The 1,119,546-nt window shown below is 46.6% G+C and overlaps 8 protein-coding genes, 1 long non-coding RNA gene and 3 pseudogenes across 9 annotated transcripts; all 12 read left to right on the top strand.

Annotated features, from left to right (window-relative positions):
• Positions 1-55,987: 55,987 nt before the first annotated feature.
• LOC136628721 (uncharacterized) lies at positions 55,988-70,856 on the top strand. The gene is made up of 8 exons (XM_066604821.1): positions 55,988-56,216; positions 63,463-63,566; positions 63,831-64,010; positions 64,093-64,216; positions 66,416-66,519; positions 66,855-67,034; positions 67,117-67,240; positions 70,735-70,856. Exons 1-8 carry the CDS (start codon positions 56,168-56,170, stop codon positions 70,854-70,856), a joined length of 987 nt encoding a protein of 328 aa, XP_066460918.1. The 5' UTR covers positions 55,988-56,167.
• Positions 70,857-97,864: 27,008 nt separating this feature from the next.
• LOC136628720 (zinc finger protein 850-like) lies at positions 97,865-100,570 on the top strand (the record flags this gene model as incomplete). Its single annotated transcript, XM_066604820.1, has 1 exon — positions 97,865-100,570. A coding segment is annotated over one exon (2,460 nt), but the record flags the coding sequence as incomplete, so codon positions are not given.
• A 65,888-nt stretch (positions 100,571-166,458) lies between these two features.
• LOC136627320 (zinc finger protein 850-like) lies at positions 166,459-746,951 on the top strand. Its single transcript, XM_066602322.1, has 21 exons — positions 166,459-166,648; positions 174,237-174,340; positions 174,681-174,860; positions 174,943-175,066; positions 177,276-177,379; positions 177,576-177,755; positions 177,838-177,961; positions 240,777-240,880; positions 241,145-241,324; positions 241,407-241,530; positions 242,518-242,601; positions 243,751-243,854; positions 243,982-244,164; positions 244,247-244,370; positions 501,131-501,195; positions 633,111-633,213; positions 638,993-639,808; positions 639,893-640,980; positions 642,020-642,324; positions 670,326-670,330; positions 745,914-746,951. The coding sequence occupies exons 1-21, from the start codon at positions 166,600-166,602 to the stop codon at positions 746,717-746,719; spliced, it is 4,956 nt and encodes a 1,651-aa protein (XP_066458419.1). The 5' UTR covers positions 166,459-166,599; the 3' UTR covers positions 746,720-746,951.
• LOC136627336 (oocyte zinc finger protein XlCOF22-like) lies at positions 408,867-422,630 on the top strand. The gene is made up of 3 exons (XM_066602351.1): positions 408,867-408,941; positions 416,446-416,548; positions 421,277-422,630. Exons 1-3 carry the CDS (start codon positions 408,939-408,941, stop codon positions 422,452-422,454), a joined length of 1,284 nt encoding a protein of 427 aa, XP_066458448.1. The 5' UTR covers positions 408,867-408,938; the 3' UTR covers positions 422,455-422,630.
• On the top strand, positions 494,547-499,565 carry LOC136627340 (oocyte zinc finger protein XlCOF29-like). The gene is made up of 3 exons (XM_066602356.1): positions 494,547-494,618; positions 495,470-495,573; positions 499,241-499,565. Exons 2-3 carry the CDS (start codon positions 495,478-495,480, stop codon positions 499,478-499,480), a joined length of 336 nt encoding a protein of 111 aa, XP_066458453.1. The 5' UTR covers positions 494,547-494,618; positions 495,470-495,477; the 3' UTR covers positions 499,481-499,565.
• LOC136627341 (oocyte zinc finger protein XlCOF29-like) lies at positions 588,379-589,220 on the top strand. The gene is made up of 2 exons (XM_066602357.1): positions 588,379-588,630; positions 588,965-589,220. The coding sequence occupies exons 1-2, from the start codon at positions 588,553-588,555 to the stop codon at positions 589,202-589,204; spliced, it is 318 nt and encodes a 105-aa protein (XP_066458454.1). The 5' UTR covers positions 588,379-588,552; the 3' UTR covers positions 589,205-589,220.
• A 3,502-nt stretch (positions 746,952-750,453) lies between the features above and the next one.
• Positions 750,454-751,572, top strand: LOC136628719 (myosin-9 pseudogene; annotated as a pseudogene).
• Positions 751,573-814,788: 63,216 nt separating this feature from the next.
• LOC136627338 (gastrula zinc finger protein XlCGF66.1-like) lies at positions 814,789-817,262 on the top strand. Its single transcript, XM_066602353.1, has 3 exons — positions 814,789-816,510; positions 816,847-817,026; positions 817,109-817,262. Exons 1-3 carry the CDS (start codon positions 816,433-816,435, stop codon positions 817,247-817,249), a joined length of 399 nt encoding a protein of 132 aa, XP_066458450.1. The 5' UTR covers positions 814,789-816,432; the 3' UTR covers positions 817,250-817,262.
• On the top strand, positions 817,165-983,590 carry LOC136627318 (zinc finger protein 850-like; annotated as a pseudogene).
• Positions 883,947-967,376, top strand: LOC136627342 (uncharacterized). The gene is made up of 3 exons (XR_010792776.1): positions 883,947-884,057; positions 961,444-961,508; positions 967,255-967,376. It is a non-coding gene; the product is annotated as an uncharacterized lncRNA (long non-coding RNA).
• A 41,984-nt stretch (positions 983,591-1,025,574) lies between the features above and the next one.
• LOC136628718 (gastrula zinc finger protein XlCGF66.1-like) lies at positions 1,025,575-1,046,197 on the top strand. The gene is made up of 5 exons (XM_066604819.1): positions 1,025,575-1,025,648; positions 1,044,477-1,044,580; positions 1,044,986-1,045,162; positions 1,045,248-1,045,371; positions 1,046,154-1,046,197. The coding sequence occupies exons 2-5, from the start codon at positions 1,044,503-1,044,505 to the stop codon at positions 1,046,195-1,046,197; spliced, it is 423 nt and encodes a 140-aa protein (XP_066460916.1). The 5' UTR covers positions 1,025,575-1,025,648; positions 1,044,477-1,044,502.
• Positions 1,046,198-1,057,007: 10,810 nt separating this feature from the next.
• On the top strand, positions 1,057,008-1,104,407 carry LOC136627335 (zinc finger protein 271-like; annotated as a pseudogene).
• The last annotated feature ends 15,139 nt before the right edge of the window (positions 1,104,408-1,119,546 follow it).

The following is a 1,119,546-nucleotide window of genomic DNA, read 5'->3' as shown; positions in this document are numbered from 1 at the left end:
CCCACACTGCGTGCCCCAGTCAGACCGGGGTTTTTAATACATAGACACAGGCAAGAACAACTCCCCTAATGTGAAGTCCCTGTAAACCCACAGAATGGATGGCTCCCTGAAACCCACCGGCGGTACATATATAAATCCCATTGCAGTGCCCTGAACAGCAGAGCTAACGTCAGATTAAATACAGGTGGGCTTCGGCCCACACTGCATGGCCCAGTCAGACTGGGTTATTTTATGAGTATACACAGGCAGGTACATCTCCCTAATGTGAAGTCCGTGTGGACCGACAAAATGGGTGGGTCCCAGGATGCCACTGGTGGTACATAAATAAATCCCATTTCATTGCCCTGCACAGCTGAGGTAACGTCAGATAAAATACAGGTGGGCTTTGGCCCACACTGCATACCCCAGTCAGACCAGGGTTTTTAATACATAGACACAGGCAGGTACAACTCCCTAATGTGAAGTCCGTGTGGACCGACAGCATGGGTGGCTCCCTGGAACCCACCGGCGGTACAAAAATATATCCCATTGCAGTGCCCTGGACAGCAGAGCTAACGTCTGATTAAAAACAGGTAGGCTTCCGCCCAAACTGCATGCCCCAGTCAGACTCGATTTTTTTATGAGTATACACAGGCAGGTACATCTCCCTAATGTGAAGTCCGTGTGGACCGACAGCATGGGTGGGCCCCAGGAAGCCACGGGTGGTACATAAATAAATCCCATTGCAGTGCCCTGCACAGCTGTGGTAACGTCAGATAAAATACAGGTGGGCTTTGGCCCACACTGCATGCCCCAGTCAGACTGGGGTTTTTAATACATAGACACAGGCAGGTACAACTCCCTAATGTGAAGTTCGTGTGGACCGACAGCATGGGTGGGTCCCAGGAAGCCACCGGCGGTACATAAATAAATCCCATTGCATTGCCCTGCACAGCTGAGGTAACGTCAGATAAAATACAGGTGGGCTTTGGCCCACACTGCATGCCCCAGTCAGACCAGGGTTTTTAATACATAGACACAGGCAGGTACAACTCCCTAATGTGAAGTCCGTGTGGACCGACAGCATGGGTGGCTCCCTGGAACCCACCGGCGGTACAAAATTATATCCCATTGCAGTGCCCTGGACAGCAGAGCTAATGTCTGATTAAATAAAGGTGGGCTTCGGTCCAAACTGCATGCTCCAGTCAGACTAGAGTTTTTTATGAGTATACACAGGCAGGTACATCTCCCTAATGTGAAGTCCGTGTGGACCGACAAAATGGGTGGGTCCCAGGATGCCACTGGCGGTACAAAATTATATCCCATTGCAGTGCCCTGGACAGCAGAGCTAATGTCTGATTAAATAAAGGTGGGCTTCGGCCCAAACTGCATGCTCCAGTCAGACTAGAGTTTTTTATGAGTATACACAGGCAGGTACATCTCCCTAATGTGAAGTCCGTGTGGACCGACAAATTGGGTGGGTCCCAGGAAGCCACCGGCGGTATATAAATAAATCCCATTGCATTGCCCTGCACAGCTGAGGTAACGTCAGATAAAATACAGGTAGGTTTTGGCCCACACTGCATGCCCCAGTCAGACCCGGGTTTTTAATACATAGCACAGGCAAGTACAACTCCCTAATGTGAAGTCCGTGTGGATCGACAGCATGGGTGGCTCCCTGGAACCCACCGGAGGTACAAAAATATATCCCATTGCATTGCCCTGGACAGCAGAGCTAACGTCTGATTAAATACAGGTGGGCTTCGGCCCAAACTGCATGCCCCAGTCAGACTCGAGTTTTTTTATATGTATACACAGGCAGGTGCAACTCCCTAATGTGAAGTCCGTGTGGACCGACAGCATGGGTGGCTCCCTGGAACCCACCGGCGGTACAAAAATATATCCCATTGCAGTGCCCTGGACAGCAGAGCTAACGTCTGATTAAATACAGGTGGGCTTCGGCCCAAACTGCATGCTCCAGTCAGACTAGAGTTTTTTATGAGTATACACAGGCAGGTACATCTCCCTAATGTGAAGTCCGTGTGGACCGACAAAATGGGTGGGTCCCAGGAAGCCACCGGCGGTACATAAATAAATCCCATTGCATTGCCCTGCATAGCTGAGGTAACGTCAGATAAAATACAGGTGGGCTTCGGCCCACACTGCGTGCCCCAGTCAGACCGGGGTTTTTAATACATAGACACAGGCAAGAACAACTCCCCTAATGTGAAGTCCCTGTAAACCCACAGAATGGATGGCTCCCTGAAACCCACCGGCGGTACATATATAAATCCCATTGCAGTGCCCTGAACAGCAGAGCTAACGTCAGATTAAATACAGGTGGGCTTCGGCCCACACTGCATGGCCCAGTCAGACTGGGTTATTTTATGAGTATACACAGGCAGGTACATCTCCCTAATGTGAAGTCCGTGTGGACCGACAAAATGGGTGGGTCCCAGGATGCCACTGGCGGTACATAAATAAATCCCATTTCATTGCCCTGCACAGCTGAGGTAACGTCAGATAAAATACAGGTGGGCTTTGGCCCACACTGCATACCCCAGTCAGACCAGGGTTTTTAATACATAGACACAGGCAGGTACAACTCCCTAATGTGAAGTCCGTGTGGACCGACAGCATGGGTGGCTCCCTGGAACCCACCGGCGGTACAAAAATATATCCCATTGCAGTGCCCTGGACAGCAGAGCTAACGTCTGATTAAATACAGGTAGGCTTCCGCCCAAACTGCATGCCCCAGTCAGACTCGATTTTTTTATGAGTATACACAGGCAGGTACATCTCCCTAATGTGAAGTCCGTGTGGACCGACAGCATGGGTGGGCCCCAGGAAGCCACGGGTGGTACATAAATAAATCCCATTGCAGTGCCCTGCACAGCTGTGGTAACGTCAGATAAAATACAGGTGGGCTTTGGCCCACACTGCATGCCCCAGTCAGACTGGGGTTTTTAATACATAGACACAGGCAGGTACAACTCCCTAATGTGAAGTTCGTGTGGACCGACAGCATGGGTGGGTCCCAGGAAGCCACCGGCGGTACATAAATAAATCCCATTGCATTGCCCTGCACAGCTGAGGTAACGTCAGATAAAATACAGGTAGGTTTTAGCCCACACTGCATGCCCCAGTCAGACCGGGGTTTTTAATACATAGCACAGGCAAGTACAACTCCCTAATGTGAAGTCCGTGTGGATCGACAGCATGGGTGGCTCCCTGGAACCCACCGGCGGTACAAAAATATATCCCATTACAGTGCCCTGGATAGCAGAGCTAATGTCTGATTAAATACAGGTGGGCTTCGGCCCAAACTGCATGCCCCAGTCAGACTCGAGTTTTTTATGAGTATACACAGGCAGGTACATCTCCCTAATGTGAAGTCCGTGTGGACCGACAGCATGGGTGGGTCCCAGGAAGCCACCGGCGGTACATAAATAAATCCCATTGCAGTGCCCTGCACAACTGAGGTAACGTCAGATAAAATACAGGTGGGCTTTGGCCCACACTGCATGCCCCAGTCAGACCGGGGCTTTTAATACATAGACACAGGCAGGTACAACGCCCTAATGTGAAGTCCGTGTGGACCGACAGCATGGGTGGCTCCCTTGAACCCACTGGCGGTACAAAAATATATCCCATTGCAGTGCCCTGGACAGCAGAGCTAACGTCTGATTAAATACAGGTGGGCTTCGGCCCAAACTGCATGCTCCAGTCAGACTAGAGTTTTTTATGAGTATACACAGGCAGGTACATCTCCCTAATGTGAAGTCCGTGTGGACCGACAAAATGGGTGGGTCCCAGGAAGCCACCGGCGGTACATAAATAAATCCCATTGCATTGCCCTGCATAGCTGAGGTAACGTCAGATAAAATACAGGTGGGCTTCGGCCCACACTGCGTGCCCCAGTCAGACCGGGGTTTTTAATACATAGACACAGGCAAGAACAACTCCCCTAATGTGAAGTCCCTGTAAACCCACAGAATGGATGGCTCCCTGAAACCCACCGGCGGTACATATATAAATCCCATTGCAGTGCCCTGAACAGCAGAGCTAACGTCAGATTAAATACAGGTGGGCTTCGGCCCACACTGCATGGCCCAGTCAGACTGGGTTATTTTATGAGTATACACAGGCAGGTACATCTCCCTAATGTGAAGTCCGTGTGGACCGACAAAATGGGTGGGTCCCAGGATGCCACTGGCGGTACATAAATAAATCCCATTTCATTGCCCTGCACAGCTGAGGTAACGTCAGATAAAATACAGGTGGGCTTTGGCCCACACTGCATACCCCAGTCAGACCAGGGTTTTTAATACATAGACACAGGCAGGTACAACTCCCTAATGTGAAGTCCGTGTGGACCGACAGCATGGGTGGCTCCCTGGAACCCACCGGCGGTACAAAAATATATCCCATTGCAGTGCCCTGGACAGCAGAGCTAACGTCTGATTAAAAACAGGTAGGCTTCCGCCCAAACTGCATGCCCCAGTCAGACTCGATTTTTTTATGAGTATACACAGGCAGGTACATCTCCCTAATGTGAAGTCCGTGTGGACCGACAGCATGGGTGGGCCCCAGGAAGCCACGGGTGGTACATAAATAAATCCCATTGCAGTGCCCTGCACAGCTGTGGTAACGTCAGATAAAATACAGGTGGGCTTTGGCCCACACTGCATGCCCCAGTCAGACTGGGGTTTTTAATACATAGACACAGGCAGGTACAACTCCCTAATGTGAAGTTCGTGTGGACCGACAGCATGGGTGGGTCCCAGGAAGCCACCGGCGGTACATAAATAAATCCCATTGCATTGCCCTGCACAGCTGAGGTAACGTCAGATAAAATACAGGTGGGCTTTGGCCCACACTGCATGCCCCAGTCAGACCAGGGTTTTTAATACATAGACACAGGCAGGTACAACTCCCTAATGTGAAGTCCTTGTGGACCGACAGCATGGGTGGCTCCCTGGAACCCACCGGCGGTCCAAAATTATATCCCATTGCAGTGCCCTGGACAGCAGAGCTAATGTCTGATTAAATAAAGGTGGGCTTCGGTCCAAACTGCATGCTCCAGTCAGACTAGAGTTTTTTATGAGTATACACAGGCAGGTACATCTCCCTAATGTGAAGTCCGTGTGGACCGACAAAATGGGTGGGTCCCAGGATGCCACTGGCGGTACAAAATTATATCCCATTGCAGTGCCCTGGACAGCAGAGCTAATGTCTGATTAAATAAAGGTGGGCTTCGGCCCAAACTGCATGCTCCAGTCAGACTAGAGTTTTTTATGAGTATACACAGGCAGGTACATCTCCCTAATGTGAAGTCCGTGTGGACCGACAAATTGGGTGGGTCCCAGGAAGCCACCGGCGGTATATAAATAAATCCCATTGCATTGCCCTGCACAGCTGAGGTAACGTCAGATAAAATACAGGTAGGTTTTGGCCCACACTGCATGCCCCAGTCAGACCCGGGTTTTTAATACATAGCACAGGCAAGTACAACTCCCTAATGTGAAGTCCGTGTGGATCGACAGCATGGGTGGCTCCCTGGAACCCACCGGAGGTACAAAAATATATCCCATTGCATTGCCCTGGACAGCAGAGCTAACGTCTGATTAAATACAGGTGGGCTTCGGCCCAAACTGCATGCCCCAGTCAGACTCGAGTTTTTTTATATGTATACACAGGCAGGTGCAACTCCCTAATGTGAAGTCCGTGTGGACCGACAGCATGGGTGGCTCCCTGGAACCCACCGGCGGTACAAAAATATATCCCATTGCAGTGCCCTGGACAGCAGAGCTAACGTCTGATTAAATACAGGTGGGCTTCGGCCCAAACTGCATGCTCCAGTCAGACTAGAGTTTTTTATGAGTATACACAGGCAGGTACATCTCCCTAATGTGAAGTCCGTGTGGACCGACAAAATGGGTGGGTCCCAGGAAGCCACCGGCGGTACATAAATAAATCCCATTGCATTGCCCTGCATAGCTGAGGTAACATCAGATAAAATACAGGTGGGCTTCGGCCCACACTGCGTGCCCCAGTCAGACCGGGGTTTTTAATACATAGACACAGGCAAGAACAACTCCCCTAATGTGAAGTCCCTGTAAACCCACAGAATGGATGGCTCCCTGAAACCCACCGGCGGTACATATATAAATCCCATTGCAGTGCCCTGAACAGCAGAGCTAACGTCAGATTAAATACAGGTGGGCTTCGGCCCACACTGCATGGCCCAGTCAGACTGGGTTATTTTATGAGTATACACAGGCAGGTACATCTCCCTAATGTGAAGTCCGTGTGGACCGACAAAATGGGTGGGTCCCAGGATGCCACTGGCGGTACATAAATAAATCCCATTTCATTGCCCTGCACAGCTGAGGTAACGTCAGATAAAATACAGGTGGGCTTTGGCCCACACTGCATACCCCAGTCAGACCAGGGTTTTTAATACATAGACACAGGCAGGTACAACTCCCTAATGTGAAGTCCGTGTGGACCGACAGCATGGGTGGCTCCCTGGAACCCACCGGCGGTACAAAAATATATCCCATTGCAGTGCCCTGGACAGCAGAGCTAACGTCTGATTAAATACAGGTAGGCTTCCGCCCAAACTGCATGCCCCAGTCAGACTCGATTTTTTTATGAGTATACACAGGCAGGTACATCTCCCTAATGTGAAGTCCGTGTGGACCGACAGCATGGGTGGGCCCCAGGAAGCCACGGGTGGTACATAAATAAATCCCATTGCAGTGCCCTGCACAGCTGTGGTAACGTCAGATAAAATACAGGTGGGCTTTGGCCCACACTGCATGCCCCAGTCAGACTGGGGTTTTTAATACATAGACACAGGCAGGTACAACTCCCTAATGTGAAGTTCGTGTGGACCGACAGCATGGGTGGGTCCCAGGAAGCCACCGGCGGTACATAAATAAATCCCATTGCATTGCCCTGCACAGCTGAGGTAACGTCAGATAAAATACAGGTAGGTTTTAGCCCACACTGCATGCCCCAGTCAGACCGGGGTTTTTAATACATAGCACAGGCAAGTACAACTCCCTAATGTGAAGTCCGTGTGGATCGACAGCATGGGTGGCTCCCTGGAACCCACCGGCGGTACAAAAATATATCCCATTACAGTGCCCTGGATAGCAGAGCTAACGTCTGATTAAATACAGGTGGGCTTCGGCCCAAACTGCATGCCCCAGTCAGACTCGAGTTTTTTATGAGTATACACAGGCAGGTACATCTCCCTAATGTGAAGTCCGTGTGGACCGACAGCATGGGTGGGTCCCAGGAAGCCACCGGCGGTACATAAATAAATCCCATTGCAGTGCCCTGCACAACTGAGGTAACGTCAGATAAAATACAGGTGGGCTTTGGCCCACACTGCATGCCCCAGTCAGACCGGGGCTATTAATACATAGACACAGGCAGGTACAACGCCCTAATGTGAAGTCCGTGTGGACCGACAGCATGGGTGGCTCCCTTGAACCCACTGGCGGTACAAAAATATATCCCATTGCAGTGCCCTGGACAGCAGAGCTAACGTCTGATTAAATACAGGTAGGCTTCCGCCCAAACTGCATGCCCCAGTCAGACTCGATTTTTTTTATGAGTATACACAGGCAGGTACATCTCCCTAATGTGAAGTCCGTGTGGACCGACAGCATGGGTGGGTCCCAGGAAGCCACCGGCGGTACATAAATAAATCCCATTGCAGTGCCCTGCACAGCTGAGCTAACGTCACATTAAATGCAGGTGGGCTTCGGCCCACACTGCATGCCCCATTTCGACTGGGGTATTTTATGAGTAGACACAGGCAGGTACATCTCCCTAATGTGAAGTCCGTGTGGACCGACAGCATGGGTGGCTCCCTGGAACCCACCGGCGGTACAAAAATATATCCCATTGCAGTGCCCTGGACAGCAGAGCTAACGTCTGATAAAATACAGGTGGGCTTCGGCCCAAACTGCATGCCCCAGTCGGACTGGGGTTTTTTATAAGTAGACACAGGTAGGTACAACTCCCCTATGTGACGTCCCTGTGGACCCACTGCAGGGGTGGCTCCCTGGAACCCATCGGCGGTACATAAATAAACCCCATTGCAGTGCCCTGGACAGCAGAGCTAACGTCTGAATAAATACAGGTGGGCTTCGGCCCAAACTGCATGCCCCAGTCGGACTCGAGTTTTTTATAAGTATACACAGGCAGGTACAACTCCCTAATGTGAAGTCCGTGTGGACCGACAGCATGGGTGGGCCCCAGGAAGCCACCGGCGGTACATAAGTAAATCCCATTGCATTGCTCTGCACAGCTGAGGTAACGTCAGATAAAATACAGGTGGGTTTTGGCCCACACTGCATGCCCCAGTCAGACCGGGGCTTTTAATACATAGACACAGGCAGGAACAACTCCCTAATGTGAAGTCCCTGTGGACCCACAGCATGGGTACATAAATATATCCCATTGCAGTGCCCTGGACAGCAGAGCTAACGTCTGATTACATACAGGTAGGCTTCGGCCAAGAATGCTTTCATTGTTGGAGGAGGAGGAGGAGGGGGATGTTTTTGAGGCAGTACGTGTCGTGTCCCCGTGTCCGTGGTTATATGCACCTTACCAGTAATTGCGTTGGTGGGATAGTGGTCGCGACTGTGGACCTATTAGCGCGATTTTATTTTGTTGGTTTTCGGAATGTGGCCAGGATTAAGTGGGCTGTGGTGGGGGACTTTCTTATTGTGTAGTTTAAGGTGAAATTCTTGGACTGCCGCCAGACGGACCACTGCGAAAGCATTTGCCAAGAATGTTTTCATTGTTGGAGGAGGAGGAGGGGGATGTTTTTGAGGCAGTACATGTCCTGTCTTCGTGTCCGTGATTATATGCAGCTTACCAGTAACCGCGTTGGTGGGATAGTGGTCGCGACTGTGATCCTATTAGCGCGGTTTTATTTCGTTGTTTTTCGGAATGTGGCCAGGATTAAGTGGGCCATGGTGGGGGCTTTCTTATTGTGTCGTTTAAGGTGAAATTCTTGGACTGCCGCCAGATGGACCACTGCGAAAGCATTTGCCAAGAATGTTTTCATTGTTGGAGGAGGAGGAGGGGGATGTTTTTGAGGCAGTACATGTCCTGTCCCCGTGTCCGTGGTTATATGCACCTTCCCAGTGACCGCGTCGCTGAAAAGTTGTCACGCCTGGGGACCTAGTAGCGCGGCCTCGCCAGCATCATGTCTTTGGGAAGCCTCCGTTTCCACAACTCTGTAACATAGCAGTAGCATTTCAGTGGTAAGAGTATGGAGAGACCTAAGGACTAACTAAGGACTTCTAATTTATTTTTAATCTATATTTTTTCCCACTTGTCACAATATTTGACCTAGTTAAGATTTAACTTGTGCATGTACTTCTTCATTCCTTCAAGGACTTCCTGTCATTGATAACAACAGAGACATTCACAGAAGAATGCCTTACAGTTTGTATTTCCCATTGTTAGTAATTATGTTCTTGACGTTGATTTAAAAGACAAACAACATAAAACAAGCCTTTGGCCACTGAAATATACAGCAGAATCGCAAAAGTTCCTGACCAGAATCAGTGCTTTGCTATATACACGAAGACTTCTTCTTGCCTTTCCGAGTAGGGCCTGTGAACATTGAACACAATCAAGGGTCTTGTCCGAAAACAACCCACACACCAAGGTTCGTCCTTAATGTGTCCAAGAGGTCAGTGCCCATGTATCGGATCTGCCTATCTCAATCACTCACACATTCGCTTCATGCAGTATAAGACAACAATACAAATATTACAATATGTTAGTAGGCGGCCGCCCTCTTTGTATATTCTTAGTTACTCTATAACACAATATCAAAGAAAAAGAAGTAGTAGGAAGATAAGAAGTAAAGTTTCTGGACACCCCTGTGTCCCATGCAGTCATCCACTTTTTTACACGCCGCACAGAGTAATTCTTTCCTGTAGCCTTCTCACAATGGCTATGATCTCACATAGACTACTGCTATTGCCCCTTAACAACCAATTTGTCTATACTTGCCTCATTTATAATACACATTGTAAATTCTACTAACACTAAAGTATACAGAAGAAGAAGAGAGAAGAAAAGTTTAACCATTGCTATACTTACTACACATTATCTGGAAGGCGTCTATATTCTCAGGCTAGTTCGGAAAAATGTCACTGTTTCAGACAGGATGCCCGACTGGCCTCTAATGACGTCTAAGAAAGACAGAGGTCTTTTAATGATAAGAGAGTACTTCAGACCCACCTTTTCACAGCCAGACTGTCCTTTCCCTCTGCAGTGAATTTTTCCCACTCGAAGGACTAAAAATGTAAGGAGAATTTATGTGTTTACCAAGGAAAAGACAATCTCAGATCTCGTGTAGAAGGAAAAGTATCTACCTCCAAGAATAATTACAATACATGATAGGCTACCAGTAAAAATGATTAACATAAGTTACACCTTTTAAGGTGTAACTATAATATACAATGAAGCCGCTATGATTTTAGTGAGAAGGAATGCAAGGGAAGTGGTCTGAGAGACCATCTTATCTTCTGTTTGTCTTATCTCATATTACTCTCTAGTATAGGCCCCCTGCACACGGGCGTAAATTTTGCGGCGGGATTTCCAGCAAAATTTCCTCCCCTGGACGCCTGCATAGGATTGCATTGGAAAACGCAATCCTATGCAGACAGCTGCGATTTGTCCGCGTGAAAATAGACACAGAAAACAAATCGCAGCATGCTCTATTTCTGTGCGGGTGTCGCAGAGGCCCACACAGAAATGTCTCTCCCAGCGCCCTGGCTCCGCTCTGCGCATGCGCCGGCTGGCCGGCAGCCATCACATCAAAGAGCCGGAGCCGCGGGAGAGGTGAGCGCCGCACTGGTCCCTGCAGGGGCTCGGGTCAGGTCCCGCTGCGAGAATTCTCGCAGCAGGATCCGACCCGGCCGTCTGCAGGTGGCCATATAGAAAAAGGTTTTGTTTAACCCCTTCACTACTTATACTAGCAGGATGCTATATCTTCCTAGTCTACAATCTAATAGCAGAACAAGTACCTGATACATTGCTCTACAATTTTCTTAACATTAATCATGGAGGTTTTCAAGACTTTCTTTTAAACCCAGTGGGAATAATGTCTTTAATCTATAAATCCATTACAGCTCACGTTTTTCAAGGTATCACATCTATTTTCCGCATCCACTGGTACCTGTTGCATTGGAGGGACGTATCTTTTCAACAGAGCTTAATGAAAAACTTTATGAATCTTCCAAGAATCCAGTAATGCCAATTCATAAGCCTTAGTATTGACAATTCTGGTAATCGAAAAGGGTCCCACAAATCGCGGAGCCAGTTTCAATGCAGGAACCTTTAATTTCAAATTCTTGGAAGATAAGTAAGCCAACTGACCAACCGAAAAAGAGCCAGAGATAGTGCATCTGTTAACGTTATTCCTTAGCATGACCCTCCGAGAATGCTCCAAGTTACGACGTACCTCACCCCAAATCTCCTTAAGCCTCTTGACCATAGAATCCGCCGAAGGATTCTCGGACGCCGATAACACAGAAAAGGAACACCTGGGATGATAGCCAGCATTGCAGAAAAATAGCAAAGTTCCAGAAGCAGAATTACAATAATTATTAATGGCAAACTCTGCCAACGCCAAAAAATCTGCCCACTGATCCTGACGATCACTGACATATAACCTGAGGTACTGAATAAGTTCTTGGTTCATGCGCTCAGTCTGCCCAATGGATTCCGGGTGAAAAGCCGTGGAAAACGACAACCCAACTCTGATGCTTTTACAATAACCATGCAAAACTGGGCAACAAACTGTACCCTTCGATCCGACACTATATTTTCACGGATGCCATGTAAATGCACTACTTCCTTGATGAAAGTGGAAGCTAATTCGGAAGCTGTAACTTCTTGAGAGGGCCAAAATGTGCCATCTTAGAAAAACAGTCAACTACCACCCATATGACCTAGCGTCCCCGAAAAAACGGAAGATCCGTGACAGAATCCATGGATAAGTGCAACCATGATCTGGATGGCACCAGGAGTGGCAGAATAGGGCCCTCGGGTTATCTCCTGACATTCTTCCCTCGAGCGCAAACTGAACAGGACTCGACAAAACGTCTGACATCCCGGGCCATCTGCGTCCACCAGTAGAGACATCTGCGCAATTCCAACGTGCCACGAATACATGAGTGGCCTGCCAAGATAGATGCATGAGCTTTCTCTAAAACAAGTAAGCGTAAGGCACTGGGTACAAAAAACCTCCCTTGGCGAGGACCACTCGGAGCACCCGATTGAGCAGCAAGAACCTGGTCGGAGATGTTGGACAACAACGCTGCCACCACCATCCCGGGAGATAGAATACTCTCGGGTTGAGCATCCTCTTGTTTAGGCGCCCCAAAACTGCGGGATAAAGCATCTGCCTTGACGTTCTTTGACCCTGGTACATAAGTAACTGCAAAATTAAAATGAGAGAAAAATAAAGCCCACTGAGCTTGTCGAGCGTTTAGGCGCTTGGCAGACTGTAGATAAATCAAATTCTTGTGATCAGTGAATACAGTAATCTAACGTCTGGCCCCCTCCAGGAAGTGTCTCCACTCTTCAAATGCCCATTTGATATTCAGCAATTCTCTATTGCCAATATCATAATTCCGTTACGCCGGACTAAACTTCCTACAGAAAAAGGCACATGGCTGCAGATTGGAGAGAGAGGCACTTCCCTGGGATAGGACAGCACCCACACTATGCTCAGAAGCATCCGCCTCAACAACAAATGAACAATTGAGATTAGGTTGTACGAAAGCCGGGGCAGTAGAAAATGCCTCCTTAAGGTGAGCAAAGGCTTCCTTTGCCTCACGTGACCAGATGTTTATCTCAGCGCCCTTCTTAGTGAGGTCCGTCAAAGGTTTGGCCATAACTGAAAAAATCCTAATGAATTTATGGTAAAAATTTGCAAAACCTAATAAGCGTTGCAACGCTTTTAAATTAGTTGGTTGACACCATTCAGTTATGGCCCGGACCTTGTCTGAATTCATCTGAATAGCAGAAGGCATTATGACATACCCCAAAAAAGAGATCTCTTGGACCCCAAATTGGCATTTCTCCAGCTTAGCGAACAATTGATGCTCTCGAAGACGAGAGAGCACAATACGTAAATGACTCAGATGCGTCTCCCAATCGGAGGAAAAAAAATCAAAATATCATCCAAATACACTACCACAAAAATACCCATAATATCATGAAATATGGCATTCATGAAGCCCTGAAAAACGGCCGGGGCATAAACCAAACGGCATCACTAAACACTCGAAATGCCTGAAAGGAGTATTAAATGCGGTCTTCCATTCATCCCCTTCTCTAATCCTAATTAGGTTGTATGCTCCCCTGAGATCGAGTTTGGAGAACCTTCTGGCACCTATAACCTGATTAAGGAGATCAGGGATCAGTGGAAGTGAGTATTGATTCTTCACAGTAATCTTGTTCAATGCTCGATAATCAGTACAAGACTGGAGACTACCATCCTTCTTTTCCACAAAGAAAAGCCCAGCCCCCGCAGGAGATTCAGAAGGACGAATATGCCCCTTGGCTAAACTCTCAGTTACATACTCCATCGCCTCCAGTTCAGGGACTGTAACATTGTAAATTCCCCCCTCGGGAATCTTACCCCCAGAAACAAGATCGATTTTGCAATCCCATTCACTATGGGGGGGCAAAACTTCTGAAAGTTGCTTAGATAATACATCAGCAAACTCCTCTAAGTACTTAGGCAGGCCAGGAATCTCACAACTGGAAAAATGCAGTTGAACAGATGTTAAATGATCTCCACAGCCCGCTCCCCACTGTATCAACTCAGAGGCTGCCCAATCAATAACGGGGTTGTGAAGACGTAACCATGGTGACACCAACACAATATCGATGGATAAATTCTCCATGGCTAGGAACGTACAGGTCTCTGTACGTAATGCTCCCACAGAGAACGTTAGTTCGGGTGTAATCTTCTTAACTTGCCCCGCAGTCAACGGGGTGGAGTCGATTCCAGAAACCTGTATGGGAGAGCTTAAATTCCGCAATTCAGATGCAAATGGCTTAACAAACTCCAAATGTACAAAATTGGCAGTCGCCCCTGAGTCAATAAATGCATGACCATAATTTAGACAGGAACCAAACAAAATGGAACAAGGAAGAAGCAACTTAGAAATACCCAGAAGTACCTGAGCTCCTAGGCAATCCCTCTGGACATCGCCTAGGAGTGGAAGTTTTCCTGCAGCTGTTTCTTGTTACAGGTGGCGACCCGATTTCCAGGATCCAAGCAGTAGAAGCACAGCCCATTCTTTAGGCGGAATGCTTTTTTACGATCTGAAGGTGACATATACCCCAGGTTGCTGGGTAGAATGGAAGTCTGCTCCTTCAGTGCTGGGGAGGAACTACCAGACCTAGGCTTAAGTCTGGCCCTAAGACGACGGTCAGCCCGAACTGCTAAAGTCATGGCATGCTCAGGATGAGACAACAGCAGATCCTTTACTGCCTCACACAACCCGGTGAGAAATAAATCCTTTAAGGCCCGGTCATTCCACCCAGAATCAACACAGAACTGTCGGAACTGAGAACAAAAATCCTCGGCTGCACTCTCGCCCTGCAGAAGACTTAACAATTTAGACACCCCATAGCCTGATCGGTCTGGTTCATCATATATCTGACCAGAGGCTGCAAAGAAAGCATCCACAGACTGACAAGAGGGTGAATCAGGTGGCAATGAAAAGGCCCAATTTTGTGGATCACCACTTAACCGAGGTATAACAATACCCACCCTCTGGTAATCTGACCCAGAAGAGTGTGGACGCATACTAAAATACAATCTGCATACTTCACGAAACGTGAAAAACGCCTTCCGGTCACCAGAAAAGAAATCTGGGAGTGTTGCTTTGGGTTCACATACTGATGCAGGATCACGGGAAACCATTGCTGGAGCATCAGCTACCACTTGATCTTGGGGCTGAAGGCGGGCTGACAAATCCTGTCCCACCTCGGTCAAACTTTGAACCTTGTTAACCACTGCAGACACAGCCTCCATAGCCGGGAATACTAAAGGCCAGAGAATACAAACTCGAAAAATTGTATGGCCAGTGTTTCTGTCAGAACTAGTTAAGAACCAGGGGGCACGGAAGTCCCTACACCAGCCCTCTCCCCTGTCCCTGCCTATTTGCCCCCCTGGGCTAAACCCCAGGGCAACAACTGGGCGGCGGTTCCTACTCTGCACTAAGGAGAACCCCGTGACAGTAGGGACAGAGAAGACCAACTAACAACAAAAACAACTAACAAACACAAAACCTCAGAGTCAGAAAAAGCCTGGTCAAGCCAAACAGGAAAGTCAAACCGAGGGAGAGACAAGCTCAGAGTCAAGGAATAGCTGAGTCAGACAACTGGAGACAGACAGAAGTAGCTGGTGTTAGCTGGAAGCCGAGCTGAATAGAGGAGTCCCTGCCTACAGTGGCGCGGAGCGTGATGATGCGCCAGCCGGTGATGCTATAACTCCGGCCTCTCTCCAACCACACCTCCTAACAGGAGAACCCCGAGCCCAACCAGCACGGACGTGCGTGCCCACGCAGCGGGACCCGCACCGCCGACGAGCCCGAGCGACAACCAGCACGGGGGAACCCCAAACAGCGACGCCCGCATGACCGCCGACGGCACTGGGACAGCCAGCACGACCATGCTAAGGACCAACACCCCCAGTGGTGAGCCTCCTCCTAACATATGTTTATTGGTTCTTGTACAGAAGCACTGTGTGGGTCACCCTTTATATTGTAATCTGCATAAACATTCTAGCAGATAAATGACATATTTGTTGGAAGACTTGATAAAAGATTTAATTGGAAAAGTCTCATCAGTCTGGTTGCTTCTAAATTCAACCACCTTATTCTTTATATTGCCACAACATTTGCCCTTACCACATTTATAGCAGACTGTTGTGTTGGGAAAAATGGGATTTGCTGATAGGTTGGTTTTAGCCTTCTAAATTTGCTTGGGGCAAAAATATTTTTAAGTGTGCGTGCCCTTCTAAAAGTGATTCTTGGTTTTTGTGGGAAGTTCTAGTGTAGAAGGGGTCTTGGAGTATTAAGCCCCAGTGTTTTTCCAACATTTCTTTTATGAGATACATTATATGTAATAATAAAGCTGTGGTGAACATTATAGAGATCATTATTTCTCTCACCCTACACTGCAGCTGTCATGGGTGAAAAAATATAACTGCAAACCTGCGGTAGAATTTCCATTCCCAGTATAGCTATCACCTAGTTCTCAGCTATCCAGCTTTCAAAGTCTGCTGATATCCAACCCCCTACAGACCCTAGCTGTCTCAAAGAATGTATTGAGAAGGAGCTGACAAGTGTGGTAATATCCCAGCCCTAGCTCACTGGATGATGGTGGCAGAGGCTAATAGTTCCTGACCTAGAGGCTATCTCACTATACAAAATAAATAAAAAGGAGAATATAAATGATAAAAGACCAGCCTCCCTGATGGTGGACAGCTGGCATATCCTGAGTTGCTGAACGCAGTCTCCCTATATAGCTGATCTCAGGTGTAGTCCACAGTGGGTGTGTGTTTTAATTATCCAATAAGTTTTGTACATGTCTTTGGTCTTGTCATCTTTTGCTAGGATATAAAGGTTTTGTGGGCTGTATACACGCCACATAAGTTGCCCATAAGAAAAACATGTTCTTCTAAATGTAGACCTCCTACCTTAAGGGCTCAAGTCCACTGGTGGGTTTAAATTCCAGAATCCGTGTGGGGCACCCGCGTGGATGATCCAGAGTTCAAGCCACCATAGAAAATCATGGGCATCTGTAGCTTAATTAAAACATGCGGATGTTTTGTGGACCTTCTGGTCCAGAAAACAAATCGCAGCATGCTGCGTTTTACCGCGGATCCTGCAGGGATGGCTTCCATTTAAGTCAATGGAAGCCGTCCGATCTGAGGCACACCCGGAACTGTCATTCTGGATGTGCTCCGGGTCCACTGCGCATGTGCAGGGGGCGTTCCGGTGGGTATGGCCCCATGCTGGTGTGCCAACCCACATGCAAGGAGGAGAAGATGGATGGCCCACACACATCCGGACTGGTAAATGATGTCCTCACGTCGCGGGCCAGATGGGCTGCCGTCTACAGAACCCGACCCGCCCGTGGACATCAGGCCTAACTGTTTGCCCTTGAGCCTTATTGCTCGTCATTGCAAGTGCTATTTTTAGAGAGAATAGGAGCCTTTTGAATTGAAAAGGCAAATCCGCTCGTATTATCGAATGCGTGAAATTAAAACACTTTTTGCTTTTGCTATTCCAGTCATAATAATGGCTCTTGGAATATTTCGCTAAGAGTTGCGCTGTGATTGGTTGGTGTTTCTTATACTGCAGAGGTAAAATAAAAGCTGCACTGTGATTGGTTGTTATGGGCAACACACATTTTTTAAAAATCTCAATCCATGTTAATGTGTCTTTCATTCAAGTTTTAATTCCAGGCACCGCTAGCTTGATAATCACATATGTGCGGCAACGGCGTCTGCCCTTATGTGTCTGACTGTTTGGGGAGGCCTAGCATATGATGTGCACCCCCTTACCCTCCGCCTCACCGCACAGCGCTCCCTTTCAGGATAAAACATAGCCTATGGCCTTCCTCAGGATGCAATTTATCTTTCTGCCAAATGTCATCAAAATCGCGTCCGCAGTTTAGCCGTGAAAAGGTAACAAACAGTCAGACAGTTACTTTCCCATTTATAATATTACAGTGTGGATATATAAGTGTGGCTGACTGCCTCATCACCAGTTCTCTAAGGCCTCCCTCACACGGGCGTTTTTTGTACAGCGTTTAGCGCTGCGCTAAACGCTATACAACTCTCCCATTAATTTCAATGGCGCAGCTCACACAAGGCTTAAAACGCAGCGTTTCCAACGCGCTGCATGTTCTATTCTTGACCATTTTCAGCTGTGTGTCTCCCATTGAAATGAATGGGCGTTTTCAGCAACCTGGTTGGATAAAGCTGATGGACTTTTGCTGCCTGTTTCAAGCACCAGGCCTATGTTAGAGAGAGCAAATGCGGTCTGTTAGTTAGTAGTCAGATGGTCAGGGATGTGTCGATATGTACATGTGTACTGTGCCGTATTATGAGGTGCTACCCCATATCTAGGTGAAGGAAAGATGGGGATTCCATGGGCTCAATACCGCCATCACAAAATATATAATCTGTGCATCTCACAAAATATATAATATATATGTGTATAGATGATGTAAGTTATACTGCATAACATATAGCTGAACAGATATATTTTTATACAGGTGGTATCAAGATTATACCGGTGTGAAGACTATGAGCCTAAAACCTATATATATATATATATATAATTATTTATTTTTTTTTGTCTCCTATGAACATCTTTGATATACGCTTCTGAAGGCTATGGGCCTAAAACATGTACATATATATTTCATCCTGTCTCCTATGAACATCTTTGATATTTATGTGTTGTTTGCATGACAAAATTGCATTGTTACAGGAATTAGAAATAGTGAATAGCACTTAGAATATATCTTACATTCTTCCTTATCTTCTGTTGCACTGTTCAAAAGTCAGTGTGCAATAGTGTCCAGTAAAGACAATGCCTTAATGTTTAACTGCTATCTATGTAAAAGCACATGACTGGCTGAAATGTACACATATTGACAATAGACCACTCTCCTTTAAAAATACTATATGCAAAAAGATGTTTTGTAATAAAGGTAGATTGTTTTTAGACACGGTCATGATGTCTGTGTCCATTGCTTTCTCACGGTGGCCGCCATAACCACCTCTAATTTGGAGCCTCGCAGCATATTGATGAAACGATTGAATTTCCCTAACACCAGCATGGTCTATATCACTACCATAGGGTGCGTTCACACGAGCGCATAAACGGCGCGTCTTTGCGCCCAATCGTATAAACGTGACCATCTGAGGCGTTGGTTTCCAATGTATTCGTTCGCACGGGCGATTTTACGGCGCGTAAAAACGGCAACGGCAGCATCCCCACACCGGGGAAGAGGAATCCTGGAGGGTGAAGGACCAGGACCCTCTGACCAGGAGGGGGCAGCATCCTCACACTTAGAAGGAGAAATCCCGAGGGGTAAAGGACCAGGACCCTCGGACCAAGAGGGGGCGGCATCCTCACATAGAGGAAGAGGAATCGTGGGCGTTGAAGAACCAGATGATCTGACGAGGAGGGCGCAGCATCCCCACACAGAGAAAGAGGAATCCTGGGGGGTGAAGGACCAGGACCCTCTGGCCAGGAGAGAGCAACACCTTCACACTGAGAAGGAGAAATCCTGTGGGGTGAATGACTGGAATCCTCTGACCAGGAGGGGGTAGTATCATCACACAGAGGAGAAATCCTGGAGGGTGAAGAACCGGGACCCACCGACCAGTAGGGCGCAGCATCGACACAGAGGAAGAGAAATTCTAGAAGGATGAAGGACTGGGACCCTCTGATCAGAAGAGAGGAGCATACTTACACAGAGGAGGAGAAATCCAGGGGGTTAAGAAACGGGACCCTCCAACCAGGAGGGGGCAGCATCCTCACACAAAGGAAGACGAATCCTGGGCGGTGAAGGACCGGGACCCTCTGACCAGGAGAGGGCAGCATCCTCACACTGAGAAGGAGAAATCCTGTGGTGCGAAAGACCGGAACCCTCTAACCAGAAGGGGGCAGAATCCTCACACAGAGGAAGAGGAATCCTGGGGGTTGACAGACTGGCACCTTATGACAAGGAGAAGGCAGCATCCCCACACAGGGGAAGAGAAATCCTGGGGGGTTATGGACCAGGACCTTCCGACCAGAAGAGGGAAGCATTCTCACACAGAGGGAGGGAAATCCTGTGGGGTGAAGGACCGGGACCCCCTGACCAGGAGAGGGCAGCATCCTCACACAGAGGAAGAGAAATCCAGGGGGTGAAGTACCGGGACCCTCCGATCAGGAGGGGGCAGCATCCCCACACAGAGGAAGAGAAATACTGGGTGGTGAAGGACCAGGACCCTCCGACCAGGAGAGGGCAGTATCCCACCACAGGGGAAGAGAAATCCTGGGGGGTTATGGAACAGGACCTTCCGACCAGGAGGGGGAAGCATTCTCACACAAAGGGAGAGAAATCCTGGGGGACGAAGGACAGGGACGCTCTGACCAGGAGCAGGGAAGCATCCTCACATAGAGGAAGAGAAATCCTGCGGGGTGAAGGACTGGTACCATCTAACGAGGAGGGGGCAATATCCTCACACAGAGGAAGAGAAATCCTGGGGGTGAAGTACCGGGACCCTCCGACCAGTAGGCGGCAGCATCAACACAGAGGAAGAGAAATCCTCGAGGGATGAAGGACCAGAACCCTAAGACCAGGAGGGGGCAGCATCCTCCCACAGAGAAAGAGAAATCCTGGTGGGTGAAGGACTTGGAGCCTGTGACCAGGAGGGGGCAGCATCCTCACACTGAGAAGAAGAGATCCTGTTAGGTGAAGGACCGGGAGCCTCTGACCAGGAGGGGCAGCATCCTCACACAGAGAAAGAGAAATCCTGGTGGGATAAAGGACCTCGACCCTGAGACCAGGAGGGGGCAGCATCCTCACACTGAGAAGGAGAAATCCTGTTGGGTGAAGGACCGGGAAACTCCTACCAGGAGGGGACAGCATCTTCACACAGAGGAAGAGAAATCCTTTGGGGTGACGGACCAGGAGGGGGCAGCATCCCCACTCAGAGGAAGAGAAATCCTGGGGGGTCAAGGACAGGGGCCCTCTGACCAGGAGGGGGCAGCATCCCCACTCAGAGGAAGATAAATCCAGGGGGTCAAGGACAGGGGCCCTCTGACCAGGAGAGGGCAGCATCCGCACACAGAGGAAGAGAAATCCTGGGGGGGGGGGGTGAAGGACCAGGGCACTCTGACCAGGAGAGGGCAGCATCCTCACACTGAGAACGAGAAATCCTTTGGGGTGAAGGACTGGTACTCTCTGACTAGGAGGGGGCAGAATCCTTACATTGAGGAATAGAAATCCTGGGGGAGAAGGACCAGGACCCACTGACCAGGAGAGGGCAGCATCCTCATACTGAGAAGGAGAAATCCTGTGCGGTGGAGGACTGGAACCCTCTGACCAGGAGGGGGCAGCATCCTCACACAGAGGTAGAGAAATCCTGTGGGGTGAAGAAGCGAGACAAACCGACCAGGAGGGGGCAGCATCCTCACACAGAGGAAGAGAAATCTTGGCTGGTAAAGAACCGGGACCCTCTGACTAGGAGGGGGCAGCATCCCCACACAGGGGAAGAGAAATCCTGGGGGGTGAAGGACCGAAATCCTGTGACCAGAAGGGGGCAGCATCCTCACACTGAGAAGGAGAAATCCTGTTGGGTGAAGGACCGGGACCCTCTGACCTGGAGGGGGCAGCATCCTCACACAGAGGTAGAGAAATCCTGTTGGGTGACGGACCAGGACCCTCGGACCAAGAGGGGGCAGCATCCTCACATAGAGGAAGAGGAATCGTGGGCGTTGAAGAACCAGATGATCTGACGAGGAGGGCGCAGCATCCCCACACAGAGAAAGAGGAATCCTGGGGGGTGAAGGACCAGGACCCTCTGACGAGGAGAGAGCAACACCTTCACACTGAGAAGGAGAAATCCTGTAGGGTGAAGGACTGGAATCCTCTGACCAGGAGGGGGTAGTATCATCACACAGAGGAGAAATCCTGGAGGGTGAAGAACCGGGACCCACCGACCAGTAGGGCGCAGCATCGACACAGAGGAAGAGAAATTCTAGAAGGATGAAGGACTGGGACCCTCTGATCAGAAGAGAGGAGCATACTTACACAGAGGAGGAGAAATCCAGGGGGTTAAGAAATGGGACCCTCCGACCAGGAGGCGGCAGCATCCTCACACAAAGGAAGACGAATCCTGGGCGGTGAAGGACCGGGACCCTCTGACCAGGAGAGGGCAGCATCCTCACACTGAGAAGGAGAAATCCTGTGGTGCGAAAGACCGGAACCCTCTAACCAGAAGGAAGCAGAATCCTCACATAGAGGAAGAGGAATCCTGGGGGTTGACAGACTGGCACCTTATGACAAGGAGATGGCAGCATCCCCACACAGGGGAAGAGAAATCCTGGGGGGTTATGGACCAGGACCTTCCGACCAGAAGAGGGAAGCATTCTCTCACAGAGGGAGGGAAATCCTATGGGGTGAAGGACCAGGACCCCCTGACCAGGAGAGGGCAGCATCCTCACACAGAGGAAGATAAATCCAGGGGGTGAAGTACCGGGACCCTCCGATCAGGAGGGGGCAGCATCCCCACACAGAGGAAGAGAAATCCTGGGTGGTGAAGGACCAGGACCCTCCGACCAGGAGAGGGCAGTATCCCACCACAGGGGAAGAGAAATCCTGGGGGGTTATGGAACAGGACCTTCCGACCAGGAGGGGGAAGCATTCTCACACAAAGGGAGAGAAATCCTGGGGGACGAAGGACAGGGACGCTCTGACCAGGAGCGGGCAGCATCCTCACACAGAGGAAGAGAAATCCTGGGGGGTGAAGGACTGGTACCATCTAACGAGGAGGGGGCAATATCCTCACACAGAGGAAGAGAAATCCTGGGGGTGAAGTACCAGGACCCTCCGACCAGTAGGCGGCAGCATCAACACAAAGGAAGAGAAATCCTCGAGGGAAGAAGGACCAGAACCCTAAGACCAGGAGGGGGCAGCATCCTCCCACAGAGAAAGAGAAATCCTGGTGGGTGAAGGACTTGGAGCCTGTGACCAGGAGGGGGCAGCATCCTCACACTGAGAAGAAGAGATCCTGTTAGGTGAAGGACCGGGAGCCTCTGACCAGGAGGGGGCAGCATCCTCACACAGAGAAAGAGAAATCCTGGTGGGATAAAGGACATCGACCCTGTGAGCAGGAGGGGGCAGCATCCTCACACTGAGAAGGAGAAATCCTCGAGGGAAGAAGGACCAGAACCCTAAGACCAGGAAGGGACAGCATCTTCACACAGAGGAAGAGAAATCCTTTGGGGTGACGGACCAGGAGAGGGCAGCATCCCCACTCAGAGGAAGAGAAATCCTGGGGGGTCAAGGACAGGGGCCCTCTGACCAGGAGAGGGCAGCATCCTCACACAGAGGAAGAGAAATCCTGGGAGGTGAAGGATCGGAACCCTCCGACCAGTAGGCGGCAGCATCAACACAGAGGAAGAGAAATCCTCGAGGGATGAAGGACCGGAACCCTAAGACCAGGAGGGGGCAGAATCCTCACACAGAGGAAGAGAAATCATGGGGGGTAAAGAACCGGGATCCTCTGACCAGGAGGGGGCAGCATCCTCACACAGAGGAAGAGAAATCCTGGGTAGTGAAGGACCAGGACCCTCTGACCGGGAGAGGGCAGTATCCCACCACAGGGGAAGAGAAATCCTGGGGGGTTATGGACCAGGACCTTCCGACCAGGATGGGGGAGGCATTCTCACACAGAGGGAGCAAAATGATTGAGGGTGAAAAACCGGGACCCTCTGACCAGGAGGGGGCAGCATCCGCACACAAAGGAAGAGAAATCCTGAAGGACCGGCACGCTCTGACCAGGAGGGGGCAGCATCCTCACATAGAGAAAAAGGAATCCTGGGGGCAACAAGACCGAGTCTTTCTGCATTATTAGTAAACCCCTCCCCTTACAGTCATGTGACCTCAAACCATGTGACTTCCTGTTTTCAGAGCACCCATGAGCCCCTCCATTCCAGCATCTACCCCCAGTGGAGGTACGGGAGGGTTGTGAGACCTTCTGCCATCAGCAGGTTGTATGATGGGTCCTCATGAAGGAGCCGGCGCCCCCTAGTGGATGATGAGAGTCTCTCTCTGAAGTTACCAGCTGTAACTCTTTCACTGCCTGAGAGGTGACATGTGCTCCTCACACAGCAGGGGGGACAATTAGGAGTTTAAGGGTTAATCACTGTAACCCTGCACTAGGCACTGAGTCCTATAGGGGCTCTGAGGAAGGGGCCCACTGAGGGATCTCCAACAGACAGCAGCTCAGGGGCTTTCTGCAGTGACAGGAAGAAGGCGGCACGTTGTCATCTGTAGGTCGGTCTGAGTCTTCCACACAGGGAAGCGCCGTCTATGGAAAGCAGCGCCATTGTTTATTACATTCACTGCAAGTCAGAAGTTGTAGAAGAGGAGAAAAACCTGCGGAACGTCCGGAGCGAACCCAGAAATTGTAGGGAGTAACACGGAGGATCCGCCGGTGAGCGACATAACTCTATCCGCCATCTAGACCATAGAAGAAGTGTCTGATGTCACCGGTCACTATGATGTCACTACCGTCACCACTATCTTATGTCATTGTCCCTATTCTGTCACTACTGTCACCACTATCTGATGTCACCGGTCACTATTCTGTCACTACTGTCACCACTATCTTGTCACCGGTCACTACCGTCACCACTATCTTATGTCACGTGTCACTATTCTGTCACTACCGTCACCACTATCTGATGTCATCGGTCACTATTCTGACACTACTGTCACCCCTATCTGATGTCACCTGTCACTATTCTGTCACTACTGTCTCCACTATCTGATGTCACCTGTCACTATTCTGTCACTACTGTCACCACTATCTGATGTCACCAGTCACTATTCTGTCACTACTGTCACCACTATCTTATGTCACGTGTCACTATTCTGTCACTACTGTCACCACTATCTTATGTCACGTGTCACTATTCTGTCACTACTGTCACCACTATCTGATGTCACCTGTCACTATTCTGACACTACTGTCACCACTATCTGATGTCACGTGTCACTATTCTGTCACTACTATCACCACTATCTGATGTCACCGGTCACTATTCTGACACTACTGTCACCACTATCTGATGTCACCTGTCACTATTCTGTCACTACTGTCTCCACTATCTGATGTCACCTGTCACTATTCTGTCACTACTGTCTCCACTATCTGATGTCACCGGTCACTATTCTGTCACTACTGTCACCACAATCTTATGTCACTTGTCTCTATTCTGTCACTACTGTCACCACTATCTTATGTCACGTGTCACTATTCTGTCACTACTATCACCACTATCTGATGTCACCGGTCACTATTCTGACACTACTGTCACCACTATCTGATGTCACCGGTCACTATTCTGTCACTACTGTCACCACTATCTTATGTCACTTGTCTCTATTCTGTCACTACTGTCACCACTATCTTATGTCACGTGTCACTATTCTGTCACTACTATCACCACTATCTGATGTCACCGGTCACTATTCTGACACTACTATCACCACTATCTGATGTCACCGGTCACTATTCTGTCACTACTGTCACCACTATTTTATGTCACGTGTCACTATTCTGTCACTACTGTCACCACTATCTTATGTCACGTGTCACTATTCTGTCACTACTGTCACCACTATCTTATGTCACTTGTCTTTATTCTGTCACTACTGTCACCACTATCGTATGTCACGTGTCACTATTCTGTCACTACTGTCACCACTATCTGATGTCACCGGTCACTATTCTGACACTACTATCACCACTATCTGATGTCACCGGTCACTATTCTGTCACTACTGTCACCACTATCTTATGTCACGTGTCACTATTCTATCACTACTGTCACCACTATCTTATGTCACGTGTCACTATTCTGTCACTACTGTCACCACTATCTTATGTCACTTGTCTTTATTCTGTCACTACTGTCACCACTATCTTATGTCACGTGTCACTATTCTGTCACTACTCTCACCACTATCTGATGTCACCGGTCACTATTCTGTCACTACTGTCACCACTATCTGATGTCACCGGTCACTATTATGTCACTACTGTCACCCCTATCTGATGTCACCTGTCACTATTCTGTCACTACTGTCTCCACTATCTGATGTCACCTGTCACTATTCTGTCACTACTGTCACCACTATCTGATGTCACCGGTCACTATTCTGTCACTACTGTCACCACTATCTTATGTCACTTGTCACTATTCTGTCACTACTGTCACCACTATCTTAGGTCACGTGTCACTATTCTGTCACTACCGTCACCACTATCTTATGTCACCTGTCACTATTTTGTCACTACCGTCACCACTATCTTATGTCACCTGTCACTATACTGTCACTACCGTCACCACTATCTGATGTCACCTGTCACTATTCTGTCATTACTGTCACTACTATCTGATGTCACCTGTCACTATTTTGTCACTACTGTCATCACTATCTTATGTCACCTGTCACTATTCTGTCACTACTGTCACCACTATCTTATGTCACCGGTCACTATTCTGTCACTACCGTCACTACTATCTGATGTCACCTGTCACTATTCTGTCACTACCGTCACCACTATCTTATGTCACCTGTCACTATTTTGTCACTACCGTCACCACTATCTTATGTCACCTGTCACTATTCTGTCACTACCGTCACCACTATCTGATGTCACCTGTCACTATTCTGTCACTACTGTCACCACTATCTGATGTCACCTGTCACTATTTTGTCACTACTGTCACCACTATCTGATGTCACCGGTCACTATTCTGTGTGAAACATGTAGATGAGGTGGGTGATTCGACGTATTCTGTCTGGAGCTTGTCGTCCGGGAACGAACCCTACTTGGTCCTTACCTATTGTGGGAGGACAGCTTGGTAGCGTGCGGGTTGGCGGCAATCAGAGACGGAAAACCAGCATCTGCAGTCCAAAAGCCGGCGTGACCTGCGTTTATTTTATAATAGAAAACAAAAGCCCAGCCTTAGCTTCAGGCAAACAAAAATTATAGTCCAAACATACAGCTCTCAGGCCGTCCCAGCATGACCAGGTCGCTCTTGGTAAGTGCAGCGCACAGCAGGGCTCCTGACTCCAGCCGGTCACACAGGCTGCCCGGGTTCAGCAGCCATCTTAGTTCCCCCCTGTGTCCGTGCATCTGCTACCTTTTATATGCCCCATTCTGGCTCAGTCTCAGCCCCTGGGCTGATTGACCTCGCCCACACCCTGTAGTGGAGGAGGTGGAATGGATGGCCCCACTACCAACCTGACATCCATTCCAATAAAAAACAGGCCCGGATTTTTAAAGAACAGATCTCCAGCAACTGCTTGCTGGAGACCACATTACACTCCTGGTTTTCCCACGTCCCAATAGCGGGACGTGACCCTCCTCCAGTCCCCTTATGCGTAATACCTGAACCGAGGGGCGACGTTGCGACCATCCACCACTACGCCCCTCAGTACCTCACATACCCTCCCCCTCTGCTCGAACCCATAGGGGCGAACACTTTTACTACTCAAGCAGTGGGTTCGGGACAACGCATCGGCATTTCCTTGTAGCTTGCCAGCCCTGTGCGCTACATCAAATTTAAAAGTAAGGAACCACCTCGTCACCCGAGCGTTTCGCTCTTTGGCCTGACTCATCCAGGTAAGAGGGGAGTGGTCTGTCACCAATCTGAAATGTCGTCCAAGCAGATAGTACCGTAGGGACTCTAAAGCCCACTTTATCACCAGACACTCTTGTTCCACAATGCTATAATTTCTCTTTGCGGGGGTAAGTTTCCTACTAATATAGGTGTCTGGGTGCTCCTCGCCTCTAACCGCTTGGGAAACGACAGCCCCCATACCTACATCAGACGCATCTGTCTGTACTACAAATGTTTTGCTGAAGTCGGGAGTAATTAAGACCGGCTCTCTACACAGGGCTGTCTTTAACTTCCGAAATGCCTGCTCGGGCTCGTTATTCCACTTGATCATGGTGGAACTTTTTCCTTTTGTTAGCTCTGTCAAGGGCGCTGCTATGGTGGCGAAGCTAAGGACGAACTTGCGGTAGTAGCCTACAATCCCTAGAAACCCCTCACCTGTTTCTTGGTCAATGGTTGGGGCCAGTTTTGGATGGCCTCTACCTTATTAATTTGGGGCTTAATAACTCCTCGTCCTATTATGTACCCCAAATAACGTGCTTCTTCCACTCCCAACGTACACTTCTTGGGGTTTGCCATTAACCCTGCATCCCTGAGGGAATTAACTACTAGAGATGAGCGAACGTACTCGTCCGAGCTTGATGCTCGGGCGAATATTAGCGTGTTCGGGATGCTCGTTACTCGTAACGAGGACCACGCAATGTTCGGTTACTTTCACCTCTGAGACGTTAGCGCGCTTTTCTGGCCAATTGAAAGACAGGGAAGGCATTACAACTTCCCCCTGTGATGTTCCAGCCCTATACCACCCCCCTGCTGTGAGTGGCTGGCGAGATCAGGTGTCACCCGAGTATAAAAATCGGCCCCTCCCGCGGCTCGCCACAGTTGCCGTCTGAGATAGCTGAGGGAAAGTGCTATAGTGTTGGAGTTGCTATAGGGAGAGTGTTAGGAGTTAGTGTAGGCTTCAAGAACCCCAACGGTCCTTCTTAGGGCCACATCTATCCGTGTACAGTACTGTGCAGGCTGCTGTTAGCAGTGTTGCACAATTTTTTTTTTTCAAAATCGGCCATGCAGAGCATTGCGCCCTGCATTAATACTAGAGGGACAGAAGTGGTGGTTAGGCAGGGAGAGTGTTAGGAGTGAGTGTAGGCTTCAAGAACCCCAACGGTCCTTCTTAGGGCCACATTTAACCGTGTGCAGTACTGTGCAGGCTGCTGTTAGCAGTGTTGCATTTTTTTTTTTTTTCAAAATCGGCTGTGCAGAGCATTGCGCCCTGCAGTAATACTACAGGGACAGAATTGTGTAGGCAGGGCCACAACACATTTATTATTGATTGAATATACACAGTGGGCCTTTCCTTTAAAAAAAAAGGGAAAAAATTATATTTGGCCTGCCTCTGACAGTCCTCAGCGCTTTGGGTACGTGTGTGCTGCGTGGAGAACGTAAAAAAAATCAGACGCAGCCAGCTACGTTTAACAGCAGGCTTGTGCCAATTTATTTCCTGCCTGGGAAATCCCTGCTCTGCTGTAGTTAATAACTCTGCAACACTGCAGTTCTGTGACACATTTGCAGGGCCACAACACATTTATTATTGATTGAATATACGCAGTGGGCCTTTCCTTTAAAAAAAAAAGGGAAAAAATTATATTTGGCCTGCCTCTGACAGTCCTCAGCGCTCTGGGTACGTGTGTGCTGCGTGGAGAACGTAAAAAAAATCAGACGCAGCCAGCTACGTTTAACAGCAGGCTTGCGCCAATTTATTTCCTGCCTGGGAAATCCCTGCTCTGCTGTAGTTAATAACTCTGCAACACTGCAGTTCTGTGACACATTTGCAGGGCCACAACACATTTATTATTGATTGAATATACGCAGTGGGCCTTTCCTTTAAAAAAAAAAAGGGAAAAAATTATATTTGGCCTGCCTCTGACAGTCCTCAGCGCTCTGGGTACGTGTGTGCTGCGTGGAGAACGTAAAAAAAATCAGACGCAGCCAGCTACGTTTAACAGCAGGCTTGCGCCAATTTATTTCCTGCCTGGGAAATCACTGCTCTGCTGTAGTTAAGATCCAGGTGTATCGCAGCCGACTGCTGCGCGATTAGGAGAGAGGCACGTTTCTGGCGTCCCGACATTCATCGCACAATTCATGGGTCCACGCGGGAGACCTTTATTAGAAAATGAGCAGTGTGAGCAGGTCCTGTCGTGGATGGCAGAAAGTGCTTCGAGCAACCTATCGTCCACCCACAGTTCTGCGCCGTCCACTGCTGCAAATCCGAATCCTCTGTCTGCTGCTCCTCCTTCCTCCCAGCCTCCTCACTCCACTACAATGACACATGCTCAGGAGCGGGAAGACTCCCAGGAACTGTTCTCGGGCCCCTGCTCAGATTGGGCAGCAGTGGTTCCTCTCCCACCAGAGGAGTTTATCGTCACTGATGCCCAACCATTGGAAAGTTGCCGGGGTCCGGGGGATGAGGCTGGGGACTTCCGGCAACTGTCTCAAGACCTTTCAGTGGGTGAGGAGGACGATGACGATGAGACACAGTTGTCTTTCAGTCAGGTAGTAGTGAGGGCAGTAAGTCCGAGGGAGGAGCGCACAGAGGATTCGGAGGAAGAGCAGCAGGACGATGAGGTGACTGACCTCACCTGGTTTGCAACGCCTACTCAGGACAGGTCTTCAGAGGGGGAGGCAAGGGCAGCAGCAGGGCAGGTTGCAAGAGGCAGTGCGGTGGCCAGGGGTAGAGGCAGGGCCAGACCGAATTATCCACCAACTGTTTCCCAAAGCGCACCCTCGCGCCATGCCACCCTGCAGAGGCCGAGGTGCTCTAAGGTCTGGCAGTTTTTCACAGAGACGCCTGACGACCGACGAACAGTGGTATGCAACCTTTGTCGCGCCAAGATCAGCCGGGGAGCCACCACCAACAGCCTCACCACCACCAGCATGCGCAGACATATGATGGCCAAGCACCCCACAAGGTGGGACGAAGGCCGTTCACCGCCTCCAGTTTGCACCGCTGCCTCTCCCCCTGTGCCCCAACCTGCCACTGAGATCCAACCCCCCTCTCAGGACACAGGCACTACCGTCTCCTGGCCTGCACCCACACCCTCACCTCTGCTGTCCTCGGCCCCATCCACCAATGTCTCTCAGCGCACCGTCCAGCCGTCGCTAGCGCAAGTGTTTGAGCGCAAGCGCAAGTACGCCGCCACACACCCGCACGCTCAAGCGTTAACCGTCCACATAGCCAAATTTATCAGCCTTGAGATGCTGCCGTATAGGGTTGTGAAAACGGAGTCCTTCAAAAGTATGATGGCGGCGGCGGCCCCGCGCTACTCAGTTCCCAGTCGCCACTACTTTTCCCGATGTGCCGTCCCAGCCCTGCACGACCACGTCTCCCGCAACATTGTACTCGCCCTCACCAACGCGGTTACTGCCAAGGTCCACTTAACAACGGACACGTGGACAAGCACAGGCGGGCAGGGCCACTACATCTCCCTGACGGCACATTGGGTGAATTTAGTGGAGGCTGGGACCGAGTCAGAGCCTGGGACCGCTCACGTCCTACCCACCCCCAGAATTGCGGGCCCCAGCTCGGTGGTGGTATCTGCGGCGGTGTATGCTTCCTCCACTAAAGCACCCTCCTCCTCCTCCTCCTCCAACGCAACCTCTGTCTCGCAATCAAGATGTGTCAGCAGCACGTCGCCAGCAGTCGTTGTCGCGCGGCGTGGCAGCACAGCGGTGGGCAAGCGTCAGCAGGCCGTGCTGAAACTACTCAGCTTAGGAGATAAGAGGCACACGGCCCACGAACTGCTGCAGGGTCTGACAGAGCAGACCGACCGCTGGCTTGCGCCGCTGAGCCTCCAACCGGGCATGGTCGTGTGTGACAACGGCCGTAACCTGGTGGCGGCTCTGCAGCTCGGCAGCCTCACGCACGTGCCATGCCTGGCCCACGTCTTTAATTTGGTGGTTCAGCGCTTTCTGAAAAGCTACCCACGCTTGTCAGACCTGCTCGTAAAGGTGCGCCGGCTCTGCGCACATTTCCGCAAGTCACACACGGACACTGCCACCCTGCAACATCGCTTTAATCTGCCAGTGCACCGACTGCTGTGCGACGTGCCCACACGGTGGAACTCTACGCTCCACATGTTGGCCAGGCTCTATGAGCAGCGTAGAGCTATAGTGGAATACCAACTCCAACATGGGCGGCGCAGTGGGAGTCAGCCTCCTCAATTATTTTCAGAAGAGTGGGCCTGGTTGGCAGACATCTGCCAGGTCCTTGGAAACTTTGAGCAGTCTACCCAGGTGGTGAGCGTCGATGCTGCAATCATTAGCGTCACCATTCCTCTGCTATGCATCTTGAGAAGTTCCCTGCAAAGCATAAAGGCAGATGCTTTGCGCTCGGAAACGGAGGCGGGGGAAGACAGTATGTCGCTGGATAGTCAGAGCACCCTCCTGTCTATATCTCAGCGTGTTCAGGAGGAGGAGGAGGAGCATGAGGAGGATGAGGAGGAGGGGGAAGAGACAGCTTGGCCCACTGCTGACGGTACCCATGCTGCTTGCCTGTCATCCTTTCAGCATGTATGGCCTGAGGAGGAGGAGGAGGAGGATCCTGAAAGTGATCTTCCTAGTGAAGACAGCCATGTGTTGCGTACAGGTACCCTGGCACACATGGCTGACTTCATGTTAGGATGCCTTTCTCGTGACCCTCGCGTTACACGCATTCTGGCCACTACGGATTACTGGGTGTACACACTGCTTGACCCACGGTATAAGAAGAACCTTTCCACTCTCATTCCCGAAGAGGAAAGGGGTTCGAGAGTGTTGCTATACCACAGGACCCTGGCGGACAAGCTGATGGTAAAATTCCCATCCGACAGCGCTAGTGGAAGAAGGCGCAGTTCCGAGGGCCAGGTAGCAGGGGAGGTGCGGAGATCGAGCAGCATGTACAGCACAGGCAGTGCAACAGTCTTTAAGGGCCTGGACAGCTTTATGGCTCCCCACCAAGACTGTGTCACCGCTCCCCAGTGAAGGCTGAGTCGGCGGGAGCACTGTAAAAGGATGGTGAGGGAGTACGTAGCCGATCGCACCACCGTCCTCCGTGATGCCTCTGCCACCTACAACTACTGGGTGTCGAAGCTGGACACGTGGCCTGAACTAGCGCTGTATGTCCTGGAGGTGCTTGCTTGTCCTGCGGCTAGCGTCTTGTCAGAGAGGGTGTTTAGTGCGCCTGGGGGAATCATCACAGATAAGCTTACCCGCCTGTCAACCGACAGTGCCGACAGGCTAACACTCATCAAGATGAACAAAGCCTGGATTTCCCCAGACTTCTCTTCTCCACCAGCAGACAGCAGCGATACCTAAGCAATACGTAGGCTGCACCCGCGGATGGAAGCTACGTTCTCTCTCACCATCCAAAACGGGGACATTTCTGCTTCATCAATCTGTGTATAATATTCCTCCTCCTCCTGCTCCTCCTCCTGAAACGTCATGTAATCACGCAGAACGAGCAATTTTTCTTAGGGCCACAAGGCTCACTCATATAATTTTTCTAAACAATTTTTATACGTTTCAATGCTCTTAAAAGCGTTGAAACTTTAACTTGAACCAATTTTTCGTTAAACTGGGCTGCCTCCAGGCCTAGTTACCACTTAAGCCACATTAACCAAAGCAATTAATGGGTTTCACCTGCCATCTTGGTTGGGCATGGCCAATTTTTACTGAGGTACATTACTAGTGTTGGTACACCAATTTTTTTGGGCCCTCACCTACAGTGTAATCATAGTAATTTCTATGTTCTTCGCCTGCACTCATGGTACAGCAAGGTGTGTGGGGTTGGCCTACACTTTAGCTACATAAATGTAACTTGGGCCTTGTCTATACTGCAGCTACTGAAATGTGAAAGAGACTGTTATCTCCCTAAACTACTGCAATGGGAATGTTACTGTGGCCTGCCTTGACTGCTACTACTACTGAAATGGAACTAAGACTGCGCTCCCACTATACTGCTGCTTCGGAATTGTTACTGGGGCCTGTCTTGAGTGCTACTATTACTGAAATGGAACGAAGACTGCGCTCCCACTATACTGCTGCTTCGGAATTGTTACTGGGGCCTGTCTAGGCTGCTACTATTACTGAAATGGAACTAAGACTGCGCTCCCACTATACTGCTGCTTCGGAATTGTTACTGGGGCCTGTCTAGGCTGCTACTATTACTGAAATGGAACTAAGACTGTGCTCCTCCTATACTGCTGCTTCGGAATTGTTACTAGGGCCTGTCTTGAGTGCTACTATTACTGAAATGGAACGAAGACTGCGCTCCCACTTTACTGCTGCTTCGGAATTGTTACTGGGGCCTGTCTTGACTGCTACTATTACTGAAATGGAACGAAGACTGCGCTCCCACTATACTGCTGCTTCGGAATTGTTACTGGGGCCTGTCTTGAGTGCTACTATTACTGAAATGGAACTAATACTGTGCTCCCCCTATAATGCTGCTAGTGATATGTTAGTGGGGCCTGTCCTAATGCTACCGCTGAAATGTTACTAATTATGGGCTCTGCCTATACCGCTGCTAATGGTATGTCTCTGGGGTGTGGAAACAGAGGCTTCCCAAAGACATGATGGCGGCGAGGCCATTTCCCACCAACGCTGTTACTGTTAAGGTGCATATAACCACGGACACGTGGAGAGGACACGTAGTGCCTCAAAAACATCCCCCGCCACGGCCCACTTAATCCTGGCCACATTTCGAAAACCAACAAAATAAAACCGCGCTACTAGGTCCACAGTCACCACCACATTACCACCAACGCGGTTACTGTTAAGGTGCATATAACCACGGACACGTGGGGAGGACACGTAGTGCCTCAAAAACATCCCCCGCCACGGCCCACTTAATCCTGGCCACATTTCGAAAACCAACAAAATAAAACCGCGCTACTAGGTCCGCAGTCACCACCACATTACCACCAACACGGTTACTGTTAGGGTGCATATAACCACGGACACGTGGAGAGGACACGTAGTGCCTCAAAAACATCCCCCGCCACGGCCCACTTAATCCTGGCCACATTCCGAAAACCAACAAAATAAAACCGCGCTACTAGGTCCGCAGTCACCACCACATTACCACCAACGCGGTTACTGTTAAGGTACATATTACCAGCCTGACTGGGGCATGCAGTGTGGGCCGAAGCCCACCTGTATTAAGCACGACATTACTACCTCAGCTGTGTTGGGCAATGCAATGGGATATATTTATGTACCGCCGGTGGCTTCCTGGCACCCACCCATGCTGTGGGTCCACAGGGAGTTTAACCTACATCTGCCCACTTGTAAAGAACCCCAGTCAGACTGGGGCATGCAGTGTGGGCCGAAGCCCACCTGCATTAAGCACGACATTACTACCTCAGCTGTGTTGGGCAATGCAATGGGATAATTTTGTGTACCGCCGGTGGGTTCCAGGGAGCCACCCATGCTGTAGGTGCACACGGAGTTTAACCTACATGTGTCCACTTGTAAAGAACCCCAGTCTGACTGGGGCATGCAGTGTGGGCCGAAGCCCACCTGCATTAAGCACAACATTACTACCTCAGCTGTGTTGGGCAATGCAATGGGATATATTTATGTACAGCCGGTGGCTTCCTGGCACCCACCCATGCTGTGGGTCCACAGGGAATTATAAATGCATCTGTTTCCACTTGTAAAGAACCCCAGTCTGACTGGGGCATGCAGTGTGGGCCGAAGCCCACCTGCATTAAGCACGACATTACTACCTCAGCTGTGTTGGGCAATGCAATGGGATATATTTATGTACCGCCGGTGGCTTCCTGGCACCCACCCATGCTGTGGGTCCACAGGGAGTTTAACCTACATGTGTCCACTTGTAAAGAACCACAGTCAGACTGGGGCATGCAGTGTGGGCCGAAGCCCACCTGCATTAGGTACGACATTACTACCTCAGCTGTGTTGGGCAATGCAATGGGATATTTTTGTGTACCGCCGGTGGGTTCTAGGGAGCCACCCATGCTGTAGGTGCACACGGAGTTTAACCTACATGTGTCCACTTGTAAAGAACCCCAGTCTGACTGGGGCATGCAGTGTGGGTCAAAGCCCACCTGCATTAAGCACGACATTAGTACCTCAGCTGTGTTGGGCAATGCAATGGGATATATTTATGTACCGCCGGTGGCTTCCTGGCACCCACCCATGCTGTGGGTCCACAGGGAATTATAAATGCATCTGTTTCCACTTGTAAAGAACCCCAGTCTGACTGGGGCATGCAGTGTGGGCCGAAGCCCACCTGCATTAAGCACGACATTACTACCTCAGCTGTGTTGGGCAATGCAATGGGATATATTTATGTACCGCCGGTGGCTTCGTGGCACCCACCCATGCTGTGGGTCCAGAGGGAATTATAAATGCATCTGTTTCCACTTGTAAAGAACCCCAGTCTGACTGGGGCATGCAGTGTGGGCCGAAGCCCACCTGTATTAAGCATGACATTACTACCTCAGCTGTGTTGGGCAATGCAATGGGATATATTTATGTACCGCCGGTGGGTTCCAGGGAGCCACCCATGCTGTCGGTCCACAGGGACTTCACAATAGGGAGTTGTACCTGCCTGTGTCTATGAATTAAAAAACCCTGTCTGACTGGGGCATGCAGACACCTTGACAGAATGAATAGTGTGTGGCACATAGGTTCCCCATTGCTATGCCCACGTGTGCAGCTCCTGATGGCGGTGGCACAGGATTCTATTTCTCATTGCTTCTGTACAGCATTGTGGGCTATCGCCCCGCCCATTTTAAAAAGGGTCGCTGCCTAGCCCTGCCAACCCTCTGCAGTGTGTGCCTGCGGTTCCTCCTCATGGCAGACGCACTTATAAATAGACATGAGGGTGGTGTGGCATGAGGGCAGCTGAAGGCTGCGCAGGGACAGTTTGGTGTGCGCTGTGGACACTGGGTCGTGCGGGGGGGTTGGGCAGCATGTAACCCAGGAGAAGTGGCAGCGGAGTGTCATGCAGGCAGTGATTGTGCTTTGTTGGAGGTAGTGTGGTGCTTAGCAAAGGTATGCATTGCTAATGAGGGCTTTTCAGAAGTAAAAGTTGTTGGGAGGGGGAGGCCCCACTCTTGCCGCTATTGTGGCTTAATAGTGGGACCTGTGAACTTGAGATGCAGCCCAACATGTAGCCCCTCGCCTGCCCTATCCGTTGCTGTGTCGTTCCCATCACTTTCTTGAATTGCACAGATTTTCACACATGGAAACCTTAGCGAGCATCTGCGAAATACAAAAATGCTCGGGTCGCACATTGACTTCAATGGGGTTCATTATTCGAAACGAACCCTCGAGCATCGCGAAAATTTCGTCCCGAGTAACGAGCACCCGAGCATTTTGGTGCTCGCTCATCTCTATTAACTACCGGTTGTACTTTTGTCAAGTGACTCTCCCAGTCATTGCTAAATATAATGATGTCATCCAGATAGACGGAGGCATACCGACGGTGAGGTCTCAGGATGATATCCATCATTCTTTGGAACGTAGCCGATGCCCCATGTAGCCCAAAATGTAGGCAGACATACTGGAAGAGTCCCTCGGGAGTAGAAAAGGCAGTCTTTTCTTTGGCCTCGTCGGTTAGTGGTACCTGCCAGTACCCTTTAGTTAGGTCTAAGGTAGAGAAGAACCTGGCATGTCCTAGCCTTTCTATTAGCTCATGTACTCATGGCATCGGGTAGGAGTCAAACTTAGAGACTTCGTTCAACTTCCGGAAGTCGTTGCAAAACCTCAAGGTGCCATTGGGCTTAGGAATCAGACCATTCACTTTTTGACACTTCAATGACCCCAAGGTCCAACATCTTCTTTACCTCCTCTGATATAGCCTGTCTACGTGCTTCAGGAATTCTGTAGGGTTTCACCCAGACCCGTATGATGGGTTCCGTGACGATGTCATGTTTGATCACTCACGTACATCCCGGTAGTTCCGAAAACACATCAGTGTTTTGAAGTACCAACTCCTTTGCCTCCTGTTTCTGCACTTTACATAGGGACCCTGAGATAGCTACTTCAGGAGCTTTGTCCATGGACTTCACAAAAACTTGGCTGCTCGGCGCATATACCGCTGCCAGAGACTCTTGTTCTTTCCAGGGTTTAAGCAAATTCACATGGTACACCTGCTCCGGCCTTCTCCTGCTAGGTTGGTACACTTTATAATTGACTTCTATGCGCTCAAGCACCTCATAGGGCCCCTGCCATTTGGCTAAGAACTTGCTCGCTAGGGTAGGCACCAAAACTAACACCCTTTCTCCCGGGTGAATGGTTCTGACTTTGGCCGACCTGTTATAGACTCGACTCTGTGCCACTTGTGCCTGTTCCAAGTGTTCCTTTACGATGGGCATGACAGCTGCTATCCTGTTCTGCATTACTGAAATATGTTCTACCACACTTTTGTAGGGGGTGTGTTCACTTTCCCAAGTTTCTTGGGTGAGGTCGAGGAGACCGCGTGGGTGTCTACCATACAGCAGTTCAAATGGAGAAAAACCTGTGGAGGATTGGGGAACCTCACGTATTGCAAACATCAAGGCTGGCAACAAACAATCCCAATCCTTTCAATCTTGGCTGACCACCCTTTTTAACATACTCTTCAAAGTTTTATTAAACCTCTCGACCAGGCCGTCAGTTTGCGGGTGATATACTGAGGTACGCAGTTGTTTAATCTTTAGAAGTTTGCTCATCTCTCTCATTACTTTTGACATAAACGGAGTTCCTTGATCGGTAAGGATCTCTTTGGGAATACCGGTGCGGAAAAACATCTGGAACAGCTCTCGGCCAATGAATTTGGAGGAGGTGTTTCTCAGGGGAATTGCCTCCGGATACCGCGTGGCATAGTCTAGAATGACCAGTATATACTGATGTCCCCTAGCGGGCTTCACTACTGGGCCGACTAAATCCATGGCAATCCAGTCAAATGGTACCTCGATAACGGGTAAGGGCACCAATGGACTCCTGAAATAAGGTTTAGGGGTCATTAATTGACATATAGGACATGAGGCGCAATACCGCTTAACCTCCTCATGTACCTCGGGCCAATAGAACCGTTGCAACACTCGTTCGCGGGTTTTTTCCGCCCCCAGATGACCTCCAAGCTCATGTTTATGAGCCAGGTCGAGAACTACCTGGCGATAGGGTTGGGTTACCACTAGCTGTTCCAGTTCTTCCCCGCACACCTTATCCACTCGGTACAACATGTCATTGTTAACAGCCATATACGGGTATGCTTCACTCCCACCTAGAGTTTGAGGTACCCCGTTTACCTTTGTTACGGCCTCACGGACCCTGATCAATGTTGGGTCTTTCAGCTGAGCAGACCCGAAATTTTCACGCGACACCTCAAGTTCTGGCATGGCAGGAACGTCTGCCGAGCTTTCAGTGTCGCCAGCCAGTACAGCTAGGGGACAATCGTCATTGTCACTGATGGTCACCCTGACTGCGGGCCCAGGCGTGTCTGGGTCATACGGCTCAGGGTTTACCTCCTGACACAACATTATTAACCACATTTTAATTGTCTAAAGTCCTTTTCCTCCACAAGGCCCAGAACAGTGGAAAGTCCCTTCCGATAATAGCCTCATGCATTAGGGACTTAACCACTCCTACTTCGTGGGTAGTGGTGCCACAAGTGGTGGCTATTGGTACGGTAGCGGTGGGGTATTCCCGAGTGTCCCCGTGGATGCACAGTACACCCACTCGGCCTCCATTGTAGGAGGTTGAGTTCACCAACGAACCATGCACTAGGGTCACAAGGCTCCCGGAGTCCAACAGAGCTTGTACCAGGAATCCCCAATGTTCACCGAACATACCTGCGGCTCCTCCCCGGACAGGTTTTCGGCGGCTAGCGTGGGGCGAGCGTACAGGGAGACCCTCTGCCCGGAGCTGCAGTCCATGGGCTCGGAGCCTAGGGGGCAGTGTGCTGCAGCATGACCCCATTTGTGGCACCGCCAGCACTGTAGGTGTCAGGGGTCCTGCTCTCGAGCGCCCTGGTGTGGGCCAACCACTGGCTCGCCCCCTGAGCCCCCTCCCTTCTTCCACACAGGCCCCCTGGGAGCAGAATATAGTACAGTCTTACCATCTTGACGGGGACCCTTTTCCTCTCTGGCGTGGCCCCGTCTCGTAGAGGCTTGTAACAGTTCCTCCGTGGCGCAATACCTCTCAACCAGGTTCACGAGGTGGTTGGCGTCAGTCGGCCCAGCCTGTCCCACCCAATGCTGTACCGCAGGTGGCAAGGAACGGTGGAAGATATCCAGGATGACCCTCACTACCATTGCGGAGGAGTGCAGTCCTCTGGCTGAAGCCACTTGGAGACAAGGTGTATCAAGTCATCCATTTGGGACCGCAGTGGTAGGCTCTCTGAGTACCTCCAGGCATGTACCTGGCCTGCACGCACTTGTATGGTCACTCCCAGTCGTGCCAGTATTTCAGCCCTCAGTTTGGCGTAGTTACGGGAGTCCAGTTCACTCAGATCGTAATAGGCTTTTTGGGCCTCCCCTGATAGAAAAGGGGCCACGACATCTGCCCATTGGTCCGTGGGCAGCCCTTCTCGCTCCACAATCCTCTCGAAGACGTGCAGGTAGGCTTCCACGTCATCTGCGGCAGTCATCTTTTGCAGCGCAGCTTGCACCGAGGCCCTTGCGGATGGTTGTTTCCCTTGGGCCCCCTGGGGGTGGGTGCTCTGACTTGCTGTGACTGCAGGCTGTTGCATCACCACCGCCTCCCGCAGTGTTGCCATTTGCTCTATTAGGAGGCGATTAGTCTCTTGTTGCATCTGCCTTGCCTCTGCCTGGGCGTTTTGTTGCTGTAAACAAATCTGCACCAGCTGTCGCACCAGGTCCTCCATGGCCGCAGTCTTTTTAGATAGGGCGCCAGCGGCTTTTACCCAGGACATGCAGTGTTATCCGCTGGTGTCAATTCGTTGCCCGCATCCGAAACACCATATGTGGGAGGACAGCTTGGTAGCGTGCGGGTTCGCGGCAATCAGAGACGGAAAACCAGCGTCTGCAGTCCAAAAGCCGGCGTGACCTGCGTTTATTTTATAACAGAAAAAAAAAGTCCAGCCTTAGCTTCAGGCAAACAAAAATTATAGTCCAAATATAAAGCTCTCAGGCCGTCCCGGCCTGACCAGGTCGCTCTTGGTAAGCACAGCGCACGGCAGGCTCCTGACTCCAGCCGGTCACACAGGCTGCCCGGGTTCAGCAGCCATCTTAGTTCCCCCTGTGTCCGTGCATCTGCTACCTTTTATATGCCCCATTCTGGCTCAGTCTCAGCCCCTGGGCTGATTGACCTCGCCCACACCCTGTAGTGGAGGAGGTGGAATGGATGGCCCCACTACCAACCTGACATCCATTCCAAAAAACCAGACCCGGATTTTAAAGAACAGATCTCCAGCAACTGCTTGCTGGAGACCACATTACACTCCTGGTTTTCCTGCATCCCAATAGCGGGACGTGACCCTCCTCCAGCCCCCTTATGCGTAATACCGGAACCGAGGGGTGACGTAGCGACCATCCACCACTACGCCCCTCAGTACCTCACACTATTAATGATGGTAAAGCTGCACTTAAACGAGAGGCCAAAATTTTGGTAAGACGCTTCATATCTACATTATTAAGGATATGGGACGGTAGTTCTGTTGATCCAGCTAATCTCTTTCAGGCTTTGGTATCATGGAGATGGCTGCCAAGAGAGAAGTCTGACCTATTTGCTGTCCATCTCAGACGGCGTTAAAATAATTTGCAAGATGTGTGTGCAGAATGGGGGGAAAATTTTTATAGTAAGAAGAAGAAAAGCCATCCGTTCCCGGCCGTTTATTAATTTTCAATGTTTTTATAGCTTCTGTGACTTCTTCTCCTGGGGTGATTTTTGCAGCCAAGTATTCTAAGAATGAGCTAGGAAGAATGGGAAATGTAATATCGCGAAAGTAAGAGGTTAGCTGTTCAGGGGACGGGTGATTTGACTGGGAGTAAGGTTTATCCAAAATTGTCTGAACTCTGATACTATAGTGCAGTGATGGCGAACCTTTTAGAGACCCAGTGCCCAAACTGCAACCTAAAACCCACTTATATATCGCAAAGTGCCAACACGTCAGGGGGCGGGGCTTATTACGACGTATTTTACCCCCGTCGTTCTTAAAAGGTCAGGGCTGCTTCAAAATAGACAGCGTGCGGATTTTGACTGCTTTTTGGATGCGGAAATACTGTAGAACGTCCTCAGTGGAAATTTCTGTGGAAAATTCTGCAGCATTTCCGCATTCAAAAAGTATACAAAATCTGCACCATGTCTATTTTGAAACAGCCCTGCCCATTTCCGCCACCTGTAAACATACCCCAGCGGTAATAGTAACATCCCCCCCAGCAGCCCCAGCGGTAATAGTGACCCACAGCGCTCCAGCGGTAATAGTGACCCGCCACAGCGATAATAGTGACCCCCACCACACAGCAGCCCCAGCAGTAATAGTGACTCCCACCCCCCAGCGGTAATAGTGACACCCCCCCAGCAGCCCCAGCGATAATAGTGACCCCCACCCAGCAGTAATAGTGACACCCACCCCCCAGGCAATAATAGTGACCCACACATCACAGCGGCCCCAGCGGTAATAGTGACCCCCACAGCAGCCCCAGCTGTGATAGTGACCGCCACCCCACAGCGGCCCCAGAGGTAATAGTGACCTCAACCCCACAGCGGCCCCAGAGATAATAGTGACCCCACCCCCACCCCACAGCGGCCCCAGCGGTAATAGTGACCCCCACCCCCCAGCGGCCCTCAGTGCATTAGGGACACCCCACAGCGGCCCTCGGTGCATTAGGGACACCCCACAGTGGCCCCAGCGGTAATAGTGACCCCCACCCCCCAGCGGCCCCCAGTGCATTAGGGACACCCCCCAGCGGCCCCCAGTGCAGTAGGGACACCCCCAGCATCCCCCAGTGCAGTAGGACACCCCCAAGCAGCCCCCAGTTCAGTAGTGACACGCCCCAGCAGCTGCCCCAGTGCAGTAGTGACACCCCCCAGCGGCCCCCCAGTGCAGTAGTGACACCCCCCAGCGGCCCCCCAGTGCAGTAGTGACACCCCACAGTGCCCCTCCCGAGACCCACATACTTATCTCCTCCTCCTGGAAGCTCAGCTCCTCCTCTAGTCAGCAATGGTCCCAGCATGCATATTAACTTTTTCTTACCCACTTCTGCCTCAATAGGTAATTCCCAGCAACCTGATTGGTTGTTTGGTGAATCAGCCAACCCAAATAACCAATCACGCTGCTGGGAATTGCTGATTGTGGCAGAAGTGAGGAAGAAAGAGTTAAAGGGGTTGTCCCGCGCCGAAACGTTTTTTTTTTTTTTTTTCAATAGCCCCCCCCCCCCCCCCCGTTCGGCGCGAGACAAACCCGATGCAGGGGTTTAAAAAAAAAAAAAAACGGATAGTACTTACCCGAATCCCCGCGCTCCGGTGACTTCTTACTTACCTTGCGAAGATGGCCGCCGGGATCTTCACCCTCGGTGGACCGCAGGTCTTCTGTGCGGTCCATTGCCGATTCCAGCCTCCTGATTGGCTGGAATCGGCACACGTGACAGGGCGGAGCTACGAGGAGCAGCTCTCTGGCACGAGCGGCCCCATTCAGAAGGGAGAAGACCGGACCGCGCAAGCGCGTCTAATCGGGCGATTAGACGCTGAAAATTAGACGGCACCATGGAGACGAGGACGCTAGCAACGGAACAGGTAAGTGAATAACTTCTGTATGGCTCATAATTAATGCACAATGTACATTACAAAGTGCATTAATATGGCCATACAGAAGTGTATACCCCAACTTTGTTTCACGGGACAACCCCTTTAATATGCTCCCGGCACACACTCTGACTTCAGTGTGCTGCCAGACGCCTCCCCCTCCCGGCGGAACCAAGTAGTAGGGGACGTCGGGGCAGGGGGGAGGGGGATTCCATCTGCACACTGAAGTCAGTGTGTTCCGTGATCAGCGCGGCTAGCAGTGCCTTTTGTGAATGCCGGCAGGGAAGCCGCGGTATTCACAACTGGTGAGCGGCCGATGGGGCGCGTGCCAGTAGGGAGGGCTCTGCGTGCCACCTCTGCTATAGTGAGTGGGTTTGCCGTGATTGTATTATGCCTAGTACCGAGCCTGAAAAAGGGCTTATCGTGGGGCTGGCTCATAGCCTGTGAGCTAAGGGAGTAGACGGTTTGTTATTTAACACATAAAAGCGTTGGTGGGACCATCTTAGTTTGCACTCAACGAGTTCTGAAATACATAGGTCTAGTTCTGTCCTAGCCTGAGCGATTAATCTTAAATTCTCCTGAGATGGGTACTTTTTGGCCTTGTCTTCTAATTGTAGAACTTTTTGCTCTAATTCTAGTTGTCGGGATAGGCGCTCTCTTTCGCCGGGCTGAAATTTAGATAAGGGCGCAGCGGAGAACTACCTTATGCGCCTCCCACAGTGAGATGGGCGAGGAGGCGGAGGGGTTTTTATAGCAAAGTATTCTTCTAATTGTGGTGTTATCAGAGACAGTACCTCGGGGAGTGCTAGAAGGGGATCATTAATGGCCCATGTGGTATTAGTGGGCTTTGACATTAAAGAGCTGCATGATATTGATACTGGGCTGTGGTCCGACTAAGGAACGGAGAGAATTTTAGAACAGGTTATTTGCGGCAGGAAGGAGGTGGGTATTAGAATGCAGTCTTTTCCCCTGTATAGAGAATATGGGGTTGAAAAATGCATAAAATCTTTGGTAGTGGGGTTGGTTTCCCTCCAGGAATCGACTAGGTGGTGCTGGCCGAGCAATACTCGAAGGTTATGTGACAGGGATGGCTGGGGTGGTAGCAGAGGTGTCAGAAGAGTTATGTAGTTTCTGTCCAGGCCCGGGTCCAAAATGCAATTTGAGTCTCTGCACAGTATGACCGTCCCATGTTTATTTGCCTCTACCAGTTCAAAAATGTTTTAAGAAAATTGATTTGTCTGGTATTCGGGGTATAGTAAGAGACAATGGTTACCGGGACATCTTGAATTATACCTGTGAGTAATAGATAACGGCCTTCGGGGTCGGAAATAGTTGTTGTGTGGGTAAAGGGGACGGACCGGTTGAAGCATATTGTGACCCCTTTTGTTTTGGATGAAGCGGTTGATGAAAAAAAGTGGGGTAATGGGTGGAGAGATAACGCGGGGAGGAATTAGTGGAGAAATGAGTTTCTTGTAAGCATACAATATCGGCATGCACTCTTTTATAATAGCGGAAAGCTTTGGATCGTTTCTTGGGGGAATTAAAGCCCTGCACATTGTGCGAGATAATTTTTAAAGTCATGGGGGTGATATAAAGAACTGTAAAGATTGCATATCTCGGGGTCCCAGCCCCACGAGAGAAGAACAAGGGAAGTGAGTGAGGGAAAGGGGGGGTGGGAGGGATGTGGAGAAGGTGGCCAACCTGTAAATTCAACATGGAAGACATTTAAGACATTACAAATAACTTGCATGGGAAGAGCTATTTTGGTGGCCACAACAGCAACTATTCGTGGGAACGACACACCGCAACAGTGCCAAAGAGGCGCTCTTAAGCTTTCTACAAAATATAAAGAGGAGGAGATCCAAGTTCATGGGGAGGTGGGGGGATAAAATAAAAAATAAGAGAGAGGAAAGGAAGAAGCAGAGGAAAAGTGAAAATAAAAGTAAGGTAAAAAAGAGAAGGGGGAAAGAATTAGAAAAGGAGAGGTGGTTTGTAGTGTAGGGCGTATAGGCCCCAAGAACTAAACTCTAGAGTCCATTGACCAAAGATAACCGGAATCCCAGTCCATGGGTAGTATCTGGCAGAACCTTCCATTTCCCTCATTCCAGTCCTTATTTTTTTTTCATTCTTTTTTACTTCTATTGGCGGAGGGGCTATTCTATATGCATACATGAAGGTAGTCCGTAAGTGATAGAGGTATCGCTGCCGAGTTGCCCGTGTCAATCATATATTTTTCGTTCACATTAGGAGGCTATAAAGTTCGCCTGTGGAACATAGGAGTTGAGAAGGCTTTGGAGAAAGGAAAGTATACCCATGGGCATAACATGTCCGACAATGTATTTAAGGGTGTTGGAGACTCTTTAGTTGGAGTTGGATATTTTTCTTGGAAAGGCACCCTCAAGGTCAGTCCGACTTGAATGGTGGGAGGGAGCACCTCCCAAAATTATGGCTCGCAGTTGCTCATTGGTCTCCGGGGAGATCTAGAGGGTTGTGATGCATCTGGTGAGCCTGGTTGCTGGGCTGGGAGTTGGAAGCACAGGTCAGTGAAGCAGCGCCAAGCTCCTTCCGGGGACAGGATAGTATAGGTCTTAGTTTGGAAGGGGAATGTCAGTTTAAACAGGAAGCCCCACCTATACTGAATGCGCTTTTGCTGCAGAATTTCCAAATAGGGCTTGAGAGCTCTCTTTTTAGAAGCATTGAAGGGGCCAGGTCAGGGAATAAATAATAATCGTGACCCTGCAAGGAGAGCTTTGAGATGGAGTGAGCCGTATTAAGCAGTTGTTCTTTAGTGCGGTGGTAGTGCATTTTCAGGACAACGTCTCTTGGTGGGCCCTAAGCCTTGCGGGCTCTCAAAGCTCTGTGGACTCTGTCCATCTCCAGCTGTTCTATAGGAATATTGGGGCATAACTCCTGGAAAAGGGCCGTTTTGGTGGATTGAAGATCTTGAATGGATTTTGGGAGGCCCTGTATTCGTAGGTTGTCTCTACGAGCTCTGTTTTCAGCGTCTTCCCACTTTTCATGGAGGATGAGGATTTCCTCGTGTAGCTGCTCCACTTCTTTTTCGTGGGACTCAAGGACTGTAGTTGCATTATCCATGCGGTCTTCCAGTGCAGCTGTTCGGTATCGAAGGTCTCGGATTTCCTTGACGAGTTTGGAGGTTATGTCGTTAGAGATTTGTGATAATTCTTTTTTCAGCATTAGCTGAATTTGGGGTAATAGTGAATCGGAGAGGGAAGCTGCAGTAGCCTCCAACTCCACAGGACATCCTGAAGCACAGTCTAGGGAGGGTATGGGGTCCTCCGTTGATGAGCGGGAAGATTCATCGAAGGTGGTCAGTGTTGTTAGCAGCTTTGATGATCTTTTGGTCGCTGAGTGCGATGGAGTATTTTTTCCCGTTTTCAGCAGACTCATGATGTCGATAGCTACAGCAGTTAGGCAGCAAGCTATAAGGTTGGGGTAGGGATTAGGATCTCCTCTAGTCGGCGACCTCTGTAGGCACTTGGTACTGGTAGGACTACATTAGGGACTTACGTTCACCTATGAGACCAAATGTCGCCCACTGTGTTTTCATGGGCAAGAAAGGAGACATACTAGTGTCAGAGAGCGTGGGGGGTAAATGCCACAGAAAGAATGCGAGGCACTGTCTGCTAGCTGCTGATGTGCTGCTTCTGGAGTGTGATGAGTGAGCACAGTAAGGGGGTCCTGGGCTGCAGCCTCTGGATGTATGTGCCAGTCTCTCTCCTATGATGCTGGCTCTGCTCCTCAGGGGTTTCAGTGGAGTTTTGCAGACCACTAGCAGAGGGGGGAGGGGATCGCTCTTGCTCAGAGCTGGAGCAGCAGGCTTTCTCCTAGTGCTGTGTAATGCTCTGCAGCTGCTGTCGGCCCCTCTCCCTGCTCCGCTGTAACTCATGTCTGTGAAAGAGATGAGCGAGCATACTCGTCCGAGCTTGATGCTCGTTCGAGTATTAGGGTACTCGAGATGCTCGTTACTCGAGACGAGCACCACGCGATGTTCAAGTCACTTTCATTTTCTTCCCTGAGAAATTTGCACACTTTTCTGGCCAATAGAAAGACAGGGAAGGCATTACAACTTCCTCCTGTGACGTTCCAGCCCTATCCCACCCCTCTGCAGTGAGTGGCTGGGGAGATCAGGTGATACCCGAGTATTAAAATCTGTCCCGCCCGCGGCTCGCCACAGGTGCATTCTGACAGAGATCAGGGAAAGTGCTGTCTTGCTGTAGCTGCTATAGGGAGAGTGTTAGGTGTTATATTCATCTTCAAGAACCCCAACGGACCTTCTTAGGGCCACATCTGACTGTGTGCAGTACTGTTGAGGCTGCTGGGAGCAGTGTTGCATAATTTTTTTTTTGTATATCGGGCGTGCAGACCATAGCGTCCTCAGTCTGCAGTTATTTTACAGAGTATAGGGGCAGTACTGGTGAGGCAGGGACAGTGGGAAAGGTGAGAGATATACTGGCTATATAGGCAGTGTGGTTGTTCCCAAAAAGTTTAAAAATATACTATATTTGGTCTGCCTGTCACTGACTTCAGTTTACTGCGTCTCTGCTGGGGGTAGTAGTTGGTGAATTAATACCCAGCCTTGCGCATAATTGTTTCCTGCCTCTGCTGTGCGTTCCGTACGTGAAGTCTGCCTCCAACAGGGAAATCGAAATACAGTGTATATCACAGGCAGTGTGGTTGTTCCCAAAAAGTTTAAAAATATACTATATTTGGCCTGCCTGTCACTGCCTTCAGTTTACTGCGTCTCTGCTGGGGGTAGTAGTTGGTGAATTAATACCCAGCCTTGCGCATAATTGTTTCCTGCCTCTGCTGTGCGTTCCGTACGCAAAGTCAGCCTCCAACAGGCAAATCGAAATACAGTGTATATCACAGGCAGTGTGGTTGTTCCCAAAAAGTTTAAAAATATACTATATTTGGCCTGCCTGTCACTGCCTTCAGTTTACTGCGTCTCTGCTGGGGGTAGTAGTTGGTGAATTAATACCCAGCCTTGCGCATAATTGTTTCCTGCCTCTGCTGTGCGTTCCGTACGCGAAGTCAGCCTCCAACAGGGAAATCGAAATACAGTGTATATCACAGGCAGTGTGGTTGTTCCCAAAAAGTTTAAAAATATACTATATTTTGCCTGCCTGTCACTGCCTTCAGTTTACTGCGTCTTTGCTGGGGGTAGTAGTTGGTGAATTAATACCCAGCCTTGCGCATAATTGTTTCCTGCCTCTGCTGTGCGTTCCGTACGCAAAGTCAGCCTCCAACAGGGAAATCGAAATACAGTGTATATCACAGGCAGTGTGGTTGTTCCCAAAAAGTTTTAAAATATACTATATTTGGCCTGCCTGTCACTGCCTTCAGTTTACTGCGTCTCTGCTGGGGGTAGTAGTTGCTGAATTAATACCCAGCCTTGCGCATAATTGTTTCCTGCCTCTGCTGTGCGTTCCGTACGCGAAGTCAGCCTGCAACCACAGGCCAATAAGCGGCACATTTAATTACAGCGTTCTGTTTCTGCTAATCTCGTAATACACCATGCTGAGGGGTAGGGTTAGGCCTAGAGGACGTGGACGCGGGCGAGGACGCGGAGACCCAAGTCAGGGTGTGGGCACAGGCCGAGCTCCTGATCCAGGTGTATCGCAGCCGACTGCTGCGGGATTAGGAGAGAGACAAGTTTCTGGGGTCCCCAGATTCATCTCACAATTAATGGGTCAACGCGGTAGACCTTTATTAGAAAATGAGCAGTGTGAGCAGGTCCTGTCGTGGATGGCAGAAAGTGCATCCAGCAATCTATCGACCACACAGTCTTCTACACCGTCCACAGCTGCAACTCTGAATCCTCTGGCTGCTGCTCCTCCTTCCTCCCAGCCTCCTCACTCTATGAAAATGACACATTCTGAGGAGCAGGCAGACTCCCAGGAACTGTTCTCGGGCCCCTGCCCAGATTGGGCAGCAATGGTTCCTCTGCCACCGGAGGAGTTTGTCGTGACCGATGCCCAACCTTTGGAAAGTTCCCGGGGTCCGGGGGATGAGGCTGGGGACTTCCGGCAACTGTCTCAAGAGCTTTCAGTGGGTGAGGAGGACGATGACGATGAGACACAGTTGTCTATCAGTGAGGTAGTAGTAAGGGCAGTAAGTCCGAGGGAGGAGCGCACAGAGGATTCGGAGGAAGAGCAGCTGGACGATGAGGTGACTGACCCCACCTGGTTTGCTAAGCCTACTGAGGACAGGCCTTCAGAGGGGCAGGCAAGTGCAGCAGCAGGGCAGGTTGGAAGAGGCAGTGCGGTGGCCAGCGGTAGAGGCAGGGCCAGACCGAATAATCCACCAACTGTTTCCCAAAGCGCCCCCTCGCGCCATGCCACCCTGCAGAGGCCGAGGTGCTCAAAGGTGTGGCAGGTTTTCACTGAGAGTGCAGACGACCGACGAACTGTGGTGTGCAAGGTTTGTCGCGCCAAGATCAGCCGTGGAGCCACCACCACCAGCCTCACCACCACCAGCATGCGCAGGCATATGATGGCCAAGCACCCCACAAGGTGGGACGAAGGCCGTTCACCGCCTCCGGTTTGCACCACTGCCTCTCCCCCTGTGCCCCAACCTGCCACTGAGATCAAACCCCCCTCTCAGGACACAGGTACGACCGTCTCCCGGCCTGCACCCACACCCTCACCTCCGCTGTCCTTGGCCCCATCCAGCAATGTCTCTCAGCGCAGCGTCCAGCCGTCGCTAGCGCAACTGTTTGAGCGCAAGCGCAAGTACGCCGCCACGCACCCGCACGCTCAAGCGTTAAACGGGCACATAGCCAAATTGATCAGCCTGGAGATGCTGCCGTATAGGCTTGTGGAAACGGAGGCTTTCAAAAACATGATGGCGGCGGCGGCCCCGCGCTACTCTGTTCCCAGTCGCCACTACTTTTCCCGATGTGCCGTTCCAGCCCTGCAGGACCACGTCTCCCGCAACATTGTACGTGCCCTCACCAACGCGGTTACTGGCAAGGTCCACTTAACAACGGACACGTGGACAAGCACAGGCGGGCAGGGCCACTATATCTCCCTGATGGCACATTGGGTGAATTTAGTGGAGGCTGGGACCGAGTCAGAGCCTGGGACCGCTCACGTCTTACCCACCCCCAGAATTGCGGGCCCCAGCTCGGTGCTGGTATCTGCGACGGTGTATGCTTCCTCCACTAAACCACCCTCCTCCTCCTCCTACGCAACCTCTGTCTCGCAATCAAGATGTGTCAGCAGCAGCACATCGCCAGCAGTCGGTGTCGCGCGGCGTGGCAGCACAGCGGTGGGCAAGCGTCAGCAGGCCGTGCTGAAACTACTCAGCTTAGGAGAGAAGAGGCACACGGCCCACGAACTGCTGCAGGGTCTGACAGAGCAGACCGACCACTGGCTTTCGCCGCTGAGCCTCCAACCGGGCATGGTCGTGTGTGACAACGGCCGTAACCTGGTGGCGGCTCTGCAGCTCGGCAGCCTCACGCACGTGCCATGCCTGGCCCACGTCTTTAATTTGGTGGTTCAGCGCTTTCTGAAAAGCTACCCACGCTTGTCAGACCTGCTCGGAAAGGTGCGCCGGGTCAGCGCACATTTCCACAAGTCCAACACGGACGCTGCCACCCTGCAGACCCTACAACATCGCTTTAATCTGCCAGTGCACCGACTGCTGTGCGACGTGCCCACACGGTGGAACTCTACACTCCACATGTTGGCCATGCTCTATGAGCAGCGTAGAGCTATAGTGGAATACCAACTCCAACATGGGCAGCGTAGTGGGAGTCAGCCTCCTTAATTCTTTACAGAAGAGTGGGCCTGGTTGGCAGACATCTGCCAGGTCCTTGGAAACTTTGAGGAGTCTACCCAGATGGTGAGCGGCGATGCTGCAATCATTAGCGTCACCATTCCTCTGCTATGCCTCTTGAGAAGTTCCCTGCAAAGCATAAAGGCAGACGCTTTGCGCTCGGAAACGGAGGCGGGGGAAGACAGTATGTCGCTGGATAGTCAGAGCACCCTCATGTCTATATCTCAGCGCGTTGAGGAGGAGGAGCATCAGGAGGATGAGGAGGAGGGGGAAGAGACAGCTTGGCCCACTGCTGAGGGTACCCATGCTGCTTGCCTGTCATCCTTTCAGCGTGTATGGCCTGAGGAGGAGGATCCTGAAAGTGATCTTCCTAGTGAGGACAGCCATGTGTTGCGTACAGGTACCCTGGCACACATGGCTGACTTCATGTTAGGATGCCTTTCTCGTGGCCCTCGCGTTACACGCATTCTGGCCACTACGGATTACTGGGTGTACACACTGCTCGACCCACGGTATAAGGAGAACCTTTCCACTCTCATACCCGAAGAGGAAAGGGGTTCGAGAGTGATGCTATACCACAGGACCCTGGCGGACAAACTGATGGTAAAATTCCCATCCGACAGCGCTAGTGGCAGAAGACGCAGTTCCGAGGGCCAGGTAGCAGGGGAGGCGCGGAGATCAGGCAGCATGTACAGCGCAGGCAGGGGAACACTCTCCAAGGCCTTTGCCAGCTTTATGGCTCCCCAGCAAGACTGTGTCACCGCTCCCCAGTCAAGGCTGAGTCGGAGGGAGCACTGTAAAAGGATGGTGAGGAAGTACGTAGCCGATCGCACGACCGTCCTCCGTGATGCCTCTGCTCCCTACAACTACTGGGTGTCGAAGCTGGACACGTGGCCTGAACTCGTGCTGTATGCCCTGGAGGTGCCTGCTTGTCCTGCGGCTAGCGTCTTGTCAGAGAGGGTGTTTAGTGCGGCTGGGGGAATCATCACGGATAAGCGTACCCGCCTGTCAACCGACAGTGCCGACAGGCTTACACTCATAAAGATGAACAAAGCCTGGATTTCCCCAGACTTCTCTTCTCCACCAGCGGACAGCAGCGGTACCTAAACAATACATAGGCTGCACCCGCGGATGGAAGCATCGTTCTCTATCACCATAAAAAACGGGGACCTTTTAGCTACATCAATCTGTGTATTATATTCATCCTCCTCCTCCTGCTCCTCCTCCTGAAACCTCACGTAATCACGCCGAACGGGCAATTTTTCTTAGGGCCACAAGGCTCAGTCATATTACTTTTGTAAACAATGTTTATACGTTTCAATTCTAATTAAAGCGTTGAAACTTGCACCTGAACCAATTTTTATTTTAACTGGGCTGCCTCCAGGCCTAGTTACAAATTAAGCCACAGTAACCAAAGCGATTAATGGGTTTCACCTGCCCTCTTGGTTGGGCATGGGCAATTTTTCTGAAGGACATTTGTACTGTTGGTACACCAATTTTTTTGGGCCCTCGCCTACAGTGTAATCCTTGTAATTTTTATGGGCTTCGACTGCACTCATGGTACAGCAAGGTGTGTGGGGTTGGCCTACACTTTTGCTACATAAATGTAACTGGGGCCTTGTCTATACAGCAACTACTGAAATGTGAAAGAGACTGTTATCTCCCTAAACTGTTGCAACGGGAATTTTACTGGGGCCTGTCTTGATTGCTACTATTACTGAAATGGAACTAAGACTGCGCTCCTCCTATACTGCTGCTTCGGAATTGTTACTGGGGCCTGTCTTGAGTGCTACTATTACTGAAATGGAACTAAGACTGTGCTCCCCCTATACTGCTGCTTCGGAATTGTTACTGGGGCCTGTCTGGACTGCTACTACTACTGAAATGGAAATAATACTGTGCTCCCCCTATAATGCTGCTACTGATATGTTACTGGGGCCTGTCCCTAATGCTACCGCTGAAATGTTACTAATTCTGGGCTCTGCCTATACCGCTGCTAATGCTATGTCACTGGGGTGTGGAAACGGAGGCTTCCAAAAGACATGATGGCGGCGAGGCCATTTCCCACCAACGCGGTTACTGTTAAGGTGCATATAACCACGGACACGTGGACAGGACACGTAGTGCCTCAAAAACATCCCCCTCCTCCTCCAACAATGAAAACATTCTTGGCAAATACCTTTACATTGGTCCGTCTGGTGGCAGTCCAAGAATTTCACCTTTAACGACACAACAAGAGAGCCCCCCCCGCCACGGCCCACTTAATCCTGGCCACATTCCGAAAACCAACGAAATAAAACCGCGCTACTAAGTCCGCAGTCGCCACCACATTCCCACCAACGCGGTTACTGTTAAGGTACATATTACCAGTCTGACTGGGGCATGCACTGTGGGCCGAAGCCCACCTGTATTGTATGTGACGTTAGCTCTGCTGAGCAGGGCACTGCAATGGGATACATTTATGTACCGCCGATGGGTTCCAGGGAGCCACCCATGCTGTGGGTCCACAGGGACTTCACATTAGGGATTTGTACCTGCCAGTGTCTATGTATTAAAAACCCTGGTCAGACTGGGGCATGCAGTGTGGGCCGAAGCCCACCTGCATTTAATCGAACGTTACCTTAGCTGTGCTGGGCAATGCAATGGGATTTATTTATGTACCGCCGGTGGCTTCCTGGGACCCACCTATGCTGTTGGTCCACACGGAGTTGTAACTGCATGTGTCTACTTATAAAGAACCCCAGTCTGACTGGGGCATGCAGTGTGGGCCGAAGCCCACCTGCATTAAACCTGACGTTACCTCAGCTGTGCTGGGCACTGCAATTGGATTTATTTATGTACCGCCGGTGGGTTCCAGGGAGCCACCCATGCTGTCAGTCCACACGGACTTCACATTAGTGAGTTGTACCTGCCTGTGTCTATGTATTAAAAACCCTGGTCTGACTGGGGAATGCAATGTGGGCCGAAGCCCACCTGCATTTAATTGGACGTTACCTCAGCTGTGCTGGGCAATGCAATGGGATTTATTTATGTACCGCCGGTGGCTTCCTGGGACCCACCTATGCTGTTGGTCCACATGGAGTTGTAACTGCATGTGTCTACTTATAAAGAACCCCAGTCTGACTGGGGCATGCAGTGTGGGCCGAAACCCCACTGCATTAAACCTGATGTTACCTCAGCTGTGCTGGGCACTGCAATGGGATTTATGTACCGCCGGTGGGTTCCAGGGAGCCACCCATGCTGTGGGTCCACAGGGACTTCACATAGGGGATTTGTACCTGCCTGTGTCTATGAATTAAAAACCCCGGTCTGACTGGGGAATGCAGTGTTGGCCGAAGCCCGCCTGCATGTAATCTGACGTTAGCTTTGCTGTCCAGGGCACTGCAATGGGATATATTTATGTACCGCCGGTGGCTTCCTGGGACCCACCCATGCTGTCGGTCCACATGGAGTTGCAACTGCATGTGTCTACTTATAAAGAACCCCAGTCTGACTGGGGCATGCAGTGTGGGCCGAAGCCCACCTGCATTAAATCTGACGTTAGCTCTGCTGTCCAGGGCACTGCAATGGGATACATTTATGTACAGCCGGTGGGTTCCAGGGAGCCACCCATGCTGTGGGTGCACACGGAATTCCCATTGCGGAGTCGTACCTGCCTGTGACTATTTATAAAAAATCCCGGTCTGACTGGGGCATGCAGTGTGGGCCGAAGCCCACCTGTATTTCATCTGACGTTAGCTCTACTATCCAGGGCAGTGCATTGGGACAAACTACAGGAGCAATACAGCGCTAATGAGACGTGCACAGCTATGCTAGCATAGGAGTCCATTGTAGGCCCGCGATTGCTGAGGGTTTGTGCAGAAGCCTATGTCCTGGGTGCAGTGAAAGTCAGCTTCCTGCCTAGGATTGCTGAAGCTGTGGGACGAGGTCTATGTCGTGGGCGCGGTGCAAGTCTGCCATGTTTGGCCGCTCAGATCAATTTTTTGTTCATGTGTTGGGCTTCCTAGGACCCCCTTATGCTGTTGGTGCAAACTTAGTTCCCATCGCGGTGTTTGACCTGTCTGGCACAAAGGCACTGACTGACCCTTGCAGTGTGGATTGAGCTATGCGACACCTTGACAGAATGAATAGTGTATGGCACATGGGTTCCCCATTGCTATGCCCACGTGTGCAGCTCCTGATGGAGGTGGCACAGGATTGGGTTTCTCATTGCTTCTGTACAGCATTGTGGACTATCGCCCCGCCCCTTTTAAAGAGGGTCGCTGCCTGACCCTGCCAACCCTCTGCAGTGTGTGCCTCTGGTTCCTCCTCATGGCAGACGCACTTATAAATAGACATGAGGGTGGTGTGGCTATGAGCCCAGCGTGTGGCATGAGGGCAGCTGAAGGCTGCGCAGGGACACTTTGGTGTGCGCTGTGGACACTGGGTCGTGCGGGGGGGGGGGGGGGGGGTTGGGCAGCATGTAACCCAGGAGAAGAGGCAGCGGAGTGTCATGCAGGCAGTGATTGTGCTTTGTTGGAGGTAGTGTGGTGCTTAGCTAAGGTGTGCCATGCTAATGAGGGTTTTTCAGAAGTAAAAATTGTTGGGAGGGGGGGGCACTCTTGCCGCTATTGTGGCTTAATAGTGGGACCTGGGAACTTGAGATGCAGCCCAACATGTAGCCCCTCGCCTGCCCTATCCGTTTCTGTGTCGTTTCCATCACTTTCTTGAATTTCACAGATTTTCACAAATGAAAACCTTAGCGAGCATCGGCGATATACAAAAATGCTCGGGTCGCCCATTGACTTCAATGGGGTTCGTTACTCGAAACGAACCCTCGAGCATCGCGGAAAGTTCGACTCGAGTAACGAGCACCCGAGCATTTTGGTGCTCGCTCATCTCTAGTCTGTGATACAGCAGCAGCTCTCCCTGTATCTTCAGCCCTGTCAGTGTCCTCTGTGGCTGCAGAGCTCAGCCTCCCCACTATAGCAGTCCCTGGGCTGCAGAGCCCTTATCAGTGTCCCAGATGCAGGGGGGATGGGTGAGTGTTTACACCGAGCCCTGCTCTCTGCACGGACGGCTCAGCGCAGGATAAGGGAGATGTGAGAGGAAGTTTCCACTTCACTGATTGTCAGTGCCGGAGGAATCAGGGAATGTGGCAGGGAATCCCCTCAACTCCGGAGCAGCACCTTCTACAAGCTGGTATGGGGAAGGCTTGGAGCCCTGTCTGGCAGTGGGGGAGGCGTGTAACTTCAGGCCGGAGGCCCCAGGGATTCAATGGGCCGTGGTAGGCTGTAAATCAGAGCCACAGCTCAGCAGAAGACGCAACTCTGAGCTCCCCTGGGTTGTAGAGGGTTATGGTGACCCGATAAGAAGCCTCTAGGAGTCAGGAGAGGAAGGGAAACTTTGTTTTTTCTGGCTGGTAGCAGGAGCAATGGAGTTCAGCAACTTCTCCCTCTGAGTGCCAAGCCACGCCCCCTCCCTGTCACCACTATCTGATGTCACCGGTCACTATTCTGTCACTACTGTCACCACTATCTGATGTCACCTGTCACTATTCTGTCACTACCGTCACCACTATCTGATGTCACCTGTCACTATTCTGTCACAACTGTCACCACTATCTGATGTCACCTGTCACTATTCTGTCACTACTGTCACCACTATCTGATGTCACCTGTCACTATTCTGTCACTACTGTCACCACTATCTGATGTCACCGCTCACTACTGTCACCACTATCTGATGTCACCGGTCACTATTCTGTCACTACCGTCACCACTATCTGATGTCACCGGTCACTCTCTCTCTGGGTATTATAGTCCGCCCATTTCATTTATTACTTTAACTCCACATTTTTTATCGTTTTGCCAGCTATTTTAGGTACATAACATTTCACAGGCCATTTATAGCAATAGTTGTACAATATAGGAGGAAGATGAAAGAATGTGAAGCTCTGAACACGGAGTAATAGCCAATAAGTAGGATAAAAGGAAGCAACAAAATATTTAGAGAAATAAATCATGGTCTCGGCCCACAATGTGATGCTTTGAACTCGTGTCTCACATATGCATGAGGCGAGGGGTATAGGTTCTCTTTAACCCCTTTTAGTTGCCCAGTGTTAAACCAAGGACCGCCTCATGCCTCACATATTTCAAAAACCTAATGACTGCCGTCCTTCAGGGTATTCAACAAGTATTTCCTGAGAATTTGAACCACTCAGCCCGCTTGTCCTTGAACCTTTCCACCTGCCTAGTCTGGATGCAATTATATGCCCCATTAAGCAGATGTGATGAACCACCTGGATATTTCAGTGGTATACTAGTACTTTTCCATTTTTTTGCTACGGAAGATTATAAGAACATCCTCTGAGGAGTCGTCTTCTCTGCCACCGCTGGTCCCCACTGTTCTGTAATGTGTGACATGGAGCACCGTGCAGGTTGGATTTGGTCCCAGAGGTTTTGGAGAGGTTCGCACAAGCACCAAATATGTTGATATCTCAACAAACTCTGTTAAATGCCTTCTCCACATCCAAAGCTGGAAACAAAGAAGGCATACCCCGAGCCCACACCACCACAATAACTGATGTAGCGTTGTACCATCTACTGTTTGCTGTCCCTGAATAAATCCCACTTGGTCCTTATCAACATTTGGTGGAACCCCAGAGAGTCTGTTGGTTAATATTTCACATATGATTTTTATATCTGTATTTAACAGGGATTTTGGTGTAACAGAAGCGGAGGGATCGGGGCTTTTACCAGCCAGAGGCAAGGTGGTAATAAGTGCCTTCAGCATCTCTGGAGGGACTTCACCTTTTGTCATTGTTTCATTGAACACCTTGGCCAGATATAAGGCTAGGGTGATTTTGTGGGCCTTGTCATAATCCCCCATAAGACTGTCTGGTCCCGGGGATTTGCTCATTTGTAGGAAATTAATGATGTTGAGTACTTCAGTCATACTAAATGGTTGTGATGGTGCCCAATACCTCCGGGGTCAGAGAAGGAGGCTTCATCCTGCTCAGAAAACTGGTTATATAGTTTTGTGTAGGTTGGCTTGTGGAATCATTGTTAGTTAGATTATACAATGGTTTATTATTGCCTGCCCATGTATTCACAATTCCTTGAAGGTCAAAAGCCTTGTCCTGGGGGTCATTAATAAATAGAATACGAGATGAGGTTGAACGGGCCTTTACTTGTCGTAGGTTATTTTCAGTATTCTAAAGGCCAGGCTGTGTTCATAAGGACACAATTCTTGGAGCTGTTGGTTTCAGTGGATATTTCTTTAGTTCGTTCTGGTGATTAAGAAAACTCATCAAGTCTGTGCAGTCTAGATCGTAGTGATAATAGTAAGGCATTTCTCTGTTTTTTTGTCACATGAGGCCAGTTTTCGGAAATGATATCCCATAAATGCCTTTTGGGTGCACCATAGAGTAGATTAGTTGAGTTAAAAATATTCTGATAATATTTTTAGTGAATTGGGGGCATACTTTGGGTGTTTTAGAATATAGTTGTAAAGACTCCAAACTTTAATAGTTGGGTGGTTGAATTGTTCCTGAATGAACATAGTTATGGGTGCGTGGTCAGACTACACCATGCTGCCTATAGTGGTAGACATGACCCTACTATTAAGACCCCCATTCACCAGCATAAAATCGATCCTGCTATACATCTTGTGGAGTGTAGAAGATTTCCTTGCCGGTCCTTTTGAGGTCTATCAGTTCCTTGCTGTTGGGTCTTCCTTGGCTTTGTCAGCATAATCCCAGCTTGGATTGAATGTCTAAGGAAGTGTTATGTTGGGGTTATCCTGCCATTCTATGTGTCTGTTTCAAGTATAGTCTGTTTGTTGCTCTCCGGTACCCCAGAACCTCCAGGGCCAGCAACAGCTTAGTACGGTTTTACTGATGTGTTCGAGAAGAAAGAGGCAGAATGTCTGCCACCACATTGTTCCCATGACTGTCCTATTGATCTGGTGCCAGGTTCTGCATATCCTTGAGGGAGGGTATAGCCTCTGTCCCTTTCTGAGTTCCAACCTACTGCAAAATATATCAGATAATCTCGCCATGAGATTCATCTACAAGTCTTCTCTCCTGCTGGAGCATATTCTACTTTGTTAGAAAGAAGGATGGGTCACTCCAGCCTTGCATAGAATATCGGGGCTTGAACGCTATTGCCACAAATATGCGTGACCCTTAATCCATGAACTGTTTGCTTGCACTGAGCTCATATCTTTACGAATCTTGATGTACGTGGAACTTTTAATCTCCTCCACATTCGTGAGGGTGTGTGGTGCAAATATAGTTGCCTATTTGTAGCCCTCCATTTCATATCTTCTTGTAATGGAAGCCTATATAAATGGCTATTTATGATTTTTTTATCCATCCATCTTGTATCTTAAATGTGAAATGCTATGAATACTCATGTGGACTTTAAACCTGTTTGGTGTAGGCTTAGTTATCCAAAACCCACTTCTTTAAAGCCTTATCCAAACTTGTGGTTTTCCAGTTGGCAAAACAGGGTGACGAGTGGAAAACCCTTGGATTGGGCATTATTGAGTATTTGGTTATGCCTTTCTGTCTGGTTAATGCCCCACCCATATTTTAGAAGTTTGTGAATGACGCCTTCAGGGACCTTTTCTATGAGTGTGTTGTCGTGTACCTCGATGATATTCTGATCTTCTCACCAGATATCCACTCACACTGTAGACAATTCCGTGTAGTACTCTAGCAATTACCCACCGCACAGCAACTCAACCCTCAACAAGCCTGGTGGTCCTTATTCTTTGCTCGATTTTATTTTATTTTGCAATTATAGCCCACCAATAGGAATGTCAAAGCGGACACACTGTTAAGATCCTTAGATTCCAGTGATCTTAAGGAGAAGCCACAATATATTGTAGACCCTGCCAGTTTAGTAACCGTGGCTCCTGTTCAAATAAAGAATATTCCTCCTGGAAGGACATATGTACCTAAAAGAAAACTAGTTTTATCCTGGGGACACTGTTCTAAGGTAGGTGGACACCCAGTTCAACTTAAAAATATGGAGGTAATTTGTCGTCATTACCGTTGGTTAGCTATGGTGAAGGATATCCAGATCTTTTGTTTCAAAACAAGTCCTCAAAACAAAAACCTGCTGGTCTTCTTTGCCATCTACCCATTCCAGAGATCCCATGGCAGCACATAGCCACAGAATTTATTACGGATTTGCCCTCATCCAATGAGTGCACGATCATCTGGGTGGTCTTCAATCGTTTTTCCAAGCTGGCTTACTTCATTCCTCTGAAAGTTCATTGACCACATCTTTTGGCTACATGGTTTTCTTCTGCACATGGTGTCTGATAGGAAGGTCCAGTTTACTTCAAGATGTTGGAGGGCTCTTTGTAAGCTTATGGATGCAGCCCTGGACTTCTCCTTACCATCCACAGTCTAATGGGCAGGTTAAACATACCAACCAGATCCTGACCAATTACCTCCGTCACGTTACCAATGTACATCATGCCGATTGGTCCAGCCTGTTTAACTGGGACGAGTTTTCCCATAACCATCATGCCAGTGAGTCCACTAATAAATCTCCCTTTCTCATAGTGTATGGTTATCAACCCAGGATTCCTCTGCCTATTTCTTCCACATCTGAAGTTGCGGCAGCAGTTTCATCACTGGAGAATTTTCCCAGAATCTGTCAGAAGACAAGACTAAACTGGAAAGAGCAACCACCCAGATGTAGAAGTTCACCGATTGCAAGCTTTGATCCCCTCCGCAGTTGGTTTCCAGTGATAAAGTATGGCTTTCCTCCATACTTTATAAATTAGCACCTCGATTTTTGGGCCCATTCGAGATATCCAAAAAGGTGAACCCTATATGCTACAAGTTACGGCTCCCTGCGGATACCTAATTCCTTCCATGTCTCACTTTTCAAACCTCCTGGTTCTCAATAAATGTTCTAAAAAGTCCAAATCTGCTGTGGCCCAAGTTAACTCCAAAAAACGTTTGCGAGTTCAAGAATATTCTAGATATGTAGTAGATCAGGAACAAGAACTATTTTTTGGTGGACTGGAAGAGACACGGTTCTTGGGAGCCTTTAGAAAATATCAGTGCTCCCCTTCTACAAAAATTTTTACTAAGAACTGGCAGGAGGAGAAGGGGTCTGCCTGGGTCTGCCGCCCCCCCCCACCCCTGCTGTTGCGGGCAGCTGCGGGCATCACACTGTCTCTTCTGCATGAACTGCTCTTTTACTTTCTATCAGCACTGCTGAAGTTACTCCTCTGCAGTGCTGTGTGCTTTCCACCAGTATTGCCTGAGTTAACCCTTCTCCATGCTCTCAGCCAAGCTGCAGGGCTATTTAACCTGAGCTGGGAAACTTGCTCCTTGCCAGAAAAGCAGTGGTGTTTGTTTCCTGTTCTCAGCTAGCTATTCTGGTCTTGGGCTACTGTGTACCGACCCTTGAACCTGTTTGCAGGACTTGCCTGCCTTGATCCTTAGACTTGTAACCCGGATTTTGATTATATACCGCCTTCTCCGACATAAGGTCCATATCTAGACTCTGCGCTTTGTCCTGTTTCGTGGTGCGTTTCACCAGTGTCACCGACCAACAGCCAACTGCACCGGGACTACTCCAACCATCGGGTGTTGCAAAGACCAAATATAAAATACAAGGGCAGATTGGGGTTTGGTGGTGGATGTGTCCATAGAAGGCCAGAGAGCTTTGTTACACAACCATATTATTATGTGGTGTAAGGTCCCGATTCCTGCAGAGCTCAAGCGCTTCTTGTTTGTGCATAATTTTAGCACAGTTTTTATTGATAATGAGTTTTACAGAAAAAGGTCTGAATGCCCTCCGACGTAGAAAAGTGGGTGCAGAGGTCAGCAAACAGTAAAATATTGTGAAAGCGATCGGGGACTGTAGGGGATCACCTGGCGACAGACGTTATTTACTCTTTAATGTGATGAACATGGATACGTGTGATGACCTCCCTTGTTGTGGACCTGGGCAGTGATTAAGGCTCAGAAGCCTGTGCGCCCGGTCTATAATGCGATCGTATCTGGTACCTGTAATAGGTCTTATGTTTTACTGGGGTTGTGTTAGAAGGGGTTTCACTGTAATTCTCTGCAGAGTATGGAGTGGCAGGCAGTGAAGGGGTTAATGCTGAGATTTCCTCTCAGCGCTCCCCTTAGCCTTTTCCTCCTCAGCAGCGCCCATTACAGGCTCTGAGAGAGCTGCTGTAGATGGTGGACTGCTGGATGATGATGGCAGCGCAGGGAGGGAATCCTCCAGCAGAGGGGAATCCCTCACAGCCTATAATTCTGTGGCGTTTACTAGAGGAGGCTGTTTCCCTGTCTGCTCTCTGTCTGCCGGCGCCATGTTGGATTTCCCTGCTGGCAGGGAAGAACTTTGTGAGCTTCAGAGGGCTCTTCTTCTTACCTCTGACCATCACAACTGGTGCCTGCGATGTCAGGAGATGTTAGGCAGGTCCTGTTGTGTGAATCCCAGGTTTCCACTGCCTGTAGTGCTGATTACATGCTGTTAGGTCTGGCAGAGAAGAGCTAAGCATCCTCCAACATCAGTCACTGCCCCCCCCCAATTATTACTTTACTTGCCCGTTGTTGAACCCGCTCCAGCTGTGTCATGTCCTTCTTGAGTCAATACTATAGACCATATTCCATGTGTGTATATAGTCTATAGTATTGACTCAAGAAGGACCTGTCAGAGCTTGAGCGACTTGTAAAGAGGAAGAACAATCCTCTCCTCATGTGTCCGTAGACCTATTTTGATGCACCCCATTATCCTATTTGCCTTTACAGCAGCTGCCTGACACTTGTTGCTCTAGTTACGTTTACAGTTATCTAAATTCCCCAAGTCCTTCCCTAAGCCATAAACTTCATGTTTCTTTACAAGTTATTTTGGTGGCTTTTTTATACGGAGATGTTTTTTCAGAAATTTTTTTTTTCAATTGCAGAAATAGACAAGAAAACTCGCATGTACATTGCAGACATCTATATTGTGCTCTAAAACACTGCAGCGCTTCAGAAAAAACACAGTAAAAAGCAGCTCTGAACTTTGAGAAGAGTCAGTGGGGCGGTCGCTGCCGACTTCTCCCTGCCTGGGTCGGCTATCAGTCCAATTGATCCGGGTGAGGAGAACTCTGTCGGGATTTTGTGTTGCCTGTAGTTCATAAAACTCACAAAACAGCTTCTCTTTAATATCATCTTAAAGGTGTTTTCCCATGAATTTCTTCATTACCCCTGTGTCCTTCCTGGTTGCTGCTGACCAGGACATGTGACTGCTGCAGCCAATCACTGGCTACAGCGGAGAGCTTTTATCCAGCTACCAGGAAGGACACGGGTTGTGAATCCATTTTTAAGCAATGGGAAAACACATTTAAATGTTTCCCCTTATTATCACCAGTAAATTTATAATGTTTTTTTTTTACATTGTTTTATATTCTTTCCATTTAGGACCCTACATGACTGATTCATCAAAGATGGAGAAGGACAGAAACAAGATGGCTGAAAGTGTATTAAATCTCACCCTAGAGATACTCTTCCAGCTTACTGGGGAGGTGAGAGATTCTGATGATGTCACAATACATCATTCTTATCTGTGGTAATTACAGATGATGTCACTAGAGGGGGGAGAGATTCTGATGATGTCACATCATTCTTATCTATGGTAATAACAGATGATGTCACTGGGGAGGTGAGAGATACTGATGATGCCAGATTACATCATTCTTATCTATGGTAATAACAGATGATGTCACTGGAGAGGTGATGGACTCTGTAATTGTCTGTAGTGATATTTATTAATGTCTCCCCATATACAGGATTACACAGTAGTGAGGAAGACCTCTAGTGATGGCTGTCGGGCCCCTGCGTGTGATGGATGGGGAAGATCCCTGAGCCCAATTATGGCTCCCCCACCTCACCCCCTGATACATGAGGGCATCAATGTACAGAAGATTCTTGAACTCACCAACAAGATGATTGAGCTGCTGACTGGAGAGGTGACGCTGCAGGGAATGCTGGGACATTATACAGTAACAGCACTGGAGGCTTCTGGGTAATGACTGTATATTGTGTTGTCAGGTTTCTATAAGGTGTCAGGATGTCGCTGTCTATTTCTCCATGGAGGAGTGGGAGTATTTAGAAGGACACAAGGATCTGTACAAGGAGGCCATGATGGAGACCCACCAGCCGCTCCCATCAACAGGTAATGAACATATTTAGCAGGATTGTAGCTGGGGAAAGTGGGGCATGTGCCCCTGGTGTTTGTAGGGAGGAAGGTGCTGGGCAGGCAGGACACTGTGCTAGTTGGATTAGTGAAGCCACTAACTACACAGTAGTTGATTAAAGTCAGTGTATAATCAGTAGGCCTACATATCAGCAATACACTTTTAATCGCTGATATGTAAGCATCCCGGTCCTACAGTGATGCTAGTCAGCGACTACATGGTGGACGGCTGCTGTATCAAGCGGTAGCAAGAGAATGTGGCTACAGAAGATCTCGGCTCCACCAGCCCTACTGCTACAGTAGGTGACGGCGGTGCAGGGCTGGAGAGGTCCCTTGGCCCATGCTGTCCTAGACCCCCAAACTATCACCACCAGCTCTTTCTTTGCATTTAGGAGCAGGGATCCGGCATCACCGGTAAGAGCTGCTAGGTTGTATCTACAGAGTGCAGCATGCCTTCATTGTGAAGCATGTGTAGTGGGGGTAGTGGGACTGTCCAGCGCAGTGAGAGAGAGCTAGGGTGATGACAGGTAGGTGCGGGAAGGAGGGGGGGGGGCAGACAAAGTGAAGCTCTGTCAGGAGTGAGAAGATTGTCCTATAGGAAGATCTTGTGCTTGATTGTCTTTCCTTCCCCCACCCTTTCTTTCAATGAGTAGTACTTCATACTGTACTATTATATTATTACTAATACAGGGGGAAGGAAGGGATTATATTTTCTCTTTTTGGGGCAGGTGCTCCAATTATACATGGTAGTACTGGATGCACCAGGGGGGTCTATTATGCAGTTTTTGGTATAATTACCCTCATTTAGTGCTTGTATTTTTACTCTATAGAACATATTAATAAAATTATGTTTTACTGCAACATTTAGTGATTTACCTGCATTATTATTTGCTGTGACTTACTAAAAAATGTAAGCAACATAGTGAGTTACCATCCATTATCAATTACTAGTGGGAGAGGCTCAGCAAGCAAGGTTCAGATGTGGGGCTGCACAACGCTTTTACCCTGGGTGCAGGAAACCTAGCTACGCCTCTGGTATTTACCATATTTTTAGACTATTAGACACCCCTGACTATAGTATACACCCCGGTCTCAGACAAAAGAAAATAGGAAAAAAATGTTTTATACTAATGTCACTAACTTCTCCAGAGTAGTGTCAGGGTTTGATGTTGTAGGGTAGACAGGGGGTTAATATTTTATTATAATAGTATTATAATCTACAATAATAAAGGTGATGGGAGGGGAACAACAGAACGCCTGTCGGAATGAGCCCTATGTAGTCCTCCAGCACTGATGAAGTGCCCACATAGACCTTCTCTTTGGATGGCGGTCCTATGTTTGTAGCCAGAAGGTCTAATAAATGCTTGTTTTTATCCTCAGTGATGCTGGAGGACCACAAACTGGAATATATCCTCCTGCACATTTGTACGCTCACTCCTGCCATCTCTGTGCACTGGGAGTTCACTGTGACACTGGACACCTGCATTCCTGACCTATTGTAGCAGTGATGTCCTCTGTCTACTTACTCTGCATTCACTTGTACATCATCTCTCAGTGGTAACCCCCTCCCCAGTAATGCTTCAGCTCCAATAACTGCACATTATTACACAGCATGGCCTCCTCCCATGACTTGTATGCTCTGTCTATAAGCTCAGCCTTGTCTCAGTGTCGCAGATTGCCTGTGTGCCGGGGATGGAGACGGGATTCAGCAGACTGAGGAAAGCGGAATAAGAAGGATGGAGTGAAGAGTGCAGGCAGTACCTGCGGGGGCTAGGATCAGTCACTCAAGGGTTACTCAGAGTGACAGCTCTCCGCTGGGGTCTACGAGCAGGGGACAGGTTATCACTGTTCTGCGCTTGGCTGTACGTTGGACAGGGAAGGGGGAGACCATTCAGATTACTTCACAACCCCTGTGTCTTTCCTGGTTGCTGCTTACCAGGACATGTGACTGCTGCAGCCAATCACTGCCCACAGCAGAGACCTTTTATAGCCAGTGATTGGCTGCAGCAGTCACATGTCCTGGTCAGCAGCAACCAGGAAAGACACAGGGGTTGTGAAGCAATTATAAGTAATAAGAAAACACTTTTAAATGTTTCCTCTTATTATCTCAAAAATCAGTTATAATGTCTTTTTTGTGATTTTTTTTTTTTTTCACTGGTTCATATTCTTTCCATTTAGGACCCTACATGACTGATTCATCAAAGATGGAGAAGGACAGAAACAAGATGGCAGAAAGTGTATTAAATCTCACCCTAGAAATACTCTTCCAGCTTACTGGGGAGGTGAGAGATTCTGATGATGTCACAATACATCATTCTTATCTATGGTAATAACAGATGATGTCACTGGAGGGGGGAGAGATTCTGATGATGTCACATCATTCTTATCTATGGTAATAACAGATGATGTCACTGGGGAGGTGAGAGATTCTGATGATGCCAGATTACATCATTCTTATCTATGGTAATAACAGATGATGTCACTGGAGGGGGGAGAGATTCTGATGATGTCACATTACATCATCCTTATCTATGGTAATAACAGATGATGTCACTGGGCAGGTGATGGACTCTGGAAATGTCTGTAGTGATATTTATTAATGTCTCCCCATATACAGAATTACGCAGTAGTGAAGAAGACCTCTAGTGATGGCTGTCAGGCCCCCATGTGTGATAGATGGGGGAGACCCCTGAGCCCAATCATGAGGCCCTCACTTCACCCCCTGATACATGAGGAGATCAATGTACAGAAGATTCTTGAACTCACCAACAAGATGATTGAGCTGCTGACTGGAGAGGTGACGCTGCAGGGAATGTTGGGATATTATACAGTAACAGTACTGGAGGCTTCTGGGTGATGACTGTATATTGTGTTGTCAGGTTCCTATAAGGTGTCAGGATGTCGCTGTCTATTTCTCCATGGAGGAGTGGGAGTATTTAGAAGGACACAAGGATCTGTACAAGGAGGCCATGATGGAGATCCAACAGCCGCTCCCATCACCAGGTAATGAACATATTTAGCAGGATTGTAGCTGGGGAAAGTGGGGCATGTGCCCCTGGTGTTTGTAGGGAAGAAGGTGCTGGGCAGGCAGGACACTGTGCTAGTTGGATTAGTGAAGCCACTAACTACACAGTAGTTGATTAAAGTCAGTGTATAATCAGTAGGCCTACATATCAGCAATACACTTTTAATCGCTGATATGTAAGCATCCCGGTCCTACAGTGATGCTAGTCAGCGACTACACGGTGGACGGCTGCTGTATCAAGCGGTAGCAAGAGAATGTGGCTACAGAAGATCTCGGCTCCACCAGCCCTACTGCTACAGTAGGTGACGGCGGTGCAGGGCTGGAGAGGTCCCTTGGCCCATGCTGTCCTAGACCCCCAAACTATCACCACCAGCTCTTTCTTTGCATTTAGGAGGAGGGATCCGGCATCACCGGCAAGAGCTGCTAGGTTGTATCTACAGAGTGCAGCATGCCTTCATTGTGAAGCATGTGTAGTGGGGGTAGTGGGACTGTCCAGCGCAGTGAGAGAGAGCTAGGGTGATGACAGGTAGGTGCGGGAAGGAGGGGGGGGGGGCAGACAAAGTGAAGCTCTGTCAGGAGTGAGAAGATTGTCCTATAGGAAGATCTTGTGCTTGATTGTCTTTCCTTCCCCCACCCTTTCTTTCAATGAGTAGTACTTCATACTGTACTATTATATTATTACTAATACAGGGGGAAGGAAGGGGGTTATATTTTCTCTTTTTGGGGCAGCTGCTCCAATTATACATGGTAGTACTGGATGCACCAGGGGTGTCTATTATGCAGTTTTTGGTATTATTACCCTCATTTAGTGCTTGTATTTTTACTCTATAGAACATATTAATAAAATTATGTTTTACTGCAACATTTAGTGATTTACCTGCATTATTATTTGCTGTGACTTACTGAAAAATGTAAGCAACATAGTGAGTTACCATCCATTATTAATTACTAGTGGGAGAGGCTCAGCAAGCAAGGTTCAGATGTGGGGCTGCACAACGCTTTTACCCTGGGTGCAGGAAACCCAGCTACGCCTCTGGTATTTACCATATTTTTAGACTATTAGACACACTTGACTATAGTATACACCCCGGTCTCAGACAAAAGAAAATAGGAAAAAAATGTTTTATACTAATGTCACTAACTTCTCCAGAGTAGTGTCAGGCACTGGCGTACATATAGGGGGTGCTGGGGGTGCGGTTGCGACCCGGCCCCTGAGCCCCTGGGGGCCCACGGGGCTTACTTTCCGACACTGACTGACTGCACTTACTTTCACTATGGTCTCTGCGCAGGCAGCCTCTCCTGCACATGGGCGTTTCCTCCCAGGACCTCTGCTCAGACCCCTCCCCCATCTGGTTCTCAAGCACAGAGATCATCAGAGGGGAGGGGTCTGAGCGGAGGTCCTGGGAGGAAACGCCGATGTGCAAGAGAGCCTGCCTGCGCAGAGACCATAGTGAAAGTAAGTGCAGTCAGTGAGAGGGAACGTCCTCGGTATGATTAAGAGGGGGGAGGGGGGGGAGTGAGGGGTGTTCTGTGTGTGATGGTGAGTGGGGGAAACGAGGGGGGTTCTGTGTGATGGGGAGTGGGGGTGAGTGAGGGGGGTTCTGTGTGATGGGGAGTGGGGGTGAGTGAGGGGGGTTCTGTGTGTGATGGGGAGTGGGGGTGAGTGAGGGGGGTTCTGTGTGTGATGGGGAGTGGGGGTGAGTGAGGGGTGTTCTATGTGATGGGGAGTGGGGGGGACGAGGAGTGTTCTGTGTGATGCGGAGTGGGGGGGACGAGGAGTGTTCTGTGTGATGGGGAGTGGGGGGGACGAGGAGTGTTCTGTGTGATGGGGAGTGGGGGGGACGAGGAGTGTTCTGTGTGATGGGGAGTGGGGGGGGGACGAGGGGTGTTCTGTGTGATGGGGAGTGGGGGGGGGGGACGAGGGGTGTTCTGTGTGATGGGGAGTGGGGGGGGACGAGGGGTGTTCTGTGTGATGGGGAGTGGGGGGGGAACGAGGGGTGTTCTGTGTGATGGGGAGTGGCGGGGGGACGAGGGGGGTTCTGTGTGATGGGGAGTGGCGGGGGGACGAGGGGTGTTCTGTGTGATGGGGAGTGGGGGGGGACGAGGGGTGTTCTGTGTGATGGGGAGTGGGGGTGAGTGAGGGGGGTTCTGTGTGATGGGGAGTTGTGGTGAGTGAGGGGGGTTCTGTGTGATGGGGAGTGGGGGTGAGTGAGGGGGGTTCTGTGTGATGGGGAGTTGTGGTGAGTGAGGGGGGTTCTGTGTGATGGGGAGTGGGGGTGAGTGAGGGGGGTTCTGTGTGATGGGGAGTTGTGGTGAGTGAGGGGGGTTCTGTGTGATGGGGAGTGGGGGTGAGTGAGGGGGGTTCTGTGTGATGGGGAGTTGTGGTGAGTGAGGGGGGTTCTGTGTGATGGGGAGTGGGGGTGAGTGAGGGGGGTTCTGTGTGATGGGGAGTGGGGGTGAGTGAGGGGGGTTCTGTGTGATGGGGAGTGGGGGTGAGTGAGGGGGGTTCTGTGTGATGGGGAGTGGGGGTGAGTGAGGGGGGTTCTGCGAGCCGGCACCTGACTTCACTATTAGAGGTATGCTAGAACCGAGCCGCTGTATTGGTGACTAAGGGCTCAATGCCAATGCCACAGCCGTAAGCCTACAACACTGTGGGAGACCACCAGCATGTCACACATTTCCCAGCCATGCACGCTGCCAGCAGGGACCACATATGGCCTTGTGTGGCACTGCACATGCACAGGGGGATTCTTTTTTTAATTCCCCACTCTGTTTAGAGTGACAATGCGTATGGAAACAATGTAATGTGTATGGGCAGTGTATCATACAAGTGTACAGGGCTCACGTTACGTGGTACGCAGAGAAAGAGAGCATGCTGGGATTACCACGTGTGCATAATACGTGGTGAAAACCTGGTCGTGGACATGAGCCCTAACATGTTATAAAAGTTAGCTCATGCTGTCTCCAATGTATGTGTGCCTGTATTATGTATGTGTATATATCATTATTGTTTTCTTTCTTGGGGAAGCAAAGCATGCCTTGAGGCTTGTGTTCTGGATGTTTTAAAAATCTAAAACCCCTGATTACTAATGATCCATTGATGGGTCATTAAAAAAAACAGTAATGTAGCTAAAAGTGATATACAAGGAGTAGCTGTGAAAAGGAGTGGTGGGTGGACGGGTCTGGAAGGGGGCCCCAAGCTAAACTTTTGCACCCGGGCCCATGAGCCTCTAGCTACGCCCCTGGTGTCAGGGTTTGATGTTGTAGGGTAGACAGGGGGTTAATATTTTATTATAATAGTATTATAATCTACAATAATAAAGGTGATGGGAGGGGAACAACAGAACGCCTGTCGGAATGAGCCCTATGTAGTCCTCCAGCACTGATGAAGTGCCCACATAGACCTTCTCTTTGGATGGCGGTCCTATGTTTGTAGCCAGAAGGTCTAATAAATGCTTGTTTTTATCCTCAGTGATGCTGGAGGACCACAAACTGGAATATATCCTCCTGCACATTTGTACGCTCACTCCTGCCATCTCTGTGCACTGGGAGTTCACTGTGACACTGGACACCTGCATTCCTGACCTATTGTAGCTGGGAGGGAGGAAGGTGCTGGGCAGGCAGAAAACTGAGCTAGTTGTATTAGTAGAGCCACTCATTTCACGGTTGTTGAGTAAAGTCAGTGTATAATCAGAAGGCCTACATATCAGCAATACACATTTACTAATAGCTGACATGTAAGCATTCCGGTCATACAGTGATGCTAGTCAGTGACTGCATGGCGGACGGCTGCTGTATCAAGCGGTAGCTAGAGAATGCGGCTGCAGAAGATCTCTGCTCCACAGCCCTACTGCTACAGTATCAGGCTGTCAGGGAAATTCTAAGTACAGCACCAATCAGGCCCACCCCAACTGCCCCGTTGCCGGCGGTAAAGAAGAGACACCACACAGAGGTCTGGTATAGTTCCTCACACGGGGACATGACTGCGCTGCCCTTTATTACAGATTACATGAGATCTTATACCCTTTGGTCTCATCAGTAGAAAATGGGTGATGGGCTCATTGGCTCAATTCACCGCCTAACCATATATGGGAAGTCCGGATTTCCGGCCTGAGATAGTGAAAGTTCAGATGCATAGTTGAACGGTCTTCATCTTGATACAGCGCTTCTGGGAAAACGGCCAGGCACACGGCCTTGTGTCTGGTTCTGTATCTTCTCTGAATTTCTGGAAACATCTCTCTCAGCCTTGCAAACTTTTGGAATATCTGATGTAAGGCGAAGTATTAAGTTTTTCATAGAGTTAGTACATATGAGAATAAAGTTAGCATGCATATAAAAAGAAAGGCACATAACTATATCTATATAAATGTATATATTCCAGTGTTTTCTTTTCTACCTACAAGGATATATATATTTCCTTCTCAAACCCCCCTAAAAACTTAATACGGAGATCAAGCACCAGGCCTCGCACTCTCCCTCGGTCGCCTCTCCCTTGCATCAGGGTTTCTCCACTGCCCCTAAGTCCCTACTCCTAGGAGGGGGGATCCCTACCTCACCTCAGAAGGAGGCCATAGATTCCCTGGGCTCATTTCCGGGCATCCATACCCTCTATCTGTACAAGTTAACACCCCACAGGGTGTGCCCTCGCCGGAACCTAAGGTCTTCTGCACTATCCCTAGGCAAATGGGAATTCCACTGACAATCCATCTTAGAAGATCGGGGCAGGCGCAGTACTAGTACATTTCTCCATTTCTTTGCTAGCGTATGTGGTTGGCATTATCGAAACTGGCTCTTCATCTTTTTCAAACAAGGGAAACGTTGGTGTCACATTGTCCAGTCCCTTACTCATACTCTTTTTGATCAAAGGGATAATACACATACAGGAAATTACATACCCCACCTCTTTCTGCTAAAATCATATCCAGGGCCACTCTATTTTGGAACACCATGGATGCAGTGGGCCCTAACTGGTCAGCTAACCCTTGTAAAGCATCCCTGTTGTAGTTTACAAACCTCTGCTGATTGGATGAATTATATCTATTTCAATCTACATTATTATTAACAGTGATCATAGCAAATAAGGACTCAAAACCTGCTTTAACCTGATCTCTAGAATTAAATTCATCTGGCACCCCCCTTGGCACTCCTATTACATCTATGTATACATGTGGATCAAAGTTACCACCTGGAGCGTCAACTTCTCTCTTAGCACGATGCGGTGTTAGATTCTCACCCTCAGTGTACTCTTCATATTGCACATTTGATTGTATTAATTTGTTCTGAAACAGGGGGCTAGTGTACAGTAGTCAAAGGTGTGTGTTAGAGGAAGTGTACCACATTATAGCATGTAAAGGATATGCAGGATCATGAGTTCTTTCAGTGCGAAGTGTGGATCCAAGTGGGCTTTCCTTCGAGTTTGACTGCAGTTGGGGTGGTGAACAACATCTGGTAGGGACATTCGAACAGGGTTTCTCTCTCAATCTTTTTCACATAGACCCTGTCACCTGGTTTCAGATTGTGACACTCATCTGTAGGACCTGGGAGAAAAGCAGAGACTGCAGAATGCATTATTGACAATTCCTTGGAGAGGCCTATGACAAAATTAACAAGAAAATCATTCTCCAAACTCAGCTACTGTGGCATGAACCCCCCGGAGAAAAAGAAAAAACTAATGAAAGACACTCAATTCAAGATTTGCCCATTTCCTTCATTGCCTTTTGTATCTACTTTCCCACTACTACGCAGATGGTAGGGTGTGTGAAAAGCCTGGAATATACCCAAAACAGACATGATGTGTTGCATTATTTCACTTGTGAAGTGTGTACCTTTGTTGACTCAATCACTTCCGGTGCCCCATATCTGCAGATTACCTCATTCATGAGCTTCTGTGCGATTACCTGCTTATTTACTTTGGTAACAGGGTAGGTCTCCGACCTGAAAAGAAATCAACAACAACAAGCACATATTCATACTTCCCAACAAGTGGGAGCTGAGTGTAGCCAATTTGCAATCCCTGAAATGGGTAGAGTGGCCTAGGCAAGTGTTATGTGGCAAATTTACTTCTGCCCTGTTGCTTTACGGCAAAGATCATGCAAAATTGGACAAGTGATGATGCAGCAGCTACAGAAAGCCCAGGAGCCACCCGTCCTTGTTCAAGCGTCGACTTTATTGCTGCTTTGAGAGGTGCGTCTTTCCGTGCGTCAGCTGGGCCATCATGGGGCACAGGGACCGTGGTGGGCAAGTGCTGTTGACTGTTCGCCATACGCCGTACCTTTTAGTCCATTTTTCCTTTTCTTCCTTGCTGGCTTGTAACTGTAAAGTCTTTAGCATATCAAAGTTCAAAGTTTTTATCAAAGTCCAAAGTTTTTAGTCAAAGTGCAAAGTTATTGTTAAATTCTTCTTCTCTTCTTTCTTCCACGGCTTGAGGGCCGCTGCCTTTGCTGTGTGGTCTGTGATGGCGTTGCCTCTTGCTTCTCTGGTGTAGGAATTGGTGTGAGCTCTCCACTTTGTCAGGTAGAAGTAGGGCCTCCATGAAACTCTGCACCGTTGCATCATTCTTAATTGGCTGTCCTGCTGAGGTAAAAAACTGTCTGGCCTTCCCTGTTGGGCCGTAATCATGAGCTATGCCAAATGCATACCGGGAATCAGTGTAAATGTTTGCCGTCTTACCTTCTGCCACTCTACACGCCTCAGTGAGGGCCCTTTAGTTCCGCTTCTTGTACTACGACATGCGGAGGCATTCTGCTTTTAGGACATCTTGTTGTGTGACCACTGCATATCCAGTGTGGAGTCGTCAATCACCCCTGGTACCATCTATAAAAAACAACTCAAAATATGCATTGTTAACAAGGGCTTTCAGTAACTTTTTAAAACTTAAATTTTCTTGTTGCATCACTGCTAGACAATCATGCTGATATTCTATTTCAAAAAGATCAGAATATTGTTGCCAAAAATTTTTTTTTTTTTTAAATGGCTGATTTGCAATACCTAGATCACCTATGCCTTCTCCTCCCCCCCTTTGAACCAGGGTACTCAATTGTAAGAAGAGTAACCGGGTTTAAGCTAGTACAAAATTGTAAAAAGATTTGATGGATGCAGATAAGGCCTGTAAGATGTTAGCACTAATAACAGAGACATGAGTTACATCGGGGCAGAATAATCTACAAACACCTATTAATATTGGAAATGTGATATCCTTTAAGCAAATTCATTATTAATCTGTTCCTGCCTGCAATGTCTTATCAAATTTGAGAGATAGAAAAAAAAAACAAAAAAAAAAACGTTTACTAGCTGCTCAAGATCCTCACCCCCTCCCTTGTGGACAAGAGTGATGAAACATTACTACGTACTTTTACATCATCTAGCTCCACCCCTTCGATATTGGCTGCTCGCGTCTTTTTTCAGAACTTCATTTCAGCTTTACAGTCCAAGCATCCACATCACAAACAAGTAAAGTCTTATGCATGGGGGGAACGTCATGACGCTGATTACATGATATAACGTGATGACGTCATGACGTAACGCGCATAAGCGCGATTAACAGTATACTCTGTTAACCCTCTCAATTTATCCCTCATCACATGATCGCCGTTGCTAGGGCAACGTATACTCTCCGTTATATGAAGTTTATCCCACGTCATGACGCCGGTCACATGATGAACGCGATGACGTCACAGCGCCGCGCGCGCATGCGCGATTACACTACACCACGGCGATTCTACAACGACTAATCTCTGACCTAAAATGATCCATATGGATCATCAGTCTATGCGGTAAGATCTCACTCCTTTCCCCTTCACCGATACTATCAGTAAATGTTAGAATAGCGGATGCGATAAAGTTTTTTTTTTTTTCATTAATGAACTGGGGCTATCTAGCCCCACCTACTATAACCTATGATTGGCCAACCACTTATACCAACCCCCTTCTGGGAGGACTTTCTGGGTATATTAGCAGCAGAACACTGGGCTTTCAAACAGATTGCCTGAACTCACCATCAGAGTTCTAGGCTCTACCATTTTTTTATTTTGAATGGATGTGTGTGATAGTTAGCTCTCCTAGCTGGGTAGCAAAGATATCGTTCTGCTCCCGCTATTATGCTGTTCATGTTTGACTAACTTTGAATGAATGGGATCCAGTTGCTCTAATAATGGCTGGGATTTATTCCCTTTAGAGGATGACTGTCACTATTTGTTTCTGCTTAATTTATCTAGGCAGTAATAGGTCTTGATCTGAAAACTACTCTACCTCTACATAGAGCTTGGGAATCAATTATCATCTCAATTGGTATCCCTGATGCCAATTTTCATTCATTCTGTCATCTACTATCTCTCACTAGTCCATGGACAATATACACTAAGGTTATATTATCCTTTCTGAACCTGTGTTCCACATTCTACCTGAGAGCTCTTTTATACTATCACACCAACGATAGCTGACAGAGGCTACCTAACTCTGTTGTGTGATAGTTAGCTCTCCTAGCTGGGTAGCAAAGATATCGTTCTGCGCCCGCTATTATGCTGTTCATGTTTGACTAACTTTGAATGAATGGGATCTAGTTGCTCTAATAATGGCTGGGATTTATTCCCTTTAGAGGATGACTGTCACTTAATTTATCTAGGCAGTGATAGGTCTTGATCTGAAAACTACTCTACCTCTACATAGAGCTTGGGAATCAATTATCATCTCAATTGATATCCCTGATGCCAATTTTCATTCATTCTGTCATCTACTATCTCTCACTAGTCCATGGACAATATATACTAAGGTTATATTATCCTTTCTGAACCTGTGTTCTACATTCTACCTGTGAGCTCTTTTATACTATCACACCAACGATAGCTGACAGAGGCTACCTAACTCTGTTGTGTCTCAGATTACCACTGTGGCACTTTTTGAGACTATATTCTCTCTTTTTGCCAAAAGATATCAGTATGGCAAAATATCTTTGATGATACTGTCAACTCTAATTGACTAAAAACTCATTTAACCGCTCCTGATGAACTACTATCTACCCTGGTAGGGAAACGCGTTGAGCGTCAATTAATCCATCTGAGAGGACTACTCTCCTTCTCAAGTGGTTATGAGGTTATGATACCCCCAGAAAACTGAGGAGACACCATTACCTCCCCAGTTAGACGGGTCCTTGAGTTTCTAAAAAATACCTAAAATTTGAGATCTTCATCTACTTTTGGCGTTACTCTTATCATCTAGATATTGGTGTGGGTCGCTTCTTAAATATATGAGATCCTTGGATTTTTCTTTTTACATCTTCAATACTGAAGTCCAGCGCTGCTGACTTTTGAATTTAGTCAGCCTCTGCTGTCATTCGAATTATTGTCAACACCACGCTCTTTGAGGGTAATTTTACCTATGTGGTGAGTGGCTTATGAATTGTTGCTTGGTATCGCACCTAGCCACATAAACCACATACCTCTAATTTTGGAGCTTGAGCTCTGTTGACTACTGAATGAATTTATCCTGTGACACTATCTTAAGTAATCTATACTCCACATGTATGTGTAGCTTACGTATCAATGATTGTTACTGTCACAATCTAAGATCATCTCGCATCATACTAGCGACCACCTAGTCTCAAGTATCTACAAGTTTAGTTTGGGTACTACTACCTTTTTATCTACCCACGCTGACCATCTCTGTTCTCTGTCTCTATGTATGTCTGGTTTGTCTTAGCCCTAATTGTTTTATAAATATTCTTAAATAAAAGTTATATTTTAGTTGTCTTATACTGTGAAGCATGCGTGTGAGGCGAGCCTCAGGTGACCTCCCACACCCATCCTATCTAAATCAGTAAATAGATAGTCCCATGACAGGCTATCCAATGCCTATTCTATATCGAGTGCTAGAAGAAGCAGTGGTGAATTCTGGGATTGTGCGATGTGGACTAGATTCAGAATTATTCTAACATTATCAGGGGTATCGTGCAGGTATAAAACCCACCATGGTCCTTGTGGATCACGGAGGGAAGATATTTATTTATCCAGTTGGCAAAAATACTAGTAAAAATTTATAATCCAGGTTTCAGAGGGAAATGGGGTGGTTATTCTTTGGGGTGCTGTGGTCCTTATTGGGTTTAGGAATTACTATTATATGAGCATCTAAGAACTCCTCAGGTATGTTTTCCTAATAATAGGTCATTGTACAGATGAACCAGGGGGTCGATAAGGGACTCTACAAACTTTTTGTAATAGAGCGCAGTCAGCCCATCAGGCCTTGGGGCTTTGCCTAGCTTTAGGTTTTTTTTATGGTTTCTTCTACCTCCTCCACTCCAATGGTTTGGATTAAATCAATTATTGATTTGGGTCTAGTTGCGGTAGGGAGATCTCGTCCAAGAAGGACTGTGATGCTAGTGGGTGCCTCTGTGGTTTATATTTATAGACAGAGCTATAGAAATCTCGAAATGTCTGTGCAATTGTGTGGGTATTTGAGGTGCAGTTCCCGTTGTTGGATCGGATAGAGTAAATTGTGAGTCTCTTTGCCTAAGCTTTGTGGCTAATAGCTTATCGGGTTTATTAGCCAGTCAGTAGTAACAGGCTTTCGTCCACTGGAGGGCCCTCTCAACCTGGGATGTGTGGAGGAGATTCAACTAAAGCTTAACATCTCTTATTTCTTTAATCAGGGCTAAGCTGGAGAGTTGTTGGTTCGCTCACTCCAGGATGCCCAACCGCGCTCCAGGTTTACTATGTTCCCAGCTCTCTCTAGCTTAATGTGTGACGCGATTTTAATGATCTGTCCCCTCATGTATTCTTTATGTGCTAACCAGACCCAAACTGGTTGTGAGTTGGGGATGACATTCTTATCTAAGTAGGTTTTGAGTTGGTCATTAATTTAGGAATGAGACACAGGATTTTTTAAAAGAGGTTCATTAAGTCTCCATCTTACAGAGTGTGAGTGTGTGAAAGTTGATCCAGGAAGTGCAATATAACTATATCATGGTCCGACCAGACACATGGGATATTTCTGGCCTGAACCAGTGCCGGCAGAATCAAAGGGAATACGAGGATCTAATTTACACGTGAGTAAGGCTTGGGCAGAGAGAAGGAGGTGTAACTCCTTCTTGCTCCATGATTCTCCCTCCACACATCCACTATTGCCAAATCCACCAGTGTGGCCCTCAATGAGACTCGCTGAGCTGGACTTAGTCTATCAAGACCCGAGTAAGAACAATCTATAGAGAGGGACCGCACCATATTGAAATCTCCTATCCAATAAATGTGGGTATCTGGAATGTTTCGGAGTTTATTGGCTACCATGGAAAAGAGTTTATGTGAATTTGTGGTAAAAGCGTAGGAGTTAACTATCGTTACTTTATTATCATAGAGAGCCCTGCAGAATAAGGAATCTGCCCTGTGGATCAGCTTCCATATGGGTAACAATCAGGAGGAGAAAGTTATAATGAGGATAGTAACCCCCTGGTGTTTCTTAGGGGCTGTTGAGGAATATATTTTAGAGTACTGGGGGTGACAAAACTTTGGTGGTGAGGAGAAGAAGTGAATCTCCTGTAGGCAAATAATGTCTGGTTTAAATTTCAAATAGTGGGCCAGAGCTTTGCGTCTTTTTAGAGACACATTAAACCCCTTAACTTTATGAGATAGGATAACTACCATGTTGCTGATTGTTTATTATTATATCTCAGTTCTTGGATGAGAGTCTCCATGGTTTCTACCCGTTCGAGGCCTAGAAGGCCCTGATCTAGGAATTACAGCCCTTCCACAGGGAGCTTGTCTAGAAGATCCTACATATCGGAGCAGATAGACATAGTGCTTACATGTGGATATTACCTTAGATAGGTACTAGAGATGAGCGAACACCAAAATGTTCGGGTGTTCGTTATTCGGAACGAACTTCCCGCGATGTTCGAGGGTTCGTTTCGAACAACGAACCCCATTGAAGTCAATGGGCGACCAGAACATTTTTGTATTTCGCCGATGCTCGCTAAGGTTTTCATGTGTGAAAATCTGGGCAATTCAAGAAAGTGATGGGAACGACACAGCAACGGATAGGGCAGGCGAGGGGCTACATGTTGGGCTGCATCTTAAGTTCACAGATCCCACTATTAAGCCACAATAGCGGCAAGAGTGGGCCCCCCCCCTCCTAACAACTTTTACTTCTGAAAAGCCCTCATTAGTAATGCATACCTTAGCTAAGCACCACACTACCTCCAACAAAGCACAATCACTGCCTGCATGACACTCCACTGCCACTTCTCCTTGGTTACATGCTGCCCAACCCCCCCACCACCACCACCACAGCGCACACCAAAGTGTCCCTGCGCAGCCTTCAGCTGCCCTCATGCCACACCACCCTCATGTCTATTTATAAGTGCGTCTGCCATGAGGAGGAACCGCAGGCACACACTGCAGAGGGTTGGCACGGCTAGGCAGCGACCCTCTTTAAAAGGGGCGGGGCGATAGCCCACAATGCTGTACAGAAGCAATGAGAAATAGAATCCTGTGCCACCGCCATCAGGAGCTGCACACGTGGGCATAGCAATGGGGAACCTATGTGCCACACACTATTCATTCTGTCAAGGTGTCTGCATGCCCCAGTTAGACCGGGCTTTTTAATTCATAGACACAGGCAGGTACAACTCCCTATTGTGAAGTCCCTGTCGACCGACAGCATGGGTGGCTCCCTGGAACCCACCGGCGGTACACAAAAATATCCCATTGCATTGCCCAACACAGCTGAGGTAGTAATGTCGTGCGTAATAGAGGTGGGCTTCGGCCCACACTGCATGCCCCAGTCTGACTGGGGTTCTTTACAAGTGGACACATGTAGGTTACACTCCCTGTGGACCCACTGCCTGGGTGGGTGCCAGGAAGCCACCGGCGGTACATAGAAATATCCCATTGCATTGCCCAACACAGCTGAGGTAGTAATGTCGTGCGTAATACAGGTGGGCTTCGGCCCACACTGCATGCCCCAGTCTGACTCGGGTTCTTTAGAAGTGGACACATGTAGGTTACACTCCCTGTGGACCCACTGCCTGGGTGGGTGCCAGGAAGCCACCGGCGGTACATAGAAATATCCCATTGCATTGCCCAACACAGCTGAGGTAGTAATGTCGTGCGTAATACAGGTGGGCTTCGGCCCACACTGCATGCCCCAGTCAGACTGGGGTTCTTTACAAGTGGACACATGTAGGTTACACTCCGTGTGCACCTACAGCATGGGTGGCTCCCTGGAACCCACCGGCGGTACATAGAAATATCCCATTGCATTGCCCAACACAGCTGAGGTAGTAATGTCGTGCGTAATACAGGTGGGCTTCGGCCCACACTGCATGCCCCAGTCAGACTGGGGTTCTTTACAAGTGGACACATGTAGGTTACACTCCCTGTGGACCCACTGCCTGGGTGGGTGCCAGGAAGCCACCGGCGGTACATAGAAATATCCCATTGCATTGCCCAACACAGCTGAGGTAGTAATGTCGTGCGTAATACAGGTGGGCTTCGGCCCACACTGCATGCCCCAGTCAGACTGGGGTTCTTTACAAGTGGACACATGTAGGTTACACTCCGTGTGCACCTACAGCATGGGTGGCTCCCTGGAACCCACCGGCGGTACATAGAAATATCCCATTGCATTGCCCAACACAGCTGAGGTAGTAATGTCGTACTTAATGCAGGTGGGCTAAAAATTCATTTGATTACACTGTAGGCGAGGGCCCACAAAAATTGCTGTATCAACAGTACTAATGTACATCCCAAAAATTGGCCATGGCCAGCCAAGAGGGCAGGTGAAACCCATTAATTGCTTTGGTTAATGTGGCTTAAGTGGTAACTAGGCCTGGAGGCAGCCCAGTGTAACGAAAAATTGGTTCAAGTTACAGTTCCAACGCTTTTAAGAGCATTGAAACTTTTAAAAATTGTTTAGAAAAATTATTTGAGTGAGCCTTGTGGCCCTAAGAAAAATTGCCCGTTCAGCGTGATTACGTGAGGTTTCAGGAGGAGTAGCAGGAGGAGGAGGAGGAGGAATATTAGACACAGATTGATGAAGCAGAAATGTCCCCGTTTTGGATGGTGAGAGAGAACGTAGCTTCCATCCGCGGGTGCAGCCTACGTATTGCTTACGTATCGCTGCTGTCCGCTGGTGGAGAACAGAAGTCTGGGGAAATCCAGCCTTTGTTCATCTTGATGAGTGTTAGCCTGTCGGCACTGTGGGTTGACAAGCGGCTACGCTTATCTGTGATGATTCCCCCAGCCGCACTAAACACCCTCTCCGACAAGACGCTAGCCGCAGGACAAGCAAGCACCTCCAGGGCATACAGCGCTAGTTCAGGCCACGTGTCCAGCTTCGACACCCAGTAGTTGTAGGGGGCAGAGGCGTCACCGAGGATGGTCGTGCGATCGGCTACGTACTCCCTCACCATCCTTTTACAGTGCTCCCGCCGACTCAGCCTTGACTGGGGAGCGGTGACACAGTCTTGGTGGGGAGCCATAAAGCTGGCCAGGCCCTTAAAGACTGTTGCACTGCCTGGGATGTACATGCTGCTCGATCTCCGCACCTCCCCTGCTACCTTGCCCTCGGTACTGTGCCTTCTGCCACTAGCGCTGTCGGATGGGAATTTTACCATCAGCTTGTCCGCAAGGGTCCTGTGGTATAGCAACACTCTCGAACCCCTTTCCTCTTCGGGAATGAGAGTGGGCAGGTTCTCCTTATAGCGTGGGTCGAGCAGTGTGTACACCCAGTAATCCGTTGTGGCCAGAATGCGTGCAACGCGAGGGTCACGAGAAAGGCATCCTAACATGAAGTCAGCCATGTGTGCCAGGGTACCAGTACGCAACACATGGCTGTCTTCACTAGGAAGATCACTTTCAGGATCCTCCTCCTCCTCCTCCTCCTCAGGCCATACACGCTGAAAGGATGACAGGCAATCAGCCGGTGTACCGTCAGCAGCGGGCCAAGCTGTCTCTTCCCCCTCCTCCTCATCCTCCTCATGCTCCTCCTCCTCCTCCTGTACGCGCTGAGAAATAGACAGGAGGGTGCCCTGACTATCCAGCGGCATACTGTCTTCCCCCGCCCCCGTTTCCGAGCGCAAAGCAGCTGCCTTTATGGTTTGCAGGGAATTTCTCAAGATGCATAGCAGAGGAATGGTGACGCTAATGATTGTAGCATCGCCGCTCACCACCTGGGTAGACTCCTCAAAGTTTCCAAGGACATGGCAGATGTCTGCCAACCAGGCCCACTCTTCTGAAAGGAATTGAGGAGGCTGACTCCCACTGCGCCGCCCATGTTGGAGTTGGTATTCGACTATAGCTCTACGTTGTTCATAGAGCCTGGCCAACATGTGGAGCGTAGAGTTCCACCGTGTGGGCACGTCGCACAGCAGTCGGTGCACTGGCAGCTTAAAGTGATGTTGCAGGGTGCGCAGGGTGGCAGCGTCCATGTGGGACTTGCGGAAATGTGCGTTGAGCCGGCGCGCCTTTACGAGCAGGTCTGACAAGCGTGGGTAGCTTTTCAGAAAGCACTGAACCACCAAATTAAAGACGTGGGCCAGGCATGGCACGTGCGTGAGGCTGCCGAGCTGCCGAGCCGCCACCAGGTTACGGCCGTTGTCACACACGACCATGCCCGGTTGGAGGCTCAGCGGCGCAAGCCAGCGGTCGGTCTGCTGTGTCAGACCCTGCAGCAGTTCATGGGCCGTGTGCCTCTTATCGCCTAAGCTGAGTAGTTTCAGCACGGCCTGCTGACGCTTGCCCACCGCTGTGCTGCCACACCGCGCGACACCGACTGCTGGCGACATGCTGCTGCTAACACATCTTGATTGCGAGACAGAGGAGGAGGAGGAGGAGGGTGCTTTAGTGGAGGAAGCATACACCTCCGCAGATACCAGCACCGAGCTGGGGCCCGCAATTCTGGGGGTGGGTAGGACGTGAGCGGTCCCAGGCTCTGACTCTGTCCCAGCCTCCACTAAATTCACCCAATGTGCCGTCAGGGAGATGTAGTGGCCCTGCCCGCCTGTGCTTGTCCACGTGTCCGTAGTTAAGTGGACCGTGGCAGTAACCGCGTTGGTGAGGGCGCGTACAATGTTGCGGGAGACGTGGTCGTGCAGGGCTGGGACGGCACATCGGGAAAAGTAGTGGCGACTGGGAACTGAGTAGCGCGGGGCCGCCGCCTCCATGATACTTTTGAAGGACTCAGTTTCCACAACCCTATACGGCAGCATCTCAAGGCTGATGAATTTTGCTATGCGGACGGTTAACGTTTGAGCGTGCGGGTGCGTGGCGGCGTACTTGCGCTTGCGCTCGAACACTTGCGCAAGCGACGGCTGGACGGTGCGCTGAACTACACTGCTGGATGGGGCCGAGGACAGCGGAGATGAGGGTGTGGGTGCAGGCCATAAGGCGGTAGTGCCTGTGTCCTGAGAGGGGGGTTGCATCTCAGTGGCAGGTTGGGGCACAGGGGGAGAGGCAGGGGTGCAAACCGGAGGCGCTGAACGGCCTTCGTCCCACCTTGTGGGGTGCTTGGCCATCATATGTCTGCGCATGGTGGTGGTGGTGAGGCTGTTGGTGTTGGCTCCCCGGCTGAGCTTTGCGCAACAAAGGTTGCACACCACTGTTCGTCGGTCGTCAGGCGTCTCTGTGAAAAACTGCCAGACCTTAGAGCACCTCGGCCTCTGCAGGGTGGCATGGCGCGAGGGGGCGCTTTGGGAAACACTTGGTGGATTATTCGGTCTGGCCCTGCCTCTACCCCTGGCCACCGCACTGCCTCTTGCAACGTGCCCTGCTGATGCCCTTGACTCCCCCTCTGAAGACCTGTCCTCCTGAGTAAGCGTTGCACACCAGGTGGGGTCAGTCACCTCATCGTCCTGCTGCTCTTCCTCCGAATCCTCTGTGCGCTGCTCCCTCGGACTTACTGCCCTTACTACTACCTCACTGCAAGACAACTGTGTCTGATCGTCATCGTCCTCCTCACCCACAGAAAGTTGTTGGGACAGTTGGCGGAAGTCCCCAGCCTCTTCCCCCGGACCCCGGGAACTTTCGAATGGTTGGGCATCAGTGACGATAAACTCCTCTGGTGGGAGAGGAACCGCTGCTGCCCAATCTGAGCAGGGGCCCGAGAACAGTTCCTGGGAGTGTTCCCGCTCCTGAGCAGGTGTCATTGTAGTGGAGTGAGGAGGCTGGGAGGAAGGAGGAGCAGCAGACAGAGGATTCGGATTTGCAGCAGTGGACGGCGCAGAACTGCGTGTTGACGATAGGTTGCTCGAAGCACTTTCTGCCATCCAGGACAGGACCTGCTCACACTGCTCATTTTCTAATAACCGTCTCCCGCGTGGACCCATTAATTGGGCGATGAATGTGGGGACGCCAGAAACGTGCCTCTCTCCTAATCGCGCAGCAGTCGGCTGCGACACACCGGGATCAGGAGCTCGGCCTGTGCCCACACCCTGACTTGGCCCTCCGCGTCCTCGGCCGCGTCCACGTCCTCTAGGCCTACCCCTACCCCTCAGCATGCTGTATTACCAGTGATTTGATTTCACAGGCAGGAAATAAATTGGCGCAAGACTGCAGGCCAAATATAATTTTTTCCCTTTTTGGAAAACGAAAGGCCCCACTGCCTCTAGTGAATGAATAATCTAAGTTTAATAACTGTGCTGTGTCCCTGCTAATGTGTCACAGAACGTGAGGGTAGCAGAGTTATTATAACTCTGGCAGAGCAGGTATTTTTTTCCCAATTAAGGAAAGCAAATGGCGAAGCCAGCAGTAAAGCGTAGCTGGGTGTGTCTGATTTTTCAACGTTGTTCACGCAGCTCACACGTGTCCACAGCCCTTAGGACGGACAGAGGCTGGACAAATAGATTTGTTTTCAGTTTTTTTCAACCAAAAGGCAGCACTGCGTATATTCAATGAACATGAGAAGTTTAATAACTGTGCTGTGTCCCTGCTAATGTGTCACAGAACGTGAGGGTAGCAGAGTTATTATAACTCTGGCAGAGCAGGTATTTTTTTCCCAATTAAGGAAAGCAAATGGCGAAGCCAGCAGTAAAGCGTAGCTGGGTGCGTCTGATTTTTTAACGTTGTTCACGCAGCTCACACGTGTCCACAGCCCTTAGGACGGACAGAGGCTGGACAAATAGATTTGTTTTCAGTTGTTTTACAAGCAAAAGGCCGCACTGTGTATATTCAATGAATAATAACTGTGTTGTGGCCCTGCCTATACAATTCTTTCCCTGCAGTATCAATGGAGGGTGCAATGCTCTGCAGAGGCGATTTTGAGAAGAAAAAAAATATGCAGCACAGCTAACAGCAGCCAGCACAGTACTGCACACAGTTAAATATGGCCCTAGAAAGGACCGTTGAGGTTCTTGAAGGCTACACTCACTCCTAACACTCTCCCTGCCTATCCAACACTTCTGTCCCTAATGCCGGGTGCAACGCTCTGCAGAGGCGATTTTGAGAAAAAAAAATAATTGCCACTGCTAACAGCAGCCAACACACAGCTATCAGTGGCCCTAATAAGGACCTTTGGGGGTCTTGAAGCCTACACTAACTACCAATTCTTTCCCTACAGCAGCTCCGGTACAAACAGCACTGTCCCTCATCTAACTCACCAGGCATCTGAGGCGAGCCGCGGGAGGGGCCGACTTTTATATTAGGCGGACACCTGATCTCCCCAGCCACTCACAGCAGGGGGGTGGTATAGGGCTTAAACGTTGCAGGGGGAAGTTGTAATGCCTTCCCTGTCTTTCAATTGGCCAGAAAAGCGCGCAAACGTCTCAGGGAAGGAAGTGAAAGTAACCAGAACACCGCATGGTGTTCGTTACGAATAACGAACATCCCGAACACCCTAATATTCGCACGAATATCAAGCTCGGACGAACGCGTTCGCTCATCTCTAATAGGTACCTTAGATAGGGGTCAGAAATGCTGCCTTTCAATAGGTGGCACTGTGGAGGATTTATTCCATCTCCCTTATTTACCTTAGATAAAAACACATAGCTGGGAAAACTTACAACTAACAGAAACATAACAACAATGTATTGGGCTTGTAAACGCAGAGTGGTCCAGACGTCAGGCGCGTTCCCCATAATATGTGAGACACCCACCAGGTCCAGGGTGGAAAGGGCAACAAATAGCTCCAATCCGTCCTGGAGCTAAAGCTAGCTAGAGAAGAAAGGGTGAAAAAAACAGATCAAAATCACATACTCTAAACATTAACCATATTCATTGATGATCAGACTGTTTGTCTCTCAGGTACCGAGAGCAACCCAACCCAAAAATGCAGGCACACGGGACGTTTTGGAATAGCACTTGAACAGCTAATCGCCCAGGGTGGCCCCCAGTGATAAGAAATGTCTTGAAATGTCTCTTTTGCTTGGGGGGGTCAGAGAGATGCGTTGTAAAGACTTGTAGATGAATAAAGTCCACCATTACAGCCCCCTCCCTGTAATTCCCCACCCCAGGTGATGCTGTGTTACATATGGAAGAGTACCGTATAGTCCCGTAGTTGAATGGAGTTCTACCTCACTGGAAGTGATCTGGATTATGATTTCTCCAGCAGGCTTTTGGGGTATTTTGTCGCTTCCAAATTATATCGTGTGCACACATCGTCACGCAGAATCAGACACAAATGCTGGTCTAAAACCGGGAGAGTCTCCACAATGTGTAGAGGCTCAGGCTTTTTATTATAACACATGACAACCGCCCTTCAATGGGCGTGCAACAGATTACATCAGTAACATATAAGATTCTCATTTGTCGGATCATATAGAATCTCCCACCTCTCTCCCCACCCTCCCTCACGTCCGCCATAGTGTGGACTTTGTCTTCTTTAGCATGCAGACAACCTTAAGCAGTTTCTGTGTATGTGGCAACCCATTGTTTAAATAGATTGTATGAGGAGTGGAAGGGGCTAGGTAAACACTCAGTATTAAACACAGGATATACACGACACTATGGCCCTTTAACTCTTAGAGGCTGGTTGTGTAATTCTATGTACTTAGAGCAAATACTATGATTAGATTGTGTGTGTGTCCTTTAAACTCCTCAGAGCTTAGAGTCATTACAACAGCAAAATACATTTGGGTTATATAAATCGATAGACATTTTATACCAAAATAATCAACATGTCTATCACAATCCCCCCTTAAAATGTCTATCCTCTAATTTTCACAGTTCTCTGCGCATGAGCCTATAACTGGAGCGCGTTGAAGGTTCGTTTTAGAGTCTTCAAGGGGGTGTAGGACTTGTCCACTCCTTCTGGGGATGCATTCAGCAAACTCATGGTGGGGGCGGCTTTTCCAGCATCAGTTTCACAGGTCTCTCTGACACAGGGGATAACACAGCAGACTAGAACAGAAAAGGTAACCATCAGTTCACATACAACAGCGACGCCCGTCTGTGCCAGGATCCTTTACCACCCGCTCATCCATGGCGAGTGCTGGTCCCAAAAGTTAGCTCTTTTTAGTCAGTGCGGTCAGCTTCTTAATGGCAAGTGCGCCTTTACCCGCGGGTCACGTGTCGTCTAGGATGTAGGTACAACAAGTCTCCCCTATCATCTTACAGACACTCCCCTTTTTAGCTAAAGTCATATCTAAGGTCACTCTATTTTTAAAAAAGTCATAGTCGAGGTAGGTCCTATTGGTCGACTAGTCCCTATAAGGCGTCTCTAGTATAATTTATAAACCACTGCTAATTATAATAAACATAATTAATCCAGTCAACATTTATTTACCCTAATGATCAGGAAAATGGACTCGAATCTAGTTTTAACTTGGTCTCTAATTTTTAAAACTTGTCAGGTACCCCCCTTGGTTATCATATGACGTCAATGTACACGTGTAGATCAAAACTACCACCAGGGGTCTCTCTTCTCGCTCTAGTATAATGTTACAATACTAGTAGCGTGCACAGGTACGCACGGCGTGGGACTCCCTAATCTTCACCCTCACCAGTGTCCCTCCTGGAGATAGTCCTAATGGTGAACACGTCCAGGTCGCCTCACCCTTGCGTCAGGGTTTTCCCACTGCCCGTAAGTCCCTACTCCTAGGAGGGGGGGATCCCTACCTCACCTCAGAGGGAGGCCATGGATTCCCTGGTCTCATTTCCGGGCATCCATACCCTCTATCTGTACAAGTTAACACCCAACAGGGTGTGCCCTCGCCGGAACCTAAGGTCTTCTGCACTATCCCTTGGCAAATGGGAATTCCACTGACAATCCATCTTAGGAGATCGGGGCAGGCACAGTACTAGTACATTTCTCCTTTTCTTTGGTAGCGTATGTGGTTGGCATTATCGGAACTGGCTCTTCATCTTTTTTAAACAAGGGAAATATTGGTAAGTTCCCCAAAAATCTCCCTCTACCCTGCCTATTTGCCTGGCAGGTGTAGTTTCCAGGGTAGTCAGTAATACTCTCTCCGGTGCAAAACACTTAAGTAGTTATAGAGTATTCCTTCTGCCATTTCTCACGGACAGTGTAATTAGCGGAAATGTTCGTGAAGAGACTAAGCATCTACAGGGAGATTTAGGGGGACCATCCCCGAGTGTAGTCGGGCACTACCGCACACGCAACAGTTAGACTTGGTGCTCCTGTTAGCATTGTACCTCATCAACTCCAACCAGAGATTCTGGTCAGAGTAGCCAGTCGCTACTGTCAAGGTGTCCTCAAAAGGTAGGGTCGGCTATGATCATCATGTTCGTCAAGGTCTTTATCTTACGGCGGAGGGGGTTAATTATGGGCACGGGACTAAGTGAAGGCTTCCATTCGGCTGCATCTACCATACCCCTTATTTTAAACTTCCCTAAGGGATCTGTCCTCCCATACCGGTATGTCCCCAGACTATAAGTCTCCCCCGTCCCCCGGGCTTGGATCTCCCATGGTTAGTGTAACAACCGCATTAAAACCAAGCAGCATACTAAGTTCAGCCTTCCAATACCTGCTGTCCTTATTACTCTCAAGGAGGGTTATACGACTAATTAGGGATTTCCCGCTCTTATCTTTCTTATTTAAGGCACTTCGCGGTTTATAGGACCAGTCTGTTCCTGCGTTCCATCCCACTAATCCCCAATAACGGCAGTCTTCTCCCCAGACGTTATCAGTGGCGCAAACATATTGTATTCCCCGGGTATGCAAGTCATATAACCAGCTGGACTGAGCTAAATCTGGCCTGCGGTGGGATCTTGCGCCTAGACACGGGACCACAGTACAATAGTCGAAGGAATATGCGGCTACTTGAGCATTGGACGAGTTATACTAGAAGGTAACCATACCCTCATATTCTTCCGACTAAGGATTCCAGTTGCTACCCTCCTCTCTCACTAGCCCTAACCAGAGTAATGTCTTTGGCACAACTAAGACTGGTCTCCCGGATCTGAAGCTTTCTTACAGTATGAAGCATGGATCCATGTAAGTCTTTCGGCTAGTTTCACAGCTGTGGCAGTAGTCAGAAGCACCTGGTAGGGGCTCAGGAGGGTGCTTCCTGGGGAACTTCTTGACGCACACCCAATCCCCAGGCTGCAAGATATGTGTCCCAGTGTCTGCCTCTGAGTCTGGAAGAGAACACCTGTGCATAGGCTTTGGTTAGTTCTTTAACAACGGAAATCACATACTCAGTCAACACATCAGATTGTAATTGTAACCACTGAGGATAGTAACAACCTAGCCTTGGGGCTAGCCCAAACAATCTCGTAGGGAGATAATGTATACTCCCCTCTGGGTTCATATCTAACACTGTATAAGGCTATTGGAGGACAGTCTTTCCAAAGTGGCGTCATTTTTAAGTATCTTACTTTTTAGCGTGCCACTACGTCTCTCCACCTTTCCACTACACTAAAGGTGGTACAGTATGTAAAAGGCCTGGGATACATCCAGAGCAGACATGACATGTTACATTTACCTGCGAAGTTTATACCTCTGTCTGACTCTGAATCACCTCTGGTACCCCATATTCACAGTTTACCTCGTTCATGAGCTTCTTTGCGGTTACCTACTTGTTTGCCTTGGTAACAGGGTCAGCCTCCAACCTGCAAAGACATCAACAACAACAAGCATGTATTCATACTTCCCAACAAGTGGGGAGCTGAACGTAGTCAATTTGCAATCCCTGAAATGGGTAGAGTGGTCCCGGCAAGTGTGATGTGGCAAATTTACTTCTGCCCTGACTCACCTATGGCATAGATCATGCTAAACCGGACAAATGATGCAGCAGCTACAGAGAACCCAGAAGTCGCCCAACCTCTTTCAAGCGTCGTCGTCAGTGCTGCTTTACTAGGTGGGTCTTTCCGTCCATCAGCTGGGCCATCATGGGATACAGGAACTGTGGTGGGCAAGTGCTGTTGACTGTTCACCACACGCTGTCCTGTTTCTGCTGCTCCCATATTAGTCCATTTATTTTTTCTTCCTTGCTGGCTTGTAACTGTAAAAGTCTTTAGCATATCAAAGTCCAAATTTTTGTCAATGTCCAAAGTTTTTTTACCACTGACTCATGCTGTCAGTATCTTTCTTCTTTCTTCCACGGCTTGAGGGCCGCTGCCTTTGCTGCGCTGTCAGCGAGGGTGTCGTCTCTCGCCTCTCCAGTGTAGGAATCGGTGCGAACTCTCAACTTTGTCAAGTAGAAGCAGGGCCTCCATGCGACTCTGTACCGCTGCACCATTCTCAATTGGTTGTCCTGCTAAGGTAAAAACTGTCTGGCCTTCCATATTGGGCCGTAATCATGAGCTATGCCAAATGCATACCAGGAGTCAGTGTAAAGGATTGCCGGTCTTACCTCTCGCCACTCTACATGCCTCAGTGATGGCCTTTAATTCCGCTTCTTGTACTGTGACATGCGGAGGCAGAGCTTCTGCTTCTAGGACATCTTGTTGTGTGACCACTGCATATCCGATGTGGAGTCATCAATCCTCACCCTGGTACCATCTGCAAAAAGCTCAACATATGCATTATCAACAGGGGTTCTGGTAACTGTTTGCATATCTGCAGTTTCTTACTGAATTAGTACTAAATAATCGTGCTGATGTTCTATTTCACATGGCTCGGAATCTTGTAGCACAAAATCATTTATTTTTTTTAAAGGCCCAATAGCTGATCTACAACACCTAGATCATCTATGACCCAGATCACCTATGCCTCCCCCCTTTTGAACCGCAATACTCAATGGAAAAAGAGTCATTGCGTTCAAACTAGTAAACCAAGAGGCACAAAAACAAGCACTTTGTAGGTCAAGGTGACATTGTATGCAGCGAAGTCTGAGCGAAAATCTCCTTACAAAAAAATTTTTTTTTCTTTCAGGTCGCAGTTAGCATTTTTTACCACAAGGGGGCGCCACACAATTCAAATTTTACGTCACCCAGTGTAATAGTATTTCAGGGTATGGCCAGCGTTTAGCTTTTACTCTCCTGTCGAAATATAATTATAGCTTCAGTGTAGACTGACACTAGAATATACAAAAGGCTTAAAGAAAAACTAAAGAATACGGATGAATTAACATCCTACTCTAGGCAATTCAGTCCCTCTTTCTTCACATAAAAAGTAAAATTACTTCACCAAATTGCATGAAAAAGTTTGCTGGGTGACTATAGGGATATTATTTCATCTGTAGGAGCCTTCCATAACATCATCTGTCTGAGCATCCATTGGAGAAGCGGGCAGTGGAAAACAGAGCCCCTGGGAACATGAGAGAGCGTCCCCTGTCATGTATGCCTGGTCTCTGCCCCCCATGCATCAACTCCAATCTTCCATGCACTATAAACCAGCTTAGTCATCTACTATGTCCCAAGCTGCATCTCCACAAAGGTTTGTTTCCCTGAACTTATCACACATCCAAAGTGGCCACATCTTGGAGCGTAACAAAGTCTGGTCAAACAAAACCTTACTTCAGACAATCATGATGTTAGCACTGGATACAGTGGCATTGGGGAATATAGGCCTCCCAAATGCAGCAAAATGGCCGCCAGAGGCAGAAAGGGGCGGGGCTACAGATCTCCCAGGTGAGGCAAAATGGCCGCTGGAGGAATGGGCGGGCCAGGGGCAGCAGCACTTCCAGGTGAGGCAAAATGGCCGCTGGAGTAGGAAGGGGCGGGGCCAGGTCCTGTCCCGGATGGGGAGGGACCGGAAGTAACATCACACACCCTGAAAGTGAGCACATGGGGGGAAGTAACTTCAGGGTGGGGGCAGGCCTCACTACATTTACTGCAGAGTCACACTATGTTGGATTGTAAACATTGCAAGCACGGCCGCCATTACAGGGAGGGGCTGTAGTCAACACAAAGGCATTACATTGTTCATTAGCAATACACATACCCCCCTACATGCTTTCCCCTCTTCAATCTCTTAACTACATTATACCTCCTCCTAGCAATCTAAAAACACCTTTCTTTCTGCTAGGCTTCCTGCTCATCTTCTGAAAACTTTCTACAACCTATCTTACCTGTCCATGACCTAACATTTCATTCTGCAACTTTTCCTGATCATTTCCCATTGTATAACATTTCTACATGTTCAGTAAACTCTGCTCCCTTCAGCAACCAGATCACAAGCTCTATGACCTTTGCCCTTGCTCACTTTGCTCAACTCTATTCTATTCGAAGTTTCTATTCATTCTATTCGAAGACACAGTAGTGTTCCTCTTGTAAAATCTGCTTGCTTCAAATCCTTCCAATATAACCTCTCTTTCCCACTCAGATTACAATGCACATTAATTCTACAAAACACAGGGAACGACAAAGTAAACAGAAAGGGTTAATTGGAAAAAGCTTTCAGTTCACTCTTATCAGCAGCCCTCCCCCAATAATCAACACTGCACATTCTTTCTATAATACCAAACAGACGGGATTACTGGAGAATACCCACAACGGCTCAAGGTATATATCTCATCTACCTTTTTTAACAACCCACCGTCTAGTAATCCCCAAGAGCACTTCTTGTTCTAGACAGGACATTTAGCTATACACAGAGACTGACGATTATTTTCAATGACCAAAACCTCAACAATATTCTGGAGAAATCACACCACGGCTATATTCCCGCGTATATACCTTTTCACATATGAGAACATAACACGCTCAATCATAAAAGGTAAGTATACGTATCATAAATCTTCCTAACCTCACTAGTTTACCTAGGAGTAAGTGTCACTGGCGTGTTCCCTCAGACGTAAACAGCCGAGTCCGCCCTCCCGACACATTAACCCTCACAGAATTTGTCTCTTGGTCTTGCATACACAATTTTTAACCGTCTCAGACACAACAGCATACAAAATACCCCTAGACAGGTAACATGGTGATTTTCCGAGTGGACAGAACTAGAGTTATTACCTGTCTTTCAGTGAAGGTCCAGTCTGGATCAGGAACAGGCAGAAAAGCAGTCAGAACCCAGCTCACATCGGTAGATTTACATAAAGCAATCTTACCGTGTTCTGTAGATTTTCGGGCCCCTGAGTTCTGCGTGCCATCTGCCGATCTCTGTACGTTCCAGGCTGTGACCTCACAGATCCACTCGCGCACCCAGGGACTCCACTGTTCTGGATTATGATTTCTCCAGCAGGCTTTTGGGGTATTTTGTCGCTTCCAAATTATATCGTGTGCACACATCGTCGCGCAGAATCAGACACAAATGCTGGTCTAAAACCGGGAGAGTCTCCACAATGTGTAGAGGCTCAGGCTTTTTATTATAACACATGACAACCGCCCTTCAATGGGCGTGCAACAGATTACATCAGTAACATATAAGATTCTCATTTGTCGGATCATATAGAATCTCCCACCTCTCTCCCCACCCTCCCTCACGTCCGCCATAGTGTGGACTTTGTCTTCTTTAGCATGCAGACAACCTTAAGCAGTTTCTGTGTATGTGGCAACCCATTGTTTAAATAGATTGTATGAGGAGTGGAAGGGGCTAGGTAAACACTCAGTATTAAACACAGGATATACACGACACTATGGCCCTTTAACTCTTAGAGGCTGGTTGTGTAATTCTATGTACTTAGAGCAAATACTATGATTAGATTGTGTGTGTGTCCTTTAAACTCCTCAGAGCTTAGAGTCATTACAACAGCAAAATACATTTGGGTTATATAAATCGATAGACATTTTATACCAAAATAATCAACATGTCTATCACAGAAGGGCCAATCTCGGCGTGGAGATACAGTCATTGACCAGGTTCTCGTTGGCCGCTGTGCTCTGAGTGTCATGACATTCGGAGAATCGAGGGGAATTCTTTCTTCCACCAAAGCACATCTTCCTTCTTCCAGGGTTCAGAAATGATATATTTGCTGGTTGATCTTCACGTTCAATGTGAAGGGGAAATTCCATCTATAATGGATATTAGCTCTTTGTAAAACCTGAGTGAGAGGACTCAGACTTCTTCTTTTAGCCAGAGTGATTGGGGCAATATCCGCATAGATCTGGATAGACCCCGGAAGCCCCAGGAGCACTGTCAGATTTTTTGCAGCTGCTGGTATCTGGTCGCTCATCTCGCCATAATGGAGTTTGAGGACAATGTTTCTTGGCAGATTTGGGTTGTTAAAGGGGTTGTCCCGCGCCGAAACGGGTTTTTCTTTTTTTTCGATAGCCCCCCCGTTCGGCGCGAGACAAACCCGATGCAGGAGTTTAAAAAAAAAACGTACAGTACTTACCCGAATCTCGGCGCTGCTGCGACTTCTTACTTACCTGAGTAAGATGGCCGCCGGGATCTTCACTCCGGGCTCTGTGCGCTCCATTGCCGATTCCAGCCTCCTGATTGGCTGGAATCGGCAAACGTGACGGGGCGTAGCTACGAGGAGCCGCTCTCCGGCACGAGCGGCCCCATTCAGAAGAGAGAAGACCGGACTGCGCAAGCGCGTCTAATCGGGCGATTAGACGCTGAAATTAGACGGCGCCATGGAGACGGGGACGCTAGCAACGGAACAGGTAAGTGAATAACTTCTGTATGGCTCATAATTAATGCACAATGTATATTACAAAGTGCATTAATATGGCCATACAGAAGTATGTAACCCCACTTGCTTTCGCGGGACAACCCCTTTAAGTGTGGCCAGTGCACGGTGGATACGGATGATACGTAAGCTTTCTTAAGAGACTTGTGTTAGCAGCGCAGAGAACAAATTAGTTGCAGCTTCATGGATGTTAGTGATAGCCTCTGGCATACCTCTGATTCGGATATTGGCCCATCTACTTCAGTCTTCCAGATCCTCACATTTCAATTCTAAAGCTTCTATCCGCTCAGAGTAATCTTCGCCCCCAGCTCGTTCCTCATCCAGGGCGTCTACTATGTCATCTGTCTTGTGTTTCAGATCCGTAGTACGTTGTCCTAGATCATGTATCTGGCCGTTGATATCGCATAGTGTAGATTGTAATTCTGCTTTAAAGAGATGTTGAATACAAAGAAAAAGCACCGTAACTAGAGATGAGCGACTATACTCACTAAGGGCAATTGCTCGAGCGAGCATGGCCCTTAGCGAGTATCTCCCCGCTCGAGAGAAAAGGTTCGGGTGTCGACGCGGGGGTGCGGTGAGTTGCGGCAGTCAGCAGGGAGGAGCGGGGGGGAAAGAGAGAGATCTCCCCTCCGTTCCTCCCCGCAGCTCCCTGATCGCCGCCGGCACCCGAACCTAGTCTCTCGAACGGGCAGGTACTCGCTAAGGGCAATGCTCGCTCGAGCAATTGCCCTTAGCGAGTATGCTCGCTCATCACTAGCCATAACGGAGTCTTCTGATGTTGATAGTGGGAGGACAGATTGGTCTCCTAGTGGTGAAGATGTTGGGTTGTCCATATGTGGAGTCTGAACCTGTGACCTCTCCAGTTCGGATGGGCTGGGTCGGGGGCTTGAGAATAGTTCTGGGAGTATGCTCTGGGATGTAAAAGGTCATAATTTATTCTGTTTGCTGTTTTTCTTTGTCTCAATGACGGACTTCAATCCGGCTCTCAATGAAATATCCAGGATGGGGGTGGAGCACAGGTCACGAGTGAAGAAGAAACATCGTGCCCGTGTATGTAGCCTTCCAGCTTAGTGGGGGTCCTAGTGGGTCTGCTGCATATAACTAGAAATAGGAAATTGAATTGGCCAGCAATATGGGGGCCTGAGCAGATTCCGCTGGTTTTGGTTCTTTTCAAAACACTTGATGCAAAAATCGCTGTGCATGAACTGTAGAATATATATGAGGTATAGGAGGGTGTGAGCTGGCCACTAGGTGCCATAAATACAGCACCAGAACCAAGGTCATAACATAATTACAACACCAAAATCAAGCTTGGTGATGTACATACATACAATACCAGAACCAAGCTTGGTATGTAAATACAGGAACCAAGCTGTGTACATGTAAACAGAACCAGGAACTGTATTTCCCCTTTATGACCAGTTTCAGACGAGCGCATTAAGGGCACAGTTTACAGATGTATCGCAGCCTGACAGCAGGTCTACAGAGCAGAGCTTGCCGCATGACCGGGAACTATGAAGTGCATAGGCTGCGAGTAGAAGCAGGGGCATACAAAGAACCCTGGGGGACCTAGAGCAAACCTCAGAACCCCCCTCCCCCCCACACTGGAATAAATTAAAAATTATGTAATATATTATTTTCTTCCTGTTTTCTTGCAGCCAAACTTACTTCTCCTCCCTCTTCCCATTAAGCTGCTGCTGCTGCAACCACTAGTTGACATTTCAGTGCCCCTCCCCCTCCCTTTACATCCAATAATATGCCCATTGTGGTCTTACTTTATGTAATATTGCCCCCTGCTATGGCCTCAATTAGTAATGTGACTCGCTCTAAGGCTTCAATCAATAATGTGACCCCCACTCTGTGGCCTCAGTTAGTATTGTGACCTCCTATGCTCCCAATCAGTGGCATAACTAGAGTCTTATGGGACTCAGAATAAACTTTAAACAGCAAAAGGTATCAGCTCCATCATCCTCCAATGTCCCCCAAACAGACCCCATGTTCCATTGCCCCATTATCCTCCATTGTGCGCTCGCTCTCTCCGGCTCACAACGGGACCTCACTTCTTTCCCCCCTGTGCGGTCAGTCAAACTACAGTGAACGCTGGAGCCGGGGAGGGAGGTCACTCTGTCAGCCTATGAGAGAGCGGGACATGACAGTACCGTGAGTAAGACTGTCAGCACTAGTACTTGCAGGACTCCCCGTACCTTTGAGAGCAGCGGCAAACATGGTGACCGTAAACCTCGGCCTGGAAGAACATGCCTCCCTGCCCCGATCTGATGTGACAGAATATCGCATTATTGAATGCACTAAGCTGTTTTACAGATGAGCAGTTCTATATTTGCTGCACACAATATAGATCCCCTATATTGATGGAAACCAGAATTATCTACTTTTAAGTCCCAATTCACATCTGTAGTTTTTGATGATTTGTTCTTCACTGACAATCACTTGGTCTTTAAGTGAGCTGCAAACCAAGTGACTTCGAAAGTTGAGCGATTCTCACTCACTTTCTCTGTCAGGATCCGTGTTTACATGGGCAGACAGTCATCTATAATGGCTCTCTTCAGTGATAGCTCTAGCAGCTGTCAGCCTGTGTAAAAGCACCCTTAGATGATGATGACCTTTTTCTACATGACTTGTTATTTGTATAGAAATGTTATAAAATATCAGTATCATTTTTAAAGTCTATAGTATTAAAGAATAATCAACTTTATTCTTGGCAGATGACGGTATCGGGAGCTCAGAGAGACATCTGATATCTGCAGATTGTAAAGCAGAGGATTGCGGTATCACACAAGATACATATGAAGAACCTGCCATTATCCCAGATATCTCCTCAGCCCTTCACAGCAAAGATCCATCATCGGATCCTCTTATACAGGTCCCATCTTCTGATTCATCACAGACTGATGAGCAGAATAGATGTCACAGGAGGGGAGAAGATCATGGAACTCACACAGGGGAGAAGACATATTCATGTTCAGAATGTGGGAAATGTTTTGCTCACAAAACACATTTCCTGCGACATCAAGAATTTCACACAGGAGAGAAGCCATTTTCTTGTTCAGAATGTGGGAAATGTTTTACATGGAAATCAAACCTTGTTAGACATCAGAGAACTCACAGAGTAGAGAAGCCATTTTCATGTTCAAAATGTGAGAAATGTTTTGCAGCAAAATCAGCCCTTGTTACACATAAAAGAATTCACACAGGAGAAAAGCCATTTTCTTGTTCAGAATGTGGGAAATGTTTTGCAGAGAAATCAGCCCTTGTTATACATCAGAGAATTCACACAGGAGAAAAGCCATTTTCTTGTCCAGAATGTGGGAAATGTTTTATAAAAAAATCAGCCCTTGTTACACATAAAAGAATTCACACAGGAGAGAAGCCATTTCCTTGTTCAGAATGTGGGAAATGTTTTACAGAGAAATCAGCCGTTGTTACACATAAGAGAATTCACACAGGAGAAAAGCCATTTTCTTGTCCAGAATGTGGGAAATGTTTTATAAAAAAATCAGCCCTTGTTACACATAAAAGAATTCACACAGGAGAGAAGCCATTTTCTTGTTCAGAATGTGGGAAATGTTTTGCAGCGAAATCAGTCCTTGTTACACATAAGAGAATTCACACAGGAGAGAAGCCATTTCCTTGTTCAGAATGTGGGAAATGTTTTGCAGCGAAATCAGTCCTTGTTACACATAAGAGGATTCACACAGGAGAAAAGCCATTTTCTTGTTCAAAATGTGGGAAATGTTTTACAATGAAAAATCACCTGGTTAAACACCAGCGAACTCACACAGTAGAGAAGCCATTTTCTTGTTCAGAATGTGGGAAATGTTTTGCAGAGAAATCACATCTCTTGCAACATCAAAGAATTCACACAGGAGAAAAGCTATTTCCTTGTTCAGAATGTGGGAAATGTTTTACAGAGAAATCACATCTCTTGCAACATCAAAGAATTCACACAGGAGAAAAGCCATTTCCTTGTTCAGAATGTGGGAAATGTTTTGCAATGAAATCAGCCCTTGTTACACATAAAAGAATTCACACAGGAGAAAAGCCATTTGGATGTTCAGAATGTGGGAAATGTTTTGCAATGAAATCAGCCCTTGTTACACATAAAAGAATTCACACAGGAGAAAAGCCATTTTCTTGTTCAGAATGTGGGAAATGTTTTGCAACGCAATCAGCCCTTGTTAAACACCAGCGAACTCATACTGGACAGAAGCCATTTGGATGTTCAAAATGTGGGAAATGTTTTAGAGAGAAATCACATCTCTTGCAACATCAAAGAATTCACACAGGAGAAAAGCCATTTCCTTGTTCAGAATGTGGGAAATGTTTTACAGAGAAATCATATCTCTTGCAACATCAAAGAATTCACACAGGAGAGAAGCCATTTTCTTGTTCAGAATGTGGGAAATGTTTTACAATGAAAAAAGACCTTGTTAAACACCAGCGAACTCATACTGGAGAGAAGCTGTTTGGATGTTCAGAATGTGGGAAATGTTTTAGAGAGAAATTACATTTCTTGCGACATCAAAGAATTCACACAGGAGAAAAGCCATTTCCTTGTTCAGAATGTGGGAAATGTTTTATAGGAAAATCAGCCCTTGTTACACATAAGAGAATTCACACAGGAGAAAAGCCATTTTCTTGTTCAGAATGTGGGAAATGTTTTGCAGTGAAATCAGCCCTTGTTACACATAAAAGAATTCACACAGGAGAAAAGCCATTTTCTTGTTCAGAATGTGGGAAATGTTTTATAGGAAAATCAGCCCTTGTTACACATAAGAGAATTCACACAGGAGAAAAGCCATTTTCTTGTTCAGAATGTGGGAAATGTTTTATAGGAAAATCAGCCCTTGTTACACATAAGAGAATTCACACAGGAGAAAAGCCATTTTTTTGTTCAGAATGTGGGAAATATTTTGCAGCAAAATCAGACCTTGGTAAACACCAGAGAATTCACACAGGAGAGAAGCCATTTTCTTGTTCAGAATGTGGGAAATATTTTGCAGCAAAATCAAACCTTGTTAAACACCAGAGAATTCACATAGGAGAGAAGCCGTTTGGATGTTCAGAATGTGGGAAATGTTTTACTCACAAATCATGTTTACTGCGACATCAAAAAACTCACACAGGAGGGAAGACATCTTTTTAAGCCTGTTTTGTCAAACCATACAAAAAAAGGTAAAAAAAAAAGTAGTCACATGTCATACAAGAAAAGGGGAGTAATTTAGTGATGAATAAGAAATGTATGTATTTACCGATGAAGAGCTGTTAGTCAGAAACAAATATAATCCACCTTTATTATCAGCCGTGTACATAGAATATTTCACACTGATACATATAACTGCGTCTCTAAACTTGTTTCTAACTGTTGATAAAAGTTTACTTGTGTAACTTACATGTTTGTATTTGGGCCGATCTTTCTTCTTCCTTTAGATGATGTTTCCACCAATGAGCCCAGCAAGGGCGTCTCCCCTCCATCTCATCACTATAGGGTCATATACTAGGAAGAGTCGCACACAGTAATATACAGCTGTGATCACATGGGAAAGGTTCTCCAACTTCAGTGTAACATATCAGACTTTATTTATACTGGACTATACAACTTGGGGCGCACAGCCTGATAAAACAAATGATTTAACTAAAACAGGCAGTATTGATGCATTTCAGGGACACAGCCCCTTCCGCCGAAACAGTTGGGTAAAGTACAATAATCAGGATAGGAGAGTAAATAGAGTAAAAGAAATGGGAGAAAGGAAAAGAGATGCACAAAAAAGTACAAATTATCAGTGGAGAGTAAAAGTATCAAAGTATCGAACAGATTATGTGCTCGGGGGTTTGTGAAGAATCGCTGTATCTGTTAGTTTATATAGTTAGTGTGATTTAGTAAGCAGACTAGTATTATGTATGGATCATAAATAGAGGAAGGAGGGTTTGTTAAGAGTAACAGTACGCAACCTAAGTTCACTCTACTCCAATATCATTGATAACTACATAAATAGTCTAGACAATCTGAATACAGAACTGGCTAAAATAATAATAACAATGGCAAGAAAAACGATATAAGTACTGTTATAGAAATTCATCAGATTAGATAGAGTTAAAATAAGAGTCATAGATGACCACACACTTTAGAAGTAACCAGATGAGACTGAGTGTTCTGATTTTGACAAAGGGATATCAGCTCTTTCCATGAACTGCCTCCTTATCATTTTTTATAGATGGGTAAAAGAAAGTGGTACGATATGCATAGACATAGGTTGTCTCACAAGTATGCCAAAATCATGACAAAATGGACCGACAGCATGGGTGGCTCCCTGGAACCCACCGGCGGTATAAAAATATATCCTATTGCAGTGCCCTGCACAGCTGAGCTAACGTCACATTAAATACAGGTGGGCTTTGGCCCACACTGCATGCCCCATTCAGACTGGGGTATTTTATGAGTAGACACAGGCAGGTACAACTCCCTAATGTTAAGTCTGTGTGGACCGACAGCATGGGTGGCTCCCTGAAACCCACCGGCGGTATAAAAATATATCCCATTGCAGTGCCCTGGACAGCAGAGCTAACGTCTGATTAAATACAGGTGGGCTTCGGCCCAAACTGCATGCCCCAGTCAGACTCGAGTTTTTTTTTTTTTAATTAAAGTATTTTTTATTAAACTTTTTCACCTTTTGCATATTTTAAAACATTTTTTTAACAAATCTTTGGTTTCCCCTCCCTCCCCCTCCCCCTCTCACCCACCCCCTTCCCCTCTCCCCCCTCCCTCCCCCACCCCCCCTAAGATCTCTCTCTCAACGTTCCGTTCTTTGGGTAAACTGTCTCTGAATAAACAGAGTGTTGTGTCGTAAACAATAATAACAGTTCTTGTAACGTATATTTGTTTTCTTCTTTGGTCTTCGTGTTGCTTATCTTCTTGCTGTTTTCTTTTATTGATTCAGGGTTAGATTTTTTGTTGCATTCAAGGGGGGGTCATATTTCTTTTGCCCGTTGCCCGGTCTCTCTCTCTCCAATCCCTCCTTTCTTAACTTTTCCCTATTACTCCTTACCACTTTATTTTATTGTATATCGAGTCTGTAATTTGTTCTACATTTCCCAATAAACTTTATATATATCAATTACATACGTTGTTATGTCTTAGTAAATCCCCGGTTTACTGGTGCCTCCCCACACGGCTCACCACTCCCTATGTATTTGGTCCAACATTACTGCTCTGGGCGTGTATCCATCTCAGCCATATGTCCTGATATTTTTGACTGGTCTTACGCTTAGTGTATATACTCCTTTCCCACGGTAAAATTTGGTTGACCTTATTTTTGAATTCTCCCAGCGTGGGTGGTTCTTCGTCCAACCAGCGCTGGGCTATTGTTTTTCTGGCTATATACAATAGTCTGGCTACCGCTAGTTTTTCATGATCATCTAATGTTAGATCCTGTATGTATCCCAGAATGCACACGTATGGTGTAAAGTCCATACGTATGCCAAATGCCGCGTTAATTGCATTTCTTATTCCCATCCAATATCTGTGCAATTTCGGGCAACGCCATAGCATGTGGATTAGGTCCGCCGTGTGGGTTTTGCACCTTACACATATCGGGGAGGTTCTCATTCCTATGTTGTGTAAGAAGGCCGGGGTGCGGTACACTCTGTGTATTAGAAATATTTGTGAGACTCTGTGTGATTCGCTCAGAGATAGCTTGGGTGTCATTTGTAGGATTTCCTCCCAGTGCGACTCCTCAATGGGCCCTATGTCTGCTTCCCATTTTGCTTTTGTTGATAACGGGTTGTGTGCATTGACCGTGTCCTGTATATGGGAATATAGTACAGATATTTTCCCCGCTGTGGTGGTGGCTTTTCCTATTATGTCCGCTACTATATTTATTGCCATTGTTATTTCCGCCGTGTTTTTTTCCGCTTGTATAGCGTGTCTAAGTTGCAGATATTTGTAAAAGTCACTATTGGGGATGTCGTGGTTTTGCCTTAACTGCTCGAAGGTTTTTAGTTCCCCCCCCCTCCAGTATCTGGTCCATTCTCCTAACTCCCCTGTCTTTCCACCCTTGGAATCCTTTTAGCTTGTTGATTTCTGATAGGTGTGGGTTATTCCATATGGGGGTATGTTGCGTGCAGTTTTTTATATCAAGCATGTTTCTGGTCTTCCACCATATTTTATGTATCAATAATAGCGTGGGGGCACTTTGACCGTTTTTTTTAAACGCTCCACGTTCCAGGGTTTCAAACAAATGTGATCCGTTAAAAAGATTTTTAAGGATTCTGAAACTAGCGTCGTGTGTTTCTTCTGTCTCCCATCCCCTGAGATGTTGCAGCTGGGAGGCCATGAAGTACGAGAACGGATTGGGCAAGGCTAAACCTCCCTTTTCTTTTGAATTGTATAGCAGTTCTAATTTTATCCTAGGTGTCTTCCCTCCCCATATGAGTTCTCTAAACAGTCCCTTGGCCTTGTGGAAGAATTTTTGTGTTATCCAGTGTGGGGAGTTGTGTATTAGATATAGTAATTGGGGCATCCATATCATTTTTATAAGATTCACTCTTCCTATGATTGTCATGGGTAGTTTTTTCCATATGTGAAGTTTTTGTTTCCATTTTTCCATAAGTGGTTCCAGGTTTATTTTCCCGTACTCACTGACCTCTTTCGTAATTTTAACTCCCAGATATTTAATTGTTGGGGTGCATTTCAGGGTTAATTCTCTGTTGGCGACTTGCATGTATGGGGTGTCTATTGATAGTATTTCGGATTTGGTCCAATTGATAGCGAGTCCTGAGAAGGCTCCAAATTCTTTTATTGTTTGCATCGTGGTTTCTAAAGATTTTTCCCTGTCCCCTAAAAATAGTAGCATGTCGTCCGCATACAAAGCGATTTTCTCCTCCATGTTTCCTCTTATGAATCCCACTATTTCCTGGTGTGACCGAATTTTGCATGCTAGGGGCTCTATTGCAAGTGCAAACAGGAGTGGCGATAGTGGGCACCCCTGCCTTGTCCCTCTATGTAGTGGGAATGTTTCTGATGACCCCCCGTTGATGGACACATCCGCCTCTGCTCTAGCATATAGGAGTTTTACTCGTCTCACAAATATTGGGCCACAGCCCATTTTTTCTAGTACCTTCCACAGGTATTGCCACTCAACGCTATCAAACGCCTTGGCCGCGTCTAGTGAGCATATGATTCTGTCTCCGGTATTATCTACGGGTATTTGTAGGTTTAGAAATACCCTACGGATATTCGTTGCCGTTGATCTTGCTGGTATAAATCCACTCTGGTCTGGATGCACCAGGGTGGATGCCACTTGTGATAGCCGCTTGGCTAGAACTTTTGCTATAATTTTGACATCCGCGTTTAACAGCGATATCGGCCTATACGAGTCCATCAACAGGGGGTCCTTTTCTGCTTTTAACAGAATTATTATTTTTGCTTTTCGCATTGTTTGTGGTAGTTCCCCTTCCTTTTCCGCCCCCGCCCATGTCTCCAGGAGTTGTGGTAATAAAGTGTCTGCATGTTGTTTGTAAAATTCTATTGGGAAACCATCCTCCCCTGGGGCCTTGTTATTTTGCATATCTTTTACTGCCTCTTGCATCTCCTCCAAGTCTATTGGTGCATCTAGAAACTCTCTCTGTTCCTCCGTCAATTTATGTGTTCTTATATCCGCCAAGTATTCCTCGATTTGTTTTACCGTTTTTTCCAGTTTCGAGGAATACAGAGAGGAGTAAAATTCCCGTGCAATCTCTCTTATGGATGTTGCGTCCCTGACTATCTCGCCTTGTGCGTCTTTTAGTTCAATGATGTATGTGGGGCTAGTTTGTGCTCGGGCTATAACTGCCAGCATATGTCCCGTTTTTTCTCCCTCCTCATAATATGTCTGTTTCCTGAACCCATTTTTAGTGGCCGCCGTTTCTAGAACGTATTTATTAAGGGCCTCTTGGGCCTGTTTCCATAGGTTGAGTGTTGTTATAGTTTTCTCTTTTATGTAATTTTCTTCTGATTCTTTTAGTTTGTCTCGTATTTTTTGCCCTCTTTCTCTATGTCCTTTTTTTGCCTGTGTGATTTGTTGTATGTATACCCCCCTCACATATGCCTTCATGGCCTCCCAGCAAATCGTCATACTTGTGGTATCCTTATTTAATATGAAGTATTCCTCTAGTGTTTTTTTCACTATTTCCTTGTTTAATATGTTTAGCCAGTGCGAGTTCAGATTCCATCTTTTTTGGGAATGACTCACAGTGTTACTGTGCTGTATGTCCAGACGTAGGATGGAGTGGTCAGAAACAACTCTTGGTAGATATTCTATCGAGGTTATATCTCTATATACCTGAATATTCCCTACCGCTAGGTCTATTCTAGATAAGCATTGGTATGTGGATGAGTAGCAGGAGTATTGTTTGTTTGTGGGGTGCCTTGTTCTCCATATGTCTATCAATGATATCTCGTTTATTAGTTTACCTAGTGGTGTCAGGTTCCTTTCTTCGTTTGTGTTTCCTGCCCTTAGTCTGTCCTGTGCAGGGTTAATGACCGAATTAAAGTCGCCTATGATAAGGACTGGGATGTCCGGTTTATCTGCTATGAATCCTATTACTTGCCGCATCATCGTGTTATTATATGGTGGCGGGATATATACTGAAGCTATAATGCATGTATAGTTGTAGATTCTGCAGTGTAGGCATATAAAGCGGCCTTCTGGGTCAATTTTTCGTGAGAGACATTTAAACGGTATATTTCTGTGTATCACTATGCTGACCCCCCTGGAATACCTCGTGTGTGTGGAGTGGAAGCTCTGACCCATCCCCCCTATTTTGAACGTGTCCGTATTTTCTTTTGATAAATGTGTTTCCTGCAAGCATATAATAGCCGGGCCTTGTTCCTTGATGACTTGCAGTACTGCTGATCGTTTTGTCTGGTCACTCATACCTCTCACGTTCCACGATACGACCCTTATCCTACTACCCATTTTCCTTGTTTTTTGTTTTCCGCAGGGTTGTTATTTTCTGGGCGCCTCCACCCCTTTTTGTTTTTATGAGTGAGTCGCACTGGGAGGGTCCCCATCTCTGTATTTGTATCTCGCCCGTGTCGCCCCGTATATGTGTATGTGTACTACTGTTTGTTCTCCGCACAGGGCTTCTCCAGCAACATTTTGGTTTGGTCCCCCACATCCACCAGTACAGACATTTATCCACATTTACTATACATATTTTCGTTATTTGCAACACATTTATCATTTGTACATTTACGTTGACATTTCTTCCCCTTATCCCACCCTGAACCATTTTTCTATCGTTTAACCTTATCCCTTTTAACTGTATCTTATCTAACATTCCCCTAATATGCGAGAGAGAGACCAAGCAACAAACACCCCCAGCATGTAACTCACTGATCCGTTGTCTCATCGGATCGGGGTACCAGTCCTCCATTCTCCTACGCGATGCATCCTGTCGTCCCAGGAGCTCCTTTCAAAAATTTTCGGTTCCCTTTGCATGAACGTTTCTTTAGGTGCAGCCTCTTCATGGTGTCTTGCGCGGCGATCTTCCCCTCTGGATCTGTTCTTCATTTTGATCTATCCAGGCACCTGCATCTTTTGGGTTTTCAAAGAATTGTGTCGTGCCCAGCGCCGCCACTCTCAGTTTAGCCGGGTACAGCATCCCGTAGGGCACTTGTAGGTTTCGCAGTCGTCTTTTTATTTCTACAAATGTTGCTCGCTTCTTTTGTATTTCCGTGGAGAAATCTGGATAGAAGGAGACTTTCACGCCATTATATTGGATTTCACCCTTTTCGCGGGCCTTTTGGAGTATGGTATCTCGGTCTCTGTAATGCAGTACTTTGATGAGTATCGGTCTGGCTGGAGCCCCCGGGGGGAGGGGTCGTGTCGGTACACGGTGGGCTCTTTCGACTGCAAACATTGCAGTTAGAGTGTTTCTTCTGAACAGTTCGGGCAGCCATGTTTCAAAAAATTCTGCTGGGTTTCTTCCTTCCGTCTTTTCTGGGAGGCCCACAATCCGCACGTTGTTCCTTCTTGACCTATTTTCTAGGTCGTCTACCTTGTTCTGTAGATATTGTATGTCATGCAGAGTTTTTTCCACATCTCGTTGCATCGGCTGTATTGCGTCTTCCACGTCGCTTATACGTTGTTCAGTTTCTGTCAGACGCTCTGATATTTTCCTCATATCTTGCCGTAGCAGGTTTACATTACTTTGCATCGCCCCCATCTGCATATTAAGGTTGTTCAGTGATGCGTTGCCTTTAGTGATTTCGCTGAATATTTCTTTCAACGTAGGCTCCCTGGCGCATCTTTCGTCCTCCTGCCTTTGATCTTTTTTGGCGGCATCTTCTGTACTTTGGGAGGTGTCCTGTATTGTGCTTTCTGAGGTGTTTGCGTGATTTGCGCTGTGCGTGCATATGCCTGGGCTGCTTGCATTATTCATGCTGTCACCTGCGTAATGTTCGTCTGGATTGGGACTGTTTGCACCTTTATTTTTGTAGTTGGAATTGTCTGCATGACTTATGACTTCCTGCTTATTTCCAGCATGGTCTTGTACAGCATGTAGATTACTTTGTTTTTCCTTGTCCTTGCTGTGTTTAGCAGGGTCCGTTGTTGTGTTTGCTTTGTCTGCTCTTTCCTTTTTACTTTCACTTTCTGCATGTACTGTGTCTGCAGCTTCTTCCTCCCCTCCTGCTCCCTCCGTTTGTGTGCTTCTCTGTGGGCTCTCCCGCTCTCCCCTCTGTTGTTTAAGGCTTATGGAGTCCTGTTTTCTGCTCCCCTCCTCCCTGGCATATCTTGCCAGTTTACGTGCTGTGTCTGCACTGTTTGTGCTGGGCCGCGGTATGAGCGTTCTCGGCTCCCTCCCGCCGGCTTCTTCTGCCTTCCCCCGCTCCTTGCCTCGCACCATTATCTCTGCTGCTGTCCGTTCTGCCTCCGGAGCTTGCTACTGTGCCTCCGCTGCTTTTTGATTGCCTTTCGGCGTCTCTGGGTCCCGTTATCAGGATGGGAATGTCGGATCTTGCAGGAGCTACACTGAGATGCGACTATCTACATCTCCGGCCAGGCTCCGCCCCCAGACTCGAGTTTTTAATAAGTATACACAGGCAGGTAGATCTCGATAATGTGAAGTCCGTGTGGACCGACAGCATGGGTGGGTCCCAGGAAGCCACCGGCGGTACATAAGTAAATCCCATTGCATTGCCCTGCACAGCTGAGGTAACGTCAGATAAAATACAGGTGGGCTTTGGCCCACACTGCATGCCCCAGTCAGACTGGGGTTTTAATACATAGACACAGGCAGGAACAACTCCCCTAATGTGAAGTCCCTGTAAACCCACAGCATGGGTTGCTCCCTGAAACCCACCAGCGGTACATAAATAAATCCCATTGCAGTGCCCTGAACAGCAGAGCTAACGTCAGATTAAATACAGGTGGGCTTCGGGCCACACTGCATGCCCCAGTCAGACTGGGTTATTTTATGAGTAGACACAGGCAGGTATAACTCCCTAATGTGAAGTCCGTGTGGACCGTAAGCATGGGTGGGTCCCAGGAAGCCACCAGTGGTACATAAATAAATCCCATTGCAGTGCCCTGCACAACTGAGCTAACGTCAGATAAAATACAGGTGAGCTTCGGCCCACACTGCATGCCCCAGTCAGACTGGGGTTTTTTATAAGTAGACACAGGTAGGTACAACTCCCCTATGTGACGTCCCTGTGGACCCACAGCAGGGTTGGCTCCCTGGAACCCACCGGCGGTACATAAATAAATCCCATTGCAGTGCTGGACAGCAGAGCTAACATCAGATAAAATACAGGTGGGCTTCGGCCCACACTGCATGCCCCAGTCAGACTGGGGTTTTTATAAGTAGACACAGGCAGGTACAACTCCCCTATGTGAAGTCCCTGTGGACCCACAGCAGGGGTGGCTCCCTGGAACCCACCGGCGGTACATAAATGAATCCCATTGCAGTGCCCTGGACAGCAGAGCTAACATCAGATATATTGCAGGTGGGCTTCGGCCCACACTGCATGCCCCAGTCAGACTCGAGTTTTTTTTTTTTTTTTTTTAAATTCTTTATTTAACATTTTCATTTTCATTTTGGTTACCATATAAGAAAAAACAATCTGTCAGGATGGTCCTTCTGGGTACAAAATACTTAGATAACTTTAACAGCTATTACTGTAATAACTTGTGATAACATTCTACTATGCTGCGCTGTATGTAACTTCTAAAAATAAACTTGCATTTATTAGAAAAGGAAAAATAGGGTGGAAAGGTTGGGGGGGAAGGGGGGGGGTCAGGTGGGGTACCACTTATGTCTGAGTAAGATCTCAAAGTTGGGCGTACTCATCTGTGTTCTGGAATTCCATCCAGTGATACCAGGTCTTCCTGAAATTGTCTTGCGTACCTCTCAGTGTGGCCGTGAGGTCCTCCATCTCCATTATCCAGTTTACCGCGTTTAACCACATCCTTGTACTAGGGGGTTCCGACCGTCTCCATAGTCTGGGGACACAGGATCTCGCCGCATTAATCAGGTGGCGGACCACTGACTTCTTATATGAGGAGATAGGTACGTCGCAGTGATGCAGGAGGAAGAGAGCTGGGGTTTTGTTTAGGGTGTATGTGGTGAACTTAGATGTGATTCTCCACACCTCCGACCAAAAGCTCGTCAGCACTGGACAGTCCCAGAGGATATGTAGCAATGTCCCCTGTTCTGATCCGCATCTCCAGCATAATGGGGAGACCGATGGGAACATCTTATGTAGTCGGGAGGGCACCCTGTACCAGCGCGATAGGATCTTATATCCTGATTCCTGTATCTGACTTGATATGGAGGTTGTGTGCGTCAGTGTGAATATTCTCTCCCTTTCCTCTGGGGTAAACGTTATGTTAAGGTCTTTCTCCCATTGCTGTATATATCTTGGGGGCGAGTTCTCCTCTTGTGTGGTAATGATATTGTACATCCTGGATAGTGTGTGCCTGGATGTGCCTTCTTCGCTACATGCTATCTCGAATTGTGTCTTGGGGCGTGAGTATAGATTTGGGTGAGGGAGGGATCGGAGGAAATGCCTTAGCTGGATATTTTGCCAGAATGTGAGCCTGGGTTGGTCCGTCTCTTCTTCCGGGTCCCCACTTGTCCACCACTGTCCCTCTCTGAGGAAATGGCTCGCCCTGAATTTCCCTCTCGTGAGCCTTTCTTGGTATATTTTACTCTCATTGCCCGGTGGGAAGTCCGGGTTGCCTAATATCGGGTACATGGGGGAGGGTCTAGGGGATACTCCTGCTTCCTCTGTGATTTTTGTTAAGCTTGTCAGTGTGGGGCCGATGGTTGGGTGATTTGTTAGCTCCGTTGTGGCCTGGTTTTTAATCCATGGGAGTACTACCAGGGGTACCGGTGTTGCCGTCTGCTCTAGTTCAACCCACTGTTTGGCTTCTCTGTGTCTGTGCCAGTCTAGACTCGAGTTTTTTATACGTATACACAGGCAGGTACATCTCCCTAATGTGAAGTCCGTGTGGACTGACAGCATGGGTGGGTCCCAGGAAGCCACAGGCTGTACATAAATAAATCCCATTGCATTGCCCTGCACAGCTATGGTAATGTCAGATAAAATACAGGTGGGCTTCGGCCCACACTGCATGCCCCAGTCAGACCGGGGTTTTTAATACATAGACACAAGCAGGTACAACTCCCTAATGTGAAGTCCGTGTGGACCGACAGCATGGGTGGCTCCCTGGAACCCACCGGCGGTACAAAAATATATCCCGTTGCAGTGCCCTGAACAGCAGACCTAACGTCTGATTAAATACAGGTAGGCTTCGGCCCAAACTGCATGCCCCAGTCAGACTCGATTTTTTCAATGAATTTACACAGGCAGGTTCATCTCCCTAATGTGAAGTCCGTGTGGACCGACAGCATGGGTGGGTCCCAGGAAGCCACCGGTGGTACATAAATAAATCCCATTGCATTGCCCTGCACAGCTGAGGTAACGTCAGATAAAATACAGGTAGGCTTTGGCCCACACTGCATGCCCTAGTCAGACCGGGGTTTTTAACACATAGACACAGGCAGGTACAACTCCCTAATGTGAAGTCCATGTGGACCGACAGCATGGGTGACTCCCTGGAACCTACCGGCGGTACAAAAATATATCCTATTGCAGTGCCCTGCACAGTTGAGCTAACGTCACATTAAATACAGTTGGGCTTTGGCCCACACTGCATGCCCCATTCAGACTGGGGTATTTTATGAGTAGACACAGGCAGGTACAACTCCCTAATGTTAAGTCTGTGTGGACCGACAGCATGGGTGGCTCCCTGGAACCCACCGGCGGTATAAAAATATATCCCATTGCAGTGCCCTGGACAGCAGAGCTAACGTCTGATTAAATACAGGTGGGCTTCGGCCCAAACTGCATGCCCCAGTCAGACTCGAGTTTTTAATAAGTATACACAGGCAGGTAGATCTCGATAATGTGAAGTCCGTGTGGACCGACAGCATGGGTGGGTCCCAGGAAGCCACCGGCGGTACATAAGTAAATCCCATTGCATTGCCCTGCACAGCTGAGGTAACATCAGATAAAATACAGGTGGGCTTTGGCCCACACTACATGCCCCAGTCAGACTGGGCTTTTAATACATAGACACAGGCAGGAACAACTCCCCTAATGTGAAGTCCCTGTAAACCCACAGCATGGGTGGCTCCCTGAAACCCACCAGCGGTACATAAATAAATCCCATTGCAGTGCCCTGAACAGCAGAGCTAACGTCAGATTAAATACAGGTGGGCTTCGGGCCACACTGCATGTCCCAGTCAGACTGGGTTATTTTATGAGTAGACACAGGCAGGTATAACTCCCTAATGTGAAGTCCGTGTGGACCGTAAGCATGGGTGGGTCCCAGGAAGCCACCAGTGGTACATAAATAAATCCCATTGCAGTGCCCTGCACAACTGAGCTAACGTCAGATAAAATACAGGTGAGCTTCGGCCCACACTGCATGCCCCAGTCAGACTGGGTTTTTTTATAAGTAGACACAGGTAGGTACAACTCCCCTATGTGACGTCCCTGTGGACTCACAGCAGGGTTGGCTCCCTGGAACCCACCGGCGGTACATAAATAAATCCCATTGCAGTGCCCTGGACAGCAGAGCTAACATCAGATAAAATATAGGTGGGCTTCGGCCCACACTGCATGCCCCAGTCAGACTGGGGTTTTTTATAAGTAGACACAGGTAGGTACAACTCCCCTATGTGAAGTCCCTGTGGACCCACAGCAGGGTTGGCTCCCTGGAACCCACCGGCGGTACATAAATAAATCCCATTGCAGTGCCCTGGATAGCAGAGCTAACGTCTGATTAAATACAGGTGGGCTTCGGCCCAAACTGCATGCCCCAGTCGGACTCGAGTTTTTTATAAGTATACACAGGCAGGTAGATCTCGATAATGTGAAGTACATGTGGACCGACAGCATGGGTGGGTCCCAGGAAGCCACCGGCGGTACATAAATAAATCTCATTGCATTGCCCTGCACAGCTGAGGTAACGTCAGATAAAATACAGGTGGGCTTTGGCCCACACTGCATGCCCCAGTCATACCGGGGTTTTTAATACATAGACACAGGCAGGTACAACTCCCTAATGTGAAGTCCGTGTGGACCGACAGCATGGGTGGCTCCCTGGAACCCACCGGCGGTACATAAATATATCCCATTGCAGTGCCCTGGACACCAGAGCTAACATCTGATTACATACAGGTGGGCTTCGGCCAAGAATGTTTTCATTGTTGGAGGAGGAGGAGGGGGATGTTTTTGAGGCAGTACGTGTCGTGTCCCCGTGTCCGTGGTTATATGCATCTTACCAGTAATCGCGTTGGTGGGATAGTGCTCGCGACTGTGGACCTATTAGCGCGATTTTATTTTGTTGGTTTTCGGAATGTGGCCAGGATTAAGTGGGCCGTGGTGGGGGGCTTTCTTATTGTGTCGTTTAAGGTGAAATTCTTGGACTGCCGCCAGATGGACCACTGCGAAAGCATTTGCCAAGAATGTTTTCATTGTTGGAGGAGGAGGAGGGGGATGTTTTTGAGACAGTACGTGTCCTGTCCCCATGTCCGTGGTTATATGCACCTTCCCAGTGACCACAACGCTGAAAAGTTGTCGCGCCTGGGGACCTAGTGGTGCGGCCTCGCCACGATCATGTCTTTGGGAAGCCTCCGTTTCCACAACCCTGTAACATAGCAGTAGCAGCAGTATAGGCAGAGCCGAGAATTAGTAACATTTCAGTGGTAAGAGTATGGACAGACCCCTGTAACATTTCATTCGCAGCAGTGAGGACAGACCCCACTAACATTTCATTTGCAGCAGTATACACAGACCCCAGTCACATTTCAGTAGTATAAGTATAGACAGACCCCAGTAACAGTTCAGTAGTATAAGTCTAGGCAGACCCCAGTAACATTTCAGTTCCAGCAGTGTAGACAGACCCCAGTAACATTTCAGTTCCAGCAGTATTAACAGACCCCAGTAACATTTCAGTAGTATCAGTTGCGACATGCCCCAGTCACATTTCAGTTCCAGCAGTGCAGACAGACCCCAGTAACATTAACGTAAAAGCAGTATGGGCAAAGCAGCAGATTCACATTTCCCTTGCAGCAGTGTAGGGAGAGCACAGCATTTGTAACATTTCAGTAGTAGCAGTATAGTCAGACCCCAGTAACAGTTACATAGAAGCAGTATGGGCAAAGCAGCAGATAAACATTTTCCTGGCAGCAGTGTAGGGAGAGCATAGTATTTGTAACATTTCAGTAGTAGCAGTATAGTCAGACTCCAGTCCCTCTTTCCCGGGATCCCTGACACTAGTGCAGCGTAGGGACCGTCGCCCAGTTGTCACCCTGGAGGGCAATTAGGTAGGGATACGGGAGAGGGTTGGCATAGGGAGTCACTGTCCTTCTGCCCTGGCCAACCCTAACACTGACAAATTCAGTGCTGTCATTAATAGCGTTCCCCAGATTCACTAATACTCTGAAAAGAAATGCTATTCCTGTCATTTTGTCCTTACTGAGCAGTCTAGGGAAAAGGGGTGTGGATTTCTTCACCGGCTTGAGATAGAGACCACCTAATGTGGACCCCCCTTTTTTGCAGACTGAACTGGAACCTCTCAGCACACTGTCCCTGCTCTGCCTGTGTTACCTTTTTACAGTGAGATTGGTAAATCTAGGTCTGCCTTTCAGCAATTTTCATTGCAGTAGGAGTGGTCAGGAATACCTGGCAAGGTCCTTCCCACTTGGGAGTCTTCCAGTTCCTTTTCTTTATCACTTTGATAAGGACTAGAGATGAGTGAGCATGCTCAGTAAGGGCAGTTACTCAAGAGAGCAACGCTATTTTCAAGTAACTACATGCTCATCTGAGAAAATTCGGAGGGGCCGCGGGTGGCAGGGGGCGTTAGGGGGGGGGAGAGGGAGAGTGAAATAGATCTCTCTCTCTCTGCCATTCCTCGCTCCCCTCCGCAACCCCCTGCTCACCCCCGCGCACACCCCGTCCTGAATTTTCTCAGACAAGTATGCAGTTATTCCAAAATAGCGTTGCTCTCTCTCTTAACTGCCCTTACCGAGCATGCTCGCTCGTCTCTAATAAGGACCAAATCACCTGGTATTGTTTCCCTTAGTAATGCTTTAGCCACTGTCGGTGCATCTGACTGACCAGTGGGAAACACTTCTATCCACTTGGCTAAAGCATCTATAATAACTAGACAATATTTTTACCTTCACATTAGTTTAATTCAATATAATTCATACAAATATTTAGATACATAGTAGATACTGAGGTGTTGGAAAATACCCCTTTTTAGTAATTTGAGAAGCCATCTGTAGCGAATACCTTAGATACGAGTGCAACCATATCCCTTCTGTTGAGACATGGCAGAGGCCATGGCTCAATACTGCTACATAACTAAATAGTGATCTTTTTACCCTGTGCCCACTTGCAGGCCCCTGTCAGAGCTACCAGTTCTGCTGCCTGTGCAGAGTAGTGCCTTGGCAAGGACCCAGCTATTATGGTCTCTTCTAGCGTAACCACAGCATGCAACGGCATTGGTGCCATCGAAGTTCTTCCTGGACGACCGATCTACAAATAGTGTATACAGCATCTACAAGAGGGATATCCTGTAGATCTGGTCTGGGTAACACCTTATGTGCCATCTCTCCTAGACAGTTGTATGGAGTACCATCTGAAGACATAGGCAGTAAGGTGGATGGATGGCGTGTAGTACATCTCTAATTGTCAGGTGTGGCTGTGAGAGCAGTAGTGTAATGCAGGAGAGATGTCTGGAAGGACTAAGATATGAGTATAATTAACTGCATGCAGTACTTTCAGTGTGAGTGGGGGAACAGCACTATAGTGGCAGAAGGTCTGACTGCTTCAGCTGCCGCTACCGCTTGTACGCAGGGTGGGAATGCTCAGCCCACTGGATCTAGTCTGGAAGAGTAGTATGCCAGCGGTCGGTTTCCCACAGTGTTCCTGAGTTAACATAGAGTTCATATATCCTTCCCTTGAGTCAACAGTTTAAACAAAGGGCTTGTTGTAGTTCGGCAGCCCCCAAGACTGATGTGCCCACCAGAGTCTGTTTTAACCTGACAAAGACTTCCTTAGAGGGCCAATCCCACTAGATCCTGTCAGCTGCAGCCAGAGGTCCATCATAGATGAGTCTGGTAAGAAGCGCTGTCAGAGATGCATAATTTGGGATCCAGGCTCTGCAGAAGTTTGCCATTCCCAAAAAGGACATCATTTGTTTGTGGTTTTGGAACCTCCAGAATTGCTTGCTTCCTAATGTCGTCTAAATGCCTACCTTCATCTAACAGGTTATACCCCAAATATTTAACCATTTGTGGCAGTATTGGAGTTTCTTTCTGTTTGCTTTATAGCCTTGCTCATAGAGAAACCTCAAGAGTGTGATTGTGTTCTCCCTACAATTTTCCTCACTGCCTGCTGCCAGCAGGATGTCATCCACGTACAGTAGTATGTAGACTACCTCTAGGGCAGTGATGGCAAACCTTTTAGAGACCGAGTGCCTAAACTGCAACCCAAAACCCACTTATTTATCGCAAAGTGCCAAGATGTCAGGGGGCGGAGCTTATCACGATGTATGATTTTACTTCCGTCATTCCAAAAAAGACAGGGGCACTTAAAATAGACAGTGTGCAGATTTTGACTGCTTTTTGGATGCGGAAATACTGCAGAATGTCCTCAGCGGAAATTTCTGTGGAAAATTCTGCAGCATTTCCACATCCAAAAAGCTGTCAAAATCTGCACACTGTCTATTTTGAAACAGCCCTGCACATTTCCACCACATGTAAACATGGGGCCGCTGTGGGGTGTCACTATGATGCTGGGGGCCTAGTGGCCCCAGCGGTAATAGTGACCCCCTAGCGGTAATGGTGACACTCCACAGCGGCCCCCCAGTAGTAATGGTGACACTCCACAGTGGCCCCAGTATCATAGTGCCACCCCACAGCGGCCTCCAGTATCACAGTGACATCCCCACAGCGGTACCCAGTATCATAGTGACACCCACAGCAGCCCCCAGTCTAATAGTGACATCCCACAGCCACCCGCAGTATCATAGTGACACCCCACAGCCACCCGCAGTATCATAGTGACATCCCCTCAGCGGCTCCCAGTATAATAGTGACATCCCACAGCTGCCCCCAGTCTAATAGTGACATCCCACAGCGGCCCCCAGTATAACAGTAACATTCCACAGAGACCCTCAGTGTCATAGTGACATTCCACAGCGGCCCCCAGTGTCATAGTGACATCCCACAGTGGCCCCCACTGTGGGATGTCACTTCTGCTCAGCGTTGCTGCTCGGCGATGATCCTGGTGCACACTATGACGTCAGTGTGCTGGTGGACGCTTCTTCCCCTGCTCTCACCGAACCAAGTAGATGTCATGAGAGGAAATTCCCGGCTGCACACTGATGTCACAGTGTGGCTGGTATCAGCGCCGTTAGCAGCGCAGTGAGTGAATACCCAAAGTAGAAGAGTGGAGGAGGTAGCAGCATAAAATGATGCAGAAAATTATGTCATACAAAGGAACATGTTTATTGCGTCCAAGTTAAGATAGGCAACGTTTTGACCTATAATTAGGTCTTTTTCAAGCCAAATAACATAAGGATCAGGATATGCAGTCCATGTTGACGTGTATCCTGTTATCATGTACACACGAGAATAAACAGACCGATTAGATATATAAATTATAGCACTTTATTAGCATGATAAGTGTGTCCTTCTAACAAAGGATGGGTATATTTCCTTATTATACATGGATGGTAACGAATAGATCAATTTAATATGCAAATAAATGTGTAAACAAAGTCATCTATTAGTATGACAAATGTAGTCCATCTTATCACATGACCTCTTATACTGGTCATGTGAGCATCTGGTGAACAACTACCTTACAAATATACCTAGCGCGTCATCATACTGTGCCTTGACGCTTCTGATCCCACGAATGCATGCAACCCGAATCATGTGACGCTACAGAGCGCGGCGATGTCACTACGCAATCAAGCGACACCGCACTCATTCTGTTATACTGTGACTAACTCGCGGTGTCGCCATGACGTTACTAACGTGGTGACGTCATGACGTTGCCCAGCACTACGATACCTAACTTCACCGCGCCCATACTGTTGTCCGGCGGCCGAGGCGTGCTGACGTCACTATGGTACGCCACGTCGTGACGTTGCAGCGGCTCGGCGCAGCCAACGCCTTCCTCCTCACCTATCGGCGGCCTATTTTGCTAGTACAGCCCCTTATGGGAGGCCCAATGGTGATAGCGTACTTTCGACATTTAACATTTAATCCGCGGATCAGGGCCTTTTTAATGAGATTGGTAAGCAATATGGGTAATCCTATGATAGAAGCCACTAGCCTAGAACATACTAATGCTCAATATCTCTCCATAAAGATCGCTATAATACCATGGACAACAAAGAGTCAACCAACCTTCCCCCCTCCCTGAGTTCACATGATTGGCTGAACGGCATGACATACCCACTTAGGGAGGAGCAAAGCTTGCTTTATAAGGACAGACATCAAACCAGTGCACAGATAGCCCTGACCTACCACCAAGGCCAGAGGCGCTGCTACTTTTACTCCAGACTAGGTACTAGGCAGCCTTAGACATAGACAGCCTTGTAAACAGGCAGCCTTAGAAACAGGCAGTCTTAGCAATAGTAACATTAGTGATACCAACACGTATATCATAGTACTGGTTCACTAATTCAAACATGAAAGATCGCAAATAGGGCCTTTCATGACTCTCTAAGTAACTGACCGAGTATACATCTCTATAAAATTTCTAGATTGGTATCCTATAGGATACTGCCTACACATGGCAGGTTATCCTTCATTTGAAGTATACCAGTCTTATGCTAAGAGCGAGCCGATAAAATACTATTGACTGGGGTGATTTGTACATTACTATACCATCTTTGGTTCAAATTGAACTCGGAAATAGTAAATTACATCCAACTGTACTAACTCAACTATCTCCTGATGACCCGCTTTCACTAGTGGAGAAACGCGTTGAGTGAGACTATAAGAGATTACATAGTACTTAGGAAAGAGCGCGATAATGCTCAAACTTTAATCACAAGAAATTACAAAGTACCACATGCTGAGTCTATTGACTGTTATACAGTTTCTAATTGTCTGTGGAAGGAACAGATGTGTGCCCACTGATCACTTTAATGGGCTCATATCCTCCCCTCTTTCCGAATAAAAAATATAAGAGACTATGAGTACTTAGACAGCGGTAATAGAATACGTATCAGTACAACTATACATCGTCTGCTCTTTAATACCTACTCACAGTCTCTCATATACCATTCTCTTTACGACTAAACGGATAAGTGAAATAATCTTCATGTAAGACTTATCCTTATTGTCAAACATACTAAGTGATACAGGATTGAGCTGATTCAGCCTATCGGAATATCCTGACACAAGTTCAAAATTTCTAGTATGGGAATGGGACTTTAAGAAAGGAATTGATCTATCCTTATCCGAGTTCTTATCAATTTTTGACAACTTATACCACTTTGCTCTATAACCTATTGGTATATGTTGTTCCCTCCTGACAACTTTTGAAGAAGAGGGAACTAATATAGAATGCAAGTGGTAATAAGTCTCCAATGAGACTTGGATACCTCTGAGAATTCAGGGTTTTTTGTGTAAGTGCCCTGTGTCTGTTTAACACGTTTTTATGTATAACTAATAAAAAGATATTATTTTAATTTTGTCTAAACTGTGAAGGGCTTCTAGTTTGCAATATTAGACTTTTCTGCCTCTGTGACGACATATTTTTTTATATGGGTGACAGTGTGGGCCTTCTTTGAACCAGGCTTCAGCAGCAGATAATCCGTATTTCTGTTGATCTTTAGCTGATGTTGTCTGTATTTTATCACATAAGTTTTTATAACTAAGGACTTCTAATTTATTTTTAATCTATATTTTTTCCCACTTGTCACAATATTTGACCTAGTTAAGATTTAACTTGTGCATGTACTTCTTCATTCCTTCAAGGACTTCCTGTCATTGATAACAGAGACATTCACAGAAGAATGCCTTACAGTTTGTAATTCCCATTGTTAGTAATTATGTTCTTGACGTTGATTTAAAAGACAAACAACATAAAATGAGCCTTTGGCCACTGAAATATACAGCAGAATCGCAAAAGTTCCTGACCAGAATCAGTGCTTTGCTATATACACGAAGACTCCTTCTTGCCTTTCCGAGTAGGGCCTGTGAACATTGAACACAATCAAGGGTCTTGTCCGAAAACAACCCACACACGAAGGTTCGTCCTTAATGTGTCCAAGAGGTCAGTGCCCATGTATCGGATCTGCCTATCTCAATCGCTCACACATTCGCTTCATGCAGTATAAGACAACAATACAAATATTACAATATGTTAGTAGGCGGCCGCCCTCTTTTTATATTCTTAGTTACTCTATAACACAATATCAACGAAAAAGAAGTAGTAGGAAGATAAGAAGTAAAGTTCCTGGACACCCCTGTGTCCCATGACGTCATCCACTTTTTTACGCGCCGTGCGGAGTAATTCTTTCCTGTAGCCTTCTCACAATGGCTATGGTCTCACATAGACTACTGCTATTGCCCCTTGACAACCAATTTGTCTATACTTGCCTCATTTATAATACACATTGTAAATTCTACTAACACTAAAGTATACAGAAGAAGAAGAGAGAAGAAAAGTTTAACCATTGCTATACTTACTACACATTATCTGGGAGGCTTCTAAATTCTCAGGCTAGTTTGGAAAAATGTCACTATTTCGGACAGGATGCCCGACTGGCCTCTAATAATGTCTAAGCAAGACAGAGGTCTTTTAATGATCAGAGAGTACTTCAGACCCACCTTTTCACAGCCAGACTGTCCTTTCCCTCTGCAGTGAATTTTTCCCGCTCGAAGGACCAAAAATGTAAGGAGAATTTATGTGTTTACCAAGGAAAAGACAATCTCAGATCTCGTGTAGAAGGAAAAGTATCTACCTCCAAGAATAATTACATTACATGATAGGCTACCACTAAAAATGATTAACATAAGTTACACCTTTTAAGGTGTAACTATAATATACAATGAAGCCGCTATGATTTCAGTGAGAAGGAATACAAGGGAAGTGGTCTGAGAGACCATCTTATCTTCTGTTTGTCTTATCTCATATTACTCTCTAGTATAGGCCACCTGCACACGGGCGGAAATTTTGCGGCGGGATTTCCAGCAAAATTTCCTCCCCTGGACGCCTGCATAGGATTGCATTGGAAAACGCAATCCTATGCAGACGGCTGCGATTTGTCCGTGTGAAAATAGACACAGAAAACAAATCGCAGCATGCTCTATTTCTGTGCGGGTGTCGCAGAGGCCCGCACAGAAATGTCTCTCCCAGCGCCCCGGCTCCGCTCTGCGCATGCGCCAGCTGGCCGGCAGCCGTCACATCAAAGAGCCGGAGCCGCGGGAGAGGTGAGCGCCGCACTGGTCCCTGCAGGGGCTCGGGTCAGGTCCCGCTGCGAGAATTCTCGCAGCAGGATCCGACCCGGCCATCAGCAGGTGGCCATATAGAAAATGGTTTTGTTTAACCCCTTCGCTGCTTATACTAGCAGGATGCTATATCTTCCTAGTCTACAATCTAATAGCAGAACAAGTAACTGATACATTGGTCTACAATTTTCTTAACATTAATCATGGAGGTTTTCAAGACTTTCTTTTAAACCCAGTGGGAATAATGTATTTAATCTATAAATCCATTACAGCTCACGTTTTTCAAGGTATCACATCTATTTTCCGCATCCACTGGTACCTGTTGCATTGGAGGGACGTATCTTTTCAGCAGAGCTTTATGAAAAACTTTATGAATCTTCCAAGAATCCAGTAATGCCAATTCATAAGCCTTAGGTTTGACAATTCTGGTAATCGAAAAGGGTCCCACAAATCGCGGAGCCAGTTTCAATGCGGGAACCTTTAATTTCAAATTCTTGCAAGATAAATAAGCCAACTGACCAACCAAAAAAGAGCCAGAGACAGTGTGTCTGTTAACGTTATTCCTTAGAATGACCCCCCGAGAATGCTCCAAGTTACGACGTACCTCACCCCAAATCTCCTTAAGCCTCTTGACCATAGAATCCGCCGAAGGATTCTTGGACGCTGGTGACACAGAAAAGGAACACCTTGGATGATAGCCAGCATTGCAGAAAAAAGGCAAAGTTCCAGAAGCAGAATTACAATAATTATTAATGGCAAACTCTGCCGACGGCAAAAAATCTGCCCACTGATCCTGACGATCGCTGACATATAACCTGAGGTACTGAATAAGTTCTTAGTTCATGCGCTCAGTCTGCCCATTGGATTCCGGGTGAAAAGCCGTGGAAAACGACAACCCAACTCTGATGCTTTTACAAAGACCATGCAAAACTGGGCAACAAACTGTACCCCTCGATCCGACACTATATTTTCACGGATGCCATGTAAATGCACTACTTCCTTGATGAAAGTGGAAGCTAATTCGGAAGCCGATGGTAACTTCTTGAGAGGGCCGAAATGTGCCATCTTAGAAAAACTCAACTACCACCCATATGACCTAGCATCCCCGAGAAACTGGAAGATCCATGACAAAATCCATGGATAAGTGCAACCATGGTCTGGATGGCACCAGGAGTGGCAGAATAGGGCCCTCGGGTCGTCTCCTGACATTCTTCCCTCGAGCGCAAACTGAACAGAACTCGACAAAACGTCTGACATCCCGGGCCATCTGCGTCCACCAGTAGAGACATCTGCGCAATTCCAACGTGCCACGAATACGAGTGGGGCCTGCCAAGATAGATGCATGAGCTTTCTCTAAAACAAGTAAACGTAAGGCACTGGGTACAAACAACCTCCCTTTGGGAAGAACACTCGGAGCACCCGATTGAGCAGCAAGAACATCGTCGGAGATGTTGGACAACAACGCTGCCACCACCACCCCAAGAGATAGAATACTCTCGGGTTGAGCATCCTCTTGTTTAGGCGCCCCAAAACTGCGGGATAAAGCATCTGCCTTGACGTTCTTTGACCCTGGTACATAAGTAACTACAAAATTAAAATGAGAAAAAAATAAAGCCCACTGAGCTTGTTGAGCGTTTAGGCGCTTAACAGACTGTAGATAAAACAAATTCTTGTGATCAGTGAATACAGTAATCTAACGTCTGGCCCCCTCCAGGAAGTGTCTCCACTCTTCAAATGCCCATTTGATATCCAGCAATTCTCTATTGCCAATATCATAATTCCGTTCCACCGGACTAAACTTCCGAAAGAAAAAGGCACATGGCTGCAGATTGCAGAGAGAGGCAGTTCCCTGGGATAGGACAGCACCCATACCATGCTCAGAAGCATCCACCTCCACAACAAATGAACAATTGAGATTAGGTTGTACGAAAGCCGGGGCAGTAGAAAATGCCTCCTTAAGGTGAGCAAATGCTTCCTTTGCCTCAGGTGACCAGATGTTTACCTCAGCGCCCTTCTTAGTGAGGTCCGTCAAAGGTTTGGCCATAACTGAAAAATTCCTAATGAATTTACGGTAAAAATTTGCAAAACCTAAAAAGCGTTGCATCACTTTTAAATTAGTTGGTTGACACCATTCAGTTATGGCCCGGACCTTGTCTGAATTCATCTGAATAGCAGAAGGTGTTATGACATACCCCAAAAAAGAGATCTCTTGGACCCCAAATTGGCATTTCTCCAGCTTAGCGAACAATTGATGCTCTCGAAGACGAGAGAGCACAATACATAAATGACTCAGATGCGTCTCCCAATCAGAGGAAAAAAAAATCAAAATATCATCCAAATACACTACCACAAAAATACCCAGAATATCATGAAAGATGGCATTCATGAAGCCCTGAAAAACGGCCGGGGCATAAACCAAATGGCATCACTAAACACTTGAAATGCCCGAAAGGAGTATTAAATGCGGTCTTCCATTCATCCCCTTCTCTAATCCTAATTAGGTTGTATGCTCCCCTGAGATCGAGTTAGGAGAACCTTCTGGCACCTATAACCTGATTAAGGAGATCGGGGATCAGCGGAAGTGAGTATTGATTCTTCACAGTAATCTTGTTCAATGTTCGATAATCAGTGCAAGGCTGGAGACTACCATCCTTCTTTTCCACAAAGAAGAGCCCAGTCCCCGCAGGAGACTCAGAAGGATGAATATGCCCCTTGGCTAAACTCCCAGTTAAATACTCCTTCATCGCCTCGTTCAGGGACTGTAACATTGTAAGTTCGCCCCTCGGGAATCTTACCCCCGGAAACAAGATTGATTGAATGCAGTTAAACAGATGTTAAATGATCTCCACAGCCCGCTCCCCACTGTATCAACTCAGAGGCTGTCCAATCAATAACAGGGTTGTGAAGACGTAACCATGGTAACCCCAACACAATATCGACGGATAAATTCTCCATGGCTAGGAACGTACAGGCCTCTGTACGTAATGCTCCTATAGAGAACGTTAGTTCGGGTGTAATCTTCTTAACTAGCCCCACAGTCAACGGGGTGGAGTCGATTCCAGAAACCTGTATGGGAGAGCTGAAATCTCGCAATTCAGATGCAAATGGCTTAACAAACTCCAAATTTACAAAATTGGCAGCCGTTCCTGAGTCAATAAATGCATGACCATAATTTAGACAGGAACCAAACAAAATGGAACAAGGAAGAAGCAACTTAGAAATACCCGGAAGTACCTGAGCTCCTAGGCAATCCCTCTGGACATCGCCTAGGAGTGGAAGTTTCCCTGCAGCTGTTTCTTGTTACAGGTGGCGACCCGATGACCAGGATCCAAGCAGTAGAAGCACAGCCCATTCTTTAGGCGGAATGCTTTACGATCTGAAGGTGACATATACTAGAGATGAGCGAACGTACTCGTCCGAGCTCGATGCTCGGGCGAATATTAGGGTGTTCGGGATGCTCGTTACTCCTAACGAGCACCACGCGATGTTCGGGTTACTTTCACTTTCTTCCCTGAGAAATTTGCGCGCTTTTCTGGCCAATAGAAAGACAGGGAAGGCATTACAACTTCCCCCTGCAACGATCAAGCCCTATACCACCCCCCTGCTGTGAGTGGCTGGCGAGATTGGGTGTCACCCGAGTATTGAAATCTGCCCCTCCCGCGGCTCGCTATGGATGCATTCTGACATTAGTTCAGGGAAAGTGCTATTGTGTTGGAGCTGCTATAGGGAGAGTCTTAGGAGTATTTTAGGTTTCAAGAACCCCAACGGTCCTTCTTAAGGCCATAAATCTTCTCTATATGCGCTCAATGGGGCCGGCGGCAGCAGCGCCGACCCCATTGAGAACATATAGAAGACAAATCCTTCTTCTCTGCCACAGCTGTAACAGCTGTGGCAGAGAAGAACGATGTTTGCCCATTGAATTCAATGGAGCCAGCAATACAGCCGACTCCATTGAAAGCAATGGGCTGCCGGCGATCGCAGGATGAATTGTCGGGAAGGGCTTAAATATATAAGCCCTTCCCTACAATTCATCCAGAAATGTGTTACAATAAAAATATATACCGGCGTATAAGGCGACGGGGCGTATAAGACGACCCCCCAACTGTCACCTTATACGCCGGGAATACAGCGGAGCAAAGAATAAAAATCATTACTTACTTCTTCTGACGTTCTGCGGCGCTCCTGCAGGCTGTCACTCCCTCCTGGTGTTCTGCGGTGCTCCTGCAGGCTGTTGCTTCCTCCTGGTTCCCGGCAGCGCATTGATTTCTCTACAAAGGGCTTTAAATCCCTGCCTCTAGAAACCCACGTGCCTTCAGCCAATCACAGCCAATGACAATGATGTCATTGAATGGCTGTGATTGGCTGTGTTTCTGGAGGCGGGGATTTCAAGCCCTGCCTCCAGAAAGCAATACTCTGCCGTGGACCAGGAGGGAGCAACAGCCTGCAGGAGCGCCGCAGAACGTCAGAAGAAGTGAGTAATGATTTTTATTCTTTGCTCCACTGTATTCCCGGCGTATAAGGTGACAGTTGGGGGGTCATCTTATACGCCCCGTCGCCTTATACGCCGGTATATATTTTTATTGTAACACATTTCTGGATGAATTGTCGGGAAGGGCTTATATATTTAAGCCCTTCCCGACAATTCATCCCGCGATCGCCGGCAGCCCATTGCTTTCAATGGAGTCGGCTGTATTGCCGGCTCCATTGAATTCAATGGGTTAACATCGTTCTTCTCTGCCGCAGCTGTTACAGCTGTGGCAGAGGAGAACGATCTTTATGCTGACAGTGGGGGGGGGGCACTCTTGCCGGTATTGTGGCTTAATAGTGGGACCTGGGAACTTGAGATGCAGCCCAACATGTAGCCCCTCGCCTGCCCTATCCGTTGCTGTGTCGTTCCCATCACTTTCTTGAATTGCCAAGATTTTCACACATGGAAACCTTAGCGAGCATCGGCGAAATACAAAAATGCTCCGGTCGCCCATTGACTTCAATGGGGTTCGTTACTCGAAACGAACCCTCGAGCATCGCGAAAATTTCGTCCCGAGTAACGAGCACCCGAGCATTTTGGTGTTCGCTCATCTCTAACATATACCCCAGTTCCATGACTTCAGTATGGTTGCTGGGTAGAATGGAAGCCTGCTCCTTCAGTGCTGGGGAGGAACTACCAGACCTAGGCTTAAGTCTGGCCCTAAGACGACGGTCAGCCCGAACTGCTAAAGTGATGGCATGCTCAGGATGAGACAACAGCAGATCCTTTACTGCCTCACACAACCCGGTGAGAAATAAATCCTTAAGGCCCGGTCATTCCACCCAGAATCAACACAGAACTGTCGGAACTGAGAACAAAAATCCTCGGCTGCACTCTTGCCCTGCAGAAGACTTAACAATTTAGACACCCCATAGCCTGCTCGGTCTGGTTCATCATATATCTGACCTGAGGCAGCATAGAAAGCATCCTCAGACTGACAAGAGGGTGAATCAGATGGCAATGAAAAGGCCTAATTTTGTGGCTCACCACTTAACCGAGGTATAACAATACCCACCCTCTGGTAATCCGACCCAGAAGAGTGTGGACGCAAACTAAAATACAATCTGCATACTTCACGAAACGTGAAAAATGCCTTCCGGTCACCAGAAATCTGGGAGTGTTGCTTTGGGTTCACATACTGATGCAGGATTACGGGAAACCATTTGATCTTGGTGCTGGAGGCGGGCTGACAAATCCTGTCCCACCTCGGTCAAACTTTGAACCTGGTTAACCACTGCAGACACAGCCTCCATAGCCGGGATCACTAAAGGCCAGAGAATACAAACTCGAAAAATTGTATGGCCAGTGTTTCTGTCAGAACTAGTTAAGAACCAGGCGGCACGGAAGTCCCTACACCAGCCCTCTCCCCCGTCCCTGCCTACTTGGCCCCCTGGGCTAAACCCCAGGGTGACAACTGGGCGGCAGTCCCTACTCTGCACTAAGGGGAACCCCGTGACAGAAGGGACAGAGAAGACCAACTAACAACAAAAACAACTAGCAAACACAAAACCTCAGAGTCAGGGAAAAGCCTGGTCAAGCCAAACGGGAAAGTCAAACCGAGGGAGAGACAAGCTCAGAGTCAAGGAATAGTTGAGTCAGGCAACTGGAGACAGACAGAAGTAGCGGGTGTTAGCTGGAAACCAAATCAAACACTGGCACTGGGCTCCAGTGTCAGCCGAGCTGAATAGAGGGGTCCCTGCCTACGGCAGCGCGGAGTGTGATGATGTGCCAGCCGATGATGCTATAACTCCAGCCTCTCTCCAACCACACCTCCTAACAGGAGAACCCCGAGCCCAACCAGCACGGACGCACCTGCTCATACAGTGGGATTCGCACCGCCGACGAGCCCGAGCGCCCACCAGCACGGGGGAACCCCAAGCAGCAATGCCCACATGACCGCCGACGGCACTGGGACAGCCAGCACGCCCATGCCGAGGACCAACGCCCCCAGTGGTGAACCTCCTCCTAACATATGTCTATTGGTTCTTGTACGTAAGCACTGTGTGGGTCGCCCTTTGTATTGTAATCTGCATAAACATTCTAGCAGATAAATGACATATTTGTTGGAAGAATTGATAAAAGATTTAATTGGAAAAGTCTCATCAGTCTGGTTGCTTCTAAATTCAACCACCTTATTCTTTATATTGCCACAACATTTGCCCTTACCACATTTATAGCAGACTGTTGTGTTGGGAAAAATGGGATTTGCTGATAGGTTGGTTTTAGCTTTTTTAAGTTTGCTTAGGGCAAAAATATTTTTAAGTGCGCGTGCCCTTCTAAAAGTGATTCTTGGTTTTTATGGGAAGTTCTAGTGTAGAAGGGGTCTTGGAGTATTAAGCCCCACTGTTTTTCCAACATTTCTTTTATAGCGGAATAAGATGCATTATATGTAATAATAAAGCTGTGGTGAAAATTATAGAGATCATTATTTGTCTCACCCTACACTGCAGCTGCCATGGGTGAAAAAATATAACTGCAAGCCTGCGGTAGAATTTCCATTCCCAGTATAGCTATCACCTAGTTCTCAGCTATCCAGCTTTCAAAGTCTGCTGATATCCAACTCCCTACAGACCCTAGCTGTCTCAAAGAATATATTGAGAAGGAGCTGACAAGTGTGGTAATTTCCCAGCCCTAGCTCACTGGATGATGGTGGCAGAGGCTAATAGTTCCTGACCTAGAGGCTATCTCACTATACAAAATAAATAAAAAGGAGAATATAAATGATAAAAGACCAGCCTCCCTGATGGTGGACAGCTGGCATATCCTGAGTTGCTGAACGCAGTCTCCTTATATAGCTGATCTCAGGTGTAGTCCACATTGGGTGTGTGTTTTAATTATCCAATAAGTTTTGTACGTGTTTTTGGTCTTGTCATCTTTTGCTAGGATATAAAGGTTTTGTGGGCTGTATACACGCCACATAAGTTGCCCATGAGAAAAACATGTTCTTCTAAATGTACACCTCCTACCTTAAGGGCTCAAGTCCACTGGTGGGTTTAAATTCCAAAATGCGTGTGGGGCACCCGCGTGGATGATCCAGAGTTCAAGCCATCCATAGAAAATCATGGGCATCTGTAGCTTAATTAAAACATGCAGATTTGTTTTGTGGAATAGAAGCCGTCCGATCTGCAGCACACCCGGAACTGTCATTCTGGGTGTGCTCCTGGTCCCGTGGGAAAGCAGGAGATTTGAAAAAAAAAAAAAAACTCCACTGCGCATGTGCAGGGGGCAAGCCGGTGGGCATGGCCCCATGCTGGTGTGCCAACCCACATGCAAGGAAGAGAAGATGAATGACCCACACGCATACGGACAGGTAAGTAATGCCCTCATGCCACGGGCATGCCGCCTATGGAACCCGACCCGCCCGTGGACATGAGGCCTAACTGTTTGCCCTTGAGCCTTATTGCTAATCATTGCAAGTGCTATTTTTAGAGAGAATAGGAGCCTTTTGAATTGAAAAGGCAAATCCGCTCGTATTATCGAATGCATGAAATTAAAACACTTTTTGCTTTTGCTATTCCAGTCATAATAATGGCTCTTGGAATATTTTGCTAAAAGTTGCGCTGTGATTGGTTGGTATTTCTTATACTGCAGGAGGTAAAATAAAAGCTGCACTGTGATTGGTTGCTATGGGCAACACACATTTTTTAAAAATCTCAATCCATGTTAATGTGTCTTTCATTCAAGTTTTAATTCCGGGCACCGCTAGCTTGATAATCACATATGTGCGGCAACGACGCCTGCCCATACGTGTCGGACTGTTTGGGGAGGCCTAGCATATGATGTGCACCCCCTTACCCTCCGCCTCACCGCACAGTGCATCACAAAATAAATCTGCCTTGTCACGCTCCCTTTCAGGATAAAACATAGCCTATGTCCTTCCTCAGGATGCAATTTATCTTTCTGCCAAATGTCATCAAAATCGCATCAGCAGTTTAGCCGTGAAAAGGTAACAAACAGTCAGACAGTTACTTTCACATTTATAATATTACAGTGTGGATATATAAGTGTGACTGCCTGCCTCATCACCAGTTCTCTGAGGCCTCCCTCACACGGGCATTTTTTGTACAGCGTTTAGCGCAGCGCTAAACGCTGTACAACGCTCCCATTAATTTCAATGGCGCAGCTCACACAAGGCTTAAAACGCAGCGTTTCCAACGCGCTGCATGTTCTATTCTTGGCCATTTTCAGCTGTGTGTCTCCCATTGAAATGAATGGGCGTTTTCAGCAACCTGGTTGGATAAAGCTGATGGACTTTTGCTCCCTGTTTCAAGCACCAGGCCTATGTTAGAGAGAGCAAATGCGGTCTGTTAGTTAGTAGTCAGATGGTCAGGGATGTGTCGATATGTACATGTGTACTGTGCCGTATTATGAGGTGCTACCCCATATCTAGGTGAAGGAAAGATGGCGATCCCATGGGCTCAATACCGCCATCACAAAATATATAATCTGTGCATCTCACAAAATATATAAGATATATGTGTATAGATGATGTAAGTTATACTGCATAACATATAGCTGAACAGATCAATTTTTATACAGGTGGTATCAAGATTATACCGGTGTGAAGACATGTATATGAGCCTAAAACCTATATATATATATATATATATATATATATATATATATATATATATATTTCATGCTGTCTCCTATGAACATCTTTGATATACGCTTGTACATTTATGTGTTGTTTGCATGACAAGATTGCATTGTTACAGGAATTAGAAATAGAGAATAGCACTTAGAATATATCTTACAATCTTCCTTATCTTCTGTTGCACTGTTCAAAGGTCAGTGTGCAATAGTGTCCAGTAAGGACAATGCCTTAATGTTTAACTGCTATCTATGTAAAAGCACATGACTGGCTGAAATGTACACATATTGACAATAGACCACTCTCCTTTAAAAATACTATATAAAGAAAGATGTTTTGTAATAAAGGTAGATTGTTTTTAGACACGGTCATGATGTTTGTGTCCATTGCTTTCTCACGGCGGCCACCATAACCACCTCTAATTTGGAGCCTCGCAGCATATTGATGAAAATAATGAATTTCCCTAACAGCAGCATGGTCTATATCACTATCATATATACAGAGAGATGTATAACTTATAGCAGCTGTACTTATATAATTATACACAGGATATACCTAGGTTGTACTCCATCTACATATATAAAGACGAAAGCCCTCACTGACTCACTCACTCATTCACTGACTCACTGTCTGACTCGCCACTAAATCTCCAACTTCCCGATGTCGTAGAAACATGAAATTTGGGAAGAGCATAGATTATGTCCAAAATAGCAAAAAGTAAAAAGGTCCCAACTCGATTTAATTCTAGCACAAAAGAATTAGCGTCGAAATTTTACATATATAATCTAAATCTCTCACTTCCCAATGTCATAGAAACTTAAAATTTGGCACAAGCATCGATTATGTCATAAATAGGAAAAGTTAATGGGTCCCAACTCGATTATTCAATTCTAGCGCAAAAGAACTAGCGTCCACATTTTACGTACAGAATCTAATTCTCTCACTTCTTGGTGTAATAGAAAGTTGAAACTTGCCACGAGCATTGATTATGTCATAAATAGAAAAAGCTAATGGGTCCAAACTCAATTATTTAATTGACAGCGCAAAAGAATTAGCGTCCAAATTTTACGTACGGAATGTAATTCTCTCACTTTCCCGTGTTATAGAAACTTGAAATTTGGCACGGGCATTGATTATGTCATAAATAGGAAAAGCTAATGGGTCCCAACTCGATTATTCAATTCTATGTGCAAAAGAATTAGCATCCAAATTTTACGTACGAAATCTAATGCTCTCACTTCTTGGTATAATAGAAACTTGAGATTTGGCACGGGCATTGATAATATCATAAATAGGAAAAACTAATGGGTCCCAACTCGATTATTCAATTCTAAGTGCAAAACAATTAGCGTCCAAATTTTACGTACGGAATCTAATTCTTTCACTTTCCGGTGTCATAGAAACTTGAAATTTGTACAGGCATTGATTATGTCATAAATTGGAAAAGTTAATAGCTCCCAATCTGATTATTAAATTCTATTCGCAAAATAATTAGCGTCCAAATTTTACGTACGTAATCTAATTCTCTCACTTCCTGATGTAATTTTATATAAAAGAAACGTCGCATGGTTACCTCCACGTGGTGTTTCCTGGGTAACGCAGAGAACTATGCAAAATGGTGAACATATTTTTTTTCCGGTATCTCTAAAGTAACCACGACTTCATAAGATTTTCCGTGTGAACACCAGATAAACACCAGTACCAAATTAACTCGGGTGAAGCCGGGTATATCAGCTAGTATTATTATGTACAGGAAATGAAAACCGACAGCCAAGGGGCAACTTAAACACTATGCGATAATACATCAGCGGTCGCTAGACTCCACAGGTAAGGGGGACCGAATCCTTTGGCCCACTAGCACTAGCATTCTTATATAGAAGAAGCTAGACTCCACGGGTCAGGGGTCTGGGTCCTTTGGTCCACTAGAGCTAGCATTCTTATACAGAAGAAGCTAGACTCTACTGGTCAGGGGTCTGGGTCCTTTGGCCCACTAGCGCTTGCATTCTTATGTAGAAGAAGCAAGACTCTACTGGTCAGGAGGACCAGGTCCTTTGGCCCGCTAGAGCTAGCATTCTTATATAGTGGAAGCTAGACTCTACTGGTCAGGGGTCCTGGTACTTTGGTCTACTATAGCTAGCATTCTTATATAGAAGAAGCTAGACCCTACTGGTCAGGGGGATCGGGTCCTATGGCCCACTAGAACTTGCATTCTTATATAGAGGAAGCTAGACTCTACTGATTAGTGGGACATGAGACCGGGTCCTTTGGCCCACTACAGATAGCATTCTTATATAATAAATAATAATAAACTTTATTTGTATAGCGCCAACATATTCCGCAGCACTTACATAGACATGGGGAATACAGAAAGACAAAAATTACACAGCCACAGTTACACAGAAATCAGTTGATGGAAACAATAGGGGTGAGGGTCCTGCTCCAACGAGCTTACATACTACAAATAGTGGGGTGATACAGAAGGTAAAGGGGCTGGAGATGTGCACGGTATGGTCAGGTGGAGAGTGAGGGATGCTATACACATAGACAATGGTCAGACATTTAGCCGCGTGACGGCAGAAATGGTATGACTGCAGGAGCGATTTATGATGACTAGCAGGGATTGCAGTCAATAGGTCAGGGAGCATGGTATCAGGCGGAGTACAGAGGGGTTTGTTTAGGGAATGCGGTATGCCACCCTGAAGAGGTGCGTTTTTAGAGCACACCTGAAGTTCTGTGAGTCCTGGATTGCTTGGCTAGCCTTTGGTAGTGTGTTCCAGAGGACCGATGCTGCTCTGGAGAAGTCTTGGAGGCGGAAATGAGAAGTTCGAATTAAAGAGGCACTCAGTTTGGTTTCGTTAGCAGAGCGGAGAGCCCGGGCTGGGTGATGGATTGAGATGAGGGAGGCGCTGCACTGTGGAGGGCTTTGTGGATGAAGGTAGCGAGTTTAAATTGAATTCTGTATTCTTTGACCAGCACAAGATAGAGGCGTCCGAGTAGCGGCTGGACAGGAAGATGAGCCTGGCTGCCGCATTCAGGAGGGATTGGAGAGGGTAGAGTCTGGTGCAGGGGAGGCCAATCAGCAACGAGGTGCAATAATCGAGCCAGGAGTGGATGAGGGCAACAGTAAGCGTTGTAAATGTCCACTGTGAGAAAAGAGCGGATTCTTGCGATGTTCTTGAGGTGTAGCTGACATGTTCGGGTGAGAGATTGGATGTAGGGGGTAAAAGAGAGATCAGAGACGAATATGACCCCAAGGCAGCGGGCATGTTGTCTAGGAGTTATGGTGGCGCTGCACACTGAGATGGAAATGTCAGGATGAGGTCGGTTAGTGGAGGGTGGAAATACCAGTCAGTTTTAGAGAAGTTTAGTTTTAGGTAGAGAGAGGACATAGTGTTAGAGACAGCGGACAGACAGTCGGTGATGTTTTGGAGGAAAGGTGCATAGATGTCATGGGAAGAGGTGTATAGCTGGGTGTTGTCAGCATACAGGTGGTATTGGAGGCCAAATCTCCTGACGGTTTGTCCAATAGGGGCTATGTAGATAGAGAAAAGAAGGGGGCCGAGGACCGAGCCTTGGGGGACCCCAACAGCAAGTGGAAGAGGAGGGGAGGTAGAGCCAGCAAAGGAGATGCTGAAAGAGCGGTCAGATAGGTAGGAGGAGAACCAGGAGAGAGCAGTGTCCTTTAGGCCAATGAAGCGAAGCTTACTGAGGAGTTTGTGGTCAACAGTGTCAAATGCTGCGGAAAGGTCAAGGAGAATCAGTAGGGAGTAATCGCCCCTCGATTTGGCTGTCAGTAGGTCATTGAATACTCTGGTAACGGCAGTTTCTGTCGAGTGTTGAGGTCGGAAGCCAGCTGGACTCTACTGGTCAGGGGGACCGAGTCCTTTGGCTCACTAGAGCTAGCATTTTTTTCATAAATGTTTTTATTAAACAATTGAGATATACATTCCACATCAGTTAATTTGTCTTTCTTGACATTTCTGGAATCCACGGTCTGGATCAAATTATAATTCTGGAACATATTATGACTGTCTTATTGGCAGATATGTACAGATATAATCTCAATATACATTAATTAAAAATAACACAAAAAAAAAACTCAGACCTGTCAAGACCTCAGAGTTGTATGCCACCTCTCCCTTCTACTCAATATTCTATGGACGTTATGTATATGTTTTCAGGGCCTGTTCCCAGTGCATCCAGGTATCTGATTCATACGGTGAAGAGTTGATAAAATTCTTAAAGCCCCCCCCCCGACGACAATTGGGACATTCTAGAGAGGAGGATGCCCCAATACCATCTGTTCCTGATACCAATACGTGTGCTAGAAACAATCCCTCAGTTTCTTCCTTTTTCTCTGTGTAAGAATTTCCCAGGCCTCAAAAAACGACTGCACTAGAGATGAGCGAGTATACTCGCTAAGGCACATTACTCAAGGGAGTAGTGCCTTAGCCGAGTATCTCCCCACTCGTCTCTAAAGATTCGGGGGCCGGCGCGGGTGACAGGTGAGTTGCGGCGGGGGGGGGAGAGAGGGAGAGAGAGAGATCTCTCCTCCGTTCCTCCCCGCTCTCCCCCGCCGCTCCCCACCCCCTGCATCTTTAGAGACGAGCGGGGAGATACTCAGCTAAGGCACTACTCGCTCGAGTAATGTGCCTTAGCGAGTATGCTCGCTCATCTCTAGACTGCACCACCTTTTCTTTAAACAGCAAAGAGCTAGCATTCTTATATAGAGGAAGCTAGACTCTACTGGTCAGGGAGACCGGGTCCTTTGGTCCACTAGAGCTAGCATTCTAATATAGATGAAACTAAACTCTACTGGTCAGGGAAACTGGGTCCTTTGTCCCACTAGGGCAAGAATTCTTATATAGAGGAAGCTAGGCTGCTGGTCAGGGGGATGGGGTCCTTTGGTCCACTAGAGCTAGCATTCTTATATAGTGGAAGCTAGACTCTACTGGTCAGGTGAAATGGGTCCTTTGGCCCACTAGAGCTAGCATTCTTATGCAAAGGAAGCTAGACTCTACTGATCAGGGGGACCGGGTCCTTTGGTCCACTAGATCTAGCACTCTTATATAGCGGAAGCTAGACTCTACTGGTCAGGGGGTCCGGGTTCATTGGTCCACTAAAGCTAGCATTCTAATACAAAGGAAACTAGACTTCACTGGTCAGGGGGATCGGGTCGTTTGGCTCACTAGAGATAGCATTCTTATATAGAGAAAGCTAGGCCCTACTGGTCAGGAGGACCGGGTACTTTGGCCCACTAGAGTAAGCATTCTTATATAGAGGCAGCTAGACTCTACTGGTCAGGGGGATGGGGTCCTTTGGCTCACTAGAGCTAGCATTCTTATATAGAGTAAGCTAGACTCTACTGGTCAGGGGGAACGGGTTCTTTGGCCCATTAGTGCTAGCATTCTTATATAGAGCAAGCTGTACTCTACTGGTCAGGGGGCCCAGGGCCACCGATCTGGCACATACAGGACCCAAATGGTGCCAAACGGACCCTACTGATTATAATGGAGTCTGTCCAGCATTCTGACTAGCATTTTTCCAGGCAAAGTAGCGCATCTGCTTGGTGTTTTAATGCATTTTCCCAAAGATTTCTCTATTTGAAATAAAATAGAGCTTAAAAATCTGGATGACATTAATGACTTTTACAAGATAAGGGATCCTTCACACTGACGAGGGCAATAGCGGGCCGTGAATGTTGGTGCCACATCACCGTTGCCATCTATGTGTAATTTCTGGATGTGATGTGTTTTCACGTGGAAACAGCCTCGCATCACTGCGGGGATGAAGGAGTTCCCACTGCGGCACAGGATCGCGGAGTTTACCAATCGCTTTCAATGGGGCCGGCACTACTGTTGGCAGCCTCATTAAAAGCAATGAGCGATATCGCAGAAAGTTAGGACATGCTGTGATTTTATTCCTGCACAGCATCACAGTGCATCACCATGCAGGGAAGCATCACTGATGTTACTGACCCCATGCAAAACGACGGTTTCATATTTCTACGAGACACGGGTGTCTCACAATGCACAAATCTTCTAGTCTGAAGGCATCCGGACCAACACCCCACAGAAAAATTTACATGAAGGAAATCTGATGAAACTTGATCTTCGCCTCCCCAATGCCGGTTATAGAAACTGGTAAAACTCATCGCCAGAAGAATCAGAGCCCGAAAATCTCATGGAACTTCTGTAGACTAGGATAAACGACCTTTACTGCAACAGGATCTACACTGAGGACACAGAAGAATCCTGAATCCTGGGGGTGAAGGACCGGGAACCTCCGACCACAGTGGCGCAGCATTCTCACACATAGGAAATGAATCCTGGGGGGGTGAAGGACTGGGACCCTCCGACCAGGAGGGGGCAGCATCCTCACACAGAGGAAAAGAAATCCTGGGGGGGTGAAGGACTGGGACTAATAAAGTCACCACAGAAAACGTTACATGAAGGAAGCCAAAATATGATGAAACGTGATATCCGCCTCTCAGCTGCCGGTTATAGAAACCGGTAAAACTGATCACCAGAAGAATTAAAGCCTGAAAGTCTCATAGAGTTTCTGTAGACTACTGGGGCCTCACACGGGCGGATTAGGGCATGGAAGCACTTTTGCGCCCGTCTGCGCAGTTTACTGTGCATTTTCACATCCTAAGTTAAAGGGCTATTTAGCCTAATGATCCGCAGGTGTGCTCTTTTCCTAGCAGAATTGCAGAGTGTTTCCTGCATTCTCTTGAACATTTGCGCACTTCCCATAGACTTCCATGGAGACCGCCCATGCGAAACCACCCTAAGGCGGCAAAGCATCCCGCAATTTCAAACTCAGCGCTTTGCTGCAACTTTACTTTTGGTTGCAGCTTCCTGTGTCTAATGGCACATTTTAGCACTCCCAATCATTGCGATGGGAGATAATGAGCAGACAGCACTCAATTATGGGTCTGGAAAGCGCTGCCCATCGCTGTGATCAAACGCAGGTCTACGAGGAGCCATTGACTTAATGAATTATAGCGTTATACCGTGATTAACGAGGTCTAAGGGTGATTGTAAACTGAACAATCATTGTTCAAATGAGTGAAAGTGAGCGATAATCATTCAGTGTGACTGCCAGACGACAGAACGGAGAACGAGAAAATTGTTCGCTTTTTGCTCATTTCCTGCAGGTATAAAGGGTTAATCAGCGCTCGGTCGCTCCGTCTCAGTCACTTATACGGCGAATGTAAAAGACGGAACGATTCTAAATTATTTCTGGTTGAACGACCAGCGATGTATCTGCCGGTATAAAAGGCCTTTAGATAAGAGTCCTTTACTGCAGCCGGGTCTACACTGAGGACACAGGAGGATACTAAATCCAGGGGGTGAAGGACCCGGACCCTCCGACCAGGAGGGGGCAGCATCCTCACACAGAGGAAGAGGAATCCTGGGGGGTGAAGGTCCGGGACCCTCCGACCAGGAGGGGGCAGCATCCTCACACAGAGGAAGAGGAATCCTGGGGGGTGAAGGACCAGGACCCTTCGACCAGGAGCAGACAGCAATCTCACACAGAGGAAGAGAATTCCTTGGGGGTGTAGGACAGGGACCCTCTGACCAGTAGCGGGCAGCATCCTCACACAGAGGAGAAATCCTGTGGGATGAAGGAATGGGACACTCTGACCAGGAGGGGGCAGCATCCCCACACCGGGGAAGAGGAATCCTGGAGGGTGAAGGACCGGGACCCTCTGACCAGGAGGGGGCAGCATCCTCACACTGAGAAGGAGAAATCCTGTTGGGTGAAGGACCGGGACCCTCTGACCAGGAGGGGGCAGCATCCTCACACTTAGAAGGAGAAATCCCAAGGGGTGAAGGACCAGGACCCTCGGACCAAGAGGGGGCAGCATCCTCACACAGAAGAAGAGGAATCGTGGGCGTTGAAGAACCAGATGATCTGACAAGGAGGTGGCAGCATCCCCACATAGAGAAAGAGGAATCCTGGGGGGTGAAGGACTGGGACCCTCTGACCAGGAGAGAGCAAAACCTTCACACTGAGAAGGAGAAATCCTGTGGGGTGAAGGACTGGAATCCTCTGACCAGGAGGGGGTAGTATCATCACACAGAGGAGAAATCCTGGAGGGTGAAGAACCGGGACCCACCGACCTGTAGGGCGCAGCATCGACACAGAGGAAGAGAAATTCTAGAAGGATGAAGGACTGGGACCCTCTGATCAGAAGAGAGGAGCATACTCACACAGAGGAGGAGAAATCCAGGGGGTTAAGAAACGGGACCCTCCGACCAGGAGGGGGCAGCATCCTCACACAGAGAAAAGAGAAATCCTGGTGGGTGAAGGACTTGGAGCCTGTGACCAGGAGGGGGCAGCATCCTCACACTGAGAAGAAGAGATCCTATTAGGTGAAGGACCGGGAGCCTCTAACCAGGAGGGGGCAGCATCCTCACACAGAGAAAGAGAAATCCTGGTGGGTGAAGGACCTCGACCCTGTGACCAGGGGGGGGGGGGAGGCATCCTCACACTGAGAAGGAGAAATCCTGTTGGGTGAAGGACCGGGAGACTCCTACCAGGAGGGGACAGCATCTTCACACAGAGGAAGAGGAATCCTGGGAGGTGAAGGATCAGGATCCTCCGACCAGTAGGCGGCAGCATCAACACTGAGGAAGAGAAATCCTCGAGGGATGAAGGACCAGAACCCTAAGACCAGGAGGGGGCAGAATCCTCACACAGAGGAAGAGAAATCATGGGGGGTAAAGAACCGGGACCCTCTGACCAGGAGGGGGCAGCATCCTCACACTGAGAAGGAGAAATCCTGTTGGGTGAAGGACTGGGATCCTCTGACCAGAAGGGGACAGCATCCTCACACAGAGGAAGAGAAATCCTGGGTGATGAAGGACCAGGACCCTCTGACCAGGAGAGGGCAGTATCCCACCACAGGGGAAGAGAAATCCTGGGGGGGGGGGTTATGGACCAGGACCTTCCGACCAGGATGGGGGAGGCATTCTCACACAGAGAGAGCAAAATCATTGAGGGTGAAAAACCGGGACCCTCTGACCAGGAGGGGGCAGCATCCGCACACAGAGGAAGAGAAATCCTGAAGGACCGGCACGCTCTGACCAGGAGGGGGCAGCATCCTCACACAAAGGAAGAGAAATCCTGAAGGACCGGCACGCTCTGACCAGGAGGGGGCAGCATCCTCACACAAAGCAAGACGAATCCTGGGGGGTGAAGAACCAGGACTGTCCGACCAGTAGGGTACAACATCGACACAGAGGTAGAGAAATCCTGGAGGGATGAAGGACCGGAACCCTCTGACCAGGAGAGGGCAGCATTCTCACACTGAGAAGGAGAAATCCTGTGCGGTGGAGGACTGGAACCCTCTGACCAGAAGGGGCAGCATCCTCACACAGAGGAAGAGAAATCCTGTGGGGTGAAGAAGCCAGACAAACCGACCAGGAGCGGGCAGCATAGTCACACAGAGGAGGAATCCTGTTGGGTGAAGGACTGGGATCCTCTGACCAGAAGGGGGCAGCATCCTCACAGAGGAAGAGGAATCGAGGGCGTTTAAGAACCAGATGATCTGACCAGGAGGGGGCAGCATCCTCACACAGAAAAAGAGGAATCCTGGGGAGGTAAAGGACTGGGACCCTTTGACCAGGAGGGGGCAGCATCCTCACACAGAAAAAAAGGAATCCTGGGGGCAACAAGACCAAGTCTTCCTGCATTTTACGCACAGCCCTCCCAGCAGCCTCCTCTTCTCTTCTCCACAGAACGCATTATTAGTAAACCCCTCCCCTTGCAGTCATGTGACCTCAGACCATGTGACTTCCTGTCCTCAGACCTCCTTGGAGCCCCTCCATTCCAGCATCTACCCCGGTGGAGGTACGGTAGGGTTGTGAGACCTTCTGGCATCAGCAGGTTGTATGATGGGTCCTCATGAAGGAGCCGGCGCCCCCTGGTGGATGATGAGAGTCTCTCCCTGAAGTTACCAGCTGTAACCCTTTCACTGCCTGAGAGGTGACATGTGCTCCTCACACAGCAGGGGGGACAATTAGGAGTTTAAGGGTTAATCACTGTAACCCTGTACTGGCCACTGAGACCTATAGGGGCTGTGAGGAAGGGGTCCACTGAGGGATCTCAGACAGACGGCAGCTCAGGGGCTTTCTGCAGTGACAGGAAGAAGGCGGCACGTTGTCATCTGTAGGTCGGTGTGAGTCTCCCACACAGGGAAGCGCCGTCTATGGAGAGCAGCGCCATTGTTTATTACAGTCACTGCAAGTCAGAAGTTGTAGAAGAGAAGAAAAACCTGCGGAACGTCCGGAGCGAACGCAGAAATGGTAGGGAGAAACACGGAGGATCCGTCGGTGAGCGACATAACTCTATCCGCCATCTAGACCATAGAAGACGTGTGTGATGTCACCGGTCACTATTATGTCACTACCGTCACCACTATCTGATGTCACCGGTCACTATTATGTCACTACCGTCACCACTATCTGATGTCACCGGTCACTATTATGTCACTACTGTCACCACTATCTGATGTCACCGGTCACTATTATGTCACTACTGTCACCACTATCTGCTGTCACCGGTCACTATTCTGTCACTACCGTCACCACTATCTGATGTCACCGGTCACTATTCTGTCACTACCGTCACCACTATCTGATGTCACCGGTCACTATTATGTCACTACTGTCCCCACTGTCTGATGTCACCGGTCACTATTCTGTCACTACCGTCACCACTATCTGATGTCACCTGTCACTATTCTGTCACTAGTGTCACCACTATCTGATGTCACCTGTCACTATTCTGTCACTAGTGTCACCACTATCTGATGTCACCGGTCACTATTCTGTCACTACTGTCACCACTATCTGATGTCACCGGTCACTATTCTGTCACTACCGTCACCACTAGCTGATGTCACCGGTCACTATTATGTCACTACTGTCACCACTGTCTGATGTCACCGGTCACTATTATGTCACTACTGTCACCACTATCTGATGTCACCGGTCACTATTCTGTCACTACTGTCACCACTATCTGATGTCACCGGTCACTATTCTGTCACTACCGTCACCACTATCTGATGTCACCGGTCACTATTCTGTCACTACTGTCACCACTATCTGATGTCACCGGTCACTATACTGTCACTACCGTCACCACTATCTGATGTCACCTCTCACTATTCTGTCACTACCGTCACCACTATCTTATGTCACCTGTTACTATTCTGTCACTACTGTCACCACTATCTGATGTCACCGGTCACTATTCTGTCACTACTGTCACCACTATCCTATGTCACCTGTCACTATTCTGTCACTACCGTCACCACTATCTGATGTCACCTGTTACTATTCTGTCACTACCGTCACCACTATCTGATGTCACCGGTCACTATTCTGTCACTACTGTCACCACTATCTGACGTCACCGGTCACTATTCTGTCACTACTGTCACCACTATCTGATGTCACCGGTCACTATTCTGTCACTACCGTCACCACTATCTGATGTCACCGGTCACTATTCTGTCACTACTGTCACCACTATCTGATGTCACCGGTAACTATTCTGTCACTACCGTCACCACTATCTGATGTCACCGGTCACTATTATGTCACTACTGTCACCACTGTCTGATGTCACCGGTCACTATTCTGTCACTACCGTCACCACTGTCTGATGTCACCGGTCACTATTCTGTCACTACCGTCACCACTGTCTGATGTCACCGGTCACTATTATGTCACTACCGTCACCACTATCTGATGTCACCTGTCACTATTCTGTCACTACTGTCACCACTATCTGATGTCACCGGTCACTATTCTGTCACTACTGTCACCACTATCTGATGTCACCTGTCACTATTCTGTCACTACCGTCACCACTATCTGATGTCACCGGTCACTATTCTGTCACTACTGTCACCACTATCTGATGTCACCGGTCACTATTCTGTCACTACCGTCACCACTATCTGATGTCACCGGTCACTATTCTGTCACTACTGTCACCACTATCTGATGTCACCGGTCACTATTCTGTCACTACCGTCACCACTATCTGATGTCACCGGTCACTATTATGTCACTACTGTCACCACTGTCTGATGTCACCGGTCACTATTCTGTCACTACCGTCACCACTGTCTGATGTCACCGGTCACTATTCTGTCACTACCGTCACCACTATCTGATGTCACCGGTCACTATTCTGTCACTACCGTCACCACTATCTGATGTCACCGGTCACTATTCTGTCACTACTGTCACCACTATCTGATGTCACCTGTCACTATTCTGTCACTACCGTCACCACTATCTGATGTCACCGGTCACTATTCTGTCACCACTATCTGATGTCACCGGTCACTATTCTGTCACTACCGTCACCACTATCTGATGTCACCGGTCACTATTCTGTCACTACCGTCACCACTGTCTGATGTCACCGGTCACTATTATGTCACTACCGTCACCACTATCTGATGTCACCTGTCACTATTCTGTCACTACTGTCACCACTATCTGATGTCAACTGTCACTACCGTCACCACTATCTGATGTCACCGGTCACTATTCTGTCACTACTGTCACCACTATCTGATGTCACCGGTCACTATTCTGTCACTACCGTCACCACTATCTGATGTCACCGGTCACTATTATGTCACTACCGTCACCACTTTCTGATGTTACCAGTCACTATTCTGTCACTACCGTCACCACTATCTGATGTCACCGGTCACTATTCTGTCACTACTGTCACCACTATCTGATGTCACCGGTCACTATACTGTCACTACCGTCACCACTATCTGATGTCACCTCTCACTATTCTGTCACTACTGTCCCCACTATCTGATGTCACCTGTCACTATTCTGTCACTACTGTCACCACTATCTGATGTCACCGGTCACTATTCTGTCACTACTGTCACCACTATCTGATGTCACCGGTCACTATTGTGTCACTACTGTCACCACTATATGATGTCACCTGTCACTATTCTGTCACTAGTGTCACCACTATCTGATGTCACCGGTCACTATTCTGTCACTACCGTCACCACTATCTGATGTCACCGGTCACTATTATGTCACTACCGTCACCACTTTCTGATGTTACCAGTCACTATTCTGTCACTACCGTCACCACTATCTGATGTCACCGGTCACTATTCTGTCACTACTGTCACCACTATCTGATGTCACCGGTCACTATACTGTCACTACCGTCACCACTAGCTGATGTCACCGGTCACTATTCCGTCACTACCGTCACCACTATCTGATGTCACCGGTCACTATTATGTCACTACCGTCACCACTTTCTGATGTTACCAGTCACTATTCTGTCACTACCGTCACCACTATCTGATGTCACCGGTCACTATTCTGTCACTACTGTCACCACTATCTGATGTCACCTGTCACTATTCTGTCACTACCGTCACCACTAGCTGATGTCACCGGTCACTATTCTGTCACCACTATCTGATGTCACCGGTCACTATTCTGTCACTACCGTCACCACTATCTGATGTCACCGGTCACTATTCTGTCACTACCGTCACCACTGTCTGATGTCACCGGTCACTATTATGTCACTACCGTCACCACTATCTGATGTCACCTGTCACTATTCTGTCACTACTGTCACCACTATCTGATGTCAACTGTCACTACCGTCACCACTATCTGATGTCACCGGTCACTATTCTGTCACTACTGTCACCACTATCTGATGTCACCGGTCACTATTCTGTCACTACCGTCACCACTATCTGATGTCACCGGTCACTATTATGTCACTACCGTCACCACTTTCTGATGTTACCAGTCACTATTCTGTCACTACCGTCACCACTATCTGATGTCACCGGTCACTATTCTGTCACTACTGTCACCACTATCTGATGTCACCGGTCACTATACTGTCACTACCGTCACCACTATCTGATGTCACCTCTCACTATTCTGTCACTACTGTCCCCACTATCTGATGTCACCTGTCACTATTCTGTCACTACTGTCACCACTATCTGATGTCACCGGTCACTATTGTGTCACTACTGTCACCACTATATGATGTCACCTGTCACTATTCTGTCACTAGTGTCACCACTATCTGATGTCACCGGTCACTATTCTGTCACTACCGTCACCACTATCTGATGTCACCGGTCACTATTATGTCACTACCGTCACCACTTTCTGATGTTACCAGTCACTATTCTGTCACTACCGTCACCACTATCTGATGTCACCGGTCACTATTCTGTCACTACTGTCACCACTATCTGATGTCACCGGTCACTATACTGTCACTACCGTCACCACTAGCTGATGTCACCGGTCACTATTCTGTCACTACCGTCACCACTATCTGATGTCACCGGTCACTATTATGTCACTACCGTCACCACTTTCTGATGTTACCAGTCACTATTCTGTCACTACCGTCACCACTATCTGATGTCACCGGTCACTATTCTGTCACTACTGTCACCACTATCTGATGTCACCTGTCACTATTCTGTCACTACCGTCACCACTAGCTGATGTCACCGGTCACTATTCTGTCACCACTATCTGATGTCACCGGTCACTATTCTGTCACTACCGTCACCACTATCTGATGTCACCGGTCACTATTCTGTCACTACCGTCACCACTGTCTGATGTCACCGGTCACTATTATGTCACTACCGTCACCACTATCTGATGTCACCTGTCACTATTCTGTCACTACTGTCACCACTATCTGATGTCAACTGTCACTACCGTCACCACTATCTGATGTCACCGGTCACTATTCTGTCACTACTGTCACCACTATCTGATGTCACCGGTCACTATTCTGTCACTACCGTCACCACTATCTGATGTCACCGGTCACTATTATGTCACTACCGTCACCACTTTCTGATGTTACCAGTCACTATTCTGTCACTACCGTCACCACTATCTGATGTCACCGGTCACTATTCTGTCACTACTGTCACCACTATCTGATGTCACCGGTCACTATACTGTCACTACCGTCACCACTATCTGATGTCACCTCTCACTATTCTGTCACTACTGTCCCCACTATCTGATGTCACCTGTCACTATTCTGTCACTACTGTCACCACTATCTGATGTCACCGGTCACTATTCTGTCACTACTGTCACCACTATCTGATGTCACCGGTCACTATTGTGTCACTACTGTCACCACTATATGATGTCACCTGTCACTATTCTGTCACTAGTGTCACCACTATCTGATGTCACCGGTCACTATTCTGTCACTACCGTCACCACTATCTGATGTCACCGGTCACTATTATGTCACTACCGTCACCATTTTCTGATGTTACCAGTCACTATTCTGTCACTACCGTCACCACTATCTGATGTCACCGGTCACTATTCTGTCACTACTGTCACCACTATCTGATGTCACCGGTCACTATACTGTCACTACCGTCACCACTATCTGACGTCACCGGTCACTATTCTGTCACTACTGTCCCCACTATCTGATGTCACCTGTCACTATTCTGTCACTACTGTCACCACTATCTGATGTCACCGGTCACTATTGTGTCACTACTGTCACCACTATCTGATGTCACCGGTCACTATTGTGTCACTACTGTCACCACTATATGATGTCACCTGTCACTATTCTGTCACTAGTGTCACCACTATCTGATGTCACCGGTCACTATTCTGTCACTACTGTCACCACTATCTGATGTCACCTGTCACTATTCTGTCACTACCGTCACCACTAGCTGATGTCACCGGTCACTATTCTGTCACCACTATCTGATGTCACCGGTCACTATTCTGTCACTACCGTCACCACTATCTGATGTCACCGGTCACTATTATGTCACTACCATCACCACTTTCTGATGTCACCGGTCACTATTCTGTCACTACTGTCACCACTATCTGATGTCACCGGTCACTATTCTGTCACTACCGTCACCACTATCTGATGTCACCGGTCACTATTCTGTCACTACTGTCACCACTATCTGATGTCACCGGTCACTATACTGTCACTACCGTCACCACTATCTGATGTCACCTCTCACTATTCTGTCACTACTGTCCCCACTATCTGATGTCACCTGTCACTATTCTGTCACTACTGTCACCACTATTCTATGTCACCTGTCACTATTCTGTCACTACCGTCACCACTATCTGAGGTCACCGGTCAGTATTCTGTCACTACTGTCACCACTATCTGATGTCACCGGTCACTATTCTGTCACTACCGTCACCACTATCTGACGTCACCGGTCACTATTCTGTCACTACTGTCACCACTATCTGATGTCACCGTTCACTATTCTGTCACTACCGTCACCACTATCTGATGTCACCGGTCACTATTCTGTCACTACTGTCACCACTATCTGATGTCACCGGTCACTATACTGTCACTACCGTCACCACTATCTGATGTCACCTCTCACTATTTTGTCACTACCGTCACCACTATCTGATGTCACCGGTCACTATTATGTCACTACTGTCACCACTGTCTGATGTCACCGGTCACTATTATGTCACTACCGTCACCACTATCTGATGTCACCGGTCACTATTCTGTCACTACTGTCACCACTATCTGATGTCACCGGTCACTATTCTGTCACTACCGTCACCACTATCTGATGTCACCGGTCACTATTATGTCACTACCGTCACCACTATCTGATGTCACTGGTCACTATTCTGTCACTACTGTCACCACTATATGATGTCACCTGTCACTATTCTGTTACTACTGTCACCACTATCTGATGTCACCGGTCAGTATTCTGTGTGACACATGTGGATGAGGTGGGTGATTCGACGTATGCTGTCTGGAGCTTGTCATCCGGGAACGAACCCTACTTGGTCCTTACCTATTGTGGGAGGACAGCTCAGTAGCGTGCGGGTTGGCGGCAATCAGAGACGGAAAACCAACATCTGTAGTCCAAAATCAGGCGTGACCTGCGTTTATTTTATAACAGAAAACAAAAGTCCAGCCTTAGCTTCAGGCAAACAAAAATTATAGTCCAAACATACAGCTCTCAGGCCGTCCCGGCCTGACCAGGTCGCTCTTGGTAAGTGCAGCACACGGCAGGGCTCCTGACTCCAGCCGGTCACACAGGCTGCCCGGGTTCAGAAGCCATCTTAGTTCCCCCCTGTGTCCGTGCATCTGCTACCTTTTATATGCCCCATTCTGGCTCAGTCTCAGCCCCTGGGCTGATTGACCTCGCCCACACCCTGTAGTGGAGGAGGTGGAATGGATGGCCCCACTACCAACCTGACATCCATTCCAATAAAAAAACAGGCCCGGATTTTTAAAGAACAGATCTCCAGCAACTGCTTGCTGGAGACCACATTACACTCCTGGTTTTCCCACGTCCCAATAGCGGGACGTGACCCTCCTCCAGTCCCCTTATGCGTAATACCTGAACTGAGGGGCGACGTTGCGACCATCCACCACTACGCCCCTCAGTACCTCACATACCCTCCCCCTCTGCTCGAACCTGTAGGGGCGAACACTTTTACTACTCAAGCAGTGGGTTCGGGACAACGCATCGGCATTTCCTTGTAGCTTGCCAGCCCTGTGCGCTACATCAAATTTAAAATTTTGTAAAGCAAGGAACCACCTCGTCACCCGAGCGTTTCGCTCTTTGGCCTGACTCATCCAGGTGAGAGGGGAGTGGTCTGTCACCAATCTGAAATGTCCTCCAAGCAGATAGTACCGTAGGGACTCTAAAGCCCACTTTATCGCCAGACACTCTCGTTCCACAATGCTATAATTTCTCTCTGCGGGGGTAAGTTTCCTACTAAGATAGGTGACTGGGTGCTCCTCGCCTCTAACCACTTGGGAAACGACAGCCCCCACACCTACATCAGACACATCTGTCTGTACTACAAATGTTTTGCTGAAGTCGGGAGTAATTAAGACCGGCTCTCTACACAGGGCTGTCTTTAACTTCCGAAATGCCTGCTCGGGCTCGTTATTCCACTTGATCATGGTGGAACTTTTTCCTTTTGTTAGCTCTGTCAAGGGCGCTGCTATGGTGGCGAAGCTAAGGACGAACCTGCGGTAGTAGCCTACAATCCCTAGAAACCCCTCACCTGTTTCTTGGTCAATGGTTGGGGCCAGTTTTGGATGGCCTCTACCTTATTAATTTGGGGCTTAATAACTCCTCGTCCTATTATGCACCCCAAATAACGCGCTTCTTCCACTCCCAACATACACTTCTTGGGGTTTGCCGTTAACCCTGCATCCCTGAGGGAATTAACTACCGCTTGTACTTTTGCCAAGTGACTCTCCCAGTCGTTGCTAAATATAATGATGTCATCCAGATAGACGGAGGCATACCGACGGTGAGGTCTCAGGATGATATCCATCATTCTTTGGAACGTAGCCGGTGCCCCATGTAGCCCAAAATGTAGGCAGACATACTGGAAGAGTCCCTCGGGAGTAGAAAAGGTCTTTTCTTTGGCCTCGTCGGTTAGTGGTACCTGCCAGTACCCTTTAGTTAGGTCTAAGGTAGAGAAGAACCTGGCATGTCCTAGCCTTTCTATTAGCTCATCTACTCATGGCATCGGGTAGGAGTCAAACTTAGAGACTTCGTTCAACTTCCGGAAGTCGTTGCAAAACCTCAAGGTGCCATTGGGCTTAGGAATCAGGACAATGGGACTAGACCATTCACTTTTTGACTCTTCAATGACCCCAAGGTCCAACATCTTCTTTACCTCCTCTGGTATAGCCTGTCTACGTGCTTCAGGAATTCTGTAGGGTTTCACCCGGACCAGTATGATGGGTTCCGTGACGATGTCATGTTTGATCACTCACGTACATCCCGGTAGTTCCGAAAACACATCAGTGTTTTGAAGTACCAACTCCTTTGCCTCCTGTTTCTGCACTTTACATAGGGACCCTGAGATAGATACTTCAGGAGCTTTGTCCATGGACTTCACAAAAACTTGGCTGCTCGGCGCATATACCGCTGCCAGAGACTCTTGTTCTTTCCAGGGTTTAAGCAAATTCACATGGTGCTCCGGCCTCCTCCTGCTAGGTTGGTACACTTTATAATTGACTTCTATGCGCTCAAGCACCTCATAGGGCCCCTGCCATTTGGCTAAGAACTTGCTCGCTAGGGTAGGCACCAGAACTAACACCCTTTCTCCCGGGTGAAAGGTTCTGACTTTGGCCGACCTGTTATAGACTCGACTCTGTGCCACTTGTGCCTGTTCCAAGTGTTCCTTTACGATGGGCATGACAGCTGCTATCCTGTTCTGCATTACTGAAATATGTTCTACCACACTTTTGTAGGGGGTGTGTTCACTTTCCCAAGTTTCTTGGGCGAGGTCGAGGAGACCGCGTGGGTGTCTACCATACAGCAGTTCAAATGGAGAAAAACCTGTGGAGAATTGGGGAACCTCACGTATTGCGAACATCAAGGCTGGCAACAAACAATCCCAATCCTTCCAATCTTGGCTGACCACCCTTTTTAACATACTCTTCAAAGTTTTATTAAACCTCTCGACCAGGCCGTCAGTTTGCGGGTGATATACTGAGGTACGCAGTTGTTTAATCTTTAGAAGTTTGCTCATCTCTCTCATTACTTTTGACATAAATGGAGTTCCTTGATCGGTAAGGATCTCTTTGGGAATACCGGTGCGGGAAAACATCTGGAACAGCTCTCGGCCAATGAATTTGGAGGAGGTTTTTCTCAGGGGAATTGCCTCCGGATACCGTGTGGCATAGTCTAGAATGACCAGTATATACTGATGTCCCCTAGCGGGCTTCACTACTGGGCCGACTAAATCCATGGCAATCCAGTCAAATGGTACCTCGATAACGGGTAAGGGCACCAATGGACTCCTGAAATAAGGTTTAGGGGTCGTTAATTGACATATAGGACATGAGGCGCAATACCGCTTAACCTCCTCATGTACCTCGGGCCAATAGAACCGTTGCAACACTCGTTCGCGGGTTTTTTCCGCCCCCATATGACCTCCAAGCTCATGTTTATGAGCCAGGTCGAGAACTACCTGGCGATAGGGTTGGGTTACCACTAGCTGTTCCAGTTCTTCCCCGCACACCTTATCCACTCGGTACAACATGTCATTGTTAACAGCCATATACGGGTATGCTTCACTCCCACCTAGAGTTTGAGGTACCCCGTTTACCTTTGTTACGGCCTCACAGGCCCTGATCAATGTTGGGTCTTTCAGCTGAGCAGACCCGAAATTTTCACGCAACACCTCAAGTTCTGGCATGGCAGGAATGTCTGCCGAGCTTTCAGTGTCGCCAGCCAGTACAGCTAGGGGACAATCGTCATTGTCACTGATGGTCACCCCGACTGCGGGCCCAGGCGTGTCTGGGTCATACGGCTCAGGGTTTACCTCCTGACACACAACATTATTAACCACATTTTTATTGTCCAAAGTCCTTTTCCTCCACAAGGCCCAGAACAGTGGAAAGTCCCTTCCGATAATAGCCTCATGCATTAGGGACTTAACCACTCCTACTTCGTGGGTAGTGGTGCCACAAGGGGTGGCTATTGGTACGGTAGCGGTGGGGTATTCCCGAGTGTCCCCGTGGATGCACAGTACACCCACTCTGCCTCCATTGTAGGAGGTTGAGTTCACCAACGAACCATGCACTAGGGTCACAAGGCTCCCGGAGTCCAACAGAGCTTGTACCAGGAATCCCCAATGTTCACCGAACATACCTGCGGCTCCTCCCCGGACAGGTTTTCGGCGGCTAGCGTGGGGCGAGCGTACAGGGAGACCCTCTGCCCGGAGCTGCAGTCCATGGGCTCGGAGCCTAGGGGGCAGTGTGCTGCAACATGACCCCATTTGTGGCACCGCCAGCACTGTAGGTGTCAGGGGTCCTGCTCTCGAGCGCCCTGGTGTGGGCCAACCACTGGCTCGCCCCCTGAGCCCCCTCCCTTCTTCCACATAGGCCCCCTGGGAGCAGAATATAGTACAGTCTTACCATCTTGATGGGGACCCTTTTCCTCTCTGGCGTGGCCCCGTCTCGTAGAGGCTTGTAACAGTTCCTCCGTGGCGCAATACCTCTCAACCAGGTTCATGAGGTGGTTGGCGTCAGTCGGCCCAGCCTGTCCCACCCAACGCTGTACCGCAGGTGGCAAGGAACGGTGGAAGATATTCAGGACGACCCTCACCATCATTTGCGCAGGAGTGCAGTCCTCTGGCTGAAGCCACTTGGAGACAAGGTGTATCAAGTCATCCATTTGGGACCGCAGTGGTAGGCTCTCTGAGTACCTCCAGGCATGTACCCGGCCTGTACGCACTTGTATGGTCACTCCCAGTCTGCCAGTATTTCAGCCCTCAGTTTGGCGTAGTTACGGGAGTCCAGTTCACTCAGATCGTAATAGGCTTTTTGGGCCTCCCCTGATAGAAAAGGGGCCTCGACATCTGCCCATTGGTCCGTGGGCAGCCCTTCTCGCTCCACAATCCTCTCGAAGACGTGCAGGTAGGCTTCCACGTCATCTGCGGCAGTCATCTTTTGCAGCGCAGCTTGCACCGAGGCCCTTGCGGATGGTTGTTTCCCTTGGGCCCCCTGGGGGTGGGTGCTCTGACTTGCTGTGACTGCAGGCTGTTGCATCACCACCGCCTCCCGCAGTGTTGCCATTTGCTCCATTAGGAGGCGATTAGTCTCTTGTTGCATCTGCCGTGCCTCTGCCTGGGCGTTTTGTTGCTGTAAACAAATCTGCACCAGCTGTTGCACCAGGTCCTCCATGGCCGCAGTCTTTTTAGATAGGGCGCCAGCGGCTTTTACCCAGGACATGCAGTGTTATCCGCTGCTGTCAATTCATTGCCCGCATCCGAAACACCATATGTGGGAGGACAGCTTGGTAGCGTGCGGGTTGGCGGCAATCAGAGACGGAAAACCAGCGTCTGCAGTCCAAAAGCAGGCGTGACCTGCGTTTATTTTATAACAGAAAACAAAAGTCCAGCCTTAGCTTCAGGCAAACAAAAATTATAGTCCAAATATACAGCTCTCAGGCCGTCCCGGCCTGACCAGGTCGCTCTTGGTAGGTGCAGCGCAAGGCAGGCTCCTGACTCCAGCCGGTCACACAGGCTGCCCGGGTTCAGCAGCCATCTTAGTTCCCCCTGTGTCCGTGCATCTGCTACCTTTCATATGCCCCATTCTGGCTCAGTCTCAGCCCCTGGGCTGATTGACCTCGCCCACGCCCTGTAGTGGAGGAGGTGGAATGGATGGCCCCACTACCAACCTGACATCCATTCCAAAAAAAACAGCCCCGGATTTTTAAAGAACAGATCTCCAGCAACTGCTTGCTGGAGACCACATTACACTCCTGGTTTTCCTGCATCCCAATAGCGGGACGTGACCCTCCTCCAGCCCCCTTATGTGTAATACCGGAACCGAGGGGCGATGTAGCGACCATCCACCACTACGCCCCTCAGTACCTCACACTATTAATGATGGTAAAGCTGCACTTAAACGAGAGGCCAAAATTTTGGTAAGACGCTTCATGTCTACATTAATTAAGGATATGGGACGGTAGTTCTGTTTATCTAGCAAATCTCTTTCAGACTTTGGTATCATGGAGATGGCTGCCAAGAGAGAAGTCTGACCTATTTGCTGTCCATCTCAGACGGCGTTAAAATAATTTGCAAGATGTGTGTGCAGAATGGGGGGAAAATTTTTATAGTAAGAAGAAGAAAAGCCATCTGGTCCCGGCTGTTTATTAATTTTCAATGTTTTTATAGCTTCTGTGACTTCTTCTCCTGGGGTGATTTTTGCAGCCAAGTATTCTAAGAATGAGCTAGGAAGAATGGGAAATGTAATATCGCGAAAGTAAGAGGTTAGCTGTTCAGGGGACGGGTGATTTGACTGGGAGTAAGGTTTATCCAAAAATTGTCTGAACTCTGATACTATAGTGCAGTGATGGCGAACCTTTTAGAGACCGAGTGCCCAAACTGCAACCTAAAACCCACTTATATATCGCAAAGTGCCAACACGTCAGGGGGCGGGGCTTATTACGACGTATGATTTTACCCCCGTCGTTCTAAAAAGGTCAGGGCCGCTTCAAAATAGACAGCGTGCAGATTTTGACTGCTTTTTGGATGCGGAAATACTGTAGAACGTCCTCAGCGGAAATTTCTGTGGAAAATTCTGCAGCATTTCCGCATCCAAAAAGTAGTCAAAATCTGCACCATGTCTATTTTGAAACAGCCCTGCCCATTTCCGCCACCTGTAAACATACCCCAGCGGTAATAGTAACATCCCCCCAGCAGCCCCAGCGGTAATAGTGACCCACAGCGCTCCAGCGGTAATAGTGACCCGCCACAGCGATAATAGTGACCCCCACCACACAGCAGCCCCAGCGGTAATAGTGACTCCCACCCCCCAGCGGTAATAGTGACACCCCCCCAGCAGCCCCAGCGATAATAGTGACCCCCACCCAGCAGTAATAGTGATACCCACCCCCCAGGCAATAATAGTGACCCCCACATCACAGCGGCCCCAGCGGTAATAGTGAGCCCCACAGCAGCCCCAGCTGTGATAGTGACCGCCACCCCACAGCGGCCCCAGAGGTAATAGTGACCTCCACCCCACAGCGGCCCCAGAGATAATAGTGACCCCACCCCCACCCCACAGCGGCCCTCAGTGCATTAGGGACACCCCACAGTGGCCCCAGCGGTAATAGTGACCCCCACCCCCCAGCGGCCCCCAGTGCATTAGGGACACCCCACAGCGGCCCTCAGTGCATTAGGGACACCCCACAGCGGCCCCAGCGGTAATAGTGACCCCCACCCCCCAGCGGCCCCCAGTGCATTAGGGACACCCCCCAGCGGCCCCCAGTGCAGTAGGGAACCCCCCCCCAGCAGCTCCCAGTGCAGTAGGACACCCCCCAGCAGCCCCGAGTGCAGTAGTGACACCCCCCAGCGCCCCCCCAGTGCAGTAGTGACACCCCCCAGCGCCCTCCCCAGTGCAGTAGTGACGCCCCCCCCAGTGCAGTAGTGACACCCCCCCCCCAGTGCAGTAGTGACAACCCCCAGTGCAGTAGTAACGCCCCCCAGTGCAGTAGTGACACCCCACAGTGCCCCTCCCGAGACCCACATACTTATCTCCTCCTCCTGGAAGCTCAGCTCCTCCTCTAGTCAGCGATGGTCCCAGCATGCATATTAACTTTTTCTTACCCACTTCTGCCTCAATAGGTAATTCCCAGCAACCTGATTGGTTGTTTGGTGAATCAGCCAACCCAAATAACCAATCACGCTGCTGGGAATTGCTGATTGTGGCAGAAGTGAGGAAGAAAGAGTTAAAGGGGTTGTCCCGCGCCGAAACGGGTTTTTTTTTTTTCAATATCCTCCCGGCACACACTCTGACTTCAGTGTGCTGCCAGACGCCTCCCCCTCCCGGCGGAACCAAGTAGTAGCGGACGTCGGGGCAGGGGGGAGGGGGATTCCATCTGCACACTGAAGTCAGTGTGTGCCGGGATCAGCGCGGCTAGCAGTGCCTTTTGTGAATGCCGGCAGGGAAGCCGCGGCTCCTGCTGGTATTCACAACTGGTGAGCGGCCGATGGGGCGCGTGCCAGTAGGGAGGGCTCTGCGTGCCACCTCTGCTATAGTGAGTGGGTTTGCCGTGATTGTATTATGCCTAGTACCGAGCCTGAAAAAGGGCTTATCATGGGGCTGGCTCATAGCCTGCGAGCTAAGTGAGTAGACTGTTTGTTATTTAACACATAAAAGCGTTGGTGGGACCATCTTAGTTTGCACTCAACGAGTTCTGAAATACATAGGTCTAGTTCTGTCCTAGCCTGAGCGATTAATCTTAAATTCTCCTGAGATGGGTACTTTTTGGCCTTGTCTTCTAATTGTAGAACTTTTTGCTCTAATTCTAGTTGTCGGGATAGGCGCTCTCTTTCGCCGGGCTGAAATTTAGATAAGGGCGCAGCAGAGAACTACCTTATGCGCCTCCCACAGTGAGATGGGCGAGGAGGCGGAGGGGTTTTTATAGCAAAGTATTCTTCTAATTGTGGTGTTATCAGAGACAGTACCTCGGGGAGTGCTAGAAGGGGATCATTAATGGCCCATGTGGTATTAGTGGGCTTTGACATTAAAGAGCTGCATGATATTGATACTGGGCTGGGGTCCGACTAAGGAACGGAGAGAATTTTAGAACAGGTTATTTGTGGCAGGAAGGAGGTGGGTATTAGAATGCAGTCTATTCTCCTATATAGAGAATGTGGGGCTGAAAAATGCATAAAATCTTTGGTAGTGGGGTTGGTTTCCCTCCAGGAATCGACTAGGTGGTGCTGGCCGAGCAATACTCGAAGGTTATGTGACAGGGATGGCTGGGGTGGTAGCAGAGGTGTCAGAAAACTTATGTAGTTTCTGTCCAGGCCCGGGTCCAAAATGCAATTTGAGTCTCCGCACAGTATGACCGTCCCATGTTTATTTGCCTCTACCAGTTCAAAAATGTTTTAAGAAAATTGATTTGTCTGGTATTGGGGGTATAGTAAGAGACAATGGTTACCGGGACATCTTGAATTATACCCGTGAGTAATAGATAACGGCCTTCGGGGTCGGAAATAGTTGTTGTGTGGGTAAAGGGGACGGACCGGTTGAAGCATATTGTGACCCCTTTTGTTTTGGATGAAGCGGTTGATGAAAAAAAAGTGGGGTAATGGGTGGAGAGATAACGCGGGGAGGAATTAGTGGAGAAATGAGTTTCTTGTAAGCATACAATATCGGCATGCACTCTTTTATAATAGCGGAAAGCTTTGGATCGTTTCTTGGGGGAATTAAAGCCCTGCACATTGTGCGAGATAATTTTTAAAGTCATGGGGGTGATATAAAGAACTGTAAAGATTGCATATCTGGGGGTCCCAGCCCCACGAGAGAAGAACAAGGGAAGTGAGTGAGGGAAAGGGGGGGTGGGAGGGATGTGGAGAAGGTGGCCAACCTGTAAATTCAACATGGAAGACATTTAAGACATTACAAATAACTTGCATGGGAAGAGCTATTTTGGTGGCCACAACAGCAACTATTCGTGGGAACGACACACCGCAACAGTGCCAAAGAGGCGCTCTTAAGCTTTCTACAAAATATAAAGAGGAGGAGATCCAAGTTCATGGGGAGGTGGGGGGATTAAATAAAAAATAAGAGAGAGGAAAGGAAGAAGCAGAGGAAAAGTGAAAATAAAAGTAAGGTAAAAAAGAGAAGGGGGAAAGAATTAGAAAAGGAGAGGTGGTTTGTAGTGTAGGGCGTATAGGCCCCAAGAACTAAACTCTAGAGTCCATTGACCAAAGATAACCGGAATCCCAGTCCATGGGTAGTATCTGGCAGAACCTTCCATTTCCCTCATTCCAGTCCTTATTTTTTTTTCATCCTTTTTTCTTCTATTGGCGGAGGGGCGATTCTATATGCATACATGAAGGTAGTCCGTAAGTGATAGAGGTATCGCTGCCGAGTTGCCCGCGTCAATCATATATTTTTCGTTCACATTAGGAGACTATAAAGTTCGCCTGTGGAACATAGGAGTTGGGAAGGCTTTGGAGAAAGGAAAGTATACCCATGGGCATAACATGTCCGACAATGTATTTAAGGGTGTTGGAGACTCTTTAGTTGGAGTTGGATATTTTTCTTGGAAAGGCACCCTCAAGGTCAGTCCGACTTGAATGGTGGGAGGGAGCACCTCCCAAAATTATGGCTCGCAGTTGCTCATTGGTCTCCGGGGAGATCTAGAGGGTTGTGATGCATCTGGTGAGCCTGGTTGCTGGGCTGGGAGTTGGAAGCACTGGTCAGTGAAGCAGCGCCAAGCTCCTTCCGGGGACAGGATAGTATAGGTCTTAGTTTGGAAGGGGAATGTCAGTTTAAACGGGAAGCCCCACCTATACTGAATGAGCTTTTGCTGCAGAATTTCCAAATAGGGCTTGAGAGCTCTCCTTTTAGAAGCATTGAAGGGGCCAGGTCAGGGAATAAATAATAATCGTGACCCTGCAAGGAGAGCTTTGAGATGGAGCAAGCCGTATTAAGCAGTTGTTCTTTAGTGCGGTGGTAGTGCATTTTCAGGACAACGTCTCTTGTTGGGCCCTAAGCCTTGCGGGCTCTCAAAGCTCTGTGGACTCTGTCCATCTCCAGCTGTTCTATAGGAATATTGGGGCATAACTCCTGGAAAAGGGCCGTTTTGGTGGATTGAAGATCTTGAATGGATTTTGGGAGGCCCTGTATTCGTAGGTTGTCTCTACGAGCTCTGTTTTCAGCGTCTTCCCACTTTTCATGGAGGATGAGGATTTCCTCGTGTAGCTGCTCCACTTCTTTTTCATGGGACTCAAGGACTGTAGTTGCATTATCCATGTGGTCTTCCAGCGCAGCTGTTCGGTATCGAAGGTCTCGGATTTCCTTGACGAGTTTGGAGGTTATGTCGTTAGAGATTTGTGATAATTCTTTTTTCAGCATTAGCTGAATTTGGGGTAATAGTGAATCGGAGAGGGAAGCTGCAGTAGCCTCCAACTCCACAGGACATCCTGAAGCACAGTCTAGGGAGGGTATGGGGTCCTCCGTTGATGAGCGGGAAGATTCATCGAAGGTGGTCAGCGTCAGTAGCAGCTTTGATGATCTTTTGGTCGCTGAGTGCGATGGAGTATTTTTTCCCGTTTTCAGCAGACTCATGATGTCGATAGCTACAGCAGTTAGGCAGCAAGCTATAAGGTTGGGGTAGGGATTAGGATCTCCTCTAGTCGGCGAGCTCTGTAGGCACTTGGTACTGGTAGGACTACATTAGGGACTTACGTTCACCTATGAGACCAAATGTCGCCCACTGTGTTTTCATGGGCAAGAAAGGAGACATACTAGTGTCAGAGAGCGTGGGGGGTAAATGCCACAGAAAGAATGCGAGGCACTGTCTTCTAGCTGCTGATGTGCTGCTTCTGGAGTGTGATGAGTGAGCACAGTAAGGGGGTCCTGGGCTGCAGCCTCTGAATGTATGTGCCAGTCTCTCTCCTATGATGCTGGCTCTGCTCCTCAGGGGTTTCAGTGGAGTTTTGCAGACCACTAGCAGAGGGGGGAGGGGATCGCTCTTGCTCAGAGCTGGAGCAGCAGGATTTCTCCTAGTGCTGTGTAATGCTCTGCAGCTGCTGTCGGCCCCTCTCCCTGCTCCGCTGTAACTCATGTCTGTGAAAGAGATGAGCGAGCATACTCGTCCGAGCTTGATGCTCGTTCGAGTATTAGGGTACTCGAGATGCTCGTTACTCGAGACGAGCACCACGCGATGTTCAAGTCACTTTCATTTTCTTCCCTGAGAAATTTGCACGCTTTTCTGGCCAATAGAAAGACAGGGAAGGCATTACAACTTCCTCCTGTGACGTTCCAGCCCTATCCCACCCCTCTGCAGTGAGTGGCTGGGGAGATCAGGTGATACCCGAGTATTAAAATCTGCCCCGCCCGCGGCTCGCCACAGGTGCATTCTGACAGAGATCAGGGAAAGTGCTGTCTTGCTGTAGCTGCTATAGGGAGAGTGTTAGGTGTTATATTCATCTTCAAGAACCCCAACGGACCTTCTTAGGGCCACATCTGACCGTGTGCAGTACTGTTGAGGCTGCTGGGAGCAGTGTTGCATAATTTTTTTTTTGTATATCGGGCGTGCAGACCATAGCGTCCTCAGTCTGCAGTCATTTTACAGAGTATAGGGGCAGTACTGGTGAGGCAGGGACAGTGGGAAAGGTGAGAGATATACTGGCTATATAGGCAGTGTGATTGTTCCCAAAAAGTTTAAAAATATACTATATTTGGTCTGCCTGTCACTGACTTCAGTTTACTGCGTCTCTGCTGGGGGTAGTAGTTGGTGAATTAATACCCAGCCTTGCGCATAATTGTCTCCTGCCTCTGCTGTGCGTTCCGTACGCGAAGTCAGCCTCCAACAGGGAAATCGAAATACAGTGTATATCACAGGCAGTGTGGTTGTTCCCAAAAAGTTTAAAAATATACTATATTTGGCCTGCCTGTCACTGACTTCAGTTTACTGCGTCTCTGCTGGGGGTAGTAGTCGGTGAATTAATACCCAGCCTTGCGCATAATTGTTTCCTTCCTCTGCTGTGCGTTGCGTACGCAAAGTCAGCCTCCAACAGGGAAATCGAAATACAGTGTATATCACAGGCAGTGTGGTTGTTCCCAAAAAGTTTAAAAATATACTATATTTGGCCTGCCTGTCACTGCCTTCAGTTTACTGCGTCTCTGCTGGGGGTAGTAGTTGGTGAATTAATACCCAGCCTTGCGCATAATTGTTTCCTGCCTCTGCTGTGCGTTCCGTACGCGAAGTCAGCCTGCAACCACAGGCCAATAAGCGGCACATTTAATTACAGCATTCTGTTTCTGCTAATCTCGTAATACACCATGCTGAGGGGTAGGGTTAGGCCTAGAGGACGTGGACGCGGGCGAGGACGCGGAGACCCAAGTCAGGGTGTGGGCACAGGCCGAGCTCCTGATCCAGGTGTATCGCAGCCGACTGCTGCGGGATTAGGAGAGAGACAAGTTTCTGGGGTCCCCAGATTCATCTCACAATTAATGGGTCAACGCGGTAGACCTTTATTAGAAAATGAGCAGTGTGAGCAGGTCCTGTCGTGGATGGCAGAAAGTGCATCCAGCAATCTATCGACCACACAGTCTTCTACACCGTCCACAGCTGCAACTCTGAATCCTCTGGCTGCTGCTCCTCCTTCCTCCCAGCCTCCTCACTCTATGAAAATGACACATTCTGAGGAGCAGGCAGACTCCCAGGAACTGTTCTCGGGCCCCTGCCCAGATTGGGCAGCAATGGTTCCTCTGCCACCGGAGGAGTTTGTCGTGACCGATGCCCAACCTTTGGAAAGTTCCCGGGGTCCGGGGGATGAGGCTGGGGACTTCCGGCAACTGTCTCAAGAGCTTTCAGTGGGTGAGGAGGACGATGACGATGAGACACAGTTGTCTATCAGTGAGGTAGTAGTAAGGGCAGTAAGTCCGAGGGAGGAGCGCACAGAGGATTCGGAGGAAGAGCAGCTGGACGATGAGGTGACTGACCCCACCTGGTTTGCTAAGCCTACTGAGGACAGGCCTTCAGAGGGGCAGGCAAGTGCAGCAGCAGGGCAGGTTGGAAGAGGCAGTGCGGTGGCCAGCGGTAGAGGCAGGGCCAGACCGAATAATCCACCAAGTGTTTCCCAAAGCGCCCCCTCGCGCCATGCCACCCTGCAGAGGCCGAGGTGCTCAAAGGTGTGGCAGTTTTTCACTGAGAGTGCAGACGACCGACGAACTGTGGTGTGCAAGGTTTGTCGTGCCAAGATCAGCCGTGGAGCCACCACCACCAGCCTCACCACCACCAGCATGCGCAGGCATATGATGGCCAAGCACCCCACAAGGTGGGACGAAGGCCGTTCACTGCCTCCGGTTTGCACCACTGCCTCTCCCCCTGTGCCCCAACCTGCCACTGAGATCAAACCCCCCTCTCAGGACACAGGTACGACCGTCTCCCGGCCTGCACCCACACCCTCACCTCCGCTGTCCTTGGCCCCATCCAGCAATGTCTCTCAGCGCAGCGTCCAGCCGTCGCTAGCGCAACTGTTTGAGCGCAAGCGCAAGTACGACGCCACGCACCCGCACGCTCAAGCGTTAAACGGGCACATAGCCAAATTGATCAGCCTGGAGATGCTGCCGTATAGGCTTGTGGAAACGGAGGCTTTCAAAAACATGATGGCGGCGGCCCCGCGCTACTCTGTTCCCAGTCGCCACTACTTTTCCCGATGTGCCGTTCCAGCCCTGCAGGACCACGTCTCCCGCAACATTGTACGCGCCCTCACCAACGCGGTTACTGGCAAGGTCCACTTAACAACGGACACGTGGACCAGCACAGGCGGGCAGGGCCACTATATCTCCCTGATGGCACATTGGGTAAATTTAGTAGAGGCTGGGACCGAGTCAGAGCCTGGGACCGCTCACGTCCTACCCACCCCCAGAATTGCGGGCCCCAGCTCGGTGCTGGTATCTGCGACGGTGTATGCTTTCTCCACTAAACCACCCTCCTCCTCCTCCTACGCAACCTCTGTCTCGCAATCAAGATGTGTCAGCAGCAGCACATCGCCAGCAGTCGGTGTCGCGCGGCGTGGCAGCACAGCGGTGGGCAAGCGTCAGCAGGCCATGCTGAAACTACTCAGCTTAGGAGAGAAGAGGCACACGGCCAACGAACTGCTGCAGGGTCTGACAGAGCAGACCGACCGCTGGCTTTCGCCGCTGAGCCTCCAACCGGGCATGGTCGTGTGTGACAACGGCCGTAACCTGGTGGCGGCTCTGCAGCTCGGCAGCCTCATGCACGTGCCATGCCTGGCCCACGTCTTTAATTTGGTGGTTCAGCGCTTTCTGAAAAGCTACCCACGCTTGTCAGACCTGCTCGGAAAGGTGCGCCGGGTCAGCGCACATTTCCACAAGTCCAACACGGACGCTACCACCCTGCGGACCCTACAACATTGGTTTAATCTGCCAGTGCACCGACTGCTGTGCGACGTGCCCACACGGTGGAACTCTACACTCCACATGTTGGCCAGGCTCTATGAGCAGCGTAGAGCTATAGTGGAATACCAACTCCAACATGGGCAGCGTAGTGGGAGTCAGCCTCCTTAATTCTTTACAGAAGAGTGGGCCTGGTTGGCAGACATCTGCCAGGTCCTTGGAAACTTTGAGGAGTCTACCCAGATGGTGAGCGGCGATGCTGCAATCATTAGCGTCACCATTCCTCTGCTATGCCTCTTGAGAAGTTCCCTGCAAAGCATAAAGGCAGACGCTTTGCGCTCGGAAACGGAGGCGGGGGAAGACAGTATGTCGCTGGATAGTCAGAGCACCCTCATGTCTATATCTCAGCGCATTGAGGAGGAGGAGCATCAGGAGGATGAGGACGAGGGGGAAGAGACAGCTTGGCCCACTGCTGAGGGTACCCATGCTGCTTGCCTGTCATCCTTTCAGCGTGTATGGCCTGAGGAGGAGGATCCTGAAAGTGATCTTCCTAGTGAGGACAGCCATGTGTTGCGTACAGGTACCCTGGCACACATGGCTGACTTCATGTTAGGATGCCTTTCTCGTGGCCCTCGCGTTACACGCATTCTGGCCACTACGGATTACTGGGTGCACACACTGCTCGACCCACGGTATAAGGAGAACCTTTCCACTCTCATTCCCGAAGAGGAAAGGGGTTCGAGAGTGATGCTATACCACAGGACCCTGGCGGACAAACTGATGGTAAAATTCCCATCCGACAGCGCTAGTGGCAGAAGACGCAGTTCCGAGGGCCAGGTAGCAGGGGAGGCGCGGAGATCAGGCAGCATGTACAGCGCAGGCAGGGGAACACTCTCCAAGGCCTTTGCCAGCTTTATGGCTCCCCAGCAAGACTGTGTCACCGCTCCCCAGTCAAGGCTGAGTCGGAGGGAGCACTGTAAAAGGATGGTGAGGAAGTACGTAGCCGATCGCACGACCGTCCTCCGTGATGCCTCTGCTCCCTACAACTACTGGGTGTCGAAGCTGGACACGTGGCCTGAACTCGCGCTGTATGCCCTGGAGGTGCCTGCTTGTCCTGCGGCTAGCGTCTTGTCAGAGAGGGTGTTTAGTGCGGCTGGGGGAATCATCACGGATAAGCGTACCCGCCTGTCAACCGACAGTGCCGACAGGCTTACACTCATAAAGATGAACAAAGCCTGGATTTCCCCAGACTTCTCTTCTCCACCAGCGGACAGCAGCGGTACCTAAACAATACATAGGCTGCACCCGCGGATGGAAGCATCGTTCTCTATCACCATAAAAAACAGGGGCCTTTTAGCTTCATCAATCTGTGTATTATATTCATCCTCCTCCTCCTGCTCCTCCTCCTGAAACCTCACGTAATCACGCCGAACGGGCAATTTTTCTTAGGCCCACAAGGCTCAGTCATATTACTTTTGTAAACAATGTTTATACGTTTCAATTCTAATTAAAGCGTTGAAACTTGCACCTGAACCAATTTTTATTTTAACTGGGCTGCTTCCAGGCCTAGTTACAAATTAAGCCACAGTAACCAAAGCGATTAATGGGTTTCACCTGCCCTCTTGGTTGGGCATGGGCAATTTTTCTGAGGTACATTTGTACTGTTGGTACACCAATTTTTTTGGGCCCTCGCCTACCGTGTAATCCTTGTAATTTTTATGGGCTTCGACTGCACTCATGGTACAGCAAGGTGTGTGGGGTTGGCCTACACTTTTGCTACATAAATGTAACTGGGGCCTTGTCTATACAGCAACTACTGAAATGTGAAAGAGACTGTTATCTCCCTAAACTGTTGCAACGGGAATTTTACTGGGGCCTGTCTTGATTGCTACTACTACTGAAATGGAACTAAGACTGCGCTCCTCCTATACTGCTGCTTCGGAATTGTTACTGGGGCCTGTCTTGAGTGCTACTATTACTGAAATGGAACTAAGACTGTGCTCCCCCTATACTGCTGCTTCGGAATTGTTACTGGGGCCTGTCTGGACTGCTACTACTACTGAAATGGAACTAATACTGTGCTCCCCCTATAATGCTGCTACTGATATGTTACTGGGGCCTGTCCCTAATGCTACCGCTGAAATGTTACTAATTCTGGGCTCTGCCTATACCGCTGCTAATGCTATGTCACTGGGGTGTGGAAACGGAGGCTTCCAAAAGACATGATGGCGGCGAGGCCATTTCCCACCAACGCGGTTACTGTTAAGGTGCATATAACCACGGACACGTGGACAGGACACGTAGTGCCTCAAAAACATCCCCCTCCTCCTCCAACAATGAAAACATTCTTGGCAAATACCTTTGCATTGGTCCGTCTGGTGGCAGTCCAAGAATTTCACCTTTAACGACACAACAAGAGAGCCCCCCCGCCACGGCCCACTTAATCCTGGCCACATTCCGAAAACCAACGAAATAAAACCGCGCTACTAAGTCCGCAGTCGCCACCACATTCCCACCAACGCGGTTACTGTTAAGGTACATATTACCAGTCTGACTGGGGCATGCACTGTGGGCCGAAGCCCACCTGTATTGTATGTGACGTTAGCTCTGCTGAGCAGGGCACTGCAATGGGATTTATTTATGTACCGCCGATGGGTTCCAGGGAGCCACCCATGCTGTGGGTCCACAGGGACTTCACATTACGGATTTGTACCTGCCAGTGTCTATGTATTAAAAACCCTGGTCAGACTGGGGCATGCAGTGTGGGCCGAAGCCCACCTGCATTTAATCGGACGTTACCTTAGCTGTGCTGGGCAATGCAATGGGATTTATGTATGTACCGCCGGTGGCTTCCTGGGACCCACCTATGCTGTTGGTCCACACGGAGTTGTAACTGCATGTGTCTACTTATAAAGAACCCCAGTCTGACTGGGGCATGCAGTGTGGGCCGAAGCCCACCTGCATTAAACCTGACGTTACCTCAGCTGTGCTGGGCACTGCAATTGGATTTATTTATGTATCGCCGGTGGGTTCCAGGGAGCCACCCATGCTGTCAGTCCACACGGACTTCACATTAGTGAGTTGTACCTGCCTGTGTCTATGTATTAAAAACCCCGGTCTGACTGGGGAATGCAATGTGGGCCGAAGCCCACCTGCATTTAATTGGACGTTACCTCTGCTGTCCAGGGCACTGCAATGGGATACATTTATGTACAGCCGGTGGGTTCCAGGGAGCCACCCATGCTGTGGGTGCACACGGAATTCCCATTGCGGAGTCGTACCTGCCTGTGACTATTTATAAAAAATCCCGGTCTGACTGGGGCATGCAGTGTGGGCCGAAGCCCACCTGTATTTCATCTGACGTTAGCTCTACTATCCAGGGCAGTGCATTGGGACAAACTACAGGAGCAATACAGCGCTAATGAGACGTGCACAGCTATGCTAGCATAGGAGTCCATTGTAGGCCCGCGATTGCTGAGGGTTTGTGCAGAGGCCTATGTCCTGGGTGCAGTGAAAGTCAGCTTCCTGCCTAGGATTGCTGAAGCTGTGGGACGAGGCCTATGTCGTGGGCGCGGTGCAAGTCTGCCATGTTTGGCCGCTCAGATCAATTTTTTGTTCATGTGTTGGGCTTCCTAGGACCCCCTTATGCTGTTGGTGCAAACTTAGTTCCCATCGCGGTGTTTGACCTGTCTGGCACAAAGGCACTGACTGACCCTTGCAGTGTGGATTGAGCTATGCGACACCTTGACAGAATGAATAGTGTGTGGCACATGGGTTCCCCATTGCTATGCCCACGTGTGCAGCTGCTGATGGAGGTGGCACAGGATTGGATTTCTCATTGCTTCTGTACAGCATTGTGGGCTATCGCCCCGCCCCTTTTAAAGAGGGTCGCTGCCTGGCCCTGCCAACCCTCTGCAGTGTGTGCCTCTGGTTCCTCCTCATGGCAGACGCACTTATAAATAGACATGAGGGTGGTGTGGCTATGTGCCCAGCGTGTGGCATGAGGGCAGCTGAAGGTTGCGCAGGGACACTTTGGTGTGCGCTGTGGACACTGGGTCGTGCGGGGGGGGGGGGGGGGTTGGGCAGCATGTAACCCAGGAGAAGAGGCAGCGGAGTGTCATGCAGGCAGTGATTGTGCTTTGTTGGAGGTAGTATGGTGCTTAGCTAAGGTGTGCATTGCTAATGAGGGTTTTTCAGAAGTAAAAATTGTTGGGAGGGGGGGGCACTCTTGCCGCTATTGTGGCTTAATAGTGGGACCTGGGAACTTGAGATGCAGCCCAACATGTAGCCCCTCGCCTGCCCTATCCGTTTCTGTGTCGTTCCCATCACTTTCTTGAATTTCACAGATTTTCACAAATGAAAACCTTAGCGAGCATCGGCGATATACAAAAATGCTCGGGTCGCCCATTGACTTCAATGGGGTTCGTTACTCGAAACGAACCCTCGAGCATCGCGGAAAGTTCGACTCGAGTAACGAGCACCCGAGCATTTTGGTGCTCGCTCATCTCTAGTCTGTGATACAGCAGCAGCTCTCCCTGTATCTTCAGCCCTGTCAGTGTCCTCTGTGGCTGGAGAGCTCAGCCTCCCCACTATAGCAGTCCCTGGGCTGCAGAGCCCTTATCAGTGTCCCAGATGCAGGGGGGATGGGTGAGTGTTTACACCGAGCCCTGCTCTCTGCACGGACGGCTCAGCGCAGGATAAGGGAGATGTGAGAGGAAGTTTCCACTTCACTGATTGTCAGTGCCGGAGGAATCAGGGAATGTGGCAGGGAATCCCCTCAACTCCGGAGCAGCACCTTCTACAAGCTGGTATGGGGAAGGCTTGGAGCCCTGTCTGGCAGTGGGGGAGGCGTGTAACTTCAGGCCGGAGGCCCCAGGGATGCACTGTGCCGCGGTAGGCTGTAAATCAGAGCCACAGCTCAGCAGAAGACGCAGCTCTGAGCTCCCCTGGGTTGTAGAGGGTTATGGGGACCCGATAAGAAGCCTCTAGGAGTCAGGAGAGGAAGGGAAACTTTGTTTTTTCTGGCTGGTAGCAGGAGCAATGGAGTTCAGCAACTTCTCCCTCTGAGTGCCAAGCCACGCCCCCTCCCTGTCACCACTATCTGATGTCACCGGTCACTATTCGGTCACTACTGTCACCACTATCTGATGTCACCGGTCACTATTCTGTCACTACCGTCACCACTATCTGATGTCAGCTGTCACTATTCTGTCACTACCGTCACCACTAACTGATGTCACCGGTCACTATTATGTCACTACTGTCACCACTATCTGATGTCACCGGTCACTATTCTGTCACTACCGTCACCACTAACTGATGTCACCGGTCACTATTCTGTCACTACCGTCGCCACTATCTGATGTCACCTGTCACTATTCTGTCACAACTGTCACCACTATCTGATGTCACCTGTCACTATTCTGTCACTACTGTCACCACTATCTGATGTCACCTGTCACTATTCTGTCACTACTGTCACCACTATCTGATGTCACCGCTCACTACTGTCACCACTATCTGATGTCACCGGTCACTATTCTGTCACTACTGTCACCACTATCTGATGTTACCGGTCACTATTCTGTCACTACTGTCACCACTATGTGATGTCACCGGTCACTATTCTGTCACTACCGTCACCACTATCTGATGTCACCGGTCACTATTCTGTCACTACCGTCACCACTATCTGATGCCACCGGTCACTCTCTCTCTGGGTATTATAGTCCGCCCATTTCATTTATTACTTTAATTCCACATTTTTATCGTTTTGCCAGCTATTTTAGGTACATAACATTTCACAGGCCATTTATAGCAATAGTTGTACAATATAGGAGGAAGATGAAAGAATGTGAAGCTCTGAACACGGAGTAATAGCCAATAAGTAGGATAAAAGGAAACAACAAAATATTTAGAGAAATAAATCATGGTCTCGGCCCACAATGTGATGCTTTGAACTCGTGTCTCACATATGCATGAGGCGAGGGGTATAGGTTCTCTTTAACCCCTTTTAGTTGCCCAGTGTTAAACCAAGGACCGCCTCATGCCTCACATATTTCAAAAACCTAATGACTGCCGTCCTTCAGGGTATTCAACAAGTATTTCCTGAGAATTTGAACCACTCGGCCCGCTTGTCCTTGAACCTTTCCACCTGCCTAGTCTGGATGCAATTATATGCCCCATTAAGCAGATGTGATGAACCACCTGGATATTTCAGTGGTATACTAGTACTTTTCCATTTTTTTGCTACGGAAGATTATAAGAACATCCTCTGAGGAGTCGTCTTCTCTGCCACCGCTGGTCCCCACTGTTCTGTAATGTGTGACATGGAGCACCGTGCAGGTTGGATTTGGTCCCAGAGGTTTTGGAGAGGTTCGCACAAGCACCAAATATGTTGATATCTCAACAAACGCGGTTAAATGCCTTCTCCACATCCAAAGCTGGAAACAAAGAAGGCATACCCCGAGCCCACACCACCACAATAACTGATGTAGCGTTGTACCATCTACTGTCTGCTGTCCCTGAATAAATCCCACTTGGTCCTTATCAACATTTGGTGGAACCCCAGAGAGTCTGTTGGTTAATATTTCACATATAATTTTTATATCTGTATTTAACAGGGATTTTGGTGTAACAGAAGCGGAGGGATCGGGGCTTTTACCAGCCAGAGGCAAGGTGGTAATAAGTGCCTTCAGCATCTCTGGAGGGACTTCACCTTTTGTCATTGTTTCATTGAACACCTTGGCCAGATATAAGGCTAGGGTGATTTTGTGGGCCTTGTAATAATTCCCCATAAGACTGTCTGGTCCCGGGGATTTGCTCATTTGTAGGAAATTAATGATGTTGAGTACTTCAGTCATACTAAATGGTTGTGATGGTGCCCAATACCTCCGGGGTCAGAGAAGGAGGCTTCATCCTGCTCAGAAAACTGGTTATATAGTTTTGTGTAGGTTGGCTTGTGAAATCATTGTTAGTTAGGTTATACAATGGTTTATTATTGCCTGCCCATGTATTCACAATTCCTTGAAGGTCAAAAGCCTTGTCCTGGGGGTCATTAATAAATAGAATACGAGATCAGGTTGAACGGGCCTTTACTTGTCGTAGGTTATTTTCAGTATTCTAAAGGCCAGGCTGTGTTCATAAGGACACAATTCTTGGAGCTGTTGGTTTCAGTGGATATTTCTTTAGTTCGTTCTGGTGATTAAGAAAACTCATCAAGTCTGTGCAGTCTAGATCGTAGTGATAATAGTAAGGCATTTCTCTGTTTTTTTGTCACATGAGGCCAGTTTTAGGAAATGATATCCCATAAATGCCTTTTGGGTGCACCATAGAGTAGATTAGTTGAGTTAAAAATATTCTGATAATATTTTTAGTGAATTGGGGGCATACTTTGGGTGTTTTAGAATATAGTTGTAAAGACTCCAAACTTTAATAGTTGGGTGGTTGAATTGTTCCTGAATGAACATAGTTATGGGTGCGTGGTCAGACTACACCATGCTGCCTATAGTGGTAGACATGACCCTACTATTAAGACCCCCATTCACCAGCATAAAATCGATCCTGCTATACATCTTGTGGAGTGTAGAAGATTTCCTTGCCGGTCCTTTTGAGGTCTATCAGTTCCCTGCTGTTGGGTCTTCCTTGGCTTTGTCAGCATAATCCCAGCTTGGATTGAATGTCTAAGGAAGTGTTATGTTGGGGTTATCCTGCCATTCTATGTGTCTGTTTCAAGTATAGTCTGTTTGTTGCTCTCCGATACCCCAGAACCTCCAGGGCCAGCAACAGCTTAGTACGGTTTTACTGATGTGTTCGAGAAGAAAGAGGCAGAATGTCTGCCACCACATTGTTCCCATGACTGTCCTATTGATCTGGTGCCAGGTTCTGCATATCCTTGAGGGAGGGTATAGCCTCTGTCCCTTTCTGAGTTCCAACCTACTGCAAAATATATCAGATAATCTCGCCATGAGATTCATCTACAAGTCTTCTCTCCTGCTGGAGCATATTCTACTTTGTTAGAAAGAAGGATGGGTCACTCCGGCCTTGCATAGAATATCGGGGCTTGAATGCTATTGCCAAAAATATCCGTGACCCTTAATCCATGAACTGTTTGCTTGCACTGAGCTCGTATCTTTACGAATCATGATGTACGTGGAACTTTTAATCTCCTCCACATTCGTGAGGGTGTGTGGTGCAAATATAGTTGCCTATTTGCAGCCCTCCATTTCATATCTTCTTGTAATGGAAGCCTATATAAATGGATATTTATGATTTTTTTTATCCATCCATTTTGTATCTTAAATGTGAAATGCTATGAATACTCATGTGGACTTTAAACCTGTTTGGTGTAGGCTTAGTTATCCAAAACCCACTTCTTTAAAGCCTTATCCAAACTTGTGGTTTTCCAGTTGGCAAAACAGGGTGACGAGTGGAAAACCCTTGGATTGGACATTATTGAGTATTTGGTTATGCCTTTCTGTCTGGTTAATGCCCCACCCATATTTTAGAAGTTTGTGAATGACGCCTTCAGGGACCTTTTCTATGAGTGTGTTGTCGTGTACCTCGATGATATTCTGATCTTCTCACCAGATATCCACTCACACTGTAGACAATTCCGTGTAGTACTCTAGCAATTACCCACCGCACAGCAACTCAACCCTCAACAAGCCTGGTGGTCCTTATTCTTTGCTCGATTTGATTTTATTTTGCAATTCCAGCCCACCAATAGGAATGTCAAAGCGGACACACCGTTAAGATCCTTAGATTCCAGTGATCTTAAGGAGAAGCCACAATACATCGTAGACCCTGCCAGTTTAGTAACCGTGGCTCCTGTTCAAATAAAGAATATTCCTCCTGGAAAGACATATGTACCTAAAAGAAAACTAGTTTTATCCTGGGGACACTGTTCTAAGGTAGGTGGACACCCAGTTCAACTTAAAAATATGGAGGTAATTTGTCGTCATTACCGTTGGTTAGCTATGGTGAAGGATATCCAGATCTTTTGTTTCAAAACAAGTCCTCAAAACAAAAACCTGCTGGTCTCCTTTGCCCTCTACCCATTCCAGAGATCCCATGGCAGCACATAGCCACAGAATTTATTACGGATTTGCCCTCATCCAATGAGTGCACAATCATCTGGGTGGTCTTCAATCGTTTTTCCAAGCTGGCTTACTTCATCCCTCTGAAAGTTCATTGACCACATCTTTTGGCTACATGGTTTTCTTCTGCACATGGTGTCTGATAGGAAGGTCCAGTTTACTTCAAGATGTTGGAGGGCTCTTTGTAAGCTTATGGATGCATCCCTGGACTTCTCCTTACCATCCACAGTCTAATGGGCAGGTTAAACATACCAACCAGATCCTGACCAATTACCTCCGTCACGTTACCAATGTACATCATGCCGATTGGTCCAGCCTGTTTAACTGGGACGAGTTTTCCCATAACCATCATGCCAGTGAGTCCACTAATAAATCTCCCTTTCTCATAGTGTATGGTTATCAACCCAGGATTCCTCTGCCTACTTCTTCCACATCTGAAGTTGCGGCAGCAGTTTCATCACTGGAGAATTTTCCCAGAATCTGTCAGAAGACAAGACTAAACTAGAAAGAGCAACCAACCAGATGTAGAAGTTCACCGATTGCAAGCTTTGATCCCCTCCGCAGTTGGTTTCCAGTGATAAAGTATGGCCTTCCTCCATACTTTATAAATTAGCACCTCGATTTTTGGGCCCATTCGAGATATCCAAAAAGGTGAACCCTATATGCTACAAGTTACGGCTCCCTGCGGATACCTAATTCCTTCCATGTCTCACTTTTCAAACCTCCTGGTTCTCAATAAATGTTCTAAAAAGTCCAAATCTGCTGTGGCCCAAGTTAACTCCAAAAAACGTTTGCGAGTTCAAGAATATTCTAGATATGTAGTAGATCAGGAACAAGACCTATTTTTTGGTGGACTGGAAGAGACACGGTTCTTGGGAGCCTTTAGAAAATATCAGTGCTCCCCTTCTACAAAATTTTTTACTAAGAACTGGCAGGAGGAGAAGGGGTCTGCCTGGGTCTGCCGCCCCCCCCCCACCCCCCCCTGCTGTTGCGGGCAGATGCGGGCATCACACTGTCTCTTCTGCATGAACTGCTCTTTTACTTTCTATCAGCACTGCTGAAGTTACTCCTCTGCAGTGCTGTGTGCTTTCCACCAGTATTGCCTGAGTTAACCCTTCTCCATGCTCTCAGCCAAGCTGCAGGGCTATTTAACCTGAGCTGGGAAACTTGCTCCTTGCCAGAAAATCAGTGGTGTTTGTTTCCTGTTCTCAGCTAGCTATTCCGATCTTGAGCTACTGTGTACCGACCCTTGAACCTGTTTGCAGGACTTGCCTGCCTTGATCCTTAGACTTGTAACCCGGATTTTGATTATATACCGCCTTCTCCGACATAAGGTCCATATATAGACTCTGCGCTTTGTCCTGTTTCGTGGTGCGTTTCACCAGTGTCGCCGACCAACAGCCAACTACACCGGGACTACTCCAACCATCGGGTGTTGCAAAGACCAAATATAAAATACAAGGGCAGATTGGGGTTTGGTGGTGGATGTGTCCATAGAAGGCCAGAGAGCTTTGTTACACAACCATATTATTATGTGGTGTAAGGTCCCGATTCCTGCAGAGCTCAAGCGCTTCTTGTTTGTGCATAATTTTAGCACAGTTTTTATTGATAATAAGTTTTACAGAAAAAGGTCTGAATGCCCTCCGACGTAGAAAAGTGGGTGCAGAGGTCAGCAAACAGTAAAATATTGTGAAAGCGATCGGGGACTGTAGGGGATCACCTGGCGACAGACGTTATTTACTCTTTAATGTGATGAACATGGATACGTGTGATGACCTCCCTTGTTGTGGACCTGGGCAGTGATTAAGGCTCAGAAGCCTGTGCGCCCGGTCTGTAATGCGATCGTATCTGGTACCTGTAATAGGTCTTATGTTTTACTGGGGTTGTGTTAGAAGGGGTTTCACTGTAATTCTCTGCAGAGTATGGAGTGGCAGGCAGTGAAGGGGTTAACGCTGAGATTTCCTCTCAGCGCTCCCCTCAGCCTTTTCCTGCTCAGCAGCGCCCATTACAGGCTCTGAGAGAGCTGCTGCAGAGGCTGGACTGCTGGATGATGATGGCAGCGCAGGGAGGGAATCCTCCAGCAGAGGGGAATCCCTCACAGCCTACAATTCTGTGGAGTTTACTAGAGGAGGCTGTTTCCCTGTCTGCTCTCTGTCTGCCGGCGCCATGTTGGATTTCCCTGCTGGCAGGGAAGAACTTTGTGAGCTTCAGAGGGCTCTTCTTCTTACCTCTGACCATCACAACTGGTGCCAGCGATGTCAGGAGATGTTAGGCAGGTCCTGTTGTGTGAATCCCAGGTTTCCACTGCCTGTAGTGCTGATTACATGCTGTTAGGTCTGGCAGAGAAGAGCTAAGCATCCTCCAACATCAGTCACTGCCCCCCCCCCCCCCAATTATTACTTTACTTGCCCGTTGTTGAACCCGCTCATGCTCTGTCATGTCCTTCTTGAGTCAATACTATAGACTATATTCCATGTGTGAATATAGTCTATAGTATTGACTCAAGAAGGACCTGTCAGAGCTTGAGCGACTTGTAAAGAAGAACAATCCTCTCCTCATGTGTCCGTAGACCTATTTTGATGCACCCCATTATCCTATTTGCCTTGACAGCAGCTGCCTGACACTTGTTGCTCTAGTTACGTTTACAGTTATCTAAATTCCCCAAGTCCTTCCCTAAGCCATAAACTTCATATGTTTCTTTACAAGTTATTTTGGTGGCTTTTTTATACAGATGTTTTTTCAGAATTTTTTTTTTCAATTGCAGAAATAGACAAGAAAACTCGCATGTACATTGCAGACATCTATATTGTGCTCTAAAACACTGCAGCGCTTCAGAAAAAACACAGTAAAAAGCAGCTCTGAACTTGGAGAAGAGTCAGTGGGGCGGTCGCTGCCGACTTCTCCCTGCCTGGGTCGGCTATCAGTCCAATTGATCCGGGTGAGGAGAACCCTGTCGGGGTTTTGTGTTGTCTGTAGTTCATAAAACTCACAAAACAGCTTCTCTTTAATATCATCTTAAAGGTGTTTTCCCATGAATTGCTTCATTACCCCTGTGTCCTTCCTGGTTGCTGCTGACCAGGACATGTGACTGCTGCAGCCAATCACTGCCCACAGCAGAGACCTTTTATAGCCAGTGATTGGCTGCGGCAGTCACATGTCCTGGTCAGCAGCAACCAGGAAGGACACGGGTTGTGAAGCATTTTTAATCAATGGAAAAAAACACAAATGTTTCCCCTTATTATCACCAGTAAATTTATAATGTTTTTTTTTTACATTGTTTTATATTCTTTCCATTTAGGACCCTACATGACTGATTCATCAAAGATGGAGAAGGACAGAAACAAGATGGCTGAAAGTGTATTAAATCTCACCCTAGAGATACTCTTCCAGCTTACTGGGGAGGTGAGAGATTCTGATGATGTCACAATACATCATTCTTATCTGTGGTAATTACAGATGATGTCACTAGAGGGGGGAGAGATTCTGATGATGTCACATCACATCATTCTTATCTATGGTAATAACAGATGATGTCACTGGGGAGGTGAGAGATTCTGATGATGCCTGATTACATCATTCTTATCTATGGTAATAACAGATGATGTCACTGGAGAGGGGAGAGATTCTGATGATGTCACATTACATCATTCTTATCTATGGTAATAACAGATGATGTCACTGGAGAGGTGATGGACTCTGGAAATGTCTGTAGTGATATTTATTAATGTCTCCCCATTTACAGGATTACACAAGAGTGAAGAAGACCTCTAGTGATGGCTGTCGGGCCCCTGTGTGTGATGGATGGGGAAGATCCCTGAGCCCAATTATGGCTCCCCCACCTCACCCCCCGATACATGAGGAGATCAATGTACAGAAGATTCTAGAACTCACCAACAAGATGTTTGAGCTGCTGACTGGAGAGGTGACGCTGCAGGGAATGCTGGGACATTATACAGTAACAGCACTGGAGGCTTCTGGGTAATGACTGTATATTGTGTTGTCAGGTTCCTATTAGGTGTCAGGATGTCGCTGTCTATTTCTCCATGGAGGAGTGGGAGTATTTAGAAGGACACAAGGATCTGTACAAGGAGGCCATGATGGAGACCCACCAGCCGCTCCCATCACCAGGTAATGGATATATTTAGCAGGATTGTAGCTGGGGGAGTGGGGCATGTGCCCCTGGTGCTTGTAGGGAGGAAGGTGCTGGGCAGGCAGGACACTGTGCTAGTTGGATTAGTGAAGCCACTAACTACACAGTTGTTGATTAAAGTCAGTGTATAATCAGTAGGCCTACATATCAGCAATACACATTTAATCGCTGATATGTAAGCATCCCGGTCCTACAGTGATGCTAGTCAGCGACTACACGGTGGACGGCTGCTGTATCAAGCGGTAGCAAGAGAATGTGGCTACAGAAGATCTCTGCTGCACCAGCCCGACTGCTACAGTAGGTGACGGCGGTGCAGGGCTGGAGAGGTGCCTTGGCCCATGCTGTCCTAGACCCCCAAACTATCACCACCAGCCCTTTCTTTGCATTTAGTGCTTTCAGGCCCGGAGGAGGAGGGATCCGGCATCACCGGTAAGAGCTGCTAGGTTGTATCTACAGAGTGCAGCATGCCTTCATTGTGAAGCATGTGTAGTGGGGGTAGTGGGACTGTCCAGCGCAGTGAGAGAGAGCTAGGGTGATGACAGGTAGGTGCGGGAAGGAGGGGGGGGGGGGAGAAAGTGACGCTGCGTCAGGAGTGAGAAGATTGTCCTATAGGAAGATCTTGTGCTTGATTGTCTTTCCGTCCCCCACCCTTTCTTTCAATGAGCAGTACTTCATACTGTACTATTATATTATTACTAATACAGGGGGAAGGAAGGGGGTTATATTTTCTCTTTTTGGGGCAGCTGCTCCAATTATACATGGTAGTACTGGATGCACCAGGGGGGTCTATTATGCAGTTTTTTGGTATTATTACCCTCATTTAGTGCTTGTATTTTACTCTATAGGGCATATTAATAAAATTATGTTTTACTGCTACATTTAGTGATTTACCTGCATTATTATTTGCTGTAACTTACTGAAAAATGTAAGCAACATAGTGAGTTACCATCCATTATTAATTACTAGTGGGAGAGGCTCAGCAAGCAAGATTCAGATGTGGGGCTGCACAACGCTTTAACCCTGGGTGCAGGAAACCCAGCTACGCCTCTGGTATTTACCATATTTTTAGACTATTAGACACACTTGACTATAGTATACACCCCGGCCTCAGACAAAAGAAAATAGGAAAAAAATGTTTTATACTAATGTCACTAACTTCTCCAGAGTAGTGTCAGGGTTTGGTGTTGTAGGGTAGTCAGGGGGTTAATATTTTATTATAATAGTAATATAATCTACAATAATAAAGGTGATGGGAGGGGAACAACAGAACGCCTGTCGGAATGAGCCCTATGTAGTTCTCCGGCACTGATGAAGTGCCCACATGGACCTTCTCTTTGGATGGCGGTCCTATGTTTGTAGCCAGAAGTTCTAATAAATGCTTGTTTTTATCCTCAGTGATGCTGGAGGACCACAAACTGGTATATATCCTCCTGCACACTTGTACGCTCACTCCTGCCATCTCTGTGCACTGGGAGTTCACTGTGACACTGGACACCTGCATTCCTGACCTATTGTAGCAGTGATGTCCTCTGTCTACTTACTCTGCATTCACTTGTACATCATCTCTCAGTGGTAACCCCCTCCCCAGTAATGCTTCAGCTCCAATAACTGCACATTATTACACAGCATGGCCTCCTCCCATGACTTGTATGCTCTGTCTATAAGGTCAGCCTCGTCTCAGTGTCGCAGATTGCCTGTGTGCCGGGGATGGAGACGGGATTCAGCAGACTGAGGAAAGAGGAATAAGAAGGATGGAGAGAAGAGTGCAGTGCAGGCTAGGATCAGTCACTCAAGGGTTACTCAGAGTGACAGCTCTCCGCTGGGGTCTACGAGGGGGGGACAGGTTATCACTGCTCTGCGCTTGGCTGTACGTTGGACAGGGAAGGGGGAGACCATTCAGGTTACTTCACAACCCCTGTGTCTTTCCTGGTTGCTGCTGACCAGGACATGTGACTGCTGCAGCCAATCACTGGCCACAGCAGAAACCTTTTATAGCCAGTGATTGGCTGCAGCAGTCACATGTCCCGGTCAGCAGCAACCAGAAAAAACACAGGGGTTGTGAAGCAATTATAAGTAATAAGAAAACACTTTTAAATGTTTCCTCTTATTATCTCAAAAGACAGTTATAATGTCTTTTTTGTGATTTTTTTTTTTTTTTTTACATTGGTTCATATTCTTTCCATTTAGGACCCTACATGACTGATTCATCAAAGATGGAGAAGGACAGAAACAAGATGGAAAAAAGTGTATTAAATCTCACCCTAGAGATACTCTTCCAGCTTACTGGGGGGGTGAGAGATTCTGATTATGTCACATTATATCATACTTATCTATGGTAATAACAGATGATGTCACTGGGGAGGTGGGAGATTCTGATGATGTCACATTACATCATTCTTATCTATGGTAATAACATGATGTCACTGGAGAGGTGATGGACTCTGGAAATGTCTGTTGTGATATTTATTAATGTCTCCCCATTTACAGAATTACGCAGTAGTGAAGAAGACCTCTAGTGATAACTATCGGGCCCCTGTGTGTGATGGATGGGGAAGATCCCTGAGCCCAATCACGAGGCCCTCTCTTCACCCCCTGATACATGAGGAGATCAATGTACAGAAGATTCTAGAACTCACCAACAAGATGATTGAGCTGCTGACTGGAGAGGTGACGCTGCAGGGAATGCTGGGACATTATACAGTAACAGCACTGGAGGCTTCTGGGTGATGACTGTATATTGTGTTGTCAGGTTCCTATAAGGTGTCAGGATGCCGCTGTCTATTTCTCCATGGAGGAGTGGAAGTATTTAGAAGGACACAAGGATCTGTACAAGGTCATTATGATGGAGACCCGCCAGCCGCTCCCATCACCAGGTAATGGATGTATTTAGCAGGATTGTAGCTGGGAGGGAGGAAGGTGCTGGGCAGACAGAAAACTGTGCTAGTTGTATTAGTAGAGCCACTCACTTCACAGTTGTTGAGCAAAGTCAGTGTATAATCAGAAGGCCTACAGATCAGCAATACTCAATTACTAATAGCTGACATGTAAGCATTCCGGTCATACAGTGACGCTAGTCAGCGACTACATGGCGGACGGCTGCTGTATCAAGCGTTAGCAAGAGAATGCGGCTGCAGAAGATCTCTGCTCCACCAGCCCTACTGCTACAGTATCAGGCGGCGGCGGTGCAGGGCTGGAGAGGTGCCTTGGCTCATGCTGCCCCCGAACCCCAAACTATCCCCACCAGCCCCTCCTCCACTTTGCATTTACTGCTTGCAGGCCCGGAGGAGGAGGGATCCGGCATCACCGGTAAGAGGTTGTGGCTACAGAGTGCAGCATGCCTTCATTGTGCTGCTATGTGTCAAACGACGGTGCTGGATAATGGGAAAGGAGAACGGAGAGGGACTGTTAGATACTAAGGTCAGGACCTGAGAATGGGATGGTGAGGCAATGGAAAGAAAAAATGAATTTTGTGAAAGTATGGATGTAAAAAGTGTGGCACTGGTGATAATAATGCTTGGTAGGATATTGGTATGGTATTTAGGAGGTGTATGGAATGAATTATGATGTGGTGTTATGATTAGAGATGAGCAAGCACCAAAATGCTCTGGTGCTCGTTACTCAAGTCAAACTTTTTCGTAATGCTCAAGAGCTCGTTTCAAATAACGAACCACATTGAAGTCAATGGGACTCTCGAACATTTTTGAAGGTGACCCATGCTCCTCATGGGGAAGGTTGTGCGAATCGCCTGAAAACATCAGAAAGTGATAGAAACAGAAAAGCATAGGGAACAGCAGGGGCAGCATGTATGGATGCATCTTAGGCTCTCAGGTCACACTATTAAGCCAAATTGTGGGCAAGAGCCTGGCGGTCAACCCCCTAACAATTTAGTTGGGACAGACCATAATCAGCAAGGCACACATGCTGGCACACCTTAGCTAAGCACCACACTAGGTGCAACGAAGGCCAATCACTGCCTGCGGGTGACACCACTGCCTCTTCTCCTGTGTTACATTCTGGCATTGCTGTCCACTCCCCACCAAGACGCAGGCACGAGGATGCGTCCACAGCGTACTGAAAATTTTTCCCAGCGCTGCATCCATCTGTCCACATCCCAGACAGGGTAAGGTGCACCCCTTCGCGTACTTCGCCGACGGGAGCTTCACGACGCCGTAGGACGGTCCAACGCCGCCCCTGCACAGAGCGGCATATGAAAGAGGAGCGGCCCTTTCCTCTCGTCCTGGGGGTTCAGGTCCACCCGCCTTTGTCCAGGAGTACTGGCGGAGAGCTAGTGGTCTTGACCTATTTTCTCAAAGTGCCAAGAAGGAGTGGGGATGCGCACACTGGAGTCAATGCACCGTAGCCGCCCTTCTGACGACTTTCTTTGGGACACAGCCACGGAGTCCCTGGGTCCCCACTCTGCCGATCTGCCCGCGGTAGCTGGCGGGTGGCCGTCCGATGTGGGCACCTCCTCCAAGCGTCTGCCAGTTGAGGAAGTGGTGCAAATAGAAAAAATTATATATCTCCACGAGGGGCTTGTTAACCAGTGCCCCGGGGAAGGACAACATGAACCGTGAAGAAATTAGTGGCCAAAGATGGTTACCGCGCTGGGATACGTTTCCGTACGCCGGGTGACCCTTTTAAAGTTGTGCTCTATAGCTGACAAATCGCAGACAAATTAATGTATAATTGTAAGTGCTATCTCATGCCACCTCCGTCGCAGCATTTCATTAGCCACAACAAACGCCAGCATAGTGGGGACTCAGAGGCCAGTACTTCTACATTGTTTATGAAGAAAGCAACCCATTTTAAAAAGAATTTTTTTTTTACCAACATTGCAGGTGAGAACCTGAAAGATCTGTGGAGCGAGAGTGCAGGGTAATTGTTTACCAGGAGTATAGGTGAACCCCTGAAACATTAGTTTACCAAGAGTATAGGCAAACCCCTGAAACATTTGTTGAGCAAGAGTATAGGCGAACCCCTGAAACATTTGTTGAGCAAGAGTATAGGTGAACCCCTGAATGATTTGTGTACCAAGACTATAGGCAAAGCCCTGAAACATGTCCCAAGACTATAGTCGAACCCCTAAAACATGTGGACCAAGACTATAGGCGAACCCCTGAAACATGTACCAAGACTATAGGCGAACCCCTGAAACAATTGCTTTACCAAGAGTATAGGCGAACCCCTGAAACATTTGTGTACCAAGAGTATAGGCGAACCCCAGAAACAATTGCTTTACCAAGAGTATAGGCGAACCCCTGAAACATCTGTGTACCAAGCGTATAGGCGAACCCCGGAAAAATTTGTGTACCAAGAGTATAGGTGTACCTCTGAAAAAGTTGTTTACCCAGAGTGCAGGTGAAACCCTGAAAATTTTTTTTAAAATAGAGTTCATACTTGCTTAATTTGCTAACTGAGCCTGTAGGCAGCCCTCCGTAAAAAAATAGTTTTTACAGAGCATGCTGACATGCTGGTTTAGCAGGAGGAGGAAGAAAATCAGAAAAGGATAGTTCAAGCTACTTCTTCCCTTTTTTGGAGGAATAGAGGGTGCATGGTTCTCCAGTTCCAGCTTAAAGATACTTTATATTATGCTGCTTTCCACTGGTGGAGAAGAAAGGTCAGGGGAAATCCAGGCTTTGTTCATCCTAATGAGTGTAGACCTGTCGGTGCTGTCAGTTGACAGGCGGCTACGCTTATCCGTGATAATTCCCATGGGTACACTCTGCAGTGTGGGCAGCTTAACATGGAGTCAGCCATGTGTGCCATGTGAGTCCAGTATGCAACACATCGCTTTCTTCAGTAGGAGGATGACTCTCAGTCTCCTTCTCCTCCTTCTCTTCAGCCCATACACGCTGAACAGATGTGAAGGAAGTAGCATGGGTACCCTCTGCAGTGTGGGCAGCAATCTCTTCCCACTTCTCCTCCTCCAATACGTGCTGAGAAACAGATATGCGGGTGGTCTGGCTAGACCACCCTCATATCACCCGATTGAACATGTGCGCCAGGCATGGCACATATGTTAGTCTGCCAAGCTGCACAGCCACCACAAGGTTACGGCCATTATCACACACGACCATGCCTGGTTGGAGGTTCAACGGCAAAAGCCACAGATCTGTCTGCTAGGTCAAACCCTGTAACAGCTCTTGGGAGGTGTGCCTCTTGTCACCAAGCTGAGTAGTTTCAGCACGGCCTGTTGACGCTTCCCCATAGCAGTGCTGCAGCGCCTCGAGCTACCGACCGAAGGAGACGTGCTCACAGATGGTGAAGACGGGTCAGATGGAGAGGTGGAGGAGGAGGAGCAGAGGGGGTATGGAGGAGGTGGCAAAATAAGCCAGAGAAACCATGACCGAGGTAGGACCCGCAATCTTCGGTGTGGGTAGCACGTGAGCGGACCCATCGTCAGACTCGGTCCCAGCCCCCACCAGGTTAACCCAATGTGCCGTCAGGGAGATGTTATGTCTCAGCCCGCCAGCACTTGTCCATGTGTTGGTGGTTAAGTGGTCCTTCCCAGTAACCGCGTTGGTGAGGACACGGTTTATATTCCGTGACAAATGCTGGTGTAGGGCCGGGACGGCGCAGCGGGAAAAATATTGGTAACTGGGGACCGAGTAGCGAGGGACGGCCGCCACCATGAGGTTGCGGAAAGCCTCCGTTTCTACCAGCCTATATGGCAGCATCTCCAGGATCAGTAGTTTGTAGATATACACATTTAGCGATTGTGCATGCGGGTGGGTGGCCGCATATTTCCGCTTGCGCTCTAATGCTTGGGTTATGGACATATGGACAGCTGAACGCTGCGAAGGAACACATTAGTGGAGGCAGCGGAGGACCGTGGAGGTGAAGGGGTGGGTGCAGGCCGGGAGATGCTCTTGCCTGCGTTCTGGGAGGGGGATTGCATCTCTGTGGCAGGATGTAACATAGTGGAAGAGGCCTACAGTGTGACCCGCAGGCGGTGAATGGCCTTCATTCCACCTCATCGGGTGCTTAGCCATTATATGCCTGCGCATGCTGGTGGTGGTCAGGCTGGTAGTGGTGGCTCCCCTGCTGATCTTGGTGCAGCACAGGTTGCCCACCACTGTTCGTCGGTTGTCCGCGCTCTCATTGAAAAAGCTCCAGACCTTCGAACACCTAGCCCTCTGCACGGGAGCTTGCCACGAGGAGGTGTTGTGGGGAACAGTTGGGGGATTACTTGCTGTGGCCCTGCTTCTCCCTCTGGCCGCCCCACTGCCTCTTCCAACCTGTTTTGGTGCTGCACTTGCCTCCCCCTCTGAAGCGCTGTCTTCAGTAGGCTTTCCAACTCAGGTGGGGTCAGTCACTTCATCATCCACAAGCTCTTCCTCTGAATCCTCAGTCTGCTCCTTCCTCAGATTTACTGCCCTAACAACAACCTCACTGACAGACAACTGTGTCTCATCATCATCATCCACAAATAGCTCTTGAGACACTACTTGGGAGTCCCCACCCTCATCATCCTGAGTCTGTGAAGGGTCCAAATTTTGGGCATCGGTCACGACAAACTTCTCAGGTGGCTGATGAACCATCTTTTCCGACTCAGGGCAGGGACCCGAGAACAGTTCCTGGGAGTATGCCTGTTCTGAATCTCTCCTTTTCCCAGAGTAACCAGGTTGGGAGGAAGGAGGATCAGCCTGAGGATTTAGAGATCCAGTCCCTTGGCTAGCGTGAGTGGACTGCATGTAACTAACTGGGTGTTATTACTGGACGCGTTATCCGTTATTTACGTCATGACCTGATCGCACTGTTGTGCTTTTAATAATGATCTACCACGCGGACCTGCAAAATGTTAAATGAAGCATAGATGCGCTCTACTAATCCTTCAGCAGCAGGCACTGTTTCACCCCACCCGGGACCTCGGCCTCTGCCCACACCCTCATTCGAACGCTCACATCCTTGACCTCGCCCCCTAGCCGTAGTCTTTATCATATTGTACAATGCACTTGGTCAAAATGCAACTCAAACTGCGAGTTATTTTTCGTACACGTATAGACCAAAATATACACCGTAAACGGTAATAGCATGCTGTTGTTAGATAGCGTGGATTGACAGGACGCACACAGGGGTATATAGCGTATGCTTAAAGCCCCCCAAAAAATAAAAAAATGATAGGAGTTTTGTTACTTCCTATCTACTCTCTGTACACCACTAGCAGTATACTGGATAAAACCGGTAACAGTATGCAGTATACAACTGGGATGCTTGAGAATACTTTGTGCGCACTGCTGCTCCCAGCCAGCCAAACTGCTGATGCACACAATGAGAGGAGTTGTACTCCTAGAAAGGACTGTTGGGTTCTTGGAGCAAGGATCCCTGCCTAATCACAACCTCTACCCTACGCTATCGTTTTCCCTGAATTCCAGCAGGTCTGTCCCTCAGCTAATGCAGCATGCGTGTTAGGCGAGCCTCAGGTGACCTCCCACACCTATCCTATCTAAATCAGTATATAGATAGTCCCATGACAGGCTATCCAATGCCTATTCTATATCGAGTGCTAGAAGAAGCAGTGGTGAATTTTGGGATTGTGCGATGTGGACAAGGTTCAGAATTATTCTAACATTATCAGGGGCTTGTCGTGCAGGTATAAAACCCACCATGGTCCTTGTGGATCACGGAGGGAAGATATTTATTCATCCAGTTGGCAAAAATACTAGTAAAATTTTATAATCCAGGTTTTAGAGGGAAATGGGGTGGTTATTCTTTGGGGTGGTGTGGTCCTTATTGGGTTTAGGAATTACTATTATATGAGCATCTAAGAACTCCTCAGGTATATGTTTTCCTAATAATAGGTCATTGTACAGATGAACCAGGGGGTCGATAAGGGACTCTGCAAACTTTTTATAGTAGAGGGCAGTCAGCCCATCAGGCCTTGGGGCTTTGCCTAGCTTTAGGTTTTTTTTATGGTTTCTTCTACCTCCTCCACCCCAATGGTTTGGATTAAATCAATTGTTGATTTGGGTCTAGTTGCGGTAGGGAGATCTCGTCCAAGAAGGACTGTGATGCTAGTGGGTGCCTCTGTGGTTTATATTTATAGACGGAGCTATAGAAATCTCGAAATGTCTGTGCAATTGTGTGGGTATTTGAGGTGTAGTTCCCATTGTTGGATCGGATAGAGTAAACTGTGAGTCTCTCTCTTTGCCTAAGCTTTGTGGCTAACAGCTTATCGGGTTTATTAGCCAGTCAGTAGTAACAGGCTTTCGTCCACTGGAGGGCCCTCTCGGCCTGGGATGTGTAGAGGAGATTCAACTAAAGCTTAACATCTCTTATTTCTTTAATCTGGGCTAAGCTGGAGAGCTGTTGGTTCGCTCGCTCCAGGATGCCCAACCGCGCTCCAGGTTTACTATGTTCCCAGCTCTCTCTAGCTTAATGTGTGACGCGATATTAATGATCTGTCCCCTCATGTATTCTTTATGTGCTAACCAGACCCAAACCGGTTGTGAGTTGGGGATGACATTCGTATCTAAGTAGGTTTTGAGTTGGTCATTAATTTAGGAATAAGACACTGGATTTTTTAAAAGAGGTTCATTAAGTCTCCATCTTGCAGAGTGTGAGTGTGTGAAAGTTGATCCAGGAAGTGCAATATAACTATATCATGGTCTGACCAGACACATGGGATATTTCTGGCCTGAACCAGTGCCGGCAGAATCAAAGGGGATACGAGGATCTAATCTATGCGTGAGTAAGGCTTGGGCAGAGAGAAGGTGTAATTCCTTCTTGCTCCATGATACTCCCTCCACACATCCGCTATTGCCAAATCCACCAGTGCGGCCCTCAATGAGACTCGCTGAGCTGGACTTAGTCTATCAAGACCCGAGTAAGAACAATCCATAGAGAGGGACCGCACCATATTGAAATCTCCTATCCAATAAATGTGAGTATCTGGAATGTTTCAGAGTTTATTGGCTGCCATGGAAAAGAGTTTATGTGAATTTGTGGTAGGAGCGTAGGAGTTAACTATTGTTACTTTATTATCATAGAGAGAGCCCTGCAGAATAAGGAATCTGCCCTGTGGATCAGCTTCCATATGGGTGACGATCAGGAGGAGAAAGTTATAATGAGGATAGTAACCCTCTGGTGTTTCTTAGGGGCTGTTGAGAAATATATTTTAGAGTACTGGGGGTGAGGAGGAGAAGTGAGTCTCCTGTAGGCAAATAATGTCTGGTTTAAATTTCAAATATTGGGCCAGAGCTTTGCGTCTTTTTAGAGGCACATTAAACCCCTTAACTTTATGAGATAGGATAACTACCATTTTGCTGATTGTTTATTATTATATCTCAGTTCTTGGATGAGAGTCTCCATGGTTTCTACCCATTCGAGGCCTAGAAGGCCCTGATCTAGGAATTACAGCCCTTCCACAGGGAGCTTGTCTAGAAGATCCTACATATCGGAGGAGATAGACATAGTGCTTACATGTGGATGTTACCTTAGATAAAAACACATAGCTGGGAAAACTTACAACTAACAGAAACATAGCCACAATGTATTGGGCTTGTAAACGCAGAGTGGTCCAGACGTCAGGCGCGTTCCCCATAATATGTGAGACACCCACCACGTCCAGGGACGTTTCAGAATAGCACTTGAACAGCTAATCGCCCAGGGTGGCCCCCAGTGATAAGGAATGTCTTGAAATGTCTCTTGGGGGGTCAGAGAGATGCTTTGTAAAGACTAGTAGATGAATAAAGTCCAAAATTACAGCCCCCTCCATGTAATTCCCCACCCCAGGTGATGCTGTGTTACATATGGAAGAGTACCGTATAGTCCCGTAGTTGAATGGAGCTCCACATCACTGGGAGGGCCGATCTTGGCATGGAGATACAGTCATTGACCAGGTTCTCATTGGCCGCTGGCCTCTGGGTGTCACGACATTCGGAGAATCGAGGGGAATTCTTTCTTCCACCAAAGCACATCTTCCTTCTTCCAGGATTCAGAAATAATATATTTGCTGGAAGATCTTCACGTTCAATGTGAAGGGGAAGTTCCATCTATAATGGATATTCGCTCTTTGTAAAACTTGAGTGAGAGGTCTCAGACTTCTTCTTTTAGCCAGAGTGATTGGGGCAATATCCGCATAGATCTGGACAGACCTCGGAAGCCCCAGGAGCACGGTCAGATTTTTTGCAGCTGCTGGTATCTGGTCGCTCATCGCGCCATAATGGAGTTTGAGGACAATGTCTCTTGGCAGATTTGGGTTGTTAAGTGTGGCCAGGGCACGGTGGATACGGATGATACGTAAGCTTTCTTAAAGGGGTTCTGACATGAAAAAAAAAAAATTGTACTCACCTTGCCTGGCCTGGCCCGATCGCCAGGCATGTCCCCTCCAGCCGGCATCTTCTTCTGTGCCTTTAAAGCAGAGCAGGAGCGATCAAAAAGACCGCTTCCTGCTCTGGTCCATCCGTCAGGCACTTCCGAGGTCAACGGACGGACCGCCACAGCAAGCACGTCACAAGCAGTGCTTGCTGTGGGCGGCCCGTCCGTCCTGGCTGAACTCCAGAGTGCTGAGCATGCGCAGTGGAGACGCGGCCCGTCCTGACTCCTGTCAGAGGGCACCTCTCCACTGCGCATGCGCGCGATCCCGGAGCGGCGCGGCTGCTGGAGGAAGAAGACTGCCTGCCGGGAGGCATACTAGCACTTTCTGCTTAGGTTAAGCAGCGCTGCTGATTAGAGCCACCTGATTGGCTCTTCGGCACCACGTGACTGCACAGCGTGCACCAATCAGGTGGCTCTAGTCAGGCTGCTTAACCTAAGCAGAAAGTGCTAATATGCTGCCGGGAGATGACCCCCCGATGTCAACAACAACAGGAGAACAGGTAAGTATAAGATTTTTATGCTTTAGCAGCCATTAACCCATGGGTTCCCTGGGTCCATTAGGCAGACCAGGGAACAATGGCTGCTAAAGCATAAAAACATTATTCGTGTCTGAACCCCTTTAAGAGACTTGTGTTAGCAGCGCAGAGAACAAATTAGTTGCAACTTCATGGATGTTAGTGATAGCCTCTGGCATACCTCTGATTCGGATATTGGCCCGTCTACTTCAGTCTTCCAGATCCTCACATTTCAATTCTAAAGCTTCTATCCGCTCAGAGTAATCTTCACCCCAGCTCGTTCCTCATCCAGGGCATCTACTATGTCAACTGTCTTGTGTTTCAGATCCGTAGTACGTTGTCCTAGATCATGTATCTGGCCGTTGATATCGCATAGTGTAGATGGTAATTCTGCTTTAAAGAGATGTTGAATACGAAGAAAAAGCGCTGTAACTAGAGATGAGCGAGTATACTCGCTAAGGGCAATTGCTCGAGCGAGCATTGCCCTTAGCGAGTATCTCCCCGCTCGAGAGAAAAGGTTCGGGTGCAGGCGCGGGGGAGCTGTGAGTTGCGGCAGTCAGCGGGGGGGGGGGGAAGGGGGGCGGGGGGGGGGGGGAAAGAGAGATCTCCCCTCCGTTCCTCCCCGCTCTCCCCCGCAGCTCCCTGCTCGCTGCCGGCACCCAAACCTTGTCTCTCGAGCGGACAGGTACTCGCTAAGTGCAATGCTCGCTTGAGCAATTGCCCTTAGCGAGTATGCTCGCTCATCACTAGCCGTAACGGAGTCTTCTGATGTTGATAGTGGGAGGACAGATAGGTCTCCTAGCGGTGGAGATGTTGGGTTGTCCATATGTGGAGTCTGAACCTGTGACCTCTCCAGTTCGGATGGGCTGGGTCGGGGGCTTGAGAATAGTTCTGGGAGTATGCTCTGGGATGTAAAAGGTCATGATTTATTCTGTTTGCTGTTTTTCTTTGTCTTAATGACAGACTTCAATCCGGCTCTCAATGAAATATCCAGGATGGGGGTGGAGCACAGGTCACGAGTGAAGAAGAAACATCGTGCCCGTGTATGTGGCCTTCCAGCTTAGTGGGGGTCCTAGTGGGTCTGCTGCATATAACTAGAAATAGGAAATTGAATTGGCCAGCAGTACGGGGGCCTGAGCAGATTCCGCTGGTTGTGGTTCTTTGCAAAAATCGCTGTGCATGAACTGTAGAATATATATGTACTATCAGAGCCTGCCACTAGGTGGCGGCAGCATCCCGGTAGAAAGGATTTGTGAATGCAGTATCGAGATCTGCCACTAGATGTCATCAGTGCTATGGGGAGATGTTGAATGGAGATGCAGTTTCATGTTTCGCCACTAGATGATAGCAGTATCTTGGAAGGAGATATTGTGATGTGTCTGACAGTCCCCTTGGTCTGGAGCAGGGGACGGGCTGACTGCTTCTGAGGTCAGTTTTTGACCTGCCTCCTTTTTCTTTCCCCCCTTTCCTTCTCTTCAGCTCTTTTCTCCCTATCCTTTTGCTTTATTTCTGTGTTGGGCTTAGGTGGGAGCGGTGGGGAATCGGCAACACTCACCCCCTCAGGCATGGTGATCGAACACTGCAGCTGAGCTCCACCTGTGCTGTGCTGCCCTCTGCTGGTGTGTCTGAGCTTGCCGTTTGTCCGGTGGGCTCACAGGACAAGCCGTGGACACGGCCTCTAGGCTGGTTGACTGGGCAGCAAAAACCCAGGCTGCGGCTTCAGACCCGTCACTAGGCTCCAAGTCCCCTCCGGCCCCCGATCTTCAGGGGAGTGATTGAATTAGGCCTGATGTATCTTCCCATTCAGCTGGAGTATAAACTATATATGGATGACCTGTGATACAGTAATAGGTGATAACACATGATGGGCATTTACGGCACGGACATGAAACACACCTATGTGAGCGGGAACTACTATTCATTATATGATGTCTATACTGATGAGGGAGAAATGGTTTTCCAGCTCCGGTACTAAGGGTCCTTTTACACTGACCAACTCTAGATCTGATGTAACCAGCGCTGATCGGTAGGCAGGTCAGTCGCTGCTGAGTTACTTTTAGTTTTACACTGGCCAAGAATCGCTGCTATGGGAACTAATGATCTTTAGTATGATGGCTGATGCACATAGGCCGGCTGGTCATCTCCTCGGTAATATGGAGGGAGGTAAAGCTGAAAAGCGAGTGTCAATAGTATGTCCGCTCAGGGATGTCTGGGCCATGTAAAAGAGATTTAAGGAACCATTAATTCCTATTAGACTCATCAAGCTGCTGTGTGCTAACACAATACTGAAGATGGAGGCAAAGACCCCGATAACAGAATCCAGAATGTGGAGACATAGACCCAAAGAACAGAGGATTCTTTAGAGGATGTAAGTCTAGTGCTGGAGTGTCAGGGATGTCGCTCACCAGAGACTTGGCAGGAAGACACCGAGGTGCTGATCATCATGAAGATCCCACTCAGACAGCCACTGTTTCCCATCTGACTTCTATCCATCTATTTCATAGACCGCACTTAGATCCTTTATAGCCAATTAGACTATTAACATGAATGTGTTTTTTATATGGTTCACAGCATGTCCTATTCTGGTTTGATTCACGGACCAGAATCAGACATGCAATGTCTACTGCCTGCCAGCATGGGGCAGCACACAGTCCGTATGTGCCCATGTGATGTCCAATGCGAGTTCTCAGCACAACTCTCACTCAGCCATCTGAATATGGCCGACCAGATAAATCATATTTCCGGTGTCACATCTTATCTCTCAGCTGTGAGTGAATGCGGTTTCTTAGAATCCCACTCCCTTACATTGTACTGTAGATTATACAATCCCGCAGTGTGTGATCTCACCGTAATACTCTTCCAGTTGCCATAAATGGGCACAATTGGGAAACAGATTCCGAGTAGTTTCATCCTAATATAACGTCTGGGCCGATTATAAGGGGGTTGGAGATAAAGTAACGGCTTACAGATGTGCTCTCTAATGGCTCCAAAGAGTTAGTTCAGAATCAGGAAGAGTCTAATGGCCGGACCGCCATCAGGGCAGGATAAATGGTTACAGAGGCCCCCGCTGACCGCTGGCTGCTGCCTGCCTGTCAATAAAGATATCAATATGTCCTGAACCAAGTCAGTGATCGCCAAGTCAGTGATTACACATGACTGCTGCATTAGAAGATTCTGCTGCCGACACCCCGTCAATTGATTTCAGGGAAGGGCTTTAAATATAAGCCCTTCCCTAAAGATCCGAATCAAGTGTGACCGCTGCGGTAGAGAATTGAAGAATTCCTCTGCTGCATCTGTCACAGATGTGGACGATGTAGCAGCGGAGAATTATTTTTACTAGAGGGATGAAGGAAAAATCTGCCGCATGCGGCAGATGTGTTCTTCATCCTTGTGGGGGTCACGGCAGCCGCAGATAGGTAGGTATATTTCTTATTTTTTTACACTAAAGGTTTTCTTTTTCAGGGAGGGGCTTATGTGTAAAGCCCTTCCCTGAAAAAGAATGCAGGGGTGCCGGCAGCAGTCACAGCTCCACTGAAAACAATGCACGGACCTGCATTCACGCGTGTTTTTGCACGTACATAGTCACGCACTGATGTGCGCACAAAAACACGCTCGTGTGAAGCAACCCGCAGGGTGGAAACACTCGGTGCAGTTGGCCACACAAAAAACTGGCATAATTACATGGCGACTGGCTGCAGTCGGTGGGCACGGTCTGGTTGTGTGTGACCAGCCACAATGTGTCCTTTCATCCATGTTTATTTTTTTAACAGGAAACAGAGCCCCAGAACCAACCTTAATACATAAATACAATACCAGAACCAAGGTCATAACATAATTACAACACCAAAACCAAGCTTGGTGATGTACATACATACAATACCAGAACCAAGCTTGGTACGTAAATACAGCAGCTGAGCCAAGCTGTGTACATGTAAACAGAACCAGGAACTGTATTTCCCCTTTATGACCAGTTTCAGACGAGCGCATTAAGGGCACAGTTTACAGATGTATCGCAGCCTGACTGCAGGTCTACAGACCCGAACTTGCGGCACGACAGGGAACTATGAAGTGTATAGGCTGCAGGAAGAAGCAGGGGCATACAAAGAACCCTTGGGGACCTAGAGCAAATCTCAGACCCCCCCCTCCCGGAATAAATTAAAAAGTATGTAATATATTATTTCCTTCCTGATTTCTTGCAGCCAAACTTACTTCTCCTCCCTCTTCCCATTAAGCTGCTGCTGCTGCAACCACTAGTTGACATTTCAGTGCCCCTCCCCCTCCCTTTACATCCAATAATATGCCCATTGTGGTCTTACTTTATGTAATATTGCCCCCTGCCACGGCCTCAATTAGTAATGTGACTCGCTCTAAGGCTTCAATCAATAATATGACCCCCACTCTGTGGCCTCAGTTAGTATTGTGACCTCCTATGCTCCCAATCAGTGGCATAACTAGAGTCTTATGGGACTCAGAATAAACTTTAAACACCAAAAGGTATAGGCTCCATCATCCTCCAATGTCCCCCAAACAGACCCCATGTTCCATTGCCCCATTATCCTCCGTTGTGCGCTCGCTCTCTCCGGCTCACAACGTGACCTCACTTCTTTTCCCCCCTGTGCGGTCAGTCAAACTACAGTGAACACTGGAGCCGTGGAGGGAGGTCACTCTGTCAGCCTATGAGAGAGCGGGACATGACAGTACCGTGAGTAAGACTGTCAGCACTAGTACTTGCAGGAGTCCCCGTACCTTTGAGAGCGGCGGCAAACATGGTGACCGTAAACCTTGGCCTGGAAGAACATGCCTCCCTGCCCCGTCCTGCCCCGGTCTGATGTGACAGCATATTGCATTATTGAATGCACTAAGCTGTTTTACAGATGAGCAGTTCTATATTTGCTGCACACCGTGTGTTACTGACATCCGGCTTCATGGGAGATTTCTTTATGGAAAAACAGAAACTGATGTTGGTGCAGAAATGGCCGAACTCCATCTGTATGGAATATACTATTCCTGTAGCTACCGAGGACAGGAGCCCGGGTCTTGTGGAGGACTCTGCAAATTACTCTTCATGATTATCAGATCCCCAGATCCCCTATATTGATGGAAACCAGAATTAGCTACTTTTAAGTCCCAATTCACATCTGTAGTTTTTGATGATTTGTTCTTCACTGACAATCACTTGGTCTTTAAGTGAGCTGCAAACCAAGTGACTTTGAAAGTTGAGCGATTCTCACTCAGTTTCTCTGTCAGGATCCGTGTTTACATGGGCAGACAGTTATCCATAATGGCTCTTCTCAGTGATAGCTCTAGCAGCTGTCAGCCTGTGTAAAAGCACCCATTGATGATGATTACCTTTTTCTACATGACTTGTTATTTGTATAGAAATGTTATAAAATATCAAGATCATTTTTAAAGTCTATAGTATTAAAGAATAATCGGCTTTATTCTTGGCAGATGACGGTACCTGGAGCTCAGAGGGACGTCTGATATCTGCAGATTGTAAAGCAGAGGATTGCGGTATCACACAAGATACATATGAAGAACCTGCCATTATCCCAGATATCTCCTCAGCCCTTCATAGCAAAGATCCATCATCGGATCCTCTTATACAGGTCCCATCTTCTGATTCATCACAGACTGATGAGCAGAATAGATGTCACAGGAGGGGAGAAGATCATGGAGCTAACACAGGGGAGAAGCCGGATTTATATTCAGAATGTGGGAAATGTTTTGCTCACAAAATACATTTCCTGCGACATCAAGAATTTCACACAGAAGGGAAGCCATTTTCTTGTTCAAAATGTGAGAAATGTTTTGCAGCGAAATCAGACCTTGTTAATCATCAGAGAACTCACACAGGAGAGAAGCCATTTTCATGTTCAAAATGTGAGAAATGTTTTGCAGCGAAATCAGCCCTTGATACACACCAGAAAAGTCACACAGGAGAGAAGCCATTTTCTTGTTCAGAATGTGGGAAATGTTTTACACAGAAATCAGGCCTTGTTACACATAAGAGAATTCACACAGGAGAGAAGCCATTTTCTTGTTCAGAATGTGGGAAATGTTTTGCAGCGAAATCAGTCCTTGTTACACACCAGCGAACTCATACTGGAGAGAAGCCGTTTGGATGTTCAGAATGTGGGAAATGTTTTATAGGAAAATCAGCCCTTGTTAAACATAAGAGAATTCACACAGGAGAAAAGCCATTTTCTTGTTCAGAATGTGGGAAATGTTTTACAATGAAAAAAGACCTTGTTACACATAAGAGAATTCACACAGGAGAAAAGCCATTTTCTTGTTCAGAATGTGGGAAATGTTTTACAATGAAAAAATACCTTGTTACACATAAGAGAATTCACACAGGAGAAAAGCCATTTTCTTGTTCAGAATGTGGGAAATGTTTTACACAGAAATCAGACCTTGTTAAACACCAGAAAATTCACACAGGAGAGAAGCCATTTTCTTGTTCAGAATGTGGGAAATGTTTTACAATGAAAAAAGACCTTGTTAAACACCAGCGAACTCATACTGGAGAGAAGCCGTTTGGATGTTCTGAATGCGGGAAATGTTTTACAGGAAAATCATATCTCTTGCAACATCAAATAATTCACACAGGAGAGAAGCCATTTTCTTGTTCAGAATGTGGGAAATGTTTTACAATGAAAAAAAACCTTGTTAAACACCAGCGAACTCATACTGGAGAGAAGACGTTTGGATGTTCAGAATGTGGGAAATATTTTGCAGCAAAATCATATCTCTTGCGACATCAAAGAATTCACACAGGAGAGAAGCCATTTTCTTGTTCAGAATGTGGGAAATGTTTTACAAGGAAATTATGTTTACTGCGACATCAAAAAACTCACATAGGAGGGAAGACATCTTTTTAAACCTGTTTTGTCAAACCATACAAAAAAAAGGTTAAAAAAAAAGTAGTCACATGTCATACAAAAAAAGGGAAGTAATTTAGAGCACTAAGTGATGAATAAGAAATGTATGTATTTACCGATGATGAGCTGTTAGTCAGAAACAAATTAGCATCCAGATAACCCACCTTTATATCAGCTGTGTACATAGAATATTTCACACTGATACATATAACTGCGTCTCTAAACTTGTTTCTAACTGTTGATAAAAGTTTACTTGTATAACTTACATGTTTGTATTTGGGCCGATCTTTCTTCTTCCTTTTAGATGATGTTTCCACCACTGAGCCCAGCAAGGGCGTCTCCCCTCCATCTCATCGCTATAGGGTCATATACTAGGAAGAGTCGCACACAGTAATATACAGCTGTGATCACATGGGAAAGGTTCTACAACTTCAGTGTAACATATCAGACTTTTTTTATACAGGACTATACAACTTGGGGCGCACAGCCCGATAAAGCAAATCCTCCACATGTTTCACACTCAGATGAGCTCTGAACACACCAGATTTCAGGAGAGCCAAGAGTATCATACATAAGTGACAACTTGGGAAATCTGCTGCGACATAATAGTCCATATTAGGGTGCAAACATTTACAAATCTGGTAGATACTGCCAACAGGAATGCATAAGATCTTACTTAGACTTCAGGCATAACAGAACCCGGGCACACATCTCCGTAATCCAGTAAGACTCATGTAGGAAAGGTTTTCTGTGCCAATCACCTCCCTGAGAGGAAGGATTAACCCCTTTAATGTGTCAGGAAACAGAGACATACTGCTAGATTCCAAGCATGCTTATGGTGACAACTTGCAGAAAATTAATATTTGTGGACTTACGGCGTTACTCTTTTCACCAAGAACATTTTTGAAACAACAGAATTACCTTGATTTTTCTTTATTGATTTAACTAAAACAGACAGTAATGATGCATTTCAGGGACACAGCCCCTTCCTCCCAAACAGTTGGGTAAGGTACAATAATTAAGATAGGAGAGTAAATAAAGTAAAAGAAATGGGAGAAAGGAAAAGAGATGCACAAAAAAGTACAAATTATCAGTGGAGAGTAAAAGTATCAAAGTATCGAACAGATTATGTGCTCGGGGGTTCGTGAAGAATCGCTGTATCTGTTAGTTTATATAGTTATTAGCTTACCCGTCGTGCGTTGCTGCGAAGACAGACAGACAGACATACATACATTCATTTTTATATATCTAGAAGCACAGGTGCAGGGGGATCAGTAGGCTTATTACTTGTTTTCACAGACTGAAATCCTTTAATATATTAAAACTTAACTTTTAATTCTCCTTATATAAAATAATATGCAAGAAAAGAGGGCCTTATAAGAGACAAAACAAAATTTCCGTAATAGTTTGTGTCCAGATGATTCATTAACCTTTATGCACTATCGTATGTATGAACAAAAGGTCCGTATAATCACACACAGAACCGAACACACTGTCAGCCTAAGATAAGTATCTTACAGTGAATGCTATCACTGGTGGACGATAGTCGTTATGGCCTGACCAGTGTCAATTCACTTGTCTTGGCTTCATTATACGGTAGTGCATACTAATTCTATAATCCTTGTTGCATGACCACAATAAATTTCAGCAAAAAAACTGATTTCCTATCCAGATTCTTAGATTTATACGATATTCAGCTCAACGCGTTTCTATCGCCTTCGCGATTCCTCAGGAGCCATCACTATATAGATAGAACTGGATATGTACAGGATCAGACAATCAAGTGTAAAATTTTACACGTTGAGTGTGTAAAGGCAGAATACAACTCCAACTCTTGACGTAATCGCCGTGAGTAATTGGGCATCTGCCAAGAGGAGAAATCTGCTCAGTAGAATAATGACCATCTGTTTAGACAAATAGATAAAAAGAAGGGGCTTTAAAGGCTTGCAGACGTTGGTTGATGAAAACGTCTACATGCCAATTGCCCAGATGGTATACTGCCAGATCGTACACAGTACTAGTGAGGGATGAGACACAGATATGTCTCTAATAGTAAAGAATTCTATTTCCTCAACCTGAATAATTTTCTGTACCGTGACTATAGGATCCCTAATTAATATCACACCCCACCAAGTAAAAGGTACTGATAAATGCCCTATACTAATTGTCTAGGCTCAGAATCCTAGTGCTTATCACTGGATTCCGGCTAAAGAGGGTGGTAAGGGAACCAAATAAACAACAAGTCCGGCAGCAGCTCCAGCCTCAAAGGTAGGTATATATCTACATAACAACCAATCACAGCGCAGCTTACATGTTACCTCAGCTTTATAATATATAACACCCAATCACAGCGCAGCTTTCATGTTACCTCAGGAGTATAATATATTGCAACCAATCACAGCACAGCTTTCATGTTACCTCAGCAGTAAGAGAAATAACAGCCAATCACAGCGCAACTTTTATTCTGCCTCAGCAATATAAAAAATAGCAACCAATCACAGCGCAGCATTCATTTTACCTCAGCGGTATAATATATAGCAACCAATCACAGCACAGCTTTCATGTAACCTCAGTAGTATAAGAAGTAGCAACCAATCACAGCACAGCTTTCATGTAACCTGAGTAGTACAAGAAGTATCAACCAATCACAGCACAGCTTTCATGTTACCTCAGCAGTATAAGAAATAGCAACCAATCACAGCACAGCTTTCATTTTACCTCAGCATTCTCAATATCCAGCAATTGTCTTGCGAAACGTTCGGTGGATGCATCATTTTGTAGTTGAACACGCTTTCTTGTAATCCCTTTTGCTTTCATGCTTGAAATGGAACGCAAATGATCTTTGTCTGTGGGGCATAACTGTCGACCATGCTCGCACTCGCGCCACCTATCGTAGGATAGTTGTACTATGCCAGTAATCTTCCCAGGAGTGTACTCAACAACTTCCCAAAGTTTCATGGCGATTGGATGAATGGTGTAGTACTGCATAAAGGACAGACAGACAGACATACATTCATATATATACACTACCGTTCAAAAGTTTGGTGTCACCCAAACAATTTTGTGTTTTCCATGAAAAGTCACACTTATTCCCCACCATGCGTTGTGAAATGAATAGACAATAGAGCCAAGACATTGACAAGGTTAGAAATAATGATTTGTATTTGAAATAACATTGTTTTTACATCAAACTTTGCTTTCGTCAAAGAATCCTCCTTTTGCAGCAATTACAGCATTGCACACCTTTGACATTCTAGCTGTTAATTTGTTGAGGTAAGCTTGAGAAATTGCACCCCACGCTTCTAGAAGCATCTCCCACAAGTTGGATTGGTTGGATGGGCACTTCTGGCGTACCATACGGTCAAGCTGCTCCCACAACAGCTCAATGGGGTTCAGATCTGGTGACTGCGCTGGCCACTCCATTACCGATAGAATACCAGCTGCCTGCTTCTGCTGTAAATAGTTCTTGCACAATTTGGAGGTGTGTTTAGGGTCATTGTCCTGTTGTAGGATGAAATTGGTTCCAATCAAGCGCTGTCCACTGGGTATGGCATGGCGTTGCAAAATGGAGTGATAGCCTTCCTTATTCAGAATCCCTTTTACCCTGTACAAATCTCCCACCTTACCAGCACCAAAGCAACCCCAGACCATCACATTACCTCCACCATGCTTAACAGATGGCGTCAGGCATTCTTCCAGCATCTTTTCATTTGTTCTGCGTCTCACAAACGTTCTTCTTTGTGATCCAAACACCTCAAACTTGGATTCATCCGTCCACAACACTTTTTTCCAGTCTTCCTCTGTCCAATGTCTGTGTTCTTTTGCCCATCTTAATCTTTTTCTTTTATTGGCCAGTCTCAGATATGGCTTTTTCTTTGCCACTCTGCCCTGAAGCCCAAAATCCCGCAGCCGCCTCTTCACTGTAGATGTTGACACTGGTGTTTTGCGGGTACTATTTAATGAAGATGCCAGTTGGGTACCTGTGAGGCGTCTGTTTCTCAAACTAGAGACTCTAATGTGCTTATCTTCTTGCTTAGTTGTGCAACGCGGCCTCCCACTTCTTTTTCTACTCTGGTTAGAGCCTGTTTGTGCTGTCCTCTGAAGGGAGTAGTACACACCGTTGTAGGAAATCTTCAATTTCTTAGCAATTTCTCGCATGGAATAGCCTTCATTTCTAAGAACAAGAATAGACTGTCGAGTTTCAGATGAAAGTTCTCTTTTTCTGGCCATTTTGAGCGTTTAATTGACCCCACAAATGTGATGCTCCAGAAACTCAATCTGCTCACAGGAAGGTCAGTTTTGTAGCTTCTGTAACGAGCTAGACTGTTTTCAGATGTGTGAACATGATTGCACAAGGGTTTTCTAATCATCAATTAGCCTTCTGAGCCAATGAGCAAACACATTGTACCATTAGAACACTGGAGTGATAGTTGCTGGAAATGGGCCTCTATTCACCTTTGTAGATTTTGCACAAAAAACCAGGCATTTGCAGCTAGAATAGTCATTTACCACATTAGCAATGTATAGAGTGCATTTGTTTAAAGTTAGGACTAGTTTAAAGTTATCTTCATTGAAAAGTACAGTGCTTTTCCTTCAAAAATAAGGACATTTCAATGTGACCCCAAACTTTTGAATGGTAGTGTATATATATATATATATATATATATATATATATATATATATAGATGACATCAGGAAGTGAGAGAATTAGATTCCGTACGTAAAATTTGGATGCTAATTCTTTTGCGCTTAGAATTGAATAATCGAGTTGGGACCCATTAGCTTTTCCTATTTATGACATAATCAATGCTTGTGCCAAATTTTAAGTTTTAATGACATTGGGAAGTGAGAGAATTAGATTCCGTACATAAAATTTGGACGCTAATTCTTTTGCGCTTAGAATTGAATAATCGAGTTGGGACTCATTAGCGTTTCCTATTTATGACATAATCAATGCTCGTGCCAAATTTCAAGTTTTTATGACATCGGAAAGTGAGAGAATTAGATTCCGTACGTAAAATTTGGACGCTAATTCTTTGGCGCTTAAAATTGAATAATCGAGTTGGGACGCATTAGCTTTTCCTATTTATGACATAATCAATGCTCGTGCCAAATTTCATGTTTCTACGATATCGGGAAGTGAGAGAATTAGTGGCAATGATGGAAATCAAACGATCTACGTGGGGGGGGCGTAACTGTCGACGATGCACGCGCGCTATTTATCATAGGATAGATCTACTATGTCAGTAATCTTCCCAGGAATGTACTCAACAACTTCCCAAAGTTTCATGGCGATCGGATGAAAGCTGTAGTAGCGCATAAAGGACAAACAGACAGACACACAGACAGATAGACACGCATACATTCAGTTTTATATATATAGATTGTGATTTGGTAAACAGACTAATATTATGTACTAACTGATATACCCGGCTTCGCCCGAGTTTATTTGGTACTGGTGTTTATCTGGTGTTCACACAGAAAATCTTATGAAGTCGTGGGTTACTTTAGAGATACCGAGGAAAAACATATGTTCACCATTTTGCATAGTTCTCTGCGTTACCCAGGAAACACCACGGGCGGTAACCATGCGACGTTTCCTTTATATAAAATGACATCAGGAAGTGAGAGAATTAGATTCCATACGTAAAATTTGGACGCTAATTCTTTTGCACTTAGAATTGAATAATCGAGTTGGGACCCATTAGCTTTTCCTATTTATGACATATTCAATGTTTATGGCAAATTTCATGTTTCTATGACATTGGGAAGTGAGAGATTTAGATTATGTACGTAAAATTTGGACGCTAATTCTTTTGTGCTTAGAATTAAATAATCGAGTTGGGACCCATTAACTATTCATATTTATGACACAATCAATGCCCGTGCCAAGTTTCAAGTTTCTATTACACCAACAAGTGAGAGAATTAGATTTCGTACGTAAAATGTGGACGCTAATTCTTTTGCGATTAGAATTGAACAATCGAGTCGAGACCCATTAACTTTTCCTATTTATGACATAATCAATGCTCATGCCAAATTTTAAGTTTCTCTGACATCGGGAAGTGAGAAAATTAGATTCCGTACATAAAATTTGGACGCTAATTCTTTTGCGCTTAGAATTGAATAATCGAGTTGGGACCCATTAACTTTTCCCTTGTATGACATAATAATCAATGCCCGTGCTAAATTTCAAGTAAGAAAATTAGATTACGTATGTAAAATTTGGACGCTAATTCTTTTGCGCATAGAATTGAATAATCGAGTTGGGACCCATTAACTTTTCCTATTTATGGCATAATCAATGCTCGTGCCAAATTTCACATTTCTATGACACCGGAAAGTGAGAAAATTACATTCTGTACGTAAAATTTGGACGCTAATTCTTTTGCGCATAGAATTGAATAATCAAGTTGGGACCTATTCATTTTTCCTATTTATGACCATATCAATGCTCATGCCAAATTTCATGTTTCTACGATATCGGGAAGTGAGAGAATTAGATCCCGTACGTAAAATTTGGACGCTAATTCTTTTGCGCTAGAATTAAATAATCGAGTTGGGACCCATTAGTTTTTTCTATTTATGACATAATTAATGCTTTTGCCAAATTTCATGTTTCTACGACATCGGAAAGTTGGAGAATTAAATTCTGTATGCAAAATGTGGACGCTAATTCTTTTGCGCTAAGAATTGAATAGTTGAGTTCGGAAACATTAGCTTTTCCCATTTATGACATAATGCTCGTGCCAAATTTCACGTTTCTATGACACTGGAAAGTGAGAAAATTACATTCCGTACGTAAAATTTGACGCTAATTCTTTTGTGCATAGAATTGAATAATCGAGTTGGGACCCATGAACTTTTCCTATTTATGACATATTCAATGCCCGTGCCAAATTTTAAGTTTCTAGGACATTGGGAAGTGAGAGATTTAGATTATGTACGTAAAATGTTGGCGCCAATTCTTTTGCGCTAGAATTGAATAATCGAGTTGGGACCCAATTACTTTTCCTATTTTGGAGATAATCTATGCTTGTGCCAAAATTCATGTTTTTACGACATCGGTAAGTTGGAGAACTTTTGGCGAGTCTGTCAGTCAATCAGTGAGTGAGTCAGTGAGGGCTTTCGTCTTTATATATATATATATATATATATATATATATATATATATATGGATCATAAATAGAGGAGGGAGGATTGTATTGCCTAAAACGTGTCTATCTCCCACATACCATGAATTATAGGCAGGATTTTCTTGTGACAATAACGTACGGAGGCCAAAATATGTCTCTACAATTCCAAGAAGTTGTACTATGTTATAATTAGTTGAGAGTTTTCCAAAGGTCAGCGTGACCCTTCCTGAAGTCTTACAGATATCAGGCCTTCTTAAAGGGACTAGATTTCTCTAACAGTAGCAAAAACAAATGGTATGGACCGATTAAAAATAAACAAATAGACCGATGTAAAATATGCATGATATCTGACCCAAGTTAATTAAAAACAAGGCATAATGAGTGTAATTGTAAACATGGGGAATATCGTGCACAATTGGTTATAACTGTAAATTAGAGGTAGAATTTTTTTTTTTTATTGGAGAAAATACTGCTAGTTTGCTGATTATTATTAGTAAGAGATGTAAAACTATATAACAGCAAGGGGCACAGCGGTGGAGCAGATTAACAGCTGGACAACTAGAAACAGTAAGTGTATAAATGTTTATGCCAGAAGGTAGTACTGCTGAATTGAAGGAGAAAGGTGATTAAAGTGTCAACGGGGAAAAGGCAAGGGAAACATTGCGGATAGATGGTGGGTGCAGCTCTAATTGCTGAAGCAGCTGGAAAGGGAGGGATGTGGGTAGTTCTGCTGGATGAGGCGCTAACAGCTGGAAAGAGTGTTGTGCCAATACCAAGGAAAATAAAATGGGAAAATTAGACTTACCGGAGGCTTCAGGAATGGAGTTCTAGCCACACTGTTAGAAAGAAGAATGATTGGTGTGGACTGGATTGCTGGGGGGAGTGGGGTTATATTGCCAGCAGTGAAGGCGGGAATTTTTTTTTAAAAGAGTGCACATGAACAGTTGGGTGCAAGGAGGCTAACGAGCAATGGTCCTATGGATAGTAAGGATGTATCCAGAGATGTACAAGATGAAGGGCTCTGAATACAGTGAAAGAATGTGGTAATCAGCCGATAGGGTTGGAAGTATGGAAAACATGGTAGCTGGACAGCGGAACCAACAGCAAATTTATGAGTTGGAAATGTACAGCTCAATAAAATACATGTACTTCAAAAATATATTAAATAAAATTAATTTCATAGGTTGTCTGTATATAGTGGATTGTGAGGGCCTTGGTAATAGAATAAAAAAGATATGATAGATTCACTTGTTTATATATTCTTTTTATATATAGTATCAAGAGGGAGAGTGAAATGTGATGCATGAACTGCCTGCATATAATGGGTCATATATACCTCTGTAATGAATAGAAATAATATGATACATTGTGGTTATATTTTCTAGCATAAATCTTTCCCTATAAAAAAATTAAGCCTAATTAACTGTAAGGAAAATTTATGTGTTTACCAAGGAGAAGACAATCTCAGATCTCGTGTAGAAGTCAGGGCCCCTAGAGAAATACAAATCACAACAGCCTGTTGCGGTATCAAATGATTTCTAATTTATTCAAAGGTGTATGTGGTTTATATACCATAAATGACATCACAGGAAAAGTATCTACCTCCAAGAATAATTACAATACATGATAGGCTACCACTAAAAATGATTAACATAAGTTACACCTTTTAAGGTATAATTCTAATATACAATGAAGCCACTATGATTTCAGTGAGAAGGAATGCAAGGGAAGTGGTCTGAGAGACTATCTGATCTTCTGTTTGTCTTATCTCATAATGCTGTCTGGTATATAGAAAAGGTTTAGTTTAACCCCTTGTGGGAGAATGACTATGAGAGGTTCGCCATTTTGTGTATTTTCTGTTGTAAGCTGTGAAGATGTTAAGATGAGGGGAGGGAACATTCCCCACAAGAATTGAAGGAGCAGTATATTGTTTCCAAAACCAGGTCAAACCAGTTTTGACTAGCAGAAGACATCTCCCGGGCTCAAGCTATAGCTGCATGGCCAAAAGGAATGTTTTTGTGTTAAAGGACAGGAAATGGCTGGAGAGAAACAGGAAGTATCTCATTTGGACAAGTCAAGAATGAATAGAGCATGCTCAAGGGAAGCAACTCCCCTGTGAATGATCTCACAGCTACCTCACAAATACCTCCCTATGAGAATGACCTATCAGCACACTCAATGCTGTAACAAGACCCTGAATGACCCAACTTCCTGTCTTTGAAACCTTATATAAACTTTTACCCACCTAAATAAAATTAAAACCTTTTTGGTGCACATGATGTAAGCGTGTGGTCCTTTAAACGGTCTCCAGGCCTGTTCATTATTCCTATTTTATTTATTTTTTTGTAAATACTTTCTTTATTAACATGTTCAAAAAGATTGACATGCATTGAGATGTCATAAAAGGGTAATCAGGATGGTTATTATGTACATACAATGCTAGTAAATCAGTATGGTCACTAACTTTTAAATTTTGATAACCAATAATAGAGATATAAGAGCACTGAGCAATCATGAAGTAAGGATCGTGGAAGAGAAAAAAAAAACCAAAAAAAAACAAAACACAGAAATGGGGAGTAAAAGGTTTTAAAAATAATATGAGTAAGAATAAGAGAAACAATAAACAAAGCAAGGGGGAAGAGGCGGTAGCGGATGGGCGGGGGAAAGGTGGAGGGGGAAGGTGTGGAGAGGAGTAGAATTCGGATCTCTGTTCTGAGAAGGAGATGTTCAAGTGTGAGCAGCAATAACTGTGTGTGGCACTGATAGATCATGATAATCCATCAGAGTCTTCAGTGGACTAGGGGTCCCTAGGTTAATTGTGATTGAGAGAACTTTTTTGACAACCATGGTTTCCAGGTTAATAGGAAGTTGTCGTGTGTTCTTGAGGACTTACTTGTGAGTTCCTCAAATCTGCAAAGTTCGTTTACTTTGGCAAGCCACTGGTTTATTGTAGGAATGTCAGATGTTAGCCATTTTGTAGGTATCAGTGCCTTGGCCGCTGTTATGAGGTGAGTAATTAAGTTAGTCTTACCAGGATTGTAGCTTGAGGATGGTTTGGCTAATATAACATGTTCAGGTAGGAGTTGGAAGGAGTTAGCTATGGTATCTTGGATCTTTAATTCTATTTGGTCCCAAAAGGGTTTTATTACTGGGCAGGTCCACCAAATGTGTAGTAAGGAGCCCACCTGACCGCATCCGCGCCAGCAGAGGTTGGAGTCAGCCAGTTTATAGGCAAAGAGCCACTCAGGAGTCCTGTACCATCTTGTTAATAACTTGAAGTGATTTTCTTGTAGCCTAACACACGTGGAATGACCATGTGAGCTACCCAGCACGACTCTCACGTCCTCGTCTGAAAGATTAATGTTGAGCTCCTTCTCCCAGGAGAGAATGTAAGCTGGTCTGCTGGTAAATTGCGCTGTTATGAATTTCTTTTTGATTCGTGAAAGTTTCCTGCTGGAGTTGCTGCAAGTTGCCATTACTCGTTCCAACTCTGTGTATGAGCGTGAGGATGGGTAGGTCTGGATAAATTTCTCTAGTGTTATGTAGAGATGGTGGTAGGTTAAGGGGTTGAGTGGTGGCAATAAAGTCTGGGAAAGCAAGTTTTCTACGTATTGTTTACCTCTGGGTATTCGAGCCACCCAGAGGTCAGTGATAGTAAGCTTCTCAAAGGCGGACCATAATTTCTCTGTGTGGGGGTCCAATTTTAATCCCAGATAGTCCGGTATCAGAGACAGGGGGGCCACCGGAGAAGGGTGCAGCGCTAGGTCGGTGCGGAGAGTATCCCACATCTTGCATGCGCTTTTCAAAAGCGGATCAAATGTGGTCTTCTTGTAAGTATTTTGTTTGGGGAGCCACATGTCTCTTAAAAACTATTTGCCATAGGTGGCCTGCGCTAAGTTTCTCACTATTCTATTTTTTGAGGGGTTGGTAAGCTCCAGCCATCTGTTTAGTTGGATTGAGTTATAGTAGCGAGACATGTCCGGCAAATTAATTCCCCCAAATTCCCTCTTCTGTGCCAGTAAGTTGTGTGTTAGACGGGGTCTCCTGTTTTTCCATATGAATTTGGAGAATTTTGTTCTGATCTGTTTAAAGAAGGAGTCCGGGAGGTAGATTGGGAGCATTTGCATTTTGTATAAGATCTTAGGGACTATGTATGTTTGTAGGAGGTTTCTTCGGCCGAACCAAGAGATTACTGGTAGGTCATATGTTTGCAAGGAAGATGAGATATTTTCTAAGAGTGGGACAAAATTTCTATCGAAAAGGTGATCTAGATTTTTTGTTATTTTGACACCTAAATATTCGATGGAAGTCTCAGACCAAGTGAAACCTGAGGTTCTTTTTAGTTTTTTGGCGACTTCAGGAGATAGAGATACATTTAGTATTCTTCGACTTAGCTTCATTGACTTTAAAGTTGGAAATGTATCCATAAAGGTCGAGGATGCTTTTTAATACTGGGAGGGCTTGTTCTGGGTTGCTGAGAACGAACAGGATATCGTTGGCAAAGGCTACGGATTTGATTGAAAGGTGTTTTAGGTGAATTCCCTGGATGTCTTCGTTCAGGCGTATCAATTGAAGCAGGATTTCTAGCGAAAGGATACAGAGGGTTGGGGAGAGTGGGCAGCCTTGGCGAGTTCCATTGGAGATAGAAAAAGGTGGAGAAAAGGAGTCGTTTACTTTGATTTTGGCATAAGGGTTTGAATATAGTGTGAAGATCGCTTCAATTAGGCGGGGGGGAAGTTAAATTTAGCCAAGGCTGCACGCAGGAATTCCAATCTACCCTATCGAAAGCCTTTTCGGCATCTATACCTAGGAAAACTAAGGGGATTTTTTGTTTTTTGGCATAGCTAATTATGTGAAGAAGTCTAGACGAATTGTCCTTACCTTCTCTTCCTGTGACAAAACCGGACTGCTCTTCATTTATTAGGTTGGGGATAAATTTGTTTATTCGTTTGGAGAGGATTTTAGCCCATAGTTTGATATCTAGATTTAGAAGAGAAATTGGCCTATAACTACCACATGATAGTGGATCTTTACCTTCCTTGTATATAAGTGTAATACAGGCTTCTTGCGTCTGCCTCGGCAAATGTGAACCCGCTAACAGTGCATTGAAAGATAGAGTTAGGTGGGGTAAGAGTATGTCCTGAAATTTTTTATAATAGATTAAGGGTAATCCATCCGGGCCTGGGCTTTTGTGAAGAGAGAAGCTATTCAATACAGAAGTAGTTTCCTCCAAAGTCACTGGCGCGATTAGGGAGTCTGCTTCTGTTTGTTTTAATTGGGGAAGGTCCAGGGAGGCAAGTAGTTCGTTTAGTTTCCTGTTTTTTGTTTCGTTCGATTGATCTTCTTCTAGGTTCAGGTTATATAGTTGAGAGTAGAATTTTTGGAAAGTTTTTGCTATCTGTGGGGTTTCACTGTGCGTCTTTCCTTCTGAGTCAGTTATTTTATGTATGTGTGTTTTTCGGGCGTATTTGGGTATGGAAGCACTTTTGCGCCCGTCTGCGCACTTTACTGTGCATTTTCACATCCTAAGTTAAAGGGCTATTTAGCCTAATGATCCGCAGGTGTGCTCTTTTCCTAGCAGAATTGCAGAGTGTTTCCTGCATTCTCTTGAACATTTGCGCACTTCCCATAGACTTCCATGGAGACCACCCATGCGAAACCACCCTAAGGTGGCAAAGCATCCCGCAATTTCAAACACAGCGCTTTGCTGCAACTTTACTTTTGGTTGCAGCTTCCTGTGTCTAATGGAACATTTTAGCACTCCCAATCATTGCGATGGGAGATAATGAGCAGACAGCACTCAATTATGGGTCTGGAAAGCGCCGCCCATCGCTGTGATCGAACGCAGGTCTACGAGGAGCCATTGACTTAATGAATTATAGCGTTATACCGTGATTAACGAGGTCTAAGGGTGATTGTAAACGGAACAATCATTGTTCAAATGAGTGAAAGTGAGCGATAATCATTCAGTGTGACTGCCAGACGACAGAACGGAGAACGAGAAAATTGTTCGCTTTTTGCTCATTTCCTGCAGGTATTAAGGGTTAATCAGCGCTCGGTCGCTCCGTCTCAGTCACTTATACGGCGAACGTAAAAGACGGAACGATTCTAAATTATTTCTGGTTGAACGACCAGCGATGTATCTGCCGATATAAAAGGCCTTTAGATAAGAGTCCTTTACTGCAGCCGGGTCTACACTGAGGATACAGGAGGATACTAAATCCAGGGGGTGAAGGACCCGGACCCTCCGACCAGGAGGGGGCAGCATTCTCACACAGAGGAAGAGAAATCCTTGGGGGTGTAGGACAGGGACCCTCTGACCAGGAGCGGGCAGCATCCTCACACAGAGAAGAAATCCTGTGGGATGAAGGACTGGGACCCTCTGACCAGGAGGGGGCAGCATCCCTACACTGGGGAAGAGGAATCCTGGAGGGTGAAGGACCGGGACCCTCTGACAAGAGGGGGCAGCATCCTCACACTTAGAAGGAGAAATCCCGAGGGGTAAAGGACCAGGACCCTCGGACCAAGAGGGGGCAGCATCCTCACATAGAGGAAGAGGAATCGTGGGCGTTGAAGAACCAGATGATCTGACGAGGAGGGCGCAGCATCCCCACACAGAAAAAGAGGAATCCTGGGGGGGTGAAGGACCAGGACCCTCTGACCAGGAGAGAGCAACACCTTCACACTGAGAAGGAGAAATCCTGTGGGGTGAAGGACTGGAATCCTCTGACCAGGAGGGGGTAGTATCATCACACAGAGGAGAAATCCTGGAGGGTGAAGAACCGGGACCCACCGACCAGTAGGGCGCAGCATCGACACAGAGGAAGAGAAATTCTAGAAGGATGAAGGACTGGGACCCTCTGATCAGAAGAGAGGAGCATACTTACACAGAGGAGGAGAAATCCAGGGGGTTAAGAAACGGGACCCTCCGACCAGGAGGCGGCAGCATCCTCACACAAAGGAAGAAGAATCCTGGGCGGTGAAGGACCGGGACCCTCTGACCAGGAGAGGGCAGCATCCTCACACTGAGAAGGAGAAATCCTGTGGTGCGAAAGACCGGAACCCTCTAACCAGAAGGGGGCAGAATCCTCACACAGAGGAAGAGGAATCCTGGGGGTTGACAGACTGGCACCTTATGACAAGGAGATGGCAGCATTCCCACACAGGGGAAGAGAAATCCTGGGGGGTTATGGACCAGGACCTTCCGACCAGAAGAGGGAAGCATTCTCACACAGAGGGAGGGAAATCCTGTGGGGTGAAGGACCGGGACCCCCTGACCAGGAGAGGGCAGCATCCTCACACAGAGGAAGAGAAATCCAGGGGGTGAAGTACCGGGACCCTCCGATCAGGAGGGGGCAGCATCCCCACACAGAGGAAGAGAAATACTGGGTGGTGAAGGACCAGGACCCTCCGACCAGGAGAGGGCAGTATCCCACCACAGGGGAAGAGAAATCCTGGGGGGTTATGGAACAGGACCTTCCGACCAGGAGGGGGAAGCATTCTCACACAAAGGGAGAGAAATCGTGGGGGACGAAGGACAGGGACGCTCTGACCAGGAGCGGGGCAGCATCCTCACACAGAGGAAGAGAAATCCTGCGGGGTGAAGAACTGGTACCATCTAACGAGGAGGGGGCAATATCCTCACACAGAGGAAGAGAAATCCTGGGGGTGAAGTACCGGGACCCTCCAACCAGTAGGCGGCAGCATCAACACGGAGGAAGAGAAATCCTCGAGGGATGAAGGACCAGAACCCTAAGACCAGGAGGGGGCAGCATCCTCTAACAGAGAAAGAGAAATCCTGGTGGGTGAAGGACTTGGAGCCTGTGACCAGGAGGGGGCAGCATCCTCACACTGAGAAGAAGAGATCCTGTTAGGTGAAGGACCGGGAGCCTCTGACCAGGAGGGGCAGCATCCTCACACAGAGAAAGAGAAATCCTGGTGGGATAAAGGACCTCGACCCTGAGACCAGGAGGGGGCAGCATCCTCACACTGAGAAGGAGAAATCCTGTTGGGTGAAGGACCGGGAAACTCCTACCAGGAGGGGACAGCATCTTCACACAGAGGAAGAGAAATCCTTTGGGGTGACGGACCAGGAGGGGGCAGCATCCCCACTCAGAGGAAGAGAAATCCTGGGGGGGTCAAGGACAGGGGCCCTCTGACCAGGAGAGGGCAGCATCCTCACACAGAGGAAGAGAAATCCTGGGGGGTGAAGGATCGGGACCCTCCGACCAGTAGGCGGCAGCATCAACACAGAGGAAGCGAAATCCTCGAGGGATGAAGGACCGGAACCCTAAGACCAGGAGGGGGCAGAATCCTCACACAGAGGAAGAGAAATCATGGGGGGTAAAGAACCGGGACCCTCTGACCAGGAGGGGGCAGCATCCTCACACTGAGAAGGAGAAATCCTGTTGGGTGAAGGACTGGGATCCTCTGACCAGAAGGGGACAGCATCCTCACACAGAGGAAGAGAAATCCTGGGTGGTGAAGGACCAGGACCCTCTGACCAGGAGAGGGCAGTATCCCATCACAGGGGAAGAGAAATCCTGGCGGGTTTTGGACCAGAACCTTCCGACCAGGATGGGGGAGGCATTCTCACACAGAGGGAGCAAAGTCATTGAGGGTGAAAAACCGGGACCCTCTGACCAGGAGGGGGCAGCATCCGCACACAAAGGATGAGAAATCCTGAAGGACCGGCACGCTCTGACCACGAGGGGGCAGCATCCTCACACAGAGCAAGACGAATCCTGGGGGGTGAAGAACCAGGACTGTCCGACCAGTAGGGTGCAGCATCGACACAGAGGTAGAGAAATCCTGGAGGGATGAAGGAACGGAACCCTCTGACCAGGAGAGGGCAGCATCCTCACACTGAGAAGGAGAAATCCTGTGGGGTGAAGGACTAGAACACTCTGACCAGAAGGGGCAGCATCCTCACACAGAGGAAGAGAAATCCTGTGGGGTGAAGAAGTGCGAGAAACTGAACAGGAGAGGGCAGAATCCGCACACAGAGGAAGAGAAATCCTGGGGGGGGGGGGGGGGTGAAGGACCAGGGCACTCTGACCAGGAGAGGGCAGCATCCTCACACTGAGAACGAGAAATCCTTTGGGGTGAAGGACTGGTACTCTCTGACTAGGAGGGGGCAGAATCCTTACATTGAGGAATAGAAATCCTGGGGGAGAAGGACCGGGACCCACTGACCAGGAGAGGGCAGCATCCTCATACTGAGAAGGAGAAATCCTGTGCGGTGGAGGACTGGAACCCTCTGACCAGGAGGGGGCAGCATCCTCACACAGAGGTAGAGAAATCCTGTGGGGTGAAGAAGCGAGACAAACCGACCAGGAGGGGGCAGCATCCTCACACAGAGGAAGAGAAATCCTGGTGGGATAAAGGACCTCGACCCTGAGACCAGGAGGGGGCAGCATCCTCACACTGAGAAGGAGAAATCCTGTTGGGTGAAGGACCGGGAAACTCCTACCAGGAGGGGACAGCATCTTCACACAGAGGAAGAGAAATCCTTTGGGGTGACGGACCAGGAGGGGGCAGCATCCCCACTCAGAGGAAGAGAAATCCTGGGGGGTCAAGGACAGGGGCCCTCTGACCAGGAGAGGGCAGCATCCTCACACAGAGGAAGAGAAATCCTGGGGGGTGAAGGATCGGGACCCTCCGACTAGTAGGTGGCAGCATCAACACAGAGGAAGCGAAATCCTCGAGGGATGAAGGACCGGAACCCTAAGACCAGGAGGGGGCAGAATCCTCACACAGAGGAAGAGAAATCATGGGGGGTAAAGAACCGGGACCCTCTGACCAGGAGGGGGCAGCATCCTCACACTGAGAAGGAGAAATCCTGTTGGGTGAAGGACTGGGATCCTCTGACCAGAAGGGGACAGCATCCTCACACAGAGGAAGAGAAATCCTGGGTGGTGAAGGACCAGGACCCTCTGACCAGGAGAGGGCAGTATCCCATCACAGGGGAAGAGAAATCCTGGGGGGTTTTGGACCAGAACCTTCCGACCAGGATGGGGGAGGCATTCTCACACAGAGGGAGCAAAGTCATTGAGGGTGAAAAACCGGGACCCTCTGACCAGGAGGGGGCAGCATCCGCACACAAAGGAAGAGAAATCCTGAAGGACCGGCACGCTCTGACCACGAGGGGGCAGCATCCTCACACAGAGCAAGACGAATCCTGGGGGGTGAAGAACCAGGACTGTCCGACCAGTAGGGTGCAGCATCGACACAGAGGTAGAGAAATCCTGGAGGGATGAAGGAACGGAACCCTCTGACCAGGAGAGGGCAGCATCCTCACACTGAGAAGGAGAAATCCTGTGGGGTGAAGGACTGGAACACTCTGACCAGAAGGGGCAGCATCCTCACACAGAGGAAGAGAAATCCTGTGGGGTGAAGAAGTGCGAGAAACTGAACAGGAGAGGGCAGAATCCGCACACAGAGGAAGAGAAATCCTGGGGGGCGGGGGGGGGGGGGGGTGAAGGACCAGGGCACTCTGACCAGGAGAGGGCAGCATCCTCACACTGAGAACGAGAAATCCTTTGGGGTGAATGACTGGTACTCTCTGACTAGGAGGGGGCAGAATCCTTACATTGAGGAATAGAAATCCTGGGGGAGAAGGACCGGGACCCACTGACCAGGAGAGGGCAGCATCCTCATACTGAGAAGGAGAAATCCTGTGCGGTGGAGGACTGGAACCCTCTGACCAGGAGGGGGCAGCATCCTCACACAGAGGTAGAGAAATCCTGTGGGGTGAAGAAGCGAGACAAACCGACCAGGAGGGGGCAGCATCCTCACACAGAGGAAGAGAAATCTTGGCTGGTAAAGAACCGGGACCCTCTGACTAGGAGGGGGCAGCATCCCCACACAGGGGAAGAGAAATCCTGGGGGGTGAAGGACCGAAATCCTGTGACCAGAAGGGGGCAGCATCCTCACACTGAGAAGGAGAAATCCTGTTGGGTGAAGGACCGGGACCCTCTGACCTGGAGGGGGCAGCATCCTCACACTGAGAAGGAGAAATCCCGAGGGGTGACGGACCAGGACCCTCGGATCAAGAGGGGGCAGCATCGACACAGAGGAAGAGGAATCGTGGGCGTTTAAGAACCAGATGATCTGACCAGGAGGGGGCAGCATCCTCACACAGAGAAAGAGGAATCCTGAGGGGTGAAGGACTGGGACCCTCTGACCAGGAGGGGGCAGCATCCTCACACAGAGAAAAAGGAATCCTGGGGGCAACAAGACCAAGTCTTCCTGCATTTTACGTACAGCCCTCCCAGCAGCTTCCTCTTCTCCTCTCTCCACCGAACGCATTATTAGTAAACCCCTCCCCTTACAGTCATGTGACCTCCGACCATGTGACTTCCTGTCCTCAGACCTCCTAGGAGCCCCTCCATTCCAGCATCTACCCCGTGGAGGTACGGTAGTGTTGTGAGACCTTCTGGCATCAGCAGGTTGTAAGATGGGTCCTCATGAAGGAGCTGGCACCCCCTGGTGGATGATGGGAGTCGCTGCTGGAAGTTACCAGCTGTAACTCTTTTACTGCCTGAGAGGTGACATGTGCTCCTCACACAGCAGGGGGGGACAATTGGGAGTTTAAGGGTTAATCAGTGTAACCCTGCACTGGGCACTGAGTCCTATAGGAGCTGTGAGGAAGGGGTCCACTGAGGGATCTCAGACAGACGGCAGCTCAGGGGCTTTCTGCAGTGACAGGAAGAAGGCGGCACGTTGTCATCTGTAGGTCGGTGTGAGTCTCCCACACAGGGAAGCGCCGTCTATGGAGAGCAGCTCCATTGTTTATTACATTCACTGCAAGTCAGAAGTTGTAGAAGAGAAGAAAAACCTGCGGCATGTCCGGAGCGAACGCAGAAATTGTAGGGAGCAACACGGAGGATCCGTCGGTGAGCAACATAATTCTATCCGCCATCTAGACCATAGAAGACGTGTGTGATGTCACCGGTCACTATTCTGTCACTACTGTCACCACTATCTGATGTCACCGGTCACTATTCTGTCACTACCGACACCACTATCTTGTCACCGGTCACTACCGTTACCACTATCTGATGTCTCCGGTCACTATTCTGTCACTGCCGTCACCACTATCTGATGTCACCGGTCACTATTCTGACACTACTGTCACCCCTATCTGATGTCACCTGTCACTATTCTGTCACTACTGTCACCACTATCTGATGTCACCTGTCACTATTATGTCACTACCGTCACCACTATCTGATGTCACCTGTCACTATTCTGTCACTACTGTCTCCACTATCTGATGTCACCGGTCACTATTCTGTCACTACTGTCTCCACTATCTGATGTCACCGGTCACTATTCTGTCACTACTGTCACCACTATCTGATGTCACCGGTCACTATTATGTCACTACCGTCACCACTATCTGATGTCACTGGTCACTATTCTGTCACTACTGTCACCACTATCTGATGTCACCGGTCACTATTCTGTCACTACCGTCACCACTATCTTATGTCACCTGTCACTATTCTGTCACTACCGTCACCACTATCTGATGTCACCTGTCACTATTCTGTCACTACTGTCACCACTATCTGATGTCACCGGTCACTATTCTGTCACTACTGTCACCACTATCTTATGTCACCGGTCACTATTCTGTCACTACCGTCACCACTATCTGATGTCACCGGTCACTATTCTGTCACTACCGTCACCACTATCTTATGTCACCTGTCACTATTCTGTCACTACTGTCACCACTATCTGATGTCACCGGTCACTGTTCTGTGTGACACATGTGGATGAGATGGGTGTTTCGACGTATGCTGTCTGGAGCTTGTCATCTGGGAACGAACCCTACTTGGTCCTTACCTATTGTGGGAGGACAGCTTGGTAGCGTGTGGGTTGGCGGCAATCAGAGACGGAAAACCAGCATCTGTAGTCCAAAAGCAGGCGTGACCTGCATTTATTTTATAACAGAAAACAAAAGTCCAGCCTTAGCTTCAGGCAAACAAAAATTATAGTCCAAATATACAGCTCTCAGGCCGTCCCGGCCTGACCAAGTCGCTCTTGGTAAGTGCAGCGCACGGCAGGGCTCCTGACTCCAGCCGGTCACACAGGCTGCCCGGGTTCAGCAGCCATCTTAGTTCCCCCTGTGTCCGTGCATCTGCTACCTTTTATATGCCCCATTCTGGCTCAGTCTCAGCCCCTGGGCTGATTGACCTCGCCCACACCCTGTAGTGGAGGAGGTGGAATGGATGGCCCCACTACCAACCTGACATCCATTCCAAAAAAACCAGGCCCGGATTTTTAAAGAACAGATCTCCACATTACACTCCTGGTTTTCCCACGTCCCAATAGCGGGACGTGACCCTCCTCCAGTCCCCTTATGCGTAATACCGGAACCGAGGGGCGACGTTGCGACCATCCACCACTACGCCCTTCAGTACGTCACATATCCTCCCCCTCTGCTCGAACCCGTAGGGGCGAACACTTTTACTACTCAAGCAGTGGGTTCGGGACAACGCATTCGCATTTCCTTGTAGCTTGCCAGCCCTGTGCGCTACATCAAATTTAAAGTTTTGTAAAGTAAGGAACCACCTCGTCACCCGAGCGTTTCGCTCTTTGGCCTGACTCATCCAGGTGAGAGGGGAGTGGTCTGTCACCAATCTGAAATGTCGTCCAAGCAGATAGTACCGTAGGCACTCTAAAGCCCACTTTATCGCCAGACACTCTCGTTCACAATGCTATAATTTCTATCTGCGGGGGTAAGTTTCCTACTACGATAGGTGACTGGGTGCTCCTCGCCTCTAACCGCTTGGGAAAACGACAGCCCCCACACCTACATCAGACGCATCTGTCTGTACTACAAATGTTTTGCTGAAGTCGGGAGTAATTAAGACCGGCTCTCTACACAGGGCTGTCTTTAACTTCCGAAATGCCTGCTCGGGCTCGTTATTCCACTTGATCATGGTGGAACTTTTTCCTTTTGTTAGCTCTGTCAAGGGCGCTGCTATGGTGGCGAAGCTAGGGACGAACCTGCGGTAGTAGCCTACAATCCCTAGAAACCCCTCACCTGTTTCTTGGTCAATGGTTGGGGCCAGTTTTGGATGGCCTCTACGTTATTAATTTGGGGCTTAGTAACTCCTCGTCCTATTATGTACCCCAAATAACGTGCTTCTTCCACTCCCAACGTACACTTCTTGGGGTTTGCCGTTAACCCTGCATCCCTGAGGGAATTAACTACCGCTTGTACTTTTGCCAAGTGACTCTCCCAGTCGTTGCTAAATATAATGATGTCATCCAGATAGGCAGAGGCATACCGACGGTGAGGTCTCAGGATGATATCCATCATTCTTTGGAGCGTAGCCGGTGCCCCATGTAGCCCAAAAGGTAGGCAGACATACTGGAAGAGTCCCTCGGGAGTAGAAAAGGCAGTCTTTTCTTTGGCCTCGTCGGTAAGTGGTACCTGCCAGTACCCTTTAGTTAGGTCCAAGGTAGAGAAGAACCTGGCATGTCCTAGCCTTTCTATTAGCTCATATACTCGTGGCATCAGGTAAGAGTCAAACTTAGAGACTTCGTTCAACTTCCGGAAGTCGTTGCAAAACCTCAAGGTGCCATTGGGCTTAGAAATCAGGACAATGGGACTAGAGCATTCACTTTTTGACACTTAAATGACCCCAAGGTCCAACATCTTCTTTACCTCCTCTGATATAGCCTGTCTACGTGCTTCAGGAATTCTGTAGGGTTTCATCCGGACCCGTACGTAGGGTTCCATGACGATGTCATGTTTGATCACTGACGTACGTCCCGGTAGTTCCAAAAACACATCAGCGTTTTGAAGTACCAACTCCTTTGCCTCCTGTTTTTGCACCTTAGATAGGGACCCTGAGATAGCTACTTCAGGAGCTTTGTCCATGGACTTCACAAAAACTTCGCTGCTCGGCGCATTTACCGCTGCCAGAGACTCTTGTTCTTTCCAGGGTTTAAGCAAATTCACATGGTACACCTGCTCCGGCCTCCTCCTGCCAGGTTGGTACACTTTATAATTGACTTCTCCTATGCGCTCAAGCACTTCATAGGGCCCCTGGCATTTGGCTAAGAACTTGCTCGCTACGGTAGGCACCAGAACTAACACCCTATCCCCCAGGTGAAAGGTTCTGACTTTGGCCGACCTGTTATAGACTCGACTTTCTGCCACTTGTGCCAGTTCCAAGTGTTCCTTTATGATGGGCATGACAGCTGCTATCCTGTCCAGCATTACTGAAATATGTTCTACCACACTTTTGTAGGGGGTGTGTTCACTTTCCCAAGTTTCTTTGCTGAGGTCGAGGAGACCGCGTGTGTGTCTACCATACAGCAGTTCAAATGGAGAAAAACCTGTGGAGGATTGGGGAACCTCACGTATTGCGAACATCAAGGCTGACAACAAACAATCCCAATCCTTCCAATCTTGGCTGACCACCCTTTTTAACATACTCTTCAAAGTTTTATTAAACCTCTCGACCAGGCCGTCAGTTTGCGAGTAATATACTGAGGTACGCAGTTGTTTAATCTTTAGAAGTTTGCTCATCTCTCTCATTACTTTTGACATAAACGGAGTTCCTTGATCGATAAGGATCTCTTTGGGAATACCGATGCGGGAGAACATCTGGAACAGCTCTCGGCCAATGAGTTTGGAGGAGGTGTTTCTTAGGGGAATTGCCTCCGGATACCACGTGGCATAGTCTAGAATGACCAGTATATACTGATGTCCCCTAGCGGACTTCACTACTGGGCCGACTAAATCCATGGCAATCCAGTCCAATGGTACCTTGATAATGGGTAAGGGCACCAATGGACTCCTGAAATAAGGTTTAGGGGCCGTTAATTGACATATAGGACATGAGGCGCAATACCGCTTAACCTCCTCATGTACCCCGGGCCAATAGAACCGTTGCAACACTTGTTCGCGGGTTTTTTCCGCCCCCAGATGACCTCCAAGCTCATGTTTATGAGCCAGGTCGAGAACTACCTGGCGATAGGGTGGGGGAACCACTAGCTGTTCCAGTTCTTCCCCGCGCACCTTATCCACTCGGTACAACATGTCATTGTTAACAGCTATATACGGGTATGCTTCACTCCCACCTAGAGTTTGAGGTACCCCGTTTACCTTTGTTACGGCCTCACGGGCCCTGATCAATGTTGGGTCTTTCAGCTGAGCAGACCAGAAATTTTCACGCAACACCTCAAGTTCTGGCATGGCAGGAACGTCTGCCGGGCTTTCAGTGTCACCAGCCAATCAGCTAGGGCACAATTGTCATCGTCACGGATGGTCACCCCGCCTGCGGGCCCAGCCGTGTCCGGGTCATACGGCTCAGGGTTTACCTCCTGACACACATTATTAACCACATTTTTATTGTCCAAAGTCCTTTTCCTCCACAAGGCCCAGTGGAAAGTCCCTTCCGATAATAGCCTCATGCATTAAGGACTTAACCACTCCTACTTCGTGGGTAGTGGTGCCGCAAGGGGTGGCTATTGGTACGGTAGCGGTGGGGTATTCCCGAGTGCCCCCGTGGATGCACAGTACACCCACTCGGCCTCCATTGTAGGAGGTTGAGTTCACCAACGAACCATGTACTAGGGTCACAAGGCTCCCGGAGTCCAACAGAGCCTGTATCAGGAAGTCCCCAATGTTCACTGAACATACCTGCGGCTCATCCCCGGACAGGTTTTTGGCGGCGAGCGCGGGGCGTGCGTACAGGGAGACCCTCCGCCCAGAGCTGCAGTCCATGGGCTCGGAGCCTAGGGGGCAGTGTGCTGCAACATGACCCCATTTGTGGCACCGCCAGCACTGTAGGCATCAGGAGTCCCGCTCTCGAGCGCCCTGGTGTGAGCCAACCACTGGCTCGCCCCCTGAGCCCCCTCCCTTTTTCCACATAGGCCCCCTGGGAGCAGAATATGGTACAGTCTTACCATCTCGACGGGGACCCTTTTCCTCTCTGGCGTGGCCCCGTCTTGTAGAGGCTTGTAACAGTTCCTCCGTGGCACAATACCTCTCAACCAGGTTCACGAGGTGGTTGGCGTCAGTCGGCCCAGCCTGTCCCACCCAACGCTGTACAGCAGGTGGCAAGGAACGGTGGAAGATATCCAGGACGACCCTCACTACCATTGCGGAGGAGTGCAGTCCTCTGGCTGAAGCCACTTGGAGACAAGGTGTATCAAGACAAGCATTTGGGACCGCGGTGGTAGGCTCTCCGAGTACCTCCAGGCATGTACCCTGGCCTGCACGCACTTGTATGGTCACTCCCAGTCGTGCCAGTATTTCAGCCCTCAGTTTGGCGTAGTTATGGGAGTCCAGTTCACTCAGATCGTAATAGGCTTTTTGGGCCTCCCCTGACAGAAAAGGGGCCACGACATCTGCCCATTGGTCCGTGGGCAGCCCTTCTCGCTCCACAATCCTCTCGAAGACGTGCAGGTAGGCTTCCATGTCATCTGCGGCAGTCATCTTTTTCAGCGCAGCTTGCACCGAGGCCCTTGCGGATGGTTGTCCCTCTTGGGCCCCCTGGGGGTGGGTGCTCTGACTTGCTGTGACTGCAGGCGGTTGCTTCACCACCACCTCCCGCAGTGTTGCCATTTGCTCCATTAGGAGGCGATTAGTCTCTTGTTGCATCTGCCGTGCCTCTGCCTGGGCGTTTTGTTGCTGTAAACAAATCTGCACCAGCTGTCACACCAGGTCCTCCATGGCCGCAGTCTTTTTAGATAGGGCGCCAGCGGCTTTTACCCAGGACATGCAGTGTTATCCGCTGGTGTCAATTCTTGCCCGCATCCGAAACACCATATGTGGGAGGACAGCTTGGTAGCGTGCGGGTTGGCGGCAATCAGAGACGGAAAACCAGCGTCTGTAGTCCAAAAGCAGGCGTGACCTGCGTTTATTTTATAACAGAAAACAAAAGTCCAGCCTTAGCTTCAGGCAATCAAAAATTATAGTCCAAACATACAGCTCTCAGGCCGTCCCGGCCTGACCAGGTCGCTCTTGGTAAGTGCAGCGCAAGGCAGGCTCCTGACTCCAGCCGGTCACACAGGCTGCCCGGGTTCAGCAGTCATCTTAGTTCCCCCCTGTGTCCGTGCATCTGCTACCTTTTATATGCCCCATTCTGGCTCAGTCTCAGCCCCTGGGCTGATTGACCTCGCCCACACCCTGTAGTGGAGGAGGTGGAATGGATGGCACCACTACCAACTTGACATCCATTCCAAAAAAAACAGCCCCGGATTTTTAAAGAACAGATCTCCAGCAACTGCTTGCTGGAGACCACATTACACTCCAGGTTTTCCCACGTCCCAATAGCGGGACGTGACCCTCCTCCAGCCCCCTTATGCGTAATACCGGAACCCAGGGGTGACGTAGCGACCATCCACCACTACGCCCCTCAGTACCTCACCCTATTAATGATGGTAAAGCTGCACTTAAACGAGAGGCCAAAATTTTGGTAAGACGCTTCATGTCTACATTATTAAGGATATGGGACGGTAGTTCTGTTTATCTAGCAAATCTCTTTCAGACTTTGGTATCATGGAGATGGCTGCCAAGAGAGAAGTCTGACCTATTTGCTGTCCATCTCAGACGGCGTTAAAATAATTTGCAAGATGTGTGTGCAGAATGGGGGGAAAATTTTTATAGTAAGAAGAAGAAAAGCCATCTGGTCCCGGCCGTTTATTAATTTTCAATGTTTTTATAGCTTCTGTGACTTCTTCTCCTGGGGTGATTTTTGCAGCCAAGTATTCTAAGAATGAGCTAGGAAGAATGGGAAATGTAATATCGTGAAAGTAAGAGGTTAGCTGTTCAGGGGACGGGTGATTTGACTGGGAGTAAGGTTTATCCAAAAATTGTCTGAACTCTGATACTATAGTGCAGTGATGTCGAACCTTTTAGAGACCGAGTGCCCAAACTGCAACCTAAAACCCACTTATTTATCGCAAAGTACCAACACATCAGGGGGCGGGGCTTATTACGACGTATGATTTTACCCCCGTCGTTCTAAAAAGGTCAGGGCCGCTTGAAAATAGACAGCGTGCAGATTTTGACTGCTTTTTGGATGCGGAAATAGTGCAGAACGTCCTCAGGGGAAATTTCTGTGGAAAATTCTGCAGCATTTCCGCATCCAAAAAGTAGTCAAAATCTGCACCATGTCTATTTTGAAACAGCCCTGCCCATTTCCGCCACCTGTAAACATACCCCAGCGGTAATAGTAACATCCCCCCCCAGCAGCCCCAGCGGTAATAGTGACCCCCACATCATAGCGGCCCCAGCGGTAATAGTGACCTACAGCGCTCCAGCGGTAATAGTGACCCGCCACAGCGATAATAGTGACCCCCACCACACAGCAGCCCCAGCGGTAATAGTGACCCCCACCCAGCAGTAATAGTGACACCCACCCCCCAGGCAATAATAGTGACCCCCACATCACAGCGGCCCCAGTGGTAATAGTGACCCCCACAGCAGCCACAGCTGTGATAGTGACCACCACCCCACAGCGGCCCCAGAGGTAATAGTGACCTCCACCCCACAGCGGCCCCAGAGATAATAGTGACCCCGCCCCACAGCGGCCCTCAGTGCATTAGGGACACCCCACAGCGACCCCAGCGGTAATAGTGACCCCCACCCCCCAGCGGCCCCCAGTGCATTAGGGACACCCCCCAGCGGCCCCCAGTGCATTAGGGACACCCCCAGCAGCCCCCAGTGCAGTAGGACACCCACCAGCAGCCCCCAGTGCAGTAGTGACACCCCCCAGCGGCCGCCCCATTGCAGTAGTGACACCCCCCAGCGGCCACCCAGTGCAGTAGTGACACCCCCCAGCGGCCCCCCTCAGTGCAGTAGTGACGCCCCCCCCAGTACAGTAGTGACAACCCCCAGTGCAGTAGTGACACCCCCCAGCGGCCCCCAGTGCAGTAGTGACACCCCACAGTGCCCCTCCCGAGACCCACATACTTATCTCCTCCTCCTGGAAGCTCAGCTCCTCCTCTAGTCAGCGATGGTCCCAGCATGCATATTAACTTTTTCTTACCCACTTCTGCCTCAATAGGTAATTCCCAGCAACCTGATTGGTTGTTTGGTGAATCAGCCAACCCAAATAACCAATCACGCTGCTGGGAATTGCTGATTGTGGCAGAAGTGAGGAAGAAAGAGTTAATATGCTCCCGGCACACACTCTGACTTCAGTGTGCTGCCAGACGCCTCCCCCTCCCGGCAGAACCAAGTAGTAGGGGACGTCGGGGCAGGGGGGAGGGGGATTCCATCTGCACACTGAAGTCAGTGTGTGCCGGGATCAGCACGGCTAGCAGTGCCTTTTGTGAATGCCGGCAGGGAAGCCGCGGCTCCTGCTGGTATTCACAAGTGATGAACGGCCGATGGGGCGCGTGCCAGTAGGGAGGGCTCTGCGTGCCACCTCTGCTATAGTGAGTGGGTTTGCCGTGATTGTATTATGCCTAGTACGGAGCCTGAAAAAGGGCTTATCGTGGGGCTGGCTCATAGCCTGCGAGCTAAGGGAGTAGACGGTTTGTTATTTAACACATGAAAGCGTTGGTGGGACCATCTTAGTTTGCACTCAACAAGTTCTGAAATACATAGGTCTAGTTCTGTCCTAGCCTGAGCGATTAATCTTAAATTCTCCCGAGATGGGTGCTTTTTGGCCTTGTCTTCTAATTGTAGAACTTTTTGCTCTAATTCTAGTTGTCGGGATAGGCGCTCTCTTTTGCCGGGCTGAAATTTAGATAAGGGCGCCGCGGAGAACTACCTTATGCGCCTCCCACAGTGAGATGGGCGAGGAGGTGGAGGGGTTTTTATAGCAAAGTATTCTTCTAATTGTGGTGTTATCAGAGACAGTACCTCGGGGAGTGCTAGAAGGGAATCATTAATGGCCCATGTGGTATTAGTGGGCTTTGACATTAAAGAGCTGCATGATATTGATACTGGGCTGGGGTCCGACCAAGGAGCAGAGAGAACTTTAGAACAGGTTATTTGTGGCAGGAAGGAGGTGGGTATTAGAATGCAGTCTTTTCTCCTATATAGAGAGTGTGGGGCTGAAAAATGCATAAAATCTTTGGTAGTGGGGTTGGTTTCCCTCCAGGAATCGACTAGGTGGTGCTGGCCGAGCAATACTCGAAGGTTATGTGACAGGGATGGCTGCGGTGGTAGCAGAGGTGTCAGAAGAGTTATGTAGTTTCTGTCCAGGCCCGGGTCCAAAATGCAATTTGAGTCTCCGCACAGTATGACCGTCCCATGTTTATTTGCCTCTACCAGTTCAAAAATGTTTTAAGAAAATTGATTTGTCTGGTATTCGGGGTATAGTAAGAGACAATGGTTACCGGCACATCTTGAATTATACCCGTGAGTAATAGATAACGGCCTTCGGGGTCGGAAATAGTTGTTGTGTGGGTAAAGGCGACGGACCGGTTGAAGCATATTGTGACCCCTTTTGTTTTGGATGAAGCGGTTGATGAAAAAAAAGTGGGGTAATGGGTGGAGAGATAACGCGGGGAGGAATTAGTGGAGAAATGAGTTTCTTGTAAGCATACAATATCGGCATGCACTCTTTTATAATAGCGGAAAGCTTTGGATCGTTTCTTGGGGGAATTAAAGCCCTGTACATTGTGCGAGATAATTTTTAAAGTCATGAGGGGGATATAAAGAACTGTAAAGATTGCATATCTGGGGGTCTCAGCCCTACGAGAGAAGAGCAGGGGGAGTGAGTGAGGGAAAGGGGGGGTGGGAGGGATGTGGAGAAGGTGGCCAACCTGTAAATTCAACATGGAAGACATTTAAGACATTACAAATAACTTGCATGGGAAGAGCTATTTTGGTGGCCACAACAGCAACTATTCGTGGGAACGACACACCGCAACAGTGCCAAAGAGGCGCTCTTAAGCTTTCTACAAAATATAAAGAGGAGGAGATCCAAGTTCATGGGGAGGTCGGGGGATAAAATAAAAAATAAGAGAGCGGAAAGGAAGAAGCAGAGGAAAAGTGAAAATAAAAGTAAGGTAAAAAAGAGAAGGGGGAAAGAATTAAAAAAGGAGAGGTGGTTTGTAGTGTAGGGCGTATAGGCCCCAAGAACTAAACTCTAGAGTCCATTGACCAAAGATAACCGGAATCCCAGTCCATGGGTAGTATCGGGCAGAACCTTCCATTTCCCTCATTCCAGTCCTTATTTTTTTTTCATTCTTTTTTACTTCTATTGGCGGAGGGGCGATTCTATATGCATACATGAAGGTAGTCCGTAAGTGATAGAGGTATCGCTGCCGAGTTGCCCGCGTCAATCATATATTTTTCGTTCACATTAGGAGGCTATAAAGTTCGCCTGTGGAACATAGGAGTTGGGAGGGCTTTGGAGAAAGGAAAGTATACCCATGGGCATAACATGTCCGACAATGTATTTAAGGGTGTTGGAGACTCTTTAGTTGGAGTTGGATATTTTTCTTGGAAAGGCACCCTCAAGGTCAGTCCGACTTGAATGGTGGGAGGGAGCACCTCCCAAAATTATGGCTCGCAGTTGCTCATTGGTCTCCGGGGAGATCTAGAGGGTTGTGATGCATCTGGTGAGCCTGGTTGCTGGGCTGGGAGTTGGAAGCACTGGTCAGTGAAGCAGCGCCAAGCTCCTTCCGGGGACAGGATAGTATAGGTCTTAGTTTGGAAGGGGAATGTCAGTTTAAACGGGAAGCCCCACCTATACTGAATGAGCTTTTGCTGCAGAATTTCCAAATAGGGCTTGAGAGCTCTCCTTTTAGAAGCATTGAAGGGGCCAGGTCAGGGAATAAATAATAATCGTGACCCTGCAAGGAGAGCTTTGAGATGGAGCAAGCCGTATTAAGCAGTTGTTCTTTAGTGCGGTGGTAGTGCATTTTCAGGACAACGTCTCTTGTTGGGCCCTAAGCCTTGCGGGCTCTCAAAGCTCTGTGGACTCTGTCCATCTCCAGCTGTTCTATAGGAATATTGGGGCATAACTCCTGGAAAAGGGCCGTTTTGGTGGATTGAAGATCTTGAATGGATTTTGGGAGGCCCTGTATTCGTAGGTTGTCTCTACGAGCTCTGTTTTCAGCGTCTTCCCACTTTTCATGGAGGATGAGGATTTCCTCGTGTAGCTGCTCCACTTCTTTTTCATGGGACTCAAGGACTGTAGTTGCATTATCCATGTGGTCTTCCAGCGCAGCTGTTCGGTATCGAAGGTCTCGGATTTCCTTGACGAGTTTGGAGGTTATGTCGTTAGAGATTTGTGATAATTCTTTTTTCAGCATTAGCTGAATTTGGGGTAATAGTGAATCGGAGAGGGAAGCTGCAGTAGCCTCCAACTCCACAGGACATCCTGAAGCACAGTCTAGGGAGGGTATGGGGTCCTCCGTTGATGAGCGGGAAGATTCATCGAAGGTGGTCAGCGTCAGTAGCAGCTTTGATGATCTTTTGGTCGCTGAGTGCGATGGAGTATTTTTTCCCGTTTTCAGCAGACTCATGATGTCGATAGCTACAGCAGTTAGGCAGCAAGCTATAAGGTTGGGGTAGGGATTAGGATCTCCTCTAGTCGGCGAGCTCTGTAGGCACTTGGTACTGGTAGGACTACATTAGGGACTTACGTTCACCTATGAGACCAAATGTCGCCCACTGTGTTTTCATGGGCAAGAAAGGAGACATACTAGTGTCAGAGAGCGTGGGGGGTAAATGCCACAGAAAGAATGCGAGGCACTGTCTTCTAGCTGCTGATGTGCTGCTTCTGGAGTGTGATGAGTGAGCACAGTAAGGGGGTCCTGGGCTGCAGCCTCTGAATGTATGTGCTAGTCTCTCTCCTATGATGCTGGCTCTGCTCCTCAGGGGTTTCAGTGGAGTTTTGCAGACCACTAGCAGAGGGGGGAGGGGATCGCTCTTGCTCAGAGCTGGAGCAGCAGGCTTTCTCCTAGTGCTGTGTAATGCTCTGCAGCTGCTGTCGGCCCCTCTCCCTGCTCCGCTGTAACTCATGTCTGTGAAAGAGATGAGCAAGCATACTCGTCCGAGCTTGATGCTCGTTCGAGTATTAGGGTACTCGAGATGCTCGTTACTCGAGACGAGCACCACGCGATGTTCAAGTCACTTTCATTTTCTTCCCTGAGAAATTTGCACGCTTTTCTGGCCAATAGAAAGACAGGGAAGGCATTACAACTTCCTCCTGTGACGTTCCAGCCCTATCCCACCCCTCTGCAGTGAGTGGCTGGGGAGATCAGGTGATACCCGAGTATTAAAATCTGCCCCGCCCGCGGCTCGCCACAGATGCATTCTGACAGAGATCAGGGAAAGTGCTGTCTTGCTGTAGCTGCTATAGGGAGAGTGTTAGGTGTTATATTCATCTTCAAGAACCCCAACGGACCTTCTTAGGGCCACATCTGACCGTGTGCAGTACTGTTGAGGCTGCTGGGAGCAGTGTTGCATAAATTTTTTTTTTGTATATCGGGCGTGCAGACCATAGCGTCCTCAGTCTGCAGTCATTTTACAGAGTATAGGGGCAGTACTGGTGAGGCAGGGACAGTGGGAAAGGTGAGAGATATACTGGCTATATAGGCTGTGTGGTTGTTCCCAAAAAGTTTAAAAATATACTATATTTGGTCTGCCTGTCACTGCCTTCAGTTTACTGCGTCTCTGCTTGTGGTAGTAGTTGGTGAATTAATACCCAGCCTTGCGCATAATTGTTTCCTGGCTCTGCTGTGCGTTCCGTACGCGAAGTCAGCCTCCAACAGGGAAATCGAAATACAGTGTATATCACAGGCAGTGTGGTTGTTCCCAAAAAGTTTAAAAATATACTATATTTGGCCTGCCTGTCACTGACTTCAGTTTACTGCGTCTCTGCTGGGGGTAGTAGTTGGTGAATTAATACCCAGCCTTGCGCATAATTGTTTCCTGCCTCTGCTGTGCGTTCCGTACGCAAAGTCAGCCTCCAACAGGGAAATCGAAATACAGTGTATATCACAGGCAGTGTGGTTGTTCCCAAAAAGTTTAAAAATATACTATATTTGGCCTGCCTGTCACTGCCTTCAGTTTACTGTGTCTCTGCTGGGGGTAGTAGTTGGTGAATTAATACCCAGCCTTGCGCATAATTGTTTACTGCCTCTGCTGTGCGTTCCGTACGCGAAGTCAGCCTGCAACCACAGGCCAATAAGCGGCACATTTAATTACAGCGTTCTGTTTCTGCTAATCTCGTAATACACCATGCTGAGGGGTAGGGGTAGGCCTAGAGGACGTGGACGCGGGCGAGGACGCGGAGACCCAAGTCAGGGTGTGGGCACAGGCCGAGCTCCTGATCCAGGTGTATCGCAGCCGACTGCTGCGGGATTAGGAGAGAGACAAGTTTCTGGGGTCCCCAGATTCATCTCACAATTAATGGGTCAACGCGGTAGACCTTTATTAGAAAATGAGCAGTGTGAGCAGGTCCTGTCGTGGATGGCAGAAAGTGCATCCAGCAATCTATCGACCACACAGTCTTCTACACCGTCCACAGCTGCAACTCTGAATCCTCTGGCTGCTGCTCCTCCTTCCTCCCAGCCTCCTCACTCTATGAAAATGACACATTCTGAGGAGCAGGCAGACTCCCAGGAACTGTTCTCGGGCCCCTGCCCAGATTGGGCAGCAATGGTTCCTCTGCCACCGGAGGAGTTTGTCGTGACCGATGCCCAACCTTTGGAAAGTTCCCGGGGTCCGGGGGATGAGGCTGGGGACTTCCGGCAACTGTCTCAAGAGCTTTCAGTGGGTGAGGAGGACGATGACGATGAGACACAGTTGTCTATCAGTGAGGTAGTAGTAAGGGCAGTAAGTCCGAGGGAGGAGCGCACAGAGGATTCGGAGGAAGAGCAGCTGGACGATGAGGTGACTGACCCCACCTGGTTTGCTAAGCCTACTGAGGACAGGCCTTCAGAGGGGCAGGCAAGTGCAGCAGCAGGGCAGGTTGGAAGAGGCAGTGCGGTGGCCAGCGGTAGAGGCAGGGCCAGACCGAATAATCCACCAACTGTTTCCCAAAGCGCCCCCTCGCGCCATGCCACCCTGCAGAGGCCGAGGTGCTCAAAGGTGTGGCAGTTTTTCACTGAGAGTGCAGACGACCGACGAACTGTGGTGTGCAAGGTTTGTCGTGCCAAGATCAGCCGTGGAGCCACCACCACCAGCCTCACCACCACCAGCATGCGCAGGCATATGATGGCCAAGCACCCCACAAGGTGGGACGAAGGCCGTTCACTGCCTCCGGTTTGCACCACTGCCTCTCCCCCTGTGCCCCAACCTGCCACTGAGATCAAACCCCCCTCTCAGGACACAGGTACGACCGTACCCACTGCACCCACACCCTTACCTCCGCTGTCCTTGGCCCCATCCAGCAATGTCTCTCAGCGCAGCGTCCAGCCGTCGCTAGCGCAAGTGTTGGAGCGCAAGCGCAAGTACGACGCCACGCACCCGCACGCTCAAGCGTTGAACGGGCACATAGCCAAATTGATCAGCCTGGAGATGCTGCCGTATAGGCTTGTGGAAACGGAGGCTTTCAAAAACATGATGGCGGCGGCCCCGCGCTACTCTGTTCCCAGTCGCCACTACTTTTCCCGATGTGCCGTTCCAGCCCTGCAGGACCACGTCTCCCGCAACATTGTACGCGCCCTCACCAACGCGGTTACTGGCAAGGTCCACTTAACAACGGACACGTGGACAAGCACAGGCGGGCAGGGCCACTATATCTCCCTGATGGCACATTGGGTAAATTTAGTAGAGGCTGGGACCGAGTCAGAGCCTGGGACCGCTCACGTCCTACCCACCCTCAGAATTGCGGGCCCCAGCTCGGTGCTGGTATCTGCGACGGTGTATGCTTCCTCCACTAAACCACCCTCCTCCTACGCAACCTCTGTCTCGCAATCAAGATGTGTCAGCAGCAGCACATCGCCAGCAGTCGGTGTCGCGCGGTGTGGCAGCACAGCGGTGGGCAAGCGTCAGCAGGCCGTGCTGAAACTACTCAGCTTAGGAGAGAAGAGGCACACGGCCAACGAACTGCTGCAGGGTCTGACAGAGCAGACCGACCGCTGGCTTTCGCCGCTGAGCCTCCAACCGGGCATGGTCGTGTGTGACAACGGCCGTAACCTGGTGGCGGCTCTGCAGCTCGGCAGCCTCATGCACGTGCCATGCCTGGCCCACGTCTTTAATTTGGTGGTTCAGCGCTTTCTGAAAAGCTACCCACGCTTGTCAGACCTGCTCGGAAAGGTGCGCCGGGTCAGCGCACATTTCCACAAGTCCAACACGGACACTACCACCCTGCGGACCCTACAACATTGGTTTAATCTGCCAGTGCACCGACTGCTGTGCGACGTGCCCACACGGTGGAACTCTACACTCCACATGTTGGCCAGGCTCTATGAGCAGCGTAGAGCTATAGTGGAATACCAACTCCAACATGGGCAGCGTAGTGGGAGTCAGCCTCCTTAATTCTTTACAGAAGAGTGGGCCTGGTTGGCAGACATCTGCCAGGTCCTTGGAAACTTTGAGGAGTCTACCCAGATGGTGAGCGGCGATGCTGCAATCATTAGCGTCACCATTCCTCTGCTATGCCTCTTGAGAAGTTCCCTGCAAAGCATAAAGGCAGACGCTTTGCGCTCGGAAACGGAGGCGGGGGAAGACAGTATGTCGCTGGATAGTCAGAGCACCCTCATGTCTATATCTCAGCGCGTTGAGGAGGAGGAGCATCAGGAGGATGAGGACGAGGGGGAAGAGACAGCTTGGCCCACTGCTGAGGGTACCCATGCTGCTTGCCTGTCATCCTTTCAGCGTGTATGGCCTGAGGAGGAGGATCCTGAAAGTGATCTTCCTAGTGAGGACAGCCATGTGTTGCGTACAGGTACCCTGGCACACATGGCTGACTTCATGTTAGGATGCCTTTCTCGTGGCCCTCGCGTTACACGCATTCTGGCCACTACGGATTACTGGGTGCACACACTGCTCGACCCACGGTATAAGGAGAACCTTTCCACTCTCATTCCCGAAGAGGAAAGGGGTTCGAGAGTGATGCTATACCACAGGACCCTGGCGGACAAACTGATGGTAAAATTCCCATCCGACAGCGCTAGTGGCAGAAGACGCAGTTCCGAGGGCCAGGTAGCAGGGGAGGCGCGGAGATCAGGCAGCATGTACAGCGCAGGCAGGGGAACACTCTCCAAGGCCTTTGCCAGCTTTATGGCTCCCCAGCAAGACTGTGTCACCGCTCCCCAGTCAAGGCTGAGTCGGAGGGAGCACTGTAAAAGGATGGTGAGGAAGTACGTAGCCGATCGCACGACCGTCCTCCGTGATGCCTCTGCTCCCTACAACTACTGGGTGTCGAAGCTGGACACGTGGCCTGAACTCGCGCTGTATGCCCTGGAGGTGCCTGCTTGTCCTGCGGCTAGCGTCTTGTCAGAGAGGGTGTTTAGTGCGGCTGGGGGAATCATCACGGATAAGCGTACCCGCCTGTCAACCGACAGTGCCGACAGGCTTACACTCATAAAGATGAACAAAGCCTGGATTTCCCCAGACTTCTCTTCTCCACCAGCGGACAGCAGCGGTACCTAAACAATACGTAGGCTGCACCCGCGGATGGAAGCATCGTTCTCTATCACCATAAAAAACAGGGGCCTTTTAGCTTCATCAATCTGTGTATTATATTCATCCTCCTCCTCCTGCTCCTCCTCCTGAAACCTCACGTAATCACGCCGAACGGGCAATTTTTCTTAGGCCCACAAGGCTCAGTCATATTACTTTTGTAAACAATGTTTATACGTTTCAATTCTAATTAAAGCGTTGAAACTTGCACCTGAACCAATTTTTATTTTAACTGGGCTGCCTCCAGGCCTAGTTACAAATTAAGCCACAGTAACCAAAGCGATTAATGGGTTTCACCTGCCCTCTTGGTTGGGCATGGGCAATTTTTCTGAGGTACATTTGTACTGTTGGTACACCAATTTTTTTGGGCCCTCGCCTACCGTGTAATCCTTGTAATTTTTATGGGCTTCGACTGCACTCATTGTACAGCAAGGTGTGTGGGGTTGGCCTACACTTTTGCTACATAAATGTAACTGGGGCCTTGTCTATACAGCAACTACTGAAATGTGAAAGAGACTGTTATCTCCCTAAACTGTTGCAACGGGAATTTTACTGGGGCCTGTCTTGATTGCTACTACTACTGAAATGGAACTAAGACTGTGCTCCTCCTATACTGCTGCTTCGGAATTGTTACTGGGGCCTGTCTTGAGTGCTACTATTACTGAAATGGAACTAAGACTGTGCTCCCCCTATACTGCTGCTTCGGAATTGTTACTGGGGCCTGTCTGGACTGCTACTACTACTGAAATGGAACTAATACTGTGCTCCCCCTATAATGCTGCTACTGATATGTTACTGGGGCCTGTCCCTAATGCTACCGCTGAAATGTTACTAATTCTGGGCTCTGCCTATACCGCTGCTAATGCTATGTCACTGGGGTGTGGAAACGGAGGCTTCCAAAAGACATGATGGCGGCGAGGCCATTTCCCACCAACGCGGTTACTGTTAAGGTGCATATAACCACGGACACGTGTAGAGGACACGTAGTGCCTCAAAAACATCCCCCTCCTCCTCCAACAATGAAAACATTCTTGGCAAATACCTTTGCATTGGTCCGTCTGGTGGCAGTCCAAGAATTTCACCTTTAACGACACAACAAGAGAGCCCCCCCGCCACGGCCCACTTAATCCTGGCCACATTCCGAAAACCAACGAAATAAAACCGCGCTACTAAGTCCGCAGTCGCCACCACATTCCCACCAACGCGGTTACTGTTAAGGTACATATTACCAGTCTGACTGGGGCATGCACTGTGGGCCAAAGCATACCTGTATTGTATGTGACGTTAGCTCTGCTGAGCAGGGCACTGCAATGGGATTTATTTATGTACCGCCGATGGGTTCCAGGGAGCCACCCATGCTGTGGGTCCACAGGGACTTCACATTAGGGATTTGTACCTGCCAGTGTCTATGTATTAAAAACCCTGGTCAGATTGGGGCATGCAGTGTAGGCCGAAGCCCACCTGCATTTAATTGGACGTTACCTTAGCTGTGCTGGGCAATGCAATGGGATTTATTTATGTACCGCCGGTGGCTTCCTGGGACCCACCTATGCTGTTGGTCCACACGGAGTTGTAACTGCATGTGTCTACTTATAAAGAACCCCAGTCTGACTGGGGCATGCAGTGTGGGCCGAAGCCCACCTGCATTAAACCTGACGTTACCTCAGCTGTGCTGGGCACTGCAATTGGATTTATTTATGTACCGCCGGTGGGTTCCAGGGAGCCACCCATGCTGTCAGTCCACACGGACTTCACATTAGTGAGTTGTACCTGCCTGTGTCTATGTATTAAAAACCCCGGTCTGACTGGGGAATGCAATGTGGGCCGAAGCCCACCTGCATTTAATTGGACGTTACCTCAGCTGTGCTGGGCAATGCAATGGGATTTATTTACGTACCGCCGGTGGCTTCCTGGGACCCACCTATGCTGTTGGTCCACACGGAGTTGTAACTGCATGTGTCTACTTATAAAGAACCCCAGTCTGACTGGGGCATGCAGTGTGGGCCGAAACCCACCTGCATTAAACCTGATGTTACCTCAGCTGTGCTGGGCACTGCAATGGGATTTATGTACCGCAGGTGGGTTCCAGGGAGCCACCCATGCTGTGGGTCCACAGGGACTTCACATAGGGGATTTGTACCTGCCTGTGTCTATGAATTAAAAACCCCGGTCTGACTGGGGAATGCAGTGTTGGCCGAAGCCCGCCTGCATGTAATCTGACGTTAGCTTTGCTGTCCAGGGCACTGCAATGGGATATATTTATGTACCGCCGGTGGCTTCCTGGGACCCACCCATGCTGTCGGTCCACATGGAGTTGCAACTGCATGTGTCTACTTATAAAGAACCCCAGTCTGACTGGGGCATGCAGTGTGGGCCGAAGCCCACCTGCATTAAATCTGACGTTAGCTCTGCTGTCCAGGGCACTGCAATGGGATACATTTATGTACAGCCGGTGGGTTCCAGGGAGCCACCCATGCTGTGGGTGCACACGGAATTCCCATTGCGGAGTCGTACCTGCCTGTGACTATTTATAAAAAATCCCGGTCTGACTGGGGCATGCAGTGTGGGCCGAAGCCCACCTGTATTTCATCTGACGTTAGCTCTACTATCCAGGGCAGTGCATTGGGACAAACTACAGGAGCAATACAGCGCTAATGAGACATGCACAGCTATGCTAGCATAGGAGTCCATTGTAGGCCCGCGATTGCTGAGGGTTTGTGCAGAGGCCTATGTCCTGGGTGCAGTGAAAGTCAGCTTCCTGCCTAGGATTGCTGAAGCTGTGGGACGAGGTCTATGTCGTGGGCGCGGTGCAAGTCTGCCATGTTTGGCCGCTCAGATCAATTTTTTGTTCATGTGTTGGGCTTCCTAGGACCCCCTTATGCTGTTGGTGCAAACTTAGTTCCCATCGCGGTGTTTGACCTGTCTGGCACAATAGCACTGACTGACCCTTGCAGTGTGGATTGAGCTATGCGACACCTTGATAGAATGAATAGTGTGTGGCACATGGGTTCCCCATTGCTATGCCCACGTGTGCAGCTCCTGATGGAGGTGGCACAGGATTGGATTTCTCATTGCTTCTGTACAGCATTGTGGGCTATCGCCCCGCCCCTTTTAAAGAGGGTCGCTGCCTGGCCCTGCCAACCCTCTGCAGTGTGTGCCTCTGGTTCCTCCTCATGGCAGACGCACTTATAAATAGACATGAGGGTGGTGTGGCTATGTGCCCAGTGTGTGGCATGAGGGCAGCTGAAGGCCGCGCAGGGACACTTTGGTGTGCGCTGTGGACACTGGGTCGTGCGGGGGGGGGGGGGGGGTTGGGCAGCATGTAACCCAGGAGAAGAGGCAGCGGAGTGTCATGCAGGCAGTGATTGTGCTTTGTTGGAGGTAGTGTGGTGCTTAGCTAAGGTGTGCCTTGCTAATGAGGGTTTTTCAGAAGTAAAAATTGTTGGGAGGGGGGGGCACTCTTGCCGCTATTGTGGCTTAATAGTGGGACCTGGGAACTTGAGATGCAGCCCAACATGTAGCCCCTCGCCTGCCCTATCCGTTTCTGTGTCGTTCCCATCACTTTCTTGAATTTCACAGATTTTCACAAATGAAAACCTTAGCGAGCATCGGCGATATACAAAAATGCTCGGGTCGCCCATTGACTTCAATGGGGTTCGTTACTCGAAACGAACCCTCGAGCATCGCGGAAAGTTCGACTCGAGTAACGAGCACCCGAGCATTTTGGTGCTCGCTCATCTCTAGTCTGTGATACAGCAGCAGCTCTCCCTGTATCTTCAGCCCTGTCAGTGTCCTCTGTGGCTGCAGAGCTCAGCCTCCCCACTATAGCAGTCCCTGGGCTGCAGAGCCCTTATCAGTGTCCCAGATGCAGGGGGGAAGGGCGAGTGTTTACACCGAGCCCTGCTCTCTGCACGGACGGCTCAGCGCAGGATAAGGGAGATGTGAGAGGAAGTTTCCACTTCACTGATTGTCAGTGCCGGAGGAATCAGGGAACGTGGCAGGGAATCCCCTCAACTCCGGAGCAGCACCTTCTACAAGCTGGTATGGGGAAGGCTTGGAGCCCTGTCTGGCAGTGGGGGAGGCGTGTAACTTCAGGCCGGAGGCCCCAGGGATTCAATGGGCCGCGGTAGGCTGTAAATCAGAGCCACAGCTCAGCAGAAGACGCAGCTCTGAGCTCCCCTGGGTTGTAGAGGGTTATGGGGACCCGATAAGAAGCCTCTAGGGGTCAGGAGAGGAAGGGAAACTTTGTTTTTTCTGGCTGGTAGCAGGAGCAATGGAGTTCAGCAACTTCTCCCTCTGAGTGCCAAGCCACGCCCCCTCCCTGTCACCACTATCTGATGTCACCGGTCACTATTCGGTCACTACCGTCACCACTATCTGATGTCACCGGTCACTATTCTGTCACAACTGTCACCACTATCTGATGTCACCTGTCACTATTCTGTCACTACTGTCACCACTATCTGATGTCACCTGTCACTATTCTGTCACTACTGTCACCACTATCTGATGTCACCGCTCACTACTGTCACCACTATCTGATGTCACCGGTCACTATTCTGTCACTACTGTCACCACTATCACCACTATCTGATGTTACCGGTCACTATTCTGTCACTACTGTCACCACTATCTGATGCCACCGGTCACTCTCTCTCTGGGTATTATAGTCCGCCCATTTCATTTATTACTTTAACTCCACATTTTTTATTGTTTTGCCAGCTATTTTAGGTACATAACATTTCACAGGCCATTTATAGCAATAGTTGTACAATATAGGAGGAAGATGAAAGAATGTGAAGCTCTGAACACGGAGTAATAGCCAATAAGTAGGGTAAAAGGAAACAACAAAATATTTAGAGAAATAAATCATGGTCTCGGCCCACAATGTGATGCTTTGAACTCGTGTCTCACATATGCATGAGGCGAGGGGTATAGGTTCTCTTTAACCCCTTTTAGTTGCCCAGTGTTAAACCAAGGACCGCCTCATGCCTCACATATTTCAAAAACCTAATGACTGCCGTCCTTCAGGGTATTCAACAAGTATTTCCTGAGAATTTGAACCACTCGGCCCGCTTGTCCTTGAACCCCTCCGCCTGTCTAGTCTGGATGCCATTATATGCCCCATTAAGCAGATGTGATGAACCACCTGGATATTTCAGTGGTATACTAGTACTTTTCCATTTTTTTGCTACGGAAGATTATAAGAACATCCTCTGAGGAGTCGTCTTCTCTGCCACCGCTGGTCCCCACTGTTCTGTAATGTGTGACATGGAGCACCGTGCAGGTTGGATTTGGTCCCAGAGGTTTTGGAGAGGTTCGCACAAGCACCAAATATGTTGATATCTCAACAAACGCGGTTAAATGCCTTCTCCACATCCAAAGCTGGAAACAAAGAAGGCATACCCCGAGCCCACACCACCACAATAACTGATGTAGCGTTGTACCATCTACTGTCTGCTGTCCCTGAATAAATCCCACTTGGTTAATATTTCACATATAATTTTTATATCTGTATTTAACAGGGATTTTGGTGTAACAGAAGCGGAGGGATCGGGGCTTTTACCAGCCAGAGGCAAGGTGGTAATAAGTGCCTTCAGCATCTCTGGAGGGACTTCACCTTTTGTCATTGTTTCATTGAACACCTTGGCCAGATATAAGGCTAGGGTGATTTTGTGGGCCTTGTAATAATTCCCCATAAGACTGTCTGGTCCCGGGGATTTGCTCATTTGTAGGAAATTAATGATGTTGAGTACTTCAGTCATACTAAATGGTTGTGATGGTGCCCAATACCTCCGGGGTCAGAGAAGGAGGCTTCATCCTGCTCAGAAAACTGCTTATATAGTTTTGTGTAGGTTGGCTTGTGGAATCATTGTTAGTTAGGTTATACAATGGTTTATTATTGCCTGCCCATGTATTCACAATTCCTTGAAGGTCAAAAGCCTTGTCCTGGGGGTCATTAATAAATAGAATACGAGATCAGGTTGAACGGGCCTTTACTTGTCGTAGGTTATTTTCAGTATTCTAAAGGCCAGGCTGTGTTCATAAGGACACAATTCTTGGAGCTGTTGGTTTCAGTGGATATTTCTTTAGTTCGTTCTGGTGATTAAGAAAACTCAAGTCTGTGCAGTCTAGATCGTAGTGATAATAGTAAGGCATTTCTCTGTTTTTTTGTCACATGAGGCCAGTTTTAGGAAATGATATCCCATAAATGCCTTTTGGGTGCACCATAGAGTAGATTAGTTGAGTTAAAAATATTCTGATAATATTTTTAGTGAATTGGGGGCATACTTTGGGTGTTTTAGAATATAGTTGTAAAGACTCCAAACTTTAATAGTTGGGTGGTTGAATTGTTCCTGAATGAACATAGTTATGGGTGCGTGGTCAGACTACACCATGCTGCCTATAGTGGTAGACATGACCCTACTATTAAGACCCCCATTCACCAGCATAAAATCGATCCTGCTATACATCTTGTGGAGTGTAGAAGATTTCCTTGCCGGTCCTTTTGAGGTCTATCAGTTCCCTGCTGTTGGGTCTTCCTTGGCTTTGTCAGCATAATCCCAGCTTGGATTGAATGACTAAGGAAGTGTTATGTTGGGGTTATCCTGCCATTCTATGTGTCTGTTTCAAGTATAGTCTGTTTGTTGCTCTCCGGTACCCCAGAACCTCCAGGGCCAGCAACAGCTTAGTACGGTTTTACTGATGTGTTCGAGAAGAAAGAGGCAGAATGTCTGCCACCACATTGTTCCCATGACTGTCCTATTGATCTGGTGCCAGGTTCTGCATATCCTTGAGGGAGGGTATAGCCTCTGTCCCTTTCTGAGTTCCAACCTACTGCAAAATATATCAGATAATCTCGCCATGAGATTCATCTACAAGTCTTCTCTCCTGCTGGAGCATATTCTACTTTGTTAGAAAGAAGGATGGGTCACTCCGGCCTTGCATAGAATATCGGGGCTTGAATGCTATTGCCAAAAATATCCGTGACCCTTAATCCATGAACTGTTTGTTTGCACTGAGCTCGTATCTTTACGAATCTTGATGTACATGGAACTTTTAATCTCCTCCACATTCGTGAGGGTGTGTGGTGCAAATATAGTTGCCTATTTGTAGCCCTCCATTTCATATCTTCTTGTAATGGAAGCCTATATAAATGGCTATTTATGATTTTTTTATCCATCCATCTTGTATCTTAAATGTGAAATGCTATGAATACTCATGTGGACTTTAAACCTGTTTGGTGTAGGCTTAGTTATCCAAAACCCACTTCTTTAAAGCCTTATCCAAACTTGTGGTTTTCCAGTTGGCAAAACAGGGTGACGAGTGGAAAACCCTTGGATTGGGCATTATTGAGTATTTGGTTATGCCTTTCTGTCTGGTTAATGCCCCACCCATATTTTAGAAGTTTGTGAATGACGCCTTCAGGGACCTTTTCTATGAGTGTGTTGTCGTGTACCTCGATGATATTCTGATCTTCTCACCAGATATCCACTCACACTGTAGACAATTCCGTGTAGTACTCTAGCAATTACCCACCGCACAGCAACTCAACCCTCAACAAGCCTGGTGGTCCTTATTCTTTGCTCGATTTGATTTGATTTTGCAATTCCAGCCCACCAATAGGAATGTCAAAGCGGACACACCGTTAAGATCCTTAGATTCCAGTGATCTTAAGGAGAAGCCACAATACATCGTAGACCCTGCCAGTTTAGTAACCGTGGCTCCTGTTCAAATAAAGAATATTCCTCCTGGAAAGACATATGTACCTAAAAGAAAACTAGTTTTATCCTGGGGACACTGTTCTAAGGTAGGTGGACACCCAGTTCAACTTAAAAATATGGAGGTAATTTGTCGTCATTACCGTTGGTTAGCTATGGTGAAGGATATCCAGATCTTTTGTTTCAAAACAAGTCCTCAAAACAAAAACCTGCTGGTCTTCTTTGCCCTCTACCCATTCCAGAGATCCCATGGCAGCACATAGCCACAGAATTTATTACGGATTTGCCCTCATCCAATGAGTGCACAATCATCTGGGTGGTCTTCAATCGTTTTTCCAAGCTGGCTTACTTCATCCCTCTGAAAGTTCATTGACCACATCTTTTGGCTACATGGTTTTCTTCTGCACATGGTGTCTGATAGGAAGGTCCAGTTTACTTCAAGATGTTGGAGGGCTCTTTGTAAGCTTATGGATGCATCCCTGGACTTCTCCTTACCATCCACAGTCTAATGGGCAGGTTAAACATACCAACCAGATCCTGACCAATTACCTCCGTCACGTTACCAATGTACATCATGCCGATTGGTCCAGCCTGTTTAACTGGGACGAGTTTTCCCATAACCATCATGCCAGTGAGTCCACTAATAAATCTCCCTTTCTCATAGTGTATGGTTATCAACCCAGGATTCCTCTGCTTATTTCTTCCACATCTGAAGTTGCAGCAGCAGTTTCATCACTGGAGAATTTTCCCAGAATCTGTCAGAAGACAAGACTAAACTGGAAAGAGCAACCACCCAGATGAAGAAATTCACCGATTGCAAGCTTTGATCCCCTCCGCAGTTGGTTTCCAGTGATAAAGTATGGCTTTCCTCCATACTTTATAAATTAGCTCCTCGATTTTTAGGCCCATTCGAGATATCCAAAAAGGTGAACCCTATATGCTACAAGTTACAGCTCCCTGCGGATACCTAATTCCTTCCATGTCTCACTTTTCAAACCTCCTGGTTCTCAATAAATGTTCCAAAAAGTCCAAATCTGCTGTGGCCCAAGTTAACTCCCAAAAACGTTTGCGAGTTCAAGAATATTCTAGATATGTAGTAGATCAGGAACAAGACCTATTTTTTGGTGGACTGGAAGAGACACGGTTCTTGGGAGCCTTTAGAAAATATCAGTGCTCCCCTTCTACAAAAATTTTTACTAAGAACTGGCAGGAGGAGAAGGGGTCTGCCTGGGTCTGCCACCCCCCCTCCCCCCTGCTGTTGCGGGCAGATGCGGGTATCACACTGTCTCTTCTGCATGAACTGCTCTTTAACTTTCTATCAGCACTGCTGAAGTTACTCCTCTGCAGTGCTGTGTGCTTTCCACCAGTATTGCCTGAGTTAACCCTTCTCCTTGCTCTCAGCCAAGTTGCAGGGCTATTTAACCTGAGCTGGGAAACTTGCTCCTTGCCAGAAAATCAGTGGTGTTTGTTTCCTGTTCTCAGCTAGCTATTCTGATCTTGGGCTACTGTGTACCTACCCTTGAACCTGTTTGCAGGACTTGCCTGCCTTGATCCTTAGACTTGTAACCCGGATTTTGATTATATACCGCCTACTCCGGTACATAAGGTCCATATCTAGACTCTGCGCTTTGTCCTGTTTCGTGGTGCGTTTCACCAGTGTCACCGACCAACAGCCAACTGCACCGGGACTACTCCAACCATCGGGTGTTGCAAAGGCCAAATATAAAATACAAGGGCAGATTGGGGTTTGGTGGTGGATGTGTCCATAGAAGGCCAGAGAGCTTTGTTACACAACCATATTATTATGTGGTGTAAGGCCCCGATTCCTGCAGAGCTCAAGCGCTTCTTGTTTGTGCATAATTTTAGCACAGTTTTTATTGATAATAAGTTTTACAGAAAAAGGTCTGAATGCCCTCCGACGTAGAAAAGTGGGTGCAGAGGTCAGCAAACAGTAAAATATTGTGAAAGCGATCGGGGACTGTAGGGGATCACCTGGCGACAGACGTTATTTACTCTTTAATGTGATGAACATGGATACGTGTGATGACCTCCCTTGTTGTGGACCTGGGCAGTGATTAAGGCTCAGAAGCCTGTGCGCCCGGTCTGTAATGCGATCGTATCTGGTACCTGTAATAGGTCTTATGTTTTACTGGGGTTGTGTTAGAAGGGGTTTCACTGTAATTCTCTGCAGAGTATGGAGTGGCAGGCAGTGAAGGGGTTAATGCTGAGATTTCCTCTCAGCGCTCCCTCCAGCCTTTTCCTCCTCAGCAGCGCCCATTACAGGCTCTGAGAGAGCTGCTGTAGATGGTGGACTGCTGGATGATGATGGCAGCGCAGGGAGGGAATCCTCCAGCAGAGGGGAATCCCTCACAGCCTACAATTCTGTGGAGTTTACTAGAGGAGGCTGTTTCCCTGTCTGCTCTCTGTCTGCCGGCGCCATGTTGGATTTCTCTGCTGGCAGGGAAGAACTTTGTGAGCTTCAGAGGGCTCTTCTTCTTACCTCTGACCATCACAACTGGTGCCAGCGATGTCAGGAGATGTTAGGCAGGTCCTGTTGTGTGAATCCCAGGTTTCCACTGCCTATAGTGCTGATTACATGCTGTTAGGTCTGGCAGAGAAGAGCTAAGCATCCTCCAACATCAGTCACTGCCCCCCCCCCCCAATTATTATTTTACTTGCCCGTTGTTGAACCCGCTCAAGCTCTGTCATGTCCTTCTTGAGTCAATACTATAGACTATATTCCATGTGTGAATATTATCTATAGTATTGACTCAAGAAGGACATGTCAGAGCTTGAGCGACTTGTAAAGAAGAAGAACAATCCTCTCCTCATGTGTCCGTAGACCTATTTTGATGCACCCCATTATCCTATTTGCCTTGACAGCAGCTGCCTGACACTTGTTGCTCTAGTTACGTTTACAGTTATCTAAATTCCCCAAGTCCTTCCCTAAGCCATAAACTTCAGATGTTTCTTTACAAGTTATTTTGGTGGCTTTTTTATACAGAGATGTTTTTTCTGAATTTTTTTTTTCAATTGCAGAAATAGACAAGAAAACTCGCATGTACATTGCAGACATCTATATTGTGCTCTAAAACACTGCAGCGCTTCAGAAAAAACACAGTAAAAAGCAGCTCTGAACTTGGAGAAGAGTCATTGGGGCGGTCGCTGCCGACTTCTCCCTGCCTGGGTCGGCTATCAGTCCAACTGATCCGGGTGAGGAGAACCCTGTCGGGATTTTGTGTTGCCTGTAGTTCATAAAACTCACAAAACAGCTTCTCTTTAATATCATCTTAAAGGTGTTTTCCCATGAATTGCTTCATTACCCCTGTGTCCTTCCTGGTTGCTGCTGACCAGGACATGTGACTGCTGCAGCCAATCACTGGCTACAGCGGAGAGCTTTTATCCAGCTACCAGGAGGGACACGGGTTGTGAAGCATTTTTAAGCAATGGGAAAACACATTTAAATTTTTCCCCTTATTATCACTAGTAAATTTATAATGTTTTTTTTTTACATTGTTTTATATTCTTACCATTCAGGACCCTACATGACTGATTCATCAAAGATGGAGAAGGACAGAAACAAGATGGCTGAAAGTGTATTAAATCTCACCCTAGAGATACTCTTCCAGCTTACTGGGGAGGTGAGAGATTCTGATGATGTCACATTGCATCATTCTTATCTGTGGTAATTACAGATGATGTCAATAGAGGGGGGAGAGATTCTGATGATGTCACATCATTCTTATCTATGGTAATAACAGATGATGTCACTGGGGAGGTGAGAGATTCTGATGATGCCTGATTACATCATTCTTATCTATGGTAATAACAGATGATGTCATTGGAGAGGTGATGGACTCTGTAATTGTCTGTAGTGATATTTATTAATGTCTCCCCATATATAGGATTACACAGTAGTGAGGAAGACCTCTAGTGATGGCTGTCGGGCCCCTGCGTGTAATGGATTGGGAAGATCCCTGAGCCCAATTATGGCTCCCACACCTCACCCCCCGATACATGAGGACATCAATGTACAGAAGATTCTAGAACTCGCCAACAAGATGGTTGAGCTGCTGACTGGAGAGGTGACGCTGCAGGGAATGCTGGGACATTATACAGTAACAGCACTGGAGGCTTCTGGGTAATGACTGTATATTGTGTTGTCAGGTTCCTATTAGGTGTCAGGATGTCGCTGTCTATTTCTCCATGGAGGAGTGGGAGTATTTAGAAGGACACAAGGATCTGTACAAGGAGGCCATGATGGAGACCCGCCAGCCGCTCCCGTCACCAGGTAATGGACGTATTTAGCTGGATTGTAGCTGGGGGGAGTGGGGCATGTGCCCCTGGTGCTTGTAGGGAGGAAGGTGCTGGGCAGGCAGAAAACTGTGCTAGTTGGATTAGTGAAGCCACTAACTACACAGTTGTTGATTAAAGTCAGTGTATAATCAGTAGGCCTACATATCAGCAATACACATTTAATCGCTGATATGTAAGCATCCCGGTCCTACAGTGATGCTAGTCAGCGACTGCCCGGCGGACGGCTGCTGTATCAAGCAGTAGCAAGAGAATGTGGCTACAGAAGATCTCGGCTCCACCAGCCCGACTGCTACAGTAGGTGACGGCGGTGCAGGGCTGGAGAGGTCCCTTGGCCCATGCTGTCCTAGACCCCCAAACTATCACCACCAGCTCTTTCTTTGCATTTAGTGCTTTCAGGCCCGGAGGAGAAGGGATCCGGCATCACCGGTAAGAGCTGCTAGGTTGTATCTACAGAGTGCAGCATGCCTTCATTGTGAAGCATGTGTAGTGGGGGTAGTGGGACTGTCCAGCGCAGTGAGAGAGAGCTAGGGTGATGACAGGTAGGTGCGGGAAGGAGGGGGGTGGGGAGAAAGTGACGCTGCGTCAGGAGTGAGAAGATTGTCCTATAGGAAGATCTTGTGCTTGATTGTCTTTCCTTCCCCCACCCTTTCTTTCAATGAGCAGTACTTCATACTGTACTATTATATTATTACTAGTACAGGGGAAAGGAAGGGGGTTATATTTTCTCTTTTTGGGGCAGCTGCTCCAATTATACATGGTAGTACTGGATGCACCAGGGGGGTCTATTATGCAGTTTTTGGTATTATTACCCTCATTTAGTGCTTGTATTTTACTCTATAGGGCATATTAATAAAATTATGTTTTACTGCTACATTTAGTGATTTACCAGCATTATTATTTGCTGTGACTTACTGAAAAATGTAAGCAACATAATGAGTTACCATCCATTATTAATTACTAGTGGGAGAGGCTCAGCAAGCAAGATTCAGATGTGGGGCTGCACAACGCTTTTACCCTGGGTGCAGGAAACCCAGCTACGCCTCTGGTATTTACCATATTTTTAGACTATTAGACACACTTGACTATAGTATACACCCCGGTCTCAGACAAAAGAAAATAGGAAAAAATGTTTTATACTAATGACACGAACTTCTCCAGAGTAGTGTCAGGGTTTGGTGTTGTAGGGTAGACAGGGGGTTAATATTTTATTATAATAGTATTATAATCTACAATAATAAAGGTGATGGGAGGGGAACGACAGAACGCCTGTCGGAATGAGCCCCATGTAGTCCTCCAGCACTGATGAAGTGCCCACATGGACCTTCTCTTTGGATGGCGGTCCTATGTTTGTAGCCAGAAGTTCTAATAAATGCTTGTTTTTATCTTCAGTGATGCTGGAGGACCACAAACTGGTATATATCCTCCTGCACACTTGTACGCTCACTCCTGCCATCTCTGTGCACTGGGAGTTCACTGTGACACTGGACACCTGCATTCCTGACCTATTGTAGCAGTGATGTCCTCTGTCTACTTACTCTGCATTCACTTGTACATCATCTCTCAGTGGTAACCCCCTACCCAGTAATGCTTCAGCTCCAATAACTGCACATTATTACACAGCATGGCCTCCTCCCATGACTTGTATGCCCTGTCTATAAGCTCAGCCTCGTCTCAGTATCGCAGATTGCCTGTGTGCCGGGTATGGAGACAGGATTCAGCAGACTGAGGAAAGAGGAATAGGAAGGATGGAGAGACGTGTGCAGGCAGTACCTGCGGGGGGCTAGGATCAGGCACTCAAGGGTTACTCAGAGTGACAGCTCTCCGCTGGGGTCTATGAGGGGGGGGACAAGTTATCACTGTTCTGCGCTTGGCTGTACGTGGGACAGGGAAGGGGGAGACCATTCAGGTTACTTCACAACCCCTGTGTCTTTCCTGGTTGCTGCTTACCCGGACATGTGACTGCTGCAGCCAATCACTGCCCACAGCAGAGACCTTTTATAGCCAGTGATTGGCTGCAGTAGTCATATGTCCTGGTCAGCAGCAACCAGGAAAGACACAGGGGTTGTGAAGCAATTATAAGTAATACGGAAACACTTTTAAATGTTTCCTCTTATTATCTCAAAAGACAGTTATAATGTCTTTTTTGTGATTTTTTTTTTTTTTTTTTACACCGGTTCATTTTCTTTCCATTTAGGACCCTACATGACTGATTCATCAAAGATGGAGAAGGACAGAAACAAGAAGGAAAAAAGTGTATTAAATCTCACCCTAGAGATACTCTTCCAGCTCACTGGGGAGGTGAGAGATTCTGATGATGTCACATTACATCATTCTCATCTATGGTAATAACAGATGATGTCACTGGAGAGGTGATGGACTCTGGAAATGTCTGTAGTGATATTTATTAATGTCTCCCCATATACAGGATTACACAGTAGTGAAGAAGAAGACCTCTAGTGATAACTGTCGGGCCCCTGTGTGTGATAGATGGGGGAGACCCCTGAGCCCAAACATGAGGCCCTCACTTCACCCCCTGATACATGAGGAGATCAATGTACAGAAGATTCTAGAACTCACCAACAAGATGATTGAGCTGCTGACTGGAGAGGTGACGATGCAGGGAATGCTGGGACATTATACAGTAACAGCACTGGAGGCTTCTGGGTGATGACTGTATATTGTGTTGTCAGGTTCCTATAAGGTGTCAAGATGTCGCTGTCTATTTCTCCATGGAGGAGTGGGAGTATTTAGAAGGACACAAGGATCTGTACAAGGACGCCATGATGGAGACCCGCCAGCCGCTCCCATCACCAGGTAATGGATGTATTTAGCAGGATTGTAGCTGGGAGGGAGGAAGGTGCTGGGCAGACAGAAAACTGTGCTAGTTGTATTAGTAGAGCCACTCACTTCACAGTTGTTGAGTAAAGTCAGTGTATAATCAGAAGGCCTACAGATCAGCAATACTCAATTACTAATAGCTGACATGTAAGCATTCCGGTCATACAGTGATGCTAGTCAGCGACTGCACGGCGGACGGCTGCTGTATCAAGCGTTAGCAAGAGAATGCGGCTGCAGAAGATCTCTGCTCCACCAGCCCTACTGCTACAGTATCAGGCGGCGGTGCAGGGCTGGAGAGGTGCCTTGGCTCATGCTGCCCCCGAACCCCAAACTATCCCCACCAGCCCCTCCTCCACTTTGCATTTAGTGTTTGCAGGGAGGGATCCGGCATCACCGGTAAGAGGTTGTGGCTACAGAGTGCAGCATGCCTTCAGTGTGCTGCTATGAGTCAAACAATGAGTACTGCTATGTGTCAAACGAGGGTGCTGGATAATGGGAAAGGAGAACGGAGAGGGACTGTTAGATACTAAGGTCAGGATCTGAGAATGGGATGGTGAGGGAATGGAAAAGAAATTAATTTTGTGAAAGTATGGATGTAAAAAGTGTGGCACTGCTGATAATAATGCTTGGTAGGATATTGGTATGGTATTTAGGAGGTGTATGGAATGAAGTATGATGTGGTGTTATGATTAGAGATGAGCAAGCACCAAAATGCTCGGGTGCTCGTTACTCGAGTCAAACTTTTTCGTAATGCTCAAGGGCTCGTTTCAAATAATGAACCACATTGAAGTCATTGGGACACTCGAACATTTTTGAAGGTGACCCATGCTCCTCATGGGGAAAGCTGTGCGAATCACCTGAAGACATCAGAAAGTGATGGAAACACCACAGAAAGGCATAGGGAACAGCAGGGGCAGCATGTATGGATGCATCTGAGGCTCTCAGGTCGCACTATTAAGCCAAATTGTGGGCAAGAGCCTGGCGGTCAACCCTCTAACAATTTAGTTGGGACAGACCATAATCAGCAAGGCACACATGCTGGCACACCTTAGCTAAGCACCACACTAGGTGCAACGAAGGCCAATCACTGCCTGCGGGTGACACCACTGCCTCTTCTCCTGTGTTACATTCTGGCATTGCTGTCCACTCCCCACCAAGACGAAGGCACGAGCCTGCCTCCACAGTGTACTGAAAATTTTTCTCAGCGCTGCATCCATCTATCCACATCCCAGACAGGGTAAGGTGCACCCCTTCGCGTACTTCGCCGACGGGAGCTTTACAACGCCGTAGGACGATCCGAAGCCGCCCTTGCACGGAGCGGCATGTGAAAGAGGAGCGGCCCTTTCCTCTCGTCCTGGGGGTTCAGGTCCACCCGCCTTTGTCCAGGAGTGGTCTTGACCTATTGTCTCAAAGTGCCGAGAAGGAGTGGGGATGCGCACACTGGAGTCAATGCACCGTAGCCGCCCCTCTGTCGCCTCTCTTTGGGACAGAGCCACGGAGTCCCTGAGTCCCCACTCTGCCGATCCACCCGCGGTAGCTGGCGGGTGACCGTCTGACGTGGGCACCTCCTCCAAGCGTCCAGGCACACAGCGACGCCTCTGCCAGTTGAGGAAGCGTGCAAATAGAAAAAAAAAATATATCTCCACGAGGGGCTTGTTAACCAGTGCCCCGGGGAAGGACAACATGAACCATGAAGAAATTAGTGGCCAAAGATGGTTACCGCGCTGGGATACGTTTCCGTACGCCGGGTGACCCTTTTAAAGTTGTGCTTTATAGCTGACAAATCGCAGACAAATTAATGTATAATTGTAAGTGCTATCTCATGCCACCTCCGTCGCAGCATTTCATTAGCCACAAACGCCAGCATAGTGGGGACTCAGAGGCCAGTACTTCTACATTGTTTATGAAGAAAGCAACCCATTTTAAAAAGAATTTTTTTTTTTACCAACATTGCAGGTGAGAACCTGAAAGATCTGTGGAGCGAGAGTGCAGGGTAATTGTTTACCAGGAGTCTAGGTGAACCTCTGAAACATTAGTTTACCAAGAGTAAAGGCAAACCCCTGAAACATTTGTTGAGCAAGAGTATAGGTGAACCCCTGAATGATTTGTGTACCAAGACTATAGGCAAACCCCTGAAACGTGTCCCAAGACTATAGTCGAACCCCTAAAACATGTGTACCAAGACTATAGGCGAACCCCTGAAATGTGTACCACGACTATAGGCGAACCCCTGAAACATTTGTGTACCAAGAGTATAGGCGAAACCCAGAAACAATTGCTTTACCAAGAGTATAGGCGAACCCCAGAAACAATTGCTTTACTAAGAGTATAGGCGAAAAATTTGTGTACCAAGAATATAGGTGTACCTCTGAAAATTTTTTTTACCCAGAGTGCAGGTGAAACCCTGAAAATTTTTAAAAAAAATAGAGTTCGTACTTGCTTAATTTGCTAACAGAGCCTGTAGGCAGCCCTCCGTAAAAAATTAGATTTAACAGAGAATGCTGACATGCTGGTTTAGGAGGAGGAGGAGGAAAATCAGAGAAGGATAGTTCAAGCTACTTCTTCCCTTTTTTGGAGTGATAGAGGGTGCATGGTTCTCCAGTTCCAGCTTAAAGATACTTTATGTTATGCTGCTTTCCACCGGTGGAGAAGAAAGGTCAGGGGAAATCCAGGCTTTGTTCATCCTAATGAGTGTAGGCCTGTCGGTGCTGTCAGTTGACAGGCGGCTACGCTTATCCGTGATAATTCCCCCAGCAGCACTACACACCCTCTGTGATAAGACGGTAGCGGCAGGGCAGGCCAGCACCTCCAATGCGTACAGTGCAAGTTTGTGCCATGTGTCAAACTTTGACACACAATAGTTGTATGGAACAGAGGGATCACAGAGGACGTTGGTAAGGTCGGCTATGTACTCCCACACCATCTTTTGACAGTGTTCCCTCCTACTCAGCCTAGACTGGGGAATGGTGACACAGTCTGGCTGGGGAGCCATAAAACTGACAAAGGCCTTGGAGAGTGTCCCCCTGCCTGCGCTAGACATGCTGCCTGATTCCTGCATCTTCCCTGCTAGTTGTCCCACTGAACTACATTCTCTACCGCTAGCATTGTCAGATGGGAACTTTAGTATCAGCTTTTCCACCAGGGCCTTGTGGTATTGCATCAATCTCGTACTCCTTTCCTCTTCGGGAATGAGAGTGGAAAGGTTCTCCTTATACCGTGGGTCAAGAAGGGTTAGCACTAATCCGTATTGGCAAGTATGCGTCTAACGCGAGGGTCACGGGAAAGGCAGCTTAACATGGAGTTAGCCATGTGTGCCATGTGAGTCCCAGTATGAAACACATCGCTTTCTTCACTAGGAGGATGACTCTCAGTCTCCTTCTCCTACTCCTCTTCAGCCCATACACGCTGAACAGATGTGAAGGAAGTAGCATGGGTACCCTCTGCAGTGTGGGCAGCAGTCTCTTCCACCTTCTCCTCCTCCAATACATGCTGAGAAACAGATATGCGGGTGGTCTGGCTAGACCACCCTCATATCACCAGATTGAACATGTGCGCCAGGCATGGCACATATGTTAGTCTGCCAAGCTGCACAGCCACCACAAGGTTACGGCCATTATCACACACGACCATGCCTGGTTGGAGGTTCAACGGCGAAAGCCACAGATCTGTCTGCTAGGTCAAACCCTGTAACAGCTCTTGGGAGGTGTGCCTCTTGTCACCAAGCTGAGTAGTTTCAGCACGGCCTGCTGACGCTTCCCCATAGCAGTGCTGCAGCGCCTCCAGCTACCGACTGAAGGAGACATGCTCACAGATGGTGAAGACGGGACAGATGGAGAGGCGGAGGAGGAGGAGCAGAAGGGGTATGGAGGAGGTGGCAAAATAAGCCAGAGAAACCATGACCGAGGTAGGACCCGCAATCTTCGGTGTGGGTAGCACGTGAGCGGACCCATCGTCAGACTTGGTCCCAGCCCCCACCAGGTTAACCCAATGTGCCTTCAGGGAGATGTAATGTCCCAGCCCGCCAGCACTTGTCCATGTGTTGGTGGTTAAGTGGTGCTTCCCAGTAACCGCGTTGGTGAGGACACGGTTTATATTCCGTGACAAATGCTGGTGTAGGGCAGGGACGGCGCAGCGGGAAAAATATTGGTAACTGGGGACCAAGTAGCGAGGGATGGCCGTCACCATGAGGTTGCGGAAAGCCTCCGTTTCTACCAGCCTATATGGCAGCATCTCCAGGCTCAGTAGTTTGGAGATATACACGTTTAGCGATTGTGCATGCGGGTGGGTGGCCACATATTTCCGCTTGCGCTCTAATGCTTGGGTTATGGACATATGGACAGCTGAACGCTGCGAAGGAACACATTAGAGGAGGCAGCGGAGGACTGTGGAGGTGAAGGGGTGGGTGCAGGCCGGGAGACGCTCATGTCTGCGTCCTGGGAGGGGGATTGCATCTCTGTGGCAGGATGTAACATAGGGGAAGAGGCCTACAGTGTGACCTGCAGGCGGTGAATGGCCTTCATTCCACCTCGTCAGGTGCTTAGCCATTATATGCCTGCACATGCTGGTGGTGGTCAGGCTGGTAGTGGTGGCTCCCCTGCTGATCTTGGTGCAGCACAGGTTGCCCACCACTGTTCGTCGGTTGTCTGCGCTCTCATTGAAAAACCTCCTGACCTTCGAACACCTAGCCCTCTGCACGGGAGCTTGCCACAAGGAGGTGTTGTGGGGAACAGTTGGGGGATTACTTGCTGTGGCCCTGCTTCTCCCTCTGGCCACCCCACTGCCTCTTCCAACCTGTTTTGGTGCTGCACTTGCCTCCCCCTCTGAAGCGCTGTCTTCAGTAGGCTTTCCAACTCAGGTGGGGTCAGTCACCTCATCATCCACAAGCTCTTCCTCTGAATCCTCAGTCTGCTCCTTCCTCAGATTTACTGCCCTAACAACAACCTCACTGACAGACAACTGTGTCTCATCATCATCATCCACAAATAGCTCTTGAGACACTACTTGGGAGTCCCCACCCTCATCATCCTGAGTCTATGAAGGGTCCAAATTTTGGGCATCGGTCACGACAAACTCCTCAGGTGGCTGATGAACCATTTTTTCCAACCATTTGTTCTGAATCTCTCCTTTTCCCAGTGTAACCAGGTTGGGAGGAAGGAGGATCAGCCTGAGGATTTAGAGGTCCAGTCTCTTGGCTAGCGTGAGTGGACTGCATGTAACTGGGTTTGGATAAATTACTGGACGCGTTATCCGCTATTTACGTCATGACCTGATCGCACTGTTGTGCTTTTAATAATGGTCTACCACACGGACCTGCAAAATGTGAGATGAAGCATAGATGCGCTCTACTAATCCTTCAGCAGCAGGCACTGTTTCACCCCACCCGGGACCTCGGCCTCTGCCCACACCCTCATTCGAACACTCACATCCTTGACCTCGCCCCCTAGCCCTAGTCTTTATCATGTTGTACAATGCACTTGGTCAAAATGCAACGCAAACTGCGAGTTATTTTGCGTACGCTTATAGACCAAAATATACTCCGTAAACGGTAATAGTATACTGTTGTTAGATAGCGTGGATTGACAGGACGCACACAGGGGTATATAGCGTATGCTTAAAGCCCCCCAAAAATAAACAAATGATAGGAGTTTTGTTACTTCCTATCTACTCTCTGTACACCACTAGCAGTATACTGCATAAAACCGGTAACAGTATACAGCCAGGATGCTTGAGAATACTTTGTGCGCACTACGGCTCCCAGCCAGCCAAACTGCTGATGCACACAATGAGAGGAGTTGTAGTCCCAGAAAGGACTGTTGGGTTCTTGGAGCAAGGATCCCTGCCTAATCGCAACCTCTACCCTACACTATCATTTTCCCTGAATTCCAGCAGGTCTGTCCCTCAGCTAATGCAGCATGCGTGTTAGGCGAGCCTCAGGTGACCTCCCACACCTATCCTATCTAAATCAGTAAATAGATAGTCCCATGACAGGCTATCCAATGCCTATTCTATATCGAGTGCTAGAAGAAGCAGTGGTGAATTCTGGGATTGTGCGATGTGGACTAGGTTCAGAATTATTCTAACATTATCAGGGGCTTGTCGTGCAGGTATAAAACCCACCATGGTCCTTGTGGATCACGGAGGGAAGATATTTATTTATCCAGTTGGCAAAAATACTAGTAAAATTTTATAATCCAGGTTTTAGAGGGAAATGGGGTGGTAATACTTTGGGGTGGTGTGGTCCTTATTGGGTTTAGGAATTACTATTATATGAGCATCTAAGAACTCCTCAGGTATATGTTTTCCTAATAATAGGTCATTGTACAGATGAACCAGGGGGTCGATAAGGGACTCTGCAAACTTTTTATAGTAGAGGGCAGCCAGCCCATCAGGCCTTGGGGCTTTGCTTAGCTTTAGGTTTTTTTATGGTTTCTTCTACCTCCTCCACCCCAATGGTTTGGATTAAATCAATTGTTGATTTGGGTCTAGTTGCGGTAGGGAGATCTCGTCCAAGAAGGACTGTGATGCTAGTGGGTGCCTCTGTGGTTTATATTTATAGACGGAGCTATAGAAATCTCGAAATGTCTGTGCAATTGTGTGGGTATTTGAGGTGTAGTTCCCGTTGTTGGATCGGATAGAGTAAACTGTGAATCTCTCTCTTTGCCTAAGCTTTGTGGCTAACGGCTTATCGGGTTTTTTTTAGCCAGTCAGTAGTAACAGGCTTTCGTCCACTGGAGGGCCCTCTCGGCCTGGGATGTGTAGAGGAGATTCAACTAAAGCTTAACATCTCTTATTTCTTTAATCTGGGCTAAACTGGAGAGCTGTTGGTTCGCTCGCTCCAGGATGCCCAACCGCGCTCCAGGTTTACTATGTTTCCAGCTCTCTCTAGCTTAATGTGTGACGTGATTTTAATGATCTGTCCCCTCATATATTCTTTATGTGCTAACCAGACCCAAACCGGTTGTGAGTTGGGGATGACATTCGTATCTAAGTAGGTTTTGAGTTGGTCATTAATTTAGGAATGAGACACTGGATTTTTGAGAAGAGCTTCATTAAGTCTCCATCTTACAGAGTGTGAGTGTGTGAAAGTTTATCCAGAAAGTGCAACATAACTATATCATGGTCCGACCAGGCACATGGGATATTTCTGGCCTGAACCAGTACCAGCAGAATCAAAGGGGATACAAGGATCCAATTTATGCGCGAGTAAGACTTGGGCAGAGAGAAGGAGGTGTAACCCCTTCTTGCTCCATGATTCTTCCTCCACACATCCGCTATTGCCAAATCCACCAGTGCGACCCTCAATGAGACTCACTGAGCTGGACTTAGTCTATCAAGACCCGAGTAAGAGCAATCCATAGAGGGGGACCGCACCATGTTGAAATCTCCTATCCAATAAATGTGGGTATCTGGAATGTTTCAGAGTTTATTGGCCACCATGGAAAAGAGTTTACGTGGATTTGTGGTAGGAGCGTAGGAGTTAACTATCGTTACTTTATTATCATAGAGAGAGCCCTGCAGAATAAGGAATCTGCCCTGTGGATCAGCTTCCATATGGGTGACGATCAGGAGGAGAAAGTTATAATCAGGATAGTAACCCTCTGGTGTTTCTTAGGGGCTGTTGAGGAATATATTTTAGAGTACTGGGGGTGACAAAACTTTGGTGAGGAGGAGAAGTGAGTCTCCTGTAGGCAAATAATGTCTGGTTTAAGTTTCAAATATTGGGCCAGAGCTTTGCGTCTTTTTAGAGGCACATTAAATCCCTTAACTTTATGAGATAGGATAACTACCATTTTGCTGATTGTTTATTATTAGAGATGAGCGAGCGTACTCGTCCGAACTTGATGCTCGTTCAAGTATTAGGGTACTCGAGATGCTCGTTACTCGAGGCGAGCACCACGCGATGTTCAAGTCAATTCCATTGCCTTCCCTGAAAGTTTTGTGCCATTTACTGGCCAATAGAAACGCAGGGAAGGTATTACAACTTCCTTCTGTGACGTTCTAGCCCTATCCCACCCCCCTGCAGTGAGTGGCTGGCGAGATCAAGTGACCGCCGAGTATTTTAAGTGGGGTTGCCCGCGGCTCGCCACAGTCACACACTGGGAGAGATCAGGGACAGTGCTGGTGCTGCTATAGGGAAAGTGTTAGTGTAGGATCCTGTGTACAAGAACCCCAACGGTCCTTCTTAGGGCCACATCTGACCGTGTGCATTACTGTTGTGGCTGCTGGTAGCAGTTTTGCAAATTTTTTTTTTTTGTATATCGGGCGTGCAGCCCCATTACAGCTATAGCGTTCTCAGGCTGCAGTCTGTACTACATAGTATAGGGACAGCGTTGCTGAGATAGGGAGAGTGGTAGTGTAAGATCCTGTGTACAAGAACCCCAACAGTCCTTCTTAGGGCTACCTGTGACCATGTGCATTTTACAGGTTGTCTGATGGGAGTTGTAGTCCATCACTATTGCACAGCTAAGCCGGTTTGCAGCCTTCCGTATAATTTTTTTCTGGCTAAAGTTAGCGTTACATTACCGCTCTCAGCCTCTAACTGTACGCCAATAATTCCAAAAATTTTTTACACCGCTCTGTGCCTGCCGTTAACTTCACGCACAGCATACGGCGACAGCCCCTGATAGAGGGAAAGTCATATACACGCTATATAGCCAGTATTCTTTTTAAAAAATTTTTTTAAAATAAAAGCTCCTTCTTACGGCTACCTGTGACCATGTGCATTTTACAGGTTGTCTGATGGGAGTTGTAGTCCATCACTATTGCACTTAGGCCTGTTTGCGGCCTTCCTGACTATTTTTTTCTGCCTGGAGTTTGCCTTACTATACCGCTCTAAGCGACAAAGTCTACGCACATAATTCCAAGATTATTTACACCGGCCTGTGTCTGTGTCTGAAGTGAATTAGACACGCACAGCATACAGCCACAGCGGCTGATAGAGGGAAAATGATATACACAGTATATAGCCTGTATTCTTTGACCAAAAAAACAAAAAGCTCCTCAGTTGGGCTACCTTTGACTGTTTAACCCCTTAGTGACGAAGCCTGTTTGCGCCTTAGTGACGGAGCCAAACTTTGGAAATCTGACGTGTCGTTCAACGTAGCATAACTCCGTAAAGGCTTTACATATCCAAGTGATTCTGACATTTTTTTTTTGTCACATGTTGTACTTCATTTTGGTTGTAAAAAGAGACCGATATAATTTGTGTATAATTATTAAAAGCGCCAAAATTGGGAAAATTTTGAAAAAATTTTCATTTTTCACATTTTCAAGTGTAAATGAGTATTTTGACCCCACCGTTTTTTTTCAGGAATTAATTAAATTTAGAGGAGAAGAAATAAATAAAATTTCATATTTTTGCATATGTCATTTTAAAGACATATTTTTTTCCTATAGTGCCCATGAAAATGAGGATGTATACCCCAAAATGGATACCCCTGTTTCTCCCGTGTTCAGAGACATATCCATTGTGGCCCTAATCTTATGTCTGGATGCACAACAGGGTCCAAAACAAAAGGAGTATCCGGTGTCTTTTAGAACATAAATTTTGCTTGAAGGCGTTTTAGGCCCCATAGCACTTTTGTAGAGCTCTTGAGCGGCCAAAACCAAAGGGAACCCCCACAAATGACCCCATTTTGAAAACTAGACCCCTTAACGAATTTATCTAGGGGTGTACTACCCATTTTGACCCCACAGTTTTTGAACGAATTCAAGCAAAGCAAAAGGAAAAAATTGTGATTTTTGTGTTTTTTTGTCAATTCTGTTATTTTAAAAACAGCTTTTTTTGTACAGCACACACATGAGTGAAGCCTTGCACCCCAAAATGGATACCCCTGTTTCTCCCGTGTTCAGAGACATACCCATTGTGGCCCTAATCTTTTGTCTGGATGCACAACGGGGCCCAAAACGAAAGGAGTAGTCGGTGTCTTTCAGAACATAAAGTTTCCTTGAAGGCGTTTTTGGCCACATAGCACACTTGTAGAGCTCTTGAGCGGCCAAAACCAAAGAGAACCCCCACAAATGACCCCATTTTGAAAACTAGACCCCTTAGCAAATTTATCTAGGGGTGTAATGCCCATTTTGACCCCACAGTTTTTGAATGAATTCAAGCAAAGCAAAAGGAAAAATTTGATTTTCGTTTTTTTGGCAATTCTGTTATTTTAAAAACTGCTTTTTTTGTACAGCACACACATGAATGAAGACTTGCACCCCAAAATAGATACCCCTGTTTGTCCTGTGTTCAGAGAGATACCCATTGTGGCCCTAATCTTTTGTCTGGATGCACAACGGGGCCCAGAATGAAAGGAGTAATCGGTGGCTTTCAGAACTGAAATTTAGCATGAAGGTGATTTAGGCCCCATTGCCCACTTGTAGAGACCTTGAGTGGCCAAAACGACAGAGAACGCCCACAAATGACCCCATTTTGAAAACTAGACCCCTTAATGAATTTATCTATGGGTGTACTGTGTATGTTTACACTACACTTTTTGAATAAATCTAAGCAAAGCAGTAGGAAAAAATTACAATTTTCATTTTTTTGGCAGTTGTATCAATTTAAAAACAGGTTTTTTTTGTACAGCACACATAGGGATGAAGACTTTCACCCCAAAATGAATACCCCTGTTTGTCCCGTGTTCAAAACCATACCCCTTGTGGCCCTAATCTACTTAAAGGACACATGGCTAGGCCTATAATAGAAGGAGCACCCGTTGGATTTCAGGACACAACGGAATAAATTCCAGGCCCCATCGCCCACTTATAGAGCCATTGAGCATCCAAAACGATAAAGAACCCCGATAAATGACCCCATTTTACAAACTAGACCCCTTAACGAATTCATCTAGGGGTGCACTGCGTAGTTTGACCCCACAGTATTTGAATAAATCTAAGCAAAGCAGAAGGAAAAAAATACGATTTTCATTTTTTTGGCAATTTCGTCAATTTAAAAATTGGTTTTTTTGTACAGTGTACATAGGAATGAAGGCGTTCACCCCAAAATGGATACCCCGTTTGTTCCGTGTTCAAAAACATACCCATTGTGGCCTTAATCTACTTACAGGACACATGGCAAGGCCTATAATGGAGGGAACACCCGTTGGATTGCAGGGCACAACTGAATAAGTTTCCAGGCCCACTTGTACGGAATAAAAATTGACACCTTAAAAAAATACCCCCCCCCCCCTTCCCCTCCGCACCCTTTTCGGCGTTCCCCAAATCTTAGATAAAAGTAATAATGTGAACTGTGTAGTATTTCCGAAGACAGGGGTAATTATGGAGGCTGGTTGGATGGGTACATGGGGCAATAAAACTGGGTATCCCCCCTCCTCTCATGCTTTTTGGGGGGTATTTTGTGACCTCAGTAGCGGGTATGGGGTGTAAAAAGTGGCGCTCTGTGAGTCTCTGTAATCTTGCTGAGGTGTGGCGGTCTCACACAGAAGGCGCTCAACAAGCTGCTCCTGGAGCTGCATGAAGGCGAACGTTCCCGGGGCTTCTTGTAAATTACGGATTACAGGTAGCGGTCTGAATAACGCCGGGCTCACGCAGCCATAGGTGGAATCCGCTTGCGGAGGCCCGCAGCGAATCCCGGCTGTGAGCCCGGCTGTGACCCTACGTACAGCCATGTAATGTACTGTGCATAACTGCATATTCACACAGGCGGTCATGCGCAGTATATTTTTTTGTTGTTGTTTGCATTTCCCGCACCGTCGCTTAGCGATGACATGGGTACCCGCAGCCCGTATACAATGTAGTTGCGTATGGGCAGCGGGTATATCCGCGACCATGGAGCACAATGGGCTCTATGTTGCGGATATCCGCGGTAAAATAGAACATGCTGCGTTTGCAGGCTTACTGACTATTTTTTTCTGCCTGGAGTTTGCCTTACAATACCGCTCTCAGCGACAAAGTCTACGCACATAATTCCAAGATTATTTACACCGGCCTGTGTCTGCAGTGAATTTGACGCTCAGCGTACGGCCAACACAGGTACTTATAGAGGGAAAGTCATATACACAGTATATAGCCTGTCTTCTTTTTCAAAAAAACCCCAAAAAGCTCCTTCGTTCGGCTACCTCTGACCGTCTGCATTTTACTGGGTGCCTGGTGGGAGTTTTGGTGCATCACTATTGCATTGCTAGGCCTGTTTGAGGCCTTCCTTCCATTTTTTTCTGCCTGTAGTTAGTGTTACGATTCCGCTCTCTGTGTGAAAGTGTACGCATATAATTCTATAATTATTTACAGCGGTCTGTGTCTGCTCTATTCGTAATCCACCATGATGATGGGTAGGGGTAGGGGTCGAGGATGTGGATGCAGGCGAGGATGCGGAGTTCCAAGTGAGGGTGTGGGCACAGGCCGAGTTCCTGGTCCAGGTGTATCCCAGCCGGCTGCTGCGGGATTAGGAGAGAGGTAAGTTTCTGGGGTCCCCTGCTTCATATCACAATTTATGGGTCCACGTGGTAGACCTTTATTGCAAACAGAGCAGTTTGAGCAGGTCCTGTCGTGGATGGCAGAAAATGCATCCAGCAATGTATCGGGCACCCAGTCTTCTACGCAGTCCACTGCTGAAACTCTGAATCCCCTGGCTGCTGCTCCTCCTTCCTCACAGCCTATACTGCTGCTACAAAAATGGTACTGGGGTCTGCATATGCTTCTTCTACATAAATGTTACAGGGGCCTGCTGATACTGCTGCTACAGAAATGTTACAGGGGTCTGCGTATGCTGCTGTTAGAGAAATCTTACTGGGGTCTGCCTATACTTCCACTACAGAAATGGTACTGTGGTCTGCCTATACTGCAGCTACAAAAATGTTACAGGGCTCTGCCTATACTGCTGCTACAGAAATGTTCCTGGGGTCTGTTTATACCTTTGCTATAGGAATGTTACAACGGTCTGTCTATACTATGGGTACACTAAGTCTTCCCATCGTGGTGTTTTACCTATGTGGCACAAATAATACAGTGACTGACTAGGCCAGAATTGCTGGCCGAGGCCAAGTTGCATGGCGGGGCGGAACTCTCCCATGGTTGGGCACTCCGATTTCTTCCTGTGTAATACCATATTTGTGCACTTACAGCATAGGCTAGGCCAAGGAACTCAAAGACTGCCCCTTCCAGTGTTGAGCTATCTATGTTGCGACACATGGATTTCCCGTTGCTGTGTAACTCAGGGCACCTTGGGTCACAAAGGTGGAGGCTTGGAACCGAGCCTGCCCCTGGGCCTGCTAACATGCTTCCCACACAGACTATTGCGGGTCCTGGTCATGGTATCTTGGGCTTGTAATGCCACCTCCTCCTCCTGCTTGGGGTCAGGGGATCAGCACTGGGCATCATGTATTTTCTCCCGTGTTACCACAGTTATCTGAGACACTGGTTTGGGCCAAAGAAGAGGAGCGTTACTGCATTGATGAGACCTTTACAGCTGTACTAGCATCGGAGTCTGCTCTATGCCCACGATTTCTGAGGGTGTGTGCAGAGGCCTATGTACTCGGCACAGTGAAAGTCTGGCATGTTTGGGCACTATCATTTCTTCATGTTTATTACTGTCTTTGGGTTCCTTCGACTCGCCTATGCTGTGGGTGCACACAGACTTCCCATAGCGGTGATTTCCCTGTCCTGCACAAAGTGACTGACTGACTTGGGTAGGGTGCATAGTGCAGATGCCTTTCCCCTTGCAGTGTCGCTACAGCTATCCGACACCTAGACAGAATGAATACTGTGTGGGCACATGGACTGCCCATTGCTATGTCAGTCGCAGCACCTTGGGTCTCAAAAGGTGTTTGCTGGGACCAAGCCTGGCCAAGGGCCCGCTCACATCCTTTCAACACAGGCTACAGCGGGTCCTGGTCATGGTTTCTTGGCCTTGTAAGGCCACCTCCTCCTCCTGCTTGGGGTCAGGTGATCAGCAATGCGAATCATGTATTTTCTCTCGTGTTACCACAGTTATCTGAAAAACTTGTTTGGGCCAAAGGAGAGGAGCGTAACTGCATTAATATTACAGGGGTCTGCCTATACTTCAGCTGCAGAAATGTTACCGGGGGCTGCCTATACTTCAGCTGCAGAAATGTTACAGGGGTCTGCCTATACTGCTGCTACACAAATGTTACAGGGGTCTGCCTATACTGCTGCTACACAAAAGTTACTGGGGTCTGCCTATACTGTTACTACAGAAATGTTACTGGGGTCTGTCTATACTGTTACTACTGAAATGTTACTGGGGTCTCCCTAGACTTCTGCAACATAACTGTTACTGGGGTCAGCTTATACCTTTGCTACAGGAATATTATAGGGGTCTGTACATACTATGGGTGCACTAAGTTTACCCATCGCGGTGTTCTACCTATCTGGCCCCCAAAAAAACACTGACTGACTAGGGCATGAAGTGTGGGCCGAAGCCAACATGTATTTTCTCTCACGTTACCACAGATATCCGGGGCACTGCAATGGGATTTCTTTATGTACCTTCTCTGGGTTCCTGGGACCCACCCATGCTGTGGGTGCACACAGACTTCCCATAGCGGAGTTGTACCTGCCTGGCACTTTAAAAAAAAAAACAGACTGACTATGGCATGGCGTGTGGGCCAAAGCCAACATGCATTTTCTCTCACGTTACCACAGCTATCCGGGGCACTGCATTGGGACAAACAAGAGGAGCGATACAGCGCTAATGAGACGTACACAGCTACGCTAGCATCGGAGTCCGCTCTATGCCCACGATTGCTGAGGGTTTGTGCAGAGGCCTATGTCCTGGGCGCAGTGAAAGTCTGCCATGTTTGGGCACTCTGATTTCTTTATGTTCCTTGGGCCCACCCATGCTGTGGGTGCACACAGAGTTCCCATAGAGGTGTTTTACCTGTCTGTCCTCAAAAGACTGACAGACTCGGGTAGGGTGCAGAGTGCAGATGGTTTACCCCTTGCGTTGTTGATGAGGTATCCGACACCCAAACAGAATAAGTAGTGTGTGGACACATGGACTTTCCATTGCTATGTCAGTCGCGGCACCTTGGGTCCCACAAGGTGTTTGCTGGGACCGAGCCTGGCCAAGGGCCTGCTCACATCCTTTCCACACAGGCTACAGCGGGCCCTGGTCATGGTTTCTTGGCCTTGTAAGGCCACCTCCTCCTCCTGCTTGGGGTCAGGGGATCAGCAATGTGCATCATGGATTCCCCATAGCTATTTAACTCATGCCCACGTTTGCAGCTCCTGACGGAGGTTGACACTTTATTGGAATGAAGATCGAACGTCAATTTCTCATTGATTCTCAACTGCATTGTAGGGTATCGCCCCGCCCCTTTTAAAGAAGGTCGCTACCTGGCCTTGCCAACCCTCTGCAGTGTGTGCCTCCGGTTCCTCCTCATCGCAGACGCACTTATAAATAGACATGAGGGTGGTGTGGCTATGAAGTGAGCGTGTGGCATGAGGACAGCTGAAGGCTGCGCAGGGACACTTTTGTGTGCACTGCGGACGCAAGGTCGTGTGGGGGGGGGGGGGGTGAGGGGTGGGCAGCATGTAACCCAGGAGAAGAGGCAGCGGTGTGTCCTGCAGGCAGTGATTGTGCTTGGCTGGAGGTAGTGTGGTGCTTAGTTAAGGTGTGCTTTACCAATGAGGGTTTTTCCGAAGTAAAAATTGTTAGGGGGGGAGGGCCCACTCTTGCCGCTATTGTGGCTTAATAGTGGGACCTGGGAACCTGAGATGCAGCCCAACATGTTGCCCCTCGCCTGCCCTATCCGTTTCTGTGTCGTTTCAATCACTTTCTTGGGTTTTCCAGATTTTCACAAATGAAAACCTTAGCGGAGCATGGGTCATATACATTTACTTCAATGGGGTTCGTTACTCGAAACGAACTCTCAAGCATCGCAGAAAGTTCGACTCGAGCAACGAGCACCCGAGCATTTTGGTGCTCGCTCATCTCTATTTATTATTATATCTCAGTTCTTGGATGAGAGTCTCCATGGTTTCTACCTGTTCGAGGCCCAGAAGGCCCTGATCTAGGAACTACAGCCCTCCCACAGGGCTAGAAGATCCTACATATCGGAGCAGATAGACATAGTGCTTACATGTGGATATTACCTTAGATAAAAACACATAGCTGGGAAAACTTACAACTAACAGAAACATAACAACAATGTATTGGGCTTGTAAACCCAGAGTGGTCCAGATATTGGGAGCGTTTCCCATAATATGTGAGACACCCACCAGGTCCAGGGCGGAAAGGGCAACAAATAGCTCCAAACCGTCCTGGAGCTAAAGCTAGCTAGAGAAGAAAGGGTGAAAAAAAAACAGATCAAAATCTCATACTCTAAACATTAACCATAGTCATTGATGGTCAGACTGTTTGTTTTGCAGGTACCGAGAGCAACCCAACCCAAAAAGGAAGGCACACTGGACTTTTCAGCACTTGAACAGCTAATCGCCCAGGGTGGCCCCCAGTGATAAGGAATGTCTTGAAATGTCTCTTTTGCTTGGGGGGTCAGAGAGATGCGTTGTAAAGACTTGTAGATGAATAAAGTCCACCATTACAGCCCCCTCCCTGTAATTTCCCACCCCAGGTGATGCTGTGTTACATATGGAAGAGTACCATATAGTCCACTAGTTGAATGGAGCTCCACATCACTGGAAGGGCCAATCTCGGCGTGGAGATACAGTCATTGATCATGTTCTCCTTGGCCGCTGGGCTCTGGGTGTCACGACATTTGGAGAATCGAGGGGAATTCTTTCTTCCACCAAAGCACATCTTCCTTCTTCCAGGGTTCAGAAATGATATATTTGCTGGTTGATCTTCACGTTCAATGTAAAGGGGAAGTTCCATCTATAATGGATATTAGCTCCTTGTAAAGCTTGAGTGAAAGGACTCAGACTTCTTCTTTTAGCCAGAGTGATTGGGGCAATATCCACATAGATCTGGACAGACCTCGGAAGCCCCAGAAGCTCGGTCAGATTTTCTGCGGCTGCTGGTATCTCGTCGCTCATCTCACCATAATGGAGTTTTGCAGAGTCTTGGCAGATTTGGGCTGTTAAGTGTGGCCAGGGCACGGTGGATACAGATGATACGTAAGCTTTCTTGAGAGACTTGTGTTAGCAGCGCAGATAACAAATTAGTTGCAGCTTCATGGATGTTAGTGATAGCCTCTGGCATACCTCTGATTCGGTTATTGGCCCGTCTACTTCTGTCTTCCAGATCCTCACATTTCCATTCTAGAGCTTCTATCCGCTCAGAGTAATCTTCACCCCAGCTCGTTCCTCATCCAGGGCGTCTACTATGTCATCTGTCTTGTGTTTCAGGTCCGTAGTACGTTGTCCTAGATCATGTATCTGGCCGTTGATTCCGCATAGTGTAGATTGCAGTTCTGCTTTAAAGAGATGTTGAATACGAAGAAAAAGTGGCGTATCGGAGGCAGAGTGAGGAGTCTTCTGATGCTGATGGTGGGAGGACAGATTGGTCTCCTAGCAGTGGAGATGTTGGGTTGTCCATATGTGGAGTCTGAACCTGTGACCTCTCCAGTTCGGATGGGCTGGGTTGGGAGCTTGAGAATAGTTCTGGGAGTTTGCTGTGGGATTGATTTAAATATAAGCCCTTCCCTGAAAATCCAGTAAAAGTGGTTTTAAAAACATACTTGCCTTCCTTCAGCTGCCGGGGCTAGCCCCATATTCTCCTCATTGTCCCCGTCTCTCTAGTGCTGAGCTATCAGCAGGTGGGGATTTAAAAGAGCTGTTTGTGATTGTCCGACATGCTCAGCCAATCACAGGCAGCTCTCGCCGAATGAATGATGGGCGCGAGAGAGGGAGGAGTGAGGTCTCTCTGTCAGCCTATGAAAGAGCGGGACACGGTAGTACAGTAAGACTGTCAGCACTAGTAGTGGCAGGAGCCCCCGTACCTTTGAGAGAAGTAGCAAACATGGTGACCGTAAACCCCCGCCTGGAAGGAACATGCCTCCTTGCCCCCAGCCTAGTCCTGGTCTGAGGTGACAGAATATAGAATTACTGTATGCACTAAGCTGTCTTTATACATGAGCAGTTCTATATTTGCTGCACACCGTGTGTTACTGACATCCGGCTTCATGGGAGATTTTATATGAGTTCTTTATGGAAAACCAGAAACTAATGTTGGTGCAGAAATGGCCGAACTCCATCTGTATGGAATATACTCTTTCTGTAGCTTGGGCTCTGATATCTGTTGGGACAGGAACCTTAGGCTTGTGGAGGACTCTGCTGCAAGTTACTCTTCATGTTCCTTTTTTAGAGCCCCCAGGACCCCCATGTTATTGATGGAAACCAGAATTAGTTACTTATAAGTTCTGATTCACATCTGTAGTTTTTGATGATTTTTTTCTGCCCTGACAATCACAAGCGACTTTGAAAGTTGAGCGATTCTCATTCACTTGCTCTGTCAGGATCCGTGTTTACATGGGTAGACATTCATCCATAATGGCTCTCTTCAGTGATTGCGCTAGTGGCTGTCAGCCTGTGTAAAAGCACCCATTGATAATGATTACATTTTGCTACATGACTTGTTATCTGTATAGAAATTTTATAAAATATCAGAATCATTCTTAAAGTCTATAGTATTAAAGAATAATCGGCTTTATTCTTGGCAGGTGACGGTAGCGGGAGCTCAGAGGGAGATCTGATACCGGCAGACACTAAAGCAGAGGATCGTGGTGTCAGACAAGATACATTTGAAAAACCTGCCATTATCTCAGATATCCCCTCGGCCCTTCTCAGCAAAGATACATCATCTGATCCTCTTATACAGGTCCCATCTTCTGATTCATCACAGACTGATGAGCAGAATAGATGTCACAGGAGGGGAGAAGATCAAGGAGCTCACACAGGAGAGAAGCCGTTTGCTTGTTCAGAATGTGGCAAATGTTTTGTAGCGAAATCAGTCCTTGTTACACATCAGAGAATTCACACAGGAGAGAAGCCATTTTCTTGTTCAGAATGTGGAAAAAGTTTTGCAAGAAAAATAACCCTTGTTAGACATCATGGAACTCACACAGAAGAGAAGCCATTTTCTTGCCCAAAATGTGGGAAATGTTTCAGTCGTAAAGCACCCCTGGTTAGCCATCAGAGAATTCACACTGGAGAAATGCCATTTTCTTGTTCACAATGTGGGAAATGTTTCAGATATAAATCAAACCTTGTTACACATCAGGGAATTCACACAGGAGAGAAGCCGTTTTCTTGTTCAGAATGTGGAAAAAGTTTTGCAAGAAAAATAACCCTTGTTAGACATCATGGAACTCACACAGAAGAGAAGCCATTTTCATGTTCACAATGTGGGAAATGTTTTGCTCACAAAACACAATTACTGCGACATCAAGAATTTCACACAGGAGAGAAGCCATTTTCTTGTTCAGAATGTGGAAAAAGTTTTGTAAGAAAAATAAACCTTGTTAAACATCAGAGAACTCACACAGAAGAGAAGCCATTTTCTTGTTCACAATGTGGGAAATGTTTTAGATATAAATCAAAGCTTGTTACGCATCAGGGAATTCACACAGAAGAGAAGCCGTTTTCTTGTTCAGAATGTGGGAAAAGCTTTGCAAGGAAAATAACCCTTGTTGCGCATCAGGGAAATCACACAGCAGAGAAGTCATTTTCATGTTCAGAATGTGGGAAATGTTTTGCATGGAAATCACAGCTTGTTACACATCAGAGAATTCATACAGGAGAGAAGCCATTTTCATGTTCAGAATGTGGGAAATGTTTTTCTCACAAAACAAATTTACTGCGACATCAAGAACTTCACACAGGAGAGAAGCCATTTTCTTGTTCACAATGTGGAAAGTGTTTTAGATATAAATCAAACCTTATTAAACATCAGAAAATTCACACAGGAGAGAAGGCATTTTCATGTTCCGAATGTGGCAAATGTTTTGCATGGAAATCAGACCTCGTTACACATCAGAGAATTCACACAGGAGTGAAGCCATTTTCATGTTCAGAATGTGGGAAATGTTTTGCTCACAAAAAAAATTTACTGCAACATCAAGAATTGCACACAGGAGAGAAGCCATTTTCTTGTTCACAATGTGGGAAATGTTTTAGATATAAATCACACCTTGTTACACATCGGAGAATTCACACAGGAGAGAAGCCGTTTTCTTGTTCAGAATGTGGGAAATGTTTTATTGTGAAATCAGACCTTGTTCAACATCAGAGAATTCACACAGGAGAAAAGCCATTTTCTTGTTCAGAATGTGGGAAATGTTTTACTGTGAAATCAGACCTTCCTAAACATCAGAGAACTCACACAGGAGAAAGGCCATTTTCTTGTTCAGAATGTGGGAAATGTTTTAAAGCACAATCAGCCCTTGTTACACATAAGAGAACTCACACAGGAGAAAAGCCATTTTCTTGTTCAGAATGTGGGAAATGTTTTAGAGCAAAACCAGGCCTTGTTATACATAAGAGAATTCACACAGGAGAGAAGCCATTTTCTTGTTCTGAGTGTGGGAAATGTTTTAGAGCAAAATCAGCCCTTGTTCAACATCAGAGAATTCACACAGGAGAAAAGCCATTTTCTTGTTCAGAATGTGGGAAATGTTTTAGAGCACAATCAGCCCTTGTTATACATAAGAGAAGTCACACAGGAGAAAAGCCATTTTCTTGTTCAGAATGTGGGAAATGTTTTAGAGCACAATCAGCCCTTGTTATACATAAGAGAACTCACACAGGAGAAAGGCCATTTTCTTGTTCAGAATGTGGGAAATGTTTTACTCGCAAATCACAGTTACTGCGACATCAAAAAGCTCACACAGGAGGGAAGATATTTTTTTAAACCTGTTTTGTCAAACCATGCAAAAAAGGTAAAGAAAAAGAAAGGTACAAGAAAAGGGAAGCAATTTAGAGCACTAAGTAATGAATAAGAAATGTATGTATTTACCGATGAAGAGCTGTTAGTCAGAAACAAATTAGCACCCAGATAACCCACCTTTATTATCACCCGTGTACATAGAATATTTCACACTGATACATATAACTGCGTCTCTAAACTTGTTTCTAACTGTTCATAAAAGTTTACTTGTATAACTTTAAGCCAATCTTTATTCTTCCTTTAGATGATGTTTTCACCACTGAGCCCAGCAAGGGCGTCTCCCCTCCATCTCATCACTATGGGGTCATATACTAGGAAGAGTCGCACACAGTAATATACAGCTGTGATCACATGGGGAAGGTTCTACAACTTCAGTGTAACATATCAGACTTTACTTAAACAGGACTATACAACTTGGGGCGCACAGCCCGATAAAACAAACCCCCTACATGTTTCACACTCAGATGAGCTCTGAACACACCAGATTTCAGGAGAGCTAAGAGTTTTATACATAAGTGATAACTTGGGAAAGCTGGTGTGGCATAATAGTCCATATCAGGGTGCAAATGTCACTGAAGGACCACTAATTATAAAATGTAACTTTTATTATAACTTATTAAAAATGGCGTATCCATGTAATAAATCTTTTATGTGACTGTAGTCACACACTAATTAAAAATGTTAGAGGTGATTTTGTAGTTTTTGCCTATTGAGCAGTATACAATTTGTTGATTTAACCTCTCAACTAATATCAAATGATATCAATGTCCTGCTCTACACCTGAGTATAATACATTGGATAGATAATAATATCCCAAAGCAATTATATCATTAACCTATTAGTTCATGTGACATCAATAGGAGCCCATTCAGGAGAAAATCCTATTGGATCCTATATATTTTTTACGGGATCATAACAAAAATAATTATTGATACTTTTGAGACTAATTAGCCTATAATATGAATTAGCTCCTGCGTGGCAGTTCTAGATATAAAACAGCCGCAATAATAAATATTGACATATATAAGTTGTAAATAGAGATGAGTGAACGTACTCGTCCGAGCTTGATGCTCGTTCGAGTATTAGGGTACTCGAGATGCTCGTTACTCGAGACGAGCACCACGCGATGTTCAAGTCACTTTCATTTTCTTCCCTGAGAAATTTGCACGCTTTTCTGGCCAATAGAAAGACAGGGAAGGCATTACAACTTCCCCCTGCGACGTTCAAGCCCTATACCACCCCCCTGCAGTGAGTGGCTGGCGAGATCAGGTGTCACCCGAGTATAAAAATCGGCCCCTCCCGCGGCTCGCCACAGATGCATTCTGACAGAGATCAGGGAAAGTGCTGCTGATGCCGGGGCTGCTATAGGGAGAGTGTTAGGAGTTATTTTAGGCTTCAAGAACCCCAACGGTCCTTCTTAGGGCCACATCTGACCGTGTGCAGTACTGTTGAGGCTGCTTTTAGCAGCGTTGCACTTTTTTTTTTTTTTTGTATATCGGCCGTGCAGACCATTGCGTCCTCAGTCTGCAGTCATTGTACATAGTATAGGGCCAGTACTGGTGAGGCAGGGACAGTGGGAAAGGTGAAAGAGATATACTGTCTATATAGGCAGTGGGCTTTTTCAAACAAATTTTGGGAAAAAAAACTATATTTGGGCTGCCTGTGACCGTCCTCAGTGTACTGCGTGTCTGCTGGGGGTAGTAGTCCTAATTAATGCGCAGCTAAGCGTTACAGCAGGCTTGCGCAAAAGTGTTTCCTGGCTCTGCGGTGCCCGTTACATCACCGTCGTCATCCTGTCCACATTGAAACAGTATACATATATACGCTGCCTACAGTATCTGTCTACTGTCTCAGCTCTGCCGTTCAAAAAATAGAAGCAACATACTTAAAGGGGTTGTCTCGTTAAATCAAGTGGGGTTATACACTTCTGTATGGCCATATTAATGCACTTTGTAATATACATCGTGCATTAAATATGAGCCATACAGAAGTTATTCACTTACCTGCTCCGTTGCTAGCGTCCCCGTCGCCATGGATCCGTCTAATTCTGATGTCTTCCTGCTTTTTTAGACGCGCTTGCGCTGTGCGGTCTTCTCCCCTTCTGCTTGGTCCAGGCACGAGCAGCGTTCTGGCTCCTCCCCCTTCTACGCGTCATCGCATAGCTCCGCCCCGTCACGTGTGCCGATTCCTGCCAATCAGGAGGCTGGAATCGGCAATGGAACGCACAGAGCCCATGGTGCACCATGGGAGAAGACCCGCAGTGCACCATGGGAGAAAACCGCAGTGCATCCCTGGGAAAGGACCGGCGGCCATCTTGAGGAGATCTTTTAAAGTCCTTATTTCGTCGGATCGGTGAGTAGAAAGCAGTTTAAAAACCGCTTTAATTTGCTATTTTATGCCAGGGGGGTGACAGGGGGAATGGGGTAAGGTAAAATTTTGATGCTTTCCGTGAGACAACCCCTTTAAGGCCTACTAGTGGCATCTGGCCACTTGACTGCTTCTGCACTTTGAAGTCCACTATCTCAGTCCTACGCACCTACGTCTCACTACAGGCGTGCGCAAAAGTGTTTCCTGGCTCTGCGGTGCCCATTACATCACCGCCGTCATCCTGTCCACATTGAAACAGTATACATATATACGCTGCGTACAGTATCTGTCTACTGTCTCAGCTCTGCTGTTCAAAAAATAGAAGTAAAATACTTAAGGCCTACTAGTGGCCTTTGGACACTTGACTGCTTCTGCGCTGTGAATTCCACTAGCTCAGTCATACGCACCTAGGTCTCACTACAGGCTTGCGCAAAATTATTTCCTGGCTCTGCTGTGCGTTCCGTAAGCAAAGTCAGCCTCCAACCACAGGCCAATAAGCGGCACATTTAATTACAGCGTTCTGTTTCTGCACTACTAGTAATACACCATGCTGAGGGGTAGGGGTAGGCCTAGAGGACGTGGACACGGGCGAGGACGCGGAGGCCCAAGTCAGGGTGTGGGCACAGGCCGAGCTCCTGATCCAGGTGTATCGCAGCCGACTGCTGCGGGATTAGGAGAGAGACAAGTTTCTGGCGTCTCCAGATTCATCTCACAATTAATGGGTCCACGCGGCAGACCTTTATTAGAAAATGAGCACTGTGAGCAGGTCCTGTCGTGGATGGCAGAAAGTGCATCCAGCAATGTATCGACCACCCATAGTTCTACGCCGTCCACTGCTGCAACTCTGAATCCTCTGGCTGCTGCTGCTCCTTCCTCCCAGCCTCCTCACTCCATTACAATGACACATTCTGAGGAGCAGGCAGACTCCCCGTAACTGTTCTCGGGCCCCTGCCCAGAATGGGCAGCAATGGTTCCTCTCCCACCGGAGGAGTTTGTCGTGACCGATGCCTAACCTTTGGAAAGTTCCCGGGGTCCGGGGGATGAGGCTGGAGACTTCCGGCAACTGTCTCAAGAGCTTTCAGTGGGTGAGGAGGACGATGACGATGAGACACAGTTCTCTATCACTCAGGTAGTAGTAATTGGAGTAAGTCCGAGGGAGGAGCGCACAGAGGATTCGGAGGAAGAGCAGCTGGATGATGAGGTGACTGACCCCACCTGGTTTGCTAAGCCTACTGAGGACAGGTCTTCAGAGGGGGAGGCAAGTGCAGCAGCAGGGCAGGTTGGAAGAGGCAGTGCGGTGGCCAGGGGTAGAGGCAGGGCCAGACCGAATAATCCACCAACTGTTTCCCAAAGCGCCCCCTCGCGCCATGCCACCCTGCAGAGGCCGAGGTGCTCAAAGGTCTGGCAGTTTTTCACTGAGAGTGCAGACGACCGACGAATAGTGGTGTGCAACCTTTGTCGCGCCAAGATCAGCCGGGGAGCCACCACCACCAGCATGCGCAGACATATGATGGCCAAGCACCCCACAAGGTGGGACGAAGGCCGTTCAGCGCCTCCGGTTTGCACCACTGCCTCTCCCCCTGTGCCCCAACCTGCCACTGAGATCCAACCCCCCTCTCAGGACACAGGCACTACCGTCTCCTGGCCTGCACCCACACCCTCACCTTCGCTGTCCTTGGCCCCCATCCACCAATGTCTCTCAGCGCACCGTCCAGCCGTCGCTAGCGCAAGTGTTTGAGCGCAAGTACGCCGCCACGCACCCGCACGCTCAAGCGTTAAACGTGCACATAGCCAAATTTATCAGCCTGGAGATGCTGCCGTATAGGCTTGTGGAAACGGAGGCTTTCAAAAGCATGATGGCGGCGGCGGCCCCACGCTACTCGGTTCCCAGTCGCCACTACTTTTCCCGATGTGCCGTCCCAGCCCTGCACGACCACGTCTCCCGCAACATTGTACGCGCCCTCACCAACGCGGTTACTGCCAAGGTCCACTTAACAACGGACACGTGAACAAGCACAGGCGGGCAGGGCCACTATATCTCCCTGACGGCACATTGGGTGAATTTAGTGGAGGCTGGGACCGAGTCAGAGCCTGGGACCGCTCACGTCCTACCCACCCCCAGAATTGCGGGCCCCAGCTCGGTGCTGGTATCTGCGGCGGTGTATGCTTCCTCCACTAAACCACCCTCCTCCTCCTCCTCCAACGCAACCTTTGTCTCACAATCAAGATGTGTCAGCAACAGCAGCACGTCGCCAGCAGTCGGTGTTGCGCGGCGTGGAAGCACAGCGGTGGGCAAGCGTCAGCAGGCCGTGATGAAACTACTCAGCTTAGGAGAGAAGAGGCACACGGCCCACAAACTGCTGCAGGGTCTGACAGAGCAGACCGACCGCTGGCTTTCGCCGCTGAGCCTCCAACCGGGCATGGTCGTGTGTGACAACGGCCGTAACCTGGTGGCGACTCTGCAGCTCGGCAGCCTCATGCACGTGCCATGCCTGGCCCATGTCTTTAATTTGGTGGTTCAACGCTTTCTGAAAAGCTACCCACGCTTGTCAGACCTGCTCGGAAAGGTGCGCCGGCTCAACGCACATTTCCGCAAGTCCCACACGGATGCTGCCACCCTGCGCACCCTGCAACATCGGTTTAATCTGCCAGTGCACCGACTGCTGTGCGACGTGCCCACACGGTGGAACTCTACGCTCCACATGTTGGCCAGGCTCTATGAGCAGTGTAGAGCTATAGTGGAATACCAACTCCAACATGGGCGGCGTAGTGGGAGTCAGCCTCCTCAATTCTTTACAGAAGAGTGGGCCTGGTTGGCAGACATCTGCCAGGTCCTTGGAAACTTTGAGGAGTCTACCCAGATAGTGAGCGGGGATGCTGCAATCATTAGCGTCACCATTCCTCTGCTATGCCTCTTGAGAAGTTCCCTGCAAAGCATAAAGGCAGACGCTTTGCGCTCGGAAACGGAGACGGGGGAAGACAGTATGTTGCTGGATAGTCAGAGCACCCTCATGTCTATATCTCAGCGCGTTGAGGTGGAGGAGCATGAGGAGGATGAGGAGGAGGGGGAAGAGACAGCTTGGCCCACTGCTGAGGGTACCCATGCTGCTTGCCTGTCATCCTTTCAGCGTGTATGGACTGAGGAGGAGGAGGAGGAGGATCCTGAAAGTGATCTTCCTAGTGAGGACAGCCATGTGTTGCGTACAGGTACCCTGGCACACATGGCTGACTTCATGTTAGGATGCCTTTCTCGTGACCCTCGCGTTACACGCATTCTGGCCACTACGGATTACTGGGTGTACACACTGCTCGACTCACGGTATAAGGAGAAACTTTCCACTCTCATACCCGAAGAGGAAAGGGGTTCGAGAGTGATGCTATACCACAGGACCCTGGCGGACAAGTTGATGGTAAAATTCCCATCCGACAGCGCTAGTGGCAGAAGGCGCAGTTCCGAGGGCCAGGTAGCAAGGGAGGTGCAGAGATCAGGCAGCATGTACAGCACAGGCAGGGGAACACTCTCTAAGGCCTTTGACAGCTTTCTGGCTCCCCAGCAAGACTGTGTCACCGCTCCACAGTCAAGGCTGAGTCGGCGGGAGCACTGTAAAAGGATGGTGAGAGAGTACGTAGCCGATTGCACGACCGTCCTCCATGACGCCTCTGCCCCCTACAACTACTGCGTGTCGAAGCTGGACACGTGGCCTGAACTCGCGCTGTATGCCCTGGAGATGCTTGCTTGTCTTGCGGCTAGCGTCTTGTCAGAGAAGGTGTTTAGTGCGGCTGGGGGAATCATCACAGATAAGCCTACCCGCCTGTCAACCGACAGTGCCGACAGGCTTACACTCATCAAGATGAACAAAGCTTGGATTTCCCCAGTCTTCTCTTCTCCACCAGCGGACATTAACGATACCTAAGCAATACGTAGGCTGCACCCGCGGATGGAAGCATCGTTCTCTATCACCATCAAAAACGGGGACCTTTTAGCTTCCTCAATCTGTGTATTATATTCATCCTCCTCCTCCTGCTCCTCCTCCTGAAACCTCACGTAATCACGCCGAACGGGCAATGTTTCTTAGGCCCACAAGGCTCAGTCATATAATTTTTGTAAACAATTTTTATACGTTTCAATGCTCATTAAAGCGTTGAAACTTGCACCTGAACCAATTTTTATTTTAACTGGGTTGCCTCCAGGCCTAGTTACCAATTAAGCCACATTAACCAAAGCGATTAATGGGTTTCACCTGCCCTCTTGGTTGGGCATGGGCAATTTTTCTGAGGTACGTTAGTACTGTTGGTACACCAATTTTTTTGGGCCCTCGTCTACAGTGTAATCCTATTAATTTTTAGCCCACCTGCATTAAACCTGACATTACCTCAGCTGTGCTGGGCACTGCAATGGGATATATTTATGTACCGCCGGTGGGTTCCAGGGAGCCACCCAGGCTTTCGGTCCACACGGAGTTGTAACTGCATGTGTCCACTTCTAAAGAACCCCAGTCTGACTGGGGCATGCAGTGTGTGCCGAAGCCCACCTGCATTAAACCTGACATTACCTCAGCTGTGCTGGACACTGCAATGGGATATATTTATGTAACGCCGGTGGGTTCCTGGGACCCACCCATGCTGTCGGTCCACACGGAGTTGTAACTGCATGTGTCCACTTCTAAAGAACCCCAGTCTGACTGGGGCATGCAGTGTGGGCCGAAGCCCACCTGCATTAAACCTGACATTAGCTTTGCTGTCCAGGGCACTGCAATGGTATATATTTATGTTCCGCCGGTGGCTTCCTGGGACCCACCCATGCTGTCGGTCCACACGGAGTTGTAACTGCATGTGTCCACTTCTAAAGAACCCCAGTCTGACTGGGGCATGCAGTGTGGGCCCAAGCCCACCTGCATTTAATCTGACATTAGCTCTGCTGTCCAGGGCACTGCAATGGGATACATTTATGTACAGCCGGTTGGTTACAGGGAGCCACCCATGCTGTGGGTGCACACGGAATTCCCATTGCGGAGTTGTACCTGCCTGTGACTATTTATAAAAAAACGCGGTCTGACTGGGGCATGCAGACACCTTGACAGAATGAATAGTGTGTGGCACAAAGGTTCCCCATTGCTATGCCCACGTGTGCAGCTCCTGATGGCGGTGGCACAGGATTATATTTCTCATTGCTTCTGTACAGCATTGTGGGCTATCGCCCCGCCCCTTTTAAAGAGGGTCGCTGTCTAGCCGTGCCAACCCTCTGCAGTGTGTGCCTGTGGTTCCTCCTCATGGCAGACGCACTTATAAATAGACACGAGGGTGGTGTGGCATGAGGGCAGCTGAAGGCTGCGCAGGGACACTTTGGTGTGCGCTGTGGACACTGGGTCGTGCGGGGGGGGGGGGGGCAGCATGTAACCCAGGAGAAGTGGCAGCGGAGTGTCATGCAGGCAGTGATTGTGCTTTGTTGGAGGTAGTGTGGTGCTTAGCTAAGGTATGCATTGCTAATGAGGGCTTTTCAGAAGTAAAAATTGTTGGGAGGGGGGGGCCCACTCTTGCCGCTATTGTGGCTTAATAGTGGGACCTGGGAACTTGAGATGCAGCCCAACATGTAGCCCCTCGCCTGCCCTATCCGTTGCTGTGTCGTTTCCATCACTTTCTTGAATTGCCCAGATTTTCACAAATGGAAACATTAGCGAGCATCTGCGAAATACAAAAATGCTCGAGTCGCCCATTGACTTCAATGGGGTTCGTTACTCGAAACGAACCCTCGAGCATCGCAAAATTTTCGTCCCGAGTAACGAGCAACCGAGCATTTTGGTGCTCGCTCATCTCTAGTTGTAAACCAATACTACAAATTGACTCCACTATGGTAGCTATATTGTTAGAGCAACCCACGTGGAGATGGAGAGTTTACAAAATGTCAATGAGAGTTACTCCTGGTGTCCCAGGGGTTTTTTAATGAAGCAACATGCATATAATTGTGTATGTTAACATAGTAGATGTTATACTCATATAGCCCCCCCAGGACTTATTGGTAAATATGCTGACTGGTGTATCCAAGATCATGAATTCACAGCTAGTTTGCAAGTATATACGTTAGGACATCTGGGTGGGCCTGGAAATATCCAGGTCTTAATGGAGATAGACAGATGGCTAATATTATGTATGATATTTATGATAGTCCAATTTTCAATGTCACTTCAGACCTCTATCTCTAATTGGAATAAGGCATTTATTGATGATTCATCCTACACTGCCAGAGAATAATACAGAGGAGCCAGGTAGATTATTCTAACTCCTTCACCCCCATCTACGCGTTTCCACAACCCAGATAATGTGGTTGTTTCATCAGGATGGAGACCTATGATGCACATATAGACCAGCCCGTATGGCTGTCACATATCAAATGGACAGAGATGGTAAGTATGGTGCGGATCTGGGCTTTTATATTCGTTTTTTCACCTACCTCTTCTTAGGGCTCATCCTGTTTGCTCCAATAAGCATCCGGTAACAAAGCCTCCATAGTAACGAGGTCTCGTGAGTGTTGGGCGAGAGACGCATGCGCACGGGCACACAGGGACAACGCAAGCCACATACATCCGGACACATATGCCCGTGATGTAGGAGCAACACGTCTTAATGGCAACCCGCTGCCGCGATTGCCAGGGCGCCGCATATATACGAATAGCCCGGCATACCAGCAATGCAATGGAGAAGACTGAAACCACAGGATATATACTCTCCCACAGAGCGATAATAATATTATAAAATAGTCCCGTTCATGATAACAATGGAGTAATTGCATAACCCAAACCACTATTTTCACATCTGATTACATTTGAAGTATTTACATTTATTTACTTTTATCCTATGGAGGAACTCCAATTGTAGAGAAAAGACCCAAAGCAAATATTACCAATAGGGATTTATGCACAAATTAGAGTATGTAGTCTAATAATAGTCCAATCATTTATCCAGCAACCTCATTATATTGCATACCGTGCAGGGAGTGAATTGACAAAAAGATTAGCAGAGGTTATATCATAATTGACATAAATCAGTATCCCGATGGTGTCTAACTAACACTTGCTATCAATTATAATTCACTATAACACCAGCCTGTTGCGGTATCAAATGATTTCTAATTTATTCCAAGGTGTATGTGGTTTATATACCATAAATGACATCACAGGAAAGGATCTACCTCCAAGAATAATTACAATACAAGATAGGCTACCACTAAAAATGATTAGACCTTTTAAGGTGTAACTATAAATATACAATGAAGCCTCTATGATTTCAGTGAGAAGAAATGCAAGGGAAGTGGTCTGAGAGACCATCTTATCTTCTGTTTGTCTTATCTCATACTACTCTCTGGTATATAGAAAAGGTTTCATTTAACTCCTTGTGGGAGAATGACTATGAGAGGTTCGCCATTTTGTGTATTTTCTGTTGTAAACTGTGAAGATGTTAAGATGAGGGGAAGGGAACATTCCCCGCAAGAATTGAAGGAGCAGTATATTGTGTCCAAAACCAGGTCAAACCAGATTTGACTAGCAAAAGACATCTTCAGGCCTCAAGTTACAGCTGCATGGCCAAAAGGAATGTCTTTTTGTTTGGACAACAAGTCAAGAATGAATAGAGCATGCTCAAGGGAAGCTCCTACACGGTGAATGATCTCACAGCTACCTCACAAATACCTCCCTATGAGAATGACCTATCAGCTCACACAATGCTGTAACTGGACCCTGAGTGTGTCTGGGTCTACTGTTAATCTGCTGTCCCCAGATATGTGCCCAACTGACCAATGTTTCCCATGCAAAAAAAACACCTACTTTATTTATATAGAAGCCTCTCTGTTAACCAAGCTGTGATTGTGCCATAAGTAATAGGGTTATATTCTATAATATTCTGCTTTTTTCATCATCTATGCAATAACTTACAATTGAAATCTATACATACAAATACTACCATCCAGGTGCTTTGAGCCTCCTGCTCTATTAACACAGTGACACATAATTCTGCATCACTGGTCATCATGCCATCAACTCATCGCGTATGTTTTTACCACACAGCACCCTTTAGTCAAAGTATGACTTTTATGCATAATTTGATATTATTCTATACAATTACTATTACTATTTCCGGACATCCACCCATTTTGGGGAGGGCCAGCAGGGTATATCACCAGCGTTACATTGGGCTTGCAATCATATGCCTTGACTCACCATCAGAGTCACAGGCTCTACTACTTTGTTGCTTTATTTATTTATTGTTTTGGTTTTGGTATCATAGCTCCTTGTTACTATATCAAGGCTAGCACTAAGACAGCTATTTGACCGGTCTGGCTTGAATAGTCTCCGCTATTATGCAGACTTTTTTATAGCTGCAAGTGCTCCTTGATTGATATTCAGGAACTGTTTCGAACCTGTTAATCTGGAGTTCTGCTCCTGTTATTTTCATTTGGCGTGGCGCATTATTAAGAGGATATATTGTCCCTTATGCACGTCTTTTACAAGGTGCTATAATAACCTTGGTGATACCTTACCATTAAGTTGACAGAGGCTCTGCATTGTCTATGCCTGAAATCTTTGTTCTGGCACCTAGTTATTAAATCACTGGCAATTGAGTTAACTAGTACACCAACAAATCAGCCTGCTCCTGATGAACTACTGTTTACATCAGTAGGGAAACGCGTCGAGCCGTACCATCCTGCTATGTTTAAAGCTGTACTATCTACACCTAGAGCATAACAATCTCGAGCTGTAAAATCTTGCAACGTCTAGAGTTTTACTAGAACGTGACAATCTTGCTACATCCAATGCCAGGTTATTTTTGATATCTATCCCTTATTTGAGGTTTAGATATTTAATAATAATCTTTATTTGTATAGCGCCAACATATTCCGCAGCGCTTACATAGACAGGGGGGAATACAGAAAGACAAAAGTACAAACATTACAGAACCACAGTTACATATAGTAATCAGTTGATGGAAACAATAGGGGTGAGGGTCCTGCTCCAACAAGCTTACATACTACAAGTAATGGGGAGATACAGAAGGTAAAGGGGCTGGAGATGTGCACGGTATGGCGAAGTGTGAGCGATGTTATACACAGACAATGGTCAGACATTTGGCCGTATGACGGCAGAAACGGTGTGACTGCAGGAGCGGTTTATGATGGCTAGCAGGGATTGCAGTCGCTAGGGCAGAGAGCATGTTATCAGGTGGCGTACAGAGGGGTTTATTTAGGGAATGCGGTATGCCTCCCTGAAGAGGTGCGTTTTTAGAGCATGCCTGAAGTTCTGCGAGTCCTGGATTGCTCGGGTAGCCTTTGGTAGTGCGTTCCAGAGGACCGGTGCTGCTCTGGAGAAGTCTTGGAGGTGGGAATGAGAAGTTCGAATGAAAGGGGCACTCAGTCTGGTTTCATTAGCAGAGCGGAGAACCCGGGCTGGTTGATGGATTGAAATGAGGGAGGCGATATAGGGTGGCGCTGCACTGTGGAGGGGTTTGTGGATGAAGGTAGCGAGTTTGAATTGAATTCTGTATTTAACGGGCAGCCAGTGCAGTGACCGGCACAGGGCAGAGGCGTCCGAGTAGCGGCTGGACAGGAAGATGAGCCTGGCTGCCGCATTCAGGATGGATTGGAGAGGGTAGAGTCTGGTGCAGGGGAGGCCGATCAGCAACGAGTTGCAATAATCGAGCCGGGAGTGGATGAGGGCGACAGTAAGCGTTTTTAACGTCTCCACAGTGAGAAAAGAGCGGATTCTTGCGATGTTCTTGAGGTGCAGCTGACATGTTCGGGCCAGAGATTGGATGTAGGGGGTAAAAGAGAGATCAGAGTCAAATATGACCCCAAGGCAGCGGGCGTGTTGTCTAGGAGTTATGGTGGCGCCACACACTGAGATGGAGATGTCAGGAGGAGGTCGGTTAGTGGAGGGCGGAAATACCAGTAAGTCAGTTTTAGAGAGGTTTAGTTTTAGGTAGAGAGTTGACATAGTGTTAGAGACAGCGGACAGACAGTCGGTGATGTTTTGGAGGAAGGGTGCAGAGATGTCACGGGCAGAGGTGTATAGCTGGGTGTCATCAGCGTACAGGTGGTATTGGAGGCCAAAACTCCTGATGGTTTGTCCAATAGGGGCTGTGTAGATAGAGAAAAGAAGGGGGCCGAGGACAGAGCCCTGGGGGACCCCAACAGCAAGGGGAAGAGGAGGGGATGTAGAGCCAGCAAAGGAGACACTGAAAGAGCGGTCAGATAGGTAAGAGGAGAACCAGGAGAGGGCAATGTCCTTTAGGCCGATGGAGCGAAGCATACGGAGGAGGATTTTGTGGTCAACAGTGTCAAATGCTGCAGAAAGGTCGAGGAGGATCAGTAGGGAGTAATCGCCCCTCGATTTGGCTGTCAGTAGGTCATTGGATACCCTAGCAAGGGCAGTTTCTGTCGAGTGTTGAGGTCGGAAGCCAGACTAGGGGGTCTAGGAGAGAGTTCTCTGATAAATAGCTTACAAGGCGTTCAGGCGTTCTAGTAGTTTGGAGATGAAGGGGAGGTTTGAGATGGGTCGGTAGTTGGCAGCATTGGTCACGTCCAGAGTCGGCTTCTTTAGCAGTGGGGATATGATGGAGTGTTTGAAAGAAGAGGGAAAGATGCCAGAAGTCAGAGAGAGATTGAATATAGTGGTGAGATAGGAGATGACTACTGGGGAGAAGGATCGGAGGAGGTGTGAGGGGAGGGGGTCGCTAGCGCAGGTGGTGGGGCGATCCATGCTATTATAGACGGCTTTGTCCGTACTTTAATCAGGGTTAGGTCATCTGTTTATTCATTTTCCATCCTCTGACCAACCCTGACCTACATGTTCTCTGTCTTTAAGTTCGTCTTTTGTCTGTTTGTCACCCCCCGTCATAATTTTATAGAGTTATAAATAAAAGTTACATTTTAATTTGTCTATCTCTGTGAAGGGCCTTACTTCTGTTATTTAGACATACTTCTGCCTCTGTGATTTCCTGGTCCCACTACCAGGTAGCGCAAAGCAATTATAATCCCAGGATCGGAGACAAAAGCAGGTGGTATTTGGTCCCTGCCCACAGGCGGAAACAGCAAACTCAATGTATAACATGGATCACTTATCTGTGGGGGGTGTAAGTAGAGTTGAAAAACGTAATCATATATTTTACATTCATCACAGCTTGAACACTTGTCATTAACTTTCATCCATCCGTGTCATCAAGTCTTTCTCTCTTATATAAATATTAATAACCATATAATTCTCTACACACAATGTTTACTGCATAGCATGAAAATTCACACAACTACTACTACTCCAATCATCTGCAGACTCTCTTGGTCCTCCAACCTAAACAACCCCCCCCCCCTCCGGAATTACTCTTATCAAGGAGAGGTGAAGAAGTAAGATAAACAAAGCTTTAAATGTGTGTTAAAGAGTGAGTCACACACTCCCCCTACCTTCTTCTCACTGAACTCTAAAGCTGAAAGGTAGGGGTGAGGGTGAAAGTGAAACTGCAACATTATCAGAGGTTTGCGAGAGTCAAGCAGCCTTTTACCATTTATTCTTTCCCTCATATTCCCCTTCTACAGCTAGCTGGTCATATATTCTATTTTATTTTAAATTACTTGTATAAAGAAATGTCCTAAGAATGTATTCCAGATACCCATGCACCCATAGCAAGCAACCTTTGGTCTTAAAGGAGATGTCCCGCGCCGAAACGGGTTTTTGTTTTTTTTAAACCCCCCCCCCGTTCGGCGCGAGACAACCCCGATGCAGGGGTTAAAAAACCCACCCGCACAGCGCTTACCTGAATCCCGGCGGTCCGGCGTCTTCATACTCACCTGCTGAAGATGGCCGCCGGGATCCTCTGTCTTCATGGACCGCAGGGCTTCTGTGCGGTCCATTGCCGATTCCAGCCTCCTGATTGGCTGGAATCGGCACGTGACGGGGCGGAGCTACACGGAGCCCCATAGAGAAGAGGAGAAGACCCGGACTGCGCAAGCGCGGCTAATTTGGCCATCGGAGGGCGAAAATTAGTCGGCACCATGGAGACGAGGACGCCAGCAACGGAGCAGGTAAGTATAAAACTTTTTATAACTTCTGTATGGCTCATAATTAATGCACAATGTACATTACAAAGTGCATTAATATGGCCATACAGAAGTGTATAGACCCACTTGCTGCCTCGGGACAACCCCTTTAAGTTAGGATTTTGCAGTGTGATCAACAATTGATTACGATCTTTGCCATGCTGCATGGAGAATTTACTGCCTTTATTATTGATAACTTTTTTTTTTTGTGTGCATCTGTCTTGACATTGTATAACCCCAATCCTGGGCTGCCTTGGTCCAAAGGGCCTGAGTCCATCCTTCACAATCAGTCCCAACGGTGATGAAACAGATGTATTTGTCTGCCCAGGTAAGTTTCTTTGCTTCAGTTTGAGCCCCACAGTCCATCATCTGACACATATCTACCAAAATTACGCTCATCACTCCTTCTGTAAAAGTTAAAATCAGAGCTCTACCAGCATCATCCCATCATCAGGGTAAATATGATGATGACCTCTGACTGTTAGAATTGGGGTTACCACAAGGTGTGCGGGGGTCCGGGCTGGCGTCTTTGTCCGGGGTTACCCCTCTCTGGCGGTTGGTCGCGGCGGCTGGCAGTGCGCCCCGCATCGTGTGCGAGTTCACCTGTCTGATGGTCTGCTGCGTGGCACTTTGGTCTGTGCCCGTCGCCGAGGAGAGGTGGGTTCATAATTCTCCATGGCGGTCATGTGACTTCTCCCCACCCTCTGGTCGGAGAGTTCTACATATAGACCTGGTCAGCCTGTCTCTCATTGCCAGTGTTAGGTTTTTATCCGTTCTGCCAACACACGCTATTCTCTGACTTGGACTTCCTGTGTTTGACTACTGCTTGCCCCTGTCTTCATCTCTGATTATCTTTCAGTACTTCGCACGTGCTTTCTGGTTCTGACCCTGCTGGGTTTGACTATTTTCTGGTTGCTGTTTACTCCCTGTTACTTTCAGGTTCGCACCTGTCTGTCTCCCAGTCCCTCTTTCCCGGGATCCCTGACACTAGTGCAGCGTAGGGACCGTCACCCTGGGGCTTAGCCCAGGGGGGCAAGTAGGTAGGGACACGGGAGATGGTTGGCATAGGTAGTCACTGTCCTTCTACCCTGGCCAACCCTAACACTGACAAATTCAGTGCTGTCATCAATAGCGTTCCCCAGATTCACCAATACTCTGAAAAGAAATGCTATTCCTGTCATTTTTTCCTTACTGAGGAGGTCCAGGCAAAAAGGGTGTGGATTTCTTCACTGGGTTGAGATGGAGACCACCTAATGTGGACCCTCCCTTTGTAGCAGACTGGACTGGACCGAATTTTCTCCGACGAGCATGCAGTTATTCAAAAATAGCGTTGTTCTCTCTCGTAACTGCCCTTACTGAGCATGCTCGCTCGTCTCTAATAAGGACCAAATCACCTGGTATTATTTCCCTTAGTAATGCTTTAGCCACTGTCGGTGCATCCGACTGACTTGTGGGAAACACTTCTATCCACTTGGCTAAAGCATCCATGATAACTAGGCAGTATTTTTACCTTCACATTTATTTAATTCAATATAATTCATACAAATATTTAGATACATAGTAGATACTGAGGTGTTGGAAAATGCCCATTTTTAGTCGTATATTCCCTTGTGCATTGTGTGTTAGCACAAAAAATATAGGATAAACCTAATTTTTTTTTTTAAGTAATTTGTGAAGCCATCTGCTGTGAATACCTTAGATACGAGTGCAACCATATCCCTTCTGTTGAGACATGGCAGAGGCCATGGCTCAATACTGCTGCATAACTAAATAGTGAATTTTTTACACTGTGCCCACTGACAGGCCCCAGTCAGAGCTACCAGTTCTTCTGCCTGTGCAGAGTAGTGCCTTGGCAAGGACCCAGCTATTATGGTCTCTTCTAGTGTAACCATAGCATGCAGTGGCATCCGTGCCATTGAAGTTCTTATTGAATGACCCATCTACAAATAGTGTATGCAGCATCTACAAGAGATATATCCTGGTCTGGGTAACACCTTATGTGCTATCTCTTCTAGACAGTTATATGGAGTACCGTCTAAAGAAATAGGCAGTAATGTAGATGGATGGAGTACATCCCTCAGTTGTCTGGTGTGGCTGTGAGAGCAGTAGTGTCATGCAGGAGAGATGTCTGGAAGGACTAAGATATAAGTATAATTAACTGCGTGCGGTACTTTCAGTGTGAGTGACGGAACAGCACTATAGTGGCAGAAGATCTGACTGCTTCAGCTACCGCTACTACAGCTAGTATGCAGGGTGGGAGTCAGAGGCGTAACTTGAAGCTCCTGGGTCCCAATGCAAAACCTGGAATGGGGCCCCCAACTATAATGCTTTATTCATATTACTGGGCTTCCTATATGGAGAAGAGAGGCCTTATGGGCCCCCCAAGGCTCCTGGGCCCAGGTACAACCGCATCCCCTGCATCCTCTGTAGTTACGCCCCTGGTGGGAGTACTCGGCCACTGGATCAAGTCTGGAAGAGTAGTATGCCAATGATCTGTTTCCCACAGTGTTTCTGAGTTAACACAGAGGTCATATATCCTTCCCTTGAGTCAACAGTTAGCACAAATGGCTTGCTGTAGTTCGGCAGCCCCCAAGACTCACGTGCCCACCAGAGTCTGCTTTAACCTGACAAAAGCTTCCTTAGAGGGCCAATCCCACTAGATCCTGTCAGCTGCAGCCAGAGGTTCATTATAGATGAGTCTGGTAAGAAGCGCTGTCAGAGATGCATAATTTGGGATCCAGGCTCTGCAGAAGTTTGTCATTCTCAAAAAAGGAAATCATTTGTTTGTGGCTTTGGGACCTCCAGAATTGCTTGCTTCCTAATTTTTTCTAAATTTCTACCTTCATCTGACAGATTATACCCCAAATATTTAACCGTTTGCTGACAGTATTGGAGTTTCTTTCTGTTTGCTTTATGGCCTTGCTCATAGAGAAACCTCAAGAGCGCAATTGTTTCTCCCCCCTACAATTTTCCTCACTGTCTGCTGATAGCAGGATGTCATCCACATACAATAGTATGTAGACTAGCTCTAGGACAGTGATGGCGAACCTTTTAGAGGCCGAGTGCCCAAACTGCAACCCAAAACCTACTTATCGCAAAGTTCCAACATGTCAGGGGGCGGAGCTTATCACAACATATGATTTTACTTCCGTCATTCTAAAAAGGACAGGGATGCTTAAAAATAGACAATGTGCAGATTTTAACTGGTTTTCGGATGCGGAAATACTGCAGAATGTCCTCAGCGAAAATTTCTGTTGAAAATTCTGCAGCATTTCCACATCCAAAAAGCAGTCAAAATCTGCACCCTGTCTATTTTGAAACAATTTTGCACATTTCCGCCACATGTAAATATGGGGCCGCTGTGGGGTGTCACTATGACACTGGGGGCCGCTGGTGCCCCAGCGATAATAGTGAATATTCAGTGAAAATAGTGACCCCCTCCAGCGGCCCCAGTGGTAATAGTGAACCCCTAGTGGTAATGGTGACACTCCACAGCGGCCCCAGTGGTAATAGTGACCCCCCTAGTGGTAATGGTGACACTCCATAGCGGCCCCCAGTAGTAATGGTGACACTCCACAGCGGTCCCCAGTATCCTAGTGACACTCCACAGCGGTCCTCATTATCATAGTGACACACCACAGCCACCCCCAGTATCATAGTGACATCCCCACAGCAGCCCCCAGTATCATAGTGACACCCCACAGCCACCCCCAGTATCATAGTGACATCCCCACAGCAGCCCCCAGTGTAATAGTGACATCCCACAGCTCCCCCCAGTCAAATAGTGACATCCCACAGCGGCCCCCAGTATAATAGTAACATCCCACAGCGACCCTCAGTGTCATAGTGACATCCCCCAGCGGCCCCCAGTGTCATAGTGACATCCCACAGTGGCCCCCAGTGTAATAGTGGCATCCCACAGTGCCCCCCCCCCCCCCCCATCCTGAGACCCACATACTTACTCCCTCCTCGTGGCAGCTCTGCTCCTCTTCTGCTCAGCGTTGCTGCTCGGCAATGATCCTGGTGCACACTGTGACGTCAGTGTGCTGGTGGACGTCTCGTCCCCTGTTCTCACAGAACCAAGTAGGAGATGTCAGGAGAGGAAATTCCTGGCTGCACACTGATGTCACAGTGTGGCCGGTATCAGCACTGTTAGCAGAGCAGTGAGTGAATACCGGCAGGGGAGCTGTGGCCCCCTGACGATATTCACCAAACTGGTGAGCGCCGACAGTGATGAATGCCAGCAGGGAGGGCTCTTAATGCTGCCTCTGGCACGCGTGCCATAGGTTCACCACCACTGCTCTAGGAGATTGAACTGGGCTACGTTTGGTGAAGGTATACCTAATTTTGTCATAACATCTCATGTCAACAAACTTACTGGACATATTAAAGACAATATAATCTGACATTTCACAGGCTTATTTGTCTCTGGGTCTGTTATAACTGGTTCAGAGAGGGGTTCCCTGTGGGTCTGGCCATTAACCCCCTCTTACCATGATATGACTGTTACTACATTTTTATATTGGGTACATATTGGGATGTATTAATGTCCTGGTGGTTCCTGAGTCCACCAGGAAAGTAATCATCCGCCCAATCACCTGGAGATCTATCTCAGGCAAAGTAGAAATTACCAAGAGATCCTCCAAGTGTTATACATGAATCATTCACCTGACATAGCAATATACTCACATCACAAACACATCATTTGTCATGGAACATAAACTGCAGGAAGAGGCAGTGAAAGACAGAACCAATCCTTAGGAGCCTTCCTTAATCTGTAGGAGTCTTCCTTAATACATCTTCTGTCTTGACATCCACATATGACCGAGTGTCCCCGAGAAACCGGAAGATCCGTGACAAAATCCATGAATAAGTGCAACCATGGTCTGGATGGCATCAGGAGTGCCAGAATAGGGCCCTCGGGTCGTCTCCTGACATTCTTCCCTTGAGCGCAAACTGAACAGGATTTGATAAAATGTTTGACATCCCGGGCCATCTGCGGCAACTAGTAGAGACATCTGCACAATTCCAACGTGCCACGAACACGCGGGTAGCCTGCCAAGACAAAAGAATAAACTTTCTCTAAAACAAGTAAGCGTAAGGCACTGAGTACAAACAACCTACCTTTGCGGAGGACACTCGGAGCACCCGATTGAGCAGCAAGAACCTGGTTGGAGATGTCGGACGACAACTCTGCCACCATCACCCCAGGAGATAGAATACTCTCGGGTTGAGCATCCTCTTGTTCAGGCGCCCCAAAACTGCGGGATAAAGCATCTGCCTTCACATTCTTTGACCCAGGTACATACGTAACTACAAAATTAAAATGAGAGAAAAATAAAGCCCACCGAGCTTGTCGAGCGTTTAGGCACTTGGCAGAATGTTGATAAATCAAATTCTTGTGAATACAGTAATCTGGTGTCTGGCTCCCTCCAGGAAGTGTCTCCACTCTTCAAATTCCCATTTGATAGCCAGCAATTCTCTATTGCCAATATCATAATTCCATTCCGCCGGACTAAACTTCCTACAGAAAAAGGCACATGGCTGCAAACTGGAGAGAGAGGCAGTTCCCTGGGATAGGACAGCACCCACACCATGCTCAGAAGCATCCACCTCCACAACAAATGGACAATTGAGATTAGGTTGTACCAAAACCAGGACAGTAGAAAATGCCTCCTTAAGGTGAGCAAAGGCTTCCTTTGCCTCAGGTGACCAGATGCTTACCTCAGTGCCCTTCTTAGTGACGTCCGTCAAAGGTTTGGCCATAACTGAAAAATTCCTAATGAATTTACGGTAAAAATTAGCAAAAGCTAAAAAGCGTTGCAACACTTCTAAATTATTTGGTTGACACCATTCAGTTATGGCCCGGACCTTGTCTGAATCCATCTGAATAGCAGAAGTCAATATGACATACCCCAAAAAAGAGATCTCTTGGACCCCAAATTGGCATTTCTCCAGCTTAGCGAACAATTGATGCTCTCGAAGACGAGAGAGCACAATATGTAAATGACTCAGATGCGTCTCCCAATCGGAGGAAAAAATAAAAATATCATCTAAATACACTACCACAAAAATACCCAGAATATCATGAAAGATGGCATTCATGCAGCCCTGAAAAATGGCCGAGTGTTGGGAAAATACTAAATGTATGATTATTTAGATATCATTCAGCCATTTTAATTGCAATCTTGAGCCTTTGACCAGCATATATTGAGTAGGTCCCCAAACCAGTTTTATGTGCAAATCAGAAGAGATGTCCCCTCTTTTGATGTGCAGATTCTATTGACTTGGAGACAAGTTGTTAACTCAACATAATGGACATTGAAGATTACATCCTGGTCTAGGAAGAGGAGTAATCATGTTGTTAACTCAACTTGATGGATTACATCCTGGTCTAGGAAGAGGAGTAATCAAGTTGTTATACAGACAATGCGGAGTCAATATTCATGACTTACAGAGCAATATGCGGCTATGTTAATTGTATTTACAATGCATACCAAATATGTTTGGTCTTTGGTATTGGCATAAAAAGGTCCTATCTTCTCAAGTTATTATTATGAAGTAGTAGCTTTTGGAACTAAGAAGTAGTAGCTTTTGGAGTCTAGGAGGAGAAGCTCTTGGAATCTCTGATGGAAAGATGAGAAGCTCTGGGTAGTCCGGACACTTCAGAGACCAGATAAGGAGGTCATCTGCTAAACCCCTAGAAGTGAGGGAACCTCTGGTGATGGTAATATGTGATCTGTAACCTTTTAGGTAATAATGTAACTTGCTATCTTTATACTTTGTGATGTGACATCTGCAACCTTTATGTTTTGTATATAGCTATTATCATTTGTATATAGATCTGATAGTTTACAGACGTAGGACAATTATTCACCACTATGCTCAATTATCATTTTATTTTAATAAATTCTTATTATTAAACCTTTTATAGTGTCTTACTCTCTTTAAGGCGTAATCTGAACTAAGTCTTGCTCCTTGCAGCAATACACCGAGGCATAAACCAAACGGCATCACTAAACACTCGAAATGCCCAAAAGGAGTATTAAATGCGGTCTTCCATTCATCCCCTTCTCTAATCCTAATTAGGTTGTATGCTCCCCTGAGATCGAGTTTGGAGAATCTTCTGGCACCTATAACCTGATTAAGGAGATCGGGGATCAGCGGAAGTGAGTATTGATTCTTCACAGTAATCTTGTTCAATGCTCGATAATCAGTACAAGGCTGGAGACTACCATCCTTCTTTTCCACAAAGAAGAGCCCAGCTGCCGCAGGAGACTCAGAAGGACGAATATGCCCCTTGGCTAAACTCTCAGTTACATACTCCATCGCCTCCAGTCCAGGGACTGTAACATTGTAAATTCCCCCCTCGAGACTCTTACCCTCAGAAACAAGATCGATTTTGCAATCCCATTCACTATGGGGGGGCAAAACTTCTGAAAATTGCTTAGAAAATACATCAGCAAACTCCTCTAAGTACTTAGGCAGGCCAGGAATCTCACAACTAGATGAATGCAGTTGAACAGATGTTAAATGATCTCCACAGCCCACTCCCCACTGTATCAACTCAGAGGCTGCCCAATCAATAACGGGGTTGTAAAGACGTAACCATGGTAACCCCAACACAATATCGATGGATAAATTCTCCATGGCTAGGAACGTACAGGTCTCTGTATGTAATGCTCCTACAGAGAACGTTAGTTCAGGTGTAATCTTCTTAACTAGCCCCGCAGTCAACAGGGTGGAGTCGATTCCAGAAACCTGTATGGGAGGGCTTAAATTCCGCAATTCAGATGCAAATGGCTTAACAAACTCCAAATTTACAAAATTGGCAGCCTCCCCTGAATCAATAAATGCATGACCGTAAATAAGACAGGAACCAAACAAAATGGAACAAGGAAGAAGCAACTGTCGGAACTGAGAACAAAAATCCTCAGCTGCACTCTTGCCCTGCAGAAGACTTAACCATTTAGACACCCCATAGCCTGCTCGGTCTGGTTTATCATATATTTGACCTAAGGCTGCAAAGAAAGCATCCACGGACTGACAAGAGGGTGAATCAGGTGGCAATGAGAAGGCCCAGTTTTGTGGATCACCCCTTAACCGAGGTTTGACAATACCCACCCTCTGGTAATCTGACCCAGAAGAGTGTGAACGCAAACTAAAGTACAACCTGCATCCTTCATGAAACGCGAAAAAATGCCTTCCGGTCACCAGAAAAAAAATCTGGGAGTGTTGCTTTGGGTTCACATACTGATACAGGACCACTGGAAACCATTGCTGGAGCACCAGCTGCCACTTGATCTTGGTGCTGGAGGTGGGCTGACAAATCCTGTACCACCTCGGTCAAACTTTGAACCTGGTTAACCACTGCAGACACAGCCTCCATAGCCGGGAAAACTAAAGGCCAGAGAATACAAATTCGAAAAATTGTATGGCCAGTCTTTCTGTCAGGACTAGTTAAGAACCAGGGGGCACAGAAGTCCCTACACCAGCCCTCTCCCTGCCTACTCACCCCCCTGGGCTATATCCCAGAGCGACAACTGGGCGGCGGTCCCTACTCTGCACTAAGAAGAACCTTGTGATAGAAGGGACAGAGAAGACCAACTAACAACAAAAACAACTAGCAAACACAAAACCTCAGAGCCAGTGAAAAGCCTGGTCAAGCCAAACAGGAAAGTCAAACCGAGGGAGAGACAAGCTCAGAGTCAAGGAATAGCTGAGTCAGACAACTGGAGACAGACAGAAGTAGCGGGTGTTAGCTGGAAACCAAATCAAACACTGGCACTGGGCTCCAGTGTCAGCCGAACTGACTATAGGAGTCCCCGCCTACGGCAGGGCGGAGCATGATGATGCACCAGCCATTGATGATAGAACTCCGCCCTCTCTCCAACCACACCTCCTAACAGGGGAACCCCGAGCCTGGCCAGCATGGAAGCGCCTGCCCACGCAGCGGGACCCACATCGCCGACCAGCCCGAGCGCCCACCAGCACTTTGGAATTTCCAGAACAATCTTGCTCCCCAAACAAAAAAAAGGCCCTGACGGACTCACGATCATATAGACCAATTGCATTACTAAACTGCGATTACAAATTTCTGTCCAAAATACTAGCTGACAGGCTCCAACTTATTCTCCCGTCCATACTTGATCCATCACAAAAGGGCTTCACACAAGGGCGAAGTGCTCTAAAAAACATCAGAGCCGCCACAGCGGTGACGGTCGCAGCACAAAATCCTGAAAGCCCGACAATGATGCTTTTAAGTTTGGACGCCGAAAAAGCCTTCGACAAAATGGCCTGGCCATTCTTAAACATACTATTGGGAAAACGAGGGTTTGGACAGACCTTTGTGAACTATATCAATACAACACAAACAAATGCCACCACAATCCTCACAGTTAATGGCCTCAACACCCCCAACATCGATCTATTTAGAGAGGCTTTGCAGGGCTGCCATCTCACCGCTACTCCTTAACCTGTCAATAGATCCGCTACTTAGAAACCTAACACACACAACACTCTTTACAGGGGCGTGCTATGGAAAGTGTGAGGTACTGAGGGGTGTAGTAGTGGATGGTCCCTACGTCGCCCTTCAGTTCCGGTATTATCCATAAGGGGACTGGAGGAAGGTCACATCCCACTATTGGAGACGTAGGAAACCAGGAGCGTAATGTGGTCTCCAGCAAGTAGTTGCTGGAGATCTGTTCTTTAAAAATATCCGAGCCCTTTTTTTTTGGAATGGATGGCAGGTTGGTAGTGGGGCTGTCCATTCCACCTCCTCCACTCCAGGGTGTGGGTGAGGCCAATCAGCCCAGGTGCTGAGGCTGAGCCAGACTAAGGGTGTATATAAATAGCAGGTGCACGGACACAGAGGGAGCTAAAATGGCTGCTGGACCCTGGCAGCCTGTGTGACCGGCTGGAGAGAGAAGCCTGCGGTACACGGCACCTGCTAAGTGCGACCTGATCAGGCCGGGACGGCCTGATAGCGGGATTGTGGACTATTATTTGTTTGCCTGAAACTAAGGCTTGGACTGTTATGTTGCTGTTTTGCCTAAAGCTAAGGCTGGACTTTATGTTGCTGTTATAAAATAAACGCAGGTCACACCTGCTTTGGACTGCATCCGCTGGTGTTCCATCTCTAAATATCACGAAACCCGCATGTTACCAAGCTATCACCCCACATATGGTGTTTCGGATGCGGGCAGACGAGTAGATACCGGAGACTAACACTGCATGTCCTGGATAAAAGCCGCTAGTACCCGATCTAAAAAGACTGCTGCCATGTAGGACCTGGTGCGACAGATGGTGCAGGCCAATCTACAACAACAAGAAACCAATCGCCTCATAATGGAGCAAATGCAACCCTGTGAGAGGCGGTGGTGATGCAGCGGCCTGCGGTCACGGCAAGTCAGAGCACCCACCACCAGGGGGCGCAGGGAGGACCACTATCCGCAAGGGCCTCGGTGCAAGCTGCGCTGCAGAAAATGACCGCCGATGACGACGTGGAAGCCTACCTTCACGTCTTTGAGAGGGTTGCGGAACATGAAGGGCTGCCCTCAGACCAGTGGGCAGATGTCGTGGCCCCCTTTTTTGTCAGGGGAGGCCCAAAAAGCCTATTACAATTTGAGGGAAAAGGACTCCCGTGACTACGCCAAACTGAGGGCTTAAATCCTGGCATGTCTGGGAGTCACCATACAGGTGCGTGCAGGCCGGGTACATGCCTGGAGGTACTGAGAGAGCCTTCCACAGTGATCCTAGATGAATGATTTGTGCCACCTTGTCTCCAAGTGGCTCTAGCCAGAGGACTGCACTCCTGCGCAGATGGTGGAGAGGGTCGTCGTGGATCTCTTCCACCGTTCCTTGCCTCCGCCGGTACAGCGTTGGGTGGGACAAGCCGGGCCGACTGACGCCAACCACCTGGTGAGCCTAGTGGAGAGGTATTGCACTACGGAGGAGTTATTACAAACCTCTACGAGACGGGGCCGCACCAGAGACGGAAAGGGTCCCCGTCGAGACAGTAAGACGGTGCCATATTCTGCTCCCAGGGGGCCTGTGTGTAAGAAGGGAGGGGGCTCAGGAGGTGAGCCAGCGAATGGCCCACACCCGGGTGCTCGAGAGCGGGACCCCGGATGCCTACAGTGCTGGCGGTGTCACGAGTGGGGTCATGTCGCGGCACATTGCCCCCTAGGCTCCGAGCCCATGGACTGCAGCTCCGGCGGAGGGTCTCCCTCTACGCACGCCCCGCGCTAGCCACCGAACACCTGTCCGAGGATGAGCCACAGGTGTGCTTGGTGAACATTGGGGACTTCCTGGTTCAGGCTCTGTTGGACTCTGGGAGCCTGGTGACCCTGGTGCATGGGTCATTGGTGAACTCGACCTCCTACAATGGCGGTCGAGTGGGTGTACTGTGTATCCATGGGGACACTCGGGAATATCCCACCGCTACCATACCAATAACCACCCCTTGCGGCACCACTACCCACGAGGTAGGAGTGGTCAAGTCCCTAATGCACGAGACTATAATCGGAAGAGACTTTCCACTGTTCTGGGCCTTGAGGAGAAAAAGGACTTCAGTCCATAAAAATGTGATTGATAATGTTGTATGTCAGGAGGTAACCCCTGAGCCGTATGACCCGGACACGGCTAGGCCCGCAGTCGGGGTGACCATCGGGGACGATGCCGATGGCCCCCTAGCTGTATTGGCTGGCGACACTAAAAGCCTGGCAGACGTACCTGCCATGCCGGAACTTGAGGTGTCCCATGAAAATTTTGGGTCTGCTCAGCTGAATGACCCCACGCTGATCAGGGCCCGGGAGGCCTTAACAAAAGTGAACGGGGTGTCTCAAACTCCAGGTGGGAGTGAACCATACCCATATATGGCTGTGAATAATGACATGTTGTACCGAGTGGATAAGGTGCGTGGGGAAGAACTGGAACAGCTAGCGGTACCCCAACCCCATCGTCGGATAATCCTCGACCTGGCACATAAACATGTGCTTGGAGGTCATCTGGGGGCGGAAAAAAACGCGAACGAGTGTTGCCACGGTTCTATTGGCCCGGGGTACATGAGGAGGTTAAGCGGTATTGTGCCTCATGCCCCATATGTCAATTAACGGCCCCTAAACCTCATTTCAGGAGCCCATTGGTACCCTTACCCGTTATCGAGGTACCCTTTGACCGGATTGCCATGGATTTAGTCGGCCCAGTAGCGAAGTCTGCTAGGGGACATCAGTATATACTGGTCATTCTGGACTATGCCACGCGGTACCCGGAGGCCATTCCCTGAGAAACACCTCCTCCAAACTCATTGCCCGAGAGCTGTTCCAGATGTTCTCCCGCACCGGTATTCCCAAAGAGATCCTTACCGATCAAGGAACTCCGTTTATGTCAAAAGTAATGAAAGAGATGTGTAAACTTCTAAGGATTAAGCAACTGCGTACCTCAGTATATCACCCGCAAACTGACGGCCTGGTCGAGAGGTTTAATAAAACTTTGAAGAGTATGTTAAAAAGGGTGGTCAGCCAAGATGGGAAGGATTGGGATTGTTTGCTACCAGCCTTAATGTTCGCAATACGGGAGGTTCCCTAATCCTCCACAGGTTTTTCTCCATTTGAACTGCTGTATGGTAGACACCCACGCGGTCTCCTCGACCTCGCCAAAGAAACTTGGGAAAGTGAACACACCCCTACAAAAGTGTGGTAGAACATATTTCAGTAATGCAGAATAGGATAGCAGCTGTCATGCCCATCATAAAGGAACACTTGGAACAGGCACAGGTGTCCCAGAGTCGAGTCTATAACAGGTCGGCCAAAGTCAGAACCTTTTGCCCGGGAGATAGGGTGTTAGTTTTGGTGCCTACAGTAGAGAGCAAGTTCTTAGCCAAATGGCAGGGGCCCTATGAGGTGCTTGAGCGCATAGGAGAAGTCAATTATAAAGTGTACCAACCTGGCAGGAGGAGGCCGGAGCAAGTGTACCATGTGAATTTGCTCAAACCCTGGAAAGAACAAGAGTCTCTGGCAGTGGTAAGTGCGCCGAGCAGCCAGGTTTTTGTAAAGCCCATGAACAAAGCTCCTGAAGTAGCTATCTCAGGGTCCCTATCTAAGGTATAGAAACAGGAGGCAAAGGAGTTGGTACTTCAAAACACGTATGTGTTTGTGGAACTACCGGGACGTACGTCAGTGATCAAACATGACATCGTCACGGTACCCTACGTAAGGGTCCGCATGAAACCCTATAGAATTCCTGAAGCATGTAGACAGGCCATATCAGAGGAAGTAAAGAAGATGTTGGACCTTGAGGTCATTGAAGTGTCAAAAAGTGAATGGTCTAGTCCCATTGTCCTGATTCCTAAGCCCGATGGCACCCTGAGGTTTTGCAACGACTGCAGGAAATTGAACAAAGTCTCTAAGTTTGACTCCTACCCGATGCCACGAGTAGATGAGCTAATAGAAAGCCTAGGACATGCTCGGTTCTTCTCTACCTTAGACCTGACTAAAAGGTATTGGCAGGTGGCCCTTACCGACGAGGCCAAAGAAAAAACTGCCTTTTCTACTCCCGAGGGACTCTTCCAGTATGTCTGCCTACCTTTTGGGCTACATGGAGCACCAGTTATGTTCCAAAGAATCTCACCGTCGGTATGCCTCCGCCTATCTGAATGACATCATTATATTTAGTACTGACTGGGAGAGTCACTTGGCAAAAGTACAATCGTATCCAAAAGAGAATCCCGCAGCACACCAAGCGATACGCTAACAGCGCAGAGGTATTCAGCAATGTATGCCAAGCCACTGAAGGGACTATGGACCTCCAGTCCCCAAGTCAGACAATAGCAAAGAGGAAGTGGCAGCATCCATTGAGGGTTTTTAAGTTAAAATCAGCAACTTTATTACTCCATATTCAGAGCAGTACAAGTAACGTTTCGACTACAATTAGTCTTTGTCAAGCCAGGCTTGACAAAGACTAATTGTAGTCGAAACGTTGCCTGTACTGCTCTGAATATGGAGTAATAAAGTTGCTGATTTTAACTTAAAAACCCTCAATGGATGCTGCCACTTCCTCTTTGCTGTTGGCAAAAGAACAGGCGGTAGTTGATTCCCTCAGGGATGCAGGGTTAACGGCAAACCCCAAAAAGTGTATGTTGGGAGTGGAAGAAGCACGTTATTTGGGGTACATAATAGGACGAGGAGTTATCAAGCCCCAAAATCATAAGGTAGAAGCCATCCAAAACTGGCCCCAACCATTAACCAAGAAACAGGTGAGGACGTTTCTAGGGATTGTAGGCTACTACCACAGGTTCATCCCTAACTTCGCCACTATAGCAGCACCCTTGACAGAGCTAACAAAGGGAAGAAGTTCTACCATGATCAAGTGGAGTGACAAGGCCGAGCAGGCATTTCGGAAGTTAAAGACAGCCCTGTGTAGAGAGCCGGTCTTAATTACTCCCGACTTCAACAAAACATTTGTAGTACAGACAGATGCGTCTGATGTAGGTGTGGGGGCTGTCGTTTTCCCAAGCGGTTAGAGTCGAGGAGCACCCAGTCACCTATCGTAGTAGGAAACTTACCCCCACAGAGAGAAATTATAGCATTGTGGAACGAGAGTGACTGGCGATAAAGTAGGCTTTAAAGTCCCTGCAGTATTACCTGCTTGGACGACATTTGAAATTGATGACAGACCTCTCCCCGCTCACCTGGATGAGTCAGGCCAAAGAGCGAAACGCTCGGGTGACAAGGTGGTTCCTTTCGCTACAAAACTTTAAATTCAATGTAGAGCACAGGGCTGGCAAGCTACAAGGAAATGCCGATGCGTTGTCCCAAACCCACTGCTTGATTAGTAAAAATGTTCGCCCCTAAAGGTTCGAGCAGAGGGGGAGGGTATGTGAGGTACTGAGGGGTGTAGTAGTGGATGGTCGCTACGTCACCCCTCAGTTCCGGTATTATGCATAAGGGGACTGGAGGAAGGTCACGTCGTTCTATTGGAGACATAGGAAACCAGGAGCGTAATGTGGTCCCCAGCAAGTAGTTGCTGGAGATCTGTTCTTTAAAAATATCTGGGCCTGGTTTTTTTGAAATGGATGGCAGGTTGGTAGTGGGGCCATCCATTCCACCTCCTCCACTCCAGGGTGTGGGCGAGACCAGTCAGCCCAGGTGCTGAGGCTGAGCCAGACTAAGGGTGTATATAAATAGCGGGTGCATGGACACAGAGGGAGCTAAAATGGCTGCTGGACCCTGGAAGCCTGTGTGACCGGCTGGAGAGAGAAGCCTACGGTACACTGCACCTGCTAAGTGCGACCTGATCAGGCCGGGACGGCCTGATAGCGGGATTGTGGACTATTATTCGTTTGCCTGAAACTAAAGCTTGGACTGTTATGTTGCTGTTTTGCCTGAAGCTAAGGTTGGACTTTATGTTGCTGTTATAAAATAAACGCAGGACTGCATCCGCTGGTGTTCCGTCTCTAAATATCACGAAACCCGCATGCTACCAAGATATCACCCCACAAGAGGTAAAGATAAAAGTAGAAGCATTCGCAGACGATCTCTAACTAATAGTCAATAACCCTAGGGAAACACTAACATCCCTACTACAGGAAATTGAGAAAATCGGTAAACTCTCGGGCTATACCCTGAACTTGGACAAAACAGAAGCACTACTACTTGGGGGACCGGCTAAACCTCCATGGGCAACCCAATAGATGGGAAAAACGCTCCATATAGTATTTAGGAATCCAAATCACAAAAAACCCTTCTACACTCTACAACACAAACATTGAACCCTACGTTAAATAATTGGAAATAACCCTAAATGTGTGGAAGAACTTCACGGTCTCTTTCTTGGGGAGAGTTAGTCTCCTAAAGATGATAGCGTTCCCGCGTCTGCTATATATCCTACATTCACTACCCATACTCCTAAAATTAAAAGACACAAAGAAGATCAACTATCTATATAGAAATTTTGTCTGGGGTGGGTGGGTGAGACGGCCTTGTATAGCTCTTAAAATCTTACACAAACACAGAGACAATGGCGGTGCTAATTTACTCAATATACGAGACTACAACCTAGCAGCACAAGCGCGAATCATCCACGACTGGATCTATTCTAAGTCATACTTCACAAACAAACCACTCGAACAGACAATGGCCAACCTAATACGACTACAAAACATACTCCACCATCCATACACAGAATTAATAGAAAAAATCAAGCATAACCACCTGATACTTACAGCCTGGAGGGCATGGAACAAACTACGCCGAGACAGTCAGACTTCACCCCACACATCCCCACATCTGTCATTAATAAATAACCCTAACTTCCAGGACGGTAACCCACATAACATCTTTTTTGAATGGAGGACCCATGGGATAGACTCAATAGACAAATTGTTACATAAAAAGGAAAGACAAATCTTATCTTATGAAGAAATAAAACAAAAATACCCTGAGCTTCCGACCCCACTATTCTCATACCTGCAGGCCAGACACTACATTATGGGACTCATACCACAGTTCCGGGAACTTGATTGGACACAGACAGGCAACACCTAGATCTCTAGGAAAACGGGAACATGGGGAATGATTTCTAAACTATACAGAGCAATAAGAAACATGAGAGAGCAGGATGACACTGACCCGGGAGTTGGAAAATGGTCTCTGGACAACCCAGACCTCACACCCACACTAATTAAGGAATCCTTGTCGTCGGCCCATAAATACCTGCCGTCGGCCAGATTTCTGGAGATGAGGTTACAGATTGTCCACAGGTCATACCTCACCCCAATCCGGGGATTTCACATGGGAATCTACACTACCTCAAACTGCTTCAAATGCCAGGCGCCAAACGCCAACGTATACCACAGTCTGTGGACGTGCCCTTTGATACAAGCTTTCTGGACCCGAATATGCAAATACACCAAATCACACCTGACAAACTTCTGCCCACAGGAGCCAACTTGGGCAATATTTGGGTACCTAGATCCCAAGACATACCACTGCGCAAGGGGAGTCAGAAAGCTATTACACTAGAGAAGAGTGAGTATACTCGCTAAGGGCAATTGTTCAAGCGAGCATTGCCCTTAGCGAGTACCTGCCCGCTCGAGAGAAAAGGTTCAGGTGCCGGCGCGGGGGAGCGGTGAGTAGCGGCAGTCAGCAGGGGGGAGCGGGGGAGAGAGAAGGAGAGATTTCCCCTCCGTTCCTCTCCGCTCTCCCCCGCAGCTCCCTGCCCGCCGCCGGCACCCAAACATTTTCTCTCGAGTTGGCAGGTCCTCGCTAAGGGCAATGCTCGCTCAAGCAATGCCCTTAGCGAGTATGCTCGCTCATCACTATATTACACCTTAACGGGATTAAAAGCCATTCTACAGACATGGGTACAACCAACAGGCCCCCCATTCTGATTGTTCTTGGATAAACTAGCATTCTTGTTTCAAATGGACTGGGCAGAGACATCACTATTTAAGGAAAAAATGGTACAAGCTCTCTTTGAAACATGGGGAAGCTTTATTCAATTATTGCGGCAGAGGGTAAAAGAAAAATTTTAAAAACTGCTTCCACCACACCTACTGGTTCCAGGAACAAGTGGCGGTGGGAGATCTACCTGTCTAGGGTGACTCATTGGTCGTACCGTGGCCATGTGGGGCCTCCACACTTTCTGAAGATCTCCAGCATGAAGCTAAACAGACCAAAAACACACCAACAATCAAAACGAGTCAAGAGTTTGGTTTAATGCACTTGTTTCCCCACCCCTCCCACTTTTCTCCCTTCCCCCCCCCCCCCCGTCCCTTATTGTACGTTCCTGAACCCTGCTCTGATTTTCTTTTTTTTTTTTCTATTAGTTTTTCTTATTATTTTCTTTTTTTTTTCCTAATTCTATTAGATTGTTATGAAAAATTTGAATTAGGATACGGGCTCCCACCCACTGGCGATATTTTCTTTCCTGCGCTGCGAGAGCACGAGAAAAATCTCGCAGCGCAGCGCAAGAAAGAGGCCGGTATAGAACCGGCATATCGCAAGTGCTTTCAATGGGGCTAGCAACAGCAGCACTAGCCCCATTGAAAGCATAGGGAGAATGCCACAGCATGTGACAGCTGTGACAGCTGTGGCAGGAGTTTCCTTTATCCCCGCGGGCACCGCGGTGATGAAGGAATCCTCTGCCACAGCTGTCACAGCTGTGGCAGAAGTCCGCGGCATTCTATTCTATTGCTTTCAATGGGATCGGCACTGCTGCCGATCCCATTGAAATCAATGGTTTCAGCCAAGCCCTGCAGAATGATTATCGGGGAAGGGCTTGAAATATAAGCCCTTCCCTGATAATCATCAATAAGTGTGAATTTTTTTTTTTTTTAAATCATACTCACCTCTCCTGTGCTCAGCCGCGTCCTCCTGCTTGCTCCCCGACACTGCTATGAAGCTCTTTCAGCAGTCGGGGATTTAAAAATCCCTGCCTCCTGAAAGAGCTGTGCAGATTGGCTGAGGGCTCAGCCAATAGCAGCTACTGCTTAGTTATTGGCTGAGCGCTCAGCCAATCACACATAGCTCTTGGCTATTCATTCATGGGAGCCCTAACTCATATATTCATGTTGAAAAATCTGCAAAACCACTGTAACAACAAATGATTATCCTGATTTGACTAATAAAAACAAAGTAAATAAAAATAATAATCACATTCGTGCGGGAACGACATCTGCCTTTACGTGTCGGACTGTTTGGGGAGGCCTAGCATATGATGTGCACCCCCTTACCCTCCGCCTCACCGCACAGCGCTCCCTTTCAGGATAAAACATAGCCTATGGCCTTCCTCAGGATGCAATTTATCTTTCTGCCAAATGTCATCAAAATCGCGTCCGCAGTTTAGCCGTGAAAAGGTAACAAACAGTCAGACAGTTACTTTCACATTTATAATATTACGGTGTGGATATATAAGTGTGACTGACTGCCTCATCACCAGTTCTCTAAGGCCTCCCTCACACGGGCGTCTTTTGTACAGCGTTTAGCGCTGCGCTAAACGCTGTACAACGCTCCCATTAATTTCAATGGCGCTGCTCACACAAGGCTTAAAACGCAGCGTTTCCAACCCGCTCCATGTTCTATTCTTGACCATTTTCAGCTGTGTGTCTCCCATTGAAATGAATGGGCGTTTTCAGCAACCTGGTTGGATAAAGCTGATGGACTTTTGCTCTCTGTTTCAAGCACCAGGCCTATGTTAGAGAGAGCAAATGTGGTCTGTTAGTTAGTAGTCAGATGGTCAGGGATGTGTCGATATGTACATGTGTACTGTGCCGTATTATGAGGTGTTACCCCATATCTAGGTGAAGGAAAGATGGCGATCCCATGGGCTCAATACCGCCATCACAAAATATATAATATATATGTGTATAGATGAAGTAAGTTATACTGTATAACATATAGCTAAACATATATATCTTTATACAGGTGACATCCAGGTTATACCAGCATGGTCTATATCACTACTGTATATACAGGGAGATGTATAACTTATAGCAGCTGTACATATATAATTATACACAGGATATACCCAGGTCGTACTCCATATCATTATATACAGGAAATGAAAGACGACAGCTGAGGGTCAAGCTAAACACTATGTGATAACATATCAGCGGTCGCTAGACTCCACTGGTCAGGCGTCCGGGTCCTTTAACCCACTAGAGCTAGCCTTCTTATGTAGAGGAAGCTAGACTCCACTGGTCAGGGGGAACGGGTCCTTTTGTAAGCCGTGTACCGGGGTGGTCTCCCCAGGATACAGCGAAGTCACAAACAAGAAAAACGACTGACACCAGTTCAGGTGCAAACCAAATTTTACTAAAGCACTGTGGCCCGTGTGACCACAAACAATAGGTAACCCGACAAAACTCCCATACACTCAGCCAGATGGCTGAGGCCCTTGTGCTGTACAGCACTGTACTCCCCAAAGGGCGCTACTCTAATAGACTATGCTTTTACCTAATGGGCAGGCCTAAATAATCCTGCCCCTTGTTACCTATTAATACCGCTACTAAGGAACAAAGGAAAGAGGGAGTGATCTGAGTACCGGCGGTGCAGCACAACAGCTTACAAACTTACCCACACTGACTCTATCCCCCCAGACCAATACAATAAGGGGTATGTATAAAGAACAGCGGCTATATAGCCAGGTGAATGTTCTCCAATAGCTTCTTACTGACAGCTGGATGTGGCCTGCCCGCCACTGTGCCGATCCCACTGAAGTGTGGCCTGACATGGTCCATAACCCTACCTAATCTACAGGCCAAACCGCAGTCCCAAGTAACTTGGCGCCAAAATATGGTGTCTTGCGTGCATGTAGACCGGTCTGCTGTATGATCAGCCAAAGAGTCTAGACGGATGAGGGGCCCCTCCAGAAAAGTGTGCGGTACAGCAGAGAGCCGTTACTCACTTCCTCAGCGGCATCCAGTATTGTCCACACAATATCCCGTCTCGCTCCGGTTGTTCAGCAATATCCCCGGCAGTAAGTCTTCTCCCATCCAGCGGGCATCTGGTCAAAATCTGAATCCGCTGCAGCTCTGGTCCCTTCAGGATACGACCTCCTTCCCTCTTCCGTAGCGCTACTCAGATCTCTCTTTCGACCAACTGACACCGCACAGTGTACGCACGCTTTTGAATTTTCTCTCCTCCCGTGCGCACGCTGTAATCAGGCAACGGGTGCTCCAATCACAGGCTACCATGGTCCTGTCACCTCACAGCTTGACCATCATCTTTTCTGCAGAACAGCGACCTCTTGTGGACAAATAGTAAAACACACAGTAGTGGACTATTTACAGTAACAAGAACAATGTACACATATTGGAGGCTGTCTCACCCTCTCACATGCCACCCCACTAGAGGTTGACGCCCCCGGCAACCTTCCCCAAACAAACTCGTCCTGCGCATAGCGCAGTGGAGGTACGCCAGCGTTGGACCTAGTCGTCCTACGCAGAGTCGTAGAGTCGAGGGAGTTAGGCACAGTCACTGAAGGATGCACTGCTGATTGTGTAGCTCCCTCCCTGGGTGTCAGATTTGTCTCAACTGGAACCTCCGCCGGGATAGGGACTGAGATGACCCAGCGTTCTTCTTCTAAGGGAGGTTCCCTAGTACTCATGGCGGGGGTAGACACCTCCTACTCAGCTGCAGCCTCTTCAAAGTTACAACGTCTCAACATATTACGGTGCAAACTCCGCGAGGGTCCCCCAGTTCCTACTGGCTCTACTTCATAAACTGGTATGTCAGGATCTACCCTTCGCTTCACCATATACGGAACTGCCTCCCACCGCCTATCCAACTTTCCAGATGGCCTCTTGGCCCTGACTAACACTCGGTCACCCAGAGTGAACTCATCTCTCTGCACTGGTCTTGAGTTTGGATGCACCACTTGCCTTAGGCGTTCTCCCACAACCCTGTGCACCGCCCTCAACCGACGGCGGTGTTCCTGTACCCATGCTGTAGTATTCCTCGGGGGTGGCCCCATCAGGTCGGGCATGTGGAGATCCTCAATTTCCTGGCCTGCTCTCCAGAACATCAGCATATGGGGAGAGTAACCTGTGGTGTTGTGTACCCTGTTATTATAAGCCCACATCAGTTCGGGCAAATACTCTGGCCAACGAGCCTTTTGGCTATCCTCCAAAGTTCGCAGCATCTGGATCAAGGTGCGGTTGAAGCGTTCGCATGTCCCATTTCCTTGGGGGTGGTATGGGGTCGTGCGGGAACGTTCAATCCCATAGAGCTGATACAACTTGCCCATCAGAGTACCCTGGAAACAAGCCCCTTGATCAGAATGAATTCTCTGTGGACACCCAAACACCTGTATAAAATGTTTACAAACTGCTTTTGCGGCCGATTCTGCCGTTTGATCTCTGGTGGGTATGGCCACCGCATATTTAGTGAAATGGTCTGTCATGACTAAACAGTAGGAATGTCCTGATGTAGAGTACCCAATCTGCACATAGTCAATCATCAAAATCTCTAGGGGGGGCAGATGTACTGATAGTTTGTATAGGAGCCCGTTGTTCGGGACCCTTACTCAGTCCACAGGGGCGATACTGGAGACAGGCCTCAGTCACCATGTCTCCCAAGTCAGGGCAATACACCAATCGCTGGAGCCATTTGTATGTCTTATCGCTCCCAAAATGGGCACCCCTGTCATGGGCCTCCCGGGCTGCTGCCGGCCCCAGCAACATGGGAATGACAATCTGTTGTCGGTACTGCAACTCTGACTGTAGGTATATGGTCCTGCACAGGACCCCCTGGACAACGCTCAATTTATCCCACTGTCTTAGCAGCCTTTGACCCTCTGGAGTTAAGCTGGCCCGCTCTTCAGGCCGAGGACATATTTTGCTCTGAACCCACTGCTTCACTTTCTTTAGGTCCGGGCAGCTGTTTTGGACTCTCTCCCAATCTGCTAACGTCTTTCCCAACTCATCGGCATTCCCGAAGCCACCCCACTTGAATGTGTTATGTTCTGGAAAGTGGGCGCCCTGCCAAGATCCGGGATTTCGGTGTCCTCTAGTTCCTCATCACCACTCTGGGTCGGCAATCCTACGGGAACTCGGGAAAGCGCATCCGCGTTGCCATTTTCTCTCCTCGACCGGAACCGGATACGATATTGGTACTTGGAGAGGCGAGTCATCCATCTCTGTTCAAGAGCCCCTAGCTTGGCGTTCTCCAAGTGCGCTAACAGGTTATTGTCCGTCATCACAGTCACTTCAGCACCCGTCAGGTACTCCGCAAACTTTTCGGTCATGGCCCACACCAGTGCCAAAAGTTCCAACTTAAAAGAGCTATAGTTGTCGGGATTGCGCTCCGACTCCCTTAAAGACCGGCTGCTATAAGCAATCACTCTTTCACGTCCGTCTTGAATTTGAGACAGCACGGCCCCCAGACCATGGAGGCTTCCGTCAGTGTACAACAAGAATGGGGTGTCAAACCGTGCATAAGCCAGGATCGGGGCACTGGTTAGAACCTTCTTTATCGTCTCGAAAGCTTCTTGTTGCCGTGACCCCCACTCAATGGGGCGATTCTTGGGTCCTCTGGCCGTGCCTCTCAGCAGCTCATTTAGCGGACTAGCCAGATAAGCAAACTTGGGTATGAACCTTCGGTAATACCCGGCCAACCCCAGAAAAGCCTGCACCTCCCGTAGGGTCTTTGGTCGGGGCCACTGTTGGACGGCCTCCACCTTACTGGTAGTCGGCTGCACCCCCTCTGGGGTAACCACATGCCCAAGGTACTCTATCTGCTGCTTGAACAGTTGGCACTTTTTGGGCTTGACTTTAAGCGCATGGTCTCGCAGCCGTCCTAGGACCTGTCGCAGCTTCTGAAGATGGTCTTCAAAGGAGGTCCCAAACACTACCACATCATCCAAGTAGATCAATACTGACTCAAAGTTGAGGTCGCCCAGACAATGCTCCATCAACCGCTGAAATGTCCCCGGGGCATTAGTCAGGCCGAACTGCATCCTGTTAAACTCATAGAGTCCCATGGGTAGGATGAAGGCTGTTTTCGCCTTGTCCTTGTCGGCCATGGGCACTTGCCAATACCCGCTGGCCAGGTCGAGAGTTGAAAAGAACTTGGCATGACCTAGGGAGGACAGCGACTCTTCAATCCGCGGAAGAGGGTAGGCATCCCGAATGGTCTGTGCATTTATCTTCCGGTAGTCTACACAGAACCGAAGACCCCCGTCTTTCTTCCGCACCAGGACCACTGGGGCAGCCCAAGGGCTCTGACTCTCCTGTATCACCCGGGTTTCCAACATGCTGGCCACCATCTCTTTCACTTCCTGGTAAATCTTGGGTGGAATCTGTCTGTACCGCTCCCTGATTGGCGTGGCATCGCCGGTAGGGATTTCGTGTTCGATACCAGAAGCACACCCGAAGTCCTCATCATGCCTCGAGAATGCCTCCTGGAATTCCCACAGAGTCTCCTCCAGAAGCGACTGTTGCCCCGGAGTCAGGGCCCGGAGATCCACCCCCATCAGGGCCATAATCACTCGACCGTTCCACTCTGACGTCGGGGCCTCTTTTTGCTTGACCTCTACTGCAAAGGTCCAGGCTGACCTTCTATCTGGCTGTAGTGTGAAGCCTCTCCGCCGAAGGATGTCCCCCTCAGGCACATAAACTTCGGCCAACAGGGTATTTCCAGGAACAGTCAACTCACTGTCCGAAACATTGATGCAGCGTACTGGTACACATCCATCCTTAACAGTGGCAAGGGCCCGAGCTACCAGGGGACGGGCTGACCTTTCCCCTTGGGGGGGCGGGCTCGATTAAAACCTCCAGCCCATTCAGCTTCCTCCCAGCTCCTACCGGCAGCATCAAGATTTGTTCCCGTCGTGGAGGGATCTTCATCGGGGCCCTCAGTGGTACCTTCACGCACCCAATAGCCTTATCGGACATGGTGCTCTTTTGCAGACTGTAGCTCCTCACCATATGCTGCAAAACCTTCTGAGTCGGCCGATGTGAGGTGGCCCGCTGCCAGTATTTAGGCCCTTCCTTGGCATAAAGATGTTGGTCTAGGTCTCTCAGCACGTTCATTCCCAGCGTTACATCTAACCCTTTCCTCAAGGGGTGATCCACCAGTACGAACCCCTTCCTGCCAATATCCTGCCTAATAGGCGGACCCGCATCCAGACTATGCCTCGTACATCCATCTCTCCGTTATTTGCAGCCGTCAATCTGATGACACTCCCATCTTCCGTCTCGATCATGTGGCCGAAGTGTCTCTCAAAGAACTCCAGAGGCATCAGGGTGCACTCTGACCCAGTATCAACTAGGCAGCGTACTTTCTTGCCTTCCATCTCCGCTTCCATAACAGGGCTGTTAGCATACAGATCTCGATCATCGCGTACAGGACTTAGACCTTGATGAACCGCTGCAGTTCGCCCTGTTACTGCGGCGGTCGGGAGTTTAACGGCGGCTCGGGCTCCACCTGCATCGGGCACTCTCTGGTGATATGGCCATACTGTCGGCAGTACCAGCAGAGGGGTCCTTGCGATCTCCGAACACTAGAAGGACCTCTGTTGGTGGTCCCACGCACCTGGCTTATCCTTGATGGAGCCAGGTGGGGTGGAGGGACCATTTTTGGAGCCTGAGGTGACCCCGCTTTCATCTGGGAGACTTCTACTCGGAGTTCTCTCAACTCTGTCCGCAGGGCCTGGACTGTATCCTTCAGGGACTCCGAGTCTTCTGGACCCGATCGACCTCTGGTCACTCCGGTGCTACTTACTGCTTTCACAGCCACAGGCATGGGCTCCTCTTCCCTTTCTACTGCAGCCAGGTAAACCTGGTAAAACGTCAGTTCAGGCGTCGCCCAGGCTATCTCTTGCATCTTGTCCTGCAAGAACTTATTGGATAACCCTATTATGAAATGGTCGCGTAATAGCCGGTCCACCCCCCGGAAGGCTCCCATAGCCTCTAGGTCACGCCTCTGCACTTCATTCAATATCTCCTGTAGGGCGTTAGAATATTGCATCAAAGTCTCGTCCTCCCGTTGTGACCGATTGAAGAACTGGCTTCGCAATTGTGCTACCTTGGTGCGTCCCCCTTGAGCTCCTTCCAGCAGGGACAATATTTTGTCTAAGGTGTCTCTCTCTGACTCGGGCCGCACCATTACAGTCTGTCTTACGTCACCCTCTAAGGCCCCCAATGCTATTTCCGCACGCACCTCAGGGGTCAGGTTGCACATTTTAACCACGCTTCGCACCCTTTCGGCCCAGTCCTGCAACGTCATGTTTTTCCCGTTGAATTTGGGCAGTTGCTGCATTAATGCCTCAACTGACAAGTATCCTACCTGGGCTAAAGTGACAGGCGCGGGCTGTAATGGCAGTGCTGGGGCACCCTGAGCCGAACCCTGGGCCGGCGCCACTGGATTAATTTCCGCCGCGTTCCCGTCCATAACGGTCGCTGTATTCTGCCAACTACGCCAAGTTGTAAGCCATGTACCGGGGTGGACTGCCCAGGATACAGCGAAGTCACAAACAAGAAAAACGACTGACACCAGTTCAGGTGCAAACCAAATTTTACTAAAGCACTGTGGCCCGTGTGACCACAAACAATAGGTAACCCGACAAAACTCACATACACTCAGCCAGATGGCTGAGGCCCTTGTGCTGTACAGCGCTGTACTCCCCAAAGGGCGCTACTATAATAGACTATGCTTTTACCTAATGGGCAAGCCTAAATAAACCGGCCTCTTGTTACCTAATAATACCGCTACTAAGGAACAAAGGAAAGGGAGAGTGATCTGAGTACCGGCAGTGCAGCACAACAGCTTACAAACTTACCCACACTGACTCTATCCCCCCAGACCAATACAATATGGGACATGTATAAAGAACAGCGGCTATATAGCCAGGTGAATGTTCTCCGGAAGCTTCTTACTGACAGCTGGATGTGGCCTGCCCGCCACTGTGCCGATCCCACTGAAGTGTGGCCTGACACGGTCCATAACCCTACCTAATCTACAGGCCAAACCGCAGTCCCAAGTAACCTGGCGCCAAAATATGGTGTCTTGCGTGCACGTAGACCGGTCTGCTGTATGATCAGCCAAAAAGTCTAGACGGATGAGGGGCCCCTCCAGAACAGTGTGCGGTACAGCAGAGAGCCGTTACTCACTTCCTCAGCGGCATCCAGTATTGTACACACAATATCCCGTCTCGCTCCGGTTGTTCAGCAATATCCCCGGCAGTAAGTCTTCTCCCATCCAGCGGGCATCTGGTGAAAATCTGAATCCGCTGCAGCTCTGGTCCCTTCAGGATACGACCTCCTTCCCTCTTCCGTAGCGCTACTCAGATCTCTCTTTCGACCAACTGACTCCTCACAGTGTACGCACGCTTTTGAATTTTCTCTCCTCCCGTGCGCACGCTGTAATCAGGCAACGGGTGCTCCAATCACAGGCTACCATGGTCCTGTCACCTCATAGCTTGACCATCATCTTTTCTGCAGAACAGCGACCTCTTGTGGACAAATAGTAAAACACACAGTAGTGGACTATTTACAGTAACAAGAACAATGTACACATATTGGAGGCTGTCTCACCCTCTCACACTTTGGCCCACTAGAGCTAGCATTCTTATGTAGAGGAAGCTAGACTCTACTGGTCAGGGGGACTGGATCAAGATATACATTCTACAATACATCAGTTAATTTGTCTTTCTTGACATTTCTGGAATCCACGGTCTGGATCAAATTATAATTCTGGAACATATTATGACTGTCTTATTGGCAGATATGTACAGATATAATCTCAATATACATTAATTAAAAATAACAAAAAAACAAACTCAGACCTGTCAGGACCTCAGAGTTGTATGCCACCTCTCCCTTCTACTCAATATTCTATGGACGTTATGTATCTGTTTTCAGGGCCTGTTCCCAGTGCATCCAGGTATCTGAGACAAGTCCCTGATTCATACGATGAAGAGCTGATAAAAGTCTTAAAGCCCCTCCCCCCCACGGCAGCGGCACCGGCACGACAACTGGGACATTCTAGAGAGGAGGATGCCCCAATACCATCTGTTCCTGATACCAATACGTGTGCTAGAAACAATCCCTCAGTTTCTTCCTTATTCTCTGTGTAAGAATTTTGACAAGCTTTCCCAAGTCTAAGAAAAAAGGACTGCACCATCTTTTCTTTAAACAGCGAAGAGCTAGCATTCTTATATAGAGGAAGCTGGACTCTACTGGTCAGGGGGCCCGGGGCCACCGATCTGGCACATACAGGACCCAAATGGTGCCGAACGGGCTCTACTGATTATAATGGGGTTCGTCCAGCATGCTGACTGGCATTTTTCTAGACAAAGTAGCGCATCTGCTAGTTATTTTAATGCGTTTTTCCAAAGATTTCTCCATTTTAAATAAAATATATAAATCCTGGGGGGGGGGGGGGGGGGAGGAACGGGACCTTGTGACTAGGAACGGGGCAGCATCCTCACACAGAGGAAGAGGAATCCTGGGGGGTGAATGACTCGGACTCTCTGACCGGGAGAGGGCAGTATCCTCACACAGAGGAGGAGAAATCGTGAGGGGGGAGAAGGACTGGGACCCTCCGACCAGGAGGGGGCAGTATCCTTACACAGAGGAAGGGAAATCTTCAGGGGATGAAGAACCGGGCCCCTCTGACCAGGAGGGGGCAGTTTTCTCACACAGAGGAAGTTGAATCCTGGAGAGTGAAAGATCGGGACCCACCGACCAGGAGGGGGCAGTATTCTCACACAGAGGAAGAGAAATCCTGGTGGGTTAAGGACTAGGACCCTTCAACCAGGAGGGGGCAGCATCCTCACACAGAGGAAGAGGAATCCTGGGGGCTGAAAGATCAGGACCCTCCGACCAGGAGGCATATTAACACATTCTGCCGCAGTTCTCCGGCGCGGCCGATTCACCCAATCAGCTTGCTGGAATCGGCACATGTGACTACACAGCGTGCACGCGGATTGCCTGCAGCAGCCGTGTGCACTACACAGTACAGTTAAGCAGCCGTGTACTACACACTACACTTAAGCAGCACGGGGTTAGGGTTTAGGGTTAGGTTTACGGTTAGGTTTAGGGTTAGGTTTACGGTTAGGTTTAGGGTTAGTGTTTAGGGTTAGGGTTAAGCTTTAGGGTTAAGGTTTAGGGTTAGTGTTTAGGGTTAGGTTTAGGGTTAGTGTTTAGGGTTAGGGTTGGGGTTAGGGTTAAGCTTTAGGGTTAAGGTTTAGGGTTAGTGTTTAGGGTTAGGTTTAGGGTTGGGGTTAGGGTTAGGTTTAGTTAACCCTAACCCTAAACCTAACCCTAAACCTAACCCCGTGCTGCTTAAGTGGAGTGTGTAGTACACGGCAGCTTAACTGTACTGTGTAGTGCACACGGCTGCTGCAGGCAATCCGCGTGCACGCTGTGTAGTCACATGTGCTGATTCCAGCCAGCTGATTGGGTGAATCGGCCGCGCTGGAGAACTGCGGCAGAATGTGTCAATATGCGACCAGGAGGGAGCAGTATCCTCACACAGAGGTGGAGAAATCCTCAGGGGATTAAGGACTTGGACCCTCTGACCAGGAAGGGGCGGCATTCTCACATTCCTCTCCCAGAAGAGGAATCCTGGGGGGCAGGAAGACCAAATCTTCCTTCATTCTAGTCATAGCCCTCCCAGCAGCCTCCTCTTCTCTCCGCACAGCATATATTTATATTCCACAACACTTCTGCTCGATTCAACTTAAACAACCAATCAGGTTGTGAATCAAGCAGAAGTGTTGTGGAATATAGATATATCCCTCCCCACAGTACTGCATTATTAGTAAGCCCCTCCTCTTCCAGACCATGTGACCTCAGACCATGTGACTTCCTGTCCTCAGACCTCCTAGGAGCCCTTCCATTCCAGCATCTACCCCGGTGGAGGTACGGGAGGGTTGTGAGACCTTCTGCCATCAGCAGGCCGTATGATGGGACCTCATTAAGGAGCCGGCGCCCCCTGGTGGATGATGGGAGTCTCTGCCTGAAGTTACCAGCTGTAACCCGTTCGCTGCCTGAGAGGTGACATGTGCTCCTCACACAGCAGGGGGGACAATTAGGAGTTTAAGGGTTAATCACTGTAACCCTGCACTGGGCACTGAGTCCTATAGGGGCTGTGAGGAAGGGGCCCACTGAGGGATCTCCGACAGACGGCAGCTCAGGGGCTTTCTGCAGTGACAGGAAGAAGGCGGCACGTTGTCATCTGTAGGTCGGTGTGAGTCTCCCACACAGGGAAGCGCCGTCTATGGAGAGCAGCGCCATTGTTTATTACAGTCACTGCAAGTCAGAAGTTGTAGAAGAGGAGAAAAACCTGCGGCATGTCCGGAGCGAACGCAGAAATTGTAGGGAGCAACACGGAGGATCCGCCGGTGAGCGACATAACTCTATCCGCCATCAGGACCATAGAAGACGTGTGTGATGTCACCGGTCACTATTATGTCACTACTGACACCACTATCTGATGTCACCGGTCACTATTATGTCACTACTGTCACCACTATCTGATGTCACCGGTCACTATTATGTCACTACTGTCACCACTATCTGATGTCACTGGTCACTATTCTGTCACTACCGTCACCACTATCTTATGTCACCGGTCACTATTCTGTCACTACTGTCACCACTATCTGATGTCACCTGTCACTATTATGTCACTACTGTCACCACTATCTGATGTCACCGGTCACTATTCTGTCACTACTGTCACCACTATCTGATGTCACCGGGCACTATTCTGTCACTACTGTCCCCACTATCTGATGTCACCGGTCACTATTATGTCACTACCGTCCCCACTATCTGATGTCACCGGTCACTATTCTATCACTACCGTCACCACTATCTGATGTCACCGGTCACTATTCTGTCACTACTGTCACCACTATCTGATGTCACCGGTCACTATTATGTCACTACTGTCACCACTATCTGATGTCACCTGTCACTATTATGTCACTACCGTCACCACTATCTTATGTCACCGGTCACTATTCTGTCACTACCGTCACCACTATCTTATGTCACCGGTCACTATTCTGTCACTACCGTCACCACTATCTGATGTCACCGGTCACTATTCTGTCACTACTGTCACCACTATCTGATGTCACCGGTCACTATTCTGTCACTACAGTCACCACTATCTGATGTCACCTGTCACTATTCTGTCACTACTGTCACCACTATCTGATGTCACCGGTCACTATTATGTCACTACTGTCACCACTATCTGATGTCACCGGTCACTATTCTGTCACCACTATCTGATGTCACCGGTCACTATTCTGTCACTACTGTCACCACTATCTAATGTCACCTGTCACTATTCTGTCACTACTGTCACCACTATCTGATGTCACCGTTCACTATTCTGTCACTACCGTCACCACTATCTTATGTCACCTGTCACTATTCTGTCACTACCGTCACCACTATCTGATGTCACCGGTCACTATTCTGTCACTATTGTCACCACTATCTAATGTCAGCGGTCACTATTATGTCACTACCGTCACCACTATCTGATGTCACCTGTCACTATTCTGTCACTACTGTCACCACTATCTGATGTCACCTGTCACTATTGTCACCACTATCTTATGTCACCGGTCACTATTCTGTCACTACTGTCACCACTATCTGATGTCACCGGTCACTATTCTGTCACTACTGTCACCACTATCTGATGTCACCGGTCACTATTCTGTCACTACTGTCACCACTATCTGATGTCACCGGTCACTATTCTGTCACTACAGTCACCACTATCTGATGTCACCTGTCACTATTCTGTCACTACTGTCACCACTATCTGATGTCACCGGTCACTATTATGTCACTACTGTCACCACTATCTGATGTCACCGGTCACTATTATGTCACTACTGTCACCACTATCTGATGTCACCGGTCACTTATGTCACTACCGTCACCACTATCTGATGTCACCTGTCACTATTCTGTCACTACTGTCACCACTCTCTGATGTCACCGGTCACTATTATGTCACTACCGTCACCACTATCTGATGTCACCTGTCACTATTATGTCACTACTGTCACCACTATCTTATGTCACCTGTCACTATTCTGTCACTACCGTCACCACTATCTGATGTCACCGGTCACTATTCTGTCACTACCGTCACCACTATCTGATGTCACCGGTCACTATTCTGTCACTACCGTCACCACTATCTGATGTCACCGGTCACTATTCTGTCACTACTGTCACCACTATCTGATGTCACCGGTCACTATTATGTCACTACTGTCACCACTATCTAATGTCACCTGTCACTATTCTGTCACTACTGTCACCACTATCTGATGTCACCGTTCACTATTCTGTCACTACCGTCACCACTATCTGATGTCACCGGTCACTATTCTGTCACTATTGTCACCACTATCTAATGTCAGCGGTCACTATTATGTCACTACTGTCACCACTATCTGATGTCACCTGTCACTATTCTGTCACTACTGTCACCACTATCTGATGTCACCTGTCACTATTGTCACCACTATCTGATGTCACGTGTCACTATTCTGTCACCACTATCTGATGTCATCTGTCACTACTGTCACCACTATCTGATGTCACTGGTCACTATTCTGTCACTACAGTCACCACTATCTTATGTCACCGGTCACTATTCTGTCACTACTGTCACCACTATCTGATGTCACCTGTCACTATTCTGTCACTACAGTCACCACTATCTGATGTCACCGGTCACTAATATGTCACTACTGTCACCACTATCTGATGTCACCGGTCACTATTCTGTCACCACTATCTGATGTCACCTGTCACTATTCTGTCACTACTGTCACCACTCTCTGATGTCACCGGTCACTATTATGTCACTACTGTCACCACTATCTTATGTCACCTGTCACTATTCTGTCACTACTGTCACCACTATCTGATGTCATCGGTCACTATTCTGTCACTACTGTCACCACTATCTGATGTCACCGGTCACTATTCTGTCACTACCGTCACCACTATCTGATGTCACCGGTCACTATTCTGTCACTACCGTCACCACTATCTGATATCACCGGTCACTATTCTGTCGCTACCGTCACCACTATCTGATGTCACCGGTCACTATTCTGTCACTACTGTCACCACTATCTGATGTCACCTGTCACTATTCTGTCACTACTGTCACCACTATCTGATGTCACCTGTCAATATTCTGTCACTACCGTCACCACTATCTGATGTCACCGGTCACTATTCTGTCACTATTGTCACCACTATCTGATGTCACCGGTCACTATTCTGTCACTATTGTCACCACTATCTGATGTCACCGGTCACTATTCTGTCACTACTGTCACCACTATCTTATGTCACCGGTCACTATTCTGTCACTACTGTCACCACTATCTGATGTCACCTGTCACTATTCTGTCACTACTGTCACCACTATCTGATGTCACTGGTCACTATTCTGTCACTACTGTCACCACTATCTGATGTCACTATTCTGTCACTACTGTCACTACCGTCACCAATATCTTATGTCACCTGTCACTATTCTGTCACTACTGTCACCACTATCTGATGTCACCTGTCACTATTCTGTCACTACTGTCACCAATATCTGATGTCACCGGTCACTATTCTGTCACTACTGTCACCACTATCTGATGTCACCTGTCACTATTCTGTCACCACTATCTGATGTCACCGGTCACTATTCTGTCACTACTGTCACCACTATCTGATGTCATCTGTCACTATTCTGTCACTACCGGCACCACTATCTGATGTCACCTGTCACTATTCTGTCACTACCGTCACCACTATCTGATGTCACCTGTCACTATTCTGTCACCACTATCTGATGTCACCTGTCACTATTCTGTCACTACTGTCACCACTATCTGATGTCACCGGTCACTATTCTGTCACTACTGTCACCACTATCTGATGTCACCTGTCACTATTCTGTCACTATTCTGTCACCATTATCTGATGTCACCTGTCACTATTCTGTCACTACTGTCACCACTATCTGATGTCACCTGTCACTATTCTGTCACTACCGTCGTCACTATTATGTCACTACCGTCACCACTATGTGATGTCACCGGTCACTATTCTGTCACCACTATCTGATGTCACCTGTCACTATTCTGTCACTACCGTCACCACTATCTGATGTCACCTGTCACTATTCTGTCACTACCGTCACCACTATCTGATGTCACCTGTCACTATTCTGTCACTACCGTCACCACTATCTTATGTCATCTGTCACTATTCTGTCACTACTGTCACCACTATCTGATGTCACTGGTCACTATTCTGTCACTACAGTCACCACTATCTTATGTCACCGGTCACTATTCTGTCACTACAGTCACCACTATCTGATGTCACCGGTCACTATTCTGTCGCTACCGTCACCACTATCTGATGTCACCTGTCACTATTGTCACCACTATCTTATGTCACCTGTCACTATTCTGTCACCACTATCTGATGTCACCTGTCACTATTCTGTCACTACTGTCACCACTATCTGATGTCACCGGTCACTATTCTGTCACTACTGTCACCACTATCTGATGTCACCGGTCACTATTCTGTCACTACAGTCACCACTATCTTATGTCACCGGTCACTATTCTGTCACTACTGTCACCACTATCTGATGTCACCGGTCACTATTCTGTCACTACTGTCACCACTATCTGATGTCACCGGTCACTATTCTGTCGCTACCGTCACCACTATCTGATGTCACCTGTCACTATTGTCACCACTATCTTATGTCACCTGTCACTATTCTGTCACCACTATCTGATGTCACCTGTCACTATTCTGTCACCACTATCTGATGTCACCGGTCACTATTCTGTCACCACTATCTTATGTCACCTGTCACTATTCTGTCACTACTGTCACCACTATCTGATGTCATCTGTCACTATTCTGTCACTACCGTCACCACTATCTGATGTCACCTGTCACTATTCTGTCACTACCGTCGTCACTATTATGTCACTACCGTCACCACTATGTGATGTCACCGGTCACTATTCTGTCACTACCGTCACCACTATCTGATGTCACCGGTCACTATTCTGTCACTACTGTCACCACTATCTGATGTCACCGGTCACTATTCTGTCACTACCGTCACCACTATCTGATGTCACCTGTCACTATTCTGTCACTACTGTCACCACTATCTGATGTCACCTGTCACTATTCTGTCACTACTGTCACCACTATCTGATGTCACCGGTCACTATTCTGTCACTACTGTCACCACTATCTGATGTCACCTGTCACTATTCTGTCACTACCGTCACCACTATCTTATGTCACCGGTCACTATTCTGTCACTACTGTCACCACTATCTGATGTCACCGGTCACTATTCTGTCACTACTGTCACCACTATCTGATGTCACCTGTCACTATTCTGTCACTACCGTCACCACTATCTTATGTCACCGGTCACTATTCTGTCACTACTGTCACGACTATCTTATGTAACCTGTCACTACTAATGGAGCTGCTACACTTTTAATACTGAGGCCACTGTGGGGGGTCACTATTACTACTGGGGGCCACTGTGAAGGTCACTGTTTCTGCTGAGGCAACTGTTGGGTCACTATTTCTACTAGTGCCACAGTAGGGGTAACAATTTCTACTGGAGCCACTGTGGGGGACAGTATTACTACTGGGGCTGCTTTGGGGGTTATTGTTGCTACTAGGTGTGCCGTGGGGGATCACTATTTCTACTGTGGCCACTGTAATGGTCACTTTTTCTATTGGGGCGACTGTGCGTGACACTATTTCTACTGGGGCCACTGTAGAGGTCACTATTACTGCTGAGGCCACTGTGGGGGTCACTATTACTACTGGGGCTTCTGTGAGGGGACACTATTGCTGCTGGGGCCGCTGTGGGGGAGGGGGGAGCACTGTTGCTCCTGGGGCCGCTGCAGAGGGGGGCACTGTTGCTGCTAGGGCCACTGTGGGGGGCACTGTTGCTGCTGGGGCCGCTATGGGGGGCACTGTTGCTGCTGGGGCCACTTCGGGGGGGCACTGTTGCTGCTGGGGCCGCTGCAGGGGGCACTGTTGCTTCTGGGGGCACTGTTGCTGCTGGGGCCACTGCAGGGGGGAGCACTGTTGTTGCTGGGGCCGCTCTGGAGGGGGGCACTGTTGCTGCTACGGCCGCTGCAGGGGGGGCACTGTTGCTGCTGCGGCTGCTGTGGGGGTGGGGAGCACTGTTGCTGCTGGGGCCGCTGTGGAGGGGGCACTCTTGCTGTTGGGGCCACTGCGGAGGGGGGCACTGTTGCTGCTGCAGCCGCTGCGGTGGGGGTGGCACTGTTGCTGCTGCGGCCGCTGCGGTGGGGGTGGCACTGTTGCTGCTGCGGCCGCTGCGGTGGGGGTGGCACTGTTGCTGCTGCGGCCGCTGCGGTGGGGGTGGCACTGTTGCTGCTGGGGCTGCTGCGGTGGGGGTGGCACTGTTGCTGCTGGGGCCGCTGCGGTGGGGGTGGCACTGTTGCTGCTGGGGCCGCTGCGGTGGGGGTGGCACTGTTGCTGCTGGCGCTGCTGCGGTGGGGGTGGCACTGTTGCTGCTGGGGCCGCTGCGGTGGGGGTGGTACTGTTGCTGCTGGGGCCGCTGCGGGGGGGGGGCACTGTTGCTGCTGGGGCCGCTGCGGGGGGGGGGGCACTGTTGCTGCTGGGGCCGCTGCGGGGGGGGGCACTGTTGCTGCTGGGGCCGCTGCGGGGGGGGGGCACTGTTGCTGCTGGGGCCGCCTGGGGGGGGCACTGTTGCTGCTGGGGCCGCTACGGGGGGGAGGCAGTGTTGCTGCTGGGGCCGCTACGGGGGGGAGGCAGTGTTGCTGCTGGGGCCACTGTGGGTGGGCCTGTTGCTACTGGCGCCACTTTTGGACAAAGGGGCGAAAGTGTGGGGCATGCCTGTAGGCTTTTTTATGTTACATTTGAGCAACATTTACATTTTCCTCATTTTGCATCCTAAGCATCTTTAAGATACGGTCCTGTTGGGCTAAACAATACAACAATTTAGGAGAAGGACACTGGCCCATACGGGGAATGTGAGAAGGGGTGAACACACCAGTCTGGATAACCACATGAGATACTATCATGACAATGACCTCTGTGTACTCAAGGCTCAGGGCATTGAATTGATTAGGCAAAATGGAAGAAGGGGAAATATAGATAAAAAAATAGCTTCAGAAGGAATGTATGTGAATCCACAGACCCCAGACCGCTTCACCAACCGGCCTAAATGAGCAGATCTCCTAAACCTCATTCATCTGAGCCAATTATAAACAGACCAAAACAGTCCAAATAAGGTGGTTTGGGCTCCTTGCTTTTTTTTCTTTCCACTGACCTGAACCCGACAATGGAGCCCGGCAATTCCCTTATTTGAATTATCTTTTCTGGCATTAAAATGCCCGAGCAAAAAGGACCGACCCCGGGTCCATGAGGCCGTGCTTCCATCTCCTCTCTGAACGGAAGCTGGGGATGCTTTACTTTGATCAAACATTGTGATGCACGCATAAGCCTTTCTGCTTCTAATATTACTGACTAAAATTATCCCCCTGTGATATATATCCCCCCCCCCTCCCCCACAATATAGCCATGTACTAATCCTGCTGGGATAGATAAGTGCTCTATCACACATAATGTCCCCAACCACAAGCTGATGCTTTTAACCCCTTAACGACCAGCCCATAGTGTTTTTACGTCCTCCCGAAGTGGGCTCTATTCTCTGAGGACGTAAAAACATGCTTCCTGCAGAGAATAATGCCCCTCGGGCTGTGGACGTGACAGCTCCATGCTGTCGGTGTCCGCAGGTAGCTGACAGCATGGAGCTGTCATCCCGGGCTGTTTGGACCCCCGCCCGGCATTGCGATCGGCGCTATGCAATGGATAGCGCCGATCGCAAAAAAAGTAAATAAAAGTACACAAAAGTTAAAGATTCAGCTGCTCTGATGGATCGGATCCATCGGAGCAGCTGAAATTACTCACCCAGGTCCGGCACGCTGCTCCCCGCTCTCCTGCCGCTCCGGGGCCCGAAGCCGGTGTTCTGCGCATGCGCGCCAGGCGGCATTACGTCAGCCGCATGCGCAGAAGGCCCGGCGGCGCGGGAGATTTAAAATCTCCTGGCTCCCGACTCCTGTAGGTAGCCGGGAGGCAGGAGATGTCAGCGGGGACTGCGGTGAGCGGTCCCCGGTACCGCGATCTCCGTTATCCAATGGTTAGCGGCGATCGCGAAAAAGTTAAAAAAAAGTTTTAAAAAAGTCAGTTTCACCTCCCCTCATGGATCGGATCCATGAGGGGAGGTGAAAATACTCACCCCCCAGTCCTCAGCGGTGTCCCGATGTCCCGGGACCCGAATCCCCGTCTGCGCATGCGCGCCCGATGATTGACATCGGGCGCATGCACAGACGGGCTCGAGCCCCGGGGAATTTAAAATCCCTCTGCTCTTGGCGTGTAGCTAGGAGCAGAGAGATTATACCGGGGACATGATCACTGTCATCCAATGGATGACAGTGATCATGTAAAGTGAGAAAAAAGTGTAAAAAAGTTAAAAAAAAAAAGTTTTTAAAAGTTTAAAAAGCGTACGTTTCATCTCCCCTCATGGATCATATCCGTGAGGGAGGATGAAAGTACGTACCTAAGGCCCCCAGATTTATCCGCGGACCTTACCACAGCTTCTGCACACGCGCCCGTCGCCAAAATGGCGGACGCATGCGCAAAAGCTGTGGATTGCCAGGATAATTTAAATTCTCCCTGCTCCTGGCTACAAAACGTAGCCAAGAGCATGGAGATTTAATGGGGGTCCGCGGTGAGCGGTTCCTGGTCACGTGTTCGCCATTATCCAATAATGCCGATCACGTAAAAGTAAAAAAAAAATTTGAAGTTTCATCTCCCCTCACTGATGCGATCGGTGAGAGGAGATGAATCTTTTTACCGGAGGCCTGCGTATTTGAATCCCGACGCGATCTTCCTCCATGGACCTTCCAGGATTCTGCACATGCGATTGCCGGCAAAAAGCCGGACACATGCGCAGGAGTCAGGGAGCCCAGGAAACTTAAAATCTCCTTACTCCCAGCGACCAACGGTCACCGAGAGCCTGGAGCAGTGACGGGTGGCCTCGTTGAGTGGTCGCCGGTCACGTGATAAAAAGGTAGCGATCTACCTTAGGCCGGTCTCACATGACCGGATAGGAATTACGGATTCCGCATGCGTCTGATCCGCGGTAATACGCAGATCAATCGCATTGGATTACACAATTCCGCTCACATTAGAGGGTCGGAATTACGTAATCCACTGGCAGAAAAGAGAACGCAGCAGGTTCTATTTTACTGCGGATATCGGCAACACAGAGCCCATTGTGCTCCGTGGTCGCGGATATACCCGCAGCCCATACGCAACTACATTGTATACGGGCTGCGGGTACCCGTGTCATCGCTAAGCGATGGTGCGGGAAATACAAACAAAGGTGTACTGTGCATGACCGCCTGTGTGAGTACGCAGTTATGCGCAGTACATTACGCAGCCGTACGCAGGGTCACAGCCAGGCTCACAGATGGGATCCGCTGTGGGCCTCCGCAAGCGAATTCCGCCTGCACCCGCGTGAGCCCGGCGTTATTCAGACCGCTACCTGTGATACGTATTTTACAAGAAGCCCCGGGAACGCTCGCCTTCCTGAAGTTCCAGGAGCACCTTGTTGAGCGCCTTCTGTGTGAGACCGCCGCACCTCATCAAGCTTACGGAGACTCACGGAACGCCACTTTTTACACCCCATACCCGCCACTGAGGTCATGAAATACCCCCAAAAAGCATGAGAGGAGGGGGGGGGGATACCCGGTTTTATTGCCCCATGGGCCCATTCCAACCAGCCTCCGTAATTACCCCTGTCTTCGGAAATACTACACAGTTCACATTTTTACTTTTATCTAAGATTTGCGAACGCCAAAAAGGGCGCGGAGGGGGAGGGGGGGAATTTTTAGGGAGTCAATCTTTATTCTGTACAAATAAGCAATGGGGCCTGGAATTTATTCAGTTGTGCCCTAAAATCCAACAGGTGTTCCGTCCTTTATAGGCCTTGCCATGCGTCCTGTAAGTAGATTAGGGCCACAATGGGTATGTTTCTGAACTCGGGACAAACGGGGGTATCCATTTTGGGGGTGAACGTCTTCATTCTTATGTGCACTGTACAAAAAAAACTGTTTTTAAATTGAAAAAATTGCCAAAAAAATTGAAAATCGTAACTTTTTCCTTCTGCTTTGCTTAGATTCATTCAAATACTGTGGGGTCAAAATACGCAGTACACCCCTAGATGAATTCGTTAAGGGGTCTAGTTTTCAAAATGGGGTCATTTGAGGGGGTTCTTTATAGTTTTGGCCGCTCAATGGCTCTATAAGTGGGCAATGGGGCCTGAAATTTATTCAGTGGTACCCTGAAATCCAACGGGTATTCCTTTCATTGTAGGCCTAGCCATGGGTCCTGTAAGTCTATTAGGGCCACAATGGGTATGTTTCTGAACACGGGACAAACAGGGGTATCCATTTTGGGGTGAAAGCCTTCATTTATATGTGTGCTGTACAAAAAAACCTGTTTTTAAATTGACACAATAGCCCAAAAAATGAAAATCCTATTTTTTCCCTTTTGCTTTGCTTGAATTTATTCAAAAACTGTGGGGTCAAAATATGCAGTACATCCCTAGATAAATTCGTTAAGGGGTCTAGTTTTCAAAATTGGGTCATTTGTGGGGGTTCTATATGGTTTTGGGCGCTCAAGAACTCTACAAGTGGGCAATGGGGCCTAAAAGGACTTCAAGCAAAATCTATGTTCTGAAAGCCACCGATTACTCCTTTTATTTTGGGCCCCGTTGTGCATGCGGACATAAGATTAGGGCCACAATGGGTATATTTCTGAAAACAGCACAAACAGGGGGATCCATTTTGGGGTGTAAGTCTTCCTTCATATGTGTGCTGTACAAAAAAAGCTGTTTTTAAAATGACAGAATTGCCAAAAAAACAAAAATCCAAATTTTTTCCTTTTGCTTTGCTTGAATTTATTCAAAAACTGTGGGGTCAAAATACGCAGTACACCCCTAGATAAATTCGTTAAGAAGTCTAGTTTTCAAAATGGGGTCATTTGTGGGGGTTCTCTATGGTTTTGGGCGCTCAAGAACTCTCCAAGTGGGCAATGGGGCCTAAAAGGACTTCAAGCAAAATTTGTGTTCCGAAAGCCACCGGTCGCTCCTTTCATTTTGGGCCCCGTTGTGCATCCAGACATAAGATTAGGGCCACAATGGGTATGTCTCTGAACACGGGACAAACAGGGGTATTCATTTTTGGGTGCAAGTCTTCCTTCATATGTGTGCTGTACAAAAAAAGCTGTTTTTAAAATGACAGAATTGCCGAAAAAACGAAAATCACAATTTTTTCCTTTTGCTTGGTTTGAATTCATTCAAAAACTGTGGGGTCAAAATATGCAGTACACCCCTAGATAAATTCCTTAAGGGGTCTAGTTTTCAAAATTGGGTCATTTGTGGGGGTTTTCTATGGTTTTGGGCGCTCCAGAACTCTACATGTGTGCTATGGGGCCTAAAAGGACTTCAAGCAAAATTTCTGTTTTGAAAGACACTGACTACTCCTTTCATTTTGGGCCCCGTTGTGGACTCAGATATAACAATAGGGCCACAATGGGTATATTTCTGAACACGGGAGAAATAGGGGTATCCATTTTGGGGTGTAAATCCTGATTTTCATGTAAACTATAGGAAAAAAATATGTCTTTAAAATGACAGATTTGCAAAAATATGAAATTTTACTTTTTCTCCTCTAAATTGAATTAATTCCTGAAAAAAAACTGTGGGGTCAAAATACTCCTGACACCCCTCAGTGAATACATTAAGGCTGGGGTCACACAGGGCGGATTTGCCGCGGTTTTGCCGCAGCAGATCCGCCCGCGGCAAAACCGACCGCGGCCGCTAAGCCCGGGATTAGCCAGCCATGTGGACGAGGTTTCTCAGAAATCTCGTCCACACAGGACGGCTAATCCGCTGCGGTAAATCCGGTTGAAACCGCGGCTGCGGCGGCCGCAGCCGCGGTTTTAAAAGAAGCAGCATGCTCATTCTTTTTTGCATTCCGCTGCGGCCGCGCTCTCCTCTATGGGAGCGCCGGCCGCAATGGAAGAGCAAGCGGCCGGACCGCTTCAAAGCCGCCGCGGCTTAAACCGCGGCAGCTCTGCCGGCGGAGATCTCGCGGTTTTTGCTGCAGCCAAACCGCGAGATTTCCGACGGTAATCCGCCCCGTGTGACCCTAGGCTAAGGGGTGTAGTTTTTAAAATGAGGTCATTTGGGGGGGTATCTATTATTCTGACACTCATGAGCCTTTCCAATCTCGGCTTGGTATAGGAAAACAAAGTGTTCCTCAAAATGCTAAAAAGTAATGTTAAATTTGTACGTCTCCTAAATAGTTAAAAAAAAACGAAAGTTTTTCCAATGTGCGCCCAAAATAAAGTAAACGGGTGGAAATATAAATCTTAGCAAAAATTTCTATATTATGTTTGCACATATTTAAGATATTGCAGTTGGAAATGTGAAAAAATGACGATTTTTTCAAAATGTTCCCAATTTTGGCGCTTTTAATAAATAAACACAATTTCTATCGGTCTATTTTTTCCGCCTAAATGAAGCACAACATGTGGCGAAAAAACAATGTCAGAATCGCTTGGATATGCAAAACCTTTCTGGTGTTTTTCCATGTTAAAGTGACACATGTCAGATTTGCAAAATTTGGCCTGGTCATTATTTAAGATATTGCAGTTGGAAATGTGAAAAAATGACGATTTTTTCAAAATGTTCCCAATTTTGGCGCTTTTAATAAATAAACACAATTTCTATCGGTCTATTTTTTCCGCCTAAATGAAGCACAACATGTGGCGAAAAAACAATGTCAGAATCGCTTGGATATGCAAAACCTTTCTGGTGTTTTTCCATGTTAAAGTGACACATGTCAGATTTGCAAAATTTGGCCTGGTCATTAAGGCGCAAACAGGCTTGGTCACTAAGGGGTTAAACACATTGCAATGCTTTGAGCACAGTGGAGGGAGCTGTCCAGTGCTGACTAAGCACTGAGCTACTGCTGCCTGGGATCGGGAGAGCAGGGAGCTGTCCAGTGCTGAACTACTTCAGCAGAGACTGCTATGCAACACACTATCGCAGTGATGGCGAACCTTTCAGAGACCGAGTGCCCAAACTGCAACCCAAAACCAACTTATGTATCGCAAAGTGCCAACATGTCAGGGGGCGGGGCTTATCACGACATGATTTTACCCCCGTCATTCTAAAAAGGACAGGGCTGCTTAAAAATAGACAGGGTGCAGATTCTGACTGCTTTTTGGATGTGGAAAATTCTGCAGCATTTCTGCATCCAAAAAGCAGTCAAAATCTGCACCCTGTCTATTTTGAAACAGCCCTGCCAGTTTCTGCCACATGTAAACATACCCCAGTGGTAATAGTGGCCCTCCTAGCGATAATAGTGACACCCCCCCACCCCCCCCCAGTGGTAATAGTGACATACCCCAGCGGTCCCCCAGCAGTAATAATGCCCGCTTCCCCCCCAGCGGTTCCCACAGCAGTCATATTACCCCCCCCCCCAGTGGTCCACCAGCAGTCACAATGCCACCCCCAGCTGTCTGCCAGCAATAATGCCCCCCTCCCCTCAAGCGGTTCCCCCAGAAATGATAATGCGCCCCCCTCAGCGGTCCCCTCAGCAGTCATAATGCCTTCCCCCCAGCGGTTCCCCCAGCAGTACTAATGCCTCACCCCCCAACAGTTCCCCCAGCAGTCCTAAAGTCTTCCCCCCCAGCGATTTTCCCAGCAGACAGAATGCCCCCCCTCCCCCCCAGCGATTTTCCCAGCAGTCAGAATGCCCCCCTCCCCCCCCAGCGATTTTCCCAGCAGTCACAATGCCCCCCCAGCGATTTTCCCAGCAGTCAGAATGCCCCCCCCAGCGATTTTCCCAGCAGTCAGAATGCCCCCCCCCCAGCGATTTTCCCAGCAGTCAGAATGCTCCCCCTCCCCCCCAGCGATTTTTCCCAGTCAGAATGCCCCCCCCCAGCGATTTTCCCAGCAGTCAGAATGCCCCCCCCAGCGATTTTCCCAGCAGTCAGAATGCTCCCCCTCCCCCCCCCCCAGCGATTTTCCCAGCAGTCAGAATGCCCCCCCTCCCCCCCCCCAGCGATTCTCCCAGCTGTCAGAATGCCCCCCCTCCCCCCCCTAGCGATTTTCCCAGCAGTCACAATGCCCCCCCAGCGATTTTCCCAGCAGTCAGAATGCCCCCCCCCCAGCGATTTTCCCAGCAGTCAGAATGCCCCCCTCCCCCCCCCCAGCGATTCTCCCAGCAGTCAGAATGCCCCTCCTCCCCTCCCCCCAGCGATTCTCCCAGCAGTCAGAATGCCCCCCCTCCCCTCCCCCCAGCGATTCTCCCAGCTGTCAGAATGCCCCCCCTCCCCTCCCCCCAGCGATTCTCCCAGCTGTCAGAATGCCCCCCCTCCCCCCAGCGATTCTCCCAGCTGTCAGAATGCGCACCCCCTCCCCCACATACGTACCCCTCCTCCTCGCGGGAGCGCCGCTCCTCTCCTGCCTGATCCCAGGTGCATACTGAAGGCAGTGTGCTGCTGTTGGATGCCTTCTCCCCCTGCTCTTGCGGAACCAAAGTAGGAGACGTCGGGGGACGGGGGAGAAGGATCCTAGCTGCACACTGACTCACAGTGTGCGCCGGGATCAGCACAGAAAGCAGCGCTGAGTGAATGTCAGCAGGGGAGCCGCGGCCCCTGCAGGCATTCACTAAGGTGGTGGTGAGTGGCCGATGGCGACGCGTGCCAGCAGGGAGGGCTCTGCGTGCCGCCTCTGGCACGCGTGCCATAGGTTCGCCACCACTGCACTATCGCGAGAGCAGGGAGCTGTCCAGTGCTGAACTACTTCAGCAGAGACTGCTGTGCAACACACTATCGCGAGAGCAGGGAGCTGTCCAGTGCTGAACTACTTCAGCAGAGACTGCTGTGCAACACACTATCGCGAGAGCAGGGAGCTGTCCAGTGCTGAACTACTTCAGCAGAGACTGCTATGCAACACACTATCGCGAGAGAGCAGAGGAAGTGGCTGATTCCCAGCTGGGATCTGGGATTGTTAAAGGGGAAGAGGGAAGAGGAGCTTTTCATATATAGAGCTGCCTGGTTCAGACGCACGACACTCACTATCGGGATGCCACCAGTCATCACGGCCGTTCCCTGTCCTATTCTTACACTATCCTGATGAGGCAGTCCGTGTGTTCACAGATTGCTGAAACGCGTCAATCATACAGAATAAGGGAGCTAGCTATTCCCTCTCAGGCAGGCAGTCAGTGTGAGTGTTAGCCGGCTGCCCGATACCATCTGTCGGGCGGCTACACCGATGCCAGTCTACTTAGCTATATATCACAGTGGCTAGTGCTGTGAGAGGCAGCAGGGATTATTTATGCAACCAGATCATTAACTCTTTAGGGAGGAGGAGAGTGGTTGGGTCACATAGCTTCAGAGACATTTAACAGCAGCTCGAGGTGCTCCTAACTTGATGGGGAACATTAACCCCTGGCACTCTGGTCCTGTCACTGGACATGCGCAATTAATTAGGAGCAAAATTTTAACCCCTTCCCGCTCCTGGACGTACCTGGTACGTCATGGTAGCGGGATACTTCCCGCAACATGACGTACCTGGTACGTCATGTCATTAAAGTGTCGCCGCGGTGACAATCGCGGCGACACAGCAGTGATGTCTGCTGACATAGTCAGCAGATAAGTGCTGCGTCCGGGCCGGGGACCAATCAGAGCGGTCCCTCCCCCACGATCGCTGTGATTGGTCAGGGAAAAACTCCCTGACCAATCACAGCGCAGCAGCAGACTTCGCGCTGTTTACTGTAGGGGCTCCATGTGCAAGCATCCGGTGCTTGTAGATAGAGCACCTACTGTGATAAAAAAGAGCGATTAGTGTGTAGATTAGGCAGGGAGTGCGTGATCAGTGGAGTGGAGTGGAGTGGAGTGGAGTGGAGTGGAGTTAGTGATCAGTGTAGTGGAGAGGAGTTAGTCATCAGTGTGGTGTAGTGGAGTGAGTGTAGTGAGTGATTGATCAGGCAGGCAGTGTAGTGAGTGGAGTGAGTGATTGATCAGGCAGTGTAGTGTAGCAGAGTGAAGTGAGTGATCAGAAGTGCAGTGTAGTGTAGTGAGTGAGGGATCTGTAGTGTGTGATCAGAAGTGTAGTGAGTGAGCTGTAGCGTGCGATCAGCAGTGTAGTGTAGCGCAGCGTGTAGTCAGTGTATCCCTTGGTTAAAAAAAAAGAAAAAAAAAAAAGTTCCTGTTGTTCCCATTTCGTTACCTGTCCCGTCACCCGTCATTAGTTAGTGTAGCGTGTCGTTAGTCCGTCTAGTGTGTAGCGTGTCGTTAGTCCGTGTACTGTCAGTGTATTCGTCTGTGTAAAAAAAAAAAAAAACACTTACGTGAATACACCACATAAGTTTCCGCGTTCTTTCCGACCCCCGTCCCGTGGTCACCCCATCCCGCAGTGTCCCATCTAATAAAACTTTTTCCCCGTGTGCCCCATTTTATATAAATATGGCCCGCAGGAGGTACACTTCAGAGGAACTGTATGCAATCATTGCATCAGACTCGGACTCAGGTAGTGGTGATGACGACCCCACTTTTTTGGCATTCTCCGACTCCTCATCCTCATCCTCATCCAGCGAGTCTGAGCTCCCTGCACCCCCGAGAAGGCGTCCAAGGACCGCCACTGACCCCAATGCATCAGATGCTCACTGGAGTACCCCGGAAGATTACAGACCCCAGATCCCTGATTTTATTGGGAACCCAGGGATTCAATTTGACACGGAAGGGCTCAGAGGGAAGGACTTCTTCAAGTTTTTTTTTTCAGAAGAGTTCATTGCCCATATTGTTACCCAGACGAATTTGTACGCCCAGAATTTTATAGAAGAAAATCCCACCTCCAGCTACGCCAGACCCGATAAGTGGACCCCTGTGGATGCACCAGAGATAAAAAAAATTTGGGGGCTTATACTAACCATGGGGCTAATAAAGAAGCCAACAATCAGGGCGTACTGGTCTACCGATATTTTGTACCACACCCCAATGTTCCGCATGGCGATGTCGAGGACGCGCTTTGAGTGTATTTTAAAATTTCTGCACTACAATGACAACCAGCTGTGCCCCCCCCAGTGATCACCCCAATTACGATCGGTTGTATAAGATCAGGCCCGTAATAGACCATTTTAACGCCAAGTTTGCCCAGGCGTATGCCCCACAGATAAACATTGCAGTAGACGAGTCCCTGGTACACTTCAAGGGGAGGCTAAAATTCCGCCAGTACCTGCCCAGTAAGCGGGCACGGTATGGTGTGAAGTTGTACAAGCTGTGCGAAAGTACATCAGGGTACACCCACAAGTTCCGTATTTACGAGGGGAAGGACACTAAAATTGAGCCCCCAGAATGCCCCCCCCCCCCGTGCTGGGAGTAACAGGGAAAATAGTGTGGGAACTGGTGCACCCACTATTAGACCAGGGTTACCATCTGTACCTGGATAACTTTTATACCAGTGTCCCCCTGTTTCAGTGCCTCGCTTCCAGAGGAACAGTGGCATGTGGCACTGTTCGGAAAAATCAAAAAAGCCTCCCTAAGACGCTGCTTGGGCAACTGCTCAGAAGGGGTGAGAGCCGGGCCCAATGCAGCGACAATGTATTGTGCGTTAAATATAAGGACAAGAGGGATGTCCTTATGTTGACGGCAATACACGGCCACAGCAGTACCCCCTGCCCAGTACGAGGTACCAGTGCAGAGACCCCCAAGCCAGACTGTGTCCTCGACTATAATAAGTACATGGGAGGGGTAGATCTATCAGACCAGATACTGGAGCCCTATAGAGCCATGCGGAAAACACGGGTGTGGTACAAAAAACTGGCCGTGCACCTCGTACAGATGGCACTGTATAATGCCTACGTGCTGTTCCGAGGTGCAGGCCACAGGGGGACATTCCTTGAATTTCAAGAGGAAGTTATCAAGGACCTAATATTTGGGGACCAGGAGGTGGGGGAGAGGCCCAGTACTTCTGGAAGCGAGGCCACAAGAATTGTACCAGGGCAGCACTTTCTCAGTGAAATTCCCTCCACTGCGACGAAGGGAAGGACCCAAAAGAGGTGCAGAGTGTGCTACAAACAGGGGATAAGAAAAGACACCATATACCAGTGTGAAACGTGCCCCACACAACCCGGCCTCTGTATAAATGAGTGTTTTAAGATCTACCACACGTCCCTGAAATTTTAATTTTTTTATTGCCCTGACGTTTTACCCTGATGTACTTAGCACAGCTTGTACATAAAGCCACATGCTAAGTCCTTCCCTTCTGAGCCCTGCGCCCTAAAAACAGTTTAGATTCACATATGGGGCATTTCCCTGTTGGGTAACATCATGGGTTACGTTTTCTCCTTCTGCCCGTGGTAAAAAATAAAAATCTGGGCCTAAACTGAGCATTATTGGAAAAATGTGAATTTTTCGTTCTCAACTCAAATTGTTAAAAAAAATTCCTCAAATACCTGTGGGTTCAAACCGCTCACTACACCCCTTAAAAAATTCCCTGAGGGGTGTAGTTTCCAAAATGGGGTCAGTTGTTGGGGGTCTCAAATGTACTGGTAGCTCAGGGGCTGCAAACACTACATGGGGGCTGAAAATGATTCCAGCAAAATCTGCATTCAAAAAAAGCGCTCCTTTCTTTCTGAGCCCTGCCATGTGCCCATACAACAGTTTACATCCACATATGGGGCATTTCCATGCTCGAGAGTAATTGGGTAATGCATTATGGACTATGTTTTCTCCTTCTGCCCCTGGTGAAAAATGAAAATCTGGGCCTAAAGCTGAACATTATTGGAAAAATGTGAATTTTTCGTTCTCAACTCAAATTGTTAAAAAAATTCCTCAAATACCTGTGGGTTCAAACCGCTCACTACACCCCTTAAAAAATTCCCTGAGGGGTGTAGTTTCCAAAATGGGGTCAGTTGTTGGGGGTTTCAAATGCACTGGTACCTCAGGGGCTGCAAACACTACACGGTGTCTGAAAATTATTCCAGCAAAATCTGCATTCAAAAAGCCAAGAAGCGCTCCTATCCTTCTGAGTCCTGCCATGTGCCCATACAACAGGCTACGTCCACATATGGGGCATTTCCGTGTTCGAGAGCAACTGGGTAACGCATCATGGGGTACGTTTTTTCCTTCTGCCACTGGTAAAAAATATAAATCTGGGCCTAAAGCTGAACATTATGTGAAAAATGTGATTTTTTTTTTGTATTGAACTCAAATTGTTAAGAAAATTCCTCAAACATCTGTGGGTTCAAACCGCTCACTACACCCCTTAGAAAATTCCCTGAGGGGTGTAGCTTCCAAAATGGGGTCAGTTATTGGGGGTTTCAAATGTACTGCTACCTCAGGGGCACTGCAAACACTACATGGGGTCTGAAAATTATTCCTGCCAAATCTGCATTCAAAAAGACAAGAAGCGCTCCTTTCCTTCTGAGACCTACCATGTGCCCATACAACAGGCTACGTCCACATATGGGGCATTTCTAAAAACTGCGGAATCTGGGTAATACATTCCAAGTTTTGTTTCTTTGCTAACTCCTGCTGTTTTATATAAAAAAAAGGTTTTATATTGAAAATCAGTAGAAAAAAGGAACAGTTCTAATTTTTGACGCACTTTCCTTTAATTCCTGTAAAACATCTAAAGGGTTAATAAACTTTCTAAATGCCATTTTGAATACTTTGAAGGGTGCTTATTTTAAAATGGGGCAATTCATGGGGGATTCTGATATACAGGCTCTTAAAATCCACGTCAGAACTGTATTGGTCCTTAAAAAATTTAGATTTTGAAATTTGCTAGTAAATGTGAAAAATTACTGCTAAATTTATATACTTTGTAGAGTCTGCAAAAAGTAAAATAACACTTAAAAATGATTGCTGTGTAAAGTAGGCCTGTGGGAAATGTTAATTAATAACTATGTTGTGGTGTTTGACTTTCTATCTTACAAAGAAAACAATTCAAAGTTTGAAAATTGTGAATTTTTCCAAATTTTCAGTAAATTTGGATTTTTTTTCTAATAAGGACAAAATTTATTGATGCAATTGTTACCCTAACATAAAGTACAATATGTCACGAAAAAACAATCTCAGAATCACATCGATAAGTAAAAGGATTCAAAAGTTATTAGCACAGAAAGTGACAGATGTCAGATTTGAAAAATAAGGCTTGGTCCTTAAGCTCAAAATAGGCCATGTCAGTAAGGGGTTAAAGCATGGAACTTTAATTAGGGACATGGATGTTGCTTGCTGCGGGGTCCATTGCTTTACGAATTAACCCCTTCCTTTCATTATCTAATCTCTCACTTATCTTGGTGAAAGGAGGAGTTCCTTTCCAGAGCCCCGATGCGGTTTCCCACAATCCTCAGCCAGGCAAATAGGATCACTTCCTGGTTATGGGATTCAAGAATTCCGTCTCGACGAAGCCATGGCTGTGATTGGTTTTTCGAGTGCTGCACTGATTGGCTGAGCTGCAGCACTGCAAGAACAAATCATAGCCATGACGTCATGGAGGCAGGATTTATGAATTGGTTGAGTTGCGGCTCAAACAATTCATAAATCCAGCCTCCACCAAGTGATTGCTGTGATTGGCTGAGCAGCGCTCGATAAACCAATGTGATGGCTGTCATTGGTTCTGCAGGTGCTGTTCAGCCAATCACAGCCATTGCTTCATGAAGGCGGGATTTATGAATTCCGTAACTAGAAATTGATCGTGTGTAGCTGGCCGAGGACTGCTGGAACTGCATCAGAGCTCTGGAGAGCAGCGGTAAGGTCCTCTTGCACACCTGTTTTATCAGGCAAAGTTTTTCTCAGGACGTGAGTGGTAGGGAGAGTGAAGATGCTGTATTAACTAGAGATGAGCGAACACCAAAATGTTCGGGTGTTCGTTATTCGTAACGAACTTCCCGTGATGCTCGAGGGTTCGTTTCGAACAACGAACCCCATTGAAGTCAATGGGCGACCAGAACATTTTTGTATTTTGCCGATGCTCGCTAAGGTTTTCATGTGTGAAAATCTGGGCAATTCAGGAAAGTGATGGGAATGACACAGTGACGGATAGGGCAGGCGAGGGGCTACATGTTGGGCTGCATCCTAAGTTCACAGGTCCCACTATTAAGCCACAATAGCGGCAAGAGTGGGCCCCCCCCCCCTCCCAACAACTTTTACTTCTGAAAAGCGCTCATTAGCATGGCATACCTTTGCTAAGCACCACACTACCTCCAACAAAGCACAATCACTGCCTGCATGACACTCCACTGCCACTTCTCCTGAGTTACATGCTGCCCAACCGCACCCCCTCCCCCCCACAGCGCACACCAAAGTGTCCCTGCGCAGCCTTCAGCTGCCCTCATGCCACACCACGCTCATGTCTATTTAGAATTGCGTCTGCCATGACGAGGGACCGCAGGCATACACTGCAGAGGTTGGCACGGCTAGGCAGCGACCCTCTTTAAAAGTGGCGGAGCGATAGCCCACAATGCTGTACAGAAGCAATGAGAAATAGAATCCTGTGCCACCGCCATCTGGAGCTGCACACGTGGGCATAGCAATGGGGAACCTATGTGCCACACACTATTCATTCTGTCAAGGTGTCTGCATGCCCCAGTCAGACCGGGCTTTTTAATTCATAGACACAGGCAGGTACAACTCCCTATTGTGAAGTCCCTGTCGACCCACAGCATGGGTGGCTCCCTGGAACCCACCGGCGGTACACAAAAATATCCCATTGCATTGCCCAACACAGCTGAGGTAGTAATGTCGTGCGTAATACAGGTGGGCTTCGGCCCACACTGCATGCCCCAGTCAGACTGGGATTCTTTACAAGTGGACACATGTAGGTTTAACTCCCTGTGGACCCACTGCCTGGGTGGGTGCCAGGAAGCCACCGGCGGTACATAGAAATATCCCATTGCATTGCCCAACACAGCTGAGGTAGTAATGTCGTGCGTAATACAGGTGTGCTTCGGCCCACACTGCATGCCCCAGTCAGACTGGGATTCTTTACAAGTGGACACATGTAGGTTTAACTCCCTGTGGACCCACTGCCTGGGTGGGTGCCAGGAAGCCACCGGCGGTACATAGAAATATCCCATTGCATTGCCCAACACAGCTGAGGTAGTAATGTCGTGCGTAATACAGGTGGGCTTCGGCCCACACTGCATGCCCCGGTCAGACGGGTTCTTTAGAAGTGTACAGATGTATTAAAAACTCAGTGTGCACCTACAGCATGGGTGGCTCCCTGGAACCCACCGGCGGTACACAAAAATATCCCATTGCATTGCCCAACACAGCTGAGGTAACGTCAGCTGTAATGCAGGTGGGCTAAAAATTAATTTGATTACACTGTAGGCGAGGGCCCACACAAATTGCTGTATCAACAGTACTAATGTACATCCCAAAAATTGGCCATGGCCAGCCAAGAGGGCAGGTGAAACCCATTAATCGCTTTGGTTAATGTGGCTTAAGTGGTAACTAGGCCTGGAGGCAGCCCAGTGTAACGAAAAATTGGTTCAAGTTAAAGTTCCAATGCTTTTAAGCGCATTGAAACTTATAAAAATTGTTCTGAAAAATTATTTGAGTGAGCCTTGTGGCCCTAAGAAAAATTGCCCGTTCAGCGTGATTACGTGAGGTTTCAGGAGGTGGAGCAGGAGGAGGAGGAGGAGGAATATTAGACACAGATTGATGAAGCAGAAATGTCCCCGTTTTGGATGGTGAGAGAGAACGTAGCTTCCATCCGCGGGTGCAGCCTACGTATTGCTTACGTATCGCTGCTGTCCGCTGGTGGAGAACAGAAGTCTGGGGAAATCCAGCCTTTGTTCATCTTGATGAGTGTTAGCCTGTCGGCACTGTCGGTTGACAAGCGGCTACGCTTATCTGTGATGATTCCCCCAGCCGCACTAAACACCCTCTCCGACAACACGCTAGCCGCAGGACAAGCAAGCACCTCAAGGGCATACAGGGCTAGTTCAGGCCACGTGTCCAGCTTCGACACCCAGTAGTTGTAGGGGGCAGAGGCGTCACCAAGGATGGTCGTGCGATCCGCTACGTACTCCCTCACCATCCTTTTGCAGTGCTCCCGCCGACTCAGCCGTGACTGGGGAGCGGTGACACAGTCTTGGTGGGGAGCCATAAAGCTGGCCAGGCCCTTAAAGACTGTTGCACTGCCTGGGATGTACATGCTGCTCGATCTACGCACATCCCCTGCAACATGGCCCTCGGAACTGCGCCTTCTGCCACTAGCGCTGTCGGCTGGGAATTTTACCATCAGCTTGTCCGCAAGGGTCCTGTGGTATAGCAACACTCTCGAACCCCTTTCCTCTTCGGGAATCAGAGTGGGCAGGTTCTCCTTATACCGTGGATCGAGCAGTGTGTACACCCAGTAATCCGTCGTGGCCAGAATGCGTGCAACGCGAGGGTCACGAGAAAGGCATCCTAACATGAAGTCAGCCATGTGTGCCAGGGTACCTGTACGCAACACATGGCTGTCTTCACTAGGAAGATCACTTTCAGGATCCTCCTCCTCCTCCTCCTCCTCCTCAGGCCATACACGCTGAAAGGATGACAGGCAATCAGCCGGTGTACCGTCAGCAGCGGGCCAAGCTGTCTCTTCCCCCTCCTCCTCATCCTCCTCATGCTCCTCCTCCTCCTCCTGTACGCGCTGAGAAATAGACAGGAGGGTGCCCTGACTATCCAGCGGCATACTGTCTTCCCCCGCCCCCGTTTCCGAGCGCAAAGCAGCTGCCTTTATGGTTTGCAGGGAATTTCTCAAGATGCATAGCAGAGGAATGGTGACGCTAATGATTGTAGCATCGCCGCTCACCACCTGGGTAGACTCCTCAAAATTACCAAGGACATGGCAGATGTCTGCCAACCAGGCCCACTCTTCTGAAAGGAATTGAGGAGGCTGACTCCCACTGCGCCGCCCATGTTGGAGTTGGTATTCGACTATAGCTCTCCGTTGTTCATAGAGCCTGGCCAACATGTGGAGCGTAGAGTTCCACCGTGTGGGCACGTCGCACAGCAGTCGGTGCACTGGCAGCTTAAAGTGATGTTGCAGGGTGCGCAGGGTGGCAGCGTCCGTGTGGGACTTGCGGAAATGTGCGCAGAGCCGGCGCGCCTTTACGAGCAGGTCTGACAAGCGTGGGTAGCTTTTCAGAAACCGCTGAACCACCAAATTAAAGACGTGGGCCAGGCATGGCACGTGCGTGAGGCTGCCAAGCTGCAGAGCCGCCACCAGGTTACAGCCGTTGTCACACACGACCATGCCCGGTTGGAGGCTCAGCGGCGCAAGCCAGCGGTCGGTCTGCTGTGTCAGACCCTGCAGCAGTTCGTGGGCCGTGTGCCTCTTATCGCCTAAGCTGAGTAGTTTCAGCACGGCCTGCTGACGCTTGCCCACCGCTGTGCTGCCACACCGCGCGACACCGACTGCTGGCGACATGCTGCTGCTAACACATCTTGATTGTGAGACAGAGGAGGAGGAGGAGGAGGAGGGTGCTTTAGTGGAGGAAGCATACACCTCCGCAGATACCAGCACCGAGCTGGGGCCCGCAATTCTGGGGGTGGGTAGGACGTGAGCGGTCCCAGGCTCTGACTCTGTCCCAGCCTCCACTAAATTCACCCAATGTGCCGTCAGGGAGATGTAGTGGCCCTGCCCGCCTGTGCTTGTCCACGTGTCCGTAGTTAAGTGGACCGTGGCAGTAACCGCGTTGGTGAGGGCGCGCACAATGTTGCGGGAGACGTGGTCGTGCAGGGCTGGGACGGCACATCGGGAAAAGTAGTGGCGACTGGGAACTGAGTAGCGCGGGGCCGCCGCCTCCATGATACTTTTGAAGGACTCCGTTTCCACAACCCTATACGGCAGCATCTCAAGGCTGATGAATTTTGCGATGCGGACGGTTAACGTTTGAGCGTGCGGGTGCGTGGCGGCGTACTTGCGCTTGCGCTCGAACACTTGCGCAAGCGACGGCTGAACGGTGCGCTGAACTACACTGCTGGATGGGGCCGAGGACAGCGGAGATGAGGGTGTGGGTGCAGGCCATGAGGCGGTAGTGCCTGTGTCCTGAGAGGGGGGTTGCATCTCAGTGGCAGGTTGGGGCACAGGGGGAGAGGCAGGGGTGCAAACCGGAGACGGTGAACGGCCTTTGTCCCACCTTGCGGGGTGCTTGGCCATCATATGTCTGCGCATGGTGGTGGTGGTGAGGCTGTTGGTGTTGGCTCCCCGGCTGAGCTTTGCGCGACAAAGGTTGCACACCACTGTTCGTCGGTCGTCAGGCGTCTCTGTGAAAAACTGCCAGACCTTAGAGCACCTCGGCCTACGCAGGGTGGCATGGCGCGAGGGGGCGCTTTGGGAAACACTTGGTGGATTATTCGGTCTGGCCCTGCCTCTACCCCTGGCCACCGCACTGCCTCTTGCAACCTGCCCTGCTGATGCCCTTGACTCCCCCTCTGAAGACCTGTCCTCCTGAGTAAGCGTTGCACACCAGGTGGGGTCAGTCACCTCATCGTCCTGCTGCTCTTCCTCCGAATCCTCTGTGCGCTGCTCCCTGGGACTTACTGCCCTTACTACTACCTCACTGCAAGACAACTGTGTCTGATCGTCATCGTCCTCCTCACCCACAGAAAGTTGTTGAGACAGTTGGCGGAAGTCCCCAGCCTCTTCCCCCGGACCCCGGGAACTTTCGAATGGTTGGGCATCAGTGACGATAAACTCCTCTGGTGGGAGAGGAACCGCTGCTGCCCAATCTAAGCAGGGGCCCGAGAACAGTTCCTGGGAGTGTTCCCGCTCCTGAGCAGGTGTCATTGTAGTGGACTGAGGAGGCTGGGAGGAAGGAGGAGCAGCAGACAGAGGATTCGGATTGGCAGCAGTGGACGGCGCAGAACTGCGGGTAGACGATAGGTTGCTCGAAGCACTTTCTGCCATCCAGGACAGGACCTGCTCACACTGCTCATTTTCTAATAACCGTCTCCCGCGTGGACCCATTAATTGGGCGATGAATGTGGGGACGCCAGAAACGTGCCTCTCTCCTAATCGCGCAGCAGACAGCTGCGACACACCTGGATCAGGAGCTTGGCCTGTGCCCACACCCTCACTTGGCCCTCCGCGTCCTCGGCCACGTCCACGTCCACGTCCTCTAGGCTTACCCCTACCCCTCAGCATGCTGTATTACCAGTGATTAGATTTCCCAGGCAGGAAATAAATTGGCGCAAGACTGCAGGCCAAATATAATTTTTGCCCTTTTTGGAAAACGAAAGGCCCCACTGCCTCTAGTGAATGAATTATCTAAGTTTAATAACTGTGCTGTGTCCCTGCTTATGTGTCACAGAACGTGAGGGTAGCAGAGTTATTATAACTCTTGGAGAGCAGGTATTTTTTTTTCCCAATTAAGGAAAGCAAATGGCGAACCCAGCAGTAAAGCGTAGCTGGCTGCGTATGATTTAGCAATGTTTTTCACGCAGCTCACACGTCTACACAGGCGTAAGGACGGACACAGGCTGGACAAATAGATTTGTTTTCAGTTTTTTCCCACCAACAGGCAGCACTGCGTATATTCAATGAACCTGCGAAGTTTAATAACTGCGCTGTGTCCCTGCTTATGTGTCACAGAACGTGAGGGTAGCAGAGTTATTATAACTCTTGGAGAGCAGGTATTTTTTTTCCCAATTAAGGAAAGCAAATGGCGAACCCAGCAGTAAAGCGTAGCTGGGTGCGTATGATTTAGCAATGTTTTTCACGCAGCTCACACGTCTACACAGGCGTAAGGACGGACACAGGCTGGACAAATAGATTTGTTTTCAGTTTTTTCCCACCAACAGGCAGCACTGCGTATATTCAATGAACCTGCGAAGTTTAATAACTGCGCTGTGTCCCTGCTTATGTGTCACAGAACGTGAGGGTAGCAGAGTTATTATAACTCTTGGAGAGCAGGTATTTTTTTTTCCCAATTAAGGAAAGCAAATGGCGAACCCAGCAGTAAAGCGTAGCTGGGTGCGTATGATTTAGCAATGTTTTTCACGCAGCTCACACGTCTACACAGGCGTAAGGACGGACACAGGCTGGACAAATAGATTTGTTTTCAGTTTTTTCCCACCAACAGGCAGCACTGCGTATATTCAATGAACCTGCGAAGTTTAATAACTGCGCTGTGTCCCTGCTTATGTGTCACAGAACGTGAGGGTAGCAGAGTTATTATAACTCTTGGAGAGCAGGTATTTTTTTTTCCCAATTAAGGAAAGCAAATGGCGAACCCAGCAGTAAAGCGTAGCTGGGTGCGTATGATTTAGCAATGTTTTTCACGCAGCTCACACGTCTACACAGGCGTAAGGACGGACACAGGCTGGACAAATAGATTTGTTTTCAGTTTTTTCCCACCAACAGGCAGCACTGCGTATATTCTATGAATAATAACTGTGTTGTGGCCCTGCCTATACAATTCTTTCCCTGCAGTATCAATGGAGGGTGCAATGCTCTGCAGAGGCGATTTTGAGAAGCCCAAAAAAAATGCAGCACAGCCAACAGCAGCCTGGACAGTACTGCACACGGATAAATATGGCCCTAGAAAGGACCGTTGAGGTTCTTGAAGGCTACACTCACTCCTAACACTCTCCCTGCCTATGCAGCACTTCTGTCCCTAATGCCAGGTGCAACGGTCTGCAGAGGCGATTTTGAGAAAAAAAAAAAAATCCCACTGCTAACAGCAGCCAACACACAGCTATCAGTGGCCCTAATAAGGACCTTTGGGGGGTCTTGAAGCCTACACTAACTACCAATTCTTTCCCTACAGCAGCTCCGGTATAAACAGCACTGTCCCTCATCTAACTCACACCGCATCTGAGGCGAGCCGCGGGAGGGGCCGACTTTTATATTAGGCGAACACCTGATCTCGCCAGCCACTCACAGCAGGGGGGTGGTATAGGGCTTAAACGTTGCAGGGGGAAGTTGTAATGCCTTCCCTGTCTTTCAATTGGCCAGAAAAGCGCGCTAACGTCTCAGGGAAGGAAGTGAAAGTAACCAGAACACCGCATGGTGTTCGTCACGAATAACGAACATCCCGAACACCCTAATATTCGCACGAATATCAAGCTCGGACGAACGCGTTCGCTCATCTCTAGTATTAACCCCTTAAGGACCATGCTGTTTTGTACCTTAAGGACCTGACACTTTTTAGGGATTTTACCCATGTGGTGGTTTTACTGCCCTATTTTGTTTCCTTTAGCTACCAAAATTATTTTTACTGCATTTTTTTCCCGTGACATATAGGGCGATTTTTTAAAAATATCTTTTTCACTGACTTTTTTTCCCCATTTTTTAGTTTTATTGGGGGTAAAATGCTAAATAAAAATGATTTTTTTAACATTTGTAGTTATTTTTTTTAGTTAGTATATTTATGCTAAAATAAAGTACGGGAACTGGTTCCTCTATTTGTTTCGGACGTTTTGTTATATAGTATGTATGGTTTTGGTTTACAGGGCGATGGTTTTCGTTGGCATCGGCCTTGTTTTATTTTCTTTCTAATGTATATATTGTTGTTTTATTATGTAATATTGTTCTACTTATGTACGCAATTATGTTTTTTACCATTTATGTCCCCCATGGCGTCATGTAAGACCTCTGGGGGACATTCATTTTTTTTATTTTTTATTTGACACTTTCCCACTGTAGCTGGGGCATCCATGGGAGCCAAAGTTACAGGGGAAAACATCCCCTGTGGTGTCATTAGTCAATGGCAGACCTGGCCAGGGTCTAGTATGACCCTGCAGCTCTGCTGTAGCAGGGAGCCTCGGCAGTTACATGACCCCCCGGGCTCCCGAAGTGAAAGCTACAGTTCTACTTTCACTTTCTAGTACACAGCGCTCATTGAGCACTGTGTACTCAGGGAAGGAAAGGCAGGAAGGGTTAAAAACCCCTCCTGCCTTCTCCCCTGGGTTATCAGCTGTTACTAACAGCTGATAACCCGTTCCTGCCTCTGATTGATTGCAGAGCAAGAGGCTTAAAATGCCACCGTAATTTTACTATCGGTGGTGCGTTAAGCCCAGGACCAGGTGTCGTATATTTACTGTGCCTGGTCCTCAATGGGTTAATGTTCCCAGATAGTAAATTGAGTAAGAGTGCTTTGTCTCTTCTATCTGATGGTATGGGTTCTAATGGAAGAGTTTCTGTGGTGGTCTTTGTTTCTGATGTAAGATCTGTTGGTCTCGTTTTCCTCTTGGATTTGAGGGCATATAGAGTTTCCTCAATGGGCAAAGTGTTTCTTATATTCTGTGTATTCACAAATTTGGAATCTTTTTGGGGGCCAGTAGGGTGGGCTTTGGGGCTAGCTCCTAATTGAAGGTAAAAGGAATGGGGAATCACAGGGGCAGAACTTTGTCTGACTAAATCAAATTGGAGCCCTTCACAGTGACAGACAGACTAAAATATAACTTTTATTAAAGACTAACATAAAATAATGACTTGGGCTAAGAACAAGACAAACATAAAGACAGAGAATATTACAGATAGGTGGGTAATTGGAGTTATTAGAATCACCCCACCTAGGCTATAGTAAAGACGAGACTGAAGAGCCGCTAGTGATGCATCAGATAGTCCGTAATTTAATGAGTAGAACCACGGGTATCAGATATAAGTCTAAGAACACTTTGGTACTGGAGCAAAATTGCTCAAAAAACCTATGGAGATCGCACTGGTTTAGTCGTCACTTGCGATTAATTAATCCAATGGTCACTAAAGTGGGGCCCCAGTACCTATAAACTATAAGAAAAGTGTCACGCATCAGTATAGCGACCGTCTGTAACAAAGTGGTCACATTCGGATAGGTTGATGATCACAGGATTTGATAGTTACTTAGCCAATAATATGATTTGAGGAAACCATAAAAGTGCCTCAAGTATTTGGCTCAGAGTAGTATCAGTCCATATCATTTGGAAAGAACGGTAAGCTCTCTTTAGTATAAGTATAGCTCAATATACAACTCATAACTCAAGAGAGAAGAATGGATGACCTCTCTTTATGTGAAAGGGTGATTACTACTCAAGAATAATTACTGCTCGTAGAAATATGATTACTTGCTCAGGAATAATTACTGCTCAACGCGTTTCCCTACTAGGATTGTTGGTAGTTCATCAGGAGCAATTGTGTGAGTTATGCCATACGATATGACAGGTTCATTGAGTTGAAAACTCAAGAGAAAGAGAGAGAAAGTACCACAATCGTGTTTTGAGACACGAAGGGTTAAATACTTTGTCAAATTTTGAGAAAGTGCCACAATCTTGTTTTGGGACACAAAGAGTTAAGAGAAAGTGCCACAATCGTGTTTTGGGACACGAAGGGTTAAATACTTTGTCAGATTTTGAGAAAGTACCACAATCGTGTTTTGGGACACGAAGGGTTAATTACTTTCTGCCAGATTTTGAGAAAGTACCACAATCGTGTTTTGGGACATAGAGGGTTATATAATCTCTGTCAGATTTTTGTTGGTGTGGTCATGCAGGCTAGTTAGGAGATGTGCAGCAGATATACTGATTTATAGAGAAATACTGCACATCAACTAACCTCAAAGAATTGAAATGGGATCAGAACTAGAAAGTAGGGGATTATTCAGGACCCATACTTAGTTCATCATCCAATCTTTGAACAAGGTCGCTAAATAGCGAAATAATAGCGGTCTGCAACTTGTTCATGTAATAAGCTCACCATCAGAGCTCCAGGCTCTACCACTTCTGTTATTTTATCTGAATGTGTGTGTGTTGGATGCAGGTCTCATATCTAGGCAGCAAAGACACCGCTCTGCTTATGCTACTATGCGCTGCCTAGAGACCTTGATAGAATGAAAGGGATCTGAAAAAAGCTCTATGTAGCCTAGAACTCTATTTCTTTTTTGATAGACTAGTCCCAGGCTACTATATATCTATAGAGCTCATTATATGAACAAGTTGCAGACCGCTATTATTTAGCTATTTAGCGACCTTGTTCAAAGAGTATTGGATGATGAACTAAGTATGGGTCCTGATTAATCCCTCTATATAACCCTCTATGTCCCAAAACACGATTGTGGTACTTTCTCAAAATCTGGCAGAAAGTAATTAACCCTTCGTGTCCCAAAACACGATTGTGGTACTTTCTCAAAATCTGACAAAGTATTTAACCCTTCGTGTCCCAAAACACGATTGTGGCACTTTCTCTTAACTCTTTGTGTCCCAAAACAAGATTGTGGCACTTTCTCAAAATTTGACAAAGTATTTAACCCTTCGTGTCTCAAAACACGATTGTGGTACTTTCTCTCTCTTTCTCTTGAGTTTTCAACTCAATGAACCTGTCATATCGTATGGCATAACTCACACAATTGCTCCTGATGAACTACCAACAATCCTAGTAGGGAAACGCGTTGAGCAGTAATTATTCCTGAGCAAGTAATCATATTTCTACGAGCAGTAATTATTCTTGAGCAGTAATCACCCTTTCACATAAAGAGAGGTCATCCATTCTTCTCTCTTGAGTTATATGAGTTGTATATTGAGCTATACTTATACTAAAGAGAGCTTACCGTTCTTTCCAAATGATATGGACTGATACTACTCTGAGCCAAATACTTGAGGCACTTTTATGGTTTCCTCAAATCATATTATTGGCTAAGTAACTATCAAATCCTGTGATCATCAACCTATCCGAATGTGACCACTTTGTTACAGACGGTCGCTATACTGATGCGTGACACTTTTCTTATAGTTTATAGGTACTGGGGCCCCACTTTAGTGACCATTGGATTGATTAATCGCAAGTGACGACTAAACCAGTGGGATCTCCATAGGTTTTTTGAGCAATTTTGCTCCAGTACCAAAGTGTTCTTAGACTTATATCTGATACCCGTGGTTCTACTCATTAAATTACGGACTATCTGATGCATCACTAGCGGCTCTTCAGTCTCGTCTTTACTATAGCCTAGGTGGGGTGATTCTAATAACTCCAATTACCCACCTATCTGTAATATTCTCTGTCTTTATGTTTGTCTTGTTCTTAGCCCAAGTCATTATTTTATGTTAGTCTTTAATAAAAGTTATATTTTAGTCTGTCTGTCACTGTGAAGGGCTCTAAAAGGAATGGGAATTCGTACTGTGGTGGGAAAACGGGGGAGGAGGGGTCAATAAGGAAGAGACAGAAGAGTTCTTTAATGGGTTATTAGATCTTCTCTTTACTTCGTTTACAATTGGTGTTGGGCTGGAGTGCTTCCAAAACTTGATATTACTTGTCTCAATCAGTACGATGTCTATGTAGTTTATTTAGCTTTTATGAAGAGTTTCATTTTCAATATTGACTCCTTTATTGAAAAGCATTCCATCTATTAAAATGAGGGTGTATTTTGTATGTAACTGTGTGGTGCGATGCCTCGGCCCCATTCAAAACAATAGGCGCTGTGATGCAAGAGCCCGCAGAAGGATAGAATATGTGCAATGCAGGAAAACATCGTTCATGTGTATGGCCCCTATTAAAAAAAAATGGGGCTCATGTTTGTGCCTCTCACAATGCACAAATCCCACACGATTTTCTTGCCCGTGTGAAAGCCGTCTGATTGCTGTGAGAGAGAAAAAGTAACGCTAGAATGGCTAAAAAACCAATCTAGATGTCCTAAATTCCATAAAACATCCCTAATACAAACTGCAGCTCAGCCGGCAATAATCTCACACAGATCCACCAAAGGGGATGTGAGAAGATCTGGGGCTCAGAATTTGGTGACAGAAAGCAGATTTAAACAAAAAGGGTATTTTTTAACAGTAGTAAAAGAAAACAGCAACTATGGAAACTTGCCATCACCATGTTCACAACAGCGCACTGAATGAGAAGAACGCGTCCATTTACTGCACAGTGATGGCATAAAATATGGCGGAATTACATTTTTTTAAAAATAATTCCAGCAAATGTTTTTAAAAAATTCCTTATTAATTCCTAATAAAGTATTTCTAAGGTTCTCCCACATTAAATGCTGCTTTTAAAAATCCTACTTGTCCCTCACAATACCGGCGCTCATCCAGCTTTATTAGCAGATATAATAGCAATTGTCGTTGGGCGGTGGGGATGAGAAATGGCTGCAGGAAGGGGTTAAAGGGAGGCTGTCCGGAGGATTCTGCTGCCCGATGTCACACATACATCCCAACACGCATGTACATTGCAGACATCTATATTGTGCGCTAAAACACTGCAGCGCTTCAGAGAAAACACTGAAAAAAACAAGCAGCTCTGAGAAGAGTCGTCGGGGCTGTCGCTGACGGCTTCTCCCTGCCTGAGTCAACGATCAGTCTGGTAAGGAGAACCCTGTTGGGATTTTGCGCTGCCTGTAGTTCGAGCTTCATAAAACTCGCAAAACAGGTTTTCTTTAAAATCGGGTTTCCCATGACTTGCTTCACAGCCCCGTGTCCTTCCTGGTTGCTGCTGACCAGGACATGTGACTTCTGCATCCAATCACTGGTTATTACAGGTCACTGCTGTAGCCAGTGATTGGCTGCAGCAGTCACATGTCCTGGTCAGCAGCAACCAGGAAGGACACAGGGGTTGTGAAGCAAGTCATGGGGAAACACTTTAAGGACAAGGCCCATTTATTACAAGTTGTATTTTTCAATGCTGCTATTTAATGTACCCTCTAATGTACTGAAAAACTTTTAAAAAATTCTATTCACAGACTGAACTAACTAAAAATAATCTTTATTTCTTTATATGTTAAAAACACGAGTAGGGTCACTGGAGCGAACACCTAAACACACTTTCCAATAAATTGGATATATCTCAAAAATTGCTGATAACCATGAGATATCCGCTGTGCAATCAGTATATTGAAGCCTTTCTTCTCTGTGTAGGTAGGATGCCGTTGTATATGAAATGCAGAGACCTCATAGCTATCAGTCTCTAAGCAAGGGAAAACTGTCTTCTCAATATGGCATCCTATCAGAGATTGGCAACCATAAGTACTTTAATGGAGGGCCATATGTGCCGAATGACTTGCAATTCAAGTGATCCGAGAAGTTCGTATTTTCCTGGTTCTGAGCTCTTAACAATTATCAAAAAAATGAGAAAAAGAATAATTGTGGATGCTGCATTCAAGAAAAATGTCTGGCAATCCTGAATGTTAAAGGGGTTCTGTCACTAAAAAAGAAAAATGCTATACTTATCTATTTCTCCCCCATCAGTCTACTTACCAGATCTTCACCTCCCTTATCTTCTCCTGTCTCCTGCAGTCCAGGGGCTCACTTCACCTCCAGCTGCCTGATTCCTCTCCTTCCTGTGAGGTTACGTACATTTGGTTGGCAGTCTTCCAATGTACATTACGTCACAGCTCACAGGCCAGCAGGAGGACTGCCTATCTTCTTCAGAGATTGTTCAAGAGAGCTGTCTCTGAAATAGATTACAATTCCTTCCTAGGCAGTGAAGCTACAGCACAGGGATGTGACCTTCACTGACCCAGCAGGAAGGAGTTTGTGATAAAGCAGCCTTCATAACAAGCTGGTCCCCGCCTGCAGTGAGCTGACCTGGGGCACTGGAGAAGCTCAACCAGGAGAAGATGTGATAAGGAGACAGATAGGGAAGGAATAGGTAAGTTTAGATAATTTTTTTTAATGACAAAACCCCTTTAATACTTCATTCAGAACAATATAAAACGCTCCTCATTCAAAAAGGATGTTAAGCGGCCTACGCGTTTCATCTAGAGGCCAGAGATCTTCAGCAACCAAAATAGACCTCAGATGTCAAGGTGGTCTGACAGTTTATCAAAGACTGACCCACAATATGGACCTATTTTTTAAATGCTGGGTTTTCTCAGTAAAAATACAATTCTGCCAATAAGAATCTGCCCATTGGCCCAATAGTATATTTTGGCTTTCTCTTCAGGGTTAGAACACACTTCCGCAGCTAATAAATGCATGAATGCACTGCAGGAGTGGCGTGTTCTTTAAACTCAGCTGTCACTGACACCTATAGCCGGGATAATATCTTTGGAGCAGGAGTCTAGCAATAACAGCAGACCTTCCCTTTACAATAAGTGATTATTTAGATAATTTTATTATAAATATTTTAACTGCTTTATTACTTTTTTAAAAATAATTAGTAAAACTTTATTAAGCTTATTTAACTTTTTCTCTTAGTCCCCGGAGGGGACAGCAACTTGCGGTGCTTTGATCGCTCCTGCAGTATAATATGCCAAAGCCTTACATCATACTGCAATTGGGCAGGGATTCTAGCAAGCCACCCCACAGGCATGGATTGATAGGCACTCTGCCATGACAGCCCTGGGGCCTTTCAAAAGGTCCCAGTTGCCATGACACTCGCACAGCTCCCTGCGATTCCATCAGGCTGTTCAGGACCCCCGAAAATTGGCGGGGGATTAACATGCTGCTGTCAGAATTAACAGCAGCATTTAAAGGGTTAACCACTCTGAAGAGCCACGTGGCTGGACGGAGCTGTTGCCGGTGGGAGTCAGCTGTAAGAAACAGCCAGTTGTATGGAGGAAGATCCCCCAACAATATCCCTTCATACATACCCCGACGCTGCTGGATGTAGTAGTGGTGGCGAACCTTTTAGAGACCAAGTGCCCAAACTGCAACCCAAAGCCCACTTATTTATTGGAAAGTGCCAACAAGTCAGGGGGCGGGACTTATGACGTATGATTTTACCTCCGTCGCTCTAAAAAGGACAGGGCTATTTCAAAATAGACGGGGTGCGGATTTTGACTGCTTTTTGGATGCGGAAATGCTGCAGAATTTGCCACAGAAATTTTTGCTGAAGACATTCTGCAGTATTCTGCCACATGTAAAAATCCCCCCAGCGCCAATAGTGACCCCCCCCCCCCCCCACAGCGGCCTAGCAGGAGTAATGGTAACATCCCACAGCTGCCCCCAGGAGTAATGGTAGCATCCCACAGCCGCCCCCAGGAGTAATGGTGACATCCCACAGCGGCCCCCAGGAGTAATGGTAACATCCCACAGCGGCCCCCAGGAGTAATGGTAACATCCCACAGCCACCCCCAGGAGTAATGGTAACATCCCACAGCCGCCCCCAGGAGAAATGGTGACATTCCACAACGGCCCCAGAGACCAATATACTTACCCCCTCCTGCTCCTCTGCTCAGCACTGCTGCTGGCGCTGATCCTGGTGCACACTGTGACGTCAGTGTGATGCTGGGCGCCTCCTCCCCTGCTCTCACGGAACCAAAGAGGAGACGTCAGGGGAGGGGAGCAGAAGATCCCCCGCTGCACACTGACGTCACAGTGTGCGCCGGGATAAGCGCTACTGAGTGAATACTGGCAGAGGAGCCGCAGCCCCTGCCAGCATTCACTAACGTGGTAAGCAGTCAACAGAAGCGCGTGCCAGCAGGGAGGGCTCTGAGTTAAGGGGTTAAAATGTTTCCTTTTATTATCTCCAGTAAATTTGTTATGTTTTTTATGGCTTTCCATTCAGGTCCTATATGTTTGATTCATCAGAGATGGTGAAGGACAGAAACAGGATGGCACAAAGTGTGTTCAATCTCACCCTAGAGATACTCTTCCAGCTTACTGGAGAGGTGAGAGATTCTGATGATGTCACATTACGTCATTCTTATCTATGGTAATAACAGATGATGTCACTCGAGAGGTGATGGACTCTGGAAATGTCTGTAGTGATATTTATTAATGTCTCCCCATATACAGGATTACACAGTAGTGAAGAAGACCTCTAGTGATGGCTGTCGGGCCCCTGTGTGTGATGGACAGAGTAGACCCCTGAGCCCAACCAAGGGGCCCCCACCTCACCCCCTGAGACGTGAGAACATCAATGTACAGAAGATTCTAGAACTCACCAACAAGATGATTGAGCTGCTGACTGGAGAGGTGACGCTGCAGGGAATGCTGGGACATTATACAGTAACAGCACTGGAGGCTTCTGGGTAATGACTGTATATTGTGTTGTCAGGTTCCTATAAGGTGTCAGGATGTCGCTGTCTATTTCTCCATGGAGGAGTGGGAGTATTTAGAAGGACACAAGAATCTGTACAAGAAGGCCATGATGGAGACCCGCCAGCAGCTCACATCACCAGGTAATGGATGTACTTAGCAGCATTGTAGCTGAATGAGCAGTGGGGAATGTGCCCTTTGCGCTTGTAGGAAGTAAGGCACAAGCCTGGCAGAAAACTGTGCTAGTTGGATTAGTGGATAAGTCGCCCCCCCACTACACAATTGCTGATTAAAGTCAGTGTATAATCAAAAGACACATTTGCTAATCACTGACATGTAAGCATCCCGGTCATACAGTGATGTTAGTCAGCGACTACATAGCGGATGGCTGCTGTATCGTGCATCAGTAAGAGAATGTGTCTACAGAAGATCTCTGCTCCACTAGCCCCACTGCTACAGTAGCCGGCGGCAGTTCAGGGCTCGAGAGGTGCCTTGGCCCATGCTAACCCCGACCCCCAAACTATCACCATCAGCTGCTTCTCCGCTTTGCATTTAGTGCTTGCAGGACAGGAGGAGGGATCGGGCATCACCAGTAGGAAATCCTGCTTGGTGGGACTTGTGAGCGATGGTGGCCAATAAAATATTGTCTGCCTTTATTGTTCTCTTTCATATTGTTTATTCGTAGAACCCCTCTAAATTGGTGAAGGGGTCACCAGTACGGCTATGGCTACATGGAGACTCTGGCGACAATACTCTTCTCATTGGAGTGTAATGGCGGTCAGTACGGTTGTGTTGCAGTTTGCTGTGACCCTACAATTGCATGAAGTCCAGCTACTTTGGGCTTCTTGTGGTTGTTGGGGTGGGGGGCAAACTACAACCCACAATGCATTCCCCTTTGCAGAAGTAGGGGATGAAAGTGGTGTCATGGATATTTTCAGTAAAGTCTTTGGACAGTTTCACATAAAGATCGATCACTGAACTCTTATTTGCTGCAGTCCCTGTGAGGTTCTATAAACCAGGCGGGACTGCAGCTGTAAACTGAGACCAGAACAGAGGAAAGGGATAGAGCACCGTGATGGGACACAACTGGAGGGGGGGAGAGGTAAGTATATGACAGTTGGTTATGTTACTTAATAGGGGAAGGGTTGTCCCCAGATGGTACAGCTAAGTGTTTATTATATAGTTTTTGCTTTCTCGGTCATGTCATTGGGGACACAGCTTGACCATGGATATATAGCAACTGCTGATTGGAAATGGACACTAAGTGAAAAATTAGTTGGCTCCTCCCACTTGCTATATACCCTCTGCTGGCACTCAGCTAATCAGTTTTTAGCTTAGTGTCTGTGGGAGACAGACAAATGAACAGCAGTTCTCCTGGGCCGCTCAAGGAAAGGTCGACAGAGCAGTATTACTCTCTGATCTAACCCGATACAGGAGAGCGAACTGGCAAACCATTCCTGCCTGTTGTCCGCCCTGCCTGACAAGACAAGGTGGCATGGCTGGAGTCCAGCTCATTTGCCCTGCCCGCTATAGGGTCCACCTGGCAGCCTCTCCTCCTCTCCCCTTTGGGGTATGAGGAGTTGGTAGTGACCCTGAAAATCCGGTCTCTCGTTTCATCACGGGATGAAGGATGGTAAGTATGCGCAGCGTTTGTAACTTTCTTCTCTGCTGTCCCCTCATTGTATTTTCCACTGTGGGAGAAAAACCACCGCTGGCCTCGTCGCACAGCTCGCTGAGGTCGCTTCATTCGGGCATGCCCGTTCACTCCCGAGCTTCAGGTGAAGCACTTCCATTGTGCGCCTGGCTCCAGGAACAGTTTGATGACGCAGGCGGCCAGTGTCCAGGAACTAGCGGTGAAGTGAAGAGGGTGGTGAGTAGTCTTTGCAACTCTTCCCCCCACCCCCTCCTCCGCTCACAGCACGCTCTTCGTTTAAAAGGGGGACCTGCAGCTGGGTCCGGAAAAGCGTGCGGTACCTGGGGAAAGCTGCTACTTTGCATTTCTGTGATCAGAGGCTGCAGAGCAGATTCTCCTGGGTGTAGGGATAAACTCTAGGGGAAACTGCCCTCTGAGTAACGGTGCACTGAAAGGATACAATGACTTGGCTTTTCCGGTTATTCTCCCCCCACCCTTGGCGATTGTCAGTAGCGCTGTCTGACACTAAAGAAGCCCTCAGGGGAAGAGCCACCTTTTATGCATGCTGCCGATGCAAGATCAGATTTCCTGGCAGTCAAGCGGAACAGTTTTGTAGGAATTGTATCCAGGCACGGCAGACACCTGATGAGACAGCAGCAGGTTCCTTTTCCGTGTGGCCTTTGCAAGTCAGCATGCCACAGTGGGTGTCCCCCCGTCTCAGGCAGTGGCGGACCTGTTCAGGCCTCCTTAGCATTCCTGGACAAATTGGACCAGTTGGCCATCCTACCACTAAGACAGGTATCCGATTCGAAGGGCTTTCAGTGGCGGGGTACCTCTCTGGGTAGACCACCCAAGAGACGTGAGTGCTCTCTTTCAAGACAGTCTTCGGGCTCAATGGCTTTATCCTCTCTATCAATGCTGGGTGCGCAGCTGCAGGCATTCCTCAGCGGCAGTGCTTTGACAGGGGAGCATTTTCTGGTTCTGCCTCTGACTCGAACTTGGAAGAGGACCAGCCAAGGCATCTTTTGAGGCTTCAGAGTCCTCACCTGTATATGGGTGGGTAAGGCCATGAAGAGATGGGCGAGGATGATGCACAGATCATGATGGTCCAGAGATTCTGCAGAGGAACTTAGTAGTCTTACTTCCCAGATTAGCCAGGCCAGGAAGTTCCTTTTGTGAGGCTTCCCTGGACGGCGCAAGACTATTATAGTAATTTCAGTATCTTCTGTCGCTACACATTGCACTCTCTGGCTGAAATCTGGCCAATGATTTGTCCAAAAAGGCCTTAATTCGCCTGCCTTTTTCTGTATCCAGGCTCTTTGGAGCCAAGCTAGATGAAATCATAGTGGATGCTACCAGGGAGTAAGAGTTCTCATTTTCCCCAGAACAGGCCACAAATTGTTTTTTTGCATCAAGGGTGATTGGTATGTCTCACAAAGCCGAGGCATTTTTTCAGGCAGTTCAAACATTGTCACAGCAAGGCATGATCATTCTTGTAATGGTCCACCAACGTTTTGAGATGTTTTACTCGAACATGTTTATGATCCCCAAAAAGGATGGTTCAGTAAGTCCAGTGTTAGACCTCAAGGGTCTAAATCGACACATAAGAGTCAAACTCTTTTGTATGGAATCACTCAGTGCAATGGTAGTGTCCATGGAATAGGGGGAATTTTTGGCTTCGATAGATGTTAAGTATGCCCACCTCCATATTGCCATTTGTCAGACACATCAGCGCTTCCTCAAGTTTTCAGTGCACAAGCAACATTTCCAGTTTGTGGCACAACCGTTTGGTTTGGTCACGCCCCCTCAGGTCTTCACCAAAGTTCTGGCCTCGGTGATGGCTCTTCTCCACACCAGAGTAGTAGCCATCTCATACTTAGACAATATTCTGATAAAGGCTCCTTCCCACTCAGCCGATTTGGAAAGTCTGTGTATTAACCTAGACACCGTATCCTGCTTCGGGTAGGTAGTCGACTACCGCAAGTTTTTCCCAACACCAGCTGAGAACATTGTTTTTCAGGGACTTTTGTTTGACACAGGCCCGAATTTGTCTTCCATCAATAAAGTTGCATCTTTTTCAGAACTGGTCCCCGCTCCCTGATGACAACCAGGTCTGTGACTCTACGGCATTGTATGAGCTTGCTTGGGCTGATGGTCGCCGCATTTGAGGAGGTGCCCTTCGGCCAATTCCATGCACGGCCGTTACAATGGTTCATCCTTTTCAAATGGACAATAGCTTCCCTGAACCAGCGGATTAGGGTTCCCATTCGGGTTCAAAAGTCTCTTCGGTGGTGGTTGAGGACCTCCAAGACCCAGCTGGGTTGTCCCCTCGGAGCTCTTCTGTGGCAAGTGCGGACAACAGATGCCAGCCTCTCAGGTTGGGGGGTGGGACATGGCAGGGTGTGTTAGTTCAGGGGATGTGGACCGCTCAGGAGTCCTTGCTACCCATAAACATTTTGGAACTGCGAGCTATTCTCTGTTCCCTCCACTATTTGCTATTCAGTTGGAGGGGCGGCCTGTGCGGATTCGGTCAGAAAACACTACAGCGGTGGCTTACATAAACCACCAAGGAGGAACCCGCAGTGCAGGAGTCATTGCAGTAGGGACCAAAAGATCCTCATTTGGGCCAAGGTTCACCTTTTGTGCTTTTGGCAGTTCACATTCCCGGGGTCAACAATTGTGTGGCTGACATCCTTAGTAGGAAATTGATCGACCCAGGGAAAAGGGAGCTACACGCAGAGGTGTTGCAGGGCATATGTGGGAGACCTAATGGTGTCCAGGGTTACCCACAAGCTTCCAGTCTTTGTGGCTCGGTCTCATGGAGAGATTTTCAGTTTCCTTACAGCTTTCCACCCTTTCCCTGATTCCACATCTGCTCAAAAAGATCAAGCTAGAGGGTCCCCAGTCATCCTGGTAGCTCCAGATTGGCCACGACACCTATGGAACTCAGATCTCATTGAGCTTCTGGATGATGCCCCTTGATGCCTTTCACCTCAAATCGACCAACTCTCGCAAGGTCCCCTTTTCCATCCCAATGTACTTTGTCTAAATTTGACGGCCAGGCGTTTGAGACCCTGGTCTTGAAGAGGTGCGGTTTCTCTGAGCAGGTAAGCCACACAATGATAAAGGCTAGGAAACCCTAATCCTCCTGAGTCTATCATTGCATCTGGAGGTATTATTTTAGTTGGTGCAAAGGCCCATAGACTTACTAAAAAATGTAAGGATCAGTTTGAGTTAATTTTGTTATCAGTCACTGGTGGGAGAGGCTCAGTAAGGGGAGAGAATGTTCAGATTGGGAGGATGGGGCTATGCAACTCTTTTGCCCTCGGTGCAGGAAAACCTAGCTCCGCCTCAGTATTTACTGTATTTTTTGGACCATAAGATGTGCCTGACTATCTGGACGCCCCCCGGCCTTAGACAACAGGAAGTAATGACATTAGTATAAAATATTTTTTTCCTAACTTCCCCAGAGTAGTGTCAGGGTTTTGGTGTTGTAGGGTAGACAGGGGGTTAATATTTTATTATAAAAGTATTATAATCTACAATAATAAAGGTGATGGGAGGGGAACAACAGAACGCCCGTCGGAATGAGCCCCATGTAGTCCTCCAGCACTGATGAAGTGCCCACATGGACCTTCTCTTTGGATGGCGGTCCTATGTTTGTAGCCAGAAGTTCTAATAAATGCTTGTTTTTATCCTCGGTGATGCTGGAGGACCACAAACTGGGATATATCCTCCTGCACACTTGTACGCTCACTCCTGCCATCTCTGTGCACTGGGAGTTCACTGTGACACTGGACACCTGCATTCCTGACCTATTGTAGCAGTGATGTCCTCTGTCTACTTACTCTGCATTCACTTGTACATCATCTCTCAGTGGTAGCCCCCTCCCCAGTAATGCTTCAGCTTCAATAACTGCACATTATTACACAGCATGGCTTCCTCCCATGACTTGTATGCTCTGTCTATAAGGTCAGCCTCGTATCAGTGTCGCAGATTGCCTGTGTGCCGGGGATGGAGACGGGATTCAGCAGACTGCGTGAGGACAGAGGGATAAGAAGGAAGGAGAGAGGAGTCCAGGCCGTACCTGCGGGGGGATAGGACCAGTCACTCAAGGGTTACTCAGAGTGACCACTCTCTGCTGGGGTCTACGAGGGGGGAGACGCATTATCACTGCTCTGTGCTTGGCTGTACGGAGGACAGGGAAGGGGGAGACCATCAGATTATAAGGTGCAGGGAGACTTCAGGAAGATGGATGCTTGTAATGATATGTCTTATGGTCAGAAGAATCCAGTAATCATGTCTTATTATCTGTATGTGAAGAATGACTTCAGTGTCCGTCTGTGTTTCCTGCAGTTCCATCCAGTAAGAGAAGCCCACCAGAGAGATGTCCCCGTCCTCTGCTTCCACAGGACCAACAGGTAGATGGAGATGTCTCTCTGATCTGTAGAAGGCTGTGAAGCTCTTGTCTTCAGTCTTATTAGATGTCTTCTTCTTTTGTGATGAGGCCGGTGGAGATGGCAGGATTACCGCTGACCAGAGATATTAGACCAGTTGTGTCAAACTTATTTTCACCGAGGGCCACATCAGCGTTATGGTTGCTCTCAAAGGGCCAGTTGTAAGACTGTATAGTAAAAGTTGCCCCATTAGTAGAAGGATCCCTCACAGTGGCCCCAGCAGTAATAGGGACCCCCCTATTGACCTCTGGCCAGGCAATATCCCTACAGACATTCCACTCACTTAGCCTGCAGCTCTGGTCCACCAGCAGCTGCTTAGTCTATTACAGCTGACCTCTCCCCTGTAATACATGCAGGGAGCATTTGCTAAGCTGAAAGTCATATAATAAAAAAAAAAAGTTTTATTTTTACCTTAAAGCACCACTCTGGGAATAAACACATTCTCCCATCCCTGTACCCCTCCTCTGATTTTCTGCTATGTCCTAAATGTCTCTGGATATCTCCCATGTATGTTGCAGTTACTTCCATGCAGTGCAGTCTACTGTCTGATGCTTACCAGGCACCATGTCAATGTTAAGATTTGTCTTCCACTCTTCTGCACTATCAATCCCATGGTGCATCAGCACAACATTACATGAGCAGCTATTGTCAGTACCATTTCTGCCTGCCTGGAGGTATTATCATTATTTTTTATTTTCACCTAAATCAGCTATAGACCATAAGTACACAGTCATGCCCTTAATTATAACTGTGTGACAGGATCCTCAGCAGTAACTGTGATAAGAGTCTCTGTATCCCCCTCTAAAGAGCTTGTGTGGTATTGTCCATCACTGAAAAACTGACTTTTTGAGAGGAACATAAAGCACAGTAAATCTGAAATGTTCAGAATGAAATCACATAACAAGATAGAAAGGAATTGCTTAACAATGTAACACGAGCCAACTTATCCTATATACCCTATATACTGGGGCAAATTACATTGCAAATTAAAAAAAACATTGCAATTTCTCTTTATCATCATCTGGGCGTTGCTCAATTCTGACAAATTTTTATATTATTTGTGGTATTCTGTTGGCATAAAGCATTTTTGAGTTAGCAGATCATTGTATTTGTGCACTTGTAATGGGAGATGATTAGAGCACGGATTACTGTTAGGCCTCATGTCCATGGGGAAAATCAGGCCCGCTGCGGATTCTTCATGTAGAATCCGTAGTGGGTCCCTCCTGCCCCGCGGACATGAGGCCTAAAAATCAGAATAAACTCACCTGCTCCGGACGATGCGGATCTTCCTTCCTTCAGGGCCGGATCTTCTTTCTTCGGCCCAGCAGATGTGCTCGGCACGCCGGCTGCGTGCCGCGCGCATGCACTGGGCACATCCGCCGGGCCAAAGAAAGAAGATCCGGCCGCGAAGAAGGGAGGAATCACATCGTCTGGAGAGGTGAGTTTAATTCTGGTACGGGTCTCCTGTGGATCCGGACGGCTTCCATAGGCTTCAATAGAAGCCTGCGGGAGACCCACACGAAAATGGAGCATGATCCGCGCCTGACAGGAAAAATGACATCCGCATCCCTATGGGGCGTGGATCCGCGTGTGAGGGGAAAACGCTGTGGATTTTAAGCCCGTGGACATGAGGCCTTAGAGTGCATCCACTATGACCGCCCCCCTCTAATTCTTAGAAATGCTTCAGTCCATTGTCTGGTTGTGCAGTTATTCTTCCAGCTACTTTATCCTCCGGCGACTGAGGATTGGACCTACAACCTTTACCTTCAGCGAGCGAGGTTTAGGGCTCTTTTACATCATAGGGAAACAGCACCAACAGCACTTGGATCCAAACCCAAATTTGGGGAGGCAGATTCTGCACAGCCGGTTGAGAACGAACTCCACTTCTCATGTCACACAGCAAAATAAGAATTGAGCGGCAGCAGAGTAGCTTAGATGTAAAATACTGGCCTTTATTCCATCCTTTAAAATGGTACAAGCAGCGACGTTTCGATCACTCAGTGGACTTTATCAAGCATGCACCCAACTCAAACCCACCACCTTAAATAGTCAAATGCATATGCTTACAAACCAATCAGTCTCCTCATTACTCCTCCTCCTCTTTACCTGCATCACAGAAGGTGGTCCCAATTATAGTAGCATCCAGTTTCCAACTTCCAGTAACTCGATGCGTCCTCCCCACCGGGGTAGCGTCACAGTCTGTTACTGCGCAGGCACCGAGACGCACCCGTGTCACGTCATCCCGTCTCGCGACGTCGCCAACGTAACTGCGTCATCACGTCCGCATCACATGACTCTCCCACCTGGGCAGTATCACAGCCCCTGACTGCGCATGCGCTGGGGTACATCACCTCCGCGTCATCACATCCCGCGTCGTCGACTACGTGCCTGCGTCATCACGCTCCCCTAACCTGACCTCGTAATCCCGCGATACTATTACTGCTATTATAGGGCTCTTTTACATGGCACTCGCCCGACAGGTCATCTCAACGATATTCGCTAGTGGATGGAGGCGAAATCGGCGGCCCTCCTGCCTCCATTCACAGTAAACAGGTAATTATTCATAAGTGATACTGCCTGTTTACACGGGCTGATATGTTCTGTTTTCTGCATGAAGAAACTGAATGACTAATGAGAAGCGAACAAATTCTTGTATGTTGTTCAGGCGGAGCATACAATTACACTGAACAATAATCGTCTAGATTCCTGCTGGATCAATTTTCTTCAACCAATTCATAGGGCTGAACCATTCTTTCATCTGTTCTTTCTCTACTGGTACTGATTTAGAAAGCTCCTTTTGGTTCCATATAATGAATGGCAATATGTGGGTCCAACCACCTGATAGTAGAGAGCACAAAAAAACCTGACATGAACCCAATTTGGATTTCTTCAAGTTTCACTGAGGTTGTAGGGGTTAACAGCACTTAAAAGGGTTCTTTGTATCTTGATTCCAAGCTCTTCCTTGAGTCTTTTTAGGACAACCCAACCACCTGAATGCAAACTATGAAACTCTTGATCTGGAAACAAGGAGATTGCACATTTATGAGTGACAGTTGATATAACTCCTGATATAAGGCACTCACTTGGGAGGTGAGGCCCTCCTTTTTGGCCTGGAATAAGCCTAGGCCTATTACAGCAGCCCTACCAAACAAAACCTTCATAGGGACTCAACTTAGTCTTACAATTAGGCGTGGTTCTAACCGAGTAGAGGAGTAATCAAATGTTTACCTCTATTATTTACTATGACTTCTGGTATACCACATATTCAAAATTACTTTCATAAAATAATTTCTTTAGTCATATTCTTGGTGTTTTAATTTTTTTCTCAAACCCCGCCTCCAACTAAAATGAAAAGAGGTCTATGCAAACCAACAAACTCCAAACACTTACCTTTGGTAGCTGTATGCTATCATTCTGCAGTCACGGAAATGGATAATCAGGCTCGCAACGAGAAGATACCTTGACCAATTGGCCTGGATTATAATGGGCTCATATCATGCATCCCTGTACAAACCATATTGCAGCAGTGTTGAACCCTGGGGAAAGCCAAGCAGAAGACACCATACCACACATTACCTCCTTGGATGAATGGGTTAGCTCATGGCTCAGGTGGGACATCATGGAGTACAGCGTGCAGCGGAGGCACAGGCATTTACCTTTCCGCCAGACCTCGTCAGCGTTCTGTTCACTTCTTCCTTTTGCCACTCCTCCTTTTTCTTCCTTTGAGGCCTGTTCCTGCAATTCATTCCACAGACAGATATCCACACCTGCTTCAGGTGCAACCAGGTTACCAGCCGTTACCTCATTCAAGGGAAGTCAGGCTGCTGCGTCTTCGGCTGCTGCGGTGCCTGCTCTCTGGTTCCTTCCAGCCTCAGTAGTTGTCTCTGTGACATAAGCCTGGACTCTGATGATAAGTCACCTGTGCGGAAGAAGCTAAAACCTGGTACAACAAAAACACTGCTTCTGCATTCTGGATTGGCTTACTCGAGGACCCCATGAAACTTCCACTGTGCCCCAAAAGATGTAAAATTGTGTATGATTCCCAATGTGTCCCTTAAGTCGGTGCAGACATAAACAGTCTTCCCTGCAGCCAGCTTACATGTTTCAGCGAGCGCCATCACCTTTATTTACTGAGTAACTGAGTAAGATTCCCGGGAGGATAAGAGTGTTTTTTGTACAATTACCTCTTTCGGTTGGTTACCACTGCATAGCCTATTTTGCTTGTCCATTTCCACGGTATTTGGAACCATCTATGAAAAAAACTCAAAATCTACCTTAACCATGGCAGTTTCAACATTATTTTTAGGACCCTTAGTTTCTCTTTTCATTAATTTTCCGACAATCATACAATCATGTCCTTGCTATTTTAATGTCATGGTCCGCCCCTGCCGCCCTTCCTCTCAACTTTCCAAATTCAGTAAAAGATATGAAACGGTATTTGGAACTATACCCCACTTGATTGTGATATGTGAGGCTTCTAGCAGGGCAGTCTCATACTTAGGGTGAAGTCACACGAATGTATATCGGCTCGGTTTTCACGCCGAGCCGATATACGTTGTCCTCATCTGCAGGGGGGGGGAGGATGGAAGAGCCAAGTGCAGGAACTGAGCTCCCGCCCCCCTCTCTGCCTCCTCTCCGCCCCTCTGCACTATTTGCAAGGGGAGAGGTGGGACGGGGGCGGGGCTAATTTGCTGACCTAAGCCCCGCCCCCTCCCCGCCTCTTCCCATTACAAACAGTACAGAGGGGCGGAGAGGAGGCGGAGAGGGGGCCGGGAGCTCAGTTCCTGCACTTGGCTCTTCCATCCTCCCCCCCCTGCACACGAGGACAACGTATATCGGCTCGGCTGAAAACCGAGCCGATATACGTTCGTGTGACTTCACCCTTAGTCTGGAAGCTGAAAGATGTTTAGTTTGCACTCTTTGCAGTATTTTATGACCACTTTAGGGAGCGTGATGTTACGGGGCCCCACATCATCTCTGGTACCGGCACAAAAACGTACTGCAAACAGGAGAGGATAAACTGTCATTACAATCGGTAACCATGACAGCTGCACAAATGATGGTTAACTACTGGTTTATTAAGGGACTAGTAACCCTGATACCATTTGGGATATATTCAATTTCTGGCATCAAAAATTTACTTATTTTTCACATGTAACGATCTTCACGTAAAATAGTGTTGTGAATTGAAAATGAGAGACACTCTAAAATAGAACTTTTGTTATTAATTAGACTAAAGTACTTATCAGGCGTGTCAAGTGGACAATTATCTCATTTTAGTATCTTAATTCAATAATATTCAATATAAATACAACTCAATATTTTGAATACTCCACTTACACCTCTTGTGCATGCTTCAAGAACATATTATCTATCTATCTATCTATCTATCTATCTATCTATCTATCTATCTATCTATCTATCTATCTATCTATATATATATATATATATATATATATATATATATATTACACACACTGGCAATCCTGGACTATTATCTCACACAACTATTCTCAGGAATAAAATTAGATGCCCCTCCTTTAGTAACATACATTTGTTCAAGTGAGAGACTTAACATGGAGTCTAAGAGTGACCTTCCCTCTATACATTACCACTATATATATATATATATATATATATATATATATATATATACAAACATCCACTTAAATGGAGATTCCGTTCTCTTCTAGGCTGGTCTGTGTGGAGGGAGGAGCAAAACCACTTCATATTGTTCTTCCCTCCCATCTCCTTACATCGCCTCGCTCCACCCCTGTAGTCTGGCTCAGTGTTTGATCATCTCTTTCTCATTTCATTTCCAGCTATTGAACAGTATACATACCGTATACCACAATATAAGGGTGCGTTCACACGAGCACATAAACGGCGCGTTTTTGTGCCCAATCGTATAAACGTGACCATCTGAGGCAATGGTTTCCAATGTATTCGTTCGCACGGGCGATTTTACGGCGCGTAAAAACGGCAACCCGAAAAAAAAACGGAACATATGCGACCGAAATACGCTCCAACGCATATTCGATGGCCGAAAAGATAGTTTGCAAAGTAGGAACAAACGATAATACGCTTTCTAGCTCTGATCATGATCGCCGAAAAACGTTCTTTCCGGCGATTAAACATTGCGCACGTGCGGACGTAAATACGCCTACGCTCGTGTGACCGCGCCCTAACTCTCATACCGGCCCTCTCCATTCATACACACATTCACACACACTGGGGTTTTATTCACATACGGACTGATAAGTTTATCATGTGAAGTAGAAACTGGGATTGTATTTACTGTACAAAGGACTGCCGACAGCAAACAAAACATATATATAAGAAAAACTCTTATGTACCGCGGTTTTACATGCTTTGTCCGGTATAGGTTATCCAATGACAAACATGCTACCACTTATGCCCATTTCCACCCACATACTTATATTCACCACTTCAGATAGAAACTATTATCACTGTTCATTGTTAAATGTCCTACCTTTCCTTATCTCATTGACTAGCTTTTTTTTCTTTACCCTTTTTGTGTATCTAGCTGTTTTACAAACATCCCTCATTGCATTTCCTTACGAGTTACCCATAACTCGTATTAGATTTTTCCCACACCTCACAACACAGATTAGGCTTATCTCACTAATAAGCATTTACAGTTTCGCCCATGCTTTCTATGTCGTAATTGGAAAATCTTTCATTGAGATTCTCTCCTCCGGCAACTCATGGCACAGATCTCCATTTTTGGCACCACCTTGTAGTCCTCAACAGTCTGTTTGGCCCACCATGATAGGAGGGAATGCTCTATGACAACCTCTACTGTCTGGAATCCATTACTTCAAGCCAATTGCTTTGAGTTGATGTCTGCCAGCATGGCAAATGCTAGCCTTCCATGTGAACCCCTCCCCCACCTAACAAAGGGATACCTCATCAGCCACATGTTGAACAATGGAAACTCTCTCTCACCGCATGGACACACTACTCTGTTTTTAACCAGCAACTTTTGTATATCTTAACCATTGCTACTATAACCCCCATCGAATCTTTCTTGCATGATACTTCCTTTCTACTTTCTTTTAACAAGTTATCCTACACATTCTTTGTTCCATTCCCAAAACCTAACCTGCACAGTCCAAACACCATTCACTACCACAGAGACAATATAAACCCCCCATAGCTCACACCTTTTTAAACTCAGGACATTACTTCACAGACAACATAAAAACCACACAGTATATCTACTTCATAGTTCTTTTGATACAGACTTATCATATTTCAACTCACCCGGACTGGGGCGGATCATAGCTGAGCGGGAGAGATGGTATAGGTATAAGAATAACTTATTACCTTGTTTGAGCTCATCATTTGTCCGCCTCTGCTGCGAAGTCCCCTTGTTTCCGGATAACAATGAAATATCTCTGTGTCTTCATCATCCCAGCGGTGTGTCCAAATTTGTTAGCGCAATTTTCGCTATTCGATATATTGTGGGTGCCATATTAGATAGGAATAATAAACAGGCCCGAAGACCCTTTAAAGGACCACACGTTTACATCATGTGCACCAAAAAGGTTCTAACTTTATTTAGGCGGGTAAAAGTTTATATAAGCTTTTCAAACACAGGAAGTTAGGTAATTCAGGTTGTGTGCTGATAGGCCATTCTCATAGGGAGGTATTTGTGAGGTAGCTGTGAGATCATTCACCTGGGAGGAGCTTCCCTTGAGCATGCTCTATTCATTCTTGACTTGTTGTTTCTCTCCAGCCATTTCCTGTCCTTTAACACAAAGACATTCATTTTTGCCATGAGGCTGTAACTTGAGCCTTGTATAAGTTTTCCACTGCTGGTCAAAACTGGTTTTGACCTGTTTTTGGACACAATACACTGCTCCTTCAATTCTGGTGGGGGACGTTTCCTTCCCCCATCTTAACATCTTCACAGCTTACAACAGAAAATACACAAAGTAGCGAACATCTCATAGTCATTTTCCCACACTATCTTTTTGCATAAAGTGTTAATGGCCATTAACACTTTATCATCTTCATTTAAATGTAAATCGGCCTCCAGGAGCTGTCTGCATAGCTAGTGTTTGATTAATTACACTCCTAACTGTGCACACAGCTGCATTGTTCTTCTCCAGGCTCCAGCACAGGGCCACCCTTATCGAGGCGATTACTCTGCTTGCAGGCAGCACCCCTTCCATCTCCTTACTTACTTAAGGGCCAGTTGCCCTTCTGTAGGTACTTCTGTCTGCTGGGGTCAGCTGACAATTATCCGGTCTGGTTTAAAAGCCAGGCTGGTTGGTTAGTCCAGTGGGTCTACATTCTGTAAATTAGTAACACTTTGTAATCTTTAACATATCGTCTCAATTATTTTTTAAGATATTAGTCAACCATATTATAACCATAACTTAAAAGGTATGCATGGTCTAGCCGGTATTTTATTCTTTCTTTTGGATGGACACACGCATACACGCATGCACCTAATTATCTTTTCGTTCCAGTTTGACTGAAGTAGCAGTCCTCAGCTGGATCTGGTATGGTCCAGCAAATCTTGGTTCTGAACATTTTCCCAATATGTGCTTCTAAGAACAACCCAGTCACCCTAAAACACAACTTTAAGTCTGGATCTGGAATAGAGGAAAACACATTTATGAGTGACCGTTAACTTTTATCATAAAACACTCTCATGAAAAGTGAAATGTAAATGTGACTGTTCTCTGTCAGAGAAATAAAGTGATCTTGTAGATATACCTTTTTAATGGCTAACAGAAAGACCTGATGTTACAGCGAGCTTTCAAACCTACTTCAAGTTCTTCCTCAGGCTGGGGAATAGATCTGAAGATGTGCATATATAAACATATACCCAGTCACATTTTGCAACACTGGGTAACACTGGGCAAAACCTTTTTTGTTTTACCTAATTAGGACTGGAGAAAGTATAGGTTTATGACAGGGGCTCAACCAAACAAAAATTCATAGGGACTCCACTCAGTGTTATGATTAGGCGCAGGTCTGACAGAGTATAGAACTAAGAAAATGCGTACCTCGCTTATTTTCCATTATTTTGCTGCCCCCCTAAATACCACATGAGGTTTGCCATCGGGCCTTTGGTCTATTATCCACTACCCTCTTAAAGGTGATTTGCTTAGAGGTGCTTATTAGAGATGAGCGAGCATACTCGCTAAGGACAATTGCTCGAGCGAGCATTGTCCTTAGCGAGTACCTGCCCGCTCGGAAGAAAAGGTTTGGGTGCCAGCAGAGGCAGGGGGGGGGGGGGGGGGGGGGGGGGGCGGCGGGGGAGAGCAGGGGGAAATGAAGGGGAGATCTCTCTCTCCCTCTCTCCCCCGCTCCCCCCTGCTCACTCCCGCAACTCACCGTTCCCCCGCGCCGGCACCCGAACCTTTTCTTCCGAGCAGGCAGGTACTCGCTAAGGACAATGCTCGCTCGAGCAATTGTCCTTAGCGAGTATGCTCGCTCATCTCTAGTGCTTATGTATGAGAAACCCTCATATGGAAGCATGAACGTGGCAGAGGAGTATATAACCCTGTTACATTTATTGTAAGCCATTTGTATGCCCTATCTCTGTGCATAGATATCTGGGGGCATAACTACAATGGTATTATTCAAGACACTGGAAAAGCATCCCGTGAGTGGGGGCTCGACAAGTCCTTCTAATATGCCCCTCTACTCCACAATTGTAACAAATAAAAAGTCCTACTGCTCTTGCCTCTACGCTTTCCTCCTCTTAGCCATATGTAACAGCTGAGAGGGAACTGCCATACGACATGTCAAATGTCCTGTGATGTGCTCCTCCCTCAATGGCTCCCCAAGTCCGTAAGCTGAAGCAAGCAGACCCTGATCTGAAAGATTATGTTGGTTATACCCCATCGGTAGTCTGGCAAAGAAATTCTCTACTGTCTCGTCTTTCTATGTCATGTCAGTCAGAATGTGTGCCGGACATGTACACTGATAAGGAGGTTAACAGTCCATAAATGATGCTTGCTTGTCCAATACGGTACATTGCTAAAAGGTATTGTCAGCATATGGTCGGGATTCTCTCTGTCACAGTTGTCATTAATACCACATTTCCTGTTTCCTGTTGTATGTCACCCAAATACTTCAGAACAAGGATTTTGTCAGCAGCACGTGATATGTATTTTCTTTGTCCATTCAGTTAATTATATCTGTTACACCTGTGAGTCTTAATATTAGGAACAGTGCCTGTATAAAAACATAACTGAAATTCTTCTCCGATAACCAAGATATCTGGACATAAATCTGGGATAATTGTCAGTAAAGTTAAGGGGAAAAAAAGAAATACACTTAGGCCTCCTTCCCACGAACGGATTTCCGCCGCGTAATTCGCGGCGAAAATCCGCTGCGTTGCCCGCAGCTATTAGGTTCTATTGAACCTAATAGCTCCATACTCACGATGCGTAATTCCACCGCGGAATTACGCACCGCGATTTCTCCCGTCCTCACCCGCAGCATGCTCTATTTTCTGCGGGTGAGGACGGGCTGTACGCACTGACGGCTTCCATTGCAGTCAATGGAAGCCGTCCGTTCACGCTATCTCCCGCTGTAACCAGCGGGAGATAGCGTGAAAAAACGCTTTCCCGCCCACCGCCGCGCGTCATATGACGTCATATGACGCGGCCGGCCGCATCACGTGACACGGCCGGCCGTGCACGTGACACGGCTGGTGACGCGGTGGCGGTTGGCGGTGACGGGCGGTGACGCGGCGGCGGTGGGCGGGGAAGCGATTTCACGCCATCTCCCGCAGGTAAGTATAGGGGCTCTGGGGGGCGCCGTGACGGGCTTCGCAGCGTAATATTACGCGGCGGAGCCCGTCACGCTCGTGGGAAGGAGGCCTTAATCAGGAAGACAAATGCACTTAATTCTGAAATCAAGCGTTTTTTATTCTGCGGTTTCTTTATTGGAAAGGGACGACCTTTATATAATGGAGTAGATTGAAGCACATTATATTCATGTAAAATCAAATACAAACCTTTATAGAATTAAAGGGATTCTGTCACCAACTTCATGGAGTTTGGCTTGGAGTTGAGCTCTGAGTCACGGAGGGGGCCGTGCTGGCTTTTTCCCGCCTGCAGCATACAGAGTGATGGCTCTCCTCCTATACACAGAAGCGGAGAGAACTGTCAGTCTGCCGGATGTGGGAGGGAAAAGACAGCATGACCCCCTCCGTGACTCAGAGCCTAGCTCCAAGCCAAGCCTCATGAACCTGCTGACAGAATCCCTTTAAGAAGCTATTGTAGTCTAAAAACGGCACCCAGAACGGGGACCTACCTATTCATTACGAGGTCCTGGGGACTTTGGGCGCAGATGGGCATGAGGCTCTTTCTCCTGCTTTAGGGTGCCTACCCACTAGCGTTTTTTTTCCCTGCGAAATTCACAGCATTTTTTTCTCTGCAGAGGTCTATGGTACTTGTAATGTTAAAATCGCGATCGCGCAAAATCGCAATTTACCGCGAAATCGCGATTTTGCGCAATCGCGATTTTAACATTACAAGTCCCATAGACCTCTGCAGAGAAAAAAATGCTGCGAATTTCGCAGGGGGAAAAAACGCTAGTGGGTGGGCACCCTTACTCTACTCTTTCTTTCTTTTCCTCCTTTCTTCTTTCCTCCTCTAAGTCTTCCTCCTTTCCCCCTTCTTACCCTTCTCCCCTCGCTTTACCATTTTCCTTTGTTCTCCTTATAGCATTTTTCTAATTTCAATGGGCAATACGTCTCGGGGCTCGTACCCGAAGATGGAATGAATATTGGCTATTGGTTTCAAAAAATCGCTTCGTTGTTGTTTTCTCACAAGATGAGAATTGAGGAAGGATTGTTAGAATTCTAGAGCAACACTTCTAGAGGGCAATATTGATTAAACCAAGAGACTTTTATTGAACAGCTATGATCAGAAGAGAAGTGTATTAGATATTTTTTTCTCCATAGGTCCTGAAGCCCTGCAGATAATGTATCTCAGTTTGCCCTGGAGTTGATGCTGTTATATTGTGTTTATTGCAAAGTCTCTAATAAAAACACATTTTGAACATAAAAACTGCATCCGCTTTGACATGACTGGTAACTGCTGCTGTCAGGTCATTTTTGGTCATCATGATGATTAATGACCTTTTCTGGTCATGTAAAACCTTCCACACGACTTCTCCAACCGTCTGCTGACTTTTACAATATTTGTCTCACAGCTTTTGTATCAGGATGAAGATCTGACCAATATTAATACTAATGAGACAAATGTGAGGGGCGATCAGCGGTGTAAAGAGGGGATTCCTACAGGTAACCGCCCAGGTGAGTAGTAACCACTAAATACAGCAGAGAAGAGTCACAGATTCTCCTAAGGCCTCATGTCCACGGTACATGCAGATTGTTCAGGTGGATTTCCGCAGAGGATGCACTGTGAGTCGTCATTAAATAGATTTTTTGTGCTTGCGGGAGATCGCGGATTGTGTTGTTTTTTTTCCTGTGCACCTTCCTAATAAAATTTTACCTTTAAATCGGCAGTGAATCTGCAGATGTAAATTAATGTATTTGGGGATGCACTGCGGATCGTAAGCTCCCATAGAAGTGAATGGAGCCCCATCTGTGCATCATCTGCGCTGAGCATGCCGTGATTTATTATCCGCGTGTGCCATCCACAAATAAAATAAATTCAAATCCACCTCTTTATTAAATTACGGACGCACAATGCTTCCCTATGTGCACTGTAATACTCTCTTCTAGATGCCATAAATGGGCACAATTGGGAAACAGATTCCGAGTAGTTCCATCCTAATATAACGTCTGGGCCGATTATAAGGGGGTTGGAGATAAAGTAACGGCTTACAGATGGGTTTTCTAATGGCTCCAAAGAGTTTGTTCAGAATCAGCAAGAGTCTAATGGCCGGACCGCCATCAGGGCAGGATAAATGGTTACAGAGGCCCCCGCTGACCGCTGGCTGCTGCCTGCCTGTCAATAAAGATATCAATATGTCCTGAGCTAAGTCAGTGATCGCCAGCACTCTGCACACTAGCAGTAGGAATTATATCTCGGGGGGTTGGATCCCTTTAAGGAGCCCCCCAGTGGTCAGTGACAGGTTACTCTGCTCCCCGCTGGCCGTTCTTCTCACCACATCCGACTAAAGGCTCCAACACCATCCCCCACCCGTCCCCCAGGGCTCTCATGAATTTTATTATATGGGAGCCCAATATATGTCATGGCAGCTTTATGACAAGTTTTAGCCTGGAGCTCAGGAATATAGCACAGGCCCATGAGTAGCGGCCCAACATAAGGATGTGTTCACTTGTAGTGGGTTTTCTGCTGAGGAACAACCACAACTAATCTGTGTCATATTCCGCGCTTCAGTCTTCATGACTGGTTCGTATTTTGATGTGGATCTGCATCAGACTTCAATCCTTTTAATTCAAAGCGTGAAATCAGCTGCAGATATTTGTCAAATCTCCATTTAGTGTGGATTTTCATGCAGATTTGTAGCAAAATCTGCCATCTGTGATCGCACCCTAAGAGTAGAAACACGAGGTGCAGTTGGTCATATAAAATGCTGGCATAATTACATGGCGACTGGCCGCAGTCGGTGGGCACGGTCTGCGTGTGTGTGACCGGCCACAATGTGTCCTTGCATCCTTGTTTATCTATTTAACAGGAAATACAACTCTAGAACCTACCAACCTATGTTCTTCTCTCTGGGCCTTGACTGCCACTAAACTTTCTTCCAGCTTTAACTTACTTCAGCTCTTTCTCCCAATCATGCTACTGCTGCAACTGCTAGTAAGCTTTTAGAATGGCCGAACTCCATCTGTGTGGAACATACTATTCCTGTAGCATGGGCTCGGAGATCTACCGGGGACAGGAACCTTAGGCTTGTGGAGGACTCTGCTGCAAGTTACTCTTCATGACCCTTTTTCAGATCCCCCAGGACCCCCATGTTATTGATGGAAACCAGAATTAGTTACTTGTAAGTCCCGATTCACAGCTGTAGTTTTTGTTGATGTTTTCTACACTGACAATCGCTTGGTCTTTAAGTGAGCTGCAAACCAAGCGCCTTTGGCAATTGACCGATTCTCACTCACTTGCTCTGTCAGAACCTGTGTTGCTCTTTTGAATGATTACTCTGACTGTCAGCCTGTGTAAAAGCACCCTTAGATGATGATTACCTTTTTCTACATAACTTGTTATTTGTATAGAAATGTTATAAAATATCAGGATCATTTTTAAAGTCTATAGTATTAAAGCATAATCGGCTTTATTCTTGGCAGATGACGGTACCGGGAGCTCAGAGGGACGTCTGATATCTGCAGATTGTAAAGAAAAGAATTGTGGCATCACGCAAAATACGCATAAGGAACCTGCCATTATCCCAGATATCCCCTCAGCCCTTCACAGCAAAGACCCATCATCGGATCCTCTTATACAGGTCCCATCTTCTGATTCATCACAGACTGATAAGCAGAATAAATGTCACAGAAGGGGAGAACATCAAAGAGCTCACACAGGGGAGAAGACATATTATTGTTCACAATGTGAGGAATGTTTTACTCAGAAATCAGATTTTCGTAAACATCAAAGACGTCACACAGGAGATAAACCGTTTACTTGTTCAGAATGTGGGAGAGGTTTTATGTACAAATCGGAACTTGTGAGACATGAGAGAAGTCACACAGGGGAGAAGCCATTTTCATGTTCAGAATGTGGGAAATGTTTTGCAGGGAAATCTGACATCATTATACATCGGAGAAGTCACACAGGAGAGAAGCCATTTTCTTGTCCAGAATGTGGGAGATGCTTTGCAGCGAAAAAAGGCCTGGTTATACATCAGAGACTTCACACCGGAGAGAAACCGTTTTTTTGTTCAACATGTGGGAAATGTTTTACTTGGAAAGAAGCCTTTGTTACACATCAGAGAATTCACACCGGAGTGAAGCAGTTTTCATGTTCAGAATGTGGGAAATGTTTTACTCGGAAATCAGGCCTTGTTGATCATCAGAGAATTCACACAGGAGAGAAGCCGTTTTCTTGTTCAGAATGTGGGAAATGTTTCAGAGTGAAATTAAAGTTAGTTCAGCATCTAAGAATTCACACAGGAGAAAAGCCATTTTCTTGTTCACAATGTGGGAAATCTTTTTCAGCTAAATCAAATCTAGTTAATCATCAGAAAATTCATACAGCAAAGAAGCCAAAAAAAAAGAACCACAAGTACAAGGAAACCAATGTGGCTCGACAAGACTGTAAGGGGGGCAATAAACGAAAAAAAGAAAGAGTTTAAACTACTAAAACAAGAAGGCAACGAAAAAGCGCTAAAATCATACAGGGAAAGAAAACAAAATATGTAAAGAAAAGATCAAAATTGCTAAGGAGGAGGCACAAAACTGATCGTCAAAAAGAGCAAAAACAACCCGAAACTATTCTTCAATTATATTAACAGAAAACTGATTTGCACTGAGAGCACTGGCCTTTTAACGAATAAGGCAAATCTATTAAAAGGTTTCTTTTCAAATGTACTCACGAACAAAAAGAAAATGTCACACAAGATGCAGGGGAATAAAATGAACCCCCTGCTAAATATTGCATGCCTAACACAAGAAGAAGTGCAGAGACGGTTAAAGAGAATTAATATCTATAAATCGCGGCGTCCAGATGGAATACACCCAAGGGTTCTAAGTGATGTGATAGCTAGACCACTATTTCTTATATTTATGGACACTATCAAGACCGGGGTTGTACCATTGGATTGGCGCATTATCAACGTGGTTCTAATTTACAAAAACGGGGCCAAATGTGAGCCTGGTAACTACAGGCTGGTAAGTCTCACTTCAATAACTAGAAAAATAATCGAGGGGTTTCTGAGAGATACTGTCCTAGAATACCTCAAGGAGAACAATGGAATAACTCCTCACCAGCATGGGTTCATGAGGGGTCTATCATGCCAGACTAATCAATTCAGCTTCTACGATGAAGTAAGTTCTAGGTGGGACCTGGGAGAGTCTACTGATCTTGTATATGCGGATTTCTCTAAAGCATTTGACACCGTGCTGCATAATAGGTTGATATGTAAAATGAGGCAGCGCGGATCGGGTGAAAACGTGTGTATATGGGTAAAGAACTGGCTCAGAGATAGAAAGCAAAGGATGGTAATAAATGGTTCATACTCTGATTGTGCCACCGTCGCTAGTGGGGTGTCACAGGGTTCAGTATTAGACTCCATTCTGTTCAATATATTTATCAACGACCTGATAGAGGGGCCGCACAGTAAAATATCATTATTTGCAGATGACACAAAATTATATAACACAATTAATACAACGGAGGACAATGTGCGGCTACAAAAGGACCAAATAAGCTGGGGGCTTGGGTAGAAAAATGGCAAATAAAGTTCAATGTGGATAAATGTAAGGTTCTGCACATGGGCAGGAGAAACGGATGTCACCAATATACACTAAATGGGGTACTGCTAGGGAAAAGTGAGATGGAAAAAGACCTGGAGGTACTAGTGGATTGTAGATTTAACTGGAGCAATCAATGCCAGTCAGCTGCTGCAAAAGCTAATAAAGTCTTGGGGTGCATTAAAAGAGGTATAGGGGCGAAGGACGAGAACATTATCCTCCCACTATATAAGGCACTCGTCAGGCCCCACATGGAATACTGCGTACAGTTCTGGACACTGATGCTTAGAAAGGATGTTGTAGTGCTTGAGGGGATTCAAAGAAGAGCAACTAAACTAATACATGAAATGACGGGACTGGAATACCCCCCAAATGGACTAATTGGCTTCTGCCTCTTCGGGTTTTTGCCTTCCTCTGGATCAACTAGGGTGTTAAAACAGGGTGAACTAGATGGACATAGTCTTCATTCAGACTAACATACTATGTTAGGTTTAGAATGTGTGAAATGTTTTGCAGAGAAATCAAATCTAGTTCAGCTTCAGAGAATTCACACAGAAGAGAAGACGTTTTCTAGTTCAGAATGTGGGAAATGTTTTACCCAGAAACATACTATAAAACCGTTGGTGTATAGTGACTTTGCCAACAGCACTCAATAAAGCCCAAAACAATGGTGAAGCGGCTTTGTGCATGCCAGACTAAGGTTGGATCCAACACCCAAAAGTATGCGCATTCAGTAAATATAGAGGTGTCCCAGGTAAAAAGGGTCTCTTTATTCTTCCATAACCCTGCTTGGATAGCGCAACGTTTCGACTCCTCTCACAGGAGTCTTTGTCAGGCTAGTCCATTATACAGACACACCAAGAGTTTTATACTCATATGATAGACATTACAAATTAAGATAGACCAATGAACTTGCTGGACACATTAGCAGTAATGACACACACCTGTATATTGCGATAGTGACCACATGGTGCTCCACAGCTGAACGCCTCCTCCACTGTCATCAAAACGGCGTTTCCCCATGGCTACACCCCATGTCTAGAAGTAATGCGCCATTGTCCGTGAGAAAAACTTCACCCAGTTCTACGCGCATGCGCGGGATCACCAGATCTCGCCAGATTGGTCAAATCCAACCCTACCTCGCATCATTGTCCTGCCTCCTTCTCACAGGAATATCAAAATTGTTGGTGCAATATACAGAGATTGAAAATTGTCCCCACACTTGTCCAGTATCAATCAGATGTCATTCAGGACACTAGAAAAATTGAGCTGTCATCCTCTCCGCCTTGTATCTACTGTGATAATAGATGTAAGATTTCCCCTAAAAGAAGACCTACCCTGAAAATAAGCCCTAGCATGATTTTTCAGTATTTTTGAGGATACTTGAACTATTAGTCCTGCTCCAAAATTAAGCTTAAGTTACAGTTAATAAAAAAAGCCAATTTAAATAATCTCCAGTCAGCTGTACGTGTAAAAAAGTGAAAGCTTTTGGAGCAAAAATTAATATAAGACACTGTCTTATTTTAGGGGAAGCAAGGTATATAGAGATATCAATAAAGCATCTCTCAACTATCTGTAGCCAAAAGCCGTTCAATATACTGGGAAAGCTAAATTTAATGTTCTAATCTCCCCTTTCCCCCTCACATCCAATATGCATTCAGCCATAGGAAATTCATGTCCCAGTGTCAATGCAACTAGCTTTTTGACAGGTAGATACTAATTTGCTCTCCCCAGTTTGTTGGATGTTGCTTTAGAGATATAATTGCGTTACTTCACCTTAGCTGTGATGTAAATATGCCCCATTTCTCTTCTAGCCTCCAGACCCCTATCATCTGCTGAGTCAGAATTTTGAATCATTTGCCTCTAATGAAGTCTCAGGAAGCTCACTTATCTAAAGGTTGAGTTTTCCAGACGATTGGGCACCGTCCGAGGGAGAATTGTTATTAAAGATTCTGGGGCATATGAAGGTCCTAGCCTGATATGAATCATATTTTCAGAATCAGGTGGCCCAGCCAAACCAAATGCATCTGTATGCATTGAGGTCCAAGGCCAAAACACCTGGAACTGTATATCTGCGAAAATATAGATCTGACCATACACATGTGTAGACTCTATGCATAGGTACAGTCATGATTAAAAATATGCCGGACCGATATTCACAATAGGCCGCCCTCTCACCTAGTGATGACTGAAACTAGGGAATTATGATTTTTCAGAGTTCCTACAAATTCAATCCTCCCTTCTCTGTATGACCTCAGAGGAGGCGAGCAGGGGGGGGGGGGGGGGTGTACAGAGGAACTTTTAAAATGTGGCACCTCACTGGTCCAAATGATCCATGGAGCTTTACTTTGGTTTTTTGGGCTGTCCATCTGTTCTGTATCTCCGCTGCCCAGACCCTTTGTGCCGTGTATCCCAAAATCTGGAAACTTTATTTTATTCCTGTGTACTTTTAAATACTTCTGTGTGTGTATTACCTGTATTCCTTATTCTCCCATGCAGCAACTTTTTTTTTGTATATCTTTGTACATTTTATATATGGCACCGCTAGACCTTTTCTAGAATAAATCTACAATTCATCAGTTTAAGCCTTGTCCGTTTTAAAAACGAACCATATACTCTTTTGTATTCATAATTTTTCAGGCCCTCTCCCAATCCTTGTGGAAAGACTCCGACCCAGCTCCGTCTCCCAAGCCTCCACATGTGCAGGGGTATGGCCCTCCGCTTCCCGAGACAGCAACAACTTGTATAGCTTGGATATCCTATGTCTCTCTGACACCGGAGACACATAGATTTGCTCAAACGGTGTGAGGGATCCAGATATGTTCTCCCTGGATTCAGGGACCCCACAAAGCTCCTCAGTTGAAAGTATTGTAGCCACGTGCCGGGCTGGACCTGTCCTTCCCTAGTGATCTCCACCAGAGGCTTCAGGCATAAGTTTGTCATTACATCCCATAAGCGAGGCACTGGAGAGGCAAGAAGCCACAGAACAGGAGATCCCCGCATGGAAGCCTCAAATTGTGGATTGGAGACCAGCCGGGGTGAGGGATTCAGGTACCAATATCAGACCATTGACGGACTCAAATTCCGACCAAGTTTTAGCTAATTGGCTGAGAAAGGGCATGCTGTTAGGTACTGAGTTTATGTGCCTAGGAGGGATACAGAAGGCGCCCCGCATAGACCCTGGGGCCAGAGCATGTTCTGCTTCTACACATAATTTGGAGCCTTCTTGCTTTAGCAAGTCCAGTATGCAGTTGGCAATGCTAGCTTTATAATAGAGGACAAAGGCAGGCCAAGGCCTCCCCTCTCTTTGACCCTCGTGAGGAGGGAAAAGCACATTCGGGGCTTCCTCCATACGAATGCCGTGACCGGGGAACGCAGCCGCTTTAGGTATGTGCTTGGAAGCCTCACCAGGACTGTTTTACACAGGTAAAGAAACTTGGGCAAGGAATCCATTTTGAGGACATTAAGATCTCTTTCTAGGTCATCAATGAATGAATGGTTAAAAATTTAATTTAAATGCTAAAATGAGACGTCGTCAGGTAATTGTATTCCTAAATATTGTATAACAGAAAGCCTCCAGCCAAAGGGAAAGTGGTCCTCGAGTTGTGACACCTTGGCCTGCGGCAAAGACACATTCAAGATTCCCAACTTTTGGGCGTTTACTTTATAGTTACTAACTCTGCTGAAGCGTTTAAATTCTTGCAGAATCATGGGAAGACCAATACGTGGGTTAAATGGAGCAGAGGTAGTCCACGAATACCGCCATTTTGTGCTCTGAATCTCCTATGCGAAAGCCCAAAATCAACCTGTTCTGTTGGATCACGTTAGCAAGAGCCTCCATGATCAGGACATGGAGGAACGGGGATAACGGGCACCCTTGTCTAGTCCCGTTCTGTATCTGGAGGGGGTTTGACAGGGCACAGTTGACTCTTATCCTGGCCGAGGGCTTATGATAAAGAGCCAGAATCCACTCCTGCATTTGCGGACCAACCCCTATTTTGTCCAGTGTAGCAGAGGAAGTTCCAGCTGACCCTGTCAAATGCCTTCTCTGCATCGACTGCCAGGTGACACAGAGTGCTATTTGAGTGTTTGGCATAAGCAATCAGGGATAAGGATTTGACAGTATTGTCTCTTGCATCTCTGCCTGGGACAAAAATCACCTGCTCCCTATGGATCAAATGTGGGATAATGTCTTGGAGATGTGAGGCTATCACTTTTGCAAATTACTTGGGATCTGTTAAGGAAGGAAATTGGTCTGTAATTGCCACACACCGAGGCGTCTTTGTCTGGCTTGGGGGTGACAGTGATGTGTGCCAGTAGGGCCTGGTCTGGGAAAGTACAACCGTGCCTCACCGTGCTAAAGGCTCCCAACATTAGGGAGGAGATCTCCTCTCAAAACATTTTATAGAACCTGGCTGTGAATCCATCAGGTCCCGGACTCTTGCCTAATTACGTTTTTAATGGGTTCAGAAGAGGAGAACTCGGTCTCCAATCCATCCGACTCCTCTGTTGTTATACTTTCTGGAGCATTAGTGGAGAGAAAGTTCTCGGTCTCATCTATAACACTTGTGGCCTGGCTGTGGGTCCCCCTCAATACCATAAAGTTTGGCATAATAACTGTTGAACTCTTCCAATATGTCTGTGTACAGACCCAGCCGACTTGTCTGTATGTTAGAGATATGGGTTAGATGGGCCCTGGGGTGGAGAGCTCTAGCCAGCCATTTGCCGGCTTTATACCATACTCAAAAGGTTCCCCTGAGGATCTTGTCTCTAAAGGCAAAGGAGTGCTGGTCAAGAATTCCCAATATTTGCATGAAAGGAAAACAAGACAAAGACCTACAACAAAATAGGCCAAAGGTAGAAATCTTCATACAATAGACAATGATGGCCGCCTGTGCCGTCACTACCATGCGGAACAGTGAAAGCCGACAGGCAACCGCCTCCACCACCCACACAATGAGACTAATTTCTTCAAACAAATACTGACAACCCCAAACAAGACCAGGACCCCTCTCAGACATACTCTTGCTCAACGAGCCCGATAGAAGTAAGGAAACTGCAGAGTTCTCTCGTGTATGCTCTTTAGGGGGAGACACAGGTGCCCCCAAGATCTTCTGACGTGATGACCGGTGGCATGCTCTATGTCCCACATTCTGCCATTCGTTTCTAGGAGGCAGTGTTGGCAGGGAACAGGTATTTAGCCATTCTGGGAGAGATATGGAGGGGAAATCAAAAGTGCCCAAGAAGTTAGGCAGGTCTCCCAGACCTCTAAACGAAGCTGATTTGCTGTCTTTACTGGCGTGGAGCTGGAATGGGAATCCCCAGCAGTAGATGACCCGCCTTTCATGGAGTGCTGTAAGCAGAGGCTTCAAGGCCTTACACAGCTGAAGGGTGTGGCGGGAGAGATCTGATGGTATCATTATCAGGGAGCCATGGAAGGACAGATCCCCAGTACCTCTGGCACGCTGTAGAATCTGGGCTTTTAGGCCTCCTTCCCACGAGCGTGACGGGCTCCGCCGCGTAATATTACGCAGTGAAGCCCGTCACGGCGCCCCCCAGAGCCCCTATACTTACCTGCGGGAGATAGCGTGAAAACGCTTCCCCGCCCACCGCCGCCGCGTCACCGCCCACCGCCGCCGCGTCACCGGCCGTGTCACGTGCGCGGCCGGCCGTGTCACGTGACGCGGCCGGCCGCATCATACGGCGTCATATGACGCGCGGCGGTGGGCGGGAAAGCGTTTTTTCACGCTATCTCCCGCTGGTTACAGCGGGAGATAGCGTGAACGGACGGCTTCCATTGACTGCAATGGAAGCCGTCAGTGCGTACAGCCCGTCCTCACCCGCAGAAAATAGAGCATGCTGCGGGTGAGGACGGGAGAAATCGCGGTGCGTAATTCCACGGTGGAATTACGCATCGTGAGCATTGTGCTATTAGGTTCAATAGAACCTAATAGCAGGGTGCAACGCAGCGGATTTTTGCCGCGAATTTACGCGGCGTAAATCCGTTCGTGGGAAGGAGGCCTTACATTGTAAAAATAAATTCTACAAACAAGGTCTCTAGATCTGTTGGGATCTGGGGATTTTGGGCCAAGGGATGGGTGGATTCTATTGATCTCGAGAATAGAGTCGGGCAGTGTCTGTAGCAGATTGTTGAAGAACTTGTGGGCCTCCAGTTGGGAAGCACCGATTTCTTCGGAGAGGTCCCTTATCCTCAGATTGTTTCTGCGGTGATGGTCCTCGAGGTGGTCGATAAGTAAGTATAACTCTGAGACCTGTTGGGACTGCTGAATCAGCTCTTGCAAGTGTGAGTCCATGGTTATAATGATCTGCTCCTCTGTATCCTTGATCTCTTCCACTCTTTGGCCTACATAGTGGATGTCATGCTGTAAGGCGGCAGTATCCCTTTTTTGGGAGGATTCCATTTTCTTGAATAAGTTGTTAATTTTACATTTGATATGTAAAGCACAGAGATGCTCCTTCCAGTCCTATTCTCCCTGAAGGAAGGGGGGGGGGGTCAGCTTTGTGGCCCCAGGATGACCCTGCCCGGTTGGAGTTGGTGGCAAGCTGCAGACAGGGGCCACTGGATCTGTTTGAGGGACCCTCTTTGCTGCAGAGCTCAGAGTCCCTATATATGCTGGTTATAACTGAGTGGGACCCACTCCCTTCTTCCTCCAGCCCGTCCACCCAATGGGAAAAGACACTTAAGGCGGTAAGCGAATGCACTCCACCTCTCCCCTGCATTTGCTGTGTGGGGAGCTCCCGGTTTCTTACTGCCCCATTGTGTATACAGCTATATGCGATTTCCTTGTGATTAACATTCGTGAACCTGAGGCACAACTCTTTTCACCAAGAACATTTTTGAAACAATAGAATTAACCCAATTGTTCTTTATTTAACTAAAACAGCCAGTATTGACACATTTCTGGGACGCAGAATAATAATTCTATTCTATTAAGATAGAAGAATAAATGGAGTAAAAGAAATAATGAGCGAAAGGTGAAGAGATGCACAACAAGTACAAATAATCAGTGGAGAGGAAAAATAACAAATTATTGAACAGATTATGCGCTTGTGGTTCGTGAAGAATCGTTGTATCTATTATTTTATATAGTTAGTGTAATTTGGTAGTATATATAGATCATGAGTAGAGGAAGGAGCGTTTGTGAAAAGTGACAATGACATCCTAATAGTGGCTTCACACAAACTGATTCCTATTGTGTAATCCACGGTCTTAGTCCACACAGAGGATTCACAGCTAATTGCACACATTCAAAAGGTATGTACCCTGTCAACCTCGTGCCTTTCTGGGTCTGCACTGGACCCTGGGGCTAGTAGCCCCTCCAGCTCCACTGAGCTGTCTCTCTGGCTCTCTCAGCCAACTTCCCTCTGCTTTATGCACAAACTGACTCTTTTGTAGCTAACTCTTGCTACACCTAGGGTATTAACCCTCTTTTTCCTTCTTGCAGGTATTAGAATGCCTGACTAGCACACTCTGCAGGTCATTCTGTGTAATGCACCACTACATACCCTCCCCTTTTTGATGAAGGCCATAGGCCGTATCACACTTTCTTCTGGCCATCCAGGGTCAAAACTCCAGGCTCGGGGGTCTGTTTTTATTTTTACTACCTCTTGTTACTCAGAGGGCTGCTCAGCCTCCATCTGTAGCTCAACTCTCACTTTCTCAAGTACTTTCACGGTTTTTACTTCCTTTTTAAAATTCTTCATCCGGATTTTCTTTTCTTTTACTTGTCTGAACTGGGCCCTAGACCTCTCTAGTCTCTGAGCCTCCTTTCTAGCAAAACAACTATTTGACTCCATGAGTTTCATCTTTGCGCTTGACTTTTGGGCAACCTTTGGAAACCACACCTTTTCTTTTGACAGCACTTTCCGAGGATGTGTCAAAGGTAGCGATTCAGTATTTTCCTTTTGATCCCTTGCTTCCAATTCTAACTGGGACCATGTTTTAGCCCAACTGGTGACCTTCACTTCCTGCCTTCTCAGATCATCTTGTAGACTTCCTACTAGCTCTCTTTTTAAACCATTCAGCTTCTGTTGATATTTCTTACTCAGGTCAAATAATGAATGGCCCAAGAACCCTTCAATGGCCTTTTCCTCACCTTCCAGGTGTATGTTCAGGAACTCTTGTCGTGTCTCTATTGGGAACTTCAGGTAATGTTCACATTTATTTGTCGAGAGTGACTCTTGCACAACTTCTGTGTTTTCCATCTCCCTCAGGACTGTTTTCTCTACACAGAGATCTGTTCCACTCTGAATGGTCTCCACATATGAGACAGTGAGAGTTGCAAACACTCTCCCGGTTATTTCATTTTCCTCTAGTTGTGTTATACTGGATTCTAACAGTCTCTCTTCTTCCACAAGTAGAGCCTCTTCACTACTGCTACTTGCAATTTCAGCAGGGAGTTTATCTCTTTCTTTTTGCTTTGGTCTTCTGGCACACTCTGCCACTGCAAGCTCTTCCTGCATCCGGGTCATCTCTACTTCCATCTGCTGGTTGGCCACTAACAGGTCTGTTAGTTTTCTGTGTAACCTCTGGACTTCAGCCTCTTTATACTGCATCAAGCCCTGAGACTCGGCAAACCGTTCACTTGCTTGTACCTGTGACAGCTGGAGTTTCACCTGAGCTATGTCTCCTTGTGATGCTTGGATGATCGCACGCTGTCCCTTTTAGTCCTCTGAATTTCTCACAAGCTAACCCTGAAGCCTCTCTTGCTTCTGTTTCTCCCTGTTCAGACTTGAACACAACTGCTTGTTAAGTCTTTCTAACTCAACCTTCACTTTGAAGGCCTCTTCCAGGGTGCGCTGCAAGGAGCTGCTGTTTTTTTTCTCATGAGCCTCTGCTTCCGCACGGTCACGTTCTTCTGCATATTTAACAGAGATGGTTTTCTCCTCACTAAGCAACTGATCAAACTTCTTCTGTTTCTTCTTCAAGTTGGACACAATCTGATGTTGGTGACCCCGATCCACACTGATATCTTTTAATTCTTGCTGAATTCTAGTGTTAGCCTTCTCTAGTTTGTCATAAGCAGCTGCTTTTTTTTTCATACCGTTGCTTTTCAGCTTCTAACTCCTTTTGAACTTTCTTCTTTTGCTCTTCAACAGAATCCAAGCACATGGCACTCTTCATTTTCTTACCCAGAACTAATACCTCAGCCTAAAGGGTTGCAATCTGCTTTGACAGGTCTTTTAGTTTGTGCATCTTCCTCTAACCGCTTGAGAAACACATTTCTCTCGCCTTGCATTGTCTTCAGGTGTGCGCTAAGACCAAGCCTCTGCTGAGTCTCTTCCTGTAGCAACTTCTGGGACTCTTCCCTCTGAGCTTCTAGCTCCACCTGTAGTCTATTCAGCTTCTTAGACAGCTCTATCTGTACTCTGTCACCTTCAGTGATTTGTACTTAAAGCTGGTTCTGTACTGCATCTCTCTGGCATTCAGACACTTGCTTGTCCTTCAATAGCACCTTCACCTTATGAGTCAGCTCAGTACACTCATTTTTGAATATTTTTCACCTTTTCAGTTTGCTCCAACCGCTTGGATATTTCCCCCATAGCTACAGCATGGTTCAGTTCCAGCAACACCCGGTGATCAGCTTCCTCCTTAGCCAATCTCTCAAGGCACTCATTTCCTTTAAGAGAGCTGCATTCTCTGCTCAGCTTCCTGGAGAAGACTTTCCTTTTCTGTTAGCAGAGGAGCAGACAGAAAGAATCCTAACAGCCTTTGCTTTTTGGCCTCTTCTCCAAGCAGATACAAGTTGGCCATTTCTTTTTTCAACTGAGTTTCATATCTTTCATTAGCAGTTTGACATGCTTCCACAAGGAACTTTACGTAAGTTTGCAGCCGTGCAAATCCTTCCTGAATTCTAGGAAAGCCTTTGCCGTCTGTCTCACCCTGGACTTCAGAATTTGCACTGACTACCTCATTTGTTTCACTAGGAGAATCCTTTTTCCTCTTCTTTACACCTTTAGTACTATCTGCACCAGTGCACTACACACTGCACTTAAAGGGGTTGTCCCGCGCCGAAACGTTTTTTGTTTTTTTTCAACTCCCCCCGTTTGGCGCGAGACAACCCCGATGCAGGGACTTAAAAAAAAAACCGCACAGCGCTTACCTGAATCCCCGCGCTCCGGTGACTTCTTACTTACCGGTTGAAGATGGCCGCCGGGATCTTCTCCCTCGGTGGACCGCAGGGCTTCTGTGCGGTCCATTGCCGATTCAAGCCTCCTCATTGGCTGGAATCGGCACGTGACGGGGCGGAGCTACACGGAGCCGGCATCCTGCACGAGCGGCCCCATTGAGAACAGAAGAAGACCTACCTGGACTGCGCAAGCGCGGCTAATTTGGCCATTAGACGCCGAAAATTAGTCGGCTCCATGGAGACGAGGACGCCAGCAACGGAACAGGTAAGTGAAAACCTTCTTATAACTTCTGTATGGCTCAAAATTAATGCACAATGTACATTACAAAGTGCATTAATATGGCCATACAGAAGTGTATAGACCCACTTGCTGCCGCGGGACAACCCCTTTAAGCAGCACGGGGTTAGGGTTAGGTTTAGGGGTTAGGTTTAGGTAACCCTAAACCTAACTCCATGCTGCTTAACTGTAGTGTGTAGTGCACGTCTACTGAAGGCAATCCGCGTGCATGCTGTGTAGTCACATGGTGCCGAAGAGCCAATCAGGTGGCTCTAATCAGCAGCGCTGCTGAACTGCGGCTGAAATCCTAAATATGCAGAGGGGGCAGCATTCTCACACAGAGAAAGAGAAATCCTGGGGGTAACAAGACCAATTATTCCTCCATTTCAGTCACAGCCCTCCCAGCAGCCTCCTCTTCTCTCTCCACAGAACTGGAACTGCATTATTAGTAAGCCCCTCCCCTTCCAGTCATGTGACCTCAGACCATGTGACTTCCTGCCCTCAGACCTCCTAGGAGCCCCTCCATTCCAGCATCTACCCCCGGTGGAGGTACGGGAGGGTTGTGAGACCTTCTGACATCAGCAGGTCGTATGATGGGTCCTCATGAAGGAGCCGGCGCCTCCTGGTGGATGATGGGAGTCGCTGCTGGAAGTTACCAGCTGTAACCCTTTCACTGCCTGAGAGGTGACATGTGCTCCTCACACAGCAGGGGGGACAATTAGGAGTTTAAGGGTTAATCACTGTAACCCTGCACTGGGCACTGAGTCCTATAGGGGCTGTGAGGAAGGGGCCCACTGAGGGATCTCCGACAGACGGCAGCTCAGGGGCTTTCTGCAGTGACAGGAAGAAGGCGGCATGTTGTCATCTGTAGGTCGCTGTGAGTCTCCCACACAGGGAAGCGCCGTCTATGGAGAGCAGCGCCATTGTTTATTACAGTCACTGCAAGTCAGAAGTTGTAGAAGAGGAGAAAAACCTGCGGAACGTCCGGAGCGAACGCAGAAATTGTAGGGAGAAACACGGAGGATCCGTCGGTGAGCGACATAACTCTATCCGCCATCTAGACCATAGAAGACGTGTGTGATGTCACCGGTCACTATTATGTCACTACTGTCACCACTATCTGATGTCACCGGTCACTATTATGTCACTACTGTCACCACTATCTGATGTCACCGGTCACTATTCTGTCACTACTGTCACCACTATCTGATGTCACCGGTTACTATTATGTCACTGCTGTCACCACTATCTGATGTCACCGGTCACTATTATGTCACTACCGTCACCACTATCTGATGTCACCGGTCACTATTATGTCACTACTGTCACCACTATCTGATGTCACCTGTCACTATTCTGTCACTACTGTCACCACTATCCGACGTCACCTGTCACTATTCTGTCACTACTGTCACCACTATCTGATGTCACCTGTCACTATTCTGTCACTACTGTCACCACTATCTGATGTCACCTGTCACTATTCTGTCCCTACCGTCACCACTATCTGATGTCACCGGTCACTATTCTGTCACTACCGTCACCACTATCTGATGTCACCGGTCACTATTCTGTCACTACCGTCACCACTATCTGATGTCACCGGTCACTATTCTGTCACTATCGTCACCACTATCTGATGTCACCGGTCACTATTTTGTCACTACTGTCACCACTATCTGATGTCACCTGTCACTATTCTGTCACTACCGTCACCACTATCTGATGTCACCTGTCACTATTCTGTCATTACTGTCACTACTATCTGATGTCACCGGTCACTATTCTGTCACTACTGTCACCACTATCTGATGTCACCGGTCACTATTATGTCACTACTGTCACCACTATCTGATGTCACCGGTCACTATTATGTCACTACTGTCACCACTATCTGATGTCACCGGTCACTATTATGTCACTACTGTCACCACTATCTGATGTCACCTCTCACTATTCTGTCACCACTATCTGATGTCACCGGTCACTATTATGTCACTACTGTCACCACTATCTGATGTCACCTGTCACTATTCTGTCACTACTGTCACCACTATCTGATGTCACCTCTCACTATTCTGTCACCACTATCTGATGTCACCGGTCACTATTCTGTCACTACTGTCACCACTATCTGATGTCACCTGTCACTATTCTGTCATTACTGTCACTACTATCTGATGTCACCGGTCACTATTCTGTCACTACTGTCACCACTATCTGATGTCACCGGTCACTATTATGTCACTACTGTCACCACTATCTGATGTCACCGGTCACTATTATGTCACTACTGTCACCACTATCTGATGTCACCGGTCACTATTATGTCACTACTGTCACCACTATCTGATGTCACCTCTCACTATTCTGTCACCACTCTCTGATGTCACCGGTCACTATTATGTCACTACTGTCACCACTATCTGATGTCACCTGTCACTATTCTGTCACTACTGTCACCACTATCTGATGTCACCTCTCACTATTCTGTCACCACTATCTGATGTCACCGGTCACTATTATGTCACTACCGTCACCACTATCTGATGTCACCTGTCACTATTCTGTCACTACTGTCACCACTATCTGGTGTCACCGGTCACTATTCTGTCACTACTGTCACCACTCTCTGATGTCACCGGTCACTATTCTGTCACTACCGTCACCACTATCTGATTTCACCTGTCACTATTCTGTCACTACTGTCACCACTATCTGATGTCACCGGTCACTATTATGTCACTACTGTCACCACTATCTGATGTCACCGGTCACTACTGTCACCACTATCTGATGTCACCGGTCACTATTCTGTCACTACTGTCACCACTCTCTGATGTCACCGGTCACTATTATGTCACTACTGTCACCACTATCTCATGTCACCGGTCACTATTCTGTCACTACTGTCACCACTATCTGATGTCACCAGTCACTACTGTCACCACTATCTGATGTCACCGGTCACTATTCTGTCACTACCGTCACCACTCTCTGATGTCACCGGTCACTATTCTGTCACTACTGTCACCACTATCTGATGTCACCGGTCACTATTCTGTCACTACTGTCACCACTATCTGATGTCACCTGTCACTATTCTGTCACTACCGTCACCGCTATCTTATGTCACCTGTCACTATTCTGTCACTACTGTCACCACTATCTAATGTCACCGGTCACTATTCTATCACTGTTCTGTCACCACTATCTGATGTCACCTGTCACTATTCTGTCACTACTGTCACCACTATCTGATGTCACCGGTCACTATTATGTCACTACTGTCACCACTATCTGATGTCACCGGTCACTATTCTGTCACTACTATCTGATGTCACCTGTCACTATTATGTCACTACCGTCACCACTATCTGATGTCACCTGTCACTATTCTGTCACTATTGTCACCACTATCTGATGTCACCGGTCACTATTATGTCACTACTGTCACCACTATCTGATGTCACCGGTCACTATTCTGTCACTACCGTCACCACTATCTGATGTCACCTGTCACTATTCTGTCACTACAGTCACCACTATCTGATGTCACCGGTCACTATTCTGTCACTACTGTCACCACTATCTGATGTCACCGGTCACTATTATGTCACTACTGTCACCACTATCTGATGTCACCTGTCACTATTCTGTCACTACCGTCACCACTAACTGATGTCACCGGTCACTATTCTGTCACTACTGTCACCACTATCTGATGTCACCGGTCACTATTATGTCACTACTGTCACCACTATCTGATGTCACCGGTCACTATTCTGTCACTACCGTCACCACTATCTGATGTCACCTGTCACTATTATGTCACTACAGTCACCACTATCTGATGTCACCGGTCACTATTATGTCACTACAGTCACCACTATCTGATGTCACCGGTCACTATTCTGTCAATACTGTCACCACTATCTGATGTCACCTATCACTATTCTGTCACTACTGTCACCACTATCTGATGTCACCTGTCACTATTCTGTCACTACTATCACCACTATCTGATGTCACCGGTCACTATTCTGTCACTACTGTCACCACTATCTGATGTCACCTGTCACTATTCTGTCACTACTATCACCACTATCTAATGTCACTTGTCACTATTCTGTCACTGTTCTGTCACCATCACCGAAGAAACAAAAGGTTTCAATAAAGACTTATGAAAAACCCTGTGAACCCTACATATAGCTGGCAAGTCCAGTTCATAGGCGAGAGGATTCACTACACGTGTTACGACAAAGGGACGAACGTAACGTGGTGCCAACTTCAAGGACGGGACCTTTAATTTGAGATTTTTAAAAGACAGGTATACCTTCGGCCCCACAGCGTCAGCTGCGGGACAGACAGACGGAGAAGGAATCGCTGTAAGGAAGCGAGGATGCTGATCATTTACACAAAAGAATGGAGATACCCCAGTGGAAGAACAAGTACTTTTGTTTAGCACAAACTCTGCCAACGGCAGGAACTCTGCCCACTGATGAGCCTTCTCGCTAGCAAACAACTGTAAATATTGCACTAAATCCTGGTTCTTCCGCTCAGTCTGACCATTAGTTTGCGGGTGGAATGCTGACGAGAAGGAAAGAGACGTTCCCAGGTTTCTGCAGAAGGCGTGCCAAAACTGCGCAACAAACTGAACACCGCAATCAGATACAATGTTTCGGGAACCCCATGTAGGCGAATGATTTCTTTTACAAAAATCTTGGCAAATTCTATTGCCGAAGGTAGCTTTTTTAACGCCACAAAATGTGCCATCTTAGAGAGGTGATCGACGACCACTAAGATAGTGGTGAACTTCTGAGATTCCGGTAGATCGGTGACAAAATCTACCAATACCTGCGACCACGGACGAGAAGGTAACGTTCTCAGAGACCCCTCCAGAGGACGCTGACGACTTTTATTGCAGCAACAGACAGAGCGTCCCTTAACAAAGTCGCGGATCTCCTGAGACATGCCTGGCCACCAGATGTGTCTAGAACAAAGATCCAAAGTCCCCTGAGCCCCCGTGGGCCTGTGAGATTCTTCAATGACGCTGAGACGTAAGGTCTCTGGTACAAACCATCTGCCCTCCGGCCCCCTGAAGGAGCGTCCTGCTGACAGTTATGTAGTTGAGGGACGAGATTGGATTCTAGAGCTGCCACCACCACCATATGCCTCGACGAAATTAAACCTGGCGAAAAACAACGCCAACCTGGCTTGACGAGCTGTGAGTCTTTTAGCATTGGCAAGATATACCAAGTTTTTGTGATCGGTGTACACGGTAATGGGGTGTCTAGCCCCCTCAAGATGGTGTCGCCACTATTCTAAGTCCCATTTGATTGCAGTAACTCACGGTTACCCACGTCGTAGTTACGTTCTGCCAAACTAAACTTTTGTGAAAAGAACGCACATGGGCACTACCCGGATCTCCCACTGACTTCCTGAGACAATACAGCTCCTGTCCCGACCTCTGACGCATCTACCTCAACGAAAAATGGTCGCCGTGCGTTCAGCTGTACTAACACCAGCACAGTAGTAAAAGCTCTTTTTAGACGACTAAAAGCCTTTAGGGCCTCAGGCGACCAGCTTACCAAGTCGGCCCCCTTCTTAGTATGATTGGTCAAGGTTGAGCAATAACTGAGTAATTCTTAATGAACTTCCGGTAAAAATTAGCGAAGCCCAAAAAATGCTAGAGAGCCTTAAGGTTATCTCGTCTGACCTATTGGGAGATTACTGCTACTTTATCAGACTCCGTCTGAATCTCCGTGGGTGAAATCACATAACCAAGGAAAGATACTTGTTTGGTACCAAATAAACATTTCTCCAACTTGACAAAAAGTTAGTACTCACGCAAACGGGTCAGAACCAACCTCAGGTGCCGCACATGTGTATCCCAGTCAGGAGAATACACCAGAATGTCATCAAGATAGATGACCAGAAATACCGCCAGGAAGTTGTGGAACACCGTGTTCATAAATCTCTGGAACACAGCGGGGGCGTTACAGAGTCCGAAGGGCATGACCAGGCATTCAAAATGTCCGAACAGGGTGTTGAACGCAGTCTTCCGTTCATCTCCTTCTTGAATGTAAATTAAATTGTACGCCCCCCTTAAAGGGGTTGTCCCGCAAAAGCAAGTGGGGTTATACACTTCTGTATGGCCATATTAATGCACTTTGTAATATATATCATGCATTAAATATGAGCCATACAGAAGTTATTCACTTACCTGCTCCGTTGCTGGCGTCCCCGTCTCCATGGTGCCGTCTAATTTCAGCGTCTAATCTCCCGATTAGACGCGCTTGCGCAGTCCGGTCTTCTCCCTTCTGAATGGGGCCGCTCGTGCCAGAGAGCTGCTCCTCGTAGCTCCGCCCCGTCACATGTGCCGATTCCAGCCAATCAGGAGGCTGGAATCGGCAATGGAACGCACAGAGCCCACGGTGCACCATGGGAGAAGACCTGCGGTCCACCGTGGGTGAAGATCCCGGCGGCCATCTTAGCAAGGTAAGTAAGAAGTCGCCACAGCGCGGGGATTCGGGTAAGTACTATCCTTTTTTTTTTTTACCCCTGCATCGGGTTTGTCTCGCGACGAACGGGGGGCCTATTGAAAAAAAAAAAAACCCGTTTCGGCGCGGGACAACCCCTTTAAGTCCAGTTTGGAAAACCAGTGGGCCCCTACTACCAGATTCAACAAGTCCAGAATCAGGGGCAAGGAACACTGTTGCTTCATCTGTAATCTTATTCAAAGCCCTATACTCCACAGAAGTCCTCAATGTCCCATCCCTCTGTACAAAGAAGAGACCTGCCCTGGCAGGGGACCTGGACGGCCGGATATGTCGTTTGGCCAGAGCCTCTGAGATATAGGACTTAAGGGCTTCGTGCTCATGCCCCAACAAATTGTAAATGGCTCCCTTAGGGATGGGACTGTTGGGGATCAAATCAATCCCACTCCTTTTGGGGAGGCAAAGTCTCAGACAGTTTCTTGGAGTATACGTCCTGAAAATCAGACAAATACTCCGGGACAAGCACAGTATCTACTGAGAACATGGCTATAGTAGTTAAGTGATTATGACAGGACGACCCCAAATGTGTCAATACCCGGGTGGACTAATCAAATTGGGGGTTGTGCAGTGGTAACATCCGGCTTTAATCACATGTTGGAGTAAGCAGCTTTGATGAACCACCTGGATAGTTATGGCGGTAAACTAGTACTTTTCCATGTTTTTGCTCTGGATGTGACTGCTGTTAGGGCATGGAAGATCCTTTGAGGAGTTGTCTTCTCTGCCACCGCTGGTCCCCACTGTTCTGTAATGTGTGACATGGAACACCGTGCAGGTTGGATTTGGTCCCAGAAGCTTTGGACAGGCTCGCACAACCACCAGATATGAAGGAATGAACCTACTTGTTTGTGGCATCTCCAGTATAGTTCGGAGATTTGTGTCTTAATTTGGCCAAGTGGGCGAAGTACCATCTGTATATCAGTTCCCTGTTTGGTCTTCAGGTGGTTCACCCAATGAGGAAATTCCAACCCCAGTAGGTATATATGTGACCATTGATCTGCGGTAACATTTTGCTGGAGTTCCTCTTCTCATCTGGTTTTGAAGAGGAGTACATGAGGCTGAGAGCCTCCTAATAATTCTGCATAAGGGCTCCTACCCACTTGTGTTTTTTAACGCAAATGTCAATGGGACTTTCTAAAGTTAAAAACCGATCACAAGTTTGTGCTTTGCGATTTTTGTGTGATGCATTTTTAACATTAGAAAGTTCCATTGATAATCATGTTAAAAAAAAATGCAGCGATATCGCAGCGTTAAAAAAACACTATTGTACGGGGGCCATGAGTCCTAGAGATACCCTTGGTTTGGTTTCTGGTGTTACATATAGGATTTGTAGCTATTAAGGGTTGTTGCGATTGTGGGATTATATGACGTAAAATAGTGTTGTATCTGTAGGTACTTATTACATTCCTTACAGGATATTTGGAACATTTCATGTATTTACATAAATGTCCTCAGTGACGACTTAAGATATATTTTCAATGACTTGCTTCACAACCCCTGTGTCCTTCCTGGTTGCTGCTGACCAGGACATGTGACTTCTGCAGCCAATCACTGGCTATGAAAGGTCACAGATGTGACCAGTGGTTGTAAAGCAATTTTAACTAATCGGAAAACACTTCCTTTTATTATCAGTAAATTTGTTATGTTTTTTGCAGGTTTTTTTATATTGGTTCATATTGTTTCCATTCAGATCCATACAGCATTGATTCATCAGAGATGGAAAAGGACAGAAACAAGATGGCGGAGAGTGTATTAAATCTCACCCTAGAGATAATCTTCTACATTACTGGGCAGGTGAGCGATTCTGATGATGTCACATTACATCATTCATATGTATGGTAATAACAGATGATGTCACTGGAGAGGGGAGAGATTCTGATGATGTCACATTACATCATTCTCATCTATGGTAATAACAGATGATGTCATTGGAGAGGGGAGAGATTCTGATGATGTCACATTACATCATTCTTCTCTTTGGTATTAACAGATGATGTCACTGGAGAGGTGATGGACTCTGGAAATGTCTGTAGTGATATTTATTAATATCTCCCCATATACAGGATTACACAGTAGTGAAGAAGACCTCTAGTGATGGCTGTCGGACCCCTGTGTGTGATGGATGGGGAAGACCCCTGAGCCCAATCATGGGGCCCCCACCTCACCCCTTGATACATGAGGACATCAATGTACAGAAGATTCTAGAACTCACCAACAAGATGGTTGAGCTGCTGACTGGAGAGGTGACGCTGCAGGGAATGCTGGGACATTATACAGTAACAGCACTGGAGGCTTCTGGGTGATGACTGTATATTGTGTTGTCAGGTTCCTATAAGGTGTCAGGATGTCGCTGTCTATTTCTCCATGGAGGAGTGGGAGTATTTAGAAGGACACAAGGATCTGTACAAGGACACCATGATGGAGACCCGCCAGCTGCTCACATCACCAGGTAATGGACGTATAGCTGGGGATCATAGCTGGGGAGTGGGGCATGTGCCCCTGGTGCTTGTAGGAAGTGGGGTGCCAGCAGGCAGAAAACTCTCCTAGTTGAATTAGTGGATAACTTAATCACCCACTACACAATTGTTGATTAAAGTCAGTGTATAATCAGAAGGCCTACATATCACCAATACACAATCACTAATTGCTGATATGTAAGCATCCTGGTCATACAGTGACGCTAGTCAGCAACTACATGGCGGACGGCTGCTGTATCAAACAGTAGCAGGAGAATGTGGCTACAGAAGATCTCGGCTCCACCAGCCCTACTGCTACAGTAGCCGGCGGCGGTGCAGGGCTGGAGAGGTGCCTTGGCCCATGCTGTCCCCGATCCCCAAACTATTACCACCAGCCCATCCTCCGCTTTGCATTTAGTGCCTGCAGGAGCGGAGGAGGAGGGATATGGCATCACCGGTAAGAGCTGCTAGGTTGTATCTACAGAGTGGGAATCCTGCTTGGTGGGACTTGTGAGTGATGGTGGCCAATAAAAATATATTTGTTTGCGTTTATTGTTTTGTTAGTTTCATATTGTTAATTTGTAGAACCCTCTAAATTGGTGAAGGGGTCACCAGTATGGCTATGGCTAAATGCAGCGTAATGGCAGTCAGTATGGTATTGCACTTTGCTGTGACCCTACAATTACATGAGGCCCAGCTAGTTTGGGCTTCTTGTGATTGTCGGGGCGGGGGGCAAACTGCAAGCCACAATGCATTCATCTTCACAGAGGTAATGGATGAAAGTGGTGACGGGGATATCTCAATCACTGAGCTCTTATTGGCTGCAACCCCGTGACATCCCATAAACTGGGCGGGACTACAGTTGTAAACTGAGACCGGAGGAGGGGACTGAGCACCGGCATGGGACACAGCGGGAGGAGGAAGAGGTGAGTATATGACAGTTAGTTATCTTACTCGATAGGGAAGGGTTGTCCCCAGATGGTACAGCAAGGTATTACTATTTAGTTTTTGCTTTCTCGGTCATGTCATTGGGGGACACAGCTTGACCATGGGTCTATAGCAACTGCTGATTAGAGATGGACACTAAGTGAAAAACGAGTTGGCTCCTTCCACTTGCTATATAACCCCTGTAGGCACTCAGCTAATCAGTTATTAGCTTGGTGTCTGTAAGAGATGGCCAAGCGCACAGCGGTCTTCCTGGGCTGCTCAAGGGAAGGTCAACAGAGCAGTATTACTCTCGGATCTACCCCGATACAGGAGAGCGAACGGGCAGACCATTCCTGACTGTTGTCCACCCTGCCTAGGAAGACAAGGTGGCTTGGCTGGAGTCCAGCTCATTGGCCAGCCAGCTATAGGGTCCCCCTGGCAGCCTCCCCTCCTCTCCATTTGGGGGCATGAATGAGGAGTGGGTAGTGGAACCCTGCTGGAAGCAGGAAATGCAGTCTCTCCTTTCGTCATAGGATGAAAGAGGGTAAATATGCGTGAAGTTTGTAGCCCCCTCACCTTCTCTGCAGTCCCCTCTTTGTATTCCTCCCCTGGGGGCAGCCCCTCCATTTTTTCTCCCCAGTGCAGTCCCCACTGGCAGCTGTCTCTGCCCTCTGTTCTTGCAGGCAGTGCGGTCCTACCCAGTCTCGTCAACCACTGGCTGCATTGCTAAGCTCACCAGGGTCACTCCATCTGGGCACACGTGTTAACTTCCGGATGTTGAGTGACACACTTCCGGCACACGCAGCTGCTCCAGAAACAGCTTGATGACGCAGATGGCCCAGTGTCCAGAAATTAGCTGCAAAGTGAATCGGGTGGTGAGTAGTGTTTGCAAAAAACCCTCCACCCCCCTCCTGCGATCGCAGTGCTTCCTCAATTTCAAAGGGGAACCTTTCAGGTGGGACTAAAAAAGTGTGTGTTACCTGCGGAAAGCTGCTGCTTTCCATTTCTGTGGTCAGAGGCTGCAGAGCAGATTCTCCTGGGTGCATGGACAACTTCTTTGGGAAGCTGCCCTCTCAGTACTGGTGCACTGGAAGGCTACGACAACTTGACTCTTCCGGTTATTCTCCACCCGCCTTTGATGATTGTCAGTGTGACACTAGAGTGGCCCCCAGGGGCAAAGCCACCTTTTCTGTGTGCTACCCATGCAAGAACAAATCTGGTGGTCAAGCGGAACAGTCCTGTGGGAACTACATTCCGGCGTGGCTGACACCTGACGAGGCAGCGGTAGGTTCTTTTTCCATGCTGCCTTCGCAGGTCAGCAAGCCAGAGTGGGTGCCCCCCTGTCTCAGGAGTTTGCGGACCTGTACAGGGCCTCCTTAGCATTCCTAGGCAAATTGGACCAGTTGGCCGCCCCGTCAGTCAGACAGATATCAGGCGAGGAGTGCTGTCAGTGGTGGGGTAACTCTTGGTATAGACCCCCCAAGAGACATAGGCACTCTCTTTTAAGATAGTCTTTGGGCTCCCCAGCTTCATCCTCTCAATCTACGCCGGGTGCACAGCCACAAGTGTTCCACAGCAGCAGTAGTTTGGCAGAGGAGCATTTTTCTGGATCTGCCTCTGGTTCTATTTTGGAGGAAGATCGGGTTTCTGGGCTTTCCAATAGGGTGAACAGCCTAGTGAAGGCCATAACAGAGCTGTTGCTTGTGTCCCATCAGGCTCTGGCTGGAGATGGTCCAGACAGGCATCTGTACTTCTCAAGCCAGTTCAATAACTTGTATACCTTTCCAGAGTATCTGGTAAAAAGATGTTCGGTGCCTCTGGTGGTAGATTCCCCGTGTCCCATTTGTTAAAACGCACTTGGTGGACGCGGCAGCGCTAGCTGCCCCATGGGATACAAAAATTGAGTCCCTAGCCAAGGCCTCTTTTGAGGCTGCAGGGTCATTTCTCAAGCTGGTATTCGCCTTTACCTGGGTGGGTAAGGCTATAACGAAATGGTCCAGGATGATGCGCAGTGTCCTCTGGTCTGAAGCTTCTGCGAAAAAACGTAGTAGTCTGGCTTCACAAATTGGCCAGGCCGGGAAGTTCCTTTGTCAGGCTTACCTGGATTATCTGGATTATCGCACTCTCTGGCTGAAATCTATGGAGGTCGATGGTTTGTTCAAAAAGGATGTAATTGGCCCGCCTTTTTCTGCATCCAGGCTCTTTGAAGCTAAGCTAGATGAAATAATAGCGGATGCTACAGGGGATAAGAGTTCTCATTTGCTCCAGAACAGGCCATGGAAATCAAGAATCACACAATGCAGGAGGTCTACTTTTCCCTCTTTCCACTGGCTGAGTCCTTAGGCCTCGGAGGGCAGCTCAGGGGTACAGGACCGCAGACACTTAAGCCACAACCCTCCTGGTGCCCAGGAAATTCATCCCCAAGGCAGCCCAAGCTAGGTCTACTTTTTGATGGGCTGCCCTTGCCTGCTTCTTCCAGGATGGCTTCTGTTCAGGGAGGCCTGTCCAGATTCCTGGGTACAAGAGGTTATTGTGTCTGGGTATTCGATCGAGTTCGTGGCCCAACCCCCGATCGTTTTTTTGCGTCAAAAGTGCCAGGTACGTTTCACAAAGCTGAGGCTTTTTCTCAGGCAGTTTGAACATTGTTTTTGCAAGGAATGATGGTTCCTGTCCCAAACTACCAACATTTTTAGGGGTTTTTCTTGAATATGTTTATGGTCCCTTTCATATGGAATTCCTAAAGGCAATGGTGGCGGGAATTCTTGGCTTCTGTAGACAGACATCAAGGCATCCATTTTCCCATTTGTCAGACGCATCAGCGCTTCCTCGGGTTTGCAGTGTACGCGCAACATTTCCAGTTCATAGAACTCCTGATGGTTTGGCCATGGCTCCTCGGGTCTTCACCAAAGTTCTGGCCTTGGTGATGGCTCTGTTCCATGCCAGAGCAATAGTAGCCATCCCATACTTAGACGATATCCTGATAAAAGCTCCTACCCACTTGGCCAATTTGAAGAGTCTGTGTATTATCCTAGACACCCTATCTATCTTCGGGTAGGTAGTCAACTACCGCAAGTCTTCCCTAACTCCAGCTTAGGACATAATGTTTCTGGGACTCTTGTTCGACACTGGTCAGGCCCGAGTTGTCTTTTGCCAACAAAGTTGCTTCTTCAGAATTGGTCCTGCTACCTGATCACACCCAGTTCCATGCATTGTATGAGCGTGATTTGGCTGATGGTCCCCACATTTGAGGTGGTGCCCTTTGGCCAATTTCATTCACGCCCGTTACAATGGTTTATCATGTTCAAATGGGACATAACCAAAGCTTCCCTGAACCAGCGGAATCAAGTTCCCATTCAGGTTCAAAAGTCTATTTGATGGTTGATGACCTCCCAGACCCAACTGGTCACCCTCTCAGGGCTCTCCTGTGGCAGGTGCTGACAACAGATGCCAGCCTCTCGGGTTGGGGGTGGGGAACATGGCAGGGTGTGTCTGCTCAGGTGACGTAAACCACTCAGGAGTCCTCATTACCCATAAACATTTTGGAACTGCGAGCTATTCTCCGTTTCCTTTGCTCTTCAGTTGGAGAGGTGGCTTACATAAACCACCAAAGAGAAAACCACAGTGCAGGAGTTATGGCAGAGGTATGCAAGATGCTCATCTGGGCCGAGGTTCACCTTTTTGCGCTCTTGGCATTTCACATTCCGGGTCAACAAATGGGTGGCTGACTTTCTCATCTGGAAGTGGATCGACCCAGGGAAATGGAAACTACACATGGAAGTGTTCCAGGGGATATGCCGGAGATGGGGCAGCCCGGATGCAGACCCAATGGCGTCCAGGTCAACCACAAGTTTCCAGTCTTCGTGGCTCAGATTTGAGATCCACTGGCCTGGGCTGTAGATGGCCTCATGATTTCATAAAAAAACTTTTGGTTTCCTTACATCTTTCTGTCCTTTCCTCTGATTCAGTGTCTGCTCAAAAAGATCAAGCTGGAGGGTCCCCAGTCATCCTGGTAGCTCCAGATTGGCCCTGGTGCTCATGGTACTGAGATCTCATCGAGTTGCTGGACGACGCACCTTGCCGCCTTCCACCTCGAGTTGACCTACTCTTGCAGGGTCCCCTTTTCCATCTTAATGTACCTCATTTTTATTTGACTGCCTGGTTGTTAAGACTGTGGTCTTGAAAAGGCATGGTTTCTCCAAGCTGATAATCCACACAATGATAAAGGCTAGAAAGCCCTCATCCACCTGAGTTTATTATCGCATCTGAAGGAGTTATCTTCGTTGGTATGAAGGCCATAGCCTGCACCACTTTGATTTTTTTCTTTGTCTCACCTCCTGTCATTTTTAAAGGAGGGAGTGGACCTGGGCTTGAGCCTTAGCTCATTGAAGGGACAGATGTCTGCCCTATCTATTCTTTTTCAATGTCCATTGGTATCCGAAGTGGACGCATGTACTTTTTTGCAGGGTGTCGCATGTGCTGCCCCACCCTTTCGGTCTCCCATTCTGCCATATCTCGTTGTATTCCGCTGTGAATCCCTCATAAGGCTCATCATTGTCTTTCAGAACGCTGAGCGACAGCATAACGAAAACTGCGTGATGTAAGTGCACTTACACACAACGATTATCGCTCAAAAGACGGCTTTTGAGCGAATTTTGAGCGAAAATCATTGTGTCTAAATGTTTCTTTAGACAACAGAAAATAGGAAAAAAATATTTTCTACTGATGTCACTAACTTCCCCTAAGTAGTGTCAGGTTTTGATGTTGTACTTTAGAAAGGGGGTTAATATTTTATTATAATAGCATTATAATCTACCATAATAAAGGCTGATGGGAGGGGAATAACAGAACGCCTGTCGGAATGAGCCCCATGTAGTCCAGCACTGATGAAGTGCCCACATGGACCTTCTCTTTGGATGGCGGTCCTATGTTTGTAGCCAGAAGTTCTAATAAATGCTTGTTTTTATCTTCAGTGATGCTGGAGGACCACAAACTGGAATATATCCTCCTGCACACTTGTACACTCACTCCTGCCATCTCTGTGCACTGGGAGTTCACTGTGACACTGGACACCTGCATTCCTGACCTATTGTAGCAGTGATGTCCTCTGTCTACTTACTCTGCATTCACTTGTACATCATCTCTCAGTGGTAACCCCCTCCCCAGTAATGCTTCAGCTCCAATAACTGCACATTATTACACAGCATGGCCTCCTCCCATGACTTGTATGCTCTGTCTATAAGTTCAGCCTCGTCTCAGTGTCGCAGATTGCCTGTGTGCCGGGGATGGAGACAGGATTCAGCAGACTGAGGAAAGAGGAATAAGAAGGATGGAGAGAAGAGTGCAGGCAGTACCTGCGGGGGGCTAGGGTCAGTCACTCAAGGGTTACTCAGAGTGACAGCTCTCCGCTGGGGTCTACGAGGGGGGAAGACGCGTTATCACTGCTCTGCGCTTGGCTGTACGTGGGACAGGGAAGGGGAAGACCATCAGATTATAAGGTGCAGGGAGACTACAGGGAGATGGATGCTTGTAATAATATGTCTTATGGTCAGAAGAATCCGGTAATCATGTCTTATTATCTGTATGTGAAGAATGACTTCAGTGTCCGTCTGTGTTCCCTGCAGTTCCATCCAGTAAGAGAAGAACCCCAGAGAGATGTCCCCGTCCTCTTCTTCCACAGGACCATCTGGTAGGTGGAGATGTTCCTCTGATTTGTAGAAGGCTGTGAAGCTCTTGTCTTCAGTCTTATTAGATGTCTTCTACTTGTGTGATGAGGCCGGTGGAGATGGCAGGATTACCGCTGACCAGAGACATTAGATCAGTTGTGTCAAACTCATTGTCATTGAGGGCCACATCAGCGTTATGGTGGCCTTCAAAAGGCCAATTGTAATTGTAAGCCTGTATAGTAAAGTGGCCCCAGCAGTAATAGGGACCCTCCCTTTTGGCTTCTGGCTAGGCAGTATCCCTACAGTCATTTCACTCACCTAGCCCGCAGCTCTGGTCCACCAGCAGCTGTTTAGTCTCTGCACTCACTGGGTTCAGGAGGGTCAGGCAAGAATTCAAGGATAGGTATATGACAATACCATACCTTATTGCAACGCATTTCGGCGTACGACACAAGACCCCTTTTTCAAGCAAAACGATTACATAGAAAAACCAGCACCAACATGTATATAACATGTAATATACTCACTCTGGAAGAACGCGCTGAACAACATGGAAGGGTTAAAAAATTATACCAATAGAGCAAATAATGTCTAAAACTATAGAAGAGCTTAGATGAAAAGAGATGTATTGGATCTTTCGTCTAAACACACTCCTCCCATAAGGTTTAAATGAACAGTTAGAGAAAATGTGATAAATATGTATATTCTTCTGAAGTATTAAACGGGTTGTCCCGCGGCAGCATGTGGGGTTCAGCACTTCTGTATGGCCATATTAATGCACTTTGTAATATACATCGTGCATTAAATATTGGCCATACAGAAGTTATATACTTAGCCCCTCCGGTGCTGGCGTCCCCGTCTCCATGGCGACAATCAAACTTCTTCTCTGGCCGCACGAACAGTCGCGCTTGCGCACAGAGGATTCTTCTCCTGGATGGTCCGGGCTCACGAGCTGCGTCCTGGCTCCTCCCCCTTCTCAGCGTCATCGCGTAGCTCCGCCTCCGTCACGTGGTGCCGATCAGCCAATAAGGTGGCTGTAATCGGCAGTGGAGCGCAGACTGGAGAAGAACATCCACAGTGCACCATAGAAGACCCGCAGTGCACCATGGGAGAAGACCAGCGGTGCACCTTGGGAAATGACGGCGGCCATCTTGGAAGAAGATTTTTATAACTTCATGAAACAGCTTCATGGTGAGTAGAAACGCTCTAAAAAAATGATTTACATGGGTAGTTTGTGATGCTTGCTTAACATGGGGGACTGGGGTGTGAAAATTTTTTCGTTTTGGCCGCGGGACAACCCCTTTAAGATTTTTTTTCATTTTTCTATAGCTCCTATTGTAATATTTATTACTGTTTTTTTTATTGAGGTAGTTATTGGTGTAATTAATTGTAGCAACAGAAATGTATCGTAATGGTAAAAAAAAGTTTTTTTTTCTTGTGGTTATGTTGGTAATTTTTTATAAATGTATAATCTGGTTTTATCTATTTTTATGGAATCGGGGAGCAGTTCCAATTTACAGTGATTAAGTATGATATGCTGTGTTAACCCTTTCCAATCCAATGGCGGGCCTGCCCCGACATCATCATTTTCCTCCACAGCTCCGATGTCGGGGCAGGCCCGACACTGCAGTGCAGGAGTACATCTGCACCGGATCGTCAGACACATCGGGTGCAGATGGACTCCTGCACTGATCGTCATCAAGGACCCCCGAGGAGAAGTTTTTAACCCTTTCTGCCTTCTCCTTTACACATTACATAGCACTCAATTAGCGCTATGTAATGCATAGAGATTCCGGCCGGCCGGCCGGCAATCGAGTGACTGCCAGTGTTACCTGTTACCATTCACATGAACGCCGAGCCGGGAGCCTGCACCGTGGGAGGACCTGCTTACCTGACTGGCGTCTTGCACATTCTCCTTCTGTCTCCCGGCCCGGCGATCATGTGACTGCCAGGTGCCACCTGACCCCAGCGGTCACATGATCGCAGAGCCGGGAGGCAGAAGGAGAATGCGGAAGACGCTGGACAGGTAAGCAGGTCCCTCCCTGCACCCACCTGAACTCTGTTCAGGAGGGTGCGGGGAAAATGTATTTTTTCTCACCCATTCTCCCCAGCTCCAACTTATTTGGAGCTGGGGAGAATGGGTGAGAAAAAATAAATGGATTGGAAAGGGTTAAATATATCCTCAATCAGATGGTCCCTATGTCATTCAGAAAGTTCCTGTGTTTCATGAATAAGTGGTAACCACAAAAGTCTTTTGACATAGGAATGGAATGCACATTTTGCATTCCATGTTACTCAGCATTGGAGCGCACGCCGCGTTCCATGGTGGTCACGTGACTCATTCTCTGTCGTCAATGGACTTTCTTCTCCTCTGATGACACCGCATGCTAATGAAGTTGTTCATCAAGAGTGTATTACATGTTATATGTCAGGATCGACACCGTTTAGGGTCTCTGTGCCCGCATCGCTGGTCCTATCACCCGAGCTGTGGGGATGGCCGCCATAATCCTGGACACTTAGGGAGCGGTCACCATGGTAGCCATGTTGCTGGGGACGCAGTGGGTGCCGTTCCGCGCCACGTCCCAGTTGCTATGACATCGGGCACGCTTGCTCTGTCTCCGCCTGTCTTTAGCAGGCGCCCGGAGGCTGTTTCTCCCAGCATCCTGTGATTAGGCCCTGCTGCTGTCAGACGTCCTGCCCCAATCAGCTGCTGGGGAGGGAGTTCTGACAGCATTTAAACTTCTCAGTTTCCTTCTGACCGTGCCAGTGTATATTTAGTCTCCAGCTACACCCGCGTTACCTTGAATTGATGCCCTGTTTTGACTCGCTTGCCTTGGACCTGACTTTGACTTCGCCTGACCCTTTGTACCGTGTTCTCTCCTGTTTCTGACCCGGATTGCCTGACCTGCTTTTGTGATTGTTTGTCTGAGCCTAGGGACTGTCGCCCAGTTGTCGCCCTAGGGCCTAGCCTAGGGGGGCAAGTAGGTAGGGACAGGGGTTGCGGGTAGGACTAGGAACTTCCACCTGCCCGGACTCCAGCCGTGACATTATATATATGTTGGTGCTGGTTTTTGTATGTAATTGTATTGCTTGAAAAAGGCGTCTTGTGTCGTACGCCGAAACGCGTCGCAATAAAGTATGGTATTTTAACATACCCATCCTTAAATTCTTGCCTGACCCTCCGGAACCCAGTGAGTGCAGAGTTTACTGTTTTTCTTTTGGAATTCTCTGTTTGTGGTGTGGCTCCCCAGTCGGTGAAGCCGTTGTTGGACTCCTAGCAGTGTCTTCAGCTATCTGGCTGGATTGTGGAAAGGGATTTAATATTCTACATGCCAACTTGGATCATAGGTGCAGGTGGGTTTCCCTGTCCTGGGTCTCTCCACCTTGCACCAGGTGAGTGTAATTACACCACATTTTTCAATACATATACTTGTGTATTACAAAAGAAGCATGTGGTGCTATTTCATTATTTGAATTGCAGCTGCTTATTCTATTACAGCTGACCTCTTCCCTCGGCATCTGCGCAGCTTACAGGATGGCACACGCAGACCTGGGGTGGGGGTGAGGCAGCTGCCGCCACCATGCCATGCATACAGGCTAGGTGTGTAAAATGCCTGTTAAGGTGCTGCATGGCCGGTGACCACAAAGACGGGGGTAGCAGGCAGGATTCGGCTTGGGGGAAAAAACGCTTGACATTTGTGCATTAACCCTTTGAGTGGCACACTTGGAAATTTTCCGGGACGAGCTCCACTTCACATAGTGAAGATTTCCGGGCTATGTTTCACTATGGGACCTGCAGAGCACAATGCCATAAGCTGTGGCATTGTGCTCTGCCTGCACAGACTCACAGAGAACAGTGCAGGACTTTAAAAAAAGAAGCAGGAAGAGATTACCGATCTGCCGGCAACTTCCTGCTTCTTTTTTTAAACTCCTGCACTGCTTTGTTTACAGGTTGCCATGGAGACCATCCGCTTGTTAGAAGCCTGCCAATAGTCTCCGTGGCAGGGGGAGCTGGTGATCGGCTGTCAGAGGATAGCCGGAGAACCAGCTCTTGCACAGCAGAGAATGGAGAAAACCTACGATCTCTGCTATGTTAACCCTTTACATGGCGCGGTCTATGCGACCGCAGCATGTAAAGGAATGACAGAGGGAGGGGGCTCCCTCTGTCAGATGATAGCTGGGCACCAGCTCTTACAGCAGAGAATGGAGAAAATCTCTGATCTCTGCTGTTTAACCCCCTTTAAAAAAAATCATAACTCCTTTATTTATTCATCGATGTTGCTGCATGAAGGCTTGTTTTTTGCGAAAGGAGTTGTATTTTTCCATGGTGCTATTTAATGTACCATATAATGTAATGAAAAACTTTTACAAAACTGTAGGTGGAGTAAAAAGAAAAAAAAAGAAAAAAAAAATGACATTCCGCCATCTTTTAGTGCGTTTTGTTCTACGGCACACAAACTGCAACAAAAATAGCATGATAACTTTATTCTACGGGTCAGTACGATTATTACTTGTACTGTTTTTTTCTTTCTTTGCTGTAGTACTTGTATTTTTTTTAAGACCTTTTAATTTTTTTAAATTATTTTCTGCTGCATCTTCTGCACGCAATAACTTTTTTATTTTTCCGTGGACGTAGTTGAGCAAGGGCTCATTTTTTGTGGAATGTCCTGTAGTTTATGTTAGTACCAATTCGGAACACATACAACTTTTTGATTGCTTTTTATTGCATGTTTTCTGGGAGACAGGGTGACTGAAAAAGTGTTTGTTTTTTTCAGACTACGTTCACCATGTGGAGTAAATAATGCGCTACTTTAGATAGATTGGACTTTTACTGACATGGCGATGCCAAATGTGTAAATTTCTTTTAGGATTTAGATTTTTTTATTATAGATATGGCAAAAGGGGGGTGATTTAAACTTTTATTACTTTTTTTTGGGGATAAACAAAACTTTATTGATCTTATTTCTACCTTTTATTTAAGCCCCCCTAGGTAACCACAACTGGCAATGCTTTGATCGCTCCTGCAGTATGACGTAATGCTGTACAATTGCAGTTATTGCCTGCGGGTGTCAGCTATAATAAACAGCTGACGCCTGCGCTGTATGAAGAGAGGTTGCGCCGCGATCTCTCTTCATACATACCCCGACGCTGCAGGACGTGAATGTACGTCCTGGAGTGGAAAAAAGTTAATCTGCAGGGTGCACGGCATAAAAAAAAAATGTGGCAAAAGTAGCTAATTTAGCCTATCTCACAATAAAAAAAACGGAATAGAAAATGATCAAAATTCTGCATGGATAAATGGTACTAATAAAAAGTACAACTCATCCCGCAAAATAAAAATCCCCACACAGCTCCGTTGATAAAAAAAAAAAAAATTCAATGCTAGGGGTCTTTGAATGCAGCGATAAAAATAATATATATATATATATTTTTATTTTTTTATTTTTTTTTAACTGTGAGAAAGTAGCGAAAACAAAAATACGCGATTGGCATAATCGTACCGGCCTGTAGAATGACTTTTATATATTACTAGCGTACCCGTCGCGCGTTGCTGCGAAGACAGACATACATACATTCGTTTTTATATATCTAGATGACGGCAGCAGCGACCACTGAGGTTTTGTAGGCCGCTGCTTCCCCCTTGCAGGCTGAATAAAATAGCCGTTGTGTGGAACATCCAATTTATCCGGCTGCTGTGGCTTCTTGGGAAGATAGCCTAGTACATGTTTGCCCACTTCCAACTCCAATGGAGACTGACTGTAAATGGCTGGCGTGCTCTAGTATTTATGGTTCCAAGCTGTACGTGTCATTGCATACAGTCTATCTATCTATCTATCTATCTATCTATCTATCTATCTATCTATCTATCTATTTATCAGGGTTATTGCATACAGTCTATCTATCTATCTATCTATGACATCAGGAAATGAGAGAATTAGATTCCGTACGTAAAATTTGAACGCTAATTCTTTGGCGCTTTGAATTGAATAATCGAGTTGGGACCCATTAGCTTTTCCCATTTATGACATAATCAATGCTCCCGCTCGCGCATTGCTGCGAAGACAGACATACATACATACATTCGTTTTTATATATCTAGATGACGGCAGCAGCGACCACTGAGGTTTTGTAGGCCGCTGCTTCCCCCTTGCAGGCTGAATAAAATAGCCGTTGTGTGGAACATCCAATTTATCCGGCTGCTGTGGCTTCTTGGGAAGATAGCCTAGTACATGTTTGCCCACTTCCAGCTCCAATGGAGACTGACTGTAAATGGCTGGCGTGCTCTAGTATTTATGGTTTAAAGCTGTACGTGTCATTGCATACAGTCTATCTATCTATCAGGGTTATTGCATACAGTCTATCTATGACATCAGGAAATGAGAGAATTAGATTCCGTACGTAAAATTTGAACGCTAATTCTTTGGCGCTTTGAATTGAATAATCGAGTTAGGACCCATTAGCTTTTCCCATTTATGACATAATCAATGCTCATGCCAAATTTCAAGTTTCTATGACATTGGGAAGTGAGAGAATTAAATTCTGTACATAAAATTTGGACGCTAATTCTTTTGCGCTTAGAATTGAATAATCGAGTTGGGATGAGACATAAGGCCTTGCCCATAAGCATTCCCCAACCTCCAAGAACTGAACCTACCTACCTGAATGAGATTTTGTAGGCCGCTGCTTCCCCCTTGCGGGCTGAATAAAATAGCCGTTGGGTGGAACATACAATTTATCCGGCTGCTGTGGCTTCTTAGGAAGATATCCTAGTACTTGTTTACCCACTTCCAACTCCAATGGTAATTGGCTGGCGTGCTCTAGTGGTTCCAAGCTGTACGTGTCATAATACAGCCTTAATGACATCACAATGCAGCTTTATAGAACATGTTGGGGCATGTTCAAGGGCGTCCGATGTTGATGACATCAGTGATGACATCACAATAGCAGGTGGCTTACTTATTCGATCTACGTGGGGGGGGGGGGCGTAACTTTCGACGACGCTCGCACGCCATTTATCGTAGGATATTTGTACTATGCCTATAATCTTCCCAGGAGTGTACTTAACAACTTCCCAAAGTTTCATGGCGATCGGATGAATGGTGTAGTAGCGCATAAAGGACAAACAGACACGCACGCACGCACGCAGACACGCACGCAGACAGACATACATTCAATTTTATATATATAGACTAGCGTACCCGTCGCGCGTTGCTGCGAAGACAGACATACATACATTCAATTTTATATATATAGATGACGGCAGCAGCGACCACTGAGATTTTGTAGGCCGCTGCTTCCCCCTTGCAGGCTGAATAAAATAGCCGTTGTGTGGAACATCCAATTTATCCGGCTGCTGTGGCTTCTTGGGAAGATAGCCGAGTACATGTTTGCCCACTTCCAACTCCAATGGAGACTGACTGTAAATGGCTGGCGTGCTCTAGTATTTATGGTTCCAAGCTGTACGTGTCATTGCATACAGTCTATCTATCTATCTATCTATCTATCTATCTATCTATCTATCTATCTATCTATCTATCTATCTATCTATCTATCTATCTATCTATCTATCTATCTATCAGGGTTATTGCATACAGTCTATCTATCTATCTATCTATCTATCTATCTATCTATCTATCTGGGTTATTGCATACAGTCTATCTATCTATCTATGACATCAGGAAATGAGAGAATTAGATTCCGTACGTAAAATTTGAACGCTAATTCTTTGGCGCTTTGAATTGAATAATCGAGTTGGGACCCATTAGCTTTTCCCATTTATGACATAATCAATGCTCGTGCCAAATTTCAAGTTTCTATGACATTGGGAAGTGAGAGAATTAAATTCCGTACATAAAATTTGGACGCTGCTTCCGTCGCGCGTTGCTGCGAAGACAGACAGACATACATACATTCGTTTTTATATATCTAGATGACGGCAGCAGCGACCACTGAGGTTTTGTAGGCCGCTGCGTTGTGTGGAACATCCAATTTATCCGGCTGCTGTGGCTTCTTGGGAAGATAGCCTAGTACATGTTTGCCCACTTCCAACTCCAATGGAGACTGACTGTAAATGGCTGGCGTGCTCTAGTATTTATGGTTCCAAGCTGTACGTGTCATTGCATACAGTCTATCTATCTATCTATCTATCTATCTATGACATCAGGAAATGAGAGAATTAGATTCCGTACGTAAAATTTGAACGCTAATTCTTTGGCGCTTTGAATTGAATAATCGAGTTGGGACCCATTAACTTTTCCTATTTATGACATAATCAATGCTCATGCCAAATTTCAAGTTTCTATGACATTGGGAAGTGAGAGAATTAAATTCCGTACATAAAATTTGGACGCTAATTCTTTTGCGCTTAGAATTGAATAATCGAGTTGGGATGAGACATAAGGCCTTGCCCATAAGCATTCCCCAACCTCCAAGAACTGAACCTACCTACCTGAATGAGATTTTGTAGGCCGCTGCTTCCCCCTTGCGGGCTGAATAAAATAGCCGTTGGGTGGAACATACAATTTATCCGGCTGCTGTGGCTTCTTAGGAAGATATCCTAGTACTTGTTTACCCACTTCCAACTCCAATGGTAATTGGCTGGCGTGCTCTAGTGGTTCCAAGCTGTACGTGTCATAATAGAGCCTTAATGACATCACAATGCAGCTTTAGAGAACATGTTGGGGCATGCTCGCGCGTTGCTGCGAAGACAGACATACATACATACTACGTTTTTATATATCTAGATGACGGCAGCAGCGACCACTGAGGTTTACCGCTGGGGTATGTCACTCTTATTACTAATGGGGGGAGTGTCACTATTATTACTGCTGTGGGATGTCACTATTATCGCTGGGGTGAAGGTGTCACTATTACCGCTGGGGTATGTGTACATGTGGCAGAAATGGGCAGGGCTCTTTCAGAATAGACCGGGTGCAGATTTTGACTGCTTTTTAGATGCGGAAATGCTGCAGAATTTTCCACAGAAATCTCCGCTGAGGACATTCTGCAGTATTTCCGCGTCCAAAAAGCAGTCAGAATCTGCACCCGGTCTATTCTGAAACAGCCTTGTCCTTTTTAGAACGACGGGGGTAAAATCATACGTTGTGATAAGCCCCGCCCCCTGACGTGTTGGCACTTTGCGATACATAAGTGGGTTTTGGGTTGTAGTTTGGGCACTCGGTCCCTAAAAGGTTCGCCATCACTGGCCTAGTACATGTTTGCCCACTTCCAACTCCAATGGAGACTGACTGTAAATGGCTGGCGTGCTCTAGTATTTATGGTTTCAAGCTGTACGTGTCATTGCATACAGTCTATCTATCTATCTATCTATCTATCTATCTATCTATCAGGGTTATTGCATACAGTCTATCTATCTATCTATCTATCTATCTATCTATGACATCAGGAAATGAGAGAATTAGATTTTGTAGGCCGCTGCTTCCCCCTTGCGGGCTGAATAAAATAGCCGTTGGGTGGAACATACAATTTATCCGGCTGCTGTGGCTTCTTAGGAAGATATCCTAGTACTTGTTTACCCACTTCCAACTCCAATGGTAATTGGCTGGCGTGCTCTAGTGGTTCCAAGCTGTACGTGTCATAATACAGCCTTAATGACATCACAATGCAGCTTTATAGAACATGTTGGGGCATGTTCAAGGGCGTCCGATGTTGATGACATCAGTGATGACATCACAATAGCAGGTGGCTTACTTATTCGATCTACGTGGGGGGGGGGGGGGGCGTAACTTTCGACGACGCTCGCGCGCCATTTATCGTAGGATATTTGTACTATGCCTATAATCTTCCCAGGAGTGTACTTAACAACTTCCCAAAGTTTCATGGCGATCGGATGAATGGTGTAGTAGCGCATAAAGGACAAACAGACACGCACGCACGCACGCAGACACGCACGCAGACAGACATACATTCAATTTTATATATATAGATTTATACTGCTCAGAGAATGCAGTGAAAAATAAAAAGCATGCCAGAATTACAGATTTTGTGTTAATCTTGCCCTTGGAATAATGGAATAAAAAGCGATCAAAATTTTATATGTTCCCAAAAATTAGATAAATGAAGACTAGAGTTCATCCCGCCAAAAATACGGGCTTCTAGAGTGCTGGCAATGGAAGATAACATTATGGTTCAAAAGTATTTTATTATTATTAGCTGCGTCAGGAAGTACGGTACAGGCATAGAAATGGACATTTTACAGTCATAGTAATCATCTTATCCTTTAGCAAATTCTACAGCTGTCCGGCCCCCCGTGCAGGTTTTTAAAACGAACAAAACATAACATACCAAATCATAAGACATAAATCACATTCCCCTGAAACTTGATCATCAATTGTCCCGTTATTTGGGGAATTTATAAATGAACTTAGGAATATCTGGGCTTTTTGGAAGGTGAAAAAGTAAAGGAAAGGAAAAGGAAACAAGAGTGGATGAGGGGGAAGAGTAAGAGGTAGGGTTAGGGAAGTCTATCCAGTCCGAGCACACCCCGCGGTCCAGTTCCTCCATTAGGTGATGCAAGTTGGCCTTGTTGGTAGGGGTGTCCATGCCGGCTAAGTAGCGGTAGTGCCGTCACGTAACCAGGCCTCTAGGCCGGGTGAGACCCGAAAATGCAACCACACCGCCCAGATGTTATAGAATTTAGAGTAACGCATCTCGTCTTTAGCACACAATTCCTCCATTTGTTTTAAGTTGTCCATAGCTTCCAGCCACATTACTCGTGTTGGGGGCGTCGTGGATTTCCACTTTCTAGGAATGATCTGCCTAACTGCTAATATGAAAAAACGCAGCAGGGAGCTTTTTGTGCCGGACAGTGACCCCGGGAACATAGAAAGCAACGCCAGCTCAGGGGTAAAGCTGGTCGAGCCTTTACAAGTAGCTAGGTATAAAGCCTCCACCTCGTGCCACAGTGGTTGGATGTGTGTGCAAGACCACCATATGTGGACAACGGTCCCCGGTTCGCGGAGACACAGCCAGCAGAGATCCGAGTGTTGGGGGTATATTTTGGCCAGTCCCGCCAGGGTCCTGTACCATCGGGTCAGGATCTTGTAGTTAAGTTCCTGTAGTCTGCTAGAGATGTTCGATTTATGGGTCAGGACATAGGCCTTCTCCCAATCTTGCACTGATAAGTCTGTCCCAAGTTCTTTTTCCCAGATCATTTCTAGCTTCCTGTTTCCTCCTGACGTGTCCCTCTCTAGTAGTAGTTTGTATATTGAGGAAATGGTTGTTGGGGGGTCAGGGTTTGACAGACAAATCTTCTCAAGGGTTGTAGTTGTCCTCCCTAACTGTTGTAAGCTACCCAAGGACCTCACATAGTGACATAGTTGTAAATATTGGTACCATGCTCCGGCCAGGGGGTCCCTCCCATCTAGGATCTCCTGTAGGGTCTTTAGTCTCGTGCCTGTCATAATGTCTCAGATTCTGGGGACCGAGTCTGTCGTTCCCACTATTAAAGAGGAGCCCCCCGAGAACGTTGGTGCACCTGGGTTACCCATCAGTGGAGTGAGCGGGCCCGGAGAGGTGATCAATCCTGATTTGCCAGCAGGGCCGATCCAGGTGCTAAGCAGATTTTCTATGAAAGACGACATGCCCAGGTCTCTGTGGAAGATAACATTAATACGGCTCTTGGAAGGTGTTGACACAAAAGCAGACCTTTTAAGAAAAAAAAAATGTTTTAAATATACAAAAATAGCAAAACATTAAAAACTGTATAAACCTGGTATCGCCGCAATCGTGCTGACTCAGAGAATAATGTTATTTATTATGTGCGCTGAACGCCGTAAAAATGAAATTAAAAAAACAAACAGCAGACTATGCAAAGATGATCCCTCAAAACGGTCACTCAAACCGTTGTTTGAGCAATTATCTTTGAGCGAAGATCGAAGACCTATCAGTGTAAATGGGGTCTTACAGATGAGCTCCACGTTACGGAGGTAGGCTATACTAGCCTCTCCCTCTCCCTGCTTGTAGCATACAGAGTGATGTCTCTCTTCCTGTACACACAAGGGGAGAGAGCTGTCAGATGTACAATGTGGGTGTAGAAAAGCCAGTATGGCCCACCTCCGTGACTCAAAGCTTAGCTCCAAGGCAAACTTCATGAACCTGCTCTCACAGAATCTCTTTTAGGCCTCCTTCACACGGGCGACAAAGTCGCGCGATTTTGTAGCGTTGCTGCGATGCTACAAATCGCATGTATGAGAAGCCCGTGGTTTCCTCTGGGTTCCTTCACACATGAGATATTTTGTAGCATGCTACAAAACGACACACAAACCTCGCAGGTCCGGTGATATGCCCGCGACACGCTAGGTTTTGTAGCCCATGTTTCTCTATGGAGCCTTCCTCTCTGTTGCATCGCATCGCACGAAAACGCGGTTTGCATGCGATGCGATGCAACTTTGACAGTAGCAGATGATACAAAGTCGCGTGATTTTGTAGCGTCACATGCGACTTTGTAGCGCTACAAAATCGTGGTATTGCTGCGAGAAAATCGCAGCGATATCATACGGTGCAGCGATGCGATATTGCTGCTATTTTCTCGCAGCGATGCGGTGTCGCACATGTGAAGGAGGCCTTAAGGAGCAATTATAGCTTAAAAAGGTCACCCACTTTGACATGACTCTGATAACTACTCCTGTCAGGTCATTTTTGGTCATCATGATGATTAATGATCTTTTCTGGTCATGTAAAACCTTCCACACGACTTCTCCAACCGTCTGCTGACTTTAACAATATCTGTCTCACAGCTTTTGTATCCGGATGAAGATCTGACCGATATTAATACTACAGAGACAAATGTGAGGGGCGATCAGCGGTGTAAAGAGGGGATTCCTACAGGTAACCGCCCAGGTGAGTAGTAACTACTAAATACAGCAGAGGAGAGCTGACTATTTCTCCATGGAAGAGTGCAAGTATTTAGAGGGACACTGGGATGTGTACGAGGATGCCATGATGGAGAACCACTAGTCACTCACCTCTCTGGGTACGAGGAGATGTCTCTTGATTATAGAGGAAAGCAAGTATGACAGTTACCTAGATTCACCCATCATCACATATATTATGTACTAACTGATATACCCGGCTTCGCCCAAGTTAATTTGGTGGTGGTGTTTATCTGGTGTTCACACGGAAAATCTTATGAAGTCGTGGTTACTTTAGAGAAACCGAGGAAAAAAATATGTTCACCATTTTGCATGGTTTCTTGCGTTACCCAGGAAACACCACGTGGAGGCAACCATGCGACGTTTCTTTTATATAAAATGACATCAGGAAGTGAGAGAATTAGATTACGTCTGTAAAATTTGAGCGCTAATTCTTTTGCGCTTAGAATTGAATAATTGAGTTGGGACCCATTAACTTTTCCTATTTATGACATAATCAATGCTCGTGCCAAATTTCACGTTTCTATGACATCGGAAAGTGAGAGAATTAGATTATGTACGTAAAATTTGGACGTTAATTGTTTTGCGCTAGAATTGAATATTCGAGTTGGGACCCATTAGCTTTTCCTATTTTGGACATAATCAATGCCAGTGCCAAATTTCATGTTTCTATGACATTGAGAAGTGAGAAAATTAGATTCCGTACGTAAAATTTGAATGCTAATTCTTTTGCACTTAGAATTGAATAATCGAGTTGGGGCCCATTAACTTTTCCTATTTATGACCTAATCAATGCTTGTGCCAAATTTCAAGTTTCTATGACATCGGGAAGTGAGAGAATTAGATTCCGTATATAAAATTTGGATGCTAGTTCTTTTGCGCTTAAATTGAATAATCGAGTTGGGACCTCTTTACTTTTCCTATTTTGGACATAATCTATGCTTGTGCCAAATTTCATGTTTCTACGACACCGGGAAGTTGGAGAATTAGTGGCGAGTCAGTCAGTAAGTGAGTGAGTCAGTGAGTGAGTCAGTGAGGGCTTTCGTCTTTATATATATATATATATATATATATATATATATATATATATATATATATATATATATATATATTCAGTCTCTTGTTATTTCCTATAGATGGATATATAAGATAGTCACCTATATAATGTATTCAGTCTCTGGTTATTTCCTATAGATGGTTGCAGTAGGGGAAACCCACCAGAGAGATGTTCCAGCCATCCATATTCTCAGGACTGCCGAGAGGAAAATGTCCCAGAGAACCAGCAGGTAGATGGTAATAATAATAATCTTTATTTGTATAGCGCCAACTTATTCCGCAGCGCTTTCAAGCATTGAAGAAACACAAACAATACAACAATTACATATGATATACAATCAGTTTTAAACAAACGGGGTGGGGTGGTACATGAGGTACAAAGGGGGAGATGAGTCATGGGGGAACACAGGCAGTATGGGAATTACATGTGAAAATCAGTTATTAGAAAGTAAACTGGGTGGGGGCGGTATGGAGGTGAAGGGGTAGAGGTCGTATGCAATAGGCAGGGTGGAAGGTGTGGGGAGCCATAGGGAGGGGCAGGGGGACTAGGTCAGCAGATTTGGTATGCCTCCCTGAAGAGGTGAGTTTATAAAGCGCATCTGAAATTTTGTGCATCCGGAATTGCAGGGATGCCTTGGGGTAGAGCGTTCCAGAGCATGGGTGCTGTAGGCGACCATGTGAGGTTCTTACTGGAGGGGTGTTTAGCCTGAGTGTTTTCACCTCCAATTCAAAGCAAAAATACAGCGGCACCACGATCAAAATCCCTTCTGGGAGAGCAGTAAAATTGCATACAACTGCGTGCTCGGACCAGTAAGCAGTTACTCGAGAAGAGTGATGCGTGCTCGAGTAACTGCTTTATCCGAGCATGCTCGCTCATCTCTAGTAGGGAGTAGTCGCCTCTTGACTTTGCCGTCATCAGGTAATTTTATACTTTTGTGAGGGCGGTTTTGGTCGAGTGTAGAGAGCGGAAACCAGACTGGAGAGCGTTGTCAGAGAGAAAGCATGTGAGGCAGGAGTAGACCAGGCGTTCTAGTAATTTGGAGATGAAGGGGAGGTTTGAAATGGGTCGGTAGTTGGTGGTATCGGTCGGGTCAAGAGTTGCTTTTTTTAAAGCAGAGGGGATATGATGGAATGTTTAAATGAGGAGGGGAAGGTGCCACAGGTTAGGGAGAGGTTGTAGATGGTGGTGAGGTGAACAATGAGAGCTGGGGAAAGGGATCGGAGGAGGTGAGAAGGGAGAGGGACGCTTGCGCAGGTAGCGGGGCAAGCAATGGAAAGCAGCCTGGAGACTTCTTACTCTGGTTCTAACATCTAAAGTGGGTGGGTGCAGGAGGCAGTGCTGAGGAGACTGGGATCAGGGCTAGCCGGGCAGTTTTTGGATATTTCCTTTCGGGTGTTGTCGATTTCTTCTTTTTTTTTTTTTCCTTTGAAATAGGCTGATCGTTCTCCAGCACTGGGATCCATCACGGGGGCCTGTTCTTTCAGGCTGAGGAGGGAGTGGAAGGTGTCGAAGAGTCGTTTATGGTTGTGGGATAGTGAGCAGACAAGGGAGTGAAACAAACTTGTTTGGTGCGGTGAAGGGCTAGGTGATAAGTTTTTTTGTTTGTTTGTTTTTAAGCATGAATTTGAAGTGGAGGAAGTCTGCGGGTAGCTTTGATTTTCTCCACAGCTGCTCAGCGCACCTAGAGCACTGCCAGATGAAGAGGGCTTGGGACGTGAGCCAAGGTTGCCGTGGTCTGCGGTTGACGGCTTGGGCCATGGGTGGTGCCGCTTCATCCAGGGCATGTCTGAGAATGGTGAGGTAGTGTTTGGCTTCCAGGTTAGGGCAGGGGAGGAGAGAGATAGGGGACAGGGAGTTCTGGATGGTCTTGGTGAAGTGTTGGGTGTGGACTGACTGGAGGTGCGATAGATAGGAGTGTCATGGGAGTTGCTAGGGTGTCTGATGGAGAAAGAGAGGAGGTTGTGATTTAAGAGTGGAAGGGGGGAGTTAGAAAAGTGAAAGGGCAGAGCAGAGACGGAGGAAATTTAAATCGAGAGTGTTGCCGTCTCTGTGAGTGGGGGAGTCTGAGATTTGTGATAGGCCAAGGGAGGAGGTAAGCGTTAAAAGCCGGGAGGCAGAGGAGAAGCTGGGGTCGTTAGTAGGGATGTTGAAATGACCAGGGGGCGAAGTGGTCTAGGAGCAGGTGGGTGGGACCTGGGGTGTGACACGCAGGAACAGTGGGCGAAAGAGTCATGTAGCTTTCTACTAAACTTCTTTACGCTCTTTTTCATATTGATGGCTATGGTATGTTAGGGTTACAAATGATGTCCAGTTTCAAGAAAGATAGTATGGAACTTTCAGCTGTTTGAACATCCAATTGGCAATTGAGATTTAATGTAGAACAAGTTCTGCAGTGTAAATCATCGACTAAATGTATAATTCCAATTAGTTAGTGCTAAAGCTAGCAGCATATTGTCATGTACTAAGGAGGCATTTAGTCACTTGTTATATTCATAAAGTTGCTATCACAATTATTCAACCCCCATTGCAGATTAGGTTTATTTGCCAAACTTGCAAACCTTTTTATTTGCTTGTTTGATTAAAATTAGGGATGAGCGAGTATACTCACTAAAGCACTACTCGCTCGAGTAATGTGCTTTAGACGAGTATCTCCCTGCTCATCCCTGAAGATTCGGGAGCCGCCGCAGCTGACAGGTGAGTTGTGGCGGGGAGCAGGGGAGAGCGGGCGGGAGAGAGAGATCTCCCCTCCGTTCCTCCCCGCTCTCCCCCGCAGCTCCCCGCCCGCCACCGGCCTCCGAATCTTCAGGGACGAGCAGGGAGATACTCGTCTAAAGTACATTACTCGAACGAGTAGTGCCTTAGCGAGTATACTCGCTCATCCTTAATTAAAATATAAAACAATGTAAATAGCTCAACACAACTAAAATCACAGGCGGTCCCCCAAGCTATCCACAAAATGCCACATTTGACTTCTCAGAATTTTTCACTCCCTGAATATTATCCCTCACAACAGCACACATTTGGAAATCAAGGGCTTCTTTAGTTGCATCAGGTGTGCTTGAGAGAAAATATATCAAATACCTGGACTGGTAAGAGCTTTGCTGACTATGGCATTAAGCTTGAATTGCATTAGTTAGTTAGCTAATAGAGATGAGCGAACGTACTCGGTAAGACCGACTTCGCAATCGAGCACCGCGATTTTCGAGTACTTCACTACTCGGGTGAAAAGATTCGGGGGTCGCCGGGGGGTGGGGCGTGGCGTGGTGAAGCGGGGAGTAGCAGCGCGGAACAGGTGGGAGCTCTCTCTCTCTCCCTCCCCCCCACTCCCCTCTGCAAACCCCCGCTCACCCACGGCGCCCCCCGAATCTTTTCACCCGAGTAGTGAAGTACTCGAAAATCGTGGTGCTCGATTGCAAAATCGGCCTTACCGAGTACGTTCGCTCATCTCTATTAGCTAACGCAAATATTGAAAAATCTTCTAATCTAGACAGTCGATAGCTTGCATTAACTAGTCTTTCATCCGTTGTATGATTGGGCAAATAAAATCATCTAGTAGGCCATGCCCATAAATACTACATGAGGCTTACTGTTTGCCCATGGCCAATTATCTGCTGCCCTCCTGGAAAAGTGTGCACTCAGAGCTCCCCATTTATGAAAGACCACTGTAACACAAAATTTAGCATGACTACTACCGTGTGATCAAGGATTCTAGACAACGTGACGTTTAGAAAGGCAGAGCGTAGCTCGACCTGATTTTCTACTACCTTATTGGGTAGCCCATTGTAATTCCCATAGGGGTGTGATTTGGAAATAGAGACACTACATTATTAGTTGGTTCTGCACATGCAGATCTTTTCCAAGAGGGATACCATCTATAGTGACACTTTTTTCTTGCACAATTGACATGGCATGATGATCCCCACTTCATGAAAACTAACCAGCGGTCACTAAGCCATGTATAACCATTTTAGGAGTAGTTGTGCACACAGGAGCCAAGAGAAATAAAACAAAAAAGAGAGAGAAAAAAAAATATATATATATATACACACACACACGAATACATACTATTTTTTGTTTTTTTATTAAACATGACCTGACCTCCTTCATAATGAAGCAATTAGGTGTATACACACAAAAATGTAGGTGGATGATATTATAGGAGCATGACAAACAGTTCTTCAATTTTCTACAAGAAGTACTTCATGTAAGATTTGCTACTCATGTCTGCCATCTTCTTGCGGTCCTGGGCAGCTGTAAGCATCATTCTGCTATTTCTGTGCATATGGACCCTATATGTCTGTTTTCATCCAGCACTGAGAGGGTTAACCAGTCCTCTGCCTCTCATCTCAGCTGTGGCATTAATGGACAATCACTTCCCTATTTAAGCTGAGCTGATGCACTTTCTGGTTGCCTCAGTATTAGTGTTTCCTCTGGTCACCTCACTGCTAGGTCCTCTGTCTCTGGACTGTTAAAGGGGTTGTCCCGAGGCAGCAAGTGGGTCTATACACTTCTGTATGGCCATAATAATGCACTTTGTAATATACATTGTGCATTAATTATGAGCCATACAGAAGTTATAAAAAGTTTTTTACTTACCTGCTCCGTTGCTAGCGTCCTCGTTCCCATGGAGCCCGACTAATTTTCGCCCTCCGATGGCCAAATTAGCCGCGCTTGCGCAGTCCGGGTCTTCTGTAGTCTTCTATGGAGCCGCTCGTGCCAGAGAGCGGCTCCGTGTAGCTCCGCCCCGTCACGTGCCGATTCCAGCCAATCAGGAGGCTGGAATCGGCAGTGGACCACACAGAAGAGCTGCGGTCCACGAAGACAGAGGATCCCGGCGGCCATCTTCAGCGGTAAGTATTGAAGTCACCGGAGCGCGGGGATTAAGGTAAGCGCTCCGGTAAGCTTCCTTTACTTCCCTGCATCGGGGTTGTCTCGCGCCGAACGGGGGGGGGGGTTGAAAAAAAAAAAACCCGTTTCGGCGCGGGACAACCCCTTTAAGTCTTTTTTGACCTTTGTTATGAAAAATTAATCATATTCCAGAAGATTTCACTGATTCCGCTCCAGATTGGTTATAATGAGAAGCTTCATGCATGAATATATGTATTTGAACTCACAGATACTCTCCTTCAGCCCCCATACCCTTCTGGTTTATTGTAAGGAAGTACAATACTGTTATACTGAATATGATGCCCCAATTACATGCTTACCCCTCCCAACATCATAACAACTCATGATTGGTCTAGTGTGTAATGACGCTAATGATTATCATATGTTTACACCCCAGGTGTATGTTGCTATGTGAACATGCAATTCCTATATACCCAAGTAGCATAGACTTTATTAATATTCCAATCTGGACCAAGGAATCCAAGGGAGGAGATAAGGAGCAGCCCCACACCCCTTCCTTATGAGCGGTGGGCATCGCAGGTCTTTCTCATAAGAAACCCATCCCAGGAGCTTGTTAAGTCCTGAGAAACTGTGTGTAGGAGTGTTGGAGATACCGCACAAGAATGCAACACACACAGTGTACAGTATTGAACCAGTTAACCATTTCACTGCTAGCTATTTTCTATGAAGGTGGATATATAAATATATATATGTTTGCATAGCTGATTTAAGAAACACATATTATTATTACTACAATGGTATCTTTCACGATGCGCATTACTCAATTACTTTGGGCTCCTACTATTCTGGAATGATCTATACTCCTATCAAATGAATTTTATGTCATTCCAGAAATGTCCAATAATCCAGAATTTAGAGGCCACACCCATAGACCTTCCAATGGTTTGTGTAAGTGGATCACAACCTCCGTAGGAACTGCAATAGCTTCCATTAAACTTGTCACATACTTCTAGTACCCATGAGATCAAGACAACACGTAAAATAGAATATCAGCAGATAATTTTGTAGACATGTATCGCGCCTGCAATATCTCCCCCTATGCTGATACTGCTTTAAGTTACATCTTTTACATGGAAATGACAGTCTCATCATATACATTAGGCATTACTCAGCTCTGCTATTGTGCACACAATCAAAATGCTGCACAGTTATACAGCCACGATTAATTCAATCTAAAGCCCGGTCTATTCAATCTAAGCAAGCAGCGGTTAATTTTCTAGTAAGACCATTACATCACCAGGTCATTTGCACTCTTCCCCCCTCCCTTCACAGAAGTCTGAGAAGTGATAACTTTTTCTGTTATTTCTCTTGCAAAAGATATTCGAGAAGAGACAGAAAATATAAACCGTTTCAAAAATTCATTATTAGTAATTAAGAGGTACATCTCTGATTATCTAAGTAGCAATATGAATAGAATATGAGAAAACACACATTACACAAAAAGTTATTAATTTAACAGCATAATTGCATGGAATGGTTAACACATAAAGGAAAAGACACTGGGAAAGCTAACAGCTTCTTTAACTCTGCTTGTAAGAGCCCCAGCTTTTCTGTATTTCTTAACTTTTTCTCTCTTCACCACCAAGAAGAGCATCCCGTGAGTGGGGGCTCGAAAGTCCTTCTAATATGCCCCTATACTCCACAATTGTAACAAATAAAAAGTCCTACTGCTCTTGCCTCTACGCTTTCCTCCTTTTAGTCATGTGTAACAATCGGGAGGGAACTGCCATACGACATGTCGGATGTCTTGTGATGTGCTCCTCCCTCAATGGCTCCCCAAGTCCGTAAGCTAAAGAAAGCAGACCCTGATCTGAAAGATTATGTTGGTTATACCCCATCGGTAGTCTGACAAAGAAATGCTCTACAGTCTCGTCTTTCTATGTCATATCAGTCAGAATGTGTGCCAGACATGTACACTGATAAGGAGGTTAACAGTCCATAAATGATGCTTGTTTGCCCAATACAGTACATTGCTAAAAGGTATTGTCAGCATATGGTTGAGATTCTCTCTGTCACAGTTGTCATTAAAACCACATTTCCTGTTTCCTGTTGTATTTCACCCGAATACTTCAGAACAAGGATTTTGCCAGCAGCACGTGATATGTATTTTCTTTGTCCATTCAGATAATTATAACCGTTACACCTGTGAGTCTTAATATTAGGAACAGTGCCTGTATAAAAACATAACTGAATTACTTGTCCGATAACCAAGATATCTGGACATAAATTCGGGAAAATGGTCCGTACAGTTAAGGGGGAAAAAAGAAATACACTTAATCAGGAAGACAAATGCACTTAATTCTGAAAATAAGTGTTTGTTATTCTGCGGTTACTTTATTGGAAAGGGACGGCCTTTATATAATGGAGTAGATTGAAGCACATTATATTCATGTAAAATCAAATACAAACATTTATAGAATTAAAGGGATTCTGTCACCAACTTCATGGAGTTTGGCTTGGAGTTGAGCTCTGAGTCGTGGAGGGGGCCATGCTGGCTTTACCCCGCCTGCAGCATACAGAGTGATGGCTCTCTTCCTATACAAAAAAGGGGAGGGAGCTGTCAGTCTGCAGGATGTGGGAGGGAGAAGCCAGCATGACCCCCTCCGTGACTCAGAGCTCACCTCCAAGCCAAACTTCATGAACCTGCTGACAGAATCCCTTTAAGAAGCAATTGTAGCCTAAAAAGTGCACCCACTTTGACATGACTCTGATAACTACTGCTGTCCGGTCATTTTTGGTCGTCATGATGATTAATGACCTTTTCAGGTCATGTAAAACCTTCCACACGACTTCTCCAACCGTCTGCTGACTTTTACAATATTTGTCTCACAGCTTTTGTATCCGGATGAAGATCTGACCAATATTAATACTACAGAGACAAATGTGAGGGGCGATCAGCGGTGTAAAGAGGGGATTCCTACCGGTAACCGCCCAGGTGAGTAGTAACCACTAAATACAGCAGAGAAGAGTCACAGATTCTCCTAAGGCCTCATGTCCACGGTACATGTAGATATTTCTTGTGGATTTCCGCAGCGGATGCACTGTGAGTCGTCATTAAGTTGATTTTTTTAGTGCTTGCGGGAGATCGCGGATTGTGTTGTTTTTTTTTCCCCACGCAGATGTACTCGTATCTGGATGCACAGTGGATCATCTGCACATAAAAAACCTGCAACCCCACCTCCCAGCCTTTTCCCCACCTTCCTAATAAAATTTCACCTTCAAATCTGCAGGGAATCTGTATATGTAAGTGAATGTATCTGCGGATGCACTGCGGATCGTAAGCTCCCAATAGAAATTAGTGTCTCCTCGTGTGAAATCTGCAGATCAATTTACCCATAGTGAAGCCTTGACCATCAGGGGTTAATTTAACAGCCGCGGATGTGATTTATTTGGATTTGTGGATTGCATGTGCAGGAAAAAAAATCGAGCATGCTCCATTTTAACGCAGATCATGCGCGGATGGGTCCTATTTAGAGATGAGCGAGTATACTCGCTAAGGCACATTACTCGAGCGAGTAGTGCCTTAGCCGAGTATCTCCCCGCTCGTCTCTAAAGATTTCGGGGGCCGGCGCGGGTGACAGGTGAGTTGTGGCGGGGAGCGGGGGGGAGAGAGGGAGAGAGAGATCTCCCCTCCATTCCTCCCCGCTCTCCTCCCGCCGGCCCCCGAATCTTTAGAGACGAGCGGGGAGATACTCGGCTAAGGCACTACTCGCTCGAGTAATGTGCCTTAGCGAGTATACTCGCTCATCTCTAGTCCTATTCATCTCTGTGGCTGTGGGAGAACAGCAGTGCATCCGCAAATACATTTGCAAACACACTGCGGATTTGAAGCTTAAATTCAATTAAAAAGGTGAGGAAAAGGCTGGGAGGTGGGAATTGCATTTTTTTCATGCGTGGATGATCCACAGTGCATCTGTGTGTGAAAATTCCGCGATCTCCTGCAAGCCAAAAAAATACAATAAAAAAAAATATCTGCTGTTGAAATCCGCATCAAATATCCGCGCGGGCCGTATTATGCCCATGGATGTGAGGCCTAAGCTCCTTTTACACTGACCAACTCTTGACCTGATGTAACCAGTGCTGATCGGTAGGCAGGTCAATCACTGCTTATTGTTTTACATGGGCCAAGATCATTCATATGATGGCTGATGCACATAGGCCGGCTGGCCATCTCCTCGGTAATATGGAGGGAGGTAAAGCTGAAAATCATCAATCAGGTGATAAGCGAGTGTCACCAGCATGTCCGCTCAGGGATGTCCCTTTTTCTCATGACCTGATGATCAGGTGTACAAATGTTCGCGTCTGATATCAGGCCATGTGAAAGGGATTTGAGGAACCATTAATTCCTATTAGACTGATGTCAAGCTGCTGTGTGCTAACACAATACCGAAGATGGAGGCAAAGACCCCGATAACAGAATCCAGAATGTGGAGACATAGACCCAAAGAACAGAGGATTCTTTAGAGGATGCAAGTCCAGTGCTATCAGTGTCAGGGATGTCGCTCACCAGAGACTTGGCAGGAAGACACCGAGGTGCTGATCATCATGAAGATCCCACTCAGACAGCCACTGTTTCCCATCTGAGTGCTATTCATGTATTACATAGACCGCACTTAGATCCTTAATAGTTAATTAGGCTGTTAACATGAACATGTTTTTACATGGTTCACCTGAAAAAGCTCCCAGCATGTCCTATTCTGGTTTGATTTACGGACCAGAATCAGACCTGCAATGACTACTGCCTGCCAGCATGGGGCAGCACGCAGTCCGTATGTGCCCATGTGATGTCCAATGCGAGTTCTCAGCACAACTCGCACTCAGCCATCTGAATATGGCCGACCAGATAAATCATATTTCCGGTGTCACATCTTATCTCTCAGCTGTGAGTGAATGCGGTTCCTTAGAATCCCACTCCCTTACATTGTACTGTAGATTATACAATCCCGCAGTGTGTGATCTCACCGTAATACTCTTCCAGTTGCCATAAATGGGCACAATTGGGAAACAGATTCCGAGTAGTTTCATCCTAATATAACGTCTGAGCCGATTATAAGGGGGTTGGAGATAAAGTAACGGCTTACAGATGTGTTCTCTAATGGCTCCAAAGAGTTAGTTCAGAATCAGGAAGAGTCTAATGGCCGGACTGCCATCAGGGCAGGATAAATGGTTACAGAGGCCCCCGCTGACCGCTGGCTGCTGCCTGCCTGTCAATAAAGATATCAATATGTCCTGAGCCAAGTCAGTGATCGCCAGCACTCTGCACACTAGCAGTAGGAATTATATCTCGGGGGGTTGGATCCCTTTAAGGAGCCCCCCAGTGGTCAATGACAGGTTACTCTGCTCTTCGCTGGCTATTCTGCTCCCCACCTCCCACTAAAGACTCCTACACCATCCCCCACCCGTCCCCTGGGGCTCTCATAAATCTCACTATATGGGAGCCCAATATGTCTCCTGGCGGCTCTGTGTAATGGTCAGGGCCCGGCTGGGGGATTTTAGCCTGTGAGGCAGGAATATATCACAGGCCCATGAGTAGCGGCCCGACATAAGGATGTGTTCACACGTAGTGGGTAAAGACCACAACAAATCTGCATCACATTCCGCGCTTCAGTCTTCACCACTGGTTCGTATTTTGATGTGGATCTGCATCAGACTTCACCCTTTCAATTGAAAGGGTGAAATTAGCTGCGAATATTTGTCAAATATCCATATAGTGTGCATTTTCATGCAGATTTGTAGCACAATCTGCCGTGTGTGAACACACTTTAAGGGTGGGAACACACGGTGCAGTTGGCCACACAAAATACTGGCATAATTACATGGCGACTGGCCACAGTCGGTGGGCACGGTCTGCGTGTGTGTGACCGGCCACAATGTGTCCTTGCATCCTTGTTTATCTATTTAACAGGAAATACAACTCTAGAACCAACCTTAGTACATACATACAGCACCAGAGTCAAGCTTAATACATAAATACAGTGCCGGAATCAAGCTCAATCCAACGTACCGCATCCATAACATAATTGCAGCACCATAATCAAGCTCAGAATGTCGCTTTCCCACTGGGGAAAATATAATATTATATTTTCTTCCCTCTGGGCCTTGACTGCCACTAAACTTCTTCCAGCTTTAACTTACTTCAGCTCTTTCTCCCAACCATGCTATTGCTGCAACTGCTAGTGAGCTTTTCAGTGCCCCCCCCCCCCTCCTACAAAATATGCCCACTGTGGTCCAACTAAGTAAGAGAGCCCTGGGTTGTGGTCTCACTTTATGTAATAGTGGCCCCAGTTAGTAATGTGACTCGCCCTTTGGCCCCAATTAATATTGTGACCCCCCCCCCCCACACACACACACACACACTCTGTGGCCTCAATTAGTATTGTGACCTCCTTCTATGCTTCCAATGAGTGGTGTAACTAGAGTCCTATGGGCCCAAGAGCAAACTTTAAACACCAAAAGGTATCTTTCCATATCATTCATGTCCATCCAAGCGCCTCCATCATCCTCCCATGTCCCCCAAGCAACCCCCATCATCCTTCAAGGTCCTGCAAACAATCTCTATCATCCTCCAAATAGCCCCCATCATCCTCCACTGTCCCTCAAACGGCCCCCATCATCATCAGTGCACCCGAACAGCACCGATCATTTTTCATTGCCCCATCATTATCAAGTATCTCTCCACAAGCTCACAACTTAATCTAATTTCTTTTTCACCCCGCTGTCCCCCCAAACAGCCCCCGGCGTCCTCTGCTGTCTGCCAACCACACCCATCAGCCTCCATTGTGCACTGTCTCTTACAGGCTCACAGTGTGACCTCACTTCTTTCCCCAGCGCGGTCACTTGGACTACAGTGAAGGCTGGATCCGGGGAGAGAGTGAGGTCACTCTGTCAGCCTGTGAGAGAGAGAGGGACACGGGAGTACCGTGAGTAAGACTGTCAGTACTAATAGTGGCAGGAGCTGCCTTTTAAGAGCGGGGGCCAACTAGGTGGCCATAAACCCGTGCGGGGGGGCCCGGCCTAAGTGACGCAAGTGTCCCTGACCCCGGTCTAGTCCTGTTATGACGTGTCAGCATATACAATTACTGTATGTACCAAGCTGTCTTATAGATGAGCAGTTCTATATTTGCTGCACACCGTGTGTTACTGACATCCGGCTTCATGGGAGATTTTATATGAGTACTAATGTTGGTGCAGAAATGGCCGAACTCCATCTGTATGGAATATACTATTCCTGTAGCTTGGGCTCTGATATCTGTTGGGATAGGAACCTTAGGCTTATGGAGGACTCTACTGCAAGTTACTTTTTATGACCCTTTTTCAGACCCCCCAGGACCCCCATGTTATTGATGGAAACCAGAATTAGTTACTTGTAAGTCCCGATTCACAGCTGTAGTTTTTGGTGATGTTTTCTGCACTGACAATCCCTTGGTCTTTAAGTGAGCTACAAACCAAGCGCCTTTGGCAATTGACCGATTCTCACTCACTTGCTCTGTCAGGACCTGTGTTGCTCTTTTGAGTGATTACTCTGTCAGCCTGTGTAAAAGCACCCTTAGATGATGATTACCTTTTTCTACATGACTTGTTATTTGTATTGAAATGTTATAAAATATCAGCATAATTTATAAGGTTTATAGTATGAAAGAATAATCGGCTTTATTCTTGGCAGCTGACGGTACCGGGAGCTCAGAGGGACGTCTGATATCTGCAGATGGTAAAGCAGAGGATTGCGGTATCACACAAGATACATATGAAGAACCTGCCATTATCCCAGATATCTCCTCAGCCCTTCACAGCAAAGATCCATCATCGGATCCTCTTATACAGGTCCCATCTTCTGATTCATCACAAACTGATAAGCAGAATAAATGTCACAGAAGGGGAGAAGATCATGGAGCTCAAACAGTGGGGAAGCCATATTCATGTTCAGAATGTGGGAAATGTTTTACTCAGAAATCAGATCTTGTTAAACATCAAAGACGTCACACAGGAGATAAACCGTTGTCTTGTTCAGAATGTGGGAGATGTTTTATGTACAAATCGGAACTTGTTAGACATCAGAGAAGTCACACAGGGGAGAAGCCATTTTCATGTTCAGAATGTGGGAAGTGTTTTGCAGGAAAATCTGACATCATTATACATCAGAGAAGTCACACAGGAGAGAAGCCATTTTCTTGTTTAGAATGTGGGAGATGCTTTGCAGCGAAAAAAGGCCTTGTTATACATCAGAGAACTCATACAGGAGAGAAGCCATATTCATGTCCAGTATGTGGAAAATGTTTCACAGTGAAATCTGCTCTCCTTGCACATCAGAAAATTCACACAGGAGAGAAACTGTATTCATGTTCAGAATGTGGAAAATGTTTTACAGCAAAATCATTTTTTGTTCGGCATCAGAGAAGTCACACAGGGGAGAAGCCATTTTCTTGTTCAACATGTGGGAAATGTTTTACTTGGAAAGCTGCTCTTGTTACACATCAGAGAATTCACACTGGGGTGAAGCCATTTTCATGTTCAGAATGTGGGAAATGTTTTACTCGGAAATCAGGCCTTGCTATACATCAGAGAATTCACACAGGAGAGAAGCCGTTTTCATGCTCAGAATGTGGGAAATCTTTTACAGTGAAATTAAAGTTAGTTCAGCATCTGAGAATTCACACAGGAGAGAAACCATTTTCATGTTCAGAATGTGGGAAATGTTTTACAGTGAAATCAAAGTTAGTTCAGCATTTCAGAATTCACACAGGAGAGAAGCCATTTTCTTGTTCAGAATGTGGGAAATGTTTTACAGTGAAATCAAATCTAGTTCATCATCAGAGAAATCACACAGAAGAAAAGACGTTTTAGGTCTAGAATGTGGGAAATTTTTTGCAGAGAAATCAAATCTAGTTCAGCTTCAGAGAATTCACACAAAAGAGAAGACGTTTTTTAGATCAGAATGTGGGAAATGTTTTACACAGATACATATGTATAAAACTGTTGGTGTATAGTGACTGTGCCAACAACACTCAATAAAACCTAAAACAATGGTGGAGCAGTCTTGTGCATGCCAAACTAAGGTTGGATCCAACACCCAAAAGTATGCGCATTCAGTAAATATTGAGGTGTCCAACAGCATCCGAGGTAAAAAGGGTCTCTTTATTCTTCCATAACCCTGCTTGGATAGCACAGCGTTTCGACTCCTCTCACAGGAGTCTTTGTCAAGCTAGTCCATTATACAGACACACCCAGAGTTTTATACAAATACGATAGACATTACAAATTAAGATAGACCAATTAACTTGCTGGACACATTAGCAGTAATGACACACACCTGTATATTACGATAGTGACCATATGGTGCTCCACAGCTGAACGCCTCCTCCACTGTCATCAAAACGGCGTTTCCCCATGGCTACACCCCATGTCTGGAAGTAATGCGCAGTTGTCAGTGAGAGACACGTCACCCAGTTCTATGCGCATGCGTGGGGTCACCAGATCTCGTGAGGAGACTGGTCACATCCTGCCCTACCTCGCATCATTGTCCCGCCTCCATCTCACAGGAATATAAAAATTGTTGGTGCAATATACAGAGATTGAGAAGTGTCCCCCAACTTGTCCAGTATCAATCAGCTGCCGTTCAGGACACTAGAAAAATTGAGCTGTCATCCTTTCCGCCCTTAAATCTACTGTGATATAAGATATATAGAGATATCAATAAAGCATCCCTCAACTATCTGTAGCCACGTGCCGCTCAATATACTGGGAAAGCTGAATTCAATGTTCTAATCCCCCCTTCCTCCCTCGTATCTGATATGCATTCGTCCATAGGAAATCCTTGTCTCAATGTCAAAGCAACTAGCTTTTTGACAGGTAGATACTAATTTGCTTTCCCAGGTCTGTTGGATATTGCTTTAGAGATATAATTGTGTTACCTCACCTTAGCTGTGATGTAAATAAGCCCCATTCTTTTCCAGCCTCCAGACCCCTATCATCTTCTTAGCTGGAGTTACCATGAGGAAGTTACTTTGGGTATTAGTGTACCTTGACACCACCAGGAAGCTAGGGGTTTGACAGGGCTCCCTATTGGATGACGTATTCAAGGTCGGAGCAGCATGCTGTGTTTTCACTGTTGGCTGCCATGGATTCTTAGGGTTAGGGATGTTTCACCAGTTTTCCTTACATTGTGAATTAAAAATGCTTCCATGAAGTCCACAATTGCTTTTTTTTAATGTCAATCATGCACAGGGGGTCATTAAGTAAGTTGTCTTTAAGTCTCCAGGAAAAGCTTTTGGGGCGATTGCCCCAAATAGTGAGTTTGCAAAGAACTGGTGCATGATCGGACCAAATAAAGTCATCCTAGGAGCATCTCGGGGAGCAATCTAGTAGGCTCCGAGAGACCAGAAGCAAGTCTATTCTACTGTATGAGTTATGAACTGTGGAGTGGAAAGTGTAATCCCTGATCCCTGGGTCCACAAGTCAACTAGATGCAGTGTGTCTAGGGTTTTTTTGAGGGAGCGTAGAGTTGCTCGGAAAATAGAGGTCCTACCTAAAGACATGTCCAGCTGTGGTTTCAGCACCAGGTTAAGGTCTCCCCCCAGGATGATCCTTGATCCTTCTGCGAACTCAGCGAGCGTCTTCAATACTCTGGAGGCACAAGCAGCCTGATCCTGGTTGGGTAGATAAACATTAGCTAGGGTTAATACAGAGCTGGCCATGTCGGCTTTCAGAAAATTGAAACGCCCATCTGGGTCTTTTTTAGAGTCTAGAACCTGGTGCTGAAACTCCCTGTGGAGCGCTATCCACACCCAGCTTTCTTGGAGGGGTGAGGACCATGATACCATGCAGGGTAATATTTAGAGCAACAGGAAGGGACACTGTCCGCTCAGAAGTGAGTTTCCTGGAACATCGTCACCAACACCCTACTTTTGTGAAAATGATAGAGAATCTGTCTCCTTTTCTGTGGGACATTAAGTGCCTTGGCGCTAAGAGTACCAAATGTCAATTCAACCATGGTATCTGCAAGTGTGCAAAGCCCAAGGGCAGGCACCCAGCCAGGACTCCGAGGGAGAGAAGGGGAGGGGGGAAAACACAAAAGGAAAACGAAAGAAAAACATACAACTAAATAGACCAAAGGTAGATATCTTCATATGATAGACAACGATGGCCGCCTGTACCATCACTCCCATGCGGAATAGTGAAAGCCGACAGGCAACCGCCGCCACCACCCACACCATGAGACTAATTTCTTCAAACAAATACTGAAAACCCCAAACAAGTGTGGGACCCCTCTCGGACAAACTCTTACTCATTGAGCCGTATAGAAGAAAGGAAACTGCAGTTATCTCATGTATGCTCTTCGGGGGAAAACACAAGTGTTCCGGAGATCTTCTGACATGTCTCCCAATGGCGCGCTCTATGGCCCACATTCTGCTATTTGTTTCTAGAAGGCAGTGTTGACCGGGAACAGGTATTTAGCCATTCTGGGAGAGATATGGAGGGGAACTCAAAAGTGCCCAAGAAGTTAGGCAGGTCTCCCAGACCTCTAAACGAAGCTGATTTGTTGTCTTTACTGGCGTGGAGCTGGAACGGGAATCTCAAGCGGTAGATGATGCCCCTTTTATGGAGTGCTGTAAGCAGGGGCTTCAAGGCCTTATGCAGCTGAAGGGTGCAGTGGGAGAGATCTGATAGTATCATTATCAGGGAGCTGCGGAAGGACAGATCCCCCGTACCTCTGGGACACTGGAGGATCTAGTCTTTGACCATGTAAAAATGTATTCTACATACAATGTCTCTAGGTCTGTTAGGATCTGAGGATTTTGGGCCTAGGGATTGGTGGATTCTATCGATCTCGAGAATAGAGTCAGGCGGTGTTTGTAGCAGTTTGTTGAAGAACTCCCGGGCCCATGCCTCCAGCTGGGAAGCACCAATTTCTTCGGAGAGACCCTTATCCTCAAATTGCTTTGGCGGTGACAGTTCTTAAGGTCGTTGATAAGTAGATATAACTCTGAGACCTGTTGGGACTGCTGAAGCAGCTCCTGCGAGTGTGAGTTCATGGTATTAATGATCTGCTCCTGTGTATCCTCTATCACACATGTGTCAAACACAAGGCCCGCGGGCCGAATCCGGCCCGCTGCCTTGTGTTATGTGGCCCGCGGCGTGCCGACGGCCGCTCACCACTGTAGTGATTACCAGCTGGGGTGCCGCAGCTCCCCGCTGGTAATCACACTGACAGCGCTGATCCCTTCTCCCCTGAGTCCCCTGCTCTTCAGTTCCGCAGGAGAGGACTCAGGGAGGAAGCGTACCGTGCTGCTCACTGATGTCAGTGCACACCCGGACGCATATGAACTTTTCCCACAAGACTTCTGCACTTGTCAGCAATTCCAGCAATCTGATTGGGGAATCAGCCAACCCAGAGAACCAAACAACCAATCAGGTTGCTGGAATTGCTCAATAGTGCAGAAGTCTTGTGGGAAAAGTTCATATGCCACCCGGGCTCAGCACGATCCGAGGAGGAACGGTGCTGACAGCAAGGAGGAGGTAAGCATATGGCTGGGGAAGGGGAAGTTAATATTGCTGCTGGGGGGTGAGGGTTAATATTGTTGTTGCTGGGAGAAGGTTAATAATGCTGATTGCTGCCGGGGCTGAGGGAGTTAATATTGCTGGTGTGTTGGGGGGGGAGGGGTTTAAATTGTTGCTCGCAGGGGGTTAATATTGCTGCGGGGGTCTGGTGGGGTGGTAATATTGCTGGTGAGGGTTAATATTGCTGCTGGGAGGGGGTTAATATTGTTGCTGGCAGGGGGTTCATATTGCTGCCGGGTTGGGAAGGGGAGGGGGGGGGGTTAATATTGCTGGTGGGTGGGGGTTAATACTGTTGCTGGGAGGGGGTTAATATTGGTGTAGGGGGGAGGGGTTAATATTGCTGGTGGGGGTTAATGTTGCTGTGTGGGGGGGTTAATATTGTTGCTGGGAGTGGGTAATATTGCTGCTGGGAGGGGGTAATATTACTGTAGGGGTCGCTATTACTACTGGGGCCACTGTGGGGATCGTTATTACTAACTGGTCTACTGTGGGGGTCAATATTTTTACTAGAGCAACTATGAGAGTCACTATTATTACTGCGACCACTATAGGGGTCACTATTTTTACTGAGGCCACTATCAGAGTCACTATTACTACTGCGACCACTATGGGGGTCACTATTAGGGCTCGTTCACACGGGCGTAATTGCATTTCGGTCGCACAAATACGCTACGTATTTGCGCAATCGAAAATCGCTTATGCCTGCGTATTTGGGCACGCAGAAAAGAACGCAGATGGGCCCCTGAGATGGTGCGCAAATATGCAGTGAATACATAGGCTTCCTGCGCATTCACCACGTATTTGCGCGGCCCATTCACTTCAATGGCCTATTGGGGTGCGTAGTTTGAAACAATATAGGTCATGCTGTGTGAGAATATACATCATGTGAATGAAATCATTGACATCAATGGCTTCTATTCACTGCATATTATGTACGCAAATACGCTTGTGTGAACAAGCCCTTACTATACTGTCTTACAATCGGCCCTTTGAAGTTCACCAAAAACCTGATGTGGCCCCCGGTGAAAATGAGTTTGACACCCCTGCTCTATCACCTCCACTCTTTGGCCTACATAGCGGATGTCATGCTGTAAGACGGCAATTTTCCAGAAAATAGAATCCTCCCATAGAAGGGTTAAGTTGTCAATTTTACATTAGATAGGTAAAGCATGGAGATGCTCCTTCCAGTCCCATTATTCCTGAAGGGGATAAATATTTGGATGGCGTTCCTGGGAAACCAGATGGTGAAAGGCAAAGTGCAAGGGTGTAAAATATATTGGACTTACCCGGTGAATAGTGGAGCCTGGATGACTCCACTATCACCTCCACATCCAAGTTAGCCTATAGAAATATACGTGAAAGGAGTTCCCACGTGTCCACTGATCCAGAGGGGCTAAGTCCGGAGAGCTGCTGAGGATGTGGGTGCCACTACCAGTGGGACCCACTGAAGAAATAATAGAAATATGCACCAAGGTGCAAAAAGGAAAGAATCCCAGCGCTTCTTATGGAAATAATGGCTCCAGGGAACCGATGTAATACAAACAAGATAAAAGCTTCTTTATTCGTGCAACGCGTTTCGTCGATCTCGACTTTATCAAGCACATAAATCAATTGCATGAATGAATTGTAACATCACCACCCAATATATATATATATATATATAAAAAAGATAACAAGTACCTGCCCATGTCGTTTCCAAAACCTCCTGTGGTAATCGCCATGATGGAAGAGTCACATGGATGAAGAGGGGTCAACGTGATAGGTCACGTGGAAGACAGAGGGTCAGCGTGATGACGATTGTACCACATGACGGGAGCGGCATCCTAATGACATGCCGCTACCTTGATATTCCGGACTATCCCGGAGATGCGCTTAGGGGGGCGTGCCAATCGTAGACCACGTGTCAGCGTGATGACGATTGTATCACGTGACGGGGGCGGTGTCGTAATGACATGCCGCTGCCCTAATGTTCCGGACAAACCCGGAGACACGCTTAGGGGCCGTGCCAATCACAGACCACGTGTGGGAGTTGAGTGACATACGTGTCACGTGACAGCGGCAGTATCGTAGTAGCATGCTGTCGTGCTAATACAGTGGGCAATCCCTAGAGACAGGTTAGGGGGCATGCCTCTAATGGTCTATCAGCCTAAGTAGGAAGAGGACAGTGTGACAGATCATGCCACGGTGTCCCTATAACAGCAAGCACACTGGAACTAAGGGGACGTCATGGCGTATGAGCGCCATGACGTAACAGGATATCATGACATGCCAGTGAATTTTAAGAGTGGACTGTAAGGGAAAATAAAAATAGAGTTAAAGGGGTTGTCCCGTGAAAGCAAGTGGGGTTATACACTTCTGTATGGCCATATTAATGCACTTTGTAATATACATCGTGCATTAAATATGAGCCATACAGAAGTTATACACTTACCCCCTCCATTGCTGGCGTCCCCGTCGCCATGGCGCCGACTAAAGCTGCTTCTTTAGTCGCACGAACAGTCGCGCTTGCGCACCGAAGGATTCCTCTTCTGTCTCCCTCCGGGCTCACGAGCTGCGTCCTGGCTCCTCCCTCTTATCGTAGCTCCGCCTCCGTCACGTGGTGCCGATCAGACAATTAGGTGACTGTAATCGGCAGTGGAACGCAAGACAGGAGAAGATAATCCACGGTGCACCATGGGAGAAGACCCGCAGTGCACCATGGGAGAAAACCGCGGTGCACCTTGGGAAAGGACCGACGGCCATCTTTAAAAGAAGAAGCTGCACGAACGGGGATGCAGGTAAGCGATTTTTTTTTTTTAAATAACAAAGGGATTGTTTTTAACGGGGCACAATGTGGGGGTATGTAGAAAAAAAAATTTTTTTGATTTTGCCTCAGGACAACCCCTTTAACACTGGCCTATATATAAGCCTGGTATTTAAGAAGCAGATATTTGAACAAACTAAATTTACATAGAGTACAAATAAATAAAAGAAGGGGGGGAGGGATGAAAGGTAGGGAAAAGACGTGGGCATGGTACTAATAAGAACGTGAATTAATGATGATATACATTATGAATATAAATATAGACATACATTATGCTTAAAACGGTGGTGTTACTAGTATGACAGATACGCTATAGCCCCTTAGCATAACTGTGCCTACAAGTAAAAGATACATAAGATGGAATATACAGGATAAAGTACATTAAAAAATACACAGTATATATACTTTACAAATAATACGCATAATAAATATAGATACAAATACAAAGAATATATATAAATAGATAAAGAAGCTCCATATGTATAAAAACATATAAACAAACATATACTCCTATATGCAAATTAGTATATAATAAAATGAAATACAATACAGTACAGTGCTATAAATGAGTATGAAGTGAAATACACTAATAAAAACCGAACTAAAACCAATGGAAGGAGCCACTATTTATATGAAACAGGACTGAGATACTCGTAAAATAAGATGAATTACTTAAAAAGGTATATGATATGCAATAAACGCACACATCCTGCAATAACATAGCTACTTACATAAGCAGAAGGCGATAGGGTCTGAAATCTGCATGAAAAAATGACAGAATATATAAGAACAGATTCATAACTTTTCCAACACTCCATTGAGACCGTTGGGTACCAGAGTGTTTATTCTGAAGATGTAATACATCTCCTTTTCCCTAAGTTGTTCAATAGACCTAGAGTAGATATATTCTAATGGGGTAACCCTGAGGCCCTTACTAGTCTTATTATGATGTATGGAATAATGTCTCGATACGCTGTGTTCTTCATAGCCCTTTTTGATGTTGCTTCTATGGTTTTTGGTTCTCTCCCTCAGTGTATTGATGGTTCGGCCAACATACCTCATCCCACATGGACATTCCAGCATATATATAACTGATTTAGTCTCACATGTTAAATGTTGTTTAATACTAAGGGTCTCCCCATTCTGTAGGTCGGTTTCTTTTCTACCCTTAACTATGTTAAAGCAGCATTTGCATTTATTTTTCCACCCCTGCATCCTTATCTGCTTTTTTTCGTGTCCCTTGTTGGTCTTTCTTTTCCTTCTTGGGGCAGGATGGAGCTAGGAGATTCTTCAAGGTTTTATTTCTCCTGAAGATACAACGTGGTTTAGAGGGTATCTGTTTAGACAGGAATGGGTCCTCCTTGAGGATACCCCAATTTTTGCTCAGAATGTTATCAATGATAGTATGTTGCGTGCTGTATTTAGTAATAAAGGCTGTTTTGGGAATCTGATTATCAGTATCTTGTGTGTTGAGATGAACTTCGTTTTTCCTTTGTAATGTCTTATGGTATGCTGCTTCACTTAGTGGGATAGCCTTTGGCAATGAATCTGTTCTTGACAATTTCAGCCTGTTTGACAAAATCAGTTTCCATCGTACAATTCCTCATGATTCGTTGAAACTGTCCATGTGGTATGTTTGTTCTCCATTTTTTAAGGTGACAACTTTTGTAATTCAGGTAACTGTTAGTGTCCACCTGTTACGGTATCCTACCCGATGATACGCCAGCCTGGGTTGCCCTAGAACTTACCCGCAACCCCTGTCCCTGCCTACTTGCCTCCACTCCTGGCTAACCCCAGGTGGGCAACTGGGCGGCAGTCCCTACACTCTCTAGGGACCGAGGAGGGACGCTGGCGTACCAAGATGGAACAGGGTAGGATACCGATAGGAAGGGCATGTGAAGAAAACCAACAGGAAATACAGGCAGACCGAGGCAGATGGATAACCTGGCAGACAAAGCAAAAGCAGAGAACAGGAGCCTGTCAGAGGCAGGAAGCTAGCACACTGAAACAGAAACCAATAACTGGCAGTGAATGGACCTCACTGCCAGCCTTATAAACAGAAGCCTCCGCCCAGGGGCGGAGAGGGGGAGGCGACACCTCCCAGCAGAATTCCATAACAGGGACTCGTACATGGAGCTGCACTCACAGACGCCCGGCACACGCTGCCGCCCAGACCCACGAGCACGCGCACCGCGCCGACCAACCACCCACGGCATGGTAACACCACCTGTTTGAAATGGGTTCGAGTAATGACTCTGTTGCCCTCTGCCTCTAACTCCAAATCAAGATAGACAATTTTGGTATTACTGATATTGTAAGTAAGTACCAGGCTTATATATAGGCCAGTCTTAACTCTATTTTTATTTTCCCTTACAGTCCACTCTTAAGTCACTGGCATGTCATTATATCCTGTTACGTCATGGCGCTCATACGCCATGACGTCCCCTTAGTTCCAGTGTGCCTGCTGTTATAGGGACACCGTGACATGATCTGTCACGCTGTCCTCTTCCTACTTAGGCTGATAGACCGTTAGAGGCATGCTCCCCAACCTGTCTCTAGGGATTGCCCACTATATTAGCACGACAGCATGCTACTATGATACTGCCGCTGTCATGTGACACGTATGTCACTCAACTCCCACACGTGATCTGTGATTGGCACGCCCCCTAAGCGTGTCTCCACATTAGTCTGGAACATTAGGGCAGGGGCATGTCATTATGACACCCCCCCCGTCACGTGATACAATCATCATCACGCTGACATGGGGTCTATGATTGGCACACTCCCCTAAGCGCGTCTCCGGGATAGTCCGGAATATCAAGATAGCGGCATGTCATTATGACGCCGCTCCCGTCATGTGGTACAATCGTCAACGTGGTACAACCTATCACGTTGACCCCTCTTCATCCATGTGACTTTCTGTCATGGCAATTACCACAGGAGGTTTTGGAAACGACATGGGCAGGTACTTGCTATCGTTTATATATATATATATATATATATTGGGTGGTGATGTTACAATTCATTCATGCAATTGATTTATGTGCTTGATAAAGTCGACATCGACGAAACGCGTTGCACGAATAAAGAAGCTTTTATCTTGTTTGTATTACATCGGTTCCCTGGAGCCATTATTTCCATAAGAAGCACTGGGATTTCTTCCTTTTTGCACCTTGGTGCATATTTCTATTATTCCTGAAGGGACACGGTGGGTCAGAGGATGCTGAACTCAGCTTTGTGGCCCCAGGATGATCCTGCCCAGTTGGAGTTGGTGGCGGGCTGCAGACAGAGGGCACTGGATCTGTCTGAGGGACCCCCTTTGCTGCTGAGCTCAGAGTCCCTGGTTTGCTGGGTATGACTGTAGGGGACTCCCCTTCCTTCTTCCTCCAACCCATCCACCCGATGGGAAAAGGCACTGAAGGGGGTCAGCGGATGCACTCCACCTCTCCCCTGCATCTGCAGTGTGGGGAGCTCCTGGTTCCTTACTTGGCTGGCACTCCATCTTGGCCAGCACTCCACGCTGCCCACGTGACCGCCCGTCTCCTCCGACGACGGCACTATCATGGCCGGCACTCCACGCTCTCCTGGATCTCCTGTGCTGCTCAGTCTATGCTTTTGTTTGATGAATCTTCTAGTCCCAGGGGTCGGGATTTTCTGAGCTTTGCACACCAGTTCCAGCTGGTATCGGCAGTGATGCAGAGACACGTCTCACTCGCTCATCGGCAGGCCACAGCCCCCCGTCTGATATTTTATACAAAGCTGTAAATGATTTTCTTGTGATTTAATATTCGTGAACTTAAGTCCCAACTAGAGATGGGCGAGCATGCTCGGTAAGGCGAAGCTCTCTCGAGTAACTACTATACCCTGCACATTATTATATTAATTAATTGTGTCATTTTAGATCGGTTTTTCTATTCTTTTATGTTTTATCAGTCCATACCATTTGTTTTAGATGTGATTGTTCCCAGCAAGAGAAACCACATAATCTTGTAGATATGATACCTTTTAATGGCTAACAAAAATACATGATGTTACAGCAAGCCTGCGAACCTGTTGGGTTCTTCTTCAGGGTTTATAGACATCCCGTCATTTATTTCATGTTTTATATTTGCTTTTTTTTTTAAACATATACAGTAGTAACAGATGGGATCTTTTTGTACCGGATGATGAGTTTGGGGGTTGTGTGATTTTAGGATTGTTATGGATTGGTACTAATATACCTAATGAATATCTGCCCCCTCCCTGATTTAAAGGGGCTGTGCATGCACAGATGAATCACACGCTGACGCACAGTTCAGATGAATGAAACTCCTTTTTTCTAATTAAGCTGCATGGGGTTTTATAGGTAGTGTGCATAGTTAACACATCATGAAGTACGAATCTGTAACTGATTAGTTGTTGCCCTTATATGGGTCTCTTCCTCCAAGAGCTGACGTCCTTATCTTGGTTGATTTCCTGGATGGAGGCGCCGTCTTGAGTTACACGGTGGGAGGGGGAGAGCGAGTTAGTCAGCATTTAAAGAGGCAGCGTGTGCTAGTAGTGAGGAAAAGAAGCACATATTTGCAATAGACATTTTACTTAGTTTATTACAATCCATCATAATCCCCCTTAAAATGGCTATTTTATCTGTCCCTAATCCTGGGCCTATCTCATCTGTCTCTATGCGCCTTGGAACTATTTTTTGCTGTATGTTAGACTAGTCATGGCTATCCCATGACCCCCCTTGCCATGGACTTTGCACACAGAGAGGTCAGTTGCTGTCTCTATGGGTTTAAAGGTATTGTAATTGCTTAGGGGAAAGAGTGCAGGGGGGTGTAGGATTTCTCGTAGTCCTCTGGACTCTCTGTGTTCAGCAGTGTCGGCGCAGCATTGTCAACGGCCTTCTCACAGAGTTTCTTAGGACGCAGCAGACTATGATGGCAAGGATAATCAGAATTACAAGTATGGTTATCCCTACCTGAGCCAGCACTCTCTGCCACCCACTCATCCAAGTAAAGTATTAGTCCCATGGGTCATTTATACCTGAGTTTTTCTTTAGCTCCACTGACAAGTCTTCTAGCTTTTTGTTGGCTAAAGTCACTTTACAGTTTGGTCCTGTGTTGTCGGGGATGTATGTGCAGCAGGTCTCCACTATCTTTTTACATACCCCTCCGTTCTTTGCTAAGATCATATCTAATGCCATTCTATTCTGCATAGTCATGGAGGAGGTCGGTCTTAGCTGGTCCACTAGTCCCTGTATGGCATCTTTGGTATAATTGACAAACCTTTGTTGGTTGTAATCAATATAGTTTATCCAATCTACATTTTTTTAAACAGTGATAATGGGTATGAGTAACTCAAGCCCCACTTTTATTTGGTCCCTGGCCTTGAATTCGTCGGGTACTCCCCCCTTGGAACACCAATGATATCAATGTAAACCTGATAGTCAAAGCTTCCCTTGGGCGCACTACGTTTTCTGCTATATGAGTTGTTTACCGGCTCATCTGGGGGGTCATTGGTGAGGATATGCAAAGGCATAAGAATTTTAGCCAAGGTACACACTCCTGTTAAACTCGCTTCCAATCAGGTTCTCAATTTCATGTCCCCACAAAGCCAATCAATGTCTCCAAGTGATTGGACCTAATACTGTACCACCTCCCAGCTCTTATCACTATATGTAGATTAATACCCATCAGTGAAATTCCCTAGGAATCTCCTTGAACCCTGTCTACTTTTATACCAGGTGTAGTTCCCAGGGTAGATGGTGATCCCTTCTCCTGGGCGGGGAGTTTTGTTATCTATGGGGATACTCCTTTTTCCAGTTTTCACAGGCAGTGTGGATGGTTGAGGTGTTGGTGAAGAGGCTGAGGAAGCAGTCCTCACTTTCTGCTGGGATTTGGAGAGGGATGATACCTAGGCGTGACCTAGCACTTCCACACACATAGCAATTGGACTTATTATATTTCCCTGCATTATATCTCATCTATTCTAGTATGAGAACTCTGTTTCTACTGCCATGGTGTCCTGAAATGCGGGGTCAGCTATGGCCACCATGTTATTTGGTGTCACTATCTTGGGGTTTGATCACTGGTGAGGGACATGGGGACGGTTTCCATTTTAGTGCATTCTTCATGTCCCCTAGTTTGAAATTCCCTAGGGAATAGTCTGAACGTGCCCCTAGATTGGTACCCAACAAATATGTTCCAGCATCCCCAGGACTCAGGTTTTCTATAGTTAAGGTGAGGGGCATGCTGAAGCCAGTTCTTTCCTGGTAGAGGCATCTGCCAGTCTTGAGTAGGGTCATGAGACTAATCAAGGATTTCCCATTTCTGTCTTTCTTGTCCAAGGCACTCTGAGGTCTGTAACCCCAGTCTGTCCCTGTGTTCCACCCCACGGATTTCCAATAGCTACAGTCCTGTCCCCAGTAAGAATCCATGATGCATATGTATATTATGCCCGCATATCCATTACACTGCCATGAAGCATGTGGGCAGGGGGCGAGGTCACAATAATCAAAGGAGAATGTGACTACATGGGTGTTGGATGAATTGTACCAGAACGTAACTATACCCTCGTATGTCATCAACCAGGGGTTCCAGTTCCTATCCTTTTTCTCTTGCGATGGCTACCTGAGATCAGCCCCCCTCCCCAAACAGCCCCAGTAGTAAAAGGATATATAGCATAATTATGTCTGCTCCTCAGGAGGCGGAGTCTTCTTGCAATGGGAGGCATGGATCCAGAAGCTCTTTCCGTCTAACTTACCTGACGTGGCTGTGGTCAGTAGCACTTGGTAGGGACCGTTGTATTTAGGTTTAAGGGAGTGTTTTCTCACAAATCTCTTCACATAGACCCAGTCTCTGGGGAGTAGATCATGGGTGCCAATGTTGGCCTCTGCATCTGCAATAGAAGAAAACACCTGGGCATGTACTTTGGTTAGTTCCTGTGCCAGGGATGTCACATATTTAGTTAGTACATTGGACTGGAGCTGGAGCTGGTGGGTAAAATAGTAGCCTAGTCTGGGGCCTGACCCAAACAGGATCTTGTAGGGGAACAGGGAATGTTCTCAGGGGGTGGCAGGCTCTCAGGCCAAGGCATGCCAGTCTCTTGGGTCATTTTCAACATTCTGTTCTTCAGGGTGCCATTCAGTCTTTCCCACTGCTGTGGGGGTGTTAGGGGGTGTGAAAGGCCAGGTTTACACCCAGGGCTTCCCAAACTTCTTTGGTCACGTTTGCAGTAAAGGCTGGTCACTGTGAATCACTTCCAGGACTCCGAATCTACACACCACTTTGCTGAGTAGTTTCTTTGCTGTGGTCTTCGTGGTCATATTAGTCACTTGGTAGGCCTCTGGCCAATTCGAGAACATGTCCACTATTACCAGTGCATATTTGAACCTGCCGCTCTTTGGCATCTGGATGTGGTCTATTTGAACCTTCTGAAAGAGGTACAGAGGCTTGGCCAAGTGTTTCCGGGGAACCTTTTCTGTGTGTCCAAGATTGTATTCTGCACAGATGGGACACGACTTTCAGAATCTGACACTGAGAGACAAGATGCCTGAGGCCACGTAGTACTTCTGGGTAAGGGCATTCATCAGTGTCTTAGCCAGGTGGGCAGGGCCATGTGCCCATTGTACTACGGCTGGGTATAGGCATCTGGGTAGGCACAGTTTCCTGTTGACTTCATAGAGGCCATGTCTGTTGATTGTGGCCCCTTTCTTCACCCAGAGGTCCTTTTCTTCTTTGTTGAATTTCTCATGTAATTCTTGAAGGTATCTTTTGTCCATAGGGTGGGCTTGCACTGTCATCACTGGTTCTGCCTCCACCTGACTCTCAATTCTTCGTGGTCCTGCAGCTGCTTCCTTAGCTACCATGTCTGCCAAGTGGTTTCCTCGTGCTTCTGCAGAGTTGAGCGTTCCGTGGGCTTTTCTTTTGAGTATGGTCACTTGAGTGGGCAGGAGGCATGCATCAATTAGGTCCCTGATGGCCTCATGATGTTTCACAGGGGTGCCCGCTGCAGTCAAGAATCAGCGTGTCTTCCAGAGGACTCCAAAGTCATGGGCCACTCCAAAGACATACCTGGAGTCAGTTTAAATATTTGCTCTTTTTTCCTCAGAGAGCTTGCAGGCTGAGGTTCAGTGCTTGGACGGACTTTGCGGGGGGCAGCTCTTGAGCTTGGAGGATGGTATCTTCAGTGGTGATCGCATAACCTGTATGGAACCTGCCTTGGTTGTTGGCGTATCTGGAGCCATCAACAAAAATTGTGACGTCTGGGTTCTCCAATGGCGTGTCAAACACAGTGAGGAGGTGTGAGATTTCTTGTTTCATCACCTCGAAACAGTCCTGTTCATCAAGATTTAGGGGATCTGTTTCCCTCTCGGGAATTGCGAGGAGGGTTGAGGGATTCAGGATGGTGCATCTCTGCAGGGTGATGTTATCAGCTATTAGGAGAGAGCACTGAAAGTAGAGGTGCCTGGCCACTGAAAGGTGCTTTGGTTGGGTTTGGTTCAGGATAGCAACAATGTCATAAGTGGCCAGAAGCACCAGTGAATGCCCAAGGATCAACTCCGAAGCTTTGTCCAGGAACTATTGTCGGTTCTGTCCTGTTGCAAGCTTGCTGTGTGGCTGTGTGCCCTGTGCTCTGTTCGGTCCTGTTGCAAGCTTTCTGTGTGATCTGTGTCTTGCTGGTTCATGTCCGTTTGTTCGTTTAAATTCTGTCAGTTTTGTGTAAGCTTGCTGCATGACCTGTTATCTGTGTCCTGTCCTGTTGCAGCATTCTGTGTGAACGGTGTCTGGTTCTGATGGACTCCCGGTTAGTGTAGCGACTAGCGGTATAACCAGGAGTCGTGAAGTTTGGCCTGCTAGCTTCCACATTTTGTACAAAATGTCAACTAATACCTGGTATTTATATTTAGCTTATCATCTGTTACTAGTGTTTGCATTTTGGCTGCTATATGCTGTGTATTCTGGCTCTGTGTGTCCTGTTGTTCAGTCCCTGTCATGTGGCAAGTGAATGCGTCCTGTTCCGGTGCGTGGCTCCTAGGATCAGCTAGGGCCCATATCCGAAGATCGTTGGGCCGCTCTTTATTAGGGCGAATCCCCCGCTTAGGTAGGGCCATGCCATCTTCCCGTGTAGAACAGGGTCAGTTGCCTGAAACCCATGTGAATACAGTGTGCAACCTGTGTGCGTGCATTCCATTCCACATGATCGTAACACCTGGACTATTCTGTACTTGTCTGGATGTAATTTCTAGGTCTTCTTCTTTACAGGAAAGAGGGTTATGTTGGTGGTGACTCGCAGGAGATGAGAGACCCATTCTGGATCAAGGCCTTGACTTGTCCCGCGATTGCTTCTGCCACTACTATCTTGAGAGGATACTGAGGTTTTCAAGGAAATGGTGCTCCTGTATTCGGGGTAACCGTTACAGGTGGCACCTTGAGATAGCTGATGTCTTCTGGGCCGGTTGACCACAAGTGTTCCGGTATTCTTTTCAATACTACTGGCGGGATGCCTGACATGGAAGATGTCTGTAAGGACATGAGGATAGGCAGGGAGCACAGAACCATGCGGTCTTCAGAGGACAGTGGGGTGGAAACCATGATTTTCTTATCTTCAGTGAAGGTGATGGTTACTTGCAGGCTGGATAGGACATCTGCTCCCAGAATGTTCAGAGGACAGGAGGGAAATTGACAAATCTGGCTAGGAGATCCGGGAAGGGCCCTACTTGGAGTGGGCGTGTAAGTGGGTTGGATCTGGGGATTCCATCAACTCCCACACAGGAGACATCTATGTTACACAGGAAGGAGAGGTCAGGCAGGTCTGATGTACGGATCACACTTCTGGCTGCACCTGTGTCAATTAGGAATGTAGTAGCGTATCTCTCGATGGGTAGGGTCACTTTGGCTAGAGAACCATCCGGGTTCATCAAGGACACAGCCGTAGATGGGGAACTTGACACAGGCTTGTCCAAACCGTAGCACAGGAGGTCCAGGTCTTCTTGGGTAAGGTGGAGAGTCGGAGACGGTGGCAGCGGTGGGTATGATTCTTCAGGGGGGCAGTGATAAGGATCTCAGGTTTTCTGCTGTTGGCCCCTCATGTGTTTGGGTCTTCTGGTGGCCCTGCACTCCCTTTTTAAGTGTCTGGGTTCACCACAGTTGTAACCGGTTCGGACATTCTGGCCATAAACCGGTGGCCCAGTTAGCATAAGCGGTGCAGTCTGCTTCTGACCCCCTTGGGAGGATTACAGGCCTTTCGCTGCTAGGAGAAGGGTCTCCATAGGATGCTAGGAGCAGGGTCTCCATAGGGAGGGAAGTGTACTCTGGCCTTGCCTTGATTAGACCCATCTTAATGGTCTATCAGAGTCCCACTACCAAAGCCAGTGACAACATTTGTACATGCGCCTTAATCTGGGTAGAGAATCAGAGGTCATGGAATGTCTAGGTAAAGCGGAGATGGAACTTCTCCACGGACTCCCCCTTGTCCTGAGTGATATCTTGAATTGTGGTAGCTTGGTCAGCAAGGCGATCCTGGGCCCAGGTATGTAATTGTTCACAAAATTCCACGCCAGATTGGTAGGATTCATCAGCCTGGCTTCTCTGGGACATCTTTCCTTGATTGGCCAGTATGTGTCCCCAGCCTTTACTTCAGTTAGTCCCTTTAGATCCTTGCAGGTGGCTGCGAACTTCTTCTGAATTTGTGCTATCTAATGGTAATAAGGCATTGGTTGTTTTTCTGGGTCTGGCAAACTGGTCACAAGAGCGGAGGCCTGGGTGGGGTTGAATACCACATAGTTGAGCAATGCGCCTTCTGGGGGCCAAGAGCTGGGTGTGCCTCCTCTTGTGTAAAACGGTAGGGGAGGCCGCCCCTATGTGAAGGTCAGGGGTGCAAAATTGATGGTTGGAGTCCTTGGGTCTATACTCGGAGGTGGTTGCTGGGCCTGAGGGGCCAATGTGATCAGGGAGTTGGTGGTATCATCAGAGTTATCCCAATTTAAGGGTGTATGGCTGGTGGGATTGAGAGTCCAGGGGGGAGGAACCAAGGGGGGATTGTTGTGGGTGTGCTGGCTGGGGGATGGTTGGGCCACTGACTGGTGCTTGTGTTCGGGAAGAGCTACGTGCCTTCCCGCGTAGAGATCATGGCACCGGTGTCTTCTTGCTCATCAACGTTAGGCTAAGGGGGGTGATGCCTGGTGCAGGAGGGCCAGTATTAGGCGGCACATAGAAAGAGCCATCGGCCCTGAGGACTGAATAGAGGGACATAGTAGGCTTAGGTCCTTCCTGGTTCTGCATTCCGGCTTGTGTACCAAGATGGCTGCTGGAACTGGATGAGGAAGGTGTAGTTCCAGGAGTGCTAAGATGGCTGTCATGACAGGAAGTGGGTGGTTCAGTTCCAGGTTGGTTAAGATGGCCGTCAGGACAGGAAATGGTAACCAGAATAGGTGGTATAGTTCCGGGAGTGCTAAGATGGCCGCCGGGACAGGAAGTAGGTGGTACAGTTCCAGGAGTGCTAAGATGGCTACTGGAACAGGAAGTGGTCACCGGAGTTGTAGTAGGAGTGGCTTGGAGTACGCGGAGAAGAGGTGACCTCTCAGAGAGACGATGGCCAGGGACGGGGGGCACCACAATTATAACAGGTATCGCGCCATCTGGAATTCCTCCTGCATCTCCGTGACATCTTGGAGTATACTTACAGGCACTCTGCAGTGAGACATCTGGTAAACACAGCAAGGGCCTGTGCCCCAAAACTCTGGAGACAGACGCTACCGCCCTCCATTTCACTGTGGTTTCATCTTATATGCAAGAAAAGAAATATGGAGGACATTACAGCGTCTCTCAAAGACACTCAGGAAAAGTTTACCAAAACGTTGCATCATTGGCTGGAGTTCCAAGACTCCGATAAATATATGAATCTTTCTGGACAGAGCGCTAGGTAGATTCCCCAACATGGGTTTTCGTCCAGGTGTCTAAATCCCTTGCTCCCACGCCCTATACACCTTCTCTAATGGAATGTAGAAACCAGAGTTTGCTTCCCCCCACTACCTTTTTTTTTTCTTGTCAGTCCTTAATCTCGTCTTTCTGATTTACCTGTCCCCTCTAACCTTTCCTGTTCCCTTCCTTTTGCCCCTGCTGCACGCTACCCCTTTTTACTCGACTGTTGTGTGCTAGCTGACAACTCCCTTTTTGAGGGAACATTTTGGCTTTCAATAACTTAGGGTACTAGTTACCCATTTACTAGTTTACTTAAGCTTAGAATTTTTTTCTCTTAGAGTATATGATGTTATGACCTTTTTGGTCACCTTTTTGGATGTGCGAGCACGCTCGGATACAGCAGTTATATGAGCGAGCATCGCTCTTCTCGAGTAACTACTTACTGGCCCGAGCATGCTCGGGGGGGGGGGGGGGGGGGCAGCAGGGGGCGGGGGTGAGTGGCGGGCAGCGGGAGGGGAGAGTGATACAGATCTCTCTCTTTCCCCCCCCGCCAACCAACGCCCCCGCTGTATCCGAGCGTGCTCGCTCATCTCTACTTGGTGCGCTAAGGAAATATGTATGCATGTATTTTGCCTTTGCATTATGTCAATGTTATAAATAAATAAAGAATTTAAAAAAAAAGAATAGAGGTCTTAGGGACAAGGTGGGATGTAATCAGAGAACTATGGATGGCTCCTAGGAACCTTCATTTCCTAGTTAGGTAAGGCAATACATTCCCTAGTGGTTAGCTCAAATTTTCGGGATGAGGGAAGAAGTCATGTCATTGACAGTATAGAAGGGGGTTACGTAGCATGATGAAGCAGTCGCAAAACGGGGGACTGCTGGTGAATAGAATGACTCAATTTTATACTTGGTAGTCATCTTGTATGATCCTTTATACATTGTCATTTTTCCTTTTAAAATAAGAAACTACAGATATAAAATATCTGTTCTTCAAGAAAGCCTTGAGTGAAGAGCTGAGGCCGGGGCTACTGAAGATGATGAAAAGGCCTCCAGACTGCCCCTGTGTGGAGATGACATGTTCCTCGCTGTTCACATATGCTCCAAAATATTCTCTCTAAACCACTTAATGTTGCCATTACTGTACTTACGTGTTCTGAGAAGCTAATCATGTATGATTCTATTGTGCCTGCGCTGCGTTTGCTTGGCCTTTTAGATGTTAAGCTCTTTATCTTGCCAATTCATATTGTGTTTGTTTTATCGACCAATGGTAATAAATCATAATAAATTTAAACTATTTTAATCAAAGTATGTGTCTTTATAAAAACTGCTGCCTGTCAATCAATAAACATAATTTTAGATCACATCCAGTTGTCTGTAGTTTGACAAGGTTTTTCCCCAGAAACATACTGTATAGCAAATAGATTTATTTTCACTAACACTGTAGCAATGGGGACCGTAACACTACTGGGGGAGCGATGAGGGACTCTATTACTACTGGGGCCACAATGTGGAACCCTATCATTATTGCAGATGCAATGGGGGACCTTATTACTTCTGGGGATGTAAAAAGGGAGCCTATCATTAATGAAGTGGCAATGGAGGACTCCAATACTACTGGGGAGCAATGGGGGATCCAAATACTACTGGGGCTGGAATAATGGGTTTTATCACTACTTGGGTGGCCATGGGGGAGCCTATTACTACTGAGGTGGCAATGGGGATCACTATTACTACTGAGGCAAATATAAAGGACACTATTACTATTGGGGACGATATGGGGGACACTATTACTACTGAGGCCACTGTGGGGGACACGATTACTACTGTGGCCAATATAGGGGATGCTACTACTACTAGGGCCGATATAGAGGGTCACTATTACTACGGGGGATACCAATATGTTGTTGATTTTGTTAGCCTTTTAGTCATACATGACCCTCAGCGACTCTAGAGGCAAGCTCCCTCCATGTTTTTTGGTCTTGCACTGCTTCTTGCAGCTGCCTGATATCCATGCCATTATCAGCTTTGACAGTATCAAATCATTATGTTCTGTCCACTTATCTGTCTAAGCATTATAGATTTTTCTAGCAACTCTGATAACAGTACATGGCCAAATTATGTGAGTACATCCGCAATACACAGACAGTACAGGAGCGTGTACATTACACACATACAGCTCTGCTACATCCACAATACACATACAGTACAGCAGCATGTACATTACAGACATACAGCTCTGCTACATCCACAATACACATACAGTACAGCAGCGTGTACATTACACACATACAGCTCTGCTACATCCACAATACACATACAGTACAGGAGCGTGTACATTACACACATACAGCTCTGCTACATCCAAAATACACATACAGTACAGGAGCATGTACATTACACACATACAGCTCTACTACATCCACAATACACATACAGTACAGGAGCATGTACATTACACACATACAGCTCTGCTACATCCACAATACACATACAGTACAGGAGCATGTACATTACACACATACAGCTCTACTACATCCACAATACACATACAGTACAGGAGCGTGTACATTACACACATACAGCTCTGCTACATCCACAATACACATACAGTACAGGAGCGTGTACATTACACACATACAGCTCTGCTACATCCACAATACACATACAGCACAGGAGAGTGTACATTACACACATACAGCTCTGCTACATCCACAATACACATACAGTACAGGAGCGTGTACATTACACACATACAGCACTGCTACATCCACAATACACATACAGTACAGGAGCGTGTACATTACACACATACAGCTCTGCTACATCCACAATACACATACAGTACAGGAGCGTGTACATCACACAAATACAGCTCTGCTACATCCAAAGTACACATACAGTACAGGAGCGTGTACATTACACACCTACAGCTCTGCTACATCCACAATACACATACAGTACAGGAGAGTGTACATTACACACATACAGCTCTGCTACATCCAAAATACACATACAGCACAGGAGCATGTAAATTACACACATACAGCTCTGCTACATCCACAATACACATACAGTACAGGAGCGTGTACATTACACACATACAGCTCTGCTACATCCACAATACACATACAGTACAGGAGCGTGTACATTACACACATACAGCTTTGCTACATCCACAATACACATACAGTACAGGAGCGTGTACATTACACACATACAGCTCTGCTACATCCACAATACACATACAGTACAGGAGCGTGTACATGACACACATACAGCTCTGCTACATCCACAATACACATACAGTACAGGAGCGTGTACATAACACACATACAGCTCTACTACATCCAGTAATAGAATCCTGTAGACTCTGATCCCCCTGGTCATGTGATTCCTGACTCCTCCCATACTGGTGATCACATGATGGTGACATCATCACAGGTCCTGAAAGCTGAGTTGAGCAGAGAAGTAGAGGCGCTTACATGATGAGGAAGAGGTAAATATAATGGTTTCAGGGCGACACTATTATTACCGGGGCCGCTGTGGGGGACACTATTACTACCGGGGCCGCCGTGGAGAACACTGTTACTGCCGGGGCCGCCGTGGGGGACACTATTACTACCGGGGCCGCTGTGGAGGACACTGTTACTACCGGGGCCGCTGTGGAGGACACTGTTACTACCGGGGCCGCTGTGGAGGACACTGTTACTACCGGGGCCGCTGTGGAGGACACTATTACTACCGGGGCCGCTGTGGGGGACACTATTACTACCGGGGCCGCTGTGGGGGACACTATTACTACCGGGGCCGCTGTGGGGGACACTATTACTACCGGGGCCGCTGTGGGGGACACTATTACTACCGGGGCCGCTGTGGAGGACACTATTACTACCGGGGCCGCTGTGGAGGACACTATTACTACCGGGGCCGCTGTGGAGGACACTATTACTACCGGGGCCGCTGTGGAGGACACTATTACTACCGGGGCAGCTGTGGAGGACACTCTTACTACCGGGGCCGCTGTGGAGGACACTCTTACTACCGGGGCCGCTGTGGGGGACACTATTAGTACCGGGGCCGCTGTGGAGGACACTGTTACTACCGGGGCCGCTGTGGAGGACACTGTTACTACCGGGGCCGCTGTGGAGGACACTGTTACTACCGGGGCCGCTGTGGAGGACACTATTACTACCGGGGCCGCTGTGGGGGACACTATTACTACCGGGGCCGCTGTGGGGGACACTATTACTACCGGGGCCGCTGTGGGGGACACTATTACTACCGGGGCCGCTGTGGGGGACACTATTACTACCGGGGCCGCTGTGGGGGACACTATTACTACCGGGGCCGCTGTGGGGGACACTATTACTACCGGGGCCGCTGTGGGGGACACTATTACTACCGGGGCCGCTGTGGGGGACACTATTACTACCGGGGCCGCTGTGGGGGACACTATTACTACCGGGGCCGCTGTGGAGGACACTATTACTACCGGGGCCGCTGTGGAGGACACTATTACTACCGGGGCCGCTGTGGAGGACACTATTACTACCGGGGCCGCTGTGGAGGACACTATTACTACCGGGGCCGCTGTGGAGGACACTATTACTACCGGGGCCGCTGTGGGGGACACTATTAGTACCGGGGCCGCTGTGGGGGACACTATTAGTACCGGGGCCGCTGTGGGGGACACTATTAGTACCGGGGCCGCTGTGGGGGACACTATTAGTACCGGGGCCGCTGTGGGGGACACTATTAGTACCGGGGCCGCTGTGGGGGACACTATTAGTACCGGGGCCGCTGTGGGGGACACTATTAGTACCGGGGCCACTGTGGGGGACACTATTAGTACCGGGGCCGCTGTGGGGGACACTATTAGTACCGGGGCCGCTGTGGGGGACACTATTACTACCGGGGCCGCTGTGGGGGACACTATTACTACTGGGGCCACTGTGGGGGACACTGTTACTAGCGGGGCTGCTGCATCGGTAATAAGCATCCTGTAATCCAAAATCATATATATTATATATCAAACCGCCTGAAACATATAGCGGATACTATTACCAGACTTTATATTAGCAAAAATATACTAATTAAAAGAAAATAAGTATAAATGTTAAAAGAAACACATTTTTTTAGCTTTTTATGCTTAATAAAACTAAAAAACTGAAAAAAATGTCTGTGAAATCGGAATTTTAAAAATCGCTTTATAGGTCACGAAAATAAATGCAGCAAAAATAATATTGGTAGCTAAAGGACAATAAGGGGCAGAAAAATCACCACAATCCCTTAAAATCCCCCAAAAGTATCTGGTCCTTAAAGGGGAAAAGACCAAAAGTATGTTGTGATTGATGAGGGGAAAGGTGGGGGTGATAACAAAGTAAAGTCCCTGTTCCCCTCCCATGGAGTGATGTACAGAGACACAGGCAGATCTGATCTGTCTCTGCTGCCTGCAGCTGTCGGCTCCCGGCAGCCCTTCTCACCACACTGAACTAAGGCTGCTTTTAGATGGATCGATTCTTGCTTGACCGAGCGAGTGACATCTCTGATGCGTTCGATCTCCTGGAGCCTGTTTATACAGGCAGACACATCAGTCTGTATCTCAGGCTGTATTGTGGCCAGGACCAACATTCTACATTATTGGCTTTAAAACCAGCATAAAATCGGTCCTCCAGCCACAATACAGCCTGAGATACAGCTATTAGTAGCAAGGATGTTCCACCTATGTTACTACCTACTGGAGCGCCTCACTGAGAGATTTATGGTCAGGAAGAAAAGGGTTAAAGTAACATGTTATTCATGCCACACAGTGAGGGTAACTTCACATGGGCGAGCGTGATATGGGGCTGTGAATCACGGCCCCATATCGCTGTTACCAACATGTCAATTCCCTGTGGATTTGGGGTGTTTTTATGTCAAAACAGCCTCACATCACTTCAGGGATGTAGCGATCCTCCGGCGCGGCTGTCATCGGCAGCGGAGGATCACGGAGTTTCTCCAATTGTGTTCAGTGGAGGACATCGCATCTCGTGCCCCCAGCACCTGGTGAGATGCTGCCGCCGGCCCCACTAATAACGGGTGCTGCGATGCGAGTCCACAGAAGGATATAATATGCCGCAATATGATTCCCGCATCTTAGTGCCACCCAGGAAATCATCGCTCATGTATGCCCATACTCATAAAAGTGGGGCTCATATTTGTGCGTCTCGCAGTTCACAAATCTCGTGTGATTTTCTCGCTCGAGTGAAGAAAGCCGGAACGCTGGGAGAGAGAAAAACTAATACTAGAATGGCCTATCTGTAGGCGCCTCAACTAACCAAAAATGGGGTAACAGATTATCTGGACGTCCTATATCCCATAAAACATCCCTAATACAAACTGCAGTGTTCGGTTCACTGGTCAGACACGGTCTTCTGTTTCTGTGTCATCCCATTCTGCCTGTTCCCTGAGCTTGTGTTCGCTCTCTTCCAGTCTGTTCCCTGGGCCTATCAGACCTTGCTGCAGTGTTGTTGAGAGTTTGTTCCCTTTACTTCATGTCCAGCCGCTGCTTCGGCAGTTACCTTGCATTCTACTTGTGTTCTTCGTTCGTGTACTCTGTAGTCTGTTTTTCCCGTTGTCCGCTTCTCTGTTTATCCTTGCCCGCTTGTTCCTTCTTTGTTTCTTTACTCCCTAGTGTTCTATCCTTGTCTTGTCGGTGTTCTGGCCCACCAGGGTAAGTCAGTGCCTAGAGGAAGACCGTGGGGCCGTCCTTATCGGGACGAGTGCTCCGCTTACAGGCAGGGGTTTTACATCCACAGTCCTTACACACAGTTCAGCCAGCAATAATCTCACACAGATCCACTAAAGGGAAATGTGATCAGTTTTGGGGTTCAATATTTGGCGACAGAAAGCAGATTTAAACAAAAAAAGATAGATAACAGCAATTATAATATTCATAGTGGCGCACTGAATGAGAAGAACGGGTCCATTTACTGCCATTAAAACCAAACTCAAACTGTGGCGGAATTATATAAAGGATTCCAGCAAATGTTTTTATAAAATTTCCTATTAAATGAATTCCTAATAAAGTATTTCTAAGGTTCTCCCACATTAAATGCTGCTATTAAAAATCCTACTTGTCCCTCACAATACCGGCGCTCATCCAGCTTTATTAGCAGATATAATAGCAATTGTCGTTGGGCGGTGGGGATGAGAAATGGCTGCAGGAAGGGGTTAAAGGGAGGCTGTCCGGAGGATTCTGCTGCCCGATGTCACACATACATCCCAACACGCATGTACATTGCAGACATCTATATTGTGCGCTAAAACACTGCAGCGCTTCAGAGAAAACCCTGTAAAAAGCAGCTGAACTTGGAGATGTTGGTTTTTGTGGTTTTTACATCGGTTCATATTGTTTCCATTCAGGTCCCTACAGGATTGATTCATCAAAGATGGAGAAGGACAGAAACAAGATGGCGGAGAGTGTATTCAACCTCACCCTAGAGATACTCTTCCAGCTTACTGGGGAGGTGAGAGATTCTGATGATGTCACATTGCATCATTATCATCTATGGTAATAACAGATGTTGTCACTGGAGAAGAGAGAGATTCTGATGATGTCATATTACATCATTACTATCTATGGTAATAACAGATGATGTCACTGGAGAAGAGAAAGATTCTGATGATGTCATATTACATCATTATTATCTATGGTAATAACAGATGATGTCACTGGAGAGGGGAGAGATTCTGATGATGTCACATTACATCATTCTTATCTATGGTAATAGCAGATGATGTCACTGGAGGGGGGAGAGATTCTGATGATGTCACATTACATCATCCTTATGGTAATAACAGATGATGTCACTGGAGCGGTGACGGACTCTGGAGATGTCTGTAATGATATTTATTAATGTCTCCCCATATACAGGATTACACAGTAGTGAAGAAGACCTCTAGTGATGACTATCGGGCCCCTGTGTGTGATGGATGGGGAAGACCCCTGAGCCCAATCATTGGGCCCCCACCTCACCCCCTAATACATGAGGACATCAATGTACAGAAGATTCTAGAACTCACCAACAAGATGATTGAGCTGCTGACTGGAGAGGTGACGCTGCAGGGAATGCTGGGACATTATACAGTAACAGCACTGGAGGCTTCTGGGTGATGACTGTATATTGTGTTGTCAGGTTCCTATAAGGTGTCAGGATGTCGCTGTCTATTTCTCCATGGAGGAGTGGGAGTATTTAGAAGGACACAAGGATCTGTACAAGGAGGCCATGATGGAGACCCGCCAGCCGCTCCCATCACTAGGTAATGGATGTATTTAGCAGGATCATAGCTGGGGAGGGGTGATGTGGGGCATGTGCCCCTGGTGCTTGTAGGCAGGAAGTGGGGTGTGAGCCAGGCAGGACACTGTGCTAGTTGGATTAGTAGAGCCATTCACTACACAGTTGTTGATTAAAGTCAGTGTATATCCAGAAGGCCTACATATCACCAGTACACATTTACTAATCGCTAATCCTGATCATGCAGTGACGCTAGTCGGCGATTAAACCGTGGACGGCTGTTGTATCACGCACTAGTAACAGAATGTGTCTACAGAAGATCTTTGCTCCACCAGCCCGACTACTACAGTATCAGGCGGCGGTGCAGGGCTGGAGAGGTGCCTTAGCATATGCTACTGTCATGGAATATAAAGTGTTAAGTTTCAGAATGCAATAAGTGTATGTTTCTTACCTTGTATTGGACTATTGGCCCTTAAATAGAAGACTAAAATCTATGCTTTGTAATGCCAGGAACTAGGATTTTAAGATAAGGAGTCAACAGACAAATTAAGCTATGTTAACAGAGAAGACACACAATTATTGCATAACTATTGTCTAATGCCACAGCAATATCCTGACTTGGGTAATTCTGTGTCTGAGCTTTGAGACTATTTGGTAGATGTCAATAAGTTTGTGATCAATAAGTATTTTCACCTTTGTAACAGTAAGCTACGTAACACTAATCTTTGTACCAGGCAACATTTGGATACGCCCTCGTCTTTCTGTATAAGAGTTGGCAATGTTGATAATAAAGTAGAATTCATTGAGTTCTCATGGAGAAGTGTCTTGATATAACATGGAGTGATTTCATGCTATTGATAGATAATTGCTAGCAAATCTTCTCATCACGGGCTTCCATATATACCATTTTGGCACCTGGCAACGAGGTCATCAGATCGGTACCGCTGTGGTCCGATAACACTACCCCCAAACTATCACCACCAGCTCCTCCGCAGGATCAGAGAAGGAGGGATCTGGCATCACCAGTAAGAGCTGCTAGGTTGTATCTACAGAGTGGGAATCCTGCTTGGTGGGACTTGTGAGCGATGGTGGCCAATAATATATCATTCTCTGCCTTTATTGTTCTCCTAGTTTCATATTGGTAATTCGTAGAACCCCTCTAAATTGGTGAAGGGGTCACCAGTACGGCTGTGGCTACATGGAGACTCTGGCCACAATACTCTTCTCATTGGGATGTAATGGAGGTCAGTACGGTTGTATCGCAGTTTGCTGTGACCCTACAATTACATGAGGCCCGGCTAGTTTGGACTACTTGTGATTGTTGGGGCGGGGGGGGCAAACTACAAGCCACAAGGCATTCCCCTTCACAGAAGCAGTGGATGAAAGTGGTGTCGTGGATATCGCCTATCTGGGTGTCAGGAAAGCCTTTGTACAGTTTCACATGAAGATGAATCTCTGAGCTCTTATTGGCTGCAGTCCCTGTGACGTCCCACAAACCGGGCGGGACTGCAGCTGTAAACTGAGACCGGAGCGGGGGACACCGTGGTGGGACACAGCGGGTGGGGGGAAGGTAAGGATGTGACCGTTGGGTCTGTAACTCAGTGGGGAAGGGGTTGCCCCCAGATGGTACCACTAGGTGTTTATTATATAGTTTTTGCTATTATTACCCTGATTTAGTGCTTGTATTTTACTCTATAGAACATATTAATAAAATTATCTTTTACTGCTACATTTAGTGATTTACCAGCATTATTATTTGCTGTGACTTACTGAAAAATGTAAGCAACATAGTGAGTTACCATCCATTATTAATTACTAGTGGGAGAGGCTCAGCAAGCAAGATTCAGATGTGGGGCTGCACAACGCTTTTACCCTGGGTGCAGGAAACCTAGCTACGCCTCTGGTATTTACCATATTTTTGGACTATTAGACACACTTGACTATAGTATACACCCCGGGCTCAGACAAAAGAAAATAGGAAAAAAATGTTTTATACTAATGTCACTAACTTCCCCAGAGTAGTGTCAGGGTTTGGTGTTGTAGGGTAGTCAGGGGGTTAATATTTTATTATAATAGTAATATAATCTACAATAATAAAGGTGATGGGAGGGGAACCACAGAACGCCTGTCGGAATGAGCCCTATGTAGTTCTACGGCACTGATGAAGTGCCCACATGGACCTTCTCTTTGGATGGCGGTCCTATGTTTGTAGCCAGAAGTTCTAATAAATGCTTGTTTTTATCCTCAGTGATGCTGGAGGACCACAAACTGGTATATATCCTCCTGCACACTTGTACGCTCACTCCTGCCATCTCTGTGCACTGGGAGTTCACTGTGACACTGGACACCTGCATTCCTGACCTATTGTAGCAGTGATGTCCTCTGTCTACTTACTCTGCATTCACTTGTACATCATCTCTCAGTGGTAGCCCCCTCCCCAGTAATGCTTCAGCTCCAATAACTGTACATTATTACACAGCATGGCTTCCTCCCATGACTTGTATGCTCTGTCTATAAGGTCAGCCTCGTCTCAGTGTCGCATATTGCCTGTGTGCCGGGGATGGAGACGGGATTCAGCAGACTGAGGAAAGAGGAATAAGAAGGATGGAGAGAAGAGTGCAGGCAGTACCTGCGGGGGGCTAGGATCAGTCACTCAAGGGTTACGCAGAGTGACAGCTTTCTGCTGGGGTCTATGAGGAGGGAGACACGTTATCACTGCTCTGCGCTTGGCTGTACGTGGGACAGGGAAGGGGGAGACCATCAGATTATAAGGTGCAGGGAGACTTCAGGAAGATGGATGCTTGTAATAATATGTCTTATGGTCAGAAGAATCCGGTAATCATGTCTTATTATCTGTATGTAGAGAATGACTTCAGTGTCCGTCTGTGTTTCCTCCAGTTACATCCACTAAGAGAAGCCCACCAGAGAGATGTCCCCGTCCTCTTCTTCCACAGGACCATCTGGTAGGTGGAGATGTTCCTCTAATCTGTAGAAGGCTGTGAAGCTCTTGTCTTCAGTCTTATTAGATGTCTTCTACTTGTGTGATGAGGCCGGTGGAGATGGCAGGATTACCGCTGACCACAGATATTAGATCAGTTCTGTCAAACTCCTTTTCATTGAAGGTCACATCAGCGTTATGGTTGCCTTCAAAAGGCCAATTGTAATTGTAAGACTGTATAGTAATAATTGCCCCATTAGTAGTAGGGTCCCTTACAGTGGACGCAGTAATAATAGTGACCCCCTTCTACATAGGACCAGTATTTTAGTAGTTATATTCTTGTACATAGGGGGCAGTCATAGATGTCTCCAGCCTACCATCAAGGCTGGAAGCTATGCCTGAATCCTGCTTTGTAATGTTTATCCACCTTTCACAGAATAGACTTGCAATAAAAAATATTCTAATTTTATTTATGAATTTAGATAAAAACACACAAGGGCACAACAGCCACACATAGGAGATGTGAACGGTAATTACGCCACTCTCCCACTGGGCAAGGACAACGACCTAAATCATTCAGACACACTATATGACATAAATTTCTATCTTCCATGCCTCACCTGATGTATCCAGCACTAAGTGTCCAGAAACAAGTGCAGTTAAACAGCGCAGTACTACAGAGCAGGAGACAGGTAACAACCACAACTGTCCAAAGCCTGGAGGGAAATACTCTCCTCTTTGCACTGATCTCCATCACTATCCTCTTTTCAAGCTTTAACTCTTTCTTCCAACGCCCAGGCCCAACACACTCCATCCACATCACACCCTCCCTCCTCTCCTCACCTCACCTATGTATGGCTCCCATGCACTTTTCAACTTCCTAAGACACCTCCAGCCCCCCCATACCGCCAAGAAACACCTCAGCCACCCACACAAATCCCCTAGCCATGCACTCACCCTTGCCACCATGTTACTCCTAGCCGCAGGGGACATATCCCCCAACCCAGGCCCACGCGTACAGCTCCCTACCAAAATGCCCCCACTGCCCCATTGAAATGCATCCTATGGAACTCCCAATCTGCATGTAACAAACTCCCAACTATCCATGACCTCTTCACCAGTAAACAATTGAACCTGCTCGCCCTCACGGAAACCTGGATTCAGCAGTCCGATTCTACCTCCCCCGCTGCATTGCCCTATGATGGCCTGCAGTTCTCCCACACCCCCAGAACGGATGACAGACGCGGCGGAGGAGTAGGCATCATCCTCTCCCCAAACTGTACCTTCCAGGTCATTCCCTCAGCTCCCTCGCTTACCTTCCACTCCTTCGAAGTCCACACTCTTTCGCCCACTGCCCCTGCGTGTCGCAGTTATTTACCGGCCCCCAGGTCCCACCCGCCTGTTCCTAGACCACTTTGCTGCCTGGCTCCCCCACTTCCTATCCTATGAAATCCCAACCCTCATCCTTGGTGATTTTAACATCCATACTAACGACCCCAGCTCCTCATCTGCCTCCCGGCTTTTAACGCTTACCTCCTCCCTTGGCTTATCACTAATCTCTGACTCCCCCACTCATAGAGATGGTAATACTCTCGATTTAGTTTTCCTCTGTCTCTGCTCTGCTTCTCACTTTACTAACTCCGCACTTCCACTCTCAGATCACAACCTTCTCTCTTTCTCCATCAGGCACCCTAGCATCTCTCCTGACCCTCCTATCTATCGCACCTCTAGGAACCTCCAGTCTGTCCGCACTAAACAGTTTGCTGAGACTATTCAGTCCTCTCTATCCCCTATGCTACAGCCCCTACATGTGAACAGTCCGCACTTGTTGTGAGAGTGGGGGTCTACCTTCTTGTCTGATGCATTCTCCATATAGTTCTGATACTTTAGTGGAGACATCGCTGCACACAAGCACAGCCAACACCCAACATATGCATTCTAGCCAGCTGTAATTACTGCACACGCATACAATCCTGCCTTTACACTTAGGGCAGACCATTTATACCATGCACGCAAAACAAAAATGCAGAGCCAAGGCTCATGTCCCCGGAATAGTAAGCAGGTGACAGGCTACCTCAAAGTGACAGTTTATTCAAACTATGTGCACAATGTATGGCCCTGGTCCTGGGGAGTCATTGATGGGCAAAGTGCTTAAATATCTCCAAGCTCTAGTGTTTATGTCCCATTCAATTTGAACATCATTTATACATCTAAGGCAAGGTAACTGCAAGAGACTGACCAGACTTATTGGGCAAAACTGTCACTTCTGCATTTTCCTGGGGTGAGAACATATAACAATAACAATGACCCAGGGTGATAATCCTAGTTCATTCCATAAGGACATACAACTTCACATGGATAGCCTCCATACCCAAGTAAAAATGCTATCACTCAGCTTCCCCCAAGGACCTCAAGCATGTATCAGAGTTGATAATCGGGAACAACTGCAAGATCTTCGGTGGTCCAGCAACCAGAAAGCTACTGATTAGTCTCTGTTCTCAAGGACCAGCATCATCTGAGTTCAGCTTATCTCAATCAACCTGACACTCCTATGTCTAAAACAGCACATAAAGAAATAAATGATCTCACTTTCCAGTAGGAGACTCTGCCTCTTTTCTTCAAACTCCCATCCCTGTCCAAGTCTCTCAAAGAAGGGAAGAAAAATAGACGAGTAATAATGGCACTCACCAGTCATTTTTCCTTTCCTCCGTTCCTGAGGACACATTGAATATAGCTTTGGGAAAACGGGAGATAAAGCTAGAGGAATCTCTGTGAGAACACAACCCAGTGGGGCAAGAGGTTTCCTACTGGATCTTCTATAGACAGCTAACTCGAGAACAAACCAAAATGACTTCACAGACATATGGTGGGGATAAGTAAGCTATAAATGTTATTGTAAAAATAGTAGGAAATATAGAATTCCTTTATTTAGATATTCTCATCATTGAAAGTGAAGGGAATGTATACATCATTAGAACAACAAAGTGTTTGGCCAGTCACAGGATAGCATCTCTTGTAATAGTGGTGCACGTTATAAAATAATAAACTGAGCAGTGCTTACCCCTCCACTGCTGGGATCCTGGCGTTGGTTGTGATAGCTGCCATCACAGGAAGTCTGGTGACCATTGCAGCCAATCAGAGACTATAGAGTCACGTTCCCGATTGTCTGGCATCATGGCAGTCAGGATGTGACCCCCGATGCCTGGAGAAGCTTCATGGCGTTAGACTTACAGATGAGCTCCAAGTCACGGAGGTGGGCCATACTAGCCTCTGACCTGCAGCATAGAGAGTTATAGCTCTCTACCAGTACTCAAAAGGGGAGAGAGCTGTCCATCTGCACAATGTGAGTGGAGAAAAGCGAGCACGGCCCACCTCCATGACTCAAAGCCCAGCTCCAAGCCAAACTTCATGAAGCTGGTGACAGAATTCCTTTAAAAAGTCCACCCACTTTGACATGACTGATAACTACTGCTGTCAGGTCATTTTTGGTCGTCATGATGATTAATGATCTTTTTGTGTCATGTAAAACCTTCCACACGACTTCTCCAACCGTCTGCTGACTTTTACAATATTTGTCTCACAGCTTTTGTATCCGGATGAAGATCTGACCAATATTAATACTACTGAGACAAGTGTGAGGGGCGATCAGCGGTGTAATGAGGAGATTCCTACAGGTAACCACCCAGGTGAGTAGTAACCACTAAATACAGCTGAGCAGAGCTGACTATTTTTCCATGGAAGAGTGAGAATATTTAGAGGGACATTGGGATGTGTACGAGGACGCCATGATGGACAACCACCTCTCTGGGTAAGAGGAGACCTTACTGGATTATAGAGGAAAGCAGGTATGAGAGATTCACCCATCATCACATATATTATGTATTCAGTCTCTGGTTATTTCCTATAGATGGATCCAGTAGGGAAAACCCACCAGAGAGATGTTCCCGCCATCCATATTCTCAGGACCATCGAGAGGAAAATGTCCCAGAGAACCAGCAGGTAGATGACGCTGATGTCTCACCAGAATCTGACCATAAAGTGATGGAACCAAGGATCAGTTTACTTTTTTTTTCTGTTTTAGTGTGAAAAGCTGATTATTAAGGTTGAGATTAAAGATGAAGCAGAAGAGATGGATATAACAGCTGATCAGCAATGTAAGGAGGGGAGACGTCACTGAAGGTCACCTGGAGCCCATCATCTGCTCATCACATGCCGATAATCTATTCTGTCACTGTGTGTTTCCTACAGATGGACTCATGGAAAGAAACCCACCAGAGAAATGTCCCAGCCGTCTATATTCACAGAGCTGTCCAGAAGAAAAGCCAAGCGTCCCAGAGAACCATCAGGTAGATGAAGCTGAGATTACCTCAAATCCTCTGTGGATTGTAATGCAGCTTTCTATTAAAGTTCGTTACGCTCTTTTTTCATATTGATGGCTATGATAGGTAAGGGTTACAAATTGTGTCTGGTTTCATGAATCCTGGTATTGCACTTCCACCTGTTTGCACATCCAGTTGGCAATTGAGATTTAGTATTGAACAAATGTAAAGTTCTGCAGTGTAAATCATAGACTAAGTGCACAATTCCAATCAGCTGGTACTAAAGCTTACAGAATATTGTCATGTACTGAAGCAGGCATTTACTCAGTTGTTAGATTCATAGGGTTGCATTCAAAATTATTCAACCCCCCATTAAATCATAGAATGGTAGAGTTGGAACGAACCTCCAGGGTCATCGGGTCCAGCCCCCTGCTCAGTGCAGGATTCACTAAATCATCCCAGACAAATATTTGTCCAGCCTTTGTTTGAACACTTCCATTGAAGGAGAACTCGCCACCTCCCGTGGTAACCGGTTCCACTCATTGATCCCCTTCACTGTCAGAAGGTTTTTTCTAATATCTAATCTGTGTCTCCTCCTTTCAGTTTCATCCCATTGCTTCTAGTTTTTCCTTGTGCAGATGAGAATAGGGCTGATCCCTCTGCACTGTGACAGCCCTTCAGATATTTGTAGACAGCTATTAAGTCTCCTCTCAGCCTTCTCTTCTGCAAGCTAAACATTCCCAGATCCTTTAACTGGTCTTCATAGGACATGATTTTCAGACCGCTCACCATCTTGGTAACTCTTCTCTGAACTTGCTTGAGTTTGTCTATGTTTTTTTTTTAAATCAGGGTGCCCAGAACTGGACCCAGTATTCCAGATGAGGTCTGACTAAGGAAGAGTAGAGGGGGGTAATTACCTCACGTGATCTAGACTCTGCTTCTCTTAATACATCCCAGAACTGTGTTTGCTTTTTTGGCGGCTGCGGCACATTGTTGACTCATGTTCAGTCTATGATCTATTAGTACGTATACCCAATTCTTTTTCACATGTGCTGCTGCTTAGCTGAATTGCTCCCATTCTATATGTGCTTAAAACTAGAGATGAGCGAGCACACTCATCCAAGCTTGATGCTCGTTCGAGTATAAGGGTACTTGAGATGCTCGAGTCAATTACATTTCCTTCCCCGCATGTTTAGCGCCATTTTCTAGCCAATAGACATGCAGGGAAGGCATTACTACTTCCTGCTGTGACGTGCCAGCCCCCCCCCCCCCCAAGTAGTGAGTGGCTGGGCCGATCAGGTGACCGCCGAGTACTTAAACTGGTCCCGCCCGCGGCTCGCCACAGACGCATGATGGCAGAGATTAGGGATAGTGCTGCTGCTGATATAGGGACAGTGTTAGAGTAGGATCCTGTCGTCAAGAACCCCAACGGTCCTTCTTAGAGCTACTCCTCAGTGTGCATTACTGTTGTGGCTGGCTGGGAGCAGTAGTGCACCAATTTTTGTATTACGCATCTAGGCCTGTTCCCAGCCTTTGAGTAATAGCGTTCTCAGCCTGCAGTGCCGTACAATACCGCTCTCACCATGAAACTGCACTCTAACATTTCCTAGCCTGCTGCGAACGACTTCAGTTATACCGTTCTGCGTCTGTAGTGCATTAGACAGAGGTCTCACCGCTAAACAGTACTGTAATATTTCTCGGGCCACTGCAAAGTATTTCAGCTCAGCCGCTGTGCAGAGTGTCTCACAATACCATTTCCTTGGTGGGATTGAGATAGCCACAGTTACCAGCCGCAGTTACCAGCACTATCTACTGGCTTTAGAGTCTTCTCCCACTCCACACAGCCTCTATAATCTACAAGTCTCTGCGAGCGATAAATTACCCCTAGGTATTAGCGCAAGACAGCGGGTTAATTTTTTTGAAATCACAGCATAGAGCCCCCGCTATCTACAAGTCTCTGTGTGCGGTGAATTAGCCACAGTTGTCAGTGCTGTACAGTGGGGTAATTTATTTGGGCCCTGCTCCATCCTTAATCCGTCATGATGAGGAGTAGTGGTAAGGGTCGCGGACGCGGGCGTCCAAGTGACGGTGTGGGCACAGGCCGAGTTCCTGGGCATGGTGAATCACAGCCGGCTGCTGCGGGATTAGGAGAGAGGCAAGTTTCTGGGCTCCCCAGCTTCATATCACAATTTATGGGTCCACGTGGTAGACCTTTATTACAAACAGAGCAGTGTGAGCAGGTCCTGTCGTGGATGTCAGAAAATGCGTCCAGCAATGTATCGACCACCCAGTCTTCTACGCAGTCCACTACTCCTGGCCTAGGGACTGCAACTCTGAATCCTCTGGCTGCTGCTCCTTCTTCCTCCCAGCCTCCTCACTCCATGAAAATGACATATTCTGAGCAGGCAGACTCCCAGGAACTGTTCTCGGGTCCCTGCCATGAGTGGGAAAAAACGGTTCCTCTCTCACTTGAGGAGTTTGTCGTGACCGATGCCCAACCTTTGGAAAGTTCCTGGAGTCCGGGTGATGAGGCTGGGGACTTCCGGCAACTGTCTCAAGAGCTTTTTGTGGATGAGGAGGAGGCCGATGACGATGAGACACAGTTGTCTATCAGTGAGGTAGTAGTAAGGGCAGTAAGTCTGAGGGAGGAGCGCACAGAGGATTCGGAGGAAGAGCAGCTGGATGATGAGGTGACTGACCCCACCTGGTTTGCTAAGCCTACTGAGGACAGGTCTTCAGAGGGGGAGGCAAGTGCAGCAGCAGGACAGGTTGGAAGATGCAGTGCAGTGGCTAGGGGTAGAAGCAGGGCCAGAGCGAAGAATCCCCCAACTGTTTCCCAAAGCACCCCATCATGGCAAGCCTCCGTGCAGAGGGCTAGGTGTTCAAAGGTGTGGATGATTTTTAGTGAGAGCGCGGACGACCGAAGAACAGTGGTGTGCAACCTGTGTTGCACCAAGATCAGCCGGGGAGCCACCACTACCAGCCTGCCCACCACCAGCATGCACAGGCATATGATGGCCAAGCACCCCACAAGGTGGGACAAAGGACATTCACCGCCTCCGGGTCACACCACTGCCTCTTCACCTGTGCCCCAACCTGCCACACAGATCCAATCCCCCTCCGATGACACGGGCACGAGCTCCTCCCGGCTTGCACCCACACCCTCACCTTCACCGTCCTCCACTCCATCCAGCAATGTCTCTCAGCGCAGAGTTCAGCTGTCGCTAACACAAGCGTTGGAGCGAAAGCGCAAATACGCCGCCACCCAGCTGCATGCACAAGCTTTAAACGTGCACATTGCCAAATTAATCAGCCTGGAGATGCTGCCGTACAGGCTTGTGGAAATGGAGGCCTTCAAAAACATGATGGCGGCGGCGGTCCCGCGCTACTAGGTCCCCAGTCGCCACTATTTTTCCCGGTGTGCCGTCCCCGTCCTACACCAGCACGTCTCCCACAACATAAATCGTGCCCTCACCAGCGAGGTTACTGGGAAGGTCCACTTAACCATGGAGACGTGGACAAATACTGGCGGGCAGGGCCACTATATCTCCCTGACGGCACATTGGGTGAATTTGGTGGAGGCTGGGACCAAGCCAGAGCCTGAGACCACTCACGTCCTACTCACACCCAGAATAGCAGGTCCTACCTCGGTGCTGGTATCTGCGACATTTTATGCCACCTCCTCCAAACCGTCCCCCTCCTCCTCCTCTGCCACCTCTACCTCTCAATTGTGAGCACGTTGCCAGCAGTCGGTAGTGCGCGGCAGCACAGCGGTGGGCAAGCGTCAGCAAGCCGTGCTAAAACTAATCAGCTTAGGTGAGAAGAGGCACACGGCCCCCGAGCTGCTGCAGGGTCTGACAGAGCAGACCGACCTCTGGTTTTCACTGCTGAGCCTCCAACCGGGCATGGTCGTGTGTGACAACGGCGGTAACCTGGTGGCGGCTCTGCAGCTCGGCAGCCTCACACATATGCCATGCCTGGCCCACGTCTTCAATCTGGTGGTTCAGCGGTTTCTGAAAAACTACCCCCACTTGTCTGACCTGCTTGGCAAGGTGCGCTGCGTCTGCGCACATTTCCGCAAGTCCACCACGGACGCTGCCACCCTGAGGTCCCTGCAACGTCGGTTTCAGCTGCCAGAGCACCGACTGCTGTGCAACGTGCCCATACGCTGGAATTCTACGCTGAACATATTGGCCAGGCTGTACAAGCAGCATAGAGCAATAGTGGAATACCAGCTGCAACATCGGCGGCGGAGTGGTAGTCAGTCTCCGCAATTCTTTACTGAGGAGTGGGCATGGATGGCTGATATCTGCCAGGTCCTCAGAAACTTTGACCAGTCTACCCAGATGGTAAGCGGCGATGGGGCAATCATTAGCATTACCATCTCGCTGCTTTGCCTGCTGAGAAGCTCGCTGCTAAGCATAAAGGCTGATGCTTTGCGGTTGGAACAGGAGACGGGGGATGACAGTATGTCGCTTGATAGCCAGACCACCCTCATGTCTATATCTCAGCGCGTTTTGGAGGAGGAAGAGGAGGAGGGGGAAGAGATAGCTGGGCCCACTGCAGAGGGTACCCATGCTGCTTGCCACTTATCTGTTCAGCGTGTATGGGCTGAAGAGGAGGAGCAGGAGGATCCAGAAAGTCATCTTCCTAGTGAGGACAGCGATATGTTGCGTACTGGGACCCTGGCACACATGGCTGACTTCATGTTAGGCTGCCTTTTCCCCCCGACCCTCGCGTTTAGACGCATTCTGGCCAACACGGATTACTGGGTGTACACCCTTCTCGACCCACGGTATAAGGGGAACCTTTCCACTTTCATTCCCAAAGAGGAAAGGGGTTCGAGAGTGATGCAATACCACAGGGCCCTGGTGGAAAAAGTGATGCTAAAGTTCCCATCTGACAGCACTAGTGGCAGAAGACGCAGTTCAGAGGGCCAAATAGCAGGGAAGGAGCGGGGATCAGGCAGCATGTCCAGCGCAGGCAAGGGAACACTCTCCAAGGCTTTTGCCAGCTTTATGGCTTGCGAGCAAGACTGTGTCACCGGTCCCCAGTCAAGGCTGAGTCAGAGGGAGCACTGTAAAAAGATGGTATGATCAGGTATGCCAGCGTCCCTTCTCGGTCCTTAGCGAGAGTAGAGACCACCGCCCAGTTGCCCGCCTGCGGTTAGCCAGGAGTGGAGGCAAGTAGGCAGGGACAGGGGTTGCGGGTGAGATCAGAGCAACCCGGGCTACCTCTACAGACCCAAAATTAGTCCAATGTTACATAATGCTAGGTTTATATGAATCTATAAAAATCTCAAAGTTTGATTTAAAATAAATAATTACAAAAAAATAAAAGTAAACCCAAAGTTAGAGAAAGTTAAAGTTTCAGCTCCCCTCATGTATTGGATCCATGAGGGGAGCTGAAAGTACTCACCTCTATCCTTTGCAATGTCCTGCGGCGTTCTGTTCCTTCCAGACCCTGACGCCATCTTCTGTGCATGCAAACCAGACGTAAAATGTCAGGCGCATGCGCAGAAGGCCGGGGTTCTTGGGAGATTTAAAATTTCCCTGCTCCTGGCTACCAACCAAAGCCGAGAGCCTGGAGATTTAATGCGAATCCCTGGTCACATGATCGCCATTATCCAATTAATAATGGAAATCATCTAAAAGTAAAAAAAGTAAAAATTTTATCTCCCATGAGGGAAGGTGAAATTACTTACCTAAGGTCTCTGGCAATGTCCCTTGCCAGGATCTTTATACTCGGACCTTTCCCCAGCTTCTGGGGGATGCAAGAGAAGAAGCTGGAGAGGGCCCGGGAAATTTAAAATCTTCATGCTCCTGGCTACTAAAGTTAGCTGAGAGCCTGAAGCAGTGACCGAGGGCCGCAGTGAGCGGTATGGATAATGGTGATCACCTAAAAGTTAAAAAAAAAAAAGTTTAATCTCCCCATACCGATGTGATCGGTGAGGGAAGATGACATTTTTTACCGGAGGCCTCCACATTTGAACCCCCGACGCGATCCTCCTCCAAATGCCCGGACACTTGTGCAGAAGCTGGGGAGGGCCCGGGAAATTTAAAATTTCCTTGCTCCCGGCTACCAAAGATAGACGAGAGCCTGGAGCAGTGACTGGTGGCCTTGTTGAGCGGTCCCTGGTCACGTGATAAAAAGGTAGCGATCTACCTTAGGCCAGTCTCACATGACCGGATAAAAATTGAGCATTCCGCATGCGTCTGATCCGGAGTGATATGCGAATCAATCAACTGCATTGGATTTTACAATTCCGCTCACCTTAACTGGTCAGAATTATGTAAGCCACCCGCAGACATCAAACGCAGCATTTTCTATTTTTCTGCAGATAACTGCAACACAGAGCCCATTGTGCTCCATAGTCGCGGATATACCCACAGCCCATACGCAACTACATTATGTACGGGCTGTGCGTACACGCATCATCACTAAGTGTAGGCGTGGGAAATCTCAACAAAAAAAGGTGTACTGCCCATGACCGCCTGCGTGAGTCCACAGTTATGCGCAGTACAGTATGCGGCCGTACGCAGGGCCTCGGCCAGGTTCACAGCTGGAATCCGCTACGGGCCTCCGCAAGCAGATTCCACATACGGCCGTGTGAGTCCGGCATTATTCAGATCACTACCTGATCACTAAAGAAGTCCTTGGGAATGCTCACCTTCCTCCACTTCCAGGAGCAGCTTGTCGAACGCTTTCTTTTTGAGAGCACCACACCTCAGCAAGCTTACGAAACCCCACAGAGGCCATCCCAGCCACTGAGGGAGAAATTATAGGAGCATGGGTATACATAAAACAGTTCTTCAATTTTCTACTACAAGTACTTCATGATCTTTAACACACATATTGTCTCCAACACACAATTATTTTCTAACATAGTCACCCATATTTTAACCCTCACTTAAAAGCTATGCATAGTCTAAAGGGTATTTGATTCTTTTTTTCGTTTGAAGACTGGCTTACAGTGATTGGCATGGACCCAATTATCTTTTCTTTCCAATTTGACTGAAGTGGCAGTCCTCAACTGGATCTGGTATGGTCTGAACTTTTGTATATGTCCTTCTGAGGACAACCCAGTCACCTTAAAACACAACTTTAAGTCTGGATCTGGAATCAAGGAAAATACACATTTTATAAGTGACCGCTCATGGCTCAGGTGAGACATCCTGGTGTAGAGCGTGCGGGGAAAGCACAGGAGTTTATCGTTGCCACAGACCCCGTCAGTGTGTGGGCCATTCTTCTTTCTTCTACCAGTCCTAGTTTCCCTCAAAGACCTATTCCTACAATTTAAGCAACAGAGAAATATCCACACCCATTTTTTGAGCCTGTACTAGTTCTGTAGCTTCCACTTGTTCATCATACATAACTATAGGATAAATGAAAAATATACTGAAAAACTTGTTTTTCTGCCCCTCTGGATACCACATGGGGTTTGCCATCGGGCATTTGGTCTGTTATTCACTACCCTCTTAAAGCGGGTGTGCTTAGTGGTGCTCATTTATGAGAAATCATCATATGGAGGCATGAACGTGGCAGATGAGTATATAACCTGTTACATTTAAGCCATTTGTATGCTCTATCTCTGTGCATAGATATATGGAGGCATAACTACAATGGTATCATTCACGATGCGTATCATTCACGATCTGGAATTATCTATACTCCTATCAAATGAATTTGATGTCATTCCAGAAATGTCCAATAATCCAGAATTTAGAGGCCACACCCATAGACCTTCCAATGGTCTGTGTAAGTGGATCACAACCTCCGTAGGAACTACAATGGCTTCCATTAAACTTGTCACATACTTCTAGTACCCATGAGATCAAGACAACACGTAAAATAGAATATCAGCAGATACTTTTGTAGATATTTTCCTTTATCCTTTTAACTTTCCTTAGACGCTTCCTCCTATCTGCCCGCACCGTCATACTGTATGGGCCATACCCACTTCTAACAAGCACATTAAGTGTTCACCCACCTTAGAATCGAGCCTTCAGATGAGAAGCGGAAAACCTGTAGCACATCTGCAGCGCTGCTAACTAGGAACTGCGTTAGAATCTTGTGCATGGGGGAGACTATTCTGCAACCGTACTTGATATCTGCCCTAGAAATGCGAGTTCAAGCATTTTTCAAACACCCCCGCTAGTTTCACTGCCACTTATTCCAAGTGCTCCTAAAATCTGTTGTGTGAACATACTTTTACTATTAAGTTGTTACAGGTGTTGCTTGGTATTAACAGATTATAGCTGGTCATGGGGGCTCTCAGCAGTTGGGTGGCCCCATGGTCATCTGGGGACCTTTCTCACTTTTTTTCCCCAAGTGAACTTAATTCACATTGTACAATGAAAACTGCAGAAAATGATATCCATATACTGAATTTTTGAATTCAGGGTGTTGAAAATTCTATTGGGTCATTAACCAAATAATCTAAACCCATTTTTCTTTCCTGTCAGATTCCCCATGAATACGCCCGGAGATAATATTACCATCCCCCAACCAACACTCTATCAGGGATAGAGATATAGAAGCAATGCATCCAGAAGAGCTAGTGTACCATATGACAGCGCACTGAGTGTAGAGTCACACAGCCGCAAGGGTTCATTGATAAGCTTAAGTAGCGGAAAAAATGTAACAATGGAACTATTTTAATTGTGAAGATTTCATTAATTTCAAAGTCCCACAACACCCAAAAAGCTATAATAGAGCCCATAAGTCTACCCACATTGGAAATGTGATACCCTTTAAGCAAATTCATTATTAATCTGATTCTGTTTGTAGTGCACAAGATTTTATTTTTGACCCCTCCTTTTCTGAGGAGTAAACCCCCTTGCTTAGCCACTTTTCTTACATCATCTAGTGCCACCCCTTTTGAATTATGCCACATGTTTGATTCTTCTTTCTCTGATTTGCTGTTTAGCAGCTCAATGTTCTCATATCCTATATGACAAATATATTCATACGGTGTATGAGAAAACATTGGAGGAATCAACAAAGAATCTTATTCACATTACACAGACCTTCTAAATCACACCTTCAGACACCTTTTAAATCACCTTCATATATCTTTCCCATTCAACCTTATTCTTGCCTTTTGCTAAAAACATACACAGACATACCTGCGGAAACTGTTTAATTTATATAGTAACATAGTATGCTAGGCTGAATGAAGACCATGTCCATCTAGTTCAACCTGTTTCGACCCCCCCCCCCCCCATCCTTGTTGATCCAGAGGAAGGCAAAAAAAAACATATTGAGGCAGATGCCAAACTGGCTTGTTTGAAGAAAGAAATTCCTTCCAGACTCCATAATGGAAGTCAGAATAATCCCTGGATCAACATTTGAGTTGCTACCTAACTGCAAGACACGGATCAACAACCTCGCTGTTTATTTAATGTCTATATCCTGTAATATCAGAGCATTCTTGAAAGACATCTAGTCCCCTTTTAAACTCCTATCAATTTTGGCATCACCACGTTCTCGGGCAGAGAGTTCCACAGTCTAACTGCTCTAACAGTAAAGAACCCCCTTTCGTGTTGATGATGAAACCTGTTTTCTTCTAGACCTAGTGGATGCCCTCTTCTTACCGTCGTAGTCCTGGGTGTAAACAGATCCTGGGAGAGATCCTTGTATTGTCCCCTCATGTATTTATACATGGTTATTTGGTCGCCCCTTAGCCGTCTTTTTTCCAGTGTGAATAATCCTAATTTTGTTAGATTTTCTGGGTATTCCAGTCCTCTCATTCTGTTTATTAGTTTAGTTGCCCTTCTTTGAACCCCCTCCAGTACTGTAACATCTTTCCTGAGCACCGGTGACCAGAACTGTACACAGTATTCCATGTGGGGCCTGACGAGTGCCTTATATAGTGGGAGGATAATCTTCTCATCCCTCGCCCCTATACCTCTTTTAATGCACCCCAAGACTTTATTTGCCTTTGCAGCAGCTGACTGGCATTGGTTACTCCAGTTTAGTCTACTATCCACTAATACCCCCAGATCCTTTTCCATATCACTTTTCCCTAGTGGTACCCCATTAAGTGAATATTTGTGACATCCGTTCCTCCTGCCCATGTGCATAGTCTTACATTTTTCAACATTGAACTTCATTTGCCATTTTTCTGCCCAAGCCCCCAGTTTATCTAGGTCCGTTTGTAGCCGCACATTGTCCTCTGTTGCATTGATTATATTGTATAATTTTGTGTCATCTGCAAATATTGATATTTTGCTGTGCAGCCCCTCTATCAGGCCATTGATAAATATATTGAACAGAATGGGGCCCAATACTGAACCCTGTGGCACCCCGCTAGCGACTGTGGTCCAATCAGAGTACGAACCATTTATTACCACCCTCTGCTTTCTATCATTGAGCCAATTTTTTACCCACTTACACACGTTCTCGCCCAGTCCGAGCTGCCTCATTTTGTATATTAGCCTATTATGTGGCACGGTGTCAAAGGCTTTAGAGAAGTCCAGATATACAAGATCAATAGATTCTCCCAGGTCCAGCCTAGAATGTACTTCATCGTAGAAACTGATCAGATTTGTCTGACATGAGCGACCCTTCATGAATCCATGCTGGTGAGGAGTTATTCCCTTAATCTCCTTGAGGTACTCATCGATGGAGTCTCTCAGAAACCCCTCAAATATTTTTCAAATGATTGACATGAGACATTATTGATAAACAATCTTTATGCACCATCTCCCCTCCAATCTGCCCATATAACTTGCCTTTTTCTTCTGTATGCTGCAATATCTCCCCCTATGCTAATACTGCATTAAATTACATCTTTTACATGGAAATGACAGTCTCATCATATACATTAAGCATTAGTCAGCTCTGCTATTGTGTGCATACTGCTAAAGCCACAATTAATTCAATCTAAAGCCCGGTCTATTCAATCTAAGCAAACGGTGGTTAATTTTCTAGTTGGACCATTATATCACCAGGTCATTTGCACTCTTCCCCCCTCCCTTCACAGAAGTCTGAGAAGTGATAGTCCCACCTTTTGAAATAACTTTGTATGTTATCTATCTCGCAAAAGATATTAGAGAAGAATCAGAATCTTTAAACCACTTCAAATTTTAGTTGTTATTACAGGAGATACATCTCTGAGTGTCTTAGCAGCAATATGAATAGAATATGAGAAAACACACATTATACAAGTTATTAATAGTTTAACAGCATAATTGCATGAAATGGTTAAAACATAAGAGACACTGGGAAAGCTTCCAGCTTGTATAACACCGCTTGTAACAGCCCCAACCACGGAGTAGAGCATCCCATGAGTGGGCGCTCAACAGGTCCTTCAAATATGCTCCTCTACTCCGTATTTGTAACACAGTGCCTCTGTGCTTTCCTCCGTTAGCCATACGTAACAATTAAGAGGGAACTACCATACGACATGTTAAATGTCCCATGATGAGCTCATCCCTCAGTGGCTCCCAAAATCTGTAAGCTGAAGCAAGCAGACGCTGATCTGAAATATTATGATGATTATACCCCATCGGTAGTCTGGCAGAGAAATGCTCTACTGTCTCCTATTTCGGTGTCATGTCAGTCAGAATATGTGCCATACATATACACTGATAAGGAGGTTAACAGTCCGTAAATGATGCTTGCTTGTCCAATATGGTGCATTGTTAAAGGTGTTGTCAGCATATGGTCGGGATTCTCACACAGTTGTCATTAAAACCACATCTGTTAATCCTCTGTCACCTTTTTCTACGTGTTAGCTAGCTCAGTAAAATTATTGTCACTTCCTCTCTCCTTCACAAATTTTTTCCTTAATACCCTGGTTAGCGCCATTATTTAGTATGTTCCCCATAATTTCCTGTTTCCTGTTGTATTTCACCCGAATACTTCAGAACAAGGATTTTGACGAGCTCTGAGTCGCGGAGATGGACCATGTTGGCTTTTTCCTGTCTCCAGCAAGCAGAGTTACGGCTCTCTACCTATACACAAAAGGGGAGAGAGGGGTCAGTCTACATGATGCGGGAGGAAAAAGCCAGCACAGCCCCTGCCGTGACTCAGAGCTCAACTCCAAGCCAAACTTCATGAACCTGCTGACAGAATCCTTTTCAGGAGCAGTTGTAGCCTAAAAAGGGATCCACTTTGACTTGACTCTGATAACTGCTGCGGTCAGGTTATTTTTGGTCATCATGATGATTAATGACCTTTTCTGGTCATGTAAAACCTTCCACACGACTTCTCCAGCCGTCTGCTGACTTTTACAATATTTGTCTCATAGCTTTTGTATCAGGATGAAGATCTGACCAATATTACGACTACAGAGACAAATGTGAGGGGTGATCAGCGGTGTAAAGAGGAGATTCCTACAGGTAACTGCCCAGGTGAGTAGTAACCACTAAATACAGCAGAGAAGAATCACAGATTCTCCTCGGTCAGCGGCTGCTGATAGTTATGTAGATTTATAAGCTCTGGGATCTGTCAGTTTCCGCTGGATATTCCCGCATTCAGCCGGAGTATAAACTAAATATGGATGACATGTGATACCGTTATAGGTGATAACACATGATGGGCATTTACGGCACGGACATGAAACACACCTATGTGAGCGGGAACTACTATTCATTATATGATGTCTATACTGATGAGGGAGAAATGGTTTTCCAGCTCCGGTACAAAGGGTCCTTTTACACTGACCAACTCTAGATCTGATGTAACCGGCGCTGATCGGTAGGCAGGTCAGTCACTGCTGGTTTACTTTTTGTTTTACATGGGACAAGAAATGCTGCTATGAGAACGAATGATCTTTAGTCTGACCGCTGATGCACATAGGCCGGCTGGTCATCTCCTCGGTAATATGGAGGGAGGTAAAGCTGAAAATCATCGATCAGCTGATAAGCGAGTGTCACTAGTATGTCCGCTCAGGGATGTTCCTTTTAATAACCTGATGATCAGGTGTACAAATGTTCGTGCCTGATGATCAGGACATGTAAAAGGGTTTGAGCAACTGTTAATTCCTATTAGACTTACATCAAGTTGCTGTGCGCTAACACAATACCGAAGATGGAGACAAAGACCCCGATAACAGAATCCAGAATGTGGAGACATAGACCCAAAGAACAGAGGATTCTTTAGAGGATGGAAGTCTAGTGCTGGAGTGTCAGGGATGTCGCTCACCAGAGACTTGGCAGGAAGACACCGAGGTGCTGATCATCATGAAGATCCCATTCAGACAGACACTGTTTCCCATCTGAGTGCTATTCATGTATTACATAGACCGCACTTAGACCCTTAATAGTCAATTAGGCTATTAACATTAACATGTTTTTGATATGGTTCACCTGAAAAAGCTCCCAGCATGTCCTATTCTGGTTTGATTCCCGGACCAGAATCAGACATGCAATGTCTACTGCCTGCCAGCAGGGGCAGCACACAGTCCGTATGTGTCCATGTGATGTCCAATGGGAGTTCTCGGACACAACTCGCACTCAGCCATCTGAATATGGCCGACCAGATAAATCATATTTCAGGTGTCACATCCTTATCTCTCAGCTGGGAGTGAATGCGGTTTCTTAGAATCCCACTCCCTTACATTGTACTGTAGATTATACAATCCCGCAGTGTGTGATCTCACCGTAATACTCTTCCAGTTGCCATAAATGGGCACAATTGGAAAACAGATTCCGAGTAGTTCCATCCTAATATAACGTCTGAGCCGATTATAAGGGGGTTGGAGATAAAGTAACGGCTTACAGATGTGTTTTCTAATGGCTCCAAAGAGTTTGTTCAGAATCAGGAAGAGTGTTACAGATTTATTTTTTTATATACAGATTTAGTGGATCAACTGGACCAACCCACCAAGGCTGAAGACAGTCCTGGAGTAGGTGGTAGCTGACTCCTCAGATAGGCAGACTATAGACAGGAATACAAAACCAACCCAGATACAGGAGTGGGAAGACATAGACAGAACTCAGAACACCGGAAGGGAGACTGACCCTTGGCTGCAGGGAAGATGGCAGGTCCCTACCTATAAGCTGAGTGATCGCCTCGATAAAGGCAGCCCTGCGCTGGAATCTCAGGCCTGACTATCCCTGAAGGGGGAGATACACAGAATCAGATGGGGCTGGCACACAGACAGATGCAGGGCAGAGCGGAGACAAACTGACATGAAATTGACAGAACTGCAGTGAGGCTGCAAGACCGAACTTAGTGAGCAGGCAGTACTGACAGACAGAATTACCAGTGAGGCTGATTATCAGGGAGGGACAAAGAACAATTCAAAGGCAACCCGGAAGTACATCATCTTACCTTAAATAGGGGAGTAATACCTAATTAACCCCACAGGTGAACTGAGAGGAAAGACCTGGTTAACCCTCTCAGCGCTGGACAGAAGCAGAAAGGAAGTGCAGAGACCTTACAAAGAGTCTAGTGGCCGGACCGCCATCAGGCAGGACAAATGGTTACAGAAGCCCCCGCCGACCGCTGGCTATTGATATAAAGATATCAATATGTCCTGAGCCAAGTCAGTGATCGCCAGCACTCTGCACACTAGCAGTAGGAATTATATCTCGGGGGTGGATCCCTTTAAGGAGCCCCCCAGTGGTCAATGATGGTTACTCTGCTCTCCGCTGGCCGTTCTGCTCACCATCTCCTACTAAAGACTCCTACACCACCCGTCCCCTGGGGCTCATTAATCTCATTATATGGGAGCCCAATATATCTCATGGCAGCTCTGTGTAAGGCCTCCTTCCCACGAACGGATTTACGCCGCGTAAATTCGCGGCAAAAATCCGCTGCGTGGCCCCCTGCTATTAGGTTCTATTGAACCTAATAGCACAATGCTCACGATGCGTAATTCCACCGCGGAATTACGCACCGCGATTTCTCCCGTCCTCACCCGCAGCATGCTCTATTTGCTGCGGGTGAGGACAGGCTGTACGCGCTGACGGCTTCCATTGCAGTCAATGGAAGCCGTCCGTTCACGCTATCTCCCGCTGTAACACAGCGGAAGATAGCGTGAAAACGCTTCCCCGCCTACCGCCGCTGCGTCATATGACGCGGCCGGCGCGTCACGTGACACGGCCGGCCGCGTCGTGTGACGCGGTGGGCGTGTCACATGACGCGACGGTGGTGGGCGGGGAAGCGTCTTCACGCTATCTTCCGCTGGTAAGTATGGGGTCTCTGGGGGGCGCCGTGACGGGCTTCACTGCGGAATATTCCGCAGCGGAGCCCGTCACGCTCGTGTGAAGCCGGCCTAAGGGCGCCTTTCCACTAGCGTTTTTTTAATGCTGAGATATTGCTGCGTTTTTTCACGCGATTGTAATGGGACTTTCTAATGTTAAAAACGCATCGCACAAAAATCACAGAAGCACAAACTTGCAATTTTTGTGCGATGCGTTTTTAACATTAGAAAGTTCCATTGACATTTGCCTTAAAAAAAAAACCGCAGAGATATCTCAGCGTTAAAAAAACCGCTAGTGGGTGTGAGCCCTTAGGCCTCATGTCCACGGGAAAATTAACATTTACAATCCGCAGCTTTTTCCTGCACACGGATCCGCGCCCCATAGGGATGCATTAGACACCCGCAGGTAGTTAAATACCTGCGGATGTCATTTTTCCCTGCAGGCGCGGGTCCCGCGTGCAGGAAAAAATCCGGACATGCTTCATTTTAGTGCGGGGCTCCCGCAGGCTTCTATTGAACCCTATGGAAGCCGTCCGGATCCGCGGGAGACCCGCACCAGAATTAAACTCGCCTGCTCCGGACGCTCCAGATCTTCCCTTCTTCGCAGCTTGATTTTCTCTCCGTCGCGGCTGGATCTTCTTTCTTGGGGATGGCGGATGTGCCCGGCGCATGCACGTGGCATGCATCCGGCATGCCGAGCACATCCGCCGGGCCGAAGAAAGAAGATCATGCTGCGACGGAGAGAAGATCAAGCCGCAAAGAAGGGAAGATCCGGAGCATGCCTAGAGGTGAGTAATTGTTATTTTCAGCCCTCATGTCCGCGGGGCAGGAGGGACCCGCTGCGGATTCACCATGGAGAATCCGTAGCGGGCCTGATTTTCCCCGTGGACATGAGGCCTTAGGGCTCCTTTCCACTGGCGGTAGCAATATTGCAGTGAGAAAATCGCAATCTTAAAAATCGCATCGCAACGCTGCAAAATTGCAAGCTTTTGCGTTGCGATGCGAGAATCTGTTTTTCCATTGCACTGTATGGGCGACAGAAAAATGCAAAACGCTGAAACAATCCTCCTGCTGCGATTGTTAATCCTCGCATTGCAGCTTGCCCTTAAACATCGCTAGTGGAGAGGCTGTCATAGAACAACATGCGTGGGACTTTCCTGCGAGAGCTCGCACTCTTACATCACACTGAAAACGTGTGATTACCTCGCCAGTGGAAAGGAGCCCTTAGGCCTCATGTCCACGGGGAAAATCAGGCCCGCTACGGATTCTCCATGTAGAATCTGCAGCGGGTCCCTCCTGCCCCGCGGACATGAGGGCTGAAAATAATAATAAATCAGAATTAACTCACCTCCCGCACGCTCCGGATACTACCTTTGCTGCGGCGTCATCTTCTCTGCGTCGCGGCCGGATCTTCTTTCTTCGGCCCGGCGGATGCGCAGGATGACGTCGGTGACGTGCCCTGCGCATGCGCCGGCCCGAAGAAAAATGATCCGGCCACGACTGAGAGAAGATGACGCCGCGGCGAAGAGAAGAAACAGAGCTGGTGAGTAAAATCTGATTTTGGTCTCCCGCGGATCCGGACAGCTTCCATAGGCTTCAATAGAAGCCCGCGGGAGCCGTCCCCGCGGGAGACCCGCATGAAAATGGAGCATGGTCCAGATTTTTTCATGCTCCATTTTTTTAAAATCACTTATTGACCATCCGCGGGTATTTATCTACCCCGCGGGTGGTCAATGCATCCCTATGGGGCGCGGATCCGCGGGCAGGAGAAGAGTTAAAATCCGCTGCGGATTTTAATTCTTCTTTTGCCCGTGGACATGAGCCCTAAGGGTGAAGACCCACTTGCGTTTTACTTGCGCGTTTTTTTTTCACGCGATATCGCTGTTTTTTTAACGCGATTGTCAATAGGACTTTCTAATGTTAAAAATGCATCACAAGTTGGTGCTGTTTTTTTTTTTTTGTTTTGTTTTGTTTTTTGCGATGCGTTTAACATTAGAAAGTCCCATTGAAAAAAACGTGCAAGAAAAATGTAAGTGGGTATTCACCCTAATGGTCAGGGCCGGGCTGGGAGATTTTAGCCTGTGAGGCAGGAATATATCACAGGCCCATGAGTAGCGGCCCGACATAAGGATGTGTTCACTCGTAGTGGGTAAAGACCACAACAAAGTGTTTTTGTTTTTTTTTCACTACTAATGTGTATTTTGGTGTGGATCTGATTCAAACTTCACTCTTTTAATTGAAAGGTTGAAATCAGCTATAGATCTGTGTCAAAATCCACCGCCATGTGGATTTTTATGTGGAGTTGCAGCAAAATCTGCCATGTGTGATCGCACCCTAAGAGTAGAAACACACAGTACAATTGGCCACACAAAATACTGGCATAATTAAATGGTGACTGGCCGCAGTCGGTGGGCACGGTCTGGTTGTGTGTGACCGGCCACAATGTGTCCTTGCATCCTTAGTTATCTATTTAACATGGAGTATAGCCCTACAACCAACTTTAATTCATACATACAGCACCAGAGTCAAGCTCAATGCATAAATACAGTGCCAGAATCAAGCTCAATACACACATGCAGTGGAGTCAAGGTCATAACATAATTGCAGTACCATAATAAAGCTTCGTACATGGATGCAATACCAGAACTGAGGCTGAATTTTACAGATATGTCCCAGGATGACTATAGATCGACTGACCAGGACTAGGCACATGACAGGGAACTATGAAGTAAGCAGGCTGTGAGTAGAAGCGGGGGCGTACAAATAACCCATGGGGATTTTCTTCTCTGTGGGCCTAGACTGCCACTAAGATTTCTTCCAGCCAAAACTTGCTTCAGCTCTCTCCCCATCATGCTGCTGCTGCAACTGCTAATGAACTCCCCAATAATATGCCCACTGTGATCCCACTAAGTAACAGGGCCCCCAGTTGTGGTGTCACTTTGTGTTATAGTGGCCCTAGTTAAGGCCTATTTACATGGGACGAGTGTCGGGCAAGCAATGCTATACACTTGTCTCTATGTATCCTCGATCCGTGCTTTTACACAGGAGCAAGAATCACGGGCTCGCTCGCAGCGCGGTAAGCATGGAAGCGAGCAGCTGGAAAAGAGTTCTCTCCCTGCTCTTCCCCCCCACTCCTCTCTATTCACTATAAATAGTGGCCGTACAATACTGAACAGCTGCTGTTTACCTGAACAATGTATCGTTCAGTCGTTCAGTTTAAGCATACTTAAAAACTGAACGATTGTTGTCCGCTCATTCATTTTCTGCATACTTTACCGCAGGATGATTATCTTCAAAACCCAGTGGGTAATGGGACTCGCCCATTGGCCCCAATTAGTAATGTGACCTTCACTCTGTGGCCTCATTAGTATTGTGACCTCCCTTTGTGCCCCCAATCCGTGGCATAACTAGGGTTCTATGGGCCCCTAAGCAAACTTTAAACACCAAAAAATATCACTCCATATCATACATGTCCATCTCCAAATGGCTCCATCATCCTCCCATGTCCCCCAAGCAACCCCCATCATCCTCCAAGGCCTTGCAAACAGTCCCTATCATCCTCCAAATAGCCCCCATTATCCTCCATTGTTCCCCAAACAGCATCCATCATCTTACATTGCCCCATCATCCTCTAGTGTGCATTCTCTCTCCACAAGCTCACAGCATAATCTAATTTCTTTCCCCCTCCAAAGAGCGCCGGGCATCCTCCGCGGTCCTCCAAAGAGCGCCGGGCATCCTTCGCAGTCCGGCAAGCAGCCCCCCCCTGTCATCCTACCGCTGTACAGCAAGCAGCGCCCCCCTGTACGGCAAAGAGCCCCCCCCCTGTCATCCTCCCGCTGTACGGCAAGTAGCCCCCCGTCATCCTCTGCTGCCCCCCCAACAGTCCCTATCATCTTTCGTTGCCCTCATCATCCTCCACTGTACCCCAACAGCACCCATTATTCTTCATTGTGCACTTTTTCTCGCAGGCTCACAGTATAACTTTACTTCTTTCCCCAGAGCAGTCGCTCAGACTACAGTGAATGCTGGAGCTGGGGAGTGAGTAAGGTCACTCTGTCAGCCTATGAGAGAGAGCGGGACAAAGCAATACCTTGAGTAAGACTGTCAGCACTAGTTGTGGCAGGAGCCGCCTTACTGTTAAGAGTGGGGCAAACTAGGTGTATGCAGGGGCTTAACTATAGAGGATGCAGGGGATGTGGTTGCACCCGGGCCCAGGAGCCTTAGGGGGCCCATAAGGCCTCTCTTCTCCATATAGGGAACCCAGTACTATGAGTAAAGCATTATAGTTGGGGGCCCTGTTACAAGTTTTGCATCGAGGCCCGGGAGCTTCAAGTTACGCCTCTGGGTGGATGTAAACATGTGCAGGGGGGTCCAGCCAAGTGGCACATGCCTATGTGCCCCAACCTAGTCCTGGTCTGACGTGCCAACATACATATTCTTGTATGTACCAAGTTGTTTTATAGCTCAGCAGTTCTGTATTTGCTGCACACCGTGTGTTACTGACATCCGGCTTCATGGGAGATTTTATGAGTTTTTTATGGAAAAACAAACTAATGTTGGTGCAAAAATGGCCGAACTCCATCTGTATGGAATATACTATTCCTGTAGCTTGGGCTCGGAGATCTACCGGGGACAGGAGCCCGGGGCTTGTGGGGGACTCTGCTGCAAATTACTTTTCATGACCCTTTTTCAGACCCCCCAGGACCCCCATGTTATTGATGAAAACCAGAATTAGTTACTTGTAAGTCCCGATTCACATCTGTAGTTTTTGGTGATGTTTTCTGCACTGCCAATCATTTGGTGGTTAAAGGGGTTGTCCCGCGCCGAAACGTTTTTGTTTTGTTTTTTCATAGACCCCCCGTTCAGCGCGGGACAAACCCAAGGGACATGATAAAAAAAAATAATTTTACTTACCCGAATCCCGTCTCTGCAGCTTCTTTCTTCTTTGCAGCCAAGATGGCCGCCGGGATCTTCACCCACGATGCACCGCAGGTCTTCTCCCATGGTGCACCGTGGGCTCTGTGCGGTCCATTGCCGATTCCAGCCTCCTGATTGGCTGGAATCGGCACACGTGACGGGGCGGAGCTACGTGATGACGCGCAGAAGGGGGCGGAGCCAGAACGCCGCTCGTGCCGAGACCGAAGAGAAAGGAGAAGACCCTTCTGCGCAAGCGCGTCTAATCGGGAGATTAGACGCTGAAGTTAGACGGCACCATGGCGACGAGGACGCTAGCAACGGAACAGGTAAGTGAATAACTTCTGTATGGCTCATATTTAATGCACGATGTATATTACAAAGTGCATTAATATGGCCATACAGAAGTGTATAACCCCACTTGCTGCCGCGGGACAACCCCTTTAAGTGAGCTGCAAACCAAGCAACTTCAACAGTTGAGCGATTCTCACTCACTTGCTCTGTCAGGACCTGTGTTGCTCTTTTGAGTGATTACTCTGACTGTCATCCTGTGTAAAAGCACCATTAGATGATGATTACATTTTGCTACATGACTTGTTAATTGTATAGAGATGTTATAAAATATCAGTATCATTTATAAGGTTTGTAGTATTAAAGAATAATCTACTTTATTCTTGGCAGATGACTGTATCGGGAGCTCAGAGGGACGTCTGATATCTGCAGACTGTAAAGCAGAGGATTGTGGTATCACACAAGATACATATGAAGAACCTGCCATTATCCCAGTTATCCCCTCAGCCCTTCACAGCAAAGATCCATCATCTGATCCTCCTATACAGGTCTCATCTTTTGAGTCATCACAAACTGATAAGCGGAGTAAATGTCACAGAAGGGGAGAACATCAAGGAGCTCAAACAGTGGGGAAGCCATATTCATGTTCAGAATGTGGGAAATGTTTTATTCAGAAATCAGATCTTGCTAGACATCAAAGACATCATACAGGAGAGAAACCATTTTCTTGTTCAGAATGTGGGAAATGTTTTACTCAGAAATCAGACCTTGGAAGACATCAGAGAAGTCACACAGGGGAGAAGCCATTTTCATGTCCAGAATGTGGGAGATGCTTTGCAGCGAAATCAGACCTTGTTAATCATCAGAGAAGTCACACAGGAGAAAAGCCATTTTCTTGTTCAGAATGTGGGAAATGTTTTGCAGATAAAAAAGGCCTGGTTACACATCAGAGAACTCACACCGGAGAGAAGCCGTATTCATGTCCAATATGTGGAAAATGTTTTACAGTCAAATCAGCTCTCGTAACACATCAGAGAATTCACACAGGAGAGAAACCATATTCATGTTCAGAATGTGGGAAATGTTTTACAGAGAAATCATTTTTTGTTCGGCATCAGCGAGTTCACACTGGAGAGAAGCCGTTTTCTTGTTCAAAATGTGGAAAATGTTTTACTTGGAAAGCAGCCCTTGTTACACATCAGAGAATTCACTCAGGGGAGAAACCGTTTTTGTGTTCAGAATGTGGGAAATGTTTTACTCAGAAAGCAGCCCTTGTTAAACATATGAGAATTCACACAGGAGAGAAGCCATTTTCTTGTTCAGAATGTGGGAAATGTTTTACAGTGAAATTAAGATTAGTTCAGCATCAGAGAATTCACACAGGAGAGAAGCCGTTTTCTTGTTCAGAATGTGGGAAATGTTTTACAGTGAAATCAAGGTTAGTTCAGCATTTCAGAATTCACACAGGAGAGAAGCCATTTTCTTGTTCAGAATGTGGGAAATGTTTTACAGTGAAATCAAATCTAATTCTGCATCAGAGAACTCACACAGGGGAGAAGCCGTTTTCTTGTTCTAAATGTGAGAAATGTTTTACTCAGAAAGCAGTCCTTCTTAAACATGTGAGAATTCACACAGCAGAGAAGCCATTTTAAGTCTGGAATGTGGGAAATATTTTGCAGAGAAATCAAATCTAGTTCAGCATCAGAGAATTCACACAAGAATGAAACCGGTTTCTTGTTCAGAATGTGGGAAATGTTTTACCCAGAAGCATACATATAAAACTGTTGGCTCACTTCAAATCTGACATGTTATGATTAAGAGCTGAAAGACGTAGGCGGTTGGTCTTATAGGGTTGTACACCGCAAGTTTTGATCCTGTCTGACATTTTATACCAACGCTGGAAATGATTTCCTTGTGATTAATATTTGAGGACTGAAGGCACAACTCTTTTCATCAAGAACATTTTTGAAACATTGGAATTAACTCGAATCTTCTTTATTTAATTTAAGCAGCCAGTATTGATGTGTTTCAGGGATGCTGCCCCTTCCTCAGAAACGGATGGGCAAAGTGCTAAGTACAATAATTAAGAAAGTAGAACAAACGGAGTAAAAGAAATAATGAGCGAAAGGAAAAATATGCATAAAAAGAACAAAACAGAACATGTGCTTGTGGTTTGTGAAGAATCGCTGTATCTATTAGTTTATATAGTTAGTGTGATTTGGTAAACAGACTGGTAGTATGTATAGATCAGGGGTCCCCAACTCCAGTCCTCAGGGACCGCCAACAGGGCATGTTTTCAGGATATCCTATAGTAAGAACCCCTGTGGCAATGTCTAAGGCACCGACAATAATTACATCCCTGTGCAATACCGAGGAAATCCTGAAAACATGGCCTGTTGGCGGTCCCTGAGGACTGGAGTTGGGGAACACTGGTATAGATCATGAGTAGAGGAAGGAGGGTTTGTTAAACGTGGCAGATCTCAACTGAAGGGCGACTTTACACAAACTGATCCCTATTGTGAAGTCCACACAGAGGATTCGCAGCCAATTGCACACAAAAGATATGTACTTTCGCTTTTTCCTTGCACTTGCGGATATGAACTGTGTTTTTCGCGACTGGAGGTAAAATTGCAGCATACTCTATTTTGCTGTGGACTCCACACGGACGGCCTGCATTGAAGTCAATGGAGGCACGACCCATAACCCGTCTGCAATTGACATTGAAGATGGGTCGCTGGTACCCACATCATCGCCTCGCAACAGCGCTGGAAAATCAAACATTTAAGAAAGCCGTCATGGTCATCCACAATTAACATTTTGCAGATGCGGGGGGAGGAGTCACAGCTGTATTCCGCTGCGGAAACCCACATACGGAATCTGTCTCATTTGTGTGCAGCCAGCCTAAGTTCACAGAACTCCAATATAGTTGATAATAGCAGGTATAAATAAATATTCTACAGCCTTTGGTTTTCTTCCCATCATTATTATTTTAGCCAGTTCTGTATTCAATGTAAGTTGCAATATGTAGCTAAAAAGATTTCTGATGCTCTTCCGCAACTGCCTCCGAACAAATGTAATAATAAATACAGTTTAAGAACAGGGTAAAAAGTTGAACAAAAAATCTATAGCAATGTGTAGCGAAAAGCATCGATGTAAGCTAAAAGAAATGAATATGTAGCAATATGTATAAAAATGTTTAAATAAAATCAAATCTAAAACCTGAAATAAATGACAAGATGTCTGAAACAAATGTTATGGACTGACTAAACATAAAAGAATAGAAAGAAATATCTAAAATGACACAATTCATTAATATAATAATGTGGAGGGTAGAGAGGTGGGTAACAAGCTGCTTCCTTTTCTGTATCAGTAGTAACAAGTAGGATCTTTCTTCTACCGGATGATGAGTTGGGGGTTGTCTGATTTTGGAATCAACTCCTGGGGTATTATCACTGTGATTGGAAATAGAAAGAAGTGGTATCAGTGATTGTGGGGAGGGGTTGATACCTGGGACAGCCGGCAGCTAATTTCACGCTGCAGACTCCCGAGTGTGCGGTCCTGCCTTCTGCTGAGAGACCCCAGTAATGGTTTGTAATAACTGCGGTCTGTTAGTGCACTGCTGGCCTTGTGATTAGTCCAGCCCGTGGTAACTGATAGCTGAAGAGGAGAACGAACCATCCGGTGTAAGCAAGGTATGTGCTGAATAAATTATATATATTGGTGTAAGTTCTACAGTATAACGTATACCAGCTGTACTTATATAAATATATACAGCAGATAACCAAGTTACAGCTGCATGCTTCATATCACTATATATTTATTATACACGCGCACACACACCTCTTTATATAGTGATCTGGATGCATACTTGTGTAACCTGGGTCCGGAGAGCACCGCATTGTCCTAGAAGGTGTGTGGAGACACATAGGAGGTGAGTGAGGAGACTTAGAAGGCTACAGGGGATTAACCCATCAGATACAACCGGATCTGCTCCAACCCAACAGACAGAGAGGAACATTTGTACCATCTTAAAAGGACATTTATAAATCAGGGCTACCATCCCATCTCAATTGATGACAAATCACCAAAGCCACCAGGATACCCAGAAATCAACTACTCCAATAGAAGGAGAAGGAAAGAAACAATCGTGTGCCTCTAGTAGTGACCTACAATCCGCAACTAGAGATACTAAGGAAAACCGCAAGAAAACTCCACCATACCTACACAAGGATGACCGTCTGAAAACCATATTCCCGGACCCTCCGCTTCTGTGTTACAGGCAACCTCCTAACTTGAGAAACTTTATAATCAGGAGTGCATTGCCCTCTGACATACAAAAAGGAACTTATCCCTGTAATGTAAGGAGCTGTAAGACCTGCTCACATGTACTGACTGCGGACAGGATACGGATCCCCAACACACAGCAAGACTATAAGATCCCAGGGACATTTACATGTTCCTCGTCCAATGTGGTGTACCTGATCATGTGCAGTAAATGTCCTGTTGGGGGTCTTTATGTTGGGGAAACAGGACAGAAACTGAAAGCCAGGATGAGATCCCATCGCCACACGATTGAACACCGAAAAAGGGAATTACCTGTGGCCGAGCACTTCTCTAACCATGGGCATGACATAGGAGATATGAGAGTTTTGATATTGAAGGGTGGTTTCAAGTCGCAAAACCACAGAAGAATTTGGGAATATAAATTGATAACTTTCGACACACTGAATACTGGGTTAAATTATTCCCCAGGATTTATGCGTGAATGGGAAGTGTGAGACATTTATTGCACAGATAAGACCCTCATCAACAGTAATTCAGGGACCATAAATTTATAATCGCTTATCAGTGTCTGGTTAAAAATGTTTGTGTACCTCTTGTAGCATTCCTGGCCTGACCCCCCCCCCCCCCAACAGTAATTCAGGGACCATAAAACTTTCACTCCGCTACCAGTGCCTAGACAAAAAAGTTTGTTTTCCGTTGCAGAATTCCTTTTAAGTGCGAACCAATCCCATCCATGTCTGTGCCTTGTCATAAGTATGTATGTTATAAGTGTGTATAAATATCCATGCCTCTTCAGATCTATTCCATTTTTAGTCTGACAAAGAGCCAGAGAGGTTCGCAAGCTCACTATTACATCATGTGTTTTTGTTAGCCATTAAAAGGTATCATATCTACAAGATTACGTGGTTTCTCTTGCTGGGAACAATCACACCTGTCTGGCACAAATACACTGACTAGGGTAGAAATGTGGGCCGGAGTCCTTGGCGGGGTGAAACTCTGCCATGTTTGGGCGCTCTGATTTTCTTTGTGTGTGATACCATCTTTAAGTTCCTTGGACCCACCTATGCTGTGGGTGCACAAAGACTTCCCATTGCGGTGTTTTACCTGTCTGGCACAAATACACTGACTGACTGACTAGGGTAGAAATGTGGGCCGAGGTCTTTGGCGGGGTATGCCATGTTTGGGCGCTCTGATATCTTTATGTGTAATACTTCCTTGGGTTCCAGGGGCCCGCTTATGTCATTTTGTGACGGAGGTGGCACAGGATTGGAATGATGATCGTACGTCAATTTATCATCAATTCTCAACCGCATTGTGGGCTATTGCCCACACTTTAAAAGAAGGTCGCTACATGGCCCTGCCAACCCTCTGCAGTGTGTGCTTCCGGTTCCTCCTCATCCAGTACGCACTTATAAATAGACATGAGGGTGGTGTGGCTATGAAGCCAGCGTGTGGCATGAGGGCAGCTGAACGCTGGGCAGGAAAACTTTTGTGTGCGCTGTGGATGCAGGGTCGTGCGGGGGGGGAGGGGTTGGACAGCAATGCCAGCATGTAACCCAGGAGAATAGGCAGCGGTGGCACCCGCAGGCAGTGATTGTCCTTGGTTGGAGGTAGTGTGGTGCTTAGCTAAGATGTTCCAGCACGTGTGCCTTGCTAATGAGGGTTTGTCTGAAGTAAAGTGTTAGGGGGGTGACGCCAGACCCTTGCCCCTAATTGGCTTAATAGTGGGACCTGGGAGCCCAAGGAACTCAAAGACTTCCCATTGCGGTGTTAAGCTATCTATAACCTACACAGAATGAATTGTGTGGGGATACATGGATTTCCCGTTGCTATGTAACTCGCGGCACCTTGGGTCACACAAGGTGGAGGCTGGGACCGAGCCTCCTCATCCAATATGCACTTATAAATAGGCATGAGGGTGGGGTGGCTATGAAGCGAACGTGTGGCATGAGGGCAGCTGAATGCTGCGCAGGGAAACTTTTGTGTGCGCTGTGGATGCAGGGTCGTGCGGGGTTGTTGGAGAGCAATGCCAGCATGAAACCCAGGAGAAGAGGCAGCGGTGTCACCCGCAGGCAGTGATTGTCCTTGGTTGCAGGAAGTGTGCTGCTTAGCTAAGATGTGCCAGCGTGTGTGCCTTGCTAATGAGGGTTTGTCCGCAGTAAATTGTTAGGGGGGGGGGGGGGGTGACACTAGACTCTTGCCCCCATTTTGGCTTAATAATGGGATCTGGGAGCCTCAGATGCAGCCATGCATGCTGCCCCTGCCCTTCCCTATCCGTTTCTGTGGTGTTTCCATGACTTTCTGATGTTTTCTGGTGTTTGACAAGTCATCACTTATGCTGAGCATTGGTCCCATACAAAAATGCTCGAGTCGCCCATTGACTTCAATGGGGTTCATTACTCGAAACAAGCTCTCGAGCAACGAGCACCCGAGCATTTTGGTGCTCGCTCATCTCTACCCTTTACCAATTGGAATTGTGCACCCTCATAGATTTCTACGGGGACCATTGATGCACAAATGCACTGTAAATAGATCAGGTTCTATATTTATTGCACACGAGAGAAATGCACCTGCGAATAAAAAACATGTGAATGATCCAATTGATATCAATGGGTTCTCTTCTCTGCGTTTTGCGTGCGTACATTTTGAATTTGGAACACAAGAATATACCTGGAGCGCTCCATTGCGCTACCAAAACTTGGTGCCAAAAACCCGGGATGAGGTAGAATAATTATTTTTATCCACTGTACACTTGCTCATTCATTGGGACTGACATCAATTGGATCCACAGGTAAGCTTATTCTTAGACTTCTATCTGCCCCTCCCTATGGAGTGACTGCAGGCCAGTGGGCAGAGAAGGGCAGACCGTTGTGCTTGTGCCTTGTCCAAGAAACCGTCCGAGGTATACTCTTGCTGCTGCTTGTGTAAATGTATGTTTATTTGATTGTTTTGAAGTATATATGATTGTCAAATTGTGGAATGGTGTTACCGTTGTGTTTGTAGTGTGATCGTGTCATGAAGGGAGATAAGTTGTTGTTTGAAAGGCTCGTCCCCCAACCTGACTATTCCTATTATAGGAAGCTGTGGAAATTGCTGGCATAGTCATATTGGCCATCCTGTTTGTTGCTTTCATCGCTTTGTTAATGTGAAAAACTGTAACTGACCAGCAAAAAAAAGGGAACCAATTAGCCCGTCTTTTGTATCACTATGAGGGAATCGTAGTAAGGTTTTTGTGTATTTTGCCAGTAACCCGATACGCTTTCTGTCTGATTTAAGTCCAAAAGGACTGGGATCTCTGGGGAGAAGTCCTCAGTGGTCTACATGTGAACCAGTTTGACTTGTTCAAAGGTGTAGGGATCAAACGGGTGAATTACGGGCAATGCACGATGAAGGGGGACCGGAGTGGTACCTGCAAGACTGCTAAGCAGTTGGTTGAAGAGAGGGAAGGTAAAACAGCAGTGAAGGGATGTGGGAAGATGTTGACAAGAGCCTGCATGAATCCAGAATGTTGTTTGGATGTTGTGAAGTGAAATGGCAAATATTTGGAGGAGAGTTTTGGATAAAATGATGCTTGATGAATATAAGTAAGTTGGACATGGGTTGTGTTCTGAGGATCGTCGGCAACATGGGGTGACTGATGGTGGACAAACGCGTCAAAGAGTTTCTACATGCAAAAGCATGCTTTAAAGTCTGTACAAATGAATAAATGTTTATGTAGTGAGGATTAGTGTTTGAAAGCATATTAAGGTTATACTATGGTTGAAATCTGTTGTGCAGTTCTATTACTAGAAAGAGTTAATGGCTCTTTGTACTTCTCAAAGATAACAAATTCCAGAGGGAGGTGCTGTCAGCTTAGGAGAAATTTTACAGTCAATCAGGCAGATATAGGTGGATTGAGAAAGGATCTAGGTGGTTTGAGAAAGTGGAAAGTGAAGGCTGGATAACCGATCATGATAAGTGAATTGTGGTGTCACAGCACATGTATGCAGAAGGTATAAGGAAGTTGAGTTGAAAGTATATTTTATGTACAGGGATTTAAAAGTTGTATTTTCAATGTAAATTGAAAATGCGTGATTTTTGCTGCACAAGATAATTGGGATGTAATATGTCAGTTCTGATCATAAATAACCTCGATCTGTTATTTTTGTGCATTTCTGTATGTGTGAGTGTGATTTCCTCTGTATGTGTAATATACTAAATCTCCTGAGATAATTCCCTGCCCCATAATATGCCTATCATGTACATTTCTCACTCCCATACCGTGTGCACTACCCACACCCCGTCTGCTCCACGTTTTCATCGCATTGCTGTGTTGCTCCTCACTCTATCCCCTGCCCTGTACATTATTTATCACCCCACCCTCCTTTCGTTTCCAAAATGTTTGAATACCATTTGTGTTGTTTGTACTATTTGAGCTCCCCTGTGCTTCAAAAGCGCTGTGGAATAAATTGGAGCTGTTCAAATAAAGATTCTTATTATATATGATGTGTGTACTGTTGGAGTACTTAATCTGTAGCATGATAGTGATTAGAGATAAGCGAACGCACTCGTTTAGGGCGATTTTGCAATCGAGCACCGCTTTTTTTCGAGTAACTGACTATTCAGGGGGCGCCGGGGATGAGCAGGGGGTTGCAGAGGGGAGTGGGGGGGGGGGGGTAAGAGAGAGCTCCCCCCTGTTCCCCACTGCTACCCCCCGCTGCACCACGCCGCCCCCCAAATCTTTTCGCCCGAGTAGTCACTCGAAAAAGCGATGCTCGATTTGGAAATCGCCCTAAATGACTACGTTCGCTCATCTCTAATAGTGATGCTCTAATAGAGAACCAGACTATAAGGGGTGGAGCTAGATGACATAAGGAAAGGGAGAGAAGAGCAGTATGTAATGCTTTCCCCCTCCTCAATACAGAACAGTGTGTATATGCATTCTTGATGTGTGCCAACACAAGTACATGTGTATTCAAAATATTGGGTTCTACCACCTTACGAGTAATTTAAAATCTTGTTCGTGGTGGGAAGCACAGGCCATGGATTTAATAGCCCAGTTTATAGCGATGTGCCAATCCCTAATAGAGCACTGTCTCACTAGACCTCTTTCCCATTTTAGGAATGCCCCGTTTTCTCCAGAAACATTTTATCTGAGAGTATAAATTTGTTTTGTGTTTTTCTTTTTTTTTTGTAGAGTATTGGTGGGATTCAGTATCCGATCCCTCAAGAACATGGGTATGTGGACAGACTTGCACATATCTTTACTGACACCTCACCTTTATGCTAGAGAGGCTGCAGGCATAGGGGCATGCTCTTGCATATCTTTTGGAGCTGCCCACTTATTTCTAGATTATGGGGTTTGGGGTTCCGTCTCTTGAACTTACTCTCCCCTTCACCCCAAATTAAAAGTAGTCTGGGCCCGGCCCTTTTGTTGCTCGGCATTCACATCCTCCCACTGAATTTCAGAACTATCCCATGCCATGTTCTTCATGCTTTCCATCTTACGCCAGCATGAAACTGGAAAAGCAATAGAATATCTGCATCTGACAGTTTCAAACAGCTGTCTATATGAAGAAATGCTAGCAGTCCAAGGTGGGAAGCTGGACGCCTTCAATGACAAATGGAACATATGGCTTAACCATTCCCCTCCGTTAATCTAAAAACTCAACCCCTCTCCTTATCGGGTCACATGATGTATAAGAATGTATGATCTGTCCCTTGTACCTAATACTGATGCCCACAACCATAATTACACCTCTATGTTGTGTGGGTGTAAATACCAATACAAATTATTGGAAAGAAAATATTGGGTTCCACTTATTCCAATACTATTGAGGTTTGATGCTAAAATGTGATAATTATGTACTTGACAAACCTGATGTGTTCATGGCAAACAGAATGAAATGGATACTTAAAGGGCATCACATTGCCAATGTGGAGAGTTTCATGGTGTCAGAGATCTGCCCAGTCAACGTATTAAGACAGAGATCCAGACCCAGAGGGGTGATGATTATCCTGGATTACAAAGCTATTGTGTATACGACACATGATATATATGGTATAGTGAACAAGGTAAAGTCATATGATCTCATGATCAATTAATTAAAGGAGTTGTCTCGTGAAACCAAGTGGGGTTATACACTTCTGTATGGCCATATTAATGCACTTTGTAATGTACATCGTGCATTAATTATGAGCCATACAGAAGTTATTCACTTACCCGCTCCGTTGCTAGCGTCCCCGTCCCCATGGCTCCGTCTAATTTCGCCGTCTTCGTTGTGAATGGGGCCGCTCGTGCCGGAGAGCTGGTCCTCGTAGCTCCGCCCCGTCACGTGTGCCGATTCCAGCCAATCAGGAGGCTGGAATCAGCAATGGACGGCACAGAGCCCATGGTGCACCATGGGAGTAGACCCGCGGTGCATCGTGGGTGAAGATCCCGGCGGCCATCTTGGTAAGGGAAGAAAGAAGTCGCCGCAGAGCGGGGATTCGGGTAAGTAATAAACTTTTTTTTTTTTTTTTTAACCCATCCCTTGGGTTTGTCTCGCGCCGAACGGGGGGCCTATTGAAAAAAAAAAAACCCGTTTCAGCGTGAGACAACCCCTTTAACTGATCATGAGATGGTTGGAGCTAGATTGGGGCCCTAGAAGAAAAAGTAACAACATTGAATTCTGCTACATTATTTTTACGTAGATTCACAATTTAAATGACTGGATCCACCAGAACAAAAGTGCATCTGAGCCTGTTAAAGATCAATCCATTGCTAATGCAATCTGCCACTTGGAGGGGGTTTTTTGTAGATTTTTCCAGAAGATCATGGAAATGGACAAGCGGAACAGGTTATGCATTGATGACCGATGTTGGTAATCGCTCCTTTCCTGGGACATATCCGAGGAGGTCGTAGATGACGGCACTCGGTGTAATCTGTAGTGCTGGCTTGAAGGTAAGCACTGACTTGAGGTATACTTTTGGAATCACATTCGATATTACATCTTTGTGGCACAGTGGAATTTTTTTTTTTCTTGAACCGTTGGGTAAACCCATCTAGAAGGCAGAAGCAGTGTTTTATTGTCTTTGTACAAGTCCCGGAGATCTTCCTGGAGCAGAAATGCAGTCCTAAGCTCTTGCTCATCAACTGAAGGTTGCGGGTTTAATCCCCGCATGGTTCAGGGAGCTGGCCCAAGATGACAGCCTTCCACTAGGGAAGGAAATGACACTGCAGAAACAGTCTGCTTGCAGGGGACTTTGCTTTTGCCTATCTTAGATCTCCACCAAGGTCACACCAAGGATGTAACTCCTGAGGCTCTAAAGAACCAAGAGTAGATGCAGTAGCCGGACTTTCTTTAACTAAGGATAAGTGGATGTGGATATATCTCTGCTGCTCTTTTTGAAGAAAGAAGAATGGACGCCGACACGCTGACGGGGATACACTGGATAAACTCCTGTGCTTTCCCTGCTCACTATGAGCCGGGAGCTATCCCATTGATCCAGGAGGTACGGTGTGCTATAGTGTTTTCTGTTTGATTTGCCCCAGAGTTCACCACTACTAGCCATTAAAAGGTATCATCTACAAGATCACTATGCACCTTTCCTCCAAAACATCACCGACTGTCTGTCCGCTGTCTCTAACACCATGTCCTCTCTCTACCTAAAACTAAACCTCTCTAAAACTGACCTGCTGGTATTTCCACCATCCACTAACCGACCTCATCCTGACATCTCCATCTCAGTGTGTGGCACCATAACTCCCAGCATGCCCGATGCCTTGGGGTCATATTCATCTCTGATCTCTCTTTTACCCCCTACATCCAATCTCCCACCCGAACATGTCAGCTGTACCTCAAGAACATCGCAAGAATCCGCTCTTTTCTCACAGTGGACACTTACAACGCTTACTGTTGCCCTCATCCACTCTCGGCTCGATTATTGCAACTCGTTGCTGATCGGCCTCCCCTGCACCAGACTCTACCCTCTCCAATCCCTCCTGAATGCTGCAGCCAGGCTCATCTTCCTGTCCAGCCGCTACTCGGACGCCTCTGCCCTGTGCCAGTCACTGCACTGGCTGCCCGTTAAATACAGAATTCAATTCAAACTCATAAAGCTCTCCACAGCACCGCGCCGCCCTACATAGGTTCCCTCATCTCAATCCATCACCCAGCCCGGGCTCTCCGCTCTGCTAATGAAACCAAACTGAGCGCCCCTTTAATTCGAACTTCTCACTCCCGCCTCCAAGACTTCTCCAGAGCAGCATCGGTCCTTTGGAACACACTACCAAAGGCTACCCACGCAATCCAGGACTCACAGAACTTCAGTCGTGCTCTAAAAACACACCTCTTCAGGGAGGCATACCGCATTCCCTAAACAAACCCCTCTGTACTCCGCCTGATAACATGCTCCCTGACCTACTGACTGCAATCCCTGCTAACCATAATAAATCGCTCCTGCAGTCATACCATTTCTGCCGTCACGTGGCTAAATGTCTGACCATTGTCTATGTGTATAGCATCCCTCACTCTCCACCTCGCCATACTGTGCACATCTCCAGCCCCCTTACCTTCTGTATCCCCCCACTACTTGTAGTATGTAAGCTCGTTGGAGCAGGACCCTCACCCCTATTGTTTCCATCAGCTGATTGCTACATATAACCGGGGCATTTGTACTTTTGTCTTTCTGTATCCCCCTGTTTTTGTAAGCGCTGCGGAATATGTTGGCGCTATACAAATAAAGTTTCTTATTATTACACACATACAGCTCTGCTACACCCACAATACACATACAGTACAGGAGCGTGTACATTACACACATACAGCTCTGCAACATCCACAATACATATACAGTACAGGAGAGTGTACATTACACACATACAGCTCTGCTACATCCACAGTACACATACAGTACAGGGGCGTGTACATTACACACATACAGCTCTGCTACATCCACAATACATATACAGTACAGGAGCGTGTACATTACACACATACAGCTCTGCTACATCCACAATACACATACAGTACAGGGGCGTGTACATTACACACATACAGCTCTGCTACATCCACAATACACATACAGTACAGGAGCGTGTACATTACACACATACAGCTCTGCTACATCCACAGTACACATACAGTACAGGGGCGTGTACATTACACACATACAGCTCTGCTACATCCACAATACACATACAGTACAGGAGCGTGTACATTACACACATACAGCTCTGCTACATCCACAATACACATACAGTACAGGAGCGTGTACATTACACACATACAGCTCTGCTACATCCACAATACATATACAGTACAGGAGCGTGTACATTACACACATACAGCTCTGCTACATCCACAATACACATACAGTACAGGAGCGTGTACATTACACACATACAGCTCTGCTACATCCACAGTACACATACAGCACAAGAGCGTGTACATTACACACATACAGCTCTGCTACATCCACAATAAACATACAGTACAGGAGCGTGTACATTACACACATACAGCTCTGTAACATCCACAATACACGTACAGTACAGGAGCGTGTACATTACACACATACAGCTCTGCTACATCCACAATACACATACAGTACAGGAGCGTGTACATTACACACATACAGCTCTGCTACATCCACAATACACATACAGTACAGGAGCGTGTACATTACACACATACAGCTCTGCTACATCCACAATACACATACAGTACAGGAGCGTGTACATTACACACATACAGCTCTGCTACATCCACAATACACATACAGTGCAGGAGCGTGTACATTACACACATACAGCTCTGCTACATCCACAATACACATACAGTACAGGAGCATGTACATTACACACATACAGCTCTGCTACATCCACAGTACACATACAGTACAGGGGCGTGTACATTACACACATACAGCTCTGCTACATCCACAATACACATACAGTACAGGAGCGTGTACATTACACACATACAGCTCTGCTACATCCACAATACACATACAGTACAGGAGCGTGTACATTACACACATACAGCTCTGCTACATCCACAATACACATACAGTACAGGAGCGTGTACATTACACACATACAGCTCTGCTACATCCACAATACACATACAATACAGGAGCGTGTACATTACACACATACAGCTCTGCTACATCCACAATACACATACAGTACAGGAGCGTGTACATTACACACATACAGCTCTGCTACATCCGCAATACAGTACAGGAGCGTGTACATTACACACATACAGCTCTGCTACATCCAGCATACACATACAGTACAGGAGCGTGTACATTACACACATACAGCTCTGCTACATCCACAGTACACATACAGTACAGGAGCGTGTACATTACACACATACAGCTCTGCTACATCCACAATACACATACAGTACAGGAGCGTGTACATTACACACATACAGCTCTGCTACATCCACAATACACATACAGTACAGGAGCGTGTACATTACACACATACAGCTCTGCTACATCCACAATACACATACAGTACAGGAGCGTGTACATTACACACATACAGCTCTGCTACATCCACAGTACACATACAGTACAGGAGCGTGTACATTACACATACAGCTCTGCTACATCCACAATACACATACAGTACAGGAGCGTGTACATTACACACATACAGCTCTGCTACATCCACAATACACACAGTACAGGAGCGTGTACATTACACACATACAGCTCTGCTACATCCACAGTACACATACAGTACAGGAGCGTGTACATTACACACATACAGCTCTGCTACATCCACAATACACATACAGTACAGGAGCGTGTACATTACACACATACAGCTCTGCTACATCCACAATACACATACAGTACAGGAGCGTGTACATTACACACATACAGCTCTACTACATCCACAATACACATACAGTACAGGAGCGTGTACATTACACACACAGCACTGCTACATCCACAATACACATACAGTACAGGAGCGTGTACATTACACACATACAGCTCTGCTACATCCACAATACACATACAGTACAGGAGAGTGTACATTACACACATACAGCTCTGCTACATCCACAGTACACATACAGTACAGGGGCGTGTACATTACACACATACAGCTCTGCTACATCCACAATACACATACAGTACAGGGGCGTGTACATTACACACATACAGCTCTGCTACATCCACAATACACATACAGTACAGGAGCGTGTACATTACACACATACAGCTCTGCTACATCCACAATACACATACAGTACAGGAGCGTGTACATTACACACATACAGCTCTGCTACATCCACAATACACATACAGTACAGGAGCGTGTACATTACACACATACAGCTCTGCTACATCCAGCATACACATACAGTACAGGAGCGTGTACATTACACACATACAGCTCTGCTACATCCACAATACACATACAGTACAGGAGCGTGTACATTACACACATACAGCTCTGCTACATCCACAATACACATACAGTACAGGAGCGTGTACATTACACACATACAGCTCTGCTACATCCACAATACACATACAGTACAGGAGCGTGTACATTACACACATACAGCTCTGCTACATCCACAATACACATACAGTACAGGAGCGTGTACATTACACACATACAGCTCTGCTACATCCACAAAACACATACAGTACAGGAGCGTGTACATTACACACATACAGCTCTGCTACATCCACAATACACATACAGTACAGGAGCGTGTACATTACACACATACAGCTCTGCTACATCCACAATACACATACAGTACAGGAGCGTGTACATTACACACATACAGCTCTGCTACATCCACAATACACATACAGTACAGGAGCGTGTACATTACACACATACAGCTCTACTACATCCACAATACACATACAGTACAGGAGCGTGTACATTACACACATACAGCTCTGCTACATCCACAATACACATACAGTACAGGAGCATGTACATTACACACATACAGCTCTGCTACATCCACAATACACATACAGTACAGGAGCGTGTACATTACACACATACAGCTCTGCTACATCCACAATACACATACAGTACAGGAGCGTGTACATTACACACATACAGCTCTGCTACATCCACAATACACATACAGTACAGGAACGTGTACATTACACACATACAGCTCTGCTACATCCACAATCCACAATACACATACAGTACAGGAGCGTGTACATTACACACATACAGCTCTGCTACATCCACAATACACATACAGTACAGGAGCGTGTACATTACACACATACAGCTCTACTACATCCACAATACACATACAGTACAGGAGCGTGTACATTACACACATACAGCTCTGCTACATCCACAATACACATACAGTACAGGAGCGTGTACATTACACATACAGCTCTGCTACATCCACAATACACATACAGTACAGGAGCGTGTACATTACACACATACAGCTCTGCTACATCCACAATACACATACAGCACAGGAGCGTGTACATTACACACATACAGCTCTACTACATCCACAATACACATACAGTACAGGAGCGTGTACATTACACACATACAGCTCTGCTACATCCACAATCCACAATACACATACAGTACAGGAGCGTGTACATTACACACATACAGCTCTGCTACATCCACAATACACATACAGTACAGGAGCGTGTACATTACACACATACAGCTCTGCTACATCCACAATACACATACAGTACAGGAGCGTGTACATTACACACATACAGCTCTGCTACATCCACAATACACATACAGTACAGGAGCGTGTACATTACACACATACAGCTCTGCTACATCCACAATACACATACAGTACAGGAGCGTGTACATTACACACATACAGCTCTACTACATCCACAATACACATACAGTACAGGAGCGTGTACATTACACACATACACCTCTGCTACATCCACAATACACATACAGTACAGGAGCGTGTACATTACACACATACAGCTCTGCTACATCCACAATACACATACAGTACAGGAGCGTGTACATTACACACATACAGCTCTGCTACATCCACAATACACATACAGTACAGGAGCGTGTACATTACACACATACAGCTCTGCTACATCCACAATACACAGTATATTTAGCAACAGAACCGCTCTTTTCTCCTTAGGGAGAGCAACTATATACTATAAACTAAGTGAGGAGACTCAAATGGCCACGCACGCTCCTCTGGGTAATATGCAAATAAGGGAGATGGAATAAATCCTCCACAGTGCCACCTATTGAAACAGCTGTATGTACATGGAGTCTGGCTTTGCTTTTGATTCCCAGTCATTGTAACAAGACTTGTATAAAAAGTCCCACTTTGACTCGAAGGAATGATGCCTTCCAATAGGTGGCACTGTGGAGGATTTATTCCATCTCCCTTATTAGCAACAGAACCTAATGGTCTCTGGTCATGTGATCCCTGACTCCTCCCACACCATTGATCACATGATTGTGACATCATCACAGGTCCTGGAAGCTCACAACTGTCTGGCACTGTGGATGGAGTCCTGAGTGAGTTGAGCAGCGGCGCTTAGAAGACGAGAAAGAGGTAAGTATTTTGGTTTCAGACAGTCACTGTTACTACTGGGGCCGCTGTGGGTGTGACCATTACTGCAGTGGGGGAAGGGGGTCACGTTTACTGCTCGGTCTTCTGGGGGATGATGTTGGGGGTCACTGTTACTACTGGGGGCGATATATGGGGAGGACTCTGCTGTCCGATGTCACACATACATCCTTTTCTGGAGGAGCCACGGGCATGGCTTGATAGGCATTCTGCCAGGACAGCCTGGGGCGTTACAGAGGGCCCCCGGCTGCCATGACACCTGCACGGCTCCCTGCGATCTCATCCCATTTTAAATGGCGCTATCAGAATTGACAGCTTATCGGAGTTGGTATCAGCCGCAATAAACAGCCGGCGCTCGCGCTGTATGGAGGGAGATCGCCGCGCGTTCATACATACCCCGACGCTGCAGGACGTACATGTACTACCTATAGCACTAAGGGGTTAAAGGATTCCAGCAAATGTTTTTATAACATTTCCTATTAAATGAATTCCCAATAAAGTATTTCTAAGGTTCTCCCACATTAAATGCTGCTATTAAAAATCCTACTTGTCCCTCACAATACCGGCGCTCATCCAGCTTTATTAGCAGATATAATAGCAATTGTCGTTGGGCGGTGGGGATGAGAAATGGCTGCAGGAAGGGGTTAACGGGAGGCTGTCCGGAGGATTCTGCTGCCCGATGTCACACATACATCCCAACACGCATGTACATTGCAGACATCTATATTGTGCGCTAAAACACTGCAGCGCTTCAGAGAAAACCCTGTAAAAAGCAGCTGAACTTGGAGATGTTGGTTTTTGTGGTTTTTACATCGGTTCATATTGTTTCCATTCAGGTCCCTACATGACTGATTCATCAGAGATGGAGAAGAATAGAAACAAGATGGCGGAGAGTGTATTCAACCTCACTCTAGAGATACTCCTCCAGCTGACTGGGGAGGTGAGAGATTCTGATGATGTCACATTACATCATTCATATCTATGGTAATAACAGATGATGTCACTGGAGAGGGGAGAGATTCTGATGATGTCACATTACATTATTCTTATCTATGGTAATAACAGATGATGTCACTGGAGAGGGGAGAGATTCTGATGATGTCACATTACATTATTCTTATCTATGGTAATAACAGATGATGTCACTGGAGAGGGGAGAGATTCTGGTGATGTCACATCACATCATTCTTATCTATGGTAATAACAGATGATGTCACTGGAGAGGGGAGAGATTCTGGTGATGTCACATTACATCATTCTTATCTGTGGTAATAACAGATGATGTCACTGGAGAGGGGAGAGATTCTGATGATGTCACATTACATTATTCTTATCTATGGTAATAACAGATGATGTCACTGGAGAGGGGAGAGATTCTGGTGATGTCACATCACATCATTCTTATCTATAGTAATAACAGATGATGTCACTGGAGGGGGGAGAGATTCTGATGATGTCACTTTACATTATTCTTATCTATGGTAATAACAGATGATGTCACTGGAGAGGGGAGAGATTCTGATGATGTCACATTACATCATTCTTATCTATGGTAATAACAGATGATGTCACTGGAAAAGGGAGAGATTCTGATGATGTCACATTACATCATTCTTATCTGTGGTAATAACAGATGATGTCACTGGAGAGGGGAGAGATTCTGATGATGTCACATTACATCATTCTTATCTGTGGTAATAACAGATGATGTCACTGGGGAGGTGAGAGATTCTGGTGATGTCACATTACATCATTCTTATCTATGGTAATAACAGATGATGTCACTGGAGGGGGGAGAGATTCTGGTGATGTCACATTACATTATTCTTATCTATAGTAATAACAGATGATGTCACTGGAGAGGGGAGAGATTCTGGTGATGTCACATCATTCTTATCTATGGTAATAACAGATGATGTCACTGGAGAGGGGAGAGATTCTGGTGATGTCACATTACATTATTCTTATCTATGGTAATAACAGATGTTGTCACTGGAGAGGGGAGAGATTCTGGTGATGTCACATCACATCATTCTTATCTATAGTAATAACAGATGATGTCACTGGAGGGGGGAGAGATTCTGATGATGTCACATTACATTATTCTTATCTATGGTAATAACAGATGATGTCACTGGAGAGGGGAGAGATTCTGATGATGTCACATTACATCATTCTTATCTATGGTAATAACAGATGATGTCACTGGAAAAGGGAGAGATTCTGATGATGTCACATTACATCATTCTTATCTATGGTAATAACAGATGATGTCACTGGAAAAGGGAGAGATTCTGATGATGTCACATTACATCATTCTTATCTGTGGTAATAACAGATGATGTCACTGGAGGTGAGAGATTCTGATGATGTCACATTGCATTATTCTTTTCTATTGTAATAACAGATGAGGTCACTGGAGAGGGGAGAAATTCTGATGATGTCACATTACATCATTCTTATCTATGGTAATAACAGATGATGTCACAGGAAAGGGGAGATATTCTGATGATGTCACATTACATCATTCTTATCTATGGTAATAACAGATGATGTCACTGGAAAGGGGAGATATTCTGATGATGTCACATTACATAATTCTTCTCTATGATAATAACAGATGATGTCACTGGAGAGGGGAGAGATTCTGATGATGTCACATCACATCATTCTTATCTATGGTAATAACAGATGATGTCACTGTAGGGGGGAGAGATTCTGATGATGTCACATTACATCATTCTTATCTATGGTAATAACAGATGATATCACTGGAAAAGGGGAGAGATTCTGATGATGTCACATTACATCATTCTTATCTATAGTGATAGCAGATGATGTCACTGGAGAGGGGAGAGATTCTGATTATGTCACATTACATCATCCTTATCTATGGTAATAACAGATGTCACTGGAGGGGGGAGAGATTCTGATGATGTCACATTACATCATTCTTATCTATAGTGATAGCAGATGATGTCATTGGAGAGGGGAGAGATTCTGATGATGTCACATTACATTATTCTTATCTATGGTAATAACATGATGTCACTGGGGAGGTGAGAGATTCTGATGATGTCACATTACATCATTCTTATCTATAGTGATAGCAGATGATGTCACTGGAGAGGGGAGAGATTCTGATTATGTCACATTACATCATCCTTATCTATGGTAATAACAGATGTCACTGGAGGGGGGAGAGATTCTGATGATGTCACATTACATCATTCTTATCTATGGTAATGACTGATGATGTCACTGGAGAGGGGAGAGATTCTGATGATGTCACATTACATCATTCTTATCTATAGTGATAGCAGATGATGTCATTGGAGAGGGGAGAGATTCTGATGATGTCACATTACATTATTCTTATCTATGGTAATAACATGATGTCACTGGGGAGGTGAGAGATTCTGATGATGTCACATTACATCATTCTTATCTATGGTAATGACTGATGATGTCACTGGAGAGGGGAGAGATTCTGATGATGTCACATTACATCATTCATATGTATGGTGATAGGGGTCAATCATATTTTTAATAACCTAACATAAGAAAGATAAGGAAACAGTGTAATAAATGTGACATTAGTTATTTGGTTATATAATGTTATGTATTATGGAAATGAAAAATATGTAAAACATTCCGGAAGTTGCTAGTAGAACTTGGATATAGAATCATATGTAGAAAGGTATATTCAAGCGTTTATTTGGATGATGACTTTAAAATACTAAATGTATAATTAATTAGATTTTATTCAGCTATCTTACTGAATCCCAACTTCTTAACAATGTACTGACTCCCAAGTAGGTGGTTAAAACCAGTTCTATGTGTTTAACTAGAAACAATGCCCCCTCTTTTGATGTGCAAATTGTTGATGGACCTTGAAGATTACATTTCTTCCCAAACAAGAAGTGTAATCTTAAAAATGTACTCAGACAGTACAAAGTCAACCTTTATTATCATATGTAACTGTTTTATGTCCACTTCAAACAGTTTTGCTGATACCTTTTGTTTAGAAGGCTTTTGATTTACAGCCCTATTGTAATCTGTTGGAATGTGGACTTGGTCAGCAAAAGTAGATTGAAACTTAGTATCAGGTAACATATGGAAACGCCTTCTTTCCATCTTGCATATAAACTAGCAAATGTTCAAAATAAACTAGAACTCATGCTGATTTACTAGACGGTCTGTGTAGTGGATTATTATGGTTCTCTATGAGTACTCAATATAATATTTCCTCTTAATTTGGACTCAGGCAACATTCGCATTTCGGTCTGTGTTCCAGACCTCCCAACTATGGTAATAACAGATGATGTCACTGGAGAGGGGAGAGATTCTGATGATGTCACATTACATCATTCTTATCTATGGTAATGACTGATGATGTCACTGGAGAGGGGAGAGATTCAGATGATGTCACATTGCATCATTCGTATGTATGGTAATAACAGATGATGTCACTGGAGAGAGGAGAGATTCTGATGATGCCACTTTACATCATTCTTATCTATGGTAATAACAGATGATGTCACTGGAGAGGTGATGGACTCTGGAAATGTGTATAGTGATATTTATTAATGTCTCCCCATACACAGGATTACACAGTAGTGAAGAAGACCTCTAGTGATGGCTGTCAGGCCCCCATGTGTGATAGATGGGGGAGACCCCTGAGCTCAATCACGAGGCCCTCACTTCACCCCCTGATACATGAGGACATCAATGTACAGAAGATTCTAGAACTCACCAACAAGATGATTGAGCTGCTGACTGGAGAGGTGACGCTGCAGGGAATGCTGGGACATTATACAGTAACAGCACTGGAGGCTTCTGGGTGATGACTGTATATTGTGTTGTCAGGTTCCTATAAGGTGTCAGGATGTCGCTGTCTATTTCTCCGTGGAGGAGTGGGAGTATTTAGAAGGACACAAGGATCTGTACAAGGAGGCCATGATGGAGACCCGCCAGCCGCTCCCATCACCAGGTAATGGATATATTTAGCAGGATTGTAGCTGGGAGGGAGGAAGGTGCTGGGCAGGCAGAAAACTGAGCTAGTTGTATTAGTAGAGCCACTCACTTCACGGTTGTTGAGTAAAGTCAGTGTATAATCAGAAGGCCTACAGATCAGCAATACTCAATTACTAATAGCTGACATGTAAGCATTCCGGCCATACAGTGATGCTAGTCAGAGACTGCCCGGCGGACGGCTGCTGTATCAAGCGTTAGCTAGAGAATGCGGCTGCAGAAGATCTCTGCTCCACCAGCCCTACTGCTACAGTATCAGGCGGCGGTGCAGGGCTGGAGAGGTGCCTTGGCTCATGCTGCCTCCGAACCCCAAACTATCCCCACCAGCCCCTCCTCCACTTTGTATTTAGTGCTTGCAGGACCGGAGGAGGAGGGATCTGGGATCACCGGTAAGAGCTGCTAGGTTGTATCTACAGAGTGGATATCCAGCTTGTCCGCCTTTATTGTTCTCTTAGTTTCATATTGGTAATTTGTAGAACCCCTCTAAATTGGTGAAGGGGTCACCAGTACGGCTGTGGCTACATGGTGACTCTGGCCACAATACTCTTCTCATTGGGATGTAATGGCGGTCAGTACGGTTGTGTTGCAATTTGCTGTGACCCTACAATTACATGAAGGGGGTTAATATTTTATTATAATAGTATTATAATACTACAATAATAAAGGTGATGGGAGGGGAACAACAGAACGCCTGTCGGAATGAGCCCCATGTAGTTCTCCGGCACTGATGAAGTGCCCACATGGACCTTCACTTTGGATGGCGGACCTATGTTTGTAGCCAGAAGTTCTAATAAATGCTTGTTTTTATCCTCAGTGATGCTGGAGGACCACAAACTGGTATATATCCTCCTGCACACTTGTACACTCACTCCTACCATCTCTGTGCACTGGGAGTTCACTGTGACACTGGACACCTGCATTCCTGACCTATTGTAGCAGTGATGTCCTCTGTCTACTTACTCTGCATTCACTTGTACATCATCTCTCAGTGGTAGCCCCCTCCCCAGTAATGCTTCAGCTCCAATAACTGCACATTATTACACAGCATGGCCTCCTCCTATGACTTGTATGCTCTGTCTATAAGGTCAGCCTCGTCTCAGTGTCGCAGATTGCCTGTGTGCCGGGGATGGAGACGGGATTCAGCAGACTGAGGAAAGAGGAATAGGAAGGATGGAGAGACGTGTGCAGGCAGTACCTGCGGGGGGCTAGGATCAGTCACTCAAGGGTTACTCAGAGTGACAGCTCTCCGCTGGGGTCTATGAGGGGGGGGACAAGTTATCACTGTTCTGCGCTTGGCTGTACATGGGACAGGGAGGGGGAGACCATCAGATAATAAGGTGCAGGGAGACTTCAGGAAGATGGATGCTTGTAATAATATGTCTTATGGTCAGAAGAATCCGGTAATCATGTCTTATTATCTGTATGTGAAGAATGACTTCAGTGTCCGTCTGTGTTTCCTCCAGTTCCATCCAGTAAGAGAAGCCCACCAGAGAGATGTCCCCGTCCTCTTCTTCCACAGGACCATCAGGTAGGTGGAGATGTTCCTCTGATCTGTAGAAGGCTGTGAAGCTCTTGTCTTCAGTCTTATTAGATGTCTTCTACTTGTGTAATAAAGATAGTGGAGATGGCTGGATCAGTAATAGTGGCCCCCATAGTGGCCCCAGTAGCAATAGTGACCCCTATAGTACCCTAGTACTAAGTCTTATTAGATGTCTTCTACTTGTGTGATGAGGCCGGTGGAGATGGCAGGATTACCGCTGACCAGAGACATTAGATCAGTTGTGTCAAACTCAGTCATCGAGGGCCACATCAGCATTATGGTGGCTTTCAAAGGGCTGATTGTAATTGTAAGACTGTGTAGAATTAGTGACCCCTGGTAGTAATAGTGTCCCCTATATTGGTTCCAGTAGTAATCGCATCCTCTATAGTGACTCCATTAGTATTAGGGTCCATCACAGTGGCCCCAGTAGTAATACTGCCTTCTATAGTTGCCCTAGTACTAATAGTGAAGCCCCCTATTGGCCTCTGGCCAGGCAGTATCCCTACAGCCATTGCCCTCACCTGGCCTGCAGCTCTGGTCCAGCAGCCTCTGGTTAGTCTATGACTGCTGACCTTTTCCCTCAGTGTCTGTGCTGCAGGCTGGATGAGTGGAATGCCCATCGGGGGCTACGTGGCTGGTGGGCCACAAAACATGAGGTAGCCGGCTGGATTCAGTCTACGGGCCTTAAGTTTGACATGTTTGCATTAAATGAAAGAACGATCAAGGTGCACAATGAAGGTAAACAATGAAGTTGTATTGTGAACCCTGTAATACATGCAGGGAACATCTCTAAAGCTGAAAACATGGCTGACAGTTATATAATAGAAAGACAATGTTTATAGCTTTACCTTAAAGTGCCTCTATGGTGAAAACACATATTTCCATCCCTGCGCCCCTCATCTGATTGTCTGCCGTACTCTGAACCTGCCCTATGTGTAGTGAAGTCACTTCCACACAGTGCAGACTCCTCTCTGATGCTTATCAGGCACCATCTTGATGTTGGGATTTTCCCTGCTTTCTCTTTCATTTTTCTGAGCTATGAATGCTGTGATGCATCAGCACAACATGACATGAGCAGCTATTGTCAGTACCATCTCTGCCTGCTGGGAGGTATTATCATTATTCACCTGATCATCAGGCCAGATGGAGATATTCACTCTGTAGAAGGGCTGTAAAGCTCTCTAGTTCAGTCTTACTATACGTTTTACACTTGTCTCATGTATCCATTATGTAGTTTATCCAGCATCATGAAGGGACCGCAGGATAATTGGTCTGTATTTATCCTTTCAATCTTACTTTGAGAAAACAAACAAAAGCAATATAGTAGCATAGTCTGTAAGGAGAAAAAAGACATGTCCCCCCAGATCAGCCTAAACACCCCACCCTCCAAAACCATCACCACCCTCCAAAACCATCACCACCAAATATTGATTAAAAAAAACAAAATGTGAAATCAATGAGGTTGAAGCCAATTTTCCCCATTTAACAGAAAAAATCCTTCCTGACTCCAATCTGAATAATCCCCGGATCACCAACCATTCAGAAGTTATTAATGATTATAATGTATCGTCAGGAAAGACATCCGGGCCCCTTTTTAACTTGTTTATCGAATTTGCCGTGACTGCGTCCTCCGGCAGAGAGTTCCTTAGTCTCACTACTTGACATACAAGCAGGTTCTTTACAGAAACCTTATTTCCTCTAGATGTAGAGAGCGCCCCCTTGTTACAGTCCTGGGTATAATTACATGACGGGAGAGATCTCCGTATTATTCCCTGATCTTTTTTTTCTAAACTAAGTTATCCCCGTTTTGATAACCTCTCTGGGTATTGTAGTCCGCCCCTTCCGTTTATTACTTTAGTTGCCCACCCTTGTACCGCTTAAGATCTGACATGTCCTTCTTTTGTTCCGGTGCCCAAAACTGTCCACAATATCCCATGTGTGGTCTGACCAGTGCCTTGTAAAGGGGAAGAACAATGTTCTCATCATGCGACCTCTGACAGTGCAGTAGCAAGAGTGGCCTGTAGAGGGCCTCTGAGCACAGTCACTGTGTTTGGTTTAGTTAACCTGCACCTGCAAGGGTGCGGCTACACAGTTTAAATTTCTCCTCCCTCACAAACTCGGGGTCCTTGAAGCTGTGGAGCTTAGGTCCATGGAGGCCTGTGGGGCCTGAGGTCTATGTAGACCTGCTGCTGGTCTGCGAGGGACCTGGAAACACGGAGCAGACAGGGAATAGTCGGATCATCGCCTGTCGGGGTGAAGTCACCTTCCTGGAAGGTCCGCTGGAAGAAGCGGTGTGCGTTGCTGTGAGCACTGTGGTGGACAACAGTGTGCAGTTGCATATGATAGGATGGACTGTATGTAGGCTGAAATAAACGCTGGAGGAACCAGGATTTGGACTTTACCCTGTTTCTGGTCATCATTGCGGTGCTGCCACCCCTGGGCAGGGGAAAATAAGCAGGAGATCCCGGGCAAGTAACCCCAACTTGCCACAGCCCCATGACCTCTTCTTTTATTTGTTATTCATCAGCATATGAGAAGCATCAATCTTCTCGCTGATCACGATGGATCGCTCACACGGCACATGACCCGCTTCTTGATAAATCATCAGTATCTTCACACCATCAGCTTTAGTTTCTATACCTTGTTTCTACGTTCCTTTTCATCTATTTGGTGGCCGGGGCGGTACTCCTAGTCCCCTCTGCCTTGAGGTAGTTTCAGAACTGTCTTGACTCCTACTGCCCTTGGCCCCCTGCTGGAGGTCCGGTGGGAGGGGGTATGGGAGGGTTGGGGAGAGGGTAGGTTGGTGTTCCCTGCCTCTTGTTTGCTCTCTGCTCACCTGCCCAGTTTATTTGCACCCCTATCTCTGTGCCGCTCTACTTCTATTCTTTCAATGATCATTACGTTAGTGGGTTGGCCCACCACCTCTGCCGCCTCGGGGAGCATCTGTGAGCGCCAGTGCTTAAGGCCTCATGTCCACGGGCGGGTCAGATTCCATGTGCCGGAGCCTGCAGTGGAATCCCATCCTGCCTGCGGCCGAGGACCCTGCATAGCTGTGCGGTATACGGCGTCCTCGTGGACCTCCCCTCTGCTGGGACATCTGTACTGCGGAGTACAGATTAGAAAAAAAGAATCCTGCTTTCCTGTGGGCTCCGCGGCCCGTCCTCAGTGTCTGCTGCTGGTGGGCCGCAGATCGGACGGCTTCCATTGACTTTAATGGAACCTGTCCATGTGGTACCCGCACTGTAATGAGGCCTGCTGTGATTCCTTTTCCGGACCAAAAGGATTGTTAAACAAATTCGCGTGTTTTATTTCCAATCCGGATGCCCCTGCTTCTCTATGGCTGGATTGAGTTGCGGATATTCTGCGCGAGTGACCCGTAAATTAGATCCGCCCGTGGGCATTGGGCCTTAGTATTGTATGTTTGGCAGCTAGGAGGAACACATGCATGAAGGGTGGTTGTTTGGCCGTGCCTGTTCTCTGTTGCGGTTCGGCATGGCGGAATAGGGAGAGCCTGTTTACCCTTATTTTTATTTTCCACTTAGTTTTGGTGAATTGTGCTATCGCTCCCCAAAATAGTTTCGTTTGCGTGCCTGACCGTATGCCATGCTCCAAGTCTGTGGCAGGAGGCCACATTTTGGGCACTTTACCAGTCGGTCAGGGTTTTCTGCCATTGCTGGGATGTTACCGTAATACCATTATTTTGGACAAGGTCTCTCCACACCTCACTCTGTACATGTTTGTGTATCGTGTTCCAGCCTTGATGAAGCCCGGCCTCTAAGTTGTCATTTTGTATGACTTTTTCCCATTGTGTAAAGAGTTTTCGGACCTGGCTCAGTGAATCTGCCTCTGATGGTTTTCTGTATTGTTGATAGCGATGGTGTTGCATGCGTCTGCTCAATGAAGGGGTCAGACTCGGTGGCAGTGGCGTCTCTTGCCGTGTTAGTTGACCTGCTTTTACAGAAAGAAAGGGCCTGTTTTAATTAGTAAGAGTTGTGTGGGAGGTAAGTGGACTTCATCCTGTAGTTCTCGTTGGGTGAGCCATCTTTGCTCTGTGCCATGCATGAAGTGGGGAGCTAGATTCTGCCATTTGCGTGCCATGTCTTGTATACCCTGTCATCTTGTCCCCTGCTAAAGTTGGGGTGGCCTATCGGGGACATATTTCTGGATATAAGCAGAAGCCACTTCCTCTTGCAGCTCCTTGAGGTCCACCGGAGCTTCAAAAACCTCCTTTTGTTCTTATGATAAACAGGGTATCATTTTATAGATGCCAAATGCTATCTAATCTGTTCCTGTGTTCTGCAGAGTCTGGAGGAGCATAAAGAGACATAAAAGGCGCACACCCTGGCACTGATTGTAGATGTATCGGTGTCAATGGTGCCTTGACTATTTCTCAGGCGTGTAATGTATGCAGAGCCTACCTGCCCTCCAGCTATAATGACCAGCATGTGACCGGTTTTTCCCTCTCTTCAAAATAGTTTGTTTTTTAAAACCTTGTTTGTTGGCTGCCGTTTCCAATGTGTGTTGGTTCAGCTTTTCCGGAGCCTCTTTCCAACTAGCCAATGTTTCGGGTGTGCTGTTATTTACAAATGTAGAGTCCATGTCAACCAAACGTCTTTGAAGTTCCCGACCCAGAATATTGGTCTTCTGTTTGACCTGCGTGACCTTCTGGATGAGAAGGCCTCTAAAATGGGCTTAATCCTGATATACTTGGTCAATCTATAACAGTACTCAGAATGTATTAAATCTCCATAGTGGCCGCCCAAGCCTACATCTACTTGTATGTCTATCAATAGCAATCTGGGTAAATATGTGACCGCCAGCAAACAGTTCTATAGCAAAGTATTGCCCACTGCCATATCTATATGCGATGGAGTATGATATGCGCTCAAGTGACAGGATGAACTTTTAGTAGCTGGGTTTTTGGTTCGCCATAAATCTAAGAGTAGCATTCCTTTTAGAAGGCATCCTAATGGAGTAAACCTCCCTCTTCACCAGCTCTGTCCATTCTTGCTCTATCCCAGTAGGAGTCATTATTGCGTCTAGACCGATTTTCCGGGTCTTCTGTTTTAATCAGCAAACTGGCACCAGTCTGTACATTTCTGTTCCCATCACGCTCCAGCTGTCGTACCTGATCCTCCCCTTCACTTATCCTTTCCCCCAGTGCAGTCATACTTCCTGCATATCATGCCTGCGGAGGCCCATATCATCTGGCAGGGAACCCACTAGTAAATATAGTGGATTTAGGGCCGGAGTCCATTTGTTCACAGCTCCCAGGATTTCTCTCTGCTGACATTGCTAGATTCCTTTCCCATGGGTCTGCTTGCTATGGATTCCTCTCTGCCTGACTTGCTTCCTCCCCTCCATTCTTCACTGTCCCAGCAGACTGCCAGCTTGCATCATTACTCCCCGCTGGTGTAGTAGTGGTGCCTTGTGCAGGATTCTCGCTGTCGTCCTGCAGATCATCGCTCTCTGCTGGGAGTTATTCAGCTTCACTGTCTTCAGATTCTCTGCCCTCTTCTGCTCTGGGCACGTGTTCTGCCTCCTTCTGCGTGCCATCTTCATTTTCCATGACTTGTAATGATCTCCGCGATGGGTCATGTCCCCCACGTTCAGCAGGAGAGGTCCCCCAGCTCCTGCAATATATGGCGATTGCTGTATGCACTTGATAGTGCAAGGGTATAGCGGTTGCAAGATGCGTGACAGGATACATCACCAGAGCGCTCTCTCAGTGCGTCTGCTTACATGATCGACTAGGCTCCTCCCCCAAAGAACCAGCCTGACTTTGCTAGTTGGCTACAGGTTCTAGCATAGGGATGGGCTGCATCTCAATGGGGAGCAGGCAGCTGTGCTGGGGGAAGATGACTAGAAGGTTGGAGGAGTGTTTAATCCCTTAGTGACCACTTATGTGTTTTTACATCCTGGGCTTTAATGTCTGCTAGAGGAATAAAGGAATTCAGTGGATTACACCAATGCTGTGGGACCTGTAATTCTCTGAGCAGCTCAAGCACTTAAAATTGATTTGGAACAGCAAAAAATATACATAATTTTGCTAACCTCAGTTAGTTAGAACATAACCCACTGGGACAAGAGGTTTCCTGCTGGATGTTTTATAGACAGCTAACTCAAGAACAAACCCAAATAACTTCACAGACGTATGGTGAGGATAAGTAAGCTCTAAATTATATTGTAAAAATGTCTGGAAATATAGAATTTCTTATCTAGATCTTCTCATCATGAAGAGCTAACTAGGAAAAAAGTGAAAGTGAAAGGAATGTTTACATCATCTGTATAACCATTAAAGGGGTTGTCCAGTTACAGGATAGCATACCTTTAATAGGGCTGCATGCAAGAAATAATAAACTGAGCAGTACTTACCCTTCTGCCACCACTGGGATCCCGCACTGCCGCCCCGCTGTGGTCCTGGCGTTGGTTGTGATGGCTGACAACACAGGAAGTTTGGTGACCATTGCAGCCAATCAGAGGCTGTAGAGTCACATTCCGGAGCTCCAGGCATAATGGCACTCAGAATGTGAACACTGATGCGCGGAGGATGATGCCTCGACCAGCTTCATGAAGTTAGACTTGCAGATGAGTTCCAAGTCATGGAGGTGGGCCATGCCAGCCTCTCCCAGCATGTAGAATGATGGCTCTCTTCCTATACACAAAAGGGAAGAGAGCTGTCAGTCTGTAGGATGTGGGAGGGAAAAGCCAGCATGACCCCCTCCGACTCATAGCTCAGCTCTAAGCCAAACTCCATGAATCTGGTGACAGAATCCATTTAAGAAGCAATTGTAACATAAAAAAAGGTCACCCACTCTGACATGACTGATAACTGCTGCTGTCAGGTTATTTTTGGTCGTCATGATGATTAATGACCTTTCCTGGTCGTGTAAAACCTTCCACACGACTTCTCCAACCGTCTGCTGACTTTTACAATATTTATCTCACAGCTTTTGTATCAGGATGAAGATCTGACCGATATTAATACTACAGAGACAAATGTGAGGGGCGATCAGCGGTGTAAAGAGGAGATTCCTACAGGTAACTTCCCAGGTGAGTAGTAACCACTAAATACAGCTGAGGAGAGCTGACTATTTCTCCATGGGAGTATTTAGAGGGACATTAGGATGCCACTATGAAGGACCACCAGTCACATTTAAGGGTAAGAGGGCAACTCTCAATTATAGAGGAAAGCAGGTATGAGAGATTTGACCATGATCACATATATCATTTTTTCAGTCTCTGGTTATTTGCTATAGATGGATCCAGTAGGGGAAACCCACCAGAGAGATGTCCCAGCCATCCATATTCTCAGGACTGTCAAGAGGAAAATGTCCCAGAGAACCAGCAGGTAGATGACGCTGATGTCTCACCAGAATCTGACCATAAAGTGATGGAACCAAGGATCATTTTACTTTTTTTTTCTGTTTTAGTGTGAAAAGCTGATTATTAAGGTTGAGATTAAAGATGAAGCAGAAGAGATGGATATAACAGCTGATCAGCAATGTAAGGAGGGAAGATATCTCTGAAGGTCACCTAGAGCCCATCATCTGCTCATCACATGCAGATAATCTATTCTGTCACTGTGTGTTTCCTACAGATGGACTCCTGGAGAAAAACCCACCAGAGAAATGTCCCAGCCGTCTATATTCACAGAGCTGTCCAGAAAAAAAGCCAAGTGTCCCAGAGAACCATCAGGTAGATGAAGCTGAGATTTACTCAAATCCTTTATAGATTGTAATGCAGCTTTCTACTAAACTCCTGTACGCTCTTTTTCATATTGATGGCTATGGTAGGTAAAGGTTACAAATGGTGTCTGGTTTACCGAAAGATATTATTGAACTTCCACCTGTTTGCACATTCACTTGGCAATTGAGATTTAGTGCGGAACAAATATAAAGTTCTGCAAATAAATCATAGACTAAGTGTACAATTCCAATCAACTGATGCTAAAGCTGACAGAATATTGTTATGTACTGAAGGAGGCAATCAGACAAGATCAATGTAAATAGCTCAATGCAACTTAGATACGTGGTTCTCCAACTTCTCTACAAAATGCCACATTTGCCATCCAACTGCCATTTCAGAATTATTCACCCCCTGAATAGAATCCCTCATAAAAGTACGCATTTGGAAATCAGATGTTATCTCAAACATACCGGATACAAATATTCAAGGGCTTCATTAGTTGCATCAGATGTGCTTGAGAGAAAATACAGCAAATACCTGGACTGGCTAAAGCTTAGCTGAGTGATAATTGATTGCATGTTAGAAATATGGATAAGTCAAGAGACTGGTCTAAAAAGGTAAAGAAATGATAACAAGGAAAAGGATGCAAAAAATTACAAAGCCATTGAATGCTCCTAGAGATATAGCTGGATGCAGTTCACAAGTTCAAAGTTACAGGAACACTGGCTACACTATCCAGATATGGCAGAAAGAGCAAGCTATCACCGGCTGCCACCAGATACTGGAGGAGGCAGTTGGTCAAAAACCCTTGAGTGGCTGCAAAAGACCAGCAGCAAGATCTGGTGGCAGCAGCACTGGGGTTTCCATTTATATAGTAAGATACTAAAAATTAAAGGTCTTCATACCTGAACTCCAACGCGTCCACCTCTGACAGACAGAGGTGGACGTGTTGGAGCTTACAAGAAAATAGGAAGTATAACAATACCAAATATATCTGGCTGTTAATTATAAATAGTTGTCAGAGAATTCCAACTACCACCAGTGACCACAGTACTTAGCTTGTGATGAGCAGAAAAAAAACAGAAGACCAAGATCCAGCTCTGATTCCAACAACCATCAGATTAAGACTGAGAATAATCAGCAAAGGTCCAAAACCAAGATAGAAATAAAAGCCCTTCTTAATTGCTAGGCAGGTGCAACAGGAATCAGAACACTCCATAGATACTCTCACCAGTGCTAGAGAAAGCTGGGAGGAAAATCCTAAACCGTACTAGTCTAAACCGGACCTCCGTGAAGGAAAACTAAGACCTTTCGCAACCATACCTCCCCTACTAGAAGGGACCTCTGGACACTTAGGACCAGGTCTATTTGGATTATGTCTATTTAGATTCTTAACTAGAGGATCCGCATTGACACCTATGGCCATAAGCCACTTCTTTCTTCTGGCCCTTAACCCTGCCAATGCACTAAGTACTGTAAGAAATTCCTGACTCGATGGGAGTCCACATTGTGGCTGACCTTAAATTGTATATACCCATTGACCATCACTGGTTCAGGAGAAGACGAGCCATTCCCTGGATCTACATACAGTCAAAGCTCTAGTTCGGAAGCAATCGGCCAAACTTCAAACCAATAAAACTCGAGGCAATTATTTCCATAGGAATCAATGTTAATCCAATTAATTTCTTCTAGACATTCCAAAAAATACACCAAACCACATTTAATAGAGAATAAATATGGGTTTTAATACCAAAACAATAACAATAAAAAATGAATATAAAAGATTACTGTAAAGAATAAATGAACATTTAACATGTTATTGAACATGTTACTGTGTATTATCTGTGCTGTTAAATGGGACTGCTGGTCACATCTACTGCATCATCTGTCCTCAACGTTATCACTGTGTTCTCTGTGCTGTTACATAAGAATGCAGGTAGCATCATTATCTGTCTTCAGCGTTATCACTGTGTTCTCTGTGCTGTTACATAGGACTGCAGGTGACATCACTGTGTTATCTGGGTAAACATGGCCACTTACATTACACTACAGTACTGTTTCACTAGCGCCCACGGCGATGCTGGAAAAGGGTGGGTAGCGTTTCAGCATCAGGAGGACGAGACGCTGAGCAGGAGATCACTTGGGCCACGTCAGCAGCGAGGCCACGTGGGCCGGCGGCCGCCAATGAAACTAGAAGCAGTCAGTGAAACTAGAGACGAAATTCTGGCTTTAGAAATCAGTGAAACTGGAAATCTGCTAAACTAGAAGACAATAAAACCAGAGCTGGGAATCTACAATCTAAAGGATACAAAATCAATGACTCCGTGACTCAGAGCTCAGCTCCAAGCCAAACTCCATGAAGCTGCTGACCGAATCAATTTAGGAAGCATCTACTTTGACATGACTCTGATAACTACTCCTGTCAGGTCATTTTTGGTCGTCATGATGATTAATGATGTTTTCTGGTCATGTAAAACCTTCCACACGACTTCTCCAACCGGTTGCTGACTTTTACAATATTTGTCTCACAGCTTTTGTATCCGGATGAAGATCTGACCGATATTAATACTACAGAGACAAATGTGAGGGGCGATCAGCGGTGTAAAGAGGAGATTCCTACAGGTAACCGCCCAGGTGAGTAGTAACCACTAAATACAGCAGAGAAGAATCATAGAATGGAAGAGTTGGAAGGGACCTCCAGGGTCATCGGGTCCAACCCCCTGCTCAGTGTAGGATCACTAAATAATCCCAGAGAAATGTCTGTCCAGCCTCTAAAGACTTCCATTGAAGGAGAACTCACTACCTCCTGTGGTAACCGGTTCCACTCATTGATCACCCTCACTGCCAAAAGTTTTTTCTAATATCTAATTTGTGTCTCCTCCTTTCAGTCTCATTCCATTGCTTCTAGTCTTTTCTTGTGCAGATGAGAATAGGGCTGATCCCTCTGCACTGTGACAGCCCTTCAGATATCTGTAGACAGCTATTAAGTCTCCTCTAAGCCTACTTTTTTGCAAGCTAAACATTCCCAAATTATTTAACCGTTCCTCATAGGACATGATTTATGGACTACTTATCATCCAACTAGCCTTTCTCTGAATTTGCTCCAGTTTGTCTATGTCTTTTTTAAAATCGGCATGGCCAGAACTGGACATAGTATTCTACATGAGGTCTGACTAAAGAAAAGTAGAGGGGGATAATGACCTCCTGTGATCTAGACTTTATGCTTCTCTTAATACATCCCAGATAAGTGTTTACCTTTTTTTCTGCTGCATCACATTGTTGACTCATCCTCAGTCTGTGATCTATTAGTCACAGATTCTCCTCGGTCAGCGGCTGCTGATAGCTATGTAGATTTATAAGCTCTGGGATCTGTCAGTTTCCGCTGTATATTCCCCCATTCAGCCGGAGTACAAACTAAATATGGATGACATGTGATACTGTTATAGGTGATAACACAGGATGGGCATTTACGGCATGGACATGAAACACACCTATGTGAGCGGGAACTACTATTCATCATTATATGATGTCTAGACTGATGAGGGAGAAATGGTTTTTCAATTCTGTGACTGAGGGTCCTTTTACACTGACCAACTCTTGATCTGATGTAACCAGTGCTAAAGAACTTCTGTAAGTCTGTAAGAAATCAACAATACCACGTAGAATTAAAATAATCAGTCTCTAGCGACAACACCCATCAATGACCCAGACACAGAATGTCCGAATATCAGTCAATGGTGGCAGGTTTTGTTGCTCTCCCCTGCTAATTGCTGTGTTTTATTAAGTCATAAAAGGGGTGTTAATCAATCTACACAAGTGGGCCGCTCTAGACATGGTTACATAATTCAAGGTATAGGATTACATATATCTCACGAAATGTTACTCAATGTTATACAATCAGAGGATAAACTCCCCCACACTGGCTGTTGGACATCCGATATCCTCTCTGGAATAACTCTGGCCTTCAGACTGTATCCACAATTCCAAGAAATTAATGTGATTCTAATTATCCAAAAAATAGAGAATGTCGAAATACACTTCTCTGTGTTTTAAAGGGAATGGTTTAAACAGCGGTCATATGAACCAAAGTTAGAGAACTATTAAAAATTATTATAACAGTCCCTCCTACTATTCCAGAGATATTATAGGATGACGCTATTCTCCAATAAAGAAAAAAAAAACAAACAAGACCTGCATTCCTTGGCCTGCCTTACAGAGACCTGCCCCGAGGAGTGTCTAGAGATCTTCCTCTGACTCCAGCACTGATCGGTAGGCAGGTCGGTCGCTGCTGGATTACTTTTTGTTTTACATGGGCCAAGAATCACTGCTATGGGAATGAATGATCTTTAGTCTGATGGCTGATGCACATAGGCCGGCTGGTCATCTCCTCGGTAATATGGAGAGATGTAAAGATGAAAATCATCGATCAGCTGATAAAGGAGCGTTCACCAGTATGTCCGCTCAGGGATGTCCTTTTTTTTTTTTTCTTGGCCTGACAGTCAGACTGTGTAAAAGAGGTTTGAGGAACCATTAATTCCTATTAGACTCATATCAAATTGCGGTGTGCTAACACTACCAGAGAAAGACATATAGAGGGACAAAATGCTTATTTTTTTAATTTTGCCTCTCAAAAAAACGCAATAAAAGTGATCAAAAAAAGCTGTATGTAACTAAAAATGGTACCAATAAAAACTACGGCTCGACTTGCAAAAAATAAGCCCTGACAGAGCTCCGTCCTTGGAAAAAAAAAAAAGTTATAGGACTTTCAATGCACCGATATAGAAAAAAGAATTCCCCCAAAAATGTGTTTTATTGCGAAAAGTGGAAAAACCTAAAAAAATTCAATAATTGGTATTGTTGTAATTGTATCGACCTGCAGGAAAAACTCTATTGTGTCATTTATGCTGCATGATTAGCGCTGTAAACTCCCCCCCCCCCCCCCCCAAAAAAAAAAAAATCTATGGCAGAATTGATGTGTTGTCTCTCCCTGCTATCATAAAAAAAATTAATACAAATTTTACAGTCTTATGTACCCAAAAATGGCACCAATAACAACTACAGTTCGCCACGCAAAAAACAAGCCCTTATACGGCCGCATCGACGGAAAAATAAAACAGTTATGGCTTTTAAAAAATGGAGATGAAAATCCACCAAAAATCCATTGAGTCCTTATCACCAAAATAGGCCGTGTCCTTAAGGGGTTAATCTCAGTATATTGAATCCCAATCTATGTCATGGCAGCTCTGGGTAATGCTCGGGGGCTGGCATATTTTAGCCTGGAGATGGGAATATAGCACAGGCCCATGTGTAACGCCCCAATAGAACGGTGCATTCACACATAAGGGATTTTCTGCTGATTAAAAACTGCAACAAATCTGCATCAAATTCTGCATTTTCCCCATCGTCTCCTTGGCAGCCCCAGCTGAAATCCCCTCCTCCTGATAGGACAGGAACGCACAGAGAGGTTTAAAAACTCCCCCCTCTCCCACCTTCCTCATTGTTTTTCCTATCCTGCCAGGAGGCAAGTTTCCAGAGAGGTGCTGGGAGTAGGCGCTCCTGGCATGAAGAAGTTAAGGCATACTCACAACAAGCCTGAGTCAGTAGGCACTCTTCTCTCTTCTTGAGTCTTCACGCGGGATGCTGCAGGAGCAGTTCACTAAGGCCAGATTCCTTCCCAACACGGTCCAGGTGGGCTCTTCGTTTGGGGCCGTCGTCCATCCTCTCCTTGATGCTGACACTGCTGGTCTGGTCCTGAGGCACAGTGCAAGATGAGGTCTTTAGGAGCTTAGGGGAAAGGCATAGACATACCTTCCCAGTACATGATAATGTGGAAAAAGTATTAAAAAAAGAATGGAATAAACCAGACTGGCTCATTTTCAACTAAATGTATCAAAAGACACTATCCCTTCACTGAAGAAGTTTGTATGGATTGGGAAGAGATACCTAGAGTGGGTGTCCTGGTGGCAAACGTAGTTAAATGCACGACTTCGCCTTTTAAAGATGCTACGCAATTAAGAGAACCAATGGACAGAAAGGCAGAAGGCCTCCTAAAAAAGACTCTAATATACGCAGACCAGGAGTGGCAGCCACTTGTGTCACCAGGACCCTTAATTTCTGGCTAAATCAATTAGAGATGCATCTGTCTAATAAAACCCCGAGAGATCAAATTCTGGAATCCCTCCCAGTTTTAAAGATGGTGACTAATTTTTTAGCAGATGCATCAGCCGAAACAGTCAGACTATTGGCACGTACAGCGACACTCTCCGATTCCACCAGCAGAGTAGTATGGCTCAAGTCATGGAACTTGGCATCTTGAAGCAAGTTATGCTTTCTGCCTTTCCACGGCCAGTTCTTATTCGGGACAGATTTAGACAAAATATTGGAAAAAGGAGGTTTCCTGAGTAAAGACAACCAAGAAGAAACCTTTTTTTCTTGGGCACCAGTACAGCAGGGGGGAATCCTACAAAGGCAAAAGAATGACTGGGCGCTGGAGCTACCCCAAAGGGGGCAAGGGAAGAGGTTTCATCTTTAACCCACCACCAGGGTAAGGCCTCTAGACCCAATCCCTGAAGCCGTCTCTATAGGGGCAAGATTGGGGGCCTTCGCAAGCTGGTGGGCCTAGGTCTCCGGAAATACTTGGATCCCCAAAATCCTAGAACAAGGATATCAAATAGAAATAATATCTCGCCCAAAGGAAAATCTAATGTCTGGCTCAGTCAACCAGATAAAACCGCTCCACCAGGGAGTGTGGGAATTACTACAGATGAAGGCAGTGATCCCAATTCCATAAAAACAAAAAACAGGGGGCCATTATTCTTGATTTATTTAAAAAAAAAAAAGACGTGGGAAGTCTCGTGCGGTAATAAATCTAAGACCACTAAACCCCCACATAGGATACAGCAATTCAAAATAGAATCAATATATTCAGCAATAAAATTGATGAAGAAGGGGGGTACCCATTCATGGCATCAATAGATCTAAAAGAGGTTTTTTCACGTCCCAATTCATGCAGATTCCCCAAAATACCTGAGCTTTGTACTAGGCATGAAAGGGAGGACAAGCCATTTTCAGGTCACCTTTCTTCCGTTCGGAATATCCTCTGTGTGTATATACTGAGAAGAATCTACCTCACCTCTGTGTATATACTGAGGAAAATCTACCTCACCTGTGTGTGTGTGTGTGTGTGTGTGTATACTGAGGAGAATCTACCTCACCTCCTATGTGTGTATACTGAGGAGAATCTACCTTACCTCTATGTGTATATACTGAGGGGAATCTGCCTCACCTCTATGTGTATATACTGAGGAGAATCTATCTCACCTCTATGTGTATACACTGAGGAGAATCTACCTCACCTCTGTGTGTATACTGAGGAGAATCTACCTTACCTCTGTGTGTGTATCCTGAGGAGAATCTACCTCACCTCTATGTGTATATACTGAGGAGAATCTACCTTACCTCTATGTGTGTATACTGAGAAGAATCTACCTCACCTCTGTGTGTGTATATACTGAGGAGAATTTACCTCACCTCTGTGTGTATATACTGAGGAGAATCTACCTCACTTCTGTGTGTATATACTGAGGAGAATTTACCTCACCTGTGTGTGTGTGTGTGTGTGTGTGTGTGTGTGTGTGTGTGTGTATACTGAGGAGAATCTACCTCACCTGTGTGTGTGTGTGTGTGTGTGTGTGTATACTGAGGAGAATCTACCTCACCTCTATGTGTATCCACTGAGGAGAATCTACCTCACCTCTATGTGTATCCACTGAGGAGAATCTACCTCACCTCTATGTGTATCCACTGAGGAGAATCTACCTCACCTCTATGTGTATCCACTGAGGAGAATCTACCTCACCTCTATGTGTATCCACTGAGGAGAATCTACCTCACCTCTATGTGTATCCACTGAGGAGAATCTACCTCACCTCTATGTGTATCCACTGAGGAGAATCTACCTCACCTCTATGTGTATCCACTGAGGAGAATCTACCTCACCTCTGTGTGTATACTGAGGAGAATCTACCTCACCTCTATGTGTATCCACTGAGGAGAATCTACCTCACCTCTATGTGTATCCACTGAGGAGAATCTACCTCACCTCTATGTGTATCCACTGAGGAGAATCTACCTCACCTCTATGTGTATCCACTGAGGAGAATCTACCTCACCTCTATGTGTATCCACTGAGGAGAATCTACCTCACCTCTATGTGTATCCACTGAGGAGAATCTACCTCACCTCTATGTGTATCCACTGAGGAGAATCTACCTCCCCTCTATGTGTATACACTGAGGAGAATCTACCTCCCCTCTATGTGTATACACTGAGGAGAATCTACCTCCCCTCTATGTGTATACACTGAGGAGAATCTACCTCCCCTCTATGTGTATACACTGAGGAGACTCTACCTCCCCTCTATGTGTATATACTGAAAAGCTGTAAAGTACATAAGGAAGCGGTCATGGACTGCAGGGATGAAGAAGGCCTTTAGAACTAAAAAGGGTCTGCAGCCTCCAGTCGGGTTAAATTTGATTAAAAAGGGGCATTACCTTTAGGGGTAAAAAGTGAGGAGAGTGGGATGGGTGGCACATTCTGCAGAAGGACATCCGTACATGCAGTCTGAGGAGAATCTAACGCTTCTCTGTGTATACATATTTTATTCCTTCATTTTATTGACTTCATAAAAGTTTTCATGTGAACACCGGGTAAACAGCTGTACCAAATTAACACAGGCGAAGCCAGGTATGTCAGCTAGTATTCTATATTTTCTTCTCTTCTTTTCAGTACCACTCCCCCCAATAATATGGGGCAGGAATATACCACAAGCCCATGCGTAGCAGCCCAACATAAGGGTGCGCTCACACACAGTGGGTTTTCTGCCGAGAAAAATCTGCAACAGATCTGCATCAAACCTCACTCCTTTAATTGCAAAGCAGGAAATCTGCTGCTGATCTGTGCCATAACTCGCACCATACAGTGTGGATTGCCATGCTGATTTTGGTGTGGACCTGCAGCATAATCTGCTGTGTGTGAACACACTTTAAGGGTGGAAACAGACAGTGCAGTTGGCCACGCTAAATACTGGTATAATTGCAGGGCGACTGGCCGCAGTCGGTGGGCACGGTCTGGTTGTGTTAACGGCCACAATGTGTCCTTGCATCCTTGTATATTTAACAGGAAACCGAGCCCCAGAACCAACCTTGATACATAAATACAGCATCAGAACCAAGGTCATAACATAATTACAGCACCAGAACCAAGCTTGGTGATGTGCATAGATGCAATACTAGAACCAAGCTTGGTACATAAATACCGCAACTGAGCCAAGCTCTGTACGTGTATACAGAACCAGGAACTGATTTTCCTCTTTATATGACCAGTTTCAGACGAGCGCATTAAGGGCACATTATACAGATTTATTCCAGCCCGACTGCAGGTCTACAGAGCAGTGCCTGCAACATGAGAGGAAACTAAGAAGTGAGTAGGCTGCAAGTAGAAGCAGGGGTGTACAAAGAACACATGGGGCCCAGAGCAAAACTCAGAATCCCCCCCCCCCCCAACAGAGTGCAACTAAGATTTTTTGCAGTCAAAACTTCTGCTCTCTCTCCCCATAAATCTGCTGTTGCAACAACTAGTGAACTTTTCAGTGCCTCCCCAATAATATGTCCACTGTGGTCCTACTAAGTTATAGTGCCCTCCGTTGTGGTCTTACTTTATGTAATAGTGCCCCCTGCTGTGGCTTCAGTTAATAATGTGACTCCCTGTGAGGCCCCAATTAATAATGCAGCCCCCACTCTGTGGCTTTAGTCAGTATTCTGGCCTCCCTCTGTGCTCCCAATCAGTGGCATAACTAAAGTCCTATTGGCCCCTAAGCAAACTTTAAACACCAAAAGGTATCATTCCATATCATGCATGTCCATCTCCTAGCAGCTCCATCATCCCCCCCCCCCATGTCCCGCAAACAGACCCCATCATCCTCCATTGTGCGCTCTCCCCCGCAGGCTCCCAATGTGACTTTTCTTCTTTTCCTCGGCACGATCACTCAGACTGCAGTAAACACCTGAGCCAAGAAGGGAGGTCTCTCTCTGTCATTCTGTGAGTGAGAGCGGGACACAGCAGTACCATAAGATTGTCAGTACTAGTTGTGGCAGGAGCCGCCTTACCTTTTGAGAACGGGGCAAACTTTGTGACTGCAAACATGTGCGGGGGGCTGAGTGGCACATGCCTCCCTGCCCCTGCCCCGGCCTAGTCCTGGCCTGACGTGACCGCATATAGAATTATTGTATGTACTAAGCTGTTTTACAGATGAGCAGTTCTGTATTTGCTGCACACCGTGTGTTACTGACATCCGGCTTCATGGGACAGTTTATATGAGTTCTTTATGGAAAACAGAAACTAATGTTGGTGCAGAAATGGTCGAACTCCATCTGTATGGAATATACTATTCCTGTAGCTTGGGCTCCGGATCTACTGGGGACAGGAGCCCGGGGCTTGTGGAGGACTCTGCTTCAAGTTACTTTTTATGACCATTTTTCAGATTCCCCAGGTTATTGATGGAAACCAGAATTAGTTACTTGTAAGTCCCGATTCACATGTGTAGTTTTTTTGTGATGTTTTCTGCACTGACAATTGCTTGGTCTTTAAGTGAGCTGCAAACTAAGTGACTTTCACAAGTGAGCAATTCTCATTCACTTGTTCTGTCAGGACCCGTATTTACATGGGCCGACAGTCATCCGTTATGGCTCTTTTCAGTGATTACTGTCAGCTTGTGTAAAAGTACCTATTGATGATGATTACATTTTTCTACGTGACTTATTTGTATAGAACTGTTATAAAATATCAGCATTTATAAGGTCTATAATATAAAAAAAAAATCTTTATTCTTGGCAGATGACTGTATTGGGAACTCAGAGGGAGGTCTGATATCTGCAGATTGTAAAGCAGAGAATTGTGGTATCACCCAAGATACATATGAAGAACGTGTGATTATTCCAGATATCCTCTCAGCCCTTCACAGCAAAGATGCATCATCTGATCATCTCATACAGGTCCCATCTTCTGATTCATCACAGACCAATAAGCAGAATAAATGTCACAGAAAGAGAGAACATCAAAAAGCTCGCACAAGGGAGAAGCTGTATTCATGTTCAGAATGTGGGAAATGTTTTGCAGCAAAATCAGACCTTGTTAAACATCAGAGAATTCACACGGGAGAGAAGCCGTTTGTATGTTCAGAATGTGGGAAATGTTTTACAGTGAAATCAACTCTTGTTACACATCAAAGAATACACACGGGAGAGAAGCCATATTCATGTTCAGAATGTGGGAAATGCTTTGTAGCAAAATCAGACCTTGTTACACATCAGCGAAGTCACACAGGAGAGAAGCCGTTTGTATGTTCAGAATGTGGGAAATGTTTTACAGTGAAAACAGACCTTGTTAAACATCAGAGAACTCACACAGGAGAGAAGCCGTATTCATGTCCAGAATGTGGGAAATCTTTTACATTTAAATCACATCTTGTTGCACATCAGAGAAGTCATACAGGAGAAAAGCCATTTGGATGTTCAGAATGTGGGAAATGTTATGCAGAGAAATCACATCTAGTTACACATCAGAGAACTCACACAGGAGAGAAGCCGTTTGTATGTTCAGAATGTGGGAAATGTTTTACAGTTAAAATAGACCTTGTTAAACATCAGAGAATTCACACAGGAGAGAAGCCGTACTCATGTCCAGAATGTGGTAAAAGTTTTACATGGAAATCTCATCTTGTTGCACATCAGAGAATTCACACAGGTGAAAAGCCGTTTGTATGTTTAGAATGTGGGAAATGTTTTACAGAGAAATCATATCTTGTTAGACATCAAATAAGTCATACAGGAGAGAAACGATTTTCTTGTTTAGAATGTGGGAAATGTTTTACTCGCAAATCAGATTTACCACGACATCAAAAAGTTCACTCAGGAGAGAAGCCATTTTTTTAAACCTGTTTAAAACGGTTTTGTCAAACCGTGCAAAAAAGGTAAAAAGTAAGCTTGAGAAAAGGGAAGCAATTCAGAGCAGTAAGTGATGAATAAGAAATGTATGTAATTACCGATAAACATCTGTAATCCAGAAACAAATAGCATCCAGATAACCCGCCTTTATATCAGCCGTGTACATAGAATATTTCACACTGATACATATAACTGCGTCTCTAAACTTGTTTCTAACTGTTCATAAAAGTTTACTTGTATAACTTACATGTTTGTATTTGGGACGATCTTTCTTCATCCATTAATGGATGTTTCCTCTGAACCAGAGGCATAACTTTAAGCTTCTGGGCCCAATGCAAAATCTGTAACAGGACCCCCAACTATCATGCTTTATCATACTACTTGACTTACTATATGGAGAAGAGAGGCCTTACGGGCGCTCTAAGGGTCCTGGGCCTGAAACCAAATGCATCCCCTATAGTTATGCCCCTGCTCAGAACTGATGAAGATGAGGGAGAGCTAATATTCATTATGTGTGTAAGCAGTGAGGGGAGAATCACACCGTGGATCCCGGATTTTGTGGAATTTGTTAGGACATTTTTTTGGCTTTGAAAATGATCCTTTCCATTTTGTCCATCCTGACAGCACTACTGGAGGTTGCCCTTTAACCTTTTTGGGACAGGAAGAGGAGTTTAAGAGGCTTCTTCCCTCACACTTCTCCAGCATTCTTCCTGTCCCACAGACCTAGAGGAGAGCTTCCGATGGGAGCACTGAAGGTCTTGTAGCTGACTGTGCAGGATCGAGCGCACAAAGAAGCGATCTGGGGTTACTTGCCCATTGCAGTAATTTCCCCATATCGGCCCTGGAGAGCACATGTGATCATAGGGGCCCATGCACATACTTTGGTACCTGTGCAGCCTGTGGCATACCAATGGCGGGTGCAAATAGGAGCATGTAATTTCACACCTGTATCCTTGCAAGTTGCTGCTGGGGACAGTTAGATGCATGTCTACAACAAAGGGGTTAAAATCGTCAATCTGCACTGCATGGGATTGACATCAGCTGTGCGCCTGGGTGTGCCTTTTTCCCATCCAGGAGGCGGCGTGGTTGGTGGAGCCCCTGCAGTCTAAATCCAGGAGGACTACGACTGACATCACCAAAAGCAGCTATGAATAGCATTAATGGTGATCTTGAAAATCCATGGAGTTTTTAGGGCCAAGTTGGTAAATGTGGCATATGCGCAATAAAGCTGGAGGACAGCTATGAAAACCTGTATGCGCTGCATGTACAGCAAAATAGTGAGGAGGCGCAAACATCTTTCATGTGGGACCTCCGTACTATGGTTAGAGAGATGCAAGCCATAAAGGCAGATTCCCAGCCAGGCCCCTCCAAGCCACGTAAAATACCTTGCACCATGAGTATAGTTTCATCTGAACCTGACAGATGGTCCGTTCAGAAGACTTCGCTCCGCTGATTGTGGAAGAAAACAGTAAATATTATCTTTTCTAATACTGATTTAGTGGAATTGATTAGAACTATTTGCAGCACAATGGAGATTCAAGAAGTCTAGGAGCCCAGATCAATTTAATGAGATGTTTGGACTTGCATCTAAACCTTTAACTAACTTTTCTATAAATGATGCACTCGAGAAGCTTGTAACAGATGAATGGGGAAAGGTCAAGAACAGATTAACTCTCAAGAAAGTTCAAAGGGAGGCTCTTGTTTAATTCAGAGGACACAAGCTTATGGAATGAAATCCTTGAAGTAGATTCACCTGTGGCTAAAGCAGCCAGAAATACCTCCCTTCCATTTGAGGACTCCTCCAACTACTGGATCCTATGCAAAAAAATAAAAATCAGATCTATTGCATAAGAGATCATGGGAAGCCACATCTATCCTGATAGAGGCTAATATTGCAGCCACATCCGTGGCCAGAACTAGGTTTCTCTGTCTCACAAGACTGGAGGACTGTCAAAAACAAAAAAACCTCCAGGGAAGAGATATGCAAGGGTATCCCTTTACTTTCAAAAGCAAAGCCAAAAAATAAAAGGCTTTGTGTTATTCACCCATAACACAAAGAAAGATAGTGACGTTTCGGCCTGTGTGGCCTATTTCAAGCTTAGCAATCATTGTATAAAACATACTATAAATAGCTAAAACACTTAATTACAACACCGATCTGATTACTAGTTATTGGGTCCACCCATACAACACACACCCATTTTGTTTTTATCAGTTGTCTTAAATACGTTAAAATCATTATAAATATTGTAGAGGTGCACTACAAAGAATGGCCTGTAGGGGGCAACAGACAGGCATTCTGGTTTAAAGGAAATCCGTGTCTCCAGAGAGTACTTCTACGTGGTCGTGCCCATTCCGGTCTGAGAGTTGGCGATCCGCAGGCAAGTGCACCCCGCTTGCTACATATGGTGGAGGATGCGGACACAAGTGGAGTGGCGCACAAAGCAGCATTTAAAGAGCCAGGAGGCTGAAATTGCGGTTGCCTTAGGGGTGACAAACGTCTGCTGGAGGCAGTTTAAAGGGCCAGGAGGCCGAGTGTACAGTTGCTGCTGGAGCAGCATGTAAAGGGCCAGGAGGCTGAAAAATTGTGGTTGCTGTGGGAGCAACAACGAACCAGACTGAGGACACCTACGAGGCAAGTTGGTGAACTTGTTGCTCTTATTTATTCATTGTGGAATGTGCAGTTAAGATGGCGGCCGTTGCAGGAGGCAACCAAAAAGAGCCATGCTGGGGGTGTCTACAAATACACTTATGTATGTATGGGTGTCCAGTGGCAAATTGCCAGTAAAACCCCACTGGTCTGTATTGGAGGCTAACTGCAAAGCTTTGAGGGCACAGCAGGAGGTGTCCCCGCCAAAGGACTGTGATAACCATCCATGGAGTGGTGAGACCACTAAAAAGACTGTGGGTTCGGTGCGATATGGACTTGACGGTGAACAAATTGATGACATTGTGGTTAAATGCTGCATAACAGAATGTTTTCCTTGCAGGAGGGTGCTGGGAAAATGGCAGTATGTGCATTGGGTGAAAAGAAGTCCCAAAAGTGTATTGTGGATAATGTGTTGCAGAAAAATTGCACTAACCTTGAAATGGGTGTGGGGGATTGTGGGATGTTTTCTGTATAAGTGTGTAGTAATGTTCCACAAATGAAGTCAGGGTGTGAACAGGTCGCTGTGAGGAGTGCAGCCAACACCCATGTGGGAGTCAGGGCAAGTATATCTCTAGTGAGAGAGGGAAGTAATAATGAAGATAGAGTGTGTAAGACTAGAAATGCTGGCGTGAGTAATACTATGCCTCTAGAGAGAGCAAGGGATAGATCGTACTAAATATGCAAAGAAGAGAAAAAAGAAGAAAATGGCTGCTGCTAGTGAGACAAGTAAGGTTGTCAGTGCAGATCCTGAGGTCCAGGGTGAGACAGCAAGAGAATTCAGGAGGGATTTGCACCAATGCAAGCCCATGAAGAGATACAAGACCTCAGAGATGTAGCCAGAGATGAGGCTAAACGCAGAGTATGTCAGGAGGCACAATCTGTGCAGTATGAACAGGACTGTAAGAAACTGCAAATGAAAACCCAAGAGGTGGAGAGGACGTGTTGCAAGTTAGAAAGAGCTTCTACAGATGCATGTAATCAAACTACAGGTTTGCAGATTCAGGTTGCAGAGTTGAAAATGCAGTTAGCAAAGAAAAATGATGACTTGGAGTACCAAATAAGTCCGCCCAAGGAAGAGCTGGAACTAGAGAAAGCTGCTTGCAGTCAGGCAGAGAAACAAGCCTTGAAAGACTTACTGGGTTACAAGGAAAACCAGGAGGCATTGCATGAGAGACTTATCCCAGCTACAGATGAGCCTTGATGAAGAAGCTGAAGAATATGAAGCTCAGATCCAGGACCTTAATCAGACCCATGCACTAGCTATGCAGGAACTGTCCCAACGGTTAGAGCAAGCTGAAAAAATGAATGAAACCTTGGAAGAGGTCAAACAGGCTGTGGAAAGCAAGTGTACTGAGCTTACCCATAAGCTGGCGATACTTTTGCAAGCTAAACAGGAGTCTAAATGTAACAGAAATACAGTAGAGGTGCAGCTTCAAGAGCTACAAATAAAAATAACTGAAAGTGACAGTGTGCAAACAGCGTTGTCTGAGCAGGTGAGCAGGCTGCAAGTGGAGCTGGAAGCTCAAGAGTGAAGAGTCCCAGAAGTTGCTACAGGAAGAGATGCAGCATAGGCTTGGTCTCAGTGCACACCTGAAGATGATGCAAAATGAGAGAGATGTGTTCCTCAAGCAGATAGAGGAAGATGCAGAAGCTAAGAGAAACCTGTCAGAGCAGGTTGCAACACTTCAGACTGAGGTGTCTGACCTAGAATATAGACTGGAGTAGAGTGCTGTGTGCTTAGATTCTGTGGAAGAGCAGAAAAGAGAAATACAAGAGGAGTTAGAAGCTACAAGGCAGCTGTATGAAGAGAAGATAGCTGCCTGTGATAAGCTTGAGAAGGTTAAAGTAAGTCATGTCTGCAAGATATGTCACTGAATGTGAGCATGCTGGAGTCTGTATGAAAAAGACCGAAGTGTTAACTTTAACACACACCCTGAAAATGGTGTCGGAGAAAAAGAGGCTGTTTCAAAAGTTCGCCAAGAATTCAAGCGTGAAGATGAAACGCTGGGCAGCACAGTGTCATGTTGCTGAAAAGAGGGTTTAGAGACTAGTACGGTCTAGGAGCCAGTTTAGACAGCAGGTAAAAGAGAAGAAGGGCTTGTGGAAGATTCCCGATAATGATGCTGGAAAGTGAACTCTGGTACAAATAAAACGCAAGGGCGTGGTCCAACAACCGGTGGCAGGAATGAAGAATTGTAAAATTAAGACCCAAGTGGTGAAGCATACCAACTTAGGTGAAGGTGACCTGGGCACTCCAGGTGAACAGTTTGTAAAGACTTGGACAATCTGGAGGAAAGAAATCCCTTCTGTAAACAAAAAAAAAAGTCATTAAGGTGAGAGCTGAGCAAAAGATGGAGACTGAACAGACCTCTGACGTACAAGAGACCAAGGAGAAGGCAGAAAGTGAGGCTACTGAAGCTGAGAAGGTCTCAGAAGTGGCAGTAGAAATCTTGGAAGAACTGCAGCAAGAGTATAATGACCTCAAAAAGCAAACCCAGAAAGTGAAGAAACAGGTTGCCCAGGTGGTTGAAGCCTATCACAGGGATGCTGGCTCCAAGGACCAACTCATCAGTGAACTGAATACTACCAAGCAAAAGTTAGATTCAGAGGTAAAGGAATTTCAAAGAATTCTAATGGGTCTAACCGATAACCCTATACTAAGAGAAGAAATAGAATTGTTACAAAGTGAGGAAAAGATAATTATAAAGCTAAATGGATTAAAAAATCAATTAGAGACTGTAATCCATAGCAAGGCCATGCTGGAGCATGAGCTACAAGGGGAACTGGAAGAATAGAGACAAGGTTCTGAAGCTAGAAGGAACCTTCAAAAGGGAGGCTCAGTTTGAAAGTCTTAACAAGCCGTTGTGCACTGAAATGGAGGACGTAGTTAGCTCTAAGGATGATGGTGAAAAGGGTGGACATGAACTAGAAAAGTCTAAAGAAGTAGAAGAAACCAAGATTCAGTTAGAGGAACTTGATGAGTTACAAGCCACAGAGAATACAAAGTTGCACCTGGAAGTCAACCTGCAAGCTGGGAGGGCACAGTCTGAGAAAGATCTGCAAGGATGTGATAAGCCAAGTGAAGACAAGAAGAGAGAACTTGTCAGACAAGTAAAACTAAAAAGACTCCCGAGGCTGGAGTTTTGATCCTGGAGGGCCAAAAGAGAAAAGTGTGATACGGCCTATGGCCTTTATCAAAGGGGGGTGGGTATGTAGAGGTGCACTACAAAGAATGGCCTGTAGGGGGCAACAGACAGGCATTCTGGTGCATGAGAAAAGGGAAAAGCCCATAGGTGTGGTCAGGAAGTTGGATATAATGGTACATTCCTGCTACACCCAGAGAGATGCTGCAAAATATATGAATATACACACAATATATGAAAACCTACTTAAACATGTATAAATAGACCAAGGCTACATCATCTATCCGTCAAGGCATATACCAGCGTCTCTTTTCTCAGCACAAGTGCGATGTAAGTCATTCAGTGCCCATGCAACCAAGCATGGGCAATGTATCCGATACTGCATCTGCATGAGAAGACTAAATACTCGTGATTGTTGCCCACCGCGGCTCCAACTGTATGCATGCGCAGACCATTTCATACTGCTTCTGCACCAGAAAACAAAAGGAAACTCGCGCTAATTGCCAAATGTGGCATTAACTCTGTCAATGGGCAACTGTGAGTTCCATAGGAATGCCACATTGCCCAGCGACCGTGATGAAAAGCAATACATGCATGTGCACGGCACTGAATGAGTGAGTGTATGAGAGACTATACTGTCATTGAAAGGGACTACCCAGTTCATGTCTACTCAAAAGTAAAATTATTGGGAAGTTTGTAACAAACTTATAGTTCTGACTAGCCTATTGACATAAGTCATCAAATGATGGCATACAAATGCAGTGATCTGTCCCAGGTATGCTGAAGATCCCTCAGACACAGCACTTCAATACGCGAAATAGAATACCCCTACAATCATAAATAGTAGAACTACATTATATCGGTAATGTGGATAAAAATATGCTTTTACCACAGTGCCATATTACTCCTATAAATAAATATATTTCCTTCAATTAGAATTGACCTCCTTTATACATAGATATCTTCTTTTAATATACAAAATATACAACTTAATATATTATATTATGCTTCCGCAAAAGATGGGCTATCCAATTATATAAATATAGAGGAAGATAAAGTACCAAGTGTAAATCATCTTCTGATCAACACTGTCCACTATATATTGAACAATGGAAAACTTCTTAATCTATAGCGCATCCCCTAAAATAGCTCTAAACCCCCAACAACACCAAAAGAAATTACTATCAGGAGACTAAACAGACATCAGAAGAGAAATAGATGCAAATCATTTATTACATGTCATCAACACATACACAGATCATGAAGTATCCGTCTATGCATCCGATGAGTAGGGAGAATAGAGGAGTTTGCCTCTGGTTGTGCAAAAATCTGTCTTAAAGACAAGCAAAAAAACAGTGTAAGTCAATAGTGCAATAAAAACAAATAACATTACTCAGTTGTAAAGACCCAGAAGCTTCAGGCAGTTAAATATGAGGCCTATAGTGATAGTCTTGGTGACATAGTATCCAGTTCAAAAATCCAAAATAAAGCCCCATTTAGACAGGACGAGTATTGGGCAGATTATGTCCGACACTCGTCCCCACACATACTAGCTTCCATGTGCTGCATGGGAGCTATTATCATTACCTCAAAGCAGGGAGGCTGGAGGAGAATTCTCGCCTCAGTCTCCTTCGCCCCTCTCCATTGACTTAACATAGCGGCTGTTCAATACTGAATGCTGCTATTTTCACTAAACTATGAACTATCAGCTCATCATCCATCGTTTATGGAGCATAAATGATGGACGATCAGCTGATTGCTTATCATTCAGTGTAAATAGCGGCCGTTCAGTATTGAATGGCCGCTATGTTAAGTCAATGAAGAGGAATGTGGGAGAGTGAGGAGAGAAATCTCCTGCAGACGCCCCGTCCCCCTGCTGTCCGCTCTGTGAGCGAGCCAGCAATTCTAGCTCCTGTGTGACCGCACGGGAGTGAGGACCTGCGGAGACGAATGCCCGACATTCATCCTGTCTAAATGGACCTTAACTCTTTACTCTTAAACTGGAGATTCCGCCCCTAGATGAGAGGGACCAAATCTATCACCTGAAATTTGAGTTGGCTTGTATGCTTATGCGCAATAAAATGTTTGGAAAAGGGGAACTCCATATTGCCAGTTGTTATTGTACTTTTGTGCTTCATCATCTGGGACCTGACCTTCATGGTGGTTGTGCCAACATAGCCTAGACCACAAGGGCATGTTATAAGGTATTCCACGAATGATGAAGCACTGGAGTACCTCCCCTTGATCCAATATTTTTTGCCTCACAGAGGGTGTCTGAAATCATCTCCTTTCAAAAGGTTGTCACAGCAAGAGCATCCTAGGCATGGGAAATTGCCTTTTTAGCTGGTGCAATTACTGTTTGTATAGGTGAAGTGAGAATGGACATGTTTGTCACCAAGAATTCAACTCCTCCTATATGCCGGGATTGGGAAATTTTTAAATCCAGTCACTTCAGTACAGCCATTGACAAGTAATGGACAATGTTTCATATTGACCGCCACCACCCTCTGACTATTATTGTCATGGGTAGAGACAAACTGTATTCTCTCAGATTTTTTGTGTTTCGAATTGGGGGTCAAAATATCTTTTTTGTGTAAGGCTCTTAACTTTAGTTAAAGCTTCATCTAGTACAGATTGGGGATGTCTTCTCTTAAGGAACTTGTTACACATTTCCTCAAGCCTCAAATGCAACTTCTCGTCATGTGTAATGTGCCTGAAGCGCATGACTGGCACGAGGGCAAAGAGTTCTTCGTTGGAATCGGATGTGAACTATCATATGATAGTAGACTATTCCCAGGTCAGAGGTACCAGAAGTGATGCCAGCGGGATTCGGGAGCGTGAGACAGCCAGAAAGTCACCAGAGCCACAAGAAGATCAGGAGAGCCACTGGAAGGATAAGTCCAGCTTCTGAAGAGGAGGGGAAAAGAAAGAGGAGAAGCAGTTAGCAGAGCGAAGCGGCAGGAGACCAGAGAGCGTGGCCGCGGGAGAGAGGTCCTGCAGGTGACGTCATCGGAGCTGCTGACAGGAGTTAAGTATATTCTGTGTGTCTTAGGGTGTGTGTGTGTGTGGGGGGGGGGTCTTAGTGTGTGACTGTGACTAAGTAAGGGGGTGTGAGTGTGTAAGAGAAAAAAAAACTGTGTTTGGGGTGTAAGTAAAGCACAATTGGGTGATTGAACGAGAGCAAGTAGTAAGTGTGAGCATTTATATATAAAAAATAAGTGAGTGGCTGCGCACGGGCGGAGGTATGCGAACGGCTGCGCGTGGACGGAGGTGTGTTTGGAATGTGATCTAGTCAATCATCACTACTTCTACAAGTAAATTGTAGATCCCTATTAGGATGAGCTTCATACCTGACAATGTCATCCAGTGTGCTACTTGTGCAATGTATGCGGTCCTTGATCAGCCGATCGAGGGTGCATATTGTTGCGCAAGATGTGTGCTTGTCGCACATTTGGAAGCCCAAATCCTGGATCTAAATAAGCGACTGGCAACACTGAGATCGATTGACAACATGGAAAGCAGTTTGCTGCTCACTGAGCAGGCACTCGCTGGGGTAGAGGCGGGGGCGAATGGTAGTACGGAAGAGCAGGGGGAGCAGGCAGCTAGCTGGGTGACAGAAGGAGGGTTAGAGGGAAGAGAACCAGGGAGGCTGGTTCTGAACTGGCACAACCCAACAAGTTTGCAAAGTTGGTAGATGAGGGGGATGTCCTAACAGAGCCAGCACCGCTGCAGCACTACATGCCCCCTGAACGGCAGGGGGATAACTGCTCCAGTGCGAAGGGGACGGGGAGCGCAAAGCAGACTAGACAGGTCCTAATGGTAGGGGACTCAATTATAAGGGGGATCGATAGGGCAATCTGCATAAAGACTGGGATCGTTGAACGGTGTGTTGTCTTCCTGCTGCTCGAGTTCAACACATGACAGATCGAAATGACAGATTACTGGGAGGGACTGGTGAGGATCCAGCAGTCGTGCACATTGACACAAAGTAACAAATTAGAAGTCAATGGAGGGCCCTCAAAAATGATTTTAGGGACCTAGGATACAGGCTTAGGGCGAGGACCTCCAGGGTAGTTTTCTCGGAAACACTACCTGCAGCAAAAGCCACAATAGAAAGACAGCAGGATCTTAGGGAGGTAAACAAGTTGTTTTGGAGTTAGTGTAAAAAGGAGGGGTTCTGGTTCCTGGAGAACTGGGCTGACTTTGCTGTCTGCCACAGGCTCTACCATAGGGAGGGGCTGCATCTTAATGGGGAGGGTGCAGCTGTGCTGGGGGAGAAGATGGCTAAAAGGCTGGAGGAGTGTTTAAACTAGGGACTGGGGGAGGGCAAAAATGATAAACAGGGGGGTAGACAATGTAGATAGCGACCTGGGTCCAATTAATGGGAATGGGGGTCGACCATGGGGTGGAGTTAGTACAGTTAGAACTGATAGAACAGTCAACAGTACCATTAGTAGCAAAATGAATTTAAAGTCCAAAAACAACCATATAAATTGTATGGCTACGAATGCAAGAAGTCTGATTGGCAAAGTGGCTGAGCTTGAAGCGAGAATGACTGATGAAAACTTCAATACAGTTGAAATAATGGAAACATGGCTTGATAAGTGGGATTGGACAGTGAATTTACAGGGTTACAATCTCTTCAGAAGAGACCGTGGTAAACAGAAAGGGGGAGGGGTATGTCTGTACGGTAAATCGTACTTAATGCCGAGGCTACGGGAGGATAGAGGTTCAGGAGATGAAGACGTGGAATCTCTGTAGGTAGAAATACAGAGAAAAAAAATTAACAAAATACTGATATAGGTTTTTTTTATAGACCACCAAAAGCAACAGAAGAAACTGAAATCTTATTATTAAGGCAGATAGAAGAGGTGTCAAACTGCAAGGAAGTAATTATTATGGGGGACTTTAATTATCCGGATATAACATGGGAAAACGAGACCTGCAAATCTCACAGGGGTGATACGTTCTTGAGAACAATTAAAGATAACTTGTGCAGCAGCCAACTAGAGGGAGAGCCATTGTGGACTAATAAACTGAAAAAACAGACAGAATCTCGGGGGTGCAGGTTGAGGGGCATTTGGGAAATAGTGACCACAATATAATAATTTCCAGCTGTCATTCAATAGGAAACCTTATCAGGGAGCGACAAAAAAACAAAACTTTAGTAAAGCAAAAATTTGATCAGTTCAGAACTACGGTACTATCGGTAACATTAACTGGGACAGCGTCCTCAAAAATATCAGTACAAACGACAAATGGAAAAAGTTTAAAAACATCCTCATCACCTTGTGAACAGTTCATATCGTTTAAAAATAAAAGAACCATAAGTAGAAGGAAACCACTGTGGCTCGACGAAACGGTAAAGGAGGCAATAAATGAAGAAAAGAAAGCGTTTAAACTACTAAAACAAGGCAGCGAAGAAGCGCTAAAATCATACACGGAAAAAAAATAACTATGTAAAGAAAAGATGAAAATTTCTAAGGAGGGGGCAGAAAGACTGATCGCCAAAGAGAGCAAAAATAACCCTGAACTATTCTTCAACTATATTAACAGCACTGGCCCTTTAATGAATAATGCAGGAGAAATCATAGAAGACAATGGGGGGAAGGCAAATCTATTAAATGGTTGCTTTTCAAGTGTATTCACAAACAAAAAGCAAATGTCACAGGAGATGCAGGCGAATAGAACGAACCCCCCACTACATATTGCATACCTAACACAGTAGAGCCGGTTAAAGAGGATAAAAATCAATAAATCGCCGAGTCCAGATGGAATTCACCCAAGGGTTCTAAGGGAACTAAGTGATGTGATAGCTAGACCACTATTTCTTATATTTATGGATACTATCAAGACTGGCATTGTATCATTAGATTGGTGCATTGCCAACGTGGTTCCAATTTACAAATAGGGGTCTTAAAGTGAGCCTGGTAACTACAGGCCGGTAAGTCTCACTTCAGTAACTGGAAAAACATTGAAGGGGTTTCTGAGAGATGCATCCTAGAATACCTCAAGGAGAACAACGGAATAACTCCTCACCAGCATGGGTTCATGAGGGGTCGATCATGTCAGACCAATCTGATCAGCTTCTACAATGAAGTAAGTTCTAAGCTGGACCTGGGAGAGTCTACTGATCTCGTATATCTGGATTTCTCTACAGTTTTGATACCATGCTGCATAATAGGTTGATATATAAAATGAGGGCTCAGAATGGGCAAAAACGTGTATCTGGGTAAAGAACTGGCTCAGAGATAGAAAGCAAAGGGTGGTAATAAATGGTTCGTACTCTGATTGTGCCACTGTCAATAGTGGGGTGCCACAGGGCTGAGTACTAGGCCCCATTCTGTTATATATATTTATCAATGACCTGATAGAGGGACTAGACAGTAAAATATCAATATTTGCAGATGACACAAAATTATACAAGATAATTAATACAACTTAGGACAATGTACGGCTACAAAAGGACCTAGATAAACTGGGGGCTTGGGTGGAAAAATGGCAAATGAAGTTCAATGTTGATAATTGTAAGGTTATGCACATGGGCAGGAGAAACGGATGTCACCAATATACACTAAATGAGGTACTGCTAGGGAAAAGTGAGATGGAAAAATACCTGGGGGTATTAGTGGATTGTAGATTTAACTGGAGCATCCAAAGCCAGTCAGCTGCTGCAAAAGCAAATAAAGTCTTAAGCTGCATTAAAAGAGGAATGAGGGTGAAGGACAAGAACATTATTATCCCACTATATAAAGCACTTGTCAGGCCCCACATGGAATACTGTGTACAGTTCTGGACACCGGTGCTCAGGTATAATGTTGCAGTGCTTGAGGGGGTTCAAAGGAGGGCAACTAAATTAATAAACGGAATGGGAGGACTGCAATACCTAGAGAGGCATCAAAATTGGGATTATTCAACCTGGAAAAAAGACAGCTAATGACGGTCAAATAACTATGTATAAATACATTAGGGGACAATACAAGGATCTCTCCCATGATCTGTTTATGCCCTGGACTGCCTCGGTAACAAGAGGGCATCAGCTATGTCTAGAAGAAAGCAGGTTTTATCACTAATACAGAAGGGGGGGTTCTTTACTGTAAGAGCAGTGAGACTATGGAACTCTGCCTGAGGACGTGGTGATGGGAAAATCCATTGATGAATTTAAGAGGGTACTAGATGTCTTTCTTGAGCGGAAGGATATTACAGGATATAGACATAAGGTGACCAGCTGAGTTATAGTTCCGGGTCTTACATTCAGGTAGGAACTATCAAAGTTTGATCCAGGGATAATTCTGATTGCCATTATGGAGTCGGGAAGGAATTTTCCCGCAAATGGGCTAATTGGCTTCTGCCTCTTGAGGTTTTTGCCTTTCTCTGAATTAACAAGGGGGTTGAAACAGGCTGAACTAGATGGACATTCAGCCTAACATACTATGTTAATATGATCCGTAGATTTTACGAAAAGGTCTGTTAGCAATTGTGCTTTATTCTTGATAACTAGATCATCTAAGAATTGAACCTGCATATCCCAATGTGTGTTAAAGGGAACTACAGTTCAGGTTAAATACTGTTAAGCACATTGTGGAACTTACAGAGTTCTGAGGCTAGGTCTTTACACAAAGTGAAAATATTGTTGATGTAGCGCCACCAACAACTGATCTTAGAGCTATATACCGATATAAAAACAAACTATTCTTCAATTCTCCTCATGTATACGTTAGCGTACGTGGGCGCTATATTCGAACCCATGGCAGTGCCCTGCTGCTGCCGGTAGTACAACCCCTGAAAACACAAAATAGTTATTTGAAAGGATGTACTCCAACTGCGACAGGGCCAAGTCTCCACAATCAGGGGGAAATGTCAGAACTTTCCACATAATTCCTAACAGCTTCAATTCTCTTTGTATGGCTAACTGAGGTATATAATGCTGTAAATTCGAAAGAGGCTAGAATAGTGGAATCAGTCACCTTCACCAAGGAGATTTTGAATAGAAAGTCGGTGATCTCCCTAACGTAAGATTTTGCCCCCTCCGCAAATGTTCTCAAAACCCTTTCCAGGAACTGTGCCACATTGCTAAAGAGGGACCCTCATCCTGACACTATGCATCTACCAGGTGGATTATGGAGATTTTTATGTATTTTAGGCAAAATGTAGAGTGTTGGAACCACCGGACACTGTACATCCAAAAACCTCTGAAGAACACCATCAGTAATACCATCGGGAAAGGCCTTATTAGTGACTTTTTGGCCTCCTGCCCCAACAAACCATTGGCCTACTTCCACTACATTGATGGCATCATAATCATCTGGACTAACACCGAACAAGAACTAATAAAATTCAATGCATTTCACCCCACCATAAACCTGACATTAGCGAACTCGTATACAGAAATCAACTTTTTGGACACTACCGTAAAAATTTCGAACAACTCAACACAGACATTCCTATACCGGAAACCGATTGATTGGCCCACATACCTCAGATGGGACAGTTCCCATCCTAAACACATTAAAAAGTCCATAGTATTCAGCCAGGCCATCAGATACAACCAGATCTGCTCCAACCCAACAGACAGAGAGGAACATTTACACAATCTCAAAAAGACTTTTAAATCAGGGCTAGCATCCCACCTCAGTTGATTACCAAATCACCAGAGCCACCAGGATATCCAGAAATCAACTACTCCAATACAAGGAGAAAGGAAAAAAATGGACATATACCTCTAGCAGTGATCTACAATTTACAGCTAGAGGTACTAAGGATGACTGTAAAGAAACTCCATCATACCCTACACAATGATGACCGTCTGAACACCATATTCCCGGACCCTCTGCTTCTGTGTTACAGGCAACCTCCAAATTTGAGGAACTGTATAATCAGGAGTGCATTGTCCTCTGACACACAAAGGTAAGGTAAGGAGCTGCAAGACCTGCTCACATATACTGATTGCGGACAGGATACAGATCCCCAACACACAGCAGGACTAGAAGAACCCGAGGACATTCACATGTTCCATGTCCAATGTTGTGTACCTGACCATGCGCAGTAAATGTCCTGTCGGGGGACTTTCTATCGGGGAAACAGGACAAACTGAGAGCTAGGATGAGATCTCATCGCCACTCAATTACATAAGGAAAAACTGAACTACCTGTGGCAAAACATTTTTGTGGTAAGGGACACAGCATAGAGCAGATGAGAGTTATTATACTGAAGGGCAATTTCAAGTCGCAGCATCACAGAATTTGGGAGTACAAATTTATGGTCATGTTTGATACCCTCAAGAATGGATTGAAACTCAGCCTGGGATTCTTGCATAAGTGGAAAATATGAAAGATCTGAAGGAGGTCAAAAGAGATGTCCTCCTCCGAATAATATTTTTTTCCTTTTTGCTTTAAAACTTCATAAAAATTCAGAACTTGACTTGTAATAATGTTGCCATCCACTAGGTGATGCTGCATCTCCTTCCATGTGCAGGTTGAGGAAGAGATAAGACATAGCATAAAACTGTCCTGAGTTCAGTGGATTGATTTACGATGTATGTCTCCACTCTGTTTGTCTGATGTTTTAAGTTGCTTTTTTTCACAATTATATTTTTGACAGTTTTTTTCATACGTAGTAAAACAGGAGTGAAAAAAATATAAGAAAAAAATTATATATAACAAACAAAACAACGGATGTACAATTTCATTTTCCAGATATATCAATGTTTTGTACAGGTTGCTTACGAGCCAGGCGTTACTGTGTGGGAAGGTATGGCAGGGGTTGTGTAATTGAGGGGAAGTAGAAAGCTATGTGTGTGTAACTAGCTGGGGATGTTTGAGGAAGTGGTGTGTTTCTGCCCTCAGGCTCGGACTATCTTATCTGCCTGAAGGTCTTTTGCCATGCACAGTTCTGCCTCCACGGATTCCAATCACAGAGGGTTGGATGTCGTGTAGTCCAACCAAGCCACCCAGAACGATAGTCGGGGGGATTTGGTAACAAATCTGCGTGAATAAGCCTCCTCTAAGTGGAAGGTACAATTCACTGAGTTTCTCAATTCTAGAATAGAGGGGGCCTCTTTTGATCTCCAACGTCTGGCGATTGTCAACCGTGACGCAAGAATAATGTGCGAGGCAAGAGCCAAATGGAAAGGAGACAAATTGTTAGTGTTCAAGAAACAGAGGGCCAATGCTGGGTCCGGGGGTACAAACTGGTGTGTAACCGAATAAATAAAGTCAAATACAATATTCCAGAAAGACCATACGACTGGGCAAGACCACCACATATGGAAGTAGATGCCTTTCGCACCACATTCTCTCCAACATGTCTCCGGCACTTCTTTATTGATCCTGGATATTCTTGCTGGGGTCAGGTACCAACGGAGAAAGATCTTTTGGGAAATTTCCCAGTGGGAGATACTGTGTGATATTTTTTTAGTCCAAGCAAGTGCACGGTTCCAATCTTTCAGGCTAAATTGTTGTTTGAGATCAGTTTCCCAAAGCGTCATATGGACTGACTTGGATTGTGCTATCTGTGAGAATGAGTTCTCCTAGAAGGTTGATATGCCTCCGGGAGTATCCGCAGGGAATGAGAAAAAAATGAAAGCCGCCTTGGGAAACATTGGTTTATGGATGTCTAAGGATTGTAATGCGTATCTTAATCTCAGATATGAGAAACTCAATTTACTAGGGAGATTAAATGTTTTACTTAGTGTGGGGAAGTCCATTATGGCTCCCTCGTCGCAGAGGTCTCCTGTTTTTCGGACCCCAAATGTCTCCCATTTTCCGTATTCAAAATCTGGGAGAATGGAGGAGCGAAATCTCAGGGGAAGGGCCGCAGCCGAGACCTTATCTGGGCCGATACCTGGAGTCTTGGTAGCGCATGTGTCGGCAAAGGCGGTGGTCTGACTCCCAGCAGGAAGATCAGGGGGGCACCCAGACTAGCAGTTTCTATAGCCGCCCATTTTTTGTGAGATAATGTAGCCCACCACTGTTTAATTTGGTCTATAACCGCAGCGAAGTATCGTTTGATGTCGGGAGCGCTCATGCCGCCTAATTCGTATGGTTTCACCAAGGTGGAGAATTTGACTCTAGTGTGTGATCCTCCCCAAATAAATCGATTTAATAAGGGCTTGGAGTTTGGACAAGAAATGTATAGTGATTGGAATTGTTACTGTTCTGAAGACATACAAAATTCGTGGGAGGATCATCATTTTAACAGCTGCAATTCTGCCCGCCCAGGATATGAAGGGTTTACGGAAGTTGCTTAGAATACATGGAATCCAATTAAGAAGTGGCAAGTAATTTTTGGCAAAGGTGAGAGAGCTTGGGTACGTTATATTAATGCCTAAATATGGGATAGATTGTTCACACCAGGCTTGTTAAAGACTGGGCTAAGCAGTCGAAACGTTGCAGGCGTTTTTTTAGCAAAAAATGGATGAATAAAAGGTTCTTTTCTTAAAATGAAGATCTGACTTGTTGTTAACGAACTACCCCAGCTGCTGCTTACATACTACAAATGCTAATGATGGTTCCTATTGGATTTCTGTACGGATCCGGGTAAGCTGGCAAACAGAGGCATATGTTTCTCCCACCCTGTATTGGATGATTAATGTGTGCGGCATCCGTATTTTTTACGATGGAGTAGGAGGAGTGTGGCAAGGAAAGGAATATATAGTCTCTTTCCGATTCATGTAAACCCCTCCAGACATCGTGTAGATCCTCTACGTGTAGGATCGGGACAACAGGAGATGGACCTCTTCCCTTCGCAGAGGGGTCCAGCACCGAATTAAAGTCCCCACCGATTACTAAGTTACCCTCCTGGATTTTAGCCACCTCTGATAAGACGTGTCTAAAAAATCTGGCCTGGCGTTTGGGAGGAAAATAGACGTTTACGAAGGTATAAATAGTGGCGTTGATCTCACATACTAATATTATGAAGCCGCCCATTGGGTCTACATATATATTTCTTTGGGCGAATGCTACTGTCTGGTTTATAGCTATTACAACTCCCCTTTTCTTTTTCTCCGAGTTTTAAGCAAAGAAAAGTTTCGGGAATTTAGGGTGTGTGCGGGGGGGGGGGGGGGGGGGGTTGTCCCTCAGGAAATGGGTCTCCTGAGCAAAAAAAACATCCGAATGAGATTTGAGGGCCTCTCTCCAGAGCATGCTGCGCTTATAGGGGCTGTTCAGACCCTTTACATTTAAAGATGTAATATTAATAGGCATGACTGGCGGGTAGATTAAGAGCAGGGTTATCGTGTCGTCCAGTCATGTTAAGTAGGAAAACGGGTTGGGGAAGAGACCTCCTAGAAAACCAATTATAACCAATGTTAACGTAGAAATAAAGGTAAACATCAACATTAGAACACATCAAAATGTTGTTCAACCAGTGCCGACGGGCATTGGGTGAATGGCAATTGGGGGGGATAGCATTTTGAACCATCCGTAATTGGTTCCAGGAAGTGAAAAAAGCTAAAACGAGCACGTGACTTGGTGGAACACCATATCACGCACGTCGACATGTTTATCTGCAATTGACCACTCTTTATCGACCCTTGAAGGGGATCTCCCAGTCGACCTAGGAGATTTCTAAGAGAACGGAACTTCCCATGACTTCAGAAGGGAATGGCCACCTTCCACCGATGCTGCAACATAGAGAGTTCCGTTTCTAGAGATCAGAAGTTTAGTGGGGAAGCCCCATCTGTATTTGATATGGGCCTCCCACAGTGCCGCTATGATTTGTGCAAATTGCCTGCGTGCCTGTAATAAAGCAGCCGAGAGGCCTGGAAATATTTGTACATTTTCGTAAGGGGCTGGGAGTGTTCCTCTACATCTTCCAGCAGACAGAATTTCTTCTTTGATTTTATAAAAGTGTATCCTTGCCAGGAAATCTCTTGGTGCGGATTCCGGATCGGACCGAGCTTTTGGGATCCTATGGGCTCTGTCGATAGCGTATTCCACTTCAGGGAGATCCGGAAGGAGTGTTTGAAGCATCTTGAGTAGATATTGAGGGATGTCGGGTGGAGACACAGTTTCTGGGATTTCTCTAAATTTAAGATTGTTCCTTCTGGATCGGTCTTCCAGGTTGTGACTTTTTATCATAGTTGGGATACTTCTTCTTCCAGATTTCCAAGTGCGTCTACCAGTTCGTTGTGGGCTTTAGTAAATTCCCCTAGTTTTTGTTCAATATGGTCAGTTTGGGTTGCCAAGTGATCGATATTGGATTGTAGTTGCCCTGAGAGATTTTGTATGTTGTTAGAAATATTTTTTTGTAGTGATAACAGCAAATTCTTCAGAGTGTTGATAGTTAGGGGGCTCTCAGAGTCTGGGAATGCCTGGAGGTTGTTGGTAGGCTCTGCCATCGGGGATGTTCCTTGCAGTTAATTTGTTTTGGCTTTTTTTAGCTACAGGGCCCTTTGAGGAAGGAGAGGTTGGAGGGGTTCCTTGAGTGCTCCTCTTGCTGCTTCCTTTGTTCTAGGTGGTTGGGCTTCCCTGAGTAGGGGAGAGAGAGCCCAGAGTAGAATTCTGGGAAGGAGCTTTAGGCGCTAGGTGCCTTCTCTGTTTCGAGGCTGTTTGGGTGGGAGGTAGCGGGGCTTTTTCCATTACTGCGAGGGCCAGGGGGGAAGAATTCCGAGAGTCTCCTTGGGACGGCCAGTTTTATACCCATCATGAATAGTCAATGCAGAATTATGCCACTTGGGATGGACACTGATAATATATAGAGAAATCATCCAAAGAAGACCGATGCTTGTGGAGAACGTTGGAAGACGTAGTCAGGGTGGTCGATGCTTTTCAGAGTTTCATTAATGCTAGGTGAACTTGTTATGAGCTGTTTTGGAGCCACATTTTTACGGAGAGGAAAATGCGTTATTCAGCCATGCTATTCCAACATTTGAGCGGGAGTGCGGCGGTTCAATGCCATTTCAGAAGTTTGATTAACGTGTAGTTTTACTGCTGAGAGAACCGTCCAGGAGAGCTTCCTTCTAGAGGATGATAGTCCTTGTATCAGCTCAGGGAGGTCACGTTTGCTCAGCCTTGGGCTGTAAATTATGCTGCTACGCCCGAGGGATATATGGATTCCCAGTAAGTTAACTTGGCAGTAAAGTTAAGGGCCTGCAGTACTCATAATAGCCACTTGGTTTCAGTGGGGCTTCATGGAAAGCTGCAGGGGGCCCCCTGTCGAGAGCAGCACAGTGTTCTTTGCTTTGTGTCCGGGTAAGCCTTTTCTACCCCCCTTATTGCAATATGAGGGGCTTTACTCTTCCTTCTCTCAGGCTCCCCTGGGCTGCAGGATTCCTGGAGAGTGCAGGGCCTCTGTACTATGGGGTACTAACACCCCTGATGTGTAGCCCTCAGGCTTATCCTGAAGCTTGGGGGGGGGTCCCCGAACTGTTTAGGGAGAGCAGGGGTAAGTGTAACAGCAGTCTTTATGTTTAGCTGCTGTATGCTCCCCGCAGCCTCCCTACTGTCTGCAGCTGTTACCAGAAGTCTGCTCCCCCTCCCCTCTGCAGAGTCCTACCTCCGGTCACTCTTCTCCCGCCGGCGGTTGTTCCTCTTCCACTCTTCTGTGCCCGGCAATGTCTTCCCCGCAGCAGTGGAGCTCTCCGGCTTCCCCTTCTCCTCCGCCTCTGCGTTCGGACGTCCCTGGGCCGCCTCCTGACCGCCGGCACCCGGCACTCCAGCCCGCGGCTTCTCCCGGTCGTGTAGGCCTCGCTTCACGCCGGACCCGATACCCTCAAGAGGCGGCTAAAAATGTTCTGCTGGCTCTGGTGAGTCCTTTCCTCTGCTTTTCGGGGTTCTCCTGTGTATTCACCCGCTGGTAGGAGCCTGAAGGAGCGTCTCCGTGTCGGAGCTCTTCTTACTGCAGCCTTACCCACTACCTGCCAGGCCACACCCCTGTTGTTTTAAGTTTTGACTTCAAGAGAGTCTCAAATTTCTGTGTGAACATTTTTTTAGATCAAGAGGCATGTGTTTCCCCTCCCCTCTACATCTGTATGTTGTAGTTGTGCACCATCCAAACTAGTTTCATTCCATAGCCTGACGAAGGGGGCGATCTCTCAGAAAGCTTGCTTGCTGTAACATCATGCATTTTTGTTAACCATTAAAAGGTATCATATTTATAAGATTACTTGGTTTCTCTCACTGAGAACAATCAAATATTGCTCTACTGGCTAACACCGTACCAAACCTTTTTTTTTTTTCGTTTTACAACACAGTAAAATAACATGCAAATATAGTATGTAAGGCTATAAAAAGACCTATATCCATGGAGTTTAGCCACTTACACCCCCCCCCCCCAATGTTGATCTACAGGAAGGCAAAATATATCCAATGAGGTGGAAGCCAAGCTTGATAAAGACCCAGAGAGGGCGAGACGTTGCCTGTTCTGTTAAAAACATGGGGGAATAATGATTTGAAACTTGATTTGCATCGGATATATGATGCCACATATTTTGTTACATTTATGGACTGCTAGTGGAATCAAGGTGCGGGTTCCCTGAGTGGCGTTGCATTGGAACCACCTCATCCTATTAGGTTATTTCTTTTGTGTGCAGTTGATATACATATTTATTTTTACTATTGAGGTGCCTCCGCATCCAGGGGAGCATATGGCAAAGACTGAGCTTAGTGAATTAGGAAAAGCCCTTTGTGCAGAACCCATTAAGACCAACCGCCTACACCTTTCAAACTCAGGTAAGTTGTTAATCGTAGCTCGTCAGATATCAGGTGAGCCAAGAGGTTTATACATAAGTTGTAGCTTGGAATTCTATTGGTCTATTTTTACTACCTAAATGAAGTACAATATGTGGCGAAAAACAATGTTACTTGGATATGCAAAACCTTTACGGAGTTATTCTATGTTAAAGAGACACATGTCAGATTCACAAAATTTGGCTCCGTCACTAAGGCAGAAACAGGCTTAGTCACTAAGGTGTTAGGAGGCCGCCTACCTCATACTTTTCTAATTGACTTCAAATTATTACGACGGCCTTTGTCCCTCAAAATAATTTTGTTAGTATTATTTTATAACATAATATATTGTTACGAAAATATAATTCATAGCGGGTGGGAAATGTGCGCTGTCATGATGGACTCATGACTGGTAAGACTAATTCTATACTTACCATTTCGTCCATCCTGACAGTACTACTGGAGGTAATACCAGATTAGAAACCGGTTTAGGGAGGGAGCCTACAGAACTTTTATCCCAAAAGCAGTATCCTTACTAGACTAAGTCTAAACGATAATGTTTAGAAAGGTGGCAAGACTAATCCATGTGGCCGCTCTACATATCTAGTTGCTTGAGGCTTCAGCCCATGAAGACACAAGAGCCCTAGTGGAATGGGCTTTAATCCCCTCTGGGGGACTTGAGTTCTGAGATATAGAAGCCTCTCTGATGTACATCCTGATCCACCTAGCGATAGTATCTTTGCTAAAATTGAATAGAGAGACGGTTAGATCTCCTAAATGATTGTGATGCCTGTATATATGTCATCACAGCTCGTCGAACATCGAGGTTATGGAACGTTTCCTTCTTACTGTTTTTAAAGTTTTGACTGAAGGAGGGTAATATAATCTCCAGCGCCCTATAAAAGAAGATACAATTTTAGGATCAAAGAGGGTTTCATTATTAAAATTATACGGTCTTGTAAAGGTTTAAGGAATGGTTCTTACACGATAGGGCCTTTATTTTCCCTATCCTTCTAGCAGTGGTTATTGCCACTATATTTAGGTCCTTAAGAGGGACTATTTTCTTGATGAATGGTTTTCCCTTTCAGTCCCTTTTAAAAACTCCTTTAAGACACCTATGTTCTACAAGGCAGTTGTAAAAAATTAAAAAAGGCACTAAGAGCTGCCACTTGGACGCTCAGGATTCTAGGACTCAGTCCTTTCCCTAGTCCTTTTTGTAGGAACTTTAGTATTAAGACATTTTTTAGCCCTTGTGGCATAAATTTTAGATGTCACTTTCCTCCTACTAGCCATAACAGTATCCACAACTGCCCCCGAGAGCTCCTGGTTTCTTCATCTATGCCCTTCAGTAACTAGGCCACCAGTTGTAACTGGTGAACTTTGGGGCAGTTTACTGGGCCTTGCATGAGCAAATGGAAATGCTCTGCATGGTAGGGGAATTGGGGTCTGAACTGCTAGACTCAGAATTAGAGGATATCCCGATCTTTTGCACCACTAAGGAGTGATAAATATGACCTTTATTCAGATGTCTCTGATTTTTTGAAGAGCCTGATCTATCAGAGGTAAAGGAGAAAAAGCATAAGCCAGTGACATTTCCTATCTTTGAGCGAATGCATCCAAATCTCTGGGTTGTCTTGCTGGATGCAGGGAGAAAATTTGTGACACTTCAAGCTTTCCCAGGAGGAAAACAGATCTATCTGTAGTTTCCCCCACAGGGCTACTAGCTGGTTGAACCCCTCGATGTTGAGGGACCACTGCCCTGGAGTTGTTGCTTACTGAGAGAGTCTGCTATTTCTTTCCAAGATGCTCTCAGATGGACTGCTGTTATGGACTGAAGATTGTCCTCTGCTCAGGAATAAAAAATGTTCTTTCTCCACCAGGTCAATGGCCTCTTAGTGGGAATAGCTAATTTTTTGCTCAGGCTATTGGATATCGTCCACCAGGTCAATGGCCTCTTAGTGGGGATAGCTATTTTTTTAATGATATCTGTCTCCTGTCCATTTGGACAGAACCTTCCTTTGGAGCGGCCTAGAATGTGCCTGACCCCATGGCACCATGGTTATGCATGCAGTCATTTTCCCCAGAATTTCCATTGCTTCTCTAATAGGAAAATAGACAGACAGACCCACAAAAACTGTCCATTCACTGAAAGGAACTGGCACTACTGGACCTATTTGTAAGAACTCCTTCACCCCCTGTTGTATTCCTGGCTGGAAATGTATGGACTGATTAGTTGTAATCACAAATCTCCTGGGTGATAGTGAGTAAATTCTATCCTCTAACCATGCTGGATTATTCGCAGTACCCATGCATTATCATCCATTTCCCATAGTATAGGAGCATTTTGTCTCCCACTGGCTGTTTGACTTCAGAGGATATTTGGAGTGGGAATGGTAGTGGAAGGTTCTTACCTTTTCCTTCCTTTAGGATAAGACCATCTGCCCAATTTTCCATTTCCGTCTGGTCTGTCTCTGTGGATTGTCAGGTTTACATCAGGTAAGAGTGTCTTTTGGGCTAAACTCTCTGGGTAGTCCCTTCTCCCAGGATTTTATTCAGTTCGGGACTAAACAAATATTCACCTCGAAGGGGAATGTTGCATAGACTGTTGTGCATGTCATATCAGCTCTCCATGCTTCCAGCCACAATGGCCCCCCTAAAGCCATTATTCAGACTTGCATTTCTTGCAGCAACCCTGAGGGATTCTACGGATGCATCCGCCAAGAAACGTGTCACTATATTATATTCTTATGTATTTAAGACAGATGATAGGGACAAACGGGGTGTGTGTTGTATTGAGTGGAACCAATAACTAGTAATCTGATTGGTGTTGTAATTAAGTGTTTTAGCTATTTATAGTATGTTTTATACAATGATTGTAAACTTGAAAAAGGTCACACAGGCTGAAGCTTCATAGTTTTTCTTTGAGTTATGGGTGAATAAACACATCTTTTTCATCAACTGCACCAAATTATACTCCCAAGTCTTCTATTTTTTTTAACCCTTTCCAATCCATTTATTTTTTCTCACCCATTCTCCCCAGCTCCAAATAAATTGGAGCTGGGAGAATGGGTGAGAAAAAATACATTTTCCCTGCACCCTCCTGATCTGAGAGTTCAGGAGGGTGCAGGGAGGGACCTGCTTACCTGACCGGCGTCTTGTGCATTCTCCTTCTGCCTCCCAGCTCGGCGATCATGTGACCGCTGGGGTCAGGTGACACCTGGCGGTCACATGATCGCCGGGTCGGGAGACAGAAGGAGAATGCACAAGACGCTGGTCAGGTAAGCAGGTCCTTGCACGGTGCAGGCTCCCGGCTCGGCGTTCATGTGACTGCCGGGGGTCAGGTAACACCAGCGGTCACATGATCGCCGGCCGGAATCTATGCATTGCATAGCGCTAATTGAGCGCTATGTAATGTATAAAGAAGTGGGCAGAAAGGGTTAAAAACCCTTTCTGCCTTCTCCTCGGGGGTCCTCGATAACGACCAGTAAAGGAGTGCATCTGCACCCGATGTGCCTGACGATCGGGTGCAGATCCACTCCTGCACTGCAGTGTCTGGCCTGCCCCGACATTGGAGCTGTGGAGGAAAATGATGATGTCGGGGCAGGCCCGACATTGGACTGGAAAAGGTTAAATTTACTTTGGAAACGATAATTTGGGCTTCCGGCTGGCTGTTGTATTGATCTTTCAGTCCAGCCCAGTGAGGACTTAGAAGGAGTGCTGCTGGTACAATCTTCTGTTGCATTTTGGACTTATATCAAACCTGTACTAGTGTGCACCGAATATTGGACTTGACATGGAAGAACACCTGCTCTATATGACTACATTATGCGAGTACTATAAAGCTAAACGTATTCCTAAGGGTCTCTGTCCCCATATAAACCCTCACCCTTATGGTGGATAGTGCAGTGTTTTGCTCCAAGTTTGAGGGAATTGTTAATACTTTTGCCTCTGATGTAATCCTATCGATGTTACATTTTTACAATAGGAAATTCAGACAAGTAAGGATCGGTTGGTTTCCACTGAGAAAAGTCTACTTGCCATAATGACAACATGACCGGGACCTCTACCAGGATAACAAGAATATACAGTTGACTCATCACAAGCAAGAACTGGAAAACATCAAGAGAACTAAATGAGACATTGACCATAACCATGGATGAGTATTTAATTGGCATACCTCAAAATCTAAAAAAAGGGAATTGTATGATTCTGTACATAAGTGACAACCTAGGAGGTGAATGCCTAGATCAAGAGCACACTTAGGTTTCTCCACCAATGGTTCTTAATTCAACGGATGCATCTGGTTAAACACATAATATGGCAGGTACTTTGGGGCGGGCCACTTCATTCAAGATGAAGAGGAAGGAGGCTCTATGTTGTATCAACATGTGTTACGGCACTCTGCCCCCCGAGCGCCAGGTGGGGTGCCCTGAACTTCCAGCACCCCACTGTCCCTGCCTACTTGCCTCGGCCCTGGCTAACCCCAGGCGGACAACTGGGCGGCGGTCCCTGCTCTGGCTAGGGATCTGGCGACTACCTAGATGGAGCTAACTAACGGGGGACAGAGTGCCGACAGAAGAGGCAGGTGGAACAGACCAACAGAACTTACAAGGCAGAGTAAGGCTGGAGATGGAGCTCACAGGCAAATTGAAAGGACACTGTCTAGCAACTAGAGCAGACTGAGACAGACCTGACTAGAGGCTAGCAGAACCAATAACTGGCAGTGAGCTCAGGTCACTGCCAGCCTTTTAACTTAAAGCCTCCGCCCAGGGGCGGAGAGTCGAAGGAGCCGACTCTCCCACTGTTGCATATGGAAGGTGGAGGAGAGCGGGCGGCACCCTACGGGCGGACACACCCACGCCGCTGCACGCTGGCTGCTCCACGCCGCCGGGAGAGCCCCGACAGCAGAGCTCCGGGACGCCGGAGCCGACATCGGAGCGGCGCGCGCCGGCCGCGGGACCCAGCGCCGCCCTGCATGGTAACATGCTTAACAAAGAGACTACCCCCACTGGACCAAAGGAAGATGTAAATAATGATATTGTGGTAAACATATCGTCTAGACCAGGGGTCCCCAACTCCAGTCCTCAGGGACCACCAACAGGTCATGTATTTAGGATATTCTATGGTAAACATCTGTGACAATGTCTGAGGCACCGACAATAATTACATCACCTGTGCAAGTCTGAGGAAATCCTGAAAACATGACCTGTTGGGGGTCCCTGAGAGCCGGAGCTGGGGAACACTGGTTTAGACCATTATATAACACTGAAATTTCTGTTTCGTCAACACAGACGTACAGACGGTATAAAAGGCCCTTAGATAAGTATCCTTTACTGCAGCCGGATCTACACTGAGGACACAGAAGAATACTAAATCCTGGGGGGTGAAAGATCGGGACCCTCCGACCAGGAGGGGGCAGTATCTTCACACAGAGGAAGAGGAATCCGGGGAGGTGAAGGATCAGGACCCTCCGACCAGGAGGGGGCAGCATCCTCACACAGAGGAAGAGGAATCCTGTGAGGTGAAAGATCGGGACCCTCCGACCAGGAGGGGGCAGCATCTTCACACAGAGAAAGAGCCAGCAGATGACCTGGTCAACAAATTTTTACAACAGTCATGTTACTGAAATAAAATTAGTAATTTCTTATCAATTTTTATGTGCACAACACAAATATGACAGTCAAAATACAAAACTGGCTATTTTTTTGTAAGCCGCAATAATGGTTTACATTATGAAATGCATGCCAATAGTAATAGGCCTCTGGGTAATACCTGTAACAAGTCAAGTCATAGACTATGTCTGAGATCTCTTTGCCTGTCTCTGGTACAGCAGTTTGGGACCATCTCTGTGGAGTGTCCAGCAGTAGTCAGCCAGCATGGGAGTGTCCAGCAGTAGTCAGCCAGCATGGTAGTGTCCAGCAGTAGTCAGCCAGCATGGGAGTGTCCAGCAGTAGTCAGCCAGCATGGGAGTGTCCAGCAGTAGTCAGCCAGCATGGGAGTGTCCAGCAGTAGTCAGCCAGCATGGGAGTGTCCAGCAGTAGTCAGCCAGCATGGTAGTAAACCATTATCCCTGGTATCTTTGTTCCATTGTTGCGATATCTTAATGAAAACGTTTGCCATGTTATCACTAATCATACCACAGTTGTCTGAAAAAGAAATCCAGATGGGAATGAAGGAAGTGGGTCTGTAGAGACATATTGCAGCCAAGTTTCAGATACTGCATCAGCATGTCTTGTACTAAAGAAAGTTTATAGACACTAGGTGAAAAGCATTCTATGTTTGTCTGGCATCATCCTGCAGTAAGTTGTTGAACCGGTCATCTTTAAAGAGCTCTCGCATCTGAGGACCCACAAATACTCCCTTTTTAATCTTTGCCTCACTGAGTCGAGGGAATTTTACATGAAGGTATCGGAGAGCTGGCAAAGTCTGTCCCATGGCTTTCGCGAAGTTCTTCATCAACCCTAGTTTGAGGTGATGGGGTGGTAGCAGGAATATATGAGCCTTGACCAGAGCTGGGCACTGGATATTCTTCTCTCCAGCTGATACATTTTGTCTGCGAGTCCATTCCTACCACAAGTAGTGCGATTCCTTTACTCGGCTCTCCCACTCCCATAAGAAACACATATTTTGTATATCCCTGCTACAGTTCCATTAAAAAGGCAACTACCTTGAAATCACCACTGAGGTGCCAGCTGCACTTGTTATACTCAATGTAATTCAGTAGCTGCTTTAAGTTATTGTACGGCTCTGTCATGCGGGACGTGCTATTTGAATAGATGGAAGACTGTTTCCATTGTGCAAAAGCACAGCCTTAAGACTCAGTTTCGAAAAGTTTACAAATAGTCTCCATTCTTGTGGGTCATGAGTAATTTTTAAGGCATTCATGAGGCCCTCAATATAGGAACAGAAAACCAGATTACCTTCCTTTCTGAAGAAAGGCTCAAACTGCTGGTGCCTCTTTTGATATGAAGTAACTGACATCATCTTCTAGAAGATTCCATTGTTGAAGTCTTAAACCTAGCAATTCTGCCTTGTTCTTGGATAAGTCCAAATCACAAACCAGGTCACTGGAGTAAAGACTGCCCCTTCACTTCCTCTGCTCATACAGGAAGAGAAGGAGGAAGGGGTCAGGTCAAAAATGGCCGCTACCAGAGACAAGCACATGGCAGAGTCACTCAGGACCACCCCAATCGGCCTCAATCTTACTCTGCACCTATTGCTCCATTGTATGACGATAATTCCAAATGAGGGTGACCGGGTTCCTATCTGCTGGGCCGCCATGAACCTATGGTAAGAGTAAATGTAGGGGGTCATTCTGTGAACTTGGTTGATACCGGCGCTGAACATTCAGTTATAACCCAACAACTTGTACCATGGCAATGTACCTTGAGAAACAGAGAAGTTGCTCATCAATTTCTGTACTTACTGGACTGCTGGGACAGGATATGTTGAGAAAACTAAAGGCCCAAGTGTCCTTTGAATCGGATGGACAGATGACTTTACAACTTGGAAAAGATGTTCCAACTCCCACCCACATCCTCTCACTCACAGTGTCTCAAGAGGAAGAATGGAGATTGTTTGCTGTATTCATGAGCCTGATCACTCAGGACCCACCCTGGACCTAGTAATGAAAATACCAGGAGTGTGGGCAGAAGATAATCCACCGGGACTCGCTCGGAATATACCTCCAGTAGCAGTACAGCTGAAGCCAGGGGCACAACCGTTGTGTCATCAAGCAATACTGCCCACCCTCTGCTGCCTGCCATGGTATTGTACACAATCCAGAAAAGTTTGTGTAGTACGGTATTCTGAAGAGATGCCAATCACCCTGGAACACCCCCCTTCTGCCTGTATAGAAACCTGGAACAATAGAGTATCGCCCAGTCCATGATCTCAGAGCAGTGGATCAAGCTGTGGTCACTTTGTATTAAACAGTGCCCAACCCCTACACACTACTCGGACTGATACCAAGAGAAACGAAAAGGATGTGAAAAGAACTGGTATGGAGGCACAACACTCAAAGCTACTAGAAGATGTAGATCAAAGTCCAATGTGTGATGGTGAAAGCACTTCTTTTTTATTATTTTTTCAGAAATTAAAAACCAGCAATGGAATACGCGTTTCGGGGAAGAACCCCTTCGTCAGTTCGGCTGGATAGGACTGTGTGATAAGTACAAATAGATAATGGAGGAGTGATTAACAAAGAAAGGGGAGGAGACGGGAGAGGAAAAAAAAAAATTCATATACATAATGAAGTCTCACAAATGTGTCAATAAGAACAATAAATATATGATGAAAACATCGATCTGAACAGTGATAAAATATATATGAGACAAAAAAACATAAAAGAATATGAGCATCCGTACATGTAAATTAACATGAAATTTATACAAAACAAATATCTGTTAAAATAGGATGAAGACAATCCGGAGTAAAATACCAATCTTAAAAGTACCAATATGAGAGCGGATGGACTCAAAATCGTGTGCTTGCTTTCAGCTGAATGGAATGACTACAGAATTAAAATGCATGTACAGCCTATTGGGAAATATGATATGATTGCTACACCCGAGGGGGTGCATAAATAAATGTGTATATGTATGTAAAAATGAGAAGAAAAAAAAAAAAAATAATAAATTTAAAAAAATAAAAATAAAAAAAATAAAAAAAGGGAATCTATTGGAAAGCTACTTCAGAATGGTGTGCATTGACAGCATTGGGTTCATGGTGTGGGATAAAGTTAGGAAGAAGAAAAAAAAAAAAAAAGGGGGGGGGGGGGAGAAGGGACACCTTTATGTAACCAACCAAAATAAGAATAAAACTAATTAGCAATTGAGATAAGGGGCTCACCAACAGGATGCCTAGGGGTGACACGATTCCAAAGATGTATAGGATGTGTCGGAGGTCCTGAAAATGAAGAATTGTCAGATTAGGGAAGATGTATGGATAATATATGGCAGAGGGTTCTAGCAGGGTAATTAAGTGCATGGGGGCAGTTAAATTGAACTGAGCACTGGAGGGATTTTTTTGCTCCTGATAAAGTCATACTAGGAAGGGGAAGGGGGGAGGGGGAAGGAAAGGAATTGATGTGTAAATCTAAGTTATAGGATCAAGGAGAAGTTTGCTTACCTGTGTGCAGGAGGACAGGGGAGAAAAAAGTGCTTTAACAAGGGAGCTGAGGACAAGTCAGGGGTATAAATACCTGAGAGAGAGGGCGGGAAAAATAATTCAATGTTGATTGGCTTGACTAAAAAGGGGGCGTGGTTACAGGGTGCATGGATGGAATAGGGAGTGGGGAGGGGGATTCATGTACAAGGTAATTCCTATTGTATGGTTAGTAAAGGGAGGGAGGTGTGGAGTAAGAAGAGGACTATGCTGGGGGTAAGGCAAATAGGGAAAAACTAAACAATGTCTCTACAGTGACACCTATTGGAATGCAGCAATCCTGCAGATCAATGTTAGTCTGGGGAAAGAAGGAAAGAGAGAGAGGGGAAAAAAAAAAGGCGAAGAAAAAAAAAAAAAAAAAACCAAAACAAAAATATAAAAACCCAATCAACTGTCAAAAATGCTTTCCAAACTCTCATTAAGGCCCATAGGTATAAGCGTGTTCAGTTTAAATATCCAAAATATTTCTCGTTTTCTCAGAATTTCAAATCTATTCCTTACATGGGTGGGTATTTGTTCTAAAACTGTTACAGAAAATACTTTAAAATCATTATTATGGACTGCGGTCCCATGCCTGGAAACACTATGGTTTGGATAGCTATTCTTGGTGTTTGATCTATGCTTGTTAATGCGACTTCTCAAGGTCTGGGTGGTGCGTCCAATATACTGAAGCTTGCAGGGACATTCTAGTAGATAGATTACATACGTAGATGAGCAGTTTAGAAATGATTTGATAGAAAATGTCTCTTTTGTCGTACAACTCTTAAAACTAGATCTTTTGTGGCAGATATTGTCACAACACATGCAGCTTTTCTTGCCGCATCGGAAACATCCAACTAATTTAGGAAAAAAGGTTCTCTCATGTAATGGATGTGGTCTGCTGGTTCTAAGGTTACTGGGGGCTAAGGAGGTTTTGAGGGTGCGCGCTCTTCTGAACGTAATGCGTGGTTTAGGTGGTAAGTGACTGGAAAGGAATGGGTCCTGGAGCAATACTGGCCAATATTTTTCTAGTATTGTGCGCACCCGAGTATGACATGGGTTATAGGTGGTAATGAAATTATGGTGAAAGTCAGTGAGCTTTTCAGTAGGGATCTTAATGTCTCCAGGAGTGTCATGTTTAGCTCTATTAAAGGCTGTGTCCACCAATTTTTTAGGGTAATATTTTTGTTTGAATCTTTGTCTCAAAATCAAGCTCTGAGTATTGTAATCCTCGATCTTGGTACAGTTGCGCCTAATGCGTTTAAACTGACCGTATGGAATGTTGTTCTTCCATTTTCTGTAATGGGCGCTTCTAAAATCAAGAAAGCTATTTCCATCAACAGGTTTAAAATGAGTTTTAGTAATAATTCTCCCACTCTCATGGCCCAAAGTTAGGTCCAGGTAATCCACAGAAATAGGAGAAGTGACACCAGTGAAGGACAGGTTAAAATCATTCATATTGAGGTGATCCGTAAAGCAATTAAATTCTTCTCCTGACCCTTCCCAAATGAAAATAAGGTCATCAATGTACCGTTTATAAAAAATAATTTTCTTAGACCACATATGTTCAGTATAGATGTATTGTCGTTCAAACTCCCCCACATATAAATTTGCGAAGCTTGGCGCAAATCGAGTACCCATAGCGGTCCCTTTTATCTGTTGGTATAATCCAGAATTAAATGCAAAAAAGTTATTCTTGAGTATGAAGGATATGGAATCGGTGATAAATTGTTTCTGTTTTTGTGGGATTGAGGGGTCCTCAGCAAGTATGGAAATGATGGTTGATATACCCCGATCGTGAGGGATATTGGAATACAGAGCAGAAACATCCAAGGTGGCCCACACATAAGCGGGTTTCCATTCTATTGGGGATAGTAATTTTATAAGTGATGGGGTATCCTTGAGGTGGGACCTCAGGCTTGTTACATATCCTTGGAGCAGGATATCTATATATTGAGATAGGTTTGAATTAATAGAGTTTATGCCGGAGATTATGGGCCGGCCTGGGGGATTAATTGTGTCTTTATGGATTTTTGGCAAATGGTAGAAAATAGGAGTGCGAGGATGGCTAATAATGAGAAAATCCCTTTCTTTTTTATTGAGGATATTGCTATTGTATGCTGCCTGGATAAGATCAAGAAAATTCTTTTGAATTGGGATGGTTGGGTCTGAAGAGAGGGGAATGTAATAGTCTGTATCAGACAATATCCGCATGGCTTCTTGGATGTAAGTGGACCTATCCTGCAAAACTATCCCACCTCCTTTGTCTGCATTGCGGATAACCAGGTCAGAATTCTCTGTAAGGGAGTTCAAGGCCAAGGATTCCTCTCTATTTAGATTATTTCTGAATATGCATGTTTTGTTAATAATAATAAAAAATAAGTGCTTTCACCATCACACATTGGACTTTGATCTACATCTTCTAGTAGCTTTGAGTGTTGCGCCTCCATACCAGTTCTTTTCACATCCTTTTCGCTACACTTAAGCCCACACTGGTGGAGCGTCATCTGGTTGGCAGCACCTCCACCATTCAAAATACTCAATCATTGAAAACTCTGTGTATTCCATAAATATTCCACCACCCTCACTGGGCCTTGCTCCACCCTCCTTTATCATTTCTGATACCAAGAGAAGCTACTCTCTTTACTGTGCTGGACTTGAAAAATGCTTTCTGCACCGTCAGACTGACACAGGACAGTCAGCTTATCTGTCTTCCAATGGCAGGACCCAAGAACTGGAGAAAAGTATCAGCTTACCTGGACCCTCCTTCCCCAAGTATTCAAGAACTCACCCGCACTCTTCGGAGAAGCTCTTGCTACTGACCTAAGGAAACTCTCTCTCCCTTCCCAGCCAGGTACTATATTGCCACAGTATGTGGATGACCTCCTCATAACCGGATCTACCTCTGAAGATGTCTGCAGAACACTGAGACAGTGCTTTGTCATCTCTATGAAGCCGGATACAAAGTCTCGAGGAAGAAGGCACAGATCTGCCAAGCAACTGTCAAATACCTGGGATCTCATATCTCACAAGGAAAGGTACAACTCGGAGTTGAAAGAAAACAGGCTGTTTGCAAAATCCCAGTACCAACCACCAGAAGGAAAGTCAGAGCAGAATAAGGATAATTGTTTTTGCTGAAATGGCCAAAATCCTCTTTAAAGTCATAAAGTGCGGTGTAGATGCCCCCTTCTGCTAGATATAGGAACATACAAGGGCCTATGACTACATCAAGCAAGCTCTCTTAAAAGCACCTGCACTGGCCTTGGCTAATCTGGAGAAACCATTTATTCTGTATGTTCATGAGAAGAAGGGACTGGCGATCAGCGTTCCCACCCAGACAATGTGATCATGGCATCAACCTGTTGCCCATCTCTCCAAACAGCTTGACAATGTGGCCAAGGGATGGCTTCCCTGCCTGAGAGCACCGGCAGCAACAGTGACCTTGGTTATGATGGCTGACAAGGTTACCCTGGGTCAAGATCTTATAGTATGGGTGCCACATTCTGTCCTAACTCTGATAGACACCATTGACTGACAAATTCTCGTATGACCAAGTACCAAGGCCTCTTATGTGAAAACCGAAGACTTAATTTGGAAGTATGCACCACTCTAAATCCAGCGACCCTGTTGCCCACTAGAGCCAGAATCCCCAAGCATAACTGCTGTGACGTGAAGGATGAAGTCTTCAGCAGCCGTCCTGATCTACAGGATACACCTCTTAAAGCCCCTGATGTTGAATATTACACTAATGGTAGCAGCTTCGTGGATGAAGGTATACTCTATGCTGGATATGCAGTGGTCACCAAACAACTACTAGAGAAGCATAACCACTGCCTAAAGGAACTTCAGCTCAAAAGGCAGAACTTATTGCACTTATCAGAAACCCTACAGCTGGCAGCTGGGATCAAAGTCAACATCTTTACTGACTCAAAGTATGTCTTACTCACCCTCCATGTTCATGGGGCCCTGTACAAATAAAAGGGTCTGATCACTTCAGTGGGTCAAGAAGTGAAGCATACTCCTCTCATTCTGGAACTGTTAGAAGCTGTGTAGGCCCCTACCCAAGTGGCAGTCATTCACTGTAAAGGACATCAGAAAGGAGACTCATTCGTTGCACAGGGAAACAGAAAAGCAGATGCTGCCAAGCGAACTGCCACTCTCCCAAATGCTGAAAGCCCTGTCAAGCTATAATCCCTGTTCCCAGTTCCCCTCAGCAACTGGAACCCCTGCCACAGTCGGGATGAACAGAAATGGCTAAAGACAGAAGTTGAAAAATACACCCCTGAGTGTTGGTTCATCCTCTCGAATGGAGGAATCATGGTTCCGACAGCATTGACAACGGAAATCATCAAAAAAAAGTACATGAAGATGCACACTATGGGTCCACCACCACGTTAAATCTAATCCAAAATGTGCTACACACCCCAAGACTCACCAGTATCACTAAGGTGATAACTAGAAAATGTGTCAATTGTGCTAAAAACAATCCCAGGCAAGGTCCTCTGAAGACTTCAGGGATACAATCTTATAGAGCTGCTCTCTTCCAAGATGTACTAGTGGACTCTACTCGAATGCCTATAGCTGTTGGATGGAAGCATCTCCTGGTCTTTGTCTGCACTTACACGAAGTGGGTGGAGGCCTACCCCACTAGGACTGAAAAATATACCGAAGTGGCCAGAGCAGTACTAAGAGACATAATTCCAATACACGGCCAACCGGTGCAGATTGGGTCAGACAACGGACCAGCCTTTGCGGCAGAGATGATACAAGAACTAGCCACTGTCTCAAGATCAGATGGAAACTGCATGCTGCCTACAGACCCCAGAGCTCAGGAAAGGCTGAGCACATGAATCGGACTTTAAAACTTTTTCTATAAAAAGCTCTGTCAGGAGACTCACCTAGAATGGCCACAAGTCCTACCCATTGCTCTGCTCAGAATCAGATCTGCCTCAACCAAATAACTTGTTATTCTCCTTTTGAGATGATGTAGGATAGACCCAGCCCAGTAGAAATGGGAATAAGAGCAAACAACAAAATAGTGGGAGAGATGATAAATCACCAGCAGATGCTTGCCCTGGGTAACACGATGCCAACCATCGCCAAAAGAGCAGGGGAATGGATACCTATATGTCTGGATACTGCTGTGCATTTTTTTTCTTCCAGGGGAAGAAGTCTTGGTGAAAGATTGGCACCAGAGGCCTCGCAAACCTAGGTGGAAGGGTCCATACACCATTATTCTATCTACCCTGACTGCTGTTGAAGTTGCTGAGATGGGACCTTGGATCCACCACATCAGAGTCAAATTGGCCTGCATAGATCGTGCCTGCCTCCACAGCCGACAGATCCCCCGAAGCTTACCATGAAAACCCCCAGAAATGCCTTAGACCAGACAAAGACCTTGCCCTCCACCGGAAACCCAGAAAGCGGGGAGGCACCTGCTGACGGATAAGTTCACTAAACAGTCTGAGCAGAAGAATACTCTCAAATCTCAGACTACTCTTATTACATCACAACAGGCCTCTTCATATTCAGGAGGCAGGCTTATTAAAAGCTAATACTTCCTGGTTCACCTTATCGCTTATACCAGTTAGATATAGAGGAAGTCAGACGGAGTCAGACCAAGGGGGTAGTGAGGGGAGTCCAGCTGAAGCCCAGCATCCAATTTACACTCGGTGTCTCAGTTCTCTATATAGGAGACTTATTACATACAGAAGGGAGGGGAAGAGAGTAGGTGAATTCCAATCCAGGCTCCAGGTAGCGGGGTGCACAATGTATCTTGACTACAACTTGCATCAAACAGCAAAAGATAAAATACACAGCAAAGCAGACTGCAAACACAGACAATTACGGTTATACTCGGGGAACTTAATAAAAGGTAACGCTAGTATACAGTAGCTACATTTTATTTGTTAGATACTTATGTAGTAATAGAATAATATATGTTCAATATGCTTCAGCTTTCGAGCTGGTAACAGAGAAACAATAGCTTATAAATCCCCATAGCACATCACCACTATCTGATGTCACCGGTCACTATTCTGTCACTACTGTCACCACTATCTGATGTCACCGGTCACTATTCTGTCACTACTGTCACCACTATCTGATGTCACCGGTCACTATTCTGTCACTACTGTCACCACTATCTGATGTCACCGGTCACTATTCTGTCACTACTGTCACCACTATCTGATGTCACCTGTCACTATTCTGTCACTACTGTCACCACTATCTGATGTCACCTGTCACTATTCTGTCACTACTGTCACCACTATCTTATGTCACCGGTCACTATTCTGTCACTATTGTCACCACTATCTGATGTCACCTGTCACTATTATGTCACTACTGTCACCACTATCTGATGTCACAGTCACTATTCTGTCCCTACCGTCACCACTATCTGATGTCACCGGTCACTATTCTGTCACTACCGTCACCACTATCTGATGTCACCGGTCACTATTCTGTCACTACTGTCACCACTATCTTATGTCACCGGTCACTATTCTGTCACTACCGTCACCACTATCTGATGTCACCGGTCACTATTCTGTCACTACTGTCACCACTATCTGATGTCACCTGTCACTATTCTGTCACTACCATCACCACTATCTGATGTCACCTGTCACTATTCTGTCACTACTGTCACCACTATCTGATGTCACCTGTCACTATTCTGTCACTACCGTCACCACTATCTGATGTCACCGGTCACTATTCTGTCACTACCGTCACCACTATCTGATGTCACCGGTCACTATTATGTCACTACTGTCACCACTATCTGATGTCACCAGTCACTATTCTGTCACTACTGTCACCACTATCTGATGTCACCGGTCACTATTCTGTCACTACTGTCACCACTATCTTATGTTACTGGTCACTATTCTGTCACTACTGTCACCACTATCTTATGTCACCGGTCACTATTCTGTCACTACTGTCACCACTATCTTATGTCACCGGTCACTATTCTGTCACTACTGTCACCACTATCTGATGTCACCGGTCACTATTCTGTCACTACTGTCACCACTATCTTATGTCACCGGTCACTATTCTGTCACTGCTGTCACCACTATCTGATGTCACCTGTCACTATTATGTCACTACCGTCACCACTATCTGATGTCACCTGTCACTATTCTGTCACTACTGTCACCACTATCTGATGTCACCGGTCACTATTCTGTCACTACTGTCACCACTATATGATGTCACCTGTCACTATTCTGTCACTACTGTCACCACTATCTTATGTCACCGGTCACTATTCTGTCACTATTGTCACCACTATCTGATGTCACCTGTCACTATTATGTCACTACTGTCACCACTATCTGATGTCACCAGTCACTATTCTGTCCCTACCGTCACCACTAACTGATGTCACCGGTCACTATTCTGTCACTACCGTCACCACTATCTGATGTCACCGGTCACTATTCTGTCACTACTGTCACCACTATCTTATGTCACCGGTCACTATTCTGTCACTACCGTCACCACTATCTTATGTCACCAGTCACTCTTCTGTCACTACCGTCACCACTATCTGATGTCACCGGTCACTATTCTGTCACTACCGTCACCACTATCTGATGTCACCGGTCACTATTCTGTCACTACCGTCACCACTATCTGATGTCACCGGTCACTATTATGTCACTACTGTCACCACTATCTGATGTCACCAGTCACTATTCTGTCACTACTGTCACCACTATCTGATGTCACCGGTCACTATTCTGTCACTACTGTCACCACTATCTTATGTTACTGGTCACTACTGTCACCACTATCTTATGTCACCAGTCACTATTCTGTCACTACTGTCACCACTATCTTATGTCACCGGTCACTATTCTGTCACTACTGTCACCACTATCTGATGTCACCGGTCACTATTCTGTCACTACTGTCACCGCTATCTTATGTCACCGGTCACTATTCTGTCACTACTGTCACCACTATCTGATGTCACCTGTCACTATTATGTCACTACCGTCACCACTATCTGATGTCACCTGTCACTATTCTGTCACTACTGTCACCACTATCTTATGTCACCGGTCACTATTCTGTCACTACTGTCACCACTATCTTATGTCACCGGTCACTATTCTGTCACTACTGTCACCACTATCTGATGTCACCGGTCACTATTCTGTCACTACTGTCACCGCTATCTTATGTCACCGGTCACTATTCTGTCACTACTGTCACCACTATCTGATGTCACCAGTCACTATTCTGTCACTACTGTCACCGCTATCTTATGTCACCGGTCACTATTCTGTCACTACTGTCACCGCTATCTTATGTCACCAGTCACTATTCTGTCACTACTGTCACCACTATCTGATGTCACCAGTCACTATTCTGTTACTACTGTCACCACTATCTTATGTCACCAGTCACTATTCTGTCACTACCGTCACCACTATCTGATGTCACCTGTCACTATTCTGTCACTACCGTCACCACTATCTGATGTCACCTGTCACTATTCTATCACTACCGTCACCACTATCTGATGTCACTGGTCACTATTCTGTCACTACCGTCACCACTATCTGATGTCACCGGTCACTATTATGTCACTACTGTCACCACTATCTGATGTCACCGGTCACTATTCTGTCACTACTGTCACCACTATCTTATGTCACCGGTCACTATTTTGTCACTACTGTCACCACTATCTTATGTCACCGGTCACTATTCTGTCACTACTGTCACCACTATCTTATGTCACCGGTCACTATTATGTCACTACTGTCACCACTATCTGATGTCACCGGTCACTATTCTGTCACTACTGTCACCGCTATCTTATGTCACCAGTCACTATTCTGTCAGTACTGTCACCACTATCTGATGTCACCAGTCACTATTCTGTTACTACTGTCACCACTATCTGATGTCACCGGTCACTATTCTGTCACTACCGTCACCACTATCTGATGTCACCGGTCACTATTCTGTCACTACTGTCACCACTATCTTATGTCACCGGTCACTATTCTGTCACTACTGTCACCACTATCTGATGTCACCGGTCACTATTCTGTCACTACTGTCACCACTATCTGATGTCACCTGTCACTATTATGTCACTACTGTCACCACTATCTGATGTCACCTGTCACTATTATGTCACTACCGTCACCACTATCTGATGTCAGCTGTCACTATTCTGTCACTACTGTCACCACTATCTGATGTCACCGGTCACTATGATGTCACTACTGTCACCACTATCTGATGTCACCAGTCACTATTCTGTCACTACTGTCACCACTATCTGATGTCACCGGTCACTATTCTTTCACTACAGTCACCACTATCTGATGTCACCTGTCACTATTCTGTCACTATTGTCACCACTATCTGATGTCACCGGTCACTATTCTGTCACTACTGTCACCGCTATCTGATGTCACCGGTCACTATTCTGTCACTACTGTCACCGCTATCTGATGTCACCGGTCACTATTCTGTCACTACTGTCACCACTATCTGATGTCACCGGTCACTATTCTGTCACTATTGTCACCACAGCAGCGTGTACATTACACACATACAGCTCTGCTACATCCACAATATACATACAGTACAGGAGCGTGTACATTACACACATACAGCTCTGCTACATCCACAATACACATACAGTACAGGTGCGTGTACATTATACACATACAGCTCTGCTACATCCACAATACACATACAGTACAGGAGCGTGTACATTACACACATACAGCTCTGCTACATCCACAATACACATACAGTACAGGAGCGTGTACATTACACACATACAGCTCTGCTACATCCACAATACACATACAGTACAGGAGCGTGTACATTACACACATACAGCTCTGCTACATCCACAATACACATACAGTACAGGAGCGTGTACATTACACACATACAGCTCTACTGCATCCACAATACACATACAGTACAGGAGCGTGTACATTACACACATACAGCTCTGCTACATCCACAATACACACACAGTACAGGAGCGTGTATATTACACACATACAGCTCTGCTACATCCACAATACACACACAGTACAGGAGCGTGTACATTACACACATACAGCTCTGCTACATCCACAATACACATACAGTACAGGAGCGTGTACATTACACACAAACAGCTCTGCTACATCCACAATACACATACAGCACAGGAGCATGTACATTACACACATACAGCTCTGCTACATCCACAATACACATACAGTACAGGAGCGTGTACATTACACACATACAGCTCTACTACATCCACAATACACATACAGTACAGGAGCGTGTACATTACACACATACAGCTCTGCTACATCCACAGTACACATACAGTACAGGAGCGTGTACATTACACACATACAGCTCTGCTACATCCACAGTACACATACAGTACAGGAGCGTGTACATTACACACATACAGCTCTGCTACATCCACAATACACATACAGTACAGGAGCGTGTACATTACACACATACAGCTCTGCTACATCCACAATACACATACAGCACAGGAGCGTGTACATTACACACATACAGCTCTGCTACATCCACAATACACATACAGTACAGGAGCGTGTACATTACACACATACAGCTCTACTACATCCACAATACACATACAGTACAGGAGCGTGTACATTACACACATACAGCTCTGCTACATCCACAGTACACATACAGTACAGGAGCGTGTACATTACACACATACAGCTCTGCTACATCCAGCAGCAGAATTCTGCAGAAGCTAATCCTCCTGGTCATGAGACCCGTGACTTCTCCCCACATCAGTGATCATATGACAGTGACAACATTACAGTTCCTGGAAGCTCGCGGCTCTGCAGGTTTTGGTCTGTGCAGTCCTGAGTGAGTTGATCAGCGGAGCTTATAAGACCTGCAAGCAGTAAGTGTAATTGTATCAGAGGGAAACTAGGGGTGCGTGTGTGTTTTGCTGCGCGGGATTTCGGGGGATGATATGAGACAATTATTGAAGAGTTTGACGGTAAATTGGCCATGTATGCGCAGCTAATTTCATATTATGTGGCGCTCCCCCCTCACCTCCTCTGCAGGCTTCCTGCTGTTGGCGCTCCCCCTCACCCCCTCTGCGGGCTTCCTGCTGTCGGCGCTCCCCCTCACCCCCTCTGCGGGCTTCCTGCTGTCGGCGCTCCCCCTCACCCCATCTGCGGGCTTCCTGCTGTCGGCGCTCCCCCCTCACCCTCTCTGCGGGCTTCCTGCTGTCGGCGCTCCCCCCTCATCCTCTCTGCGGGTTTCCTGCTGTTGGCGCTCCCCCTCACCCCCTCTGCGGTCTTCCTGCTGTCGGCGCTACCCCCTCTGCGGTCTTCCTGCTGTCGGCGCTCCCCCCTCACCTCCTCTGCGGGCTTCCTGCTGTCGGCGCTCTCCCCTCACCTCCTCTGCGGGCTTCCTGCTGTCGGCGCTCCCCCCTCACCTCCTCTGCGGGCTTCCTGCTGTCGGCGCTCCCCCTCACCCCCTCTGCGGGCTTCCTGCTGTCGGCGCTCCCCCTCACCCCCTCTGCGGGCTTCCTGCTGTCGGCGCTCCCCCCTCACCCCCTCTGCGGGCTTCCTGCTGTCGGCGCTCCCCCCTCACCCCCTCTGCGGGCTTCCTGCTGTCGGCGCTCCCCCCTCACCCCCTCTGCGGGCTTCCTGCTGTCGGCGCTCCCCCCTCACCCCCTCTGCGGGCTTCCTGCTGTCGGCGCTCCCCCCTCACCCCCTCTGCGGGCTTCCTGCTGTCGGCGCTCCCCCCTCACCCCCTCTGCGGGCTTCCTGCTGTCGGCGCTCCCCCCTCACCCCCTCTGCGGGCTTCCTGCTGTCGGCGCTCCCCCCTCACCCCCTCTGCGGGCTTCCTGCTGTCGGCGCTCCCCCCTCACCCCCTCTGCGGGCTTCCTGCTGTCGGCGCTCCCCCCTCACCCCCTCTGCGGGCTTCCTGCTGTCGGCGCTCCCCCCTCACCCCCTCTGCGGGCTTCCTGCTGTCGGCGCTCCCCCCTCACCCCCTCTGCGGGCTTCCTGCTGTCGGCGCTCCCCCCTCACCCCCTCTGCGGGCTTCCTGCAGTCGGCGCTCCCCCCTCACCCCCTCTGCGGGCTTCCTGCAGTCGGCGCTCCCCCCTCACCCCCTCTGCGGGCTTCCTGCAGTCGGCGCTCCCCCCTCACCCCCTCTGCGGGCTTCCTGCAGTCGGCGCTCCCCCCTCACCCCCTCTGCGGGCTTCCTGCAGTCGGCGCTCCCCCCTCACCCCCTCTGCGGGCTTCCTGCAGTCGGCGCTCCCCCCTCACCCCCTCTGCGGGCTTCCTGCAGTCGGCGCTCCCCCCTCACCCCCTCTGCGGGCTTCCTGCAGTCGGCGCTCCCCCCTCACCCCCTCTGCGGGCTTCCTGCAGTCGGCGCTCCCCCCTCACCCCCTCTGCGGGCTTCCTGCAGTCGGCGCTCCCCCCTCACCCCCTCTGCGGGCTTCCTGCAGTCGGCGCTCCCCCCTCACCCCCTCTGCGGGCTTCCTGCAGTCGGCGCTCCCCCCTCACCCCCTCTGCGGGCTTCCTGCAGTCGGCGCTCCCCCCTCACCCCCTCTGCGGGCTTCCTACAGTCGGCGCTCCCCCCTCACCCCCTCTGCGGGCTTCCTGCAGTCGGCGCTCCCCCCTCACCCCCTCTGCGGGCTTCCTGCAGTCGGCGCTCCCCCCTCACCCCCTCTGCGGGCTTCCTGCAGTCGGCGTTCCCCCCTCACCCCCTCTGCGGGCTTCCTGCTGTCGGCGCTCCCCCCTCACCCCCTCTGCGGGCTTCCTGCTGTCGGCGCTCCCCCCTCACCCCCTCTGCGGGCTTCCTGCTGTCGGCGCTCCCCCCTCACCCCCTCTGCGGGCTTCCTGCTGTCGGCGCTCCCCCCTCACCCCCTCTGCGGGCTTCCTGCTGTCGGCGCTCCCCCCTCACCCCCTCTGCGGGCTTCCTGCTGTCGGCGCTCCCCCGTCACCCCCTCTGCGGGCTTCCTGCTGTCGGCGCTCCCCCGTCACCCCCTCTGCGGGCTTCCTGCTGTCAGCACTCCCCCTCACCTCCTCTGCAGGCTTCCTGCTGTCGGCGCTCCCTCTCACCTCCTCTGCAGGCTTCCTGCTGTCAGCGCTCCCCTCTCACCTCCTCTGCAGGCTTCCTGCTGTCAGCGCTCCCCCCTCACCTCCTCTGCAGGCTTCCTGCTGTCAGCACTCCCCCTCACCTCCTCTGCAGGCTTCCTGCTGTCAGCACTCCCCCTCACCTCCTCTGCAGGCTTCCTGCTGTCGGCGCTCCCCGGCTTCCTCTTCCCAGTGGTCTGGTCAGGTAAGGCCACTACAGACTGCTGGGAGCTGGGGAGCGCTGATAGGAAGCTTTTGGAGGATGTGTGAGTCCTACTGTCTGTCTGTTACATGCTCTGCCCTAATCACATGACTTTGACGTCATCACAGGTCCTGTAAGCACACTTAACTCAGGATGAAGAACCTGCGATGATGTCACTGTCATGTGATCAGGGCCGAGCATGACGGTGACATCATCACAGGTACTTCATCCAGAGTGCTGTGCTGCTTGTGATCCATGTTGTTTGGGATGAAAAATTTATGCAGCAGAGCTGTATGTGTGTGTGTGACATGCATGTAGCAGAGCTGTATGTGTGTGTGACAGGCATGTAGCAGAGCTGTATCTGTGTGTGACATGCATGTAGCAGAGCTGTATGTGTGTGTGACAGGCATGTAGCAGAGCTGTATCTGTGTGTGACATGCATGTAGCAGAGCTGTATGTGTGTGTGACATGCATGTAGCAGAGCTGTGTGTGTGTGTGACATGCATGTAGCAGAGCTATGTGGCGCACTGCACCACCAGAATCACTGGCACTATAATTTCCTTACAATTACTAGTCCTTTTTTACAATGACAGATGTAACATCATACGTAGTGATAAGCCCCGCCCCCTGATGTGTTGGCACTTTGTCATAAATAAAGAGGTTTGGGGATACAGTTTGGGCAAACAAAGCTTTGCCATCATTGCCCTAGACGGAGAGAGTGCCCTCTAGGTACAGTCTTGGGTATAACATTATAGGAGATCTCTGTACTGTCCCCTCATATACCAATTAAATAGTTATTAGTTAATAGAGCGCCCCTAGTTACAGTTCTGGGTATAACTAGATGATGGGAGATCTCTGTACTGTCCCCTAATATACGCATACATAGTTATTAGAGCTCCCCCTAGTTACAGTCCTGGGTATAACTAGATGATGGGAGAGATCTCTGTGCTGTCCCCTGATATATGTATACATAGTTATTAGAGCTCCCCCTAGTTACAGTTCTGGGTATAACTAGATGATGGGAGAGATCTCTGTACTGTCCCCTGATATATGTATACATAGTTATTAGAGCTCCCCCTAGTTACAGTCCTGGGTATAACTAGATGATGGGAGAGATCTCTGTACTGTCCCCTGATATATGTATACATAGTTATTAGAGCTCCCCCTAGTTACAGTCCTGGGTATAACTAGATGATGGGAGAGATCTCTGTACTGTCCCCTGATATACACTACCGTTCAAAAGTTTGGGGTCACCCAAACAATTTTGTGTTTTCCATGAAAAGTCACACTTATTCACCACCATGCGTTGTGAAATGAATAGAAAATAGAGTCAAGACATTGACAAGGTTAGAAATAATGATTTGTATTTGAAATAACATTGTTTTTACATCAAACTTTGCTTTCGTCAAAGAATCCTCCTTTTGCAGCAATTACAGCATTGCACACCTTTGACATTCTAGCTGTTAATTTGTTGAGGTAAGCTTGTGAAATTGCACCCCACGCTTCTAGAAGCATCTCCCACAAGTTGGATTGGTTGGATGGGCACTTCTGGCGTACTATACGGTCAAGCTGCTCCCACAACAGCTCAATGGGGTTCAGATCTGGTGACTGCGCTGGCCACTCCATTACCGATAGAATACCAGCTGCCTGCTTCTGCTGTAAATAGTTCTTGCACAATTTGGAGGTGTGTTTAGGGTCATTGTCCTGTTGTAGGATGAAATTGGTTCCAATCAAGCGCTGTCCACTGGGTAAGGCATGGCGTTGCAAAATGGAGTGATAGCCTTCCTTATTCAGAATCCCTTTTACCCTGTACAAATCTCCCACCTTACCAGCACCAAAGCAACCCCAGACCATCACATTACCTCCACCATGCTTAACAGATGGCGTCAGGCATTCTTCCAGCATCTTTTCATTTGTTCTGCGTCTCACAAACGTTCTTCTTTGTGATCCAAACACCTCAAACTTGGATTCATCCGTCCACAACACTTTTTTCCAGTCTTCCTCTGTCCAATGTCTGTGTTCTCTTGCCCATCTTAATCTTTTTCTTTTATTGGCCAGATATGGCTTTTTCTTTGCCACTCTGCCCTGAAGCCCAAAATCCCGCAGCCGCCTCTTCACTGTAGATGTTGACACTGGTGTTTTGCGGGTACTATTTAATGAAGATGCCAGTTGGGTACCTGTGAGGCGTCTGTTTCTCAAACTAGAGACTCTAATGTGCTTATCTTCTTGCTTAGTTGTGCAACGCGGCCTCCCACTTCTTTTTCTACTCTGGTTAGAGCTTGTTTGTGCTGTCCTCTGAAGGGAGTAGTACACACCGTTGTAGGAAATCTTCAATTTCTTAGCAATTTCTCGCATGGAATAGCCTTCATTTCTAAGAACAAGAATAGACTGTCGAGTTTCAGATGAAAGTTCTCTTTTTCGGGCCATTTTGAGCGTTTAATTGACCCCACAAATGTGATGCTCCAGAAACTCAATCTGCTCACAGGAAGGTCAGTTTTGTAGCTTCTGTTACGAGCTAGACTGTTTTCAGATGTGTGAACATGATTGCACAAGGGTTTTCTAATCATCAATTAGCCTTCTGAGCCAATGAGCAAACACATTGTACCATCAGAACACTGGAGTGATAGTTGCTGGAAATGGGCCTCTATTCACCTTTGTAGATTTTGCACAAAAAACCAGGCATTTGCAGCTAGAATAGTCATTTACCACATTAGCAAAGTATAGAGTGCATTTGTTTAAAGTTAGGACTAGTTTAAAGTTATCTTCATTGAAAAGTACAGTGCTTTTCCTTCAAAAATAAGGACATTTCAATGTGACCCCAAACTTTTGAACGGTAGTGTATGTATACATAGTTATTAGCGCTCCCCCTAGTTACAGTCCTGGGTATAACTAGATGATGGGAGAGATCTCTGTACTGTCCCCTGATATATGTATACATAGTTATAAGAGCGCTCCCTAGTTATAGATCTGGGTATAACTAGATGATGGGAGATCTCTGTACTGTCCCCTGATATATGTATACATAGTTATTAGAGCTCCCCCTAGTTACAGTTCTGGGTATAACTAGATGATGGGAGATCTCTGTACTGTCCCCTGATATATGTATACATAGTTATTAGAGCTCCCCCTAGTTATAGACCTGGGTATAATAGATGATGGAAGAGATCTCTGTACTGTCCCCTGATATATGTATACATAGTTATTAGAGCTCCCCCTAGTTACAGTCCTGGGTATAACTAGATGATGGGAGAGATCTCTGTACTGTCCCCTGATATATGTATACATAGTTATTAGAGCTCCCCCTAGTTACAGTCCTGGGTATAACTAGATGATGGGAGAGATCTCTGTACTGTCCCCTGATATATGTATACATAGTTATTAGCGCTCCCCCTAGTTACAGTCCTGGGTATAACTAGATGATGGGAGAGATCTCTGTACTGTCCCCTGATATATGTATACATAGTTATAAGAGCGCTCCCTAGTTATAGATCTGGGTATAACTAGATGATGGGAGATCTCTGTACTGTCCCCTGATATATGTATACATAGTTATTAGAGCTCCCCCTAGTTATAGACCTGGGTATAATAGATGATGGAAGAGATCTCTGTACTGTCCCCTGATATATGTATACATAGTTTTTAGAGCTCCCCCTAGTTACGGTCCTGGGTATAATAGATGATGAGAGATCTCTGTACTGTCCCCTGATATATGTATACATAGTTGTTAGAGCGCCCCCTAGTTACAGTTCTGGGTATAACTAGATGATGCGAGAGATCTCTGTACTGTCCCCTGATATATGTATACATAGTTATTAGAGCTCCCCCTGGTTACAGTCCTGGGTATAACTAGGAGATCTCTGTACTGTCCCCTGATATATGTATACATAGTTATTAGAGCTCCCCCTAGTTACGGTCCTGGGTATAACTAGATGATGGGAGATCTCTGTACTGTCCCCTGGTATATCTATACATAGTTGTTAGAGCGCTCCCTAGTTACAGTTCTGGGTATAACTAGGAGATCTCTGTACTGTCCCCTGATATATGTATACATAGTTATTAGAGCGCTCCCTAGTTACAGTCCTGGGTATAACTAGGAGATCTCTGTACTGTCCCCTGATATATGTATACATAGTTATTAGAGCGCCCCCTAGTTACAGTCCTGGATATAATAGATGATGGGAGATCTCTGTACTGTCCCCTGATATGTCTATACATAGTTGTTAGAGCGCCCCCTAGTTACAGTTCTGGGTATAACTAGGAGATCTCTGTACTGTCCCCTGATATATGTATACATAGTTATTAGAGCGCCCCCTAGTTACAGTACTGTATATAATAGATGATGGGAAATCTCTGTACTGTCCCCTGATATATGTATACATAGTTTTTAGAGCACCCCCTTGTTACAGTTGTGGGTATAACTAGATGATGGGAGATCTCTGTACTGTCCCCTGATATATGTATACATAGTTATTAGAGCTCCCCCTAGTTACAGTTCTGGGTATAACTAGATGATGGGAGATCTCTGTACTGTCCCCTGATATATGTATACATAGTTATTAGAGCTCCCCCTAGTTACGGTCCTGGGTATAACTAGATGATGGGAGATCTCTGTACTGTCCCCTGGTATATCTATACATAGTTGTTAGAGCGCTCCCTAGTTACAGTTCTGGGTATAACTAGGAGATCTCTGTACTGTCCCCTGATATATGTATACATAGTTATTAGAGCGCCCCCTAGTTACAGTCCTGGATATAATAGATGATGGGAGATCTCTGTACTGTCCCCTGATATGTCTATACATAGTTGTTAGAGCGCCCCCTAGTTACAGTTCTGGGTATAACTAGGAGATCTCTGTACTGTCCCCTGATATATGTATACATAGTTATTAGAGCGCCCCCTAGTTACAGTACTGTATATAATAGATGATGGGAAATCTCTGTACTGTCCCCTGATATATGTATACATAGTTTTTAGAGCGCCCCCTAGTTACAGTTGTGGGTATAACTAGATGATGGGAGATCTCTGTACTGTCCCCTGATATATGTATACATAGTTATTAGAGCTCCCCCTAGTTACAGTTCTGGGTATAACTAGATGATGGGAGATCTCTGTACCGTCCCCTGATATATGTATACATAGTTATTAGAGCTCCCCCTAGTTACGGTCCTGGGTATAATAGATGATGGGAGATCTCTGTACTGTCCCCTGATATATGTATACATAGTTATTAGAGCTCCCCCTACTTACAGTCCTGGGTATAACTAGATGATGGGAGAGATCTCTGTACTGTCCCCTGATATATGTATACATAGTTATTAGAGCTCCCCCTAGTTACGGCCCTGGGTATAATAGATGATGTGAGATCTCTGTACTGTCCCCTGATATATGTATACATAGTTATTAGAGCTCCCCCTAGTTACAGTCCTGGGTATAACTAGATGATGGGAGATCTCTGTACTGTCACCTGATATATGTATACATAGTTATTAGAGCTCCCCCTAGTTACAGTCCTGGGTATAACTAGATGATGGGAGATCTCTATACTGTCCCCTGATATATGTATACATAGTTATTAGAGCGCACCCTAGTTACAGTCCTGGGTATAACTAGGAGATCTCTGTACTGTCCCCTGATATATGTATACATAGTTTTTAGAGCTCCCCCTAGTTACGGCCCTGGGTATAACTAGATGATGGGAGATCTCTGTACTGTCCCCTGATATATGTATACATAGTTATTAGAGCTCCCCCTAGTTACAGTCCTGAGTATAACTAGATGATGGGAGATCTCTGTACTGTCCCCTGATATATCCATACATAGTTATTAGAGCTCCCCCTAGTTACAGTCCTGGGTATAACTAGATGATGGGAGATCTCTATACTGTCCCCTGATATATGTATACATAGTTATTAGAGCGCACCCTAGTTACAGTCCTGGGTATAACTAGGAGATCTCTGTACTGTCCCCTGATATATGTATACATAGTTTTTAGAGCTCCCCCTAGTTACGGCCCTGGGTATAACTAGATGATGGGAGATCTCTGTACTGTCCCCTGATATATGTATACATAGTTATTAGAGCTCCCCCTAGTTACAGTCCTGAGTATAACTAGATGATGGGAGATCTCTGTACTGTCCCCTGATATATCCATACATAGTTATTAGAGCTCCCCCTAGTTACAGTCCTGAGTATAACTAGATGATGGGAGATCTCTGTACTGTCCCCTGATATATGTATATATAGTCATCAAGCTGTCAGCTGTCTTCTTTTTAAACTAAATCATCCCAGTTTTGATAGCCTCTCTGGATATTGTAGTCCGCCCATTCCAGTAATTACTTTAGTTGCCCACCTTTGTACCCGCTCAAGCTGTGATATGTCTTTCTTTTGTCCGCAATATCCCATGTGTGGTCGGACCAGTGCCTTGGAAAGAGGAGCAAGAATGTTCTCGTCATGCGACCTCTTTTGACGCTGGTGGCCCCAGTTAACCCCTTAATGACACGGCCTATTTTGGGCTTAAAGGGGTTGTCCCGCGCCAAAACATAATTTTTTTTTTTGTTTGCACAGACCCCCACTTAGTAAACAGTAAAACCGCTGCCGTTTGTTATTTATTTTTTTTTTTTTTAATTCTCTTACCTGGATCCCCGTTCTGCAGCTGTGAAGATTCTTCTGTCCAAGATGGCTGCCGCTGGTCTTCTCCCATGGTGCACCGCGGGTCTTCTCCCATGGTGCACTGTGGATGTTCTACTCCAGTCTGAGCTCCACTGCCGATTACAGCCACCTCATTGGTTGATCGGCACCACGTTATGGGGGGTGGAGCTACGCGATGACGCGGAGAAGAGGGAGGAGCCAGGACGCAGCTTGTGAGCCCGGACCATCCAGAAGAGGAATCTTCAATGCGCAAGCGCGACTGTTCCTGCGACCAGAGGAGAATGATGGTCGCCGCCATGGAAACGGGGACGCCAGCATAGGGGGGGGGGGAAACCCCTGTAGGTAAGTAAATAACTTCTGTATGGCTCATATTTAATGCCCGATGTATATTACAAAGTGCATTAATATGGCCATACAGAAGTGCTGAACCCCACATGCTGCCGCGGGACAACCCCTTTAAGGACGCAACGATTTTTGGTGGATTTTCTTCATTTATCAAAAGTCATAACTTTTTTATTTTTCTGTCAATGCGGCCGTGTAAGGGCTTGTTCTTTGCGTGGCGAACTGTAGTTTATCGGTGCCACTTTGGGGTACATTGACTATATTGTAAAACTTTTATTTTATTTTTTTTTATGATAGCAGGGAGAGAAAACGCATCAATTCTGCCATAGATTTTTGGGGAGTTTTTTTATTTTTATTTACAGCGTTAATTATGCAGCATAAATGACACAATCCATTTTTTCTGCGGGTCGGTACGGTTACAGCGATACCAAAATTCTTACTTTTTTTTTTTTAGATTCTCCCACTTTTCTGCAATAAAACCCCCTTTTTTTGGAAATCTTTTTTTTCCTCTATAGCTGCATTCAAAGTCCTGTAACTTTTTTATTTTTTGATGTATGGAGCTCTATGAGGGCTTATATTTTGGAGACGAGCTGTAGTTTTTATTGGTACCATTTTGGGGTACATACAGCTCTTTTGATCACTTTTATTGCGTTTTTAGGGAGGCAAAATGCTAAAAATTACCACTTTGACTTTTTTTAGCATTTTTTTCAATGCTTTTTTTTCCCATGTACAGTCAAAAGCATGTGCAGCTTATTGTACGCATCATTACGGACGCGACAATACAAAATATGTGCCATTTAAATTTTTTTTAACCTATTTTTATGCTAATATGAGAAAAAGCATTAAAAAGGTTTTTTTTAACATATTTTTTTAAATTAATTTTTTAAATCTTTTTTTTTTTTTACACTATTTGTGTCCCCCTGAGGGACTTACAACACTGCCCTGATGATTGCTGTGATAAGGCATGGCAGGGATACTGCCCTGCCATGCCTTATCGCTTACACAGCGATCTCAGGCACTGGCAACACAGGACGCCAGTGTCTGGCATCCTGTTGCCATGGCAACAGGCCGGGCTCTCTGCGATTATATCGCGAGAGCCCGGCAACTTCACAGAGGGAGCGCGCTCCCTCTGTGAACCAATCCCATGCCGCGATATACATAGATCGCGGCAGGGAAGGGGTTAACACTGGGGGTCGCATATCTGATGCACACCCGCTGCTGCAGCGGGAGGCTGGCTGTGACTGACAGCCGTCTCCCGCTGCGGGATAGCGCAAGATCACATGTGATCTCCGCTATCCCCAGGACGTAAGTTTGCGCCCTGTTGAAGAAGGGGTTAAAGGGGTTTTCTCATTAGGAAAAAAATCAATACTTACCTATTCCTCCCCAGGCAGTCTTCTTACCTCATCCTCTCCTCACCGATCTTCTCCTGGCTTCTCCAGTCCCCCGGGTCACATCACCTCCAGCCGTCCAGATCCTCTACTTCCTGTTTTGGAACGTCCATTAGCTGCAGTGAATGTTATGAGTGACGTAGGTTTCACTGCCTAGCAGGGAATGCTGAATCCTCTGCAGCCTGCTTTAGTGCACATTCGCGATATCTCGTCGTCACGCAGTCACTCTAAAGCAGGCTGCCAAGGGTTCAGCATTCCCTGCTAGGCAGTGAACTCTATGTCACTAGTGACTGGGTACACTGAGCTGCAGGAAGCAGAATGCTGGCAATGTGTGCTACGTCACAGGAAGAAGAGGATCCGGCCGGCCGGAGGTGACATGACTTGGGAGACTGGAGGAGCCAGGAGAAGATCATTGAGGTGAGGATCTGGTAAGAAGACTGACTGGGGGGGAATAGGTGAGTAAGATTTTTTATTTTTAATGACAGAATCCCTTGAAGTTTACAGGCCACAAACTTCATGTGTTTTATTTTTTTACAAGATTTTTAGCCGCTCATGTTTTTCACACAATGCTGTTAGTCATGTAGTGGACGGGAGGAGAGAGGAGAAGGGACAATACTTATCGGTCCCGCCTCTGTCCTTGATCACTCTGCAGTATTGCAAGCTTAAAGTCGTTAGAATACAGGCTGATTTATACGCAGCTTTCCCGGGCTTCTGCACGCATGTGAAGCAAAATCTCAAATCATCCACCTGATCCGTTCTAACGCACTCCGGAGCTCTACAATACTCCTACAAATAACGCTGCCACCACCAGCTTTGGCATCGGTAAACTGGAAGCCGAATTATGAACACAAACTTCAGCGTTACGGGTTTGTTGTAAAACGGACAAGGCTGACTTTTCAATTGCAGATTTAATCTAGAAAAGGCCTCGCAGTGCAATATATCTGATTTGTACAAAAAAATTAAAAGGTTGTTCACGGGACAGAAGGAAATACAGTAGAATACACAAGACAGATTTTTAAAATAAACTGGTGTAAATAAAAGAAAGATATCGGATTTGGATATTGGTCCAATGTTCCAATACATGCAGAGTCACTGAAGTGAATGGGACAGCCTTATGCTAAGGCGTATCTGTAGGATCTGACAATTTGGGGTCTGTAGGGTCCCACATTATAAAAGGACCATTAGAACACTCCTTACCCCGCCCCCTCTGATGTCACTGGAGAGTTGGGGTGGAGTCCTGTATTCCTGGTGGAAAATCATAACTCCCCGCTTTCGGTCTTATCTCGGCGGGAAAGCCCCCCCAAACGTGAATTTGGGCGTGGCACATTCTTTGTCCTGATTTTACATATGGTTTGAGCCCACGCACGGATGGGTTGACATCCATATTTCCCCAGATATGCAGTTCTGGGTGCTCTGAGCCTTGGACCTCAATGCCTGTAGATGAGATTTGTTCGGCTGGTCAGCCCGATTCAGAAAATCTAATTCATATCTGGCTAAGACCTTCATACGCCAAAATATCCTTTATTAAATGATTTCCTTCTGATGTAAAATTGGGCACCAGGATGTCTGCGTGAACCATCCAAGGTGCCAATCCATGCCAGCAGGGGCCTATGACACACACAATGTCTGACAGCTTGAAGTCTCTACACCACACTGTGCTACTTATCCAGGTAACTGCCATCCAGAACTCATTATGGGCAACGGGGTCTGTCCAGTACCTTATCCTCTGTATAAGAATAGTAAGTCCTAGTGACTGAAGGACCAGATCCCTCTGACCACCAGGATGTAGACTCCTCTGTATAAGAATAGTAAGTCCTAGTGGCTGAAGGACCAGATCCCTCTGACCACCAGGATGTAGACTCCACTATGTAAGAACAGTAACTCTTAGTAGATGGAGCAGATTCTTCTGACCACCAGGTTGTTGACTCCTCTGTCTAAGAATAATTAGTCTTAGCGGCTGAAGGACCAGATCCCTTTGACAAACAGGATGTAGACTCCTTTGTATAAGAATTGTAAGTCCTAGTAGATGAAGGACCAGATGCCTCTGATCACCAGGGTGTAGAAGATGCAATCCTTTGCAGGGCAGGGTGAGGCTGGAGGGCGCCCCCTGCAGGTTTATTTTGGTGGCCATTAGTATGACCTTCAGGATGTTTTCCATCTGTCATCAGGAATGTATTAGCCGTTCCTCACTAGTGATATTTGTTATCTCTGTGACGGCAGCGTGTAACGGGTTTCGCTATAGAAGCGGTCGGCCTACTTTCTGCTACAGATTGGGCCCAGACGGGATAGGGCGGTGTAAACTTTACTGAGGTTTGTGCGGATTATTGGATGCCGCGATCCGGACGCTGGTAAACGTTTAGGTCGTGGAGTCAGTAAGTAATTAGTACAGAGAAGTAATTAGATGGGAATGGGCTCATCTTCTCACTCCTTTTCTGGAGGAGCCAAGGGCATGGCTTGATAGGCATTCTGCCAGGACAGCCCCGGGGCGTTAGAGGGCCCCCGGCTGCCATGACACCTGCACGGCTCCCTGCAATCTCATCCCATTTAAATGGCGCTATCAGAATTGTCAGCTTATCGGAGTTGGTATCAGCCGCAGTAAACAGCCGGCGCTCGCGCTGTATGGAGGGAGATCGCCGCGCGTTCATACATACCCCGACGCTGCAGGACGTACATGTACTACCTATAGCACTAAGGGGTTAAAGGATTCCAGCAAATGTTTTTATAACATTTCCTATTAAATGAATTCCTAATAAAGTATTTCTAAGGTTCTCCCACATTAAATGCTGCTATTAAAAATCCTACTTGTCCCTCACAATACCGACGCTCATCCAGCTTTATTAGCAGATATAATAGCAATTGTCGTTGGGCGGTGGGGATGAGAAATGGCTGCAGGAAGGGGTTAACGGGAGGCTGTCCGGAGGATTCTGCTGCCCGATGTCACACATACATCCCAACACGCATGTACATTGCAGACATCTATATTGTGCGCTAAAACACCGCAGCGCTTCAGAGAAAACCCCGTAAAAAGCAGCTGAACTTGGAGATGTTGGTTTTTGTGGTTTTTACATTGGTTCATATTGTTTCCATTCAGGTCCCTACAGGACTGATTCATCAAAGATGGAGAAGGACAGAAACAAGATGGCGGAGAGTGTATTCAACCTCACCCTAGAGATACTCCTCCAGCTGACTGGGGAGGTGAGAGATTCTGATGATGTCACATTACATCATTCTTATCTATGGTAATAACAGATGATGTCACTGGAGAGGGGAAAGATTCTGGTGATGTCATATGTCATTCTTATCTATCGTAGTGACTGATGATGTCACTGGAGGGGGGAGAGATTCTGGTGATGTCACATTACATCATTCTTATCTATGGTAATAACAGATGATGTCACTGGAGAGGGGAGAGATTCTGATGATGTCACATTACATCATTCTCATCTCGGTAATAACAGATGATGTCACTGGAGAGGGGAGAGATTCTGATGATGTCACATTACATCATTCTTATCTATGGTAATAACAGATGATGTCACTGGAGAGGGGAAAGATTCTGGTGATGTCATATGTCATTCTTATCTATCGTAGTGACTGATGATGTCACTGGAGGGGGGAGAGATTCTGGTGATGTCACATTACATCATTCTTATCTATGGTAATAACAGATGATGTCACTGGAGAGGGGAGAGATTCTGATGATGTCACATTACATCATTCTCATCTCGGTAATAACAGATGATGTCACTGGAGAGGGGAGAGATTCTGATGATGTCATATGTCATTGTTATCTATGGTAATAACAGATGATGTCACTGGAGAGGTGATGGACTCTGGAAATGTCTGTAGTGATATTTATTAATGTCTCCCCATACACAGGATTACTCAGTAATGAGGAAGAGCTCTAGTGATGACTGTCGGGCCCCTGTGTGTGATGGATGGGGAAGACCCCTGAGCCCAATCATGGGGCCCCCACTTCGCCCCCTGATACATGAGGAGATCAATGTAGGGAAGATTCTAGAACTCACCAACAAGATGATTGAGCTGCTGACTGGAGAGGTGACGCTGCAGGGAATGCTGGGACATTATACAGTAACAGCACTGGAGGCTTCTGGGTAATGACTGTATATTGTGTTGTCAGGTTCCTATAAGGTGTCAGGATGTCGCTGTCTATTTCTCCATGGAGGAGTGGGAGTATTTAGAAGGACACAAGGATCTGTACAAGGAGGCCATGATGGAGACCCGCCAGCCGCTCCCATCACCAGGTAATGGATGTATTTAGGATCATAGCTGTGGAGGGGTGATGTGGGGCATGTGCCCCTGGTGCTTGTAGGCAGGAGTGGGGTGTGAGCCAGGCAGGACACTGTGCTAGTTGGATTAGTAGAGCCATTCACTACACAGTTGTTGATTAATGACAGTGTATAATCAGAAGGCCTACATATCACCAGTACACATTTAGGCCCCCGGCACACGAGCGGAAATTCCGCAGCAGGATTTCCCGCAGAATTTACGCCTTTGGAAGCTGCCATAAGATTGTGCTAGAAAACGCAATCCTATGCAGACGGCCGCCATTTGTCCGCGCGAAATCATGTGTGGAAAACTCTGAGAGCCCCACACAGAAATGTCACTCCCCGGCTGGCAGCTCCGCTCCGGCATGTGCCTGCTGGCCGGCAGCTGGCACATCAAAGAGCCGGAGCCGCGCTGGTCCCTTCAGGGGCTCGGGTCGGCTCCCTTTGCGACAATTCTTGCAGCAGGATCTGACCCGGTCGTCTGCAGGCGGCCTTATTAATTGCTGATATGTAAGTATCCCGGTCCTACAGTGACACTAGTCAGCGACTATATGGCGGATGACTGCTATATCAAACAGAATGTGTCTACAGAAGATCTCTGCTCCACCAGCCCTACTGCTACAGTAGCCGGCGGCGGTGCAGGGCTGGAGAGGTGCCTTGGCCCATGCTGCCCCTGTCCCCCCAACTATCCCCACCAGCTCCTCCGCTTTGCATTTAATCCCTGCAGGACCGGAGGAGGAGGGATCTGCATCACCAGTAAGAGCTGCTAGGTTGTATCTACAGAGTGGATATCCAGCTTGGTGGGACTTGTAAAATATCATTGTCTGCCTTTATTGTTCTCTTAGTTTCATATTAGTAATTTGTAGAACCCCTCTAAATTGGTGAAGGGGTCACCAGTACGGCTGTGGCTACATGGAGACTCTGACCACAATACTCTTCTCATTGGGATGTAATGGCGGTCAGTACGGTTGTATCGCAGTTTGCTGTGACCCTACAATTACATGAAGCCCGGCTAGTTTGGACTACTTGTAATTGTCGGGGCGGGGGGAAAACTGCAAGCCACAATGCATTCCCCTTCACAGAAGTAGTGGATGAAAGTTGTGCCGTTGATATCGCCTATCTGGGTGTCAGGAAAGCCTTTGTACAGTTTCACATTAACCCCTTGTTGACGAAGCTTGTTTGCGCCTTAGTGACGGAGCCAAATTTTGAAAATCTGACATGCGTCGTTCAACATAGCATAACTCCGTAAAGGTTTTGCATATCCCAGTGTTTCTGACATTGTTTTTTCGCCACATGTTGTACTTCATTTAGCTGGTAAAAATAGACTGATCGTATTTATATATATTTATTAAAAGTACCAATATTGTGAAAATTTTGAAAAAACTGTCATTTTTTTCAGATTTTCAGCTATAATATCTCAAATGTGTCCAAACATACCGTACAAAGTTTTGATGGGATATATAGTTCCACCTGTTTACTTTATTCTGGACGCATGCTTGAAAAACTTGTGTGTTTTTTAACCATTTAGGAGCCGTACAAATTTAACATTACTTTTCAGCATTTTGAAGAACGCGTTGTTTTCCTACACCAAGCTAAGATTGCAAAGGCTCATAGGCGTCAGAATGATAGATACCCCCACAAATGACCCCATTTTAAAAACTACACCCCTTAATGTATCAACTGAGGGGTGTCATGAGCATTTTGACCTCACAGCTTTTTTTTCAGGAATTCAAATTTAAAGACCTATTTTTTTTCTATAGTGCACATAAAAATGAGGATTGACACCCCAAAATGGATCCCCCTGTTTATCCAGTGTTCAGAGACATGCCCATTGTGGCCCTAATCTTATGTCTGGATGCACAACGGGGGCCAAAATGAAAGGAGTAGTCGGTGTCTTTCAGAACATAAATTTGCTTGAAGGTGTTTTAGGCCCCATTGCCCACTCGTAGAGCTCTTGAGTGGCCAAAACCATAGAGAAACCCCACAAATGACCCCATTTTGAAAACTAGACCCCTTACCAAATTTATCTAGGGGTGTACTGTGTATTTTGAACCCACAGTTTTTGAATGAATTCAAGCAAAGCAAAAGGAAAAAATTGTGATTTTCATTTTTTTTGGCAATTGTCATATTAAAAAACACTTTTTTTGAACAGCACACACATGAATGAAGACTTGCACCCCAAAAGAGATACCCCTGTTTGTCCCGTGTTCAGAGACATGCCCATTGTGGCCCTAATCTTATGTCTGGATGCACAACGGGGCCCAAAATGAAAGGAGTAATCGGTGACTTTCAGAACAGACATTTTGCATGAAGGTGATTTAGGCCCCATTGCCCACGATTTTCATTTTTTTGTCAATTTTGTCAATTTAAAAACAGTTTTTTTGTAAAGCACACACATGAATGAAGACATTCACCCAAAAATAGACACCCCCGTTTGTCCCGTGTTCAAAAACATTCCCGCTGTGGCCCTAATCTACTTACAGGAAACATGGCAAGGCCTGTAATGGAGGGAACACTGTTGGATTGCAGGGCACAACTGAATAAATTCCAGGCCCCATTGCCCACTTGTACGAAATAAAAATTGACACGTTGAAAAATTCCTACACCCCTCCCCCCCTTTTCAGCGTTCCCCAAATCTTAGCTGAAAGTAATAATATGAACTGTGTGGTATTTCCGAAGACAGGGGTAATTACGGAGGCTGGTTGGGATGGGTACATCGGGCAATAAAACCGGGTATCCCCCCTCCTCTCATGCTTTTTGGGGGCTATTTTGTGACCTCAGCCGCGCGGATGGGGTGTAAAAAGTGGCGCTCTTTGGGTCTCCATAAGCTTGCCGAAGTGCGGCGGTCTCGCACAGAAGGCGCTCAACAAGCTGCTCCTGGAACTGCATGAAGGCGAGCGTTCCCGGGGCTTCTTGTAAAATACGTATTATAGGTAGTGATCTGAGTAACGCCGGGCTCATGCGGCCGTAGGTGGAATCCGCTTGCGGAGGCCCGCAGCGGATCCCAGCTGTGAGCCCGGCTGTGACCCTGCGTACAACCGCGTAATCTACTGCGCATAACTGCCTACTCACACAGGCGGTCATGCGCAGTATATATATATTTTTTTGTTTGTATTTCCCGCACCGTCGCTTAGCGATGACACGGGTACCCGCAGTCCGTACACAATGTAGTTGCGTATGGGCAGCGGGTATATCCGCGACCATGGAGCACAATGGGCTCTGTGTTGCTGATATCCGCAGTAAAATAGAACCTGCTGCGTTCTCTTTTCTGCGATTGGATTACGTAATTCCGACCCGCTAATGTGAGCGGAATTGTCTAATCCAATGGGATTGATCCATGTATTACCGCGGATCAGACGCATGCGGAATCTGTAATTCCTATCCGGTCATGTGAGACCGGCCTAAGGTAGATCGCTACCTTTTTATTACGTGACCGGCGACCGCTCAAGAAGGTCACTGCTCCAGGCTCTCGGCGACCATTGGTTGCTGGGAGTAAGGAGATTTTACATTTCCCGGGCTCCCCGACTCCTGCGCATGTGTCCGGTGTTTTGCCGACGGTCGCATATGCAGAATCCGGCAAAGTTCACGGAGAAAGATCGCGTCGGGTTGCAAATACGGAGGCCCCGCTAAAAAGTTTCATCTCCTCTCACCGATCACATCAGGGAGGGGAGATGAAGCTTCACCTTTTTTTACTTTTATGTGATCGCCATTATCCATTGGATAACGGCGAACCCGTGATCAGGAACTGCTCACCGCGGCTCTCCGTGAAATCTCCAGGCTCTCGGCTAAATTTTGTAGCCAGGAGCAGGGAGATTTTGAATTTCTCAAGCAATCTTTGACTTTTACGAATGCGTCCACCATTTTGGCGATGGGCGCGTGCGCAAAAGCTAGGGTAAGGTCCGCGGATAAATCCAGGGGCCTTACGTACGTCATTTCATCCTCCCTCACGGATATGATCTGTGGGGGGAGATGAAACGTAAGCTTTTTACACTTTAAATGATCACATGCTGGGTGACATCCCTCTGCTCCTGGCTACACATGGCAGCCAGGAGCAGAGGGATTTTGAACTTACGCCTTGTTGTGGGAAGGGGTTGAAGCCTTATGCTAAGGCGTATCTGTAGGATCTGACAATTTGGGGCCTGTAGGGTCCCACATTATAAAAGGACCCTCAGAACACTCCTTACCCCGCCCCCTCTGATGTCACTGGTGGGTTGGGGTGGAGTCCTGTATTCCTGGTGGAAAATCATAATTCCCCGTTTTCGGTCATATCTTGGCGGGAAAGCCCCCCACGTCGTCAGACGCCAGGAGCAGCGCGCCGAGACAGAGGCACGAGCGCGGGGGGGGGGGGGGGGGGGGGGGGCTGAAGGGGACATCGCAGCAGCGCAGGAGCCGATACCGGCGCCGAAGCAGGGGCAGTAAGGTGAGACCGGAGCAGAGAAGTGGCCGACGCCAAGAGGCCACCAGGAGTCCAGCGCCAGCAGCAGCGGAGGGGACCAGAACGGAGCAGCTGAGACAGGAGGGCAGAGTGAGCGGCCGCCGGGAGAGCAGGTGATGTCACCAGGAGGAGTGGAGGAGCCGCAGGAGCCGATAAGTATCTTCTATGTGTGTTTGTGAGCTAAGTGTGTGTCTTCTGTGTATCTGGTGTGCCCTAGTTGTGTCTTCTGTGTGTGTGTGTGTGTCTGTGGGTCTAAGTGTTTGTGAGGGGGGGGGGATAAAAATTTTTTTTTGAACGGTTGCGCATAAGTGTCAGCGGTTGCGCGAGGGCAGCAGCGTGTGAGTGGTTGCGCGAGGGCAGCAGCGTGTGAGTGGTTGCGCGAGGGCAGCAGCGGGTGAGCGGAGGCAGCAGCGGGTGAGCGGAGGCAGCAGCGGGTGAGCGGAGGCAGCAGCGGGTGAGCGGTTGAGCGGAGGCAGCAGCGTGTGAGCGGTTGAGCGGAGGCAGCAGCGTGTGACCAGTTGAGCGGTTGCAGCAGCGTGTGAGAGCCAGCACCGCTGCAGCACGACATGCCCTCTGAACGCCAGCGGGATGACTGCTCCTGTGAGACGGGGACGGGGAGTGCAGGGCAGGCTAGACAGGTTCTAGTGGTGGGGGACTCAATTATAAGGGAGATAGATAGGGAAATCTGCCATAAAGACCGGGATCGTCGAACGGTGTGATGTCTTCCTGGCGCTCGAGTTCGACACATCGCGGATCAGATTGACAGATTACTGGGAGGGGCTGGTGAGGATCCAGCGGTCATGGTGCACGTTGGCACCAATGAACAAGTTAGAGGTCAATGGAGGGCCCTCAAAAATGATTTCAGGGACCTAGGGTCCAAGCTCAGGGCACGGACCTCCAGGGTAGTTTTCTCGGAAATACTACCTGTACCTAAAGCCACACTAGAAAGGCAGCAGGATCTTAGGGAGGTAAACAAGTGGCTCCGGAGTTGGTGTAAGAAGGAGGGATTTGGGTTCCTGGAGAACTGGGCTGACTTTGCTATCGGCTACAGGCTCTACCGTAGGGACGGGCTGCATCTTAATGGGAAGGGTGCAGCCGTGCTGGGGGAAAAGATGGCTAGAAGGCTGGAGGAGTGTTTAAACTAGGGACTGGGGGGGAGTGTGAAATGAGAAATAGTGAGGTAGCCAGTGTAACTAGCGACCCGGGTCCAAGCAAAGGGAATGGGGGTCGAGCAGTGGGTGGGTATAGGACAGTAAGAACTGATAGATCAGCCATTAGTACGAATAGCAACAAAACAAATTAAAAAAAAAAAAAAAAACTATATAAATTGTATGACCACGAATGCAAGAAGTCTGATTGGTAAAGTGGGTGAGCTTGAAGCGAGAATGACTGATGAAAATTATGATATAGTCGGAATTACGGAAACATGGCTTGATGATAAGTGCGATTGGGCGGTGAATTTGCAGGGGTACAATCTCTTCAGAAGGGACCGAAGGAACCAGAAAGGGGGAGGGGTATGTCTGTACGTCAAATCGAACTTGAATCCGAGGCTACGGGAGGATATAGGAGAAGAACAGGTGGAATCTCTGTGGGTAGAAATACAGGGAGAAAAAAATAACAAAATCCTGATAGGGGTCTTCTATAGACCACCAAAAGCAACAGAAGAAACTGAAAACTTACTATTAAGGCAGATAGAAGAGGTGTCAAACCGCAACAAAGTAATTATCATGGGGGACTTTAATTATCCGGATATAACATGGGAGAACGAAACCTGCAAATCTCACAGGGGTGATAAGTTCTTGAGAGTAATTAAAGACAATTACCTGAACCAACTTGTGCAGGAACCAACAAGAGGGAGGGCCATTCTGTACCTAGTACTAACTAACAAACCGGAATGTATAAAGGGGGTGCAGTTTGAGGGCCACTTGGGGAACAGTGACCACAATATAATCAATTTCCAGCTGTCATTCAATAAGAAGCCTTATCAGGGAGCGACAAATAAACTAAACTTTAGTAAAGCAAAATTTGATGAGCTCAGAACTATCGGTAACATTAATTGGGACAACACCCTCAAAAATAACGGTACAGAGGACAAATGGGAAACGTTTTAAAGGATCCTAATCACCTCATGTGAGCAGTTCATTCCCTTTAAAAATAAAAGAAACTCAACTAAAAGGAAACCAATGTGGCTCGACAAGACGGGAAAGGGGGCAATAAACGAAAAAAAGAAAGCGTTCAAACTACTAAAGCAAGAAGGCAGCGAAGAAGCGCTAAAATCGTACAGGGGAAAAAAAACAAAATATGCAAAGATAGGATCAAAATTGCCAAGGAGGAGGCGGAAAGACTGATGGCTAAAGAGAGCAAAAACAACCCAAAACTATTTTTCAACTGTATTAACAGCAAAAGGATTTGCAGGGAGAGCACTGACCCTTTAAAAAATAATGCAGGGGAGATCATTGATGATGACAGAGGGAAAGCAAATCTACTAAACAGTTTCTTCTCAAGTGTATTCACAAACGAAAAGGAAATGCCACACGAGATGCAGGGGAATAAAATGAACCCATCACAAAATATCTCATACCTAACGCAGGAGGAGGTGCGGAAGCAACTAAAGAAGACTAAAATTGATAAATCGCCGGGCCCAGATGGAATACACCCAAGGATACTAAGGGAACTAAGTGACGAGATAGCTAGGCCGCTATATCTAATATTTCTAGACACTATCAAGACCGGTGTAGTACCATTGGATTGGTGCATTGCCAACGTGGTTCCAATTTACAAAAAAGGGAGCAAAAGTGAGCCTGGTAACTACAGGCCAGTAAGTCTCACTTCAGTAACGGGAAAAATTTTCGAGGAGATTCTTAGAGACACCATCGATGAGTACCTCAAGGAGAATAAGGGAATAACTCCTCACCAGCATGGATTCATGAAGGGTCGCTCATGTCAGACAAATCTGATCAGTTTCTACGATGAAGTAAGCTCTAAGCTGGACCAGGGAGAATCTATTGATCTTGTATATCTGGACTTCTCTAAAGCATTTGACACCGTGCCACATAATAGGCTAATATACAAAATGAGGCAGCTCGGACTGGGCGAAAACGTGTGTAAGTGGGTAAAAAATTGGCTCAATGATAGAAAGCAGAGGGTGGTAATAAATGGTTCGTACTCTGATTGGACCACAGTCGCTAGCGGGGTGCCACAGGGTTCAGTATTAGGCCCCACTCTGTTCAACATATTTATCAATGACCTGATAGAGGGGCTGCACAGCAAAATATAAATATTTGAAGATGACACAAAATTATACAATATAATCAATGCAACGGAGGACAATGTGCGGCTACAAACGGACCTGGACAAGCTGGGGGCTTGGGCAGAAAAATGGCAAATGAAGTTCAATGTTGAAAAATGTAAGACTATGCACATGGGCAGGAGAAACGGATGTCACAAATATTCACTTAATGGGGTACCACTAGGGAAAAGTGATATGGAAAAGGATCTGGGGGTATTAGTGGATAATAGACTAAACTGGAGTAACCAATGCCAGTCAGCTGCTGCTAAGGCAAATAAAGTCTTGGGGTGCATTAAAAGAGGTATAGGGGTGAAGGACGAGAACATCATCCTTCCATTATGTAAGGCACTTGTCAGGCCTCACATGGAATACTGCGTACAGTTCTGGACACCGGTGCTCAGGAAAGATGTTACAGTACTGGAGGGGGTTCAAAGAAGGGCAACTAAACTAATAGATGGAATGACGGGACTGGAATACCCAGAGAGGCTATCCAAATTGGGATTATTTACTCTAGAAAAAAGACGGCTAAGGTGTGATTAAATAACTATGTATAAATACATGAGGGGACAATACAAGGATCTCTCCCATGATCTGTTTACACCCAGGACCGCGATGGTAACAAGAGGACATCCGCTACGATTAGAGGAAAGTAGGTTTCATCACCAACATAGAAGGGGATTCTTTACCGTAAGAGCAGTTAGACTGTTGAACTCTCTGCCTGAGGAAGTGGTGATGGCAAAATCCATGGAGGAGTTTAAAAGGGGACTTGATGTCTTTCTGGAGAGGAAGGACATTACAGGATATAAGTCTTAGGTTAATTGTCAATCTGGGTATACAGGCAGGTAGGAACTATTAGGGGTTGATCCAGGGAACAGTCTGATTGCCATTAGGGAGTCGGGAAGGAATTTTTTCCCCAAAAGGGCTAATTGGCTTCTGCCCTTGGGGATTTTTGCCTTCCTCTGGATCAACACAGGAGGATAGACAGGCTGGACTAGATGGACATTGTCTTCATTCAGCCTTACATACTATGTCACTATGTTATGTAAACGTGAATTTGGGCGTGGCACATTCTTAGTCCTGATTTTACATATGGTTTGACCCCACGCACGGATGGGTTGACATCCATATTTCCCCAGATATGCAGTTCTGGGTGCTCTGAGCCTTGGACCTCAATGCCTGTAGATGAGTTTTGTTCGGCTGGTCAGCCCGATTCAGAAAATCTAATTCATATCTGGCTAAGACCTTCATTCGCCCAAATATCCTTTATTAAATGATTTCCTTCTGATGTAAAATTGGGCACCAGGATGTCTGCCTGAACCATCCAAGGTGCCAATCCATGCCAGCAGGGGCCTATTTAGCATCTCCTTGTCAGTAGCTGGTGGGACAAAGGGCTTCCTGTCCTCCTGTAGATCGAAGGCTTGCCAGATACAAAGTAGAGGAATGAGAGGTTAGAACACTGAATTCATCCAGCTTTCCCAGGGCCTGACAAATGACAACCATAACATAGAAGCTAAGATAGGCCCAAGGCCTGACACACACAATGTCTGACAGCCTGAAGTCTCTACACCACCCTGTGCTACTTATCCAGGAAACTGCCATCCAGAACTCATTATGGTCAACGGGGTCTGTCCAGTACCTTATCCTCTGTATAAGAATAGTAAGTCCTAGTGACTGAAGGACCAGATCCCTCTGACCACCAGGATGTAGACTCCTCTGTAGAAGAACAGTAAGTCCTAGCGGCTGAAGGACCAGATCACTCTGACCAGAAGGATGTAGAATCCTCTGTATAAGAATAGTAAGTCCGTGCTGCTGAAGCAGCAGATCCCTCTGACCACCAGTATGTAGACTCCTCTATGTAAGAACAGTAACTCTTAGTAGATGGAGCAGATTCTTCTGACCACCAGGTTGTTGACTCCTCTGTCTAAGAATAATTAGTTCTAGCGGCTGAAGGACCAGATTCCTCTTACCACCAGGATTTAGACTCCTCTGTATAAGAATAGTAAGTCCTAGTGGCTGAAGGACCAGATCCCTCTGACCACCAGGATGTAGACTCTTTTGTAGAAGAATAGTAAGTCCTAGTGGCTGAAGGACCAGATACCTCTGACCACCAGGTTGTTGACTCCTCTGTGTAAGAATAGTTAGTCCTAGCGGCTCAAGGACCAGATTCCTCTTACCACCGGGATGTGGACTCCTCTGTATAAGAATAGTAAGTCCTAGTAGATGAAGGACGAGATGCCTCTGATCACCAGGGTGTAGAAGATGCAATTCTTTGCAGGGCAGGTGTGGGGCTGGAGGGCGCCCCCTGCAGGTTATTTTGGTGGCCATTTGTATGACCTTCAGGATGTTTTCCATCTGTCATCAGGAATGTATTAGCGGTTCCTCGCTAGTGATATTTGTTATCTCTGTGACGGCAGCGTGTAATGGGTTTTCGCTATAGAAGTGGTCGGCCTACTTTCTGCTACAGATTGGGCCCAGACGGGATAGGGCGGTGTAAACTTTACTGAGGTTTGTGCGGATTATTGGATGCCGCGATCCGGACGCTGGTAAACGTTTAGGTCGTGGAGTCAGTACGTAATTAGTACAGAGAAGTAATTAGATGGGAATGGGCTCATCTTCTCACTTCTTTTCTGGAGGAGCCACAGGCATGGCTTGATAGGAATTCTGCCAGGACAGCCCCGTGGCATTACAGAGGGCCCCCGGCTGCCATGACACCTGCACGGCTCCCTGCAATCTCATCCCATTTTAAATGGCGCTATCAGAATTGACAGCTTATCGAAGATGATATCAGCCGCAATAAACAGCCGGCGCTCGCGCTGTATGGAGGGAGATGGCCGCGCGTTCATACATACCCCGACGCTGCAGGACGTACATGTACTACCTATAGCACTAAGGGGTTAAAGGATTCCAGCAAATGTTTTTATAAAATTCCTTATTAAATGAATTCCTAATAAAGTATTTCTAAGGTTCTCCCACATTAAATGCTGCTATTAAAAATCCTACTTGTCCCTCACAATACCGGCGCTCATCCAGCTTTATTAGCAGATATAATAGCAATTGTCGTTGGGCGGTGGGGAGGAGAAATGGCTGCAGGAAGGGGTTAAAGGGAGGCTGTCCGGAGGATTCTGCTGCCGATGTCACACATACATCCCAACACGCATGTACATTGCAGACATCTATATTGTGCGCTAAAACACTGCAGCGCTTCAGAGAAAACCCTGTAAAAAGCAGCTGAACTTGGAGATGTTGGTTTTTGTGGTTTTTACATTGGTTCATATTGTTTCCATTCAGGTCCCTACAGGATTCATTCATCAAAGATGGAGAAGGACATAAACAAGATGGCGGAGAGTGTATTCAACCTCACCCTAGAGATACTCCTCCAGCTGACTGGGGAGGTGAGAGACTCTGATGATGTCACATTACATCATTCGTATCTATGGTAATAGATGATTTCACTGGAGGGGGGAGAGATTCTGATGATGTCACATTACATCATTCTTGTCTATGGTTATAACAGATGATGTCACCGGAGAGGGGAGAGATTCTGGTGATGTCAGATTACATCATTCTTGTCTATGGTTATAACAGATGATGTCACCGGAGAGGGGAGAGATTCTGGTGATGTCATATGTCATTCTTATCTATTGTAATGACTGATGATGTCACTGGGGAGGTGATGGACTCTGGAAATGCCAGTAGTGATATTTATTATTGTCTCCCCATACACAGGATTACACAGTAGTGAAGAAGACCTCTAGTGATGACTGTCGGGCCCCTGTGTGTGATGGATGGGGAAGACCCCTGAGCCCAATCATGGGGCCCCCACTTCGCCATCTGATACATAAGAACATCAATGTAGGGAAGATTCTAGAACTCACCAACAAGATGATTGAGCTGCTGACTGGAGAGGTGACGCTGCAGGGAATGCTGGGACATTATACAGTAACAGCACTGGAGGCTTCTGGGTAATGACTGTATATTGTGTTGTCAGGTTCCTATAAGGTGTCAGGATGTCGCTGTCTATTTCTCCATGGAGGAGTGGGAGTATTTAGAAGGACACAAGGATCTGTACAAGGACGCCATGATGGAGGCCCGCCAGCTGCTCCCATCACCAGGTAATGGATGTATTTAGGATCATAGCTGTGGAGGGGTGATGTGGGGCATGTGCCCCTGGTGCTTGTAGGCAGGAAGTGGGGTGTGAGCCAGGCAGGACACTGTGCTAGTTGGATTAGTAGAGCCATTCACTACACAGTTGTTAATTAAAGTCAGTGTATAATTAGAAGGCCTACAGATCACCAATACACATTTACTAATTGCTGATATGTAAGCATCCCAGTCATACAGTGATGTTAGTCAGTGACTACATAGCGGATGGCTGCTGTATCGTGCATCAGTAAGAGAATGTGGCTACCGAAGATCTCTGCTTCAACAGACTTACTGCTACAGTAGTCGGCGGCGGTGCAGGGCTGGAGAGGGGCCTTGGCCCATGCTGCCCCTGTCCCCCCAAGTATCTCTACCAGCTCCTGCTCCGCTTTGCATATAGTCCCTGCGGGACTGCAGGAAGAGGGATCTGGCATCACCGGTAAGAGCTGCTAAGTTGTATCTACAGAGTGGGAATCCTGCTTGGTGGGACTTGTGAGCGATGGTGGCCAATAAAATATCATTGTCTGCCTTTATTGTTCTCTTAGTTTCATATTGGTAATTTGTAGAACCCCTCTAAATTTGTGAAGAGGTCACCAGTACGGCTGTGGCTACATGGAGACTCTGACCACAATACTCTTCTCATTGGAGTGTAATGGCGGTCAGTAGGGTTGTATCGTAGTTTGCTGTGACCCTACAATTACATGAGGCCCAGCTAGTTTGGACTACTTGTGATTGTCGGGGCGGGGGGCAAACTGCAAGCCACAATGCATTCCCCTTCACAGAAGTAGTGGATGAGAGTGGTGTCGTGGATATCACCTATCTGGGTGTCAGGAAAGCCTTTGTACAGTTTCACATAAAGATGAATCTCTGAGCTCTTATTGGCTGCAGTCCCTGTGACGTCCCACAAACCGGGCGGGACTGCAGCTGTAAACTGAGCGGGGGAAGGGACAGAGCACCATGGTGGGACACAGCGGGAGGGGAGAGGTGAGTATATGACAGTTGGTTGTATTGCTCAGTGGGGAAGCGGTTGCCCCCCGATGGTACCACTAGGTGTTTATTATATAGTTTTTGGTATTATTACCCTCATTTAGTGCTTGTATTAAACTCTATAGAACCTATTAATAAAGTTATGTTTTACTGCTACATTTAGTGATTTACCTGCATTATTTGCACCTCATCTCTCGGTGGTAACCCCCTCCCCAGTAATGCTTCAGCTCCAATAACTGCACATCATTAACCCCTTAATAACGCGGCCCCTTTTTTTTCTCCAGTTTAGTTTTTTTCTCCGCCCCTTTTAAAAAATTGTAACACGTTTTATTTACCCATCGAGGTCGCTGTACGAGGGTTTGTTTTTTGCGGGACGAGTTGTATTTTTCAATGGTTTTATTTAACGTACCGTATAAGGTATGAAAAACTCTTTATGAAATTCTAAGTGGCGTTAAATGAAAATAAACCGAGATTCTGCCTTTTTTTTGGCGAGTCTTGTTTCTACGGTGCGCAAACTGCAACAAAAATTACATAATAACCTTATTCTATGGGTCAGTACGATTACTACACCCAATTTCTATAGTTTTTTTTCCTTTACTGTACTACTTTTATTCTTCTCAAAGACATTTGGTTTCTTTGAATTCTTTTCTTCCGCCATCTTCTGCTTCCAATAACTTTTACATTTTTCATTGACATAGTTGTCCGCGAACTCAGCTTTTGCGAGATGTCCTGTAGTTTGATACTAACGACCACTTGTCTGTGAATATGGTGATGCCATCGCTCCGCCCCCTGGTGATGTCATTGACGTTTTTACAACATATGTAAAACAGTCTTACCGACAGAAGAACAGCACAGTTAGGGCTCTTGAAAATGGGATGACAAAAATAATAAAATTAGAATACCACTGATCTGCTATTATGTCAGCAGTCCTGACAGAACACACTGACCTACCTCCACCACAGAGATCCGGTGGGCTGAAGGACCTGTGGTGATGTCACTGCTGTGGAAGGAGCCAAGCTGTGTTTGTCTTCTGTGGTAATCAAGCTACTGTTTGTATGATGTGCCTCCAGAAACACTGGGACTATAATGTCCTGGTAGTAATAATTAATAGTCTTGGAATACATACAACGTTTTCTCTTCAATCATTTTTATTGGGTTTTATAATAAAGTTGACACATTTGTTGGGTTAGAATACGGTTTCTGTACCGTGACAGAGAGATCTTAAACATGCGATACGTTGCTGAACAGTAAAGAGACTGATGCTCCTTCTTACAAAAGTAAGATCTGCTGGGTAATGTAGTTCATCACCGGAGTACTAGATATCAGCTATAGAAACTTGTTGGTACAACTTCAAGGCTTTTATCTTATGGCTAAAGGATCTGTTAGGGGAAGGAGGGGGTTTAAGACCTGGATATAGGAAGGGTGGGATGTGAGGGGTTTGTATGCTAATTGAGGGGTGATTTGTCAGCCAATGTCCCATTTGGCCATAAGGGATCCAATGTTCTGCTTTGGACTGTCAGTATTTTTCCGTAGGTGCAGCTAGATGAGACTATAGAAGATATTTCATTTCATGAAAGAAACTCTGGAGCTTTTCCAGTTGTGCGCCATTGTAAGATAAGTTGTGTGTAGTATATGGCAGTCCAATGGGAAATTATCTATCCCTAACAGTAGACGCGCAAAATCCGGTTTGCTTTTAGTTGCATAGAGGTGGAGTGTTTCTATCATGTTAAACACCTTTTTCCAAAGGGTGGAGATTAGAGGGCAACTTCAGAAAAAATGGAGCAGTGATCCTATTTGTCCACAGTTTCTCCAACAATGAGGGGATGCGCTGCTATAGATGTATGAGGTCTACGAGGGGATGCGCTGCTATAGATGTATGAGGTCTACGAGGGAATGCGCTGCTATAGATGTATGAGGTCTACGAGGGAATGCGCTGCTATAGATGTATGAGGTCTACGAGGAGATGCGCTGCTATAGATGTATGAGGTCTACGAGGGGATGCGCTGCTATAGATGTATGAGGTCTACGAGGGGATGCGCTGCTAGAGCTGTATGAGGTCTACGAGGGAATGCGCTGCTAGAGATGTATGAGATCTACAAGGGGATGCGCTGCTAGAGATGTATGAGGTCTACGAGGGGATGCGCTGCTAGAGATGTATGAGGTCTACGAGGGGATGCGCTGCTAGAGATGTATGAGGTCTACGGGGTGATGCGCTGCTAGAGATGTATGAGGTCTACGAGGGGATGCGATGCTATAGATGTATGAGGTCTACGAGGGGATGCGCTGCTATAGATGTATGAGGTCTACGAGGGAATGCGCTGCTATAGATGTATGAGGTCTACGAGGGGATGCGCTGCTATAGATGTATGAGGTCTACGAGGGGATGCGCTGATATAGATGTATGAGGTCTATGAGGGGATGCGCTGCTATAGATGTATGAGGTCTACGAGGGGATGCACTGCTATAGATGTATGAGGTCTACGAGGGGATGCGCTGCTAGAGCTGTATGAGGTCTACGAGGGGGTGCGCTGCTAGAGATGTATGAGATCTACGAGGGGATGCGCTGCTAGAGATGTATGAGGTCTATGAGGGGATGCGCTGCTATAGATGTATGAGGTCTACGAGGGGATGCGCTGCTAGAGATGTATGAGGTCTACGAGGGGATGCGCTGCTAGAGATGTATGAGGTCTACGAGGGGATGCGCTGCTAGAGATGTATGAGGTCTACGAGTGGATGCGCTGCTAGAGATGTATGAGGTCTACGAGGGGATGCGCTGCTAGAGATGTATGAGGTCTACGAGGGGATGCGCCGCTAGAGATGTATGAGGTCTACGAGGGAATGCACTGCTATGGATGTATGAGGTCTACGAGGGGATGCGCTGCTATAGATGTATGAGGTCTATGAGGGGATGCGCTGCTATAGATGTATGAGGTCTACGAGGGGATGCGCTGCTATAGATGTATGAGGTCTACGAGGGGATGCGCTGCTAGAGATGTATCAGGTCTACGAGGGGATGCGCCGCTAGAGATGTATGAGATCTACGAGGGGATGCGCTGCTAGAGATGTATGAGGTCTATGAGGGGATGTGCTGCTATGGATGTATGAGGCCTTAATGGAGTATAGTGCAGTCTGACCAATAATTTATAGTACTGTTCGTGGTCGGATGCGCATGATGTAGATTTTACGGCCCATTTTTGGTCAGTTTGCCATTCTTGTAGGCTGAATTGCCTTGAGAGGTCCATTTCCCATTCTAGAAATGATACTTTTTCTTTCTTAGTAACATGTCAGATAACAATCTGTAGATTTGTTGTGTCCGATTCTTGTATTGGTTAAGGGGATTGGATATTTGGTCTTTTAAAAATCGTTGGGATATTAATTTGGCTGGCCGGGTGCGAAGAGGTTTTCTTACTTGGAGGAATACATAAAACTCGGAAGAGGGAATTTTATATTTTTCCTGGATTAAAGAGAATGTTGTCAGTTGTCCGTTATAGTAAATCTGCTGCCGATTTAATCCCAGTGTTTGACCGTACGTCGAGGGAGATTTCAGGGATCAAAAACTAAAATGTTGACCGGGGGATTGGAGGGATCTGGCTATCCTGGGGAAGGAGGTCTTTTTTGAATCCTGTTCTCCACCCTATTAAGGTTGTCTGTAATTGGGGAAGGTATGAGGAGGACAAGTGAATGGGGCGGCTGGAGAGGAACCGGAAAAAGGGTTTCCAGTCTGAGATTTGTGCAGTATGATTCTACTGATGGCCATGTGTCGGGATGAGTAGCACATAGGTGTTTGCTTTGATTTGATCAATCAAAAATGAGTTGTGGTAGTTTTGGAGGTTAGGTAGGCTTAGGCCACCATGTTTTTTATTTTTGGTCATAAGAGAAGGCAATGTGGGGTTTTGCTTTTTGCCAAATGAATGAGTTCATTTGTTTGTGGAGGGAAGCGCAGGTTGTGATCGGGATGGGTATAGGGAGGGTCCATAGATGATAGAGGATTTTAGGGAGTGTAACATCTAATATAGTATAATCCTGCCCATCCATCCCAACCCCAAGGAGGCTCGTCTGTCCAGTTCTTTTTATATTGATTTTATTCGGTGGGGAAAGTTGGTTTAAGCTGGTTTGAGGTGTCGGGCAATAATACAATGCCAAGATAGGGAATCGAGTGGGGACTCCACTGGGATAGGAAATTGGATGACAATTGTTGTGCTTTGTTATGTTAATCCCCTTATCAGAGATTTTGAAGACTTGGCTTTATAGTAGGATAGTGAACCACAATTTTGCAATGTTTTGACGACATAAGCTAATGATGACTCTGGGTTAGTGAATGCTAGGATAACGTAGTCTGTGAAAAGGTTTATTTTCCCGGTCATCTCCACGACAGCACCACCTGAGATAGCCTCTTCCTGATAGGACAAACATCCACCAGGAGAGGCAGCAAGTAAATGGGATCCTTCATCCAGAAAGCATACAGAGTCGGGTTAAAATAACCTCCCAATCTTTATTGTTAAAAGACTGGCATTCTACAGCGATGTTTCGGCCAAGATCACTATGGCCTTTGTCGCTGTAGAATGCCAGTCTTTAAACAATAAAGATTGGGAGGTTATTTTAACCCGACTCTGTATGCTTTCTGGATGAAGGATCCCATTTACTTGCTGCCTCTCCTGGTGGATGTTTGGAATTTGGAATAGCGGATCCCAGGTGTCCGGGTCCGGATTGGGGCTTGCAAGACAAGTACGTATCTTCGAGAGTACTTCTTATTACGTGGTGCTGCTGTGACTTGTGTGTATTCTTCCTGATAGGACAGGAAACGCCGAGAGGTTAAAAGCTCCCCCCTCTCCCATCTTCCTCAGTGTTCTTCCTGTCCTGCCAGGAGGCAGGATCACAGAGAGGTGCTGGTGGAGCAAAAAAAAAAGAGGCCTTACAATGGGTCGGGGGGACAGTAGTTGTCAGCCTGTCCCCCCTTCCTGAGGATCGACTCCTGGGATGCCACATAGGGTGGTTTCCCCAGGCCAGATTCCTCCCACAGTGGCCCATGGGGGCCTTAAAGTGGGGGTCATAGGCTTCCTCCTCTGTCCTGAGCACAGACTAGTGCTGGTATAGGGGCCGGCACAGCGCTCTCCACCTTCCTTAAGCATGACGCTGAGGGACGAAGAGCGTCATCATGTGAGCAGCATGATGACATCAGCTTGGCGGCGTCTTGTGACTCGTGGATGGGGCATGGCTAGGTGCAAGAGGCGCCAAATTAAAAAAGAAAAAGGGATTTAAAAAGGGATCTGACAGAAGACTTGCTGTACGCTAAACTAAGCTCTGCTGCTGCAGGCTTATTGTCTCAAGGTGACTGCAGTACTAGAGGAGAATGAGTGCTCCAGCATCGGCATAGCCAAGCTAAGGAGGAGTTGGGCAGTTTTATTGAGGACATTAGGAAGCTGATTAAAGAGGAGGTCCGTTCAGCCCTGACATCACAGACAGTGCAGCCGACGGCAGCATCCGTGTCCAGGTACCCTTATAGTCCAGAAAGATATTCTGAAACAGGTTCAGTAATTTCCGACTTTGAGGAGCAGCCAGCTCCCGAGGAATCCTCAGACGAAGACGACTATAAAAAATATTTGTTTCATCAAGAGGACCTTTCAGAGCTCATAAAATCTGTGATGGAGGAGCCCAGGAAGCCTCGCACAATTCTGGAGGAAATGATCGGAAGACTAGGGGAAAGGCTTAAGCATACTTTCCCAGTCCATGGAAATATATCAAAGCTAATCCAGAAGGAATGGAACAAACACGACATGGGGTCCTTTTCCACTCGTGGGCGTCAAAAGGCGCTATCCATTTGAGGAGGAGGTGTGGGCAAACTAGGAGGAAATACCCAGGGTGGATGTCCTCATAGCCAAAGTGGTGAAGCGCACAACACTCCTGTTTGAAGAATGCCACATGATTGAGGTACCTTATGGACTGCAAAACGGCCCGGGGTAACGGCCACTTGTGTGGCTAGAACCCTGGGGGTATGGTTGGAGCAATTGGCGCTTCATTTATCCAACAAAATGCCAAGAGAACAAATCCTGGATTTACTTCCGATCCTAAAGATGGCTACAGACTTTTTGGAAGACGCATCAGCAGAAACGGAGAAGCTTTCAGCATGAACAACGGCACTATCCAACTCCGCCAGAAGGGGGCTGTGGTTAAAATCATGGTCAGGTGACCTAGCTTCTAAAAGCAAACTATGCTTTCTCCCTTTCCATGGGCAATTTCTTTTCAGTACGGATTTGGACAAAATCCTATAGAAAGCAGCGGATAAGAAAAAAGAGTTTCCAGAGGAAAAGCAGCAGAAGAGGAAGACCTTTTTTCAGGTCATAATCCCGACGGCCCCATTTACAATGGAGGTTGCCCTCTGAACTCGGTAGGGACAGGAAGAGCCCTTAAAAGCACCTCCCTTCCACCATTCTTTAGTGTCTTCCTGTCCCTACGGTGGCCAGATGCAAGCGCCAGGGAGATCCACTTACTGGAGGGAAGAGGTCGGGGCAGCATACCTTTGTAGTCCCTGCATCTCTGACCTGCGCCACCACGGAACCGTCAGCCGCCGAGTAGCGCAGGTCTCCGTGAGCCGGTCGGCACTTTTTGGCTGCCGCGATCAGGTAGTTCCTCCTGGCAGGGGAATGGCAGCGGTGGCCTCCCTGGTACTCAGCGCGCGTACCGGTGACGTCATCTGGCGTGGTGACATCACGCACACAACATAGGGGGCGTGGGTACCGGCGCAGACAGGGAAATGGCGCCAATTTCAAACAAACTTCTCCATAAAGCAGGCTCTACTCCTATAGAAGTTATCCTGCAGCTGCGAGAAGTGCCTCAGCATGTCTACACACGACAGCTCAGCACGAGATGGAGAAACAGATACTCTACAAACCGTGAGTGGCTATATGCCAAAAAATGGAATATGCAAACTTGCCATTTTTGATTGCTTGGTTGCATATATGTTTCCTTCTTCCCCTCTCCCCCATTTTTTGTATGGGTTAGATCAGGGGTCCCCAACTCCAGTCCTCAGGGACCACCAACAGGTCATGTTTTCAGGATATCCTGATGTCCAGAAGTAAAGACCTTATTGAATCCGTAACATCCCTATGTCAGGCCACTACAGTGTCCATCAGAGAAGTTATGAAAGTGCTGGGCCTGTTGACAGCCTGCATACACATAGTCCCATGGGCACAAGCCCATACCCGACAGCTACAACAGTTCATCCTTGCCAGGTGGAAAAAACGACAGACCTCCCTAGACAAGAAGGTGAGCCTGTCCATCCAAGTTAAATAGTCCCTGCGCTGGTGTACCTTACAGAGTAACCTGAGCATGGGTACCTCTTGGTCACGAGAACCCGATATAGATCCATCACAACGGATGCTAGCAAAACCGGGTGTGGAGCGCAAGTAGCAGACCTGACCCTGCAGGTAACCTGGTATTCCCGAATAGCCGCATGCTCGTCCAACTATAGGGAATTAAGAGCGATATGGGAGACCCTCCATGCGGCAGAACCCCACTTGAGAGGAAGGCACGTTAAAATCCTAACCAATAACATGACAGCCCTGTCGTTTGTTCGTCGCCATGGGGGAATGCGACACCCGCACCTCCAACAACTGGTGGCAAGGATACTTCGCTGGGCGGAATCAACCATGTTATCCCTCTCAGCCATCAATCTGAAGGGGTCCACAAACGTCATCGCAGACTTTCTCAGCAGACAGTGTTCTTCCAGGAGAATAGTGTCTGAACCAGCAAGCCTTTAATCATCTAACACGCCAGTGGGGAAAACCGCAGATCGATCTGTTCACCACAAGGGGAAATACGAAATGCCGGGACTTCTATTCTCTCAACCCAAGGGACAACCCATGCGGAGTAGACTCCCTTTCTCAAAGTTGGGACATGGACTTGGCCTATGCATTTCCCACCTTCCCACTGATTCCATACACCCTCAAAAAGATTCAGGCCAGCCGGGCAGCAGTAATCTTAGTCGTTCCCATGTGGGACAAGAGACCCTGGTATCCCCTATTGAAGGCTTTAGCGATCCGGGGCCAATTTTGACTACCGTCATGGAAGATCTCCTTTTCAGGGGCCTATTTGGACTACCGGCCATGGAAGATCTCCCTTTCCAGGGCCCACTAACATACACGGGGGTCGAAAAACTGAAACTAGCGGCATGGATGTTGAAGGCGTGATACTTCAGGGGAAGGGACTTTCACACAAAGTAATTACCACCTTGACCAAAAGCCGTAAACACGTAATCACAGCCATCTATAACAGAGTGTGGAGGAAGTTCTCAGAGTTCTGTAACTTGGATCCAAGCAAAATCCCAGTTATTGATATGCCCATAATCTTTGAATTTGCTGCAGGCGGGCCTAGAGAAAGGCCTTAGCCCAAGAACTCTTAGGGTTCAGGCAGCAGCGTTAGGATCCTATTTGGATTTTCCCTTGGCGGAGTACCGCTGGGTTCATAGGTTCCCTAAGGGAGCAGACGGACTTCGGCTCTTTATTAGGGAAACTTTTCCTACCTGGGACCTGAATTTAGTCCTAAATAGCTTTTGCAAACCACCCTTTGAACCCCTCTTCCAACTCCCTCTAAGACTACTTACGCTAAAAGGTTTCTCTCCTAGTCGCCATAACCTCAGCCCAGAGAGTAGGAGAATTACAAGCCTTATGTTATGTGGAGCCACACATGCTGATACAAGATGATAGAATCACGTTTAAATTAGAAAGTAGTATCCAAATTCCACAGAGAGCAAACAATTACCCTGCCCTCTATAATCAAACATTATAGGGTTAACGTCCAGTCCGACCAAGACTTGGGATATGGATGGAAAGTCCTCAAGGCAGTAGTCCCACCCTAAATCACTTATAATCTGACATTGCTCCATTGTAAATGGGGCCATCGGGAGGACGACCTGGAAATATACGGATTACATACCGGTAGTCCTTTTTTTGGGAGTCATCACAACGGCCCGTAATGCCCTCCCTTATAGAATATTTATGTTCTTTTCAATGTAAATATGACCGAATAAAGGTAAATTTTGGTTCCGTAAACATTGTCCACCATAATAATTTGAAAGCCTCTAAAGAATGGTGGAAGGGAGGTGCTTTTAAGGGCTCTTCCTATCCCTACCGAGGTTAGAGAGCAACCTCTATTGTAAATGGGGCCGTCGTGATGACTCCCGGAAAAAGGACTACCGGTAAGTAATCCGTATATTTTTGGACCCCAGCACAACACTCTGAGCCCTAAAAGGGAAAGGGCAAGATGGGCAGATGGAGTTACCCTAAAGGGGGTAAATGGAGAAGCTTCCTCTTTTAACCCTCATCGGGGGACCGGCCAGGCAAAAACCATGACGCCATCCCAGTCAGGGTGAGACTGGGAAGCTTCGCAGATTGATGGGCCCCAATCTGCGAGAGCTCTTGGATCCCCGAAATTCTACAACACGGATACCGAATAGAGCTGGTATCCCATCCCAAGAGAAAATTCATGACTACGGAGGGGCTCAACACATTAATTGCGATTACTCCAGCAAGGGGTTCGAGACCTACATTTAAAAGCAGTATCTTCAGTACCACAAAAAGAAAAATCCAGAAGTCATTACTCCAGGCTTTTTTTGATAAAGAAATCTTGCGGGAAGTCGCGCAAGATTATCAACCTAAAACCCCTGAAGGCATACATCAGGTATCAGAGATTCAAAATGGAGTCGATATCCTCAGCGGTGAGGCCAAGAGGAAGAGGGGCATATACTTCCACGTATCAATCCACGCGGATTCCCAAAAATTCCTCAGATTCGCACTAAACATGGGAAGAGGAACAAAACATTTCCAATTCAGATGCCTTCCCTTCGGGATTTCATCAGCCCCCCAAATCTTCATGAAGATTATAGCAGAGCTAGCGGCCTACTTGAGACAAATCGATCTCGATCGTGCCCTACCTAGACGACATCCAGGTCATAGCAGAATCCAAGAAACCCCTAACAGAATATCTGGCAATGACCCTTCATCTGCTCCAATTCTTGGGTTGGATAATAAATTGGGAGAAATCCAGCCTGAACGCCAGTAGAGAAAAATTGTTTCTAGGCATCATGCTCAACTCAGAGAGCCAATGCTCCTTCCTTCCAGAGTCAAAGGTCCAGGGAATGAAGCTACTGGTCCAGAAAATCTCTAGGGAAAAAAACCTGTACAATCCGAGAAGCCATATCCCTTTTGGGGAGCCTGACCTCTTGCATTCCAGGGGTAGCCTGGGCTCAGACGGACAACAGACTTCTTCAAACCGCAATTCTTTCAGCCTGGGAAAGGAGGCAGTCCTTTCTAGGGACCAGGATGTGCTTAGAGAATTCAGTGAAGGTGTCCCTGCGCTGGTGGACACCTTGGAACCTGTCGAGGAGAGTTCACTTGATTCAGTATCCGGCTATTTGTGTCACAATGGACGTGAGTGCCTGGGGCTGGGGTACTTATATAGGAGACTAGTTTCTGCAGGGGTCATGGCCCTCAGGGATGAAGGACCAATCATCAAATATAGGGAACTCCAGGCGATTTGGGAGACCCTTCAGCGACTAGGAGAAACCGTACACAACCAGCATCTAAAAATCTTATCAGACAATACCACGGCAGTAGCCCACATTCGGCATCAAGGAGGAACAAGTTTCCCAGCCTTAAAAGATGTTTCACAGAAAATCATACGCTGGGCGGGAGCTTGAGTACTGTCAATTTCAACGGCACATCTAAAGGGTGCATTGAATCAGAGGGTAGATTTTCTCAGCAGAAGGCATATAGACCCCTGAGAGTGGTCCTTTTCGCAGGAAGACTTCAAGACTCTGATGGACAGGTGGTGGTCCCCACAGATCGACCTGTTCACGACAAAAGAAAACCTCAAAGTAAAGAACTTCTTCTCCCTCATTCCAGGGGATCAACCGACGGCAGTAGATGCCCTAAACCAGAACTGGGGCAGGGTATTGGTCTATGCATTTCCACCAATCCCTCTAATCCCCGGGGCACTCTAGCATTTCTGTTCCCAGAGATGTACACTAATCCTAGTGGCTGCCTTCTGGCTGGGGAGGAGCTGGTTCGGCCCCCTAAAAAACTTAAGCTTACAGGATCCAGTTCTCCTGCCTACCCAAGTGGACCTACTAACGCAAGGCCCTCTGAACCACCCAAACATAGACAGGCTCTGCTCGGCAGCATGGATTTTGAAGAATCCATACTGTTAGGGTAAGAATTCTCTGAGAAAGTAACTTAGACCCTACTGTCTAGCAGGAAAGCAACAACTAACAGTTTCTACCAGAAGGTCTGGAAGAAGTATTTTCTTTGGGGTCGGGAGAGGAAATTGCAAGTTTCTTCTCCGGACATACCCATAATTTTGGAATTTCTGCAGGAAGGCCTGGATATGGGCCTCTCCCCAAGCAGATTGAGGGTTCAGATAGCAGCCCTTAGTGTTCTGTTTGACACCAAATTATCGGAAGTCAAGTGGGTCAGTAGGTTCTTGATGGTGGCAGACAGGTTGAAGCCAAGAACCACAAATCTATTCCCTGACTGGAACCTAAATTGGGTTCTCAGGGCTCTGTCTTCACACCCATTTGAGCCAATAGAATCGCTCCCAAAAAGAATACTAACAGTCTTTTTATTGGCTATTACTTGGGCCAGGCTCTATCTATCCGTCATCCCTTTCTTAAAATCACAGACACAAAGATAGTGTTTAAATCAGATCCAGTTTTTATGCCCAAGGTAGTGTCACCTTTTCATAGGGCGCAGGACGTAGTGATTCTCTCGATTTTCGATAAACCTAGAGACACTTCGGAAAGAGAATTTAACTGTAACAGTACTAGTAGTTTGCACAGGTACGCACAGCGTGGGACTCCCTGACCCTCACCCACACCAATGTCCCTTCCTGGAGGTAGCCCCAAAGGTGGACAGGTCCAGGCCGCCAACACTGACCCTACGCTGCCTAGTGGCAGGACAGGAAGGCACCACCGTACCTATGCAGATGACAACTTACTAGTACTGACAGGCTAGGCAGATTGAATAAACCAACACGACAGGAGAACCACAGAACACAAGCAGAGCTGGATCGAGACCAGGTAACTTCGACTGGAGCAAGACCGAAGTCAGGCACACAGGGAACGGACCCAATAACTAGCAACTGCTATCAGCAACTGCCAGACTATATTCAGGAGTTTCCTCCACTTGGGCAGAGACCAATCAAGCCGACTGACCAGAACTCCCAGCCATCCACTATAACTCAGAGAGCACGCGCGCCTCTCAGAGCAGGCACGCGCGCCCACACACAGGAACACAGCGCCACCACTCGCCGACCTGAACGTGGGCACAACACCATTCCAGAACGCCATGGCGAACCGTGCCACTGCCACCCGGGGTCCCTGACCGTCATCATGGTTACATTAACTGTCTGGACGTTATAAGAGCAGTCCTGCAATATATCGATGCCACAAGTCAGTGGAGACAGGACGACAATTTGTTTGTCCAATTTTTCGGCACAAATAAGGGTAGAAAAGCAGCAAAGAGCTCCATACCCAGATGGATCCGCCTAGCTATTACAGAAGCCTATAAAGCATTAGATAAAGAGGTCCCCTCGGAACTTAAAGACCGCTCCACAAGGGCAGTAGCCTCTTCGTGGGCTGAACATAGTTCAGTGTCCGTAGAACAAATTTGTAAGACTGCAATATGGAAAAGGCCGCCTACTTTCATTAAGCATTACAGGGTGGACGTGCGGCTAGATGAGAATTTGACCTTTGGCCATAAGGTCCTCTCAGTGGCGATCCCATCCTGAAAAATGTATTTAGTTGGTACGTCTCAGGTGGTGCTGTCATGGAGATGACTGGGAAAAGGTATACCTACCCGATAATCGGGTTTTCAGGACAGCCCCCGCACATTATTACTCCCACACCCCCGAAAGGAAAATATATAATTTAATTTCCATTTATGAAGACATAAATTATTACCAAGACTGGTATTTTATCTTAGTTAATCTCCTACCCCCGGCAATTCGTTAGAAATCAGTGAGGAAGGTGAGAGAGGGGGAAGCTTTAACCTCTCGATGTGTTCCTGTCCTATCAAGAGGAGGCTATCTCAGGTGGTGCTGTCATGGAGACTCCTGAAACCCCGATTATCGGGTAGGCATAATCAACCTTTTGTGTGTCATGGGCCAATTCTAATTCTTCCAATGTTTTGATTATTTCTAATGTCCTCTGCCAATGCTTCCATGACAATCCAAAAAATTAAGGGGTGACAGTAGGCACCCTTGTTTGGTGCCGTTTGTTATGTTAAAAGGCTTGGATAAAAGGCCACTGATCAGAACCATCGCTGAGGGGGAGGAATATAGGCCTTTGCTGGCCTGGAAGATGGGGCCTGCAAACCCAAATGTCTGCAATGCTTCAATCAGATATCCCCAATGGACCTTGCCACATGCCTTCTCTCCATCCAAGGACAGCCACATCCACCAAGTCCATCAGGCATCTAGTACCTTTTGGGCCCTGGCAATCCTCTTTGACCAAACTAGACATCAAGGGAAATGGTCTGTTTGCTATTACCTTGGCATAGAGCTTCACATCTTTATTTAAAAGAGAGATGGGGTGATAATTATTTGGGGCATTTGGCTATAAGCCTTTTGTGTATATATATGTGCTCTTTAAGCACTTGCTGCATGCTTGAGAAAGATCCACATAGGATCAAAACGTTGCAGTGCAGTTTTTTAAGCTGAGGAATAAAGAAGTTTTATTATAAAGAAAAACCCAGGAGTGCTGATCTGTCCATTGATTGTCTGCAAAGTTCTATTTTGGATCCTGGGGTCCGGATCTACTACTGGATCGTGCACTTTTGGCTTAAGTATGCCTTTGTAATACATTTGGTTGTGCTGCTATCTACTCATCACGTTTTACAGCTTAAAGACACGTATGATCACGTCCCAATAACTGCCCCCCCACTACAAATATCCAAGTTTTGCTTTGCAAATGGGTAATGTAATTCGTCACTATCAATTTAGGGCTTTGCCCTTTGGTATCTGTACCGCCCCTAGGGTATTCACAAAAATAGTGATAGAAATGATAGCCTACTTTAGGAGAAAACAAATCCTTATCTTCCCCTATCTGGATGATTTCCTGTTGGTGTCAAAATCAGTGGAAACTATATGCCCAGATTTGTCCATAGTCTTGTCCACGTTGAGCGACTTGGGATGTGTAGTAAATAGACAAAAATCTGATCCCAGGTATGCAGAAAATATATCTAGGAGTCCTCCTAGATTCCCACACCCATGAATCACGGCTCCCCCCTTCCAAGGAAAAGGACCTCATCCAATCAGTATCGTCCCTATGCCAGGCAACGTGAGTTTCCATTAGGGACGCAATGAAACTTCTTGGCCTGCTAACAGCCTGTATACAGATAGTCCTATTGGCCCAAGCCCATACCCGACAGCTGCAACACTTTATCCTTGCCTGCTGGGACAAACAGCAGGCCTCCCTAAATAATAAGGTGAGCCTGTCTGTTCAAGTTCAACAGTCCTTATGCTGGTGGACTTCCCAGAATAAACTTAGACAAGGTAACTCTTGATCACAAGAGCCCTCCATATCTGTTACAATGAATGCAGGCAAGAGGGGGGTGGGGAACACAAGTAACTGAACTAACTTTTTAGGGAATCTGGGACTCTCGAATAGCTGCATGCTCATCCAATTAGAGAGCGCTAAGAGCGATGTGGAAGGCCCTTTGTGTGGCAGATCCCCACCTCAGAGGAAGGCGTGTCAAGATTCTGACAGAGAACATGACAGCCTTATCGTTTGTTCGTCACCAAGAGGGAACACGACACCCGCACCTTCATCAATTGGCAGCAAGGCTACTACGCTGGGCAGAATCAACGGTGCTATCCCTCTCAGCAATCCATATGATGTTATCTACAAATACTGTTGTGGATTTTCTTAGCAGACAGTCTCCTTCCAGGAGAAGGTGTGTAAATCAATGGGCTGTCGAGCTCCTAACACGTTAGTGGGGGCGAATACAAACAACCTATAAGGTACCATAGCAAGATGGATCAGAACGGCCATCCGGGAGGCGTACAAAGCCAGGGGTCTCGATCCTCTTGAAAATATCAAAGCCCACTCTACAAGATCCCCTTTTCCGTCGTGGGCAGAGAACGCACAGGCCACCGCTGAGCAAATTTGTAAAGCGGCTACCTGGATCAGTCTGCATTCATAAAGCATTATAGGGTCAATGTACAATCTAACAGAGACCTGGCGTACGGACAAAAAGTCCTCCAGGCAGTAGCCCCACCCTAAGAATACTTAGTATTTGGTATTGCTCCATAAGTAAATGGGGCCGTCGTGATGACAACCGGGGAAAGAAGGGATTACTTACCAGTGGTTCTATTTCAGGGAGTCATCACGACGTTCCATAGCTCCCTCTCCTAAAAAATATTTATGTTCTTTTTCAATGTAAAATGATACCGAATAAAGGTAAATTTTGGTTCAGTATACATTGTCCACCATAATAATTTGAAGTCACTGAGGAGATGGTGGAGGGGAGGTGCTTTAAAGGCTCTTCCTGTCCCTACTGATGTCAGAGGGCAACCTCCATATGTAAATGGGGCTGTCGTGATGACTACCGATAAGTAATCCCTTCTTTCTGGCGGTCTTTTTTTTTCTGACGTTCATCGTTCTGGGTAAAGAATGTATTACTTTTGATAGATTGGACTTTTGTGGACGCAGTGATACCAAATATGTATTTTGGTTTTATTTAGATCTTACTATAAATGTGGTAAAAAGGTGTTTTGTTTTTAAACTTTTATTCCATTTTTTTAAAATAATTAGTAAAACTTTATACAGCTTATTTTAACTTTTTTTTTTTCTTTATTCCCAGAGGGGACAGCAACTTGTGATGCTTTGATCGCTCCTGCAGTATGATGTAATGCCAGGGCTTGATGTGCATTTTGTTAAGACAACCCTGAAGCCATTTAGAAGGCCCCCGGCTGCCATGACACCCACACAGCTCCTTGTGATGTCACTGCAGGGGGCTGTACAGAACACCTGAATATCGTTCAGGGAATTTAAATGCCTCTGTCAGAATTGACATTGGCATTCAAAGGGTTAACAGCTCCGATCAGCTGTGCGGCTTATCAGAGCTGTTGATGTCGGCTGCAAGAAACAAACAGCGCCTGCGCTGTATGGAGGGAGATCGCCATGTGATCTCATACATACCCTGATGCTGCAGCATGTAAATAGATGCGCTGCAGTGTTAAGGGGTTAAACAGCATGGCCTCCTCCTATGACTTGTATGCTCTGTCTATAACCCCAGCCTCGTCTCAGTGTCGCAGATTGCCTGTGTGCCGTGGATGGAGACTGGATTCAGCAGACTGAGTGAGGAAAGAGGAATAAGAAGGATGGAGAGAAGAGTGCAGGCAGTACCTGCGGGGGGGCTAGGGTCAGTCACTCAAGGGTTACTCAGAGTGACAGCTCTCCGCTGGGGTCTACGAGGGGGAGACGCGTTATCACTGCTCTGTGCTTGGCTGTACGTGGGACAGGGAGGGGGAGACCATCAGATTATAGGGTGCAGGGAGACTTCAGGAAGATGGATGCTGGTAATAATATGTCTTATGGTCAGAAGAATCCGGTAATCATGTCTTATTATCTGTATGTGAAGAATGACTTCAGTGTCCGTCTGTGTTTCCTCCAGTTCCATCCAGTAAGAGAAGAACCCCAGAGAGATGTCCCCGTCCTCTTCTTCCACAGGACCATCTGGTAGGTGGAGATGTTCCTCTGATCTGTAGAAGGCTGTGAAGCTCTTGTCTTCAGTCTTATTAGATGTCTTCTACTTGTGTGATGAGGCCGGTGGAGATGGCAGGATTACCGCTGACCAGAGACATTAGATCAGTTGTGTCAAACTCATTGTCACCGAGGGCCACATCAGCATTATGGTGGCCTTCAAAGGGCTGATTGTAACTGTAATGAGGTCCCCTATTGACCCCATTAGTAGTAGGGTCAATCACAGTGACCACGGTATTCATACTGTCCCTGATAGTAGCCTTAATAGTAATAGTGACCCCATTAATAGTAGGGCCCCTCACAGTGGCCCCAGTAGTAAGAGTGAAGCCCCCTATTGGACTCTGGCATTGCCCTCACCTAGCCTACATCTTTGGCCCGGCAGCCACTGGTTAGTCTATGACTGCTGACCTCTTCCCTTAGCGTCTGTGCTGCTGGCTGGATGAGTGGAATGCTTATTGGGGGCTGCACGGCCGGTGGGTCACATAACATGAGGTAGTAGGCTGGATTCGGCCAGCGGGCCTTAAGTTTAACATGTTTGCATTAAAGGGGTTGTCCCGAGAAAGCAAGTGGGGGTAAGCACTTCTGTATGGCCATATTAATGCACTTTGTAATATACATCGTGCATTAAATATGAGCCATACAGAAGTTATTCACTCACTTGTCTCCGTCCTCGCGCTGTCTCTGTGTCCCCGTTGCCATGGTGCCGTCTAATTTCTTCCTCAGCAGTCTGTTTTAGACGTGCTTGCGCAGTCTGTCCTCTCCCCGCTGTGAACGAGCCGCTCCAGCGTGCCCGCGCGATACAGCTTGTCTGCGCATGCGCAGACGAGCTATCACTGCACGGGAGCAGCGTTTCATTCATTACAAGTGCACGCCTCCACCGATGACATCAGTCACCTGCTCACGTGACCGGCGTCTCGGGAACGCGCATGAAAGCCTCCTGGAAGCGCGGTGCACCGTGGAACGCACCCTGGGACATCACAGGCGCCATCTTGGAAGAAGAACTTTATAAGTTATTATTTCTTCAAAACGGTAAGTAGGAAGCGGTTTATAACCGCTTTAAAGGGCTGCATTATGCCGGGGGGTGACAGGGGGAATGGGCTAATAGAAAATTTTGAGGTTTTGGCTCGGGACAACCCCTTTAAATGAAAGAACGATCAAGGTCCACTTTTGCTAAAACTTGATCATTTTAATGTGAAGGTTTCACAACTCATCAGGCTGAAGGTAAACAATGAAGTTGTATTGTGAACCCTGTAATACATGCAGGGAACATCTCTAAAGCTGAAAACATGGCTGACAGTTATATAATAGAAAGACAATGTTTATAGCTTTACCTTAAAGTGCCTCTATGGTGAAAACACATATTTCCATCCCTGCGCCCCTCATCTGATTGTCTGTCATGCTCTGAACCTGCCCTATGTGTAGTAAAGTCACTTCCACACAGTGCAGACTCCTCTCTGATGCTTATCAGGCACCATCTTGATGTAGAAATTTTTCCTGATTTCTCTTTCATTTTTCTGAGCTACGAATCCTGTGATGCGTCAGCACAACATGATATGAGCAGCTATTGTCAGTACCATCTCTGCCTGCTGGGAGGTATTATCAGTATTCACCTAATCATCAGGTAGATGTAGATATTCACTCTGTATAAGGGCTATAAAGCTCTCTAGTTCAGTCTTACTATACGTTTTACACTTGTCTCATATATCCATTATGTAGTTTATCCAGCATCATGAAGGGACGGCAGGATAATTGGTCTGTATTAGAGATGAGCGAACGCGTTCGTCCGAGCTTGATATTCGTGCGAATATTAGGGTGTTCGGGATGTTCGTTATTCGTAACGAACACCATGCGGTGTTCTGGTTACTTTCACTTCCTTCCCTGAGACGTTAGCGCGCTTTTCTGGCCAATTGAAAGACAGGGAAGGCATTACAACTTCCCCCTGCAACGTTTAAGCCCTATACCACCCCCCTGCTGTGAGTGGCTGGCGAGATCAGGTGTTCGCCTAATATAAAAGTCGGCCCCTCCCGCGGCTCGCCTCAGATGCGGTGTGAGTTAGATGAGGGACAGTGCTGTTTATACCGGAGCTGCTGTAGGGAAAGAATTGGTAGTTAGTGTAGGCTTCAAGACCCCCCAAAGGTCCTTATTAGGGCCACTGATAGCTGTGTGTTGGCTGCTGTTAGCAGTGGCATTTTTTTTTTCTCAAAATCGGCTCTGCAGAGCGTTGCACCTGGCATTAGGGACAGAAGTGCTGCATAGGCAGGGAGAGTGTTAGGAGTGAGTGTAGCCTTCAAGAACCTCAACGGTCCTTTCTAGGGCCATATTTATCCGTGTGCAGTACTGTCCAGGCTGCTGTTAGCTGTGCTGCATTTTTTTTGGGCTTCTCAAAATCGCCTCTGCAGAGCATTCCACCCTCCATTGATACTGCAGGGAAAGAATTGTATAGGCAGGGCCACAACACAGTTATTATTCATAGAATATACGCAGTGCTGCCTGTTGGTGGGAAAAAACTGAAAACAAATCTATTTGTCCAGCCTCTGTCCGTCCTAACGCCTGTGGACACGTGTGAGCTGCGTGAAAAACATTGCTAAATCATACGCACCCAGCTACGCTTTACTGCTGGCTTCGCCATTTGCTTTCCTTAATTGGGAAAAAAAATACCTGCTCTGCCAGAGTTATAATAACTCTGCTACCCTCACGTTCTGTGACACATAAGCAGGGACACAGCACAGTTATTAAACTTAGATTATTCATTCACTAGAGGCAGTGGGGCCTTTCGTTTTCCCAAAAGGGCAAAAATTATATTTGGCCTGCAGTCTTGCGCCAATTTATTTCCTGCCTGTTAAATCAAATCACTGGTAATACAGCATGCTGAGGGGTAGGGGTAGGCCTAGAGGACGTGGACGCGGCCGAGGACGCGGAGGCCCAAGTCAGGGTGTGGGCACAGCCCGAGCTCCTGATCCCGGTGTGTCGCAGCCGACTGCTGCGCGATTAGGAGAGAGGCACGTTTCTGGCGTCCCCACATTCATCGCCCAATTAATGGGTCCACGCGGGAGACGGTTATTAGAAAATGAGCAGTGTGAGCAGGTCCTGTCCTGGATGGCAGAAAGTGCTTCGAGCAACCTATCGTCTACCCGCAGTTCTGCGCCGTCCACTGCTGCAAATCCGAATCCTCTGTCTGCTGCTCCTCCTTCCTCCCAGCCTCCTCACTCCACTACAATGACACCTGCTCAGGAGCGGGAAGACTCCCAGGAACTGTTCTCGGGCCCCTGCTCAGATTGGGCAGCAGCGGTTCCTCTCCCACCAGAGGAGTTTATAGTCACTGATGCCCAACCATTCGAAAGTTCCCGGGGTCCGGGGGATGAGGCTGGGGACTTCCGCCAACTGTCTCAACAACTTTCTGTGGGTGAGGAGGACGATGACGATCATACACAGTTGTCTTGCAGTGAGGTAGTAGTAAGGGCAGTAAGTCCGAGGGAGCAGCGCACAGAGGATTCGGAGGAAGAGCAGCAGGACGATGAGGTGACTGACCCCACCTGGTGTGCAACGCTTACTCAGGAGGACAGGTCTTCAGAGGGGGAGTCAAGGGCATCAGCAGGGCAGGTTGCAAGAGGCAGTGCGGTGGCCAGGGCCAGGGGTAGAGGCAGGGCCAGACCGAATAATCCACCAAGTGTTTCCCAAAGCGCCCCCTCGCGCCATGCCACCCTGCAGAGGCCGAGGTGCTCTAAGGTCTGGCAGTTTTTCACAGAGACGCCTGACGACCGACGAACAGTGGTGTGCAACCTTTGTTGCGCAAAGCTCAGCCGGGGAGCCAACACCAACAGCCTCACCACCACCACCATGCGCAGGCATATGATGGCCAAGCACCCCACAAGGTGGGACGAAGGCCGTTCACCGCCTCCGGTTTGCACCCCTGCCTCTCCCCCTGTGCCCCAACCTGCCACTGAGATGCAACCCCCCTCTCAGGACACAGGCACGACCGTCTCATGGCCTGCACCCACACCCTCACCTCCGCTGTCCTCGGCCCCATCCACCAATGTCTCGCACCGCACAGTCCAGCCGTCGCTAGCGCAACTGTTGGAGCGCAAGCGCAAGTACGCCGCCACGCACCCGCACGCTCAAACGTTAACCGTCCGCATCGCAAAATTCATCAGCCTTGAGATGCTGCCGTATAGGGTTGTGGAAACGGAGTCCTTCAAAAGTATCATGGAGGCGGCGGCCCCGCGCTACTCAGTTCCCAGTCGCCACTACTTTTCCCGATGTGCCGTCCCAGCCCTGCACGACCACGTCTCCCGCAACATTGTACGCGCCCTCACCAACGCGGTTACTGCCACGGTCCACTTAACTACGGACACGTGGACAAGCACAGGCGGGCAGGGCCACTACATCTCCCTGACGGCACATTGGGTGAATTTAGTGGAGGCTGGGACAGAGTTAGAGCCTGGGACCGCTCACGTCCTACCCACCCCCAGAATTGCGGGCCCCAGCTCGGTGCTGGTATCTGCGGAGGTGTATGCTTCCTCCACTAAAGCACCCTCCTCCTCCTCCTCCTCCTCTGTCTCGCAATCAAGATGTGTTAGCAGCAGCATGTTGCCAGCAGTCGGTGTCGCGCGGTGTGGCAGCACAGCGGTGGGCAAGCGTCAGCAGGCCGTGCTGAAACTACTCAGCTTAGGCGATAAGAGGCACACGGCCCACGAACTGCTGCAGGGTCTGACAGAGCAGACCGACCGCTGGCTTGCGCCGCTGAGCCTCCAACCGGGCATGGTCGTGTGTGACAACGGCCGTAACCTGGTGGCGGCTCTGCAGCTTGGCAGCCTCACGCACGTGCCATGCCTGGCCCACGTCTTTAATTTGGTGGTTCAGCGCTTTCTGAAAAGCTACCCACGCTTGTCAGACCTGCTCGTAAAGGCGCGCCGGCTCTGCGCACATTTCCGCAAGTCCCACACGGACGCTGCCACCCTGCGCACCCTGCAACATCACTTTAAGCTGCCAGTGCACCGACTGCTGTGCGACGTGCCCACACGGTGGAACTCTACGCTCCACATGTTGGCCAGGCTCTATGAACAACGTAGAGCTATAGTCGAATACCAACTCCAACATGGGCGGCGCAGTGGGAGTCAGCCTCCTCAATTCCTTTCAGAAGAGTGGGCCTGGTTGGCAGACATCTGCCATGTCCTTGGTAATTTTGAGGAGTCTACCCAGGTGGTGAGCGGCGATGCTACAATCATTAGCGTCACCATTCCTCTGCTATGCATCTTGAGAAATTCCCTGCAAACCATAAAGGCAGCTGCTTTGCGCTCGGAAACGGGGGCGGGGGAAGACAGTATGCCGCTGGATAGTCAGGGCACCCTCCTGTCTATTTCTCAGCGCGTACAGGAGGAGGAGGAGGAGCATGAGGAGGATGAGGGGGAAGAGACAGCTTGGGCCGCTGCTGACGGTACACCGGCTGATTGCCTGTCATCCTTTCAGCGTGTATGGCCTGAGGAGGAGGAGGAGGAGGAGGAGGATCCTGAAAGTGATCTTCCTAGTGACGACAGCCATGTGTTGCGTACTGGTACCATGGCACACATGGCTGACTTCATGTTAGGATGCCTTTCTCGTGACCCTCGCGTTGCACGCATTCTGGCCACGACGGATTACTGGGTGTACACACTGCTCGATCCACGGTATAAGGAGAACCTGCCCACTCTGATTCCCGAAGAGGAAAGGGGTTCGAGAGTGTTGCTATACCACAGGACCCTTGCGGACAAGCTGATGGTAAAATTCCCAGCCGACAGCGCTAGTGGCAGAAGGCGCAGTTCCGAGGGCCATGTTGCAGGGGATGTGCGTAGATCGAGCAGCATGTACATCCCAGGCAGTGCAACAGTCTTTAAGGGCCTGGCCAGCTTTATGGCTCCCCACCAAGACTGTGTCACCGCTCCCCAGTCACGGCTGAGTCGGCGGGAGCACTGTAAAAGGATGGTGAGGGAGTACGTAGCGGATCGCACGACCATCCTTGGTGACGCCTCTGCCCCCTACAACTACTGGGTGTCCAAGCTGGACACGTGGCCTGAACTAGCCCTGTATGCCCTTGAGGTGCTTGCTTGTCCTGCGGCTAGCGTCTTGTCGGAAAGGGTGTTTAGTGCGGCTGGGGGAATCATCACAGATAAGCGTAGCCGCTTGTCAACCGACAGTGCCGACAGGCTAACACTCATCAAGATGAACAAAGGCTGGATTTCCCCAGACTTCTGTTCTCCACCAGCGGACAGCAGCGATACCTAAGCAATACGTAGGCTGCACCCGCGGATGGAAGCTACGTTCTCTCTCACCATCCAAAACGGGGACATTTCTGCTTCATCAATCTGTGTCTAATATTCCTCCTCCTCCTCCTCCTGCTCCTCCTCCTGAAACCTCACGTAATCACGCTGAACGGGCAATTTTTCTTAGGGCCACAAGGCTCACTCAAATAATTTTTCAGAACAATTTTTATAAGTTTCAATTAGCTTAAAAGCGTTGGAACTTTAACTTGAACCAATTTTTCGTTACACTGGGCTGCCTCCAGGCCTAGTTACCACTTAAGCCACATTAACCAAAGCGATTCACCTGCCATCTTGGTTGGGCATGGCCAATTTTTACTGAGGTACATTAGTACTGTTGGTACACCAATTTTTTGGGGCCCTCACCTACAGTGTAATCATAGTAATTTCTATGTTCTTCGCCTGCACTCATGGTACAGAAAGGTGTGTGGGGTTGGCCTACACTTTAGCTACATAAATGTCACTTGTGCCTTGGCTATACTAAGGCTACTGAAATGGAACTAAGACTGCGCTCCCGCTATACTGCTGCTTCAGAATTGTTACTGGGGCCTGTCTTGAGTGCTACTATTGCTTACATGGAACGAAGACTGCGCTCCCGCTATACTGCTGCTTCAGAATTGTTACTGGGGCCTGTCTTGAGTGCTACTATTGCTTACATGGAACGAAGACTGCGCTCCCGCTATACTGCTGCTTCAGAATTGTTACTGGGGCCTGTCTTGAGTGCTACTATTGCTTACATGGAACGAAGACTGCGCTCCCGCTATACTGCTGCTTCAGAATTGTTACTGGGGCCTGTCTTGAGTGCTACTATTGCTTACATGGAACGAAGACTGCGCTCCCGCTATACTGCTGCTTCAGAATTGTTACTGGGGCCTGTCTTGAGTGCTACTATTGCTTACATGGAACGGACACGTGGAGAGGACACGTAGTGCCTCAAAAACATCCCCCTCCTCCTCCAACAGGGAAAACATTGTTGGCAAATGCCTTTGCATTGGTTCGTCTGGTGGCAGTCCAAGAATTTCACCTTTACCGACACTACAAGAGAGCCCCCCCACCATCCCCCCGCCACGGCCCACTTAATCCTGGCCACATTCCGAAAACCAACAAAATACAACCGTGGTACTCGGTCCGCAGTCACCACCACATTACCACCAACGCGGTTACTGTTAAGGTGCATATAACCACGGACACGTGGAGAGGACACGTAGTGCCTCAAAAACATCCCCCTCCTCCTCCAACAGGGAAAACATTGTTGGCAAATGCCTTTGCATTGGTTCGTCTGGTGGCAGTCCAAGAATTTCACCTTTACCGACACTACAAGAGAGCCCCCCCACCATCCCCCCGCCACGGCCCACTTAATCCTGGCCACATTCCGAAAACCAACAAAATACAACCGTGGTACTAGGTCCACAGTCACCACCACATTACCACCAACGCGGTTACTGTTAAGGTGCATATAACCAGTCTGACTGGGGCATGCAGACACCTTGACAGAATGAATAGTGTGTGGCACATAGGTTCCCCATTGCTATGCCCACGTGTGCAGCTCCTGATGGCGGTGGCACAGGATTATATTTCTCATTGCTTCTGTACAGCATTGTGGGCTATCGCCCCGCCCCTATTAAAGAGGGTCGCTACCTAGCCGTGCCAACCCTGTGCAGTGTGTGCCTGCGGTCCCTCGTCGTGGCAGACGCACTTCTAAATAGACATGAGGGTGGTGTGGCATGAGGGCAGCTGAAGGCTGCGCAGGGACAGTTTGGTGTGCGCTGTGGGGGGGAGGGGGTGCGGTTGGGCAGCATGTAACACAGGAGAAGTGGCAGTGGAGTGTCATGCAGGCGGTGATTGTGCTTTGTTGGAGGTAGTGTGGTGCTTAGCAAAGGTATGCCATGCTAATGAGGGCTTTTCAGAAGTAAAAGTTGTTGGGGGGGGGGGGGGCCCACTCTTGCCGCTATTGTGGCTTAATAGTGGGACCTGTGAACTTGAGATGCAGCCCAACATGTAGCCCCTCGCCTGCCCTATCCGTCACTGTGTCATTCCCATCACTTTCCTGAATTGCCCAGATTTTCACACATGAAAACCTTAGCGAGCATCGGCGAAATACAAAAATGTTCTGGTCGCCCATTGACTTCAATGGGGTTCGTTGTTCGAAACGAACCCTCGAGCATCACGGGAAGTTCGTTCCGAATAACGAACACCCAAACATTTTGGTGTTCGCTCATCTCTAGTCTGTATTTATCCTTTCAATCTTCCTTTGGAAAAACAAACAAAAGCAATATAGTAGCATAGTCTGTAAGGAGAAAAAAGACATGTCCCCCCAGATCAGCCTAACACCCCACCCCACCCCCACCCTCCAAAACCATCACCACCAAATATTGATTAAAAAAAACAATGAGGTAGAAGCCAGTTTCCTCCAATCTTGCCATCTGAATAATCCCCGGATCAGCAAGCCTTTTGCAGGTATTAATGGTTATAATGTATAATATTACATCTCTAAAGAAACACTCCAGGCCCCTCTTGTACTCTTTTATCAAATTTACCGTTACTGCGTCCTCCGGCAGAGAGTTCCTTAGTTTCACTGCTTGACATACAAGGGGGTTCTTTACTGAAAGATGTAGAAGCCTTATTTGCTGTAGAAGTAGACGGCGCCCCCTTGTTACAGTCCTGGGTATAAATATATGATGGGAGAGATCTCTATATTGACCCCTGATATATTTATATATAGTTATTAGGTCCCCCCTCAGCCGTCCTATTTCTAAGCTAAGTAATCCCAGTTTTGATAACCTCTCTGGGTATTGTAGTCCGCCCATTCTGTTTATTACTTTAGCTGCCCACCTTTGTACCGCTCAAGCTGTGATATGTCCTCCTTGAATACTGGTACCCAAAACTGTCCACGATATTCCTTGTGTGGTCTGACCAGTGACTAGTAAAGACGAAGAACAATGTTCTAGTCATGTGCCCATAGGCCTCTTTTGATGCACCCTATGATCCTATTTGCCTTGTCAGCAGCTGCCTGACACTATTTGTTTTATTTAAGCTTAATGATGATGATGATAATTATCCGTTCAGCTGTATCCAATGTTCGGTCCCTTCATGGATCAATGTTCTCCACGCATTTCTGTCATTCACCGCTTTTTTCAGGTCCGCAATTGACATGATTTGTGGTTGCTTTGTGGTCTGGATATGAATTTCTCCAGCAGGTTCTGGGGTATTCCGAAGCTTCCTAATTGCAAAACACTAATATACGCGCGTAAGAAGACTTCAGACTGAGACACATGTCCAGTTTGAAGCTTACAGAGAGTTCTGGGGGAAAAACAATCCCAGAGCTTGTTTTATTAAAACACATAATATCTGCCCTTTATGGGCATATAACATATTACATACGTAATGTATATTTATTTTCATTGGTTAAGCTATAAAGAATCTCTTTCCCCCACCCTCCGTCTGCTCAGGCCCCCTGTACAAACTAAGCCCTTGTCTCCTCAACATGTGGTCAGGCAAAGACCAGTTCCTTTGTCCCAGAAGTTGAGGTGGGAGTGGGGAGGACTGAAGAGTAACCCAGCATTACTTTCAGCTCCACTCCATACTTATGTAATTTAACCCTAGAGTGGCTGCATTGGAACTTTACATTGGACTACTCTTATAGCACACTACAGAGTCAAATCACTACAGCTGTGTAATACATCTAGTTTATACAAATCAATAGACATTTTACACTAATTAATCATCATTTCTTTCAAGCCACTTTGCTCTTTGTTGTCCTGATCTTCTCTTTCCGCTGACCTAGCCAAGCATCAGTACTGTTTCAAGTGAAATAGTGCGTATCACGTGGCCATTAAAAGAGAGCTGCTGTTAGATTTTGGCCTCTATTAATGTTTTCGGTTTGACATGATCTAACTACCTTGTTCGTTGTCATGGCAGTCCAAGGTATCTACAGCATTTTTATCCCGCAGCATAGTTCGAACACGTCAATTTTCCTTAGTGTCCAACTATCGCAACCCTTACGTCGTTATGGAAAAGACTATTGCATTGACCAATCATTTTTTTTATTGCAATACTAATTTCTTGTCCGTATCATTAGGGGACACAGCCATATCTTGCGTATAGCTACTTCCAAAAGGAGGCGACACTAAGCAAGAAGTGTTAACTCCTCCTACTAGCTATACTCCTCCTGCAGGCATTACGCTAATCAGTTTTTAAGCTTAGTGTCTGCAGGAGGCAGATATGTCTTAGTTTAGGTCATCATAAAGACTTTACTTGTGGGAATACGGGGAGATAGGGCTTTTCCCTGGCCTCCCTGACCAGCGGAGGCAGCGGCTGTGGAGGTCATAAATCTAGGCCCAGGCTTACTTGAGGCCTACCTCGCGGCCAACGTAGATCTTCCCTCTTGCCATGGCGGTGTCGCTTGCCACCTTCCTCGCTTCAGCGGTCCATCCCCGGGCACTGGAGTTCAGGGGGTGATAGTTGGAGGAGCCAAAAATTTAGGCCTCGGCTCAGACCTGGAATTAAGCCACGCCCACATTGGGTCAGCGAGGGAAAGTGACAGACAACCCACTACAAGACTGGGATGGCTGATCTCTCCTCCTTTCCTGCCTCCGGCCACTCCTTCTTTCTTAGAACTTCTGGATGAGTTCCTCGCATCAGACCAGCTGTGTGTGCTCAGTCTGCTGCGTCTGAATTGGAAGTCGTCTTCTCTGCGAACCCAGGAGCTCCTGCTGGGGCCTGACAGCCTTGGATAGGGTAAGCTCTGCTGAGGCAACTTCCTCCTGCGCTGTACTCCTCCTGCGGTCTTCACTTGCAGCATTTTGCCCAGTATTTTGTGCACAGTATTGTTAACATCACATCCGACCCCAGACCGGAAGGTTCTGGACAGGCTACAGGTAGAGGCAAGTTTTATGCTTGTGCTCATTGTAATGCGAAGCTCCCTTGCGGTCAGTCTGAGCCCCGCTGTGCGAACTGTCTCCTAGCCCGGCAAGCTCCGGGCTAGGAGTTGAACAGGAAGCTGAACCTGAATGGGCCCAATCCCTCACTGCGGCGGTCTCTGACCTAGCTAGTAAATCTGCTGTGATTTTACGCAGGCTGCATTCAGACGGAGAAGCTTTTTTCTCAGAGCGGTCACGGGGTAGGTCACGTAAAAGACGTAGACCCCATATCTCCAGGGAGTCCTCCCATAGATTCCATTGCTCCAGGGAGTCCTCCCATAGATCCTATTGCTCCAGGAAGTCCTCTCATAGATCCCACTGCTCAAGGGAGTCCTCTCATAGATCCCATTGCTCCAGGGAGTCCTCTCATAGATCCCATTGCTCCAGGGAGTCCTCTCATAGATCCCATTGCTCCAGGGAGTCCTCTCATAGATCCCATTGCTCCAGGGAGTCCTCTCATAGATCCCATTGCTCCAGGGAGTCCTCTCATAGATCCCATTGCTCCAGGGAGTCCTCTCATAGATCCCATTGCTCCAGGGAGTCCTCTCATAGATCCCATTGCTCCAGGGAGTCCTCTCATAGATCCCATTGCTCCAGGGAGTCCTCTCATAGATCCCATTGCTCCAGGGAGTCCTCTCATAGATCCCATTGCTCCAGGGAGTCCTCTCATAGATCCCATTGCTCCAGGGAGTCCTCTCATAGATCCCATTGCTCCAGGGAGTCCTCTCATAGATCCCATTGCTCCAGGGAGTCCTCTCATAGATCCCATTGCTCCAGGGAGTCCTCTCATAGATCCCATTGCTCCAGGGAGTCCTCTCATAGATCCCATTGCTCCAGGGAGTCCTCTCATAGATCCCATTGCTCCAGGGAGTCCTCCCATAGATCCCATTATTCCAGGGAGTCCTCCCATTCACAGGCTGCATCTTCGCGATCCCGATATTCATCGTTGTCCTAATCTACGTCTCAGATGCAGCAGTCGTCCATCCTAGTGTCCAAGGATACTAGTCTCTCGGAGGGGGAATGCTCTCGCTCTTCATCCCCCTCGGACTTGGACGAGGAGCAAGCGTCTAAGCTAGCTGCACTGATGGACAGCTTGGTCGTGGCAGTGCAGGACATGCTTCACGTATCAGAGGAGCCAGCGGCAATTCCGCCTGTGGCCGTGTCCTTCAGGCAGCATAAACGGCCACGCCAGTTATTTTCCACCCCATCAGGACTTCGAGGTGGTCCTGGAAAGGGAATGGGAAGTCCCCAACAAATGCTTTAAGGGACCGGGGAAAACATGGGACATAGCTTATCCCTTTCTGGAAGATCTCGTTAAAAGGTGGTCGGTACCTCCCGTAGTAGATCCGCCTGTGTAGCGACTGTCAAAACACACCACTCTTCCCACAGCGGACGCGGCATCACTTTGTGATCCACAGGATAGGAAGCTAGACTCCTTGGCGAAATATACTTTTCAGGCAGTAGGCACTGCGCTACGACCCACTTGCATGTGCAAAGCAACTAGGCTGGGATATTCTTGCGGGTGCTCTGACCAACGAGTTGCTGGATACCGCGGATAACATCATTCAGGCCGGGAATTTTGTCTGTGCGGCGAATTTGGCAAAATTCCTAGCTCAGGTGTTAGCAGTTTCTGAGGTGTCTTGCAGGACACTCTGGCTGAAGAGTTGGTCAGCTGACACGTCCTCTAAAAAGGCGCTAACCAAGCTCCCCTTTTGGGGGCAACAGGCTGTTTGGAAACAAGCTGATAAAAGATGCGACGGGCGAGAAGAGGCTCTGCAAAAGGAGATCCTATTACCAGTCCTTTCGCCGCTCAAGCCCATGTACCTCGTCTGGGCAATGGTCCCAGGCCAAGAAGAATCCACAGGAGCAAAAGAGAGGCCTCTTTTAAAACCAGGACCTCTTGGCAGCCTCACTCCTGTGTGCCGAAAGCTACGAGAGCAAAGCTTTCAGCATGAAGTTCAGCCCCCACCCGGTCACGACAGGGTGGGGGGCAGACTCTCCCTATACAGGGACACGTGGCTGGTGCACGTGTCCGACTCTTGGGTGCGGGAGATTGTTTCCTCTGGCTACGCCATAGAGTTTGCGACTTTCCCTCAGCATCGTTTCTTCAGGCCAAGGTTACTGAGGGTTCCAGAAAAGACGCCACAGCTTTGCGTGGCAGTCGACCACGTGCTTGCCCAAGGAGTAGTCGTACCAGTTCCACCTTCTCGGCACGGATGGGGTTTCTATTTAAATCTGTTTGTGGTCCCCAAAATGGACGGCATGGTCAGATCGGTCCTCGACCTGAAGCGACTGAATCGTTATATCAAGACGAAGCATTTCCGCATGGAGTCATCGCCTCTATGGAGCCCGGAGAGGTTCTCTCTTCGATCGACATCAAAGATGCACATCTACACATTCCAATGCACAGATCCCACCAGCGTTTTCTTCATTTTGAGATTCAAGGAAGTCACTACCAGCTCGCGGCCCTGCTCTTGGGGTTGTCCACAGTGCCACGAGTATTCACAAAGGTACTCGTGGCGGTGATGGCTCTGCTCCACACCAGGGATATTGTCACCATTCCCTACCTGGATGAAATACTGGTAAAGGCACCGTGTCAAGTAGACAACCTGGAAAGTCTCCGCATAACACTACAGACCTTGGAAAGGATAGGCTGGGCCATCAACCACGGCAAGTCGTGCCTGGTCCCAACGCAGAGACTGGAACTCCTCTGTTTCGTGTTCCTCTGCTTTGTGTTCGAGGCCACTCTTCCGATCAATATCTAGGTGTTACCATACAGCGCGGCGCGTCGCTCCGGCGTCGGCTCCGGCGGCCTGGAGCACTGTGTCGAGGTTGTCTCAGCAACTGTGGGCGGCGGCATGGGCGTGTCCGCCCGTAGGGTGCCGCCCGCCCTCCTCCGTTCTTCTTATACAGCAGTGGGCGGAGTTGCCTCCTCCCACTCTCTGCCCCTGGGCGGAACCTTGTGGTTAAAAGACTGGCAGTGAAGTGAGCTCACTGCCAGTTATTGGTTCTGCATGCACCTAGCCAGTCTGTCTGCGGTTCTCCTCAGCCAGTCCCTAGTTGTCGGTCAGCTCCCTCTGGTCCCCTATTACTCAGTCTGTTTTTGTTGGTTCTGTTTGCCTCTAATCTAGTCTGGCCCAGCCAGCACTAGTTGCTATCCAGCACCCTGCCAGTTTGCCTGTGAGTCCCATCTCCAGCCTTGTAAGTTTTGTTGGTCTGATTCATCTCCTCCTCTGTCGGCACTCTGTTCCCCCCATTAGGTAGGTTCCTGCTTGTCAGTCGCCAGGTCCCTAGCCAGGGCAGGGACCGCCGTCCAGTTGTCCGCCTGGGGTTAGCCAGGGCCGAGGCAAGTAGGCAGGGACAGTGGGGGTGCGGGAGATCAGGGCACCCCAACTGGCGCTCGGGGGGCAGAGTGCCGTAACACTAGGAGCTGCGGGCGATATGGCAATTGCTGCAGCACTTTACTCCCCACCTCAAGGGCAAACCTGTTTAGATTCAGACGGACAACGCGACGGCGGTCGCTTACATCAATCACCAGGGAGGCACCCGAAGTGTGGGGGCGATGGGCGAGGTATCCAAGATACTCAGCTGGGCCTAGCTGCACCTACCAGCAAGCTTAGCGGTATACAAACCGGGGGTGTACAATTGGATAGCGGACTTTCTCAGTCAGGAAACCGTAGACCTGGGGGAATGGGAGCTGCACCCAGACGTATTCCAGGCCATTTATCATCCCTGGGGTCATCCGGACGTGGACATGATGGCGTCCAGCTTCAATCGCAAAGTATAGCATTTCGTGGCTAGGTCCCAGGACCTTCAGGCAATAGCGATTGGACACGCTAAGAATACCGTGGTCGGATTTCCACCTCCCGTACATTTTCCCGCCTTTCCCTCTCTTACCGAGAGTACTCAAAAAGATCAGGATGAAGGGGTGCCCGGTAATTCTAATAGTGCTATATTGGCCAAGGCGTGCATGGTACGCAAACCTTATAGACCTACTCATCGGCGCACTGTGGCAAATACCGGAGCAAGAGGACCTGCTTTCAGAGGGTTCGCTCTTCCACCCGAATTAACAGTCGTTTCATTTACCGGCATTGATGTTGAGGCCGCGATTCTGAGGGAGCGTGGTTTCACAGAGTCGGTCATTCGAACCATGATTAACGCAAGGAAACCATCATCGTCAAAGATTTACCATCGAGCCTGGAAATGAAGCCTGTATAGTGCGAAGACCGTCCCCTCCATCCAATCCGGTTTTCTTTGGCTTGTGTGTTGTCCTTCCTACAAGCAGGACATGGGCCTGAAGTTGAGCTACCTGAAGGGCCAGGTCTCGGCTTTCTCGATCCTCGATCAGAGACCGCTAGCCGCCAAGTTGGCAATCCACACTTTCCTTCAGGGGATTTTCCACGCTGTTCCTCCGTTCCGGTCACCCCTGCCCATGTGGGATCTCAATCTGCTTTTGGGTGCCCTACAGTCTCATCCTTTTGAGCCATTAAAGGAAGTGCCATTGTGTCTTTTGTCCTGGAAGGTGGTTTTCCTTGTGGCGATCACTTCAATACGCCGATTGTCCGAGCTCACCGCTTTGTCGGTCGAGTCCCCCTTTCTGGCCTTCCATCAGGACAAGGTGGTACTGCGTCCGGTACCACAGTTCCTACCAAAGGTGGTGTTCTCTTTCCACTTTAATGAGAATATTGTGCTTCCGTCCTTTTGCCCTTCTCCAGCGCATCCAAAGGAACTGACCTTGCATCGGCTACATCTCGAACGGGCCTTGCGGATATACATTGCCAGTACTAAGGACTTCCGTCGGACAGAGTCCTTGTTTGTAATTCCTAAAGGGCCGCTTTGGGGATCTGTGGCTTCCAAAATGACCATCTCCAGGTGGATTCATATGGTGGTGGCAGAGGCCTACCGTGCCAAGGGACAGTCGTCTTCATTTTGCGTGACTGCTCACTCACTGCGGGCGGTGGGGGCTTCCTGGGTGGTTCACCATGGAGCTTCAGCTATCCAAGTGTGTAAGGCAGCAACTTGGTCCTCATTGCATACTTTTGCCAAATTTTACAGAGATCATACCTTCGCATCCGCGGACGCTTCCCTAGTTCGGAAAATCCTACAGGCAGCTGTTCCCTGACTGCACGGCACTTGTTGTAAGTAACCCACCCTTCCTTTCTGGGACTATTGCAATCAACCTCATACTCATATGTCACAAACCTTAAAATAGCAGCACATAGGGGAGGCGTGGCTAGTGACGCATGGCGGAGTGGGGGGGGGATCTCCATTGTTTTGCTATAATTGTTTTTGGCATCATAAAAGCATGACCTGGGGGCGTGGCCTGGCTATGGGAGAGTGAGGACATGCATACCCTCTTCTCCGGTCTAATTGCCAGCATTTCAATATAAGATAAGATATCCCCTCCTGACCCCTCTCCAGCGGGTGCAACAGGAGCACAGAACATCCAGCGCTTCCTAGCTGGATCCAGAAGAGTGAAGGCAGAGCGGGCTCAAGCCAACATGGCGGCAGCATGCGTGTCGGACCAACCACAGCCTGCAGGAGCTACTGTGACCGCTCCTATATTACAAGCAGAGTGGGGAGAGGAGCACATGGAGGGACAGCAGCGCTCACTGCTTCCGACACACACAGCGTTGCTCACAGCGGGCAGAATGCAGGTGGAGGAGGGGAGAGCTCATTAACCCCTCATGCAGCAGCATCAGAGGACAACTACAGCCTGCTACAGGGAGAAAGTCCTCAACACCCTCTCCTGGACAAAGCTACCAGAAGTCAGGTACTTGGCTGCACCACATCTCCCAGCTCCCCCTCAACACAATCAGCTCCTGGCCACACTTGCACCTCACTACCCTCCACAGGCAGAGATCATTCCTCCAACATGGCAAGCAGCACTGATCTCCCATACAGAGGAGCAGACATGACATTGCCCACTGTGTGTGTACCTATGCAGGGAATTGCAGCATTAGCTGAAATCAGAGCTCTCAGTTCCCATATAAAAGCCATACCAACTAAAGAAGATATGGAAGCATATATCACTAGATTAGAGAACTCATATAAAAGCGAACTGGCCTCTGTTTGCACGGAGATTCACCAAATTGACACGAGGGTCACTACAGTAGAGACTTCCCTGGCTGATCTATCATCCCGAGTTAATGCACAGGCGTCACTAATATCGTCCCATACATATCAAATGCAGTATTTAGCGGATTCTATTGATGACACAGAAAATAGAGGAAGGAGAAATAATATTCGAATACGCGGTATCTCTGAAGAGGTGGAACAACAAAATCTAGGGGACACCCTACGCCACATTTTCAATTCCATCCAGGACTCCCCCCTTGAGCTGGACTGTGCGCATAGATCCCTAAGCCCTAGGTCCCTCGACCCGGACCGCCCTCGAGACATAATGTGCAGAGTCCACCGATACCAAGTGAAAGAATCCATAATGAAAAAAGCATGGGATCGTCAAACGATACTTCATCAGGGAAAACGTATACAAGTACTTCCCGATTTATCCCGGGTCACACTGCAAAAAAGAAGGGCCCTGCGACCTCTCTTGGAATCTTTGCGCCAACACAACCTCTCATACACATGGGGATTTCCTTTCCGCCTACAAGTTCATCACGAGGGTCATTTACACGTGCTCCAGACTCCCAGAGACATCTCTCCTTTCACCTCAACTTAAGGCCTTCCCAATATAATGATTCACGACTGGCCTTCTATGCCTACGACTTCATTTGAGGGGGTACCCCCAAGACCCCAGAGATCGGGAAGACGTCGCAGGGGAGATAGGTCGGGTAGGAGACAGAGCCCAGGTCGACTCGGCACTTCGTTTACATAGAGCTTCCTGCTGGAATACCCATGGGACCCTTGGATGTCTCCATCCTGCATTGTTAGTCAGCAGACTTTCTAGCAGTAAAATAGCCCATGGCCGTTTGTCTCCTTCCCACGATAGGGAGATGAATACGCTAAAGCACTTGGACAATTAGCGCTCCATTGGGCCTGCGGTATGCAGGGAGCAGAAGACATCCTCCCGTGAATCTAGGGGTGTGCCCCATACATGCAAATTCAACCACAGAGGTCTTATCAGGCACCAATGGAAGGTGCTGGCGCTAATAAGAGAAAAATACAGAAAATGTTTAGCTAAAGTGGGTCTGCTTCTCTAGAGGTACAACAGAGATAGGATGTGGGACTTCTTGGGTCTTAGAAAATGTTTCACACATGTGGACGTTAATTTCAGTTTTGAATTTATTGCCCTAAAATTATATGGTGTTAAGTTATGGCTGGCATCCCGGTGTGGGGGAAGCTCTCTTCTGTAGAAAGCCCACCACCCATTAGGGACATCGCGTCCTTGGTTCTAGGACGCAGATTAAACCACAACCCCTCCCCCCAACGTTTCCTCTTTTCTGTTACTTTAAATTTCTTCTAATTTCTTAGGCGATACACGTCTGTCATTGCTCTTGTAGCAACTTTCTTCTCACCCATCTCTACTTTCTAACCAATAACTGTTCTACCTTTTTTTTTTTTCCCCTCCCTTCTTCCTCTCCCCCCCCCCCTAATAACCTTACTAATGGCGCCCCTCGAACTTTGCTCATTGAATGTTCGAGGACTTAATATTCCTCAGAAATGGTCACAGGTTCTTTACCACATGCATAAGCAGGGGGTCCAAGTGCTCCTTCTCCACGAAACACATTTTAAAGTTGGGCATGTACCTAACATAAGAGACCGCTACTACGCGCATTGGTTCCACAGCGCCAATCCTGACTCTCGCTCCGGGGGGGTCTATTGCAATACATAAATCCCTGGCTCACTGCCTGATAGACAAATGCCTTGACCCAGAGGGCCGTTACCTCCTCCTCAAATTAATGATCGGATCGACTAGGCTTACCATTGCCAATTGGTACGCCCCCAATCAGCGACAGGTCACGGCATGTCACTCATTCCTTAACAAGCTGTCCGAATTCGCTGAAGGGGTGCTCGTTGTCGGAGGGGACTTTAACCTTACTTTGAACCCAAATATTGACACCTTGATGGGCCGAGGCTCAATCTCCACTAGACAATTGCAATCACTTAAATGCATGCTGTATGCCCTTCAGTTCGTGAGTTCTACACCCACAAGATAAGGACTTCACTTTCTACTCGCACCCACACAATTCATAGAGTCGCATAGATTACTTTCTGCTAGGCTAGTACGCACTATCTTGGCAACCTTCAGCCTCTATTGGGGACATGCTGTGGTCAGACCATGCTCCAATATTTGTGAACATAACACTGCCAGACCGCTTTGATAAGCAGTGGACTCGGCAGTTAAATGACAACCTCTTAAAAGATGCCGTATGCGTAGCTGACATAAAGGAGCACATAGATTTTTTCTTAGAAACACATGCATCAGACAATACATCTGTACCCACCCAGTGGGAGGCGCTGAAATGTGTCCTTAGAGGCATCCTAATTAAACACGGTACGCGACTTAAGAAGGAAGGAGCCCTTCAGATGTTTAACCTCCTCCAAAAAATTAATGATTTAGAAACTGCTCACAAACATACCCTTTCTCCAGCTACTTTGACAGACCTAGTCATAGCAAGGAAGGAACTCCATTCTAAGCTAGATAAAAAATACCTATGTCTTAGAGATCAATGCAAATGCTTCGATTACGAGTATTCTAACAAAGCGGGAAGGCATCTTTTACGACTGCTGCAGCCACGGACGGCACACACTTACATCCCCAGAATTAAAAGCTCAGTGGGTTTAGACACTCACAATACCTCAGAGATCCTCGATATATTTCAGACTTACTACTCACAGTTATATGATCTTAGGGTACAGTTTGCAGACATGAACCCATCTACTCTAGTGGAGCGAATCTCTGCTTACATTGCAGAGACAGCCTTACCTACATTAGACACTGATTCCAGAGAGACACTGGATTCTGACATCACGGAAGAGGAGATAAGGAGACAATTAAATCCACCCCAACAGGGAAGAGTCCAGGTCCCGAAGGCTTTACACGCACCTTTTACAAATTATTTAGGGAACAAATGACCCCCATTTTAGCTAAAGTCTTTTTAGCGATTTCTTCAGATTCCCCCTTCACGCAACAATCCTTGGAAGCACACATTAGTGTCCTGCCTAAACCTGGTAAGGATCTCACAGTTTTCCACTAATTATAGACCTATATCACTGATAAATGCGGACATTAAACTTTTTTCCAAGACACTAGCTAACAGATTGTCTCCTTTCCTCCCTTCCATCATACACACAGATCAGGTAGGATTTATCAAAGGTAAGGAGGCCAGAGACAACATTATAAAACTCTACTAACAACATCTAGAGCGAGAGTGGGGTCTTATCCTCTCTGTCTGCTGTCCGTGAATGCAGAAAAGGCCTTCGACAGGGTCCATTGGGGATTCTTGTCAGCAACTCTCAAACAAATTGGACTTGGCCCCAAATTTCTGGACAGAGTACTGGCCCTTTACACATGTCCTACTGCTAGGATAAGGGTGAATGGATTATTGTCCTCTCCCATACATATCAGAAATGGCACCAGGCAGGGTTGCCCTCTGTTACCTCTTCTGTATTTGTTGGTAATGGAGCATCTTGCAGTAGCGATAAGAAACAACCCAAATATACAAGGCCTTCAAATTGGAGGCAACCATTATAAGACGGCCATATACGCTGATGACCTCCTACTGTACATCTCCCAGCCCCATACCACACTTTTGTCGTTAATACAGTAGTTCGAGAGATATGGACATCTATCGAACTTAAAAATAAATTACTCCAAAACAGAAGCTCTGAACATTTCACTCCCGTTAGCAGAAAAACATATCTCAGAGCAATTTCCATTTAGATGGCAACGGGAGGCTATCCAATACCTTGGGGTGTTTGTCCCTACTGACCAATCTAGGTTGTTCCCCTTAAATTATCAGACCCTCCTTGAGCGCACACTAAAAGACCTCTCCAACTATGCAAACAGAGACATCTCATGGTTTGGGAGGATAAACACCCTAAAAATGGATGTGTTACCTAAATTCCTATATCTCTTCCAGGCTGTACCTATCATACCCCCTACATCGTTCTTTAATTCATTAAGGTCGACTCTAATTAAATTTGTGTGGGGATTGCTCGAGACCCAGGGTGGGAGTGTGTACGCTCTTTCGCCCCAAGAAGGTGGAGGTGTAGGTCTGCCAAATTTCAGACTATACCATGCTGCACCGGTTTTAACACATATTGTGGACTGGCACTACCACTCAGCTCACAAGCAGTGGATACAGTTAGAACAGGCGGATTGCTCGATTCCGATAAGACTTCTCCCATGGATTCGTCCCTGTGACAGAGCTCAAATCCTATCTACCAATTACCTATTGAAAGAGACACTTAAACTCTGGGACTCGAAAATACAAAAGCAGATCCTGTCAAGTCTAGATAGTCCCCTCACACCACTTTTCTCCAACCCAGCATTCCCACCAGGTAACAGCCAAGGTCTTTTCATGGGTTGGGAGGCTCGAGAGGACCCCCGGGTTCGCAATGTCCTAGGTGGCCCCTCAGTGCCTTCCTTTTAAGAATTAAGATCTAGGTTTGGTGAACTGAATCTCTCCTGGTTAGAATTTCACCAACTTCGCTCTTTTCTTAACACTCAAGGAGATAGAAACACTTTTCTAACAGCCCTCACACCTTTTGAGAGTCTATTTTCAAGAGGGTCCCCTCCGACACACGTAGTATCCCTGATATATGCTTCTGATCCAAGAAACATACACCACGGATCCTGGTTTCAAATGGGCTTGGGAACAGGAAATTGGAGTCATGATCTCACAGAATGAGTGGCGGAAGGCATTCATCTTTACTCATAAACTGTTCATGGCCTGTGCTGCACAGGAAAAAAATTACAAAATTCTTACAAGATGGTATAGATATCCTACCCGCCTTCATGCTATATTCCCTTCAGTGTCTGAGGTGTGTTGGCGCTGTGGAACTGATAGGGGTACAATGACGCACATTCGGTGGAGCTGTGACTTGTTGAGACCTTTCTGGGACAAGGTATTCTCCACATATAACTTAATCATCCGGGGAAATATTAGCAATAATGCCCAAATTGCTCTCCCATCCATACTGCCGGGCTCAATAGGTTGACAGAAAAAGGGTTTTTAGCAGCAGCAAGAGCAGTTATCCCGATCCATTGGCGTTCCACACCAATTCCTTCCATGACTGAGTGGCTTTAGGAAATGTCTCATCTGCGCCATATGGAGGAATTATGTGCAGAACATAATAGAGAATCTGAAATATTTCTGTCGGTATGGCAATTGTGGATCGACTTTGAATCTTCTTCAGATTTCCGAGCGCTCTTTTCCTAGTTGCTCAATCGCCGCGGGGGTGAGACGGGTTATTAGAAGGTAGTAATCTGGATATTAAACATTCTTGGGGGATTCCCCCTCCCCGTTTCTCCCGCTTCCTTCAACCAACTATCTACCCTTTAGTTTACCCATTCTTTTCTTTCACTTATTTAGAAATATTATTTATTTTATATTTTATTATTCATTTTGCCTTCTTGCTTTTTCTCTTCCCATAATTCATCTCTCTTTTTGTCTCTTCTCTCTTTTGTATATGTCATTTTTGTTTTCATTGTTGCAAGAGGATAAGGCCTCGGGCTTCTACCCGAATACTACAGACCGCAAACATTTTATTCTCAAATTGCGTGTTCGGGTATTACCATTATTGGGGTCACCCACTAGGCCCCTCCAAGAGTTTTATTTAGATGGATATTTTCAAGAAGAGGCCGATTTATTTATGTTATGTCTTTTGTTATACATGTTTTATAGGTCCTGCTAGACCTTTTTAAGTTGTATGTTTTCTAACCTATCCTATTGAAAATTTCAATAAAAACGGATTGAACTATAAAAGCATGACCTATCGGGTACCTGCCAGGCTTGGGGAAGCTATCTAAGTTCATCAGCAGAAGAGCCAGACTCGAAACCCTTGGGGTATTTTTTTTTTAAAGTTTTTTATAAGAGGGCAAAAATTTCTTCCCAAAAGCCCTTCAGTTTCAGGCAGAACCAAAATATGGTAGATCAAATACTGATCTGTCCACATTCTCTCCAGCAAGTACCACTTCACCTATTTATACTGCTGGCCATAAGCTGGGGAGAATAGTTCCATCTCACCTACAATTTTAATTTGGACTCGAATAGCTGCCCCTTCTGTGGATTGTACCGCTCCTTTAAATGCTTCCAACCACATTCTGATAGAAATTTTTTCTCCCAATTATTTTTCCCAATTTAACTTATGGGCTTTTTTCCTTGGACTATGGTTCCCTGTTAGCATATTGTAGAAGCAGTATGTCTCCGATTTCCTCAGATTTGGCTGTGCAGGGACTTTAGTTATGATATCCAAAAGGAATAATAGCAATTGGGAAATTACTTAGGAAGAAACTGATCCTGATGTATTTAAGCCTATCTCTATCTGGAACCCAATAAGCCGTCTGTAACAATTCAAAGGACTTCACCCCATCTGCCGATATAAGATCGTCTACTAATCGCCTCCAGTTTGATAAAGCTAAGATTGGGATTAGGTAGTTAGGGTTCGATAGGTAATGTTGGTTTCTGTAGGCAATTCTAATTATTTAGCTTCTGAATAAGGGACTTCCAGGCATCGACCGTGGCTCTCGTGGGTGGTGACAGTTCTCGGGGCACCAGCTTCAATCCCGGAATATTAGACAAGGCTGTTAGAAATGTCGCGTATAGTGAGGTAGTATATAGTATAGTTTTATGTCCCTTTTTTCAATAGTAATAATTTATTTAATATTCGGCGCATTCAAGATCAAACTGATCGCGATAATACTTTCTTCTCACACCCTCATAAGGTGCGCAGTACAATATATTGATTTTATGTTGGTGGATAGAAACCTTAGTAATGTCACTTCCACAGCCATAGGCACCATATCGTGGTCAGATCCCGCCTCTATAATGATATCAATTCAGGAACACATGAATCACTTTTCTATTAAAATCTGTCAAAACAACTATATGCTTTCTGCCTCCATCCTTTGGTGCGCCCATAAGGCCTTTATAAGAAGCCACTTTGTTAAAAAAAAACGTGTCCTATGACAAAAACCTTAGAAATTCTCCAACCAGAATGAAAAACACAACCATGTTCACTACACAGACAAAATAAACTAGCTTTTACCGCAGAGAGAGCTGAATAGATAGTTGCTGTAAACCAACAGCTTCAGCAGCTCCAGATGTACGACCACGACCTGCCCTAAGACAATTAAGAGTGACCTATTACTGGCAAGGCAAGAAGCCAGGAGCCCTACTAGCAAAACAGCTAAATCACAATCATCTAAACTCCACGTACCCTTTATCCGTGACTCCCAAAACAATAAGCTTTTTAACCCTCAGGAAATCATAGACACTTTGGCAACTTTTACAAATCTTTATACAATTTAGCTTACAATATATTTACTGTAAATACTTCTCCTTGTTTAATTGCTGAAAAATTGCAATATTTGCTAAAGAAAATAGAACATAAAAAGAAATAAAGGATCAAACTTTCTAGTAGTTCTCTACATTCCCACCTCTGTCCAAAGCAGATGTCCCGTCCTAATAGGAACCCACCAAACCCACGTTCCTCGGCCACTCACTGTCCCTATCTACAACAAAAGCAAAACATTAAGGTAAGAATACAACTACCACCAATAACCACAGTACTTGGCTTGAGATGATCTGGGAAAAACAGGAGACCAAGATGCAGTTCTGATTCCAACAACCATCAGGTGAAGACTGAGAATAACCAGCACAGGACCACAGCTAAGACCGGATTAAGAGGCCTCCCTAATTGCTAACCAGGTTCAACAGGTAGCAGAACACTCTCATAGACATTCCCAACAGTGCTAGAGAAAGCTGGGAGGAAAATACAAAACAATACTAGCATAAACCAGACCTCCATGAACAAATGCTAAAACCTACTGCAACACTTCCCGACTGCAATCTAGCAATCGAAATAATCCCTGTATCGCTCACCTTTCTGAAGTAATCAGTGATAGAACATGTAATATTATTACACTCCAGGCCCCTCTTGTACTCTTTTAGTGAGTACACCATCACCATGTCCTCAGGCAGAAAGTACCATAGTATCACTGCTCTTACAATAAAGTACCCCATTCGATGTTGCGTAGAAACCTTCCCTCTAGACGAAGATGGCGCCCCCTAGTTACAGTCCTGGGTATAAATAGATGATCGGAGAGATCTCTGTATTGACCCCTGATATATCTATATATAGTTATTTGGTTGCCCCTCAGCTGACTTTTTTTTAAAAACTAACCCTAATTTTGCTAACCTTTCTGGGTGTTGTAGTCCGCCCATTCTACTTATTAGGTTTTTTTTTGCCCTTCTTTGAACCCACTCAAGCTCTGATATGTCTTTCTTGAGTACCGGTGCCAAAAACTGTCCAATTACTTGTCTGATGACCAAGACTAGTAAACCAAGACATCTGGACGTAAATCCCAGATAATTGTCACTACAGTTAAGGATAAAAAGAAATACACTTGTCAGATAAGCGGGAAGAGAATCGCACTTAATTCTGAAAACAAGCCTTTTAATGAAGCCAAACTTCATGAACCTGATGACAGAATCAATTTAGCAAGCATCCACTTTGACATGACTGATAACTGCTGCTGTCCGGTCAGTTTTGGTCATTATGATGATTAATGACCTTTTCTGGTCATGTAAAACCTTCCACACAACTTCTCCAACCGTCTGCTGACTTTTACAATATTTGTCTCACAGCTTTTGTATCAGGATGAAGATCTAACCAATATTACGACTACAGAGACAAATGTGAGGGGCGATCAGCGGTGTAAAGAGGAGATTCCTACAGGTAACCGCCCAGGTGAGTAGTAACCACTAAATACAGCAGAGAAGAATCATAGAATGGAAGAGTTGGAAGGGACCTCCAGGGTCATCGGGTCCAGCCCCCTGCTCAGTGCAGGTTCACTAAATCATCCCAGACAGATATTTGTCCAGCCTTTGTTTGAACACTTCCATGGAAGGAGAACTCGCCACCTCCCGTGGTAACCTGTTTCACTCATTGATCACCCTCCCTGTCAAAAAGTTTTTTTCTAATATCTAATCTGTGTCTCCTCCCTTTCAGTTTCATCCCATTGCTTCTAGTCTTTCCTTGTGCAGATGAGAATAGGGCTGATCCCTCTGCACTGTGACAGCCCTTCAGATATTTGTAGACATCTATTAAGTCTCCTCTTGACCTTTTGCTTTTGCAACCTGAACATTCCCAAATAATTACCAATCCCCATAGCACAATATTTGCAGACCGCTCACCATCTTGGTAACTCTTCTCTGAACTTGCTCCAGTTTGTCTGTCTTTTTTTTAAATCGGGGTGCCCAGAACTGGACACAATATTCCAGATGAGGTCTGACTAAGGAAGAGTAGAGGGGATAATGATCTCACGTGATCTAGACTCTCTGTTTATCTTAATTAGAGATGAGCGAGCGTACTCGCTAAGGCAAACTACTCGAGCAAGTAGTGCCTTATGCGAGTACCTGCCCGCTCATCTCTAATCTTAATACATTCCAGAATTGGTTTTGCCTATTTTTTGCTACTGCATCACATTGTTGACTCATGCTCAGTCTGTGATCTATTAGTCACAGATTCTCCTCGGTCACCGGCTGCAGATAGTTATGTAGATTTATTCATTCAACTGGAGTACAAACTAAATATGGATGACATGTGATACTGTTATAGGTGATAACACGGGATGGGCATTTACCGCCCAGACATGAAACACCCCTATGTGAGCGGGAACTACTATTCATTATATGATGTCTATACTAATGAGGGAGAAATGGTTTTACAGTTCTGGGACTAAGGGTCCTTTTACACTGACCAACTCTTGATCTGATGTAACCAGCGCTGATCGGTAGGCAGGTCGGTCGCTGCTGGTTTACTATGTTTTACACATGCAAAGAATTACTGCAATGGGAACGAATGATCTTTAGTCTGACCGCTGATGCACATAGGCCGGCTGGTCATCTCCTCGGTAATATGGAGAGATGTGAAGCTACCAGAGAGCATTTTATGCTTGCTGAAAAGAAGATATTGCAATAGAAAATGGGGGGGAAATGACAAATGGTGCTTTTAATAAATCTACACAAATTCTAGTGGTCTGCTTTTTCGCCACATATTGTACTTCATTTAGCTGCAACAAACAATGTCAGAATCCCTTGGATATGCAAAACCTTTACAGAGTTATTGTATGTTAAAGTGACACATGTCAGATTTCGAAAATTTGCTCCATCACTAAGGCGCAAACAGGCTTCATCACTAAGGGGTTAACATAAGCTTTTTCATTTACGTGATTCACATAAAAAACTGTCCTATTCTGGTTTGATTCACGGACCAGAATCGGATCCTCAATGTCTACTGCCTGCCAGCATGGGGCAGCACACAGTCCGTATGTGCCCGTGTGATGCCCAATGCGAGTTCTCAGCACAACTCGCACTCAGCCATCTGAATATGGCCGACCAGATAAATCGTATTTCAGTTGTCACAGAAAAATGGCCGTTTACTTACTGACTGAGGAGTGCATGTAAATGCATCCTCCTCTCACCATGCAGGCAGCTGACTGCCAAATGGAGGAGCCAATTACCACCTGTGCAAGACACCGATGAACACCCACTCACACTACCTCCTGATAATGAGGGGGGTGGATGCTTGGTGTAAACTCCCACACATAGTGGATACAGGGTGGCAGACCATTCTGATATATGTAGTCCACCATGCAGACCAGCAACCTATTAATGACGCCTTGATAATTCGGCGGGTTGCCCTGCATAGCCATCAGTGAACCACATTGGTACTGCCACCCTGGGCTCCCCCTGGAGTCTTAATGCCACGCTGCATGTGAATGATAGATAATAAATGCAAGGCATTGGTTGGATATTGGCCAACATACATGAGCCCACTAACCACTTCACGGTTCCTTGCGTTGTGTTAATTGGCTCCTCCATTTGGCAGTCAGCTGCCTGCATGGTGAGAGGAGGATGCATTTACATGCACTCCTCAGTCAGTAAGTAACGGCCATTTTTCTGTGATTGTTTTTAATTCTTGATTTTCCCCTTCTGTGAATCATATTTCAGGTGTCACATCTTATCTCTCAGCTGGGAGTGAATGCGGTTCCTTAGAATCCCACTCCCTTACATTGTACTGTAGATTATACAATCCCGCAGTGTGTGATCTCACCGTAATACTCTTCCAGGTGCCATAAATGGGCACAATTGGGAAACAGATTCCGAGTAGTTTCATCCTAATATAACGTCTGAGCCGATTATAAGGGGGTTGGAGATAAAGTAACGGCTTACAGATGTGTTCTCTAATGGCTCCAAAGAGTTTGTTCAGAATCAGGAAGAGTCTAATGGCCGGACCGCCATCAGGGCAGGATAAATGGTTACAGAGGCCCCCGCTGACCGCTGGCTGCTGCCTGCCTGTCAATAAAGATATCAATATGTCCTGAGCCAAGTCAGTGATCGCCAGCACTCTGCACACTAGCAGTAGGAATTATATCTCGGGCGGTTGGATCCCTTTAACCCCTTCCCGCTATATGACGTACCGGTACATCATGGGAGCCTCGTACTTCCCGCAACATGACGTACCGGTATGTCATCGGGATAGCGCGAGATCATGACTGACCTCGCGCTATCCTGCAGCGGGAGCCGGCTGTCGGTCACAGCCGGCGTCCTGCTGCAACAGCGGGGGGGTGGGGGGGAGGGGAGGCATCGGAGTTGTGCCCCCCGCTGTTAACCCCTTCCCTGCAGCGATCTAAGTAGATCGCGACAGGGAAAGAGTTCAAAGAGGGAGCGTGCTCCCTCTCTGTCTCCGGCCGGCTCTCGCAATGTTATCACGAGAGCCCGGCCTGTTGCCATGGCAACAAGACACTAGACACTGTCGTCCTGTATTGCCAATGCCTATGATTGCTGTATAAGCGATAAGGCATGGCAGAGCAGTAGCTCTGCCATGCCTTATCACAGCGATCATAGGCATAGTGCTGCAAGTCCCTCAGAGGGACTCACATTGTGTAAAAAAAGAGTAAAAAAAATGTAAAAAAAACATTTTTGTGCTTTTTTTAATATTAGCATATTTGGTATTGATGCGTCCAACACGACGTGTACAAAAAGTTGAACATGCTTTTTAGCATTTTGCCTCCCAACAAATGCAATAAGTGATCAAAAAAGCCGTACATTCCCCAAAATGGTACCAATAAAAACTACAGCTCGTCTCGCAAAAAATAAGCCCCCATAGAGCTCCGTACATAAAAAAAAAAAAAGTTACAGGACTTTGAATGCAGCTATAGAGAAAAAAAAAGATTTCCAAAAAAAAGGGGTTTTATTGCAAAAAAGTGTAAAAACCTAAAAAAAAATAACAATTTTGATATCGTTGTACCCGTACCGACCCGCAGAAAAAAATTAGTGTGTCATTTATGCTGCATGATTAATGCTGTAAAAATCTATGGCAGAATTGATGCGTTTTCTCTCCCTGTTATCATAAAAAAAATTTATAAAAGTTTTACGATATAGTCTATGTACCCAAAAGTGGCACCGATAAAAACTACAAACCACGCAAAAAACAAGCCCTTATACGGCCGCGTCGACAGAAAAATAAAAAAGTTATGGCTTTTGAAAAATGGAGATGGAAAAGTACCAAAAATCGCTTGGTCCTCAACGCCAAAATAGGCCGTGTCATTAAGGGGTTAAGGAGCCCCCCAGTGGTCAATACAAACAACAGTTCAGACAGCGCCAATGGATATTGGGCAGGCTCCCCAATGTGCTTTTCTCCTATCCTCCTTGAAGGAGGAGAGCTGCAACGACAGTAAGGGGGGACTCTCACCAGGAGAGTGGACCCCCAATAAGAAAACAAACAGTAGATTTTAAGTAAAAAAGTTGTGCGCTCGTGGAAAAAGCAATTAGGTCAAGCAAAATGTAGAAAGTGTCCGTCCTGTGAATGACGGAAGAGATATAGAATAGAATGGCACTTACTCGGAAGGAGGGGGGTGTATAAAACAAGAAGCCCCCTCCTCTGTGTGCTGACTCCTCTAAGTCCTCTCTGTCGCCGATGCAAGTTGCGAAAAGCCAATTACTTTGTCCAGTTTTATTCATATAAAATCAGGTTTACATAAAGGCAACGCGTTTCGGTGCGACATGCACCCCAGTGGTCAATGACAGGTTACTCTGCTCCCCACCTCCCACTAAAGATGCCAACACCATCCCCCACCCGTCCCCTGGGGCTCTCATTAATCCCATTATATGGGAGCCCAATATATCTCCTGGCGGCTCTGTGTAATGGTCAGGGCCCGGCTGGCAGGAATATATCACAGGCCCATGAGTAGCGGCCCGACATAAGGATGTGTCACACGTAGTGGGTAAAGGCCACAACAAATCTGCATCACATTTCAGTCTTTAGCACTGGTGTGTATTTTGATGCGGATCTGCTTCAAACTTCACCCCTTCAATTAAAAGCAGGAAATCTGCTGCGGATCTGTGCCATAACCCGCACCGTAGTGTGGATTGTCATGCAGATTTTGGTGTGGACCTGCAGCACAATCTGCCGTGTGTGAACACACTTTAAGGGTGGAAACACACAGTGCAGTTGGCCACACAAAATACTGGCATAATTACATGGCGACTGGCTGCAGTCGGTGGGCACGGTCTGCTTGTGTGTGACCGGCCACAATGTGTCCTTGCATCCTTGTTTATCTATTGAACAGGAAACAGAGCTCCAGAGCCAACCTTAATACATAAATACAGTACCAGAACCAAGGCCATAACATAATTACAGCACCAGAACCAAGCTTGGGGATATACATAGATGCAATACCAGAACCAAGCTTCGTACGTAAATACAGCAGCTGAGCCAAGCTGTGTATATGTATACAGAACCAGGAACTGTATTTCCCCTTTATGACCAGTTTCAGACGAGCGCATTAAGGGCACATTTTACAGATGTATCGCAGCCTGACTGCAGGTCTACAGAGCAGAGCTTGCCGCATGACCGGGAACTATGAAGTGTATAGGCTCCAGGGTCATACAAAGAAGCCATGGGGCCCCAGAGCAATACTCAGAATGCCTCCCTGCCCCGGCCTAGTCCTGGTCTGAGGTGACAGAATATAGAATTACTGTATGTACCAAGCTGTCTTATAGATGAGCAGTTCTGTATTTGCTGCACACCGTGTGTTACTGACATCCGGCTTCATGGGAGATTTTATATGAGTTCTTTATGGAAAACCAGAAACTAATGTTGGGGCAGAAATGGCTGAACTCCATCTGTATGGAATATACTATTCCTGTAGCTTGGGCTCCAGATCTACCGAGGACAGGAGCCCGGGGCTTGTGGAGGACTCTGCTGCAAATTACTCTTCATGACCCTTTTTCAGACCCCCCAGGACCCCCATGTTATTGATGAAAACCAGAATTAGTTACTTGTAAGTCCCGATTCACAGCTGTAGTGTTTGGTGATGTTTTCTGCACTGACAATCACTTCGTCTTTAAGTGAGCTGCAAACCAAGCGCCTTCTATAAGTGAATGATCCTCCCTCACTTGCTCTGTCAGGATCATTTTTAAGATCTATAATATGAAAAAGAAATTAACTTTATTCTTGGCAGATGACGGTACCGGGAGCTCAGAGGGACGTCTGATATCTGCAGATTGTAAAGCAGAGGATTGTGGTATCATACATGCTACATATGAAGAACCTGCCATTATCCCAGATATCTCCTCAGCCCTTCACAGTAAATATCCATCATCTGATCCTCTCATACGGGTCCCATCTTCTGATTCATCACAGACTGCTAAATTTCGCAGAAGGAGAAAACCTCAAAGAGCTGACAGAAAGGAGAAGCCATATTCATGTTCAGAGTGTGGGAAATGTGTAACAAGATGTGATTTTGTTGTAAAACATCAGCGAATTCACACAGGAGAGAAGCCATATTCATGTACAGATTGTGGGAAATGTTTTACACAGAAATCAGACCTTGTAAAACATATGAGAATTCACACAGGAAAGAAGACATTTTCATGTTCAGAATGTGGGAAATGTTTTGCTTTTAAATCTCGCCTTGTTACACATCAGAGAATTCACACAGGTGAGAAGCCATTTGTATGTTCAGAATGTGGGAAACGTTTTACTAATAAAACAGGCCTTGTAAAACATATGAGAATTCACACAGGAGAGAAGCCATATTCATGTTCAGATTGTGGGAAATGTTTTACACAGAAATCAGACCTTGTTACACATCAGAGAATTCACACAGGAGAGAAGATATTTTCATGTTCAGATTGTGGGAAATGTTTTACACAGAAATCAGTCCTTGTTAAACATCAGAGAATTCACACAGGAGAGAAGCCATTTTCATGTTCAGAATGTGGGAAATGTTTTGCTTTTAAATCTCGCCTTGTCGCACATCAGAGAATTCACACAGGTGAGAAGCCGTTTGTATGTTCAGAAAGTGGGAAATATTTTACACAGAAATCAGTCCTTGTTAAACATCAGGACACTCACATAGGAGAGAAGTCATTTTCATGTTCAGAATGTGGGAAATGTTTTACACAGAAATCAGTCCTTGTTAAACATCAGAGAATTCACACAGGAGAGAAGCCATTTTCATGTTCAGAATGTGGGAAATGTTTTACACAGAAATCAAATCTTGTTACACATCAGAGAATTCACACAGGAGAGAAGCCATATTCATGTACAGATTGTGGGAAATGTTTTACAGAGAAATCAGTCCTTGTTAAACATCAGAGAATTCACACAGGAGAGAAGCCATTTTCATGTTCAGAATGTGGGAAATGTTTTACCGTGAAATCAAATCTTGTTACACATCAGACAATTCACACAGGAGAGAAGCCATATTCATGTACAGATTGTGGGAAATGTTTTACACAGAAATCAGGCCTTGTTAAACATCAGGACACTCACACAGGAGAGAAGTCATTTTCATGTTCAGAATGTGGGAAATGTTTTGCTTTTAAATCTCGCCTTGTCGCACATCAGAGATTTCACACAGGTGAGAAGCCGTTTGTATGTTCAGAAAGTGGGAAATATTTTACACAGAAATCAGTCCTTGTTAAACATCAGGACACTCACATAGGAGAGAAGTCATTTTCATGTTCAGAATGTGGGAAATGTTTTACCGTGAAATCAAATCTTGTTACACATCAGAGAATTCACACAGGAGAGAAGCCATATTCATGTACAGATTGTGGGAAATGTTTTACCGTGAAATCAAATCTTGTTACACATCAGACAATTCACACAGGAGAGAAGCCATATTCATGTACAGATTGTGGGAAATGTTTTACACAGAAATCAGTCCTTGTTAAACATCAGAGAATTCACACAGGAGAGAAGCCATATTCATGTACAGATTGTGGGAAATGTTTTACAGAGAAATCAGTCCTTGTTAAACATCAGAGAATTCACACAGGAGAGAAGCCATTTTCATGTTCAGAATGTGGGAAATGTTTTACCGTGAAATCAAACCTTGTTACACATCAGAGAATTCACACAGGAGAGAAACCATATTCATGTACAGATTGTGGGAAATGTTTTACAGAGAAATCAGTCCTTGTTAAACATCAGGACACTCACATAGGAGAGAAGTCATTTTCATGTTCAGAATGTGGGAAATGTTTTACTCGCAAATCAAATTTACTGCAACATCAAAAAGTTCACACCGGAGAGAAGCTATTTTTTAAACCTGTTTTTTCTAACCATGATGAATAAGAAATGTATGTAATTACCGATAAACATCCGTTATCCGGAAACAAATATAATCCAGATATCCCACCTTTATATCAGCCGTGTACATAGAATATTTCACACTGATACATATAACTGCGTCTCTAAACTTGCTTCTAACTGTTGATAAAAGTTTACTTGTAAAACTTACATGTTTGTATTTGGGCCGATCTTTCTTCTTCCTTTAGATGATGTTTCCTCAGAACTGATGAGTTACAGCTGGTACCCATTATGTGTATAAGTAGTGAGGGGAGAATCACTGCCGATCCCCGACCTTGTAGAGTTTGTTAGGACATTTTTTGGTTTTGAGAATGATCCTTTCATAAATGATAATGGTAAGAATCGTATTCCACCATGTTTTACACAGAAATCAGACCTTGTTAAACATCAGAGAATTCACACAGGTGAGAAGCCGTTTGTATGTTCAGAAAGTGGGAAACATTTTACACAGAAATCAGTCCTTGTTAAACATCAGGACACTCACATAGGAGAGAAGTCATTTTCATGTTCAGAATGTGGGAAATGTTTTACCGTGAAATCAGTCCTTGTTAAACATCAGAGAAATCACACAGGAGAGAAGCCATTTTCATGTTCAGAATGTGGGAAATGTTTTACCGTGAAATCAAATCTTGTTACACATCAGAGAATTCACACAGGAGAGAAACCATATTCATGTACAGATTGTGGGAAATGTTTTACACAGAAATCAGGCCTTGTTAAACATCAGGACACTCACATAGGAGAGAAGTCATTTTCATGTTCAGAATGTGGGAAATGTTTTGCTTTTAAATCTCGCCTTGTCGCACATCAGAGATTTCACACAGGTGAGAAGCCGTTTGTATGTTCAGAAAGTGGGAAATCAGGCCTTGTCGCATATCAGAGTATTCACACAGGTGAGAAGCCGTTTGTATGTTCAGAATGTGGGAAATGTTTTACTCGCAAATCAAATCTTGTTACACATCAGACAATTCACACAGGAGAGAAGCCATATTCATGTTCAGAATGTGGGAAATGTTTTACTCGCAAATCAAATCTTGTTACACATCAGACAATTCACACAGGAGAGAAGCCATATTCATGTACAGATTGTGGGAAATGTTTTACAGAGAAATCAGTCCTTGTTAAACATCAGACAATTCACACAGGAGAGAAGCCATATTCATGTACAGATTGTGGGAAATGTTTTACACAGAAATCAGACCTTGGTACACATAAGAGAATTCACACAGGAATCTCCCCTCCATCTCATCACTATAGGGTCATATACTAGGAAGAGTCGCACACAGTAATATACAGCTGTGATCACATGGGAAAGGTTCTACAACTTCAGTGTAACATATCAGACTTTATTTATACAAGACTATACAACTTGGGGCGCACAGCCCGATAAAACAAACCCCCTACATGTTTCACACTCAGATGAGCTCTGAACACACCAGATTTCAGGAGAGCCAAGAGTTTTATACATAAGTGACAACTTGGGAAATCTGCTGCGACATAATAGCCCATATGAGGGTGCAAACATTTACAGATCCGGTAGATACTGCCAACAGGAATACATAAGATCTTACTTAGACTTCAAGCCTAACAGAACCCGGGCGCACATCTCCGTAATCCAGTAAGACTCACGTAGCAAAAGGGAGGATTAGCCCTTAAAAGACATATTGAATGAATGGTTTTGGATGAAATGTTGTGATGTCATTCAGGTAATATGGGTTCTTTGTACATTATAGCCATTTCCTTCCCGGGGAGGGGATTGGTACAGGAAACTATTGGTACATGAGTTTCCTGGATTATGGAGTTGTGTGCCCGGGTTCCGTTAGCCGTGAATTCTAAGTCTGATCTTATGTATTTGTTCTGACAATATCTGCCCGATCTCAGATTTATATTTTCACTTTCTGCGGTGATTGAATGTAAATGTTCGCACCCTGATATGGACTATGTGCCGGACCGGATCTTCCAAGTTACCACTTATGTATAAACCTCTTGGATCACCTGACATCTGACAAGCCCTGATTAACAACTTACCTGAGTTGGAAAGGTGTAGGTGGGGAGTTTAATGGGTTCAGCACAAAGGGCTATACCTAATTCACTAATCTCAGTCCTTGCCACACACTCCCCTAGATGCTGAGGCACCTCAATAGTCAGGGAGCGGCTAGCAGTCCATCAGGATTCTGTTAGGTGATTATAAGGAGCTGATGAGCACCAGCGGCAGCCGCAGGCCTGGCAAAGCCCTCCAAGTCAGCTAGAAGCATGGCGTAATATATTGCATATCTGTTATAGAGCTCAAATAAAAATATCAATCCCACCTTGGCCGGCTTCTGCTCCCTGTTCCTCTCTGCAGGCGTATCTTGCAAGACTTAATTAGCCACCGTTTTCTTTGGCTTTCTTGTACAAATGTAATTAAGAACAAATTGAGTTTAACTCCTCGTTAGTGTGCAACATTGACTGCCTTTCACTCGTTGGTCCCCGTTAGCTCCGACGTTCATGGCATCACATGGTACTATTAGATATCAAGTAAATTCATATACATACACAAATGAATTAATTATACATAATTTAATAAAAGTGTTAGAATAACATTGATTTCGTTTGGAAATTAATTGATTACATTTCTGAGTAACTTGTTGGCATAATCTGTTTCTGGATTTTATTCTTCTAATAGCAGTTGGTAAAATCCTGCCGCTGCTTGTGTTGTAACCGGTCTTATAGATTTCAATTACCTTTATATGAGAATCTAATGTAAATATCATTGGGTATCCATTCTATTTCCAATGGATTATTATGTACTATTATTATGGGCCATTGTAGGTGACGATCTTCATATTACCGCTATTCATTCTACATCATCTATTGGCTTTACATGCAGATAGATTACATAGTTACATAGTTCATAAGGCCGAATGAAGACAATGTCCATCTAGTCCAGCCTGTTTATCCTCCTGTTTTGTTGATCCAGAGGAAGGCAAAAAAAACAAGGGCAGAAGCCAATTGGCCCTTTTGGGGAAAAAATTCCTTCCCGACTCTCTAATGGCAATCAGACTGTTCCCTGGATCAACCCCTAATAGTTCCTACCTGCCTGTATACCCGGATTAACAAATAACCTTAGATTTATAACCTATAATGTCCTTCCTCTCCAGAAAGACATCAAGTCCCCTTTTAAACTCCTCTATGGATTTTGCCATCACCACTTCCTCAGGCAGAGAGTTCCACAGTCTAACTGCTCTTACAGTAAAGAACCCTTTACTATGTTGGTGATGAAACCTGCTTTCCTCTAAACGTAGTGGATGCCCTCTTGTTACCGTCGTAGTCCTGGGTGTAAACAGGTCCTGGAAGAGATCCTTGTATTGATTAGAGTTCTGTTATTTTACAATAAGAATCACATATTGATGTTTTATATAAATACATGAATACACATTATCAGATAATTCAGCTGCCTTCGCTGATTTTCACGATGTACAAATCCTATTCTATAAATAGTGAAGAAATGGATGCTAGCATATATAAAACAGATCAGACCTCTGATTCACCCCTCTGGGAAGCCTTGTATCCAGTGTTGGTATCGGATATGCTTCTCTTTTGATCTCCTGCTCCTGGCTAATTACACCATTCTTCTTGCTGGATACTTTTTATATACCATAGAAAACAACATTTTCTAAACTACCCGAATGTTCTTCTAAAAAGCGTCTTACTGCGCCCGAGCGATTGATGGTGCCATTATTAATGTGTCTTACATGTTCAACAATCCCCGTTCTTATTGAATCGTGCATCCTATGTAGTATTTGTTACATTCCGTGCCTGAGATGATACAAATAGCATTAGTTGTGTCACAATTAATAAAGCTCGTTATTTTGTACTCTTTAGATTTTTCACTGTCCTAGAATGTATTTTTCTTAGTGGCCAGATGACATCAGCACATCTCGAGTTACCGCATCCAAAAAACCCATTTATACTCAGCCAGTGAGATTTTTTTATCTTTGAATTAAAGGTACTAGGCAGAGATGATCGTGCATTGCCCTTAGCGAGTTCCTGCCCGCTCGGGAGCAAAGATTCGTCTGCCGGCAGTGGGGGGGAGCTGGGAGGAACGGAGGGGAGATCTGTATGTCTGGGATGGCTCCTCTCTGCATGCCGTACGGCGTTCCCTGCCATCTCTTTTCTGAATAACCTAGTTCCTTGTCATTGTGGGAAATCAACCATTGCAAATTGACAGGATTGCTATTTATATACGTTGCAAAATCAAATATATCTGTGCTTCCTTCATTAGCTGGAGGTTCTGCCCTATCCCAAATGATGACTGTCATCAATGAATCTAGCATACCACACCATGCGCCTATGTGATGCCCTGAACGTCAGAGCTAACGGGAAGCAACGAGTGAAAGGCAGTCAATGTTGCACACTAACGAGGGGTTAAATTCACAAATGTTTTGAATGAATTAAAGGTTTAGTTTTTAAGGGAGTCTGTTAGATTATTATGTAGAGGTGAACAAGGTTTTATAAAAACTGAAACACGTTCTCCATATTTGTGAAATGCACATTTTATTAATAAAGCAGGAAATCTGAAATGCAAGCAGCATCCCGACTGTGAATTACATTTGTACATCTCAGCTATACCCTGACAGGTTAGAATATTTTGTCTGTTACCAGGACTGTGACTGTAACAAGGGAGCGCCCTCTAAATCTAGAGGAAAGAAAGTTTCTACGTAACATAGAATGGGTTCTTTACTGTAAGAGCAGTGAGACGATGGAACTCTTTACCTGATGATGTGGTGCTGGTCACTAGAAGAGTACAAGAGGGGCCTGGATACCTGTCTAGAGTGCAACAAGATCCCCGGTTATAGTCACTAGTTTGCTTCAGAAGGGCCGTGATCCCGGGATCGCTGATCTAGCTGCCAGACTGGAGTCGGAAATTTTTTTTTTTCATTTAAAATAAGGAAAAATGGCTTTTACCTCATTGGGTATATTTGCCTTCCTGTAGATCAATATTGGGGTGATAGGCTGAACTCCGTGGATTTACTGTGTTTCTATGTTTTGTTACTATTTATTGTATCGCTGCAATCAGAATCTGCGATAAAGGATAACATTCTATATAAATTACACCAGCATGACAAAGTAATAATGCACCAAGTGTGGAAATGCTGTTTTTTTTTCACAAAAACCTCTCTGTAAAACGTGAAAGAAAGTAAAAAATCAAAAACCATAAATTCAATGTTTTCCGCACAAGCATAAAGAATGACGGCTCACCCGGCCTCACTTGTTCCGCTGTCAGGAAACTTCATCGGCTCCATTTATTCCTAGGATGATGGGAATTTGATTGTGGAAATCCTCGTCTTTTGTGCAATTGCATCTTAAGCGATAGGATTGCACAGAGGGGATGGGAATTTTTCATTTTCGGATATGGACCCTTTTGTAGTGTAACAGGCGGTTACTGTCCGCTTAAAAAATGTTTTGGTAATAATTCTCCCTTCTTCGTGACTCACACTAAATAGTCAATAGATCAGAGTCTTGGCCGGTAAATGTAGGATTCCAGTCATTAGTATTAAGGTACGGAGTAAAATGTAAAAAGACCTGTGAATGTAGCGTCTATATAAATTCCTATGTGACCAATGGTGCTGGGATGATGTGTGTTTCCTTACAAACTCTCCCACATAGAGAAGCCCATACATAGAGAGGCAGCATCCACGGCAGCAAGATGAATAAAAAGGAACTATATTCCATTATGGTTCCAGTAGCAAAAATAACATGGACTGCAAAACCAGGTAGTAACGGCGACGTTTCAATCTGGATAGGGTCTTTCTCAAGCTCAAACTACCCACACTCAAAGTTTATATGCATGTAATAATTAAAAACTAATTACCACCAGCTGATTGATCGTCATTAGAGATGAGTGAGCACCAAAATGCTCGGGTGCTCGTTGCTCGAGTTGAGCTTTCTGCGATGCTCGAGAGTTCGTTTCGAGTAACAAACCCCATTGAAGTCAATGAGCGACTTGAACATTTTTATATATGACCCATGCTCCGCTAAGGTTTTCATTTGTGCAAATCTTCAAAACCTACGAAACTGATGGAAACACCACAGGTACAGATAGGGCAGGCGAGGGGCAACATGCAGGGCTGCATATCAGGCTCCCAGGTCCCACTATTAAGCCACAATAGGGGCAAGAGTCTGCCCCCCCCCCCTAACAATTTTTACTTTGGACAAACCCTCATTAGCAAGGCACGCCTTAGCTAAGCACCACACTATCTGCAACCAAGGACAATCACTGCCTGCGGGACACACCGCTGCCTCTTCTCCTGGTTTACATGCTGCTTCCCCCCCCCCGCACAACCCAGTGTCTATTTATAAGTGCGTCTGCCATGAGGAGGAACCGGAGGCACACACTGCAGAGGGTTGGCAGGGCCAGGCAGCGACCCTCTTTGAAAGTGTGGGCGATAACCCACAATGCTGTTGCGAATTGATAATATATTGACGTTCCATCTTCATTCCAATCCTTTGCCACCTCCTTCAGGTGGTCATAAACCCCGTGGGCATAAAGTGGAGTCCGCTCCAGCCCAGCACTTCTACACATCTCCACAATGCAGCAATACTCGGTGTGGGAAGTATGTGAGCGGGCCCTGGGTCAGCCTCTATCTCAGCAAACACCTTGTGTGGCACAAGGTGCTGCGAGTGACATAGCAATGTGGACTCCATGTGTCCACACACTACTCATTCTGTTTGGGTGTCGGATACCTCATCGACAACGCAAGGGGTAAACCATCTGCACTCTGCACCCTACCCAAGTCTGTCAGTGTTTTGGGGACAGACAGGTACAACTCGGGGGGGGGGGGGCCTAACCTGCAGAACGGACGGTCGCACGGCTCCGGAGATCCTGAGCAAGAGGGGATATTATGGACCTTCCCCGACACCTTTAGGACTATCAGCGACACGTCCGAGCTACAGCTGATATCCCTGCAGGCTGGGATAACCCTGGGAAAGACCCGACACCGGACCGATCTGCACCCGAACATCGGGACCGTACACCGGAGACAAGCTGCGGCCATTCTGGGTGCCGAGAAGGAGCGCGTCGTTCATAGGAGTGCAGTGCCCAGAGGAAACCTACTAGAGACAAAGCAGGGCAACGATTCCATTCCCCGAGGTGAGCGAGGGTAAGGGAGAGTGGGACAGGCTGTACTTACCAACTCAGCGGGCACCCTATTCCACCGGAGCAGCTAAGGGAGACGTCCGGACGGGTGAGCGGGGAAGTGGAGGAGGGAGACGGACCAAAGCAGGGCAACCAACAAGAAGAGTGAGGTGCCCTATCAGATCCGAGGCAGCTTCTTTCTGGGACGAAAAGCTAAAGATGATAACACAAGCACCCCGTGCCTCCTCGCCATCTTCTCCCCCCTCCCCCCCTTTCTTCACCACAGGGGCGAGTTTTTTCCCGCCAGAAGCCTCACCACCATCTTACCTTCCCTGAGAGGAGATAGAGGCTGAACAAATAAAGGGGAGCCCACTAATCTCTGAACACTCAGCATACAAGAGACCCGCTCTAATTTTTACAGAACCTACAGTGCAAACCTTAAGTTCCAAACTATAACAATTTTTTACACTATAGACTCTCATAAAGAAAGTCAACTCTTAATTTTTTCACTGCCCCCAGGCAGAGCCTGACCACGGAGTGTAATGGCTGCTTGATTGCAGAACCCCATTGCAACAGCACACTCCGGGGCCCTTTCCAGCAGCAATCATTTAAAGAAAATGGTCAGAACAGGCAGAGAAAAAGGGGGAGACCTCCAGGGCGCCCCTCGCCCAGCCAGAGGACAATCAGACCTTCAACGATTTCTGAAAGACCGGACCGCTCGCTCCCCTCATGCAGTAAGCAAGATGGCGCCATCCCAGCAGACCGCCGCTGCAACCGTGGCCGACAGGGAGATGGAAGATTCATCAGATGAGGAGGACGGCGAAAGAGTCTCAAAGGGCTTTATGAAGGAACTATTCTCCTCAGCTCTTCGCCCTGTTATGGCTGATTTTAATGAAATAAAGGAGGAAGTCAGAAGCATGGGAAGGAGGATAGATGATTTAGAGAACTCCACTTCCTGTATTACAACACACTCTCTAGAAATGGTGCAAGCTCTGAAAGACCACCATGACCAGCTAAATAGAGTTCTGTTACTACAAGAGGACTTAGAAAACCGTAACAAACGTAACAATGTGCGTTTAAAAGGACTCCCTGAATCCTGGGCCACAGAAGCCCTTGAAAAAGTTGCTATGGAAATCTTCACTTCACTAGTAGGGCCTGACAAAGCGACTCCTATGGTCATTGAAAGAATTCACCGAGCAATGAGACCAGCCCCAGCCAACACTGATCCACCCAGGGATATAATTTGCAAATTATTATCTTTCCCAGACGCGCTGGGGGTTCTGAGGGCAGCGAGAAACTCACAAGATCTACAGTATGGAGGTATTATGATCCAAATCTACCAGGACCTGGCCCCCTCCACATTGACGAAAAGAAGGGCATTGAGACCGCTACTAGATGTCCTAAAATCAAAAAAATATAAAATATGCGTGGCTGTTCCCCTTCGGCCTGGGCTTCAACTACAAAAGCAAGTGCTTTAACATACGCTCCCCAGAAGACCTACAGAACTGCTGGCCACACCTGGGAGTCGATCCAATTTACTTACCCTGCTGGTTACCCTTACCAGAGCTACAAAATTTTACACAACTGCCCACGCCAGAGATGTGGCAACTGGTCAGAAACCAGAAATCTCCAAACAGCAAAAAGAAGAAGAACAGAGAGGAAACTACACCAAATGACACTTGATACTCTGGACGCTGATCCTATCACTTAATATCTCTGACCGACTAGGCGTTCTACCCAGGTGGCAACCAAAATGGTTACTTGTTTCATAGGACAGTTCACAAGAGGACATTCTAAATAGTTAATCTACTGTGCTCTTCTAAGGTCATGCACACTCACCGGAATTATCTTAAATGATTATAGTTACCTTGCTCGTCCCGAGCATGAATAATTTACTGGGCCCCGGTGGTGCCTGTACCGATCAGGCTAAGATCCCAGTTAAGATATAAACTCAGCTCATAACGCTGCATATCTCCCCCCCCCCCCCCCCTCCATATTTGTGTATACTTACTCTCGTGGAGGAAAAATACCTATAGAGGGTAACACAAAGTTACTTATACAAGTTATTCCTTCCCCTTTTGTCTTTCAGTCACTGTCTTCTATCCTTCCGTTTTGCCCCTTCCCCACCCCCTTCCCGCTCCTCGCCCTCTCATTCCCTCTTATTACTCCGGAGAGAGACCCTCCAGACTACCCCTCTGATAAAGTCGTTTATTGTGTATTCACATTCTAACCTTTATTTTCAGCACTCCAAGCCAAGAACAGAGCTCTTCTCTACATTAGCCCCCTCCTAGGCTGAAAATGCATACCAATCCGCATCTCTACGTTCAATGTTCGGGGCCTGAATTCACCTCTCAAGAGGCATAACTTCTCGGCACTACTAAAAAGGTATGATACAAAGGTCCTCTTTCTCCAAGAAACCCATTTCAAGGGTAACAAACATATGACACTCCCCGGGAGGCTTTTCCCGCAAGAGTACCATAACCCACATCCCACATCGGCTTCAAAAGGGGTTTCCTTCCTTTTTCACAGGTCCATCATCTTCAAATACGAAACCCAATATGCAGATGGGGAGGGGAGGGTCATCTTTCTGAAAGGCACAATAAACAATGTGAAGATAACCTTCGCAAACCTATATGCACCCAATTCTGACCAAGTGCCCTGGTTAATGAATCAACTAGAGATCCTAAAACAATTTGCTGTGGGCCTGATAGTCGTTGGAGGGGATTGGAATCTAACCCTGAACCCCCTACTGGACACCTCAACAGGTCGCTTCCAGGTCTCGCGGAGGAAACTTAGGACTATAAATCGAGCGCTCCAGAACCTGGAAGTTACTGACGCTTGGAGGTGCTTGCACCCATCCACCAAGGACTTTACATACTTCTCCTCCTTCCACTCCTCCCACCAGAGGCTTGACTACCTATTTGTATCATATACCCTTTTACCACAGGTAGGAAAAGCCTATATCGATGCAATGACCATATCAGATCATGCCCCCCTACATCTAGATATCAAGTTCGGTAAAACGGAACCAAAAGAATGGAGATGGAGGCTAAATGAATCTCTACTAGATTCAGAAGAAGAAAGGACACGACTGTCCAAACTAATAGAGGAATACTTTCAATTAAACTCAAAAGACGACATAGAAATACCCATTATATGGCAAGCACACAAGGCTTTCTCAAGAGGCCTCTTGATAGCACTAGGGACAAGGATGAACCAACAAAAACAACCAAATAGTAAAACTAGAACAAAAAGTAAAAAACTCCCAATCCAAAAATAATTTAGAGGAATTGATAGCTTTAAGATGCGATCTCAAAAATTGCTTGGAGTCCAGATTTAACAAAAAGCGTTTACTCTTTAAACATACAGTCTATGCACACGGCAACAAAGGTAGTAAGTTTATGACTGCCCTCATTAAAAAAGCGCGCGCAAGAAACCATATCTCAACAATAAAAACAAAAACAGGTGAAGTTGTATCATCGACGGCAGAAATAGCTACTGAATTTCAGAAATTCTACACAGAACTGTATGACTTAAGTGGCATAGGGGGAAACCCCACTCCACAAAAAACAAAAGTTGAACTAGATAACTTCTTGAACGCTCTCAATCTCCCTAAATTAGACGCGACGGAAGCTAGTAATTTGATGGCTCCGGCAACGGACACAGAAATAGAAAGTATACTTGAATCTTGCCCGTCAGGGAAAAGTCCCGGCCCGGACGGCCTATTGGTCGCCTACTACAAATCTTTCAAAGAGATACTAATCCCTCACCTTAAAGACTTATGTAATGCCCTTTTACAAGGAAAATCCCTACCTAAACAAGCATTAGAAGCGCACATTACGCTGCTACATAAGGAGGGGAAAAACCCTGAGCTATGTGGCAGCTACAGGCCAATTTCGTTGCTGAACTTAGACGTCAAGATCTCGGCCAAGCTCCAGGCCAAAAGACTTGAAGATCTCATCCCTGCATTAATTAATAATGAACAAACGGGATTCGTCAAAGGAAGGGAGGGCAGGGACAACTGTCTCCGTTTACTACATATAGCTAGATATGCCCAGTCGCGGAATATCCCTTTAGCTTTTTTGGGACCAGACGCCGAAAAGGCATTTGATAGGGTGAGCTGGACTTACCTGGAAGCAGCTCTCAGGCGATTTAATTTGCCCCCCCCCCTTCATTGCATCAATTTTTTCATTATACTCTAAACAGTATGCAAGACTAAAAATTAATTAAATACTTTTCCCTCCATTCGATATACGCAATGGAACTCGCCAGGGATACCCACTTTCCCCCTCCCTCTTCATTCTCGCACTAGAACCCTTCCTCCAGAAAGTGAGGCAGGACCCAGAAATAAAAGGCCTTACAACAGGCCCCCACTCTATATCCACTGCGGCGTTCGCCGATGACATCATGTTTGTTGTCACGGACCCCGAAAGGGGGATCCCTAGACTTACTCTACTTTTACAAGAATTTGGCACCTTATTAAATTTTAAAGTAAATTTCTCCAAATCCACAATATTAAACATCTCTATACCAGAATCAAAGTATCGCCTCTTCAAGTCCAGCTCACCCTTCACCTGGTCTAACTCCCATATTAAGTATCTCGGGATCAACCTCACCAAAAAAGCAGAAGACATTTATAAATATAATTTTCATCCTCTGATAGCCAAAGTGAAAGTAATGCTTCACTCCTATGACCTGCCTACCATTTCTTGGTTTGGCAGGAAAAATATTCTAAAATCTTATGTCCTCCCAACAATATTATATAAACTTCGCATGCTCCCAATTTCACTTCCAAGATTCTTTTTCAAAGCCCTTAAGAGAGCCTTCACAGACTATGTATGGCGACACAAAAGGCCATGCCTGGCTTATGGCTTAATGATAAAAAAAGACACAAAAGCGGAATGGACTTACCATGTATAGAAGACTTCCACAAAGTAGTACAACTAAGCTACTGGATGGAGCTCACCCAGCCCATAAGGGACCCGACCCTATCTTTACTGGTGGAGGGTGTGTGTGGGGAGTCCTTGGTGGAGGATTTGTGGTTCCCCCCTAGGTTCAGGTTCGAGAGGAGCAAATTTGAACCCCTTCTCCGAGGCCCCTGCGAGGCCTGGGGCGAGCTTGGGAGCTCCCTGGCCCCGAATCCATCCCCAGCAATGCCTCTTCGTGCATTATGCAAGCTAGTAGACACCCCTCCTGATCTGACAACTGCTAGTATATGGAAAAAATTCAAAAAGTTCTCAGTAGGAGATCTCCAGGCTCTGGCACATAAACCCCCTCCAGAAGTACTTTTGACCCTCCTCCCTCAGCATACTTTCTCAGTCCTACAAAAAGCTCACATTATTAAAACTATTGAGAAGTTCCAGAAAACGTTCAAGTCCACTAGACCTAAGACACCATTCAAGAGAGCCTTAGGCGAGAAGGCTCTGGGACAAAGGAAACTAGCAAACATAAAAAAACGATTCATCTCCCCAACCATCCCTACAAAAACAGCCTTTGTAATCTCGTGGGAAAGTGAATTAAACATCTTGCTTTCTCCTGAAGAAACCAAAACTATTATGAAAACAGCTTTTGGCCTCTCACCGTGCGTCTTACTACAAGAGAGCCATTATAAACTCTTGGTAAGATGGTATAAAACCCCACAATGGCTACACGCATATAAACTAGCCCCCCACAATAAGTGCTGGAGATGAGACTTCTCTGTAGGCTCCTACTTGCACATCTGGTGGGAATGCCCAATTGTTGCACCTTTCTGGAAAGAGGTGGAGAAAACCCTACAAAAACTTTCCCCGAATCTAGAGCTATCGGCCGATACGGTTTTACACTGGAGGCCATCAACAAACTTTCACCCGTTGAAATGCAAATTGATTGCGCTCTTAATAGACGCAGCAAAAACCTTGATCCCTAGGCTCTGGCTCCAGAAGATTCTTCCTACATTGGCCCAATGGAAAGAAAAAGTAGACATGATCTGTAACCTGGAGGAACTTTCGAGCTGGTCTAGGGGAGTTCATGATGGATTTGTGAAAATGTGGACCCCCTGGAAATACCTCGGCTGATATAAACAAAAAGAGAAAAAGACCTAGTACCACTACTCTACCACACCAGTCCATACCTTGATAAAAACCACCTAAGAGAGACCATGAGGGCCTTAACTCAGAGTCTGATAGAGAGGCCCTGAACAGATCAGAACGATTGAGACAAAGGAAGACAGAAGAATGGTGGGAAATTGAGATAATACCCCCTCCCCTCACCTGCCCCCCTATAACTTCCCCTCTCACCCCCTCCCCTTGTCTTGTCTATCCCTCCACCCACCCCCCCAGTTGTTTAAGAAGGGTTATATAGGCACACCAGGTTCGCCACATACAAACTATCCTGATGCTCAATGAAACAGGGCCAACCTCGTGTGTGTGTTTGAAATACTGTTTAATGTCACGTTTCTTTATGCTTAGTTTATATTAAGAAAAGACTACCATCTGACGCCATACTAACCCCATAGAATATGGCAATCTGTAACTGTATATCACATGTTATGCTTGAAAAATGAATAAAAAACTCTGATTTAAAAAAAAAAGACAGATACAACTCCGCTATGGCAAGTCTGTGTGCACCCACAGCATGGGTGGCTAGCAGGAACACACAGACGGTACATAAAGAAATCCCATTGCAGTGCCCCGGATAGCTGATGTGACGTGAGAGGAAATACATGTTGACTGCGGCCCACAGTCCATGCCCTAGACATTCTGTTTTTTTTTAAAGTGCCAGCCAGGTAAAACTCCGCTATGGCAAGTCTGTGTGCACCCATACCATGGGTGGCTAGCAGGAACACACAGACGGTACATAAAGAAATCCCATTGCAGTGCCCCGGATAGCTGATGTGACGTGAGAGGAAATACATGTTGGCCGCGGCCCACACGCCATGCCCTAGACATTCTGGGTTTTTTCAAAAGTGCCAGGCAGGTAAAACTCCGCTATGGCAAGTCTGTGTGCACCCACAGCATGGGTGGCTAGCAGGATCACACAGACAGTACATAAAGAAATCCCATTGCAGTGCCCCGGGTAGCTGAGGTTACGTGAGAGGAAATACATGTTGGCCGCGGCCCACACACCATGCCCTAGTCAGTCTGGGGTTTTTGGGGGGCCAGATAGGTAGAACACCGCGATGGGAAGACTTAGTGCACCCATAGTATACACAGACCCCTGTAATATTCCTGTAGCAAAGGTATAAGCTGACCCCAGTAACATTTATGTTGCAGAAGTCTAGGGAGACCCCATTAACATTTCTGTAGTAACAGTATAGACAGACCCCAGTAACATTTTATTAGCAGAAGTATAGGCAGACCCCAGTAACATTTATGTAGCTGCAGTATTGCCAGACCCCTGTAACATTTCAGTAGCAGCAGTACAGGCAGACCCCCTGTAATATTTACGTGGCAGAAGTATAGGCAGACCCCAGTAACATTCTTGCAGCAAAAGTATAGGCAGACTCCTGTAACATTTAAGTGGCAGCAGTATAGGCAGACACCTGTAACAGTTATGTAGCAGAAGCATAGGCAGACCCCTGTAACATGTCTGTAGTAGAAGTATAGGCAGACCCCAGTAACATTTCTGTTGCAGCAGTATAAGCAGACCCCTGAAACATTTTTGTAGCAGCAGTATAAGCAGACCCCTGTAACATTTAAGTAGCAGAAGCATAGGCAGACCCCTGTAACATGTCTGTAGTAGAAGTATAGGCAGACCCCTGTAACATTTCTGTTGCAGCAGTATAAGCAGACCCCTGAAAGATTTTTGTAGCAGCAGTATAAGCAGACCCCTGTAACATTTAAGTAGCAGAAGCATAGGCAGACCCCTGTAACATTAACGTGGCAGCAGTATTAGCAGACCCCAGTAACATCCTTGTGGCAGCAGTATAAGCAAACCCCAGTAACATCCTTGTGGCAGCAGTATAGGAAGACCCCTGTAAGATTTACGTTGCAGAAGTATAGGCAGAGCCCTGTAACATGTAAGTGGGAGCAGTATAGGCAGACCCCTGTAACTTTTTTGTACCAGAAGGATAGGCAGGCAGGCAGACCCCAGTAAAATTTCTGTAGTAATAGTATAGGCCAACCTCTGAAACATTGGGATACCATGAGCGTAGGCGAAGGCCGGAAAAATTAGTTGGATAAGAGTGTAGGCGTGGACCCCAAAATTAGTGTACCAAGAGTACAAGTGTACCTCTGAAAAATGTATCAACCAAGAGGTCAGGTGAAACCCATAAACATTTTTTTAAAGATACATCTCACTGTGGCTTCATTTGTAACAGAGCCTGGAGGCATCCCTGTTGAAAAAATTGGTTCATGTTACAGTCTCAATATTGTTTAAAAAATTGGTAGATGTAGCCTTTTGTGCCGCAGAAAAATTGGCCGTTCAGCGCGATGACATGTTGTTTCTGGAGGAGGAGTAGCAGGAGGAGGACTAATGTCAGAGACAGATTGACAAAGATAAATGCCCCAAGACGCTAGTGGCAGGGCAAGCCAGCACCTCCAGGGCATACAGCGCAAGTTCGTGCCCCGTGTCCAGCTTTGACACCCAATAGTTGTATGGAGCTGAGGCATCACGGAGGACGGTGGTACGATCGGCTACGTACTCCCTCACCATCTTTTTACAGTGCTCTCTCCGACTCAGCCTTGACTGAGGAGTGGTGACGCAGTCTTGCTGGTGAGCCATAAAGCTGGCAAAGGCCTTGTAGAGTGTTCCCCTGCATGCTAGAAACATGCTGTCTGATCTCCGCGCCACCCCTGCTACTTGGCCCTGGGAACTGCGCCTTCTGCCGCTAACGCTGTCAGATGGGAAGTAGAGATGAGCGAACGTACTCGTTTCGAGTACTTACGCACCCGAGTACCGCCATTTTCGAGTACTTCAGTACTCGGGTGAAAAGATTCGGGGGGCGCCGGGGGGCGGGGAGATGCGTGGCGGTGCGGGGGGGAGCAGCGGGGAACAGGGGGGAGCCCTCTCTCTCTCCCTCTCCCCCCCACTCCCCACTGCTACCCCCCGTGCCGCCACGGCGCCCCCCGAATCTTTTCGCCCGAGTACCGAAGTACTCGGAATTCGCGGTATTCGGGCAAAAAAGGGGCGTGGCCGAGCACGTTCGCTCATCTCTAATGGGAAGTTTACCATCAGTTTGTCCACCAGGGCCCTGTGGTATTGCATCACTTTCGTACCCCTTTCCTCTTCGGGAATGAGAGTGGAAAGGTTCTCCTTATACCGGGGGTCGAGAAGGGTGTACACCCAGTAATCCGTAGTGGCCAGAATGTGTCTAACGCGAGGGTCACGAGAAAGGCAGCCTAACATGAAGTCAGCCATGTGTGCCAGGGTACCAGTACACAAAACATCGCCGCTGTCCTCACTAGGAAGATCACTTTCCAGATCCTCCTCCTCGTCCACAGGCCATACATCCTGAACAGATGGGAGGCAAGCAGCATGGGTACCGTCTGCAGTGGGCCCAGCTGTCTCTTCCCTCTCCTCCTCCTGCTCCTCCCCTCCTCCAAAACGCGTTGACATATAGACATGAGGGTGCTCTGACTATCAAGCGACATACTCTCTTCCCCCATCTCCTGTTCCGACTGCAAAGCCTCAGCCTTTATGCTTTGCAGCAAACTTCTCAGCAGGCATAGCAGAGGAATGGTGACGCTAGTGATTGCAGCATTGCCGCTCACCATCTGGGTAGACTCCTCAAAGTTTCCGAGGACCTGGCAGATGTCTGCCATCCAAGGCCACTCCTCGGTAAAGAATTGGGGAGGCTGATGTTATCAGACCACACCGGTATTGATCTGATGACCTCGTTGCCAGGTGCCAAATTGGTAGATATGGAAGTCCGTGATGAGGAGATTTTGCTAGCATTATCTATCAATAGCATGAAATCACTCCATGTTATGTCAAGACACTTCTCCAGTGAGAATAAATGAATTCTACTTTATTATCAACATTGCCAACTCTTATACAGAAAGACGAGGGCGTATCCAAATGTTGCCTCGTAGAAAGATTTGTGTTACGTAGTTTACTGTTACAAAGGTGAAAATACTTATTGATCATAAGACTTATTGACATCTATATTGACATTATATTCTCAAAGCTCTTAAGGCCCGTCTCAGACATAGAAATGACCTAAGTCAGGATATTGCTGTTGCATTAGACAATAGTTCTGCAATAGTTGTGTGTCTTCTCTGTTAACATAGCTCAGCCTTATTTAATTTGTCTGTTGACTTCTTATCTTAAAATCCTAGTTCCTGGCACTACAAAGCATAGGTTTTAGTCTTCTATTTAAGGGTCAATAGTTCAATGCAAGGTAAGAAACATACACTTATTGCATTCTGAAACTTAACACTTTATATTCCATGACACTGACTACGCCGCCCATGTTGGAGTTGGTATTCCACTATTGCTCTACGCTGCTCATACAGCCTGGCCAACATGTGGAGCATAGAATTCCACCGTGTGGGCACGTCGCACAGCAGCCGGTGCTCTGGCAGATTAAACCGATGTTGCAGGGTCCTCAGGGTGGCAGCGTCCGTGGTGGACCTGCAGAAATGTGCGCAGACGTGGCGCACCTTGCCAAGCAGGTCTGACAAGTGCAGGTAGTTTTTCAGAAACCGCTGAACCACCAGATTGAAGATGTGGGCCAGGCATGGCACATGTGTGAGGCTGCCGAGCTGCAGTGCTGCACCAGTTTACGGCCATTGTCACACACGACCATGCCCGGTTGCAGGCTCAGCGGCAAAAGCCAGAGGTCAGTCTGCTCAGTCAGACCCTGCAACAGCTCGGGGCCCATGTGCCTCTTGTCACCTAGTTTCAGTACGGCCTGCTGACGCTTGCCCACTGATGTGCTGCCGTGCCACGCCACACCAACTGCTGGCGACGCGCTGCTCACATTTCTTAATTGAGAGGTAGAGGTTGCGTAGGAGGAGGAAGAGGGGAAGGGTTTAGAGGAGGTGGCATAGACCGCTGCAGATAACAGAACCGAGGAAGGACCCGCAATTCTGGTTGTGGGTAGGATGTGTGCGGTCCCAGGCTCTGACTCGGTCCCAGCCTCCACCAAATTCACCCAATGTGCCGTCAGGGAGATATAGTGGCCCTGCTTGCCAGTACTTGTCCACGTATCCGTGGTTAAGTGGACCTCCCCAGTAACTGCGTTGGTGAGGGCATGATTGATGTTGCGGGAGACGTGCTGGTGTAGGGCTGGGACGGCACACCGGGAAAAATAGTGGCGACTGGGGACCGAGGACTGCTGCCGCCATCATGTTTTTGAAAGCCTCTGTTTCCACAAGCCTGTACGGCAGCATCTCCAGGCTGATCAATTTGGCAATGTGCACATTCAATGTGTGATCGTGCCGGTGCGTGGCGGCGTATCTGCGCTTTCGCTCCAACGCTTGCGCTAGCGACAGCTGGATGCTGCGCTGAGAGACATTGCTGGATGGGGCCGAGGACAGAGGAGGTGAGGGTGTGGGTGCAGGCCGGGAGGCGCTCGCGCCTGTGTCCTGAGACGGGGGTTGGATCTGAGCGGCAGGTTGGGGCACAGGGGGAGAGGCAGTAGTGCGACCCGGAGGCGGTGAACGGCTTTCGTCCCACCTTGTGGGGTGCTTGGCCATCATATGCCTGCGCATGCTGGTGGTGGTGAGGCTGGTAGTGGTGGCTTCCCGGCTGATCTTGGTGCGACACAGGTTGCACACCACTGTTCGTCGGTCGTCCTCGCTCTCACTGAAAACCATCCACACCTTTGAAGACCTAGGCCTCTGCAGGGTGGCTTGGCGCGAGGGGGTGCTTTGAGAAACAGTTGGGAAAGTCTTCGCTCTGGCCCTGCCTCTACGCCTGGCCACCCCACTGCCTCTTCCAACCTGTCCTGCTGCTGCACTTGCCTCCCCCCTCTGAAGACCTCTCCTCAGTTGGCTTAGCGAACCAGGTGGGGTCAGTCACCTCATCATCCAGCGGCTCTTCCTCCGAATCCTCTGTGCGCTCCTCCCTCGGACTTACTGCCCTTACTACTACCTCACTGATAGACAACTGTATCTCATCATCATCGTCCTCCTCACCCACTGAAAGCTCTTGAGACAGTTGCCAGAAGTCCCCAGCCTCATCACCCAAACCCCGGGAGGTTTCCAATGGTTGGGCATCGGTCACGACAAACTCCTCAGGTGGGAGTGGAACCATTTTTTCCCAATCAAGGCAGGGGCCCGAGAACAGTTCCTGGGAGTCTGCCTGCTCATCAGAATGTGTCATTTTCATGGAGTGATGAGGCTGGGAGGAAGGAGGAGCAGCAGGAGAGGATTCAGAGTTGCAGCAGTGGACGGCATAGAAGGCTGGGTGGTCGATACATTGCTGGATGCATTTTCTGCTATCCACGACAGGACCTGCTCGCACTGCTCATTTTGTAATAAAGGTCTACAATGTGGACCCATAAATTGTGATATGAAGCTGGGGACCCCAGAAACTTGCCTCTCTCCTAATCCCGCAGCAGCCAGCTGCGATTCACCTGGACCAGGAACTCGGCCTATGCCCACACCCTCACTTGGACCTCCGCATCCACGGCCACGTCCTCTAGGCCTACCCCTACCCCTCAGCATGGTGTATTTTGAATACAGCAGACACAGAGCGTTGTAAAAAATTAGGCAATTATTTGACTGCACTTGGAGGCTGACAGCGGTTATGTTACGCACACTGTAGGCCAAAAAAATTATACGCTAGGCTACAGAAAGGCCTAGCTGGCTAATAGTGAGCCACTACAACTCCCAGCAGCCGCGCAGTAAACTGCACACGCGCACAGGTAGCCCTAAGGAGGATTCTTTTTTCAGATGTTTTTGAAAAAAACAGCAGCCTAGATAGCGTGTATATGTCTTTCCCTCTATCAGCGGCTGTGGTCGTACACTGTGCGTGAAGTTGACTGGACGCACAGAGCGGTGTAAAAAATTAGGCAATTATTTGCCTGCAGTTGGAGGCTGACAGCAGATATGTTACACACAATGTAGGCCAACAAAATTAATCGCTAGGCTGCAGAAAGGCCTAGCTGGCTAATAGTGAGCCACTACAACTCCCAGCAGCTACAAAAGTAATGCACACGGTCACAGGTAGCCCTAAGCAGGAGCTTTTTTGGGGTACTTGTTGACAGGATTCTACACTAGCACTGTCCCTGCCTCACCAGTACTTCCCCTATACTCTGTATAATTAGCTGCAGACTGAGAATGCAATAGTCTGCAGAGCCCAAGATGAAAAAAAAATTGGTACAAAACTGCTCCCAGCAGCCACAACAGTAATGCAAACGGTCACAGGTAGCCCTAAGCAGGAGCTTTTTTGGGGTACTTGTTGACAGGATTCTACACTAGCACTGTCCCTGCCTCACCACTACTGCCCCTATACTCACAGATAGTAGATGGATCACAGCACACGTATTCACCTGATAATATACAGGGAAGATAGTCCTCTCCAAATGGTGCACGCTCCCAAGGGTCCTGGATCCTGGACTGTATTTCCAATAGTAAAGTATATGCAAGAGCAGCACTCCAGGGGTTAAGTCAAAGCAAAAAAATCTTTATTGCCCACAACGTTTCAACTCTTACTCCGAGAGTTTTTATCAAGTGCTTTTATCAAGTCTGCTTAGCACTTGATAAAAACTCTCGGAGTAAGAGTTGAAACGTTGTGAGCAATAAAGATTTTTTTGCTTTGACTTAACCCCTGGAGTGCTGCTCTTGCATATACTTTACTGCCCCTATACTCTGTATAATTGGCTGCAGACTGAGAACGCAATAGCCTGCACAGCCCAAGATGAAAAAAAAATAATTGGTGCAAAACTGCTCCTAGCAGCCACAACAGTAATGCACACGGTAAGATGTGGCCCTAAGAAGGACCGTTGGGGTTCTTGAAAACACCAACACTCTCCCTATAGCACCAGCAGCACCCTCCCTAATCTCTGCCAGCGTGTGTCTGAGGCGAGCAGCCAGCGGGACTGCCTTATATACTCGGCGGTCACTTGATCTCGCCAGCCACTCACTGCAGGGGGGTGGGATGGGGCTGGCACGTCACAGGAGGAAGTTTTAATGCCTTCCCTGCATGTCTATTGGCCAGAAAGTGGTGCAAAACATGCAGGGAAGGAAATTGAATTGTCTTGAGTACCGCGTGGTGCTCTTTTCGAGTAACGAGCATCTCGAACAACCTAATACTTGAGCGAGCATCAAGCTCGGACAAGTACGTTCGCTCATTTGTAATCGTCATCGGTCTGCGTCCAGTGAGCGCCATCATCACACTGGGACTACCACCGCCACAGTGTAGGTCTTTCATCATCGGAGCAGAAAAGTGTCCGACCCATCATACCTACTACACATGCGCCAACCAGGCCAGCTGTTGTGTGGCCCGACCTACCTCACTCCTCACATACCTCAAGCACATGCGCAATAAAGAACGGCTATCGAGCAGCCAGTTGCCATAGCAGCGGACGCTCCCTGTGGTAATGCGGGCCCATCATGCCTACTACGCATGCGCCAACCAGACCGGCTATCGCACGGACCGCCCTATGTCACTCATCACATACTTAAAGTGCATAATGCGAAACTTCAGCTGGCTGACTGCATGGCCGGCTTAGTCAAAATGCCTAGTTATCGGCAAATCTAGCTTCTTCGTACAAATAGCACTTTTATGGCTCAGAATCGGCGACTGAGCCTCCATCGTGGTTTCACCCACATATAGTAGACCACATGGACATACGATAAGGTATATAACATACATGGATTGGCAAGTGTATCCTTTCCGGATCCGGTATTGTTTACCCGTCTGGGTATGGTGGAACGTATCGCCCCTAAGAAGGTTGCTACAGCATGAGCATCCGAGACAGGGAAAGTTGCCTACACGTCAAAAAGATGGGGTGCCTGCTGCATGACTATCCATCATACTATGCAGGGGGCCGGCCGAAGTCATCCACCGACGGGCAATTTTTTTCCCAACATGTGCCAGTGCCTACGAATAATACTGGAGATCCTACCACTCATAGGTCCAAATGTCGAGATAAACGGTATCCTAGGGGCCTTTTTAGATTTCACTCTGGGAACCAACAAATCACCCCTCGGCACAGTACGTGCTCTTGCAGCCGCAGATGCAACCAAGTCATCAGTGTAACCCCTCTGTAAAAACCGTTTGCACATCTCCGAAAGCCTGGCATCAATGCAATCATCTGCCGCATTTTGGCGAACACGAAGGCATTGACTCCATGGCAACACCTTCAGCAAACATCTAGAATGACAACTCGAGTAATGGAGTAGGTTATTTCGATCTGTCTCCTTGCGGTACAAGTCAGTGGTAAGCACCGTTCCCTTATTGACCACTAGGATATCCAAAAATTCAATCGACATAGTAGAGGAGGTCAGCGTGGATTTCAATTCCGGAACTAAATTATCAAGGTAATTGTGGAAATCTCTCAGCTCATCAAATGAGCCGTTCCAGAGCATAAAGATGTCATCTATGTATCTCCACGAGCTGCCAGTGTGGAGACACAGACACACCTCTCCATGTGGTCCATATATGTGCCCCCATAAGTAGGGGCCACATTGGACCCCTTCGCAGTGCCCTGGCACTGCCTATAAAAGATTTATTAAAGAGAAATAAATTCTCAAGAATGAATTCCAGTAGCGCCAGGGCAAACTGCAGGCATGTATTGGACCACTGAGATGTCAACAAACGCTCCCTTATGGCTTTGAGACCTCAGAAATGGGTAATGTTAGTATAAGGGGACACCACGTCCAGTGTCACCAGGATCGGGGTGTCAGATACCCTCGCTGCACTCAGCTTAGATAAAAAATCCACAGTGTCTCGAATAAAGGAGGTGGCCCATGTTGCTTACTGTCAATGGGCTGCGCGACAGCCGCTCTTTCGGGTGCATGCACTATAGGTATGTGATGAGTGACGTAGGGCGGGCTGTGCGATAACTGGTCTGGTTGGCGCATGCATAGTAGCTATGATGGGCCCGCCTTACCACAGGGAGCGTCCGCTGCTACCGCAACAGGCTGTGTGATAGCCGTTTTTTCTTGCGCATGCGCTTGAGCTATGTAAGGAGTGACGTAGGTTGAGCTGCGCGACAGCTGGCCTGGTTGGCGCATGTGTATAAATGTATATAAACTTTGAGTGTGGGTAGCTTGAGCTTGAGAAAGATCCTATCCAGATCGAAACGTCGCCGTTACTACCTGGTTTTGCAGTCCATGTTGTTTTTGTTACTGGAACCATAATGGAATAAAGTTCCTTTTTATTCATCATTTGATTGGCAATTGTTCAAATTATTATTGTTCAATATAAACTGAATGCTGTCGGTTACAAACTGTTTTTGTAGATGTGGAATGGAGTGGTCAATACTCAAGAAGAAGGACGGCTGAGGGGAGAACTATTTAAAAACATATCAGGGGGCACTAGACTCTACTAAACAGAAAGACCAGGTCCCTTAGTCCACTAGGCTTTAGCATTCTTATATAGTGGAAACTAGAGTCTACCAAACAAAAGGACTGGGTCCCTTGGTTCAGTGAGGCTAGCATTCTTATATAGAGGAAGCTAGACCCTACTGGTCAGGGGGAATGGGTCCTTTGGCTCACTACAGTTAGCATTCTTATATAGAGGAAGCTAGACCCTACCGTTGGGGGAATCGGGTGCCTTGGCACAATGAGGCTAGCATTCCTACATAGAGGAAGCTAGGCTCTACTGGTTAGGGGGAGCAGATCCTTTAGCCCACTAGAGCTTACATTCTTACATAGAGGAAGCTAGACTCTACTGGTCAGGGGGACCGGGTCCTTTGGCCCACTAGCATTCTTACATAGAGGAAGCTAGACTCTACTGGTCAGAGGGACCGGGTCCTTTGGCCCACTAGAGCTAGCATTCCTATATAGAGGAAGCTAGACTACTGGTCAGTGGAAGCGGGTACTTTGGTCCACTAGAGCTAGCATTCTTATATAGAGGAAGCTAGACTCTACTGATCAGGGGGACCGGGTCCTTTGGCCCATTTTTATATAAAGGAAGCTAAATCCCAGTGGGAAGAGAAACCTGTGTTTATGTCTCGATTTACCAAATTATTTTTAATTGCAGCCTTGCAAAAAATTTATTATCTGTTGCTGCGACCAGTTAGTTTATATAATTGGCTACTACTGCAGAGTTATTTCCATTTTCACACATCAGGACTTTTAGTAAAAATCCATGTTTTACAAAATGTTTCCAGGCAGTTTTAAAGGCAAAAAATGTTTGTTAGCTGTACGGCTCCAGTCACATGTGCGGCTGTAATTCCGCTACTTTTTCATTATTTGGCACTGACTTTGAAGCCGAACACCAAAAATGTTGGAGCTGCCGATCTGGCACAAACAGTGCCAGGCGGACCCAACTGATTACACAGATCTGCAACTAAAAAGCTGTTTGATTGTTTTCAACTAATTTCAATGTATTTTGGTGTGCTGAAGACGAAAAAAATGTGAAAAAAATACAAGAAGCCAGGATTTACCACAAAATGCAAAATTCTCTTCAAATTTAGTATTTTTTTTAATCTTAGGATTTTTAATTAAATTTAAAGTCAAAATTACTACTAATTAATTCACATCAGTGCATTTAAGATATACAATGCCAAAAATACATGACTTCCAACATAACAGAACGTCGGTTTTTACGCTTCCATCCCTGTAGGTCATTCCGTACACTTGAAGGAAACCTACGATAACTTGGAATTGGTTCTTCGTAAACTTAAATATGAAGACCATGGTTGGCCAGTGTGTTGGGATTTAAAGGGCTTGTGCATGCTGCTCGGGCAACAAGCTGGATATACCAAATCCCCTTGTTTTCTGTGTTTATGGACAGTCGAGATCAACAAGAGTTGGCAGCTGAGGGTTCTCACAGTCGGTCAGAAAAATGACCTCCGAGAATCTTTGGTACCTCCACATAAAGTTCTTCTACCACCTAAAGCGATTCGTGAAATCACTTCGAAGAGATGGTGAATGCTTCAAATATTTGGTCACCATGTTTCCAGGCCTCTCGGAGGCAAAATTGAAGGAAAGTGTGTTCATCGGACCAGACATTAGAAGGCTTGTAGCTGATCAACCGTTTGTCAATACCATGACGGATATTTAAAAAGAAGGGTGGATTGCATTTAAAGAGGTCATAGAGACATTTTTAGGCAATAAGAAAGATCCTGACTACAAAAAGATCGTCGGACGAATGCTGAAACCATTTCAACCTTTAGGTTGCCTGATGAGTTTGAAAGTGCATTTCCTCCAATCCCACCTTGACTACTTGCATGAAAATTTGGGAGCTGTGAGTGAAGAACAAGGTGAATGATTCCCCCAGGACATTAAAGAGATGTGAAGAAGATAGCATTGAAAGTGGAGCATTCCAATGATGGCAGACTGCTGTTGGATGCTTCAGAGAGACATTCCAGATGCTACTCACAAGTGTAACTGTACCAAGAGGAGCCTCACAGGGAAGAAGAAACGATTTTAGTGAGTTTTAGTGCTCATTTCTGTTCAAAAATGATTTTCATGTAAAATTTGTAATTAAGAATTAATTTTATAAGTCTATTTTCATTTATTTTGAGGTATTTACTTATTTAACATAGAAAATTGGATTGTCAGGAAACGTGATGTCCTATTACAAAACAGAGGTCATTTTCGGATTCAACGAAAAATATAAAGATTATGCGAAATAACCAAAACTGCTCTAAAATTTTTTTTTCAGACATGTGTTGTGTTTAATCCTTTTTCATAAAATCATTCAAATATTTCCCAGACATCAGGGAATAGCAATAGAAATCAAGACCGGTCTCGCAGGATCTTCAATTCACCTTGTACAACAATTAGGCAAATCTTCATATTAACAGCAAATAGTTCTTCTAGCCCAAAAGTAATCCCCCAGACCGCCTCTCCCCGTCGTCTACTCTTTTACTATATCAGTGCAAAACGGACTGAGAAGTAGGAGTGCGGCCCCATATCATAATAAAATGTTACAACTTAGACAATAGAAATCCCTTTCGTTGGAAAGGGGAAAAAGAAAAAAAGTATAGAGAAAACCTAAGAAAATTAGGTTTGATTGTCCACCAAAATCCTGCTGGACCTGATATCCTCCGATTCTCCCAACCCAGAAAGCGATCTCGCGCCCTCCCTGGCAGGAAAGCTGGATTATAAAATATTGGTGTCAAAAGACTATTCTCTCTCTATGTATAATAGTTTTTAAATCCAGGCAAGCCTGCCCCTTCTTTTTGATTTGGGATACGACAACGTGCGCATACCCACCCCGTGGTCTCTGTCCCCCCCAAACAAATCTGATCAGTGCCAACTTCAGTTTGTTAAAAAATGTTTGAGGTACCATAATCGGGATGGCCTGGAAAATGTATAAGAACCGGGGTAGGACATCAATTTTAATGGTATGTATCCTCCCAAACCATGACAAGACTCTGGTGGAATAGGTGGGGAGGTCTTGTAGAGTGCGGTCCAGCAGGGTGGAGTAGTTCATGGAGAAGAGCTTAGAGTTTTCCGTTGGGATATGTATTCCAAGATAGTTTATGGCCTCTTGTTGCCTCTTAAGGGGATAGTGTTCTATTATGTGGGGTTTTTTCGTTTCTGGGCCCAGGGATATATTTTGGGCTTTAGTTTTGCTGTAGTTAATTTTAAAATTGGATAGGTGGCCAAATCTCTCAAATTCTTTAATCAAGGAGGGAAGGGTGATGCGTGCTTGTGTGATGTATAACAATAGATCGTCGGCATATAAGGCCGCTTTATAATAGTTCCCCCCCCCACTGTCAGTCCGCTGATGTTCTGATTGTCTCTGATTGGCATCGCTAGATACTCCATCGCTAATACAAATAACAGAGGGGACAGGGGGCAGCCCTGCCTAGTACCATTCCAATATGGATGGGGGAGGAGAGCGTGCTGTTTATCCTAACCCTGGCCGTTGGGCAAACGTAAAGGACAAGTGTTCTAGTCAAGAATTTAGGACCCAGCCCTATCTGTTTAAGGGTTCCCGCAAGAAACTTACCTCACTGATTATAATGGGGTCCGTCCAGCATTCTGATTAGATTTTTCTGCACAGAATAGCGCAGTGTCTACTAGAGCCGGCACCACTGACAATAGGAATAAGTTACTATGAATGGTGTAATCAAACTAGAAGCAGCTCCTATCCATGGAGGCGCTGCAGCAGTCGGCTCACTCATTTAGGTTTAACCCCTTAGTGACGGAGCTTTTTTGCTTTTTTCCATTTTCGTTATTTCCTCCTCTGTTGTAAAAAATCGTAACTCCTTTATTTATCCATCTACGTCGCTGTATGAGGGCTTGTTTTTTGCGGAACGAGTTGTATTTTTCAATGGTACTATTTAATGTATGATATAATGTACTGAAAAACTTTTTAAAAATTCTAAGTGGAGAGAAATGATAAAAAAACGACATTCCACCATCTTTGGTGTGTCTTGTTTCTACGGCGCACAAACTGCAAGAAAAATGACCCGATACCTTTATTCTATGGGTTAGTATGATTACTGCGATACTAAACCTATGTATATATTTTTTTGCTGTACTACTTGTATTTTTTTAAAGATATTAAATTTTTTAAAATTGTTTTCTGTGTCCATTTTCTGCGCACAATAACTTTTTTATTTTTCTGTCGACATAGTTGTGTGAGGGCTCATTTTGTGTGGGACGTCTTGTCGTTTCCGTTGGTACCATTTTTGAATACAATTGACTTTTTGCTCGCTTTTTATTACATTTTTTCCCAGAGATAGGATGACCAAAAAAGTGTATTTCTGTCGTTCTTTCTTTTTTTTTTGTACCACGTTCACCGTGCGGGGTAAATAATACATTACTTTATTCCAGCCATACTCCCAGAGTCCGCGCCACACAATAAAAAAACAAAACATTACTTTGGACTTTTACAGACGCAGCGATACCAAACGCGTATTTTCCCCGCCGTCATCATGACAGCAGTACCTGGAGGTTGCCCCTTGACCTTGTAGGGACTGGAAGCAAGAGACTTGAAAAGGCTCCTCCTGCCTCCCATTCTCCAGTGCTTCCTGTCCCTACAGAGACATGCAAGAGAGCTCCCGCCAGGGAGCTGAAAAGTTGACAGGGAGTGCGGACCACAGGTTCACCTCCATTCTTACCTCCATTTTTTCTTATCCGAGGTCTCGGGGAACGGTGGGCCACAGGCTCTGCCTCCCCGCTTCACCACCGCGGCATCGAGGAGAGCGGCGGGCCACAGGCTCTAAGACTCCTCTTCCATCATGGTCCGGGGGTCGGCGGACCACATGTAGCGCCCCCCTCCCCCCCCCCCCCGCATCACCACCGTGGGGCCGGGGAGAGCGGCAGGCCAGAGGCTCCAAGACCCCTCTCCTACCGGCAGCAGACTCCGGTGCGGTCACGCGCGATGTTGGGGGGCGAGGCTAGTGACGTCACGACGTGGTGACGTCACACGCCGGGCAAACACGGAAGTAGAGCCCAGGAAATTCAAAAAAGCCCCCTGGCAAGCCTCCACTGCAGGACACCTTCACAGAAGGTGCACCCAGGCACAGGTCTGTCTTACAGCTCCCCTCCCGGCAGCATGATAACTAGAGAGACCGATGTGGAGGCCCTACAAACATTGAGTGCTCCATCTAATGACCAAAAGGGTGCAATATGTACAAAATTGGTTTTATGTGGCGGCTGCGTATGGTTTTTTTTTTTTGTATCGTTGCAGGACAGGGAATCCGCCAAAACAAAACAGGATCCCAAGAAAAGGCACAGGAAATGCTCCCTGTGTTTTAAAAAACTAGACGAGGCGTACAAAAAAGCACTATGCCCCTGGCAGACGCTTCTGCCGAGTCAATGAGACTAGCGGCCAGAAACGCAGCATTATCCAATATGGCTAGGCAGGCGATCTGGCTGAAGATCTGGAAAGGGGATGCCACGTTCAAAAGCAAATTGTGCAACATTCCCTTCCACAGACAGCATATCTTCGGGGCAGATCTGGAAGAAATCCGGAAAAAAGCGGCAGACAGAACCCACGGCTTCCCAGACCAGGCAAGAACCACGTTACCCCCCAGGCGACAACAAGCCTTCAGACCCTATTGGGGGAAAGGGAAGACGGGCCGTTGGTCCTACCCCAAGGGCGGCAGGGGTAAGACGAAAGAAATCACTACCCCAGTAGAGGTGTGGGGTAGATTGCTAAAGTTTGGGCCGGAGTGGCGGTGCATTACAGATAACCCATGGGTTCTCCGGTTGATATCCCAGGGGTACAGGATAGAGTTCATCGTCCGGCCCCCAAACAACTTCACGATTACCCCCACGCAATCCCCCGTGCTCCAGGATGTCCTCAGAAAGGAGATCACTAATCTGCTTCATATGGGGGCTATAGTATAGGTCCCCTCGGTAGAGCAGGGATTAGGGTACTACTCTCCCCTAGTCCTCGTTAAAAAAACGAACGGTGCACAACGGATGATCCTCAACCTGAAGGGTCTGAATAGACATATCATTTATAAAAAATTTAAAATGGAAACCATCAGGTCAGCAGTAACCCTAGTAAAAAGGGGGGACTATATGTGCATGATTGACCTGAAGGACGTGTACTACCATGTCCCGATCCTGCCAGAACACCATAAGTATTTGCACTTTGCGGTCGAGATAGAAAGCCGTCTGTACCACTTCCAATTCCAGTGCCTACCATTCGGCATATCCACGGAACCCAGAGTCTTTTCAAAAATCGTGGTCTAGATAGTCGCGCACCTTCACGTATCGGGCGTTAATATCATTCCCTACCTGGACGACTTCCTACTAATAGGACCCTCGGCGGAAGCCTTAAAGGAAGATACCGCTCGGGCCACCACCCTATTCCAGAGGCTGGGGTGGATCATAAACTTCCAGAAGTCCAGCCTCCTTCCCGAAACTCACAAAACATTCCTGGGGGGCGGATGAACTCGAAGTCACAGACCCTATCCTTACCGCCACCTAGAAGGGAGAGCCTAAGACAGGCAATCCATAAATACAGGGGGAAGAGGCAGATATCGATACGGGACGGAATGAGACTCCTGGGCCTCATGACATCGTGCATTCAGATCATACCATGGGCCCAGGCGCATTCAAGAACATTGCAGAGGGCCGTCCTGGGCAACTGGGATGGAGCAGCGACCTCACTAGATGCCTGGATGCCCCTGTCACTAGCGGTCACCCGGTCCCTTCACTGGTGGCAGTCAGCGCGTAATTTAAACGCAGAATCCCCGTAGGTGGCGGAACCATTCATTAGCGTGGTCACCAATGCAACCCAACTCGGCTGGGGAGCACAAGTAGGACAACGCCTGTTACATGGTATATGGGGCCCAAGGACTAAGAACCAGACCTCAAATTTCAGGGAGCTCATGGCCATCTGGGAAGCATTGCACAGGGATAAAGACACCCTAAGGGACAAACACGTCAGGGTCTTCTCAGATAACGTGACTGCGGTCTCCCTTATTTGCCACCAGGGAGGCACCAGGAATTACCATCTCCTGAAATTGACAGCCCGGATTTTCCGGTGGGCCGAAGCCACGGTACGGTCCCTGACAGCAGTCCACCTCAAGGGGTCCCAGAATACAACAGCTGATTACCTCAGCCGAAGATGCCTGGACCAAGGGGAGTGGTCCCTGAACCAGGAGGAGTTCCAGCATATCATAGACATCTGGGGCAGGCCGCGAGTGGACCTCTTTTCGAGCAGCACAAACACAAAATGCCTCGATTACTTTTCCCTCAATCCAAGGGACAGGGCTAAGGGGATGGACATGCTCTCTCAGAACTGGGACATCGGTCTGGCCTATGCCTTCCTTCCCATTCCCCTTATCCCAAAGGTCCTACAGAAGATTCGACAAAGCCGTACGACCGTCATACTTATCGCCCCGTACTGGGAAAAGCGGGCGTGATTTCCCTTGCTCCTAAAACTGGCCATTGCGGATCCTATTCGCTTTACAGTCAGAGAGGATCTCTTATCGCAGGGCCCAGTTCTGTGCCCCAACGTACAGAGGCTGAAATTGACAGCATGGATGTTGAGGAACAGGTGCTGCTAAGACAAGGTCTGTCCGCCAGGGTAATATCAACCCTGCGCCAGTGTCGCAAACCTGTAACTACCACCATCTATAACAAGATATGGAAGAGGTTCTCTTCCAGGAGGGGGTTGGAAGTCTCTAACCTAGACACCTCGGTGGTGGAGATCTTGGACTTCCTCCAGGAGGGGCTGGATAAAAACTTAAGACCAGGGACCCTTAAAGTCGAAGTTTCGGCCCTTTCGGCCATGCTGGACCAACCGCTAGCCGATCATAGGTTAATCCATAGATTCATGAAGGCAGCGGAGAGGATGAGACCGGTATCCCGTAGTACAGTACCCCCTCGGACTTAAACTTAGTACTCAAAAGCCTCTGTAGGCCCCCCTTTGAGCCTATTGATCAAGCATCGATAAAAACGCTAACCCTCAAAACAATATTCTTAGTCGCAGTTACGACGGCAAGGCGGGTTAGTGAGATCCAGGCCCTTTCATGTAAGACACCATATTTACTAGTCCTGGATAGAGATGAGCGAGCGTACTCGGAAAAGCACTACTCGCTCGAGTAATTTGCTTTATCCGAGTATCGTTGTGCTCGTCCCTGAAGATTCGGGTGCCGCTGCGGCTGACAGGTGAGTCGCAGCGAGGAGCAGGGGAGAGCGGGCGGGAGAGAGGGAGAGAAAGATCTTACCTCCGTTCCTCCCCGCTCTCCCCTGCAGCTCCCCGCTCCATGCCGGCACCCGAATCTTCAGACCCGAGCACAGCGATACTTGGATAAAGCAAATTACTCGAGCGAGTAGTGCTTTTCCGAGTACGCTCGCTCATCTCTAGTCCTGGACGATGAAATCATACTAAAAATAGACCCCTTCTTCTTACCTAAGGTAGTCTCAAAATTCCATAGGCAGCAGGAGATTATCCTCCCATCCTTCTGTCACGACCCCAAAAACGATAAAGAGAGAGAATACCACAGCCGGGACGTAAAAAGAGCCATCCTGTGTTATTTGGAACAAACATCCCCCTTTAGAAAGACTGACCATCTCTTTATTCAATTTCAGGGGCAGGGCAGAGGAAGGGCGGCTTCTAAGAGGTCCCTTAGCCGCTGGATAAAAACAACAATCCAGCAGGCGTATTCTTCCAGCAACAGGCCGATTCTGGAGGGACTCAAGGCCCACTCGACGAGAGCAGTAGCATGCTCTTGGGCAGAAAGGGCCATGGCTACGCCGGATCAGATATGCAGGGCGGCCACGTGGGCTAGCCTGCACACATTTACAAAATACTATAGATTAAACACCGACCTCTCCTCGGACCTGTCGTTCGGTAGGAAGGTCTTGCAGGCAATAGTCCCCCCTAAAAAGTAATTTGGTATAACTCCAGGTACTGCCGTCATGATGACGCCGGGGAGAAGGATAGAATTTCTTACCGAAAATTCCTTTTTTCCAAGTCTCATGACGGCACGTTATTCCCTCCCATATAAAAAAAAAAAAAAGAAAGCACACATATGCGTGTATATCTGTGTGTGTATATAGATATGTATATCCAGAGACTTCTATATATAATTTACATGCGACATTATGGCATAATATCTCGGGATTCGGGTAAGGTACCCTCCTATTTTCTGTTCAACGGAACTAATTATGCTGTTTTTTGTCTTGGAGCAAATAAAAAAATATTTTCCTGATAAACCGAGACATGTCCATGTAAGTAATTTGGAAGACACTGGAGAATGGGAGGCAGGAGGAGCCTTTTTAAGTCTCTTGCTTCCTGTCCCTACAAGGTCAAGGGGTAACCTCCAGGTACTGCCGTCATGATGACTCGGAAAAAAGGAATTTTCGGTAAGAAATTCTATCCTTTTTGGTTCATTATTTAGATTTTTTTTATTGCAAATATGGCAAAAGGTTTTTTTTTTAACTATTATTACTTTTTATTTTTTTAATAATTACTAAAACTTTATTGATCTTATTTTTACATTTTCTTTTAGTCCTCCTAGAGGACTACAACCAGCGATGCTTTGATTGCTCCTTTTTGACAGGCAGTCTATCAAGCCACCCCACGGGGATGGCTTGATAGGCAGTCTGTAAAGGCAGCCCTGGGGCCTTTCAGAGGCCCCCGGCTGCCAGGACACCTGCTCGGCTCCCCCAATTTCACTGCGGGGAGGCCGGACGAGACACCCGAACATCGTTCGATGGATTTAAATGCCACTGTCAGAATTGACAGCGGAATTTAAAGGCTTAATAGCTGCGATCGCCCGAATGGCCGATTGTGGCTATTGCCCGCGGGTGTCAGCTGTAATAAACAGCTGACGCCCGCACTGTATGGAGGGAGAGAGTGGCACTATCTCCCTCTATACACGTCTTGCAACAGCAGGACGTAAAAACACTATAGGGCCGTCACTAAGGGGTTAATGGTAATCCAAATGCCATCAGAGCCCTCCTGTTCTTCCCAGCAGCTGGCACCTCAATTCTAACGGTTGGCATGAAGGGGGAATAAGTCCCATTCATCTCCTGTCCCGTTGGTCTTGTGGGTAACATCGATAAACCAATGCTGTTTTCCCTCACGCAGTGTGAACGGTTCTTTATATCCACCAGTACACTATACTGTCCACGGTCCGTGGATGAGACCTGATTATCACACTGACGCCTCATGTCCGCGGCAGGCGCAGATTCCAAGTGCCGAATCCCACAGTGGAATCCGCCTGTGCCCGTAAGCAATGGGCACTTTCTTACCTGTGCGGATGTGGTGCGGGTCCTCTCCGCCCCAGCCAGATCTTCTTTCTTCTACATGGCGGATGTGTGCGGGCGTACCGCGGATATTTTTTTCTTTTCAAATCTCCTGCTTTCTTGCGGATCCGCAGCACGTCCGCAGTGTCAGCTGAGGGTGAACCGCAGATCGCACGGTTCACATTGACTTCAATGGAAGCTGTCCGTGCGGGAATCCGCAGATAATGGGGCATGCTGCTGGTTATAGAAACTCAGAGATCTCATCGCCAGAAGACTCAGAGTCCGTAAATCTCATGGAGCGTCTGTAGACTAAGGGCGGCATGTGTTTTTATGGGCGCTTCAGCACAACGTATTTGCTCCACGAACAAGGCGCTTTTGTGTGCGTGTCTGCGCATTTTCCTGTACTTTCTTGCATGTGATGGGCGTGTTCACTTGCATGCGGGACACGCCCACGCCCTGATTTAAAGGGTTAATTAGCCTAATGCGTCCCAGATTTTTTCCCAGCAAAGTTTTGTAGTGTTCCGACCATTCGCTGCGCATTTGACGCACCCCCCATAGACTTCTATAGGAACCTTTGGAGGCAAATGCACAGAAAATAGAGCAGGTTCTATGTAAGAAATACCCGTATAAATAACCGAAATGTGAGAGAACCCGCTGATATTAGTGGCTGTTTCTGTTTCCCGCTGTACATTTTAGGTGCTCAAAACCGCCCGTGTGAAGCCGGCCTGAGGGTGACTGTAGATGGAACAATTATGGTTCCTCCTGAAGGAGCCGGCGCCCCCTGGTGGATGATGGGAGTCGCTGCTGGAAGTTGCCAGCTGTAACCCTTTCACTGCCTGAGAGGTAACATGTGCTCCTTACACAGCAGGGCGGACAATAAGGAGTTTAATGGCTCCTTCACACTGGCGAGGGTGATATTGGCTGTGATTCACGGCCCGTTATCACCCTCACAACCCTTCTGAAAACCCCTGGATGCGAGGTAGTTTCACATGAAAACAGCCTCACATCACTATTGGGGTTCCCTTCCTCCCGCATATCTGATGGGATTCCCTTCTTCTCGCATTCCTGGTGGGTTCCCTTCTTCCCGCATTTATGGTGGGATTCCGCTGTATCAGTGTCCGGAAAGCCTGTAAGGTGGAAATTAGCATGCAGGACCTGTGATTGGCATGGCAACGCGAGACTGCAATGCGGCCCAAGGCCATCCCACTCGCCCCTATTGTAATCTGCACTGCTAAAGTCCTCCCTGCTTCTGAAAAGCATAGCGGCAATGGCAGACCCCATTACTACTAGGGCCACAATGGGGGACTGTATCATTATTGGGATGGTATTGGGGGACCCTATTACTACTAGGGCCACAATGTGGGACTGTATCATTATTGGGGTGGTATTGGGGGACCCTATTACTACTAGGGCCACAATGGGGGACCCTATCATTATTGGGGAGGCATTGGAGGACCCTATTACTACTAGGGCCACAATGGGGGACCCTATTATTATTGGGGTGGCATTGGGGGACTCTATCCCACTATTGTTAGGACTGATAGTGAAATAAATGACCCCACTTTCTATGCGGCAGCCATCTTCTATGATCCTTCATACATCGTCATTTGTCATATTAACCCCTTAAGGACATGGCCTATTTGTGGCTTAAGGACCAAGCCTTATTTTTCAAATCTGATATCTGTCACTTTATCTGCTAATAACTTTTGAATCCTTTTACTTATCGATGTGATTCTGAGATTGTTTTTTCGTGACATATTGTACTTTATGTTAGGGTAACAATTGCATCAATAAATTTTGTCCTTATTAGGAAAAAAAAATCTAAATTTACTGAAAATTTGGAAAAATTCACAATTTTCAAACTTTGAATTGTTCTCTTTGTAATATAGAAAGTAGAGATGAGCGAGCACCAAAATGCTCGGGTGCTCGTTTCTCGAGTCAAACTTTTCGCGATGCTCGAGAGTTCGTTTCGATTAACGAACCCCTTTGAAGTCAATGGGCGACTCGAGCATTTTTGTATATGACCGATGCTCTGGATAGGTCTTTACTTGTGAAAAATCAGAAAACATCCGAAATCCATGGAAACACCACAGAAACGGATAGGGCAGGGGCAGCATGCAGGGCTGCATCTCAGGCTCCCAGGTCCCACTATTAAGCCACAATAGGGGCAAGAGTCTCTCCCCCCCTAACAGTTTTTACTTTGGACAAACCCTCATTAGCAAGGCACACCTTTAGCTAAGCACCACACTATCTGCAACCAAGGACAATCACTGCCTGCGGGACACACCGCTGCCTCTTCTCCTGGGTTACATGCTGCCCAACCCCCCGCACGACCCTGCATCCACAGCGCACACAAAAGTTTCCCTGCCCAGCCTTCAGCTGCCCTCATGCCACACGCTCGCTTCATAGCCACAACACCCTCATGTCTATTTATAAGTGCGTTTGCGATGAGGAGGAACCGGAGGCACACACTGCAGAGGGTTGGCAGGGCCAGGCAGCGACCCTTCGAAAGTGTAGGCGATAGCCCACAATGCTGTTGAGGATTGATGAGAAATTGACGTTCGATCTTCACGTGAGCGGGCCCAGGGTCAAGCTCGTTCCCAGCCTCCATCTTGTGTGACCCAAGGTGCCGCGAGTTACATAGCAATGGGGAATCCATGTGCCCATGCACAATTCATTCTGTCTTGGTGTCAGATAGCTCAATCAACACCACAAGGGGAAAGCCATCTGCACTCTGCCCCCTACCCAAGTCAGTCAGTGACTTTGTGCCAGACAGGTAAAACACCGCTATGGGAAGTCTGTGTGCACCCACAGCATAGGTGGGTCCTAGGCGACCCAAGACATGAACCATTAAGAAATCAGACTGCCCAAACATGGTAGACTTTCACTGCGCCGAGGATATAGGCCTCTGCACAAACCCTCTGCAATCGCGGGCATGAAGCAGACTTCGATGCTAGTATACCTATGAAGGTCTCAGTAAATCAGTTACATTTTCTTTCACCGCTCCAATGACTGGATTAGCCAGGAAAAAGTTCCACAGGCCCAACCTGGCGCAGTTGCAGTTCCCCCGGGACATAGGCCTCAGCCCACACCCTAAACTATCGCGGGCATGAAGCGGACTTCGATGCTAGTACAGCAGTGAACGTCTCATTAATGCAGTAATGCTCATCTTCTTTGGCCCAAACCAGTGTATCAGATAACTGTGGTAACACGAGAGCAAATACATGATGCTCAGTGCTGATCCCCTGACCCCAAGCAGGAGGAGGAGGTAGCCTTACAAGGCCAAGAAACCATGACCAGGACCCACTGAAGCCTGTGTGGGAAGTATGTGAGCAGGCCCTGGGTCCGGCTTGGTCCCAGCAAACACACTGTGGTACCCAAGGTGCCGCGAGTTACATAGCAATGGGCAATCCAGGTCCCCTCACACTATTCATTCTGTGTTGGTGTCGGATAGCTCAATCGACACCGCAAGGGGAAAGCCATCTGCACTCTGCACCCTACCCAAGTCGGTCAGTGAATTTGTGCCAGACAGGTAAAACACCGCTATGGGGAGTCTGTGTGCACCCACAGCATAGGTGGGTCCAAGGAACTTAAAGACGGTACAGATAAAGAAATCAGAGTGCCCAAACATGGCAGACTTTCACTGCGCCGAGGACATAGACCTCTGCACTAACCCTCAGCAATCGCGGGCATGAGGTGGACTTCAATGCTAGTTCAGCTGTGAACGTCTCATTAAGGCAGTAACGCTCCTCTTCTGTGGCCCAAACGAGTTTCTCCGATAACTGTGGTAACACGAGAGAAAATACATATTGGCCTCGACCCACAATTGATGCCCTAGTCAGTGAGTGTTTTTGGGCCTGATGGGTAAAACACCACGATGGGAAGTCTGTGTGCACCCATAGTATAAACAGACCCTTGTAACATTCCAGTAGAAAAGGTATAAGCAGACCCCTGTAACATTTCGGTTGCAGTACTATAGGCAGACCCCAGTACCATTTCTGTAGTAGAAGTATAGGCAGACCCCTGTAACATTTTGGTAGCAGGAGTATAGGCAGACCCCAGTACCATTTCTGTTGTAGAAGTATAGGCAGACCCCTATAATATTTTTGTAGCAGCAGTATAGGCAGACCCCTGTAACATTTACGTGCCAGCAGTGTAAGCAGACCCCTGCAACATTTTGATAGCAGGAGTATAGGCAGACCCCTGTAACATTTACGTGGCAGAAGTATAGGCAGACCCCAGTAACATTTATGTAGCAGCAGTATTGGCAGACCCCAGTATCAGTTCTGTAGCAGCAGTATAGGCAGACCCCAGCACCATTTCTGTAGTAGAAGTATAGGCAGACCCCTGTAACATTTTCGTGGCAGAAGTATAGGCAGACCCCTGTAACATTTATGGAGCAGTAGTATAGGCAGACCCCTGTAACATTTACGTGGCAGAAGTATAGGCAGACCCCTGTAACATTTTTGTAGCAGCAGTATAGGCAGACCCCTGTAACATTTACGTGGCAGCAGTATAAGCAGACCCCTGTAACATTTTGGTAGCAGGAGTATAGGCAGACCCCTGTAACATTTACGTGGCAGAAGTATAGGCAAACCCCTGTAACATTTATGGAGCAGCAGTATAGGCAGACCCCTGTAACATTTACATGGCAGAAGTATAGGCAGACCCCTGTAACGTTTATGGAGCAGCAGTATAGGCAGACCCATGTAAATTTTACGTGGCAAAAGTATAGGCAGACCCCTGTAACATTTCTGTAGCAGCAGTATAGACAGACCCCTGTAACAGGTATGTGGCAGAAGTATAGGCAGACCACTGTAACATTTTTGTAGCAGTATAGGCAGACCTCTGTAACATTTACGTGGCAGAAGTATAGGCAGACCCCTGTAACATTTCGGTTGCAGTAGTATAGGCAGACCGCAGTACCATTTCTGTTATAGAAATATAGGCAGACCCCTGTAACATTTAAGTGGCAGAAGTATAAGCAGACCCCTGTAACATTTATGGAGCAGCAGTATAGGCAGACCCCTGTAACATTTAAGTGTCAGCAGTATAGGCAGACCCCTGTAACATTTTTGTAGCAGCAGTATAAGCAGACCCCTGTAACATTTACGTGGCAGCAGTATAGGCAGACCCCAGTACCATTTCTGTTGTAGAAGTATAGGCAGACCCCTGTAACATTTATGGAGCAGCAGTATAGGCAGACCAATGTAACAGTTACGTGGCAGAAGTATAGGCAGACCCCTGTAATATTTCCGTAGCAGGAGTATAGGCAGACCCCAGTACCATTTCTGTTATAGAAGTATAGGCACACCCCAGTAACAATCTTGTAGCAGAAGTATAGGCAGGCAGACCCCTGTAAAATTTCTGTAGTAATAGTATAGGCCAACTTCTGAAACATTGGGGTACCATGAGTGTAGGCGAAGGCCGGAAAAATTAGTTGGATAAGAGTGTAGGCGTGGGCCCGAAAAATTAGTGTACCAACAGTACAAGTGTACCTCTGAAAAATGTATCAACCGAGAGGGCAGGTGAAACCCATAAATATTTTTTGGAAGATACAGCTCGCTGTTGCTTAATTTAAAACAGAGCCTGGAGGCAGCCCTGTTCATTGGTTCATGTTAAAGTATCAATACTTTTAAAACTTTTAAAAATTGTAAAAACATTGTTAGATGAGCATTTTGGGCCGCAGAAAAATTGGCAGTTCAGCGCAATGACATGTTGTTTCTGGAGGAGGAGTAGCAGGAGGAGGACTAATATCAGAGGCAGATTGACTAAGCAAAATGCCCTGTTTTTCCAGTGATAGAGAAGAGTGCTTTTATCTGCGGTTGCAGCGAAAAGAATCTTTAGGTTCCGCTGCTGTCCGCTGGCGGAGAAAAGAAGTCTGGGGAAATCCAGGCTTTGTTCATCTTTATGAGTGTAAGCATGTCGGCACTGGCAGTTGACAGGCGGGTACGCTTGTCCGTGATGATTCCCCCAGCTGCACTAAACACTCTCTCTGACAAGACACCTCCAGGGCATACAGCGCAAGTTCGTGCTACGTGTCCAGCTTCTTGTAACGTGGGTCGAGAAGGGTGTACACCCAGTAATCCATGTTTGCCAGAATGCGTCTAACGCGAGGGTCACGAGAAAGGCAGCCTAACATGAAGTCAGCCATGTGTGCCAGTATGCAAGACATGGCTGTACTCACTAGCAAGATGACTTTCAGGATCCTCCTCCTCCACAGCCCATACACGCTGAACAGATGAGAGGCAAGCAGCATGGGTACCCTCTGCAGTATGCCCAGCTGTCTCTTCCCCCTCCTCCTGCTCCTCCCCCTCCTTCAAAATGTGCTGAGATATAGACATGAGGGTGGTCTGTCTATCAAGCGACATACTGTCATCCCCCGTATCCTGTTCCAACCGGAAAGTGTCGGCCTTTATGCCTTGCAGCGAACTTCTCAGCAGGCATAGCAGCGGGATGGTAACGCTAATGATTGCAGCGTCGCCGCTCACCATCTGGGTAGACTCCTCAAAGTTTCCGAGGACTTGGCAGATGTCTGCCATCCAGGCCCACTCCTCGGTAAAGAATTGGGGAGGCTGACTACCACTACGCCGCCCATGTTGGAGTAGGTATTCCACTATTGCTCTACACTGCTCATAGAGCCTGGCCAACATGTGCAGCCTAGAATTCCACCGTGTGGGCACGTCGCACAGCAGTCGGTGCTCTGGCAGATTAAACCGATGTTGCAGGGTCCTCAGGGTGGCAACATCCATGGTGGACTTGGGGAAATGTGCGCAGATGCAGCGCACCTTGCCGAGGAGGTCTGACAAGTGCGGGTAGGTTTTAAGAAACCACTGAACCACCAGATTGAAGATGTGGGCCAGGCATGGCACGTGTGTGAGGCTGCCGAGCTGCCGAGCCGCCACCAGGTTACGGCTGTTGTCACACACAACCATGCCCGGTTGGAGGCTCAGCTGCGAAAGCCAGAGGTCGGTCTGCTCTGTCAGACTCTGCAACAGTTCGGGGGCCGTGTGCCTCTTGTCACCTAGGTTGAGTAGTTTCAGCACGGCCTTCTGACGCTTGCCCACCGCTGTGCTGCCGCGCAGCGCCACACCGGCTGCTGGCGGCGTGCTGCTCACATTTCTTAATTGAGAGGTAGAGGTTGCATAGGAGGAGGAGGAGGGGGGAAGGGTTTAGAGGAGGTGGCATAGACCGCCGCAGATACCAGAACCGAGGAAGGACCCGCTAATCTGGATGTGGGTAGGCTGTGTGCGGTCCCAGGCTCTGACTCGGTCCCAGCCTCCACCAAATTCACCCAATGTGCTGTCAGGGAGATATAGTGGCCCTGCCCGCCAATACTTGTCCACGTGTCCGTGGTTAAGTGGACCTTGCCAGTAACCGCATTGGTGAGGGCACGATTGATGTTGCGGGAAACGTGCTGGTGTAGGGCTGGGACGGCACAGTGTGAAAAATAGTGGCGACTGGGGACTAAGTAGCGTGGGACCGCTGTCTCCATCATGTTTTTGAAAGCCTCCGTTTCCACAAGACTGTACGGTAGCATCTCCAGGCTGATTAATTTGGCAATATGCACGTTTAAAGCTTGAGTGTGCGGGTGCGTGGCGGCGTATTTGCGCTTTCGCTCCAACGCTTGCACTAGCGACAGCTGGACGCTACGCTAAGAGACATTGCTGGATGGGGTCGAGGACAACGGAGGTGAGGGTGTGGGTACAGGCCGGGAGGCACTCGTGCCTGTGTCCTGAGAGGGGGGTTGGATCTGAGTGGCAGGTTGGGGCACAGGGGAAGAGGCAGTGGTGCGACCCAGAGGCGGTGAATGGCCTTCATCCCACTTTGTGGGGTGCTTGGCCATCATATGCCTGCGCATGCTGGTGGTGGTGAGGCTGGTAGTGGTGGCTCCCTGGCTGATCTTGGCGCAACACAGGTTGCACACCACTGTTCGTCGGATGTCGGCGCTCTCACTGAAAAACTGCCACACCTTTGAGCACCTCGGCCTCTGCACGGTGGCTTGGCGCGAGGGGGTGCTTTGGGAAACAGTTGGGGGATTCTTCGCTCTGGCCCTGTCTCTACCCCTGGCCACCACACTGCCTCTTCCAACCTGTCCTGCTGCTGCACTTGCCTCCCCCTCTGGAGACCTGTCCTCAGTTGGCTTAGCAAACCAGGTGGGGTTAGTCACCTCATCGTCCAGCGGCTCTTCCTCCGAATCCTCTGTGCGCTCCTCCCTCGGACTTACTGCCCTTACAACTACCTCACTGATAGACAACTGTGACTCATCATCATCGTCCTCCTCACCCACTGAAAGCTCTTGAGACAGTTGCCGGAAGTCCCTAGCCTCAGACCCCGGGAACTTTCCAAAGGTTGGGCATCGGTCACGACAAACTCATCAGGTGGGAGAGGAACCATTTTTTCCCAATCTGGGCAGGGACCCGAGAACAGTTCCTGGGAGTCTGCCTGCTCCTCAGAATGTGTCATTTTCATGGAGTAAGGAGGCTGGGAGGAAGGAGGAGCAGCAGCCAGAGGATTCAAAGTTGCAGCAGTGGATGGCGTAGAAGACTGGGTGGTCGATACATTGCTGAATGCATTTTCTGCCATCCACGACAGGACCTGCTCACACTGCTCTGTTTGTAATAAAGGTCTACCACATGGACCCATAAATTGTGATATGAAGCTGGGGACCCCACAAACTTGCCTCTCTCCTAATCCCGCAGCAGCCAGCTGTGATTCACCTGGACCAGGAACTCGGCCTGTGCCCACACCCTCACTTGGAACTCCGCGTTCTCGCCCGCATCCACGTCCACGTCCTCGAGCCCTACCTCTCAGCATGGTGGATTACGAATAGAGCAAACACAGAGCGGTGTAAATAATTATGGAATTATTTGTGTACACTTTCACGCTGACAGTGGTATTGTAACGCTAACTTCAGGCAGAAACAAAGAATACAGAAGGCTGCAAACAGGCCTAGCCGTGCAATAGTGATGCACTACAACTCCCACCAGACACCCTGTAAATTTCAGACGGTCAGAGGTAGCTCAACGATGGAGCTTTTCTTAAATTTTTTTTTAAAAAGGATGCAGGCTATATAGCGTGTATATGACTTTCCCTCTATCAGTGGCTGTGGCCGTACGCTGTGCGTTAGGTTCACTGCAGACACAGACCGGTGTAAATAATTATGGAATTATTGGCATACAGTTGGAGGCTGAGAGCGGTATTGTAACGCAAATTGCAGCCAGAAAAAAATTATACGGAAGGCTGCAAAAGGGCTAGCTGTGCAATAGTGATGCACTACAACTCCCACCAGACACCCTGTAAAATGCAGACGATCAGAGGTAGCCCTAAGAAGGACCATTGGGGTTCTTGTAGACAGGATCCTACACTACCACTGTCCCTATCTCAGCAACACTTTCCCTATACTCTGTATTACAGACTGCAGACTTAGAACGCTATAGCTGTAATAGCCTGCACAACCCGAGATGAAAAAAAAAAATTTGGTACAAAACTGCTCCCAGCAGCCACAACAGTAATGCACACGGTCAGATGTGGCCCTAAGAAGGACCGTTGGGGTTCTTGTAGACAGGATCCTACACTAACACTTTCCCTATGCTCTCCCAGTGTGTGTCTGAGGCGAGCCGTGGGTGGGACTCACTGCAGGGGCGTGGGATAGGGCTGGCACATCACAGGAGGAATTGGTAATGCCTTCCCTGCATGTCTATTGGCTAAGAAATGGCGCTAAACATGCAGGGAAGGAAATGGAATTGACTCGAGTTCGGCGTGGTGCTCGTCTGGAGTAACGAGCATCTCGGACACCCTAATGCTCGGACGAGTGTGCTCGCTCATCTCTAATAGAAAGTCAAACACCACAACATAGGTAATAAGTGACATTTCCCACAGGCCTACTTTACAGTGCAATAATTTTTTAAGTGTTATTTTATTTTTTTCAGACTCCACAAAGTATATAAATTTAGCAGTAATTTTTCACATTTCCTAGCAAATTTCAAAATCTGACTTTTTTAAGGACCAATACAGTTCTGATGTGGATTTTAAGAGCCTGCATATCAGAATCCCCCATGAATTGCCCCATTTTAAAATCTGCACCCTTCAAAATATTCAAAATGGCATTTAGAAAGTTTATTAACCCTTTAGATGTTTTACAGGAATTAAAGGAAAGTGCGTCAAAAATTAGAACTGTTCCGTTTTTCTACAGATTTTCAATATAAAACCTTTTTTTTCTATAAAACAGCAGGAGTTAGAAAAGAAACAAAACTCGGAATGTATTACCCAGATGCCGCAGTTTTTAGAAATGCCCCATATGTGGACGTAACCTGTTGTATGGGCACATGGCGGGCTCAGAAGGAAAGGAGCGCTTTATTTGAATGCAGATTTTGCTGGAATCATTTTCAGCCCCCATGTAGTGTTTGCAGCCCCTGAGGTACCAGTGCATTTGAAGCCCCCAACAACTGATCCCATTTTGGAAACTAGACCTCTTAGGGAGATTATTAAGGGGTGTAGTGACTGGTTTAAACCCACAGGTGTTTGAGGAATTTCTTTTAACAATTTGAGTTGGGAACGAAAAATTCCAATTTTTCCAATAATATTTAGCTTTAGGCCCAAATTTGTATTTTTTAGCAGGGGCAGAAGGAGATAAAGTACCCCATGATGTTACCCAACAAGGAAATGCCCCATATATGGATGTAAACTGTTGTTAGGGCGCAGGGCTCAGAAGGGAAGGACTTGGCATGTGGTTTATGTACAAGCTGTGCGAAGTACATCGGGGTAACACGTCAGGGCAATAGTAAAACTACAATTTCAGGGAGGTGTAGTAGATCTTAAAGCAATGCTTTATACACAGGCGGGTTGTGTGGGGCCCGTTTCACACTGGTATACGGTGTCTTTTCTTATCCCCTTTTTATAGCAGACTCTGCACCTCTTTTGGGTCCTTCACTTCTTCGCAGCGGTGGGAATTTCACTGGGAAAGTACTGCCCTGGTACAATCCTTGTGGCCTCGCTTCCAGAAGTACTGGGCCTCTCCCACCTCCTGGTCCCCAAATATTAGGGCCTTGATTACTTCTTCCTGAAATTCAAGGAATGTCCCCCTCTGGCCTGCACCCCGATACAGCACATAGGCATTGTATAGTGCCATCTGTACGAGGTGCACGGGCAGCTTTTTGTACCACACCCGTGTTTTCCGCATGGCATTATACGGCTCCAGTACCTGGTCTGATAGATCTACCCCTCCCATGTACTTATTATAGTCGAGGACACAGTCTGGTTTGGGGGTCTCTGCACTGGGCACACGGAGAAAAAGTTTTATAGGATAGGACACTGCGGGATGGTGTGACCACGGGACGGGGACAGAAAGACAGCGGAAACGTATGTGGTGTATTCACACTGACCAATATGGCACTGAGCACACGCTGTTGTTTTTTTTTTTTTTTTTACACTGACAGACTAAACGCTACACTGACTAACTACACGCTACACACTAGACGGACTAACTACACGCAACACACTAGATGGACTAACTACACGCAACACACTAGACGGACTAACTACACGCAACACACTAGACGGACTAACTACACGCTACACTAACTAACTACACGCTACACACTAGACGGACTAACTACACGCAACACACTAGACGGACTAACTACACGCAACACACTAGACGGACTAACTACACGCTACACACTAGACGGACTAACTACACGCTACACACTAGACAGACTAACTACACGCAACACACTAGACAGACTAACTACACGCAACACACTAGACGGACTAACTACACGCAACACACTAGATGGACTAACTACATGCAACACACTAGACGTACTAACTACACGCTACACACTAGACGGACAAACTACACGCTACACACTAGACGGACTAACTACACGCCACACACTAGACGGACAAACTACACGCTACACACTAGACGGACTAACTACACGCTACACTGACTAATGACGGGATAGGAAATGAAATGGGAACAAACTGAATTTTTTTTTTTTTTACACCAAGGGATACACTGACACTACACGCTGCGCTACACTACACTGCTGATCGCACACTACAGGTCATTCACTACACTACACTGCTGATCACACACTACAGGTCACTCACTACACTACACTTCTGATCACACACTACAGGTCACTCACTACACTACACTTCTGATCACACACTACAGGTCACTCACTACACTACACTTCTGATCACACACTACAGGTCACTCACTACACTACACTGCTGATCACTACACTACACTACACTGCTGATCGCACACTACAGGTCACTCACTACACTACACTGCTGATCACACACTACAGGTCACTCACTACACTACACTGCTGATCACACACTACAGGTCACTCACTATACTACACTTCTGATCACACACTACAGGTCACTCACTACACTACACTTCTGATCACACACTACAGGTCACTCACTACACTACACTTCTGATCACACACTACAGGTCACTCACTACACTACACTGCTGATCACACACTACAGGTCACTCACTACACTACACTTCTGATCACACACTACAGGTCACTCACTACACTACACTTCTGATCACACACTACAGGTCACTCACTACACTACACTTCTGATCACACACTACAGGTCATTCACTACACTACACTTCTGATCACACACTACAGGTCACTCACTACACTACACTTCTGATCACACACTACAGGTCATTCACTACACTACACTGCTGATCACACACTACAGGTCATTCACTACACTACACTTCTGATCACTACACTACAGGTCACTCACTACACTACACTGCTGATCACACACTACAGGTCATTCACTACACTACACTGCTGATCACACACTACAGGTCACTCACTACACTACACTTCTGATCACTACACTTCTGATCACTACACTACAGGTCACTCACTACACTACACTGCTGATCACACACTACAGGTCACTCACTACACTACACTGCTGATCACACACTACAGGTCACTCACTACACTACACTGCTGATCACACACTACAGGTCACTCACTACACTACACTACACTGCTGATCACACACTACATGTCACTCACTACGCTACACTGCTGATCACACACTACAGGTCACTCACTACACTACACTTCTGATCACACACTACAGGTCACTCACTACACTGCTGATCGCACACTACAGGTCATTCACTACACTACACTGCTGATCACACACTACAGGTCATTCACTACACAACACTGCTGATCACTACACTACACTACACTTCTGATCACTCACTACACTACAGGTCACTCACTACACTACACTGCTGATCACTCACTACACTACACTTCTGATCACTCACTACACTACAGGTCACTCACTACACTACACTGCTGATCACACACTACAGGTCACTCACTACACTACACTACTGATCACTCACTGACTCCACTCCACTCCACTACACTCACTCCCTGCCTAATCTACACTCTGATCACTGTTTTTTCACACAGATTACACAGTAGGTGCTCTATCTACAAGCACCGGAAACACACTGAGGTGCTTGCAGACAGAGCCCCTACAGTAAACAGCGCGAACTCCGCTGCTACGCTGTGATTGGTCAGGGAGTTTTTCCCTGACCAATCACAGCGATCGTGGGGGAGGGACCGCAGTGATTGGTCCCCAGCCCTGACGCAGCGCTTGTCTGCTGACTATGTCAGCAGACATCACTGCTGTGTCGCCGCAGCAACACTTTATTGACATGACGTACTGCTACGTCATGTTGCGGGAAGTACCCTGCTCCCGTGACGTACCGGTACGTCATGCGGAGGGAAGGGGTTAAATATCTGTACTTCAAAAAAGCCTTGAGAGAAGAGCCGAGGCCGGGGCTACTAAAGATAATGAAAAGGCCTCCAGACTAGCCCCCGTGTTGAGATGACATGTTCCTCGCTGTTCACATATGTTCCAAAATATTCTCTCTAAACCACTTAATGATGCCATTACTGTACTTACGTGTTCTGAGAAGCTAATCATGTAGATTCTACTGCGCCTGCTCGGCATTTTAGAGGTTAAATTCTTTATCTTGCCTATTCATATTGTGTTTATGTTTCATTGACCAATAGTAATAAATGAATTATAATAAATTTGAATTATTGTAATCAAAGCATGTGTCTCTATAAAAGCTGCTGCCTGTCAATCAATAAGCAGATAACTTTGGATCACATCCAGTCTGACAATTTGTTTTCAGGCCCTTATATACTTATAACCAATTTGGACCCCAGAAGCATATCACATAGCTAATATAATTATTTGCACTAACAGGGGCAGCAATGGGGGACCCTCATACTATTGGGGCAGCAATGCAGGAGGGGACCCTGTTACTACTGGGTCTGCGATGGGGGTTACTATTACTACTGGGGCCGATATAAGGGACAGTATTTGTTAGGGTTGTGCTGTGCTGGTATCTGTTTCCCTCAGTGTTTCTAGCAGCACAGCTCCACAGGTGGTTGGTGTAGCTGTCTAGGTTGTTTGCTCAGGTCAGCCAATCCCTATATATATATATATATATATATATATATATATATATAAAGACGAAAGCCCTCACTGACTCACTCACTGATTCACTCACTGATTCACTCACTCACTCACTCACTCACTCACTCACTGACTGACTCGCCACTAATTCTCTCACTTCCCGATATCATGGGAAACATGAAATTCAGCATGAGCATAGAATATGTCATAAATAGGAAAAGTAAAAAGGTCCCAACTTGATTATTCAATTCTAGCGCAAAAGAACTAGCATCCAAATTTTACGTATGGAATCTAATTCTCTCACTTCCTGATGTCGTAGAAACATGAAATTTGGCTGAGCATTGATTATGTTATAAATAGGAAAAGTTAATAGGTCCCAACTCGATTATTTAATTCTAGCGCAAAAGAATTAGCGTCAAAATTTTACATACATAATCTAAATCTCTCACTTCCCAATGTCATAGAAGCATGAAATTTTGCACGAGCATTGATTGTGTCATAAATAGATAACTTTAAGTTAATGGGTCCCAACTCGATTATTCAATTCTATGTGCCAAAGAATTAGCGTCCAAATTTTATGTACGGAATCTAATTCTCTCACTTTCTAATGTCATTTTATATAAAGGAAACGTCGCATGGTTGCCTCCACGTGGTGTTTCCTGGGTAACGCAGAGAACTATGCAAAATGGTGAACATGTTGTTTTCCTCGGTATCTCTAAAGTAACCCACGACTTCATAAGATTTTCTGTCTGAACACCATATAAACACCAGTACCAAATTAACTCGGGCGAAGCCGGGTATATCAGCTAGTATGTGCATATATGTCTGTTCAGTTGCTATGATTTGTATCTTGCTGTCTTTGCAGTGCCCTGCTACATCCACAATACACATACAGTACAGGAGCATGTACATTACACATACAGCTCTGCTACATCCACAATACACATACAGTACAGGAGCGTGTACATTACACACATACAGCTCTGCTACATCCACAATACACATACAGTACAGGAGCGTGTACATTACACACATACAGCTCTGCTACATCCACAATATACATACAGTACAGGAGCGCGTACATTACACACATACAGCTCTGCTACATCCACAATACACATACAGTACAGGAGCGTGTACATTACACACATACAGCTCTGCTACATCCACAATACACATACAGTACAGGAGCGTGTACAATACACACATACAGCTCTGCTACATCCACAATACACATACAGTACAGGAGCGTGTACATTACACACATACAGCTCTGCTACATCCACAATACACATACAGTACAGGAGCGTGTACATTACACACATACAGCTCTGCTACATCCACAATACACATACAGTACAGGAGCGTGTACATTACACACATACAGCTCTGCTACATCCACAATACACATACAGTACAGGAGCGTGTACATTACACACATACAGCTCTGCTACATCCACAATACACATACAGTACAGGAGCGTGTACATTACACACATACAGCTCTGCTACATCCACAATACACATACAGTACAGGAGCGTGTACATTACACACATACAGCTCTACTACATCCACAGTACACATACAGTACAGGAGCGTGTACATTACACATACAGCTCTGCTACATCCACAATACACATACAGTACAGGAGCGTGTACATTACACACATACAGCTCTGCTACATCCACAATACACATACAGTACAGGAGCGTGTACATTACACACATACAGCTCTGCTACATCCACAATACACATACAGTACAGGAGCGTGTACATTACACACATACAGCTCTGCTACATCCACAATACACATACAGTACAGGAGCGTGTACATTACACATACAGCTCTGCTACACCCACAATACACATACAGTACAGGAGCGTGTACATTACACACATACACCTCTGCTACATCCACAATACACATACAGTACAGGAGCGTGTACATTACACACATACAGCTCTGCTACATCCACAATACACATACAGTACAGGAGCGTGTACATTACACACATACAGCTCTGCTACATCCACAATACACATACAGTACAGGAGCGTGTACATTACATACTTACAGCTCTGCTACATCCACAGTACACATACAGTACAGGAGCGTGTACATTACACACATACAGCTCTGCTACATCCACAATACACATACAGTACAGGAGCGTGTACATTACACACATACAGCTCTACTACATCCACAGTACACATACAGTACAGGAGCGTGTACATTACACATACAGCTCTGCTACATCCACAATACACATACAGTACAGGAGCGTGTACATTACACACATACAGCTCTGCTACATCCACAATACACATACAGTACAGGAGCGTGTACATTACACACATACAGCTCTGCTACATCCACAATACACATACAGTACAGGAGCGTGTACATTACACACATACAGCTCTGCTACATCCACAATACACATACAGTACAGGAGCGTGTACATTACACACATACAGCTCTGCTACATCCACAATACACATACAGTACAGGAGCGTGTACATTACACACATACAGCTCTGCTACATCCACAATACACATACAGTACAGGAGCGTGTACATTACACACATACAGCTCTACTACATCCACAATACACATACAGTACAGGAGCGTGTACATTACACACATACAGCTCTGCTACATCCACAATACACACACAGTACAGGAGCGTGTACATTACACACATACAGCTCTACTACATCCACAATACACATACAGTACAGGAGCGTGTACATTACACACATACAGCTCTGCTACATCCACAATACACATACAGTACAGGAGCGTGTACATTACACACATACAGCTCTGCTACATCCACAATACACATACAGTACAGGAGCGTGTACATTACACACATACAGCTCTGCTACATCCACAATACACATACAGTACAGGAGCGTGTACATTACACACATACAGCTCTGCTACATCCACAATACACATACAGTACAGGAGCGTGTACATTACACACATACAGCTCTGCTACACCACAATACACATATAGTACAGGAGCGTGTACATTACACACATACACCTCTGCTACATCCACAATACACATACAGTACAGGAGCGTGTACATTACACACATACAGCTCTGCTACATCCACAATACACATACAGTACAGGAGCGCGTACATTACACACATACACCTCTGCTACATCCACAATACACATACAGTACAGGAGCGTGTACATTACACACATACAGCTCTGCTACATCCACAATACACATACAGTACAGGAGCGTGTACATTACACACATACAGCTCTGCTACATCCATCATACACATACAGTACAGGAGCGTGTACATTACACACATACAGCTCTGCTACATCCACAATACACATACAGTACAGGAGCGCGTACATTACACATACAGCTCTGCTACATCCACAATACACATACAGTACAGGAGCGTGTACATTACACACATACAGCTCTACTACATCCACAATACACATACAGTACAGGAGCGTGTACATTACACACATACACCTCTGCTACATCCACAATACACATACAGTACAGGAGCGTGTACATTACACACATACAGCTCTGCTACATCCACAATACACATACAGTACAGGAGCGCGTACATTACACACATACACCTCTGCTACATCCACAATACACATACAGTACAGGAGCGTGTACATTACACACATACAGCTCTGCTACATCCACAATACACATACAGTACAGGAGCGTGTACATTACACACATACAGCTCTGCTACATCCACAATACACATACAGTACAGGAGCGCGTACATTACACACATACAGCTCTGCTACATCCACAATACACATACAGTACAGGAGCGTGCACATTACACACATACAGCTCTGCTACATCCACAATACACATACAGTACTGGAGCGTGTACATTACACACATACAGCTCTGCTACATCCACAATACACATACAGTACAGGTGCGTGTACATTACACACATACAGCTCTGCTACATCCACAATACACATACAGTACAGGAGCGTGTACATTACACACATACAGCTCTGCTACATCCACAATACACATACAGTACAGGAGCGTATACATTACACACATACAGCTCTGCTACATCCACAGTACACATACAGTACAGGAGCGTGTACATTACACACATACAGCTCTGCTACATCCACAATACACATACAGTACAGGAGCGTGTACATTACACACATACAGCTCTACTACATCCACAATACACATACAGTACAGGAGCATGTACATTACACACATACAGCTCTGCTACATCCACAGTACACATACAGTACAGGAGCGTGTACATTACACACATACAGCTCTGCTACATCCACAATACACATACAGTACAGGAGCGTGTACATTACACACATACAGCTCTACTACATCCACAATACACATACAGTACAGGAGCGTGTACATTACACACATACAGCTCTACTACATCCACAATACACATACAGTACAGGAGCGTGTACATTACACACATACAGCTCTACTACATCCACAATACACATACAGTACAGGAGCGTGTACATTACACACATACAGCTCTGCTACATCCACAATACACATACAGTACAGGAGCGTGTACATTACACACATACAGCTCTGCTACATCCACAATACACATACAGTACAGGAGCGTGTACATTACACACATACACCTCTGCTACATCCACAATACACATACAGTACAGGAGCGTGTACATTACACACATACAGCTCTGCTACATCCACAATACACACACAGTACAGGAGCGTGTACATTACACACATACAGCTCTGCTACATCCACAATACACATACAGTACAGGAGCGCGTACATTACACACATACACCTCTGCTACATCCACAATACACATACAGTACAGGAGCGTGTACATTACACACATACAGCTCTGCTACATCCACAATACACATACAGTACAGGAGCGTGTACATTACACACATACAGCTCTACTACATCCACAATACACATACAGTACAGGAGCGTGTACATTACACACATACAGCTCTGCTACATCCACAGTACACATACAGTACAGGAGCGTGTACATTACACACATACAGCTCTGCTACATCCACAATACACACACAGTACAGGAGCGTGTACATTACACACATACAGCTCTGCTACATCCACAATACACATACAGTACAGGAGCGTGTACATTACACACATACAGCTCTGCTACATCCACAATACACATACAGTACAGGAGCGTGTACATTACACATACAGCTCTGCTACATCCACAATACACATACAGTACAGGAGCGTGTACATTACACACATACAGCTCTGCTACATCCACAATACACATACAGTACAGGAGCGTGTACATTACACACATACAGCTCTGCTACATCCACAATACACATACAGTACAGGAGCGTGCACATTACACACATACAGCTCTGCTACATCCACAATACACATACAGTACAGGAGCGTGTACATTACACACATACAGCTCTGCTACATCCACAATACACATACAGTACAGGAGCGCGTACATTACACATACAGCTCTGCTACACCCACAATACACATACAGTACAGGAGCGTGTACATTACACACATACAGCTCTGCTACATCCACAGTACACATACAGTACAGGAGCGTGTACATTACACACATACAGCTCTGCTACATCCACAATACACATACAGTACAGGTGCGTGTACATTACACACATACAGCTCTGCTACATCCACAATACACATACAGTACAGGAGCGTGTACATTACACATACAGCTCTGCTACATCCACAATACACATACAGTACAGGAGCGTGTACATTACACACATACAGCTCTGCTACATCCACAATACACATACAGTACAGGAGCGTGTACATTACACACATACAGCTCTGCTACATCCACAATACACATACAGTACAGGAGCGCGTACATTACACACATACAGCTCTGCTACATCCACAATACACATACAGTACAGGAGCGTGTACATTACACACATACAGCTCTGCTACATCCACAATACACATACAGTACTGGAGCGTGTACATTACACACATACAGCTCTGCTACATCCACAATACACATACAGTACAGGAGCGTGTACATTACACACACACAGCTCTGCTACATCCACAATACCCATACAGTACAGGAGCGTGTACATTACACACATACAGCTCTGCTACATCCACAATACACATACAGTACAGGAGCGTGTACATTACACACATACAGCTCTGCTACATCCACAGTACACATACAGTACAGGAGCGTGTACATTCCACACATACACCTCTGCTACATCCACAATACACATACAGTACAGGAGCGTGTACATTATACACATACAGCTCTGCTACATCCACAATACACATACAGTACAGGAGCGTGCACATTACACACATACAGCTCTACTACATCCACAATACACATACAGTACAGGAGCGTGTACATTACACACATACAGCTCTACTACATCCACAATACACATACAGTACAGGAGCGTGTACATTACACACATACACCTCTGCTACATCCACAATACACATACAGTACAGGAGCGTGTACATTACACACATACAGCTCTGCTACATCCACAATACACATACAGTACAGGAGCGTGTACATTACACACATACAGCTCTACTACATCCACAATACACATACAGTACAGGAGCGTGTACATTACACACATACAGCTCTGCTACATCCACAACACACATACAGTACAGGAGCGTGTACATTACACACATACAGCTCTACTACATCCACAATACACATACAGTACAGGAGCGTGTACATTACACACATACACCTCTGCTACATCCACAATACACATACAGTACAGGAGCGTGTACATTACACACATACAGCTCTGCTACATCCACAATACACATACAGTACAGGAGCGTGTACATTACACACATACAGCTCTGCTACATCCACAATACACATACAGTACAGGAGCGTGTACATTACACACATACAGCTCTGCTACATCCACAATACACATACAGTACAGGAGCGTGTACATTACACACATACAGCTCTGCTACATCCACAATACACATACAGTACAGGAGCGCGTACATTACACACATACAGCTCTGCTACATCCACAATACACATACAGTACAGGAGCGTGTACATTACACACATACAGCTCTGCTACATCCACAATACACATACAGTACTGGAGCGTGTACATTACACACATACAGCTCTGCTACATCCACAATACACATACAGTACAGGTGCGTGTACATTACACACATACAGCTCTGCTACATCCACAATACACATACAGTACAGGAGCGTGTACATTACACACATACAGCTCTGCTACATCCACAATACACATACAGTACAGGAGCGTGTACATTACACACATACAGCTCTGCTACATCCACAATACACATACAGTACAGGAGCGTGTACATTACACACATACAGCTCTGCTACATCCACAGTACACATACAGTACAGGAGCGTGTACATTCCACACATACACCTCTGCTACATCCACAATACACATACAGTACAGGAGCGTGTACATTACACACATACAGCTCTGCTACATCCACAATACACATACAGTACAGGAGCGTGTACATTACACACATACAGCTCTGCTACATCCACAATACACATACAGTACAGGAGCGTGTACATTATACACATACAGCTCTGCTACATCCACAATACACATACAGTACAGGAGCGTGTACATTACACACATACAGCTCTACTACATCCACAATACACATACAGTACAGGAGCGTGTACATTACACATACAGCTCTGCTACATCCACAATACACATACAGTACAGGAGCGTGTACATTACACACATACAGCTCTGCTACATCCACAATACACATACAGTACAGGAGCGTGTACATTACACACATACAGCTCTGCTACATCCACAATACACACACAGTACAGGAGCGTGTACATTACACACATACAGCTCTGCTACATCCACAATACACATACAGTACAGGAGCGCGTACATTACACACATACACCTCTGCTACATCCACAATACACATACAGTACAGGAGCGTGTACATTACACACATACAGCTCTGCTACATCCACAATACACATACAGTACAGGAGCGTGTACATTACACACATACAGCTCTACTACATCCACAATACACATACAGTACAGGAGCGTGTACATTACACACATACAGCTCTGCTACATCCACAGTACACATACAGTACAGGAGCGTGTACATTACACACATACAGCTCTGCTACATCCACAATACACACACAGTACAGGAGCGTGTACATTACACACATACAGCTCTGCTACATCCACAATACACATACAGTACAGGAGCGTGTACATTACACACATACAGCTCTGCTACATCCACAATACACATACAGTACAGGAGCGTGTACATTACACATACAGCTCTGCTACATCCACAATACACATACAGTACAGGAGCGTGCACATTACACACATACAGCTCTGCTACATCCACAATACACATACAGTACAGGAGCGTGTACATTACACACATACAGCTCTGCTACATCCACAATACACATACAGTACAGGAGCGCGTACATTACACATACAGCTCTGCTACACCCACAATACACATACAGTACAGGAGCGTGTACATTACACACATACAGCTCTGCTACATCCACAGTACACATACAGTACAGGAGCGTGTACATTACACACATACAGCTCTGCTACATCCACAATACACATACAGTACAGGTGCGTGTACATTACACACATACAGCTCTGCTACATCCACAATACACATACAGTACAGGAGCGTGTACATTACACATACAGCTCTGCTACATCCACAATACACATACAGTACAGGAGCGTGTACATTACACACATACAGCTCTGCTACATCCACAATACACATACAGTACAGGAGCGTGTACATTACACACATACAGCTCTGCTACATCCACAATACACATACAGTACAGGAGCGCGTACATTACACACATACAGCTCTGCTACATCCACAATACACATACAGTACAGGAGCGTGTACATTACACACATACAGCTCTGCTACATCCACAATACACATACAGTACTGGAGCGTGTACATTACACACATACAGCTCTGCTACATCCACAATACACATACAGTACAGGAGCGTGTACATTACACACATACAGCTCTGCTACATCCACAATACACATACAGTACAGGAGCGTGTACATTACACACATACAGCTCTGCTACATCCACAATACACATACAGTACAGGAGCGTGTACATTACACACATACAGCTCTGCTACATCCACAATACACATACAGTACAGGAGCGTGTACATTATACACATACAGCTCTGCTACATCCACAATACACATACAGTACAGGAGCGTGTACATTACACACATACAGCTCTGCTACATCCACAATACACATACAGTACAGGAGCGTGTACATTACACACATACAGCTCTGCTACATCCACAATACACATACAGTACTGGAGCGTGTACATTACACACATACAGCTCTGCTACATCCACAATACACATACAGTACAGGTGCGTGTACATTACACACATACAGCTCTGCTACATCCACAATACACATACAGTACAGGAGCGTGTACATTACACACATACAGCTCTGCTACATCCACAATACACATACAGTACAGGAGCGTGTACATTACACACATACAGCTCTGCTACATCCACAATACACATACAGTACAGGATCGTGTACATTACACACATACAGCTCTGCTACATCCACAATACACATACAGTACAGGAGCGTGTACATTACACACATACAGCTCTGCTACATCCACAGTACACATACAGTACAGGAGCGTGTACATTCCACACATACACCTCTGCTACATCCACAATACACATACAGTACAGGAGCGTGTACATTACACACATACAGCTCTGCTACATCCACAATACACATACAGTACAGGAGCGTGTACATTACACACATACAGCTCTGCTACATCCACAATACACATACAGTACAGGAGCGTGTACATTATACACATACAGCTCTGCTACATCCACAATACACATACAGTACAGGAGCGTGTACATTACACACATACAGCTCTACTACATCCACAATACACATACAGTACAGGAGCGTGTACATTACACACATACAGCTCTGCTACATCCACAATACACATACAGTACAGGAGCGTGTACATTACACACATACAGCTCTGCTACATCCACAATACACACACAGTACAGGAGCGTGTACATTACACACATACAGCTCTGCTACATCCACAATACACATACAGTACAGGAGCGCGTACATTACACACATACACCTCTGCTACATCCACAATACACATACAGTACAGGAGCGTGTACATTACACACATACAGCTCTGCTACATCCACAATACACATACAGTACAGGAGCGTGTACATTACACACATACAGCTCTACTACATCCACAATACACATACAGTACAGGAGCGTGTACATTACACACATACAGCTCTGCTACATCCACAGTACACATACAGTACAGGAGCGTGTACATTACACACATACAGCTCTGCTACATCCACAATACACACACAGTACAGGAGCGTGTACATTACACACATACAGCTCTGCTACATCCACAATACACATACAGTACAGGAGCGTGTACATTACACACATACAGCTCTGCTACATCCACAATACACATACAGTACAGGAGCGTGTACATTACACATACAGCTCTGCTACATCCACAATACACATACAGTACAGGAGCGTGTACATTACACACATACAGCTCTGCTACATCCACAATACACATACAGTACAGGAGCGTGTACATTACACACATACAGCTCTGCTACATCCACAATACACATACAGTACAGGAGCGTGCACATTACACACATACAGCTCTGCTACATCCACAATACACATACAGTACAGGAGCGTGTACATTACACACATACAGCTCTGCTACATCCACAATACACATACAGTACAGGAGCGCGTACATTACACATACAGCTCTGCTACACCCACAATACACATACAGTACAGGAGCGTGTACATTACACACATACAGCTCTGCTACATCCACAGTACACATACAGTACAGGAGCGTGTACATTACACACATACAGCTCTGCTACATCCACAATACACATACAGTACAGGTGCGTGTACATTACACACATACAGCTCTGCTACATCCACAATACACATACAGTACAGGAGCGTGTACATTACACATACAGCTCTGCTACATCCACAATACACATACAGTACAGGAGCGTGTACATTACACACATACAGCTCTGCTACATCCACAATACACATACAGTACAGGAGCGTGTACATTACACACATACAGCTCTGCTACATCCACAATACACATACAGTACAGGAGCGCGTACATTACACACATACAGCTCTGCTACATCCACAATACACATACAGTACAGGAGCGTGTACATTACACACATACAGCTCTGCTACATCCACAATACACATACAGTACTGGAGCGTGTACATTACACACATACAGCTCTGCTACATCCACAATACACATACAGTACAGGAGCGTGTACATTACACACATACAGCTCTGCTACATCCACAATACACATACAGTACAGGAGCGTGTACATTACACACATACAGCTCTGCTACATCCACAGTACACATACAGTACAGGAGCGTGTACATTCCACACATACACCTCTGCTACATCCACAATACACATACAGTACAGGAGCGTGTACATTATACACATACAGCTCTGCTACATCCACAATACACATACAGTACAGGAGCGTGCACATTACACACATACAGCTCTACTACATCCACAATACACATACAGTACAGGAGCGTGTACATTACACACATACAGCTCTACTACATCCACAATACACATACAGTACAGGAGCGTGTACATTACACACATACACCTCTGCTACATCCACAATACACATACAGTACAGGAGCGTGTACATTACACACATACAGCTCTGCTACATCCACAATACACATACAGTACAGGAGCGTGTACATTACACACATACAGCTCTGCTACATCCACAATACACATACAGTACAGGAGCGTGTACATTACACACATACAGCTCTACTACATCCACAATACACATACAGTACAGGAGCGTGTACATTACACACATACAGCTCTGCTACATCCACAACACACATACAGTACAGGAGCGTGTACATTACACACATACAGCTCTACTACATCCACAATACACATACAGTACAGGAGCGTGTACATTACACACATACACCTCTGCTACATCCACAATACACATACAGTACAGGAGCGTGTACATTACACACATACAGCTCTGCTACATCCACAATACACATACAGTACAGGAGCGTGTACATTACACACATACAGCTCTGCTACATCCACAATACACATACAGTACAGGAGCGTGTACATTACACACATACAGCTCTGCTACATCCACAATACACATACAGTACAGGAGCGTGTACATTACACACATACAGCTCTGCTACATCCACAATACACATACAGTACAGGAGCGCGTACATTACACACATACAGCTCTGCTACATCCACAATACACATACAGTACAGGAGCGTGTACATTACACACATACAGCTCTGCTACATCCACAATACACATACAGTACTGGAGCGTGTACATTACACACATACAGCTCTGCTACATCCACAATACACATACAGTACAGGTGCGTGTACATTACACACATACAGCTCTGCTACATCCACAATACACATACAGTACAGGAGCGTGTACATTACACACATACAGCTCTGCTACATCCACAATACACATACAGTACAGGAGCGTGTACATTACACACATACAGCTCTGCTACATCCACAATACACATACAGTACAGGAGCGTGTACATTACACACATACAGCTCTGCTACATCCACAATACACATACAGTACAGGATCGTGTACATTACACACATACAGCTCTGCTACATCCACAATACACATACAGTACAGGAGCGTGTACATTACACACATACAGCTCTGCTACATCCACAGTACACATACAGTACAGGAGCGTGTACATTCCACACATACACCTCTGCTACATCCACAATACACATACAGTACAGGAGCGTGTACATTACACACATACAGCTCTGCTACATCCACAATACACATACAGTACAGGAGCGTGTACATTACACACATACAGCTCTGCTACATCCACAATACACATACAGTACAGGAGCGTGTACATTATACACATACAGCTCTGCTACATCCACAATACACATACAGTACAGGAGCGTGTACATTACACACATACAGCTCTACTACATCCACAATACACATACAGTACAGGAGCGTGTACATTACACACATACAGCTCTGCTACATCCACAATACACATACAGTACAGGAGCGTGTACATTACACACATACAGCTCTGCTACATCCACAATACACACACAGTACAGGAGCGTGTACATTACACACATACAGCTCTGCTACATCCACAATACACATACAGTACAGGAGCGTGTACATTACACACATACAGCTCTGCTACATCCACAATACACATACAGTACAGGAGCGTGTACATTACACACATACAGCTCTGCTACATCCACAATACACATACAGTACAGGAGCGTGTGCATTACACACATACAGCTCTGCTACATCCACAATACACAGACAGTACAGGAGCGTGTACATTACACACATACAGCTCTGCTACATCCACAATACACATACAGTACAGGAGCGTGTACATTACACACATACAGCTCTGCTACATCCACAATACACATACAGTACAGGAGCGCGTACATTACACACATACACCTCTGCTACATCCACAATACACATACAGTACAGGAGCGTGTACATTACACACATACAGCTCTGCTACATCCACAATACACATACAGTACAGGAGCGTGTACATTACACACATACAGCTCTACTACATCCACAATACACATACAGTACAGGAGCGTGTACATTACACACATACACCTCTGCTACATCCACAATACACATACAGTACAGGAGCGTGTACATTACACACATACAGCTCTGCTACATCCACAATACACACACAGTACAGGAGCGTGTACATTACACACATACAGCTCTGCTACATCCACAATACACATACAGTACAGGAGCGTGTATATTACACACATACAGCTCTGCTACATCCACAATACACATACAGTACAGGAGCGTGTACATTACACACATACAGCTCTGCTACATCCACAATACACATACAGTACAGGAGCGTGTACATTACACACATACAGCTCTGCTACATCCACAATACACATACAGTACAGGAGCGTGTACATTACACATACAGCTCTGCTACATCCACAATACACATACAGTACAGGAGCGTGTACATTACACACATACAGCTCTGCTACATCCACAATACACATACAGTACAGGAGCGTGTACATTACACACATACAGCTCTGCTACATCCACAATACACATACAGTACAGGAGCGTGCACATTACACACATACAGCTCTGCTACATCCACAATACACATACAGTACAGGAGCGTGTACATTACACACATACAGCTCTGCTACATCCACAATACATGTACAGTACAGGAGCGTGTACATTACACACATACAGCTCTGCTACATCCACAATACACATACAGTACAGGAGCGTGTACATTACACATACAGCTCTGCTACACCCACAATACACATACAGTACAGGAGCGTGTACATTACACACATACAGCTCTGCTACATCCACAATACACATACAGTACAGGAGCGTGTACATTACACACATACAGCTCTGCTACATCCACAATACACATACAGTACAGGAGCGTGTACATTACACACATACAGCTCTGCTACATCCACAATACACATACAGTACAGGTGCGTGTACATTACACACATACAGCTCTGCTACATCCACAATACACAGTATATTTAGCAACAGAACCTAATGGTCTCTGGTCATGTGATCCCTGACTCCTCCCACACCATTGATCACATGATTGTGACATCATCACAGGTCCTGGAAGCTCACAACTGTCTGGCACTGTGGATGGAGTCCTGAGTGAGTTGAGCAGCGGCGCTTAGAAGACGAGAAAGAGGTAAGTATTTTGGTTTCAGACAGTCACTGTTACTACTGGGGCCGCTGTGGGTGTGACCATTACTGCAGTGGGGGAAGGGGGTCACGTTTACTGCTCGGTCTTCTGGGGGATGATGTTGGGGGTCACTGTTACTACTGGGGGCGATATATGGGGAGGACTCTGCTGTCCGATGTCACACATACATCCTTTTCTGGAGGAGCCACGGGCATGGCTTGATAGGCATTCTGCCAGGACAGCCTGGGGCGTTACAGAGGGCCCCCGGCTGCCATGACACCTGCACGGCTCCCTGCGATCTCATCCCATTTTAAATGGCGCTATCAGAATTGACAGCTTATCGGAGTTGGTATCAGCCGCAATAAACAGCCGGCGCTCGCGCTGTATGGAGGGAGATCGCCGCGCGTTCATACATACCCCGACGCTGCAGGACGTACATGTACTACCTATAGCACTAAGGGGTTAAAGGATTCCAGCAAATGTTTTTATAACATTTCCTATTAAATGAATTCCCAATAAAGTATTTCTAAGGTTCTCCCACATTAAATGCTGCTATTAAAAATCCTACTTGTCCCTCACAATACCGGCGCTCATCCAGCTTTATTAGCAGATATAATAGCAATTGTCGTTGGGCGGTGGGGATGAGAAATGGCTGCAGGAAGGGGTTAACGGGAGGCTGTCCGGAGGATTCTGCTGCCCGATGTCACACATACATCCCAACACGCATGTACATTGCAGACATCTATATTGTGCGCTAAAACACTGCAGCGCTTCAGAGGAAACCCCGTAAAAAGCAGCTGAACTTGGAGATGTTGGTTTTTGTGGTTTTTACATTGGTTCATATTGTTTCCATTCCGGTCCCTACAGGATTCATTCATCAGAGATGGAGAAGGACAGAAACAAGATGGCGGAGAGTGTATTCAACCTCACCCTAGAGATACTCCTCCAGCTGACTGGGGAGGTGAGAGATTCTGATGATGTCACATTACATCATTCGTATCTATGGTAACAGATGATGTCACTGGAGGGGGGAGAGATTCTGATGATGTCACATTACATCATTCTTATCTATGGTAATAACAGATGATGTCACTGGAGAGGGGAGAGATTCTGATGATGTCACATTACATCATTCATATGTATGGTGATAACAGATGATGTCACTGGAGAGGGGAGAGATTCTGATGATGTCACATTACATCATTCATATGTATGGTGATAGGGGTCAATCATATTTTTAATAACCTAACATAAGAAAGATAAGGAAACAGTGTAATAAATGTGACATTAGTTATTTGGTTATATAATGTTATGTATTATGGAAATGAAAAATATGTAAAACATTCCGGAAGTTGCTAATAGAACTTGGATATAGAATCATATGTAGAAAGGTATATTCAAGCGTTTATTTGGATGATGACTTTAAAATACTAAATGTATAATTAATTAGATTTTATTCAGCTATCTTACTGAATCCCAACTTCTTAACAATGTACTGACTCCCAAGTAGGTGGTTAAAACCAGTTCTATGTGTTTAACTAGAAACAATGCCCCCTCTTTTGATGTGCAAATTGTTGATGGACCTTGAAGATTACATTTCTTCCCAAACAAGAAGTGTAATCTTAAAAATGTACTCAGACAGTACAAAGTCAACCTTTATTATCATATGTAACTGTTTTATGTCCACTTCAAACAGTTTTGCTGATACCTTTTGTTTAGAAGGCTTTTGATTTACAGCCCTATTGTAATCTGTTGGAATGTGGACTTGGTCAGCAAAAGTAGATTGAAACTTAGTATCAGGTAACATATGGAAACGCCTTCTTTCCATCTTGCATATAAACTAGCAAATGTTCAAAATAAACTAGAACTCATGCTGATTTACTAGACGGTCTGTGTAGTGGATTATTATGGTTCTCTATGAGTACTCAATATAATATTTCCTCTTAATTTGGACTCAGGCAACATTCGCATTTCGGTCTGTGTTCCAGACCTCCCAACTATGGTAATAACAGATGATGTCACTGGAGAGGGGAGAGATTCTGATGATGTCACATTACATCATTCTTATCTATGGTAATGACTGATGATGTCACTGGAGAGGGGAGAGATTCAGATGATGTCACATTGCATCATTCGTATGTATGGTAATAACAGATGATGTCACTGGGCAGCTGATGGACTCTGGAAATGTCTGTAGTGATATTTATTAATGTCTCCCCATACACAGGATTACACAGTAGTGAAGAAGACCTCTAGTGATGGCTGTCGGGCCCCTGTGTGTGACGGATGGGGGAGACCCCTGAGCCCAATCACGGGGCCCCCACCTCACCCCCTGATACATGAGGACATCAATGTACAGAAGATTCTAGAACTCACCAACAAGATGATAGAGCTGCTGACTGGAGAGGTGACGCTGCAGGGAATGCTGGGACATTATACAGTAACAGCACTGGAGGCTTCTGGGTGATGACTGTATACTGTGTTGTCAGGTTCTTATAAGATGTCAGGATGTCGCTGTCTATTTCTCCATGGAGGAGTGGGAGTATTTAGAAGGACACAAGGATCTGTACAAGGAGGCCATGATGGAGACCCGCCAGCCGCTCCCATCACCAGGTAATGGATGTATTTAGCAGGATTGTAGCTGGGAGGGGGGAAGGTGCTGGGCAGGCAGGACACTGTGCTAGTTGGATTAGTAGAGCCACTCATTTCACGGTTGTTGAGTAAAGTCAGTGTATAATCAGAAGGCCTACAGATCAGCAATACTCAATTACTAATAGCTGACATGTAAGCATTCCGGTCATACAGTGATGCTAGTCAGCGACTGCACGGCGGACGGCTGCTGTATCAAGCGTTAGCAAGAGAATGCGGCTGCAGAAGATCTCTGCTCCACCAGCCCGACTGCTACAGTATCAGGCGGCGGTGCAGGGCTGGAGAGGTGCCGTGGCCCATGCTGCCCCCGAACCCCAAACTATCCCCACCAGCCCCTCCTCCACTTTGTATTTAGTGCTTGCAGGACCGGAGGAGGAGGGATCTGGGATCACCGGTAAGAGCTGCTAGGTTGTATCTACAGAGTGGGATTCCAGCTTGTCCGCCTTTATTGTTCTCTTAGTTTCATATTAGTAATTTGTAGAACCCCTCTAAATTGGTGAAGGGGTCACCAGTATGGCTGTGGCTACATGGAGACTCTGGCCACAATACTCTTCTCATTGGGATGTAATGGCGGTCAGTAGGGTTGTGTTGCAATTTGCTGTGACCCTACAATTACATGAAGGGGGTTAATATTTTATTATAATAGTATTATAATCTACAATAATAAAGGTGATGGGAGGGGAACAACAGAACGCCTGTCGGAATGAGCCCTATGTAGTTCTCCGGCACTGATGAAGTGGCCACATGGATCTTCTCTTTGGATGGCGGTCCTATGTTTGTAGCCAGAAGGTCTAATAAATGCTTGTTTTTATCCTCAGTGATGCTGGAGGACCACAAACTGGTATATATCCTCCTGCACACTTGTACGCTCACTCCTGCCATCTCTGTGCACTGGGAGTTCACTGTGACACTGGACGCCTGCATTCCTGACCTATTGTAGCAGTGATGTCCTCTGTCTACTTACTCTGCATTCACTTGTACATCATCTCTCAGTGGTAGCCCCCTCCCCAGTAATGCTTCAGCTCCAATAACTGCACATTATTACACAGCATGGCCTCCTCCCATGACTTGTATGCTCTGTCTATAAGCCTTGTGTCAGTGTCGCAGATTGCCTGTGTGCCGGGGATGGAGACGGGATTCAGCAGACTGAGGAAAGAGGAATAAGAAGGATGGAGAGAAGAGTGCAGGCAGTACCTGCGGGGGGCTAGGGTCAGTCACTCAAGGGTTACTCAGAGTGACAGCTCTCCGCTGGGGTCTACGAGGGGGGAGACGCGTTATCACTGCTCTGTGCTTGGCTGTACATGGGACAGGGAAGGGGGAGACCATCAGATTATAAGGTGCAGGGAGACTTCAGGAAGATGGATGCTTGTAATAATATGTCTTATGGTCAGAAGAATCCGGTAATCATGTCTTATTATCTGTATGTGAAGAATGACTTCAGTGTCCGTCTGTGTTTCCTGCAGTTCCATCCAGTAAGAGAAGAACCCCAGAGAGATGTCCCCGTCCTCTTCTTCCACAGGACCATCTGGTAGGTGGAGATGTTCCTCTGATCTGTAGAAGGCTGTGAAGCTCTTGTCTTCAGTCTTATTAGATGTCTTCTACTTGTGTGATGAGGCCGGTGGAGATGGCAGGATTACCGCTGACCAGAGACATTAGATCAGTTGTGTCAAACTCATTGTCATCGAGGGCCACATCAGCATTATGGTGGCTTTCAAAGGGCCAATTGTAATTGTAAGACTGTATGGAAGTAGCGGTAGTAATAGTGTCCCCTATATTGGTCCCAGTAGTAATAGCATCCTCTATAGTGACTCCATTAGTATTAGGGTCCATCACAGTGGCCCCAGTAGTAATACTGCCCCCTATAGTAGCCCTAGTACTAATAGTGAAGCCCCCTATTGGCCTATGGCCAGGCAGTATCCCTACAGCCATTGCCCTCACCTAGCCTACATCTCTGGTCCGGCAGCCACTGGTTAGTCTATGACTGCTGACCTCTTCCCTTAGCGTCTGTGCTGCTGGCTGGATGAGTGGAATGCTTATTGGGGGCTGCACGGCCGGTGGGTCACATAACATGAGGTAGTAGGCTGGATTCGGCCAGCGGGCCTTAAGTTTGACATGTTTGCATTAAATGAAAGAACGATCAAGGTCCACTTTTGTTAAAACTTGATCATTTTAATGTGAAGGTTTCACAACTCATCAGGCTGAAGGTAAACAATGAAGTTGTATTGTGAACCCTGTAATACATGCAGGGAACATCTCTAAAGCTGAAAACATGGCTGACAGTTATAGAATAGAAAGACAATGTTTATAGCTTTACTAGAGATGAGCGAGCAAGCTCGTTTAAGGCTGCTACTCGATCACGTAGCAGTCTTATCGAGTAACTGTGTACTCGCCCGAGCAGCATGCGGGGGTGGGGGCGGCAGCGGGGAGAGAGAGGGGGAGATCTCTCTCACTCCCACCCCCCGCATGCTCTCTCATCTCTAATCTTTACCTTAAAGTGCCGCTATGGTGAAAACACATATTTCCATTCCCCCCCCCCCCCCATCTGATTGTCTGCCGTACTCTAAACCTGCCCTATGTGTAGTAAAGTCACTTCCACACAGTGCAGACTCCTCTCTGATGCTTATCAGGCACCATCTTGATGTTGGGATTTTCCCTGCTTTCTCTTTCATTTTTCTGAGCTATGAATACTGTGATGCATCAGCACAACATGCCATGAGCAGCTATTGTCAGTACCATCTCTGCCTGCTGGGAGGTATTATCAGTATTCACCTAATCATCGGGTAGATGGAGATATTCACTCTGTAGAAGGTCTGTAAAGCTCTCTAGTTCAGTCTTACTATACGTTTTACACTTGTCTCATGTATCCATTATGTAGTTTATCCAGCATCATGAAGGGACGGCAGGATAATTGGTCTGTATTTATCCTTTCAATCTTCCTTTGAGAAAACAAACAAAATAAATATAGTAGCATAGTCTGTAAGGAGAAAAAAGACATGTCCCCCCAGATCAGCCTAAACACCCCCCCCACCCTCCAAAACCATCACCACCAAATGTTGATAAAACAAAAGAAAATATGAAACCAATGAGGTTGAAGCCAATTTTCCCCATTTAAAGTAAAAAAATCCTTCCTGACTCCAATCTGAATAATCCCCGGATCACCAAGCATTCAGAAGTTATTAATGATTATAATTAGGGATGAGCGAGCGTACTCGGATAAGCACTACTCGCTCGAGTAATTTGCTTTATCCGAGTATCGCTGTGCTCGTCCCTGAAGATTCGGGTGCCGGCACGGAGCGGGGAGCTGCAGGGGAGAGCGGGGAGGAACGGAGGTAAGATCTTTCTCTCCCTCTCTCCCGCCCGCTCTCCCCTGCTCCCCGCTGCGACTCACCTGTCAGCCGCAGCGGCACCCGAATCTTCAGGGACGAGCACAGCGATACTCGGATAAAGCAAATTACTCGAGCGAGTAGTGCTTTTCCGAGTACGCTCGCTCATCCCTAATTATAATGTATCGCCAAGAAAGACATCCAGGCCCCTTTTTAACTTGTTTATCGAATTCGCCGTGACTGCGTCCTCCGGCAGAGAGTTCCATAGTCTCACTGCTTGACATACAAGGCGGTTCTTTACAGAAACCTTATTTCCTCCAGATGTAGAGAGCGCCCCCTTGTTATAGTCCTGGGTATAATTATATGACGGGAGAGATCTCTGTATTATTCCCTGATCTTTTTTTGTAAACTAAGTTATCCCCGTTTTGATAACCTCTCTGGGTATTGTAGTCCGCCCCTTCCGTTTATTACTTTAGTTGTCCGCCCTTGTACCGCCCAAGCTGCGATATGTCCTTCTTCTGTTCCGGTGCCCAAAACTGTCCACAATATCCCATGTGTGGTCTGACCAGTGACTTGTAAGGAGGAACAACAATGTTCTCATCAGGTGCCCTGTGACAGTGCAGTACCAAGAGTGACCTGTAGAGAGCCTCTGAGCACAGTCACTGTGTTTGGTTTAGTTAACCTGCACCTGCAAGGGTGCCGCTACACAGTTTAAATTTCTCCTCCCTCACAAACTTGGGGTCCTTGAAGCTGTGGAGCTTAGGTTCATGGAGGCCTGTGGGGCCTGAGGTCTATGTAGACCTGCTGCTGGTCTGTGAGGGACCTGGAAACACGGAGCGGACATGGGGTAGTCATCTCCTCGCCTGTCGGGGCGAAGTCACCTTCCTGGACAGTCCGCTGGAAGAAGCGGTGTGCGTTGCTGTGAGCACTGTGGTGGACATCAGTGTGCAGTTGCATATGATAGGATGGACTGTATGTAGGCTGAAATAAATGCTGGAGGAACCAGGATTTGGACTTTACCCTGTTTCTGGTCATCATTGCGGTGCTGCCACCCCTGGGCAGGGGAAAATAAGCAGGAGATCTCGGGCAAGTAACCCCAACGTGCCACAGCCCCATGACACCTTCTTTTATTTGTTATTCATCTGAATATGAGAAGCATCAATCTTCTCGCTGATCACGATGGATCGCTCACACGGCACATGACCCGCTTCTTGATAAATCATCAGTATCTTCACACCATCAGGTTTTGTTTCCATACCTTGTTTCTACGTTCCTTTTCGTCTATTTGGTGGCCGGGGCGGTAGCTCCTCGTCCCCTCTGCCTTGAGGTAGTTTCAGAACAGTCTTGACTCCTACTGCCCTTGGCCCCCTGCTGGAGGTCCGGTGGGAGGGGGTATGGGAGGGTTGGGGAGAGGGTAGGTTGGTGTTCCCTGCCTCTTGTTTGCTCTCTGCTCACCTGCCGAGTGTTCCCCTCAGTTCCTCTATTAGGTACCGTTCTGTATGTCTACAGGGGGTTATTATTGAGGATATTTCCGCTTCTGAGATGTGGAAGGTGAGAAATCCCTTGCATTTTTTTAAATGTTTTTTTTTATTTGCACCCCTATCTCTGTGCCACTCTACTTCTATTCCTTCAATGATCATTACGTTAGTGGGTTGGGCCACCACTTCTGCCACCTCGGGGAGCATCTGTGAGCGCCAGTGCTTAAGGCCTCATGTCCACGGCGGGTCAGATTCCATGCGCGGGAGTCTGCAGTGGAATCCCATCCTGCCTGCGGCCGAGGACCCTGCATAGCTGTGCGGTATACGGCGTCCTCGTGGACCTCCCCTCTGCTGGGACATCTGTACTGCGGATGGTCCACACGGCTCCCCATTGGACATGCGGAGTACAGATTAGAAAAAAAAAATCCTGCTTTCCTGTGGGATCCGCGGCCCGTCCTCAGTGTCTGCTGCTGGTGGGCCGCAGATCGGACGGCTTCCATTGACTTTGATGGAAGCCGTCCATGTGGGACCCGCACTGTAATGAGGCATGCTGTGATTCCTTTTCTGGACCAAAAGGATTGTAAAACGAATCTGCGTGTTTTATTTCCAATCCGGATGCCCCTGCTTCCCTATGGCTGGATTGAGTTGCGGATATTCTGCGCGAGTGACCTGTAAATTAGATCCGCCCGTGGATATTGGGCCTTAGGATTGTATGTTTGGCAGCTAGGAGGAACACATGTATGAAGGGTGGTTGTTGTCTGTTGCGGTTCGGCATGGCGGAACAGAAAGAGCCTGTTTACCCTTATTTTTATTTTCCACATAGTTTTGGTGAATTGTGCTATCACGTCCCAAAATAGTTTCGTTTGCGTGCCTGACCGTATGCCATGCTCCAAGTCTGTGGCAGGAGGCCACATTTTGGGCACTTTACCAGTCGGTCCGGGTTTTCTGCCATGGCTGGGATGTTACCGTAATACCATTATTTTGGACACGGTCTCTCCACACCTCACTCTGTACATGTTTGTGTATGGTGTTCCAGCCTTGATGAAGCCCGGCCTCTAAGTTGTCATTTTGTATGACTTTTTCCCATTGTGTAGAGTTTTCGGACCTGGCTCAGTGAATTTGCCCCTGATGGTTTTCTGTATTGTTGATAGTGATGGTGTTGTATGCGTCTGCTCAATGAAGGGGTCAGACTCGGTGGCAGTGGCGTCTCTTGCCATGTTAGTTGACCTGCTTTTACAGAAAGAAAGGGCCTGTATTAATTAGTAAGAGTTGTGTGGGAGGTAAGTGGACTTCATCCTGTAGTTCTCGTTGGGTGTGCCATCTTTGCTCTGTGCCATGCATGAAGTGGGGAGCTAGATTCTGCCATTTGCGTGCCATGTCTTGTATACCCTGTCGTATTGTACCCTGCTAAAGTTGGGGTGGCCTATCGGGGACATATTTTTGGATATAAGCGGTGGGGGAGGGGGGGCATAGGCCTTTCTCGGTTCCCTCCACTGATTATGGTGTCTCAGTAGCTGGGATTTCTTTAGGTCTACTGGGAGGGTTGCATAGGCTGTATGCAGGTAAACAACTGAGTCCCGGGGGGCCGCCAAGTTGGATTTAATTTCTCTGCAGTGATACACATCAGTCTTCTTTATACAGTCTACCATGTGGCTGGTTAGGCAGGCTATGTTGTAACTTCTTATGTTTGGAAGTTTAATCCTCCCTCCACTTTGTCCAACATTAGCTTTCTGAGTGAGATGCGGAGTTTTCTGCCTGTCCAGATAAATTTAGTGAATTCCAAGTTTAGGCGGGTCCCGTCTCCGTATTTGAGCAGTAGGGGGATCGTCTGCATTGGGTATAATAGTTTTGAGAAGCTCATCATTTTTACGAGGTGGCATTGTCCCAATAGGGACAGTGGCAGATGTAGCCATTGCTTTAGTTCTTTCTTTCTTTTATTAAATAGCGGTATATAGTTTAGCTTGTAGATGGAGCCTGGCGGTTTTCCTATTTTGATGCCAAAATATGTGATGACAGGTTTAGCCATGTTGGTCGGCCAATCGAGTGACACCATAGCAACGTTGGACAAGGCGAGCCTAGTTCTAGTATTTCATTTTTCAGGGGGTTTATTTTATAGACTCTGTATTCGGTTATCATTTTTAGTAGTTTGAGGGGCATTTCTGGGTGTTCTAGAAACAGTATAATATCTGCGAATAGGGTAAGGGTCAATTCGCGGAGCCTATATTTATGCCCTTTTACACGTCTAAGTTGGTCAATCTTTTGACTAGTGGCGCTAGTGCCAGGTCGAATAGTAGGGGGGATAGCGGGCAGTCCTGTCTTGTGCCTTTGTGGAGTTCAAATGGGGCTGACAAAAAGCCTGGCACGTGTATACTGGCTTTGGGGTTGCGATATAGACTGTCAGGCCTCCCTCACACAGGGCGTTTGCAGAAACGCAGCGTTTTTCAATGCTGCGTTTACTGCAGATTCCGCCCCGTTTCAGCAGCGCTGGCATACTTTATGCCAGCGTTTTGGCTGCGTTTTCAGCTCGGCTGAAAACGCAGCCAAGAATGCTGAAAAGAAAAAAAAACGAAATGCTCACCTAGCCGCTGCAGTCCGGGTCGTGGCCGCTGCTCTCTGCCGCTGATGCGGGCTCCCTCTGCACTCAGAAGTCTATTGCCGGCAATAGAGTGCTGTGATTGGTTGTCGGCGCTTGCTCGATGCCCAATCACAGCCCTTCATTGACTGTCTCAGCCAATCGGAGCTTGCCGGCGCTGATTGGCTGAGATTGACTGTCTCAGCCAATCAGAGCTTGCCGGCGCTGATTGGCTGAGACAGTCAATGAAGGGCTGTGATTGGGCGCCGACAACCAATCACAGCACTCTATTGCCGGAGCCGGGGTTCTCAAACCTGGCCTCCGTCAATAGACTTCTGAGTGCAGAGGAAGCCCGGATCAGCGGCAGAGAGCAGCGGCCGCGACCCGGACTGCAGCGGCTACGTGAGTATTAACTTTCTTTTTTTCTCTCTACCTAGCTTGGGGCAGATTTTCGGGGTAGGGCTTCTATTGCAAGCCCTCACCCCGAAAATCGGCGAGCGGTTAACGCTGCCAAAAACGCGGCACCAAGTGTTGCCGCGTTTTCAGCAGTGCTAAAACCGCTGCCCATTCATTTCAATGGGCGACGCACGGCTGAAAACGCCCTAAAATAGAACATGCATCGCTGTCAAAGCGCAGTGTTGGAAGGCGCTGTGTTTTCAGCCCTGTGTGAGCAGCCCCATTGAAATGAATGGGAGTGTTGTACAGCGTTTAGCGCTGGGCTGAAAAGGCAGCGCTAAACGCTGTATAAAACGCCCTGTGTGAGGGAGGCCTTAATGTAAGTTCTAAAGGTTCCTTCGATGTTCGTTTTGTTTAGCACCAAGTTCAGACTGTTCCATTTTACATTATCGGATGCCTTTTCTGCATCCAGTGCTAATAGGATTGGGCGGTGCTTCTGTGATTGGGGTGAGTGATTTATAGGCGCAGTCGTTGTATGGCATAGAGTGTTGCCAGGACTTTGTGGATATTTGTGACTGCTGAGCGGCCTTTCACAAACTACACCTGTGCCGGGCCAACCAGTGACGTCATGTGTTTGCTGAGTCTGTCAACCCTGATTTTAGACAATAGTTTAGGATTAGAGATGAGCGAACCTACTCGTTTTGAGTAATTACTCGATCGAGCACCGCGATTTTCGAGTACTTCAGTACTCGGGTGAAAAGATTCGGGGGCGGGGGGAGGCGTGGCGGCACGGGGGGTAGCAGCGGGGAACAGGGGGGAGCCCCCTCTCTCCCTTTCCCCCCCCACTCCCCGCTGCAACCCCCCACTCACCCACAGTGCCCCCTGAATCTTTTCGCCTGAGTACGGAAGTACTAGAAAATCGCGGTACTCTACGAAAAGGGGGCGTGGCCGAGTACGCTCGCTCATCTCTATTTAGGATCCTAGTTGATGAGTGATATTAGGCGGTATGATTCTGGGAGTTGCCTGTCTTTGTTTGGTTTTGGGATTTGTTTTATGTGTCCTAGGTTGGCTTGGTCAGACTACTTTCCGGTTTGCAGCATTTGGTTGAAGAGATTCGTTACCACGGGGGATATCCTGGTCTTGAGGGACTTTTAAAATTCCCCCATGTATCTGTCCGGGGCTGGTGCTTTACCGTTGGATAATTGTGTTATTGCCTGTCTGTTGGGATGCTGTCCTTTTGCTAGTCTTGCTGAAGCCGGCCTGCTCTGTTGCCGTATTTGTATAGCTCAGCTTGCAGGTACCTTTTGATGTGATCTTTCTTTCTGATCTAGTTCAATGCTTGCCTCCCATAGTGTGTGCTATTCTTTTTGCATAGATTGGACAAATATCCCATTAGGTTGCCCCATATTACAGTTTTCGATGTTTCCTAGAATAGGGTGGGGTTTGCCATGTATTTCTTGTTATGGTCAGCATAATCTAGATACTACAACTCAAGTACTGCTAGGAAACTTTCATTTCTGGAAATCTCCATATGAAATCAGTGCCTTTGGGTATGTATTTTGCAGCTTTATTATTAGTGGTAAGTGGTCGGAGATTACCATGTCTAGTATTTCTGCTTCCTGCACTTTGTGTACCTGATGTTGCGATACGAGTATGAAGTCAATACGTGACCATGATTGGTGTACATGTGAGTAAAAGGAGTATGTATTAACTTCTCCCACTGCTCTGCACCCATTTTCATTGTCTCTCCCCCCAGCCCTTCCCTTTCCTCCATCTCTCTGGTTGCCCTCCCCTCCCAGTCCCTAATTTAAACACTCCTCCAACCTTCTAGCCATCTTCTCTCCCAGCACACCTGCATCCTCCCTGTTGAGATGCAGCCCATCCCTACAGTAGAGCCTGTAGCCAACAGCAATGTCTCTGGGAACCCAAACCCCTCCTTTCTGCACCAACTCTGGAGCCACCTGCTTACCTCCCTAATCTCTTACTGCCGTTCTGGTGAAACATGTCGTACAGCTAGAGTTTCAGAAACAATACTTTGGAGGTCTTCGCCCTAAGGTTACAACCAAGTTCCCTGAAATCGCTTTTAAGGACCTTCCACCTACCTCTAACTTTGTCATTGGTGCTAATGTGTATGATGACTGCTGGATTCTTAAAAGCCCCCCCCAGTAATCGGTCAACCAGAACTGCAATTTGTTAAACTCAAGTTCCAGGAAGACAACATGCTGTTTGACAATCCCAGTCTTTAGGACACCTAATAATTGAATCCCCCCCACTAGAACCTGTGTAGCCTGCCCTGCACTCCTATTCCTCTTCTTACTGGAGCAGACATTTCCCTGGTGGTCAGAGGGCATGTTAGGCAAATCATCAGAGATCTCTTAGCGTGTTTCATTGTCTGGTCCATATATGAGAAGCTGTGTACACAAATCCCTGACACATGACACAGCCAGTATTGTATGACAATAATGCTCTTCTGAGTTTATTGCAAGGCAGACAATGTATATATATGTTGACTCGTGTAAGCAAGAGTTCAGGGTGGTCACGAAATACACGATTGGCTCTAATGATTAATATATGTTAACATCCCAAGGCGTATGCTGCTACTAAAACCTGTGATTTCTAAGAAAGGAAACTGATTCTAGGTTTACTGTTGTAGTATCTATATGAATGGAGAGGATTAGAAGCAGCTATCTCAGGACATTCCTAAGCCAAGGAAAGATATGTGCCAGCATCTACATACCAGTGTACACCATGAGTTAACCATTTAGATGCTAGTTATCCATGAAGAAGGACGATGCACATGTTTTTGCCGAGGCTGATATAAGAAACCTATAAATACACACAATAGAATACATATATTATAACAGGTTTGTCGTGCTGCAGCAGAGCTGGCCCTGTAATGGCATCCCCCTCATCTGCCAACCTTGCAAACTTGTTGGGGTGTGCCAGTTCAGGACTAGCCTCCCTGGATCTCTTCCCTCTATCCCTCCTCCTGTCACCCTGCTAGCTGACTGATAATCCTGCTCTCCCGAATTACCATCCACCCCCCACATCTACCCCAGCGAGTGCTCAGTGAGCAGCAAACTACTTGCATGTGGTCAATGCATCTCAGTGGGGCAAGCTGCTCATTTAGATCCAGGATCTGGGCTTCCAAATGTACAGCACGCTCACATCTCATCCAGCGGTATGCACCCTCTACCAGCTGTTCAGTGCCTGCATACATGGCACAAGATGTACACTGGATGGCATTGTCAATCATGGAGCACATTCTAAATGAGGACCGTACAGACAGATTAGATGAAGGTAGTATGTGCAAAAATTCAAATGGATAAACAGTAATAAAATACAAATGACTTTCCCAAAGTCCCTGATCCCAAGTCACAGTTAGGACCATGTACAGTTATGCCGCCCCGCGCTCGCTCGGCCCCATGCTATACGGTTACTATATGAATCACTGGTTTGTTCTCCCCTGAGATTGAGGTATGCCTTCCATATTATTCCCCTTCACATTCAGTTCACCCTTTGGGTAAGTTCAGTTGTGCCAGGCCGAAAGCATCCAACCATTTACCCCTATATCATGTAGAAAGGCTAGAGTACCATACACTCTATGGACCAAATATATTTGTGACCCTCCATGTGACTCACTTAGTAAAGTATCATTAAACAATCCATTGTGGGGAATTATGCTGCAAATAAAGCAGTTGCCGCATTGAAATCCTCTTGATTAACCCTTTAACACTACAGGACATACACTTACATCCTGCAGGTTCGGGGTATGTAGGGGGGGGGGCGATCACGAGTCGATCCCGCTCCATACAATGCGGGTGTCAGCTGTTTTGTTTTTTTTTCAACCAACGCCCGCATGCAACAGCTCAGATAAGCCTCACCAGTGATTGAAGTGTTAACCCTTTAACCTATCAATTCTGACAACTGCTTTAAATTCACTGAGATCGGGGGTTGTCACGCAGTCTACATCGCAGCTTGGGGCCTTCTGAAAGGCCCAAGGGCTGCCATTGCAAATTGCCTGCCAGATCGTGGTGTAATGTAATGCTTTGGCATTATATCATACTGCAAGAGTGATCAAAGCATCACAAGTTCTTGTACCCTATGGGGACTAAAAAAGACCTGTAAAAATTAGTTTTAAAAAGCGTTATTAAAGGGGTTGTCCCGAGGCAGCAAGTGGGTCTGTACACTTCTGCATGGCCATAATAATGCACTTTGTAATGTACATTGTGCATTAATTATGAGCCATGCAGAAGTTATAAAAAGTTTTATACTTACCTGCTCCGTTGCTGGCGTCCTCGTCTCCATGGTGCCGACTAATTTTCGCCCTCCGATGGCCAAATTAGCCGCGCTTGCGCAGTCCGGGTCTTCTGCAGTCTTCTATGGGGCTCCGTGTAGCTCCGTGTAGCTCCGCCCCGTCACGTGCCGATTCCAGCCAATCAGGAGGCTGGAATCGGCAGTGGACCGCACAGAAGAGCTGCGGTCCACGGAGGAAGAGGCCATCTTCAGCGGTGAGTAGAGAAGTCACCGGAGCGCGGGGATTCAGGTAAGCGCTCCGGTGAGCTTTCTTTACCTCCCTGCATCGGGGTTGTCTCGCGCCGAACGGGGGGGGGGGTTGAAAAAAAAAAAAACCCGTTTCGGCGCGGGACAACCCCTTTAAATATTCAAAAAGGTAAAAGCTTCACCTCACCAATCTTCTCCTGGCTCCTCCAGTCCCCCGATTCAAGTCCCCACAAGCCGGCTGAATCCTCATCTTCCTAAGACTAAGTGTACATTGTCAGCATTCTTCTTCCTGCAGGTCAATGTTTACTACATCAATAGTGACATAGAGTTCACTGCCTAGCAGGGAATGCCGAAACATTGTCAGCCTGCTTTAGTGTGCAGGCGTGGAGCTTCGCTGCTAGTGTTCATATAGTATATACAGCGGTGAGACCCCACACCTGCACGCTACAGCAGGCTGCTGAGGATTCGGCATTCCCTGCTAGGCAGTAAACACTATATCACTAGTGACGTAGCATACATTGACCTGCAGGAAGCAGAATGCTGGCAATGTATGCTTCATCACAGGAAGGGTAGGATCCGGCCGGCTGGAGGTGACATGACTCGGGGGACTGGAGGAGCCAGGAGAAGATCATTGAGGTGAAGATCTGGTAGAAAGACTGGCTGGGGAGGAATAGGTAAGTATAGGATTTTTTTTTTTACATGACAGACCCTTTAATACCAGGTGTACAGAGCAGTGGGACTTGGTCAATATGTACTGTTAGGTCAGGCTTATCTACTGGCAATATTACTGATTTATCTCAGTTAATGTTAAGAGCTTCCATGTTCTTTAATTACTTGGATGTCTGTCTCCAACGACCTTTCAGCATCCCCCAGAAACCATAATATATCATCCGCATACAGTGCGATTCTTCCCTTAGTTCCCCGCTTGAATCCCGCTATATCCGAATGTAGTGTATTTCTCATGTAACGGGCTCAGTTGCTATTGCAAATAATAATTGGAAAATGAGGCATTCCTGGCTCGTTCCTCTGAATAGTGAGAAAGTGTTTGTACAACCCCCATTTACACCCAGACAGGCCTCAGCATCAGTATACAGAAGCCATGCCCATCCCATAAAGGTGGCGCCGAATCATTTTCATTACTTCCCATAGGAAGACCCATTCTACACGATCAAACGCCTTAGCATTTGGGGATAATAGTAATTATTGCTTCCGTCATGGGTGAGGTTAATTTCCGTCTGTTCTTGGCCTCTTGAAATACTGCCAGTAAGGGTGGTAATAGCATTTTCCCTATCGTCTCCACAACCGCAACCACTGACAGCACCACCTGAGGTCGCCTCCTTCTGATAGGACGGGAACACACAGAGGTTTAAAAACGCCCCCCTTTATCACCTTCCTTAGTGTTTATCCTGTCCTTCTTGGAGGCAGGTATCCAGAGAGGCTGGGAGCAGGAGCTCCTGGCATGGAGTGTGGAAGCATGCTTACACTGGATTGGAGGCAGCAGGCGCTGTTCTCGCTTCCTGAGGATTCTTCACCCGGGACGCTGCAAGTACACCCAGTCCAGATTCCACCCTGCCATGGTCCAGACGGGCTCTACATGGGGACCGCAGTTCATCCTCTCCCTGGTCCGGTCCCGTGGATGTGGAATGAATAAAGAATGGAATAAACCAGACAGGGGCTCATTTTCATGTAAAGGTATCAAGAGACGCTTCACGTTCACCTAAGAAGTTTGTACCGATTGGGAAGACATACCTAGAGTGGATGTCCTGGTGTCAAAAGTAGCCAAACACCCGACTTTGCCTTTTGAGGATGCCACACAGTTAATAGATCCAATGGATAGGAAGGCCTCCTAAAACAGACTTGGGAGGCAGCCTCTAATGTACTCGGACCAGGAGTAGCAACTAATTGTGTCGCCAGAAGACTTAATTTCTGGCTAAATCAATTAGGGATGCATCTGTTCAATAAGACCCTGAGATCAAATCCTGGGATCCCTCCTATTTTTAAAGATGGCAATCAGTTTTTTAGCAGATGCGTCAGTCGAAACAATCAGACTAGCGGCACGTACAGCGGCAGTCTCCAATTCCTCGAGGATAGTATTATGGCTCAAGTTATGGACAGGGACTTGGCATCTTGAAGCAAGTTATGCTTTCTGCCTTTCCACGGCCAATTCTTATTTGGGCCAGATTTAGACAAAATATTGGAAAAAGCAGCTGATAAAAAAAAAAAGATGTTTCCTGAGGAAAAACAAGCAAGAAAGAAACCTTTTTTTCCCGAGTTCTCTCCACGACAGCACCACCTGAGATCGCCTCTTCCTGATAGGACAGGAACACACCGAGAGGTTAAAGTCTCCCCACCTTTCTCAGTGTTTTCCTGTCCTGCCAGGAGGCAGGATCACCAAGAGGGGCTGGTGGAGACGCCAGCCTGAAGAGTCTTACCGGCGGATCGGAGGGCAGTGGGTCAGCCTGCCCTCCCTTCCTGCAGAGCGTCTCCCGGGAAGCCACATGGGGTGATTCCCCCGGGCCAGGTTCCTCCTGCGGCGGCCCATGGGGGGTTCAAAGCGGGGCTCCAGCTCTCCTCCTCCGCCGGCTTAGGACCGAGCCTGGCGCTTCCGGGATCCCCTTAATGCGTGTTGGAGGGGGCGGGGCGCCGCGCCACGTGACTAGCGCCACCATGACATCATCGCAGCCCGCTCGTCCGGTGCGTTGAGGGGGCGGGGCTTAGTCTTAAAGGCGCCAAATTTTAAAAAATAAAATAGGAACCTGAGAGAAGATGGTGCAGATCAAGTAAAAGCCATTCGGTGAGTGTTTGGCTTACTGTGCTAGGAGTCTCTGCAGCACCAGCAGTAAAACATGAGTGCTCCAGCACCAGAGGTTGCGGAATGTTCAGCTGCAGCGGGAACTGTAAGTAGCCAGTGGGGCAAACAAGGTCATGCAGATTCTTATATGTTATTGTGAATGTTACATCCTTATCCGCAAAAATTTTGTTTATCTGCCAGAGGAATAAAAGGGATGCCCCTCCCAGAATGAAAGCAAAAAAATGTGCAGAATGCGGTGCAAGACTGCCGGTTACGTATGTGAAGTCGTTATGCAAAACATGCATAGCCAGGCTAGTCAAGGAGGAAACGGGGGGATTCCTCGAAGATGTCAGAAAGCTAGTCCGGGAGGAGGTACGGTCAGCCCTGACAACTCCAAAAACACCATCAACGGGGGCATCCAGGGCGAAACGCCGAAAAAGGGCATATAGCCCAGAGGAGCACTCAGACTCTGAAGAGAGTTCAGGGTCAGAACCAGAAGAACCAGTGCTTGAGGAGTCCTCAGAAGAAGAGGACTACAAGAAGTACCACTTCCATAGAGAAGACCTAGCGGAGCTCATCAAATCGGTTAGAGCCACGCTTAAGATAGAAGAACCCAAAGAGCCTCGCACCATACAAGACGAAGTCTTCAGGGGATTAGGGGAGAGACGGAAGCATACCTTCCCGGTCCATAGTAACATCTCAAAGATGATACAAAAGGAGTGGAAAAAACCCGACGCGGGATCCTTCTCCTCTAGAGGGGTTAAGAGACGCTACCCGTTTGAGGAGGAGGTATGCGCAAGTTGGGAGGAAATACCCAGAGTGGACGTCCTAGTGGCTAAGGTTGCTAAGAGGACAACCTTGCCCTTCGAGGACGCCACACAGCTGAGGGATCCAATGGATCGGAAGGCGGAGGACCTACTGAGAAGATCCTGGGAGGCAGCCGCCAGTACACTCAGAAAAGGGGTCGCAGCCACATGCGTCGCTAGAACCCTGGGGGTATGGCTGGAGCAGCTAGAACTCCATATCTCAAATAAAACGCAGAGGGAACAAATCATAGATTCCCCCCCTATACTAAAAGTGGCCACAAGTTTCCTGGCGGACGCAGCGGCCGCTAGAAGGGTCCTGTGGCTAAAGTCATGGTCAGGCGACTTAGCTTCGAAAAACAAATTATGTTCGCTCCCATTTCATGGCCAGTTCCTCTTTGGTCCGGATCTGGACAAGATCCTCGAGAAGGCATCTGACAAAAGGAAAGGATTCCCGGAGAAGAAACAGCAGAAGGGGAAGACCTTCTTTCGGGCCCCAGCACAACAGCCGGAACTGTATAGGGGCAAGGGAAAGACAGGCTGTTGGAGTTACCCCAAGGGGGGTAGAGGGAGGAATTTCCTCTTCAACCCTTATCAAGGGGATCCAGCCAAGCAGAAGTTCTGACGCCATCCTAGTGGGGGCGAGGCTGCGGAGCTTCGCGGATCGATCGGCCTCAATTTGCAGGGGCCCATGGATCCCGGAGATCCTACAGCAGGGGTACCGAATCGAACTGGTATCCCTCCCCAGGAGAAGATACGTCACTACCAGAGGTCCAGCGCAACAACTGCACCCGCTCCAGCAAGCGGTCCAGGACCTATTACGTCTAAACGCGGTGTCTTTCGTGCCTCAGAGAGAAGAGACCTGGGGGCATTACTCCAGACTCTTCCTGATAAAGAAGCCGGGCGGAGGATCACGCATGATAATAAATCTAAAACCCCTGAACGCCTTTGTCAGGTACCGGAAGTTCAGAATGGAGTCGATCTCTACAACAGTGAGGTTAATACCCAAGGGAGCCTACATGGCATCTATCGTCCTGAGGGACGCCTACTTTCACGTGCCAATCCACAGGGACTCACAAAAGTACCTAAGGTTCGCGCTAGAGATGGGCAAGAGGACAAGACCTCTCCAGTTCAGATGCCTGCCCTTCGGAATCTCCTCGGCACCTCGCATTTTCACAAAAATCATGGCGGAGGTAGCGGCCTACTTGAGGCAAAGATCGATTCTGATGGACCCCTATCTGGATGACATCCTAATTATAGCCGAGTCCAGAGAGCTTCTAGTAGAAAACCTGGCAACGGTGCTCAACCTGCTTCAATCCTTAGGATGGATAGTGAATTGGGAGAAGTACAGCCTAGACCCCAGCAGGGAGAAGGTGTTTTTGGACATACTGCTCTATTCAGAAGCTCAATGCTCTTTTCTCCCCGAAGCAAAAGTGCAGAAGATCCAACAGCTAGTAGAATCCTTTCTTCAGAGGTGGTCATGCTCAATCCGGGAGGCTATGTCTCTCCTGGGAAGCATGACATTGTGCATCCCGGGGGTAGTATGGGCTCAGGCGCATACCAGGCCTTTGCAATCGGCAGTTCTCTCAGCCTGGGACGGCAAGCAATCCTCACTAGGAACGAGAATGCAGATAAGAAACTCAGTAAAAATATCCCTGCGCTGGTGGACATCCCCAGGAAATCTGCGAAGGGGGGTCCACTGGATACTGAATCCGGCCATGCAAGTCACGACAGACGCAAGCTCCTGGGGGTGGGGGGGCGCACGTCGGAGACAAGCTCCTACAGGGTCCATGGCCATGGGGGATGAAGTACCAGTCCTCAAACTACAGAGAGCTACAGGCAATTTAAAAGGCCCTCCAGCATAAAAAACCAGCACATAAGAGTGCTATCAGACAACACCACGGCAGTCGCCCATATTCAACATCAGGGGGGCACGAGGTTGCCAGCCCTACAAAGCATCGCACAAAGAATCTTTCGCTGGGCGGAGGGCCGCATCCTTTCAATATCAGCAACGCACTTGAAGTGATCCCTGAATAAAAGGGCAGACTTCCTCAGCCGGAGGCTTATAGACCCAGGGGAATGGTCTCTATCCCAGGAGGCATTCCGAATCATGATGGACAGGTGGGGTCTCCCACAGCTGGACCTGTTCGCATCCAGACAAAATACCAAGGTAGAGAACTTCTTTTCCCTCAGACCGGAGGACCGGCCAACAGCAGTGGACGCCCTAAGCCAGGATTGGGGAGGAGAACTGGTGTACGCCTTTCCCCCAATCCTGTTAATCCCAAGAGTGTTGCAGCACTTCAGGTCGCAGACGTGCACTCTGATCCTAGTGGCTCCCTTTTGGCCAAGGAGGAGCTGGTTCAGCCTTCTAAGAAACCTGAGCATCCAGGACCCAGTCACCCTTCCTGCTCACGCGAATCTACTAACACAGGGGCCTCTGAACTACCCTGATATAAGCAGACTCCACTTAATAGCCTGGATACTGAAGAATCCACACTGAGAGGCAGGGGGTTCTCGGACAAGGTAGTCAGGACTCTAATGGCAAGTAGGAAAGAGACAACCAACCGCATCTATCAAAAGATCTGGAAGAGGTTTATCTCTTGGAGACAGGGGAGGGACTCATCGAGCAGTGGCGCTGACATCCCATTAATCCTGGATTTCTTGCAGGAGGGCCTGGATATGCCCCCCCCCCCCCCCCCGAGCACCCTAAGCGTCCAGACGGCAGCCCTTAGTGCCCTATTCGACACTAAGTTAGCGGGAGACAAGTGGATCAGTAGATTCCTGACAGCGGCAGATAGGTTGCGACCTAGACCTACAAATATATGTCCTGACTGGACCATAAATTGCGTCTTGGGGACTATGTCTGCGGAGCCCTTCGAACCAATTGAGGGGCTCTCAATAAGAATGCTCACAATTAAGACAATTTTCCTAGTGGCCATTTCCTCAGCGAGACGGGTCAGCGAGCTACAAGCCCTATCCATCCGCCACCCGCTCCTCAAGATAATGACACCAAGCTAGTCTTCAAAACAGACCCGACCTTTTTACCTAAAGTAGTGTCACCATTCCATAGGGCACAGAACATAGTAATCCCCTCGTTCTTTAATAACCCAAAAAACGAGAGAGAGAGACCTAAATTGCTTAGATGTAAGGAGAGCGGTCCTGACGTACATCGATGCCACTGGTCCCTGGAGGCAGGATGACAACCTGTTCGTCCAGTACTCAGGCCCTAACAAGGGGAAAAAAGTAGCTAAAAGCTCTATAGCCAGGTGGCCATTAACGAATCATATAGGACCCTGGGGATGGAGGCCCCCGCGGCTCTTAAAGCCCACTCCACGAGGGCAGTAGCGACTTCATGGGCTGAGCATAGCTCGGCATCCGTGGAACAGATATGCAAGGCAGCAGTGTGGAAAAAGCCACACACGTTTGTCAGACACTATAGGGTACAAGTGCAGCTAGATGAGGACATGACTTTCGGTCGTAAGGTCCTCTCGGCGGCAATCCCACCCTAGAATAACTTTAGTTGGTACGTCTCAGGTGGTGCTGTCGTGGAGACGACTCGGGAAAAGGGTGATTATACCTACCCGATAATCGGGTTTCCAGGAGTCTCCACGACAGCACCCGTACTTTCTCCCCCCCCCAAAAAAAAGAGTTAATAGGCATATACGTTAAAAAACAAAAAATACCAGATAGGTAAAAAAAATTTAAGTTAGCTCCTACACTGGCAGTTCGTTATAATGCACTGAGGAAGGTGGGGAAGAGGGGGAGACTTTAACTTCTCGGTGTGTTCCTGTCCTATCAGGACCATGCGATCTCGGGTGGTGCTGTCGTGGAGACTGCTGGAAACTTGATTATCGGGTAGGTATAATCACCCTTTTCATGCACCAACACCACAGGCGAAATATTACAAAGGCAAAGGAATGACCGGCCACTGGAGCTACCCCAAAGGTGGGCAGGGAATCAATAAATTCAGCAATGAAATTGAAACAAGGGGGGTGTTCATGACATCAATAGATTTAAAAGACACGTATTGTGTTCCGATTCATGCAGATTCCCAAAAATACCCGAGGTTTGCACTATGCATGGAAGGGAGGGCAAGCTATTTGCAGTTCACTTGTCTTCCGCTTGGAATATCCTCTGCCGCCTGTATTTTCACCAACATTATGGAAGAACTAGCAGCCAGTCTGAGACAAAGATCTATTCTGATCGTACCATATCTAGGACACATTCTAGTAGTGGCAGAATCCAGGGAACGTCTAGAAGAACCCCTAGCAATAGTAATTCAATTCCTCCAACACCTAGAGTGGGTAATCAGTTTGATGAAATCGGCATGACATCCAGCCAGAAGAAAGTCTTTCGAGGGGATCTTACTACATTCAGAAAACCAGCATTCTTTCCTTTCCTCAATAAAGATTCAGATATTACATCTCCTAGTCTAGAAGTTCCGAAGACGCAAGGACTGTACTATCAGGACAGCGATGGCACTATTGGAAAAACTCATGTCGTGTATCCCAGTGGTAGCATGGGCTCAAGCTCATGCGGGAATCTTACAGGGAGCAATCTTGGCCGCGTAGAACAAACAACAATCATCCCTGGGCAAGGAAATGCACAGAGGCAATACAGTAAAAGCATCTCTAGTATGGTGGCTTCCGGCCCGGACTTTCTCAAGGGGCGTTCATTGGTCACGGGATCCAGTAGTGTGCATCATGACAGATGCCAGCGCAGGGGGCTGGGAAGCAATTGTAGGGGATCTTGACCTTCAAGGGATCTGACCTCGGAAGATAGGCCTCCGATCTTCAACACGTCTAGCAATCTGGAAAACCCTACAGAAAATAGAAGGGGCTATCAGGGCAGACCTCTAAAGATCATATAACTTTATAGCAGTAGCCCACATTTGAGGTCAAGCAGGGACAAGATGCAGGGCCTTACAAAACAAAGTGCAGAAAATCTTTTTGTGGGCCAAACAAAATGTCTTATGGATTTCAGCGATCCATCTGAGGGGAGCTCTAAACCAAAAGGCAGACTTCCCCAGCAGACAACAACTAGATCCAGGAGAATGGTCCCATTCACAGGAGATCTTCAGCGTTTATGGCCAGATGGGAAATGCCGCACACTGATCTTTTTGCAACAAAGAAAAACCGCAACCTGAAAAGATTCTTCTCGCTCAATCCAAGGGACCACCTGATGGCAATAGATGCCCTAACGCAGAACTAGGGCCGAGGATTAGTTCATGCGTTCTCTCCAATCTCATTAGTTCTGAGGGTCCTCCAGAAGTTTCATTGTCAGAAATGCATCCTTATATTAATAGCCCCCTTCTGGCCAAGAAGAAGCTGGTTTGGGCTACTAAATAGCCTAAGTTGACAAGAATCAGTCCTCCTACCAGTAGGGCCAGACCTCTTACCCCAGGGTCCAATAAAACACTCAGTTTTTGCGAACCTAAAAAGTCATTTTGCTAGGACGGGGCTTCTCCACAGAAGTGGTAAACACGTTCCTATTCAGTAGAAAGGAGACAACAAATAGAATTTATCAGAGGATCTGGAAGAAATTTGTATCCTGGCCTTGGGAAAGGGAAATCATATTTTCTTCTCCTGACATCCCTGCAATCCTCAGTTCCTTCACGGGGGGCCTGGATAAAGATCTTTCTCCGAGCACTTTGAAAGTCCAAGTAGCGGCACTTAGCGCTTTCTATGACACTAAGCTCTCGAAAGTTCCCTGGGTAGCTAGGTTCCTCAGGGCAGCAGATGGGCTAAGGCCAGGAATCCATAACATAGTGCCACAATGGGATTTGATGTGGGTTCTTATGGGCCTATCCAGGGCTTCGTTAGAACCTATAAATTTGGTCTCTATTAGGAATCTGACTTTAAAAACTGTGTGCTTAGTGGTTATTACCTCAGCGAGAAGGATAAGTGAGTTACAGGGCCTATCTATCTGTTACCCATCTTTTATAGTAACTAGTGATGAGCGAGCATTGCCCTTAGCGAGTACCTGCCCGCTTGAGAGAAAAGGTTCAACAGCCGGCGGAGGGCAGGGAGCGACGGGGGAGAGCGGGGAGGAACGGAGGGGAGATCCCTCTCCCCCCCCCCCCCCCCCCCCGCTCCCCCCTGCTCACTGCCGCAACTCACCTGTCACCCGCGCCGACAGCCGAACCTTTTCTCTCGAGCGGGCAGTTACTCGATAAAGGCAATGCTCAAGGCAATTGCCCTTAGCGAGTACGCTCGCTCATCTCTAATAGTAACGGATAACAAAATAACACTTAACCTTTAACTACTGATATGGTTTTATTTTTGCGTAGGCACAGACGTGGGGCCTGCCAAGCATTTATGTGGTTGTCACAAGGAATTATGATGATTTATAAGTTTAAAAGAAACACTAGTCAGTTTTTGAAGTAATTTTAAATAAAACAAACCTAATTTTAGGATCAACTTTTACTTAAATATTACTTATTTTACATACAAACATTTTATCTACCTAGCTATGTAGGCCTCTCAGGAGTTCCCACTGCCTAGATGTTAGGAGGGCATTACTTCAATATTTTAGCGCTACAAGCCAGTGGAGGCAGCGCAATAATTTATTTGTTCAATTTTTTTCGCCCTAATAGGGGAAGAAAAGTGGCAAAAAATCTCCATGGCCAGATGGATTAAATTAGCTATCACAGAAGCCAACGCTGCGATAGAAAGGACAGCTTCAGAAAGCCTTAGGGCCCACTCTACAAGGGCAGTGTCCATGTCTGGGGCAGAGAGAGCATCTGCGTCAGTAGAGCAGATATGTAGGGCGGCTGTTTGGAAAAAGTTACACACTTTTACTAAGAGTTTCACAGAGGCAGTCAAGGTCCAATTACTAAATTCACCACTGACTCTTTTGGACCAGCAGACTAATAAGCTTAAAATTAAAATTTAACTTTTATTTATTCACTTAAAAAGTATGAAATAAACAAACATACACATATATGTAGTGGATTCCGTCTCACTTAGAGATCTCAATTCCTCAATCGAAGATTTCGGACAACTAGTGTGTCCACTTACTAGCAAACTAATATAGTGCGTATATTTTACGCGTGCCCTCAGGTAGAGTGGCAATTCTGAATAATTCACAGGCCCTCCCGGCCACAAACACACCAGTGGCGGTCGATTTGTATGATTATATTTTGACCGCAACAAGTGTTTAATAAGTGCCCTACGCGTTTCACCCCCAACCACACAGGGGCTCCTCAGGGGCCAATAGTTATACCAGGAATCCGTTTCTGGCAAGTGGTTATGGAGAACAAGAATGTCGTGCGAAGGTCAAATCACCTCCCTCACGTACGTATTCGTTAGTGATCGGCTAGTATGTTTCAAAATTACTTGTTAGTGATTAGCTGGTATAATCTTCCCACAAAAACAATCGTGGACAAAAAAAATATATATATCTTTTTGGGAGTTACCCTCAGGGGTATTGTTATTATAGGTAGGGAAACCCCAATAGATATTAATACGTCCCTCTATGGTTTCCACTGCCTTGTCCTCTAAGGAGCTAATCCCTCACTGGTGACTCACTACAGGGAAGGTAGTAGCATTCAATGAGCAGTTCTCCTTGGATATCTAATGCATCTACCTAACCTTCTCTCAGGAGTCAATAGTGACAACCCACAATCGGTTATTCACCCTCTGTTTCTAAGATAAGAGACAGCGTTTCCCGCTCCAGCGGTCGTACCTGATCCTCCCCTTCACTTATCCTTTCCCCCAGTGCAGTCATACTTCCTGCATATCATGCCTGCGGAGGCCCATATCATCTGGCAGGGAACTCACTAGTAAATGTAGTGGATTTAGGGCCGTAGTCCATTTGTTCACAGCTCCCAGGATTTCTCTCTGCTGACATTGCTAGATTCCTTTCGCACGTGTCTGCTTGCTATGGACTCCTCTCTGTCTGACTTGCTTCCCCCCCTCCATTCTTTACTGTCCCAGCAGACTGCCAGCTTGCATCATCACGCCCCGCTGGTGTAGTAGTGGTGCCTTGTGCAGGATTCTCGCTGTCGTCCTGCAGATCATCGCTCTCTGCTGGGAGTTCTTCTTTGGCATGTCTCTTCAGCTTCAGTGTCTTCAGATTCTCTGCCCCCTTCTGCACCAAGTATGTGTTCTGCCTCCTTCTGTGTGCCATCTTGATTTTCCATGACTTGCAATGATCTCTGCGATGAGTCATGTCCTCCACGTTCAGCAGGAGAGGTCCCCCAGCTCCTGCAATATATGGCGATTGCTGTATGCACTTGATAGTGCAAGGGCATGCCGGTTGCAAGATGTATGGCAGGATACGTCACCGGAGCGCTCGCTCAGTGCGTCTGCCTACATGGTCAGCTAGGCTCCTCCCCCAAAGAACCAGGCTGACTTTGCTGGTTTTGCCATAGGGATGGGCTGCATCTCAATGGGGAAGCTGTGCTGGGGGAAGATGGCCAGAAGGTTGGAGGAGTGTTTAATCCCTTAGTGACCGCTTATATGTGTTTTTACGTCCTGGGCTTTAATGTCTGCTAGAGGAATAAAGGAATGCAGTGGATTACACCAATGCTGTGGGACCTGTAATTCTCTGAGCAGCTCAAGCTCTAATAATTGATTTGGAACAGCAAGAATATACATAAGAACGACCCGTTTCACTAATCTCAGTGTAGTTAGAATATAACCCACTGGAACAAGAGGTTTCCTGCTGGACCTTTTATAGACAGCTAACTCGAGAACAAACCAAAATAACTTCACAGACGTATGGTGGGGATAAGTAAGCTCTAAATGTTATTGTAAAAATGTCTGGAAATATAGAATTCCTTATCTAGATCTTCTCATCATGAAGAGCTAACTAAGAAGAAAGTGAAAGGAATGTATACATCATGGTACAACAATTAAAGGGGTTGTCCAGTTACAGGATAGCTTCCCTTTAATAGGACTACATGCAATAAATAATAAACTGAGCAGTACTTACCCTTCTGCCACCACTGGGATCCCGCACTGCTGCCCCGCTGTGGTCCTGGCGTTGGTTGTGATAGCTGACAACACAGGAAGTTTGGTGACCATTGCAGCCAATCAGAGGTTGTAGAGTCACATTCCGAAGCTCCAGGCACAATGGCACTCAGAATGTGAACGCTGATCCCCGGAGGATGACGCCTGGACCAGCTTCATGAAGTTAGACTTGCAGATGAGCTCCAAGTCACGGAGGTGGGCCATGCCAGCCTCTCCCAGCATGTAGAATGATGGCTCTCTTCCTATACACAAAAGGGGAGAGAGCTGTCAGTCTGTGGGATGTGGGAGGACAAAGCTAGCATGCCCCACCTCTGTGATACAGAGCTCAGCTCTAAGCCAAACTCCCATGAATCTGGTGACAGAATCCATTTAAGGAGCAATTGTAACATAAAAAATGGCACCCACTCTGACATGACAATAACTGCTGCTGTCCGGTCAGTTTTGGTCATCATGATGATTAATGATCTTTTTGTGTCATGTAAAACCTTCCACACGACTTCTCCAACCGTCTGCTGACTTTTACAATATTTGTCTCACAGCTTTTGTATCCGGATGAAGATCTGACCAATATTACGACTACAGAGACAAATGTGAGGGGTGATCAGCGGTGTAAAGAGGGGATTCCTACAGCTAACCGCCCAGGTGAGTAGTATCCACTAAATACAGCTGAGGAGAGCTGACTATTTCTCCATGGGGGTATTTAGAGGGACATTAGGATGCCACGATGAAGGACCACCAGTCACATTTAAGGGTAAGATGGCGCCTCTCAATTATAGAGGAAAGCAGGTATAAGAGATTTGACAATCATCACATATATCATTTTTTCAGTCTCTGGTTATTTGCTATAGATGGATCCAGTAGGGGAAACCCACCAGAGAGATGTTCCAGCCATCCATATTCTCAGGACTGTCGAGAGGAAAATGTCCCAGAGATCCAGCAGGTAGATGACGCTGATGTCTCACCAGAATCTGACCATAAAGTGATGGAACCAAGGATTATTTTACTTTTTTCTTCTTCTCTATTTAGAGTGAAAATCTGATTGTTCTAAAGGTTGAGGTTAAAGGCGAAGCAGAAGAGATGGATATAACGGCTGATCAGCAGTGTAAGGAGGGGAGACGTCACTGAAGGTCACCTAGAGCCCATCATCTGCTCATCACATGCTGATAATCTATTCTGTCACTGTGTGTTTCCTACAGATGGACTCATCGAAAGAAACCCACCAGAGAAATGTCCCAGCCGTCTATATTCCCAGAACTGTCCAGAAGAAAAGCCAAGTGACCCCGAGAACCATCAGGTAGATGAAGCTGAGATTACCTCAAATCCTCTATAGATGGCAATGCAGCTTTCTACTAAACTCCTGTACGCTCTTTTTCATATTGATGGCTATGGTAGGTAAAGGTTACAAATGGTGTCTGGTTCACCGAAAGATATTATTGAACTTCTACCTGTTTGCACATTCACTTGGCAATTGAGATTTAGTATGGAACAAATATAAAGTTCTGCAAATAAATCATAGACTAAGTGTACAATTCCAGTCAGCTGATGCTAAAGCTGACAGAATATTGTTATGAACTGAAGGAGGCAATCAGACAAGATCAATGTAAATAGCTCAATGCAACTTAGATACGTGGTTCTCCAACTTCTTTACAAAATGCCACATTTGCCATCCAACTGCCATTTCAGAATTATTCACCCCCTGAATAGAATCCCTCAGATGTTATCTCAAACATACCGGATACAAATATTCAAGGGCTTCATTAGTTGCATCAGATGTGCTTGAGAGAAAATACAGCAAATACCTGGACTGGCTAAAGCTTAGCTGAGTGATAATTGATTGCATGTTAGAAATATGGATAAGTCAAGAGACTGGTCTAAAAAGGTAAAAGAAATGATTATTGCCTTGTGCAAACAAGGAAAAGGATGCAAAAAATTACAAAGGCACTGAATGTTCCTAGAGATATAGCTGGATGCAGTTCACAAGTTCAAAGTTACAGGAACACTGACTACACTATCCAGACATGGCAGAAAGAGTAAGCTATCACCGGCTGCCACCAGATTCTTCAGGAGGCAAGTGGTCAAAAACCCTTGAGTGGCTGCAAAAGACCAGCAGCAAGATCTGGTGGCAGCAACACCGAGGTTTCCATTTATATAGTAAGATACTAAAAATTAAAGGTCTTCATACCTGAACTCCAACACGTCCGCCTCTGACAGACAGAGGTGGACGTGTTGGAGCTTACAAGAAAATAGGGAGTATATATAATAGGAACAATACCAAATACATCTGGCTGTTAATTATAAATAGTTGTCAGAGAATTCCAACTACCACCAGTGACCACAGTACTTAGCTTGTGATGAGCAGGAAAAAAACAGAAGACCAAGATCCAACTCTGATTCCAACAACCATCAGATTAAGACTGAGAATAATCAGCAAAGGTCCAAAGCCAAGATAGAAATAAAAGCCCTTCTTAATTGCTAGGCAGGTGCAACAGGAATCAGAACACTCCATAGATACTCCCACCAGTGCTAGAGAAAGCTGGGAGGAAAATCCTAAACCGTACTAGTCTAAACCGGACCTCCGTGAATGAAAATTAAGACCTTCCGCAACCATACCTCCTCTACTAGAAGGGACCTCTGGACCCTTAGGACCAGGTCTATTTAGATTCTTAACTAGAGGATCCGCATTGACACCTATGGCCATAAGCCACTTCTTTCTTTTGGCCCTTAACCCTGCCAATGCACTAAGTACTGTAAGAAATTCCTCATTTGATGGGAGTCCACATTGTGACTGACCTTAAATTGAATATACCCATTGACCATCACTGGTGCAGGAGAAGACGAGCCATTCCCTGGATCTACATACGATCTGTCCGGAAGCAATTGGCCAAACTCGAAACCAATAAAACTCGAGGCAATTATTTCCATAGGAATCAATGTTAATCCAATTAATTTCTTCTGGACATTCCAAAAAATACACCAAACCACATTTAATAGAGAATAAATATGGGTTTTAATACCAAAAACAATAGCAATAATACATGAATATAAAAGATTACTGTAAAGAATAAATGAACATTTAACATGTTATTGAACATGTTACTGTGTATTATCTGTGCTGTTAAATGGGACTGCAGGTCACATCTACTGCATCATCTGTCCTCAACGTTATCACTGTTCTCTGTGCTGTTACATAAGAATGCAGGTAGCATCATTATCTGTCTCCAGCGTTATCACTGTGTTCTCTGTGCTGTTACATAGGACTGCAGGTGACATCACTGTGTTATCTGGGTAAACATGGCCACTTACTACAGTACTGTTTCACTAGCGCCCACAGCGATGCTGGAGAAGGGTGGGTAGCGTTTCAGCATCAGGAGGACGAGACGCTGAGCAGGAGATCGCGTGGGCCACGTCAGCAGCGAGGCCACGTGGGCCGGCGGCCGCCAATGAAACTAGAAGCAGTCAGTGAAACTAGAGACGAAATTCTGGCTTTAGAAATCAGTGAAACTGGAAATCTGCTAAACTAGAAGACAATAAAACCAGAGCTGGGAATCTCCAATCTAAAGGATACAAAATTAATGACTCCGTGACTCAGAGCTCAGCTCCAAGCCAAACTCCATGAAGCTTCTGACCGAATCAATTTAGGAAGCATCCACTTTGACATGACTCTGATAACTACTCCTGTCAGGTCATTTTTGGTCGTCATGATGATTAATGACCTTTTCTGGTCATGTAAAACCTTCCACACGACTTCTCCAACCATCTGCTGACTTTTACAATATTTGTCTCACAGCTTTTGTATCCGGATGAAGATCTGACCGATATTAATACTACAGAGACAAATGTGAGGGGCGATCTGCAGTGTAAAGAGGAGATTCCTACAGGTAACCGCCCAGGTGAGTAGTAAACACTAAATACAGCAGAGAAGAATCATGGAATGGAAGAGTTGGAAGGGACCTTCAGGGTCATCGGGTCCAACCCTCTGCTCAGTGCAGGATCACTAAATAATCCCAGAGAAATGTCTGTCCAGGCCTCTGTTTGAAGACTTCCATTGAAGGAGAACTCACCACCTCCCATGGTAACCGGTTCCACTCATTGACCACCCTCACTGTCAAAGTTTTTTCTAATACCTAATCTGTGTCTCCTCCCTTTCAGTTTCATCCCATTGCTTCTAGTCTTTTCTTGTGCAGATGAGAATAGGGCTGATCCCTCTGCACTGTGACAGCCCTTCAGATATTTGTATACAGCTATTAAGTCTCCTCTAAGCCTACTTTTTTGCAAGCTAAACATTCCCAAATTATTTAATGGTTCCTCATAGGACGTGATTTACGGACTGCTTATCATCCAACTAGCCTTTCTCTGAATTGGCTCCAGTTTATCTATGTCTTTTTTTAAAATCGGCATGGCCAAAACTGGATACAGTATTCCAGATGAGGTCTGACTAAAGAAAAGTAGAGGGGGATAATGACCTCCTGTGATCTAGACTTTATGCTTGTCTTAATACATCCCAGATAAGTGTTTACCTTTTTTTCTGCTGCATCACATTGTTGACTCATGCTCAGTCTGTGATCTATTAGTCACAGATTCTCCTCAGTCACAGATAGTTATGTAGATTTATAGGCTCTGTGATCTGTCTTTTTCTGCTGTATATTCCCCCATTCAGCCAGAGTACAAACTAAATATGGATGACATGTGATACCGTTATAGGTGATAACACAGGATGGGCATTTACTGCACGGACATGAAACACACCTATGTGAGCAGGAACTACTATTCATTATATGATGTCTATACTGATGAGGGAGAAATGGTTTTTCAATTCTGTGACTAAGGGTCCTTTTACACTGACCAACTCTAGATCTGATGTAACCAGCGCTAAAGAGCTTCTGTAAGTCTGTAAGAAATCAACAATACCAGGTAGAATTAAAATAATCAGTCTCTAGGGACAACACCCATCAATGACCCAGACACAGAATGTCCGAATATCAGTCAATGGTGGCAGGTTCTGCTGCTCTCCCCTGCTAATTGCTGTGTTTTATTAAGTCATAAAAGGGGTGTTAATCAATGTATACAAGTGTGCTGCTCTAGACATGGTTACATAATTCAAGGTATAGGATTACATACATCTCAGGCAATGTTACTCAATGTTATACAATCAGAGGATAAACTCCCCCACACTGGCTATTCTGTTGGACATCCGATATCCTCTCTGGAATAGCTCTGGCCTTCAGACTGTATCCACAATTCCAAGAAATTAATGTGATTCTAATTATCCAAAAAATAGAGAATGTCAAAATACACTTCTCTGTGTTTTAAAGGGAATGGTTTAAACAGCGGTCATATGAACCAAAGTTAGAGAACTATTAAAAATTAATATAACAGTCCCTCCTACTATTCCAGAGATATTATAGGATGACGCTATTCTCTAATAAAGAAAAAAAAACAAACAAGACCTGCATTCCTTGGCCTGCCCCACCGAGACCTGCCCCGAGGAGTGTCTAGAGATCTTCCTCTGACTCCAGCGCTGATCAGTAGGCAGGTCAGTCGCTGCTGGTTTACTTTTTGTTTTACATGGGCCAAGAATCGCTGCTATGAGAATGAATGATCTTTAGTCTGACCGCTGATGTACAGAGGCCGGCTGGTCATCTCCTCGGTAATATGGAGAGATGTAAAGCTGAAAATCATCGATCAGGTGATAAAGGAGTGTTCACCAGTATGTCCGCTCAGGGATGTCTTTTTTTTTTTTTTTCATGGCCTGACAGTCAGACTGTGTAAAAGAGGTTTGAGGAACCATTAATTCCTATTAGACTCATATCAAATTGCGGTGTGCTAACAATACCAGAGAAGGGCATATAGAGGGACAAAATGTTTATTTTTTTAATTTTGCTTCTCAAAAAAACGCAATAAAAGTCATCAAAAAAAGCTGTATGTAACTAAAAATGGTACCAATAAAAACTACGGCTCGTCTTGCAAAAAATAAGCCCTGACAGAGCTCCGTCCTTGGAAAAAAAAAAAAGTTATAGGACTTTCAATGCACCGATATAGAAAAAAAAATTCCCCCAAAAATGTTTTTTATTGCGAAAAGTGGAAAAACCTAAAAAAATTCAGTAATTGTATCGACCTGCAGGAAAAACTCTATTGTGTCATTTATGCTGCATGATTAGCGCTGTAAACCCCCCCCCCCCCCAAAAAAAAAAAAATCTATGGCAGAATTGATGTGTTGTCTCTCCCTGCTATCATAAAAAAAAAATAATAAAAATTTTACAGTCTTATGTACCCAAAAATGGCACCAATAACAACTACAGTTCGCCACGCAAAAAACAAGCCCTTATACAGCCGCATCGCCGAAAAAATAAAACAGTTATGGCTTTTAAAAAATGGAGATGAAAATCCACCAAAAATCCATTGAGTCCTTATCACCAAAATAGGCCGTGTCCTTAACGGGTTAATCTAAGTATATTGAATCCCAATCTATGTCATGGCAGCTCTGGGTAATGCTCAGGGGCTGGCATATTTTAGCCTGGAGATGGGAATATAGCACAGGCCCATGTGTAACGCCCCAATAGAACGGTGCATTCACACATAGGGGATTTTCTGCTGATGAAAAACTGCATCAAATTCTGCATTTTCCCCATCGTCTCCTTGGCAGCCCCAGCTGAAATCCCCTCCTCCTGATAGGACAGGAACGCACAGGGAGGTTTAAAAACTCCCCCCTCTCCCACCTTCCTCATTGTTTTTCCTGTCCTGCCAGGAGGCAAGTTTCCAGAGAGGTGCTGGGAGTAGGCGCTCATGGCATGAAGAAGTGAAGGCACACTCACAACAAGTCGGAGTCAGTAGGCGCTCTTCTCTCTTCTTGATGAGTCTTCACGCGGGATGCTGCAGGAGCAGTTCGCTGAGGCCAGATTCCTCCCCAACGCGGTCCAGGTGGGCTCTTCGTTTGGGGCCGTCGTCCATCCTCTCCTTGATGCTGACGCTGCTGGTCTGGTCCCGAGGCACAGTGCAAGATGAGGTCTTTTGGAGCTTAGGGGAAAGGCATAGACATACCTTCCCAGTACATGATAATGTGAAAAAAGTATAAAAAAAAGTATGGAATAAACCAGACTTGCTCATTTTCAACTAAATGTATCAAAAGACACTATCCCTTCACTGAAGAAGTTTGTATGGATTGGGAAGAGATACCTAGAGTGGGTGTCCTGGTGGCAAACGTAGCTAAATGCACGACTTCGCCTTTTAAAGATGCTACGCAATTAAGAGAACCAATGGACAGGAAGGCAGAAGGCCTCCTAAAAAAGACTCAAATATACGCAGACCAGGAGTGGCAGCCACTTGTGTCACCAGGACCCTTAATTTCTGGCTAAATCAATTAGAGATGCATCTGTCTAATAAAACCCCGAGAGATCAAATTCTGGAATCCCTCCCAGTTTTAAAGATGGCGACTAATTTTTTTAGCAGCTGCGTCAGCTGAAGCCGTCAGACTATTGGCACGTACAGCGACGCTCTCCGATTCCACCAGCAGAGTCGTATGGTTCAAGTCATGGAACTTGGCATCTTGAAGCAAGTTATGCTCTCTGCCTTTCCACGGCCAGTTCTTATTCGGGACAGATGTAGACAAAATATTGGAAAAAGCAGCTGATAAAAAAGGAGGTTTCCTGAGTAAAGACAACCAAGAAGAAACCTTTTTTTCTTGGGCACCAGTACAGCAGGGGGAATCCTACAAAGGCAAAAGAATGACTGGGCGCTGGAGCTACCCCAAAGGGGGCAAGGGAAGAGGTTTCATCTTTACCCCACCACCAGGGTAAGGCCTCTAGACCCAATCCCTGATGCCGTCTCTATAGGGGCGAGATTGGGGGCCTTCGCAAGCTGGTGGGCCTAGGTCTCCGGAAATACTTGGATCCCCAAAATCCTAGAACAAGGATATCAAATAGAGTTAATATCTCGCCCAAAGGAAAATCTAATGTCTGGCTCAGTCAACCAGATAAAACCGCTCCACCAGGGAGTGTGGGAATTACTACAGATGAAGGCAGTGATCCCAATTCCATAAAAACAAAAAACAGGGGGCCATTATTCTTGATTTATAAAAAAAAAAATACGTGGGAAGTCTCGTGCGGTAATACATCTAAGACCACTAAACCCCCACATAAGATACAGCAATTCAAAATAGAATCAATATATTCAGCAATAAAATTGATAAAGAAGAGGGGTGTTCATGGCATCAATAGATCTAAAAGAGTTTTTTTTTTACGTCCCAATTCATGCAGATTCCCCAAAATACCTGAGCTTTTTACTAGGCATGAAAGGGAGGACAAGCCATTTTCAGGTCACCTTTCTTCCGTTCGGAATATCCTCTGTGTGTATATACTGAGAAGTATCTACCTCACCTCTATGTGATATACTGAGGAGAATCTACCTCACCTCTATGTGTATATACTGAGGAGAATCTACCTCACCTCTGTGTGTATACTGAGGAGAATCTACCTCACCTCTATGTGTGTATACTGAGGAGAATCTGCCTCACCTCTATGTGTATATACTGAGAAGTATCTACCTCACCTCTATGTGATATACTGAGGAGAATCTACCTCACCTCTATGTGTATATACTGAGGAGAATCTACCTCACCTCTATGTGTGTATACTGAGGAGAATCTACCTCACCTCTATGTGTGTATACTGAGGAGAATCTACCTCACCTCTATGTGTGTATACTGAGGAGAATCTACCTCACCTCTATGTGTGTATACTGAGGAGAATCTACCTTACCTGTATGTGTATATACTGAGGAGAATCTACCTCACCTCTATGTGTATATACTGAGGAGAATCTACCTCACATCTATGTGTATATACTGAGGAGAATCTACCTCACCTCTGTGTGTGTGTATATACTGAGGAGAATCTACCTTACCTCTATGTGTATATACTGAGGAGAATCTACCTCACCTCTGTGTATATACTGAGGAGAATCTACCTCACCTCTGTGTGTGTATATACTGAGGAGAATTTACCTCACCTCAGTGTGTATATACTGAGGAGAATCTACCTCACCTTAGTGTGTATATACTGAGGAGAATCTACCTCACCTTAGTGTGTATATACTGAGGAGAATCTACCTCACTTCTGTGTGTATATACTGAGGAGACTCTACCTCACTTGTGTGTGTGTGTGTGTGTGTGTATACTGAGGAGACTCTACCTCACCTCTGTGTGTGTGTGTGTGTGTGTGTGTGTGTGTGTGTGTGTGTATACTGAGGAGACTCTACCTCACCTCTGTGTGTGTGTGTGTGTGTGTGTGTGTATACTGAGGAGAATTTACCTCACCTCTGTGTGTGTGTGTATATACTGAGGAGAATCTACCTCACTTCTGTGTGTATATACTAAGGAGAATTTACCTCACCTCTGTGTGTGTATATACTGAGGAGAATCTACCTCGCTTCTGTGTGTATATACTGAGGAGAATCTACCTCCCCTCTGTGTGTGTATATACTGAGGAGAATCTACCTCGCCTCTGTGTGTGTGTATATACTGAGGAGAATCTACCTCGCCTCTGTGTGTGTATATACTGAGCAGAATCTACCTCGCCTCTGTGTGTGTATATACTAAGCAGAATCTACCTCCCCTCTGTGTGTATATACTGAGGAGAATCTACCTCACCTCTGTGTGTATCTACTGAGCAGAATCTACCTCACCTCTGTGTGTATATACTGAGCAGAATCTACCTCACCTCTGTGTATCTACTGAGGAGAATCTACCTCACCTCTATGTGTATCTACTGAGGAGAATCTACCTCACCTCTATGTGTATCTACTGAGGAGAATCTACCTCACCTCTATGTGTATACACTGAGGAGAATCTACCGCACCTCTATGTGTATACACTGAGGAGAATCTACCGCACCTCTATGTGTATACATTGAGGAGAATCTACCTCACCTCTATGTGTATACTGAGGAGAATCTACCTCACCTCTGTGTGTATATAATGAGGAGAATCTACCTCACATCTATGTGTATATAATGAGGAGAATCTACCTCCCCTCTATGTGTATATACTGAGGAGAACCTACTTCCCCTCTGTGTGTATATACTGAGGAGAACCTACCTCACCTCTGTGTGTATATACTGAGGAGAATCTACCTCACCTCTGTGTGTATATACTGAGGAGAATCTACCTCACCTCTGTGTGTATATACTGAGGAGAATCTACCTCACCTCTGTGTGTATATACTGAGGAGAATCTACCTCACCTCTGTGTGTATATACTGAGGAGAATCTACCTCACCTCTGTGTGTATATACTGAGGAGAATCTACCTCACCTCTGTGTGTATATACTGAGGAGAATCTACCTCACCTCTGTGTGTATATACTGAGGAGAATCTACCTCACCTCTGTGTGTATATACTGAGGAGAATCTACCTCACCTCTGTGTGTATATACTGAGGAGAATCTACCTCACCTCTGTGTGTATATACTGAGGAGAATCTACCTCACCTCTGTGTGTATATACTGAGGAGAATCTACCTCACCTCTGTGTGTGTATATACTGAGGAGAATCTACCTCACCTCTGTGTGTGTATATACTGAGGAGAATCTACCTCACCTCTGTGTGTGTATATACTGAGGAGAATCTACCTCACCTCTGTGTGTGTATATACTGAGGAGAATCTACCTCACCTCTGTGTGTGTATATACTGAGGAGAATCTACCTCACCTCTGTGTGTGTATATACTGAGGAGAATCTACCTCACCTCTGTGTGTGTATATACTGAGGAGAATCTACCTCACCTCTGTGTGTGTATATACTGAGGAGAATCTACCTCACCTCTGTGTGTGTATATACTGAGGAGAATCTACCTCACCTCTGTGTGTGTATATACTGAGGAGAATCTACCTCACCTCTGTGTGTGTATATACTGAGGAGAATCTACCTCACCTCTATGTGTATATACTGAGGACAGTCTACCTCACCTCTGTGTGTATATACTGAGCAGAATCTACCTCCCCTCTGTGTGTATATACTGAAAAGCTGTAAAGTACATAAGGAAGCGGTCATGGACTGCAGGGATGAAGGAGGCCTTTAGGGCTAAAAAGGGGCTGCAGCCTCCAGTCGGGTTAAATTTGACTAAAAAGGGGCATTACTTTAAGGGTAAAAAGTGAGGAGAGTGGGAGGGGTGGCACATTCTGCAGAAGGACATCGGTACATGCAGTCTGAGGAGAATCTAACGCTTCTCTGTGTATACATATTTTATTCCTTCATTTTATTGACTTCATAAAAGTTTTAATGTGAACACTGGGTAAACAGCTGTACCAAATTAACACGGGCGAAGCCAGGTATGTCAGCTACTATTCTATATTTTCTTCTCTTCTTTTCAGTACCACTCCCCCCAATAATATGGGGCAGGAATATACCACAAGCCCATGAGTAGCGGCCCAACATAAGGGTGCGTTCACACACAGTGGGTTTTCTGCCGAGAAAAATCTGCAACAGATCTGCATCAAACCTCACTCCTTCAATTGCAAACGTGAAATCTGCTGCGGATCTGTGCCATAACCCGCACCGTATAGTGTGGATTGTCATGCAGATTTTGGTGTGGACCTGCAGCACAATCTGCCGTGTGTGAACACACTTTAAGGGTGGAAACAGACAGTGTAGTTGGCCACGCAAAATACTGGCATAATTACATGGCGACTGGCCGCAGTCGGTGGGCACGGTCTGGTTGTGTTAACGGCCACAATGTGTCCTTGCATCCTTGTTTATTTAACAGGAAACCGAGCCTCAGAACCAACCTTAATACATAAATACAGTACCAGAACCAAGGTCATAACATAATTACAGCACCAAACCCAAGATTCATGATGTGCATAGAAGCAATACTAGAACCCAGCTTGGTACATAAATACCGCAACTGAGCCAAGCTCTGTACGTGTATACAGAAGCAGGAACTGGTTTTCCTCTTTATATGACCAGTTTTAGACGAGCGCATTAAGGGCACATTATACAGATTTATTCCAGCCCGACTGCAGGTCTACAAAGCAGTGCCTGCAACATGAGAGGGGACTAAGAAGTAAGTAGGCTGCAAGTAGAAGCAGGGGTGTACAAAAAACACATGGGGCCCAGAGCAAAACTCAGAATCCCCCCCCCCCCCCATTTAGGATAAATATAATATTTTCATCCTAAATGCAACTAAGATTTTTTGCAGTCAAAACTTCTGCTCTCTCTCCCTATAAATCTGCTGTTGCAACAACTAGTGAACTTTTCAGTGCCTCCCCAATAATATGTCCACTGTGGTCCTACTAAGTTATAGTGCCCTCCGTTGTGGTCTCACTTTATGTAATAGTGCCCCCTGCTGTGGCTTCAGTTAATAATGTGACTTCCTGTGAGGCCCCAATTAATAATGCAACCTACACTCTGTGGCTTTAGTCAGTATTCTGGCCTCCCTCTGTGCTCCCAATCAGTGGCATAACTAAAGTCCTATTGGCCCCTAAGCAAACTTTAAACACCAAAAGGTATCATTCCATATCATGCATGTCCATCTCCTAGCAGCTCCATCATCCCCCCCCCCCCATGTCCCGCAAACAGACCCCATCATCCTCCATTGTGCACTCTCTCCCGCAGGCTCCCAGCGTGACTTTTCTTCTTTTCCTCCGTGTGATCACTCAGACTGCAGTAAACACCTGAGCCGAGGAGGGAGGTCTCTGTCATCCTGTGAGCAAGAGGGGGACTCAGCAGTACCATAAGATTGTCAGTACTAGTTGTGGCAGGAGCCGCCTTACCTTTTGAGAGCGGGGCAAACTTTGTGACTGTAAACATGTGCGGGGGGCTGAGTGGCACATGCCTCCGTGCCCTGGCCTACTCCTGGCCTGACGTGACAGCATATAGAATTACTGTATGTACTAAGCTGTTTAATAGAGGAGCAGTTCTATATTTGCTGCACACCGTGTGTTACTGACATCATTCAGTATAACTCCTTTTATATGAGTTCTTTATGGAAAACCAGAAACTAATGTTGGTGCAGAAATGGCCGAACTCCATCTGTATGGAATATACTATTCCTGTAGCTTGGGCTCCACATCTACTGGGGACAGGAGCCTGGGGCTTGTGGAGGACTCTGCTTCAAGTTACTTTTTATGACCATTTTTCAGATTCCCCATGCTATTGATGGAAACCAGAATTAGTTACTTGTAAGTCCCGATTCACATGTGTAGTTTTTTGTGATGTTTTCTGCACTGACAATTGCTTGGTCTTTAAGTGAGCTGCAAACTAAGTGACTTCGACAAGTGAGCAATTCTCATTCACTTGTTCTGTCAGGACCCGTATTTACATGGGCCGACAGTCATCCGTTATGGCTCTTTTCAGTGATTACTGTCAGCTTGTGTAAAAGTACCCATTGATGATGATTACATTTTGCTACGTGACTTGTTAACTGTATAGAAATGTTATAAAATATCAGCATTTATAAGGTCTATAATATAAAAAAAAAAATCTTTATTCTTGGCAGATGACTGTATTGGGAACTCAGAGGGAGGTCTGATATCTGCAGATTGTAAAGCAGAGAATTGTGGTATCACCCAAGATACATATGAAGAACGTGTGATTATTCCAGATATCCTCTCAGCCCTTCACAGCAAAGATGCATCATCTGATCATCTCATACAGGTCCCATCTTCTGATTCATCACAGACCAATAAGCAGAATAAATGTCACAGAAAGAGAGAACATCAAAAAGCTCGCACAAGGGAGAAGCTGTATTCATGTTCAGAATGTGGGAAATGTTTTGCAGCAAAATCAGACCTTGTTAAACATCAGAGAATTCACACGGGAGAGAAGCCGTTTGTATGTTCAGAATGTGGGAAATGTTTTACAGTGAAATCAACTCTTGTTACACATCAAAGAATACACACGGGAGAGAAGCCATATTCATGTTCAGAATGTGGGAAATGCTTTGTAGCAAAATCAGACCTTGTTACACATCAGCGAAGTCACACAGGAGAGAAGCCGTTTGTATGTTCAGAATGTGGGAAATGTTTTACAGTGAAAACAGACCTTGTTAAACATCAGAGAACTCACACAGGAGAGAAGCCGTATTCATGTCCAGAATGTGGGAAATCTTTTACATTTAAATCACATCTTGTTGCACATCAGAGAAGTCATACAGGAGAAAAGCCATTTGGATGTTCAGAATGTGGGAAATGTTATGCAGAGAAATCACATCTAGTTACACATCAGAGAACTCACACAGGAGAGAAGCCGTTTGTATGTTCAGAATGTGGGAAATGTTTTACAGTTAAAATAGACCTTGTTAAACATCAGAGAATTCACACAGGAGAGAAGCCGTACTCATGTCCAGAATGTGGTAAAAGTTTTACATGGAAATCTCATCTTGTTGCACATCAGAGAATTCACACAGGTGAAAAGCCGTTTGTATGTTTAGAATGTGGGAAATGTTTTACAGAGAAATCATATCTTGTTAGACATCAAATAAGTCATACAGGAGAGAAACGATTTTCTTGTTTAGAATGTGGGAAATGTTTTACTCGCAAATCAGATTTACCACGACATCAAAAAGTTCACTCAGGAGAGAAGCCATTTTTTTAAACCTGTTTAAAACTGTTTTGTCAAACCGTGCAAAAAAGGTAAAAAGTAAGCTTGAGAAAAGGGAAGCAATTTAGAGCAGTAAGTGATGAATAAGAAATATATGTAATTACCGATAAACATCTGTTATCCAGAAACAAATAGAATCCAGATAACCCACCTTTATATCAGCCGTGTACATAGAATATTTCACACTGATACATATAACTGCGTCTCTAAACTTGTTTCTAACTGTTCATAAAAGTTTACTCGTATGACTTACATGTTTGTATTTGGGACGATCTTTCTTCATCCATTAATGGATGTTTCCTCTGAACCAGAGGCATAACTTAAAGCTTCTGGGCCCAATGCAAAATCTGTAACAGGACCCCCAACTATCATACTTTATCATACTACTTGACTTACTATATGGAGAAGAGAGGCCTTACGGGCGCCCTAAGGGTCCTAGGCCTGAAACCAAATGCATCCCCTATAGTTATGCCCCTGCTCAGAACTGATGAAGATGAGGGAGAGCTAATATTCATTATGTGTGTAAGCAGTGAGGGGAGAATCACACCGTGGATCCCGGATTTTGTGGAATTTGTTAGGACATTTTTTTGGCTTTGAAAATGATCCTTTCCATTTTGTCCATCCTGACAGCACTACTGGAGGTTGCCCTTTAACCTTTTTGGGACAGGAAGAGGAGTTTAAGAGGCTTCTTCCCTCACACTTCTCCAGCATTCTTCCTGTCCCACAGACCTAGAGGAGAGCTTCCGATGGGAGCACTGAAGGTCTTGTAGCTGACTGTGCAGGATCGAGCGCACAAAGAAGCGATCTGGGGTTACTTGCCCATTGCAGTAATTTCCCCATATCGGCCCTGGAGAGCACATGTGATCATAGGGGCCCATGCACATACTTTGGTACCTGTGCAGCCTGTGGCATACCAATGGCGGGTGCAAATAGGAGCATGTAATTTCACACCTGTATCCTTGCAAGTTGCTGCTGGGGACAGTTAGATGCACGTCTACAACAAAGGGGTTAAAATCGTCAATCTGCACTGCATGGGATTGACATCAGCTGTGCGCCTGGGTGTGCCTTTTTCCCATCCAGGAGGCGGCGTGGTTGGTGCAGCCCCTGCAGTCTAAATCCAGGAGGACTACGACTGACATCACCAAAAGCAGCTATGAATAGCATTAATGGTGATATTGAAAATCCATCAACTGTGAGCAATCCACCTGAACAAAATGCATAGCGTGTTATAGTATAATGTGTGCTGACCTCTCACCTGTTATTACAGGATGAAGTTTTTAGGGCCAAGTTGGTAAATGTGGCATATGCGCAATAAAGCTGGAGGACGGCTATGAAAACCTGTATGCGCTGCATGCACAGCAAAATAGTGAGGAGGCGCAAACCTCTTTCATGTGGGACCTCTGTACTATGGTTAGAGAGATGCAAGCCATAAAGGCAGATCCCCAGCCAGGCCCCTCCAAGCCACGTAAAATACCTTGCACCATGAGTATAGTTTCATCTGAACCTGACAGATGGTCCGTTCAGAAGACTTCGCTCCACTGATTGTGGAAGAAAACAGTAAATATTATCTTTTCTAATACTGATTTAGTGGAATTGATTAGAACTATTTGTAGCACAATGGAGATTCAAGAAGTCCAGGAGCCCAGATCAATTTAATGAGATGTTTGGACTTGCGTCTAAACCTTTAATTAACTTTTCTATAAATTATGCACTCGAGAAGCTTGTAACAGATGAATGGGGAAAGGTCAAGAACAGATTAACTCTCAAGAAAGTTCAAAGGGAGGCTCTTGTTTAATTCAGAGGACACAAGCTTATGGAATGAAATTCTTGAAGTAGATTCACCTGTGGCTAAAGCAGTCAGAAATACCTCCCTTCCATTTGAGGACTCCTCCAACTACTGGATCCTATGCAAAAAAATAAAAATCAGATCTATTGCATAAGAGATCATGGGAAGCCACATCTATCCTGATAGAGGCTAATATTGCAGCCACATCCGTGGCCAGAACTAGGTTTCTCTGTCTCACAAGACTGGAGGACAGTCTAAAACAAAAAACCTCCAGGGAAGAGATATGCAAGGGTATCCCTTTACTTACAAAAGCAAAGCCAAAAAATAAAAGGCTTTGTGTTATTCACCCATAACTCAAAGAAAGATAGTGACGTTTCGGCCCGTGTGGCCTTTTTCAAGCTTAGCAATCATTGTATAAAACATACTATAAATAGCTAAAACACTTAATTACAACACCGATCCGATTACACTCATACAACACACACCCCTTTTGTTTTTATCAGTTGTCTTAAATACATTAGAATCATTATATATATTGTAGAGGTGCACTACAAAGAATGGCCTGTAGCGGGCAACGACAGGCATTCTGGTTTAAAGGAAATCCGTGTCTCCAGAGAGTACTTCTACGTGGTCGTGCCCATTCCGGTCTGAGAGTTGGCGATCCGCAGGCAAATGCACCCCGCTTGCTACATATGGTGGAGGATGCGGACACAAGTGGAGTGGCGCACAAAGCAGCATTTAAAGAGCCAGGAGGCTGAAATTACAGTTGCCTTAGGGGTGACAAACATCTGCTGGAGGCAGTTTAAAGGGCCAGGAAGCCGAGTGTACAGTTGCTGCTGGAGCAGCATGTAAAGGGCCAGGAGGCCGAAAAATTGTGGTTGCTGTGGGAGCAACAACGAACCAGACTGAGGACGCCTACGAGGCAACTTGGTGAACTTGTTGCTTTATTTATTCATTGTGGACTGTGCAGTCAAGATGGCGGCCGTTGCAGGGGGCAACCAAAAAGAGCCATGCTGGGGGTGCCTACAAATGGACTTATGTATGTATGGGGGTCCAGTGGCAAAGTGGCCAGTAAAACCCCACTGGTCTGTATTGGAGGCTAACTGCAAAGCTTTGAGGGCACAGCAGGAGGTGTCCCCGCCAAAGGACTGTGATAACCATCCATGGAGTGGTGAGACCACTAAAAAGACTGTGGGTTCGGTGCGATATGGACTTGACGGTGAACAAATTGATGACAATGTGGTTAAATGCTGCATAACAGAATGTTTTCCTTGCCGGAGGGTGCTGGGAAAATGGCAGTTTGTGCATTGGGTGAAAAGAAGTCCCAAAAGTGTATTGTGGATAATGTGTTGCAGAAAAATTGCACTAACCTTGAAATGGGTGTGGGGGATTGTGGGATGTTTTCTGTATAAGTGTGTAGTAATGTTCCACAAATGAAGTCAGGGTGTGAACAGGTCGCAGTAAGGAGTGCAGCCAACACCCATGTGGGAGTCAGGGCAAGTATACCTCTAGTGAGAGAGGGAAGTAATAATGAAGATAGAGTGTGTAAGACTAGAAATGCTGGCGTGAGTAATACTATGCCTCTAGAGAGAGAAAGGGATAGATCGTACTAAATATGCAAAGAAGAAAAGGGCTGCTGCTAGTTAGACAAGTGAGGTTGTCGGTGCAGATCCTGAGGTCCAGGGTGAGACAGCCAGAGAATTCAGGAGGGATTTGCACCAATGCAAGCCCATGAAGAGATACAAGACCTCAGAGATGTAGCAAGAGATGGGGCTAAACGCAGAGTATGTCTGGAGGCACAATCTGTGCAGTATGAACAGGACTGTAAGAAACTGCAAATGAAAACCCAAGAGGTGGAGATGACGTGTTGCAAGTTAGAAGAGCTTCTACAGTTGCACGTAATCAAACTACAGGTTTGCAGATTCAGGTTGCAGAGTTCAAAATGCAGTTAGCAAAGAAAAATGGTGACTTGGAGTACCAAATAAGTCAGCTCAAGGAAGAGCTGGAACTAGAGAAAGCTGCTTGCAGTCGGGCAGAGAAACAAGCCTTGAAAGACTTACTGGGTTACAAGGAAAACCAGGAGGCATTGCATGAGAGACTGTTATTCCAGCTACAGATGAGCCTGGATGAGGAAGCTGAAGAATATGAAGCTCAGATCCAGGACCTTAATCAGACCCATGCACTAGCTATGAAGGAACTGTCCCAACGGTTAGAGCAAGCTGAAAAGATGAATAAAACATTGGAAGAGGTCAAACAGGCTGTGGAAAGCAAGTGTACTGAGCTTACCCATAAGCTAACGATACGTTTGCAAGCTAAACAGGAGTCTGAATGCAAGAGAAATACAGTAGAGGTGCAGCTTCAAGAGCTACAAATAAAAATAACTGAAAGTAACAGTGTGCAAACAGCGTTGTCTGAGCAGGTGAGCAGGCTGCAGGTGGAGCTGGAAGCTCAGAGTGAAGAGTCCCGGAAGTTGCTACAGGAAGAGATGCAGCAGAGGCTTGGTCTCAGTGCACACCTGAAGACGATGCAAAATGAGAGAGATGTGTTCCTCAAGCAGGACGAGGAAGATGCAGAAGCTAAGAGAAACCTGTGAGAGCAGGTTGCAACACTTCAGGCTGAGGTGTCAGACCTAGAATATAGACTGGAGTAGAGTGCTATGTGCTTAGATTCTGTGGAAGAGCAGAAAAGAGAAATACAAGAGGAGTTAGAAGCTACAAGGCAGCAGTATGAAGAGAAGACAGCTGTCTGTGATAAGCTTGAGAAGGTTAAAGTAAGTCTTCAGCAAGAGATAGAAGATGTTTCTGTGGAGCTTGGTCTCCAAAAGTAGCTTGTGTCCAAACTAAGAAAGACGCAGAAAATATGTGAACAGCAGCTTACAGAGCAGAAAATCATGTCTGCAAGATATGTCACTGAATGTGAGCATGCTGAAGAAGGGCTCTGTATGAAAAAGACTGAAGGGTTAACTTTAACACACACCCTGAAAATGGTGTCGGAGAAAAAGGGGCTGTTCCAAAAGTTCACCAAGAATTCAAGCGTGAAGATGAATCGCTGGGCAGCATAGTGTCATGTTGCTGAAAAGAGGGTTCAGAGACTAGTGCAGTCTAGGAGCCAGTTCAGACAGCAGGTAAAAGAGAAGAAGGGCTTGTGGAAGATTCCCGATAATGATGCTGGAAAGCGAACTCTGGTACAAATAAAACGCAAGGGCGTGGTCCAACAACCGGTGGCAGGAATGAAGAATTGTAAAATTAAGACCCAAGTGGTGAAGCATACCAACTTAGGTGAAGGTGACCTGGGCACTCCAGGGGAAAAGTTTGTAAAGACTTGGACGGTCTGGAGGAAAGAAATCCCTTCTGTAAACAAAAAAAAGTCATTAAGGTGAGAGCTGAGCAAAAGATGCAGACTGAACAGACCTCTGACGTACAAGAGGCCAAGGAGAAGGCAGAAAGTGAGGCTACTGAACTTGAGAAGGTCTCAGAAGTGGCAGCAGAAATCTTGGAAGAACTGCAGCAAGAGTATAATGACCTCAAAAAGCAAACCCAGAAAGTGAAAAAACAGGTTGCCCAGGTGGTTGAAGCCTATCACAGGGATGCTGGCTCCAAGGACCAACTCATCAGTGAACTGAATACTACCAAGCAAAAGTTAGATTCAGAGGTAAAGGAATTTCGAAGAATTCTAATGGGTCTAACCGATAACACTATACTAAGAAGAAATAGAATTGTTACAAAGTGAGGAAAAGATAATTATAAAGCTAAATGGATTGAAAAATGAATTAGAGACTGTAATCCATAGCAAGGCCATGCTGGAGCATGAGCTACAAGGGGAACTGGAAGAATACAGAGACAAGGTTCTGAAGCTAGAAGGAACCTTCAAAAGGGAGGCTCAGTTTGAAAGCCTTAACAAGCCGTTGTGCACTGAAATGGAGGACGTAGTTAGCTCTAAGGATGATGGTGAAAAGGGTGGACATAAACTAGAAAAGTCTAAAGAAGTAGAAGAAACCAAGATTCAGTTAGAGGAACTTGATGAGTTACAAGCCACAGAGAATACAAAGTTGCACCTGGAAGTCAACCTGCAAGCTGGGAGGGCACAGTCTGAGAAAGATCTGCAAGGATGTGATAAGCCAAGTGAAGACAAGAAGAGAGAACTTGTCAGACAAGTAAAACTAAAAAGACTCCCGAGGCTGGAGTTTTGATCCTGGAGGGCCAAAAGAGAAAAGTGTGATACGGCCTATGGCCTTTATCAAAGGGGGGTGGGTATGTAGAGGTGCACTACAAAGAATGGCCTGTAGGGGGCAACAGACAGGCATTCTGGTGCATGAGAAAAGGGAAAAGCCCATAGGTGTGGTCAGGAAGTTGGATATAATGGTACATTCCTGCTACACCCAGAGAGATGCTGCAAAATATATGAATATACACACAATATATGAAAACCTACTTAAACATGTATAAATAGACCAAGGCTACATCATCCATCCGTCAAGGCATATCCCAGCGTCTCTTTTCTCAGCACAAGTGCGATGTAAGTCATTCAGTGCCCATGCAACCAAGCATGGGCAATGTATCCGATACTGCATCTGCATGAGAAGACTAAATACTCGTGATTGTTGCCCACCGCGGCTCCAACTGTATGCATGCGCAGACCATTTCATACTGCTTCTGCACCAGAAAACAAAAGGAAACTCGCGCTAATTGCCAAATGTGGCATTAACTCTGTCAATGGGCAACTGTGAGTTCCATAGGAATGCCACATTGCCCAGCGACCGTGATGAAAAGCAATACATGCATGTGCACGGCACTGAATGAGTGAGTGTATGAGAGACTATACTGTCATTGAAAGGGACTACCCAGTTCATGTCTACTCAAAAGTAAAATTATTGGGAAGTTTGTAACAAACTTATAGTTCTGACTAGCCTATTGACATAAGTCATCAAATAATGGCATACAAATGCAGTGATCTGTCCCAGGTATGCTGAAGATCCCTCAGACACAGCACTTCAATACGCGAAATAGAATACCCCTAGAATCATAAATAGTAGAACTCCATTATATCGGTAATGTGGATAAAAATATGCTTTTACCACAGTGCCACATTACTCCTATAAATAAATATATTTCCTTCAATTAGAATTGACCTCCTTTATACATAGATATCTTCTTTTAATATACAAAACATACAACAATATATTATATTATGCTTCCGCAAAAGATGGGCTATCCAATTATATAAATATAGAGGAAGATAAAGTACCAAGTGTAAATCATCTTCTGATCAACACTGTCCACTATATATTGAACAATGGAAAACTTCTTAATCTATAGCGCATCCCCTAAAATAGCTCTAAACCCCCAACAACACCAAAAGAAATTACTATCAGGAGACTAAACAGACATCAGAAGAGAAATAGATGCAAATCATTTATTACATGTCATCAACACATACACAGATCATGAAGTATCCGTCTATGCATCCGATGAGTAGGGAGAATAGAGGAGTTTGCCTCTGGTTGTGCAAAAATCTGTCTTAAAGACAAGCAAAAAAACAGTGTAAGTCAATAGTGCAATAAAAACAAATAACATTACTCAGTTGTAAAGACCCAGAAGCTTCAGGCAGTTAAATATGAGGCCTATAGTGATAGTCTTGGTGACATAGTATCCAGTTCAAAAATCCAAAATAAAGCCCCATTTAGAAGGACGAGTATTGGGCAGATTATGTCCGACACTCGTCCCCACACATACTAGCTTCCATGTGCTGCATGGGAGCTATTATCATTACCTCAAAGCAGGGAGGCTGGAGGAGAATTCTCGCCTCAGTCTCCTTCGCCCCTCTCCATTGACTTAACATAGCGGCTGTTCAATACTGAATGCTGCTATTTTCACTAAACTATGAACTATCAGCTCATCATCCATCGTTTATGGAGCATAAATGATGGACGATCAGCTGATTGCTTATCATTCAGTGTAAATAGCGGCCGTTCAGTATTGAATGGCCGCTATGTTAAGTCAATGAAGAGGAATGTGGGAGAGTGAGGAGAGAAATCTCCTGCAGACGCCCCGTCCCCCTGCTGTCCGCTCTGTGAGCGAGCCAGCAATTCTAGCTCCTGTGTGACCGCACGGGAGTGAGGACCTGCGGAGACGAATGCCCGACATTCATCCTGTCTAAATGGACCTTAACTCTTTACTCTTAAACTGGAGATTCCGCCCCTAGATGAGAGGGACCAAATCTATCACCTGAAATTTGAGTTGGCTTGTATGCTTATGCGCAATAAAATGTTTGGAAAAGGGGAACTCCATATTGCCAGTTGTTATTGTACTTTTGTGCTTCATCATCTGGGACCTGACCTTCATGGTGGTTGTGCCAACATAGCCTAGACCACAAGGGCATGTTATAAGGTATTCCACGAATGATGAAGCACTGGAGTACCTCCCCTTGATCCAATATTTTTTGCCTCACAGAGGGTGTCTGAAATCATCTCCTTTCAAAAGGTTGTCACAGCAAGAGCATCCTAGGCATGGGAAATTGCCTTTTTAGCTGGTGCAATTACTGTTTGTATAGGTGAAGTGAGAATGGACATGTTTGTCACCAAGAATTCAACTCCTCCTATATGCCGGGATTGGGAAATTTTTAAATCCAGTCACTTCAGTACAGCCATTGACAAGTAATGGACAATGTTTCATATTGACCGCCACCACCCTCTGACTATTATTGTCATGGGTAGAGACAAACTGTATTCTCTCAGATTTTTTGTGTTTCGAATTGGGGGTCAAAATATCTTTTTTGTGTAAGGCTCTTAACTTTAGTTAAAGCTTCATCTAGTACAGATTGGGGATGTCTTCTCTTAAGGAACTTGTTACACATTTCCTCAAGCCTCAAATGCAACTTCTCGTCATGTGTAATGTGCCTGAAGCGCATGACTGGCACGAGGGCAAAGAGTTCTTCGTTGGAATCGGATGTGAACTATCATATGATAGTAGACTATTCCCAGGTCAGAGGTACCAGAAGTGATGCCAGCGGGATTCGGGAGCGTGAGACAGCCAGAAAGTCACCAGAGCCACAAGAAGATCAGGAGAGCCACTGGAAGGATAAGTCCAGCTTCTGAAGAGGAGGGGAAAAGAAAGAGGAGAAGCAGTTAGCAGAGCGAAGCGGCAGGAGACCAGAGAGCGTGGCCGCGGGAGAGAGGTCCTGCAGGTGACGTCATCGGAGCTGCTGACAGGAGTTAAGTATATTCTGTGTGTCTTAGGGTGTGTGTGTGTGTGTGGGGGGGGGGGGGTCTTAGTGTGTGACTGTGACTAAGTAAGGGGGTGTGAGTGTGTAAGAGAAAAAAAAACTGTGTTTGGGGTGTAAGTAAAGCACAATTGGGTGATTGAACGAGAGCAAGTAGTAAGTGTGAGCATTTATATATAAAAAATAAGTGAGTGGCTGCGCACGGGCGGAGGTATGCGAACGGCTGCGCGTGGACGGAGGTGTGTTTGGAATGTGATCTAGTCAATCATCACTACTTCTACAAGTAAATTGTAGATCCCTATTAGGATGAGCTTCATACCTGACAATGTCATCCAGTGTGCTACTTGTGCAATGTATGCGGTCCTTGATCAGCCGATCGAGGGTGCATATTGTTGCGCAAGATGTGTGCTTGTCGCACATTTGGAAGCCCAAATCCTGGATCTAAATAAGCGACTGGCAACACTGAGATCGATTGACAACATGGAAAGCAGTTTGCTGCTCACTGAGCAGGCACTCGCTGGGGTAGAGGCGGGGGCGAATGGTAGTACGGAAGAGCAGGGGGAGCAGGCAGCTAGCTGGGTGACAGAAGGAGGGTTAGAGGGAAGAGAACCAGGGAGGCTGGTTCTGAACTGGCACAACCCAACAAGTTTGCAAAGTTGGTAGATGAGGGGGATGTCCTAACAGAGCCAGCACCGCTGCAGCACTACATGCCCCCTGAACGGCAGGGGGATAACTGCTCCAGTGCGAAGGGGACGGGGAGCGCAAAGCAGACTAGACAGGTCCTAATGGTAGGGGACTCAATTATAAGGGGGATCGATAGGGCAATCTGCATAAAGACTGGGATCGTTGAACGGTGTGTTGTCTTCCTGCTGCTCGAGTTCAACACATGACAGATCGAAATGACAGATTACTGGGAGGGACTGGTGAGGATCCAGCAGTCGTGCACATTGACACAAAGTAACAAATTAGAAGTCAATGGAGGGCCCTCAAAAATGATTTTAGGGACCTAGGATACAGGCTTAGGGCGAGGACCTCCAGGGTAGTTTTCTCGGAAACACTACCTGCAGCAAAAGCCACAATAGAAAGACAGCAGGATCTTAGGGAGGTAAACAAGTTGTTTTGGAGTTAGTGTAAAAAGGAGGGGTTCTGGTTCCTGGAGAACTGGGCTGACTTTGCTGTCTGCCACAGGCTCTACCATAGGGAGGGGCTGCATCTTAATGGGGAGGGTGCAGCTGTGCTGGGGGAGAAGATGGCTAAAAGGCTGGAGGAGTGTTTAAACTAGGGACTGGGGGAGGGCAAAAATGATAAACAGGGGGGTAGACAATGTAGATAGCGACCTGGGTCCAATTAATGGGAATGGGGGTCGACCATGGGGTGGAGTTAGTACAGTTAGAACTGATAGAACAGTCAACAGTACCATTAGTAGCAAAATGAATTTAAAGTCCAAAAACAACCATATAAATTGTATGGCTACGAATGCAAGAAGTCTGATTGGCAAAGTGGCTGAGCTTGAAGCGAGAATGACTGATGAAAACTTCAATACAGTTGAAATAATGGAAACATGGCTTGATAAGTGGGATTGGACAGTGAATTTACAGGGTTACAATCTCTTCAGAAGAGACCGTGGTAAACAGAAAGGGGGAGGGGTATGTCTGTACGGTAAATCGTACTTAATGCCGAGGCTACGGGAGGATAGAGGTTCAGGAGATGAAGACGTGGAATCTCTGTAGGTAGAAATACAGAGAAAAAAAATTAACAAAATACTGATATAGGTTTTTTTTATAGACCACCAAAAGCAACAGAAGAAACTGAAATCTTATTATTAAGGCAGATAGAAGAGGTGTCAAACTGCAAGGAAGTAATTATTATGGGGGACTTTAATTATCCGGATATAACATGGGAAAACGAGACCTGCAAATCTCACAGGGGTGATACGTTCTTGAGAACAATTAAAGATAACTTGTGCAGCAGCCAACTAGAGGGAGAGCCATTGTGGACTAATAAACTGAAAAAACAGACAGAATCTCGGGGGTGCAGGTTGAGGGGCATTTGGGAAATAGTGACCACAATATAATAATTTCCAGCTGTCATTCAATAGGAAACCTTATCAGGGAGCGACAAAAAAACAAAACTTTAGTAAAGCAAAAATTTGATCAGTTCAGAACTACGGTACTATCGGTAACATTAACTGGGACAGCGTCCTCAAAAATATCAGTACAAACGACAAATGGAAAAAGTTTAAAAACATCCTCATCACCTTGTGAACAGTTCATATCGTTTTAAAAATAAAAGAACCATAAGTAGAAGGAAACCACTGTGGCTCGACGAAACGGTAAAGGAGGCAATAAATGAAGAAAAGAAAGCGTTTAAACTACTAAAACAAGGCAGCGAAGAAGCGCTAAAATCATACACGGAAAAAAAATAACTATGTAAAGAAAAGATGAAAATTTCTAAGGAGGGGGCAGAAAGACTGATCGCCAAAGAGAGCAAAAATAACCCTGAACTATTCTTCAACTATATTAACAGCACTGGCCCTTTAATGAATAATGCAGGAGAAATCATAGAAGACAATGGGGGGAAGGCAAATCTATTAAATGGTTGCTTTTCAAGTGTATTCACAAACAAAAAGCAAATGTCACAGGAGATGCAGGCGAATAGAACGAACCCCCCACTACATATTGCATACCTAACACAGTAGAGCCGGTTAAAGAGGATAAAAATCAATAAATCGCCGAGTCCAGATGGAATTCACCCAAGGGTTCTAAGGGAACTAAGTGATGTGATAGCTAGACCACTATTTCTTATATTTATGGATACTATCAAGACTGGCATTGTATCATTAGATTGGTGCATTGCCAACGTGGTTCCAATTTACAAATAGGGGTCTAAAAGTGAGCCTGGTAACTACAGGCCGGTAAGTCTCACTTCAGTAACTGGAAAAACATTGAAGGGGTTTCTGAGAGATGCATCCTAGAATACCTCAAGGAGAACAACGGAATAACTCCTCACCAGCATGGGTTCATGAGGGGTCGATCATGTCAGACCAATCTGATCAGCTTCTACAATGAAGTAAGTTCTAAGCTGGACCTGGGAGAGTCTACTGATCTCGTATATCTGGATTTCTCTACAGTTTTGATACCATGCTGCATAATAGGTTGATATATAAAATGAGGGCTCAGAATGGGCAAAAACGTGTATCTGGGTAAAGAACTGGCTCAGAGATAGAAAGCAAAGGGTGGTAATAAATGGTTCGTACTCTGATTGTGCCACTGTCAATAGTGGGGTGCCACAGGGCTGAGTACTAGGCCCCATTCTGTTATATATATTTATCAATGACCTGATAGAGGGACTAGACAGTAAAATATCAATATTTGCAGATGACACAAAATTATACAAGATAATTAATACAACTTAGGACAATGTACGGCTACAAAAGGACCTAGATAAACTGGGGGCTTGGGTGGAAAAATGGCAAATGAAGTTCAATGTTGATAATTGTAAGGTTATGCACATGGGCAGGAGAAACGGATGTCACCAATATACACTAAATGAGGTACTGCTAGGGAAAAGTGAGATGGAAAAATACCTGGGGGTATTAGTGGATTGTAGATTTAACTGGAGCATCCAAAGCCAGTCAGCTGCTGCAAAAGCAAATAAAGTCTTAAGCTGCATTAAAAGAGGAATGAGGGTGAAGGACAAGAACATTATTATCCCACTATATAAAGCACTTGTCAGGCCCCACATGGAATACTGTGTACAGTTCTGGACACCGGTGCTCAGGTATAATGTTGCAGTGCTTGAGGGGGTTCAAAGGAGGGCAACTAAATTAATAAACGGAATGGGAGGACTGCAATACCTAGAGAGGCATCAAAATTGGGATTATTCAACCTGGAAAAAAGACAGCTAATGACGGTCAAATAACTATGTATAAATACATTAGGGGACAATACAAGGATCTCTCCCATGATCTGTTTATGCCCTGGACTGCCTCGGTAACAAGAGGGCATCAGCTATGTCTAGAAGAAAGCAGGTTTTATCACTAATACAGAAGGGGGGGTTCTTTACTGTAAGAGCAGTGAGACTATGGAACTCTGCCTGAGGACGTGGTGATGGGAAAATCCATTGATGAATTTAAGAGGGTACTAGATGTCTTTCTTGAGCGGAAGGATATTACAGGATATAGACATAAGGTGACCAGCTGAGTTATAGTTCCGGGTCTTACATTCAGGTAGGAACTATCAAAGTTTGATCCAGGGATAATTCTGATTGCCATTATGGAGTCGGGAAGGAATTTTCCCGCAAATGGGCTAATTGGCTTCTGCCTCTTGAGGTTTTTGCCTTTCTCTGAATTAACAAGGGGGTTGAAACAGGCTGAACTAGATGGACATTCAGCCTAACATACTATGTTAATATGATCCGTAGATTTTACGAAAAGGTCTGTTAGCAATTGTGCTTTATTCTTGATAACTAGATCATCTAAGAATTGAACCTGCATATCCCAATGTGTGTTAAAGGGAACTACAGTTCAGGTTAAATACTGTTAAGCACATTGTGGAACTTACAGAGTTCTGAGGCTAGGTCTTTACACAAAGTGAAAATATTGTTGATGTAGCGCCACCAACAACTGATCTTAGAGCTATATACCGATATAAAAACAAACTATTCTTCAATTCTCCTCATGTATACGTTAGCGTACGTGGGCGCTATATTCGAACCCATGGCAGTGCCCTGCTGCTGCCGGTAGTACAACCCCTGAAAACACAAAATAGTTATTTGAAAGGATGTACTCCAACTGCGACAGGGCCAAGTCTCCACAATCAGGGGGAAATGTCAGAACTTTCCACATAATTCCTAACAGCTTCAATTCTCTTTGTATGGCTAACTGAGGTATATAATGCTGTAAATTCGAAAGAGGCTAGAATAGTGGAATCAGTCACCTTCACCAAGGAGATTTTGAATAGAAAGTCGGTGATCTCCCTAACGTAAGATTTTGCCCCCTCCGCAAATGTTCTCAAAACCCTTTCCAGGAACTGTGCCACATTGCTAAAGAGGGACCCTCATCCTGACACTATGCATCTACCAGGTGGATTATGGAGATTTTTATGTATTTTAGGCAAAATGTAGAGTGTTGGAACCACCGGACACTGTACATCCAAAAACCTCTGAAGAACACCATCAGTAATACCATCGGGAAAGGCCTTATTAGTGACTTTTTGGCCTCCTGCCCCAACAAACCATTGGCCTACTTCCACTACATTGATGGCATCATAATCATCTGGACTAACACCGAACAAGAACTAATAAAATTCAATGCATTTCACCCCACCATAAACCTGACATTAGCGAACTCGTATACAGAAATCAACTTTTTGGACACTACCGTAAAAATTTCGAACAACTCAACACAGACATTCCTATACCGGAAACCGATTGATTGGCCCACATACCTCAGATGGGACAGTTCCCATCCTAAACACATTAAAAAGTCCATAGTATTCAGCCAGGCCATCAGATACAACCAGATCTGCTCCAACCCAACAGACAGAGAGGAACATTTACACAATCTCAAAAAGACTTTTAAATCAGGGCTAGCATCCCACCTCAGTTGATTACCAAATCACCAGAGCCACCAGGATATCCAGAAATCAACTACTCCAATACAAGGAGAAAGGAAAAAAATGGACATATACCTCTAGCAGTGATCTACAATTTACAGCTAGAGGTACTAAGGATGACTGTAAAGAAACTCCATCATACCCTACACAATGATGACCGTCTGAACACCATATTCCCGGACCCTCTGCTTCTGTGTTACAGGCAACCTCCAAATTTGAGGAACTGTATAATCAGGAGTGCATTGTCCTCTGACACACAAAGGTAAGGTAAGGAGCTGCAAGACCTGCTCACATATACTGATTGCGGACAGGATACAGATCCCCAACACACAGCAGGACTAGAAGAACCCGAGGACATTCACATGTTCCATGTCCAATGTTGTGTACCTGACCATGCGCAGTAAATGTCCTGTCGGGGGACTTTCTATCGGGGAAACAGGACAAACTGAGAGCTAGGATGAGATCTCATCGCCACTCAATTACATAAGGAAAAACTGAACTACCTGTGGCAAAACATTTTTGTGGTAAGGGACACAGCATAGAGCAGATGAGAGTTATTATACTGAAGGGCAATTTCAAGTCGCAGCATCACAGAATTTGGGAGTACAAATTTATGGTCATGTTTGATACCCTCAAGAATGGATTGAAACTCAGCCTGGGATTCTTGCATAAGTGGAAAATATGAAAGATCTGAAGGAGGTCAAAAGAGATGTCCTCCTCCGAATAATATTTTTTTCCTTTTTGCTTTAAAACTTCATAAAAATTCAGAACTTGACTTGTAATAATGTTGCCATCCACTAGGTGATGCTGCATCTCCTTCCATGTGCAGGTTGAGGAAGAGATAAGACATAGCATAAAACTGTCCTGAGTTCAGTGGATTGATTTACGATGTATGTCTCCACTCTGTTTGTCTGATGTTTTAAGTTGCTTTTTTTCACAATTATATTTTTGACAGTTTTTTTCATACGTAGTAAAACAGGAGTGAAAAAAATATAAGAAAAAAATTATATATAACAAACAAAACAACGGATGTACAATTTCATTTTCCAGATATATCAATGTTTTGTACAGGTTGCTTACGAGCCAGGCGTTACTGTGTGGGAAGGTATGGCAGGGGTTGTGTAATTGAGGGGAAGTAGAAAGCTATGTGTGTGTAACTAGCTGGGGATGTTTGAGGAAGTGGTGTGTTTCTGCCCTCAGGCTCGGACTATCTTATCTGCCTGAAGGTCTTTTGCCATGCACAGTTCTGCCTCCACGGATTCCAATCACAGAGGGTTGGATGTCGTGTAGTCCAACCAAGCCACCCAGAACGATAGTCGGGGGGATTTGGTAACAAATCTGCGTGAATAAGCCTCCTCTAAGTGGAAGGTACAATTCACTGAGTTTCTCAATTCTAGAATAGAGGGGGCCTCTTTTGATCTCCAACGTCTGGCGATTGTCAACCGTGACGCAAGAATAATGTGCGAGGCAAGAGCCAAATGGAAAGGAGACAAATTGTTAGTGTTCAAGAAACAGAGGGCCAATGCTGGGTCCGGGGGTACAAACTGGTGTGTAACCGAATAAATAAAGTCAAATACAATATTCCAGAAAGACCATACGACTGGGCAAGACCACCACATATGGAAGTAGATGCCTTTCGCACCACATTCTCTCCAACATGTCTCCGGCACTTCTTTATTGATCCTGGATATTCTTGCTGGGGTCAGGTACCAACGGAGAAAGATCTTTTGGGAAATTTCCCAGTGGGAGATACTGTGTGATATTTTTTTAGTCCAAGCAAGTGCACGGTTCCAATCTTTCAGGCTAAATTGTTGTTTGAGATCAGTTTCCCAAAGCGTCATATGGACTGACTTGGATTGTGCTATCTGTGAGAATGAGTTCTCCTAGAAGGTTGATATGCCTCCGGGAGTATCCGCAGGGAATGAGAAAAAAATGAAAGCCGCCTTGGGAAACATTGGTTTATGGATGTCTAAGGATTGTAATGCGTATCTTAATCTCAGATATGAGAAACTCAATTTACTAGGGAGATTAAATGTTTTACTTAGTGTGGGGAAGTCCATTATGGCTCCTTCGTCGCAGAGGTCTCCTGTTTTTCGGACCCCAAATGTCTCCCATTTTCCGTATTCAAAATCTGGGAGAATGGAGGAGCGAAATCTCAGGGGAAGGGCCGCAGCCGAGACCTTATCTGGGCCGATACCTGGAGTCTTGGTAGCGCATGTGTCGGCAAAGGCGGTGGTCTGACTCCCAGCAGGAAGATCAGGGGGGCACCCAGACTAGCAGTTTCTATAGCCGCCCATTTTTTGTGAGATAATGTAGCCCACCACTGTTTAATTTGGTCTATAACCGCAGCGAAGTATCGTTTGATGTCGGGAGCGCTCATGCCGCCTAATTCGTATGGTTTCACCAAGGTGGAGAATTTGACTCTAGTGTGTGATCCTCCCCAAATAAATCGATTTAATAAGGGCTTGGAGTTTGGACAAGAAATGTATAGTGATTGGAATTGTTACTGTTCTGAAGACATACAAAATTCGTGGGAGGATCATCATTTTAACAGCTGCAATTCTGCCCGCCCAGGATATGAAGGGTTTACGGAAGTTGCTTAGAATACATGGAATCCAATTAAGAAGTGGCAAGTAATTTTTGGCAAAGGTGAGAGAGCTTGGGTACGTTATATTAATGCCTAAATATGGGATAGATTGTTCACACCAGGCTTGTTAAAGACTGGGCTAAGCAGTCGAAACGTTGCAGGCGTTTTTTTAGCAAAAAATGGATGAATAAAAGGTTCTTTTCTTAAAATGAAGATCTGACTTGTTGTTAACGAACTACCCCAGCTGCTGCTTACATACTACAAATGCTAATGATGGTTCCTATTGGATTTCTGTACGGATCCGGGTAAGCTGGCAAACAGAGGCATATGTTTCTCCCACCCTGTATTGGATGATTAATGTGTGCGGCATCCGTATTTTTTACGATGGAGTAGGAGGAGTGTGGCAAGGAAAGGAATATATAGTCTCTTTCCGATTCATGTAAACACCTCCAGACATCGTGTAGATCCTCTAAGTGTAGGATCGGGACAACAGGAGATGGACCTCTTCCCTTCGCAGAGGGGTCCAGCACCGAATTAAAGTCCCCACCGATTACTAAGTTACCCTCCTGGATTTTAGCCACCTCTGATAAGACGTGTCTAAAAAATCTGGCCTGGCGTTTGGGAGGAAAATAGACGTTTACGAAGGTATAAATAGTGGCGTTGATCTCACATACTAATATTATGAAGCCGCCCATTGGGTCTACATATATATTTCTTTGGGCGAATGCTACTGTCTGGTTTATAGCTATTACAACTCCCCTTTTCTTTTTCTCCGAGTTTTAAGCAAAGAAAAGTTTCGGGAATTTAGGGTGTGTGCGGGGGGGGGGGGGGGTTGTCCCTCAGGAAATGGGTCTCCTGAGCAAAAAAAACATCCGAATGAGATTTGAGGGCCTCTCTCCAGAGCATGCTGCGCTTATAGGGGCTGTTCAGACCCTTTACATTTAAAGATGTAATATTAATAGGCATGACTGGCGGGTAGATTAAGAGCAGGGTTATCGTGTCGTCCAGTCATGTTAAGTAGGAAAACGGGTTGGGGAAGAGACCTCCTAGAAAACCAATTATAACCAATGTTAACGTAGAAATAAAGGTAAACATCAACATTAGAACACATCAAAATGTTGTTCAACCAGTGCCGACGGGCATTGGGTGAATGGCAATTGGGGGGGATAGCATTTTGAACCATCCGTAATTGGTTCCAGGAAGTGAAAAAAGCTAAAACGAGCACGTGACTTGGTGGAACACCATATCACGCACGTCGACATGTTTATCTGCAATTGACCACTCTTTATCGACCCTTGAAGGGGATCTCCCAGTCGACCTAGGAGATTTCTAAGAGAACGGAACTTCCCATGACTTCAGAAGGGAATGGCCACCTTCCACCGATGCTGCAACATAGAGAGTTCCGTTTCTAGAGATCAGAAGTTTAGTGGGGAAGCCCCATCTGTATTTGATATGGGCCTCCCACAGTGCCGCTATGATTTGTGCAAATTGCCTGCGTGCCTGTAATAAAGCAGCCGAGAGGCCTGGAAATATTTGTACATTTTCGTAAGGGGCTGGGAGTGTTCCTCTACATCTTCCAGCAGACAGAATTTCTTCTTTGATTTTATAAAAGTGTATCCTTGCCAGGAAATCTCTTGGTGCGGATTCCGGATCGGACCGAGCTTTTGGGATCCTATGGGCTCTGTCGATAGCGTATTCCACTTCAGGGAGATCCGGAAGGAGTGTTTGAAGCATCTTGAGTAGATATTGAGGGATGTCGGGTGGAGACACAGTTTCTGGGATTTCTCTAAATTTAAGATTGTTCCTTCTGGATCGGTCTTCCAGGTTGTGACTTTTTATCATAGTTGGGATACTTCTTCTTCCAGATTTCCAAGTGCGTCTACCAGTTCGTTGTGGGCTTTAGTAAATTCCCCTAGTTTTTGTTCAATATGGTCAGTTTGGGTTGCCAAGTGATCGATATTGGATTGTAGTTGCCCTGAGAGATTTTGTATGTTGTTAGAAATATTTTTTTGTAGTGATAACAGCAAATTCTTCAGAGTGTTGATAGTTAGGGGGCTCTCAGAGTCTGGGAATGCCTGGAGGTTGTTGGTAGGCTCTGCCATCGGGGATGTTCCTTGCAGTTAATTTGTTTTGGCTTTTTTTAGCTACAGGGCCCTTTGAGGAAGGAGAGGTTGGAGGGGTTCCTTGAGTGCTCCTCTTGCTGCTTCCTTTGTTCTAGGTGGTTGGGCTTCCCTGAGTAGGGGAGAGAGAGCCCAGAGTAGAATTCTGGGAAGGAGCTTTAGGCGCTAGGTGCCTTCTCTGTTTCGAGGCTGTTTGGGTGGGAGGTAGCGGGGCTTTTTCCATTACTGCGAGGGCCAGGGGGGAAGAATTCCGAGAGTCTCCTTGGGACGGCCAGTTTTATACCCATCATGAATAGTCAATGCAGAATTATGCCACTTGGGATGGACACTGATAATATATAGAGAAATCATCCAAAGAAGACCGATGCTTGTGGAGAACGTTGGAAGACGTAGTCAGGGTGGTCGATGCTTTTCAGAGTTTCATTAATGCTAGGTGAACTTGTTATGAGCTGTTTTGGAGCCACATTTTTACGGAGAGGAAAATGCGTTATTCAGCCATGCTATTCCAACATTTGAGCGGGAGTGCGGCGGTTCAATGCCATTTCAGAAGTTTGATTAACGTGTAGTTTTACTGCTGAGAGAACCGTCCAGGAGAGCTTCCTTCTAGAGGATGATAGTCCTTGTATCAGCTCAGGGAGGTCACGTTTGCTCAGCCTTGGGCTGTAAATTATGCTGCTACGCCCGAGGGATATATGGATTCCCAGTAAGTTAACTTGGCAGTAAAGTTAAGGGCCTGCAGTACTCATAATAGCCACTTGGTTTCAGTGGGGCTTCATGGAAAGCTGCAGGGGGCCCCCTGTCGAGAGCAGCACAGTGTTCTTTGCTTTGTGTCCGGGTAAGCCTTTTCTACCCCCCTTATTGCAATATGAGGGGCTTTACTCTTCCTTCTCTCAGGCTCCCCTGGGCTGCAGGATTCCTGGAGAGTGCAGGGCCTCTGTACTATGGGGTACTAACACCCCTGATGTGTAGCCCTCAGGCTTATCCTGAAGCTTGGGGGGGGTCCCCGAACTGTTTAGGGAGAGCAGGGGTAAGTGTAACAGCAGTCTTTATGTTTAGCTGCTGTATGCTCCCCGCAGCCTCCCTACTGTCTGCAGCTGTTACCAGAAGTCTGCTCCCCCTCCCCTCTGCAGAGTCCTACCTCCGGTCACTCTTCTCCCGCCGGCGGTTGTTCCTCTTCCACTCTTCTGTGCCCGGCAATGTCTTCCCCGCAGCAGTGGAGCTCTCCGGCTTCCCCTTCTCCTCCGCCTCTGCGTTCGGACGTCCCTGGGCCGCCTCCTGACCGCCGGCACCCGGCACTCCAGCCCGCGGCTTCTCCCGGTCGTGTAGGCCTCGCTTCACGCCGGACCCGATACCCTCAAGAGGCGGCTAAAAATGTTCTGCTGGCTCTGGTGAGTCCTTTCCTCTGCTTTTCGGGGTTCTCCTGTGTATTCACCCGCTGGTAGGAGCCTGAAGGAGCGTCTCCGTGTCGGAGCTCTTCTTACTGCAGCCTTACCCACTACCTGCCAGGCCACACCCCTGTTGTTTTAAGTTTTGACTTCAAGAGAGTCTCAAATTTCTGTGTGAACATTTTTTTAGATCAAGAGGCATGTGTTTCCCCTCCCCTCTACATCTGTATGTTGTAGTTGTGCACCATCCAAACTAGTTTCATTCCATAGCCTGACGAAGGGGGCGATCTCTCAGAAAGCTTGCTTGCTGTAACATCATGCATTTTTGTTAACCATTAAAAGGTATCATATTTATAAGATTACTTGGTTTCTCTCACTGAGAACAATCAAATATTGCTCTACTGGCTAACACCGTACCAAACCTTTTTTTTTTTTCGTTTTACAACACAGTAAAATAACATGCAAATATAGTATGTAAGGCTATAAAAAGACCTATATCCATGGAGTTTAGCCACTTACACCCCCCCCCCCCCCAATGTTGATCTACAGGAAGGCAAAATATATCCAATGAGGTGGAAGCCAAGCTTGATAAAGACCCAGAGAGGGCGAGACGTTGCCTGTTCTGTTAAAAACATGGGGGAATAATGATTTGAAACTTGATTTGCATCGGATATATGATGCCACATATTTTGTTACATTTATGGACTGCTAGTGGAATCAAGGTGCGGGTTCCCTGAGTGGCGTTGCATTGGAACCACCTCATCCTATTAGGTTATTTCTTTTGTGTGCAGTTGATATACATATTTATTTTTACTATTGAGGTGCCTCCGCATCCAGGGGAGCATATGGCAAAGACTGAGCTTAGTGAATTAGGAAAAGCCCTTTGTGCAGAACCCATTAAGACCAACCGCCTACACCTTTCAAACTCAGGTAAGTTGTTAATCGTAGCTCGTCAGATATCAGGTGAGCCAAGAGGTTTATACATAAGTTGTAGCTTGGAATTCTATTGGTCTATTTTTACTACCTAAATGAAGTACAATATGTGGCGAAAAACAATGTTACTTGGATATGCAAAACCTTTACGGAGTTATTCTATGTTAAAGAGACACATGTCAGATTCACAAAATTTGGCTCCGTCACTAAGGCAGAAACAGGCTTAGTCACTAAGGTGTTAGGAGGCCGCCTACCTCATACTTTTCTAATTGACTTCAAATTATTACGACGGCCTTTGTCCCTCAAAATAATTTTGTTAGTATTATTTTATAACATAATATATTGTTACGAAAATATAATTCATAGCGGGTGGGAAATGTGCGCTGTCATGATGGACTCATGACTGGTAAGACTAATTCTATACTTACCATTTCGTCCATCCTGACAGTACTACTGGAGGTAATACCAGATTAGAAACCGGTTTAGGGAGGGAGCCTACAGAACTTTTATCCCAAAAGCAGTATCCTTACTAGACTAAGTCTAAACGATAATGTTTAGAAAGGTGGCAAGACTAATCCATGTGGCCGCTCTACATATCTAGTTGCTTGAGGCTTCAGCCCATGAAGACACAAGAGCCCTAGTGGAATGGGCTTTAATCCCCTCTGGGGGACTTGAGTTCTGAGATATAGAAGCCTCTCTGATGTACATCCTGATCCACCTAGCGATAGTATCTTTGCTAAAATTGAATAGAGAGACGGTTAGATCTCCTAAATGATTGTGATGCCTGTATATATGTCATCACAGCTCGTCGAACATCGAGGTTATGGAACGTTTCCTTCTTACTGTTTTTAAAGTTTTGACTGAAGGAGGGTAATATAATCTCCAGCGCCCTATAAAAGAAGATACAATTTTAGGATCAAAGAGGGTTTCATTATTAAAATTATACGGTCTTGTAAAGGTTTAAGGAATGGTTCTTACACGATAGGGCCTTTATTTTCCCTATCCTTCTAGCAGTGGTTATTGCCACTATATTTAGGTCCTTAAGAGGGACTATTTTCTTGATGAATGGTTTTCCCTTTCAGTCCCTTTTAAAAACTCCTTTAAGACACCTATGTTCTACAAGGCAGTTGTAAAAAATTAAAAAAGGCACTAAGAGCTGCCACTTGGACGCTCAGGATTCTAGGACTCAGTCCTTTCCCTAGTCCTTTTTGTAGGAACTTTAGTATTAAGACATTTTTTAGCCCTTGTGGCATAAATTTTAGATGTCACTTTCCTCCTACTAGCCATAACAGTATCCACAACTGCCCCCGAGAGCTCCTGGTTTCTTCATCTATGCCCTTCAGTAACTAGGCCACCAGTTGTAACTGGTGAACTTTGGGGCAGTTTACTGGGCCTTGCATGAGCAAATGGAAATGCTCTGCATGGTAGGGGAATTGGGGTCTGAACTGCTAGACTCAGAATTAGAGGATATCCCGATCTTTTGCACCACTAAGGAGTGATAAATATGACCTTTATTCAGATGTCTCTGATTTTTTGAAGAGCCTGATCTATCAGAGGTAAAGGAGAAAAAGCATAAGCCAGTGACATTTCCTATCTTTGAGCGAATGCATCCAAATCTCTGGGTTGTCTTGCTGGATGCAGGGAGAAAATTTGTGACACTTCAAGCTTTCCCAGGAGGAAAACAGATCTATCTGTAGTTTCCCCCACAGGGCTACTAGCTGGTTGAACCCCTCGATGTTGAGGGACCACTGCCCTGGAGTTGTTGCTTACTGAGAGAGTCTGCTATTTCTTTCCAAGATGCTCTCAGATGGACTGCTGTTATGGACTGAAGATTGTCCTCTGCTCAGGAATAAAAAATGTTCTTTCTCCACCAGGTCAATGGCCTCTTAGTGGGAATAGCTAATTTTTTGCTCAGGCTATTGGATATCGTCCACCAGGTCAATGGCCTCTTAGTGGGGATAGCTATTTTTTTAATGATATCTGTCTCCTGTCCATTTGGACAGAACCTTCCTTTGGAGCGGCCTAGAATGTGCCTGACCCCATGGCACCATGGTTATGCATGCAGTCATTTTCCCCAGAATTTCCATTGCTTCTCTAATAGGAAAATAGACAGACAGACCCACAAAAACTGTCCATTCACTGAAAGGAACTGGCACTACTGGACCTATTTGTAAGAACTCCTTCACCCCCTGTTGTATTCCTGGCTGGAAATGTATGGACTGATTAGTTGTAATCACAAATCTCCTGGGTGATAGTGAGTAAATTCTATCCTCTAACCATGCTGGATTATTCGCAGTACCCATGCATTATCATCCATTTCCCATAGTATAGGAGCATTTTGTCTCCCACTGGCTGTTTGACTTCAGAGGATATTTGGAGTGGGAATGGTAGTGGAAGGTTCTTACCTTTTCCTTCCTTTAGGATAAGACCATCTGCCCAATTTTCCATTTCCGTCTGGTCTGTCTCTGTGGATTGTCAGGTTTACATCAGGTAAGAGTGTCTTTTGGGCTAAACTCTCTGGGTAGTCCCTTCTCCCAGGATTTTATTCAGTTCGGGACTAAACAAATATTCACCTCGAAGGGGAATGTTGCATAGACTGTTGTGGATGTCATATCAGCTCTCCATGCTTCCAGCCACAATGGCCCCCCTAAAGCCATTATTCAGACTTGCATTTCTTGCAGCAACCCTGAGGGATTCTACGGATGCATCCGCCAAGAAACGTGTCACTATATTATATTCTTATGTATTTAAGACAGATGATAGGGACAAACGGGGTGTGTGTTGTATTGAGTGGAACCAATAACTAGTAATCTGATTGGTGTTGTAATTAAGTGTTTTAGCTATTTATAGTATGTTTTATACAATGATTGTAAACTTGAAAAAGGTCACACAGGCTGAAGCTTCATAGTTTTTCTTTGAGTTATGGGTGAATAAACACATCTTTTTCATCAACTGCACCAAATTATACTCCCAAGTCTTCTATTTTTTTTAACCCTTTCCAATCCATTTATTTTTTCTCACCCATTCTCCCCAGCTCCAAATAAATTGGAGCTGGGAGAATGGGTGAGAAAAAATACATTTTCCCTGCACCCTCCTGATCTGAGAGTTCAGGAGGGTGCAGGGAGGGACCTGCTTACCTGACCGGCGTCTTGTGCATTCTCCTTCTGCCTCCCAGCTCGGCGATCATGTGACCGCTGGGGTCAGGTGACACCTGGCGGTCACATGATCGCCGGGTCGGGAGACAGAAGGAGAATGCACAAGACGCTGGTCAGGTAAGCAGGTCCTTGCACGGTGCAGGCTCCCGGCTCGGCGTTCATGTGACTGCCGGGGGTCAGGTAACACCAGCGGTCACATGATCGCCGGCCGGAATCTATGCATTGCATAGCGCTAATTGAGCGCTATGTAATGTATAAAGAAGTGGGCAGAAAGGGTTAAAAACCCTTTCTGCCTTCTCCTCGGGGGTCCTCGATAACGACCAGTAAAGGAGTGCATCTGCACCCGATGTGCCTGACGATCGGGTGCAGATCCACTCCTGCACTGCAGTGTCTGGCCTGCCCCGACATTGGAGCTGTGGAGGAAAATGATGATGTCGGGGCAGGCCCGACATTGGACTGGAAAAGGTTAAATTTACTTTGGAAACGATAATTTGGGCTTCCGGCTGGCTGTTGTATTGATCTTTCAGTCCAGCCCAGTGAGGACTTAGAAGGAGTGCTGCTGGTACAATCTTCTGTTGCATTTTGGACTTATATCAAACCTGTACTAGTGTGCACCGAATATTGGACTTGACATGGAAGAACACCTGCTCTATATGACTACATTATGCGAGTACTATAAAGCTAAACGTATTCCTAAGGGTCTCTGTCCCCATATAAACCCTCACCCTTATGGTGGATAGTGCAGTGTTTTGCTCCAAGTTTGAGGGAATTGTTAATACTTTTGCCTCTGATGTAATCCTATCGATGTTACATTTTTACAATAGGAAATTCAGACAAGTAAGGATCGGTTGGTTTCCACTGAGAAAAGTCTACTTGCCATAATGACAACATGACCGGGACCTCTACCAGGATAACAAGAATATACAGTTGACTCATCACAAGCAAGAACTGGAAAACATCAAGAGAACTAAATGAGACATTGACCATAACCATGGATGAGTATTTAATTGGCATACCTCAAAATCTAAAAAAAGTGAATTGTATGATTCTGTACATAAGTGACAACCTAGGAGGTGAATGCCTAGATCAAGAGCACACTTAGGTTTCTCCACCAATGGTTCTTAATTCAACGGATGCATCTGGTTAAACACATAATATGGCAGGTACTTTGGGGCGGGCCACTTCATTCAAGATGAAGAGGAAGGAGGCTCTATGTTGTATCAACATGTGTTACGGCACTCTGCCCCCCGAGCGCCAGGTGGGGTGCCCTGAACTTCCAGCACCCCACTGTCCCTGCCTACTTGCCTCGGCCCTGGCTAACCCCAGGCGGACAACTGGGCGGCGGTCCCTGCTCTGGCTAGGGATCTGGCGACTACCTAGATGGAGCTAACTAACGGGGGACAGAGTGCCGACAGAAGAGGCAGGTGGAACAGACCAACAGAACTTACAAGGCAGAGTAAGGCTGGAGATGGAGCTCACAGGCAAATTGAAAGGACACTGTCTAGCAACTAGAGCAGACTGAGACAGACCTGACTAGAGGCTAGCAGAACCAATAACTGGCAGTGAGCTCAGGTCACTGCCAGCCTTTTAACTTAAAGCCTCCGCCCAGGGGCGGAGAGTCGAAGGAGCCGACTCTCCCACTGTTGCATATGGAAGGTGGAGGAGAGCGGGCGGCACCCTACGGGCGGACACACCCACGCCGCTGCACGCTGGCTGCTCCACGCCGCCGGGAGAGCCCCGACAGCAGAGCTCCGGGACGCCGGAGCCGACATCGGAGCGGCGCGCGCCGGCCGCGGGACCCAGCGCCGCCCTGCATGGTAACATGCTTAACAAAGAGACTACCCCCACTGGACCAAAGGAAGATGTAAATAATGATATTGTGGTAAACATATCGTCTAGACCAGGGGTCCCCAACTCCAGTCCTCAGGGACCACCAACAGGTCATGTATTTAGGATATTCTATGGTAAACATCTGTGACAATGTCTGAGGCACCGACAATAATTACATCACCTGTGCAAGTCTGAGGAAATCCTGAAAACATGACCTGTTGGGGGTCCCTGAGAGCCGGAGCTGGGGAACACTGGTTTAGACCATTATATAACACTGAAATTTCTGTTTCGTCAACACAGACGTACAGACGGTATAAAAGGCCCTTAGATAAGTATCCTTTACTGCAGCCGGATCTACACTGAGGACACAGAAGAATACTAAATCCTGGGGGGTGAAAGATCGGGACCCTCCGACCAGGAGGGGGCAGTATCTTCACACAGAGGAAGAGGAATCCGGGGAGGTGAAGGATCAGGACCCTCCGACCAGGAGGGGGCAGCATCCTCACACAGAGGAAGAGGAATCCTGTGAGGTGAAAGATCGGGACCCTCCGACCAGGAGGGGGCAGCATCTTCACACAGAGAAAGAGCCAGCAGATGACCTGGTCAACAAATTTTTACAACAGTCATGTTACTGAAATAAAATTAGTAATTTCTTATCAATTTTTATGTGCACAACACAAATATGACAGTCAAAATACAAAACTGGCTATTTTTTTGTAAGCCGCAATAATGGTTTACATTATGAAATGCATGCCAATAGTAATAGGCCTCTGGGTAATACCTGTAACAAGTCAAGTCATAGACTATGTCTGAGATCTCTTTGCCTGTCTCTGGTACAGCAGTTTGGGACCATCTCTGTGGAGTGTCCAGCAGTAGTCAGCCAGCATGGGAGTGTCCAACAGTAGTCAGCCAGCATGGTAGTGTCCAGCAGTAGTCAGCCAGCATGGGAGTGTCCAGCAGTAGTCAGCCAGCATGGGAGTGTCCAGCAGTAGTCAGCCAGCATGGGAGTGTCCAGCAGTAGTCAGCCAGCATGGGAGTGTCCAGCAGTAGTCAGCCAGCATGGTAGTAAACCATTATCCCTGGTATCTTTGTTCCATTGTTGCGATATCTTAATGAAAACGTTTGCCATGTTATCACTAACCATACCACAGTTGTCTGAAAAAGAAATCCAGATGGGAATGAAGGAAGTGGGTCTGTAGAGACATATTGCAGCCAAGTTTCAGATACTGCATCAGCATGTCTTGTACTAAAGAAAGTTTATAGACACTAGGTGAAAAGCATTCTATGTTTGTCTGGCATCATCCTGCAGTAAGTTGTTGAACCGGTCATCTTTAAAGAGCTCTCGCATCTGAGGACCCACAAATACTCCCTCTTTAATCTTTGCCTCACTGAGTCGAGGGAATTTTACATGAAGGTATCGGAGAGCTGGCAAAGTCTGTCCCATGGCTTTCGCGAAGTTCTTCATCAACCCTAGTTTGAGGTGATGGGGTGGTAGCAGGAATATATGAGCCTTGACCAGAGCTGGGCACTGGATATTCTTCTCTCCAGCTGATACATTTTGTCTGCGAGTCCATTCCTACCACAAGTAGTGCGATTCCTTTACTCGGCTCTCCCACTCCCATAAGAAACACATATTTTGTATATCCCTGCTACAGTTCCATTAAAAAGGCAACTACCTTGAAATCACCACTGAGGTGCCAGCTGCACTTGTTATACTCAATGTAATTCAGTAGCTGCTTTAAGTTATTGTACGGCTCTGTCATGCGGGACGTGCTATTTGAATAGATGGAAGACTGTTTCCATTGTGCAAAAGCACAGCCTTAAGACTCAGTTTCGAAAAGTTTACAAATAGTCTCCATTCTTGTGGGTCATGAGTAATTTTTAAGGCATTCATGAGGCCCTCAATATAGGAACAGAAAACCAGATTACCTTCCTTTCTGAAGAAAGGCTCAAACTGCTGGTGCCTCTTTTGATATGAAGTAACTGACATCATCTTCTAGAAGATTCCATTGTTGAAGTCTTAAACCTAGCAATTCTGCCTTGTTCTTGGATAAGTCCAAATCACAAACCAGGTCACTGGAGTAAAGACTGCCCCTTCACTTCCTCTGCTCATACAGGAAGAGAAGGAGGAAGGGGTCAGGTCAAAAATGGCCGCTACCAGAGACAAGCACATGGCAGAGTCACTCAGGACCACCCCAATCGGCCTCAATCTTACTCTGCACCTATTGCTCCATTGTATGACGATAATTCCAAATGAGGGTGACCGGGTTCCTATCTGCTGGGCCGCCATGAACCTATGGTAAGAGTAAATGTAGGGGGTCATTCTGTGAACTTGGTTGATACCGGCGCTGAACATTCAGTTATAACCCAACAACTTGTACCATGGCAATGTACCTTGAGAAACAGAGAAGTTGCTCATCAATTTCTGTACTTACTGGACTGCTGGGACAGGATATGTTGAGAAAACTAAAGGCCCAAGTGTCCTTTGAATCGGATGGACAGATGACTTTACAACTTGGAAAAGATGTTCCAACTCCCACCCACATCCTCTCACTCACAGTGTCTCAAGAGGAAGAATGGAGATTGTTTGCTGTATTCATGAGCCTGATCACTCAGGACCCACCCTGGACCTAGTAATGAAAATACCAGGAGTGTGGGCAGAAGATAATCCACCGGGACTCGCTCGGAATATACCTCCAGTAGCAGTACAGCTGAAGCCAGGGGCACAACCGTTGTGTCATCAAGCAATACTGCCCACCCTCTGCTGCCTGCCATGGTATTGTACACAATCCAGAAAAGTTTGTGTAGTACGGTATTCTGAAGAGATGCCAATCACCCTGGAACACCCCCCTTCTGCCTGTATAGAAACCTGGAACAATAGAGTATCGCCCAGTCCATGATCTCAGAGCAGTGGATCAAGCTGTGGTCACTTTGTATTAAACAGTGCCCAACCCCTACACACTACTCGGACTGATACCAAGAGAAACGAAAAGGATGTGAAAAGAACTGGTATGGAGGCACAACACTCAAAGCTACTAGAAGATGTAGATCAAAGTCCAATGTGTGATGGTGAAAGCACTTCTTTTTTATTATTTTTTCAGAAATTAAAAACCAGCAATGGAATACGCGTTTCGGGGAAGAACCCCTTCGTCAGTTCGGCTGGATAGGACTGTGTGATAAGTACAAATAGATAATGGAGGAGTGATTAACAAAGAAAGGGGAGGAGACGGGAGAGGAAAAAAAAAAATTCATATACATAATGAAGTCTCACAAATGTGTCAATAAGAACAATAAATATATGATGAAAACATCGATCTGAACAGTGATAAAATATATATGAGACAAAAAAACATAAAAGAATATGAGCATCCGTACATGTAAATTAACATGAAATTTATACAAAACAAATATCTGTTAAAATAGGATGAAGACAATCCGGAGTAAAATACCAATCTTAAAAGTACCAATATGAGAGCGGATGGACTCAAAATCGTGTGCTTGCTTTCAGCTGAATGGAATGACTACAGAATTAAAATGCATGTACAGCCTATTGGGAAATATGATATGATTGCTACACCCGAGGGGGTGCATAAATAAATGTGTATATGTATGTAAAAATGAGAAGAAAAAAAAAAAAAATAATAAATTTAAAAAAATAAAAATAAAAAAAATAAAAAAAGGGAATCTATTGGAAAGCTACTTCAGAATGGTGTGCATTGACAGCATTGGGTTCATGGTGTGGGATAAAGTTAGGAAGAAGAAAAAAAAAAAAAAAGGGGGGGGGGGGGAGAAGGGACACCTTTATGTAACCAACCAAAATAAGAATAAAACTAATTAGCAATTGAGATAAGGGGCTCACCAACAGGATGCCTAGGGGTGACACGATTCCAAAGATGTATAGGATGTGTCGGAGGTCCTGAAAATGAAGAATTGTCAGATTAGGGAAGATGTATGGATAATATATGGCAGAGGGTTCTAGCAGGGTAATTAAGTGCATGGGGGCAGTTAAATTGAACTGAGCACTGGAGGGATTTTTTTGCTCCTGATAAAGTCATACTAGGAAGGGGAAGGGGGGAGGGGGAAGGAAAGGAATTGATGTGTAAATCTAAGTTATAGGATCAAGGAGAAGTTTGCTTACCTGTGTGCAGGAGGACAGGGGAGAAAAAAGTGCTTTAACAAGGGAGCTGAGGACAAGTCAGGGGTATAAATACCTGAGAGAGAGGGCGGGAAAAATAATTCAATGTTGATTGGCTTGACTAAAAAGGGGGCGTGGTTACAGGGTGCATGGATGGAATAGGGAGTGGGGAGGGGGATTCATGTACAAGGTAATTCCTATTGTATGGTTAGTAAAGGGAGGGAGGTGTGGAGTAAGAAGAGGACTATGCTGGGGGTAAGGCAAATAGGGAAAAACTAAACAATGTCTCTACAGTGACACCTATTGGAATGCAGCAATCCTGCAGATCAATGTTAGTCTGGGGAAAGAAGGAAAGAGAGAGAGGGGGAAAAAAAAAGGCGAAGAAAAAAAAAAAATCAAAACAAAAATATAAAAACCCAATCAACTGTCAAAAATGCTTTCCAAACTCTCATTAAGGCCCATAGGTATAAGCGTGTTCAGTTTAACCCCTTGAGTGGCAGGTTTCCTACCACCCTGTCGTGCCCACCAGGGCAGGTTTTTTAAAATGGTCTAATCATTGAATTTCAACTAGTTTTGCAGTTGCGTCTCAAGAGCCATAACTTTTTCATTTTTCCATTGACATGGCCATATGAGGGCTTGTTTTTTGCGGGACAAGTTGTGATTTTTTAAACTGGGGGGAGGAAAAAAAGAAATGGGGAAAAAAGAAAAAAGGGGCCATGTCATTAAGGGGTTAAATAATGTATTAACTTCCTTCTCTGGGTCATTACGACGCATGGATACCACATGTGTGATTGTATTTTTGATTTTTTACAAAGTAAAGGGAGACAAGTGTTTTTTTTATTTTTTTAATAATTTTTTCACTTTTTTTTTTTTTAATTTTTTAAAATTTTTTTATTTTTTTTTGTCCCTTTAGGGGACTTCCACAGGGACCCATCAGGACCCCTGATCACATTCCAGGGGTCCGATGGTGACAGCCCTTTACATGCTGCAGTGACAGCCCTTTACATGCTGCAGTCACATAGACTGCAGCATGTAAAGGGTTAACACAGCAGAGATCGGAGGTTTTCTCTGATCTCTGCTGTAAGAGCTAGTACCTAGCTGTCCTCTGACAGCTAACAACCAGCTCTCCCTGCCACAGAGACCATCGGCTTGCTTCTGACAAGCCGATGGTCTCTATGGCAACCTGTAAACAAAGCAGGACATTGCCGACATGTCGGCAATATCTTCTGCTGGTTTTTCAAAGCCCTTGCTTTGTTCTCTGTGGGACTGTGCAGGCAGAGCACACTGTCACAGTTTGTGGCATTGTGCTCTGCAGCTCCCATAGTGATACATAGCCCGGAAATCTTCCGGGCTATGTTGCTATGAGCAGTGGAGCTCGTCACGGAACTTTTCCGGGCGTGCCACTCAAGGGGTTAAATATCCAAAATATTTCTCGTTTTCTCAGAATTTCAAATCTATTCCTTACATGGGTGGGTATTTGTTCTAAAACTGTTACAGAAAATACTTTAAAATCATTATTATGGACTGCGGTCCCATGCCTGGAAACACTATGGTTTGGATAGCTATTCTTGGTGTTTGATCTATGCTTGTTAATGCGACTTCTCAAGGTCTGGGTGGTGCGTCCAATATACTGAAGCTTGCAGGGACATTCTAGTAGATAGATTACATACGTAGATGAGCAGTTTAGAAATGATTTGATAGAAAATGTCTCTTTTGTCGTACAACTCTTAAAACTAGATCTTTTGTGGCAGATATTGTCACAACACATGCAGCTTTTCTTGCCGCATCGGAAACATCCAACTAATTTAGGAAAAAAGGTTCTCTCATGTAATGGATGTGGTCTGCTGGTTCTAAGGTTACTGGGGGCTAAGGAGGTTTTGAGGGTGCGCGCTCTTCTGAACGTAATGCGTGGTTTAGGTGGTAAGTGACTGGAAAGGAATGGGTCCTGGAGCAATACTGGCCAATATTTTTCTAGTATTGTGCGCACCCAAGTATGACATGGGTTATAGGTGGTAATGAAATTATGGTGAAAGTCAGTGAGCTTTTCAGTAGGGATCTTAATGTCTCCAGGAGTGTCATGTTTAGCTCTATTAAAGGCTGTGTCCACCAATTTTTTAGGGTAATATTTTTGTTTGAATCTTTGTCTCAAAATCAAGCTCTGAGTATTGTAATCCTCGATCTTGGTACAGTTGCGCCTAATGCGTTTAAACTGACCGTATGGAATGTTGTTCTTCCATTTTCTGTAATGGGCGCTTCTAAAATCAAGAAAGCTATTTCCATCAACAGGTTTAAAATGAGTTTTAGTAATAATTCTCCCACTCTCATGGCCCAAAGTTAGGTCCAGGTAATCCACAGAAATAGGAGAAGTGACACCAGTGAAGGACAGGTTAAAATCATTCATATTGAGGTGATCCGTAAAGCAATTAAATTCTTCTCCTGACCCTTCCCAAATGAAAATAAGGTCATCAATGTACCGTTTATAAAAAATAATTTTCTTAGACCACATGTGTTCAGTATAGATGTATTGTCGTTCAAACTCCCCCACATATAAATTTGCGAAGCTTGGCGCAAATCGAGTACCCATAGCGGTCCCTTTTATCTGTTGGTATAATCCAGAATTAAATGCAAAAAAGTTATTCTTGAGTATGAAGGATATGGAATCGGTGATAAATTGTTTCTGTTTTTGTGGGATTGAGGGGTCCTCAGCAAGTATGGAAATGATGGTTGATATACCCCAATCGTGAGGGATATTGGAATACAGAGCAGAAACATCCAAGGTGGCCCACACATAAGCGGGTTTCCATTCTATTGGGGATAGTAATTTTATAAGTGATGGGGTATCCTTGAGGTGGGACCTCAGGCTTGTTACATATCCTTGGAGCAGGATATCTATATATTGAGATAGGTTTGAAGTAATAGAGTTTATGCCGGAGATTATGGGCCGGCCTGGGGGATTAATTGTGTCTTTATGGATTTTTGGCAAATGGTAGAAAATAGGAGTGCGAGGATGGCTAATAATGAGAAAATCCCTTTCTTTTTTATTGAGGATATTGCTATTGTATGCTGCCTGGATAAGATCAAGAAAATTCTTTTGAATTGGGATGGTTGGGTCTGAAGAGAGGGGAATGTAATAGTCTGTATCAGACAATATCCGCATGGCTTCTTGGATGTAAGTGGACCTATCCTGCAAAACTATCCCACCTCCTTTGTCTGCATTGCGGATAACCAGGTCAGAATTCTCTGTAAGGGAGTTCAAGGCCAAGGATTCCTCTCTATTTAGATTATTTCTGAATATGCATGTTTTGTTAATAATAATAAAAAAGAAGTGCTTTCACCATCACACATTGGACTTTGATCTACATCTTCTAGTAGCTTTGAGTGTTGCGCCTCCATACCAGTTCTTTTCACATCCTTTTCGCTACACTTACGCCCACACTGGTGGAGCGTCATCTGGTTGGCAGCACCTCCACCATTCAAAATACTCAATCATTGAAAACTCTGTGTATTCCATAAATATTCCACCACCCTCACTGGGCCTTGCTCCACCCTCCTTTTTCATTTCTGATACCAAGAGAAGCTACTCTCTTTACTGTGCTGGACTTGAAAAATGCTTTCTGCACCGTCAGACTGACACAGGACAGTCAGCTTATCTGTCTTCCAATGGCAGGACCCAAGAACTGGAGAAAAGTATCAGCTTGCCTGGACCCTCCTTCCCCAAGTATTCAAGAACTCACCCGCACTCTTCGGAGAAGCTCTTGCTACTGACCTAAGGAAACTCTCTCTCCCTTCCCAGCCAGGTACTATATTGCCACAGTATGTGGATGACCTCCTCATAACCGGATCTACCTCTGAAGATGTCTGCAGAACACTGAGACAGTGCTTTGTCATCTCTATGAAGCCGGATACAAAGTCTCGAGGAAGAAGGCACAGATCTGCCAAGCAACTGTCAAATACCTGGGATCTCATATCTCACAAGGAAAGGTACAACTCGGAGTTGAAAGAAAACCGGCTGTTTGCAAAATCCCAGTACCAACCACCAGAAGGAAAGTCAGAGCAGAATAAGGATAATTGTTTTTGCTGAAATGGCCAAAATCCTCTTTAAAGTCATAAAGTGCGGTGTAGATGCCCCCTTCTGCTAGATATAGGAACATACAAGGGCCTATGACAACATCAAGCAAGCTCTCTTAAAAGCACCTGCACTGGCCTTGGCTAATCTGGAGAAACCATTTATTCTGTATGTTCATGAGAAGAAGGGACTGGCGATCAGCGTTCCCACCCAGACAATGTGATCATGGCATCAACCTGTTGCCCATCTCTCCAAACAGCTTGACAATGTGGCCAAGGGATGGCTTCCCTGCCTGAGAGCACCGGCAGCAACAGTGACCTTGGTTATGATGGCTGACAAGGTTACCCTGGGTCAAGATCTTATAGTATGGCTGCCACATTCTGTCCTAACTCTGATAGACACCATTGACTGACAAATTCTCGTATGACCAAGTACCAAGGCCTCTTATGTGAAAACCGAAGACTTAATTTGGAAGTATGCACCACTCTAAATCCAGCGACCCTGTTGCCCACTAGAGCCGGAATCCCCAAGCATAACTGCTGTGAGGTGAAGGATGAAGTCTTCAGCAGCCGTCCTGATCTACAGGATACACCTCTTAAAGCCCCTGATGTTGAATATTACACTAATGGTAGCAGCTTCGTGGATGAAGGTATACTCTATGCTGGATATGCAGTGGTCACCAAACAACTACTAGAGAAGCATAACCACTGCCTAAAGGAACTTCAGCTCAAAAGGCAGAACTTATTGCACTTATCAGAAACCCTACAGCTGGCAGCTGGGATCAAAGTCAACATCTTTACTGACTCAAAGTATGTCTTACTCACCCTCCATGTTCATGGGGCCCTGTACAAATAAAAGGGTCTGATCACTTCAGTGGGTCAAGAAGTGAAGCATACTCCTCTCATTCTGGAACTGTTAGAAGCTGTGTAGGCCCCTACCCAAGTGGCAGTCATTCACTGTAAAGGACATCAGAAAGGAGACTCATTCGTTGCACAGGGAAACAGAAAAGCAGATGCTGCCAAGCGAACTGCCACTCTCCCAAATGCTGAAAGCCCTGTCAAGCTATAATCCCTGTTCCCAGTTCCCCTCAGCAACTGGAACCCCTGCCACAGTCGGGATGAACAGAAATGGCTAAAGACAGAAGTTGAAAAATACACCCCTGAGTGTTGGTTCATCCTCTCGAATGGAGGAATCATGGTTCCGACAGCATTGACAACGGAAATCATCAAAAAAAAGTACATGAAGATGCACACTATGGGTCCACCACCACGTTAAATCTAATCCAAAATGTGCTACACACCCCAAGACTCACCAGTATCACTAAGGTGATAACTAGAAAATGTGTCAATTGTGCTAAAAACAATCCCAGGCAAGGTCCTCTGAAGACTTCAGGGATACAATCTTATAGAGCTGCTCTCTTCCAAGATGTACTAGTGGACTCTACTCGAATGCCTATAGCTGTTGGATGGAAGCATCTCCTGGTCTTTGTCTGCACTTACACGAAGTGGGTGGAGGCCTACCCCACTAGGACTGAAAAATATACCGAAGTGGCCAGAGCAGTACTAAGAGACATAATTCCAATACACGGCCAACCGGTGCAGATTGGGTCAGACAACGGTCCAGCCTTTGCGGCAGAGATGATACAAGAACTAGCCACTGTCTCAAGATCAGATGGAAACTGCATGCTGCCTACAGACCCCAGAGCTCAGGAAAGGCTGAGCACATGAATCGGACTTTAAAACTTTTTCTATAAAAAGCTCTGTCAGGAGACTCGCCTAGAATGGCCACAAGTCCTACCCATTGCTCTGCTCAGAATCAGATCTGCCTCAACCAAAGAACTGGTTATTCTCCTTTTGAGATGATGTAGGATAGACCCAGCCCAGTAGAAATGGGAATAAGAGCAAACAACAAAATAGTGGGAGAGATGATAAATCACCAGCAGATGCTTGCCCTGGGTAACACGATGCCAACCATCGCCAAAAGAGCAGGGGAATGGATACCTATATGTCTGGATACTGCTGTGCATTTTTTTTCTTCCAGGGGAAGAAGTCTTGGTGAAAGATTGGCACCAGAGGCCTCGCAAACCTAGGTGGAAGGGTCTATACACCATTATTCTATCTACCCTGACTGCTGTTGAAGTTGCTGAGATGGGACCTTGGATCCACCACATCAGAGTCAAATTGGCCTGCATAGATCGTGCCTGCCTCCACAGCCGACAGATCCTCCGAAGCTTACCATGAAAACCCCCAGAAATGCCTTAGACCAGACAAAGACCTTGCCCTCCACCGGAAACCCAGAAAGCGGGGAGGCACCTGCTGACGGATAAGTTTACTAAACAGTCTGAGCAGAAGAATGCTCTCAAATCTCAGACTACTCTTATTACATCACAACAGGCCTCTTCATATTCAGGAGGCAGGCTTATTAAAAGCTAATACTTACCGGTTCACCTATCGCTTATACCAGTTAGATATAGAGGAAGTCAGACGGAGTCAGACCAAGGGGGTAGTGAGGGGAGTCCAGCTGAAGCCCAGCATCCAATTTACACTCGGTGTCTCAGTTCTCTATATAGGAGACTTATTACATACAGAAGAGAGGGGAAGAGAGTAGGTGAATTCCAATCCAGGCTCCTGGTAGCGGGGTGCACAATGTATCTTGACTACAACTTGCATCAAACAGCAAAAGATAAAATACACAGCAAAGCAGACTGCAAACACAGACAATTACGGTTATACTCGGGGAACTTAATAAAAGGTAACGCTAGTATACAGTAGCTACATTTTATTTGTTAGATACTTATGTAGTATTAGAATAATATATGTTCAATATGCTTCAGCTTTCGAGCTGGTAACAGAGAAACAATAGCTTATAAATCCCCGTAGCACATCACCACTATCTGATGTCACCTGTCACTATTCTGTCACTACTGTCACCACTATCTGATGTCACCGGTCACTATTCTGTCACTACTGTCACCACTATCTGATGTCACCGGTCACTATTCTGTCACTACTGTCACCACTATCTGATGTCACCGGTCACTATTCTGTCACTACTGTCATCGCTATCTGATGTCACCGGTCACTATTCTGTCACTACTGTCATCGCTATCTGATGTCACCAGTCACTATTATGTCACTACTGTCATCGCTATCTGATGTCACCAGTCACTATTCTGTCACTACAGTCACCACTATCTGATGTCACCTGTCACTATTCTGTTACTACCGTCACCACTATCTTATGTCACCGGTCACTACTCTGTCACTACCGTCACCACTATCTGATGTCACCTGTCACTATTCTGTCACTACCGTCACCACTATCTGATGTCACCTGTCACTATTCTGTCACTACCGTCACCACTATCTGATGTCACCGGTCACTATTCTGTCACTACTGTCATCGCTATCTGATGTCACCTGTCACTATTCTGTCACTACCGTCACCACTATCTGATGTCACCGGTCACTATTCTGTCACTACTGTCACCACTATATGATGTCACCTGTCACTATTCTGTCACTACTGTCACCACTATCTTATGTCACCGGTCACTATTCTGTCACTACCGTCACCACTATCTGATGTCACCGGTCACTATTCTGTCACTACCGTCACCACTATCTGATGTCACCGGTCACTATTCTGTCACTACTGTCACCACTATCTGATGTCACCTGTCACTATTCTGTCACTACTGTCACCACTATCTGATGTCACCGGTCACTATTATGTCACTACCGTCACCACTATCTGATGTCACCGGTCACTATTATGTCACTACCGTCACCACTATCTGATGTCACCGGTCACTATTCTGTCACTACCGTCACCACTATCTGATGTCACCGGTCACTATTCTGTCACTACCGTCACCACTATCTGATGTCACCGGTCACTATTCTGTTACTACCGTCATCACTATCTGACGTCACCTGTCACTATTCTGTCACTACTGTCACCACTATCTTATGTCACCGGTCACTATTCTGTCACTACTGTCACCACTATCTTATGTCACCGGTCACTATTCTGTCACTACTGTCACCACTATCTTATGTCACCGGTCACTATTCTGTCACTACCGTCACCACTATCTTATGTCACCGGTCACTATTCTGTCACTACCGTCACCACTATCTGATGTCACCGGTCACTATTCTGTCACTACCGTCACCACTATCTGATGTCACCGGTCACTATTCTGTCACTACTGTCACCACTATCTGATGTCACCTGTCACTATTCTGTCACTACTGTCACCACTATCTGATGTCACCGGTCACTATTATGTCACTACTGTCACCACTATCTGATGTCACCGGTCACTATTATGTCACTACTGTCACCACTATCTGATGTCACCGGTCACTATTCTGTCACTACCGTCACCACTATCTGATGTCACCGGTCACTATTCTGTCACTACTGTCACCACTATCTGATGTCACCGGTCACTATTCTGTCACTACCGTCACCACTATCTGATGTCACCGGTCACTATTCTATCACTACTGTCACCACTATCTTATGTCACCGGTCACTATTCTGTCACTACCGTCACCACTATCTGATGTCACCGGTCACTATTCTGTCACTACTGTCACCACTATCTTATGTCACCGGTCACTATTCTGTCACTACTGTCACCACTATCTTATGTCACCGGTCACTATTCTGTCACTACTGTCACCACTATATGATGTCAGCTGTCACTATTCTGTCACTACTGTCACCACTATCTTATGTCACCGGTCACTATTCTGTCACTACCGTCACCGGTCACTATTCTGTCACTACCGTCACCACTATCTGATGTCACCGGTCACTATTCTGTCACTACTGTCACCACTATCTGATGTCACCGGTCACTATTCTGTCACTACCGTCACCACTATCTGATGTCACCGGTCACTATTCTGTCACTACTGTCACCACTATCTGATGTCACCTGTCACTATTCTGTCACTACTGTCACCACTACCTGATGTCACCGGTCACTATTATGTCACTACTGTCACCACTATCTGATGTCACCGGTCACTATTATGTCACTACTGTCACCACTATCTGATGTCACCGGTCACTATTCTGTCACTACCGTCACCACTATCTGATGTCACCGGTCACTATTCTGTCACTACTGTCACCACTATCTTATGTCACCGGTCACTATTCTGTTACTACCGTCATCACTATCTGACGTCACCTGTCACTATTCTGTCACTACTGTCACCACTATCTTATGTCACCGGTCACTATTCTGTTACTACCGTCATCACTATCTGACGTCACCTGTCACTATTCTGTCACTACCGTCACTACTATCTTATGTCACCGGTCAGTATTCTGTCACTACTGTCACCACCATCTTATGTCACCGGTCACTATTCTGTCACTACCGTCACCACTATCTTATGTCACCGGTCACTATTCTGTCACTACCGTCACCACTATCTGATGTCACCGGTCACTATTCTGTCACTACCGTCACCACTATCTGATGTCACCGGTCACTATTCTGTCACTACCGTCACCACTATCTGATGTCACCGGTCACTATTCTATCACTACTGTCACCACTATCTTATGTCACTGGTCACTATTCTGTCACTACCGTCACCACTATCTGATGTCACCGGTCACTATTCTGTCACTACTGTCACCACTATCTTATGTCACCGGTCACTATTCTGTCACTATTGTCACCACTATCTTATGTCACCGGTCACTATTCTGTCACTATTGTCACCACTATCTTATGTCACCGGTCACTATTCTGTCACTACTGTCACCACTATCTGATGTCACCGGTCACTATTCTGTCACTACTGTCACCACTATCTGATGTCACCTGTCACTACTGTCACCACTATCTTATGTCACCGGTCACTATTCTGTCACTACTGTCACCACTATCTGATGTCACCTGTCACTATTCTGTCACTACCGTCACCACTATCTTATGTCACCGGTCACTATTCTGTCACTACTGTCATCGCTATCTGATGTCACCGGTCACTATTCTGTCTCTACTGGCATCGCTATCTGATGTCACCGGTCACTATTCTGTCACTACTGTCACCACTATCTGATGTCACCGGTCACTATTCTGTCACTACTGTCACCACTATCTGATGTCACCGGTCACTATTATGTCACTACTGTCACCACTATCTGATGTCACCGGTCACTATTATGTCACTACTGTCACCACTATCTGATGTCACCGGTCACTATTATGTCACTACCGTCACCACTATCTGATGTCACCTGTCACTATTCTGTCACTACCGTCACCACTATCTTATGTCACCGGTCACTATTCTGTCACTACTGTCATCGCTATCTGATGTCACCGGTCACTATTCTGTCACTACTGTCACCACTATCTGATGTCACCGGTCACTATTCTGTTACTACTGTCACCACTATCTGATGTCACCGGTCACTATTCTGTCACCACTGTCACCTCTATCTGATGTCACCTGTCACTATTGTCACCACAGCAGCGTGTACATTACACACATACAGCTCTGCTACATCCACAATACACATACAGTACAGGAGCGTGTACATTACACACATACAGCTCTGCTACATCCACAGTACACATACAGTACAGGAGCGTGTACATTACACACATACAGCTCTGCTACATCCACAGTACACATACAGTACAGGAGCGTGTACATTACACACATACAGCTCTGCTACATCCACCATACACATACAGTACAGGAGCGTGTACATTATACACATACAGCTCTGCTACATCCACAGTACACATACAGTACAGGAGCGTGTACATTACACACATACAGCTCTGCTACATCCACAATACACATACAGTACAGTAGCGTGTACATTACACACATACAGCTCTGCTACATCCACAATACACATACAGTACAGGAGCGTGTACATTACACACATACAGCTCTGCTACATCCACAATACACATACAGTACAGGAGCGCGTACATTACACACATACAGCTCTGCTACATCCACAATACACATACAGTACAGGAGCGCGCACATTACACACATACAGCTCTGCTACATCCACAGTACACATACAGTACAGGAGTGCGTACATGACACACATACAGCTCTGCTACATCCACAGTACACATACAGTACAGTAGCGCGTACATTACACACATACAGCTCTGCTACATCCACAACACACATACAGTACAGGAGCGTGTACATTACACACATACAGCTCTGCTACATCCACAACACACATATAGTACAGGAGCGTGTACATTACACACATACAGCTCTGCTACATCCACAATACACATACAGTACAGGAGCGTGTACATTACACACATACAGCTCTGCTACATCCACAATACACATACAGTACAGGAGCGTGTACATTACACACATACAGCTCTGCTACATCCACAATACACATACAGTACAGGAGCGTGTACATTACACACATACAGCTCTGCTACATCCACAATATACATACAGTACAGGAGCGTGTACATTACACACATACAGCTCTGCTACATCCACAGTACACATACAGTACAGGAGCGTGTACATTACACACATACAGCTCTGCTACATCCACAGTACACATACAGTACAGGAGCGTGTACATTACACATACAGCTCTGCTACATCCACAATACACATACAGTACAGGAGCGTGTACATTACACACATACAGCTCTGCTACATCCACAATACACATACAGTACAGGAGCGTGTACATTACACACATACAGCTCTGCTACATCCACAATACACACACAGTACAGGAGCGTGTACATTACACACATACAGCTCTGCTACATCCACAATACACATACAGTACAGGGGCGTGTACATTACACACATACAGCTCTGCTACATCCACAGTACACATACAGTACAGGAGCGTGTACATTACACACATACAGCTCTGCTACATCCACAGTACACATACAGTACAGGAGCGTGTACATTACACACATACAGCTCTGCTACATCCACAATATACATACAGTACAGGAGCATGTACATTACACACATACAGCTCCGCTACATCCACAATACACATACAGTACAGGAGCGTGTACATTACACACATACAGCTCCGCTACATCCACAATACACATACAGTACAGGAGCGTGTACATTACACACATACAGCTCTGCTACATCCACAATACACATACAGTACAGGAGCGTGTACATTACACACATACAGCTCTACTACATCCACAATACACATACAGTACAGGAGCGTGTACATTACACACATACAGCTCTGCTACATCCACAATACACATACAGCACAGGAGCGTGTAAATTACACACATACAGCTCTGCTACATCCACAATACACATACAGTACAGGAGCATGTACATTACACACATACAGCTCTGCTACATCCACAATACTCATATAGTACAGGAGCGTGTACATTACACACATACAGCTCTACTACATCCACAATACACATACAGTACAGGAGCGTGTACATTACACACATACAGCTCTGCTACATGCACAATACACATACAGTACAGGAGCGTGTACATTACACACATACAGCTCTGCTACATCCACAATACACATACAGTACAGGAGCGTGTACATTACACAAATACAGCTCTGCTACATCCACAATACACATACAGTACAGGAGCGTGTACATTACACACATACAGCTCTGCTACATCCACAATACACATACAGTACAGGAGCGTGCACATTACACACATACAGCTCTGCTACATCCACAATACACATACAGTACAGGAGCGTGCACATTACACACATACAGCTCTGCTACATCCACAATACACATACAGTACAGGAGCGTGTACATTACACACATACAGCTCTGCTACATCCACAATACACATACAGTACAGGAGCGTGTACATTACACACATACAGCTCTGCTACATCCACAATACACATACAGTACAGGAGCGTATACATTACACACATACAGTTCTGCTACATCCACAATACACATACAGTACAGGACCGTGTAAATTACACACATACAGCTCTGCTACATCCACAGTACACATACAGTACAGGAGCGTGTACATTACACATACAGCTCTGCTACATCCACAGTACACATACAGTACAGGAGCGTGTACATTACACACATACAGCTCTGCTACATCCACAATACACATACAGTACAGGAGCGTGTACATTACACACATACAGCTCGACTACATCCACAGTACACATACAGTACAGGAGCATGTACATTACACACATACAGCTCTGCTACATCCACAATACACATACAGTACAGGAGCGTGTACATTACACACATACAGCTCTGCTACATCCACAATACACATACAGTACAGGAGCGTGTACATTACACACATACAGCTCTGCTACATCCACAATACACATACAGTACAGGAGCGTGTACATTACACACATACAGCTCTGCTACATCTACAATACACATACAGTACAGGAGCGTGTACATTACACAAATACAGCTCTGCTACATCCACAATACACATACAGTACAGGAGCGTGTACATTACACACATACAGCTCTGCTACATCCCCAATACACATACAGTACAGGAGCGTGTACATTACACACATACAGCTCTGCTACATCCAGCAGCAGAATTCTGCAGAAGCTAATCCTCCTGGTCATGTGACCCGTGACTTCTCCCCACATCGGTGATCATATGACAGTGACAACATCACAGTTCCTGGAAGCTCGCGGCTCTGCATGTTTTGGTCTGTGGAGTCCTGAGTGAGTTGATCAGCGGAGCTTATAAGACCTGCAAGCAGTAAGTGTAATTGTATCAGGGGGAAACTAGGGGTGCGTGTGTGTTTTGCTGCGCGGGATTTTGGGGGATGATATGAGACAATTAGTGAAGAGTTTGACTGTAAATTGGCCATGTATGTGCAGCTAATTTCATACTATGCGGCGCTCCCCCTCACCCCCTCTGCGGGCTTCCTGCTGTCGGCGCTCCCCCCTCACCCCCTCTGCGGGCTTCCTGCTGTCGGCGCTCCCCCCTCACCCCCTCTGCGGGCTTCCTGCTGTCGGCGCTCCCCCCTCACCCCCTCTGCGGGCTTCCTGCTGTCGGCGCTCCCCCCTCACCCCCTCTGCGGGCTTCCTGCTGTCGGCGCTCCCCCCTCACCCCCTCTGCGGGCTTCCTGCTGTCGGCGCTCCCCCCTCACCCCCTCTGCGGGCTTCCTGCTGTCGGCGCTCCCCCCTCACCCCCTCTGCGGGCTTCCTGCTGTCGGCGCTCCCCCCTCACCCCCTCTGCGGGCTTCCTGCAGTCGGCGCTCCCCCCTCACCCCCTCTGCGGGCTTCCTGCTGTCGGCGCTCCCCCCTCACCCCCTCTGCGGGCTTCCTGCTGTCGGCGCTCCCCCCTCACCCCCTCTGCGGGCTTCCTGCTGTCGGCGCTCCCCCCTCACCCCCTCTGCGGGCTTCCTGCTGTCGGCGCTCCCCCCTCACCCCCTCTGCGGGCTTCCTGCTGTCGGCGCTCCCCCCTCACCCCCTCTGCGGGCTGCCTGCTGTCGGCGCTCCCCCCTCACCCGCTCTGCGGGCTTCCTGCTGTCGGCGCTCCCCCCTCACCCCCTCTGCGGGCTTCCTGCTGTCGGCGCTCCCCCCTCACCCCCTCTGCGGGCTTCCTGCTTTCGGCGCTCCCCCCTCACCCCCTCTGCGGGCTTCCTGCTGTCGGCGCTCCCCCCTCACCCCCTCTGCGGGCTTCCTGCAGTCGGCGCTCCCCCCTCACCCCCTCTGCGGGCTTCCTGCAGTCGGCGCTCCCCCCTCACCCCCTCTGCGGGCTTCCTGCTGTCGGCGCTCCCCCCTCACCCCCTCTGCGGGCTTCCTGCAGTCGGCGCTCCCCCCTCACCCCCTCTGCGGGCTTCCTGCAGTCGGCGCTCCCTCTCACCCCCTCTGCGGGCTTCCTGCTGTCAGCGCTCCCCCCTCACCTCCTCTGCAGAATTCCTGCTGTCAGCGCTCCCCCCTCACCTCCTCTGCAGAATTCCTGCTGTCAGCACTCCCCTCTCACCTCCTCTGCAGGCTTCCTGCTGTCAGCGCTCCCTCTCACCTCCTCTGCAGGCTTCCTGCTGTCAGCGCACCCCCCTCACCTCCTCTGCAGAATTCCTGCTGTCAGCACTCCCCCTCACCTCCTCTGCAGGCTTCCTGCTGTCAGCACTCCCCCTCACCTCCTCTGCGGGCTTCCTGCTGTCAGCGCTCCCCGGCTTCCTCTTCCCAGTGGTCTGGTCAGGTAAGGCCACTACAGACTGCTGGGAGCTGGGGAGCGCTGATAGGAAGCTTTTGGAGGATGTGTGAGTCCTACTGTCTGTCTGTTACATGCTCTGCCCTAATCACATGACTTTGACGTCATCACAGGTCCTGTAAGCACACTTAACTCAGGATGAAGAACCTGTGATGATGTCACTGTCATGTGATCAGGGCCGAGCATGATGGTGACATCATCACAGGTACTTCATCCAGAGTGCTGTGCTGCTTGTGATACCTGTTGTTTGGGATGAAAAATTTATGCAGCAGAGCTGTATGTGTGTGTGTGACATGCATGTAGCAGAGCTGTATGTGTGTGTGACAGGCATGTAGCAGAGCTGTATGTGTGTGTGACAGGCATGTAGCAGAGCTGTATGTGTGTGTGACATGCATGTAGCAGAGCTGTATGTGTGTGTGACATGCATGTAGCAGAGCTGTATGTGTGTGTGACAGGCATGTAGCAGAGCTGTATGTGTGTGTGACAGGCATGTAGCAGAGCTGTATGTGTGTGTGTGACATGCATGTAGCAGAGCTGTATGTGTGTGTGACATGCATGTAGCAGTGCTGTGTGGCGCACTGCACCACCAGAATCACTGGCACTATAATTTCCTTACAATTACTAGTCCTTTTTTACAATGACAGATGTAACATCATACGTAGTGATAAGCCCCGCCCCCTGATGTGTTGGCACTTTGTGATAAATAAAGAGGTTTGGGGATACAGTTTGGGCAAACAAAACTTTGCCATCATTGCCCTAGACGGAGAGAGTGCCCTCTAGGTACAGTCTTGGGTATAACATTATAGGAGATCTCTGTACTGTCCCCTCATATACCCATTAAATAGTTATTAGTTAATAGAGCGCCCCTAGTTACAGTTCTGGGTATAACTAGATGATGGGAGAGATCTCTGTACTGTCCCCTGATATATGTATACATAGTTATTAGAGCTCCCTCTAGTTACAGTCCTGGGTCTAACTAGATGATGGGAGAGATCTCTGTACTGTCCCCTGATATATGTATACATAGTTATTAGAGCTCCCCCTAGTTACGGCCCTGGGTATAATAGATGATGTGAGATCTCTGTACTGTCCCCTGATATATGTATACATAGTTATTAGAGCGCCCCCTAGTTACAGTTCTGGGTATAATAGATGATGGGAGATCTCTGCACTGTCCCCTGATATATGTATACATAGTTATTAGAGCTCCCCCTAGTTACAGTCCTGGGTATAACTAGATGATGGGAGAGATCTCTGTACTGTCCCCTGATATATGTATACATAGATATTAGAGCTCCCCCTAGTTACAGTCCTGGGTATAACTAGATGATGGGAGAGATCTCTGTACTGTCCCCTTATATATGTATACATAGTTATTAGAGCTCCCCCTAGTTACAGTCCTGGGTATAACTAGATGATGGGAGAGATCTCTGTACTGTCCCCTGATATATGTATACATAGTTATTAGAGCGCCCCCTAGTTACAGTTCTGGGTATAACTAGATGATGGGAGAGATCTCTGTACTGTCCCCTGATATATGTATACATAGTTATTAGAGCTCCCCCTGGTTACAGTCCTGGGTATAACTAGGAGATCTCTGTACTGTCCCCTGATATATGTATACATAGTTATTAGAGCTCCCCCTAGTTACAGTTCTGGGTATAACTAGATGATGGGAGATCTCTGTACTGTCCCCTGATATATGTATACATAGTTATTAGAGCTCCCCCTAGTTACGGTCCTGGGTATAACTAGATGATGGGAGATCTCTGTACTGTCCCCTGGTATATCTATACATAGTTGTTAGAGCGCTCCCTAGTTACAGTTCTGGGTATAACTAGGAGATCTCTGTACTGTCCCCTGATATATGTATAGATAGTTATTAGAGCGCCCCCTAGTTACAGTCCTGGATATAATAGATGATGGGAGATCTCTGTACTGTCCCCTGATATGTCTATACATAGTTGTTAGAGCGCCCCCTAGTTACAGTTCTGGGTATAACTAGGAGATCTCTGTACTGTCCCCTGATATATGTATACATAGTTATTAGAGCGCCCCCTAGTTACAGTACTGTATATAATAGATGATGGGAAATCTCTGTACTGTCCCCTGATATATGTATACATAGTTTTTAGAGCGCCCCCTAGTTACAGTTGTGGGTATAACTAGATGATGGGAGATCTCTGTACTGGCCCCTGATATATGTATACATAGTTATTAGAGCTCCCCCTAGTTACAGTTCTGGGTATAACTAGATGATGGGAGATCTCTGTACCGTCCCCTGATATATGTATACATAGTTATTAGAGCTCCCCCTAGTTACGGTCCTGGGTATAATAGATGATGGGAGATCTCTGTACTGTCCCCTGATATATGTATAAATGAGATAAAAAGAAAAAAGACCTCAGCGCTCGCACCGTAGAATAGGTGGAAATAGAATATACTGAAGGGACTAAAGTTATATCACTTACTTCAGGGAGGCGCCTTTAGGGTAGGCGCCTCCTAATCCAAATAGGCGTATCAAATATGGTACCGATCAGCAATGATGAACAGGTTCCACGATTTTAATAAAACAAGATAAAATATAATACACAACGCGTTTCGGCCGCACGGCCTTTTTCAAGTGTACATTGTATGAATAAAACTAGACATATATAGTAATAAAAGTACCTTGTAATCCTGTGACAAATGAAGGTAATCAGGCTGCCAAATCCAGACTGGCATCTGTTGTGTCGGCATCAATGCATGTTGTAAAGGGAAGTGAATGGGAAGGGGAGGGGGAGGGAGGAAAGGGGAGGGGGGGGGGAGGGGGGTCACTGCTGGTATATAGCAATGAGTAATTACCAAACTGTTACGATTGTGTCGGCATCTGATGGTATAACAACACATTGCAGGGAGGGGAAAAGGCAAAGGAAAAAACACTGCTAACGTGTTGATGTTACATGGTTAGCAGGACAGATGCTTCTACACTGATGTCTGCTTTGTCAGTATAGATTAGCATAATCATGCATTACAGGGGCAAGGGGGGAAGGGGAGGGGAGAAGAGAAAGACACTGATGGTGCTGCGTGAATTGACACATTCTATAGATGCATAGCGTGCTCAAATGCATCTTATAGCTTAGCTGTAGGTATTTTGAATGTACGGCTATCTGGGCTAAAGTCACGTGTGTATATGCGTCTGACGTCATGACGCTGTGTCTTGTGCGTAGAATGCATAAGAAATAAAGTTATGACATTCAAACGCAGAGTCACATGTGCATATGTGTCTGTAGTCATGACGCTGTATCTCATGAGCAGAATGCATAAACAATAAAGTTATGACATTCAAACAACACTTCCCCATTTCAAATCAATCAATTCATGAACTGTTCAACCAGTTATGTTATCTACTTGATAGAATGTCCATGCAAATTGAAGTATATTGGACGTACAGTTAACGCATTACGTAGTCGTCTAAACCAGCACAGATCAAATATAAGAAACAACTTCCTTAAACATAGTGTCTCAAAACATTTTTTTCTACATCACGCATCAGATCCCACTCACCTTAAGATCACCCCTGTCGAACAAATTCCCAACGGCGAATTCTCCAAATTAAGAACCAAGGAGATGTTTTACATCTTCCACTTTAATACCTTGATTCCACACGGCCTAAACGAGACTTTAGAGAAATTTTAGCAATATCAAAATATATATATATATGGATAAAAATTTGAGTTTTTTTTTTTTTTTTTTTTTTTTTTTTTTTTTTTTTATATTAATCATGCATAATTATATTTATTGGTCATAATTTGCATTTATTTTTTGTCATTTGTGACCTACTATTGCATGTGCACGTGTGTGCATATATATATGTATATATGTATATGTCAGTATGTATGTATGTGTATATATATATGTGTATATGTATTTGTTTATATATATATATGTTTTATTCTGTATAAATCGTTTTACTATATGTGCATAACATAATTATTAATATATGATTCTCTTAAAGACCATTCATAGTTTATTGTTCAGATTATGCATATTTATTAATTTGAATATCTACCATGTATACTTATTCATTTAATTCCTTGTATATTGGTTATACAATTTATGGTTATACATATATTTATATTATGTGACTGTCCTTTTAATTGTTCATTTATGTGCCTGTCCCTTTAAATGACACCACGGCACCCAACATGCACTATATGCTACATGTTGTAATGTATATACCTCGGTTTCCCCTTATCTTAGCTGTTGTTTGAATGTCATAACTTTATTGTTTATGCATTCTGCTCATGAGATACAGCGTCATGACGTCAGACACATATGCACATGTGACTCTGCGTTTGAATGTCATAACTTTATTTCTTATGCATTCTACGCACAAGACACAGCGTCATGACGTCAGACGCATATACACACGTGACTTTAGCCCAGATAGCCGTACATTCAAAATACCTACAGCTAAGCTATAAGATGCATTTGAGCACGCTATGCATCTATAGAATGTGTCAATTCACGCAGCACCATCAGTGTCTTTCTCTTCTCCCCTCCCCTTCCCCCCTTGCCCCTGTAATGCATGATTATGCTAATCTATACTGACAAAGCAGACATCAGTGTAGAAGCATCTGTCCTGCTAACCATGTAACATCAACACGTTAGCAGTGTTTTTTCCTTTGCCTTTTCCCCTCCCTGCAATGTGTTGTTATACCATCAGATGCCGACACAATCGTAACAGTTTGGTAATTACTCATTGCTATATACCAGCAGTGACCCCCCTCCCCCCCCCCTCCCCTTTCCTCCCTCCCCCTCCCCTTCCCATTCACTTCCCTTTACAACATGCATTGATGCCGACACAACAGATGCCAGTCTGGATTTGGCAGCCTGATTACCTTCATTTGTCACAGGATTACAAGGTACTTTTATTACTATATATGTCTAGTTTTATTCATACAATGTACACTTGAAAAAGGCCGTGCGGCCGAAACGCGTTGTGTATTATATTTTATCTTGTTTTATTAAAATCGTGGAACCTGTTCATCATTGCTGATCGGTACCATATTTGATACGCCTATTTGGATTAGGAGGCGCCTACCCTAAAGGCGCCTCCCTGAAGTAAGTGATATAACTTTAGTCCCTTCAGTATATTCTATTTCCACCTATTCTACGGTGCGAGCGCTGAGGTCTTTTTTCTTTTTATCTCATTTATATCTTCCTCCTTCATGCCATGATCGGAGTTTCCCTCTAGCCGCTCTCTCTTATGAGATTGTTTACAGCACCTAGGAATACTCGTCTTCACCTGGCAATCAAGACCACTCACCTACTACACTTTTCAGTATCCTTCTAGTGAGCGCCACATCCTTACTCATCACCTTTCCTTTACGGATCTCCATGGAGAACCCCGGTAATATTTTATTACAGGATGGGCGCACCCTGTTGGACACTATAGAAGACATTTGGTTGAAATTACCAGGACAATTTCTATCATCTATCCAATCAGTATTGGATGATGAAAAAACGGATATCGAAAAATCAGATGAGAATTCTGAAGATACAAATACCACCAAGTTATATACATTTACCACATTTGATAAAGAATGGGATAATAATACCATTACAAATATGATATTTGATGAATTTATTAATATAACGTCTGATGACACACAGTTACAACAAATATTGAGAACATGTATTGACAAACTCTGGCGCCATACCCTGGATTGGCTCATGTTATCAATATATAGGTTGAATAATGTTGCACCTAGAGGTTTACGCATTTCTATCAGATCGGCATTTCCCGACGATTCGAAGTTTACTGGCGAATGGAATATCATGTTAGGCACCTTTTCAGACCTATTTATGGGTAAAATTATTGAAAAAAGGAAAAATCTGAGCGACATGTTACTGCAGAAAACATTATATTTGAGTAATAAATGTAAACATGACATATCTACAGAAATTGTCAAATATATTGATTCTCTATATAAGACTATCTCTACCCGCAAAATCAAGAAGTTACATAGAGATCTTACTGACAAAAAAGAGAAAAAGAATTTTGTTTGGGAGTATAAAATTAAGAATAATAAAAAATCCCCTTTCAATAAGGGAAATGGTCCTACCTCTTTTGATAACAAACAGACTCATAATAATACTCCCAAGAGCACCCATCAACGCTCTAATTATAGTAAGAGATTTAAATCAAACCCAAGAAATTCCCGTACAAATATGAATTCATATGGTTATAGAGATCCGTATCGAGGGAACCAATGGGACTTTAATTTTTGCCCTAGAGAATACCCTGGGCAAAACTTTCATCTAGAGAGCCACTGGGAACATAACCAATGGCCCAATAAGCCCTTTACATTTTTCCCTCCCCCCCATAGACCACCTCTATTACCAACACCCCCCCCGTGGCGACGCATTAATCAGCCACATGCATGGTCACATCCTCCAATCAGATCCTCATCTACGTATCAGAGGAGTGTTTCAAGAGCACGTTACAGTGGACAGTCACAGAACAAAGACCCCTCTCTAATTAAGCCCCTACTACCCAATTTGAGGAAAATTCCACAACTCCCCAAGTCTATTCCAATTGTTAATTCTACTTCATCCACTCATAATAAATCAAATGCACCACCCATTGGGTCTATCCCTTCATCTAATAGCTCTGGTAACCAGTGCCAATTAAATAAAAACCTAGTACCTTTAGTAAATAAATCTCCTTCTATAGATATCAATAATACGGATAACCAGACATTTTCCTCCAATACCAATAATATTCCCATACCAGTCAACGTACCATCTCTGATAACACCCCTAGTATTGATGGACACATCTGGGAGTCCTACAGATCTGATCAATTTTTTGCAGAATCAAGATACTAATTCAATAGAACCTCCTATAGATTGTAATCCCATTCCCAACTCCAATTCTGATCTTCTAACAAATACTCCATTGAATCCTTTTTTAGAGATAGAGGTCTCTCGATCTCCATCAATCGAGAGACAGCCACTAGTCACGAGAATGACTCGAAGCACTCTTTCAGCGAATTTGAAAGGAAAAACACCCCACCATCTTCACAAGCCTATTGTCGGCAATCCACAAATTCAGAAAATAACCCAATTTTACCAATCTCCCAACAGATCTCCAAACCCAAAAGAGTCAGAAGAAGGGGCAAACGAGGCGGTCAAAAATCAAAGAGCAATAAAACCATCCAGACCACTCCGCAAAATACAATCCCCAACAACGAAGCGTTAGAAGCAGGTATTTTTAACCTTTCTAAATACCAACTAAACCAAGAGGAGATCAATATCCTCTCCAGAGGGCTTTCTTTTAGCCCCTCTAGTCACCCAAACATTTTTGAATTATTTGTAGATCTAAATACATACATACGCAAATTAACACTAAAAAGACACTTTAAACTTCACCCATGTAACCCTCCTAGTGATCTAACTACTCATCATAATTATGATAAAGTCCCTGATTCCGATAACCACATAGTACAACAATTTATACACACTGATTTAAAAGCATCCAGCACTTTCTATCCGGTGGAATCCAAAGGTCCACAAATTATAACATTTTACAATGAGGTACTAAAGAATTTTAAAGAGCTAGCTAATCAACTAGAACTCCATAAAAACAAGAAAAATAAAAAGGGTAACCTAACCAGGTTTCAACTTAGACTCATTAATAAATTGGCCAAGGAACAAGGAGTGATTATCAAGCCAGCAGATAAGGGGGGAGGAATAGTCCTTATGGACAAGACATACTATTTGGACGAATCATTTCGTATTTTAAAAAATTGTTCTAATTACAAACCTCTATCTGCAGATCCATCTGCCGAGATTAAAGAAAAACTACATGTTTTGATTAATGAGGCTTATCAAGATGGTTGCATCTCCAAAGATGAGAAAATTTTCTTATATCCGAAACATCCCGAAACACCTTATTTTTATTTTCTCCCTAAGATTCATAAATCAGTAACACAACCCCCTGGCAGGCCCATCATTGCGGGCATGAACTCCCTCACAAGCAACCTCTCTCAGTATGTAGATAAACAATTACAACGTCTAGTAGTCCAACTTCCATCCTACCTCAAAGACACCACACATTTATTACAATATTTACAAAACATCCAATGGGAAAAATCTTTCATTTGGGTGACTCTAGACGTCAGTGCATTATATTCTAACATACCACATATATTAGGTTTACAAGCAGTGAAACATTATTTAGATCAAGATTCATTAACCCCTCCCAGACAGAAGCAATTCATCTTAGATGCCATTTATTTTATATTACATAACAATTTTTTCAAATTCAACAATGAATTTTTTGTCCAAACGCGTGGGACCGCAATGGGCACGAAATGTGCACCAGTGTATGCCAACCTGTATATGGGCGCGTTTGAGGAGACTCTCCATGACCCACATATTAAATTCTATAAAAGGTATATAGATGATATCATTCTCATATGGGATGGTACATTAGAAGAAATTCCTAAATTCATCCAACAAATTAATTCCAATTCATGGAATTTGGAATTTACAGGATCCATCAATCAGACCAAAGCCACCTTTTTAGATTTGGACATCTATATCGAAGCCGGCCAAATACAAACTAAGACGCATTTTAAAACCGTAGATGCGAACAGTTTCCTCGACTTTCGTAGCGACCACGCTAAGTCGTGGAAGTTAAACGTACCTTTTGGCCAATTTAAACGCATCAGGCGTAATTGTTCCACCATTCAGGAATATGAGAACCAGTCAGAGATCTTGGCCAAAAGATTTACAGATAAAAAATATCCTAAAACACTCATTTCCAATTCCCAAAACAGAGCTAAAATAGAAGGGAGAGGTATCCAACTCCCTAATCCTATGGATGCCTCTCAACATAATAAACTCAAATCCACTAATCCAAGTTGTAACCTAATTACCCGCTATAACTCATGTCATAAAGAACTCAAGGATATCATCAGAAAACATTGGCATATTTTAAAATCTGATCCATATTTAACTTCTGAAATACCGTCTCTTCCACAAATTACTTTTAGACGAAGTCGAACTTTGGCGAGCATCTTAGCTCCATCACAGCCACGGCAGTTTAGGTCTAGGCCAAAAATAAGAACGCCCATTCCCATACTACACACTAGAGGATCTTTCAAATGCGGTAAACCCACTTGCAAGTGTTGTCAAAACATCTGTCACAAACGTAAGGAGATTGAAATAGATACTAACACTTCCCCATTTCAAATCAATCAATTCATGAACTGTTCAACCAGTTATGTTATCTACTTGATAGAATGTCCATGCAAATTGAAGTATATTGGACGTACAGTTAACGCATTACGTAGTCGTCTAAACCAGCACAGATCAAATATAAGAAACAACTTCCTTAAACATAGTGTCTCAAAACATTTTTTTCTACATCACGCATCAGATCCCACTCACCTTAAGATCACCCCTGTCGAACAAATTCCCAACGGCGAATTCTCCAAATTAAGAACCAAGGAGATGTTTTACATCTTCCACTTTAATACCTTGATTCCACACGGCCTAAACGAGACTTTAGAGAAATTTTAGCAATATCAAAATATATATATATATGGATAAAAATTTGAGTTTTTTTTTTTTTTTTTTTTTTTTTTTTTTTTTTTTATATTAATCATGCATAATTATATTTATTGGTCATAATTTGCATTTATTTTTTGTCATTTGTGACCTACTATTGCATGTGCACGTGTGTGCATATATATATGTATATATGTATATGTCAGTATGTATGTATGTGTATATATATATGTGTATATGTATTTGTTTATATATATATATGTTTTATTCTGTATAAATCGTTTTACTATATGTGCATAACATAATTATTAATATATGATTCTCTTAAAGACCATTCATAGTTTATTGTTCAGATTATGCATATTTATTAATTTGAATATCTACCATGTATACTTATTCATTTAATTCCTTGTATATTGGTTATACAATTTATGGTTATACATATATTTATATTATGTGACTGTCCTTTTAATTGTTCATTTATGTGCCTGTCCCTTTAAATGACACCACGGCACCCAACATGCACTATATGCTACATGTTGTAATGTATATACCTCGGTTTCCCCTTATCTTAGCTGTTGTTTGAATGTCATAACTTTATTGTTTATGCATTCTGCTCATGAGATACAGCGTCATGACGTCAGACACATATGCACATGTGACTCTGCGTTTGAATGTCATAACTTTATTTCTTATGCATTCTACGCACAAGACACAGCGTCATGACGTCAGACGCATATACACACGTGACTTTAGCCCAGATAGCCGTACATTCAAAATACCTACAGCTAAGCTATAAGATGCATTTGAGCACGCTATGCATCTATAGAATGTGTCAATTCACGCAGCACCATCAGTGTCTTTCTCTTCTCCCCTCCCCTTCCCCCCTTGCCCCTGTAATGCATGATTATGCTAATCTATACTGACAAAGCAGACATCAGTGTAGAAGCATCTGTCCTGCTAACCATGTAACATCAACACGTTAGCAGTGTTTTTTCCTTTGCCTTTTCCCCTCCCTGCAATGTGTTGTTATACCATCAGATGCCGACACAATCGTAACAGTTTGGTAATTACTCATTGCTATATACCAGCAGTGACCCCCCTCCCCCCCCCCTCCCCTTTCCTCCCTCCCCCTCCCCTTCCCATTCACTTCCCTTTACAACATGCATTGATGCCGACACAACAGATGCCAGTCTGGATTTGGCAGCCTGATTACCTTCATTTGTCACAGGATTACAAGGTACTTTTATTACTATATATGTCTAGTTTTATTCATACAATGTACACTTGAAAAAGGCCGTGCGGCCGAAACGCGTTGTGTATTATATTTTATCTTGTTTTATTAAAATCGTGGAACCTGTTCATCATTGCTGATCGGTACCATATTTGATACGCCTATTTGGATTAGGAGGCGCCTACCCTAAAGGCGCCTCCCTGAAGTAAGTGATATAACTTTAGTCCCTTCAGTATATTCTATTTCCACCTATTCTACGGTGCGAGCGCTGAGGTCTTTTTTCTTTTTATCTCATTTATATCTTCCTCCTTCATGCCATGATCGGAGTTTCCCTCTAGCCGCTCTCTCTTATGAGATTGTTTACAGCACCTAGGAATACTCGTCTTCACCTGGCAATCAAGACCACTCACCTACTACACTTTTCAGTATCCTTCTAGTGAGCGCCACATCCTTACTCATCACCTTTCCTTTACGGATCTCCATGGAGAACCCCGGTAATATTTTATTACAGGATGGGCGCACCCTGTTGGACACTATAGAAGACATTTGGTTGAAATTACCAGGACAATTTCTATCATCTATCCAATCAGTATTGGATGATGAAAAAACGGATATCGAAAAATCAGATGAGAATTCTGAAGATACAAATACCACCAAGTTATATACATTTACCACATTTGATAAAGAATGGGATAATAATACCATTACAAATATGATATTTGATGAATTTATTAATATAACGTCTGATGACACACAGTTACAACAAATATTGAGAACATGTATTGACAAACTCTGGCGCCATACCCTGGATTGGCTCATGTTATCAATATATAGGTTGAATAATGTTGCACCTAGAGGTTTACGCATTTCTATCAGATCGGCATTTCCCGACGATTCGAAGTTTACTGGCGAATGGAATATCATGTTAGGCACCTTTTCAGACCTATTTATGGGTAAAATTATTGAAAAAAGGAAAAATCTGAGCGACATGTTACTGCAGAAAACATTATATTTGAGTAATAAATGTAAACATGACATATCTACAGAAATTGTCAAATATATTGATTCTCTATATAAGACTATCTCTACCCGCAAAATCAAGAAGTTACATAGAGATCTTACTGACAAAAAAGAGAAAAAGAATTTTGTTTGGGAGTATAAAATTAAGAATAATAAAAAATCCCCTTTCAATAAGGGAAATGGTCCTACCTCTTTTGATAACAAACAGACTCATAATAATACTCCCAAGAGCACCCATCAACGCTCTAATTATAGTAAGAGATTTAAATCAAACCCAAGAAATTCCCGTACAAATATGAATTCATATGGTTATAGAGATCCGTATCGAGGGAACCAATGGGACTTTAATTTTTGCCCTAGAGAATACCCTGGGCAAAACTTTCATCTAGAGAGCCACTGGGAACATAACCAATGGCCCAATAAGCCCTTTACATTTTTCCCTCCCCCCCATAGACCACCTCTATTACCAACACCCCCCCCGTGGCGACGCATTAATCAGCCACATGCATGGTCACATCCTCCAATCAGATCCTCATCTACGTATCAGAGGAGTGTTTCAAGAGCACGTTACAGTGGACAGTCACAGAACAAAGACCCCTCTCTAATTAAGCCCCTACTACCCAATTTGAGGAAAATTCCACAACTCCCCAAGTCTATTCCAATTGTTAATTCTACTTCATCCACTCATAATAAATCAAATGCACCACCCATTGGGTCTATCCCTTCATCTAATAGCTCTGGTAACCAGTGCCAATTAAATAAAAACCTAGTACCTTTAGTAAATAAATCTCCTTCTATAGATATCAATAATACGGATAACCAGACATTTTCCTCCAATACCAATAATATTCCCATACCAGTCAACGTACCATCTCTGATAACACCCCTAGTATTGATGGACACATCTGGGAGTCCTACAGATCTGATCAATTTTTTGCAGAATCAAGATACTAATTCAATAGAACCTCCTATAGATTGTAATCCCATTCCCAACTCCAATTCTGATCTTCTAACAAATACTCCATTGAATCCTTTTTTAGAGATAGAGGTCTCTCGATCTCCATCAATCGAGAGACAGCCACTAGTCACGAGAATGACTCGAAGCACTCTTTCAGCGAATTTGAAAGGAAAAACACCCCACCATCTTCACAAGCCTATTGTCGGCAATCCACAAATTCAGAAAATAACCCAATTTTACCAATCTCCCAACAGATCTCCAAACCCAAAAGAGTCAGAAGAAGGGGCAAACGAGGCGGTCAAAAATCAAAGAGCAATAAAACCATCCAGACCACTCCGCAAAATACAATCCCCAACAACGAAGCGTTAGAAGCAGGTATTTTTAACCTTTCTAAATACCAACTAAACCAAGAGGAGATCAATATCCTCTCCAGAGGGCTTTCTTTTAGCCCCTCTAGTCACCCAAACATTTTTGAATTATTTGTAGATCTAAATACATACATACGCAAATTAACACTAAAAAGACACTTTAAACTTCACCCATGTAACCCTCCTAGTGATCTAACTACTCATCATAATTATGATAAAGTCCCTGATTCCGATAACCACATAGTACAACAATTTATACACACTGATTTAAAAGCATCCAGCACTTTCTATCCGGTGGAATCCAAAGGTCCACAAATTATAACATTTTACAATGAGGTACTAAAGAATTTTAAAGAGCTAGCTAATCAACTAGAACTCCATAAAAACAAGAAAAATAAAAAGGGTAACCTAACCAGGTTTCAACTTAGACTCATTAATAAATTGGCCAAGGAACAAGGAGTGATTATCAAGCCAGCAGATAAGGGGGGAGGAATAGTCCTTATGGACAAGACATACTATTTGGACGAATCATTTCGTATTTTAAAAAATTGTTCTAATTACAAACCTCTATCTGCAGATCCATCTGCCGAGATTAAAGAAAAACTACATGTTTTGATTAATGAGGCTTATCAAGATGGTTGCATCTCCAAAGATGAGAAAATTTTCTTATATCCGAAACATCCCGAAACACCTTATTTTTATTTTCTCCCTAAGATTCATAAATCAGTAACACAACCCCCTGGCAGGCCCATCATTGCGGGCATGAACTCCCTCACAAGCAACCTCTCTCAGTATGTAGATAAACAATTACAACGTCTAGTAGTCCAACTTCCATCCTACCTCAAAGACACCACACATTTATTACAATATTTACAAAACATCCAATGGGAAAAATCTTTCATTTGGGTGACTCTAGACGTCAGTGCATTATATTCTAACATACCACATATATTAGGTTTACAAGCAGTGAAACATTATTTAGATCAAGATTCATTAACCCCTCCCAGACAGAAGCAATTCATCTTAGATGCCATTTATTTTATATTACATAACAATTTTTTCAAATTCAACAATGAATTTTTTGTCCAAACGCGTGGGACCGCAATGGGCACGAAATGTGCACCAGTGTATGCCAACCTGTATATGGGCGCGTTTGAGGAGACTCTCCATGACCCACATATTAAATTCTATAAAAGGTATATAGATGATATCATTCTCATATGGGATGGTACATTAGAAGAAATTCCTAAATTCATCCAACAAATTAATTCCAATTCATGGAATTTGGAATTTACAGGATCCATCAATCAGACCAAAGCCACCTTTTTAGATTTGGACATCTATATCGAAGCCGGCCAAATACAAACTAAGACGCATTTTAAAACCGTAGATGCGAACAGTTTCCTCGACTTTCGTAGCGACCACGCTAAGTCGTGGAAGTTAAACGTACCTTTTGGCCAATTTAAACGCATCAGGCGTAATTGTTCCACCATTCAGGAATATGAGAACCAGTCAGAGATCTTGGCCAAAAGATTTACAGATAAAAAATATCCTAAAACACTCATTTCCAATTCCCAAAACAGAGCTAAAATAGAAGGGAGAGGTATCCAACTCCCTAATCCTATGGATGCCTCTCAACATAATAAACTCAAATCCACTAATCCAAGTTGTAACCTAATTACCCGCTATAACTCATGTCATAAAGAACTCAAGGATATCATCAGAAAACATTGGCATATTTTAAAATCTGATCCATATTTAACTTCTGAAATACCGTCTCTTCCACAAATTACTTTTAGACGAAGTCGAACTTTGGCGAGCATCTTAGCTCCATCACAGCCACGGCAGTTTAGGTCTAGGCCAAAAATAAGAACGCCCATTCCCATACTACACACTAGAGGATCTTTCAAATGCGGTAAACCCACTTGCAAGTGTTGTCAAAACATCTGTCACAAACGTAAGGAGATTGAAATAGATACTAACACTTCCCCATTTCAAATCAATCAATTCATGAACTGTTCAACCAGTTATGTTATCTACTTGATAGAATGTCCATGCAAATTGAAGTATATTGGACGTACAGTTAACGCATTACGTAGTCGTCTAAACCAGCACAGATCAAATATAAGAAACAACTTCCTTAAACATAGTGTCTCAAAACATTTTTTTCTACATCACGCATCAGATCCCACTCACCTTAAGATCACCCCTGTCGAACAAATTCCCAACGGCGAATTCTCCAAATTAAGAACCAAGGAGATGTTTTACATCTTCCACTTTAATACCTTGATTCCACACGGCCTAAACGAGACTTTAGAGAAATTTTAGCAATATCAAAATATATATATATATGGATAAAAATTTGAGTTTTTTTTTTTTTTTTTTTTTTTTTTTTTTTATATTAATCATGCATAATTATATTTATTGGTCATAATTTGCATTTATTTTTTGTCATTTGTGACCTACTATTGCATGTGCACGTGTGTGCATATATATATGTATATATGTATATGTCAGTATGTATGTATGTGTATATATATATGTGTATATGTATTTGTTTATATATATATATGTTTTATTCTGTATAAATCGTTTTACTATATGTGCATAACATAATTATTAATATATGATTCTCTTAAAGACCATTCATAGTTTATTGTTCAGATTATGCATATTTATTAATTTGAATATCTACCATGTATACTTATTCATTTAATTCCTTGTATATTGGTTATACAATTTATGGTTATACATATATTTATATTATGTGACTGTCCTTTTAATTGTTCATTTATGTGCCTGTCCCTTTAAATGACACCACGGCACCCAACATGCACTATATGCTACATGTTGTAATGTATATACCTCGGTTTCCCCTTATCTTAGCTGTTGTTTGAATGTCATAACTTTATTGTTTATGCATTCTGCTCATGAGATACAGCGTCATGACGTCAGACACATATGCACATGTGACTCTGCGTTTGAATGTCATAACTTTATTTCTTATGCATTCTACGCACAAGACACAGCGTCATGACGTCAGACGCATATACACACGTGACTTTAGCCCAGATAGCCGTACATTCAAAATACCTACAGCTAAGCTATAAGATGCATTTGAGCACGCTATGCATCTATAGAATGTGTCAATTCACGCAGCACCATCAGTGTCTTTCTCTTCTCCCCTCCCCTTCCCCCCTTGCCCCTGTAATGCATGATTATGCTAATCTATACTGACAAAGCAGACATCAGTGTAGAAGCATCTGTCCTGCTAACCATGTAACATCAACACGTTAGCAGTGTTTTTTCCTTTGCCTTTTCCCCTCCCTGCAATGTGTTGTTATACCATCAGATGCCGACACAATCGTAACAGTTTGGTAATTACTCATTGCTATATACCAGCAGTGACCCCCCTCCCCCCCCCCTCCCCTTTCCTCCCTCCCCCTCCCCTTCCCATTCACTTCCCTTTACAACATGCATTGATGCCGACACAACAGATGCCAGTCTGGATTTGGCAGCCTGATTACCTTCATTTGTCACAGGATTACAAGGTACTTTTATTACTATATATGTCTAGTTTTATTCATACAATGTACACTTGAAAAAGGCCGTGCGGCCGAAACGCGTTGTGTATTATATTTTATCTTGTTTTATTAAAATCGTGGAACCTGTTCATCATTGCTGATCGGTACCATATTTGATACGCCTATTTGGATTAGGAGGCGCCTACCCTAAAGGCGCCTCCCTGAAGTAAGTGATATAACTTTAGTCCCTTCAGTATATTCTATTTCCACCTATTCTACGGTGCGAGCGCTGAGGTCTTTTTTCTTTTTATCTCATTTATATCTTCCTCCTTCATGCCATGATCGGAGTTTCCCTCTAGCCGCTCTCTCTTATGAGATTGTTTACAGCACCTAGGAATACTCGTCTTCACCTGGCAATCAAGACCACTCACCTACTACACTTTTCAGTATCCTTCTAGTGAGCGCCACATCCTTACTCATCACCTGATATATGTATACATAGTTATTAGAGCTCCCCCTAGTTACAGTTCTGGGTATAACTAGATGATGGGAGATCTCTGTACTGTCCCCTGATATATGTATACATAGTTATTAGAGCTCCCCCTAGTTACAGTCCTGGGTATAACTAGATGATGGGAGATCTCTGTACTGTCCCCTGATATATGTATACATAGTTATTAGAGCTCCCCCTAGTTACGGCCCTGGGTATAATAGATGATGTGAGATCTCTGTGCTGTCCCCTGATATATGTATACATAGTTATTAGAGCTCCCCCTAGTTACAGTTCTGGGTATAACTAGATGATGGGAGATCTCTGTACTGTCCCCTGATATATGTATACATAGTTATTAGAGCTCCCCCTAGTTACAGTCCTGGGTATAACTAGATGATGGGAGATCTCTGTACTGTCCCCTGATATATGTATACATAGTTATTAGAGCTCCCCCTAGTTACGGTCCTGGGTATAACTAGATGATGTGAGATCTCTGTACTGTCCCCTGATACATGTATACATAGTTATTAGAGCTCCCCCTAGTTACAGTCCTGGGTATAACTAGATGATGGGAGAGATCTCTGTACTGTCCCCTGATATATGTATACATAGTTATTAGAGCTCCCCCTAGTTACAGTCCTGGGTATAACTAGATGATGGGAGATCTCTGTACTGTCCCCTGATATATGTATACATAGTCATCAAGCTGTCTTCTTTTTAAACTAAATCATCCCAGTTTTGATAACCTCTCTGGGTATTGTAGTCCACCTATTCCAGTAATTACTTTAGTTGCCCACCTTTGTACCCGCTCAAGCTGTGATATGTCTTTCTTTTGTCCACAATATCCCATGTGTGGTCGGACCAGTGCCTTGTAAAGAGGAACAACAATGTTCTCGTCATGCGACCTCTTTTGACGCTGGTGGCTCCAGTTAACCCCTTAATGACACGGCCTATTTTGGGCTTAAAGGGGTTGTCCCGCGCCAAAACATAATTTTTTTTTTTTGTTTGCACAGACCCCCACTTAGTAAACAGTAAAACCGCTGCCATTTGTTATTTTTTTTTTTTTTTTTTAATTCTCTTACCTGGATCCCCGTTCTGCAGCTGTGAAGATTCTTCTGTCCAAGATGGCTGCCGCTGGTCTTCTCCCATGGTGCACCGCGGGTCTTCTCCCATGGTGCACTGTGGATGTTCTACTCCAGTCTGAGCTCCACTGCCGATTACAGCCACCTCATTGGTTGATTGGCACCACGTGACGGGGGCGGAGCTACGCGATGACACGGAGAAGAGGGAGGAGCCAGGACGCAGCTTGTGAGCCCGGACCATCCAGAAGAGGAATCTTCAATGCGCAAGCGCGACTGTTCGTGCGACCAGAGGAGAATGATGGTCGCCGCCATGGAAACGGGGACGCCAGCATAGGGGGGGGGGAACCCCTGTAGGTAAGTAAATAACTTCTGTATGGCTCATATTTAATGCACGATGTATATTACAAAGTGCATTAATATGGCCATGCAGAAGTGCTGAACCCCACATGCTGCCGCGGGACAACCCCTTTAAGGACGCAACGATTTTTGGTGGATTTTCTTCATTTATCAAAAGTCATAACTTTTTTATTTTTCTGTCAATGCGGCCGTGTAAGGGCTTGTTCTTTTCATGGCGAACTGTAGTTTATCGGTGCCACTTTTGGGTACATTGACTATATTGTAAAACTTTTATTTTATTTTTTTTTATGATAGCAGGGAGAGAAAACACATCAATTCTGCCATAGATTTTTGGGGAGTTTTTTTATTTTTATTTACAGCGTTAATTATGCAGCATAAATGACACAATCCATTTTTTCTGCGGGCCGGTACGGTTACAGCGATACCAAAATTCTTACTTTTTTTTTTTTTAGATTCTCCCACTTTTCTGCAATAAAACCCCCTTTTTTTGGAAATCTTTTTTTTCCTCTATAGCTGCATTCAAAGTCCTGTAACTTTTTTATTTTTTGATGTACGGAGCTCTATGACGGCTTATATTTTGCGAGACGAGCTGTAGTTTTTATTGGTACCATTTTGGGGTACATACAGCTCTTTTGATCACTTTTATTGCGTTTTTAGGGAGGCAAAATGCTAAAAATTACCACTTTGACTCTTTTTTAGCGTTTTTTTCAATGCTTTTTTTTCCGTGCACAGTCAAAAGCATGTGCAGCTTATTGTACGCATCATTACGGACGCGACAATACAAAATATGTGCCATTTTTATTTTTTTTAACCTATTTTTATGCTAATATGAGAAAAAGCATTAAAAAGGTTTTTTTTAACATATTTTTTAAAATTTATTTTTTTAATCTTTTTTTTTTTTTACACTATTTGTGTCCCCCTGAGGGACTTACAACACTGCCCTGATGATTGCTGTGATAAGGCATGGCAGGGATACTGCCCTGCCATGCCTTATCGCTTACACAGCGATCTCAGGCACTGGCAACACAGGACGCCAGTGTCTGGCATCCTGTTGCCATGGCAACAGGCCGGGCTCTCTGCGATTATATTGCGAGAGCCCGGCAACTTCACAGAGGGAGCGCGCTCCCTCTGTGAACCAATCCCATGCCGCAATCTACATAGATCGCGGCAGGGAAGGGGTTAACAGTGGGGGTCGCATATCCGATGCACCCCTGCTGCTGCAGTGGGAGGCTGGCTGTGACTGACAGCCGTCTCCCGCTGCGGGATAGTGCAAGATCACGTGCTATCCCCAGGATGTAAGTTTGCGCCCTGTTCCGGAAAGGGGTTAAAGGGGTTTTCTCATTAGGAAAAAAATCAATACTTACCTATTCCTCCCCAGGCAGTCTTCTTACCTCATCCTCTCCTCACCGATCTTCTCCTGGCTCCTCCAGTCCCCTGGGTCACGTCACCTCCAGCCGTCCAGATCCTTTACTTCCTGGTTTGGAGCATCCATTAGCTGCAGTGAATGCTATGAGTGACGTAGGTTTCACTGCCTAGCAGGGAATGCTGAATCCTCTGCAGCCTGCTTTAGTGTACATTCGCGATATCTCGTCGTCACGCAGTCACGCTAAAGCAGGCTGCCGAGGGTTCAGCATTCCCTGCTAGGCAGTGAACTCTATGTCACTAGTGACTGGGTACACTGAGCTGCAGGAAGCAGAATGCTGGCAATGTGTGCTACGTCACAGGAAGAAGAGGATCCGACCGGCCGGAGGTGACATGACTTGGGAGACTGGAGGAGCCAGGAGAAGATCATTGAGGTGAGGATCTGGTAAGAAGACTGACTGGGGGGGAATAGGTGAGTAAGATTTTTTTATTTTTAATGACAGAATCCCTTGAAGTTTACAGGCCACAAACTTCATGTGTTTTATTTTTTTACAAGATTTTTAGCCGCTCATGTTTTTCACACAATGCAGTTAGTCATGTAGTGGACAGGAGGAGAGAGGAGAAGGGACAATACCTATAGATCCCGCCTCTGTCCTCGATCACTCTGCAGTATTGCAAGCTTAAAGTCGTTAGAATACAGGCTGATTTATACGCAGCTTTCCCGGGCTTCTGCACGCATGTGAAGCAAAATCTCAAATCATCCACCTGATCCGTTCTAACGCACTCCGGACCTCTGCAATACTCCTACAAATAACGCTGCCACCACCAGCTTTGGCATTGGTAAACTGGAAGCCGAATTATGAACACAATCTTCAGCGTTATGGTTTGTTGTAAAACGGACAAGGCTGACTTTTAAATTGCAGATTTAATCTAGAAAAGGCCTCGCAGTGCAATATATCTGATTTGTACAAAAAAATTAAAAGGTTGTTCACGGGACAGAAGGAAATACAGTAGGAATACATAAAAGACAGATTTTTAAAATAAACTGGTGTAAATAAAAGAAAGATATCGGATTTGGATATTGGTCCAATGTTCCAATACATGCAGAGTCACTGAAGTGAATGGGACAGCCTTATGCTAAGGCGTATCTGTAGGATCTGACAATTTGGGGCCTGTAAGGTCCCACATTATAAAAGGACCCTCAGAACACTCCTTACCCCGCCCCCTCTGCTGTCACTGGAGAGTTGGGGTGGAGTCCTGTATTCCTGGTGGGAAATCATATTTCCCAGTTTTCAGTCTTATCTCGGCGGGAAAGCCCCCTCAAACGTGAATTTGGGCGTGGCATGTTCTTAGTCCTGATTTTACATATGGTTTGAGCCCACGCACGGATGAGTTGACATCCATATTTCCCCAGATATGCAGTTCTGGGTGCTCTGAGCCTTGGACCTCAATGCCTGTAGATGAGTTTTGTTCGGCTGGTCAGCCCGATTCTGAAAATCTAATTCATATCTGGCTAAGACCTTCATTCGCCCAAATATCCTATAATAAATGATTTCCTTCTGATGTGAACTTGGCACCAGGATGTCTGCGTGAACCATCCAAGGTGCCAATCCATGCCAGCAGGGGCCTATTTAGCATCTCCTTGTCAGTAGCCGGTGGGACAAAGGGCTTCCCGTCCTCCTGTAGATCGAAGGCTTGCCAGATACAAAAGAGAGGAATGAGAGGTTAGAACACTGAATTCATCCAGCTTTCCCAGGGCCTGACAAATGACAACCATAGCATAGAAGCTGAGATAGGCCCAAGGCCTGACACACATAATGTCTGACAGCCTGAAGTCTCTACACCACCCTGTGCTACTTATCCAGGAAACTGCCATCCAGAACTCATTATGGTCAACGGGGTCTGTCCAGTACCTTATCCTCTGTATAAGAATAGTAAGTCCTAGTGGCTGATGGATCAGATCCCTCTGACCACCAGGATGTAGACTCCTCTGTATAAGAATAGTAAGTCCTAGTGGCTGAAGGACTAGATCCCTCTCACCACCAGGATGTAGACTCCTCTGTATAAGAAGAGTAAGTCCTAGCGACTGAAGGACCAGATCCCTCTGACCACCAGGATGTAGACTCCTCAGTATAAGAATAGTAAATCCTAGTGACTGAAGGACCAGATCCCTCTGACCACCAGGATGTAGACTCCTCAGTATAAGAATAGTAAGTCCTAGTGACTGAAGCAGCAGATCCCTCTGACCACCAGGATGTAGACTCCTCTGTATAAGACTAGTACGTCCTAGTGGCTGAAGGACTAGATCCCTCTGACCACCAGGATGTAGACTCCTCTGTATAAGAATAGTAACTCCTAGTGACTGAAGGACCAGATCCCTCTGACCACCAGTATGTAGACTCCTCTATGTAAGAACAGTAACTCTTAGTAGATGGAGCAGATTCTTCTGACCACCAGGTTGTTGATTCATCTGTCTAAGAATAATTAGTCTTAGCGGCTAAAGGACCAGATCCCTTTGACAAACAGGATGTAGACTCCTTTGTATAAGAATAGTAAGTCCTAGTAGATGAAGGACCAGATGCCTCTGATCACCAGGGTGTAGAAGATGCAATTGTTTGCAGGGCAGGGTGAGGCTGGAGGGCGCCCCCTGCAGGTTATTTTGGTGGCCATTTGTATGTCCTTCAGGATGTCTTCCATCTGTCATCAGGTATGTATTAGTGGTTCCTCGCTAGTGATATTTGTTATCTCTGTGACGGCAGCGTGTAACGGGTTTTCGCTATAGAAGCGGTCGGCCTACTTTCTGCTACAGATTGGGCCCAGACGGGATAGGGCGGTGTAAACTTTACTGAGGTTTGTGCGCATTATTGGATGCTGCGATCCGGACGCTGGTAAACGTTTAGGTCGTGGAGTCAGAAAGTAATTAGTACAGAGAAGTAATTAGATGGGAATGGGCTCATCTTCTCACTCCTTTTCTGGAGGAGCCACGGGCATGGCTTGATAGGCATTCTGCCAGGACAGCCCGGGGCGTTACAGAGGGCCCCCGGCTGCCATGACACCTGCACGGCTCCCTGCGATCTCATCCCATTTAAATGGCGCTATCAGAATTGACAGCTTATCGGAGTTGGTATCAGCCGCAGTAAACAGCCGGCGCTCGCGCTGTATGGAGGGAGATCGCCGCGCGTTCATACATACCCCGACGCTGCAGGACGTACATGTACTACCTATAGCACTAAGGGGTTAAAGGATTCCAGCAAATGTTTTTATAAAATGTCCTATTAAATGAATTCCTAATAAAGTATTTCTAAGGTTCTCCCACATTAAATGCTGCTATTAAAAATCCTCCTTGTCCCTCACAATACCGGCGCTCATCCAGCTTTATTAGCAGATATAATAGCAATTGTCGTTGGGCGGTGGGGAGGAGAAATGGCTGCAGGAAGGGGTTAAAGGGAGGCTGTCCGGAGGATTCTGCTGCCCGATGTCACACATACATCCCAACACGCATGTACATTGCAGACATCTATATTGTGCGCTAAAACACCGCAGCGCTTCAGAGAAAACCCTGTAAAAAGCAGCTGAACTTGGAGATGTTGGTTTTTGTGGTTTTTACATTGGTTCATATTGTTTCCATTCAGGTCCCTACAGGACTGATTCATCAGAGATGGAGAAGGACAGAAACAAGATGGCGGAGAGTGTATTCAACCTCACCCTAGAGATACTCCTCCAGCTGACTGGGGAGGTGAGAGACTCTGATGATGTCACATTACATCATTCTTATCTATGGTTATAACAGATGATGTCACTGGAGAGGGGAGAGATTCTGATGATGTCACATTACATCATTCTCATCTCGGTAATAACAGATGATGTCACTGGAGAGGGGAGAGATTCTGATGATGTCATATGTCATTGTTATCTATGGTAATAACAGATGATGTCACTGGAGAGGGGAGAGATTCTGATGATGTCACATTACATCATTCTTATCTATGGTAATAACAGATGATGTCACTGGAGAGGTGATGGACTCTGGAAATGTCTGTAGTGATATTTATTAATGTCTCCCCATACACAGGATTACACAGTAGTGAGGAAGACCTCTAGTGATGACTGTCGGGCCCCTGTGTGTGATGGATTGGGAAGACCCCTGAGCCCAATCATGGGGCCCCCACTTCGCCCCCTGATACATGAGGACATCAATGTAGGGAAGATTCTAGAACTCACCAACAAGATGATTGAGCTGCTGACTGGAGAGGTGACGCTGCAGGGAATGCTGGGACATTATACAGTAACAGCACTGGAGGCTTCTGGGTAATGACTGTATATTGTGTTGTCAGGTTCCTATAAGGTGTCAGGATGTCGCTGTCTATTTCTCCATGGAGGAGTGGGAGTATTTAGAAGGACACAAGGATCTGTACAAGGAGGCCATGATGGAGACCCGCCAGCCGCTCCCATCACCAGGTAATGGATGTATTTAGGATCATAGCTGTGGAGGGGTGATATGGGGCATGTGCCCCTGGTGCTTTTAGGCAGGAAGTGGGGTGTGAGCCAGGCAGGACACTGCTAGTTGGATTAGTAGAGCCACTCACTACACAGTTGATTAAAGTCAGTATAATCAGAAGGCCTACATATCACCAGCACACATTTAGGCCCCCGGCACACGGGTGGAAATTCCGCAGCAGGATTTCCCGCTGAATTTACGCCTGTGCAAGCTGCCATAAGATTGTGTTAGAAGCAGAAAACGCAATCCTATGCAGACGGCCGCCATTTGTCTGCGCGAAATCACGTGTGGAAAACAAATCGCGGTATGCTCTATTTCTGTGCGGAGCTCTGAGAGCCCCACAAAGAAATGTCACTCCCCGGCTGGCGGCTCCGCTCCGGCATGTGCCTGCTGGCTGGCAGCCGGCACATCAAAGAGCCGGAGCCGTGCTGGTCCCTTCAGGGGCTCGGGTCGGGTCCCTCTGCGACAATTCTCACTGCAGGATCCGACCCGGTCGTCTGCAGGCGGCCTTATCAATTGCTGATATGTAAGCATCCCGGTCCTACAGTGACACTAGTCAGCGACTATATGGCGGATGACTGATTTATCAAACAGAATGTGTCTACAGAAGATCTCGGCTCCACCAGCCCTACTGCTACAGTAGCCGGCGGCGGTGCAGGGCTGGAGAGGTGCCTTGGCCCATGCTGCCGCTGTCCCCCCAACTATCCCCACCAGCTCCTCCGCTTTGCATTTAATCCCTGCAGGACCGGAGGAGGAGGGATCTGGCATCACCAGTAAGAGCTGCTAGGTTGTATCTACAGAGTGGATATCCAGCTTGGTGGGACTTGTAAAATATCATTGTCCGCCTTTATTGTTCTCTTAGTTTCATATTAGTAATTCGTAGAACCCCTCTAAATTGGTGAAGGGGTCACCAGTACGGCTATGGCTACATGGAGACTCTGGCCACAATACTCTTCTCATTGGGATGTAATGGCGGTCAGTACGGTTGTATCGCAGTTTGCTGTGACCCTACAATTACATGAAGCCCGGCTAGTTTGGACTTCTTGTGATTGTCGGGGCGGGGGGAAAACTACAAGCCACAATGCATTCCCCTTCACAGAAGTAGTGGATGAAAGTTGTGTTGTGGATATCACCTATCTGGGTGTCAGGAAAGCCTTTGTACAGTTTCACATTAACCCCTTAGTGACGAAGCTTGTTTGTGCCTTAGTGACGGAGCCAAATTTTGAAAATCTGACATGCGTCGTTCAACATAGCATAACTCCGTAAAGGTTTTGCATACCCCAGTGATTCTGACATTGTTTTTTTGCCACATGTTGTACTTCATTTAGCTGGTAAAAATAGACTGATCGTATTTATGTATATTTATTAAAAGTACCAATATTGTGAAAATTTTGAAAAAATTGTCATTTTTTCACATTTTCAGCTATAATATCTCAAATATGTCCAAACATACTGTACAAAGTTTTGATGGGATATATAGTTCCCCCTGTTTACTTTATTCTGGACGCATGTTTGAAAAACTTGTGTGTTTTTTTAACCATTTAGGAGCTGTACAAATTTAACATTACTTTTCAGCATTTTGAAGAACCCGTTGTTTTCCTACACCAAGCTAAGATTGCAAAGGCTCATAGGAGTCAGAATGATAGATACCCCCACAAATGACCCCAATTTAAAAACTACACCCCTTAATGAATCAACTGAGGGGTGTCATGAGCATTTTGACCACACAGCTTTTTTTTCAGGAATTCAAATTTAAAGACCTATTTTTTTTCTATAGTGCACATAAAAATGAGGATTGACACCCCAAAATGGATCCCCCTGTTTGTCCCGTGTTCAGAGACATGCCCATTGTGGCCCTAATCTTATGTCTGGATGCACAACGGGGCCCAAAATGAAAGGAGTAATCGGTGACTTTCAGAACAGACATTTTGCATGAAGGTGATTTAGGCCCCATTGCCCACGATTTTCATTTTTTTGTCAATTTTGTCAATTTAAAAACAGTTTTTTTGTAAAGCACACACATGAATGAAGACGTTCACCCCAAAATGGACACCCCCGTTTGTCCTGTGTTCAAAAACATTCCCGCTGTGGCCCTAATCTACTTACAGGAAACATGGCAAGGCCTGTAATAGAGGGAACACTGTTGGATTGCAGGGCACAACTGAATAAATTCCAGGCCCCATTGCCCACTTGTACGAAATAAAAATTGACACGTTGAAAAATTCCTACACCCCTCCCCCCTTATTCAGCGTTCCCCAAATCTTAGCTGAAAGTAATAATATGAACTGTGTGGTATTTCCGAAGACAGGGGTAATTACGGAGGCTGGTTGGGATGGGTACATCGGGCAATAAACCGGGTATCCCCCCTCCTCTCATGCTTTTTGGGGGCTATTTTGTGACCTCAGCCGCGCGGATGGGGTGTAAAAAGTGGCGCTCTTTGGGTCTCCGTAAGCTTGCCGAAGTGCGGCGGTCTCACACAGAAGGCGCTCAACAAGCTGCTCCTGGAACTGCATGAAGGCGGGCGTTCCCAGGGCTTCTTGTAAAATACGTATTACAGGTAGCGGTCTGAGTAACGCCGGGCTCCTGCGGCCATATGTGGAATCCGCTTGCGGAGACCCGCAGCGGATCCCAGCTGTGAGCCCGGCTGTGACCCTGCGTACAACCGCGTAATCTACTGCGCATAACTGCCTACTCACACAGGCGGTCATGCGCAGTATATATATATTGTTTTGTTTGTATTTCCCGCACCGTCGCTTAGCGATGACACGGGTACCCGCAGCCCGTATACAATGTAGTTGCGTATGGGCTGCGGGTATATCAGCGACCATGGAGCACAATGGGCTCTGTGTTGCTGATATCTGCAGTAAAATAGAACCTGCTGCGTTCTCTTTTCTGCCAGTGGATTGCGTAATTCCGACCCTCTAATGTGAGCGGAATTGTGTAATCCAATGCGATTGATCAATGTATTATCACGGATCAGACACATGCGGAATCTGTAATTCCTATCCGGTCATGTGAGACCGGCCTAAGGTAGATCGCTACCTTTTTATCACGTGACCGGCGACCGCTCAACAAGGTCACTGCTCCAGGCTCTCGGCGACCGTTGGTTGCTGGGAGTAAGGAGATTTTACATTTCCCGGGCTCCCCGACTCCTGCGCATGTGTCCGGTGTTTTGCCGGTGGTCGCATGTGAAGAATACGGGAAAGTTCACAGAGAAAGATCGCGTCGAGTTGCAATTACGGAGCCCCCGCTAAAAAGTTTCATCTCCTCTCACCGATCACATCAGGGAGGGGCGATGAAGCTTCACCTTTTTTAACTTTTACGTGATCGCCATTATCCATTGGAAAATGGCGAACCCGTGATCAGGAACCGCTCACTGCGGCTCTCCGTGAAATCTCCAGGCTCTCGGCTAAGTTTTGTAGCCAGGAGCAGGGAGATTTTGAATTTCCCGGGCAATCTTTGACTTTTACGAATGCGTCCGCCATTTTGGCGATGGGCGCGTGCGCAAAAGCTAGGGTAAGGTCCGCGGATAAATCCAGGGGCCTTACGTATGTCATTTCATCCTCCCTCACGGATATGATCCGTGGGGGGAGATGAAATGTAAGCTTTTTACACTTTAAATGATCACATGCTGGGTGACATCCCTCTGCTCCTGGCTACACATGGCAGCCAGGAGCAGAGGGATTTTGAATTTACGCCCTATTGTGGGAAGGGGTTGAAGCCTTATGCTAAGGCGTATCTGTAGGATCTGACAATTTGGGGCCTGTAGGGTCCCACATTATAAAAGGACCCTCAGAACACTCCTTACCCCGCCCCTCTGATGTCACTGGTGGGTTGGGGTGGAGTCCTGTATTCCTGGTGGAAAATCATAATTCCCCGTTTTCGGTCATATCTTGGCGGGAAAGCCCCCCATGTCGTCAGACGCCAGGAGCAGCGCGCCGAGACAGAGGCACGAGCGGGGGGGGGGGGGGGATGGGGCTGAAGGGGACATCGCAGCAGCGCAGGAGCCGATACCGGCGCCGAAGCAGGGGCAGTAAGGTGAGACCGGAGCAGAGAAGTAGCCGACGCCAAGACGCCACCAGGAGTCCAGCGCCAGCAGCAGCAGAGGGGACCAGAACGGAGCAGCTGAGACAGGAGGGCAGAGTGAGCAGCCGCCGGGAGAGCAGGTGATGTCACCAGGAGGAGTGGAGGAGCCGCAGGAGCCGATAAGTATCTTCTGTGTGTGTTTGTGAGCTAAGTGTGTGTCTTCTGTGTATCTGGTGTGCCCTAGTTGTGTCTTCTGTGTGTGTGTGTGTGTCTGTGGGTCTAAGTGTTTGTAAGGGGGGGGGGGAATAAAATTTTTTTTTGAACGGTTGTGCATAAGTGTCAGCGTGTGAGTGGTTGCGCGAGGACAGCAGCGTGTGAGTGGTTGCGCGAGGGCAGCAGCGTGTGATTGGTTGCGCGAGGGCAGGAGTGTGTGAGCGGAGGCAGCAGCGTGTGAGCGGAGGCAGCAGCGTGTGAGCGGTTGAGTGGAGGCAGCAGCGGTTGAGCGGTTGCAGCAGCGGGTGAGAACCAGCACCGCTGCAGCACGACATGCCCTCTGAACGCCAGGGGGATGACTGCTCCGGTGAGACTAGGACGGGGAGTGCAGGGCAGGCTAGACAGGTTCTAGTGGTGGGGGACTCAATTATAAGGGAGATAGATAGGGCAATCTGCCATAAAGACCGGGATCGTCGAACGGTGTGTTGTCTTCCTGGCGCTCGAGTTCGACACATCGCGGATCGGATTGACAGATTACTGGGAGGGGCTGGTGAGGATCCAGCGGTCATGGTGCACGTTGGCACCAATGAACAAGTTAGAGGTCAATGGAGGGCCCTCAAAAATGATTTCAGGGACCTAGGGTCCAAGCTCAGGGCGCGGACCTCCAGGGTAGTTTTCTCGGAAATACTACCTGTACCTAAAGCCACACTAGAAAGGCAGCAGGATCTTAGGGAGGTAAACAAGTGGCTCCGGAGTTGGTGTAAGAAGGAGGGATTTGGGTTCCTGGAGAACTGGGCTGACTTTGCTGTCGGCTACAGGCTCTACCGTAGGGACGGGCTGCATCTTAATGGGAAGGGTGCAGCCGTGCTGGGGGAAAAGATGGCTAGAAGGCTGGAGGAGTGTTTAAACTAGGGACTGGGGGGGAGTGTGAAATGAGAAATAGTGAGGTAGCCAGTGTAACTAGCGACCCGGGTCCAAGCAAAGGGAATGGGGGTCGAGCAGGGGGTGGGGTTAGTACAGTTAGAACTGATAGATCAGCCATTAGTACGAATAGCAACAAAACAAATTTAAAAAACAAAAAAAAACTATATAAATTGTATGATCACGAATGCAAGAAGTCTGATTGGTAAAGTGGGTGAGCTTGAAGCGAGAATGACTGATGAAAATTATGATATAGTCGGAATTACAGAAACAGGGCTTGATGATAAGTGCGATTGGGCAGTGAATTTGCAGGGGTACAATCTCTTCAGAAGGGACCGAAGGAACCAGAAAGGGGGAGGGGTATGTCTGTACGTCAAATCGAACTTGAAGCCGAGGCTACGGGAGGATATAGGAGAAGAACAGGTGGAATCTCTGTGGGTAGAAATACAGGGAGAAAAAAATAACAAAATCCTGATAGGGGTTTTCTATAGACCACCAAAAGCAACAGAAGAAACTGAAAACTTACTACTAAGGCAGATAGAAGAGGTGTCAAAACGAAACGAAGTAATTATCATGGGGGACTTTAATTATCCGGATATAACATGGGAGAACGAAACCTGCAAATCTCACAGGGGTGATAAGTTCTTGAGAGTAATTAAAGACAATTACCTGAACCAACTTGTGCAGGAATCAACGAGAGGGAGGGCCATTCTGGACCTAGTACTAACTAACAAACCGGAACGTATAAAGGGGGTGCAGGTTGAGGGGCACTTGGGGAACAGCGACCACAATATAATCAACTTCCAGCTGTCAATCTATAGGAAGCCTTATCAGGGAGAGACAAAGAAACCAAACTTTAGTAAAGCAAAATTTGATGAGCTTAGAACTACTATCGGTAACATTAATTGGGACAACATCCTCAAAAATAACGGTACAGAGGACAAATGGGAAAAGTTTTAAAGGATCCTAATCACTTCATGTGAGCAGTTCATTCCCTTTAAAAATAAAAGAAACTCAACTAAAAGGAAACCAATGTGGCTCGACAAGACGGTAAAGGGGGCAATAAACGAAAAAAAGAAAGCGTTCAAACTACTAAAGCAAGAAGGCAGCGAAGAAGCGCTAAAATCATATTTTTCAACTATATTAACATCAAAAGGATTTGCAGGGAGAGCACTGGCCCTTTAAAAAATAATGCAGGAGAGATCATTGATGATGACGGAGGGAAAGCAAATCTACTAAACAGTTTCTTCTCACGTGTATTCACAAACGAAAAGGAAATGCCACACGAGATGCAGGGGAATAAAATGAACCCATCACAAAATATCTCATACCTAACGCAGGAGGAGGTGCGGAAGCGACTAAAGAAGACTAAAATTGATAAATCGCCGGGCCCAGATGGAATACACCCAAGGATACTAAGGGAACTAAGTGACGAGATAGCTAGGCCGCTATATCTAATATTTCTAGACACTATCAAGACCGGTGTAGTACCATTGGATTGGCGCATTGCCAACGTGGTTCCAATTTACAAAAAAGGGAGCAAAAGTGAGCCTGGTAACTACAGGCCAGTAAGTCTCACTTCAGTAACGGAAAAAATTTTCGAGGAGATTCTGAGAGACACCATCGATGAGTACCTCAAGGAGAACAAGGGAATAACTCCTCACCAGCATGGATTCATGAAGGGTCGCTCATGTCAGACAAATCTGATCAGTTTCTACGATGAAGTAAGCTCTAAGCTGGACCAGGGAGAATCTATTGATCTTGTATATCTGGACTTCTCTAAAGCCTTTGACACCGTGCCACATAATAGGCTAATATACAAAATGAGGCAGCTCGGACTGGGCGAAAACGTGTGTAAATGGGTAAAAAACTGGCTCAACGATAGAAAGCAGAGGGTGGTAATAAAGGGTTCGTACTCTGATTGGACCACAGTCGCTAGCGGGGTGCCACAGGGTTCAGTATTAGGCCCCACTCTGTTCAACATATTTATCAATGACCTGATAGAGGGGCTGCACAGCAAAATATAAATATTTGCAGATGACACAAAATTATACAATATAATCAATGCAACGGAGGACAATGTGCGGCTACAAACGGACCTGGATAAGATGGGGGCTTGGGCAGGAAAATGGCAAATGAAGTTCAATGTTGAAAATGTAAGACTATGCACATGGGCAGGAGGAACAGATGTCACCAATATTCACTTAATGGGGTACTACTAGGGAAAAGTGATATGGAAAAGGATCTGGGGGTATTAGTGGATAGTAGACTAAACTGGAGTAACCAATGCCAGTCAGCTGCTGCAAAGGCAAATAAAGTCTTGGGGTGCATTAAAAGAGGTATAGGGGCGAAGGATGAGAACATTATCCTCCCACTATATAAGGCAGTTGTCAGGCCTCACATGGAATACTGCGTACAGTTCTGGACACCGGTGCTCAGGAAAGATGTCACAGTGCTTGAGGGGATTCAAAGAAGGGCAACTAAACTAATAGATGGAATGACGGGACTGGAATACCCAGAGAGGCTATCCAAATTGGGATTATTTACTCTAGAAAAAAGACGGCTAAGGGGTGATTAAATAACTATGTATAAATACATGAGGGGACAATACAAAGATCTCTCCCATGATCTGTTTACACCCAGGACCGCGATGGTAACAAGAGAACATCCTCTACGATTAGAGGAAAGTAGGTTTCATCACCAACATAGAAGGGGATTCTTTACCGTAAGAGCAGTTAGACTGTGGAACTCTCTGCCGGAGGAAGTGGTGATGGCAAAATCCATAGAGGAGTTTAAAAGGGGACTTGATGTCTTTCTGGAGAGGAAGGACATTACAGGATATAAGTCTTAGGTTAATTGTCAATCCGGGTATACAGGCAGGTAGGAACTATTAGGGGTTGATCCAGGGAACAGTCTGATTGCCATTAGGGAGTCGGGAAGGAATTTTTTCCCCAAAAGGGCTAATTGGCTTCTGCCCTTGGGGATTTTTGCCTTCCTCTGGATCAACACAGGAGGATAGACAGGCTGGACTAGATGGACATTGTCTTCATTCAGCCTTACATACTATGTTACTATGTTATGTAAACGTGAATTTGGGCGTGGCATATTCTTAGTCCTGATTTTACATATGGTTTGAGCCCACGCACGGATGGGTTGACATCCATATTTCCCCAGATATGCTGTTCTGGGTGCTCTGAGCCTTGGACCTCAATGCCTGTAGATGAGTTTTGTTCGGCTGGTCAGCCCGATTCTGAAAATCTAATTCATATCTGGCTAAGACCTTCATTCGCCCAAATATCCTTTATTAAATTATTTCCTTCTGATGTAAAATTGGGCACCAGGATGTCTGCGTGAACCATCTAAGGTGCCAATCCATGCCAGCAGGGGCCTATTTAGCATCTCCTTGTCAGTAGCCGGTGGGACAAAGGGCTTCCTGTCCTCCTGTAGATCGAAGGCTTGCCAGATACAAAAGAGAGGAATGAGAGGTTAGAACACTGAATTCATCCAGCTTTCCCAGGGCCTGACAAATGACAACCATAACATGGAAGCTGAGATAGGCCCAAGGCCTGACACAACAATGCCTGACAGCCTGAAGTCTCTACACCACACTGTGCTACTTATCCAGGAAACTGCCATCCAGAACTCATTATGGTCAACGGGGCCTGTCCAGTACCTTATCCTGTGTATAAGAATAGTAAGTCCTAGTGACTGAAGGAGCAGATCCCTCTGACCACCAGGATGTAGACTCCTCTGTATAAGAATAGTAAGTCCTAGTGACTGAAGGACCAGATCCCTCTGACCACCAGGATGTAGACTCCTCTGTAGAAGAACAGTAAGTCCTAGCGGCTGAAGGACCAGATCACTCTGACCAGAAGGATGTAGAATCCTCTGTATAAGAATAGTAAGTCCGTGCTGCTGAAGCAGCAGATCTTTCTGACCACCAGGATGTAGACTCCTCTATGTAAGAACAGTAACTCTTAGTAGATGGAGCAGATTCTTCTGACCACCAGGTTGTTGACTCCTCTGTCTAAGAATAATTAGTTCTAGCGGCTGAAGGACCAGATTCCTCTTACCACCAGGATTTAGACTCCTCTGTATAAGAATAGTAAGTCCTAGTGGCTGAAGGACAAGATCCCTCTGACCACCAGGATGTAGACTCTTTTGTAGAAGAATAGTAAGTCCTAGTGGCTGAAGGACCAGATACCTCTGACCACCAGGTTGTTGACTCCTCTGTGTAAGAATAGTTAGTCCTAGCGGCTCAAGGACCAGATTCCTCTTACCACCGGGATGTGGACTCCTCTGTATAAGAATAGTAAGTCCTAGTAGATGAAGGACCAGATGCCTCTGATCACCAGGGTGTAGAAGATGCAATTCTTTGCAGGGCAGGTGTGGGGCTGGAGGGCGCCCCCTGCAGGTTATTTTGGTGGCCATTTGTATGACCTTCAGGATGTTTTCCATCTGTCATCAGGTATGTATTAGCCGTTCCTCGCTAGTGATATTTGTTATCTCTGTGACGGCAGCGTGTAAGGGTTTTCGCTATAAAAGCGGTCGGCCTACTTTCTGCTACAGATTGGGCCCAGACGGGATAGGGCGGTGTAAACTTTACTGAGGTTTGTGCGCATTATTGGATGCCGCAATCCGGACGCTGGTAAACGTTTAGGTCGTGGAGTCAGTACGTAATTAGTACAGAGAAGTAATTAGATGGGAATGGGCTCATCGTCTCACTTCTTTTCTGGAGGAGCCACAGGCATGGCTTGATAGGAATTCTGCCAGGACAGCCCCGTGGCATTACAGAGGGCCCCCGGCTGCCATGACACCTGCACGGCTCCCTGCGATCTCATCCCATTTTAAATGGCGCTATCAGAATTGACAGCTTATCGGAGATGATATCAGCCGCAGTAAACAGCCGGCGCTCGCGCTGTATGGAGGGAGATCGCCGCGCGTTCATACATACCCCGACGCTGCAGGACGTACATGTACTACCTATAGCACTAAGGGGTTAAAGGATTCCAGCAAATGTTTTTATAAAATTTCCTATTAAATGAATTCCTAATAAAGTATTTCTAAGGTTCTCCCACATTAAATGCTGCTATTAAAAATCCTACTTGTCCCTCACAATACCGGCGCTCATCCAGCTTTATCAGCAGATATAATAGCAATTGTCGTTGGGCGGTGGGGATGAGAAATGGCTGCAGGAAGGGGTTAAAGGGAGGCTGTCCGGAGGATTCTGCTGCCCGATGTCACACATACATCCCAACACGCATGTACATTGCAGACATCTATATTGTGCGCTAAAACACTGCAGCGCTTCAGAGAAAACCCTGTAAAAAGCAGCTGAACTTGGAGATGTTGGTTTTTGTGGTTTTTACATCGGTTCATATTGTTTCCATTCAGGTCCCTACAGGACGATTCATCAAAGATGGAGAAGGACAGAAACAAGATGGCGGAGAGTGTATTCAACCTCACCCTAGAGATACTCCTCCAGCTGACTGGGGAGGTGAGAGACTCTGATGATGTCACATTACATCATTCGTATCTATGGTAATAGATGATTTCACTGGAGGGGGGAGAGATTCTGATGATGTCACATTACATCATTGTTATCTATGGTAATAACAGATGATGTCACTGGAGAGGGGAGAGATTCTGATGATGTCAGATTACATCATTCTTGTCTATGGTTATAACAGATGATGTCACCGGAGAGGGGAGAGATTCTGGTGATGTCATATGTCATTCTTATCTATTGTAATGACTGATGATGTCACTGGGGAGGTGATGGACTCTGGAAATGCCAGTAGTGATATTTATTATTGTCTCCCCATACACAGGATTACACAGTAGTGAAGAAGACCTCTAGTGATGACTGTCGGGCCCCTGTGTGTGATGGATGGGGAAGACCCCTGAGTCCAATCATGGGGCCCCCACTTCGCCATCTGATACATAAGAACATCAATGTAGGGAAGATTCTAGAACTCACCAACAAGAAGATTGAGCTGCTGACTGGAGAGGTGACGCTGCAGGGAATGCTGGGACATTATACAGTAACAGCACTGGAGGCTTCTGGGTAATGACTGTATATTGTGTTGTCAGGTTCCTATAAGGTGTCAGGATGTCGCTGTCTATTTCTCCATGGAGGAGTGGGAGTATTTAGAAGGACACAAGGATCTGTACAAGGAGGCCATGATGGAGACCCGCCAGCCGCTCCCATCACCAGGTAATGGATGTATGTAGCAGGATCATAGCTGTGGAGGGGTGATGTGGGGCATGTGCCCCTGGTGCTTGTAGGCAGGAAGTGGGGTGTGAGCCAGACAGGACACTGTGCTAGTTGGATTAGTGGAGTCATTCACTACACAGTTGTTAATTAAAGTCAGTGTATAATCAGAAGGCCTACAGATCACCAATACACATTTACTAATTGCTGATATGTAAGCATCCCAGTCATACAGTGATGTTAGTCAGTGACTACATAGCGGATGGCTGCTGTATCGTGCATCAGTAAGAGAATGTGGCTACCGAAGATCTCTGCTTCAACAGACTTACTGCTACAGTAGTCGGCGGCGGTGCAGGGCTGGAGAGGTGCCTTGGCCCATGCTGCCCCCGTTCCCCCAAGTATTACTACCAGCTCCTGCTCCGCTTTGCATATAGTCCCTGCGGGACTGGAGGAAGAGGGATCTGGCATCACCGGTAAGAGCTGCTAAGTTGTATCTACAGAGTGGGAATCCTGCTTGGTGGGACTTGTGAGCGATGGTGGCCAATAAAATATCATTGTCTGCCTTTATTGTTCTCTTAGTTTCATATTGGTAATTTGTAGAACCCCTCTAAATTTGTGAAGGGGTCACCAGTACGGCTATGGCTACATGGAGACTCTGACCACAATACTCTTCTCATTGGGATGTAATGGCGGTTGGTACAGTTGTATCGCAGTTTGCTGTGACCCTACAATTACATGAAGCCCGGCTAGTTTGGACCTCTTGTAATTGTCGGGGCGGGGGGCAAACTGCAAGCCACAATGCATTCCCCTTCACAGAAGTAGTGGATGAAAGTGGTGTCGTGGATATCACCTATCTGGGTGTCAGGAAAGCCTTTGTACAGTTTCACATAAAGATGAATCTCTGAGCTCTTATTGGATGCAGCCCTGTGACGTCCCACAAACCGGGCGGGACTGCAGCTGTAAACTGAGCGGGGGAAGGGACAGAGCACCATGGTGGGACACAGCGGGAGGGGGGAGGTGAGTATATGACAGTTGGTTGTATTGCTCAGTGGGGAAGCGGTTGCCCCCCCGATGGTACCACTAGGTGTTTATTATATAGTTTTGGTATTATTACCCTCATTTAGTGCTTGTATTAAACTCTGTAGAACATATTAATAAAGTTATGTTTTACTGCTACATTTAGTGATTTACCTGCATTATTTGCACCTCATCTCTCGGTGGTAACCCCCTCCCCAGTAATGCTTCAGCTCCGATAACTGCACATCATTAACCCCTTAATAACGCGGCCCCTTTTTTTCTCCAGTTTTGTTTTTTTCTCCGCCCCTTTTAAAAAATTGTAACTCGTTTTATTTACCCATCGCGGTCGCTGTACGAGGGTTTGTTTTTTGCGGGACGAGTTGTATTTTTCAATGGTTTTATTTAGCGTACCGTATAAGGTATGAAAAACTCTTTATGAAATTCTAAGTGGCGTTAAATGAAAACAAATTTCTATAGTTTTTTTTCCTTTTCTGTACTACTTTTATTTTTTTCAAAGACATTTGGTTTCTTTGAATTCTTTTCTTCCGCCATCTTCTGCGCCCGATAACTTTTACATTTTTCATTGACATAGTTGTCCGCGAACTCAGCTTTTGCGAGATGTCCTGTAGTTTGATACTAACGACCACTTGTCTGTGAATATGGTGATGCCATCGCTCCGCCCCCTGGTGATGTCATTGAAGTTTTTACAACATATGTAAAACAGTCTTACCGACAGAAGAACAGCACAGTTAGGGCTCTTGAAAAGGGGATGACAAAAATAATAAAATTAGAATACCACTGATCTGCTATTATGTCAGACACAACTCAGCACCCCTGACAGAACACACTGACCTACCTCCACCACAGAGATCCAGTGGGCTGAAGGACCTGTGGTGATGTCACTGCTGTGGGAGGAGCCAAGCTGTGTTTGTCTTCTGTGGTAATCAAGCTACTGTTTGTATGATGTGCCTCCAGAAACACTGGGACTATAATGTCCTGGTAGTAATAATTAATAGTCTTGGAATACATACAACGTTTTCTCTTCAATCATTTTATTGGGTTTTATAATAAAGTTGACACATTTGTTGGGTTAGAATACGGTTTCTGTACCGTGACAGAGAGATCTTAAACATGCGATACGTTGTTGAACAGTAAAGAGACTGATGCTCCTTACAAAAGTAAGATCTGCTGGGTAATGTAGTTCATCACCGGAGTACTAGATATCAGCTATAGAAACTTGTTGGTACAACTTCAAGGTTTTTACCTTATGGCTAAAGGATCTGTTAGGGGAAGGAAGGGGTTTAAGACCTGGATATAGGAGGGGTGGGATGTGAGGGGTTGTATGCTAATTGAGGGGTGATTTGTCAGCCAGTGTCCCATTTGGCTATAAGGGATCCAATGTTCTGCTTTGGACTGGCAGTATTTTTCCGTAGGTGCAGCTAGATGAGACTATAGAAGATATTTCATTTCATGAAAGAAACTCTGGAGCTTTTCCAGTTGTGCGCCATTGTAAGATGAGTTGTGTGTAGTATATGGCCGCCCAATGGGAAGTTATCTATCCCTAGCAGTAGACGCGCAAAATCCGGTTTGCTTTTAGTTGCATAGAGGTGGAGGGTTTCTATCATGTTAAACACCTTTTTCCAAAGGGTGGAGATTAGAGGGCAACTTCAGAAAAAATGGAGCAGTGATCCTATTTGTCCACAGTTTCTCCAACAATGAGGGGATGCGCTGCTATAGATGTATGAGGTCTACGAGGGGATGCGCTGCTATAGATGTATGAGGTCTACGAGGGGATGCGCTGCTATAGATGTATGAGGTCTACGAGGGGATGCGCTGCTATAGATGTATGAGGTCTATGAGGGGATGCGCTGCTATAGATGTATGAGGTCTATGAGGGGATGCGCTGCTATAGATGTATGAGGTCTACGAGGGGATGCGCTGCTAGAGATGTATGAGGTCTACGAGGGGATGCGCTGCTAGAGATGTATGAGGTCTACGAGGGGATGCGCTGCTATAGATGTATGAGGTCTACGAGGGGATGCGCTGCTATAGATGTATGAGGTCTACGAGGGGATGCGCTGCTAGAGATGTATGAGGTCTACGAGGGGATGCGCTGCTATAGATGTATGAGGTCTACGAGGGGATGCGCTGCTATAGATGTATGAGGTCTACAAGGGGATGCGCTGCTATAGATGTATCAGGGCTACGAGGGGATGCGCTGCTATAGATGTATGAGGTCTACGAGGGGATGCGCTGCTATAGATGTATGAGGTCTACGAGGGAATGCGCTGCTAGAGATGTATGAGGTCTACGAGGGGATGCGCTGCTAGAGATGTATGAGGTCTACGAGGGGATGCGCTGCTATAGATGTATGAGGTCTACGAGGGGATGCGCTGCTAGAGATGTATGAGGTCTACGAGGGGATGCGCTGCTAGAGATGTATGAGGTCTACGAGGGGATGCGCTGCTAGGGATGTATGAGGTCTACGAGGGGATGCGCTGCTAGAGATGTATGAGGTCTACGGGGGGATGCGCTGCTAGAGATGTATGAGGTCTACGAGGGGATGCGCTGCTAGGGATGTATGAGGTCTACGAGGGGATGCGCTGCTAGAGATGTATGAGGTCTACGAGGGGATGCGCTGCTAGAGATGTATGAGGTCTACGAGGGGATGCGCTGCTAGAGATGTATGAGGTCTATGAGGGGATGCGCTGCTAGAGATGTATGAGGTCTACGAGGGGATGCGCTGCTATAGATGTATGAGGTCTATGAGGGGATGCGCTGCTATAGATGTATGAGGTCTTAATGAAGTATAGTGCAGTCTGAACAATAATTTATAGTACTGTTTGTGGTCGGATGCGCATGATGTAGATTTTACGGCCCACTTTTGGTCAGTTTGCCATTCTTGTAGGCTGAATTGCCTTGAGAGGTCCATTTCCCATTCTAGAAATGATACTTTTTTTTTCTTCGAAACATGTCAGATAAAAATTCATAGATTTGTTGTGTCTGATTCTTGTATTGATTAAGGGGATTGGATATTTGGTCTTTTAAAACCGTTGGAATATTGATTTGGCTGGCCGGGTGCGAAGAGGTTTTCTTACTTGGAGGAATACATAAAACTCAGAAGTGGGAATTTTATATTTTTCCTGGATTGAAGAGAATGTTGTCAGTTGTCCGTTATAGTAAATCTGCTGCCGATTTAATCCCGGTGTTTGACCGTACGTCGAGGGAGATTTCAGGGATCAAAAACTATAGAGAGAGGAACCGGAAAAAGGGTTTCCAGTCTGAGATTTGTGCAAAGTGTGATTCTACTGATGGCCATGTGTCGGGATGAGTAGCACATAGGTGTTTGCTTTGATTTGATCAATCAAAAATGAGTTGTGGTAGTTTTGGAGGTTAGGTAGGCTTAGGCCACCATGTTTTTTATTTTTGGTCATGAGAAGGCTTTGTGGGATTTTGCTTTTTGCCAAATGAATGAGTCCATGTGTTTGTGGAGGGAAGCGCAGGTTGTGATCGGGATGGGTATAGGGAGGGTCCATAGATGATGGAGGATTTTAGGGAGTGTAACATCTAATCTAGTATAATCCTGTCCATCCATCCCAACCCCAAGAAGGCTCGTCTGTCCAGTTCTTTTTATATTGATTTTATTCGGTGGGGAAAGTTGGTTTAAGCTGGTTTGAGGTGTCAGGCAGTAATACAATGCCAAGATAGGGAATCGAGTGGGGACTCCACTGGGATAGGAAATTGGATGACAATTGTTGTGCTTTGTTATGTTAATCCCCTTATCAGAGATTTTGAAGACTTGGCTTTATAGTAGGATAGTGAACCACAATTTTGCAATGTTTTGACGACATAAGCTAATGATGACTCCGGTTTAGTGAGTGTTAGGATAACGTAGTCTGTGAAAAGGTTTATTTTCCCGGTCATCTCCACGACAGCACCACCTGAGATAGCCTCTTCCTGATAGGACAAACATCCACCAGGAGAGGCAGCAAGTAAATGGGATCCTTCATCCAGAAAGCATACAGAGTCGGGTTAAAATAACCTCCCAATCTTTATTGTTTAACCCCTTAACGACCAATGACGTACCTGGTACGTCATGGAGCGTCGGGGTATGTATGAAGAGAGGTTGCGATGCAACCTCTCTTCATACAGTGCGGGCATCAGCTGTTTATAACAGCTGACATCCGCGGGCAATAGCCGCGAGCGGCCGCGCGGCCGATCGCGGCTATTAACCATTTAAATGCCGCTGTCAATTCTGACAGCGGCATTTAAATCCCCCAAACGATGTTCGGGGGTCCCGCACAGCCCCCCCGCGGTGAGATCGGGAGAGCCGTGCATGTGTCATGGCAGCCGGGGGCCTAATGAAAGGCCCCAGGGCTGCCATAGCAGACTGCCTATCAAGCCGTCCCCGTGGGGTGGCTTCATAGGCTGCCTGTCAAAAAGCAATATGACGTAATGCTATAGCATTACGTCATACTGCAGGAGCGATCAAAGCATCGCATCTTAAAGTCCCCCAGGGGGACTTCAAAGTAAAGTAAAAAAAAAATCAATAAAGTTTTTTTTTAATTGAAAAAAAAAAAAAGTTGTAAAAGTTTAAATCACCCCCCTTTTGCCATATCTATTATTAAAAAATCTAAATAATAAATTAAAAATATGTATTTGGTATCATCGCGTCCGTAAAAGTCCGAACTATCAAAGTACCACATAATTTTTCCCGCACGGTGAACGTCGTTCGAAAAAAGAAATGAAGAACGCCAGAAATGCATTTTTTTAGTTACCCTGTCTCCCAGAAAAAACGCAATAAAAAGCGATCAAAAAGTCGTATGTATTCCAAAATGGTACTATCAGAAACTACAGGACATCCCGCAAAAAATGAAACCTTGCTCAACTACGTCGACGGAAAAATAAAAAAGTTATTGCGCGCACAAAATGACCGCAGAAAATAATTGAAAAACATTTTATGTCTTTAAAAAAAAAAAAGAGGAGTATAGTAAAAAAAAACCTATGCAAGTTTGGCATCGTAGTAATCGTACCGACCCATAGAATAAAGTTATCATGTCGTTTTTGTTGCCATTTGTGCGCCGTAGAAGCAAGACGCACTAAAAGATGGCAAAATGTCGTTTTTTTTTCATTTTACTCCACTTAGAATTTTTTAAAAGTTTTTCAGTACATTATATGGTACTTTAAATAGCACCATTGAAAAATACAACTCGTCCCGCAAAAAACAAGCCCTCATACAGCGACGTGGATGGATAAATAAAGGAGTTATGATTTTTTTAAAGGGGGGAGGAAAAAACGAAAATTGAAAAAGAAAAATGCCCGCGTCATTAAGGGGTTAAAGACTGGCATTCTACAGCGATGTTTCGGCCAAGATCACTATGGCCTTTGTCGCTGTAGAATGCCAGTCTTTAAACAATAAAGATTGGGAGGTTATTTTAACCCGACTCTGTATGCTTTCTGGATGAAGGATCCCATTTACTTGCTGCCTCTCCTGGTGGATGTTTGGAATTTGGAATAGCGGATCCCAGGTGTCCGGGTCCGGATTGGGCCTTGCAAGACAAGTACGTATCTTGGAGAGTACTTCTTATTACGTGGTGCTGCTGTGACTTGTGTGTATTCTTCCTGATAGGACAGGAAACGCCGAGAGGTTAAAAGCTCCCCCCTCTCCCATCTTCCTCAGTGTTCTTCCTGTCCTACCAGGAGGCAGGATCACAGAGAGGTGCTGGTGGAGCAAAAAAAAAAGAAGACTTACAATGGATCGGGTGGACAGTGGTTGTCAGCCTGTCCCCCCTTCCTGAGGATCGACTCCTGGGATGCCACATAGGGTGGTTTCCCCAGGCCAGATTCCTCCCACAGTGGCCCATGGGGGCCTTAAAGTGGGGGTCATAGGCTTCCTCCTCTGTCCTGAGCACAGACTAGTGCTGGTATAGGGGCCGGCACAGCGCTCTCCACCTTCCTTAAGCATGACGCTGAGGGACGAAGAGCGTCGTCATGTGAGCAGCATGATGACATCAGCTTGGCGGCGTCTTGTGACTCGTGGATGGGGCATGGCTAGGTGCAAGAGGCACCAAATTAAAAAAGAAAAAGGGATTTAAAAAGGGATCTGACAGAAGACTTGCTGTACGCTAAACTAAGATCTGCTGCTGCAGGCTTATTGTCTCAAGGTGACTGCAGTACTAGAGGAGAATGAGTGCTCCAGCATCGGCATAGCCAAGCTAAGGAGGAGTTGGGCAGTTTTATTGAGGACATTAGGAAGCTGATTAAAGAGGAGGTCCGTTCAGCCCTGACATCACAGACAGTGCAGCTGACGGCAGCATCCGTGTCCAGGCACCCTTATAGTCCAGAAAGATATTCTGAAACAAGTTCAGTAATTTCCGACTTTGAGGAGCAGCCAGCTCCAGAGGAATCCTCAAACGAAGACGACTATAAAAAATATTTGTTTCATCAAGAGACCTTTCAGAGCTCATAAAATCTGTGATGGAGGAGCCCAGGAAGCCTCGCACAGTTCTGGAGGAAATGATCGGAAGACTAGGGGAAAGGCTTAAGCATACTTTCCCAGTCCATGGAAATATATCAAAGCTAATCCAGAAGGAATGGAACAAACACGACATGGGGTCCTTTTCCACTCGTGGGCGTCAAAAGGCGCTATCCATTTGAGGAGGAGGTGTGGGCAAACTAGGAGGAAATACCCAGGGTGGATGTCCTTATAGCCAAAGTGGTGAAGCGCACAACACTCCTGTTTGAAGAATGCCACATGATTGAGGTACCTTATGGACCGCAAAACGGCCCGGGGTAACGGCCACTTGTGTGTCTAGAACCCTGGGGGTATGGTTGGAGCAATTGGCGCTTCATTTATCCAACAAAATGCCAAGAGAACAAATCCTGGATTCACTTCCGATCCTAAAGATGGCTGCAGACTTTTTGGGAGACGCATCAGCAGAAACGGTGAAGCTTTCAGCATGAACAACGGCACTATCCAACTCCGCCAGAAGGGGGCTGTGGTTATAATCGTGGTCAGGTGACCTAGCTTCTAAAAGCAAACTATGCTTTCTCCCTTTCCATGGGCAATTTCTTTTCAGTACGGATTTGGACAAAATCCTATAGAAAGCAGCGGATAAGAAAAAAGAGTTTCCGGAGGAAAAGCAGCAGAAGAGGAAGACCTTTTTTCAGGTCATCATCCCGACGGCCCCATTTACAATGGAGGTTGCCCTCTGAACTCGGTAGGGACAGGAATAGCCCTTAAAAGCACCTCCCTTCCACCATTCTTTAGTGTCTTCCTGTCCCTACGGTGGCCAGATGCAAGCGCCAGGGAGATCCAGCATACCTTTGTAGTCCCTGCATCTCTGACCTGCGCCACCACGGAACCGTTAGCCGCCGAGTAGCGCAGGTCTCCGTGAGCCGGTCGGCACTTTTTGGCTGCCGCGATCAGGTAGTTCCTCCTGTCAGGGGAATGGCAGCGGTGGCCTCCCTGGTCCTCAGCGCGCGTACCGGTGACGTCATCTGGCGTGGTGACATCACGCACACAACATAGGGGGCGTGGGTACCGGCGCAGACAGGGAAATGGCGCCAATTTCAAACAAACTTCTCCATAAAGCAGGCTCTACACCTATAGAAGTTATCCTGCAGCTGCGAGAAGTGCCTCAGCATGTCTACACACGACAGCTCAGCACGAGATGGAGAAACAGATACTCTACAAACCGTGAGTGGCTATATGCCAAAAAATGGAATATGCAAACTTGCCATTTTTGATTGCTTGGTTGCATATATGTTTCCTTCTTCCCCTCTCCCCCATTTTTTGTATGGGTTAGATCAGGGGTCCCCAACTCCAGTCCTCAGGGACCACCAACAGGTCATGTTTTCAGGATATCCTATAGTGAGAACACCTGTGGCAATGTCTGAGGCACCGACAATAATTACATCACCTGTGCAACACTGAGGAAGTTCTGAAAACATGACCTGTTGGTGGTCCCTGAGGACTGGAGTTGGGGAACACTGGGTTAGATGGATAAGAAAGGTCCGAACGCTAAAGCGGACCCCAGGAAAAAATCTAAAAAGTGCGTTATCTGTAGTAAGAGACTAGAGAATAACTACAAAAAAACAGATAAGAGACTGTCCGTCTCAAAAGAGATTAGGAACCGGCTGGAGTTCGCTTCTGAAGACGTCCGCCTGTATAGAGAAACCTCAAAGGTCAACAAACAGATCACTAAAGTGGCCAAGAAAACTTTTCTACCCTCTGAGGACGCATCTCAGCTCTCGGACCTGATGGACAAAAAGGTTGACTATCTGATGAGGAAGACCTGGGAAGCAACGTCCTTCACCGTCGAAGCTAATATTGCGGCAACATCAGTAGCCAGATCCATGGTCTTATGGCTGAATAGAATGGAAATCTCTATTAAAGACCGGGCTCCCAGGGAAGAATTAGCCAGCTGTCTTCCCCTTCTGAAAATGGTCACTGCTTTACTAGCAGATGCGTTAGCAGAAACCGTTAGATACGGCACAAAAAAAAGGCGGCCCTCAGTAATACTGCAAGAAGAGTTATGGTTAAAACCATGGGCAGCAGACGTAACATCCAAAAATAAACTCTGCGCCATTCCGTTCCAAAGCAAATATATGTTCGCGCCCGTCTTGCATAAGATACTTGAGAAAGTGGGAGCCAAAAGCAGGGCCCTTCCAGACAGGAAATCCTATAGGAAGCCATCCTTTCCAAGGAGGACATGACAGCCACCTCTAGAAATCAAAGGGAAAACGGGAAGATGGTCGCACCCCAAAGGAGGTTGGTCGGGGTGAGGAAGTCCAACCCATTTCTGACTCAACAGGGGGTAGACTAGCATGTTACCTGGTTCAGTGGCGGAGGATAACATCCAACCCCTGGGTACTTCAGAGAGTTGAAACCGGGTATCGAAATTCACTCCCTACCTCCTAAGAGATTCTTTCTTACCTCCCCAGGTTCCCCACAAGAACAGATAAATCTGCTAGAGGTCATCCAGGAACTTAAGGACCTAGGAGTCATTACGCAGGTTCCCGAACACGAGGGATTCTATTCCCCCCTCTTCTTGATCAAAAAAAACAAACGGCTCTATCAGAACCATCTTCAACCTCAAAGCTTTAAACAAATTTATTTCCTACAAGAAATTTAAAATGGAAACCGTGAAGTCCATCGTACCGCTAATAGATCCCGACAGCGTCATGTGCACTATAGACCTTAAAGACACATACCATCACATCCCAATAGCCGCAGTTCACCACAAATATCTGAGGTTCGCTCTGGTGACATAATCTATCATTATCAGTTTATGGCTCTACCTTTCGATATCTTGACTGCCCCTAGAGTCTTCACGAAGATAGTGATAGAAATGATAGCTTATTTTAGGCGAAATCAGATTTCATTTTTCCATATCTGGACCATTTTCTGTTGGTATCAAAAACCACAGAAGCCATATGCGCAGATCTGTCAATAGTCAACTCTGAATGATTTAGGGTGGATAATAAATAAACACAAGTCTGATCTGATTCCGGGTCCACAGAAGATTTATTTAGTTGTACTCCTAGACTCCCGCATCCAGGAATCTCGGCTTCCACCGTCCAGAAGTAAAGACCTTATTGAATCCGTAACATCCCTATGTCAGGCCACTACAGTGTCCATCAGAGAAGTTATGAAAGTGCTGGGCCTGTTGACAGCCTGCATACACATAGTCCCATGGGCACAAGCCCATACCCGACAGCTACAACAGTTCATCCTTGCCAGGTGGAAAAAACGACAGACCTCCCTAGACAAGAAGGTGAGCCTGTCCGTCCAAGTTAAATAGTCCCTGCGCTGGTGTACCTTACAGAGTAACCTGAGCATGGGTACCTCTTGGTCACGAGAACCCGATATAGATCCGTCACAACGGATGCTAGCAAAACCGGGTGTGGAGCGCAAGTAGCAGACCTGACCCTGCAGGTAACCTGGTATTCCCGAATAGCCGCATGCTCGTCCAACTATAGGGAATTAAGAGCGATATGGGAGACCCTCCATGCGGCAGAACCCCACTTGAGAGGAAGGCACGTTAAAATCCTCACCAATAACATGACAGCCCTGTCGTTTGTTCGTCGCCATGGGGGAACGCGACACCCGCACCTCCAACAACTGGTGGCAAGGATACTTCGCTGGGCGGAATCAACCATGTTATCCCTCTCAGCCATCAATCTGAAGGGGTCCACAAACGTCATCGCAGACTTTCTAAGCAGACAGTGTTCTTCCAGGAGAATAGTGTCTGAACCAGCAAGCCTTTAATCATCTAACACGCCAGTGGGGAAAACCGCAGATCGATCTGTTCACCACAAGGGGAAATACGAAATTCCGGGACTTCTATTCTCTCAACCCAAGGGACAACCCATGCGGAGTAGACTCCCTTTCTCAAAGTTGGGACATGGACTTGGCCTATGCATTTCCCACATTCCCACTGATTCCATACACCCTCAAAAAGATTCAGGCCAGCCGGGCAGCAGTAATCTTAGTCGTTCCCATGTGGGACAAGAGACCCTGGTATCCCCTATTGAAGGCTTTAGCGATCCGGGGCCAATTTTGACTACCGTCATGGAAGATCTCCTTTTCAGGGGCCTATTTGGACTACCGGCCATGGAAGATCTCCCTTTCCAGGGCCCACTAACATACACGGGGGTCGAAAAACTGAAACTAGCGGCATGGATGTTGAAGGCGTGATACTTCAGGGGAAGGGACTTTCACACAAAGTAATTACCACCTTGACCAAAAGCCGTAAACACGTAATCACAGCCATCTATAGCAGAGTGTGGAGGAAGTTCTCAGAGTTCTGTAACTTGGATCCAAGCAAAATCCCAGTTATTGATATGCCCATAATCTTTGAATTTGCTGCAGGCGGGCCTAGAGAAAGGCCTTAGCCCAAGAACTCTTAGGGTTCAGGCAGCAGCGTTAGGATCCTATTTGGATTTTCCCTTGGCGGAGTACCGCTGGGTTCATAGGTTCCCTAAGGGAGCAGACAGACTTCGGCTCTTTATTAGGGAAACTTTTTCTACCTGGGACCTGAATTTAGTCCTAAATAGCTTTTGCAAACCACCCTTTGAACCCCTCTTCCAACTCCCTCTAAGACTACTTACGCTAAAAGGTTTCTCTCCTAGTCGCCATAACCTCAGCCCAGAGAGTAGGAGAATTACAAGCCTTATGTTATGTGGAGCCACACATGCTGATACAAGATGATAGAATCACGTTTAAATTAGAAAGTAGTATCCAAATTCCACAGAGAGCAAACAATTACCCTGCCCTCTATAATCAAACATTATAGGGTTAACGTCCAGTCCGACCAAGACTTGGGATATGGATGGAAAGTCCTCAAGGCAGTAGTCCCACCCTAAATCACTTATAATCTGACATTGCTCCATTGTAAATGGGGCCATTGGGATGACGACCTGGAAATATACGGATTACATACCGGTAGTCCTTTTTTTGGGAGTCATCACAACGGCCCGTAATGCCCTCCCTTATAGAATATTTATGTTCTTTTCAATGTAAATACGACCGAATAAAGGTAAACTTTGGTTCCGTAAACATTGTCCACCGTAATAATTTGAAAGCCGCTAAAGAATGGTGGAAGGGAGGTGCTTTTAAGGGCTCTTCCTATCCCTACCGAGGTTAGAGAGCAACCTCTATTGTAAATGGGGCCGTCGTGATGACTCCCGGAAAAAGGACTACCGGTAAGTAATCCGTATATTTTTGGACCCCAGCACAACACTCTGAGCCCTAAAAGGGAAAGGGCAAGATGGGCCGATGGAGTTACCCTAAAGGGGGTAAATGGAGAAGCTTCCTCTTTTAACCCCCATCGGGGGACCGGCCAGGCAAAAACCATGACGCCATCCCAGTCAGGGTGAGACTGGGAAGCTTCGCAGATTGATGGGCCCCAATCTGCGAGAGCTCTTGGATCCCCGAAATTCTACAACACGGATACCGAATAGAGCTGGTATCCCATCCCAAGAGAAAATTCATGACTACGGGGGGGCTCAACACATTAATTGCGATTACTCCAGCAAGGGGTTCGAGACCTACATTTAAAAGCAGTATCTTCAGTACCACAAAAAGAAAAATCTAGAAGTCATTACTCCAGGCTTTTTTTGATAAAGAAATCTTGCGGGAAGTCGCGCAAGATTATCAACCTAAAACCCCTGAAGGCATACATCAGGTATCAGCGATTCAAAATGGAGTCGATATCCTCAGCGGTGAGGCCAAGAGGAAGAGGGGCATATACTTCCACGTATCAATCCACGCGGATTCCCAAAAATTCCTCAGATTCGCACTAAACATGGGAAGAGGAACAAAACATTTCCAATTCAGATGCCTTCCCTTCGGGATTTCATCAGCCCCCCAAATCTTCATGAAGATTATAGCAGAGCTAGCGGCCTACTTGAGACAAATCGATCTCGATCGTGCCCTACCTAGACGACATCCAGGTCATAGCAGAATCCAAGAAACCCCTAGCAGAATATCTGGCAACGACCCTTCATCTGCTCCAATTCTTGGGTTGGATAATAAATTGGGAGAAATCCAGCCTGAACGCCAGCAGAGAAAAATTGTTTCTAGGCATCATGCTCAACTCAGAGAGCCAATGCTCCTTCCTTCCAGAGTCAAAGGTCCAGGGAATTAAGCTACTGGTCCAGAAAATCTCTAGGGAAAAAAACCTGTACAATCCGAGAAGCCATATCCCTTTTGGGGAGCCTGACCTCTTGCATTCCAGGGGTAGCCTGGGCTCAGACGGACAACAGACTTCTTCAAACCGCAATACTTTCAGCCTGGGAAAGGAGGCAGTCCTTTCTAGGGACCAGGATGTGCTTAGAGAATTCAGTGAAGGTGTCCCTGCGCTGGTGGACACCTTGGAACCTGTCGAGGAGAGTTGACTTGATTCAGTATCCGGCTATTTGTGTCACAATGGACGTGAGTGCCTGGGGCTGGGGTACTTATATAGGAGACTAGTTTCTGCAGGGGTCATGGCCCTCAGGGATGAAGGACCAATCATCAAATATAGGGAACTCCAGGCGATTTGGGAAACCCTTCAGCGACTAGGAGAAACCGTACACAACCAGCATCTAAAAATCTTATCAGACAATACCACGGCAGTAGCCCACATTCGGCATCAAGGAGGAACAAGTTTCCCAGCCTTAACCCATTAAGGACCAGCCACTGTATATATATATATACGGCGGCTGGTCCTGGGCTTAGAGGACCACCGATAGTAAAAATACGGCGGTGCTCTAAGCCTCCTGCCTCTGCAATCAGTCAGAGAGGCAGGTACGGGTTATCAGCTGTCAGTGACAGCTGATAACCTGGAGCAGAAGGCAGGAGGGGTTTTTAACCCTTCCTGCCTTCTGTTTCCCCGATATACAGGGCTCAATGAGCACTGTCGGGGCAAAGTGAAAGTAAGAAGTTCTTTCACTACGGGAGGCATATTAACACATTCTGCCGCAGTTCTCCGGCGCGGCCGATTCACCCAATCAGCTGGCTGGAATCGGCACACGTGACTACACAGCGTGCACGCGGATTGCCTGCAGCAGCCGTGTGCACTACACAGTACAGTTAAGCAGCCGTGCACTACACACTCCACTTAAGCAGCACGGGGTTAGGGTTAGGGTTAGGTTTAGGGTTAGGGTTAACTAAACCTAACCCTAACCCCAACCCTAAACCTAACCCAAAACACTAACCCTAAACCTTAACCCTAAACCTTAACCCTAACCCCAACCCTAACCCTAAACAGTAACCCTAAACCCTAACCCCGTGCTGCTTAAGTGTAGTGTGTAGTGCACGGCTGCTTAACTGTACTGTGTAGTGCACACGGCTGCTGCAGGCAATCCGCGTGCACGCTGTGTAGTCACGTGTGCCGATTCCAGCCAGCTGATTGGGTGAATCGGCCGCGCCGGAGAACTGCGGCAGAATGTGTTAATATGCCTACGGGAGCCTCGGGGGGTCATGTGACCTCCCGGGATTCCCTGCTACTGCAGAGCTGGAGGGTCAGACTTAGACCCTGGCAGCTCTGTAGGTGACTAATGTCACCACAGGGGTTGCTTTCCCCTGTAACTGAGGGTCCTATGGACTGCCCAGCTACAGTGGGAAAATGTCAAATAAAGTTAAAAAAAAAAAAAAAGTGAGTGTCCCCCAGAGGTCTTATATGACGTCATGGGGGACACAGATAGTAAAAAACATAATTACATAAATAAGTAAAACAAAACAACAGAATAAAACAACAATACATACAAAAGAAAGAGAATAACACAAAGCAGACGCCAACAAAAACCGTCGCCGTATGCGCCCTGTAAACCAAACCCATACATACTATATATCAAAACGTCCGAAATAAATAGAGGAACCCATTTCCATACTTTATTTTAGTGTAAATATAAAAATATTTTTTTTAAAAACTATAAATGTTAAAAAAATCATTTTTTTAGCATTTTACCCCCAATAAAACTAAAAAACGGAAAAAAAAAGTCAGTGAAAAAGATATTAAAAAAATAGTCCAATATGTCACGGAAAAAAAAACGCAGCAAAAATAATTTTGGTAGCTAAAGAAAAAAAAAATGTAGCAGTAAAACCGCCACATGGGTAAAATCCCTAAAGTGTCTGGTCCTTAAGGTACAAAACAACCTGGTCCTTAAGGGGTTAAAAGATGTTTCACAGAAAATCATACGCTGGGCGGGAGCTTGAGTACTGTCAATTTCAGCGGCACATCTAAAGGGTGCATTGAATCAGAGGGTAGATTTTCTCAGCAGAAGGCATATAGACCCCTGAGAGTGGTCCTTTTCGCAGGAAGACTTCAAGACTCTGATGGACAGGTGGTGGTCCCCACAGATCGACCTGTTCACGACAAAAGAAAACCTCAAAGTAAAGAACTTCTTCTCCCTCATTCCAGGGGATCAACCGACGGCAGTAGATGCCCTAAACCAGAACTGGGGCAGGGTATTGGTCTATGCATTTCCACCAATCCCTCTAATCCCCGGGGCACTCTAGCATTTCTGTTCCCAGAGATGTACACTAATCCTAGTGGCTGCCTTCTGGCTGGGGAGGAGCTGGTTCGGCCCCCTAAAAAACTTAAGCTTACAGGATCCAGTTCTCCTGCCTACCCAAGTGGACCTACTAACGCAAGGCCCTCTGAACCACCCAAACATAGACAGGCTCTGCTCGGCAGCATGGATTTTGAAGAATCCATACTGTTAGGGTAAGGATTCTCTGAGAAAGTAACTTAGACCCTACTGTCTAGCAGGAAAGCAACAACTAACAGTTTCTACCAGAAGGTCTGGAAGAAGTATTTTCTTTGGGGTCGGGAGAGGAAATTGCAAGTTTCTTCGCCGGACATACCCATAATTTTGGAATTTCTGCAGGAAGGCCTGGATATGGGCCTCTCCCCAAGCAGATTGAGGGTTCAGATAGCAGCCCTTAGTGTTCTGTTTGACACCAAATTATCGGAAGTCAAGTGGGTCAGTAGGTTCTTGACGGTGGCAGACAGGTGGAAGCCAAGAACCACAAATCTATTCCCTGACTGGAACCTAAATTGGGTTCTCAGGGCTCTGTCTTCAGACCCATTTGAGCCAATAGAATCGCTCCCAAAAAGAATACTAACAGTCTTTTTATTGGCTATTACTTGGGCCAGGCTCTATCTATCCGTCATCCCTTTCTTAAAATCACAGACACAAAGATAGTGTTTAAATCAGATCCAGTTTTTATGCCCAAGGTAGTGTCACCTTTTCATAGGGCGCAGGACGTAGTGATTCTCTCGATTTTCGATAAACCTAGAGACACTTCGGAAAGAGAATTTAACTGTAACAGTACTAGTAGTTTGCACAGGTACGCACAGCGTGGGACTCCCTGACCCTCACCCACACCAATGTTCCTTCCTGGAGGTAGCCCCAAAGGTGGACAGGTCCAGGCCGCCAACACTGACCCTACGCTGCCTAGTGGCAGGACAGGAAGGCACCACCGTACCTATGCAGATGACAACTTACTAGTACTGACAGGCTAGGCAGATTGAATAAACCAACACGACAGGAGAACCACAGAACACAAGCAGAGCTGGATCGAGACCAGGTAACTTCCACTGGAGCAAGACCGAAGTCAGGCACACAGAGAACAGACCCAATAACTAGCAACTGCTATCAGCAACTGCCAGACTATATTCAGGAGTTTCCTCCACTTGGGCAGAGACCAATCAAGCCGACTGACCAGAACTCCCAGCCATCCACTATAACTCAGAGAGCACGCGCGCCTCTCAGAGCAGGCACGCGCGCCCACACACAGGAACACAGCGCCACCACTCGCCGACCTGAACGTGGGCACAACACCATTCCAGAACGCCATAGCGAACCGTGCCACTGCCACCCGGGGTCCCTGACCGTCGTCATGGTTACATTAACTGTCTGGACGTTATAAGAGCAGTCCTGCAATATATCGATGCCACAAGTCAGTGGAGACAGGACGACAATTTGTTTGTCCAATTTTTCGGCACAAATAAGGGTAGAAAAGCAGCAAAGAGCTCCATACCCAGATGGATCCGCCTAGCTATTACAGAAGCCTGTAAAGCATTAGATAAAGAGGTCCCCTCCGAACTTAAAGGCCGCTCCACAAGGGCAGTAGCCTCTTCGTGGGATGAACATAGTTCAGTGTCCGTAGAACAAATTTGTAAGACCGCAATATGGAAAAGGCCGCCTACTTTCATTAAGCATTACAGGGTGGACGTGCGGCTAGATGAGGATTTGACCTTTGGCCATAAGGTCCTCTCAGTGGCGATCCCATCCTGAAAAATGTATTTAGTTGGTACGTCTCAGGTGGTGCTGTCATGGAGATGACTGGGAAAAGGTATACCTACCCGATAATCGGGTTTTCAGGACAGCCCCCGCACATTATTACCCCCACACCCCCGAAAGGAAAATATATAATTTAATTTCCATTTATGAAGACATAAATTATTACCAAGACTGGTATTTTATCTTAGTTAATCTCCTACCCCCGGCAATTCGTTAGAAATCAGTGAGGAAGGTGAGAGAGGGGGGAGCTTTAACCTCTCGATGTGTTCCTGTTCTATCAAGAGGAGGCTATCTCAGGTGGTGCTGTCATGGAGACTCCTGAAAACCCGATTATCGGGTAGGCATAATCAACCTTTTGTGTGTCATGGGCCCATTCTAATTCTTCAAATGTTTTGATTATTTCTAATGTCCTCTGCCAATGCTTCCATGACAATCCAAAAAATTAAGGGGTGACAGTAGGCACCCTTGTTTGGTGCCGTTTGTTATGTTAAAAGGCTTGGATAAAAGGCCACTGATCAGAACCATCGCTGAGGGGGAGGAATATAGGCCTTTGCTGGCCTGGAAGATGGGGCCTGCAAACCCAAATGTCTGCAATGCTTGAATCAGATATCCCCAATGGACCTTGCCACATGCCTTCTCTCCATCCAAGGACAGCCACATCCACCAAGTCCATCAGGCATCTAGTACCTTTTGGGCCCTGGCAATCCTCTTTGACCAAACTAGACATCAAGGGAAATGGTCTGTTTGCTATTACCTTGGCATAGAGCTTCACATCTGAATTTAAAAGAGAGATGGGGTGATAATTATTTGGGGCATTTGGCTATATGCCTTTTGTATATATTTGTGCTCTTTAAGCACTTGCTGCATGCTTGAGAAAGATCCACATAGGATCGAAACGTTGCAGTGCAGTTTTTTAAGCTGAGGAATAAAGAAGTTTTATTATAAAGAAAAATCCAGGAGTGCTGATCTGTCCATTGATTGTCTGCAAAGTTCTATTTTGGATCCTGGGGTCCGGATCTACTACTGGATCGTGCACTTTTGGCTTAAGTATGCCTTTGTAATACATTTGGTTGTGCTGCTATCTACTCATCACGTTTTACAGCTTAAAGACACATATGATCACGTCCCAATAACTGCCCCCCCACTACAAATATCCAAGTTTTGCTTTGCAAATGGGTAATGTAATTCGTCACTATCAATTTAGGGCTTTGCCCTTTGGTATCTGTACCGCCCCTAGGGTATTCACAAAAGTAGTGATAGAAATGATAGCCTACTTTAGGAGAAAACAAATCCTTATCTTCCCCTATCTGGATGATTTCCTGTTGGTGTCAAAATCAGTGGAAACTATATGCCCAGATTTGTCCATAGTCTTGTCCACGTTGAGCGACTTGGGATGTGCAGTAAATAGACAAAAATCAGACCTGATCCCAGGTATGCAGAAAATATATCTAGGAGTCCTCCTAGATTCCCACACCCATGAATCACGGCTCCCCCCTTCCAAGGAAAAGGACCTCATCCAATCAGTATCGTCCCTATGCCAGGCAACGTGAGTTTCCATTAGGGACGCAATGAAACTTCTTGGCCTGCTAACAGCCTGTATACAGATAGACCTATTGGCCCAAGCCCATACCCGACAGCTGCAACACTTTATCCTTGCCTGCTGGGACAAACAGCAGGCCTCCCTAAATAATAAGGTGAGCCTGTCTGTTCAAGTTCAACAGTCCTTATGCTGGTGGACTTCCCAGAATAAACTTAGACAAGGTAACTCTTGATCACAAGAGCCCTCCATATCTGTTACAATGAATGCAGGCAAGAGGGGGGTGGGGAACACAAGTAACTGAACTAACTTTTTAGGGAACCTGGGACTCTCGAATAGCTGCATGCTCATCCAATTAGAGAGCGCTAAGAGCGATATGGAAGGCCCTTTGTGTGGCAGATCCCCACCTCAGAGGAAGGCATGTCAAGATTCTGACAGAGAACATGACAGCCTTATCGTTTGTTCATCACCAAGAGGGAACACGACACCCGCACCTTCATCAATTGGCAGCAAGGCTACTACGCTGGGCAGAATCAACGGTGCTATCCCTCTCAGCAATCCATCTGATGTTATCTACAAATACTGTTGTGGATTTTCTTAGCAGACAGTCTCCTCCCAGGAGAAGGTGTGTAAATCAATGGGCTGTCGAGCTCCTAACTCGTTAGTGGGGGCGAATACAAACAACCTATAAGGTACCATAGCAAGATGGATCAGAACGGCCATCCGGGAGGCATACAAAGCCAGGGGTCTCGATCCTCTTGAAAATATCAAAGCCCACTCTACAAGATCCCCTTTTCCGTTGTGGGCAGAGAACGCACAGGCCACCGCTGAGCAAATTTGTAAAGCGGCTACCTGGATCAGTCTGCATTCATAAAGCACTATAGGGTCAATGTACAATCTAACAGAGACCTAGCATACGGACAAAAAGTCCTCCAGGCAGTAGCCCCACCCTAAGAATACTTAGTATTTGGTATTGCTCCATAAGTAAATGGGGCCGTCGTGATGACAACCGGGGGAAAGAAGGGATTACTTACCAGTGGTTCTATTTCAGGGAGTCATCACGCCGGCCCATAGCTCCCTCTCCTAAAAAATATTTATGTTCTTTTTCAATGTAAAATGATACCGAATAAAGGTAAATTTTGGTTCAGTATACATTGTCCACCATAATAATTTGAAGTCACTGAGGAGATGGTGGAGGGGAGGTGCTTTAAAGGCTCTTCCTGTCCCTACTGAGGTCAGAGGGCAACCTCCATATGTAAATGGGGCTGTCGTGATGACTACCGATAAGTAATCCCTTCTTTCAGGCGGTCTTTATTTTTTTTTTTCTGACGTTCATCGTTCTGGGTAAAGAATATATTACTTTTGATAGATTGGACTTTTGTGGACGCAGTGATACCAAATATGTATTTTGGTTTTATTTAGATCTTACTATAAATGTGGTAAAAAGGTGTTTTGTTTTTAAACTTTTTTATTCCATTTTTTTAAAATAATTAGTAAAACTCTATACAGCTTATTTTAACTTTTTTTTTTCTTTATTCCCAGAGGGGACAACAACTTGTGATGCTTTGATCACTCCTGCAGTATGATGTAATGCCATGGCCTGATGTGCATTTTGTTAAGACAACCCTGGAGCCATTTAGAAGGCTCCCGGCTGCCAGGACACGCACACCGCTCCTTGTGATGTCACTGCAGGGGGCTGTACAGAACACCTGAATATCGTTCAGGGAATTTACATGCCTCTGTCAGAATTGACATTGGCATTCAAAGGGTTAACAGCTCCGATCAGCTGTACGGCTTATCAGAGCTGTTGATGTCGGCTGTAAGAAACAAACAGCGCCTGCGCTGTATGGAGGGAGATCACCATGTGATCTCATACATACCCTGATGCTGCAGCATGTAAATAGATGCGCTGCAGTGTTAAGGGGTTAAACAGCATGGCCTCCTCCTATGACTTGTATGCTCTGTCTATAACCCCAGCCTCGTCTCAGTGTCGCAGATTGCCTGTGTGCCGGGGATGGAGACGGGATTCAGCAGACTGAGTGAGGAAAGAGGAATAAGAAGGATGGAGAGAAGAGTGCAGGCAGTACCTGCGGGGGGCTAGGGTCAGTCACTCAAGGGTTACTCAGAGTGACAGCTCTCCGCTGGGGTCTACGAGGGGGGGATGCGTTATCACTGCTCTGTTCTTGGCTGTACGTGGGACAGGGAGGGGGAGACCATCAGATTATAAGGTGCAGGGAGACTTCAGGAAGATGGATGCTTGTAATAATATGTCTTATGGTCAGAAGAATCCGGTAATCATGTCTTATTATCTGTATGTGAAGAATGACTTCAGTGTCCGTCTGTGTTTCCTCCAGTTCCATCCAGTAAGAGAAGAACCCCAGAGAGATGTCCCTGTCCTCTTCTTCCACAGGACCATCTGGTAGGTGGAGATGTTCCTCTGATCTGTAGAAGGCTGTGAAGCTCTTGTCTTCAGTCTTATTAGATGTCTTCTACTTGTGTGATGAGGCCGGTGGAGATGGCAGGATTACCGCTGACCAGAGACATTAGATCAGTTGTGTCAAACTCATTGTCACCGAGGGCCACATCAGCATTATGGTGGCCTTCAAAGGGCTGATTGTAATTGTAATGAGGTCCCCTATTGACCCCATTAGTAGTAGGGTCAATCACAGTGACCACGGTATTCATACTGTCCCTGATAGTAGCCTTAATAGTAATAGTGACCCCATTAATAGTAGGGCCCCTCACAGTGGCCCCAGTAGTAAGAGTGAAGCCCCCTATTGGACTCTGGCATTGCCCTCATCTAGCCTACATCTTTGGTCCGGCAGCCACTGGTTAGTCTATGACTGCTGACCTCTTCCCTTAGCGTCTGTGCTGCTGGCTGGATGAGTGGAATGCTTATTGGGGGCTGCACGGCCGGTGGGTCACATAACATGAGGTAGTAGGCTGGATTCGGCCAGCGGGCTTTAAGTTTAACATGTTTGCATTAAAGGGGTTGTCCCGAGAAAGCAAGTGGGGGTAAGCACTTCTGTATGGCCATATTAATGCACTATGTAATATACATCGTGCATTAAATATGAGCCACACAGAAGTTATTCACTCACTTGTCTCTGTCCTCGCGCTGTCTCTGCGTCCCCGTTGCCATGGTGCCGTCTAATTTCTTCCTCAGCAGTCTGTTTTAGACGTGCTTGCGCAGTCTGTCCTCTCCCCGCTGTGAACGAGCTGCTCCAGCGTGCCCGCGCGATACAGCTTGTCTGCGCATGCGCAGACGAGCTATCACTGCACGGGAGCAGCGTTTCATTCATTACAAGTGCACGCCTCCACCGATGACATCAGTCACCTGCTCACGTGACCGGCGTCTCGGGAACGCGCATGAAAGCCTCCTGGAAGCGCGGTGCACCGTGGAACGCACCCTGGGACATCACAGGCGCCATCTTGGAAGAAGAACTTTATAAGTTATTATTTCTTCAAAACGGTAAGTAGGAAGCGGTTTATAACCGCTTTAAAGGGCTGCTTTATGCCGGGGGTGACAGGGGGAATGGGCTAATAGAAAATTTTGAGGTTTTGGCTCGGGACAACCCCTTTAAATGAAAGAACGATCAAGGTCCACTTTTGCTAAAACTTGATCATTTTAATGTGAAGGTTTCACAACTCATCAGGCTGAAGGTAAACAATGAAGTTGTATTGTGAACCCTGTAATACATGCAGGGAACATCTCTAAAGCTGAAAACATGGCTGACAGTTATATAATAGAAAGACAATGTTTATAGCTTTACCTTAAAGTGCCTCTATGGTGAAAACACATATTTCCATCCCTGCGCCCCTCATCTGATTGTCTGCCGTGCTCTGAACCTGCCCTATGTGTAGTAAAGTCACTTCCACACAGTGCAGACTCCTCTCTGATGCTTATCAGGCACCATCTTGATGTAGAAATTTTTCCTGATTTCTCTTTCATTTTTCTGAGCTACGAATCCTGTGATGCGTCAGCACAACATGACATGAGCAGCTATTGTCAGTACCATCTCTGCCTGCTGGGAGGTATTATCAGTATTCACCTAATCATCAGGTAGATGGAGATATTCACTCTGTAGAAGGGCTGTAAAGCTCTCTAGTTCAGTCTTACTATACGTTTTACACTTGTCTCATATATCCATTATGTAGTTTATCCAGCATCATGAAGGGACGGCAGGATAATTGGTCTGTATTTATCCTTTCAATCTTCCTTTGGAAAAACAAACAAAAGCAATATAGTAGCATAGTCTGTAAGGAGAAAAAAGACATGTCCCCCCTGATCAGCCTAACACCCCCCCCCCCCACCCTCCAAAACCATCACCACCAAATATTGATTAAAAAAACAATGAGGTAGAAGCCAATTTCCTCCAATCTTGCCATCTGAATAATCCCGGATCAGCAAGCCTTTTGCAGGTATTAATGATTATAATGTATAATATTACATCTCTAAAGAAACACTCCAGGCCCCTCTTGTACTCTTTTATCAAATTTACCGTTACTGCGTCCTCCGGCAGAGAGTTCCTTAGTTTCACTGCTTGACATACAAGCAGGTTCTTTACTGAAAGATGTAGAAGCCTTATTTGCTGTAGAAGTAGACGGCGCCCCCTTGTTACAGTCCTGGGTATAAATATATGATGGGAGAGATCTCTATATTGACCCCTGATATATTTATATATAGTTATTAGGTCCCCCCTCAGCCGTCCTATTTCTAAGCTAAGTAATCCCAGTTTTGATAACCTCTCTGGGTATTGTAGTCCGCCCATTCTGTTTATTACTTTAGCTGCCCACCTTTGTACCGCTCAAGCTGTGATATGTCCTCCTTGAATACTGGTACCCCAAACTGTCCACGATATTCCTTGTGTGGTCTGACCAGTGGCTAGTAAAGACGAAGAACAATGTTCTAGTCATGTGCCCATAGGCCTCTTTTGATGCACCCTATGATCCTATTTGCCTTGTCAGCAGCTGCCTGACACTATTTGTTTTATTTAAGCTTAATGATGATGATGATAATTATCCGTTCAGCTGTATCTAATGTTCGGTCCATTCATGGATCAATGTTCTCCACGCATTTCTGTCATTCACCGCTTTTTTCAGGTCCGCAATTGACATGATTTGTGGTTGCTTTGTGGTCTGGATATGAATTTCTCCAGCAGGTTCTGGGGTATTCCGAAGCTTCCTAATTGCAAAACACTAATATACGCGCGTAAGAAGACTTCAGACTGAGACACATGTCCAGTTTGAAGCTTACAGAGAGTTCTGGGGGAAAAACAATCCCAGAGCTTGTTTTATTAAAACACATAATATCTGCCCTTTATGGGCATATAACATATTACATACGTAATGTATATTTATTTTCATTGGTTAAGCTATAAAGAATCTCTTTCCCCCACCCTCCGCCTGCTCAGGCCCCCTGTACAAACTAAGCCTTTGTCTCCTCAACATGTGGTCAGGCAAAGACCAGTTCCTTTGTCCCAGAAGTTGAGGTGGGAGTGGGGAGGACTGAAGAGTAACCCAGCATTACTTTCAGCTCCACTCCATACTTATGTAATTTAACCCTAGAGTGGCTGCATTGGAACTTTACATTGGACTACTCTTATAGCACACTGCAGAGTCAAATCACTACAGCTGTGTAATACATCTAGTTTATACAAATCAATAGACATTTTACACTAATTAATCATCATTTCTATCAAGCCACTTTGCTCTTTGTTGTCCTGATCTTCTCTTTCCGCTGACCTAGCCAAGCATCAGTACTGTTTCAAGTGAAATAGTGCGTATCACGTGGCCATTAAAAGAGAGCTGCTGTTAGATTTTGGCCTCTATTAATGTTTTCGGTTTGACATGATCTAACTACCTTGTTCGTTGTCATGGCAGTCCAAGGTATCTACAGCATTTTTATCCCGCAGCATAGTTCGAACACGTCAATTTTCCTTAGTGTCCAACTATCGCAACCCTTACGTCGTTATGGAAAAGACTATTGCATTGACCAATCATTTTTTTTATTGCAATACTAATTTCTTGTCCGTATCATTAGGGGACACAGCCATATCTTGCGTATAGCTACTTCCAAAAGGAGGCGACACTAAGCAAGAAGTGTTAACTCCTCCTACTAGCTATACTCCTCCTGCAGGCATTACGCTAATCAGTTTTTAAGCTTAGTGTCTGCAGGAGGCAGATATGTCTTAGTTTAGGTCATCATAAAGACTTTACTTGTGGGAATACGGGGAGATAGGGCTTTTCCCTGGCCTCCCTGACCAGCGGTGGCAGCGGCTGTGGAGGTCATAAATCTAGGGGACATAAATCTAGGCCCAGGCTTACTTGAGGCCTACCTCGCGGCCAACGTAGATCTTCCCTCTTGCCATGGCGGTGTCGCTTGCCGCCTTCCTCGCTTCAGCGGGCCATCCCCGGGCACTGGAGTTCAGGGGGTGATAGTTGGAGGAGCCAAAAATTTAGGCCTCGGCTCAGACCTGGAATTAAGCCATGCCCACATTGGGTCAGCGAGGGAAAGTGACAGACAACCCACTACAAGACTGGGATGGCTGATCTCTCCTCCTTTCCTGCCTCCGGCCACTCCTTCTTTCTCAGAACTTCTGGATGAGTTCCTCGCATCAGACCAGCCGTGTGTGCTCAGTCTGCTGCGTCTGAATTGGAAGTCGTCTTCTCTGCGAACCCAGGAGCTCCTGCTGGGGCCTGACAGCCTTGGATAGGGTAAGCTCTGCTGAGGCAACTTCCTCCTGCGCTGTACTCCTCCTGCGGTCTTCACTTGCAGCATTTTGCCCAGTATTTTGTGCACAGTATTGTTAACATCACATCCGACCCCAGACCGGAAGGTTCTGGACAGGCTACAGGTAGAGGCAAGTTTTATGCTTGTGCTCATTGTAATGCGAAGCTCCCTTGCGGTCAGTCTGAGCCCCGCTGTGCGAACTGTCTCCTAGCCCGGCAAGCTCCGGGCTAGGAGTTGAACAGGAAGCTGAACCTGAATGGGCCCAATCCCTCACTGCGGCGGTCTCTGACCTAGCTAGTAAATCTGCTGTGATTTTACGCAGGCTGCATTCAGACGGAGATGCTTTTTTCTCAGAGCGGTCACGGGGTAGGTCACGTAAAAGACGTAGACCCCATATCTCCAGGGAGTCCTCCCATAGATCCCATTGCTCCAGGGAGTCCTCCCATAGATCCTATTGCTCCAGGGAGTCCTCCCATAGATCCTATTGCTCCAGGGAGTCCTCTCATAGATCCCACTGCTCCAGGGAGTCCTCTCATAGATCCCACTGCTCCAGGGAGTCCTCTCATAGATCCCATTGCTCCAGGGAGTCCTCTCATAGATCCCATTGCTCCAGGGAGTCCTCTCATAGATCCCATTGCTCCAGGGAGTCCTTTCATAGATCCCATTGCTCCAGGGAGTCCTCTCATAGATCCCATTGCTCCAGGGAGTCCTTTCATAGATCCCATTGCTCCAGGGAGTCCTCTCATAGATCCCATTGCTCCAGGGAGTCCTCTCATAGATCCCATTGCTCCAGGGAGTCCTCTCATAGATCCCATTGCTCCAGGGAGTCCTCTCATAGATCCCATTGCTCCAGGGAGTCCTCTCATAGATCCCATTGCTCCAGGGAGTCCTTTCATAGATCCCATTGCTCCAGGGAGTCCTCTCATAGATCCCATTGCTCCAGGGAGTCCTCTCATAGATCCCATTGCTCCAGGGAGTCCTCTCATAGATCCTATTGCTCCAGGGAGTCCTCCCATAAATCCCATTATTCCAGGGAGTCCTCCCATTCACAGGCTGCATCTTCGCGATCCCGATATTCATCGGTGTCCTAATCTACGTCTCAGATGCAGCAGTCATCCATCCTAGTGTCCAAGGATACTAGTCTCTCGGAGGGGGAATGCTCTCGCTCTTCATCCCCCTCGAACTTGGACGAGGAGCAAGCGTCTAAGCTAGCTGCACTGATGGACAGCTTGGTCGTGGCAGTGCAGGACATGCTTCACGTATCAGAGGAGCCAGCGGCAATTCCGCCTGTGGCCGTGTCCTTCAGGCAGCATAAACGGCCACGGCAGTTATTTCCCACCCCATCAGGACTTCGAGGTGGTCCTGGAAAGGGAATGGGAAGTCCCCAACAAATGCTTTAAGGGACCGGGGAAAACATGGGACATCGCTTATCCCTTTCTGGAAGATCTCGTTAAAAGGTGGTCGGTACCTCCCGTAGTAGATCCGCCTGTGTAGCGACTGTCAAAACACACCACTCTTCCCACAGCGGACGCGGCATCACTTTCTGATCCACAGGATAGGAAGCTAGACTCCTTGGCGAAATATACTTTTCAGGCAGTAGGCACTGCGCTACGACCCACTTGCATGTGCAAAGCAACTAGGCTGGGATATTCTTGCGGGTGCTCTGACCAACGAGTTGCTGGATACCGCGGATAACATCATTCAGGCCGGGAATTTTGTCTGTGCGGCGAATTTGGCAAAATTCCTAGCTCAGGTGTTAGCAGCTTCTGAGGTGTCTTGCAGGACACTCTGGCTGAAGAGTTGGTCAGCTGACACGTCCTCTAAAAAGGCGCTAACCAAGCTCCCCTTTTGGGGGCAACAGGCTGTTTGGAAACAAGCTGATAAAAGATGCGACGGGCGGGAAGAGCACGTTCCTTCCGCAAAACGCGGTTAGAAGAGGAAAGGCTCTGCAAAAGGAGATCCTATTACCAGTCCTTTCGCCGCTCAAGCCCATGTACCTCGTCTGGGCAATGGTCCCAGGCCAAGAAGAATCCACAGGAGCAAAAGAGAGGCCTCTTTTAAAACCAGGACCTCTTGGCAGCCTCACTCCTGTGTGCCGAAAGCTACGAGAGCAAAGCTTTCAGCATGAAGTTCAGCCCCCACCCTGTCATGACAGGGTGGGGGCAGACTCTCCCTATACAGGGACACGTGGCTGGTGCACGTGTCCGACTCTTGGGTGCGGGAGATTGTTTCCTCTGGCTACGCCATAGAGTTTGCGACTTTCCCTCAGCATCGTTTCTTCAGGCCAAGGTTACTGAGGGTTCCAGAAAAGACGCCACAGCTTTGCGTGGCAGTCGACCACGTGCTTGCCCAAGGAGTAGTCGTACCAGTTCCACCTTCTCGGCACGGATGGGGTTTCTATTTAAATCTGTTTGTGGTCCCCAAAAAGGACGGCATGGTCAGATCGGTCCTCGACCTGAAGCGACTGAATCGTTATATCAAGACGAAGCATTTCCGCATGGAGTCATCGCCTCTATGGAGCCCGGAGAGGTTCTCTCTTCGATCGACATCAAAGATGCACATCTACACATTCCAATGCACAGATCCCACCAGCGTTTTCTTCATTTTGAGATTCAAGGAAGTCACTACCAGCTCGCGGCCCTGCTCTTGGGGTTGTCCACAGTGCCACGAGTATTCACAAAGGTACTCGTGGCGGTGATGGCTCTGCTCCACACCAGGGATATTGTCACCATTCCCTACCTGGATGAAATACTGGTAAAGGCACCGTGTCAAGTAGACAACCTGGAAAGTCTCCGCATAACACTACAGACCTTGGAAAGGATAGGCTGGGCCATCAACCACGGCAAGTCGTGCCTGGTCCCAACGCAGAGACTGGAACTCCTCTGTTTCGTGTTCCTCTGTTTCGTGTTCGAGGCCACTCTTCCGATCAATATCTAGGAGCTGCGGGCGATATGGCAATCGCTGCAGCACTTTACTCCCCACCTCAAGGGCAAACCTGTTTAGATTCAGACGGACAACGCGACGGCGGTCGCTTACATCAATCACCAGGGAGGCACCCGAAGTGTGGGGGCGATGGGCGAGGTATCCAAGATACTCAGCTGGGCCTAGCTGCACCTACCAGCAAGCTTAGCGGTATACAAACCGGGGGTGTACAATTGGATAGCGGACTTTCTCAGTCAGGAAACCGTAGACCTGGGGGAATGGGAGCTGCACCCAGACGTATTCCAGGCCATTTATCATCGCTGGGGTCATCCGGACGTGGACATGATGGCGTCCAGCTTCAATCGCAAAGTATAGCATTTCGTGGCTAGGTCCCAGGACCTTCAGGCAATAGCGATTGGACACGCTAGGAATACCGTGGTCGGATCTCCACCTCCCGTACATTTTCCCGCCTTTCCCTCTCTTACTGAGAGTACTCAAAAAGATCGGGATGAAGGGGTGCCCGGTAATTCTAATAGCGCTATATTGGCCAAGGCGTGCATGGTACGCAAACCTTATAGACCTACTCATCGGCGCACCGTGGCAAATACCGGAGCAAGAGGACCTGCTTTCAGAGGGTTCGCTCTTCCACCCGAATTAACAGTCGTTTCATTTACCGACATTGATGTTGAGGCCGCGATTCTGAGGGAGCGTGGTTTCACAGAGTCGGTCATTCGAACCATGATTAACGCAAGGAAACCATCATCGTCAAAGATTTACCATCGAGCCTGGAAATGAAGCCTGTTTAGTGCGAAGACCGTCCCCTCCATCCAATCCGGTTTTCTTTGGCTTGTGTGTTGTCCTTCCTACAAGCAGGACATGGGCCTGAAGTTGAGCTACCTGAAGGGCCAGGTCTCGGCTTTCTCGATCCTCGATCAGAGACCGCTAGCCGCCAAGTTGGCAATCCACACTTTCCTTCAGGGGATTTTCCACGCTGTTCCTCCGTTCCGGTCACCCCTGCCCGTGTGGGATCTCAATCTGCTTTTGGGTGCCCTACAGTCTCATCCTTTTGAGCCATTAAAGGAAGTGCCATTGTGTCTTTTGTCCTGGAAGGTGGTTTTCCTTGTGGCGATCACTTCAATACGCCGAGTGTCCGAGCTGGCCGCTTTGTCGGTCGAGTCCCCCTTTCTGGCCTTCCATCAGGACAAGGTGGTACTGCGTCCGGTACCACAGTTCCTACCAAAGGTGGTGTTCTCTTTCCACTTTAATGAGAATATTGTGCTTCCGTCCTTTTGCCCTTCTCCAGCGCATCCAAAGGAACTGACCTTGCATCGGCTACATCTCGAACGGGCCTTGCGGATATACATTGCCAGTACTAAGGACTTCCGTCGGACAGAGTCCTTGTTTGTAATTCCTAAAGGGCCGCTTTGGGGATCTGTGGCTTCCAAAATGACCATCTCCAGGTGGATTCATATGGTGGTGGCAGAGGCCTACCGTGCCAAGGGACGGTCGTCTTCATTTTGCGTGACTGCTCACTCGCTGCGGGCGGTGGGGGCTTCCTGGGTGGTTCACCATGGAGCTTCAGCTATCCAAGTGTGTAAGGCAGCAACTTGGTCCTCATTGCATACTTTTGCCAAATTTTACAGAGATCATACCTTCGCATCAGCGGACGCTTCCCTAGGTCGGAAAATCCTACAGGCAGCTGTTCCCTGACTGCACGGCACTTGTTGTAAGTAACCCACCCTTCCTTTCTGGGACTATTGCAATCAACCTCCTACTCATGTGTCACAAACCTTAAAATAGCAGCACATAGGGGAGGCGTGGCTAGTGACGCATGGCGGTGTGGGGGGGATCTCCATTGTTTTGCTATAATTGTTTTTGGCATCATAAAAGCATGACCTGGGGGCGTGGCCTGGCTATGGGAGAGTGAGGACATGCATACCCTCTTCTCCGGTCTAATTGCCAGCATTTCAATATAAGATAAGATATCCCCTCCTGACCCCTTTCCAGCGGGTGCAACAGGAGCACAGAACATCCAGCGCTTCCTAGCTGGATCCAGAAGAGTGAAGGCAGAGCGGGCTCAAGCCAACATGGCGGCCGCGGCGGCAGCATGCGTGTCGGACCAACCACAGCCTGCAGGAGCTACTGTGACCGCTCCTATATTACAAGCAGAGTGGGGAGAGGAGCACATGGAGGGACAGCAGCGCTCACTGCTTCCGACACACACAGCGTTGCTCACAGCGGGCAGAATGCAGGTGGAGGAGGGGAGAGCTCATTAACCCCTTGTGCAGCAGCAGCAATAGAGGAGAAAGCAAGTGGAGGAGGGGAGAGCTCATTAACCCCTCATGCAGCAGCATCAGAGGACAACTACAGCCTGCTACAGGGAGAAGGTCCTCAACACCCTCTCCTGGACAAAGCTACCAGAAGTCAGGTACTTGGCTGCACCACATCTCCCAGCTCCCCCTCAACACAATCAGCTCCTGGCCACACTTGCACCTCACTACCCTCCACAGGCAGAGATCATTCCTCCAACATGGCAAGCAGCACTGATCTCCCATACAGAGGAGCAGACATGACATTGCCCACTGTGTGTGTACCTATGCAGGGAATTGCAGCATTAGCTGAAATCAGAGCTCTCAGTTCCCATATAAAAGCCATACCAACTAAAGAAGATATGGAAGCATATATCACTAGATTAGAGAACTCATATAAAAGCGAACTGGCCTCTGTTTGCACGGAGATTCACCAAATTGACACGAGGGTCACTACAGTAGAGACTTCCCTGGCTGATCTATCATCCCGAGTTAATGCACAGGCGGCACTAATATCGTCCCATACATATCAAATGCAGTATTTAGCGGATTCTATTGATGACACAGAAAATAGAGGAAGGAGAAATAATATTCGAATACGCGGTATCTCTGAAGAGGTGGAACAACAAAATCTAGGGGACACCCTACGCCACATTTTCAATTCCATCCAGGACTCCCCCCTTGAGCTGGACTGTGCGCATAGATCCCTAAGCCCTAGGTCCCTCGACCCGGACCGCCCTCGAGACATACTGTGCAGAGTCCACCGATACCAAGTGAAAGAATCCATAATGAAAAAAGCATGGGATCGTCAAACGATACTTCATCAGGGAAAACGTATACAAGTACTTCCCGATTTATCCCGGGTCACACTGCAAAAAAGAAGGGCCCTGCGACCTCTCTTGGAATCTTTGCACCAACACAACCTCTCATACACATGGGGATTTCCTTTCCGCCTACAAGTTCATCACGAGGGTCATTTACATGTGCTCCAGACTCCCAGAGACATCTCTCCTTTCACCTCAACTTAAGGCCTTCCCAATATAATGATTCACGACTGGCCTTCTATGCCTACGACTTCATTTGAGGGGGTACCCCCAAGACCCCAGAGATCGGAAAGACGTCGCAGGGGAGATAGGTCGGGTAGGAGACAGAGCCCAGGTCGACTCGGCACTTCGTTTACATAGAGCTTCCTGCTGGAATACCCATGGGACCCTTGGATGTCTCCATCCTGCATTGTTAGTCAGCAGACTTTCTAGCAGTAAAATAGCCCATGGCCATTTGTCTCCTTCCCACGATAGGGAGATGAATACGCTAAAGCACTTGGACAATTAGCGCTCCATTGGGCCTGCGGTATGCAGGGAGCAGAAGACATCCTCCCGTGAATCTAGGGGTGTGCCCCATACATGCGAATTCAACCACAGAGGTCTTATCAGGCACCAATGGAAGGTGCTGGCGCTAAGAGAAAAATACAGAAAATGTTTAGCCAAAGTGGGTCTGCTTCTCTAGAGGTACAACAGAGATAGGATGTGGGACTTCTTGGGTCTTAGAAAATGTTTCACCCATGTGGACGTTAATTTCAGTTTTGAATTTATTGCCCTAAAATTATATGGTGTTAAGTTATGGCTGGCATCCCGGTGTGGGGGAAGCTCTCTTCTGTAGAAAGCCCGCCACCCATTAGGGACATCGCGTCCTTGGTTCTAGGACGCAGATTAAACCACAACCCCTCCCCCCAACGTTTCCTCTTTTCTGTTACTTTAAATTTCTTCTAATTTCTTAGGCGATACACGTCTGTCATTGCTCTTGTAGCAACTTTCTTCTCACCCATCTCTACTTTCTAACCAATAACTGTTCTACCTTTTTTTTTTTTTCCCCTCCCTTCTTCCTCTCCCCCCCCCCCCCTAATAACCTTACTAATGGCGCCCCTCGAACTTTGCTCATTGAATGTTCGAGGACTTAATATTCCTCAGAAATGGTCACAGGTTCTTTACCACATGCATAAGCAGGGGGTCCAAGTGCTCCTTCTCCACGAAACACATTTTAAAGTTGGGCATGTACCTAACATAAGAGACCGCTACTACGCGCATTGGTTCCACAGCGCCAATCCTGACTCTCGCTCCGGGGGGGGTCTATTGCAATACATAAATCCCTGGCTCACTGCCTGATAGACAAACGCCTTGACCCAGAGGGCCGTTACCTCCTCCTCAAATTAATGATCGGATCGACTAGGCTTACCATTGCCAATTGGTACGCCCCCAATCAGCGACAGGTCACGGCATGTCACTCATTCCTTAACAAGCTGTCCGAATTCGCTGAAGGGGTGCTCGTTGTCGGAGGGGACTTTAACCTTACTTTGAACCCAAATATTGACACCTTGATGGGCCGAGGCTCAATCTCCACTAGACAATTGCAATCACTTAAACGCATGCTGTATGCCCTTCAGTTGGTGAGTTCTACACCCACAAGATAAGGACTTCACTTTCTACTCGCACCCACACAATTCATAGAGTCGCATAGATTACTTTCTGCTAGGCTAGTACGCACTATCTTGGCAACCTTCAGCCTCTATTGGGGACATGCTGTGGTCAGACCATGCTCCAATATTTGTGAACATAACACTGCCAGACCGCTTTGATAAGCAGTGGACTCGGCAGTTAAATGACAACCTCTTAAAAGATGCCGTATGCGTAGCTGACATAAAGGAGCACATAGAATTTTTCTTAGAAACACATGCATCAGACAATACATCTGTACCCACCCAGTGGGAGGCGCTGAAATGTGTCCTTAGAGGCATCCTAATTAAACACGGTACGCGACTTAAGAAGGAAGGAGCCCTTCAGATGTTTAACCTCCTCCAAAAAATTAATGATTTAGAAACTGCTCACAAACATACCCTTTCTCCAGCTACTTTGACAGACCTAGTCATAGCAAGGAAGGAACTCCATTCTAAGCTAGATAAAAAATACCTATGTCTTAGAGATCAATGCAAATGCTTCGATTACGAGTATTCTAACAAAGCGGGAAGGCATCTTTTACGACTGCTGCAGCCATGGACGGCACACACTTACATCCCCAGAATTAAAAACTCAGTGGGTTTAGACACTCACAATACCTCAGAGATCCTCGATATATTTCAGACTTACTACTCACAGTTATATGATCTTAGGGTACAGTTTGCAGACATGAACCCATCTACTCTAGTGGAGCGAATCTCTGCTTACATTGCAGAGACAGCCTTACCTACATTAGACACTTATTCCAGAGAGACACTGGATTCTGACATCACGGAAGAGGAGATAAGGAGACAATTAAATCCACCCCAACAGGGAAGAGTCCAGGTCCCGAAGGCTTTACACGCACCTTTTACAAATTATTTAGGGAACAAATGACCCCCATTTTAGCTAAAGTCTTTTCAGCGATTTCTTCAGATTCCCCCTTCACGCAACAATCCTTGGAAGCACACATTAGTGTCCTGCCTAAACCTGGTAAGGATCTCACAGTTTTCCACTAATTATAGACCTATATCACTGATAAATGCGGACATTAAACTTTTTTCCAAGACACTAGCTAACAGATTGTCTCCTTTCCTCCCTTCCATCATACACACAGATCAGGTAGGATTTATCAAAGGTAAGGAGGCCAGAGACAACATTATAAAACTCTACTAACAACATCTAGAGCGAGAGTGGGGTCTTATCCTCTCTGTCTGCTGTCCGTGAATGCAGAAAAGGCCTTCGACAGGGTCCATTGGGGATTCTTGTCAGCAACTCTCAAACAAATTGGACTTGGCCCCAAATTTCTGGACAGAGTACTGGCCCTTTACACATGTCCTACTGCTAGGATAAGGGTGAATGGATTATTGTCCTCTCCCATACATATCAGAAATGGCACCAGGCAGGGTTGCCCTCTGTCACCTCTTCTGTATTTGTTGGTAATGGAGCATCTTGCAGTAGCGATAAGAAACAACCCAAATATACAAGGCCTTCAAATTGGAGGGAACCATTATAAGACGGCCATATACGCTGATGACCTCCTACTGTACATCTCCCAGCCAGCCCCATACCACACTTTTGTCGTTAATACAGTAGTTCGAGAGATATGGACATCTATCGAACTTAAAAATAAATTACTCCAAAACAGAAGCTCTGAACATTTCACTCCCGTTAGCAGAAAAACATATCTCAGAGCAATTTCCATTTAGATGGCAACGGGAGGCTATCCAATACCTTGGGGTGTTTGTCCCTACTGACCAATCTAGGTTGTTCCCCTTAAATTATCAGACCCTCCTTGAGCGCACACTAAAAGACCTCTCCAACTATGCAAACAGAGACATCTCATGGTTTGGGAGGATAAACACCCTAAAAATGGATGCGTTACCTAAATTCCTATATCTCTTCCAGGCTGTACCTATCATACCCCCTACATCGTTCTTTAATTCATTAAGGTCGACTCTAATTAAATTTGTGTGGCGATTGCTCGAGACCCAGGGTGGGAGTGTGTACGCTCTTTCGCCCCAAGAAGGTGGAGGTGTAGGTCTGCCAAATTTCAGACTATACCATGCTGCACCGGTTTTAACACATATTGTGGACTGGCACTACCACTCAGCTCACAAGCAGTGGATACAGTTAGAACAGGCGGATTGCTCGATTCCGATAAGACTTCTCCCATGGATTCGTCCCTGTGACAGAGCTCAAATCCTATCTACCAATTACCTATTGAAAGAGACACTTAAACTCTGGGACTCGAAAATACAAAAGCAGATCCTGTCAAGTCTAGATAGTCCCCTCACACCACTTTTCTCCAACCCAGCATTCCCACCAGGTAACAGCCAAGGTCTTTTCATGGGTTGGGAGGCTCGAGAGGACCCCCGGGTTCGCAATGTCCTAGGTGGCCCCTCAGTGCCTTCCTTTCAAGAATTAAGATCTAGGTTTGGTGAACTGAATCTCTCCTGGTTAGAATTTCACCAACTTCGCTCTTTTCTTAACACTCAAGGAGATAGAAACACTTTTCTAACAGCCCTCACAACTTTTGAGAGTCTATTTTCAAGAGGGTCCCCTCCGACACACGTAGTATCCCTGATATATGGTCTGCTGATCCAAGAAACATACACCACGGATCCTGGTTTCAAATGGGCTTGGGAACAGGAAATTGGAGTCATGATCTCACAGAATGAGTGGCGGAAGGCATTCATCTTTACTCATAAACTGTTCATGGCCTGTGCTGCACAGGAAAAAAATTACAAAATTCTTACAAGATGGTATAGATATCCTACCCGCCTTCATGCTATATTCCCTTCAGTGTCTGAGGTGTGTTGGCGCTGTGGAACTGATAGGGGTACAATGACGCACATTCGGTGGAGCTGTGACTTGTTGAGACCTTTCTGGGACAAGGTATTCTCCACATATAACTTAATCATCCGGGGAAATATTAACAATAATGCCCAAATTGCTCTCCCATCCATACTGCCGGGCTCAATAGGTTCACAGAAAAAGGGTTTTTAGCAGCAGCAAGAGCAGTTATCCCGAGCCAGTGGCGTTCCACACCAATTCCTTCCATGACTGAGTGGCTTTAGGAAATGTCTCATCTGCGCCATATGGAGGAATTATGTGCAGAACATAATAGAGAATCTGAAAAATTTCTGTCGGTATGGCAATTGTGGATCGACTTTGAATCTTCTTCAGATTTCCGAGCGCTCTTTTCCTAGTTGCTCAATTGCCGCGGGGGTGAGACGGGTTATTAGAAGGTAGTAATCTGGATATTAAACATTCTTGGGGGATTCCCCCTCCCCGTTTCTCCCGCTTCCTTCAACCAACTATCTACCCTTTAGTTTACCCATCCTTTTTTTTTACTTATTTAGAAATATTATTTATTTTATATTTTATTATTCATTTTGCCTTCTTGCTTTTTCTCTTCCCATAATTCATCTCTCTTTTTGTCTCTTCTCTCTTTTGTATATGTCATTTTTGTTTTCATTGTTGCAAGAGGATAAGGCCTCGGGCTTCTACCCGAATACTACAGACCGCAAACATTTTATTCTCAAATTGCATGTTCGGGTATTACCATTATTGGGGTCACCCACTAGGCCCCTCCAAGAGTTTTATTTAGATGGATATTTTCAAGAAGAGGCCGATTTATTTATGTCTTTTGTTATACATGTTTTATAGGTCTTGCTAGACCTTTTTAAGTTGTATGTTTTCTAACCTATCCTATTGAAAATTTCAATAAAAACGGATTGAACTATAAAAGCATGACCTATCGGGTACCTGCCAGGCTTGGGGAAGCTATCTAAGTTCATCAGCAGAAGAGCCAGACTCGGAACCCTTAGGGTATTTTTTTTTTAAGTTTTTTATAAGAGGGCAAAAATTTCTTCCCAAAAGCCCTTCAGTTTCAGGCAGAACCAAAATATGGGAGATCAAATACTGATCTGTCCACATTCTCTCCAGCAAGTACCACTTCACCTATTTATACTGCTGGCCATAAGCTGGGGAGAATAGTTCCATCTCACCTACAATTTTAATTTGGACTCGAATAGCTGCCCCTTCTGTGGATTGTACCGCTCCTTTAAATGCTTCCAACCACATTCTGATAGAAATTTTTTCTCCCAATTATTTTTCCCAATTTAACTTATTGGCTTTTTTCCTGACTATGGTTCCCTGTTAGCATATTGTAGAAGCAGTATGTCTCCGATTTCCTCAGATTTGGCTGTGCAGTGACTTTAGTTATGATATCCAAAGGGAATAATAGTAATTGGGAAATTACATAGGAAGAAACTGATCCTGATGTATTTAAGCCTATCTCTATCTGGAACCCAATAAGCCGTCTGTAACAATTCAAAGGACTTCACCCCATCTGCCGATATACGATCGTCTACTAATCGCCTTCAGTTTGATAAAGCTACGTTTGGGATTAGGTAGTTAGGGTTCGATAGGTAATGTTGGTTTCTGTAGGCAATTCTAATTATTTAGCTTCTGTTTAAGGGACTTCCAGGCATCGACCGTGGCTCTCGTGGGTGGTGACAGTTCTCGGGGCACCAGCTTCAATCCTGGAATATTAGACAAGGTTGTTATAAATGTCGCGTATAGTGGGGTAGTATATAGTATAGTTTCATGTCCCTTTTTTCAATAGTAATAATTTATTTAATATTCGGCGCATTCAAGATCAAACTGATCGCAATAATACTTTCTTCTCACACCTTCATAAGGTGCGCAGTACAATATATTGATTTTATGTTGGTGGATAGAAACCTTAGTAATGTCACTTCCACAACCATAGGCACCATATCATGGTCAGATCACGCCTCTATAATGATATCAATTCAGGAACACATGAATCACTTTTCTATTAAAATCTGTCAAAACAACTATATGCTTTCTGCCTCCATCCTTTGGTGCGCCCATAAGGCCTTTATAAGAAGCCACTTTGTTAAAAAAAAACCATGTCCTATGACAAAAACCTTAGAAATTCTCCAACTAGAATGAAAAACACAAATATGTTCACTACACAGACAAAATAAACTAGCTTTTTCCGCAGAGAGAGCTGAATAGATAGTTACTGTAAACCACCAACTTCAGCAGCTCCAGATGTACGACCACGACCTGCCCTAAGAAAACTGAGAGTGACTATTACTGGCAAGGCAAGAAGCCAGGAGCCCTACTAGCAAAACAGCTAAATCACAATCATCTAAACTCCACGTACCCTTTATCCGTGACTCCCAAAGCAATAAGCTTTTTAACCCTCAGGAAATCATAGACACTTTGGCAACTTTTTACAAATCTTTATACAATTTAGCTTACAATATATTTACTGTAAATACTTCTCCTTGTTTAATTGCTGAAAAATTGCAATATTTGCTAAAGAAAATAGAACATAAAAAGAAATAAAGGATCAAACTTTCTAGTAGTTCTCTACATTCCCACCTCTGTCCAAAGCAGATGTCCCGTCCTAATAGGAACCCACCAAACCCACGTTCCTCGGCCACTCACTGTCCCTATCTGCAACAGAAGCAAAACATTTAAGTAAGAATACAACTACCACCACTAACCACAGTACTTGGCTTGAGATGATCTGGGAAAAACAGGAGACCAAGATGCAGTTCTGATTCCAACAACCATCAGGTGAAGACTGAGAATAACCAGCACAGGACCACAGCTAAGACCGGAATAAGAGCCCTCCCTAATTGCTAACCAGGTTCAACAGGTAGCAGAACACTCTCATAGACATTCCCAACAGTGCTAGAGAAAGCTGGGAGGAAAATGCATAAACCAGACCTCCATGAACAAATGCTAACACTTCCCGACTGCAATCTAGCAATCGGAATAATCCCTGTATCGCTCACTTTTCTGAAGTAATCAGTGATAGAACATGTAATATTATTACACTCCAGGCCCCTCTTGTACTCTTTTAGTGAGTACACCATCACCATGTCCTCAGGCAGAAAGTACCATAGTATCACTGCTCTTACAATAAAGTACCCCATTCGATGTTGCGTAGAAACCTTCCCTCTAGACGAAGATGGCGCCCCCTAGTTACAGTCCTGGGTATAAATAGATGATCGGAGAGATCTCTGTATTGACCCCTGATATATCTATATATAGTTATTTGGTTGCCCCTCAGCTGACTTTTTAAAAAAAAAATAATTTTGCTAACCTTTCTGGGTGTTGTAGTCCGCCCATTCTACTTATTAGTTGGGTTTTTTTTGCCCTTCTTTGAACCCGCTCAAGCTCTGATATGTCTTTCTTGAGTACCGGTGCCAAAAACTGTCCACAATTACTTGTCTGATGACCAAGACTAGTAAACCAAGACATCTGGACGTAAATCCCGGATAATTGTCAGTACAGCTAAAGATAAAAAGAAATACACTTGTCAGATAATCGGGAAGAGAAACGCACTTAATTCTGAAAACAAGCGTTTTAATGAAGCCAAACTTCATGAACCTGATGACCGAATCAATTTAGGAAGCCTCCAATTTTGATGTGACTGATAACTGCTGCTGTCCGGTCAGTTTTGGTCATCATGATGATTAATGACCTTTTCTGGTCATGTAAAACCTTCCACACGACTTCTCCAACCGTCTGCTGACTTTTACAATATTTGTCTCACAGCTTTTGTATCCGGATGAAGATCTAACCAATATTACGACTACAGAGACAAATGTGAGGGGCGATCAGCGGTGTAAAGAGGGGATTCCTACAGGTAACCGCCCAGGTGAGTAGTAACCACTAAATACAGCAGAGAAGAATCATAGAATGGAAGAGTTGGAAGGGACCTCCAGGGTCATCGGGTCCAGCCCCTGCTCAGTGCAGGATCACTAAATCATCCCAGACAGATATTTGTCCAGCCTTTGTTTGAACATTTCCATGGAAGGAGAACTCGCCACCTCCCGTGGTAACCTGTTCCACTCATTGATCACCCTCACTGTCAGAAAGTTTTTTTCTAATGTCTAATCTGTTTCTCCTCCCTTTCAGTTTCATCCCATTGCTTCTAGTCTTTCCTTGTGCAGATGAGAATAGGGCTGGTCTGCAGTGTGACAGCCCTTCAGATATTTGTAGACATCTATTAAGTCTCCTCTTGACCTTTTGCTTTTGCAACCTGAACATTCCCAAATAATTACCAATCCTCATAGCACAATATTTGCAGACCGCTCACCATCCTGGTAACTCTTCTCTGAACTTGCTCCAGTTTGTCTGTCTTTTTTTAAATCGGGGTGCCCAGAACTGGACACAGTATTCCAGATGAGGTCTGACTAAGGAAGATAGAGGGGATAATGACCTCATGTGATCTAGACTCTCTGTTTATCTTAATTAGAGATGAGCGAGCGTACTCGCTAAGGCAAACTGCTCGAGCAAGTAGTGCCTTATGCGAGCACCTGCCCGCTCATCTCTAATCTTAATACATTCCAGAATTGGTTTTGCCTATTTTTTTGCTACTGCATCACATTGTTGACTCATGCTCAGTCTGTGATCTATTAGTCACAGATTCTCCTCGGTCACCGGCTGCAGATAGTTATGTAGATTTATTCATTCAGCTGGAGTACAAACTAAATATGGATGACATGTGATACCGTTATAGGTGATAACACAGGATGGGCATTTACAGCACGAACATGAAACACACCTATGTGAGCGAGGACTACTATTCATTATATGATGTCTATACTGATGAGGGAGAAATGGTTTTCCAGCTCCGGTACGAAGGGTCCTTTTACACTGACCAACTCTTGATCTGATGTAACCAGCGCTGATCGGTAGGCAGGTCGGTCGCTGCTGGTTTACTTTATGTTTTACACATGCAAAGAATTACTGCTACGGGAACGAATGATCTTTAGTCTGACCGCTGATGCACATAGGCCGGCTGGTCATCTCCTCGGTAATATGGAGGGATGTAAAGCTACCAGGGAGCATTTTATGCTTGCTGAAAAGAAGATATTGCAATAGAAAATGGGGAAAAAATGACAAATGGTGCTTTTAATAAATCTACACAAATTCTAGTGGTCTGCTTTTTCGCCACATATTGTACTTCATTTAGCTGCAACAAACAATGTCAGAATCCCTTGGATATGCAAAACCTTTACAGAGTTATTGTATGTTAAAGTGACACATGTCAGATTTCAAAAATTTGCTCCGTCACTAAGGCGCAAACAGGCTTCATCACTAAGGGGTTAACATAAGCTTTTTCATTTATGTGATTCACATAAAAAACTGTCCTATTCTGGTTTGATTCACTGACCAGAATCGGACATGCAATGTCTACTGCCTGCCAGCATGGGGCAGCACACAGTCCATATGTGCCCATGTGATGTCCAATGCGAGTTCTCAGGCACAACTCTCACTCAGCCATCTGAATATGGCCGACCAGATAAATCATATTTCCGGTGTCACATCTTATCTCTCAGCTGGGAGTGAATGCGGTTTCTTAGAATCCCACTCCCTTACACTGTACTGTAGATTATACAATCCCGCAGTGTGTGATCTCACCGTAATACTCTTCCAGTTGCCATAAATGGGCACAATTAGGAAACAGATTCCGAGTAGTTTCATCCTAATATAACGTCTGAGCCGATTATAAGGGGGTTGGAGATAAAGTAACGGCTTACAGATGTGTTCTCTAATGGCTCCAAAGAGTTAGTTCAGAATCAGGAAGAGTCTAATGGCCGGACCGCCATCAGGGCAGGATAAATGGTTACAGAGGCCCCCGCTGACCGCTGGCTGCTGCCTGCCTGTCAGTAAAGATATCAGTATGTCCTGAGCCAAGTCAGTGATCGCCAGCACTCTGCACACTAGCAGTAGGAATTATATCTCGGGCGGTTGGATCCCTTTAGCCCCTTCCCGCTATATGACGTACCGGTACATCATGGGAGCCTCGTACTTCCCACAACATGACGTGCCGGTATGTCATCGGGATAGCGCGAGATCATGACTGACCTCGCGCTATCCCGCAGCGGGAGCCGGCTGTCGGTCACAGCCGGCGTCCTGCTGCAACAGCGGGGGGGGGGGGCATCGGAGTTGCGCCCCCCGCTGTTAACCCCTTCCCTGCCGCAATCTAAGTAGATCGCGGCAGGGAAAGAGTTCAAAGAGGGAGCGTGCTCCCTCTCTGTCTCCGTCCGGCTCTCGCAATGTTATCGCCAGACTATGTCGTCCTGTATTGCCAATGCCTATGATTGCTGTATAAGCGATAAGGCATGGCAGAGCAGTAGCCCTGCCATGCCTTATCACAGCGATCATAGGCATAGTGCTGCAAGTCCCTCAGAGGGACTCACATTGTGTAAAAAAAAGAGTAAAACAAAATGTAAAAAAACCCATTTTTGTGCTTTTTTTAATAGCATATTTGGCATTGACGCGTCCGACACGAAGTGTACAAAAAGTTGAACATGCTTTTTAGCATTTTGCCTCCCAAAAAATGCAATAAAAGTGATCAAAAAAGCTGTACATTCCCCAAAATAGCACCGAAAAAAACTACAGCTCGCCACGCAAAAAGCAAGCACTTATACGGCCGCATCGATGGAAAAATAAAAAAGTTATGGCTTTTGAAAAATGGAGATGGAAAAGTACCAAAAAGCGCTTGGTCCTCAACGCCAAAATAGGCCGTGTCATTAAGGGGTTAAGGAGCCCCCCAGTGGTCAATGACCGGTTACTCTGCTCCCCACCTCCCACTAAAGATGCCAACACCACCGCCCACCCGTCCCCTGGGGCTCTCATTAATCTCATTATATGGGAGCCCAATATATCTCCTGGCGGCTCTGTGTAATGGTCAGGGCCCGGCTGGCAGGAATATATCACCGGCCCATGAGTAGCGGCCCGACATAAGGATGTGTCACACGTAGTGGGTAAAGACCACAACAAATCTGCATCACATTTCAGTCTTTAGCACTGGTGTGTATTTTGATGCAGATCTGCTTCAGACTTCACCCCTTCAGTTGAAAGCAGGAAATCTACTGCAGATCTGTGCCATAACCCGCACCGTATAGTGTGGATTGTCATGCAGGTTTTGGTGTGGACCTGCAGCACAATCTGCCGTGTGTGAACACACTTTAAGGGTGGAAACACACGGTGCAGTTGGCCACACAAAATACTGGCATAATTGCATGGCGACTGGCCGCAGTCGGTGGGCACGGTCTGCTTGTGTGTGACCGGCCACAATGTGTCCTTGCATCCTTGTTTATCTATTTAACAGGAATCAGAACCAAGGCCATAACATAATTACAGCACCAGAACCAAGCTTGGTGATATACATAGATGCAATACCAGAACCAAGCTTAGTACGTAAATACAGCAGCTGAGCCAAGCTGTGTACATGTATACAGAACCAGGAACTGTATTTCCCCTTTATGACCAGTTTCAGATGAGCGCATTAAGGGCACATTTTACAGATGTATCCCAGCCCGACTGCAGGATTACAGAGCAGAGCTTGCCGCATGACCGGGAACTATGAAGTGTATAGACTGCAAGTAGAAGCAGGGGCATACAAAGAACCCATGGGGACCCAATCCAAGACTCAGAATGCCTCCCTGCCCCGGCCTAGTCCTGGTCTGAGGTGACAGAATATAGAATTACTGTATGTACCAAGCTGTCTTATAGATGAGCAGTTCTGTATTTGCTGCACACCGTGTGTTACTGACATCTGGCTTCATGGGAGATTTTATATGAGTACTAATGTTGGTGCAGAAATGGCCGAACTCCATCTGTATGGAATATACTATTCCTGTAGCTTGGGCTCGGAGATCTACCGGGGACAGGAGCCCGGGGCTTGTGGGGGACTCTGCTGCAAATTACTCTTCATGACCCTTTTTCAGACCCCCCAGGACCCCCATGTTATTGATGAAAACCAGAATTAGTTACTTGTAAGTCCCAATTCACAGCTGTAGTTTTTGGTGATGTTTTCTGCAGACAATCACTTGGTGGTTATGTGAGCTGCAAACCAAGTGACTTCTATGAGTGAATGATCCTCACTCACTTGCTCTGTCAGGATCATTTTTAAGATCTATAATATGAAAAAGAAATTAACTTTATTCTTGGCAGATGACGGTACCGGGAGCTCAGAGGGATGTCTGATATCTGCAGATTGTAAAGCAGAGGCTTGTGGTATCATACATGCTACATATGAAGAACCTGCGATTATCCCAGATATCTCCTCAGCCCTTCACAGTAAAGACCCATCATCTGATCCTCTCATACAGGTCCCATCTTCTGATTCATCACAGACTGCTAAATTTCACAGAAGGAGAAAACCTCAAAGAGCTGACAGAAAGGAGAAGCCATATTCATGTTCTGAGTGTGGGAAATGTTTTACAACAAAATCAAATCTTGTTACACATCAGCGAATTCACACAGGAGAGAAACCATTTGTATGTTCAGAATGTGGGAAATGTTTTGCTTTTAAATCTCGCCTTGTAAAACATCAGAGAATTCACACAGGTGAGAAGCCATTTTCTTGTTCAGAATGTGGGAAATGTTTAACTCATAAAGCAGGCCTCATAAAACATATGAGAATTCACACAGGAGAGAAGCCGTTTGTATGTTCAGAATGTGGGAAATGTTTTACTAATAAAACAGGCCTTGTAAAACATATGAGAAGTCACACAGGAGAGAAGCCGTTTGTATGTTCAGAATGTGGGAAATATTTTACCGTGAAATCACATCTTGTAAAACATCAGAGAATTCACACAGGAGAGAAGCCATTTGTATGTTCAGAATGCGGGAAATATTTTACAAGGAAATCAGACCTTGTTACACATCAGAGAATTCACACAGGAGAGAAGACATTTTCATGTTCAGAATGTGGCAAATGGTTTGATTTTAAATCTCGCCTTGACGCACATCAGAGAATTCACACAGGTGAGAAGCCATTTGTATGTTCAGAATGCGGGAAATATTTTACAAGGAAATCAGACCTTGTTACACATCAGAGAATTCACACAGGAGAGAAGACATTTTCATGTTCAGAATGTGGCAAATGGTTTGATTTTAAATCTCGCCTTGACGCACATCAGAGAATTCACACAGGTGAGAAGCCATTTGTATGTTCAGAATGTGGGAAATGTTTTGCTTTTAAATCTCGCCTTGTAAAACATCAGAGAATTCACACAGGAGAGAAGACATTTTCATGTACAGAATGTGGGAAATGGTTTGATTTTAAATCAAATCTTGTTACACATCAGAGAATTCACACAGGAGAGAAGCCATATTCATGTACAGAATGTGGGAAATGTTTTACACAGAAATCAGACCTTGTTAAACATCAGAGAATTCACACGGGAGAGAAGACATTTTCATGTTCAGAATGTGGGAAATGTTTTACACAGAAATCAGACCTTGTTAAACATCAGAGAATTCACACGGGAGAGAAGACATTTTCATGTTCAGAATGTGGGAAATGTTTTGCTTTTAAATATCGCCTTGTCGCACATCAGAGAATTCACACAGGTGAGAAGCCGTTTGTATGTTCAGAATGTGGGAAATATTTTATCGTGAAATCAGACCTTGTTACACATCAGAGAATTCACACAGGAGAGAAGACATTTTCATGTTCTGAATGTGGGAAATGGTTTGATTTTAAATCTCGCCTTGTAAAACATCAGAGAATTCACACAGGAGAGAAGCCATTTGTATGTTCAGAATGTGGGAAATGTTTTGCTTTTAAATCTAGCCTTGTAAAACATCAGAGAATTCACACGGGAGAGAAGCCGTTTGTATGTTCAGAATGTGGGAAATATTTTACAAGGAAATCAGACCTTGTTACACATCAGAGAACTCACACAGGAGAGAAGCTATATTCATGTACAGATTGTGGGAAATGTTTTACACAGAAATCAGACCTTGTTAAACATCAGGACACTCACATAGGAGAGAAGTCATTTTCATGTTCAGAATGAGGGAAATGTTTTACTCACAAAACAAATTTACTGCAACATCAAAAAGTTCACACAGGAGAGAAGCTATTTTTTAAACCTGTTTTTTCTAACCATGATGAATAAGAAATGTATGTAATTACCGATAAACATCCGTTATCCGGAAACAAATATAATCCAGATAACCCACCTTTATATCAGCCGTGTACATAGAATATTTCACACGTCTCTAAACTTGTTTCTAACTGTTCATAAAAGTTTACTTGTGTAACTTACATGTTTGTATTTGGGCCGATCTTTCCTGTTCCTATTAGATGATGTTTCCTCAGAACTGATGGAGATGAGGGAGAGCTGGTACCCATTATGTGTATAAGTAGTGAGGGGAGAATCACTGCCGATCCCGGACTTGGTGATCCTTTCATAAATGATAATGGTAAGAACCGTATTCCAGCACTGAGCCCAGCAAGGGCGTCTCCCCTCCATCTCATCACTATAGGGTCATATACTAGGAAGAGTCGCACACAGTAATATACAGCTGTGATCACATGGGAAAGGTTCTACAACTTCAGGGTGCGGGCAGACGAGCGTAGGCGTATTTACGTTCGCACGAGCGCAACGTATAATCGCCCGAGAAAACGTTTTTCACCGATCACGACCATGTGAACGAATACATTCGAAACCATTGCCTCAGATGGTCACGTATATATGTTTGGTCGCAAAAACGTGCCGTTTATGCGCTCGTCTGCCCGCACCCTCAGTGTAACATATCAGACTTTATTTATACAGGACTATACAACTTGGGGCGCACAGCCCGATAAAACAAACCCCCTACATGTTTGACGCTCAGATGAGCTCTGAACACTCCAGATTTCAGGAGAGCTAAGAGTCTTATACATAAGTGATAACTTGGGAAAGCTGGTGTGGCATAATAGCCCATATCAGGGTGCAAACATTTACTGATCCGGTAGATACTGCCAACAGGAATACATAAGATCTTACTTAGACTTCAAGCCTAACAGAACCCGGGCGCACATCTCCGTAATCCAGTAAGACTCACGTAGGAAAGGTTTTCTGTGCCAATCACCTCACTGAGAAGGAGGATTAACCCTTAGAAGACATATTGAATGAATGGTTTTGGATGAAATGTTGTGATGTCATTCGGGCAATATGGGTTCTTTGTACATTACAGCCATTTCCTTCCCTGGGAGGGGATTGGCACAGGAAACTATTGGTACATGAGTTTCCTGGATTATGGAGTTGTGTGCCCGGGTTCCGTTAGTCGTGAATTCTAAGTCTGATCTTATGTATTTGTTCTGACAATATCTGCCCGATCTCAGATTTATATTTTCACTTTCTGTGGTGATTGAATGTAAATGTTCGCTCCCTGATATGGACTATGTGCCGGACCAGATCTTCCAAGTTACCACTTATGTATAAGCCTCTTGGATCACCTGACATCTGACAAGCCCTGATTAACAACTTACCTGAGTTGGAAAGGTGTAGGTGGGGAGTTTAATGGGTTCAGCACAAAGGGCTCTACCTAATTCACTAATCTCAGTCCTTGCCACACACTCCCCTAGATGCTGAGGCACCTCAATAGTCAGGGAGCGGCTAGCAGTCCATCAGGATTCCATTAGGTGATTATAAGGAGCTGATGAGCACCAGTGGCAGCCGCAGGCCTGGCAAAGCCCTCCAAGTCAGCTAGAAGCATGGCGTAATAGATTGCATATCAGTTATAGAGCTCAAATAGAGATATCAATCCCACTGTGCCGTCCCAGCCCTGCACGACCACGTCTCCCGCAACATTGTACGCGCCCTCACCAACGCGGTTACTGCCAAGGTCCACTTAACAACGGACACGTGGACAAGCACAGGCGGGCAGGGCCACTATATCTCCCTGACGGCACATTGGGTGAATTTAGTGGAGGCTGGGATAGAGTCAGACCCTGGGACCGCTCACGTCCTACCCACCCCCAGAATTGCGGGCCCCAGCTCGGTGGTGGTATCTGCGGCGGTGTATGCTTCCTCCACTAAACCACCCTCCTCCTCCTCCTCCACAACCTCTGTCTCGCAATCAAGATGTGTCAGCAGCAGCAGCACGTCGCCAGCAGTCGGTGTCGCTCGTCGTGGCAGCACAGCGGTGGGCAAGCGTCAGCAGGCCGTGCTGAAACTACTCAGCTTAGGAGATAGGAGGCACACGGCCCACGAACTGCTGCAGGGTCTGACAGAGCAGACCGACCGCTGGCTTGCGCCGCTGAGCCTCCAACCGGGCATGGTCGTGTGTGACAACGGCCGTAACCTGGTGGCGGCTCTGCAGCTCGGCAGCCTCACGCACGTGCCATGCCTGGCCCACGTCTTTAATTTGGTGGTTCAGCGCTTTCTGAAAAGCTACCCTCGCTTGTCAGACCTGCTCGGAAAGGTGCGCCGCCTCTGCGCACATTTCCGCAAGTCCCACACGGACGCTGCCACCCTGCGCACCCTGCAACATCGGTTTAATCTGCCAGTGCACCGACTGCTGTGCAACGTGCCCACACGGTGCAACTCTACGCTCCACATGTTGGCCAGGCTCTATGAGCAGCGTAGAGCTATAGTGGAATACCAACTCCAACATGGGCGGCGCAGTGGGAGTCAGCCTCCTCAATTATTTTCAGAAGAGTGGGCCTGGTTGGCAGACAACTGCCAGGTCCTTGGAAAGTTTGAGGAGTCTACCCAGGTGGTGAGTGGCGATGCTGCAATCATTAGTGTTACCATTCCTCTGCTATGCCTCTTAAGAAGTTCCCTGCAAAGCATAAAGGCAGACGCTTTGCACTCGGAAACAGAGCCGGGGGAAGACAGTATGTCGCTGGATAGTCAGAGCACCCTCCTGTCTATATCTCAGCGCGGTGAGGAGGAGGAGGAGGAGGAAGATGAGGAGGAGGGGGAAGACACAGCTTGGCCCACTGGTGAGGGTACACATGCTGCTGGCCTGTCATCCTTTCAGCGTGTATGGCCTGAGGAGGAGGAGGAGGAGGATCCTGAAAGTGATCTTCCTAGTGAGGACAGTCATGTGTTGCGTACAGGTACCCTGGCACACATGGCTGACTTCATGTTAGGATGCCTTTCTCGTGACCCTCGCGTTACACGCATTCTGGCCACTACGGATTACTGGGTGTACACACTGCTCGACCCACGGTATAAGGAGAACCTTTCCACTCTCATACCCGAAGAGGAAAGGGGTTCGAGAGTGTTGCTATACCACAGGACCCTGGCGGACAAACTGATGGTAAAATTCCCATACGACAGCGCTAGTGGCCGAAGGCGCAGTTCCGAGGGCCAGGTAGCAGGGGAGGCGCGGAGATCAGGCAGCATGTACAGCACAGGCAGGTCAACACTCTTTAAGGCCCTTGACAGCTTTATGGCTCCCCAGCAAGACTGTGTCACCGCTCCCCAGTCACGGCTGAGTCGGCGGGAGCACTGTAAAAGGATGGTGAGGGAGTACGTAGCCGATCGCACGACCGTCCTCCGTGACGCCTCTGCCCCCTGCAACTACTGGGTGTCGAAGCTGGGCACGTGGCCTGAACTCGTGCTGTATGCCCTGGAGGTGCTTGCTTGTCCTGCGGCTAGCGTCTTGTCAGAGAGGGTGTTTAGTGCGGCTGGGGGAATCATCACAGATAAGCGTACCCGCCTGTCAACCGACAGTGCCGACAGGCTAACACTCATCAAGATGAACAAAGCCTGGATTTCCCCAGGCTTCTCTTCTCCACCAGCGGACAGCAGCGATACCTAAGCAATAGGTAGGCTGCACCCGCGGATGGAAGCATCGTTCTGTATCCCCATCAAAAACGGGGACCTTTTCGCTTCATCAATCTGTGTATAATATTCCTCCTCCTCCTCCTGCTCCTCCTCCTGAAACCTCACATAATCACACCGAACGGGCAATTTTTCTTAGGCCCACAAGGCTCAGTCATATAATTTTTCTAAACAATTTTTATACGTTTCAATGCTCATTAAAGTGTTGAAACTTTCACCTCCCCCAATTTTTATTTTAACTGGGCTGCCTCCAGGCCTAGTTACCAATTAAGCCACATTAACCAAAGCGATTAATGGGTTTCACCTGCCCTCTTGGTTGGCCATGGCCAATTTTTCTGATGTACATTAGTACTGTTGATACAGCAATTTTTGGGGGCCCTCGCCTACAGTGTAATCAAATGAATTTTTAGCCCACCTGCATTACAGCTGACGTTACATCCGCTGTGTTGGGCAATGCAATGGGATATATTTATGTACCGCCGGTGGGTTCCAGGGAGCCACCCATGTTGTGGGTCCACAGGGAGTTGTAAATGCATCTGTGTCCACTTCTAAAGAACCCCAGTCTGACTGGGGCATGCAGTGTGGGCCGAAGCCCACCTGCATTAAACATGACATTACTACCTCAGCTGTGATGGGCACTGCAATGGGATATATTTATGTACCGCCGGTGGGTTCCAGGGAGCCACCCATGCTGTGGGTCCACAGGGAGTTGTAAATGCATCTGTTTCCACTTCTAAAGAACCCCAGTCTGACTGGGGCATGCAGTGTGGGCCGAATTCCACCTGCATTTAACATGACATTACTACCTCAGCTGTGATGGGCACTGCAATGGGATATTTTTATGTACCGCCGGTGGGTTCCAGGGAGCCACCCATGCTGTGGGTGCACACGGAATTCCCATTGCGGAGTTGTACCTGCCTGTGACTATTTATAAAAAAACGCGGTCTGACTGGGGCGTGCAGACACCTTGACAGAATGAATAGTGTGTGGCACATAGGTTCCCCATTGCTACGCCCACGTGTGCAGCTCCAGATGGAGGTGGCACAGGATTGGATTTCTCATTGCTTCTGTACAGCATTGTGGGCTATCGCCCCGCCCCTTTTAAAGAGGGTCGCTGCCTAGCCGTGCCAACCCTCTGCAGTGTGTGCCTGCTTTTCCTGTGGCAGACGCACTTATAAATAGACATGAGTATGGAGTGGCATGAGGGCAGCTGAAGGCTGGGCAGGGACAGTTTGGTGTGCGCTGTGGACACTGGGTCGTGGGGGGGGGGGAATTGGCAGCATGTAACCCGGGAGAAGTGGCAGCGGAGTGTCATGCAGGCAGTGATTGTGCTTTTTTGGAGGTAGTGCGGTGCTTAGCTAAGGTATGCATTGCTAATGAGGGCTTTTCAGAAGTAAAAGTTGTTGGGAGGGGGGGGGCCCACTCTTGCCGCTATTGTGGCTTAATAGTGGGACCTGGGAACTTGAGATGCAGCCCAACATGTAGCCCCTCGCCTGCCCTATCCGTTTCTGTGTCGTTCCCATCACTTTCTTGAATTGCCCCGATTTTCACAAATGAAAACCTTAGCGAGCATCGGCGATATACAAAAATGCTCGAGTCGCCCATTGACTTCAATGGGGTTCGTTACTCGAAACGAACCCTCGAGCATCGCGAAAAATTCGTCTCGAGTAATGAGCACCCGAGCATTTTGGTGCTCGCTCATCTCTAGTAAACAGGGATTTTGGGACTGCACAGCTTAATGACCTGACTTTAAGAAATGCATTAGAAAATATCTCTGTGATCAGTGGCGTCCCCAAGAGGCAGGTGCTGAGGTGCGATTTTCCAATTTTGAATAGATTGAGTTGTTATATTGGGTCACAAAAGTAAGGAATGAAGTGGTGAAACAACTTCTGATACCTGGTGGCTATAGACGCAGGGTTCTCGACCTGGCCCACACTCACATATTGGGTGGTCATTTAGGGGCAGACAAAACACAGGAACATATTTTACAAAGGCTCCTGTCTCACACTTTAGAAGCCCTTTGATACCACTGCCCATAATTGAAATGGCATTTGAGCGAATTGCTATAGATTTGGTGGGACCCCTAGTGAAGTCAGCTAGAGGTCACCAGTATATCCTTGTAATCGTAGACTATGCCACGAGATATGCAAAAGCAATTCCCGTGAGGAACACTTCCTCTAAATGTATTGGTAAGGAGTTGTTCCAGATGTTCACCCAGGTGGGTCTTCCCAAAGAGATCTTAACAGACCAGGGGACCCCATTCATGTCAAAGGTGATGAGGGAACTCTGCAAGTTACTGAAGATAAAGCAATTGCGCACTTCCGTCTATCACCCCCCGAGAGATGGGTTGGTGGAAAGATTCAATAAAACACCAAAAAATATGCTGAAAAAGGTGGTAGAGAAGATTGGCCGGAATTGGGACTGTTTGCTTTCGTATTTACTATTTTTCACCCGTGAGGTGCCGCAAGTCCCCATGGGGTTCTCTCCCATTGAGCTATTATATATGCATGACAACCCCGTTGACTGCTCGACATAGCTAAGGAAACAAGGGAGAATGAAGCCACCCCACATAAGAGTATCAATGAACATGTGGTCCAAATGCAGGAGAGAATTACCAAAATAATGCCACTAGTGAAAGAACAGCTCCTACAAGCGCAAGAAAGGCAGGCTAACGTCTATAAGAGGTCGGCCAAAGTCAGACAGTTTAACCGAGGGGATCGGGTGTTGGTTCTGTCCCCTATAGTAGAAATTAACTTTTTGGCAAAATGGCAGGGTCCATATGAGGTGGTGGAAAATGTAGGGATGGTCAATTATAAAGTTCGCTAACCAGGTAGGAGAAAGCTCATCCACATTTACCATGTACATTTGTTAAAACCCTGGAAGGAGCGGGATTCACTGGGTTCTCCCTACTTGGTTATGGAGCCAGAGTGTAATATCCAGGAGGTGATTATAGCAGAAACCCTGTTGAAATCCCAGAACCAAGAAAGAAAATAATTTTTGCAGAGGAATAGGGATCTGTTCACTGACCGACTTGGTCATGCTAAGGTCATGGAGCATGAGATCTGTATGGACCCTAACCCTTTCCAATCCACTGTATGATATCTGAAGACAATCTGATTGAAGGGTGTACAGCTCCGATGTCGGAAGATGCCCGGCAGGGTATTCTTACTGTATATTACTGGCTGGTCTGTTGTCAGGGGCCTCTCCAGCATGTCCCATACCGCAGTACTGTCTCTAGCCAGCAGATCGCACCATTGTATAATGGCTGAAAGAGAAAGCCCCCTCGGAAAGCCTGAATTCAAAGTTGGATTGCAAAGGGCTAATGTAAGGGTCAGCATAAAACCCTACAGAATCCCCGAAGCCCGCAAGGAAGTAGTGTCCAATGAAGTAAAAAGGATGCTCGAGCTGGGGGTCATTGAGGAATCCAAAAGTGGGTGGTCAAGCCCCATAGACTTGGTGCCGAAGAAGTCAGGGGAATGGCGTTTCTGCAATGATTACTGGAAGTTAAATGAGGTTTCAGAATCTGATGCATACCCAATGCCCCGGGTCGATGAACTAATTGGCAGACTTGGTTCAGCCCGGTATATAAATACACTAGACCTCACCAAAGGATATTGACAGATTCCCGTCTGCCAAAGCAAAAGAAAAGATGGCTTTTTCCACCCTGGAAGGTTGTTTTCAGTATATAACTATGCCTTTCGGATTTAAAGGAGCCCCCGCAACATTTCAGAGCGTGATGGACAAAATCCTAGCTTCCCATGGAAAGTACTCAGTGGCATATTTAAACAACATCGTTATATTTAGTCTGGACTGAGAAAGCCACCTCAGCAAAGTTCAGGCAATATTAGACTCCCTCAGAAGGGTGGGGTTCACGATAAATCCAAAAGAATGTGCAGTCGGAATGGAAGAGATCAAATACCTGGGCCACATAGTGGGGAGGGGTCTATTTAAACCCCAAATTAATAAAGTGGAAGCCATTCAGACCTGACCACAACCTCCAACCAAAAAACAAGTATGGGCATTTTTGGGTATAGTGGGCTATTACCGATGCTTTGTTCCGAATTTTGCCACGACTGCAGCCCCGCTGGCAGAGCTTACAAAGGGGAACAATTCGGTAATGGCACAATGGACCCCATAAGCAGAACATGCGTTCAAGGAGCTAAAATTTGCATTTTGTCGACAGCCTGTGTTGATAGCTGCAGACTTTTCAAAAGAATTTCTAGTCCAGACGGACAAGTCATAAGTAGGGGTAGGAGCCATATTGTCCCAAGAGGTCAATGGAGAGGCACATCCAGTGTTGTTTTTGAGCCGGAAAATGTCCCCATGCGAAAAAAATTATGCAATGGTTGAGAAAGTGGGGTTAGTGGTAAAATGGGCATTAAACTCCCCAAGGTATTATCTCCTGGGAAAGAAATTTAAGCTGATGTCAGACCATGCTCCCTTGAAGAGGATGTAGAAAAAATAAGGGAATAATGCCAGGGTGACAAGGAGGTTCTTAACGCTACAGGAATTTGACTTTGAGGTGAAACATAGGCTGGGAAAACTGCATGGTAATGCAGATGCCCTGTCCAGAATTTATTGTTCGGTGACAGTCGGTGCCCAGCTGGCTGGCTTGGGGCAGAGATATGTAACAGCTGTGGTCTGGAATGGAAGATATGTGTCACAGAGGTTATTAGCTTCTGTGATGTAGATCAGTCCAGTTGTACTCCAGGCCAGATCTTCCACCTGAAACCAGTAAACTATATAAAGAGACAGGTTAAAGTGTGTGTGTGTGTGTGGGGGGGGGGGGGGGGTGTCTGGGAGAACCAGACTTCGGTTGTAAGCAGACTTCTGTTGTAAGAAGAGGGACGCTGTGAACAAGCAGAGAGCTACATTGTCCCGGCAGGATACTTAAGGAACTCCGGCCCTAGGACCAAGGGCTGGAGATGCTACGCCTTAGGGCAAGCTGCGCCTCCGGAAGACTACAGGTCTGTGAATATAAAATGGACTTATTGCTGTTAAAACCTATTGTTGACTTAATCGCTCCTCCTGTGGACTGGTGGAGGATAGAATTGATGGACCTGCAAACTTTATAATTTTTCTGGAGATCTAGTCGTTTCTGTTATGCTGAACTTACGTTGAATAAACTGACCAAGACATAAGAGTTACTGTTGGTGTACTCATTAACCCCCAGGTCGTTACAATACATTTACCTCAGAAGTATACATACCTGTAACAAATACTATAATGGCCTAATGCTAATGCCAGGTGTATTTAAATGTATGAATTATTTAATGTGGTTAGAGTATTATAGGTAGTAAATGTATTTTGCGTGCTGTTACCACTTTGGTTTTTGCCTCTATTGTATGTTGCAGCCATGGTTTAACATGCACCTATAGATTTCTATTGGGAAGTGCTGACCTATTTTATCCTTTTTTGTACAAATATTGTGGAGCTGTGGCTGCCTCCACCTGGTTGTGCATGCGTGCCATCCATTTACCTTCTGACCCTCCTATTGGACCATATAAATGGTATCCTACCTTCCCAGGTTTTAGTTGTGGGCTAAGTCCCAAGAGAGGAGCATTCTTAGAGGTAGGTACCTATTTTTCCCAGGTTAAGATTAAACCACCTGGTATTTCCTTTGGGACCCATCTGAAAGCTTGGTCACCCAGACGTTGCTAGATGAGCCAATATGATTTGCTCAAATTATGTACCAAGACCTTTGCATTATTTTATGTGGTTAGAGTATTTACTATAGGTACTAGCTGATATACCCAGCCTCGCCTGAGTTCATTTGATACAGGTGTTTACATGGGAAATTTTATGAAGTCAAGGTTACTTTAAAGTAACCAAGGAATAAAATACATATACACATAGAGGAGCATTAAATTCCCCTCTGGGTGCATGTAACGATGTCTCTCTGCGGAATGTGCCACCGCTCCCACTCTCCTCATTTAGGACCTAAAGAATTTTTGAACCAAATTTCATGCCTGTACGACAATGAGAAGTTAAATTATATAGGGGTGCTCTTACTTTTGCAATTAGCATTGAATAATTGAATTGTGATCCCCTTATTTTTCTGATTTAGGACCCAAAGAATGGTCATGCCAAATTTCATGTTTGTATGACATCGGAAAGTTAGAGAATTACATTAGGTACATTACATAGAGATGCCAATACTTTTGCACTTAGCATTGAATACTCGAGTTGTGACTAGAGATGAGAATTTTTTTTTTCCCCACAGTTGCAGGAAGAAAACCTAGGTGTAGAATTAATTAGTCACAGTGAGGGTTCTACTGTAGTCTCTAAAACGTAACTTTTATTCACAAAATGAAAGATAAATAAACAAGGATTTTGTATGTCAAAATCCCGGACTTTGGACACACGAACAAAAAAGATAAAATCTAACCCCAATCATATGGTGGGGAAAGTAATGTATGAGCCGCCTTAAGAAAGGTGTTTGTGCCGAACGTATCGGATTTAACAGACCCCAATTTTTTATCCCTTTGCCCAGTCGTATATATCCTAGGGCTGGAGAGATAGAGTGTAGGTCGGCTCACTATAAATAATGTTCCCAAATTCAATTAGATTGCTGCAGCTATTCAATAAGCAGGAAAATTATGTAGGGCTCCACAAATTAGAGCAGGTGCATCGTTCCCACTATTGCTAAATGCTGCCAGTTTAGTCAAAAAAGCCGAAAAGTGTGTATGAGTATTGAGAGAAACCACACTTAATGCGGCTAGTTATAGAGAATCAAATGTATAGCTGACAACTAATAATAGCTAGAGCTCAAAAATATTTCTCCTGAGCAATGGCAATAGAAAAGCCAACATACAGCACACCAAGCTGCAAAGTAAGATCCTAAAGAGGTTCAACGCGTTTCCGCTACGGATAGTGTCGCCTCATCAGGAACCACAAAAATCTTATTATCAAATACGTCAGCTTCAGATAAGCCAGTAAATCCCCGAAAATCAGGTGATTAACCTCAAAACATGAGGGAGATAGACGATCCTAACACTAAGTAATAGGTCAGCTTCAGAACAGCCGGTAAATCCCCAGGTAGGGAGATTAACCTCAAAGCATGAGGGAGATAGACGATCCTATCACTAGGTACACCCAAATAAACCCAGTTTCCCCCAGAAAAATAAATAAAGTTTGCAGGAACAAAATAAAAAAATGGCAGCACCAGCCTCTGTGGTAGGCTGGCAGCTATGAATAAGCTCTGTGTCTTGTCCACTTCATATAGTCCTATAGACCCTCCCCTATTGGGGGTATGTAGCCTTTGAACCAATGAGAAGTAGTTGCTTCTCAAACCCCACCCATTTAGGGCGGAGAGTCCCCCGGGCAGATGATAAGATCTAAAAATGGAAAGAAGAGATGCTGGTTCTCCATCCATAATATCCGGAAGGACCATATAACCTTCTAGGCATGTCACAACCAACTTAGATCATTTCCCGATGTATATCGGAGCATAAGGCTCCGCTTGTGGGAGTATCCAGCAAGTCACATAATCCGTCACGGTCATGTGACTCATTGGTGACGTGATATAGAGCCGCATATTATCTCCGTGATTGAATTCCACCAGGAAGTTAGTGCTATATGTGCTAACTAGAGATGAGTGAACGTACTCATCCGAGCTTGATACTCGTTCGAGTATTAGCGTGTTCGAGATGCTCGTTACTCGTGACGAGTACCACGCGATGTTCGAGTTACTTTCACTTTCATCTCTGAGACGTTAGCGCGCTTTTCTGGCCAATAGAAAGACAGGGAAGGCATTACAACTTCCCCCTGCGACGTTCAAGCCCTATACCACCCCCCTGCAGTGAGTGGCTGGCGAGATCAGGTGTCAACCGAGTATAAAAATCGGCCCCTCCCGCGGCTCGCCACAGATGCATTCTGACATAGCTCAGGGAAAGTGCTGCTGGTGCCGGAGCTGCTATAGGGAGAGTGTTAGGAGTATTTTAGGCTTCAAGAACCCCAACGGTCCTTCTTAGGGCCACATCTAACCGTGTGCAGTAGTGTGGAGGCTGCTTTTTGCAGTGTTGCACTTTTTTTTTTTTTGTATATCGGCCGTGCAGAGCATTGCGCCCTGCAGTAATTATACATACTCCAGGGCCAGTAGTGGTGGTGAGGCAGGGACAGAAGACATATATTGTGACGCAGGGACAGAAGACATATATTTATTGAATATAGGCAGTGGGCCTTTGCAAAAACATTTGGGGAAAAAAATCTATTTGGGCTGCCTGTGACTGTCCTCAGTGTTCTGGGTCTGTGCTGGGTGTAGTTGTCCTCCTAATTCATACGCAGCCAGCTAAGTGTTACAGCAGACTTGCGCAAAATTATTTCCTGGCGTTCCGTAAGCGAAGTCAGCCTCCAACCACAGGCCAATAAGCGGCACATTTAATTACAGCGTTCTGTTTCTGCACTACTGGTAATACACCATGCTGAGGGGTAGGGGTAAACCTAGAGGACGTGGACGCAGGGCGAGGATGCGGAGGCCCAAGTCAGGGTGTGGGCACAGGCCGAGCCAGTGCGGTGGCCAGGGGTAGAGGCAGGGCCAGTCCGAATAATTCACCAACTGTTTCCCAAAGCGCCCCCTTGCGCCATGCCACCCTGCAGAGGTCAAGGTGCTCTACGGTGTGGCAGTTTTTCACAGAGACGCCTGACGACCGACGAACAGTGGTGTGCAACCTTTGTCGCGCCAAGATCAGCTGGGGAGCCACCACCACCAGCATGCGCAGGCATATGATGGCCAAGCACCCCACAAGGTGGGACGAAGGCCGTTCACCGCCTCCGGTTTGCACCACTGCCTCTCCCCCTGTGCCCCAACCTGCCACTGAGATCCAACCCCCCTCTGAGGACACAGGCACTACCGTCTCCTGGCCTGCACCCACACCCTCACCTCCGCTGTCCTCGGCCCCATCCAGCAATGTCTCTCAGCGCAGCGTCCAGACGTCACTAGCGCCACTATTTGAGCGCAAGCGCACCGCCACGCACCCGCACGCTCAAGCGTTAAACGTGCACATTGCCAAATTGATCAGCCTGGAGATGCTGCCGTATAGGCTTGTGGAAACGGAGGCTTTCAAAAGCATGATGGCGGCGGCGGCCCCGCGCTACTCGGTTCCCAGTTGCCACGCGCCATTGTACGCTCCCTCACCAACGCGGTTACTGCCAAGGTCCACTTAACAACAGACACGTGGACAAGCACAGACGGGCAGGGCCACTATATCTCCCTGACGGCACATTGGGTGAATTTAGTGGAGGCTGGGACAGAGTCAGAGCCTGGGACCGCTCACGTCCTACCCACCCCCAGAATTGCGGGCCCCAGCTCGGTGGTGGTATCTGTGGCGGTGTATGCTTCCTCCACTAAACCACCCTCCTCCTCCTCCTCCTACGCAACCTCTGTCTCGCAATCAAGATGTGTCGGTGTCGCGCGGCATGGCAGCACAGCGGTGGGCAAGCGTCAGCAGGCCGTGCTGAAACTACTCAGCTTAGGAGAGAAGAGGCACATGGCCCACGAACTGCTGCAGGGTCTGACAGAGCAGACCGACCGCTGGCTTGCGCCGCTGAGCCTCCAACCGGGCATGGTCGTGTGTGACAACGGCCGTAACCTGGTGGAGGCTCTGCAGCTCGGCAGCCTCACGCACGTGCCATGCCTGGTCGATGTCTTTAATTTGGTGGTTCAGCACTTTCTGAAAAGCTACCCACACTTGTCATACCTGCTCGGAAAGGTGCGCCGGGTCAGCGCACATTTCCGCAACTCCAAGACGGACGCTGCCACCCTGCGGACCCTGCAACATCGGTTTAATCTGCCAGTGCACCAATTGCTGTGCGACATGCTCACACGGTGGAACTCTACGCTTCACATGTTGGCCAGGCTCTATGAGCAGCATAGAGCTATTGTGGAATACCAACTCCAACATGGGCGGCGTAGTGGGAGTCAGCCTCCTCAATTCTTTACAGAAGAGTGGGCCTGGTTGGCAGACATCTGCCAGGTCCTTGGAAACTTTGAGGAGTCTACCCAGATGGTGAGCGGGGATGCTGCAATCATTAGCGTCACCATTCCTCTGCTATGCCTCTTGAGAAGTTCCCTGCAAAGCATAAAGGCAGACGCTTTGCACTCGGAAACGGAGGCGTGGGAAGACAGTATGTCGCTGGATAGTCAGAGCACCCTCATGTCTATATCTCAGCGCGTTGAGGAGGGGGAGGAGCATGAGGAGGAGGGGGAAGAGACAGCTTGGCCCACTGCTGAGGGTACACATGCTGCTTGCCTGTCATCCTTTCAGCGTGTATGGCCAGAGGAGGAGGAGGAGGAGGATCCTGAAAGTGATCTTCCTAGTGAGGACAGCCATGTGTTGTGTACAGGTACCCTGGCACACATGGCTGACTTCATGTTAGGATGCCTTTCTCGTGACCCTCGCGTTACACGCATTCTGGCCACTACAGATTACTGGGTGTACACACTGCTCGACCCACGGTATAAGGAGAACCTTTCCACTCTCATTCCCGAAGAGGAAAGGGGTTCCAGAATGATGCTATACCACAGGGCACTAGTGGACAAACTGATGGTAAACTTCCCATCCGACAGCGCTAGTGGCAGAAGGCGCAGTTCCGAGGGCCAGGTAGCAGGGGAGGCGCAGAGATCAGGCAGCATGTACAGCGCAGGCAGGGGAACATTCTCCAAGGCCTTTGCCAGCTTTATGGCTCCCCAGCAAGACTGTGTCACCGCTCCCCAGTCAAGGCTGAGTTGGCGGGAGCACTGTAAAAGGATGGTGAGGGAGTACGTAGCCGATCGCACGACCGTCCTCGGTGACGCCTCTGCTCCCTACAACTACTGGGTGTCGAAGCTGGACACGTGGCCTGAACCCGCGCTGTATGCCCTGGAGGTGCTTGCTTGTCCTGCGGCTAGCGTCTTGTCAGAGAGGGTGTTTAGTGCGGCTGGGGGAATCATCACGGATAAGCGTACCCGCCTGTCAACTGACAGTGCAAACAGGCTTACACTCATCAAGATGAACAAAGCCTGGATTTCCCCAGACTTCTCTTCTTCACCAGCGGACAGCAGCGATACCTAAACAATACGTAGGCTGCACCCGCGGATGGAAGCATCGTTCTCTATCACCATCAAAAACGGGGACATTTTTGCTTCATCAATCTGTGTATAATATTCCTCCTCCTCCTCCTGCTCCTCCTCCTGAAACCTCACATAATCACGCCGAACGGGCAATTTTTCTTAGGCCCACAAGGCTCAGTCATATAATTTTTGTAAACAATTTTTCTACGTTTCAATGCTCATTAAAGCGTTGAAACTTTCACCTGAACCAATTTTTATTTTAACTGGGCTGCCTCCAGGCCTAGTTACCAATTAAGCCACATTAACCAAAGCGATTAATGGGTTTCACCTGCCCTCTTGGTTGGGCATGGGCAATTTTTCTGAGGTACATTAGTACTGTTGGTACACCAATTTTTGGGGGCCCTCGCCTACAGTATAATCCAATTAATTTTTAGCCCACCTGCATTACAGCTGACGTTACATCAGCTGTGTTGGGCACTGCAATGGGATATATTTATGTACCGCCGGTGGGTTCCAGGGAGCCACCCATGCTGTGGGTCCACACGGAGTTGTAACTGCATGTGTCCACTTCTAAAGAACCCCAGTCTGACTGGGGCATGCAGTGTGGGCCAAAGCCCACTTGCATTAAACATGACATTACCTCAGCTGTGATGGGCACTGCAATGGGATACATTAATGTACAGCCGGTGGGTTCCAGGGAGCCACCCATGCTGTGGGTGCACATGGAATTCCCATTGCGGAGTTGTACCTGCCTGTGACTATTTATAAAAAACCGCAGTCTGACTGGGGCATGCAGACACCTTGACAGAATGAATAGTGTGTGGCACATAGGTTCCCCATTGCTATGCCCACGTATGCAGCTCCTGATGGCGGTGGCACAGGATTATATTTCTCATTGCTTCTGTACAGCATTGTGGGCTATCGCCCCGCCCCTTTTAAAGAGGGTCGCTGCCTAGCCGTGCCAACCCTCTGCAGTGTGTGCCTGCGGTTCCTCCTCATGGCAGACGCACTTATAAATAGACATGAGTGTGGCGTGGCATGAGTGCAGCTGAAGGCTGCGCAGGGACAATTTGGTGTGCGCTGTGGACACTGGGTCGTGCAGGGGGGGGGGGGGTTGGGCAGCATGTAACCCAGGAGAAGTGGTAGCGGAGTGTCATGCAGGCAGTGATTGTGCTTTGTTGGAGGTAGTCTGGTGCTTAGCTAAGGTATGCATTGCTAATGAGGGCTTTTCAGAAGTAAAAGTTGTTGGGGGGGCACTCTTGCCGCTATTGTGGCTTAATAGTGGGACCTGGGAACTTGAGATGCAGCCCAACATGTAGACCCTCGCCTGCCCTATCCGTTGCTGTGTTGTTCCCATCACTTTCTTGAATTGCCCCGATTTTCACAAATGGAAACCTTAGCGAGCATCGGCGATATACAAAAATGCTCGGGTCGCCCATTGACTTCAATGGGGTTCGTTACTCGAAACGAACCCTCGAGCATCGCGAAAATTTCGTCCCGAGTAACGAGCACCCGAGCATTTTGGTGCTCGCTCATCTCTAGTGCTAACACATTATGTATAGAGCCTTTAAGACGTTTAGTTACCCGGGAAGACATTTTGTCCTTCTAGGCACATCAGTACCAGCTTAGATCAACTTCCGATGTGCATCGGAGCATACAGCTCCGCTTGTGGGAGTATCCAACAAGTCACATGATCCGTCCGGTCATGTGACCCTATGATGACGTGATGCAGGGCCGCGTATTGCCCCCGTGACTGGGTTAAGTCAGAGAGTTAATGCTATATGCACTGAAGGAGTCCCTCAAGCGAGCGCATCGTATAGAGAAAATTTCCGGCATATATTAAGGACCGTAGGATCCGGCCGCAATTAGGGGGTGTGGCTTGGCGAATGACGTGCCCGGTCATGTGGCCATGGCGGGTCACCTGACTGCGTGATGACGTCAGTATAGACTGACGTACAGTTGTAGTTTTTAGAGCCCGAACGGATTCTGGTTCTATAGAGGCAAGCTTGGGTGAACATGTAATAGGGCATAATCCTCAATCAATAGCAGTTCCCTCCTCTAAGAACGTCGGGTCGAGGAGCAGAACCGCATTCATTGAGAAATGTGCTGGATACATTGTATAGGCGCTTTGGTAGTGCGTCCTATCTTGCGGTTCATTAACCATTCAGGGGCCAATAGCATCACTATTATTAAAATGGATTGGGGACAAAAAGCCCCGATCTTACCAATGAGTAGACGTAACCAAACCATAAATGGTGACGTGAAAGGGTGTAACCGTGCCATCACATCCAATACAACTGGACTACCCCACTTGAAGGGTAAGTGTCTAAAATGATATGCGTCGTACATTTAATAATGGTGAAATGACATGCCTAGAGGATTTATGTCTTACCTGCTCAAGATTTTGGCAATTTTTTAACCTCATTAACATACCCGTTAAGCACACAGTCTGAGGTAAGACAAATATAAAACACAAGTTTATTTACTCTTTAGTATATGTAAGTAAAATAGTTAATTAACATATAGGCATTGAGATCACATGGGTAACAAAGTTAAGCATCAATACGTCACCGGATATTGTAGCATCACTCCGCAATCGGGGGATCTCCAGGTACGATTGTCAAGAGGATCCGGGAGTACGCCGGTACGTCTAACGGCCACAAGATGAGTCCCGACTCTTCCCTGAAGATCACTGCTATTTATGCCGTTCTTACACTACGTGGCATATCTGCTTCTGCGCAGTTATGGGTATATACGTCATTCTAATATGGCTATTCAGGTTCTAGACATGCGTAGTAGATGATTGGCAACACAATATATTGAATATTTTGTCCATGAAGTTATCACATCTGTGTTATATTATGAGTCATTCTTGCTGTCTTACCATATATGTCGATAATATTCTGCATTGAGCAGAATATTCAGACAGGTCATTAGTTCATTGAAGTTCTGGTTAACTCATACGGCAACTAGTTATTTGATTACACAATCATCCAGTTCAATCGTATCCCATACGTGTCACAATCGGTCCTTAATCATTCACTATTTGCCGTATGATACCATTAAAACTTTTGGTTTTCTACAGAATACCTTATATGCCATGAAACAATTCCATAGCGATAAAAGTATTACAACTATGGCCAATACCAAAACAGGATGTATTAGCCAATTAAGAGTGGTTTGTGCAGATGATGAATAACCCATAAAGATGTCATACCAATGGTGTGACGTGGCATCAGCAATAGCCGATCCCATCTTTACAATTTTGCCAGCTATTACAGTAGTACTTACAATATGCGTTGCCAAAGATCTATTAAGCAATTTAATATGTTGCTGTACTTCTTCTGTGTCTTCTAACAACTTTTTGAATTTGGTCAAATTTAGATCCCAATTTGACACATTTAAAGGCAGTGGTTGCCAATTGACAGCCACTGTCTTGTCTTGTTCGGGTAATAACACAAAGGTCTCATTTTCCCAAACAAGTGCAGATACGTTTCGCAAGCATCCTGAAAATGGGACAACCATCCCAGGTACAACAGGTTGATTACTTGCCAAACATACCTCCTGTGGGGCTATTTCAACCATCATCTTAAAAGTGAGTGGCAGCACAGTCCATTCACATACATTGATCGTATTTTGTAATAAGCATGGTTCATAAACAGCCGATTGGACCTTGCATATGGTCCCTTCTAATGTATCATCACACAATGATAAATCATGAGTTCTATTTTGGTCATCAATGTAAATCCCGTTAAATCTAGGTACCCAGAAATGCATATCTTCTGGAACACCTATAAGTAAGGGGAGAACTACAAACTTACACATCACATTCTTTTTAGTAACATTGTATATGAATATGGTCCCTTTACATAATATATCATTGCAAACCATTTTCTGCGCCTCCAACTGTATCCAATCAGTCTCAGTTATAGTCTGATTGAACACGGTCCTCCACACTTGCTCATTGCCAGTCATGAGCATAGTTTGAAGTGTGTTCTTTTGTTGTTGCTGATAAATGGTCTGCAAGGTACATATTGACCAATTAACATAGTTAGATATGTTAGAATTTATTTCATATGAAAACCTATTAGATGCATCTTGCAAATCAAGCATTATTGTGTCCACATCCGTTTGCATACTAAAGGGCTGCCATATAGTGGGCATCCAGTTAGCCTGCAATGTGAGCACATCTTTAATACCACTTCCCGCGTTATGCATTCGATTAGCTAAAGTCTCTATATCAAAACCATTAATAGTCCCAGAAAGCGCTCCGTAGCCTCCGAGTAAGGTATCATACCAAGCTCGACGGGAACGCTTGGTAGGACAAGTCCTTGAGGGTGGAAACTGCACGGAGGCTTGTATAACAGTCTTTTGAGCATCTCGTCCCACCATGCGACAGGTGGATGGAACCCTTTTTATATGTCCAGGATCTATTTTAGAAGCATTAATGTTCACGAATACCAGGAACTGGCCCCACATGGCCCGATTCTCGATCTCCGTTGCATTCCCACACGTAATTACTTCTGTCTCATTTAAGGGAAATGAAAACTGCACTCCCGTATTTGTACAATTCTGAACATATTGTATCACCAGGGAGTAATTGAGATATGGCAACTCTTTTGGTCTCTGACAGCAGGACACTTTCACAAGTGACGTAATGTTTATTTGTCCCGTCGCCTTATGCAGTGCATATGAAGGACGGTAGGTCGAACTTATATGCGATAATGGATTTCCACTCCAGATAGTCCCATCAAAGGTAATATTCACGATATAACATTTCTGGTTGGCTTCACAAGTGAAGTTGTCTTGCTTCCTGGTTCGGGTTGAATTCCTCCAGCCCCACGAATAATCATTCCTTCCGGTGTCATTGACGCGGATCCCTGGCGTCCACGCATCACCTACTGCGAACACCGAACACATGACGCCAAGGATTCCAAAAATGATTATGTGATTCTAGAGAAGGCAAGGAAACAAGCATTATTCCCGCAAATAGCACTTTTCTTGTGGGACATATTCCCATTTCTCTACTCCGGGTCGCATAATAAGCAAAGTTCGATCTTTCCCCACAGCAATAACCTCTGCCGGGGAGGGCGGTCCTTGGTGATTCTGAACCCATATTTTGGCCCCTACATTAGTAACATTAGTTGAGCCAAAACCTTTATCTCCTCTTACAGTAAGTTCAGTGGGGGCCACCCCTTCTTCCACTTGTGTCAGATACACTGGTATTAATAGCAGCTGTGCCATGCGCTCCTTTTTCCCTATTATCAGAGGATCTGTTCCTAAATTTATCATGATTACTTTAATTTCCCCCTGATAATCTGCATCTATGACTCCGCCTAGGACTACTGCACTTCTCAGAGCAAAACTCGATCTAGTGGCTATCTGCCCGAAGTGATTCTCCGGGATCTTGCATCCTATCCCTGTGGGAATAGTACTCACCTTTCCCGGGGCTATCACCACCGTATCAAGAGCGTATAGATCCAACCCTGCAGCGGCAGGAGTGGCTCTATAAGGTGCCTGCGCATCTGGATTAATTTTCCAGTATAAGATTGTCTCTACCTTAGCTACATCTATACTGAGATTGGGTGTTAGCATGCGCATTAAGGGTGTCATAGAATCAGTGATGGGCCTGTTGTTGATAATCTGTAAAGCAGCAGTCAGATTATCTCTCCATTGACCATATTTGTCGGTCTCAGTGAGCTTCTTCAGGGTAGATTTTAATAACCCATTCATTCGTTCCACCAGGCCCGCGGCCTGTGGATAGTAGGGCATATGATATACCCATTCTATGTTGTTTTTACTGGCATACTCTTTTACCTGATTTCCGGTAAAATGTGAACCATTGTCTGTCTGGATCTGCAGGGGAGTCCCATAATACTGGGTAATAACTTCCAGAGTACGTAAAGTACTCCATTGTGTTGCTGTTTTACATGGGAATCCCACCATCAGACCTGAGAATGTATCTACTGCTGTACAAATATACTTACATCCTCTGCTCTCAGGGAGGGGCCCTACAAAATCCATCTGCCAAATCTGCGCTGGCAACTGGCCTCTCCCTATGTGTCCCATTACTGTATGAGGCACTTCTCGTTTTTGCACATGTTGACATACTGGACATTGCGCGATTACTTGTTTGATCATGTCCACCGTCAATGGGATACCTCTTTCTTGTGCCCACCTGTAAGTGGCCTTCTCTCCCAAGTGTCCACTTTTTTGGTGAGCCCAAACAGCTGTACCTTGAAGCCATGCTTCCTTTTCCTTGTCAGGTTCTTGTATGGCAACAGAAATCGATGCTGCCGCATCTGCTTGAGAATTAAATAAACGTTCCAATGAGTCAAGAGGGACATGAGCATCAACATGAAACACTGTACTTTTGGTACTCCTAATGAATTCCTCTATGTCTTGCCAAAGCTCTTTCCCCCACAATTCCTTACCATGAATGTTCCAGTCGTTCTTCTTCCATCCCATGATCCAAGTGGCCAAACCATTGGCAACTGACCATGAGTCCGTATACAAATGACATTCTTGCCCTTGTTCCTGCTTCAGAGCTAAGAATACTGCACAAAGTTCTGCATATTGACTACTCTTACCTTCTCCTTCCATGACCAACGTCTTGTCTAATTTTGGATTAAAGGCTACACTTTTCCATCTACGTCTTCCACTGATATACTTGGCCGAACCATCCGTGAACCAAGCATGCTCTTTTTGGGAGTCTGTCAACTCAGAGTAAGGTATTCCCCACTTTACTGGGGATTCCTCCATTTGCGCTACTGGTGTAACCTGACCATCTGGAGGGATATCAGCTATCTTTTCATGCAGGGCAGCTATCCCTCCTTCACCTTTTTTCGCTCTTTCCGAGATGTACCATTTCCACTTAATGATACTCTGCTCCTGGGCATGTCCTATCCGATTGGACTTTGGATTAGATAATACCCAACTCATGATGGGTATTTGCGGCCTTAGAAGGACTATGTGTCCTGTCGTCAATTGTTCAGTATCCACCAGGGCCCAATAACATGCCAACAGCTGTTGCTCCAGTGGAGTGTATTTTTCTCCTGCATCTGGTAATTTCCGATTCCAGAAGCCTAGTGGCACTCTTTTGCCCCCTTGCTTCTGCCACAATGACCAGTTTGCATACATATGCTGAACTGATACATGAAGTTCTATCTCACCATCTTGTAAAGGCCATAAATCTACAGCCTGTTGTATGGCTTCTTTTACTGCCTCAAATGCAACCTGTTGCTCTTCTCCCCACGTGAACTCGTACTTCTTGCGAGTCACCTTGTAAAGAGGAGCAAGAAGCTGCCCCAGATGCGGAATGTGTTGTCTCCAGAATCCAAACAATCCTATGTAGGATTGTGTTTCCTTCTTGTCTTTCGGAGTGGGAAAATTTAAGATTTTCTGCCTTGCCTTAGGGAGAATCTCCCTATGGCCCTTATTCCATTGAATTCCTAAGAATTTCACCGTCTGAGAGGGGCCTTGCACCTTGCTATCATTTATTTCCCATCCTTTTTCTCGCAGATGATGTAACAATCCGTCCAATTGTTTCTTTACAGATTGTTCATCCAGTCCCTGAATCATTATATCATCGATATAATGTGAAAACTGCATTTCTGATGGTAAATCAAACTCATCCAAATGTTCTGCCACCGTCCGGTGACAGATGGTTGGACTATGTATCCAACCTTGTGGCAATCGAGTGAACGTATATTGACGTCCTTGCCACGTAAAGGCAAACTGATCTTGCGCCTTTTCTTCTATTGGAATTGTGAAGAACGCTTGTGCGATATCAATCACAGCGTACCATTGTCCACTGTGACTTTGAATCTGCTCCACAATTGTAATGGTGTCTGGGACAGCTGCCGTCAAGGGAGGTGTTTGTTTATTCAATTCCCTGTAATCGACAGTCATCCTCCAAGACCCATCACTCTTCTTCACAGGCCATACCGGATTGTTCCATGCTGTGGTTGCAGGCCTCACAACCCCAGCATCGACCAAATCCTTAATGGTTTCTCCTATTTCCTTGTGACCTCCAGGAATTCTGTATTGCTTCATAGCAACCAGTTTTCCTGCAGGAGGGATGTGTACGGGTGGCATTTTGACCTTTCCCACCGTAACTGGACAAGCTTTTATCCCTATTTTCCTTACGCCAAAGGCAAACTTACCATCTTCGAGGTGTAGTGTCAATCCTTTCAGAATATCTATGCCAATGATATATTCCGGAATAGGTACTACTAACACCGTGTATTTACGTAAGGGCAAATTGCCCAATTTCAAAGTTACCTGTGTCTGTACTCCTTCGGTAACTTTTCCTCCCAATCCTGAAATATTAACTTTTGGACCTTTAAACTTTTTGGGATTTCCATAAATCAGAGTAGCCTCCGCCCCTGTATCTACTAAAGCTGGGACCCTTTGGACATTACCCCCTTTCCAATGTATGGCTAGCGGGACATAGGGTCTGTCATCCCGCCTAACCCAAACAGGGGCTTGGCTTGCTACCTATGCGGAATCAGAATCTGATTCCTCCAGGAGCGGAGCAGATGGCTTCATATGGTCCTGCACTTGGCTAGCTACCATTGCAGCCATCTCCTTCCATGGATAGATCTTTTGAAAATCCTCCCATTCTAATTTCTTAGGTTCTAAATTAGTGACCTGCTTCTCTCTCTTTTTAGAAGCTTTTGGGGCCACTGAATCTTCCCTTTTATCCACCTTTTTGTTGGATAATACCTTCTGTTTATAAAGACGCCACAAATCACCTGTATCTTTTCCATCAATGGCGTCCTTGGAGACTCCAGCTTTCAGGAGAGCCTGAAACATATCTCTACGAGATACCCTTGGCACTCCTGAATCACCAGTCCCCTGGGAACTAGGATTCCTAGACCTATCACGATCTGTTCGCTTTTCCTCTCTATCCCAGTTTCCCATATCTTGCAATTCCCGCATTCTAGCCACAACCGCAGACATTGGCTCATTAGTCATGGATAGAAGTAGGGTCATCATCACGGCTTTATAAGCCGAAGGTGCAGTCTTAATTAAACGATTTCTAACTCCTGCTGTCAGCCGAGTCTCCAAATAATCTTCCATATGCTCGATGATAATTAATGAGACCCTCATAGCTTCCTCCTTCAACCTTTCAATGCCATCCCTGATAGTGTACCAAGGTTTGTCATTGATTGGAATGTCTGCCTCTGTTGGGAATTTATTAAGAAACCCATTGGTTACTATATTAAACAGGGAAATAGCACTTTCTCCTTGATGATTAGGAAAATATTCTCTAAAATTTCTACTGATTACTGGATCTCTAGTTAGAGTAACAAATCTCATTGCATCTTTTGGATCCAACATTACCCCAGTCGCCCCGTGCTCAAATAGACGGACCAACCATGGTATGTCAGATTCCCCAGGCCTTTGCCTAAATCTACTCAGTATATCATCAACTTCTGACTGAGAAAAATCCTCTAGGGTAAGCCTGGTGCGCCTATGTGGCACCAATTCTTCTTGCACCAACAGTCTCCCATCGGCATCGTACATATAGTTTCCCTGATCGTCATACCTGGGCAACCTTTGCCCATCATGACCTACGATAGGCTGGGTATCGGGTCCATATTCAGTAGTTTCCTTCCTTCTGCTAATGGGCTGGGCACGTTTTAAAGCAGGTGGATCAATTATTGGATTGGGTGGGTCTTCCCAATCCCCCTTATGCCAGTCCTCCTCCCCCGAAGAAGATGAGGAATCCCATAAGTCTCCATCCCACTTATCTGGGTCCCAGTTCACAGAAGCAGAAGCTATAGCTTTCGATACCTTTCGCTTATCAACTTTACCTTTACGCCCCTTATATTTATTCTGAGCAACTTTTACAACAGCCTTTTCTGCAATATTCTGGTAATGTTCTATTTTTTCCTTTATCAGCCTTTGGTTACATTCCAACACCACTCTCTTTCCTTCAGATTCTACTAACTTTTGTTCCGTCTGATTAAGTTTTCTTATTAGTTGGGACTTCTTCTTATGGATATTCCTATAGGCTGAGGCCAATACCCAATTTCTCCTACCCAACTGAACTGCGTCACCTGCCTTGGCAGGGGTCTCCTCGAGTACCTTAACGACATCGAGGGGCTCTGAATCTTTTAGCTTACTATCCCATGATTCTGCAAGCCCACTATGCATCAACTCCTGAGCTAATATATCATAGGGACCCTCGGACCAGCCGGGGATGTCTATTTTCTGAACGATTTTAGTTTTATCTTTCTTGGTTCTTTTTCTAAACATATTGTTGTCTTATTGGCAAAATGCCAATTGGTGAAACTTTTTGCGCAGAGTTCCCCCTTACAGAACTCACAAAATTTTGGCAACTTGCCAATTGGTGAAACTTTGCACAGAGGTCCCCTTTACTGCGAGAAACCACCCTGCAAATTGGCACCAATTTCCCAAGTCCTGTCTCAAAGTTACAGAACTCCGAAAGTTTTGGCAACGTGCCAATTTGGTGAAACTTTGCACAGAGTTCCCCTTTACAAAATTTTGGCAACGTGCCAATCTGGTGAAACTTTGCACAGAGGTCCCCTTTACGGCGAGGCACCACCCTGCAAACTGGCACCGATTTCCCGAGTCCTGCCTCAAAGTTACAGAACTCCGAAAATTTTGGCAACGTGCCAATTTGGTGAAACTCTGCACAGAGTTCCCCTTTACAAAATTTTGGCAACGTGCCAATCTGGTGAAACTTTGCACAGAGGTCCCCTTTACGGCGAGGCACCACCCTGCAAACTGGCACCGATTTCCCGAGTCCTGCCTCAAAGTTACAGAACTCTGAAAATTTTGGCAACGTGCCAATTGGTGAAATTTTGCACAGTGGTCCCCTTTACTGCTAGACACCACCGTGCAAACTGGCACCAATCTCCCAAGTCCTGCTTCAAAGTTACAGAACTTATAATATTTTGGCAGTATGCCAATGGGTTCAACAAGGACTACTTACTGCAACTATCAATTTGTATTTACTATTATTACTCTATCACCTATCAAAGCAAAGTTATAACCATTTGAACCCCTTGGCAATGGGCCAAAAATCTAATATGGCGACAGCAACCCCCCCGTGCACTGAGAAGCACTGTCACAATACCAAATTATACAGTAATATAACCTTACCAAAGACAACAATATCCTGCCAGACTACGCCAATTTATGTCTTACCTGCTCAAGATTTTGGCAATTTTTTAACCTCATTAACATACCCGTTAAGCACACAGTCTGAGGTAAGACAAATATAAAACACAAGTTTATTTACTCTTTAGTATATGTAAGTAAAATAGTTAATTAACATATAGGCATTGAGATCACATGGGTAACAAAGTTAAGCATCAATACGTCACCGGATATTGTAGCATCACTCCGCAATCGGGGGATCTCCAGGTACGATTGTCAAGAGGATCCGGGAGTACGCCGGTACGTCTAACGGCCACAAGATGAGTCCCGACTCTTCCCTGAAGATCACTGCTATTTATGCCGTTCTTACACTACGTGGCATATCTGCTTCTGCGCAGTTATGGGTATATACGTCATTCTAATATGGCTATTCAGGTTCTAGACATGCGTAGTAGATGATTGGCAACACAATATATTGAATATTTTGTCCATGAAGTTATCACATCTGTGTTATATTATGAGTCATTCTTGCTGTCTTACCATATATGTCGATAATATTCTGCATTGAGCAGAATATTCAGACAGGTCATTAGTTCATTGAAGTTCTGGTTAACTCATACGGCAACTAGTTATTTGATTACACAATCATCCAGTTCAATCGTATCCCATACGTGTCACAATAATGTAGTTCTGTTAATTTTATGTAAATCTTAAGTTCAAAGGTAAAATATCTGCGCATATGGGTGAAGGCTACAGATACTAGAGGGAAGGGAAAGATGCAATAGACCGAGATCTTGGAGGCTATATGTATATAGGATGGCAAATCATCGTCCCCAACGGGAAAAGAGGATCCCCAAGGGAGTATGTGTGATTGAAGACTCGTATAGTAACTTAAACGAGGGTCCTAAGATGTCCACAATGGTACTCATTTAGATGAAACTGGAAAAGGATAACACTTCATTAAGACCTTTAGGCTGTACACAATCTATACGAAAAGTCCATTGTGCTTCTTTCTGTAGTAATGTTTTATTTAGATCACCGCGTCGTCCAAAGCTCTTTATGGATTCAACTCCCTGAAATTTTAGTAAGTCAGGGTCCCCATGATGAAACTCCCTCATGTGGTTAGCCACGGGGGTTTTTTCACCCCGTCTGATGTTGCCCACATGGGCCAGTATACGACGTCTGAATTCCTGTTTCGTTTTGCCGATGTAGTTCTTTTTACACGGACAGGTCGCCATGTATACCAGATAGGAAGTTCGGCAATTAAAAAATTCTCTTAAGTCGTAAGATCTATTAGTACTGGCACTGATAATTCTATTCCCTTTCTGAATGTTTTGGCAGGCCTGACAATTAGAACAGGGAAACGTCCCTTTAGGTTTGAACCCATTTAACCACGTTTCTGGTTGTAGAGTTCTGAGGTGACTTTTGACGACTCTGTCACGAATATTTCTACCCCTCCTAAATGTTAACTGAGGAGTGCAGGGTAAGATAGTCTTGAGGTCCGGATCGTCTTGGAGTATACTCCAATGTTTAGAGAGGAGTTCCCGTATGTAAGGGACCCCTGTATCGAACGTGGAGATGATACGCATTTGGTCATCAGTTTTTTTATTTTTAGGTACCAATAAGGATGATCTATTCTGTTCAATGGAAAACAGATAAGCCCTCTCAATTGAGTTATTAGGATACCCCCTATCAGCAAATCTTTTCTTAAGGTCATTGCTTCGATGTTGAAAATCTTTTTCATCGGAGCAAGTCTCAAAAACTGGCCCTTGGGGATCCCATTTTTTAATGAATAGGGGTGAGCGCTTTCCCATGCAAGTAGGCTATTAGAGGAAGTGGGTTTCCTGAACAAGGTAGATTGAAGGGATCCATTAGAGGGTCTTAAGTATCCGAATGTCTAAAAACGTAATTGAATCTGATTGAATTTCCATAGTAACTTTTAGATTTATGGAATTTTGGTTTAATACGTTGACAAATTCGGTAAAGGAATCCCTAGTGCCTGACCACAAGATGAGAATATCGTCTATATACCTCAGCCACATAATGGCTTTCTCGGTCCATTGTAAGTATTGATCTGTGAACACCATCTGTGCCTCCCACCAGCCCAGGAACAAATTTGCGTAAGATGGGGCGCAGGGGCTCCCCATCACGGTGCCCCTGAGCTGGTGGAAGAGATGGCCGTTGAATAAAAAATAATTCTTTGTAAGAACAAATGTCAACAGATCAATCACGAATTGGTTGTGGTGATTGTAGGCGGTACCTCTTTGTCTCAGGAATTGACCCACTGCCTCAATTCCGATTTCGTGGGGGATAGAACTGTAGAGGCCCTCTACGTCTAAACTTGTAAGTAGGGTATCTGGTTCGATATGTATCCCGTCTAACAGTCTCAAAACGTCTGTTGTGTCACGGACGTATGAGGGTAGGGCGGTGACAAAAGGACGTAGAATCCGGTCAATATAAATCCCGCTGTTTTGGGTCATATTTTCTAAACCCGAAATGATGGGCCTGCCTTTTAAGGGATGAAGACCCTTATGAATCTTGGGCAGGCTGTAAAAGGTGGAGATCTTGGGCTGTGTGGGTAGAAGGTATTCGAATTCTGTGGAATCGATGCAACCCCAAGTTTTGGCTGTTTGCAGAATTTCTTTAAGATCATTATAGAAAAGGTCTGTAGGATCAGAGGTTAATTTCCTATACATCATCCTATCACCCAGGATGTTATCGCACAGAGACATATTGCTTTCTATCGAGTACAACGATATTGCCCCCCTTGTCGGAGGGTTTTATTATCAGATCATTATTCTGTTCTAATGACTCTAGAGCTCTTAGTTCCTCCGTTGTAAGATTATTACGTATGCGTTCTGGGACAGGAATCTCTCTGATTTCATTGAGGATGATTTTTTCAAATATGTCGATGTACGTCGAGGTGTTAGGAGGTGGATTTTTAACACTCTTTTTCTTTAGTTCAGTGAATGGTCCTGCTCCTTCAACTCTATCTTGTTCTTTTTCTAGAGCTACAAGGGCATCATGATATGGAATGTCCTGAGGTTCTAGACCCAATTCAGACGCTTTTGTTCGATTCTGTACAGCGAAAAACTTTCTCCACCTTAGTTTGCGAAGTAAGAGAGCTATGTCCTTCGACCAGGCAAACCGATCAAATCGGCTTGCCGGGACGAAGGACAGGCCTCTCTCTAACACTGAAATCTGATTCGTGGTCAGAGTTTGTGTGGAAAGGTTAATCACCTTCATCTTATCCTCTGCGTCCACTGTAGCTATGGGTACAGATGGGGCAGAATTATTGGTGTTTGTTTTGTCACCTGGGATACCCGAACTGGCACCGCTTATGACCCCTATGGTGGGAAGAACAGGGGATGACGTCCATATCAAAGAATTAGTCTCATTTGTTTGGACACCTTGAGACACAGGATTGGTATTATTGGTAGATCTTACAATCCCGGGTACCGGGTGTAGAGGGGAGAGAGAAGACTCACTTGGCCTTAATACAGGTATATTACCACCTGTGTTAGTTGATAGGTCAAATACTTCAGGATTTTTTACAGGATTACTCAGTTGCTGTTTGGGTCCCTGTTTTCTGCTCCTCGACCCCACGTTCTTAGAGGAGGGAACTGCTATTGATTGAGGATTATGCCCTATTACATGTTCACCCAAGCTTGCCTCTATAGAACCAGAATCCGTTCGGGCTCTAAAAACTACAACTGTACGTCAGTCTATACTGACGTCATCACGCAGTCAGGTGACCCGCCATGGCCACATGACCGGGCACGTCATTCGCCAAGCCACACCCCCTAATTGCGGCCGGATCCTACGGTCCTTAATATATGCCAGAAATTTTCTCTATACGATGCGCTCGCTTGAGGGACTCCTTCAGTGCATATAGCATTAACTCTCTGACTTAACCCAGTCACGGGGGCAATACGCGGCCCTGCATCACGTCATCATAGGGTCACATGACCGGACGGATCATGTGACTTGTTGGATACTCCCACAAGCGGAGCTGTATGCTCCGATGCACATGGGAAGTTAATCTAAGCTGGTACTGACGTGCCTAGAAGGACAAAATGTCTTCCCGGGTAACTAAACGTCTTAAAGGCTCTATACATAATGTGTTAGCACATATAGCACTAACTTCCTGGTGTAATTCAATCACGGAGATAATATGCTGCTCTATATCACGTCACCAATGAGTCACATGACCGAGACGGATCATGTGACTTGCTGGATACTCCCACAAGCGGAGCCTTATGCTCCGATAAACATCGGGAAATGATCTGAGTTGGTTGTGACATGCCTAGAAGGTTATATGGTCCTTCCGGATATTATGGATGGAGAACCAACATCTCTTCTTTCCATTTTTAGATCTTATCATCTGCCCGGGGGACTCTCCGCCCTAAATGGGCAGGGTTTGAGAAGCAACTACTTCTCATTGGTTCAAAGGCTACATACTCCCAATAGGGGAGGGTCAATAGGACTATATGAAGTGGACAAGACAGAGCTCATTCATAGCTGCCAGCCTACCACAGAGGCTGGTGCTGCCATTTTTTAATGTTGTTCCTGCAAACTTTATTTATTTTTCTGGGGGAAACTGGGTTTATTTGGGTGTACCTAGTGATAGGATCGTCTATCTCCCTCATGCTTTGAGGTTAATCTCCCTACCTGGGGATTTACCGGCTGTTCTGAAGCTGACCTATTACTTAGTGTTAGGATCGTCTATCTCCCTCATGCTTTGAGGTTAGTCACCCGATTTTCGGGGATTTACTGGCTGATCTGAAGCGGACTTATTTGATAATACAATTTTTGTGGTTCCTGATGAGGCTACACTATCCGTAGCGGAAACGCGTTGAACCTCTTTAAGATCTTACTTTGCAGCTTGGTGTGCTGTATGTTGGCTTTTCTATTGCCATTGCTCAGGAGAAATATTTTTGAGCTCTAGCTATTATTAGTTGTCAGCTATACATTTGATTCTCTATAACTAGCCGCATTAAGTGTGGTTTCTCTCAATACTCATACACACTTTTCGGCTTTTTTGACTAAACTGGCAGCATTTAGCAATAGTGGGAACGATGCACCTGCTCTAATTTGTGGAGCCCTACATAATTTTCCTGCTTATTGAATAGCTGCAGCAATCTAATTGAATTTGGGAACATTATTTATAGTGAGCCGACCTACACGCTATTTCTCCAGCCCTAGGATATATACGACTGGGCAAAGGGATAAAAAATTGGGGTCTGTTAAATCCGATACGTTCGGCACAAACACCTTTCTTAAGGCGGCTCATACATTACTTTCCCCACCATATGATTGGGGTTAGATTTTATCTTTTTTGTTTGTGTGTCCAAAGTCCGGGATTTTGACATACAAAATCCTTGTTTATTTATCTTTCATTTTGTGAATAAAAGTTACGTTTTAGAGACTACAGTAGAACCCTCACTGTGACTAAAGTGACTAGAGATGAGTGAGCATACTCGCTAAGGACACTCGGCAGAGAAGGTTCGGGTGCCGGCGCGGGTGACAGGTGAGTTGCGGCAGTCAGTAGGGGGGAGTGGGGAGAGAGATCTCCCCTCCGTTCCTCCCCGCTCTCCCCCGCAGCTCACAGCCCGCCGCCGGCAGCCGAATCTTTTCTCCCGAGAGGACAGGTACTCGCCAGGGGCAATGCTCAATTGAGCAATTGCCCTTAGCGAGTATGCTCGCTCATCACTAGTTGTGACCCTTTTTCTTTTCCTATTTAGGACCTAAAGTATGTTCGTGCCAAATTTCATGTTTGTATGACGCCAGGAAGTAACATTACATAAGTATGCCAATACTTCAGCACTTAGCATTGAACAATCACATTGTGACCCCTTTATTTTTCCTATTTAGGACCTAAAGAATGATTGTGCTAAATTTCATTTTTGTACGACACCGGGAAGTTAGAGAATTAGATTTGGTACATTACACAGGGGTGCTAATACTTTTGCACTTAGCTGTGAATTTTCGAGTTGTGACCCCTTTACTTTTCCTATTTAGGACCTGAAGAATACATAGTAACATAGTATGTAAGGCCAAATGAAGACAATGTCCATCTAATTCAGCCTGTTTACCCCTATTGTTGATCCAGAGGGAGGCCAAAAACCACAAGAGGCAGAAGCCAAATAGCCCTTTCGGGGAAAAATTCCTTCCCGACTCCCCAATGGCAATCAGACTAATCCCTGGATCAAACTCTAATAGTTCCTACCTGTCTGTATACCTGGATCAACAACCCGCTGGTCATCTAGAAATTATATCCTGTAATATCCTTCTGCTCTAGAAAGACATTAAGTCCCGTTTTAAACTCCTTTATGGATTTTGCCATCAACACTTCCTTAGGCAGAGTGTTCCACAGTCTCACTGCTCTTACAGTAAAGAACCCTTTTCTGTGTTGGCGATGAAACCTGCTTTCTTCTAGATGTAGTGGATGCCTTCTTGTTACCATCGTAGTCCTGGGCATAAACAGATGGTGGGAGAGATCCTTGTATTGTCCCCTCATGTATTTATACATAGTTATTTGATCACCCCTTAGCCTTCTTTTTTCCAGGGTAAATAATCCCAATTTGGATAGCCTCTCTGGTTATTCCAATCCCTTCATTCCATGTATTAGTTTAGTTGCCCTTCTTTGAATCCCCTCAAGCACTGTAACATCTTTCCTGTACTCCAGTATTCCATGTGGGGTCTAACAAGTGCCTTATATAGTGGTAGAATAATGTTCTCATCCTTTGCCCCTATACCTCTTTTAATGCCCCCAAGACTTTATTAGCCTTTGCAGCAGCTGACTGGCACTGGTTACTCTAGTTTAATTTACAATCCAGTAGTAGCCCCAGGTCTTTTTCCATATCACTTTTCCCTAGCAGTACCCCATTTAGTGTCAATTGGTGACATCCATTTCTTCTGCCCATGTGCAAACCTTACATTTATCAACATTGAACTTCATTTGGCATTTTTTTGCCCAAGCCCCCAGCTTATCTAGGTCCGTTTGTAGCCTGCATTGTCCTCCATTGAATTGATTATCTTGTATAATTTTGTGTCATCTGCAAATATTGATATTTTGCTGTGCAGCCCCTCTATCAGGTCTAGATAAATATATTGAACAGAATGGGGCCCAGTACTGAACCCTGTGGCACCCCACTAGCAATGGTGGCCCAGTCGGAGTATGAGCTGTTTATCACCACCCTTTGCTCTCTATCTCTGAGCCAATTCCTTATCCAGATACACACATTTTCACCCAGTCCGAGCTGCCTCATTTTATATATCAGCCTATTATGCGGTACGGTGTCAAATGCTTTAGAGAAGTCCAGATATACGAGATCAATAGACTCTCCCAGGTCCAGCCTAGAACTTACTTCATCATAGAAGCTGATCAGATTGGTCTGACATGATCGACCCTTCATGAACCCATGCTGGTGAGTAGTTATTCCGTTGTTTTCCTTCAGATATTCTTTGATGGCGTCTCTCAGAAACCCCACAAATATTTTTCCCGTTACTGAAGTAAAACTTACCGGCCTGTAGTTACCAGACTTTGTTTTGGACCCCTTTTTGTATATTGGAACTACATTGGTAATGCGCCAATCCAGTGGTACAACCCTGGTCTTGATAGTATCCATAAATATTAGAAATAGCGGCCTAGCTATCACATCACTTAGTTCCCTTAGAAATAGCGGCCTAGCTATCACATCACTTAGTTCCCTTAGAACCCTTGGGTGTATTCCATCTGGGCCTGGCGATTTATCGATTTTAATCTTCTTTAACCGGTTCTGCACTTACTCCTGCGTTAGGTATGAAATATTTTGTGACGGGTTTATTTTATTCCTCTGCATCTCATGTGGAATTTTCTTTTCGTTCGTGAATACACTTGAAAAGAAACTATTTAATAGGTTTGCCTTCCCCCCATCGTCTTCTACGATTTCTCCTGCATTATTTGTTAAAGGGACAGTGCTCTGGGTGCAAATCCTTTTGCTGTTAATATAGTTGAAGAATAGTTTCGGGTTGTTTTTGCTCTCTTTGGCGATCAGTCTTTCTGCCTCCTCCTTAGCAATTTTGATCGTTCCTTTGCATATTTTGTTTTTTTCCCTGTATGATTTTAGCGCTTCTTCGCTGCCTTCTTTCTTTAGTAGTTTAAACGCTTTTTTTTCCCATTTATTGCCCCCCTTACCGTCTTGTCAAGCCACATTGGTTTCCTTTTACTTGAAGTTCTTTTATTTTTAAAGGGAATGAACTGCTCACACGATTAGGATCATTTTAAACTTTTCCCATTTGTCGTCTGTATTGATATTTTTGAGGATGTTGTCCCAATTAATGTTACCGATAGTAGTTCTAAGCTGATCAAATTTTGCTTTACTAAAGTTTAGTTTATTTGTCACTCCCTGATAAGGCTTCTTATTGAATGACAGCTGGAAGTTGATTATATTGTGGTCACTGTTCCCCAAGTGCCCCTCAACCTGTACCTCCATTATTCTGTCCGGTTTGTTGGTTAATACTAAGTCCAGAGTGGCCCTCCCTGTAGTTGGCTCCCGCACAAGTTGGATAAGGTAGTTATCTTTAATTGTTCTCAAGAATTTATCACCCCTATCAGATATGCAGGTATCTTTATCCCATATTATATATAAGTAATTAAAGTCCCACATGATAATTACTAAGTTGCGGATTGACACCTCTTCTATCTGCCTTAGAAGTAATGTTTCAGTTTCTTCTGTTGCTTTTGGTGACCTATAGAAAACTCCAATCAGGATTTTGTTAATTTTCTCCCCCTGTATTTCTCCCCATAAAGATTCACTCTGTTCATCTCCTACCCCTATATCCTCCAGTAGCCTCGGCATTAAGTAGGATTTAACGTTTGTGGTTTGTGGTTTCCACAGTCTCTTCTGAAGAGGTTGTAACCCTGTAAATTTACCACCCAATCGCACTTCTCATCAAGCCACGTTTCCGTTATTCCGACTATATCGTAGTTTTCATCAGTCATTCTTGCTAGAAGCTCACCCACTTTACCTTCTTGCATTCGTGGTCATACAATTTATACTGTTTAAATTAATTTTCCAACTAATGGTACTATTTGGCTGATATGACAGTTTTAACTGTACTAACCCCACCCCCTGCTCGATCCCCATTCATATTACTTAGACCCAGGTCGCTAGCTACACTGACTAACCCCTTATTTCTCTTTTTGTCCTCCCCCTCAGTCCATACTTTAAACTGTCCTCCAGCCTTCCAGTCATCTTCTCCCCCAGCACCGCTGCCCTATCCCCATCAAGATGCAGCCCAGTTTTCCAGGAACCCAAATCCCTCCTTCTTACACCAACTCCAGAGCCATTTGTTTACCTTCCTAAGCTCCCGCTGCTTTTCTGGTGTGGCTTTAGTTGAAGGCAGTATTTCCAAGAAAACTACCCTGGAGGTCCTCGCCCTAAGCTTGGCCCCTAAGTCCCTGAAATCATTTTTGAGGGCCCTCAATTGACCTCTAATTTGTTCATTGGTGCCAATGTGCACCATGACCGCTGAATCCTCACCAGTCCCTCCCAGCAATCTGTCAATCCGATCCATGATGTGTCAAACTCGAGCGCCAGGAAGACAACACACCATTCGACGATCCTGGTCTTTATGGCAGATTGCCCTATCTGTCCCCCTTATAATTGAGTCCCCCCACTACTAGGACCTGTCTAGCCTGCCATGCGCTCCCCGTCCCCACCTCACTGGAGCAGTCATCTCCCTGGCGTTCAGAGGGCATGTTGTGCTGCAGCAGTGCTGGCTCTGTAATGGCATCCCCTCATCTGCCAACTTTGCAAAATTGTTGGGTTGTGCCAGTTTAGGACTAGCCTTCCTGGTTCTCTTCACTCTACTCCTCCTATCTGTCACCCAGCTGACTGCCTGCTTCCCCTACTCTTCCGTACTACCATCTGCCCCCGCCTCTACCCCAGTGAGAGTCTGCTCAGTGAGCAGCAAACTCCTTTGCATGTTGTCAATGGATCGCAGTGTTGCTCCTGCCAAATTTCATGTTTGCACGACCTCAGGAAGTTAGAAAATTGGTACATTACACAGGGGTACCAATACCTTTGCACTTAACATTGAATTTTTTGAGTTGTGACCCCTTTACTTTTCCTATTTATGATTTAAAGAATGGTTGTGCTAAATTTCGTTTTTGTAGGACATCGAGAAGTTAGAGAATTAGACTTGGTACATTGCACAGGGGCGCCAATACTTTTGCACTTAGCATTGAATTTTTGAGTTGTGACCCCTTTACTTTTCCTGTTTAGGACTACATCGGAAAGTTAGAGAATTAGATTTGGTACATTACACAGGGGTGCTTCTACTTTTGCACTTAGCAGTGAATTTTCGAGTTGCGACCCCTTTACTTTACCTATTTAGGGCCTAAAGAATGCTCCTGCCAAATTTCATGTTTGCATGACATCGGGAAGTTAGAGAATTAGTGGCGAGTATGTATATGTGCGTATATATAATATGTAGACTTCTGAGCTAAATGTATTTTGCGTGCTGTTGCCACTCTTTGGTTTCTGCTTATATTGTATAAATGTTGCTATCTATCTGTTGGGTTGGAGCAGATCCAGCTATATCTGATTGCCTGGCTGTAGACAATGGACTTTTTGATGTGCTTAGGATGGGAACTGCCCCATCTGATGTATGTGGGCTGATCAATTGGTTTCCAGCATAGGGATGTCTGTATTGAAATTCTTAAAAGTTTTATGGTGAGTCCCTCATGCAATTTTTTAGCTCTTGTTCAATACTGTCCAGATGGATTATGATGTCATCAATGTAACAGAAGTAGGGCAGTGGTTTGCTGGAGCAGGAGGCCAGAAAGTCACTCTCCAGTTTTGGAATGAAAAGCCTGGCATACTGTGGTGCCACTTTACTGTCCATGAAACTTCCAGTGAGTTGCAGGAATATCTCTTTGCCAAAGGAGAAATAATTGTGTGTGACGATGAATCTTGGGAGTTATAACATCGATTCAGAGGCAACCTCGTTCGCCTCAAGGTGTGCTTGGCAAGCGGTGAGTCCATCTTTGTTTGGGATGTTAGTATATAAGGATTCCACATCCATGGTGGCCAGGATGGTGCCATTGGGGAAGGGACCTACGGTTGACAGTTGATTGGATGGTCCATGGTGTCCTGCAAGTAGCTGGTTGTATTCCTCACCAGTGGTTTGAGGACACCTTTTACCCTCAAACCACTGGTAGGCAATACTGACCTCAGTAAAGGGCTTTCAGTTTGCACATACATCCTTTTAAAGGCAGTGGCTTGGCTGATAACTGCCAGCCAGACAGCTTAAACAGCCAATAGCAGAGAAACTTCAGATCCTGCCAGTGTAACCCATTACATGCCACAATCAATAACAACTGCAGCATGTAAGCAGATGACAGTGGGAGGGGGCCCTTTCTGTCAGCCATCAGCTCCCCACAACACAATCACAAAATATCAATGGGTTCCCATGGCAGACAGAAACCTGACAAAGGCCTCCCTTTTCTGCTATACAACTCAACCTATTAGACCCCACCTCCAGTGGGGTCTAATAGGCTGCTGCCATAGGCTTGGTAGAAAGTACATTAAATTACTTGTGTAGTGCAATCGTGGTAATTAAACTATTGCATCTTCGAGTCCCCTTGAGGGACTAAAAAAATAGCATCAAAAAAGTGTAATTTAAACAAAAAAAAGTTTTTAAAAATTGCCTTTTTTTCCCACCAAACCCTTTTAAAATAATTAAAATACCAAATAACATTCTTATAAAGCAACACAAAATAGGTATTACTGCATCCACTACGACCCAGACAGTTGAAATATTGTTAGTTATTTAATCGCACAGGATGAACACCGTAAAAATAATTGTAAAAACTGACACCAGAACTGCTATTTCTCTTTTCATTTCTCTCCCAAAAAACTTAATAAAAGCTATCCAAAAGGCACATGTACCTCAAACTGATACCAATAAAAACTACACTCTTCCCACATAAAACAAGACCTCATATAACTGCATTACCACAAAAATAAAAATGTTATCGACCTTAGAAAGCGGCCAGTCAGATTCAATTGTTTTTCTTTATGTAATCATGCAGCTCCAGGAAGAAAATTAATGTGTTACTATTACTGAATCGTGTATGACATAAACACAAAAGCCAAAACAATGGTGGAATTTCTAAGAGGTTTTTTCACCTCCTCCCAAAAATTTTTCTAATAAAAGTTACACAAAATAGGACATGTGCCCCCGGTTTCATTGAAAAGTACAACTTGTCCCAAAAGAGCAAACCCTCATGTGGTTTTCCATGAATAATAGTTCTTGCAATGCCACAATAACAATCACTTAGTCCTTAACCCATTCCCGCTGCAGGGCGTAAGTTTACGTCCTGGGAGCGGGGTACTTCCCGCAACAGGGCGTAAACTTACGTCCTGGAGATAGCGCTGAATCATATGTGATCCAGCACTATCCCGCAGCGGGAGCCGGCTGTCAGTCACAGCCGGCGTCTCGCTGCAGCAGCGGGGGGACATCAGAGATGCGCCCGCCACTGTTAACCCCTTCCCTGCCGCGATCTAAGTAGATCGCGGCAGGGAAAGAGTTCACAGCGGGAGCGCGGCTCCCTCTGTGTCTCCGGCCGGAACTCGCGATGTCATCGCGAGACCCCGGCCTGTCACCATGGCAACAGGACGCCAGACACTGGCGTCCTGTATTGCCTATGCCTGAGATCGCTGTATGAGCGATAAGGCATGGGAGAGCAGTAGCTCTGCCATGCCTTATGACAGCGATCATCAGGGCAGTGATTAAAGTCCCTCAGAGGGACACAAACAGTGTAAAAAAAAGAAAGATTTAAAAAATGAATTAAAAAAAATGTAAAAAAAAGTAAAAAAACTATTTTTTATGCTTTTTCTCAGATTAGCATAAAAAAAGGTAAAAAAAAAATAAAACCCCACATATTTGGTATTGTCGCATCCGTAACGATGCGTACAATAAGTTGCACATGCTTTTGACTGTGCACCGAAAAAAACGCTAAAAAAAAAGCTAAAAAACTGAGGCAAAATGCTCATTTTTAGCATTTTGCCTCACTAAAAACGCAATAAAAGTGATCAAAAAAGTCGTATGTATGCCAAAATGGTACCAATAAAATCTACAGCTCGTCTCGCAAAAAATAAGCCCTCATAGAGCTCTGTACATCAAAAAATAAAAAAGTTACGTGACTTTGAATGCAGCAATTTAGAATAGAAAAAAGATTTCCAAAAAAAAGGGGTTTTATTGCAGAAAAGTGGGAAAACCTAAAAAAAATGTTAGAATTTTGGTATCGTTGTAACCGTACCGGTCTGCAGAAAAAATGGAAAGTCTCATTTATGCTGCATGATTAACGGTGTAAAAAAAAAAAAAAAAAAATCTATGGCAGAATTGATGCAGAGACAGGAGGCTTAAATCCCCGACATACTAAGCCCGGGACCAGGCACCGTAAATTTACTGCACCTGGTCCTAAATGGGTTAAATATATTTGAAAATGGCCTGGTAGAAGGATTTTGTATTAAAATATCAAAATTTGCAGACCATACAAAACTATATAAAGAAATAACACAAGAGAGGACGCAAGTAGATTTCAAGAGGATCTGGATAAAGGCCCATTTACATGCAAAGATAATCTTTCAAAAGCTTGAAAGATTAAAAGTTTTAGTGATCATTTTGCCTAAAGTGTTAATGCACACTAATGTCCATTAACACTTGATCAGCTTCATTTGCATGTAAAAGGGCCTCTCTCTGGGAGCTGTTTGCAGAGCACAGTGTGTGATTAAACACACCCTGGCTCTGCACACAGCTGCATTGTTCTCATCAGGGCTGCTGGCAGAATACAATATAATCTATTGGCTCCAATGGAGAATACAGCATGCGGTCTGTTGAGAGATACTTTATCTCTCTTTGGCTCAAGGATAGATTTTAAGCTCACCTTAAAACCATAGTTCAGACGAGAAGTGCACAATGCCCAAGTTTACAAGTAACGATTATCGCTCATTTGCGGTCGTTTGAACGAATTCTGAGCGATAATCATTTCATGTAAATGGGCCTTAAGTTGGGGGTAGAAAAGTGTCAGATGAGAATTAATACTGATAAATGTGCAGTTCTGCACCCGAGCAGGAAATACATGTCACTATTACACACTAACTGGGAAACCACCAGGAAATACTAAAACTGTTTAGTATCGTGTTAGCCAGTAGAGCAAAGTGTGATTGTTCTCAGTAAGAAAAACCAAGCAACCTTGTGGATATGATACCTTTTAAAGGCTAACAAAAATACATGATGTTATAGTGAGCTTTTGAACCTCTCAGGGTCCTTCATCAGGCATGGAGGAAGGACGACCTAATAACTATGTATAAATATATCAATGGACAGTACACAGATCTCTCCCATGATCTGTTTATACACAGGACTGTGACTGTAATGAGGTGGCGCCCTCTACATCTACAGGAAAGAAGTTTTCTACACCAAGATAGAAGGGGGTTCTTTACTGTAAGAGCAGTGAAACTATGGAACTCTCTGTCTGAGGATGTGTTGATGATAAATTTGATCAAAGTGTTCAAGGGTGGCCTGTATATCTTTCTTGAATGATACAATATCATATAATATAATCATTAATAATTTCAGAAGGATCAGTGATCCCGGAATTATTGGAGTCAGTAAGGATTTTTTTCCATAAATGGGGAAAATTGGCTTCTACTTCATGCGGGCTTTTTACTTCTTTTGAATCAACATTGGGGGGGGGGGGGGGGGGTAATAGGCTGAACTGGATGAACAAATGTCTTTTTTCGTCCTTACATACTAGATCACAGTTTACTTTATTTTTTGTAATAATTAGACATTTTTTTCATTTGTTTTCATTTTTTTCCACGGACAGCATACAGATCCCCAACACACAGCAGGACTATAAGATCCCTGGGGCATTTACATGTTCCATGTCCAATGTTATGTACCTGATCATGTGCAGTAAATGTCCTGTTGGGGCCTTTATGTCGGAGCGACAGGGCAAAAACTGAAAGCGAGGATGAGATCTCATCACCACACAATTTTAATCACAGAAAGAGAGAATTACTTGTGGCCGAGCACTTCTCTAACCATGGACATGACATAGGAGATATGAGAGTTTTGATATTGAAGGGTGGTTTCAAGTCACAAAACCATAGAAGAATTTGGGAATATAAATTGATAACAACTTTTGAGATGCTGAACAGTGGGTTAAATTATTCCCCAGGATTTATTGGTGAATAGCAGGTATGAGACATATATATACATACACACACACACACAGATAAGACTGCTGGCCTGGTGACCCCCCCCCCCCCCCCCAGCAGTAATCCAGGGACCATAAACTTTCACTCTCTTATTAGTGTCTAGTCCAAAGAGTTTGATTCCTATTGCAGTATTCCTTTTAAGTGCAAATCAATCGCATCCATGTCTGTGCTTTGTTATAAGTATGTGTGTATAAATATTCATGCCTTTTCGGATCTATTCCATTCTAGCCTGAAGAAGAACCCAAGAGGTTCACAAGCTCGCTATTACATCATGTATTTTTGTTAGCCATTAAAAGGTATCATATCTACAAGATTACTTGGTTTGTCTTGCTGGGAACAATCTCATGTATGAACTTTGCACACCTTGACTATTGTTACACGGTACATGCGTGTGATCTCCATTTACACGGGAGTTCTGGCTGCAATTTTATGTTTTAGCCAATTTTTAAGAAAATTATATCTATTTAACCCAAAGTTACATGAAGGTGGACACAGCGGTCACAGCCCATCCAGACAACGGTCATCAGTATGCTGCCTGCTTCCAAGAAGCCAATAAGGTTAACTTTTTTTAAACTTAAAACTTAAAACCACATTTCTGTGCCTGCAGACCCCAAGGTATATATGAGCTCTCCACATGGAGAACATCTATTTTTCGGAGGAGTTCTGCATTGCATTTTCCTCTTGGTTGCACTTTTAGCCACTTAAATAAATTTTTAAGCATTTTTTTCATTACAGTCTAAAGCAAAATAGTACGTGTAACATGCCGGTGTGGATTTAGTGCCGACTGGCTTTTTTTTTTTAAATCAGATCATTTCTATTGAAATTATATTTTTGAATACAATTACCGCTGAATTTCAACAAATTTATACCTGCAGAAGTAGAATATCCATAGAACATATCATCACCCACCCAAACACAATCATAACCAGATTTAAGCAAATCATAATCTCCCACTAACAAAATCAAAATTTTAAGTTTTTTTTCCTAACTCTTTGTTAAGAAAATTGTAGATGAAAGTATCAGTTAATTGTTTTTCTATTAGATTGTAGACTAGAAAGATATACCATGAGGCTAGTATAAATAGTGAAGGGGTTAAACAAAACTTTTTCTATAGCAGTGAGTGGTAGACAGACAGAAGAAAAGAGTCTCTCAGACCCCCTTGCATTCCTTTTCACATTCATAACGGTTTCAGTGTATGTTATAGTAACACCTTAAAAGGTGTAACTGATGTTAAACATTTTAGTTGTACCCTATCATGTATTCTTATTAATCTTGGAGGTATATACTTTTCCTGTGATGTCATTTATGGTATATAAACCACATACACCTTAGAATAAATTAGAAATCATTTGATACCGCAACAGGCTCGTGTGATATGTATTTCTCCTGGGTCCAGACTTTCTGCATGAGATCTGGGATTATCTTCTCCTTGGTAAACACATAAATTCTCCTTACATTTTGGTCCTTTGAGCCGGAAAAACTCACTGCAGAGGGAAAGGACAGTCTGACTGTGAAAAGGTGGATCTGAAGTACTCTCCGATCATTAAAAGACCTCCGTCTTTCTTAGGCATCATTAGAGGCCAGTCGGACATCCTGTCTGAAACCGTGACGTTTTTCCGAACAAGCCGGAGAATTTGGAAGCCTCCCAGATAACGTGTACTAAGTATAACAATGGTTAAACTTTTCTTCTCTCTCTTCTTCGGTATACTTTAGTGTTAGTAGAATTTACAATGTGTATTGTAAATGAGAAGCAAGTATAGACGAATGGGTTGTCAAGGGGCAATAGCAGTAGTCTATGTGAGACCATAGCCATTGTGAGAAGGCTACAGGAAAGAATTACTCCATGCAGCACATTAAAGAAGAGGTTAGATGACGTCATGGGACACAGGGGTGTCCAGGAACTTTACTTATTACCTTCCTACTACTTCTTTTTCTTTGATATTGTGTTATAGAGTAACTAAGAATATATAAAAAGGACGGCCGCCTACTAATATATTGTAATATTTGTATTGTTGTCTTATACTGCATGAAGCAAATGTGTGACTGATTGAGATAAGCAGATCCGATACATGGACAGTGACACATTAAGGACCAATCTTGGTGTGCGGGTTGTTTTCGGACAAAACCCTTGATTGTGTTCAATGTTTACAGGCCCTACTCGGAAAGGCAAGAAGGAGTCTTCGTGTATACAGCAAAGCATTGATTCTGGTCAGGAACCTTTGAGTTTTCACTGTATATTTCAGTGGCAAGAGGCTTGTTTTATGTTGTCTGTCTTTTAAATAAACGTTAAGAACATAATTACTAACAATGGGAAATACAAACTGTAAGGCATTCTCCTGTGCATGTCTCTGTTGTTATCAATGACAGGAAGTCCTTGAAGGAGTTAAGAAGTACATGCACAAGTTATATCCTGACTATGTCAAATATTGTGACAAGTGGGAAAAGAAATATAGATTTGAAAATAAATTAGAAGTCCCTAATTGTAAAGTATTATGTGATAAAATATGGACAAAATCAGCTAAAGATCAGCAGAAATATGGATTATCCGCTGCTGAAGCCTGGTTAAAAGAAGTCCCAAGCTGTCACGCCCATATAAAAAAATAGCCCCCCGACAGTTTGATGAACAATTCAAAGGGTTAATGAGGAGTTGCAAATTGAATGAAAAAAAGAGAGCACCTAGAAGAATTCTAGGGCCAGATTGGAGTTCTGTAGAAGGAAATTAGAATGGGAGGGGAGGAGATGGTAGACCCCTTCCATAGGATAATCAGGGGGAGAGAGATGATCCTAATGCTGCATATAATCAGCCATTAAAGAATGCGTAAGTGGAGTAAAGAAGGAAGTAGGAGGTTATATAATGAAATATAAGGTTACCCTTAGGACGGGATCATTGTAGTTTTACAAAGAAAAGGGTGAGAAATAGAGATGAGCGAGCACCAAAATGCTCGGGTGCTCGTTACTCGAGACGAACTTTTCGCGATGCTCGAGGGTTCGTTTCGAGTAACGAACCCCATTGAAGTCAATGGGTGACCCGAGCATTTTTGTATATCGCTGATGCTCGCTAAGGTTTTCATTTGTGAAAATCTGGGAAATTCAAGAAAGTGATGGGAATGACACAGAAACGGATAGGGCAGGCGAGGGGCTACATGTTGGGCTGCATCTCAAGTTCACAGGTCCCACTATTAGGCCACAATAGCGGCAAGAGTGGGCCCCCCCCCAACAATTTTTACTTCTGAAAAACCCTCATTAGCAAGGCATACCTTAGCTAAGCACCACACTACCTCCAACAAAAGCACAATCACTGCCTGCATGACACTCCGCTGCCACTTCTCCTGGGTTACATGCTGCCCAACCCCCCCCCCTCGCACGACCCAGTGTCCACAGCGCACACCAAAGTGTCCCTGCGCAGCCTTCAGCTGCCCTCATGCCACACCACCCTCATGTCTATTTATAAGTGCGTCTGCCATGAGGAGGAACCACAGGCACACACTGCAGAGGGTTGGCACGGCCAGGCAGCGACCCTCTTTAAAAGGGGCGGGGCAATAGCCCACAATGCTGTACAGAAGCAATGAGAAATCCAATCCTGTGCCACCTCCATCAGGAGCTGCACACGTGGGCATAGCAATGGGGAACCTATGTGCCACACACTATTCATTCTGTCAAGGTGTCTGCATGCCCCAGTCAGACCAGAGTTTTTTATAAATAGTCACAGGCAGGTACAACTCCGCAATGGGAATTCCGTGTGCACCCACAGCATGGGTGGCTCCCTGGAACCCACCGGCTGTACATAAATGTATCCCATTGCAGTGCCCTGGACAGCAGAGCTAACGTCAGATTAAATGCAGGTGGGCTTCGGCCCACACTGCATGCCCCAGTCAGACTGGGGTTCTTTATAAGTAGACACATGCAGTTACAACTCAGTGTGGACCGACAGAATAGGTGGGTCCCAGGAAGCCACCGGCGGTACATAAATAAATCCCATTGCATTGCCCATCACAGCTGAGGTAACGTCCGATTAAATGCAGGTGGTCTTCGGCCCACACTGCATGCCCCAGTCTGACCGGTGTTTTTAATACATAGACACTGGCAGGTACAAATCCCTAATGTGAAGTCCCTGTGGACCCACAGCATGGGTGGCTCCCTGGAACCCATCGGCGGTACATAAATGTATCCCATTGCAGTGCCCTGCTCAGCAGAGCTAACATCACATACAATACAGGTGGGCTTCGGCCCACAGTGCATGCCCCAGTCAGAGTGGTAATATGTACCTTAACAGTAACCGCGTTGGTGGGAATGTGGTGGCGACTGCGGACCTAGTAGCGCGGTTTTATTTAGTTGGTTTTCGGAAAGTGGCCAGGATTAAGTGGGCCGTGGCGGGGGGATGGGGGGGGGGCTCTCTTGTTGTGTCGGTAAAGGTGAAATTCTTGGACTGCCACCAGACGGACCAATGCAAAGGTATTTGCCAAGAATGTTTTCATTGTTGGAGGAGGAGGGGGATGTTTTTGAGGCACTACGTGTCCTCTCCACGTGTCCGTGGTTATATGCACCTTAACAGTAACCGCGTTGGTGGGAAATGGCCTCGCCACCATCATGTCTTTGGGAAGCCTCCGTTTCCACACCCCAGTGACATAGCATTAGCAGCGGTATAGGTAGAGCCCAGAATTAGTAACATTTCAGCGGTAGCATTAGGGACAGGCCCCAGTAACATATCACTAGCAGCAGTATAGGGGGACCACAGTCTTAGTTCCATTTCAGTAGTAGTAGCAGTCAAGACAGGCCACAGTAACATTCCCGTTGCAGCAGTTTAGGGAGATAACAGTCTCTTTCACATTTCAGTAGTTGCAGTATAGACAAGGCCCGAGTTACATTTATGTAGCTAAAGTGTAGGCCAACCCCACACACCTTGCTGTACCATGAGTGCAGGCGAAGCCCATAAAAATTACTAGGATTACACTGTAGGCGAGGGCCCCAAAAAATTGGTGTACCAACAGTACTAATGTACCTCAGAAAAATTGCCCATGCCCAACCAAGAGGGCAGGTGAAACCCATTAATCACTTTGGTTACTGTGGCTTAAATTGTAACTAGGCCTGTAGGCAGCCCAGTTAAAATAAAAATTGGTTCAGGTGCAAGTTTCAACGCTTTAATGAGAATTGAAACGTATAAACATTGTTTACAAAAGTAATATGACTGAGCCTTGTGGGCCTAAGAAAAATTGCCCATTCGGCGTGATTATGTGAGGTTTCAGGAGGAGGAGCAGGAGGAGGAGGAGGAATATTATACACAGATAGATTAAGCAAAAAGGTCCCCGTTTTGGATGGTGATAGAGAACGATGCTTCCATCCGCGGGTGCAGCCTACGTATTGCTTAGGTACCGCTGCTGTCCGCTGGTGGAGAAGAGAAGTCTGGGGAAATCCAGGCTTTGCTCATCTTTATGAGTGTAAGCCTGTCGGCACTGTCGGTTGACAGGCGGGTACGCTTATCCGTGATGATTCCCCCAGCCGCACTAAACACCCTCTCTGACAAGACGCTAGCCGCAGGACAAGCAAGCACCTCCAGGGCATAGAGCGCGAGTTCAGGCCACGTGTCCAGCTTCGACACCCAGTAGTTGTAGGGGGCAGAGGCGTCGCGGAGGACGGTTGTGCGATCGGCTACGTACTCCCTCACCATCCTTTTACAGTGCTCCCGCATACTCAGCCTTGACTGGGGAGCGGTGACACAGTCTTGCTGGTGAGCCATAAAGCTGTCAAAGGTCTTGGAGAGTGTTCCCCTGCCTGCGCTGTACATGCTGCCTGATCTCCGCGCCTCTCCTGTTACCTGGCCCTCGGAAATGCTCCTTCTGCCACTAGCGCTGTCGGATGGGAATTTTACCATCAGTTTGTCCGCCAGGGTCCTGTGGTATAGCATCACTCACGAACCCCTTTCCTCTTCGGGTATGAGAGTGGAAAGGTTCTCCCTATACCGTGGGTCGAGCAGTGTGTACACCCAGTAATCCGTAGTGGCCAGAATGCGTGTAACGCGAGGGTCACGAGAAAGGCATCCTAACATGACGTCAGCCATGTGTGCCAGGGTACCTGTACGCAACACATGGCTGTCCTCACTAGGAAGATCACTTTCAGGATCTTCCTCCTCCTCCTCCTCCTCCTCCTCCTCAGGCCATACACGCTGAAAGGATGACAGGCAAGCAGCATGGGTACCCTCAGCAGTGGGACAAGCTGTCTCTTGCCTCTCCTCCTCATGCTCCTCCCCCTCCTCCTCCTCCTCAACACGCTGAGATATAGACATGAGGGTGCTCTGACTATCCAGCGACATACTGTCTTCCCCCGCCTCTGTTTCCGAGTGCAAAGCGTCTGCCTTTATGCTTTGCAGGGAACTTCTCAAGAGGCATAGCAGAGGAATGGTGACGCTAATGATTGCAGCATCGCCGCTCACCATCTGGGTAGACTCCTCAAAGTTTCCAAGGATCTGGCAGATGTCTGCCAACCAGGCCCACTCTTCTGTAAAGAATTGAGGAGGCTGACTCCCACTACGCCGCCCATGTTGGAGTTGGTATTCCACTATAGCTCTATGCTGCTCATAGAGCCTGGCCAACATGTGGAGCGTAGAGTTCCACCGTGTGGGCACGTCGCACAGCAGTCAGTGCACTGGCAGATTAAACCGATGTTGCACGGTCCGCAGGGTGGCAGCGTCCGTCTTGGACTTGCGGAAATGTGCGCTGAACCGGCGCACCTTTCCGAGCAGGTCTGACAAGCGTTGGTAGCTTTTCAGAAAGCGCCGAACCACCAAATTAAAGACGTGGGCCAGGCATGGCACGTGCGTGAGGCTGCCGAGCCGCCACCAGGTTACGGCCATTGTCACACACGACCATGCCCGGTTGGAGGCTCAGCGGCGCAAGCCAGCGGTCGGTCTGCTCTGTCAGACCCTGCAGCAGTTCATGGGCCGTGTGCATCTTCTCTCCTAAGCTGAGTAGTTTTAGCACGTCCTGCGGATGCTTGCCCACCGCTGTGCTGCCACACCGCGCGACACCGACTGCTGGCGACGTGCTGCTGCTGCTGCTGACACATCTTGATTGCGAGACAGAGGTTGCGTAGGAGGAGGAGGGTGGTTTAGTGGAGGAAGCATACACCGCCGCAGATACCAGCACCGAGCTGGGGCCCGCAATTCTAGGGGTGGGTAGGACGTGAGCGGTCCCAGGCTCTGACTCTGTCCCAGCCTCCACTAAATTCACCCAATGTGCCGTCAGGGAGATATAGTGGCCCTGCCCGCCTGTGCTTGTCCACGTGTCCGTTGTTAAGTGGACCTTGGCAGTAACCACGTTGGTGAGGGCGCGTACAATGTTGCGGGAGACGTGGTCGTGCAGGGCTGGGACGGCACATCGGGAAAAGTAGTGGCGACTGGGAACAGAGTAGCGCGGGGCCGCCGCTGCCATCATGTTTTTGAAAGCCTCCGTTTCCACAAGCCTATACGGCAGCATCTCCAGGCTGATCAATTTGGCTATGTGCACGTTTAACGCTTGAGCGTGCGGGTGCGTGGCGGCGTACTTGCGCTTGCGCTCACACACTTGCGCTAGCGACAGCTGGACGGTGCGCTGAGAGACATTGCTGGATGGGGCTGAGGACAGCGGAGGCGAGGGTGTGGGTGCAGGCCGGGAGACGGTCATGCCTGTGTCCTGAGAGGGGGGTTGGATCTCAGTGGCAGGTTGGGGCACAGGGGGAGAGGCAGTGGTGCAAACCGGAGGTGGTGAGCGGCCTTCGTCCCACCTTGTGGGGTGCTTGGCCATCATATGTCTGCGCATGCTGGTGGTGCTAAGGCTGGTGGTGGTGGCTCCCCGGCTGATCTTGGCGCGACAAACCTTGCACACCACAGTTCGTCGGTCGTTTGCACTCTCAGTGAAAAACTGCCACACCTTTGAGCACCTCGGCCTCTGCAGGGTGGCATGGCGCGAGGCGGCGCTTTGGGAAACAGTTGGTGGATTATTCGGTCTGGCCCTGCCTCTACCCCTGGCCACCGCACTGCCTCTTCCAACCTGCCCTGCTGCTGCACTTGCCTCCCCCTCTGAAGACCTGTCCTCAGTAGGCTTAGCAAACCAGGTGGGGTCAGTCACCTCATTGTCCAGCTGCTCTTCCTCCGAATCCTCTGTGCGCTCCTCCCTCGGACTTACTGCAATTACTACTACCTGAGTGATAGACAACTGTGTCTCATCGTCATCGTCCTCCTTACCCACTGAAAGCTCTTGAGACAGTTGCCGGAAGTCCCCAGCCTCATCCCCCGGACCCCGGGAACTTTCCAAAGGTTGGGCATCAGTCACGACAAACTCCTCCGGTGGGAGAGGAACCATTGCTGCCCATTCTGGGCAGGGGCCCGAGAAAATTTCCGGGGAGTCTGCTTGCTCCTCAGAATGTGTCATTGTAATGGAGTGAGGAGGCTGGGAGGAAGGAGGAGCAGCAGCCAGAGGATTCAGAGTTGCAGCAGTGCACGGCGTAGATGTCTGTGTGGTCGATAGATTGCTGGATGCACTTTCTGCCATCCACGACAGGACCTGCTCACACTGCTCATTTTCTAATAAAGGTCTACCACGTGGACCCATTAATTGTGAGATGAATCTGGGGACACCAGAAACTTGCCTCTCTCCTAATCCCGCAGCAGTCGGCTGCGATACACCTGGATCAGGAGCTCGGCCTGTGCCCACCTCCTGACTTGAGCCTCCGCGTACTCGCCCGCGTCCACGTCCTCTAGGCCTACCCCTACCCCTCAGCATGGTATATTACGAGTAGAGCAGAAACAGAACGCTGTAATTAAATGTGCCGCTTATTGGCCTGTGGTTGGAGGCTGACTTACGGAATGCACAGCAGAGCCAGGAAACAATTTTGCGCACGCCTGTAGTGAGACGTAGGTGCGTATGACTGAGCTAGTGGAATTCACAGCGCAGAAGCAGTCAAGTGGCCAAAGGCCAGTGGTAGGCCTTAAGTATTTTGCTTCTATTTTTTTAAATGGTAAGCTGAAACACCAGACAGATACTGTATGCAGCGTATATTATGTATAGTGTTTCCCTCTGGCGCTATGACGGCGGTGATGTAATGGGCACAGCAGAGCCAGGAAACAATTTTGCGCAAGCCTGCTGTAACACTTAGCTGCATATTAATTATGACTACTACCCCCAGCAGACACGTAGTACACTGAAGACGGTCACAGGCAGCCTAAATATAGTATTTTTCCCCAATTTTTTTGAAAAAGCCCACTGCCTATATAGACAGTATATCTCTTTCACCTTTCCCACTGTCCCTGCCTCAGCAGTACTGCCCCTATACTCTGTAAAATGACTTCAGACTGAGGACGCTATGGTCTGCACGCCCGATATACAAAAAAAAAAATTGTGCAACACTGCTAAAAGCAGCCTCAACAGTACTGCACACGGTCAGATGTGGCCCTAAGAAGGACCGTTGGGGTTCTTGAAGACGAATATAACACCTAACGCTCTCCCTATAGCAGCTAAAGCAAGACAGCACTTTCCCTGATCTATGTTAGAATGCATCTGTGGCGAGCTGCGGGAGGGGCAGATTTTAATACTCGGGTGTCACCTGATCTCGCCAGCCACTCACTGCAGGGGGGTGGTATAGGGCTTGAACGTCACAGGAGGAAGTTGTAATACCTTCCATGTCTTTTTATTGGCCAGAAAAGCGCGCAAATGTCTCAGAGATGAAAGTGAAAGTAACTTGAACATCGCGTGGTGCTTGTCTCGAGTAACGAGCATCTCGAACACGCTAATACTCGAACGAGTATCAAGCTCGGACGAGTACGTTCGCTCATCTCTAGTGAGAAAGTAAAAGTTTTTATACAGGGAGAAGAATGTGATACAATGGTTCAGGAAAGTCAGAGAGATCATTGGACAGCAAGAGGATGGGGAAACAGAAGTAGAGGAAGAAGCAGAGGTGGGATGCAGCTCAGGGATTTAAATGTGTGTTTGAATTATGGGAAATCTGGTGATTTTGCCCAAGAATGTCCTGAGAAACAATGCTCTCAGGCACCTTGGGGAAAAATGACTAGGATGGGTTGATGTACAACACTTGGAGGATCTCTTGGCAAATTCTACTTTGCCTGAGATAGATCTCTAGGTGAATGGGCGGATGATTACTTTCCTGGTGGACTCAGGAGTCCCCAGGACATTAATACATCCCAATATGTACCCAATGTAAAATGTAGTAACAGTCATAGCGACTTTTTCAAGACTTGAAAAAGTCGCTATAGGCGACGAAACGCGTCGGACATATCTTCAATAAAAGTCATTTTATGTTTTGATACCTAAGGAGCCTTCTAGTGATTTAGTTAATAAGGCTTCTTTTGCTTTGGAGCGCTGGATCCTTTTTGTTTTCTTTTTGTATTCCATTACTTCTTCAGACGGTCCTCCATACAACTGCCTAGGAGAGATGGCACATAAGTCATTACCCAGATCAGATCTGCAGGAGGTATCTCTTGTAGATGCTGAATACTCTCTTTGTAGATGGGTTGTACATCACCACAGAAAACAAACTATTTTACCTAAATCGTTCTTCAGATGTGCAGTAGTTTTGAGCCATGGCCTGTGTCATGTCTCAACAGGGGAGGATTGCAGCACTCATATGGAAAGTGTTCACAGCCTAGGGGTTTACAAAGTGCTCGAAAAATTTTCGTTTGTCTTGTATTATTTGTGCTAAAGATGATGCACAAGGGAATGTAAGACCAAGGAGGGGCGCTGTCCTACACCTCAGTATCCCAACACATATATATATATAGACTACAGCTAAACACAATGCACAAGGGAATGTAAGACCAAGGAGGGGCGCCGTCCTACACCTCAGTATCCCAACACATATATATATATAGACTACAGCTAAACACAATGTACAGGGAATGTAAGACCAAGGAGGGGCGCCATCCTGCACCTCAGTGTCCCTACACATATATATGGACTACAACTAAACACAATGTACAGGGAATATAAGACCAAGGAGGGGCGCCGTCCTGCACCTCAGTGTCCCTACACATATATATATATATATATATATAGACTACAGCTAAACACAATGTACAAGGGAATATAAGACCAAGGAGGGGCGCCGTCCCACACCTCAGTGTCCCTACACATATATATATAGACTACAGCTAAACACAATGTACAAGGAATATAAGACCAAGGAGGGGCGCTGTCCTACACCTCAGTATCCCAACACATATATATGGACTACAGCTAAACACAATGTACAGGGAATATAAGACCAAGGAGGGGCGCCGTCCAGCACCTCAGTATCCCAACACATATATATATAGACTACAGCTAAACACAATGTACAAGGGAATATAAGACCAAGGGGGGGCGCCGTCCGACACCTCAGTATCCCAACACACATATATATGGACTACAGCTAAACACAATGTACAGGGAATATAAGACCAAGGAGGGGCGCTGTCCTACACCTCAGTATCCCAACACATATATATGGACTACAGCTAAACACAATGTACAGGGAATATAAGACCAAGGAGGGGCGCCGTCCAGCACCTCAGTATCCCAACACATATATATGGACTACAGCTAAACACAATGTACAAGGGAATATAAGACCAAGGGGGGGCGCCGTCCGACACCTCAGTATCCCAACACACATATATATGGACTACAGCTAAACACAATGTACAGGGAATATAAGACCAAGGAGGGGCGCCGTCCTACACCTCAGTATTCCAACACATATATATATATATAGACTACAGCTAAACACAATGTACAAGGGAATGTAAGACCAAGGAGGGGCGCTGTCCTACACCTCAGTATCCCAACACATATATATATAGACTACAGCTAAACACAATGTACAGGGAATATAAGACCAAGGAGGGGCGCCGTCCTACACCTCAGTATCCCAACACATATATATATATAGACTACAGCTAAACACAATGTACAAGGGAATATAAGACCAAGGAGGGGCGCCGTCCTACGCCTCAGTATCCCAACACATATATATATATATAGACTACAGCTAAACACAATGTACAAGGGAATGTAAGACCAAGGAGGGGCGCCGTCCTACACCTCAGTATCCCAACACATATATATATATATAGACTACAGCTAAACACAATGTACAAGGGAATGTAAGACCAAGGAGGGGGCACCGTCCTACACCTCAGTATCCCTTCTAACACATATATATGGACTACAGCTAAACACAATGCACAAGGGAATACAAGACCAAGGAGGGGCGCCGTCCTACACCTCAGTATCCCAACACATATATATATATAGACTACAGCTAAACACAATGTACAAGGGAATCTAAGACCAAGGAGGGGCGCTGTCCTACACCTCAGTATCCCAACACATATATATATATATAGACTACAGCTAAACACAATGTACAGGGAATGTAAGACCAAGGAGGGGCGCTGTCCTACACCTCAGTATCCCAACACATATATAGACTACAGCTAAACACAATGTACAGGGAATATAAGACCAAGGAGGGGTGCTGTCCTACACCTCAGTATCCCAACACATATATATGGACTACAGCTAAACACAATGTACAGGGAATATAAGACCAGCGGGGGGCGCCGTCCGACACCTCAGTATCCCAACACACATATATATGGACTACAGCTAAACACAATGTACAGGGAATGTAAGACCAAGGAGGGGCGCTGTCCTACACCTCAGTATCCCAACACATATATATATATATAGACTACAGCTAAACACAATGTACAAGGGAATGTAAGACCAAGGAGGGGGCACCGTCCTACACCTCAGTATCCCTTCTAACACATATATATGGACTACAGCTAAACACAATGCACAAGGGAATACAAGACCAAGGAGGGGCGCCGTCCTGCACCTCAGTATCCCAACACATATATATATATAGACTACAGCTAAACACAATGTACAAGGGAATGTAAGACCAAGGAGGGGCGCTGTCCTACACCTCAGTATCCCTTCCAACACATTTGTATGGACTATATAGAATTATACAAATGTGAAGGTAAGATATACTGCCTAGTTATCATGGATGCTTTAGCCAAGTGGATAGAAGTGTTTCCCACAGGTCAGCAGATGCAGCCACAGAGGCTAAAGCATTACTAAGGGAAATAACACCAGGTGATTGGGTCCTCATCAAGGGGATAAAGAAAATGAACTGGAAGGCCCCAAAGTGGGAAGGACCTTATGAGGTACTCCTCACCACTCCTACTGCAATAAAGATTGCTGAGAGGCAGACCTGGATTTACCAATCTCACTATAAAAAGGTAACACAGGCAGAGCAGGGACAGTGTGCTGAGGGGGTCTAGTCCAGCCTGCTACAAAGGGGGGGTCCACATTAGGTGGTCTCCACATCAACTGGGGGAAGAAATCCACACCTCTTGCCCCGGGACCCCCTCAGTAAGGACAAAATGAAAGGAATAGCATTTCTTTTCGGAGTATTGGTGAGTCTGGGGAACGCTATTGATGATGGCCCTGAAATTGTCAGAAGTGATCATCATATTACCCGATCCTACACGATGGGGGGTGCTGGGAGAGCTCTGAATGTAACTTTTATAGAAGGAGTGACAAGTACCATATTGGTAGATATGTTTCAGATAATCGACTTGTTGGCATTGCACACAAAGGAATAAGGCGTGGCTAGATGCTTGCTTGGCTTGATAGTACTCTTAGTCAGGCCACATCCCTGGCAGCCTTTTTAGGACCTGCTGTAATACCTTCAGCCGCCGCCCAAGGTCCATCTTGGCTTCTCACCTCCCATAGATGTACCTTTTACATTGTAGTACACAACACCAGTGATTAGTGCCTTCTCTGAATTGTGTAGGAATAGTTAGAACCCTCCATCCCGTGTCCTCTGTGTGTTAATAATATGTTCTCTTTCTGCAGTTGGCTGTAGGAGTCTAGAAACAGTTAAAGCTTTGGGGGGTTGGGGTAGTGCGACTCTGCAGATGATTGGAGTAGTAGTAGTTGTGTGAATTTTTTATGCTATGCAGTAAACATTGTGTGTAGAGAATTATATGGTTGATAATGATACAAAAGACTTGACCGCATGGATAGATGAAAGTTAATGACCAGTGTTCAGGCTGTGATGAATGTAAATTGTGTGATTATCTCTCGTACCCAATTCCAAAATTCACACAATTTAACACAACATCTGACCACGTGGATTACATCTGCATCATCCCTGTAACATTACAGACAGTCTGAGGTTAATATAATACATGTTACACAACTTTACTGTTTGCATAATAAACTCTATGCACCAAATCCAATTGGGATACTTATTGACTTTCAGATAGAGATATCATTGGACTCCTCCACAACATTTATCCAAAATCCAGTCCTATTACTTAGGTGGTCAGCTGAGATATCGTTGGGGTAACTGTAATTGGTGGCATGTAAAAAAAAATTTAAAAAATTTCATTATTGCACTGCAATATGTCGTATGGCAGCAGACCAATGACAAACCGTCAAATTCCCTCTCTTTCCATGGAATTAATCAAGATGATTAGGGTAAATGGCAATGCTTTTTTTTCTCTCCTGTAAAAGTTTGATAGATTTGACATCACATCTATTGCAGTTACCACAACGATATGTAAAACATTGGGTCTTCCCAATTATAGAGTGGAGATAACTGATATAGGGTGGCCCAAAAATCGTCACCCATCTTCCTGTGTCAAGTCTATCACCATTCAGGTTTCCAGGATAGCTAAGTGGCCAGACAGCTGTCACTCTGCTATTCCCAGTTCCCACAGCAATCACTTGCATTCCTTAAGTCGGACCTAACGTCTGCAATTTAATAGTTAAGCCTTGTCCATTTAAAATGAACCAGAACTCTGAAGATTGTGTTCACAATTCATAGTCTGGGTTCCATCTTACATTTAACAGCTGGTGGTAGCAGTGAGTGATTGTATGTATTGTAGAGTACGGGAGCCGTTAGACCGGATCAGGTGGTAATTTGAGCTTTCGTTTTACATGCGTGCAGAAACCTGAAAAGCTGGGTACAAAATAGCCTGTATTCTAATGACTCCACACTTGCAATTCCCACTAGAGTAATCGATCGAGGCTCTGCCGTAACCAGTGTCCGCAGCACCGAGAGCATTCGGAATAGTAGATCTGTGACAAATCGGTGATAGAGGTGGGATGGTCTCTTATCCGTGACAATAATGTATTAAAAATCCCATCAGAGGAGGCAAATACAACTTTAGATGTTTCATGAGGAGTTCAACAAGCAAATTCCGCCAACCTGTTTGCCACCTTGTGGCATTCCTTAGTATAGCGATCAGAATGGTTAAAGCGTTCTGTGCATTCCACACAATCACCCAGCCCCAATATTCACTATTGCCTCCAAGGTTGCATAAGAAGCCTCAAGGCGCAAAATATTCGCAATAGCGTTGGCAAATTCCCCAGCGCCATCATTGAGCACATGTGCAATGATGCCGTCTTACCTCCTCGTCATTGCAACTTGGTTAAATGACAGACTGGCCACACAACAAACTAGCCTCCGCTATCACTGTCCTCCGCTTCACCCATCTGGCTCCCCCACACCAGGAGCTGTGGTGCAGCACAACCAAAGGCCCAGGAACAGCAAGGAGCCAGCACAGCCGAGTCACAAACACCGGCCAGGAGAAACCCAAGCCAGCACAACAGGTGGGAGCTCTCCTGGTGTCTCACATCACGCTGGAGGCCGCACTTCTACATGTCTACACCTATTATTGTTACACGGTACATGTGTGTGAGGCAGCGGCATGCGACTTCTACATGCAATTTTAGACATCCACAAACTGGAGCAAGTTCAGAGAAGAGTTACCAAGATGGTGAGCGGTCTGCAAATCATGTCCTATGAGGAACGGGTAAAGGATCTGGGAATGTTTAGCAGAAGAGAAGGCTGAGAGGAGACTTAATAGCTGTCTACAAATATCTGAAGGGCTGTCACAGTGCAGAGGGATCAGCCCTATTCTCATCTGCACAAGGAAAGACTAGAAGCAATGGGATGAAACTGAAAGGGAGGAGACACAGATTAGATATTAGACAGTGAGGGGGATCAATGAGTGGAACAGGTTACCACAGGAGGTGGGGAGTTCTCCTTCAATTGAAGTGTTCAAACAAAGGCTAGACAGACATCTGTCTGGGATGATTTAGAGAATCCAGCACTATGCAAGGGGCTGGACCCGATGACCCTGGAGGACCCTTCCAACTCTACTATTCTGTTTAATACAAAGTTGCATGAAGGTGGACACAGCGGTCACACCCCATCCAGGCAACAGCAATCAGTATGCTGCCTGTTTCCAGGAAACATCTAGGACTTATAGGCGCACTTACTATTCAGGTGAGTAATTCCTGTATTTTACAGAATGTTAAGCATTTAAACTTTATAACCAAATGTTCGGCCTTTTCCTTTCTGGTGGTGCTATAAACATACAGCGGATAAGTCTGACACCCCCCCTTCCCGTGTGACCCGTTATCTGTACAATCCCACTGGGGAGCAAACTACATCTTTTAGGGTGGAAAAATAAAACAAAAATAATGTGTTTGCACAAGTGTTCACACCCTCTTATATTTATGGTTGTGTTCAGAATTAGCCAATCACATGTAACCTCCTGTTAGATAGCAGTCAGCACTCCGCTGCCATTATATACAGGGATTCTGGGTTCCCCCATATAAAGGTCGGCTCTTCTAGGAGGATTTTCCTGACATTTTCTTACTTGGTCTGTAATGATCTTACAGAACATCAAAGGGGTCAGCTTGTTGGAAGGTGTCATCAGGAGGAGGGGCCAAAACATCTCCAAGACATTACATATAACATGGAGCAGAGGGGAGACAGTCAGCAAGAAGGGGATTAATAACCTAACAGTGACATCATCAAGCATGGGACCTCCCCCAGAAAGCCTAAAAGAGAATTGTTATAAGAGGCCAACAGCAACATTAGAGGAGCTGCTGGAGTTTCTAGCTAGTCCTGGTTGTGTAGTCATGTGACATCTCCCGTGTTCTTCATATGTCGGGGCTATGGGGGAGGGGACAAGACTTTACTTACAGAGAACATACAAGCCGGTCATGTTCTGCCAGAACCTCCATCATGTCAGCAGAAGTCTGTGGAGAACGTATTCTGCCTGAGGAGACCGAGGGGGACCTTGTCGGCCAGAATCCCAGAAGGTCGGCCTGGTACAAAGCCAACACTGCGGTCAGCAGAAGACCGCAAAACCGCAGTGAAGATGGTGGGGGCAGAATTATGGGGGGGGGGCAGTATTATGGGGGGCAGTTTATCTGGAACTGGGGCATTAGTGACGGAGAGGCAATTATCAACAGCCCCAAATATCTGTCCATTCTGGGCCAAAACCTTCAGTTCTCTGCTGGAAACCTGGAGATGAAGAGGAAATTCACCTTTCAGCAGGACGACTCGAAGCAACAAGAGAACGTCCCACCAGAGCCCGAACCTGAATCCCATAGCAGGGCTACAGGTGACCTGAAGAGGGCGTTACACACCAGAGCCCAGAGCTGAACCACATAGCAGATCTGTGGGGGATCTGAAGAGGGCGCTACACACCTGAACCCAGAGCTGAACCCCAAAGCAGATCTGTGGGGGACCTGAAGAGGGCGCTATACACCAGAGCCCAGATCTGAAGAGGGCGCTACACACCAGAGCCAGAACCTGAACCCCACAGTAGGTCTGTGGGGACCTGAAGAGGGTGCTATACACCAGAGGCCGGACCTGAACCCCATAGCAGATCTGTAGGGACCTGAAGAGGGCACTACACACCAGAGCCAAGACCTGAAGAGGGCACTACATACCAGAGCCCAAACCTGAAGAGGGCACTACATACCAGAGCCCAAACCTGAAGAGGGCACTACATACCAGAGCCCGGACCTGAAGAGGGCACTACATACCAGAGCCCAAACCTGAACCCCACAGCAGGTCTGTGGGGACTTGAAGAGGGCGCTACACACCAGAGCCCAGACCTGAACCACAAAGCAGATCTGTGGGGGACCTGTAGAGGGCGCTACACAGCAGAGCCCAGACCTGAACCCCATAGCAGAGCTACAGGGGACCTGCTCCCATCACCAGGTAATGGATGTATTTAGGATCATAGCTGGGGAGGGGTGATGTGGGGCATGTGCCCCTGGTGCTTGTAGGCAGGAAGTGGGGTGTGAGCCAGGCAGGACACTGTGCTAGTTGGATTAGTAGAGCCATTCACTACACAGTTGTTAATTAAAGTCAGTGTATAATCAGAAGGCCTACAGATCACCAATACACATTTACTAATTGCTGATATGTAAGCATCCCAGTCATACAGTGATGTTAGTCAGTGACTACATAGCGGATGGCTGCTGTATCGTGCATCAGTAAGAGAATGTGGCTACCGAAGATCTCTGCTTCAACAGACTTACTGCTACAGTAGTCGGCGGCGGTGCAGGGCTGGAGAGGGGCCTTGGCCCATGCTGCCCCCGTCCCCCCAAGTATCCCTACCAGTTCCTGCTCCGCTTTGCATATAGTCCCTGCGGGACTGCAGGAAGAGGGATCTGGCATCACCGGTAAGAGCTGCTAGGTTGTATCTACAGAGTGGGAATCCTGCTTGGTGGGACTTGTGAGCGATGGTGGCCAATAAAATATCATTGTCTGCCTTTATTGTTCTCTTAGTTTCATATTGGTAATTTGTAGAACCCCTCTAAATTTGTGAAGGGGTCACCAGTACGGCTGTGGCTACATGGAGACTCTGACCACAATACTCTTCTCATTGGAGTGTAATGGCGGTCAGTAGGGTTGTATCGTAGTTTGCTGTGACCCTACAATTACATGAGGCCCAGCTAGTTTGGACTACTTGTGATTGTCGGGGCGGGGGGCAAACTGCAAGCCACAATGCATTCCCCTTCACAGAAGTAGTGGATGAGAGTGGTGTCGTGGATATCACCTATCTGGGTATCAGGAAAGCCTTTGTACAGTTTCACATAAAGATGAATCTCTGAGCTCTTATTGGCTGCAGTCCCTGTGATGTCCCATAAACTGGGCGGGACTGCAGCTGTAAACTGAGCGGGGGAAGGGACAGAGCACCATGGTGGGACACAGCGGGAGGGGGGAGGTGAGTATATGACAGTTGGTTGTATTGCTCAGTGGGGAAGCGGTTGCCCCCCGAAGGTACCACTAGGTGTTTATTATATAGTTTTTGGTATTATTACCCTCATTTAGTGCTTGTATTAAACTCTGTAGAACATATTAATAAAGTTATGTTTTACTGCTACATTTAGTGATTTACCAGCATTATTTGCACCTCATCTCTCGGTGGTAACCCCCTCCCCAGTAATGCTTCAGCTCCAATAACTGCACATCATTAACCCCTTAATAACGCGGCCCCTTTTTTTTCTTCAGTTTAGTTTTTTTCTCCGCCCCTTTTAAAAAATTGTAACTCGTTTTATTTACCCATCGAGGTCGCTGTACGAGGGTTTGTTTTTTGCGGGACGAGTTGTATTTTTCAATGGTTTTATTTAACGTACCGTATAAGGTATGAAAAACTCTTTATGAAATTCTAAGTGGCGTTAAATGAAAATAAACCGAGATTCTGCCTTTTTTTTGGCGAGTCTTGTTTCTACGGCGCGCAAACTGCAACAAAAATTACATAATAACCTTATTCTATGGGTCAGTACGATTACTACACCAAATTTCTATAGTTTTTTTTTCTTTACTGTACTACTTTTATTTTTCTCAAAGACATTTGGTTTCTTTGAATTCTTTTCTTCCGCCATCTTCTGCGCCCAATAACTTTTACATTTTCCATTGACATAGTTGTCCGCGAACTCAGCTTTTGCGAGATGTCCTGTAGTTTGATACTAACGACCACTTGTCTGTGAATATGGTGATGCCATCGCTCCGCCCCCTGGTGATGTCATTGAAGTTTTTACAACATATGTAAAACAGTCTTACCGACAGAAGAACAGCACAGTTAGGGCTCTTGAAAATGGGATGACAAAAATAATAAAATTAGAATACCACTGATCTGCTATTATGTCAGCAGTCCTGCAGAACACACTGACCTACCTCCACCACAGAGATCCGGTGGGCTGAAGGACCTGTGGTGATGTCACTGCTGTGGAAGGAGCCAAGCTGTGTTTGTCTTCTGTGGTAATCAAGCTACTGTTTGTATGATGTGCCTCCAGAAACACTGGGACTATAATGTCCTGGTAGTAATAATTAATAGTCTTGGAATACATACAACGTTTTCTCTTCAATCATTTTTATTGGGTTTTATAATAAAGTTGACACATTTGTTGGGTTAGAATACGGTTTCTGTACCGTGACAGAGAGATCTTAAACATGCGATACGTTGTTGTCAGTAAAGAGACTGATGCTCCTTACAAAAGTAAGATCTGCTGGGTAATGTAGTTCATCACCGGAGTACTAGATATCAGCTATAGAAACTTGTTGGTACAACTTCAAGGCTTTTATCTTATGGCTAAAGGATCTGTTAGGGGAAGGAAGGGGTTTAAGACCTGGATATAGGAGGGGTGGGATGTGAGGGTTTTGTATGCTAATTGAGGGGTGATTTGTCAGCCAATGTCCCATTTGGCTATAAGGGATCCAATGTTCTGCTTTGGACTGTCAGTATTTTTCCGTAGGTGCAGCTAGATGAGACTATAGAAGATATTTCATTTAATGAAAGAAACTCTGGAGCTTTTCCAGTTGTGCGCCATTGTAAGATGAGTTGTGTGTAGTATATGGCAGCCCAATGGGAAGTTATCTATCCCTAGCAGTAGACGCGCAAAATCCGGTTTGCTTTTAGTTGCATAGAGGTGGAGGGTTTCTATCATGTTAAACACCTTTTTCCAAAGGGTGGAGATTAGAGGGCAACTTCAGAAAAAATGGAGCAGTGATCCTATTTGTCCACAGTTTCTCCCACAATGAGGGGATGCGCTGCTATAGATGCATGAGGTCTTCGAGGGGATGCGCTGCTATAGCTGCATGAGGTCTACGAGGGGATGCGCTGCTATAGCTGTATGAGGTCTACGAGGGGGTGCGCTGCTAGAGATGTATGAGATCTATGAGGGGATGCGCTGCTAGAGATGTATGAGGTCTATGAGGGGATGCGCTGCTATAGATGTATGAGGTCTACGGGGGGATGCGCTGCTAGAGATGTATGAGGTCTACGAGGGGATGCACTGCTAGAGATGTATGAGGTCTACGAGGGGGTGCGCTGCTATAGATGTATGAGGTCTACGAGGGGATGCGCTGCTATAGATGTATGAGGTCTACGAGGGGATGCGCTGCTAGAGATGTATGAGGTCTACGAGGGGATGCGCTGCTAGAGATGTATGAGGTCTACGAGGGGATGCGCTGCTAGAGATGTATGAGGTCTACGAGGGGATGCGCTGCTAGAGATGTATGAGGTCTACGAGGGAATGCGCTGCTATAGATGTATGAGGTCTACGAGGGGATGCGCTGCTAGAGATGTATGAGGTCTACGAGGGGATGCGCTGCTAGAGATGTATGAGGTCTACGAGGGGATGCGCTGCTAGAGATGTATGAGGTCTACGAGGGGATGCGCTGCTAGAGATGTATGAGGTCTACGAGGGGATGCGCTGCTAGAGATGTATGAGGTCTACGAGGGGATGCGCTGCTAGAGATGTATGAGGTCTACGAGGGGATGCGCTGCTAGAGATGTATGAGGTCTACGAGGGAATGCGCTGCTAGAGATGTATGAGGTCTACGAGGGGATGCGCTGCTATAGATGTATGAGGCCTTAATGGAGTATAGTGCAGTCTGACCAATAATTTATAGTACTGTTCGTGGTCGGATGCGCATGGTGTAGATTTTACGGCCCATTTTTGGTCAGTTTGCCATTCTTGTAGGCTGAATTGCCTTGAGAGGTCCATTTCCCATTCTAGAAATGATACTTTTTCTTTCTTAGTAACATGTCAGATAACAATCTGTAGATTTGTTGTGTCCGATTCTTGTATTGGTTAAGGGGATTGGATATTTGGTCTTTTAAAATCGTTGGGATATTGATTTGGCTGGCCGGGTGCGAAGAGGTTTTCTTACTTGGAGGAATACATAAAACTCGGAAGAGGGAATTTTATATTTTTCCTGGATTAAAGAGAATGTTGTCAGTTGTCCGTTATAGTAAATCTGCTGCCGATTTAATCCCAGTGTTTGACCGTACGTCGAGGGAGATTTCAGGGATCAAAAACTAAAATGTTGACCGGGGGATTGGAGGGATCTGGCTATCCTGGGGAAGGAGGTCTTTTTTGAATCCTGTTCTCCACCCTATTAAGGTTGTCTGTAGTGGGGGAAGGTATGAGGAGGACAAGTGAATGGGGCGGCTGGAGAGGAACCGGAAAAAGGGTTTCCAGTCTGAGATTTGTGCAGTATGATTCTACTGATGGCCATGTGTCGGGAAGAGTAGCACATAGGTGTTTGCTTTGATTTGATCAATCAAAAATGAGTTGTGGTAGTTTTGGAGGTTAGGTAGGCTTAGGCCACCATGTTTTTTATTTTTGGTCATAAGAGAAGGCAATGTGGGGTTTTGCTTTTTGCCAAATGAATGAGTTCATTTGTTTGTGGAGGGAAGCGCAGGTTGTGATCGGGATGGGTATAGGGAGGGTCCATAGATGATAGAGGATTTTAGGGAGTGTAACATCTAATCTAGTATAATCCTGCCCATCCATCCCAACCCCAAGGAGGCTCGTCTGTCCAGTTCTTTTTATATTGATTTTATTCGGTGGGGAAAGTTGGTTTAAGCTGGTTTGAGGTGTCAGGCAGTAATACAATGCCAAGATAGGGAATCGAGTGAGGACTCCACTGGGATAGGAAATTGGATGACAATTGTTGTGCTTTGTTATGTTAATCCCCTCATCAGAGATTTTGAAGGCTTGGCTTTATAGTAGGATAGTGAACCACAATTTTGCAATGTTTTGACGACATAAGCTAATGATGACTCTGGGTTAGTGAGTGCTAGGATAACGTAGTCTGTGAAAAGGCTTATTTTCCCAGTCATCTCCACGACAGCACCACCTGAGATAGCCTCTTCCTTATAGGACAAACATCCACCAGGAGAGGCAGCAAGTAAATGGGATCCTTCATCCAGAAAGCATACAGAGTCGGGTTAAAATAACCTCCCAATCTTTATTGTTAAAAGACTGGCATTCTACAGCGATGTTTCGGCCAAGATCACTATGGCCTTTGTCGCTGTAGAATGCCTTAGCCAAGCTAAGGAGGAGTTGGGCAGTTTTATTGAGGACATTAGGAAGCTGATTAAAGAGGAGGTCCGTTCAGCCCTGACATCACAGACAGTGCAGCCGACGGCAGCATCCGTGTCCAGGCACCCTTATAGTCCAGAAAGATATTCTAAAACAAGTTCAGTAATTTCCGACTTTGAGGAGCAGCCAGCTCCAGAGGAATCCTCAAACGAAGACGACTATAAAAAATATTTGTTTCATCAAGAGGACCTTTCAGAGCTCATAAAATCTGTGATGGAGGAGCCCAGGAAGCCTCGCACAATTCTGGAGGAAATGATCGGAGGACTAGGGGAAAGGCTTAAGCATACTTTCCCAGTCCATGGAAATATATCAAAGCTAATCCAGAAGGAATGGAACAAACACGACATGGGGTCCTTTTCCACTCGTGGGCGTCAAAAGGCGCTATCCATTTGAGGAGGAGGTGTGGGCAAACTAGGAGGAAATACCCAGGGTGGATGTCCTCATAGCCAAAGTGGTGAAGCGCACAACACTCCTGTTTGAAGAATGCCACATGATTGAGGTACCTTATGGACTGCAAAACGGCCCGGGGTAACGGCCACTTGTGTGGCTAGTACCCTGGGGGTATGGTTGGAGCAATTGGCGCTTCATTTATCCAACAAAATGCCAAGAGAACAAATCCTGGATTTACTTCCGATCCTAAAGATGGCTACAGACTTTTTGGAAGACGCATCAGCAGAAACAGTGAAGCTTTCAGCATGAACAACGGCACTATCCAACTCCGCCAGAAGGGGGCTGTGGTTAAAATTGTGGTAAGGTGACCTAGCTTCTAAAAGCAAACTATGCTTTCTCCCTTTCCATGGGCAATTTCTTTTCAGTACGGATTTGGACAAAATCCTATAGAAAGCAGCGGATAAGAAAAAAGAGTTTCCAGAGGAAAAGCAGCAGAAGAGGAAGACCTTTTTTCAGGTCGTCATCCCGATGGCCCCATTTACAATGGAGGTTGCCCTCTGAACTCGGTAGGGACAGGAAGAGCCCTTAAAAGCACCTCCCTTCCACCATTCTTTAGTGTCTTCCTGTCCCTACGGTGGCCAGATGCAAGCGCCAGGGAGATCCACTTACCGGAGGGAAGAGGTCGGGGCAGCATACCTTTGTAGTCCCTGCATCTCTGACCTGCGCCACCACGGAACCGTCAGCCGCCGAGTAGCGCAGGTCTCCGTGAGCCGGTCGGCACTTTTTGGCTGCCGCGATCAGGTAGTTCCTCCTGGCAGGGGAATGGCAGCGGTGGCCTCCCTGGTCCTCAGCGTGCGTACCGATGACGTTATCTGGCGTGGTGACATCACGCACACAACATAGGGGGCGTGGGTACCGGCGCAGACAGGGAAATGGCGCCAATTTCAAACAAACTTCTCCATAAAGCAGGCTCTACTCCTATAGAAGTTATCCTGCAGCTGCGAGAAGTGCCTCAGCATGTCTACACACGACAGCTCAGCACGAGATGGAGAAACAGATACTCTACAAACCGTGAGTGGCTATATGCCAAAAAATGGAATATGCAAACTTGCCATTTTTGATTGCTTGGTTGCATATATGTTTCCTTCTTCCCCTCTCCCCCATTTTTTGTATAGGTTAGATCAGGGGTCCCCAACTCCAGTCCTCAGGGACCACCAACAGGTCATGTTTTCAGGATATCCTATAGTGAGAACACCTGTGGCAATGTCTGAGGCACCGACAATAATTACATCACCTGTGCAACACTGAGGAAGTTCTGAAAACATGACCTGTTGGTGGTCCCTGAGGACTGGAGTTGGGGAACACTGGGTTAGATGGATAAGAAAGGTCCGAAGGCTAAAGCGGACCACAGGAAAAAATCTAAAAAGTGCGTTATCTGTAGTAAGAGACTAGAGAATAACTACAAAAAAACAGATGAGAGACTGTCCGTCTCAAAAGAGATTAGGAACCGGCTGGTGTTCGCTTCTGAAGACGTCCGCCTGTATAGAGAAACCTGAAAGGTCAACAAACAGATCACTAAGGTGGCCAAGAAAACTTTTCTACCCTCTAAGGACGCATCTCTGCTCTCGGACCTGATGGACAAAAAGGTTGACTATCTGATGAGGAAGACCTGGGAAGCAACGTCCTTTACCGTCGAAGCTAATATTGCGGCAACATCAGTAGCCAGATCCATGGTCTTATGGCTGAATAGAATGGAAATCTCTATTAAAGACCGGGCTCCCAGGGAAGAATTAGCCAGCTGTCTTCCCCTTCTGAAAATGGTCACTGCTTTACTAGCAGACGCGTTAGCAGAAACCGTTAGATACGGCACAAAAAAACGCAGCCCTCAGTAATACTGCAAGAAGAGCGTTATGGTTAAAACCATGGGCAGCAGACGTAACGTCCAAAAATAAACTCTGCGCCATTCCGTTCCAAAGCGAATATATGTTCGCGCCCGTCTTGCATAAGATACTTGAGAAAGTGGGAGCCAAAAGCAGGGCCCTTCCAGACAGGAAATCCTATAGGAAGCCATCCTTTCCAAGGAGGACATGACAGCCACCTCTAGAAATCAAAGGGAAAACGGGAAGATGGTCGTACCCCAAAGAAGGTCGGTCGGGGTGAGGAAGTCCAACCCATTTCTGACTCAACAGGGGGTAGACTAGCATGGTACCTGGTTCAGTGGCGGGGGAAAATGTGATTGTTCTCAGCAAGAGAAACGACGTAATCTTGTAGATATGATACCTTTTAATGGCTAACAAAAATACATGATGTAATAATAGCGAGCTTCCGAACCAACGCAGGGGTTCTTCTTCAGGCTTATGGATTGGATCTGAGGACGGGGGATAACATCCAACCCCTGGGTACTTCAGAGAGTTGAAACCGGGTATCGAAATTCACTCCCTACCTCCTAAGAGATTCTTTCTTACCTCCCCAGGTTCCCCACAAGAACAGATAAATCTGCTAGAGGGCATCCAGGAACTTAAGGACCTAGGAGTCATTACGCAGGTTCCCGAACACGAAAGGGGTGAGGGATTCTATTCCCCTCTCTTCTTGATAAAAAAAAAACAAACGGCTCTATCAGAACCATCTTCAACCTCAAAGCTTTAAACAAATTTATTTCCTACAAGAAATTTAAAATGAAAACCGTGAAGTCCATCATACCGCTAATAGATCCCGTCAGCGTCATGTGCACTATAGACCTTAAAGACACATACCATCACGTCCCAATAGCCGCAGTTCACCACAAATATCTGAGGTTCGCTCTGCAGGATGGTGATATAATCTATCATTATCAGTTTATGGCTCTACATTTCGATATCTTGACTGCCCCTAGAGTCTTCACGAAGATAGTGATAGAAATGATAGCTTATTTTAGGCGAAATCAGATTTCATTTTTCCATATCTGGACCATTTTCTGTTGGTATCAAAAACCACAGAAGCCATACGCGCAAATCTGTCCATAGTCAACTCTGAATGATTTAGGGTGGATAATAAACAAACAAAAGTCTGATCTGATTCCGGGTCCACAGAAGATTTATTTAGTTGTACTCCTAGACTCCCGCATCCAGGAATCTCGGCTTCCACCGTCCAGAAGCAAAGACCTTATTGAATCCGTAACATCCCTATGTCAGGCCACTACAGTGTCCATCAGAGAAGTTATGAAAGTGCTGGGCCTGTTGACAGCCTGCATACACATAGTCCCATGGGCACAAGCCCATACCCGACAGCTACAACAGTTCATCCTTGCCAGGTGGAAAAAACGACAGACCTCCCTAGACAAGAAGGTGAGCCTGTCCGTCCAAGTTAAATAGTCCCTGCGCTGGTGGACCTTACAGAGTAACCTGAGCATGGGTACCTCTTGGTCACGAGAACCCGATATAGATCCGTCACAGCGGATGCTAGCAAAACCGGATGGGGAGCGCAAGTAGCAGACCTGACCCTGCAGGTAACCTGGTATTCCTGAATAGCCGCATGCTCGTCCAACTATAGGGAATTAAGAGCGATATGGGAGACCCTCCATGCGGCAGAACCCCACTTGAGAGGAAGGCACGTTAAAATCCTAACCAATAACATGACAGCCCTGTCGTTTGTTCGTCGCCATGGGGAAACGCGACACCCACAACCCCAACAACTGGTGGCAAGGATACTTCGCTGCGCGGAATCCACCATGTTATCCCTCTCAGCCATCAATCTGAAGGGGTCCTCAAACGTCATCGCAGACTTTCTCAGCAGACCGTGTTCTTCCAGGAGAATAGTGTCTGAACCAGCAAGCCTTTAATCATCTAACACGCCAGTGGGGAAAACCGCAGATCGATCTGTTCACCACAAGGGGAAATACGAAATGCCGGGACTTCTATTCTCTCAACCCAAGGGACAACCCATGCGGAGTAGACTCCCTGTCTCAAAGTTGGGACATGGACTTGGCCTATGCATTTCCCACCTTCCCACTGATTCCATACACCCTCAAAAAGATTCAGGCCAGCCGGGCGGCAGTAATCTTAGTCGTTCCCGTGTGGGACAAGAGACCCTGGTATCCCCTATTGAAGGCTTTAGCGATCCGGGGCCAACTTTGACTACCGGCCATGGAAGATCTCCTTTTCAGGGGCCTATTTGGACTACCGGCCATGGAAGATCTCCTTTTCAGGGGCCTATTTGGACTACCGGCCATGGAAGATCTCCCTTTCCAGGGCCCACTAACATACACGGGGGTCGAAAAACTGAAACTAGCGGCGTGGATGTTGAAGGCGTGATACTTCAGGGGAAGGGACTTTCACACAAAGTAATTACCACCTTGACCAAAAGCCATAAACACGTAATCACAGCCATCTATAACAGAGTGTGGAGGAAGTTCTCAGAGTTCTGTAACTTGGATCCAAGCAAAATCCCAGTTATTGATATGCCCATAATCTTTAATTTTGCTGCAGGCGGGCCTAGAGAAAGGCCTTAGCCCAAGAACTCTTAGGGTTCAGGCAGCAGCGTTAGGATCCTATTTGGATTTTCCCTTGGCGGAGTACCGCTGGGTTCATAGGTTCCCTAAGGGAGCAGACGGACTTTGGCTCTTTATTAGGGAAACTTTTCCTACCTGGGACCTGAATTTAGTCCTAAATAGCTTTTGCAAACCACCCTTTGAACCCCTCTTCCAACTCCCTCTAAGACTACTTACGCTAAAAGGTTTCTCTCCTAGTCGCTATAACCTCAGCCCGGAGAGTAGGAGAATTACAAGCCTTATGTTATGTGGAGCCACACATGCTGATACAAGATGATAGAATCACGTTTAAATTAGAAAGTAGTATCCAAATTCCACAGAGAGCAGACAATTACCCTGCCCTCTATAATCAAACATTATAGGGTTAACGTCCAGTCCGACCAAGACTTGGGATATGGATGGAAAGTCCTCAAGGCAGTAGTCCCACCCTAAATCACTTATAATGTGACATTGCTCCATTGTAAATGGGGCCATCGGGATGACGACCTGGAAATATACGGATTACATACCGGTAGTCCTTTTTTTGGGAGTCATCACAACGGCCCGTAATGCCCTCCCTTATAGAATATTTATGTTCTTTTCGATGTAAATATGACCGAATAAAGGTAAATTTTGGTTCCGTAAACATTGTCCACCGTAATAATTTGAAAGCCGCTAAAGAATGGTGGAAGGGAGGTGCTTTTAAGGGCTCTTCCTATCCCTACCGAGGTTAGAGGGCAACCTCTATTGTAAATGGGGCCGTCGTGATGACTCCCGGAAAAAGGACTACTGGTAAGTAATCCGTATATTTTTGGACCCCAGCGCAACACTCTGAGCCCTAAAAGGGAAAGGGCAAGATGGGCAGATGGAGTTACCCTGAAGGGGGTAAATGGAGAAGCTTCCTCTTTTAACCCTCATCGGGGGACCCGCCAGGCAAAAACCATGACGCCATCCCAGTCAGGGTGAGACTGGGAAGCTTTGCAGATTGATGGGCCCCAATCTGCGAGAGCTCTTGGATCCCCGAAATTCTACAACACGGATACCGAATAGAGCTGGCATCCCATCCCAAGAGAAAATTCCTGACTACGGGGGGGCTCAACACATTAATTGCGATTACTCCAGCAAGGGGTTCGAGACCTACATTTAAAAGCAGTATCTTCAGTACCACAAAAAGAAAAATCCAGAAGTCATTACTCCAGGCTTTTTTTGATAAAGAAATCTTGCGGGAAGTCGCACAAGATTATCAACCTAAAACCCATGAAGGCATACATCAGGTATCAGAGATTCAAAATGGAGTCGATATCCTCAGCGGTGAGCCCAAGAGGAAGAAGGGCATATACTTCCACGTATCAATCCACGCGGATTCCCAAAAATTCCTCAGATTCGCACTAAACATGGGAAGAGGAACAAAACATTTCCAATTCAGATGCCTTCCCTTCGGGATTTCCTCAGCCCCCCAAATCTTCATGAAGATTATAGCAGAGCTAGCGGCCTACTTGAGACAAATCGATCTCGATCGTGCCCTACCTAGACGACATCCAGGTCATAGCAGAATCCAAGAAACCCCTAGCGGAATATCTGGCAACGACCCTTCATCTGCTCCAATTCTTGGGTTGGATAATAAATTGGGAGAAATCCAGCCTGAACGCCAGCAGAGAAAAATTGTTTCTAGGCATCATGCTCAACTCAGAGAGCCAATGCTCCTTCCTTCCAGAGTCAAAGGTCCAGGGAATGAAGCTACTGGTCCAGAAAATTTCTAGGGAAAAAAAACCTGTACAATCTGAGAAGCCATGTCCCTTTTGGGGAGCCTGACTTCTTGCATTCCAGGGGTAGCCTGGGCTCAGACGGACAACAGACTTCTTCAAACCGCAATACTTTCAGCCTGGGAAAGGAGGCAGTCCTTTCTAGGGACCAGGATGTGCTTAGAGAATTCAGTGAAGGTGTCCCTGCGCTGGTGGACACCTTCGAACCTGTCGAGGAGAGTTCACTTGATTCAGTATCCGGCTATTTGTGTCACAATGGACGTGAGTGCCTGGGGCTGGGGTACTTATATAGGAGACCAGTTTCTGCAGGGGTCATGGCCCTCAGGGATGAAGGACCAATCATCAAATATAGGGAACTCCAGGCAATTTGGGAGACCCTTCAGCGACTAGGAGAAACCGTACACAACCAGCATCTAAAAATCTTATTAGACAATACCACGGCAGTAGCCCACATTCGGCATCAAGGAGGAACAAGTTTCCCAGCCTTAAAAGATGTTTCACAGAAAATCTTACACTGGGCGGGAGCTTGAGTACTGTCAATTTCAGCGGCACATCTAAAGGGTGCATTGAATCAGAGGGTAGATTTTCTCAGCAGAAGGCATATAGACCCCTGAGCGTGGTCCTTTTCGCAGGAAGACTTCAAGACTCTGATGGACAGGTAAGGGTCCCCACAGATCGACCTGTTCACGACAAAAGAAAACCTCAAAGTAAAGAACTTCTTCTCCTTCATTCCAGGGGATCAACCGACGGCAGTAGATGCCCTAAACCAGAACTGGGGCAGGGTATTGGTCTATGCATTTCCACCAATCCCTCTAATCCCCGGGGTACTCTAGCATTTCTGTTCCCAGAGATGTACACTAATCCTAGTGGCTGCCTTCTGGCTGGGGAGGAGCTGGTTCGGCCCCCTAAAAACTTAAGCTTACAGGATCCAGTTCTCCTGCCTACCCAAGTGTACCTACTAACGGAAGGCCCTCTGAACCACCCAAAAATAGACAGGCTCTGCTCGGCAGCATGGATTTTGAAGAATCCATACTGTTAGGGTAAGGATTCTCTGAGAAAGTAACTTAGACCCTACTGTCTAGCAGGAAAGCAACAACTAACAGTTTCTACCAGAAGGTCTGGAAGAAGTATTTTCTTTGGGGTCGGGAGAGGAAATTGCAGGTTTCTTCTCCGGACATACCCATAATTTTGGAATTTCTGCAGGAAGGCCTGGATATGGGCACCAAGTAGATTGAGTTCAGATAGCAGCCCTTAGTGTCCTGTTTGACGCCAAATTATCAGAAGTCAAGTGGGTCAGTAGGTTCTTGACGGTGGCAGACAGGTTGAAGCCAAGAACCACAAATCTATTCCCTGACTGGAACCTAAATTGGGTTCTCAGGGCTCTGTCTTCAGACCCATTTGAGCCAATAGAATCGCTCCCAAAAAGAATACGAACAGTCTTTTTATTGGCTATTACTTCGGCCAGGCTCTATCTATCCGTCATCCCTTTCTTAAAATCACAGACACAAAGATAGTGTTTAAATCAGATCCAGCTTTTATGCCCAAGGTAGTGTCATCTTTTCATAGGGCGCAGGACGTAGTGATTCTCTCGTTTTTCGATAAACCTAGAGACACTTCGGAAAGAGAATTTAACTGTAACAGTACTAGTAGTTTGCACAGGTACGCACAGTGTGGGACTCCCTGACTCTCACCCACACCAATGTCCCTTCCTGGAGGTAGCCCCAAAGGTGGACAGGTCCAGGCCGCCAACACTGACCCTACGCTGCCTAGTGGCAGGACAGGAAGGCACCACCGTACCTATGCAGATGACAACTTACTAGTACTGACAGACTAGGCAGATTGAATAAACCAACACGACAAGAGAACCACAGAACACAAGCAGAGCTGGATCGAGACCAGGTAACTTCCACTGGAGCAAGACCGAAGTCAGGCACACAGAGAACAGACCCAATAACTAGCAACTGCTATCAGCAACTGCCAGACTATATTCAGGAGTTTCCTCCACTTGGGCAGAGACCAATCAAGCCGACTGACCAGAACTCCCAGCCATCCACTATAACTCAGAGAGCACGCGCGCCTCTCAGAGCAGGCACGCGCGCCCACACACAGGAACACAGCGCCACCACTCGCCGACCTGAACGTGGGCACAACACCATTCCAGAACGCCATGGCGAACCGTGCCACTGCCACCCGGGGTCCCTGACCGTCGTCATGGTTACATTAACTGTCTGGACGTTATAAGAGCAGATCTGCAATATATCGATGCCACAAGTCAGTGGAGACAGGACGACAATTTGTTTGTCCAATTTTTCGGCACAAATAAGGGTAGGAAAGCAGCAAAGAGCTCCATACCCAGATGGATCCGCCTGGCTATTACAGAAGCCTATAAAGCATTAGATAAAGAGGTCCCCTCCGAACTTAAAGCCCACTCCACAAGGGCAGTAGCCTCTTCGTGGGCTGAACATAGTTCAGTGTCCGTAGAACAAATTTGTAAGACCGCAATATGGAAAAGGCCGCCTACTTTCATTAAGCATTACAGGGTGGACGTGCGGCTAGATGAGAATTTAACCTTTGGCCATAAGGTCCTCTCAGTGGCGATCCCATCCTGAAAAATGTATTTAGTTGGTACGTCTCAGGTGGTGCTGTCATGGAGATGACTGGGAAAAGGTAGATTATACCTACCCGATAATCGGGTTTTCAGGAGTCTCCATGACAGCCCCCGCACATTATTACCCCCACACCCCCGAAAGGAAAATATATAATTTAATTTCCATTTATGAAGACATAGATAAAATACCAGTCTTGGTAATAATTTTAGTTAAGATCCTACCCCCGGCAATTCGTTAGAAATCAGTGAGGAAGGTGGGAGAGGGGGGAGCTTTAACCTCTCGGCGTGTTCCTGTCCTATCAAGAGGAGGCTATCTCAGGTGGTGCTGTCATGGAGACTCCTGACACCCCAATTATCAGGTAGGCATAATCAACCTTTTGTGTGTCATGGGCCCATTCTAATTCTTCCAATGTTTTGATTATTTCTAATGTCCTCTGCCAATGCTTCCATGACAATCTAAAAAATTAAGGGGTGACAGAAGGCACCCTTGTTTGGTGCCGTTTGTTATGTTAAAAGGCTTGGATAAAAGGCCACTGATCAGAACCATCGCTGAGGGGGAGGAATATAGGCCTTTGCTGGCCTGGAAGATGGGGCCTGCAAACCCAAATGTCTGCAATGCTTGAATCAGATATCCCCAATGGACCTTGCCACATGCCTTCTCTCCATCCAAGGACAGCCACATCCACCAAGTCCATCAGGCATCTAGTACCTTTTGGGCCCTGGCAATCCTCTTTGACCAAACTAGACATCAAGGGAAATGGTCTCTTTGCTATTACCTTGGCATAGAGCTTCACATCTGAATTTAAAAGAGAGATGGGGTGATAATTATTTGGGGCATTTGGCTATAAGCCTTTTGTGTATATATATGTGCTCTTTAAGAACTTGCTGCATGCTTGAGAAAGATCCACATAGGATCGAAACGTTGCAGTGCAGTTTTTTAAGCTGAGGAATAAAGAAGTTTTATTATAAAGAAAAACCCAGGAGTGCTGATCTGTCCATTGATTGTCTGCAAAGTTCTATTTTGGATCCTGGGGTCCGGATCTACTACTGGATCGTGCACTTTTGGCTTAAGTATGCCTTTGTAATACATTTGGTTGTGCTGCTATCTACTCATCACGTTTTACAGCTTAAAGACACGTATGATCACGTCCCAATAACTGCCCCCCCCCCCCCCCCACTACAAATATCCAATATTTGCTTTGCAAATGGGTAATGTAATTCGTCACTACCAATTTAGGGCTTTGCCCTTTGGTATTTGTACCGCCCCTAGGGTATTCACAAAAGTAGTGATAGAAATGATAGCCTACTTTAGGAGAAAACAAATCCTTATCTTCCCCTATCTGGATGATTTCCTGTTGGTGTCAAAATCAGTGGAAACTATATGCCCAGATTTGTCCATAGTCTTGTCCACGTTGAGCAACTTGGGATGTGTAGTAAATAGAGATGAGCGAGCACCAAAATGCTCGGGTGCTCGTTACTCGGGACAAAATTTTCGCGATGCTCGAGGGTTCGTTTCGAATAACGAACCCCATTGAAGTCAATGGGCGACCAGAGCATTTTTGTATTTCGCCAATGCTCGCTAAGGTTTCCTTGTGTGAAAATCTGGGCAATTCAAGAAAGTGATGGGAACGACACAGCAACGGATAGGGCAGGCGAGGGGCTACATGTTGGGCTGCATCTCAAGTTCACAGGTCCCACTATTAAGCCAGAATAGCGGCAAGAGTGGCCCCCCCCCCCTCCCAACAACTTTTACTTCTGAAAAGCCATCATTAGCATGGCATACCTTTGCTAAGCACCACACTACCTCCAACAAAGCACAATCACCGCCTGCATGACACTCCACTGCCACTTCTCCTGGGTTACATGCTGCCCAACCGCCCCCCCTCCCTCCCACAGCGCACACCAAAGTGTCCCTGCGCAGCCTTCAGCTGCCCTAATGCCTCACCACCCTCATGTCTATTTATAAGTGCGTCTGCCATGAGGAGGAACCGCAGGCACACACTGCAGAGGGTTGGCACGGCTAGGCAGCGACCCTCTTTAAAAGGGGCGGGGCGATAGCCCACAATGCTGTACCGAAGCAATGAGAAATAGAATCCTGTGCCACCGCCATCAGAAGCTGCACACGTGGGCATAGCAATGGGGAACCTATGTGCCACACACTATTCATTCTGTCAAGGTGTCTCTGCATGCCCCAGTCAGACCGGGCTTTTTAATTCATAGACACAGGCAGGTACAACTCCCTATTGTGAAGTCCCTGTCGACCGACAGCATGGGTGGCTCCCTGGAACCCACCGGCGATACACAAAAATATCCCATTGCATTGCCCAACACAGCTGGGGTAGTAATGTCGTGCTTAATGCAGGTGGGCTTCGGCCCACACTGCATGCCCCAGTCAGACTGGGGTTCTTTACAAGTGGACACATGTAGGTTAAACTCCGTGTGCACCTACAGCATGGGTGGCTCCCTGGAACCCACCGGCGATACACAAAAATATCCCATTGCATTGCCCAACACAGCTGAGGTAGTAATGTCTTGCTTAATGCAGGCTTCGGCCCACACTGCATGCCCCAGTCTGACTGGGGTTCTTTTGAAGTGGAAACAGATGCATTTATAATTCCCTGTGGACCCAAAGCATGGGTCTGTGCCAGGAAGCCACCGGCGGTACACAAAAATATCCCATTGCATTGCCCAACACAGCTGAGGTAGTAATGTCTTGCTTAATGCAGGTGGGCTTCGGCCCACACTGCATGCCCCAGTCAGACTGGGGTTCTTTACAAGTGGACACATGTAGGTTAAACTCCGTGTGCACCTACAGCATGGGTGGCTCCCTGGAACCCACCGGCGATACACAAAAATATCCCATTGCATTGCCCAACACAGCTGAGGTAGTAATGTCGTGCTTAATGCAGGTGGGCTTCGGCCCACACTGCATGCCCCAGTCAGACTGGGGTACTTTACAAGTGGACACATGTAGGTTAAACTCCGTGTGCACCTACAGCATGGGTGGCTCCCTGGAACCCACCGGCGATACACAAAAATATCCCATTGCATTGCCCAACACAGCTGAGGTAGTAATGTTGTGCTTAATACAGGTGGGCTTCGGCCCACACTGCATGCCCCAGTCAGACTGGGGTTCTTTACAAGTGGACACATGTAGGTTAAACTCCGTGTGCACCTACAGCATGGGTGGCTCCCTGGAACCCACCGGCGATACACAAAAATATCCCATTGCATTGCCCAACACAGCTGAGGTAGTAATGTCGTGCTTAATGCAGGTGGGCTTCGGCCCACACTGCATGCCCCAGTCAGACTGGGGTTCTTTACAAGTGGACACATGTAGGTTAAACTCCGTGTGCACCTACAGCATGGGTGGCTCCCTGGAACCCACCGGCGATACACAAAAATATCCCATTGCATTGCCCAACACAGCTGAGGTAGTAATGTCGTGCTTAATGCAGGTGGGCTTCGGCCCACACTGCATGCCCCAGTCAGACTGGGGTACTTTACAAGTGGACACATGTAGGTTAAACTCCGTGTGCACCTACAGCATGGGTGGCTCCCTGGAACCCACCGGCGATACACAAAAATATCCCATTGCATTGCCCAACACAGCTGAGGTAGTAATGTCGTGCTTAAAGGAGATGTCCCGCGCCGAAACGGGTTTTTTTTTTTTTAAACCCCCCCCCCGTTCGGCGCGAGACAACCCCGATGCAGGGGTTAAAAAAACCACCCGCACAGCGCTTACCTGAATCCCGGCGGTCCGGCGTCTTCATACTCACCTGCTGAAGATGGCCGCCGGGATCCTCTATCTTCATGGACCGCAGGGCTTCTGTGCGGTCCATTGCCGATTCCAGCCTCCTGATTGGCTGGAATCGGCACGTGACGGGGCGGAGCTACACGGAGCTACACGGAGCCCCATAGAGAAGAGGAGAAGACCCGGACTGCGCAAGCGCGGCTAATTTGGCCATCGGAGGGCGAAAATTAGTCGGCACCATGGAGACGAGGACGCCAGCAACGGAGCAGGTAAGTATAAAACTTTTTATAACTTCTGTATGGCTCATAATTAATGCACAATGTACATTACAAAGTGCATTATTATGGCCATACAGAAGTGTATAGACCCACTTGCTGCCGCGGGACATCTCCTTTAATGCAGGTGGGCTTCGGCCCACACTGCATGCCCCAGTCAGACTGGGGTTCTTTACAAGTGGACACATGTAGGTTAAACTCCGTGTGCACCTACAGCATGGGTTGCTCCCTGGAACCCACCGGCGATACACAAAAAAATCCCATTGCATTGCCAAACACAGCTGAGGTAGTAATGTCGTTCTTAATGCAGGTGGGCTTCGCCCCACACTGCATGCCCCAGCCTGACTGGGGTTCTTTTGAAGTGGAAACAGATGCATTTATAATTCCCTGTGGACCCACAGCATGGGTGGGTGCCAGGAAGCCACCGGCGGTACATAGAAATATCCCATTGCATTGCCCAACACAGCTGAGGTAGTAATGTTGTGCTAAATGCAGGTGGGCTCCGGCCAACACTGCATGCCCCAGTCAGACTGGTAATATGTACCTTAACAGTAACCACGTTGGTGGTAATGTGGTGGTGACTGCGGACCTAGTAGCGCGGTTTTATTTTGTTGGTTTTCGGAATGTGGCCAGGATTAAGTGGGCCGTGGCGGGGGGATGGTGGGGGGGCTCTTGTTGTGTCGGTAAAGGTGAAATTCTTGGACTGCCACCAGACGAACCAATGCAAAGGCATTTGCCAAGAATGTTTTCATTGTTGGAGGAGGAGGGGGATGTTTTTGAGGCACTATGTGTCCTCTCCACGTGTCCGTGGTTATATGCACCTTAACAGTAACAGCGTTGGTGGGAAATGGCCTCGCCGCCATCATGTTTTTGGGAAGCCTCTGTTTCCACACCCCAGAGACATACCATTAGCAGCGGTATAGGCAGAGCCCAGAATTAGTAACATTTCAGCCGTAGCATTAGCGACAGGCCCCAGTAACATATCACTAGCAGCATTATAGGGGGAGCACAGTCTTAGTTCCATTTCAGTAATAGTAGCAGCCTAGACAGGCCCCAGTAACAATTCAGAAGCAGTAGTATAGTGGGAGCGCAGTCTTCGTTCCATTTCAGTAATAGTAGCAGCCTACACAGGCCCCAGTAACAATTCCGAAGCAGTAGTATAGTGGGAGCGCAGTCTTAGTTCCATTTCAGTAGCTGCAGTATAGCCAAGGCCCAAGTTACATTTATGTAGCTAAAGTGCAGGCCAACCCCACACAACCTTTCTGTACCATGAGTGCAGGCGAAGAACATAGAAATTGCTATGATTACACTGTAGGTGAGGGCCCAAAAAAATTGGTGTACCAACAGTACTAATGTACCTCAGTAAAAATTGGCCATGCCCAACCAAGATGGTAGGTGAAACCCATTAATCGCTTTGGTTAATGTGGCTTAAGTGGTAACTAGGCCTGGAGGCAGCCCAGTTTAACGAAAAATTGGTTCAAGTTAAAGTTCCAACGCTTTTAGGAGCATTGAAACGTATAAAAATTTTTAAGAAAAATTATATGACTGAGCCTTGTGGCCCTAAGAAAAATTGCCCGTTCAGCGTGATTACGTGAGGTTTCAGGAGGAGGAGCAGGAGGAGGAGGAGGAGGAATATTAGACACAGATTGATGAAGCAGAAATGTCCCCGTTTTGGATGGTGAGAGAGAACGTAGCTTCCATCCGCGGGTGCAGCCTACGTATTGCTTACGTATCGCTGCTGTCCGCTGGTGGAGAAGAGAAGTCTGGGGAAATCCAGGCTTTGTTCATCTTGATGAGTGTTAGCCTGTCGGCACTGTCGGTTGACAGGCGGGTACGCTTATCTGTGATGATTCCCCCAGCCGCACTAAACACCCTCTCCGACAAGACGCTAGCCGCAGGACAAGCAAGCACCTCCAGGGCATACAGCGCTAGTTCAGGCCACGTGTCCAGCTTCGACACCCAGTAGTTGTAGGTGGCAGAGGCGTCACGGAGGACGGTCGTGCGATCGGCTACGTACTCCCTCACCATCCTTTTACAGTGCTCCCGCCGACTCAGCCTTGACTGGGGAGCGGTGACACAGTCTTGCTGGGGAGCCATAAAGCTGTCCAGGCCCTTAAAGACTGTTGCACTGCCTGGGCTGTACATGCTGCTCGATCTCCGCACCTCCCCTGCTACCTGGCCCTCGGAACTGCGCCTTCTGCCACTAGCGCTGTCGGATGGAAATTTTACCATCAGCTTGTCCGCCAGGGTCTTGTGGTATAGCAACACTCTCAAACCCCTTTCCTCTTCGGGAATGAGAGTGGGAAGGTTCTCCTTATAGCGTGGGTCGAGCAGTGTGTACACCCAGTAATCCGTAGTGGCCAGAATGCGTGCAACGCGAGGGTCACGAGAAAGGCATCCTAACATGAAGTCAGCCATGTGTGCCAGGGTACCTGTACGCAACACATGGCTGTCTTCACTAGGAAGATCACTTTCAGGATCCTCCTCCTCCTCCTCCTCAGGCCATACACGCTGAAAGGATGACAGGCAAGCAGCATGTGTACCGTCAGCAGTGGGCCAAGCTGTCTCTTCCCCCTCCTCCTCATCCTCCTCATGCTCCTCCTCCTCCTCCTGTACGCGCTGAGATATAGACAGGAGGGTGCTCTGACTATCCAGCGACATACTGTCTTCCCCCGCCTCCGTTTCCGAGCGCAAAGCATCTGCCTTTATGCTTTGCAGGGAACTTCTCAAGATGCATAGCAGAGGAATGGTGACGCTAATGATTGCAGCATCGCCGCTCACCACCTGGGTAGACTGCTCAAAGTTTCCAAGGACCTGGCAGATGTCTGCCAACCAGGCCCACTCTTCTGAAAAGAATTGAGGAGGCTGACTCCCACTGCGCCGCCCATGTTGGAGTTGGTATTCCACTATAGCTCTACGCTGCTCATAGAGCCTGGCCAACATGTGGAGCGTAGAGTTCCACCGTGTGGGCACGTCGCACAGCAGTCGGTGCACTGGCAGATTAAAGCGATGTTGCAGGGTGCGCAGGGTGGCAGCGTCCGTGTGGGACTTGCGGAAATGTGCGCAGAGCCGGCGCACCTTTACGAGCAGGTCTGACAAGCGTGGGTAGCTTTTCAGAAAGCGCTGAACCACCAAATTAAAGACGTAGGCCAGGCATGGCACGTGCGTGAGGCTGCCGAGCTGCAGAGCCGCCACCAGGTTACGGCCGTTGTCACACACGACCATGCCCGGTTGGAGGCTCAGCGGCGCAAGCCAGCGGTCGGTCTGCTCTGTCCGACCCTGCAGCAGTTCGTGGGCCGTGTGCCTCTTCTCTCCTAAGCTGAGTAGTTTCAGCACGGCCTGCTGCCGCTTGCCCATCGTTGTGCTGCCACGCCGCGCGACACCGACTGCTGGCGACGTGCTGCTGCTGACACATCTTGATTGCGAGACAGAGGTTGCGGAGGAGGAGGAGGAGGAGGGTGGTTTATACGGCAGCATCTCAAGGCAGATAAATTTGGCTATGTGGACGGTTAACGCTTGAGCGTGCGGGTGCGTGGCGGCGTACTTGCGCTTGCGCTCCAACAGTTGCGCTAGCGATGGCTGGACGGTGCGCTGAACTACACTGGTGGATGGGGCCAAGGACAGCGGAGGTGAGGGTGTGGGTGCAGGCCATGAGACGGTAGTGCCTGTGTCCTGAGAGGGGGGTTGTATCTCAGTGGCAGGTTGGGGCACAGGGGGAGAGGCAGCGGTGCAAACCGGAGGCGGTGAACGGCCTTCGTCCCACCTTGTGGGGTGCTTGGCCATCATATGTCTGCGCATGCTGGTGGTGGTGAGGCTGTTGGTGGTGGCTCCCTGGCTGATCTTGGCGCGACAAAGGTTGCACACCACTGTTCGTCGGTCGTCAGGCGTCTCTGTGAAAAACTGCCAGACCTTAGAGCACCTCGGCCTCTGCAGGGTGGCATGGCGCGAGGGTGCGCTTTGGGAAACAGTTGGTGGATTTTTCGGTCTGGCCCTGCCTCTACCCCTGGCCACCGCACTGCCTCTTGCAACCTGCCCTGCTGCTGCCCTTGCCTCCCCCTCTGAAGACCTGTCCTGAGTAGGCGTTGCAAACCAGGTGGGGTCAGTCACCTCATCGTCCTGCTGCTCTTCCTCCGAATCCTCTGTGCGCTCCTGCCTTGGACTTCCTGCCCTCACTACTACCTGACTGCAAGACAACTGTGTCTCATCGTCATCGTCCTACTCACCCACAGAAAAGTCTTGAGACCGTTTGCGGAAGTCCACAGCCTCATCCCCCGGACCCTGGGAACTTTGCAATGGTTGTGCATCAGTGACGATAAACTCCTCTGGTGGGAGAGGAACCACTGCTGCCCAATCTGAGCAGGGGCCCGAGAACAGTTCCTGGGAGTCTTCCCGCAGCTGAGCATGTGTCATTGGAGTGGAGTGAGGAGGCTGGGAGGAAGGAGGAGCAGCAGACAGAGGATTCGGATTTGCAGCAGTGGACGGCGCAGAACTGTGGGTGGACGATAGGTTGCTCGAAGCACTTTCTGCCATCCACGACAGGACCTGCTCACACTGCTCATTTTCTAATAAAGGTCTCCCGCGTGGACCCATGAATTGTGCGATGAATGTCGGTACGCCAGAAACGTGCCTCTCTCCTAATCGCGCAGCAGTCGGCTGCGATACACCTGTATCAGGAGCTCGGCCTGTGCCCACACCCTGACTTGGGCCTCCGCGTCCTCGGCCACGTCCACGTCCTCTAGGCCTACCCCTACCCCTCAGCATGCTGTATTACCAGTGATTTGATTTCCCAGGCAGGAAAGAAATTGGCGCAAGCCTGCAGGCCAAATATACTTTTTTCCCTTTTGTTTAAAAGGAAAGGCCCACTGTTATTATTCAATGAATAATAAGTTTAATAACTGTGTTGTGGCCCTGCAAAAGTGTCACACAACTTTGGTGTTGCAGAGTTATTAACTCTGGCAGAGCAGGTATTTCCCAGGCAGGAAAGAAAATGGCGCAAGCCTGCAGTAAACCGTAGCTGGTTGCGTCTGATTTTTTTACGTTGTCCACGCAGCACACACGTACCCAGAGCCCTTAGGACTGACAGAGGCAGGCCAAATATAATTTTTTCACTTTTTTTAAAAGGAAAGGCCCCACTGCGTATATTCAATGAATAATAACTGTGTTGTGGCCCTGCCTACACAATTCTGTCCCTGTAGTATCAATGGAGGGTGCAATGCTCTGCACAGCCTATTTTGAGAAAAAAAAAAATGCAACACTGCTAACAGCAGCCAGCACAGTACTGCACACGGTTAAATTTCGCCCTAGAAAGGACCGTTGGGGTTCTTGAAGCCTACACTCACTCCTAACACTCTCCCTGCCTAAGCACCACTTCTGTCCCTAATGCAGGGTGCAATGCTCTGCACAGCCGATTTTGAGAAGAAAAAAAAATATCCACTGCTAACAGCAGCCTGCACACAGGTAGATGTGGCCCTAAGAAGGACATTTGGGGTTCTTGAAGCCTACACTAACTCCTAACGCTCTCCCTACAGCAGCTCCGGCACCAGCAGCACTGTCCCTCAGCTAACTCACAAGGCATCTGAGGCGAGCCGCGGGAGGGGCCGACTTTTATACTCGGGTGACATCTGATCTCCCCAGCCACTCACAGCAGGGGGGTGGTATAGGGCTGCAACAACACAGGAGGAAGTTGTAATGCCTTCCCTGTCTTTCAATTGGCCAGAAAAGCGCGCTAACGTCTCAGAGATGAAACTGAAAGTAACCCGAACATCGCGTGGTGCTCGTTACGAGTAACGAGCATCCCGAACACCCTAATATTCGCCCGAGCATCGAGCTCGGACGAGTACGTTCACTCATCTCTAGTAGTAAATAGACAAAAATCAGACCTGATCCCAGGTATTCAGAAAATATATCTAGGAGTCCTAGATTCCCACACCCAGGAATCACGGGTCCCCCCTTCCAAGGAAAAGGACCTCATCCAATCAGTATCGTCCCTATGCCAGGCAACGTGAGTTTCCATTAGGGACGCAATGAAACTTCTTGGCCTGCTAACAGCCTGTATACAGATAGTCCTATTGGCCCAAGCCCATACCCGACAGCTGCAACACTTAATCCTTGCCTGCTGGGACAAACAGCAGGCCTCCCTAGATAATAAGGTGAGCCTGTCTGTTCAAGTTCAACAGTCCTTATGCTGGTGGACTTCCCATAATAACCTTAGAAAAGTTACCTCTTGATCACAAGAGCCCTCCATATCTGTTACAATGAATGCAGGCAAGAGGGGGTGGGGAACGCAAGTAACTGAACTAACTTTTTAGGGAATCTGGGACTCTCGAATAGCTGCATGCTCATCCAATTAGAGAGCGCTAAGAGCGATATGGAAGGCCCTTTGTGTGGCAGATCCCCACCTCAGAGGAAGGCATGTCACGATTCTGACAGATAACCTGACAGCCTTATCGTTTGTTCATCACCAGGAGGGAACACGACACCCGCACCTTCATCAATTGGCTGCAAGGATACTACGCTGGGCAGAATCCACGGTGCTATCCCTCTCAGCAATCCATCTGATGGGATCTACAAATACTGTTGTGGATTTTCTTAGCAGACAAAGTCTCCTCCCAGGAGAAGGTGTGTAAATCTACAGGCCGTCGAGCTCTTAACACGTTAGTGGGGGCGAATACAAACAACCTATAAGGTACCATAGCAAGATGGATCAGAACGGCCATCCGGGAGGTGTACAAAGCCAGGGGTCTCGATCCTCCTGAAAATATCAAAGCCCACTCTACAAGATCCCTTTTCTCGTCGTGGGCAGAGAACGCACAGGCCACCGCTGAGCAAATTTGTAAAGCGGCTACCTGGATCAGTCTGCATTTATAAAGCACTATAGGGTCAATGTACAATCTAACAAAGACCTGGCGTACGGACAAAAAGTCCTCCAGGCAGTAGCCCCACCCTAAGAATACTTAGTATTTGGTATTGCTCCATAAGTAAATGGGGCCGTCGTGATGACAACCGGGGGAAAGAAGGGATTACTTACCAGTCATTCTATTTCAGGGTGTCATCACGACGTTCCATAGCTCCCTCCCCTAAAGAATATTTATGTTCTTTTTCAATGTAAAATGATACCGAATAAAGGTAAATTTTGGTTCAGTATACATTGTCCACCATAATAATTTGAAGTCACTGAGGAGATGGTGGAGGGGAGGTGCTTTAAAGGCTCTTCCTGTCCCTACTGAGGTCAGAGGGCAACCTCCATATGTAAATGGGGCTGTCGTGACGACTACCGGTAAGTAATCCCTTCTTTCTGGCGGTCTTTTTTTTTTTTTCTGACGTTCATCGTTCTGGGTAAAGAATGTATTACTTTTGATATATTGGACTTTTGTGGACGCAGTGATACCAAATATGTATTTTGGTTTTATTTAGATCTTACTATAAATGTGGTAAAAAGGTGTTTTTGTTTTTAAACTTTTATTGTATTTTTTAAAAATAATTAGTAAAACTTTATACAGCTTATTTTAACTTTTTTTTTTTTTTCTTTATTCCGAGAGGGGACAACAACTTGTGATGCTTTGATCACTCCTGCAGTATGATGTAATGCCATGGCTTGATGTACATTTTCTTAAGATAACCCTGGAGCCATTTAGAAGGCTCCCGGCTGCCATGACACCCACACAGCTCCCTGTGATGTCACTGCAGGGGGCTGTACAGAACACCTGAATATCGTTCAGGGAATTTAAATGCCTCTGTCAGAATTGACATTGGCATTCAAAGGGTTAACAGCTCCGATCAGCTGTGCGGCTTATCAGAGCTGTTGATGTCGGCTGTAAGAAACAAACAGCGCCTGCGCTGTATGGAGGGAGATCGCCATGTGATCTCATACATACCCTGATGCTGCAGCATGTAAATAGATGCGCTGCAGTGTTAAGGGGTTAAACAGCATGGCTTCCTCCCATGACTTGTATGCTCTGTCTATAACCCCAGCCTCATCTCAGTGTCGCAGATTGCCTGTGTGCCGGGGATGGAGACGGGATTCAGCAGACTGAGTGAGGAAAGAGGAATAAGAAGGATAGAGAGAAGAGTGCAGGCAGTACCTGCGGGGGCCTAGGGTCAGTCACTCAAGGGTTACTCAGAGTGACAGCTCTCTGCTGGGGTCTACGAGGGGTAAGACACGTTATCACTGCTATGTGCTTGGCTGTACGTGGGACAGGGAGGGGGAGACCATCAGATTATAAGGTGCAGGGAGACTTCATGGAGATGGATGCTTGTAATAATATGTCTTATGGTCAGAAGAATCCGGTAATCATGTCTTATCTGTATGTGAAGAATGACTTCAGTGTCCATCTGTGTGTCCTCCAGTTCCATCCAGTAAGAGAAGAACCCCAGAGAGATGTCCCTGTCCTCTTCTTCCACAGGACCATCTGGTAGGTGGAGATGTTCCTCTGATCTGTAGAAGGCTGTGAAGCTCTTGTCTTCAGTCTTATTAGATGTCTTCTACTTGTGTGATGAGGCCGGTGGAGATGGCAGGATTACCGCTGACTAGAGACATTAGATCAGTTTTCCACTAATTATAGACCTATATCACTGATAAATGCGGACATTAAACTTTTTTCCAAGACACTAGCTAACAGATTGTCTCCTTTCCTCCCTTCCATCATACACACAGATCAGGTAGGATTTATCAAAGTTAGGGGGGCCAGAGACAACATTATAAAACTCTACTAACAACATCTAGAGCGAGAGTGGGGTCTTATCCTCTCTGTCTGCTGTCCGTGAATGCAGAAAAGGCCTTCGACAGGGTCCATTGGGGATTCTTGTCAGCAACTCTCAAACAAATTGGACTTGGCCCCAAATTTCTGGACAGAGTACTGGCCCTTTACACATGTCCTACTGCTAGGATAAGGGTGAATGGATTATTGTCCTCTCCCATACATATCAGAAATGGCACCAGGCAGGGTTGCCCTCTGTCACCTCTTCTGTATTTGTTGGTAATGGAGCATCTTGCAGTAGCGATAAGAAACAACCCAAATATACAAGGCCTTCAAATTGGGGGGAACCATTATAAGACGGCCATATACGCTGATGACCTCCTACTGTACATCTCCCAGCCCCATACCACACTTTTGTCGTTAATACAGTAGTTCGAGAGATACGGACATCTATCGAACTTAAAAATAAATTACTCCAAAACAGAAGCTCTGAACATTTCACTCCCGTTAGCAGAAAAACATATCTCAGAGCAATTTCCATTTAGATGGCAACGGGAGGCTATCCAATACCTTGGGGTGTTTGTCCCTACTGACCAATCTAGGTTGTTCCCCTTAAATTATCAGACCCTCCTTAAGCGCACACTAAAAGACCTCTCCAACTATGCAAACAGAGACATCTCATGGTTTGGGAGGATAAACACCCTAAAAATGGATGTGTTACCTAAATTCCTATATCTCTTCCAGGCTGTACCTATCATACCCCCTACATCGTTCTTTAATTCGTTAAGGTCGGCTCTAATTAAATTTGTGTGGGGATTGCTCGAGACCCAGGGTGGGAGTGTGTACGCTCTTTTGCCCCAAGAAGGTGGAGGTGTAGGTCTGCCAAATTTCAGACTATACCATGCTGCAGCGGTTTTAACACATATTGTGGACTGGCACTACCACTCAGCTCACAAGCAGTGGATACAGTTAGAACAGGCGGATTGCTCGATTCCGATAAGACTTCTCCCATGGATTCGTCCCTGTGACAAAGCTCAAATCCTATCTACCAATTACCTATTGAAAGAGACACTTAAACTCTGGGACTCGAAAATACAAAAGCAGATCCTGTCAAGTCTAGATAGTCCCCTCACACCACTTTTCTCCAACCCAGCATTCCCACCAGGTAACAGCCAAGGTCTTTTCATGGGTTGGGAGGCTCGAGAGGACCCCCGGGTTCGCAATGTCCTAGGTGGCCCCTCAGTGCCTTCCTTTCAAGAATTAAGATCTAGGTCTGGTGGACTGAATCTCTCCTGGTTAGAATTTCACCAACTTCGCTCTTTTCTTAACACTCAAGGAGATAGAAACACTTTTCTAACAACCCTCACAACTTTTGAGAGTCTATTTTCAAGAGGGTCCCCTCCGACACACGTAGTATCCCTGATATATGGTCTGCTGATCCAAGAAACATACACCACGGATCCTGGTTTCAAATGGGCTTGGGAACAGGAAATTGGAGTCCTGATCTCACCGAATGAGTGGCGGAAGGCATTCATCTTTACTCATAAACTGTCTATGGCCTGTGCTGCACAGGAAAAAAATTACAAAATTCTTACAAGATGGTATAGATATCCTACCCGCCTTCATGCTATATTCCCTTCAGTGTCTGAGGTGTGTTGGCGCTGTGGAACTGATAGGGGTACAATGACGCACATTCGGTGGAGCTGTGACTTGTTGAGACCTTTCTGGGACAAGGTATTCTCCACATATAACTTAATCATCCGGGGAAATATTAACAATAATGCCCAAATTGCTCTCCCATCCATACTGCCGGGCTCAATAGGTTCACAGAAAAAGGGTTTTTAGCAGCAGCAAGAGCAGTTATCCCGAGCCATTGGCGTTCCACACCAATTCCTTCCATGACTGAGTGGCTTTAGGAAATGTCTCATCTGCGCCATATGGAGGAATTATGTGCAGAACATAATAGAGAATCTGAAAAATTTCTGTCGGTATGGCAATTGTGGATCGACTTTGAATCTTCTTCAGATTTCCGAGCGCTCTTTTCCAAGTTGCTCAATCGCCGCGGGGGTGAGACGGGTTATTAGAAGGTAGTAATCTGGATATTAAACATTCTTGGGGGATTCCCCCTCCCCGTTTCTCCCGCTTCCGTCAACCAACTATCTACCCTTTAGTTTACCCATCCTTTTTTTTTACTTATTTAGAAATATTATTTATTTTATATTATTCATTTTGCCTTCTTGCTTTTTCTCTTCCCATAATTCATCTCTCTTTTTGTCTCTTCTCTCTTTTGTATATGTCATTTTTGTTTTCATTGTTGCAGGAGGATAAGGCCTCGGGCTTCTACCCGAATACTACAGACCGCAAACATTTTATTCTCAAATTGCGTGTTCGGGTATTATCATTATTGGGGTCACCCACTAGGCCCCTCCAAGAGTTTTATTTAGATGGATATTTTCAAGAAGAGGCCGATTTATTTATGTTATGTCTTTTGTTATACATGTTTTATAGGTCCTGCTAGACCTTTTTTGAGTTGTATGTTTTCTAACCTATCCTATTGAAAATTTCAATAAAAACGGATTGAACTATAAAAGCATGACCTATCGGGTACCTGCCAGGCTTAGGGAAGCTATCTAAGTTTATCAGCAGAAGAGCCAGACTCGGAACCCTTGGGGTATTTTTTTTTTTTTAAGATTTTTATAAGAGGGCAAAAATTTCTTCCCAAAAGCCCTTCAGTTTCAGGCAGAACCAAAATATGGGAGATCAAATACTGATCTGTCCACATTCTCTCCAGCAAATACCACTTCACCTATTTATACTGCTGGCCATAAGCTGGGGAGAATAGTTCCATCTCACCTACAATTTAAATTTGGACTCGAATAGCTGCCCCTTCTGTGGATTGTACCGCTCCTTTAAATGCTTCCAACCACATTCTGATAGAAATTTTTGCTCCCAATAATTTTTCCCAATTTAACTTATTGGCTTTTTTCCTGACTATGGTTCCCTGTTAGCATATTGTAGAAGCAGTATGTCTCCGATTTCCTCAGATTTGGCTGTGCAGTGACTTTAGTTATGATATCCAAAGGGAATAATAGTAATTGGGAAATTACTTAGGAAGAATCTAATCCTGATGTATTTAAGCCTCTCTCTATCTGGAACCCAATAAGCCGTCTGTAACAATTCAAAGGACTTCACCCCATCTGCCGATATACGATCGTCTACTAATCGCCTCCAGTTTGATAAAGCTAAGTTTGGGATTAGGTAGTTAGGGTTCGATAGGTAATGTTGGTTTCTGTAGGCAATTCTAATTATTTAGCTTCTGATTAAGGGACTTCCAGGCATCGACCGTGGCTCTCGTGGGTGGTGACAGTTCTCGGGGCACCAGCTTCAATCCCGGAATATTAGACAAGGCTATTAGAAATGTCACGTATAGTGGGGTAGTATATAGTATAGTTTCATGTCCCTTTTTTCAATAGTAATAATTTATTTAATATTCAGTGCATTCAAGATCCAACTGATCGCGATAATACTTTCTTCTCACAGCCTCATAAGGTGTGCAGTACAATATATTGATTTTATGTTGGTGGACAGAAACCTTAGTAATGTCACTTCCACAGCCATAGGCACCATATAATGGTCAGATCACGCCTCTATAATGATATCAATTCAGGAACACATGAATCACTTTTCTATTAAAATCTGTCAAAACAACTATATGCTTTCTGCCTCCATCCTTTGGTGCGCTCATAAGGCCTTTATAAGAAGCCACTTTGTTAAAAAAAAACGTGTCCTATGACAAAAACCTTAGAAATTCTCCAACTAGAATGAAAAACACAACCATGTTCACTACACAGACAAAATAAACTAGCTTTTTCCGCAGAGAGAGCTGAATAGATAGTTACTGTAAACCACCAACTTCAGCAGCTCCAGATGTACGACCACGACCTGCCCTAAGAAAACTGAGAGTGACTATTACTGGCAAGGCAAGAAGCCAGGAGCCCTACTAGCAAAACAGCTAAATCACAATCATCTAAACTCCACATACCCTTTATCCGTGACTCCCAAAACAATAAGCTTTTTAACCCTCAGGAAATCATAGACACTTTGGCAACTTTTTACAAATCTTTATACAATTTAGCTTACAATATATTTACTGTAAATACTTCTCCTTGTTTAATTGCTGAAAAATTGCAATATTTGTTAAAGAAAATAGAACATAAAAAGAAATAAAGGATCAAACTTTCTAGTAGTTCTCTACATTCCCACCTCTGTCCAAAGCAGATGTCCCGTCCTAATAGGAACCGACCAAACCCACGTTCCTCGGCCACTCACTGTCCCTATCTACAACAGAAGGAAAACATTTAAGTAAGAATACAACTACCACCAATAACCACAGTACGTGGCTTGAGATGATCTGGGAAAAACAGGAGACCAAGATGCAGTTCTGATTCCAACAACCATCAGGTGAAGACTGAGAATAACCAGCACAGGACCACAGCTAAGACCGGAATAAGAGCCCTCCCTAATTGCTAACCAGGTTCAACAGGTAGCAGAACACTCTCATAGACATTCCCAACAGTGCTAGAGAAAGCTGGGAGGAAAATACAAAACAATACTAGCATAAACCAGACCTCCGTGAACAAATGCTAACACTTCCCGACTGCAATCTAGCAATCGGAATAATCCCTGTATCGCTCACTTTTCTGAAGTAATCAGTGATAGAACATGTAATATTATTACACTCCAGGCCCCTCTTGTACTCTTTTAGTGAGTACACCATCACCGTGTCCTCAGGCAGAAAGTACCATAGTATCACTGCTCTTACAATAAAGTACCCCATTCTATGTTGCGTAGAAACCTTCCCTCTAGACGAAGATGGCGCCCCCTAGTTACAGTCCTGGGTATAAATAGATGATCGGAGAGATCTCTGTATTGACCCCTGATATATCTATATATGGTTATTTGGTTGCCCCTCAGCTGACTTTTTTTTAAAAACTAACCCTAATTTTGCTAACCTTTCTGGGTGTTGTAGTCCGCCCATTCTACTTATTAGGTTTTTTTTTGCCCTTCTTTGAACCCACTCAAGCTCTGATATGTCTTTCTTGAGTACCGGTGCCAAAAACTGTCCAATTACTTGTCTGATGACCAAGACTAGTAAACCAAGACATCTGGACTTAATTCCCGGATAATTGTCACTACAGTTAAAGATAAAAAGAAATACACTTGTCGGATAATCGGGAAGAGAATCGCACTTAATTCTGAAAACAAGCCTTTTAATGAAGCCAAACTTCATGAACCTGATGACCGAATCAATTTAGGAAGCATCCACTTTGACGTGACTGATAACTGCTGCTGTCCGGTCAGTTTTGGTCATCATGATGATTAATGACCTTTTCTGGTCATGTAAAACCTTCCACACGACTTCTCCAACCGGCTGCTGACTTTTACAATATTTGTCTCACAGCTTTTGTATCAGGATGAAGATCTAACCAATATTACGACTACAGAGACAAATATGAGGGGCGATCAGCGGTGTAAAGAGGGGATTCCTACAGGTAACCGCCCAGGTGAGTAGTAACCACTAAATACAGCAGAGAAGAATCATAGAATGGAAGAGTTGGAAGGGACCTCCAGGGTCATCGGGTCCAGCCCCTGCTCAGTGCAGGATCACTAAATCATCCCAGACAGATATTTGTCCAGCCTTTGTTTGAACATTTCCATGGAAGGAGAACTTGCCACCTCCCATGGTAATCTGTTCCACTCATTGATCACCCTCCCTGTCAGAAAGTTTTTTTCTATTATCTAATCTGTGTCTCCTCCCTTTCAGTTTCATCCCATTGCTTCTAGTCTTTCCTTGTACAGATGAGAATAGGGCTGATCCCTCTGCACTGTGACAGCCCTTCAGATATTTGTAGACATCTATTAAGTCTCCTCTTGACCTTTTGCTTTTGCAACCTGAACATTCCCAAATAATTACCAATCCCCATAGCACAATATTTGCAGACCGCTCACCATCTTGGTAACTCTTCTCTGAACTTGCTCCAGTTTGTCTGTCTTTTTTTAAATCGGGGTGCCCAGAACTGGACACAATATTCCAGATGAGGTCTGACTAAGGAAGAGTAGAGGGGATAATGACCTCATGTGATCTAGACTCTCTGTTTATCTTAATTAGAGATGAGCGAGCGTACTCGCTAAGGCAAACTGCTCGAGCAAGTAGTGCCTTATGCCCGCTCATCTCTAATCTTAATACATTCCAGAATTGGTTTTGCCTATTTTTTGCTACTGCATCACATTGTTGACTCATGCTCAGTCTGTGATCTATTAGTCACAGATTCTCCTCGGTCACCGGCTGCAGATAGTTATGTAGATTTATTCATTCAACTGGAGTACAAACTAAATATGGATGACATGTGATACTGTTATAGGTGATAACACAGGATGGGCATTTACCGCCCAGACATGAAACACCCCTATGTGAGCAAGGACTACTATTCATTATATGGTATCTGTACTAATGAGGGAGAAATGGTTTTACAGTTCTGGGACTAAGGGTTCTTTTACACTGACCAACTCTTGATCTGATGTAACCAGCGCTGATCCGTAGGCAGGTCGGTCGCTGCTGGTTTACTTTGTTTTACACATGCAAAGAATTACTGCTATGGGAACGAATGATCTTTAGTCTGATGGCTGATGCACATAGGCCGGCTGGTCATCTCCTCGGTAATATGGAGAGATGTAAAGCTACCAGGGAGCATTTTATGCTTGCTGAAAAGAAGATATTGCAATAGAAAATGGGGAAAAAATGACAAATGGTGCTTTTAATAAATCTACACAAATTCTAGTGGTCTGCTTTTTCGCCACATATTGTACTTAATTTAGGTGCTACAAACAATGTCAGAATCCCTTGGATATGCAAAACCTTTACAGAGTTATTGTATGTTAAAGTGACACATGTCAGATTTCGAAAATTTGCTCCGTCACTAAGGCACAAACAGGCTTCATCACTAAGGGGTTAACATAAGCTTTTTCATTTACATGATTCACATAAAAAACTGTCCTATTCTGGTTTGATTCACTGACCAGAATCGGACATGTAATGTCTACTGCCTGCCAGCATGGGGCAGCACACAGTCCATATGTGCCCATGTGATGTCCAATGCGAGTTCTCAGCACAACTCGCACTCAGCCATCTGAATATGGCCGACCAGATAAATACTATTTCAGGTGTCACATCTTATCTCTCAGCTGGGAGTGAATGCGGTTTCTTAGAATCCCACTCCCTTACATTGTACTGTAGATTATACAATCCCGCAGTGTGTGATCTCACCGTAATACTCTTCCAGTTGCCATAAATGGGCACAATTGGGAAACAGATTCCGAGTAGTTTCATCCTAATATAACGTCTGAGCCGATTATAAGGGGGTTGGAGATAAAGTAACGGCTTACAGATGGGTTCTCTAATGGCTCCAAAGAGTTAGTTCAGAATCAGGAAGAGTCTAATGGCCGGACCGCCATCAGGGCAGGATAAATGGTTACAGAGGCCCCCGGTGACCGCTGGCTGCTGCCTGCCTGTCAATAAAGATATCAATATGTCCTGAGCCAAGTCAGTGATCGCCAGCACTCTGCACACTAGCAGTAGGAATTATATCTCGGGCGGTTGGATCCCTTTAACCCCTTCCCGCTATATGATGTACTGGTACATCATGGGAGCCTCGTACTTCCCGCAACATGACGTACCGGTATGTCATCGGGATAGCGCGAGATCATGACTGACCTCGCGCTATCCCGCAGCGGGAGCCGGCTGTCGGTCACAGCCGGCGTCCTGCTGCAACAGCGGGGGGGGGGGGGGCATCGGAGTTGTGCCCCCCGCTGTTAACCCCTTCCCTGCAGCGATCTAAGTAGATCGCGACAGGGAAAGAGTTCAAAGAGGGAGCGTGCTCCCTCTCTGTCTCCGGCCGGCTCTCGCAATGTTATCACGAGAGCCCGGCCTGTTGCCATGGCAACAAGACGCTAGACACTGTCGTCCTGTATTGCCAATGCCTATGATTGCTGTATAAGTGATAAGGCATGGCAGAGCAGTAGCTCTGCCATGCCTTATCACAGCGATCATAGGCATAGTGCTGCAAGTCCCTCAGAGGGACTCACATTGTGTAAAAAAAGAGTAAAAAAAATGTAAAAAAAACATTTTTGTGCTTTTTTTAATATTCGCATATTTGGTATTGATGCGTCCGACACGACGTGTACAAAAAGTTGAACATGCTTTTTAGCATTTTGCCTCCCAACAAATGCAATAAAAGTGATCAAAAAAGCCATACATTCCCCAAAATGGTACCAATAAAAACTACAGCTCGTCTCGCAAAAAATAAGCCCCCAAAGAGCTCTGTACATAAAAAAAATAAAAGTTACAGGACTTTGAATGCAGCTATAGAGAAAAAAAAAGATTTCCAAAAAAAAGGGGTTTTATTGCAAAAAAGTGTAAAAACCTAAAAAAAAATAACAATTTTGATATCGTTGTACCCGCACCGACCCGCAGAAAAAAATTAGTGTGTCATTTATGCTGCATGATTAACGCTGTAAAAATCTATGGCAGAATTGATGCGTTTTCTCTCCCTGTTATCATAAAAAAAATTAATAAAAGTTTTACGATATAGTCTATGTACCCAAAAGTGGCACCGATAAAAACTACAGCTCGCCACGCAAAAAACAAGCCCTTATACGGCCGCGTCGACGGAAAAATAAAAAAGTTATGGCTTTTGAAAGATGGAGATGAAAAAGTACCAAAAATCGCTTGGTCCTCAACGCCAAAATAGGCCGTGTCATTAAGGGGTTAAGGAGCCCCCCAGTGGTCAATACAAACAACAGTTCAGACAGCGCCAATGGATATTGGGCAGGCTCCCCAATGTGCATTTCTCCTATCCTCCTTGAAGGAGGAGAGCTGCAACGACAGTAAGGGGGGACTCTCACCAGGAGAGTGGACCCCCAATAAGAAAACAAACAGTAGATTTTAAGTAAAAAAGTTGTGCGCTCGTGGAAAAAGCAATTAGGTCAAGCAAAATGTAGAAAGTGTCCGTCCTGTGAATGACGGAAGAGATATAGAATAGAATGGCACTTACTCGGAAGGAGGGGGGTGTATAAAACAAGAAGCCCCCTCCTCTGTGTGCTGACTCCTCTAAGTCCTCTCTGTCGCCGATGCAAGTTGCGAAAAGCCAATTACTTTGTCCAGTTTTATTCATATAAAATCAGGTTTACAGAAAGGCAACGCGTTTCGGTGCGACATGCACCCCTGTGGTCAATGACAGGTTACTCTGCTCCCCACCTCCCACTAAAGATGCCAACACCACCCCCCACCCGTCCCCTGGGGCTCTCATTAATCTCATTATATGGGACCCAATATATCCCCTGGCGGCTCTGTGTAATGGTCAGGGCCCGGCTGGCAGGAATATATCACAGGCCCATGAGTAGCGGCCCGACATAAGGATGTGTCACACGTAGTGGGTAAAGACCACAACAAATCTGCATCACATTTCAGTCTTTAGCACTGGTGTGTATTTTGATGCGGATCTGCTTCAGACTTCACCCCTTCAATTAAAAGCAGGAAATCTGCTGCGGATCTGTGCCATAACCCGCACCGTATAGTGTGGATTGTCATGCAGGTTTTGGTGTGGACCTGCAGCACAATCTGCCGCGTGTGAACACACTTTAAGGGTGGAAACAGACAGTGCAGTTGGCCACACAAAATACTGGCATAATTGCATGGCGACTGGCCGCAGTCGGTGGGCACGGTCTGGTTGTGTGTGACCGGCCACAATGTGTCCTTGCATCCTTGTTTATCTATTGAACAGGAAACAGAACCAAGGCCATAACATAATTACAGCACCAGAACCAAGCTTGGTGATATACATAGATGCAATACCAGAACCAAGCTTCGTACGTAAATACAGCAGCTGAGCCAAGCTGTGTACATGTATACAGAACCAGGAACTGTATTTCCCCTTTATGACCAGTTTCAGACGAGCGCATTAAGGGCACATTTTACAGATGTATCGCAGCCTGACTGCAGGTCTACAGAGCAGAGCTTGCCGCATGACCGGGAACTATGAAGTGTATAGGCTCCAGGGTCATACAAAGAAGCCATGGGGCCCCAGAGCAATACTCAGAATGCCTCCCTGCCCCGGCTTAGTCCTGGTCTGAGGTGACAGAATATAGAATTACTGTATGTACTAAGCTGTCTTATAGATGAGCAGTTCTGTATTTGCTGCACACCGTGTGTTACTGACATCCGGCTTCATGGGAGATTTTATATGAGTTCTTTATGGAAAACAGAAACTAATGTTGGTGCAGAAATGGCCGAACTCCATCTGTATGGAATATACTATTCCTGTAGCTTGGGCTCGGAGATCTACCGGGGACAGGAGCCCGGGGCTTGTGGGGGACTCTGCTGCAAATTACTCTTCATGACCCTTTTTCAGACCCCCCAGGACCCCCATGTTATTGATGAAAACCAGAATTAGTTACTTGTAAGTCCCGATTCACATCTGTAGTTTTTGGTGATGTTTTCTGCACTGACAATCACTTGGTGGTTAAGTGAGCTGCAAACCAAGCGCCTTCTATAAGTGAATGATCCTCACTCACTTGCTCTGTCAGGATCATTTTTAAGATCTATAATATGAAAAAGAAATTAACTTTATTCTTGGCAGATGACGATACCGGGAGCTCAGAGGGACGTCTGATATCTGCAGATTGTAAAGCAGAGGATTGTGGTATCATACATGCTACATATGAAGAACCTGCCATTATCCCAGATATCTCCTCAGCCCTTCACAGTAAAGATCCATCATCTGATCCTCTCATACAGGTCCCATCTTCTGATTCATCACAGACTGCTAAATTTCACAGAAGGAGAAAACCTCAAAGAGCTGACAGAAAGGAGAAGCCATATTCATGTTCAGTGTGGGAAATGTGTAACAAGATGTGATTTTGTTGTAAAACATCAGCGAATTCACACAGGAGAGAAGCCATATTCATGTTCAGATTGTGGGAAATGTTTTACACAGAAATCAGACCTTGTTACACATCAGAGAACTCACACAGGAGAGAAGACATTTTCATGTTCAGAATGTGGAAAATGTTTTGCTTTTAAATTTCACCTTGTCGCACATCAGAGAATTCACACAGGTGAGAAGCCATTTGTATGTTCAGAATGTGGGAAATGTTTTACACAGAAATCAGTCCTTGTTAAACATCAGAGAATTCACACAGGAGAGAAGCCATTTTCATGTTCAGAATGTGGGAAATGTTTTACACAGAAATCACATCTTGTTACACATCAGAGAATTCACACAGGTGAGAAGCCATATTCATGTACAGATTGTGGGAAATGTTTTACACAGAAATCAGACCTTGTTAAACATCAGGACACTCACATAGGAGAGAAGTCATTTTCATGTTCAGAATGTGGGAAATGTTTTACCGTGAAATCAGTCCTTGTCGCACATCAGAGAATTCACACAGGAGAGAAGCCATTTTCATGTTCAGAATGTGGGAAATGTTTTACCGTGAAATCAAATCTTGTTACACATCAGAGAATTCACACAGGAGAGAAACCATATTCATGTACAGATTGTGGGAAATGTTTTACACAGAAATCAGGCCTTGTTAAACATCAGGACACTCACATAGGAGAGAAGTCATTTTCATGTTCAGAATGTGGGAAATGTTTTGCTTTTAAATCTCGCCTTGTCGCACATCAGAGAATTCACACAGGTGAGAAGCCGTTTGTATGTTCAGAAAGTGGGAAATATTTTAAAGGGAAATCAGGCCTTGTCGCACATCAGAGTATTCACACAGGTGAGAAGCCGTTTGTATGTTCAGAATGTGGGAAATGTTTTACACAGAAATCACATCTTGTTACACATCAGAGAATTCACACAGGTGAGAAGCCATATTCATGTACAGATTGTGGGAAATGTTTTACACAGAAATCAGACCTTGTTAAACATCAGGACACTCACATAGGAGAGAAGTCATTTTCATGTTCAGAATGAGGGAAATGTTTTGCTTTTAAATCTCGCCTTGTCGCACATCAGAGAATTCACACAGGTGAGAAGCCGTTTGTATGTTCAGAAAGTGGGAAATATTTTAAAGGGAAATCAGGCCTTGTTAAACATCAGGACACTCACATAGGAGAGAAGTCATTTTCATGTTCAGAATGTGGGAAATGTTTTACCGTGAAATCAGTCCTTGTCGCACATCAGAGAATTCACACAGGAGAGAAGCCATATTCATGCACAGATTGTGGGAAATGTTTTACACAGAAATCAGTCCTTGTTAAACATCAGAGAATTCACACAGGAGAGAAACCATATTCATGTACAGAATGTGGGAAATGTTTTACACAGAAATCAGGCCTTGTTAAACATCAGGACACTCACATAGGAGAGAAGTCATTTTCATGTTCAGAATGTGGGAAATATTTTGCTTTTAAATCTCGCCTTGTCGCACATCAGAGATTTCACACAGGTGAGAAGCCGTTTGTATGTTCAGAAAGTGGGAAATGTTTTACACAGAAATCAAATCTTGTTACACATCAGAGAATTCACACAGGAGAGAAGCCATATTCATGCACAGATTGTGGGAAATGTTTTACACAGAAATCAGGCCTTGTTAAACATCAGAGAATTCACACAGGAGAGAAACCATATTCATGCACAGATTGTGGGAAATGTTTTACACAGAAATCAGGCCTTGTTAAACATCAGAGAATTCACACAGGAGAGAAACCATATTCATGTACAGATTGTGGGAAATGTTTTACACAGAAATCAGGCCTTGTTAAACATCAGGACACTCACATAGGAGAGAAGTCATTTTCATGTTCAGAATGTGGGAAATGTTTTGCTTTTAAATCTCGCCTTGTCGCACATCAGAGATTTCACACAGGTGAGAAGCCGTTTGTATGTTCAGAAAGTGGGAAATGTTTTACACAGAAATCAAATCTTGTTACACATCAGAGAATTCACACAGGAGAGAAGCCATATTCATGCACAGATTGTGGGAAATGTTTTACAGAGAAATCAGTCCTTGTTAAACATCAGAGAATTCACACAGGAGAGAAACCATATTCATGTACAGATTGTGGGAAATGTTTTACACAGAAATCAGGCCTTGTTAAACATCAGGACACTCACATAGGAGAGAAGTCATTTTCATGTTCAGAATGTGGGAAATGTTTTGCTTTTAAATCTCGCCTTGTCGCACATCAGAGAATTCACACAGGTGAGAAGCCGTTTGTATGTTCAGAAAGTGGGAAATATTTTAAAGGGAAATCAGGCCTTGTTAAACATCAGAGAATTCACACAGGAGAGAAACCATATTCATGTACAGATTGTGGGAAATGTTTTACACAGAAATCAGGCCTTGTTAAACATCAGAGAATTCACACAGGAGAGAAACCATATTCATGTACAGATTGTGGGAAATGTTTTACACAGAAATCAGGCCTTGTTAAACATCAGGACACTCACATAGGAGAGAAGTCATTTTCATGTTCAGAATGTGGGAAATGTTTACACAGAAATCAGACCTTGTTAAACATCAGGACACTCACATAAGAGAGAAGTCATTTTCATGTTCAGAATGTGGGAAATGTTTTGCTTTTAAATCTCGCCTTGTCGCACATCAGAGATTTCACACAGGTGAGAAGCCGTTTGTATGTTCAGAAAGTGGGAAATGTTTTACACAGAAATCAAATCGTGTTACACATCAGAGAATTCACACAGGAGAGAAGCCATATTCATGCACAGATTGTGGGAAATGTTTTACAGAGAAATCAGGCCTTGTTAAACATCAGAGAATTCACACAGGAGAGAAACCATATTCATGTACAGATTGTGGGAAATGTTTTACACAGAAATCAGGCCTTGTTAAACATCAGGACACTCACATAGGAGAGAAGTCATTTTCATGTTCAGAATGTGGGAAATGTTTTGCTTTTAAATCTCGCCTTGTCGCACATCAGAGAATTCACACAGGTGAGAAGCCGTTTGTATGTTCAGAAAGTGGGAAATATTTTAAAGGGAAATCAGGCCTTGTTAAACATCAGGACACTCACATAGGAGAGAAGTCATTTTCATGTTCAGAATGTGGGAAATGTTTTACACAGAAATCAGACCTTGTTAAACATCAGGACACTCACATAAGAGAGAAGCCATTTGTATGTTCAGAATGTGGGAAATGTTTTACACAGAAATCAGACCTTGTTAAACATCAGGACACTCACATAGGAGAGAAGTCATTTTCATGTTCAGAATGTGGGAAATGTTTACACAGAAATCAGACCTTGTTAAACATCAGGACACTCACATAAGAGAGAAGTCATTTTCATGTTCAGAATGTGGGAAATGTTTTGCTTTTAAATCTCGCCTTGTCGCACATCAGAGAATTCACACAGGTGAGAAGCCGTTTGTATGTTCAGAATGTGGGAAATGTTTTACACAGAAATCAGTCCTTGTTAAACATCAGAGAATTCACACAGGAGAGAAGCCATTTTCATGTTCAGAATGTGGGAAATGTTTTACACAGAAATCACATCTTGTTACACATCAGAGAATTCACACAGGTGAGAAGCCATATTCATGTACAGATTGTGGGAAATGTTTTACACAGAAATCAGACCTTGTTAAACATCAGGACACTCACATAGGAGAGAAGTCATTTTCATATTCAGAATGTGGGAAATGTTTTACCGTGAAATCAGTCCTTGTCGCACATCAGAGAATTCACACAGGAGAGAAGCCATATTCATGCACAGATTGTGGGAAATGTTTTACCGTGAAATCAGTCCTTGTCGCACATCAGAGAATTCACACAGGAGAGAAACCATATTCATGTACAGAATGTGGGAAATGTTTTACACAGAAATCAGGCCTTGTTAAACATCAGGACACTCACATAGGAGAGAAGTCATTTTCATGTTCAGAATGAGGGAAATGTTTTGCTTTTAAATCTCGCCTTGGACCCCACATAGGAGAGAAGTCATTTTCATGTTTAGAATGAGGGAAATGTTTTGCTTTTAAATCTCGCCTTGTCGCACATCAGCGAATTCACACAGGTGAGAACCCGTTTGTATGTTCAGAAAGTGGGAAATATTTTAAAGGGAAATCAGACCTTGTTAAACATCAGGACACTCACATAGGAGAGAAGTCATTTTCATATTCAGAATGTGGGAAATGTTTTACCGTGAAATCAGTCCTTGTCGCACATCAGAGAATTCACACAGGAGAGAAACCATATTCATGTACAGAATGTGGGAAATGTTTTACACAGAAATCAGGCCTTGTTAAACATCAGGACACTCACATAGGAGAGAAGTCATTTTCATGTACAGAATGAGGGAAATGTTTTGCTTTTAAATCTCGCCTTGTCGCACATCAGCGAATTCACACAGGTGAGAAGCCGTTTGTATGTTCAGAAAGTGGGAAATATTTTAAAGGGAAATCAGACCTTGTTAAACATCAGGACACTCACATAGGAGAGAAGTCATTTTCATGTTCAGAATGTGGGAAATGTTTTACCGTGAAATCAGTCCTTGTCGCACATCAGAGAATTCACACAGGAGAGAAGCCATATTCATGCACAGATTGTGGGAAATGTTTTACACAGAAATAACATCTTGTTACACATCAGAGAATTCACACAGGTGAGAAGCCATATTCATGTACAGATTGTGGGAAATGTTTTACACAGAAATCAGACCTTGTTAAACATCAGGACACTCACATAGGAGAGAAGTCATTTTCATGTTCAGAATGTGGGAAATGTTTTACCGTGAAATCAGTCCTTGTCGCACATCAGAGAATTCACACAGGAGAGAAGCCATTTTCATGTTCAGAATGTGGGAAATGTTTTACACAGAAATCAGACCTTGTTAAACATCAGGACACTCACATAGGAGAGAAGTCATTTTCATGTTCAGAATGAGGGAAATGTTTTGCTTTTAAATCTCGCCTTGTCGCACATCAGCGAATTCACACAGGTGAGAAGCCGTTTGTATGTTCAGAAAGTGGGAAATATTTTAAAGGGAAATCAGACCTTGTTAAACATCAGGACACTCACATAGGAGAGAAGTCATTTTCATGTTCAGAATGTGGGAAATGTTTTACACAGAAATCAGTCCTTGTCGCACATCAGAGAATTCACACAGGAGAGAAGCCATTTTCATGTTCAGAATGTGGGAAATGTTTTACACAGAAATCAGACCTTGTTAAACATCAGGACACTCACATAGGAGAGAAGTCATTTTCATGTTCAGAATGAGGGAAATGTTTTGCTTTTAAATCTCGCCTTGTCGCACATCAGCGAATTCACACAGGTGAGAAGCCGTTTGTATGTTCAGAAAGTGGGAAATATTTTAAAGGGAAATCAGACCTTGTTAAACATCAGGACACTCACATAGGAGAGAAGTCATTTTCATGTTCAGAATGTGGGAAATGTTTTACCGTGAAATCAGTCCTTGTCGCACATCAGAGAATTCACACAGGAGAGAAGCCATATTCATGCACAGATTGTGGGAAATGTTTTACACAGAAATCACATCTTGTTACACATCAGAGAATTCACACAGGTGAGAAGCCATATTCATGTACAGATTGTGGGAAATGTTTTACACAGAAATCAGACCTTGTTAAACATCAGGACACTCACATAGGAGAGAAGTCATTTTCATGTTCAGAATGAGGGAAATGTTTTGCTTTTAAATCTCGCCTTGTCGCACATCAGCGAATTCACACAGGTGAGAAGCCGTTTGTATGTTCAGAAAGTGGGAAATATTTTAAAGGGAAATCAGACCTTGTTAAACATCAGGACACTCACATAGGAGAGAAGTCATTTTCATGTTCAGAATGTGGGAAATGTTTTACCGTGAAATCAGTCCTTGTCGCACATCAGAGAATTCACACAGGAGAGAAGCCATATTCATGCACAGATTGTGGGAAATGTTTTACACAGAAATCAGGCCTTGTTAAACATCAGAGAATTCACACAGGAGAGAAACCATATTCATGTACAGAATGTGGGAAATGTTTTACACAGAAATCAGGCCTTGTTAAACATCAGGACACTCACATAGGAGAGAAGTCATTTTCATGTTCAGAATGTGGGAAATGTTTTGCTTTTAAATCTCGCCTTGTCGCACATCAGAGATTTCACACAGGTGAGAAGCCGTTTGTATGTTCAGAAAGTGGGAAATGTTTTACACAGAAATCAGACCTTGTTAAACATCAGGACACTCACATAGGAGAGAAGTCATTTTCATGTTTAGAATGAGGGAAATGTTTTGCTTTTAAATCTCGCCTTGTCGCACATCAGCGAATTCACACAGGTGAGAACCCGTTTGTATGTTCAGAAAGTGGGAAATATTTTAAAGGGAAATCAGACCTTGTTAAACATCAGGACACTCACATAGGAGAGAAGTCATTTTCATGTTCAGAATGTGGGAAATGTTTTACCGTGAAATCAGTCCTTGTCGCACATCAGAGAATTCACACAGGAGAGAAGCCATATTCATGCACAGATTGTGGGAAATGTTTTACACAGAAATCACATCTTGTTACACATCAGAGAATTCACACAGGTGAGAAGCCATATTCATGTACAGATTGTGGGAAATGTTTTACACAGAAATCAGACCTTGTTAAACATCAGGACACTCACATAGGAGAGAAGTCATTTTCATGTTCAGAATGTGGGAAATGTTTTACCGTGAAATCAGTCCTTGTCGCACATCAGAGAATTCACACAGGAGAGAAGCCATTTTCATGTTCAGAATGTGGGAAATGTTTTACACAGAAATCAGACCTTGTTAAACATCAGGACACTCACATAGGAGAGAAGTCATTTTCATGTTCAGAATGAGGGAAATGTTTTGCTTTTAAATCTCGCCTTGTCGCACATCAGCGAATTCACACAGGTGAGAAGCCGTTTGTATGTTCAGAAAGTGGGAAATATTTTAAAGGGAAATCAGACCTTGTTAAACATCAGGACACTCACATAGGAGAGAAGTCATTTTCATGTTCAGAATGTGGGAAATGTTTTACACAGAAATCACATCTTGTTACACATCAGAGAATTCACACAGGTGAGAAGCCATATTCATGTACAGATTGTGGGAAATGTTTTACACAGAAATCAGACCTTGTTAAACATCAGGACACTCACATAGGAGAGAAGTCTGTCAGGACAGTGTCCGGGATATGGGGGTCCCTGAGATATCCCGCAACCCCTGTCCCTGCCTACTTGCCCCCCTGGGCTAACCCCCAGGGCGACAACTGGGCGACGGTCCCTACCCTCACTAGGGAAGCGGGACACGGGAGACAAACAGACACTGAGACAAAACAACGGTAGAATGGTCAGACAATCCGGGTAGGCAACAACCTTGTTAAACATCAGGACACTCACATAGGAGAGAAGTCATTTTCATGTTCAGAATGTGGGAAATGTTTTACCGTGAAATCAGTCCTTGTCGCACATCAGAGAATTCACACAGGAGAGAAGCCATATTCATGCACAGATTGTGGGAAATGTTTTACACAGAAATCAGTCCTTGTTAAACATCAGAGAATTCACACAGGAGAGAAACCATATTCATGTACAGAATGTGGGAAATGTTTTACACAGAAATCAGGCCTTGTTAAACATCAGGACACTCACATAGGAGAGAAGTCATTTTCATGTTCAGAATGAGGGAAATGTTTTGCTTTTAAATCTCGCCTTGTCGCACATCAGCGAATTCACACAGGTGAGAAGCCGTTTGTATGTTCAGAAAGTGGGAAATATTTTAAAGGGAAATCAGACCTTGTTAAACATCAGGACACTCACATAGGAGAGAAGTCATTTTCATGTTCAGAATGTGGGAAATGTTTTACCGTGAAATCAGTCCTTGTCGCACATCAGAGAATTCACACAGGAGAGAAGCCATATTCATGCACAGATTGTGGGAAATGTTTTACAGAGAAATCAGTCCTTGTTAAACATCAGAGAATTCACACAGGAGAGAAGACCTTTTCATGTTCAGAATGTGGGAAATGTTTTACACAGAAATCAAATCTTGTTACACATCAGAGAATTCACACAGGAGAGAAACCATATTCATGTACAGATTGTGGGAAATGTTTTACACAGAAATCAGGCCTTGTTAAACATCAGGACACTCACATAGGAGAGAAGTCATTTTCATGTTCAGAATGTGGGAAATGTTTTGCTTTTAAATCTCGCCTTGTCGCACATCAGAGATTTCACACAGGTGAGAAGCCGTTTGTATGTTCAGAATGAGGGAAATGTTTTACAGAGAAATCAGTCCTTGTTAAACATCAGAGAATTCACACAGGAGAGAAGACCTTTTCATGTTCAGAATGTGGGAAATGTTTTACACAGAAATCAAATCTTGTTACACATCAGAGAATTCACACAGGAGAGAAGCCATATTCATTCACAGATTGTGGGAAATGTTTTACACAGAAATCAGGCCTTGTTAAACATCAGGACACTCACATAGGAGAGAAGTCATTTTCATGTTCAGAATGTGGGAAATGTTTTGCTTTTAAATCTCGCCTTGTCGCACATCAGAGATTTCACACAGGTGAGAAGCCGTTTGTATGTTCAGAATGAGGGAAATGTTTTACAGAGAAATCAGTCCTTGTTAAACATCAGAGAATTCACACAGGAGAGAAACCATATTCATGTACAGATTGTGGGAAATGTTTTACACAGAAATCAGGCCTTGTTAAACATCAGGACACTCACATAGGAGAGAAGTCATTTTCATGTTCAGAATGTGGGAAATGTTTTGCTTTTAAATCTCGCCTTGTCGCACATCAGAGATTTCACACAGGTGAGAAGCCGTTTGTATGTTCAGAATGAGGGAAATGTTTTACAGAGAAATCAGTCCTTGTTAAACATCAGAGAATTCACACAGGAGAGAAGACCTTTTCATGTTCAGAATGTGGGAAATGTTTTACACAGAAATCAAATCTTGTTACACATCAGAGAATTCACACAGGAGAGAAGCCATATTCATGCACAGATTGTGGGAAATGTTTTACACAGAAATCAGGCCTTGTTAAACATCAGGACACTTACATAGGAGAGAAGTCATTTTCATGTTCAGAATGTGGGAAATGTTTTGCTTTTAAATCTCGCCTTGTCGCACATCAGAGAATTCACACAGGAGAGAAGCCATATTCATGCACAGATTGTGGGAAATGTTTTACAGAGAAATCAGTCCTTGTTAAACATCAGAGAATTCACACAGGAGAGAAGCCGTATTCATGTACAGATTGTGGGAAATGTTTTACAGAGAAATCAGTCCTTGTCGCACATCAGAGAATTCACACAGGAGAGAAGCCATATTCATGCACAGATTGTGGGAAATGTTTTACAGAGAAATCAGTCCTTGTTAAACATCAGAGAATTCACACAGGAGAGAAACCATATTCATGTACAGAATGTGGGAAATGTTTTACACAGAAATCAGGCCTTGTTAAACATCAGGACACTCACATAGGAGAGAAGTCATTTTCATGTTCAGAATGTGGGAAATGTTTTGCTTTTAAATCTCGCCTTGTCGCACATCAGAGATTTCACACAGGTGAGAAGCCGTTTGTATGTTCAGAAAGTGGGAAATCAGGCCTTGTCGCACATCAGAGTATTAACACAGGTGAGAAGCCGTTTGTATGTTCAGAATGTGGGAAATGTTTTACACAGAAATCAGTCCTTGTTACACATCAGACAATTCACACAGGAGAGAAGCCGTATTCATGTACAGATTGTGGGAAATGTTTTACACAGAAATCAGTCCTTGTTACACATCAGAGAATTCACACAGGAGAGAAGCCATTTTCATGTTCAGAATGTGGGAAATGTTTTACCGTGAAATCAAATCTTGTTACACATCAGACAATTCACACAGGAGAGAAGCCGTATTCATGTACAGATTGTGGGAAATGTTTTACACAGAAATCAGACCTTGTTAAACATCAGGACACTCACATAGGAGAGAAGTCATTTTCATGTTCAGAATGTGGGAAATGTTTTACTCGCAAATCAAATTTACTGCAACATCAAAAAGTTCACACCGGAGAGAAGCTATTTTTTAAACCTGTTTTTTCTAACCATGATGAATAAGAAATGTATGTAATTACCGATAAACATCCGTTATCCATTAACAAATATAATCCAGATAGCCCGCCTTTATATCAGCCGTGTACATAGAATATTTCACACTGATACATATAACTGCGTCTCTAAACTTGCTTCTAACTGTTAATAAAAGTTTACTTGTAAAACTTACATGTTTGTATTTGGGCCGATCTTTCTTCTTCCTTTAGATGATGTTTCCTCAGAACTGATGGAGATGAGGGAGAGCTGGTACCCATTATGTGTATAAGTAGTGAGGGGAGAATCACTGCCGATCCCGGACCTTGTGGAGTTTGTTAGGACATTTTTTGGTTTTGAGAATGATCCTTTCATAAATGATAATGGTAAGAACCGTATTCCACCACTGAGCCCAGCAAGGGCGTCTCCCCTCCATCTCATCACTATAGGGTCATATACTAGGAAGAGTCGCACACAGTAATATACAGCTGTGATCACATGGGAAAGGTTCTACAACTTCAGTGTAACATATCAGACTTTACTTATACAGGACTATACAACTTGGGGCGCACAGCCCGATAAAACAAACCCCCTACATGTTTCACACTCAGATGAGCTCTGAACACACCAGATTTCAGGAGAGCCAAGAGTTTTATACAGAAGTGACAACTTGGGAAATCTGGTGCGACATAATAGTCCATATCAGGGTGCAAACATTTACAGATCAGGTAGATACTGCCAACAGGAATACATAAGATCTTACTTAGACTTCAAGCCTAACAGAACCCGGGCGCACATCTCTGTAATCCAGTAAGACTCATGTAGGAAAGGTTTTATGAGCCAATCACCTCCCTGAGAGGAAGGATTAACCCTTAGAAGACATATTGAATGAATGGTTTTGGATGAAATGTTGTGATGTCATTCAGGTAATATGGCTTCTTTGTACATTATAGCCATTTCCTTCCCGGGGAGGGGATTGGCACAGGAAACTATTGGTACATGAGTTTCCTGGATTATGGAGTTGTGTGCCCGGGTTCTGTTAGGCGTGAATTCTAAGTATGATCTTATGTATTTGTTCTGACAATATCTGCCCGATCTCAGATTTATATTTTCACTTTCTGTGGTGATTGAATGTAAATGTTCGCTCCCTGATATGGACTATTGTGCCGGACCGGATCTTCCAAGTTACCACTTATGTATAAACCTCTTGGATCACCTGACATCTGACAAGCCCTGATTAACAACTTACCTGAGTTGGAAAGGTGTAGGTGGGGAGTTTAATGGGTTCAGCACAAAGGGCTATACCTAATTCACTAATCTCAGTCCTTGCCACACACTCCCCTAGATGCTGAGGCACCTCAATAGTCAGGGAGCGGCTAGCAGTCCATCAGGATTCCATTAGGTGATTATAAGGAGCTGGTGAGCACCAGTGGCAGCCGCAGGCCTGGCAAAGCCCTCCAAGTCAGCTAGAAGCATGGCGTAATAGATTGCATATCTGTTATAGAGCTCAAATAAAAATATCAATCCCACCTTGGCCGGCTTCTGCTCCCTGTTCCTCTCTGCAGGCGTATCTTGCAAGACTTAATTAGCCACCGTTTTCTTTGGCTTTCTTGTACAAATGTAATTAAGAACAAATTGAGTTTAACTCCTCGTTAGTGTGCAACATTGACTGCCTTTCACTCGTTGCTTCCCGTTAGCTCCGACGTTCATGGCATCATATGGTACTATTAGATATCAAGTAAATTCATATACATACACAAATGAATTAATTATACATAATTTAATAAAAGTGTTAGAATAACATTGATTTCGTTTGGAAATTAATTGATTACATATCTGAGTAACTGGTTGGCATAATCTGTTTCTGGATTTTATCCTTCTAATAGCAGTTGGTAAAATCCTGCCGCTGCTTGTGTTGTAACCGGTCTTATAGATTTCAATTACCTTTATATGAGAATCTAATGTAAATATCATTGGGTATCCATTCTATTTCCAATGGATTAAACACCTGTTTATGTACTATTATTATGGGTCATTGTAGGTGACGATCTTCATATTACCGCTATTCATTCTGCATCATCTATTGGCTTTACATGCAGATAGATTAGAGTTCTGTTATTTTACAATAAGAATCACATATTGATATTTGATATAAATACATGAATACACATTATCAGATAATTCAGCTGCCTTCATTAGCTGGAGGTTCTGCCCTATCCCAAATGATGACTGTGATCAATGAATCTAGCATACCACACCATGCGGCAATGTGATGCCCTGAACGTCGGAGCTAACGGGAAGCAACGAGTGAAAGGCAGTCAATGTTGCACACTAACGAGGGGTTAAATTCACAAATGTTTTGAATGAATTAAAGGTTTAGTTTTTAAGGGAGTCTGTTAGCTTATTATATAGAGGTGAACAAGGTTTTATAAAAACTGAAACGCGTTCTCCATATTTGTGAAATGCACATTTTATTAATAAAGCAGGAAATCTGAAATGCAAGCAGCATCCCGACTGTGAATTACATTTATACATCTCAGTTATACCCTGACAGGTTAGAATATTTTGTCTGTTACCAGGACTGTGACTGTAACAAGGGAGTGCCCTCTAAATCTAGAGGAAAGAAGGTTTCTACACAACATAGAATGGGTTCTTTACTGTAAGAGCAGTGAGATGATGGAACTCTCTACCTGATGATGTGGTGCTGCTCACTAGAAGAGTACAAGAGGGGCCTGGATACCATTCTTGAGTGCAACAAGATTACCGGTTATAGTCACTAGTTTACTTCAGAGGGGTCGTCATCCCGGGATCGCTGATCTAGCTGCCAGACTCGGAGTCGGAAATTTTTTTTCCATTTAAAATAAGGAAAAATGGCTTTTACCTCATTGGGTATATTTGCCTTCCTGTAGATCAATATTGGGGTGATAGGCTGAACTCCGTGGATTTACTATGTTTCTATGTTTTGTTACTATTTATTGTATCGCTGCAATCAGAATCTGCGGTAAAGGATAACATCTATATAAATTACACCAGCATGACAAAGTAATAATGCACCAAGTGTGGAAATTCAGGTTTTTTTTCACAAAAACCTCTCTGTAAAACGTGAAAGAAAGTAAAAAATCAAAAACCATAAATTCAATGTTGTCCCCACAAGCATAAAGAATGACGGCTCACCCGGCCTCACTTGTTCCGCTGTCAGGAAACTTCATCGGCTCCATTTATTCCTAGGATGATGGGAATTTGATTGTGGAAATCCTCGTCTTTTGTACAATTGCATCTTAAGCGATAGGATTGCACAGAGGGGATGGGAATTTTTCATTTTTGGATATGGACCCTTTTGTAGTGTAACAGGCGGTTACTGTCCGCTTAAAAAAATGTTTTGGTAATAATTCTCCCTTCTTCGTGACTCACACTAAATAGTCAATAGATCAGAGTCTTGGCCGGTAAATGTAGGATTCCAGTCATTAGTATTAAGGTACGGAGTAAAATGTAAGAAGACCTGTGAATGTAGCGTCTATATAAATTCCTATGTGACCAATGGTGCTGGGATGATATGTGTTTCCTTACAAACTCTCCCACATAGAGAAGCCCATACATAGAGAGGCAGCATCCACGGCAGCAAGATGAATAAAAAGGAACTATATTCCATTATGGTTCCAGTAACAAAAACAACAACATGGACTGCAAAACCAGGTAGTAACGGCGACGTTTCCATCTAGATAGGATCTTTCTCAAGGCCAGTCAAACTATCCACACTCAAAGTTTATATACATGTAATAATTAAAAACTAATTACCACCAGCTGATTGATCGTCATTAGAGATGAGTGAGCACCAAAATGCTCGGGTGCTCGTTGCTCGAGTCGAGCTTTCTGCGATGCTCGAGAGTTCGTTTCGAGTAACAAACCCCATTGAAGTCAATGGGCGACTTGAACATTTTTATATATGACCCATGCTCCGCTAAGGTTTTCATTTGTGCAAATCTTCAAAACCTACGAAACTGATGGAAACGACACAGATACAGATAGGGCAGGCGAGGGGCAACATGCAGGGCTGCATATCAGGCTCCCAGGTCCCACTATTAAGCCACAATAGGGGCAAGAGTGGGCCCCCCCCCCCCCTAACAATTTTTACTTTGGACAAACCCTCATTAGCAAGGCACGCCTTAGCTAAGCACCACACTATCTGCAACCAAGGACAATCACTGCCTGCGGGACACACCGCTGCCTCTTCTCCTGGGTTACATGCTGCCCCCCCCCCCCCTCTATTTATAAGTGCGTCTGCCATGAGGAGGAACCGGAGGCACACACTGCAGAGGGTTGGCAGGGCCAGGCAGCGACCCTCTTTGAAAGTGTGGGCAATAACCCACAATGCTGTTGAGAATTGATAATAGATTGACGTTCCATCTTCATTCCAATCCTTTGCCACCTGTGTCAGGTGGTCATAAACCCCATGGGCATAAAGTGGAGTCCGCTCCAGCCCAGCACTTCTACACATCTCCACAATGCAGCAATACTCGGTGTGGGAAGTATGTGAGCGGGCCCTGGGTCAGCCTCTATCTCAGCAAACACCTTGTGTGGCACAAGGTGCTGCGAGTGACATAGCAATGTGGACTCCATGTGTCCACACACTACTCATTCTGTTTGGGTGTCGGATACCTCATCGACAACGCAAGGGGTAAACCATCTGCTCTCTGCACCCTACCCAAGTCTGTCAGTGTTTTGGGGATAGACAGGTACAACTCGGGGGGGGGGGGGGGGGCTAACCTGTGGAACGGACGGTGGCACGGCTCTAGAGATCCTGAGCAAGAGGGGATATTATGGACCTTCCCCGACACCTTTAGGACTATCAGCGACACCTCCAAGCTACAGCTGATATCCCTGCAGGCTGGGATAACCCTGGGAAAGACTCGACACCGGACCGATCTGCACCCGAACATCGGGACCGTGCACCGGAGACAAGCTGCGGCCATTCTGGGTGCCGAGAAGGAGCGCGTCGTTCATAGGAGTGCAGTGCCCAGAGGAAACCTACTAGAGACAAAGCAGGGCAACGATTCCATTCCCCGAGGTGAGCGAGGGTAAGGGAGAGCGGGACAGGCTGTACTTACCAACTCAGCGGGCACCCGATTCCACCGGAGCAGCTAAGGGAGACGTCCGGACGGGTGAGCGGGGAAGTGGAGGAGGGAGACGGCCCAAAGCAGGGCAACCAACAAGAAGAGTGAGGTGCCCTATCAGATTCGAGGCAGCTTCTTTCTGGGACGAAAAGCTAAAGATGATAACACAAGCAGCCCGTGCCTCCTCGCCATCTTCTCCCCCCACTCCCCCCCTTTCTTCACCACAGGGGCAAGTTTTTTCCCGCCAGAAGCCTCACCACCATCTTACCTTCCCTGAGAGGAGATAGAGGCTGAACAAATAAAGGGGAGCCCACTAATCTCTGAACACTCAGCATACAAGAGACCCGCTCAAATTTTTACGGAACCTACAGTGCAAACCTTAAGTTCCAAACTATAACAATTTTTTACACTATAGACTCTCATAAAGAAAGTCAACTCTTAATTTTTTCACTGCCCCCAGGCAGAGCCTGACCACGGAGTGTAATGGCTGCTTGATTGCAGAACCCCATTGCAACAGCACACTCCGGGGCCCTTTCCAGCAGCAATCATTTAAAGAAAATGGTCAGAACAGGCAGAGAAAAAGGGGGAGACCTCCAGGGCACCCCTCGCCCAGCCAGAGGACAATCAGACCTTCAACGATTTCTGAAAGACCGGACCGCTCGCTCCCCTCATGCAGTAAGCAAGATGGCGCCATCCCAGCAGACCGCCGCTGCAACCGTGGCCGACAGGGAGATGGAAGATTCATCAGATGAGGAGGACGGCGAAAGAGTCTCAAAGGGCTTTATGAAGGAACTATTCTCCTCAGCTCTTCGCCCTGTTATGGCTGATTTTAATGAAATAAAGGAGGAAGTCAGAAGCATGGGAAGGAGGATAGATGATTTAGAGAACTCCACTTCCTGTATTACAACACACTCTCTAGAAATGGTGCAAGCTCTGAAAGACCACCATGACCAGCTAAATAGAGTTCTGTTACTACAAGAGGACTTAGAAAACCGTAACAAACGTAACAATGTGCGTTTAAAAGGACTCCCTGAATCCTGGGCCACAGAAGCCCTTGAAAAAGTTGCTATGGAAATCTTCACTTCACTAGTAGGGCCTGACAAAGCGACTCCTATGGTCATTGAAAGAATTCACCGAGCAATGAGACCAGTCCCAGCCAACACTGATCCACCCAGGGATATAATTTGCAAATTATTATCTTTCCCAGATGCGCTGGCGGTTCTGAGGGCAGCGAGAAACTCACAAGATCTACAGTATGGAGGTACTATGATCCAAATCTACCAGGACCTGGCCCCCTCCACATTGACGAAAAGAAGGGCATTGAGACCGCTACTAGACGTCCTAAAATAAAAAAAATATTAAATATGCGTGGCTGTTCCCCTTTGGCCTGGGCTTCAACTACAAAAGCAAGTGCTTTAACATACGCTCCCCAGAAGACCTACAGAACTGCTGGCCACACCTGGGAGTCGATCCAATTTACTTACCCTGCTGGTTACCCTTACCAGAGCTACAAAATTGCACACAACTGCCCACGCCAGAGATGTGGCAACTGGTCAGAAACCAGAAATCTCCAAAGAGCAAAAAGAAGAACAGAGAGGAAACTACACCAAATGACACTTGATACTCTGGACGCTGATCCTATCACTTAATATTCCTGAACGACTAGACGTTCTACCCAGTTGGCAACCAAAATGGTTACTTGTTTCATAGGACAGTTCACAAGAGGACATTCTAAATAGTTAATCTACTGTGCTCTTCTAAGGTCATGCACACTCACCGCAATTATCTAAAATGATTATAGTTACCTTGCTCGTCCCGAGCAGGAATAATTTACTGGGCCCCGGTGGTGCCTGTACCGATCAGGCTAAAAGCCAAGTTAAGATATAAACTCAGCTCATAACGCTGCATATCTCTCCCCCCCCCTCCATATTTGTGTATACTTACTCTCGTGGAGGAAAAATACCTATAGAGAGTAACACAAAGTTACTTCTACAAGTTATTTTCAGTCACTGTCTTCTATCCTTCCATTTTGCCCCTTCCCCACCCCCTTCCCGCTCCTCGCCCCCTCATTCCCTCTTATTACTCTGGAGAGAGACCCTCCAGACTACCCCTCTGATAAAGTCGTTTATTGTGTATTCACATTCTAACCTTTATTTTCAGCACTCCAAGCCAAGAACAGAGCTCTTCTCTACATTAGCCCCCTCCTAGGCTGAAAATGCATACCAATCCGCATCTCTACGTTCAATGTTCGGGGCCTGAATTCACCTCTCAAGAGGCATAACCTCTCGGCACTACTAAAAAGGTATGATACAAAGGTCCTCTTTCTCCAAGAAACCCATTTCAAGGGTAACAAACATATGACACTCCCCGGGAGGCTTTTCCCGCAAGAGTACCATAACCCACATCCCACATCGGCTTCAAAAGGGGTTTCCATCCTTTTTCACAGGTCCATCATCTTCAAATACGAAGCCCAATATGCAGATGGGGAGGAGAGGGTCATCTTTCTGAAAGGCACAATAAACAATGTGAAGATAACCTTCGCAAACCTATATGCACCCAATTCTGACCAAGTGCCCTGGTTAATGAATCAACTAGAGATCCTAAAACAATTTGCTGTGGGCCTGATAGTCGTTGGAGGGGATTGGAATCTAACCCTGAACCCCCTACTGGACACCTCAACAGGTCGCTTCCAGGTCTCGCGGAGGAAACTTAGGACTATAAATCGAGCGCTCCAGAACCTGGAAGTTACTGACGCTTGGAGGTGCTTGCACCCATCCACCAAGGACTTTACATACTTGTCCTCTGTCCACTCCTCCCAGCAGAGGCTTGACTACCTATTTGTATCATATACCCTTTTACCACAGGTAGGAAAAGCCTATATCGATGCAATGACCATATCAGACCATGCCCCCCTACATCTAGATATCAAGTTCGGTAAAACTGAACCAAAAGAATGGAGATGGAGGCTAAATGAATCTCTACTAGATTCAGAAGAAGAAAGGACACGACTGTCCAAACTAATAGAGGAATACTTTCAATTAAACTCAAAAGACGACATAGAAATACCCATTATATGGCAAGCCCACAAGGCTTTCTCAAGAGGCCTCTTGATAGCACTAGGGACAAGGATGAAGAAACAGCAACAAAAACAACCAAATAGTAAAACTAGAACAAAAAGTAAAAAACTCCCAATCCAAAAATAATTTAGAGGAATTGACAGCTTTAAGATGCGATCTCAAAAATTGCTTGGAGTCCAGATTTAACAAAAAGCGTTTACTCTTTAAACATACAGTCTATGCACACGGCAACAAAGGTAGTAAGTTTATGACTGCCCTCATTAAAAAAGCGCGCGCAAGAAACCATATCTCAACAATAAAAACAAAAACAGGTGAAGTTGTATCATCGACGGCAGAAATAGCTACTGAATTTCAGAAATTCTACACAGAACTGTATGACTTAAGTGGCATAGGGGGAAACCCCACTCCACAAAAAACAAAAGTTGAACTAGATAACTTCTTGAACGCTCTCAATCGCCCTAAATTAAACGCAACGGAAACTAGTAATTTGATGGCTCCGGCAACGGACACAGAAATAGAAAGTATACTTGAATCTTGCCCGTCAGGGAAAAGTCCCGGCCCGGACGGCCTATTGGTCGTCTACTACAAATCTTTCAAAGAGATACTAATCCCTCGCCTTAAAGACTTATGTAATGCCCTTTTACAAGGAAAATCCCTACCTAAACAAGCATTAGAAGCGCACATTACGCTGCTACATAAGGAGGGGAAAAACCCTGAGCTATGTGGCAGCTACAGGCCAATTTCGTTGCTGAACTTAGACGTCAAGATCTCGGCCAAGCTCCAGGCCAAAAGACTTGAAGATCTCATCCCTGCATTAATTAATAATGAACAAACGGGATTCGTCAAAGGAAGGGAGGGCAGGGACAACTGTCTCCGTTTACTACATATAGCTAGATATGCCCAGTCGCGGAATATCCCTTTAGCTTTTTTGGGAACAGACGCCGAAAAGGCATTTGATAGGGTGAGCTGGACTTACCTGGAAGCAGCTCTCAGGCGATTTAATTTGCCCCCCCCCCCCTTCATTGCATCAATTTTTTCATTATACTCTAAACAGTATGCAAGACTAAAAATTAATGAAATACTTTCCCCTCCATTCGATATACGCAATGGAACTCGCCAGGGATACCCACTTTCCCCCTCCCTCTTCATTCTCGCACTAGAACCCTTCCTCCAGAAAGTGAGGCAGGACCCAGAAATAAAAGGCCTTACAACAGGCCCCCACTCTATATCCACTGCGGCGTTCGCCGATGACATCATGTTTGTTGTCACGGACCCCGAAAGGGGGATCCCTAGACTTACTCTACTTTTACAAGAATTTGGCACCTTATTAAATTTTAAAGTAAATTTCTCCAAATCCACAATATTAAACATCTCTATACCAGAATCAAAGTATCGCCTCTTCAAGTCCAGCTCACCCTTCACCTGGTCTAACTCCCATATTAAGTATCTCGGGATCAACCTCACCAAAAAAGCAGAAGACATTTATAAATATAATTTTCATCCTCTGATAGCCAAAGTGAAAGTAATGCTTCACTCCTATGACCTGCCTACCATTTCTTGGTTTGGCAGGAAAAATATTCTAAAATCTTATGTCCTCCCAACAATATTATATAAACTTCGCATGCTCCCAATTTCACTTCCAAGATTCTTTTTCAAAGCCCTTAAGAGAGCCTTCACAGACTATGTATGGCGACACAAAAGGCCATGCCTGGCTTATGGCTTAATGATAAAAAAAGACACAAAAGCGGAATGGACTTACCATGTATAGAAGACTTCCACAAAGTAGTACAACTAAGCTACTGGATGGAGCTCACCCAGCCCATAAGGGACCCGACCCTATCTTTACTGGTGGAGGGTGTGTGTGGGGAGTCCTTGGTGGAGGATTTGTGGTTCCCCCCTAGGTTCAGGTTCGAGAGGAGCAAATTTGAACCCCTTCTCCGAGGCCCCTGCGAGGCCTGGGGCGAGCTTGGGAGCTCCCTGGCCCCGAATCCATCCCCAGCAATGCCTCTTCGTGCATTATGCAAGCTAGTAGACACCCCTCCTGATCTGACAACTGCTAGTATATGGAAAAAATTCAAAAAGTTCTCAGTAGGAGATCTCCAGGCTCTGGCACATAAACCCCCTCCAGAAGTACTTTTGACCCTCCTCCCTCAGCATACTTTCTCAGTCCTACAAAAAGCTCACATTATTAAAACTATTGAGAAGTTCCAGAAAACGTTCAAGTCCACTAGACCTAAGACACCATTCAAGAGAGCCTTAGGCGAGAAGGCTCTGGGACAAAGGAAACTAGCAAACATAAAAAAACGATTCATCTCTCAACCATCCCTACAAAAACAGCCTTTGTAATCTCGTGGGAAAGTGAATTAAACATCTCGCTTTCTCCTGAAGAAACCAAAACTATTATGAAAACAGCTTTTGGCCTCTCACCGTGCGTCTTACTACAAGAGAGCCATTATAAACTCTTGGTAAGATGGTATAAAACCCCACAATGGCTACACGCATATAAACTAGCCCCCCACAATAAGTGCTGGAGATGAGACTCCTCTGTAGGCTCCTACTTGCACATCTGGTGGGAACGCCCAATTGTTGCACCTTTCTGGAAAGAGGTGGAGAAAACCCTACAAAAACTTTCCCCGAATCTAGAGCTATCGGTCGATACGGTTTTACTCTGGAGGCCATAAACAAACTTTCACCCGTTGAAATGCAAATTGATTGCGCTCTTAATAGACGCAGCAAAAACCTTGATCCCTAGGCTCTGGCTCCAGAAGATTCCTCCTACATTGGCCCAATGGAAAGAAAAAGTAGACATGATCTGTAACCTGGAGGAACTTTCGAGTTGGTCTAGGGGAGATCATGATGGATTTGTGAAAATGTGGACCCCCTGGAAATACCTCGGCTGATATAAACAAAAAGAGAAAAAGACCTAGTACCACTACTCTACCACACCAGTCCATTCCTTGATAAAAACCACCTAAGAGAGACCATGAGGGCCTTAACTCAGAGTCTGATAGAGAGGCCCCGAACAGATCAGAACGATTGAGACAAAGGAGGAAAAGAAGAATGGTGGGAAATTGAGATAATACCTCCTCCCCTCACCTGCCCCCCTATAACTTCCCCCCTCACCCCTTCCCCTTGTCTTGTCTATCCCTCCACCCCCCCCCCCAGTTGTTTAAGAAGGGTTATATAGGCACACCAGGTTCGCCACATACAAACTATTCTGATGCTCAATGAAACACGGCCAACAATATTAGTTTATATTAAGAAAAGACTCACATCTGACGCCATACTAACCCCATAGAATATGGCAATCTGTAACTGTATATCACATGTTATGCTTGAAAAATGAATAAAAAACTCTGATTTAAAAAAAAAAAAAGACAGGTACAACTCCGCTATGGCAAGTCTGTGTGCACCCACAGCATGGGTGGCTAGCAGGAACACACAGACGGTACATAAAGAAATCCCATTGCAGTGCCCCGGATAGCTGAGGTTACGTGAGAGGAAATACATGTTGGCCGCAGCCCACACGCCATGCCCTAGACATTCTGGGTTTTTTAAAAGTGCCAGCCAGGTAAAATTCCGCTATGGCAAGTCTGTGTGCACCCATACCATGGGTGGCTAGCAGGAACACACAGACGGTACATAAAGAAATCCCATTGCAGTGCCCCGGATAGCTGATGTGACGTGAGAGGAAATACATGTTGGCCGCGGCCCACACGCCATGCCCTAGACATTCTGGGTTTTTTCAAAAGTGCCAGGCAGGTAAAACTCCGCTATGGCAAGTCTGTGCGCACCCACAGCATGGGTGGCTAGCAGGATCACACAGACTGTACATAAAGAAATCCCATTGCAGTGCCCCGGATAGCTGAGGTTACGTCAGAGGAAATACATGTTGGCCGCGGCCCACACACCATGCCCTAGTCAGTCTGGGGTTTTTTGGGGGCCAGATAGGTAGAACACCGCGATGGGAAGACTTAGTGCACCCATAGTATACACAGACCCCTGTAATATTCCTGTAGCAAAGGTATAAGCTGACCCTAGTAACATTTATGTTGCAGAAGTCTAGGGAGACCCCATTAACATTTCTGTAGTAAAGTATAGACAGACCCCAGTAACATTTCATTAGCAGAAGTATAGGCAGACCCCAGTAACATTTATGTAGCTGCAGTATTGCCAGACCCCTGTAACATTTCAGTAGCAGCAGTACAAGCAGACCCCCTGTAACATTTACGTGGCAGAAGTATAGGCAGACCCCAGTAACATTCTTGTAGCAGAAGTACAGGCAGACCGCTGTAACAGTTATGTAGCAGCAGTATTGGCAGACCCCTGTAACACTTCTGTAGCAGCAGTATAAGCAAACCCCTGTGACATTTATGTAGCAGAAGCATAGGCAGACCCCTGTAACATGTCTGTAGTAGAAGTATAGGCAGACCCCAGTAACATTTCTGTTGCAGCAGTATAAGCAGACCCCTGAAACATTTTTGTAGCAGCAGTATAAGCAGACCCCTGTAACATTTAAGTAGCAGTAGCATAGGCAGACCCCTGTAACATGTCTGTAGTAGAAGTATAGGCAGACCCCTGTAACATTTCTGTTGCAGCAGTATAAGCAGACCCCTGAAACATTTTTGTAGCAGCAGTATAAGCAGACCCCTGTAACATTTAAGTAGCAGAAGCATAGGCAGACCCCTGTAACATTACATGGCAGCAGTATTAGCAGACCCCAGTAACATCCTTGTGGCAGCAGTATAAGCAAACCCCATTAATATAACGGGGCAGCAGTATAGGCAGACCCCAGTAACATCCTTGTGGCAGCAGTATAGGAAGACCCCTGTAAGATTTACGTTGCAGAAGTATAGGCAGAGCCCTGTAACATGTAAGTGGGAGCAGTATAGGCAGACCCCTGTAACTTTCTTGTACCAGAAGTATAGGCAGGCAGGCAGACCCCAGTAAAATTTCTGTAGTAATAGTATAGGCCAACCTCTGAAACATTGGGATACCATGAGCGTAGGCGAAGGCCGGAAAAATTAGTTGGATAAGAGTGTAGGCGTGGACCCCAAAATTAGTGTACCAAGAGTACAAGTGTACCTCTGAAAAATTTATCAACCGAGAGGTCAGGTGAAACCCATAAACATTTTTTTAAAGATACATCTCACTGTGGCTTAATTTGTAACAGAGCCTGGAGGCAGCCCTGTTGAAAAAAATGGTTCATGTTACAGTCTCAATATTTTTGAAACTTTAAAAAATTATTTAAAAAATTGGTAGATGTAGCCTTTTGTGCCGCAGAAAAATTGGCCGCTCAGCGCGATGACATGTTGTTTCTGGAGGAGGAGTAGCAGGAGGAGGACTAATGTCAGAGACAGATTGATAAAGATAAATGCCCCATTTTCCTGGTGATAGAGAAGAGTGCTTTTATCTGCGGTTGCAGCGAAAAAATTCTTTAGGTTCCGCTGCTCTCCGCCGGTGGAGAAGAGAAGTCTGGGGAACTCCAGGCTTTGTTCATCTTTATAAGTGTAAGCATGTCGGCACTGGAAATTGACAGGCGGGTACGCTTGTCCGTGATGATTCCCCCCGCTGCACAAAACACCCTCTCTGAAAAGACGCTAGCGGCAGGGCAAGCCAGCACCTCCAGGGCATACAGCGCAAGTTCGTGCCCCGTGTCTAGCTTTGACACCCAATAGTTGTATGGAGCTACAGCATCACGGAGGACGGTGGTATGATCGGCTACGTACTCCCTCACCATCTTTTTACAGTGCTCCCTCCGACTCAGCCTTGACTGGGGAGTGGTGACGCAGTCTTGCTGGTGAGCCATAAAGCTGGCAAAGGCCTTGTAAAGTGTTCCCCTGCATGCGCAGAACATGCTGTCTGATCTCCGCACCTCCCCTGCTACTTGGCCCTGGGAACTGCGGCTTCTGCCGCTAACGCTGTCAAATGGGAAGTTTACCATCAGTTTGTCCACCAGGGCCATGTGGTATTGCATCACTTTCATACCCCTTTCCTCTTCGGGAATGAGAGTGGAAAGGTTCTCCTTATACCGGGGGTCGAGAAGGGTGTACACCCAGAAATCTGTAGTGGCCAGAATGTGTCTAACGCGAGGGTCATGAGAAAGGCAGCCTAACATGAAGTCAGCCATGTGTGCCAGGGTACCAGTACGCAAAACATCGCTGTCTTCACTAGGAAGATCACTTTCCAGATCCTCCTCCTCATCCACAGGCCATACATGCTGAACAGATGGGAGGCAAGCAGCATGGGTACCGTCTGCAGTGGGCCCAGCTGTCTCTTCCCCCTTCTCCTCCTGCTCCTCCCCCTCCTCCAAAACGTGCTGACATATAGACATGAGGGTGCTTTGACTATCAAGCGACATATTCTCTTCCCCTGTCTCCTTTTCCGACCGCAAAGCCTCAGCCTTTATGCTTTGCAGCGAACTTCTCAGCAGACATAGCAGAGGAATGGTGACGCTAGTGATTGCAGCATTCCCGCTCACCATCTGGGTAGACTCCTCAAAGTTTCCGAGGACCTGGCAGATGTCTGCCATCCAAGGCCACTCCTCGGTAAAGAATTGGGGAGGCTGATGTTATCGGACCACACCGGTATTGATCTGATGACCTCGTTGCCAGGTGCCACATTGGTAGATATGGAAGCCCGTGACGAGGAGATTTTGCTAGCATTATCTATCAATAGCATGAAATCACTCCATGCTATGTCAAGACACTTCTCCAGTGAGAATCAATGAATTCTACTTTATTATCAACATTGCCAACTCTTATACAGAAAGACGAGGGCGTATCCAAATGTTGCCTGGTACAAAGATTTGTGTTACGTAGTTTACTGTTACAAAGGTGAAAATACTTATTGATCATAAGACTTATTGACATCTATATTGACATTATATTCTCAAAGCTCTTAAGGCCCGTCTCAGACATAGAAATGACCTAAGTCAGGATATTGCTGTTGCATTAGACAATAGTTCTGCAATAGTTGTGTATCTTCTCTGTTAACATAGCTTAGCCTTATTTAATTTGTCTGTTGACTTCTTATCTTAAAATCCTAGTTCCTGGCACTACAAAGCATAGGTTTTAGTCTTCTATTTAAGGGTCAATAGTTCAATGCAAGGTAAGAAACATACACTTATTGCATTCTGAAACTTAACACTTTATATTCCATGACACTGACTACCACTACGCCGCCCATGTTGGAGTTGGCATTCCACTATTGCTCTACGCTGCTCATACAGCCTGGCCAACATGTGGAGCATAGAATTCCACCGTGTGGGCACGTCGCACAGCAGCCGGCGCTCTGGCAGATTAAACCGATGTTGCAGGGTCCTCAGGGTGGCAGCATCCGTGGTGGACCTGCGGAAATGTGCGCAGACGTGGCGCACCTTGCCAAGCAGGTCTGACAAGTGCAGGTAGTTTTTCAGAAACCGCTGAACCACCAGATTGAAGATGTGGACCAGGCATGGCACATGTGTGAGGCTGCCGAGCTGCAGTGCCGCCACCAGTTTACGGCCATTGTCACACACAACCATGCCCGGTTGCAGGCTCAGCGGCAAAAGCCAGAGGTCAGTCTGCTCAGTCAGACCCTGCAACAGCTCGGGGCCCGTGTGCCTCTTGTCACCTAGTTTCAGTACGGCCTGCTGACGCTTGCCCACTGCTGTGCTGGCGCGCCGCGCCACACCAACTGCTGGCGACCCGCTGCTCACATTTCTTAATTGAGAGGTAGAGGTTGCGTAAGAGGAGGAAGACGGGAAGGGTTTAGAGGAGGTGGCATAGACCGCTGCAGATAACAGAACCGAGGAAGGACCCGCAATTCTGGGTGTGGGTAGGACGTGTGCGGTCCCAGGCTCTGACTCGGTCCCAGCCTCCACCAAATTCACCCAATGTGCTGTTAGGGAGATATAGTGGCCCTGCCCGCCAGTACTTGTCCACGTGTCCGTGGTTAAGTGGACCTTCCCAGTAACTGCGTTGGTGAGGGCACGATTGATGTTGCGGGAAACGTGCTGGTGTAGGGCTGGGACGGCACAGTGTGAAAAATAGTGGCGACTGGGGACTAAGTAGCGTGGGACCGCTGCCCCATCATGTTTTTGAAAGCCTCCGTTTCCACAAGACTGTACGGTAGCATCTCCAGGCTGATTAATTTGGCAATGTGCACGTTTAAAGCTTGAGTGTGCGGGTGCGTGGCGGCGTATTTGCGCTTTCGCTCCAACGCTTGCACTAGCGACAGCTGGACGCTACGCTAAGAGACATTGCTGGATGGGGTCGAGGACAACGGAGGTGAGGGTGTGGGTGCAGGCCGGGAGGCGCTCGTGGCTGTGTCCTGAGAGGGGGGTTGGATCTGAGTGGCAGGTTGGGGCACAGCGGAAGAGGCAGTGGTGCGACCCGGAGGCGGTGAATGGCCTTCATCCCACCTTGTGGGGTGCTTGGCCATCATATGCCTGCGCATGCTGGTGGTGGTGAGGCTGGTAGTGGTGGCTCCCTGGCTGATCTTGGCGCAACACAGGTTGCACACCACTGTTCGTCAGACGTCGGCGCTCTCACTGAAAAACTGCCACACCTTTGAGCACCTCGGCCTCTGCACGGTGGCTTGGCGCGAGGGGGTGCTTTGGGAAACAGTTGGGGGATTCTTCGCTCTGGCCCTGTCTCTACCCCTGGCCACCACACTGCCTCTTCCAACCTGTCCTGCTGCTGCACTTGCCTCCCCCTCTGGAGACCTGTCCTCAGTTGGCTTAGCAAACCAGGTGGGGTTAGTCACCTCATCGTCCAGCGGCTCTTCCTCCGAATCCTCTGTGCGCTCCTCCCTCGGACTTACTGCCCTTACAACTACCTCACTGATAGACAACTGTGACTCATCATCATCGTCCTCCTCACCCACTGAAAGCTCTTGAGACAGTTGCCGGAAGTCCCTAGCCTCATCACCCGGACCCCGGGAACTTTCCAAAGGTTGGGCATCGGTCACGACAAACTCATCGGGTGGGAGAGGAACCATTTTTTCCTAATCTGGGCAGGGACCCGAGAACAGTTCCTGGGAGTCTGCCTGCTCCTCAGAATGTGTCATTTTCATGGAGTAAGGAGGCTGGGAGGAAGGAGGAGCAGCAGCCAGAGGATTCAGAGTTGCAGCAGTGGATGGCGTAGAAGACTGGGTGGTCGATACATTGCTGAATGCATTTTCTGCCATCCACGACAGGACCTGCTCACACTGCTCTGTTTGTAATAAAGGTCTACCACATGGACCCATAAATTGTGATATGAAGCTGGGGACCCCACAGACTTGCCTCTCTCCTAATCCCGCAGCAGCCAGCTGTGATTCACCTGGACCAGGAACTCGGCCTGTGCCCACACCCTCACTTGGACCTCCGCGTTCTCGCCCGCATCCACGTCCACGTCCTCGAGCCCTACCTCTCAGCATGGTGGATTACGAATAGAGCAAACACAGAGCGGTGTAAATAATTATGGAATTATTTGTGTACACTTTCACGCTGACAGTGGTATTGTAACGCTAACTTCAGGCAGAAACAAAGAATACAGAAGGCTGCAAACAGGCCTAGCCGTGCAATAGTGATGCACTACAACTCCCACCAGACACCCTGTAAATTTCAGACGGTCAGAGGTAGCTCAACGATGGAGCTTTTCTTAAATTTTTTTTTAAAAAGAATACAGGCTATTTAGCGTGTATATGACTTTCCCTCTATCAGTGGCTGTGGCCGTACGCTGTGCGTTAAGTTCACTGCAGACACAGACCGGTGTAAAAAATTATGGAATTATTGGCCTACAGTTGGAGGCTGACAGAGATATTGTAACGCAAACTGCAGCCAGAAAAAAATTATACAGAAGGCTGCAAAAGGGCTAGCTGTGCAATAGTGATGCACTACAACTCCCACCAGACACCCTGTAAAATGCAGACCATCAGAGGTAGCCCTAAGAAGGACCGTTGGGGTTCTTGTAGACAGGATCCTACACTACCACTGTCCCTATCTCAGCAACACTTTCCCTATACTCTGTATTACAGACTGCAGACTTAGAACGCTATAGCTGTAATCGCCTGCACAACCCGAGATGAAAAAAAAATTTTTGGTGCAAAACTGCTCCCAGCCAGCCACAACAGTAATGCACACGGTCAGATGTGGCCCTAAGAAGGACCGTTGGGGTTCTTGTAGACAGGATCCTACACTAACACTTTCCCTATACTCTCCCAGTGTGTGTCTGAGGCGAGCCGTGGGTGGGACTCACTGCAGGGGGGTGGGATAGGGCTGGCATGTCACAGGAGGAAGTGGTAATGCCTTCCCTGCATGTCTATTGGTTAAAAAATGGCGCTAAACATGCAGGGAAGGAAATAGAATTGACTCGAGTACCGCGTAGTGCTCGTCTGGAGTAACGAGCATCTCGGACACCCTAATGCTCGGACGAGTGTGCTCACTCATCTCTAATAGAAAGTCAAACACCACAACATAGGTAATAAGTGACATTTCCCACAGGCCTACTTTACACTGCAATAATTTTTTAAGTGTTATTTTATTTTTTTCAGACTCCACAAAGTATATAAATTTAGCAGTAATTTTTCACATTTCCTAGCAAATTTCAAAATCTGACTTTTTTAAGGACCAATACAGTTCTGATGTGGATTTTAAGAGCCTGCATATCAGAATCCCCCATCAATTGCCCCATTTTAAAACCTGCACCCTTCAAAGTATTCAAAATGGCATTTAGAAAGTTTATTAACCCTTTAGATGTTTTACAGGCATTAAAGGAAAGTGCGTCAAAAATTAGAACTGTTCCGTTTTTCTACAGATTTTCAATATAAAACCTTTTTTTTCTATAAAACAGCAGGAGTTAGCAAAGAAACAAAACTCGGAATGTATTACCCAGATTCCGCAGTTTTTATAAATGCCCCATATGTGGACGTAGCCTGTTGTATAGGCACATGGCAGGACTCAGAAGGAAACTACACCCCTCAGGGACTTTTTTAAGGGGTGTAGTGAGCGGTTTGAACCCACAGGTGTTTGAGGAATTTTTTTTAATAGTTTGAGTTCAATACAAAAAAAATCAAATTTTTCACATAGTGTTCAGCTTTAGGCCCAGATTTAAATTTTTACGAGGCGCAGAAGGAGAAAACGTACCCCATGATGCGTTACCCAGTTGCTCTCGAGTACGGAAATGCCCCATATGTGGACGTAACCTGTTGTATGGGCACATGGCAGGGCTCAGAAGGATAGGAGCGCTTTATTTGAATGCAGATTTGGCTGGAATCATTTTCAGCCCCCATGTAGTGTTTGCAGCCCCTGAGGTACCAGTGCATTTGAGACCCCCAACAACTGACCCCATTTTGGAAACTAGACCTCTTAGGGAGATTATTAAGGGGTGTAGTAACTGGTTTAAACCCACAGGTGTTTGAGGAATTTTTTTTAACAATATGAGTTGGGAACGAAAAATTCAAATTTTTCCCATAATGTTCAGCTTTAGGCCCAAATTTGTATTTTTTAGCAGGGGCAGAAGGAGATAAAGTACCCCATGATGTTACCCAACAGGGAAATGCCCCATATATGGATGTAAACTGTTGTTAGGGCGCAGGGCTCAGCAGGGAAGGACTTGGCATGTGGTTTATGTACAAGCTGTGTGAAGTACATCGGGGTAACACGTCAGGGCAATAGTAAAACTACAATTTCAGGGAGGTGTAGTAGATCTTAAAGCAATGTTTTATACACAGGCCGGGTTGTGTGGGGCACGTTTCACACTGGTATACGGTGTCTTTTCTTATCCCCTGTTTATAGCAGACTCTGCACCTCTTTTGGGTCCTTCCCTTCTTCGCAGCGGTGGGAATTTCACTGGGAAAGTACTGCCCTGGTACAATCCTTGTGGCCTCGCTTCCAGAAGTACTGGGCCTCTCCCCCACCTCCTGGTCCCCAAATATTAGGGCCTTGATTACTTCTTCCTGAAATTCAAGGAATGTCCCCCTCTGGCCTGCACCCCGATACAGCACATAGGCATTGTATAGTGCCATCTGTACGAGGTGCACGGGCAGCTTTTTGTACCACACCCGTGTTTTCCGCATGGCATTATACGGCTCCAGTACCTGGTCTGATAGATCTACCCCTCCCATGTACTTATTATAGTCGAGGACACAGTCTGGTTTGGGGGTCTCTGCACTGGGCACACGGGGAAAAAGTTTTATAGAATAGGACACTGCGGGATGGTGTGACCACGGGACGGGGACAGAAGGACAGCGGAAACGTATGTGGTGTATTCACACTGACCAATATGGCACTGAGCACACGCTGTTGTTTTTTTGTTTTTTTTACACTGACAGACTAAACGCTACACTGACTAACTACACGCTACACACTAGACGGACTAACTACACGCTACACACTAGACGGACTAACTACACGCAACACACTAGACGGACTAACTACACGCAACACACTAGACGGACTAACTACACGCAACACACTAGACGGACTAACTACACGCAACACACTAGACGGACTAACTACACGCAACACACTAGACGGACTAACTACACGCAACACACTAGACGGACTAACTACACGCTACACTAACTAACTACACGCTACACACTAGACGGACTAACTACACGCTACACTGACTAATGACGGGATAGGAAAAGAAATGGGAACAAACTGAACTTTTTTTTTTTTTTACATCAAAGGATACACTGACACTACACGCTGCGCTACACTACACTGCTGATCGCACACTACAGGTCACTCACTACACTTCTGATCACACACTACAGGTCACTCACTACACTACACTACACTTCTGATCGCACACTACAGGTCACTACACTACACTGCTGATCACACACTACAGGTCACTCACTACACTACACTGCTGATCGCACACTACAGGTGACTCACTACACTACACTGCTGATCACACACTACAGGTCACTCACTACACTACACTGCTGATCACTACACTACAGGTCACTCACTACACTTCTGATCGCACACTACAGGTCACTACACTACACTGCTGATCACACACTACAGGTCACTCACTACACTACACTGCTGATCACTACACTACAGGTCACTCACTACACTACACTGCACTTCTGATCGCACACTACAGGTCACTCACTACACTACACTGCTGATCACTACACTACAGGTCACTCACTACACTACACTGCACTTCTGATCACACACTACAGGTCACTCACTACACTACACTGCACTTCTGATCGCACACTACAGGTCACTCACTACACTACACTGCTGATCGCACACTACAGGTCACTCACTACACTTCTGATCACACACTACAGGTCACTCACTACACTACACTACACTGCTGATCGCACACTACAGGTCACTCACTACACTACACTGCTGATCACACACTACAGGTCACTCACTACACTACACTACACTGCTGATCGCACACTACAGGTCACTCACTACACTACACTTCTGATCACACACTACAGGTCATTCACTACACTACACTTCTGATCACACACTACAGGTCACTCACTACACTACACTACACTACACTGCTGATCGCACACTACAGGTCACTCACTACACTACACTGCTGATCGCACACTACAGGTCACTCACTACACTACACTGCTGATCGCACACTACAGGTCACTCACTACACTACACTGCTGATCGCACACTACAGGTCACTCACTACACTACACTTCTGATGACACACTACAGGTCATTCACTACACTACACTGCTGATCGCACACTACAGGTCACTCACTACACTACACTGCTGATCACACACTACAGGTCACAGCTACACTACACTGCTGATCACACACTACAGGTCACAGCTACACTACACTGCTGATCACACACTACAGGTCATTCACTACACTACACTTCTGATCACACACTACGGGTCACAGCTACACTACACTGCTGGTCGCACACTACAGGTCACTCACTACACTACACTGCTGATCGCACACTACAGGTCACTCACTACACTACACTGCTGATCACACACTACAGGTCACTCACTACACTACACTTCTGATCGCACACTACAGGTCATTCACTACACTACACTGCTGATCGCACACTACAGGTCACTCACTACACTACACTGCTGATCACACACTACAGGTCACTCACTACACTACACTGCTGATCACACACTACAGGTCATTCACTACACTACACTGCTGATCACACACTACAGGTCACTCACTACACTACACTTCTGATCACACACTACAGGTCACTCACTACACTACACTACACTGCTGATCACACACTACAGGTCACTCACTACACTACACTTCTGATCGCACACTACAGGTCATTCACTACACTACACTGCTGATCGCACACTACAGGTCACTCACTACACTACACTGCTGATCACACACTACAGGTCACTCACTACACTACACTGCTGATCACACACTACAGGTCACTCACTACACTACACTGCTGATCACACACTACAGGTGACTCACTACACTACACTGCTGATCACACACTACAGGTCACTACACTACACTACACTTTGAATCACTCACTACACTGCTGATCACTCACTCATTATACTTCTAATCACTCACTACACTACACTGCTGATCATTACACTATACTCCTTATCACTCACTACACTACACTGCTGATCACTACACTACACTGCTGATCATTCACTTACTACACTACACTTGTGATCACTCACTACACTGCTGATCACTCACTACACTACATTACACTTCTAATCACTCACTACACTACACTACACTGCTGATCACTACACTACACTGCTGATCACTACACTACACTTCTAATCACTCACTACACTACACTGCTGATCATTCACTTACTACACTACACTTGTGATCACTCACTACACTACACTGCTGATCACTCACTACACTACATTACACTTCTAATCACTCACTACACTACACTTCTGATCACTCACTACACTACACTACACTGCTGATCACTACACTACACTGCTGATCACTCACTACACTACATTACACTTCTAATCACTCACTACACTACACTACACTTCTGATCACTCACTACACTACACTACACTGCTGATCACTCACTACACTACACTACACTGCTGATCACTACACTACACTGCTGATCACTCACTACACTACATTACACTTCTAATCACTCACTACACTACACTACACTTCTGATCACTCACTACACTACACTACACTGCTGATCACTACACTACACTGCTGATCACTCACTACACTACATTACACTTCTAATCACTCACTACACTACACTACACTTCTGATCACTCACTACACTACACTACACTGCTGATCACTACACTACACTGCTGATCACTACACTACACTTCTAATCACTCACTACACTACACTGCTGATCACTCACTCACTACACTACACTTGAGATCACTCACTACACTGCTGATCACTACACTACACTGCTGATCATTCACTTACTACACTACACTGCTGATCACTCACTACACTAAATTACACTTCTAATCACTCACTACACTGCTGATCACTCACTCACTACACTTCTAATCACTCACTACACTACACTGCTGATCACTCACTCACTACACTACACTACATTACACTCACTCCCTGCCTAATCTACACTCTGATCACAGGTTTTTCACACTGATTACAGGTTTTTCACACTGATTACACAGTAAGTGCTCTATCTACAAGCACCGGAAACACACTGAGGTGCTTGCAGACAGAGCCCCTACAGTAAACAGCGTGAACTCCACTGCCATGCTGTGATTGGTCAGGGAGTTTTTCCCTGACCAATCACAACGATCGTGGGGGAGGGACCGCAGTGATTGGTCCCCAGCCCTGACGCAGCGCTTGTCTGCTGACTATGTCAGCAGACATCACTGCTGTGTCGCCGCAGCAACACTTTATTGACATGACGTACTGCTACGTCATGTTGCGGGAAGTACCCTGCTCCCGTGACGTACCGGTACGTCATGGGGAGGGAAGGGGTTAAATATCCGTACTTCAAAAAAGCCTTGAGAGAAGAGCCGAGGCCGGGGCTACTAAAGATAATGAAAAGGCCTCCAGACTAGCCCCCGTGTTGAGATGACATGTTCCTCGCTGTTCACATATGTTCCAAAATATTCTCTCTAAACCACTTAATGATGCCATTACTGTACTTGTGTGTTCTGAGAAGCTAATCATGTATGATTCTACTGTGCCTGCTCGGCATTTTAGAGGTTAAATTCTTTATCTTGCCTATTCATATTGTGTTTATGTTTCATTGACCAATAGTAATAAATGAATTATAATAAATTTGAATTATTGTAATCAAAGAATGAGTCTCCATAAAAGCTGCTGCCGGTCAATCAATAAACAGATAACTATGGATCACATCCAGTCTGACAATTTGTTTTCAGGCCCATATATACTTCTAACCAATTTGGACCCGAGAAGCATATCTCATAGCTAATATATTTATTTGCACTAACAGGGCTAGCAATGGGGGACCCTCATACTATTGGGGCAGCAATGAAGGGTCTCATCACTATTGGGGTGGCAATAGGGGACCCTATTACTACTGGGTCTGCGATGGGGGTTACTATTACTACTGGGGCCGATATAAGGGACAGTATTTGTTAGGGTTGTGCTGTGCTGGAATCTTTTTCCCTCAGTGTTTCTAGCAGCACAGCTCCACAGGTGGATGGTGTAGCTGTCTAGGTTGTTTGCTCAGGTCAGCCAATCCCCATATATCTATATATATACATAAAGACGAAAGCCCTCACTGACTCACTCACTCACTCACTGACTGACTCGCCACTAATTCTCTCACTTCCCGATGTCTTGGGAAACATGAAATTCAGCATGAGCATAGAATATGTCATAAATAGGAAAAGTAAAAAGGTCCCAACTCGATTATTCAATTCTAGCGCAAAAGAATTAGCGTCCAAATTTTACGTACGGAATCTAAATCTCTCACTTCCTGTGTAGTAGACATGATAATTAGTATAAAATGTCTATTGATTTATATAAACCAAATGTATTATGTTATTGTAATGACTTTTAGCTCTGTGGAGTGTAATGGCCACACAATTTCATCATGGTAGTTGCCGGACAATGGCATGGAGAAAGATGTGTGGTATAATGTTAGCTGAATATATATATAAGTTACACAAGCAGCCTCTAAGAGTTAAAGGTCCTAGTGTTATACATATATATATATATATACCTGTATTCAATATTGAGTGTTTTCCCAGTCCCTCCCCATCCCCCACACAGGACCTTCTCCAACAAAGGGATACCTACTTTCACTTTCAGATTTGGACACATGTTAAAGACAAAGGCTTCTACTTGAGAGAGTTGGGGAGAGGGGGAGGCGGGGAATTCTATATAACCCAGCGAATAAGAATATATATATGTTACTGATGTAATCTGTTAAACGCCCATAAAGGGCAGGTGTTATACTTTTTCAATAAAAGGCCCTGTCTGGATGTTCCTCCCAGGAGAGCCATGTTGAGCATGAGACTGATACCTTGTGTTTGACCTGGTCAGTGTGCGCATACTACTTCTACACAATTAGGAAGCTGCAGAATACCCTGAAGCCCGCTGGAGAAAACCATATTCCAGTTCAGTGGCGTCCCTGGGTGGGCGGGTGGATCTGTGAGGTCGCAGCCTGGAACGTATAGAGACCGGCAGATAGCACGCGGAACTCAGGGGCCCAAAATCTACAGAACACGGTAAGATTGCTTTATCTACCTGTGTCAATCTGATTTCTAACTGCTAAATCTGCCTGTATCTGATCCAGACTAGACCTTCACTGAAAGGCAGGTAATAACTCTAGTTCTGTCCACCCGAAAAATCACCATGTTACCTGTCTAGGGGTATTTTGCATGCTGTGGCTGTTGTGTCTGAGACGGTTAAAGACTGTGTACCTAAGACCAAGAGACAAATTCTGTGAGGATTAACCTTTTGTGTGTAGAGGGGCGGACTCGAGTGTATAGCAGGACATAGTCTGTGTTCCTATACGCTTTGAGGGTGCACGCCCGAGGGCCACGCTCCCCTAGGTAATAGGGCACGGTTGCTCTAATACGCTTGGAGAGCGGGCAGGTAAATTTGGAAAACGCGTATTCATTTTTGTATGATTGAGCTCGGTATATGCTCTTGTACAAAGGGAGGAATACGTGGGAATTTTAGCCGTGCGTTGTGACGGCTGACAGCTCCGGATACTGTTGAGGTCTTTGGTCACTGAATATAATCGTCAGTCTCTGTGTATAGCTAAATGTCCTGTCCAAACTGTGTTCAGGGAGTGCTGTTGGGGATTACTAGTGGAGGGTGGGCTGTTGCTAAGGTAGGTGAGCCATATACCTTGAGCCGTTGTGGGTATTCTCCAGTAATCCCGTCTGTACCGTTTGTTCGGTGTTATAGAATTAATGTGCATTGTGATCTGAGTGGGAAAGAGGGGTTATATTGGAAGGATTTGAAGAAAGCAGATTTTACAAGAGGAACACTACTGTGTCCAGAAACTTCGGATAGAATAGACTTGGTAGGTAGAATAGAGTTGAGCAGATTGAGAAGGTTAGGCATAGACGCAGGTGGTTTAGAAAATGGGGAACAAAGTGAGCAAGGACAAAGGCCATAGAGCTTGTGATTTGGTTGCTGAAAGGGAGGGAGCAGAGTTTGCTGAACAATGGGAGAGGATCAGGAAAGCTGCAGGATGGGAGAAGATTAGGGGTGGTAGATTACAGCCAGAACAATGGAGGAAAGTTTTGAAGGATAAAAAGGGGTCTCTGGCAGACAGGGGGGTGCTGCAGTCTGCTGAGGCATGGTATAGAGTAGCAAAAGGGATACACGAGCAGAGTTGGGTGGAGGAGGAGGTGAAGGAGGGGGGGGGATGTGTATTACTTGTATCATGAACAGTGTAATGCCTTTGTGTCCACTATACCCCCTCCCTATGATGGCGGCCATTCCTGCTGGACTTGCCTTGTTTGTAATGTTCAAAATCCCACATGGCGTGAGGTCTGCAGTAATTGTGGGGCGCCCCGCCCCTACCGTGATGTTACTTCTTCCTTTGTGTCCACTTCTAGTGTCGGTAACATCACTTCCGGTCCCTCCCTATCAGGGACAGGACCTGGCCCCGCCTCTTCTTCCTCTGGCAGCCATCTTGCCTCACCCGGCCCTGCCCCTTCCTCCGGCAGCCATCTTGCCTCACCTGGCCCCGCCCCTTCCTCCGGCAGCCATCTTGCCTCACCTGGCCCCGCCCCTTCCTCTGGCGGCCATCTTGCCTCACCTGGCCCCGCCCCTTCCTCTGGCAGCCATCTTGCCTCACCTGGCCACGCCCCTTCCTCCGGCAGCCATCTTGCCTCACCTGGCCCCGCCCCTTCCTCCGGCAGCCATCTTGCCTCACCTGGCCCCGCCCCTTCTTCCGGCGGCCATCTTGCTACACCCGGGAATCCTAATTCTCTGACATCCCTGTATCCAGTGCTGCATGCAGATGGCTCTTTTCATGTGCCATCCAACACTGTGCCTCTATCCCTAGAAGGCACTGTAGAACAAGCTAACCAGTTCAATTCTGGCAGCCTTCCCCTCATGATGTTAGGGGAAGATGGTTCCCCGAGCGTTGCCCCTGGCTACGGACTCCATCCATGGGCAGATCCATCCCCCGCTAGTGCCAATGTAACCCGTAGCCTACTGGGGGAGTTCCAAGGAGTACAGAGAGATATCCGAAGTGCGCAGGATCGCCTTGAACACTTCATTAACGCAAGTGGAGACCAGCGGGCCCGGATGCCAGGGCCTGCACGTTTAGCCCACAGCCAACAGCCTCCCAAGTCTGCAGGAGTCCGGCTTCCAGCTGATGCTCCTGTGTTGTACGTTTCTTTTACTCCCACTCAGGCGTCTACCCTTAACACCAGTCTCCCTGACCCGGAGAGACAGCCGATGCCTTTTTACCGGAGACTGGTGCAAATTCAGAAGAATTTTAGTGCTACCTGGAAGGACCTCCAGGCCCTTACTGAAGTTAAAGCAGGAGACACCTACTGGCCAGTGATTGAAAAGCACCTGGACCCACTGAAGGTGGAGAGCGACGTTACATATGAATCCGGTATTCAGTTCTGTGAACAGATCAAGGTGTGGGCCCAGGATCGTCTTGCAGATCAAGCGACCACCATCCAAGACGTCACCCAGGAAAAGGGGGAATCTGTGGAGAAGTACCACACTCGCCTGATTCAGTTGTTTAATGACCTAGGCTTCTCCACGCAAACCAAAGCGCATGCCCAAATGCTTTCATCTGCCTTTGTGTCAGGACTTCGTGAACCCATACGGAAAGGCCTCATCACATCTTGTCCGGAATACAAGACATTGTCCATGGATACGCTGTTACTGGTAGCAAAGGGGCTAGAAGGAAAAGGACACACACTTGCAATGCTGGCAGAGGACCCATCCCTGCAGAGATTTCGGGTGCCACAGCCTGGACAACCAGATCTGCGTACATGCTACAATTGCGGTCGCCCTGGACACCTCCGCCGTGACTGCCGCGCTCCAAGAAGGCGACGTTCCGGCCAAAGTACCAGAGAGCAACTTCCTCCCCCACCTCCTCCAGCCACTGACCTTCTACAATAGGACAGTGGCAAGCCTGCGTCCATTATGGCCATGTCTCAGCGGGATACCAACATTGATCTGCCGGGTCCACAAGCCCAGGTTACCCTCTCCGTTGCAGGCCGTCCCACTACCTTCCTCCTGGACACAGGTGCAGCCAGAAGTGTGATTAAGGAAGCGGATTTCCCTTTCAAGACCCTGCTGGACAATGTCGAAATCTTGACCATGGGCATAGAAGGACGTCCTACCTCTCACCCCCTTTCAAAACCCCTACAGATTGGCTCTCTCCCTAATGTGTTAGCATGGTTTGTGATCCACAAGACATCTCCGCTAAACCTGCTGGGAGCAGACCTGCTATCCAAGCTACAAGCCACCATCACCTATACCGAGGATGGAGGAATAAAGGTGTCATCGCCTTTGTCGGAAGAAGATACAATGATTCTGGCATCAGAACCTTTACTCCTTGCAGTCAGCACGGAAAACCCTAATACAGTGCCGGCTGATGTCCTCCAGCGAATTCCAGATAAACTGTGGTCCAAAGGCCCGGAAGACATCGGTAAACTCCGAGTGCCACCTGTGGTAGTTAAACTGAAACCTGGAGCCAGCCTACCACGTCGGCCGCAGTATCCACTCAAGATTGCTGTCTCACAGGCTATCGCAGGGCAAGTGAAGGCACTCTTGGAAAATGGGGCACTCATACCCTGTGAATCTCCCTGCAACACCCCGTTGTTTCCAGTAAAGAAGAAGACACCCAAGGGGATGCCGGTGAAATACCGTATGGTGCAGGACCTCCGAGCAGTGAACGAGGCCACCATTTTGGACACACCCCTTGTGCCTAATCCACATACCCTGTTGGCGGGGGTACCGCCCACCGCCACATACTTCACAGTCGTGGATCTTGCAAATGCCTTCTTCAGCATCCCGTTGGACTCGTCCTGCCAATTTCTCTTTGCCTTCACCCATGATGGCCGGCAATATACATGGACCGTGATGCCTCAGGGGGCCCAGAATTCTCCAAGTCAGTTCGCGAAAGCCATTGCGTCTATCCTCGCACCATGGCAATCTGAACACACTACGGTGGTTCTCCTACAATATGTTGATGACCTCTTGCTGTGCGCAGATGATCTCCCCACAGCTGAGGCGGCGTCGGAAAGCCTGCTTTACTTCCTGGCCGACCAAGGTTGCAAAGCATCCCTATCCAAGCTCCAGTGGTGCTCCACTTCGGTGGTTTTCCTTGGTCACTGCATCACGCAGGGGGCCAGGCACCTCACCCACGAACGGATACTGGCAGTCCAGAGGATACAAGTGCCAAACTCCACGCGGGCATTACAGGCTTTCCTTGGCCTAATCTCCTACTGCAGATCATGGATCCCAGAAGCCTCTCTACTGATGCAACCTCTGTACGATGCTTTAAAGACGGATCCATTTCTTCTAGGACCAGAGGCGCTTGAAAGTTTCTATCTTTTGAAGACAGCCATCTCTACAGCCCCTGCATTGGGCCTGCCGGACTATAACAAGGACTTCCACCTTTTCGTCAGCGAACGGCAGGGACATGCGACGGGTGTCCTTGCCCAATCTCACGGCCCCAGAATGAGGCCAGTTGGCTACTACTCTGCACAGCTAGACACAGTAGCCCGTGGAGGGCCCTCCTGCCTAAGGGCCGTTTTTGCTGCTCAGGTCCTGTTGGACAAAACCTCGGACCTTGTTTTGGGACACTCTTTGATTGTTCAAGCTCCTCATGACATTACGGCCATCCTCAATCAAACGCAACCAAAACATCTTTCGACAGCAAGACACCTCAGACTGCAATGTTCGCTCCTCCTGCCGGATAATGTGACTCTACGCCGATGCCATATACTCAACCCCTCCACTCTCCTCCCACTTCCTGAGGGGGGTGTAGAGTCAGAAGAGGAAAAAGAAACAAATGATCCGGGGGTGCCCGAACATGATTGCTTTGAGCTCATGAAACAACAAACCTCACACCTACCTACTGTCCTAGATACCCCACTGCAGAATCCCGAACTTACAATTTTTATTGACGGTTCCAGGTACGCGGACAGCAAGGGAAGGTTTCACACGGGGTATGCAATCACTACGGAAGACACCATCCTCCAAGCTCAGAGACTGCCTTCAACGATGTCTGCACAAGAAGCAGAACTGCAAGCCCTGATTTCAGCCTGTAAATTGGCCAAAGGGAAGACTGCAAATATCTACACGGACTCCAGGTATGCTCTTGGAGTGGCTCATGACTTTGGACTAATATGGAAAACCAGGGGATTCCTGACGACAGCTGGTACTCCAGTGAAACATCATGAGGCTATCGGAGAACTGATGGATGCGCTGCTTCTACCTACCCAAGTGGCTGTGCTGAAGGTCAAGGCTCACGGAAAGTTAAATTCACCAGAAGCTAGAGGAAACTATCTAGCCGACAAGGCAGCTAAAGAAGCAGCAGCAGGTCCAGACGAAGGAAGTGAGACTCGAGTGGAGGATCAGCCAATGGAAATGGTCGCTCGGACGGGACCAGAAGTGCCTACCACCCCAGATGTAAGAAGTCTTTCAGAAGCACAGGCGAGAGTTACGCCAGAAGAGCTGAAAATCTGGGAAGATAAGGGGGCTACCAAAGACAGAAGAGGGCTGTATCAAATCTCAAGGAAACCCTGTCTTCCAAGATCTCTGTACCCGGCAGTGGTACAATGGGCTCATGGACCCACGCACTTATCCAAAATGCTGATGAACGCCCTCATTCAGAAGTACTACGTGGCCCCTGGAATCTCGGTTCTGACTGACCGATACTGTAAGTCGTGCGTTACTTGTGCGGAATGCAACCCAGGACGTATGGAGAGGGTTCCTGCAAAACACCTTGCCAGACCCATGTATCCCTTTCAACGGATCCAGATTGACCACATCCAAATGCCAAAGAGCGGGCGATACGAATACGCCCTAGTAGTAGTAGATGTCTTCTCCGGCTGGCCAGAAGCATACGCAGTGAGCAATATGACTGCAAAGACTACTGCTAAGAAACTACTCTCAGAACTCGTCTGCAGGTTCGGAATCCCAGAGGTCATCGAAAGTGACCAAGGTCCAGCGTTCACTGCCAACGTCACCAAAGAAATTTGGCAGGCCCTTGGTAGCAGTCTGCTGTTCCACACACCTTACCACCCCCAGAGTAGTGGAAAGGTAGAGAGACTTAATGGCACACTAAAGAGCAAAATGCTCAAAATGACGCAGGAAACAGGGCTACCCTGGACAGACTGTCTCCCAATAGCCCTGTTCAGTGTGAGATATACACCCAGGGGGGATCACGCACTATCCCCCTATGAGATCCTGTTTGGGTCAGCCCCAAGGTTAGGTTGTTACTACCCCCAACAGTTACAACTGCAATCTGATGTGTTGACTAAGTATGTGACTTCCCTTGCCAAAGAACTAACCAGGGTCCATGCACAGGTGTTCTCTTCCATTCCAGATCCAGAGGCGGACACCGGGACCCATACCTTGAAGCCTGGGGATTGGGTGTATGTCAAGAAGTTCCTCAGGAAGCACTCCCTCGAGCCTCGATTTGATGGTCCCTACCAGGTGCTTCTGACTTCTGCCACAGCTGTGAAACTAGCCGGAAGACCCACCTGGATCCACGCTTCCCACTGTAAGAAAGTTCCAGATCTGGGAGACCAGGTCTAGTCATGCTGTGGACATTATTCTGGTTGGGACTCGTCAGAGTGGGAGGTGGGTCTCGAGCAGTAATCACGAGAGAGGAGGGTGGCAACTGGAATCCTTGGTCGGAGGAATATGAGGGTACTGTTACCTTTTGGTATAACTCATCCAACACTCAGGTGGCCACATATTCCTTCGACTATTGTACTGTGGTCCCGTGTCTAAAAACAAAATCCCACCATGGGCCGGATTTAGCCCGATCCAGTTGGCTATATGACTTGTACACCCGGGGAATTCAATATATTTGTGTTACTGATAATGTCTGGGGAGAAGACTGTCGCTATTGGGGATCAGTGGGATGGAACACAGGAACAGACTGGTCCTACAAACCGCGAAGTGCCGTAAATAAAAAAGATAAGAGCGGGAAATCCCTAATTAGTCGTATGACCCTCCTTAAAAATAATAAGGATAGTGGGAACTGGAAGGCTGAACTCATGTTGCTTGGCTTTAATATGGTTCTTACACTAACCATAGAAAATCCAAGCCCGGGAGACGAGGGGACTTATTGTTTGGGGACATACCGGTACGGGAGGACAGATCCCTTAGGGAAGTTTAAAATAAGGGATATGGTAGATGCTCCCGAATGGAGGCCTTCACCTAGCCCCGTGCCTATATTTAACCCCCTGCGCCCCAAAATAAAGACCTTGACGAACATGATGGCCATAGCCGACCCTACCTTTGAAGACGTCATGACAGTAGAGACTGGCTACTCTGACCAGAATCTCTGGTTAGAGTGGATGAGGTACAACGCCAACAAGAGCAACAAGTCTAACTGTTACGTGTGCGGTAGTGCCCGGCCGCACTTGGGGACGGTCCCACTGAATCTCCCTGTAGATGTTGAAAAGTGTTTCCTTAGTCTCTTCACGAACATTTCCACCAATCACACTGCTTGTGAGAAGTGGAAAAAGGAATACCCCATAATCACTCAAGTGCCTCGCCCCGGGGAGAGTATTACAATCTACCCCGGAAACTACACCTGCTATGCAAACCGACAAGGGGGGAGATTTTTGGGGAACTTCACCAATGGGTATTGCTCCTCCTACAGTACACTGGGAGGGGAATGGACGCAGAATCAGGTCCAGTCCTTAGGAGACGTTTACTGGCTTTGTGGAGACATGAGGTTGAGGACCCGTCTGGAAGGTAATTGGACAGGGGAGTGTGCTTTAGCAAAAGCCCTTATGCCCCTCCACATCCTGTCAGATAACGTTGAGGATAATGAGATTACCCCCAATAGTTACCATAGAGTGAGAAGAGAGGCTCCTGGCGGTAGTTTCGATTTACACGTGTACATTGACGCCATAGGACAGCCAAGGGGGGTACCTGACGAGTATAAAGCTAGAGACCAAGTTAAAGCTGGATTCGAGTCCATTTTCCCAATCATTACGGTAAATAAAAACGTTGACTGGATTAATTATATTTATTACAATCAGCAGCGATTTATAAATTACACCAGAGATGCTGTCAGAACCGGCAACTCTCGGGGCCGCCGTGCCCGCACCACCGGTCCGGCCACCCGGGGTACAGGAGCACGGCGCAGAGGTACCCCGGTTCTTGTGATCTCCCCGGGCCGCTGTAAGACTGGTCGCCGCCGGGTTGCTAGGGAGGCAGCTGGTGCTTCTAGTCGCTTGACTACCAGGCTGGCTTCCCTAGTAACTGTCTGTGCAGTGAGACTGGGGGCGTGCCCCCAGCACCGCCCTGATTAGCCCTGCTGCTGTCAGGCTCCCCGCCCCAATCAGCTTCTGGGGCGGGAGCGCTGACAGCATTTAAATAGGTGTGTTTTCCTCTCAGGCCTTGCCAGTGTTAGTTTGGTCTTCCAGCTGCACCCGCGTATTCTTTTGACTCCTGTTTGTGACCCCGGCTTTCCTGACCTCTGCTTTTGGACCTTGACGACGTTTTTGCCTGACCCCCCTGTACTGCGTACCCTCCTGTTGCCGACCCGGATTGTCTGACCGTTCTACCGTTGTTTGTCTTCAGTGTCTGTTTGTCTTCCCGTGTCCCGCTTCCCTAGTGAGGGTAGGGACCGCCGCCCAGTTGTCGCCCTGGGGGTTAGCCCAGGGGGGCAAGTAGGCAGGGACAGGGGTTGCGGGATATATCAGGGACCCCCATATCCCGGACACTGTCCTGACAGTAACACTGGCCGAAGGTAGGTCAGACTCGTGCATCCGCCCGGCTACTTTGAATCCCTCGATGGAGGCCGTGGCTGCTTTAGCGAACCAGGTCCAGGTCCTTACTAACCTTGTCCAGGACCTAACCGCCCGCATGCAGCTACAGGAACAAGTGGCGGCTGCAGGTCCCATGCAGCCCCCTTCCGCTCCCGGGACTATGTCAGAACCCCGAGCCACGCTGCCGGACTGCTTCTCTGGAGAGAGAGGTCAGTTCTTTGCATTTAGAGAGAGCTGCAAGCTCTACTTTGATCTCCGACCCCACTCCTCTGGTACTGAATATCAGAAAGTGGGAATTGTAATTACCCGCCTGAGGGGGGACCCCCAAAATTGGGCTTTCTCGCTACCAGCAGGCTCTCCAGCCCGACTATCCCTTGACGCCTTTTTTTCCGCCCTGGGTCAAATTTATGACGAACCCGACCGGGCGGGCTACGCAGTCTCCAAACTTCTGGCCCTGCGCCAGGGTTGTAAAATGGCGGAGGACTACTGTTCCCAATTCCGTCAACATTGTACGGAATCCGGGTGGAACGATGCCGCCCTAAAAGACTTATTTTTGACCGGTCTGTCTGAGGGTCTCAAGGACCTACTTGTGGCCCACCCAGAGCCTAGAACCCTGGAGCAAGCCATGACGCTTGCTATTCGGGCCGACCGACGTTTGAGGGGCCGACACGCCGCTCGGGCCACTCCACTCCCCACGCCCACTTCTTCTACTGACCTGACTCTCTCACTTCCCACCACCGAGCCCATGGAACTGGGAGCCATGAACCCCAAGCAGCGACGGGAATATCGCCTGAAGAAGAATCTTTGCTTCTACTGTGGGGAGCCGGGTCACCGCATTGCCACCTGCACTAAGAAGCCACGGCAGGAAAACTCCCGCTCCTAGGCAGTTGTCGGGAGGACTGTCTAGGAGCTAAGGTACTCCCTGTGTTATCCAAAATGTTATTGCCTTGCACCCTAGAATTTCATGCTTTCCACCGTACTGGGCAAGCCTTTGTTGATTCTGGGGCTGCGGCGAATTTCGTTAACTTTAATTTCGTTGCTCAACTGTCCGGGGTTTTTTTACGTTTAGAGACCCCGATTCTGGTTTCAGGAGTGGACTCCACCCCATTGCAAGCAGGGGTGGTTCATCTGGTTACCCCTGAAGTAAGGTTTACGATAGGAGCCTTACACGTGGAAACCTGCACCTTTCTAGTGATGAGAGATTTGTCTGTGGACGTCGTCCTAGGCCTCCCCTGGCTCCGGGAGCACAACCCGGTAGTAAATTGGGACACGTTGGAACTGGTAAAGTGGGGTCCCCGCTGTGCCAACCACCTTTGTGCGGTGAAGGTGGGAATCTCCACCTGCGAGGGAACCCCCCTACCAGATTACCTCTCCGAGTTTTCTGACGTGTTCTCCAAACAATTATCTGAAGCTCTGCCCCCTCATAGGGAATGGGACTGTAAAATAGACTTGATTCCTGGGGCCAAACTTCCTAAGGGCCGCATTTATAACGTTACGGTTCCTGAGAGAGAATCCATGAGGGACTATATCCAGGACAGCCTGGCCAAGGGGCACATCCGGCCCTCAGAATCCCCGGTGGGTGCCGGGTTTTTCTTCGTTGAGAAGAAGGATGGGGGTCTCCGGCCCTGTATTGACTATAGAGAGCTAAACAAAATCACAGTCCGAAACCAGTATGCCCTTCCACTCATTCCTGACCTCCTCAACCAGGTCGCTGGTGCCCGATGGTTTTCTAAACTTGATCTCAGTGGAGCATACAACCTCATCCGCATTCGGGAGGGGGATGAGTGGAAAACCGCCTTCAATACGCCCCTCGGGCATTTTGAATACCTAGTTATGCCTTTTGGATTGTGTAACGCCCCCGCCATTTTTCAGGGGTACATGAACTCAGTGTTTCAGGATATCATGGGGGTGTTCGTGGTTGTATATCTAGACGACATTTTGATTTTTTCCTCCGACTTGCCAAGTCACCATACTCACGTTCAGACTGTACTAGCTCGACTCAGACATAACAAGCTGTTTGCTAAACTCGAGAAATGTGTGTTCGGGGTACAAAAGATATCATTTTTGGGGTATATCATCACGCCATGCGACTTCCAGATGGATCCTGAAAAGGTGAAAGCCATCACGGAGTGGGCCCAGCCAGGGTCGTTGAAAGCCCTTCAACGCTTCCTCGGCTTCGCCAACTACTATCGCAAATTCATCAAAGACTTCTCCGTGGTGGCTAAACCTCTAACGGACCTCACCAGAAAGGGGGCAGATGTGAGGACCTGGTCTTCTGAGGCTCTGAGGGCCTTCGATACCCTAAAGGCGGCGTTCTCTTCTGCACCTGTCCTAGTACAACCAGATCTGTCCAGCCCTTTTTTGGTGGAAGTAGATGCCTCTGAGTTTGGTGTGGGAGCGGTACTGTCCCAAGGTCCCTCCACTCTCACCAACCTTAGACCGTGTGCCTATTTTTCTAGGAAGTTTTCTTCCACCGAACGGAACTATGATATAGGCAACCGGGAATTGCTGGCGATTAAGTGGGCTTTCGAAGAGTGGAGGCATTTTTTGGAAGGAGCCCATCACCAGATCACGGTACTCACAGACCATAAAAACCTCACCTATCTAGATTCCGCTAAGAGGTTAAATGCTCGGCAAGCCCGCTGGGCCTTGTTCTTCTCTCGGTTCAATTTTGTTGTTACCTATAGACCCGGTTCTAAGAATGTCAAGGCTGATGCCCTGTCTAGGAGCTTTGGTTCTCCGGAACCTGCCGAGCCGGAGCCTGAGAGCATTCTCTCCCCTGGGGTGGTCCTCGCTGCTGTCTCCTCCGACCTTTCACCTCTCATTCACGCCGCTCAACAATCTGCTCCTGAAGCCCTTCCGGAAGGCAAATTATTTGTCCCATTGTCACTGAGATTGAAAGTGTTAGAGGAGACACATGCTTCTGTCCTAGCTGGACACCCCGGCATCAGGGGTACGCTGGAGTTAGTGTCCAGACTCTATTGGTGGCCGCACATGGCCAAGGAGGTACGGGTATTTGTGTCCGCGTGCCCGGTTTGCGCAAGGGGGAAGAATCTCAGGAGACGTCCTGAGGGTCCTCTTCTTCCCTTGCCCATTCCGTCCAGGCCATGGTCCCATTTGTCCATGGATTTTATTACTGATCTGCCATCCTCGCTGGGGAATACGGTCATCTGGGTAATAGTAGACCGTTTCTCTAAAATGTCACATTTTGTTCCGCTTTGCAAGTTGCCTAACGCCAAACTTCTGTCTGAAATGTTCATCAAGGAGATTGTTCGGTTACATGGGATCCCCGAGGACATTGTGTCAGATAGAGGGGTTCAGTTCGTCGCTCGCTTCTGGCGAGCCTTCTGTAAAAATCTAAACGTAAATTTGTCCTTCTCCTCCGCTTTCCATCCCGAGAGTAACGGACAAACGGAACGAATGAACCAAGAACTTATCCAGTATCTGCGACTGTTTGTCTCTGATAACCAGTATCAGTGGGCCAACTACTTACCTCTCGCCGAATTTGCTATCAACAACCATGTTAACTCGTCGACCCAATTGTCACCTTTTTTTTGTAACTATGGGTTTCATCCCCGGTTCTCGCTTTCCACTCCTGTGGTCTCGAACAATCCGGCCGCCGACATATCCTCTGAGGAACTGTGCACAGTTTGGGCCCAGGTTCGTAAGAACCTTCAGGGTTCCCAAGAGAAACTGCGTAAATACGCAAATAAAAGATGTACCATCTCTGCACCTTTTGTAGTCGGGGAGCAAGTTTTGTTGTCTTCCAAGAATCTGAGACTCAAGGTTCCCTCCCTGAAACTTGCTCCTCGGTTCATTGGCCCATTTACTGTTTCTCAGGTTATCAACCCGGTGTCATATAAGTTGGCACTTCCTGACCCCTGGAAGGTCCACAAGGTTTTTCACAAAAGCTTACTTAAGAAGTATGTGACTCCAGTTCTACCCACCCAGAACCCGCCTCCTCCTTCTCTGGTACAGGGGGAACTGGAGTATGAAGTAGAAAGGCTGGTGGATGCCCGACGGGTTAGAGGTGTGCTGCAGTACCTGGTCCACTGGAGAGGATTTGGCCCTGAGGATAGGACGTGGGTCCCTGCCAGGGACGTTCATGCGCCACGCCTAGTCCAGGCATTCCACAGGGCTTTCCCGCTTAAGCCCGCACCTGGCCATGGGGGTCCGGTGTCCCCCCGTAGAAGGGGGGGTACTGTCAGAACCGGCAACTCTCGGGGCCGCCGTGCCCGCACCACCGGTCCGGCCACCCGGGGTACAGGAGCACGGCGCAGAGGTACCCCGGTTCTTGTGATCTCCCCGGGCCGCTGTAAGACTGGTCGCCGCCGGGTTGCTAGGGAGGCAGCTGGTGCTTCTAGTCGCTTGACTACCAGGCTGGCTTCCCTAGTAACTGTCTGTGCAGTGAGACTGGGGGCGTGCCCCCAGCACCGCCCTGATTAGCCCTGCTGCTGTCAGGCTCCCCGCCCCAATCAGCTTCTGGGGCGGGAGCGCTGACAGCATTTAAATAGGTGTGTTTTCCTCTCAGGCCTTGCCAGTGTTAGTTTGGTCTTCCAGCTGCACCCGCGTATTCTTTTGACTCCTGTTTGTGACCCCGGCTTTCCTGACCTCTGCTTTTGGACCTTGACGACGTTTTTGCCTGACCCCCCTGTACTGCGTACCCTCCTGTTGCCGACCCGGATTGTCTGACCGTTCTACCGTTGTTTGTCTTCAGTGTCTGTTTGTCTTCCCGTGTCCCGCTTCCCTAGTGAGGGTAGGGACCGCCGCCCAGTTGTCGCCCTGGGGGTTAGCCCAGGGGGGCAAGTAGGCAGGGACAGGGGTTGCGGGATATATCAGGGACCCCCATATCCCGGACACTGTCCTGACAGATGCCTTACAGGGACTAGCTGACCAATTAGGACCTGCCTCGACTATGACTTTTCAAAATAGAATGGCTTTAGACATGATTTTAGCTGAGAAGGGGGGTGTCTGTAAGATGATAGGGGAGACTTGTTGTACCTACATCCCAGACAATACAGGACCCACGGGTAAAGTCACAGTTGCCATTAAAAAGTTGACCGCACTATCGGAAGAATTAAAAAGAAACTCAGGGATAACTGACCCTTGGGACCAGTACTTTTCATGGATGAGTGGGTGGCAGAGAATTCTGGTGCAGATAGGCATTGCTGTTCTATGTGTACTGATTATCTTTTCTATTTTAGCCTGCTGTGTTGTTCCCTGTGTCAAAAAGACCTGTGAAACTGCTGTTGAAAAAGCCGCTCCCACAATGAGTTTCCTGGATGCATCCCCAGATGGAGTGGACAAGTCCTACACCCCCTTGAAGACTCTAAATCCAACCTACAACGCGCTCCAGTTATAGGGTCAGACCACCCTCCTTGGAATTACGAGTCGGTGACTACGGGGGACCCAGGCCAGCTGTGGTCCAGTCGCAAGGGCTGTGAAGAACCCGTGGTTGGCTTAGAGAGCTTACCTTGGTATGCTCGATGGGCCTGCCTAGATTTGGGACCCCAAGGAGGGTCACTCGCAGGGGATTTTGGAATTACTAGGGAAAGTTAGAGAATAGACATTTCAAGGGGGGATTGTAGTAGACATGATAATTAGTATAAAATGTCTATTGATTTATATAAACCAAATGTATTATGTTATTGTAATGACTTTTAGCTCTGTGGAGTGTAATGGCCACACAATTTCATCATGGTAGTTGCCGGACAATGGCATGGAGAAAGATGTGTGGTATAATGTTAGCTGAATATATATATAAGTTACACAAGCAGCCTCTAAGAGTTAAAGGTCCTAGTGTTATACATATATATATATATATACCTGTATTCAATATTGAGTGTTTTCCCAGTCCCTCCCCATCCCCCACACAGGACCTTCTCCAACAAAGGGATACCTACTTTCACTTTCAGATTTGGACACATGTTAAAGACAAAGGCTTCTACTTGAGAGAGTTGGGGAGAGGGGGAGGCGGGGAATTCTATATAACCCAGCGAATAAGAATATATATATGTTACTGATGTAATCTGTTAAACGCCCATAAAGGGCAGGTGTTATACTTTTTCAATAAAAGGCCCTGTCTGGATGTTCCTCCCAGGAGAGCCATGTTGAGCATGAGACTGATACCTTGTGTTTGACCTGGTCAGTGTGCGCATACTACTTCTACACAATTAGGAAGCTGCAGAATACCCTGAAGCCCGCTGGAGAAAACCATATTCCAGTTCACCTGATGTCGTAGAAACATGAAATTTGACATGAGCATTGATTATGTCATAAATAGGAAAAGTTAATGGGTTGCAACTTGATTATTCAATTCTAAGCGCAAAAGAATTAGCGTCCAAATTTGACGTACGGAATGTAATTCTCTCACTTTCTAATGTAATTTTATATAAAGGAATTGTCGCATGGTTGCCTCCCCGTGGTGTTTCCTGGGTAACGCAAAGAACCATGCAAAATGGTGAACATGTTGTTTTCCTCGGTATCTCTACAGCAACCACGACTTCATAAGATTTTCTGTCTGAACACCATATAAACACCAGTACCAAGTTAACTCGGGCGAAGCCGGGTATATCAGCTAGTATGTGCATATATGTCTGTTCAGTTGCTATGATTTGTATCTTGCTGTCTTTGCAGTGCTCTGCTACATACACAATACACATACAGTACAGGAGCATGTACATTACACATACAGCTCTGCTACATCCACAATACACATACAGTACAGGAGCGTGTACATTACACACATACAGCTCTGCTACATCCACAATACACATACAGTACAGGAGCGTGTACATTACACACATACAACTCTGCTACATCCACAATACACATACAGTACAGGAGCGTGTACATTACACACATACAGCTCTGCTACATCCACAATACACATACAGTACAGGAGCGTGTACATTACACACATACAGCTCTGCTACATCCACAATACACATACAGTACAGGAGCGTGTACATTACACACATACAGCTCTGCTACATCCACAGTACACATACAGCACAGGAGCGTGTACATTACACACATACAGCTCTGCTACATCCACAATACACATACAGTACAGGAGCGTGTACATTACACACATACAGCTCTGCTACATCCACAATACACATACAGTACAGGAGCGTGTACATTACACACATACAGCTCTACTACATCCACAATACACATACAGTACAGGAACATGTACATTACACACATACAGCTCTGCTACATCCACAATACACATACAGTACAGGAGCGTGTACATTACACACATACAGCTCTGCTACATCCACAAGACACATACAGTACAGGAGCGTGTACATTACACACATACAGCTCTGCTACATCCACAATACACACACAGTACAGGAGCGTGTACATTACACACATACAGCTCTGCTACATCCACAATACACATACAGTACAGGAGCGTGTACATTACACACATACAGCTCTGCTACATCCACAATACACATACAGTACAGGAGCATGTACATTACACACATACAGCTCTGCTACATCCACAATACACATACAGTACAGGAGCGTGTACATTACACACATACAGCTCTGCTACATCCACAGTACACATACAGTACAGGAGCGTGTACATTACACACATACAGCTCTGCTACATCCACAATACACATACAGTACAGGAGCGTGTACATTACACACATACAGCTCTGCTACATACACAATACACATACAGTACAGGAGCGTGTACATTACACACATACAGCTCTGCTACATCCACAATACACATACAGTACAGGAGCGTGTGCATTACACACATACAGCTCTGCTACATCCACAATACACATACAGTACAGGAGCGTGTACATTACACACATACAGCTCTGCTACATCCACAATACACATAGAGTACAGGAGCGTGTACATTACACACATACAGCTCTGCTACATCCAGCAGCAGAATTTTGCAGAAGCTAGTCCTCCTGGTCATGTGACCCGTGACTTCTCCCCACATCAGTGATCATATGACAGTGACAACATCACAGTTCCTGGAAGCTCGCGGCTCTGCAGGTTTTGGTCCGTGGAGTCCTGAGTGAGTTGATCAGCGGAGCTTATAAGACCTGCAAGCAGTAAGTGTAATTGTATCAGGGGGAAACTAGGGGTGTGTGTGTGTTTTGCTGCGCGGGATTTGGGGGGATGATATGAGACAATTAGTGAAGAGTTTGACTGTAAATTGGCCATGTATGTGCAGCTAATTTCATACTATGCGGCGCTCCCCCTCACCTCCTCTGCAGGCTTCCTGCTGTCGGCGCTCCCCCCTCACCCCCTCTGCGGGCTTCCTGCTGTCGGCGCTCCCCCCTCACCCCCTCTGCGGGCTTCCTGCTGTCGGCGCTCCCCCCTCACCCCCTCTGCGGGCTTCCTGCTGTCGGCGCTCCCCCCTCACCGCCTCTGCGGGCTTCCTGCTGTCGGCGCTCCCCCCTCACCCCCTCTGCGGGCTTCCTGCTGTCGGCGCTCCCCCCTCACCCCCTCTGCGGGCTTCCTGCTGTCGGCGCTCCCCCCTCACCCCCTCTGCGGCCTTCCTGCTGTCGGCGCTCCCCCCTCACCCCCTCTGCGGGCTTCCTGCTGTCGGCGCTCCCCCCTCACCCCCTCTGCGGCCTTCCTGCTGTCGGCACTCCCCCCTCACCCCCTCTGCGAGCTTCCTGCTGCCGGCGTTCCCCCCTCACCCCCTCTGCGGGCTTCCTGCTGTCGGCGCTCCCCCCTCACCCCCTCTGCGGACTTCCTGCAGTCGGCGCTCCCCCCTCACCCCCTCTGCAGAATTCCTGCTGTCGGCGCTCCCCCCTCACCCCCTCTGCGGGCTTCCTGCTGTCGGCGCTCCCCCCTCACCCCCTCTGCGGCCTTCCTGCTGTCGGCACTCCCCCCTCACCCCCTCTGCGGGCTTCCTGCTGCCGGCGTTCCCCCCTCACCCCCTCTGCGGGCTTCCTGCTGTCGGCGCTCCCCCCTCACCCCCTCTGCGGGCTTCCTGCAGTCGGCGCTCCCCCCTCACCCCCTCTGCAGAATTCCTGCTGTCGGCGCTCCCCCCTCACCCCCTCTGCGGGCTTCCTGCTGTCGGCGCTCCCCCCTCACCCCCTCTGCGGGCTTCCTGCTGTCGGCGCTCCCCCCTCACCCCCTCTGCGGGCTTCCTGCTGTCGGCGCTCCCCCCTCACCCCCTCTGCGGGCTTCCTGCTGTCAGCGCTCCCCCCTCACCCCCTCTGCGGGCTTCCTGCTGTCGGCGCTCCCCCCTCACCCCCTCTGCGGGCTTCCTGCTGTCGGCGCTCCCCCCTCACCCACTCTGCGGGCTTCCTGCTGTCGGCGCTCCCCCCTCACCCCCTCTGCGGGCTTCCTGCTGTCGGCGCTCCCCCTCACCCCCTCTGCGGGCTTCCTGCTGTCGGCGCTCCCCCCTCACCCCCTCTGCGGGCTTCCTGCTGTCGGCGCTCCCCCCTCACCCCCTCTGCGGGCTTCCTGCTGTCGGCGCTCCCCCCTCACCCCCTCTGCGGGCTTCCTGCTGTCGGCGCTCCCCCCTCACCCCCTCTGCGGGCTTCCTGCTGTCGGCGCTCCCCCCTCACCCCCTCTGCGGGCTTCCTGCTGTCGGCGCTCCCCCCTCACCCCCTCTGCGGGCTTCCTGCTGTCGGCGCTCCCCCCTCACCCCCTCTGCGGGCTTCCTGCTGTCGGCGCTCCCCCCTCACCCCCTCTGCGGGCTTCCTGCTGTCGGCGCTCCCCCCTCACCCCCTCTGCGGGCTTCCTGCTGTCGGCGCTCCCCCCTCACCCCCTCTGCGGGCTTCCTGCTGTCGGCGCTCCCCCTCACCACCTCTGCGGGCTTCCTGCTGTCGGCGCTCCCCCTCACCCCCTCTGCGGGCTTCCTGCTGTCGGCGCTCCCCCTCACCCCCTCTGCGGGCTTCCTGCTGTCGGCGCTCTCCTCTCACCTCCTCTGCGGGCTTCCTGCTGTCGGCGCTCCCCTCTCACCTCCTCTGCGGGCTTCCTGCTGTCGGCGCTCCCCTCTCACCTCCTCTGCGGGCTTCCTGCTGTCGGCGCTCCCCTCTCACCTCCTCTGCGGGCTTCCTGCTGTCGGCGCTCCCCTCTCACCTCCTCTGCGGGCTTCCTGCTGTCGGCGCTCCCCTCTCACCTCCTCTGCGGGCTTCCTGCTGTCGGCGCTCCCCTCTCACCTCCTCTGCGGGCTTCCTGCTGTCGGCGCTCCCCTCTCACCTCCTCTGCGGGCTTCCTGCTGTCGGCGCTCCCCTCTCACCCCCTCTGCAGAATTCCTGCTGTCAGCGCTCCCCCCTCACCCCCTCTGCAGAATTCCTGCTGTCAGTGCTCCCCCTCACCCCCTCTGCGGGCTTCCTGCTGTCAGCGCTCCCCTCTCACCTCCTCTGCGGGCTTCCTGCTGTCAGCGCTCCCCCCTCACCCCCTCTGCAGAATTCCTGCTGTCAGCACTCCCCCTCACCTCCTCTGCAGGCTTCCTGCTGTCAGCGCTCCCCGGCTTCCTCTTTCCAGTGGTCTGGTCAGGTAAGGCCACTACAGGCTGCTGTGAACCGCAGAGCGCTGATAGGAAGCTTTTGGAGGATGTGTGAGTCCTACTGTCTGTCTGTTACATGCTCTGCCCTAATCACATGACTTTGACGTCATCACAGGTCCTGTAAGCACACTTAACTCAGGATGAAGAACCTGTGATGATGTCACTGTCATGTGATCAGGGCCGAGCATGACGGTGACATCATCACAGGTACTTCATCCAGAGTGCTGTGCTGCTTGTGATCCCTGTTGTTTGGGATGAAAAATGTATGCAGCAGAGCTGTATGTGTGTGTGTGACATGCATGTAGCAGAGCTGTATGTGTGTGTGACAGGCATGTAGCAGAGCTGTATGTGTGTGTGACAGGCATGTAGCAGAGCTGTATGTGTGTGTGACAGGCATGTAGCAGAGCTGTGTGTGTGATATGCATGTAGCAGAGCTGTGTGGCGCACTGCACCACCAGAATCACTGGCACTATAATTTCCTTACAATTACTAGTCCTTTTTTACAATGACAGATGTAACATCATACGTAGTGATAAGCCCCGCCCCCTGATGTGTTGGCACTTTGTGATAAATAAAGAGGTTTGGGGATACAGTTTGGGCAAACAAAGCTTTGCCATCATTGCCCTAGACGGAGAGAGTGCCCTCTAGGTACAGTCTTGGGTATAACATTATAGGAGATCTCTGTACTGTCCCCTCATATACCCATTAAAAAGTTATTAGTTAATAGAGCGCCCCTAGTTACAGTCCTGGATATAACTAGATGATGCGAGAGATCTCTGTACTGTCCCCTGATATATGTATACATAGTTATTAGAGCTCCCCCTAGTTACAGTCCTGGGTCTAACTAGATGATGGGAGAGATCTCTGTACTGTCCCCTGATATATGTATACATAGTTATTAGAGCTCCCCCCTAGTTACAGTCCTGGGTATAACTAGATGATGGGAGAGATCTCTGTACTGTCCCCTTATATATCTATACATAGTTATTAGAGCTCCCTCTAGTTACAGTCCTGGGTATAACTAGATGATGGGAGAGATCTCTGTACTGTCCCCTGATATATGTATACATAGTTATTAGAGCTCCCCCTAGTTACAGTCCTGGGTATAACTAGATGATGGGAGAGATCTCTGTACTGTCCCCTGATATATGTATACATAGTTATAAGAGCGCTCCCTAGTTATAGATCTGGGTATAACTAGATGATGGGAGATCTCTGTACTGTCCCCTGATATATGTATACATAGTTATTAGAGCTCCCCCTAGTTATAGACCTGGGTATAATAGATGATGGAAGAGATCTCTGTACTATCCCCTGATATATGTATACATAGTTGTTAGAGCTCCCCCTAGTTACAGTTCTGGGTATAACTAGATGATGGGAGATCTCTGTACTGTCCCCTGATATATGTATACATAGTTGTTAGAGTGCCCCCTAGTTACAGTTCTGGGTATAACTAGATGATGGGAGAGATCTCTGTACTGTCCCCTGATATATGTATACATAGTTATTAGAGCTCCCCCTGGTTACAGTCCTGGGTATAACTAGGAGATCTCTGTACTGTCCCCTGATATATGTATACATAGTTATTAGAGCTCCCCCTAGTTACAGTTCTGGGTATAATTAGATGATGGGAGATCTCTGTACTGTCCCCTGATATATGTATACATAGTTATTAGAGCTCCCCCCTAGTTACGGTCCTGGGTATAACTAGATGATGGGAGATCTCTGTACTGTCCCCTGGTATATCTATACATAGTTGTTAGAGCGCTCCCTAGTTACAGTTCTGGGTATAACTAGGAGATCTCTGTACTGTCCCCTGATATATATATACATAGTTATTAGAGCGCCCCCTAGTTACAGTACTGTATATAATAGATGATGGGAAATCTCTGTACTGTCCCCTGATATATGTATACATAGTTTTTAGAGCGCCCCCTAGTTACAGTTGTGGGTATAACTAGATGATGGGAGATCTCTGTACTGTCCCCTGATATATGTATACATAGTTATTAGAGCTCCCCCTAGTTACAGTTCTGGGTATAACTAGATGATGGGAGATCTCTGTACCGTCCCCTGATATATGTATACATAGTTATTAGAGCTCCCCCTAGTTACAGTCCTGGGTATAACTAGATGATGGGAGATCTCTGTAGTGTCCCCTGGTATATGTATACATAGTAATTAGAGCTCCCCCTAGTTACAGTCCTGGGTATAACTAGATGATGGGAGAGATCTCTGTACTGTCCCCTGATATATGTATACATAGTTATAAGAGCGCTCCCTAGTTATAGACCTGGGTATAACTAGATGATGGGAGATCTCTGTACTGTCCCCTAATATATGTATACATAGTTATTAGAGCTCCCCCTAGTTATAGACCTGGGTATAATAGATGATGGAAGAGATCTCTGTACTGTCCCCTGATATATGTATACATAGTTTTTAGAGCTCCCCCTAGTTACGGTCCTGGGTATAACTAGATGATGGGAGATCTCTGTACTGTCCCCTGATATATGTATACATAGTTATTAGATCTCCCCCTAGTTATAGACCTGGGTATAATAGATGATGGAAGAGATCTCTGTACTGTCCCCTGATATATGTATACATAGTTATTAGAGCTCCCCCTAGTTATAGACCTGGGTATAATAGATGATGGAAAAGATCTCTGTACTGTCCCCTGATATATGTATACATAGTTATTAGAGCTCCCCCTAGTTATAGACCTGGGTATAATAGATGATGGAAGAGATCTCTGTACTGTCCCCTGATATATGTATACATAGTTTTTAGAGCTCCCCCTAGTTACGGTCCTGGGTATAATAAATGATGAGAGATCTCTGTACTGTCCCCTGATATATGTATACATAGTTGTTAGAGCGCCCCCTAGTTACAGTTCTGGGTATAACTAGATGATGGGAGAGATCTTTGTACTGTCCCCTGATATATGTATACATAGTTATTAGAGCTCCCCCTGGTTACAGTCCTGGGTATAACTAGGAGATCTCTGTACTGTCCCCTGATATATGTATACATAGTTATTAGAGCTCCCCCTAGTTACAGTCCTGGGTATAACTAGATGATGGGAGAGATCTCTGTACTGTCCCCTGATATATGTATACATAGTTATTAGAGCTCCCCCTAGTTACAGTCCTGGGTATAACTAGATGATGGGAGAGATCTCTGTACTGTCCCCTGATATATGTATACATAGTTATAAGAGCGCTCCCTAGTTATAGATCTGGGTATAACTAGATGATGGGAGATCTCTGTACTGTCCCCTGATATATGTATACATAGTTATTAGAGCTCCCCCTAGTTATAGACCTGGGTATAATAGATGATGGAAGAGATCTCTGTACTGTCCCCTGATATATGTATACATAGTTTTTAGAGCTCCCCCTAGTTACGGTCCTGGGTATAACTAGATGATGGGAGATCTCTGTACTGTCCCCTGATATATGTATACATAGTTATTAGAGCTCCCCCTAGTTATAGACCTGGGTATAATAGATGATGGGAGATCTCTGTACTGTCCCCTGATATATGTATACATAGTCATCAAGCTGTCTTCTTTTTAAACTAAATCATCCCAGTTTTGATAGCCTCTCTGGATATTGTAGTCCGCCCATTCCAGTAATTACTTTAGTTGCCCACCTTTGTACCCGCTCAAGCTGTGATATGTCTTTCTTTTGTCCACAATATCCCATGTGTGGTCGGACCAGTGCCTTGTAAAGAGGAACAACAATGTTCTCGTCATGCGACCTCTTTTGACGCTGGTTGCCCCAGTTAACCCCTTAATGACATGGCCTATTGTGGGCTTAAAGGGGTTCTCCCGCGCCAAAACATAATTTTTTTTTTTGTTTGCACAGACCCCCACTTAGTAAACAGTAAAACCGCTGCCGTTTGTTATTTTTTTATTTTTTTTTTAAATTCTCTTACCTGGATCCCCGTTCTGCAGCTGTGAAGATTCTTCTGTCCAAGATGGCTGCCGCTGGTCTTCTCCCATGGTGCACCGCGGGTCTTCTCCCATGGTGCACTGTGGATGTTCTACTCCAGTCTGAGCTCCACTGCCGATTACAGCCACCTCATTGGTTGATCGGCACCACGTGATGGGGGCGGAGCTACGCGATGACGCGGAGAAGAGGGAGGAGCCAGGACGCAGCTTGTGAGCCCGGACCATCCAGAAGAGGAATCTTCAATGTGCAAGCGCGACTGTTCCTGCGACCAGAGGAGAATGATGGTCGCTGCCATGGAAACGGGGACGCCAGGATAGGGGGGGGGGGGGGAAACCCCTGTAGGTAAGTAAATAACTTCTGTATGGCTCATATTTAATGCACGATGTATATTACAAAGTGCATTAATATGGCCATACAGAAGTGCTGAACCCCACATGCTGCCGCGGGACAACCCCTTTAAGGACGCAACGATTTTTGGTGGATTTTCTTCATTTATCAAAAGTCATAACTTTTTTATTTTTCTGTCAATGCGGCCGTGTAAGGGCTTGTTCTTTTCGTGGCGAACTGTAGTTTATCGTTGCCACTTTTGGGTACATTGACTATATTGTAAAACTTTTATTTTATTTTTTTTTATGATAGCAGGGAGAGAAAACACATCAATCCTGCCATAGATTTTTGGGGAGTTTTTTTATTTTTATTTACAGCGTTAATTATGCAGCATAAATGACACAATCCATTTTTTCTGCGGGCCGGTACGGTTACAGCGATACCAAAATTCTTACTTTTTTTTCTTTAGATTCTCCCACTTTTCTGCAATAAAACCCCCTTTTTTTGGAAATCTTTTTTTTTCTCTATAGCTGCATTCAAAGTCCTGTAACTTTTTTATTTTTTGATGTACGGAGCTCTATGAGGGCTTATATTTTGCGAGACGAGCTGTAGTTTTTATTGGTACCATTTTGGGGTACATACAGCTCTTTTGATCACTTTTATTGCGTTTTTAGGGAGGCAAAATGCTAAAAATTACCACTTTGACTCTTTTTTAGCATTTTTTTCAATGCTTTTTTTTCCGTGCACAGTCAAAAGCATGTGCAGCTTACTGTACGGATCATTACGGACGCGACAATACAAAATATGTGCCATTTTAATTTTTTTTAACCTATTTTTATGCTAATATGAGAAAAAGCATTAAAAAGGGTTTTTTTAACATATTTTTTAAAATTCATTTTTTAAATCTTTTTTTTTTTTACACTATTTGTGTCCCCCTGAGGGACTTACAACACTGCCCTGATGATTGCTGTGATAAGGCATGGCAGGGATACTGCCCTGGCATGCCTTATCGCTTACACAGCGATCTCAGGCACTGGCAACACAGGACGCCAGTGTCTGGCATCCTGTTGCCATGGCAACAGGCCGGGCTCTCTGCGATTATATCGCGAGAGCCCGGCAACTTCACAGAGGGAGCGCGCTCCCTCTGTGAACCAATCCCATGCCGCGATATACATAGATCGCAGCAGGGAAGGGGTTAACACTGGGGGTCGCATATCTGATGCACACCCGCTGCTGCAGCGGGAGGCTGGCTGTGACTGACAGCCGTCTCCCGCTGCGGGATAGCGCAAGATCACATGTGATCTCCGCTATCCCCAAGACGTAAGTTTGCGCCCTGTTGAAGAAGGGGTTAAAGGGGTTTTCTCATTAGGAAAAAAATCAATACTTACCTATTCCTCCCCAGGCAGTCTTCTTACCTCATCCTCTCCCCACCGATCTTCTCCTGGCTTCTCCAGTCCCCTGGGTCACGTCATCTCCAGCCGTCCAGATCCTCTACTTCCTGTTTTGGAGCGTCCATTAGCTGCAGTGAATGCTATGAGTGACGTAGGTTTCACTGCCTAGCAGCGAATGCTGAATCCTCTGCAGCCTGCTTTAGTGTACATTCGCGATATCTCGTCGTCACGCAGTCACGCTAAAGCAGGCTGCCGAGGGTTCAGCATTCCCTGCTAGGCAGTGAACTCTATGTCAATAGTGACTGGGTACACTAAGCTGCAGGAAGCAGAATGCTGGCAATGTGTGCTACGTCACAGGAAGAAGAGGATCCGACCGGCCGGAGGTGACATGACTCGGGAGACTGCAGGAGCCAGGAGAAGATCATTGAGGTGAGGATCTGGTAAGAAGACTGACTGGGGAGGAATAGGTGAGTAAGATTTTTTATTTTTAATGACAGAATCCCTTGAAGTTTACAGGCCACAAACGTCATGTGTTTTATTTTTTTATAAGATTTTTAGCCGCTCATGTTTTTCACACAATGCTGTGTGTCATGTAGTGGACAGGAGGAGAGAGGAGAAGGGACAATACCTATCGGTCCCACCTCTGTCCTTGATCACTCTGCAGTATTGCAAGCTTAAAGTCGTTAGAATACAGGCTGATTTATACATAGCTTTCCCGGGCTTCTACACGCATGTGAAGCAAAATCTCAAATCATCCACCTGATCCGTTCTAACGCACTCCGGACCTCTGCAATACTCCTACAAATAACGCTGCCACCACCAGCTTTGGCATCGGTAAACTGGAAGCCGAATTATAAACACAAACTTCACCGTTATGGTTTGTTGTAAAACGGACAAGGCTGACTTTTCAATTGCAGATTTAATCTAGAAAAGGCCTCGCAGTGCAATATATCTGATTTGTACAAAAATATAAAAAGGTTGTTCACAGGACAGAAGGAAATACAGTAGGATACACAAGACAGATTTTTAAAATAAACTGGTGTAAATAAAAGAAAGATACCGGATTTGGATATTGGTCCAATGTTCCAATACATGCAGAGTCACTGAAGTGAATGGGACAGCCTTATGCTAAGGCGTATCGGATTTTGAATTTACGCCCTGTTGTGGGAAGGGGTTGAAGCCATATGCTAAGGCGTATCTGTAGGATCTGACAATTTGGGGCCTGTAAGGTCCCACATAGAGATGAGCGAACGCGTTCGTCCGAGCTTGATATTCGTGCGAATATTAGGGTGTTCGGGATGTTCGTTATTCGTAACGAACACCATGCGGTGTTCTGGTTACTTTCACTTCCTTCCCTGAGACGTTAGCGCGCTTTTCTGGCCAATTGAAAGACAGGGAAGGCATTACAACTTCCCCCTGTGACGTTCAAGCCCTATACCACCCCCCTGCTGTGAGTGGCTGGGGAGATCAGGTGTCACCCGAACATAAAAGTCGGCCCCTCCCGCGGTTCGCCTCAGATGCGGTGTGAGTTAGATGAGGGACAGTGCTGTTTATACCGGAGCTGCTGTAGGGAAAGAATTGGTAGTTAGTGTAGGCTTCAAGACCCCCCAAAGGTCCTTATTAGGGCCACTGATAGCTATGTGTTGGCTGCTGTTAGCAGTGGCAAATTTTTTTTTCTCAAAATCGCCTCTGCAGACCGTTGCACCTGGCATTAGGGACAGAAGTGCTGCATAGGCAGGGAGAGTGTTAGGAGTGAGTGTAGCCTTCAAGAACCTCAACGGTCCTTTCTAGGGCCATATTTATCCGTGTGCAGTACTGTCCAGGCTGCTGTTAGCTGTGCTGCATTTTTTTTTGCTTCTCAAAATCGCCTCTGCAGACCATTGCACCCTCCATTGATACTGCAGGGAAAGAATTGTATAGGCAGGGCCACAACACAGTTATTATTCATAGAATATACGCAGTGCGGCCTTTTGGTGGAAAAAAACTGAAAACAAATCTATTTGTCCAGCCTCTGTCCGTCCTAAGGGCGGTGGACACGTGTGAGCTGCTTGAACAACATTGCTAAATCAGACGCACCCAGCTACGCTTTACTGCTGGCTTCGCCATTTGCTTTCCTTAATTGGGAAAAAAATACCTGCTCTCCAAGAGTTATAATAACTCTGCTACCCTCACGTTCTGTGACACATAAGCAGGGACACAGCACAGTTATTAAACTTCTCATGTTCATTGAATATACGCAGTGCTGCCTTTTGGTGGAAAAAAACTGAAAACAAATCTATTTGTCCAGCCTCTGTCCGTCCTAAGGGCGGTGGACACGTGTGAGCTGCTTGAACAACATTGCTAAATCAGACGCACCCAGCTACGCTTTACTGCTGGCTTCGCCATTTGCTTTCCTTAATTGGGAAAAAAATACCTGCTCTCCAAGAGTTATAATAACTCTGCTACCCTCACGTTCTGTGACACATAAGCAGGGACACAGCACAGTTATTAAACTTAGATAATTCATTCACTAGAGGCAGTGGGGCCTTTCGTTTTCCAAAAAGGGCAAAAATTATATTTGGCCTGCAGTCTTGCGCCAATTTATTTCCTGCCTGTGAAATCAAATCACTGGTAATACAGCATGCTGAGGGGTAGGGGTAGGCCTAGAGGACGTGGACGCGGCCGAGGACGCGGAGGGCCAAGTCAGGGTGTGGGCACAGCCCGAGCTCCTGATCCCGGTGTGTCGCAGCCGACTGCTGCGCGATTAGGAGAGAGGCACGTTTCTGGCATCCCCACATTCATCGCCCAATTAATGGGTCCACGCGGGAGACGGTTATTAGAAAATGAGCAGTGTGAGCAGGTCCTGTCCTGGATGGCAGAAAGTGCTTCGAGCAACCTATCGTCTACCCGCAGTTCTGCGCCGTCCACTGCTGCCAATCCGAATCCTCTGTCTGCTGCTCCTCCTTCCTCCCAGCCTCCTCACTCCACTACAATAACACCTGCTCAGGAGCGGGAACACTCCCAGGAACTGTTCTCGGGCCCCTGCTTAGATTGGGCAGCAGCGGTTCCTCTCCCACCAGAGGAGTTTATCGTCACTGATGCCCAACCATTCGAAAGTTCCCGGGGTCCGGGGGAAGAGGCTGGGGACTTCCGCCAACTGTCTCAACAACTTTCTGTGGGTGAGGAGGACGATGACGATCAGACACAGTTGTCTTGCAGTGAGGTAGTAGTAAGGGCAGTAAGTCCCAGGGAGCAGCGCACAGAGGATTCGGAGGAAGAGCAGCAGGACGATGAGGTGACTGACCCCACCTGGTGTGCAACGCTTACTCAGGAGGACAGGTCTTCAGAGGGGGAGTCAAGGGCATCAGCAGGGCAGGTTGCAAGAGGCAGTGCAGTGGCCAGGGGTAGAGGCAGGGCCAGACCGAATAATCCACCAAGTGTTTCCCAAAGCGCCCCCTCGCGCCATGCCACCCTGCGGAGGCCGAGGTGCTCTAAGGTCTGGCAGTTTTTCACAGAGACGCCTGACGACCGACGAACAGTGGTGTGCAACCTTTGTCGCGCAAAGCTCAGCCGGGGAGCCAACACCAACAGCCTCACCACCACCACCATGCGCAGACATATGATGGCCAAGCACCCCGCAAGGTGGGACGAAGGCCGTTCACCACCTCCGGTTTGCACCCCTGCCTCTCCCCCTGTGCCCCAACCTGCCACTGAGATGCAACCCCCCTCTCAGGACACAGGCACTACCGCCTCATGGCCTGCACCCACACCCTCATCTCCGCTGTCCTCGGCCCCATCCAGCAGTGTAGTTCAGCGCACCGTTCAGCCGTCGCTTGCGCAAGTGTTCGAGCGCAAGCGCAAGTACGCCGCCACGCACCCGCACGCTCAAACGTTAACCGTCCACATAGCAAAATTCATCAGCCTTGAGATGCTGCCGTATAGGGTTGTGGAAACTGAGTCCTTCAAAAGTATCATGGAGGCGGCGGCCCCGCGCTACTCAGTTCCCAGTCGCCACTACTTTTCCCGATGTGCCGTCCCAGCCCTGCACGACCACGTCTCCCGCAACATTGTGCGCGCCCTCACCAACGCGGTTACTGCCACGGTCCACTTAACTACGGACACGTGGACAAGCACAGGCGGGCAGGGCCACTACATCTCCCTGACGGCACATTGGGTGAATTTAGTGGAGGCTGGGACAGAGTCAGAGCCTGGGACCGCTCACGTCCTACCCACCCCCAGAATTGCGGGCCCCAGCTCGGTGCTGGTATCTGCGGAGGTGTATGCTTCCTCCACTAAAGCACCCTCCTCCTCCTCCTCCTCCTCTGTCTCGCAATCAAGATGTGTTAGCAGCAGCATGTCGCCAGCAGTCGGTGTCGCGCGGTGTGGCAGCACAGCGGTGGGCAAGCGTCAGCAGGCCGTGCTGAAACTACTCAGCTTAGGAGATAAGAGGCACACGGCCCACGAACTGCTGCAGGGTCTGACACAGCAGACCGACCGCTGGCTTGCGCCGCTGAGCCTCCAACCGGGCATGGTCGTGTGTGACAACGGCCGTAACCTGGTGGCGGCTCTGCAGCTCGGCAGCCTCACGCACGTGCCATGCCTGGCCCATGTCTTTAATTTGGTGGTTCAGCGCTTTCTGAAAAGCTACCCACGCTTGTCAGACCTGCTCGTAAAGGCGCGCCGGCTCTGCGCACATTTCCGCAAGTCCCACACGGACGCTGCCACCCTGCGCACCCTGCAACATCACTTTAAGCTGCCAGTGCACCGACTGCTGTGCGACGTGCCCACACGGTGGAACTCTACGCTCCACATGTTGGCCAGGCTCTATGAACAACGTAGAGCTATAGTCGAATACCAACTCCAACATGGGCGGCGCAGTGGGAGTCAGCCTCCTCAATTCCTTTCAGAAGAGTGGGCCTGGTTGGCAGACATCTGCCATGTCCTTGGTAATTTTGAGGAGTCTACCCAGGTGGTGAGCGGCGATGCTACAATCATTAGCGTCACCATTCCTCTGCTATGCATCTTGAGAAATTCCCTGCAAACCATAAAGGCAGCTGCTTTGCGCTCGGAAACGGGGGCGGGGGAAGACAGTATGCCGCTGGATAGTCAGGGCACCCTCCTGTCTATTTCTCAGCGCATACAGGAGGAGGAGGAGGAGCATGAGGAGGATGAGGAGGAGGGGGAAGAGACAGCTTGGGCCGCTGCTGACGGTACACCGGCTGATTGCCTGTCATCCTTTCAGCGTGTATGGCCTGAGGAGGAGGAGGAGGAGGAGGATCCTGATAGTGATCTTCCTAGTGAAGACAGCCATGTGTTGCGTACAGGTACCCTGGCACACATGGCTGACTTCATGTTAGGATGCCTTTCTCGTGACCCTCGCGTTGCACGCATTCTGGCCACGACGGATTACTGGGTGTACACACTGCTCGATCCACGGTATAAGGAGAACCTGCCCACTCTGATTCCCGAAGAGGAAAGGGGTTCGAGAGTGTTGCTATACCACAGGACCCTTGCGGACAAGCTGATGGTAAAATTCCCAGCCGACAGCGCTAGTGGCAGAAGGCGCAGTACCGAGGGCAAGGTAGCAGGGGATGTGCGTAGATCGAGCAGCATGTACATCCCAGGTAGTGCAACAGTCTTTAAGGGCCTGGCCAGCTTTATGTCTCCCCACCAAGACTGTGTCACCGCTCCCCAGTCACGGCTGAGTCGGCGGGAGCACTGTAAAAGGATGGTGAGGGAGTACGTAGCGGATCGCACGACCATCCTTGGTGACGCCTCTGCCCCCTACAACTACTGGGTGTCGAAGCTGGACATGTGGCCTGAACTAGCGCTGTATGCCCTGGAGGTGCTTGCTTGTCCTGCGGCTAGCGTCTTGTCGGAGAGGGTGTTTAGTGCGGCTGGGGGAATCATCACAGATAAGCGTAGCCGCTTGTCAACCGACAGTGCCGACAGGCTAACACTCATCAAGATGAACAAAGGCTGGATTTCCCCAGACTTCTGTTCTCCACCAGCGGACAGCAGCGATACGTAAGCAATACGTAGGCTGCACCCGCGGATGGAAGCTACGTTCTCTCTCACCATCCAAAACGGGGACATTTCTGCTTCATCAATCTGTGTCTAATATTCCTCCTCCTCCTCCTCCTGCTCCTCCTCCTGAAACCTCACGTAATCACGCTGAACGGGCAATTTTTCTTAGGGCCACAAGGCTCACTCAAATAATTTTTCAGAACAATTTTTATAAGTTTCAATGCGCTTAAAAGCATTGGAACTTTAACTTGAACCAATTTTTCGTTACACTGGGCTGCCTCCAGGCCTAGTTACCACTTAAGCCACATTAACCAAAGCGATTAATGGGTTTCACCTGCCCTCTTGGCTGGCCATGGCCAATTTTTGGGATGTACATTAGTACTGTTGATACAGCAATTTTTGTGGGCCCTCGCCTACAGTGTAATCAAATTAATTTTTAGCCCACCTGCATTACAGCTGACGTTACCTCAGCTGTGTTGGGCAATGCAATGGGATATTTTTATGTACCGCCGGTGGGTTCCAGGGAGCCACCCATGCTGTAGGTGCACACTGAGTTTTTAATACATCTGTACACTTCTAAAGAACCCGTCTGACTGGGGCATGCAGTGTGGGCCGAAGCCCACCTGTATTACGCACGACATTACTACCTCAGCTGTGTTGGGCAATGCAATGGGATATTTCTATGTACCGCCGGTGGCTTCCTGGCACCCACCCAGGCAGTGGGTCCACAGGGAGTTTAACCTACATGTGTCCACTTGTAAAGAACCCCAGTCAGACTGGGGCATGCAGTGTGGGCCGAAGCCCACCTGCATTAAGCACGACATTACTACCTCAGCTGTGTTGGGCAATGCAATGGGATATTTTTATGTACCGCCGGTGGCTTCCTGGCACCCACCCAGGCAGTGGGTCCACAGGGAGTTTAACCTACATGTGTCCACTTGTAAAGAACCCCAGTCTGACTGGGGCATGCAGTGTGGGCCGAAACCCACCTGCATTAACCCTTTCCAGTCCACTGTGTGACCTGTGAAGACATTAGGGTTTAAGGCTGTACAGCTCCGTTGTTGGTAGACGTCCGTCGGGGTTCTCTTACTGTATATTGCCAGCCTCTCTGCTGTCGGAGCCTATCCTACGTGTCAGCTCATGCAGTACTGGCTTTAGCCAGCATATAGCGCCGTTGTATAACAGCAGAAAAAGAGTAAGCCCCCTAGGAAAACCATATACAAATTGGATTGGAAAGGGTTAAGCACAACATTACTACCTCAGCTGTGTTGGGCAATGCAATGGGATATTTCTATGTACCGCCGGTGGCTTCCTGGCACCCACCCATGCTGTAGGTGCACACGGACTTTTTACTACATCTGTACACTTATAAAGAACCCCAGTCAGACTGGGGCATGCAGTGTGGGCCGAAGCCCACCTGCATTAAGCACGACATTACTACCTCAGCTGTGTTGGGCAATGCAATGGGATATTTCTGTGTACCGCCGGTGGGTTCCAGGGAGCCACCCATGCTGTGGGTCGACAGGGACTTCACAATAGGGAGTTGTACCTGCCTGTGTCTATGAATTAAAAAGCCCGGTCTGACTGGGGCATGCAGACACCTTGACAGAATGAATAGTGTGTGGCACATAGGTTCCCCATTGCTATGCCCACGTGTGCAGCTCCTGATGGCGGTGGCACAGGATTCTATTTCTCATTGCTTCTGTACAGCATTGTGGGCTATCGCTCCGCCACTTTTAAAGAGGGTCGCTGCCTAGCCGTGCCAACCTCTGCAGTGTGTGCCTGCGGTCCCTCGTCATGGCAGACGCAATTCTAAATAGACATGAGCGTGGTGTGGCATGAGGGCAGCTGAAGGCTGCCCAGGGACACTTTGGTGTGCGCTGTGGGGGGGGAGGGGGGGCGGTTGGGCAGCATGTAACCCAGGAGAAGTGGCAGCGGAGTGTCATGCAGGCAGTGATTGTGCTTTGTTGGAGGTAGTGTGGTGCTTAGCAAAGGTATGCCATGCTAATGAGCGCTTTTCAGAAGTAAAAGTTGTTGGGAGGGGGGGGGCCCACTCTTGCCGGTATTGTGGCTTAATAGTGGGACCTGTGAACTTGAGATGCAGCCCACCATGTAGCCCCTCGCCTGCCCTATCCGTTTCTGTGTCATTCCCATCACTTTCTTGAATTGCCCAGATTTTCACACATGAAAACCTTAGCGAGCATCGGCGAAATACAAAAATGTTCTGGTCGCCCATTGACTTCAATGGGGTTCGTTGTTCGAAACGAACCCTCGAGCATCACGGGAAGTTCGTTCCGAATAACGAACACCCGAACATTTTGGTGTTCGCTCATCTCTAGTCCCACATTATAAAAGCACCCTCAGAACACTCCTTACCCCGCCCCCTCTGCTGTCACTGGAGAGTTGGGGTGGAGTCCTGTATTCCTGGTGGAAATCATATTTCCCAGTTTTCAGTCTTATCTCGACGGGAAAGCCCCCTCAAACGTGAATTTGGGCGTGGCATATTCTTAGTCCTGATTTTACATATGGTTTGAGCCCACGCACGGATGGGTTGACATCCATATTTTCCCAGATATGCAGTTCTGGGTGCTCTGAGCCTTGGACCTCAATGCCTGTAGATGAGTTTTGTTCGGCTGGTCAGCCCGATTCTGAAAATCTAATTCATATCTGGCTAAGACCTTCATATGCCCAAATATCCTTTATTAAATGATTTCCTTCTGATGTGAACTTGGCACCAGGATGTCTGCGTGAACCATCCAAGGTGCCAATCCATGCCAGGAGGGGCCTATTTAGCATCTCCTTGTCAGTAGCTGGTGGGACAAAGGGCTTCCTGTCCTCCTGTAGATCGAAGGCTTGCCAGATACAAAAGAGAGGAATGAGAGGTTAGAACACTGAATTCATCCAGCTTTCCCAGGGCCTGACAAATGACAACCATAGCATAGAAGCTGAGATAGGCCCAAGGCCTGACACACACAATGCCTGACAGCCTGAAGTCTCTACACCACCCTGTGCTACTTATCTAGGAAACTGCCATCCAGAACTCAATTATGGTCAACGGGGTCTGTCCAGTACCTTATCCTCTGTATAAGAATAGTAAGTCCTAGTGGCTGAAGGATCAGATCCCTCTGACCACCAGGATGTAGACTCCTCTGTATAAGAATAGTAAGTCCTAGTGGCTGAAGTACTAGATCCCTCTGACCACCAGGATGTAGACTCCTCTGTATAAGAATAGTAAGTCCTAGCGACTGAAGGACCAGATCCCTCTGACCACCAGGATGTAGACTCCTCAGTATGAGAATAGTAAATCCTAGTGACTGAAGGACCAGATCCCTCTGACCACCAGGATGTAGACTCCTCAGTATAAGAATAGTAAGTCCTAGTGACTGAAGCAGCAGATCCCTCTGACCACCAGGATGTAGACTCCTCTGTATAAGACTAGTACGTCCTAGTGGCTGAAGGACTAGATCCCTCTGACCACCAGTATGTAGACTCCTCTATGTAAGAACAGTAACTCTTAGTAGATGGAGCAGATTCTTCTGACCACCAGGTTGTTGATTCATCTGTCTAAGAATAATTAGTCCTAGCGGCTGAAGGACCAGATCCCTTTGACAAACAGGATGTAGACTCCTTTGTATAAGAATAGTAAGTCCTAGTAGATGAAGGACCAGATGCCTCTGATCACCAGGGTGTAGAAGATGCAATTGTTTGCAGGGCAGGGTGAGGCTGGAGGGCGCCCCCTGCAGGTTATTTTGGTGGCCATTTGTATGACCTTCAGGATGTTTTCCATCTGTCATTAGGAATGTATTAGCCGTTCCTCACTAGTGATATTTGTTATCTCTGAGACGGCAGCGTGTAACGGGTTTCACTATAGAAGCGGTCGGCCTACTTTCTGCTACAGATTGGGCCCAGACGGGATAGGGCGGTGTAAACTTTACTGAGGTTTGTGCGGCTTATTGGATGCCGCGATCCGGACGCTGGTAAACGTTTAGGTCGTGGAGTCAGTAAGTAATTAGTACAGAGAAGTAATTAGATGGGAATGGGCTCATCTTCTCACTCCTTTTCTGGAGGAGCCACGGGCATGGCTTGATAGGCATTCTGCCAGGACAGCCCCGGGGCGTTACAGAGGGCCCCCGGCTGCCATGATACCTGCACGGCTCCCTGCGATCTCATCGCATTTAAATACCGCTATCAGAATTGACAGCTTATCGGAGTTGGTATCAGCCGCAGTAAACAGCCGGCGCTCGCGCTGTATGGAGGGAGATCGCCGTGCGTTCATACATACCCCGACGCTGCAGGACGTACATGTACTACCTATAGCACTAAGGGGTTAAAGGATTCCAGCAAATGTTTTTATAAAATGTCCTATTAAATGAATTCCTAATAAAGTATTTCTAAGGTTCTCCCACATTAAATGCTGCTATTAAAAATCCTACTTGTCCCTCACAATACCGGCGCTCATCCAGCTTTATTAGCAGATATAATAGCAATTGTCGTTGGGCGGTGGGGATGAGAAATGGCTGCAGGAAGGGGTTAACGGGAGGCTGTCCGGAGGATTCTGCTGCCCGATGTCACACATACATCCCAACACGCATGTACATTGCAGACATCTATATTGTGCGCTAAAACACTGCAGCGCTTCAGAGAAAACCCTGTAAAAAGCAGCTGAACTTGGAGATGTTGGTTTTTGTGGTTTTTACATCGGTTCATATTGTTTCCATTCAGGTCCCTACAGGACTGATTCATCAGAGATGGAGAAGGACAGAAACAAGATGGCGGAGAGTGTATTCAACATCACCCTAGAGATACTCCTCCAGCTGACTGGGGAGGTGAGAGACTCTGATGATGTCACATTACATCATTCTTATCTATGGTAACAGATGATGTCACTGGGGAGGGGAGAGATTCTGATGATGTCACATTACATCATTGTTATCTATGGTAATAACAGATGATGTCACTGGAGAGGGGAGAGATTCTGATGATGTCACATTACATCATTGTTATCTATGGTAATAACAGATGATGTCACTGGAGGGGGGAGAGATTCTGATGATGTCACATTACATCATTGTTATCTATGGTAATAACAGATGATGTCACTGGAGAGGGGAGAGATTCTGGTGATGTCATATGTCATTCTAATCTATGATAATAACAGATGATGTTACTGGGGAGGTGATGGACTCTGGAAATGTCTGTAGTGATATTTATTAATGTCTCCCCATACATAGGATTACTCAGTAATGAGGAAGACCTCTAGTAAAGACTGTCGGGCCCCTGTGTGTGTTGAATGGGGAAGACCCGTGAGCCCAATCATGGGGCCCTCACCTCACCCCCTGATACATGAGGACATCAATGTACAGAAGATTCTAGAACTCACCAACAAGATGATTGAGCTGCTGACTGGAGAGGTGACGCTGCAGGGAATGCTGGGACATTATACAGTAACAGCACTGGAGGCTTCTGGGTGATGACCGTATATTGTGTTGTCAGGTACCTATAAGGTGTGAGGATGTTGCTGTCTATTTCTCCATGGAGGAGTGGGAGTATTTGGAAGGACACAAGGATCTGTACAAGGAGGCCATGATGGAGGCCCGCCAGCCGCTCCCATCACCAGGTAATGGATGTATTTAGCAGGATCATAGCTGTGGAGGGGTGATGTGGGGCATGTGCCTCTGGTGCTTGTAGGCAGGAAGTGGGGTGTGAGCCAGGCAGGACACTGTGCTAGTTGGATTAGTAGAGCCATTCACTACACAGTTGATTAAAGACAGTATAATCAGAAGGCCTACAGATCACCAGTACACATTTAGGCCCCCGGCACACGGGCGGATATTCCGCAGCAGGATTTCCTGCTGAATTTACGCCTGTGCAAGCTGGCATAAGATTGTGTTAGAAAACGCAATCCTATGCAGACGGCCGCCATTTGTCTGCGCGAAATCACGTGTGGAAAACAAATCGCGGTATGATCTATTTCTGTGCGGAGCTCTGAGAGCCCCGCACAGAAATTTCACTCCCCGGCTGGCGGCTCCGCTCCGGCATGTGCCTGCTGGCCGGCAGCTGGCACATCAAAGACCCGGAGCCGCGCTGGTCCCTTCAGAGGCTCGGGTCGGGTCCCTTTGCGACAATTCTCGCAGCAGGATCTGACCCAGTCATCTGCAGGCGGCCTTATCAATTGCTGATATGTAAGCATCCCGGTCCTATAGTGACACTAGTCAGCGACTGTATGGCGGATGACTGCTATATCAAACAGAATGTGTCTACAGAAGATCTCTGCTCCACTAGCCCTACTGCTACAGTAGCCGGCGGCGGTGCAGAGCTGGAGAGGTGCCTTGGCCCATGCTGCCCCTGTCCCCCCAACTATCCCCACCAGATCCTCCGCTTTGCATTTAATCCCTGCAGGACCGGAGGAGGAGGGATCTGGCATCACCAGTAAGAGCTGCTAGGTTGTATCTACAGAGTGGATATCCAGCTTGGTGGGACTTGTGAGCGATGGTGGCCAATAATATATCATTGTCCGCCTTTATTGTTCTCTTAGTTTCATATTAGTAATTTGTAGAACCCCTCTAAATTGGTGAAGGGGTCACCAGTACGGCTATGGCTACATGGAGACTCTGACCACAATACTATTCTCATTGGGATGTAATGGCGGTCAGTACGGTTGTATCGCAGTTTGCTGTGACCCTACAATTACATGAAGCCCGGCTAGTTTGGAATTCTTGTGATTCGCGGGGGGAAAACTGCAAGCCACAATGCATTCCCCTTTACAGAAGTACTGGATGAAAGTTGTGCCGTTGATATCACCTATCTGGGTGTCAGGAAAGCCTTTGTACAGTTTCACATTAACCCCTTATTGACGAAGCTTGTTTGCGCCTTAGTGACGGAGCCAAATTTTGAAAATCTGACATGCGTCGTTCAACATAGCATAACTCCGTAAAGGTTTTGCATATCCCAGTGATTCTGACATTGTTTTTTTGCCACATGTTGTACTTCATTTAGCTGGTAAAAATAGACTGATAGTTTTTATGAATATTTATTAAAAGTACCAATATTGTAAAAATTTTGAAAAAATTGTCATTTTTTCACATTTTCAGCTATAATATCTCAAATATGTCCAAACATACTGTACAAAGTTTTGATGGGATATATAGTTCCACCTGTTTACTTTATTCTGGACGCATGTTTGAAAAACTTGTGTGTTTTTTTAACCATTTAGGAGCTGTACAAATTTAACATTACTTTTCAGCATTTTGAAGAACCCGTTGTTTTCCTACACCAAGCTAAGATTGCAAAGGCTCATAGGTGTCAGAATGATAGATACCCCCACAAATGACCCCAATTTAAAAACTACACCCCTTAATGTATCAACTGAGGGGTGTCATGAGCATTTTGACCCCACAGGTTTTTTTTCAGGAATTCAAATTTAAAGACCTATTTTTTTTCTATAGTGCACATGAAAATGAGGATTGACACTCCAAAATGGATCCCCCTGTTTGTCCCGTGTTCAGAGACATGCCCATTGTGGCCCTAATCTTATGTCTGGATGCACAACGGGGGCCAAAATGAAAGGAGTAGTCGGTGTCTTTCAGAACATTAATTTGCTTGAAGGTGTTTTAGGCCCCATTGCCCACTCGTAGAGCTCTTGAGTGGCCAAAACCATAGAGAAACCCCACAAATGACCCCATTTTGAAAACTAGACCCCTTACCAAATTTATCTAGGGGTGTACTGTGTATTTTGAACCCACAGTTTTTGAATGAATTCAAGCAAAGCAAAAGGAAAAAATTGTGATTTTCATTTTTTTTGGCAATTGTCATATTAAAAAACGCTTTTTTTGAACAGCACACGAATGAAGACTTGCACCCCAAAAGAGATACCCCTGTTTGTCCCGTGTTCAGAGACATGCCCATTGTGGCCCTAATCTTATGTCTGGATGCACAACGGGGCCCAAAATGAAAGGAGTAATCGGTGACTTTCAGAACAGACATTTTGCATGAAGGTGATTTAGGCCCCATTGCCCACGATTTTCATTTTTTTGTCAATTTAAAAACAGTTTTTTTGTAAAGCACATACATGAATGAAGACGTTCACCCCAAAATGGACACCCCCGTTTGTCCCGTGTTCAAAAACATTCCCGCTGTGGCCCTAATCTACTTACAGGAAACATGGCAAGGCCTGTAATGGAGGGAACACTGTTGGATTGCAGGGCACAACTGAATAAATTCCAGGCCCCATTGCCCACTTGTACGAAATAAAAATTGACACGTTGAAAAATTCCTACACCCCTCCCCCCCTTTTCAGCGTTCCCCAAATCTTAGCTGAAAGTAATAATATGAACTGTGTGGTATTTCCGAAGACAGGGGTAATTACGGAGGCTGGTTGGGATGGGTACATCGGGCAATAAAACCGGGTATCCCCCCTCCTCTCATGCTTTTTGGGGGCTATTTTGTGACCTCAGCCGCGCGGATGGGGTGTAAAAAGTGGCGCTCTGTGGGTCTCCGTAAGCTTGCCGAAGTGCGGCGGTCTCGCACAGAAGGCGCTCAACAAGCTGCTCCTGGAACTGCAGGAAGGCGAGCGTTCCCAGGGCTTCTTGTAAAATACGTATTACAGGTAGCGGTCTGAGTAACGCTGGGCTCCTGCGGCCATATGTGGAATCCGCTTGCGGAGACCCGCAGCGGATCCCAGCTGTGAGCCCAGCTGTGACCCTGCGTACAACCGCGTAATCTACTGCGCATAACTGCCTACTCACACAGGCGGTCATGCGCAGTATATATATTTTTTTTGTTTGTATTTCCCGCACCGTCGCTTAGCGATGACACGGGTACCCGCAGCCCGTATACAAGGTAGTTGCGTATGGGCTGCGGGTATATCCACGACCATGGAGCACAATGGGCTCTGTGTTGCTGATATCCTCAGTAAAATAGAACCTGCTGCGTTCTCTTTTCTGCCAGTGGATTGCGTAATTCCGACCCGCTAATGTGAGCGGAATTGTGTAATCCAGTGCGATTGATCAATGTATTATCACGGATCAGACGCATGCGAAATCCGTAATTCCTATCCGGTCATGTGAGACCGGCCTAAGGTAGATCGCTACCTTTTTATCACGTGACCGGCGACCGCTCAACAAGGTCACTGCTCCAGGCTCTCGGCGACCGTTGGTCGCTGGGAGTAAGGAGATTTTACATTTCCCGGGCTCCCCGACTCCCGCGCATGTGTCCGGTGTTTTGCCGGTGGTCGCATGTGCAGAATCCGGGAAAGTTCACGGAGAAAGATCGCGTCGGGTTGCAAATACGGAGCCCCCGCTAAAAAGTTTCATCTCCTCTCACCGATCACATCAGGGAGGGGAGATGAAGCTTCACCTTTTTTAACTTTTACGTGATCGCCATTATCCATTGGAAAATGGCGAACACGTGATCAGGAACCGCTCACCGCGGCTCTCCGTGAAATCTTCAGGCTCTCGGCTACATTTTGTAGCCAGGAGCAGGGAGATTTTGAATTTCCCGGGCAATCTTTGACTTTTACGAATGCGTCCGCCATTTTGGCGATGGGCGCGTGCGCAAAAGATCCGTGGGGGGGAGATGAAATGTAAGCTTTTTACACTTTAAATGATCACATGCTGGGTGACATCCCTCTGCTCCTGGCTACACATGGCAGCCAGGAGCAGAGGGATTTTGAATTTACGCCCTGTTGTGGGAAGGGGTTGAAGCCTTATGCTAAGGCGTATCTGTAGGATCTGACAATTTGGGGCCTGTAGGGTCCCACATTATAAAAGGACCCTCAGAACACTCCTTACCCCGCCCCCTCTGATGTCACTGGTGGGTTGGGGTGGAGTCCTGTATTCCTGGTGGAAAATCATAATTCCCCGTTTTCGGTCATATCTTGGCGGGAAAGCCCCCCATGTCGTCAGACGCCAGGAGCAGCGCGCCGAGACAGAGGCACGAGCGGGGGAGGAGAGGGGGGGGGGGCTGAAGGGGACATCGCAGCAGCGCAGGAGCCGATACCGGCGCCGAAGCAGGGGCAGTAAGGTAAGACCGGAGCAGAGAAGTAGCCGACGCCAAGAGGCCACCAGGAGTCCAGCGCCAGCAGCAGCAGAGGGGACTAGAACGGAGCAGCTGAGACAGGAGGGCAGAGTGAGCAGCCGCCGGGAGAGCAGGTGATGTCACCAGGAGGAGTGGAGGAGCCGCAGGAGCCGATAAGTATCTTCTGTGTGTGTTTGTGAGCTAAGTGTGTGTCTTCTGTGTATCTGGTGTGCCCTAGTTGTGTCTTCTGTGTGTGTGTGTGTGTGTCTGTGGGTCTAAGTGTTTGTAAGGGGGGGGGGGGGAATAAAAATTTTTTTTTGAACGGTTGCGCATAAGTGTCAGCGTGTGAGTGGTTGCGCGAGGGCAGCAGCATGTGAGTGGTTGCGCGAGGGCAGCAGCGTGTGAGTGGTTGCGCGAGGGCAGCAGCGTGTGAGTGGTTGCGTGAGGGCAGCAGCGTGTGAGTGGTTGCGTGAGGGCAGGAGCGTGTGAGCGGTTGAGCGGAGGCAGCAGCGTGTGAGCGGAGACAGCAGCGTGTGAGCGGAGACAGCAGCGTGTGAGCGGAGGCAGCAGCGTGTGAGTGGTTGCGTGAGGGCAGGAGCGTGTGAGCGGTTGAGCGGAGGCAGCAGCGTGTGAGCGGAGGCAGCAGCGTGTGAGCGGTTGAGCGGAGGCAGCAGCGGTTGAGCGGTTGCAGCAGCGTGTGAGAGCCAGCACCGCTGCAGCACGACATGCCCTCTGAACGCCAGGGGGATGACTGCTCCGGTGAGACTAGGACGGGGAGCGCAGGGCAGGCTAGACAGGTTCTAGTGGTGGGGGACTCAATTATAAGGGAGATAGATAGGGCAATCTACCATAAAGACCGGGATCGTCGAACGGTGTGTTGTCTTCCTGGCGCTCGAGTTTGACACATCGCGGATCAGATTGACAGATTACTGGGAGGGGCTGGTGAGGATCCAGTGGTCATGGTGCACATCCAGCGGTCATGGTGCACGTTGGCACCAATGAACAAGTTAGAGGTCAATGGAGGGCCCTCAAAAATGATTTCAGGGACCTAGGGTCCAAGCTCAGGGCGCGGACCTCCAGGGTAGTTTTCTCGGAAATACTACCTGTACCTAAAGCCACACTAGAAAGGCAGCAGGATCTTAGGGAGGTAAACAAGTGGCTCCGGAGTTGGTGTAAGAAGGAGGGATTTGGGTTCCTGGAGAACTGGGCTGACTTTGCTGTCGGCTACAGGCTCTACCGTAGGGACGGGCTGCATCTTAATGGGAAGGGTGCAGCCGTGCTGGGGAAAAAGATGGCTAGATGGCTGGAGGAGTGTTTAAACTAGGGACTGGGGGGGAGTGTGAAATGAGAAATAGTGGGGTAGTCAGTGTAACTAGCGACCCGGGTCCAAGCAAAGGGAATGGGGGTCGAGCAGGGGGTGGGGTTAGTACAGTTAGAACTGATAGATCAGCCATTAGTATGAATAGCAACAAAACAAATTTAAAAAACAAAAAAAAACTATATAAATTGTATGACCACGAATGCAAGAAGTCTGATTGGTAAAGTGGGTGAGCTTGAAGCGAGAATGACTGATGAAAACTATGATATAGTCGGAATTACGGAAACATGGCTTGATGATAAGTGCGATTGGGCGGTGAATTTGCAGGGGTACAATCTCTTCAGAAGGGACCGAAGGAACCAGAAAGGGGGAGGGGTATGTCTGTACGTCAAATCGAACTTGAAGCCGAGGCTACGGGAGGATATAGGAGAAGAACAGGTGGAATCTCTGTGGGTAGAAATACAGGGAGAAAAAAATAACAAAATCCTGATAGGGGTTTTCTATAGACCACCAAAAGCAACAGAAGAAACTGAAAACTTACTACTAAGGCAGATAGAAGAGGTGTCAAACCGCAACGAAGTAATTATCATGGGGGACTTTAATTATCCGGATATAACATGGGAGAACGAAACCTGCAAATCTCACAGGGGTGATAAGTTCTTGAGAGTAATTAAAGACAATTACCTGAACCAACTTGTACAGGAACCAACGAGAGGGAGGGCCATTCTGGACCTAGTACTAACTAACAAACCGGAACGTATAAAGGGGGTGCAGTTTGAGGGCCACTTGGGGAACAGTGACCACAATGTAATCAATTTCCAGCTGCCATTCAATAAGAAGCCTTATCAGGGAGCGACAAATAAACTAAACTTTAGTAAAGCAAAATTTGATGAGCTTAGAACTACTATCGGTAACATTAATTGGGACAACACCCTCAAAAATAACGGTACAGAGGACAAATGGGAAAAGTTTTAAAGGATCCTAATCACCTCATGTGAGCAGTTCATTCCCTTTAAAAATAAAAGAAACTCAACTAAAAGGAAACCAATGTGGCTCGACAAGACGGTAAAGGGGGCAATAAACGAAAAAAAGAAAGCGTTCAAACTACTAAAGCAAGAAGGCAGCGAAGAAGCGCTAAAATCATATTTTTCAACTATATTAACAGCAAAAGGATTTGCAGGGAGAGCACTGGCACTTTAAAAAATAATGCAGGAGAGATCATTGATGATGACGGAGGGAAAGCAAATCTACTAAACAGTTTCTTCTCAAGTGTATTCACAAACGAAAAGGAAATGCCACACGAGATGCAGGGGAATAAAATGAACCCATCACAAAATATCTCATACCTAACGCAGGAGGAGGTGCGGAAGCGACTAAAGAAGACTAAAATTGATAAATCGCCGGGCCCAGATGGAATACACCCAAGGATACTAAGGGAACTAAGTGACGAGATAGCTAGGCCGCTATATCTAATATTTCTAGACACTATCAAGACCGGTGTAGTACCATTGGATTGGCGCATTGCCAACGTGGTTCCAATTTACAAAAAAGGGAGCAAAAGTGAGCCTGGTAACTACAGGCCAGTAAGTCTCACTTCAGTAACGGAAAAAATTTTCGAGGAGATTCTGAGAGACACCATCGATGAGTACCTCAAGGAGAACAAGGGAATAACTCCTCACCAGCATGGATTCATGAAGGGTCGCTCATGTCAGACAAATCTGATCAGTTTCTACGATGAAGTAAGCTCTAAGCTGGACCAGGGAGAATCTATTGATCTTGTATATCTGGACTTCTCTAAAGCCTTTGACACCATGCCACATAATAGGCTAATATACAAAATGAGGCAGCTCGGACTGGGCGAAAACGTGTGTAAGTGGGTAAAAAATTGGCTCAATGATAGAAAGCAGAGGGTGGTAATAAATGGTTCGTACTCTGATTGGACCACAGTCGCTAGCGGGGTGCCACAGGGTTCAGTATTAGGCCCCACTCTGTTCAACATATTTATCAATGACCTGATAGAGGGGCTGCACAGCAAAATATAAATATTTGCAGATGACACAAAATTATACAATATAATCAATGCAACGGAAGACAATGTACGGCTACAAACGGACCTAGATAAGCTGGGGGCTTGGGCAGGAAAATGGCAAATGAAGTTCAATGTTGAAAAATGTAAGACTATGCACATGGGCAGGAGAAACGGATGTCACCAATATTCACTTAATGGGGTACCACTAGGGAAAAGTGATATGGAAAAGGATCTGGGGGTATTAGTGGATAGTAGACTAAACTGGAGTAACCAATGCCAGTCAGCTGCTGCAAAGGCAAATAAAGTCTTGGGGTGCATTAAAAGAGGTATAGGGGCGAAGGATGAGAACATCATCCTTCCATTATATAAGGCACTCGTCAGGCCTCACATGGAATACTGCGTACAATTCTGGTCACCAGTGCTCAGGAAAGATGTCACAGTGCTTGAGGGGATTCAAAGAAGGGCAACTAAACTAATAGATGGAATGACGGGACTGGAATACCCAGAGAGGCTATCCAAATTGGGATTATTTACTCTAGAAAAAAGACGGCTAAGGGGTGATTAAATAACTATGTATAAATACATGAGGGGACAATACAAGGATCTCTCCCATGATCTGTTTACACCCAGGACCGCGATGGTAACAAGAGGACATCCGCTACGATTAGAGGAAAGTAGGTTTCATCACCAACATAGAAGGGGATTCTTTACCGTAAGAGCAGTTAGACTGTGGAACTCTCTGCCTGAGGAAGTGGTGATGGCAAAATCCATGGAGGAGTTTAAAAGGGGACTTGATGTCTTTCTGGAGAGGAAGGACATTACAGGATATAAGTCTTAGGTTAATTGTCAATCCGGGTATACAGGCAGGTAGGAACTATTAGGGGTTGATCCAGGGAACAGTCTGATTGCCATTAGGGAGTCGGGAAGGAATTTTTTCCCCAAAAGGGCTAATTGGCTTCTGCCCTTGGGGATTTTTGCCTTCCTCTGGATCAACACAGGAGGATAGACAGGCTGGACTAGATGGACATTGTCTTCATTCAGCCTTACATACTATGTTACTATGTTATGTAAACGTGAATTTGGGCGTGGCACATTCTTTGTCCTTATTTTACATATGGTTTGAGCCCACGCACGGATGGGTTGACATCCATATTTCCCCAGATATGCAGTTCTGGGTGCTCTGAGCCTTGGACCTCAATGCCTGTAGATGAGTTTTGTTCGGCTGGTCAGCCCGATTCTGAAAATCTAATTCATATCTGGCTAAGACCTTCATTCGCCCAAATATCCTTTATTAAATGATTTCCTTCTGATGTGAACTTGGCACCAGGATGTCTGCGTGAACCATCCAAGGTGCCAATCCATGCCAGCAGGGGCCTATTTAGCATCTCCTTGTCAGTAGCCGGTGGGACAAAGGGCTTCCTGTCCTCCTGTAGATCGAAGGCTTGCCAGATACAAAAGAGAGGAATGAGAGGTTAGAACACTGAATTCATCCAGCTTTCCCAGGGCCTGACAAATGACAACCATAACATGGAAGCTGAGATAGGCCCAAGGCCTGACACACACAATGCCTGACAGCCTGAAGTCTCTACACCACCCTGTGCTACTTATCCAGGAAACTGCCATCCAGAACTCATTATGGTCAACGGGGTCTGTCCAGTACCTTATCCTCTGTATAAGAATAGTAAGTCGTAGTGGCTGAAGGACCAGATCCCTCTGACCCCCAGGATGTACACTCCTCTGTAGAAGAACAGTAAGTCCTAGCGGCTGAAGGACCAGATCACTCTGACCAGAAGGATGTAGAATCCTCTGTATAAGAATAGTAAGTCCGTGCTGCTGAAGCAGCAGATCCCTCTGACCACCAGTATGTAGACTCCTCTATGTAAGAACAGTAACTCTTAGTAGATGGAGCTGATTCTTCTGACCACCAGGTTGTTGACTCCTCTGTCTAAGAATAATTAGTCCTAGCGGCTGAAGGACCAGATTCCTCTTACCACCAGGATTTAGACTCCTCTGTATAAGAATAGTAAGTCCTAGTGGCTGAAGGACCAGATCCCTCTGACCACCAGGATGTAGATTTTTTTGTAGAAGAATAGTAAGTCCTAGTGGCTGAAGGACCAGATACCTCTGACCACCAGGTTGTTGACTCCTCTGTGTAAGAATAGTTAGTCCTAGCGGCTCAAGGACCAGATTCCTCTTACCACCGGGATGTGGACTCCTCTGTATAAGAATAGTAAGTCCTAGTAGATGAAGGACGAGATGCCTCTGATCACCAGGGTGTAGAAGATGCAATTCTTTGCAGGGCAGGTGTGGGGCTGGAGGGCGCCCCCTGCAGGTTTATTTTGGTGGCCATTTGTATGACCTTCAGGATGTTTTCCATCTGTCATCAGGAATGTATTAGCGGTTCCTTGCTAGTGATATTTGTTATCTCTGTGACGGCAGCGTGTAACGGGTTTTCGCTATAGAAGTGGTCGGCCTACTTTCTGCTACAGATTGGGCCCAGACGGGATAGGGCGGTGTAAACTTTACTGAGGTTTGTGCGAATTATTGGATGCCGCGATCCGGACGCTGGTAAACGTTTAGGTCGTGGAGTCAGTACGTAATTAGTACAGAGAAGTAATTAGATGGGAATGGGCTCATCTTCTCACTCCTTTTCTGGAGGAGCCACAGGCATGGCTTGATAGGAATTCTGCCAGGACAGCCCCGTGGCATTACAGAGGGCCCCCGGCTGCCATGACACCTGCACGGCTCCCTGCGATCTCATCCCATTTTAAATGGCGCTATCAGAATTGACAGCTTATCGAAGATGATATCAGCCGCAATAAACAGCCGGCGCTCGCGCTGTATGGAGGGAGATGGCCGCGCGTTCATACATACCCCGACGCTGCAGGACGTACATGTACTACCTATAGAAATGGCTGCAGGAAGGGGTTAACGGGAGGCTGTCCGGAGGATTCTGCTGCCCGATGTCACACATACATCCCAACACGCATGTACATTGCAGACATCTATATTGTGCGCTAAAACACTGCAGCGCTTCAGAGAAAACCCTGGAAAAAGCAGCTGAACTTGGAGATGTTGGTTTTTGTGGTTTTTACATTGGTTCATATTGTTTCCATTCAGGTCCCTACAGGACTGATTCATCAGAGATGGAGAAGGACAGAAACAAGATGGCGGAGAGTGTATTCAACCTCACCCTAGAGATACTCCTCCAGCTGACTGGGGAGGTGAGAGATTCTGATGATGTCACATTACATCATTGTTATCTATGGTAATAGATGATGTCACTGGGGAGGGGAGAGATTCTGATGATGTCACATTACATCATTCGTATCTATGGTAATAGATGATTTCACTGGAGGGGGGAGAGATTCTGATGATGTCACATTACATCATTCTTGTCTATGGTTATAACAGATGATGTCACCGGAGAGGGGAGAGATTCTGGTGATGTCAGATTACATCATTCTTGTCTATGGTTATAACAGATGATGTCACCGGAGAGGGGAGAGATTCTGGTGATGTCATATGTCATTCTTATCTATTGTAATGACTGATGATGTCACTGGGGAGGTGATGGACTCTGGAAATGCCAGTAGTGATATTTATTATTGTCTCCCCATACACAGGATTACACAGTAGTGAAGAAGACCTCTAGTGATGACTGTCGGGCCCCTGTGTGTGATGGATGGGGAAGACCCCTGAGCCCAATCATGGGGCCCCCACTTCGCCATCTGATACATAAGAACATCAATGTAGGGAAGATTCTAGAACTCACCAACAAGATGATTGAGCTGCTGACTGGAGAGGTGACGCTGCAGGGAATGCTGGGACATTATACAGTAACAGCACTGGAGGCTTCTGGGTAATGACTGTATCTTGTGTTGTCAGGTTCCTATAAGGTGTCAGGATGTCGCTGTCTATTTCTCCATGGAGGAGTGGGAGTATTTGGAAGGACACAAGGATCTGTATAAGGACGCCATGATGGAGGCCCGCCAGCTGCTCCCATCACCAGGTAATGGATATATTTAGGATCATAGCTGTGGAGGGGTGATGTGGGGCATGTGCCCCTGGTGCTTGTAGGCAGGAAGTGGGGTGTGAGCCAGGCAGGACACTGTGCTAGTTGGATTAGTGGAGTCATTCACTACACAGTTGTTAATTAAAGTCAGTATAATCAGAAGGCCTACAGATCACCAATACACATTTACTAATTGCTGATATGTAAGCATCCCAGTCATACAGTGATGTTAGTCAGTGACTACATAGCGGATGGCTGCTGTATCGTGCATCAGTAAGAGAATGTGGCTACCGAAGATCTCTGCTTCAACAGACTTACTGCTACAGTAGTCGGCGGCGGTGCAGGGCTGGAGAGCGGCCTTGGCCCATGCTGCCCCCGTCCCCCCAAGTATCTCTACCAGCTCCTGCTCCGCTTTGCATATAGTCCCTGCGGGACTGCAGGAAGAGGGATCTGGCATCACCGGTAAGAGCTGCTAGGTTGTATCTACAGAGTGGATATCCAGCTTGGTGGGACTTGTGAGCGATGGTGGCCAATAAAATATCATTGTCTGCCTTTATTGTTCTCTTAGTTTCATATTGGTAATTTGTTGAACCCCTCTAAATTGGTGAAGGGGTCACCAGTACGGCTGTGGCTACATGGAGACTCTGACCACAATACTCTTCTCATTGGAGTATAATGGCAGTCAGTAGGGTTGTATCGTAGTTTGCTGTGACCCTACAATTACATGAGGCCCAGCTAGTTTGGACTACTTGTAATTGTCGGGGCGGGGGGAAAACTGCAAGCCACAATGCATTCCCCTTCACAGAAGTAGTGGATGAGAGTGGTGTCGTGGATATCACCTATCTGGGTGTCAGGAAAGCCTTTGTACAGTTTCACATAAAGATGAATCTCTGAGCTCTTATTGGCTGCAGTCCCTGTGACGTCCCACGAACCGGGCGGGACTGCAGCTGTAAACTGAGACCTGAGGGGGGACATAGCACCATGGTGGGACACAGCGGGAGGGGGGAGAGGTGAGTATATGACAGTTGGTTGTATTGCTCAGTGGGGAAGCGGTTGCCCCCCGATGGTACCACTAGGTGTTTATTATATAGTTTTGGTATTATTACCCTCATTTAGTGCTTGTATTAAACTCTGTAGAACATATTAATAAAGTTATGTTTTACTGCTACATTTAGTGATTTACCAGCATTATTTGCACCTCATCTCTCGGTGGTAACCCCCTCCCCAGTAATGCTTCAGCTCCGATAACTGCACATCATTAACCCCTTAATAACGCCGCCCCTTTTTTTTTTCTAGTTTTGTTTTTTTCTCCGCCCCTTTTAAACAATTTTTACACCTTTTATTTACCCTTCGACGTCGCTGTACGAGGGTTTGTTTTTTGCGGGACGAGTTGTATTTTTCAATGGTTTTATTTAACGTACCGTATAAGGTATGAAAAACTCTTTATGAAATTCTAAGTCGCTTTAAATGAAAACAAACCGAGATTCTGCCTTTTTTTTGGCGAGTCTTGTTTCTACGGCGCGCAAACTGCAACAAAAATTACATAATAACCTTATTCTATGGGTCAGTACGATTACTACACCCAATTTCTATAGTTTTTTTTCCTTTACTGTACTACTTTTATTTTTCTCAGACATTTGGTTTCTTTGAATTCTTTTCTTCCGCCATCTTCTGCGCCCAATAACTTTTACATTTTTCATTGACATAGTTGTCCGCGAACTCAGCTTTTGCGAGATGTCCTGTAGTTTGATACTAACGACCACTTGTCTGTGAATATGGTGATGCCATCGCTCCGCCCCCTGGTGATGTCATTGAAGTTTTTACAACATATGTAAAACAGTCTTACCGACAGAAGAACAGCACAGTTAGGGCTCTTGAAAATGGGATGACAAAAATAATAAAATTAGAACACCACTGATCTGCTATTATGTCAGCAGTCCTGACAGAACACACTGACCTACCTCCACCACAGAGATCCGGTGGGCTGAAGGACCTGTGGTGATGTCACTGCTGTGGAAGGAGCCAAGCTGTGTTTGTCTTCTGTGGTAATCAAGCTACTGTTTGTATGATGTGCCTCCAGAAACACTGGGACTATAATGTCCTGGTAGTAATAATTAATAGTCTTGGAATACATACAACGTTTTCTCTTCAATCATTTTTATTGGGTTTTATAATAAAGTTGACACATTTGTTGGGTTAGAATACGGTTTCTGTACCGTGTAAGAGAGATCTGAAACATGCGATACGTTGCTGAACAGTAAAGAGACTGATGCTCCTTCTTACAAAAGTAAGATCTGCTGGGTAATGTAGTTCATCACCGGAGTACTAGATATCAGGTATAGAAACTTGCTGGTACAACTTCAAGGCTTTTATCTTATGGCTAAAGGATCTGTTAGGGGAAGGAGGGGGTTTAAGACCTGGATATAGGAGGGGTGGGATGTGAGGGGTTTGTATGCTAATTGAGGGGTGATTTGTCAGCCAGTGTCCCATTTGGATATAAGGGATCCAATGTTCTGCTTTGGACTGTCAGTATTTTTCCGTTGGTGCAGCTAGATGAGACTATAGAAGATATTTCATTTCATGAAAGAAACTCTGGAGCTTTTCCAGTTGTGTGCCATTGTAAGATGAGTTGTGTGTAGTATATGGCCGCCCAATGGGAAATTATCTATCCCTAGCAGTAGACGCGCAAAATCCGGTTTGCTTTTAGTTGCATAGAGGTGGAGGGTTTCTATCATGTTAAACACCTTTTTCCAAAGGGTGGAGATTAGAGGGCAACTTCAGAAAAAATGGAGCAGTGATCCTATTTGTCCACAGTTTCTCCAACAATGAGGGGATGCGCTGCTATAGATGCATGAGGTCTTCGAGGGGATGCGCTGCTATAGATGTATGAGGTCTACGAGGGGATGTGCTGCTATAGATGTATGAGGTCTACGAGGGGATGCGCTGCTATAGCTGCATGAGGTCTACGAGGGGATGCGCTGCTATAGCTGTATGAGGTCTACGAGGGGATGCGCTGCTATAGATGTATGAGGTCTACGAGGGGATGCGCTGCTAGAGATGTATGAGGTCTATGAGGGGATGCGCTGCTATAGATGTATGAGGTCTACGGGGGGATGCGCTGCTAGAGATGTATGAGGTCTACGAGGGGATGCGCTGCTAGGGATGTATGAGGTCTACGAGGGGATGCGCTGCTATAGATGTATGAGGTCTACGAGGGGATGCGCTGCTAGAGATGTATGAGGTCTACGAGGGGATGCGCTGCCAGAGATGTATGAGGTCTACGAGGGGATGCGCTGTTAGAGATGTATGAGGTCTACGAGGGGATGCGCTGCTATAGATGTATGAGGTCTACGAGGGAATGCGCTGCTATAGCTGCATGAGGTCTACGAGGGGATGCGCTGTTAGAGATGTATGAGGTCTACGAGGGGATGCGCTGCTATAGATGTGTGAGGTCTACGAGGGGATGCGCTGCTATAGATGTATGAGGTCTACGAGGGGATGCGCTGCTATAGATGTATGAGGTCTACGAGGGGATGCGCTGCTAGAGCTGTATGAGGTCTACGAGGGGGTGCGCTGCTAGAGATGTATGAGATCTACGAGGGGATGTGCTGCTAGAGATGTATGAGGTCTATGAGCGGATGCGCTGCTAGAGATGTATGAGGTCTACGAGGGGATGCGCTGCTAGAGATGTATGAGGTCTACGAGGGGATGCGCTGCTAGAGATGTATGAGGTCTACGAGGGAATGCGCTGATATAGCTGCATGAGGTCTACGAGGGGATGCGCTGCTAGAGATGTATGAGGTCTACGAGGGGATGCGCTGCTATAGCTGCATGAGGTCTACGAGGGAATGCGCTGTTAGAGATGTATGAGGTCTACGAGGGGATGCGCTGCTATAGATGTATGAGGTCTACGAGGGGATGCGCTGCTATAGATGTGTGAGGTCTACGAGGGGATGCGCTGCTATAGATGTATGAGGTCTATGAGGGGATGCGCTGCTATAGATGTATGAGGTCTACGAGGGAATGCGCTGATATAGCTGCATGAGGTCTACGAGGGGATGCGCTGCTAGAGATGTATGAGGTCTACGAGGGGATGCGCTGCTATAGCTGCATGAGGTCTACGAGGGAATGCGCTGTTAGAGATGTATGAGGTCTACGAGGGGATGCGCTGCTATAGATGTATGAGGTCTACGAGGGGATGCGCTGCTATAGATGTGTGAGGTCTACGAGGGGATGCGCTGCTATAGATGTATGAGGTCTATGAGGGGATGCGCTGCTATAGATGTATGAGGTCTACGAGGGGATGCGCTGCTATAGATGTATGAGGTCTACGAGGGGATGCGCTGCTAGAGCTGTATGAGGTCTACGAGGGGGTGCGCTGCTAGAGATGTATGAGATCTACGAGGGGATGTGCTGCTAGAGATGTATGAGGTCTACGAGGGGATGCGCTGCTAGAGATGTATGAGGTCTACGAGGGGATGCGCTGCTAGAGATGTATGAGGTCTACGAGGGGATGCGCTGCTAGAGATGTATGAGGTCTACGAGGGGATGCGCTGCTAGAGATGTATGAGGTCTACGAGGGGATGCGCTGCTAGAGATGTATGAGGTCTACGAGGGGATGCGCTGCTAGAGATGTATGAGGTCTACGAGGGGATGCGCTGCTAGAGATGTATGAGGTCTACGAGGGGATGCGCTGCTAGATATGTATGAGGTCTACGAGGGGATGCGCTGCTAGAGATGTATGAGGTCTACGAGGGGATGCGCTGCTATGGATGTATGAGGCCTTAATGGAGTATAGTGCAGTCTGATCAATAATTTATAGTACTGTTCGTGGTCGGATGCGCATGATGTAGATTTTACGGCCCATTTTTGGTCAGTTTGCCATTCTTGTAGGCTGAATTGCCTTGAGAGGTCCATTTCCCATTCTAGAAATGATACTTTTTTTTTTCTTAGTAACATGTCCGATAACAATCTGTAGATTTGTTGTGTCCGATTCTTGTATTGGTTAAGGGGATTGGATATTTGGTCTTTTAAAATCGTTGGGATATTGATTTGGCTGGCCGGGTGCGAAGAGGTTTTCTTACTTGGAGGAATACATAAAACTCGGAAGAGGGAATTTTATATTTTTCCTGGATTAAAGAGAATGTTGTCAATTGTCCGTTATAGTAAATCTGCTGCCGATTTAATCCCAGTGTTTGACCGTACGTCGAGGGAGATTTCAGGGATCAAAAACTAAAATGTTGACCGGGGGATTGGAGGGATCTGGCTATCCTGGGGAAGGAGGTCTTTTTGAATCCTGTTCTCCACCCTATTAAGGTTGTCTGTAATGGGGGAAGGTATGAGGAGGACAAGTGAATGGGGCGGCTGGAGAGGGACCGGAAAAAGGGTTTCCAGTCTGAGATTTGTGCAGTATGATTCTACTGATGGCCATGTGTCGGGATGAGTAGCACATAGGTGTTTGCTTTGATTTGATCAATCAAAAATGAGTTGTGGTAGTTTTGGAGGTTAGGTAGGCTTAGGCCACCATGTTTTTTATTTTTGGTCATGAGAAGGCTATGTGGGGTTTTGCTTTTTGCCAAATGAATGAGTTCATTTGTTTGTGGAGGGAAGCGCAGGTTGTGATCGGGATGGGTATAGGGAGGGTCCATAGATGATAGAGGATTTTAGGGAGTGTAACATCTAATCTAGTATAATCCTGCCCATCCATCCCAACCCCAAGGAGGCTCGTCTGTCCAGTTCTTTTTATATTGATTTTATTCGGTGGGGAAAGTTGGTTTAAGCTGCTTTGAGGTGTCAGGCAGTAATACAATGCCAAGATAGGGAATCGAGTGGGGACTCCACTGGGATAGGAAATTGGATGACAATTGTTGTGCTTTGTTATGTTAATCCCCTCATCAGAGATTTTGAAGACTTGGCTTTATAGTAGGATAGTGAACCACAATTTTGCAATGTTTTGACGACATAAGCTAATGATGACTCTGGTTTAGTGAGTGCTAGGATAACGTAGTCTGTGAAAAGGTTTATTTTCCCGGTCATCTCCACGACAGCACCACCTGAGATAGCCTCTTCCTTATAGGACAAACATCCACCAGGAGAGGCAGCAAGTAAATGGGATCCTTCATCCAGAAAGCATACAGAGTCGGGTTAAAATAACCTCCCAATCTTTATTGTTAAAAGACTGGCATTCTACAGCGATGTTTCGGCCAAGATCACTATGGCCTTTGTCGCTGTAGAATGCCAGTCTTTAAACAATAAAGATTGGGAGGTTATTTTAACCCGACTCTGTATGCTTTCTGGATGAAGGATCCCATTTACTTGCTGCCTCTCCTGGTGGATGTTTGGAATTTGGAATAGCGGATCCCAGGTGTCCGGGTCCGGATTGGGGCTTGCAAGACAAGTACGTATCTTCGAGAGTACTTCTTATTACGTGGTGCTGCTGTGACTTGTGTGTATTCTTCCTGATAGGACAGGAAACGCCGAGAGGTTAAAATCTCCCCCCTCTCCCATCTTCCTCAGTGTTCTTCCTGTCCTACCAGGAGGCAGGATCACAGAGAGGTGCTGGTGGAGCAAAAAAGAAAAAAGACTTACAATGGGTCGGGTGGACAGTGGTTGTCAGCCTGTCCCCCCTTCCTGAGTATCGACTCCTGGGATGCCACATAGGGTGGTTTCCCCAGGCCAGATTCCTCCCACAGTGGCCCATGGGGGCCTTAAAGTGGGGGTCATAGGCTTCCTCCTCCGTCCTGAGCACAGACTAGTGCTGGTATAGGGGCCGGCACAGCGCTCTCCGCCTTCCTTAAGCATGACGCTGAGGGACAAAGGGCGTCGTCATGTGAGCAGCATGATGACATCAGCTTGGCGGCGTCTTGTGACTCGTGGATGGGGTATGGCTAGGCGCAAGAGGCGCCAAATAAAAAAAAAGAAAAAGGGATTTAAAAAGAAATCTGACAGAAGACTTGCTGTACGCTAAACTAAGCTCTGCTGCTGCAGGCTTATTGTCTCAAGGTGACTGCAGTACTAGAGGAGAATGAGTGTTCCAGCATCGGCATAGCCAAGCTAAGGAGGAGTTGGGCAGTTTTATTGAGGACATTAGGAAGCTGATTAAAGAGGAGGTCCGTTCAGCCCTGACATCACAGACAGTGCAGCCGACGGCAGCATCCGTGTCCAGGCACCCTTATAGTCCAGAAAGATATTCTGAAACAAGTTCAGTAATTTCCGACTTTGAGGAGCAGCCAGCTCCAGAGGAATCCTCAAACGAAGACGACTATAAAAAATATTTGTTTCATCAAGAGGACCTTTCAGAGCTCATAAAATCTGTGATGGAGGAGCCCAGGAAGCCTCGCACAATTCTGGAGGAAATGATCGGAGGACTAGGGGAAAGGCTTAAGCATACTTTCCCAGTCCATGGAAATATATCAAAGCTAATCCAGAAGGAATGGAACAAACCCGACATGGGGTCCTTTTCCACTCGTGGGCGTCAAAAGGCGCTATCCATTTGAGGAGGAGGTGTGGGCAAACTAGGAGGAAATACCCAGGGTGGATGTCCTCATAGCCAAAGTGGTGAAGCGCACAACACTTCTGTTTGAAGAATGCCACATGATTGAGGTACCTTATGGACATCAAAACGGCCCGGGGTAACGGCCACTTGTGTGGCTAGAACCCTGGGGGTATGGTTGGAGCAATTGGCGCTTCATTTATCCAACAAAATGCCAAGAGAACAAATCCTGGATTTACTTCCGATCCTAAAGATGGCTACAGACTTTTTGGAAGACGCATCAGCAGAAACGGTGAAGCTTTCAGCATGAACAACGGCACTATCCAACTCCGCCAGAAGGGGGCTGTGGTTAAAATCGTGGTCAGGTGACCTAGCTTCTAAAAGCAAACTATGCTTTCTCCCTTTCCATGGGCAATTTCTTTTCAGTACGGATTTGGACAAAATCCTATAGAAAGCAGCGGATAAGAAAAAAGAGTTTCCGGAGGAAAAGCAGCAGAAGAGGAAGACCTTTTTTCAGGTCATCATCCCGACGGCCCCATTTACAATGGAGGTTGCCCTCTGAACTCGGTAGGGACAGGAAGAGCCCTTAAAAGCACCTCCCTTCCACCATTCTTTAGTGTCTTCCTGTCCCTACGGTGGCCAGATGCAAGCGCCAGGGAGATCCACTTACCGGAGGGAAGAGGTCGGGGCAGCATACCTTTTGTAGTCCCTGCATCTCTGACCTGCGCCACCACGGAACCGTCAGCCGCCGAGTAGCGCAGGTCTCCGTGAGCCGGTCGGCACTTTTTGGCTGCCGCGATCAGGTAGTTCCTCCTGGCAGGGGAATGGCAGCGGTGGCCTCCCTGGTCCTCAGCGCGCGTACCGGTGACGTCATCTGGCGTGGTGACATCACGCACACAACATAGCGGGCGTGGGTACCGGCGCAGACAGGGAAATGGCGCCAATTTCAAACAAACTTCTCCATAAAGCAGGCTCTACTCCTATAGAAGTTATCCTGCAGCTGCGAGAAGTGCCTCAGCATGTCTACACACGACAGCTCAGCTCGAGATGGAGAAACAGATACTCTACAAACCGTGAGTGGCTATATGCCAAAAAATGGAATATGCAAACTTGCCATTTTTGATTGCTTGGTTGCATATATGTTTCCTTCTTCCCCTCTCCCCCATTTTTTGTATGGGTTAGATCAGGGGTCCCCAACTCTAGTCCTCAGGGACCACCAACAGGTCATGTTTTCAGGATATCCTATAGTGAGAACACCTGTGGCAATGTCTGAGGCACCGACAATAATTACATCACCTGTGCAACACTGAGGAAGTTCTGAAAACATGACCTGTTGGTGGTCCCTGAGGACTGGAGTTGGGGAACACTGGGTTAGATGGATAAGAAAGGTCCGAACGCTAAAGCGGACCCCAGGAAAAAATCTAAAAAGTGTGTTATCTGTAGTAAGAGACTAGAGAATAACTACAAAAAACCAGATAAGAGACTGTCCGTCTCAAAAGAGATTAGGAACCGGCTGGCGTTCGCTTCTGAAGACCTCCGCCTGTATAGAGAAACCTCAAAGGTCAACAAACAGATCACTAAAGTGGCCAAGAAAACTTTTCTACCCTCTGAGGACGCATCTCAGCTCTCGGACCTGATGGACAAAAAGGTTGACTATCTGATGAGGAAGACCTGGGAAGCAACGTCCTTTACCGTCGAAGCTAATATTGCGGCAACATCAGTAGCCAGATCCATGGTCTTATGGCTGAATAGAATGGAAATCTCTATTAAAGACCGGGCTCCCAGGGAAGAATTAGCCAGCTGTCTTCCCCTTCTGAAAATGGTCACTGCTTTACTAGCAGACGCGTTAGCAGAAACCGTTAGATACGGCACAAAAAAACGCGGCCCTCAGTAATACTGCAAGAAGAGTTATGGTTAAAACCATGGGCAGCAGACGTAACATCCAAAAATAAACTCTGCGCCATTCCATTCCAAAGCAAATATATGTTCGCGCCCGTCTTGCATAAGATACTTGAGAAAGTGGGAGCCAAAAGCAGGGCCCTTCCAGACAGGAAATCCTATAGGAAGCCATCCTTTCCAAGGAGGACATGACAGCCACCTCTAGAAATCAAAGGGAAAACGGGAAGATGGTCGCACCCCAAAGGAGGTTGGTCGGGGTGAGGAAGTCCAACCCATTTCTGACTCAACAGGGGGTAGACTAGCATGTTACCTGGTTCAGTGGCGGAGGATAACATCCAACCCCTGGGTACTTCAGAGAGTTGAAACCAGTTATCAAAATTCACTCCCTACCTCCTAAGAGATTCTTTCTTACCTCCCCAGGTTCCCCACAAGAACAGATAAATCTGCTAGAGGTCATCCAGGAACTTAAGGACCTAGGAGTCATTACGCAGGTTCCCGAACACGAGGGATTCTATTCCCCCCTCTTCTTGATCAAAAAAAACAAACGGCTCTATCAGAACCATCTTCAACCTCAAAACTTTAAACAAATTTATTTCCTACAAGAAATTTAAAATGGAAACCGTGAAGTCCATCGTACCGCTAGTAGTTCCCGACAGCGTCATGTGCACTATAGACCTTAAAGACACATACCATCACGTCCCAATAGCCGCAGTTCACCACAAATATCTGAGGTTCGCTCTGCAGGATGGTGACATAATCTATCATTATCAGTTTATGGCTCTACATTTCGATATCTTGACTGCCCCTAGAGTCTTCACGAAGATAGTGATAGAAATGATAGCTTATTTTAGGCGAAATTAGATTTCATTTTTCCATATCTGGACCATTTTCTGTTGGTATCAAAAACCACAGAAGCCATACGCGCAGATCTGTCAATAGTCAACTCTGAATGATTTAGGGTGGATAATAAACAAACAAAAGTCTGATCTGATTCCGGGTCCACAGAAGATTTATTTAGTTGTACTCCTAGACTCCCGCATCCAGGAATCTCGGCTTCCACCGTCCAGAAGTAAAGACCTTATTGAATCCGTAACATCCCTATGTCAGGCCACTACAGTGTCCATCAGAGAAGTTATAAAAGTGCTGGGCCTGTTGACAGCCTGCATACACATAGTCCCATGGGCACAAGCCCATACCCGACAGCTACAACAGTTCACCTTGCCAGGTGGAAAAAACGACAGACCTCCCTAGACAAGAAGGTGAGCCTGTCCGTCCAAGTTAAATAGTCCCTGCGCTGGTGTACCTTACAGAGTAACCTGAGCATGGGTACCTCTTGGTCACGAGAACCCGATATAGATCCGTCACAACGGATGCTAGCAAAACCGGGTGTGGAGCGCAAGTAGCAGACCTGACCCTGCAGGTAACCTGGTATTCCCGAATAGCCGCATGCTCGTCCAACTATAGGGAATTAAGAGCGATATGGGAGACCCTCCATGCGGCAGAACCCCACTTGAGAGGAAGGCACGTTAAAATCCTAACCAATAACATGACAGCCCTGTCGTTTGTTCGTCGCCATGGGGGAACGCGACACCCGCACCTCCAACAACTGGTGGCAAGGATACTTCGCTGGGCGGAATCAACCATGTTATCCCTCTCAGCCATCAATCTGAAGGGGTCCACAAACGTCATCGCAGACTTTCTCAGCAGACAGTGTTCTTCCAGGAGAATAGTGTCTGAACCAGCAAGCCTTTAATCATCTAACACGCCAGTGGGGAAAACCGCAGATCGATCTGTTCACCAAAAGGGGAAATACGAAATGCCGGGACTTCTATTCTCTCAACCCAAGGGACAACCCATGCGGAGTAGACTCCCTTTCTCAAAGTTGGGACATGGACTTGGCCTATGCATTTCCCACCTTCCCACTGATTCCATACACCCTCAAAAAGATTCAGGCCAGCCGGGCAGCAATAATCTTAGTCGTTCCCATGTGGGACAAGAGACCCTGGTATCCCCTATTGAAGGCTTTAGCGATCCGGGGCCAATTTTGACTACCGTCATGGAAGATCTCCTTTTCAGGGGCCTATTTGGACTACCGGCCATGGAAGATCTCCCTTTCCAGGGCCCACTAACATACACAGGGGTCGAAAAACTGAAACTAGCGGCATGGATGTTGAAGGCGTGATACTTCAAGGGAAGGGACTTTCACACAAAGTAATTACCACCTTGACCAAAAGCCGTAAACACGTAATCACAGCCATCTATAACAGAGTGTGGAGGAAGTTCTCAGAGTTCTATAACTTGGATCCAAGCAAAATCCCAGTTATTGATATGCCCATAATCTTTGAATTTGCTGCAGGCGGGCCTAGAGAAAGGCCTTAGCCCAAGAACTCTTAGGGTTCAGGCAGCAGCGTTAGGATCCTATTTGGATTTTCCCTTGGCGGAGTACCGCTGGGTTCATAGGTTCCCTAAGGGAGCAGACGGACTTCGGCTCTTTATTAGGGAAACTTTTCCTACCTGGGACCTGAATTTAGTCCTAAATAGCTTTTGCAAACCACCGTTTGAACCCCTCTTCCAACTCCCTCTAAGACTACTTACGCTAAAAGGTTTCTCTCCTAGTCGCCATAACCTCAGCCCAGAGAGTAGGAGAATTACAAGCCTTATGTTATGTGGAGCCACACATGCTGATACAAGATGATAGAATCACGTTTAAATTAGAAAGTAGTATCCAAATTCCACAGAGAGCAAACAATTACCCTGCCCTCTATAATCAAACATTATAGGGTTAACGTCCAGTCCGACCAAGACTTGGGATATGGATGGAAAGTCCTCAAGGCAGTAGTCCCACCCTAAATCACTTATAATCTGACATTGCTCCATTGTAAATGGGGCCATCGGGATGACAACCTGGAAATATACGGATTACATACCGGTAGTCCTTTTTTTGGGAGTCATCACAACGGCCCGTAATGCCCTCCCTTATAGAATATTTATGTTCTTTTCAATGTAAATATGACCGAATAAAGGTAAATTTTGGTTCCGTAAACATTGTCCACCGTAATAATTTGAAAGCCTCTAAAGAATGGTAGAAGGGAGGTGCTTTTAAGGGCTCTTCCTATCCCTACCGAGGTTAGAGAGCAACCTCTATTGTAAATGGGGCCGTCGTGATGACTCCCGGAAAAAGGACTACCGGTAAGTAATCCGTATATTTTTGGACCCCAGCGCAACACTCTGAGCCCTAAAAGGGAAAGGGCAAGATGGGCAGATGGAGTTACCCTGAAGGGGGTAAATGGAGAAGCTTCCTCTTTTAACCCTCATCGGGGGACCCGCCAGGCAAAAACCATGACGCCATTCCAGTCAGGGAGAGACTGGGAAGCTTTGCAGATTGATGGGCCCCAATCTGCGAGAGCTCTTGGATCCCCGAAATTCTACAACACGGATACCGAATAGAGCTGGTATCCCATCCCAAGAGAAAATTCCTGACTACGGGGGGGCTCAACACATTAATTGCGATTACTCCAGCAAGGGGTTCGAGACCTACATTTAAAAGCAGTATCTTCAGTACCACAAAAAGAAAAATCCAGAAGTCATTACTCCAGGCTTTTTTTGATAAAGAAATCTTGCGGGAAGTCGCACAAGATTATCAACCTAAAACCCATGAAGGCATATATCAGGTATCAGAGATTCAAAATGGAGTCGATATCCTCAGCGGTGAGGCCAAGAGGAAGAGGGGCATATACTTCCACGTATCAATCCACGCGGATTCCCAAAAATTCCTCAGATTCGCACTAAACATGGGAAGAGGAACAAAACATTTCCAATTCAGATGCCTTCCCTTCGGGATTTCATCAGCCCCCCAAATCTTCATGAAGATTATAGCAGAGCTAGCGGCCTACTTGAGACAAATCGATCTCGATCGTGCCCTACCTAGACGACATCCAGGTCATAGCAGAATCCAAGAAACCCCTAGCGGAATATCTGGCAACGACCCTTCATCTGCTCCAATTCTTGGGTTGGATAATAAATTGGGAGAAATCCAGCCTGAACGCCAGCAGAGAAAAATTGTTTCTAGGCATCATGCTCAACTCAGAGAGCCAATGCTCCTTCCTTCCAGAGTCAAAGGTCCAGGGAATGAAGCTACTGGTCCAGAAAATTTCTAGGGCAAAAAAACCTGTACAATCTGAGAAGCCATGTCCCTTTTGGGGAGCCTGACTTCTTGCATTCCAGGGGTAGCCTGGGCTCAGACGGACAGCAGACTTCTTCAAACCGCAATACTTTCAGCCTGGGAAAGGAGGCAGTCCTTTCTAGGGACCAGGATGTGCTTAGAGAATTCAGTGAAGGTGTCCCTGCGCTGGTGGACACCTTCGAACCTGTCGAGGAGAGTTCACTTGATTCAGTATCCGGCTATTTGTGTCACAATGGACGTGAGTGCCTGGGGCTGGGGTACTTATATAGGAGACCAATTTCTGCAGGGGTCATGGCCCTCAGGGATGAAGGACCAATCATCAAATATAGGGAACCGTACACAACCAGCATCTAAAAATCTTAGTAGACAATACCACGGCAGTAGCCCACATTCGGCATCAAGGAGGAACAAGTTTCCCAGCCTTAAAAGATGTTTCACAGAAAATCTTACGCTGGGCGGGAGCTTGAGTACTGTCAATTTCAGCGGCACATCTAAAGGGTGCATTGAATCAGAGGGTAGATTTTCTCAGCAGAAGGCATATAGACCCCTGAACGTGGTCCTTTTCGCAGGAAGACTTCAAGACTCTGATGGACAGGTGGGGGTCCCCACAGATCGACCTGTTCACGACAAAAGAAAACCTCAAAGTAAAGAACTTCTTCTCCCTCATTCCAGGGGATCAACCGACGGCAGTAGATGCCCTAAACCAGAACTGGGGCAGGGTATTGGTCTATGCATTTCCACCAATCCCTCTAATCCCCGGGGTACTCTAGCATTTCTGTTCCCAGAGATGTACACTAATCCTAGTGGCTGCCTTCTGGCTGGGGAGGAGCTGGTTCGACCCCCTAAAAAACTTAAGCTTACAGGATCCAGTTCTCCTGCCTACCCAAGTGGACCTACTAACGCAAGGCCCTCTGAACCACCCAAAAATAGACAGGCTCTGCTCGGCAGCATGGATTTTGAAGAATCCATACTGTTAGGGTAAGGATTCTCTGAGAAAGTAACTTAGACCCTACTGTCTAGCAGGAAAGCAACAACTAACAGTTTCTACCAGAAGGTCTGGAAGAAGTATTTTCTTTGGGGTCGGGAGAGGAAATTGCAGGTTTCTTCTCCGGACATACCCATAATTTTGGAATTTCTGCAGGAAGGCCTGGATATGGGCCCCAAGCAGATTGAGGGTTCAGATAGCAGCCCTTAGTGTTCTGTTTGACGCCAAATTATCAGAAGTCAAGTGGGTCAGTAGGTTCTTGACGGTGGCAGACAGGTTGAAGCCAAGAACCACAAATCTATTCCCTGACTGGAACCTAAATTGGGTTCTCAGGGCTCTGTCTTCAGACCCATTTGAGCCAATAGAATCGCTCCCAAAAAGAATACGAACAGTCTTTTTATTGGCTATTACTTCGGCCAGGCTCTATCTATCCGTCATCCCTTTCTTAAAATCACAGACACAAAGATAGTGTTTAAATCAGTTCCAGTTTTTATGCCCAAGGTAGTGTCACCTTTTCATAGGGCGCAGGACGTAGTGATTCTCTCGTTTTTCGATAAACCTAGAGACACTTCGGAAAGAGAATTTAACTGTAACAGTACTAGTAGTTTGCACAGGTACGCACAGTGTGGGACTCCCTGACCCTCACCCACACCAATGTCCCTTCCTGGAGGTAGCCCCAAAGGTGGACAGGTCCAGGCCGCCAACACTGACCCTACGCTGCCTAGTGGCAGGACAGGAAGGCACCACCGTACCTATGCAGATGACAACTTACTAGTACTGACAGGCTAGGCAGATTGAATAAACCAACACGACAGGAGAACCACAGAACACAAGCAGAGCTGGGTCGAGACCAGGTAACTTCCACTGGAGCAAGACCGAAGTCAGGCACACAGGGAACGGACCCAATGACTAGCAACTGCTATCAGCAACTGCCAGACTATATTCAGGAGTTTCCTCCACTTGGGCAGAGACCAATCAAGCCGACTGACCAGAACTCCCAGCCATCCACTATAACTCACAGAGAGCACACGCACCTCTCAGAGCAGGCACGCGCGCCCACACACAGGAACACAGCGCCACCGCTCGCCGACCTGAACGTGGGCACAACACCATTCCAGAACGCCATCGCGAACCGTGCCACTGCCACCCGGGGTCCCTGACCGTCGTCATGGTTACATTAACTGTCTGGACGTTATAAGAGCAGTCCTGCAATATATCGATGCCACAAGTCAGTGGAGACAGGACGACAATTTGTTTGTCCAATTTTTCGGCACAAATAAGGGTAGGAAAGCAGCAAAGAGCTCCATACCCAGATGGATCCGCCTGGCTATTACGGAAGCTTATAAAGCATTAGATAAAGAGGTCCCCTCCGAACTTAAAGCCCGCTCCACAAGGGCAGTAGCCTCTTCGTGGGCTGAACATAGTTCAGTGTCCGTAGAACAAATTTGTAAGACCGCAATATGGAAAAGGCCGCCTACTTTCATTAAGCATTACAGGGTGGTTGTGCGGCTAGATGAGAATTTGACCTTTGGCCATAAGGTCCTCTCAGTGGCGATCCCATCCTGAAAAATGTATTTAGTTGGTACGTCTCAGGTGGTGCTGTCATGGAGATGACTGGGAAAAGGTAGATTATACCTACCCGATAATCGGGTTTTCAGGAGTCTCCATGACAGCCCCCGCACATTATTACCCCCACACCCCCGAAAGGAAAATATATAATTTAATTTCCATTTATGAAGACATAGATAAAATACCAGTCTTGGTAATAATTTTAGTTAATCTCCTACCCCCGGCAATTTGTTAGAAATCAGTGAGGAAGGTGAGAGAGGGGGGAGCTTTAACCTCTCGGCGTGTTCCTGTCCTATCAAGAGAAGGCTATCTCAGGTGGTGCTGTCATGGAGACTCCTGAAACCCCGATTATCGGGTAGGCATAATCAACCTTTTGTGTGTCATGGGCCCATTCTAATTCTTCCAATGTTTTGATTATTTCTAATGTCCTCTGCCAATGCTTCCATGACAATCCAAAAAATTAAGGGGTGACAGAAGGCACCCTTGTTTGGTGCCGTTTGTTATGTTAAAAGGCTTGGATAAAAGGCCACTGATCAGAACCATCGCTGAGGGGGAGGAATATAGGCCTTTGCTGGCCTGGAAGATGGGGCCTGCAAACCCAAATGTCTGCAGTGCTTGAATCAGATATCCCCAATGGACCTTGCCACATGCCTTCTCTCCATCCAAGGACAGCCACATCCACCAAGTCCATCAGGCATCTAGTACCTTTTGGGCCCTGGCAATCCTCTTTGACCAAACTAGACATCAAGGGAAATGGTCTGTTTGCTATTACCTTGGCATAGAGCTTCACATCTGAATTTAAAAGAGAGATGGGGTGATAATTATTTGGGGCATTTGGCTATATGCCTTTTGTGTATATATATGTGCTCTTTAAGAACTTGCTGCATGCTTGAGAAAGATCCACATAGGATCGAAACGTTGCAGTGCAGTTTTTTAAGCAAAAAAAAAAGGAATAAAGAAGTTTTATTATAAAGAAAAACCCAGGAGTGCTGATCTGTCCATTGATTGTCTGCAAAGTTCTATTTTGGATCCTGGGGTCCGGATCTACTACTGGATCGTGCACTTTTGGCTTAAGTATGCCTTTGTAATACATTTGGTTGTGCTGCTATCTACTCATCACGTTTTACAGCTTAAAGACACGTATGATCACGTCCCAATAACTGCCCCCCCCCCCCACTACAAATATCCAAGATTTGCTTTGCAAATGGGTAATGTAATTCGTCACTATCAATTTAGGGCTTTGCCCTTTGGTATTTGTACCGCCCCTAGGGTATTCACAAAAGTAGTGATAGAAATGATAGCCTACTTTAGGAGAAAACAAATCCTTCTCTTCCCCTATCTGGATGATTTCCTGTTGGTGTCAAAATCAGTGGAAACTATATGCCCAGATTTGTCCATAGTCTTGTCCACGTTGAGCGACTTGGGATGTGTAGTAAATAGAGATGAGCGAGCACCAAAATGCTCGGGTGCTCGTTACTCGGGACGAAATTTTCGCGATGCTCGAGGGTTCGTTTCGAATAACGAACCCCATTGAAGTCAATGGGCGACCCGAGCATTTTTGTATTTCGCCGATGCTCGCTAAGGTTTCCTTGTGTGAAAATCTGGGCAATTCAAGAAAGTGATGGGAACGACACAGCAACGGATAGGGCAGGCGAGGGGCTACATGTTGGGCTGCATCTCAAGTTCACAGGTCCCACTATTAAGCCACAATAGCGGCAAGAGTGGGCCCGCCCCCCTCCCAACAACTTTTACTTCTGAAAAGCCCTCATTAGCATGGCATACCTTTGCTAAGCACCACACTACCTCCAACAAAGCACAATCACCGCCTGCATGACACTCCACTGCCACTTCTCCTGGGTTACATGCTGCCCAACCGCCCCCCCTCCCCCCCACAGCGCACACCAAAGTGTCCCTGCACAGCCTTCAGCTGCCCTCATGCCACACCACCCTCATGTCTATTTATAAGTGCGTCTGCCATGAGGAGGAACCGCAGGCACACACTGCAGAGGGTTGGCACGGCTAGGCAGCGACCCTCTTTAAAAGGGGCGGGGCGATAGCCCACAATGCTGTACAGAAGCAATGAGAAATAGAATCCTGTGCCACCGCCATCAGGAGCTGCACACGTGGGCATAGCAATGGGGAACCTATATGCCACACACTATTCATTCTGTCAAGGTGTCTGCATGCCCCAGTCAGACCGCGGTTTTTAATTCATAGACACAGGCAGGTACAACTCCCTATTGTGAAGTCCCTGTCGACCGACAGCATGGGTGGCTCCCTGGAACCCACCGGCGATACACAAAAATATCCCATTGCATTGCCCAACACAGCTGAGGTAGTAATGTCGTGCTTAATACAGGTGGGCTTCGGCCCACACTGCATGCCCCAGTCAGACTGGGGTTCTTTACAAGTGGACACATGTAGGTTAAACTCCGTGTGCACCTACAGCATGGGTGGCTCCCTGGAACCCACCGGCGATACACAAAAATATCCCATTGCATTGCCCAACACAGCTGAGGTAGTAATGTCGTGCTTAATACAGGTGGGCTTCGGCCCACACTGTATGCCCCAGTCAGACTGGGGTTCTTTTCAAGTGGACACATGTAGGTTAAACTCCGTGTGCACCTACAGCATGGGTGGCTCCCTGGAACCCACCGGCGATACACAAAAAAATCCCATTGCATTGCCCAACACAGCTGAAGTAGTAATGTCGTTCTTAATGCAGGTGGGCTTCGGCCCACACTGCATGCCCCAGCCTGACTGGGGTTCTTTTGAAGTGGAAACAGATGCATTTATAATTCCCTGTGGACCCACAGCATGGGTGGGTGCCAGGAAGCCACCGGCGGTACATAAAAATATCCCATTGCATTGCCCACTACAGCTGAGGTAGTAATGTCGTGCTTAATGCAGGTGGGCTTCGGCCCACACTGCATGCCCCAGTCAGACTGGGGTTCTTTACAAGTGGACACATGTAGGTTAAACTCCGTGTGCACCTACAGCATGGGTGGCTCCCTGGATACACAAAAATATCCCATTGCATTGCCCAACACAGCTGAAGTAGTAATGTCGTTCTTAATGCAGGTGGGCTTCGGCCCACACTGCATGCCCCAGCCTGACTGGGGTTCTTTTGAAGTGGAAACAGATGCATTTATAATTCCCTGTGGACCCACAGCATGGGTGGGTGCCAGGAAGCCACCGGCGGTACATAAAAATATCCCATTGCATTGCCCAACACAGCTGAGGTAGTAATGTCGTGCTTAATGCAGGTGGGCTCCGGCCAACACTGCATGCCCCAGTCAGACTGGTAATATGTACCTTAACAGTAACCGCGTTGGTGGTAATGTGGTGGTGACTGCGGACCTAGTAGCACGGTTTTATTTTGTTGGTTTTCGGAATGTGGCCAGGATTAAGTGGGCCGTGGCGGGGGATGTTTTTGAGGCACTACGTGTCCTCTCCACGTGTCCGTGGTTATATGCACCTTAACAGTAACAGCGTTGGTGGGAAATGGCCTCGCCGCCATCCTGTTTTTGGGAAGCCTCTGTTTCCACACCCCAGAGACATACCATTAGCAGCGGTATAGGCAGAGCCCAGAATTAGTAACATTTCAGCAATAGCATTAGCGACAGGCCCCACTAACATATCACTAGCAGCATTATAGGGGGAGCACAGTCTTAGTTCCATTTCAGTAATAGTACCAGCCTAGATAGGCCCCAGTAACAATTCAGAAGCAGCAGTATAGTGGGAGCGCAGTCTTCGTTCCATTTCAGTAATAGTAGCAGCCTACACAGGCCCCAGTAACAATTCCGAAGCAGTAGTATAGTGGGAGCGCAGTCTTAGTTCCATTTCAGTAGCTGCAGTATAGCCAAGGCCCAAGTTACATTTGTGTAGCTAAAGTGTAGGCCAACCCCACACACACTTCTGTACCATGAGTGCAGGCGAAGAACATAGAAATTGCTATGATTACACTGTAGGTGAGGGCCCAAAAAAATTGGTGTACCAACAGTACTAATGTACCTCAGTAAAAATTGGCCATGCCCAACCAAGATGGCAGGTGAAACCCATTAATCGCTTTGGTTAATGTGGCTTAAGTGGTAACTAGGCCTGGAGGCAGCCCAGTTTAACGAAAAATTGGTTCAAGTTACAGTTCCAACGCTTTTAAGAGCATTGAAACGTATAAAAATTTTTAAGAAAAATTATATGAGTGAGCCTTGTGGCCCTAAGAAAAATTGCCCGTTCAGCGTGATTACGTGACGTTTCAGGAGGAGGAGCAGGAGGAGGAGGAGGAGGAATATTAGACACCGATTGATGAAGCAGAAATGTCCCCGTTTTGGATGGTGAGAGAGAACGTAGCTTCCATCCGCGGGTGCAGCCTACGTATTGCTTACGTATCGCTGCTGTCCGCTGGTGGAGAAGAGAAGTCTGGGGAAATCCAGGCTTTGTTCATCTTGATGAGTGTTAGCCTGTCGGCACTGTCGGCTGACAGGCGGGTACGCTTATCTGTGATGATTCCCCCAGCCGCACTGAACACCCTCTCCGACAAGACGCTAGCCGCAGGACAAGCAAGCACCTCCAGGGCATACAGCGCGAGTTCAGGCCACGTGTCCAGCTTCGACACCCAGTAGTTGTAGGTGGCAGAGGCGTCACGGAGGATGGTCCTGCGATCGGCTACGTACTCCCTCACCATCCTTTTACAGTGCTCCCGCCGACTCAGCCTTGACTGGGGAGCGGTGACACAGTCTTGGTGGGGAGACATAAAGCTGGCCAGGCCCTTAAAGACTGTTGCACTGCCTGGGCTGTACATGCTGCTCGATCTCCGTACCTCCCCTGCTACCTGGCCCTCGGAACTGCGCCTTCTGCCACTAGCGCTGTCGGATGGGAATTTTACCATCAGCTTGTCCGCAAGGGTCCTGTGGTATAGCAACACTCTCGAACCCCTTTCCTCTTCGGGAATGAGAGTGGGAAGGTTCTCCTTATAGCGTGGGTCGAGCAGTGTGTACACCCAGTAATCCGTAGTGGCCAGAATGCGTGCAACGCGAGGGTCACGAGAAAGGCATCCTAACATGAAGTCAGCCATGTGTGCCAGGGTATCTTCACTAGGAAGATCACTTTCAGGATCCTCCTCCTCCTCCTCCTCCTCAGGCCATACACGCTGAAAGGATGACAGGCAAGCAGCATCTGTACCCTCAGCAGTGGGCCAAGCTGTTTCTTCCCCCTCCTCCTCATCCTCCTCATGCTCCTCCTCCTCCTCCTCAACGCGCTGAGATATAGACAGGCGGGTGCTCTGACTATCCAGCGACATACTGTCTTCCCCCGGCTCTGTTTCCAAGCGCAAAGTGTCTGCCTTTATGCTTTGCAGGGAACTTCTCAAGATGCATAGCAGAGGAATGGTGACGCTAATGATTGCAGCATCGCCGCTCACTACCTGGGTAGACTGCTCAAAGTTTCCAAGGACCTGGCAGATGTCTGCCAACCAGGCCCACTCTTCTGAAAATAATTGAGGAGGCTGACTCCCACTGCGCCGCCCATGTTGGAGTTGGTATTCCACTATAGCTCTACGCTGCTCATAGAGCCTGGCCAACATGTGGAGCGTAGAGTTCCACCGTGTGGGCACGTCGCACAGCAGTCGGTGCACTGGCAGATTAAAGCGATGTTGCAGGGTGCGCAGGGTGGCAGCGTCCGTGTGGGACTTGCGGAAATGTACGCAGAGCCGGCGCACCTTTACGAGCAGGTCTGACAAGCGTGGGTAGCTTTTCAGAAAGCGCTGAACCACCAAATTAAAGACGTGGGCCAGGCATGGCACGTGCGTGAGGCTGCCGAGCTGCAGAGCCGCCACCAGGTTACGGCCGTTGTCACACACGACCATGCCCGGTTGGAGGCTCAGCGGCACAAGCCAGCGGTCGGTCTGCTCTGTCAGACCCTGCAGCAGTTCGTGGGCCGTGTGCCTCTTATCTCCTAAGCTGAGTAGTTTCAGCACGGCCTGCTGCCGCTTGCCCACCGCTGTGCTGCCACGCCGCGCGACACCGACTGCTGGCAACGTGCTGCTGCTGACACATCTTGATTGCGAGACAGAGGTTGCGGAGGAGGAGGGTGGTTTAGTGGAGGAAGCATATACCGCCGCAGATACCACCACCGAGCTGGGGCCCGCAATTCTGGGGGTGGGTAGGACGTGAGCGGTCCCAGGCTCTGACTCTGTCCCAGCCTCCACTAAATTCACCCAATGTGCCGTCAGGGAGATGTAGTGGCCCTGCCCGCCTGTGCTTGTCCACGTGTCCGTTGTTAAGTGGACCTTGGCAGTAACCGCGTTGGTGAGGGCGCGTACAATGTTGCGGGAGACGTGGTCGTGCAGGGCTGGGACGGCACATCGGGAAAAGTAGTGGCGACTGGGAACTGAGTAGCGCGGGGCCGCCGCCTCCATCATACTTTTGAAGGACTGCGTTTCCACAACCCTATACGGCAGCATCTCAAGGCAGATAAATTTGGCTATGTGGACGGTTAACGCTTGAGCGTGCGGGTGCGTGGCGGCGTACTTGCGCTTGCGCTCCAACACTTGCGCTAGCGACGGCTGGACGGTGCGCTGCGAGACATTGGTGGATGGGGCCGAGGACAGCGGAGGTGAGGGTGTGGGTGCAGGCCAGGAGACGGTAGTGCCTGTGTCCTGAGAGGGGGGTTGTATCTCAGTGGCAGGTTGGGGCACAGGGGGAGAGGCAGCGGTGCAAACCGGAGGCGGTGAACGGCCTTCGTCCCACCTTGTGGGGTGCTTGGCCATCATATGTCTGCGCATGCTGGTGGTGGTGAGGCTGTTGGTGGTGGCTCCCCGGCTGATCTTGGCGCGACAAAGGTTGCACACCACTGTTCGTCGATCGTCAGGCGTCTCTGTGAAAAACTGCCAGACCTTAGAGCACCTCGGCCTCTGCAGGGTGGCATGGCGCGAGGGTGCGCTTTGGGAAACAGTTGGTGGATTATTCGGTCTGGCCCTGCCTCTACCCCTGGCCACCGCACTGCCTCTTGCAACCTGCCCTGCTGCTGCCCTTGCCTCCCCCTCTGAAGACCTGTCCTGACTAGGCGTTGCAAACCAGGTGGGGTCAGTCACCTCATCGTCCTGCTGCTCTTCCTCCGAATCCTCTGTGCGCTCCTGCCTCGGACTTACTGCCCTCACTACTACCTGACTGCAAGACAACTGTGTCTCATCGTCATCGTCCTCCTCAGCCACAGAAAGGTCTTGAGACAGTTTGCCGAAGTCCACAGCCTCATCCCCCGGACCCCGGGAACTTTGCAATGGTTGTGCATCAGTGACGATAAACTCCTCTGGTGGGAGAGGAACCACTGCTGCCCAATCTGAGCAGGGGCCCGAGAACAGTTCCTGGGAGTCTTCCCGCAGCTGAGCATGTGTCATTGGAGTGGAGTGAGGAGGCTGGGAGGAAGGAGGAGCAGCAGACAGAGGATTCGGATTTGCAGCAGTGGACGGCGCAGAACTGTGGGTGGACGATAGGTTGCTCGAAGCACTTTCTGCCATCCACGACAGGACCTGCTCACACTGCTCATTTTCTAATAAAGGTCTCCCGCGTGGACCCATGAATTGTGCGATGAATGTCGGGACGCCAGAAACGTGCCTCTCTCCTAATCGCGCAGCAGTCGGCTGCGATACACCTGTATCAGGAGCTCGGCCTGTGCCCACACCCTGACTTGGGCCTCCGCGTCCTCGGCCACGTCCACGTCCTCTAGGCCTACCCCTACCCCTCAGCATGCTGTATTACCATGTATATTCAGAATAAACAAAAAGACTCACTTAATGCGCTCCGTCCAACCGTATCAAAGTATGAAAATCTTACTTGAAGTGGGGTGCCTGGACTCCTGGCACCCCAACATCCAAAGGAAACAGGGAAATTCCAACGAGGCGGGGGTATTCTTCATAAAACAATTTATTGCATACAGGAACAAGTAGGTATCGCAACGCGTTTCGGCTTTTGACAAGCCTTTTTCAAGCCTTGAAAAAGGCTTGTCAAAAGCCGAAACGCGTTGCGATACCTACTTGTTCCTGTATGCAATAAATTGTTTTATGAAGAATACCCCCGCCTCGTTGGAATTTCCCTGTTTCCTTTGGATATTGGGGTGCCAGGAGTCCAGGCACCCCACTTCAAGTAACATTTTCATACTTTGATACGGTTGGACGGAGCGCATTAAGTGAGTCTTTTTGTTTATTCTGAATATACATTTCTTTCCTCCTTGACACGACGGTTTTGGAGTTGCTCGTTGCTGCTCTCCCTTAGGGGATGTCTTAGGACCGCCAACGTATTTTGCCATAAATTGGTTTGAAAAGCCCCAGTGGACCCACGAACTGACCGGTCTCTATTCCATAGGACCGGTTCAGTTGCGGTGAGTTTCTTTCCCTATTTATTCTGTTTTCAATTTTCTTGTACACCATTGGAGCGCCGCTTCTGATCCAATTATCTATGCTGTATTACCAGTGATTTGATTTCCCAGGCAGGAAAGAAATTGGCGCAAGCCTGCAGGCCAAATATACTTTTTTCCCTTTTGTTTAAAAGGAAAGGCCCACTGTTATTATTCAATGAATAATAAGTTTAATAACTGTGTTGTGGCCCTGCAAATGTGTCACAGAACTTTGGTGTTGCAGAGTTATTAACTCTGGCAGAGCAGGTATTTCCCAGGCAGGAAAGAAAATGGCGCAAGCCTGCAGTAAACCGTAGCTGGTTGCGTCTGATTTTTTTACGTTGTCCACGCAGCACACACGTACCCAGAGCCCTTAGGACTGACCGGGGCAGGCCAAATATAATTTTTTCACTTTTTTTAAAAGGAAAGGCCCCACTGCCTCTAGTGAATGAATAATAAGTTTAATAACTGTGGTGTGGCCCTGCAAATGTGTCACAGAACTTTAGTGTTGCAGAGTTATTAACTCTGGCAGAGCAGGTATTTCCCAGGCAGGAAAGAAAATGGCGCAAGCCTGCAGTAAACCGTAGCTGGTTGCGTCTGATTTTTTTACGTTGTACACGCAGCACACACGTACCCAGAGCCATTAGGACTGACAGAGGCAGGCCAAATATAATTTTTTCACTTTTTTTAAAAGGAAAGGCCCCACTGCATATATTCAATGAATAATAACTGTGTTGTGGCCCTGCCTACACAATTCTGTCCCTGTAGTATCAATGGAGGGTGCAATGCTCTGCACAGCCTATTTTGAGAAAAAAAAAAATGCAACACTGCTAACAGCAGGCAGCACAGTACTGCACACGGTTAAATTTGGCCCTAGAAAGGACCGTTGGGGTTCTTGAAGCCTACAGTCACTCCTAACACTCTCCCTGCCTAAGCACCACTTCTGTCCCTAATGCAGGGTGCAATGCTCTGCACAGCCGATTTTGAGAAGAAAAAAAAAATATCCACTGCTAACAGCAGCCTGCACACAGGTAGATGTGGCCCTAAGAAGGACCTTTGGGGTTCTTGAAGCCTACACTAACTCCTAACGCTCTCCCTACAGCAGCTCCGGCACCAGCAGCACTGTCCCTCAGCTAACTCACAAGGCATCTGAGGCGAGCCGCGGGAGGGGCCGACTTTTATACTCGGGTGACATCTGATCTCCCCAGCCACTCACAGCAGGGGGGTGGTATAGGGCTGGAACAACACAGGAGGAAGTTGTAATGCCTTCCCTGTCTTTCAATTGGCCAGAAAAGCGCGCTAACGTCTCAGAGATGAAACTGAAAGTAACCCGAACACCGCGTGGTACTCGTTACGAGTAACGAGCATTCCGAACACCCTAATATTCGCCCGAGCATCGAGCTCGGACGAGTACGTTCGCTCATCTCTAGTAGTAAATAGACAAAAATCAGACCTGATCCCAGGTATGCACAAAATATATCTAGGAGTCCTAGATTCCCACACCCAGGAATCACGGGTCCCCCCTTCCAAGGAAAAGGACCTCATCCAATCAGTATAGTCCCTATGCCAGGCAACGTGAGTTTCCATTAGGGACGCAATGAAACTTCTTGGCCTGCTAACAGCCTGTATACAGATAGTCCTATTGGCCCAAGCCCATACCCGACAGCTGCAACACTTAATCCTTGCCTGCTGGGACAAACAGCAGGCCTCCCTAGATAATAAGGTGAGCCTGTCTGTTCAAGTTCAACAGTCCTTATGCTGGTGGACTTCCCAGAATAAACTTAGACAAGGTAACTCTTGATCACAAGAGCCCTCCATATCTGTTACAATGAATGCAGGCAAGAGGGGGGTGGGGAACACAAGTAACTGAACTAACTTTTTAGGGAATCTGGGACTCTCGAATAGCTGCATGCTCATCCAATTAAAGAGCGCTAAGAGCGATATGGAAGGCCCTTTGTGTGGCAGATCCCCACCCCAGAGGAAGGCATGTCACGATTCTGACAGATAACCTGACAGCCTTATCGTTTGTTCATCACCAGGAGGGAACACGACACCCGAACCTTCATCAATTGGCTGCAAGGCTACTACGCTGGGCAGAATCCACGGTGCTATTCCTCTCAGCAATCCATCTGATGGGATCTACAAATACTGTTGTGGATTTTCTTAGCAGACAAAGTCTCCTCCCAGGAGAAGCTGTGTAAATCAACGGGCCGTCGAGCTCCTAACACGTTAGTGGGGGCGAATACAAACCAACCCATAAGGTACTATAGCAAGATGGATCAGAACGGCCATCCGGGAGGTGTACAAAGCCAGGGGTCTTGATCCTCCTGAAAATATCAAAGCCCACTCTACAAGATCCCTTTTCTCGTCGTGGGCAGAGAACGCACAGGCCACCGCTGAGCAAATTTGTAAAGCGGCTACCTGGATCAGTCTGCATTCATAAAGCACTATAGGGTCAATGTACAATCTAACAGAGACCTGGCGTACGGACAAAAAGTCCTCCAGGCAGTAGCCCCACCCTAAGAATAAGTATTTGGTATTGCTCCATAAGTAAATGGGGCCGTCGTGATGACAACCGGGGGAAAGAAGGGATTACTTACCAGTCATTCTATTTCAGGGTGTCATCACGCCGGCCCATAGCTCCCTCCCCTAAAGAATATTTATGTTCTTTTTCAATGTAAAATGATACCGAATAAAGGTAAATTTTGGTTCAGTATACATTGTCCACCATAATAATTTGAAGTCACTGAGGAGATGGTGGAGGGGAGGTGCTTTAAAGGCTCTTCCTGTCCCTACTGAGGTCAGAGGGCAACCTCCATATGTAAATGGGGCTGTCGTGACGACTACCGGTAAGTAATCCCTTCTTTCTGGCGGTCTTTTTTTTTTTTTTCTGACGTTCATCGTTCTGGGTAAAGAATGTATTACTTTTGATATATTGGACTTTTGTGGACGCAGTGATACCAAATATGTATTTTGGTTTTATTTAGATCTTACTATAAATGTGGTAAAAAGGTGTTTTTGTTTTTAAACTTTTATTCTATTTTTTAAAAATAATTAGTAAAAGTTTATACAGCTTATTTTAACTTTTTTTTTTTCTTTATTCCCAGAGGGGACAACAACTTGTGATGCTTTGATCGCTCCTGCAGTATGATGTAATGCCATGGCTTGATGTGCATTTTGTTAAGACAACCCTGGAGCCATTTAGAAGGCTCCCGGCTGCCATGACACCCACACAGCTCCTTGTGATGTCACTGCAGGGGGCTGTACAGAACCCCTGAATATCGTTCAGGGAATTTAAATGCCTCTGTCAGAATTGACATTGGCATTCAAAGGGTTAACAGCTCCGATCAGCTGTGCGGCTTATCAGAGCTGTTGATGTCGGCTGTAAGAAACAAACAGCGCCTGCGCTGTATGGAGGGAGATCACCATGTGATCTCATACATACCCTGATGCTGCAGCATGTAAATAGATGCGCTGCAGTGTTAAGGGATTAAACAGCATGGCTTCCTCCCATGACTTGTATGCTCTGTCTATAACCCCAGCCTCGTCTCAGTGTCGCAGATTGCCTGTGTGCCGGGGATGGAGACGGGATTCAGCAGACTGAGTGAGGAAAGAGGAATAAGAAGGATAGAGAGAAGAGTGCAGGCAATACCTGCGGGGGGGCTAGGGTCAGTCACTCAAGGGTTACTCAGAGTGACAGCTCTCTGCTGGGGTCTACGATGGGTAAGACACGTTATCACTGCTATGTGCTTGGCTGTACGTGGGACAGGGAAGGGGGAGACCATCAGATTATAAGGTGCAGGGAGACTTCATGGAGATGGATGCTTGTAATAATATGTCTTATGGTCAGAAGAATCCGGTAATCATGTCTTATCTGTATGTGAACAATAACTTCAGTGTCCGTTTGTGTTTCCTCCAGTTCCATCCAGTAAGAGAAGAACCCCAGAGAGATGTCCCTGTCCTCTTCTTCCACAGGACCATCTGGTAGGTGGAGATGTTCCTCTGATCTGTAGAAGGCTGTGAAGCTTTTGTCTTCAGTCTTATTAGATGTCTTCTACTTGTGTGATGAGGCCGGTGGAGATGGCAGGATTACCGCTGACTAGAGACATTAGATCAGTTTTCCACTAATTATAGACCTATATCACTGATAAATGCGGACATTAAACTTTTTTCCAAGACACTAGCTAACAGATTGTCTCCTTTCCTCCCTTCCATCATACACACAGATCAGGTAGGATTTATCAAAGGTAGGGGGGCCAGAGACAACATTATAAAACTCTACTAACAACATCTAGAGCGAGAGTGGGGTCTTATCCTCTCTGTCTGCTGTCCGTGAATGCAGAAAAGGCCTTCGACAGGGTCCATTGGGGATTCTTGTCAGCAACTCTCAAACAAATTGGACTTGGCCCCACATTTCTGGACAGAGTACTGGCCCTTTACACATGTCCTACTGCTAGGATAAGGGTGAATGGATTATTGTCCTCTCCCATACATATCAGAAATGGCACCAGGCAGGGTTGCCCTCTGTCACCTCTTCTGTATTTGTTGGTAATGGAACATCTTGCAGTAGCGATAAGAAACAACCCAAATATACAAGGCCTTCAAATTGGAGGGAACCATTATAAGACGGCCATATACGCTGATGACCTCCTACTGTACATCTCCCAGCCCCATACCACACTTTTGTCGTTAATACAGGAGTTCGAGAGATATGGACATCTATCGAACTTAAAAATAAATTACTCCAAAACAGAAGCTCTGAACATTTCACTCCCGTTAGCAGAAAAACATATCTCAGAGCAATTTCCATTTAGATGTCAACGGGAGGCTATCCAATACCTTGGGGTGTTTGTCCCTACTGACCAATCTAGGTTGTTCCCCTTAAATTATCAGACCCTCCTTAAGCGCACACTAAAAGACCTCTCCAACTATGCAAACAGAGACATCTCATGGTTTGGGAGGATAAACACCCTAAAAATGGATGTGTTACCTAAATTCCTATATCTCTTCCAGGCTGTACCTATCATACCCCCTACATCGTCCTTTAATTCGTTAAGGTCGGCTCTAATTAAATTTGTGTTGGGATTGCTCGAGACCCAGGGTGGGAGTGTGTACCCTCTTTCGCCCCAAGAAGATGGAGGTGTAGGTCTGCCAAATTTCAGACTATACCATGCTGCAGCAGTTTTAACACATATTGTGGACTGGCACTACCACTCAGCTCACAAGCAGTGGATACAGTTAGAACAGGCGGATTGCTCGATTCCGATAAGACTTCTCCCATGGATTCGTCCCTGTGACAGAGCTCAAATCCTATCTACCAATTGCCTATTGAAAGAGACACTTAAACTCTGGGACTCGAAAATACAAAAGCAGATCCTGTCAAGTCTAGATTGTCCCCTCACACCACTTTTCTCCAACCCAGCATTCCCACCAGGTAACAGCCAAGGTCTTTTCATGGGTTGGGAGGCTCGAGAGGACCCCCGGGTTCGCAATGTCCTAGGTGGCCCCTCAGTGCCTTCCTTTCAAGAATTAAGATCTAGGTTTGGTGAACTGAATCTCTCCTGGTTAGAATTTCACCAACTTCGCTCTTTTCTTAACACTCAAGGAGATAGAAACACTTTTCTAACAACCCTCACAACTTTTGAGAGTCTATTTTCAAGAGGGTCCCCTCCGACATACGTAGTATCCCTGATATATGGGCTGCTGATCCAAGAAACATACACTACGGATCCTGGTTTCAAATGGGCTTGGGAACAGGAAATTGGAGTCATGATCTCACAGAATGAGTGGCGGAAGGCATTCATCTTTACTCATAAACTGTCTATGGCCTGTGCTGCACAGGAAAAAAATTACAAAATTCTTACAAGATGGTATAGATATCCTACCCGCCTTCATGCTATATTCCCTTCAGTGTCTGAGGTGTGTTGGCGCTGTGGAACTGATAGGGGTACAATGACGCACATTCGGTGGAGCTGTGACTTGTTGAGACCTTTCTGGGACAAGGTATTCTCCACATATAACTTAATCATCCGGGGAAATATTAACAATAATGCCCAAATTGCTCTCCCATCCATACTGCCGGGCTCAATAGGTTCACAGAAAAAGGGTTTTTAGCAGCAGCAAGAGCAGTTATCCCGAGCCATTGGCGTTCCACACCAATTCCTTCCATGACTGAGTGGCTTTAGGAAATGTCTCATCTGCGCCATATGGAGGAATTATGTGCAGAACATTAATAGAGAATCTGAAAAATTTCTGTCGGTATGGCAATTGTGGATCGACTTTGAATCTTCTTCAGATTTCCGAGCGCTCTTTTCCTAGTTGCTCAATCGCCGCGGGGGTGAGACGGGTTATTAGAAGGTAGTAATCTGGATATTAAACATTCTTGGGGGATTCCCCCTCCCCGTTTCTCCCGCTTCCTTCAACCAACTATCTACCCTTTAGTTTACCCATCCTTTTTTTTTACTTATTTAGAAATATTATTTATTTTATATTATTCATTTTGCCTTCTTGCTTTTTCTCTTCCCATAATTCATCTCTCTTTTTGTCTCTTCTCTCTTTTGTATATGTCATTTTTGTTTTCATTGTTGCAGGAGGATAAGGCCTCGGGCTTCTACCCGAATACTACAGACCGCAAACATTTTATTCTCAAATTGCATGTTCGGGTATTATCATTATTGGGGTCACCCACTAGGCCCCTCCAAGAGTTTTATTTAGATGGATATTTTCAAGAAGAGGCTGATTTATTTATGTTATGTCTTTTGTTATACATGTTTTATAGGTCCTGCTAGACCTTTTTTGAGTTGTATGTTTTCTAACCTATCCTATTGAAAATTTCAATAAAAACAGATTGAACTATAAAAGCATGACCTATCGGGTACCTGCCAGGCTTGGGGAAGCTATCTAAGTTTATCAGCAGAAGAGCCAGACTCGGAACCCTTGGGGTATTTTTTTTTTTTTAAGTTCTTTATAAGAGGGCAAAAATTTCTTCCCAAAAGCCCTTCAGTTTCAGGCAGAACCAAAATATGGGAGATCAAATACTGATCTGTCCACATTCTCTCCAGCAAGTACCACTTCACCTATTTATACTGCTGGCCATAAGCTGGGGAGAATAGTTCCATCTCACCTACAATTTTGTTTCAATCATTTTTTATTGTACATTTTCAGTAAACATTAAACAGTGTTACATGACAATAATCTGCAGTTATCATTTTGCTTAAGCGTGGCCACGCTGATTTCTCTTAAATCGTGTAACACGAACTTTTCCTGCAGAATACATTTATTTCTTAAAACAGTAAATATAGAAAAAAAAAAATAAATAAATAAATAAATAAAAAATTAAAATTAAAGAGGGAAAATACAAGTTTGTGGTGCATTAATAAATACAGGCAAGTATCTGGCTGGGGGGGGTAGAAGGTAGGGGAAGATGTTGGGATAAGGGCTTAGGGAGGTGATGAAAGCCTTGCTCATGGCTTTTTTTTTTTTTTTGGGGGGTTTCCAAGAGCCCTAAGCGTCCATAGTACCCGTATTCAACCATTTTTCAAAGGGTTTAGACGCTCTCATGGCGATCCACGGTCTCCAGAGATTATAGGACCTTTCGCGGTCTTTTTCTTCCTCTGCTCCCTCTATTTCGTATCTCATAAGAGTATTGAGTTTTTCTGTCCATATAACCCTTGTGGGAGGGGCCGTGGAGCGCCATAAACCCTGGACAGACATCCTGACTGCGAGAATAGCCAATCTCAGAAGATCAGCCTTGATCTTTGCCATGGGTCCCAGGAGCATTAATAGTAGGGCCATTTTTGCTGTAAAGGACACCGCTGATCTGGCCATGCTATTGTAGAGGATTTCCACACTTTTCCATAATTCGGCCATTAGTGGGCATTCCCACCAGATATGTAGCATTGTTCCTATGCTACTCTGGCATCTCCAACATATATCGGAGACTTGTGCGTCCATTTGGTGCAGTCTCACCGGTGTCCTGTACCAACGTGACAAGATTTTAAAATTTTGTTCTTGTATTCTGCTAAATTTGGTACTTTTGTGGCACATAAGGAAAGCCCTCTTCCAGTCCATACTGGTGAGCGTTATTCCCATTTCTCTTTCCCACTGTGCCACATAACTGGGGGGGTCGTCCTCCCCCTCGCGGGCCACCAACAATCTGTATGTCTGCGAGATTCCGTGTGTCACTGGGGATGCTGTCATGCATGCGGTTTCAAACTGGGTCAGTGGTAAGTTGCCACATCCCCTGGGTGTCAGGGACTCCACATACCCCCTCACCTGAAAATATTTTAACCAAGCCCCTGGTGGGGGTCTGGTTCCTTCATAGAAGTCTCTCAGGGGTCTCACTCCTGCCTGTGTGGTTACGTCTCTCACTCGTGGGACCGGGGAGTTAGATAGTGACAAGACCTGGTTCCCTCTCTCAAAAGCCTGAAACTGAGGATTGGCTATCAGTGGGGTCAGTGGTCCCGGAACTGAGATCAAACCCGTTTTCTGGGCAAATGTGCCCCATGCTCTGAGCACTTCCCCTAATTGCGGCGAGATGGAGTTTATCTCTTTCCAATATTGTCTCGGGATCCACGGGACCCCCTGGACCGCTAGAGATGCAATATTGTGCTCTAATTCTACCCATAGCTTCGTGCTCTTATCTCTTAGGAGAGAGAGCACAAAATTGCCCAGGCTCGCCCTGTAATACAGGGCGAAGTCTGGGAGTCCCAGTCCTCCCTGTTCCTTGGGGCGCGTAAGGAGCGTGTGTCTGAGCCGGGGTCTGCGGCCCCTCCAGATAAAGTTATTTATTAGCGAGCGTATATTAAGCAGGAATCGCCTGTTGAGGTGGACAGGTAGTGTCTGACACAGGTACAGGAATTTCGGCAAAGTGTCCATTTTTACCGCGATTATTCTGCCTGTCCAAGATATATAAAGTGGGCTCCACTTTTCTAAGTCCTCTTTAAGTTTGGCAAGGAAGGGTTGGAAATTTAAGTCGAAGGTCTGGGCGGGGTTTGCAGGTAGTTGAACTCCAAGATATTTTATGGATGTGGGCTTCCATTTAAACGGGAAAGCTTCTTCTAGGTCCTGCGCTTCTCTCTGGGGGATCGTTATGTTTAGCATCTCAGATTTTTGTAGATTTACTTTGAAATTGCTCACCCTCCCATACCTTGCGAATTCTCTCATCACTATTGGTAGTCCTACCCTGGGATTTGATACAAACAGTAGAAGGTCATCCGCAAACAATGCCATTTTATGTTCACATGTACCATCATGAGTGCCTCTGATTGATACGTTACTCCGGATGGCATTGGCTAGGGATTCCATTGACAGGATATATAGCAGGGGCGACAGTGGGCAGCCCTGTCTGGTACCGTTACGGATCATTATGGGTTCTGAAAGGGCTCCATTTATTTTAATCTTGGCTGAGGGGCCGTTGTATAGGGCCAAGATTCGCTCCCTTGTCCTCTGTCCAAGGCCTATTTGTCTTAGGGTCCCCTCCAGGTATCTCCAGCTGACCCTGTCGAAAGCCTTTTCCGCGTCTACTGAGAGTAGACACAGTGGCTTGTTTTGGGCTCTAGCTAAGTTGATCAAGGATATAGCTTTGATGGTGTTGTCTCTGGCTTCTCTTCCAGGGACAAAGCCCACTTGCTCCTTGTGGATCAGGCCTGGAATATGCTTGCCAAGCCTGTTAGCAATCAGCTTGGCAAACATTTTGACGTCAATGTTTATCAGTGATATTGGCCTGAAATTGGAACAATGTGTTGGGTCTTTTCCCGGTTTCGGGACCACTGCTATGTGAGCTTGGAGGGCTTGAGAAGGGAAAGGGTTTTCCCTGGACACCTCGTTAAATGTTTGTGTTATGAGGGGGGATAATTCATCTTTGAACTGCTTGTAGAAACGCGCCGTGTAGCCGTCTGGGCCTGGACTTTTGCCTAATTTTAATTCACCAATACATTCTAGGACTTCTTCCTGAGAGAAGTCTTGATCTAGGTTTTCTGCAATTTCCTGCTCTATTGGGCCTGGACCGAATTCTTTTAGGTACTCCTCCTCTTCTTTACTGTCGGTCCCGTTAAGTTCCTGATCTTTTACTATGTTATAGAGTCCGTCATAATAGCTGTGGAATTCTTCTAGTATATCTCGTGTCGAGAAAGCTAAATCCCCCCCAGATTTGTGAAGTTTAGTAATGAATGTCTGAGGCATTCGTGGATGTAGAGATTGCGCTAATCTTCTACCACATTTGTCCCCAGACTCGAAGTCGATTCCTCGCATCCTATCTCTGTAAGCTAAGGTTTTCTGGTCCAGGATTGCCCTAATCCGTTGCCGCAAGGTTGATATCTCTGCCTGTAGCCCGATATTTGACGCTCTTTTATTTGCTAACTCCTGTTCCTGGAGGTTCGCCAGCAGGCCCCCCAGTTCACGCGCTCTCTCTTTTTTAAGCCTTGCCCCGTGCGAAATTAGAATTCCTCTCACTACGCATTTAAGCGCTTCCCATTTCAGCGGGGCCCTGGTTTCATCGTCCTTGTGGTCCATTATGTAATTTGCTATAGTAGCTTTAACGTCCTGTAGGCACAGGGGGTCCTTAAGAAGGTTATCATTTAATCTCCAGTTCTTTTGTCTAGTGTCTCCCTGTGTGTCTGCGAATTCTGCATATACTGGCGCGTGATCTGACCATATCAGGGGTCCTATTGAGCTAGTCGGCTGGGCGTCCAATAAAGAGTGAGAGACCCACACATAGTCTATTCTACTGTAACTGTTATGTGCGGATGAGTGGTATGTGTAGTCCCTACCATCCGGATGCATGACCCTCCATAAGTCAACCAGACGCATCCGCCCCAATTCCTTGAGAAGGGCGCGTGTGGCAGCCCGCGAGACAGAGGACTTACCTGATGAAGTATCATGTTCCGGGTTGAGTGCGAGGTTGAAGTCTCCCCCCAGTATAATGGTTGAGCCCTCTGCAAACCTTGCTAGCTTCTCCAGCACGATCAATCCGAAGGATGTCTGTCCCTGGTTTGGGAAATAAGCATTGGCAAATGTTATCCTTTTACCTAGCACTTCTACTTTAATAAACAGGAAGTGTCCCTCTGGGTCGCGTAGTACGTCAAGGGGCTGAACTTGCAAGGTGTTATGGAAGGCGATAGAAACGCCCCCTGCCTTGCGGTTGGGATCGGGACTATGGTACCATGCAGGGAACCTTTTAGTGGAGCATGTCGGGATCTCACCTGCCTTAAAGTGCGTCTCCTGGAGCAGGAGGACTTTGATCCCTTTCCTCTGCATGTGGAATAGGATTTGGCCTCTTTTGGATGGTACGTTCAGCCCCTTGGCGTTGTAGGTACATATTTTTAAGCTAGCCATGGTATTTTATAGGGGGACGTTGTCTTGTAGTCGCATGATCCTGACTAGTGAAGCGCGCGAGGGTAGGAGACAAAGGATTAGGAAAGCCAGAGGGGATAAGGGAGGGAAGCGGAGTGGGGGGATGCCAGCGCATGCCATTTTTCTGTTGTTTATTGTCCCATAAAGAGCACCACCTGCATCTAGAAAAGTAAAAAAAGACATAACAAACTAAAAAAGGGGAGGGGGGAGAAACAAAAAAAGGGGAGCACAAGGAGTCCCCCCAACAGGGGGGGAAAAATATAGAAACAAATGCGAACCATAGTGAGCAGGGCATAGCTGCCCACCAAAATATATTCCGGGGGAAACATTATATCTTTTAATGCAGCTCAAGGCTGTGTATCCTATGTGAGAGGCGGGGAAGCCAAAAACAGAGGTCTCCCCCCCGCCTTCACCATCGCCGTGACTCGCTCCTTGGGAGAGGGCGAGAGCTGTGTGAGTGGTGGTGTACCAAGGAGACCAGGTGTGAGAGGAAAGAGCGTTTAGAAAAAGTGATGGGGAAACATACGGGTGAGGGGGGGGGAAAGGGGGAAATAGGATAGAACGGGGGAATAAGAGATAAGTGGGGAATAGGGGAGAAGTGGGATAAAAAAGGGGGGAGGTGGAATAAAAAAAAAAAAAAAAAAAAAAAAGAGAAAAGGGGGGAAGGGGGGGAGAAGACGGGGAGAGAAAAGGGAAAGGAGGAGAGAAAGGAAAAAAAAAAGAAAAAAGAAAAAGGTGGGGAGAAAATTAAATTTTTGCTACTGAAGACGAATGTCCAGCCCGCCGCAGGGCCACCCCGTTACCGGGGATCTAGAGTGGGACCGTATTCGGTCGGTAAGGAATGTCAGAGGAGGGGGTTCTTTTCAACCCCAGAGCTTCATGTGTCCGTTGAATCTGGGCCTTCTAGCAGAGGTGGTATTTTAAGTCCCATTGCCATCTTGTTCTTTGGTCTCGCTGCCTCTTGTTTTGCGCCCTCCTTTCCCTGCTCTATGCCATTCCGGCCTTGGTGGTAGCACCGGGGGCCCTTTAAAGGAGGGCCAGTCTGGGATCGCGATGTGTGGTAGTTCCAGTGCCCCCAGAAACCCTGGCAAATCACCCAGATTCTTGAAGGTCGCCGTCTTCCCTCCTCTTCTTGCTTGTAATTGAAGCGGGAATCCCCATCTATAAGGGATGTTTCTTTCCCGCATGGCATTAAGCAAGGGTTTCAGGGCCCGCCGTAGCTGTAACGTGCGTCTTGACAGATCTGGGAACACCTCAACTGATTGGCCCCTGAACGTTAGATCTTCAGCTGTTCGCGTTCTTTGTAGTATTTGATCCTTTTCCTTAAAGAAGTGTACCCGGCAGATGACATCTCTAGGTCTGGATGGATTTGTGGGTTTCAGGCCAAGAGCGCGATGGACTCTATCTAGTTCCAGGTGGTTCTCTGCGGGTCTGTCCAGGATGTGGTTGAAAAATTCAATGACCCAATCTTCCAGCTGGCTATTGTCAACCTCTTCAGAGAGTCCTCTTATGCGGAGGTTATTCCGCCTGTGGCGATTTTCAATGTCGTCGATATGGCTGGTTAAGTCCGCGATCTGATGCGCTTGCATTTCTAACAGTTGTGCATGTTCTTTTATAGTGTTCTGGAACGTGTCTTGATTCTCTTCAATTTCTTCCACTCTTTGTCCTACGTGTTTGATATCTTCTTGTAGTGCTGCGATATCTTGTTTGTGAGCTGCATCTAGTTTCTGTAGAAGCGAGTTCATTTCTGATTTTGTGGGGATCGCCTTTAGGTGGGCCTTCCAGTCCCAATCTTCCTCTACGGTCTTACCCCCCTCACTGTCTGAGGTGCTGGTGCGCGCAGCAGGCTGTAGTTTTGAGGTGGTTGTTCCCCCCTGGGCTATTTCTTGCGTCACCTACAATTTTAATTTGGACTCGAATAGCTGCCCCTTCTGTGGATTGTACCGCTCCTTTAAATGCTTCCAACCACATTCTGATAGAAATTTTTTCTCCCAATTCTTTTTCCCAATTTAACTTATTGGCTTTTTTCCCTGGACTATAGTTCCCTGTTAGCATATTGTAGAAGCAGTATGTCTCCGATTTCCTCAGATTTGGCTGTGCAGTGACTTTAGTTATGATATCCAAAAGGAATAATAGTAATTGGGAAATTACTTAGGAAGAATCTAATCCTGATGTATTTAAGCCTATCTCTATCTGGAACCCAATAAGCCGTCTGTAACGATTCAAAGGACTTCATCCCATCTGCCGATACAAGATCGTCTACTAATCGCCTCCAGTTTGATAAAGCTAAGATTGGGATTAGGTAGTTAGGGTTCGATAGGTAATGTTGGTTTCTGTAAGCAATTCTAATTATTTAGCTTCTGTTTAAGGGACTTCCAGGCATCGACCGTGGCTCTCGTGGGTGGTGACAGTTCTCGGGGCACCAGCTTCAATCCCGGAATATTAGACAAGGTTGTTAGAAATGTCGCGTATAGTGAGGTAGTATATAGTATAGTTTCATGTCCCTTTTTTCAATAGTAATAATTTATTTAATATTCAGTGCATTCAAGATCCAACTGATCGCGATAATACTTTCTTCTCACACCCTCATAAGGTGTGCAGTACAATATATTGATTTTATGTTGGTGGATAGAAACCTTAGTAATGTCACTTCCACAGCCATAGGCACCATATCATGGTCAGATCACGCCTGTATAATGATATCAATTCAGGAACACATGAATCACTCTTCTATTAAAATCTGTCAAAACAGCTATATGCTTTCTGCCTCCATCCTTTGGTGCGCCCATAAGGCCTTTATAAGAAGCCACTTTGTTAAAAAAAAACGTGTCCTATGACAAAAACCTTAGAAATTCTCCAACCAGAATGAAAAACACAACTATGTTCACTACACAGACAAAATAAACTAGCTTTTTCCGCAGAGAGAGCTGAATAGATAGTTACTGTAAACCACCAACTTCAGCAGCTCCAGATGTACGACCACGACCTGCCCTAAGAAAACTGAGAGTGACTATTACTGGCAAGGCAAGAAGCCAGGAGCCCTACTGGCAAAACAGCTAAATCACAATCATCTAAACTCCACATACCCTTTATCTGTGACTCCCAAAGCAATAAGCTTTTTAACCCTCAGGAAATCATAGACACTTTAGCAACTTTTTACAAATCTTTATACAATTTAGCTTACAATATATTTACTGTAAATACTTCTCCTTGTTTAATTGCTGAAAAATTGCAATATTTGCTAAAGAAAATAGAACATAAAAAGAAATAAAGGATCAAACTTTCTAGTAGTTCTCTACATTCCCACCTCTGTCCAAAGCAGATGTCCCGTCCTAATAGGAACCCACCAAACCCACGTTCCTCGGCCACTCACTGTCCCTATCTACAACAGAAGCAAAACATTTAAGTAAGAATACAACTACCACCAATAACCACAGTACTTGGCTTGAGATGATCTGGGAAAAACAGGAGACCAAGATGCAGCTCTGATTCCAACAACCATCAGGTGAAGACTGAGAATAACCAGCACAGGACCACAGCTAAGACCGGAATAAGAGCCCTCCCTAATTGCTAACCAGGTTCAACAGGTAGCAGAACACTCTCATAGACATTCCCAACAGTGCTAGAGAAAGCTGGGAGAAAAATACAAAACAATACTAGCATAAACCAGACCTCCATGAACAAATGCTAAAACCTACTGCAACACTTCCCGACTGCAATCTAGCAATCGGAATAATCCCTGTATCGCTCACTTTTCTGAAGTAATCAGTGATAGAACATGTAATATTATTACACTCCAGGCCCCTCTTGTACTCTTTTAGTGAGTACACCATCACCATGTCCTCAGGCAGAAAGTACCATAGTATCACTGCTCTTACAATAAAGTACCCCATTCAATGTTGTGTAGAAACCTTCCCTCTAGACGAAGATGGCGCCCCCTAGTTACAGTCCTGGGTATAAATAGATGATCGGAGAGATCTCTGTATTGACCCCTAATATATCTATATATGGTTATTTGGTTGCCCCTCAGCTGACTTTTTTTTAAAAACTAACCCTAATTTTGCTAACCTTTCTGGGTGTTGTAGTCCACCCATTCTACTTATTAGGTTTTTTTTGCCCTTCTTTGAACCCGCTCAAGCTCTGATATGTCTTTCTTGAATACCGGTGCCAAAAACTGTCCAATTACTTGTCTGATGACCAAGACTAGTAAACCAAGACATCTGGATGTAAATCCCAGATAATTGTCACTACAGTTAAGGATAAAAAGAAATACACTTGTCAGATAAGCGGGAAGAGAAACGCACTTAATTCTGAAAACAAGCGGTTTAATGAAGCCAAACTTCATGAACCTGATGACAGAATCAATTTAGGAAGCCTCCACTTTGACGTGACTGATAACTGCTACTGTCCGGTCAGTTTTGGTCGTCATGATGATTAATGACCTTTTCTGGTCATGTAAAACCTTCCACACGACTTCTCCAACCGTCTGCTGACTTTTACAATATTTGTCTCACAGCTTTTGTATCCGGATGAAGTTCTAACCAATATTACGACTACAGAGACAAATGTGAGGGGCGATCAGCGGTGTAAAGAGGGGATTCCTACAGGTAACCGCCCAGGTGAGTAGTAACGACTAAATACAGCAGAGAAGAATCATAGAATGGAAGAGTTGGAAGGGACCTCCAGGGTCATCGGGTCCAGCCCCTGCTCAGTGCAGGATCACTAAATCACCCCAGACAGATATTTGTCCAGCCTTTGTTTGAACATTTCCATGGAAGGAGAACTCGCCGCCTCCCGTGGTAACCTGTTCCACTCATTGATCACCCTCACTGTCAAAAAGTTTTTTTCTAATGTCTAATCTGTTTCTTCTCCCTTTCAGTTTCATCCCATTGCTTCTAGTCTTTCCTTGTGCAGATGAGAATAGGGCTGATCCCTCTGCACTGTGACAGCCCTTCAGATATTTGTAGACGGCTATTAAGTCTCCTCTTGACCTTTTGCTTTTGCAACCTGAACGTTCCCAAATAATTACCAATCCCCATAGCACAATATTTGCAGACCGCTCACCATCTTGGTAACTCTTCTCTGAACTTGCTCCAGTTTGTCTGTCTTTTTTTAAATCGGGGTGCCCAGAACTGGACACAGTATTCCAGATGAGGTCTGACTAAGGAAGATAGAGGGGATAATGACCTCATGTGATCTAGACTCTCTGTTTATCTTAATTAGAGATGAGCGAGCGTACTCGCTAAGGCAAACTCCTCGAGCAAGTAGTGCCTTATGCGAGTACCTGCCCGCTCATCTCTAATCTTAATACATTCCAGAATTGGTTTTGCCTATTTTTTGCTACTGCATCACATTGTTGACTCATGCTCAGTATGTTATCTATTAGTCACAGATTCTCCTCGGTCACCGGCTGCAGATAGTTATGTAGATTTATTCATTCAACTGGAGTACAAACTAAATATGGATGACATGTTATAGGTGATAACACAGGATGGGCATTTACCGCCCAGACATGAAACACCCCTATGTGAGCAAGGACTACTATTCATTATATGATGTCTATACTGATGAGGGAGAAAGGGTTTTCCAGCTCCGGTACGAAGGGTCCTTTTACACTGACCAACTCTTGATCTGATGTAACCAGCGCTGATCGGTAGGCAGGTCAGTCGCTGCTGGTTTACTTTATGTTTTACACATGCAAAGAATTACTGCAATGGGAACGAATGATCTTTAGTCTGACCACTGATGTACATAGGCCGGCTGGTCATCTCCTCGGTAATATGGAGGGATGTAAAGCTACCAGGGAGCATTTTATGCTTGCTGAAAAGAAGATATTGCAATAGAAAATGGGGAAAAAATGACAAATGGTGCTTTTAATAAATCTACACAAATTCTAGTGGTCTGTTTTTTCGCCACATATTGTACTTCATTTAGGTGCTACAAACAATGTCAGAATCCCTTGGATATGCAAAACCTTTACAGAGTTATTGTATGTTAAAGTGACACGTCAGATTTCGAAAATTTGCTCCGTCACTAAGGCGCAAACAGGCTTCATCACTAAGGGGTTAACATAAGCTTTTTCATTTATGTGATTCACATAAAAAACTGTCCTTTTCTGGTTTGATTCACTGACCAGAATCGGACATGTAATGTCTACTGCCTGCCAGCATGGGGCAGCACACAGTCCGTATGTGCCCATGTGATGTCCAATGTGAGTTCTCTGGCACAACTCGCACTCAGCCATCTGAATATGGCCGACCAGATAAATCATATTTCCGGTGTCACATCTTATCTCTCAGCTGTGAGTGAATGCGGTTTCTTAGAATCCCACTCCCTTACACTGTACTGTAGATTATACAATCCCACAGTGTGTGATCTCACCGTAATACTCTTCCAGTTGCCATAAATGGGCACAATTGGGAAACAGATTCCGAGTAGTTTCATCCTAATATAACGTCTGAGCCGATTATAAGGGGGTTGGAGATAAAGTAACGGCTTACAGATGTGTTCTCTAACGGCTCCAAAGAGTTAGTTCAGAATCAGGAAGAGTCTAATGGCCGGACCGCCATCAGGGCAGGATAAATGGTTACAGAGGCCCCCGCTGACCGCTGGCTGCTGCCTGCCTGTCAATAAAGATATCAATATGTCCTGAGCCAAGTCAGTGATCGCCAGCACTCTGCACACTAGCAGTAGGAATTATATCTCGGGGGGTTGGATCCCTTTAACCCCTTCCCGCTATATGACGTACCGGTACATCATGGGAGCCTCGTACTTCCCGCAACATGACGTACCGGTATGTCATCGGGATAGCGCGAGATCATGACTGACCTCGCGCTATCCCGCAGCGGGAGCCGGCTGTCAGTCACAGCCGGCGTCCTGCTGCAACAGCGGAGGGGGGGGGGGGCATCGGAGATCGCTGTTAACCCCTTCCCTGCCGCGAACTAAGTAGATCGCGGCAGGGAAAGAGTTCAAAGTGGGAGCGTGCTCCCTCTCTGTCTCCGGCCGGCTCTCGCAATGTTATCGCGAGAGCCCGGCCTGTTGCCATGGCAACAAGACGCCAGACACTGTCGTCCTGTATTGCCAATGCCTATGATTGCTGTATAAGCGATAAGGCATGGCAGAGCAGTAGCTCTGCCATGCCTTATCACAGCAATCATAGGTGCAGTGCTACAAGTCCCTCAGAGGGACTCACATTGTGTAAAAAAAGAGTAAAAAAAAATGTAAAAAAAAACATTTTTGTGCTTTTCTTAATATTAGCATATTTGGTATTGACGCGTCCGACACGACGTGTACAAAAAGTTGAACATGCTTTTTAGCATTTTGCCTCCCAAAAAATGCAATAAAAGTGATCAAAAAAGCCGTACATTCCCCAAAATGGTACCAATAAAAACTACAGCTCATCTTGCAAAAAGTAAGCCCCCATAGAGCTCCGTACATAAAAAAAAAAAGAAGTTACAGGACTTTGAATGCAGCTATAGAGAAAAAAAGATTTCCAAAAAAAAGGGTTTTATTGCAAAAAAGTGCAAAAACCTAAAAAAAAATAACAATTTTGATATCGTTGTACCCGTACCGACCCGCAGAAAAAAATTAGTGTGTCATTTATGCTGCATGATTAATGCTGTAAAAATCTATGGCAGAATTGATGTGTTTTCTCTCCCTCTTATCATAAAAAAATTTATAAAAGTTTTAGGATATAGTCTATGTACCCAAAAGTGGCACCGATAAAAACTACAGCTCACCACGCAAAAAACAAGCCCTTATACGGCCGCGTCGACGGAAAAATAAAAAAGTTATGGCTTCTGAACAATGGAGATGGAAAAGTACCAAAAATCGTTTGGTCCTCAACGCCAAAATAGGCCGTGTCATTAAGGGGTTAAGGAGCCCCCCAGTGGTCAATGACAGGTTACTTTGCTCCCCACCACCCACTAAAGATGCCAACACCATCCCCCACCCGTCCCCTGGGGCTCTCATTAATCCCATTATATGGGAGCCCAATATATGTCCTGGCGGCTCTGTGTAATGGTCAGGGCCCGGCTGGCAGGAATATATCACCGGCCCATGAGTAGCGCCCGACATAAGGATGTGTCACACGTAGTGGGTAAAGACCACAACCAATCTGCATCACATTTCAGTCTTTAGCACTGGTGTGTATTTTCATGCAGATCTGCTTCAGACTTCACCCCTTCAGTTGAAAGCAGGAAATCTGCTGCGGATCTGTGCCATAACCCGCACCGTATAGTGTGGATTGTCATGCAGGTTTTTGTGTGGACCTGCAGCACAATCTGCCGTGTGTGAACACACTTTAAGGGCGCCCACCCACTGGTGTTTGCGATTTCGTGCGTGAAAAACGCAGCGTTTTCCTGCGTTTTTCACGGAGTTTTGGCGGCTTTTTCGCGGCATTTTCGCGCCTTTTCCGTTAATTTCCATTGACATTCATGGGTGCATTAAGAGAAAAATAAGGACACATATGCAACTGACAGTTCCTATGTGAAAAATTGCAACGGACTGAAAAAAAAAAACGCAAGTGGACAGGAGTACATTCAATACTAATTGCTCTTGAGAAAAAACGCAAAACGCAAAGGAAAAAAAATCGCCAGTGGGTGGGCGCCCTTAGGGTGGAAACACACAGTGCAGTTGGCCACACAAAATACTGGCATAATTGCATGGCGACTGGCCGCAGTCGGTGGGCACGGTCTGCTTGTGTGTGACCGGCCACAATGTGTCCTTGCATCCTTGTTTATCTATTTAACAGGAATCAGAACCAAGGCCATAACATAATTACAGCACCAGAACCAAGCTTGGTGATATACATAGATGCAATACCAGAACCAAGCTTAGTACGTAAATACAGCAGCTGAGCCAAGCTGTGTACATGTATACAGAACCAGGAACTGTATTTCCCCTTTATGACCAGTTTCAGACGAGCGCATTAAGGGCACATTTTACAGATGTATCCCAGCCCGACTGCAGGATTACAGAGCAGAGCTTGCTGCATGACAGGGAACTATGAAGTGTATAGACTGCAAGTAGAAGCAGGGGCGTACAAAGAACCCATGGGGCCCCAGAGCAAGACTCAGAATGCCTCCCTGCCCCGGCCTAGTCCTGGTCTGAGGTGACAGAATATAGAATTACTGTATGTACCAAGCTGTCTTATAGATGAGCAGTTCTATATTTGCTGCACACCATGTGTTACTGACATCCAGCTCATGGGAGATTTTATATGAGTTCTTTATGGAAAACAGAAACTAATGTTGGTGCAGAAATGGCCGAACTCCGTCTGTATGGAATATACTATTCCTGTAGCTTGGGCTCCAGATCTACCGGGGACAGGAGCCCGGGGATTGTGGAGGACTCTGCTGTAAATTACTCTTCATGACCCTTTTTCAGACCCCCCAGGACCCCCATGTTATTGATGAAAACCAGAATTAGTTCCTTGTAAGTCCCGATTCACAACTGTAGTTTTTGGTGATGTTTTCTGCACTGACAATCACTTGGTGGTTAAGTGAGCTGCAAACCAAGTGACTTCTATGAGTGAATGATCCTCACTCCCTTGCTCTGTCAGGATCATTTTTAAGATCTATAATATGAAAAAGATATTAACTTTATTCTTGGCAGATGACGGTACCGGGAGCTCAGAGGGACGTCTGATATCTGCAGATTGTAAAGCAGAGGATTGTGATATCATACATGCTACATATGAAGAACCTGCCATTATCCCAGATATCTCCTCAGCCCTTCACAGTAAAGATCCATCATCTGATCCTCTCATACAGGTCCCATCTTCTGATTCATCACAGACTGCTAAATTTCACAGAAGGAGAAAACCTCAAAGAGCTGACAGAAAGGAGAAGCCATATTCATGTTCAGAATGTGGGAAATGTTTTACTAATAAAACAGGCCTCATAAAACATATGAGAATTCACACAGGAGAGAAGCCGTTTGTATGTTCAGAAGGTGGGAAATATTTTACATTGAAATCACATCTTGTTAGACATCAGAGAATTCACACAGGAGCAAAGCCATATTCATGTACAGATTGTGGGAAATGTTTTACTAATAAATCTGCCCTTGTTACACATCAGAGAATTCACACAGGAGAGAAGCCATTTTCATGTTCAGAATGTGGGAAATGTTTTACACAGAAATCAGACCTTGTTAAACATCAGAGAATTCACACAGGTGAGAAGCCATTTGTATGTTCAGAATGTGGGAAATGTTTTACACATAAAACAGGCCTCATAAAACATATGAGAATTCACACAGGAGAGAAGACCTTTTCATGTTCAGAATGTGGGAAATGTTTTGCTTTTAAGTCTCGCCTTGTAAAACATATGAGAATTCACACAGGAGAGAAGCCATTTTCATGTTCAGAATGTGGGAAATGTTTTACACAGAAATCAAATCTTGTTACACATCAGAGAATTCACACAGGAGAGAAGTCATTTTCATGTTCAGAATGTGGGAAATGTTTTACTAATAAATCAAATCTTGTTACACATCAGAGAATTCACACAGGAGAGAAGTCATATTCATGTACAGATTGTGGGAAATGTTTTACACAGAAATCAGACCTTGTTAAACATCAGGACACTCACATAGGAGAGAAGTCATTTTCATGTTCAGAATGTGGGAAATGTTTTGCTTTTAAGTCTCGCCTTGTAAAACATCAGAGAATTCACACAGGAGAGAAGCCGTTTGTATGTTTAGAATGTGGGAAATATTTTACAGGGAAATCAGACCTTGTTACACATCAGAGAATTCACACAGGAGAGAAGCCATTTTCATGTTCAGAATGTGGGAAATGTTTTGCTTTTAAGTCTCGCCTTGTTACACATCAGAGAATTCACACAGGAGAGAAGCCGTTTGTATGTTTAGAATGTGGGAAATATTTTACAGGGAAATCAGACCTTGTTACACATCAGAGAATTCACACAGGAGAGAAGCCATATTCATGTACAGATTGTGGGAAATGTTATACACAGAAATCAAATCTTGTTACACATCAGAGAATTCACACAGGAGAGAAGCCATATTCATGTACAGATTGTGGGAAATGTTTTACACAGAAATCAGACCTTGTTAAACATCAGGACACTCACATAGGAGAGAAGTCATTTTCATGTTGAGAATGTGGGAAATGTTTTACTCGCAAATCAAATTTACTGCAACATCAAAAAGTTCACACAGGAGAGAAGCTATTTTTTAAACCTGTTTTTTCTAACCATGATGAATAAGAAATGTATGTAATTACCAATAAACATCCGTTATCCGGAAACAAATATAATCCAGATAACCCACCTTTATATCACCCGTGTACATAGAATATTTCACACTGATACATATAACTGCGTCTCTAAACTTGTGTCTGACTGTTCATAAAAGTTTACTTGTGTAACTTACATGTTTGTATTTGGGCCGATCTTTCTTCTTCCTTTAGATGATGTTTCCTCAGAACTGATGGAGATGAGGGAGAGCTGGTACCCATTATGTGTATAAGTAGTGAAGGGAGAATCACTGCGGATCCCGGACTTAGTGGAGTTTGTTAGGACATTGTTTGGTTTTGAGAATGATCCTTTCATAAATGATAATGGTAAGAACCGTATTCCAGCACTGAGCCCAGCAAGGGCGTCTCCCCTCCATCTCATCACTATAGGGTCATATACTAGGAAGAGTCGCACACAGTAATATACGGCTGTGATCACATGGGAAAGGTGTAACATATCAGACTTTACTTATACAGGACTATACAACTAGGGGCGCACGGCCCGATAAAACAAACCCCCTACATGTTTCACACTCAGATGAGCTCTGAACACTCCAGATTTCAGGAGAGCCAAGAGTATCATACATAAGTGACAACTTGGGAAATCTGCTGCGACATAATAGTCCATATCAGGGTGCAAACATTTACAGATCAGGTAGATACTGCCAACAGGAATACATAAGATCTTACTTAGACTTCAAGCCTAACAGAACCCGGGCGCACATCTCCGTAATCCAGTAAGACTCACGTAGGAAAGGTTTTCTGTGCCAATCACCTCCCTGAGAGGAAGGATTAACCCTTAGAAGACATATTGAATGGTTTTGGATGAAATGTTGTGATGTCATTCAGGCAATATGGGTTCTTTGTACATTATAGCCATTTCCTTCCCGGGGAGGGGATTGGCACAGGAAACTATTGGTACATGAGTTTCCTGGATTATGGAGTTGTGTGCCCGGGTTCCGTTAGCCGTGAATTCTAAGTCTGATCTTCTGTATTTGTTCTGACAATATCTGCCCGATCTCAGATTTACATTTTCACTTTCTGTGGTGATTGAATGTAAATGTTCGCTCCCTGATATGGACTATTGTGCCAGACCGGCTCTTCCAAGTTACCACTTATGTATAAACCTCTTGGATCACCTGACATCTGACAAGCCCTGATTAACAACTTACCTGAGTTGGAAAGGTGTAGGTGGGGAGTTTAATGGGTTCAGCACAAAGGGCTATACCTAATTCACTAATCTCAGTCCTTGCCACACACTCCCCTAGATGCTGAGGCACCTCAATAGTCAGGGAGCGGCTAGCAGTCCATCAGGATTCTGTTAGGTGATTATAAGGAGCTGATGAGCACCAGCGGCAGCCGCAGGCCTGGCAAAGCCCTCCAAGTCAGCTAGAAGCATGGCGTAATAGATTGCATATCTGTTATAGAGCTCAAATAGAGATATCAATCCCACCTTGGCCGGCTTCTGCTCCCTGTTCCTCTCTGCAGGCGTATCTTGCAAGACTTAATTAGCCACCGTTTTCTTTGGCTTTCTTGTACAAATGTAATTAAGAACAAATTGAGTTTAACCCCTCGTTAGTGTGCAACATTGACTGCCTTTCACTCGTTGGTCCCCGTTAGCTCCGACGTTCATGGCATCACATGGTACTATTAAATATCAAGTAAATTCATATACATACACAAATGAATTAATTATACATAATTTAATAAAAGTGTTTGAATAACATTGATTTCGTTTGGAAATTAATTGATTACATATCTGAGTAACTTGTTGGCATAATCTGTTTCTGGATTTTATTCTTCTAATAGCAGTTGGTAAAATCCTGCCGCTGCTTGTGTTGTAACCGGTCTTATAGATTTCAATTACCTTTATATGAGAATCTAATGTAAATATCATTGGGTATCCATTCTATTTCCAATGTACTATTATTATGGGCCATTGTAGGTGACGATCTTCATATTACCGCTATTCATTCTGCATCATCTATTGGCTTTACGTGCAGATAGATTAGAGTTCTGTTATTTTACAATAAGAATCACATATTGATATTTGATATAAATACATGAATACACATTATCAGATAATTCAGCTGCCTTCATTAGCTGGAGGTTCTGCCCTATCCCAAATGATGACTGTCATCAATGAATCTAGCATACCACACCATGCGGCTATGTGATGCCCTGAACGTCGGAGCTAACGGGAAACAACGAGTGAAAGGCAGTCAATGTTGCACACTAACGAGGGGTTAAATTCACAAGTGTTTTGAATTAATTAAAGGTTTAGTTTTTAAGGCAGTCTGTTAGATTATTATGTAGAGGTGAACAAGGTTTTATAAAAACTGAAACACGTTCTGCATATTTGTGAAATGCACATTTTATTAATAAAGCAGAAAATCTGAAATGCAAGCAGCATCCCGACTGTGAATTACATTTATACATCTCACTTATACCCTGACAGGTTAGAATATTTTGTCTGTTACCAGGACTGTGACTGTAACAAGGGAGCGCCCTCTAAATCTAGAGGAAAGAAGGTTTCTACGCAACATAGAATGGGTTCTTTACTGTAAGAGCAGTGAGATGATGGAACTCTCTACCTGATGATGTGGTGCTGCTCACTAGAAGAGTACAAGAGGGGCCTGGATACCATTCTTGAGTGCAACAAGATTACCGGTTATAGTCACTAGTTTACTTCAGAGGGGTCGTCATCCCGGGATCGCTGATCTAGCTGCCAGACTCGGAGTCGGAAATTTTTTTCCATTTAAAATAAGGAAAAATGGCTTTTACCTCATTGGGTATATTTGCCTTCCTGTAGATCAATATTGGGGTGATAGGCTGAACTCCGTGGATTTACTATGTTTCTATGTTTTGTTACTATTTATTGTATCGCTGCAATCAGAATCTGCGATAAAGGATAACATTCTATATAAATTACACCAGCATGACAAAGTAATAATGCACCAAGTGTGGAAATGCTGTTTTTTTTTCACAAAAACCTCTCTGTAAAACGTGAAAGAAAGTAAAAAATCAAAAACCATAAATTCAATGTTGTCCCCACAAGCATAAAGAATGACGGCTCACCCGGCCTCACTTGTTCCGCTGTCAGGAAACTTCATCGGCTCCATTTATTCCTAGGATGATGGGAATTTGATTGTGGAAATCCTCGTCTTTTGTACAATTGCATCTGAAGCGATAGGATTGCACAGAGGGGATGGGAATTTTTCATTTTTGGATATGGACCCTTTTGTAGTGTAACAGGCGGTTACTGTCCGCTTAAAAAAATGTTTTGGTAATAATTCTCCCTTCTTCGTGACTCACACTAAATAGTCAATAGATCAGAGTCTTGGCCGGTAAATGTAGGATTCCAGTCATTAGTATTAAGGTACGGAGTAAAATGTAAGAAGACCTGTGAATGTAGCGTCTATATAAATTCCTATGTGACCAATGGTGCTGGGATGATGTGTGTTTCCTTACAAACTCTCCCACATAGAGAAGTCCATACATAGAGAGGCAGCATCCACGGCAGCAAGATGAATAAAAAGGAACTTTATTCCATTATGGATCCAGTAACAAAAACAACAACATGGACTGCAAAACCAGGTAGTAACGGCGACATTTCCATCTAGATAGGATCTTTCTCAAGGCCAGTCAAACTATCCACACTCAAAGTTTATATAGATGTAATAATTAAAAACTAATTACCACCAGCTGATTGATCGTCATTAGAGATGAGTGAGCACCAAAATGCTCGGGTGCTTGTTGCTCGAGTCGAGCTTTCTGCGATGCTCGAGAGTTCGTTTCGAGTAACAAACCCCATTGAAGTCAATGGGCGACTTGAACATTTTTATATATGACCCATGCTCCGCTAAGGTTTTCATTTGTGCAAATCTTCAAAACCTGCGAAACTGATGGAAACGACACAGATACAGATAGGGCAGGCGAGGGGCAACATGCAGGGCTGCATATCAGGCTCCCAGGTCCCACTATTAAGCCACAATAGGGGCAAGAGTGGGCCCCTCCCCCCCTAACAATTTTTACTTTGGACAAACCCTCATTAGCAAGGCACACCTTAGCTAAGCACCACACTATCTGCAACCAAGGACAATCACTGCCTGCGGGACACACCGCTGCCTCTTCTCCTGGGTTACATGCTGCCCCCCCCCCCCCCCCCCCGCACAACCCAGTGTCTATTTATAAGTGCGTCTGCCATGAGGAGGAACCGGAGGCACACACTGCAGAGGGTTGGCAGGGCCAGGCAGCGACCCTCTTTGAAAGTGTGGGCGATAGCCCACAATGCTGTTGAGAATTGATAATATATTGACGTTCCATCTTCATTCCAATCCTTTGCCACCTCCGTCAGGTGGTCATAAACGCCGTGGGCATAAAGTGGAGTCCGCTCCAGCCCAGCACTTCTACACATCTCCACAATGCAGCAATACTCGGTGTGCGAAGTATGTGAGCGGGCCCTGGGTCAGCCTCTATCTCAGCAAACACCTTGTGTGGCCCAAGGTGCTGCGAGTGACATAGCAATGTGGACTCCATGTGTCCACACACTACTCATTCTGTTTGGGTGTCGGATACCTCATCGACAACGCAAGGGGTAAACCATCTGCACTCTGCACCCTACCCAAGTCTGTCAGTGTTTTGGGGATAGACAGGTACAACTCGGGGGGGGGGGGCTAACCTGTGGAACGGACAGTGGCACGGCTCCGGAGATCCTGAGCAAGAGGGGATATTATGGACCTTCCCCGACACCTTTAGGACTATCAGCAACACCTGCGAGCTACAGCTGATATCCCTGCAGGCTGGGATAACCCTGGGAAAGACTCGACACCGGACCGATCTGCACCCGAACATCGGGACCGTGCACCGGAGACAAGCTGCGGCCATTCTGGGTGCCGAGAAGGAGCGCGTCGTTCATAGGAGTGCAGTGCCCAGAGGAAACCTACTAGAGACAAAGTAGGGCAACGATTCCATTCCCCGAGGTGAGCGAGGGTAAGGGAGAGCGGGACAGGCTGTACTTACCAACTCAGCGGGCACCCGATTCCACCGGAGCAGCTAAGGGAGACGTCCGGATGGGTGAGCGGGGAAGTGGAGGAGGGAGACGGACCAAAGCAGGGCAACCAACAAGAAGAGTGAGGTGCCCTATCAGATCCGAGGCAGCTTCTTTCTGGGACGAAAAGCTAAAGATGATAACACAAGCAGCCCCTGCCTCCTCGCCATCTTCTCCCCCCACTCCCCCCCTTTCTTCACCACAGGGGCAAGTTTTTTCCCGCCAGAAGCCTCACCACCATCTTACCTTCCCTGAGAGGAGATAGAGGCTGAACAAATAAAGGTGAGCCCACTAATCTCTGAACACTCAGCATACAAGAGACCCGCTCTAATTTTTACGGAACCTACAGTGCAAACCTTAAGTTCCAAACTATAACAATTTTTTACACTATAGACTCTCATAAAGAAAGTCAACTCTTAATTTTTTCACTGCCCCCAGGCAGAGCCTGACCACGGAGTGTAATGGCTGCTTGATTGCAGAACCCCATTGCAACAGCACACTCCGGGGCCCTTTCCAGCAGCAATCATTTAAAGAAAATGGTCAGAACAGGCAGAGAAAAAGGGGGAGACCTCCAGGGCACCCCTCGCCCAGCCAGAGGACAATCAGACCTTCAACGATTTCTGAAAGACCGGACCGCTCACTCCCCTCATGCAGTAAGCAAGATGGCGCCATCCCAGCAGACCGCCGCTGCAACCGTGGCCGACAGGGAGATGGAAGATTCATCAGATGAGGAGGACGGCGAAAGAGTCTCAAAGGGCTTTATGAAGGAACTATTCTCCTCAGCTCTTCGCCCTGTTATGGCTGATTTTAATGAAATAAAGGAGGAAGTCAGAAGCATGGGAAGGAGGATAGATGATTTAGAGAACTCCACTTCCTGTATTACAACACACTCTCTAGAAATGGCGCAAGCTCTGAAAGACCACCATGACCAGCTAAATAGAGTTCTGTTACTACAAGAGGACTTAGAAAACCGTAACAAACGTAACAATGTGCGTTTAAAAGGACTCCCTGAATCCTGGGCCACAGAAGCCCTTGAAAAAGTTGCTATGGAAATCTTCACTTCACTAGTAGGGCCTGACAAAGCGACTCCTATGGTCATTGAAAGAATTCACCGAGCAATGAGACCAGTCCCAGCCAACACTGATCCACCCAGGGATATAATTTGCAAATTATTATCTTTCCCAGATGCGCTGGCGGTTCTGAGGGCAGCGAGAAACTCACAAGATCTACAGTATGGAGGTACTATGATCCAAATCTACAAGGACCTGGCCCCCTCCACATTGACGAAAAGAAGGGCATTGAGACCGCTACTAGACGTCCTAAAATAAAAAAAATATAAAATATGCGTGGTGTTCCCCTTCGGCCTGGGCTTCAACTACAAAAGCAAGCGCTTTAACATACGCTCCCCAGAAGACCTACAGAACTGCTGGCCACACCTGGGAGTCGATCCAATTTACTTACCCTGCTGGTTACCCTTACCAGAGCTACAAAATTGCACACAACTGCCCACGCCAGAGATGTGGCAACTGGTCAGAAACCAGAAATCTCCAAAGAGCAAAAAGAAGAACAGAGAGGAAACTACACCAAATGACACTTGATACTCTGGACGCTGATCCTATCACTTAATATCTCTGACCGACTAGGCGTTCTACCCAGTTGGCAACCAAAATGGTTACTTGTTTCATAGGACAGTTCACAAGAGGACATTCTAAATAGTTAATCTACTGTGCTCTTCTAAGGTCATGCACACTCACCGCAATGATTATAGTTACCTTGCTCGTCCCGAGCAGGAAGAAGTTACTGGGCCCCGGTGGTGCCTGTACCGATCAGGCTAAAAGCCAAGTTAAGATATAAACTCAGCTCATAACGCTGCATATCTCTCTCTCCCCCCCCCCCCCCCCCTCCATATTTGTGTATACTTACTCTCGTGGAGGAAAAAGACCTATCGAGAGTAACACAAAGTTACTTCTACAAGTTATTCCTTCCCCTCTTGTCTTTCAGTCACTGTCTTCTATCCTTCCATTTTGCCCCTTCCCCACCCCCTTCCCGCTCCTCACCCTCTCATTCCCTCTTATTACTCTGGAGAGAGACCCTCCAGACTACCCCTCTGATAAAGTCGTTTATTGTGTATTCACATTCTAACCTTTATTTTCAGCACTCCAAGCCAAGAACAGAGCTCTTCTCTACATTAGCCCCCTCCTAGGCTGAAAATGCATACCACCCGCATTTCTACGTTCAATGTTCGGGGCCTGAATTCACCTCTCAAAAGGCATAACCTCTCGGCACTACTAAAAAGGTATTGTCAGAACCGGCAACTCTCGGGGCCGCCGTGCCCGCACCACCGGTCCGGCCACCCGGGGTGCAGGAGCGCGGCGCAGAGGTACCCCGGTTCTTGTGATCTCCCCGGGCCGCTGTAAGACTGGTCGCCGCCGGGTTGCTAGGGAGGCAGCTGGTGCTTCTAGTGTCCTGACTACCAGGCTGGCTTCCCTAGTAACTGTCTGTGCAGCTAGACTGGGGGCGTGTCCCCAGCACCGCCCTGATTAGCCCTGCTGCTGTCAGGCTCCCCGCCCCAATCAGCTTCTGGGGCGGGAGCGCTGACAGCATTTAAATAGGTGTGTTTTCCTCTCAGGCCTCGCCAGTGTTAGTTTGGTTCTCCAGCTGCACCCGCGTTTATCCTGACTGCTCTTGTGACCTCGGCTTTTCTGACACCTGCTTTTGGACTTGACTACGTTTTTGCCTGACCCCTCCGTACTGCGTACCCTCTTGTTGCCGACCCGGATTGTCTGACCATTCTACCGTTGCTTGTCTCAGTGTCTGTTTGTCTCCCGTGTCCCGCTTCCCTAGTGAGGGTAGGGACCGTCGCCCAGTTGTCGCCCTGGGGGTTAGCCCAGGGGGGCAAGTAGGCAGGGACAGGGGTTGCGGGATATCCCAGGGACCCCCATATCCCGGACACTGTCCTGACAGTAACACTGGCCGAACTAAGGTCAGACCCTTGCATCTGCCCGGCAACTTTGAGCCCCTCGATGGAGGCCGTGGCGGCTGTAGCGAACCAGGTCCAGGTCCTTACGACCCTTGCCCAGGACCTAACAGCCCGCTTGCAGCCACGGGAACAAGTGGCAGCTGCAGGTCCCATGCAGCCCTCGTCCGCTCCAGGAACGATGTCAGAACCTCGAGCCACGCTTCCGGATTGCTTCTCCGGAGAGAGAGATCAGTTTTTTGCATTTAGAGAGAGCTGCAAGCTCTACTTTGATCTCCGCCCCCACTCCTCTGGTACTGAATACCAGAAAGTGGGAATCGTAATTACCCGCCTGAGGGGAGAGCCCCAAAATTGGGCTTTCTCGCTACCAGCTGGCTCTCCAGCCCGACTATCCCTTGACGCCTTTTTTTCCGCCCTGGGTCAAATTTATGACGAACCCGACCGGGCGGGCTACGCAGTCTCCAAACTTCTGGCCCTGCGCCAGGGTTGTAAGATGGCGGAGGACTACTGTTCCCAATTCCGTCAACATTGTACGGAATCCCGGTGGAACGATGCCGCCCTAAAAGACTTATTTTTGACCGGTCTGTCTGAGGGTCTCAAGGACCTACTTGTGGCCCACCCAGAGCCTAAAACCCTGGAGCAAGCCATGTCGCTGGCTATTCGAGCCGACCGACGTTTGAGGGCCAGACACGCCGCTCGGACCACCCCACTCCCCACGTCTACTTCTTCGACTGACCCGACCTGTTACCCTCCCACCACCGAGGCCATGGAGCTGGGAGCCGTGAACCCCGAGCAACGACGGGAACACCGCCTGAAGAAGAACCTCTGCTTCTACTGTGGGGAGCCGGGTCACCGCATTGCTACCTGCGCTAAGAAGCCACGGCAGGAAGAACTCCCGCTCCTAGGCAGTTGTCGGGGGGACTGTCTAGGAGCCAAGGTACTCCCTGTGTTGTCCAAAATGTTAGTGCCTTGCACCCTAGAATTTCATGCTTTCCACCGTACTGGGCAAGCCTTTGTTGATTCGGGGGCTGCGGCTAATTTCGTTAACTTTAATTTCGTTGCTCAACTGTCCGGGGTTTTGTTACGTTTAGAAACTCCGATTCTGGTTTCAGGAGTGGACTCCACTCCTTTGCAAGCAGGGGTGGTTAATCTGGTGACCCCTGAAGTAAGGTTTACTATAGGAGCCTTACACGTGGAAACCTGCACCTTTCTAGTGATGAGAGATTTGTCTGTGGACGTCGTCCTAGGCCTCCCCTGGCTCCGGGAGCACAACCCGGTAGTAAATTGGGACACGTTGGAACTGGTAAAGTGGGGTCCCCGCTGTGCCAACCACCTTCGTGCGGTGAAGGTGGGAATCTCCACCTGCGAGGGGAGCCCCCTACCAGAATACCTCTCCGAGTTTTCTGACGTGTTCTCCAAACAATTATCTGAAGCTCTGCCCCCTCATAGGGAATGGGACTGTAAAATAGACTTGATTCCTGGGGCCAAACTTCCTAAGGGCCGCATTTATAACGTTACGGTTCCAGAGAGAGAATCCATGAGGGACTACATCCAGGACAGCCTGGCCAAGGGGCACATCCGGCCCTCAGAATCCCCGGTGGGTGCCGGGTTTTTCTTCGTTGAGAAGAAGGATGGGGGTCTCCGGCCCTGTATTGACTATAGAGAGCTAAATAAAATCACAGTCCGAAACCAGTATGCTCTTCCACTCATTCCTGACCTCCTCAACCAGGTCGCTGGTGCCCGATGGTTTTCCAAACTTGATCTCAGGGGAGCATACAACCTCATCCGCATTCGGGAGGGGGATGAGTGGAAAACCGCCTTCAATACGCCCCTCGGGCATTTTGAATACCTAGTTATGCCTTTTGGATTGTGTAACGCCCCCGCCATTTTTCAGGGGTACATGAACTCAGTGTTTCAGGATATCATGGGGGTGTTCGTGGTTGTATATCTAGACGACATTTTGATTTTTTCCTCCGACTTGCCGAGTCACCATACTCACGTTCAGACTGTGCTAGCTCGACTCAGACATAACAAGCTGTTTGCTAAACTCGAGAAATGTGTTTTCGGGGTACAAAGGATATCATTTTTGGGGTATATCATCACGCCATGCGACTTCCAGATGGATCCGGAAAAGGTGAAGGCCATCACGGAGTGGGCCCAGCCAGGGTCGTTGAAAGCCCTTCAACGCTTCCTCGGCTTCGCCAACTACTATCGCAAATTCATTAAAGACTTCTCCGTGGTGGCTAAACCTCTAACGGACCTCACCAGAAAGGGGGCAGATGTGAGGACCTGGTCTTCTGAGGCTCTGAGGGCCTTCAATACCCTAAAGGCGGCGTTCTCGTCTGCACCTGTCCTAGTACAACCGGATCTGTCCAGTCCTTTTGTGGTGGAGGTAGATGCCTCTGAGTTTGGTGTGGGAGCGGTACTGTCCCAAGGTCCCTCCACTCTCACCAACCTTAGACCGTGTGCCTATTTTTCTAGGAAGTTTTCGTCCACCGAACGGAACTATGATATAGGCAACCGGGAATTGCTGGCGATTAAGTGGGCTTTTGAAGAGTGGAGGCATTTTTTGGAAGGAGCCCATCACCAGATTACGGTACTCACTGACCATAAAAACCTCACTTATCTAGATTCCGCTAAGAGGTTAAATGCTCGGCAAGCCCGCTGGGCCTTGTTTTTCTCTCGGTTCAATTTTGTTGTTACCTATAGACCCGGTTCTAAGAATGTCAAGGCTGATGCCCTGTCTAGGAGTTTTGGTTCTCCGGAACCTTCCGAGCCCGAGCCTGAGAGCATTCTCTCCCCTGGGGTGGTCCTCGCTGCTGTCTCCTCCGACCTTTCACCTCTCATTCACGCCGCTCAACAATCTGCTCCTGAAGCCCTTCCGGAAGGCAAATTATTTGTCCCGTTGTCACTGAGATTGAAAGTGTTAGAGGAGACACATGCTTCAGTCCTAGCTGGACACCCCGGTATCAGGGGTACTCTGGAGTTAGCGGCCAGACTCTATTGGTGGCCGCACATGGCCAAGGATGTACGGGTATTTGTGTCCGCGTGCCCGGTTTGCGCAAGGGGGAAGAACCTCAGGAGACGTCCTGAGGGGCCTCTTCTGCCCTTGCCCATTCCGTCCAGGCCATGGGCCCAGTTGTCCATGGATTTTATTACTGATCTGCCATCCTCGCTGGGGAATACGGTCATTTGGGTAATAGTTGACCGTTTCTCCAAAATGTCTCATTTTGTTCCACTTGGCAAGTTGCCTAACGCCAAACTTTTGTCTGAGATGTTCATCAAGGAGATTGTTCGGTTACATGGGATCCCCGAGGATATTGTGTCTGATAGAGGGGTTCAGTTCGTCGCTCGCTTCTGGCGAGCCTTCTGTAAAAATCTAAACGTTAATTTGTCCTTTTCCTCCGCTTTCCATCCCGAGAGTAACGGACAAACGGAACGGATGAACCAAGAACTTATCCAGTATCTGCGACTGTTTGTCTCGGATAACCAGCATCAGTGGGCCAACTACTTACCTCTCGCCGAATTTGCTATTAACAACCATGGTAACTCGTCGACCCAACTGTCACCTTTTTTTTGTAACTATGGGTTCCATCCCCGGTTCTCGCTTTCTACTCCTTTGGTCTCGAACAATCCGGCCGCCGACATATCCGCCGAAGAACTGTGCACAGTTTGGGCCCAGGTTCGTAAGAACCTTCAGGGTTCCCAAGAGAAACTGCGTAAATACGCAAATAAAAGACGTACTATCTCTGCACCTTTTGTGGTCGGGGAGCAGGTTTTATTATCATCTAAGAATCTGAGACTTAAGGTTCCCTCCCTGAAACTTGCTCCTCGGTTCATTGGCCCATTTACGGTTTCTCAGGTTATCAACCCGGTGTCATATAAGTTGGCACTTCCTGACCCCTGGAAGGTCCACAAGGTTTTTCACAAGAACTTGCTTAAGAAGTATGTGACTCCAGTTCTCCCCACCCAGAACCCGCCTCCTCCCTCTCTGGTACAGGGGGAACTGGAGTATGAAGTAGAAAGGCTTGTGGATGCCCGACGGGTTAGAGGTGGGCTGCAGTACCTGGTCCACTGGAGAGGATTTGGCCCTGAGGATAGGACGTGGGTCCCTGCCAGGGACGTTCATGCGCCACGCCTAGTCCAGGCATTCCACAGGGCTTTCCCGCTTAAGCCCGCACCTGGCCATGGGGGTCCGGTGTACCCCCGTAGAAGGGGGGGTACTGTCAGAACCGGCAACTCTCGGGGCCGCCGTGCCCGCACCACCGGTCCGGCCACCCGGGGTGCAGGAGCGCGGCGCAGAGGTACCCCGGTTCTTGTGATCTCCCCGGGCCGCTGTAAGACTGGTCGCCGCCGGGTTGCTAGGGAGGCAGCTGGTGCTTCTAGTGTCCTGACTACCAGGCTGGCTTCCCTAGTAACTGTCTGTGCAGCTAGACTGGGGGCGTGTCCCCAGCACCGCCCTGATTAGCCCTGCTGCTGTCAGGCTCCCCGCCCCAATCAGCTTCTGGGGCGGGAGCGCTGACAGCATTTAAATAGGTGTGTTTTCCTCTCAGGCCTCGCCAGTGTTAGTTTGGTTCTCCAGCTGCACCCGCGTTTATCCTGACTGCTCTTGTGACCTCGGCTTTTCTGACACCTGCTTTTGGACTTGACTACGTTTTTGCCTGACCCCTCCGTACTGCGTACCCTCTTGTTGCCGACCCGGATTGTCTGACCATTCTACCGTTGCTTGTCTCAGTGTCTGTTTGTCTCCCGTGTCCCGCTTCCCTAGTGAGGGTAGGGACCGTCGCCCAGTTGTCGCCCTGGGGGTTAGCCCAGGGGGGCAAGTAGGCAGGGACAGGGGTTGCGGGATATCCCAGGGACCCCCATATCCCGGACACTGTCCTGACAGGTATGATACAAAGGTCCTCTTTCTCCAAGAAACCCATTTCAAGGGTAACAAACATATGACACTCCCCGGGAGGCTTTTCCCGCAAGAGTACCATAACCCACATCCCACATCGGCTTCAAAAGGGGTTTCCATCCTTTTTCGCAGGTCCATCATCTTCAAATACGAAGCCCAATATGCAGATGGGGAGGGGAGGGTCATCTTTCTGAAAGGCACAATAAACAATGTGAAGATAACCTTTGCAAACCTATATGCACCCAATTCTGACCAAGTGCCCTGGTTAATGAATCAACTAGAGATCCTAAAATAATTTGCTGTGGGCCAGATAGTCGTTGGAGGGGATTGGAATCTAACCCTGAACCCCCTACTGGACACCTCAACAGGTCGCTTCCAGGTCTCGCGGGGGAAACGTAGGACTATAAATCGAGCGCTCCAGAACCTGGAAGTTACTGAAGCTTGGAGGTGCTTGCACCCATCCACCAAGGACTTTACATACTATATCGATGCAATGACCATATCAGACCATGCCCCCCTACATCCAGATATCAAGTTCGGTAAAACGGAACCAAAAGAATGGAGATGGAGGCTAAATGAATCTGTACTAGATTCAGTAGACGAAAGGACACGACTGTCCAAACTAATAGAGGAATACTTTCAATTAAACTCAAAAGACGACATAGAAATACCCATTATATGGCAAGCCCACAAGGCTTTCTCAAGAGGCCTCTTGATAGCACTAGGGACAAGGATGAAGAAGCAGCAACAAAAACAACCAAATAGTAAAACTAGAACAAAAAATTAAAAAACTCCCAATCCAAAAATAATTTAGAGGAATTGACAGCTTTAAGACGCGATCTCAAAAATTGCTTGGAGTCTAGACTTAACAAAAAGCGTTTATTCTTTAAACTTACAGTCTATGCACACGGCAACAAAGGTAGTAAGTTTATGACTGCCCTCATTAAAAAAGCGCGCGCAAGAAACCATATCTCAACAATAAAAACAAAAACAGGTGAAGTTGTATCATCGACAGCAGAAATAGCTACTGAATTTCAGAAATTCTACACAGAACTGTATGACTTAAGTGGCATAGGGGGAAACCCCACTCCACAAAAAACAAAAGTTGAACTAGATAACTTCTTGAACGCTCTCAATCTCCCTAAATTAAACGCAACGGAAGCTAGTAATTTGATGGCTCCGGCAACGGACACAGAAATAGAAAGTATACTTGAATCTTGCCCGTCAGGGAAAAGTCCCGGCCCGGACGGCCTATTGGTCGCCTACTACAAATCTTTCAAAGAGATACTAATCCCTCGCCTTAAAGACTTATGTAATGCCCTTTTACAAGGAAAATCCCTACCTAAACAAGTATTAAAATCGCACATTACGCTGCTACATAAGGAGGGGAAAAACCCTGAGCTATGTGGCAGCTACAGGCCAATTTCGTTGCTGAACTTAGACGTCAAGATCTCGGCCAAGCTCCAGGCAAAAAAACTTGAAGATCTCATCCCTGCATTAATTAATAATGAACAAACGGGATTCGTCAAAGGAAGGGAGGGCAGGGACAACTGTCTCCGTTTACTACATATAGCTAGATATGCCCAGTCGCAGAATATCCCTTTAGCTTTTTTGGGAACAGACGCCGAAAAGGCATTTGATAGGGTGAGCTGGACTTACCTGGAAGCAGCTCTCAGGCGATTTAATTTGCCCCCCCCCCCCCTTCATTGCATCAATTTTTTCATTATACTCTAAACAGTATGCAAGACTAAAAATTAATGAAATACTTTCCCCTCCATTCGATATACGCATTGGAACTCGCCAGGGATGCCCACTTTCCCCCTCCCTCTTCATTCTCGCACTAGAACGCTTCCTCCAGAAAGTGAGGCAGGACCCAGAAATAAAAGGCCTTACAACAGGCCCCCACTCTATATCCACTGCGGCGTTCGCCGATGACATCATGTTTGTTGTCACGGACCCCGAAAGGGGGATCCCTAGACTTACTCTACTTTTACAAGAATTTGGCACCTTATTAAATTTTAAAGTAAATTTCTCCAAATCCACAATATTAAACATCTCTATACCAGAATCAAAGTATCGCCTCTTCAAGTCCAGCTCACCCTTCACCTGGTCTAACTCCCATATTAAGTATCTCGGGATCAACCTCACCAAAAAAGCAGAAGACATTTATAAATATAATTTTCATCCTCTGATAGCCAAAGTGAAAGTAATGCTTCACTCCTATGACCTGCCTACCATTTCTTGGTTTGGCAGGAAAAATATTCTAAAATCTTATGTCCTCCCAACAATATTATATAAACTTCGCATGCTCCCAATTTCACTTCCAAGATTCTTTTTCAAAGCCCTTAAGAGAGCCTT

This window comes from Eleutherodactylus coqui, chromosome 5 (assembly GCF_035609145.1).
Source record: "Eleutherodactylus coqui strain aEleCoq1 chromosome 5, aEleCoq1.hap1, whole genome shotgun sequence".
NCBI lineage: Eukaryota > Metazoa > Chordata > Amphibia > Anura > Eleutherodactylidae > Eleutherodactylus > Eleutherodactylus coqui.
Note: the sequence above shows the minus strand (reverse complement) of the source record. Positions and strands in the feature narration are given on the sequence as shown.

Bases quoted from the DNA above. Each gene is read 5' to 3' on its own strand.
- LOC136627320 (XM_066602322.1), top strand. From the start codon at position 166,600: ATGTGGCAGGGAATCCCCTCAACTCCGGAGCAGCACCTTCTACAAGCT. The intron at 243,855-243,981 runs GTGAGAGATTCT...CCCCATATACAG, and splicing joins TCTTCCAGCTCACTGGGGAG to GATTACACAGTAGTGAAGAA. The intron at 640,981-642,019 runs ATAGGAGAGAAG...CAGAGTATTCAC, and splicing joins TTAAACATCAGGACACTCAC to ACAGGTGAGAAGCCGTTTGT.
- LOC136628718 (XM_066604819.1), top strand. From the start codon at position 1,044,503: ATGGAGAAGGACAGAAACAAGATGGCGGAGAGTGTATTCAACATCACC. The intron at 1,044,581-1,044,985 runs GTGAGAGACTCT...CCCCATACATAG, and splicing joins TCCTCCAGCTGACTGGGGAG to GATTACTCAGTAATGAGGAA. The intron at 1,045,372-1,046,153 runs GTAATGGATGTA...TAATCCCTGCAG, and splicing joins CCAGCCGCTCCCATCACCAG to GACCGGAGGAGGAGGGATCT.
- LOC136628721 (XM_066604821.1), top strand. From the start codon at position 56,168: ATGTGGCAGGGAATCCCCTCAACTCCGGAGCAGCACCTTCTACAAGCT. The intron at 64,011-64,092 runs GTGACGCTGCAG...TTGTGTTGTCAG, and splicing joins TTGAGCTGCTGACTGGAGAG to GTTTCTATAAGGTGTCAGGA. The intron at 66,520-66,854 runs GTGAGAGATTCT...CCCCATATACAG, and splicing joins TCTTCCAGCTTACTGGGGAG to AATTACGCAGTAGTGAAGAA.
- LOC136627336 (XM_066602351.1), top strand. The intron at 416,549-421,276 runs GTGAGTAGTAAC...TATTCTTGGCAG, and splicing joins TCCTACCGGTAACCGCCCAG to CTGACGGTACCGGGAGCTCA.
- LOC136627341 (XM_066602357.1), top strand. From the start codon at position 588,553: ATGGAGAAGGACATAAACAAGATGGCGGAGAGTGTATTCAACCTCACC. The intron at 588,631-588,964 runs GTGAGAGACTCT...CCCCATACACAG, and splicing joins TCCTCCAGCTGACTGGGGAG to GATTACACAGTAGTGAAGAA.
- LOC136627338 (XM_066602353.1), top strand. From the start codon at position 816,433: ATGGAGAAGGACAGAAACAAGATGGCGGAGAGTGTATTCAACCTCACC. The intron at 816,511-816,846 runs GTGAGAGACTCT...CCCCATACACAG, and splicing joins TCCTCCAGCTGACTGGGGAG to GATTACACAGTAGTGAGGAA. The intron at 817,027-817,108 runs GTGACGCTGCAG...TTGTGTTGTCAG, and splicing joins TTGAGCTGCTGACTGGAGAG to GTTCCTATAAGGTGTCAGGA.
- LOC136627340 (XM_066602356.1), top strand. From the start codon at position 495,478: ATGACTGATTCATCAGAGATGGAGAAGAATAGAAACAAGATGGCGGAG. The intron at 495,574-499,240 runs GTGAGAGATTCT...CCCCATACACAG, and splicing joins TCCTCCAGCTGACTGGGGAG to GATTACACAGTAGTGAAGAA.